Source organism: Lissotriton vulgaris, chromosome 4_1 (genome assembly GCF_964263255.1).
Source record: "Lissotriton vulgaris chromosome 4_1, aLisVul1.2, whole genome shotgun sequence".
Taxonomy (NCBI): Eukaryota; Metazoa; Chordata; class Amphibia; order Caudata; family Salamandridae; genus Lissotriton; species Lissotriton vulgaris.
Window position 1 is genome coordinate 90,250,763 of NC_141691.1, and position 1,153,433 is coordinate 91,404,195.

At 47.2% G+C, this 1,153,433-nt stretch overlaps 2 protein-coding genes and 2 pseudogenes across 3 annotated transcripts; all 4 read left to right on the plus strand.

Moving 5' to 3' along the window:
* The first annotated feature begins 168,923 nt into the window (after positions 1-168,923).
* OPHN1 (oligophrenin 1) lies at positions 168,924-871,893 on the plus strand. The gene is made up of 24 exons (XM_086918347.1): positions 168,924-169,987; positions 396,223-396,318; positions 428,282-428,343; positions 447,727-447,798; positions 483,669-483,770; positions 509,128-509,238; positions 536,986-537,090; positions 537,698-537,827; positions 559,956-560,056; positions 575,979-576,070; positions 576,318-576,396; positions 615,693-615,726; positions 618,418-618,480; positions 619,069-619,143; positions 641,926-642,010; positions 709,165-709,223; positions 711,208-711,313; positions 720,138-720,297; positions 771,376-771,523; positions 816,331-816,648; positions 824,092-824,257; positions 842,530-842,580; positions 864,256-864,300; positions 871,145-871,893. Exons 1-23 carry the CDS (start codon positions 169,834-169,836, stop codon positions 864,290-864,292), a joined length of 2,406 nt encoding a protein of 801 aa, XP_086774473.1. The 5' UTR covers positions 168,924-169,833; the 3' UTR covers positions 864,293-864,300; positions 871,145-871,893.
* On the plus strand, positions 851,209-854,880 carry LOC147718415 (coiled-coil domain-containing protein 127 pseudogene; annotated as a pseudogene). Its single transcript, XR_015309975.1, has one exon. The product of XR_015309975.1 is annotated as a coiled-coil domain-containing protein 127 pseudogene (transcript).
* A 48,844-nt stretch (positions 871,894-920,737) lies between the features above and the next one.
* LOC147718416 (uncharacterized) lies at positions 920,738-934,538 on the plus strand (annotated as a pseudogene).
* Positions 934,539-981,850: 47,312 nt separating this feature from the next.
* On the plus strand, positions 981,851-982,469 carry LOC147718417 (peptidyl-prolyl cis-trans isomerase A-like). The gene is given in 2 exon segments (XM_086918349.1): positions 981,851-982,129; positions 982,132-982,469. Coding segments are annotated over 2 exon segments (369 nt in total). The 5' UTR covers positions 981,851-981,879; the 3' UTR covers positions 982,251-982,469.
* The last annotated feature ends 170,964 nt before the right edge of the window (positions 982,470-1,153,433 follow it).

The window sequence follows — 1,153,433 nt, forward strand, 5'->3', positions numbered from 1 at the left end:
CTAGGATACAAATCTTATGGTGTCAGTGCGATTCCCTCTAGGAGTGGAAGACCCTCGGGAGGGTTGTTGACCTGGGTAAAGGTAGATCTAAAAGTGAACATAGAAGTGATGGATACCAACTCCCCTGATATTTTGATCCTGAAAATTAATGCTTGCAAAGGGAAAAAACTGTATCTAGTTAACGTTTACAACAGACCAACTCCCATCACTAGGGAATCTTCCACACTAACACTACTTGACCTTTTATTGGGTAACCTAGATACCAGAGCGAATTTTGTCATTATATCAGGTGATTTTAATTGCAACTATGAGCCTATTGTGGGGCTTAGTGACATCTTCCTAGAAGAAGATGAGGCTAATGGGATCCCTGCTTTAGAAATTACAAAACCAGCTAAATGTTCTCCCCTGGCCCTTCAATTGACGAGATTATGCGCAGAATACTGCACTAGAGCGTGCAATGGACGGCTACCATCAGATACCATGAGGAAGCCCACGTTCTATAGAGGGAACTATAAAAGCAATATAGATTTCATTATCGCCTCAGTATCATCATGGGAATTCCTTCTTGACATGGAGGTAATAGAAAGATTAGAGAGTGACCATTTCCCTCTAGCCCTTCAGATCGAGGACTCCCTATTTGGAGATACAGTGTCCCAATTGACTGGAGACGTAAATAATGGTGACCAAACTGAGATACACATCAGTAACAACAGACGTTCTCTCAAATGGCCACTAATATTGGGCAATGGTGAAATTATAATAGAAATCTATAAGCTCTTTGCTAGTATCTTTGGAGCATACCCAAATGATACCCCAAAGGAAGGGTATGGCAGTCACTTTATGGAATTACACCACAAATTTTTCGATGCTTTAAATCCCCTAGTCACTAAGATGCCGAAGAAAAGGCAGCAGAAGACACACAATTTGTCCCACAGCAAACCCTGGTACAACAAGGACTGCAGGGAGTCCAAGAGGGCACTCTTAACAGCAATTAAATCGAAGATCCAAACGAATATTATGTTAGCCAGGAACAATTATAAAATGGTCCAAAAGGCATGCAAAGTCGCATGGAAAGAAGCAAAATGGGCTGATCTGTTACAAGCAGCAAAAACACGAGACAATGTAGCCTTCTGGAGGTTGATAGCAAATGGGAATCACCAAGGTAGAGTGGCCAAGGACGTCTATTTAGATGAACGGACATGGGTAAATCATTTTTCTGAACTTTATAAGGAATACGAGGAACCCATCACTGATAGAACTCCAAGCCATGTCATTCCGGGGGAAACCCTGGATTTTACTCTAGGTGAGACAGAATTGGCAATAAACCAGATTAAATCTGGCAAAGCCCCTGGGTTAGACAAGATTCCGGGAGACTTGTACAAACACGAATTAAAAATTTGGGTTCCATATATCAATCACTTGTGTAACAAGTTATCCCGAAATCTAGACTTCCCAGAAAGTTGGAAGGGGGCTGAAATTGTTTTAATTTACAAGAAAGGTGACAGGATGGACCCCTCAAATTATCGTCCGATAAGCCTAATGGATATATTACAAAAAATCTACACAAGACATATTTTATTCCGTGTCAATGACTGGCTGGACGATAAGGAAATTTTGTCTAAATACCAAGCGGGATTCAGATCCAAAGTTAGTACAATTGATCAAAATTTCCGCTTCTGTTGCCTTTATTGGAAATATACTAAGATCAAAAAGGGACAACTACATGTTGCGTTCGTCGACCTAAGGGCGGCGTTTGATTTAGTTCCACGCAATCTATTGTGGGAAACACTAAGTTCAGTAGGGATGTCACCCACCTTGATAGCGCAAATAAAAGAGCTACATAGAGGGAACTTTGCCAGAGTACGGTGGGGCCCAAAAGGCGAGCTAACCCCCAAAATACCAATCGAACGAGGTGTGCGCCAGGGGTGCGTACTGGCCCCTACACTGTTTTCGCTATTCGTGAATGACATTCCGTCATACTTGGAAGGATGTAACAACGACTCTCCCAAGTTGAATGGTGAAAAAGTTACTTCCCTGTTGTTTGCGGATGACACCATTCTAATTTCCCAGACAAAAAAAGGTCTCCAGTCTCTCTTAAATTCCTTTTATGATTATTGTAACAAGAAAGGATTGGAGATAAATGGGAAAAAGACTAAGTGTATGGTCCTAAATCCAACTAAAAGTGACAAGGGCTGTCTAACTTTAAATGGAACAAAACTGGAATCAGTCCCGCATTTTGGATATTTGGGGGTAATATTAGACTCCAATTTTACATGGAAAGCCCAATTGGAAAAATGTAGGATGCTGTTTAGCCAGAACACTAAACCCATTCTCAGAGAGCAAGGTCTAAGCACTAGCAAGGCCGTGTCTCCAGCTGTTGAACTTTTTAAATACAAGGTTCAATCTGCTGTATTATACGGTTCGGAAATTTGGGGCCCAGGATCCAAAGATGCTTTTAGGGTCTTGGACAACAACTTCCTGAGAAGTCTGGTTAGAGTTCCTAGGAGTACTCCTCTGGTTCCACTCCAGCTTGATCTAAACTTTCGTAGAACGGACCATCACATTATTCTACGTCCTTTATTGCTATGGATTAGGCTGTGGCGTGTACCGGAGTTGCAAGCATACAAAAATGGGCTAACTGAAATCATGGAGCTTGACAGCTTCAATGTGATACCCTGGTTTAAACATGTTAAATTCTGGTTTACCTTAATAGGACTGTCACATTACTGGGAAAAACCAGATCTACTTCCACCACATTCAAAAACCATGGTAAAAAAGTGCTTTTGGTCGTATATTATGGGCATGATCAAAAACGCTCCATCTAATGGGTCGCTTGTAACAAGATTCCTTAACTTTAAAGATGATCCATTCTTCGAGTTATTTCTGGACGAAATAGAACCACCGTTAGCAAAGACCTTATTTCTGAAATTCAGATATGGTAACCTTCAAATCGGTTCTACACTGGTTCGTTGGTCTGGTGGTGTAAACTCGGTGAATCATGCAGAGGGTGAATTATGTACCATGTGTGGAGGTAACCAACAAGAAAACGAGTTACATATCCTCTTCTTCTGCCCAACATACGCCCAGGCTAGAAGAAGATGGATTAAGCCCATATGTTTAACATTAGGTGTAAGATCATGCTCCCAGGCCCTAAGGATTCTCTCGACCAATACTAGCCAACCTATCGTATTTAGTGTTAGTAGATTCTTGCACAGTATCTTTTTTCAAAGAAAAAAATTGGGTCTTAAACTGTAAAATGTAATATACCAAAAGTGTTGTAGACATGCAAAAATTACTTTTTGTAACAATTGAGGGACAACTGATGAAATTGTATTCCTGTCGCCTGTACCTTGTTGAAATTTATTTCTGTCACCCATAATTGTTCCTATTGAGTTAGAATAACTATTATGAATTTTAAGACATCCTAATTCTTGATTTTAGAATCGACATGAAAACTGAATGAATTTTATAGTATGCTATGCACTTTAAAAGAATGTTTTATTGTTGTAATGTACTGTTCTTTTATGGTATTCATGTCGAAATAAACAAATTGAATGAATGATTTGCATACGGCCATGTCTGAACTGAGGTGGCTTGGTGAGCAAAATAACGATGGATTAAACCCAGATCTGTGACTGGGGGTGAATGTTTTGCTATTGTGCAACATTCCGTCCATCATCTTGTGTGTTTTGCTGCTCACCCTATGTGGGAAGAGTATGCCCAGACGTGGGTCCCTTGCTCACTAAGCCACTGGAGTCAAGCTATCCTGGCTGAAGACGGCTGATAGCCAGAAACCGATAACAGGATGCTTGATTCCGGTCCAGGGAAGACATGGCTTGGCAGTTCGGGCTGGACTGTTCCCATGAGGCACAGGGTCAAGACTGATTTGCATACGGCCATGTCTGAACTGAGGTGGCTTGGTGAGCAAAATAACGATGGATTAAACCCAGTCTGTGACTGGGGGTGAATGTTTTGCGATTGTGCAACATTCTGTCCATCATCTTGTGTGTTTTGGAACCACAGAGAGGGCACTGAAATACTTCTGCAGCAAGATCTTCCTTTCTCCTCAGGGATGACTGACGGCAGGCGCAACCCATCTAGAGAAAGGCAGCTTTTCAACATGGATTAAATTCACCAGAATGACAGGCGTATCAGAAACAACATCACAAGCAACGTCACACACCATTTGACCTTTACTTTCACTCACACCTACACATATACACACATTTACACAAACACACACTGTCTCTCACATAAACACTTTCACCCACAAACACTCACACAACATACATTCAAAAGCATTTTTTATTTACCTCCATTGCCATGGATGGTCATATTCGAGCTAATTCTACTTCATTTATATTATTCACTATTAGTGCAATAAAAAATTGACACAAAACAAAGAAAGTGGAGCGCCAACCAACCAATGTCTATAAGGATTAGTTGCCCCTCTGTTCCAGGCACTGTGTAGCCACCTTTGGGGTCAGGGTTCGCAAAGGCAGTGCCAGGGGTCGCAAGGGGCTAGCCAGGCGTCGCAGTAGCTACCCCTGGCAAGCTGTAAGATATGTCCATGCTTTTCAGTCCAAGAGGAGTCAAAGCAACTCACATAACTCCCTGTTCCTTCCAAGAACATTACATTGAGGTCGACAGTTCACTTTACTTGAGAGGCCAGTCCGGAGCACTCAGCCAGTCCCTCTTCTCTGCTCATTCAGGGGAGGTCAGCTGTTTCTGGGGCTACAATGAAGACAGGACCTTACCTACAGTGGTAGATCACACAGTAGGCGATTTCGCAGAGGGATGCGAACTGTGTTTTTTAGTTGCTACACTAGTGACGTATTGAGGTGCATGGAGTCATTCTCCAGTAGACTGGACAGTCTCCTCTGGAGCTCTCAGCCCCGCCCCGGCCCAGGACCGGTCGGACATTGTGTCCTCATTTGCAGGTTCCGCCGTTGTTTTGTGATGCTGCTTCTGGATGAAGATATTTCCTGTGGTGTCAAGTGTGGGGTCCTTCTGTGAACTGTTCCTGGCCCCCCTCTATGGGCCTCATAAGGATTGTCTGGTGACGTCTTGTCCTTCATTGCTGATCTGGCATAAATTGACGATGTGATCATTTCTCGTCTCACGGCATTGGTACAGCTGGATTCTTTTTAGCAGTAATTCAACTGATGAATGAGGCACAGTGCTCCCCTTTATTACTAGGCTGTAAAATATATTATTTAAAGAATGGTTTAGGTTGAGGAACTTATGTCCCAAAGGAAGATCTGGAATGACATCTTTTACTGCTACTTAGAAGGCTGTAGTTATTGTTTCAGATGATTCAGTTCGCAGAACTTAGTCAGTCTTTAATTAATCTTCACAGTGAGTCGTCTTCAGTAGACAATGAAGGCTGTGGTGGTCCTATGTTGTGTGTGCTGTGAGGACTTGTGTAAAACACGTTGGCGATGTAAGAAAGCACTTGAAACACTGGTGAGAAATGTATGCTCATTATCCTCTCCCTTTAAGTAAACTTGAAGACTTTGCAACTGCCAGATCTTGGATTTTTATATTGACAACATATTGATGGAGTAAGAAGGGAGAATTGGTAGCATGGTTCCATGAATTAAAGATTTATTGACTACACCCATTCTCCAGAGAGGTGAAATGGGAATCATCTTTGTTGAGAGTGTGAAAGACGTGGTGGCCATCTTACTTGAGAAGGAAAAGGCTCTGCCTCTGGCCACCAAGGGAGACCCAATCAGAGCTGGGACTGTGGTAAAATGTGATGGGTCTCAGTGTTGCAGTGAAAAGAAAGGTCCCAATATATTCCCAGTATTCTGAGAGAGGGGCCTTCAAAAACTAACATAGCTCCTGTGACTGCCTCCTGGCAAAGAAAACTCAGTTTCCCATTTTGATTAAGTCCATATGTGTATGTCAGAGATTACTGACAGAGGATTCAACATACATCAACAACAGTCCAATCTGAAACCTTGGCAGCTATGCCCCCAGCAGCCCCCGTTTTCCAGTCTCCTGGGGCTCCATCAGCACTGCAGCGCACACAGGCAGCACTACTCTCTCTCGCCAGCGTTGGCTGCAGCAGTGAGCTGCCTCATAACAGTCCTACCTCATAAATTAAATCGTGCATGCCGTGTGCGGTGAGTGCAGGTGACCTGAGCTTCCAGGCCCAGCAGCAAGGGGGTTGAAGGCAGCTCCCTCGAGGCCAGAGACTATTTTCATATTTACATATCTTTGTGAACTGGTCACAGAGGCTTAGTTTTTTTCTGGTTCCAGTACCCCCTGGCCCCCCACTCTGCGTATTCCTTACATTTGAAATTTACTTTTACAGCTATAGTGTGACAGTGTTTCATGAAAAGGAATATAAAGTAGGGTTGCCAAAAGAAAAATGCCAGGCTATTTCTCTTGACTTTTTCACTATACTGAGTTATATCTTGTGTACTTCTCATGTATATTGTCAGTCGAGTTTTTATGGAATTGCAGGTTTGGGTTTGTCTTTCAAAGTTTCAAGTTATTGTCCATTATTGTCAATTCTATTTCAGACCCTTCATAGTTGTTCTTTGTTCTTCAGCCATAGTGTTCCTGAGGCAATAAGATCGCTCCCTGGCATTGTTCTGATTGCTGCCTCAGTTAAATAATCTGCTTTTGACAGTATTGTTATAAATGGCATAGCTTGTATGTTAAGAGTGTTTGCCACTTTCTCATTAGAATGTAGAGAGACAATATAGAGGCATTTCATTGTTGGAGGTTTCAAATCAAAATATACTAGATTTCTGGGTGGTAGGGCAAAGTGGTAGGTGGTGGGCCGGGCCGCCTGGAGGGGGCCCCCTCCATGTGCTTTGCAGGGGGGCCCCCTCAAGTTTCGTTATGCCACTGGCGTGCCTGCAGTAGCAGCACATTCACCGCTAAGCAGCCCACCTCAGCAGCACGAGCAGCTGCTTTAGATGGTGCAGCAAAGCGGGGAGCAACAGGGACCGCTCCCCGGCTGACAAACAGGCAGAGGCACTGCAGTAAGCACTGGCCAGACTCCGTGGAACACCAGGTGGGTTATGCAACGGGCAGGCTGCACAGGTGGGACAGCCAAACTCTCCCTCATCTTCTATTAGGGCTGAGAGTGCAGCCTGGAATGGAAACGTTGCATGGCATATAGGAATAACGGCACACCGCTCCCTTTCACTGTCATGCCACGAGGTCCGGGACGTTCTCCTGAACCACCGCCCCCCCCGCACTCCGGAGGCACATATGGGATGATCCATCCCCAAATATAACTATATTAAGTGATTTGCTCAGAATCACAGGATATTGAGCTAAGGCTCGAACCTGTTTCCCCAGCTCCATAACCGGCATCCATGTTTTATGTTTAACACATATTATGGAAAGAACAACACTTACAGTGGGCTTTGGTTCAGCCCATTGCTTATCGTCAGAGACCTGTTGTTGGACTACTTACTGGTAATCTTCATTATTCTTAGTCCTGTTTGTTCTGATCTCATTCATTACCTGTAAGTTGAGTCCCACCTCAGTGACAGGTAAAATCAGGAGTGTTGAAAATTCAGGCCCTGGCCACTATAAAATGACCATAACTGGGCTGGTATTCACAGTTTCCTCCTGCCACCTCCAAGCGTGGTCATTGGCTTAGAAGCAGGCGAGACTAAGTGGGTCATAAGGACTGTAATGAGGGCAAATAGGACTAAGAGTAATGCCCAGATTACTTACCAGTAATCATCATTACTCTTCGTCCTACTCATCCTCGTCACAGTCATTACTTCATGAGAGAAACTTTCCTCCCTGGACAGAAAAGAATCACACGAGTATTGAGAGTAAGCCCTACCCACATTCCTGGGTGCTATATTAACAGAAGCTTACCCAGAATCCTCCTGTCATATCCAAGCAATCATGAAAGTCTCACAGGGAGGGTAGGTGGTATTGCAACAGCTGTAACAAGGATAAGATGGACTAAGAATAATTAACCAGGGCATAACCGCTACGTCCCTCGTCCTTATCCCAGTCATGAGGCATACCAAATCATATGCCTTTGCCAAATACAATAAAGCAAGACCAAAGTATGCACACCCAAAACAGACTTTATTGCATACTCTGAAGTGATAACATAAGCAAAGAAGTGGAGCCCTAATTACAGCAGAGTTGACTTAAGCACCCCAACACAAGAATGTGCATTACAATCAATGACATTGATCAATCTGTAACGTCTGATGAAATAGAACACGCGGCCCAGTAGCTGCTATACAGATTTCATGGATGGAGATTCCCCAAAACAGCCAAAGAGGTGGCCATCCCCCTAGTCGCTCTCCCTTGAATCTGGGCCTACTTCAGACAAGCCTTGATTAGTCAGAAGTATAGTTGTCTTTAGCCAAATATTTGGAAAAAGGGGACCCCTATATAGTACTGTTGCACTTGCTATACATAGGAAAAAAGTAGGATTAGGAAAGGTCTATAGCCAAGTGACAAAATGGATGAAACAAATTATTTTACTATTTTCTAAAGTGGAACCGAAGGTATTATATACCACATATATATATATGATGTGTAAAGTCCAACTGTATACAAAACCAATAAGCATTAGATATTTCTGATATAACTTTATTATTCTTTTTATATATAAATATAGACTTTTATGTACTTTTTTTCTTTGTTATCTTGTTTTGTTTTTTTGGGTGATTATTTTTTGTTATATAATATTCAGTTAAAATTACATAAGAAAAGATACAAAATCAATACACATGAAACTGGTGTAGAATGTTGAAGGCAAAGCGGTAGACACCACTACGCGCGTTTCGGCTCTTGAGCCTTCTTCAGGTGACCGTCTATTGTTAGAATTTCAAAGAGTAAGTGACTCAAGTTTGAATGTGGCGGGTTTAATAAGTCAGTCGGAAAAATAGCTTCTTGAAATCTCAAAATTGACGAAATATAATCCTATAGGGTATCTTGTGATATTTTGGTCCCAGAAGGGTAATGGGAGTGATTCTAATTTGGATTGAAGTTTATAATGATATCTCCACAATTATGTTTCACTTCAAGCAGAGGACAAAATGGCGGTGGAAATGTTACTGGAAATGGTTAACTATCTCAATCTGTAGAATTTATATCCGGTAGTGGAAAATGATAACGGGTGGTAAATGCGAAAAACCGTTGATCATCTAAAAGTAAGATGAAAATAATTTCCCAGGAGCCAAAGTCTGTATAGTTGAGACTATGACCATATCTTTATCCGTGCCTTCAACATTCTACACCAGTTTCATGTCTATTGATTTTGTATCTTTTCTTATGTAATTTTAACTGAATATTATATAACAAAAAATAATCACCCAAAAAAGCAAAACAAGATAACAAAGAAAAAAAGTACATAAAAGTCTATATTTATATATAAAAAGAATAATAAAGTTATATCAGAAATATCTAATGCCTATTGGTTTTGTATACAGTTGGACTTTACACATCATATATATATGTGGTATATAATACCTTCGGTTCCACTTTAGAAAATAGTAAAATAATTTGTTTCATCCATTTTGTCACTTGGCTATAGACCTTTCCTAATCATAGTTGTCTTTTGCCACCTGCAGAGTGTGGCCGTGGTCACTCTGTTACCTCTTCCTGCTTACCCGAAAGTCACAAACAAATGATCGGTCTTCCAATATACTCAGAACTGTTGAGATGAATCAAAAGAGCCCTTTTCAAATCCAAAGAGTGCAGCAAGCATTCCTCTCCAGAGGAAGGAGAGGGAAAAAACGAAGGAAGCATCACCTCCTAAGAGCAATGAAAAGAAGAATTGACTATGAAAAGAAGAGGAATCTGGTCTTAATATGAGTGTCATAAAAAAGCCTGAGACAAGGAAGATGGCAAAGAAGAGCAGAAATCTTGACTATTCTCTGTGCCAAGGTGACAGCAACTATAAGGAAGATTTTAAAAGATAGAAGATTAAAAAACGACTTCTTCCAAAGTCTCAAAAAGAGGACAGTGCAAGGATTTGAGCACCACAGGAAGATCCCAGAAGAAGAAATAGACTTTGTTAGAAATAGAAAAACTAATGAAAATCCTGGAGATTAAAGAATCAATCTCTCTTCTAGGCTCTGTAAACCCTCTAAAGGCCTTGATAGCAAACCAGTGAGATTTGAGAGTAGAGAGAGAAATATCATGACAAAACCCCTCTACCAAAAACTATAAGATTTCTGAAAAAGGAGCTATGTATAGTTTATGATTAGTGGCATGCACCAATGTTCTAGAATTGTTTGGGTATGATCTTTAGAATTTCAGGTGGACAAGTGCTTTGAGAAGGTTGCAGGGAGAAGGTTACGTTCTGCACTCCCAAGGGTGTTTCAGACTTGGAATAAAATGTCAAGAATTATTAGTGTGGACATCAATAGTTTATAGGAAAGTCAGAAGAAGAAAGCTTGTGCACAGAGCACCACTGAATCCCAGTGTCTAGAATTTGCCATTAGAGTAGATGGTCTTCTAGAACTCTGACTCATCTCCACCAGAATAGGAGGAAGACCCTTACTGAGCAGATTCAACCTCTCAACCTTCAAACCGAGAGAGTCAAATTTAATGGAGGGCACAAAGTCTTGATGGGAAATCGAATCAATGGCAGGACCCATGGAAGACAAAGGGACAGCTTCTTGAGGATCAGAAAGCAAGAATGCCTTGGCCAGAATGTGACTACCAGAATCACCTCCTGCCTCTCCCACTGAATCTTTGCCAACATTCTTGGAATCAGTGGAAACAGAGGAAATGCATAGCAAAGTCTTGGAGACTTAAGCGGAAGAGCACCCATCCCCCAAGCTCCCTTCACCTTGAACCTAGAGTGGAACCTTCCCACCATGCAGTTCATCCTTGATGATAACAAGTCTAAAAACGGGGTCCCAAATTTCCAGCATATCTTTACGAGAAAAGAAAGATGCATTAAAGTTGTAATAGGTCTGCTGAGACGATCCACTTGTGACATGTCCACACCCCTTATGTGATTCGCCTCAAAGCTCAGAAGATTGTTCTCTGCCAAGATACCAATTGCTGCCTGATTCAAGGATCTTGACCTGATGCTCTCCTGATGGTTGATGTAAACAATGGAAACCGCATTGTCCGTCCATATCAAGACATCCGTCTGAAGGATGAGAGATCTGAAACTCACTAAAGTTCTGTGATAAGCATCCATAAAGTGGCTCGTAATCAAAGTTGTGATTTTCAGAAGAGTCTAACACTAAACAATAACCCGGAGAAGCCTTCCTGACCAGGAAAACTATTGCGTAGATCCCTACACCTCATTCCATGGCTTGGACCGGACAAATTGCGGTCTTCCTTATCAATGCGGCAATGCCCTCCAACAAGGCGTGTCACTTTTTTTGCGTTCCTGGAGACAGGCATCCGGATCGTTTTTGAAGGAACTGGAGGAGACAAGAACTCTATCCGATATCCTGCCCTGACAAGGTTGAGCACCCTCTTGTCCTTTGTGATCTTTTCCCACTCTGAGATAAATCCCTTTATCCAACCTCCGACCATCAATGATTGAGAAGTCTTGGGAAGTTCGGCTTCTGCTTCTGAAACGAGGAAAAAGAAGAAGACTTGCAGCTTGATGAAAAGATTTCCTTCTGGATGATTTAGAAGATCTTAATTATTCTCTCCTGAAATAAGATGAATACTGTATTACTTTAGACAACCAATGCAGTTTCTCTTCCAACTCTGTACTAAATATCATCTTACCTTCAAACGGCATCTTGAGCATCAGCCTGTTGAGCCGAATCGTTATTCCAGCCCTACAGGTACTGTTTACATCTGACTGCAATCGATGCTCCGGCTACCAAGACTGCTGACCTGACATCATCAAAGGAAATATTAGAACTAGCTGAGTTGGCATTCAATAGATTCCAGCAATATAAGACTCTCTTATACCTGAGGAACCATCTGAAAAAGAGACTTCAAATCAGTAATCAGGGAGTGTGTCGTGTAGACACTGTAGACTCCTACTCTAAGAGCCACATGAAAAACTGAAAAAACCTTCTCTAAGGAGGTGATTACTTTATTATCCGTCAAACCCTTCAGATTTTTCTCCTCTACCATGGATGACCTGTCTGCTAGACTCCCGACCACTGAGTCTACATGTACTGCGTCCTGCAATTTCATCTCCATCTCCTCTAGAGGATACAGCTTTGAAATAAACCGAGGAAGAGAAATCTTCTCAGGATCCCTTCATTAATTTTAACCATATTAAGTACAAAGTGGTGAATGGGAAGACCCAGGCAAGACAGTTCCAGAAATTCAGGCGGTAGCAGATCCTTGAATGAGGAAGGCTGCTCCACCAGAGGAAACCCCATGTACTCCCTAACATAGGAAAGAATATCCTGCATTTTCTTTCTATCGACGGAGGGAAGTTTCCCTCATGACGAAATGAGTGGTACGAAGACGAGTGATTTAGAGGTAATGAAGATTACCACTAGGTAATCTATCCATTAACTCTGTCCCTCATCATTACTTGTCAGACATGCCAAAGGGCTTTGGCAAGAAAAGAACAGACTCACCTGAATTGAACATATATGGAAATTGTAATACAAAATGGTGACTCTAACCCTTAATCAATGACACTCACGTAGCTCTATCATGATTCAATTGCGGTCTTCCAGAGTTAAGGACACCTAAAACTATATTCTCATAAAATTAGAAAATTCTCTTCAAACGACTTTTTTACAAAAGTGTGCTCCAGCTCTACACATCTGAAAGTCCTTAAAACTCAACCCAAGAAAGAGAAAAACTTCTTTTGAATGTCCTTGAATGTCTGTCTGGAAAAGAACCACCCTGTCCTGTATAGATCAATGTAATGGTTCATTTACTCTATCTGTTTACTATCATTATAGATAACGTCCTCAATGCACTAGATTACGAAGATAATTTGATAAACCTCTCTTAATATCAAGTAAATGCATTAGCTGTTCCTCATCAAAAGAAAGTAAGTTGGAAGTACAATTTTCCGAGAAATATGAAAAGAGTTGTTGAGCTTAGGAAAAACAGAAAAATCAAAGTTCAGAATACGTTAAGCTTCAAAGTATTTTATAAAAGGAGTGATCTGATAGATCTGCAAGACCACTGACTCATTGTCAGTGAAATTGCTCTCCCTCCCTCGCAGCTCCACCATTAAGTGAAGCTTTCCCCCGAGCCCCTGCACTCTTGAGTGTTGGTCTTCACGGCCTTCCTCCACCCGCAGGTTTCACCTGTGCCTCATCCTCAGTGGTCCAGTGGACTTCTGTCTCCATTCTCTCGCTCCCCTTTTCTCTCCTTTTTCACTTTCTTTCCCCTCACTTCTATCTCCCCCCATCACTCTCCTGCCAGGTCTTTCCTCCATTTTCTGTTGTTTTCCCCTCATTTCAAGCTCTCCCTTCACTCTCTTTCTGTGTCTTTCCTCGGTTTTTCACTCGTTTTTTACCCTCATCTCACTCTCCCCCTTTCACTCTCCTTCTGTGTCCTCTGTTTCTTTCCTCCACTCTTTCTTGCACTTTTGCTGCCTTATTTGCACTTCTCTCTTTCTTTTTGCCTTTTTCAGCCCGTTTTCCCTGCCACTGATGACCCCGCGGCCCCTCCCCCCTAGCACGACCAGTACGACCTGCCCAATCCAGCTCCCCTCCCCGCTCCGGCTTCCCAGCTGTCCAGCCCTCTCCGACCCCTACTTAATAGCGGCTGCTGCGGGGACAGGGGAGCAAGACCACCGACTCATTGTCAGTGAAATTGCTCTCAGTGAAATTGCTCTCCCTCCCTCGCAGCTCCACCATTAAGTGAGACCTTCCCCTGAGCCCCTGCACTCTCAAGTGTTGGTGTTCCAGGCCCTCCTCCGCCCACAGGTTTCACCTGCGCCTCATACCTGGTGGTTCAGTGGACCTCTGTCTCCATTCTCTCGCTACGCTTTTTCTCTCCTTTTTCACTCATTTTTTCCCTCACTTCTTTCTCGCCCCTTCTCTCTTCTTCTGGGTCTTTCCTCCATTTTCTATAGTATTCCCCTCATTTCAAGCTCCCCCCTTCACTCTCCTTCTATGTCTTTCCTCTGTTTTTCACTCGTTTTTTACCCTCATCTCATTCTCCCCTTTTACTCTTCTTCTGTGTCCTCTGTGTCTTTCCTCCACTCTTTCTTGCACTTTTACTGCCTTATTTGCACTTTTATCTCTCTTTTTGCCTTTTTCCTTTTGCCTTTTTCACCTGTTTTTCGCAGCCGCTGCTGCCCCCCGCAAACACCCCCCCCCCCCAGCACGACCAGTGCGACCGGCCCAATCCAGCTCCCCTCCCCGCTCCCAGCTGTCCAGCCCCCTCGGACCCCTACTTAATGGCTGCCGCGTCTCCAGCGCTCCAAAGGCAAGCCCAGCTGCGCCCGTCCACGACCCGACTGCGACCAGCACCAGGAACCCTGGATCTCTACACCGCCAACGCTACGACACTACAAGCTCTTAACCCTGGCTGCAACAACAACTGCAAGCTAGCATCACCAGCCGACACCCACGGACCCTCAGTTATCACCGCTGCCGGCACACCTGCAGGACCGCCAAGACCACGGACCCAGCGCAACCCGCCTGCAAGAACACAACCGAAACAAAGACCCTGCAATGCATCCGCCTCAATGCCCGATCCCTCTACAAACACGCCACCGAAATCTGGGACCTTCTCGACAGCACCACCCTGGACATAGCATTCTTTACCGAAACCTGGACCAACACCACCTCGGACCAGACATCAACATCGCCATTCCCCAAGGATACACGTTTTCCAGGAAGGACCGCCCCACCCACCCGGGAGGAGGAATCGCCATCGTCCACAAATCCACCCTCCGCCTGAGCACACTCCCCGATGAGCCCACAGACCTGATGGAACACCTTCACTTCAAGATACTGGCCAGGCCTACCTCCACCCTCTAAGGAACCCTCATCTACGACCCCCTGGACCCGCAGACTTTTCGCCAACTCAATCACGAAACTCAGCAGGACACACCCTCGACCCCCTCTTCACAACAGGAAACTCCATCACCTTCAGCCACACCACCGAACTCCCATGGATAGACTATCGATGCGTCCACTTCACCTTCAGAACACCCACAATCCACAGACACCAGCACCTGCTCCCACGAAGAAACTTGACCAGAATCAACAACGACCAGCTAACCTCATCACTCAGCAACTCCACCCCAACCATAGCGGAACACGACGACCCCAGCACTGCAGCCCGAACCCTGCACAGATGGATCTCCGACAGCGCCAACACAATAACCCCCCTCAAGAAAAACAACAACACCATTGCCAAGAAACCTAGATGGTTCACCACTGAACTTTGAGAGTCCACACGCACTTGCCACTGCCTCGAAAAAGCCTGGAGGAACACCAAATCCACAGAATCCCACAACAACTTCAGAGCCGCCACCAACGCCCACCACCAACTCATCAGAAAAACTAGGAAAAAAGCGATTGAAGACAGAATCTCCACTCATGCACACAACAGCAAAGAACATTTCAACATCATCAAGGAGTTCGCCCAACCCACCAGTGAGTCCACCGACATCCCTCCCACACAAGACCTCTGCAACAAACTCAGCACCTTTTTCCACCACAAAATCAAGAGCATCTACGACAACTTTGACGAAGACAACCAACATACTGAACCCTCACCAACAACCCCCGACACCCTGAAGCCAGCGATCAACAACTGGACAGCCCTCACCACCGAAGACACACTGACGAGGAACCCAATCCACTCCGGGGCACCCTGGGACCCCTGCCCCCCCAACATATTTTCAACAGAGCCACCGACACCATCGCACCCATGCTGTACCACACCATAAACCGGTCCCTGGCAACCGCTTTGTTCCCTGACGACTGGAAACACACTGAGATCAACCCCTTCCTGAAGAAACCCTCGGCGGACCCCACCAACCTAAAAAAACTACAGACCCATCTCCCTGCTCCCGTTCCCAGGGAAAGTCATCGAGAAAGCCATCAACAGCCAACTTGCCACATTCATCGAAGAGCACAACATCCTCAACTCCTCCCAATCCGGCTTCAGAAAAAAACATAGTACAGAAACCACCCTCCTAGCCGCAACAGACGACATCCGTACCTTACTGGACAAAGGAGAAACAGCAGCCCTCATCCTCCTTGACCTCTCAGCGGCCTTCAACACAGTCTCTCACCGCACCCTAATATGCAGACTCAACAACGCAGGGATCCAAGACAAGGCCCTCGACTGGATCCGCTCCTTCCTCTCCAGCAGAACGCAGCAGGTCAGACTCCCCCCTTTCCTCTCAGACCCTACACCTACCACCTGCGGGGTCTCCCAGGGGTCCTCCCTCAGCCCTACGCTCTTCAACGTCTACATGGCTCCGCTCGCCCCCATTGTCAGAACCTATGGACTCAACATTGTGTCGTATGCAGGCAACACCCAACTTTTCCTCTCCCTATCCAACGAACCCAACACCGTCAGACACAACTTTCGAGAAGGCATGGAAGAAAAACAGGGGCCTACAACTAAACACCAACAAAACTGAAATACTCATCATGGGCCCAAACCTCGATGCCTGGAACAACACCTGGTGGCCCCCCGCCCTTGGAAGATCACCTATATTTCTGGATAACTTCCAATAAATGAGGCGGAAGACCTCAACCTTGTAAGCGTAACCTCTCAAGTTCCAATTTGACACAGGCAGTCTGAGACAAAAAGGAAGAGTTGAAGCATTGAGAGAAGGAGATAAAAGAAGAATTATAGAAGTAAGGAAAGCCAGAGCGCAAAGCAGGGGAGCCAAGATCTAGGTGGCCAAAAGTGTGCCATTACTGTCACATTTGCTCCCTTCTCCTGGCACGATCTTATGAGCTTTGGGAATCAGAGGAAGCGGTAGGAACTCATGTAATAACTTCCTGATCCACTTCATCAGTTACTTATTAGTGGACTGCTCTCTTTCCTGCACAGCTCTGCCTGGTAGATGCTGCTCCCGAGCTTCCTGCTCTGACCATCTGACCCTTTGGTCAGTGGTTTGAGGGCCTCCTCCATCTGCAGGCGCCCACATGTGCCTCATCCCTGGTGGTCTTGTGGTACAGCATATCTGCTCTGCCCTCTGTCTCTCTCTTCTGCCTTTCTCTCAATCTTTTTCTGTTCTTTTTTCACCTCTTTCACCTTTAAAAAAAAAAAAAAATCCTTATGCACCTTTTTGCCACTTTGCACCTTCTGGGGTTTTCCCTCCTTTTTGTCCCTACCATTTCAATCCCTGCGCCCACCCCTCTCCAATGCCACTACCTGCTCTCTGTGTTACCACACCCCGCTCACTACTTAATGGCGGCCGCTGGCGGGCCAAAAGCAAGCCCTTCTTCACCGATCCTCAACTGGACCCTGCCCAGCACCACGGACCCTGGTCCTCTGACCAGCCACCACTACGACGTCTGCACCCTCCACGCCCTCAATCCCAGACGCAACACCTCCTGCCCCCTCGTCATGCCCAGCGACACCCATGACACCTTCTCTTGCCACCACTGCCACCGCAACCTCACCCACCTCCGCACTCTAGCTCCTCCCACCGCTCGGTCAACCCACAGCATACCCGACTGTCTCAACTGCATTCTCCTCAACACTTGCTCCCTCCACAAATACACCACAGAAATCTGGGACCTCCTCGACTCTACCTCTCCCGACATCGCCTTCCTCACAGACACCTGGATGAACCCCACCTCCGGCTGGACATCTTCACAGGCATCCCCAATGGATACAAGATCACCCGCAAGGACTGCACCATCCAATCAGGAGGAGGCATTGCCATCCACAAAAACACCCTTCAGCTGACCACCAACTCAGACTACCCAAAGACAAGCATGAAACACCTCCACTTCCAATTCCAGACCAACCCCAACACCAACCTCTACATCTCCCACATCTACAGACCTCCTGGCACCAGCCTGCCCTACACCAATGCCATCATCTACTACATTGCACCCCAGGCTCTGGTGACCTCAATTTTCACCTCGACAACCCCAATGACCAGAATACCACATACCTTCTGGAGAACCTCGCCAGCGTAGGCCTCAAGCAGCTAGTCACCTGTCCAACCCACTCCGCAGGACACACGCTCAACCCCATTTTCTCCGCCAGCGAAAACATCACCTTCAGCCACACCTCTGGACCGACCACCACTGCTCCATTTCGCTTTCACCAAACTCTCCATACACCACCGTGCACACCACCTCCCCCACAGAAGTTAGAACATGGTCACTGAAGAATATGTCAATGCCTCCCTCAGCACAACCCCATCGCCCACATCCACAGATGCCAACACCTCAGCGTGCAACCTCCACCAATAGATCTCCAACTGTTCCAACACTCTGGTGCCCCTCAAGAATGCCCACGGCAAGCAACACTCCATGAAAGCCAGCTCTTTCACTCCCGCCCTTCATGAATCCAGACGCACCTGTAGAGGCTCGAGAAAAGATGGAGGGACAACAAAAGCCCAGAAGCCAATGCAGCCTTCAAAGCAGACCTCACCACACACCACCTCGTTCCTCAAAACTACAAAGAAAATAGCCCTCCAAGACAGAATCAACACTGACGCACGCAACAGCAATAAACTCTTCACTAACCCTTGGCGTAGGACTATGCTACACTCACGTAGTTTGCATATAATGCGCAACTATGAGTTACACGAATTGCACATAGCACAGTGCAAAAACACATGGCGTAGTGAGAATTTTTTGCTTGCTCGCAGTCCTCAACGTCAGTTGGCGACCGTGAGCTAGCAAAATTACATCACAGCGAGACTTTTTCCTCGTTCGCGATCAGCAACATTAAGTTGCCGATCGCGAGCCTGGAAAATAAACCTCCCGGTGAGATTTTCCACACGGGGAGGTCAGGTTTCTCATTGCGACTGGTCGTGTATGCTCGCGATGAGAAACTACCAATCCGCATTGAGAAAACTGCTGCTCGAGTACAAATCTTCTCGAGCGGCAGAAAACAACCGCTTACACTGCGCAAGATGCCGTTTGCAATGATTGCACAGTGCGGACAAGCATCCGGCACTGTGCAATCAGTGCGAACAGCATTTTTCCTACCACACTACGCAGCTCACGTAGCTACGCGTAGCTTGCGTAGTGTGGAGTGCACTTCACGTATCTACGTATAGCGCGACTACGCGAACTACGCCCAGGTTTACTCTTCACCATTATCGAGGAGTTTGCCAAACCCAACAGTGATACCGTAGACGTTCCACCCTCCCAAGACCTCTGCAACAAACTCAGCACCTTTTTCTACCACAATATCTAGCAGATCTACGACAGCTTCGACACCTAAGACCCGCCCACCGTGCCTGCCACCTTTGCACCCGACGCTGCCACCCCCCAACAGATCCTGTGCAACCGGACTCTGCTCACCACGGACAACACATTCAAGACCATGAAGAGCATCCACTCCAGAGTCCCCTTGGACCCCTGCCCACACCTCATCTTCCATAGAGCTGCCAACTCCATCGCCCCGAGCTATGCCACACCATCAACTGCTCCATCGAGACCGCCACCTTCCCCGACAACTGGAAACACAACAAGATCAGCCCTCTGCTGAAGAAGCCCTCTGCCGACCTGACATACCTCAAGAACATTAGACCCATCTCCCTGCTCCCCTTCCCTGCCAAGTTCAGCGAGAAGGCCATCAACACCCAACTCTCCAAGTTCACCAAAGCCAACCACGTCCTGGACATCTCCCAATCCGGCTTCCGAAGCAACCACAGCACCAAGTCCACTCCCCTTGCCGCCACCAATGGCATCCGCTCCATCCTTAACTGGAGCGAAACAGCAGCCCTCATCCTCCTGGAGCCCCTGGCCACCTTTGACACTATCTACCACCGCACCCTAAGCACAAGACTTCACGATCCCCACATTTGCGACAAAGCTCTGGACTGTTTCCACTCCTTCCTCACTGGTCGAACACAGCGAGTCAGACTACCACTGTTCCTCTCAGAACCCACAGAGATCAGCTGCGGAGTGCCCCAGTGCTCATCCCTGAGCCTCACCCTCTTCAACCTCTAAATGGCCCCATTTGCAGCCATTGTCTGAAACCACGGACTCAACATCGTCTTCTACGCCTCTGTATCAAAAGCAGTGCATATGTCCATGACTTGATGGCAGTGAACCTGGTATCTGTCCAGTTCCAGCTCGTGTGCTATATCGGCAGCTATCGATACATGGGAGGATGATTGAGAAAGAGGTCTTTGAGCTGCATTTTATATTTTGGGTAGTTCTGAAGTGTACTGGGGTGGAATACAGATTTGGGGCGCGCTTCCAGAAAAAGAGCGGGCTGCGATTTTATGTTTACGGGTTTTCGGCGGGATGAGGAGAAGCGTATTGAAGCTCCTGAGGGTCCTAGTCTGGCCTGCCTTCTTAAGTTTGGAGGCCAGGTAGGCTGGTTTCCCGGTATGCAGGGCTTTGTGCGTGAGGCAAGAAGTTCTGAAATTGGCACTCATTTCGACTGGGAGCCATTTTAGCTCTTTGAGTGCAGGTGATATGTGATCGTATTTTTTTGCTCCTGTGATCATTCTGGCTGCTGCATCATTCTGAGGGGAGCTAAGGGGCATATAGCTGTACCTGTGAGGGCTGCATTACCGAAGTCTAGTCTGGATAGCACTAGTGCTTGAGTAGCTTGCTTGAGGTCCTTAGGCGGGATATAGGGTTTTATTTTGTTGAGTAGTTTCAAGTTCAAGTTCAAGTTCAGTAATTTGTATAGCGCACTACTCACCCAGCGGGTCTCAAGGCGCTTGCGTGAGGGTGGGTGTATTATTTATCGAATAGCCATGTTTTTAGTTGCTTTCTGAAGGAGAGGTGGTTCTGTGTGAGGCGGAGGTGAGTGGGGAGAGAATTCCAGGCCCTGGCCGCCAAATAGGAGAAAGATCTTCCTCCCATGGTGGATCTATTGATGCGCGGGATTGTGGCGAGGGCTTGATTGGATGAACGTAGTTGACAGGTGGGTGTGTAGAAGGATAGACGTTTGTTGAGGCATTCGGGTCCAAAGTCGTAGAGGGCCTTGTGCGCGTGGGTGAGGAGACGGAACGTTATTCTCTTGTTGACGGGAAGCCAGTGGAGATCTTTCAGATGACCGGAAATGTGATCTTGATGGGGGATGTCCAATATGAGTCTGGCTGAGGCGTTTTGGAGGCGTTGGAGTTTTTTCTGTAGTTTGGCTGTGGTTCCGGCGTAGAGGGTGTTTCCATAATCCAGTCGGCTGGTAACTAGTGCATGGGTGACTGTCTTTCTTGTTTCGGTGGGGATCCAGCGGAAGATTTTTTTGAGCATGCGTAGGATGTTGAAGCATGATGATGAGACGGCGTTGACTTGTCTGGTCATCGATAGGGAGGAGTCTAGGATGACGCCCAGGTTACGTGCGTGATCTGTAGGTATGGGTGCTGTGCCCAGAGCCGGTGGCCACCATGAGTCGCCCCAAGCCAAGGGGGATGATCCTAAGATGAGGACTTCCGTTTTGTCCGAGTTTAGTTTTAAGCGGCTGTTCTTCATCCATTCGGCTACTTCTTTCATTGCTTCGTGTAGATTGGTTTTAGCGGTGTTAGGGTCTTTAGTGAGGGAGAGGATCAGCTGGGTGTCATCAGCGTAGGAGATGATGTTGAGGTTGTGTTGTCGCGCGATGGATGCGAGGGGACTCATATACATGTTAAAGAGGGTGGGACTGAGTGATGACCCTTGTGGTACGCCGCAGGTGACTTCGGTTGCCTCTGATTTGAATGGGGGGAGGCGGTCTCTCTGGGTTCTTCCGGCGAGGAACGAGATGATCCAGTTCAACGCTTTTCCTTGTATTCCGATGTTGCTGAGGCGTTGTATGAGGGTGTTATGACAGACTGTGTCGAAGGCGGAGGAGAGGTCAAGTAGGATGAGGGCAACTGTTTCTCCGTTGTCCAGTAGCTTTCGGATGTCGTCTGTAGCAGCGATGAGGGTGGTTTCGGTGCTGTATTTGGCTCGGAAGCCAGACTGTGAGGGGTCAAGTGAGTTGTTGGATTCTAGGAAGGCGGCAAGTTGACTATTGACGGCTTTCTCGATGACTTTGGCCGGGAAGGGGAGGAGTGAGATGGGGCGGTAGTTCTTAAGTTCAGAGGGGTCCGCTGTGGGTTTCTTCAGAAGGGCGCTGAGTTCGGCATGTTTCCAGCTTTCCGGGAAGGTTGCGGAGTTGAAGGAGCAGTTGATGACATTGCGGAGATGGGGTGCGATGATGGAGTCTGCTTTGTTGAAGATCTGGTGGGGACATTGGTCGGTTGGCGATCCTGAGTGGATGGAGTTCATCAGGCGGATGGTGTCTTCAGTCGTGATTGGGTTCCAGGCGCAGAGGTTGTGAGAGTGCTGTTTTGGTTCGGGGGTGGGTGGAGTGGATTGTTCTTTGGATAGATTTCAAAAGCTGTTATGAATGTCGGCGATTTTGTTGTGGAAGAAAGATGATAAGGAGTCGCAGAGGTCTTGGGAGGGAGTGATGTCGTTGGAGCCGGCGGTGGGGTTGGTAAATTCTCTGATGATGTTGAATAATTCTTTGCTGTTATGGGTGTTGTTGTCGAGTCGATCTTTGAATGCTGATTTCTTGGTGGATCGGATCAGTTGGTGGTGTTTGCGGGTGGCGTCCTTGAAGGTGGTCAGGTTGTCAGAGGTTGGGTTTTTTCTCCAGGTTTTCTCGAGGGTACGACATAACTTCTTGGATTTCTTAAGGTCATCGTTGAACCAAGGGGCCTTTTTGCTACTTTGTTTGATCTGGTGGTTTTTCAAGGGTGCTAATTTGTCAGCGCTGTGGGTGATCCATTGTGTGAGTTTGATGGCAGCTTGGTTTGGGTCCGATGAAATGGCGGGGGGGTTTTGGTTAAGCGATGTGAGGAGTTGGTCGGTGGTGATTTTGTTCCAGTTTCTTCGAGGAATAGGTTGTGGTGGGATGTGGGTCGTGGTCTTTTTGTAGCTGAAGTGAACGCAGCTGTGGTCCTTCCAATGGAGAGCCGTGGTGTGGTCGAAGGAGATGTGTTTGCTGGAGGTGAAGATAGGGTCAAGCGTGTGTCCGGCAAGGTGGGTGGGAGTGTCAACAAGTTGTTTGAGTGCGAGATTGGCCAGGTTCTCCAGAAGGGTGGTGGTGTTGTTGTCATTATTCTTTTCTAGGTGGAAGTTGAGGTCTCCCAGTAAAATGTAGTTCTCGGAGGTGAGGGCATGTGGGCTGACGAAGTCAGTGATGTCTTCGTTGAATTGTGTGCAGGTTCCTGGTGGTCTGCTTTTTGCAGAGATTTTGATGTGCTTGGCCATGTTAATTTTTGAATCGACGGTGATTCCCAGCTACTTTACAGAGTGAGTCAGGGTTATATTGCCGTTGAGGGCGTCAATGGCTTTCAGCCATTTTGTGATTTGGGGGTTCTCTTTTTTGTAAGAGATGAGGAGGAATTCCGTTTTGTCTTGGTTGAGTTTAGTGATAAGGGATAGCCAATTTTGGACTTCTCTAAGAGTGTTGTTAAGTCTTTGGATGTCCTCGATGGAGGAGGTTTCGAGATAGATCTGGGTGTCATCTGCATATAGGTGGAAGGGGATTTTGGTGTTTTTGAGTATAGTGGTGAGGGGTTCCATGTAGATGTTGAAAAGGTGAGGGGAAAGAACTGATCCTTGGGGGACCCCTCTGCTGACGGGGTGTAGTTCAGACGAAAAGTTTTTGATTTGTATTCTTTGTGTTCGGTCTTGAGAAAGGAGGAGAACCACTGTAGGACCGTCTCTTCTGCACTTAGCCTATTTTGGAGTACTTTGATGAGTAGCATGTGGTCAACCGTGTCAAAGGCTACCGATAGGTCTAGGAGTATGAGTTGATAGCATCAGTCTGTGTCTAGTGACATGTGGATGTCTTCTATGAAGTTAATAATTGCTGTCTCAGTACTGCAGCCTTGTAGGAAGCCCGATTGGTGGGGGTCCAGGAGGTTGATGTTGTCTAGGTGTTGGGTCAAATGGATTTTAGATAGGAGAGGAAGATTGGAAACGGGTCTGAAGTTATTCAAGTCATTAGTGTCCAAGCCCATTTTTTTTAGAAGGTGATGTTACTTGGACGACTTTGAGATAGTCTGGAATGGTTCCGGTTCTGAGTAAGCTGCTTATGATTTTGCTCCAGAGCGGGGCTAAGGAGAGTTTAAGTTTTTTAGCTAGTTAGGGGGGTATAGTATCGAGGACGTGGGAAGAGGGTTTGGAGGTGGAGATTAGTTTAACTATCATCGATTTAGAGATGTGGTTAAAGGTTTTCCAGAGTATTGGAGAGTGATTAGGTACAATATCATATGTCCTTGGGGACAGGCTCATGTGAGTGGTACTGCAGTTGACATCCAAGGAGAGTTCGATATTGGTGATTTTGTCATTGAAGAAGTTGGCGAAGTTATCGTACCGGTCTTTGGATGCGAACATCAAGGGGGAGGGAGGGCTTGGAAGTCTGTTGTCTGAGGAGGGTGAGGAGTTCCTTGGGCCTGTTTTTTGCGTTGTCGAGAGCAGAGCAGAAGAAGGAGTTTTTTTCGTTAATTATGTGTTTTTTGTACTTCCTGCGAGTTGATTTGAGTTGTTCGCGGAGGATTGAGTTTGGGTTATTCTGCCAGCGTCTTTCTGTGGCCCTGAGGTGTCTCCTTTCAGAGCTTATGTCCATGTTGAACCAGGAGCTAGACAGAATGTTTCTGGCTCTTTTTAGTTTCATGGGGGCTAGTTGGTCCAGAAATGAAGTCATAGTTCTGTTATAGTGAGAGGTGAGTTCTGTTGTGGAGAGCTCATCCATACATCTGTTATTTCAGTGCCAAGATGCCCCGTTGCTGGGGTGAACGTGCGCTTTACAAATACACGTTATGTTATGTTATGTTATGTTATGTTATGTTATGTAGCCAGTGTTCTTCTCAAGAGGAGAAATCTCAGATTAGTAAGGGATTGTAGGTATCCACAGTGGAAATGGCGTAGGAATTTCTCTCGTTCTTTAATGGGGCTTTTCCTGCAGGCTTGTAAAGGCATCGAGATTTGAAGGATCCAAGATGGCGGCCGCCATATTGGGGATATCTAGGGCAGCCCTCTACTAGTTTTAGTGCGTGAAATGGACGAACTGCATGACGCGTTTGTGCTGGAATGAAACGGTGCACCTCAACTGAAAACTCAAGAGTCATTTGCTGCGTTTCAAACCAGCTCTGATTTTAGAGGAAAGTCTTGTTCAAGATTGTATCACTCTACAGAGAGAAACGGAATCTGGAAGAAGCCGAGAGTGAGCAGCATCGTGATCTCACACATGCTCACAATTCATGAGAAGAAGTCCCTGGAGAAACTAGTACAGCCGCTTGGAGTCATTTAGTCAAAAAGACCCTGCCGAAGGAACTCGTAAGTAGCGAGGGCTGACATCAGTGAGTTGGACTTTTCCAGCTCGCAGATGGTAACATGCTAATCTAAAAAGACATCTTAATTACTGAAATAAGGGCAAGAACTCTTGCGAGTTAGAAAGTTGAAGGTTGTTAGAAGAAAGGACCCTTTTGAAACAGAGCTCTGCAACGTTCAGTCAAGAAACCTATCAAACAGCAAGATGAAAGATACAGTTATCCAAAAAATAGACAGTTATTGTTTTGAACTGGTTTAAAGACAAATAAATCTAAGACAACAGAAAAAGAAACAATTCATTGTGAAGCTATTTCAAATGATATATATATAAGGTGTCAACAAGAGAGGAGCTCATGGCTAGGCAATTTGGGTGAAAAAGTTTATTTACAAGATGTATAGTAAGTAAGTGAGAGTTTAATAGTAGAATTGTAAGACAGATATTGTGATAATCTTGTCCCCACTACAGGTGCTGACTGGTTCTGAGATTCAGTAACAAGACTCAAAACAAAAGAAGAATAGAAAGCTGAACTGAAGAGGCAGAAGGACCCAAAAGGCAGTCTCTCTTTTCTTCTCCATTTTCCTTTTCCCCCCGGACTGATAATTGAGCTGAGAATTATCAATTTGCGGCTCTGACACTGGTGAGTGGGCGTTAGGACTATCTTCTGCTCCTGTGGAATTGCTGACTCTGACACTGAGCCTCCCTGTTCCAGAAGTAGCCTGAGTTCTTCTGTTATGGGTAGTAGTGCAGTGTCAGTGCTGTGGTCTAAAACCTGTTTTAGTGTGGTAGAGGATATTGTTAGATTCCAGAAAGAGGGAGCGGTGTTAGCTGACATGTTTCTCCAGGAGTTTGGATATACTTGGCAGTAGGGAGATGGGTCTGTAATTTCCCTGGCAGGAAGGGTCTAGATTTGGCTTCTTCATATTGGCCACTGCATATTTCCATTGTTGGGGCACTGCACCGGAGGATAGTGATAGATTCACCAGTTCTAACAGGACGGAGAAGATGCTGTCAGAGCCTTGTTATAGGTTGTGGAAGGAAGCTGGATCAAGGGGAGTGGGGAGCCGGACTTAACCTGGCTAAGTAGTGTCATAAGTTGATTGTGAGTGACTGGGGGAAGGCTCAGAGGTCTTGATCTTGGCAGATCAGGGGTTGTATACCTGAGAGGGGCTTAGGGCCAGATGTAGGTAAAATAGATTTACCGATTCTTAATTACCGAAAATTACTGAATTTTACCGATTCGGTAATTAAGAATCGGTAAATCTGAGGGGTGGATATGTAGGTATTTCAGATGTGCTGGAATAACGAATTGGAAAAATTCGGTATTTACCGATTCAGTAAATACCGAATCGGTAATGCCCATTCATTTCTATGGGCTTTGAAGCCCATAGGAATGAATGGGCATTACCGATTCGGTATTTACTGAATCTTTACAAGGGTGCAGGGGGTGTCACTTTGACACCCTCTGGCACCCCCAAAACAGGCTCGGGTGCCATGTGGCAGGCATACATGTCACATGGCATAGGTGTGCATGCACACATGTGCATGCACACCGGAATCGGTATTTTACCATCAAATTGGATTTGATGGTAAAATACCGATTCGGTAAGGCCTCTGTGACTCAGAAGAGTCCCACCTACATCTGGGTGCCTCAGATTCGGTAAATTTACCGAATTTTTATTTTACCGATTCGGTAAAATTACCGAATCGGTAATTTTACCGAATCGGTAAAAAAAGGCCCCCTACATACCTGTCACCCATTTACCGATCGGTAACGGCCAAAATCGGCCGTTACCGGTCGGTAAATGGCCTGAAACGGCCACCTACATCTGGCCCTTGGTCTCTTTTGTTTGTCAGGGAAAGACAAGTAGATGTCTAAGACTTTTTTAGAGAAGAAGGAAGCCAGTTCATTGCAGCGGATGATTGATGGTTCTAGGGGTAGACAATCAGTCTTCATCTCTAAAAGTGATTTCAGAATTTGAAAGATTTACCTGGGTGAGTTTGAAGCATTTTAGTGGTGTAAAAGGTAGAGCCTGATTGTTTTCCAGTATTCTCGCATACTCAATTCATCGTAATGATCCCTCCAATTCCTTTTTGTCTTTTTACACAGATTCTTGAGTGCTAACAGATAAGGGGAGAACTGAAGAGATTTTTTTAGTTTGCTGTGAACCCTTGTGGGTCTTTGCCGGGAGAACATGTTCCGGGAGTTCCTGATCCAATTACAGAACTTTGAATTTGCCCGAGAGAAAAGCTCTTCTAAGTCGACAATTGGTCTTACTGAGATTGTCGAACCAGAGTTCAGTATTAATTTGGACCAACAGCAGCCCTTCTTTAGCTGAGGAGGGACACTGAGTGATGAGGGGAAGTTACAAGGTGATGGGGATCAGGTAGTGATCAGACTAAATGACTGCAATGGGTTGCATCCCCTGTAGGTTTGGGGTGTTGCTGAAAACAAAGTCAACGATATGCCATTTCTCGTGACCTTTTCTTCAAATTGTAAGCAGGTACGATCCCGTAGAAGGCTGTTGGAGGTGCCCAACGTGCTGTCCTTAGTGTGAATATTGAAGTCTTCCAGCAGGGAGAAATTGGTTTCATTAAGGGCCATATAGCGACTTCCTCTGGGAGAGTGTTGAGGAAACGTTGTTTATTTGTTCAGCTGCCATCTAACTGACGGCCACAATCTTCTGCCCCAGATTATTTAAAAGCCTCTGTTTCCTGCTGACCTCAGGGTTACCTGATATACTTGCTACTTGTATATTTATTCAACTGCCCTGTCATCTAAGTAAAGGACTCCATTTCTTGTCCCAGTCTCCTGTCAGAGACAGCCTTCTAATTGACAGGAAATACTAAGTAATCGTCAGGAAGGCTCCGGTGCCTAATGTGTTAGTTTATTCAACCTTCTTTTCCTGCCTGACTCTCCTGTCGGAAACAGCTTTCTAATTGACAAGAAATGCTTAGTATTTTTCAAGAAGGCTCCAGATTAACACTTACATGACAGACTATAAATACTACACTCAAACTCAGTCCCTTGCTTGACTCCATCGATTCGTCTTAAGAGAGAGCTGCATCTCCAGTCAGCCCCATCCTTGGGTTCCGAGCCCCCTGCCTGCGACAAGAATAATCTTAACATCTTCACCTTGAAGCTTGGTGCCTGCGGCCCCTCTTGAAACTATGTTACTTCGAGACAGCTTCCTGCAATCTTGAACCCTAGAACCAGGTCAATCAGCGGGTGCCACCATGCCCCCATCAACTTGACTACGAACATCTTTTCACCGCTTAATGCTCCAGCTATTCTGACTCATTACACTGACCTCAGGTTAGTGCACTAATTGGGCGCTTCTAGTTTTACTATTTTCTTTTTCTTCAAGGACACCCTAGCAATTTGAGTTTGAATAAGAACGCTTTGGCTAAACGAGAATGACTAGGTGTGTGAAGTAATACAGTGTTAAGGACAGATACATATTTCTGAATCATCTGAGCAGAGGCTAAAGTATACGTACTCAGTATTCAGGGCTCAAGGACCCTTCACGTGGACTCAAATGTCTTTACGTAATTCTTATTTGGTATGTTTTATTAAGGACTCGCACTACAGGCTGATTGTAAAGGATTCATGTATGGTTGTCTCAAAATGTGTTCTTGTTGCAGAGTACCTCTCCCGACCATGGAATGAGCCTTGCCACTAGAAACTGAGGGATTCAGTTTAGAAGGATTAACACCCCCCTGCCATCCTTTTCATGGGAGCTCCAGGTACACCAGAACCATCGCTCTCTCTGTCTCTCTCTATACCTCGCTTCCTCTTGCTCTCTTTCTCCATGTACCCTTGCCTCAAGGTTAGTTACTGCTATCAGTCATTTTTTCTGATACTAGGTATTAAGCACAAGGGGAAGTGAATGAAGATCTCCACTTCTGCAGAATTCCTGGGATTTCCGGTGTGTGGCACTTGGTGTGACAATTGATAGAAACCCCTTGAAAATGAAGATGAGCTACATTCGGAGCCACTATTTTCGTAGAGCCTCTTGGTGCTGAATGGAGTATGAACTCGAGAACTTTGAATTGCCTCTGTTGATTCTGGATGCAAAACCTCAGGAATTTCTTGTGGCAGTTTGCAAAGGGTATGTGGAAAAAATGTCCATCAAGTCTATCGTAACCATGAAATGATTTATGGGAACCAGTGGAATAACTCTCTGCAGAGCTCCATATTGTATAGCATGTTCTTCTCTGACTTGTTCACCTTCTTCAGTGTGTCACCATTTAATAACTTCCGGTCATTTGGGAAACTAGGAAGATTATCAGGTAGACATATATTGATATCTCTGATTCTGTAGCTGGAACAATCATGTTTTTCCTCACTAAGGCAGAAATTCCTTCACTCATTGCTTTCTTGTTGATGGAGCATTTCAGCCATGACCCAGAAATGGCCCTTGTTTCCTGAGGAATAGAGAGGAACTCTATCTAGTAGCCCCTTTGGACGAACAATATCCAAGACCCGCACACCTGAAGTTGATCTGCCTGGAACCTGGTATAGCCGGGAGCAACATTCTCTCAGAGAAGATTCATATGTCTGAATCTTAGGGAAGCATGCTTAAATAACGTATTTTAGGTAGGAAATCCTTCTTTTCTGTGTGATCACCTGGGAGTTTCTGCCTTTTGCTTGACCTATATTTCTTATGGCTATAGTACCTTGTGTACTTAACCCTTGCTAACCAGTAGTAAAGTGCCTGTGCTCCCCTTTTAACAAGGTCTGATTGGCATACTCCTATTTGGTGTATTTACCTTGCCTGTAAGATCCTGTTATGTTGTACAAAATAGATGAAAGGCCTGGAAAGCAAATGGCACTAGTAGGATGCAACACCTATTGTGCATCCACCACAGTGGTAGTGCAAACATGTCTTCAGGCTTAGCATTATAGCCTGACTATAGTGGTGTAAAACTCTTAATTCGACCTGTTAAAATATAACCAGTTTGACATTGAAAATATCTCTCTTTTAAGTATTAATAAGTCAACCTTATGTAGGACTTATAACCCACAAGTCAGGGTGTATGGTATATAAAAAGTAAGATTTAGAAATTTGAAGTTATCCTTGTCAGGATTCGAGTATTTGCGCCTACAGGACTACAACTCCCATAATTAAGGGTGTGAACAGAGTCTATATAAGAATGATGACCACTAGATGGCGCTGTAAATGATTACTCCTTGGAATCTGGAAAACGAGTGTGGTCGCGTTCCCTGTGTTGAGAGCTTTTTGTTTCCAGAATCAAAGTCTTGGATTTGATACCTTGTTGCAGTTTCTGCATGGCAAGATTCTCAAGCGTTGCCAAACGAGAAACGCGAGGGAAGGCTTTCCCTTATCTTTCTTTCTGTTCGCGAGCGGCTGCCGCGTAGAAAGATAAACTTGTCAGTTACAGGAAGACGCCGGGTTGGTGTAACGCGGTGGAGAAAAAGGCTTCCTGAGTTTAAAGGAGAAATTCCCGATTGCGAGCGGCTGCCGCGAGGGAAGATTCCCGGTTTCAGGATGCTCGTGGCTATGGGCACTTTCGCTTGGAACTTGTGATTTCTACAGAGCGTGTCAGCACTGGGAAGTTTTTACTGTGCATTGGTCTTTACCGCGAGCGGCTCCCGCGAGGTGAAGGCAGCTGACGCTGTGTCTGTTCGGGTTGCTGAGGACACTAAAAATCGTGCAACCACATTTCAGAACTATTATAATGATGGGAAAACTGGTAAGCCTCGGATGAGGAAGCAGTATTTTTTGTTCTCTTTTTTGTTAGTGTTCCAAATATAGTTGGGCCCAGCTAGGAACATTAAATTGAACTCTATCTTTGTCCTTGGATGAATTGAAAGTGTATAATCAGAGGATATCATGGATTACTGATCTTCATTGTTTTGGAACTGCTGCGGCATCATAAACTAAAACAACTGGGTTACTGGAGAAAACTATTCTCTACTCAAAGGAAGCAGTATATGGTATGTGTGGTGAAGGTGTGGTCTTTTTGAATGCTTTGTTGAAAGTATTGGAATACATAATAACAAGTGGTTTTCTTATAGGGAGCCCTCTGGTCTAGAGAAGTATCTAAGGTTAGAGAAAAGAGGTCCTCCTCCTGATTTAACTGGTATGTATTGTTCCACTAGCGAGACTTGAATGAGAGTAGTCAGAATTGGTGTGATAATCTTCTCTTTCTTGTCATTTCAGCTATCCCATCCGTTCCAGACCCCTTCCTTACCTTCCCTGATTTATCCCTCGCTTGATTACCTCTACGCTCTGTGTTATTTGTACAGTCAGAGTGTGGGGAAATCAGGAGGTGGACCCCTTTCGGCATCACCCTGATCCTGAGGTTTCCGGAATCGTGACAGAATCATTTACCCAAGAAAATAGTGAACCTCCCGGTCAGGGTGTGCTGAAAGATGACCACACTCGAAGAAGTCATGCAGGCATTAGTTATTGTTCAGCAGGAGTTGGTGAATTCTCGTGCAGAAACTACTGCTCTGAAGGAAAGGCTTGATAGGCAGGCAAGAAACCCTTTTGATGCTTCTGCAGGAGTACCCCAAATACAGGTCACGGTGCCCCCGCCGATACCATTGGCTAGTCCAGAGAGATATGCAGGGGACCCTCTTAAGATTCAGACATTCCTGACGCAGATTACTTTGCATTTTTCATGTAGGCCGGCTTCCTTCCCTACCAACCATTCCAGGGTGGCTTTCGCGATATCGTACATGACAGGGGAGGCCGCAAATTGGGCAGTTCCTTTGGTGCGCAAAGACGACCCTTTGTTAACAGACTGGAATGCATTCCGAAGGGAGTTTGAGAGGGTGTTTGACAGAAGGGCTACCACCCTTAGTGCAGATCGTGATTTGTTGGGGTTACGTCAAAGGAGAAAGGATTTAATAACCTATATGACAACCTTTAATAGATTGGTGGGGGAAACAGCATGGCCCGAAGAGAAAAGAATGGCACTGTACTACCAGGGGTTGAATGAAGATATGAAAGACGTCCTGGCCCAGATCGATCCCCAGCCCACGAGTTGTTTAGCGTTGATCAATCTGACCCTGCGTTTGGATCACCGCCTTTCTGAGAGGGGAGGTGAGCGAAAAAGAGGTGGGCACACTTGGAGCGGGTATGAGGTGGAGAGTGTTAACCATAAGAAGGATTCAGGTCCTGAGGCTATGGAAATAGGGGCTGTTCGTCCCCCATTAACCAAGGCAGAAAGAGAGAACAGACGTGCCCTGGGTTTGTGTATGTATTGTGGCAAAAAGGGGCACTATGTGAGAGAATGTCCGGCTAAACCCCAAAAACGGGGTTTGTTTTTTCCTGCCAAAAAGATGGTTGCTGTAGTAGCAGAAAATACCTATGCGTTACAGGAGGCAGACAAAGGGGCTGAGAGTGGTCCTCCTCCTCCTAAGGAATGGAGAATACCGTCCTTGGGAGTGGTGGATAGAATGGAAGCTGTGTCTCATGTTATCTTGCCCATGTATCTGGGGTCAGGACAGCAAAGGGTATCTGTGAACACAATGGTGGACTCTGGGGCTACGGGAAACTTCATAGACTATGGCTTGGTGCAGAAGCTTGGGTTAAAGAAAGTTCCCATTCAATTACCTGAGTTGGTGTTGGCGGTGGATGGCACCCCTCTTAAGTCAGGTCCTATTGTAGAACATACTGAAGCCTTAGAACTGACTCTTTGTGGACATCCCTGGGATCATGTGGAATCCATTGTACTAAATATGATTGAGGCTCCGCAATATGAAATCATCCTAGGGATGCCCTGGTTGTGGAAACACAATCCTTTGATGGATTGGAAGTTGAAAACTATCCAGTTCACTTCGGAGTTTTGTGTATCCGAATGTTTGCAGGACAAGGAGGGATCACCTACTCTATCCTTGGCCCAGAGTTATAGGGTAGCCACTGCAGCCGAGAAAGAGGTGACTCTGCCAGTTGAATACCATCAGTACCGAGCAGTGTTCAGCAAGGTGGAGGCGGAAAAACTTCCACCTCATCGCGACTACGATTGTCGAATTGATTTGGTGGAAGGTTCCAAGATTCCTACTTGTAGGGTCTATGCGTTGTCTGATTCTGAGACGAGGTATTTGAAAGAGTACTTAGAACATCTGTGCTCGTTGGGGTTCATAAGATCATCACGTTCCCCAGCGGCCTCGCCTCTTTTCTTCATTTCTAAGGCAAACGGTGAGCTGCGCGCTTGTATAGACTTTAGACAGCTGAACAAGATCACGATAAAAAATCGTTACCCTCTCCCACTCATCCCCGTCCTGTTAGACCAGGTGAAGGAGGCCAACATATACACCCGGTTGGATCTTCGAGGGGCGTATCATCTGGTGCGGATTCAGGCCGGTGATGAGTGGAAGACGGCGTTCAAAACACGCTTTGGGCTATTTGAATATCTGGTGATGCCGTTCGGGCTCTGCAATGCTCCTGCGGCGTTTCAGTTTTTTTTAAATGACATAATGAAGGAATACATTGACCGTTTTGTGGTCATCTATATCGATGACATATTGATTTATTCTGACGATCCCTCCCAGCATGTCAGTCAGGTTATTTTGATCCTCCAGAAATTGCAGGAACACTGCTTATACTGTAAATTAAGTAAGTGCGAGTTTGGAGTGACTGAAGTGGAGTTTTTGGGGGTGATCTTGAATCCTCAAGGGTTTAGGATGGCGGATAGAAAAGTGAAGGCAGTACAAGACTGGCCTGTTCCTAGGAGTGTGAAGGATGTACAATGCTTCCTAGGTTTCTCCAACTATTATCGGAGATTTATTGCTCATTTCTCACAACTAGCATCTCCAGTAACCCGGTTGCTAAGAAAGGGTGTCACATTCTGCTGGACCTCGGAGGCAGGGGAGGCCTTTGAGCAGATGAAAAAGGCTTTCTGTTCTGCCCCTATTTTGAGACATCCACAATCTGATGTTCCATTCGTTGTAGAAGCTGACGCTTCGGACATTGCCATTGGAGCAGTCTTGTCGCAAAGAGATAAATCCACAGGGCAGCTGCACCCTGTTGCCTTTTTGTCCAAAAAACTGAATCCTGCAGAGGTGAACTATACAGTGGCAGAAAAAGAACTGTTGGCAGTAAAAAGGGCTTTTGAGGAGTGGAGGCCTTATTTGTGGGGGGGTCAACATCCTGTTACGGTGTTCTCTGATCACCGAAATCTGCAATTTATGAAGACGGCTAGGCACCTGTCACAACGTCAAATGCGTTGGATGTTATTCTTCGCAGAATATGACTTTACTATTACCTTTCGTCCTGGGGCTGACAATCGAAAGGCAGACTCTTTGTCCCGCCAATTGGATCCCGGAGCATCATCAAAGGGAGAACAGTTGTCGATTCTGCCTCCGGAGAGAGTGGTGTGTGCCACTACTGTTGAGATGTTCCTGGAAGCAGTCCGTAAACAACGTCCCGCATCACAGTGGCAGGTTTGGGCGGGTAAAGAAAAACACCGAACACTGAAACATGGCCTACCAATGCGGAATAATGCCCTGTTTCTTCCCACGCATGAATTACGTCTGATGGCCTTCAACTGGTGTCATAACGCCATGGTGGCAGGTCATCCGGGACACACAAAAACACTACAGGCGCTACAAAGACAATTCTGGTGGGAAGGAATGATGACCGATGTAAAGTCTTGGATTGAGCAGTGTGAAATCTGTGCAAGAGCTAAAGGTGAACAAACCAGGAGTAAGGGGTTGTTGATGCCTCTTCCTACCCCCTCTAGACCTTGGCAAGTGATAAGCATGGATTTCGTGCTGGGACTACCGATGGATAAGGGTTGCGATGCCATTCTGGTAGTGGTGGATAGCCTGACCAAGATGGGACACTTTATTCCCTGTCGCAATCTCCCTACGGCTGCCCAAACCGCGCAGTTGTTGTTGACTGAAGTGGTGCGGTTGCATGGAATACCTAAGGTCATCATTTCTGATCGTGGACCGCAGTTTGTCGCCAGGTTCTGGCATACTTGGTGTAAGGCGCTACAAGTAACGGATGCATTGTCTACGAGCTTTCATCCCCAGTCGGATGGTCAAACCGAGAGGCTTAACCAAACGCTTAAAAAATATTTGAGATGCTACGCTGAAGAGGCTAAGGATTCCTGGGTCTCTTTGTTATGGTTAGCCGAACTGTCCTACAACAACGCTTGGCATAGTTCTACGGGGGAATCTCCTTTTCGGGCCAACACGGGTTATCATGCTGACATTTTGCCAGTAACTATCCCTAGTGATGTGCACAACCATCCCACCGTTGCTGCCAGGATGAAAGCTTTGCTGAAGATCCATAGACGGGTACAACTGCACTTGGAAAGGGCAAAAATTTCGTATAAGAAGTGGGAAGATCGTCGTCGTCAGAAGGGTCCAGAATACAAAGTGGGGGATAAGGTGTGGCTGTCGACCAAAAACATTCGTTTCCGCTACCGCAGTATCTTCCATCCTAGGTTCATCGGACCTTATGAAGTGCTGCGGGTAGTGAATCCTGTGGCCTACAAACTGAAGTTGCCAGCATCCTTACGAATCCATCCGGTTTTTCATTGCAGTCTTTTGAAACCCGCCAGAACTGGGAGGCGTCAAGCGGTCCCTCCAGTGCTGAGAGATGGTCAGTTGGAATATGAGGTGCGTCGTATCTTGGACTCTAAATACCAACGAGGGAAGCTGTGGTATTTAATATCATGGAAAGGATACGACTCGGAGGATGACTCCTGGGAACCCTGTACTGAAGTACATGCCCCTCTTGCGGTTCGACGATTTCATGCCCGGAATCCTGGGAAACCTGGTGCTAGAAGGCGCCGTTGAGGAGGGCATACTGTCAGGATTCGAGTATTTGCGCCTACAGGACTACAACTCCCATAATTAAGGGTGTGAACAGAGTCTATATAAGAATGATGACCACTAGATGGCGCTGTAAATGATTACTCCTTGGAATCTGGAAAACGAGTGTGGTCGCGTTCCCTGTGTTGAGAGCTTTTTGTTTCCAGAATCAAAGTCTTGGATTTGATACCTTGTTGCAGTTTCTGCATGGCAAGATTCTCAAGCGTTGCCAAACGAGAAACGCGAGGGAAGGCTTTCCCTTATCTTTCTTTCTGTTCGCGAGCGGCTGCCGCGTAGAAAGATAAACTTGTCAGTTACAGGAAGACGCCGGGTTGGTGTAACGCGGTGGAGAAAAAGGCTTCCTGAGTTTAAAGGAGAAATTCCCGATTGCGAGCGGCTGCCGCGAGGGAAGATTCCCGGTTTCAGGATGCTCGTGGCTATGGGCACTTTCGCTTGGAACTTGTGATTTCTACAGAGCGTGTCAGCACTGGGAAGTTTTTACTGTGCATTGGTCTTTACCGCGAGCGGCTGCCGCGAGGTGAAGGCAGCTGACGCTGTGTCTGTTCGGGTTGCTGAGGACACTAAAAATCGTGCAACCACATTTCAGAACTATTATAATGATGGGAAAACTGGTAAGCCTCGGATGAGGAAGCAGTATTTTTTGTTCTCTTTTTTGTTAGTGTTCCAAATATAGTTGGGCCCAGCTAGGAACATTAAATTGAACTCTATCTTTGTCCTTGGATGAATTGAAAGTGTATAATCAGAGGATATCATGGATTACTGATCTTCATTGTTTTGGAACTGCTGCGGCATCATAAACTAAAACAACTGGGTTACTGGAGAAAACTATTCTCTACTCAAAGGAAGCAGTATATGGTATGTGTGGTGAAGGTGTGGTCTTTTTGAATGCTTTGTTGAAAGTATTGGAATACATAATAACAAGTGGTTTTCTTATAGGGAGCCCTCTGGTCTAGAGAAGTATCTAAGGTTAGAGAAAAGAGGTCCTCCTCCTGATTTAACTGGTATGTATCGTTCTACTAGCGAGACTTGAATGAGAGTAGTCAGAATTGGTGTGATAATCTTCTCTTTCTTGTCATTTCAGCTATCCCATCCGTTCCAGACCCCTTCCTTACCTTCCCTGATTTATCCCTCGCTTGATTACCTCTACGCTCTGTGTTATTTGTACAGTCAGAGTGTGGGGAAATCAGGAGGTGGACCCCTTTCGGCATCACCCTGATCCTGAGGTTTCCGGAATCGTGACAATCCTGTCCTTACAGTGGCTAACACTCAAGCTATTTTCATTTGTGGCAGATCAGCTGTCTATGTAGAAAACCATCATACAGATTAAAATACTTGTGTTGTGTCTCAGGAATGGGACCAGCTAGAAAAATAATGAAACAACTATTTTAATAGCTATTTAAAAAATCCAATTCAATGAAGAAGTTGTAGTTTTAGTAAATATTAAGGGAAATTAACTTTTAGAAAGTTACCCTTTTCCTGCCTCAAGTTCCTAAACGCTAAGTTGCATTGACTGTCTAGCTTCTTCTATCCAGGATTTGGCCTTTAATAGGTGTGAAATCCCTCATAGGAGCAAATATTAAGCTGACCTGAATGGGCAGAGATGACTTCTCTGAATTCCACCGAACATGCAGGGTGGGGGTTGTGGGCATCCTTTTTGACACTGCAATGTCTGATACTGCCTGATTGTCCAATTCTGCTTTACAGGCCTACTGAGTTCACATATAACACTTGGGGCGCGATTGAAAAGAGAAGCTGCCAAGACAATTCTTGTGAACCCACCGTCTGGTTGCTGTAGAACTCTGCTTTTGTCCTACCAGACTTCTGCCTTTGGGTTACATATAATCTTTGGGGTACACTTCAAAGGGGAAGGAACATGATGCCAAGACAATTCTTCTGGCTGCAATGCATGGTTACTTATAAACTCTGTTTTTGTCTTACCAGACTTCTGTCTCCGGGTTTTTTGTAGATACAGTGGCTGCTTCAAACTGAATTTTAGTGTTCGATGTGGGAGGACACTAGAATTACCATTGTACACTGCACCACCTGCCCCCCCCCCCCCCCAGCCCTTTTGAAAATGGCCACATTTGGTAGGTTTGGCCCTGTAAACTTTTAGCCCATTGGTTAGGGCATGCCCAGGAGGCATTCTTCCCACTAGCTAGAACCAGGCATAAATGGGGCACCAAGCGCACAAACGGTGATGAGAGGAAGGCTTCCAAAAAGTCAAACCACCGGCGATAGTTCGGGTAGCATTCCAACCCGTTGTTCTTTCGTCCACCATTTCACTTCAGTTTGAACCCTTCTCCTGTAGAAAAAGACCAGCCTGAAGTGCCAGATCAGCGTTTCATGTAACACCCTATGTGGCTCAGCATATGCCCATACATTTGTCCTGATCTCACTGTGCCACTTGTTCCAAGCTACATCAGACTGAAGAGCCTCATTCAGGGTGAAACTGGTTTTGGGTAGGTTGCGTTCGGGTTTAGGGAGGATCCTGCCTGGCAGGTCTGCCTTGACCGTTCCTATTGAAGTAGGGTCAAGAGTGATTTTCATATGGCTAGGTCCAAACTAAGGTGGCACTATGGGCAAAAGAACGATAGCTTGGATTGCTACCTTGAGTGATTGCCAGTAGTTAGACTTATGGCAAGCAGTCCTTCCATCACCTTTTGTGTGTTTGATAACCGTGGCACCTCCAGGCACTCACTTCAGAATACATCATGGACCTGGCAAAGGTCATAAGAGGTCTGAACCTTCTGTTGTGACCTTAGAGGAGCCCTGAAGGACTGGCCCTGCTCCCTCGTGTACTCAGTACAAAGAAGTGGACTGCAGTGGTCAAAAGGCTGACCTCTTGTTCAAGCTTCAGGAATACAAGTTCCAAGATACCTTTTCCTGGAAGTAGCCAGATGACTAGTAGTAATTGGACCTGAGTTTAACCCTTATGTTGTCCTTTGCCTAACACGCTGTCAGTCCTCAAGTGCCTCCCCTGAGGTCCTGGTTGGGCTTTTGAAGTGTACACCTGTGGTGGATTGGGAACAATAGGACTAAGTAGGAAAGGTAAAATCTTTGATCATGACAAACATGGTTGGTGTATCTGACACATGTTCCATCATGGTAAGCCTCATAGTGCGACTAGGTCCTGGTCTACTGCGACCAGTAACTATCATTGGAACTTTGTGCTTTTTGACTTTATTTCTACTTAAAACTTTAAAAATTCTTATCTTTGGTTCCCCTTATTGGATGTTTGACATTTTGGTGTAACATTCCCTAAATTTTACTCTGTATTTCGAATTTCATTGGGTTTTTACTTGTGTAGTGTTTTGACTTTATTACTGTTTTGATACTGCATAAATCCTTTACACATGACCTAAATTAAGCCCAACTGTTTTGTGCCATAGCTATCAGGGGGCTGAGCTCAGGTCAATATTGGCTTTTAGGGTTCACCCTGACAAGGGTAGTGATAATTTCTTGAGGTGGTTAGTAATCCACTCTAAATAATGATCCAATTTCTTACATTGGATTTCAGAGGTGGGATTCAGGATTTGTGTTTTGCAGTACTATGCAGAGATTTAAGTTCAAATTAAAAATCCCTCTCAAAATTGACAGCAAAAATTTACTTTTGGATTTTTTATTGGCTTTTGGTCTTAACTGGGTCATTTTGGATTGTTTCCTAAATTCATTCTTGCCCTCTGTTTTTATAACTTAAGTGTTTTGGAACATTGAGGTGGATCTGGCTAACACGGAGAGCTTTAGCAAGGCAGAGCTAAGGAGCAAGTGCAAGGAAAGGGGGCTCAGGTTGTACCAGCAGTTCAAGAAGGAGGATTATCACATTGGCCTCGGACCATAGGAGGAATTCTGTCAGCAGCAGTGCGCCCCAGATGTGAACGAGGAGGAAGCTGTATGGAATATCTGCCTTTTTCTGCATTGTCACCCTGGATTTTTCACCTTTTGCCATTCCCTATATTTTAAAAAGCAAGTGGAACTCGCACAGCTTGTTCAATCGGTAAAGTTGCACAGTTGTAATGTTCTGTAGTGTGCTCAAAGGAGATCGCTGTCTGGCCAAACAGTGAGAAATCCACAAGAACTAATGCATTGCTCCCCCTCTTGGGAGAGAGCACCTTCAAGCACAACTTAAGGGGGACCACGCGGTCTTATTCCATAAATGTAAAGTTCAACAAAAGTTTGTTCCAAACACACGATGGTGTTCTTCCAACATTCACAGTTTATTAAACTCATTGTAAGTTCATGGCTTAAAGTGAATCACTGGGTAGTTGGTATTCAAAATATCTTGATCAGTAATGCATTGTTACACATGATAGCAAATCCCGATGCATTTCGGGCCATGCCCTTCCTCAGGGGATTACTCTACAAGCAAAAACAGAAAGTCAAAGCATCAGCTATGCATCCTCATCCTGACAGTCAATAAGTAAATCAATCAATGCAACACATCTCCTATTTGCGAAGTGAAAAATGAAAGAAAAATTAAGCAATATACAACCAGTGAGCAAAGGACTCTAAGGGGTGTAAAGGAAATAACATGTAAAAATACATGAACCCATTGCATTCACGGAAAAAACTCAGTCCCAAGGTACCCCATATTCACCCCGAGGGAGTGAAAGCAAGGCGTCTAAAGTAATGGTGAGCACTCGCGGTGCGTGTGGTAAGGCCAAACTACATGTGCCAAACATGCATCAACGCTCAACATACTGGTAAACGTATAAAACAATGAGGTCCCAACAGGGTACTTACAATAGCGTAACTACGCAAGAACTCCGCGGAGTTCCGAGCCGCAGACAGTGAACCAGGCTAACAGCTGTGCAGCTATGTTAAAGTGCACGGAGGAGTCAACATAGTAAACGGACTACGGTGGAAAGAGCACTATTGTGGGCGCCATGATGTAACGGGCAAGATTCACCGAGTAAATATATGAAACATAGGTAAAAGGTAAACAAATAAATAAATGTCGGACAATGCTAAGGATACAGAAATGAACAGGAACATAGTCAGTGTGAGGATTACAAATAACATTGAAATTCCATACGGTCATTTAACCTATGGGGCACCATGGTGGACATAAATCGGATCCAGAAATTCTCTCTTTTAAGTAGAGTGTTCTTATTGTTCGGGGTAACCTTGACTTGCTCCAACACTTGGAATTTAAGCTGAGCAACACTGTGTTGATTCTCATGGAAGTGTGTCGCCACTGTGGATTTCAAGTTCTGCGTTCTAATGTTACTCTTATGTTCGAGGATACTGACACGGATCTTTCTTTCTGTGTGACCTATGTAACATTTGCCACAGGGGCATTTTAATAAATAGATGACATTACTACTGTTGCAGGTGGCATTGACTCGTAGTTTGATCGGATGGCCTTTCATGGGATGGTTGGTCATATTACCTGGAATACAGTTATTACAATTTCTACAATTGTAACAGGGTTTTAAGCCTTTATAGGTAGTCTGAGTGTCTGATTCACTGGGTTTGGTTAGGGTTTCTTTCACATTTCTGCCTCTGGTGAAGGCAAACATCGGAGGGTGGCTGAAAAGGCCATGGGAATCTGGTTCCATGGTGAGAATTGGCCAGTGTTTGCGAATAATGCGTTGAAAATGGTTGGAGATCACAGAGTATTTCGAGACCACCACCATGCGGTCTGAATGTTTTTTAGGTTTAGGGTGAAGGTTTAAGGTGCTTTTGACAATGGCACTATCAACGATAAAACCAGAAGATACCTGGTACCCACTAACCCGAAACCACCTGTGTTGTACATGTTACCCAAGATGCACAAGCATCCTACCAAACCGCCATTTCGACCCATTGTGTCCACCAAAGGCAGCATCCACGAGAACACCGGAAAATTCTTAGATAAGTACTTTCAACCTTTTGTCCTCAAAACAGGGTCACATGTACGAGATACTACGGATTTTCTTTTGAAGCTGGAATCCACCATGGAAGAGTTAAAAAATACAGAACTCATCATGTGTACAGTGAACGTCTGTTCACTCTACACCTCCATCCCCCATGACTGGGGCATGGAAGCCATCGAACAGGTTTTAGCTTCATCCGACCTGGATCCAGATCTGAAAGTTTTTCTGATGCAATTGACCATGTTTACTCTCTACCATAGCTACTTCACGGTACAGGACAAGTGGATACATCAACTCAATGGTACGGCCATGGGAAATTGCGCAGCTCCTTGCTACGCGAATATCTTCATGAAACAATTCGAGGAGACACACATTCTGAGTCAAACCAGTTGGTTGGAACATGGAAAATTATATCTTAGATACATTGACGATATCTTTTTGCTATGGGGCGGCTCAGCCGATACACTGGCTGATTTTTTGAGGACTTGGAACAACATCAATGATAGAATACAATTTACATGGGAATACAATGAGAAATGTGTCCATTATCTGGATGTGGAGATACACAGAGAGATGGGAGATTGGTCCACCACCATCTTCCGCAAACCCACTGATAGGAACTCCACTTTACACTACAAAAGCTTTCATCGCTTGGGTCTAAAGAACAATCTGCCCTACGCACAACTACTTCGAGTTAAACGTATTGTTTCTAAAGAACAGGAGAGCAAAAAAGAGATTAAGAACACGTTGGAGAGATTAAGGGCACGGGGTTACCCCCCACCGATCCTGGATTTGGCTGTCGACAGAAGCGAGAAAATGATGAGGAGAGAACTCCTTCACCCTAAACCTAAAAAACATTCAGACCGCATGGTGGTGGACTCGAAATACTCTGTGATCTCCAACCATTTTCAACGCATTATTCGCAAACACTGGCCAATCCTCACCATGGAACCAGATTTCCATGGCCTTTTCAGCCACCCTCCGATGTTTGCCTTCACCAGAGGCAGAAATGTGAAAGAAATCCTAACCAAACCCAGTGAATCAGACACTCAGACTACCTATAAAGGCTTAAAACCCTGTTACAATTGTAGTAATTGTAATAACTGTATTCCAGGTAATATGACCAACCATCCCATGAAAGGCCATCCGATCAAACTACGAGTCAATGCCACCTGCAACAGTAGTAATGTCATCTATTTATTAAAATGCCCCTGTGGGAAATGTTACATAGGTCACACAGAAAGAAAGATCCGTGTCAGGATCCTCGAACATAAGAGTAACATTAGAACCCAGAACTTGAAATCCACAGTGGCGACACACTTCCATGAGAATTGACACAGTGTTGCTCAGCTTAAATTCCAAGTGTTGGAGCAAGTCAAGGTTACCCCGAACAATAAGAACACTACTTAAAAGAGAGAATTTCTGGATCCGATTTATGTCCACCATGGTGCCCCATAGGTTAAATGACCGTATGGAATTTCAATGTTATTTGTAATCCTCACACTGACTATGTTCCTGTTCATTTCTGTATCCTTAGCATTGTCCGACATTGATTTATTTGTTTACCTTTTACCTATGTTTCATATATTTACTCGGTGAATCTTGCCCGTTACATCATGGCGCCCACAATAGTGCTCTTTCCACCGTAGTCTGTTTACTATGTTGACTCCTCCGTGCACTTTAACATAGCTGCACAGCTGTTAGCCTGGTTCACTGTCTGCGGCTCGGAACTCCGCGGAGTTCTTGCGTAGTTACGCTATTGTAAGTACCCTGTTGGGACCTCATTGTTTTATACGTTTACCAGTATGTTGAGCGTTGATGCATGTTTGGCACATGTAGTTTGGCCTTACCACACGCACCGCGAGTGCTCACCATTACTTTAGACGCCTTGCTTTCACTCCCTCGGGGTGAATATGGGGTACCTTGGGACTGAGTTTTTTCCGTGAATACAATGGGTTCATGTATTTTTACATGTTATTTCCTTTAGACCCCTTAGAGTCCTTTGCTCACTGGTTGTATATTGCTTAATTTTTCTTTCATTTTTCACTTCGCAAATAGGAGATGTGTTGCATTGATTGATTTACTTATTGACTGTCAGGATGAGGATGCATAGCTGATGCTTTGACTTTCTGTTTTTGCTTGTAGAGTAACCCCCTGAGGAAGGGTGTGGCCCGAAATGCATCGGGATTTTCTATCATGTGTAACAATGCATTACTGATCAAGATATTTTGAATACCAACTACCCAGTGATTCGCTTTAAGCCATGAACTTACAATGAGTTTAATAAACTGTGAATGTTGGAAGAACACCATCGTGTGTTTGGAATAAACTTTTGTTGAACTTTACATTTATGGAATAAGACCGCGTGGTCCCCCTTAAGTTGTGCTTGAAGGTGCTCTCTCCCAAATGGGGGAGCAATGCATTAATTCCCTATATTTTTGCAGGCTTTAGAACTATATGCCTGCTAGTAGTAAAGTGCCTGTTCCCCCATTTTACATAATCTAGTGAGCATATTTCTAATTGGTGTATTTAACCCCTTAAGTGCTGCCTCGGTGCATTGGCCGACGGCAGCACTACCTCCCCAGTGCTGCACACGACCATTGGACGTCCATTCAGCACTAGTTCCAATGGACAGCGCAGCACTGGGGAGGAATGTTTAATAGCATCTATGAGGTTAACTCACCTATACATCCCTAGTTTATACACAAATGTACACAGGGCCTGTAAGTTAAATGCCACTGGTGGGCAGCAGCCCCTATTTTGTCATCCAGTATAGCAGGGTGACCAGACGTCCCAGATTTGCCTGTACAGTCCCGTTTTTTTAGTGACTATGTCAATATCCTGTCGCTTTTAGTCTAAATTAAAACATTTCCTGGTTTCTGAGACAGGTCAGATGAGAACGCACATTAATTACTGGTTAATACATGATCATGTTTTCACCAGCACTTTTTTTTAACACCAACAACACAATTTGAATTCCTTAATATTTCGCCTGCTGTACTGCCTCGCCTCATTCACTCAGCACAGCAGGTTTTAAAGAGGGCTGAGTTACTGTCACATGAGCCCATCAGCCAAGGCCAAGCATATCTTGGAACTCATAATAGCGTGGGGAAGGGAGTGTTTTCATCTAAGTTTCAGAGGTTTGCACAAACCCTGGAAAAGAGGTCCTGAATGTTTTTTTATGACCACCTAAAACACAGATCAAAGGGTATTCATTCCTTTTTAGGTTTCGCCTCGCCGAAAGCTGCGCAGCAGACTTTTGCGCAGGCGAAATCTTATGAGTTACAGTATAAATGGAGGCTAGCCATTGGAACAGAGATCTGTCTGTCATGGCCGGACCAGATTCGTGGGCGTTCTCGACAGTTTTTCGCATTTTGCCCACGTCATGCGGCGGTGGGCGGTGCTTTTTTTTTTCGTATCGGCATGTTGGTTTCATTACCAACGTGTGCCTTGCAGGGGTGGGCTGCGCGATTTCGAGTTGCTAGCAGGTAAGCGGCATATTTTACTCCCGTTCCAGCCCCCCTCCCTGTCCGTGTACCCATCCCCCCTCCCGCTGTCCGTGAGCCCGTCCCCCTCCCGCTGTCCGTGAGCCCGTTCCCCCTCCCGCTGTCCGTGTGCCCGTCCCCAACCCGCTGTCCGTGTGCCCGTCCCCCCTCCCGCTGTCCGTGAGCCCGTCCCCCTCCCGCTGTCCGTGAGCCCGTCCCCCTCCCGCTGTCCGTGTGCCCGTCCCCCCTCCCGCTGTCCGTGTGCCCGTCCCCCTCCCGCTAGTAGTGTAAAGCAGAGGGCCCCTCTCCGTCAGTTCATCGATAATCGCTCCCCTTTGCTGCTTCAGAAACAATATCAACCCGTTATTAGATACTGCCTGAAAATGGCGCCAGCTGTAATATGGCCGCGTTCCTTACTTCGTTGTGTTCACCGAGCGGCGTGTGATGTGATCTTCATGTGAGCTGGTAACGGGGCCTAACCAGCCCATCCAGCGCGTTCCTCCGAAGATTTACAAGTTCAAACACGGAAATTAGCCCGTTCTGCACTTTTAGTTTTGATTTGGACTGGTGGCGGGAGACGCTGCCCCCGAGGAGGTGTTTTCAGTGTTTACCCAGACATTTCACGGCCACGAAGTTAGTGGCTGTGAGCGCTGCATCCCTCCCAGGCCAGGGGGAGTTTCAAGTTAATGCCAAAAGGTTGAGTCACTTTTATTTCTGTATAAATGTGGATGTTTAAAAGACTCAACAGAACAATACAAGATGCAGTTTTCCTTTGTTAATCGGCCATAAAAGTTAGGCTCATTTGAGAAGAGCCAGTGTCCTGTAGGGGTAGAACCCACTTCCACTCGCCGGTGAAGGCTCTGACACAGGAAGTTGGCTACGCAAACAGTTGGACATGCGAGATAAATGGACCCGTGTGTGTACTTCTCTGCTTTTATTTTTTAATCGCGGGCTGCCTAAGTTTGAAGTCAGTGTTATATTTGTGTGTCTCGTTTTGTGCGTTTTCTCTTCACCTACGTATATTTCTACGCACGTGTTTCTCTTTCCGTTTGTATTTCTGTATGCTTGGGTGTATATGCATCTGTGTGGTAAGGTGTCCATGCCAGTATTTATTTTTTGTGTTTTGTGTTTGCAGTGTTTCTCTGTGTTTGTGTGGGTTGGCGTGTACATATTGCTGCTTTTTTCATTTACGCACTGAGGGTCGAAGGGTATATATGTAATAATATATTTCAGCGCCCTCAAAGTGGATTGGAAAAAATACATACAAAGTGTAATATTTGTGTGTGTGTGCGCGAGGGTGGGATGGGTAATCACACAAATAATAATATGTATGTGGGCGGGGGTGGAATGGGTAGTCACATAAGTGTACTATGTGTTTGTATGGTAGTCACACAGATGTACTATGTGTGTGTGGGTGGGGTGGAATGGGTAGTTACACAAAGTGTAAATGTGTGTGTGTGGGGCTCTGTTGGTGTGTGTGGGTCTGTGTGTGTGTGGGCCTGTGTGTTTTTGTGTGGCATTTGGCAGAGATTAAACTATTGGCATTGTAAATGGCAATGCCATTTATTTATCTGTTTTCAAAACCAACACATAAATACAAATGTTGTCATTTACAATGCCAATAGCTCAAACTTTTCAAAAGGCAAAACCATTGCATTGTAAATGCTTGTTCCATTTGTTTGCCTTATTGCAGTCTTTTTCTACCATTATAAATACAGGATCACAAGTTCCAGAATGCAAAGCATAGTGAACTATGCCTTTCAAGTGTTATATTAGACAACTTGTAATCTTTGCTCTTCTTGTACTGTCCATTCCTTGTGTCCACTGCATCTGAAATGCTGGTCTTTTGGACATGCAGTCTTTTTTATAGGTTTGTCGGATGTGGCAGTGGGATCTTCTGTGTTGGTGAGTGCTGTATTGTAGGCCTTCAGTGCCGATGGTGGGTGTCAACAGTTAGTCCTACATCTATTTCTGTGGCCGTACTGGTGTTTAGTTCTGCAAATATGGTCACCATACATTATAGTGGCAGTGTAAACATGACTTCAGGTTCACCATTGTAGCCTGTGACTGTAGTAGCGTAAAAACTGTAATTCGATCTTTCAAAATTAACCTCTTTTGAAAGGTTAAAATCTCTCTTTTGTATTGTAATGCATTACCCATATGTAGGCCTTGTAGCCCACAAGACTTGGTGGATGGTATTTAAAAGTTGGACATATAGAAATTTGATCTTAACATGTCCTTACAGTGCCTAGCACTCATATGCTATTGTCACAGGCAGGCCTAGCTGTCCTATGTAGAAAACCACAGTACAGATTAAAATGCTAATACAGTATCACAGGAATAAGACCATCTAGAAAAATAATCAAACAAATATTTTTAATAGTTAATAAAAATCTAATGCAACTGTGAAGTCAGATGTTTAATAAACATTAAGGAAAAATACGTTTTACAAAGTTAACTTTTCCCTGCCTGAAGTTCCTGGAGGCTAACTTGAATTGGCTCACTAGCTTCTCTCAGGCAGTAATTAACCTTGAATAGGTGTGAACAAGTGTAAAATGCCTCCCGGGGGAAATAGATTGACTTCAATGGACAGAGATGACTCCAAATATGCGAGGGGTGGCTGTGAGCATCATTTTGACACCAGAGTGTCCAATCCTGCTTGAGTGTCAAAACCAGCCTAACAGGTATGCTGGGTTGACATATAACACGTGGACCACACTTGAAAGGGAAGAGAAAAAGATGCTAAGGCAATGCTTGTGGATGTACTGTCTGTTTAATAAAAAACACTGCGTTTGTCCTACCAGACCTCTGTCTCTTGTTTTACATATAACCCTTGGAGCACACTTGAAAGGGGAGGGAGCAGGATGCCAAGAAATGTCTTGGAGATCTACTGGTTGCTGAAGGTCTCTGTGTTTGTCCTACCAGGCTTCTGTCTTTTGTTTTATTGTGGGTTCAATGGCTGCTTTGAACTAGACTTTAGTGTTAAATGTGGGAGGACACTAGGATTACCATAGTTCACTCAGTGTGTAGAGAACAAGTTGGAGACCTGAGCCTGGCAGAGACCCACTTTCTAGAGACGAATGACATTCTACATAGATCCCAGTCTGGCTTTTGCTCTAACCTGAGCACCGAAACTGCTCTTCTCGAGGTCACCGAAGTGATCAAGGCAACCTTGGACGAGGGAGGAAAATTCATGCTGGTGATGGTCGACCTCTTTGCGGCTTTCGACACCATCCCCCATGACTGCCTCCTAGCAAGACTCTGGGAGGTGGGTCTAAAGGGGACGGTGTTCAGCTGGTTCCGGTCCTTCCTCTCTAATCGACAGCAAACTATCTGGGCTCCACCTTTTTCCGCCGCGATGCCACCTCTGGAGGTTGGAGTTCCGCAGGGCTCTATTCTTAGCCCTTCGCTTTTTAACATTTACATGACCCCTTTGGCGGCACTCGCGGAGGGCTTTGGGGCCCAGATCGTGTTGTACGCTGACGACACACAACTCCTGTTCACCTCTGACAAGGGCCACGACTTTGACGGGACTTCTATTCGGGCTGCCTTGGGGCGGTGTTTGACTGATTCAGCCGACACTGCCTCAAGTGCAACTCCGAAAAGTCGGAAGTACTCTTCTTTGGCTGCTCCGTTGATCCCAGGTGGAAGAAGTGGTGGCCCGCCGTCATGTTCCCTCCTGACAGTGACTCTGGGTCTGCGAAGAACCTAGGTATTCAGGTCGACAACTGCCTCTCTTTCAGTGGTCAGGTGTTGGGCCTGTCCGGCAGATGTTTTGCGATTCTGAGGATGCTGAGGAAGTTCCTGCCCTTACTATCCATCGAGCACAGAAAGATCACGGTGCAGGCCTTGATTGGCTCTCGCCTGGACTATGCTAACGTTCTGTACCTTGGTCTGCCGGAATACCTTATATCGCGCCTCCAAGTAGTACAGAACTCGGCTGCCCGAGCCATCTTTGGCCTTACCAGAAGAGCCAGGGCTACGGAGCTCCTCAGAACTCTTCATTGGCTGCCCATAAAGAAGCGGATCGCCTTTAAGGCCCTGACCATCGCCTTTAAAGCCCTGCATGGTTTAGGTGCCCAAAATCTTCACAAGTGGATCACTTTCTATCTTCCTTCGAGATCCCTTCGTTCTTCGTCACAAGCCAGGGATACATCGGGCTCGCCGCGGCGGACGTTCCTTTAAACATCTTGCGCCTTTGCTGTGGAACGATCTTCCTCTCGCGCTCAGATCCTGTTCCAATCTTTTGGCATTCAGGAAGGATTTGAAAAACTGGATGTTTCAGCAATAAGTCCTTTCACCATGTCCTCTCCTCATGTCGCCTGCTCCGCCTGTTTTGTTTTCCCTTTTAGACCTGTGAGGCTCTGACAGCGCCGGGACACTCCTCGGAGTAGCCGTGCGCTATAGAAGCACCCCAATTAACATTAACATTAACATAACCTCTACTCCTGACATCTCTGTCTCAGTCAAGGCAGAAACAAACATGAGGCTGCGGGGAAGGCCAGCCGTATATGGTACCCAGCTACGGGTGAATGAGGCGTGCATTTTCAGCACTCCTGATCTTTCCAGTCTCGGAGGGGGGATTCAACCCACAAGTACTGTCTGGGGCACAGATGCGGCAACATAGAGGTAATACCAATACTTCCAGCTTTTGGTCAGCGCGTGGCATAACATTAGTTGACTAGTCATTCAATTACTTTTCTTACTCTTTTTATTTTTGACCTTTGCCTGAAGCATAGCTTCTTTACATTATATTTAACTGGATAACTTGAAGCTTACCCCTGCTTACAATCAAGGATCAATTTCTTTGCTTCTATTTCGTCATTCCATTGTGTTGCTACTCCCTGCTGTCATCCAGCACTTCCTTTGCTTCTGCCACTTATTCTATTTTTTAACCCTTCCACCCCAACTCGTCCATTGCGCCCGCTTTTCACAGTCATTCTTTAAAAACAAATCTTTTTAGGTGGGCCAGCAGCTTCAATTTGCGACTTTTTTTGCTCAGTGTGCATTTGTGCCTTGATTTTAATTTATCACTCCAAAATTGACATCCGCTATCCTGAAACAATAAATAAATTAAGGACATCGCTTTATGATGTGAACTTGCTGATGCTTGGTGGCAGGTGCATATATATGTTATCACAATGTGGTAACTTGTTTTTGTTTTCGTTGATGCTGTTCTGCATCAGCAAAAGAAACTATGCCTGATTCCATAAAGGCCACAACCCCTGTATTTCCCTGGTTTTCTGGTTTCAAAAATATGAAGAGCTTGTAGGGTTCCCTGGATGCTGGCTGATCCATATCCATGGCAAACAAGAGTATTTTGGGTAGTCTTTAGTCGTAGTTTTGATGTTTGGAGGACATTCTGCATAAGAAAAGGTGCTGGTATCCTTGCATGCTACACGACCTTGAAGTCCCCTTAATCTCTTATTTTCAGTAGTGCCCTGATTGCTGGCCATCCATAGCCCAAATAATGCAGTGATCCCTCAAAGCAAACAAGCGGAAACTGCAATTTCTTTGGGCATACTTTTGACATAAGGGCCGGCAGACACTGGGAAGACCCAACATGAATATCATGTTCTCTGCACTACAAGGATATATGCTGACAAAGGTTAGAGACTTCTATGTACGGGTAACAGCCATTCAATCTATCAATCAGGGTTCTAATCGAGCGTGGCTAGTGGCGCTGGGGAGGGGACACAGGAGGTTCGGTAGTTCAGTCGAAGAGTCTGTTCAGTCGAAGAGCTGATGCAGCGCTTCTCTGGAAATAATTTCCTAATCCATGTCACCTTTCCCTGAAGTACAAGCTACCATCATATTCTCATAAGTGGGGCCCATAACACTGCAAATCACTCATAAAACACTTATACTCTACTTCATGGATCAGTGAAATTCAAAAGAAAAGCTGCTGTATCATAGTGGAGTATCTAAAACTAAAATTGAATATTTATACTATTTACACCTGCAGTTTAGATGCGTTTACCATGGTTTTCAATAACTACAACATTTTATTTAGACACACCACCATTAGAGATCAATGGATCTGCTAGTAAAAAATTAGGCGTAGGAAAACTCAAGACCAACTTAATTCTCCATTTATCTAATTTTTATTAAGAGTAAATTCAGCATGTCTAAGATTAAATTCATTTTATTTATTTCGTTATTTTCAAAATACGACATTTAAGAATAAAGATTAAATTCAGGACAGCTAGTTTCATTTATTTAAGAAAACTCAGAGATAGACATGTTTCATTATGTTTTATATATCCAGTATTAGCAAAAGACAGATAGTTCCCATATAACCGTTTATTCTCCTAACATCCCTAACTAGACTCTCAGCTAAAGTGCGTCTCCCTAAGAAAAGAAATAGGAAAAAATTATTCAGTCTTACAATTCAGGAAAATCAGCATTCCAGCAGCATCTCTGGGAGAAATCGAAGAGAAGTTTTTTTCTTCAATAAAATCCACACTTTTTATACCTTTTTCACTAGCTCTATCTATCTAAAAGTGTAACTTTCAGCCTAAATTCGAGTTCTGATTGGACAATTTTGGGGTGGATGAGCATCATTTCGTCATCTCAATATTACATTTTCCTTCCGTCCGCAATTTTCTAATGGGTCTTTGTTTGGCCCAAGTCCGGCCTACTCCTGTTCTCTACTCACAACTTTAGCATGTATTCCCACGTCCTGAACCATTGTGCTCATCATTTTGGCAGCCGTCTATACTTCCAGGCCATTGTACTTGGCTCACGCATGCGTGCTTCTCTTTGTGACCACAATAATCGAGTGACTCCATTTTCTTTTAGGCCTCACGAGTCAAATATGGAACTTTCACAGAAACAAACACAAAGAAACATTAATTTTAAGTAATTTAACCATTCTGTTTACCGCACCCCTTTCTAAGTTTTTTCCCTATTAGTAATTACCTAGCAAATAGCCACATTTAAGCGTGATATACTTACTTATCCTCGTGTTTTGCCACAACAATACGTAAACAAAAGCACATTCATGCTGCATTCCGTTACCTTAAAGCTGCTCATTAGTTTAGGACATGACAAAATCACATAATTAGTTAATTATGATTGCAACACAAGGAAAGTTAGTTTCCCACGTGTATTTGTGTAGGTGCATTTCTTTTTCTAAGTTGATTAGTCACGCATATCATTCCAATAGTTCAAATTATGGTTATGGAAGTGTGACTTTGCAAGGGGTACGCAAAATTTTGCTTCTCCACCTCGCTCCATCAGAGCCAGGTCTTGAGTTCCTTCCAGAAATAAATCACACATTACAATGTGCATGTAATTTGCCTTGAAATTAATGAATCTGCTACTGTTTTTTTGAGTGAACCTTCATGAATCATATTTATGATGCACAGTATAACACATTATAAGTTTAGACTCCCACTACAAAATTCATGTTCTCTAAAGGAGAATCCCAGTGTGGTGCAGCTATACACAGCATGGAACTCTCACAAATGTAAGGACAACTCCACTGATTCTTCTGCTGAGAAAACTAAGACTCTTATTCTCATCATCTGCAGGTCCAGAATAATATTATGAAAAGGGCAGGACAGGATGTCATTTTGAAGATTTCCTGAATCTATCCATAATGGCCCCTAATACACCCCCTTCCCCTTTACTTCAAAGTTATGCACTCCAAAGCATGTGGAACTTGACCTATTACCATGGAAATCTTGCAGGCTTCATCCTGTCCAAACTGGGATGCAAGATGTCTCTCATCCAGAGAAATAACTTTCTCAGGGCATGATCCCACCCCTCAATCTCTGCATAGAAAGTCCACTCCTCTCAGGAAACAATGTCCCACAGTCAACAGAACAGAAAAGTCCAGTAAGGCCTACGGTGCTCTTGAAAAAGCAGTGAGTGGCTACTAAGCGTGGTTTTGTCATATCCCGACAGGACCGGGAAACATGTCCAAATGTAAACTTGGCTAATGACACTTGCCGTATCTAGAAGACAGTACGATTTCACAAAAATAAATGGCGGACGTACAAGTTGTCAGGCCAGTACCATATTACCAGCTGCTGCAGTGGAAGTGAATGGATAGGCTAGGAGGGTGTGCTTTCTGCATGTTCCAAGATAATAGTCAGGATTTGCCACAAATAGTTTCCGTCAGCTTTTAACTGCCCACTTGTAGCTGGTGGTAACCTCCCACTTGTAGTTCATATTAACTACCCACTTTTAGCTGGTGGTAACTGCCCTCTTTTAGCTGGTGGTAACTGCCCACTTAAAATTGGTGGTAATTGCCCACTTGTAGTTGGTGGTAACTGCCCTCTTGTAGCTGGCGATAACCTCCCACTTGTAGTTCGTAGTATCTGCCCACTTTTAGCTGGTGGTAACTACCCACTTTCAGCTGATGGTGACTGCCCGCTAGGAGCTAGCGGTAACTGTCCACTTGTAGCTGCTGGTCACTGCCCACTTATAACTGGTGGTAACTGTCCACTTTTTGTTGGTGGTAACTGCCCACTAGTAGCTGTTGGTAACTCCCCTCTTGTAGCTGGTGGTAACTGCCCTCTTGTAGCTGTTGGTAACTGTCTGCTTCTAGATGATGGTAACTGCCCTCTTGTAGCTGGCGATAACCTCCCACTTGTAGTTCCTAGTAACTACCCACTTTTAGCTGGTGGTAACTACCCACTTTTAGCTGGTGGTAACTGCCCACTTATAGCAGGGGGTAACTGCCCACTTTTAGTTGGTGATAACTGCCCACTTTTAGCTGGTGGTAACTGCCCACTTGTAGGTGGTGGTAACTGCCCTCTTTTAGCTGGTGGTAACTGCCCACTTGTAGTTGGTGATAACCTCCCACTTGTAGTTCCTAGTAACTACCCACTTTTAGCTGGTGGTAACTACCCACTTTTAGCTGGTGGACTCTGCCCACTCTAACTGCCCACTTATAGCAGAGGGTAACTTCCCACGGTTAGCTGGTGATAACTGCCCACTTTTAGCTAGTGGTAACTGCCCACTTGTAGGTGGTGGTAACTGTCCACTTGTAGCTGGTGGTAACTGCCCCTTGTAGCTGGTGGTAACTGCTTACTTGTAGCTGGTGGTTACTGTCCACCTGTAGCTTGTGGTAACTTCCCACTTGAAGCAGGTGGTAACTGCTCACTTGTAGCTGGTGGTAATTGCCCACTTTTATCTTGTGGTAACTGCTCACTTGTAGCTTGTGGTAACTGTCCACTTGTAGCAGGTGGTAACTGCTCTCTTTTAGCAGGTGGTAACTGCCCACTTGTACCTGGTGATAACCTCCCACTTGTACCTGGTGGTAACTGCCCATGCAAAAACCAGAACAGGTGCAATTTGCTCTCAACCGCTAATTGGAGCAAGTGTTAATGCAGTGAAAATGCTATTTGCACCCTGTTACCACTTTCTTCCAGGTCTAAGCACCGATTTTAAATGTACCTCTAGCTGACTTTATGAGATCCTTGTACTTGAGCCGATGGCTCCACCTTTTCAATATTAAGAGACAAAATGACTGCCAGTCTGTTGAGATGTGCTAAAAATCTGCAAAACACCTTGACACTGAGGCAAGAATGGCACCTAAAGGTTTTGGCTTGAGCTTTGAAAGAGGTTTTAGAGTTAGAGTAATGTCACCCACAATGTTTAACAACTTCTTTAAACGAACTAGGAACTCCAGCAGTATGCCTGCTGGTTAGATTCGTGCTGTTTGCTTTTCTGTCCCCTGAACGTAAAGTGATCTATCAATTAGGAGAATTGTACACATATTTTTTTTTAAAGAAATAACATATGTACTGTTGTTTGTAACATATAGAATGTCATACTATCTTGTTGTATACTATGTTGCTCCAAACACAGTGATTTACTCTTACAGGAAGTACAATTTTGTTGACAATTCTCTAAAAGCAAAGGCTCATTTGTTATGTTGAAGTGTTGACACATGGGCAACCTTCCCATTTTTTTTTTTTTTATTTGTTTTTATTGCAGAATTATCAACAAAAATATCAATACAGTACGGCCATCCTCTCCAGATCAGTATAAGGCACTATACATTCTCAGGGTTGTACACGGCCCCTCAGCCCACATCCCGGAGGCCGGGCGGCGCAGCATCGAGTACTAACAAAAGATCGTCATGAGTATTACAGAGTGGTTTACGGTCATCAGCCCAATGTAGTATCTGCTTTTTTGCCCCCCAACAACTCCCCCCCCCCCCTTCCCCAGTCACCCTTAGACAGGAACGTACCTCCCCTGCCGGCCACGCTCGGGCCTACTGGTACTGTGTAGCCGGACTCCGCTAACGACACCCAATTTGACCATTCGGCAATGCCTACCAATAGGATATTCCTGACAGTCCCTTCTGAGGCCCACAACCCCCTACTCCGGATACTAACTGCCGTACCAGTCATTGGCATAGCGCATTCCTATCTGGGTGCTTGTAACAACTCCCTCCTCCCCCTCCCTCCCCCCTGCTGCAAATGATGCGGGTTATAACTGTGGGTTCCGGACAGAATGGCACGCTATTTATAGGGAAATGGGCAACCTTCCCATGTTCTCTTTGCTTTGATGTACGTCTATGTATAGAACACATAAACACAGGCCATGCAATACTACAACACAAAGGGACTGCTGGAAGATCTCTGTGACTCTAACTGTGTGGCATATTCTTGCAGCTCCTGTTTATCACCTCTTCTTTCCCTTTTCTTGGCAGAGTTTTGTTACATCTACCACTACTCCGCCCCTCTAAATTCTGTCTGCTCCCATGTATCAGTCAGGGTTAGGTGGCACTCTTCAGGGGGTTGATGAGTCTGTCTTCACTGCTCCCAAGAGCAACTCATCATCTGCTGGTGGGTTAGGTGGCACTCTTCCTGGAGGGGATGAGTCTGTCTTCACTGCTCCCAAGAGCAACTCATCATCTGCTGGTGGGTTAGGTGGCACTCTTCCTGGGGGGGATGAGTCTGTCTTCACTGCTCCCAAGAGCATCTTATCATCTGCTAGTGGGTTAGGTGGCACTCTTCCAGGAGTGGATGAGTCTGTCTTTTCTGCTCCCAAGAGCATCTCGTCATCTGCTAGTGGGTTAGGTGGCACTCTTCCAGGAGTGGATGAGTCTGTCTTTTCTGCTCCCAAGAGCATCTCGTCATCTGCTAGTGGGTTAGGTGGCACTCTTCCGGGAGTGGATGAGTCTGTTTTCACTGCTCCCTAGAGCATCTCATCATCTGCTAGTGGGTTAGGTGGCACTCTTCAGGGGGTGGATGAGTCTGTCTTCACTGGTCCCAAGAGCATCTCATCATCTGCTAGTGGGTTAGGTGGCACTCTTCAGGGGGTGGATGAGTCTGTCTTCTTTACTGCCCCCAAGAGCATCTCATCATCTGCTAGTGGGTTAGGTGGCACTCTTCAGCGGGTGGATGAGTCTGTCTTCGCTGCTCCCAAGAGCATCTCATCATCTGCTAGTGGGTTAGGTGGCACTTTTCCGGGAGGGGATGAGTCTGTCTTCACTGCTCCCTAGAGCATCTCATCATCTGCTAGTGGGTTAGGTGGCACTCTTCAGGGGGTGGATGAGTCTGTCTTTGCTGCTCCCAAGAGCATCTCATTATCTGCTAGTGGGTTAGGTGGCACTCTTCAGAGGGTGGATGTGTCTGTCTTCACTGCTCCCAAGAGCATCTCATCATCTGCTAGTGGGTTAGGTGGCACTCTTCAGGGATGGATGAGTCTGTCTTCGCTGCTCCCAAGAGCATCTCACTATCTGCTAGTGTTCTAGGTGGCACTCTTCCGGGAGGGGATGAGTCTATCTTCACTGTTCCCTAGAGCATCTTATCATCTTCTAGTGGGTTAGGTGGCACTCTTTAGGGGGTGGATTAGTCTGTCTTTGCTGTTACCAAGAGCATCTCATTATCTGCTAGTGGGTTAGGTGGCACTCTTCAGGGGGTGGATGAGTCTTTCTTCACTGCTCCCAAGAGCATCTCATCATCTGCTAGTGGATTAGGTGGCACTCTTCCATGAGTGGATGAGTCTGTCTTTACTGCTCCCAAGAGCATTTCATCTTCTGCTAGTGGGTTAGGTGGCACTCTTCAGGGGGTGGATGAGTCTGTCTTCACTGCTCCCAAGAGCATCTCATCATCTGCTAGTGGGTTAGGTAGCCCTCTTCAGGGGGTGGATGAGTCTGTCTTCACTGCTCCCAAGAGCATCTCATCATCTGCTAGTGGGTTAAGTGGCACTCTTCCATGAGTGGATGAGTCTGTTTTTACTGCTCTCAAGAGCATCTCATCATCTGCTAGTGGGTTAGGTAGCCCTCTTCAGGGGGTGGATGAGTCTGTCTTCACTGCTTCAAAGAGCATCTCATCATCTGCTAGTGGGTTAGGTGGCACTCTTCCAGGAGTGGATGAGTCTGTCTTTACTGCTCCCAAGAGCATCTCATCATCTGCTAGTGGGTTAGGTGGCACTCTTCGTGGGGTGGATGAGTCAGTCTTCGCTTTTCCCAAGTGCATCTCATCATCTGCTAGTGGGTTAGTTGGCACTCTTCAGGGGGTGGATGAGTCTGTTTTCACTGCTCCCAAGAGCATCTCATCATCTGCTGATGGATTAGGTGGCAGTCTTCTCCCAAGAGCATCTCATCATCTGCTAGTGGGTTATTTGGCACTCTTCCGGGTGCGGATGAATCTGTTTTCACTGCTCCCTAGAGCATCTTATCATCTACTGATGGGTTAGGTGGCAGTCTTCAGGGGGTGGGTGAGTCTGTCTTCACTACTCCCAAGATGATCTAATCATCTGCTAGTGGGTTCCTCCGTCCAGACATATTAAGCATTCGCTGACCTGAAAACTCAATATGCCATAGTAGGGCAGGCCCAACCCAAAGATGACAGGGTGCATCCTAAGACGCAGAATTGGTTCTGCATCTAAGAATATCTGTACATTCCATTCTACACAACACAAGTAGTCGCTTTCCAATGACTAACCTTCTTGTAATATGCTTTTAGAACTTCCACATTAGCAGTGTTAGCCTCACAGGCAGTCGCCTACAGAGAGTCATCATTGGGGTCCCTACCTTTCAGGCATAGGTTGAATGCCTTCAGAGCTTCTACTGCAGCTTCTTCAGCAGCCTTTTTGCGGATTACTTCCTTTCATTCAGATTTTATTTCCAGCCTTTGGGAATTGGGTGCCGTGCAAGGGCCTATCATATTCATTTGGTAATGGTTCTTATGTTTATGGCGAAGCAAAACAAAATCTTTATCTATCTATCTATCTATCTATCTATCTATCTATCATCTATCTATCTATCTATCAATCTATCTATCTAGATAGATTGGTAGATCTATACACACACACAAATTATATATATATATATGTGTCTGTGTGTGTGTGTGTATATATATATATATATATATATATATATATATATATATATATATATATATATATATATATATATATATATATATATATATATATATAAATCATCCCTCAGTACTACAAGATCTTTCACCTAAATTTCTAATTTAAAGATATTTGGCAGGTTGTTAACATGGGTTTCTTGGCTCTTCCATGACTAAAAATCAGATAGCATTAGGTATGTTCCTCACATTGGTTTGCACTCTTGATTTTAAGTATGATTTGAGTGTCTTTGGCATATGATTGAAACTGTAACCAGTGTAAGTTTAAGAGAACAAAGAAAGAGTTTTCAGGTATTGGGGAGGCATTACTTCCTCCCTTTTAACAAGACAGAGACTGGTTTAATCCAGCTGTTGTAGGATTGCAAGGCATGTGCCAAGGGAGTGAATTATTAACTGGTCATCTGAACCAAAAAAGCACATTGAATGGCTCCAGTAAGTAAACACCGGCACACCCTTGCAAAACACTCTCGTAAAAAAGCAAACACATTAAGTCAACTTGTTCAGACAGACATATGTTCCCTTTCGCTGTCGTTTGTAAAACGCAGTTTATGTTAAAATGTATAACAATCAAGGTTAGTTCACTAAGTTACTAGCACCATGAGGCCAACTTGTCTAGATTTCGGATCTAATACTGGGGAATTTGAAACTTTGTGAGCCATCTTTAATAAATTCTGGAGTTCTAAAGATAGGAAAGATTTAACATTATTTGTATTAAAATAATGTTATTTATGTACAGTAAAAATATGAAATAATAATGGGAATCATGCGATTACGACGCCAGTATACAGACATAACCACTGCTATTATTATAATAAGTTCTTGTCTAGTATATCATATATAAATATCCACCAAATCTGCACTACTAGGAAACAAGATAACAACCATAGTAAGAAGTCTATATCAACAATAAACAGGGGGCAATGAATACACAAAGTAACCACACCCTAACACACTTCACACTAAGAACTAAACCAGAGTTTGGCGGATAGAAAATATGTTGGCCGTTGCAGTAAATGCACTCTGGAAATGTAGACCGTACCTGTGATCTACTGCTTTTTTGGTGAAATTATCTCTACACATCAGTAGAGGAGACTGTGGAGCGGGAGAAGTTTCCACCACTGACAAATCCTCCTTTATCCCTTGAATTCTAAATCGGGCAGATGATGGATTCTCCATCACTGTCTTCCTATCAAATCTCCAAAAGTCTGGCAACCTCATCAAATAGGCAAGCTCCCTCTTATTTGTGAGCATCTTTAGCATGATCTTAAATAACCCAGTTCTCTGTGCTTAGTTTCTGTCTTTCATAATTAGTTTTATTTGGGCATTATTTGTTAAGAATTCACACTGATTTGTAATTGTAGGGAGAGCATGGGCTTCTACCGCACACAGATTTAAACAAATGCAGCAGTTTGGAGGAACGAAGGCGGGATAGGGGATGGACAATGCTGTCTGAGTTCCAGGTCCAGTAGTGGCCCTGCCTCCTTTGACACATCATGCTGTAGGTCTTGCCCTGTGAACCCTGCATGTTTCACAAAAGGCTGGATGTATTCATGATAATTCACTCAAAGATGTTATCAATCACTCTACATCTTCTTCTGGGTCCCCGTCTTCATCATACCAACGAAGTCTTGCATGAAATACTGCCAATTGAACATCACAAGCAGAAGATACCCCCTGCCTTTGATTATCAGTGGTGCTGTATCAGGAGCTCAAGGCCACAATCACTACCCATGCTGGATCTCGGGGTGGGGGCTTATAACCTGATTCACATAAATACTGATGATGAACGCAAACCAAGATCATCTATCTGAAGCACAAGTGGGTCATGGATATGCCGGGACATCGAAGGACTGTCTTGTATGAAGACATTCTGGTTTGCTCGTCTTGGCCTCACCGCCTTGGATCTGGTTCCTGTTTTGTTTGCTGTCTTCGGTTCTTCCTCGCTCCAGAAACGGACATCGCGGAGCAGCCTTGGGGTTCAGTGGCGGCTTCTTCCGCGTTTTGCTGGCTGAGTTGCATTCAGCGCTAGGACTCTCGTTTCAGAGCCGCGCTGTCTGTGTTTCCCTCGGATCCCTCCTGACACCCCACACGCCGACTGAAGAGTTCGTGGTTGTAACGGCTCTTTGTTATTTTGGGAACGGAGAGAGAAACAAACAGTTGTTTCTGTGTTCATCTCTCGCGAACTGGTTCGTGGACTTGAAGACTTCTGAACTATCGTGCGCAGGTAGGCGCTATCCTTCCTTTTCCTTTGTCCCCGCTTTTCTGTTACGAGACTTTGGTCGTACCTTTTGGATTCACTAGAGGGATTTGTACAACTGGATTGTACTCGCGCTATTGTCGGGCGCTGGGAGTAATTGCTTATGTTCATTTCCTTATGGACACTGAGTTTCTTATTTTATTTGATCTTCGCTGAGTGGATCCTAGAACATTTCATTTCCTCCTGCTCCTGTGGTTCATGCAGTCCTAGTCTGGAGGATATTCTTTTGTTGTTTTCATGGATTGAAATCTTTGATTGCAGTGAACGGTTGTTCATGGTATGTATGTTATGCACTGAGAGTGGTATGGTTGAATATTATGCTCAGAAGATTAATGGTGTGTTCTTTTGTATTATAGAGTTGTCGTTTATTGGTCTTGGAGAGAAGTATCTCTAAGGAAGAGTAGAATTGGTTCTTGGCTTCTGCAGTTAATCCACAGGTATCAGTATAGTCTTAGCGAGACATTTTGAGTGTAGACTGTGTTACCTGTGTATTTACCCTGTGTTCTTCTTTTTAGGTATCCCTCCTTCCAGCGGTTCCGGCTCTTTCTTCTATTTTTCCCCTCACCTGATTGCCTCATTACTCTGTATACTTTCAGAGTTGGGGACGTCGGGAGGTGGACCCCTTTGTGCATCACATCGATCCAAGAAGCACATGTGGATCTGACAGAATTACGCGCCCATGATATATCGCTTCTTGGGTTTTGTATGTGTAGAGCAAATGGCGTCCTTAGATGACGTTCTGCAGGCTTTAGTGTTGGTTCAACAGGAACTGGCTACATCTAAGGCTGAAACAGCAGCTCTTCGAGAAAGAGTAGATAGACAATCACGTAACCCATTTGATGCCTCACCCTCAACGTCTCAAATACAAGTGAATGTACCACCTCCAATTCCTCTGGCTAGTCCGGAGAGGTTTTCGGGCGATCCATTGAAGGTGCAGGCCTTCCTAACTCAAATCATGCTTCACTTTTCGTGTAAGCCAGCCTCTTTCCCCACTAATCATTCCAGGGTCACTTTTGCGATATCGTATATGATTGGCGACGCTGCCAACTGGGCGGTCCCACTGGTCAAATATGATGATTCTCTCCTTACGGATTGGGACTCGTTTCGTTGTGAGTTTGAAAGGGTTTTTGATAGGAGAGCCACAACGATGTCTGCAGATCGGGAATTGTTACAACTTAAACAGGGGAAGCAGGATTTAGTTACTTATCTGACTAAATTCAATCGTTTGATCGCAGAGACAGCGTGGCCTGAAGACAAGAGGATGTCTTTATACTATCAAGGGTTGAGTGAGGAGATGAAAGACGTCCTTGCCCAGATTGATCCACAACCTACGACGTGTACAGACTTAATGAATCTCACGCTCCGCCTGGATCACAGGTTAGCAGAAAGGCGGGGAGAAAGGTCGTATGCTCCTACGGAAAGAACAGAGAAGGGAAACAAAGGTAACACTTCTTCATCAGACTCACATTCTGAGCCCATGGAGGTGGGAGCTATAAGGGGTCCTTTGTCTAGAACAGAAAGAGAGAACCGTAGACTCATGGGTCTATGTATGTACTGTGGGAAGAAAGGCCATTATGTGAAGGACTGCCCCACGAAACCCAAAAGAACCAGTAGGTCCGGTTTTTCCAAGAAGGTGGCTGTGGCTACCATTCCTATTTCACTTCAAGGCCCTAAAGAGACATTGGAACAAAAGTTAGGACCACCTTCTGTAGGAACCCCTTCTCCAGGGTTACAATTACCATCGTTGGCTGGGGGTTTGGAAGCGTCTGTAGTAACACACATAGTTCTTCCCATGCTTCTCACGGATCGGTGTCAGACACATCAAGTTGGGGTTATGGTGGACTCTGGGGCCACGGGGAACTTCATCGACAGTGGGTTGGTTCAGAGATTGGACTTAAAGCGCATTCCCAGAGGTACACCAGAGATGGTGTTGGCTGTGGATGGAAAGCCTTTGAAATCTGGCCCTATCACGGAGGTGACAGAGGAATTGGAGTTGGTCAGACAGGGGGAACAGTCGAATCATGTTGAAAGAATCACATTGAATATCATAGAGGCACCGCAGTATGAAATAATCTTGGGTATGCCTTGGTTGTGTTTTCATAATCCCACAGTGGATTGGAAGGAGAAGAGTGTGTGTTTTGAATCTGAGACTTGTATAAACACCTGCATTCAGTCGTCTGTTACACGTGCTTTGGCGATGTCCCATAGTTATCAGGTAGCGACGGCTGCTGAGAAGGATATGGAGATCCCTTTTGAGTATGCCCAGTTCAGAGAGGTGTTTAGTGAGAGTAAGGCAGAGTCTCTTCCACCACACCGCAGTTATGATTGCCAAATAGACCTCATACCTGGGGCGGTGTTGCCCTCTTGTCGAGTATATGCTCTCTCCGAACCTGAAACACAATATTTACAGGAATATCTAGAACATTATGTCAGAATAGGGTTCATTCGACCATCCCGGTCTCCGGCGGCTTCCCCTTTATTTTTCATAAAGAAAGCCAATGGGGACTTGAGGACCTGTATTGACTTCAGGGTATTGAACAAGAATACTGTCAGGAATAGATACCCTCTTCCACTCATCCCCGTTTTGCTAGATCAAGTGCGGGAGGCGGTCATTTACACCCGACTCGACTTGAGCGGGGCCTACCACCTTGCAAGGATGAGAGAGGGGGATGAGTGGAAGACGGCTTTTAAAACATGCTACGGACTGTTTGAGTATCTTGTAATGCCGTTTGGGTTATGTAACGCCCCTGCAGCGTTTCAGTTTTTGTGAATGACGTCCTGAAGGACTTTGTGGATAAATTTGTGGTTGTGTACATAGACGACATTCTGATTTACTCGAACAGTCCGGAAGTGCATTCTCGACATGTGTCTCTCATATTACAGAGATTGCTGGAACATGGTTTGTTTTGCAAGTTATCAAAGTGTGAGTTCAGTGTGCAAGAGGTTGAATTTCTGGGTGTGATTCTAAGTCCATCTGGGTTGAGCATGTCTGACAGGAAGGTGTTGGTAGTGCAGGAATGGCCTATTCCAAAAACTGTGAGAGATGTGCAGTGTTTTCTGGGGTTCTCCAATTACTATAGAAGATTCATTGCTCATTTCTCCCAGCTTGTTTCTCCCTTAACACGGTTGTTGAGGAAAGGAAACCCTTTTTGTTTGACTATGGAGGCCATGAACGCCTTTCTGTATCTCAAACGAGCCTTTACCACAGCGCCTATACTGCAACATCCTCAAAGTGAAGTGCCTTACATCGTGGAGGCGGATGCCTCTGACATAGCTGTGGGGGCTGTTCTCTCTCAACGTGATCGACACACAGGACAATTGCATCCTATATCTTTTTTATCGAAAAAATTGAGCTTTGCTGAGCTTAATTACACGGTGGCTGAGAAAGAACTATTGGCCATCAAGAAGGCGTTTCAGGAGTGGAGACATTATCTCTGGGGAGCAAGACACCCGATTACTGTGTATACCGATCATCGGAACTTGCAATATATGAAAACAGCCCAGCACCTCACTCAACGGCAAATGAGATGGATGCTGTTTTTTGCTGAGTTTGACTTTGTAGTCACGTTTAGACCAGGGTCTGATAATCGGAAAGCTGATTCTTTGTCAAGACAAGAAGACATCCATGAAAACAAACGAAATAGTCCTGAATCCATCATTTCTCCTGAGAAAGTGTTGTGTGGCATCACAATTGAAAATTTCCTGGACAAAGTACAGAAGCATCAGGATGAGGAGAGTTGGAAGAAGTGGACAAGTCAGGCTCCTCACCGCACCCTGAAGCATGGTATCCCTTTCTATCAAAACCGGCTGTATTTGCCATCCTTGGAACTACGTCTCCAGGCGTTCAACTGGTGTCATGACATTCGGGATGTATCGGGATGTATCAAGGCGCTTAGCTTGATACAAAAGCAGTTCTGGTGGGAACAAATGGACAAGGACATCGGTTTATGGATCAAACAGTGTGATGTATGTGCCAGAGCGAAGAACGAGCATACCAAAGCTAAAGGCAAATTGGTAACCATGCCAACACCATCACAGCCGTGGCACACCATAAGCATGGACTTTGTTGTGGGTCTCCCCCTGGATCAGGGTTGTGATGCCATCATGGTTGTGATTGACAGTCTCACTAAGATGGGCCATTTCGTTCCATGCAAGAACCTCCCCACCGCTGGTCAAACTGCGCAACTGTTGTTAACCCATGTGATCAGACTACATGGACTTCCAAGGATTATCATCTCGGACAGGGGACCGCAGTTCATCGCCCGGTTCTGGAAGACATGGTGCAAAGCGCTCAAGATAGAAGCAGCAACGTCGACCAGTTTTCATCCGCAGACGGATGGTCAGACGGAAAGGTTGAACCAAACCCTAAAGACCTATCTGAGGTGTTATGCAAAAGAGGCCAGTGAATCCTGGGTTTCGCTGTTGTGGTTGGCTGAACTGTTGTATAACAACGCATGGCACACTTCCATCAAGGAATCACCTTTCCGAGCCAATCATGGATTCCATGCTCAAGTCCTGCCCTTGTCTATACCTTGTGATGTAACGGAACAACCTGCTGTAGCATCCCGTATAAAAACTCTGTTGGAAATGCGTTGTAAGATTCAAAAAGGAATCTTGATCGAGCTAAGATTCAGTATAAGTCCTGGGCTGATCGTCGGCGTCAGGTGGGTCCCATTTACGCTGTGGGAGAGCGAGTGTGGTTGTCCACCAAGAACATTCGTTTTCGGTTTCGCAGAATTTTTCATCCCCGGTTCATTGGCCCTTATTAGGTGGTTCGTCCTGTGGGGTCTGTTGCATACAGGCTGAAGCTGCCGGCTTCTCTGCGTATCCATCCTGTTTTCCACTGTAGCCTGTTGAAGCCTGCTGGGCGTTCCAGGAGGGCGGCTGTGCCTCCGGTGGTCCGTGATGGTCAATTGGAGTTCGAGGTGCGGAGAGTGTTGGACTCCAAATATCGGCGGGGAAAGCTGTGGTATCTCATCGCCTGGAAGGGCTATTCCTCGAAGGACGATTCTTGGGAACCTTCCGCGAATGTCCATGCACCTCGGGCTGTGCGAGAGTTCTACGCTGCCCACCCGGATAAGCCTGGATCTAGGAGGCACCTGGGAGGGGGACATACTGTCAGGAGGTGAATCTGGCGCCTATCTAGGATTGAACTACGTCTCCCAGCATGCTCCTATTCGGGGGAGGAGCTTAACTCATAAAGGTCATCCAGTGCGCACCTCCTGTGCGCGTAATACTGTCTTGTATGAAGACATTCTGGTTTGTTCGTCTTGGCTCACCGCCTTGGATCTGGTTCCTGTTTTGTTTGCTGTCTTCTGTTCTTCCTTGCTCCAGAAACGGACATCGCGGAGCAGCCTTAGGGTTCAGTGGCGACTTCTTTCGCGTTTTGCTGGCTCAGTTGCATTCAGCGCTTGGACTCTCGTTTCAGAGCTGCGCTGTCTGTGTTTCCCTCGGATCCCTCCTGACACCCCACACGCCGATTGAAGAGTTTGTGGGTGTAACGGCTCTTTGTTATTTTGGGAACGGAGAGAGAAACAAACAGTTGTTTCCGTGTCCTTCTCTCGCGAACTTGTTCGTGGACTTGAAGACTTCTGAACTATCGTACGCAGGTAGGCGCTATCCTTCCTTTTCCTTTGTCTCCGCTTTTCTGTTACGAGACTTTGGTCGTACCTTTTGGATTCACTAGAGGGATTTATACAACTGGATTGTACTCGCGCTATTGTCGGGCGCTGGGAGTAATTGCTTATCTTCATTTCCTAATGGACACTGAGTTTCTTATTTTATTTGATCTTCGCTGGGTGGATCCTAGAACATTTCATTTCCTCCTGCTCCTGTGGTTCATGCAGTCCTAGTCTGGAGGATATTCTTTTGTTGTTTTCATGGATTGAAATCTTTGATTGCAGTGAACGGTTGTTCATGGTATGTATGTTATGCACTGAGAATGGTATGGTTGAATATTACGCTCAGGAGATTAATGGTGTGTTCTTTTGTATTATAGAGTTGTCGTTTATTGGTCTTGGAGAGAAGTATCTCTAAGGAAGAGTAGAATTGGTTCTTGGCTTCAGCAGTTAATCCACAGGTATCAGTATAGTCTTAGCAAGACATTTTGAGTGTAGACTGTGTTACCTGTGTATTTACCCTGTGTTCTTCTTTTTAGGTATCCCTCCTTCCAGCGGTTCCGGCTCTTTCTTCTATTTTTTCCCTCACCTTATTGCCTCAATTCTCTGTATACTTTCAGAGTTGGGGACGTCAGGAGGTGGACCCCTTTGTGCATCACATCGAATCCAAGAAGCACATGTGGATCTGACACTGTGCGGTGGGTGCCATGGACATACTAACCCTTTACTGCAACCAACCAGTTCTTAGATAGGAAGCCTTATACTTTGTGAACATTTGTGGGTTCCAACCACTAGGGGCTCCCCATTTCCCCATACCCAGAGATGACATCTTGAGACCCTCACAGGTGAGAAGATCGTCAACAGACAACTGACCCAATTCCTTGAAGTTACCAACACTCTGGACTCGTCCCAATCTGGATTCCAAAGCAACCACAGCACCAAAACCGCCCTCATCGCCTCCACAGACGACATCAGAACCATGCTGGACAACGGCAAAACCGCGGCCCTCTTCCTCCTGGACCTCTCGGCCCCCTTCGACACCGTCAGCCACCACACCCTGCGTACATGCCTCTACAACACGGGGATCCGCGACAAAGCCCTGGACTGGATCACCTCCTTTCTCACCGACAGAACCCAGAGAGTCCACCTCCCTCCATTCCGATCCGAAGCCGCCAAGATCACCCCAAGGATCATCCCTCAGCCCGACCCTCTTCAACGTCTACATGACACCGCTTGCCAACATCATCTGATCACACGACCTCAACATGCACAGCTGATCCTCTCCCTCACCAAAGACCCCGCCACCGCCAAACCAACTTCCACGCAGGGACGAAGAGCAACCACCTCAAACTGAACTCGGACAATACGGAGGTCCTCATCTTCGGCTCCACCCCTTCTGCCTGGGACGACTCCTGGTGGCCAAACTCAGTGGGAACTGTGCCGACACCCACCGGCAACGCACGCAACCTGGGGATCATCCTGGACTCTTCTCTGTCAATTACCCAACAAGTCAATGCTGTCTCCTCCTCCTGCTTCAACACTCGCTGCATGCTTCGCAAGATCAACAGATGGATCCCCACCAAAACCAGAAAGTCGATCACCCAGGCCCTCGTCACCAGCAGGCTGGACTATGGCAACGCCCTTTACGCAGGAACCACGGCCAAACTCCAGAAAAGATTCCAACGCATACAAAACACTTCGGCACGCCTCATTCTCGACATCCCCCGCCACAGCCACATCACCGCCCAACTGAAGGACCTGCACTGGTTTCCCGTCAACAAGAGGATCACCTTCAAGCTCCTCACTCACACTCACACAGCACTCCATGGCGCCAGACCAGCATACCTCAACATGCGACTCACCTTCTATACCCCAAACCGCCAGCTCCGCTCCGCCGACCTCGCACTCGCCACCGTTCCACAAATCTCCCGAACAACAATCGGCGGCAGATCCTTCTTCTACTTCGCTGCCAAGACATGAAACACCCTCCTCATCCACCTGCGACAGACCCAGGACCTGCTGACCTTCAGGAGACTCCTCAAGACCTGGCTGTTTGTCAGTAGCTGCCCCTCCTCCCCCGTGCTCCTTGAGACCCTCACGGGTGAGTAGCGCGCTTTACAAATGTTTGATTGATTGATTGTCCACATGCACAGTCTTCTTAACATACTGATGGTGTTTCCCACCAACTCAGGGATACCAAACCTCATTTATGTTGAATTCCCCCACGTTTTCTATGTTTGTATGTTACAGAGAAGTCTACGAGACACGGTAGTGACTCAGGAACTGTATGTCATGCCCCGAGATTCCCGACGTACTGTCCCTTTAAGGGAAACCACTATAAATGCTAACATGACCCTTGGAGCGACGCTTTACGTTCTTGCGTCTAGCTCCGTTGGTTAGCAGTTCCGTCCTGTTCCTGTGTGCCTGATTTCCTGTTGATACTTCCGGTTTTGTACGAAAGTCGGAAGTCCACCGTTCCTTCGTGCCTTCTGCGCGTTGCACGGTTCCCCTTCTGTCCCGCTATTTGGTGCTTTGCTCCTTGTTCTGATTTTCATTGGTGCCCCGCCCGCCTGCCGGGCTTGGTCTCCGCAGTCCGGCCGGGCAACGTTTCCCGGTCCACTTCTCTGTTACGTCCTTGCTCCGCCCGACTGCCGGGCTTGGTCTCCGCAGTCCGGCCGGGCTACATTTCCCTGCAACCTTCACCTTCACATTCTTGCTCCGCCCGACGGCTGGGCTTGGTCTCCGCCGTCCGGCCGTCGGGCAGTGTGTTCTCCCTTTTAGGTATTTAGGTTTCTTTTTCCTTTTTTCCACCCGGCGGCCGGGCTTGGTCTCCGTCATCCGGTGGTGTCCCATTTTCTTTGCCCTTATTCTGTTGCTTGATTGTATATTGGCGAGCCCCATCATCATTCATTCCTGGGCCAGCCTCTCTACGTGTTTGGGAATACTTGCGTGGACCCGAGTGGGGTGCAGACATCTGCCTTCACAACAAAGAACACGGTAACAGCGCTGAGCGCTGCACTCTTGCTTTATTTACAATAGTAAATTAATTGAGTTTTAAACATGTGTTTTTGTATCAGAGACTTCCAGGCAAGGCTGTGATGTTGACGTTGGATTGGTATCAAGTTCAATTGATTTACACATGCATCTAGAAGACTTCTACAACGCACTGAGTGAGAGCTTTGCACTTTAGTCTATCATTTTTCTAGGTTCATGGTAATAGAAGAGCATTCACTCTTAATTGTTTGTTATTCCAGTAAGAGCTTAAGTTGAACTTGTACAACTCCTACACATCTGATTTGGCGGTTCAGACAAAACATTTGTGGTATGTAATGGTCATTTGCGGAATATATGATACCTTTACATGTGTGTAGGAACTGTTGTTAAGATAGCCTGTATTTCTCTTTCAGCCTCACGTCTACCCGAAGTCCTTACAGTGTTGTGACACCTCCACGCAGAAGAATACAGTCAAGCCTTTTGTTTTCCCCGCCTTTCCTTGTTTTGTCTCCCTGTTTTCCCCTGGCGAGCCTCTCGATACTCTAGTGTTTGATAGAGTCGGAAGGCCGTAGGGGAAGGCTGTGGACTAATCTTCGGATTCCTGACGCTCCTGCAGAACCTGCCTAAAAACACTTACACTGTAGACCGCACCGGTGATCTACCGCTCTTTTGATGAAGTTATCTCCATGCGATAGTAGAGCAGACGGTAGAGCGGGAGGAGTTTCCACCACTGACATATCCTCCTTTATCCTCTGAACTCTAAATCGGGCAGATGATGGATTCTCCATCACCGTCTTCCCATCAAATCTCCAAAAGTCTAGCAGGCCTCATCAAATAGGCAAGCTCCCTCTTATTTTTGAGCATCTTTAACATGATCTTTTCATATAAACTGCATTGGATTTAGCTGAGGTTGGCCACTGAACTGTGCTTGTTATCACACCCTCCCGCATTACAGAACCCAGCACAGGGGTCCGGGTATTCCAGCCATCCATTTACTTATGCTGCTGTCCTATTTTCCCTCTACCAACCAGTCAAACCTCTTTCAGATGTTTGTGTCTCTCATTCCGGTGTTGTGCTTGATGGGTTTGGCCGGGCATCGCCCTGTTGGCCAAGACCCACTCAGCAACTTTCTGTGAATTTCTGATTGGTGAGAAACAAGGAGAAATGTATCATCACCACGTGAAACACATTCTATCCAAGGTGACCAAGTGTCCCATATTTGTCCGGACAGTTGCAATATTTTGTCATCTGTTCCTCAGATTCTGAAATTAGCAAGTCCCGGCTTTCAAAAAGGATCAACTAAAGAATAAGGGAAGCAAATTTTCATGGGCTCCAGTACGGGATTAGATCACAGCCTTTTTCAGAAAAAATATTAGTTTAGATAGATGATACTGTGTCTAACTGTTATATTTAATACCCCTCACTGCCTCATTATCTGTGTTTTCTATGTTGGTTATGGCATTCAAGTAAGTCACTTTATGTCCCTCATTGATGCAAAATTCCATGTTTGTGAAATGTCCTGGTTTTGGGATTTCAACATCTGGTCACCCTAAATGTACTGTATTATAGCATTTATAAATGTTCTGTTTTTTAAATCCTGGCCATCTTAATTGTATGTATTGTAGCATTTATAAAGTGTTTATTACCACTGGGTAGGATGCTGAACCCCATGCCTATTGGGTAGCGTGCTACATCCTGTAGAGTGTGTGATTGGGAGAGTTTTGTGTTAGCATTCAATCTATGTGGGAGATGTTTCCACATATGTGTGATAGCCACCATGGTTCAGTTATCAAGTTTTGGAATGTAACACTTAGCAGTGTACTGAGTGAAATGAGTATCAGGATAAGCTAACTTCTTATGTTTTGAGATATGGTGGTAGCATTTATTAGCTCTGCATGTCCATTTTTTCTATCTGCTTATATTAAGGGATATTCCTGCCCTGTGTCTGTATTGGTGCTGTATTAAGTTTGAGAAAGCTACTATTTTATGAGTGTGGAGAGGCATGAGGAGGAGGGAAGAGAGTGTCAAAGGTCTTTGACACAGTGAAACACTAATGGTTGGAAGATAACTAAAGGTCATAAGCATCTAGGTAGTGATACCTGCAGGATGGTACTAAGTGAGAGTTCTACGATGGCAAGCGGTGTTTGGGAGGTCTCTCTAGTATACCTATGTTGTAGGCTGCCTGTCGGTGTCAAGTTGCTGTTGGGTGGTGAGTTGCAACACTCTGGAATAGACCTTGGCTCGTACAGCCATTCGGAAATTGTTCCATCTCATGTCTATCTGTACTAACAAAGGATTGGTGTTTTATCATGTAGCCAGTCTTGGTTACATCCACTATAAGACCCCTCAGTGTTCAACAAAGCAGTAGGCCTGAAGGTGGGTAGGTGTTCCGGAGTGACAATCCCATTTTGAGAGAGGGTTGGCTGGAGACTGCATCCAGCAGTGGTTATTATCTACAGAATTATGATGCCCCAGAGTTAAAGGTTGACAATTGGGAGTGGCTGTCCTGAGAACAGCTAGGTTTTAAACTTTCTCCCTAGCGTTATGTCTTCTGGAATGTAAGGGGGGTCTTAGCTGGTAGATAGTTTCAAAGTTTTGCTGCTTCAACTGAGAGAGATTGTCCTATACATTCTTTATTGTAAGACGGTGTGACTACCATGGTAGCTGCCCTGAAAGAGAGAGGTCCGTTTGGTTTCTACAGTTTAAATGTTATTTTGGTCCTTTGCCGTGGGAGGCTCTGTGTACTATGCATATTGCTTAGAACATTGGTTTTCTTTGCTTCCGGTCCCCAGTAGACTCCTTGTAAGATTGGTGACAGGGGTACCTAGGATGTAGGTGGCGGATTAATCTTACTGTAGCATTCTGAATCCGACAAATGATGAAGCCGGGGGGTACCAAAGTATATGACATTAATATAGTCAAGCTAGGGTGTAAAAAGTGTGAGAATGGCATGTAGCTTTATTTGGTATCCAGGATAAAAGTACATCTCACATAAAACGTGCTTCTTGCGACTTTGTTAACGTGGATCACAGATAGGTCTGAGTTCATGATGGCTTCTAAGTTCCTCACTATTGCCGTTATCTGGTTGGAGGGGCGTCAAGTTACTATGGCCATATATCCGTAGGTATATGTTTTTCAGGTACCCCACAAGGCTTACCTTGTCTTGTGAAGTATTCTCGCAGAGACGACAAGAGCTACCACCCCTGTACCCACCTGACCCTGTGGAATTCGAAATACCCAGCAGGGAGGAGATGGAATCAGGGAAGGGAGCCAAAGATGTTGGGATGGTTTCTTTGTGGTTGTAGGGTACTTCTCTGGGCTGGGGTAGGATCAATGTTGTCAGCTAGCAGGGAGACAAAGGGACACCCAGTTAGGAGAAACCCCCACCCCTCAATCCAACTACGCCTCTACACACATACCAAAGGATAACTACCTGATGTACCACGCATCAAGACTCTGGATGTCATCATGTATATAGGGTAGAATAGGAGGTTCCATGCAGTCTGCAACGCCAGCGCCTTGCCAAACGGGAACAGAACTACAGTACAAGGCGCGCTGCCAGAAAGCCCACGGAATGTGTTTCAGCGCGATGCTAAGAAAACCCCAAAATTATGCGCTCCAGCGCGGCGTTTATCACCCCAAACAATGCGCTCCAGCGCAGCGTTCAGCACCCAAAGAATGCGCTCCAGTGTGGTGTCTAGTACCCCCAGAATGGTAGGCCACCAGAAGTGTCTCTGTACCAAGTCTAAGGTTTTGTGATAACCTGGATGACTAGAGAGGATGTGATCATGGCATATTTGCAATGCTTGTTATTGACGAGCCACCATCGGTAGATAGAACCTGTCTTCTCGGAACAGGAATCCCTTCTCATGGGTCACACCCTCGTGTTCTCTCGCCAGGTCTTCTGGGTTGGTAAGGCTTACGTCTTTTTGTAGCTGAGCCAGGAACTCTGTGGACAACACCACCCCTTGAAAGTGGCAATCGGGAATGATAGGAACCGGCTCCGGTATGGGCACCACGCTGTGGGGTTCTTGTAGTCTGAAAAGTGAGTCTGCCTTAGCGTTCTCCCTCCCGAGTCTATATGTGATTGTGAAGTTATATTCGTTGAAGAACAGGGTCCATCGCAGTTGTCTGGACGTAAGGGCGCGTGCTGAGCATAGGAACTGGAGGTTCCTGTGATCAGTGTAAATGTTTACAGGGTGTTTGGAGTATTTCAAGTAGTGGCGCCACTCCTCGAATACCATCTTTATGGCCAACAGTTCTCGATCAGATACCGTGTAATGACGTTCCGTGGGTTGAAGCTTTTTGGAATAAAAGTCCACGGTATGTAGGAGCCCTGTACTTGGGTTTCTTTACGACAATACACCCCCCAATGCGTCCTGCGAGGCATCCGCCTCCACCACAAATGGCAGTTCTGTGTCCGGGTGTATCAATACTGGAGCGGTGGTGAACCGTCTTTTTAATTCCTGGAATGCGTGTTCTGCTTTTGTATCCCAACAAAAGGAAACACCTTTGCGTAGTAGCCGGGTGATAGGAGCTACCATTCCAGAGAAGCCTGTGATAAAGCGGCATTGCTACAGGAGTAGCCGTTCATCTGCCAAGCTCACCGTGACCCAGAGGGAGGAGACAAACACCGCGAGGCCGCAGAGGAGGTGAGAGGCGCGGCCCCGGGACTGCGAGGTACAGCGTCAATAACACCAGCTGTTTCCTCTTCCCGCGTGAGCCGCGCCCCCTCCCAGTGCCCCGCCCCCAACAAGGCGTATTTAACCTCTCGCGGCCCCCGCTTCGCGGGTGCCGCTCGCCTTAGAGGTTCCAGCGTTTGCAAAGTTCTGACCTGCCATTGCTTTAGTAGCCGTTCATCTGCCAAGCTCACCGTGACCCAGAGGGAGGAGACAAACACCGCGAGGCCGCAGAGGAGGTGAGAGGCGCGGCCCCGGGACTGCGAGGTACAGCGTCAATAACACCAGCTGTTTCCTCTTCCCGCGTGAGCCGCGCCCCCTCCCAGTGCCCCGCCCCCCCTCACCTCACAGACACTTAAGCAGGGCCTTAAACGCGCATCGCGGGACGCGTGCGGGTCGCAGCCCGGGGCGAAGCCCGGGCAAAGGGCGGGCCCGTTTAAGCCCGTTCAAGCCCGATTAAGTCTGGTCTGGGCCAATCCCTTTTCTTCTGGCCCTCTGAACTCCGACCTGTATCCTGGTAACCCTTGTCATCACCACTACGCCCCCCTATCAACGTGTATTACAGCGCCACCATGTCCACAAGGGGCAGCAGGAGTAAGACTGCTCAAGGTCTGGGCCAGGTTACTGGTCCAATTGACCAATTTATCACGAAAGCAAACGATGCAATTAACCAAGGGATTGTCCTCTTGGAAAGACGTGTTTCCCAAGACCTTGCTGCAGCACGAAGATCCTCAATGGGCCTTCTGGCTTTAGCCAAAACACCTATTCAACAAGAAACTAATGCCCCACTTTTGCTAGACATTCGTGCAGAACTACACACTATCCCAATGAGTGTTGACCTATCTGTCACTCACCTATCTCTAGGGGAAGTCACCCTGGAAGATCTGGAGAAAACACCGACTCTGGAGATTAGTCCCACTCAAACGGCTCCGTTAACCTTGATAGAGTCGCAACCCCTGATAGAGTCGCCATCTTTAGTACTAGTTTCTCCTACTAAAACTGATAAGGAGTCAAGGGAGGGTGCCATTCCCAAACAAGACAGCACAAGGCCAGTAGTTAAGAACAAGCAGAACTGCCCACCTAAGCACATAAGGTCCAAAAAATCCCCCCGTACCAAACATCAAAATAACGCTACTAACTCCCTATCTGTTAATGTGGATGACCCCTCTGTAACAGCTGCATCGCTGGATGATGCTCAGAGGGGTTATGCTGTTGGCAATATAAACCACCTTGAGCTTAATGCACAAGTGCTAGCTACAATTAAGGATCTCATAAAATCTCAACTGTTACCAATCGAATGATCCTTAAATAACATCGAGAAGCAAATTGCCAGACTAATTAACCATACTAGCCACTTAAAACCTTCTACCACCACTTTAGCCCCTCCAGCCCCCACGATCGCTAATCACACTAAGGCAGTCACTGTACAGAAACCTGCACCCCCATCCTTAACACACAAAACTCCCTTACCCACAGGTAAAACTTTCAAAACTCCTACCATCACACAAGTGATCCAAACAGACACCAAGGGCACCACCAAGCAAGTACAGGGAAAGCCAGTAACAACCGCCGACCCTCCTAAAACTAAATCAAAGCCCCCTTCCCCCAAACCTTTGGTTGTCCAACAGGCTGATGATACTACTAACAAACCAGTTAGACCAAAGAGGCCAATTCATCTTCCTCCAGAGGCAAGCCCCTACACTGTGATCCTCACGGGGGTCCCAGAACTGGAGGAAAATACGAGTGAATCCACCTGGTCCCTAAAAAATAAAGTCATGCAATGGCTTAATATTAACAGACCCCTTCCTCCACATCTTAAGAGTAGACTCTCCATGGTACGTAGGGTTCCCTGGATTGGGGAAACAAGGAAAAGAATACAGGGGGACTGTATTATCATTAATTTTGATGACCCAGAGACAGTCAGATATATATGTTCCTGGTCGACCTTGGAGAGAAAGGGAGGTATAGACACTAATCGTCTGTCCTTTTTCTATCCTCCAAGGTTTCCTCATGAACAAGAGTATCCTCTTAGTTGGAACCAATCTCCAGGTTGGAGCTGGTTGCAAGTAGATACGCGTAATAGGAGGAGGGACTGGGATCATTATCCTTGGAACCCAAGAAGAGAGCAACCCTATGCAGAGGGGTGGAGGGGGGCACCAACTAGTAATTATTTCTCACCCCTAGAAATGGTTGACTGACCATCAAGCAACCAAATATCCCTTAAGAACAAGACTAAAACCCCCCCCTCTCCTGATAGCCTAGGGTCATCTCCAAGACAATCTGGGGAAACTGGTTTGGAACGACTCATTCTGGGTCTCCCTAACATGTCCCTTCCTGGGCCTGCGATCGCACAAACTGATGAATCTCTGGCCCCCCTTTTACCCTCAATTCTTGATTTAAGCCATCCTCACTGCCCATCAAATCACTTTGACCCTAACCTATATATGTCCATTCTAACTTGGAACATAGCCGGTCTTTCAAACAAAGCAAAGGACCCAACCTTCTTGAACTATATAAACACCTTTGACATCATAGCGCTTCAGGAATGTTGGGACCTGACACCTACTAATTTGGATGGCTACAGTACACACTTTACCCCAGCTATCCAGTCAAACAGAGGTAGACCTTCGGGAGGTCTTTGCTTCCATGTTTCAAATAGACTCAATGTATCTTTAGAATGCGTTGAGCTCGCCCCATCTGATCCTAGTTCAAAGTCCTTTGGTCCCTCTCTACAGGCCTTCAAAATGTCTGGGAAGGAGGCTGTCAGTTCTCTCATCATAAATCTATATAATAGCGCACAGAGAGACGACCAACCAAAATTTATAGAGTTTCTCTCCAAACTTATAAAGAAGGGTATGGGAGGGTCCTGTTCAGATAGACGCTTAGTCATATTAGGAGATTTTAATTGTCATTTATGCCCACACAGTGGAACTAGGGTTTGTGACCTAAGAGCCCCAAATGGTGAACATACTACCCATTTTGAACATTCAACTATGGGATCCCAACTGAACAATTTACTACATGAATGGGATCTGGGCTTCTTCAATGACTTAACAGTGCCCCCGACTGACTTCCAACCCACATTTCATGGAAGGGGATCGCTCACGACAATAGACTTCATCCTCTTGTCTAACAGTCATCAAGGCGACGCCCGAGAAATCAGGAGAGAGGAGCTGGTTCTGAGCGATCACTATCCTATTAGGGCCAAAATATACTCCCCTTCTAGTGGAAACAAGCTTGGGAGCGATATAGAACATCTTTACTCACATTCTATATCTCTTTCATCGAGAAATGGGTACATTATAAAATGGGCAAAAATTGACACATTGAAATTCCTTGAAAATCTGATCAAATCTGACCCTGATCTTTTTCGGTCTTGCTTAGAATACCCTCCCAATCCAGATGAAATCATCCTTGCATTTGATCAAATCGCCTTACAAATTAGGAAAAATTTGACCAGAAATTATAATAAAAACAACGTGTCCAAGAGTTTTGGCTGGTTTGACCATGAGTGCTCAAACACTCATAATATTCTGAAGGCTACCCTTAATAAATCCCCAAAAAAACGGGTGGAAATAAGATCCGCCCGTGCTGCTTATAAACAGGCAATTAAAAACAGGAAAAAGGAATTGAAAACGGCTACCTGGGAAGCTTTGTTAAAAGCAAGCACTTTAAGAGACAATACGGCCTTTTGGAGGGAGGTCAATGCCCCCTTTTTCAGTGATAGGTCAACAGACCTCATAGAAATTGCCATCACGGAAGAAGTTTGGATAAATCACTTCACCGAACTGTATAAATTAGATGACCAGATTGAACCACTTAACCTTGAAACTCCACCAATGGAGAGTAATGAGTTGCAAAGCAACCACACAGAGTCGTTCCCGCTTTCCATCTACTTTAACCATTCAGAAGTGGAACTGGCCATTCTTGAAAGCTCTAATGCCAAAGCCCCCGGCCCGGACGGAATTCCAATAGACCTATTTAAAGATAACATTCAACTGTGGGCACCAATTGTTACAAATGTCCTCAACTCTTACGCCCACAAAGGATTCCCCGTAACCTGGCAAGAAGCAATCATAATACCCATTTTTAAAAAAGGCGAAAGAATGGACCCAAAATGTTATAGACCAATTTCCTTATTGGACTCCATGATGAAGGTGGCTGGGAGAGTCCTGTTAAACCAATTGCAATCTTGGGCTCAGGAAAATAACATTTTGTCTAAATTCCAATATGGGTTCGTTTCTGGTCTCGGGACAGTGGAACAATGCCTAAACCTAGCACTGATCATCGACAAATATGTGATGGCAAAAAGGTGCAATATATATATGACTTTTGTGGACTTAAGCTCTGCTTTTGATTGCCTGAACCACAGTATACTTTGGTCTACCCTCACTGATATGGGAGTCGATTCTAACATACTTGCCTTCATAAAAGAACTATACCGAGGAGCCAGGGCCAAGGTTCGCTATGGAAAGGATGGAACCTGTACGAGCAAGTTTCCTATCAAAAAGGGGGTCAGGTAGGGTTGCATCCTTGCCCCCTTTCTTTTTAACCTGTATATTAACAGTGTTGCCGATTGCCTGGCCAAACTAGATGTTGATTATCCTAAAATAAATGGCCTCGCAGTTCCAATTCTTTTATATGCGGACGACGCTGTCATCATGTCCAGGACCCAATTAGGGCTTCAAAAAGCATTGTCAGCCTTTTCAACATTCATGGGTGTGAGAGGTCTTAAGATCAATGTAAGCAAAACTTTTACTATGTGTTGCAGTAAAAAAAAGAACATTTCTTGCAATACATTTATTGATGCATCCAAGATCAGCCTCACGAAAACTTTCACTTACCTGGGCATACTTTTTAGTAGTACAGGCTCATGGAAAAATGCTGTCCACACTCGAAACTTGGCTTTTATCAGGCAAATTGGTGCCTTAAAGAAATTCGCCACAAAACTAGGTGGGAAACCGGTTAGGATTCTGTTGGACATATTTGCAGCTAAATGCGTCTCCACTGCAACATATGGAGCTGGTATCTGGGGTCTGGCGGACTGTGGAGAGATACAAACCAGCGAGAACGCATTCCTAAGATATTGGTTGGCTGTTCCTCGATCTATTTCTACCACAGTCTGTCACAATGAGCTCGCCCGGGTACATATTTCGGATACAATCAAAGTTGCACCAATACTGCTATGGCACAAAGTATGGTCCTCGGAAAAAACGGTGCTTAACCAAGACGTAATTAAGGACTGTATGGCCTTAAATGATTCAAGAAAAATACCTTGGCTTGCCTATGTACAGAAATTTTTAACATCGTTGGACTTGGCTAATTTATACATCAACCCGACTATGTGCCAAACCATTTCTAAAAAGGACCTTAAGGCTCGCTGTTTAGGTCTACTTGTTGACAGGCGCTCCTATCTCGAAGGTAATAAATCATCGATTGCTTACCACAATCTCTTACTTTACGATGTTGGCACTCCCTTTTATCTTTCCCCGACTGTTGCTAACAAGGATGAGGACGGATTGTCTTTACCGTCTACTAACATTCCCCACCACAAATGACTGGTCTACTACTCTGGTGGTCTGTCCTTGTGACAATGTTTCCAAGCAATCCAACATTCACGTCCTTTTATTTTGCAAATTTTATGACTGGGGCAGAAAGAAATATCTTCTCCCACTCTTGAAACTGTGGGGCTTAAGACAGTGTAGGCCAGCCTTACTCAAGCTATACATGCTCGAAGATGAACTTACAATTACTGCAGCTGCTAGCTTTTTGAAATTTGTAGTAAAGTGCAGAGCGTCTATGAATTGACTGACTTCTGATCCCCGACAGCCATAATTTGTATAATCTTATACTCTTTCTTCGATTCTCAAATTTTATGTTTCACGCTTGAGTTTTGAACTCATTTTATTATGCTGTATTAAATGTGCTTTTATGATTTTCCTTTGCTAAAATCGAATAAAGCTATATTTGAATTGAATTGATAAAGCGGCAGTAATAGTTGGAAAACCCCAGGAATTTCTGGATATCCTTCACGGATGTTGGTGTAGGCCAAAGCAATATGGCCTCCACTTTCTTGTTATCCATCTGTATACCAGCCAGCGCGATGATGTGGCCCAGAAACTCAACAGAGGTAGTGTGGAAAATGCTCTGCTCCAATTTCACATAAAGACTTTGTCTTATCAGCTGCTGTAGGACGGCACGGACGTGTTGTACATGGTCCGTGGAGTTCTGTGAATAGATCAGTATATCGTCGATATAGACGATACAGAAGATATCTATGTATTTCCTTAACACCTCATATATGAAGTACTGGAACGCTGCGGGGCGTTTCACTGACCGAAAGGCATGACCTGGTACTCGAAAAGGCCGAATGTGGTCCGGAAGGCAGTCTTCCATTCGTCACCCTTCCGAACTCTGACCAAATGATAAGCCCCCCGCAGGTCCAGTTTTGTGTAGATGGAGGCGTTTTTTACTTGAACCAGGAGGCAAGATATCAATGGTAAAGGGTACCGGTTCTTCACGGTGATGGTGTTCATGGCCTAAAGTCGATGCAGGTCCTTAGATCCCCTTCCTTCTTAGCCACGAAGAAAAGAGGGGAAGACACTGGAGACCTGGAATTGCATATGAACCCGTTGTTCAAGTATTCATCCAGATGGGAGCGTAGATGTTCATTCTCCTTCTGCGTGAGGGAATAGATCCGACTGCAAGGGAGTGTGGAACCAGGTATCAGGTCGATCCTGCAGTCAAATGAACGATGAGGAGGCAGGGTATTGGCCCCGTTTCTTGGTGAATACAATAGCAAGTCTAGGTAAGCCTGTGGTACTTCAGCTTGGTGAACAACCCCCATACCCTGCAAAGGTAACGAGTGTGCTTGTATGGTTCGTACATCTGAAGGAACATCCTCTGTATAACAGGAAACGCTGCAGTGATCTGAATCCAGTGTTATGACTCTGGACACCCAATCGATTTGGGGATTGTGGTTTACTAACCATGGAAGTCCCAATATAACTTTGAACTGGGGGGGCATCGATCATATCGAAGCAGATGGATTCTGTATGGTGGTTTACTAAGGACATGACCATTTCTTCTGTCTTATACCTGATGAGACCGGAAGTGAGGTCCGTTCCGTCCATGGCCTTGACTGTTTCTGGTTTAGCCTTCGGTATCGTGGTCATACCCAGGACCTGTGAGTAACATGTATCGATGAAGTTTCCAGTGGCTCCGGAATCCAATAGGGCAGTCACCATCCATACCCTGCCTGACTGGCTACGTAACGTCACCTCCATACCGATATGTTGACTGCCATCGAATACCACGGGAATCGCTATCTTGCAGGATGACGAACCCAGTAGATTGGCCACCTGTGCTACTGGGTTGCTTCTTTTCCCATCTTGTCTCCCTTGGAAACAAGTAACGCAAAAGGTATTTTACCTCGTGTGCATGTAGGTTTCACCGGACATTCCCTAACTAAATGTCCGCTCTTGCCACAGTACAAGCACTGGTTTTGCTTCCTCCTCTTCTCTCTTTCCATGCTGGTGAGGGGACCCTCATGCCTCCAATCTGCATGGATTCTGGGGCATCACTAGAGGAAGCGGCTTCCTCTCGGCTTTTCTCTGTGCTTTTATCCCCAAAGGACAGTAGGCGATTGTCGCCTCCCTTTCCTTTTTCGGTTTTCCTTTCCTGTATCCTGTAGTTTACCTTCACTACTAAATCAATGAAAGGCCCTATCTCCTGAGGTGGGTCACGCATCTGTGATATCATATCTTTCAGTTCATCGCGTAGTCCTCTATAGAAAACGTTCTTGGATTCGAGCCACCGTGACTCAATGACGAGTCTACTGATGTCGTTATGCAATGGAGTAAGTCATTATTGCCATGTTTTAGGTTCAGTCGCTCATTGTCTGCGGTCTGAACATAGGTGTGGCGAGCGAACATCCGCCCCATTGTTTACTAGGAGATTGTATAGCATGGGGTCATCGTTTTCCACCAGAGATATGGACCACTGGGCGGCATCCCCCCCATGTAGGAAAGTATGAAAGCGATTTTAGATGCGTCGTCTGGGAAAGCGGTTGCTATGGCCATGAAGTGCAGATGGCACTGGTGAATGAAGATGCTGTACTTGGCGCTGTCGCCATAGAAGCGTTCCGGTGGTGCCAAGTGCACCTGGTGGGGTGTAATGACTTGTATAGCTGTGTCCGGATTGGTCGTAGTGGAGGACCCCCCAAAAGAGAACACGGTGGCCGGAACAACCCTTCTTGTCTGACTCGGGAGCTCGGGGAGGAACCCCAAGGACCGGTTACTCCAGCCGCCAGCTGGGTTTGTATTGCTGTCAAGTCATGACGTAGGCTGAGGTTCTCTGCCTGCATATCGGTCAGTATAGCTGCTATGTCCTGCAGAGATACCTCCGGATCGCCCATGTCGTCTGGGTGAGAAGAAGTACGTGGGCTTTGAATTCTTTCAGGTACCCCACAAGGCTTACCTTGTCTTGTGAAGTATTCTCGCAAAGACGACAAGAGCTACCGCCCCTGTACCCACCTGACCCCGTGGAATTCGAAATACCCAGCAGGGAGGAGATGGAATCAGGGAAGGGAGCCAAAGATGTTGGGATGGTTTCTTTGTGGTTGTAGGGTACTTCTCTGGGCTGAGATGATCAATGTTGTCAGCTAGCAGGGAGACAAAGGGACACCCGGTTAGGAGAAACCCCACACCCCTCAATCCAACTACGCCTCTACACACATACCAAAGGATAACTACCTGATGTACCACGCATCAAGACTCTTGATGTCATCATGTATATAGGGTAGAATAGGAGGTTCCATGCAGTCTGCAACACCAATGCCAGCGCCTTGCAAAACGGGAACAGAACTACAGAACAAGGCGCGCTGCCAGAAAACCCAAGGAATGTGTTTCAGCGCGATGCTAAGAAACCCCAAAAGTATGCTCTACAGCGCGGCGTTCTGCACCCCAAAGAATGCGCTCCAGCGCGGTGTCTAGTACCCCCAAGAATGCCCTCCAGCGCGGTACATCACAACAACATATAAAGCGCTCCTGTGCTGGTAAGCCCAAATGAAAGAAAAGACGCTCCTGCGCGAATGCGTGCAAACAAAGAACACAATGCAAAGGAAAGCACTTCTGCGCGAATGCGTGAAAACAAAGAACACAATGCAAAGGAAAGGGCTCCTGTGCGAATGTGTGAAAACAAAGTAATGTTTGAAGACTGCAAAGGAGAGCGCTCCTGCGCTGTGAGAACCGGAACGTTCTTGGACTTGTTTCGTGATGAAGAATTTTAGGACGCTGCAGGAAGCAGAGTCCTCCAGAATACCTAGACGGACGGCTTGGCAGGCAGCTCCGACGGGAATCCAAAAGTATTCGAAGCAATGATCCGGCGGGAACCGCTGGGTTTATGCGGATTCCCCCGGAAGCGCTACAGTGCAGGAGGCGGTCTCAAGCGAGACTAGACCTCGTCTCGACTTCCGCCCGGACGTGAGTATCGTGGTTCCTGTAGGTGTGTAGAGGCGATCGCCGGGGCGGCCAACACCGCAACATGATAGTGTTTGTGCCATTGTCTGCAGCTCATGACCTTTGCTCTTGCGGTGTAAGCTTCAGCTGATTATTCATCATCCATCTATCTATGGGGCAGATACACTCATCCATTCCAGACTTCTGTAGGTCTTGTGGGCTATTCATTTTTAGATGATTAGTATCATCCATGTAGTTATAGCATGAGAAACAAAGAATTTGATCAGTTCCAGTCAAGAAGTGGGTAGATGTTGAGTAAAAGAGGGGAGATGATGGAACCTTTGGAATTTACAGGAGATGATGTGAAAAGAGCTAGGAATGCCAGGCTATTCCTGTCCTTGGCAAAAGCCTGGCAAACTGAATCTATTAGCACTTAATACCCACCTTTTATAAACTCCAATCAACAAGCGTCTAGAAGATGCAACTATGCCTCACCTCCTAGTGGTCTTATGGGGGGCTGTAACCAAGTTACTATCCCCCACCTTCTACAGATCTTATGTGCTACGCTCCAGACTGACTACCCTCCACCTCCTAAAGATCTAACCGGCTGTACCTTACAGTGAATATCCCTAAACTCCTAGACATCTTAGTGGCTAACCCTTAGTGATTATCCCCCACCTCCTGGCGATCTTATGGACTGTACCCAATAGAGACTATTTCCCACCTTCTGGAGATTTTATGGGTTGTACCCTAGAGTGACTATCCATAGCCTCCTACGGATCATATGGGCTATACCTAAGTGGCTATCACCCACCTCCCAAAGATCTTATGGGTTGTTCCCTAGAGAGACTTCTCTAAATGCCTAATCTTAAGCTCATCCCAGGCCCAAACAGACCAAAAGAGGGAAGATAAACGTGTCCTCTCCGCCCTTTGACTCGCAGCCCAGTAAATACGCACTGAGAGGGTTTTAAGTAGAGAGGTTGGTGTTGCATTGTTTCTGGTCATCTGACATACTTGACGTCACCATCAGTTCCTGAAAAGTCTTTCTCCGCCTCTGATTGATCAGCTCGCCCCAGCAGAATTGAGGCACTGCAAACCAAAAACAAGCAAGAGCAGAGGAGCAGCAATGTTATGGATGACTTGTCTGTTCCAAGTCCACTCTTTTTTTAAAACTAATTAACACAGTGAAGATTATAGTCACATGCATTTGCCCCACATGACCAACAAAAAACACTGCTTTCACTGAACACGTTCTCTTCTTTGATGAAATCCCTTCCCCTTTGGCATATTTTTAATGGCTAAACATTACACTGTGACAGTCACTTTCGGTCCCATGAGCTCAACCCAAAAGGCTACCCAATAAAGGCTCTCTCTTTACTAGACAGGCTGCCTTCTTCCATGATATTCGTTCCCCTTTGGGCAGTTTTCTATGCCCATACGAGGCACCGGAGGGTTTATCCCATGGGACTCAGTTGCAGCAATATTTACCCTGTGGTTCTAGCCAGGAATGGTAGTCCCTTAGAGACCTGTAGTAGCTATTCCTGTAGTGGTGAGTGGCTGGTTTAGAGTGAAGTGTGAGAGTATGTGGCCCATGGCCCCAACAGGTGATTACCTTTTTCCTGTTGCTATGTAATGGATGAACTAATTTTTCAGTTTATATAGGAAGGGAAGAGCTTGCAATCAGTTGACCGAAGTCCAATGGGATCACTAGCCCTAACAAAGAGGTAACTTGGGCACATGAGAACCCTTGCCCTGGAAGTCGGGTGACCACAGTCAGTGGAGGTCTCGCAGGTGTTGGGTGATGTGCTCATATCGTGGGATGCCGTGGACGAGTCTGGCCGTGGGTGTTCTGGATGGTCTGGAGTTTGTGTAGCAGGGATTTGTTGATTCCAGCCGAGAGGGCGTTTCCGTAGTCCAGTTTGCTTTTTATGAGTGCGTGGGTGCCAGTCTTTCTGGCTTCGGGGGATCCACTTGTAGGTCTTGCGAAGGATGCTGAGGGTGTTGAAGTAGATGGAGGTTACAGCATTGATCTGGCGGGTCATGATGAGGGAGGAGCCGAGTATGATGCCGAGGTTCCGTGCGCTGTCCGTGGGGGTGAGGGGGTTTGCCGAGGGCTGTGGGATACCAGGTGTTGTCCCACGTTGAGGGGGTAGGTCCAAGGAGGAGGACTTCTGTCTTCTCCGAGTTGAGCTTCAGACAGCTGCTACTCAACCAAGCTGCTACGTCTTTCATTCCTTCCTGGTGTCTGGTGGCTTTGGGGTCCTTTGTGAGGGAGAGGATGAGCTGAGTGTCATCGACGAAGGATACTATGCTGAATCCATGCTGTCTGGCGATGGCGGCGAGAGGGGCCATGTAGATGTTGAAGAGAGTTAGATGGAGCGATAGACCTTGGGGTACTCAGCAGTTGATCTCTGTGGGTTTGGAGAGGAAAGTCAGGAGTCTGATCCTTTGGCTTCTGCTGGCGAGGAAGAAGTGGAGCCAGTCGAGGCCAGTTCCCTGTAGACTGGCGTTGTGGAGTCTGACTGCGAGAGTGTGGTGGGAGACGGTGTCAAAGGCTGCAGAGAGGTCTAGTAGGATGAGGGCCATTGTGTGTCCTTGGTCTAGGAGCGTGCAGATGTCGTCTGTGGCAGTGAGGAGGGCGGTCTTGTGCTGTGGTTACTGCGGAATCAGGATTGGGAAGAGTTGAGGATGGCATTCTCTTTGATGAAGTTTGTCAGCTGGGCGTTGACTATCTTCTTGGTGACTTAGCTGCGAAAGGAAGGAGAGAGATGGGTTGGTAGTTTTCCAAGTCAGTTGGGTCTGAAGAGAGTTTCTTGAGGAGGGGCTTGACTTCTGCGCATTTCCAGTCATCGGGGAAAGTGCCAGAACCAAAGGTGGTGTTGATGGTGCATCGTAGCTTGGGTACTACGGTCGTGGCAGCTTTGTGGAAAATGTGCAGCTGGCAGGGGTCCGTGGGGGCTCCTGAGTGAGTGCTCTTCATGGTCGTGGTGGTATCGTCGGTGGTGACCGGGGACCAGGCGGTGATGGTGGACTGGCTGTTGTTGCTGGAGGAAAGGGTGGTTTCTGGAGTCTGTTTGCTGAAGTTGTCATGGAGGGTCTTGATTTTCTTTTGTAATATGAAACACCCTTACCTTCATCAGCTTTATCTCAATTATTTTCTGGGAGAAAAAGGCAAGTACTCCAGAGGCCGGGCTTACATCCCTGCACCATCCAAAAAAAGTAACAGTGGGGAGCCACAGGCAATGGCCAATGAGTCAAGGGACCTGTAAGTCGAAAAACTTTGGGAACCACTGATATAGGGGAATCCTGGTGAGGTTACTGGTAAGTCGTCGTTTGAATTGCTTAGGGGCCTCAATCCGTCAACAGAGTTCATATCTTGGTGGTTCATTTGTCGATTGAAAATTAAATCAAACATTACAGAAAAAGTGGAAATGAAAGAGAGTGAAAAATATCAAGAGAAGATGAAGCGACAGATGGAGGAAAAGCATGGAGACAGGATTGGAGGTTCCCCAACAATCTGGGTAGTATAGTGGGTGAGGGCTATCCAGGTGTAATCACATAGGGATGTGCATGGTGGTTTGAGCCCTTCACAAGGTGATGGATGTCTTGACGACAGCTGTCAAAGTACAAGATGGTTGGTTGCGGAATTTGGGGAGAGTATCAGTGTGTAGGGGCGTTAAGGAAAGAGCGGCATCTGAAGGAGTAGTCAGGAGTATACCTGAGAAAAATGTGTTCCTGGATGTACGGTAAAAAAATGGATTTCTGTGTACATGATGCAAGCGAACAAGCCACAATTTCAGCGAACAGTGTGGATTCTGTGTAAACTATGTGCAGGAATGGGAGAAGAGGGTGTGGAATGCCTGTTAAATGTAATAATTATGTTTTTTGGTAGCTGTATATTATGTGTTGGTGTAGTATTAAGGAGCCCGTCAGTGAATCTGTCGGTGTTGTCAGTGAATATGTTTGTCTTGTTACGTGCGTAATCCTTGGTTGTTGCGCGCTGTTAAGGAAGGAAGTGTGGTACAGCTGCGGCCCGTGCAGATAAGATCCGTGGGGCTGGGTAGGAGGGGGGAAAGAAATTCGACAGATGGTGACGAGGGATGAGTGTATAGTATGTGGGTAGAGTGTGGAATGTAGAGGGTGGAATGCAGAGGGCATCGGTTGTGTGGAGATTTGAATAAATTGCAGTTTCTTGTTAGGGTTGAATAGCAGCAGTTGCGCCTTGTTACTCTTGGATCCACATGGACTCTCATAGGAAGTCAAGAAAGACAACGGACCACTGGTCCAAGACCATGAATTTTCCCAGTATCTGAGATCCCTTAGAATTTAAGATAAGAGACTACACCTAGAGGGCCTCAGGCCAACTGCAAAGCAAAAGGGATCATGCTGAAGATATCAGAAGGCGAACAGAGTGGGCCATCTATAGTTTCACAGACAGTATAGAAACATGCTACATGCACTCACCAAAACCTCACCAGCCATAATGCTACTAGGTAGGTGTCCATTTCCTGCATCTGACATGGACTACTAAGAACATTGATCATTGTCCCTGCACACAGTCAGTAGGCCAAAGCTGAAGCGAACAGGTGCCGGACGGCCAAAGATAACGACTTGTGAGTAGGAGGCTTTGTGTTGCTGTGTAACAAAACAACTGACAGTAACTTCAAACCATTGTCTCAACCGAGATCTTCAGTGGTTGGGTACTGCACAATGGGTCGATCGTTACCCAACATATCTTTTTGGTCCAAATGTTTCGATGGGAAGAGTTTGAACTAGTTGCATCAGAACTCGGTTACAGGAGTGATTCTCATGATGACCTGAACACAGCCCTGCCAAATACCACGCATCAGGGGTTATTCTAACACATTTGAATGTGTGTCCTTGCATTCCCGCACTACAATCATTTGTCCGGCATATGTAGCTCCACTGAGCATCACTTTACTTTGAGCATGGCTTTATTAGAGCCATCGCTCGTTTCCCTAGCCCAGAGAAGAGGTGAATGTGGTTGTCATGGCGACCGGCTCTGGGACCAGCTTGTTACAATTGATATGTTCCGGGACAGCCCAGAAACACTGATCACTGTGACATTATTTTGCTCAAATCTCCATTCTGGGCTTCTGAGTTTGACAGAGCACTCACACAGCCGCAGCCTGGCTGGTGGACCCAGACTGCAGCAGCCACTGTTAGCCAGCAGTATCATGGACCTAGATCGATTCATCAATGGCTAAACTAGGCAGTGGCGGCTGGTAGGGGATGAGGCGAGGGAAGAGGGAAGAGGGGGTTAGGAAATAGATACAAATTAAAACTTACCTGCTGGTCTCCGTCACCAGCAGCTGCCTCTCTTTGCAGGAACCAGGAACAGGAAGCACCCAGGCTTCCAAACTCCCCTGACACAACACTGTTGATAGCAGCGTCATGATTGGTCTGAGCACCGTGGATTGGCACTCGGAGAGGGAGTAGAAGCCTGGGCATGTTCTCCACGCAGGATGTAATGCAGCCTGGGTGGAGAACATGCAAAGTGCACATGACTGTTTGGTTAATTTTTGAGAGGCAAGAGGGGATTTTGCGCTTATCGTGTTTGTATTAACAGCAATTTTATTAGACTTAGTATATGCTCCAAGGTTGAGATACAGTCCCTGCCCACAACTGTAAGTATAGACAAACAAAGTCTGTCTATCAAACAAACATTACACAATTCTCCTCCTGAGCAAGTACTAGAATATTATCTCAGAATCAATCCATAGATCAACAACAAGAAATTATAAAAAGAGATAAAAAGTAAGTCCAATGTATTTCCAAACTTCTTCTTTATTTTCTTCTTATCAGTCACTCAGTACTTTTCATTCTTTTAGCTTTGCCAACACGTGTTTCGTCCTAACTTTTACAGCTTATGGATTTCGTCAGGGCGATCATATATCTTTTATCAAAAATATTGGCGAAACCAAAGGGTAATCGAAACTTGAATTTGTCCTAGTTTAGACACATATACATATGTATAGTGTGGCTTTATCTGTCTATGTTTTCCTATACGAGTAGGAGGTGAATCTCCGTTTTATGTATTTTCCTCGAAGTTGCGAGGCTCTCGTATCCCAAATTCGTACAGACGAGTCACCACCTATCCTTATGTTTTCGGTAAAGACATGAAATATCTCGGTATAAGGGAGTCCTTGCGCGAACGGCGTCTAGCACATGACTGTTTGTCAGGCCCGAGACAGTCGGCCAAACATTCATGTGTACTTTAGGTGCCGCATCAGCCACTCCTCCTCCCTGGCGACAACTGGAATACTAAAAATAAACTGTTAGTAACTGATGTTATAATTTTAATTTTCCATTGCACTGCTGTAAAGCAGTGGGGCAACGCTCCTCCGCCTTAGCGGATGAGGTGCCACTGGAACCTGGTAGTCTGAGTGAGCAATGCAGTCCTTCTTACAGTTTTTCTTCATCTTGCAGTCCAAATGTGCATATTTTTTCTGATGTGTTTCTGTTTCTTTTCATGCAACATGTCATTCTTGTTTAGTGCATAAGAGTGCAAAGAGTCAACGCAAGGTTATCTGGGTAAATTGATATAATGGGTGGTTCTGCACAATGAAGCACAATTGAGAGCTCTGGGGTTGAGGATTAAGGCAGTGAGAGCTTCTCACTGTGCCTTATAAAGCTCCTCAGACCAATTGCTCATCCAATCATTGCCCTCTTTACAGAATGCTCAGAACAATCGTGAACCCTCATTTGCCAATTGTAATTACTACTTTATGTAAAAGTTGTACACAGCCAGGGGCGTGTTTGGGGTGTTACAACTCTCTAAAAGTGTGTTCTGTAGTAATTAGTTGGGTACAAGTGCTTTCAGTCGGGTAATGTAAAGTGTATGTCGACAAAAAACACACACACTCTCTCGTCCATGTTTTAAAGGCCTTTAAAAATGTTGATTCGTTTGAAAAAGATTGCGTTTCAGGGACCCCTAACAATCCGCACTCCTCTCTTTCCACTGCCCCTCAAGCCCCCTCATGCCCTGCTTCTTATTTAATGTATTTTAACAAGGTGTCCCACTCCCATCTTCCCTGATTGTTGGGAAATCTGAGGCGCTCACCCCACCTACCCCCAAAATCTGAAGCGCTCACCCCACCAACCCCCAAAATCTGAAGCGCTCACCCCACCTACCCCCAAAATCTGAAGCGCTCACCCCACCCACCCCCACCCCCAATCATACTGAGGAAGCTACACCCCTGTACACATCTGTTGAAATACAGCTGTTTTTACAGTTGAGTACCGAGAGAGTGTATGTGCCAGGCAGCGTGTTCAATGGGGCTACTCAAGGATGTACATCCAGAAAGACAGAGTGAAAAGACAGTGTTGAGGAGGAAGGAGATGACTTGAGAAATGAAGACCGAAGATTTCAGAAGGATGGAAGGGGAAAAAAAGTTAATAGTGGGTAAAAGAGTGACAGATTGCAGAAGAATGTGTTGTGAAAGGTGTGATTGTGACACTCCGAAGACCAATACTCCTTCCATAGACACTAGTAATGTTGAATTCAAGGTCTATCATTCTCAGCTTTGAAACATTTTCAGTTCTAAATATTGGCAACAAAACCATTGTTGTTAATACCTCCTGGAGTTGATACTGCTACCAAGCAGCGCCAAACAACGCCAATATGTCTGACTAGTTTTAGACGTCTGTTCATTGTTGTGTGATGTGTCTGGATACAGGGACAGAAAATCCTGAGTCACTCAAATACGGGTTATTTATTTGATTTACTGGCTCGAAAGTGTCACTTGAAGTGTCACACATTTGACAGTAGAATGTCACTCATATGCCAATTGAAACCATAGAAATGTCACACATAAGCAATCTGAAACCTTGACAGCTATCTGTGGATAGCCAAGTCTCCTGTCCGGGTCGATGTAGCACTAAACCTGTGACCCGCCCCTCTGGAACCAGAAACTTTGCCTTGGCTGCTCCATAATTCTGAACCAGGCAAGACGAATACAGATATGCTCCGTGGCCAAATCCCACGTCATTGCCAAAGTATCAGGATTTTGTGATCTGATGGTGGACATGTTGACTGAATACTAGTGAATTACTTTTGTCAGAGCTTTTGAGTGTTTAAACTAAAACGTGCATTAATATTAGTCTTTCTGCATCTCATTACGCGCATGTATACTGGCATGGAGCTAATCCAATTGAAGCGGAATCATTGCAAAGTGTTAAAGTGGTTTTTTCTGGCTCAGGCTAACTAGGCCACAGGTAGGCCTCAACACAATCTTTTTTTAAATGGACGCTCCGTCATAATTTTCATACCATGTTTATATTTCTTGACATTACGTGCATCAAAATGTGGATTGTTTATTTCTGAATGACACTGTTCTCAAAGAGCCTGCTAGAAATCCTTTTGCAATATTTCTCAAGGACCTTTCAGTTGCACGCAGTATTGCATTCATTCATTATGGATCAATGCTGTTTATGTAAATAGTTTGTTATAGCATGTCTGTATGACACTCACACCCTTCTGGCGAATCAATATTCATGAAGTGGGTTAGTGCTAAGGTGATAGAATTAAATTAAGTTTAGATTTGTGAAAATGTGATTTGTAGGAGCAGTGATCATACCATGCTGGCTCTGCAGTTCTTAGCAATTTCTATGCAAGAAAACTGTGTTTAAAATCTTCAATTTTTTGTGTGAACCAGACACTTTTTGCCTTCTACTAGGGATGCTGTCCAATTTCTTACGGATTTTTTTGCAAATGAGAGACTTAGCATATCCCTAATTTTTGTTGACTATCACATTATTCTGCATTTGATAGCCTTCGTGGCAAATGTTTTGTATGCATACCAATGAGATTATTGTGCTATTGAATTTACTATTCGTCTATTCTACCTTTGACTTTTTTTGAAATAAACTTTCATGGTTTTTCTAAATTTCTTATCACAAACTCCCATGTGTGATACGCTGCTCCAGTCCCGTTTTTTTTATTGATTTCTGGGACTAGTATTCCTGTTTTATGCAATTCCCAGATTTGAAAGAAAAAAACTTGAACTAGAGAAGCACATCATCCATAGACCTGAGAAACTTGACAGGGCTGGTGGTTATGATAGCAGATAAGACAAGGATGATATTTGAACTACGCTAACTTGGCCCAAACTCAGAACTCCGCTAAGTCCACTTAGAGGTATCTTTATCTCAAACTGAGACTGAAATTACAAATTCATGAACATTTCATTGACAGTGAATCAGATTTGTCCTAAATAATAATAGAGAGACGTAAACTGCAAAACCATAAAGGTTTATTAACAAATTAGTAAAGTTACAATCTTTTTTTTCAGAACAAATTTTATTGTGTTGTTGACGAATTACATATGGGACACTGTCCCTCAATACATCGAAGGACCAGTGAGCAAATAATGAGGCATCGCATATATTCAGTGCAATCAACATTTGGAAATGAAATAGCCCTCCCAACTACCACCCCCTACCCTCCTTCCCGGATCCCACCCCCATCCTCGCACAGTGTCTACATAGTCCAAAAGCAAAGGTTAATGAATCACTAATAGTGTGTACTCCTTTTCACCCAGGTTCAACTAGTAATTGTTCTGCACCAACGTCCTGTTGCGCAGGTGATTCCAGCCACAGCCCTCTATAGTCCGCCCATCGCTTCCATATCTTGAAATGCTTCCGGGGGCAGCCCCTGGCCTCGAACACTCGACGCTCCAGCCCCATGCAAAAGTCCAACCCCCTCCTCCACACTTCCAGAAAGAGGGCCCTGGGGTCCTTCCAGGCCCGAGCTATATCTCTTTTGGCCACTGTAAGGCCCAGGACTAGTAGATGGCGTTTATATATGTTTCCTCCAACCTGTTCCATAATATACAGAAGGCCCAGCTGTGGCGAGCGGGGAAGGTCCCAGCCCAGCACCTCAGACAAGCAATTCCATACACCCATCCAGAACCTCAACAGCTTCTCGCATGACCATACCGTGTGGATAAATGTGCCCACCGCCCGCTCGCACCGCAAGCACTCAGGGGAGGCAATCAAACCAGCCCTCCACAGTCGGTCTCTGGAATAATAGGCCCTATGTAGGTATTTGAATTGAATGAAACGTAAGCGCACTGCTATTGCCGCTCCTCTCGGGGCTTCCAGGGCCTCCCTCCAGTCTTCCTCCTCGAAAGCCCAAATGTCTCCCTCCCACACAGAATGCAATCTATCTAGTGGAGAGGAGCAATGTGTGACCAGGGTCTGATATATGTTAGAAATTTTCTTTTCCTCCAGTTCCCCCATAAACACCTTAGCCTCAAGGGGACTAAATTCGGGCAACGAATCTAAGCCTACCAGGGAGGGGGACAGGGCGTGTCGCAGCTGCAGGTACTTAAAAAATTGGGTTCTAGGCATAGCATATTCTTCTCTCAATGCTTGGAACGATTTGAGGGTTGTGCCTTTCATGACGTGCCCCAACGTCGATATGCCGATGGCATCCCAGCCCCGAAACCCCTGCAAGGACACCAGGGCCGGCAGTTGTCCGTCCTGCCACAGTGGAGTCTCTCTCGTTAATTTATTCCACCACACCATGCGGCGTAGAGCTCCACGCCACACTCGGAAGATCACCTGGGTAACCATGGGAAGCCTCTTCCTGACGGTCGCAGAATACAGGATGGTGTGTAGCGTGTCTGGATCCATCATGTACCGCTCGAGGGCATAGGCCGGGTCACCCCGGTCCCCATACCACCATTCATTTAGCACCAACAAGTGATACGCTTGGTAGTAGGACAAAATATCTGAGGTGGCTAGGCCCCCACAGTACGCGGAGAGGAAGCAAGTACGAAGAGCCACTCTCGCCACTCCTCCGGCCCAGAGAAACTGGCTTAACGCCGAGTTCACTTGTCGAAACCACTGCGGCGCTATGGGATATGGGTGGTTTTGCAGCTGATATAAGAGGCGCGAGAGGGCCACCAGCTTAAATATTGCCGAACGACCATATATGTTCAGGGGCATTCTGGACCATGTTTTCATATCAGATCGCACGCGATCCCAGACAGGCACCACGTTGCGTGCCCAAGCTACTCCTGGTACATCAGTCAAGAAGACACCCAGGTATTTAATACCGCTAGCCGCCTCCTGCAGCGCTGATGCCCAGGGTCCCCTCCTCTCACGTCCCCCCTGCACCCACAGCGTGGATTTCTGCACATTTAAGTGCAAGCCTGATATTTCCCCGAATACACGCATTATCTCAAGGACTCTAGGCCCAGACCTATTTATGTCCGTAAGAGAGAAGAGGACGTTGTCGGCGTAGAGTGCAATTCGATCAGACAGGCTCATCTCCCATTCGAGTCCCCGCAACTGTGCGTCCACCCACACCCACGCCGCTAGCGGCTCCATGGATAAAGCAAATAGATAGGGTGAGAGAGGGCAGCCCTGCCTGGTACCCCGGCCGATAGAGAAGGGGTCCGACACCACTCCCACCACTCTCACAGACGCCGTCAGGTCTGTGTACAGCAATTGTAGGTATGAGAGGAAGCGAGGCCCAAGATTCAGGCGGGACAGAAGCGCTCGGAGATAGACCCAGCTTAGGGAGTCAAATGCTCTATCTATGTCGGCCAGAAGGAGCGCCGCCGGGATCCCGGCAGCCCGGGGCGCCTCCACTACCACCTGTGCGCAACGAATATTGTGTCTTGTCGCCCTATCGGGCATAAATCCAGCCTGATCGGGAATAACTAAATCTGTAATATAGGGGAGGAGAGGATTGGCCAGGGCTTTTGCCAAGATTTTTGCTTCAAAATTTAGGAGCGATATCGGCCTATATGAAGAATGGTGTTCGGGGGGCCTCCCGGGCTTACAGAAGACCACAATTTCGGCATGTCGCCAGTCCGCCGGAAGGCGACCACGCTCCCTGGCTGCCTCCAATGCCTTTCTATAACGCACCCCCAGTTGGAGATGAAAGGTCTTCATTAATTCACATGGGAACCCGTTAGGTCCAGGGGCCTTCCCAGTGTTCAGCTCCCCAAGCGCCGTACCCAGCTCCTCCAATGATGGAGGGAGCTCCAGCCGGTCGCGACCCTCGTCCGAAAGCGCGCGCGGCGGAAGGTCTGCCAAGAATTTGTCTACGTCCTCCACTGGGAGAACTTCTTGGGGGGCATACAGGGCCGCATAATACTGTGCGAAGCTGGCTGCAAGGTCCTCCGGGGCCGTCACAGGGTCTCCCAGCTCGTCGCGAAGTCCCGGCAGGGACTGCGCTCGGAAGGTATTCTGGCAGAGTCTGTAGAGCATGGTACTGGATTTATCTCCCCGCTGATAGATTCTACTCTGCGTGGCCAACCACAGCTGACGCACCTCGTTCAGTAACAGGGATGTATAGGATTGCTGCGCTAACAGCAGCTGCCCGACAGCCTCACCGTGTCCCCAGTACTACACTGCCCCTCCAAATCTCGGACCCGCCCCGCTGCCTCCTCTATGTCCTTCCTACGGGTCCTGCGGGCTCCCGCACACCAGGCACTGTCGACTCCCCGGATCACGGGTTTTAGAGCTTCCCACAGGGTGACGGCATCTGTTTCGGGCCCATCATTGTCATCCCAGTAGTGAGATATGGCCTCTCGAATATGTGACTGGTAGTTGTCTTGTTGTAGGTGCCACGTAGACAGGCGCCATCTAAAGGGCTGTCGCTTCTTATCTAAGTATAGGTTTAGCGTCACAGGGGAGTGATCGGATATACCACGTGGGAATACAGACGTAGAGGCTACTCTCCCTATCCAGGGAGAAGGAATGAACAAGTAGTCCAGTCTGGAGAAGGACTGGTGCACAGCAGAGACATAGGAGTATTCACGACCATGAGTATGCTGGTATCGCCATGAATCATTCCATCCCATTCCCTGCACCATGCCGCTCAGTTTCGTGGGGGCGTCTACTGAGAGCCCCCCTCCGGGCCTATATTGGTCCATTCGTCCATCCATTACATCATTCCAGTCACCACCCACGATCGCCAGTACATTAAAGTTACAATCTTAATCAAATAAGTTTATCAATTACTCAAGATTCACGTGAATACAGCGTGCATGAATATGACCCAAATAATTCAACTTAGTAAAGGTGACCATTGCATTATTAAAGGCAACATATACAAATCAAAACAGCATTTCTTTACATAAAAGAAATTCCCTAATTCTAATCTATGGACAGGCTGGGGAAATTCAGAAGCAGCTGATAAAGGTTTTGGTTAGAATGAGAAAGGTTGTAGTCGCTCTCTAAATCTCTGTCAGCAGGAAAATAGGAGTATTTGTCTCAAGAGAAAGGAAAGGGTGACCACCTGCAAAAGTAGACAAGACAAGTGATTTAACTAACAGACTTCCAAAAAGTTAACATTACTTTTGTCCGACCAATAAATTCTTCAGATTCTCACTGCGGGAGACCAATCAAAACCCAGAGTTCCTTATGTGCTTGGTTTCGGCCTCCTTCTCATGGATAACACAATGACAACTACAACCATTGTTGTGACCTTCACAACATCTCACAATGGAGTATTCATCTCCTCTAATCCCAACCTGCAGGTGCTGGGAATCCTCATCGAAACGAGTTAATGGAGACTCTTGTGCCTGAAATAGAATAAGTGTTATGCACACAAAAAAAATACAGGACATTTATTTCAAAGTAGAGTGAGGCACCTACAACCACTCATGTCAACTTTAACTGCACATAATTTAATTTAAGACTAATTCAAACATCTGATTTATTTAATTCACTAAATCTAAAGAATGAACAACATGTAAAATGAGATGTAGAATAACATATGGAAAGGATGAATAATTGAAGAATAAATCACGTGTAATTCATGTAAGTCACTCACTATCCTAAACCTAAGGGTAAAATAATGTTCACTCACATAAGAACTTGACTAAATGTAGAAAATTAGCATATTATTAGTTGCAAATAAATGATTGTGACTTTTCACCATCAATCCCCCCACCCGATGGCTTGGGAAGACAGCACACAAAACATATACCATGTCTCTTCATGACACATTTCAGAAACCATCTGATGTCTGTTAGACCTAGGAAATCCTAGACTACATAGGGTAGCCTGGCACAGTATGGGACAGCTAAACTCCAAGGCGTTGGTTAAGTGCTTACAGGACCCACTCACAGTAACTCAATGATTGACCACTAAAAATAAAAGACGCTACACCAGTTTTAGAAAAATACCAGTACCTTTTATAAAAATAATGTTTGTTCTGTTTCTTATGCAAAATCTGATTTCATTTAGCTCAGCATAAATTCACATATGTTACACAGACTTCAATACATGTTTCACTCTAGCAAAGCTGAATCATAGGTACATTTCACTTGAGATAACTTATTATCCGTTCCACAGTATGCTTCTTCAATTAATTGTTACAGAAAGGAAATTTCACATTACAGGTTCAATGTGCAACTTGGCATGTACATTACCCCTTTGCTCTTAGCCACCAGATCAGCTCACCAGGCTTCTACCCCCAGTAGCGCTCTTCACAGAATATGCCACCAGCTAGTTAGCTAGAAGAAGACAAGATAATTTAATAAGGCTCCCCTTGGTCAATTCTCTGGCTACACCTTATTTGTGGAAGGTCTGCCACCCCAATGAATAACTGACTGGAAGGGTTTTTAAAAGTGAGCCCTGTCCGCTTCTGTCACCCTAGGGCTCAACCTGCAGCACTCCTACGTTAGGCACACGTACTTAATGCTTCGTTCTTCCCTTCACACCGCTTTCCCCCTATTATCTAGCTTGGGGTTAGCAATTCAAACAGTCTGGGCGGAACAATAGCCCACTTCCTCGTGTTCTTGGTACCGGCGGCTCCCCAGTTAATCACCTAGTTCTTTAACACGGCCGCTTTCGTGTTCTTTATTAACCGGCGCTGCCGCCTCCCGCTTCCCTCGCTTTACCCTGCTTACTTCAGTTATGGTGAGCCACCCGGCTGGGGTTGTTCAGACTGATACCAGCCTTCAGTGTTGTGGGTGAGTGCTCGGTAGGCGGGGACGGAAGAGCGTGGGGCCGCCCGGTTCGCCGCGGTCTCACCGGCGAGTCTGCTGGATCTCTCGCTGCTCCGCTGATGAGGCGAACGGCGCTCTCGCTGCTCCGCTGATGAGGCGAACGGCGCTCTCGCTTCTTGGGCTCCGCCTCTTCCGACCGGCTGGGTGGCCTTCAGGCGCGCCTCCTGTGACGCCGCTGGCTTCCTCACAGCTTCCCGACTCCGCCTCTCCTCCAGCGCCGCCTTCCTCCGCCGACACACGGAACAGCTGGGCACTTCCCTCGCGCCTGGGACAGGCTTGGTGCTGGCGCCTCAAACAGGTAGGAATCCCTGCCGAATTCACCGCCTTTTACCACAGTGAGCGAGGCGGTCGAGTAGGCTCTGACAGGGGCGGTTTTTGCTCCCAGGCAGTCAGCAGAGCCCTGATCCGACGTCCACCTGGTCAGCCCACAACCTTCAGGGCAGTTGTGCAGGTCGCTCACAAGGGTCGCTTGGCTGTAGTTAATGAGGGTCTTCTCACAACACGTCCCAGTTCCTTACAATCTGTTCATATAGTCTATGGTCACGCTTTATGGGTGATGTGACAGTGGGGTTTGGTCAGCCTGAAAGGGGGCACTTCCCAATAACACGACAGCCGGCCCACAGGTCGATCTGGTCACCACTGGTGCGCAATCCTCCTTCGCAAGTCGCCTCTCTCCTCACTGGTCACTCCTGAGACTACTACAAAATGGCTGCTGGTCACTGGCCTTTTATAGAGTGGCCTGAGACCTGCAGAAGTCACTGGATGTTTCTGGAACCTTCCTCATACTAGCCTATGGGCCTGTTCTCCAGGAGTGTCCGTTATGGCAGTTGGTGGACACCATTTTAGGTGCATGGATGTCCCTAGATTTACCAGGGCTAAACTAGGCCTCACAGGATATGAGGGGAAAATGGCGTCATAATCAAGGAACACCTAGCCCCCTGACAGCACTGAAAAATCCTGGTGGACATATAAAAAATAAAAATAGAAACTCTGGGAGGCTAAGGGGGACAAAAATAAATAATGTTGGTTAGAGTATCCCCAGATGCAGACAGGTCTAACACGCGTCCCCCCCAGCTGAAAGTGGGGAGAGCTACCCAATCCCTTGGGAGTTCTCATCACTAAGGCGGAAATACCTGGATAGACCGTCTGCATTGGCATGGTCCGATCCAGGCCGGTGTTCCACCCTAAAGTCCATTCCCTGTAGGGAGATGGACCACCTTAACAACTTGGTATTCTCCCCCTTCATTTGCATTAGCCAACGAAGAGGGCGGTGGTCAGTCTGAACTAGGAAGTGCGAGCCAAACAAGTATGGCCGCAGCTTCTTCAGAGCCCAAACCACCGCAAAGGCTTCTCGCTCAATGGTACTCCACCTCCGTTCCCTGGGGAGTAGTCTCCTAGACAGGAAGACCACGGGTTGATCCAAGCCCTCATCATTTAGCTGTGATAACACTGCCCCAATGCCATGTTCTGACGCATCTGTTTGGACAATGAATTCTCTAGCAAAATCAGGGGCCTTGAGTATTGGAGCGGAACACAATGCTTGCTTCAAGGTCATGAAGGCTCGCTGGCAAGCCTCCGTCCAGACTACCCGTCGGGGTTGTTTCTTGGAAGTGAGTTCAGTGAGGGGTGCCACGATGGTGCCATACCCCTTCACGAAGCGACGGTAGTATCCAGTGAGGCCCAGGAAGGCTCGGACCTCAGTTTGAGTCTTGGGGGGCTCCCAGGCTATGATAGCCTCAATCTTTGCCTGGAGGGGCTGCACCGACCCTCTGCCCACCAAGTGGCCTAGGTACACCACCGACCCCTGTCCGATCTGACACTTGCTGGCCTTGATTGTCAAGCCAGCCTGTTGCAGGGCATGAAGAACAGCTTGCAAGTGCTGCAAATGGTCCTCCCAGCTGCTACTGAAGACAGCAATGTCGTCCAGGTAAGCAGCAGAAAAAGCTTCCATACCAGAAAGGACCTTGTTCACCAGCCGCTGAAAAGTGGCAGGGGCGTTCTTGAGCCCAAATGGCATCACACGGAACTGGTAGTGTCCCTGAGGTGTAGAGAAGGCTGACCTTTCCTTCGCCCCCTCAGTAAGGGAAATCTGCCAGTACCCTGAAGTTAGGTCAAAGGTACTTAAGTATTGGGCAGCTCCCAGCCGGTCGATGAGTTCATCCGCCCGTGGGATGGGATGTGCATCAGTCTTGGTTACTGAATTTAAGCCTCGGTAGTCCACACAGAATCTCAATTCAGGTGTGGTGCCTGGTGGGGCAGCTTTTGGTACCAAAACCACCGGGCTGGACCAAGGGCTACTAGAAGGTTCAATCACTCCTAGCTCCAGCATCTTGGCGACTTCACTTTTGATGCTGGCCTTCACCTTGTCCGACAGCCGGTAGATCTTAGACTTCACAGGTGGGCTGTCTCCTGTGTCCACATCATGGGTACACAGGTGGGTCCTACCCGGGACAAGGGAGAACAGAGAAGAAAATTGCTCCAGGATCTGGCGGCAATCTCTCTGCTGTTCAGGAGTCAGGGATGGTGAGAGAATCACTCCCTCCACCGACCCATCCTTTTCTTGGGACGAGAGAAGATCAGGGAGAGGTTCGCTTTCCTCTTCCTCTGCTCCATCGGTCACCATCATTAAGACAACCTCGGGCCTCTCATGATGTGGCTTGAGGCGATTGGCATGCAGCACCCTGTGGGGCTGCCTCGGGGTCTTAAGATCCACCAAGTAGGTGGATTTACCCTTTTTCTCCAAAACCTCAAAGGGGCCTGTCCAACGGTCCTGGAGGGCATTTAGCTCTCCAGGTTCCATTACCCACACTTTTTGTCCAGGCTCCAGTTCCACTGGGTGAGCGTTGTGGTCATACCACTCCTTCATCACTGCTTGGCTGGCCTCCAAGTTGTCAGAAGCTTGCTTCCACAACTTAGCCATTTGGCTCCGGAAGGCCAGCATGTAGCTCACCACGTCCTGGGGAAGCTTCCTGGGAGTCTTTTCCCATCCGTCTTTCACCAGGCTGAGAGGACCCCTTACAGGGTGCCCGTACAAAAGTTCGAAGGGGCTGAAGCCCACTCCCTTCTGTGGCACTTCCCTGTAGGAAAACAAGAGACAGGGTAGGAGGACGTCCCATTTCCTCCGCAGGCTCTCAGGCAGACTCCTCATCATACATTTCAAGGTTTTATTAAACCTTTCCACAAGACCATTGGTTTGTGGGTGGTAAGGGGTGGTAAACTGATAGGTAACACCGCACTCCTTCCACATAGCCCGCATGTATGCTGAAAGGAAGTTTGTCCCCCTGTCGGACACAACCTCCTTGGGGAAACCCACTCGGGTGAAGATCCCCATCAGGGCCCTTGCCACTGCGGGTGCAGTGATGGTCCTCAGAGGAATTGCCTCTGGGTACCGTGTGGCATGATCCACTAAAACCAGGATGAACCGGTGACCAGCTGAAGTTGGTGGATCCAATGGCCCTACAATGTCGATGCCCACCCTCTCAAAGGGGGTGCTAACAACAGGTAGTGGTTCCAGGGGAGCTTTTAGCTTCACCCCTGTTTTCCCACTGGCTTGGCAAGACACACACGTCCGACAATATGTATCAGACGCCACTTTCATTCGAGGCCAGTAGAAGTGGGGGACAAGCCGAGCAAAGGTCTTGTCCTGTCCTAGGTGTCCTGCCAATGGTATCTCATGAGCCAGTTCCAAAAGAAAGGCTCTAAAGCATTGAGGGACCACCAAGGCTCTGGATGAACCATGTCCAGGTGCCTTGGGCTCCCTGTAGAGGAGTCCATCCTCCCAGTAAATCTGGTAGCTCCCTACAATGTTTCCTGCTGCCTGGGCTTTGGCCTGTTGCCGCAGCCCCTCGAGAGTAGGACACTCCTTCTGAGCTTTGCAGAACTCTTCCCGGGAAGGACCTCCCTCCACATGCCATTCAGTAGGGATGGGTAGGTTCTCCAGGGAAGCAACATTCTCCCCTGTGGACTCCAGATCCACCTCCGCAGGTGGCCCGTCTGTCTCACGAGGTGGAGATGCCGAGGCAGGGTCCTCCGGCCTCCTGTCCTTCTCCTCTCTGCCATTGTTCCAGGCTCTAGCGTAAGTGAACTCCCCCTTCGGGCAGTCGTGGACCTTGTGCTGACACAGGCCCAGTCTGGGGGTCCCAGCATCTCAGAGTGAGTCTGGTACTCCACCCTCCTCCAAGCATTGTGCTCCATATCATTCCCTAACAGGCAGTCAACAGGCACGGCAGGGCTTACGGCAACTCGAAGTGGACCTGCAACCCCTCCCCACTCAAAGGGAACCTCGGCCACAGGGTAGTGGCCCAATCTGCCGTCAGCCATCACGGCGGGGTGGAGTACATCTGGGATGACCTGCTCTGGAGACACCAGTTGACTCCTTACCATAGTCATACTGGCTCCTGTGTCTCTCAGAGCCTCCCCTCTACGGCCGTTGATGGTGACCCACTGCTCATACTTGATAGTATTAGAGGGCAGTTGGGTCTTTGGCACCATCTCCTTATCACCCAGGGACACTAAAGTGACACCCGCCCGCTCCCCTCCGTTACCCAAAGGCATCTCCTCCCCGAGCACTACACTAGTTATTCCCGGGGCTTTTCCTCCAGTGGGAGGGGGTGGTCTTTTTGGGCATCTCACGTCTCCTTTATAGTGTCCCACACCACCACACTCAAAACAATGAACAACCCTGGGCTGCTGGCTTTGGCCAGGATTAGGGTTGCGAGGGGGGTTACTCTTAGGGATGAATCCTCTGCCCCTTCCTTGCGAAGTATTTTGTGGACCTTTTGAGAACTCCCTCTTATTATCCCTGCCCTCTTTCTTCTGGGGGGCGCCCTGTCCAGACTTCTGGGAATCCCCTCCAGTCCCCTTAGTTGACACCCGGGTACTAACCCAGATGTCCGCCTCCTCAGCAAGCTTCCTGGGGCTGGTCAGCTTGCTGTCCACCAGATGCTGTCGTAGCTCGGGAAGACATTTCTCGAGTAGGTGTTCCTTGAGTATGAGGTCATATAAACCTTCATAGTCCCCTACCTCGCTGCCTTTCACCCAACCCTCCAGGGCCTTCCTGGCGTAATCCAAAAAGTCCACCCAGTTCTGCGTGCCCAGTTTGTGGCTACCCCGGAACTTTTGCCTATACTTCTCAGGGGTCAACCCAAACTTCCTTATCAGCGCCACCTTCATAGCAGGGTAGTAGGTCTGCTCACTTTGCTCCAGGGCCAACAAGGTATCCCTGCCCGCAGGTGGCATGTACTTATATAACCCACCCCCCCAGTGGGCTTCCAAGATCCCATGGGCCCTCAATGAGACCTCATAGGCGGCTAGCCATTTTGCAATATCATCACTGGGTACATAGCTAGCCATGACATCTTTGGGCAAGTAAGGTCTGGGTTCTCTGATGTTTGCCTTAGTATCGCTGCCACCATTCTCAGATTTGGGGGACCTTAGGTTTAGGGCTTGGAGGTCCATCTCTTTGATGGTTCGTTCATGCGCCAACCTCTTGTCCTCCCTCTCCATATCCATCCTGGCTAGTTCTAACTTCATCCTCCTCTCCTCCCTCCTATCTTCTAGCTCGGCGTCGGTCAAACCCCTCTCCGAGACGCTGCTGCCCACTCTGGAAGGTGTCTTAGGACCTGTTGAAAGGTTCCCCCCTCCCGCCTGGTACAGTGTTGCGGTCTCCAGGACAGTGTCCCTGTCACTCCCCTCTGGATCTATTTCCTCCCCGGAATGAGCCTCCACCCATGCCCGGATACTGGTCAGCAGCTCACCCTTCCGGGCGCCTTTCTTAAAAAACACCCCTTGCTGCTGACACCATTCCTTTAGTTGGGTCACGGTATAGTTTTCCAGCTCTTCCACATTTACCTCCATTTCCACTTAGAGGATAAACTTTTACACAGGAGAATCCAAAAAGTAACCTCCACCCACCACCAGAAGTTAATTTAGAAAAAGCTAAATTCAGATTAAGAGGGCCGCAGGGAGAAAACTCCAGGTGTGGTCCCGTGGTAGGCACTGCGTTACTACTAAGTGAGTGTAAGCACAAATCCGTAATCCCACCGCTGAAACACCAATTATGTTAGACCTAGGAAATCCTAGACTACATAGGGTAGCCTGGCACAGTATGGGACAGCTAAACTCCAAGGCGTTGGTTAAGTGCTTACAGGACCCACTCACAGTAACTCAATGATTGACCACTAAAAATAAAAGACGCTACACCAGTTTTAGAAAAATACCAGTACCTTTTATAAAAATAATGTTTGTTCTGTTTCTTATGCAAAATCTGATTTCATTTAGCTCAGCATAAATTCACATATGTTACACAGACTTCAATACATGTTTCACTCTAGCAAAGCTGAATCATAGGTACATTTCACTTGAGATAACTTATTATCCGTTCTACAGTATGCTTCTTCAATTAATTGTTACAGAAAGGAAATTTCACATTACAGGTTCAATGTGCAACTTGGCATGTACATTACCCCTTTGCTCTTAGCCACCAGATCAGCTCACCAGGCTTCTACCCCCAGTAGCGCTCTTCACAGAATATGCCACCAGCTAGTTAGCTAGAAGAAGACAAGATAATGTAATAAGGCTCCCCTTGGTCAATTCTCTGGCTACACCTTATTTGTGGAAGGTCTGCCACCCCAATGAATAACTGACTGGAAGGGTTTTTAAAAGTGAGCCCTGTCCGCTTCTGTCACCCTAGGGCTCAACCTGCAGCACTCCTACGTTAGGCACACGTACTTAATGCTTCGTTCTTCCCTTCACACCGCTTTCCCCCTATTATCTAGCTTGGGGTTAGCAATTCAAACAGTCTGGGCGGAACAATAGCCCACTTCCTCGTGTTCTTGGTACCGGCGGCTCCCCAGTTAATCACCTAGTTCTTTAACACGGCCGCTTTCGTGTTCTTTATTAACCGGCGCTGCCGCCTCCCGCTTCCCTCGCTTTACCCTGCTTACTTCAGTTATGGTGAGCCACCCGGCTGGGGTTGTTCAGACTGATACCAGCCTTCGGTGTTGTGGGTGAGTGCTCGGTAGGCGGGGACGGAAGAGCGTGGGGCCGCCCGGTTCGCCGCGGTCTCACCGGCGAGTCTGCTGGATCTCTCGCTGTTCCGCTGATGAGGCGAACGGCGCTCTCGCTGCTCCGCTGATGAGGCGAACGGCGCTCTCGCTTCTTGGGCTCCGCCTCTTCCGACCGGCTGGGTGGCCTTCAGGCGCGCCTCCTGTGACGCCGCTGGCTTCCTCACAGCTTCCGGACTCCGCCTCTCCTCCAGCGCCGCCTTCCTCCGCCGACACACGGAACAGCTGGGCACTTCCCTCGCGCCTGGGACAGGCTTGGTGCTGGCGCCTCAAACAGGTAGGAATCCCTGCCGAATTCACCGCCTTTTACCACAGTGAGCGAGGCGGTCGAGTAGGCTCTGACAGGGGCGGTTTTTGCTCCCAGGCAGTCAGCAGAGCCCTGATCCGACGTCCACCTGGTCTGCCCACAACCTTCAGGGCAGTTGTGCAGGTCGCTCACAAGGGTCGCTTGGCTGTAGTTAATGAGGGTCTTCTCACAACACGTCCCAGTTCCTTACAATCTGTTCATATAGTCTATGGTCACGCTTTATGGGTGATGTGACAGTGGGGTTTGGTCAGCCTGAAAGGGGGCACTTCCCAATAACACGACAGCCGGCCCACAGGTCGATCTGGTCACCACTGGTGCGCAATCCTCCTTCGCAAGTCGCCTCTCTCCTCACTGGTCACTCCTGAGACTACTACAAAATGGCTGCTGGTCACTGGCCTTTTATAGAGTGGCCTGAGACCTGCAGAAGTCACTGGATGTTTCTGGAACCTTCCTCATACTAGCCTATGGGCCTGTTCTCCAGGAGTGTCCGTTATGGCAGTTGGTGGACACCATTTTAGGTGCATGGATGTCCCTAGATTTACCAGGGCTAAACTAGGCCTCACAGGATATGAGGGGAAAATGGCGTCATAATCAAGGAACACCTAGCCCCCTGACAGCACTGAAAAATCCTGGTGGACATATAAAAAATAAAAATAGAAACTCTGGGAGGCTAAGGGGGACAAAAATAAATAATGTTGGTTAGAGTATCCCCAGATGCAGACAGGTCTAACAATGTCCACTGCTGCTTACGTCTATTTCTTCCCAATTCCTTCAACTCATAATAAATAAAACACTGTATCTTGTCCATCTCTATTTCTTCTCTATTTTCATTCCCTTACCATCAGCTGATTTCTTTCCATCTTCCTTGTCTAAATCTTTCCCCTTCTTCATCAACCTAAATCTTTTTATCATCAGAAACAAACAAGTCACACAAACGCCAATAATTATTATAGGCCTTAATATAGCAGCAAAAAGCCCACTACCAAGCTCACTAAACCAGTTACCTATAGCAGAAAAGCTTTTCTCAATTCCTTCCCAAGCACCGGTCTCTTCCAACACCTAAAAATCTTTTGATAGGTCAGTGATATGTTCAACATATCTTTTGATCTCCTTGCTCTTATCTAGCACATAAATGCAGCATTGTTGGAAGGGCAACATACTCCACCTTCTTGTGCGAGTAAGATATCTAATGCAAGTCAATTCTGAAGAACCATTACCCTCATTGCTTCTAACTCTGAATTTATAGCGCTCATTGCTCATGAGGTGTCAGCTGTTAGCCTGTCAACTTAAAGTGGACAACTTTCTGATTTTTATATCTTTCAAAATCACCCCTACAGAAAGAATCCTGTCACAGAATTTATTACATACTATTTGTGATGCACTACGATCAGATTTCCCATTATTGACTTGTGTTTTGCCTTTTAACTTATCTATATGATATACCTTTGGAAACACTAAACCCATAATATAACTATCTACCCAATTTGAAGGCAAACAGAAATAAGCATTTGTCCCACATATGTAATACACTCCAGGAATTGCAGTTTCCCTTGCAGCAATAATGTACTAATTTTTAACTACTACAGCCTCTGCATACATGCTCCACCCTGTCTCATTGATTTTAGCACATCATTTGGATCATATGAAACATAACTTTCATTCCTTTAACATATGCAGACCTCCTCTAGGATGTATTGGGGGAGTGGCCGAGCAAGATGGCCAACAAGACATGTATTTGAATCACTCTACCGATACCCTGTTGTTGAAATCCTACCTAATCCTGCAGCAATCCTGTTACACTCTGCCCAAATTGCCATCCTACTCCTGCCGACACACCAGGGAAGGCCTTTGCTCCATCCTCGGTGATCAGAGTCAGCTCTGTGGTGCCCAACATACTTGTGGCCTAGACTTGGTGCTGTGGCGTGATCATGTGTGCTGGGAGTGGTGTCTCCTCTCCTGCGACGCCCATCGAAGGACTGTGACTGGAGCCGATTTCAGGCAGCAGGATGGCTGTGGTACGTGCAGGGTATGTGCAGGGTACGTGCAGGCACCCAAGGAGGCTGCACAACCCTGGTGGGTTGTGCAGCCTCCTTGGGTGCCTGAGACACGATGGAGGGCTATGCCTAGAGTATACCAACCCTGGCGGCAGTCGTTGTGGGCACGTTGGGCTGCTGCTGTGCGGGGATTGTTGCCTCTGTGTAGTTTATGCATGCACTGGGGATTGTGCTCCTGACTCGTGCTGAAGGGAGGTGGTACCTAGAGGCACTCCAACAACCTGGACCCAACTCCTGAAGGGTGTACGGCAGCTAAGGAACAGCATGTGCACGAGCCGGGGTAGACCACGCATAGCCCATTCCCATGTGAGGATTAGGCGCTCATGGCGACTTGGGGAGCAGCACCACATCCGAGCAACCTAATAAGAGACCCATACGACAGCAGCCTGCAACAGCAGCATGGGAAAGGACAGGCCTACAAAAACCCAACAGATTAACACTATTGGTAGCTGGGGTGTCATGAACTACACCATGCCCCAGCCACTGTCGCAGAGATCCACCAGGCAGTCGGGAGCTCAGTCATCGCAGGTTGGGAGTGGGTAGGCACTTGTTTACGCTGATGGTCTTAGGTACAAGTGCTGCACTATGGGTTTTACAGAATTCGGGCTGGTTGTGGTCTCACTGCTCCTAACCTCGAATAGAAAAGTACATTTTAAATCTCGCTTCCCCATGTTTTTAAATACCTGCTGCTAAATCTTTTTATCGTGTTATCATTTTTACATAGAATGTAATGAATTTGAATTGGATTAGTTGCACCTTGCACCGCGACATGTTTTAAAACGCCTGCTACCAAACGTTTTATTGTTTCATGCATAGAATGTTTTAAACTTGAATCGGACTAGTTTATCTGGTTCCGCCCTTTGCACTTTTGTCTGTTTCCTGTCATCAGACCTGTTCTTTCAGTCTCTGCCCCTGAACCTATCAGGTTGGGCGGGGGGAGGAGATTATCTCCACTTATTGCCTCAAATGACACCCGCAGTGAGGTAGTGCAGCCGACGCGCGCAGCTGGTACGCCATTGGCGCGCCAAAGGCAAGCCCGTCTGCACCCGTCCGTGCCGACCGGGGCAAGGGGTACACTCTATTCCCGATTTCTCCGTTATTCTGCACTAGAATTGAAATTGCTGCATGGTGATCGGTTAATTGATGCTGTTACCCGGGCTAAACTGGACCAAGTGGGGATTTTTACCTTTAGAGATAACTACCCAGAAATCTACTTTAATTCTTCCCACTTGGAGGGTCAATCCAAGGATCTAGGCTCACCACACTTAGCCACCCCCGAGCAACAGGAGCTGAAGGGTCTCCGAATTAGCTACTTGAACACTCGCTCTATGGTGAAACACCAGCCTAAAGTATTTCACCTCATAGAGGCTGATAAACTGGATATACCCCTCGTCACTGAAACATGGCTTACTGAAGAGTCTGTCTGATATTCTAGTAGCAGTACCCAATAGCTATTATATTTTTCAGGTAAACGACCTCAGGTAAAGCTGGGAGGGGGGTTGCAGCCATCATTCATCAAAAGCTTCAGTTTACCTCACTAGTGATCACTGGCCTACCCTCAGTTGACAGCCTAGTTTTGAAATTTGAATCTCCCCACTCCTCTTTTATTTGTGCCTTGTTTTATAGACCCCCTTATCACATGCCTACATTCCCCCAGCAACTTGGTGAAATGATCTCCCATCTGGTTATTAACCACGCTAGAGTTCTTATAATCTTTTAATTATTGGCCCAACAATACTCAGGAGAGTGCCAGCTCCATTGAGATGACAGATCTTCTCTCTGGAATGAATTGTACTCAGCATGTGAATGTAGCCACCCATATAAACGGGCACATTTTAGACCAAGTTTGGACATCTAACTTGGAAATCTCTAAGCTATTGATCTCCCCTTGTACTTCGTCGGACCATCATTTTATTACATTCACTATCTCCATTATTTTGCCAACCAAACACCCAAGAATAGAAAATCATTCTGCGAGAAACTGGAGGCGCGCAAATATAGTCGAAGTTTGCTCATTGCTAACCGCCATGGCCCCGAAAGGTCAGGAGTCATTTCACAATCAGGCAGCAAGTATTAAGACATGGCTTGAATCAGCCATTAAAAGTATTGCTCCCATCAGATAAACCAAAATCATGAGACCCCCATGACGCTCAACGTTGGTTCTCCGATGACTTAAAATCAAAGAAACTCGCCTTAAGGCAAGCACAATGTAATTGGAGACGCTACTACTCCTCAGATAAAAAGGTTATATTCTTAACTCAGCTTAAAGAATATAAAAAAGCCATTCTTCAAACTAAGGCGGATTACTTCTCTATGAAAATGTTCTAAACTCGGCAAACAAGCCCAAAGATATTTTCTCTCTAGTAGACAAGCTTGCTAAACCAGATAGAGTCATGGTGAAACCTGTCCCGTCTAACCCTTATGTGACTCTCTCAACTCCTACTTTATCGAGAAAATTGCTACTATTAAGGCTAGTATCCCTACTTATATTTCTTCTACGCTCTTGCAGTTCAGATGTAAAAACACATGTGTACTTGATCAAATTCCTCCAATTTCAAGGCAGGTATTCTTTGATCTGCTTAAAGTTCATACCGGTTCCCTTACTGACAACTGTCCCCCTCACATTCTGCAGGAAGCCTTTCTCACTTGCCCAGACTCCCCTCTCTCACTCCTGAACAACACCCTTAAATTGGGTATAGTCCCTAATACATTTAAAAGTGCGGAAATCGTCCCGATCCTAAAAAATCCTAGCAAATCCTCTGGTTCTCAACAACTATCATCCCACCTCCTTGCTGCCTTACTTGTGAAAATCTTAGCTCATGTAGCAAACTGCCTCAGTTCTTTCATTGAACATTCTCACATTCTTGACTCCCATCAGGCAGGTTTCAGACCTGCCCACTCGACGGAGTTTGTTATCCTTACAGTTATGGACGAGCTCAGAAGGGGGGGCGACAAAGGTATTGACCTGTCAGCTGCATTTGACACGGTCGATCACGATCTCCTGATCGACCGTGTCAGCAATGCCGGAATCCAGGGTCTGGTGTTTAAGTGGCTCTTTTCTTTTCACAGTAATCGATCTCAAGCGGTCCGTCTTGCCAACTTCTCCAATAAAATTAAATTGACCTGTGGGGTACCTCAGGGCTCCTCCCTTTCACCCCTCTTATTTAACCTGTACCTACTACCCTTGATTTGCTCATTGAGAGAAAGAAAGGTCGAAACCTTCAACTACGCTGGCGACCTTCAGTAAGTCTTTGATATCAACTCATCTGCAGCTGCTGTGTCTAATTTTCAATCCACCCTGAATTTCATCAGCGATTGGATGAATAGTAACCAACTAAAATGTAACCCCGATAAAACTGAGCTAATCCTTACGGGTAGGTCAGCTAACCCATGGAAACACCAACTTTTGGCCTCCACTGCTGGGAAATCCCCCATCCCCAACAGGCTCTACTAAGAGCCTGGGCATTGTAATCAGTAATGATCTGACTATGAAAATACAGATTGGCACAGTGGTCTCCGCTTGTTTTTTTCAACTGTGAAGAATACGGAAGACCAGTAGATTCTTGACCACTGAAGCCCTAACCCTGGTCATCCTAGCACTGGTAATCTCCTGTGTTGATAATGCCCATTCATTGTATGTTGGTATTCCAGCATATCAGTTACATCGCCTACAGCTGGTTCAAAACCAAGCAGCCAGACTGATTTTTAGTCAGCCCAAATGGTCCCACGTTAGACCGCTTATGAAGAGTCTACATTGGCTTCTGGTGGCTAAACGGTGTGCTTTCAAGCTGGGATGCACCGTCTTCAAAGCCCTCTTTAGTAATAGTCCAGCATTCATCTCTTCTAGGATCCAGCGCTATACTCCTTCTCGGGACCTGCGCTCCTCCCACCTGAACTTGCTGGTTATTCCACCATTCAGACGCAAGAAGTACGGGGGACTAAGATTTGCGGTTTTGGCCCGCAATTTTGGAACTCGCTTCCTATAGAGCTGAGGTCTGTGACTTCCTTTGCACAGTTTAGGACACAGCTCAATACCTGGCTGTTCTCCCAGGCATATGACTAGTTAATTCCCTTGCTGCTGCAGCCTCCCCTTTTGACTCCAGCGCCATGAAACCGTTTGGTGTATTTGCGCTTAACAAGTGATTTTAACAAAACATAACATAACATGTACAAAGCCCCATAATTAAATAAAAAAACGACTATTATTGAAGGCGAGGATGGCATGGGAGGAAGATTTGGGAGTATAACTCTCAGACAATGACTGGTCCTTATTGTGCTGATTGGAGAAAGAAGTCTAGAGTAATTGGAGATTCAAATTAATCCATTTTACCTTCCTTCATCATACATACCTCACACCAATCACTCTCAGTAAAATCTACCCAATAATATTAACCGACTGCCCCAGGTGTCATATTGTGGGGAATGCAAAAACAACAATTGACGGACGGAATGTTGCACAATGGCAAAACATTCACCCCCAGTCACAGATCTGGGTTTAATCCATCGTTATTTTGCTCACCACACCACCCTAGTTCAGACATGGCCATATGCAAATCAGTCTTGACCCTGTGCCTCATGGGAACAGTCCAGCCCGAACTGCCAAGCCATGTCTTCCCTGGACTGGAATCAAGCATCCTAGGACTGGTTCCTAGCTATCAGCCGTCATCAGCCAGGATAGCTTGATTCCAGTGGCATGGAGAGCACGGGACTCACATCTGAGCATACCCGTCCCATTCGGGGTGACAAATGCAAAAACAACAATTGATGGACGGAATGTTGCACAATGGCAAAACATTCACCCCCAGTCACAGATCTGGGTTTAATCCATCGTTATTTTGCTCACCACACCACCCCAGTTCAGACATGGCCATATGCAAATCAGTCTTGACCCTGTGCCTCATGGGAACAGTCCAGCCCGAACTGCCAAGCCATGTCTTCCCTGGACGGGAATCAAGCATCCTTTTGCCATTGCGCAACATTTCGTCCATCATCTTGTGTGTTTTTCTGTCATATTGTGGGGGCCTCCTTCCTACATTTAGCCTGTCTTTGTCAGGAAGTGGCAAGCTTCTGTGAGACATTTGTGAGCCGACTGAGGAAGGCTACTGGGATAATGCAGGAAAATTCGCCAAAACTCTACCTACTCGGCGTAATAGCCAAGCCCAAGGATAAAAAGATAGAATATAAGTTCCTATAGCTGGCACTGGTGCTAGCAAAACGTTGTGTTGCATATGCTGGATGGGGAGAGAGGCCCAAGTGGGTAGCTATGGTTGCAATATGTCATGGAATGGGCCCTACCGAAGGAGATACATTTTAGACTTTGCAGAAGAGATGATAAGCTCATGGATGACCTGGAGGTGTGGGTTGTAATGATGAACAATTTCCTTGTATATGGAGGGGGATAACAGTGTAGGATCGAATGGTGGTTATCCGCTGAAAAAAAACCTGGGGGACGACTGAATATCTAAAGTGGACAACGGGTGGGACGCTGGAAGGGTGGGAAAGCAACAGAATCAATCTTGCTTGAGAATAACTCTGTTAATGTTGATGTGTTGCATAATTTGAAAAATCGTAATAAAGATTTTTTTTAAACAGGATGTACTCCTGCATCCTTCAAATCCTATTCCTCCTTTTCCCTATCTGTAGCCTCACTTTTTCGCCAAAGCCTTTTGCATCTGTTCCCTTCTTGCCTTCTGTTCCCTTCTGTTCCCTTCTCGCACAGCGCCTGGTATCGTAGCCTGCAAAGCGCTATTAGTGCCCTCCTGCGCCGCATTGCCAAATTAATAGTAACATAGCCTGCTTATTGAAAAATCGAAATTGTACCAGCTGATTAGTTTTTGTGCACGTTAGCGCTGCATTGTTGGAATCTAAATTGCCGTAGCCTGCTATCGTATTAATTGCCGGTCCTCGGCTGTGCCCCGATTCGCTTTCTGTTTTAGAAGCCATTTTGTTGTTGTTGTGCCCACTCCTGGCCCGTGTCTCCTCCCCGCTCCAGCCTCCCAGCTGACCCTCCCTCCCACAGACAGAGTAAGCTCGTCCCTCCTTCCCTCCTAGCGCTGTGACCACCTGGGCTTGCCCCAAAGCGGTCGCTCACCCACGCTCCCGCACTTGCTGCCTGATTGTGTGCCTCATTGCTGCCTGCTACCCTGCTGGACCCGTGACCGCGCGCATTCGCACAGCGCCTGGTATCGTAGCCTGCAAAACGCTATTAGTGCCCTCCTGCGCCGCATTGCCAAATTAATAGTAACATAGCCTGCTTATTGAAAAATCGAAATTGTACCAGCTGATTAGTTTTTGTGCACGTTAGCGCTGCATTGTTGGAATCTAAATTGCCGTAGCCTGCTATCATATTAAATGCCGGTCCTCGGCTGTGCCCCGTTTCGCTTTCTGTTTTAGAAGCCATTTTGTTGTTGTTGTGCCCACTCCTGGCCCGTGTCTCCTCCCCGCTCCCGCCTCCCAGCTGACCCTCCCTCGCCCCCGCCCCTCCATCATCCATATATGACAGATGCTTTTGCGCGCAGCGTTAACGCGCAGTTGTCGCGCCTCATTCGCGCCGAAGGTGCGCCAAAGGTAAGCCCGTCTGTGCCCGTCTGCGCCTGGACCGCGCCCAGCGCCAGACCCCCTGGCCCCCGCAAACCGCACTCCTCCCGCATAACGTATGACGCCGCCACCCTCCTAGCCCTTAACCCCGGACGCACACCACAATGCTACGAAGCTGCCCCAGGACGTACCCACGGTCCTTTTGCCTGCCACTCCTGCAAATTTACCAGCATCAAGATCCATACCATTTCCATTACCCCCAAACCCAGCTCCGACTCTAACCATCTGAAGTGCATCCTGCTGAACACCCGCTCGGTCCAAAGACACGCAACTGAACTCTGGGACCTACTCGACACTGCTTCACCGGACATCGCCTTCCTTACAGAAACCTGGATGAACGCATCATCAACACCGACATCGCCATAGCCATCCCGGACACTTACAAGATCACCCGAAAAGACCGCACCAATCAAACTGGAGGAGGCATTGCCATCGTCAACAAGAACAACATCAAAATCACGACCAGCTTCGACGATAACCTTTCAACCGCCGAACACCTCCACTTCCAGATCCACACCGACCCTAGGACCACACTTAAAGGTACCCTCGTCTACAGGCCCACAGGAACCCGTAAACAATTCAGCGAAGACATCACTGACTTCATCAGCCCACATGCCCTCGCCTCCGAGAACTACATTCTACTAGGAGATCTCAACTTTCACCTGGAAAAGAAAAACGACAGCAACACCACCACCCTTCTTGACAACCTGGCCAATCAAAGGACTCAAACAGCTTGTTGACACCCCCACCCATGTAGCCGGACACACACTCGACCCAATCTTCACCTCCAGCTAATACATTTCCTTCGATCGCACCACAGCTCTCCATTGGACGGACCACAGTTGTGTTCACTTCAGCTACAAAACCACCTCGACCCACAACCTATTCCTCGAAGAAACTGGAACAAAATCACCACCGACCAACTCACATCGCTCAACCAAAACCCACCCGCCCTCTCATCGGACCCAAACCAAGCTGCCACCAAACTCAAACAATGGATCACTCACAGCGCTGATGAATTAGCACCCTTGAAAAACCATCACAACAAACAGGACAGCAAAAAGGCCCCCTGGTTCAACGATGACCTTAAGAAATCCAAGAAGCTATGCCGTACTCTCGAGAAAAAATGGAGAAAAAACCCAACCACCGACAATATGACTACCTTCAAGGCAGCCTCCCGCAAACACCACCAACTGATTCGAATCACCAAAAAATCAGCATTCAAGGATCGTCTCGACAACAACGCCCATAAAGCAAGGAACTATTCAACATCTTCAAAGAATTCACCAACCCCACGGCAGCCTCAAACGACATCACCCCCTCCCAAGACCTCTGCGATTCGTTATCTTCCTTCTTCTACAACAAAATTGCCGACATACATAACAGCTTTGAGAACATTTCCAACAAACAACCCTCTCCACCCCCCTCTGAACCTAAACCGCCCTCTAACAACCTCAGCGCCTGGAACCCAATCACCACCGAATACACCATCCGCCTAATGAACTCCATCCACTCTGGCTCGCCAACTGACCCCTGTCCCCACCACATCTTCAACAAAGCAGACTCCATCATCGCACCCCATCTCCGTGATGTCATCAACTGCTCCTTCAACTCTGCTACCTTCCCTGAAAGCTGGAAACATGCCAAAGTCAGCGCCCTCCTGAAAAAACCCACAGCAGACCCTTCTGAACTTAAAAACTACCGCCCCATATCCCTCCTCCCATTCCCTGCCAAAGTCATTGAGAAGGCCGTCAATTGCCAGCTCGCCGCCTTCCTTGAATCCAACAACTACCTCGATCCCTCACAGTCCGGCTTTCGAGCCAAACACAGCACCGAGACAGCCCTCATCGCAGCTACAGACGATATCCGAACACTACTGGACAACGGAGAAACAGTGGCCCTCATCCTACTCGACCTCTCCGCCGCCTTCGACACAGTCTGTCATAGCACTCTCATACAACGCCTCAGCAACATCGGCATACAAGGGAAAGCCTTGGACTGGATCATCTCGTTCCTAACTGGGAGAACTCAGATAGTCCGACTTGCCCCATTCAAATCAGAGGCCACCGAAGTCATCTGTGGTGTACCACAAGGATCATACACAACAGCTTCAGCACTCAACCAACGCACGCCACAACCGAACCCCCACCCCCCACCACCACCCTCCGCACGATGAACTCCATCCACTCCGGATCTCCGACCGACCCCTGCCCTCACCACGTCTTCAACCAGGCCGACGCTGTCATCGCGCCCCACCTGCAGGACATCATCAACACCTCCTTCGACACCGCTACCTTCCCGGAGAGCTGGAAGCACGCCGAACTCAGCGCCCTACTCAAGAAGCCATCAGCCGACCCCACCGACCTCAAGAACTACCGCCCCAGCTCGCTGCTCCCGTTTCCTGCAAAAGTCATCGAGAAGACCGTCAACAAGCAGCTGGCCGCCTTCCTCGAGACAAACGGATCCCTCGACCCCTCGCAGTCTGGCTTCCGGGCAAACCACAGCACCGAGACCGCCCTGATCGCAGCCACCGATGACATCCGAGCCCTGCTCGACAACGGAGAAACAGCGGCCCTCATCCTCCTAGACCTCTCCGCGGCCTTCGACACTGTCTGCCACCGTACCCTAGTACAGCGCCTCAGCAACGTCGGAGTCCAGGAGAAGGCACTGGAGTGGATCATCTCCTTCCTCGCCGGAAGGACACAGAGAGTCCGCCTCCTTCCGTTCAGATCGGAAGCCACCGAAGTCATCTGCGGTGTTCCTCAAGGCTCCTCGCTCAGTCTAACCCTCTTCAACGTCTACATGGGCCCTCTCGCAGACATCGCACGCCAGCACAACCTCAACATCATTTCCTACGCCAACGACACGCAGCTGATCCTCTCCCTCACCAACGACCCCGCCACCGCCAGAAACAACCTACACGAAGGGATGAAAGAGGTAGCCGAATGGATGAAGAACAGCCGCCTGAAACTGAACTCAGACAAGACGGAAGTCCTCACCCTAGGATCCTCACCCTCCGCCTGGGACGATTCCTGGTGGCCCCCCGCCCTGGGCAGCGCACCCCAACCAACAGACCACGCACGCAACCTGGGCTTCATCCTGGACTCCTCCCTCTCCATGACCAGACAAGTCAATGCCGTCTCCTCGTCGTGCTTCAACATCCTGCGCATGCTACGTAAGATCTTCCGGTGGATCCCCACCGAGACCAGGAAGACGGTCACCCAGGCCCTCGTCACCAGCCGTCTGGACTACGGCAACTCCCTCTACGCCGGAACCACCGCCAAGCTCCAGAAGAGACTCCAGCGGATCCAGAACGCCTCAGCACGTCTCATCCTAGACATCCCCCGTCGCAGCCACATCTCCGGACACCTGAGAGACCTGCACTGGCTCCCGGTCAACAAGAGAATCACCTTCCGACTTCTCACCCACGCACACAAAGCCCTACACAACCAAGGCCCGGGATACCTCAACAGCCGCCTCAACTTCTACGCTCCCAAACGCCAGCTTCGATCGACCGGCCACGCCCTCGCCGCCGTCCCCCGCATCCGAAGAGCCACCACAGGAGGACGGTCCTTCTCCTACCTCGCCGCCAAGACATGGAACTCCCCCCCGACCCACCTCCGCCTGACCCAGGACCACCTCGCCTTCAGGAAGCAACTCAAGACCTGGCTGTTCGAGCAGTAGCGGACCCCCCTTCCCTAGCGCCTTGGGACCCTTTGGGTGAGTAGTGCGCTATACAAATGCTGTGATTGATTGATTGATTGATTGATCAGTCCCACTCTCTTCAACGTTTACATGAGTCCACTCGCATCCTACGCTGACGACACCCAGCTGATCCTTTCCCTCACCAAAGACCCTAACACCGCCAAGGCCAATCTTCACGAAGACATGAAAGAAGTAGCCGAATGGATGAAAAACAGCCGCCTAAAACTTAACTCAGACAAAACGGAGGTGCTCATCCTAGGATCATCCCCCTCTGCCTGGGACGACTCATGGTGGCCTTCGGCTCTGTGCACAGCACCCATACCCACGGACCACGCACGTAACCTTGGCTTCATCCTTGACTCCTCACTCTCGATGACCAGACAAGTCAACGCCGTCTCATCCTCCTGCTTCAACGTACTTCGTATGTTCAAAAAAATATTCCGCTGGATCCCCTCCAAGACAAGAAAGACTGTCACCCAGGCACTGGTCACGAGTCGACTAGACTACGGAAACACCCTCTAAGCCGGAATCACAGCCAAATTACAGAACAAACTCCAACGCATCCAAAACGCATCAGCGAGACTCATCTTGGACATCCCTCGCCAAGACCACATTACCGGCCACCTGAAAGACCTCCACTGGCTCCCCGTCAACAAGAGAATAACGTTCCGTCTCCTCACCCACGCACATAAGGCCCTCTACAAATTAGGATCCGAATACCTCAACACTCGACTGTCCTTCTACACACCCTCCCGCCAACTAAGATTCTCCAATCAAGCCCTAGCCGCAGTGCCGCGTATCCAAAGATCCACCATGGGAGGTAGATCCTTCTCCTACTTGGCGGCCAAGACCTGGAACTCACTCCCCACTCACCTCCGCCTTACACAGAACCATATCTCCTTCAGAAAAGAACTTAAAACCTGGCTATTCGATAATGTACCCCCTCCCCAAGCGCCTTGAGACCCTCTGGGTGAGTAGTGGCTATACAAATTCTTGAACTTGAACTTAATTCTTCCATAAAATCCTTGTCCTCCCTGCTCATCTAATATGGAAGATTTACCTTGGTATAGGTTAGCGATGCATCACCAGCTAAGAAGTATCCCTATTCATTTACCTGTGCAACTGCAGCATACAGGGTCAATGCTCTAAATATCTGTAGGGCTTTGTAGGCATGCATCAGTATCTTGAACCGGCTTCTCTTCTGTATCGGAAGCCAGTGAAGTTTCCTGAGGTGGGGTGTGATGTGGGTCCTTTTGGGCAGATCGAGGATGATTCTTGATGCTGTGTTCTGTATTGTCTGGAGTCTCTTCAGGAGGCATGCAGTGATTCCTACATAGTGTGTGTTTTCCGTAATCCAGTCTGCTGGTGACAAGGTTTTGCTTGACAGTTCTTCTGGTGTTGACTGGGAGCCACTTGAAGATCTTGCGATGCATGCAGAGGGTGTGGAAGCAGGCAGATGTGATGCGATTACCTGTTTTATCATCTACAACTTGCTGTCCAGGATGATGTCGAGGTTGCAGGCGTGGTCTGTCATGGATGGGGGTGGGCCAAGTTCCGCACGTCATTCCAGGGTGAGGTGTTGTTCCCGAAGATGAGGATTTCTGACTTATTCATGTTGAGTTTTAGATGCTGTCTTTCATCCATTTGGCGACATTCAGCATGTAGGTGTCGAAGTTGGCTCTGGTGGTGGTGGACTCTGTGGTCAGCAATATGATGAACTGGGTGTTGTCGGTGTAGGAGTTGATATTGAGGTCGTATGATTTGACAGTGTGTGTAAGGGGATCATGTTGGTGTTGAAGAGGGTGGAGCTGAGGGACAATCCTTGGAGAACTCCACAGATAATGTTCTTGGGCTTCGATGTGAAAAGTGGAAGGCGGACCCTCTGAGTTCTTCCAGAGAGGAAGAATGTAATCCATTTGAAGGCTTGTCCCTGGATTCCGATGTGGTGGTGTCTGTTTATGAGGGTGTGGTGAGAGATGGTGTCAAACGCTGCTGACAGGTCCAGGTCGATGAGGGCTGCCGTTTTGCCGCACTCCAGGAGGGCTCTGATGTCGTTGGTGGCTGTGATCAGTGCTACCTCAGTGCTATGGTTGGCTCAGAATCCAAATTGGGAGGGGTCCAGGAGGTTGTGGTGCTCCACAGCGTGGGTGAGTTGCTGGTTGATTGCTTTCTCAAGGACTTTTGCAGGAAAAGGGAACTGAGGAATGGGCCGGAAGTTTTTGATGCCGCTGATGTTTTTTTCAGGAGAGGCCTGAACGCCGCATGTTTCCAGTCCTCGGGGAAGGAAGCTGATGAGATGGAGGTGTTCAGGACTTTCCTGAGTGTGTTGCCGATTGTCTTGCTTCCAAGGTTGTAGACATGGTGTGGCAGGGGTCCGTGGGTGCTACTGAATGCATGTAGTTCATGATGGAGGTGGTTTCTTGTGTAGTGAGGTTCCCATTGGGTACGGATGTGTGCGTGGGTGTGAGCTGGTTAATACTGTTGGCGGCGGACGGTTGGAGTTCGAAGTTTTCATAAAAGGCTGAGATCTTGTGGAAGAAATACGCAAGAGTATGCATGGTTGTTGGGAGGGTGAGATGTTGTTCTCCTTGGTGGTGGGATTGCAGAATTCCTTTACAATGGCAAAAAGTTCCTTGCTGCGGTTTTCGTTTTCTTCAATGCAGTCTGCTAGGGCATTCTTCTTGGTTCGTTTCAGGGGGTGGTGGTACTGTTTGAGTGCTGTCTTGAAGGCGGTGTGGTCTTCTGTATTTTTGCTAATGTGCCACTTCCTTTCTAGTTGATGTCTGATGCCTTTGATGGCTTTCAGTTCCTCTGTGAACCAGCTGGATCTTTTGGTTGGTCTGTTGGTGTTGGCTGTCTTTGTGGAAAAAACAACAGGTGATGGACAGAATGCAGAACAATGTCATACATTCACCCCAGTACAGAGATATGGGCCTAAATCCATTGTTTTTTTTCTCACCATGCCATTCCAGTTTGAACCCAGCCATATGCAAATCAGTCTTGACCCTGTGCCCCATGGGAACAGTCCAGCCCGAACTGCCAAGCCAGGTCCTCCCTGGACCGGAAACAAGCATCCAAGGACCGGTTTCGGGCTTTCAGCCCTCTTCAGCCTGGATAGCTTGATTCCAGTGGCATGGAGAGCACGGGGCTCACGTCTGAGCATACCCGTCTCACTTGCGGTGACAAATTCAAAAAACAACAAGTGATGGACAGAATGCAGAACAATGTCATACATTCACCCCAGTACAGAGATCTGGGCCTACATCCATCCTTTTTTTTGCTCACCATGCCATTCCAGTTTGAACCCAGTGGAGGCAACTTTGTTACCACATTCTTTGATTGACCTAGAGAAGTTTTTCGCTGATTGTTTTGGGTCGTGTGTTGTCTGGGAGGTGGGAATGGAATGCAGTGTCCGACTGGTCTTCTGATACTTTTTCCAGTTGGTTGGTCTTGAGATTGTGAAATGGATGCTGTATTAGCTGGTCCAGGTGAGCTGTGTGGTGTAATGCGGTACTCAACTCTATCGTTGGAAGAGAAGATGGGGTCGAGTGTATGTCCTGTGATGTTGTTGGGGTCGGAGACCCGTTTTTTGAGACCCATTATTATTCATGCTCTCCGGGAGTTCCGTTTTGTTGGCGTCGCCGCAGTCATCGATGTGGAAGTTGAAATCCCCTAGGAAGATGTACTGAGTGCATTGTAGAAGCTCGGCATGGTGCTGGTAGTCTGTAGGCGAGGATGCCTCTGATTGTGCTTTTTCTGGTTGTGTGGAGTTGAAAGTTAATGATGCTCCATGATCGGGGAGATCATGCATTGGATGGTGTCCTTCTTTTCAAACAGCAACACATGAGAAGCACCTCGTATTAAACAATTGTCTATGTTCACTTTAAGCCTTATCATACACTGCGATTGTAGGACCATGTGTATCGCACTGCCTGAGATTGAATACTAGTATGCTCACTCTACTCAGGGAGACATACACGCTCCCTGTGTGCTTGTGGGTCTCCCTGAGTGGCCTACTGCATGAAGGCCAATGCTTTGGGGTGACAAGTAAGTCACTACTAATGTGTAGTCACGAAATATATGTTCCAGCATGATTGGAACAGAGTGCATGGCATTTGTGCGCTGTGCTGGCTATGCCCACAACTAGCATCACTATTGGCTACCATTTAACACAAATGATGTCTCTCTCATTTTTTTCACCACAGATAATCATGCAGAGCGGTAAAATAAATCGTAAGTTATGTATTGATACACCAGTACTGCATGTCTTAGCGCGAATATGGGCAGCAATTTGGTAGGACAGACTAACTAAATACACTTTTGGCAGGGGACAGGTCTGTCCTAAAGAAAACCATATCGACCATGTGGTCATTAGAATAAATGGCTGAAACATGTCGATCCAGGATATGGGAGATTATCACTATCTCACATCACATCCACCAAGGTCCCTATTATTAAAATTGCCTTGTGTGGTGGGCAACCTTGAGGTAATTTTAATTCATTGATCCCTGCAAAAACCAAAACCAGCTCTGCTGTAATTTAGGCGTCGTACAACACCCAGATGCACTAGACGTCTCAGGTGGGAACACCAATGATAAAGGACATCACCAACTGGAGTTAGTGGGTGAGGATTCTATTAAAAACCTAAGGGGTTTCCCTACTCATGTAAGTAAGAGGCATCTAAAGATGTTTTGAACTTTGGTAGTTAGCTCACTTTCATTGATTGTTGTATTAATAAGCCTTTCATCAAAATTATGAAAAGGATTGATACTATGACCTCTATTGCTCTACACTGATTGAGTGGTTTATCGCGGATCAGAAAGAGAAAAGGGAAAAAGGAAAAAAGCAAACTCAAAAATAGCAGACAAGCAGTCTACAAAAGTCTTCTTTTTCATGTGAAAAATTCTGCAAAACTGTTGACGTGTCGATGATGAATGTCAAAACTCAGCTGTTTCAAAGTCAACCCTAACCCTCCCCCAACCTTCTCCTAAAATGACAACCATACTCTTCAATTGCACCATGGACCCTAAAGGTTCAGTTTAGTCTTTCAATTAAATTTACTCCATCTAAAATCAGGATTCAATCAAAATCGAAATGTGTGGCAGCTTTTATCATGGAGAGTTAGTGTTAGTCATCAATTGCATGTGTTCTGAACTTGGCTGGACTTTCAGCAGAGTATGTCCATTCAGGAGCTGAATATCTTTGACTATGCACTTGTGTTCTCTTTGATCTCTTGAATAACGGCTGTTCACAGCCACTGCCATTTTGCTCACTTGTCTCTGTCACCTTGTTTATGATGTTGGGATTGCATTCTTCAGACACAGAAGCTCTCTACCTTTCTTGTATCTTTAGCTACCTTTTGTTTCTTGTCGCCCCTCTGGTCACACTGCCTGCTTCTTCTCTGAGCTCAGAATCTGTGCTCACAGCTTCTTCCGTTTGGGTCACTGTAGGTACTGATGGCTCATTCATCAGAGGACCTGCACTTGTTTCTGGTGGACTTGGAAACACCTGAGCACACTCTTCGTTTTCTCCCTCTGAGCTCTCTTGTTGGCTCAAGTTGGGCCTCTGCACATCATTAGTGGTTGTTATCACCTCTTCTCCAGTCTGACCCACTCTCCGAGTATGTGAAGCATAAATACACTTTAGAAGGCCTCTGCATTTAGTAACAGTGTTTCTGACCAAAATAGCTTTGTAGTTCCTACCCCATCTGGGATCCAGGCACAAAACCCAGTCACCAGGACTAAGGTCACAGCAATGCTCCTGTCTTGGATGGGGTGTTGCCAATCCAGTCTGGTGAGAGACAGAATGCCCCGCATCAGCTAGTCACTTACAGTAGTCAAGAACCATGTAATCTGTAATATTCACAAGTTTGGCCACAGGCACAGCAGGTAGTTTTATGTCTCTGCCCATAAGAATTTCATGCAGGGCAAGCCTTTCCTCCAATCTGGAATATTCCCAGACTCACCAGCACCACTGAAAGTGCATTGGCCACTTCAGACACTTGGACACACACACCTAGGCCAGGCGGGATATCAATGTCCTGTTCATCTTTTTCACAATGCCTGAAGGCTCAGGTCGGTAGCTACAGTGAAACCTGTGGTCCACTTGTAGAGCTGCACACAAATATGTCATCACCTCAAAGTGAAGGATTAACTCTTTGAGAAACGTTTGGGCCACAGTAAGTCTGTTACTCCTCCTAGTCAGGTATGCCTCCACCCAGCGAGAAAAGAGACAAACCATTGTTTAAGTATACCAGAGCCTATTATCACATGCCTCTCAAGGAAGTTGAGCAGCATACAGTAAAAAAGACAACCTGACAGTTCTATATGGCTGGCAAGGCCTGGGGTCCTCCCGCTTGCATTAATCTGTTGACGTGTTGCTCATCTATGACATAATTCACCTGCAACTACACAGAGCCAAGTGTTAAACCAATTAACACAGAAGTGATGAACCAGAAGAGTGACAGAGATGCAGCTAAAGGTAATGGCACAGAACTAGATAAAAGGAAAGAAAAAATCAAAGAGAGATATAAGGAGAAGGAGAAGGAGAAAGACTCTGAAGACACCGAAGAGATGGAACTAATGGTTAAAAAAGCTAAACGGCTGCAAACCATCAAAGATTTGAAAGCAAACGCAAAAGCAACCTCGACGGGGCAATCAACTACATCACAGCCTAGCATATTAAACATCTTTAGCCCGCTATCCAAAGTGGGGGTAAATAAAGGGTCAATTCACGAGGTAGCAGTCCAGGTCTCAACGAAACAGAGCGGGGCAAGTGAAACACCTACTCCGGGGATTAACGGACATGTAATTCCGAAACCCCCTCTCGACAAATTGCCTTTGTTGGAAACGGATTAACATTCAGATGAATCTGACGTAGATATATATGAAACTGGAATCTCGACTTCTAGCGAGGCAAGTGATGTCAACAAAGGCCAAGACCAAGATGTATCAACCCAGGAAATATCAGGTTGCTCTGGTATAAGGAAAGCGAGTGATCCTGGGCAACGAAGCACACCAAGGAAAAAACTGGAGAAAAGAAAAATAAGGAATAAAAGACTAAACAAATCTACCTATGAAGAAACCACCGATCAAGGAAGTAACCAAGGGCCCGATGTAGGTAAAACGCATTTACCGATTTCAAAATACCGAATCGTACCGAATCGGTATTTTGAAATCGGAAAATGATATGTAGATAAAAAAAATCGCAAAATTACCGAATCGGTAGTAATCGGTATTGTGATTCGATACGTACCGAATCGGCAAGTACCGAATCGGTATTTACCGAATCGGCTACTACCGAATCGGAAAATACCGAATCGGTAATAGCAATACACCCCCATGGGCCAAAAGGCCCATAGGAACGCATTGTAAATACCGATTCGGTAGTAGCCGAATCGGTATTAGCCGAATCGGTAAATACCGAATCGGTAAATGCCGATTCGGCGAGCAAGTAAAAATGAAACTAAAGACATCAGCCAATGAGGTGGAACCATCCTCCCCCACCCTAGCAGGGAGTGGCTACCCAGGCAGGTGCAACTCATTAGAACTTTCTGGAGAGGCAGCCTGAGCAGAGCATCCACAGTGAGCAGCAGTGGTAGCAGTATCCAGATCTCTGTGAAACATGGCAAGCAGCTCTGAGAGCCAGAAGGCAGAGCGCAAGCGGAAGGCCAAATTCAGCACCATGGAGCTGCAAGTGTTGGTGGAGGAGGTGGTGAGGGTACACAGGCAGCTGTTTGGGAGGCTGTCCCTCACTGTCCCAGAGAGCACTAAGAGGAAGCTGTGGAGTGAGATAGGGGAAAGAGTAAACGCTGTTGGTGTCACCCCCAGGAGCCTGGACAACCTCAAGAAGAGGTTTTACGACATCCGCAGCCTCACAAAGAGGAAACTGGCCGAGCTGCACAAGCAGGCAGGACTAACTGGTGGAGGCAGGAACCCGGCGCCACCCCTCACTGACCTGGAGGAACTTGTGGCGACTACCATTGAGAGCGAGAGTGTGGTGGGAGTTGGGGACCTGGATAGCTCAGCGAGAGCTACAGCTAAAGGTAAGAAGCATGCGCATCTTGACACATCCTACCAGACACCTCCCCTTTAGACCCAATGCACAGCCAAACCCCAGCCCAATACTGCTAGCAACAGACATGAGCAATGCATCATGGTAAATGTAGTCAGCAAAAGTAGCCAAAAATGCCACTGCAGAAGCATAATTAAATGAACTGTAAAACTGAATCAGAGTATTTGAAATGAGATGTGCAATGCTTTAATAGTAGTGACTGGTATACATTAGCACTCAGTTAAAAAATGCTTCTTTATACCTAGGGGCACCATCAGGCGGGGGAGCAGCACCTACTCAAGCACCAGCTCCAGCACCATCAGCCAGTGCGGTGGCAGGGCCAAGCACCAGTGTACCAGCACAGGAGGAGGAGGAGGAGAACAGCAGTGCCCTGGGCAATGAGGAAGACACTGGACATACCCTCACATTTCCACACTCCCCCCGACTGTCTCTAACGCCCCCATTGCAGTTCTCCCCGGAGAACTCACCACCACAGAGCCACCCTGCACCTGCCACATCTCCTGCCAGGAGGACAATTGTTGCTCCATTAAACCTCATGGAGGGAGCAGCGGGTCAGGCTCCAGCAAACAACCCTGTAACACCTGTGGCACCCCAGCCCACACAGCAGGGCAGCAGCAATCCCCGGAGGCCACGTACATCCAGCAGTGCTCTTCCAGCACGGGAGGGCAGCGTGTTCCAAGGGCTGTAGGGCAGTATGGTCAGGATCCAGAGGATGCAGGCAAAATCAATCTTGGCCTGCCAGCGCCAGTTGCGGGTGCACAACCTGCAGATGGGGGAGATGGCACAGGGATTCAAGACATTTGTTGATAGCAACAAGGACATTGCAACAGGTCTTGGGCGAATGACCACTGCCATCACCCAGCTCTGCAATAAAATGGATGAACACGAGCACTGTCGCCGCAGGGATGCCCGCGTGCAGAATAGGGCTATCAACCGCCTTGCTGCTGCAACCGCCCAGCTATGCCAACGTGGGGCAAACATGGAGGCCAGCCTCACCCAGAACACGGCAGAGGTGACTAGGGGCATGGCCCGCATTACCACTGCCATGGAGGCACTTATCTTATCGAACACAGTTGTTAATCCAGCCCTGGACCTGGGCGAGGCTGGGGACAGCAGCAGCCGCAGCAGCCCGGCCAGCGCAGTGTCTGAGCCGTGCCGGAGCAGCAGGCGCTCAGCTGAGGCTGCTGGACATACAGAAGGGGGTGAGCCACATCCTAGTGGGGCTGCTAAGCGCAGCAAGAAATAAGACTGCCAGGGCGGGTGAGGCAACCCGGACAATTGACATTTACCCACATATTGTTTACCTTTTCTTTTGTTGCACATCAGTGCAGTAACGTTGTTGCAACATTATTAAATAATTTTTTTTCTAACATCCATTGACCTGTCTGTGCATCTGTGCTCACTCAGAAATAGTTTTCTGTAATCTCCTCACGTCTGTATCTGCCATCACTTGGCGTAGACACCCCAGCAGGTTGTGTTTGTGGCACAGCAACGTCGTCGTCATGGTCCTCGTAGTCTGACAACTCCACCTCAGTGCCCTTCTTCACCGCAAGGTTGTGCAACATTGCACAGACAGCTATGATCTTGCAGCAGGTGATGGGGTATACTGCCTTGCACCTCCACTCTTGTGCAAACATCTGAATCTGCTTTTCCAGATGCCAAAGGTCCGTTCAACTACATTCCTTGTGCTTTTGTGGGCCCGGTTATACCTCCTTTGGCTGGGTGTAGAGGGGTTGAGGTAGGGGGTGAGTATGAATGAGCGGAGGGCATATGCACTGTCGCCTAGAAGGAAAAGGGGTAACATTACTCACATGCATACATGTATTTTACTTAGCTACTTTGTGTTATGGGGGTCTGATGATGTGTCTCACCTAGGAGGTATCCTTCACCAAATTCGCCAGCCGTCAGCCGTGCATAGATGCCGCTCTGTTGAAAAATGTAGGAGTCGTGGGTACTCCCTGGGAATTTTGTTACCAGGTCTGTGATGGTGCACTTCGCATTGCAGATCACCTGCACATTGATGGTGTGCGTAGACTTCCTATTGCAGTATATGTATTCTGTGTCAGCAGGGGGCAAATCGGAATGTGCGTGCCATCTATACAGCCGATGATTTGGGGAAATTGTGCCATCTGGTAAAAGTCTGCTTTTGTTTGTACCAGTTCCGCATGGGTTGCAGGGAAAGATATGTATTGGTCCATCCTCTGTATCATGGCGTCAAGGAATTTGTGGAAAAACCTTGACAGGCTGCTCTGGGTCACCCCTCCTACCGCAGCTACTCCACTTTGATAGCTGCCAGACGCAAGCAGGTGTAGGCTGCATAGCACCTGCACGTGCACTGGGATGGCGTATGCCCTTGGGGTGGGGTGGTCCAACAGTGGTTTGCGGTCCCTGATGAGCTCCAGAATGGTGTCTGAGTCCAGCCTGTACCTCTGTAGGATCTCTGCCTCTGTGAGCATGAACAGGGTGATCCTCTGTCTGTAGACCTGTTCCTCTCTTTGCCATTCCCTCTCTCCTTCCTGCTGTAGCCGTAGCCGCCTTGCAATGACATAAAATGCCACCATCCTGCAAGTTGCAATGCATTTTGGGTCTATTTTTATAGGTTGCAGTTGGTTACCACCTGATTGTAATCCATGGTAAATACCGATTTTGAAATACCGAATTTTAGGCAAAATCGGTATTACTGTGCTTCCCTACATCTCAATCAGAGTTTTGCCCTGTCCGAATTGGTAATTTACCGATTCAGTAACTCTACCGATTCGGTAGATTATCCGATTCGGAATAATTTCCGATTCGGTGTCTCTACCGATTCGATGCATGTACCGAATCGGTAGTGACACCGATTCGGTACATGTACCGATTCGGTATTTTTATCGATTCGGTATGTTACCGATTCGGGGTATTTCCGATTCGGATTATTTCCGATTCGGTAACTATTCCGAATCGGTATATATACCGATTTGGTCGATTTTCATCGCCCTACATCTCGATGGCTGGATACCGATCGGTAAGGGCCGAAAATCGGTATTTTCGGCCGTTACCGATCGGCAACGGCCTACCTACATCGGGCCCCTAGAATCTACCAATCCTCGAAAAAACTTGAAACCTAAAAAATCAAAGGAAACAATAGTGTTTCAAGAAAGTGGAGAGGATTCAACAGGGGATATCTCTCAATATGATGAGGCAGGAGAAGCGGATGAGCCGTCTTTGAAAGAAATATTAAGCTCAATAAGGAAACTTCATAAAGATGTTAAAACGGACACCCAAAAGCAACATCTAGCTATCCAAAAGCTGCAACGGGCTGTAAATAAGGTGGGCAGCACCTGTCTAGCAATATCTGAAAGGATGGTGTCAGTTGAAACACGAACTGACCATCTAGAGAATGATGTTACTTATCTGCAAAGACAAGAAAAAAAGCAAGAAGGAATCATACAGGACCTATTGATAAAGGCCGAGGAACAGGAGAATAGATCGAGGCAAAATAACCTGCGATTCCTGGGGCTCCCAGAAGGCATTGAAGACAATGACCCAAGGGGGTATGTAATTAGACTTCTTAAATCATCCATCCCTGAACTGCAAACCTGGGAACTAGAGAGAGAAGTTCAACGTGCCCATCGCTTCCCCCTCACTCAGTCTAAGAAAACACAGAACCAATCTAAATTTCCAAGGGCAATGTTGGTGTTTTTTGGAAATTTTTTACTTCGGGACTCTATATATGATGTAGCCCGTCCTACATGTAAGAGAGAATATAATGGCACCACATTTTTTGTTAGACCAGATTTTGCCCACGCAACTGTTGAAAGGAGGTGGAGGCTGAGGCAGCTATTCACTCCTTTTGAGCAGATTGGTGCTAAAGTATATCTACAAAACCCTGCTCGACTGAAAATAATATTTAGGGGGTCAACCCGCAGCTTCACGAGTGAAGTACAGGCTGAAAATTATCTCAAAGAAATTACAGAGATTGCAAAAAGTAACACCGGGAAATGATTAAGAACTAACTCTTTCCTTATGTTGTGGATCGGACAATAAGTATTATATTAAGAATTTTTCTTTTGTGAAAAATATGGGGAGATTAATACCAATTGCTACTCAAATACGAAGTAACACATGATTACATTAACAATAGGAGTACAAACCCTTGTTCTCAAAAACTTTCTCCCAGTCTAAGTATAATATTCACGCTGGGTTGGGGGGGGGGGGGCACTGAGGCGTACTGGTCAACGGGCGCCCACACCTGGATCCGGCCGGACCCAGGATGCCTCAAGTGGAGGTAAGGGGGAGGGAGGGTGAGGGGGTTTTCGTGGGAGAAAATGGGGGAAAAATTGATCATCAGAAAAGGAAAGGAATCAGAAATGGGGGAAAAAAAGAAAAATTATGCGCATAGTCACAATTAATGTATGTGGTTTAAACGATGGAAGAAAAAGAAGGGATGTGAAAGAATATTTTAAAACATTGCAAGCTGACTTAATCTGTGTTCCGGAAACGCATATTGAGATTTCTCAGAACTTTATGTTGGAACAATTGGGGTATAAAGTATTGACTTGTACAACTCAGGGTACTAGAACACGTGGGGTAGCAATATTATCACGGGGAAATAAGATCACACTAAAAAAAACAGCAGGCAGATAGATACGGCAGATGGGTCTTAGCTGAGTGTCAAATGCAAAACTTTAATTTTACTTTATGCTCTATTTATGCATCAACGGCTGATGACCCGGAGACCTTTAATCATATAAATTCTCAATTACCTAACTGGCCTCTCCCCATCATACTGTGTGGTGATTTAAATATAAATGGCCTTAATTGGTTGTGGACAAATGATCCCAGCAAGTTTATTGGCAAAAAGAAGAAAAGCCATAGAGCACTGATACAGCTTATGCAGGAAATGGGCTGATCGATATTTGGGAACAAATAAAGGGAGGGGGAGTCAGTACATACTATTCTGCCCCCCATAAAACTTTAGCTTGTCTAGACTATTTTTTTATTTCTCCCTCGCTGATACCGATGGTGAAAGTTAAAAAAATACCTAGATTGATGTCAGACCACAACCCGCTCTCCATGGAGATCTCTTTATCAAATTTACAGAAAAGGGTAACCAGCTGGACATTTGAGAGAGCTTTGTTACAGGATATAAACTATGTTACTCATATGGAAAGCTGGCTAAGGGAATTTCTGGAAAATAACAGGGGTACAGCGTCACCAGCAATAGTGTGGGACGCTCTTTATTCTCTTAGACGGAGCAAGTTGGAAAAAGAAGCTATTGAGAAGAAGAATACATCTAGTAGCAATGCTAGAGGAAGAGCTGGTAAGAATTATAAGAGGAAAAGAGGATGTGACAATAGTTACGCAAAAACTAGCTCTGGCAAAATCGGCAGTGGGGGAAGTATATGCCTCAAAGGCAGCTGGAAAATACCTAGCCAGGAGGCAAGAGCAACATGAGTATAATGAACAAGTAGGACGAATATTAGCAATTAGAACCCGACAGGCAGCTACTCAGGGGCAGATAACAGAAATGATCACGGAGGCAGGGGGAATAGTAAAAACACCAAAGGAAATTTGTTCAGTATTTCAGAACTTTTATAAGAAACTATATAGCCAGGAAAGTGGGGATCCAGATGCAGAGGAGATTGAGGAATATTTAGAGGCTGCCTCCATAGATAAGCTCTCAGAGGAGGATAAGAACACTTTGGAGATAAATTTTACCCCAGAAGAAGTACAAAGAGCTTTTAAGGATCTCCCTTCAGGGAAAGCAGTGGGACCTGATCTAATACCGCTAGAATTTTATAAGAAATTCTTTTCAATTCTAGAAATAGACATTAATATACTTATGGTTTCAATACAAAATGGAGCTACTCCACCGGGGTCATGGGGAGAAGCGTCAATGGCGGTTTTTCTTAAAAAGAATAAAAGCTCTACTGATCCTGGGTCATACAGACCAATTAGCTTGATGAACAGCGATACCAAGGCCTACTCTAAAATCTTGGCAACTAGGCTGAGTTTGGTAATTGGGAAGGTAGTTTCTCCTTGGCAGCATGGGTTTATACCAGGGAGGGGTACTGCCGACCACATTAGATGGGTATTTGCGCTGTTGGATGGTACGACTGCCTCACGAGACCCTATGTCCTTAATACTGTTAGACGCTGAAAAAGCTTTCAATAGGGTCTTGTGGGGTTTTCTGTGGGCAATAATAAATAAATACAATTTTGGGAAAATATGTATAGGAGCACTAAAAGCCCTATATAGAAGTCCGAGCATCAGACTAAGAGTGGGGGGGGGGAGCAAAGCGAGGTAATAAAAATGTATCGAGGAACCAGGCAAGGATGCCCTTGCTCCCCACTACTCTTCGCCTGTTATATAGACTCATTTATAAGACATATTGAAAAAAATAAAGACTTCTGCCCAATTGTGTTCAATGGATATGAGACCAAAATGTTGGGATATGCAGATGATTTAGCAATTACATCATCAGCACCAACTACAGCGCTAGGGGAAATTGAGAAGGAGGCTAAAAGGTATGGACTTCTGTCAGGGTACAAATTGAACCAAGGGAAAACACAAATAGTCGTAAATCAATTTGCTGTGATTAATGACGAGAGAGTCACAAAGTCTGCGGTCTATTTGGATGTCATTATAACGTCTGATTTATCTAAGGTTATGGAGAAATATTTGACCCCAGTAATTAAAAAGGCTAAACTAGATAGGATGGACAATTTACATTTAACAATTATAGGTCGCTGTAATGTTATAAAGATGTTGTTTTTGCCCAAGATTTTATATTTTTTCCGCACAATTCCTTTAATATTCACTAACAATTGGTTTAAGGAAATTGAGGGGATTTGTAATCGATTCATATGGGCTAAGGGCAGAATTCGAAGGGCCATAAAGCTGTTGGCACTCTCTAAAGATCGGGGGGTCTTGCAGTACCCGACTTCAAGGTTTACTATTTTGCTTCAGTTCTTCAGTATTGTAGAGGACTCCTAGGTGGGAATACGAAAGATATCTGGAGGGGCAGCACTGGTATTCTGGATATATATGATCTGATGGTCCTGGACTCTAACAAGTGACTTCTCACATTTAAGGAGCTAAACTACTATAAAAGAACGAAGTTTAAGGTGTTGGGCGTGGCCATTTCAGTTTGGTCAACCATCCGGAAGAAAATTAAACTAGGGAGAATGAATTTTTGTACCCCTTTGTATATGAATGAGCTGCTCCCAGAGGTGTTCCATGATCAAGTGATGAGGCGATGGGATAATCTCGGGGTTGGGACAATTGGAGATATTATGGACCAGTCAGGTTTAATATCATTTGAAAGGGCGCAACAGCTATATAAATTGGATCGTAGAGATTTTTTCAAATATTTACAGATCAGATCAGTTTTGCAGAAAAAACAAGCAGGTAATTGTAAGTTTATTAGGGTGGATTTGATGGAACTTGTTCGAGATGAAGAGGGATGTTCAATTTCTCAACTTTATGGTGCATTATGTCAGGAGAATGAGGATGATAGAATAAAGGTATTCGATAAATGGAGAACTAAATTAAGTCTTGTTGGGAATGAGAGCGAAAAATCACTTATGTTTGGAAATACTATCTTAAAGGTTGCAAACCTGCAGGCACAACGTTATAAGACCATGTACGAATTATACTATACACCGCATAGAATAGCCTGTTGGGGGAGGGGGGGGGTACGAATGGGATTTCTTGTCCAAGATGTTAAAGTTTACAGGCATGCAAAGTTGTGGACCTAGAGGATCTCTAGGGACATCCCTTGATGGGCACACTCATTTATTTATCTTTCTGCCAGAGAAAAAGATTTCCATTCATCCGGTTTATTATTCATTGAATCAATTTATTGGTTGTAACCATAGTTTCATTATATTTCCATATTTTTTGAAGTTCTTGATATTTTTAAAACACAGGCAATGTCATTATGTCTGATCAAATCCAATGCATTTCGGGCATTATGAAGTCATGCCCTTCATCAGGGAAATCGACAATGCCTTTCTCCATGTAAGTTTCGAGATCTGGTTCGCTGTGGTTTGTATCAAAAACGCCGTAGCGGTTCCACGTAGCAGCGGCTGCTACGTGGAACCGCTACGGCGTTTTTGATACAAACCATGTAAATTCGACGCCATCGGACCCCTGGCGCCACCTTGTGGAGCACCTTCAAAAATTCATTAAAACTTTTCAAACCATAAAGGAACTATACATAATACACAACTAGCTGTGCATCTATCCACCGCCAAAGTTTACAGGCAGACACGATACACATGTTTGCATCTTGTCCTAATCTAGATCCCTTTAAACAAGCTATGGAAAAATTCTTTAAGGATGGATTGGGGATCTTTATTAAGTTATCTAATGAGATCATGGTTCTTGGGGTGTCAAAGGAGGGGCAGAATGTACCCCATCAAGAATTCATGTTTATTGCAATGACGTTGAGCCGGCTTTGTATTGCAATGGTATGGAAAGACCCTAATCCTCCATCATTTCAACAATGGCTCTCAAAATTATTAGCTATTTATACTCTGGAGAAAGCTCTGTACGAAAAAAAAGGTGCAGGGGCAAGGCAGCTTGGTCAACGGGTTTGGGCCCCAATTGATAAATGGAAATTAAAGCTAGATGATTAACTCAACAGGGGGGGAGGGACATGCTCATTTAGATGGGATTATAGTTGGGTGTGCTGATATTGTTTGATCCCCACTTTTATGCTTTTCTTCTTCAGATCTCTTAACTTTTCTTTTTTGAATATTATTTTCATATTATTATTTTTTTTTAGCATCTCGCTGTTTGTTTTAAGATACTAAGTCTTAAATGAAGAATATTTGCTGTATTAGATATATATATATCAAATTGATTAATTGTTTAAACAGTTTTTTTCTCTGATGATGAACAATAAAAATAAAAAATAAATAAAAAAAGAAGAAGTGATAAACCATAACATCTCAGCCAACGTGGGTAGCAGCATGGAAGTAACGTGCCATGGGGGCGGTGGGGCAAAATGCTGTCAGGCAAGACTAGATAACCAGCAACTGAAACCCATATGTCATCTTCATGCTTAGTATACCCTGCTTGGGCCCTTCACTCCTGTTCACACTCAGGTGCCTCTTCCTGCAACCTATGGACATGTCATGGTCATACATATCTGGATAATCTGTATTCAAGACACAAGAGTGCAACATCTGGTGATCCCATACACATACCTATTGCCCTCGTTTACACCATCAATTCCTCTCTTGCGTGATGCACATTTCACAACGGCCACCTCAGCTTCTGAGTCACCTTTACTACTAACCTCTTTCTTTGCTCCTCCTGTATCCTCAATTTTCTTCTTTTCCTTTTCTTCTGGGCCTACCCTTCACTAAACTTCTGGGTGTTAATCCATTGAATTTTACTAACCAATTCTCTCAACTAGAGCCTTATATTCTTAAGTGAGTTGAACTTTTGGAAAGGTTGATCCACATTCTGAGGCTACCTCTTCAGGAGCCTCACAAGTCAAACAAGCTTGTCTGGCAGTGTTTTTCACAGGAATAAGAGCTTATCCTCGTTGTGCCAATCCATGAATCACATGTCTAGGGTTCCCCTGATGATTTCCTATAATTCTGCCCTCACCCTTACCCAATCTAATATTCTGGAAGGGTATCAATCTTTGATGGCCAGGACTCGGGGCTATCAATCTCTAAGGAAGTTGCTCCTGTGCGAGGTCATGCTCCGAGCTAGGTACGGGCATCAATATCAGACATAAATGTCTGATGGACGGAAGACCGTCAAGGCCCTGAGGTGACTCCCCCCTACTGCTGGGGACCAGGGCGATACCTGTGTACCACGGCAATCAGGCCATGACCACTGGAGCAGGTAATCAAACACCCCCCCCCGCATTCTAGGAACAGGTCACGCCTCTTTCTCCCGACCTAGGACCAGCGCTACATGGCATCCCACTGAAGACTTTCAGCCTGCACTGGGTGCTGCTGACCCCTTGTGGGCTTAAATATTCAGCATCATAGATTACCAGTGTGCCTCGGGAAGACAACCCTCCATGGCCAAAGGCCAGATCGGCGTCGAACATGATAGCGGCCCAGCCCAAATCAAGATGACGGGCATGGCTCGCTAGATCTGCAAAAGTAAGCTGCCAGGGCCTGCTTAATGGAGGCCGCAGTGCAGCCGCGCAGCGGGAATGCCACTGGTGTGCCGAAGCCTGTCTGAGCCAGTCCACGCCTGGACTGCACCTACTGCCAGGGCCTATGGGCCTATGGACCTTCAACTCAACTGCAATATGCCACCGCTGACCTCCAAGCCCTGGACCCAGGATGCACCAACAACCATTGCTGCCGCACATACCTGTGCTCCACTAGAGGACGTTCTTCTGCTGATACTGCCGCCTCACCTTCAGCACCGAAGCAGTCAATGACACCAGCGACACCGCAAACACGGCCGCACCTGCTACATCAACTGAGACTACCAGGTAAAAACTCCAGTGCATCCTACTCAACGTATGCTCACTCAGGTAACATGCCGCGGAGGTCTGGGACACAATCTCCTCCCTCACCCAGGACGTCACAGTAACTTGGCCAAACTCGTCTTCCACACCACACAATGCCACCGCCATCCCCAAAGGACTGAACCAAAAAGCACGGAGGTGGTATAGCCATCATCTACAGGGACACCATCAGCTGTATGACATCCCCTGACGACCATACACCAGTAATGGAACATCTCAACTTCACACAGACGGAAATAGCACCAACAGAGGTACCCTGGCATATAGACCATGCCCCAGTTCTGCAACGCCATCCCAGAACTCATGGCCCCTCACAATCGACTCACAGCACTACATCTTCCATGGGGACCTCAACTTCCACCTCAATAACCCCAGCGACACCAACTCCACGACCTCCTGGAAAAGCATGAGCAACATCGGCTTCAAGGTCACCGGCCCTACCCACATCACAGGACACATGCTCGATGCCCTCTTCATCTCCAGCGACAGAGTCAGGTACATTTACACCACACCAATTACCTGGTCCGACCACCACAGCATACACTTCACCATCTCAAGACCCACCCATCCTGGCACCGTGCTGCTCAGATTCACACGTAGAGACTGAAAAACCAGAGGACCAGTGGAACGACACTCTCAGCTCCCAACTCCCAGACTCTACACATGAACCTGAACAAGCAGCTAAGAGCTTCTCCCAATGGATCACAGACTGTGCCGACGCCATCGTCCATGCCAAGAGAGCCAGGACCAAAGGACAAAGCAAACGACTAAGCTGGTTCATCAAGAAACTGCAATCCACCGAATACAACTGACGACAATTTGAGAGGAATTGGCCATCAGCAAAAAGACAGAGGACCACAAAGCCTTCAGGTCCGCTCTGAACAGTACCATTGCCTCCCAAAAGAAACCAAGAAGAATGTCCTAGCAGACCACAGCAAAACCGCGCAAACCTCAGCAAAGAACTATTAGCCATCATGAACGAGTTCATCAGTCCTGCAGCCACCAAGAACATCACTCCCCCCTAGGAACTGTCCGACAACCTTGCAGACTTCTTCCACAACAAGACCTTGGCCATCTATGAAAACTACGAACACCAACCCGCCGACGCAGACAGCATCAACAAGATCAGATCCACGAACACAAACCCTGAACACCTTCTCATCCACTGGAAATCCCTCATTGCGCAAGACAACATCTCTATCATAACCATGTCCCCACCACATAAGCAACCTCAGAAGCAACACAAACGGTGAGGAGCTCAGGTCCTCAACATCTCATTCCCCAATTCCCCTAAGAAGATTTCTCGGAATACCGACCTCAAATAGACACTGTTTAACTTCATACACATGACTTATATGACACCACATCGTCTTAATGCCACGTATGGAGGGGAACTGCGGAAGTGTCCGAGATGTGCTCACACTGATGCAGACTTTGGGCACATAACCTGGGGCAAACCCTACCGTCAGACATACTGGGGAGAGATACTAGCAAAGATCAAGGATGCATTGGGAAGAGACTTGGCTCCTACAGTTGAAGTTTGCCTGTTGGGGCTCTTTCCACGACTGTATGCCCAGTAAATTGGGAATAGACTAATAGACTTAGCCTTGGGCTTAGCCTAGAGGATAATAGCAATAACATGGAAGTCCTCTATCGCTCAGGTGTTTATAGACTTGTATTTCTGAAAATACCACATCATAATTTGAGAAGTAGTATTCATAATGGCCTGTTCAATAAAACATACTAAGGAGTTAAGTGCAACAGATACCATACATCAAGGCAAAGTGGTGATAGTTTATTCCCTCCTTAACCAAAGCAGGTAATTGCAAACATACATAACAATCTCTCACTTCCACAGTGTCAGCATACTCATAAAACAACTTAGCATAAGCATTCAGCGTGTAATCACCCTTGGACAAATCTACATGAAGAAAGCGACTAGTTTGTTCTATTAAGCCTTTTTCAGATCCTAATGTGCCCTCTTTTGAGGCAGCAGTGGTAGGTGTGGATGTCCCATGTATCTCCACTCCATGTCCCTCATCCATGTGTGCACTTAATATTTACTCAGTGATGACTGCAGCTATTACTGTGGAATGTCTGACATAATATCGACAGACAGAATATCGAAATACAAAAATATCGGCACAAAAATATCGACATCAAAAATATCGGAGTCATATCTTCATAAAGGTAAGTACAAAAATATCGAAAAAATAATATCGTAGTACAAAAATATCGAAATTAAAAATATCGTTTTTTAAATGTAATAATAATAATGTAAAAATAATTTTAAAATACATATAATTTTACAAATATTAAATAAAAATATTAAAACAAAATTAAAACTAATACATATACATTTAAAATAAATAAAACACTTAAAAATTTAATGTAATTTTTTTTTAATTTCATTTAATTGATTTAATGTAAAAAAAAAATATTTTTACCCTGTACGCCTGTACCCCAAAAACCCAAAACTGACCCTGAACCCTAAAAATATCCCTGTACCCCAAAAACCCAAAACTGACCCTGAACCCTAAAAATATCCCTGTACCCCAAAAACCCAAAACTGACCCTGAACCCTAAAAATACCCCTTTACCCAAAAACTGAAAACTGACCCTGAACCCTAAAAATACCCCTTTACCCAAAAACTGAAAACTGACCCTGACCCTAAAAATACCCCTTTACCCAAGAACTGAAAACTGACCCTGAACCCTAAAAATACCCCTTTACCCAAAAACTGAAAACTGACCCTGAACCCTAAAAATACCCCTTTACCCAAAAACTGAAAACTGACCCTGAACCCTAAAAATACCCCTTTACCCAAGAACTGAAAACTGACCCTGAACTCTAAAAATACCCCTTTACCCAAAAACTGAAAACTGACCCTGAACCCTAAAAATACTCCTTTACCCAAAATTAATTAATATTATTTAATTACCAATTAATTATTAATTAACAATAACAATAAAGTAAAAATATTAGCACATTAGCTGTAATTAATTTAATTTAATAATTAATATTATTTTTCCCAATTAATTAAGAATAACAAAAAATTATATATAAAAAATGACTCTAATTAATGTAATTAACTAATTAATATTAATTAATTACCAACTAATTAATAATTAAAAATATGTACAAAATTATATTAATTAATTAACTAATTAATATAAATTAATTACCAATTAATTATTAATTAAAATATGTACAAACATATATTAATTAATTAATTATTATTAAATTACTTCCCACCCTATTCCCCTATAAACCCATAACCCGCTACAGAACATATTTATCAATTAATCAATTAATTAAAATTAATTAAAAATTAATTCTCAATTAATTAATTAATAATTCCTACTAATTAATAATTAATTTAACATAATTAAATTACTTCCCACCCTATTCCCCTATAAACCCACAACCCGCTACAGTAGTAAAAGACAATATTTAATTAAATTACATTAAAAATAAATAATAAAACATAATAAATACAATATAATATACACTAAATTTATTTAAAAATTGATATTAGTAACATCGAAGTTATTTATTTCGATATTATTGACATCGATATTTAAAACTTCGATATTACTGATATCATACTAATATTGATATTAAGACTGTCGATATTACTTACCTTCGATATTTTGTCCCATCGATATTTAAACGTCGATATAATTGTATATCGAAATTTAAAACTCGATATTTTGTCTGTGTACCATTACTATGATTACTCCTAAAATGAGTGTACCTATGATACATTTGTGCCTTCGATTCGAATTTCCAGACTCCATTTTCAAAGTAGCTTGGATTACAGTTTGTTAGAGGATCAACACACAGTGTCTCTTTTCTCTACCTCTTATTCACATGTAGCAATGTCTTTGAGCAACTTTTCCTTTGAAACCTTGGAACGTTCTTTTCAACAGTCTCTTGTACCGTATTTTCACAGCTTGGAAGACTTCCCCTAGTCCTCTTCCTTCTTCTAAATGAAAGTTCCTATTTTTATTCTTCCTCCACTCTGGCCTAGGTTATCTTCTTTCAAGCAAATTATTTACGGTTCAGGTGCAATTTACAACCCAAATCAGATCAGAGCCAACTATTTCAATTACACGTTGTAACAGTTCAGCTCTCAGTGCTGCAATCTCTTGAGTAGACTGTGGTGCTCCAAAGTTTGGCAATTTGATGTCCTTCAGAATCAAAGTACGTAAGCCACTCAACCTTGGTGAGAATTGTACAGTCAATGACATAAGTGCATTAGCTTCAATTCCAGGAACTCTCAACAACAAGATCTCTACAACCAATATCGAAATGTCGACCTCGCTCTCTCCGGCATTTGTAACCAGATAAGTCCACTTAGGAGAGGAACATCTATGGCACGCCGGATCTCCTGGATCATCTCACACCTTCTGTGTTCTGTTCAACCTCAATGAGATCAGACTCTGGAGATTCATCTATTTGTGCAAGTTTTCTTTTGGATGCAAGCCTCAGAATCCTTCTCCTCTGTCTCAAAGGTCACTTTTCATTTGCAGCATCTTTCTTCCTCGACCACTTGTCACACCAGTTCTTCCGCTGAGTCAGACTCTTTACCACCCGCAATGTTACTGTTTCCCTGAGAGTCTTTAAAAGGGTCTTGTGTAGCTTGACCACCCCCCCCCCCCCCCTCAGATCGACCTGGTGTGTATCCCGCCTCTTCAGGAACCTCTACAGCTTGGCTTGTCCCCAACAGTGACTCCCGGTCATGGTTGGAAAGACTTTTGGAAGAGGAGTGGTTTCATCAGAGGGACCTGTGACTCGTCAGGTATGTGAGGCATGGACCCAGGTCTGTACTGCGTCACACTTCACAGCAGTGTAAGTCACCAGTATCACTTGGTACAGTCTATGACATCGGGAGTCAAGACCATTTTTATTCACATGTTTTCTGATGAGAACCCAATCTCCTGGGTTCAGGTCGTGGCAAAGATCTTTTGAGGACTGTGCAGTCGCTGCTTCAACGTGATGAAACACAGATCGAACTACGTCAGCCAATCTAGGACCAAATCATCTGGGATATTTATAAAAGCAGTAACAGGCACAGCAGGCAAACGCATCGCTCGTCCCATTATTTTATCTCATTAGGCACCAACCGCGTCCTGTCAGGAATGCTGCGCACACTCATAAGCACCAAAGGCCATTTTAACGATCACAGCACGCAGTCCTTATCCAACCTCGCTTTTAAGGTCCCATTGACCTGCTCCATCTTTCCAGACACCTCTGGCCTGTAACTACAATGCAGTCTTTGATCCATACGCAAGGCGGTGCACAGCAACTTCATGACTTCATTGTGGAAGTGTGTACCTTTAGCCGATTCCAATGTAGTTGGAAATCCGATTCTAGGAATGAGTTCCCTTAAGAACAAATTAGCTATTGTGAGACTATCACATCTTCTAGTCTGGTACACTTCAACCCATCAAGAAAAGATGCACACAACAACCAGAATGCATCTCTTTCAATTACACACAGGCATCTCAACAAAATCCATTTGTATTCGATAAAAGGGACCCCTCAATCTGCCAATGTGACTCAAAACAATCACAGTTTTCTTCCCAGAGTTTCTTTGTTTGAAAGTGACACATCAATGACACAGCTTCTGCAATCACTTGAAACCTTGAATTGAACCAAGTCTGCCTGAACAATCTCACCATTGCATCCTTTTCGATGTGAGCTGCTCCATGAATTTACCTTGCCATTTAGTGAAACAAACAATCTGATAATACCGCCCTGCAATCAACTGACACCCAAATATAATTTTTCCCTTTCTCGCAACCTGCTCTGATCCAAGCCGCTTGTTCCTGGTGTGTGGCTTTCATTTGCAAAAGACTCACTACATCCCACGTGTCATAACCAGCTAGCATCATGCTGAGTTCGATCTGCTCTGTACTCTCGCCAGTATATTCACCATTGAAAACAAATGTATGAATAGCACAGAAATGTGCAACTTTGTCTATGTACCTATTTCTGATGGTAACAAAATCATCTCCCCTTACATGGGCTGCGCAATTAACGACAGCCACTCTCTTGGCAATTGCAAAGCTTCCAGCAGTTGTCTCATATACCCCCATTCCTGATCATAGGAACCCTCTCTGCAACCACACTGAAACCGCACTGGCTATCGGTATAGATGGTGACTCGGATCTGTTGAGAAACCTGACATGCATGTCTCAAGGCAATGATTTCAGCCACCTGTGCAGAGTGTACTCCCTGTAAACAAACGCTTCCACAGCTTCCAAAATGGTACAGACAACAAACGCTGCTCTCAAATTTCCTTCATTGTCTCTTAGGCATGAACCATCAACAAAAAGGACTTGATCTGAATCAGATAATGGCTCATCGGCAATGTCAGGTCTCGGCTTCGTGCAAAGCTCAGTGGCATCCAAACAGTCATGGGCTTCATATTCTTCCCCATAAGCATTTGGAACAGGCAACAAGGTATTAGGATTTAACACAGAACATTGCCTCAGGGTAACATTTTCAGCAGCTAGTAACACCTGCTCATATCTTGTCAACCTGTTATTTGTCAAACGCTGCGTTTTGGTTCTCGTCATCAGGAGCTCAACTGAATGTGGTACATATACTGTAAGAGGATGACCCATCACAATGCTTTCACATCGCTCAATAGTGACACCTGTTGCAGCAACAGATTTGAAACATCCGGGCAACACTGAAGCTACAGGCTCTAAAGTGGCTTAGAAATAGGCCACTGGTCTACGGGCACCTCCATGTGTCTGGGTGAGTACAGATAGAGCACAACTCTCTCGCACATGACAGAATAATGAGAATGCTTTGTTGTAATCAGGCATTCCTAAAGCTGGGACATGACACAGGCACTCTTTCAACTCCAGGAAGGCAAGCCGACAGTTGTTATCCCAAGGTACCGGATCACACACATCCTTTAGGGTCAGCATTGCCATCAAGGAGAAATTAGGAATACACTGGCGACAGCAACCAAACATTCCCAAGAACATTCAGACCTCTTTTTAGATATTGGGCAGATTCATTGTCATGATCACCTCCCTTGCCTTTTTCGATTCGATGACCCAAATATTGTTCTTCTTTTAGACAGTAGTGAAGCTTACTCAGAGACACTTTATGCCCATTGTCAGCCAGATGATTCAGTAAGGCAATAGTATCATCCTTGCAAGCCTCCAGCATTTCAGACACAATGAGGAGGCTGTCGATGTACTGAACTAACACTGAGTTCCAGGGCAGAATTAAGCTGTCAAGATTCTTCTTCAAGACCTGGTTGAATATGGATGGACTTTCAGTATACCCTTGAGGAATACAACACCACTTTAAGACACGATTATCCAGACGGAAAGCAAATACAAATTGGCTCTCCTCATGCAACAGGATGGAGAAAAATGCCTGGCAAAGGTCAATCACCGTGAACTACTCAGCTTCACAAGGAATCTGGAATAAGATCACAGATGGATTCGGTACCACAGGACAACATGGAATCACTATGTTATTGCCCTTCCGCAGCTCCTGGACAATGAAATATTTCCCACTCTGCTTCTGCAACCTCATGATTGGATAATTGCATGGACTTCCTATGATCTCCTTTAAGATACCCTGCCAATAATGGACTCAATTACTGGTGTAATCCCTGCCACTGTTTCTAGGCTCAGGTTGTAATGAGGTGTTCTCGGAAACTCTGCATTCGGCTTGACTTGTATGCGGGTCTAGCACGACTTCTCTAATCAGTCTGATTTCCTCCCCTGAGAAGACCCATACCACTGGAGAGACCGCGTCTCTCAGATCTAGCAGCATGTCTTCGACTGTCTTAAGTTGGGCCGGACTGGGTACCGAAACCAGCCCTGGCAAACTGCTCGGCTGGATCCCCCTGGGGGGTCTAGGGGGTGCTTCTGAGCTGTTTGTTAGGGCTGGTTTCAACTGGTTTTGTTACAGGGGGCCGATATTTCTGACCCCTGGTAACAAAAAACGGTTTCCACCCTAGTGGCCCACCGGGGAAACGTTCGGTGCCTGCTAAGGCCAGTCCGACCCTGGTCAGATGGGAACAAGGCAGCAAAAAAGTTCTGGTTTGCCATGTTAAGGGCAACATCTTCATCATTAGTCTGCAACTCTGTAGGAGGCTGACTTTGTATATGGTGCACAGTTATTTAACTGAAGCACCTTGCACTAATCCAGACAACCCTTATGGTGATTTTAGTAGTCTTAGACAACCATAAAAAGCTCTCTAATTGGTAGGTGTGGAGAGCAGCCTCCAGGCTTAGTCCAGAAGGAGTGTTAAGCGGCTTGTTTAATCAGAACTAATCATATTGTGTAGGTAAAACAAAAAAGAATCACATAGTGTAGTTACAAAAATAGTTACGTTTATTATACACACTCACTAACACAATGGTATATCTCCTACCCAGAGATATTAACATAATACACAATATTTCAAAGGTAAATAGGCAAGTAAGCACAAATACTCAGTGGTCTCCAGGGGGAGACCAAAACAAAGAAGTGGAATACGAACTGCGACCAAAATCAGGACTTGGACCAAAAGACCCAGAAGAGCTGGGGACCCAAGGAACTACCCAAGGTAAATACCCAGAAACCCCACGGAGGCTGTGTGCAGAGTGGAAACTTTCTGTCACGCCTTCAAAATTCTCGAATTCCTTAAATGGCTGCCTCGCATTGCGCATGTGCGAGGAAGTCAGGCAACAGTAAAAGCCTGGCTTCCCCCCAGGTGCGGCGCTTCGCGTTCTAGTGCACGACCCCTTGTCGCATCACAAGACCGCGTCTTAAGACCCACCTGTTTCGCACTGCGTACAATTAAAATATTCTCCTCTTCCCCGGTCCCTTTTACTTTTCTTTTCTGTTTTTCTCCCTCGTTACTGCTTTCAACTCCCTCGCACTGTCCAGGAAGCTGCCTACTGTCCTTTTGCTCTAGCCTCAAGAAACTGTATAGTGTATGTTGCGCTTTATAAATGCCTTTCACATCACATCACATCACATCACCTCCGCTTCGCCGCACCACCCTTTTCTGTTCTCGGCGTTTGCTCCTGCGTTGCGGGTCTCCTCAGCACTTCGTTTGATTTGGTTTTCCCGTGTATCCAGCACGGCTCCTACCTGTTAAGGCGTCGTGTTCCCTCGGACTGTGTCCGTCCTTTGGCCAAGAGCTTGGGTCCTTCCTCCCTCCCCCCCCTTTCTCCATTTGCACTTTGTGCCGGCTGCCATCTCCGGAGTCCCAGGAGGCTGGCCGGACTGTTGCTGCTGGGTCCCGCTCACCGGCCGGTCCTGTTGTCCCGTCGGTTAGCCGGGCTCGAGTGGTGCGGTTCCGTTAGTCCTTCCAGGGGATTTTTGGGAGTTGGAGTCTGCCTATCCCCAATACCCTCCTTGAAGTTACGCAGCTTCCTGGCAACAGACACCCTTCATAAGCACATCAATATGAAGACCTGGTAAAGGCGCTCTGCGCACTTTTTTTGTCCTTTTTGTAACTGAGTGTAATTGTACAGTTTGAAACATAGTGTGCTATTTATTACAGAGTCTACCAGTGCACCCTGACATCCAGGAAGATTACTAAAGTCTAAATGCAGACCCTAGATGGGGTGAGAGATATTTAAAAGCTTTGGGTAACTTATGGTTTTGGGTAGTACACACAGACTTACCTTTCTTTTCTTTGCCAGCTTAATAACTCTCCAGGATCCAGTTCTGTTTCTGGGAGATTCATGTATTTGGGAACTGTCAAGAAAAGACCTTAGGTAACCTTATAAATAAACAGCCAGTTTTGTATGGTATTTTTCCTAGCGTGTACTGATATTGTTCTTTCTTTCAGTACCGGTGCTTTACCAGCCAGTGTTGCGATTCCAAGGACTCACCTCCCTCTACCTTTCCATGTTGTGTTCCCTCCCTGTCACCAGTGTGGTCTAGAGTTTGATAGACGCATTAGGTGTAGGAGGGAGGGGTTGGGCCTGTCTTTGGATCCGGAGCACTCCTGCAGAGACTACACTTGGAACCTTACACTTTCTGTATCCGGTTGGAGTTGGGAGTGAACTGCCAACTTTCGACTAACACATTTAAAAAAAAACACAGATTGTAACAACTTACTGCGCTACGACAGCCATCATCCTAAGGCACTCCGGGATAATTTACCCGTCTGCCAGTTTCTACGTCTAGAAATTACAGTTTTACTTCCAACTTTGACAAAGAAGCTGGATTACTCAGCAGGAACCTAGAAGCCCTGAACTATCCAACACCTGTGATTAGAAAATCACACAAGAAGGCTAAAAATAACAACAGAGAAGCTCTCTTTGAACCAAGAATCAAAGATAAGGAAGATATGATTACCTGTGTGACGACGTTCACTCCCAACTCCAACCGGATACAGAAAGTGATACGGAAACACTGGCAGATTGTACAGTCAGGCAATCTCAATTTCCCGATCCTCTGATTCGCCTTAAACAATACCAGTAAACTCTGCAACATGTTGGTCCATACCCACCCAGCAATCAAAGACAGACCATCGCAAAGAACACTATAGAATATGGCACCTGTCACTGGACACTTTCCTTGCGGCCAGCGCTGCGTGTGCCATCTGACAAAACCTTCTAAAGAAGTTATCTTGAACAACAACCAGATCTGGTCTCAACAAATACACACACATTGCAATACTAAAAATTGCATATATCTCATTGAATGTCCATGCTCTCTCAGATATATTGGCATGACGACACGAGTGGTCAAAACATGGATAATTGAAAATTGCAGCAATATCCGATGCCAGAAAAACACGACTAAAATGAACACCCATTTCAACGACCACTATCACACTCCTGATGATAATTGGTGGATGGTGTTGGAAACTAACCCCTCATGGCAGAAAAGAAGAAAACTCTTTGAGATGGAGCAATGCTACATCTTCCGCCTTTCCACACAGACATATGGTTTGAACGATGAAATACCATGGCACGAATTGAACCAGTAACTACTCATTCCCGCCATCCATGTCTGCCTTTACCTCTTATTGTTATCGTTTTTACTTTATCACCTTTGCAACTGGGCTAATTCCCCCGCTGTGCTGGGGGCGCGTGCAGCGCCACTGTGCTTGTGACGAGCTTGGGTCGTCGCGCTGCACGGTGGTGCTGTGCTCATGACAAGCTGAGCTCGTCATGACCACGCACGTTTTGATAGAGCCCTCAGCACAGCGGGGGAATTAGCCCCGCGTGTGAGCGCTGCGCGTGTCATGACGAGATCAGCACGTCATGAGCACAGCGCCACCGTGCCTCATCGTCATAAGCACAAAAGGAGTTATTTACCACACTAGAATTCTGTAGTTTTTGACCCTTTTCACACATGTTTTTGGCCTGTTTTCACCCTTTGCAAATGATTTAAACTATTCCAAAAACGATTATCACTTAAGATCTAAAACTTTGATTGTGGCTAACTCACCCAATATGGCCGCCAAGTTGGCTGAGCACGTACACACTATCGCGTGCATAGCTTTGTTAGTGATGAGGACCCGTCTACCACTAGCCTTCTGTAATTTTCTACCCTGTTCACACATGTTTTTGGCCTGTTTCCATCCTTTGTGAATGATTTAACTATTCCAAGCACGATTAGCGCCAAAAATCCAAAACTTTGATTGGGGCTGACTCACGCAATATGGCCGCCAAGTTGGCCTAGCACGTACACACAACTGCGTGCACAACTTTGTTCGTGACGAGGACCCGTGCCCACATGACCGGCACTACTTCACAGACGCAGCATCTCTGTTTTGGCATTCCAGGAGCCTTGGAGGAGGGTCAGGTCTTGCTGCACTGTCCCAGACCTGACTACGTAAGTGCACAGGAGCGTGGGCTTCCATGAGTTTCCCTTAACATCGAGCACCAATGAGTCGCAGATATTTGTATGTGAGAGCACGTTGGCGCTAGAGGTTCAGATTGCCACAAGTATACATAAGCTTAAGCTCCACTGCAATCAAGATTTACGATGGAGACCATGAGTCCATACGCTTACGCCCTCCTGCTACTAAGAATTATTGTGGGGGTCACCAGCCCTTTTAGTGGTGAGAACCATTAAGCCCGGTTAAGGCTCCCCACTGCCACTGATATTCACTATGGGGTCATCGAGTTCTTTTAGCGGCAAGCATCATTAAGCCTAGTTTAAACTTGTGTAGAACTGTGTTGACGACATAGGTATTCGAACTTTATTGTGCTTGGTGACTTTAATTTACACGTGGATGATCCACTATGTTCCCCGGCCACCCAGTTTTTGGATACTTTGAAGGGTCTAAATTTATCTCAACTAGTTCAGGGCCCAACGCATAAAGCAGGCCATACTCTGGATTTAATTTTTTCAAGGCACCTGGACATCTTGCTTCACCCACCTCTTCCGCTTATTTGGTCGGACCACTATCTCTTGCCTTTTGATCTTACCCTTACCGTGGCGCCCTTACCTATCGCACTTAATAAGGAGTACGGGAGAAAATGGCACAAAGTCACCTGTGCCACTCTGAGTCCTCTTTTGCTCTATGGCGATGAACCCATGTCCTGTAACACTGTTGATGAAAGGGTGTCTAAGCTTAATGCAACCTTGCTGAGCGCCATAGATACTATCGCGCCCCTTCAACCCATCACGTCCTCTTGATCCCGTCCTTCATCTCCCTGGTTCTCTTCGACTCTTAGGGAGGAGAAGAGCCGTTGTAAAAAACTTGAACGTCTATGGCGTAAAAACTATGATTCAGAGGCCAAATCCATTTACAAAGCCGCTCTGAGAAAATTTCTTTCCTTAAAACGGTCGACTATGAGAGATTTTTTCTCTCTCCAAATTGAGAAATCTAAGAATTCCTCCAAATCCCTTTTTAAAATTGTAAAGGATTTTTCGCATCCTGCTGCCTTATCTTCCCAGATCCTGGCTAGCCAGGCACTATGTAATGGTCTCTCGGAATACTTTCAGGAGAAGATCGTGACCATCAGGTCTTCCTTCCCCGCGGAGGGAATTTCACCAGCTCCTAGTGAGATTTACGGGGGACAATCCTCTCCTTGAATCTTTCAAGGAGATGACTATTGAATCTTCTCACAGATTAATTACCCAATGCAAATCTGGTTCCCCTCTTGACCTGATTCCGGCTACAATGATGGGTATTCTAGCCCCTTTATTGACTGAGCCCCTCCTTGATATCTGGAATTGCTCTCTTGGTTCGGGCCAGTTCCCCTCTATATGGAAGGAGGCCATGCTGGTCCCGATCCTCAAAAAGGCGAATTCAGATCCCGGCCTTTTCTCAAACTATCGGCCCATTTCCCTCCTCCCTCAGTCAGCTAAGATCCTGGAGAAAGCAGTTCAACTGCAACTGGCTGAATTTCTGGAGACTAATATGCTCCTCCATGATTCTCAGTCGGGTTTTAGAGCAGGCTTCAGCACGGAGACGGCTCTGCTCAAAGTCTCCGAAACTGTCAGAGAGTGTGTGGATAGGGGCGAGGAGGCCATGTTGGTCCTCCTCGACCTATCCGCCGCCTTTGATACGGTTTCCCATACGATCTTATTGGATCGCCTGAGCCAGGTGGGCATAGGAGGTACTGTGTTGACATGGATTAGTTCTTTCTTGAAGGATCGTTCTCAGAGGGTCTTTTTGAGGCCTTTTACATCGGCTGGGAAACCCCTTCTTTGTGGTGTCCCCCAGGGCTCGGCCTTGAGCCCTTTGTTATTTAATGTGTATCTTGCCCCTCTGGCCAAGGTGGTGGAATCCTGGGGAGTCAGAGTGATCTCCTACGCTGATGATACCCAGCTGGTGTTTTCTTTTAGGGATCACTCTGACACCTCTTTTGCCAACTTCCGTCAGTGTCTTAATAACATCTGCAACTGGATGACCACTAACCACCTCAGGCTTTAATACTGATAAAACGGAGGTAATGTTTTTTAATCAGAAAACGACCATCCCCTCCAGCCTGTGGTGGCCAATGGTCCTTGACCCCCCCCCCGATTCCAGCTATTACAGTTCGCAATCTGGGCTTCCAGTTTGACAATACCCTTTCCTGTGCTCCCCACATTAACAAAACTACATCTGCTTGTTTTGCGAAACTGGGTATGATTAAAAAGATTCTGCCATACCTCCCTGTGAATGCTCGTAGAACGGTGGTTCAGTCATTAATTACGTCTCACTTAGACTATGCCAACAGTCTCTACGCAGGTGCCCCTTTATACCAGATTGAACGGCTACAAATCGTGCAGAACGCCGCGGCTAGATTGATTGGTAATATTCCTTATCGTCAATCCGTAGCATCCTATCGTAAACAACTGCACTGGCTCCATATCACAAAACGTATCCACTTTAAGATACTGATACTTGCTTTTCGAGCCTTGAACAACCTCGGCCCAGGCTATCTGAAAAAAAGGCTTGTTCTCTCACATTCTGTGAGATCCTTACGTTCTAATAGTCTACGTCTTCTGGTTGTCCCACGCTTCCGCCTATCTAGAGTAGGCGGTAGAGCATTTGGAGTAGCAGCAGCCAGACTGTGGAACAATCTCCCCTTGGAGCTAAGATTTGCCTCTACTGAACCCATCTTTCGCCGCAAATTAAAGACTTGGTTGTTCTCCTCTTGATTTTCTGTTCTTTTTCTTGTCTCTGGGCTCTTTAGTTGTTAGCGCCGGGACACCCCCTCGGGGGTAGCCGTGCGCTCTATAAAATCCTAAAATAAATAAATAATAAATAAAAATATACACTTGTGGGGATGGCTACATCCCACTAACAAGGTCTTTAACTCTTTGGCAAGCATGTGGATTTATCAGTCCCTGTTTCACTTCCGACCTCGTCGGAGATCACGCTCATTAAGGGCTTTTCGTTGCCATACACAAACTTCTTTGTGGCTGTGATTCGTAGTAACTGGGGGTATTGCTATCCTTACTCGTACTGCATAAATTTGAGAATGGCGAAGGACCATGTGTTACTGGATCCCTCTCTGGCTCAGCAGCAGGCCACTCAATAGCTATCTTACAAACTGACCATAGATCACTAGGAACCACCATTTCGAACAAGGTATTTAAGTCAATCCAGCATACTTTTGATATTTTAACAAACCGATCGACTTGCTTATACGACTCTGCAGGTTTCTCCCTCAGCCTGAGGAAATCATTTGTAAACGTAGCAAGGACACCCCGACTCCAGGGAACATGTACATAGCCTCTGCTAGGCACTTCTTGTAATGGATATGCCTCTACTCTCTGCGTTCCCCCTCCTAGAGGTGGTGTCTCTCCTGTTGCCTATCTTACAATCTTCTTCTTTGACAATTTCTCCTCCCACTTATCCAATATACTCCAAGCCCTTATTCCAATTACCAGTTCCCTGATTGAGGACTGTAAGGTGTAGGACACTTTGCTAACAACACACCCAACAAGCTGTCTTCATTGTCACTACTATCACTTCCATTTGTCCTTTTGCTCCTGTCCAGTAACTCCCCATCTCCTACCAGTGCTGGGTACAACCTTTCTCCCTCAATGATATCCACTCTCCATCTATTAAGCTACACATCCCACTCTGTGTCCTGATATGCCCCCACAGTTTTCCTCATTCTCCCTTGATATTTATCCCTCTGCTGAGCATGAGCTGCATGCTCCTGTGCATCTAACGCTTCCAACCATTGGCCTAGGCAATGGTAGTAGCACAAACATTGCTTCTCTGAGCTGATTCAATACATCCTGCCAAAATAAACCAAAAAGCGTGGAAATGACAATTCAGCCTCCTTTTCATTGATCTTATGCCAATTTTCCAGCCAAATTATAGTGCGAAGCCCACCTTTTGTCGCCATATAGTGTGCTGGAGTATCTTCAGGTGGCGCCTCTTCGCCCACTCAAGTAACAACTCCTTCATCACCTCTGAAGAGATCCCATAACACCCTAAGCATCACGATTCAAAAATGCTAATTTTGTTCAATTGATTACGATGGACCAATCTTTTTTAACCACAACTTCCCGATGACTACAAACCAATCTCAGCCCGGCGTTGCGTCAACCGACTTATCGCAGCGCTGCACACTCTAACGTCACACTTAATCCTCGCAGCAGCTTACCCTCCTTCACAAACTCTCCATAAGCATTCACTCACACAGTCATCTTAAATCCGTAATTGTCTGAGATCTAAAAGGATCGATAGACTTCAACTACTCAAGAACATTCTTGCAAAGTAACCCTCGGCCAGATTGCATTACCCAAATCAGTATAGTTAACCCCTGTACACAAGGTCCACCAGATGATTCCCATATGTCCCATTCACACTAAGCTCCCTATCTTGGGTGGAACTGCAGATGATGCCTCAATCAGGGATGTATGTCGTTACAACGCATACTTTTACAACGCATACCTTAACAACACATTTTTTACACCGCAACATCCATTACAACGCATTCTATTACAACGCATGCCATTACAACGAATTCTTTGAAACTACCTTTACAACGCATTCCACTACAACGCATACTACATTTACAACGCATACCATTACAACGCATACCATTACATTGCATGTATGGTAAGTATTGGATAGTGTAGCAGTAAAAATTACTATTCTAACTCCAGGGGGGTGCAACAGTAGGGTAAGTGTTGGATAGTGTAGGGGTAAAAATTACTATTCTAACTCCAGGGGGTGCAACAGTAGGGTAAGTGTTGGATAGTGTAGGTATGCATTGTAATGGTATGCGTTGTAATGACTGCGTTGTAATGACATGCGTTGTAGTGGTATGCATTGTAGTGACATGCGTTGTAATGGTTGCGTTGTAATGGCATGCGTTGTAATGGATGTTGCGTTGTAAAGGTTTTGTTGTAAAGGTAGTGCGTTGTAAAAGTTGCGTTGTAAGTGTTGTTTCCCCTCAATCAGGTGTTTGTTAAGCACGACTACTCACCCGTAAGGTTCTTAAGGCACTGGAGGGTTAGGGGAGTCGCAGGCTCCAGTCCATCAAGGGGAGGTCTGTCGAAGAGCCAGGTTTTGAGGTTTCTTGCGAAGATGGGGAGCGATGTTATCTGTCTGAGGTGGAGCGGAAGGTCGTTCCAGGCTCTGGCCGCGTGAAAGGAGAAGGAGCGGCCTCCCAATCTGGTCTTTTTAGTGCGGGGGACCACGGCGTTGGAGAGCTGGGCTGATCGTAGGGTCCTTTGGGGTGCGTGGAGGGCCTTGTGAGCGTGGGTTACTATCTTGAAGGTGACTCTAGCTTCGATGGGGAGCCAGTGGAGTGTGCGCTGGTGCTGGGAGATGTGGCAATGTCTTGACAGGTTGAGGACCAGTCTTGACCAGGGCGTAAGTGATGGTCTTTCGGTGTTCAAGGGGGATCCTTTTGAAGGTCTTACATACGAGGTGGTTGAAGCAAGAAGACGAGACGTAGTTGATCTGGCGGTCCATTTTGAGCTCTGAGTCCAGGATGATTCCCAGGTTGCGTGCGTGGTCCTTGGGGGTGGGTGGGCTTCCAAAGGCGGGGGGCCACCAGGTGTCGTTTCAGGCGTTGGGATTTGGGCCCATGATGAGTACTTCCGTTTTGTTGGTGTTTAGTTGTAGGCAGCTGTTTTTCATCCATTTAGCAACGGCTTCCATGCTTTCTCGAAAGTTGTGTCTGGCAGTGTTGGGTTCATTGGATAGGGAGAGGATCAGTTGGGTGTCGTCTGCATATGACACAATGTTGAGTCCGTAGGTTCTGGCGATGGGGGTAAGCGGAGCCATGTAGACATTGAAGAGCGAAGGGCTGAGGGAGGACCCCTGGGGGACTCCGCAGGTGGTAGGTGTAGGGTCCGAGAGGAAAGGGAGGAGTCTGACCTGCTGCATTCTGCTGGAGAGGAAGGAGCGGATCCGGTTGAGGGCCTTGTCTTGGATCCCTGCGTCGTGTAGTCGGTGTATTAGGGTGTGGAAAGAGACTGTGTCGAACGCCGCTGAGAGGTCGAGGAGGATGAGGGCTGCTGTTTCTCCTTTGTCCAGTAAGGTACGAATGTTGTCTGTTGCGGCAAGGAGGGCGGTTTTTGTACTGTGGTTTTTTCTGAAGCCGGATTGGGAGGAGTCAAGGATGTTGTGTTCTTCGATGAATGTGGCGGGTTGGCTGTTGATGGCTTTCTCAATGACTTTCGCAGGGAACGGGAGCAGGGAGTCTGTCGTTTTTTATATCAGTGGAGTCCGCCGAGGGTTTCTTCAGGAGACGGTTGATCTCAGCATGTTTCCAGTCGTCAAGGAACGAGGTGGTTGCCAGGGAGCGGTTAATGGTGTGGCAGAGCATGGGTGCGATGGTGTCGGTGGCTCTGTTGAAAATGTGGTGGGGGCAGGGGTCCGTGGGGGCCCCGAGTGGATTGACTTCATTGTCTTCAGTGTGTCTTCGGTGGTGAGGGCTGTCCAGTTGTCGATTGCTGGCTTTAGGGTATCGGGGTAGTTGGTGAGGGTTCAGTGTGTTGGTTGTCTCCGTCGAAGTTATCGTAGATGCTCTTGATTTTGTGGTATAAAAAGGTGCTGAGTTTGTCGCAGAGGTCTTGTGAGGGAGGGATGTCGGTGGACTCGCTGGTGGGTTGGGTCAACTCTTTGATGCTGTTGAAGAGTTCTTTGCTCTTGTGTGCATGAGTGGAGATTCGGTCTTCCATCGCTTTTTGCCTTGTTTTTTTGATGAGTTCTTGGTGAGCGTTGGTGTCGGTTCTGAAGTTCTTGTGGGCTTCTGTGTATTTGGTGTTCCTCCAGGCCTTTTTGAGGCGGCGGCAAGTGCGTCTGGACTCTCAAAGTTTGGTGGTGAACCATCTAGCTTTCTTGGCGTGGGTGGTGTTGTTTTTCTTGAGGGGGCTATGGTGTTGGCGCTGTTGAAGATCCATCTTTGCAGGGTTTGGGCTGCGGTGTTGGGGTCGTCGTTTTCCTTGATGGTTGGGGTGGCGTTGCTGAGAGATGAGGATAGCTGGTTGTCTGTGATTCTGATCCAGTTTCTTCGTTGGAGCAGTTGCTGGTGTCTGTGGATGCTGGGTGTTCTGAAGGTGAAGTGGACGCATCGATGGTCAGTCCATGGGAGTTCGGTGGTGTGGCTGCAGGTGATCGAGTTTCCTGTTGTGAAGAGGGGGGCTAGAGTGTGTCCTGCTGAGTGTGTGGGTTCGGTCACGATTTGGCGGAGTCCAATGTTGTGGAGGTTGTACAGGAGGGATGTGGTGCTGGGGTCCAGTTGGTTGTCAAGGTGGAAGTTGAGGTCTCCCAGTAGGGTGTAGTTGGTGGACGTGATGGCATGCGGGGAGATGATGTCCGTGATGGAGATAGCGAAAAGTCAGCCGTGTCCAGGGGGTTGGTAGATGAGGGTTCCTCCCAGGGTGAAGGTAGTCCTGGCCAGTATCTTGAAGTGAAGGTGTTACATCAGGTCTGTGGGCTCGTTGGTGAGTGTGCTCAGGCGGAGGGTGGATTTGTGGACAATGGCGAATCCTCCTCCTGGACGGGTGGGGCGGTCCTTCCTGGAGAGCTTGTATCCTTGGGGAATGGTGATGGCGATGTCCGGTCCCGGGGTGGTGTCGGTCCAGGTTTCGGTAAAGAATGCTACGTCCGGAGTGGGGCTGTGGAGGAGGTCCCAGATTTCAGTGGCGTGTTTGTGGAGGGATCGGACATTGAGGAGGATGCATTGCAGGGTCTTTGGTTGTGTTCTTGCGGGCGGGTTGCGTTGGGTCCATGGGCTTGGCGGTGCTGCAAGTGTGCCGGCAGCGATGACAGCTGAAGGGTCCGTGGGTGTCGGCTGGTGATGTTAGCTTGCAGTTGTTGTTGCAGCCTGAGTTGAGAGCGTGGAGTGCTGCTGGGTCGTAGCGCTGGCGGTGCAGAGATCATGGGTTCATGGCACTCGTCGCAGTCGGGTCATAGACCGGCGCAGATGTGCTTGCCTTTGGCGTGCTAATGGTGCGGCCGCCATTAAGTAGGGGTCGGGAGGGCTGGACAGTTGGGAGACGGGAGGGGGAGGGGAGCTGGATTGGGCCGGTCACACTGGTCGTGCAGGGAGAGAGGGGCCTCGGGGTAAGCAGCGACGGGGAAAAACAGTCTGATAATGGCAAAAGGAAAAAGGCAAAAAGAGTGAGAAAAGTGCAAGTAAGGCAGCAAAGGTGCAGTAAAGAGTGGAGGAAAGACACAGAAGACACAGAAGGAGAGTGAATGGGGGAGATTGAGATGAGGGTAAAAAACGAGTGAAAACGGAGGAAAGACACAGAAGGAGAGTGATGGGGGAGATAAAAGTTAGTGAAAAAAGAAGTGAAAAAGGAGAAAAAAAAAGCGGAGCGAGAGATTGGAGACAGAGGTCGACTGGACCACCAGGGATGAGACGCAGGTGAAACCTGCGGGTGGAGGAGGGCCTCGAACACCAACACTCGAGAGTGTAGGGGCTCGGGGGAAGGCCTCATTTAATGGTGGAGCTGCGAGGGAGGGAGAGCAATTTCACTGACAATGAGATAGTGCCCAGGTCTCATGACAATTCCTCAATTCTTTGGTCAGACAATCACAATCTCTGTGTCTTCTACACCTTTTATTATCCCGGGACCTTATGCCACTTCTGGACCTGCAACTCAAATCTCAATCCTTGGACCACATCCGGCCCAAAACCACATTCACTCGACTCTCACTCCCAACTCTGCAAGACATCACACAATCAATTCATTCCTGCAATCTAACACCCCACATACACCCTATTAATACCCCCTCCTCCTTCTGCCGCCGTTTTTGCCGCACCATTAAACTCCATCGATCTCTGCCAGATTCTGTTGCCTTCCATTCTCGATCGCTGCGCTTAGTGTAGGGTTTTGGGGGTTCTAAGTTCCACCAATTCTAGACTGCTTCCAGATACTCCCTTTACTTCATGTGCGAACCCTCCTACACAGCTACCAACTGAAAGGGCCAGGCCCATAAGTTCTAGACCATTCTAGAGTCACACGCTGATTGTTCTTTTTCGCAGGGGAGAAAAGTCACTAGGAAAACAATCGATTAGCCAGAAATTCTTTTGTGTACATAATAACTCATGGGCAACTACTTCGCAACCAAAAATAACTGAACATAGAGAAACCTCAAAACCAGGCTATAGAAATACAAAGGAATAACATGAAGCCGAATCTGCGGATCCAGTTTAGACGGTGCAGCATAAGCAACACAATTCATTCAAGAAGTAGAATACAGAAAATCAGAAAGCACGAGTCTAAATTTCCCTGCATTTAGGGTTGTTGAGTGAAAAGCATTAAATCTATCCCTACTCTAACACTAAGATGACATCCTTAAATGAGCATTTTCAGATTGTCAGCACGTGGAGTCTTCCTAAGAATTCTCTCCACAAACAATGGATCAAGTTGCATGAAGCTAACTAAGACAGAGCTTGTTCTAGGATGCTCTCTCTCTGAAGGCAAGAAAGAAGTGGAGCAATATCCCTAATTGCAACACACAGTTATCCACAGGTAGCACTCCCATGGTGCATTTTGGATCACGCCATCCACCCTGGGTACAGTCCTGAAGGTATTTTCCCATGATGTTGACGATGTGCCTTCCTTGCTACAATTTGTCCTTGGTTCCCAGCCCTTCTCCTGTGTGAAGCACAACGACTTTCCTTAATCGACTCAAGCCACACAATTTTAACTTCTTCTCTCCTTGCCTAAATAGTCAAACAAAGACATTATTCTGTCTAAGAGAGCGCTTCTTTACCTGCAACACAAAGTGTGAGAAAGAACAGATTCCACAGCACACATAAAATTCAAACAGTTAATTCTAAAGCAAGAGTTTTCAGGGACTTGCGTTTCAGGCTTAGGAATTTCAGCTAACATAAGAGAAACATCATATACGCTTTATGAATTCACATAACATTAATGCAAGTTTCAACTAATACATTACCGTCATGTGAAATTACATAATAAGCACATTTAATGTATGAATAAGTGTCAGTTACACAACAGGAGTTCTTCATGCCAATGTTTCCTGCTAGTTACATTCACTTTTTTCGTCGATTCTCTGTACTACTTGTCAATGGCCTAAAATACACCACGTATTCATGTTAATACATTTCAAAATGATAACACTTCAGGTAAATACAAGTGATTACATGCGTGTACGCTGTACATGTGATTACGATGCACACCTACAAATAAAATTACATTTAATCTTCATCAGTTTGTTGAGGGATGTTAGTCTTATGCCCATTAAGTGTGCCGATTACCAGGAGAGCTGAACTAAGCAGAGTCATCTTTCTCATCACACTGCAATTAGTACAGTCTGTCACTAACTGTTGAAAGTAATAAATGAATATGCTGGCCGAAAATAAAAGTTAGTTTAGCGCTGGCTCCAGGACCACTTCGACTTCAGGACTCGACACATAGCTGCTGTTCACAATCAATCAATCAATCATTTCATTTGTAAAGCGTGCTACCTACCCGTGAGGGTCTCAAGCCGCTGGGGGGGGGGGAGGCTGCTACTGATTGAAAAGCCAGGTCTTGAGAAGTCTTCTGAAGGCCAGCAGGTCCTGGGTCTGTTGCAGGCTTGTAGGGAGAGTGTTCCAGGTCTTGGAGGCGAGGTAGGAGAAGGATCTGCTGCCGGCTGTGGTTTTCCAGATGCGAGGGACTGTGATGGTAGAAGCTGAGTCGGTCGTTGAGGTATGCTTGACCGGCGTTGTGTAGAGCTTTGTGTGCGTGGATAAGGACTTTGAAGGTGATCCTGTTGTTGACGGGGAGCCAATGCAGGCCTCTCAGGTGTTTTGTGATGGGGCCGCGTCGGAGGATATTGAGGATCAGTCGTGTCGAGGCGTTCTGGATTCATTGCAGCCGTCTCAGGAGCTTGGTTGTTGTTCCTGCGTAGAGGGCGTTCCCGTAATCCAGTCTGCTGGCGACGAGGGCCTGGGTGACTGTTTTTCTCGTGTTGGAGGGTATCCATTTGAAGATCCTGCGGAGCATTCGGAGGGTGTTGAAGCAGGAAGCGGAGACGGCTCTGACGTGCTTGGTCATGGAGAGGGCGGAGTCGAGGATGACCCCCAGATTGCATGTGTGGTCGGTGGGTTCTGGGGCTGTTCCTAGCGATGTAGGCCACCAAGAGTCGTCCCAGGCTGAGGGGGTGGGGAAGAGGATGAGGACCTCCGTCTTGTCAGAAATCAGCTTCAGTCTGCTGTCCTTCATCCTATTGGCGAGGGCCTTCATTCCTCTGTGGAGGTTGGTTTTGGCGGTGTGAGGGTCTTTGGTGAGGGATATGATCAGCTGGGTGTCGTCGGCGTAGGAAATGATGTTGAGGCTATGTTGTTGTGCGACGTGGGTGAGTGGTGCCATGTAGATATTGAACAGCGTCGGACTGAGGGATGATCCCTGTGGAACGCCGCAGATGATCTCAGTGGTCTTGGAGCGGAAGGGTGGAAGGCGGACGCTCTGGGTTCTGCCAGAGAGGAAGGATGTGGTCCAGGCCAGGGCCTTCACTTGGATTCCGGCGTCATGGAGGCATACTGTTAGGTTGCAGTGGCAGACCGTGTCGAAGGCTGCTGATAGGTCCAGGAGGATGAGGGCGGCTGTTTCTCCTTTGTCCATAAGGATCCTGATGTCGTCGGTGGTGGCGATGAGGGCGGTCTCGGTGCTGTGGTTGCTGCGGAAGCCGGACTAGGATGGGTCCAGGATGTTGTTGTCTTCGATGTAGCGGGTCAGCTGTCTGTTGACGATCTTTTCCGTGACTTTCGCCGGGAAGGGGATCAGGGCGATGGGCCGGAAGTTCTTGAGGTCGTTGGGGTCCGCCTTGGGTTTTTTCAGTAGGGCGTTGATCTCGGCGTGCTTCCAGCTCTCTGGGAAGGTTGCTGTCTCGAAGGAGATGTTTATTGTTTTCCGGAAATGAGGTGCGATGACTGTGCTGGCTTTGTTGAAAATGTGGTGAGGGCATGGGTCAGATGGGGATCCGGAGTGGATGGAGTTCATGGTCCTGATGGTGTCTTCGTTGCTGACGTTGGACCAAGCGGTCAGGCGACTGGTGCGGGTGTTGTTCGCAGGGGGGGTAGTCTCGGTGGTGGATGTGGGGGTGGCGGAGTCGAAGCTGTTGTGGATGTCGGTGATCTTGCGGTGAAAGAAGGTGGCCAGTGAGTCGCACCGGTCTTGTGATGGTGAAATGTCGTTGGTGTTGGAGCTGGGGTTGGAGAGTTCTTTCACGATGTTGAAGAGCTCTTTGCTGTTGTGTGCGTTGCTGTCTAGGCGGTCCTTTTGGCGGTCCTGATGAGTTGGTGGTGTCTGCGGGTGGCGTTCTTGTGGGCGGTGTAGCTGTCTGGTGTTCGGTCGCGGAGCCAGCTCTTCTCCAGCTTCCGACAGGTGCGCTTGGAGGTCCGGAGGTCTTCGGTGAACCATGCGGTTTTCTTGTTGGTGTTATTGGTGGCGGAAGTCTTGAGTGGGGTGAGGTGTTGGCACAGTCGTAGATCCACTGTTTGAGGTTGATGGCGGCGGTGTCGGAGTCGGTGGGGTCGGCGGGTGGTCCCAGGGCGAGGGTGGTGGTCAGTTGGTCCTCGTTGACCTTGCCCCAGCAGCGGCATGGCATCTGTTGAGTGCGGTGGTGTGTGGTGGGTTTCCTGAAGGTGAAGTGGACGCATCTGTGGTCTGTCCAGTGGTGTTCGGTGGTGTGGTTGAAGGAGACGTGGGGACTTGCGGAGAAGATGGGGTCCAGTGTGTGTCCAGCGGCGTGGGTGGGTGTCGTCACCAGTTGTTTGAGTCCAAGGTTGGCGAGGTTGTCGATCAGGGCGGTGGAGTTGGCGTTGTTGTTGTTCTCGAGGTGGAAGTTCATGTCCCCGAGGATGATGTAATCCATGGAGGCGAGGGCGTGCGTGCTGATGAGGTCAGAGATGGAGTCGCTGAATTGTGGTCGGGGTCCGGGTGGTCTGTAGACGAGTGTTCCTCTGAGGGTGGTGTTGGGGTCGGTGTGGATCTGGAAGTGCATGTGCTCGGCGGTGGTGAGGGTGTCGTTGGTGTTGGTTGTGACTCTGAGAGTGTTCTTGTGGATGATGGCGATTCCCCCTCCTACTCCGTTGGTGCGATATCTGCGGGATATCTTATAGCCTTCTGGGATGGCTATGGCGATGTCTGGTGCCGAGGTGGTGTTCAGCCAGGTCTCCGTCAGGAAGGCGACGTCGGGGGTGTTTGAGTCTAGGAGGTCCCAGAGTTCGATGGCGTGCTTTCGGGCGGAGCTGGTGTTGAGGAGGATCCATCGGAGGTGGTTGGGTTTTCTTGCTGATAGTTTGGCGGGCCGGATGCTGGTGAAGCTGCAGTTCCGGCAGGTGAAGGGCCCTTGGGTGCGCTTCGGGGTGGCCCGATAGCAGGAGTGATCTCGTCCGAGGGTAGAGTGCGTGGAGGGTGCTGGGGTGCTCCTGCCCACCTCCCACTCTTCAAGCGCCACTGTGGTATCGTAGCGCTGAATATCGATCTGGCATTATCTTTTATTTTGGCATTCTCAGTCATTCCTGATAAGCGCCCAGTTCCCTGCGTAGCGCTCCGCATTTGCGTAGTCAATTGCAGTAATTGTGCCCTATGTGCATTGCGCTGTTACTGCAGCTGTCCCTTTCAGGCTTGATAATAATTATTGCTGACCTGTGTGTATAGCGCTGCTGCTTTGAAACCTTGCATTTGCTTATCGTATTTAGTTTACCCTCGCATAGCGTCCTGCTGATTGTTTGTAAGCCCACCATTTTGTTGTGCCTGCAGACCGTCCCTCCCCCTTCGCTAACGCCTCCCAGCTCACCCTCCCACCCACGAAGGACTAGAAACTACTCTGCTCAGGAGCCCCTGTGACCAGCTGAACTCCTCGTGAAGCGGTTGCTCCTGCCCACCTCCCACTCTTCAAGCGCCACTGTGGTATCGTAGCGCTGAATATCGACTTGCATTATCTTTTATTTTGGCATTCTCAGTCATTCCTGATAAGCGCCCAGTTCCCTGCGTAGCGCTCCGCATTTGCGTAGTCAATTGCAGTAATTGTGTCCTACGTGCATTGCGCTGTTACTGCAGCTGTCCCTTTCAGGCTTGATAATAATTATTGCTGACCTGTGTGTATAGCGCTGCTGCTTTGAAACCTTGCATTTGCTTATCGTATTTAGTTTACCCTCGCATAGCGTCCTGCTGATTGTTTGTAAGCCCACCATTTTGTTGTGCCTGCAGACCGTCCCTCCCCCTTCGCTAACGCCTCCCAGCTCACCCTCCCACCCACGAAGGACTAGAAACTACTCTGCTCAGGAGCCCCTGTGACCAGCTGAACTCCTCGTGAAGCGGTTGCTCCTGCCCACCTCCCACTCTTCAAGCGCCACTGTGGTATCGTAGTGCTGAATATCGACTTGCATTATCTTTTATTTTGGCATTCTCAGTCATTCCTGAAAAGCCCCCAGTTCCCTGCGTAGCGCTCCGCATTTGCGTAGTCAATTGCAGTAATTGTGTCCTACGTGCATTGCGCTGTTACTGCAGCTGTCCCTTTCAGGCTTGATAATAATTATTGCTGACCTGTGTGTATAGCGCTGCTGCTTTGAAACCTTGCATTTGCTTATCGTATTTAGTTTACCCTCGCATAGCGTCCTGCTGATTGTTTGTAAGCCCACCATTTTGTTGTGCCTGCAGACCGTCCCTTCCCCTTCGCTAACGCCTCCCAGCTCACCCTCCCACGCTCCGCCCCCCTCCACTTCCCTACTTATGTCAGTAGGACCTACGCGCAGCGTTACCGCGCAGCGATCGCACCCAATCCGCGCCGAAGGTGCGCCAAAGGTAAGCCCGTCTACGCCCGTCCGCGCCTGGACCGCGCCCAGCGCCAGAGCCCCTGGTCCTCGTAAAGTCCACCCCTCCTGCATTACTTACGATGCCACCACCCTCCTAGCCCTCAACTCCGGCCGTTCCCTCAACTGCGTCCAAGCTGCTCCTGGACACACCCATGGACCCTTTTCCTGCAACTCCTGCAAGTTCGACGGCACCAAGAACAACTCCTCATCTACGAACACACAACAGATATCCGACCCCAACCACCTACAATGCATCCTGCTCAACACCCGATCGGTCCACAGACACGCCATTGAACTCTGGAATCTACTAGACACCATCTCTCCGGACGTCGCCTTCCTAACAGAAACATGGATGAACGCCACATCAGCCCAAGACATCACCATTGCCAACCCGGAAGGCTATAAGATCATACGCAAGGACCGTACCGGCCACACAGGAGGAGGTATCGCTATCGTCCATAAGAAATCCATCCGCATCTCAACCAGCTCAGACGTCAATCTCGCCAACTCTGAACACCTTCACTTCCAGATCCACATCGACCCCAAGACCACACTCAGAGGCACCCTCCTTTACAGGCCACCAGGACCCCGCGCACAGTTTAGTGAAGACATCACGGACTTCATCACTCCACACGCGCTCCCCTCCGAGGATTACATCCTTTTGGGAGACCTCAACTTTCACCTTGAAAAGAACAACGACCGCAACACCACCACCCTTTTGGACAACCTCGCCAACCTCGGACTTAAACAACTCGTCACCACCCCCACCCACATCGCAGGTCACACACTCGACCCTATCTTCACCTCCAGCAAACATGTCTCCTTCAGCCACACCACAGCTCTCCTTTGGACTGACCACAGCTGCGTTCACTTTACCTACAACAAGCCCACTTCCAACAACCACCCCCAACCCACTCTGCAGAGAAACTGGAACAAAATCACCATCGACCAGATCTCCTCATCGCTTCTTCAAAACCCCCCAGCCCACTCCTCAAACCCAGACCAAGCAGCCACCAACCTCACCCAATGGTTATCCAACAGCGCCGACATCTTAGCACCACTGAAAAAACGACAAATCAAACTAGGCAGCAAGAAGGCCTCCTGGTTCAACGATGATCTTAAGAAATCCAAGAAACTCTGCCGTTCCCTCGAGAAGGCCTGGAAAAAAGACCCAACCACCAGCACCAAGGACGCCTTCAAAAACGCCACCCGCATACACCACCAACTGATCCGGAATGCCAAGAAAGCCGCTTTCAAGGACCGACTAGATAACAACGCCCACAACAGCAAGGAATTATTCAACATCGTCAAGGAATTTACCAACCCCTCGGCCAACTCCAACGACATCACCCCTCTCAAGCCCTCTGCGACTCCCTAGCCTCATTCTTCCACAACAAAATTGCAGACATCCACAACAGCTTCGACAACCAACCCGAAGACCAACCCACCCAACCCCTTGCAGGACCCCCACCCCCCCTGAACATCCTCAATGACTGGAAGCCAATCTCCACTGAGGACACCATCCGTCTGATGAACTCTATCCACTCAGGATCCCCCACAGTCCCATGCCCTCACCACATCTTTAACAAAGCAGACTCCATTATAGCACCGCACCTCCGAGACGTCATCAACTGCTCCCTCAACTCCGCAACCTTCCCGGAAAGCTGGAAACATGCCGAACTCAGCGCCCTCCTGAAGAAACCCACAGCTGACCCCACCGAACTCAAAAACTACCGCCCTATCTCACTCCTTCCATTCCCGGCCAAAGTCATCGAGAAAGCGGTCAACAACCAGCTCGCCGCATTCCTCGAAACCAACAAATCCCTCGACTCCTCACAATCCGGCTTCCGAGCCAAGCACAGCACTGAAACCGCCCTCATCGCAGCAACAGACAACATTCGAACTCTACTGGACAATGGAGACACAGTCGCCCTCATCCTCCTCGACCTCTCCGCAGCCTTCGACACGGTCTGTCATAGCACCCTTTTACAACGCCTCAGAAACGTCGGAATCCATGGAAAAGCACTGGAATGGATCACCTCGTTCCTCACCGGAAGAACCCAGAGAGTCCGCCTCCCACCATTCAAGTCAGAGGCCACTGAAGTCATCTGCGGCGTACCACAAGGATCTTCACTCAGCCCCACCCTCTTCAACGTATACATGAGCCCCCTCGCGGTCATCGCACGCCAACACAACCTCAACATCATCTCCTACGCCGACGACACTCAACTGATCCTATCACTCACCAGAGACCCTAACACTGCCAAAACCAACCTGCATGAAGGAATGAAAGAAGTAGCCGAATGGATGAAGCACAGCCGTCTGAAACTGAACTCAGACAAAACAGAAGTCCTCATCCTAGGCACCTCCCCCTCCGCCTGGGATGACTCTTGGTGGCCAGAGGCCCTTGGAAAAGCACCCATCCCGACGGACCACGCAAGGAACCTGGGCGTCATCCTGGATTCCTCACTCTCGATGAACAGACAAGTCAACGCCGTTTCTTCATCTTGCTTCAACATTCTTCGCATGCTCAAAAAAACATTTCGCTGGATCCCCACCGAAACTAGAAAAACAGTCACTCACGCTCTGGTCACGAGCCGACTGGACTACGGAAACACCCTCTACGCCGGTACCACTGCTAAAATCCAGAAAAAACTCCAACGCATCCAGAACGCTTCAGCCAGGCTCATATTAGACATCCCGCGTAAAGAACACATCTCTGGCCACCTGAAAAACCTCCACTGGCTCCCCGTCAATAAGAGGATCACTTTCCGGCTCCTAACCCACGCACACAAAGCACTCTACGAAATCGGACCCGAATGCCTCAACACATGACTGTCCTTCTACACACCCTCCCGCCAGCTACGATCCTCCAACCAAGCCCTTGCCACTGTACCTCGCATCAACAAATCCACCATGGGAAGTAGATCCTTCTCCTACCTGGCAGCTAAAACCTGGAACTCACTTCCCACTCACCTTCGCCTTACTCAGAACCACCTAGCATTCAGAAAGCAACTTAAAACATGGATATTTGACAAGTAATTCCCCACCCTTCTTCAAGCGCCTTGAGACCCTCTGGGTATGTAGCGCGCTATACAAATTTTTTGACTTGACTTGACTTGACTTGACTTGACTCTAGTGTTGTGGTGGCTTCGGGGTCCAGGGGTTCTGGCGCTGGGCGCGGTCCGGGCGCGGTCCAGGCACGGACGGGCGCAGACGGGCTTGCTTTGGCGCGCCAGCAGCGCACCCGCTGCGCGCGCCCACGCAGAAGCCGCCATATAAGAGGATGTGGGAGGGAGGGGCAGCTGGGAGGTGGGAGCGGGGCGGCGAATGGGAGCGTGGGGGGCGGCGCCGCAGGGGCAGGGCAGCGGCGGGAAGAGTGGGACGGGGGAAGCGACGCAGGGCAACAATTCAATGAAACAAACAGATAGCACGGTAAACAGAGTAAAATGAAAATAAATGAGAATGAAAATGAACAAAAAAAGTCAAGTACAAACTGGAGAGCAGAACGAGAAGCAGGCACAAAGCAAAGATACCAGGGTCAAGGGTCGCTCAAGTAAAGAAATGGTTAAGTATATCACATGCTTTCTTTGCAGATAGTTTGCCATTGTTGCAAAATTGTTCCTTTTGCCCTTGCACTTCACTAGTAATCGAAATACTAAGATGGCCGCCACATTTACACAATGCATAGTAGACCTCCTGCTACCAATACGGAAATTACATTAAGCACATTACCTGCCGAGAAGCCCCTCTCGTACCAAACAAATTTCCAATTAAAAATTCAAAGCCCTCTTAGTTTTACGTATCTTGTTTACTTTTAAAATATATGTTGAATAGGTAATTTCGTATCAATATATTTTATTTTGTTTGCTGTCTATCTTTGAATTGACTTTGTAACTACGTGGTTTGCTTTACTTTTAGAAATGTCAATAAACGTTTGTTGCTTTAGAAAAAATTGTTACCGACATACAGTAAAATCTAAGACCAAGATGGCCGCCACATTTTCAAACTTCCATCTGCAGAAATAATATTGACGTTCCAAGATGGCTGCACATCCTGGACTTTCCTCGGTTTCTATTCCCAACGACATCTCAGTTTCCGGGTAGTGTCTGTGCCGTTGTTCATCTCTAACTGTCAGTACTTGAGTCTTTAAGCGCTGCACTGGCAACAAGTGTGTCAAAATGTGACAAGCCTTCTGTATCCGCCGGTGCCAGACTGAGAAGGACACTGAAACAAAAGTGAAGACCATTTAAATTTAGAGATGGGAGGAGCGCCTCAAAACCAAGTGTTTCCCTTCTGCGCGCATCCTTTCGCTGCGACTCTTTGCTCGTGTCATGCTGTGCCTTTTAAAAGGCAATAATTACATGGGAGGGCTCAGCTACTTACTGCGCCAGTTGCAGGTTGTTTTGTATCATTTGCTAGACACAGATCTTAATGTATGCATGGCAGACTCCCCCTTTCGATGCTAATGAAATGATTACCACCCAGCATATCGTATTTTTGTTAACTCTTAGACAGTTTCAATGCGGATTTGACCATGCCGGGTTTATTAGTATTTATCAAGTGAACAAGATGAAAAAAGTTTGAAAAGGAAAAGAGCGTTCAGTGGGGGCACCGGCGTGATAAGAAAACAGTCCTGGGTAATAAAAATAGAAGTAAATAGTTAAATAGGGGGCTAAGAAATAATAGGGATGTTCTAGTACATAAAAAAATGAACGAAGCCAACGAATGAAAGATCGATTAAAGGCAGAACACGCGAAGAAAATGAAGCAGGAGTGAAAGAGTAAATTCAGAAAGAATGAAACGAGGCGGGCTGATGGGTGTAAAACAAACGTGATGCAAATCGGGGTAGGGTGAATTAGAATAACCAGGGGAGGTTGTGACTGCATTGCGTCCATCCACTCCCATGCCCTTTTATCAGGACAAGGGGGAGCTTTTGTTGTGGCTAGTTTGCCTCCTCGATAGCCCTCCCAAGCAGCAGTCCTGGAAGGAGGGACCAGGGAGGCCTGCAGCACTGCCTCTTTAAGGCTGGGAGAGAGGGGGAGGAGTAGGAGGTGTCTGTTTTGGCTCTGTTCCCTGCAGCCCGCAGCAGCACTGCACTCTGGATGTATGACTAGGACGAGCAGCCAGCAACACCCTTCGCAGCCTCAGAAGAGAGGACTGCAGGGGGCAGTCTCTAGATCCGGGACGTCCCGAAGAGCCAGCTGCTGTCAGATGTGCTGGTGACTGATGTGGCCGGAGGAAGCTGCAGCTGGGCTCTGATGGGGTTCTGGATGGAGGATGCCCACCGATTCTTCCATTGATGCTCTGGACTCGGAGAGGAGGGGGCGCGGAAGCAGGCAGAAGGCTCCATGATCTATGTCCTTTGTGCTCACTCTGCGGTGACACTTGGAGGAGGATGTCCACGTGAAGCAAGGAAGTGTTATCAGGAAGCAGCACCCTTACGCATGCCTGGGAGTGCTCAAGAGGGTGATTTTGAAGCTCGAAAACGTGGAATTTCCTTTGCCTATTGACTAACATTGGAGGGGGGAATATTTTAGGAGACTGTCCTTGAAAGCTTCCAGCAATATCCGCATTTTTTCCCAGCAAAAAGAGTTACTATCTTCCAATAAAGGGACCGTTGGCACATATGTCTCCTCGTGCAACGACTGCACGCGCAGCACACCACTGCCCTGATAATTGTGTGATTTGTACTTGCATTCCCAAGCGTTGATTCAATTTGCACCGATGTATGGATGTACCTATTTGTCCACCCAGCACTGCGTCTGTTCCAGATGGATTTACTAAGCCTGAGGCTGTTGTGATGGAAACATAGCGGCCTCGTCGTGGATACGCTGGAATTCTAGAGCTCAATAAAGAAAACATCCTACAGATGCCAATAAGGAGCTGTTTTCAACATTACAAGATAAAGCCATTGAACAGATCTTAGGGGTGTCAAAAGCACTTTTTTGTACTCACGAGAAACCTTTGGATTACCTGATTCTAGCTTTGGGCCTTCTTCGAGCGCCATGGGGCACCCACCTCTGGAGTTCAGCGACTGCTACCCCGACAGCCCTGACTTCAGGGAGAGGCTGAAATGCTATGAGCAGGAGTTGGATAGGACCAACAAATTCATTAAAGATGTCATCAAAGATGGCAATACGCTGATCAGTGCCATCAAGGGTAAGTGGTACCACGTTTGTTCGTTACTGGCACCTCTGCCCTGGTGGTGCGCCCTTCACTTTGACCATACATATTTGAATCTGTCAGTTCAAGTTGCTCGATGTCTGATCTAAGTCACCCATCAAGCCTGATACATGTTTGCATTGTGGAGCTTGTAATTTTTTCTTGCCCATTTAGAAATTCGAAAGTGAGTCCTTTAAGTTACTGTGCCATGTTATTTAAAGGCCTGTTCAGCAGTTGCAGAGAGCAATATTGCTGAATATGTGTAGTCTTGAGCAATATGTACTACCTCAATTTGTAAATTCCCAGTTCCACATGTTTGGAAACGCAGAATTAGGGTTGTTCCATTTCGTTTCTGGCTGCCACCATCTGGAACCTTATTGCCTCTCCTCTTCAATTGATGGACAGCAGTGTTTCCTTTCTCAAGAGATTGATCTCTTGTTCTCTGTAAAAAAGAGGATCATTTTCGCTTAGTGCTAAGAAGCCTTGTTGATGCATCTACACTCATGTAGTATCTGGTCATCGCCATCAAGTGCAGGACTACAAGTACCACAATGCTTAGTAGTTAGTGATGGGGTATTATGCCCATTAACTGTTAATCGTTAGTTTGAGCTGTCTCTGAGGATAGTGTTTTTAAGCTATGCTGATGCTGGTTATACATAGTTTATTGTTAGCCGGGACTGGCACTTTATGGCAATGTTTTTAAGAGTGTGGCTACTAATTATATTAGAATGATTGTGCACTTGCACTTTATAAACGTATTAGTATTGCTGAAGTGATAGATATGCGGCTTCTATAGAAATGTACCAATGCTGTCATTTCATTGCACCTTATTTCTTAGGGGTGTAGATTAAGAAATGCTCTTGGTTTTAGAATACGCACCTGCACTTTAAGATTTGGAATGAGAATCTGTGTCTAGTCCTAGGGGTATTATGATTATCAACTGTCAGTCATCTGTGCAAGTTGGGACCCTGGGGATGTGGCCCCTCAATAAGTCTAGCAGAGCCCACTCAGCTACTGCCTGTTTGTAGTGTGTAAACTTAACTATGTATTATGTATTGCCTTTTGGAACGTCTGCTGTATAATATGATGAAACACTTGGGTAAAATCAATTCAAATACTTTTAAAAAGCTTAGTAGCATGACACGAGTCAGCTCGAAAACTGCAACGATTTGCTGGCGCTGTCTTAAAAATGAATATGCGCCAGTGTAAGTGTTCTTTCTGCACTACCGCAGCACACTGCAACTGCGACACCAGCCTTGGGGTAACGATCTATGTAAAGACAAACACTCTCGCGTACACCCCACTGGAAGAATTCGGAACCCTGGAATGCATGCCACAGGACTCTGTTCTAGAGACAAACGTGCAGAGTGCGTCCTGCCCCCTCATCCTCCTTTCATGGTAAACAGAATCTGGCATAGTATGCCCGCCCACTGTTAGCCGATCTAAGGGCACAGTGGGTGGAAATGAAACATAGTACGTTTTGATAAAACGAGACCGTTGGCCTAGGAGTGACCATGCAGCCATTCTCTTTCTAATGCCATCACAATAGGACCATTAGGTGCGGCGGTTTGGGGGGAGTTGGGAGGGGTAGTGGAGGGTGGGCAGGCACATAAAAGGAAGGGCATTGGCGATGTTGAAATTCGAGCCCTGCTCTGACATCATTAACACTAATGTGATGCCACCGAACCCCGGGGACACCAATTAGCGAGCCCTGCTTTGATATCAGGGATACTTACCCTGGCACTGAGCTCTCATACACATCAGTCAACAGCCATGTTATATCAAAGAGCTCTCAGTAAACCTAGAATGATGTCAGTGAGCCCTCAGATCACGTCAGCCGTGTTGGGACATTGAGGCACATTTCCTCATGGGCTGAGTTATTCCATTTTTGCGGGCGCAGACCCTATTATGAAACCACTCACCCTAATAGCACGTGCGGCTTTAGTTAATGACCTTTTTGTGACAACAGCGATGGCTCTGAGATTTGTAATCCGAGTGTGACGTCACTAAGCGACGTCAGGATTTGTTTTTCTTTGACTCATTGTGTGGTCGGGCATCACATTAGTGGTAGTAACGAGCCCTTTGGTGGTGACTTTAAGCCTGCTTGGAATATGTTTGGACCTTGTTCGAAGTCAAAGAGCGCGTAGATGAAATCGTCAAAGGCTGCTTTGCTTGTCTCATACCTGTCTAGGTTTGTCTGAGCCCTTTTGTGCTGCCTCTAAGACGTATCGAGGTGTCTATGAGTCCTACTCGAATGTCTGTGCTCCTTATCGTCGTGTCACCGAGCCCTGTTGCAGCATATGTGGGCCCTGTTCTGTCTGGGAGCCCTACTGAGAGGTCTCTTGGCCCTATCTAGGTGTCTGTGAGCCCTATTGTAATGTATGTGAGCCCTATCTAGGTATCTGTAAGCCCTATCGTAATGTATGTGAACCCTATCTAGGTGTCTGTGAGCCCTATTGTAATGTATGTGAGCCCTATCTAGGTATCTGTGAGCCCTATTGTAATGTATGTGAGCCCTATCTAGGTATCTGTAAGCCCTATCGTAATGTATGTGAACCCTATCTAGGTGTCTGTGAGCCCTATTGTAATGTATGTGAGCCCTATCTAGGTATCTGTGAGCCCTATTGTAATGTATGTGAGCCCTATCTCGGTATCTGTAAGCCCTATCGTAATGTATGTGAACCCTATCTAGGTGTCTGTGAGCCATATTGTAATGTATGTGAGCCCTATCTAGGTATCTGTGAGCCCTATTGTAATGTATGTGAACCCTATCTAGGTGTCTGTGAGCCCTATTGTAATGTATGTGAGCCCTATCTAGGTATCTGTAAGCCCTATCGTAATGTATGTGAACCCTATCTAGGTGTCTGTGAGCCCTATTGTAACGTATGTGAGCCCTATTGTAATGTATGTGAGCCCTATCTAGGTATCTGTGAGCCCTATTTTAATATATGTGAGCCCTATCTAGGTATCTGTAAGCCCTATCGTAATGTATGTGAACCCTATCTAGGTGTCTGTGAGCCATATTGTAATGTATGTGAACCCTATCTAGGTATCCATGAGCCCTACTGTAATGTATGTGAGCCCTATCTAGGTGTCTCTGAGCCCTATTGTAATGTATGTGAACCCTATCTAGGTGTCTGTGAGACCTATTGTAATGTATTTATTTATTTATTTAAAGAGTTTTATATAGCGCGGACGTGACCCTTGGGTATCAGAGCGCTTCACAATGACATATACATGAGTTATATAATTCGCACTAAATACATACAAATTGTTATATGGCGAGTGAGGTAGGTAAATATGTGGCTATATGGTAGCATATCCCACTGCTATGAGGTAGATAGGTGAAGGTCATATAAAAGTTCTATAAAAGATTCCATCAAAGTTCAATAAGGTACACATTTACATTTCTGTGAGGTAGGGTCTGTATAGGTCTATCAGGGACATATCATAGCATATTCTAGTATAGTCTAGTATTTGACATCTGTTTACACATTATCAGTATTTTCAGTCAGCGTCTACGGCTCTTCGAATATATTTGATCATTGTATTCCTTTAAATATAGATCAGGCAAATTATCTTTGTTTGTGTATAATGTATGTAAGCCCTATCTAGGTGTCTGTGAGCCACTATTGTATTGTATGTGAGCCCTATCTAGGTGTCTGTGAGCCCTATTGTAATGTATGTGAGCCCTATCTAGGTATCTGTGAGCCCTATTGTAATGTATGTGAGCCCTATCTAGATGTCTGTGAGCCCTATTGTAATGTATGTGAGCCCTATCTAGGTATCTGTGAGCCCTATTGTAATGTATGTGAGCCCTATCTAGGTATCTGTAAGCCCTATCGTAATGTATGTGAACCCTATCTAGGTGTCTGTGAGCCATATTGTAATGTATGTGAACCCTATCTAGGTATCCATGAGCCCTACTGTAATGTATGTGAGCCCTATCTAGGTGTCTGTGAGCCCTATTGTAATGTATGTGAGCCCTATCTAGGTGTTTGTGAGCCCTATTGTAATGTATGTGAGCCCTATCTAGGTGTCTGTGAGCCCCGTTGTAATGTATGTGAGCCCTATCTAGGTGTCTGTGAGCCCTATTGTAATGTATGTGAGCCCTATCTAGGTGTCTGTGAGCCCTATTGTAATGTATGTGAACCCTATCTAGGTGTCTGTGAGCCCTATTATAATGTATGTGAACCCTATATAGGTATCTGTAAGCCCTATCGTAATGTATGTGAACCCTATCTAGGTGTCTGTGAGCCATATTGTAATGTATGTGAACCCTATCTAGGTATCCATGAGCCCTACTGTAATGTATGTGAGCCCTATCTAGGTATCTGTGAGCCCTATCGTAATGTATGTGAGCCCTATCTAGGTATCTGTGAGCCCTATTGTAATGTATGTGAACCCTATCTAGGTATCTGTGAGCCCTATCGTAATGTATGTGAACCCTATCTAGGTATCTGTGAGCCCTATTGTAATGTATGTGAGCCCTATCTAGGTGTCTGTGAGCCCTATTGTAATGTATGTGAACCCTATCTAGGTATCCGTGAGCCCTACTGTAATGTATGGGAGCCCTATTGTAATGTCTGTAAGCCATATCTAGGTATCTGTGAGCCCTACTGTAATGTCTGTGAGTCCTTGAGAGGTATCTGTGAACTTTGTCAGTGCATATGTGAGCCCATTTGTAGTGTCTGTGAGTACAAGTGAGCGATCTGTGAGTCCTGTCAGTGTAACAGAGTCCTAGCGAGGTATCTGTTGTTATTCTTTTTCAGTTTCAACACTGTGAACTCTGTCAGTGTATCTGTGAGTCCTGGTGAGTAATCTGTGAGCCCTGTATTAGTGTCTGTGAGTCCTAGTGAGCTGTCTGTAAAAATGTAAATGTAAATTGATACTTGTATACCGCACAACTCACCCGCAAGGGTCTCAAGGCGCTTGTACGAATACCGCTGTGGAACCCGTCCTGGCTTTCCCTGTGAGGCGTCCACTCCTTGGCACCCCCAAGGTGGAGGCCAGGCATCCTTAGCGTCGTGGGGGGCGTTGTGGAGATTAAGCAAGCTATTGCCCAGAGTTGCAGAGTGGGACTCTATGATTAGAATAGGCACCGAGGCGAGAATTATCAGGTCCGTGGAATTTTGAGTGAGCTCTGTCAGTTTATATGAGAGCCCTGTATTAGTGTCAGTGAGTCCTAGTGAGTTTTCTGTGAGCTCTGTCAGGGTATCTGTGAGCCCTGTTGTAGTGTCTGTGAGTCCCAGGGAGCTATCTGTGAGCTCTGTCAGTTTATCTGTGAGCCTGTATTAGTGTATGTGAGTCCTAGTGAGCTATCTGTGAGCTCTGTCAGTTTATCTGTGAGCCTGTATTAGTGTCTGTAAGTCCTAGTGAGTTTTCTGTGAGCTCTGTCAGGGTATCTGTGAGCCCTGTTGTAGTGTCTGTGAGTCCTAGTGAACTGTCTGTGAGCCGTATCCTGTTTTCTCTCAGATTTCAGTGACCCTTCTGATTCGTGCACCGAGCGGTGATTAACAGGAGTCCTGTTTCACCTGTGTGCCCTTCTGTGGTGTTTGCAAGCCCGCGTGTGCTCTTTGGAAACACTGGGCCAGTGGAGCCGGCGGAAGGGAGGGGGCTGGGGATACCAATGTTGTGGAGCCTGGAGGGGGAGGGGGGCCACCTTGTGCACAGGCCTGATTGCTGAAATCGATTATTCAGTCGATATTCACTCCTCCTCCCCCCCCCCCTCACAGGGCAATACAATGAGTAATAGTTATCAGTAATAGTAATAGTTATCATGCTTACCCACACAGTGAGGTATGACGCGCAGTGTAGGTAAAAGATGATTCGATGCCCAGCTACTGCCAGTGTGCATGGATTGGGCATTGTCAAGAAGCGTGCACTGGCAGCTTCTTACACCAGAAGGAAGGGAGGCAGTGCAGAGCAGTGGGGGCTGGGGCACAGGGGGCGAGGGTAGAGGCTGTTCCATTACCTGGGTTAAGGGCCAGTACCTTGTCGCCTCCCTGCTTGAAGATGCTGCACGCAGGATGCACTGATCTGTAAGATAAACGTGGTCTTTCTGGTTCTTGACTCCGCCCACTCTCGCCATCTGTCACCACACACAGATCAATAATCTCCTGAAACCCCTGCCCTCAGTATCCTTTAGTTTTACGAACAGAACATTCCCGCCGCTGCTGCCCCGACGTAGTTTATCTGCTCAACTTCAAACCGTTCAAATTTGTAAAAAAACAAAGTGCAACCCAGACAGCCCTTGTGCTGCTTGCAGCACGCACACCAGGCATGCATCCTGGGCCCTGTTCTGTAGTGCGGTGCAGTACTCTGCCCCTCTCGGCGGTGCTGTTCGTTTGACCCCCGTACTCTGCCCCGCTCGGCGGTGCTGCTCTTTTGACCCCCGTACTCTGCCCCTCTCGGCGGTGCTGCTCGTTCGGACCCCGATCAGAGGAGGCTGGGCGCAGGTGCAGCTGCCCTGCCCGTTGAAATGCCCCCAGTTGTGCACTGAGAGGGGCTCTTATGGGGTGGAGGGAGGATCCAGCCAGTCCCACTGTCAGTAAACCTAGCGAGATAGCCCAGTGGGTTGCGCGCATGCTGCGAAGATCTGCTACCAGTTCAGTTCCTGGCAAGGCAGAGCTAGCTCGCTGTTTGATCCATGTGAGACAGATTACCCAGTCCCATCGACGTTGGTGAGGGAGCAGACCAAACATTTCGGGTTACCCTTTGTCTTTGTGCAGGATCAGTCAGGGGTGATTAGTATGTATGCCTTATGTACGGCAGGCAATGTGCAGCGACGGCCCCTGTGGATCCCTTCGCTCCCGATTAATGCCACTCCACTTGATACGTATTTTTTACAGCCGCATTTATATAGCGCTTCATACCCCCGTCGATGCGCTATAGCGCTTTCAGCAGACGGATAGCTCGCGAATCCATATATTTTGGACCATTTTTTTTATTTTTTTTTATTTTTTTGATTTTTATAAAGCGCGTAGTCACCCTCGAGTATCCCAGCGCTAGACCTTGTGCTCTTACAGGGGTGGGGGCGAAGGAGACTTCAAGTAATTCAAGGAAAAAGGAGGGTTTTGAGGGACTTCCTAAATTTTAGGAGGTTAGGTTCCGCTCTAAGGTTCGGGGGAAGAGCGTTCCATTTTTTGGCCGTGTTTACAGAGAATCTGCGACCGCCAAAGCGGGCTTTCTTCACCCTAGGAACAACGATGAGGTTGCCCTGTTCAGACCGGAGTGCTCTCGATGGTCTATAAGGGGTGATCCACGTGCTTAGAATGGGGGGACCAGCGTTGTGCAGGGTTTTGTGGGCTAGGCAGAGGGCCTTGAATACAACTCTTTCCCTCACAGGGAGCCAATGAAGTTTTCTCAACGCTGGTTTAGCCGATGTTCTTGAAGGGGTGTTTGTGAGCAAGCGGGCTGCGGCATTTTGGGTTTTTTGTAAGATCTGGTAGGTGGCTTCTGGCGCGCCGAGGTAGATGGCGTTGCTATAGTCTAGTCTTGCTAGCACTAGACCTTGAATTAGCAAGAGACGAGACTGGAATGGAAGTAGGGAGAGTACCTTTCTACATGATCTCAGCAGCCCATAGCAGATGCCTGCAGTTTTCCTCGCCTGAGTCCGGAAGGTGAGGTCTGTCTCCAGCCACACTCCTAGACTCTTGACCTCTGTTTTGGGGGACGGGGGGTCGCCCATGCAGGCGGGCCAGATGTCAGGAGGGAGACTCGAGGTTTTGTGGCCGAGGAGCAGGATCTCTGTTTTTGACCCGTTGAGCTTTAAGTCCGAGTCGCTCATCCATTGGTGGACGGTGGAGAGACAGTCACGCAGGTTGGAGGGTTTTAGCTTGGGGTGTGAGAGAGTCACCACCAGCTGGGTGTCGTCAGCGTAGCTGACGATTGTGACTCCGAATGGGGCGACCAGCTCCTCCAGTGGGGCCATATACACGTTGAAAAGCGTGGGGCTCAGTGAGGAGCCCTGAGGCACTCCACACTGGAGGGGGATTGAGGGGGAGCGGCATTCTCCTTCCCAGACTTGGAAGGAGCGTTGGGAGAGGAAGGATGTAAGCCATCTCAGCGCACTGTCTTGTATGCCTATGTTGTCTAGGCGCTGGGCTAGGACCTGATGGTTGACAGTGTCGAATGCCGCGCTGAGGTCCAGGAGGACCACTGCCACTGATCCTCCTGTGTCAATGATTTCCCTCACTTTTTCTACAGCAACCAGGAGGGCGGTGTCTGTCCCCTGCCCTGGTCTGAAGCCGGTTTGGGAGTTTTTTAAGAGAAGGTTTGCCTCCAAGAAGTGGGACAGCTGTTTATTTGCAAGTTTCTCTGCGACCTTCCCTATCCAGGGGAGGAGCGAGATGGGTCTATAGTTGGACCAGTCCATGGGATCTAAAGATGGCTTCTTCAATAAGCCTTTGACCACGGCCTCCTTCCAGCTTTGAGGGACTTCGCCTTGTGTAAACGAGGTGTTAATAAGGGCCGTGAGTCTAGTTACAATAGTCCGGGCGATGTTTTTTGTGAACCGGACGGGCACTAAATCGCTGGGGGCGCCACTTTTCGTGGCTGCTAGGGTGGATGCCACTTCTTCTTCCGTAAATGGTCCGAATGAGGCTAGGTTGGGAAGTTCGGAGGAGTCAGTGGGATTGTTTGACATGAGGGTACAATTCTTTGCTGATCCGGGGGTGGCTTGATTAGTAGCGGGTAGGGAGGAAAGGATTTTCTTTATTTTATTATCAAAGAAATTAGCCAGGTTGGTGCATTTCTCCTCGGCTGCTTTGGGGTCCAGGGATATCTGCGGGGGAGCTGGGACATGGAGAAGCTCTTTAAGGATGGAAAAGGTCTCCTTCGCAGAGCACGCGGAGTTCTTTATTTTTTCCTCAAAGAAGGAGCTTTTTGCACTGTGGAGGGCTTGTTTGTATGCCTTCATGGCTGTTTGGTAGGCGTTTTTGTTCGTCGCCGTTTTATTTTTCCTCCAAGTCCGCTCCGTCTTTTTGCACTCTTTCTTGAGGATGTTCAGGGCCGGAGTGTACCAAGGGGCATGGTTAATCCTTTTTACATGCTTGAGGGCGCATGTTAGTGGGACCATGACTAGAAGGTGGAATGATATTTATTGCAGTGTAAACGTTTCTCAGTATGTATCTGGAAGAACATTGAGATTTGAGTAGAAATTCTGGATTGACACTGCCGGCTGAATTCGACAGCGTGCTCTGCAGAAGGGGTTATTAAGCTCTGCAGAAGGGGTTATTAAACGACGTGCAGCGCGTTGAAGGCTGCGTCCGTCGGAGAGTCGTGTGAGGGCTGCGGTAGAGTGCGCGGTTTTGCCGCAGGAGTGGGAGGCAGCGTCAGTGTGGGAGGCCGCGTCAGTGTGGGAGGCCAGGCAGCAGCGTCAGTGTGGGAGGCCAGGCAGCAGTACCACTGCATCGGCGTGTGATGAAAGGCTGCGCCAGTGTGGGAGACCAGGCAGCAGCGCCACTGCATCAGCGTCTGATGAAAGGCTGCGCCAGTGTGGGAGGCCAGGCAGCAGCGTCAGTGTGGGATGCCAGGCAGCAGTGCCAGAGCATCAGCGTGTGATGAAAGGCTGCGCCAGTGTGGGAGGCCAGGCAGCAGCGTCAGTGTGGGATGCCAGGCAGCAGTGCCAGAGCATCAGCGTGTGATGAAAGGCTGCGCCAGTGTGGGAGGCCAGGCAGCAGCGTCAGTGTGAGAGGCCAGGCAGCAGTGCCTCTGCATCAGCGTCTGATGAAAGGCTGCGCCAGTGTGGGAGACCAGGCAGCAGCCCCACTGCATCAGCGTCGGATGAAAGGCTGCGCCAGTGTGGGAGGCCAGGCAGCAGCCCCACTGCATCAGCGTCGGATGAAAGGCTGCGCCAGTGTGGGAGGCCAGGCAGCAGCTTCAGTGTGGGAGGCCAGGCAGCAGTGCCAGCGTATCAGCGTGTGATAAAAGGCTGCGCCAGTGTGGGAGGCCAGGCTGCAGTGCCAGTGTGGGAGGCCAGGCTGCAGTGCCACTGCATCAGCGTGTGATAAAAGGCTGCGCCAGTGTGGGAGGCCAGGCAGCAGCGCCACTGCATCAGCGTCTGATGAAAGGCTGGCCAGTGTGGGAGGCCAGGCAGCAGCGCCACTGCATCAGCGTCGGATGAAAGGCCGCGTCAGTGTGAGAGGCCAGGCAGCAGTGCCTCTGCATCAGCGTCTGATGAAAGGCTGCGCCAGTGTGGGAGACCAGGCAGCAGCCCCACTGCATCAGCGTCGGATGAAAGGCTGCGCCAGTGTGGGAGGCCAGGCAGCAGCCCCACTGCATCAGCGTCGGATGAAAGGCTGCGCCAGTGTGGGAGGCCAGGCAGCAGCGTCAGTGTGGGATGCCAGGCAGCAGTGTCAGAGCATCAGCGTGTGATGAAAGGCTGCGCCAGTGTGGGAGGCCAGGCAGCAGCGTCAGTGTGAGAGGCCAGGCAGCAGTGCCTCTGCATCAGCGTCTGATGAAAGGCTGCGCCAGTGTGGGAGACCAGGCAGCAGCCCCACTGCATCAGCGTCGGATGAAAGGCTGCGCCAGTGTGGGAGGCCAGGCAGCAGCGTCAGTGTGAGAGGCCAGTCAGCAGTGCCTCTGCATCAGCGTCTGATGAAAGGCTGCGCCAGTGTGGGAGACCAGGCAGCAGCCCCACTGCATCAGCGTCGGATGAAAGGCTGCGCCAGTGTGGGAGGCCAGGCAGCAGCGTCAGTGTGGGATGCCAGGCAGCAGTGCCAGAGCATCAGCGTGTGATGAAAGGCTGCGCCAGTGTGGGAGGCCAGGCAGCAGCGTCAGTGTGAGAGGCCAGGCAGCAGTGCCTCTGCATCAGCGTCTGATGAAAGGCTGCGCCAGTGTGGGAGGCCAGGCAGCAGCCCCACTGCATCAGCGTCGGATGAAAGGCCGCGTCAGTGTGGGAGGCCAGGCAGCAGCGTCAGTGTGAGAGGCCAGGCAGCAGTGCCTCTGCATCGGCGTCTGATGAAAGGCTGCGCCAGTGTGGGAGGCCAGGCAGCAGCCCCACTGCATCAGCGTCGGATGAAAGGCCGCGTCAGTGTGGGAGGCCAGGCAGCAGCGTCAGTGTGAGAGGCCAGGCAGCAGTGCCTCTGCATCGGCGTCTGATGAAAGGCTGCGCCAGTGTGGGAGACCAGGCAGCAGCCCCACTGCATCAGCGTCGGATGAAAGGCTGCGCCAGTGTGGGAGGCCAGGCAGCAGTGCCAGAGCATCAGCGTGTGATGAAAGGCTGCGCCAGTGTGGGAGGACAGGCTGCAGTGCCAGAGCATCAGCGTGTGATGAAAGGCTGCGCCAGTGTGGGAGAACAGGCAGCAGCGTCAGTGTGGGAGGCCAGGCAGCAGTACCACTGCATCGGCGTCTGATGAAAGTCTGCGTCAGTGTCGGAGGCCAGGCAGCAGTGCCAGTGTGGGAGGCCAGGCAGCAGTGCCTCTGCATCGGCGTCTGATGAAAGGCTGCGCCAGTGTGGGAGGCCAGGCAGCAGTGCCACTGCATCGGCGTCTGATGATGGGCTGCGCCACACGTGTGGCCCACGGTGCTGTGGTGACGGGCACCCTCCTGTTAATGCTATGTTATTTTAAAGAACATCTGTAAAGCGCTGCGCTAGCCGTAGGCGCTAGCTCAGATTCACAGCAAAACGATCCACGAACAGGCCGTAGATGTTAAATAACCATGCATTCAGATGAACCGGTCACCGCCGAGAAGAGACCGCTGCCTCCGTGCTTAGACTTTGCAAAGGGCGACAGTTCACAGCGAAAATCTCTTGCTATTTTGACAGCCTGTTTACTTGTGCAAGTGTGACGCCTGTCTCTGAGTTAAGGGTTTTTATAACGCAGGGGCTCTGCGTCATCACGGTTGTGAGCTCAGAGGTGATTGTAAACTTGGATTCAGGCTCTGCATTCGGTTTTAGAGTCGCAGGTTTGAAGCAACTCGCGCTCTGTCTGGGTTTTGCACTCACAATTCTATCCAAGTCTAGCCTGACAGCCTCGCTGTCTGTCCTGCTGAACTCTACCTTTTCCTGGGCTTGACTTTAAGAAATGTTCTAATTCCGAAGGTGTGATTGGCCCCACCCACCCCTTGTATCTGACCCGTTCTCCATCGTGGTCGGCCTTAACTTTTGATTTTGCCCTGGTCTTGTCTGACCAAATTGGTTGCCGCCCTGATCTTAATCTAGACCCAAGATTTTACTAAAAACGTTAAAAAATCATATCTCTGGATCTACTGCTCGGATTTAATTCATTCTCTGCTCGTTTTGTTTAATACAATGGATTTTTATTTTGTTGGGTGTTCACTTTATTGCTGTTTGTACTTCCACATCGCTTCTAAGTTAAGCCTGTTGCTTTGTGCCAAGCTACCAGAGGGTTAAGCACAGCTTCGTGGTTCACCCTGACAAGGATTGTGGTTGTCCCCCGAGTGGGACTTCCATGTGTGTCCAGCTTTGAACAATGGTGACTTAAGTGCCGTACAATTCTCAAATCCATCCGGACAGCTACGGTAAGGTGTGCTGTGACACCTGCTTTTGAAAGACCGTTTCTTTGGAGGAGTTCAACATTGTGGAATGTTTCTTGGGTCTCTACCCGAACGATGAGAGGATTTTCAGGGCTTCAGACATAGGGCTTTTTTGAGTCCATTTGGACCCTACATGTTTTTGTTTATTGAACAATGTATATAACTCGTGAAAAAATACAAAAGAAGTTCTACTGACCAATTAAAAATACCAACTGAAAGTAATATAAACAATGTGTTGCCGATAACCAGTTCGTGATCGAATGCTTCTGTCTCGCATTTTCTCCCTAGCAGGCGAGTTAATGTCTAGAACACATATGCTAATCGCTTGGGTTCAGTAGAAACTTTGTGCCTTGTAAGTGAGAATTTCCACCGGGTCAGCTTGAGTACAATTTACTGGAATCATGTCAATTCAGAACCAATACAGTGTTCTCTGTGCATTCATCTACATGACCCCAGCAATAGATTTCTGGGTTGAAAAGGGACCGTCCCAATTCAAAATAGTCCCTGGGCTCCTTCCGCTCACATCAATACCCTTCCTGCGAGAGCAGAAAGAGTGATAAATCCCTGAGTTCATAAAAGGCCTGATCAATTACAACTTGGTGAATTAGTATCGATCAGCTAGCAGCTCGCCTTCTGCAGACCCTGCTTCATGTGCACCTGGAGTGACAGCTGTGCACTCTACCTCTCTGCAGCTCTAACTCTTGACCTTCTGAATGGTCAGTACTTGTAGAGCACCATAGTGCATTCATTGATACACTTGATTTTTTAACCTTGTTATATCTGTACAATTATGTAATCATTTTGCTTTTGTGCTTTTATGGTCATTGTTCTTTTAATGCACCGAATAAAGCTTCATGAAATGAAAATGATACACTTGTTGTCGGACGGTATACCTGTTTGATTGAGCTCTACCTGTGTCAAGCTGCACCCCCCCCCTCTACGAACTACGCTCCTCGCTTCATTTTCACAACTAGCCACCCCCACCCTATCACCCGACAGGCATGCAACATAGCATGGCCTTTCTCTCCCTAACCTCCAGTTAAACATTTGTGACGGTCTTCCACCCTTCTCATTCTAGGCGACTTTCTACTTTTTACGTTTCTCTTCTCCAAGGCTCAAATAATGTATTTGATAACATTCTCTGTGCCTGCCGTCTCCTTTCCCCTGATATATTTACACCTTTTTCCATTGCTAGGAACCTCGGGGTGCAATTTGATGCCACCATGACATTAACATAACTCCACTGCCCTAGGTTCCAGCTACTTAGCATCAGGAGGATTCCTCCGCATCTTCCCTTTCACCAGTACCACGCATCTTTCTAACCAGGCTCTCTCAGTCCCCCCTCTCAAGCCTGGACGAAGAACCACCGCCGCAACCTGTGCACTCATTTCCATAACTATACAGCTACTTCTCTGTGCTCCTATCATGTCAGCTGAACACGCGGCACACCTCAAGCTCCTCACCGGGTCCTAAGTAGAGTAAAAGGCGTCTCTTCTCCCTGCCCGAACGTCTATTCACACGTCCCAGTGTGAATAGTGTAATCACAGACTACGCCACCTCTCCTGGCCAAGTTCAGCTCATTTGAGCTGATTCCATCCTCACTGCCCCCCCCCCCCCCCCCCCCCCCGAACGTTGTCCGGCACCCTTCATCTCTACACTGAAGCCGGCCTTCACGCGTAGCTTCAAGGGGACGTTACCTAACTCTCCTACACTCGCAGCACATCCAACTTCAGTTCCATCCAATGCTTTAAATGGGCCGGTACTCACCGGTACTGAGTACCGGCACTTCAAAATGTTCGAGCCGTCAGTACCGGCACTTTTCTTTAGTTCAGGGAGAGTACCAGTACCCTGATTGATGGCACAGCAGGAACATGGTAGCCATCCTTCCACTGGAAGAACCCCATCACCCACCGCACCGAATAAAGCCCACCTTCAAGCCTAACCTCGTCGCTGGCCCTCTCCGCTGACGTCACATCGCCTCCTGTACTCCCAGCAAGATCTCTAAATATAAAATCAGGAATATGTAACATGTTGTGCCATGTGACTGCCCTCAGTTACAGCGCTAGGTTGTTCCACCAAAGCACCACGGATGCCCCACAGCACCACCACACCACACCATGAGAAGCGTTTGAGGGAGAAGTGCTCGATTCCTGAAGAGCAGAGCTACAGATGCAGGCCCTGTGCGCGTTATTAGGCAGCCGGAGCCTTTCCGCTTGTAAGCACACGGGGAAGTGCATTCATAAGACCGAATAGGTGTTGAATAAGAACCGAGTGCACAGCTTGGAAAGGCTCCTTACTGTGAGAAGTGCCGAGGGCAGTGGGGTGATGCTGGGGAGGGGGGCGGGCTGTGTTGTGCATGGGGGCCCCGCCCTCCTACTTAAATACTAAAGTGTGTTATTTGTACAACAAACAGCGGTAGTACTGATGATCCGACGCCCTCACTCTCTGCCAGACACCCGACAGTCACATTCTGTGCAAAAGGAAAAATAGAAATCATTTGAGTCCATTTGTAGTTATTTAAAATGACACGAACTAGATGCACCATATGTGGCTTGTTTTACTCCAAACTATGAATAGAGTTGATAAAATAATCAGAAAAACGAATAATACAATTTTCAGTGTCATTCTTTGGCTTATAAAATTACTCGTTGGGGCCGAATCACAAAGGCATTTAAGAGTACTTGAAGAAGTACAGCAGGCAGGGTAGTACCGCAGGGGTAGTACCGCAGGGTTACTACTGCAGGAGTAGTACTGGAGGAGGAGTACCCCAGGGGTAGCACTGCAGGGTTAGTATCGTAGGATTGGTAGTGGAGTAGTGCTACTGCAGTGGTGGTACCGCAGCAGTAGCACTGTAGAAATAGTACCGCAGGAGTAGTGCTGCAGTGGTAGTACTGCAGGAGCATTGCGGCAGGGGCAGTACTGCAGTAGTAGTACTACAGGGGTAGTACTGCCGGGAATAGTACCACCAGGAGTAGTACCGCAGGGGTAGTACTGGAGGAGTAATACTGGAGGAGTACCACAGGAGTATTCCTTCATGTACCCGGGAGTGCCTCCTATCTTCAGCCCATTAGTGGTCGCCAGGGGTCGCACCTGCTGGGTCCCCCGCGGCGGCGCCAGCCCTTGGGTAGGGGTTGGTGCTGTGTATCCCGGACGGAGCAGCCCCTCGAGCTCCCCTCCTTCCCTCTTACCCTCATCCCGGTCTCCTGGTAGAATGATGACATGCACAAGAGGAAAGTATTGATGCTTTGTGCTGATTTTCAGATCAAGGGAGAGCACGATGCTTGAACACAATTGGTCAAATGTCCCTAATATTCGAGTTAAACATGCTCGTTCGAGCTGGACTAGCTTTAGAGTTTACTTTGGAGTCATTTAAACCGCTCTGAAGTACTCGCCCTACTAATGTTTGTCATCACGTATGCTTTCCCTGCTAACCACTCTTATTTTTGTACCGTGTGTATCAATCTATCTATTTGATGTAACATTTGTAAAGCGCTCCGATACCCTTCCAGGGTCTAGTTCGCGCTATATAAACCTTGTTAAATTCATAAGTACTCTTTAAATGGCACCTTCTAGTAGTTCTTCCTTTTATTATCGTCATTCAAATGGTAAAAATAATACAGTTATTAGTAATTTCGGTAAACTCCCGCCCTGCTGGAACGTGATGACGTCACAATTTATGCCCTGATTATGATTAGGATGCTAAAGATTATACTTTATCTTATTCTCTCCGCGAACTCTAGGGTACTGGTGCTTTTAGTTTTATTTTCTCATTTCACAAGTTTGGACTTTTGTCCATCACTGGCAAGTTCCCCTGGGTAATTCCGACTGGGGGGCTTCCAGCTCCCGGCCGATGGACAGGACGTTGTGGGGTTTCCGGTTATCCTTGCGTTTATCTCAGACGCTCTGTCGCCGCGGGTCCCTCACCGGATACTCTCACCCCGCCAGTACTCCCAGTCTGCCAACGGTGCTAACATGTCCCTTCTGGTGCCCGGGCTCTCGGTCTGACTTTGGTTCGCAGGGGGCAGGCCTTGGCATCCTGTTGGCGGGAGTGATCTGTGCTTCTCCCCTGATGCGCAGGGAGTTCACTGCTTCGCTTGGTCCGCCGGGCCCCTATGAACCCTGCAGTCTCATCTGTTCCCCTTCACAGGTGGAAGTTTGCTTTGTGATGTGCAGTCCTGGTAAATGTTCGATTCTAACAGCTTGTCTTTTATGGCTAAAACACGGGGTTCTTTCTGTTGTCAGAGATATCTCCGCGAGGATACGGACATGTATCGAGCAACCATCCATATCCACGAGTGCTTTCTTGATGGAGTACCGTCCATACCACCTTAGACGTGCTTCGTGTCTCTCTCACACGAAGACTGCCCGCCCTCATGTGTCTGCTCTATGTTCCTTCTCCAAACATGACTTTTTTACGTTTTCGCTGATGCAAAAGATGTTCATTCATGCATACCCACGATACTCCCTTGAAAGCGAGTTTTTCTCCCCGACTGCCCTGGCTCATTAGCAGTTCAGAAACTAAATCTGATTACCGGTACAACAGGCAGAATTGTTAATTATTCTGTGCGTTGTTCCCAGGACCACACCTTCCCTGTGTGATCTTGGGCACAATGTCCGATGTTGGAGGTACGAGTTTATCTGCTGGCGTTGACGTTAGCTAAAACCTTGGTTGCCCACATTTCAGAAAATAGTGTTAGAACGTGTATTAGTTGCCAGCTTTAGGGCGGTGCTGCTGCACTGGGCGCTGACCTGGAGGTGGGGGCAGTGACCCCCGAAGGGTGGGGAGCGCTGTGTTTAGCAGCAACTTACAATTTAAAAGCACCTGCTGCATAGTTCCATGTGCTTTCAGGCAGCAATAAAAATGTTATGATAACTCTTGTGATTAATGTTCCTGCTAGAGTGGGAGATCAGAGATTTGTCTAGTGGCAGTTTTGAGTCGCCATAAAGTAGTGCAGAGAGTTAACACGCCTGCTGCAAATAACAGATCTGTATTTTATGTACATAGAAATTAAATGTAAATCCTTATTTGTAAAGTGCAAACTATTCACCCTTACGGGTCTCAAGGCGCTGGGGGCCGTCATGGAAATTAAGTGAGCTATTGCCCTGAGTCACATGGTGCTGAGCTGAGCTGCCACCGGAATCGGGATCGAACCATGAACCCTGTGCTCTGAAGTCAGCTGCCCTGGCCGCTGCACCACACCTCTCCACCAGCTGAGTGGATTAGTAAAGCCAGCCTTTACCAGCGCTTTAAAACAAATTAAATGTATGTGAGAGAGGAGCTATGGAGAGACCAGGGGCACATTTGCCGGGTGGAAGTGAGGCAATCCGAGGAGGAGGTCATGGGGGTGAGAGGGGCTGTGGGATGAGTGCTGTGCCCCAAAAAATGGTTGCACCGGGCGCCACCAGTGCTAAAGCCGTCCCTGACAACACTCGTGGCACTACAGTGGTGTGTTTCAAGCCCTGCAAAACAAAGGACCCTATGGAAAGAGATGACAGCCACAAACCCATTACACGAATGGCGGGATGGGATTGAAGTGCCTGTCCACCCCCTTGCTAGTACGCCCCTTTTGGAAGGAAGTGCAAGTCCATTATAAATAAGTCAGTGAGAGAAGTGTGGGCACAATGCCTTTAACCATGGCAGCATTGTAGAGAACGGCCAGTCCATTCCCAGTACAAACATGGCAGTGTTACAGGTGCCAGTCCAGTCCCATTGCAAGAACTGCATTATTATAGAGGTGTCCCTGCCCAGCCCGACTACAGATCCGGGCTTAAGGGGATGTGCGCCTGTCCTGCTTCAGTACTAGCATGCCAGGGTTGCACTTTACAGCCTTTTTATTTTTGATCTATTCTTTATAAGTGTCATTATTGCAGAGAAGTGCCGATCCACTCTGGTGTCAAATATGACATTATTACAGAGAAGTGCCGATCCACTCTGGTTTCAAATATGACATTATTGCAGAGAAGTGCCGCTCCACTCTGGGTTCATATCTGACATTTTTGCAGAGAAGTGCCGATCCACTCTGGTTCCAAATATGACATTATTGCAGAGAAGTGCCGCTCTACTCTGGGTTCATTTATACAATTATTGCAGAGAAGTGCCGCTCCACTCTGGGTTCATTTATACAATTATTGCAGAGAAGTGCCGATCCACTCTGGGTTCATTTATACAATTATTGCAGAGAAGTGCCGCTCCACACTGGGTTCATTTATACAATTATTGCAGAGAAGTGACGCTCCACACTGGGTTCATTTATACAATTATTGCAGAGAAGTGCCGCTCCACTCTGGGTTCATTTATACAATTATTGCAGAGAAGTGCCGCTCCACACTGGGTTCATTTATACAATTATTGCAGAGAAGTGACGCTCCACACTGGGTTCATTTATACAATTATTGCAGAGAAGTGCCGCTCCACACTGGGTTCATTTATACAATTATTGCAGAGAAGTGACGCTCCACACTGGGTTCATTTATACAATTATTGCAGAGAAGTGCCGCTCCACTCTGGGTTCATTTATACAATTATTGCAGAGAAGTGCCGATCCACTCTGGTTTCAGATATTACAGTTTCGCAGAGAAATGCCAGTCCAGTTGTGTTACAGCTGTGGTTGTATTCGGTAAGTGCTTGACGAGTCTTGCTTCAGGCAGGGCAGTATTGCATAATTGTAGTGACGTGTCGGTCTGGTAGTGTTACAGGTATGGCGTTATTGTAGAGACGAGCTGGTCCATTCTTGCTACAGGATTGTCAGTATTGTAGAGAAGTGCCGATTGTCAGTATTGTAGAGAAGTGCCGATTGTCAGTATTGTAGAGAAGTGCCGATTGTCAGTATTGTAGAGAAGTGCTGATCCACTCTAGTTTCAGATATCACATTATTGCAGAGAAGTGCCAATCCAATCTGGCTGTATTGCGGAGAGATGCTGGTGCAGTCCTGCTACAGGTAGGGTAGTGCTGCCAATACGTACTAGTCCATGTCTGCTACAGGTAGGGCAGTATTGTACGATAGCGCCAGTCCACTCCTGTTACAAACTGGGCAGTATTGTAGATAAGCTGTGTTCAGGTATGGTAATATTGTAGAGAAGTGCCGGTCCAGTCCTCAGAAATGGCAGTTCTATAGATATGTGTATTTACAGGTATGACTGCATTGTAGAGACGTGCCGGTCGAGCCCTGTTACAGATATGGGAGTATTGTACAGAAGTGCCGGTCCAGCAATGTTACAGGTATGGGCGGATTGTACAGAAGCCCTGGTCCAGCCCTGTTAGATATTGGAGTATTGTACAGTGTGCATGTCCACTCCTGTTACAAACTGGGCAGTATTGTAGATACGCTGTATTCAGGTATGGTAATATTGTAGAGAAGTGCCGGTCCAGTCCTCAGAAATGACAGTACTATAGATATGTGTTGTTACAAGTATGACTGCATTGTAGAGACATGCCGGTTATGCCCTTTTACTAATATAGGAATATTGTACGGTAGTGCTGGTACAGCCCTGTTACATATATTGGAGTATTGTACGGTAGTGCCGGTCCAGCCCTGTTACAGATATAGGAGTATTGTACGGTAGTGCCGGTCCAGCCCTGTGACAGATATTGGAGTATTGTACGGTAGTGCCGGTCCAGCCCTGTTACAGATATTGGAGTATTGTACAGAAGTGCCGGTCCAGCCCTGTTAGATATTTAAGTATTGTACAGAAGTGCCGGTCCAGCCCTGATACAGATATGGGAGTATTGTACAGAAGTGCATGTCCACTCCTGTTACAAACAGGGCAGTATTGTAGATAAGCTGTATTCAGGTATGGTAATATTGTAGAGAAGTGCCGGTCCAGTCCTCAGAAGTGGCAGTACTATAGATCTGTGTTGTTACAGGTATCTATTTTATTTATTTATAAAGTTTTGTATAGCACAAACATGATCCCGAGGGATATCAGAGCGCTTTACAATTGTGGGGATAGGAAGGTAACAGTTGCAGTACATGTGTCTAATAGGAGTACAGACAGAATCACATATCAAAATAGAATTCACAGGACAAGAACAGTTAAAAGTGCAGGGGTCAGCAGAATAATAAGAACATAACTGGTACGTATCGAAATGGAATTGCATCCAGCGCAAGGGCTTAGAGGTGTAAGTCCAATGTATTAGATCCAACAACCTATTAAGGTAAGAACTTGTTCATAAGGGATCTTTTTACTTCCAATTTGAAGGCATCCTTGGAGGAGATTCTACGTATTTCCGGTGGGAGAGAGTTCCAGATCTTCGGAGTTGAGCCGGAGAAAGCTCTGTTTTTGCGAAAGATCTGAGGTTTCAGGAGGAGAGAGTTGGCACTTTTAGAGGGTCTAGCGCCTGTGGATAGTTCCAGTTTGTGCCCTAGATAACTGGGGGGTTTGAAATGGAGGGCTTTGTGAGATAGGCAATCAATCTTTAGCTGTATTCTTGCTTCATAGGGCAGCCTATTTAGGGACTTTAAGGCTGGGTGGATGTGCGCATTTGTTTTGGTACCTGTAACCAGTCTGGCTGCCGCATTCAATAAGGCCCTTAGCGGAGCCAAGGTATATTTAGGGAGAACACAGAGCGTAGCACTACCATAGTCAAGTCTTGGCAACACAAGCGCTTGGACCACTTGTTTGAAGTCAGCTTGTGGGAGGAAAGGTCTGAGTTTCCTGAGTATCCTCAACAGGTGGTTATCTCCCTTGCTTACTTTGCTAATATGAGTCTTCATGTTCAAGTACTTGTCCAGAGTGATTCTGAGGGATTTAGCTGAGTCGGTAATGAGGGCTTAGTAGTTGTAGGCGGTGAGGTGATTCATCCAGAGGTCTAGCTTAGGGGTGTGAGATGGAGGCGAGATGAGAAGGAATTCTGTTTTGGAGGTGTTGAGCAGAAGGTGGTTCACAGTTAACCAGTTTTGAGTAATCAGTAGTATAGTGTTGAGTGAGGTGATGTTATCCAGGGAGGAGATTTTCAGATAGAGTTGGGTGTCATCCGCATACATATGGAAGAGAATGTCCATGACATTTAGTGCATTAGCTAATGGTTCCAAGAACAAGTTGAAGAGTATGGGAGCTAGGGTGGACCCTTGGGGGACACCCATGGATACTGGAGGTGGCTGCAAGAGAGAGTGATTTGCCTTCACCCTTTGGGATCTGTGATGGAGGAAAGATGAGAACCAGTGCAACACCGGATCAGACAAGCCCATCCTGTGCTGTAGGATGGATATGAGGATGTTGTGATTAACAGTGTCAAACGCAGAGGAAAGGTCAAGGAGGATAAGGATGCACAATTTATTTTGATCAAGCATTTTTAAAATGTCTTCCATAACATGAGTGAGATCCGATTTGGTGCTATGCCCACTACTAAAGCCAAATTGATGTTGGTCCAGGAGATGAAAATTCTCGATGTGAGCACAGAGTTGCGATTAGAGGCATTTTTCTAGGAGTTTGGTGAGGGTAGGGATGTTACAGATAGGGCGGAAGTTGTTGAGGTCAGCGCTGTCTGTGGTAAGTTTTTTTAATATGGGTGTTACTTGAGCTGATTTTAGGCACTCCGGGATCGTGCCTTGTGAGAGAGACGCTTTGACAATCTTTGTCCAGATGGGAGAGACGACATCCTTGATTTCTTTGAGATGGAAGGGGGTAATGGGTCGCTGAAGTGATTAGAAGGGTTGATACTCTGAAGAACCTTTTTAATGTCTCTTTCACTGAGAGGGGTAAAGGTGTTCCAGGAGGTTATTCTTGATGCCCAGGCTCATCGGTTTGATCTTGTCCGTTAGGGGCAGGAGGGGAGTATGCCCATTGGATAGCAATAGAGCCCGCTTGGTATCCAGTTCAATATTGATTATTCTTGATTTCCCAGTAAAGAAATCCGCCAGATCATCACATGAGGGTGGGCTGACTTCAGCGTCAGGGCGGTTTGGTACTTCCACCGATTGTTGTTTAACCAATTCAAAAAGTTTCTTGGGGCAGTTTGCGGCTTGATGAAGTTGGGATCTGAAATAGTCCGCCTTAGCTCTCGTGATTTGCTTGTTATAGGAGCTCCTAACCGATCTAAGGATTTTTATCTGGTCCGCTGATGGTTTGGATCTCCAGGATTGTTCGATAGCCCTAAGGTTGCGACGTTCCGCGTTTAAGTTGCAGTTGAACCATGGTTTGGATGTTTTTGTTGAGGAATTTTTTTGTTGGAGTGGAGCAACGGAATCCATTATGCTAGAGATAGTAGAGTTGTAGAAGTCGGTGAGTACATGAACCTCAGACATATCGACTTGGGAAGAGAAGGCAAATTTACAGTGCGTTGCCAGATCAGCTGTGTTGATATCTCTGAGGCCCCTTTTCCAGATCTTCAACTTCGTTAGTTGACCCTTCCTTAGAAACACATCCATTTTAATATGGAAGAAGATGCTGTGGTCGGACCAATTACATGGGGTGATGGTATGCATTGTGATGGTGTGTTCTTTGGCGATGATGAGGTGAAGAGTTTCACCTTTATTAGGGGTTGGCTGATCACAGTGTTGAATCATCTTGTTAAACTCAAGAAAGATTTGAGGCATGTTACAGCTTGGTCATTAGGGTTAGACCAATGGAGGTTGAAGTCACCGAGGTAGATGTGGGACAGAATGGAGTCGACATTGCCAGAGATGATTTTCATTATTTTGTTCGATGAAAGGGAGATTGTCCTCGGGGGTGGGGCGGCGTGGGGGTGATAGAATGTGTATAATTTGCACAACGGATGATTGTTACTGGAGATGTTGATACAAAGGTATTCGCATGATGATGGCGTAGAAGACTCCGAGAGGGAGACCGCACGAGTGCTCCGATGTATGCAGGCTAAGCTGCCTCCCAGCTTCAAAGCTCTTTCTATACGGATTATGTAGTGGGTAGGGGGCACTAGGAGGTCTAGGATAGGAGTGGAAGAGAGATTGAACCAGGTTTCAGTGAGGATGATGATGTCTATCTCATTGTGTTGTTGAGGTCGAAGGTATCAGAGTCGTGTTTGTTGGCTGATCTGCAGTTGAGAAGCACGCATTTAAGTTGTACCGGTGTTGGGGGGGAGGAGTCTGTATGATGTTCGCTCTCATGAGGTTGTTGTTGTTTATGACTCTTAAGGTTGTGGGGGGGTTCTCTGTTCGGGTTTGTGTGAATGGCTAGTATTTTCCCCGTAGGGATCTTGTTGGTGTCTAGGATAAGCGAGTAAGAGTTGAGTTAGTCATCAATATCTTTGAGCAGGAGATAGGCCAACGATCTTCTGGGGCGGGAGGGTGCGTTAAGTAGGAGTAGGGTTTTAGAGATATCGAGGGGAGAGATTTGGTCAAGGCGAGCTCTAACGCTAGCGGGGGCTCTGGGCTAATTCGTACCAGATAGGAGGGAGCTTATCCGGGGGAGATGTTCCAATGAGAGGGCTGTCAAATCATGAAGTTCGAGGGTGAGAAGGTGCAGCTGAAGGGATAAATCATACAGGCGAGCCACCAAGTCTGGGTGCCGGGGAAGGGGTAGAAGTTGTGTGGGGAGAACAGGCGGGGGGGGGGGGGGGCAGGGTCTCTTTGAGTGCCAGATGGGTCAGGGCGTCGTTGAGAGGTACCGGAGGGGGGAGTTTGTCCAGTCGTGCCACCAAGTATGGGTGCTGTGGAAGGGGTAGAATTTGTGTGGGGAAAAACTGGCGGGAGGAACAATTGACTCACCACCGTGAGAAGGACCTCGAAGGTCGAAAGGCGTTGGTGCAGTCATTTGTGTATGACTATAAACATTGTTAAAAGCAGTTCCTGGAATGCAGCAGTGACATATGTGTTCGGATTTAAAGTATTGTAAAGAAGAGCCGGTCCAGTCCTGTTACAGGTATGATCAATCCAAGCACGCAAATGCACACCCCAGACCGGTTTGGTGTAAACCTCTTAACACATCCGCTTTGCCATATGCGATGTTATTAAAACATTTGTTTCAAAAGTTTGACGGGTACCCATTAAATATTGCATAAGTTGCTTTATTCACAAATACGCAAGCACATGCCAACACGTATTGTAGAGAAGTGCTTGTCAGTACTATAGATAATTGCTGTTACACATTTGAATGTTTTGTAGATAAGTGCCGGCCAAGTACTATAGATAAGTGTTGTTACATGTATGACAGTATTGTAGAGAAGTGCTGATCCAGTACTATAGATAAGTGCTGTTATAGGTATGACAGAAGTGCTTGTCAGTACTATAGATAATTGCTGTTACACATTTGAATGTTTTGTAGAGAAGTGTCAGCCCAGTACTATAGATAAGCGTTGTTACATGTATGACAGTATTGTAGAGAAGTGCTGATCCAGTACTATAGATAAGTGCTGTTATAGGTATGACAGTATTGTAGAGAAGTGCTTGTCAGTACTATAGATAATTGCTTTTACAAATTTGAATGTTTTGTAGAGAAGTGTCAGCCCAGTACTATAGGTAAGTGCTGTTACATGTATGACAGTATTGTAGAGAAGTGTCGGTCCAATATGATAGGTAAGCGCTGCTGCATATGTGACAGTATTGTAGAGAAGAGCTGATCCAGTACTATAGATAAGTCTGTTCCAGGTATGACAGTATTGTAGAGAATTGCTGGTCCAGTAACGAAGGTAAGTGTTGTTACAGGTATGACGGTATTGTAGAGAAGTGCTGGTCCAGTACTGTTACAGGTATGACGGTATCGTAGAGAAGTGCTGGTCCAGTGTTGTTACAGGTCTGACAGTATTGTAGAGAAGTGCTGGTTCAGTAACATAGGCAAGTGTTGTTACAGGTATGACGGTATCGTAGAGAAGTGCTGGTCCAGTGTTGTTACAGGTCTGACAGTATTGTAGAGAAGTGCTGGTTCAGTAACATAGGCAAGTGTTGTTACAGGTATGACGGTATCGTAGAGAAGTGCTGGTCCAGTGTTGTTACAGGTCTGACAGTATTGTAGAGAAGTGCTGGTTCAGTAACATAGGCAAGTGTTGTTACAGGTATGACGGTATCGTAGAGAAGTGCTGGTCCAGTGTTGTTACAGGTCTGACAGTATTGTAGAGAAGTGCTGGTTCAGTAACATAGGCAAGTGTTGTTACAGGTATGACGGTATCGTAGAGAAGTGCTGGTCCAGTGTTGTTACAGGTATGACAGTATTATAGAGAAGTGCTGGTCCAGTAACGAAGGTAAGTGTTGTTACAGGTATGACGGTATTGTAGAGAAGTGCTGGTCCAGTGTTGTTACAGGTATGACAGTATTATAGAGAAGTGCTGGTCCAGTAACGAAGGTAAGTGTTGTTACAGGTATGACGGTATTGTAGAGAAGTGCTGGTCCAGTGTTGTAACAGGTCTGACAGTATTGCAGGGAAGGGTCTGTCCCAGTACTATAGATAAGTTCTGTTACAGGTATGACTGTATTGTAGAGAAGTGCCGGACGGACCAGTACTATAGATAAGTGTTTTTACAGATTTGACTGTATTGTAGACAAGTGCTGGTCCATTCCTGGTGCAGGTACTGTTGAAAAGCTCCAGGACCAGTACAAATATGGCGGGTTGTAGAAGTCTTGCACCCCTGCCGTTATGTAGCCAAACAGACCCCAGCATCAGTCCTGTGCACGTCACTATCCAGGCCCGGACCGGTGTTCGAGTATCTGGGAGTCCAGCCTCCCTTCACCCTAGTAGCCAATGGGATTTCTTTTCCTCTGAGAAGTTGAAATGAAGGTGGGGAGCTCAGCCGTGTGTTGCCATTTAATAAATGCCAGCCAATTCGTGTCACGAGGAAGGAGTATTTTTATTGCTATCAATTGTTAGATTGCTCTGAGCCTGTTTGCTACCGGAAGGGGACCTGTTATTAACCCTTGTGCATCTGAAGGTGGAGCTCCTGAGCCCAGCCCTCCTCGCCAGGCCTGGCTTGTGTGAATGATGCTCTATTCCTGGACATCTGGGGCACAGATGCACAGGGCAGAATCAACAAAGACCAGTCGATAACTCCAGGGTGAGCCCCCTGTGGTCTCGGACGCAGAGTCTTCGGGTTTATTCTGTCCAGGAGGCGAATGGAAAATTCTATAAACGTTGGCTAAATTACTCGGAAAAGAGAACGCGCTGAACCTAGCAGAAATACGAGAAAATAAGATGTTGTCCTCGTGTGACCTCGGCCTTGTACATCTTCTAATACAAATGTAAGCTCAGTCCTAGTACTTAAGGTACAGTACTGTCAGAGCCAAGAGACCAGTCTCCTCGGTCTGACTGTGATAAACAGCACCGCGAGCCCTGTACCAAACCAGTGCATCAACATCGTGACGCTGCAGACGAGGAACACCTCCAGGCCTGCAACCGACCAGAGCATAAACGCAGTGAGGCCTTCACAGACATACAGCACCGCCAGGCCTGCACCAACCAATGCATAAAGAGAGTGAGGCCTGCACAGACAAACAGCACCGCCAGGCCTGCACCAACCAGAGCATAAACCCAGTGAGGCCTGCACAGACCATCAGTACCGCCAGGCCTGCACCAACCAATGCATAGAGTGAGGCCTGCACAGACAAACAGCACCGCCATACCTGCACCAACCAATGCATAGAGTGAGGCCTGCACAGACAAACAGCACCGCCAGACCTACCCCAACCAGAGCATAAACACAGTGAGGTCTGCACAGACAAACAGCAGCGCCAGGCCTGCACCAACCAATGCATAGATTGAGGCCTGCACAGACAAACAGCAACGCCAGGCCTTCACCAACCAATGCATAAAGAGAGTGAGGCCTGCACAGACAAACAGCACCGCCAGGCATGCACCAACCAGAGCATAAACACAGTGAGGCCTGCACAGACATACAGCACGGCCAGGCTTGCAACAACCAATGCATAAAGAGAGTGAGGCCTGTACAGACAGCACTGTGAGGCCTGCACCAACCAGTGCATAAAGAGAGTGAGGCCTGCACAGACAAACAGAAGCGTGAGGCCTGCACCGACCAGTGCATAAAGAGAGTGAGGCCTGCAAAGACAAACCGCACCATGTGGCCTGCACCAATCAATGCATAAAGAGAATGATGCCTGTACAGACAAACAGAAGCATGAGGCCTGCACCGACCAGTGCATAAAGAAGTGAGGCATGGATAGACAAACCGCACCATGAGGCCTGCACCAATCAGTGCATAAAGAGGGTGAGGCCTGCAAAGACAAACAAGCTTGAGGCCTGCACCAATCAGTGCATAAAGAGAGTGAGGCCTGCACAAACAAACAGAAGCGTGAGGCCTGCACCAATCAGTGCATAAAGAGAGTGAGGCCTGCAAAGACAAACAGAAGCGTGAGGCCTGCACCGACCAATGCATAAAGAGAGTGAGGCCTGCAAAGACAAACAGAAGCGTGAGGCCTGCACCAATCAGTGCATAAAGAGAGTGAGGCCTGAATAGACAAACCGCACCATGAGGCCTGCACCGACCAATGCATAAAGAGAGTGAGGCCTGCAAAGACAAACAGAAGCGTGAGGCCTGCACCGACCAGTGCATAAAGAGAGTGAGGCATGGATAGACAAACCGCACCATGAGGCCTGCGAGAGTGAGGCCTGCAAAGACAAACAGAAGCGTGAGGCCTGCACCGACCAATGCAGAAAGAGAGCGAGGCATGGATAGACAAACCTCACCATGAGGCCTGCACCAATCAGTGCATAAAGAGAGTGAGGCCTGCAAAGACAAACAGAAGCGTGAGGCCTGCACCGACCAGTGCATAAAGAGAGTGAGGCCTGAATAGACAAACCTCACCATGAGGCCTGCACCGACCAATGCATAAAGAGAGTGAGGCCTGCAAAGACAAACAGAAGCGTGAGGCCTGCACCGACCAGTGCATAAAGAGAGTGAGGCCTGCAAAGACAAACAGAAGCGTGAGGCCTGCACCGACCAGTGCATAAAGAGAGTGAGGCCTGAATAGACAAACCGCACCATGAGGCCTGCACCAATCAGTGCGTAAAGAGAGTGAGGCCTGCAAAGACAAACAGAAGCGTGAGGCCTGCACCGACCAGTGCATAAAGAGAGTGAGGCCTGAATAGACAAACCGCACCATGAGGCCTGCACCAATCAGTGCGTAAAGAGAGTGAGGCCTGCACAGACAAACAGAAGTGTGAGGCCTGCACCGACCAGTGCATAAAGAGAGTGAGGCCTGAATAGACAAACCGCACCATGTGGCCTGCACCAATCAGTGCATAAAGAGAATGATGCCTGTACAGACAAACAGAAGCGTGAGGCCTGCACCGACCAGTGCATAAAGAGAGCGAGGCATGGATAGACAAACCGCACCATGAGGCCTGCACCAATCAGTACATAAAGAGAATGATGCCTGTACAGACAAACAGAAGTGTGAGGCCTGCACCGACCAGTGCACAAAGAGAGTGAGGCATAGATAGACATACCGCACCCTGAGGCCTGCAAAGACAAACAGAAGTGTGAGGCCTGCACCGACCAGTGCATAAAGAGAGTGAGGCCTGCAAAGACAAACAGAAGCGTGAGGCCTGCACCGACCAGTGCATAAAGAGAGTGAGGCCTGCACAGACAAACCGCACCATGTGGCCTGCACCAATCAGTGCATAAAGAGAGCGAGGCCTGCAAAGACAAACAGAAGCGTGAGGCCTGCACCGACCAGTGCATAAAGAGAGTGAGGCCTGCAAAGACCAATGCATAAAGAGAGTGAGGCCTGCAAAGACAAACAGAAGCGTGAGGCCTGCATCGACCAGTGCATAAAGAGAGTGAGGCCTGCAAAGACAAACAGAAGCGTGAGGCCTGCAGCAATCGGTGCATAAAGAGAGTGAGGCCTGCAAAGACAAACAGAAGCGTGAGGCCTGCACCGACCAATGCATAAAGAGAGTGAGGCATGAATAGACAAACCGCACCATGAGGCCTGCACCGACCAGTGCATAAAGAGAGTGAGACCTGCAAAGACAAACAGAAGCATGAGGCCTGCACCGACCAATGCATAAAGAGAGTGAGGCCTGAATAGACAAACCGCACCATGAGGCCTGCGCCAATCAGTGCATAAAGAGAATGATGCCTGTACAGACAAACAGAAGCCTGAGGCCTGCACCGACCAGTGCATAAAGAGAGTGAGGCCTGCAAAGACAAACAGAAGCGTGAGGCCTGCACCGACCCGTGCATAAAGAGAGTGAGGCCTGAATAGACAAACCGCACCATGAGGCCTGCACCGACCAGTGCATAAAGAGAGTGAGGCCTGAATAGACAAACCGCACCATGAGGCCTGCACCGACCAGTGCATAAAGAAGTGAGGCATGGATAGACAAACCGCACCATGAGGCCTGCACCAATCAGTGCATAAAGAGAGTGAGGCCTGCAAAGACAAACAAGCTTGAGGCCTGCACCAATCAGTGCATAAAGAGAGTGAGGCCTGCACAAACAAACAGAAGCGTGAGGCCTGCACCAATCAGTGCATAAAGAGAGTGAGGCCTGCAAAGACAAACAGAAACGTGAGGCCTGCACCGACCAATGCATAAAGAGAGTGAGGCCTGCAAAGACAAACAGAAGCGTGAGGCCTGCACCAATCGGTGCATAAAGAGAGTGAGGCCTGAATAGACAAACCGCACCATGAGGCCTGCACCAATCAGTGCATAAAGAGAATGATGCCTGTACAGACAAACCGAAGCGTGAGGCCTGCACCAATCAGTGCATAAAGAGAGTGAGGCCTGAATAGACAAACCGCACCATGAGGCCTGCACCAACCAGTGCATAAAGAGAGTGAGGCCTGAATAGACAAACCGCACCATGTGGCCTGCACCAATCAGTGCATAAAGAGAATGATGCCTGTACAGACAAACAGAAGCGTGAGGCCTGCACCGACCAGTGCATAAAGAGAGCGAGGCATGGATAGACAAACCGTACCATGAGGCCTGCACCAATCAGTGCATAAAGAGAATGATGCCTGTACAGACAAACAGAAGCGTGAGGCCTGCACCGATGAGTGCATAAAGAGAGTGAGGCCTGCAAAGACAAACAGAAGTGTGAGGCCTGCACCAATCCGTGCATAAAGAGAGTGAGGCCTGCAAAAACAAACAGAAGCGTGAGGCCTGCACCGACCAGTGCATAAAGAGAGTGAGGCCTGCAAAGACAAACAGAAGTGTGAGGCCTGCACCGACCAATGCATAAAGAGAGTGAGGCATGTATAGACAAACCGCACCATGAGGCCTGCACCGACCAGTGCATAAAGAGAGTGAGGCATGGATAGACAAACCGCACCATGAGCCCTGCACCAATCGGTGCATAAAGAGAGTGAGCCCCACACAGATAGGACTGCGAGGCCTGCACTAACCAGTGCATAAACACAGTGAGGCCTGCATTGACAAACAGCACCGCAAGGCGTGCCCAAAACTAGTGTATTAATATCATGGCGTTACAGACAAACAGTAACGCAAGGCGTGCACCAACCAGCGTATAATACGAGTGAGGCCTGCACAGACATACAGTAACGCTAGGCATGCACCAACCAGTGTATAATACGAGTGAGGCCTGTATAGACAAACAGTAACGCGAGGCGTGCACCAACCAGCGTATAATACGAGTGAGGCCTGCACAGACAAACAGTAACGCGAGGCCTGCACCAACCAGCGTATAATACAAGTGAGGCCTGCACAGACATACAGTAACGCGAGGCATGCACCAACCAGCGTATAATACGAGTGAGGCCTGCACAGACATACAGTAACACGAGGCGTGCACCAACCAGCGTATAATACGAGTGAGGCCTACACAGACATACAGTAACGCGAGGCATGCACCAACCAGCGTATAATACGAGTGAGGCATGTATAGACAAACAGTAACGCGAGGCGTGCACCAACCAGCGTATAATACGAGTGAGGCCTGCACAGACATACAGTAACGCGAGGCATGCACCAACCAGCGTATAATACGAGTGAGGCCTATATAGACAAACAGTAACGCGAGGCGTGCACCAACCAGCGTATAATACGAGTGAGGCCTGCACAGACAAACAGTAACGTGAGGCCAGCACCAACCAGCGTATAATACGAGTGAGGTATAGACAAACAGTAACGTGACTGAGGCATGCACCAACCAGTGCATTGACAGAGTGAGGCCTGAACTGACAAAAAGCATGCAGGGCCAGCACCAACCAGCGTATAAACATAATGAGGCCGTAACATACACAGCACCGCAAGGCCTGCACCAATCGGTGCATAAACACAATGAGGCCTTTAAAGACACAGCACCGTGAGGCGTGTGCCAACCAGTGCATAAACACAGTGATACCTGTATAGTAAACGGCACCACTAGGCCTGCACCAATCAGTGCATACACATAATGTTTGGTTACTTTTTCTGTCGTTTTTTTGTCCTCGTTTTCTTATGTTGATCAGTGTACACACATATAACACAAAACATATATCCAGGCAGGCCTACGTGCCTGGCTTAAGGTTTTTCTCGCGTGTATTAATGTCTGTTGTCATTCTAAGCGATGTAGGTCAATCAATAGGGAGAAACCGACAAGAAATGATGGTTCTATTAGTGTAAACTTGTTGAAGTCCAGTACATAAAAGACAAAAACAGACACAGATATGCTATATACGCAAAGTATATACATACCGCTCCTTCCATGCTGTATAATGAAAGAGACCATGACGGCTATCTGTGAAATTGTGAGATACACTGCAAAACTAGATGCTCTGAGGCCTATCACTGCACACATGTAGGAGAGTGCTACCATACTCAATACATACTTGCGTGGTAGCAGTAAATAGAATCTTAACCTAAATGGTGTATACTAGCATCATATACAGGTTGGTGAAGACACCTGGATATCTGTTTTGTGCTATATGTGTGTCCACTGACTGACAAAAGAAGGCTGGGACAAAAAAGGGCAGAAAATGTAATAGTGTTCGTATGGGGCATCGATCTAGGGTTGGAACTTACAAAACCCTGGGACCTTGTGACAGGTCATTCAGGGGGCTGAAACATGTGGACTAGTAGTTAGGGTGGAAGTGTAGTAACCTCCCCTAAGAAGAAAAAAAATATATAAATATCTCAATCCAAATCGCCGAGCCCCTAGTGCATGGGGTGTTTCGAGGAGAAGAACCGAGAGTCGACCCAGGAATGCAGGTGAGCAAATTAAATGTTTATTTCAGCGACAGCGCAACCTGCCAGCATGACGTTTCGGCCTGCCCAGAGGCCTTGATCACATGACGCCACAGAAGAAGGAAACATCTTTTTAAAGATATATATATTCTGCATGGGTGGTCTTGTCACGACCACAAGCAATGAAGTGCACACCAGGAATATCCAATTATTGATTTTTTATTGCCAACAAACTAAAAACACCGGGCTGACGCGTTCGGCACGTTTGCCGTTCGCAATGTCGGTGTGACATCCTTTCATTCCGCCATTTAAAACAAACAAAACAGAAAGGAGGCAGATCATTATGCATTAATCATTGAAATCAACATAGGGCATTGCTTTTATATATGTGTATGTGAGTATATATATATGTGTGTGTATATATATATATATATATATATATATATATATATACATATATATATATATACATATATATATATATATATTTATATTATCTCTCCCCTCCCCACATGAGAGTGTGGGACAAAGTTATAGGTAGAGACATACAGCACCCCGAGGACTGAACATAAACTAGTGTTCAAATACCTCAAAAATCTACAAACATCACAGAGAAGCCTGCACCAACAACTGCTTAAATGCAGTGAAGGGCTGTATCGATAAACAGCACTCGGTGCGCTTTACCTGAACGTCACTTCCAGACCTTCACATACACACCACCACATAACAGCACTGTGAAACCAGGCTGCACGTAAACAGCACCGTAAGGCCTGCCGCCAACCACAGCCTGAGCCCTAGCCTCCCTCATTAGCAGCCCTTAGGGATGTGGCAGTAAAGCACCCTGTGAGGTTGTGCATGAGTTGCATCATGAAGCCTGCATACAGACATCACTGGGATGCACAAACATAGTACTGTAACATTTGGATAGTGCTTCGTACCACGGATGTTGCCCCGCAGCACTTTTTTGGGTAGGGTGAGAGGCCGCTGAATTTGTTATGCATGTTTGATCAAGAGTGTGCTTGTGGTGGGAGTAAGTGTTTGTTGTTATGCGTGAGCGCAGAAGGCGCGCTCTATTTGTGTTACTGCATGTATCACCTCACGTGTTGGTGCTGCAGAAGGGAGGAAGGTGGATAGTGCCACACTTAAGAAAGAGCTCCTGCGTGCATCACCTCATGTGTTGGTGCTGCAGAAGGGAGTGAGATGGATAGTGCCACACTTAAGAAAGAGCTTCTGATGAGCAGGAGTCCTGGTTGGTGATTGGCCAGGCCATGGATGCTGTTCAGGAGCACCATGAGGAGTCGCCCAGACATCAGTGTGCAAGCATCACTCTTGTTTTAAGAAATGTGTGAGCCCTGTCCATGTAATGCGGCACTGTGCCCTCTTGAGAGGGCGGCTCCTTAGTGCCAACCTGTGATTGGACAGGCCGAAGTGTATGGGTGCCATAAGCAGCTCAATATGTACCAGCAATGTACCCACAGCAGGAGAACCATCATGTTCAGGATGTCAATTGTCATACACAGTGGCAGCCACCGGAAACGATGAGGAAAGTCATGGAATCCGCCCAATGGTCACTCTTTCTCTTTCATTACTTACCCATACGGGCCAGGAGTCCAAGGATACACGTGCTGGACTAATGAATTGACGGATGTTAACACTGGCAACATGCACATATGTTGCATCACAACATCACCATTGTCTCTGATACTCAGGGCCACTGGCATCATGTGATGCGGCAGCAGATGTCACAGAACTATGGGCCTGCATCACTAGCCATCAAAAACCGCTTCCATTCTGGCCTACACGAAGATGACTCTGCTCTGACTCCAACTCTTGGTCTGACTGATGGAGGAAAGCCTTGGACAGCTCTATTCTCACTGTGGATACATGTGGTCACTGGTCACGTTACTGGGCATGTGGTGCTTGTTTCTTCGCAATAGGGCTTGCCATTGTTTTGGCTGGTTCCTACTTTAAGGGTCCCGATGTGAACAGTGCTGTCTTCTTTAATGTGCTTGAACCCTCTGAATGATGAACAGGGTTGAGATTCTATTTTCTATTAGGAGAGCCACTGCAAGAGCGTACACGAGCTACCAGTAGCGCAGGCAGGACCCACTTGAGAACTGTGACCTAGAATAACGTGCACTCCACACATTTACCCTTATATCTGCACTATGCGGCTGCCCAGGTAGTGGGAAGGGCACGCACTGACAGATTAAATAGAAGCTTGATTTTGGGCGTCAATCAGCCCTGGGAACTTTCCTTGTATCCAGTGCAATATACTGGATGGCTGACTTTGGGTCTTTTACAACGTAGAGTTACTCCCGTGATATTAAGCCCTGATGAAGTTCTCTTTGTGGGAACGAAACGCGTTGGCTGAACTGTTTGCTTTATGAACCTATGGACAGGATTAAAACTGAAATAAAGGCGTTTTGATATATTTTCATTGTCTTGGACTTAATTGACTGGTGCACCCCTGCTTATAGTGAACTTGTTAAGTGTTTATTTGTGTTGCCAGTGAAGTTACAGAGCGAGCTGGAGGCAGGTTGGTACATAGGGGTACCGTCTCAGGGAGCACAGCAAGGATGCTGTATGCCAAGCCCTAGGAGTCTTTGCAGCAGGACCCTGTGATGTAAGTGATTGCCCCCCATTAGTCCCTCTGGGAGTTGCATGCCTGAGCAACTGGGGGCCTGCCTGGTGACGCTGCCCCTTAAAAGGCTTGAGTAATAATCATGGACTGGTGGTTCACAGTATTTAATGGGGAAAAAAACTCCTCAAATAAAATTGTAGCACTGAATAGGTTGGTCCACGATGCCGTCTGGCTCATCAAGTGGGTGGGTGGACAACCCAGGTTACTCATCACTGCCGCTCTTGGATCGCCTGTAAGTTAACCCAGCACGAAGGCATAGTTCATTTATGAAATAAACCTGTAGCAAACTGTTTTTCCACCAAACTATGTGTTTGTGTGATTTCAATCCGTGTGTGCTAGGTAGCCATTTACCATTGTTTGCTGGGGAGTGTTGCCGATATTGGCGCTATGCACCGTGAGGCTGGTCCGTCATGCCCAGTGTGATGCCTGCAAAGAAGCAGAGGAGTCAACTGGCCCCGGTCATGAAAGTGTAAACCAGCCAACAATACTGAAGAAAGCCGGGACTTGCGCTTTCAACTTTCTCTTTGACAGCACTGGTTGCCAAGTACCAGCATTATTAGGCTTGAGCGAACTGTTAATTACACCAGTAGGATATTCTTAAATTTCACATGATGCAAGTTTGCGCCATTTTCAGCTGCGCCAGACTGGATAATGTAGAAAATATCTTCCTCGAGAGACATTTTCTAATGCAACTAGTGTCCTGTCTGTATCATCACCACATTTTTTCACAAGGTCTTCTTACCTTGCATGGATTTTTTTATTCGAGATACCGACACACTAAATTGTGCATAATTGCATGTACTTTTTGTGGCTTGTCCCTGAAAATAACACTTTATTTCGTAAACCCCTAACCAGCGTGCCTACAGCTGTCAACTGAAAAAAACTGACAGGCTGCAAGTCCCCTCAGTGGAGTGGTGTGGCTCACTGGTTAGAGATGGCAGACCCGGAAGCAGAGGACGGCCCAGGACCAGGGTTCAATTCCCGACGCGGCAGGGTCGTGGACCAGGGTCAGCGGACTCGATAATTCTCGCCTCGGTGCCTACTCTAACCAGGGATCACACTCGGCAACTCTGGGCATTAGCTTGCCTCATCTCTACAACGGCCCCCCACATTCGCCGGGGATGCCTGGTTTCACCTTGGAGATACCCAGCAGGGACCATCTCACAGGGAAAGCCAGGACGGGTTCCCCAGCGGTCTACAGCGCTGAGATACCCCATGGCGGGGTGATACATGCGCTTTACATGACACCATTACAATACATTACATTACGTTGGACCAGTGGATAGGCTTCCATGGGCAGCACTGTAAGACTGCTTTAAGCGTCACTCTCAGTACCGCAGGGCCTGGGCATAAAAGGCACAGTGAGGGGCACCCATATGTAATCGTGTTTGAACAGGAGTGCAGATAACGTAGGAACGCAGAAACAGCAGTGTTTACTGCACACAGGTCACACTGAATAAACCGCACTGTGGGTGACACCCGTCATCTTGTGCATACAAGTCACTGTTGGGGGCACTCTTGCTGGACTGTGCACCGTTGGAAGTTGAGAGAACACTTGTGATCCGTGAGTATAAACACTGCACTGTGGTACCCATACGTTAGATGGTGCACAAGCACAGTGCAGTGGTGCATACACGCTAGCGTGTGTATAAACAGCACACGTCAGACTGTGCACTGTTGTTGAGAGCTGCACACCCTGAAGATCAGCTCTGTGGTGCACCCTAGTCATTGTGCATGACCAGCATTCTGAGTTGCTTCAGAACACGTGTGGGTATTGTGCCCTAAACAGCACTGTGGTGCACGCACGTCAGGCTGGCTGTAGTGCTTCAAGAGCACCGTAACCCACCCACGTCGGATGGTCCATAAACGGCACTGTGCTGTCTGCACACGTGCATAAACAAACACACACGCGTGTCCAGCGGGACTCAGCCCCCGGCGCAGGCCTTCTATGTGGACCCCGTGTCCCCAGCTGCTCCGCACTGGTGGCCCCAGGGTCACCGTAAGACCAACCCGTGCCCCCTCACGCGGGTCAAGAGGTCACGCACACTAATGAGAATGTATGGACAGCGACAGACCGGTGGACAGTAATAAATGTGAGCTGCCGCCCCTCGACATTGTGGACAGGTGCAGCACCGCGGTCGGCTGCGCATGCGCAACAGAACTGCCTGAAGAGGCTGGCATCTGTGCTGGAGTATCTCACCCACACACCATTTAAATACAGGGTTGACAGTCTCAGGTCGAACATAATTGTCATTATAAGGGATATAACCGCACCCAACTAGGGAGCCTCTAACTGGAACAGTGAAGAACAGTGCACCTGGATGCGTCCCAGTGCTAGAGGTGCCCCCCACACACGGTGGGTGAGGGTCCTCGTCCTGTAAGAGCAGACACACGTATGGTAACTCCAGGAACGCACGGGCTATGACTTCTGTTCTTCTGTTACGCTTACTTGTGGGTACAAAGGGCATCCGACAGTCATGACACCTCTCCTTCCTTCTTGATGTGTTAGTTACCTGTGTCTGTGAGAGGGTTGTGGCATGTTCCTTCTACTCCTCAACCTGTCTGTTACTGTCTGTGACATGGAAAGGTGTGCCGCTGCTGTCCATGGCTTTACCTTTATTCGTTTGTGACGCTCGCTGTAAAAACATTTAATTGCACAAAAGGCAAAATGATTTGGGTTGTCCGTGCTTGTTTTACAGCTTGATGTGAATGAACTCTCAGAATATGTCATCAGAGGCTTCTTTTGTCGTTTTGCGTGAAGCAAGCCATTTTTGACATTTTAAAACATTGCTGACAAGTGGTTCCATGTAATTCTGTATTTTAGCTAACAGCACTTTTCATACTACATTTTTGGGCCCTTAATGAAAGTGTGAAAATCAAAACTACAAGCCCCACAATGCACCATACTGTTGGCTGAAAAGCCAGATTTGGCTGATGGTATAATCTATCATAGTGCCACTGGGCAGGCTTGTGACATGCAAAATACATTTAATTTCCTGCCTTTTTTCATGTAAGCAATCATGAGTTAAACTGTCAACTCTCTTACAAAAGATATTACCATGAGAGCAGTAGCTCGACGTACATGAACAGACACTGAGAAAGGAAACACAATGGGCTGGTGCCCCACCTCCCAAGCCACTCTTGGCCTAGAGGCTGATGTGATGTAGATGATGTGCCCTGCCACGAACAGGTGCCAGTGTACCTTACACCCAACCGTAGGGACATCCTTCAGGTTGAAAGGCCAGCAAATGTCCACACCTCCTTTCAACCAGTTGGCTGGCTCTGGATAAGGGTGAGACTAGCTGTTCTAGAAGGTGACGCATTAAAGTGGTAGTCAGTGGTGCCGTGACAAGTTGCCCTTATGGAGTATGTATATTATGTAAAAGAGGTTTGACACCCGCTAAATGAGTTGGAATTGACTAATATGAATTTGATAAGTGCTGTGTTGAACTGGGTTTGGAGAGTCATGGAGGACAGGGAAGCTGATGAATGGGATTATTCCAAGGGAGGTGGGTTTGAACATGTTTCCACTCGGAGAAATATCGACTACTTGTACATGGCGTAAGAGCTGATACTCTAAAACCTTGGAGTAAAATGATGGAAATGTTTATAAAACATGGACGATAGTATTGGAAGAGGGGGCTGATCAAGAGGGCGGTTGATGCTTTGAATGCCACCAGAGGAGGGAGGCTGTAAGAAGGGGGTGACTGTGTGGCGGTGCCCTCAGAGGACATGGTCAGTGCAAGTATATGAGGAGGATGAAAACTAATGTTGGAACAGGATTTACATCAGAATACATTGATAACAATGACAGAAATATTGTGTGCTAAACATTGTTTACAAAAATGTTGTCCAAAAGGGTAGAATTTCTGTTATTAACTCCAGTTTAGGGATATCTTTACAAATGATGCTTTGAGTGCAATATTTTTGTCATACGATATTATTTAAGTCCTTGATATTCTGGCAGCCTGTGGGTGGCATACTCACTGAGACATGTTACCAGGAGCCAAACCATGGTGGTACCAAGACTTTACTTGAAGAGCTCCACGCTCTTCGGGAGCCCATGTTTGCAGAAGATCAAAAAAAACACCGGGCACCCTCCATGAATAGAATTCATAATGGATCATAGTTTGGCCCTCTCTGTGGAAATGGGATCAATGGACATGCTTACAAAGGCCCTACTATCAAAATTCCTCCACTGTACACCACCTCTACCCTCCTGTATAACCATTGTAGACTTTATGTACATAAGTATTGTGTTAAAAACATAGCTGTTTTGAAATCATTTGTTGACCCTAATCTGCCCTGTGTCCCCGTGTAATGAGAGATAACTGCCAGTCCTTGTTTTCTAACTAACAACTAGGTCATTTGTGTGTCCAACTATGGCACTAAATGGCTACAAAGGCTAGCATCCTTTTCAGGTCTCCCCTACCAGAAAGTACAACCTGTCTGGTGGCAAACGACCTATTGTGATTGTACAGTGGGCTTCCAGCCTGCCCATGGCTCAGCTTCAGTTAGCTTTGTCACTCTCATGTGCTTGTTTCTTATTCTAGGGCTTCCCTTCCTCTTCTTTTGTTTGTCCCTTTGCTAATGCATAGCCTCTTTACCATCTATTTAGCTGACTCTTTCCATAACTCACACTTAGTGAACTGCTTTTCCATAAGAGTGTATGTGTTTTCTAACTCTTTACCTCATGTGCTGCTTCTCCCTCCTCAAATCTTTTCCGCCATGCAGTGTATGTAAAATCCCAACAGTAAAGATATTTTTGTTGGGTTTGGCTGAAGGGTAGACTCTAAGGGTTGTTTATGTTTTTTCTCCCGTTTATCACATATTGCATGAAAGCACAAGCTTTGGCACAAATTCCTTTTAAGGTTTCATTCACTCATCTGGCCTCTGAGGCAGTAGTTGTACTTAGCATGACACTTTTACTGGAGGCCTATAAATCTGCTGTTCATGCTATTACAGACTACCTAAAGGCTGAAATCTGTGGAAAGAAAATTAGGCCTTGGCAAGCTTTTCCCTTTACATTTTGACGCTTCCTCATTCTTTTTAAATCATGTTGAGTTTCTTGAGTGAAAAGTATTTGGAAAATAATACCGGCATTTGTGAAGATTGGAAACATTAAATTCAATGTATCGTTTTGAGATACTAAAAGATAAGGTCTTGCTCTTCCTCCAGCATAATTGTTTTTCTTGACTATTTTTTGTAAACAATACTTTAGAGTCAAAACGTGATAGAGACAACAGCTTGGCAGTCACTTTTTAAAGGCAATGCTAATTTAAGTCTGGGTGAAGAGAGATTTTTTCCACCCCTACTTGCAATATTAAAACGTTAAATTACATGCCTCAGAATACAATGTATTTTTTACTACAAAGACCGGGCTGTATAAAAAAGTTACACATGAGATGTGGCCCTTTGGCACATTTAACGTAAAGTTCTTGTGCAACAAGTGAGGTGACACTGTGATGCTGTAGTTAAGCAGCAGTTCTGTGGCAAGATAAAAAAAACATCAGAATTACACCAAATAATATATGTAATTTTTTTTTAAAGAACTACAGCCTGCGCGGCACTAATTTCCCGCCTGTGCGGGCGAATTAGTGAGTGGGCGGGGTCATGACGGCTCCACGCCGTCATGGGCTCAAGCCGCCCATGACTCATGACGGTGTGGAGCCGGCATGAGTAGGTGAGCGCCACGTCCGCCTAACCCCGCCCACGCAACGGCTGAATTCGCTCCGCGGCGAAGGGGTTAAAGAAAAAGAAAAAAGTAGTTTCTTAGAAGCAAGCAGAGTAAGAACAGAAGGAAGCCACTCAAAGAGATGGTGAAGAGGCCATGCTCCATGGGAGGAACTACCCAAAGACGGACATGCTGGAACAAGGAAAATAATCCAACAGAAAGCAGGCAAATAAGAATACAGCAAAGTTAAGCAATAGATGGGCTGCAAGCCACTGTTTGTTCTTGGTAAGCCGGAAAATTGTCTTTCGCAACAAGACAGCTTTTGCTATCTGTTTCTCTGAGGCTACCTGGCCTTTTATTACTCTGCCGACGGAATGGCCTGGACTCCTTGTTGACATGGTGCCTCAGTCTCCAAATGAACAGCAATAGATGTGCAGCTGTTCTAGCCCTTTCACATTAGGTCAATACGTCTTTGAGTCGGTCTTTGAACCAGGGGGTGATCTGGAGGCCCTGGGTCTGTGTTGGTCCCTAGCCCATCAGCAGGTGAACATACTAGACAGATCTGAGTTAGGAATAGTGGCAGCCTCGCCAGGTAGTATTTCCTAGAGAGGGAAGGGCTGTTTACATCAGTCATACCCACACATGCAGCAACACCAAGTTCAGGCTGCTGCCTCTTTTCACCCTAGGACTGAGGGAAAGCTCATCCGGAAGGGTCCAGCGTAATGAATAACATAGGGTCCGCGCGTCCCGACTGTTGTAACCCCAATACATGTGTAGAGCCCATTATGACCCGATGAAACTTGATTCCCTAGGTAGGTGTTTAAGTATACTCTGTGATCTGAAACAGATTCTCAAAGACCGAGGTGGCCTGATTGCCTTTGAAATTGACCCCCTCGTGTTCCCCTTGGAAGTCCAACATGTCCCTAATGGTATTTTCATAGTAAATGTGTTCGGCACATAGTACTGGTGAAGCGCTAACGTATGAGGATGAGTGGTTTGTTGCTGTGCACTAGTACAAGTCTGGGTGACAGACAGGACCTATAGACTTTCAATCTTAAATGAGTGTAAGAGGGCCAAGCAGTATGCGTAGATTACACTCTACTTGATGACCACAGAGTGGTAAACTATTTGCGATGGCCAAACAGGTTATATATGAATTCACTATACAATACCTAAATGAGGCACAGGTCAGCCCCTCGTGACTCGTCTGGACATACAGGGTTGATAGAGTGTTTAGAACATGCGGCCAGCGTGCTGGTTGAGCTGTGGCATATCTGTGGAATGTAGGTTGTACTTGAAGGAATGAGTTAGCTTTTTTGTACAACTCTTGAAAGTTTGAGTTTCTAAAGATTTATCCATGCATGTCCCCATTGGCCTTTGTATAATACAATTGTATATCTCTTTATTATTTTCCATATATACACCTTTTTATGTAGTTATGCCTCTATATATTTATTACTTTTCTCCCACTGTAGAAAAAAAACCTTATAAATTCTCCCCAATTCACTACTCTATTTCTCATCCTATTCCTCTTCCAATATATCTTCTGCCTCCGATCTCCGACTCAACCCAAGCCTTATGTTCTTTCACTTCCCTCCTCCATCTGTCCTTTATGCTATCAATCCAACTAACAGATGCACTCCAATTAACTACTTTTATTTCCCTATGCTGATCCACAAATAATCCACTTTGGGTTCCGGACTAGCGTGCTACTCACCGAAAAGCGCTTCAATGCCTCAAATGGGGTAGTAAGCACTATACTATATAAATATAATTCCAATTACTGGTGTGGGTACTTTACTAGTAGAATACTGCTAGCTGAGAACACCACCGTCGGGGCATTGGACACTACTAAGAAGTGCGCCCCTGGTGGATAGCACAGGTTATTTCACCATTTTGTGTCAGACAGCTAAGCCCAGCCCCTGGCTGGCTTGCATGCATGTGATACATGACATGACGTCACACTGCATTAAGCATGCTTTGATACGGAGGCCCATTTACAAACTTCTCATCATCCTTGGGCAACCTTCGGGCATGGAAGTGTTTGTTTATTATTCTCGTTTGCATCCTTCGAACATGCCCTCGTCTGCTGACAAAGCCTTGTGGTGCCGAGACGTTGGCTGCGCAGCCCTGTCTGCTCTGCTCCCCACCAGCCCCCTCGTATCTCAGTCGAGGTAAAAACGGTGCAGGAGGGAAGGACGTGGAGATCTGCCTGCCGCCGTCTTTAATGATGCCCCATCAGTGTTCAAGGATGAGGGCAGTGTCCTGCTGTACCTTTCTCATTCTAAAACCAGCCACACAGCGGATGCCACAAGTGGCATAGAGCGCTGGGACTCCAGGCTTTATGATCTTAATATATAGGAGTAGAAACGACAAGCTGATCCAGCCTGCAAGATGCGCAAAAGACACTCACTTTTGACTTTATTGTGGCTTTATAGGGACAGCTCATTTCGAATGCCTTTTAATAGTTTTTTGTTACCCACACACAACGATGCACCACTGTGGGCGCGCCACACTTTTAAAGATGGCCGCTCTTGTATAGATCACTAAGCATTGGTGGCTAATGGGCTTTGCTAAGCACCCAGTATCTCCCCATCTTACTGCTTGCTGGAATAATTTAGACTTCAATCAATCAATTGGGTTTCTTACTCACCTGTAAGGGTCTTAAGGCCACGAGGGGGGAGGGATCTGCGTTTCAGACTTTGCTCTTCAGTCAGTCTTCATAAGACGTTGTGGCAGTAGTTGCATTAACGTCGAAGCTAGCTTTGCTGTTTTCCATCAAACGACTCTGTTCCAACCAATTCCTTCATGTTCGCTGGAGGCAAAGGCTGTCCACACTGGGGTAGGTAGATGTCTACACTGGTGAGTGGGTGCCAGTCAGATTGGAGGGCATGGGTAAACCTAAGTTAAACCTGCTACATAGAACTTGTCTGATATGGTTTCCATTCTTGTGGCAGATTGGATCCAGTGGTAGAACCTGCTGCCTTCCAGCCCTCCTTGAAATCCGCTGAGTGAAAAGCTGGCTGCAGCCACTGTAGCCTTTTGTAATCTCCATTTGAGAGCTCAGCTTTTCTCCTGTTCATCTAAAGATTCCTAAACACAAACTGATCCACACTAATCCTACTTTGCTTACTCTGGAGTCCTCTGTGCAGAGAGCATCAAATGTGTTGCTAGTGTCCCTTGCCCTCCATTGTTCTGGTGGGCGTCTTAGCCTACAACGTATATTCTCAACATGTATAGTAGTCGCAAAATCTACATCACTCTCCTTTCTTCAGGAGGAAATACTTTAGTAGCAGCAATGGCACTATCTTTGGGTGAACCTCATGATACCTCATAATCTCCTAGGGAGCTCAAAAAAGGTTCAAACTGACCCACCTCTACAAAACCCGGCACAATCAAGGACTGACACCCCGCATCCGCCAAGGCAACAGTGGAGAACCCTCCTTCTCCTACCTCGCTGCCAAGTCCTGGCCTCTCCCTCCTTCTCTGGACCTCACCCTCCCTTCAGGAATTCGGAAAGGGACTCCAGACCTGGCTGCTCAACTGATTTCTCCCGAGCATATTGGCTCTCCGCGCCTAGAGACCCTCGTGGGAGATCCTTATTGATTGACTGAAACTGAGTTATCCCTCCTTGGACGGACAGGTATTCATTCCTCAGATCATGGATTTCTTTCAGAGGTGCACCTTCGATGGTAGCAAAGTTCACATTTTTCCAGTCCCTTAGCCCTAGTAGCCCTTTTGGACCCGGCGTACCACTGCACTTTAAATTAAATCTGATTGGACCCCGAAGAGCCGAAGCTTGACATTCTTAAACACATTCCATCTAAATTTATCACCAAGAAATAACCCAAATAAGAATATTGTTCATCCGTTTCCAGCTTTTTTTATCACTGATTCAGAATATTATTTTAAATTACTTTAACCAAAGATCATTATCTTCGTCTTTCCCTGGTTGATCTTCAACTTATTATGTTCATTCAGTACAAGGTAGGCAACACTGTGGTCAATGTGTAACATGGTCTGCTTAAAAGAGGGAAGGCGGCCACCCCCTGCTCGTGCCGAGTGGTTAATTATCCACAGCCCTCAAGATGGCATCTAGTTTAGCAAATAATCATCAAATGGAAAAGCTTGCTTCCAGCCCTGCTTCAGTTCGAAGTTGCCGGGACTCATAAAATCTACTTTTTGTCCGGCCTCGTTTCAACAGTTACCCTTTTAATCCAACAAAGAACCAGAATCCCTTCATGCAGCTCCAGAGGACACCCCTCTCATCTCAACATGTCCTAGAGCAGCTCCCGCTCAATACAACAGAAAGTTGTTTCGACATGTGCAAAGCAACAGTGTAGAGTTGGGGGCCTCATTATTGAAAGATCTCTGAGGAATCCTTACAAAAAAATGTATTATGTTCAATTTTGCCCCCTCCCACATCTGAATTTATTGATACTCTTCTGCCAGGTTCACAGAAATGACTGAGTGAAGAGGTGAGCACTAGATCCCAGGGCCCTCGGTCCAGAGTTGGCATCTTAGCGGTTCGATCACCTCTGGCTGCTCGGGAAGTCTGTGTGAGACCCTTCATCACTTGACGCAAAGCCTTGGACCTGCCAATGCAGAGGTGGACATTGGTTCTGAGTGTGTCGCTCCTCCTGCTGTGTCCTCTGATAGTGCCTTGTAGTTAAGTGAGAGCGCCCTGCTTCTATAGCATGGCCCCTGTGGAAACGCCCTGCCTCTGCTCTATGCAGATTGCTCGCTGTGCAGTCCTGCTTGGTCTCTTGATCTGCTGAATTGGCCTTTAGGAGGAGGTGCTGTGCACTGACATCACATCTCCATTGTCTACATTGGCGTCACTGCCAGAAGCCACTTCATTTCTAATGATAATTCAACATGCGGGCGATATTTAACATGTTCGTGTAGTACAAACTGCAAGTTAGACGCAAAACCGGTGGCACTACTACCCTACTCACTCTATTGTCTCCTGCTGCCTCTTTACTCCCCTCCTCCACTCTCTGTACTGCTATATACTGTCTGCAGCAGTGCTCGCTATTAGTACTGCTGCTTGTTCTGCTGTATATTTTCTTTTCACTGATCAGTCTGTGCTTATTGTCTCCTCAGTAGAGTTGAACACCGTTCACCGTTCCCTGCTGCTCAAGTTCTGCTTCTCTGCTCCACTGCTTGTTCTCTGATTCGCTACTACTTGTCTGGATTGCTGTTCATTATAATGACCTGCCGTTCTCTGCTCTGCTGGTCTTTCTAAGCTCCGCTGTTCGTTCTCTGCTCCTTCTCTGCTCCGCTGCTGCTCCTTCTCTGCTCGCTGCTCCTTCTCTGCTCTGCTACTCTCTCTCTGCTCTGCTACTCTCTCTCTGCTGCTCCTTCTCTGCTCCACTGCTCGTTCTCTGCTCCGCTGATCGTTCTCTGCTCCACTGCACTTTCGCTGCTCCGCTGCTCCTTCTCTGCTCCGCTGCACTTACGCTGCTTTGCTGCTCCTTCTCGGACCTGCTGCTCCTTCTCTGCTTCGCTGCCCCTTCTCTGCTTCGCTGCTCCTTCTCTGCTTCGCTGCTCCTTCCCTGCTTCGCTGCTCCTTCTCTGCTTCGCTGCTCCTTCTCTGCTTCGCTGCTCCTTCTCTGCTTTGCTGCTCCTTCTCTACTCTGCTGCTCGTTCTCTGCTCCGCTGCTCCTTCTCTGCTCCTTCTCTGCTCCCCTGCTTGTTCCCTGCTGCGCTGCTCATTCCCTGCTGCGCTGCTCGTTCTCTGCTCCGCTGCTCGTTCTCTGCTCCGCTGCTCTTTCTCTTCTCCGCTGCTCTTTCTCTGCTCTGCTGCTCTTTTTCTGCTCCGCTTTCTCTGCTTCTTCTTCTCTGCTCCGCTACTCCGCTCCTCTTTCTCTGCTGCTCTTTCTCTGCTTCTCCTTCTCTGCTTCGCTGCTCCTTCTCTGCTTCTTCTCTGCTCGGCTGCTCCTTCTCTGCTCGGCTTCTCGTTCTCTGCTCCGCTGCTCCTTCTCTACTCTGCTGCTCGTTCTCTACTCTGCTGCTCGTTCTCTACTCTGCTGCTCGTTCTCTACTCTGCTGCTCGTTCTCTACTCTGCTGCTCGTTCTCTGCTCTGCTGCTCGTTCTCTGCTCCGCTGCTCCTTCTCTGCTCCACTGCACTTTCGCTGCTCCTTCTCTGCTCCGCTGCTCCTTCTCTGCTTCGCTGCTCCTTCTATGCTCTGCTGCTCCTTCTCTGCTCTGCTGCTCCTTCTCTGCCCCGCCGTCCATTCTAATACCCCGCTGTTCTCTGCTCTGCTGCTCCTTCTCTGCTCTGCTGCTCCTTCTCTGCTCCACTGCTCCTTCTCTGGTCCGCTGCTCCTTCCCTGCTCCACTGCTCCTTCTCTGCTCCACTGCTCCTTCTCGCTCACCTGCTCGTTCGCTGCTGCGCTGCTCGTTCCCTGCTGCGCTGCTCGTTCCCTGCTGCGCTGCTCGTTCCCTGCTGCGCTGCTCATTCCCTGCTGCGCTGCTCGTTCCCTGCTGCGCTGCTCATTCCCTGCTGCGCTGCTCGTTCCCTGCTGCGCTGCTCGTTCTCTGCTCTGCTGCTCTTTCTCTGCTCCTCTGCTCTTTCTCTGCTCCGCTCCTCTTTCTCCGCTGCTTTTTCTCCTCCGCTGCTCTTTCCCTGCTGCTCCTTCTCTGCTGCTCCTTCTCTGCTCCACTGCTCCTTCTCTGCTCCGCTGCTCGTTCTCTGCTCCGCTGCTCGTTCTCTGCTCTGCTGCTCGCTCACTGCCCTGCTGCTTATTCTCTACTTTGCCTCTGTATATGTTTTTTTCTCTGCTGTAAGGAGGTAGCCTTTGCACATCTTTCAGATGATTCAGCTTTCTTAACTTGCAGTCATACAGCCTTAAGCCTACACCAATTATGAAAAAGTTTTGAGAAAATTCTTTTGATGTTGTTTTTTTATTAATCAATAGTCATCTTTATTGGTCCTCTGCCAACACGTGTTTTGTCGTTTTTGGGCATCTTGCCCAACGACTTCATTTGTCCTACGACTTCATCAGGGTTGTCTTTTTATCCAGTTAATTCTCATACTCTGGAAACTTTAACCAATCCAATGCAGTGCCCGAGAAGATTTATACGGCTTGCCACCATATCACAAGAATAAACCACATTTAAGTTTTGCAGTAAGGAGACAGAGTGTCCGCTATCTCAAAATGATCAGAAGAGCCTTATCGTGCTTGTAGTGGGGAACTTGGGGGGATAATATGACAGGGCGACTAACGTTAATTACAGGCCTAAGATTGGGGAAATAAATGCACACGCACACTTTAGTTATGGGTGACGACGACAAACACATGCGGTTGTTACTCCCTTTATTTATAGCCTCGGGTCTACACCCGGCCCGGGAGGCTGAAGTGGATGTTATTATAGTGGCCGGATGGGTCACTACATCCTTCCTAACCTTTAATAAAGAATATCTGAAATATTAACAAACAACACAAACAACCCAGTCCATTTGGCAGTCTTCAAATTCTAGCATACATAGTCTCTCAGCCTCTGGCTTGGTTGAGGGTTTTCTCTTAGCTGCTAAGGGTGTCCGCACTTCGATGCCCCCCTCGCTCCCTGTTCCAGTAACTCCCGCTTCTCCTTCTTGCTCCCTCTCATCTTCAGCTTCAGGAGATGACTTTTCTCTCTTCTCTGGCGTAGATTTTCTTCCCACGTATCCGGTCTCTATCCCAGGTTCCTCACGCAAGACTCTGGGGCCTTCACATTCCATCTCCCCTTCCATGGATTGTACCTTCTTAAACCACGACCCATTTCTTGCCAGTTGTCGACTCCCTCTCCTGGTTGTGTTCATGGTTCCTTTCACACCAACGACTTTCTAAATGTCACGTTGAACGGGTGTTTTGAACTTTGAACCAGGATAAAGGTTCTTCACCACCACCCGATCTCCCAGTTCCAGACTTATACTTTGTGTTGTCCGTCGACGATTGACTCTCTCATTGTTAAATTTTCTTTTGACTTGGGGCACGTCAACACTCACAGTTCCTAGTGTCCACTGGTTGCTCACCGGCACCACATCTCTCACCGCCCGTCGCAGCATGATCTCACTTGGCGAGCACCCGGTGGTGCTATGAGGCGTCTGACGGTAGGCCCTCAGGAATTGGTGTAGACAACCCTCAATCTCCACTTGCTGATCCACCCCAATTCTCAGTGTCTTATTGAGGGTCCGCATAAAACGTTCGACCTTCCTATTAGCTTGAGACCATTGAGGAGTCCTTTTTCTGTGCCTAACGGTGCGATGGTGCTGGAACTCTCTAAACTCCTCTCCTTGAAATGGCAGCCCATTATCTATTCAAATTTCTTCTGGCAGCTCTAACATAGCAAATATTTTTTTCAGGATTGGCTTTAAGTGTTCAAATGCTATTGACGGAACCACTTCCACCACCGGGAAATTTGAGTATTGGTCCATCAACAACAGTGTGGTGCGCCCTTCCCGGAACATGTCAAAGTCCATGCTGATTGCTGTCCACGGCCGGGTGCTTGCTTCTTCCATTATAATCGTGTGCATGGGCGGTTCACCTCCTGTTATCAGACATGAGTGGCACCCTCTCACTATTTCCTCGGTCATTCTGTCAACACCTGGTCTTGCCTTGGTCTTGGCTATTCCCTGGTGTCCTTGGTGCGCCAACTCAGCTGTCCTTCTCCACAGTTTCTGGGGCACAACTATCTGTGTTCCTCCTAATACAAGACCTTCCTCGTACTCGCTGACGACGTCTCGGCGTCGCCACACACAGATTTTTGTCTCCCGTTCTTCATCTGTCAGTCTTCTGACTCCATCGAGCGAGTTCTTCCAATGGTGTCCTCTCATGGCCTCTTTGACCTCCATCAAACAGCCATCTTCCTTGGTTACGTCCTCCAGGTCTTCCAGCGCTCAGGGGACATGCCAGTTCTGTTATAAACTTCACAAAGTTTTCAGCTCCTCCATCAAATGCCTTCTGCCCTTGAGGATCAGCTACCACCGGGTGCCGTGACAGATAGTCCACCGGATTGTTAACCCCTGGCCGATACGTCACCTCAAAATCATATTGCTGGAGTTGTACAGCCCACTCCTCGCCGGTCCTCCAAACAGTGGCAATAATGGTTTGTGGTCTGTGACCACTCTGAACTTGTTTCCACATAGATATATGTAAAAGTGTTGGCAAGCCCACCTGATCGCCAGTGCCTCTCTGTACACTTGAGCATACCTGGTCTTGACAGCTGTTAATGCTTTGCTGGGGTATGCGATGGGCACCCACTCCTGCTGGCCCGTTTGTTGCAGCAATACCGCTCCTAGCCCAACTGGGCGGGCATCGACATTGACGTCTGTTGGACTTCCTGATTTTAAGTATGCCACTGTGACCCCTTTTAGGAGTGCCCCTTTTACTTCATGAAACGCCAGGCCGCTTCACTTGTCCAAACCCATTTGGCGTCCTTTTATGTGAGGGCCCTCAGAGGCTCCACGATGGTCGTCAGATGCATGATGAATCGAACGCAATAGATTGCCATACCGAAAAAGCTTCTCATCTCCATTTGGGGTCCTTCTTTGTGAGGGCCCTCAGAGGCTCCACGATGGTCGTCAGATGTATGATGAATCGAACGCAATAGATCGCCATCCCGAAAAAGCTTCTCATGTCTGTCGGGTTTTTGACGAATGGCCGCTGCCCTGATTGCCTCTATTTTCGTGGGGTCCAGCTGGAGGCCATCTTTCGAAAACTTGTATCCACAGAACTCCACCTCCATCGAGTATAAATTACACTTGTCTTTTTGCAGGGTTAGACCTTGTTCCATCATCCTTTTCAATGTTGCCCGGAACCTCTCATGATGTTCTTTCATTGTCTTCAAGTATATCAGCACGTCGTCACTAACGTTGATAACCCCGATCAGTCCCGATAGGGCATCGCAAATTTCATCCTGGAAGACCTCCGCTGCTGAAGGCACCCCGAAGCTCAGCCGTTTGAACCTACGTAGCCCCGCGTGGGTGGAAAACATTGTAATATAATGGCTGGCTTCATCTAACACCAGCTGGTGGTAGCCGGAGTCAAGGTCCACCTTCAAGAACCATCTCGCTCCGTTGATGTCTGCTACGATCTCATCAATGGTTTGCGTGATGTATCTCTCCCTCTTGATGGCCTCGTTGGGGAGACGCATGTCTACACACAACCTTATCGCTCCAGGCTGTTTTGGCTTGGGGGCGAAGACCAACAGGGAGACCCATGGCATCGGTCCCGACACCTTTTCGACGATGCCTGCCTTCTTAAGTTTGTCCAATTCCGCTTTTACCAGCAGCCGCAGGTGAAATAGCACCCTTCTGTGGTGCAGGGCCACTGGTCTGACCGCCATGTCGATGTGCAGCTTTACCTTGACTCCTTTTATGCAACCCAATCGCTCAAACAGTGTCGGGAATTCCATCATGATATCTGCTGCGTGAGACAAGTGGATTTGGCGAACAAACATGACCAGCCCCAAGTCCTCCAATGAATGGCAGCCCAGTAGTGTTCCTGTACTGTCTTTGGTCACATGAAATTTGGTCTGTGCAGTTATTTCTCCATGCCTCAATCACCCCTTGCAGTGGAATGGGGACCTCCGTATGTGAAGATTCTCGCCTTTGTGGGCATCAGCTGTGGTTGGGGGTTGAGTTGACTGTAATGGGTTGCATCCAGTACATTCACTGACGCCACTGTGTCAGTGAGGGCCATTACTTGGCTATCGCCAATTTGTGATCTGGCACATCGGTGGTGGCCATTTTTAGGTCTTGCGCCTAGCATTGCACTGCGCAGCAGTGCTTCGCGCAGCGCGAGGCATTTAGTAATCAAAAAAGGGGGATTGAGCAGTCACCTAGGAATCACACACGCTTGTGCTAGTGCTTTTCCTTTTCTGCTACCCCATTGGCCTTTGCATGCGTCTTTTTCTAAAAGACTTCATGCAATTGGCCAAAGACGGGCGCATTGCTCCGCCCATGGCCTATTGGTGTCTATTACGCGCTTGGTACGCCTAATAGACACCAATAGGCTGTCACGTGGTTTCAATTATCGCACCCGCAATAATTGAAAGCATATGGGTTGCAGTTGCGCGCGTGTGCGCAACGCTCGTTTAGCACATCAAGAATAGTTTTGTTTCTCATTTTTAACTGAAGAGCCTCATTACCAGCCCCTTGAACTCACCCCTGACCAGTTTACAGCACGTGGCCATTAACGCGACCTTTTCTTGTTTTAAAGAGCACCCGTGCCTCGCTTTTAATGGCAGCCGCACACCATTATTAGCGGCTCACCGTATTTACATTAGTTATTTGTTTTTAATTTGCATCCATTCAGCGCTTGCTCTTTTTCTTTAATATCAGACATTATTGGCGGCTGCACCCCATAGAACGCCTTGCTGAAATGAGAGAAAATTGAAAGAAAGTGGCATACTGACACGCATGCGCGCAATGGGGCACATCAACAGTATTGACAATGGACAGATACCTCATAAGCACCTCTCCCACTGCTTTTAACTGCATCAGCACTGCAGGTGTACGACAAGCTGCCAGCCACTCAAAGTCCACTAAGGTGCCACTCGGTAATCCAGTTGCAGGGTCCAGCGAGAAGAAGCCTGGACATCGAGGCAGGACACAAAGTAGTGTCAGGGAGCAAAGGTGCTTTATCTCAAACAGCAGCTCTTAGCATGTTGGGACTTGCAGTTTCACTTCTGTCACAAGTGTGGACTTACTCCTCCCAGCATGCTTCACGCAACTGACTGCTCATCACTGACCTACACCCCACTTTATGGAACAAGACGGAAACGATGTGCACGAGCCTACTGGTTGCCCTCGTCCTCAGGATGAATAATACATTTTAACTCTGCAGCAGTGCCACCCTTCACTGGCTTTGATGTAACTTCGTTCTTTCAGTTTCTCATCATTTCAGAACGGAAGCATTTTCAATGTTATACACAATAAAGCCATAGTTCTTGCTTATTTATCTTTGTTAGAAGGGGCGATCCCAGGGGCCAGGATATACTCTCCCGACCACCCCGTGACCCACCTCTCCCAGAAATACTGCTGAGTCCTAACGTGAGGTCCTCGCCGGGGAGGACTCCGGGTCTAAGACCGTACACACTGAGCTCACCCCACACTTACGAACGGACACCAAGCCGTGGATTTCAGTAAGCAAGTTCTTTATCACACAGTAGAGTTTTAGGCAAAATGAACACGTATTTACAAGCGATCGAGGGATCGTAAAGTCTCGGTTGTAAGGAGTTGGGAAGCGGGACAGTCTCAGTATTAGGCCAGTACTAAGCGTACCCTGCGCACAGCTATCAATCCTCAAGCCGAGGGATACGGAAGATGGAGGTCGTACTGGCTGCTCCACTCACTTCTTCTCGAGCCAGGTCGTATTGGTAGCATCGAAGGTCCAGCCGGACCAGAGTACTCCTCGAGCCGCGACGAGGTCAGCAGGGCTCGATCCGGAGTGAACAGAGTGTCTGTCAGTTCCTGAGGAGCAGCGACGACGTCAGCAGGGCTCAGGGTGTGCAACGAATGTCCTTAGAGTTTCAAGGATGAGCCGCGATGATGTCAGCAGGGCTCGGAGGTTCCAATTCCTTCTTCACGAGGATGAGCCGCGTCAGCGTCAGTAGGGCTCGATAAGTTCCAAAGTTCAGTCTTCTCCCCAAGGGTTGAGCCGCGATCAGATCAGCAGGGCTCTCTTGTCCAGGATAAAACTGCCCGCTAGTTCTTGGGCGGGCCTTGATATAGTGCAGTGGCCCTTTGATGTCCGGACCCTCGCAGGCGGAGATCTCATGGCTCGGGGCTGGTCGTCTGAGTGTTTTTTCGTCTGGCCCTTTGATCCTTTTGAAGATGCGTCCGGGGATTCCCAGACGCCCAGCAGGTTCTGGAGACAGCTCTCAGGGAGGCCAGAGGTGCGATCGAAACCAGCCCACAGGGGAAGGCCAGAGGTGTGAGAGAAACCAGTCTCCCAGGGGAGGCCGGAGGTGCAATTGAAACTCTTTGGTCCTATCTCACTCAGGAAGCCCTCTACCCCCCAGCCGGGCATGGCGCGCCTGCAGCCTAAGTTTCGCTGGGACCGGAGTCGGGCAAAGGCTATGGAGTCAGGGACATCGGGAAGGGTATTGGCGGCCGGTGGCCCTGTGGGGTGATGCAGGCTTGTGGCGCCCTGTACCGGGAGGAGCATGCGGGGATGGTCGTCCGTTGGTAGGGTCGTGTAGGGAGCGGGGCGGACAGGGAACTGGACGACCAGGGGTTTTGGGGTGCAGGGCTGGGCTAACGGGGCGCTGAGGAATGGGGGGAACCACGACACGAGGCCAGGTCCAACAATCTTATGCAACTAACAACCATTGGCAAAGCCAAGTCCTGACTTGCTGAAGGTGTAATGTTACTTGTATTATATATCTGGATGCAGTGACAGAAGCATCAAAATACCTGTTGGGCGGCACACTATGCAAAGCACAGAATTTATTTTGTGTGTTTTTAAGGCACGTCCATAATCACATCGGCTACACCCCTTTGAGAGACCCTCCAGTTGTTTTCATCCCACTTAAAGCCCTGCTTATTCTACTCAGCACCTCTGCGTCCCTTCTGCCTCTCTACAGGGTGTCAATACACAATTAAGTGTCTGTAAAACAGCATGTTGGTGCTATACAGCGCACCGAAGTAGGCATATAAGTATGTGTTACGATTCCGGTTCCACCAGTGCTTGAACTGGAAAAATGTACTTCGGGAACCCATAAACTGAGGATCAAGGTATGTCAGAGGAAAGTGGGTGGAGTCACCAGGGGCGGAGCTTGAAAAACAGAGTCTGACGGTGAACTCGGGCATTCATTTTTTTTATAACTCTGCCACAAAGAAATTAGCAATAAGAACACACCTTACAGTAAATCTCTTCTGCTTTACTCAATATTTTCCAAAGATGCTGCTTTTAAGATATCTTGTGGAGTTAAATCACCTGCTGCACAGATCTGTGTATGCCCAGCAAACTTCAGTTGATAATAACGATAATAGTTATGACTATTTTGAAAGATGACTCTGGTGGTATTGCCCTTGCTCAAGAGAGCTGTGCTTTGACTCATAAGCTAGCACAGAGGGTTAAAATACATGCTGCACTGCACACTGTGTAAGATGCAGGTCACAGATCTATATTTTATTTAGATAGGTAAGAGGGTTCCAGTTTTGATACACAGGTACTTTTGTTATTTACTGGTAATGTAGCGCAGTGAGCTATGCACCACCCTCAAACTACATCAAACTGCAAGGCATTGGTTTAGAACTTATTTTGGTTTCTGTATTTGTGCTACTTCTTATACAAACCAATACATCTGACATTCTTACAGAGTACAGCAGAGTCAAATCCTACCTCCATATATTAGCTTCTCTTAAGTACTTCTCTTAGTTTCTGTGCTTAGCATAGTGTGCCGCCCAACTGGTATTTTGCTGCTTCTGTCACTGCATCCAGATATATAAGACAAGTAACATTACACCTTCAGCAAGCCAGGACTTGGCTTTGCCAATGCTTGTTTCTTGTTGCTCCTGCCCGTGAATGAAACTACGAACGCCTCGTCATCTTCCTTGACCTAAAACATTTGACACAGGGCATCTACCTCATCTGTCCCTCCTGCTGCCCCTGTTACTTGTTTGACTTTCTCTGGCTGCTTTCCACGGTTTCCTGCGCCTGCCGCGGACTTTGTGCTCATGCACACTTTGGCCAAATGGCCCATTTTGCCACACTTTAGGCACGCCTTCCCATAAGCCGGGCAGCCTCTTGGCAGGTTAGGTGCAATGAGTGCGCGGATGTGTCCAGTCTGTGCAGTACACGGGGTGACTGTGCGGATGTGTCCAGTCTGCGCAGTATGTGTGCAGTACACACGGCGAATGTACGTATGTGCCCAGTCTGTGCAGTATACGGGGTGAGTGTGCGGATGTGTCCAGTCTGCGCAGTACACGGGGTGAGTGTCCAGATGTGTCCAGTCTGCGCAGTATGTTTGCAGTACACATGGTGAGTGCGCAGATGTGTCCAGTCTGTGCAGTATGTGTGCAGTGCACAGGGGCTGAGTTCGCAGATGTGTCCAGTCTGTGTAGTATGCAGGGGCTGAGTGCGCAGATGTGTCCAGTCTGTGCAGTATGTGTGCAGTACACAGGGGTTGAGTGCGTGGATGTGTCCAGTCTGTGCAGTATGTTTGCAGTACACATGGTGAGTGCGCAGATGTGTCCAGTCTGTGCAGTATGTGTGCAGTGCACAGGGGCTGAGTTCGCAGATGTGTCCAGTCTGTGTAGTATGCAGGGGCTGAGTGCGCAGATGTGTCCAGTCTGTGCAGTATGTGTGCAGTACACAGGGGTTGACTGCGTGGATGTGTCCAGTCTGTGCAGTATGTTTGCAGTACACATGGTGAGTGCGCAGATGTGTCCAGTCTGTGTAGTATGCAGGGCCTGAGTGCGCAGATGTGTCCAGTCTGTGCAGTATGTTTGCAGCACACAGGGGTTGAGTGTGCAGATGTGTCCAGTCTGTGCAGTACACAGGGGTTGAGTGCGCAGATGTGTCCAGTCTGTGCAGTACACGGAGTGAATGCATGGATGTGTCCAGTCTGTGCAGTACGCGGGGTGAGTGTGTGGATGTGTCCAGTCTGTGCAGGTCACGGGGTGAATGCATGGATGTGTCCAGTCTGTGCAGTACACGGGGTGAATGCATGGATGTGTCCAGTCTGTGCAGTACACGGGGTGAGTGTGCGGATGTGTCCCGTCTGTGCAGTATGTTTGCAGCACACAGGGGTTGAGTGTGCGGATGTGTCTCAGTGGAAAGACTGAAGCCCGTTTTTTGAGTCCGCCCCAGGGCCTTCTCTCTGGGTCAAGCAGCCGGAGCCCCCGTGGTCGTGAAGGGCCTTTCTGTTCCGTTATGGAGAGCGGTAACTGGAGGCCATTATTCCATGAACCTTCTGGTCGAGCCCAGGCAGGGCCAGTGTTTCCGAACCCAAGTTCCACAGGTCGGAAAAGCAATGTGATCAGCAACTTCCTTTGATGTCTTTCCGACCGTGTCACCCTTTCAGCCGCGCCGCATGTATCAGCGCACAAAGGACGCCCGGCGTCCGGGGCCAATTAGCAGCTTGACAGCATCAGCGCGCGCGCAGATCCCTCCGCCGCTCCGCGAGGCCTATTGTGAAGGGACCACGGGCTCCAAAACACCGTTCCTTGTGTGCAGAATATTCCACTGCAAAAAGGCTCATTGTCCAGAAGATGGACCTCGAAAAATCAAAAAACGAGCCCCGGAAGCATTCTCGGGGAGCTCTCCAATGAAGGACTAACAAGACGGACTTTGTTTTCAAACTTGAGCAAAAGTATAAACGGAAATAGCTGGGACGCTCAGGGGCAGCCATGCGCTCTAGAAATCTGTTAAATAAATAAATAAAATAAATAAATACGTCATCATATGTTCACAGGACTGGTGGTGAGTTCGTTTTATGTATCAACTTGCGAGGGTACACGCGTATCCCATTGTACTAGGCCTGGGGTTTCCAACCGTTTCACTAAGAAGAGCTACTTATTTTCAATGAATATCCTCCCGAGCTACTGAAATAATTAGTGTTGTACACATCAGACAAGATCGCATAAGTGTCCGCCCTATGCATTACCAGCCGCGATCACCTCAGTGCAAGATTGCCAGCTGCAATGTGAACAAGCATTTGCAATGCAATAGGTCTCGCAGCATTAAAGTTTGAGTTATTTGCATTGTATATGACAATGGGTTGCATTACATTTTTAGCAAAGTCTGTATTGGTGTTACTAAAGTTTCTCGCCCACAAGGCCTAGTACCTCCAAACGACAAGCAGCCATCTTTTTTTCCAAGCCACACTTGCAGCTTAATGCACTGCCTTCAGTTTCCCAAAACATAATCGGTGCGTTATTTTGTGTGAATGCTGTATGTCTAAATGATAGGAGTGTATGCGTGTGTGTGTGTGGACTGTGAGTTTTTGTGTAAGTGATCGGAGTGTGTGTGTGCTGTATTTATAAGTGAAAGGAGTGTGTTATATGTGTGATATGAGAGTAAGTGTGTGTGTGTGTGTGAGTGTGGGGGTGTGTGAGGAGAACAAATTAAGAATTGGTAGTAAAGTAAAATGTATTCTAAACAAGCAATGCTAAAGAGCAAGTGAGATTAGGTTCAAGAGAACTCCCACCACACAATGCAGGTCTCTTTGCACAAAAATACACAAATCACTGCCATGATGTAGAGGAAACAGGTGATTATGCAGGCAGTGAAGTATGCGGGCTGGGGACTGCTGACATAGTGTGGAAGATCAGCTACCTAGGTAGGAGCGGTACAAAAGGGGGTGGTGACAAAAGGGGGTGGTAGGAGCAGCAGTCCTGGACCCAAACCCTCCCAGGGCCTCTCACAGAAGGTGCGCCTCTTTTGGAAGGGCAGATCGGACGACACAGCTTCGGTTCTGAGCTCACTGGACTAGGCTCTACACACTCGTGCTGACGTCACTCCAAGTTCCCTTAAAATGAAGGAGAGTCAAACATCTTTCTTAAAGGGGAGTGCATGCATGCATACATCCTCAAAACAAGTCAGATTTACACTCTGTCGTAATTAATCATTCTTGCTCAACACGGTTCGAGTGGCCTCTTCTCACCATTGAAAAATAAACAGTTTAAGGTCCAGAATTCACTGGCAATAGGTTACATTGGCCTCAAGGTGCATTCTATACCGGAAGAATTGTAAAGAAAGCAATGCAAACTGGGCGAACAGTCCATCTGAAAACCCAATCTATCCAAGGCGGACTGACATCTTGTGTACTAGGCTGCCCTGCCCACAACACAGATGCCGGCCCGAGTTTCCTGCGGCTATGGTAAGCCCCCCTCATCCCCTCAACAACTTTATGTAAACTTACTGTTCCAAGAGACCGCCCATGCCCTCTGACAGCTGCCGCGGGGAGCTGATAAGAGCCCTGACACCACCCCACCTCCCCCCACTCCGCAAGTCGCACGAAACAGGCCCAAAAACACAGCTGTTCGTAAGTCCGAGAACTACATACAGGAGAGGAGTATCACATGCTCAGAGATTCATGCTAGGCAGCACCTGGGAGGCCACAAACAATAAACATTCCCGGATGAACTCCTTCGGCTCCTAAGGGCTTTGGGCCTCAGTGCCTGTCGAACCGAGACACACACTGCATTTGTAGGGAATGAAGGCGGCAGCAAGAGAACAGGCAGTGCGGACGGGAAAGGGGGCGAATAGCCCACTGTTTCCCCCCCCTCCTGCTCGGCCACCATCTTGCTCAGGCACCGCTGATACCATGCACAGCATGTGGCCAATAAGCGTGCGCAAATAAGTTGTGCAAATACGTAGCTTTATCTTCCGATTTAAAAGTTGATTCTGCACAGAAAACACGTTGCTTGAGTGTGAAAGCTTACCGAAAAGCACATTCAGTAATGTCGGCTTGCCGGAGTCACAGACGGAAGCACTTCACGGTAAAGCAGCAGGAGTGCACGCCGTATGGTTGCCTCCGTTCTCAAGTTGCCCAGATGTTAGAAGGTAGCGAAAGCAACCAGCCGCCCGGCTGGCCAGCCAATTGCATCGCGGCCCGGCCGGAAGTCCCGCCTCCTCGAGCACCCGAGAAAGGAGAGGAAAAGTCTTCCCGCGGCCCGGGGCTCCCGTGAGCTGCGGAGAGCCCCGGAGCCGCCTGCGCAGAGGAGTAGCTTTTGTCCCGCGGCCCCGGAGAAGAGCTGCAGAGCCGAGGAGTCACACCGGGAGCAAAGAGAAGTGCTGCGGAAAGAGCCCCGAGGAGCGGGAGCTCTCGTGTAGCCCCCGCCAGCAGAGCCCGGTGAGTGTTGTCAGGTGGGGGTGAGAGCTGCGGCGGGGGAGGGGGGGGGAGGTGTCTCTGTATGTATGCGGCGGCCGGGGGCGCTTCTGTGTATGCGGCGGGGGGGGTAAGTGTCTCTGTATGTGTGCGTGCGTGTGTGTAGGTGCGCTCCTGCGTGTGTGCGGCGGGGGGGGGGTGCGCGCGTGTGTATGTGTGTGTCCCTTCCTGCCTGCGTGTGCATATGTGTGTCTGTGGCAGGGGACATGCACGGCGCCGGGCTGGGCGTGCACGCTCACGAGCTAGAATCTCAGGCAGGAGACGCTCGTGACAGTCTGCTGTCCACATTCCCCTGAAAGTGATTACATAAGTTGTCGACCTAGACAGCAAAGCTTCGCTTTGCTTTCGTCTAGGCTCGACCTAAAAAGGCTTTGCCATTTTGGAATGTCTCTGCAAGGGTTATCACAGGTAGCCTTAGAGCGACCAGCAGCTCAAGAGGTACTGGTGGGAGAAGCCTGTACTTGGTTATGTTTTGTTAATTTATGTTACATCCCTGTTTCATCAAGGATCAGAGCGTGAGGAAGACATACAGGGTGGAGCGCATGCAGTTGGCTTGAAAAGCTGACATTAAGTATTTAGAACGTCCTAAGACCAGAGGTGAACTTCTGTCTCACATTTCCCAATGCTCATGTGTTCCACAAAATGGCGTCTTGGTTGGCTAGTGAATATCCTCCTGCTCTCAGTTTCTTGAACAGCTGAAGCTTGTTGTGTTTCGGGGCCCCAATGCTCCTGCTAACACATATACTCAAAAGGTACCCTCTTAGTATGGTGGTCTTTTTCTCTACTCTGTGCTCTGTACAATACACCGTTTCATAAACTCCACTCTCTCGCTCCCCAGAGGCCATTGTGGGTCGAGCAGTGTTGTTAGCATGTGGCTCTTTTTTATTGAAAAGTAGTCCTGACCGCTCTGGTTCTGTTTGTCTGAGAATCTGCTGTATTTGGCATTCTCTGTGGTTCAAACTACTGTTCTTAATCAACTCTGGGGTTGTGCTTATTCAGAGTCCTTTCTTGCTAAAAAGGGATCAGATCTTCTGTTGGGAGGGCGAAATGTGTAGTCCCAATGCTGCCTGTTGTGTAGGCAGTGATCGCTCGGTTCTGCCTTGTTGAGGGATCTTGGTATGGGATCTGGTGAACATTTGAGGACCTGCTCAGCTCCTTATCCACCCTACCACACTACACCAGTACCTTGGTGGTGTCCACATTCATTTGTCGAGCCTGTGCATTTTGAGTCATTTAGCCAGGCACTATCAGTGGGCGCAGTGCTGAGCTTGAGCGACTCTACAATGCAAGGAGGGCACTTTTAAGCTGATTATTCTCAGCTAAAGTTGCTGGGAGGGATCTGTAAAAAAGGAGTATAGCCAGTTCTCTCTTCAGCCGATTGAATAGGATTTGAGGATGCAGTGTCGAAGACAGCCTAGATGTTCAATACGGTCAGGACTGCTGGCCTCCCCGGATCACTGGTGAATGGTAGTCTTTCTCTGCCCTCCACCAGGGACTTAATTGACTGCCCCATTTAAGGATTCTGCCTCTAAACATTTTTGGCGATGTTCCCACGCCATTGGGCATCTTTGAGATCAAACAGTAATTCTGGGAATTACTTGGCAAAGGCTGGACTTCTTTAAAAGCTATGCTTCCCTTGGATGTCTAGAATTGTTGGCCATCTTTCGTTACAAGGAAGCCGGGCCGACGACGGCTGAAATGCCAGAAACCGGTCCCCGGAAGCTTGTTTCCTTCCCAGTGTAAGAATTGGCTTGGTAGTTTGGTTTGCCCTATTCCCATCATGCACTGGGACAGGAACAGACTAATTTGCATATAGCCAGGTTCTGAGCTGGGATGGTGCAGTGAGCTAAAAAACGGTGTTGGATCTAGCCCTGATCTCTTGACTGGGTGAGAGTATTCTGCTTAATTCAGAAACTCTGTCCATCACCACCCCTTGTTGTTAAACATCTTTCGTTACAGACACAGATTCAGGGCACTCTGTTATTCTCCTTCCAGTTTCTTTGACGATCACTAACGTGTAGAGATCTTCCTTCTTTAAGGAGCCAGGCTCCAATGGACCTTAATCTCAGTTATTGAACTGCTGTGGAATCCTTCGGTTCATTTTTAGAGGAGCTTTGGACCGTCTCCTCTTGCCTTTTGTTAATCTCATTCCAAAACTTCAAATGCTCTTTGCTGCGAGTCTTTCTAGCCAGGCTGCTTCCTTCCGTTTGCTCTCCAGCTGCCTGTGTGCCTTTATAATCGCCTAGCTTTTAGAATTAAATCATGCATTAAACTTGTGTTCCAAGGACTATTATAGTTCACCATGCCAGCCTTTAGCAAATCCTTCTCCCCGCCCTCAATCTCCCAATGCACCAATCTTAGTTTAGCCGCCATGGAATTTGAATCAGCCATCACCACTGCGCTAGATGATATAGCACCTATGCGCACCTCCAAGCCTCCAAAAAATAACTCTCCATGGTTTACGCCAGAACTCAAGCAAATAAAATACTCCACTAGGCTGGCAGAGCGAAAATGGCGACAGACAAAAAGCGCCCAAGACAGGTACTCATATAAAGTGGCTCACAGACAGTATATGCAGGATATTGCTGAGGCCAAAAAAGCTTACCTAGAAATAGGATCGCCCTAGCAGCTAATTCTCAACGAGAACTGTTTAATATCGTGAAGGAGTTCACTACACCCCCAGGTACACAACAGGCACCACTGACTCTAAAAACTGGGTGGAATCCGTAGCCTCCTACTTTCATGAAAAAATAACTGATATTCATAAACGGTTTCCTCAACAAACGACAGAGGATGAGGCCAGCACCCTTCCTATTATAAGGCAAAACTCCCTCAGCATCCACGCCAACACGCTGAAACTGTTCTCACTCTTGACCGAGCAAGATGTGGACCAAGCGCAGTTGAAAATGAAATCTGGAGCACCGGGTGACCCTGCCTCGCCACAAGTTATACACAAAATCTCCCCAGCTCTGATCCCCACCCTGACCAATATATTCAACCAATTAATAACACATTGTGTTGTCCCTGACCATTGGAAGGAAGCAATAATTAGGCCCATCTTGAAGAAACCTAATTCTGACCCAGATCAATTTGTAAACTATAGGCCCATCTCCCTTTTACCACTCTTTGGGAAAGTCATGGAGACCCTAATCAACAAACAGCTTGTTGCCCACCTGGAGTCAAATAAACTCCTCGACCCATCCCAATCCGGTTTCAGGGCATTCCATAGCACTGAAACGGCCCTGTTGGAGATTGTGGACAACATAAGGCTATCCCTGGACTCAAAAAAATCAGCCATTCTGATACTATTGGACCTATCTGCGGCCTTCGACACCATCTCGCATCGCATTCTGCTAGAGCGTCTTGCTGAGATTGCTGTCGAAGGAAACACTCTTAAATGGATATCAAGATACCTTGGAAACAGACGATCAAGGGTCCAACTGGGCCATCACACCTCTATCTCCTATAATAATGATAAAGGTGTCCCACAGGGATCTATTTTAAGCCCGACCCTTTTTAGTATTTGTTTCCCCCCTGGCGAAGATCATCAGAGAAAGCGGTTTTGGGACAATATCCTATGCTGACGACACTCAAATCCTCGTCACCATCAGCCAAAACCATGACGACGTTAAAAATAGGTTCAAAAACTGTATGAACAATATACAAGAGTGGATGACCAGAAACTACTTGATGATGAACGCAGGGAAGACCGAAGTCATGCTCTTTGGCAAAGCTGACCAGATCTGGTCATCGGACTGGTGGCCTGACACTCTTGGTGCCTGCCCCGCCCCTAAACCATACGTCAGGAACCTGGGAGTAATCCTAGACAACAAGCTTACCATGTCTGAACATATAAAAAAAAACAGTGGGAAGTAGCTATGGCCAGATACATAGCCTGAGGAAGGTCTTTAAATGGATCCCACTCTCAGCACGCATGCCCCTAGTCCAGGGACTGGTTGTAAACAGGCTGGACTATGGGAACGCCCTGTTCTCGGCCATCAACCAATCACTACTTAACCGATTACAGGTCCTTCAAAATACAGCCACGAGGCTGGTATTAGATCTACCTCCCCGCACCCCGTCAGCAGCATGTCTCAGATCACTGCACTGGCTCCCCGTAAAAAAACGTATAAAGTTCAAGCTCTGCTGCCTAGTCCATAAGGCAGTAAATGGACATGGACCTGCTTATCTGGAACGGAAACTCAAGGCTCATATCCCAAACAGGACCCTACGCTCCTCCAGTAAAGCCTTTCTCTCCGTTCCCAGAGTTCGAAATGTCAGAAACGGGGACAGAGCTTTCAGCAGAACCGCCCCAGAAGCATGGAATTCTCTCCCCATCTCACTGAGAGAAGAGCCAGATCATGCCAAATTCCGAAAATTACTAAAAACCTGCCTGTTTAATCCCTAGCTAATTGAACCCTCGACCCCCTGAATCTGTTGAATTTTAAGGATCCTTGTCTGCTCCCAGCGCTCTGAGACCTTCGGGTGATTTACGCGCTTTACAAGTGAAATAAAATGGAAAATGGAAATAGTTGGGGCTCTGGTCAAGGAGGCAGAATTGCATGCATCTTACCTTGCCACCATGTGTTTGTCTCTAATGCCACCCATCTCCATGATGACTTGTGCACCCTCAAAGAGTCCATAAAATAATAAACCTCAGTTCTAACCCACTTCCCTATTTGGCTCCCGTGTGGCTCCTTCTGGGAATGTCGCGCTAAGGCTGGTATGGCAAAACACAGCTATGCTATGGGGGATAACAAGTCCCTTACTCGGAATCCAATCTACTTGATGGTTCTTTTCATTAAATCGGTCCGCTCTAAGACGTTTTGAGAACAAAGTGGTTACTTCCTTAAATAATAAATGTACAGTGTTGCGGACTATGTACAGGGTGATAGGAAATCTCCCAGTTTCCATAATCTCTGTCCATCTAGTCGAACCAAAGCGCACCAAACTTGAAGGCACTCAAGTAGATCCTCAACACATCCTCTCACTCGGCCTGCCGAAACATCCCACCCAAGTGTCTAAGGCCTGCTGCTTTTATGGCCGTATTGTCTGATTCTTAATTTGGTAAATATTAAGTGAGGCATAGATAGGGACATTCTGATGCGAGTGGTGAAGAGTGGAAAAGTGCATCATATACCCATAGTAGGAATGGGAATTTATGGGATCTGATTCCTCCGAGGAGGAGTAGAGAAGAACAGGAGTTGATTCTATTGGTGAGGAGCAGAAGCTGATTTTTGAGGAGAGGCCAGAATGGGGAGAGGTAAGGTATACACTATGTGGATGTTCACATTTGTACTTTCTTAAATGGCTCCAGGAAGAGGGGTTAAGGATGTGCAAAGGGGACGGCAAAATGCAATACAAACAATCTCAGCACTCACACCATCATAACTGTTTCTAAATGTATTCATCAGACTTGTGTATTGTTCAGAAAATTGTGGTATCAGGCGCCACTTGGCAGATACACACATCCAGTTTATAAAATTATTTTCTACTTTTATAGGCGGTGCTAAAGGGTGTGGAGAACCACCTAACTCCACAGAACAGAGCCTCAGCCCTCTATAACAATTTAATCAACTCCCTAGCACACTTCAAAATCAAACAAAAGGTCTCCCTGTTTTCACAACTGCAAACAAATAATGATACGTCAAAACAGTGAAATACAAGTTAAGTTCTTGTTATTTTTGTTTTTTTCAAGATTTATTAATTTAGGCTCCAGAATCAGCTCACAACAGCCAACACGTGTTTCGTTGCGTATTGGGTGTTATCCCGCAACTTCATCAAGGCTGTAAAGTAAAATACAGAATATCTCTGTGTCCTTTTTCAAAATTAAAAGGTATCACATGCATGAAATATGTCAAAACACAGCATAATAGATTACACAAAGTGGTTTAACACTGAAAAGTTCAACAATGAAATTGCACCCATGTTGGGTGAAGAAAGCACATGACAAAAAAATCCTTTAATGGAAAGAGGCGGTTATAACCCAAAACATGATGGAGAGAGCAAAGATCCAAATTATCAAAAAGGAAAAATAAAGCAACTCACTACGCCGAGTGCAGAGTGCGCAAAGTGAGACTAACTCAAAAACTTGGAGTCACACAGAAATTAGATATCTTTTCGTGTCCATTGTAGATAATGCATCATATATGAAAACACACCATCTCTTGTGGTTAAAGTGTTAAGTAAGAGGCGATAAAACCCGTAAACCACAAATACACTTTTGGTAATTCTTTCAAATACCTATAAACTCCAAGTCGTTATTTTTCTGAAATCGCAAACAAAGGTAAAGCATTGTAAGTCAAAACGTAACCCCTTAGGTTGTAATCAATTCTACAAGTCAAACTACCAATGCAATTATCACTACCTACTTGATTTGTGTGATACTTCCAGACCACAAAGGGTTTCTGTATCCGAAAAGGTTTATCCCATGTAAAGTTGTTCTATTTTTTCTGTATCCGTTTCTGAGTTCAGCTATTATTTCCTTAAAAGGTCATACAATCCCTTTAATTATATGTTGTCTGCGATTTATTGACAGTAAACTGGTGTCTTAGAGTGTTAACCTTATAGCCCAAATCTCTTCCTCAATTGACTCGTTGGCAAGTATAAACCTTAACTAGAATAAACGCATCAAAGTGTATTGCTCCAAATCACTAAGCCCTCTATCAAAATTATGCTCAACCCCTTATGTTTCAAATGCCTCCAACTGGCCCCGCTTCTGCCATGTGATGTGTAATACACCTCAGGGAACATTATGTCGACTACCCGTTGAAACATAATCACTTACTTGGAGATAGCTAAAGTTCACCTGAAAGTTCTCCGCTACCCTTTGTTAACAGATTTGTCAATTGCAATATAAACGGCGCTTTCCTCTTATGACAGCATATATCACCCTATATAGACTTGCCTACATGCTAAACTTACTGATGAATGAGCCAGGCGTAACGGCTGCAATCACTCTGGGAACGTGTCTGAAATGCCCCAGCCATTTTTCCATGGTGTGTGGGAAAGGGAAGGCTGTATGGAAAAAGTTCTCCATGTTAAAAAGACATTTAAACAAGGGGTTTGTTAATTTTCACATATTTGCTAACCATATGCTGGTGGGTGTTCGCTATGCTGATACTCTGCACACCCAGCCATTGAAAAAGAATCTTTCAGCAGAAGTGTCTGTGAATAGCAAACATTTCCATGCATGAACCCGGCCAGAGTGGTCAACTACTGTAATCCTGGTTCCTTGATGCAAGCATCTGGTGGATTGTAAGCAGTGCAGTGGATGTGCCACGTATACATGTTCTCTCTGCCAAGACTGCAGCTGTCCAAGGAGTGACAGAAGGAAAAATAATATTTCTCCTCTGTTGCCAAAATGTGTAGCCAAGTCTTGGCTTTTTGTGGCTGATTGCGCTAGCCTCTAGGAGAGCTTGTGTGGATGTATTGATTTTCGGAAGATTTGGGCAATTTGTGTGCGTTTTAAGGGAATGTGAGATCTGTCTGGGCCCAATGTGCCCCACACCACTCCTGCCTAGCCCATTGAGTTCTCTGGCTTCTTGTCCAGAGGGGGAGTCCAAGGCCACCCCGGAAGCACAGCAAGTGAAGCCAGATCTGTCCGAGTACTAGCTGCTCCCCTTGGGCCGGCTCTTGCTTCGCCTGGAGACTGCCTGAGGAAGAGAACGCAAACATGGCTCTTACAGTGATTGCCTCTCCATGTGTGCCTCTCAGCAGGCGGAAGGAGGCTCTTGGAGGGCTAAGGATGGGACAGTGAGTGGGCCAACCCTGTGCTCCCATTACATTGGGCTGATGCTCCCGGCATGGTATTGAACCCGCTCCCATTTAGGAGTGTGCGGTGCACTGTTCTCAATGCTCACCCTTTTTGGACTTTGAGAAGTTTCCTGGGTTACATTCGCCCCTGGATAGTTTTTCTCCACATTTGGCGATAGGTATCACCACATAAGATGGATTTCACTGTAATCAAACCTAGCCATGCTGGACGATGTAGCAGAATTGTTTCCCCCGCCACTTTACTTTTTTGCAAAGCTCTCCTTACAGTGGCACTCTGCAGAAGAACACGATGTTTATCTTGTGAAGAACCGTTTTGTTGGCGTTGAATAAGTTGTAAACTTTTCAGAAGATCGACTTTTAACTTGGAGGTGGCAATGTGAATAAGTTCTTTTCCATAGATATTAGCACAGGATGAAAGAAACTGTGGACATCACTATTTGCCTATACCTACCACTTGCCTGCACCCACTACCTGCCTGCTCCCACTACATCCATGCACCCACTGCGTCCATGCACCCACTGCGTCCATGCACCCACTGCGTCCATGCACCCACTACCTCCATGCACCCACTACCTCCATGCACCCACTACTTCCATGCACCCACTACGTCCATGCACCCACTACTTCCATGCACCCACTACGTCCATGCACCCACTACATCCATGCACCCACTGCGTCCATGCACCCACTGCGTCCATGCACCCACTGCGTCCATGCACCCACTGCGTCCATGCACCCACTGCGTCCATGCACCCACTGCGTCCATGCACCCACTGCGTCCATGCACTCACTACTTGCATGCACTCACTACTTGCATGCACCCACTACTTTCATGCACCCACTGCGTCCGTGCACCCACTGCGTCCGTGCACCCACTGCGTCCATGCACCCGCTGCGTTCCTGCACCCACTGCGTCCATGCACCCGCTGCGTCCCTGCACCCACTGCGTCCATACACCCACTGCGTCCATGCACCCACTGCGTCCATGCACCCACTGCGTCCATGCACCCACTGCGTCCATGCACCCACTGCGTCCATGCACCCAATGCATCCATGCACCCACTACTTCCATGCACCCACTGCGTTCATGCACCCACTACTTGCATGCACCCACTACGTCTGGGCACCCACTGCATCCATGCACCCACTGCATCCATGCACCCACTACTTCCATGCACCCACTGCGTTCATGCACCCACTACTTGCATGCACCCACTACGTCCGTGCACCCACTGCGTCTGTGCACCCACTGCGTCTGTGCACCCACTGCGTCTGTGCACCCACTGCGTCTGTGCACCCACTGCGTCTGTGCACCCACTGCGTCTGTGCACCCACTGCGTCTGTGCACCCACTGCGTCCATGCACCCACTGCTTCCATGCACCCACTACTTCCATGCACCCACTACTTCCAGGTACACACTACGTCCATGCACCCGCTACATCCATGCACCCGCTACATCCCTGCACCTGCTACATCCCTGCACCTGCTAGTTCCATGCACCCGCTAGTTCCATGCACCCGCTAGTTCCATCCACCCACTACGTCCATGCACCCGCTACGTCCATGCACCCGCTACGTCCATGCACCTGCTACGTCCATGCACCTGCTACGTCCATGCACCTGCTACGTCCATCCATCCACTACGTCCATACATCCACTCCGTCCTTGCACCCACTTCGTCCATGCATCCACTGCGTCCGTGCACACCACTACTTCCGTGCACCCCCTGCATCTGTTTTCCAGGCTGCCCTTTACAGCAGCCAGACCTGGAATCCCCCAGGCTCCTCTGTACCTCAGTGTGACTTGTTTTCATGGACACATGTTGCACTGGTAGCTTTTACATCGCTCTTGTTGGTACTTAGTACACTTTACCATGGAATCAAATTGACCATAAACCATCCCAGTTTGGGTGACCCTCTTTCGCTGCGGTTTCGATAAAGGACTTACCCTGGAGCTGGACGTGAAAGAGCCACCCCCCACCCCCGTCCCTTCCGAGCTGTCTGGAAATTACCATTTCGCAGGGAATGTGCCAGAAAGCGCTGCTACAAAGGGGATTCTGTGTGGCAGGGACACGGTCTGATGCTCACACTTGTAGCAGTGCACAGAGCACCATGTTTACTCCAGCCAGAACCAGAGTGTGGGCCTCTCCCTGGCTTGTTCGCCCTCTAGATGTGGCTTGGCACAGGACGGCAGGATTATAGCTCAGTTCTCCACCCTTGCTGCCAGGAGAGGATGGTATTTGGATTGGGTTTTAAAGGGGGTGCTGTATAGTGTGCTGCCCTTCCGAAGACAGATGTTTCGGTATTATATCTTTCTGTTGGATACTTCTAACTACAGATTGTTCATATTCCTAGACACAGACTGGGTCTATGGAATTCTTCAGCTGTGCTCCTGTGCGCCGCCTAATGGCTCCGCGATGATTCTGCTCCACCCAGGAAGTGACCGGGCAGAGCTGGCCCGCCCCTATATTTCTGTGAGCTTTGATGCAGATGCGGCGTTCCTCTCCAAAGTTGTAGATCTTCCGAAGACTTCAAAACTCTTTTCAGTAGTTTGCTAGGGAAGATGTTTCCCTCGCGGTGCTGAAGCTGCAGGAAGCAATTATCACTAACATTCACAACCTGTTTGTGGTGCTTGGATGCATGCGATAAGAGTGCCCTCATGCACCTGGAGGCGATCCAGGAATGGGAGCCGTAGTTATATGTCATTGGACATTGGAAGAGGTTGTGGTCAAAGCACAAGTTCCATTCTAAGTCCTGGCGCTGTCCACAATCTTGGTAGACAGAACGGTCCTGCTCGAATTGTCCGCTGAAGCGAAACTGCACCATAAGCGCAAGAAAGGCAAGCTAGACTAGATCCCATCCTACCACTCTAAATCTGGCAAGATGTCACAAGGGTGGCAGGCGAAAAATGCTTCCCCATCATTTTCTGACTCTGATCAGGTCCTGGCGTGACCCAAATTCCCCTAACTGACGTCGACTTCGCAGGAAACGGTGGCTTTTAAAGGTACCATGCTGTAAATCTCTCAGAAATTCCAGTTGCATTTTTGGGATCTGTAGAGCTCCAGGGGCCTCCTCTGATGCCGATTCAACCCTTGGGACTGGTTCACTGGCCCATACAAGTTCTAGTCCAGATTTCTATTATGGCTTTCAGGTCCACGCCAGTTACTTCTGTGTCTGCGCTTGTCCTGGGTCCCATCAAGACGCCAATTCCAAACTTATGTCAACCTTTGCTACGTTATGAATCGCTGTGAGATTACAAAAGTACAGCTAGTAATTTAGCAACTAGACTGTTCCTCAGCCTCTTCCTTGAAGCTGTACTACCAAAGGCTGGAGGCCTTGTTCAGATCCAATTATGATGCGGTGTCAGGCGATCTAATGTTCCCTATGACACTGATCATGATGATGAGGCAGATAACCCGCTCCCCCATCACAGTACAGATGAGGGGCTGTATCTAGACTAACAAAATGCCAGTGAACTGAATACGTCTCCAGAGACAGACTAATACTAAACCACCTGGACCGCTAACAAGAAAGTGCCTATCTCACTATGGTTGTCTGGGGTGGCAGCTGAAATTACCTTCAGTTGAAACTGAGGCTAACTTTTTACCTGAAATCCTTCAACAAGGACTAACCATAAGCGAGACACTGTTGTCTTTGAGTGAGGCTCTTACGGACACTTTTCTGTTATCCTGGTCTAAACCATGCTTGAGGGGACACAGCCAGTCAGCCTGTGGCCAGGCAACACAGATTATCCTGTGGTAACCTATTTTTTGGACAAAGCATCCTTTGCTTGATGGCCTGGTGGTAAAGACATCCACAAATAATGTAAACCCAAATGAATTTCCAACTAATCGCCACTCTAGAGAGTCGAAACTTATTGATGCTTTTTGCAAGAAGTTGTTCTCTTCATGTAACTTAGCCCTGCAACACGTGAAAGTGGTGTCCTTCTGTGCAGGTGCACCCATGATTCATTGGACATGGCCAGCAAGATCTTGCTGTCTGTCCTGGAAGACAGATTAACAGATTATTTAAGTGTATACAAATTAAAAAGCAAAATGTACAGCTGAAAATGTTAAAATGTTCTGTAAATGTGAAGGAATTTCAAATTGAAGGATGAAAATTAAGTTAGTATACTCTAATTGATGCGGCAGAGCAGTGCAAGTGATTCAAACAGGACATTGTGTGGAAGATCAACGGCCTCAAATTTATTTAAAAAATCTTAAACCTTCTTATTAAAATGTTGATTTTTTTATTGATTTGTTTGTAAATTTAATAAAAAGATCATTTGTATTTGTTGGATGAAAGCTTGTTTCTGTATTTTTGTGTATTGTTTGTGGCTCAAATCACACAACATGCTGAGGCCAGGGTCCTTGTCTTTCAGTAATCCCACATCACATGCAGCATGATCCCATGATTTCTTCCATGGTGAGCGTGGCTTCCTGCGGATTAAATTCTGAGATTAAGTTGAGGCATACATTTCTAAAGCAGATCATCTCTCCTCCCAAAAATCCAATTGTTATCGGAGGCATCTTGACTGCCCAATAGTACATTTGCATATCTACCGTCCCAATTCCCTCATCAAATGCTACTTAACCCAGAGAACTACCCAAGTGAGATCTAAAAGGGGGAATTTAGCAGGACATACAACACCTGTGGCAGTGCCACCATTCTGGACAGATGCCATCACTGATGACATACTGGATGACATTACTAAAGATAATATTAATCTCATCTCCAGCCACTTGTAGATCTCAATTTACAAACTCTTTCATATTCCCTGATCTGTATTGTTGGTGTGCTATCTTGTCCAAGATCCACCATTGACATAGTAAGCCTAGTTCTGTGATCGTTTCTTCCAACCTCTGACTAGACAAATACCGTCCTATATCCAGGACACCGCAGACGTATTACGTCTGATGGCAAACATAGAGGAGCATACAGGCCCGGACTGGCCGTTGAGGGCACCGGGCAATTCCCCGGTGGGCCGCATGGTTGGGGGCCGGTTTTGGGCCCCTGGGGCCGTTTTTGTTACAGGGCCGTTATGCTGCAAAAACGGCCCTGTAACAAAAACGGCCGAAAACCGGCCCCGTCACAAAGCGCGGTCGCACCTCTCCCCCCTCCCCTCTCCTCCCAGAGGGGGGAGGGGGGCCGGCCGAGCACTTTGCCAGGGCCGGTTCTGGTTCCCAGTCCGGCCCTGGGAGCATACCAACATGGACTTCCTCATCACTCTGGACGTGGAAGCCCTCTACACTAACATCCCACAGAGGGCTACACTACAGGTGATTGAGGAGGTACTTAATGCTGAACTATGGACATCACCAACTCCACCAGCCTTCATCATGGAATGCGCGACTGTGGCACTAACTGAAAACTTTTTTGAGTTCAAGGGACAATACTATCACCAGACCCAGGGCACTTCCATGGGGAGCACATTTGCCCCTAGTGTGGCCTGCCTCTATATGGCCAATTTTGAGAGACAGCACATTGACTCACAGACCAACCCATACCATAAGAACATCAAATTATGGAAAGGGTTTATAGACAACATCCTGGTCTTCTGGGAAGGCGACCAGGAGTCACACAAGGAATTCTTCAATTGGATCAATACCCTCAATCCATACCTACACTTCACTATGTCAGCATCCACCACTCACATCGCATTCCTGGATCTGACCATTAGGATGGAAGAGGGGCACCTTACAACCACCATGTACAGAAAAGCTACAGACCGAAACAGCCTCCTCCACTTCAAAAGCCACCACCCGAAAGCCCTCCGGGAGAACTTGCCTGTAGGCCAGTTTCTGAAGATCAGACGTAATTGTAGCAAGCTGGCTGATTACAGGACTGAGTCTAATATCCTCTCTAGGAATTTTTGGGACAGAGGTTATCCAACTAGTAATGTAACAAGAGCCAGAAAGAGAGCTCAAAATAACAACAGGGATGCCCTTTTGGAAAGGAAAATACCAGACCCCGAGAAACAAGAACCCATGACTTGTGTCACCACGTATACACCAGCATCCAACGCGGTGAAAAAGGCACTGAAACGTCACTGGCTGATTCTCAATACCGGCAATATTGTGTTTGAGCCGCCCAGATTCGCCTTTAAAAGGTCACAGAACATGAGGGATATCTTGATACACACGAGACCCAAATCACATAGGACACAGTCCACCCTGTGGCAACTCCCTCCAGTTCAGGGTCACTACCCCTGTGGGTCCTGTAGTGTATGTCCTTTGACCAGCACATACAAGACCATCCAACGTACTCCCTCCTTCTCATGGGAATTACGCAGCCACACTAACTGCAACACAGCTAAATGCATCTACCTGATCTTGTGCCCATGCGGACTCTACTACGTTGGCATGACCACTCGCCCAGTTAAGGTCCGCATGGCAGAACATCGTAGCAACTTCCGTTGCAAAAAGACTAACACCAAAATAAGTAAACACTTTGCAGAAGCTAATCATAGTGCAGACTCTATGAAATGGCTTATACTGGAATCCAATTCGAGCTCAACTAAACAGAGCCTTTTCTATAAGGAGCAACGGTGGATACATTGATTATGCTCTGATAGTGAAGGCCTCAATGAGGATATTCCTTGGAGCGCCCTGTAAGTCATCGCTCCTTATCATTTATAACCTGAGGATAAGTTGTCATTAATTAGGTGTGATACAGGTTCCTATCACCAACATCTGTAACTAAAGTTTTTTCACACCATTCCAATATGGCCACCATACTGATACTGATCCCCCATTGTGGCACACTGCCACTACCTACCTTGAGTTTGTTCCTGACCCAATTGTTGTGAACACCTTAATCTCTTACAGGGTCTCATCCACCCACCCTTTTAACAAATACCTCGTCGTAGATGAAAGTCTTGTTACAGCTTATACCGCTAAGATATACATATTCAGACACTAGGAAATGGCCGCCATAGTTGCGAGTCCCTCCACTTCCTTTTTTCCGGAAATGACACACCCCACGTGACAACGAGGGCGGTTAACAACCCGCTGCTGCTCTCGTCCGGTTACCTTCCCGGACCCGGCAGAGAGGGGTAGGTCTACCTGAGGAGACACAGGACTTTCAAAGTAAGTGCACGAATTGTAAATAGAACGATGAGACTTATACGTACACGCGCCCTATGGGTATTCCTTTAATTCTGAATGTTTTCTGGCGTGTTCTACGAGCCATTAGGGGGGCTTGTACTCGCATATGCCGAGTACTACTTTATGCACAAGGTGCCTCTTATCTACCCGCACCGAGGGAGTTCCCTCAACACGCGTGTATGCTGGTAAATGTGAGTTCGTGCAAGTTGTTTGGCTAATCTCCGGGGACACTTTAGGCGCAACTACTTGTTTTCGCCATCAAAACGTCCCTTCGCTGAGACGCGACTAAGATACTAGACCACCAGTTCACACATAATATCTCTCCCTCCATATAAAGAGAGTTGAGCCTGATGAATATGCTTTGTCACCTCCCGTGGCGGTTTACTAACTCCACAAAAATTAGAAGGCACACTCCATTGACACTCAGTACTTTGTAAACACCTATATCGCATACAGTGTGTCCTGTGGCTAACTCAATAAATAACCTATGTTTACTACCATTAGCCTGAAAATTAAGAGGTTGAACCCGGAACTCGACCTGCCGGGTGCTGTTGTTGTAGTTCACATCTACTCTGATAGGTGAGTGCCTGACCCTTGTACTTTTGCTAGAGAAATTACTGCTGAACACCGTTTTTAATTATCTGAGGGACTCCTCCCTTTGAGCATGCTATCCACTTTGCTCACCATGGATGAGACCATCTGCATCTTAGTGCATGTTAACTATACACTTACAAAGGCATGATACACTTTGTTTTGTTTGGTGTCACATTATTATGCTAGTGATAACGCGACCTGTTGTGAATTGCGTTTTTTGTCTCCCACCACAGGCAATTACAGCACAACACAGGTACTTTTGACCCTTTACACACATTGGAATACTGTTCTGTAGCAAAGTAGAGGCTCTCTGTAGACAGTTTGATATAACACATACAATTTATTTATACACGGTCCTAAAGAATCACTTGTCAGTAGGCATCCAGCGAGAAACATGTTGACCTATTAATGTATTCACTAGTCTAGACTCGTACCAGGGAGCATTATTTCCCTCCGAGTCTATTCTACACTCTATTTTAACTTGGAGTAAGGGACCGCTAAAATAAACCTGATCCTGGTACCCTTTACCCCAATTTTAACCCCCAGTAATGTCTACATAGCACTGGCCCCACACCCACACTTCACCCATATGGCAGTTGGAAAAAGATCTCCGCCAAAGAGCCCCTCTTTGAGGTGTTGCCCGTTGGGTATTGGACCGCCGACCCAACGAGGAGCATTGCCGATGATGAAGCATGACACCTGCAAGGGTGTGTGAGGCCATTATATCCAACAAATTGGATACCCACACGTTCTACCACTACGCACGGGTGTCACCAACACCAAACCCCCACTCCTAATAGGAACAGCCTGGTACTTCTTGTGTTTCATACCATTTTGGGCGAACACCTAGCTGGACCTACCACTCTCTCTGTGAATGGAAAACTCGCCCTCTCACTGTCTCCCTTCTTTGAAAACGTAGTAAGCCTAGTACCAGTTCAGAACTATTCCGATGCTTGGCAAAATAATTTGGGATTGATTGATATTACTACTGCGTAATGGCTAAGCTCGGACAGTTGCTTCCCTCAAACCCAATATCAGCAGCAAGGTCATATTTGCAAGACAAAAGCTTTATTTTATTGTGTAAGTTGAGTTCTATCACTAACAGACCCACTTTGGATAAAAAGTTCCAATCATTCCCAAACACTTATCAACACCGCTAAAAACCAAGTTTGCCTCCCTTTTCGGCAAGGTTTGTTTGTCCCTATCCATGATGTCCTTTTTTTCAGAAATGCCTTTGTGTAGTGTCCTGCTGATGTTGTCAGCAGCTGCTTGGGGCCACGTGGTTGCTCAGAATGCAACAAAGTAGAATAATAGGATCAACCCATTTTGTACACCTCAAGACCCTCTCTCCTCTCTTGTGTGTTTCCAATGCCAGTTAGATTGGGGGGTGCTGCTCCATTGAGCCCTCCCACAAGCATGGCCTTGAGGGTTGTAGAAAAGGCAGTGGCTAACAGGGCCTAACTTGTCCGCTTCCTGAAGGCAACGCTCTTGCTTGATCACAACACATTCTCTATGACTCACTCCTAACCTTACTGTATATAACTACTTCTCCAGTATTGAATCTTTCATAGAGTTGCATGCTTGAATCTTCCCTGTCGTTGAGGTGGGAGTCCCACAGCAATCACAACAAGCGGTTAAGAAAAAGCATTGGATATAACCATTTTAAGAAGTGACGTTGCTAGCCTGTTCACATCATTTTAATAATAACAAACTTTAGCCAATCAGAAAGTAGCCACTGCTTCACTCTTCCCCTCAAGGGCCACCATACCTCAAATTTCATACCTCACTTCATGTGATAAGAGTCACCCTGAGCTGTGCTCAGCTCTCTCTACTTTTGGTACACTTTTCTACAATCTTCAGATTGGATTCGAGTCTAACATTTATATTCTCAAGAGACCACCTTTGAGAATCGTTTTCCTGACTGAGAAGATGTCAGAACATTTTAAGGAAAGCCTATTCAGGCCATGTAAGTATTGTTGTAAACCCAGACTAAAGTCTGAGGACCTCCATAAGAAATGTCTTCATTGCCTTCATACTGACCATGTCCTTAGTGTAAAATATGTAGGACATTTCCAACTAAGACCTTGAAAGACAGGGGGGCTAGACTCCTGCTCCAGCTCCAAAAAAAGAAATCCAAAGAACACCAGTCTTCATTAGATGAAGGTGAGGGAACATCTCACCACAGGACCCCTCAAAAAAGGGAACATATTAAAGTGAAGGATTCCTGTCAGGAACACTCAAGTAAAGTCCACAAAGGCCATGACAAGAAGCTTAGCGACAAAAGTCCTGTAATGGAAAAGAGGAAAAAGAAAGGTAAAATAATTTGTTAACAAGATCAAAACCTTCAGTACCTTCATTAAATTGACAATTTTGCACCCTTCGACAAGTGACATGTTGAAACCATAGATAAAGACACCGACATTGTCGAAGGTCCCATCGACTATGACCAGGGTATACTATTTGACGAGGACGACCATTCCGTCGATGGCAGCATCATCGACTAAGAAAAAATCTTTTATAACACATCCGTCGACGAGAGCTATGGAGGCCATGATTATACTGAGCATGAAAGGTGGCATTTCAAATTCTGCCAATGAACAAACTCGTCAAAGCCCCAACTATTGAGGATTAAAGTGAATTTCATGTGTAAAGTGAAATCAGTATCCCTCCATTGATTATATGTTATTTGTTTGGTTATGACACGAATACCAGAAAAGTTGTCTCTATATTCAATAGTATGCAGATTCATGTTAGTTGAACTTCAAGGCCATCCATTCTTAAGTTTCAAGCTTCTCATTGCTATAATTACTGTTTGTCCTACACAGACTGCGTACGTCGTGCCAGCACTGGCGTGAGGTTCAACTGATGTGCAGCTAGAAGCAGGGGGAAGCTCTGAGACAATGTTTTACTTCTTTCCTGTAATTATTGTTTTGCTAGGAGCACCGGCTCCCGTTTATACCTTGGCTGGTCACCTTTTCTCAGCCCAGTGGTACAAGCACTGCCCCAATATATAGCATTTATGAGTAGAATTGTAGTTCTATATTTCTCAGTGCTTGAAGCTTCGAAGGTTGGGAGACAGTGTGAGGTCTCCTGTTGTAGTCACAAGAACTTATGAAAAATATGTATAGTCTTGTTGAAGTTGTTTAATAGCTGTCCTCATGTTCAGTTCCACTCATTTGAGCACTCAACATCTCTTTCAGGTACCCACCTTGTGCCCCCATTACGTACATTTGTTTTGGCACCTTCAAAGGAGTGTCCCCCTTTTGGTTTTAGTCAGTGAAGCATTAAAACATTGAGAGACGCTTTAAACGCTTAGGGTCGGATCTTTGCTCTTGGGCAAGTAGTGCTTCTTGGAATCATTCTCCTTCTTAGTTGTAAAACTATTTTTAAGAGTACGCTTCCACCTCGTGGTGCTACTTGGACATGAGTGACTTCCTGTTTGTTTCCACCTGGAAGTGTGGTCACTAGGAATAGAAGATCATCTTGTCTTCTCCTGGGGAATACGGGCATAGCTCCCACTTTAAGATGGCAAGCATCCTGGGACCGGTTTCGGGGCATCCCCCTCCCATAAGCCCAGGCGAGCTTGAATCCAGTGCCACAGTGAGTCCGGAACCCGTGTCTGGGATTACCGGCGCCGGTTTCGGGGCATCACCCCTCATCGACCGGTCCTAGGATGCTTGTTTCTGGTCCAGGGAGGACCTGACTTGGCAGTTTGGGCTGGACTGTTGCCATCAGTAGCAGGGTCAAGACTGATTTGCATATGGCTGGGTCTAAACTGTGGTTGCATGGTGAGCTAAAGAACTATGATGATGGATTTAACCCGGATCTCTTGACTGAGGGTGAATGTTATGATTTGTTTTGTATTCTGTCCCTCATTTGTGTGTCTTTTGCTTTCTCGCTCTAAGTGCGCCGGGTATGCCCAGACGTGGGTTCCTTGCTCACTGTGCCACTGGATTCAAGCAAGCCTGGCTGATGACTGGTGATGCCCCGACACCGGTTCCAGGATGCTTTTTTCTGGTCCAGGGAGGACCTGGCTTGGCAGTTCAAGCTGGACTGTTCCCATGAGGAGCAGAGTCAAGACTGATTTGCATATGGCTGGGTCTAAACTGTGGTTGCATGGTGAGCAAAAGAACTATGATGATGGATTTAACCCGGATCTCTTGACTGAGGGTGAATGTTCTGATTTGTTTTGTATTGTGTCCCTCATTTGTGTGTCTTTTGCTTTCTCGCTCTAAGTGCGCCGGGTATGCCCAGACGTGGGTTCCTTGCTCACTGTGCCACTGGATTCAAGCAAGCCTGGCTGATGACTGGTGATGCCCCGACACCGGTTCCAGGATGCTTTTTTCTGGTCCAGGGAGGACCTGGCTTGGCAGTTCAAGCTTGACTGTTCCCATGAAGAGCAGAGTCAAGACTGATTTGCATATGGCATGATCTAAACTGGTGTGGCATGGTGAGCAAAAGAACTATGAATTTAACGCAGATCTCTTGAGTGGGGGGAATGTTTTGATTTGTTCTACATTCTTTCTATCATTTGTGAGTCGTTGACAGGATGAGGAGGGGCTTCACTTTCTTTCCCCTTGTTGTACCGTCTGACACCTCTCTATCATTACAGACCTGCGTTCATTGTGTCATCCTTCAGTGTGACCTGCCTTCACGGTGTGAAGGAGGTGTCATTCACTCAGGTGCGTACACGGGCTGCTGTTGAGATCCACACTACATACCAAAGTGGATCCCCTTAGGAGGGTCCTAGAAAGGATTGAGACCAGCCTGGTGGCTCCTTCTAAACAGTGCCTGGGTAGAGTGCAAACTTGGAGACCATGAATAGAAAAAGACGGTGCTGGTGTAGGGAGGTCTGATGCAGCTGGCACTCCTGGCTTTCAGTGCATGGAGCAAAGTTCATACGCTGCAGCTTCTGCGCCGCTGTGGGTAAGAGGTACTGTTGAGGTGGCGAGTCCCGCAGGACTCCTCTCCAGTGAGCACCAAGTAACCTTTGGGAGGAATTGGTAAACTCTTCCACATTGATAGTCGGCGCAAGCTTTAGCTTGGTGTGGAGGTAGGACCTCCATTAACATGTTATCTTCATTCTTGTGGTGGGGTCTCGAGGTTCAAAACGGTGTGTCTGCTGCCTTGAGGGTGAGAGAGTATATGGGGTAAAGTATAAGGTTTGTTGCACTGTGTTGCCCATCATTAAAGTGTATTTTGGGGGAGATGTGGAGTGTCTATGTCTGTCTGAGACCCCTCTGCCCCTCGAGTGCCAGTGATTCCCCAAAGAGGTCGTTTTATTAGCGTGTGGTGCAAATTTTAGTTTCGAACATTTTTGTTGCATAATCAATTGCGTATGTTTGAGAGTTGTTTCAGGCGAGATTAAACGTGTTACTCTCCTACTGAGCAAGGAAGTGGAAAGGGTGATTGCCCGACGCACACTAGCTGTCTGCTGGATTTTCTGCATTTCTTTATTAAATCAAGATAGATGTGAAAACTAAGATAAGAAGTGCTTTAGACGTGACGCTGAGACATTAATTTAGAAGCATTAGATTGGAATAGCGTTGTCTGTTCGTCTAAACGCAGCTATGTGCATGGTCTTCTACGTGTGTGTGATCAACATAAATTATTGCTTCCGTGTTTTTTGGGCTTCGTGACAGTTTTTTGGGATTGTGTAGCACTCCGGACTGCTCCCTGCAACTAACTCTGCAAGGGACAGATCAGGACAGAATGCCTAGTCTGTGTCGGCCTCCACACGTCCTGCGCACAGTGAACTTCGTGTCTCTTTTCAAATTCAGAGGGGCCCCAGCGCGCCTGGTATAATTCGTATCAGCAGCAGTAAAAAATACATTTTTGGACATTACAAAACGATGCAGTAAAAAGGAAGTACAGAATGTTTGGGTGGCTTCAGGACTATTGTTGGAAGGAGCAATTCAGGAGAAAACTTTTTACTTCTCTTTCGAATGTGGCGACCGAGGGGTTAGTTCTGATATCGGTATGAAGAGAGTTCCATATTCTTGGAGCAAGACTAGAGATGGATCGGTTGTTAGTTCTCTTTTTGTTGAATTTTTGAGACTTCAAAAGTAGATTATTCAAACTTCTTAGGGCTCCGTCCAAACCACATAGTTCACGTTTTTTTTGCCAGGTAGACTGGAGTATTGTAGTTTAGTGTTTTGTGTGTGAGGCAGGCTATCTTGAAACGAATCCTTGCTTTGAGAGGGAGCCACTTGAGTTCAATTAGGTCCGGTGTGATGAAATCACGTTTTCTAGAACCTGTGATGAGTCTGGCAGCAGAGTTCAGTGTAGCCCTTGTAGGGGCCAGACTAGCTTTGAGAGGCCCAGCCAGGGTCACAAGTCCATGATCCAAGCTGGAATTTACAAGGGACTGGACTGCTAGCTGCATATCGATAGGAGGTAGAAACAGTTTGATTTTCCTTAAAGTTTTGAGTTGGTGATTGGCTCTTTTAGTTGTTGCACTGATGTGGTCTTTCATGCTCAGGTGTTTGTCCAGCGTTATGCCTAAAGATCTGGTGGAATCCAAAACATGTGAAGTACAATTGAAGGTCGTTAGCTGTTTGAGCCAGCCTAGAATAGGGGTAGGATGATTCTGAGGGGTAATCAGTAGGAATTCCGTCTTGAGGGTATTTAGCATAAGGTGATTGTGAGTTAGCCAATCTTGAGTTTTCACAAAAGCAGAGTTAAGAGTTTTGATATCCTCAGGTGAGGAATTTTTTAGGTATATTTGAATGTGGTCTGCATACATGTTATAATATATATTTGAATTGTTCAGAATTTCAGTAAGTTGTTCCATGTACAGGTTGAAGAGTGTGGGTGATAGTGCAGATTCTTGAGGCACGCCAGTAGAGGCCGGTGTGTTGTTAGAAAGGGAATGGCTGACTTTGATTCTCTAATCTATTGTATAGGAATGAGGCAAACCAATTTAAAACTGTGCCTGATAACCCCTTCCTTTTTTCGAGAAGATCAATCAGGTTATCATGTTTGACCGTGTCGAACGCTGAGTAGAGATCCAGGAGAATAAGTAGGCAGCTTTCATTTCAATCAAGAAATCTCAGAGCGTCATCAGTAATGTGTGTCAGGGCAGATTCGCTACTGTGACCCACTCTGAAACCTGATTGGAATTGATCAAGGAGGTGAAACTGTTTGATGTGATTACACAGTTGCGTGTGAGCACATTTCTAAAGTGTTTAAACTAGAGTCATGATATTGGAAATGGGCCGGAAGTTGTTAGGATAATTTAAGTCTGGGATTGGCTTTTTAGGTATATGGCTGACTTGACCAGTCTTGAGGCAATCAGGAATCATGCCTTGAAGGAGAGATTCATGGACAATCTTGGACCAGAGTGGGAGTATGGAGGGTATAAGTTCCTTTGAATAGTTTGGAAGCCAGAGGATCCTTGTTACCTCGCCAAAAGCCGACAAAAATCCGCTTTAAAATGTGCGTGTACCCTTTCTTCACACCGGCTTTATAAAATGTTTGCGGTGTCAACTGCAACTTCCCAGAAACTAATGAAAAATATAAAACCTGCAGATATGTATTTTTAAAAATCCTGTGTGGTTTCCCATTGAACTTAGTTTACTGCTCGTGCTGCGAGGCCAGTCTTCACAGTGGACAATTTTTGTACCTCGTCTGCACCCAAACTTGTTTCTGAACCCCGTCAGTCTGTGCCACTAACACCTGCATGTTTATTTCACATTACAAAGCAGTTTCAAGTGAACCAGAGGCAACAGGTTGGCGCTATTTACAAAAACAAAGCCATAATAAATTATATGTTTTCGAAAGGACCCGCATGCTTTGTTTTTAACTGCCTTGTTATTGTGTGCAAAGGGACGAAGTAACACTTTCCAAAGTGAAGGGACACTTATTGTGACACCCATCCAGCTTTTCTGCATTTTTGCCTGACTCAACAAGCGTTGGCAAAGACAGTATTTCTCGCATTTGAGGCTGTTGGCTCTACCATTACTATTTGTTTGTGTTGTACAGCATGGGCATTGCCAACTGTAGCAATATTTTGTAGCCATGCTATATAGCAGTATGGCTGTTGTGGATCCTTGTAAAGATAATAATAATAAAAGCACTATGATGCATGCAGCGCTAGTGTACTTTAACCCCTTGCATGCGTCGGACGACCCCGCCATCCGAACCCCGCCCACTCATTATTTCCCAAGCACTGTGGCGGAATTTGCGGCGCGGACACAGGGTTAAAGAAAATAAAAAGCATATTAGCCCTGGCCATGTCATTGTGTTCTTTAAAATTAGTTTTAGCCACAACAAAGAAGATGTGTCCTGTAGTGACCGGTGTGTTTACAGCGTGGCAGGTGTGGGCGGGGAGGGACGGATGGACGTAATAGACAAAAAAAACACTTACCTTCCGCATCGCGCCCTTTCTATTCTTCAGGCAAAGAGCCTCAGAGTGCACTGCAGCCAATCCTCACGTTGCTTTCATGCTGCTGAAAGCATGTGGACAATCCTGATGCTGCTTTCATGCGGCTGAAAGCATGCAGGCAATCCTGATGCTACTTTCATGCGGCTGAAAGCAGTGTCAGGATTGGCCTGAGTGCCGATGATTTGTGTGCCTGCTCTCTCCAACCTGGCAATACAGCTGGGATTGGAGAGAGCTTCAGTGCACATGACGGTTGGACCAGCCTGAGACAGCCGACCAGACAGTCATGCGCACTGATAGCAGTGCCCAACACTCCCCCTCCGCCTGTCATCATCCTGGCCCCTCCCCAAGCCTCGGCTCCAAGAGAAAAAATAAAACAATAATAAACAAGGGTTTATTATCGTTTTATTTTTCATTTTTTAGGCTGCTGGCAGGTGTGGCGACGCTCCTCCGCCGTAGTGGAGGAGCCGCCGCTGTCCGCTCTGCTGTACAGCATGGCCACAAAATATTATAGGCAAGACCTATTGGCTTTTTGAGCAAGTTTGTTTATGTTTTTGAGGCTCTCTGGAAGTGGGCTGGACTTGGAACCAAAAGTAGCTGTGTTCTCTTTTGGGTTCTTTCTTTCAATTATCTCTTTCTCAATCTTTTTGCCAACCGCTCCTGCTTCTGTAAATTATAAGAGAGCTGTAGCCAGAGACAGCGGTGGTCCAAAAACAGTCTCCATTGGTTCCAGCCCCCTGGGTAAATGCATGATGGAATAAGTGGCCAATTCGGTCTTGTCTGGAAGCCTAAATAAGCATATTGATAGATTTCCTCCAGACTAGAATAATGTTTTCATGTCTGTGTGTCACCTACATCTTCAGTGAGGCGGTCCTTTGAGTGCTCCCTTTGAGTACTCACTGGGGAACCAGCAGACTAATGTTCTTTTCGCAGCGTCCATATTTGCGCAATGCACGTTGCACATATTTCTAACTCCTTTTTTCTTGTTGCATTATCTAACAAACTTGGGAGCACTTAGAAATATGCCGTAAGCAACTGGATATTTACAATAGGAACCCTAGTGCATGTATGTCCTGAGAGGTGAGTGCACTGTTTTTGAATGTTCATTGCATTGGTGGAGCCATTTTAGAGTACCTGTGCGCACCTGGATCATTAATAGATCTTAAGTAGAAATGTTGTCTGGTTGAGGTGAGATCTCGAGGAAGAGTGGTGGCACCGTCGAAGAGGTATGTTTTAGTGGATAGGCGGCTTAGGGGATCGATCATGTACTTTCCGGTGGGAGAGGTGTAGTTTAGTTGAAGAGGTGTAGTCTGGTTGTAGTCTAGATCAAAGAGTGGAGGTACACATGAGGAGGCCTGATCTAGTGAGGGTTTTGCAAGGTGGAGCCATGTTTCAGTGGTCCTATGGAGGTCATGTAGCGGGAGAGTGGTTGTTTACTGGAAGTGGTGTGGTTTAGTTGTAGTCTAGAGATGAAAGAGTAGAGGCATACTTGAGGAGGCCTGGTGTAGAGGAAGTTTTTCATGGTGAAGCTGTGGTCCTGTAGAAATGGTATTGTATACTGGTAGAGTTGTGGTTTAGTAGAAGAGATGAAGAGATGTGGTCTGGCTCAGTTGTGGTCTGGCTGGAATAGTAGAGATACAATTGAGGAGACCTGGTATAGTGGATGTTTCGCATGGTGGAGGCACTGTTGTGTGTGAGTGGTGTGGTATTGTGGGGGAGTAGTGGTTTAATTGTTGAGATGTGGTCTTGTTGAGTCGTGGTCTTGATGGAAGAGTAGAAGGAAAACTTGAGGAAGCTTGGTGTTGTTGAGGTTTTGCATGGTGAAGCGGTGGTCCTGTGGAAATTGTGTGGTATGCTGGGAGAGTGGTGGTCTTGTTCAGTTGAGGTCTAAATGGAATAGTTGAGACACAATTGAGACGACATGGTGTAGGGGAGGTTTTGCATGGTGGAGCTACGGCCTTGTACTGGTAGTCGGGTGTAGTGGGAGAGTGGTGGTTTAGTTGAAGAGATGTGGCCTAGGTGGAAGAGTGAAGGTACACTTGAGAAGGCTGTGTTGTATGCCCCCTTCTATCTCTACACCACTGTTCTATGCAGCAGTATTTGTTCTTTAGGCTTTACTAGCCACATGCTTGCAGATGCCCCACTTTTTTTTCACCTTCCCCTTTTTCATGTATCTCCAGCAACAAGCGACCAGTTGCCTGTACTTGGGTATCTTCAACACACCCAAACCAGTAAAAATGTCAGTTTTTCTTTCACTGTGCACCCAGAGATCCTTACCCTCTTATTCACGTCCTTCTCTCCTCTTGACCTAGAGTTGATCTGACCATCACATGCGTTTTACACCTTCATTAGCTCGTTCGTCTTAGCCTTCATTTTCCCATCTCTTAACACTACCACACGCTGAACTCCTGCACCCTATCTAGCATTCCTCTTGGTAAGGACCCGCAAGACCATATAAGTCTACAGCGCTTTTTATTCCGGAATCCCCCACATTTCACTATTGTGGTTCACTCATTCCCACAAGTCCAGTGGCCTGGGGATCATATCACCTTGGTGCATCACTTCTCATCCAGATACTGGCACCTAACTACATCCCATTACACATAAATATAAATGAATATTTCAACTCGAGGGGAGCAGCAGTTCTGCCTTAAACATTTTACAATAAAACAACCCTGTATCTAGTGTTTCTAGAGTTAACCATGATTTCAGTTCAAAAGATGCACGTACAGCATCTGTTGCAAAGTGTACAAAGTAAACTCCTGAGAAAGAATTTCAGAAAAGTCTTCTTTAAACTGCGGATTTCCATTCTTTTCATCTTCCTTCAAAATTCTGCAAACCAGGATCCAGGGAGCATCTGTTTATACTCAAGGAGATTGACGGCATAAATATATATGTTAAAGAGCAGAATCAGACCTTATATTGCAGGGAAACACACAGGTTGGACCATGAAGGGAATTCAAGGCGCAAGTTATGCAAGACGGTCAGGTGATGAGACGGGCAAGGGGTAGAGTTGGGCGATTCTGATAGTTTGAATTCATTCATTCAAGTCCGTGTAGATTGGACTGTGTGGTGCAGGTAGTTGCTGTAGTGTCAAGGTGTATTAAAATACAGAGATTGTAATGGTTCTGCATCTGTGTATGTTTGTGCTTCTGTCTGTTGGGGACGGATGCGAGGGATAGACGTTTGCCTATGATGCTTGGTTCTTTATGCTCTGTCTCAAGTCGCTGGGACAAAGGGTAGGTATTGGCGGGATGTTCTAGGTGTGTCTATGCGTCGCATTGGCTCTGCAGCCAGGCAGGGGGACTCTGTATAGCACAACCTTTTTAAAAGATGGAGATGTTATCCTCAGATGGAAACCTTGAATAAATAGCCATTTTTTCCCTCATCTGGGCATGCATACTTCACAGCACCCGTCATGTGACAATTTACATTTGTGCAGTGGTTAATTACATGCATTCCCAAAGGCCAGTATCTACAAAAAAATGACCTCCCCTTTTTAGAAAGCAATTATTGTGAGCACAGGACGGTCTGAAGCCCTGAAAAGAAACAGATGATGGAACCAGGAAGTGGTGGGCGGCCATCTTGCTGGCGGAGGATAAAAACACCTTGCGCCGCCTCCAGCTCGCTTCTGTCCTCAGTGTTGCGGCCTGCTACTTTTTAGAAGATGTATTTTTAGATGGATCTTGTGGTGCGCATTTTCTATGAGTAATTGATTACCCACGCTTACCTCCCACGGTTCAGTTATGTAACATAAAGTGAGAAGCAAATCAATATTCTTTTTTTATAGTGTGAACAGTTATCTCAAACGGAGAACAGGTACCACCGAGCCAAAGAGCTTGTCCGGCACGCAGAGCATTAACAGCATGGTAAGCAGCAGTCAAACTATTGACGTTCCGTAGCACCCCCAACTCCCTGACCACCGCCCCACCTCCTTCGCGGGCACCTTCAGTCCACGCTTCCCTCACAAAGAACTTGTGCACATGTCCTGTAGTGCAAGCTCATCTCACATACTCAAAACGGTGGCTGCAAGAGCAGCAGTACGTCTGGCCACCCTCACACATACAGAAAGAGTGGGTACAGCCAAGCAGACGTGCAAGCTTCCCTCACATAGACGGAACGGGAACAGGGGGAGCAGCACAAGCGGTGTCATTCTGCACTACTCTACCCCACTGCACTCTACTCTACCCCACTGCACTCTACTCAACCCCACTGCACTCTACTCTACCCCACTGCACTCTACTCTACCCCACTGCACTCTACTCAACCCCACTGCACTCTACTCTACCCCACTGCACTCTACTCTACCCCACTGCACTCTACTCAACCCCACTGCACTCTACTCTACCCCACTGCACTCTACTCAACCCCACTGCACTCTACTCTACCCCACTGCACTCTACTCAACCCCACTGCACTCTACTCTACCCCACTGCACTCTACTCTACCCCACTGCACTCTACCCCACTGCACTCTGCTCTACCCCACTGCACTCTCTGCCACTCTAGTCTGCACCACTGCCCTCTACTCTCCATGACTGCACTGTATGCCACTCTACTGTGCTCTGCATTGCTGCGTGCCACCCTGCTGCCCTGTAAGCCACTCTGGTCTACTCTGCATTACTGCAGTCTACGCTGCTGCTCTCTAGGCCACTCTGGTCTACTCTGCACCACTCTAAGCTGTGCCACTGCATTCATTGACACCGCAGCACTCCACTCTACTGCACTCTGTCACCTCACGCCATCCATGCTACTCCACGCTACTCTCCTCTCTGCCACTAACGAGTAGCCATGCTGATCAGCCACGCTGGTGTACAAAGCTGAAACACATTGGCAAAGCCAGTAGCTCTTGCACAGACGAGACATATTGGCTTCGCCAGTGCTTGTTATGCTGGTCAGAAAGTGAAACTTCATCCCAGGCTAGTTTCGACGGACTCTGCCTCTTCACCTTACATAACGAGCATTCCGGCGCCTCGTGGCGCTAATGACTGGACTAGTCTTCTTTTACATAGTGAAGACAGGGTAGGGTCGTAGGGATCGAAGAGTGAATCTGTATCCCGATCCCCGGGCCTCTCTCCTTCTCAGCCCTGTCTCGCCCCCCAGGGCAGCGCCGGGTCCCCACCCTTCACCCCCGTGGCATTAACAGAGCACTGCGGCTGGCACGGATTCTAACCAGGCTGGCCCCCGATCTGTGCTTGGCAGAGTCCGGTTACTAGGGTTCGAGATGCTGCCAGTGACCCGACTTCAAGCCCACACTGATCTCCTCGCCACCACCACCTCCACCCCCCCCCCCCCCCCCCCCCCTTCGCCCATCCTCCCAGCCGCGGGCAGAATCTCACTTCCCCTTCCGTGTCAGACATAAATCCATCATGTGATATCGCGCCTTCCGCCCCCCTCTTCCCCCCTGTCTTCCTTGCAGTGGTTTTCCTTCCTCTGGTCTTGGTGCCCAGAAGTCGATCTGTGGGCGCTGTGCAGGATGTGAGGTTAACTCCGTTTGAAGTTCCGCCGTCTCTTTCACACAGAAAGAAACAGCCCACCCTGACATGTGTGGAGTCTGCTGGCTCGAGGCGGGGGGCGTGGGGAGATCCCCTTCAGACTTTGATTTTTCTTCGGTGTATGGGTTGACCCCTGCCACTGTCAAAGTTGCTCAAAGTAAATAAATCCGGCCGCTTTTTCACGATCTCCCGGTGTGGAGCCGATATCACATTGTTCGGGAGTTGATGGCTTTGTCCACCAGTTCGGGGGGCAAAAAGAGCCGGGATATGAGCCGAAAGTTATTAGGGTCGCTGGCTGGTGTCAAGAAGTGACGAGGCCTCTGGGGTGTAAAGTCCAAGGTTACCCTGGCTGATCTCAAGAAGTGACAAGAGGCCTCTGGGGTGTAAAGTCCAAGGTTACCCTGGCTGATGTCAAGAAGTGACGAGGCCTCTGGGGTGTAAAGTCCAAGGTTACCCTGGTTCATGTCAAGAAGTGACAAGAGACCTCTGGGGTGTAAAGTCCAAGGTTACCCTGGCTGATGTCATGAAGTGACAAGAGGCCTCTGGGGTGTAAAGTCTAAGGTTATCCTGGCTGATGTCAAGAAGTGACGAGGCCTCTGGGGTGTAAAGTCCAAGGTTACCCTGGCTGATGTCATGAAGTGACGAGGCCTCTGGGGTGTAAAGTCTAAGGTTATCCTGGCTGATGTCAAGAAGTGACGAGGCCTCTGGGGTGTAAACTCCAAGGTTACCCTGTCTGATGTCATGAAGTGACGAGGCCTCTGGGGTGTAAAGTCTAAGGTTATCCTGGCTGATGTCAAGAAGTGACGAGGCCTCTGGGGTGTAAAGCCCCAGGTTAGCCTAGTTCATGTCAAGAAGTGACCAGGCCTCTAGGGTGTAAAGTCCAAGGTTATCCTGGCTGATGTCAAGAAGTGACGACGCCTCTGGGGTGTAAAGTCCAAGGTTACCCTGGCTGATGTCAAGAAGTGACGAGGCCTCTGGGGTGTAAAGTCTAAGGTTATCCTGGCTGATGTCAAGAAGTGACGAGGCCTCTGGGGTGTAAAGTCTAAGGTTATCCTGGCTGATGTCAAGAAGTGACGAGGCCTCTGGGGTGTAAAGTCCAAGGTTACCCTGGCTGATGTCAAGAAGTGACGAGGCCTCTGGGGTGTAAAGTCTAAGGTTATCCTGGCTGATGTCGAGAAGTGACGAGGCCTCTGGGGTGTAAAGCCCCAGGTTAGCCTAGTTCATGTCAAGAAGTGACCAGGCCTCTGGGGTGTAAAGTCCAAGGTTATCCTGGCTGATGTCAAGAAGTGACGACGCCTCTGGGGTGTAAAGTCCAAGGTTACCCTGGCTGATGTCAAGAAGTGACGAGGCCTCTGGGGTGTAAAGTCCAAGGTTATCCTGGCTGATGTCAAGAAGTGACAAGAGGCCTCTGGGGTGTAAAGTCCAAGGTTACCCTGACTGATGTCAAGAAGTGACGAGGCCTCTGGGGTGTAAAGTCTAAGGCTAGCTTGTCTGATGTCAAGAAGTGACGAGGCCTCTGGGGTGTAAAGTCCAAGGTTACCCTGGCTGATGTCAAGAAGTGACGAGGCCTCTGGCGTGTAAAGTCCAAGGTTACCCTGGCTGATGTCAAGAAGTGACAAGGCCTCTGGGGTGTAAAGTCCAAGGTTACCCTGGTTCATGTCAGGAAGTGACGAGGCCTCTGGGGTGTAAAGTCCAAGGTTACCCTGGCTGATGTCATGAAGTGACGAGGCCTCTGGGGTGTAAAGTCTAAGGTTACCCTGGCTGGTGTCAAGAAGTGACAAGAGGCCTGTGGGGTGTAAAGTCCAAGGTTACCCTGGTTGATGTCAAGAAGTGACAAGAGACCTCTGGGGTGTAAAGTCCAAGGTTACCCTGGCTGATGTCAAGAAGTGACGAGGCCTCTGGGGTGTAAAGTCCAAGGGTACCCAGGCTGATGTCAAGAAGTGACGAGGCCTCTGGGGTGTAAAGTCCAAGGTTACCCTGGCTGATGTCAAGAAGTGACGAGGCCTCTGGGGTGTAAAGTCCAAGGTTACCCTGGTTCATGTCAAGAAGTGATAAGGCTTCTGGGGTGTAAAGTCCAAGGTTACCCTGGTTCATGTCAAGAAGTGATAAGGCTTCTGGGGTGTAAAATCCAAGGTTATCCTGGCTGATGTCAAGAAGTGACAAGAGACCTCTGGGGTGTAAAGTCTAATGTTACCCTGGCTGATTTCAAGAAGTTACAAGAGACCTCTGGGGTGTAAAGTCCAAGGTTAGCCTCGTTCATGTCAAGAAGTGACGAGGCCTCTGGGGTGTAAAGTCTAAGGTTATCCTGGCTGATGTCAAGAAGTGACAAGAGACCTCTGGGGTGTAAAGTCCAAGGTTAGCCTAGTTCATGTCAAGAAGTGATGAGGCCTCTGGGGTGTAAAGTCTAAGGTTAGCCTAGTTCATGTCAAGAAGTGACAAGAGACCTCTGGGGTGTAAAGTCCAAGGTTACCCTGGTTGATGTCAAGAAGTGAAGAGGCCTCTGGGGTGTAAAGTCCAAGGTTACCCTGGCTGATGTCAAGAAGTGTCCAGGCCTCTGGGGTGTAAAGTCTAAGGGTACCCTGGCTGATTTTAAGAAGTTACAAGAGACCTCTGGGGTGTAAAGTCTAATGTTACCCTGGCTGATGTCAAGAAGTGACGAGGCCTCTGGGTGTAAAGTCTAAGGTTAGCCTAGTTCATGTCAAGAAGTGACGAGGCCTCTGAGGTGTAAAGTCCAAGGTTACCCTGGCCGATGTCAAGAAGTGACAAGAGACCTCTGGGGTGTAAAGTCCAAGGTTACCCTGGTTCATGTCAAGAAGTGATAAGGCTTCTGGGGTGTAAAGTCCAAGGTTATCCTGGCTGATGTCAAGAAGTGACAAGAGACCTCTGGGGTGTAAAGTCCAAGGTTATCCTGGCTGATGTCAAGAAGTGACAAGAGACCTCTGGGGTGTAAAGTCCAAGGTTATCCTGGCTGATGTCAAGAAGTGACAAGAGACCTCTGGGGTGTAAAGTCCAAGGTTACCCTGGCTGATGTCAAGAAGTGACGAGGCCTCTGGGGTGTAAAGTCCAAGGTTACCCTGGCTGATGTCAAGAAGTGACGAGGCCTCTGGGGTGTAAAGTCCAAGGGAACCCAGGCTGATGTCAAGAAGTGACGAGGCCTCTGGGGTGTAAAGTCCAAGGTTACCCTGGCTGATGTCAAGAAGTGACGAGGCCTCTGGGGTGTAAAGTCCAAGGGTACCCAGGCTGATGTCAAGAAGTGACGAGGCCTCTGGGGTGTAAAGTCCAAGGGTACCCAGGCTGATGTCAAGAAGTGACGAGGCCTCTGGGGTGTAAAGTCCAAGGTTACCCTGGCTGATGTCAAGAAGTGACGAGGCCTCTGGGGTGTAAAGTCCAAGGTTATCCTGGCTGATGTCAAGAAGTGACGAGGCCTCTGGGGTGAAAAGTCCAAGGTTATCCTGGCTAATGTCAAGAAGTGACAAGAGACCTCTGGGGTGTAAAGTCCAAGGTTATCCTGGCTGATGTCAAGAAGTGACGAGGCCTCTTGGGTGTAAAGTCCAAGGTTACCCTGGCTGATGTCAAGAAGTGACAAGAGACCTCTGGGGTGTAAAGTCCAAGGTTAGCCTAGTTCATGTCAAGAAGTGATGAGGCCTCTGGGGTGTAAAGTCTAAGGTTAGCCTAGTTCATGTCAAGAAGTGACAAGAGACCTCTGGGGTGTAAAGTCCAAGGTTACCCTGGCTGATGTCAAGAAGTGACGAGGCCTCTGGGGTGTAAAGTCTAAGGTTATCCTGGCTGATGTCAAGAAGTGACAAGAGACCTCTGGGGTGTAAAGTCCAAGGTTAGCCTAGTTCATGTCAAGAAGTGATGAGGCCTCTGGGGTGTAAAGTCTAAGGTTAGCCTAGTTCATGTCAAGAAGTGACAAGAGACCTCTGGGGTGTAAAGTCCAAGGTTACCCTGGCTGATGTCAAGAAGTGACGAGGCCTCTGGGGTGTAAAGTCCAAGGTTACCCTGGCTGATGTCAAGAAGTGACGAGGCCTCTTGGGTGTAAAGTCCAAGGTTACCCTGGCTGATGTCAAGAAGTGACGAGGCCTCTGGGGTGTAAAGTCCAAGGTTACCCTGGTTCATGTCAAGAAGTGACGCAGCCTCTGGGGTGTAAAGTCCAAGGTTACCCTGGCTGATGTCATGAAGTGACGAGGCCTCTGGGGTGTAAAGTCTAAGGTTACCCTGGCTGTTGTCAAGAAGTGACAAGAGGCCTGTGGGGTGTAAAGTCCAAGGTTACCCTGGTTGATGTCAAGAAGTGACAAGAGACCTCTGGGGTGTAAAGTCCAAGGTTACCCTGGTTCATGTCAAGAAGTGACGAGGCCTCTGGGGTGTAAAGTCTAAGGTTATCCTGGCTGATGTCAAGAAGTGACAAGAGACCTCTGGGGTGTAAAGTCCAAGGTTAGCCTAGTTCATGTCAAGAAGTGATGAGGCCTCTGGGGTGTAAAGTCTAAGGTTAGCCTAGTTCATGTCAAGAAGTGACAAGAGACCTCTGGGGTGTAAAGTCCAAGGTTACCCTGGCTGATGTCAAGAAGTGACGAGGCCTCTGGGGTGTAAAGTCCAAGGTTACCCTGGCTGATGTCAAGAAGTGACGAGGCCTCTTGGGTGTAAAGTCCAAGGTTACCCTGGCTGATGTCAAGAAGTGACGAGGCCTCTGGGGTGTAAAGTCCAAGGTTACCCTGGTTCATGTCAAGAAGTGACGCAGCCTCTGGGGTGTAAAGTCCAAGGTTACCCTGGCTGATGTCATGAAGTGACGAGGCCTCTGGGGTGTAAAGTCTAAGGTTACCCTGGCTGTTGTCAAGAAGTGACAAGAGGCCTGTGGGGTGTAAAGTCCAAGGTTACCCTGGTTGATGTCAAGAAGTGACAAGAGACCTCTGGGGTGTAAAGTCCAAGGTTACCCTGGTTCATGTCAAGAAGTGACGAGGCCTCTGGGGTGTAAAGTCTAAGGTTACCCTGACTGATGTCAAGAAGTGACGAGGCCTCTGGGGTGTAAAGTCCAAGGTTATCCTGTCTGATGTCAAGAAGCAATGAGGCCTCTGGGGTGTAAAGTCCAAGGTTATCCTGTCTGATGTCAAGAAGCAATGAGGCCTCTGGGGTGTAAAGTCCAAGGTTATCCTGTCTGATGTCATGCTTGAATCCCAACGGCGATTTTACAGACTCACAAGAAATACTCCGGGAAAATCTGCCGGTTAACTAAATAAGCCACAAACATTTACTACCCGGGTGTACCAAGACTACCACAAGATAAGGGTCTCCTTTTTTTAAAAACAGAACAAGAGGGTGAAACGAAAATTGTGGAAAGAACACAAGGGACAACCAAGGTCAAATAGAAAAATATGAGCCTTGAGGACTATAATATTGAAATCGGAAAAACGGGTGCAAATAAATTAAAAGACACCGCGTTTGAGGCTTATCATCGCATTTTAATAGCAGTTTGGGAGATCGAGAACTCTTGACAACGACCCCGACTAAGATAAATTAATGGCTAATTCAGTTCACCAAGATACATTTGCATAGGTGATACATTGATTGTGGAGAAAATCATAGACACTGTCCTGAAGAAGGAGGCTATAATCATTCAAGGCTTCCGAAACGCGTTGACGCATTACAGAAGGGTTAAATTCGGAGTTGTCAGCAAATAATTGGGTATAATGAAGGGAAATCCTTCCCAGTGTTGTCAAACAAAGGGTCCGAATTAACAAGATTAAGACAACAATCACTGTCTTTTCCCATATTTCTCCATTTCCACACTAGGTGGTTTTATTGTATATTGTTTTGGTTTTTAATTGAAACTGGACATGGATTCATGTGTTTTTTATTGAAATAAAATGTATATTTTTACATAAATAATGTTTTTTCTTTGTTAATGTTCCCCGAGCAATATGTGGATATTTGAGTGAGTGATTTAGACTGAGTGAGATAATTTTTTGAATATTAGATCATTTGATCTCCCATTGGGGAAAAACTTTGCTTTACTTGATGTCAAGAAGTAACAAGAGGCCTCTGAGGGGTGGGTAGTTGGGGGGTGGGGGGGGGGGGGGGGGTCCAAGGTTAGCCTGTCTGATGTAAAAAGTGTGACAAGAGACCTCCGGGGTGTAAAGTCCAAGGTTAGCCTAGTTCATGTCAAGAAGTGATGAGGCCTCTTGGGTGTAAAGTCCAAGGTTAGCCTAGTTCATGTCAAGAAGTGATGAGGCCTCTAGGGTGTAAAGTCCAAGGTTAGCCTAGTTCATGTCAAGAAGTGACGAGGCCTCTAAGGTGTAAAGTCCAAGGTTACCCTGGCTGATGTCAAGAAGTGACAAGAGACCTCTGGGGTGTAAAGTCCAAGGTTACCCTGGTTCATGTCAAGAAGTGATAAGGCTTCTGGGGTGTAAAGTCCAAGGTTCTCCTGGCTGATGTCAAGAAGTGACAAGAGACCTCTGGGGTGTAAAGTCCAAGGTTATCCTGGCTGATGTCAAGAAGTGACGAGGCCTCTGGGGTGTAAAGTCCAAGGTTACCCTGGCTGATGTCAAGAAGTGACGAGGCCTCTGGGGTGTAAAGTCCAAGGGTACCCAGGCTGATGTCAAGAAGTGACGAGGCCTCTGGGGTGTAAAGTCCAAGGTTACCCTGGCTGATGTCAAGAAGTGACGAGGCCTCTGGGGTGTAAAGTCCAAGGGTACCCAGGCTGATGTCAAGAAGTGACGAGGCCTCTGGGGTGTAAAGTCCAAGGGTACCCAGGCTGATGTCAAGAAGTGACGAGGCCTCTGGGGTGTAAAGTCCAAGGTTACCCTGGCTGATGTCAAGAAGTGACGAGGCCTCTGGGGTGTAAAGTCCAAGGTTATCCTGGCTGATGTCAAGAAGTGACGAGGCCTCTGGGGTGAAAAGTCCAAGGTTATCCTGGCTAATGTCAAGAAGTGACAAGAGACCTCTGGGGTGTAAAGTCCAAGGTTATCCTGGCTGATGTCAAGAAGTGACAAGAGACCTCTGTGGTGTAAAGTCCAAGGTTATCCTGGCTGATGTCAAGAAGTGACCAGGCCTCTGGGGTGTAAAGTCCAAGGTTACCCTGGCTGATGTCAAGAAGTGACGAGGCCTCTGGGGTGTAAAGTCCAAGGGTACCCAGGCTGATGTCAAGAAGTGACGAGGCCTCTGGGGTGTAAAGTCCAAGGTTACCCTGGCTGATGTCAAGAAGTGACGAGGCCTCTGGGGTGTAAAGTCCAAGGTTATCCTGGCTGATGTCAAGAAGTGACGAGGCCTCTGGGGTGAAAAGCCCAAGGTTATCCTGGCTAATGTCAAGAAGTTACAAGAGGTCTCTGGGGTGTAAAGTCCTTGGTTAGCCTGGTTCATGTCAAGAAGTGATAAGGCTTCTGGGGTGTAAAGTCCAAGGTTACCCTGGTTCATGTCAAGAAGTGATAAGGCTTCTGGGGTGTAAAGTCCAAGGTTACCCTGGCTGATGTCAAGAAGTGACAAGAGACCTCTGGGGTGTAAAGTCTAATGTTACCCTGGCTGATTTCAAGAAGTTACAAGAGACCTCTGGGGTGTAAAGTCCAAGGTTAGCCTCGTTCATGTCAAGCAGTGACGAGGCCTCTGGGGTGTAAAGTCTAAGGTTATCCTGGCTGATGTCAAGAAGTGACAAGAGACCTCTGGGGTGTAAAGTCCAAGGTTAGCCTAGTTCATGTCAAGAAGTGATGAGGCCTCTGGGGTGTAAAGTCTAAGGTTAGCCTAGTTCATATCAAGAAGTGACAAGAGACCTCTGGGGTGTAAAGTCCAAGGTTACCCTGGCTGATGTCAAGAAGTGACGAGGCCTCTGGGGTGTAAAGTCCAAGGTTACCCTGGCTGATGTCAAGAAGTGACGAGGCCTCTGGGGTGTAAAGTCCAAGGTTACCCTGGCTGATGTCAAGAAGTGACGAGGCCTCTGGGGTGTAAAGTCCAAGGTTACCCTGGTTCATGTCAAGAAGTGACGCAGCCTCTGGGGTGTAAAGTCCAAGGTTACCCTGGCTGATGTCATGAAGTGACGAGGCCTCTGGGGTGTAAAGTCTAAGGTTACCCTGGCTGGTGTCAAGAAGTGACAAGAGGCCTGTGGGGTGTAAAGTCCAAGGTTACCCTGGTTGATGTCAAGAAGTGACAAGAGACCTCTGGGGTGTAAAGTCCAAGGTTACCCTGGTTCATGTCAAGAAGTGACGAGGCCTCTGGGGTGTAAAGTCTAAGGTTACCCTGACTGATGTCAAGAAGTGACGAGGCCTCTGGGGTGTAAAGTCCAAGGTTATCCTGTCTGATGTCAAGAAGCAATGAGGCCTCTGGGGTGTAAAGTCCAAGGTTATCCTGTCTGATGTCAAGAAGCAATGAGGCCTCTGGGGTGTAAAGTCCAAGGTTATCCTGTCTGATGTCATGCTTGAATCCCAACGGCGATTTTACAGACTCACAAGAAATACTCCGGGAAAATCTGCCGGTTAACTAAATAAGCCACAAACATTTACTACCCGGGTGTACCAAGACTACCACAAGATAAGGGTCTCCTTTTTTTAAAAACAGAACAAGAGGGTGAAACGAAAATTGTGGAAAGAACACAAGGGACAACCAAGGTCAAATAGAAAAATATGAGCCTTGAGGACTATAATATTGAAATCGGAAAAACGGGTGCAAATAAATTAAAAGACACCGCGTTTGAGGCTTATCATCGCATTTTAATAGCAGTTTGGGAGATCGAGAACTCTTGACAACGACCCCGACTAAGATAAATTAATGGCTAATTCAATTCACCAAGATACATTTGCATAGGTGATACATTGATTGTGGAGAAAATCATAGACACTGTCCTGAAGAAGGAGGCTATAATCATTCAAGGCTTCCGAAACGCGTTGACGCATTACAGAAGGGTTAAATTCGGAGTTGTCAGCAAATAATTGGGTATAAGGAAGGGAAATCCTTCCCAGTGTTGTCAAACAAAGGGTCCGAATTAACAAGATTAAGACAACAATCACTGTCTTTTCCCATATTTCTCCATTTCCACACTAGGTGGTTTTATTGTATATTGTTTTGGTTTTTAATTGAAACTGGACATGGATTCATGTGTTTTTTATTGAAATAAAATGTATATTTTTACATAAATAATGTTTTTTCTTTGTTAATGTTCCCCGAGCAATATGTGGATATTTGAGTGAGTGATTTAGACTGAGTGAGATAATTTTTTGAATATTAGATCATTTGATCTCCCATTGGGGAAAAACTTTGCTTTACTTGATGTCAAGAAGTAACAAGAGGCCTCTGAGTGGTGGGTAGTTGGGGGGAAGGGGGGGGGGGGGGGGGGTCCAAGGTTAGCCTGTCTGATGTAAAAAGTGTGACAAGAGACCTCCGGGGTGTAAAGTCCAAGGTTAGCCTAGTTCATGTCAAGAAGTGATGAGGCCTCTAGGGTGTAAAGTCCAAGGTTAGCCTAGTTCATGTCAAGAAGTGACAAGAGGCCTCTGGGGTGTAAAGTCCCAGGTTAGCCTCGTTCATGCCAAGAAGTGACAAGAGGCCTCTGGGGTGTAAAGTCCAAGGTTAGCCTAGTTCATGTCAAGAAGTGATGAGGCCTCTAGGGTGTAAAGTCCAAGGTTAGCCTAGTTCATGTCACGAAGTGATGAGGCCTCTATGGTGTAAAGTCCAAGGTTAGCCTAGTTCATGTCAAGAAGTGACAAGAGGCCTCTGGGGTGTAAAGTCCCAGGTTAGCCTAGTTCACGTCAAGAAGTGACAAGAGGCCTCTGGGGTGTAAAGTCCCAGGTTAGCCTAGTTCATGTCAAGAAGTGATGAGGCCTCTAGGGTGTAAAGTCCAAGGTTAGCCTAGTTCATGTCAAGAAGTGATGAGGCCTCTAGGGTGTAAAGTCCAAGGTTAGCCTAGTTCATGTCAAGAAGTGATGAGGCCTCTATGGTGTAAAGTCCAAGGTTAGCCTAGTTCATGTCAAGAAGTGACAAGAGACCTCTGGGGTGTAAAGTCCAAGGTTACCCTGGTTGATGTCAAGAAGTGACAAGAGACCTCTGGGGTGTAAAGTCCAAGGTTAGCCTAGTTCATGTCAAGAAGTGACAAGAGACCTCTGGGGTGTAAAGTCCAAGGTTACCCTGGTTGATGTCAAGAAGTGACAAGAGACCTCTTGGGTGTAAAGTCCAAGGTTAGCCTAGTTCATGTCAAGAAGTGATGAGGCCTCTAGGGTGTAAAGTCCAAGGTTAGCCTAGTTCATGTCAAGAAGTGACAAGAGGCCTCTGGGGTGTAAAGTCCCAGGTTAGCCTCGTTCATGCCAAGAAGTGACAAGAGGCCTCTGGGGTGTAAAGTCCAAGGTTAGCCTAGTTCATGTCAAGAAGTGATGAGGCCTCTAGGGTGTAAAGTCCAAGGTTAGCCTAGTTCATGTCACGAAGTGATGAGGCCTCTATGGTGTAAAGTCCAAGGTTAGCCTAGTTCATGTCAAGAAGTGACAAGAGGCCTCTGGGGTGTAAAGTCCCAGGTTAGCCTAGTTCACGTCAAGAAGTGACAAGAGGCCTCTGGGGTGTAAAGTCCCAGGTTAGCCTAGTTCATGTCAAGAAGTGATGAGGCCTCTAGGGTGTAAAGTCCAAGGTTAGCCTAGTTCATGTCAAGAAGTGATGAGGCCTCTAGGGTGTAAAGTCCAAGGTTAGCCTAGTTCATGTCAAGAAGTGATGAGGCCTCTATGGTGTAAAGTCCAAGGTTAGCCTAGTTCATGTCAAGAAGTGACAAGAGACCTCTGGGGTGTAAAGTCCAAGGTTACCCTGGTTGATGTCAAGAAGTGACAAGAGACCTCTGGGGTGTAAAGTCCAAGGTTAGCCTAGTTCATGTCAAGAAGTGACAAGAGACCTCTGGGGTGTAAAGTCCAAGGTTACCCTGGTTGATGTCAAGAAGTGACAAGAGACCTCTTGGGTGTAAAGTCCCAGGTTAGCCTAGTTCACGTCAAGAAGTGACAAGAGGCCTCTGGGGTGTAAAGTCCCAGGTTAGCCTAGTTCATGTCAAGAAGTGATGAGGCCTCTAGGGTGTAAAGTCCAAGGTTAGCCTAGTTCATGTCAAGAAGTGATGAGGCCTCTAGGGTGTAAAGTCCAAGGTTAGCCTAGTTCATGTCAAGAAGTGATGAGGCCTCTATGGTGTAAAGTCCAAGGTTAGCCTAGTTCATGTCAAGAAGTGACAAGAGACCTCTGGGGTGTAAAGTCCAAGGTTACCCTGGTTGATGTCAAGAAGTGACAAGAGACCTCTGGGGTGTAAAGTCCAAGGTTAGCCTAGTTCATGTCAAGAAGTGACAAGAGACCTCTGGGGTGTAAAGTCCAAGGTTACCCTGGTTGATGTCAAGAAGTGACAAGAGACCTCTTGGGTGTAAAGTCCAAGGTTAGCCTAGTTCATGTCAAGAAGTGATGAGGCCTCTAGGGTGTAAAGTCCAAGGTTAGCCTAGTTCATGTCAAGAAGTGACAAGAGGCCTCTGGGGTGTAAAGTCCCAGGTTAGCCTCGTTCATGCCAAGAAGTGACAAGAGGCCTCTGGGGTGTAAAGTCCAAGGTTAGCCTAGTTCATGTCAAGAAGTGATGAGGCCTCTAGGGTGTAAAGTCCAAGGTTAGCCTAGTTCATGTCACGAAGTGATGAGGCCTCTATGGTGTAAAGTCCAAGGTTAGCCTAGTTCATGTCAAGAAGTGACAAGAGGCCTCTGGGGTGTAAAGTCCCAGGTTAGCCTAGTTCACGTCAAGAAGTGACAAGAGGCCTCTGGGGTGTAAAGTCCCAGGTTAGCCTAGTTCATGTCAAGAAGTGATGAGGCCTCTAGGGTGTAAAGTCCAAGGTTAGCCTAGTTCATGTCAAGAAGTGATGAGGCCTCTAGGGTGTAAAGTCCAAGGTTAGCCTAGTTCATGTCAAGAAGTGATGAGGCCTCTATGGTGTAAAGTCCAAGGTTAGCCTAGTTCATGTCAAGAAGTGACAAGAGACCTCTGGGGTGTAAAGTCCAAGGTTACCCTGGTTGATGTCAAGAAGTGACAAGAGACCTCTGGGGTGTAAAGTCCAAGGTTAGCCTAGTTCATGTCAAGAAGTGACAAGAGGCCTCTGGGGTGTAAAGTCCCAGGTTAGCCTAGTTCATGTCAAGAAGTGATGAGGCCTCTATGGTGTAAAGTCCAAGGTTAGCCTAGTTCATGTCAAGAAGTGACAAGAGGCCTCTGGTGTGTAAAGTCCCAGGTTAGCCTAGTTCATGTCAAGAAGTGACAAGAGGCCTCTGGGATGTAAAGTCCCAGGTTAGCCTAGTTCATGTCAAGAAGTCATGAGGTCTCTAGGGTGTAAAGTCCAAGGTTAGCCTAGTTCATGTCAAGAAGTGATGAGGCCTCTATGGTGTAAAGTCCAAGGTTAGCCTAGTTCATGTCAAGAAGTGACAATAGGCCTCTAGGGTGTAAAGTCCCAGGTTAGCCTAGTTCATGTCAAGAAGTGATGAGGCCTCTAGGGTGTAAAGTCCCAGGTTAGCCTAGTTCATGTCAAGAAGTGATGAGGCCTCTATGGTGTAAAGTCCCAGGTTAGCCTAGTTCATGTCAAGAAGTGATGAGGCCTCTATGGTGTAACGTCCAAGGTTAGCCTAGTTCATGTCAAGAAGTGATGAGGCCTCTAGGGTGTAAAGTCCCAGGTTAGCCTAGTTCATGTCAAGAAGTGATGAGGCCTCTATGGTGTAAAGTCCAAGGTTAGCCTAGTTCATGTCAAGAAGTGACAAGAGGCCTCTAGGGTGTAAAGTCCCAGGTTAGCCTAGTTCATGTCAAGAAGTGATGAGGCCTCTAGGGTGTAAAGTCCCAGGTTAGCCTAGTTCATGTCAAGAAGTGATGAGTGATGAGGCCTCTATGGTGTAAAGTCCCAGGTTAGCCTAGTTCATGTCAAGAAGTGATGAGGCCTCTATGGTGTAAAGTCCCAGGTTAGCCTAGTTCATGTCAAGAAGTGATGAGGCCTCTAGGGTGTAAAGTCCCAGGTTAGCCTAGTTCGTGTCAAGAAGTGATGAGGCCTCTATGGTGTAAAGTCCCAGGTTAGCCTATTTCATGTCAAGAAGTGATGAGGCCTCTAGGGTGTAAAGTCCCAGGTTAGCCTAGTTCATGTCAAGAAGTGATGATGCCTCTAGGGTGTAAAGACCCAGGTTAGCCTAGTTCATGTCAAGAAGTGATGAGGCCTCTATGGTGTAAAGTCCCAGGTTAGCCTAGTTCATGTCAAGAAGTGATGAGGCCTCTATGGTGTAAAGTCCAAGGTTAGCCTAGTTCATGTCAAGAAGTGACAAGAGGCCTCTGGGGTGTAAAGTCCCAGGTTAGCCTCGTTCATGCCAAGAAGTGACAAGTCCGAGACTTCACCAATAGAAGATCGACTTGTGACAGACTACATGGAAGGGAAGGCGACCTTTCTGACCTACCAAAAGTTGATTAACAACTCCCCCCCCCTCTCTGGGATCTTCCAATGCAGAGATCATATCTTTCCTGTGCAGCCACGACTAAGATGGGAAGAGGATTGGACTCTGTCGTAGAAAGGGTGGCGAAGAGGGCACATTGTACCACATAAGATGGGATTGCCCAGTAATAAAGCCCTTCCCGGAAGTCATTCTGCAGTGCCTGAGCGAGGTATTGGGAGTAGAGATGTGTATTAAACGTGTGGAAGCCACCGACCCCACTAACAAGTGGGACCGGGGGTCGCTGGGGATGATAGCAGCCAAACGTAACATTGCGTGACTGTGGGGAGTGGCACCAACACCGACACTCTATGACGGGATGAAAGATATGGACTGGTGGATGGTGGCGGAGAAGGTGGTATATGAAAGTAGGGCTGCCCCAAAAAGTGGGAGCAAATGTGGGGTAAAGGGAATGTAAGTAGGGGAGCCCATGTATACCCCCCTTGGGGGGATCTAGAGATTATTCAAATTCACGGGAGAGGGCGTTCATGGAGGGGGCTGGGGGCAATGAGCCAAGAAAGGGAGATGCATTATATCTGAGTGAACAAGCATATTCCAAAGCTCTAATGGTCTCGGAATGTTCTGATGGAACTGCTGCCACATGCATTGTTATATTATTAATAAAAAGAAGTTTAAAAAAAAAGTGACAAGTCTCAGATTGACATGTCTGTTTCCTGGAAGAAGCGATAGGATGCGGACAGTGGTATGCAGCACGGACAGTGGTATGCAGCGCGGACAGTGGTATGCAGCGCGGACAGTAGTAAGCAGCGCGGACAGTGGTAAGCAGCACGGACAGTGGTAAGCAGCGCGGACAGTAGTAAGCAGCGCGGACAGTGGTATGCAGCGCGGACAGTAGTAAGCAGCGCGGACAGTGGTAAGCAGCACGGACAGTGGTAAGCAGCGCGGACAGTAGTAAGCAGCGCGGACAGTGGTATGCAGCGCGGACAGTGGTATGCAGCACGGACAGTGGTATGCAGCGCGGACAGTGGTAAGCAGCAACCCCTTGTCTGTGCAGGAGGCGGAAGTAACTCCAGTTAAAGACGTGCTGTCTTCTGGACCCTGCCCACCGAGCAGGTTCTGTCAGTGCTTCTGACCCAACCGGCTCTCAGGACCTTTGCCTCGGCTCCTTGTTTGATTCATATCTCTCTGTTGCCCTTTAAAATACAGGTTCTTGTTAGCAACAGCGATTCCACGGGGCAACTCCCAGGCTGTCACCTGTAAAGAGCAAACTCTGCTGGATTTCGACAAAAGCTGTTCTTCCTTCTGAAGCCACCGATCACACCAGAGAGGAAGCAGCAACTCTTGTTCTAATCCCGACTACTCCACTTGACTAAGCTGTGTGCTCCTGGGTAGATTACATTACCCTCCTCTGGCCTCTGGCTCCATTTCCTTATGTGTAAAATTAGTAGCGCCAATAGTAGGCTTACATCATTGTTAAACAATGTGTACCAAGGCCCAATGCACTATGCATTCACCCTGGACAGTTCTATAAGTACCCCCACTCTCCTCACAGGCAGGCAGTATGAGCACTCATGTATCCCAAACCCCTTAACACTACTATGATCGCCAAAATAACCCTTTCTAGACTCTCTCCTGCTCTACCCCTCCTTGCATCATCTGACACCTCTTTTTACTATACCGATCCCCTAAAACAAACCTTTCTAAACTCTTACCTCTGACTTCTCCCCTCCAAAACTACTTTTTACTCATCCAAAAGCCTCTTCCTACTGCTAAGACCTTAAAAAAAAATCCTTCACTCTTTTATCCCTCCGCTATCCTTTTCAATCAAAATTAACAGACTAACATGTTCACTTCTCTAATTCCCTATTCCACATTCAACTATACTAATATACTGACCAAATAACTGAATAACATATCCACTACTCAAATTACTTCATATTTATACTATACTCATTTTCAACACTAATCCTTTATGGGTTCCGGAATGGCGTGCTACTCGCCAGAAAAGCGCTTCAACACCCATCAGGGCTAACAAGTGCTATATGCATGCAAATCTTTCTTCCCCTTTTATCCATCCATTATCCTTCTCGCTCCAAGTAACAGACTAATATCCACCACTGAAATTACCTCATATTTCACCATATTAATTCACCACTAATCCTTTATAGGCTCCCTGAATATCGTGCGTCAACAAGCGAGCGATAAATAAATACAAACCTTTGTCCTCCTCTATCCTTCTGCTATCATTCCAAATAACTGACTAACCTATCCACCACTTCAAATGTACCTGCATGTTTCACTATACTAATTCAACACTAATCCTCTATGGGTCCCGGAGTAGCGTGCTACCCGCCGAAAAAGCGCTTCAACGCCTCGTCGGGGTCAGTAAGCTCTATATAAATGCAAATACAATACAATACATAGGAAGATGTGGCACAGAGGCCAGAGCTGCCGTCACTGCAGCTGCAGGGACCCAGGGTCCAGTCTCGGCGTCGGCTCAACATCCTGTGATTCTGGGCAGATCGCTTGATTTCCCCGTGCCCATGGACAGTGCCTAGATACCCTCGTGGGTGATAAGCTGCGCTATATAAATCTACGAATTACAATGCATCTGCACAGAATCAGTCCTTTGGGGCGGCCTGCCTGGGTTGGGTGTAGCAGGGAATCAACCTCGCCATATGATGCTGCCGAAGCTTAGTCCCAGCGCAGCAGGCATAGGGTAGCTCAGATCGCTTCACAGCACATACCTGCCTGCCCAGGGCTTGTCTTCAGAGGGCGAGCACCCGTGTTTGTAAACTCCACCGGCCTTGTCCCAGCTGGTAGTGTCTGGTCTTAAGATCTACACATTTTGGGGAAACACTAAATCAATGTAATAAATAGATAAATCCATGTCACTCTTTATCATTCCATTTATTTGAGCTCTATGTCCGTGATGTGAAGTTCCCACTCCATAGGGATTCCCATGCACCATCTATGGAAGCTGTGCAGACTTCTCCGCGAGGCTGCAGCCCCTCCCCCTGCTCCCGCCCTGACCCCCTCCCCCCTCTCGGACACCGAGGGCTAAATGCCTCTTCCTTCGAGATGCTTGTTTGGCCTCCTTCCATGGGACAGGAGGACTATCCACTGCAAATACTAAAATAATCAATACTCTCTCCTGATGGCTTTATGTGGTTAACTTGGATCAGCGCCTCTGGCTTCTTTTTAGGTCTCGCCTGTCGATGCGCATGCGCATCGAGCAAGGCGAGAGTATTGGCACTTATCCGCTCTTTATCCACACTGCAAGGAATCGTGGCGATTCCTTGCAGTGCACGATAAATTTAAGCTCAATGCGCATGCGCATTGAGCTTAAATGCGCGTGCACATGCACCCAGCCGCCTACTCTCTCTCTCAGCCTTCCCACAACTCCGCCCCCTCACTACTTGATTGCACGGCCGCTAGGCCGTGCCTCCCCTACTCTCCTCCCCCCTCCTCCTCTCCTCCCATGCCTGCCTGCCTGCCTCAACTCTCCGCCTCCCGATCTTTTCCTAGCTCCTGATCTTCTCCTGCCGGGGTTCCGATTTCCCTTGCACCCCCGATCGTCCCCTGATTTCCTCTTGTCTCTGCCCTCGCCGGATCCTCGGTTTCCTACTTCCTGGCTCCCTTTTCCCGGCTTCCTGGTTGCGCCTCACCGAACCCGGGGCATCTCCCGGGTGTTGCACCCTCCGGTCGGCGGAGCCTGAAAGTGAAACCACGCGGGCTCTTCCTCCTGACGCTGCTTTCGGTTCTGAAGGAACACGTGTGCAGACTACAGATGAAAGCCATCTGCCCCGCGCCCCCTCCCCCTAGCACCCCCAGCCCGAGGCAGCTTCCCCTGCACAGACCTGCTCTCGGAGGTTCAATTATCGATCCTGTTTCCGGTGCCTTTGTGTAATGCCCTCCTAACACACACACCCTCTCCCCCGCTCCGCCCCCTCCCCGCCATGTCGCATTTCTCCTCCCCCCTCCCCCCTCCCCCCTCCTGGGTCAGGTTTAAACAACAGCACAGAAAATTATATCTTCGACGTGACTCAATAAACCAAGAGCTCGTGGTGCAGCAGGGGCAGTCGTGCAAGTCTGACGTGACATTCATGGACGCGGCCACGTGCGTCACTCAGATTGGAAGGGCAGCGGTGTCCACAAAGTCATGGTTGCGTGTAACCCAAAACACATCACTCTTCTGGCAGCAATTTCCCAGCCTGCATTCCCTGACGGTGAAGGTGAGCAGGCAGTGTAATGAGAATGGCGCGGATTTATGCCCACCTGCCCTAAATAAATCGCTGTGCCTGGTGGCCCTTATTTGTTGTTTATCCTATTTTAATCAGGGTTTGTTTTCTAACAATGAGCGTTCTCTTTTTTTTCTCGAATTACCTCCTTTTACAGCGCTTCACCCATCGCCATAGTTACTCAACGGTCGGGTGTAGCCCGATTCGCCGCAGGGCCGTAACAGACGGAGCAGGGCAGTATGCGATACAAAAGCCCCCGTACGGAGGAAATGTGCCGTACATGGCGCGATATACGCTACTAAATAAAAAACAAATAGTTGCCACATTGCGATTATTACCCCAGCTTTCCTAAGTAAAATGTGTAAAAGCGTGTTACCTATTACAAGCTTTAGGCCACAGGCGTTACCATGCAGCCAGCCACGCGGGTGAACGGATGGGGCGGCGAACCCCTTACAAAACCTTAAGATATTTAATGGGTCGGTCAGGAAGGGATTCACAAGAAATGCCATACTAAATTCCCTTAAAGGAAAAACAACTAACTCAATGCAGCTCACATGTAAGGTCTAGATGGAGTTAATGCTTTAATGGATTGCATGACTCCTTGTAAAGGGTCAGCGAGACATAGACCGCGTGCAACTGGCGGGCGCTGTAAACTCCTTTCATCCACCTCCCACTCTCCGTGGCTAAACATTGCCTCACCAGGCTCCCCGCCGACCTCTACGTCGAAAAATAGCCGAGGGTTGTCTGGACATGAAGGCTTGCTGACCGGTGCTGGGAAGGACATGCTGCTGCCGTTCCTGCAGGCAGTCGATCACTCTATTGTGCGGCAAATACTATCCCTCTCTGCACCGGCTCTGCAAGAAACACACTTCCGCCTGCAGCCACCGGATATCCGCCTCCATGGTCCAATCACAGCACCGAGTAAGACGAACCGAACACCAGGAACACTAGAACAAAATGTCATGGGTGCAATTTTGAAGACATGCGTCTCGTAACTGGAGCCCCGTTTCTGTCTTATCTGTCTATACAGCGCTAAGAGGGGTGTTATGATAATAAAATGGCTTCCAGCTCCGGCCCCCAGGTTGAGTTTGCTTTCTTTCCTCTGTTGACATTTCGCCCCCGGCCTTCTCCAGATTCCGTTACAAGTGGACAAAGCACTACAGCAAGTGGTTGTGTGTATGGAACACCCTCTGTGGAGGCCACAGCGTTGTGTCGTTCTCATGCGGCCAGGGGGCATTTGCTAGCTTTTCCGAGAGGAACCCCTCACCCTCACCCACCCTCACCCTCAACCCCTCAAACTCACCCTCACTCACCCTCACTCACCCTCACTCACCCTCACTCACCCTGACCATCACTCACCCTCAACCCCTCACTCACCCTCACTCTCACTCATCCTCACTCACCCTCAACCCCTCACCCTCACTCACCCTCAACCCCTCACCCTCACCCACCCTCAACCCCTCACCCTCACTCACTCACCCTCAACCCCTCACCCTCAACCCCTCACTCACCCTCACTCACCCTCACTCAGCCTCAACTACTCCCCCTCACCCTCACTCACCCAAAACCCCTCACCCTCACTCACCCTCACCCTCACTCACCCTCACTCACCCTCAACACCTCACTCACCCTCACTCACCCTCAACCCCTCACCCTCACTCACCCTCAACCCCTCACCCTCACTCACCCTCACTCACCCTCACTCACCCTCACTCACCCTCACTCACCCTCACTCACCCTCACTCACCCTCACTCACCCCCACTCACCCCCACTCACCCTCACTCCATCACCCTCACTCACCCTCACTCCATCACCCTCACTCCATCACCCTCACTCCATCACCCTCACTCCATCACCCTCACTCCATCACCCTCACTCCATCACCCTCACTCCATCACCCTCACTCACCCTCACTCACCCTCACTCACCCTCACTCACCCTCACTCACCCTCCCTCACTCACCCTCACCCTCCCTCACACAGTGCAATAGTTCTCAGACCATTTCAGTTAGAGCTTTTAGAAATGTTTATGGCTTTTTTTATTTGTAATACTTTACCATTGGCTACAGGAAACAAAAATGCTAAACATTTACAAAAAAAACCCATAAACAATTCTAAAAGCACTAACTCTAATGGTGCGAGACCTATTGCATTTCCAATGCTTGTTTGGCCAGGTGGCCCAGCGAGTTTAACACTCGCAGCCGACGTCTGTTGTGTTTACACAGTCCTGATTTTGAATAAGAGTAGGGCCGTCTCTGCCATCCATCCGTCTGAGTTCGATCATGGAATTCACTTGGTAGTAGCAGTAACAAGCTGCTAGCCGGTGCCTACCTTGCACATACTTTGATACCAACGCTGTTAATAGAGAACCAAAGCGAGGGCCGATTTAACACCAAATACAAACAAGCACTGGCGTTGCCAATAGGTCTCGCAGTAGGAAAGTTTGAGCTATTGGTTGTGTAAATGACAAAGCCCTTTATGTATTCTAAATGATAACAACAGTGAAAGGCATTGTTATTTGCCATTGTAATAGTTCCACCTGTCGTACTGCGCGATCTATTGGCAACGTGAGTGTTGTTCGTGTGTGAGTGGCGTTGTGTGTGTGAGTGGCGTTGCGTGTGTGAGTGGCGTTGCGTGTGTGGCATTGCGTGTGTGAGTGGCGTTGCGTGTGTGAGTGGCGTTGCGTGTGTGAGTGGCATTGCGTGTGTGAGTGGCGTTGCGTGTGTGAGAGGTGTTGCCTGTGTGTGAGGCGTTGGCTGTGTGATTTGTGTTGCCTGTGTGAGTGGCGTTGCCTGTGTGAGTGGCGTTGGCAGTGTGAGTGGCGTTGGCAGTGTGAGTGGCGTTGCATGTGTGAGTGGCGTTGCATGTGGCAGTGGCGTTGCATGTGTGCGTAGTTGAGTGGCGTTGCGTAGTTGAGTGGTGTTGCGTTGTTTAGTGGCGTTGCATGTGTGAGTGGTGTTGCATGTGTGAGTGGCGTTGCATGTGTGAGTGTCGTTGCGTAGTTGAGTGTCGTTGCGTAGTTGAGTGGTGTTGCGTTGTTTAGTGGCGTTGCATGTGTGAGTGGTGTTGCATGTGTGAGTGGCGTTGCATGTGTGAGTGTCGTTGCGTAGTTGAGTGTCGTTGCGTAGTTGAGTGGCGTTGCATAGTTGAGTGGCATTGCGTAGTTGAGTGGCGTTGCGTAGTTGAGTGTCTTTTAGTAGATGAGTGGCGTTGCGTAGATGAGGGTGAGGTGTTGAGGGTGAGTAAGGATGAGTGAGAGTGAGGGTGAGTGAGGTGTTGAGGGTGAGTGAGGAGTTGAGGGTGATTGAGGTGTTGAGGGTGAGTGCGGGTGAGGAGTTGAGGTGGAGGCGTTGAGGGTGAGTGAGGGTGAGTGTGAGGTATTGTCATTGAGTGTGAGTGAGTGTAAGTGAGGGGGTGTGAGGGTGATGGGGGGTGATGGTGAGGGTGTGTGAGCGTGAGGGTGTGTGAGTCTGAGTGTGAGTTATTGTCATTGAGTGTGTGTGAGTGTGAGTGAGGGGGTGTGAGTGTGTGAGTGTGAGGGTGAGGAGTTGAGGGTGAGTGCGTGTGAGGGTGACTGTGGAGTTGAGGGTGAGTGAGGTGTTGAGGGTGAGTGAGGTGTTGAGGGTGAGTGAGGTGTTGAGGGTGAGTGAGGTGTTGAGGGTGAGTGCGGGTGAGGAGTTGAGGTGGAGGCGTTGAGGGTGAGTGAGGGTGAGTGTGAGGTATTGTCATTGAGTGTGAGTGAGTGTGAGTGAGGGGGTGTGAGGGTGATGGGGGTGATGGTGAGGGTGTGTGAGCGTGAGGGTGTGTGAGTCTGAGTGTGAGTTATTGTCATTGAGTGTGTGTGAGTGTGAGTGAGGGGGTGTGAGTGTGTGAGTGAGGGTGAGTGTGAGTTTGGGTGAGGTGTTGAGGGTGGGTGAGGGTGAGGCGTTGAGGGTGAGTGAGGATGAGTGAGGGTGAGTGAGGAGTGAGTGAGTTAGGGTGAGGGGTTGAGGGTGGGTGAGGGTGAGGGGTTGAGGGTGAGTGAGGATGAGTGAGGATGAGTGAGGGTGAGTGAGGGTGAGTGAGGGTGAGTGAGGGTGAGTGAGGGGTTGAGGGTGAGTGAGGGTGAGTGAGTGAGGGTGAGTGAGGGGGAGGGGTTGAGGGTGAGTGAGGGTGAGGGGTTGAGGGTGAGTGAGGGTGAGTGGGGGGTTGAGGGTGAGCCACAAAACACAATGAACTGAGGCACTCATAAATAGATTACTGCTCTGACAAAACCGAAAATAAAAAAGAAACCACTGCTGCTTCAGGGCAGCAACTGCTGCATATATTTAGTAAGGGTCCTTCCAAAACGAAAAGCAAAATTGCAAGTGCCGATCCTACTGCCAATGGAATGCATTTTCAAAATAAACGGGAAACAGCGGCAATGGCGCCGACCCACTAAAATTAACAGGCAGCGATGGGTGGGTGGTAGTGGTGGTGGGGATGGCACAAGGAATTTAAGTGACAGAAACGGGCACAAAAGTTCACTTTGTTAAAACAAGTTGCCGTGCACGTTGGCGTTGTGTTCTACAACCCACAAATGATTCAAATCTTTAACTCTCAATCTTGTATGTGGACGTCACCAGACAACCGAAGACATTACAAATATTGTTGTAAAAAACTGGGTTGCATGCAGTAAATTATTGAAGTTGTACTTTATGTCACGTCAGTAATCCTTTATATTGCTTGTGAACCTCAAACTTGTGCCGCACTTTAAATTGCAAAACCGCACGTCAATCGCAGTGTGTGGTCCATTGTGTGTATCTGCATGGTGCTGTGAAGGAGCCCAGTCACCCAGAAGCTCATTTACATAGCACTCTGCACACGTAGCTTTCCCTCCAGGTATCGTCACCCTAGGGTATCGCCTAGTTTAAAGCAAGGTAAGAGACTTACTGGCACTAACCTTCACTGAGGCCCTAGAACCTTCTGGAGCGGTTTACACGCGGAGCTGCACGTTTCGACAGACATCACGCACTGTAGAATGACCGACGTGGGAAAGGATGGGCGTGGGTTAGGTCACGGGTAGCCTGCCGTGACCTAATTACCACAAACTGGGTCATGCAGTGTTGATTCAGGAATGCATGCCTGCTTGATGCACCAAATATCCAGGAACGAACCGACGACGGGAACGCATAGCGCGATTGGAAGAGATCAGCGGCCTGCATCGCGACAGTGAGCAGCGGCTTCCAGTACACAGCGGGCTGGGCGGAAGTGCAGGTGAAGAGGGCTTAACAGACCGGAAGGAGGCCCTGGCAAAATCACCCCTGGAAGCTCACATTACAGACTCGGCCAGAGGAGTCCCGGACGGCACATACCACGCAGCGGGGATCAGACAAACAAGCTCCCAGGACGCTGCACTGCACAATAACTGATAAGGGGGCAGGATAAACGGAAAAACAGGCGATCAATAAACTGGGACCTGGGAAGCCAAAACGAGCACTCGGACAGGAGAAACGCGACGTGCACCAGAAACAAAAAAATGAAACGCCGGATGGGGGCGGGAAAGCCTGGTGGGAGGCGTGAATGCGCGAGGGGAGGCAGGCGGATTGGGAGAGAAGCCTGATGGGGGCGGGAGAGCCTGGTGGGTGGGCGTGAATGAGGGGAGGACTGGGCTGGGCTTGCATGCGGATTGGGAGAGAAGCCTGATGGGGGCGGGAGAGCCTGGTGGGTGGGCGTGAATGAGGGGAGGACTGGGCTGGGCTTGCATGCGGATTGGGAGAGAAGCCTGATGGGGGCGGGAGAGCCTGGTGGGTGGGCGTGAATGAGGGGAGGACTGGGCTGGGCTTGCATGCGATGCGCGTGCATGTTGACGGGCACTGCATGAAAACCGCGGGCTGAAAGCCCTTTGGTTTGAAGAGAAAATAGCCGACTTGAATTCTCCCCATTTCCCATTCCTGCGGAATGGTAAAGGCTCGACCTAAAAAGAAAGGACGTGTTTGAGCTTTCAAAACTTCTCTTCCATGTGTATTTCACCAAATAGATGTCTCTTCCAGCGGAAAAAGACAGAATTGTTATGTTAATCACCAACAGTCATAGCTTTTCGCGTTTTTGTGTTCATGAACCATTTCCCTTCCAGAATATAAAATCCTGAACGAACGAACGAACGAACGGCTGGCATTTTACTTAACATAAATTCACCTGAAACAGAAGGCATATTTTGCATTGAGCTAGTGAAGCTGTTGGCGCCTGTTGAGTTGTTTCGGCGCCTGCTGCGTTGTTTGGGCGCCTGCTGCGGAGATGTGTGTCCTCTGTGCCTGTTACATGTGCCGCTCCTCTTCCCCGACACCCCCTCCCCCACCTCTTCTGTGTTTGTATCCAAGGTCCGGCCCCTGCGTGTTGGAATGATTACAAAAAAACTCCGCCTCAAGGAATAAACGGCGATAAAAAGGTTGTAAAGTTGGAAGCGTGAATGTTTAGTTCGTGAGGAAACAGGTGTTTCAGCTTTTTGTGTGCCCTCGGGGCTGGGCTTGTGCCTTCCGTGAACCCTGAGCAGCTTTCACCCCCGAGGAAGACCTCTTCCTACACAGGCAGCGAGACCTCTCGTGAGACCACCCAGTTTTAATTTGTTTTATTTTATTTAATGCATTTTTATAGAGCGCAGACTTTACCCGAAGTGCTGCAAAGCTGTAGAGCGCTGTACAAAGAACCAGTTACGTTACATGAGAGAACTGGTACAAAATAGAACGTCACAAAAATCAACAGGAGAAGGTATAGTAAAACCATATAGGCAATCACAAAATATAAGACACAGCAATCAAGGGTGGACAATAAATAAGAAGATGTTACAAATTTACAATGGTGAACTAGAAACTTTTAGTTCCGCATTCCGAGAGGGTCTCGAACCTCCTGACATTTTCAGTTTACTCGCCAGGTAACAAGGGGAGGAAGTGTGCAAGGCTTTGTGGGTGATGCAGGCGGTTTTATAAATGGATCTTGTCTCTACGGAAAGCCATCGAAGAGAAGACAGGATAGGAGTAATGTGGTCACTTTGTTTGGATCATGAAATAAAGCGAGCTGCTGAGTGGAGGACAGATTTGTCGGGGGAGAGGTGAGATTTGGATAAGCCCGTCAGAAGAGAATTGCAGTAATCAAGTCTAGAGAGAACTAGCGATTGGACCAATGTTTTTAGGTCTTTCTCCTGGAAGAACATACGGATCCCCCACAGAAGGCGCAGCTGGTATTGTGCGTTCTTAGCAATGGAGTTGATTTGGGAGATTAGGTTGAGTTTTTTGTCGAGTATGACACCTAGGAATTTAGTGCTTTTGACAATGATGGGTTTATTGTTCAGTAAATTCAGCTGATCCATCCAGGCTTGAACCTGAGGAGGGGAGAGAGAGGTAGATAGGAGGAGGAATTCAGTTTTGGTGTGATTGAGAATGAGTTGGTGAACTAACAACCAGTTGTGAATAGAGTTGAGAGTAGAGTATTGAAAAATCGTGGGCAGAAGACACCTCTGAGGTAGATTTGGGTGTCATCCGCATAGAGATGGTAGTGGATCCCGGATTTACCTAGGAGGTTCCCCATCGGTTCCAGATAGAGATTAAACAAAGTGGGAGCAAGGATAGAACCTTGAGGGACCCCTTGACCTACAAAAGACTGTTTGCAATCTTGATCATTTGGGATCTGTCCGAGAGGAATGAGGCAAACCATTTAAGCACTGTGCCTTCCACGCCCATTCTCTGTTGAAGCGTGTTAAGGAGGGTGTTGTGATTAACAGTGTCAAAGGCTGCAGAGAGGTCAAGAAGAATCAGAAAGCACGATTCCCCAGAATCGAGTATCTGCAGCGCATCATCAATCGCTTGCAGCAGGGCTGTTTTTGTGCTGCAATTTTGGATGAAGCCAGACTGGAACAACACATTTTTCTGTGATTTTAGAAAGGAAAAGGAGGTTGGTGATGGGGCGGAAGTTGTTGAGGTCATTTGCATCTGCGGATGTTTTTTTTTTAGAAGAGGGGTAACCTGTCCTGTTTTGAGGGCAGCAGGGAGGGAGCCTTGACTAAGGAAGAGGTTAACTAGCTTGGTCCAGTAAGATAGAGTATTGGTGTAGAAATCAATGGCAATGCCACTAGGGATGGGTTCAGCGGAATGGTTGGAGGGATTGGTTTCAAGATGCATTTGAGGAGGTCATCTTCAGAGATGATGGCAAAGTTCTGCCAAGTGACTAAGGATTTTCGTTACTCAATGGGGGTGGGGTGTGTGACCTGATCCACTAGTGATTTTACCTTTTCATCAAAGAATAGGGCACATTCTGCTGCTTTCTTTGAAGCATCCTCAAGCTCGATAGTTTGGGGAGAGCAGTTTGGGGTTTTGATGAGGTTAAATCGTTTTTTGGGTCTGTTTTTGGCTGAGTCGAGGAGGGATCTGAAATGGGATGCTTTTTCATGGAATATGTGCGTGTGGTATTTGGATCTTGCCGAACGTGAAAGAGAGAGATTGGTGGTGGATGTAGATTGTCTCCACTGTTTCTCCAAGATTCTAAGGTTTTTCCTTTCATCATAGAGAGCTTTATTGTACCTAGGTGCTGAGGGGGTGGGTCTTTTCTTTTTGCTTTGGAGTGCGGCAACTAAATCGATATCGACTGTTAGGACTGAGAGGCAATGGGAGGTGAGATCATTGACATCCTGCTAGGGTCTAGTCTAGGAAGTGATTGCAACGCTGAGCCACACAGAGTATTAATATCAATGTTTTTAGTGTTGCGGAACCAGGTGGTTGCCCTTTTGGGTTGGCTGAGTGTAATAGCGTGCGATAGATGAAAACGGAAGGGAATGAGGAAGTGGTCTGACCAGTCTACATGGACAGGGGGAGCAATAGTGAGCAGGTCTGCTTTGGATATGACAAGGTCCAGAATTGAACCCTTAGAGTGTGTAGTTTCTGAGCAGTGTTGGAACAGATCATTGGCTGATAGAAAAGTGGCAAGTTTGTTGGCAGCCGAGTCTTCCGAAGAGCCACAGTCTAGATTGAAGTCACCCAGGAAGACCTGTCTGCCACTTTGAGACAATTGGTCACTAAAGTCTGTGAGTTCCTCCAAAAAGGGAGAGCAGTTACCGGGTGAATGGCAGATGACATGGAACCTGAAATGTGATCCCTGATGTACTTGAAGTTCTAGGGATAGGCATTCGAATGTACGGAAGAGGATGGTAGGAAGGACTTTAATTTGAAGAAGTTTCTGAAAATGATAGCGACACCTCCCCCAATGTTGTCAGTTCTGTCATTTCTGAGGATAGAGTAGTTGGTAGGTAACAGATAATCAAACGAAGTATCAGAGAAGTCATAAACCAGGTCTCAGTGAGGAAGAGCATGTCAAGATTGTGATGGGTGATATTGTTGGAAATTTGCAGTTTGTGCTTAGTTGCAGATCTGAAGTTGTGGAGAAAACAATGCAGCTCTGACGTAACTGTTTTGGTGATGGGGGATTTTGGCCTATTAAGGGAGATAGGGATAAGATTCTTGTAAGAGGGTGCCAGGGGAGAAGAGGGAGGCTGGATAGATCTGACAGAAGAGATGGTCTGAATAGAGAATTGAGTAGGATTTTAGGAGGGGAAAGTGGAGGAGGATTGACGTTGGTAGTCTTGTAGCTAGCCAGTAAGTTGGTGATGTCTGTGGAGGACAGGCTATGGGTGGCTTTATTGGGGCCCGGGAGCAGGGAACTCCTCAGGAGTTTGTTAGGGCAGTGGGATAGCTTAGTACTTAGAAGTGAGATGGACGCTATAAGCTGGGAAATGGAAGAAATGAGAGAATCAAGTTCATTTTCCTGGGAGAGGAGGGCTGAGCACGAAGTGATGGGAGGCTCGCTGATTAAGGGAGGGAGTGCAGAAGGCGAGGGAGGGCAGGGAGAGGGGTTGGTATTGTGGTGCACGGGTCGAAGGTAAGGAAAGATGGTGGTAGAGAGGAGTGGATGGTGTTACAGTGATCTTTTTACTGGTGTTGAGCATAGGGGTAGAGTAGAGATTAAAAGAGGGAGGAGGCAATTGAGGAGTTGAGAGGGAGGGCAGGGGGTGGAGTGGGGATGGAGGGAGTTCAAAGGAAGGCCAGAAATATGGGAGGATGAGAGGAGAGGGGGCTGTACAAGGAGGGGAAGGGGGGGCAAAGGAAGGCCAGAGGTAAGAGGAGAAGAGAGGAGACTGGGCTGTACTGGGAGGAGAGGGAGGGGGGTCAAAGGAGGGCCAGAGGAATGGGGAGAAGAGAGGAGAAGGTGCTGGCTAAGTACCATTTGCAAGGAAGGGTGTATGTAAGGGAACATGCATCAGGTAGAGTTGAGAGCAGCCTGACAGAAGATAGGGGGGCTATGGGGAGAGGAAGGGAGAAAGATAGGAGCTAGTAGAAGGAGAATCGAGGGCGATCATATTTGGATGGGTGGGACGAATGGAGTGGAAGAGGTGGTCAAAGAGAGAGAGACAGTGCACCAAGGCAGGGCACACTAGTGCCTAGTGGCTTCGTGACGCAGCCAGCGCCGTTCACTCGGAGGCAGCGGTTTCATTCAGTACACCTGGCGCCACCTTTTCCGGAGTCGGAGGAGCTGCACCTACCGCCAAGCGGCTGAGAAGGTGGGATCAGGATAGGGTGACCAGAATTTTAAAGCCAAAAACCGGGACATTTCATGAAAATAGAAGAAGGACTACAGTTTTATTTCAAGCGAGCGCACAGAATGACAGCGCTCCTCAGCAGAGAATTACAGAACAGACAGTTAGAACATACATAAAATGCAATTCTTAAACCCAGAAGCTTGCCTGTTAATTAAATTGCTTTTCTAAACGGAGGGACGAAGTGGTACAGTTGCCTGACTGCTGCCTTTTTATCCTACTGCCTTTTAACCAACTGCTCGCGGCCCCCGCTTCGCGGGAGCCGCTCGAGGCTATCATCATAAAGGACTATTTGTGGAGCTGAGTAGAGACTTCTCACCCCAGCGGGACTGCGAGGACCAGCGGGCGCTGCGCTTGAAGACTCGCCGCAGCTGGTCCTCTTCCCGCCCCTCTCCCGCTATATATTGACATCCATCGACGCGCACGCGGGACACGCGCGGGTCAAAGCGCGGGGCTAAGCCCGGGCAAAGGGCGGGCCCTCAGAGGCCCTCAGAGGCCGAAGTAGGCTGTGCTGTGCCCACCCCTCTTAGAAAGTTTTTATTTCAACGTTTACTTGTTGTCCTGTGACTGTTTTATTGCGCTTTACTGTTTCTAGTGACACCCTTGTGACCTTCTTAGTCTCATTTGAAATGACGGCCAAAAAGCTTAGGTCTGAAAGACTATTGGTTGGGAGGTCGTGTTCCAAAACAAAATCGAACCCCCTTCGAAACAAGGACAATCATGTTGTACAACTTAAGGGTACCTGTCAGCTATTCAATCTCTGGGAGCGGAGAAAAAATAGAGTATTAACTGTTGAATCTACCCATGATGACTCGGTAAAAACTCCCTTTTCTCGGAAGGGATTGAATACTGAGGTTTCGGTGTATGAGAATAATATAGAAATCGGGTTCACTTCTCCAGCCACAGTAACAGAAGGCTTGGTTTCATTGATTAATCATTTGTCTCCTATCACACATAATTTAAAGGAACAAAATAATCGTTTTCCTCCTCCACCTCAATCCCCCCCCGGAAGCTATTTTACAAACGGAGGGGGTGCTAGATCATGTCCCACTCCCTAAAACTAGTGAGCCCCCATCTGAAATACATGAAGCAAACCTCTCACCACCTAGAGAAGGGTATAATAATGACCCAGCCTTTTCTGATTTGGATTTGGATCTTTGTAGAAGATATATCGAGGTTGAAACTGATAAGATAAGGGATCTACAAAAAACTCCTACAACACCAGGTCCACCTGTTCTCCATCTCTATAGCAGTACTCCCTCGAATATCTCCCAATTAAATACCTCAACAAACTCTAATTTTAATATAACAGGTAGTGATGCTAAGGTTCCTCCCAGATCGGATAAACCAGTCTCCGACTGCCTATCCTCTCTTGAACACTTGCTCTCTTCAATACTAGTATTATTAGAGAAATTTGTTGGGGGGTCTGATTGTGTTTTGGAAACAGTAACCCAAATACTGAAGGTTTTGTTACACAATAAATTTGAGAAGAAATTCAGTTCAATTCTGAATGTTGTGGGCGAAGACCCTGTAGAGCAGAAAATCTTTGAGCAAGATAATGGGTCTCCCACCACTTTCCATCTATCTAATGATAGGGAACAACTAGTCCCCCCTTGAAAATCCCTACCTCAAATTGTGTAGTTGATATAGTTCCAGTAGTAGAGGTTTTACACGAAATGGGGTCAAAAAATGATCTAGAACTACCTCTGATAGTAGAGGATCAGTATGAAATGGATCCTAAGGTGGATAAAGAACTATTTCCAATTTTTAATAAACAGCTTAGTGTGGGTGACAAGGAGTTTCAGGAACAAGAAGGCGATAGAAAAAAGGAGAATTCAGGGAAAGTTAAAAAGAATGGGACAAAAAAGAGAAGACTAATTAGAAGAATTGAAAAGTATAGACATAGAAAAATCCTTTGGAGAGCAAATTTGGAAATGATCTCTAATCAAGAATCACATCAGGCCTCCCTGTTGGTATTAAAGAAGGCAAGTGAGGAAGGAAAATTAGCTGCGGATACTTCAACTCCCGCAGCACAGAGCTTACAGACCTAACTCTCTACCCCTTATTCCCAGCTCTTCAGGTGGGCCCCCTATGACAAATGGGGATTTGTTCATTCTAATTCCCCCCAAAAATTAGATAATTTCTATTGGCCCTGTATCCACCGCTCTCAATCCTTTGGCAAGTCCCTACTCCGCTAAAAGGGAAGGAGTGGTGGTTTGTCAAAAGCCCCCTGAAATCCCCATGGAGGAGAACGTTGATACCCTTATTCTCGATTTCCTCCCCCTTTTTGATGCTGATTGTACTCTAAATAGATCATTACTTCTTAAATATTTCCAGGAATCGGTAAAATTGAAATTGCTACAATCGGCAGATATAGACCTAGTACGGATTCTGAAGACAGAGGGTAGAAACTTAACGAGGGTAAAATTCTACTCCAAGTTAGTGGTCAATCTAATTTTACAACGGTCTGAAGAATTTCAGAGTAGAGGGATTGATGTTATGCCTGTTTGGGGGAATCTCCACTCTGTCAAACCTCCTAAGACTTCAAGGCCTTTAGGGTCTACTCTATCCATCCTGCAGGTAGCACCTGGAAATGCACAACATTCCGGCGGTTTCGATGATCTGAAAATTTGCTTATCAAAAGATCATCGTCTTGTATCTTACCCTAATCCTCCTATACCCCCCCCTCAGGATATAGTCATAGATGAAACCCTCCGCTGGAATTGGTTACCAGGTGTTCTTTCGAAGAAATTGACTATTGAGTACCCCCCTAATCCTCATCTTTAGCGATGATATATTGCTACTATCCTGGAATTGTGCTGGGTTAAAGAATTGTCCAGAAAAAATCCAATTCCTTATGTCTTTAGAAGCCAGTGTGATCTGTCTCCAGGAGACTTGGTGCTCAGAGAAACTTCAAATAGGAAGGGACTATTTTGTACTAGAAAGTTACGCTGTTCCCACCAGGAGAGGCCACGCTAAGGGGGGAATTGCATGTCTGTTATCCAATCGGATAAAATGGAATTTTTCCCACTACTTGGATTCTTGTAACCTTTTCCAAGCTATAACGCTATTTGGCCCGGACAATATCGAGGTGTCTAAACCCCTAGTGCTGATTAACGCCTATATTCCCCCTGAAGCTAGTTTTAATGAAACTTTAAAAAAGGTTTTCGTCTATATTCAGAGTCTTAGGGAGAAATCTCCTTCCCCTAATATAATTTTAGTAGGGGATTTGAATTGCAAAATCTCTAACTTAAGCATGAGCCTGTTTCGCGACAAATATAAAGAAGAATCATTTCAGATCCCCCAAGCTCTCCTTCCCGAGAATATTAAAACAAACAAGCGAGGGAAGATACTTCTTAAAGAACTGTCCGTTATGGATGGGATCATAGCGAACGGAAGGCTCCCTTCTGATTCCCCTGCAAATTTTACTAACAAATCTTATCAGGGAGATTCTATATTAAATTAAGTGATAGTTGAGAATTCCACCTCTGCACTATTAAAGGATCTTAGGGTTATCGAAACGGTTTTTAGCGACCATAAACTACTTTCTTCCTCTATGAATATAAATCCTCCCAAATCTGACCAATGGTCTCTTAATGGCGACCTGGTAAGTTTTGGAGCGCTCACTATTCCCTAACTTTCTCGTTTGCCACAGAGGTTTCCAGCTCCCCTGGAGGGGTCCAATTGCTCTTGTCTGGCTAGAGAGGTCGTACTGCTGGTGGGAGCTTATCCGCAATCGGCGGATTACCAGCACGCTCCCAGCAGGTGAAAGGACCTAGAACTACAAGGCGTCTTACCGGGGGACTGCGAGGCCCAGCATTCAACTCTGCCCACAGCTGGTGCCTCTTCCCCCGGCGGATACGCCTCCACGCCTGTTTGCCGGTATTTACTTTTTGCGACACCCGCTCCGCGGGTGCCGCTCACTATTCCCTAACTTTCTCGTTTGCCACAGAGGTTTCCAGCTCCCCTGGAGGGGTCCAATTGCTCTTGTCTGGCTAGAGAGGTCGTACTGCTGGTGGGAGCTTATCCGCAATCGGCGGATTACCAGCACGCTCCCAGCAGGTGAAAGGACCTAGAACTACAAGGCATCTTACCGGGGGACTGCGAGGCCCAGCATTCAACTCTGCCCACAGCTGGTGACACTTCCCCCGGCGGACAAGCCTCCATGCCTGTGAGTATTTAACTGACTTGGTTAATCCGCAACGCGGGACAAAGCAAGGGGCGAAGCCCGGGCCATGGGCGGGCCCGTTTAAGCCCGTTCAAGACCGGGCAAGACTGGACTGGGCCACCCCATTTGTATTTTCATCTGTAATTGTTTAGTGTGCTTACAAGTCTCCTATACCCTGTATATTTTGTATACAAGCTGTCACACTGTTTTCTTTTACATTCTACCATGTCACCCAGAGGCACTAGAAGTACAGTTAAGAAACAGGCTCAATCTGCTGCGCAAGTCATTGGCCCCATTGACCAATTTATAACTAAAGCCAATGAGGCTATTGAGCAGGGCATTACCCTGTTGGAACGCAGAGTTTCACAGGATCTGGCCGTCGCCAGACGCTCCTCTATGGGCTTGCTAGCTGCAGCAAAAACCGCACTGCGTCCCTCAGAACCAGCCCCACCACTGATCGAGCATGCGGATATCCACACTGTTCCTTGCACTGTGGATTTGTCCGCGTCTCTAAATCTTTCTGAATCGCATCTACTACAATCATTGGAGAAATCACCGTCAATCTTCGCTAGTCTTGTCAGCGCGGTTGTCACTCCATCTGTAGATAGGGGCATACTAGAGGGAGCAATCCCTAAGAAAAAGAGAAAAGTAATAAAACCCCGTAACCCTGCCGGCCCCCCGACTCACCCTAATTCCCTACTTCTGCCCACTTCTCCCCTCCTTACACAGCCCACAGATTCAGCCTTATTGTTACAGCAGGGAGCTACCTGCTCACTTGCACAAGCAACACATCCTTTTCCTACCGATAACACAAATTTGAGCATCAGCAGTTGCGAAAGCAGCGTGGATCGTGACTGCGATTCATGTAGTAATAATAACCTACTTCTGAGAAAAATAGGGGACATAATTAGAACTCACTTAAAACCAATAGAGCAGTCTCTCCAGCAGGTTGAAAAGCAGTTAGCACAACTGACTCTAGATTTGAAAACAAATAAAGATACTAATACAGGCCAAGCTACGGCCCCCTAACCTAATCCCAAATCATCTAAGGCAGGCTCGGCACCATTAAACCCACCTACTGTGACCTTAACGGTGCCGCAAAAACAGCAAAAACAGCCACTAATAACAGTGACCAAGGATCCAGTACCACCTAAAGTACCCATGTCCCTACCTACCCCGGTCCCCACTCAAACAAAGCCATCTGAAGGTTTTAACTCCATCCCGAGAAATAGAAAAAGGAGGGGCTATCCGATCCATCTTCCCCCCGAAGCTACCCCATACGTGGTGATCATGACCGGCGTCCCCGAACTTTCCGCTAACTCGGACGAACCGGCCTGGTCACTGAAAAACAAAGTGATCCACTGGCTATCCACTAATCGACCTTTACCACCTTTTCTGGATAATAGAGTCACCACAGTTCGTAGGGTTCCCTGGTTGGGCACCGAACCCAAAAAAATCCAGGGCGACTGTGTAATTGTGAATCTTGTAGATCCAAACACAGTTGAGCACATCTGCTCCTGGGGTGACCACTCATCTATTGAAGGAATAGCCACCCACAGACTGTCATACTTCTATCCTCCAGCCCCCCGGTACAACGCCGGCTCTGCTTGGAACTGGACCAGAGTGGGGAACTGGGACGGAAATAGAGAACGGGGTCATTGGTCAGGCTACGGTACCAGGAATTTAGCTCCCGTTCCACCTCTAAGTTGGAGAGGTCCACCTCTAACAAACAGGTACGAATGTCTTGATATGGTAGACTGACCACCAACCTCCAGTACCTCCATTAACGGAGGAATCTCTACTCAAACTTTACCTACACCTCATCTACCCTACCTTTCCATAGGATTATCCCCACCGGATATAGTATCCCCACCAATCCTTAGCCCTACCGTAGCCCTATCAGCTCCTTCGGTGGAACTACTCCCTAATACGTTAGTTCCTTTGGTCCAAGGACATACAATAGATCACTCAACCATCATTGGAGAACTATCCATGACACAATCACCAACCACGAATCCATGTCATCATCTGTTCTCCAGGTCAGACACCCAACCAACGCACCTTCCCATTGTCGCCCTTCAGCCAACCACCTTGTCTCAAGGTCCTTTACCCCTTGATGTCCCGCCAAGATCAACCACAACACTGTCTCCAAGTTGGGAGCTTTCAGTAGTTTACTGGAATGTAGCGGGTCTCCGATCCAAGATAGACCTTCAGCCATGGCTTGATGTGATCAATGTTCACCATATAGTTTGCCTGCAGGAAACTTGGGCCATCGACCCTATTCACATTCAGGGCTACAAAACATTCCATGTCCCTGCCAGCGCGACTACGCATGGGAGGTCAAAGGGAGGCTTAGCTGTTTATCTTTCTACTGAAATATCGCCACTGACTGTAAATTTATCTCTTATGTCTGCCAGCTTCCAAATTCTAAGGATAGTCTTCGAAAAAAGCTCTATCTACTATGTTATTAATATGTACAACAACCTTTCACCTGCTGATTGTGTAACGACACTGACTGAAATTTCCCTATTTATTCATGACCAGCGGGCAAAGTATTCCCAGTTGCTATGTTATGTTGTGTGGGGGGGGGGGGTGATTTCAATGTTCCTTTGTGCAATAAGTATAAGAAAGATATATGCGGGCTTCAAGATGAATGCGATTCTCCTATGACGCATTTTACTCACACCAGTACTGGTAATATTCTGAACGAATGTCTTTTTTCCTTGGAACTTGAGTATGCCAACGAAGTAGTGAATCCTCCCGTTGAGTTCAAGCCGACCTTTCACGGCAGAGGCTACTCCAGCACCATCGATTATATTTTGTGCTCACAAATTTTTAAAGGTCATCTGAAGTCCTTCATAACAGGCACAGATATTTCTAGCGACCACTATCCGAATAGCATTTGCCTTATACTTAATTCTGCACCACATGCTCACAACAGGACTAGTTTGTTAAATCCGCAATCACTGGCCCTAGACAAACAAAATGGCTTCACTGTAAAATGGTCTAAGATAAACCCCGTAGACGTTACCAGGAAGGTTATACAAAAAACTCACCCTTTTATAAATATCTGTCTAGCGGAGACCTCGTCACCCCAGCTGATCCTTTCCAGCTTTTTGGAAATATTAAAAGCTATCCGGCATGAGTTAACCCGAAATCATAAATCTCGCAATAAGGATTCGCTGGGGTGGTTCGACGCCCCCTGCCGGAAAGCTCTTTCTGCGTTAAAAAGAGCATTGCACAAACAAGTCAGAGATGTAGCAGAAATAGCCATGCTTAGAAAGAAGTATAAATCGGCCCAACAGAGCCAGAAACGGGAAATAAAGAAAAACCTATGGGCCCAATTACATGAGAGTACAAGGAGTAAAGACTGCTCGCTGTTTTGGCGGACAGTCAAGTCACCCTTCCTATTAGATCCCTCAGCCATCCGTCACTTAGACGTGGCGGTGCCTGCTGAAAAATGGGGGGCTCATTACTCGCTAATATTTGGTGACTCCTCCGCTGAAGCCTTAAACGCACAGTCCCACGAAGAAACCCTCACTCTGGATAATTCTTATCCAATCGACCTCTCCTTTGACCTTAAAGAGGTCATAGCTGCACTAACTTCTTCGAAGACTGGTAAAGCCCCTGGCCCCGACGGAGTACCACTCGATATTTTTGTGAGTAATCTTGATCTCTGGCCCCCAATAGTCACACAGGTCATGTTTGCAGTCTCACAGGCTGGCCTAATAGAATCCTGGTCCTCGTCAGTATTGCTACCTATTTTTAAAAAGGGTGAACGAGATAACCCAGCCTGCTACAGGCCCATTTCCCTCTTGGACTCACTGGGGAAGGTTGCCGGGCGATTAATTCTGGAGCGCCTCCAGTATTGGGCTTCGGAGAAGAACATCCTAACCGATCTCCAGTATGGATTCCAAGAGGGCTTGGGCACTGTAGAACAAGCCCTTAACCTGACTCTCCTAATGGGCAAATATGCAAGGGCAAAAGGAGGCAATCTGTATTTAGTTTACGTTGACCTCAGTGCCGCATTTGATTGCATGATTCACTCCAAACTGTGGGTAATCCTGAGGGATCTGGGGGTTGATCCCCCCCTTCTAAAATTCCTCCGAGAGCTTTATACCAACGCCAATGCGTGCGTGAGGTATGGCATAAACGGCGAACTATCTCAGTCATTTAGAGTTGCAAAAGGTGTTAGACAGGGGTGCGTCCTTGCCCCGTTTCTATTTAATATCTACACCAACGGGTTAGAACAGGCGATGTTGGAAGGCAGCCAGGACCTTCCATGCATAAACACTCAGCCTATCCCAGCCCTATTGTACGCCGATGACTCTGTCATCCTGGCGAGAACATTAAAACAGCTCCAATTACAACTGGACAAGTACTGCCAGTTTATGCTCTCCTTGGGATTAAAAGTCAATAAGAGCAAGACTTTCGTGATGCATATCGGCCCGAAAGTGAAGAAACCGAAACCTCTATTTGTAGAAAAGGTTAGATTGGACTATGCTAGGGAATATCCATACCTGGGTATTCTCATTGATGACCAAATAACCTGGAAACCCGCCATTGCGAGTAAAAAGTTGTTATTTCAGCGAACAACTGCGGCGCTGATTTCATTCTCTAGGAAACTGGGCAAACCCGCTCCTGCCGAGTTGCTCAAAATCTACCACGCTAAATGCCAAAGCGTAGCAACTTATGGTGTGGGAGTTTGGGGCTACGCTCCTTCTGACGAGCTCCAAAAAATTCAAAATGGGTTTTTAAAATACATTCTTGCCCTTCCTCAAAGCGCCCCAATCTACGGTTGCCATATCGAGCTCGGCTTGGATTATCTATCGGACACCATTAGATACCAGCCGATCCTCTTATGGCACCGTATTTGGACTAAAGAGCAATGCTACCTTACACGCTCTTTAATAACTGACTGCTTATCCTTGGCTCACTGGAAAAAGATTCCATGGTTATTGTATGTTTTCAACTTTCTGAAAGATCTAAATTGTTTACTATTTTTTACAGACCCCTCTTCACTTTGTGACATATCTAGGAAGGCCTTGAAGAATCTGTGTGTAAATCACCTTAGAGATCTACGTTTATGCACAGAGATAGGCAAACGTACAAATACTCATCTATTAATGATACAAACCTCACCCGGCATTCATTTGTATTTGTCCTTCTTCCTGTCAAATCACGAAAAGTTTGTCTTAACTAGGTTTCGTTTTGACACCTTTTTCCGTCTTGTTTCTTTTCCTGGGGTTTCAAACTGGTCTCATGAACTGATTAGATGTCCCTGCGATGGAATTGCACATCAGTCAACCCTACATGTAACATTGTTTTGTAGCTATTATGAGACCCCACGCAAACGTTGGATTATTCCTCTCCTTCGACAAATGGGCCTGAGAAGATGTAGGCCTGCGCTCCTGGCTTTACAGTTTTTAGAAACTCAATTTGTCGCTAAATGTATAGCTTGTTTTTTAAAAGCTTGCTTGAAAATCCGCTTACAACCACCTGAGTTATCTTTTTAATTCTTATCCAATTGATATCAACTGTCTTTTTTAAATTGAAACGTTTTTAACCTATCTGTCAGAAATGTGTATGTGATAATCTCTTTTAGAAGTTTTGATGTAATTTTTTGCTATGCACTTTTTATGATTGTAAAAACTCAATCGAAATAAAGACTTTTGAATTGAATTGAAGTTTTGGAGCGAAATCAGGAAGATGTTATTGGAACACAAAAGCAGAACAAGATCTGGAGAGAGTTCTTGACGCTGCAATTGACGATCTTGCTATGTGGCATGGTTTTGAAATTGCGTGTTTCCAAGATTTTATGAAACTAGTGATATCGGTAGCTAAAAAACCAATTAATAAAAGGTGCTTTGTAATACCCCATTGTCCCCTACGTTTACTTAATATAGAAATAAATAAGTTAGTAAGGGAACAATATCTGTGTAAATCGGCAGAAGGATCACATAGAGTAACTTTATTAAAAAGAAGGAGGAAAAGGCAACAAGCGAAATTACGGAAAGAAGGGGAGGATATCATTTGGATAAAACTAAGAGAGGCAGCCTTCAAGGGAGAAATGAGACAGTTTTGGTCCCTCATAGGTGAGGGGTGTGGATCAAGAATTAGACCGCTTCCTATCCCCATTGAAGAACAATCATGGGTGAATTATGTCACAACCCTCTATGCAAATAATGGAGTAGGGGTTTCCCCAATAGGTTTTAAAGAGAGTGATCAGCTTTTGGCCCCGTTATCTGAAAAGGACATTGAAATAGCTATAAAGGAAATGCGTTCATCTGGGGCAATGGGGCCGGATGAACTTCCCTTCTCCTTTCAAAGCAAAGCGGCATGAAATGGAGCAAATTGTTATGCCCTGTGTTTAACACTTGTTTCTCTAGCGGAAAGATCCTCCCCTCGTGGAAAGGGAGTATCTTAGTGCCCCTTTTTAAAAAGGGAGACCGACTATCTCCCACAAACTATCGCCAAATTGCCCTCTTGGATGCAATTGGCAAAGTGTTTGCAAGATGTCTTTTAAAACAAATCAATGATTGGGTGGACCAAGCAAATGTACTTCCCCTAGAACAGACGGGATTCCGAAAGAATCCTGGTACCTCGGATAACTTAACCGCTCTCCAAGTAATAACTGATAAATATATCAGGGTCCGAGGAGGGGGGGTCTATGCAGCCTTTATTGATTTCTCCACGGCCTTCGACAAAGTTGACCGTCCCTTGCTGTGGAAGAAACTACTTACTTTGGGTATGCCAGCTAGGATGTTAAATCTAATTCAGGAACTCCACTCTGATACCTGGTGTAGAGTATTGCTGGGTGGAGAGAGAGGCCTATCCCAAGCAATTCCCACAGCTAATGGTCTTAAACAGGGTTGTTTATTGGCTCCTTTGTTGTTTTCTCTTTATGTTTGTGACCTACCCCAGATTTTATCCCTAAGCGAAGGAATTGCTCCCTCTTTAGGGGACAAACCGGTCGTATGCTTAATGTATGCAGATGATATCCTTCTCTTGGACCTTACTCCGAAAGGACTAAATAATCGTCTACATGCATTGCATTTATTCGCTGAGTCCCACCATTTGAAAATCAACATGTCCAAAAGCAAGGTAATGTGCATTTCAGGGAAAAGAAAAACGAAATCCGGAAACTTTAGTTGGTTTTTGGGTAACGAGAAACTTGAAACTGTAAAATCTTATGTTTTCCTGGGGAAAATAGTATGTAGCAACTTAAGTACCAAGCCACACATAGACAATAACATTAGAAAAGCCAAGACCCAGGGAAATGAACTGAGTGCTCTTTATAAGGCTACTGGCAGAAGACATTTTGCCCATCTGTTGGAGGCCTTTCGAGCAAAAATTCCAGCTTCTCTGCTCTCAGGCATCGAGCTAATAGATTTGAGTCAATGGGGTTTCCTAGATACTATCGAGGGAAGTCTCTTGCGACATTTATTGTCGGTCAATAATGCTTGTAGAGTGGAATCCCTCAGGCTTGAATTGGCCATACGAGGTAGCTGGGTTCAGGCCCTGGCAGGAGTTATACGTTGGGTCTTCCACCTAGCCAAGGGTAAATCGGCTATTTTAAGATCTCTGATTAAAAAGGAATTACTGGGTCCCATGAAGGAATATTCTTTACTTTTAAAGAACTTTAGAAGGGCTGTCACTTTTTTAGAATTGGAGGAATCAACTCTCTTCTATTAATGCCATATCAGCTAAAACTGTCATTAAAACGGGCAACTTGGGAGTTAGGTTTTAGGAGGGATAGAGATGTCCTTATCACAAAGAAAGGTGTCACTGAGGTTGTCAACTCTTACTCATTTAAACATATACAACCTTATGCATCCTGGACCCTTCCTCACGGCATACGCCGTTTTTGGTTCCTCCTGAGACATGATGTTCTCCCTCTAAACAAATTACTAGCCAGATGGCATGGCGGTTCCGACAAATGTAATTTATGTAGCTATGACAACTCAATTCAGGATATTGCCTATATCCTTTTCATATGCCCTGCCCTAACGGTCCATCGTCGAAAGTGGGTGAGACCTATATGTTTACAGTTAAGCATTTCCTCTGCTAAATCTTTACGTGATGCCACTTTCAACCCTCCCAATGAAATGTTCTGTTTCAGAATTTTTAACTTTTTTAAATGTTTTCTAGAATTATATTAACAGATATGATTCTCATATTCTGTTTTTTTGTATAAATGGAAGGTACCTTGTGGATTCTATGTTTTTGTAATTCCTGTTGTTAATATGTTTTGCTTATATGTGGCTCTCAATCGAGTTCCAAATCATATTCAAATAAAATTGAAATTGAATTGAAATTGTTAATTAGATAGCGTTCTTCAAACAACTGCTAACTGCTTCGTAAAGCATAAAAAAGCCCCTCCCACATTTTTCAGTCACCCCTTTCTAAAAACCGGGACAGGAGCTAAATTTCCTGAAATTTGCCCGGACAGCAGGTTAAAAACAGGGACCATCCGGGCAAATCCAGGACGCTTGGTCACCCTCGATCAGGAGGCAGAGAGCTGAGGGCTGCTGCCGATCTGACCTGAGAACCTGGAGTGGAAGCAGTGGGGCAGAACCCCAGCTGTATCCCAAGGCAGCCTGGGAGCCTGGAAGCAGCAGGGCAGGAGCCCAGCTCTACCTGAAGGCGGCCTGGGAGCATGGAAGCAGCAGGGCAGGAGCCCAGCTCTACCTGAAGGCGGCCTGGGAGCATGGAAGCAGCAGGGCAGGAGCCCAGCTCTACCTGAAGGTGGCCTGGGAGCCTGGAAGCAGCGGGGCAGGAGCCCAGCTCTACCTGAAGGTGGCCTGGGAGCCTGGAAGCAGCGGGGCAGGAGCCCAGCTCTACCTGAAGGCGGCCTGAGAGCTCAGAAGCAGCGGGGCAGGAGCCCAGCTCTACCTGAAGGCGGCCTGGGAGCATGGAAGCAGCAGGGCAGGAGCCCAGCTCTACCTGAAGGTGGCCTGGGAGCCTGGAAGCAGCGGGGCAGGAGCCCAGCTCTACCTGAAGGCGGCCTGGGAGCCTGGAAGCAGCGGGGCAGGAGCCCAGCTCTACCTGAAGGTGGCCTGGGAGCCTGGAAGCAGCGGGGCAGGAGCCCAGCTCTACCTGAAGGCGGCCTGGGAGCCTGGAAGCAGCGGGGCAGGAGCCCAGCTCTACCTGAAGGCGGCCTGGGAGCATGGAAGCAGCAGGGCAGGAGCCCAGCTCTACCTGAAGGTGGCCTGGGAGCCTGGAAGCAGCGGGGCAGGAGCCCAGCTCTACCTGAAGGCGGCCTGGGAGCCTGGAAGCAGCAGGGCAGGAGCCCAGCTCTACCTGAAGGCGGCCTGGGAGCCTGGAAGCAGCGGGGCAGGAGCCCAGCTCTACCTGAAGGCGGCCTGGGAGCATGGAAGCAGCAGGGCAGGAGCCCAGCTCTACTTGGAGGTGACCTGGGAGCCTGGAAGCAGCGGGCAGGAGCCCAGCTCTACCTGAAGGTGGTCTGGAAGCAGCGGGGCAGGAGCCCAGCTCTACCTGAAGGCGGCCTGGGAGCATGGAAGCAGCAGGGCAGGAGCCCAGCTCTACCTGAAGGTGGCCTGGGAGCCTGGAAGCAGCGGGGCAGGAGCCCAGCTCTACCTGAAGGTGGCCTGGGAGCCTGGAAGCAGCGGGGCAGGAGCCCAGCTCTACCTGAAGGCGGCCTGGGAGCCTGGAAGCAGCGGGGCAGGAGCCCAGCTCTACCTGAAGGCGGCCTGGGAGCATGGAAGCAGCAGGGCAGGAGCCCAGCTCTACCTGAAGGTGGCCTGGGAGCCTGGAAGCAGCGGGGCAGGAGCCCAGCTCTACCTGAAGGCGGCCTGGGAGCATGGAAGCAGCAGGGCAGGAGCCCAGCTCTACTTGGAGGTGACCTGGGAGCCTGGAAGCAGCGGGCAGGAGCCCAGCTCTACCTGAAGGTGGTCTGGAAGCAGCGGGGCAGGAGCCCAGCTCTACCTGAAGGCGGCCTGGGAGCCTGGAAGCAGCGGGCAGGAGCCCAGCTCTACCTGAAGGCAGCCTGAGAGCTCAGAAGCAGCAGTGCAGGAGCCCACCTCTACCTGAAGGTGGCCTGGGATCCTGGAAGCAGCGGGGCAGAAGCCCAGCTGTATCCCAAGGCAGCCTGGAAGCAGCGGGCAGGAGCCCAGCTCTAACTGAAGGCGGCCTGAGAGCCCAGAAGCAGCAGTGCAGGAGCCCACCTCTACCTGAAGGTGGCCTGGGATCCTGGAAGCAGCGGGGCAGGAGCCCAGCTCTACTTGAAGGTGACCTGGAACCTGGAAGCAGCAGTGCAGGAGCCCAGCTCTACTTAAAGGTGGCCTGGAGCCTGGAAGCAGCAGGGCAGAGAGTCCAGCTCTACTTGAAGGTGACCTGGAACCTGGAAGCAGCGGGACAGGAGCCCAGCTCTACTTAAAGGTGGCCTGGAGCCTGGAAGCAGCAGGGCAGAGAGTCCAGCTCTACCTGAAGGTGGTCTGGAAGCAGCGGGGCAGGAGCCCAGCTCTACCTGAAGGCGGCCTGGGAGCCTGGAAGCAGCAGGCCAGAGAGCACAGCTCTACCTGAAGGCGGCCTGGGAGCCTGGAAGCAGCAGGGCAGAGAACCCAGCTCTACCTGAAGGCGGCCTGGGAGCCTGGAAGCAGCGGGCAGGAGCCCAGCTCTAACTGAAGGCGGCCTGAGAGCCCAGAAGCAGCAGTGCAGGAGCCCACCTCTACCTGAAGGTGGCCTGGGATCCTGGAAGCAGCGGGGCAGGAGCCCAGCTCTACTTGAAGGTGACCTGGAACCTGGAAGCAGCGGGACAGGAGCCCAGCTCTACTTAAAGGTGGCCTGGAGCCTGGAAGCAGCAGGGCAGAGAGTCCAGCTCTACCTGAAGGTGGTCTGGAAGCAGCGGGGCAGGAGCCCAGCTCTACCTGAAGGCGGCCTGGGAGCCTGGAAGCAGCAGGCCAGAGAGCCCAGCTCTACCTGAAGGCGGCCTGGGGGCCTGGAAACAGCGGGCAGAGAACCCTTGTCTGCCTCGGGTTGACCTGAGAAGAGTGGATCACTAGACATAGAGCTCAGGACTGCTCCTGATCTGACCTCACAGGAGCCCAGATCTATCTGAAGGCGGCCTGAGAGCCTGAAAGCAGCGGGGCACAAGCCCAGCTCTACCTGAAGATGGCCTGGGAGTCTAGAAACAGCGGTAATGAGCCCAGCTCTACCTGAAGGCGGCCTGGGAGCCTCGAAACAGCGGGCAGAGAACCCTTGTCTGCCTCAGGATGACCTGAGAAGGGTGGATCAGGAGGAGGCATAGAGCTCAGGACTGCTTCCGATCTGACCTCACAGGAGCCCAGCTCTACCTGAAGGCGGCCTGAGCCTGAAAGCAACGGGGCACAAGCCCAGCTCTACCTGAAGGTGGCCTGGGAGTCTAGAAACAGCGGTAAGGAGCCCAGCTCTACCTGAAGGCGACCTGGGAGCCTGGAAGCAGCGGGGCTGGAGCCCAGGTCCAGTTAGTTAGCCTTGCGATATAAAATGGCTTAAACAAACATACATTTAGGCTGGCCTGAGGGTGAGCAGCGTTTTTGAAGTAATCTTAGGGTCTTCACATTCTAAGTGGGTCTGGTGGCTCAGTGGAATAATGCATCCACTGTAGGGGACTGGGTTCGAACTCATGGTCACAGTTAAAAATCCTGGCGGGTCCATTCAGTCTTTCATCCTTCTGATGTCGATAAAATGAGTACCATTGAGTGGGTGACAATAACCATCTTTTATTCAGTGCCCAGATGTCCTTGGGCGAAGGCTCGCTTTACAAACAGAGGTTACGTTATGTTATGTCCGACAGAATGTAGGAGTTAACACGTGACAAGAATCTTTGGGGAAAGGGGTACTGTTAGATTTGAGGGTCTCTGGTTGGCACAGGTAGGTACTTGTGACAAATAGGGATCCTCTCCTCTAGTCAGGGTAAGGGGGATTACACTCCTAAAATAACCCCTGCTCACCCTCTAGGCTGCGTGGCGCGAGCAGTCAAGGCTTATTTCAGAGGCGTTGTAAGTTAAGCAGTTGTGACCCCATACAGTAACCCAGTGACAACACTACAAATGGACACCACACAGGTTTTATATCAAAAATAATTAGACTTTATATAGAGTTACCACAAGACCATAAACAACAAAAATACACACTATGATTACTTTAAGATGGTAGTTTTAAGCTTAGTTCAGTTCAGTTCTTAGATGCGACACTCTGCGTCAATGTACCTTAGGTTGCGTTGCGCTTCCACCACAAGCAATGTCGCAGCGATGGGAAATGCGTCAAAGTTCAGATACTAAGAAATAAAGATATGAAGATCTTCCAGATGCGGCACGCTCCTCGGGGATGCAAGAAGTTCTCGGTTCAATGCGTGGACTACAGCGGCGACATCCAAGATGCGACGGCAGCAGCTCCAGCGGCGATGCTCTTCTCCCACAATGCGTGAAGCTTCCGCTCGATGCAACAACTACAACGGCGACATCCAAGATGCCACAGCAGCAGCTCCGACGGTGGCGCACTTCTCGGGGATGCGAGATGCTCTTGGTCGATGCGGTGCAATGCGACAGTTCCAGCGGTGACACCCTCCTTCGGAGTTGTGTCGGCAGGCACAGCGACGGCGACACGGTCCGACTTCATTGCGAGATTCTTCTCCTGATGCGGTGCAGTGCGAAGGCTCCAGCGGCGACACCCTCCTTCTTCGGAGTTGCGACGGCGACACGCTTCCTCTCTGTTGCGGCATGCTTCTCTCCGATGCGGTACAGTGTGACAGTTCCTGCGGCGACACCCTCCTTCGGAGTTGCGACGGCAGGCACAGCGACGGCGACACACTTCTTCTCGTTGAGTCATGCTTCCAGCTCCTTGCGACACGCAGTTCCTCAGAAGACCCAAAACAGAAGCAGGCACTTCCACAAGAACTCTGGGGAGCTGGGGGTGAAGTCTGTTGTCCCTGAGACTTCTGCAGGAGGCAAGATCTTTTCCAAGCCCTTGGAGATCCTTCACAAGTTGAAAGCAAAGTATACAAAGTTCCTTTCTCCTTCCTTTGGCAGTAAGGCAACGACTGCAGGCCAATCCCCCAAGCAGCACTTCAGCTTGGGAATAGTCTCTCCTCAGTTTCTTCAGGTTCCTCTCCTCAGTAAAGGTTTCTTCTTGTAGTCCAAAGTGATCTAATTTCATGAGATTAGGGTCCCAATATTTATACCCCCAAAATCCTTTGTTCTCTGAGGGGAGAGGGGCCTTTGCCCAGTCCAAACCAGTTCTGAAGCACTCTGTTTACCAGACTTCTCCTTTCCTTTCACAGTGCAGGGCAGGAACACCAGACACCCCACAGGAGGTGGAGCCAGCATTGTGGAAGGCAAGTGCTGTCCTGAAGCACTTTGTTGACAGAACTCCTTCTGTTCTTTCAGTGTGCAGGGCAGAGACATCAGCCGCTCCCCAGGGGGTGGAGCCGGCATTTTGGAAGGCACAGCCCTATTCAATGTTCAGGTGCAACTCTTCCCTCCCATCTAGATGCAGATCTCTCTATTCACCACTCGGTGACTCAGCCTGTCTCCTGGAATTCCCCAGCCCTGTCACTCACAAAACCAGACATAGGAATACACAAAGTAGCAGAAGCAGGTTTGAATGGTTAGACAAGTAAATGCCTACTTTCTAAAAGTGGTATTTGCAACACAGAATATTAAAATAAAGTTTACTAAAAGATGTATTTTATTATTCTGAGTTCAGGCATACTAAACTCGAATTTCTACCATGTTCTCTGAGACAGTTGGGATTATAAAATGGAATAACTTTAACAGCCTATTCTGGCCTATGGAGAACAGGTAGCCTAGTAATAGTGAAATGCTAAAATGGCTGTAATTCACTATTAGGACATGCCACACACACAGGGCTTGTCCTACCTTATACTTATAATGCACACTGCCCTTGGGCCTACCATAGGGGTGACTGATATGAAGAAAAGGGAAGGTTTAGGGACTGGGAAGTGGGTGCACTTGCCCAGTCAGCATGACAGTACCAGACAGCACGCAGGCTCTGCAATGGCAGACTTTAGACACATTTTACAAGGCTGCTTCTCTGGGTGGCACAACCAGTGCTGCAAGCCCACCAGCAGCATTTGGATTTACATGCCCTGGGCACACTCAGTGCACTAGACTAGTGTCTGACAAGTAAACCAGATATCCAATCATGGAATCACTAATCAATACATCAATTTACAATAGGGAGCACTTGCACTGTGGCACTGGACAGCAGTGGCACAGTGCCCAAAGTATCTAACACCAGCAAAAATACATGAGGCAACAGCAAAAAATGGAAGGGAGACCCATGCCAATGGCGCCAGGTCTAACAGGTACAAGATGTAGGCCGGGAGCACGCATGTTTCCTTCAATGACCGACGCTGAGCCCATTGTAGGGGCGGGTCTGGCACAGTATCACTCTGCCGTGATTGACAATATGTGAAGGTATCTTTCGAGGCTGTAATCCATACTATGCGGAGAGTCTTGTAATGAGCACCTTTCAGAAATACCCAACACCGGGAGAAAATCACCGCCTCCTCCTCCAGTCTATTGAGACCAAAGTGAGCGAAGAGCAGAGAAGTAAATATGGAACTCTACAAACAGCACAACATGCATCTGTGGCTCATGCAATGGCGCAATGTAAAGGCAAGAACACGATTCCCCCTCCCACACAGTTCTCATTACAGCAAATGCAGAGCACATACTGTGGTATCTACATACAACACGGGCAATAAAAGGGATGGAACGAATGTCCCTTGCGAACTAAAATGAGGTATATGCTCTAGTTCGTACCATTGCACACAAGAGGCGTCATCACCCAACTCGGTGGTACTGCAGTCATCACCCATGGAAAGATGAAAGTCTGACTCAGCCCATCGAGGACTTTAACCTATCAAAGGGCGAGACGGACGGTCGGTGCTCAGCAGTTTTGTCATCAGATCGAAAATAAAATACCTAATATCCGAAAGATCTAGGGCTAGATGTAGGTAAATAGGTTTTACCGATTCTTAAATACCGAATTTTACCGATTCTGTATTTAAGAATCGGTAAAACCTATGTAGGTAAAAAATCAGTAAAAAATACAGATTCTGTAAGATTCAGTATTTACCGATTCGGTAAATACCGAATCTGTGGGGGGCGTGGCTAGCAGCCAACCATGGCGGCTGTGTAGCGAGGGAGCTCCCCAAGGCATAACGGCTTTACAGTAAATCCGGCATATTACTCTGTCCCATTGCCCGCCTGAAGTAGCGGAGCCAGCTCGGGAACCCGTACTGTACCATCTGATCCAGCTCCAGTGAAGATTGTGGGCCTGGAACTGCTCACTCCGCCGCTGCCGTTCGAGGCCCTGCAGCTTCCGGACAGCACCGGACTTGCGTGACTGCCTGTCCCGGCGGAAGTGCTGCCTGCCCGGCCGAGGTCTGGTGGCAGCGGCCGCCCCCTGGAAGGGGCGGGAAAAATATCGCACCGGAGGAAGCGGCAACACTGAGTGCCCCCCCCCTGCAGCCCAAACGGGGTGTGAGGCACTGAATGCAGACATCGGAGGCGGTAGGAGTCCGCAGTGAAGCTACAGCGGGGACCGACTGCGGGAGGTCTCCGAGCACGAGAGGCGCCTCCGGTAATTGCGGACCGCCGTGTTTCAGACTGCACCTGAACGGAACGGGAGGCGCGAAAGGAGCCCTGGCAGTTACCCGCTCCCTGTACCGTCGACCCTTGGGACATAGTGTGGACCGACCAGCAGTGCAGGTGAGGGCCCCCCCGGGGCACCGAGGAGACTCACGAGCACGCAGGAGAGGGATAATGAACTGAGACACTGGTAGTGCGGCACATATCCGAGTGCGGACTGGCAGAGAAGGCGCCAGTAATACCCGCCGACTATAGAAACAATGTTAAAATAGCACAAAATTTATAAAAAATGATTTAAGCAATGGACTGAAATGATATCAAAAAGATACACTTTAATATACACATAAGATAGACGTATACATAAAAAGTAAATAAATTACACAATAGACATATTATTTCATGAAGCTCATTTGTTTGTTATCAAAAACGTCTTCATAAAGTTTTTAAAAAAAATCTTTTTCTTTCATAACATATGGCTGTATATCGTGTGTCAACGCGTTTCGACAAACTTGGTTGTCTTCGTCAGGACAGAAACGGATGTTCAGCCAGTTTTTCTAGACAAAAAAGATATACAATGGTAATATTTGAATAGATTTAAAATCACAGTGCATTGCTTTTTTATGAATAATAAAATTATTATAAGACATTTTCACATATCTCAGCCAGACTAATGTAATAATACATAGCATTTTTTGAGAAGTAGTTGGAAAAGAGCATACATTGTTCATTGTGTCACAATTATCAAAGAAAGACTTTATCTTTAGCAGTTAAACTGCAGACGTGCTGTGACTTCATAGAAGTCGGTGTGTCATTCATAAAGTCTAATATTCTAAGATGGTCACCCTAAACCTTATTAAAAAACTATTTAGTTCAAGACCCAGTTTGTTTTTCCTTTTTTAGTATATCTGCCAAATTATTTAAGGTCATCTATGTGAAAAGGCGGTCTTTATAGGATTGTGTCTAATTTTTGTAAATTAACTAAGTTTATCTATAGACATGTATTAGTTATAGGTAGTATCAGACAGTTGTTTATTGAGGGAGATGCATCTGTTGTTCCTAATTATCGAAGACCCTGAGGATAATGTCTCTAAATTATTTGATGACTCCCTGAATTTATAGAGAGTTAGGCTAATGTTTAGTCAAAGATGAGGCTAAGGCATACTAATAGCATATTGTTTGGCTAGATCATCCACATAAAACTTTTCTTACCAAAGTTGATTAAATGTCAGAAGGATATACAGTAGTTCTAGGGAGTAAGGCACCTTTCCTTCATAACAATTGGATTCGGTATGTGATAACTAAATAGAAAAAACATATTTAGATTACTATTAAAGTTTATCTTGGATCCACATGATTCATCCTTTAAAAATTAAATAATTGTGTTAGGTGCTGATCTCACCTGTTTAGTCAGTGTTCACTGCCTCCATCTTACTACTACCTATCACTATTCATCGTCATTCCTTTAATAATGTAAAGACAAGGGAGAGAGGTCTCAAGCATTCAGGTCCACTTAGGTCGTCTTATAGCGAATGGTGCACAGCGATGTTTATGGCTGAAAATAAAATCATAATTATAAAAGTAACATACTTCGCGAATGATATATTACCAGTTGGATATTATGGTTTTTAGACTTTCGTTTCTTACATTTGTTTATTCTCACAGTGAGACGCGATCCTCAAACGCTGCTGTCGGTGGTCAGAAGCGTGACACAGCAATGGAGACCGTTGTGTGCTTTTACAAACGCTCACGTTCCTCGGACGGCACCCTTCTGTTATTTATTATAGTTAGGATACGACTTCTGAGGATAGAAAGATATATCCATAAGTAATTGGAGACCCGGGTAGGTAATTTTCAGACGGATTCTTAAGATTAAATAAAAACACAGCTTCGACTGTGCATTCCGTCAAGCCGGTATTGGCCTAACAATGAATTGGGGCTTTAAATAAACAACCTCCAAAATCACGAGTGCGGGTTGTAAGTTTCAAGCTGGATTTTAAACATTAAAGAAGCTCAGCTGTAACAGAGCATTCCGTAAACCAGGGCTTGGCCGAGAAAACGGAGTGGGGCTTTAAAAAAACAACAAAGTCCAAGCTAGCGAGTGCGGGTTACAAAATAACGATACCGCTAGTCAAGGGTTCCCGAGTAAATATCCGAGTCATTACCTTAGTCGTTGTCCTGTAGCGCATCGATCTCTCCCACCTTCTCGTCACAGCGGAAATGGTTGGCTATAGTGCACAGAAAGCACTCTTTTATTTCCTGGATAGGCTCCGCCTCTCTGACAGCGTCCTGGGAATGTTCCGCCCATTTTTAAAGCAATACTCTATTTATGTGTGTTTTGACTAAAAGCGCCAGTATTGGGCAGCTTATAACCTATAAATAAAAACGGCAGAGGGATTACTAATTTTAAACTATGGACCATGGAAAACCACAAGGGTGTTTTCTAATTAGAGAGACCAGTCATAGGTAGCAATTCAGCGTGTGGATATAGAACCATCTATCTAGACTGAATCCTACTTATATTAAAATTATAATGGTATTAAATTACCAACCCCACGAGCAAGTAAGATGGTTCTAATTGGGGAAACAGAGCACTCTGCCAAGTTGGGGAAGCGGACGGGGAACGGTCCGTGGAGCAGGGGAGCAGGAAGGGGGGATGGGGAGGGGGTTGTAATGTTAAAGTTCTTGTTGATTGTCATCATTTATGTACCAAATTACACTAGCACGCCACTTGCCATTTGCCACGGGGTTCCAGAGCACCAACACACGAAGCGGCATGTGCTCTGCACTAGGCTATCGAACACCCACATCACCGTTAACACGACCCAATGGCCCAGCAACTACAAGCGACACCCGCCGAGGGGCCCTGTAATACAACGGAAGTGCCCCCCCTGCGCCTGCTCACTTGGAACGTTAGAGGCTTAGGGGATAAAATTAAGAGAGGGCTGGTTCTGCAGGCCATCAAACGCCAGGGTCCTGACCTAGTACTGATTCAAGAATCACACCTCACTGGGAAGACATGTAAAGCACTGGATAGACGTGGGTATACAATGGCAGTACATGCGGAATTCACAACTGGCTCCAGGGGGACTGGGATACTCATGAAAAAAACATCACCTTTCTTAGTGGAACATCGTACGGCGGACGACCAGGGTCGATTCGCAGCGCTCCATGGCCAATGGGAGGGAAGGCCTCTCAATGTGGTCTCAGTATACATCCCACCAGCGCTCCACTCCACGGCACTGCCGGCCCTAGGCAAGTTCCTCCTGGAACTTCCGGAGGGGGACACGATTATAGGGGGGGATTTTAATGCAATAGCGGACCCCACGTTAGACACCTTTCCTATACGAACTCACCTGCGGAGTGCTACTGCACTCCCTGGCTTCTTAGAGGCCATGGGACTCACAGACGTGTGGCGTCAGCTAAACCCGGCGGCGGCCCAGTACACGTACTACTCCGCCACACACAACAGCCTTTCACGAATAGATTACTTTTTGTTCCTGGGAGTCGGTTTGGGAGCGGTAGATAAGTTAGAAATCCTGCCCAGAGGCGTGTCGGATCACTCACCAATTTCCCTGTTGCTCACCACTAGAGAAAGGAAGTGCGCTAGAATATACCCATTGTACCCAAATTATTTAAAAATCCCCAAGGTCAGGAAGAAACTAAAATTGGCTACCACACAGTACTTTAAGGAAAATAGTGGGACAGTGTCCTCACCGTCGGTCCTCTGGAAGACTTACAAAGCGGTCCTCCGGAGGGAGGCGATCGCGGCGATAACGGGGCACAAAAGGGACTCAAGACGCGAACTCACAGAACTAGAGCTGGCACTCCACCGCGCACATACCGCTCACATGTCGGACCCCACCCGTGAAACGACACACCTGCTACACCTCCGCCAACAGCAATACCAGGCTCACCTCAAAACGACCGTTAAGGGCTATATCGCAAATACAGCACATAGAATATATGGCGTGGGTGACAAGGCCGGGAAAATGCTGGCATGGTTGGATAGGAGAGGGGGAACCGCCAGAGGTATACAGAGACTCTACACTCACGACGATCAGCTACAGACACACCCTGAATACATAGTACGCACTCTGGCACGTCACTTCCAGGAAACCTACACCCCGGACAGAGTAGTCACTGCACAGACAGCGGCAGCCTCACTCGAACACATTGCCATCCCCGTACTCTCGCAGGAAGCACAGCAGGAACTAGACACTGATCTGTCAGAGGATGAGATTCAACTGGCGATACAGGCGCTACAATCTGGCAAGGCCTTGGGTCCCAACGGGCTACCCGTGGATTGGTACAAGGCAATGGCCTCGACACTAAGTAGACCACTGCTAGATATGTATACTGACAGCCTCGAGAAGGCAGAATTGCCGCTTGATCAACGTACAGCCACGATCGTGGCCATTCCTAAGCCAAACAATCCACCGACTGCCTGCACCTCGTATCGCCCTATCTCCCTGCTGAACGTAGAAGCCAAGATACTGGCAAAGCTCCTGGCTAGCCGCCTAACGCAACATTTACACACACTGATACACCCTGATCAGTCGGGCTTTATGCCTCACAGGAGTACAGCCCTGAATCTAAGAAGGGTCCATGGGGTAATGGCACGTGCACACCTCCTCTCTGAACAAGCGGTGATCCTCTCACTTGATGCCAAAATGGCATTTGATCTTGTAGAATGGGAATATTAATTTGCAGTGCTTGCGCGCATGGGCTTTGGTCCAAAGTATATTGCATGGGTGAGACTTTTGTATACCTCACCAGTAGCACAAGTTGTAGCGAACGGCCACATTTCGCCGTCATTCCCACTGGGACGGGGGACCAGGCAGGGATGCCCATTATCGCCCCTGCTCTTTGCCCTAGTGCTGGAGCCCCTAGCGATCCTGCTTCGAACAACACCACTGTTTCGGGGTATTAAATGGGAGGAGGGATGGGAAGATAAGGTCTCCCTGTACGCCGACGATATGCTCATCTATATGGTTGACCCTGACACCGGGATTCCTGCCTTACTGCATCTCTGTAACACCCACGGGCAGTCATCAGGTTACACCCTGAACTGGTCCAAGTCCGTAGTGTACGTCCTCAATGGCCCAGAACCGCTGTTGCAAGAGGATTGCCCTCTGGCACTGACGACCACCTCCTTTAAATACTTGGGTATTATAATCACGGGCAACGCAGCAGATTTTTTTGAAAAAAATTTGAAGCCACCTCTGTATCGCCTGCGTGCGGCCGTCAAGCACTGGGCGACCTTACCCTTGACTCTCCTTGGGCGAGCAGCCCTGTATAAAATGATGGCGCTCCCGAGGTTCCTTTATGTGCTGGAAAATACCCCGTATTTGGTACCGCCACAATACTTCAAACAAGTAACAGCCCTAGTCAACAATCTGCTCTGGAGCAATGGCCAGGTGCCTATCGCACATGACAAACTGGTGAAAAGTTGGTATGAGGGGGGGATTGCGCTACCGAATGTGCAATTATACTATTGGGCAGCCCAACTCAAAATTATCAACCAATGGATCCATATCCCTCGTACGGACCCAGCTTACAGGGCAGACTGGTCGCAATTGGGGACGGACTGCATGCTCTCTGTCTTGTATAACAAATCGCAAGTTAAAACTCTGTTGGGCCCAACACAACATACAGCAGCCCTGTGGCATATGGCACAGACACGGATGGGATGGAAGGGGAAGATCACCAAGATGACGCCACTGTGGGATGCGAAATCACTAGGTAACCTTAGGTCATGCAAAGGGTTTGCGCAGTGGGACTGCATAGGGATCTCCACGGTGGGAGACCTGTGGGATAAAGGCACGGTGGTTGCGCTTTCCCACCTTCAACAACACTATGGTCTGGGCCCCACCGAGACGTTCAGATATATACAAATACGTCATGCACTGCTCCAAGCGATCCCGGCAAACACCGTACTGCCGGAATCATCGCCGCTGGAGGACAGACTGTTAACAGACTTTATACAACAAAGTGCGACCTCCCTCACATATAAAAAGCTAGTAAATAACCTGGATGACCCTACGTTTCGACTTAAGGAGAAGTGGGTGGAGGAGATAGGCGACTTAGATGAGTCAGAATGGAATGCAGCGCTTGCCTCCCCAAAAGAAATAGGTATTTCGGCAAAATTCAGATTGGTGCAACTCAAAATTCTGCGCCGCACTTACTACACTAGAACACTACTACATAGGATACAGAGGGCAACACACCCCTTCTGTTTGATGGGTTGCGGGGAGGAGGGAACGCTGTTCCACACACTTTGGGATTGCCCCAAGATTCAAGAATTCTGGAAGCAGGTTATGCGCACTGTCTCCCAAACCCTCAAAATTTCCATCCTACCTGAACCCCGAAAATGTCGGCTGAACGTCTGGGACCCCAATGACTTGGATAGGTCACTGACATGGGCCACCCTAGCGATCACAGTGGCTAAGCGAGACATTGCGCAAAAATGGGGGGCCCCGGATCTGCCTACAGCAGCCAGATGGACTAGAAATATGGACCTGTTGATGGTGATGGAAAGGGCGGTATATGTGCTCAGGACTTGCCCCCGCAAATGAAACAAGGTCGGGACACCATGGAATACATACAGGGGGGAAATCTGCTAACCCTTGCCAGAAGAAGGAGACCTAGATTCCAAAGACGAGGATGAGTAGGGGGATGGACGGGAGGGAAGCTGGGTGCCTGTCAAAGACACACTAATGCACAGTTGTAGCTCTATCTGGGACCAGGTGGAGTGGCCAGGAGGGGTGCTGTTGATTAGCTGAGAATGGTTGTAACACACCGGACAATGATGACAATGGTTAAGTTTACTTTTCTTTGTTCTGCATAATATATTTCATATGTTTCTAATTGTACTATGGGGGTACAGGGGATACACCTTACATAATGTAAGACGTTATGCTGAACTTCATCACTTGTATTAAGTTAACGGATAGCTACCAATCACGTCGAGATTAGAATAACATTCGCATGTGTTGGACTATACACTGTATGCATTGCCCTGACGTAACACACTTACGTGATGAATGTTATTGTTTTTGGACTACAATATAGTGTATGCACCTTATGCCTTCATATTAATAAAGATTTTTTTTTTTTAAATACCGAATCTGTATTTGCTATTGAATCCTATGGGCCTTGAAGCCCATAGGATTCAATAGCAAATACTGATTCGGTATTTACCGAATCGGTAAAAATACCGAATTGCCAAGGGGGACAGGGTGTCACTTTGACACCCTGTTGCACCCCTGTTTCTCGCTTGTGTGCCATGTGGCACACATACATGCCCTAAGGTCATGTCTGTGTGCCACATGGCACATGTGTACATGCACAGATGTGCATGTACACAATAATTCGTTATTTACCATGCAATTGTATTGCATGGTAAATACCGAATCCTGAAAGCCCTGTAGCAGTGTTAAAAATGCTTCCTACATTGGAAACATACAGAATTGGTAATTTTACCGATTCGGTATATTTACCGAATCGGTAAAATTACCGATTCTGTATGTTTTCAAGGGCCCTACATCTCCATAGCCCAATACCGGTCGGAAACGGCCGAAAATCGGTATTTTAGGCCGTTTCCGACCGGTATTGGGCTACCTACATCTGGCCCCTAGTTCCTAATTGCTATCGTTTAGGCTGTGTTTGTCTCAATAACCTGTCTTTAATTCTTTCTACTAAGGGTTCCCGCCTTCTTTATCCCCATCTTTAATCTTAAAATGTCCTCCTTGCTCGTTGCCTGCCCAGTCGAATCAGCAATGATACTTCTTTCTTCTGTTTATTGGTGTAGCGCTTGTAGCACCCATGTGCTTGAGTTTCTTGACTTCTTAGCACTCTGTTATAAATAACATCTTTTGTTCAATTGCAGTTCTTATTCTTAAAAAACATACATGATTTATGTTGGTGTTGTCTTAGAGCTTTTGAATTGTGTTCCCTTTTTTGTCTATTGATTAGGTGGTATTAAATGTACAATGTAACAGTGGCCGATGGAACAGAACAACTGTGAGTGGACTTTGGAAAGGGGGTGTTGAAGAAAAGTTTGTAATAGCTTTGCCGGTTAGGCACATGGTATATGGAATAGAGTACCCGTTGCCATTGCAAGTCACTGAGGCAACATGGCCATATTGTAAAGTAATGAGGTCAGAGGCTGAGTTCCTTTATAAGGCCCATGGAACTCTGATGTGACTTGCAATTACCTTACATTGTAAGACCGAGAGTATTTGTTTCCTTCCATAGCATGGTCCTACCATCAGCTTTCCTACACCCTGCCTAATTCCTTAGTATCTGGCGGTTTCGTCTTTATTGTAGACCAGGAGAAGGAAAGAAGGCGTAGTGAGAAATTAAACACCTCAAAAAGCAGTTATTAGTTTTTTCCACAACGATATTACACTGATTTTAATGTTGCCAGGTTAAAAGATGACGTGGCTCAGATTGTGTAGGAGCAAGGCGAGATTATATCTTTCTTGCAAAGAACTACATCACGGAAAAATAAACATCTTGGCATAAAGGTCTCTTTTCTGCTGGTCACTTTCTCTGTTTAGAAACAGATATGAGACGAAGGAAAGGCCAGTTCCCATTTTCTGTGTTTAAATAGCTGCTGCAGCAGCCATGCTCTGAGACCTTCCTTCACCTTGGCTGCCATTACAGACAGGCTTTTCTACAGGGATTGCAGGCCCCATGTTGGAGAAGGAGACTGGAGTCCACGGCCAGTGTTGATGCACAGTGCCCTGCAGTGGCCTTTTTATAGTGTACGGAGAGGGCTCACTGACACTTCTTACTTTGCCCGGGGCACTGGCAGTCTTGGCACAGTTCATGTCTGTGGATGAGGTAGACGGGCAAACCACAGACCTGCTGTCTTTATAGGAAGTCCAGGGGAGGAAGCTCTCCCTGGCATGTAAGGCTCATCCGCATGGCTTCTTGGACCCTGGTGGCGGAGGTAGAAAGCTCAAGGGGGCTGCGAGAAGTTCTCTTACCTACACCTGCACAGACAGAAGCAGACACAGACAATATAGGGGACGCCAGAGGAGGAAAGGGCTGCGAAAGGAGGGTTTCTAAAGCAACACTTCCATTACAGATACAAGCGGAAGCTCATACCAGTGTTGCTTAAATGATCGCTGCCCCTGGTGCTATGTTTCATCCAGTCCTGGCCTCTTACATAAAAGCACTTGGGATTCTGGGGCTTGTAGTTTTGAATTCAGCGTTAGAAGCGCACACCCACAAGCCCCCGCGTGCTTACTGCTGCCGGTTGGAAAACAGGCCTATCCCAAAATCACGCCTTGCACATGAGGCCAGTTGAGAGCTGTGGATGGGAATGGGATGTGGAAGAAGAGTTTATGAACTCCAAGGTTTACCCGTGACCAGCGTCACTGGCGTGGAATAGACAATGTGTTGTATACAGTGTTTAGTACCTGCATTAGGAGTGCTTCTAAGCGCTTCTACATTTGATGGATACGTACACTGGGTCACATGGTATTGCTAACAAGCAGATCATTGCGGCTGTGTGGATACACGTAAAGAAGCTGCAGTCTGTATTAAAATTTGTATCGATTAGTGATCTAGATACTGCAGGGACGTAAGCCGATGGGGAGCGTATTTCTTCGCGTGGAACCAAAGTGTTTAAGAAAAGTCGAGTGATAGCAACGGCAGGAGCTGGTTTAAAGGCCACAGGCACAAACAAAAGAGACCGTGCTATTTCTGAGAAGCCTGGTTCTTGTACCTGTGCTGTGCCTGGAGACAGAATGAGTCATGTCTTGGAAGGGCACATGGATGACTAACAGCCGTCACAGAGGATGGACAGCAGAGAGCTCCAGGTCTTAGGAGATTGTAAACAGTCTGTCATGAAGTACTCCCACAGGGATCTGCAACTTTACTCACCTAATGCATAACTTTCCCTGATGGATCCAAAGAGGAGTGTGGAGGAGGCCTCACCCAGGTGGGACAGGAATCCTATGGCTTGAAAGCAACCCCAACGGATGCTCGTTTCCGCCTGCCACCGTCCCCAGCAGTGACCACACACACAGGGATGTGAGAGGAATGGGACCAGAAGGAAACAGAGCCACAGGACTCTTTGACTCGTCACTTCTGCTGGTCAGGGATGTGTGCACGCTCCGGATGTGTTTGATAACCAAAGGCCGGAGATATCTTAAGTACCTTGTCGTTGAGCTGCTTAACTGGAAGGGGGAATATATACCTAACCATATCTCTGTGTAATGGTGATTCCCAACACTAAACATACAATGAATGTGTGTCTCCAATATGTGTGTGTGTGTGTGTGTGTGTGTGTATATATATATATATATATATATATATTTGGAAGCAATGTTCCTATTTCGCCACTCCTCGGCGAAAACCACGCCAGGTGTAGACCTCCAAACCAGCTCTGTTTTTTGTAGCGAATGAAGTCAAGAACAAGTATGGGTTGCAGAGTAAGTATAGTTTATTAAATCTAAATCAAAGGACCGGTGTCATCCAAGACGTGTTTCGCTCCTCTAGGGAGCTTGGTCATATTTATATATATATATATATATATATATATTATATATGTATATATGTATGTATATATATATATATATAAGTAAGAAGATGAAAGTTGAATAACATAAGTTGAGTACTTTACTAGATATATAAATCTTAATAAAGTAGCAGAGCTGTGTATAAATTCTTTAACATACTGGAACTGTGCTTCTTTAAAGCAGAACCCTCGAAAAAATTATAGACATATAAATAGAGATAATAATATAAAAAGTACACACAAGAAATGTTACTATTCTGTGGTTTGTACGCCAAAGTGAGATGTGTGTAAAATAGGCGGTGTAACCAGGGATTTGCTATTTAAAAGAACACTCTATACACTGAACTCTATGTCCCTGTGGAAAGCTTCAGTCGAAACGCGCATGCTATGGCTTTATATACCCTGCATTGTGCACTTTGATTGTTAAAAGATAGATCAAGAAAAGGATTTGGAGAAACTTTGAGTTGTGACGTCTGTTACCTGTACTAGGAAGCACTTAATTTGGTGAGGCACCTGGTTTGGAGAAACCACATTTTGTGTGTGTGTGTGTGTGTGTGCGTGCGTGTGTGTGTTTGTGTTGTGTTGTGTTAATGTTTGGTGAAAATTTCAGTGACAACGTAACGTTTTAACTTAAAAAAAAACGCACAAATTACAGTTAGCTTTAATAACTATAACTCGTGCCCTAAGGTAACAATAATTGGTTCTTCTGCCATGCACTGCTTTGTCATCAATTATGTCATTTCCAATTTTGCAGTGATGTTATTAGTGATTTTATAGAACATGTCATTCGTGATGTAATATGTTGGATAATTAGCTGTGCATGATAAGGACGCAAGTTATTTAAAAAAAAACATTTTTTTAATGGCCCCAAAGCCCCCCCACCCCGCCAGGCCGAAAGAGGCAGGGTATCCCTACTCTGTCCCCCTTCTCTCTTTTTATAAATAAAACTCAGGGCAGGAGACAAAATCCCTGAATCCTGTAGTGGCTGCCTGCAACATTTTGCACGTTGCAGGCAGCCATTCAGTGCACTCGCTACAGCGGAAGCGTGTCTCCAATTGGAGCGAATTGGCCCACAGGAAAAAAAGCCCCTTGGGTCAATCAGAACACTCTATGTTTTTTAAATGTTTTCTGTTGTGCTTTCTTGTTGTAGATGAGTTATAGTTTCGACTTGACTTATACAGACCTGCTTGATAACCAACAATGTTAACATCATTTTGTTCCCTAGTCTTAGCAATTTGTATCTGCAGACTAGAACTCGGATACCTTGTGCATGACATTCATATATAGATATGAAGTTTAATCCGTACAAAGAAACCCTCCTGTTCCATCACTGGATAATGCTTAGTGATGATTATGTACGACCCCAGTCTTTGAAAACTTCAGATAAATATTCAAGACAATGGTTCAAAATGTACTTTCGTCAACAACTTGACTTTTCAGAACACTTCTTTGTATTCCCAGCATCCGTCAGTACTAATGGTTGGGTAGCAATTGGTCTTGGTAAGGGACATCTCCGATCCATGCAGCGAGGTCCTGATTGCAGCAACATTGTTACTCGGTTGCCTAGCAAAGGGCGTTGTCAACCACAATGCAGGTTATACCGGATTACTCATGATGGCGGCTGTCTCTCCTGCGCATGCAAGAGTTCAGGGCCTGCTGGGAATCATAGTTCATGCTCAGCATGCTGCCGCACAGCAGCTTCTCTGCGCTTGCAAGAGTTCGTGGCCTGCTGGGAGTCATAGTTCATGCTCAGCATGCTGCCGCACAGCAGCTTCTCTGCGCATGCAAGAGTTCAGGGCCTGCTGGGAGTCATAGTTCATGCTCAGCATGCTGCCGCACAGCAGCTTCTCTGCGCATGCAAGAGTTCAGGGCCTGCTGGGAGTCATAGTTCATGCTCAGCATGCTGCCGCACAGCAGCTTCTCTGCGCATGCAAGAGTTCAGGGCCTGCTGGGAGTCATAGTTCATGCTCAGCATGCTGCCGCACAGCAGCTTCTCTGCGCATGCAAGAGTTCAGGGCCTGCTGGGAGTCATAGTTCATGCTCAGCATGCTGCCGCACAGCAGCTTCTCTGCGCATGCAAGAGTTCAGGGCCTGCTGGGAGTCATAGTTCATGCTCAGCATGCTGCCGCACAGCAGCTTCTCTGCGCATGCAAGAGTTCAGGGCCTGCTGGGAGTCATAGTTCATGCTCAGCATGCTGCCGCACAGCAGCTTCTCTGCGCATGCAAGAGTTCGTGGCCTGCTGGGAGTCATAGTTCATGCTCAGCATGCTGCCGCACAGCAGCTTCTCTGCGCATGCAAGAGTTCAGGGCCTGCTGGGAGTCATAGTTCATGCTCAGCATGCTGCCGCACAGCAGCTTCTCTGCACATGCGCAGCCCCAGTCCAGACAATGCCTACCCTCTGCCATGAGCTGTACCCGTTCCTTCTCTGAGATGGACTCAGCACAAGCGTGTTTGGAATACTGACCCCCCCCCTCTAACCAAACTAAAAAGTGTCTCCACTTGCTGGGTAGATCTCTGTTATGATGATTAGATGATGCTTGTATAGAGCATGTCCTGTGATCTCCAGATGGCTGGATCACATACCAGCAGGGTGGGCTCAGCCTTCTAGTCTTCTGGTGCCACTTAATTGCGCTCCTTTAAAGATGGGTAATAGTTTTTTACTTACATAATTTAGAAACATCATTATTGCACTATAATGCGCTGAATAACAAAAGCTGTTACTCTGTGCAGAGATTTTCACATCACCTTCTTAGTGGTATCAAACACAGTGTGATTACTCCTGTGCTGGCTTTCTTTAGTTGAATGTAGTTCATGTATGTGTTTGGGTTCTGGTGAAGTGCTATATTCAGCCATTCTGCTGTTTTAGAGCACTGTGTGGAAGGGATTCAAGGAGAATGACAAGAAATAAGCGGCAGCTGGCATTGAGGAAGGTGTTGCAGAGTGTTGAGGCCCAATGTTATCCAATGGGGGATAGGGGGCCTCCGGTTGGTGGCTGCTGGAAAGCAGGCCACTGGGTTGTGGGAGCAAAGCTCCTGGACTTTAGCTCAGGCCAAATGGGGAAACAAATTAGCACCAAAGGTGCACCCTCAGCGGCACTAGGGCGGCCGTTTCAGGATCGCCGAGGTGACCTCCTCGTGGTGTTTGCTCACTCGAGCTCGGGCCGTGGACGGCGGGTGCAGAGTGGGGCAAATTCGCAGTTTCCGGCTGCTGCCAGAGATTTCAGTTGAACAAATCTGGTGTGCACGGAAGAAGCAGTCTTTGGAAGTGAAGCCAGGCAGGTCCTCCGGGGTTGTTGAGGTTGCTGGCTGCAGGACACACCGGGATTTCGCAGGCGCAGGTTCGAGGGGGAGACAGGCCGGTAGGGCTGGGGTCAAGTCAGTGGGCGTCATCCTCTTGTTAGCTGCTGCACGGCTGTTCGGTCCTTCTTCTTCTTTTCTTCTTGTTTCTTGTCTGGATCTGAGGAAGCAAGGTTCAGGGTTGCCCCTAAATACTACATTTAGGGGTGTTACAGGTAGGTAAAAGGCAGGGATGGCACATGCCACTGGAGGGTGGCATGTGCCTGTCCCTGGTTGGCTGAGTCCTCCCATATTCAAGATGGCGTAGACTTAGAGTTGTGCTTCACCTCGCCTCCACCACCTGAGGGGTGGAGTTGGCAGAGGTGGCCACACCTTTTTCTCACTTGTTTTTCCCGCCGGTTCTCCCGCCCAAAGTGGGGGTCAGAACCAGTGGGGACCAGTTGCTGAAAGCAGCAATTGGCCTGGGGAAGCTCACAAAGACGGCAAACCTTTGAAGCTACCCCTTTGTGAACCCAGCCCATCCTGGGGGAGGTGGCTTGGCACCTCATCCCAGGATATGCATTGTTTCAGGCTCCAGAGAGCAGCAGGCTCTCGACCCAGGGGTCCTGAAACATGTCTGGTGGTTGCAGCTGAAAGCAGCCTCTCAGCCTGGACACTAGTGGTAGGTTAGGTTTCAGGGGGCATCTCTAAGATGCCATCTGTATGCATTTTTCATTATAGCCCACACTGGCATCAGTGTGGGTTTAATGTGCTGAGACGTTTGATACCAAACTTCTCAGTTTTCAGTGTAGCCCTTATGGTGCTATGGAGTTTGTAATGACAAACTTCCAGCACTTTATACTCTTAGTGGCAGCACTGCACTTACAATGTCTAAGAATGGACTTAAACACTGTAGGGGTACAGCGCTCATGCACATGTACCCTCACCACTGGTATATTGCCCCCAGCTAGAGGAGTGACTGATCTGTGCCAGGGCTGTGGGTTGTAGGGTGCCAGGCCAACTCTTCACTTTGCTCTGCACTAAAACACACAGCCTGCAAAGGCAGTGTGTGAGTGTGATGGTACAGGACCTCTAAGGGTGGCACAAGAAGTGCTGCAGCCCTTAAAGGCCTTCTCTGGTCACAGTGACCTGGGTACCTGTGGTACCATTTACCAGCGGCTGACCTGTGGCCAGAGATGCCAATTCGGTTAGTTTTAGGGAAAGAACACAGGCCCTGGGAACCTGATTAGCAGGGACCCAGGACACATCAAGTCAAAATGCATCAGTAGTCTGGCAAAAAGTGTGGGGAGTTACTGCAACAGAACCCCACTTTCCTACAATTGGCAGTTCCCAAAAGAGCCTTGAGCTTAGGGAATGATGCATTGGCACTAGTAATGAGAGTCAGAAACATTTGACATGGTCGTGCATTTTCTGTGCTAGCCGCAAAGCTTGGAATGATCTTCCCCGGTTTCTAAGGATGGTGGATAAAAGTACCTCATTCCGTAGACAATTGAAAGCTCACGTTTTTCACTTAGAAGATTAGACTGCCTTGATTAGAAGTTATGCTGTATTTTTGTATTAAGTTTATTTGAAGCCCCATTAGGGCATTGGTTGAGCTATACAAATTTATTAACATAACAGTTGTCCATCTTGTTAGATGGGATCAAAATGCCCAGAAGTACGCGTAGGATTCTGGGTGAGAGATTCTTCTTTAGGACATGCCTGGCCTGCACTGATCGCGTGGACTTTGCCGAATCCAGATTGTCAATCTATTGCTACATTTTCATAAGGGAAGCTGAATTGGTAGTAATGGAAGCCAACCCTTGGGAGCAAGTCAAGCTTCTATGCACACCTCCCAGTGGGCATCAGCCCGGCTTGAGTTAAGTTAGAAGGTAGTTGAGCATGTTTGTCAGGAAAGTTTTATTTGTGCCACCTGTGTCCTTGGCTTTAAGTACAAATTGGAGACTTGCCTGTCATTCATTCCACACGGATGTTGAAACAACAGCTGTTTCTAGTCCCTCTAAGAATGCATAGGCAATTCCCACTTAGTTCTCATTGACCCTCACTGCCTCTCCTCTGTGTGAGGTTCCTTTAATGACTCACATATCAGTTATGGAACAATTGACAAGTTTACATAACAATACATTTTTAAAACCTCAAGCACTGGGAGAGATGAGTACATTTGATGTACAGGTCACAAACACAACAAGCCGTCCCGCTAGGTCTTTGAGTAAGGTAAAATCACTATATCAAAATATCTTTGAATTAACAGGCCACATCCGTGCCTTCGCTGGAGGGAGGGGGGGCCAGCGCTATTGACCAACAGGTGAAGGTGCAGAAATCTTCTAAAGTTGTTCTGTTGTACAGCGGAGCCTACACTGCAGGTGTCGGCGGATTTTTGATGGACACGGTGACGTCCCGGGCGGCTTCTCGCTTGTGATCTATCCCACATCTAGCACACCATCAAGGAGGACTACACTCTCGTACACTGATTAACAACGCCAATAGTAGTACAAACATTCATGATCGACGGAGGCCTACTTATTAATGATCTTCATTGACTCGGTGACTGCACCTTCCTACTGATCCGGTTCCAGCGCCGTGTATTTATATACTACTCAATAAGGAACCATTGACAGAGGCCAATCCAAACCAGAGGACCAGAACAAAGAGGAATACAACATTTCATTTCAAAAGGTCCTTCCATCTGTGTCTGCAGGCACCTGATGGGGTCAAGGAGAAACCCGAGAAGATCAGGACTTCGGTATCTGAGACTTGCAGCGCCTAAATATGCTGCAGATTGATTCCTGCGGTCTCTGGGTCGGATTACGATATTGGCGGACGGGTTACCTCATCACAATGGTGATGGATAGATCCATCCGCCGAAATAGAAGTTCTATTGTATCTTATGGGATTTATATTCCAGCGGACAGGATATCCATCACTGTTCTGACGGAGTGACCCCCGCGATCGTACTCAGACCCTCTGTTACTCGACCCAGGAAGGTTTAGCTCCACCATAAAAGGTGGCTCGGTGATGAGCACTAAACTTCCCTGGATGGTTCTAGAATTAGACCAGGTGCTTTAGCTAATGATGGGCAGGGCTCTGGCCCTGAGGCGTTGTCGACAGACGTTTACAGAGACGGTGTGAAACCAAGGAAATCATTGATGCTTGGATGTCATTGGAACTTGCCCTCCGGTGAGCGGGTGGCATGTGACATTCTCTCAGTCTTGTGTGAGCCTTGCCCACTATTGTGAAGAGCGAGGGAAGGGCTCTTCAGCATGCCGCTGACGTGACAGTGGCCTCTTATTAGAAGGAATTGTCCGCGGATCTCACACCCTTCTTTAATCCCCACACCTGTTCTCTGCACTAAGTGACATTAGCAGAAAAGGCTGCACCCTGTCTGCATCATCACTCTCTTCGCTACACCTCACTCAAAACCCTCCGAAGCGAACTGAGATCTTCGAGCCTAAATCTGGCATCTTCCAACTCCGCCTTCATTTTTATAAGAGAATTCCTCCCCTTTTGTCCTACCTTCAGTCTTTCTTGTCCTTGCTTTGGAACGCCGTCCATTGCACACATCTTAACCACAGCTACCCTTCACCACAACTACCCTTCACCACAACTACCCTTCACCACAGCTACCCTTCACCGCAGCTACCCTTCACCACAGCTACCCTTCACCACAGCTACCCTTCACCACAGCTACCCTTCACCGCAGCTACCCTTCACCGCAGCTACCCTTCACCACAGCTACCCTTCACCACAGCTACTCTTCACCACAGCTACCCTTCACCACAGCTACCCTTCACCACAGCTACCCTTCACCACAGCTACCCTTCACCACAGCTACCCTTCACCACAGCTACCCTTCACCGCAGCTACCCTTCACCACAGCTACCCTTCACCACAGCTACCCTTCACCACAGCTACTCTTCACCACAGCTACCCTTCACCACAGCTACCCTTCACCACAGCTACCCTTCACCACAGCTACCCTTCACCACAGCTACCCTTCACCACAGCTACCCTTCACCACAGCTACCCTTCACCACAGCTACTCTTCACCACAGCTACTCTTCACCACAGCTACCCTTCACCGCAGCTACCCTTCACCGCAGCTACCCTTCACCGCAGCTACCCTTCACCACAGCTACCCTTCACCGCAGCTACCCTTCACCGCAGCTACCCTTCACCACAGCTACTCTTAACCACAGCTAGTCTTCACCACAGCTACCCTTCACCACAGCTACCCTTCACCGCAGCTACCCTTCACCGCAGCTACCCTTCACCACAGCTACCCTTCACCACAGCTACCCTTCACCGCAGCTACCCTTCACCACAGCTACCCTTCACCACAGCTACTCTTAACCAGAGCTACCCTTCACCACAGCTACCCTTCACCACAGCTACTCTTAACCACAGCTACCCTTCACCACAGCTACCCTTCACCACAGCTACTCTTAACCACAGCTACTCTTCACCACAGCTACCCTTCACCACAGCTACCCTTCACCACAGCTACTCTTAACCACAGCTACCCTTCACCACAACTACCCTTCACCACAGCTACCCTTCACCACGACTACCCTGCACCACGACTAACCTTCACCACAAATACCCTTCACCACAGCTACCCTTCACCACAACTACCCTTCACCACACCTACCCTTCACCACAGCTACCCTTCACCACACCTACCCTTCACCACACCTACCCTTCACCACAACTACCCTTCACCACAGCTACCCTTCACCACAACTACCCTTCACCACAGTTACCCTTCACCACAGCTACCCTTCTCCACAGCTACCCTTCACCACAACTACCCTTCACCACAGCTACCCTTCACCACAACTACCCTACACCACAGCTACCCTTCACCACAACTACCCTTAACCACAACTACCCTTCACCACAACTACACTTCACCACAGCTACCCTTCACCACGACTACCCTGCACCACAACTAACCTTCACCACAAATACCCTTCACCGCAGCTACTCTTCACCGCAGCTACCCTTCACCGCACCTACCCTTCACCACACCTACCCTTCACCACACCTACCCTTCACCACACCTACCCTTCACCACACCTACCCTTCACCACAACTACCCTTCACCATACCTACCCTTCACCACAGCTACCCTTCACCACAGCTACCCTTCACCACAGCTACCCTTCACCACAGCTACCCTTCACCACAGCTACCCTTCACCACAGCTACCCTTCACCACAACTACCCTTCACCACAACTACCCTTAACCACAACTACCCTTCACCACAACTACACTTCACCACAGCTACCCTTCACCACGACTACCCTGCACCACGACTAACCTTCACCACAAATACCCTTCACCACAGCTACCCTTCACCGCAGCTACCCTTCACCACACCTACCCTTCACCACACCTACCCTTCACCACACCTACCCTTCACCACACCTACCCTTCACCACAGCTACCCTTCACCACAACTACCCTTCACCACAGCTACCCTTCACCACAGCTACCCTTCACCACAGCTACCCTTCACCACAGCTACCCTTCACCACAGCTACCCTTCACCACAACTACCCTTAACCACAACTACCTTTCACCACAACTACACTTCACCACAACTACCCTTCACCACAGCTACCCTTCACCACGACTACCCTTCACCACAACTAACCTTCACCACAAATACCCTTAACCACAACTACCCTTCACCACAACTACACTTCACCACAGCTACCCTTCACCACGACTACCCTGCACCACGACTAACCTTCACCACAAATACCCTTCACCCCAGCTACCCTTCACCGCAGCTACCCTTCACCACACCTACCCTTCACCACACCTACCCTTCACCACACCTACCCTTCACCACACCTACCCTTCACCACAGCTATCCTTCACCACAACTACCCTTCACCACAGCTACCCTTCACCACAGCTACCCTTCACCACAGCTACCCTTCACCACAACTACCTTTCACCACAACTACACTTCACCACAACTACCCTTCACCACAGCTACCCTTCACCACGACTACCCTGCATCACGACAGCTACCCTTCACCGCAGCTACCCTTCACCACACCTACCCTTCACCACACCTACCCTTCACCACACCTACCCTTCACCACAGCTACCCTTCACCACACCTACCCTTCACCACAACTACCCTTCACCACACCTACTCTTCACCACAACTACTCTTAACCACAACCTCAAGATGTATCTGAAAATGTTGGGATTTTCAGTGGACTTATCTCGTCTGAGCTTCTGCGCCACCGAGTCCCGTTAACCCTTAAAGTCCAGGCCTCAGTCCATCTAGTCAGTAACAACCCCTTGATTGTATATTTTCTTGTCACAACCCGGAAGTGAAGACGAACAAGCATGGAGCCCGTGAGAAACTCGGCTGCTCTGGGAAAAGGCTGGCAGAGTTGACGGTTGTTGGTTGTCCGTGGCAGAAGCTTACTGTGAAGTGATCCTTTGAGGTAATCAGTCCATTGGCTGTCGGTGGCACGGCCTGGAAAAAGGGATAGGCTTGGGATTGGTGGTCACGAGCACCACATGGAAAGAGTTGGGTCTTACTGCCTGGGTGCGCTTCTGGACTTCGCTTTATCCTGGGTCCTCCGTGTTGCCCAATAAAACATTTAAATGTATGGCAGAGTCTGACTGAGACCGCTTTGTTTATTTCACACAGTCCGGATTCTATGATTTCTGAAGGCCTGACACGCCTTTCCCTGTTTTTTATGCTGCTTTGATTTCGTGTTCTGCTTAGTCCTAACTAAAGCTGTGTTTGTCTCGCGATACCCCAAAGCACGCTCCATCGATGCACCCACCCAGGATCTGGGGACAACATCCTCACTCTGCTCCAGTTTAGGATAGTGCAGAACACAAGTCACCTTCAAGAACTCTACATCAGAACGCAGTGACAATACACTTATGTTCCCTGAACCCAGGTACCCATCTGAGCACTCAAGGACTTTCCTTTACCTGTGACCCTGTATGGGCTCCGCTGCCTCTAGGGCAGGTTTGCGCTCTACAGATACCACACGCGTACGTAAATATTGTAGTAAAGCCACGATGGAGGTTCAGTTCTAGGTGTGTATGTGTGTGTGGTGCTTGCAACTCAGTAAAAGTGACTCACCCAGCCACTAGATGTGTGTAGAGTTCTTTTACTCCCTATGGTAGGAGTACAATGTTAGGAGATGCTCAAACCTCAGTAATAACGTGCTTTAAAAAGCACCCTCTCCTGCAACTATTCACAAAACAATCCAGGGCAGTGGGGGAATCCCCCCTCTGTAACGTGGTCTTTAACCTAGGTCCTGCCTGAATTTTGGTCATGAAAGTTGACAGGCATGCACAGCACAGGAAGTACATTCCTGTCAACAGCTGGCATATAATTTCCCATTATTAATAATAAAGTAACAGTTGCATCTATGTTATGCAGTCCTTCATACTGCATTTTTATCTCCTCAAATCCTAACACTTTAGAGAACAAATTGCCATCTAAGGCTATCATTTCTTTGCATTCTGGTACATGTAGTCCTTGTTTATAATGGTAAAAATAGAACGGCAAGTACCAGAATGCAAAATAAAAAACTTGGATTGGATATAGCATTCCTAGAGAGCAGCTTGTAAAGCGCTGGCAATAAAGAGAGAATTTCCTGATAGTATCACATCAAGCGCTTTGGGCCTTGTAAGAGAATGAGAAGCACTATATAATACCAATACCGTTTTTAGAGTACAACATATAGTAGTGTTACCGCAGAGCAGATGTGTTATTTACAGCCGTATCATGAATCAAAAAAAAACATTCAAATTAGATTCTTGTGAAAAAGTCTTTGCAATTCCTCCAAGTTGACCTGCTGCCAGTTCTTTTTAGGGGAGATAGTGCCTTCAATTTTGTTTGAATGTCAGACCCTGACGCCCACCTTTCTCTCCTACCTTCGTCTAGCCCAAGCCCACTACTGTAAACGCACCCAACCCCAGGCGAAGCACCGTCACCATACCATAGGCTGCGGCACTTCCCTCAGTTCAGCTAAACTCTCTGTCTGCGTCACTCTTGGCATCCAGACAAGAGCTCATCCGCATTCATACGGGGGATTGTAGGGTGCAAATGGCAGAGGGTTGGCATCTTTCATAAGTAAGGTCCTGCCCAGGGCCGGCTTAAGCGATGGTGGCACCTGGTGCGACAATCTGTCCCCCTCCCCCACCCAACGACCTCCTCCTCGGATTCCCTCACTGCCACACTGCAATAGAGCCCCTTGTCTCTCCATTATCCCTCTTGCACATACATTTCATTTCTTTTACAGTGCTGGTAAAGGTTGGCTTTACTAATCCACTCACATAAAATACAGATTTGTTCTTTGCAGCAGGCATATTAACCTTCTGTGCTACTTTATGGCGAGTCAAATCTGCCTCGAGACAGAACTCCAATCTCTCTCTAGTAGGAACGTTAATCACAAGAGTTATCTTGACATTTTTATTCCTGTCTGAAAGCTGTAGCACAAGGAACTCTTCAGCTTTTACATTGTAAGTAATTACAAACACAGTGCCACCTGAGATCAGCCCCCCAGGTCAGCGCCCACTGCGGCGGCACCAGTTGCACCGCCCTAAAGCCGCTCCTGGTCCTGCCAAGTCACATCACTGACTTCAACTTTCTGCCCTTCCAGCTAAAGCACATGCTGTGTGTATACACCCAGTCTGAATAAAGATGTGAGGAGAACATGCTCTTAGCTAGCTGCCCACTTGATTTGCAAGATAACCGTCAGAGCCTGTGGGGATGCAATAGTTGTTGAAAATGCATAAGTCTAAGCCAATATGCGTTTTGCTTGCAGGGATGCGTCACTGCCTCCCTCTATAAGCTGGACGTTGTTTCAAGATCAGGCTTCTATTACTTACCGGCAATTGCATACACCTAATCCTACTCCTTCGCTTTCATTCAGAACATAGATTGCTTCCTTGCCTCCTATTGGATACCAATGAACATGCTCCACCCTCCATAAAAACACCTCCCTCCACTACCTCCTCCTGCACATAAACAAGATCAGCCCAAAGGAAGCTCAGTCCGTAACAGAAGGGGGGGGGGATTTCGAATTAGGGTGGGGAATTAGGACTAGAGGTAATGCATTTACTGGTAAATTATAGAAGCATAACCTAGTGTCCCTCCCTCGCCTTCCTTCAGAACATATGAGACAAAGCAAGCAAAATAAGAGGACAGCCAAGTTGCAATACCACAGAAATCCATTTTATTTGGAAAAATAATAAACCCCCAACACTGCTCTATTACTTCATAGAGGACAGTACTTTATGGCAAGGACACTATCAAGCACATCCAATTCTGGAATCCTATAATGTCTGACAAAGGTCGAAGGAGTAGCCCACGTAGCCGCCCTACGAATCTCCGTAATCGATGCACCCTGAAACTCTGATATCGTAGTAGACATGCGTGTGGACATTCTGTGAACCCCAGAAGGGGGAACATCTTCCGTCTCCTCATACGCTATATAAACTTAAAGATTGTATCCAAAAATTGAAACCTATGCTCCTCGTCCGAGGCTGTAGAGGGACAGACTGCTGGGAGAACCATCATCTGCTGAGAATGAAATTTAGAATTAATCTTGAGAGTGAAAGATGACACATGAACCAAATTCATCCTTTGCTGATAAATTTTACAAACACAATGCCCCCAGTTAGCCCAGCCACATAGCAGACGTATCTGTTACCAAAAAACGTCTTGAAAGTAAGAGTTTTCAAATCCACAAGCTTCAAGGACTAAAATGGAGACACAGATAAGGCATCCAAAACCAAAGCTAAATTTCAAGCTGGAAACTGCTGGGAAGGCTTAGGTAAGAGATTGAAAACCCCCTGAAAGAATCTAGGCATTAACCTCTCCTCATCTTTCAGATTCCGCCATTAAACACAGAGGCTTTAATAACTGCCTATTGAACCTTCAAAGTTGCAACCATCAAACCTAAACAAGATCTGTCCTCAAAAACACCATGATCGAGAAAAGATTGGCTTGATAGGATCACCCTCATTCCTCTCACACAACATCTTGAAAATGACTCCAATATCTAGAGCAAGAGAAAAGAGTAGAGGAACGTTGAGATGCCTGAAGTGTACCAGCAAAGCCCTCAGGAACCCCTAACACAGCTGAACCTCTCCATTCAACCTCCAGGCTGTCAACTGCAATTTCGCCAGTGTTCCTTGAGGCATTACCAGGAAGTTGAGAGGAGAAGGAACAATGGGTAATCTCCACCCTAAATCCCGCGTCATGAGCTCCATAAGGGGGAACCAGTGTGCCTGTGACCAATGGGGGGCAATCATCACCACCTGTTCCTCGGTTCTCCTGACCCTCACCAGAAATTACCTGATCAAAGGGAAGGGAGGCAAAACATAGATTAGAGTCTGTGGCCAAGGACAGATAACCCCGTATATAACCCATGCCTGAGGACACCTCCCCTTGTACAGAAAATCTGACGCTTGGCATGGCCTGGGGAAGCAAAGAGATCTAACACTGGTCGACCCCACTGGTACACAGTGATGACGGAGCAGGATGAAGAGAGAAATCCAACGAGGAGGGGATTTCTCTGCCAGAAGGACCTCCCTTACATTGTCCTCCCTCCCCCCTTGAATGTAGATTGCAGTCAGGAACGCTAAACACTTCTGAACCCAATCGAAAATGTCCTGAGTGATCATGTTTGAAGACCTGGATCTGGTCACCCTTGCTTGTTGATGTAGGCCATATTGTCTGAGCGGACTATAAACTCTTTCCCCGAGAGAAGAGGTCTTAAGTTCAAAAGGGCTAAGTGTACTGCTTTTATTTATTTCCAATTCAAGGAGTTTTAAGCCTTCTTGAGTGACCAAAAGCTCTGAAATTGACTGTCCAACCAGTCCCTCCACCTAGAGAGACTGGAGCTTTGTCTGAATCTCTGAAGACGGTGGAGCCAGAGTAAGACTACGCAACAGATGCTCCCAAACCAACCACCATGAGAGATCTTCCCGAACCTGGTCCGTCATCCTGATTCGAAAAGACGGACTGTGGAAAATTGGAGACCAATTGTGAAGAATCCATTTTAGAAGGTTGTGCAGGTGATATCTGGCCCAAGGTGCCAGAAAGACTGTTGATGCCAAATGACAGTGACTCTGCAACCACTCCGAGACCCTTGGTCGCACGTGACGCGAAACTGGTGCCTGAACATTGCATAGTCTCTTTTACAGCAATTCTACCAAGCCGGAGTGAGTCTGGAATTGAGCTCTTATGAACACCAGATCCTGTGATGGATCCAGGAATCATTTTTTTCAATTGATTTGGAATCCGTGTTTCTGGATAACTTATAACACACGCTCTACAAACTTTACTTACTTAAGATTGTATAAGCAATTGGTTGAGGTATGCCTGAATGAAAATTGCCTTGTAGTGAAGGTTGGCAACCAAAAAAGCCAAAACGTTTGTAAAAACCCTTGGCGAAGATTTTAGACCAAAGAAAAGAAAGCAGAACTGGAAATGCTCTTCTCTTAGCACAAACCAGAGACATCTCTGATGGATATGTGAAGATAGGCATCCTGAAGATCCACAGATGCCAAAATATCTCCTGGACCGATCATAGGAAGGATGTACTGCAGTGTAACGATTCAGATAACTGGTCTGATCCAAGAATTCATCCACTTCAACTCTAGCACTGGGCGAAATGTATCAGATGCCTTATGTATCAAAAGGAGTATGGAATATGCGCCCTTTCCATTCTCTGATTCTACCACTTTACAAACTGCTCCCTTCAAGAGCAGGTCTCTGATTCTATTCAACAAATTCGGACTGGCGACAGGCCCATGCATGCGTATAACTAATGTGTCCGAAGGTCATTCTACAAAATCTATCGCATAACCTCTGCTCACAATCTTCAAGCCTCATTGAACCTTGATATCCTCCATCCAGGACTGTTGGAAATGCTGAATCCTGGCCCATACAGCAAGAGAATTGACTAAGCAATAATTGTCAGAATCACTTCTTTGTTGATCCCCTTTAGGAAAATCCCTCTTCAGTAAGCATTATCTGGGTTGGAATCTTCTTTTCATGAAAGAAGCAGAACGGGAATTGCGCTTCGGAAATAGCCTAGAACATCTGCCCTAAAACTTTCTAGCAGCCTATCCTCCCTTAAAGGATACAGCGTGCTGGCACTCCTTTGAACAGCTTCGCTATCAGTACGTTCAACTGGTCCCCAGAAAGAGACTGGCCTTCAAACAAAATCTTAAGAAGGGAGGACTTCTCACAGGGATCCGCCTTCCATTGCCTCATCCAGAGGTTTCTCTTGGCCGCAATCAAAGCAAAATCCCAGCAGGAGATCGAATAATGTCAGGAGGGATGTCCGCCAAAAGCCTGGGTTGCTCCTCCATCACAGCTAATAAGTCTGAGCATTCAAGTCCCTTGTGAACAGCTACTGCAAGTATATCAAAGTCTTGAACCAAAGACTGGGCAGAATAAGCTGCATAAATACTTTATTTAACAGCAAGATTCTCTGCTAAAAAAGCTCTTCTGAGGCTTGAGTACACTCTTCTATCAGTAGTATCCATGGGATTGCAGTCCCCTGGATTGATCACAGTTTTTCCAATAGACATGCCCAAAATCATATCCAGCTTCACTGAATGCGGGAGTACATCCTCTCCTTCCAACAAATGCAACTTCTGCAAGTAGCGGGGAACCTTGACCATATCAAACTCCATCCATTCTCTCATCCCCATGTCCTTGATTGGGCCACAAAAGTAGCTTCACCAACTTGGATGGTTTAACATACCATCTCTAGCTGGAATGGAGGAAAACCCATATTTCACCGAACGTGAGAGAGAATTTTCGACATCTCTCGTCTCACATATTTGCCTGGCGATGTGGGAGGAGCATCCTACTCTGAGGCTGAAGACTCATTATCAGTTACTCCAGTTGCAAGCATGGCAGCTTTTACAACTCGAGAAGAGTGAGATTCCATAGCATTAGACACAGCTGCCTCAATCATGTCCAGAATCTCATCCCTAGGCATAAGAGGCAGAACCCCAGAAGCAGAGCTCCAGTCCTTAGTAGGTTTCTTTGCAGGTATGGAAGCCTCTTCTTCTTCAACTTCAGAAAAAGTAGTACACAACAAATTCTTGCTCTTAACAGATCTCTGGCCCTCCATTCTGTCAACCTAAACTGCTCCGCACCCAGTTATCCTCAGAAACAGATCCAGTGTTTTTAGTCCTCCAGCCACTCCGTTTCGGCCAAGAAAACCTTCTAATGGTTCACAGAACCTCTTTGAACAGCAGAGGAGACAAGGCACTTTTCTTTAATCGGAACCCGCTTCTGAAACTGCTTGGTGCTGGGCACTGCTTATGCCATCAATCTAACTCTCATTAGAGCAAAGCTAGAAACCTCCTGTTTTCACTGGTGAAGTAGTGTGGCTCACTGGTTAGAGGCGGCAGACCCGAGAGCAGAGGATGGCCCAGGACCAGGGTTCGATTCCCGGCGCGGCAGGTTTCTGGACCAGGGTCAGCGGACTCGATAATTCTCTCGCCTCGGTGCCCACTCTGATCAGCGTTCACACTCGGCAACTCTGGGCATTAGCTTGCCTCATCTTCACTAACGGCCCCACCAGACCGCCGGGGATGCCTGGTCTCACCCTGGAGATACCCATTAAGGGCCAATGTGAGTTCAAAATCCTAGGTCATCCACAAAATAAGTGACCATACAAGCTGGGACCAATGGAGAAAAAGAATTGTCGGGAGATAATGTGTATATTAAAAAATATATATATTTAATTAAACATAGATAAAAATCATATAGAGACTCAAATGATAAGTCAAACTATATGATACAATAAAACAGTGTCATATTCAATTCTAGAACACAATACATCAAATACATTCATTAAAAAGCAAATACATCATAGTGTAGATCCTGGCTAGTTTTAACAATTATACACAAAAAGAGGTGTTTACTGAAACAACGATTGCACTTGTTAGAGAATTATTAAATGGACTCGACGCACGTTTCGGCAGTAGAAGAACTGCCTTCTTCAGGAGTCGTTGATGGAACTCTGTAAAGAATATTATAGGAAACAATGTTATACATAACAGTGCATATGTCCTTTTACATATTTATTACATCTATCTACACACATACCTATTAACTTATTACAAAATGTAGAATTCGTAACAATTCTTTATCTAACCAAGAGGTCCAGACATATTAATTGGTCACTTAGCGTCATATAATAGACTGATATATGTACAAAATTAGTGCAGTACTCAGCTCAACATAAAGAACCATCAAGAGAATAAGGTTCATTATTGATATAGGTACAGTTGATTATCATAAACAACATTCATAGATAATTTCCCAATTAGAGACTCATACTTTAGACTGATCATACATGATGTATTGAGATCTCAATTCTGGATACATATATATCAAATCACTTACATGGCAAAAGAATCGATGATAACTTCTTTGTTATTCTAGAGGGGAATGCCAAAACAATACACAGGGCCACTTGATAGAGCTGATACCTGATTTTAAACAGAAATTGTAATGAGATAAACTACATGATGGAAAGGGGCAGAGAACACTTTGAACACAATGGGTCAGCTACAAAAACGGTTGCCTAGTGCAACAATGTAGTCTCTGATGGGAGGAGGCGACAGATTCATAAACTTAATACACCTGTAGTTATCTGTAAAAGTATAGATCTGTTGATCTGGTCATTGCATGTTCCATTCTTTATTTAACCTAAATATGGCTAATCCTGTATCTAAAAATATTGATACGGATGGAGCAATACACTGTAGGCAGGTGATATTGTTGGGATTGAAGTTCAAAAATGGCTGATAGCTGTGTTCATGGTGACATATATATAACAGGAAACATAAAATTCTTGGAAAGGATATTCAGCCACTACAGACATCGATATAGAACCCGTTGTTAGTTGGGTTATATCTTTGGTGAATAAATAAATGGATTTCTATAAGAAGAAGAGAAGAGAAGGTTACCTATTATTGTCACTGCGAGGATATGGAGGCTCACTGTGGCGAGGTAATTCCCTTCATGATAGTGTTCAGTTGTTGGTAAGTGGCAATCACTATAAGCAAGTATATAGAAAAAATATAAACCAAGGATAGATCATTCCCATGTTTATCAGTTGTTCAGGGGATAACCATTATAATGAAACTATAAACGCTTAAAGTGCTCAAATAGTTGCAAACTAGAGGGTCAAGAAAATTACCTCTAAGTTTGTAGTTGCTGATATTCCAATCGTGGTTGTCGTAACGAATTAAAAATGCCCAGGGCATTGGAAAGGCTGAAAAATATAAATAAAGGGGCAGCGAGCGTTAGTTGCTGCCTTAAAAAACGCTGGGTCAGTGGATAACAAGCACGGAATTGTAATGCAAACCATCGTGTGATTCGAAACGCTAAGCGTTTAAGAGATGGAGCTATGGCTAATGAATAATTACCTTTAAAGAGGTATCTAGTTGCCGGCAGCAAGATGGTGCTGTTCCGCTTTGTAAAACGAGTCGGAATATTCGCTGGTTGTAACGCGGCTGAGTGCCGCAAGTTGTTAAGTTTCTGCAGATAAACATCAGATAAGCTGAGATAAAGTAGAGAGCCACATATAGAAAAATGCGTGGTTCTAGATATTTAAGGCGGACATTATTCTCACCTTGATGAAAGAGAAATATCACGGGCTGCAGGATGGTGCAGTTCCAGGCGGCCAGATAGCGGGACAGCTTCGCCGGGGTAAATGGATATGCGCTTTGATAATGACTGCTCTTTTAAGGTGTAAATTCGGCGCGAAAAGCTCAATCAGACCGGGGTGTGGTAGAGAGAGTGAGTGAAAGGACAGCCTTTCTATTGAAAGGCTGTCCTTTCACTCTTTCCATCAAACCCCGGTGTGAATGAGCTCGAGAATCCAATGAAAGGTTGTCCTTTCACTCTCTCTATCACACCCCGGTCTGATTGAGCTTTTCGCGCCTAATTTACACCTTAAAAGAGCAGTCATTATCAAAGCGCATATCCATTTACCCCGGCGAAGCTGTCCCGCTATCTGGCCGCCTGGAACTGCACCATCCTGCAGCCCGTGATATTTCTCTTTCATCAAGGTGAGAATAATGTCCGCCTTAAATATCTAGAACCACGCATTTTTCTATATGTGGCTCTCTACTTTATCTCAGCTTATCTGATGTTTATCTGCAGAAACTTAACAACTTGCGGCACTCAGCCGCGTTACAACCAGCGAATATTCCGACTCGTTTTACAAAGCGGAACAGCACCATCTTGCTGCCGGCAACTAGATACCTCTTTAAAGGTAATTATTCATTAACCATAGCTCCATCTCTTAAACGCTTAGCGTTTCGAATCACACGATGGTTTCCATTACAATTCCGTGCTTGTTATCCACTGACCCAGCGTTTTTTAAGGCAGCAACTAACGCTCGCTGCCCCTTTATTTATATTTTTCAGCCTTTCCAATGCCCTGGGCATTTTTAATTCGTTACGACAACCACGATTGAAATATCAGCAACTACAAACTTAGAGGTAATTTTCTTGACCCTCTAGTTTGCAACTATTTGAGCACTTTAAGCGTTTATAGTTTCATTATAATGGTTATCCCCTGAACAACTGATAAACATGGGAATGATCTATCCTTGGTTTATATTTTTTCTATATACTTGCTTATAGTGATTGCCACTTACCAACAACTGAACACTATCATGAAGGGAATTACCTCGCCACAGTGAGCCTCCATATCCTCGCAGTGATAATAATAGGTAACCTTCTCTTCTCTTCTTCTTATAGAAATCCATCTATTTATTCACCAAAGATATAACCCAACTAACAACGGGTTCTATATCGATGTCTGTAGTGGCTGAATATCCTTTCCAAGAATTTTATGTTTCCTGTTATATATATGTCACCATGAACACAGCTATCAGCCATTTTTGAACTTCAATCCCAACAATATCACCTGCCTACAGTGTATTGCTCCATCCGTATCAATATTTTTAGATACAGGATTAGCCATATTTAGGTTAAATAAAGAATGGAACATGCAATGACCAGATCAACAGATCTATACTTTTACAGATAACTACAGGTGTATTAAGTTTATGAATCTGTCGCCTCCTCCCATCAGAGACTACATTGTTGCACTAGGCAACCGTTTTTGTAGCTGACCCATTGTGTTCAAAGTGTTCTCTGCCCCTTTCCATCATGTAGTTTATCTCATTAGAATTTCTGTTTAAAATCAGGTATCAGCTCTATCAAGTGGCCCTGTGTATTGTTTTGGCATTCCCCTCTAGAATAACAAAGAAGTTATCATTGATTCTTTTGCCATGTAAGTGATTTGATATATATGTATCCAGAATTGAGATCTCAATACATCATGTATGATCAGTCTAAAGTATGAGTCTCTAATTGGGAAATTATCTATGAATGTTGTTTATGATAATCAACTGTACCTATATCAATAATGAACCTTATTCTCTTGATGGTTCTTTATGTTGAGCTGAGTACTGCACTAATTTTGTACATATATCAGTCTATTTATTATATGACGCTAAGTGACCAATTAATATGTCTGGACCTCTTGGTTAGATAAAGAATTCCTACGAATTCTACATTTTGTAATAAGTTAATAGGTATGTGTGTAGATAGATGTAATAAATATGTAAAAGGACATATGCACTGTTATGTATAACATTGTTTCCTATAATATTCTTTACAGAGTTCCATCAACGACTCCTGAAGAAGGCAGTTCTTCTACTGCCGAAACGCGCGTCGAGTCCATTTAATAATTCTCTAACAAGTGCAATCGTTGTTTCAGTAAACACCTCTTTTTGTATATAATTGTTAAAACTAGCCAGGATCTACACTATGATGTATTTGCTTTTTAATGAATGTATTTGATGTATTGTGTTCTAGAATTCGATATGTCACTGTTTTATTGTATCATATAGTTTGACTTATCATTTGAGTCTCTATATGATTTTTATCTATGTTTAATTAAATATATATATTTTTTAATATACACATTATCTCCCGACAATTCTTTTTCTCCATTGGTCCCAGCTTGTATGGTCACTTATTTTGTGGATGACCTAGGATTTTGAACTCACATTGGTTTTTACCCTGCCCTAGGAATCTGTGTATTTTTGATACCCAGGGGGTCCTTGTTTATCTCTCAATTGGATACCCATTAAGGGACCATCTCTCAGGGAAGCCAGGAAGGGTTTCGCAGCGGTCGAAGCGCCTTGGGACCCTCCGGGTAAGTAGTGCCCTATATAAATGCCTATACATTTACATACATTTACTCAGCCAAGGTTTGATTGAACTCTATGTATCTCCTCCCAGTGACGTGATTGGAGATGCCTCTGAAATTTTGTTACAAAAAGAATAATTGGGAACAGTCCAGCCCGAACTGCCAGGCCAGATCCTCCTTTGACCAGAAACAAGAATCTTGGGATAGGTTTTGGGTATTGTACTGGATGTAAATGTTTGACATTGTTCAGCATTCCGTCCATCAAGTGTTCCTTTTGCATTTTTAGCCCTAAGTTGGAAGCTCGCCCAGACGTGGCTCCCGTGCTTGACATGCCATTAGAGTCAATCTATCCTGACTGATTATTATTATTATTATATTATTATACTGACATTTATTAAGCGCGCGGCTACCCCCAACGGGGGTGTCCCGGCACTGAGGACCCCGAGTGAGCAAAACTTGGAGGATTAGCAGCTGGAGAATAGGAGTGTCTTCAGTTTGCTCCTGAATTGTGATTCTGAATCAGCCAGGCGCAGATTGACCGGCAGGGCATTCCAGAGTCTGGAGGCAATCACTGCGAAAGCTCTGCCGCCCTTCCTGGCTTGATGGAATCTGGGGGGAAGCAGAAGACGGAGGTGGTTAGATCTGAGTGCCCGTGACGAATGGACTATCTTCAACCTTCATCTAAGATATCCAGGCCACTTACCCTTCAGGGCCCTGAAGATAAGTACTAGGGCTTTAAACTGGATACGTGCGGCAATAGGCAACCAATGCAGGTTCTTCAGGTGAGGAGAGATCGAGTGACGGTAGTGGACCTTACAGATCAGCCTAGTGGCGGCATTCTGTACGATCTGTAACCGGTGTAGGAGGTAGGCCGGCACTCCCACATAAAGACTGTTGGTATAGTCAAGGTGGGAAGTGATGAGGGCATGGATTACCGTCTTCTTTGACTCCAAGGGCAGGTAAGGGGAGATTTTTTTTATCATGTGTAGTTTGCCGAAGCAAGCCGAAGTAACCTTGTGAATTTGAGTTTTAAAAGACAGTTCGTTGTCAATTTGAACACCAAGGTTGTGTGCAACTTTGACAGGGAAAGGGGGAGGGTTCAACTCTGAAGGCCACCACTTGCCAGGTAGTAGGGGGGTTGGTTGATTAAAAAATAGCACCTCTGTTTTGTCGGTATTAAGTTTTAAAGTGTTATTAGTCATCCATGTGACAATGTTGGAGAGACATGTTTTAAAATTCTCCAGTCCCTGATCCGATTGGTCTCTAAAGGAGAAGACAAGCTGAGTGTCATCAGCATAAGAGAACACTCTGACCCCAAATGCCTCTATCACCTTAGCCAGGGGTGCAAGATAGACGTTAAAAAAGAGAGGACTGAGAGCGGACCCCTGTGGGACACCGCAGCTAAGAGGATTTTTATCTTTAGACCAGAAGGGTCGACACCATACCTGTTGAGTACGGTCCGTCAGAAACTATGTGATCCAGGCCAGAGGGGTGTCACAGATCCCAATATCATGGAGTCTTTCCAGTAGTATGGAGTGGGAGACCGTATCGAAAGCTGCGGACAGGTCGAGGAGCACTAACATGGCGACCTCTCCTCTGTCCACACTTTCCCTTACGGTCTCTGTGACCTCCAATAGTGCCGTCTCCGTGCTATATCCGGATCTAAATCCGGACTGAGAGTCATGGAGGAGATCATTTGACTCTAAGTAGTCGGAGAGTTGTTCTTGGACAAGTTTTTCTAAGATTTTTGCAGGCTTGGGGAGAAGAGATATTGGGCGGTAGTTGCTATATACTGCCGGGTCTGCCTCTGCCTTTTTCAGAAGAGGAATCAGGAAGGCCTGTTTCCATGCCTTCGGGAAAAGACCAGACTGAAGGGAGGCATTCCATAGTGTTTCCAAGGGTCGCACTACCATGTGGGCCACGACTGTGAATGCCTGGGCAGGCATGGGGTCCAGCGGGGAACCCGACTTACATTGCTGTATTTTTTGGACGGCCGTGTCCAATGAGATGGGTTTGGACGCGCGTAACCTCTTGTCACTGGAGGGGGCGAGACTCAGGGGAGAGATCCCTTCGCTAAGCCCACCAGTAGTGTAAAACGAGGAATAAATATCAATGACTTTCTCGTGAAAGAAGTCAGAGAGACCGTCACATAGCTCTTGGCTAGGCTCAATCGCGTGGGTGAGGGCAGCTGGTTTGGTAAAATCTTTCACGATTTGAAATAGCATTTTTGCTGAGTTATCCGCGGTGTTTATTTTGCTGGAAAAGTATTGTTTCATAGTGATTCGTTTGATTTTATGGAACTTTTTCAGCGCATCTTTGTAGGATGTTTTAGCAGCCGGGTCGTAGGTGCGACGCCATAGGCGTTCTAGCCTTTTACATTTACTTTTTTCTTCCCGCAAAGTCTGGGAGAACCACGGCGCACACTGTTTAGTTCGGGCTGAGGAGAGAATAGTTAGGGGGGCAATGGTCTCTAAGGCTGTGGTAAGGTCCCGGTTGAATAACTCGACATCAGCGTTTAGATCATCAGAGGGTTGCCAGTGTAGAGTAGACAGTGCGGGTTCAAGCGTCTCGCACGTGACCTTGAACCACTTTCTTCCCACATTCTTTATCCCGCAGTGAGAGGTGGGGGGTAAACCAGTCTTAAGGTTAAAAGGGATCATAAAATGATCTGACCATGTTAGAGAAAGAGGTGTTAGGGTAGTGAGGCCTGGAAGGTTAGAAAAGATGAGATCTAGAGTTTGACCCGCTGTGTAGGTGGGTCCATGTACTTTCTGGTCGAGATTTATACCCGCCATAGTTTCCACTAGGGACTTGGATTTTGCACAGGTGTTATCATCAATGTGCAAGTTAAAATCACCCAGAATAGTAAAATGGGGGTGTTTAAGGGAAAGGTCCGCTAAGGTCGCTAGTAGGTCAGCGACGTGAGCGGGCTGGGTGTTGGACGGGTTGTAAACCAGCACCCCGGCACAAATTAACTGCGAAGCCTTGGAGATGCTGAAATACATTGATTCAATCGACCCAGTTGAAACTAGTTGATGAGGGGTGATACCCTGAAACCGGTCCGAGGATGCTTGCTTCCTTTCCAGAGAGGACCTGGCCCGCTAGTTCGGGCTGGACTGTTCCCATGCGGAGCAGGATCAAGGCGGATTTGCATATTGCTAGGTACAACCTAGAATGACATGGGGAGCAAAAAATGATGGATTTAGGCCCAGGTCTCTGTACTGGGGATGAATGTTTGACATTGTTCAGCATTCCGTCCATCAATTGTTCCTTTGCATCTGAAATTCTGTTATGCAGTACATGTGATGAATATGTACCAACTTTCTTCTCTGCATGGATATATACCGTCAATGTAACCAGGAATGCATATGATGAAAATTGTAAGGTTTCCAACTTTTGTATCTGAACAACTTACTGTCTAGTTACATGTTTCTGTGTTGCCTCTCTCAGGAATGCCTAGAAGCAGTTTGGTTATACAGTGTGCATTGTACCAAGCAAATAATTCATCCTGTGGGCCTGGGCCTTTAATATTTTAGGATCTCCGTCAGTGCAGTGGAATTGCTGATGACAATATGATTACTTGAGTTAGTAATTATGGTAATTTTAAAACTATTACTTAAGGGATTTCATTCATGTACTATCTTTTAATGATTTATTATTATATGTATCTGCACTTTCACTACACTTCTCCTACTTCTGCCCCACCCCAGAGACCTCCCATAGATTTTACAGTACTGCTGACTTTAAAAAAACAAATATCACTGTCTGTGGGGTGGCAGAGGGGCCTTGGAGGGGGTCTGGATAGGAGCTGGGTCTTGAGCTCCTTAGTGCCTTACCATCCATAGTCGGTTTTACGAGGGTGGCATGGCCATAAAAGTGAGGTGTGGCTTCATGGTAAGCACTGTCTCACAGAGCCACTGGATTCAAGCTAGCCTGGCTGATGAGGGTTGTACCTCAACACCAGTCCCAGGAAGCTTGTTTCTGGTCCATGGAGGACCCGGCTTGGCAGTTCTGACTGGACTGTTCCCATGAGGAGCAGGGTCAAGACTGATTTTCATATGGCTGGGGCTAAACTGGGGTGGAGTAGTGAGCAAAAGAACAATGGATTTAACCTAGATCTCTTCATTGGGGGTGACTGATTAATTCAGCATTCCGTATTCCGTCCTTCATTTGTTGTTGCAACACAGAGCCTTCTGATCATCCCCAAGGGAAAAACAAGCATTGGCAAATGCAATAGTTCTGGCTTGTTTTGGAAGTGTTTCTTGTTGTGTGATATGCCTGGATAAAATAGCAGAAAACTCACTAAGAAGTACCTAAATGCTGGTCAGGCAGAAGGCCGTGTAAAGTACAGGATTATAGTTCACATGGTAAACCCTTAAGAGGCTACACCTCTTTTAGAGGTCTCCCCTCCAACACCTTTTTTAATCTCACTTAAAGCTCTGTGGTCCACAAAAGGCTTTGCCTTTGACAGCTAAATGATGTTTTAAAGGTACGACCTAAAAATTGTGATGATGTAAAACTGTGGGGACTGGGGAGTTCAATCTAAAACGTGTAGAGCAGAAAGAAGGAGCGATCGCTATGCTTCTGTCCTGCACTCACTGTGCAGAGTGTCTGCTAGGGCAGGATCACAGCTTGTGTAACGTGTCAGATGAGGGAGTTGTGCACTTCAGTGAAGGTAAGCCGAGGGCCTGGCCTCCACTGTGACACCCCAGGCTGGGTATTGTAGGTCCCAGTGCAATTGGGACCTTTTAGAAGAGGAGCTGCAGTATTGGTTTTCCCATGAATTGATTAAAACGTTGTGCAAATCCTTTACTCCTTGGCATAGCAGGTCTAAAGATCCACTGCTTCTCTGGGAGTCTCACAGCGATAGGGGAAAGGCAGAACATGGTTGAAAGACAGCAACGTGGGGATAGAATCAAGAAGGACAAGGGGTGAGGCAAGCAACAGGATGGTGGAAGAAGCAATACAGCGGGTTTTGTTGAAGCAACACCGAGCTGGACAGAAGCAACGTGGGGAAGCAATACAACATGGGGAGGGAAGCAAATTAACTGGGAGAGGTAGCAACATGGAGTGCAGGCGGAAAGAAAAGTTAAAAGGCGAAAGAGCAATAGGGACAAGCAGATGGGCACGAGAGAGAGCGCAACACAAAGCATAGGGTGAAGAGAAGTTCTTTCGGGAGACAGCTCGAAAACACATGCAGCCTCGTGGAGTGCTTAAACAAAAAGAAAAATAGCTCTTTTAAACAGAGCAGTGGAAGGGCACCAGTAAAGTGTCCATATATACTTCAGGGGAGGGACAAACACGAGAAGCGGAAGAAAAGCACACACGAGATAATCAGGAAGAAGGAATCAAATGAGAGTGATAGTGTAGCCAACCAATGGTAAACAATGGCTGACTCTAAGCCCACTGTAAGCGACCAATGTGTCTCGAAAGAGCCCGTGCAGGCACTTTGTAATAGGCGAGACCTAAAAGCTTCTTGGGTGCATCCAATGCCCTGGGGAGTTTGTTAAATCCCCACCAAGGACATCAGCTGTGCAGAGGGTTCACAAAGGACAAACACGTCATTGAGGATGGGCCTCAGATGAACCAGTAGTCTGTAAACACAGGACCTTTTTTCCTACCTCTGGGTAGTGGAATTATATGGACAGGAAGTGGGCGTGCGGGGTAGCTTGGACTTTCTCCCTGGGCCCGCCGTGGCTCTCTCCCTCCACTTCTCGACTAAGGAATGGTCGTGTTTTATTTGAATGTTGTGTTTACAAGATGAAGTTTATCCCAGACAATCCCTTCCTGCAGGCTATGTAAACCAGATGTGCTCAGGGATTTGTGTTCTCAGAAAGCGCTCTGGTTTTCGAACCGAGCACTGAAATGCCAAAAGCTATGTGAACTTTTAAAGCTGGCTGGGGCCTGCCGCGGTGATTGGCCACAGCAGGGTGCCCGCGCGGAGTTACGTGTTCCCCGGCGCGGAGTCACGTGTTCCCCTGCGCTGGGTCACGTTGACGTTCTTCGGTGAAAGGAAAGCAGATGGGCCCATATGTGGAGGAGCACAAGGACGTGTGGATGAATAGTTGGCAGCCTGCCTGCTTTCTTTCATTAGGAAGCAATTCTCAGGCCATTGATGTGTTTTTGTATATCGCAGGCACACGTCTACACTTAGAGCATGGGCGCAGGGCAGGGCTGTAAGTGGGATGACCAAACTGGAGGTCTCTCAAAGTGACGTGGCCATTGTAATTAAGGGTGTTTCTTAACATGCTGATGACAGCCTCCATCCATCATGCACCGCGGTGCTCTTGTGATGATGATGGCTGGGGGCCGTCGAGAACCCGCCCACTCGCGATTTTGCCGCACAGGCGCAGAATCGCGGTCGCATGCGCACATAAGCTAAAGATCTGTGCTTAGCATAGTGTGCCACCCGACTTGTATTTTGCTGTTTCTGTCATTGCATCTTGATATATGATACAAGAAGTATCATCATACCTACAACAAGTTGCGAGTATTGGCTTTGTCAATGGTTGTTAGTAGCATAAGACAAATAAGCAGCTACTATGGCTTGTATATAATATTGAAAAAGCTTCCACCTAAATCCCCGGGGACACCACGACAACTTGCTGCTCCTGAGTTTCAAAAAGAGTAGGGAAATCCTGAGAGAATATCACTCTTTAAGGATTTCCCTTCCCCTACAATGCTCAACTCGCATGGTGTCATGCCGTAACTTCTCTACTAGTGAGAAGTGAGCAGTAAATTATGAGAAGATGCACACAATGCTTAATTTGTAAAAGAAAAACAAGCTCCAGGGTGCTTGTCTGCAGCATGCACCACTCATTGCCCCTGCCAGCTCTGCCAGTGATATTAGTAACACAGATAATAATCATCACACTCCTACAAGTGTGACAATTCAGACTATTCCAGCCACTCAAGGCTATAGGAATGGCTTGACCGGCAGGTATTGGTAATTTTTTAATGTCTATTCCATGAATAAACTTTGGTTGTGCTCATCTCTAAATTAGACAAACAGCACCACAATGTGGCAGACTGTCATACATAGAGGTGTTGACTATTAGGTGCCGGTGCTGTGCACCAAAAACTACCGGCTAAAATTAAGCACTGGATGCACCTCTGGGGAATGTTGGGTATTGTAGTACCTCAAGAGAGCACAGGGCGGTGTCAAGCAAGGATCACTGTAGGTGTGCAGTTCAGGTGCACATCTGAGTATGTTACGGAGACACAGGATGATGTGTGGCCTGTGGAAGCATAGTGATGTACTACAGGAGGCACGTGACCCCCCATAATGTTGTCATGTCTCACTTTGTTACAACCTTGGTGTGCCAATCTAATGCCTCATCAATCAGGAGGTGGAAATGTTCCCCATACTATCAGATCATTGCCCTATTAAAGAAATGTAGGGAAATAGTTTCCAGTCTATCCAGTGTGGCGGCGGAATACACTGCCATGTGTGTCCCTGCTTCTCCATCCCACACACCTGCAAATGTGTTGTAGCATCCTTGTTCATTTTCCAGGTTTTCCATGGTGTAAGCGATGTAGAATTACAGATTGATATGCCCATACCTCTGTTACTGCTGGTGAAGGCAGCTCGTGCCGACCATTCAGACTCCTTCAGCAATCATTAAATTCTCAGGTGTAAGGCGGCTCACTTGTCGATCTGAGCTTGGTCCACCAGGCTGGTGGTAAATCCAAATGCATTCTCTGCATGGGCCAACCACGCACAGGCCTTTCCCCCACAGGTTGCATGCCACAATAAAACCGCAAGGCCCATGGTCGTCCCCAGAGCCCAGGGGATTGCCCCCAGGCTATGGAGAAGTGCCTCCCCATGCATCACTGTCCCCGAAGGTGGTGCTTCATCTCTGCTAATTATTGGCCCAGGATTGCTGTCCGCAGGCCAGTAGATGAATAGGGCCGGCCAGGAGTTCTGTTGCCTTGCAGTCAGCTTCCTCTGCTCCCAGCCCTTGTTTACAATTGATCATCATCTACTTTGGATAACAGGCAGATTCTCTCAAGGAGAAACAGATACCAACACACGCACATGCACACACACACACACCCAACCCCCCACCCCTCCCCCCTTACCTCACCGGGCTCTTGTCGGTGCGCTGGTGTCATCTCTGCATCATCTGGCACACGCGGGGCTTCTCATGGGAGCCCCGCAGAGCACTCAAGCTCCTCTGCCAGCACGACGCGGGCTCTCCCCTTAGGCATGGGAGCCCCGCAGTGCTTTCCGATGTTCTTCACCCGGACCCCCTCCTGGGACCCGGGATTTCAGCTGCCGGACCTGGGAGGGCGGTGGCTGCCCGCGCATGCACGGCATTTCTAACCGGGGCTCTTCAGAATGAAAGTGCATAGAAATGGCATGCATGCGCGGGCAGCCCCCGCCCTCCCAGGTCTCCACACAGCCTGGATACTGAGCTTGTTGTTAATCTCACTAATTATTTTGCATGCCTTGTTTCTTGAAGACTCCAAATAATTATTTAATATTTTGAGTTGCTCTACGGACAACTGTTTCCATAATTATTTACTGCAAATACCTGGTTATACTTTTGCCAACAATTTCTTCACTAGACCCTCGATGCCTATTAAAGTAAAGCACTTATTTCCCTTTCCAAGATGGCAGATACGGTTGCATATCGCCAGCGGGTGTTATTCCAGGCACGTCCTTCCTCTAGGTCAGGGGCTCCTTCTCAGCCTCTTGGAGCTCTGTTGTGCTTCTTTCGTGCTCAGGGGTCTCCAAAACGGAGGGGCTAGGCACCGGCTTCGCGGGTGGGAAAGAGGGGTCATGGCCCTCCCCATGGTGCCAATGGAGTCGCAGTTGCAGAGCATCTTCGAGGAGGTGGTGGTGAGTCATTCAACTTTAAGGGCTGTATCGCGGCTGTGGTGGATCTCAGTGACAGCAGACGACACCGCATCTCTTGTGCTGTCCCATTCTCGTCGGTAGTAGTTAATGTTGTCGAGGCATATACATGTAATGAGAGGAGGCTCGACTGCTTGGAATAAGACACTAGTGCCCCGTCTCTCATGCAGAGTGAGGTGATTTGGTTGGCTGATAAAAGCAAAACGTATATTCCTCCCAGGGGTGTAGGATACACAAAATTTCTGTTGTGGGGGCAAGGGGTGAGGGGCAGGGAGAGACTTTGGGACCTTCTATTGACCATAAACAAAGGGCCTGTAATCTACAGGCCGCAGGTTTTGATAAACGTGTACAATCATAGTTTTATAGTCCAATAGTTAAAAAGACGAGCAGGTAGTCGCAGTTTAGAAGTATGCTTTATTACTATTTACACTCTGCAATGTAATTAGGAAATAGATAGAACGGAACCTTGCATCTTCATGCACTAAGCAGACAAGGGTGGGTGGGGTGCAAAAGGAAGAATAATATCTTCCTCGTCTTATTCCTCAATCTCAAATGCAATTGCACTAATCAGAAACCAGCCGTCACTGCACGCTTTCACCAGGCATACACACACCACCAGCAGTCAGTGCACAATTTCACCATTCACACACACACACACCACCAGCCGTCAGTGCACGCTTTCACCAACCACAAACACACCGGCAAACGTCAGTGCACGCTTTCACCAGGCAAATACCACCAGCCGTCAGTGCACGCTTTCAAAAGGTACACACACCACGAGCCGTCAATACACGCTTGCACCAGACACACACCACCAGTTGTCAGTGCACGCCCTCTATCTATCTATCTATCTATCTATCTATCTATCTATCTATCTATCTATCTATCTATCTATCTATCTATCTCCCTCACTCTATCTATCGCCCTCAATCTATCTATTGCCCTCACTCTATCTATCTATCACCCTCACTCTATCACCCTCACTCTATCTATCTATCTATATCTATCTATCTATCTATCTATCTATCTATCTATCTATCTATCTATCTATCTATCTATCTATCTATCTATCGCTCTCAGTCTATCACGCTCACTCTATCGCCCTCACTCTATCGCCCTCACTCTATCTATCTATCTATCTATCTATCTATCTATCTATCTATCTATCTATCTATCTATCTATCTATCGATCACCCTCACTCTATCGCCCTCACTCTCGCCCTCACTCTATCTATCGCCCTCACTCTATCGCCCTCACTCTATCTATCTATCGCCCTCACTCTATCTATCTGTCGCCCTCACTCTATCTATCTGTCGCCCTTACTCTATCGCCCTCACTCTATCTATCGCCCTCACTCTAGCACCCTCACATCGCCCTCACTCTATCTATCGCCCTCAATCTATCTATTGCCCTCACTCTATCTATCTATCACCCTCACTCTATCACCCTCACTCTATCTATCTATCTATATCTATCTATCTATCTATCTATCTATCTATCTATCTATCTATCTATCTATCTATCTATCTATCTATCTATCGCTCTCAGTCTATCACGCTCACTCTATCGCCCTCACTCTATCGCCCTCACTCTATCGCCCTCACTCTATCTATCTATCTATCTATCTATCTATCTATCTATCTATCTATCTATCTATCTATCTATCTATCTATCTATCTATCTATCGATCACCCTCACTCTATCGCCCTCACTCTCGCCCTCACTCTATCTATCGCCCTCACTCTATCGCCCTCACTCTATCTATCTATCGCCCTCACTCTATCTATCTGTCGCCCTCACTCTATCTATCTGTCGCCCTTACTCTATCGCCCTCACTCTATCTATCGCCCTCACTCTAGCACCCTCACTCTATCTATCTATCACCCTCACTCTATCACCCTCACTCTATCGCCCTCACTCTATCTATCTATCTATCTATCTATCTATCTATCTATCTATCTATCTATCTATCTATCTATCACGCTCACTCTATCGCCCTCACTCTATCGCCCTCACTCTATCTATCTCCCTCACTCTATCTATCTATCGCCCTCACTCTATCTATCTATCGCCCTCACTCTATCTATCTGTCGCCCTCACTCTATCGCCCTCACTCTATCGCCCTCACTCTATCTATCGCATCACCACAGCATCACTCAGGGGCACCACAACATCACTATGCGCTACCACAGCATCACTCGTCGCCACCACAGCATCACTCGTCGCCACCACAGCATCACTCGTCGCCACTACAGCATCACTCGTCGCCACCTCAGCATCAATCTGTACAACCATTCAACAACAACTGGTTCAAATATGTTCTCTCAATGTTTCAAGCTTTATTACAAATGTCACAAAAAGATGTTAATATTTCACTTCTGTTCTTGTATTTTCGTCGCAATAAAATAGACTGAACATAATCTTCACAAAAGTTATTTGGAAAAGTTTAAGCTATTGCCATTATAAATTACAATAACTTTTATTTAACCCGTTAGCCGCGGCCGTTTTTTTCGCGGCAGTGCGGCGGTTTTAAAGATTGGGCGGGGCTACGTCGGCCGTTGAACGTTCGCAGCACCAGCCAGGTAGTGCTCGGAACGTCCGACGGCAACACTGAAGTGGTTAAGTATTAATTATTTAAAATAATAAAAGCCATTGTTATTTGTAATATCAATACATCTAAGTCGCGTAAATATAACACATATTTCATTACAAATGCTATAAGTGCCACATTTGCGAAAGTTAAAACTATTGGCATTGTAAATGACAAAGCTATTAATTTTGCTATTTTCAAAACCAGCACAGAAATAAAAAATGTGTCATTTACAATACCAATAGCTCAAACTTTCCTAATGCGAGACCTATTGCATTGCAAATGCTTGTTGTTTTTGCTTCTGTGCAACCAGTTGGCAGGGCAGTAGTTGCACAAACTGAATCGCGGTCAGTACCTATTTATATATCTTCAGAAGGAATTGTGATAGGAATGTGGCAAGTGGTCATAAATGTCAAGCCTTAAAGTGAAACTTGGCAAGAGAGGCCGAATCCATTCTCATTGCTGCGACCCCTGCATGCCAACAAGCCTTGGGGACCAGGCGCAGTCGGTGTTGGTGTATCATTCTCAATCTTGTCTTTGCTGAAAGTGTACTTTGAAATTATTATTATTATTATTTATTTTTATAAAGCGCGTAGTCACCCGGAGGTATCCCAGCGCTAAAAAACCCTAATTCAACAGGCCTGTGGCCCAGGAGCTGAGAGCAGAAAAGAGGAGGGGTGAGGGTTCAAACAGGGGGGGACATAAAAAGCTAGGGAAAGAGATGCGTCTTTAGCAGCTTCCTGAAGCGCAGATATTGTGGTTCAAGGCGCAGGAGGCGGGGGAGTGAATTCCAAAGACGAGCAGCTTGTACCGAAAAGCGTCTTCCTCCTGATCGAGCTTTCCTGAATCTAGGGGTATTGATGAGGTTTTCTGCGTTAGAACGGAGGGATCTAGTGGTGATGTAAGGGGTGACAAAGTTGCTGAGGACTGGGGGGCCTTGATTATGCAAAGTTTTGTAGACGAGGCACAAGGCCTTGAATTTGACTCGCTCCCTTATGGGGAGCCAATGAAGGAGTTTGAGAGCAGGTTTAGCAGATGATCTGGCCGGGGTGTTTGTGATAATCCGGGCAGCGGTGTTCTGAATTCTCTGAAGTTTATTGAGGGTCGCTTCAGGAGCGCCCAGATAAATCACATTGCTGTAATCTAGTCTCGATATAATGAGACCTTGGATTAGTAGTTTTTGGGACTTGGGGGGAAGAAGGGGCAGGACTTTCCTCAGAGATTTTAGGAGACCAAAGCAGGTCCCTGCTACCTTCTTTGCTTGCGAAGTGAAAGAGAGATCAGAATCAATCCATACACCCAGGCTTTTTACCTGGAACATTTACTTCAAAAAGATGGACTCCACGACCTTTGGGATATCTGTTTTTTTCAGAAGTTATTTATAAATATTATTCATTTTACCCTGGTATTAGAGTTAAAGGTATGATGTCACATTAGACATTTTTTTTAATTTCCTGGGCTCAGCTACATGTTTTCTGTTTCCTCAAAAAAGGCTGCAGTCTGAGATCATCTTTCCAGGCCTTTGAGAAGAGACATTTTAGTGATTTGTTCCATTGCCTGTTCTTGTCTTCATTAATGATTTCAAACTGATTTAACTAAAGGTGGAAACAGAGATAATCTCACTTCAGAAGAGCTTAACCATTCAAAACATTTGACGCTTGCCTAGGACAATGGTTGGGAGATACCAGAGTTGGGAGATTGAAAAGTTGTTACAAATATTCACTGGTTTATAAATCGCCAAATAGTGGCTTATTGAGCTGCGGCACCATCTCAGCCCTCTATAGATCCCTGACGGCCAATGCACCGGATCACTTTGCACCACTCTAGGAGCAGTGGGAGGGTGGGGCATATTCCCTGGATGAAAGAGACTGGGGGTGATGCGAAGATGACCCGAGAGAATCGGTCATCTCTTCCCGCCTCTGCCTCATTGCACTAAAGCACCAAGGAGCCAAGCTATACCTCACTGATGAGGCCTAACAAGGCCCAAAACATTCTGGAGGGGGGCGCTGCCTTGCAGCTCGGCATGGTTTACTCCTATGAGAAGAAAGTTCAGTATGCAACTTCGTTGGAATGCTGCCCGGAGCGATTGCTACTGTTTTAAGCTATGTGCATGCATTCCTCTCCTCACCTTTTGTTTGTCTGATTAAAGGCCTAAAGTGGCAAGGGGCATACAGAGACATTGGTCCCTGCTCGCTGTGCCACAAGACGAACTATACTCCACAGACGAGACCTTACAAGGCTGAAACCGGTCTGTAGTTTCATTTGTTCCTTTCTGGACGGGGACTTGCGTAGCAGTTCGTGGTGGATCGCTTCAACGGGGAGCAGGTCAGGTTTGATCTGCATACGGCTTACCTCTTCCGACAGTAGCACAGTGACCAAACACGATGGATGGATTGGAATGCTACTCAGACCGATTGACAGTAATTTAAACGATTTGCAAACATTCCTTCTGTCACCTCTTGTGTTTTTATGATAAAGAAAGACATGATATGACAAGATAGGGTCAAAAGCTTCCACTGCCCCCTATTCACTTCATCAAACGGAAAGCCATAGTAAGTAGTGTTTCCTAAGGAGGGATCAGAAGCAATGATCCTGCTTCTGTTGGTAAACCACTTACTTGCCTTTGGTTCTTCCAGAGAGACCACCACGTCCTCACGTCTCAGCACATCGTGAACACACTCAGTCCTTTTTTTTTTTAATACAATATTTTTCAATTTTTTTTTAATAAGTCCTTGATGTGACCAAAATGAATTAAACAAACAATCCACTATCTCATCATGTTATAAACATGGCACATAAGTAGCGACAACTTGTGCATCCTTTTTTAGGTCGAGGACTATCGGTTCTGCCGTAAGGCAGAAACCGGAAGTCGGAGATTTAATGATTCTTAGAGTGCTGCATTTATCCCTCCCTCTTTTTGCTCTTTCTCCATTGGCTGGCTTCCTAAATGGAGGCCAGCCATTGGAGGAGAGAGCCATCCCTCCAAAGAAGCCCCGTCTTTTTCGGATTTGGGGGCGTCATTTTTGCTGTTCTTTAGACAGTGACGTCGCCCGTCACTCAGAACAGCAAAATACGCCCCCAATTCCGAAAAAAAATCTGAAGCTTGTGGCCGCCATTTTAAGTCTTCTTGTGATGAGGTAGGCTGCTGTCCTCGTTTCCCGCTGTCTTTTTCCCGCCCCCCCTCCCGCTGTCCGTCTCTGTTTCCGCCCTCCTCCCGCTGAATCGGTCGGCCGTTGTTTTCTTTCCCTGCCTGGTCTTTTTCCCGCCCCCCTCCCACTGTCCGTGTTTGTTCCCGCCCTCCTCCCGCTGATTAGGTCGGCCGCTGTGCTGTTGTATTCTTTTTCCCACCCCCCTCCCGCTGTCTGTCTTTCTTCCCGCCCCCCTCCCGCTAAATAAATCATTCAGTGGTAGCCGTCTTTTTTGCCGCCCCCTCCCGCTGTCTGGTTCCCGCCGTCTTTTTTCCCGCCCCCTCCCGCTGGTCCTGTCCCGCCCGCACAGGATCTCATCGCAACTGGTATCTTGAACGCCCACCATAATTGCAGGACGCTGAGGTGTGCGTGCTCAGGACTCGGGAGACGGAGGGAACAGACCGGAGCACTCCTGAGGAACGAGGACGAGCCAAATGAGGAACAAGGACGTGAAGCAGATGAGCTCATCGAGGAGCGAGGACGAGAAGCAGACGAGGCACCCCAATGACGTGCGGAGAGAGCCGGTGTTGAGCAGGAGGAGTGGACGGAAGAGTGGTGGTCACTCCCGGAGGACGTTGTAACGCCGCCGAAGCTCAGGAGAATTGCGGCCCCCGTGGTATGTCGTCCTGCTCTGCCCCCCCCCTTCCCTCCCCCCGCAGCTCCGTCGTCCTGCTCTGCCCCCCCCCTTCCCTCCCCCCGCAGCTCCGTCGTCCTGCTCTGCCCCCCTTCCCTCCGCCCGCAGCTCCGTCGTCCTGCTCTGCCCCCCCCCTTCCCTCCCCCCGCAGCTCCATCGTCCTGCTCTGCCCCCCGTCGTCCTGCTCTGCATCGAGGGTAGTGGTGGCCCATCTGTAATTGGACCCATCATGTCAATCAAGCCATGTGAATTTTACCTTGTGCTGATGCGCACCGCCTCATTTACCTCTTATTCCATTTGTGCTGATGCTCACAGTCTTGCTTCATAATTCCCTTGGTGCACAGAGTTTTGCTCTCAGTGATTTACCCTGCGCTGATGTGCACAGCCTTGCCCACGAAGCTCACATTGTGCACTGATGCCCACAGCCTCGTTGGGCATTTGTGTTTTACAGCCTCTTTGGGCATTTGTTTGTTCAGCGCTGACGCATACAACTTTACCTGCTAATTGTCTCTGTACAACTTTGCCTGCGAATTAATTACGTGCGCCGAGGCGTACAGCCTTGCCTGCCTTCTCTGTATTTTGTGCTCAGCTAGGTATCAGTCATTTGCCGGTGTAGTTTCGGGGCTGTTGCACACAGCTTCATCTGTCAATTGTTTCTATTGCGTTGATGCGCACTGCCTTTTCTGTGTGTTTTACGTTGAGCGCTGATGTACCCAGCATCACCGGTCATCTGGGTATTTTACTGTTTTTTTTTTTACTGTTGCCCCACTTCTCCGGCGTCCTGCTCTGCCCCACCCCCCTTCCCTCCCCCCGCAGCTCCGTCGTCCTGCTCTGCCCCCCCCTTCCCTCCCCCCGCAGCTCCGTCGTCCTGCTCTGCCCCCCTTCCCTCCCCCCGCAGCTCCGTCGTCCTGCTCTGCCCCCCGTCGTCCTGCTCTGCATCGAGGGTAGTGGTGGCCCATCTGTAATTGGACCCAGCATGTCAATCAAGCCATGTGAATTTCACCTTGTGCTGATGCGCACCGCCTCATTTACCTCTTATTCCATTTGTGCTGATGCTCACAGTCTTGCTTCATAATTCCCTTGGTGCACAGAGTTTTGCTCTCAGTGATTTACCCTGCGCTGATGTGCACAGCCTTGCCCACGAAGCTCACATTGTGCACTGATGCCCACAGCCTCGTTGGGCATTTGTTTGTTCAGCGCTGACGCATACAACTTTACCTGCTAATTGTCTCTGTACAACTTTGCCTGCGAATTAATTACGTGCGCCGAGGCGTACAGCCTTGCCTGCCTTCTCTGTATTTTGTGCTCAGCTAGGTATCAGTCATTTGCCGGTGTAGTTTCGGGGCTGTTGCACACAGCTTCATCTGTCAATTGTTTCTATTGCGTTGATGCGCACTGCCTTTTCTGTGTGTTTCACGTTGAGCGCTGATGTACCCAGCATCACCGGTCATCTGGGTATTTTACTGTTTTTTTTACTGTTGCCCCACTTCTGTGCTCAGAATTTTGTTCTGTTGATTTTACTGTTAAATTATTTCTGTGCTTAGCATATTGTGGTTACGTCTGTTTTACATAAGTAAGCTCGTGGGTCCCCTATAGTCCTAACAATGCAAAATGTACTTGCTCCCCTTTTCGTCCTAGGGCATATTTTAAAACTGCTCCTCTTGCACTCTAGCTAGCACCCACCCCAGCATATGATGGTGATGCAGTCCTTTTGGGACGCGTCCCAACCACTGGGCATGGACGTGTGGAGTGTCTCCTCGAATGTGATGCTGGCACAAATAGCAGGCTCACCTCTACTATGAGCGTTGCATCATAATTCAGGGGTTGAGAATCTTTTTTTCAATCTAGCAATAATCTGAATGCTATGTAATAACACATTTATTGCGCTATCAAGTACAACTTTCGGGATGGACTGGTTGCCATGCTACTCTTTTCTACAGTATGGTACAATGTGCCATTGTTATTTTTTTATTTTAAAATGCTACGCTTTGCGTATCGATACATCGTTATAGTTTTTACTTGTGTTGGCTTGGATGCTCTTTATATTTTTTTACTTCGTCCCACCTCAACAAGTATGTCCTTTTATTTTTTTTTTTAAACACTGGCTTTATTAAATTGATTCAAATACACCTTCTAGTACAAGTTGTACCGACTGAGTTAAGTAATGTGTATGTAAGCTTAGAAGTAGTGTTCTGCTGTGTGACATATTTAGTTTGCTTGACGTCATACAGGTGACGTGCCGCTGTCTGCAGTGAGCGTTTCACCCACTGAGCTACTTCACCACACCTGGCACGTGTCACCTGCAGGTCACAAGACGACCCCTGCAGCAGGCACATCAACACTCTGAGCTGCTTCACGTTGTTTCAATCGTGGTACCAGAGCAAGTCCATTAACGCTGGACATACCTCCCCAGTACAGTGCCCGGAAGCTTACTGCAGCTAGACTAGATCTGTGCAACAGGCGTCTTAACCCTGTCATCTATCTACAAAGCAGTCTGTTGGTGACGAACACGAATGCGTTACTATAAGTTCCCCTTTGTTTTCAGATTATTTCTGCAGAGTATATATAAAGTCAGACAATCAGGCGGCAATACTGTGGCTCATATAGGAATGCATTACAACCACTGCATTACAACCAGGGCTGCTTTATCCCTCCCTCTTTTTGGCTCACAACTACCTCACAACTTTACTCTCTATCTCACTCTCTCTCTATCTCACTAGCTCACTCTATTTCTATCTCAATCTCACTCTCACTACCTCAGTATATCACAACTCACTCCCTCAAAAATTCACTACATCACTCCCTCACTAACTCACTCTATCTCACTACCTCACAACTTCACTCTCTCTCTATCTCACTACCTCACTCTCTCTTTCTATCTCACTAAGTCACTTTCACTCTCTTTCACTACCTCACTCTCTCTCTATCTCACTACCTCACAAACTCACTCCCTGTTTCTATCTCACTACCTCAGAACATCCCTCTACCTCACTCTTTCACTACCTCAGTCTCTGTCTCTCACTACCTCACTCTATCTACCTCTCTCTCATTACATAACTCTCTCTACCTCACTACACCACTCTATCTCACTACCTCACTATCTCACAACTTCTCTCTCTCAAAACATCACTACCTCACTCTCTTACTACCTCACTCTCTTACTACTTCACCCTCTAGCTCACAACTTCACTCTCTCTCTCTAACTCACTACCTCAATCACTCTCTATCTCACTACCTCACTCTTTTTATCTCACTAACTCGCCATGAAACCCCTGGGTGTTGTGCGCTTAAAAAGTTTAGAATAACATAACTCACTTTCACTCTCTTTCACTACCTCTCTCTCTCTCACTACATCACTCTATGCTTATATCATTACCTCACAACATCCCTCTCCCTCCCTCACTCTTTCACTACCTCACTCTCTATCTACCTCACTCTCTCTCACTACCTCACTCTCTCTCTATTTCAATACCTCACTCTCTCTCTTTCACTACCTCACTCTCTCTCTGCTAATGCAATAGGTATCACATATGCAAAAAAAGCTAATGCCGATAGAAATGACAATGCCATTTATTTAGGGATACAAAAAAGATAAAAAAAATAATGAGCAATACCAATAGCTCTACCTATAATATTGCCGAGACCATTGCATTGTAAATGCTTGTTCAACTACCAATTGCACTGTGCAGTGGGCACTGTAGAAGAGCGCAAATCACTCAGAGCAGATGTTTATACTTCAGGAATATCCAACCACCGCCGGCCTGGCCTCATGTCGGGTTCAACGTAATATTCAAGACAGGCTTACTGTGGCCAAGCTATTCAGCATGACCCCTCGGCTGAGTCTATCCACTGATGCTTTTGGGTCTCTCCTGATCGCTTTCATATGCATTTGGTCTGCTGCTGCCCATCCAATCATATCCTGCACCCATCTCCCCTCCCGGGGAGCCTCCGGCTGTGCTCCGTGTATGGGGGTGCTGCGTTTGGCTAATACTAACTCCAACCATTCAAATGTATGTTCAATCCCCTTGTTTTACCCTTTGGGGTTGCACTTAGGTAAGCTTAGTTTAGTTGTACATCCCAGAGGCATGGATACATTTTACATAAGTTCTGCACAATACGTTCTCAGTAAATTGAGAGTTACTGTCAAGACCTTGCCATGGGTAAAAAAGATGCATCCGTGTCCTAACAGCGCAGACATAAGGAAGAGTTCTCAGGGTATATTCCACGGAGCTTTGCTGGATCAAGATAGGCCTGGTGAATAATATTAAAATGTATCAATTTAAATTGTGCATTACTGGAAATCTCCCTTACTTTAATCCATGCTCTTTTACCCTCTCCCCGTCTGTAACAGTTGCTTGCATATCTTATTTATTTATTTATTTATTTTAAAAGTTTTATATAGCGCTGGCTAGACCCGGAGGTATCAGAGCGCTTTAAATGAGAATCAGATCAAAGTTACAGGTTACATCGTTACAAAGGTTAAACAATTCTAAGAGCATGGCAACATAGTTACTTGTAAGGTCGAGAAAAACAATAAGCACAAAATACGTAAGGGGAAAAGAAGGCACGGTGAGAGATTCAGGGGGGGGTTGGAGTAGGGGAAGTAGACAGATAAAAAAGGTGGGAAAGAGTAGGGGGGTGAGAGACATAGCCTAGGGAGAAGAGGGGAAGGGTGACGGGGACACAAACCGGTAGACGAGTCAAGGCAACGTCCAAAGTCCAGTAAGCTGTGATCCCAGGGGAAGTGGTAACCCTTCCCTATCTCTATTGCGAGAGGCTCCCTTTACACAGTGGACTCTCTCAGAGAGGTCTCTGAAACTCCAATGCCTACAAACTGGATCCTTCCCCAACAAGGGGAGAGGGAGTGCTTTGGAAGGGGTGCCACACCATACCTCAAGTGTGAGTGGCTCCCTTGGCACAGTGGACTCACTCAGCGGGTTCGCTGAGACTCCAGAGTATAAATATTGGATCTTTCCCAAACAAGAGGAGAAGGAGTGCTTAGTCAAAAGGGCACAACGGACAGGGAATAGGCAGAGTAGCAGGCAAGGGGAGAGATTCAGGGGAGAGAGGATAGGGGCTAGTGAAGAGACAAATAAGGAGAGACGAAAATAAGTCTGCCTAAAGACCGACTGGGTAGGTGACGACCAAGGAGGGAATCAAAGGCCCATCTCCCCTATAGCTAAACCAAGTAGCTCCATCGGGCATTAGACAAAATAGTTCAGTCTCAAAACATTGAGAGAGGAGGGAGGGAGAGACCTAAATAGAGTTAGGATGCGGTAGAAGACGAAAGCAGAGACGACAGGAAGTGCAACAATGTGGTTCAACAATATACTAGAAGAAGATCAACAAGAAACATTAAATCAAACAGTCAGCAATAAAATTAGGGGAGGAGTGAAAGGCGAGGGAAAGTAGTGGGGGGTAGGGGAGGAGAGGGAGTGTGGATAAGGGAAGAGTCAACCATAGAGACGAAAGGGAGTCTGTCTAAGGTTCACAGAAAAACAGGGTGGGGACAAAAGGCAAGGGCATGGGAGGGCAGAGGACAGAAGCTGGAAAGAGTCAGAGCAGAGAGGGGGGAAGGTTGCATAAGGTTTGATCAGACAGAGGCACGTAACTCCTGCCTGGGGGCTATATTGTCTTGTTGGAGAATGCGGGCAGTGAGACTCTGTTCATCTTCGATGGGTGAAAAAGCTGGCGTAAGCGAGTCCTTTGTTTCTAAGCTTGTGGCAATATCCTCCAAGGGATTTCCTACCTATCCATTTTAACCTGTTTTGCAGTAAGTAGACCTACTTAGGGCCCTGACCAGCTAATAATATCTCAAGCCTTGAGAGGGCCTAGGAGACGCACGGATCACGCTCACCACGTTGCCTTTTGCCCTCTTTCGGGCACCACAGATCTTCAGCTACATAGGACTGTCCTCCATGTTGGCATGTTCCTCCCTCGGCACATCCTGAAGGAGCGGGTGTCGTAAAATGTTGTATATATAAAACTTTTAAAATAAATAAATAAGTACTGCCAGCAGTCAGGATGGTATCTGCCTCCCCTGAAAGAAAGGCTGAACTGCCCAACTTTGGAGCAGTTCTGTTTGGGGATAGTTCTGATGGATCTGAGGCAGCGCTGCTTGGCAGATGGATGGTTCCCCCCAGTAGATTGGCTATATCTGTTGCAGAAGTAAAACACCTTCTTTTGTGGTTCTGTAGATTGCTGGTCTCCTCTGGGCTTTAGCCAGGGCTCGGCTTTTGGTGTTTATGAGTGTTTCCGTTAGGAGGGAATATCCTGCAATGACTCTGGGCCACACCTCTTTGACATCTCCGTGCTCCTGTGTCTGTTTACTCACAGAGACTTAAAGTTAACCATCTCCAAATGTGCGGGTTTAGAGCAGAGATTATCTGGCTAGGCCTGAGGCCTCCAATCCACTGCAGTATCACATTACACAGTTATATGACAGCAATTGACTTTTTTAAGAAAACAAGACAACCAGTACATTGGATAATGAGTGTCATTTAGGATAACAGCCCCATGTGCCCCAACTGTGACTGCCTCAACAGAGGGAGTGACAGGGAGCTCCTACGGAGTGTCATGGCCTCTAGCACATTTTAGGATTTTCTCAGAATATCTCAAGCCATCTTACAGAGGGTGTGCCCGGCTGCGAGACCATTCTTTGAACATCCCAGTTCATCTCACAGAGGACTCCGCAGGCCTCTCCCGCATCCTCTGTACATCCCAACACGTCTTACAGAGGGTGTCACAGTCTGCTAGACCGTTCTCTGAACATCCCAGTTCATCTCACAGAGGACTCCGCAGGCCTCTCCGGTATCCTTTGACTAATCCAACACGTCTTACAGAGGGTGTCACAGTCTGCTATACCGTTCTCTGAACATCCCAGTTCACCTTACAGAGGACTCCGCAGGCCTCTCCGGCATCCTTTGACCATCCCAACACGTCTTACAGAGGGTGTCCCAGTCTGCTAGACCCTTCTCTGAACATCCCAGTTCATCTCACAGAGGACTCCGCAGGCCTCTCCGGCATCCTCTGAGTATTTCAACACGTCTTACAGAGGGTGTCACAGTCTGCTAGACCGTTCTCTGAACATCCCAGCTCATCTTACAGAGGACTCTACAGGCCTCTCCGGCATCCTCTGACCATCCCAAGACGTCTTACAGAGGGTGTCACAGTCCGCTAAACCAATCTCTGAACATCCCAGCTCATCTTACAGAGGACTCTGCAGGCCTCTCCGGCTTTCTCTGACCATCCCAAGACGTCTTACAGAGGGTGTCACAGTCTGCTAGACCGTTCTCTGAACATCCCAGTTCACCTTACAGAGGACTCCGCAGGCCTCTCCGGCATCCTTTGACTATTCCAACACGTCTTACAGAGGGTGTCCCAGTCTGCTAGACCGATCTCTGAACATCCCAGTTCATCTTACGGAGGACTCCGCAGGCCGCTCCGGCATCCTCTGAGTATCTCAACACGTCTTACAGAGGGTGTCACAGTCTGCTAGACCGTTCTCTGAACATCCCAGTTCACCTTACAGAGGACTCCGCAGGCCTCTCCGGCATCCTTTGACTATTCCAACACGTCTTACAGAGGGTGTCTCAGTCTGCTAGACCGTTCTCTGAACATCCCAGTTCATCTCACAGAGGACTCCGCAGGCCTCTCCGGCATCCTCTGAGTATCCCAACACGTCTTACAGAGGGCAGCGCTTGACCATTCTCTGAGTTTCCCAATATGCCCTGTGCTAGACGGCCATAGAGTTCTAAGTGTGAACACTCCGGACTCCAACAATGCTTCCCTGTGTGAGTTGCAGTGGGCGGCCTACAAAGGACCCAGTCTTTCCGCACGGGCTGCTGAGTGAAAGCCTGCTCTTTTTGCTGTTGGACTGGCCCAACTCAATTCCCTGAGCAAACTGAGTAAATCAAACAAGCCTTGGTCCCTCTCCTTGTGGACAGGCCAGGCTGAACAAACATCACATGAGGAACCGAGGCTCAGGCTTGCGGCAGTGAAAACAACCGTCAGAACTATTTAGTGGTCTGCCCTTTGAAGAGTCCTCCCTTCTGGGATATATTCCCAGGGACGCCATTTTGCAGGAAGGGATGCGGAAAGTTCCAGCGCACAATATGCTCACTGTTGGGTCAGAAGAGAGCTGACAGAACCCTGCCTCGGGCGCCCTCGGCCCCTCTTCGTGGAGAATGGGGTTATTGTCGGTGCTACGGATACTTTATCATTTTCTCAGCTGCTGCAGGAGGTAGAACAGGATTGAGAAATCGGGGGTTCAACCAGCCCGTTGTTTTGTCTCTGAAACGTCACCAATGTTCATATGTGGTATTTCTACTTTTAGCTGCCCTTTCTGCAGCCCCTGGGAGTCCACATTCGGCCCAAATGGGTGGGCGCCATCTTATAGAGCTCAGCAGCTTTAATCCTTGTTTTTGCCGCCCTTTCCCCAGTTTGAAACGCGTCAACCTACATCTTCCAGGATCAACGCCTAACAAGAAGAACAAACACAGAATCTAAAATGTTTAGGTAAACCAATGACAGTCACAGTTTTACGCAATTTAGTTGTTTGGTGTATTAGCAGGTCTATTGTAATTTGGCGCTCCTACCTGGAGACGGTTATTATTTAGTCACTATTAACAAGGCTTTATTTTCTGCCATGCGTATAGTCTGTCTACCTTAACACTATTGTTTTTTCATAACATTAGTGTTCTTCTAAAAAAAAAAAACAGTAACCTTTATTAGAAGAGTAGATATGCTTTATAATATATTTATCAGGTGTCTCTTTGTCCCCCCTTCTTTTGTAAAGTATGCAAATGAATATTTTGGAATAAGTACATTTTGTTGTGAGAATAATCTATTGTTGCTAGTCATAGTCTTTACTGCCTCGCAGCAATGCCCCCACTCTAAAGTCTATTTATGAGTAATACAATAGTATTGATTTCCTCGCTCTGTGTCGATTTGCATCATTGAGACAATAAATAATGCGTTAATAAAGAAGAAAGGCTCCACATACAGGTCAAACAGAGAACATGGAGGAATGCCATTGAAATAGCCATCCACTCAAGGTGTTGACCATTCGCTCTTCTACATTAGACAGGTAAAGCTGTCTGTATGCCAGACCTAAACTGGATGTTTACCTAACGTTCTAAAATACTTTTAGAGTGATTCCTTCTTATATTTGCAGTTTCAATTCATATTTCAAGTGATAAAAAAAAATCTGATTTCCTTGAATTTCTCTATTTTGTCTCACCTGTCTTGAAAAAGAAACGACGGCCAGGCCGGTAAAATACTGGCCAGGTGGCTATCATATCTACGTGGGGCGGCGGGCAACCGATGACAGATGCCTGGCAGAGCAGCCGCCATGATGTCTCGACTGTCACCTGTCCTTTGAAGGTCCCGCCCCGTGCCTACAGCGTGGGCTCTGATTACAGGTCTGCTCCCCTCACCTGCCGCCTGCCTGCCCGAGACACGAACCCTCGCCTGGTGCGGTCGGATCTTCCAGGGCCCTACCCTCACCCAATGCCATGCTTCAGGGCACCGAGCACCTCTGGTGCGCTCGAAGGAGACGCGTTCGGCTCCAAGGTTCAGATCTGGGCCCTCCAGCTCAGCTCAGCTCAGATATTCTTAATGGTCAATGAAATAAAGTTCGCCTAATGACCTCTGGCGATCGAACAATGTTCTTCATAGTGCTGCGGAACAGCGAAACGGCAGTAGGTAGCGCTGTATGAAAAAAAAAAACACAAGTGAAAGACGCCGCTTTCAGTTTCTTTTAAACCCTATTTTCCCCAAAACAAGTTTAAGGTAGTTGCCTAGTCTGGTCATGTGCTGAGACTTTCCCGCCGAGGCGTCAGTGAAACCCCAGACATGAATTCTCCAAGTGGGTTGCGAAAGAGCACTTCCTCCTTTTAGTCCAGGGTCTTACGAGCAGGATCTTAGCTAAGGAAAGTGTTATTTCTAACGTGTAAACATATAATGACTGCAGCTGAGCTCTGCCATCATCATGGGGGGGGGGGGGGGGGGGGGGGGGGGGCTCTGTGCGGTCTCACTCGGTTCAACACAGCAAGTGCTCTTCTAAGGGGGGGCATGGCCGAGCCAGTGTGCGTCCTGGGCCCTAGTCAAGGAAGGAAATGAGCCCTGGCTGCTATTTGAATTATAAAATACAGCAATAATCTGGGCCCTGGTGCCACTGCCCCTCCTGCACCAATGAAAGCTACGCCCCTGGAGGCGAGGTGTGGAGGTTCCTGTATAAGTTAAAGTTGTGGAGCCTTTCTGCCGCCTTTTGTTTCCAACCCAGAGTCATGGCTCCAGAGAAGGGTAACACTGGCCGCCTAAGTTGCTGGGTCTGTGGAACGGCTCAAACCAAAAAGTCCTGCAGGACCAAATGGGCAAAGTGCCCCTCCTGCCTGCTCTATCTATCAAGGCAGCAGGGCTTCGTGCACATATGAATTGATGTCCACGTTGTGGCCTGACAGATGTCCATAACAGATGCTACACAACTAAAGGCAGAGGTAGCAGCCTTGGCATTGGTCAAACGAGCCCTCAGAACTTCTGGAGGCTGCTTCTTGGCCAGTGTGCAGCAGAGCTTAATACGGAGGACTAGCCACCTCAATGTGGTCTTTTTCTGCACTGCCTTACCATTCTTTGCCTCAGCGAACCCCATAAAGAGCTGGTCATCCACCCGATGGTCCTTGGCATGATCGATCTAAAAGTCCATGTTTTTTTTGCAGTCGAAGAGATGAAGCCTCCCCTCTTTCGTGATAGGGTGATGGATTATCCGACCTGAAAAGGCATCACAACCTCAGGTGCGACTGCTGCCCTAGTCCACATCACCAGTTTTTCAAGGAAAAGGTTTGTATAGAGTGGGAGAATGAACAGAGTTTGTAGCTCATTTGTGATGGGGCAAAGTTATTGCTGCGAGAAATACTGTTTTGAGAGTCAGCAGATGCAAAGGGAATCTGTGCCTCTGCTCAGCTGAAGTAGACATAAGGACAGTGAGAACCAAATGTAGGTCCCACTTCAGCATCACAAAAGGCTTTGGTGGAAACATGTGAAGCAGGAGAGTGAGCACAGCATGATGGGGCTGGGAGCAGCACATGGGGCTACAGAGAGTAACACGAAGTTCAGTGGGAGAAAGGTGCATAAGGGAGTCAGCTGAAAAAGACATGCACTCCCAAAGGAAAAACATGTAGTCTTGAAAAGCAAGTAGTGGAAGCTTAGAAGTCAGCCGATCAAAAGAGATGGCAAAGAAGCGATGCTCCATGGGAGGGACAAACACAAGAAATGCAAGCCGGGACACAAATAAGCAGGCAAATGAGTGACAAGAAAGCCAACCAATGATGAGTAATGAGCAAGCTCCTAACTACCCAGTAGCGGCTGCTACCATAGAGTAGAGTAGGGGGGGGGGGGTAGGGATGGTCTTGAAGAACCAAAAGGGGGGGGGGGGGGACGAAGAAAAATGCACCTACCTTCCCGGCGGCCGGCCTGCTCCGTCCTCTTCATCCACATCGCAGGAACAGGAAGAACCCAGACTCCCCTAGCCGATCACAATACTGCCTTACAGCAGCGTTGTGATTGGTCTGAGCGCTGTGGTTTGGCTCTCAGATGGGGACTGGGAGCCTGGGCACGTTCTCCACCCAGGCAGTGATGCAGCCTGGATGGAGAACATGCAAAGTGCGCATGACTGTTTGGCCGGCCCGAGACGTACAGCCAATCCGTCAAGCGCACTTTACAGAGTGTCACCACTCCTCCCTCTGCTCTGCGGTGAGCATGGCCCCATCCTGAACCTTTACAGCGCCAGCCAGTAGTGAAAATAAAATGATCATTTTGTTATTATCATGTTTTTTTCCTGTAGGGCGATGCTCCTGCGCCTTAGCAGAGGAGCCGCCACTTGACTACTGTTTGTTCTTCGTGAGCCCACAACAGACCACACAGGCCCCGTCTAATTAATAGGCTCAGCCTAACAAAGGCTGTCTGTCGCAAAAGCAGCGCATGTCCCGTCATGGAGGCTTGACCCAAAAGCCAGTTTTAAGCCCGTTTCTTATAATTCGACACTAATTCTTCCTTCAATTTTAATGTAGCAGTTCGCCTTATGGAGTCTCTGGCCCCGAGAATGACTGAATGGCTGAATGAATCAATGCGCTTTTGTGGCGCCCTCCTGTCATTGAAAGCGTGGGTGCATATTTCATTCCGAAGTCGCATATTTTGCGTTTCTTTCTGAAGGACACGTGGTTTTGTGCGTGGGATGTTCACAGGTAGGTGTCGGTGCGGGAATGGTCTCGCAGTGCACGGCTGCTTTATTCGTTCACACGTTGGGGGCTTTTGATAGGATTTTGTGACTCTGCGTCTCTGCGTGAAGGGAAGAGTGCGGGGTCCGCACCGAGACCGTTCAAAGGCACCGAGAGCTAAGCATGCCCGGCCCCGCCCTGGAATAGGAAAGAATGTCCCCGAGAGGGCAGCTGATGAGGGGAGACGGCCTCACCCCGATCCCAGCCCCTATCGTAGTGACGAGACAGGAGGGGGCGAGGAATGTGAGTGCGGGTGCGGTCCAGGCCGAGGGTGACTCCAGGGCCGGACCGAGGGGTGGCCCCTGGGCCCGAGGGGTAGCTCTGGGGCCCAGGCCAAGCGGTTGCCCAGGGGCCCAGACCGAGGTGTAGCTCCGGGGCTCAGGCCGAGGGGTGGCACCGGGGCCCAGGCCGAGGGGTGGCACCGGGGCCCAGGCTGAGGGGTGGCACCAGTGCACAGGCTGAGGGGTGGCCCCGGGGCCCATGCCTAGGGTTGGCTCCGGGGCCCAAGCTGAGGGGTGGCACCAGGGCACAGGCTGAGGGGTGGCCCCGGGGCCCAGGCCGAGGGGTGGCACCGGGGCCCAGGCTGAGGGGTGGCACCGGGGCCCAGGCTGAGGGGTGGCACCGGGGCCCAGGCTGAGGGGTGGCCCCGGGGCCCAGGCCGAGGGGTGGCACCGGGGCCCAGGCCGAGGGGTGGCACCGGGGCCCAGGCTGAGGGGTGGCACCAGTGCATAGGCTGAGGGGTGGCCCCGGGGCCCAGGCTGAGGGGTGGCCCCGGGGCCCATGCCTAGGGTTGGCTCTGGGGCCCAAGCTGAGGGGTGGCACCAGGGCACAGGCTGAGGGGTGGCCCCGGGGCCCAGGCTGAGGGGCGGCGTGCGATAGGTTAGGTTCGTGTGGACGTGTGCATGCGGCCGTTGTCACTATGAGGATACGTTGGGTGAGACTGGTCCCATGGGCGTCCGCAGGGGGGCGAGGGCAAGTAGGGGCGCATGATCCCCCCCTTGAGCGCCTCTCCTTGCCCCCCCTGCCCACGCCCATGTGCACATATGCATCCCAGAGGGAGGCCTGATGCAGGGGCTCATCCTCAGACAGACATCATCCAACCATCTGCCTTACTTTTAGGCATTGCAGGGAACAGAGCTGTTCCCTGCAAAAGGCCTCAGCTCCCTGATGGGGCCCACTCACACTCCCCTGTACACAAGAGCATCCCAACCCCGCCCATTATCATTCTGTGTGGGGCTGATTTCCACATACAGAATGACAATGGGTCAGTCTGGGCTGGCACAGCATGTGGCGGCCTCCTACAGCCTCAGTTCAGGGCAGGGCAGGGCATTCTGTCACATGAAAGTGCAAAAATGCCCATGCTGCTGCTAGGTGAGAATCCAGTTAGCCAAAGGAAGGCAGTGAAAGAAGTTGAAAGGAAAGGATTATAGTTATAGTATAGCAGCCATGGTTGCTGCTTTTTAGGTCTCGGACTAGCGTCGCACTGCGCAGCAGTGGGGGGAGTCCGCGATTTTTTGTTTTGGCAGTATGGGGGCTTGAACCCGCCCCTCTTCTCCATTGGCTGGCTTCCTAAACAGAGGCCAGTCATTGGAGGAGAGGGGCGTTACTCAGTTCAAGCCCCGTCTTTTTGCGATTCGGGGTGTGTTTTTTGCAGTTTTTTAGCCATGACGTCATCTGTCACTCAACTGCTAAAAACACGCCCCCGAATCGCGAAAATGGCGGCGCTTTTGTTATGCCATTTTGCCTCGACGCCGCTGCAAGAAGTCGCTGAGTCCTCCGCTCCAGCCGGTGAGTGCTTGTTTCCTGATGAGCTTGGTTGCTCTGCGCCTGAGAAAATGGGCATTAAGCTTGCCTTGCATCCTGTCAACCCCAGGCTCAGATTTTTATCAGAGCACGACAGAACTGAACCGTACACTCAGCACAAAGCTCTGCAGACGAGCCGCTTCCAATGCGCTGCAACAAGAACAGCCCGAAAACACTCATGTTTCTTTATTTTTAAAGACTGCGTTTAAATGTTCCTTTACTGGCAGAGCACGCGTCGGCGCTGATTTAATTAACGGATGTCTTTACGGTTTTGTGATTCATTTAATGTGGGTGAAGGATGAGGGACGGAACAAGCTGGATTCTGAATTTCAAACATGCCACCAGAGGTCAGGCAAAAATAGGCGAGCGCAGTGTTCCAGTATAATTTGCAGCCAAGAAACCTCAGCATACAGGAGACTTGGCCGCGAAAAGAAGAACGCCGAAGCGCTGCGCAGGCAGGAAACCAAATGATCGGGCTCCTGTGCGGAATGTGGTGATGGCCCGAGTCTCCCATGTCTCACCGACATTCATAGACAACGGGCTGAATGGGGGCACTCTGGGTGACGGGGTGAGGGGTGCTGCACTGAAGTGGGCCTATGTTTCGCCCCCTCCTGTTACCGGCTCGCATATGCTTAGCATACATTACCATATCCATTACAAATCCCATCAAAATTCTTGTTGTTTTAGTGACAGTCTTCGCGTGCGAGGTACTGTCGCACTTATAAAGACGACAAGAAAAGAGTAGCCCCTGGTAATTAAAGTAATTAACTATTCATTTACTCTACCTTCCCAGTAGCTTTATTGACTCGTGACATGCTTGCTACATGTGTACCTTCCAATCAGCGTGCGCGCTGTTCTTTCCTTTTACCAGACACGAGTGACAGAAGCTGAGATACGTGTCAATCTTTCCTCTCCGCCCCAGCCACTGCTCCCGCTCCACACACACACACACATACTCAAAGTGGGCAGCCTTAACAGCCATCCGTGCTCTCTACCGAAGGAGCGCGCGCCACACAAGTCAGTGGAGGCACACAACCCCAGTATTGCACACACACCTCGGCAGGACATTTCAGAAACAGTACTGGAGGCGCAGAGCTCTAAGAGTATCACTGAAGGCACACAGCCTCACAATCCCACACACACACCACATTGAAGGCATATAAACCCACAGACACACCACACTGAGGGCACACGGTCCCATACCGCCACAAACACACCACACTGAGGGCGTATGAAAAACATAAATAAAAATAATGTCATCAGCAATGCCAATAGCTCAAACTTTAAGAATGCCGAGACCGTTGCATTGTAAATGCTTGTTATTTTATGCAACTAACAACCATTGACAAAGCCAATAGTTCTAGCATGTTGTAGGTGTAACATTACTTGTTCCAAGTGTAACGTTACCATTTGTATTATTTATCTGGATGCAATGACAGAAGCAACAAAAATACCAGTCAGGCGGCACATTATATTAAGCACAGATTTTTAGCTTATGTGTTTTAAACCACACATTTTATTACATCAAACACCCTTTTGGAGAGACCCCCCTAGTTTTTTCATCCCACTTAACGCTCTGGAAACCACACCATGTCAGTCGGCCCACGTCCAGGCACTGTGCATCAGGCATGACTCATGCCTTTCACTTTTCCAGATTGCCTATGTGCAGGGGCACAGTGAGCCCTCCCCCGCCCCACCCCTTGCTTTAGGAACTACAGCAAGGGTGAAGTTCTTGGAAGGTTTCATAATGAATGTGAAAAGATGAGTGAGTATGTAAGTGAAGGGATGGGTGGATGGATGGCTGGATAGATGAGTGAATTGATGGATGGATGGATGAATTGATAAGTGAAAGGGTGGATTGATGAATTGATAAGTGAAAGGGTGAATGGATGGACGGATGAGTAAAAGGGTGGATGTAAGGCTGAATGAGTGAGTGAAAGGGCGGGTAGATGGACAAAAATATGGATTAATGAGTGAAGGAGTGAAAGGGTGGATGGATGAGTAAAAGGATGGATGAATGATAGGTTCAATGGATGGATTCATGAGTGGATGAGTAGATGGATGGGTAGATGGATGGAAGCATGGATGGCTAAGTGAAAGGGGAATTGAAAGAGGAAGGGGGATGGGTAAATGGATGACTGAACGGGTGAATGGCTGGATGGATGAGTTAATGGATGGATAGGTGGATGAGTGGATGGTTGGATAGGGTGAAAGGTTAGATGGATGGATGAGTAAAAGGGTGGATTGAGTGATAAGTGAAATGATGGATGGAAGGAAACGTGATGGATAGGTTTGTGAATGGATGAATATGGACATTGTTGGGCACACAGATGGAAGGACAGAATGAATAGTGAAAGACTGAATGATGGATGAAAGTATGATTACACATTGTAAGCCCCATTATCTTAAGAAACATTTCCTATACATTGACTTTCCCGTTTATATGAGTGATTGTCTCTTTATAAGATGTGTGTGTTGTAACACACTCCAAAACTCTGCCCCACATACTTGGGGTGAGTAGCAATATAGAAGAAATTAAATACACATGAGAGAGGGTCTATGTGAAGATGAGCGGCGCCAATTGGGGGTGGTATGAAGGCCTGACTGGCCAGACTGGCCAGACCGGGCATCAGGTGTTTTCTCTGGGAGCTGGAAAGGTGGGGGCGGTTTTGTTACCTTAAAAAGACCTGCACATTTGCTTAAAGCTGCGTGTATACCAACAAACTATGAGGTGCACAATTGTCTCAACCTAATATAAACTTATTTTCACTTGTACTTTAGTGGTTGTCTATTTACTTACTTACATCAGAGAAGGTTGCGCAATAGTGTATGTCTGTAAACCTTACCCTTTGTCCTGAATTTTGACCCACTGTCCTGAATTTTTGTCCTGAATTATGACCCTTAGTCCTGAATTTTGACCCGCTGTCCTGAATTTTTGTCCTGAATTATGACCCTTTGTCCTGAAATTTTACACTCACTGTCCTGAATTTGCACCCATGCCAATTGGCTTGTAAATCTGCCCCGTAGCCTTCAGCTTTTGGGATGCCAGTGGGGTAATTTTATGGTTCAGGGTGGGTATGGGTTTTGGGGTGCCAGGGGTAATTTTAGGGTTCAGGGTGGGTATGGGTTTTGGGGTGCCAGGGAAAATGTTAGGGTTCAGGATGGATATTGGTTTTGGGGTGCCTGGGGTAATTTTAGGGTGAGGGTGGGAATGGGTTTTGAGTTGCAAGGGGGGACATTTTAGTGTTCAGGGCGGGTATGGGTGTTGGGGTGACAGGGGGACAATTTTAGGGGTCAGTGCGGGTGTGGGTTATGGGTTTTGGGGTGCCAGGGGGCTAATTTTAGGGATCAGGGAATGTATGAGTTTTAAGGGGCCGGGGGTGTCAAGCGCTATATAAGAACACACATACATACACACACACATACATAAGTGTGCTCTAATTGTTGTCCAGTTTCAAATGCAGAATTCACCACTTTTTTTTTCAGCTTGGCCTGAGCACTGATTGTCTGCCAAAATTTCTGCGGATGCCCATGACTGGTCCGTTGCGGTTGTGTGACCTCAGGCGGGCCTGGGTAGAGTGTGCCCCATAAGTGCCTCCTGGGAGTTCGTGCACGTCCTTCCTTCCTTCCTTAGTGTGCACCCGGATGTGACGTGTGTGCCTTAACGTATGGATCGAGACGCTGGAGCGAGCGAACTAGCAGAGGGCATGAAAATGACACAATGATTTAATGCTGGCTGCTGACATCTGCTGTAAACTGAGTCACGAGCTCGAATCGTGGCAGGGCCAAATCAGCCTCGCATCTTTCTGACCTTGCAGAGGTGCACTAGGAAGTGATTTATAAAAAGCCAAAACATTTCTGTAATTTAAACAGATGTCGTGGGGGGCGGGCAGCATGGAGATAAAACAGCCTAGACTTGAAGTAACCACTCATCCCAGATACTGAACAAGGCAGGCCTGTATTTGTGTCTAGAAAGGCCTGCCGGCGGAAGAGGCGGTGTGCCGAGGTGGTTTGTGGTTCCTCTGAGAACCTGATGAGGATGCAGCCAGTGGTCCAGGGCTTCCCACCTGCGGTCCGCAAACAGGAAGCAGTTCGGGGAGAATCGCCCTGTTGCTGCAGTCTGGGCGTATCAAGGTGCACTGGTTTCAAGGCGCCTGAAGCCCCAAGGAGGTGGTACAGGCTGAAAGGCAGACATTCAGCGTCTCTGCTGAGGTCCTGGTGGTGGCTAACAACCACAGTACAGGCAGCAACCACAGCACACACAGGAACAACACGTACAATGACGGCAATCCCCAAACCCAAGACTTGGACAAATAGACCGGTCCATCAAAGTGTCCAGGCTCGGAGGTGTCTGCCCGGCTGGGTCGCCTGCCCACGGGTGGGCAGAGGTGATGGAACCCCCTGTCACAGACGAGGGAAAGGAACACTCTTCTGGAGAGGTTGAGGCTGCAGATGCAGTGCATCGTCCCCGCCGGCACACGTGGGTGGTCTTCGCCCCCAGAGCATAAGGGGCGCAGTACCACGAACCCCGTCACAGGCCGGCAGGACCCCGTTTCCCAGACACTCTTCAGGGGTCGAACAGCAGAGGGTCGTTCCTCTGCCTTCACAGGCAGAACGTGACAGCAAAACTCCCCCTGCGCCCCCTGACGAGAAACAGCCCAAGGTAACAGAGCGGTTCATCCTCCCCTGACCCCAGGTGCCTCGGGTTGTCAAGCGGACCCCTTGACTCCTGGTTAATCGGGGTCCGAGTAACCAAACTTTGAACCCCTCGAGCTTGCATGGCCTCTCTAGACTCTGGGTGCTGAAGAGAGTTTGCGCCGAGGGTGCCTGGAGAAGTAGACCCCAGCTGCGCTGAAAAAGAAACAGTCTGAGCAGAGGATAACAGTATATCCGCTCTTAGAAAGTTTTCCTACTTGTGTTTTTGTCCCCCCCCCACCCAAAGTTAATCGCATAGCCTCATGTCACATCTGAACTCTTCCTCTGTTCAACGTCAGAATCTAGTGTGTTGGGTCCCTCTGCCCTGCAGGCATTCTTTTGATTGCTGGCTGTCGCTGCTTTGCCACACTATTGGGTGTGAAGTTCAGTGATATCCTTCTGTGACACACGCTGGACACGGAGGCGACAAAGAGCCACCTCTGTACTCGAGGCAGCTCCAGCTAAAGTCTGTAATCCCCATCTCTGTTACCAGAAGCAGCATTATCTGGGCTCAGGGGCCCCGGGTCCAGCAGTGGAGGGAGTGTAAAGTGAGATTCGAATAAATAGCATGTAGGGCTTTAAGCTTCTAAGCTGGGGCTGGAAAGGCCTAAATCTTGTAATGGAAGCTTAAAGTGGCATTTAAATGATCCCCATCGCTGGAGGAGGCGGCGCCGCGAACTGGGGGCAGAAAAATACCGAAGGGTAGCATTGAGTGAGATTCAACTGAGATTAGAATAATAAGCATCTCTGGAGCCAGGAGCTTTTCATGGATCTACTCTCTGATTTATCACGCGTCCTCTCGCCTACTACCTGAGGCAGGTGAAGAACAGGTGCCCCAACCTCCCTCGCCTCCCCTGAACCCCCAGTGTAAACTTATCCCAAAGACTCATCCTGGAGCACTGGGCCTGATTCTAGGTAGGCCGCCCCTATCCATCCTTCCTCACATGCCTGCTTCTCCTTTGCTCCTGTTTCCTGGTTGTTTTTCCAGCGGGATAGTGAGCAATACCCTGACATAACAGACCATGTCCATTCCTTAAATTCGAAGGACAGATAACGCGGGAAGGGGGCACCCGATGTGTTTCCTTCTTCCAGCTCCATCCAGAGTGCCACGGTCTGTGCATCTTTTCCCTTAGAGCTGATGGTCGCCTTTTGCCCCATCAGGCCACAATGGCCTCCCTAGCAGCACATAGCGCTCGTGTCCTCTGCTCACTCCTGGAAAACAGAGAAAATGTTCCCCTTTTTGTCAGACCCAGTCCTGTCTACACTGGGAGCCTGTCGATAGTGGTGTCACACATGTAATCTGTTACGTCCAATCAGAGCGCAGTCTCGGGCACTACCCCAGCTCGTGGATCAGTGTGCCTGATTCATGCCCCTTTGCCAACATGGGTCCCGTCTTGGAGACCCCAAGTGTACTTTGGCATCTGTTTAGCTTCTGCATTTTAAGGTTTGATCGGAAAATGTATAGCTCAATAATCGGAAGCATAATATGAGATCAGAAAACGACTGTCTCATAACCAGGCCCATAAAGTAAGATCACAAAACAACCCCGTCTATAACTATATGCATAATAGGAGACCAGAAAATACCCATCTCTGTAACTAGATTTATATGAGCTCATAAAACACCCAAGTCTATAACTGAATGCATTATATGAGATCAGAAAACAACCTTTCCCACAGCCAGAGGCATAATGTGAGATGAGAACACAACCATTTCGTAAACAGGCGAATAAGGTAAGCACAGACAACAACCACATCTATAAATAGATGCATAACATGAGATCAGAAAATAGCAATCTCTGTAACTAGATTTATATGAGCTCATAAAACACTCAAGTCTATAACTAAATGCATTACAAGGAGCGTACCGCTGCTGGAGCGCTGCACGCGCATTTATGTGCTTTATAGCGATCTTTTAAAACGAAGCCTGTTCTCTATTTGCTTTATCTTACTTTATTATTCCCTGTTTTTATCCCCTTACTTACACCATAATCGGTTCCTCACCGCCGCTTGAGCGGGTCCGGTTCCTGGGGTGGGCTGCCGGTTTTGGGCGCCATCTTAGAGTGGGGTGAGTGTTGCTGCAGTTACTATCAGCTGCCTGCGCTTTAGTGCGCAGTAGCCAGTGAGGAACGCCTACTTAAAGCTCCTCCCCTAGCGTAGCGGGATCGCGTAGCGGGCGCGCCTTCGCGTGGCCGGAGTCGTGCCAGAGACCTGCCCGTCTGCGCCCGTCCACGCTAAGGCCGTGCGGGACGCTGCGGTGCTGGGCTGCGACAAGTATTTCACCTTTTTGTGTCGCAATGCTGACATACTCCAGAGAGAGCTTATATTCCATCGGTCAGGTGAGCCATTGCTGTAATCTTTCGCCCGTCCATCCGCTCTGCGGTCCGTACCGCTGCCCATGCAATGGCTGGGTACTTGACCCTCCGGGGTCCATCCTCCGGAAAAACTTTTCAGATGTTCACCGCATTAGAGGTCCTCCGTCCTCTTTGCAGATCCTAAACCTGAATGTTAGATCGGCATTAAAACATCACCAGAATATCTACGATCTTTTTGAGGATGAAGCCCCCGATATTTTTGCCATCACTGAAACCTGGCTCCAGGAAGCGGACGCAGCTATTTTCAATCTAGCATGCCCCCCGGGCTATTCTATGTTCACCTTGAATAGATCTTCTAGAGGTGGGGATATAGCTCTTATAGTTAGGTCCAGTTTTCCTTGTGTGTGGAGTGGCCTTAATATCGCCGGGTGTGAAAGTGCCTCTTTTAAGGTCTCCGTCAGCCCTGAGTTTACGCTCTCTGGGATGATTGTGTATCGTCCGCCGGGTAGTGATGTGGTGTTCAGAAATGCTTTCCCCGACACTGTTGGCATTTTGGTCACCGATTGTGCCAACTTTTCCATCATGGGTGATCTGAACCTTCATTTCGACACCCCTTCCAATCTGACGGTACGCAGCATTTCCTCAGACTTAGAGGCCTTTCAACTCTCCCAGCTGGTTTCCCAGTCTACCCATATTGGGGGACATATTCTTGACCCCTTCTTCACCAACTTGCCGGAGACTAAAATTAGATTTATCTCTCCGGTAGAGTGGACTGACCATTTTTTGGTGTCCATTCTTTGTCCTATATCGGCTATTCCCTCTACCTCTTCAGCTAGACGGGTACTTAGGAGGCTTTGGAACAAACTCAGGCTAGAAGACTTCCATCGTCTTCTGTCAGAGGAGCCGCTGGGTCCATTTAATGGCGTAGAAGAGGGATATGACCTCTTCTGCTCTTGGCTTACTAGGGCTCTAGACACTCTGATACCTATCGTATCGACTAAAATCAACACTAGAGAGTCGAGTCCCTGGTACGATGGCGCCTTACGTGCCCTGAAGGGAGCCTGTAGACGGGCGGAGAGGGCATGGCGGAAGACGTATGGGGCTGATTTAAAAGCTGCATATGCCACGTCCGTCAAGCTCTATCATCGGGCTATTTGTCGAGCTCGAGCGGCATTTTATGCTGCAGAATTTCGAAACAGCACTAACCCGTCGAAGGCCATCTTCAAGGCCGTGAAAGATCTCATGGCGAAGCGGACTACCTCTATGGCCGTGAGCTCCATCTCGCACTGCGAATCCCTCGCTTCTTACTTCTTGGGAAAAGTCCAAGCGATCTATCGGACATTCCCCAGCATAGAGATCGGTTTGGGAAGTTCCAACGGGACACCTCATCAGATCACCCTGCTCTCATTCCCCCTTCTCACCTCGGATGGGTTTGACAAACTTGCGCTGCAAGTTAAATCTGGATCTCCATCTGATCCAGTAAGACCTGCTCTCTTCCGAGATCAGACCTTTATGGGACGCTCTGCTGTGCGTGCCCTTGTCAACCTCTCCTTGGAGTCGGGTGTAGTTCCAACTAAGTGGAAGCAGGCGGTGGTGTCCCCAATTATCAAAAAACCCTCCTTGGACCCGTCTAAGCCTGAAAGTTACCGTCCCATCTCGCTGCTACCCTGGCCGGCAAAGATTACAGAGGCCCATGTCAATCTGGCCCTGTCAGAATATCTAGCCCGGACCAACGCCCTCGACCCCACACAAAATGGCTTCCGTGCTGGACACAGCACGGAGACCGCTCATCTTGTGATGGTGGAACATCTCCGTGCAAGGTTGGATGCTGGTCAAACGGCTGCGCTGATACTGTTAGATCTCAGCGCCGCCTTCGACACGGTATCCCACAGCATCCTTCTACATCGGCTCGAGGAGATTGGTATTGGTGGCCAGGTGTTGCAATGGTTCCGCTCCTTCCTCGACAATCGTTCCTTCTGTGTTGCCATCCCTCCCTTCAAATCCAACTTCCAGCCTCTGGCCATGGGGGTCCCGCAGGGGTCCTCGCTGAGTCCCACGTTGTTTAATCTTTACGTGAGACCGCTGGCTGATGTCGCTAGGCAGTGGGGCCTAACTCTGGTCTCATACGCCGACGACACACAGCTGGCGGTCACTCTCAGCGGGGACGCGGACCAAGACGCCCCTAGGTTTCAGGCTGGACTGAAGGCGGTGGCAAGCTGGTTGACAGGAAACTGTCTCCAGCTCAATGCCACTAAAACGGAGGTAATGATTGTCGGAAGGGGAGTGGAGCTGTGCGGTGACCAATGGTGGCCTCCAGAGCTGGGACCTACCCCGACCCCGGTATCGGAGGTGAAAAATCTGGGCGTCTGGCTGGATGCAGGCCTTACCTTCGTAGGACATACCAAAAAAACAGCAGCCTGTTGTTTTGGTCTGCTGAGAGGTTTAAGACCAGTACTCAAATTCTTTGATGCGCCAACCAGACAGCTGGTAATCCAGACAACTATCATCTCTCGCCTGGATTACGCTAGCTCTCTTCTGGTCGGGGCCAACCAGGCTGAGTTAACTCGCCTGCAACGGGTCCAAAATGCTGCGGCTAGAGCGATTGTCGGCCTGCCCAGATTTTGCCCGGTGGCGAGTGTCCTTCGCTCCCTACACTGGCTTCCAGTGAGGAAGCGCATTCTCTTCAAGGTCCTTTGTTTGACCTTTAAGATTTTGAGAGGTATAGGCCCTGAAATTTTGTCCAGCTGTCTTTCTTTTTATGTCCCCACTCACACCCTCCGCTCTCAAGGCCAGGCCTTTGCTGTAGTCCCTAGATTCAGACTCTGCCGCATGGGGGGTCGCTCCTTCAGCGTAAAAGCTGCACTAACCTGGAATTCTCTCCCGGTTGAAATCCGTTTGTTAGAGGACCTTATGACCTTCCGGAGAGCAATAAAAACTTTTCTGTTTTAGCTGCCTCTATTATGTCTTATCTTTTCCTGTTGTGTTATGTTTCTCCTTGTCTATGCGCCGGGACGCTCCTTGGCTGGAGTAGCTGTGCGCACAATAAATTATAATAACATAACATAACATATGAGATCAGAAAAAAACCTTTCCCATAGCCAGAGGCATAATGTGAGATGAGAAAACAACCATCTCATAACCAGGCGTATAAAATAAGCTCAGAAAAAAACAACCACATCTATAAATAGATCCATAACATGAGATCAGAAAAAAACCCGTCTCTGTAACCAGTAAACAATCAGTGCGACAGCCAGTGACATAATGTGAGATCAGTAAACAACCTTCCCCGCAGCCAGAAGCATAACGTGGGATTAGAGAATAACCATGTCTGTAACCAGAAGCATAATGTGGGATTAGAAAATAACCATGTCTGTAACCAGAAGCATAATGTGGGATTAGAGAAATAACCATCTCCATTCAGAAGCATAATTCGGAATCAGAAAATAACCTTTTCTGTAACCAGATCAGACAACAACCATCTCTATAACCAGAAGCATGCTGTGAGATCAGGAAACAACCATCTCTATAACCAAAAGCATAATGTGAGATCAGGAAACAACCATCTCTGTAACCAGAAGCATGCTGTGAGATCAGGAAACAACCATCTCTGTAACTAGAAACATGCTGTATGATCAGCAAACAACCATCTCTGTAACCAAAAGCATGCTGTAAGACCAGAAAACAACCATCTCTATAACCAGAGGCATAATGTGAGATCAGGAAACAACCATCTCTGCACCCAGAAGCATGCTGTAAGACCAGAAAAGAACCATCTCCATAACAAGAAGCATGCTGTAAGACCAGAAAACAACCATCTCTGTAACCAGAAGCATGCTCTGAGATCAGGAAACAACCATCTCTATAACCAGAGGCATAATGTGAGATTAGGAAACAACCATCTCTGTAACCAGAGGCATGATGTGAGATCAGGAAACAACCATCTCCGTAACAGAAGCATGCTGTGAGATCAGGAAACAACCATCTCTATACCCAGAGGCATAATGTGAGATCAGGAAACAACCATCTCCGTAACAGAAGCATGCTCTGAGATCAGGAAACAACCATCTCTATGACCAGAGGCATAATATGAGATCAGGAAACAACCATCTCTATACCCAGAGGCATAATGTGAGATCAGGAAACAACCATCTCTATAACCAAAGGCATAATGTGAGATCTGGAAACAACCATCCCTATAACCAGAAGCATAATGTGAGATCAGGAAACAACCATCTATATAAACAGAGGCATAATGTGAGATCAGGAAACAACCATCTATATAACCAGAGGCATAATGTGAGGTCAGGAAACAACCATATCTGTAACCAGAAGCATGCTCTGAGATCAGGAAACAACCATCTCTATAACCAGAGGCATAATGTGAGGTCAGGAAACAACCATCTCTATAACCAGAAGCATGCTGTAAGACCAGGAAACGACCATCTCTATAACCAGAGGCATAATGTGAGATCAGGAAACAACCATCTCTATAACCAGAAGCATGCTGTATGACCAGAAAACAACCTTCTCTATAACCAGAGGCATAATGTGAGATCAGGAAACAACCATCTCTATAACCAGAAGCATGCTGTAAGACCAGGAAACAACCATCTCTATAACCAGAAGCATAATGTGAGATCAGGAAAGAACCATCTCTATAACCAGAAGCATGCTGTGAGATCAGGAAACAACCATCTCTATAACCAGAAGCATGCTGTAAGACCAGGAAACAACCATCTCTATACCCAGAGGCATAATGTGAGATCAGGAAACAACCATCTCTGTAACCAGAAGCATGCTCTGAGATCAGGAAACAACCATCTCTATAACCAGAGGCATAATGTGAGATCAGGAAACAACCATCTCTATAACCAGAAGCATGCTGTAAGACCAGGAAACAAAAATCTCTATAACCAGATGCATAATGTGAGATCAGGAAACAACCATCTCTATAACCAGATGCATAATGTGAGATCAGGAAACAACCATCTCTATAACCAGAAGCATGCTGTGAGATCAGGAAACAACCATCTCTGTAACCAGAAGCATTCTGTGAGATCAGGAAACAACCATCTCTATAACCAGATGCATAATGTGAGATCAGGAAACAACCATCTCCATAACCAGAGGCATGCTGTAAGACCAGGATACAACAATCTCTATAACCAGAAGCATAATGTGAGATCAGGAAACAACCATCTCTGTAACCAGAAGCATAATGTGAGATCAGGAAACAACCATCTCTATAACCAGAAGCATAATGTGAGATCAGGAAACAACCATCTCTATAACCAGAAGCATACTGTAAGACCAGAAAAAAAACATCTCTATAACCAGATGCATAATGTGAGATCAGGAAACAACCATCTCTATAACCAGATGCATAATGTGGGATCAGGAAACAACCATCTCTGTAACCAGAAGCATGCTCTGAGATCAGGAAACAACCATCTCCGTAACAGAAGCATGCTGTGAGATCAGGAAACAACCATCTCTATAACCAGAATCATGCTCTGAGATCAGGAAACAACGATCTCCGTAACAGAAGCATGCTGTGAGATCAGGAAACAACCATCTCTATAACCAAAAGCATGCTCTGAGATCAGGAAACAACCATCTCCGTAACAGAAGCATGCTGTGAGATCAGGAAACAACCATCTCTGTAACCAGAAGCATGCTGTAAGACCAGGAAACAACAATCTCTATAACCAGATGCATAATGTGAGATCAGAAAACAACCATCTCTATAACCAGATGCATAATGTGAGATCAGGAAACAACCATCTCTATAACCAAAGCATGCTGTGAGATCAGGAAACAACCATCTCTGTAACCAGAAACATGCTTTGAGATCAGGAAACAACCATCTCTATAACCAGAAGCATGCTGTAAGACCAGGAAACAACAATCTCTATAACCAGGTGCATAATGTGAGATCAGGAAACAACCATCTCTATAACCAGAAGCATAATGTGAGATCAGGAAACAACCATCTCTACAACCAGAAGCATGCTGTAAGACCAGGAAACAACAATCTCTATAACTAGATGCATAATGTGAGATCAGGAAACAACCATCTCTATAACCAGAAGCATAATGTGAGATCAGGAAACAACCATCTCTGTAACCAGAAGCATGCTGTAAGACCAGGAAACAACAATCTCTATAACCAGAGGCATAATATGAGATCAGGAAACAACCATCTCTGTAACCAGAAGCATGCTGTGAGATCAGGAAACAACCATCTCTATGACCAGAAGCATGCTGTGAGATCAGGAAACAACCATCTCTGTAACCAGAAGCATGCTGTAAGACCAGGAAACAACAATCTCTATAACCAGAGGCATAATATGAGATCAGGAAACAACCATCTCTGTAACCAGAAGCATGCTGTGAGATCAGGAAACAACCATCTCTGTAACCAGAAGCATGCTGTGAGATCAGGAAACAACCATCTCTATAACCAGAAGCATGATGGAAGACCAGGAAACAACCATCTCTATAACCAGAAGCATAATGTGAGATCAGGAAACAACCATCTCTGTAACCAGAAGCATAATGTGAGATCAGGAAACAACCATCTCTGTAACCAGAAGCATGCTCTGAGATCAGGAAACAACCATCTCTGTAACCAGAAGCATAATGTGAGATCAGGAAACAACCATCTCTGTAACCAGAAGCATAATGTGAGATCAGGAAACAACCATCTCTGTAACCAGAAGCATAATGTGAGATCAGGAAACAACCATCTCTGTAACCAGAAGCATAATGTGAGATCAGGAAACAACCATCTCTGTAACCAGAAGCATAATGTGAGATCAGGAAACAACCATCTCTGTAACCAGAAGCATGCTCTGAGATCAGGAAACAACCATCTCTGTAACCAGAAGCATGCTCTGAGATCAGGAAACAACCATCTCTGTAACCAGAAGCATGCTGTAAGACCAGGAAACAACAATCTCTATAACCAGAGGCATAATATGAGATCAGGAAACAACCATCTCTGTAACCAGAGGCATAATGTGAGATCAGGAAACAACCATCTCTGTAACCAGAAGCATAACATGAGATAAGGAAACCACCAGCTCTATAACGGGAGATGTAATGTGATATCAGACAGTCGCCATGTTTTCTACTCGAATACATTTGCGGTGAAGTTAGAAGACTTTCGCATCCAGCTTCAGAAGCGGGTTCATCTGAGAGAAGCAAGGCTAAGGCCGCATCCAGGATAGAAGCCGCTCTGATTTCAAGTGAATGAGCACGGACCGGAAGTGCCCCTCTCTGGTCCTGCAGTAGCATCATTGGCGATGACGAAACAAGGACCGGAGGCGTCTGTGGTCCCAGGGGTGGGCACCAGAGCTGACACTTTAAGGTTTCAGTGGCCAGCCCGGCATTACTGTCCGCAGGGGGCGGAACCAAAGGGGCTATGGTAAGTATTGTAAGATGCCAGTCGAATGCAGGCTCGCGTGACCTTTGACCTGCGGCAGGATGCTCACGCTTGGTCTATTTCGGAGGTCTCAGCTGCTCAGGCTCTGGAGCCGATACGGGGGTCGGTCCTGGAGGGGTCCCGAGCGCCTTGGATTCCAGAGATACCGACGTGCACGTGCCACGGGTTTGTGGGTGGGGGGCACGTCTCACACCCTCGTGCTGGTGTCACACCTCCTTGACTCGGCAGTTTCAGGGCCCTGAGGGCGAGCCTGCTTCTCTGCGGCTGCTGAGTGACCACACTGCTGAGGGGGGCCCAGCTAACACCGAGAGAGCCCGCATCACTAGAGCCCCTGGGAGAAGGGGGAACTCTGGAGGTGTGGCGCAGCGGCCATGGTGCCTGACTACGCACCACGAGGTTCACGGTTCGATCCCAATGACTCTTGGCAAAAGTTCGCTAAAACCTCCCATGACCCCCGAATGCTGGTATTTCATTTCATTTCGCTAGGGTCATTTCCGTGTTTGCACAATATGTAAACGTGTGTGCATTTTTAGGGTGGAACTTGGGAAACGACTCCAAGCTCCCAGCATGTGGGCGTTCCCTAACTTTTGATGCCCCTCTCAGGAACGCCACAAACACTCCAGCGCCTGTAACTATCTCCCAGCGGAATTATTTACATTCGAGGAAATCCTATTTTTATGCTAAAATCGCAACCTTGCTTATTTTGTTTGCTGAGTGAAGTAGGAATGGGATTTTGGCCTCATTTGCATGCATAAGGTGAACGCAGATGGAAGCATCTTTATAAATGAGGTGTGTCTATGCAGTGCTGCATTACAGGAGGTGTTGACATTTGTGCCACGCTAGGGTGGCGCGTGCTATGTACACGTGGAATGTTAACTCCGCTCACGTGGCACCAAAAAGTGCAAACTTCCTACAGCCAAACGTGGAATGAGAGAATGCCAAAGTGTCTTTGGGTGGGCATGGGTGAGTGTCTGTGTCTCCGAACTCTCCAGGCAGTTACTGCTGAGAGACTCTGGCGGGGTCTTCTTCAACAGTGATGTTGGGAGCTGGTAGCCAACACAGCATGGGTAAATGTAAGGTGTCCTTACTACAACATCTACTTACAACACACAAGTATAAGATAAGAAGCTGGATTTAATCTACGGTTAAATGGAAGTGTGTTATTGTGAGACATTGTTTTCCATCACTGTGCGCCCAAAGTGAGCCTCGCCAGAAGTTGATGCTTAGGAAGGGATGACCAGCATCGGTCCAGCAGGACTGCATCCATGCCAGATTTTGAGGGTAATCACTGACTTTGTCAATGGCTTCCATTCACAATAATGACGTATGTATCCATTTTAAATGGACATCCTGAACATCTGGCTTGAACCCGTCATAAGCCAGCTTTTCCAGGAGTATCAATTGTGAGGTGTTCCAGCGAGAAGAAGACAGTGTGGAGGAGATGGTTGTAGACTCTTCAGATGTTGGAAGAAAGCGAGGGTTGAGTTCCGCCAGACACCCAGAGTCGCTGCTCTGTTTTCCAAGCCAGTGTATAATTCCTTTGCCGAGCCTCTCCTGAGTATAACGTCGACAGCAAGTAAACAACCTTCATGTATGTAAGTAACTTGGTCAGCGCGCAAATGATTCCCTTAGCATGGGTCTTTACAGGTAGGGGTTTCCACGAAAATGCATGCCTTTAGAGCACATTCACTCAAGGGAACATTCACGCAAAATCAAAATCACAATCGCTTCAAACCACCACAACTTGCTGTAGAAAACTGGGAAACTCCGAGATACTCTGTCAAAACGAACTCTTGGTCGCCTTTTCTGGTTCAGAGCAATACATGTCCAGTTCATTACAGACTAGAACATTCCCCAACACCCCAAACAATTTTGTCTTGCAAAATACTCGTATATCCACCAATGCTGCGTTCAGAGCTGTCTGGTTAAAAATGACAGGCCCAGAATAAGCAAAAGTACACAAAGCATACAAGTCGATAAGCAAGTATCACGATAAAACACCAAGAGACTAACATCACATTACAGAACAGGCCTGTAATGTTAAATTAGCCGCTGTGCATGAAAACCCCGAATTATTGTCCGGAATAAAATATATACAGTATGCTGAAGCCACGGTGTGGCTGTGGATCTACAGTTTCTGGCCCTGGTTGCTTCATGACATTCGCAGGAATGGACATCTTCAAGGAGCTGGACAAAGGAGTATCAAGTTTAAACTAGATCAGTTGGCACGGACATTAGGGCCTAAAAACACAGGTCACAATTTTTCATGCGTTTGTTTTCCTCACAAACTTTTTACAAAGACATCTTACCACCTTAACCAAAAAATAATCATGCAGGTTTCGCAGAGTTGGTGGCAAGTTCCCGACCGTCCTCTGTCTGGGGAAAGCTCCTCTGTAATCACCAACTCAGCATGATATGCTAAAGGCAGAGGGTGGCGCATTGTCATTCGAAAGGATTAATCAGCCTCAATCGTAATGACAATGGGCCGCCCTCGGTCTGTGTGAGCTCAGGGAGGGGCTGCTGCAGCCTCTGGAGTTCAACAGAGAAGTGCGAGCAGCCCCTGGAAGATGAAAGAATAATCGTTTTGTAAGTTGGACAATTCTTGCCGTCCCGGGACGATTTTTTGAATGACAGAAGTAGGGGAACGGACTGAAAGAATTTTTTTAAGTAGGGGCACGCCGTGCCCTTCCGATCCCGCCCACTTCTACCACTGCTTACGCCCTTCAATACTACCTCAGAGGGACTGACTGTTATGACAACTTGGCACCCAGGCACCTGTGCGGGGATTGGGTCAAAGGCCTGCCGGAAGCGGAACTTCCTACCCCTGCACACTCCAGCCTACTGGCTGTAAACAACCCCAGGATGTTCGATGAGAAACCACTCCCCCCTCTCTCCCCCCCAAGGCATCCCCATTAATAATGGAGATGCCTACTAAAAGATGGACAAATTCCTCAAGCAATCATGACCTTACCGCCACGGGCCAGGATAGTTGACCGACTATCAGGTCACCCTTGCGCATGGCTAGGGGGCAAAGTAAGGGCCCTGCCCAGGTGTCAACTAACATTTGCCTGTGACAGTGGAGGCCTGGCCATCTTGTAAAGGGAACAACACCTTCCTACACTCAGGCCTTTGTTTTCTTTTCTGGGAGCAATTTTCACACCTCTTTACATGCTCATTTTTCAATGGCCGAAGTGGGAGAGGAAATGCTAATTTAGTTTCCAAAAATTTCAGGCATGGAAAAGTTAACTTTCTAAAAGTTATGTTTCCCTAGTATTTATTAAAAATCGGACTACACCATTGAATGGGAATTTTAATAACTATCAAGAAAAGTTGTTCATAGTTTTTTTATTTTTTAGCTAGTCCATTCCAGAGATAAAGTATTAGGATTTTTCTTTTGTACTCTGGTTTTCTACATGGGACAGACATGCCTGCACATTGAAAAATAGCTTTAGGGTGCTAGTCATTGTAAGCGCATTTAAACATTACATTCTACATGTCCTACTTTTAAATACAGTGTACTCTGCCTTGTGGGCGGCAAGGCCTACTTAGGGGTGACTTATTATTATTTAAAATGGAGGTTCAGTCCTGTCAAGAGGGTTTATTATAACAGGTTGAACTGCAGTTTTTCACTGCTACTGTCAGGCTACACTGTAGGCTTTAAGCTGCGTTTTACACTGGCACAATAGGTTCTGCAGTCCTGTAGTGACATTTAATTTACAGACCCTAAGTACACTTTGTACCATATACTAAGCACTAATAGGTAAGTTAAATATACCATGGGGTATATACAAATTAAACCATGTTTAAAGATGGAGGACAGGCAATTTACCACTGGTTAGCAGGGCTAAAGTGCAGAGAGTTCTAATGCCAGCTAAAATATAGGTTCTAGCAAAAGGCGGAAAATATGCGTGGACCACACAGAAAAGGCAGGTGTCCTACAAATACATTTCTTTGAAGAAAATAAAAAAGCAAAACCGATACTAATTACGCTAATTAAGACTTGACAACTTTAAATCTCTATCATGGTACGTTCAGGGCACTGTGTGTTTGGAGGATGCATGGGCACACTATGTTTATTGCATACATGTAGGTCAAGCATGAAGCGTGGCCTTTTGAGGAGAAGGAGTGAAAATTTCTACTTGTGAATTAAGCATTTTTTTGCGCCATATTTCTTTAGACATGTATTATGAGTCAGTTTCCAGGGTTTCTAAGGATAATATTTTGTGTATGCATCACGAAATGCAAATCCAGCACATGGGTTCGCGGATCTCCAGCTAGACTTTTTGGGCGTAGTGTTGGATCAGATGCCCAATGCACTTAGACAGCGCAAACGTCTTCAAAAACATCATTCTATTCGCTTCATTCACACACCCTCGCCAGCCTTGGTCCCAACACATGTAAACTTTCTGCCAAACTGAGCGTTTTCAGTTATTTTTAGAGGGAACTGGAGAGTCTCTGCTACAGTTCAGATTATCTCTGCTGTTTGTTACCAGTCAGGGTTGCAGACTTGTGAAGGAGCGGAAAGTATCTACTTTACCGTCAGTAAAAATGTGATTGTGAGAATAATGGCGATTATTAAACTACTGCAGAGCCGCAGGCCAGTCGAGCTTCCCTGCAAGTTTTCAAAATGTCTGTGCTACCAAAATAAAGAGGTTGCTCGGGGTTGTTTGAGCCAGCCAGTGTCCTGCTGCAGTACTTGTACTAAGAGTGGCTGTCAAAAATTGAAAACAATTGGAAATTCAGAATGCCATCTTTACCCACTGTCCAATCCAATCTTTCAGACTAAAAATTGCCTCAGTTGTTATGTTTGTCTTTTTCCATCATCTTCCTTTGCTGATTTCCATATTTGTGGCCCTTATTCTTAAGATTTCACCAACATTCTCCGTCTCCTTCCAAATGTTTTCCTATCCGCGAGGACGTCTGTTTTGGCAGAACTCATAAACTCCTCTTTTTTCCTCGTTTGAATGACAGCTTAAGGCTCCCCAACAGTCCCTTGCTTGTGGGTCTTGGCTGCAGACAGCGATTGCAGATTATTTGCAGACATGTTGTGTTTAGAGCGCGCTTTGGGTCAGCCCATTGCTCATGATTGGCTGCCTTTGTTGTCATGCTGATGACTTTCCTCCTTATTCCTGTATTTGTTCCTTCCTGGATCATTTTGGTTTCACGGTTCTCTCGGTGGATGAATTGCATTCTTTCACTGCCTACTTCATTCATTCATTCAGGCTACAGTTTCCGCTTGAGCGCTCAAGCGATTTGATGTTTGCTGGATTTCTTAAATGCCAGAAACGCATTCGTCCCCATGTCCAGTGGTGTTCAAACTTTGTATTGCTGCACCACCCCTCCTGCATGAAAAATAATCCCCTCCCCCCTACATATTTGTCTGAAATGCAGGATTACCAACATGCTGTGGTCTGGTCTTCCCAAAGTTGTAAAAGTATCCAGAGTGTGATTCTTGAGCTGGAATGAGGTTGGGGGACACTAATGATTATTTGGAGCCCCACCCCCTTGTGACACCGACACCCAGCTAGGACATGAGTGACAGAATATGCTACTGATGCCCCATCACAGAGTGACCCGCTGCCTTTCCTTCGCCCCCTCACAGTTTCAACTCCTCTCCTCTAGTCTTTCTTGATGGTTTCTTTTTTGGGAATGTTATATCTGTACTAGTCACTCCTGCAGGTGTTTGTCAGTTCTTTCCAAAGTGACACACAGGCCAATTCTGTTGGATGGTCAATACAGAAGTTGTACCACAAATAATTGTGTCCATCAGTACCCAAGAAGAAACCAGCATTGACAAAGCCAATATGTCAGGCGTCTGCATTCATTATGATGCAAAGGTTAGCATTTGTTGTGACACACTGGGGGTCGTTTTGGCATGTTAGTGCCAATATATGTTTTGCTTTTCTCTTGGTGTTGGTTTCTGCTCTTCTTCTGATGTGTGCTGTCGTCATCGTACAGGGGATATATTTTTTGTAAATATTCGCTTCCTAACATTCGTAGCAACTGCTGACTTTTGATAGAGCTTTGAAAACGTACTTTTTGAATTGGCCTAGGGATGTTTTTTCAGATTTTTTTTCTTTAGTGTTTCGGTTTGAAATTATTTTTTGAGTGTATATTTTCTTTATTTTTCCTGCCCATTTATGGTTATGGATGTACTCATGCTGGCTTGGATCTTTTATTAGGGGCCTAAATAATCATTAGTGTCTGTGCTGTGCCAGGTGCAGGCACGCAAACAGACACTGCACCTTGCCACGCACATTTATTTGTCCAAACACCTTTCACTGCAAAGCAGTGTTGCTTGCTTAAAATAGGTAAATCTGATATATATATATATATATATATATATATATATATATATATATATATATATATATATATATATATATATATATATATATATATAATCAGCCGTTCCATAGGAATAGTGTTTTTGGGCTTGCTAATAACTTTGTCCCTGTTGGATGAATCTCCACAAAACTTTCCAAAAAGGTGCTTCTTTTTGACTAGTTGTGCCCATACATTTTCGGGGTGATCTGCCAAGCGGGCGCTGAGAAAATAGAGGGGTCCCAATATGCGAGAGGCTCGCAAGAGTTTCGGGGAGCACTAATTTAAAAATAGAGCATTCTGGTTTGCATAGGGAGCTTTTTTCACTTCAACTATCTTGCTCCCGCAGGAGTCAGACTCGTGCGGGGGCGAGCGCTCTGATTCCTGCGGGAGTGAGCGCACTGATTGGCTGTCAACAACATGAGAAAAATGTTGGCATTCAATAAACTCTGGAACTTCGTCACCTGTCCTTAACTTGTAGGAAATAATAAAATAACGGGCAGGGTAGGGATAGCCCCCCCCTGGGTCCCTGGGGGTAATTCAGAGGGACCTCCCGAGGGCAAAAAAAAACCATCAGTGATTTTTGATCCAACACCGCTGGACTCTTGTGGGATTGTGTGAAAAAAATCATGGGGAGGGTAGCTCACGACTACCGAACCCCAACCCACCACCACCCCTGAACTGTTTTCGGCCAGGGGACCCTATTCCCTAGGGCAGCTACTTAAATTAAAAGGGAGGGAGCCACGCGGACCCCCCTCCCTGAGCCTTTAATGGCCCTGGGGACCCCACCCACTAGTGCTGGCTCACATATTGTCATACTGTGAGAGCTCACCCCGGCACACACTTGTCTTCATGGGCAGGGAGATTTGTGTATGCTGCCTCATGGTGGGAACATTTGCAAATCTCCCGCCAAACCGGAGCAAACGCAACGTCTGCTTCCAGCAGGTGAAAGCTTTGAAAATACTCCTGCCAAACGGGAGCAAACATGTGTTCTGTTTTCCAGCCTGCACTGATTTGGGCAGGGAAACAGAACACATATTGCTCCTGCCCGTAGGGAGCAATGCTGGCTCCCTTACCATGCATGAAGCCGGCTGGGCCCATTGGGGGCCATGGGACTCCCCCGTGACCCTGTGTTGGTTATATTAGGATCAGGCCCTGGGGATAAGGTCCATGGGCCATAATAGGTTTGGGGAGGGAAGCCACGCCCCCCTTATAAAATATGGCCTTGGGGGATGGGGTTCTCAGGGCTTAATGAGGCTCGGGGAAGGAAGCAACACAGCCCTATTCCCTATTAAAAAAAAATACAGCTTTGGTGGATTGAATCCCCAGGACCTATTAAGGCGTGGGGGAGCTTATTTAAATTTAAATTTCAGTCTTTGGGGTAGGGGTCCCTGTGCGAAGAAAATGTCACGCCGCCGCCTCCCTTCTCCTTTAAACAAGCACTGGCGTTGCCAATAGGTGTCGCATTAGGAAAGTGTGAGCTATTGGTATTGTAAATGACAATTATTTTTTTAATATGTGTTGGCATTGAAAATATATAAATTAATAGCATTGTTATTTACAAAGCCAATAGCTTACACTTTCCTAATGCGAGTCCTCTTGGCTATGGGAATGCTTGTTGTTAGCCAGCAAGGACAGTGCTGTTGTGGTGCTGAGTGATGCTATTATGGTGCTGAGTGATGTGGTGGTGTATTAGAGTGATGTGGTGGAGTCCCAGAGTGATGTGGTGGTGTCCCAGAGTGATGTGGTGGTGTCCCAGAGTGATGTGGTGGTGTCCCAGAGTGATGTGGTGGTGTCCCAGAGTGATGTGGTGGTGTCCCAGAGTGATGTGGTGGTGTCCGTGAGTGATGTTGTGGTGTCCTAGAGTGATGTGGTGGTGTCCCTGAGTGGTGTGGTGGTGTCCCTGAGTGGTGTGGTGGTGTCCCTGAGTGATGTGGTGGTGTCCCGGATTGATTTTGTAGTGTACATCAGTGATGTGGTGGTGTCCCTGAGTGCTGTGTTGGTGTCCCTAAGGGCTGTGGTGGTGTCCCTGAGTGCCGTGTTGGTGTGCATGAGGGCTGTGGTGGTGTCCCTGAGGGCTGTGGTGGTGTCCCTGAGGGCTGTGGTGGTGTCGCTCAGTGCTGTGGTGGTGTCCCTGAGTGGTGTGGTGGTGTCCCTGAGTGGTGTGGTGGTGTCCCTGAGTAGTGTGGTGGTGTCCCTGAGTGATGATGTGGTGGTGTTGTTGAGTGGTGTGATGGTGTCCCTGAGTGATGTGGTGGTGTCCCTTAATATTTAACACAGAAACTGTAGTAATGGCCCGGACTAGTGCTTTAATTACGATTTAATACTTGCTGTTTGACAGCTGAGTTTACTGGACTTAATATGTATTGTTAGTGTTGCTGGGGCTGTTATTAAATTGTTCCTTGTAATATTAGCAGAGATCCTATTAACAGCATGGGCATAGTTCACACTGACGATTTACATGTATGCATTAGTGGTGCAGCAGGCGCAGTGACACTAAGACGCATAGGGGCAAGGGGCCTGGCCAACAGTATTTTAAGTAAAGCTAATGTTTTAATTTACATCTTTTCTTGGTGATGTATTTTACGGCTTTTGACAGAGTTTCCTGGGTCCGTTCTCTTTGTAAAATATAGGCAAAGATGACATTTTTATTTATCTTGACGACTACAAAGTAATAGCATTTTCCGTGCATTTAAACGTATGCGAAGGGGGAGTTGTGTTTTTACCCCTTACTTCAGCAGTGACTTCTATTTTTTTTCCGGAGCTTAGCTTCCTGCTGTTAGTTGATTTGCATCTCACAGATGCTGCCAGGCAACAGATTACAATCTTTATGACGCAGCTTAAAGCACTAAAGTATCCTGCTCTTGTTTCGTTTCCAACTGGTGAAAACATGTGATGTTTCACACTCTTGCAAGCCATGGAATTCCTTCTTTTGTTCTGCACACTTTCAGGCGGCCAGAATACCCCGCCATAAACCTCACAATGACAACAGCCCCAATAAAAAACAAGCCTAACAAAAGTGCTTCATAATCCAAGATTACAGTAAAACGGTGGCTCTGCATAAGCACCCCTTGGGAAACTCGAGACCACCACAGAAAAGCACAAAGACCTCAGTAATGTTGAGCACTGGTATCAAGAATCATTAAAGAAGTCAATCTGAAATGGCTATTTTCCTGGGCCGTTCTCAAACTGCGAGTGAGTGCTAAACAGTTGATGACGAGATGTTAAAATACTAATACCTTAGCAAAGAAACAAGCACACAAACACACCTCTGAATAAACACTTCTAAATTGCATCCTGCTGGTGCACGGACCAACAGCATTACGAAAAGAAGTTACAGTACAAAAATGTCCGCCAAGTCACTGTGGTTTAAGAGGACAGGTACTGAATGCGTGTGGGTGTCCCTGCGGTGAGCACGGCAAGGGCACAGCGTTAGAAGCTGTGATTAACTAGTGCTGCGGTCAGTATGGACAGAACACTGACACTGAGTGGTGGATTGTAACTCCTACGGTTTCACACCGCGAAATACGTTCAAACATGCAGGGTAGTTATTAGAAACGGCTGCTGCCAGTGCATTCCATAAAGGAGGCGTAATCAGACAAACTACACAAGTTACCTGGAGTAACGGGAACTATTGTCTAAGGGCTAAAGACAAGAAGAACTAAGGACTGAAATGAGTGTGAATGGTAGGGGTGCGATTTTTAGTAGCAGTGGGTGTTTACATTAGAAGCTAGTGTGTCCACAGTGAGGACAGAGCAGGGTTACCGGGAGGATTCAGACTAGAGATTACTAACTGCCAGATCATGCAGGGTAGTTGAGGATTATAAGGGGCTGCAACCAGTGTGTGACAAAGTTAAGGCTCTGGGGTTTAAAATTACTAGTCACACATAGGGTAATAGGCATGACAGTTGAGAGATTAATATCAGAGGAGCGGGTGAGGTGATGCAAGGCCCTACATTTAGCACGGCATGGGCATCGCGACTAGTGCGGTTTCTAACCCCTAGATGTTCATCCAGGTACTGGGTAACTTATTATAAATAGCTGCACCGAATGTACGGACAAACCTATATGGATGCGGCAAGGCTGGAAAATCTGACATGCAAAAAGGAGTGAAGCTGAAAGACATTAGTTTGCCGGGGAAGAAAGTTCAAGTGAGGTTGGGCTGAAAGTACGCCAGAAGTTCCTGAATTCTCCCACTGACTGACATGTACCCAATGTTCTGACTGCTGAAACAAACAAGACGGCAGATTAGGGGAGGGGGGAGGAGAAATGCGACACGGTGTGAAGCAGCAGGGGCCTTTGAAGTGAAGCTACGCTTCACTTCAAAAGTGTGGGAGGAGTGCTGCTACGGCCTGGGGGAAGCTGGCTGGGGAGGGGGAGGAGAAATGCAAGTAAGGCTGTGTTTGCAGGGAGAGAGAGGGGAGATGCTGGAGCTAGGGAACAGAGTTTATGGCCCAAAAGCGCGTGCCTGTGGCCACGTGAACTCGAAGAAAACCGCACGAACGAAACCCTTGGTTTCACGAGGATTTTGAGCACTTGAATTCTCGCTCCGCTCAATGCGCTTGCGCACATTGATAGGTCGCGAGACCTAAAAACAGATGGCTCTGGTGGATGGGGCCCTGGATCCTGGGAAGTCTTTGGAAGGGGGGCCTGGTAAGGCTTTGGGAGTGGGGTGGGGCCCCCCACTCTTTTAAAATAAAAATGTCTCGGGACTAGAGTTCTCTGGACCTAATAAGGCCTGGGAACGGTGCCTGCTTGTCCCCCTTCCCTTTTTTATTGCATTTGGCCCTGGTGTAGACCTTTGTGAAACTACATCTTCAGCTTGGTGGTGTTTGGTTGACCGGACATTCTTGGTCTGTATGACGTTGGTCGGGCTATTTCTTGGAACCAGAGTTTTCTGTTCTTTTCAGTTTGCAGCCTCATGCCATATGTTTTCCAAAGCGGGAATGTGAATTTAACACCATGCAATATTGTTCAGGATGGATTCATTCCAGCGCCAGAAGGGAAAACAGCTTTCTCGGCGCTAGCTTCAAAGTTCTTCTCCGCTGCCACACAACAGCTTTTCATGCAACCCTATTATTGTCGTTTGTGGCTGATAAAGAAATGAAGCCCATTTTCCCGGGGTGGGTTTATGTGGCTTGGAGAAGGACCTGTGGAGCAGAGTACTAAATCCATTACAAAAAATATATTTTAGAGCTGTTGCCAAACACCTTAGTGCTTTAATATTATCAAGAAACGGTAAAAACATTTACAAATAGAGAAAAAGAAAATCATTTGTAGCTATTTTCTCAGCCCTCACAAGAAACATGTAGTCGTTTATGCGTGTGCAATACTCCCTCTGTCTACAGCCGCAGAGGAGGTGACGTCATCTTCAGGCAGCACTGCTGCTGAGAGCCTCTGGCATGCAGCACAGCACCTGAAGATAGCAGCACAACACCCCCCCCCACCTCAGTACCAAACATGCATACATCTGCGCATTGACGACTATCACAAATAATTTTACATGTTTGCTACAACTCACAAAGCCTTACAGGAGCAGGCAGTGAAATGTACAATGTATTGATATTTAGATATATTGATATTTAAATTCATATGTGGTTTCCTCCACGCTTGCTCCACTGGATTTTCCACATATATTTGCAGCTCAGTCCAAAAAGGGGAACATGTCCTATCCTTTCCCCGCTGTTAAGACTGATGTAGGAAATGGTATTCAAACCTATGTCAATACCCAGTAGCATACGAGTTTGCAAAAGTGATCCAACTTTTTCCATGTCACTCTTCCAGAAATCCCTAGTCGCGGAATTCCTAAAGCCTACGAGCCGCCAGGCCGCCAGATTACCTCCTAGTGGTCTGATCTGCAGGCAGAAGTGTCTGTGATCCCGTGAGCCAGGATCAGGGACTTCCACTCACAGCTCAGTGTTTTGAGAACGTCAGTTCTACTTAAAGTTTGCAAAAACCTTTTGGGAATTAGGTCCTTGGGCCCGATATCCCTATCACTGCCAGTACGCTTCCCTGGGTGATCTTCACACCTGTTGAGGGTGGCGAGCCATTCCCATGTCTGGATTGAGGAGACACAGCCTGGATTCATTCAAGCAGAGCGAGTGTGAGTGACCGCTTTCGCTGCCAGGACTCTTGCCACAGTATGTAGAAACTGGATCGAAACTGTGCTATACAGTAAGTGACATCATCACGTCAACACCGTAGCAAGGAGACTGGGGTTTCAACTGGTGGCTTTCTAGCATTGTTTCATGCCCTGTGCCTGTACTAAAACAACTCCTTCTCGAGAAACGCGCCCAGAATCTGGACCTCTCCGCCTCGGGATCTACTGGCAATCAATCTAGACCTTACTTCAAGAAGAAACGTAAACTTCTACTTCTCAATAAATACCTAAACAATCGGACTGACCTGCTGCACCTACTCCACACCCTTCAAATGGATCTGAGAATCTCCACCGTGGGGACAAATTGTGCCTCTCCCCACCCTCGCAACACCCTACCATAACCACCTCAGAACTGTATCATTAACATTTCCTACTCTCTATTGTATACTTGTTTGATATACTGTTACTATGTATTTCTATTCACTTTGTACTATGTGCTTCTTACTATGCATTTTTATGCTGTGCCTTTTTTTTTCTCTCCATATGTAACTCGTGTAATTGCCGCTGTGCTAACTCTATAACGTGCTCTGATACCTGAGGGTCAAGTTCTCCCTTTACAAAACTTGATAAATAAATACATTCTACATAACAGTATGTTGAATTGTATGGTACGCACAAAAGTGCAGAGAATCACAGAATGGCCACATACATAACTTCAGTCTTGATGATGCAATGTATATATTGTGACCTGTTAGAGTTCGAATTTACTTTTGCATTTACTGTAATGTACGGTTGCAAGTCTTTGTCTTTGCTACTTGGTGTTCGGTTTCTACGTCCTCATGGCACTAACTTGGATTGTCCTCTTTCCAGGTTACTCTAATGCGGTGCAGAAGTTTTCTCAGACCCTGCAGAGCTTCCAGTTTGACTTCATTGGAGACACACTCACCGACGACGAGCTCAACATCGGTAAGTTATTCAAGTGGGGCCTTTGTGGGCAGGGTGGGTGTCAGTTTGTGGTCAGTTACCTGGGAGTACGTAGAATGTTTCTGGTTATCAGATGTAGGTGGAATGCTGAACGTCTCACGGCACCACATTGTCTAAGCGCCGGGATTAGTTTAGTTGAAAAAGGTAGGTCCACTGCCAAGTGGCCAACAGCAGCCGAGCTCCACGCGGACATTGTTGTACTTTACAGTGGATACGGCCCGGCGTGTACAGTTCACCCATCCACCGAAAAACATGAACTGCAGAACTCTTTTTGTCTTCATACCCATGACCAAGCTCTGCAGAGCATGTTCTTGGGCAACAACATTTGTTTTGGGGATAATGGGACACACTGCCATGGTGTATATGGCCGCATCATCATTTTCTGCACTCGATGTAGCCAAATAGCAGTTGCTCGCATACATTGTGCAATGCATTCCTTTAGCACAAATGGGCTCATGTTTTTCTAGCCTTTGCAGTTCATAGGTATGCCTGATCTACCAGCTTTGCCATTATTTTCTGCACTTATCCGAAGCAATAAAAAAAAATTGTTGACAGCCAGTTGAGGTATATCATCAATGTCTGGATGAAGTTCCTGTGTTTGCCACTAGGGATCATCCAGACAGTCTGATCCCAAGCCTTTTCCAGCACAGCAGGTGCACTCCTTGGTAGCCCCAAGCAAGGCCCGTTCAAAGAGGTCACTGAAATGCTTATGAAGAGCAACACGTATGCCTGAAGGCTTCATGGCCGTGAACCTGGACTGTACAGTCAACGGGACTCAACAGAACAACTGGGACGTTACTGTGCTCTGAAAAGAATGATAGGATTTAATAAGCAGATGAAGAGGTGGAGAATTCCTGAGGGAAAGTGCCTCAACAGAGTAAGATTAACCTCCCTGTCGAGAAGTTTTGAAACGTGAAGCTGTCACAAGGAAGTGGGTCCCTGCCCTCAGAGGCTGACTGCCAGAGATCCTGGGAAGGAGTTCTTGTGGGACCTTGGGCCCAATTCCATGGAAGCTTTATACGCCATGTGCTGGTCCTTGAATTGGATCTGGGTTGTGACCGGCAACCATTGCAGACTAAGATGGCCTGCAGGATTCTGTTGAGTTCTGTGAAGCTAGAATCAGCCTCATCATCATTTTCTGCACTCGATGTGGCCTGTTCAGCGCAGCCGCTGGGAGGCTCAAATAGCAGATGCTCGCATAGTCAAGTCAAGCGATGGCAGACGCATTCACCTTGGGGGCTCTGAGCTGGGGTGGAATGAAGGGGAGGAATGTTCTTGAGATTATCATTTGGTGGTACCATGTCGAAATGGCATGTGAGCATTGAAAGTGAGATCCTTATCCTCCTAAAACCCCAAGCTTTTAGCTTTTTCTGCTGCCAGTTTAAGGAGCATGCCATGGTGCAACGCAGGGGGACTGGATTGTGCCTCTGGGCATCAAAAGTTACACGTTTGTCAAGCGAGTATGGTGACAGAATATAGCATGGCGTAGTACAGTACAATACATGGAGCAGCCATTGCCTCGCGTAAGCTGCATTGCGGCACTTGAGATGGGGTCCTTCAAGCAAGGAATGGCAGGCCTGTGCAAAGTCAGTGATCTGGCAATCCTTAGGTTCTGGTGTATTCTTCTGACTTACTTATTTATATGCAGAATGAACATGACTTTTCGATAGTAAATCACTTGTCAAGTCAAGTCAAGTCAGAGAATTTATATAGCGCACTACATACCCAGAGGGTCTCAAGGCGCTTAGAAAGGGGAGGAGGATTACTTGTCAAATATCCACGTTTTAAGTTGCTTTCTGAATGCTAGGTGGTTCTGGGTAAGGCGGAGGTAAGCGGGGAGTGAATTCCATGTTTTAGCAGCCAGGTATGAGAAGGATCTGCCTCCCATGGTGGTCTTGTTGATGCGAGGTACCGTGGCGAGGGCTTGGCTGGAAGAACGTAGTTGGCGGGAGGGGGTGTAGAAGGACAGTCGTGAGTTGAGGCATTCTGGTCCGATGTCGTAGAGAGATTTGTGTGCGTGGGTTAGTAGTCGGAAAGTGATCCTCTTCTTCTATGTTTATGACCTCTTTCGGAGATTCAGGTACTGGGCCAGGCAAGAGTAGCCGTCCCAAATCAGGGTCCTTGGCTTGTGTTTTCCCAAAGTAAAATTTGCTGCCCTTTATCCATCGCGACAAGGCCAGCTTGAAGACATCTCTGGTCAAGGGGCAGCATACAAAAGGTGCACAAACAGCACTGCATCATATCAATGGAACGGCAGTCTGGACAGGTTGGAACACAAGAGGTTCAAACGTAACTCAGGGCTTCATGCGCTGAATAAGCGCCTAGTCAGGAATGAGTTGAAAGAGAGAGAGGCTGCAAATAAGCACTGGAGCAAAGGTCGAGCTTCAGACGTGGCCAAAAAAAGGTAGGATGCATGGACACACCCTGGGCCCAGCCAGATGCCACATGCTGGTTAGGTCCAAGAGCCCAATCCCTGCATGGATGGAGAGAGGGGCCGGTAGGAGAGATCGAACAGAACCATAGAAGATAACAAGTGCCACCATTGGATGATCATGCTGCTTTTAACTTTATCCGCCCAGCGCTTAGAAGCTAAAAGTGCCTTTCAGTGTAGTTGGTGGACACCTGCTCCTTCAGTGGAACTGGTCTTCTATGGCTGGGCATGAAGTTAGAAGATTCAGAGTAAAGGCCTCTAGCTTGTGCAGACTGTTAGGAGCCGAACCTCACACACAATGCAATGTTTTTGTGGTGGCTCCTTCATCTGTGGAGAAGTGTGGCTCACTGGTTAGAGCGGCAGAGTCTGAAGCAGAGAGCAGGCCCGGGACCAGGGTTCAAGTCCCGATGCGGCAGGGTCTTGGGCTCAATGTCCGTGGACTCGATAATTCTCGCCTCAGCGCCTACTCTAATCATGGGTCCTACGCTGCAACTCTGGGCAATAGCTTGCTTAATCTCCACAACGGCCCCAACAACACTAGGATGCCTGGCTTCACTTTGGGGGTGCCCAGGAGGGACATCTCACAGGGAGAGCCAGGAAGGGTTCCACAGCATTATACAGCGCCGGGACGCACCGTTGCTGGGGCAGCTGTGCGCTTTACAAGTATACTACATTTACACACATTTACATCTCCTACAGTGAGATGTTTGATCTGCCACTCTGAAGGCCTCTATGAACATAGTATGACAACTTATAGCCGCTTGGCCAAGACAGCAACTTTCTTGGCAGCTTAAACATTGGCCACACCCAAGTATTTACCCAGACTTAGACAGGATTCATAGATTAGTTTATATATTGACATCTACAAACGTAGTAAGCTGGCATTCACGAAGGCTCTCTTCTTGCCCTTTATCTAATGCACATTTTCTCACATTTACCCATAAAGTACCTGTGTGCGGCAACAGGGCATGTTTTTAAATAGGGTCCCTTGTGCTTCCATAAGGCAGTAACTGGTGAACAGAGAAGTGAGATCGCTTCATGTTGACCGGATTAATCCTGATCTTCCTTTGAAATCGAAGTCTATCTTGTTCATTGTAGTCTTGATTTGCTTGATAGCAAAGGCTGGTAAAAGAAAGCCCCTGCTGCACTCATGGTACCTTGGCAACATGGAGAAACTTGACAACCCTGAAGTCCCTGACCCAGGCTGCACAGCCTGAAGCGTGTTCCTTTCTCCTGGCCCACACAGGTGCAGCTCGTGGGTGGGTATTCCAGGGTAGATACCTGGACTCTGGCACATGTGCTGTCTTTGTTCTGCAACAGCTGTATTGTTGAGAGCTGCCAAGCAGTCACTTGTAGTCACTTTGCTACTTGGTGTTAGGTTTCTACCTAGGTGATTACAGCTACATTACATGAGAGTAAACAGGTGAGCATTCTGAGACCTCTAGCTTCATAGATTTAACATAAAAAAATTATTTAGGGCCATATGTATCAACATCCAGATTTGCGAATCTCAAGTAGCGATTTTTTAGAAATCGCTATTTGAGATTTGCAAATTGGTATGTATGTAGAGAATCACATTTTTTTTGCGATTTCTTAAAATTCCTTAATTGCGATTCGCAAATTGCGAATCGCAATTAAGGAATAATTTCCCATTCATTACTATCGGCCAGGAGGCCCATAGGAATGAATGGGAAGGTATTCTCAATTTGCGATTCGCAATTTGAGAATCGCAAATTGAAAATAATTTCAAGGGTGCAGGGGTGTCCAAAGAACACCCTGTTGCACCCCTGAAATTAGCATGGGTGCACATGTGGCGCACATACATGCCCTATGTATGTGCTTCACATTGCACTTTGAAAAATGCAAAAAAGTGCATTTTTCAAGGAATTCGCAAATTACCACCAACTTGAAGTTGGTGGTGATTTGCGATTCCTTAAGGCCAATTAGCATTTTTTTAATGCTTCTTACATTGCATTTAAGAAATCGCAAAATTTGCGATTCCTTAAATGCAAGAGCAAAATAAGGAATTGCAAATTTTGCGATTCCTTATTTTGCACTCAATTTTGCTTCATAAATACCATTTAGCGAAAATGAGTTCGCAAACGCTGAAATTCTTGGAATTGCGGCATTTGCGAACCCATTTGAGCTTCATACATATGGCCCTTAGTCCCATGATGCTTTGTGCTCTATGTCACAAACCCAAGCACTGGTGGAAAGGTCACAGCAGCTGTTTACGTAACATGGTGAATTAGAAAACCCTAATCACATGACGTGATGGAAGCAAACCATGTTTGAGCCATCATCTTATGGGACCGGTGAGGCCTAGAAGAAATTTGAGTGCCGCCTTCTAACTAGTGAAATATTGTGACCTGTATTGTAGCCACCATAATGTATCACACTGCTCCGATATAGTTGGCTACCTATTCTGTCTAGATGCTAGCTCTGCAGTGTAAGGAAAAACAAATATTTATACGGTGGCTTTATCAAAATATACTGTATCTAATAAAATCCCAGCTTGTCCAACCCACAAGTAGTTTGAATGTGTGTGACTCTGGGCAGCTTTTTACATTTCCTGAACACTTTGGAGAGACTTTTGGTGTCACAGGGACCATACCCGCTCGTTGGTGGTCCCGCTATCTGGCTTGGCTGTTCTGGTGTCCCTGCTCACCCCCTGCCGTCGCAACTCCGTGTCATCTCGGCGGCCGCTGTGCGGGGGTGAGCGCGTGGGGCTAAACTACACTCCCCAGAGGGCCTTGCGGCCAGAAGCCGCACAACAGAAACAGGCGCCAGGAGGCGCACAAATAGCCGCATCACTTCCGGTGGAGCGGGGCAGCTTTTTACATTTCCTGAACACTTTGGAGAGACTTTTGGTGTCACAGGGACCTTACCCGCCTGTTGGTGGTCCCGCTATCTGGCTTGGCTGTTCTGGTGTCCCTGCTCACCCCCTGCCGCCGCATCTCCGTGTCATCTCGGCGGCCGCTGTGCGGGGGTGAGCGTGTGGGGCTAAACTAGAGGGTCTTGCGGCCGGAAGCCGCACAACGGAAACAGGCGCCAGGAGGCGCACAAATAGCTGCATCACTTCCGGTGGAGCGGGGCAGCTTTTTACATTTCCTAAACACTTTGGAGAGACTTTTGCTGTCACAGGGACCTTACCCGCCCGTTGGTGGTCCCGCTATCTGGCTTGGCTGTCCTGGTGTCCCTGCTCACCCCCTGCCGCCTCATCTCCGTGTCATCTCGGCGGCCGCTGTGCGGGGGTGAGAGCGTGGGGCTAATCTACACTCCCCAGAGGGCCTTGCGGCCGGAAGCCGCACAACGGAAACAGGCGACGTCGTGTGGGTGTTTCGGCGGGACGAGGGCTGTAGATGGGCGCCAGCCGTTTTACCAGGAACGGCCTGCTGGAACACAGTGCCTACACCCTCCTCCCTTGGACAAATAGGACCATCAGTCCACCACTAGCTCTATAAATTACTCAGACGGCTTAAGACAGACACAAAACTAAGGTGGCAAGACCGTTTACACCACCCAGGAACCCTGATAAGCACTGCCTTCATCGCCCATTAGCATGCTTACAGTCCATCTCTGTTAATTCAACATTGGAATGAACTAATATACAACAGGATTACAGTATCCGGGAAGGCGCCCCTTGGACCCCGGTTCCTCTCACATTCTTTCCAAAAGCGACGTATCATAAACTTAAAGCCCTGAAGAAGTCCCAGCTTGGGACGAAACGCGTCGGCTGTATATGTTTCACTGCTAACTGAAAATAAAGATTAAAAGAAGACTATCAACATCTCTTTGAGAAATATTTCTTCATCGTGCTTAAACACCATTTGCACTTATTGTCTTGCTTTTTGTGGTGCACCTTTGCGGTTGTTTTACTGTGCAGTAATAACCGTAGCCAGTAAGAAACATAGCATAACAATACTGCAGGCAAGGAGAGCTGGTGACAAACATAATGCAGCATCATCAAAGCAGTACTTGAAGCAAAATAGAAGAATGGATGCAGTTCGATGCGTTTGGTACAGTCTCCCTCGAAGAAGCATTGAATCAAGTTAAGCAGTAGGTTACATCCAACAGAAAAGTTGTCAATAGTATTCGGGATCATCAGCTTTCAGTCGTCAAGGTGATGTTGTAATGGATGTGGTTGGCAAATTGACACTTAAAGCCGAGCAAGGCATGGTGCATAGATGGTGTAAGCTGCAAGATGGTGACACGTTCAGCACGGCGTGCAGTATTGCTCACGGCACGTCCGTGCACCAAGTGTCTCACAGGAGCCATCGGTGACGAAGGGATCACCACGTTGAAGATTATCCAACGAGCACAATGAAGAATCCAAGACGTCACAGGGGATGCACAGCAGCTTCGCTGGACACTGCAAGGCGGTAAGGCTGCATGCGCAGTGGTAAGCATGCACGCTCAAGGTGGGCACGCAGTGCGGTAAATTCAAATAGGCAATTGAACTGCCAAATGTATAGGGGAGGCTGGGGCCCATAAGTAAATCAAAGTGGACTTACCAAAAAATGTCCGAGCACCACAACTTAGTGCACAGGAAAAGTCACAAGGGCCACAGAGACACTCACAGATGCGAGGGTCTCAAGGAATAACAAACATCTTGTCTGATGTCGTCTCACGGTTCCCCACAGCACCACACTAACAACACGAAGTGTTCTCCGCAAAGAATGTGACAAAACGTTTGTCCGCTCTTGTCTCCTGTAGACACAGTTTGTATATGTATATGCTGCGAGTCTCTGTGGTTGATGGTTGATGAAACATTGTAAGACTTCATGGTCTGTCAATCCCAAATAAAGTTGGCTCTGAATTTCAAATAAACTGCCAAACTCTGCTGATGACGGTGGTTTAAGGATTTGCAATTATCTGTGGTCTTTGATAATGCCAAGATCACACCATGCTAAACAGGTGTTCGAAGGTAAGCCAGTATTCAACGTACACTGGTTAATGCTGTATTTTTTTCCTATGATGAATAGATCCATGAATACTAGGAATGTGAAGCGCCCTGGGTAGGCTGTGCAGATGGTGGAGGACACTGGTGGCGCTATTGGCGGAGTTCTGTTCCTTAGTTTTAAGTTGCTTAGTTTTAAGTAGTGTCTTGTTCAAATAAAGTTCTTTTAAGTTTCAGGTATCCTCACCTCATGTAGTCTTGTGGCCCAAAACACGCAGGGTTTTTACCAGAACGTCGCCAAATGTAATAAGGGAATAGAACGAGGCCAGTTGGTTTTCCATGTAGATTTATTGTAGATTTTGCAGATCAGGAATCACAACATGGAGTAGTACAGAATTAGATGTAGAGTAGGTCTTCTCTACAGAGCCCCACCAGGAGCAGCTTTCTTGCTTCTCAGCTCATCCTCTCAACCTACACTCCACAGACAGGCATACCAGCATTCTATGACCTCACCACACATACCAACATTCCAAGAACATCCACACTAACCGAGCAGCAAGGCAGAGGCCAGCAAGGCAGAGAGGCATGAAAGGTGTATTACATTAAAGATCAGTATACTACACACTTCTTCGTACAGTTCCATCCGAGGCACTTGGACACTTAAGATCTTCAGTAATGTGCCAGTAACAGATGGAACTTTGAGGAATGCGAGCCAAGAACTGTCCTTGTTTCAGAATTTGTGCTTGCCAAGAAGTGGCGCCTATTAATGGCTCCTTTTGGTTGCATAAGAACATCAAAACGTGCCCGGATGAGTCACAGCAGGAAGTCAAAAGAAACATACTGTTCATCTTTTGCTTGTCCGCTGAAACTGTCATCCGAACAGTGCTCACATGGGCGTTGCTAAGGTCGTCTCAGCAATCTAAAAACATTTACATGGGATTTAAATCTCCTTTTTTGTCCCATTTGCTCTGATATGGAATAAGCTAACGTTGGGTGTGTGAGAAAAGGGGGCGCTTCTCCTGCTGTTGTCAAAGTAAAGATAGAGATGTTGCTAAAGTAGTAGCAGGGCTAGTGGAGAATGCGTTGACGAAGAGTGTGAGTAACGTTTTGCTGTTTGTGGAGAAGACGCTACACTATACGGCGCGGTGATGGTGTGTGGGCATATTTAATGATTCTGGTGTTTTTTAAATACCCATATTAACTCAGCTGTAAACTGGGTTTTGGGGGAAGTAGTTTAGTTTGTGACCAGGGGTAAAGCATATTTGATAGAAGAAAGGGAGCTAACCAACTGTTTTAATCAACTTTGAGCCGTTTATTAAATCCAGACATTTATTAACAAGGTCATCAAGTGAGTGTAAAGAGTATTCCGGAAGTTGTTCTGTTTTCACAAAAGTACAAAGATCAATTGGGGGTTTAGAAGGCCTTCAGATAGAAGATGTTGTTAATATGAGGAGGCGTACTATTGTCAGCCTAATGGAAATTATGTGGTGGCCACGAAAAGGCAGGTATTAAAGAGCTCTTGCCAACTTGTAGTAACGGGACCATTAATACCACAGTAGAGTGGCTGTGGTTTTGCCGCATTCGGTTTTGGAATATGCCTAACAACATTGTAAGGTAGGTTGGAATGTAAGGCTTGAGGGTTCTGGGGGTGGCAGTTGAGGATGAAGCCGGGTCGTGGAAGGTGCTGTCTAGCCTTTAAGCAGACTTGAGAATAAAGGTAGATACACACTTGTGGAGGTGTATTTCTTTACACTACAAAGTTGGCAGCGGGCTCAACTCTGCGAGGAACCTGCATGTTAGAGAATTCTTCGGTGAAGGAGATAGCGTATTCATTTAAAGAAATAAACTTGGGTATTAAGGGAATGAGAGAAAGGAGATAAAGGAGGGGCAGAAATCAGCATACTCAAGCAGTGAAGTAAACATTACCTGAACGAAGTTACATGTGTTGACTTTGAAGGATCTAGACAAGGAGGTACGAGAGTGTGCACAACGGCGCATGCGGTGCTGTGGCTGAACCGGTTCGTGTACTCTGCATGAGCGAAGAGCGTCACAAGGCATCAGGAATGGTGGAGGAGTCTTGTGATTGAAGGTTGCTGCACTGCTGAGCTGGAGGAGGGCACACGAGCAAGTCATGTGTAGGGTGGTGAAGATGTGAGGAGGTGATGACGCACGCTGAGCATCTGGTGCGGCCATTTTGAATTCGGCTGCTCGAGAAGGAAATTCCTAGTCATGAGCTAATTTTGAAATGTTCATCACGTCAAGAGTGATTGTGTGAGGTGATTCGACTGTGCTTGGATCTGAGATATTGTACGGTGATACACACACCCGTTGGTATTAAAGTGCGTTCACTTTCGGTGATGCGCACACCAGATCAGCTTTTTGTGACATTGTGAGAATGCCTGAAAGGCAAACGTAAGGGCCTTAAATTCGATGCGCTTGGCCACAGGTAGCCAATGCAGGCGTCTCAGGGAAGGGGAAATACGTTTGTGAAGAGTGACCTTGCAGACCAGCCTGGCTGCTGAATTCTGCACTATCTGGAGCCTACGGATCAGTCCAATTGGCTTACCCATGTAGAGACTGTTTGCATAATCAAGATGCGAGGAGATTAGGGCATGAACAATGGTTTTGCGTGCTGGCTCAGGCAAGAAGTCAATACATTTTCTAACGATTTTTTTCTTGCCAAAGAAGGCCGCGGAGACCTGTTGGACATGGGTAGCGAGGGACCAGCTTAACTGACTCCTTAGGTTTAGCGGGGTATCCAAAATCAGCTTGCCACCATAACGCTGAGTAGGGAGCTACAGCTTGATTAAAGAAAAGGACATCCGTCATACCAGCATTACGTTTTAGGAAATGAGTGCTCATCTAGGCAGAAATGCTTTTTAGGCAAACTTTCAGACAGTCAAAGGAAGATGCCGACACTCCACATCAGTTAAGTGTCCTCGGCGTAAGATATCACCTTGATCCCAGTGTCTGGGATGAGCTCCGCAAGCGAAGTCAGATAGATGTTGAAAAGTAGCGGGCTCAAGGCCGATCCCTGCGGTACCCCACATTGTAATAAGTTTGCGGGGAGGTGAAAGGATGGATTGAGACCTATTGTTCTTGGCCATGTAGGTAAGACACGATCCAGTCTAGTGCTGCCCCCTGGATGCCAATCCGCTTAAGGCGATCCAGTAAGATGGAATGGGACACTGTTTCAAATACTGCTGACAGGTCGAGAAGCACCAGCATGACCGAAGAGCCACAATCCACCGCTCATCGAATGGCATCTGCCATCTCAATAAGAGCTGTTTCTGTGCGGAAGCCGGACTGTGGTTCATGCAAATTGTTTTCTCCCTTTCCAGCAGTGAGTGCAACAGTGTATCGATCCTGAAGGCCGGATTGTCACATGTAGCTGAGTGGATGCAGAGGCATCCCTCAAGTGAAACGGTGACAAGACCGAGATCGTCATTCTGGGGAAACATAAAGATCTTTGGGGCCCGCAACACTGGCCCAGTGACATGGGACCCCTCCTCCAGCCGGTCTCTGTGGTTCGTAACCTCGGATTTCTCATAGATGACAAACTCTCTATGAGGCAGCAGGCCACTAAGGTGGCCGCCATCTGTTTTACCACCTTGAGATGGCTCCAGAAAATTTTATGGATGCTGCCCCATGCCACCAGGAGAACCGTTGTCCAGGCATTAGTAACGTCTCGCCTGGACTATGGAAATGTCCTCTACCTCGGTGCCGACGCTGCTACCATTAACAAACTCCAGGTTGTATAAAACTCGTCGACCCGACTTCTCTGTAACATCCTGAGGAGATCATCGGCCGCACAGGCTCTTCGCAATCTACACTGGCTTTGGGTCCCCAGCCGCATTAAATTTAAAGCCCTGTGTTATCTTTTTAAAATTAAGCAGGACTCGGCTCCAAAATACCTACAGAGTCTTGTCCAACCTTACAAGCCTAGTCGCACACTAAGATCTTCTGCCAATTGCGATTTTGTTGTTCCAAGATTCAAACTTGTAAAGATGGGGGGGGGTCGGTCCTTCTCCCATCTAGGCCCCAAATCCTGGAACGCGCTACCTATCGCCTTGAAATCAGAGACCGACTTATTCTGCTTTCGGAAAAAATTGAAAACTCTACTCTTTCAATAGATCTATCTGCCTCTTTAGCTGGTCCATGGTACTGTTGTTGTGTCCTTATTTTCTGCTTTAGTCTATCCCTTGCGCCGGGAAACCCACTGCGGGTAGCTGTTGCACATTATAAGTTCAAATAAATAAATAAATGCAGTTCGCCATTGAACTCAATGAAAGCTGCCAGCTGCTGATGAGATAGCTTCTCTAGTACTTTAGTGGGGGCAGGCAACTGGGAAATGGGCCTATGATTAAAGGTGACTGCAGGGTCAGCATTGGCTTTCTTTAGAATGGGAAGGAGAAATGCATGTTTCCAGGCTGATGGAAAGATCCCCTGTCTAAGCGAGGAGTTCCAGATAGCGTTCAGGGGGGCTGAGCAATTCAGCCAAGGCAAAATATTGTTTCACTGGCTAAGGATCGCCAGGTGACCCGGATTTACATTTCTGGAGTTCCCCCAAGGAAGCCTCTAAAGAAATAGTTGCAAATTCCGAAAACACTGACTGGGTGTCACAAGGGCTGCCATAGTGCCCTTTCCAGGGTGAGGGTGTGCTACTGGGAAAGAAGCGTAAATCTGGAATATTTTTTCCTCAAAAAAATCCAAAATCTTATTACAAAACTCCTGTGATGGGGTAATAGAGCGTGTGAGTGCTGTCTGGTTAGTGAAGGACTAAATAACCTTAAAAATCTCTCTGGAAGAGTTCTTAGCGCTGGAAATGCGTTCAGTAAACAAATCTCTTTTTGCTCAGATGAGAAGTTTACGATAATCTTTAAGTGCTGCTCGATAACCAATTTTGTCCTCCTGAGAATACAAAAATCTCCATTTGCTCTCCAGTTTTTTACATTCACTTTTTTTGGGCTCTGATATTCGCTGAGAACCACGGAGCGGAAGCGGAGGTTCTTGCGGAAATAACAGGCTTCCAGGGCGCAATTATATTGACGTTGTACACTGACCCAAGCATTAAGATTCATGATGCTATTATCGAGATTATTTGATAAGGAAGGCTTGGAATCTTTCAGGAATGGATTAAGGGACTCTAAGGAGACCCTACACCAATTCCTTCGTAAGTCATTCGGTCGGACGTGACCCTTAGCTCACTCATCAGGTGTACCTGAAAAGGGTTCAGGAAATGTTCCGACCAAATGACTGGCTCAGGGATGTGAACAGAGATGTCTGGTATGTTCGAGCAATTAACCCCTTCCACACTCATGACGAGCTGGGCTTGTCATGGTGTAGCCTCCTCGTACACTGATGACGAGCCCAGCTCGTCATGAAACAATAGAAAATAGCAATTCCCAGCACAGGAGGGGAATTGCCTTAGCAGCCATGGGGTTAAGGTCTAATATAGGACCAGCTTTATGAGTAGGGGAGGAAACTAGCTGGATCAAATTGCAACCTGCGAGTGCTGAGATACAATTTGCGCTATGAGAGCAGAATGGATCGTCCACATGGAAGTTGAGATCACCCAGGATGTTGAAATTAGAATAGCGCTTGCTAGCTTGGGTAATATGATCCACTTGGGTGAGGGAAAAACTATGACTGCAATCCGAGGGTCTATAAAGGAGGAGCCCCGAGTAGGAGATCGAGGCGGACAATTAATACAGAAGGGGAGACCTTCAATACTGCCTATCCGGTCAACTTTGGAAGTCGCGATCTCCCAAGCTACTTTATGGAAAATCGCTAGCCCTCTGTTAGAAATAGGGGTCTCTAGTTGGCAGTGGCTGGCCACTGTCCTATTAGGGACCCTTCCTACTAAGTCACAGTAAGGGGGGCTACACCCTTTGATAACCCCTGCTCAACCCTGTGGTAACATAGCACGAACAGCTAGGCTTATCTCAGAGACAGTGTGTAAAGCATTCATGATCATGCACAGTAACACAGTGAAGGACACTACAAAGAGACACCACATAAGTAGTTATAAAAAATAAGTATATTAATATATAGACTTAACACAAGACCAATAACGGTAAAAAGCCACAATACTGGAAAATAGGGGTACCCTTGAAATGCTCTAAAAATAGTTCAAAGTGTTCAAATAGGGGTTTAGTTCTGCGACCCTTTTACCTACAAAGTACCTGGATTTCGTAGCAAAACAAGCAAAATGTCGCAAACGAGCTGTAGCAATGATTTTCCACACGCGAGGCCGGCGATCTTATCTTATCTTATCTTATCTTAAGGGGCACTTATATAGCGCACTGACACCAAAAGGTTTCCTGGCGCTGGCTGAGTGCTGTGAGATGGGGAGACGGGGTCTAGCCAGTCTGTGTGAAGAGGTAAGTTTTCAGAAGTTTTCTAAATGCCAGGAGGGAGTTGGCAGATTTGAGAGGGAGGGGCAGCTGATTCCAGAAGGCGGGGGCAAGGTAAGCGAATATACGACTGCCAGTTTTTTAAAGTTTGGTAGAAGGGACAGCTCGCAATAGGCGATGGGAGGAACGGAGATTACGTACCGGGCGGTAAGGGACGACCAGTGATTTGAGAAAGGCAGGGGAGGTCCCGGACACAGCCCTGAAAGTCGGGCAGCCGATCTTAAATGCAGTCCTCTGCTCCACCGGCAACCAGTAGAGTCTGTGAAGCAGTGGTCTCGCAGATTGCCACTTCGGGGTTTTATAGGCCAGTTCTGTACATTCTGGAGCCTATTAAGGAGGAATTTGGGTAGGCCGTAGTACAGGGAGTTTGAAAAATCCAGGCGGGAGAGCACCAAGGCAATCAGGACTTGTATCAGGGCCTCCGGAGTCAGGAGGTGAGAAACTTTCCTGATTTTTCTGAGCTGGAACATGCATGATGACACAACCGCACCCACCTGAGGCTTAAGAGAGAGCTCCGAGTCAATTATGACCCGAGGCTCTTTGCTGACTTAGCTGGGAAGGGCGGGGAGCCAAGCTCAGTCAGCCAAAACTGTGGGCCCCAGTGAGTAAGACTGTTTCCTGGAAGAATTAACTCGGTCTTCTCCGGGTTCAATTTAAGCTGGTGGGAGTTCACCCAGTGTTGGATGTGTAGCATCACTGCTTGGCAATCGAGGGCTGCATTGGGGGTGTTGAGCGGAAAGATGATTTGCAGATCGTCTGCATAGTTGAATACGGTGACATTCCACCTCTTCAAGGAAAAAATGAGCGTCTGAAGGTAGAGATTAAAAAGCAGAGGGGACAGGGAGGATCCCTGAGGCACTCCTCAGATGGATGGGACCTGCACGGCTGTGAAGGGACCAAGCCGGACCGCCTGCATTCTGCCCGACAGGAAGGATTTGAGCCAGGCAGAAGCCAGGCCTCGGATGCCGGCTTGCTCGGCACGGTGGATAAGGATGTTGTGGTCCACCGTGTCGAACGCAGCCGACAGATCCAGTAAGACGAGCGCCTGTGATGTCCCTTTATCGGCATTAGCCCTAAGCGTATCCATAACTGCCAGGATCACAGCTTCGGTGGAATGGGCTGGTCTGAACCCAGCCTGATTAGGTTCGAGAAAGTTGGAACACTCGATGAATTCAGATAGGCCGCTAGTAACGTGTGCCTCCAGGAGTTTGGATAGGTAGGGCAAGAGAGAGATAGGCCGATAGTTGGTGAGATCGTCCGGTCAGCTCCAGGCTTCTTCAGTAAGGGCACAAGGACAGCCTCCTTGAAGGAATTAGGCACTGCTCCTGCCTCCAGTGAAGCATTTAATAAAGGCAAGATGCAGTCCGGTAAGGACAGGCAGATGTCACGAAAGACAGAGGGAGGGCAGCAATCATTGGGCGAGCCGGATTTGACCCGAGCAGCAAGTTTAGCCAAGGTACTGGGGTCGAGGGCAGGGAAAGAGAGCAAAGAGAGCGGGTTTTCAAGGGGGGAGGCTGACATATCATCAGGAGGGACTGAAGGGATAGTATTCTTGATCTTGGCGATTTTTTCGATGAAGAAGCTATTTAAGGCATTGCAAGATTCTTGCGTCGGGGTCTGAGAGGGGAGAGTCCTTGTATCAGACGTGAGCTCCCTCATGATTGAGAAGATCTCCTTAGATTTATTATGAGCAGTGAGGATCCTCTCCGAAATGTGAAGAGCTTTTGCTGCCATGATTGCATCTTTATATTTTTTTCTCGCAGCAACATATAGCTCTCTGTCGATGGGCAGGTAATTGCGTCTCCACCTACGTTCCGTTTGGCGCAGTTCGAGTTGCTGAGCTTTCAAGGTGGAGTTAAACCACTTGTGGGACTTACTGTGCCGGGAGCGAGGAAAACTGGAGGGAGGGACAAAACAATCACTGGCTTTGATGATCCAGCCAGTAAGATCTTCCTCCAGAGTATGGACAGTCGCAGTATTAGACAGAGAAGGACGAGTCTCAGCCAAGAACGAGAGGAATGCCTGAGAGCCAAGAGTACTCCATTTACGGGCAGTCCCACCGGCCATGGGAGAGACCTTAATGCAGCCCTGACTGTGATCACTGTATCGATCAAGTGATGGTCGGACCAGATACAAGGGGTGATCACAGGGTAGGAGGGAGTGAGATTATGAGTCCAGATATGATCTAAGATGTGGCCCCCAGTATGGGTGGGAGAAGTAACGTGTTGGTTCATGTTGAAGCTGGTGAGGACTTCAAATAACTCAGCCGCATGAGGACCAGCTTCATTATCATTATACCAATAGTTAAAGTCGCCGAAAATGGCGACTCGAGCAGATGAAGTAAGTAGATTATCTAGCTGTTCACTGAAGGCAGAAGGGAACGAAGGCATAGGGTAGGGAGGACGATAGAGGATGACAGTGGTGAGAGCTCCCTCTCCAGTCTCTAGCTTAATGATGAGATTGTACACGTCAGTAAGGGTGAAAGAAGACGTGGAGATAAATTTAAGCTCCTTACGAATGACAGCTGCCACCCCGCCGCCGGCACGACCAGAAGGTCGGTTCGTGTTGAGCAGGTAATAATCGGGGGGGGCAAAGCCGCTAAGATGTCAGGGAGAGAATCATCAGTCAGCCAGGTCTCGGTAAGTAAAAGGATATCAGGCCTTTCGTCGGTGAGAAGGAGAAAGAGATCAACCTGATGCTTGACCAGTGAGCGTGTATTTAGGTATAGGACCCGGATACGCGTTTCAGTCGTGCTGGGATCAGATGACTGTTTAGTGCAAGGGGAGGGAAGAGGTACGTTCTGCGCAATACCAAGTGCTGAGATAGAATCTAGGGTCCTCGGGGGTAGTGAAACAGATACACAGTCCAGAACCCTAAGAGCCTGAGAGGAATAAACAAAGGGGGATGGTGCCTCCTTGGCGCGGACGGGCGCAGACGGGTAGGACTCTGGCACGACTCCGGCGCAGGTCCGGTGCATCAGCAGCCCGCGTCCGCTGCGCGGATGCATGAACATCCCCTTTTATGCGCGACTAGAGCGCGGGGGATTGAAGACACACCCAATATGGCCGCCGCTTGTCTGAACCTGGGACCAACTCCACAGCGTCGGTACTCGGCTGGGAGTGGCCCAGGGCAACAAGGAAGAGGGGGAAGGAGTCAGAAGTAAGAGCTTCTTGAATCAAGCTGATGGGGTAGTGTTGCAGCAAAGTTTAAAAAACGCCGATTTTTCAGTAATTTTAAATTTCTAATCAAGTTAAAAACACTGCAGCACAACTTCCCGGCTTCCGCCTCAGGAGGGACACAAGAGACACTCAATCAAACGAGCAAACGGGCTCGGGGAACCCCTTTTATGCGCGACTAGAGCGCAGGGGATTGAAGACACACCCAATATGGCCGCCGCTTGTCTGAACCGGGGACCAACTCCACAGCGTCGGTACTCGCCTGGGAGTGGCCCAGGGCAACAAGGAAGAGGGGGAAGGAGTCAGCAGTAAGAGCTTCTTGAATCAAGCTGATGGGGTTGTGTTGCAGCAAAGTTTAAAAAACGCCGATTTTTCAGTAATTTAAAATTTCTAATCAAGTTAAAAACACAGCAGCACAACCTCCCGGCTTCCGCCTCATGAGGGACACAAGAGACACTCAAACGATGTATTGAATCCTTGCCGCAAGGGAGGATGATGTGCCGATCTGCGGATGCGTTCGGGACAAAGTGACAGACTTCTCCACACTAGGCCAGCGATGCGTTGAATCCTTGCCGCAAGGGAGGATGATGCGCTGGTCCAGTTGAGTGTGAGACTTGGTTGCGATGAAAGAAAATGGCGCTCCGCGAGGGAGCGACGATCCGGGTGCGATGGGATGAAAATGGCGGATGCACGGCGCCTGCACTGCGATGTCGTGATGCGATGATCTCGATGCGATGATTCGGGGTTAGCGAGCACTCGACAGCCCGCAAACGTGCGATGCGACGATATCTGGGATTAGCGAGCACTTTGTGGCCCGCAAGCGTGCGATACGATGATCTTTGGTTTGCGAGCGCTCAGGGCAGTAGCGCAATGATTTTCTTATGCTCTTCAGCTGCGGCGGCTCGCAAATGGGTGTTAGCGATGATTTCAGCACTCTCTTCTCTGTAGTAGCACTAGAGGCCCTGGAACTCACAGGGGCCTCACCTGCAGATAGAAATCCTCGCTGGGAGGAATCAGGAGGCTGGTGGGGGAGTCAGATATGCCTGTGACTCCAGCAGGAGGTTTGCTCTCTTCTAGCCCTTGGGTGATTGCTTTAGCACACAAGCACATGGACAGTCCTCTCCTGCAGATTCCTTCATTTACACGTACAGAGGTTCTTTTTGACATCCAGCAGCAATACAAAAATCAGGGGTTTGGGCACAGATATTTATACCCCAAAAGTCTTTGTTCTAAAACGTCACTAGTCACTGAACCCAGCCAAAACTAGTTCTGCTCAGGCCTGGAGCACTTTGTTTACCAGGCTGCATTCTTCCTTTCAGAAAGAGGGGGTCTGCCATAAGTAGGAGGTGGAGCCAGCATTCACCTTGCCAGGCACAGCCCTATTCAGGTCAAGGAGCTACCCTTCCCCAGTACTCAATTCAGATCTCTCAATTCAACCCAGGTCTGACTCAGCCTGCCTTGCCCCTCTAAACCCAGACAGCCAGTACACATAACAGCAGAGCACACTGGAAGACTTAGGCCAGAAAATACCCACTTTCTAAAAGTGGTATTTTCAAACCTAGAATGTTAAAACCAACTGCACTAAAAGATGTATTTTATCATTCTGAGTTCAGGCATACTAAACTCGAATTTCTACCATGTTCACCGAGTCAGTTAGGACTATACGATGTAATAGTCAATCTGCCCATTCTAGCCTATGGGGAACAGGTAGTCTTGCAGTAGTGAAAAACGAAATGGGGTGTAATTCACTACCAGGACATGCTACACAAATCAAGCCATGTCCTACCTTACACACACAATGCACCCTACCATAGAGTTGACTGATATGATGCCAAGGGAAGGTGCAGGGGCTGGGAAGTGTGGGCACTTCACAGCCAAGATGGCAGTTCTGGACTGCACACAGACACTGCAGTGGCAGGTCTGAGGTACACTTTACAGGCTGCTTCTGTTGGTGGCGCAAACCAGCGCTGCAGACCCACCAGCAGCATTTGGATTACCAGCCCTGGGCACACACAGGCCACACTACTAGATGCTAACAGGTAAACTAAATAAGCCAATCAGGGATATACCTATTCACAGTCATATTTACACAGGGAGAGCATATGTACTTTAGCACTGATCAGCAGTGGTAAAGTGCCCAGGGTCAAAAAACCAACAGCAACAGGCCAGAAAAAATACACGAGGCAGGCAAAAAGTTTAGGGATGACCCTGCAAGAAGGGCCATTTCCAACACCCTCCACCTGGTCTATTGTCTTTTCTATTAGTGCAGACTTTGCCACAGCCCTGGGGGATATCTAATGCTATAGCTGGGTTTGATTCTTCCCGAAGCCATGTCTCAGTCAGGAACATGAGGTCCCAGTCGTTATCTACTAGAGACTGATGAATGTCTAAGGCGTGTTTTGGAAGAGATCTGCAATTAATAAGGCAAGCTTTTAGGTTGACGGATCTGGGAGGCTTTGGGAGGGTCGCACATAGGACCTTGTCCTGCCTGCAGTCAGGTCTGGATTTGAGGCAGAACTCGCAAGAGTAGCTCCCATCAGGGTCCCCTAGTACAGGGGGTATTTGGTTCTGGCAAGCGGGTGGCCTGAGGGACAGAAGCTCATCACAAGTCCAACTGAGTATATAACCCCCAGAATTTTGGGCAGCATGGCTGGCCCTGGCCGCTGTCCAGGTGCAGATGAGATTGCCTTTGGTGCCCCCGCTGTGCGTTGGCAACATCAGTTCCTAAAGTAGGCAGGCTCTAATGCCTAAATCGGGAGACTAGAACATCACCCTACCAAGATGGTGGCCTGAGATGGCACGCAGGAAGTGAGGGGAATAGGGGGGATCTCAGCACGGGCAGCTGCAATGGACCGAGGAGCAGACGGCGAGTGCACGATTAAAAGAAGAGCTTAGAGATCCAAAGTAAGTCAATTACAATTTTAAAAACAATTGTTAAAAACAATTTGGACCGAATATCAACCACATACTCAGTAATTGCAAGGTGCAAATAATGATTAAAAAAACACAGTGCAGAGCGTAAGTAGGAAATAGCGAGATATGGCAGCACCTCTCACGATGTGTGCTTGCCACTAACTCAATGTCCGCTGTGCGTCAGCACCATCAGCTCCTAAAGTAGGCAGGCTCCAATGCCAAACTCGGGAGACTAGAATTTCACCCAACCAAGATGATGGCCTGAGGCGGCCCGCAGGAAGTGAGGGAAATCGGGTGGATCTCCCCCTAGCCGGACTGACACCCTCCACACAATCAGCATGGGCAGCTGCGGTGTACCAAGGGGCAGGCGGCGAGTGCGCGATTAAAAGAATAGCTTAGAGATCCAAAGTAAAAATAGTTCAAAGTGTTCAAATAGGGGTTTCGTTCAAAGAAGGGGTCTCTGCGACCCTTTTACCTACAAAGTACCTGGATTTCGTAGCAAAACAAGCAAAATGTCGCAAACGAGCTGTAGCAATGATTTTCCCCACACGAGGCCGGCGCTGTATTGAATCCTTGCCGCAAGGGAGGATGATGTGCCGATCTGCGGATGCGTGCGGGACAAAGCGACAGACTTCTCCACTCTAGGCCAGCGATGCGTTGAATCCTTGCCGCAAGGGAGGATGATGCACTGGTCCGGTTGCGTGTGCGACTTGGTTGCGATGAAAGAAAATGGCGCTCCGCGAGGGAGCGACGATCCGGGTGCGATGTCGGACTACGGAAACCTGCTGTACCTGGGGGCTCCAGAAAAAAGCATGGCACGCCTGCAAGTGCTGCAGAATGCGGCAGCGCGTCTGATTCTCAGACTGCCCAAAAGGGCGCCTTCTAAGGCGGCCCTCCAGCAGTTACACTGGCTCCCTGTGAGGAGAAGAGTGGAATACAAAGCCCTCTGCACCTGTCATCGTATCCTGAATGGCAGGGCACCCGACCCTCTGAAAAAATTGATCGAAGTGTACCAACCAACACGTGCGCTTAGATCCACAGGGGGCGGCCTACTGAGGATCCCGAGAATCAAGAAAGCCCGCATGGGAGGTAGGTCCTTTAGATGCCTAGCGGCAACTAATTGGAATAAACTGCCAGCGGACTTGCGCCTGGAACCGGAGGAGGCTAGGTTCCGAGCGAAACTTAAAACATTCCTCTACACTAAATAATTGTCCACTCAGTTTTTGTGTCCCCTGCTTGCTGCCTCTCCCACTTTCAGCGCGTGGACACGCCGGTGTGCGTAACGCAGCGCTCTACAAATGTCCCAATAATAATAATAATATTAATAATGGGATGAAAATAGCGGACGCACAGCGCCCGCACTGTGATGTTGTGATGCGATGATCTCGATGTGATGATCCGGGGTTAGCGAGCACTCGACAGCCCGCAAACGTGCGATGCGACGATCTCTGGGATTAGCAAGCACTTTGTGGCCTGCAAGCGTGCAATACGATGATCTTTGGTTTGCGAGCGCTCTGGGGCAGCAGCGCAATGATTTTTCTTATGATCTTCAGCTGCGGCGGCTCGCAAATGGGCATTAGCGATGATTTCAGCACTCTCTTCTCTGTAGTAGCACTAGAGGCCCTGGAACTCACAGGGGACTCACCTCCAGATAGAAATCCTCGCTGGGAGGAATCAGGAGGCTGGTGGGGGAGTCAGATGTGCCTGTGACTCCAGCAGGAGGCTAGCTCTCTTCTAGCCCTTGGGTGATTGCTTTAGGACACAAGCACAATCCTCTCCTGCAGATTCCTTCAGTGACACATACAGAGGTTCTTTTTGACATCCAGCAGCAATACAAAAATCAGGGGTTTGGGCACAGATATTTATACCCCAAAAGTCTTTGTTCTAAAACTTCACTAGTCACTGAACCCAGCCAAAACCAGTTCTGCTCAGGCCTGGAGCACTTTGTTTACCAGGCTGCATCCTTCCTTTCAGAAAGAGGGGGTCTGCCATCAGACGCACAGTAGGAGGTGGAGCCAGCATTCACCTTGCCAGGCACAGCCCTATTCAGGTCAAGGAGCTATACTTCCCCAGTACTCAATTCAGATCTCTCAATTCAACCCAGGTCTGACTCAGCATGCCTTGCCCTTCTAAACCCAGCCAGCCAGTACACATAACAGCAGAGCACACTGGAAGACTTGGGCAAGAAAATACCCACTTTCTAAAAGTGGTATTTTCAAACCTAGAATGTTAAAACTAACTGCACTAAAATATGTATTTTATCATTCTGAGTTCAGGCATACTAAACTCGAATTTCTACCATGTTCCCTGAGTCAGTTTGGACTATACGATGTAATAGTCATCTGCCTATTCTAGCCTATGGAGAACAGGTAGTCTTGCAGTAGTGAAAAACGAAATGGGGTGTAATTCACTACCAGGACATGCTATACATATCAAGCCATGCCCTACCTTACACACACAATGCACCCTACCATAGAGGTGACCGGTATGATGCCAAGGGAAGGTGCAGGGGCTGGGAAGTGTGGGCACTTCACAGCCAAGGTGGCAATTCTGGAATGCACACAGACACTGCAGTGGCAGGTCTGAGGTACACTTTACAGGCTGCTTCTGTCAGTGGCGCACACCAGCGCTGCAGGCCTATCAGGTACCTCACAAGGCTTACCTTGCTTGTGAAGCGATTCCGCAGAGACGACAAGAGCCACCACCCCTGTCCCCACCTGACCCCGTGCAGAAAGGAAATACCCGGCTGGGAGTAGATGGACCCAGGGAAGGGTCCAAAAATAAAGGGAATGATGACAGGAGACTTGTGGCTGTAGACTCTTGGTCAGGCAGAGGTCCACAGCTGGAGAAACAAGAGGAGACCAGGTTAGAAGGTTCCCGCACCTCCCACTTCCTATTCCCACAAACCACTCCTACACAGAAGACCATGCCACAGGACCGCTCACCAAGACTTATGAAGACAGAAGAACTCCCAACCAGGAATGGGAAAATAACGTGAGCGCTCCTGCGCTGAACAGAACCAAATGTTACAGGTGGTTGTTAGGAATGCACAACTAGTCCTGTGTTTCTGTGAGCATTCGTCTTGGTGTAACTCTGCCCCCATGAGTAGCGCACCTGCGCTATGGGAGTAGCCAGCTCTGGTGCCTTGCACTGGTTGGCAAAGTAAAAGTGAAAAAGCGCCCCAGCGCTAGATGCAGGCAAGTACAAACGCTCCTGCTCTTTGGAAACAGCGCGTGCCACGAGACAGGGTGTTCCCACTGACGGAACCTCTCAAGGAAGACCAATGTAGAAGCGTCCTTGGTTCTTCTACGGGGTGCTCGGGTGCTCGCAAGACGCAAGCTGGAAGCGAAAAGATCCAACGCGCCGACCCGGCGGGAATCGATGGTCTTTAAGTGATTCCCCCGGAAGCGCTGCGGAACACCAGAGAGCCCACGAACGACTAGACCGGGACTCTGCTTCCGCCCGGAAGTGAGGGTCTCGGTCTCCTGTATAGGGGCGGCGGAGCCCTCCCGGGATTGGCAAACACCGAGACACGACAGCACACCAGCAGCATTTGGGTTACCAGCCCTGGGCACACACAGGCCACACTACTAGGGACTAACAGGTAAACCAAATAAGCCAATCTGGGATATACCAATTCACAGTCATATTTACACAGGGAGAGCATATGCACTTTAGCACTGATCAGCAGTGGTAAAGTGCCCGGGGTCATAAAACCAACAACAACAGGTCAGAAAAAATACACGAGGCAGGCAAAAAGTTTAGGGATGACCCTGCAGGAAGGGCCATTTCCAACACCCTCCACCTGGTCTATTGTCTTGTCTATTAGTGCAGACTATGGCACAGTCCTGGGGGATATCTAATGCTATAGCTGGGTTTGATTCTTCCCGAAGCCATGTCTCAGTCAGGAACATGAGGTCCCAGTCGTTATCTACTAGAGACTGATGAATGTCTACGACGTGTTTTGGAAGAGATCTGCAATTAATAAGGCAAGCTTTTAGGTTGACGGATCTGGGAGGCTTTGGGAGGATTGCACATAGAACTTGTCCTGCCTACAGTCAGGTCTGGATTTAAGGCAGAACTTCCAAGAGGGGCAAGAGTAGCTCTCATCAGGGTCCCCTAGTACAGGGGGTATCTGGTTCTGGCAAGCGGGTGGCCTGAGGGACAGGAGCTCATCACAAGTCCAACTGAGTTTATAACCCCCAGAATTTTGGGCAGCATGGCTGGCCCTAGCCGCTGTCCGGGAGCGGACGGGCGCAGATGGGATTGCCTTTGGCGCGCCCGCTGTGCGTTGGCACCATCAGCTCCTAAAGTAGGCAGGCTGTAATGCCTAAATCGGGAGACTAGAACGTTACCCTACCAAGATGGTGGCCTGAGATGGCACGCAGGAAGTGAGGGGAATTGGGTGGATCTCCCCCTAGCCGGACTGACACCCTCCACACAATCAGCACGGGCAGCTGCAATGGTCCGAGGAGCAGACGGCGAGTGCGCGATTAAAAGAAGAGCTTAGAGATCCAAAGTAAGTCAATTACAATTTTAAAAACAATTGTTAAAAACAATTCTGACCGAATATCAACCACATACTTCGTAACTGAAAGATGCAAATTATGATTACAAAAATGCAGAGCGTAACTAGGAAATAGCGAGATATGGTAGCACCTCTCATCATGTGTGCTTGCCACTAACTCAATGTCCGCTGTGCGTCAGCACCATTAGCTCCTAAAGTAGGCAGGCTCCAATGCCAAACTCGGGAGACTAGAATTTCACCCAACCAAGATGGCGGCCTGAGATGGCCCGCAGGAAGTGAGGGGAATCGGGTGGATCTCCCCCTAGCCGGACTGACACCCTCCACATATGCAGCACGGGCAGCTGCGGTGTACCAAGGGGCAGTCAGCGAGTGCGCGATTAAAAGAAGAGCTTAGAGATCCAAAGTAGGTCAACTACAATTTTAAAAACATTTGTTAAAAACAATTCGGACCGAATATCAGCCACATACTCCGTAATTGTCAAGGTGCAAATAACTCAGTGCCCGCTGAGCAATGCAGGAGGAGTTAATAAGGGATCAAATTATTATGCTGACGAATAATAAGAGGGTACAAGAAAGACTGTGGACCATGAACAATGGTACTTTAAAGCTAAGGAAAACAGTAAACCATTCAACAAAAATGGCAAAGAGTGTTTAAGGCACTAGAACAAAAAGAACAAAGGGAGTTTTCTTCTCCTGCTAAATTTTATTATGAGAAGGAGGAGCAAGGGAGTTTGTGTCGTTACAGATCTGGTAGTCTAAACATTTAGAGAACAGTAAAAAAATGCAGGGCTAGAGCTCAGAAGTGTTCTACTTGTGGATTGATTGGAAATTATGCCCATACATGTAGGAGAAGGGATAGAAGAGAAAAAGTCTACATCGTATGAGGAACAGTCAGGAGAGGAGGAGTATGTTTTAATGGTGAAGGATGTGGTTTTGGATATTGAAAATCAAGGGAGAAATAAACCCAGATGTGAAGTGGTTGTTTCAGGCATACTGATAGTCTTGGTAGCAGACTCAGGATCGGCGTTCACAATCATTAATTGATGTGGAAGAAGAAATGTGATGGGGTGATTGGTGAGGAGTTGAGGAAGGGTGACATAAAGCCATAAAGTTTTACAGAGGAAGCTATACCAATGGTAGGATGCAGAGATGTATCATTCATGTTTAAAGGTTGGAGAGCAGAAGGTAGGATGTATGTTGCTGAGTAATTGGACTGTGTGTATTTGGTTGGAGAGACCAGAGACGTTTGGATACCTTTCTCAATCCAAACTGAGAGGATCAAGTGTTGGTGTTGAATGAAGGGGACAGTGCGGGGGAAAAGTTATGCAAAGAATATAATTAGGTGTTTTCAGGAAATATTGGATTACTTAGAGGCTTTAAACATAAGATTATACTAAAAGAAAATGCTATACCGGTACATTTCAAAGTAAGGGATATACCTTTTGTTGTAAGAAATGTAATGTAGAAGGAATTGATCAGATTGGAGGAAGCAGGAGTGTACGAACGTATAGATTCATTAGATTGGCTGTCTCCAGTTGTGGTGGCCAGGAAGTCGAACACCCAGATTAGGCTATGTGTGGACTTAAGAGGTGTGAATTAGCAGATTAAGGTGGACAAGTTTCCTTTGCCAAAAATTAGGGAATTGTTGGCAAAGACTCAAAATATGAAGTGGTTCTCTACTTAGGACTTATCATCGGTATACCAACAAGTCCAACTGCATGAAAAAGCAGGAAAATAACTGCGTTTGTTACACCATATGGTTGTTTTCAATATATGAGGATGCCGTTTGGGCTGGTATCAGCAGCCTCTGTATTCCAGAGGTTGATGGGAGAAGTCTTAAAGGATATCAGAGGTGTTCTGTACTTTCAGGACGATGTTCTGATCATGGGTAAGAACAAAGGGAGCATGTTCAAAGATTGAAGGAAGTCATGGAAGTGTTGAATATGAAGCGTTTAACAGCTGAGTTCTCAAAGTGTCTTTTTGCACAAAACCAAGTAACATATTTGGGACATGTGATTGGTAAGGAAGGCATTTCACCTAAGAGAGAATTGCTTGAAGCATTAAGGGAGGCTTCAGTACCAGGGAATAAAGAGGAACTGCGCTCATTCCTGGGATTTGCGGAATTCTATCTGAAATTTGTAAAGAACTTTGCAGAAAAATCTTATGAACTGAGACAGTTGTTGAAATTGCGAAGCTAATTTGAGTGGGGGGGGGGAGTGTGTGGAAGCTTTCAAGATGGTAAAAAATGATATATGCAATGCAGCGCCAATTCAAGTTTTTTATTCAGATTTGCGTAGCATACTTAAAGTGGATGCAAGCAGTAAAGGTTGGTTGTGGTGGTTACAGAAAAAGAGGAAGGTTAAAGAGAAGTGGTAATTGAATTTACATCTCGGAGCCTCATATCCACAAGCCTGTTATTGTAGGAGAGAGACTCTTGCATGTGTTTGGGGTATGGAGCCTTTCCGGGCATTTGTTTGGGGTACCGAGTTTGATGTGAGAACGGATCACAAGCCATTATAAAATCTGCTTATAACAGGGGGGTTGGTGAAGGCATCTGCGAGAATTGCTAGGCTCTCTATGCAGTTGCAAGACCATAATTACAGAATCAAGTATGTGCTAGGTGTACAGAATAAGGTTACAGACTGTATGAGCCTTATGCCTAAGCCTATTAAAGAAGTGACAATAAATTCAATTGAGAAAGAGGAGTGGATTGTGGCATATGAGAAGGATGATTTGGTTAAGAAGGTGAAACAATGCATTTTGGAAGATTGGAGGACCAAGAAAGTTAATCAAGCAGATTTGAAAAGTACATAATGAACTTGGAGTGGAGTCCGGTTTTGTGTAGAGGAGGAGCCGCCGCCACTGTGGGTATGAGCGCATTACTGAGAACTTTTTATATTGGTGTGGAATGGCGTTCACAAGTTTTTTTGTGGACCATTCAATCACAGGTTACCCCTAGTAGTTTTCCTATAGCATATAAACAAACAGAAGCTTATTTCCCCGCAAACACCCACATTCAGAACATCTGTCTTTCACCTTTTCTGCAATATAGATAATTTAATCACCAAAAGCAGAAGCACAGTTTTCCCTGTCAGTGAGGACACGTGGGTACAAACCCTCTTCATCTATGTCTCCAAGCTGAACTATAATCGGAGTCAACGCACCTGAATTTTAGTGATTTCTGTCATTAGAGACGGGAGCTCTCTCCAGCAGCCTTTGATACACTTGTGCATCCTCCACATATAAAATACAAACCATTCTTTCTTCAGGAGATGTCAGAGCCACCAAGCATTGCTTTGAATCGAGCTGGTGATATCACCTCAACATTGTTTTGTGCACCCACATTTTTTTTTAACTGTGTACAGATATAAGATTTGCAAACACAATCAAGGTAGGGGGCACATCCTTAGACATTCATATTGATACAAAAATAGAGAAGTGCTGTTTATTATTAATATTCTGGATAGAAATATCACTTTTTCTTTATACATTATTATTTTAAAAAAAATACATGATCATTATATTTTCTCTCCAATTGCATTAATAGAATTCATTCACATGACATACTCATATTCGCACATACCCACCATGCATGCATCCACTTCACACATCCCTCCTAAAAAATATTGTTGGAAAATACATGTGATCATGTAATGTATAAATACAACACAAAAAATAATAAAGTTGCTTTTCTGATATAACAACGGCCAGTTCACATTTGTGGCCAAGCAAATATATTTATATTTTTCTACGTGCGGTTCAGCAGTTACCTTCTTCAGGAAGCCGCAAACATGGATGAATCAGAGCTATATCTGAGAAGGTTTTGTACTGTCTGTCTTAATGGTTGAAATGGCACTTTGACTGTTCCAAATATATAACCTGGGGAAGCTTAATGACTATGGTTCTTCAATGTATAGATTGGAACCTGTCTTTTATGCTTGCATGTATGTGGGAATCCAGATGAAGTATAGTAAGTGAGTGTCCGTCTCCGATTTGTTGTTAGATGTAGCAGAAATGGGTCCAAAGTCGGAATCTCGATGTAGCCAGGGTATTGCATCTTCCTTAGCGGACTTCTCTCAGGATTTTGCCGTGAAATGGAGATGCAGATTTAAAGCAGGGCCGGCGCAGATACTCGTGAGCGGGCACTCCTTTATTTTTGTATTTATCGCTCAGTCTGAGTAGGCGATGCCCATGTCAGTGTCGGCACTGGTTGGCTTGACTGAATACATCTACTAACCTCTGGGACACCTAGCACCCCTCTGGGATGTTTTGAACAGTACTGATGCAGCCGCACGAGAAGTCCTTTTAGTACAGATGCCTGCCCAAAGGTTCTTCAGGTTATTCTTTAAAATTTCAGTTGGAAACACCATCCAAGGAGCCCTAGCTATATATAGCAGTCCGGGCATAAAGTTAATCTTAATACAGCAAATACTTCCTATCAGGAGATCTACAATCTACCCGGTCTTTAAAGAACCTTCAAGAAGGTATCTCCCAAAAAATATTGCATATCGCGCCTTTTTAACCTCATAGCTGCTATTACACATTCCTCCCCAGTGCTGCGCTGTCCATTAGAACTAGTGCTGAATGGACGTTCAATGGTCGTGCGCAGCACTGGGGAGGTAGCGCTGCTGACGACCATTGGCCGTCAGCAGCACTTAAGGGGTTAAGGGAGTCTGCCTTGTTGGTATTCTGCAAATGCAAGGTTGGAGATCTGTTGTCCCTCACTGGCTTCCATCATTGCATTTGCAGATATTCTGTAAAATTTGGAGATGGAATTCCTGGGCCAGAGATTCTGTAACATCTATTGAGTGCCATTTTGAGCTGTAACATGTGACAGAGTAGTACATCCTCTGGAGCACAAAAATGCTTTCTTGTTGCAACCCAGATGCTGTGCCAAAGTCTAATATGGGATGTGACCCAAGAATGACCCTTACTTTAAACTGACAGTTATGAAGACGAGGATGAATAATCTATTTAGCCAGCATACGCATTTTCTACCACTGAACAGGGCGTTTTTTATCCTTCATTTAATTTGGATATTAGTGCTTTGTATCCTGTAGATTATTGACCACACCTCAGTGGCGGCTGACACTATACTGAATGGGGGGAGTAGGAAGGGAAAATAGTAATTAAATTAAAAAACGTACCCGAGTACACGGCAGCCGCCTCGGTTCTTTTCTCCGGCTATCCTTGAGTCCCAGCATGCACTGGGGCACAAGGTCCCCACCCAATCCTGTTGTAAATGTAAATTGATACTTGTATAGCGCACTACTCACCCGCAAGGGTCTCAAGGCGCTTGTACGAATACCGCTGTGGAACCCATCCTGGCTTTCCCTGTGAGGCGTCCACTCCTGGGCACCCCCAGAGTGGAGGCCAGGCATCCTTAGCGTGTGGGGGCCGTTGTGGAGATTAAGCAAGCTATTGCCCAGAGTTGCAGAGTGGGACTCTATGATTGGAATAGGCCCGAGGCGAGAATGATCAGGTCCGTGGAATTTTGAGCCCAAGACCCGCCGAGGCGGGGAATTGAACCCTGGTCCCGGGCTAGACCTCTGCATCAGGGTCTGCCGCTCTAACCATTGAGCCACACTTCTCCACATGCTATGAGAGCAGCGCTTGGATTGGTCTAAGCGTTGTGGTTTGCCACTTAGACAGAGCCTAGGCGCCTGTGATGCTTCTCCAATCTGACTGTGTAACACAGCTGGGTTGGAGAAACCTAACTGCGCATGTCAGTTTGGCCGCCCTAAGAGGGCGGGCCACACTGACATGCGCACTTACAGTGCCCATACCACTCCTCCCTCTCTATACTGCTAGCATGGCTCAATCAGTCAGTGGTCACTTTATATTTTGCTAGGCCACTGACTGACTGACCAGTGGGGTGATGCTCCTCTCCCATTATGGAGGAGCCACCTCTGCCTTTCGCTTTCACACCTACCTAATTCAGCGTTGTTACCATTCAGAATCATAACCACTGTAGACTGTGTCCCATACGACAGCTCCTACTTAAGAATGCTGCATCATTCTTTCAAGCACGGTATAGCTGTGGTTAATTCTGGGAGTGCTCTACGATTGGACCTACCACCGCATGGTACAACGTCCTGCATCTTCTTCCGCTTCACCGTCATGGGGGGCTCCCCACAAATCCAACATTTTCTTTAAAGAGGTATGCAGGTTTGGCTCCTCCTATATGGCGGAGGAGTGTTGCCCCACTAGGGGGCAGCCGATTTAAAGACATGAAAAATAAAATGAAAATAATCATATTTTTTGATCATTTTATTTTTCTTCTTACCTGCAGGCTGCCAGCGCGCCTCATCATAGGGCGAGGTGGGGCCATGCAGGCTATGATGACAGTGGGGAGGAGGGGTGATGGGTACTACGAAGTGTGTATGCCGGTTTGACCGTCCGTCTTAGGCCGGTCAAACCTTCATGCGCACTTAGCATTTCTCCACCCGGCTGTGTTGTACTGCCGGGTAGAGAAAATCCATAGGCTCCCGGGCACTGTCTGAGTGGCAAATGAGGGCCTCAGACCAATCTCAGCGCTTCTCTCATGCTGGGAATAGTATTGCCATCATGAGAGCAGCATCAGCATTGGCATCTGGGAGCCTCCGCATTGTGCACCAGCCCTGGAGTCGAGGATTGGGAGAGGAGCAATGTAGCGACTGGTAAGTAAAGTTTTATATATATATATATTTTTGTCTGTGTCTCTGTGTTTATTTTTGTATTCTCCCACACTACCTACCACTTCGGATCCCAAGCAGCCGCCACTGGAGGCAAGTGCAAAACAATTACCTTTAAACACCTCAATTGAGAAGAGCTGCACACACACTCGGAAGCAAAGCAGTGCTGGTACTAGAGACTATTTACTTTAATTGATTCCCTATGTCACTGTAACTTCTGAATCCTCATACCGGCTCCTTCCTGCCATCCTTGATATCTCACTTCTTTGCACTTTAAGGAGCATCTGCACGCTGGTAGAACACACCACCACAAATGCCTGCACTTACGAAGCCCACTGGTTTCCTTGACTCACTTAACTGATCTCTGTTCCTACCAAAAATATAACTGCTCCTTTTTGTAAGAAAATGTTCAGCATGCCTGCCACTGGGGTCAGGTAGGTACTGTATAATTATATTGCAATCCTGGTTTTTCGAATTGTTACCATTTTGATGTTCTTGATTACTAAAAATGGTCCCCCTTTAATTTGTATCACACAAATGAAGAAAACAAGGCAGAAAGGTAAAGCAGAAAAATGAGTACTAAACTGCAAGGTTTCAAAAATGAACAACACTACAACATTGGAATTATAGTTACATGTTTGAATAAATCCTAAATAGACTACATTTCTGACTTTTGGGGTGTCTGTGTTGTTAACTACTATGACATGTATTTTTAATAAGAGCTTTTTTATTAGATTTTCGAAATACAAAGAAAGGACATTCAGTTTAGGCCACCAGGGGGAACCTTTGACAATGGCCAAGGAAATTCTTATGTATTTTTAAGGATTTGTTTAATATAGTAGACTAGCGATATCTGTTCGGAACTTTTTCTAACTGGGTCTTTGGTATTTTTTGTGTTCCTTTTTAGCGGAATCATTCAAAGAATTTTCGGAACTTCTGTCTGAAGTGGAGCTCGAGAGGATGATGATGGTAAGGAACAGCCAGCATTATGTGGACTTAAGTTTTGGACACACACAGGCCCAGGTCTTGAGGTAGTTATAGCTTCAAAGAAACAACAGCGCTAATAACATTCAGCCGGGTATTGGGTGTGTTTTTGCCTCTCATTTTGACCATGTTGGTAAATAATGAGGAATAACAAAACCGCCTTTTGCGCCCATTTTGCACCTAGTACTTTTTCCCAGGCTCACTGTGCTGCACAGGCATTTACTTACAACCTACTATTAACCGCGTGTGCAAAAAGCGGAAGAGTGGAAAAGTATAAAATTAGTGCAAACACTATTTGCACCTATATTAACACATACTCATGGGTCTAAATGACTCTGACGGTGGGCAGCTGCAACATTATGCAATAGTTTGAATACAGATATTTTTTTTCTATCTGTATTTTGAATGCTCCGTCCATCTTTAATATGTCCTGGTTTTTAGACTCGCCTGCGATAGCGCATGTGCTGCATGCGCTCTTGTTTGCAAGAGCTATTGTATACAAAAAGGGCCCAAACATTGCTTAGCATTAGTTGGCTACATTTTCAATTGCTGTCTTGTAATTGTCCAGCGCCTGCGGGCTTCACTTCCTCTTCCTTCTCCTGGAGCATGGACTAAGTACTGATTGCTCCAGTTTGATTGCCGGCCTTCTTCATATTGTGCTGTGATTGAGGTACTACTTTGTTTTTTTATTTCTTCCGTCTTCCTTGTTGAACCTCTTGACATTTGTAGCTATGCTTCACTGTGCTCCACACACACTTTAAAGAAGCCCTTTTCTCCTTTAAAATGGATGTTTATTTTTGACAATGTTATCTGATTTTATTGTGACAGCAAAGGCTATCCGCTTACAAATGTATTTTCACGGATATGGGCGTAATTGCTTTCTTTATGTGATAGTCAGTCATAGTCATGGAGTTTTATTAAGCACATATATCACCCGGAGGGGTCTCAAAGCGCTGCAGCGATAGCTGGTGAAGGCAAAGATAAAACATCTGAAATGAGGGGAAGGGTGAGCGATCAGAACAGCCAGGTTTTCAGCTTTTTTCTGAACTATTTTTGATCCAAAATAGTGCGAAGCTGCAATGGGAGTTCGGTCCACAGGCGGGGGGCTAGATGGGAAAATGAGTGTCCACCATGCCTATCAGTTCGCACCTTGAGCTGGGTTAGAGAGGTACCAGTTTAGTTTTTTGGCCAGGTAGCTTGGCCCATTCTTAAACAGGGTCTTGTGCACCAGATAGATGATCTTAAAATTGATCAGTTTCCTAATAGGGAGCCAGCGAAGGGTTTTCAGACTGAGTGCTGACAGGGATCGAGGTGGAAGGTTTAATACTAGCCTGGCAGCAGTGTTCTGTAAAACCTGGAGTCTGGTGACCAGCTCTTCGTTAATTGAGGTGAGGCCATCAAAGCATTTCCATAATCCAGACGACTGTTGATTAAACCTTGGACAAGCAGTTTTCTAGACTCTAATGGGATCCATTGGAAGATCTTAGGTAGTGTCCTCACTAGGCCATAACAGGTGCTCACTATTGGTTAACATGGTCTTTTATGGATAGTTTATCATCAATTTTTACTCCAAGGTTGCGTACCATGGGTTTAGGAGAAGGACAAGGGCCAAGACTATGGGGCCACCAGTCATTGGACCAGTGTTCATGAGCCTTGCCAAATAAGATGATCTCGGTCTTATTGGCATTGAGCTGCAGATAGTTAGCTTAACGGTTGATATGAGTCATACAGTTTTTGAATCTGATTCTGGTATCAGTTGGGTTAGGACCGAGGGTGGTTTACTAACTGGGTGTCATCAGAGTACGACAATACGTCAAACCCATATGATCTAATCAACTTGGACTGGAGTGCCACATACAGGTTAAAAAGCATGGGACTGAGTATAGATCCCTGATAGGATGTTTAGCCAAATTTTATGATTTCTTTTTCACGCAGGGGAAGATTAACTGCTTTGCCAAGAATCACAGGGGTGTTGTTCTGAGGCCTAGAAAGCATTAACAAAGCCGATAGCTTTGCCCTTGGAAATGATTGCCTCTGAGTATGCCTGTTATTCATGCTGTACAGCGTGAGCATTGCCGTCTATAGGTATGGTTTGTTGCTGCCTTCATAGTAGAGTGGCTGCTGTACAGCATTGCTAATAATAATATTAATAATAATAATAATAATAATAATAATAATAAAAAGACTATTATGCTTCCAGCTCTAATGCTTTAAAAAAAAAAAAGCTCATTGGTATTGATGTATCATAACACTTACTTAAAATTTGTTCAACCACACTGCAAAGACCTGCTGTACAGCACGGCTGAAAACATTGCTAAAGCCAATAGCTTTGGTAGGCGAAACCTATTGGCTTTCCATTGCTCGTTCTAAGACTTGCATTTTCTTATTCCATGTATCAGCCTCCTAGTCAGAAATGAAAAGTTCTGGTTAAAGTAGTAATCCAGTAATCCGGTGCTGATTCATGCAAATTAAAAGAAAACAGTGAAAAAGCTGAAAGAAGATTGTCGTTCTCTAAAATGAACAGTGAGTGTGGAGTGTCCATGTCACAAGGCCAACTAGCCATGTTCTTGAGACTCAGGGGGACTGGGCAGAGCTTCTGACAAGTACCCACTGACACTCGACACTAACGTTCCAAGAGGCATATTATCCTTTTAGGACCTTTGCTCGTGTGTAGAAGGGGTGGTGGGGGAGGAGTTATGATGACGCAGCCAGACTTACCTGTGGAGGTTGACGTTTGGTTGGGATGAATCTCAGCTACAGGTTTAGCACATGCCTATAACAACTCTGAATCAGACCTATTGTCTCTAAACATATCTTCATTTAAAACATGGTTGAAAAGAGCATTTAAAGTGAAGGCGAATTAATGTATTTGGCATAAATACGACACCCAAACATTTGGAGACCTGTGGCCATTGTAATCTGTGAGTCGGGTTGTGGGATGTCCTGCAATACTCGACTTCTGTAGTAGGGGATCTCTGTGTATAGTCATAATCTAGTGAATAGTCCCGCCCATGTGTGTGGACCCCGGCAATCTAAAATAATCTCTTAAATTGTCAAAATAATGCAGAAACTGCAAAGACACTTAAGAGAGAATTTAAAGACAAATAATGCAGCCTATTTCCACAGGCTACACTGTCCAGTACTTCAACTAGAAAATTCCACCAAAAAACACCACACATAATACAGCCCGCCCAGTTTCTACCATAGAGAAACTTGCCTCCCCCAGTAAAAGACTCTGGAATGATAGAGAGGAAGGTAGGGACAGACAAGCCCCATAGGCTGCCATTATGTGGCTTAAATAGGATACTGTGCCTTTAAGAGAACTTTCCAGAACTTCTCCCAGTATCCCAGAATGCATAGCAGGCCCCTCTACTTTCAGTTCTTTTTTCCGGCTCCTGCTTACAGGACCCTGGCATTGAGCTCTCCCTTGTTTCAAGGGTTTATTGAATATTTTGGCACTTTTGTGTTTTAAAAGTGTTTCAGGTTACTTTCTTGGTGTTCTCTTTCTCTTTTGTGTGCTGGTTCAGGCGTTTTAGGGCTCTAAAATGCCTGGCCTTTTTGATAAGTGTCCAGCATGTGGGAGGAAGAAGGCCAAGAGTGATCCCCACGATGTCTGCATCGTCTGCCTCCCTGAAGATCATGTCCCTGAGGACTGTGTCATCTGCAAGCAGTTTACTGCTCGGACTCTGAGGGACAGGATGAAGATCAGGCTTTCTGGCCTTGAAGAGAGGCGTCTGCAGGCTGCAGGTGGGTCTGGGCAGGCTGGGAAGGTTCCCTCTGCCTCTGCTGAGGCCTCTGGGGGGCTCCCCAGAGGCAGGAAGCCCAGCAAACAGTCCCGGTCTCCGTCGACGTCGATTGCATCGACGACGACGTCGAGAGGGAAGACGGCGGTGTGCTCCCCTTCTGTCCGGGGCTCCGGGTCGAGACGGCGTGACGGTTCCACGTCGAAGGGCCTGGAGAGGTCGCCGTCAAAGCCACCGTCGACGTCATCGTCATCGTCAAGGTCCTCCTATCGACGTCAGAGACGATGTGACAAGCATCGGCGCTCGCCGTCGAGGCGACACCGCCGATCGCCGTCGAAGCACCGGTCGACGTCGAGGGGCTCCTCGACGGCGAAATCGACGCTCGCCGTCGAGGAAGGAACGTTCGACGTCGCGGAGGCGGCGTACGACGTCAGGGAGAAAGAGGTCAACGTCAAGGAGTCGACGGTCGACGTCGAGGAAGAGGAGGTCGACGTCGAGGAGTCGACGGTCGACGTCAAGGAAGAGGAGGTCGACGTCGCGGAGGCGGCGTTCGACGCCGGAGTCACGGAGGCGACGTTCAACGCCAGAAAAGCGACGCTCAGCGTCGAGAAAAAAGAGGTCGGCGTCTGGGAGTCGTTCTGCCTCTCCAAAACGGCGCAAGAGGGATTCTGGTTCCAGAAGTCAGACTGCTTCTAGTGGAAGACGCAAGAGGAAGCGATCACCTGCTGAAGGGGCTGGATCTCAGCCCCCTTCGCCTAAGGGGTCACCGGGCTCGGTGTACTCCGAGGTGTACACGCCATCTCGGCCTCGGTCGCCAACTCCTCCTCCTGTTCCTAAAGAGGATCCTCCACCCAAACCTCCACTTCCGTCAGGCGACCCACCACCACCGCCAGTCCCTCCGCATGGGCCCGCCCCGCAGCCGAGGGTTCCTCCTCCGAGGTCCACTTCGCTGCCGTCTTTGCCTGTACCTCCTAAGGGGACCCCAAAACCGAAACCCCGAGAGGAACCAAGGAAGACCCCACCACGGAAACCGGTGGAGCGGCCACGGACTGGCAGGTTTCGCTCTCGCTCCGGTAGAAGGGAGAGATCGCGACACAGATCGTCCACGAGGTCGAGACACCGCCATAGGAGGCGCGACTCTCGCTCCCACACAAGGTCCTCTGGTACCAGAGACTATTCTCCTACCTTGTCGGAGTCCCCGGACACGAGGGTGTCCCCGATTGATGACCTGGTGGCGTTCCATGATGTCCTTTTAAGGGGCGCTGCGAAGTTGGGCATATCCTTGACGGTGCCTACTCCTAAATCTTCAGTCATTTTTGAGACATTACATCAAAAACACCTGTCTCGTCCTCTCCTGCCTCTGGTGCCGGGCCTGGAGGAACCGGCTATGGCCCTTTTTCTCACCCCTGCGGTGACGAAGGCGGCTCCGTCGAGGCTGCTGAAGAAGTACCGGGCTCCCGACTCGGACCCGGCCTTTCTGAGGGCGGAACCCCCTCCAGACTCTGTCATTGTGACGGCGGCCCCCAAGCAACATGCCACCTCCCCGTCATCCACGGTTCCCCCGGATAAGGAGTCCAGATGGATGGATTCGGCAGGGAGGAAGGTGTGCGGAACATCGGCTACCTCCATGAAGGCTGCGAGTGCCAAGGCGCTGTTGGGTCGCTACGACCGCGTCCTCTGGGACTCCCTCCAGCAGTTTGCAGAGTTGTTGCCCCGCGAGAAGCGCGAGGACTTCCAGGAAGTGCTGAATGAAGGGATGCTGGTGGCTAACCAGATTATCAGCGCTGCAGCGGACTCTTCCTTGTTGGCAGCTCATGGGTTCTGCCATGGGGTTAATCAACGACGTCACGCCTGGCTCCGTCTTACGTCCCTGAAACCGGACGCCCAGCAGAGGGTGTCCAACCTACCATTCTCCGGCGAGACCCTCTTCGGGAAGCATGCGGACGATGAGATGGCCCGCATGAAGGCGGAGGCCGAGACGCTCACGGCTGTGGGCCTGGAGAAGCCTAAAGACACGAAGAAGTCGTACCGCCCGTTCCAACGGCGGTTCGGTGGGCAAGGCAGAGGACCTGGCCAGGCTTCGGGGCAGTCGCAACAGCAACAACAGTTCCGTAAGCCATTCCAGAAGCGCCAGAAGGGCAGAGGAGGCCAGCAGTCGGCTCTGACCTCCCCTCTGACCTCCCAAACCTACGACCGACCAGGATACTAACTATTGAAAACTCAACTAACAAAATTCATTGCTGATTCTCTTTCCATTACAGTGATTAGTTCAACGTGAAAAGATAGCAGAACATTTATTTAAAAATATATAGTGCGAGTATATCTTTATCTGTTAAATATATTGCTTCAAAAATGTTGACTTGTTTTAAAATGTGTTAATTTACTATCCTCCGTCCGTCATCAGGCTGGAAATCCCCGGTACCTTTAAAATAGCAATACATACTGTTAAAATGGCCAGAGGCCCAGGAACAGTAGCACAACAGCCTCATTTGAAACAACCCGAGTGTCAGCCAAAGAGGTTGAAGTGCTCAGCTCTCTACTGCCCCTGGAGGTCGTAGCTGACATTTCTATCACACATCATGTGTGAACAGAGTTAGTTGCTGTACATGGACGTATTGGCTACCTTCCACAGGATTTCTTTACTTTTTCTTCAACTCCTCCGAACGTCTGCCAACTCCTCCTTCAGCTACACAGTAGGGCGATGTGTTACCGGAATTATTTAATTTTTACTAAGAGGACAAATTCAGCTATCATCCTGGAAGATAAGAAATCTCGCTTCAAAATTTGCTCTACTTGTGGCCCCATGTAAAATCTATGCTGACGTCCCTCACCTTATTTACCTATAGTGCCTACATCCAAGCTTAGGGCCTCTTGCTTGATATCTGCCAGACCTTTCCTTCTAGGCCTTAGAGAGGAGGCTGGTCTTGTGCCTCATGAAGAGGAAAGATTCAGATGGCTGAAATCGAATCCCAGCTGTCTTGGAGAAGATTGCTTCTATGCCTGCATTCCTGTTCACTTCTGTATTAAGTGCACACTGATCCATACCTCTTTGTATTCACCTGGGACACTGATGAATGGGTGTAAACTTTGGAAACAAAATAAGCAATCTTTAAGTGGCCTCTTCATTACAATATGGCCTCTCGTACATCACTCCTAAACCCATTCGATCTTCACCTCACTACTGTTATGATCTCTTCACATGTACCTATCATCAGCTCAATCGATCTGTCCCATTCTCCTTCTCTTTTAGCCCCAAACAGCTGAATCTTTTTCCAAAAACATTCGAAACTTCTCATCCATATTCCACCCAAGAGAAGAAAAATCTGTCTCTTTTTTTTTTTGTTGCAAGGCTCTGAAAAAAATTCTTGCACTGTCATTTCTGGACATACTTCATGCTATCTCCTGAGGCTTCCAGAGGAGCCTGGGAACATGCCTCCCTTTGGTACATTTTTAAAATGGATGTCCAAACCTTCATTTCTTTTTGACATCACTATACTCCATTAGGAGCAACCCCTCGTCCCCTTACTTCCAAGTTTCTTACTCTAAATGACTCCAAATATAGTATTTTGTACTCCATCATCCTTTCCTCAAAATTCGAAGAACACACTTTGGAAAATAGCTCCAACAATTTGAATAAACCCTGAGCTGTATTGGCCCTCTTGCAGACTCTTCACTTTCTCTTTTTTATGCATCTATTCTGCCAACTGTTAGGGCCTCAACACTGTTTCTAAAAACAGCTGTTGCAATCCTTTTACTTGAAAAGGTAGCCAAGCTAGCTCTAGGTTGACGAAGTGGAGCAAGTACTTGCCTTTCCTGTGTTCGCCATGCACTACTAATTACCCCACATTTTATATTAGTCGTAACATCTTATATGACATCATTGATAATATTATCTGCAACATTTGCAATACAATTATTGATGAGAAAACTGTGCATGGCGGGGGCGCGACTTATAATTACTTTAGGGCATGGGTTATTGTTACATGAGATAACTATAAGTGCTGAATTTCTATGGTTTTATGTCTGTAAAATCTGAACCTAACTGTAAACGTCCCTGTAACTTTTGTTTTTTGTGTGAATTTTTATGTTTTTTAAATTGTTTTTCTTAAATATAATATCACTGTAACCTCTGTTATCTATCAATCTATCTATCTATCCGTCTATAGGAAAATCGTTTTTTGTGTTGCTAATAACTTTGGCTTTGTTTGCCGATTCTCCTTGACAAGTTTGTGCATGATAAGTTTCAGGGTGATCTACCAAGCGGGGGGCGAGAAAACTGGTTGGTGAAAAGGTAAAAATTCAATAAAAGCTGTTAAAGGTGTGGATAACACTCTATCCACTGAACCTCATATGATACTCAAGCAATTTAAAGTATTTTATGAAACTCTTTATGTGCTATCCGACCCAATAAACATAGAGGATTTTGATAAATATCTAGAGAAAGCAGTGCTTTCATGCTTACAAGAAGACGCTATTAGTCAGTTGTCTATAGAAGCCTCATCAGAGGAAATGTGTGCTGCCCTGACTTTGCTACCATCAGGCAAGGCATTAGGGGACAATTCAATTCCTAGCGAGTTTTATAAAGTATTTAGAAGTATTATAGTGCCACCATTAACCAAAGTTATACAGGAGATTGGCGATACTGGGATACTATAAATGTTGTATTCTTTGCAAAAAAAGGTAAACCTCCAGAAGAATGTGGCTCTTGTCGTGAGATTTCTCTTATTAACGCTGATGCGAAAATATATGGAAAGGTACTGGCTAACCGTTTGGCCCCTCTGATGCCAGGCTTGGTATCAGACCAACAACATGGTTTTATAATTGGCCAAGATATTATGGCACACACTAATATGGCAATAATGGTGTTTGATATGCTAAACAATCGGGCAGTAATTTAGTCATGATACTTCTAGACGCCGTAAATGCCTTTGACCGGGTGGCAATGAGCTCATTATGGCCTACTCTGATTTCATTTGGCATTTTGGGCCGATTTCTTATATGGACACGAGCCTTATATCCCATGTCGCAGGCCAAGCTGAGCTATGCAGGTATTCAATCTACATTCTTCCGCATACGTAGAGGCACCTGTCAGGGTTGCCCTCTTTCTCCTCTTTTATTTGCGCTTTATATTGAACCTTTTATATGGATATTACTTTTCAACCAAGACATTCCACCTTTACGATCAGAAATTCACAATTTGAAAGTAAGAGCTTATGCAGATAATATCCCATTTTTACAACGGACCCGGTTGCTTCTTTAGAAATATTTCAAGCGAAGTAGAAGCTTTTTGTTCTTTTTCTGGATATAAGTTGAACCCTATTAAAATCCAGGTGCTTTTGAACTTTGAACCAGGTAGCCATATAGCTGGGAGATGTTTTGAGGCGACTTACTTCAGAATATGTGTTACGCCCCACTTTAAACACATATTAAGGCTACTCTGTTACAAGATATTGTTAGCAAGAAATTAAGAAGCTGGTATAAACTACCTATAAGTATAATTGGGAGGTGCAATATTCTAAATATGATGATACTCCCTAAATTTTTATATTTATTTCTCTCTATACCCTTAAGAGTTACTAACTCATTTTTATAAAAACTAGAAGGGGTGAAAGGTAGTTTTATTTGGGAGTATAAACGAGCATTCCGTGCTATTAAGCTTATAAAATATCCGTATAGCCAGGGGGGCCTCAAACTTCCCGATTTTAAATGATACTATTGGGCTACCTTTATGGGCCGCATTCATAGTTTACTATTTAGTGAGGGTCAAGAGTTTAGCCACCAGTTACTTTTAGGGTATGATAGCAGTAGGTTTCTCTACCGGATACACGACCCAAACTACTTAAAGCGAGTCCGTTTTAACACACTTAGGGACTTGGCTAGTATCTGGCGAGAAATCTGTGCTGGGTATTCTCATCCAGTATATCACAATGGGTTCAGTCTATGGGATAATCCATTATTACCTAGGATTTTTGATGATAGCGTTTCAAAGGGGTGGGGCTAAGAAGGGGATTGAAAAACTCAGACATCTTTATGACTGTAATGGCTTTAAAACTTTTCAAAACTTACAAAATATGTTTGGACTCCTACACCAGTACTACTGTAAGTATTTACAAATTAGAGACTTCTTTTGGAGATCAAAGGGGGTTAAATCCATAGCAACATATGACATACTAACTTGCTAAGTGAAGATACCTCAGAAGCATACAATCCAAAAAGCATATAAATATCTATCTCAGGATAGAACTGATCCATGTATACACTTAGCCTCAAAATAGAGTAGGATGCTGGAAATTGAGATTCTCCCTACAGCGGTAACCTATGCATTCACAATACTAAAGGAGGCTGTATGCTCAATTAATTTAAAGCTTCAGCAGTTCCGGACTATCTAGATGCTGTACTGTATCCTGTGAAAAATAGCTAGTTGACAAGCGCAAGGTGGACAATATTTTAGTAAAAAGATGAATTGTCCAAAATTCGGACTGCGCGCTGCTAATATTATACATATATTTGCTACATGCCCTTCGCTGTAGGTATTTTGGCAGGGAATTAAACACATTTTCAAAACCCCCCCTTGATTTATATATAGTATTTACTACAAGAGACATCGTGCTGGGATATAAGGCTGAGTTTAATCAGGCACAAAGAGATTTTATTGCTATTATTCTAGTTACTGCTAGGCTTGCTATCTCAAGGGCTTGGATTTCTCCAAACTCTAGTAGTATAGCTGATTGGTGGGCTATTATGGTGGAGATCTTCGAGAGAGAAAAGGCTTTAGCAAAAACCAGAGGGTAACGGTCATTTATGAAGTTTACGGCTGTTTGACATTTAATGATTAAAGACTGATATTACGCTTATAGTGGCTTTTTGTAAATTTCCATATGTATATAATCCTTAATCAAGGCGGTAGGTATATCTTTACGTTTTTCAATTTTTTAACATCAATGATCTAAACTCCTATCTGTGGATTTGTAAAGGTATAATGGCTGTTATTTATTAATGAATTATGTTGATCTCCCTTGCATCAATAAAAATGTATTAAAAAATAAAACTGTTCGGGGAAAGCCAAGTTCCTCCAGCTATTGAAGCCCTGTTTCACAGCTAATGCCCTACTATAGACATTCTTTTCCTGTATCAAACACATGCCAGTCACTGAACCCACATTGAAACAAGCATTTACAATGCAATAGGTCTCGCAGCATTAAAGTTTGAGTTACTGGCATTGTAAATGACAATGCTTTGCATAATTTATTTTTTTAAATTTGTAATTGGTATATAAACATTGTTTGTGAATGGTTACCTGTTGCTTATGCTAAGCAAAGTTGGCAGTAATATAGAGTGCTAGTCTTGCTTGTTATAAGCATGCTGATTTAAAGTGCTCTGATACCTGCGGCTAAAGTTAGCGCTATATAAAAGTGAAAAGTAATAAATAAATTTTAAAAAGCCTACCTGTACCACGTCCGTTCTTATTCTGCGATGCCACATATCTTTGGGTCCCTGTACTTATTAACTGCACCCGGCTGTGGGAAACCTCCATGGCAGGAACAACGTGTTGCGGGGCAGACATGGGCAATGTAGCCGGTGTCCTGTGGCCGCACCGCGGGGTAACAGTGTAGGGGCAGGAAGGCAGGCAGTTGGTAGTGCTGTGCCATAGCAGTGTAGTTCTCTGTGTATGCTGGGCATGGGGGTTGCTATTAGCTGACAAGTAGTGGTGAGGAGCTGCCGGTTCGGTGTGCCTGCTTCCTGATCTTGGCCAGGAGACACGTAAAAAAAGACCATGCTGCAACAGCGCACTCCTACTGCCCAATGTCTAGTAAACGTGTCTTATTACAAACTGCAGCACTGTTGCCCAGAGATGAGATGCTGCAGGGCAGCTCAACTGTGCAAACTCACTATACACTGCAGCACTGCTGCCGATAGATGACACATTGTACCCCTTCAGCCAACAAACTGCAAGCAGTAGCTCAAGTGCCCTAAACCTACATGCTCCAACCTTGTACACTGAAATGGGCGTGTGCGAAGTGCTTGTTTACGTTATGCATGTCCGTGTAACAGAGTCGGTTTGTGCGTGTGTGTTTGTACGTGTGCGCTTGGATGAGTGTTCTTGTGGGACAGAATGTGATTTGTAACTGTGTGGGAGATTTATATACGGCTACTGTCTGTGTGAGAGCGTGTGTGTGTAGGAGCACTAGGAAGTGTGTATGAGCGATGTGTGAGTCATCGTGTGCTTGTGTATGTTTTCTTTCGCCTTTTCTCCTAATGTGGATAGTTCTGAGTAACCAATCCCCCTGTAGACCTGAACAATGTGGAATTGTTTATGTAAAAAAAAAACGGGTTAATCCCGAAGTGTCCAGCATTGTAAAATGCACGCGCGCGCCTGTGAGACGCTGCAAGCCACTACCACCTCTGCACGGGGTTCGAAGGAGTCCATCTTTAATCCCCTAACATGTATTGCGCATGTGAGGAGGAAAGGGTTGCAGTTATGTGGCGTACAAGAGACATTCTTTGGTACCTTTAGAATCTGGGGTACCCCACCACGGCAGTACAGAAGCCCTCTTTGGGAGGGTCGCCTGTTTACACAATTTGTAAAGACACACATTGGGCTACAGAGGACACATTCCGCGCACCGCTGAGAAGGGTGGCCGTGTTTGCCAAAGCACTGTGGACTTTTTTAAGTGTTAATAGATTTATGGTGTCTTTTCAACGCCCATCCAGGGTAAATAGCGCAAATGTTCGAACTGGGTGATAGGTTTGTGAGCAATAAAGCAATTACCCATGGCCAGTGGCTGACACGTCTAACTAAACTCCAACCAGCAGCTAATGGCAAAGGCTATCTCGTCCCTATTGACTGCAATTCGCCCTGCTAAACTCTTACAGCAGCGCCTATAAATGGTTTAATCTCACTAAGCCTATTGCATTTCGCAGACGAACACACACTATCAGTGCAAGTGGGAATACCGTTCAGTAAAAGCCACAAAATCAAGTATTTGCTGCTTTTGAATTTATCATCCCTAACAAATACCATGAGTAAAATGTTGCTTTCTGCCTCCTGGTTTCCAGATGAATGAAATTCGTAATAGACTATTGTACCTACACGCCCATAGTATCCTTAAAACTGGAAGAACTTCCATCTTGGCACGTTTGTACAATAGCAACGTGTTTGTATAGCGCGCCATGGCTCTAGTGTAGCTTCTAGGCGCTGGAAGTAACGGCAGTTACGATGACTCAATTTATGGCACTCTATACTTGTGCGTCCACTCTTCAATATTTCTGTGCATCTGCACGAGTTCCTTTCTTTACACAATACTGTCTTAATATATGGTGAGTACTTCTAAGTACCGACGCGCTAATGCTTAAATGCCCACACGTAGCACTCGGCTGGCTTCTAGGCGCTACGGTGAGCTGTGCGGTTATTTTGTCAGTGGCAAATAAGTGATGTTAACGAGAGTGCGCACCGAGTAGTTATTATTCCCAATTATACAATTAAGCCGATCTGCATTTTTCCGTACACACACCCCTCTGCCCTATCAGCAGAATCTCTCCCCACCTATCTATGCAGCTCCAGCACACACCACACTGCAAGTGCCCCGGTCCACACAAGATATCGGATGCCATTTCCTCTGCAGCTAAAGCGCAAACCGGTAACCTCCTCATTCCTCCGCCCCCATCATCCCTCTCACCATATGGCCATGTGCCCCTTGGGGTAGTCCAGGCGCTCCAGCGCCCCTAGCTGGTAGGGCAGGGTGTGCGCAGCGTTCCGAGCCAGAAGCGCGACCAGCACTGTGGGGCTCTGCGGGGCAGACTCCGGGAACAGCCCTGCCTCGGGCGGGTACCAGGAGCAGCAGGGCGGGCTTCCCCCCAGGCACAGGGCGAGGAGCAGCCAGGGGGGCTCCAGGGGCCATGGCGCTAGGACGGAGGTAAGCCGGCATATGTGAGGCCGAGTAGAGCTCAGAGGCCAGACCTCGGTGCGGGTACGAGCAGTCCGTGCGCAGTAACCTGAGACCCCCCTCCATCCCAGACTCAGCACCGTTGAGAGGGGAGGCAGGCCTTACTACAAGCAGCAAGCGTTTCCCAGCCATGCGCCATCATTAAATAATCGCAGAGAAATCTAGTAGCTTGAAAAAAAAAAAGCAGGCGCTGCCCGGGTGAGGAGCGAAAAAGCCCCTCCTGCCCGGCGTCGACGAGTCTTCCGTTTCCAGGCAACGGCCCCACCGGCACCAATCCCAGCGCGGCTCCTCGTCTGACGTCAGAGGAGCTGCGCTCGGGATTTCTGAGGCTCCCGAAGTTCCCGGGCTGCGGCGGTTTTTTCGGGGAGGCTACTTACAATTTCCCTACAATGCCACTGTGGGAGACGGCGGTGATTTCAACAAACAGCGCTCCTTCTTGCACAGAGCTCCACAGTGCCTTCCCATGCGTAAGGGGAGAGGAGCCCGGTGAGTGGGGTTGAGGGTAGGGGTGTACGCGCGTGTGTCTGTTTGAGTGTGTCTGTGCGTGCGTGTGTCTGTTTAAGGGGGGTGTGTATGCAGCGTGTGTCTGTTTAAGGGGTGGTGCGTGTGTGTATGCAGTGTGTGTATGTGCGCATGCGTGAGTGTGGCTTTGTTTGCGAATGGGAATATGAGGCACGGCGACGTGCGCGCTCCCGAGGTCAAATCTCCGGCAGGAGAAGCTCGTGACAGACTGCTGTCCACATTCCTCCAAAAGTGATTACATAAGTTGTCTCGCCCTAGACAGCAAAAGCTTTCGCTTTTGCTTTCGTCTAGGCGAGACCTAAAAAGACGTGGATAAAAGTAGAAAAGTGACTACCGTATTTTCCGGCGTATAAGACTACTTTTTAACCCCTTAAAATTTTCTGGAAAGTCGGGGGTCGTCTTATACGCCGGATACAAAATTAGACCGTTTGTTTTCATGGTTTTTTTCAACAGCGCGGACTACTCCTGAAGGTTCCTGCGCTTCCGGCCCAGCCGGAGGTGGGGGAGGGTGGCTCTAATCCAGCCGGAGGTGGGGGAGGGTGGCTCTAATCCGCCCGCCAGCCACAGAGGTGAAGAGTCGAAGAGCATTGCATCCTGGGGGCTCCCGCGCACAACTGGCTTTCAAGCCGCAACTTCGCTCCAACTTCGCCCCTACTGCCTGGTGGGTACCCCCGAGGCCTCCCGCAGAAATTGGCAGCCATAATGCCAGAGGATTCCCGCCGGAGCATTGCATCGGTGGACAACGCTGAGGATCCGCGATAGCATCCACGGAGTCGGAGGACGCCGCCGGGCACTGGAGCTGCTTCACTGCGGTAAGCTGAGCGTACTCGGAGGACTAGCGGGTGGAGAGATTACGGTAGGCTTGCAATATTCCCAGCATACAAGCAAGGTGGAAGAAACATTTCCCGCCTAAGTTACATGGTTCAAAAGTGACAATAGCGAGCAACCAAAATACATGAGGTAGCAATCGGTACATTACAAGAGAAAAAAGTGATAAGTGTGCAGGTTACCGGTATAACAAAATACATGAGGTAGCAATCGGTACATTACAAGAGAAAAAAGTGATAAGTGTGCAGGTTATAAAAGCGTACAAGGTACAAGTAGAGCGTTGGACTGTGCTGGAAGTGGGGGTAGTCTTGGGGTAGTCTTATACGGCGAGTATAGCACAAAACCTAAATTTGATCAAGCAAAGTGGGGGGTCGTCTTATACGCCGGGTCGTCTTATACGCCGGAAAATACGGTACTTTTAACACTGTTTACTGTATGTAAAGAGTTTACTCTGTACCACTGCAGGCAGTGAACCTCTCATGAGAAATACACCACAGTGTATTTAAATAATGTACTAAGAACAGTGTACACTCTATGCAACACTTATCAAAACAGAGACTATTCACTTAAAAAACCAAGGTCTGAAGGTGCTAAAGGCTACCTGCAGCCTTCATACTGTGGTGAAAACTTTATAGGTAGCCCTTCTTCCGAAGCAAAGCAAGCACAAGTATATAGGTTATAACTGGTGCACACAGTCTTCTATGTTATGTAGAAATGTTCATGCTGAGACAATTCTGTCTAATAACTCAAGGCTGCTTACAATACTTAGTATGTAGTACGTAGAATCGTTGCCCTGCTGGAAACTTTTTCTGCAGTACCAGAAAACCTGTGTGGAACATAATCAACACAAGTCGTCAACTGTCACCTGCACACAGAGTTATTCTTCAGTACAAAGATGTATAACTTGTTTACTACATCTACACACCTATGATGCATTAGGAGCATATGCATTTTATAAACACTTAGACCGATTAGCTGGATACAGACTGTACAAAATTAGGTAGAAAAGTAATTTGCTAGTTACCCACCACTATGTCCACTATAAAACAAATTAACACACTCATTGGATAATGTTATCAGTGATGTCATCATAAATAATGCCATAGAACGTCACAAGTTATGTAATATGTGAGTTCATCATCAGTGGATGGCGGGGCTCAAGGTATAGTTAGCTCAGCTAATTATGACTGGTGAATTTCAGTTAGTTTTTTTTGTTCAAAAGGTTAATGTTCTCACTGATGAATTTACCTACCTATAACGTTACTTTAACCTTTGTTTTTTCAGTATGTATGTATATATATATATATATATATATATATATATATATATATATATATATCCAAACAACAACGACCAGTTACTGAAGCCCTGGGACCCGTTGGCAGATGGCGAGTACACAACCGAGCGGATCACTCGGTAAAATTATAGCACACGATAGTCCTTCACAGGAAAACACTCGGACTCGAAACGCGTTACTTTGCTGGAATAAACTGCGGTGTTTCTTATCCTGAGTGCGAGTGTTTTCCTGTGAAGGACTATCGTGTGATATATATATATATATATTTTAAGAAGTTAAAGAAATTACTTCTATATATATATATATGCGATCAAGCCTTCTCGAAGGCGAAACGCGTCATGGCGGCAGCGCTGGCTCTATTTAAATAAACACCGCTTGCACCAGCACTTTTTGGGTCGACTCCTCGTCATTTTTGGGAACTAACAGAGGCATTCTGTCTGATAAGTGACGATCTACGTGAATATATATATATATATATATATATATATATATATATAATTTAAGAAGTTAAAGAAATTACTGCTATATATATATATATATATATATATGTATATATGTATATGTATGTATATATATATATATATATCAGTACTTTCTTAAACTTCCTCTCTGTACCAATAGTGTGCTTGACCGAATCCCCCCTTTTCCAGTTCTCTCTCTTTCTGCTGGCCATTATACATATACAACGACAACGAGCCACCATAGCCTCCTTTTTTTTATAAAGCATTAGCAGGAGATATGAAGCTGCAGGAAGCAGCTACACATGGATGTTGCTACATTCAGCAGCTTTTCCCCAGTTGCCGCTTGCCTCGCCCCTGTGGTTGCAGTGTGGTGGTGTCTTCACTTCTCTGCCATGGGCTGCTCTTTGCCTCAAGACCTCCTCCATCATTAGGAGAGTTCTTCCAGTTCCAGAAAGCAGTGGAGGGCTCTGCTAAATCTAGGGGAACACTGGAGCTTTCAGCCTGTGCCAGGTATTTGCTGCTTCACTTGAGGCCATTCTCTATGTCCTCACATGCCCTGGATCATGACACATGATTTTACTGCTAGAAACACAAAATTATACTTCCCGCCTTAGCTATCTTTTTACAGTTTTCTATTTTTCTTTATTTTCACGGAGACATCCCTTCTTAATTTTGTTTTTGTTTCATTATTATGCTCTTGGTTATGATTTTCATTACTTTGCATTAATGTTGTTCTCTCATTTTGTTTCTTTCTCACTTATTTCTTCTTTCGTTTTCTTGCTTCCCTTTTTTCGAAATCTCAAAATGTTCCTTTCTTGGGACCCACTTCCTTTCTTTAATTTTCAGTTTCACTGGGTTAGTATATTTTTCATTTCGTATTTATTAATCCCTGTTCTGATCTTTCTAATTTATGTTCTTTTTTAATGTTTCTTCTTCTCTGTTACATTACATCCTCTGTCATATTCTCGTTGTTTAAACATGTAGTTTTTTATCATATTAATTCTCATTTTCTACACTTTTGGTGTTTCTCTTTTAGCATAGCCTTCTATTTTCTCCCTTTGAGACCAATTTTTATTCCCTTGTTTCCTCTTGTTTATTTTATTTCTAAGTTGTATTCTTTGTCATGTTTTTCCTATTGTTTCTGCAGTACTTTCCTCAATTCTGTGTACATCTTGTCCCGTTCTCTCGTGTCCCGTTTGTTTTGTCTGTTTTCCATGTGTTCTCTCTCATTTTTTGCCTTAGTCATTCTCTTTTGCTGTACTTTTCAAGCTCACTCGTGTTCTCATTACATTTTCTTTTACTGTCTTGCTCTACTTTACCCCTGTTATGTTCTATCTTACTCTTCTCTTTTATTCTTTTCTTGTATTCTTTTTGTAGTTTATTGTTCATTCTCACTCTTGCACCCCTTTCTTCCATTTCTCTGTCTCCTCTTCCCATTAACCTCATTCACCTTACTATCCTCTTTCTAGTACTTTGATTTCTTTTATCTTTCATTCTTTCTTTGATTGTGCCTTTATTTATTTTTCCTTTTTTTTTAAAATGTTTTAATTGCATTAGACTCTTTGTTTGCAATTCAGAAACACGGTTTTATAAATTATAATATTTTCCAGTATTATGTGGTTTATGATTTACTGGGTAGTGACTAGGCTTCTCCATGTTGAAGGTCATTTGCCTGACATTCATTTGACTTTGGGGTGTCACCTAATAGTTCTGTAGCATCATCTTGTCTTTTCTCGATGCAGTAACTTGTGTTTATCTATCAAGCAAAACTTTTAATAAACTCAAACTCTCTCACTAACAAAATGACCATGTCTGGTCGCCACTGAAGATCAGATATGCTTCCAAGCTAGCCGAGACATCTAGAAATCTGTCAGATAAGGAGTCAGAAGGCAGACTCTCTATTTTTTCACATACACTCTCTGGAACACACTGCCATGTCTCTTAAGACTCCCCACTCCCTCCAGTAGTTGAGGAAGAAACCTAGAGCGCTCGTTAGAGTTTGGCAGATGCTGGACATCCGCGGATACGTGGCAGATGTTCGGTCTGCCCCTTTAGAGTGTACAAAGCCTTCATCTGCTCTTAACAGTGTGGAAGGGACAGCTGCCACTTTTTGGCAGGGATCTGCATCAGCCAAACGCTAAATAAAGCCCTTAGAACTCACCCCTCTCTACACCCCTTCCCTGCCTGCCTGGAAGGTTATGCTATAAAATAGTTCACAGAAATAAAGATTATCAAGAAGTCGTTTTAATTTGCTTTTCATTGCATTTTATTTGTATTTGAATTTAATGTCTGTGTCTCACTGTCATTATTCTTGCATTTTATTTTTGCACTGTTGTGTTATAGAGTAGGCTCACCTGCTGCCATCACCAAAACTGTATATACTGCCGGTTCAAATATTTGCCTACTTTGCCTTGGAATTTAAACTAAAATTAGGTATTACTGTTATGTATGCTCAAAAAAGAGGTTGCACCCATGTGTGATTATGTTGCTTTATAAGTTTGTTTGCTTCCAGTGGACTGTGGGGCCGCGCGCCTTCAGCACAACTGTAACTTACTGTCCTTCTCCTGTTGCAGCTACAAAACGCTGACAATTTGTTGATCAAGCCGTTAGAAAATTTCCGTAAAGAGCAGATTGGACTCACAAAGGTAAGATTTTGAGCAACTGTTGTCAAGTTTGTGTTTCTTTTCTGTTGATCAATGAAATTTTCTTCCTGCGTTAATTGTTGAAAAAGCATAGGTGCTGGAAGTAGGAGTGCGGGGTGCTGTAGCACCTCTAAAATAACCTAGCTAGTGTTCAGAAGGTGAATGAGCAATAAAAATGCCTTTACATTGGTTGTTTTTAACCTTATCACATTCGTTGAAAGACAGACGTCAAATATAAGGCTATATCATCTGATAAATTGCTGGTAGTCTTTTACCATGAGGATTGATGTTTTCTTTTCTTTCTTTTACTGTGAACTTCGAGGATTTTGTAAACTGAAGACTCTGCCAATCTTTCTCGGGTACGGGAAGTGTCATAAGAAAGGCCGTAGTTTCCATTTTTATTTAACACACAGCATTATTTAAACACGTGTATTTGAACCATACAAGTATTTCAGAAAATATCCGCAGTTAGGGAAACACAAATGGAGCACATTTTTGTAATTTTAAAGTGTGATGTAAACAAATACTTCATAGGTTCAAAACAAATCAAGACAGTTTACTTGGTGATGTGCAAATGATAAATATATGCTGGAATCTATTTACACGCATTATTATTTGTCCGCTGTACAGATTTATCAGAAAAACTGAAGCCGGCACAAATTGTGTTGCCATTTCAATGGAAAGTGTACTGTCTGCAAATAACACTGTACTACCACATCCTGCTTTAATAATGTGTTTGCAAGAGCTTGCTCCAAAGTTCACCACTGGCTACATACCACCTCTTGGCAGACCCCACAGACCTTGACTTGTCAGTGTTTGCGACCAGCTCCCCATGCCATGTAGCACTTTAACTAGCTGGTTCTTCTGGCAGGTGAAGACTGGAGTTTGACGTGATGAAAATAACCCAAACTGCAACCAACCATTTCTTCCTCTGTTTCCTGTGTCTGCTAAGTGACAGCTGGGTAGGGCGATACGGATGCTTCATATGGCACCATCAAGGCTTTCAGACACAAGTTTATAGAATATTACAGCCTAAGCCAATTAATATCTAACACCACCAGAACCCGGAGAAGGTATTATTACATCATAATGCAAATTATTCCACCCTATCTATATATTTTTTAATTGCTTATACAAAATAAAATATTTTTTTCTAGGCTTGCTATTTGTTTAATATTCTAATATTCAGTTTTTTTTATTTATTACTTGCAACAGTATAAACCAAACCACAGCTAGAAGCTGGTGATTCTTTAATGCGTATGAGTACTGACAGCAGACTTTTTTTGAGCAGGCTAGCGGCAACCTGTTTTAAAGATTTTGAGGCTATGAAATACTTATTAAGCGCAAACATATGCCACAGAGGCATCGAGTTGGTAGGAGAGTGAGAGAAGAAAAGAAGAAAGAAATAATAGCAGCGTTCAGACAATAGCAGACAAGTAATAGTGCGGAAATATGTCAACGCAGTGTGGATGTAAATTACATTTCGTAAGAAGGGAAGGCTTGTATCATCGTGCGTGCCAGTGGTATCCCCTTTTTCATGTCCCTTGGTAGCTAGAAAAGAGAGGGAAAGAGAGAATCTAGATTCTGTCAATTGTGGAAAATAAACCACAAATATGACTTCTACATTTTGAGACCTCTGCTCATTTAATGATAACAATAGGCAAACAAAGTTGGTATCCATTTGTCTACGAGATTTATGTTATTCATGTACATTGTAATTCTAAATTGCAAACCTCACTATTTTATTAATACATTTATATGGTTATGGTCATCATCTCAAATGTAAATGCACCCAAACTTCATGTTTCATTGCACCCTTCATTGGGCACTCTATGGTTACCTTGGTTTTGCACAGTGAATCTTACTGGATTCACTATGCTGTGCATATTTCGCGGTCTTGTGGTTGGGTCCGGATTCGTAGTCTTTTCTTTGTTTTTTTGTTTTTTTTTGTAGCCCAGGTGGGCGTCGGCGTAGCACCTCCTCGGGTGCATTTCCGGTGACGTCGGCATGCTTTCTGCGGAAGCTCCCACTCTTGGGCGCCATCTTCAGATTCTTTTTTCCGCGGTCGGGTCTGGATCGTTCCCGTTGGGCTCCAGACATTTTTGGAGAAAGTACAAGGAAAAGACTGAAATTGGAGAAGGAATTCACCAGAAGACTATGGAAGACTTCGCCGATCACTGACCAGCGAAGAAGAAGGAGAAATCATCGAGAACTTCGACGATCGTCGACGTCCATGCGGCCAGGGAGGCCCTGATCACTCGATGATGGACAACACGCCGTTCAAGTTCTGCCGTAACTGCCACCACAAGTACGCGCAGAAGGACCAACACCCGGTTTGCAACCTTTGCCTACCGGTAGACCACGGAAGCGAGGACTGCAACGCCTGCTCCGCCTTCGCCCCGAAGACCCTTCGTGTGAGAGCGAGCCAGAGGGTAGCGCACGCCACCCTGCAGGGAAAAGCCCCGACGCCATCGCTGTACGAGCTGGGGATGTCTTCAGAGGAAGAGGACAACGCTGCCGCCGAAGACGACAGCTACACGGTCGTAGAGACCGATTACACGAAGACTTCTGATAAGGTAGGAGACTCTTCGTTCCCCAAGAACCCGAGAGACTCTGAGTCTCAAAAAAGAGGGCAAGGCCCCGAAAGCACCGACGCAGAAACACCTGGCGTCCGCGACTACTCACAGGCCCAGCGGACCCTCTGAGAAGGAGTCCCCGGCGCCGAGAGCTGTTGAACAGCAGAAGTCGTCGAAAATCGCCCCCGAAAGGGACCGATCGACGCCGAGGGAGAAAGACCCTAAGGCCCCGACGCCGTCCAAGGACCCGAAACCCAGTTCGACGTCCAAGTCTCCGGCACCGAAAATCTCGGCGCCGAGACAAACGCCGAAGAGAGCGGCCGAACCACCCGGCGCGGATCACGTGGCCGAGATGGAGAAGAAAAAAAGGCGCCTCGAAGCCGAAATGGAAAACATCTTGCAGCGGAAGAAAGATTTCGACGCCAAGATGAAAACCTTCACGATTCCCCACAAAACCAAACCATCCGTGGTGGAGTTGGTCGAGGAGGAAGACGAAAACGTCGAGGAACAGGACCCGGGTGTCGAAATGGTCGACGACCAGGAAGATGACGAGAACCCCTACGAGAGTTACAACTATGGGGAAGAAGAGGACAGCAGGATGGACGCCGAGTCGGCCACCTCTGACCCGCAGGAGGAGGATTACCTGGATGTCGACACTGGAAGCCCAGAGGAGGCGGTCGACACATATCCCTCGAGGCCATCGCCGCCGGACGACATCGGGGCCTACAACTCGGTGATAAGGTCTGCGGCAGCAGCTTTTAGACTCAAATACGACGAAGAGAAGAAGAAAGCAGACTTTCTTCTCGAGACATTACTCCCCACGCAAACAAGGAGCCAGTATCTGCCAATGCTCGAAAGCGTCTTGGCTCAGGGGATGGAAGTGTTCAGGGAGCCCGCAACATGCAAGGCAGTCACTCCCAGAACGGAGAAGAAGTACAAGCATTCCTCAAAGGACCCAGCCTACATTCAGGGCACGGTCTCAGCGGACTCCATCATCACGGCCACAGCAAGGAAGAGGGCTAACGTGCCCACTACTTCTGGACCACCACCTGATAAGGAGAGCAAAAGGATGGACCTAGTGGGCAGAAGGATCGAACGGAATGCCGCGACCCAATGGCGCATGGCTAATTCCAATGCCCTCATAAACAGGCACGGATCATGGAGGAGCTGGGACAGCTGGTGAAAGACCTGCCCCAGGAGGCCAGGCAGAAAACCGAGAAACTGGTGGAAGATGGGAAGAATGCGGCAAATCCTTGCCTTAAGACGGCCCTGGATGGAGCAGACACGTCCAGCAGGCTCATGATGATGGGTGTCACTGAAAGAAGACACGCCTGGCTCAGGGTTTCAGGCTTCAAACCAGAGGTGCAACACAGCATCTTGAACACACCATTCAACGGCGAGACGCTGTTCGGAACAACAGTTGATGAAAAACTCAGTCAACTAAAGAAGGACAATGAAACTGCAAGATCCATGGGAGCATTGCAGTTCAGATGCAACAAAAGGGGCACCCAGTCACGGAGGCCCGCCGGGAGGGGTGGAAACCAGCCAGGTGCATCACACCAGGCTTTCCAACAGACGCATCAGGCAGACTCGCAGGCACAACCGAGTCAACAGAAGCAGTCCTGGCAGTACCAGTCAAGAGGCCAGTCCTTTCGAGGGAGAGGAAATGGACGAGGACAGCATAAAAGAGGGGGCCAGCAGCCCACCTCTAAATGACTTCAAAAAGATCCGTGTGCCCGCCCACAGAAAAGATCCCAGGGGGCAGCACGTACAAAGGGGTCAAGACAAACTGGACACCTACCACCACATAACACCAGTGGGTGGAAGATTAAGATTCTACCTCCAGGAATGGAGAGAAATCACATCAGACAAGTGGATCCTCAACATCATCCAATTCGGATACTGCATAGAGTTGGAAGAGAGGCCAACAAGCAGGAAACCAAAGAGAAAGCCACTAGCAAGCAAACAAACAGCTAGAGCAGCTTCAGGAAGAAGCAAAAGAACTCCTACAAAAGCAGGCCATAGAACGGGTTCCCTTCAAGGAAAGAAACAAGGGAATATACTCAACGTACTTCCTGGTACCAAAGGTAGACGAGACAATGAGACCCATTCTGGACCTGAGGTTCCTGAACAAATTCATAAGAACACAAAAATTCAAAATGACCTCCCTGCAAGAGGTGCTACCGGAATTGCAGATCGGAGACTTCATGGTCACGATAGACCTCAAGGACGCCTACCTGCACATCCCAATGAACGAAAAGCACAAGCATATGCTCAGGTTCACGATCGGAGAAAGCCACTACCAGTTCACAACACTAGCCTTCGGCCTAAAATCAGCACCAAGGGTCTTCACAAAGTGCCTCGCGGCAGTCGCAGCACACCTGCGAAGGCAGGGAATACACGTATACCCTTACCTGGACGACTGGCTGGTGAAAGAAAACTCGTATCAGAAATGCAAGCAACACGCACATACAGTGACGAGCACGCTCATAAACCTGGGGTTCTCCATCCATTGGAAGAAATCGTCAATGGAGCCGGAACAAGTGAAGATCTTCCTGGGGGCACAGATCAACACCTTACAGGGCAAGGTGTTCCCCAGCGAGAAGAGAGCAAGGGCACTGGTGAGGGAAACTCGCCTCTACCGGAGGGGACAAGCTCGGACAGTGAGGACAGCGAGCAAGATCTTGGGGATGATGGCATCATGCATCCACCTGGTACCGAATGTACGACTTCACATGAGACCCATGCAAGAATGGCTCCAGGAACAATGGTCACAGGCTTCAGGCAGTTGGGAGGATCTAGTGGTTGTGACGCACGCAGTGCAGAAGGAGATGACATGGTGGACCATGGAGAACATAACAAGGGGAAAGCCTCTAACGCCCCCAACGCCAACAGTGACCATCACCACAGACGCATCCCTGAAGGGATGGGGCGCTCACATGGAGGAACTCAAAGTGAGGGGACTGTGGACACCAACAGATGCGACAAAGCACATCAATTACCTAGAATTGAAGACAATCTTCCTTGCACTGAAAGCCTTCCAAACAAGACTATACAAGCACAAGGTGTTACTACAGACAGACAACACCACACCGATGTTCTACATCAACAAGCAGGGTGGAACACAGTCAGCCACGCTTTCAGCGCTGGCGCAGGAGATATGGAGATGGGCCATCCCCCTCAGGATAGACCTGCTAGCCATACACCTACCAGGGAAGGAGAACATTCAAGCAGACTGGCTCAGCAGACAGACATCGGCATCCCACGAGTGGGAGCTCAATGCTCAGGAGACAAGGTGGTTGTTCAACAGGTGGGGAACGCCATCAGTGGACCTGTTTGCAACACGCCAGAATGCAAAATGCCAAAACTTCGCATCCAGACAACCCGAAGAGGGGTCCCTTGGGAATGCCCTATGGATAGATTGGTCCGGGACATTTGCTTACGCGTTCCCCCCGATACCACTGATGCACAGAGTACTGAGCAAGTGCAGAGCGAGCAACATGACCCTGATACTGGTCGCGCCACAGTGGGCCAGGCAGACATGGTACTCGCAGATCAAGGAGATGACACAGAGTGCGCCCCACAGATTCGGCAGGAGAAAAGACCTGCTCTCCATGCACAACGGAGAGGTACTGCACCCAGAGCCAGAGAACCTGAGCCTAGTGGCATGGCTCCTGAGGACATAGAGTTCGCACATTTGAGACTGCCAGAAAGCACCCTCAGGGTCCTTCGGGAGGCACGAAGGCCCAGCACACGGAAGTGCTATGTTGCAAAATGGAAAAGATTCACGATGTGGTGCAGGAAAGAAAGGCTTCACAATAAAATGAAGAAGGACTCCACAGTGCTAAAATACCTGAAGCACTTACTGGAAAAGAACCTCAGCTCGTCCTCCTTGAGAGTTCACTTGGCAGCGATAGTCGCCTACACAAGGGGTGAGATGGCAGGAGTTTCTTCACATCACAGGTTGTGAAGAGGTTCCTGGAAGGAGCGAAGAGGATCGCACCACCCAAGCGTGTGCCGCCACCGGCATGGAACTTGAACATAGTCCTAACGGAACTCATGAAGGAGCCCTGTGAACCACTTCACAAGGCCTCCCTAAAAATGCTAACTATGAAAACAGCTTTCCTGGTTGCAATAACGTCCTTACGCAGAGTAAGCGAGCTTCAAGCAATAACGCTACAGGAACCCTACATACAAATACACAATGATAGGGTTGTGATGAGGACCGACCCACATTTCATGCCAAAGGTGGTGTCCAAATTCCACATGAACCAGTCCATACAGATACCAAGTTTTTTCCAAAAACCAACCACTAGCGCAGAGCGAGCTCTGCACACCCTAGACGCCAGAAGGGCGGTCATGCACTACATTGAGAGGACAAAGGGACACAGGAAAACAAAACAGTTCTTTGTGTCATTCGCCAACAGTTTCATGGGCAAGGCAGTAACCAAAAACACTATTGCACGATGGATCGCACAAACAATTCAACTCTGCCACAAAAGGGCAGGGCAAGAACTAGCAGAGGGGGCACATGCCCACTCCACTAGGAAAAAGGGTGCTACAATAGCCTTCCTGGCTAACACACCCATACAAGACATATGCCTGGCGACAACATGGGCTTCGGTGCACACGTTCACGAAGCACTACTGCGTGGATATTCAGATGAACGTGGATATTCAGATGAACAAGTCGGACAAAAGGTGGTCCAGCACATATTCAATAACCAATGCTCATCTTCCACCCAGCCGCCACAGAAATGAGAAACCGCTACAAAATCTATGCACAGCATAGTGAATCCAGAAAGATTCACGCTGCAAAACGAATAGTTTCTTACCTGTCGGTGTAGTTTTGCAGCTTGAAGATCTTTCTGGATTCACTAGCGAACCCACCCACCTCGGCCGGAAAGATGTGGCTGGAGAGGGAAGAGGTGGTCAAAAAAAAAAAAAAAAGAGAAGTAGAAAGGACTTTAAGTACAAAGCGGTTAAAAATTTCACCTAAATAGAACATTCCCATCACTTCGGAAACGAAAGAAACACGGAAAAAAGAATCCGAAGATGGCGCCCAAGAGTGGGAGCTTCCGCAGGAAGCATGCCGACGTCACCGGAAATGCACCCGAGGAGGTGCGAAGCCGACGCCCACCTGGGCTACAAAAAAAAACAAAAAAAAAGAAAAGACTACGAATCCGGACCCAACCAACAGACCGCGGAATATGCACAGCATAGTGAATCCTGAAAGATCTTCAAGCTGCAAAACTACACCGACAGGTAAGAAACTATTTGTTATAGGCAATGTGGGAGGTTTTTAATTCTCAGGTCTAACCATAATGTTCTTTAGTTTAAGCTTTGTCTCAACATTTCAGGGGTTTTACAATGAAATACCTTCACTTGATTATAAATTGTGTTATTTTAAGAATGTATTTTTCTTCTCTCAGTGGCACTACCGCCATCAATTGTGTGATGCAACTTTCATATAAAGCTCTGTACCCTTTTCAGTATTACAGGACTTGCTGAAAATCCTCGACGTTGGACATCAGAGTTCGCCGTTTTCAGCACAAAGTAGAACTTTTTTTCATGGCTCTGGGGTGTGTTGGCTTTGCTCTTTTAGCACCTAGCATGTATCTCTATTTCTTTAGACTTTTAGTCAGACAGATGATGCAGACTTTTATGAAATGTTCAGGAAGTACAAAAATTGTGAAATATAAATGTATTTAGCTTCCTGAATTTCCCAGAGTCCACCAACATCCACTGATTATTAACAGTTCCTAACCAGATATCTAAATGTGTATTTTAATTTATCAAGAAGATTCATAAAAAGCTGTTCAGATTTGTTTGGTATAGTGATAGCTGCCACCCCATCACATACTAAAAATGGACCTGGAAGACACTCCAGAAAAGAAGATTCTCTGTATACGTAAAAAATTGGCAAACCGTCATTCAAGTGATGACCGATCATGCAATAAAAGAAAAAGATCCTTAGAAGGCGTTGCGTCGATGATGACCACAAAAAAGACCTTGTTGTCGGCAATGAAGGCCAGCAGACCATCAACGACACCACCGGTTTAAAAAATCCATATCAATCCTGGATTTTGTCTTGTCTGAAGGGTTAAAGTGGATGCAGACACCTGCTGCAGTTCAAGCTGTGATACCTTGTTTGGAGAAAAAGGACAAAACCCCAGATTCAGCCTCAGCTCGTCTGACTGGTCATCAGAATCTGGACTATTATTACTTCAGCTGCTCAGTGGAGATCTAAAACCCCATCGCACCACCCTTTTAACCTCAAAAAGAGATACGAAATGATAGGTGTATAAGCAATCTGGCCTGGATAATTTGTGCATTGGCAGCAATTTCTATTAAGAGGGCCAACTCTCTGGCAGTTACAGGACGGGATGATCGCCAAATTTGGCATGACATGCACCTTGCTTGACCTTATTCCGGAGGATAAGGAGAGGACTGCTAAAGCCGTCCTCAAATAGGGGGAAAAGATTTCAGCAGCCATATTCTCCCCTCCTGAGGCGGAAGCCGGGAGGTCTCCTACCTTTCCTTTTAATTAGCTGCATTTTAACCTGTGTAAAATCGTTTTTGCATATTGTTGGCGTTTTTGCACACTTGATTTTAGAAGTGTGTAGAGACTCCCCTGCGCTTCCTGGCGCTTTGTGTTCCTTCTCCCCCCTCCCTTCACCTCCGGACCGGCTCTCGGCTGAGTGTAGACGCCGAGGGCAGGGTCTCCGGTTTCGGTGGCCATTTTGGGTTGGGCTGGGCTGGTGACGCGCTCTGGCAGCGCTACAAAAACAGACGGTGATGACTCCGCGCAGCGGACGCGTACAGCGGACGCGCCGGACCTGCGCCGGAGTCGTGCCAGAGTCCTGCCCGTCTGCGCTCGTCCGCGTCTCGGAGGCGGATGGCGTAGTGGGGGCTGCTGGCTCTAGGCTCATGTATACCACAGCTGAACTGTTGTCACTTAGAAAGGGTTCGGCCATGTGTCAGCCAGTCTTTCCTGGGCGTTATAGAGGTAAACACCGTTGTCCTAGCTGTGGGTGGCACCCTGGCTTTTCTCCGGGGCTCGCAGCCTCCATCCCTAATCCCACTGTCAATTATAAATGCTTGTTACTTAATACTCGCTCCCTGAGCAAACATGCTCTGGACATCTATGAGCTGTTAACGGTGGAAAAACCATTATGCCTAATGCTTACTGAAACCTGGCTAGGGGAGTCCTCAAACCCGGATATTGCTACCGCTATCCCCCCCGATTATGTTATTCACAGACATGATAGATCTATCGGGAGGGGTGGAGAGGTCGCAATTGTGGTCCAAAGATCTGCCACATGTGTGGTTGCACCTACGGCGCCCATCTCTGGATGTGAGTCCCTTGTCTTTTCCATTGCTCTATCTCCCCATCAATCCTTCTCGGGGCTCCAGGTCTACAGACCACCTGGTCTGCGAGGGTCTTTCTATGAGGAGTTACAGACAGTTATCACGGCACTTTGCCTGAAGACAGAACATTGCATAGTGCTAGGAGATTTTAACATACACATGGATGTTGAGACGGACGGCGATGCAATTAAAATCAATGACATCACCGTCCCTCTGGGTCTTATTCCCTATCTGTCTGTTCCAACTCATGATAAGGGCCATACTCTCGATCAAGTGTTTTCCACGATTCCGCTTGTTATGGCCTGCTCCGTCCCTGTCCTTTGGTCTGACCATTTTATGATCTGTTTTCAAATTCAGGGAATTAGAAAATCACTTTGTGTAAATTCCAACCATTTCAGGCACCCCAGTCGGGCATACCACCGGGTCACTACTGAAAGTTTGGCTCAGGCCTGTTTGGAGCATCCTTGTTATCTATCTGGTGACTTAGACAGTGATCTTGACACGCTACAGAAGTGGCTGGTCGAGCGGTTAAATGAGCTTGCACCACCTTCTGCATCCCGCTCATCCACCAAGCGGACATCAGCGCCTTGGTTCACTGAATCTCTGGCACTATCCCGGCGTAACTGTAAGGCAGCTGAGAGGCTCTGGCGCAAGCAGTATGATCCGGAAGCCAAGGCCATCTATAGGGCTTCTATTAGGATCTATCACGCAGACATTCTGGCTGAAAAAAAGAGCTATTTTGCCGCAAGAGTTGAGGCGGCGTCTAACTCGTGCAGGGAAATCTTTACTATTGTTAAGGAGTTTGTCACCCCCAAGGCCAGCGCAGTGCTCCATGAGTTTTCTGAGCCATGGGTGATTTTGCTGGCAAACTTTTTTACAACAAAAATTAAGCTGATTCAAGACTCTTTTCTTTCCTCGGGTCCCAGTTTTGCTACCAACCCGAGCATTTTACCGATCTTGTCAGTTGGGTCCAGTCCTGTTCTCTCGGACTTTCCAGCTATTTCTGATTCCACCTCCCTGGACCTCCTCTTGAAACTTAAGTCAGGTTCCCCTTTGGACCCTTGCCCTGCTACCTTTTTGGCTAGAGCCGCGAAGATTTTTAACCCTTTGATTAATCCAGTTCTTAATCTGTCGCTGACAAAGGGTGCTGTTCCTTTGGTGTGGAAACAGGCAATGGTTGTTCCACTCCTCAAAAAGCCGGGCCTTGATCCTGAGAATCATGCAAACTATAGGCCAATATCTATTTTGCCGGGTCTTGCAAAGATTGTGGAAAAGCATGTTCATTCTGTGCACTCCACTTTTCTTGAAACTCACGGCTTGCTTCACTCCACCCAGTCGGGCTTTCGCTCCAACCTAAGCACTGAGACAGCTCTCCTGGAGGTTAATGAAGCCATCAAGGAGGTATTGGACTCAGGTGGTAGAGCTATGCTGGTAATGTTGGATCTGTCGGCGGCTTTCGACACCGTCCCTCATGAGGGTCTCCTTAGCAGACTATATGAGATCGGTCTGAGAGGGACGGTGTTGAGCTGGTTTAGATCCTACCTGGCCAGTCGCCGACAGGTGGTCCGGGCCCCCCCGTACTCTGACGAAGTGCCGCCTTTGGAGGTCGGAGTCCCACAGGGGTCGGTACTTAGCCCGACCCTTTTTAACATCTTCATGACGGCTTTGGTGGTGCTGGCGGAGTCTTTTGGGGCTCAGATCATATCATACGCCGATGACACCCAGCTCCTTTTCACCTGTAGTAGGGGCGCTGAGTTCAATGGAGAGAGCATCCGCGGGTGCCTTGGAGCTGTTTTTAACTGGTTTCAGCGAAACAGCCTCAAGTGCAACCCTGACAAATCTGAGGTGCTTTTCTTCGGGTGTCAGACTGACCCGTTGTGGCAGGAATGGTGGCCTGTGAATATGTTCCCTCCTTCGTCTTCCTCCTTGGTGGCTAAAAACCTTGGGGTCAAAATTGACAATGGTCTATCTTTGAAGTCCCAGATTTTGGGCCTGACTGGGACCTGCTACGGTCTCCTTAAAATGCTGCGCAAGTTTCTTCCTTTGCTCCCTCTAACGCATAGGAAGACGACGGTCCAGGCCTTAATCTGTTCCAGGCTGGATTACTCAAATGTATTATATTTGGGTCTTCCGGACTACCTATTACAATAACTTCAGGTGGTCCAAAAGTCGGCGGCAAGGGCATTTTTTGACCTGCCCCGCCAAGCTAGAGCCTCGGAGTTGTTACTCTCCCTTCATTGGGTCCCTGTTAGGAAGCGGATCATCTTTAAGGCACTCACGCTGTCGCACAAGGCACTCCATGCAGTAGGAGCCGAGTACATCCAGAAACGCCTTACCTTCTACAAACCTACAAGATCCCTTAGATCGGAATCTCTTGGTTTGGCAATTGTCCCTGCTATTAGGAAAGCTAGGGTAGGGGGACGTTCTTTCAAACATCTGGCTCCCAAGCTATGGAACACCCTCCCCCTGTCGCTCCGCTGTACCTCGAACCTTCTGGCCTTTAGAAAAGGTTTGAAAACATGGCTCTATGGTCAGTGATTGGTCTGTTTTCCCTTCTGTATCTTTTCTTTTCCGTGTTAGCTGTGGGTCAGAAAGCGCCGGGACACTCCTCGGAGTAGCCGAGCGCTATATAAGACACCCATAACATTAACATTAACATAATTGATGCAGCAATGAACACCTTAAACGCAGGCTTTCGACAGCTTGCAGAAGCAGCTGTTTTAAGAAGACAAGGCTTGCTCAGATTTACAGCCTTCCGCCCTCAGGTTCAAATGAAAATTCTGGACATGTCTTTTGGTGGCCTCACCTCATTGGGAAAACCTGTGGATGAGTCCCGCCAAGGTCTTAAAATGGACACCGATATCGCAACGGCACTAGGCCTTGTACAGTATTATAGATTTAGTTGATCTAATTTTCGTCGCTTACGAAGATTCCACGAGTACAGTGGAGGATTCAACCAGCGTGAAGGTAAAGATCGACCATACAATCCTCAAAGAAAATACGGCAACAACCAGGAATATGCCTCCAACCGCTATCAAAAGCAAGAACATGAAAGGTCATCAGGAAGAAAGAGGAGCACTTCTCAATCACGCTGTAACGAAAACCAAAAAAGAGCTTAAATTACCCCCTTTGCCCACCTTCCATTTCGAACTCAGAATATTGGGAGGGGGAATAGAGGGGAATAACCTTTCTGTCCCCGCTTGGCCATCTAATATCAGACAAATAGGTGAACAATTGTTTGCATGGGGCATTCAAAGACGACCAGTCTGCCCACTCAAGAAGAAACCTCATCTCCATCAGATGGAGCTACAATAGGAAATTCTCCTTCTACTCAAGGAAGTGTTAGGAAGGGTTTCTGAATCCCAAGGAAATCATGGATTTAACTCCAGATTATTTTTAATAAGAAAGTGGTTGGGACAGTGGAGACCAATTCTTGACCTCAAACAGTTGAACACTTACCTGTGGAACAATCCTTTTGGATGGTTGCACTTTAGGAGGTCCTCCTGATCCAGGAAGGCAATTATCTGGTGTCCTTGAATCTTCAGGACATATATCCGTCCACTTAGATATACCACAGGACTATAGAAACATCCTAGCCCTGGCATGTGCACCGGCAACTACAAAAACGTACAGTTTGCAAGCGTTTCTGTGCCTGATGCAAGAACAAGTCAAGTCAAGTCAAAATTTATATAGCGCGCTACATACCCAGAGGGTCTCAAGGCGCTTGGAGAGGGGTGGGGAATTACTTGTCGAATATCCACGTTTTAAGTTGCTTTCTGAATGCTAGGTGGTTCTGAGTAAGGCGAAGGTGAGTGGTAAGTGAGTTCCAGGTTTTAGCTGCCAGGTAGGAGAAGGATCTACCTCCCATGGTGGTTTTGTTGATGCGAGGTACAGTGGCAAGGGCTTGGTTGGCAGATCGTAGCTGGCGGGCGGGGGTGTAGAAGGACAGTCTTGTGTTGAGGCATTCGGGTCCGATTTCGTAGAGTGCTTTGTGTGCATGGGTTAGGAGCCGGAAAGTAATCCTCTTATTGACGGGGAGCCAGTGGAGGTTTTTCAGGTGACCAGAGATGTGATCTTTACGCGGGATGTCTAATATGAGCCTGGCTGAAGCGTTCTGGATGCGTTGGAGTTTTTTCTGGAGTTTTGCGGTGGTACCGGCGTAGAGGGTGAAAGTTGAGGTCTCCCAGAAGGATGTAATCCTCGGAGGGGAGCGCGTGTGGGGTGATGAAGTCCGTGATATCTTCACTGAATTGTGCACGGGGTCCTGGTGGCCTGTAAAGGAGGGTGCCTCTGAGTGTGGTCTTGGGGTCGGTGTGGATCTGGAAGTGAAGGTGTTCAGAGTTGGTGAGATTGACGTCTGAGCTGGTTGAGATGCGGATGGATTTCTTGTGGACGATAGCGATGCCTCCTCCTGTTTGCTTGATGTGGTCCTTACGGATGATCTTATAGCCTTCCGGGATGGCAATGGTGATGTCTGGGGCTGATGAGGCGTTCATCCATGTTTCTGTTAGGAAGGCGACGTCCGGAGAGATGGTGTCTAGTAGATTCCAGAGGTCAATGGCATGCCTGTTGACCGAGCGGGTGTTGAGCAGGATGCATTGTAAGTGGTTGGGGTCGGATAACTGTTGTGTGTGCGTAGATAAGGAGTTGTTCTTGGTGCCGTCAAACTTGCAGGAGTTGCAGGAAAAGGGGCCATGGGTGTGTCCAGGGGCGGCTAGGACGCAGTTGGGGGAACGGCCGGTGTTAAGGGCTAGGAGGGTGGTGGCATCGTACGTAATGCGGGAGGGTTGGACATTACGAGGACCAGGGGCTCTGGCGCTGGGCGCGGTCCAGGCGCGGACGGGCGTAGACGGGCTTACCTTTGGTGCACCTTCGGCGTGGCCGTAGCGCGTGGACGCTGCGCGTGTGGACATCTGGCATAAATGGAGGGTGGAGGGGGCGGAGCGTGGGAGGGGCTGCTGGGAGGCGGGAGCTAGGTGGAGGAAGGGCCAGGGACCATACACAAAATGGCAGCAACAACAACAAACGCTGCTTGGGGCACAGGCAGTGGGAGTAATGGGGCGCTAATAGGGCTATGTCTAGTCAGGGTAGTGCAGCAATTGAGGAGGAATACAAGCGCAGGGTCAGAGCGCTGTGACAATATGCAGGTATGACACAACACGCACGTAGTCAAAGAAATGCCCAGTAATGCGCGCTAGCGCTACAAGTTGATAATCAGAGGTCAAGCGCTTGCAACAATAGTAATAATTAATGTTAATAAAGCGCTACTATGTATCAATCCGGTGCCGAGACGAGCGCTGCAACACCACGGGTATAAGGGGAGGAGCTAAACAAATGTCCGCAAGTTCGCGCTAGTGAAAGGAAATGCAAATCCGAGTTGGGCGCTATGAAGTTAGAAGGCAGTGTGCAGGCAGGCGCTACGATTTAATAGTAAAGCAGAGTAAAGTGAGCGCTACAATACAATCCGTTTCAAGAGAGGAGGAAGCGAGGGGAGCGACCGTCCGTGTCCAGGACAGGAGGGTCAAAGGCTTTCATACACTTTAAATGCAGTCTCATCAAACACTGCTATACTTGTTGGATCTGTCCAAGAGAGGACTCAAAGTTCCTTCTGTTAGTCCATCTGGCCTCAGTATCAAAATCTAGAAGAACAGGCCTATCATGATCTACTTTGCTCTCCCAGTAGATTATTAAAAAAAGGCATTTCTCAGGGCATTTCCACTTGTATGACGTTTTCCAGTTCCTTAGGAGCTCAATAATTTCCTCTGCCAGTTAATGCAACCTCCCCCTACGCCAATACAAAAAGCGCATTTAAAGTTCATCTCATGGAAGACAGCACTTCCAGCCCTAACATCAGAAAGGAGAGATGGGGAAATGCAAGCATTCACCATCAGGGAGCTTTCCTCTGGTTCACAAAGTACAAAGTCATCAAGAGACCCAGTCCCGTGTTCATACCCAAGGTTCTTACTGACTTTCACTTGAATGAACCAGTCATTCTACAATCTTTCTTCCAACACCCATCTACGTCATCAAAAGGATTATTGCATTCATTGGACTTGTGTAGATGCCTCAGGCTCTGCGTAAATAATTAATAACTAGGTTGGGCAATTCTAGGTGGATGTTGAACATTTTGTTCATCCGGTGGATTGCATTGTGTATTGAGTCTGGCCAAGAAAGCTATTTTTTTACTGTGTTGTTAGATTTGTGGTAGCTTCTTCTGTGGCTCTCGGAGCATGGGTTGTCCTTATTTACGTGACTTGCTCCTTTTCACTTTCAGGTTTCTGGTGCCACATTTCTGATCAGCACATTCCTCCAAAAACTGCTTGTTAATGGATTTGAAGCTTATCTTGTGTTTTCCTCATTTGTTTGGTGAGGATGTTATGTTGAGTTAGAGGCTACCAAGTAGAGTTTCAGGCACAGTTAATGCAGGTTGATGGGTTTAGCCACACAATTGCTTGCCTCAAACATCTTTTTGCTCATAGTTCTGAAATACTTGATGAGAATGGAGAGGATGAATACCTGATGTTGGTCATGTTTTCGTAGGCTGGATTGTGGCTGAATACCTGATGTCGGTCATGGATTCATAGGCTGGATGTTGGATGAATACCTGATGTCGGTCATGGATTCGTAGGCTGGATTGTGGATGAATACCTGATGTCGATCATTGATTCGTAGGCTGGATTGTGGATGAATACCTGATGTCGATCATTGATTCGTAGGCTGGATTGTGAATGAATACCTGATGTCGGTCATGGAGTCGTAGGCTGCATTGTGGATGAATACCTGATGTCGGTCATGGATTCATAGGCTGGGTTGTGGCTGAATACCTGATGTCGGTCATGGATTCGTAGGCTGGATTGTGGATGAATACCTGATGTCGGTCTTGGATTCAATAATAATAATAAAGAGCTTATAAAGCGCACAGTAACGCCGTCACGGCGTGTCCCCGCGCTGGTGGAGCTAATAGCACACCCAGACCTCATTCATAATCCCCGTCCCTACAAAGTGTACAGAAGGGTTTTGAGCCTAAACCGAAACGCCGTCTCACTTCTTTCCAGTCTCATAGCAGGAGGAAGTTTGTTCCATTGCTGAGCGGCTTGAAGCGAGAAAGAACGCCCGCCCATTCTGGCCTTCCTTACCCTCGGAACTGTCAGCAGCCCAATGCCCTCTGAACGGAGGGCCCTTGGCGGCTCATAACGGCTGACTAAGTCCCGGAGATAAGCGGGAGACCTGCCCCAGACAATACGGTGACAGAACAGAAGGCATTTGAACAACACGCGTTTCTTCACTGGCAACCAGTGAAGGGCATCCAACGCCTTCTGCGAGTTTGCTCTCCTCGGGCTCCTAAGCACCAGTCTGGCGGCGGCATTCTGGATGACTTGCAGGCGACCTAAGCATCCCTCGGTGGACCCAAGGAACAGAATGTTCCCATAGTCCAACCGAGAGGTCACCAGCGCCTGCGTCATCGTCCTTCTGGCCTCTAGGGGTAACAGATCTAGTGTTTTATTGAGGGTCTTCAGTACCCCAAAACACTTACCCACAAGGCGCCTTAAGTGGCCCTCAAAGGAGAGAATGGGGTTAACCCATACTCCCAGATTCTTAGCTTCCTCACATGGTGTGGGGGTGGGACCCAGACATGGAGGCCACCACTCTGCCGACCAGCTGTCGCTCTTCCCCCCCACTACCAGAACCTCTGTTTTAGAACCGTTGAGCTTTAGGCAGTGGGAGTCCATCCAGCCAGCTAAGGCCTGCATACAGGCCTTAAAGTTGGAGGAAGCAGTGGCGGGATTCTGCGATAAAGAGATCAGCAACTGGGTGTCGTCGGCGTAGGATACCAATTCCACCCCAAATGCCTGAACCACTTTAGCCAGGGAGGCCATATACAGATTAAAAAGAGTGGGGCTCAAGGCCGAGCCCTGAGGCACTCCCTGGTCTAGTGGCATCTCTATAGATCGACAGGCCCCTTGTTGTACTTGGAAGCATCGTCCTGTCTGGAAGGACTGCAGCCAGTACAAAGCGGCACCTCCGACCACAGCCTCGCTAAGACACTGTAGCAAGATGGAATGAGCTACAGTGTCAAACGCTGCGCTGAGGTCGATCATGATCAAGGCCATCGTGTGCCCTGCATCCGCTCCAGCTCTTAGGGTCTCCGTGGCCCGTAATAGAGCTGTCTCTGTCGAGAAGCCTGCTCTGAATCCGGATTGGGAGGGATGAAATATATTCCCTCTCTCCAGGTGCTCGGTAAGTTGAACATTGACCACCTTCTCTGCCACCTTCGCCAGGTAAGGCAATAGTGAGATGGGCCTTAGGTTCTCCAGCACTTCTATGCTTACATTTGGCTTTTTCTTAATAGGTAATACTATTGCCTTCTTCTACTCCTCTGGAACCCGCTGGGAGGAGAAGGAAGTCTGTAGGACATGTCTTATGTGCGTTTCCAGTCCTACCAGACCCTCTGAAATAACCCTTGGAGGGGCCGGGTCATTAGGGGAACCAGACTTCACACTTTGACAGATCTTAATTAGACTTTCAGCTGAGGGGACCTCAAAGATTTGCAAGGAAGTGCTAGGATCCAAAGGCAATACAGTGGCTCTAAAATCTATGCCCCTCCCTGGCTGTTTCGAAAAGGAGGCATAAATGGACTTGACTTTGTTGGAAAAAAAGTCAGCTACTCTATTGCACTCTGCCATGGAGTTGCATGCAGGGGCGTTAGAGCTGGAGATCAAGGATATCTCCTTGTAGATTTTAAACAGTTCCCGTGAGGAGCTCTCGGCTTCCTCAATACGAGACTGGTAGTATTTAGCTTTCGCTCTGCGTACTGCATACTGATAGCTTCTATGTGCTATGCTATAGCTGCTTTTGCCCTGTTCACTGGGATTCCGTCTCCAGCTCCTTTCACGTTTTTTACAATTTGATTTAATGTGCTGGAGTTCCTGTATGAACCAAGGGGCAGTGCGTTGTCTACCCTCCTTGGCCTTGCCTTTACTCAAGGGAGCAAGCTCATCCAAGGTGGTAGCCACAAGCTGATTAAATTCCTTATTGGCCAAGTCACTGTTAGTGGCCAGCGGTGAATGGCCAGAACAAAAGCCTCTTGAGAATAAAGTCTCCATTTACGACGCGGGAAATTGCTAGGCCCCGACCTAGTAGACTTATGTAACTGATACGAGAGAAGGAATGGGACCAAAAAATGGTCAGACCAAGGGAGCTGTACGGGAGTAAGTGGCTTTATCATATCTCAGCTGGCGACCAGAGTGTCCAGACAATGACCCCGCTCATGGGTAGCGGCCACACTTAAAAAGTCAAGCTGCAGCTCTTTTAGGACTAATCGAACGTCTGCTGCCTCCTTCTGTAGAGGATCCTCCAAGTGTAGATTCAGATCCCCCAGCACCAGTACTTTACTGTGTTTAATAGCAGTCTGAGTAATCCCTTCCAATAAGCTACTTCGAAAATTTCCCAGGGACCCCGGAGGCCTATAGATTAAAATGCCCGAGATAGATTCCTGCTGACTCAGTTTAATGTTGAATTCGCCAGCTTCGCTATTGTCAATTTTTACCGGTCTCAGGGCGCACTCAATTGGGTGCTTGACAATAATGGCAATACCCCCACCCCTCCCATTTTCTCTGTCAAGTTTATGGAGGGTAAATCCTGGAGGGACTGCATTCAGTATATCAGGATCAGAGTGCTCACCCAACCAAGTTTCCGTTAGGAATAGTAAGTTCAGGTCCTCATCAAGTAGGAGATCCCACAGCTGGAGACAGTGTTTGCTTAAAGATCTGCAATTTAATAGCCCACCTTTTACTGTAACCCTGTCAGTGTCACTCACCAGCATAGTCCTACCTTTAAATGGGCAGTGTGGACACGGGCGTATGTCCAACACATTCATCGAGTGCCTACAGGCAGTGTGTAGGGAAGGACAGAGTTCCAGCAACCTGTTCCTAGTATAGGAATACGTATGGCCCTCGGGAGAGGCAAGGGTCGTAGCCCCTGGCCCCGGTCGGCCGCGGACGGGCTTGGCTTAGGCGCGGCTTCGGCGCGCATCCGGCGCGCCCGCTGCGCCAGCCCGCTGCGCCGTCTGGTCCCTACACACATTATATAGGTGGGAGGAGGGTGGGAGGAAGGCGCGACTAGAGCGCTCCCCCTGCCTCACCCAAGATGGCGCCCACCGCCGCCGATAGTGGTTCCAAGGCGGCTGGGCAGAAGAGAAGAATCAGGTGGGTAGGGTGTCAGTGTGCCTGACTAAAAAAACAATACCCCTTAAGCTACACTAAAAGCCCCCCAAGTGAAATCGCGCTCCAAGTGCTCCGCAAGAATCCGTTTTAAAAGCAGTTAATGAATTCTAAAAACGAGGTCAGGGTAAGCGATCAGCTCGCAGCCCTAGAATCCCCCTCTAGGGAGAGCTCAGATAGGCACCGGGCGCAGTTCTCCTTGTGCCTAAATACCCTGGGAGGGCGGGAGGAAGGCGCGACTAGAGCGCTCCCCCTGCCTCACCCAAGATGGCGCCCACCGCCGCCGATAGCGGTTCCAAGGCGGCTGGGCAGAAGAGAAGAATCAGGTGGGTAGGGTGTCAGTGTACCTGACTAAAAAAACAATACCCCTTAAGCTACACTAAAAGCCCCCCAAGTGAAATCGCGCTCCAAGTGCTCCGCAAGAATCCGTTTTAAAAGCAGTTAATGAATTCTAAAAACGAGGTCAGGGTAAGCGATCAGCTCGCAGCCCTAGAATCCCCCTCTAGGGAGAGCTCAGATAGGCACCGGGCGCAGTTCTCCTTGTGCCTAAATACCCTGGGAGGGCGGGAGGAAGGCGCGACTAGAGCGCTCCCCCTGCCTCACCCAAGATGGCGCCCACCGCCGCCGATAGCGGTTCCAAGGCGGCTGGGCAGAAGAGAAGAATCAGGTGGGTAGGGTATCAGTGTGCCTGACTAAAAAAACAATACCCCTTAAACTACACTAAAAGCCCCCCAAGTGAAATCGCGCTCCAAGTGCTCCGCAAGAATCAGTTTTAAAAGCAGTTAATGAATTCTAAAAACAAGGTCAGGGTAAGCGATCAGCTCGCAGCCCTAGAATCCCCCTCTAGGGAGAGCTCAGATAGGCTGGATTGTGGCTGAATACCTGATGTTGGTCATGGATTCGTAGGCTGGATTGTGGATGAATACCTGATGTCGATCATGGAGTCATAGGCTGGATTGTGGATGAATACTTGATGTCAGCCTTGGATTCGTAGGCTGGATTGTGGATGAATACCTGATGTTGGTCATGGATTCGTAGGCTGGATTGTGGATGAATACCTGATGTTGTTCTTGGATTTGTAGGCTGGATTGTGGATAAATACCTGATGTCGGTCTTGGACTCATAGGCTGGATTGTGGCTGAATACCTGATGTCGGTCTTGGATTCATAGGCTGGATTGTGGCTGAATACCTGATGTCGGTCATGGATTCGTAGGCTGGATTGTGGCTGAATACCTGATGTCGGTCATGGATTCGTATGCTGGATTGTGGCTGAATACCTGATGTCGGTCATGGATTCGTAGGCTGGATTGTGGATGAATAGCTGATGTTGTTCTTGGATTTGCAGGCTGGATTGTGGATCAATACCTGATGTCGGTCATGGATTCGTAGGCTGGATTGTGGATGAATACCTGATGTTGGTCTTGGATTCGTAGGCTGGATTGTGGCTGAATACCTGATGTCGGTCATGGATTCGTAGGCTGGATTGTGGATGAATACCTGATGTCGGTCTTGGATTCATAGGCTGGATTGTGGCTGAATACCTGATGTCGGTCATGGATTCGTAGGCTGGATTGTGGCTGAATACCTGATGTCGGTCATGGATTCGTAGGCTGGATTGTGGATGAATAGCTGATGTTGTTCTTGGATTTGCAGGCTGGATTGTGGATCAATACCTGATGTCGGTCATGGATTCGTAGGCTGGATTGTGGATGAATACCTGATGTTGGTCTTGGATTCGTAGGCTGGATTGTGGATGAATAGCTGATGTTGTTCTTGAATTCGTAGGCTGGATTGTGGATGAATACCTCATGTCGGTCTTGGATTCATAGGCTGGATTGTGGATGAATACCTGATGTTGGTCTTGGATTCGTAGGCTGGATTGTGGATGAATACCTGATGTTGTTCTTGGATTTGTAGGCTGGATGGTGGATGAATACCTGATGTCGGTCATGGGTTCATAGGCTGGGTTGTGGATGAATACCTGATGTCGATCATGGAGTCATAGGCTGGATTGTGGATGAATACCTGATGTCGATCATGGAGTCATAGGCTGGATTGTGGATGAATACCTGATGTTGGTCATTGATTCGTAGGCTGGATTGTGGATGAATACCTGATGTTGGTCTTGGATTCGTAGGCTGGATTGTGGATGAATACCTGATGTCAGTCATAGATATTCTAGGCTGGATTGTAAACCCTGATGGAGACGGAAGAATGATTTGACTATCCCTGGGGGTGCAGAGGTGTCAGGTTTGAATATGAACATGAGGTCTCGCATTGACTGCTTTTATATTTCCAGCCAGACCACTGAATGTCAATCCCCCAGAAGAGAATGCTTGGTCTCCCTGTGCGAGTGGATGATGGCCGCATCTGTTCTATGTTTATGCCATGCTTTCCCAAGCACGTGCATTGGGATTTCATATACAGTCCGTATAACTCTTGAACCCTTTGAAAACCTTCCAGGAAGGAATACAAATGGATTTTGGGGAAAGTTGTTTGAAATGACATGAAACTCGTCTCCCGTAAGGGCACATTTTGTGTGCCACCAAACATTCTTGCTGCTGTGTTGTCCAGGACCAAGGATTGCGACGGCTGTGGCTGGGTGCTGAGGGAAGTCAGTGGGTGAGGGCATCTGGAAGGGGAGAGCCCATGCTATGGAGTGGCAGGATGGCAACAGAGCACACCAGGGACACGCCAGGTGCCTTATCGGGTCATACGGACACAGGGTCATGAAGGAGTCCACCGTCACACCCCCTGCACACTCCCACTCGCTTCTTTGCCCGCAGGGCCAGCTCCAGTGTGCACGTTTATGAGCGGGGCACGTACAGTTCTGCTACTGCTTCCGTATCTATGGGCGTGCCGTGTGTGATGGAGTGCAAAGGTTTCACAAAGCCCAGCTGGAATATCTTGAAAGACCTGGAATAAATACACTCACAAACGTACCTCGTGACTTAGCTGCCGCTATCAATCTTGGCCCAACAGTAAGAAACGGTCTCATTACCTTGAGTCTGACTCTGAGCCCTTCCAGCACGGCTGCTGTTGCACAACACGCCGTGAACACCTGCTTTACTGGTTCCGCGGAGGAAGCAATTCAAATACCTTTTCCCCATAAATGTTATTATTTTCTTTTTTGATCTGTTATGCTCCCATTTTTCTGTTATTACAAATGACGTCTCCCTTTTCTAGTTGTACATGTCACGCTGTTGCTGTGTATTCTTCGGTGGCCACAGCGGGCGGACGCGCTCCCTCGGCCCCTGGAGGGACCAGGCCGCGGTGTGTGTGTCTGACGCGCCCCCGCCGCCACGGGAGGAGCCCCGCCCTCCGCCTCCCCATGTGCAGCGGCCCCGACACGAGCCCTGGCCCCGGCTTCACTCCTGGACGGGGCCCAGTGCATCTGGACGTCATTTGGGGGAAGGGAAGGGAAGGGAAGCCCGCGCGGGCCTTGGAGCCTCCAACATCGGGGAGGGGGAAAGGAACTCTCATAGTGTGCTCACATGTGTAACTCCAGCTGAGAGCCGCGGGAGGGACTGGCTTTCATCATCGTGTCTTGCAGGGATTGAATCTCGAAAGCGTCATATCACTGTGGATGTCAGCAGCGAGCGTCGAACCATTCAGCCGTCTTCCCGACGGGCTAGTGACATCCTGCCGTGGCACTGTTTTGTTTCCCTGGGCTCCCTTTGGAGGTGCATAAAGCTGTCGTGTACAGAGTGAGATGGGGTAGTCAACTAGGCCAGCACACAGTGTTTTAGGTCCTCAGCACTGGAGAGCGAACATCCTTCAGCCAGACCTAGGAGTGGACCATGAACTAAACATTGCATGAGCCGGCGGGGGCCGTCGGTAGTGTTGAAGATGCCTGGCGTGGGCCTGCGCTGCGCAGCCAATCAAATGACAGTGTAGTCAAACATGAAAAAATCCTGGCCGAGGTGCGCGTTGCCTAATTTGGACTATGCATCTCTCGGTTCCTTGAAGGGGTGACGCGGCCTCGCTGCTCTCCGAGGCCTGGCTCCCTCGTGGGGCTGGCGGTGGATCAGATGCGGGAGCCCGCCAGATGTGCTGACCAAGCCCATTGGCGCACCACAGCTGTAGTGCTCCCCGGGCGCCATCATGCACAGGTCATGGGTAGGAATGCACACACGGGCGGGCGCACACCCAGGCGAGGGGCGGGGGCGCAGTGTGGGGATGACTCAGTCACTCATTGGCTGAGCTCATCGTTTCCGAACCTTGCGCCCCTCCGCCTGAGCCAAGATTCATTCACCAGGGGTGTATGGGACAGGCGGCCTCATCTCCAGACTCTGACAGCGCCTCTGGGCTGCAGAGGGCTTCGGGACCCTTGGAAGGGACATTAAGTATTCGAACTCCAGACCTTGAATATTCAGGGGAGTACAACAGTGTAGGAGGCGTATTTACTATTCTAACTTACTGTCCTAGAATATCTCGAGGGAAGTTAAAAGTACTCAGAGTATTTTAGAGAAAAGTTTGAAAAAATAATAAATTACATCAGTACAGTTGGGCCCTACGTTCTGGTAGCATGTGTGCCGGAACCTCTTGTTTTATTTATGCGTTTTTATATAGCGCGGACTTTACCCGAAGGTGTCAGAGCGCTTCACGATAGGAACATAACTGATACATGAGAACATTACAAGTGAGCAAAATACAAAAGCAAACGTTACATTAAATGAAGCAAAAATGACAATCGTGTGCCAACAAAATACAAGAGGTAGCAAACGGTGCATTGCAGGAGGAAAAAGTGACGTGTGCCGGTTACAAAAGCGTGCAAAAAAAACATAGAGGTATAATACTGCAATATATGGGGGACACTCAAGCACAAGAACAAACGTTACGTAGGCACTGGTGGCACTTGTGCAGGTATCGAAAACAAACTAATGTAAGAGGTAGAAAACAGTGTGTTACAAGAGAAAGTGACGGGTGCATGTTACACACGAGTACAGAACATAGGTAGAAGGATAATACTGCAAAAAATGGCAGACTCTCAAACCACAAGAACACACTGGGAAGGCACTTCCATAGTCATGTAAAGTAGATTTTTCAATAATGGAAGGGGTTCCTTCAGATAATAGAGAGGGCATGGATTACATTTGGAAGTGTCTTTGAAGGAGGAGAACTTTGAGGTCAGTTTTGAAGGCCTGGGAGGAGTTGGTGGTCCGGAGCTGAGGCGGAAGTGAGTTCCAGATTCTCACTGCGTTGCCTGAAAATGATTGGGCCATCGATCTTTCCTTCTTGAAAGTGGGAGGTTCAAGCAGTAGATTTTCCGCATTTCGTGATGGTCTAGAGCCTCCAGAGAGTTTCAGTTTATTCGTCAGGTAGCGCGAAGAGGAGGAGTGCAAGGCTTTGTGGGTGATGCAGGCAGTCTTGTAGATAGCTCTAGCCTCGATGGGAAGCCAGCGGAGGGTGGATAACATGGGAGTGATGTGGTCGCTTCTTTTGGTTCCAAAAATGAAACGAGCTGCTGAATGGAGAAGAGACTTAAGGGGGGACAGGTGGGATTTGGGGAGGCCAGTCAGAAGAGAATTGCAGTAGTCCAGTCTGGAGAGGACCTGCGATTGGACCAGGGTTTTAAGGTCATGCTCCGGGAAGAAGCGACAAATCCCCCAAAGAAGGCGCAGTTGGTATGGGGCAGACTTTGCAATTGAATTAATGTGGGAGAGTAGATTGAGTTTTGTGTCGAGTATGACACCAAGGGATTTTGCGCTGTCGACAATGATGGGTTTATTGTTCAGCAGATTCATCTGGTCCATCCATGATTGAACCGGGGGAGGAGAAAGTGAGGAGGAGAGGAGGAGGAATTCAGTTTTGGAGGGATTCAGAATCAGTTGATGTATTGACATCCAGTTATGAATGGAGTCGAGGGTAGAGCTTAGGACGGAGAGATCGTGAGTGGAGGCAACCTTGAGGTAGATTTGATTGTCGTCTGCGTAGAGATGATAGTTGACCCCAGATTCACTTAGGAGATTTCCCAGAGGTTCCAAATAGAGATTGAACAATGTGGGTGTAAGAATAGAGCCTTGAGGAACACCTTGACCCACCGCCAAAGGAGATGAAAGACTGTCCGCTATTTTGATAATTTGGGATCTATCAGAAAGGAAAGAAGCAAACCAATTAAGCACAGTGCCCTCCATGCCCATTCTCTGTTGAAGAGTGTTGAGGAGGGTGTTGTGATTGACAGTGTCAAAGGCTGTCGAAAGGTCAAGGAGAATTAGAAGACAAGACCCCACGAGTCTAGTATTCGCAGCGCGTCATCGATCACTTGCAGCAAGGCAGTTTCAGTGCTGCAGTTTTGGATGAAGCCGGACTGAAAATTGTCAAGAAGATCATTGTCCTTGATATGACGAGAGAATTGTTTCGCAACACATCTTTCTGTGATCTTCGCAAGAAAGGGTAGGTTAGTGATAGGGCGGAAGTTGTTGAGGTCATTCGCATCCGCAGTGGTTTTTTTAAGCAGAGGGGTGACCTGCCCAGTTTTGAAGGGAACAGGAAGGGAGCCTTGACAGAGGGAGAGGTTGACCAGAGTAGTCCAATAAGAAAGGGAATGGGTATAGAAGTCAATGGCAATGGCACTAGGGATGGGGTCGAGCGAGTGGTTGGAGGGCTTTGTTTCGAGGATGCACTTGAGGAGGACATCTTTAGAGATGGGGTCGAAGTTCTGCTAAATGGGTAGTGATTTGCGCTCCTCTGGAGGGGTAGGATGAGCGACCTGAACCACAAATGATTTCACTTTTTTGTCAAAGAATACAGCAAAATCAGCAGCTTTCTTTGTAGAATCCTCCAATTTGGAGGTTGGGGGAGAGTAGTTAGTATTCTTAATGAGATCAAATAGTTTTTTGGGTCTATTTTTGGCTGAGTCAAGGAGGGTTCTGAAGTGTGAAGCTTTCCCAAGGAAGATGTGCTTGTGGTACTTGGATCTTGCTGAACGGAGCGTAGCTAAATTATCGGTGGAGGGTGCTTGCCTCCATTGTTTCTCCAGGAGTCTTAGGTGCTTCCTTTCTTCATATCGGGATTTGTTGAACCAGGGTGCTGAGGGAATGGGCCTTTTCTTTTTGCTTTGGAGGGAAGCGACGCTATTGATTTCGACTGCAAGGACTGAGAGGCATTGTGAGGTGAGATCATCAACATCTAGGTTCGGGTCTAGCCTTGAAATTGACAGCAAAGCTGATTCACAGAGGGGAAACAGTGTCAATATTTTTAGCGTCACGGAACCAGGAGGGTAGCACTCTTAGGTTGGCCAAGAGTTATAGAGTGTGCTAGGTGAAGAGAGAATGGAATGAGGAGGTGGTCAAACCAGTCTACGTGAATAGGGGTAGCGATAGAAAGCATGCCTGCTTTAGAAATAGCAAGGTCCAGGATTGAGCCCTTAGAGTGTGTTAATTCAGTGCAGTGTTAGATAAGATCGTTTGTAGAGAGGAAGGTGGCCAGCAAGTTCGCGGAAGAGTCTTGCAGGGAGCTCCAGTGGAGATTGAAGTCACCCACGAAGGTTTGATTGTCACTTTGTGCGTCTTGGTCGCTGATGAAGTCAGTGAGTTCCTCCATAAACGAAGGGCCGCTGCCAGGTGGGTGGTATATGACATGGAATCTGAGGGGTTAACAGTGGTGTAGTTGAAGCTCAAGAGATAGACATTCAAAAGTGCGGAAGGCGCTGATGGGAAAAGCCTTGAGTTGAAGGGAGTTTCTAAAGATGACTACAACACCTCCCCCAACTTTGATAGGTCTGTCTTTCCTGAAAATAGAATAGCCTGTGGGTAGAAGGAGATCAAACATAGAGTGAGAACCAGGTCTCTGTTAGGAAGAACAGGTCAATATTGTGAAGGGTGACGGTATCAGATATTTCGAGTTTGTGTTTTATTGCAGATCTGCAGTTGTGGAGTAGGCAGCGCAGTTCTGTCGAGACTATTTTGGTGACGGGGGCACTTGGGCTAAGAAGGGTGATAGGGATATTATACCTATATGGGGGTGCACGGGAGGGTTTAGGTGGATGCTTGGTTCTGACAGAGGAGATGGTTGGAATAGAGTAGGTAGTTGGGTTACTCGGAGATGTTGGTTGAAGAAGGGTGGTGTTCAAGGGCTTGTGTGAGTGAGCGATGTTTGCAGACGACAGGTTATGCTTGGCTATGATGGGGTGAGGGGGCGGGGTGCATCTCGTGGGAAAGTGAGCGTTTTCCAAAGGAGTTGAGGTGAAAGGGAAAGTTGAAATCTTAGAGCTTAAAAGTGAAATGGAAGCTACAAGCTGGAGCCTGAGGTGATAAGAGAGCATAGCTTATTTTCAAGAGAGAGTAGAGCAGAGCACGGAAGGTTGGGTGTCTCGATGGCAAAAGGAGGGGGTGATATAGGTGGTGGGAGGCAGGGAAGGTGAAGAGTTGAGGTATAGGGTTCATAGGTGGGGAAAGGTGGAGGTTGAGAGCGGGGGTTGGTGTATCAGAGGTGAAGGGAGAGTTGTCTTTGATGGTGTTGCACGAAGGAAAGGAATTTAGGACATGTTAAGGGGGAGATGGGTGCGGATCAAGACGGCGGGGAAGAAGGAGAGGGGAGGACAGTGAGGTGTCATAGGAGTGTAGGTGGTTTGTGGGGAAAAGAGGGGAGGTGGTTGGAGAGGTCCTGTTGGCTAGGAGAGGTGGCTGTGCGGGAACCGGCATCTGGTAGAGTGTGGGGGGGTTGGGAGAAGGGGAAGTTGACAAAAGGAAATGGTTCTGCTGGGCCTGATGGGGGGAGATGGAAAGGGTTACCAGGGAGGTAAAGGGGGCAGCACAGCATTGCTGGTGGAGTGGGGGGAAGGAGAGAGATGCAATGGGATTGTGAAGAAATCGAGAAAAGAAGAGAGGGGAGGAGGGGGTAGAGAAGAGGGGGAGAGGGAGGAATGAGGGGAGCATATGGAAAGTTAGCTGGGGAGGAGGTTGGCGGAGAAGTGGACTAAAAAAGGGAGTAGCAGATAGGAATAGGGGGGACGAGTTGAGATTGGGGTACCGTGACGGTGCAGATTGGACGAGGAGCGTATTACTTAGTGGTAAGGCTGACTTGATGAAGGGAGGGGCATACTGTGAAGTGGGAGGAAAGGGAGAGGAGGGCACAAGGGAGGGGGAAGGAAGAGGGCTGACCTGAGCCCCCCGAGGGTGCAGCCTATTGGAGTGTAGGGGGTCAGGGGCGGAGAGAGGGAGTAAAGGGTGGAGCTAGATGGAGAGTCAGGGGAAAACCTGGTCGCAGAGGAGGGGAGAAGATAGGGGAAGAGGTGGTCAAAGAGAGAGTGACAAGTGTCTTTGCCTTGGATCAAGACAGTAACGTTGTTATAGATTGAGATGGTGAGGGAGCCGTTGAAATACGCAGAGGGGGAAATCTTTAGTTGTTTCCCATGAGGGATAGAGGAGGAGGAGGTGACGTTAAGGGAATTAAATAAGCTGGAGGACCAAGAAGGGGTGTCGTGAGTGAAGAAAATGAAATCATTTTTGCGCCTCCCAGAACGACAATTGTAAAATTGGTCAACAAAAAGGAAATCAGGGAAACGTTCAATAGTCTTATTCTTCAATGGTTTTACTGAAGCTTTAGTTTGGCCAGGAGGATAGATGATTTTGTAGCAGTTAATTCCATCCTTAACTCGAGAGGTGGCCATGTTGGGAACGTGAGAAGGAGTGCGGGGGGGTATGCGGCAGGTGTTACTAGGAGAGTGGTGGTGATGAGAAGTAAAAGGACTAAAAGGGGGCACATATTCCAGGCGTCGGGAGTGGGCAACTGAACTAATGTGTTGTCCGGGAAGAGAGGTGGGTATTTGTTGGGTTCTTCATCAAGGTGTATATGAAACCAACTGGCACAAGATAATATTTACAACTGAAATGATTAAATATGATAGGACCAACTGGATCACTGTCAAAACCATCAGAATGCACAATTAGTCAAAGTAAAGCAGATCACAAACGAACACCCAGTGACTATTGGTGATCACTGTACTTACCATCAGCCTGTAACATAAGCACATTCGGCACCAACCGCATTGTACGCCCATAATCTCAGCAGACCACTATTGGACCCTAATCAGAAACCATAATGTCAAGGTTGCTGCCCATGCAGCGAGAGTCCTGACTCAATCAGAAATGTCCCCACGGAGAAAAGTGTCCATGCAGCGAGAGTCCTGACTCAATCAGAAATATCCCCACGGAGAAAGGTGTCATAAACGGTGCAGCTGGCACTACTTGCAGCACAGCTGTAAAAGGCCAAAACGGTGCAGTTGTAAAAGGCCTAAACGGTGCAGCAGGCACTACTTGCTGCGCAGCTGTAAAAAGGCCTAAATGATGTATCAGCAGAGGACTTGCAGTGCTGAAGAGAGTGTGAGTTTTCCCGCCCTCCTCTGGCGCTCAGCAAATTTACGGGCTCAATCACTGCTTAGTAGGGCAGAAGATGTCGGGCCCCCACAGGGTTGAGGAGAGGGATCGGGGGAAGGCATTCAGTTAGTGATGTTGCTCGAATGAAATGTAACTTTAGCAGCTCTGGTGGCACACATGCATCATTGCCGCATCATTGGCAGCGCTGGCATCACTGTTGGTAGTAGCTAGGCTGTCCGGGTGAAGGTGAGCCTGTTTGAATCCCCACGTTGTGTTCAGCATTTTTCACGCTGAATTTGTGTCTTAATCGCCGCCATTTTGGGGTCAGGCAAGTCCCCGGGGTGGTCTGATCAATGTGCTTTGACGTGGCTCATGGAATCTACCGCTGTCCCAGGGTCGCTGGAAGGTAGGCGCATTTCACGACTGTAACAGAAGCGGTGAGGCTGGGGTGACAATTCCGCGTTGCTAACGGCCCCCAGGACGTGCCTACCGCGCGCAGACCTGGAGGAGGGTCGCCATTTTAGTCCCCGACCGTGAAGCCAATTCCACAACTGTCCGGCTGTGTCCTGAATTTCCTGAACCATCGATGACACTGTGGCAGGCTAAGGCGTTTAAGGAGACTATGCTGGGCATTTCTGCCAATCCTATGGCTCCCTCTAGTGCCCAAAGGAACCGCAGGGGCCTCCAGTCAGATTACAGTTGTTGGACCCATCCTCCAAGGCATCTGAACCCTTGAGCTTCTGGAACCCACCTTGCATTCCGCACTGACGCCGATGCAGACTTCTTTTCTGGCTCTAAGCCTGCATCGGTCCCTTCATTGATGCTTCTGGCCACTTCGCAGGTGTTGGAGGTTGAGCTTCTTCCGACTCCCTTGTCTGACCCAAAACCAAATCCTTTTTGACCATGACCACGGTTGCGCTTTGGCCCCACAACAGCGCACCCGGTTCTCAGACGATTGGACTCCTACATAAGCACTCCAGCTGATATGGACTTCCAGGAGGACAGTGGGCGACTGATACTTTTATGGGCACTTGCTCTTGCCCATTGGTGAACAGACAAGTGGCCAGATTACGTAGGCCGCCATCTGACCCGGATTCTCTTATGTTGCACCCTATTCCTGAGACCACCAGCAGAGTGAACCCTAATTAATTCCCCATGAAACCTCCAGACAGTGAGTTGAAAGGGATTGAGGCGTTGAGCAAGCAAATGTTTTATATGTCCAGCTTAACACTGTGGCCAGTCAGTGCAGTCTGCCTATTAGGTCATTACACACATGCCCTCTGGGACATGACACATGTGATCTTAGAGTCTGTCCCAGGAGATTTTTGGGCCTCTCGAGCTCAAACTATTCAGGACAGCTAGGATGGAGCCAAATATCTAATTGGGGCTGGTCTGAATACTAGTGACTGCTTGGGGCGAGCAGTGGATATTACTTTGGTCAATGTGCTTCTTTGGCCTTTCTGGAGACATGCCTTATGGATGTGCCTTTTGATGGGTCCCACCTATTTGGGAAAATTCTGATTCTGCTCTTGAACACATTAAGGAAGGAAGAGCCATGACACATTCTTTGGACTTTTCACCCATGCTTTACAGTTTCCTCATCACTTTTTACCTTTCCGCAGCTGATTCAGAGGGTTGGCATATAGATAATGCAAGTCCTGCCGCCACCACAAAAGTCACCCCAGTCCTTTTGAGGGTGGGGACAGGGACCAGGCAGACGTAGCCGGGATCACAAGGGACATGGTACTTCCCAGTTTCCTGCAGCGTCCGCCTCAATACCACTTTAGCTTACCCTTAGCAGCACACAACCACCCTGTGGGAGGCAGGATCAGACATTTTCTCCCAGGGTGGCAGCCCATCGGATCCCACAGATGGGTCCTCCAGATCATCCAACAGGGTTTTGCCCTCCAGTTTCTTTCCGACCCACCACACCTTCCTCCCCACCACACCTTCCTCTCCACCACACCTTCCTCCCCACCACACCTTCCTCCCCACCACACCTTTCTCCCCACCACACCTTCTTCCCCACCACACCTTCCTCCCCACCACACCTTCCTCCCCACCACACCTTCCTCCCCACCACACCTTCCTCCCCACCACACCTTCCTCTCACATCAGAAAGGCTTTCAGAGGAGCACCTTTTCATCTTGCTGCATGAGGTGCAGGCTCTACAGTCCAGAATGGAGGGTGCCAGAATCAGAAATAAGGATGGATTATTACTTCATCCTATTTTAGATCTTCAGCCTCTGAATGTGTTTCTAAGAAGGACAAATTTGAAATGCTCACACTGGTCCAAGTTCTGTCTGCCCTGGATCCGGGCGACTTGATGGTTGATTTGTACCTGCCGGAGGTGTACTTTCATATGCCGATCCTGCAGTCTCACAGATGCTACCAGCAATTCAAGGTTGGCTAGGAGCATTTTCAGTTTTCCATATTCCCTTTAGCCTTACCAGTGCTTCTCTGGTGATCAGGAAAGTGATGGTGGTGGACGCAGCCCTGCTTCAGAAGTTGGGATGCCAGTTTTACTTGACCTCGACTTCTAGCTGCTGAAGGTGGGCTCACCACAGTCAGTGGTAGACCTCCTCCAGTTGATGGCGAGTCTTGACATTGTTCGGGTTTTCGAACAACAAGCGGAAGTCACAGTTGACATCCTCACAGAGGCTTCTTTTTATAGGAGCCATTCTGGACATGGTGCAGTTCAGGGCTTTTCCTCCATCATGATGAGTCCAGGTAATTCGGGAAATGATCCTGATGTTTCAGCCTCAGGCCAAGGCAGCTCGGAGACATCTTGGCCTGTTGGCCTCCTACATTCTGCTTGTTCACTTCGCTAGGTGCATAAGCGGTCTCTGCGGTGAGATTTAGTGTCTCAGTGAGCCCAGCACCAAGGAAACCTGTCAGATGACATTCAGGTGTCTGAAGATGCTGCACAAGATCTGTAGTGGTGGCTTCTCAATAGCATTCTGATTTGTGGCACACACCTCTTCCTCTCCCACCAGAGCTGATGGTTGTTACGGATGTATCCCTGCTGGGTTAGGGAGGTCATCTGTGGGAGGTGGAGTTTAGAGGACCCTGGTCTCCAGTGAAAACTCAGCTCCACATGAATTTGTTGGAGCTCCAGGCCTGTTGTTGGAGGCCTTCCTGCCATCTATGGGGGGAAGGCTGGTGCAGGTTCTCATAGCCAACCCCCTCCACGTCTCACTGCAACAAGCAGGGTGGAGGTGGGTCCGGGGTCCTGTGCCAAGAAGCGGTGTGCTTCTGGAGTTGGATGGAGCACCAAGGTACCTCCCTGATCATGCACCTCCTGGCTGAGTCTCTAAACGCCAGGATGGATGAGTACTGTTGGTTATACCTAGCATATAATGAATTGCGATTGAATCCCAGCATTTTATGACAGTAGAGATAGCCATCACTGGATCTTTTTGCAACTGTCAAAAATGTGCAGTGTCAAAACTACTGAACCCTGGATTTCCCAAGAAGGCTCTGACTAGGGGATGCATTCAGACGAGAGTGTGGCACGATACTCCTGTACACCTTTCTGCTTGGGGTCTTGGGTCCTGTGACAGTAGGCTCTCCTCCTCTGGAACTGACTGGGCTGTCAAAGTATTTCTCTGGTCATGAACAAAGGGTGACAAACTCAGCCACTGATGTCTAGCAGATCACAAATGGCAGTTACACCTATAGGTGGCGCAAGGTGTCTTCCAGCAGTGGGAAGAATCCTGGCTCAATCTCCTCAGCACTGCTGAGAATGCACAAAGTCAGCAGTTTTGCCTGTAAGAGTTTCCAAGATGGCTCTCTTTCAGAGACTCATTCCACCTAGATTGGAGTTTGAGACTCCTGTATGCCTTCCCAACTTCACAAACAAGGACTAGAGCACATGCAAGGACTTCTTTGAGAAGTAATCATAGGTGTTATGAGAAATAAGATCGTCCACAAGAATTGTTTTTTTCTTTTTTTGCTTTATAAGGGAAGGTGGTTCTCCTTGCAGAGGAGATCCAGAGAACAAGAAACCAGCCGACACTTTGCATCCATCCACGCAGGCAGCAGCTTATGCCCCGTGGAGACTTATACATTGACAGCAATACCCGCCTGTCTTTGGTAGCCTTCCTTAGGACATTTTAACTCAGAACAGCCGTAGTTGGCATCCACGTACTCACCCGGCCAGGACCGGGTTGGAAGTATCTCCAGTTCCTAGATACCGCCCCATACAGCACCTTTTCAGCCCTGAAGAGTCACGGGCTACTACCTGATTTGACGAAACATGCATGCGTGCATGGTTTGTTGGTGTGGGTGTTGGTCCGAATTCTGCTGGCCACCAGCTGTGGTCCCATGCGGAGGTGTTCTTCCCGAAGATCAGTATTTCTATCTTGTCTGAGTTGAGTTTGAGTCAGTTGTCTCTCAACCAGTTGGTTACGCTGGTCATGGTATTGGAAGTTGGTTTTGGAGTCGGAGGGGTCCTCAGTGAGTGAGAGGATTAGTTGAGTGCTACTCATTGACCAAGGACTGAATCTTCATTCCACCAGGGCCAAGGCCGCTTCATCTCCTCTGGCACACACAGGGCCTATTCTTGACATCTGTCAAGCCACAATCTGACGTCAATGCCTTTGTTTGCAAAGCACTACTGCCTTGTCAGCGTGGTCCGCTGAGAAGGGTATTTTGCCCATTGGGTCCTGGCATCCGTGCCTGCGTTCACAAAACACTGCTGCCTTGACACCAAGGGGCGACAGGAAGGGCATTTTCACCGAGTGGTTCTGGAAGATTTCTTAGTCCACTCCATTGACCCTCCACCCTTGGGAGGGACTGCTTTTAGTATCTGTTCTCTATAGGTGAAGAATTTGCAAGTAGAAGTATCCACCAGAAGAACAAGCTACTTATCTTCAGTAACGCTTTTTTGGGAGGATAATGTATCCTCCAGATTCCTTATGGCCCTCCCTCCCTCTCTATTTTGTGGAGTCATCTCTTTTTACTATCAAAAAGGTCCTAAATTAGAGATCTTCACACTGGTACCTTTCTTGTTTTGTGCTATGCATCAGGAGGCACGAAAAGAGTCTAGCAAGAAACTGATATTAGCACGCAGGGGTGGCACTTACACGTGGCTCCTCCTCATGGAGCGAAGCGAACACCAAGCTTTACGGTGCCACCTAGCGGTGTGCAGGAGCACTGCCATGACAACTCCTGGATCAAGTCTGGTGCCTAGAATATTCCAAAAGTGAGGAATCTGCAGTTAAATAAAATATCAATCAGAAATATTGTTACCAAATAAAAGTAATTTGTTCAATTGTCAATCATAAACTGACATATGATATTAGTTTAATAAAAAGGTGCCTCATGTTCTCTATAATGGAAATGGTTGCCTTTCAATCACACATCCTTTTATCTTTCACCCTTAGGAAAGAAAGAAGAGGTTTGACAAGGACAGCGAGAAGTTTTATTCAATGCTGGATCGGCACCTGCATCTGTCAGCGAAGAAGAAAGAGGCCCAGTTACAGGAGGTACGTTTATGGCATTGACCATACCCATCTCTTTTTACCCATCAACAAATGGGGCATGTTTGTGGCAGTGGCACACTCTACTCTATTTACCCATCAATGAAGGATATATGATTGTGGCATGTCCTTCTCTATTAACTACTCAATATAAGAGGTACGTTTGTGGCAGTGGCACATACTTCTCTTTTTAATTCTTCATACAAGAGGTATGTTTGTGGCAGTGGCACATACTTCTCTTTTTACGCATCCAAATAGGAGATACGTTTGTGCCAGTGGCATATCCATTTATCTTTTTAGTTCTTCATATAAGAGGTATGTTTGTGGCAGTGGCACATCCATTTCTCTTTTTACACATCCGTATAAGAGGTACGTTTGTGGCAGTGGATCATCCTTCTCTGTTTAGCTCTTCATATAAGAGGTACTTATGTGGCAGTGGCAAATACTGTCATGTGCTTATCTAGGTTCCTGATCGATACTGTGACCTTATGCCCCTATTCGGCTATAAATCCATTTATTCCCTATATTGGCATAACCGTTCAAGTGCGATTTTCTGTAAAGTCATCTCTGGCCTCACACGAGCAGAGCCACAGAGCCACATTCCAGCATGACTCTCTGCTACTTCCTTTGCGACCAATTAGTGCAATGACAGAGCAGCAGTCACTATCTGATATTCCTAGATAACACTCCGAGTTCTTCAACAAGATAAAAACTTAGCAAACCTGGAAATCCCCGCTTGCTATGTTTTGATTAGTAATGGAACTCTAATGAGCAACTGATAACTATCACTTCCTAGTGACATCTTTAATTGACGTCTTATGTCCAGCAAACTTGCGTCAAACCCGGCACCTGTCAGGTATAAATATTACCAACGTTGCCTTAAGCAATGAGCGAACATGTTGCTGATGCCAGCTGCCTGCATGACCCCGTGTTGGTAAAAACTAGCACTCTGTCGCTGCAGCCTGCTATCCTGTGGTGGTGAAGCTGCTGATTACCATTATCGCCGCTACAGCGCGACCTATGGTGCAGTACGCTTGAGGAGCCGTGCAGCCGTCCTCTGCGAAGACATCCAGCCCAGCTGCCCGCAGACGCTGTCACCCCTCCTTCCTCGACGCGCTGAGAGAAGCCGCTGCCTTTCTCGTGCAGAGAAATCCAGTCCCGGCGCTTCCAGTTTACCCTCGCAGGTGACTGGGATATCGAGAGAGACCCCTGAAGGAGATACCAATCCTCCATCATTCTATTCAGAGGTATGGTGTTGACTAAACCCTTAGACGAGAATTCTTGAAACAAACCTTGGCAAAACCAACTCAACTTAAGCTACTTACTTACTCCCCCTTCTCACGTGTTAGGCTTAGGTCAGGCACACTGGGGTAGGCTTAGTTAGAAGCACCAGTTGAGTATGTTAGCCTAATGTATATATGACTGTATATATGTTTTATTACTTTTAAACCATTGTATGGCTAAGAAACCATATCAATGCTTTTACAGTTCTATTTCGCAATACTTATCTTACTGTACGTACTTTTTATAATAACAGTTATTGCAATTGTGGCAATACATTTCTCTTGTATGAGAAGAAAGACTGTTCAATAAATGTTAACCTTTATTGATACACGCCCGTCTCTCTATTCTCTACATACTGTGAAAGTAAACTGCACTAGACTGACTGAGTGAAATCTGTGTCTATTGTTTCACACGACCCTAGAGATCGACTCTTGATCTGAGGAGCAAAGTTGTCATGTTGCACGGTTGTTGGAAAGCTGAATCCCTTCTTGTCTGTGCCAAGGAAGCTGATCACTTCCTATGCAGAGAAGAAAGTTTCCAGTGACCTCTGAGCTAGTTGGTAACACAACCCAATTAAGTTTAGCATAGTCAGTGGAGGCCTGGAATATCCGCAGTTCCACGTCGATACTACTGTTTATGTTATTCCAATGCGCAGGGCCTAGTGGGAAACTAGGAACTACACTACATGGCGCCCCAACGTTTGGTAAGGCGATAAACTAACGCAAGACTTGTAGAGTAACTCAGTCGTGCATATTTCACACCCCTTTCTCCCTTAAATACTCCAATAGACGTCTGGAGTGGGTGAAAGGTTAAAATCCGCCCGACCTTAGTAGGAAGAGATTCCTATGTAAAGCTCTGGTTTATTCAACGTTGAAGGATACAGTGTTCCAAAATATTGTGCATCTAATCTTTGTCTCCTTGGAGACCTACTCTGCAAAAACTGCATTTTCAAAATGTCAGACAATGAAGAAGCAGCTAGGCTGGCTTCCATACTAATAGAGGAGGACTCGAGTCTCCTACAGGCAGACCCGGATGCTATTATCATCCCGGTCCAGTTAAGAAGATCTATAACTTTAAAACTTATAGAACACGGACTGACACCTCAAGGTGGTACAGTAATTTTCGTGATAGAGGCTCACGAGTATCGGCAGACAGAGGTATTCTATTCATGGATAAACTTTCCAGCGGTAAACGCTATAACACAAGAGTTTCACTATTACAAAATAGAGGAACCTCCGGGAGAGTACGCTCCTTTTGAGGAGATTGAAATCCCACTTAAATTTCAAGAGCACCTGCTCTGGTTTAATGACGCCCTAAAACACAATGATCACATAACCAGGCTCGGTCCACTAGGTAGACCAGGAGCCACGTGGCCGGTTCTAGCCAGCTACACACCACATCCTGACATTGCAAAAATGTCTAGAGAAGAGCTGTTAGCACAGCTAAACACATTAATAAAAATACATAGGCAATTAGTCCAATATGTAATACGGACTGCAACAGTCCAGCCAGCTGTTAATACACCACAGCTGACCCCTCATCAGGGGAACACAAATAAAATTACACCACAGAACATACAGTCATGTCTTGGTAAAACACCCGTAAAACGGGAACAAATTCCTTTCTGGTTAGCCCAGAAAATCACTCAAATAGAGGCAGTATTTCCTGATACTACCCCTATTGAGAAACACAGAATCTTGACCATCTGCCTTCCTATGGGAATCGCACCACACGTGGAGGACTGCGACACTTGGGGTACAGTCTTTGCTTCCATTTACACAAAAACACACGGTGTTCCGTCTATGGCGGTAATACCAGACGTGCTAAAACAGATTCAAAATGAATTCGGTCCAGAACCAGCTTTAAATCTAGGTATGAAATTACTGAAAGACTTCAAGCAGGTCACGGCTATATTATTAGCCAATGTAAAGGGAGAAGCAGCATCTGTGGCGATTCGCCAGAAGTTGAGGGAAACAGATATAAAAGATCCTGTTGAGCTTGCCAAAATCATAGAAAAATGCTATGAAGAATTAGGTAGAGACAGCTTGGGTGGGAAACCAGTTAAGCCCCAACTGCTCGAAAATCCAGAAAAATTATTTATTAAAAATAATTTAAACACTCCTAAAAAGAGCTGGGATGGAAATAAACAATCCACTCCCAAGGAAAAAGTTTTCCAGTCCAGAGGAAGGTCTCCTCGACGGAGGGAGAGAACTCCGACTCGAGAACGCCAGTCTCCCCAACGGGAGCCCTCTGAGAAAAGATATAACCTTAGAAATAGGGATAATATAAAAAAACCTGATAGATATCAAAGTATTGATACACGTCCCTCTCGATCTTTTCCACAGAATTCGGAAAGAAGAGGACGGTCAGACCCAGGAGAGCACACCAAGTCCAAAGACAAGGAACCTGCTCAAAATAAGAAATCTCAATTTCAGAAAAAGAAGGTAGCCAGTATTAGAGTAATCAACCATGCCGAGAATACTGAGGACACAGTTGAAAAACGGGGAGTGGGCATTGACAATGTTGGACAGTGCAGCAGAAATCAGTATAGCGCGCAAGATCTTGATGAGTCATCTGGAGACAGTGGACACGAATGAATACATTCAGGTTGAAACTGCCGACGCCAGACTTAGCGAGCCCCATAAAATATACGAAATAACATTGCGTATGGAGGGTGATAAGACTAGGAAAATTAAGGGTCTGTTTTGGGATAAGCTCTCAAAAGGCTATGATATTCTGTTAGCTGAAAAAGATTGGCCCCCGGAGTTTGTCAGGGAGTGCCCTCGTGGCGAAGAAGTGATTATGCCTGCCTTCTCGAATCACATACTCTGCTACTTCCTTTGCGACCAATTAGTGCAATGACAGAGCAGCAGTCACTATCTGATATTCCTAGATAACACTCCGAGTTCTTCAACAAGATAAAAACTTAGCAAACCTGGAAATCCCCGCTTGCTATGTTTTGATTAGTAATGGAACTCTAATGAGCAACTGATAACTATCACTTCCTAGTGACATCTTTAATTGACGTCTTATGTCCAGCAAACTTGCGTCAAACCCGGCACCTGTCAGGTATAAATATTACCAACGTTGCCTTAAGCAATGAGCGAACATGTTGCTGATGCCAGCTGCCTGCATGACCCCGTGTTGGTAAAAACTAGCACTCTGTCGCTGCAGCCTGCTATCCTGTGGTGGTGAAGCTGCTGATTACCATTATCGCCGCTACAGCGCGACCTATGGTGCAGTACGCTTGAGGAGCCGTGCAGCCGTCCTCTGCGAAGACATCCAGCCCAGCTGCCCGCAGACGCTGTCACCCCTCCTTCCTCGACGCGCTGAGAGAAGCCGCTGCCTTTCTCGTGCAGAGAAATCCAGTCCCGGCGCTTCCAGTTTACCCTCGCAGGTGACTGGGATATCGAGAGAGACCCCTGAAGGAGATACCAATCCTCCATCATTCTATTCAGAGGTATGGTGTTGACTAAACCCTTAGACGAGAATTCTTGAAACAAACCTTGGCAAAACCAACTCAACTTAAGCTACTTACTTACTCCCCCTTCTCACGTGTTAGGCTTAGGTCAGGCACACTGGGGTAGGCTTAGTTAGAAGCACCAGTTGAGTATGTTAGCCTAATGTATATATGACTGTATATATGTTTTATTACTTTTAAACCATTGTATGGCTAAGAAACCATATCAATGCTTTTACAGTTCTATTTCGCAATACTTATCTTACTGTACGTACTTTTTATAATAACAGTTATTGCAATTGTGGCAATACATTTCTCTTGTATGAGAAGAAAGACTGTTCAATAAATGTTAACCTTTATTGATACACGCCCGTCTCTCTATTCTCTACATACTGTGAAAGTAAACTGCACTAGACTGACTGAGTGAAATCTGTGTCTATTGTTTCACACGACCCTAGAGATCGACTCTTGATCTGAGGAGCAAAGTTGTCATGTTGCACGGTTGTTGGAAAGCTGAATCCCTTCTTGTCTGTGCCAAGGAAGCTGATCACTTCCTATGCAGAGAAGAAAGTTTCCAGTGACCTCTGAGCTAGTTGGTAACACAACCCAATTAAGTTTAGCATAGTCAGTGGAGGCCTGGAATATCCGCAGTTCCACGTCGATACTACTGTTTATGTTATTCCAATGCGCAGGGCCTAGTGGGAAACTAGGAACTACACTACAATACTTCCTTTTTTTCCACATCCATATAGGAGATATGTTTGCGGCAGGGACACATATTTCTCTTTTTGCACAAGTATGTAGGAGGTAAGTTTGTGGCAGTGTCCCATATTCTCTTTTTGCACATCCATATTGGAGATACGTTTGTGGTAGGGGCACATACTTCTCTTTTTACACGTCCATATATTTATTAATTTATTTATTTATTTATTGCATTTGTATGGCGCAACAGCTACCCTGAGGGTTTCCCGGCGCCCTGGATCTGTATTACTGGCAAGGAAGCAGGGGACAATTATTGATCAAACAGCCATGATTTCACTCCCTTGCGAAAACGTAGATAACAGGGTTCTAGCCGTAGTTGAAGGGGGAGTGAATTCCACAGTACAGGTGCCACATAGGCAAAGAAACGGCCTCCCAGTCGAGCTCTTTTTACCCTGGGAACGATGAATTTCGCCTGGTTCATTGAGAGTAAGTTACGCGAGGGTAGGTATTTCTGTACCATTTTACATAGGTACTCCGGGGCTGCCCCTGAGCTGATCTTATACATATAGCACAGTGCCTTGAACTTTACTCTACTAGCCACTCTCAGCCAGTGCAGTTTTTTAAGATCTTCTGTCATACTCGTGCATCCTGGGAGATTAAGGAGCATTCTGGCCGCAGAGTTCTGAACTACTTGAAGTCAGTTCAGAGTGCTATTCCTAACTCCTAGGAATAGAACGTTACCATAGTCTAATCTTGACGTAATTAAGGCCTGTAGGACCGTCCTCTGTGCTCCACCTGGCAATTGCCACAGTATTTTTCTCAACCATTTGAGGATCAGAAAACATGTGGAGGCAGTTTTGGCTGTGTGCGTACGCATAGACAGCTTATCGTCAATTATTACCCCTAAATTGCATGCGGATTGTACCGCAGTCGGGGTAGCTCCCATTTCAACGGGCCAGTGAGTCGGGCCCCATTCAGCTTTAATTTTTTAGAATGGAGCTAGTTGGCCATTCTAAGTAATCCCGATCGAAGGGGAGAGATGTCAGATTTTTCTATAGATGTGAGGGAGAACACAAGTTGTGTGTCGTCCGCATAAGAATAAATGGTGAGGCCCATCTCTTCAGCAATTTTAGCTAGGGGAGTGACATACACATTGAAAAGGAGGGGGCTCAATATAGAGCCCTGGGGCACTCCATAAGGGGACTCATATACTTCTGAGAGATTACTTTTAGAGAAGACTGATATGTTTGATGCAGGAGAAATTGCTCCAACCATTTCAATTCTTTACCTCTGATTCCAATATCCTTCAGGGACTTGATGAGGGTTGTATGACAGATGGTGTCGAATGCGGCACTCAAATCTAAGAGAATGAGTGCCGCCGTGCCTCAAGTGTCAAGTTCTTGGCGTATAACCTCAGTGACCCCAAGTAGGGTGGACTCAGTGGAATGGCCTTTCCTGAAACCGGATTGTGAATAGTGCAGAAGATTGTTGTCATTGACAAAGTCTGCCAGCTGCTTATTGACATGTTTTTCTAAAATCTTAGACAGGATCGGCCGCAGAGATACAGGGCGAAAATTGGAGAACACTTCGGGGTCGCTGTTAGCCTTTTTTAAGCAGAGGAACTACCATGACATGCTTCCAGTCATTGGGTAGTACAGCTTCCTTCAGGGAGGCATTTAACAGTGCTCTGAGTACCTCCAGAATAGGAAGATCTAATTGTTTGAGAACATGCGCAGGTAAAGGGTCTAGGGGTGAACCTGATTTTATGCTACTTAATGCAGTCCTGAAGGCAAGAGTATCTATTGGTTGCCATGTCCTAATTTCCTGCTTCATGGGGGACTCCTGTTGATCACCGATAATGGACACAGTGGGGCTGATATCGATACCATCATCGTTAGATGTAAAATTAGCGTATATAGTGGCTATTTTCTCGTGAAAGAAATTCGCAATACAATTGCATTGGGTGGGTGATAAGATAGGAGGTTCAGGTAGGGCTGTTGCCCCAGCTAGATTCTTACGGACCTTAAAGAGAGTCCCTGAGTGATTATGAGCTCCTAAGATAGTATTTTTAGTAAAGTTTCCCCAGGCGAGTTTACAGGATAAGTGATATGCATTAAGTGCTAGCTTGTATTTTTCTTTATTAGCAGAGTTGTAATCTCTTCCCCATTGTCTTTCTAGCTTCTTGCACAAGCCTTTTTCTTCTTTTAGTTTATCCGTAAACCGGGGAACAGGGGGATTGCATGATTTTTGTTTACTTAAGGTCGGGGTGACGACAGTCAGAGCAGCGTCCGATAGCCAGCTATTAATTCTATTATGGTCCTCAGTTGTGATTTTATCTATATCAAAGCCTGGGTTGGATCTGATTAATTGTTCATCAAGATCCTGTATGTGGAGTTTTTGCCATTTTCTGAGCCACATCTCCGATTTTTTAAGGTATCTATGAGCTGTAGCCCAGATGATAAATTTGCTAAGAAAATGGTCCGACCATACAATAGGCAGTGTAGACTCCCATTTAATACGATCAAAGTTAGCAAATATAGGGTCAAGTAAATGGCCGGCTTGATGGGAGGGGCCAGAGTTCCACAGATGGATATTTAGTGCCTCAAGATCTGAGAGAAAGTTAGCAATCATAGGGCAGTTAAGGTCTTCTAAATGTAGGTTTAAATCTCCTAAGATGGTAAACATGGAGGCCTCCAACAGAAGAGGCGCTATAAATTCAGGTAGGGCAGTCGCCCATTCCCCTGCTGCCCCCGGGGGGCGATATATCAGGAGTCCTGAGAGTGTTATTTGGGGAGTTAATGTAAGTTTAAAAAGTCCAGCTTCGCAATCGCCCAACTTAGTATCTATCCATTTGCATTGAAACAAGTTTTTAAAAATGATACAGGTGCCACCTCCTCCTTGGTTAGCATGATCTTTCCTAACGATAAAGTAATTGGGAGGGAGGGCTAGGGCTATGTCTGGCCCGGGACTATCGGTTAACCAAGTCTCCGTGAGAAATAGCGCATCTGGCTTCTGGTCAGTTAAAAGATTAAAAATATTGTTTTTGTGTTTGGGGAGTGATCTACAATTGGTACTAAGAAAGGTGAATTGAGTGTCTTGCTTACTGGGCTTATTTAGATAAGAAAGTGTGACAGCTCCAGATTCACCAGTGATTCCCAATAGGGAGTGTGAAAAGGAGAATTTGCATTTCTCACAGCAGCTAGTGGGAGTCTCCGGGAGCAGTGTCATACAGTTATCGTCGCGTCTTACCCTAAGGGCTAGCAGGGTGTCCCTCGAATAGCTGGGAGCTGTAGGATTTTGAGCAGGGGGGGTGGGCCCTGGTCCCGTCTGGTCGCGGACGGGCGCAGACGGGCCCACCTTTGGCTCGCCTTCGGCGTGCCCGCTGCGCTCCCCCGCTGCGCGACGAGCACATGACCATCTAAAGTAGTGCTTCACCAGGGTAGTTCCCGCCCTCCGACCTCTGACCCGTCACTGCCCCGCCTTCACTCCCTCCACGTCAAGCGGGACGAACCCGTGGTGGAACGGGGAGTCGGCGAGCAGAGCAACGGGCGTCAGTGAGGCGGCTATGAGGTAACACATGTATTTAAGAAAGGCTAAAAATATCACACAATTACACACACAATTATTAAAATCCTTCGGTCAATTTAAAATATCTGCAGGTTCCGTGCAAAGAACAATGTGCAAATGTGCAAGTCGGCAATATCTTTAATCATACCACCGCGAGCCTTACAGTGCGACTTATCCAGCGAGTCCCTTGAGAAGCTCAGCACTAAGTAGTGCTTCACCAGGGTAGTTCTCGCCCTCCGACCTCTGACCCGTCACTGCCACACCTTCACTCCCTCCACGTCAAGCTGGACGAACCCGTGGTGGAACGGGGAGCCGGCGAGCAGAGCAACGGGCTTCAGTGAGGCCGCTATGAGGTAACACGTGTATTTAAGAAAGGCTAAAAATATCACACAATTACACACACAATTATTATTAGTGCAAAAAGCAATGTGCAAATGTGCAAGTCGGCAATGTCTTTAATCATACCACCGCGAGCCTTACAGTGCGACTGATATAGAAAGTACGTTTGTGGCAGTGGCACATACTTCTCTTTTCACACATCCATATAGGAGATACGTTTGTGGCAGTGGCACATACTTCTCTTTTTACACATCCACATAGGAGAGACATTTGTGGCAGGGGCACATACTTCTCTTTTCACACATCCATATAGGAGATACGTTTGTGGCAGGGGCACATACTACTCTTTTTACACATCCACATAGGAGAGAAGTTTGTGGCAGGGGCACATACTTCACTTTTTACCCATCCATATAGGAGGTACGTTTGTGGCAGTGGCATATCCATTTCTCTGTTTAGTTCTTCATGTGAGAGGTATGTTTGTGGCAGTGGCACATCCATAACTCTTTTTACCCATCCATATAGGAGGTACGTTTGTGGCAGTGGCATATCCATTTCTCCTTTTAGTTCTTCATATAAGAGGTACGTTTGTGGCAGTGGCACATCCATTCCTCTTTTTACTCATCCGTATAGGGGGTACTTTTGTGACAGTGGCACATCCATTTCTCCTTTTAGTTCTTCATATAAGAGCTGTGTTTTTGGCAGTGGCACATACTTCTCTTTTTACACATCCTTATAGGAGGTACTTTTGTGGCAGTGGCACATCCTTCTCTTTTCAGTTCTTCATATAAGATGTATGTTTGCGGCAGTGGCACATACTTCTCTTTTTACGCATCCATATAGGAGGCATGTTTTTGGCAGTGGCACATACTTCTCTTTTTAATTCTTCATACAAGAGGTATGTTTTTGTCAGTGGCACATACTTCTTTTTTTACACATCTACATAGGACAGAAGTTTGTGGCAGGGGCACATACTTCACTTTTTACCCATCCATATAGGAGGTATGTTTTTGTCAGTGGCATATCCATTTCTCTTTTTAGTTCTTCATGTGAGAGGTATGTTTGTGGCAGTGGCACATACTTCTCTTTTTACGCATCCATATAGGAGGTATGTTTTTGTCAGTGGCACATACTTCTTTTTTTACACATCCACATAGGAGTGACGTCTGTGGCAGGGGCACATACTTTTCTTTTTACTCATCCGTATAGGAGGTACGTTTGTGGCAGTGGCACATACTTTTCTTTTTACTCATCCATATAGGAGGTACGTTTGTGGCAGTGGCACATACTTCTTTTTGTACACATCCATATAGGAGGTACTTTTGTGACAGTGGCACATCCATTTCTCCTTTTAGTTCTTCATATAAGAGCTATGTTTGTGGCAGTGACACATACTTCTCTTTTCACACATCCATATAGGAGATACGTTTGTGGCCGGGGCACATACTTCTCTTTTTACACATCCACATAGGAGAGACATTTGTGGCAGGGGCACATACTTCTCTTTTCACACATCCATATAGGAGATACGTTTGTGGCCGGGGCACATACTTCTCTTTTTACACATCCACATAGGAGAGACATTTGTGGCAGGGGCACATACTTCTCTTTTTACACATTCACATAGGAGAGAAGTTTGTGGCAGTGGCATATCCATTTCTCTTTTTAGTTCTTCATGTGAGAGGTATGTTTGTGGCAGTGGCACATCCATTCCTCTTTTTACTCATCCGTATAGGGGGTACGTTTGTGGCAGTGGCACATCCATTTCTCCTTTTAGTTCTTCATATAAGAGCTGTGTTTTTGGCAGTGGCACATACTTCTCTTTTTACACATCCTTATAGGAGGTACTTTTGTGACAGTGGCACATCCTTCTCTTTTCAGTTCTTCATATAAGATGTATGTTTGTGGCAGTGGCACATACTTCTCTTTTTACGCATCCATATAGGAGGCATGTTTTTGGCAGTGGCACATACTTCTCTTTTTAATTCTTCATACAAGAGGTATGTTTTTGTCAGTGGCACATACTTCTTTTTTTACACATCCACATAGGAGGTACGCTTGTGGCAGTGGCACATATTTCTCTTTTTAATTCTTCATACAAGAGGTATGTTTTTGTCAGTGGCACATACTTCTTTTTTTACGCATCTACATAGGAGAGAAGTTTGTGGCAGGGGCACATACTTCACTTTTTACCCATCCATATAGGAGGTACGTTTGTGGCAGTGGCATATCCATTTCTCTTTTTAGTTCTTCATACAAGATGTATGTTTGTGGCAGTGCCACATACTTCTCTTTTTACGCATCCATATAGGAGGCATGTTTTTGGCAGTGGCACATACTTCTCTTTTTAATTCTTCATACAAGAGGTATGTTTTTGTCAGTGGCACATACTTCTTTTTTTACGCATCTACATAGGAGAGAAGTTTGTGGCAGGGGCACATACTTCACTTTTTACCCATCCATATAGGAGGTACGTTTGTGGCAGTGGCATATCCATTTCTCTTTTTAGTTCTTCATGTGAGAGGTATGTTTGTGGCAGTGGCACATACTTCTTTTTTTACACATCCACATAGGAGTGACGTTTGTGGCAGGGGCACATACTTTTCTTTTTACACATCCATATAGGAGGTACTTTTGTGACAGTGGCACATCCATTTCTCCTTTTAGTTCTTCATATAAGAGGTATGTTTGTGGCAGAGACACATCCTTCTTTTTTTACACATCCGTATAGGAGGTAGGTTTGTGGCAGTGGCACATACTTCTCTTTTCAGTTCTTCATACAAGACGTATGTTTGTGACAGTGGCACATCCTTCTCTTTTCAGTTCTTCATACAAGACGTATGTTTGTGGCAGTGGCACATACTTTTCTTTTTGTCGGTACTGTTTTTGGCAAAACCAACATCTTTCTCTTGTCATTCCTCTATACAGGATATACATTTATGGCAGTGTCTTGTCCTTCTGTTTCCCTCTTTTGTGTTTACCCCTAAATGTAGGAGGTACGTTTGTGGTACGTGTTTCGTCCTCTAGAGAAGGCACATTTGTGCAGGGGGTTACAATCTTTGTATCCACCCCCTGCCCCCAGGAGACACGTTTGTCTCAGCATCCATCGTCCTAGCTTTCTATCCTCTGTCCTTCTCATTCTATTCCATACAAGTCCAAGCATGTTGATAGCATCCTCCACTCCTTTCTTTATCCCTCCTATAGCAGGTACATTTGTAGCATCTTTCATGTCCTTGCATTCCATTTCCTGTGCAAGAGATAGATTTGTGTCAGAACCCATGTCTGTGTCGTTTTCTTCCCCAATAAAGGAGTTTAGTTCATAGCCTTTTTTATGTCCTTCCTTCCCTGCCCCCACCAGAAGGACTATTCATAGCATACTCCTCAACCTTCTCCCTCTGGCCCCCCCTTTACAGGTGGTATATTTGTGGTACTCTTCACATCCTTCTGTCTGATCATACTTACAGGTAGTAAACCCAAGGAAGTGTCCACAGACTTACCTATCTCATATTTGAGGACACATGTTCATGGCATTATTCACATTCATAGTATCCACTACATCTTTCTTTCTCCCCCTAAAGAAGGTATGCGATACTCTGAATTCCCAGCGTCTTAAAGCTACGCCACTTCGTGTCTGAACCCTTGGAGTTGAGTGTGAGAATGAGAAGTTGACACCCAATCTTTAGGGTCCTCTTGCGTCCTGTGTTATTACTCCTAAAATCATACTGTGTGCTGGTCCCAGGATGCGTCCCCACCTTCCTCATCCCCTCATGACTGCACTCCACCCTGAAGTACATGTATGTAAGCTAGTCTTTTCAGTGACCCTCAGCGTCTTGCAACAATATGGCTCCATGGCCATGGTCCTAGTTCTGGGCTTTTCTTGTGTCTGCTAATGCATTCTGTTGGATAATTCTTCCCACAGATTTCTCACCGTATAAATATTACCCAGTTGCTTAACTGGATCTGGAATCCCCACCAAAAGCTCTCCAGGACCACCAGGTAGCGCCATGAGGTTTCAGCCTCAGTTTCGCCCTCACAGGATATAACAACATTTATTTATTTATTTATTTATTTATTTATTTAAAGAGTTTTATATAGCACTCTGGAGCTCTCTCTCTCTGACAGAATTCCTTCGCTGACGGAATTCCTCAGATTTTGAAGCAACTCTTAATATTGAATTTAAATCCTATCGCAGGTGCTCTAAGAAGATATTTGTGTTACATCTGCATGACACTTGCATGTGGGCCTGGTTTCAGCCTCGATCCATTGCCAACACCTGCTCTTCGATGCATCCAAAGACCATTCGAGAAGAGAGGCAAAGTTAGTTTTGGCCAAGGCCTGTAGAGACCCCCCCAATGCAGGTCCTATACACTTCAGGTAAGTCTTTGAAAAGAGAACAATCTGCAGAGAGATCTTCCCACCAAAAAACACAAAACGCTACATAAGTAAGAGTGGTTCTTCTTCAGGGTGTGGTCCTGCTCCCTTGGTGAGACTTAACGCTGCCTCCTACAACATGATTTACGAAGACTCAAAGTGGCGCTGCCCTTAGCAGAAAAGAGAACATAATTTTACTCACTTTACCTTTTGGCCTCCAAGAAGAAGAGGTTCTGAGGCCTATCCTGGACCTTCATCTCCTGAACCTGTTAATTAGGCATGACGAATTTCAAAATGCTCTCCCTGATCCAGATGCTGTTAACCTTCAACACAGAGGATTGTTTGGTGTCCATGGACTTTTAGGACATCTACTTCCATCTGACATTCTGACCTCACCCAAGTGCTAGACAAAGTTCACTCTAGGTTTGCAGCAATATAAGGTGACAGTTCTAACCTTTGGTCTGACCACCACACTGCCAGTGTTTATCAATACGCGGACTGTGGTGGAAGCTTCGCTAAGGAGGTCAGGAGTCCTGTACGTAGGTCGGGTCGCTGCTGCCTGCTAGTTATGGAACACCTTCAGTGTACCATCATGACCTCCCTGCACAGAGTGGGTAATGCCCTCAACCCCAGCAGTCTTACCGTGTCCCCACACAGAGTTTGACCTTCATGTTGTGATAGACATGACCTGTAGGAAGGCTTTTCCTCCTCAGAAGAAGATTGCAGACATTCAAAACATGATTCTGATGTTTCTGGCTGTAACACCCTTTCCAGTGCTGAAAGTGTTACTCCTGTTAGGCCTCATGACCTCATGCAAACTGTTGTTGCCGGACGTCGGATGAAGATTCAATGGAATTTGAGGAAACAGTAGTATCAGCATCCAGGGAGTCTCCCCGCTCAGCTGTGGAGCTACGAATCTCTGCTTTCTGGTTTGCTTTGGTGAATGTGCCCAGCCAGTCTGTTAGTGAGCATTCCTTCAGCCCTCCACAATCTCAGGTTATAGTTGATACAGATACCTCTTATTCAGACTGGGGTGACATCACAGTGAGGTGATGTGTTCACATACTGCAACTGCAGGCATTCCCTGGAGGCCTTCCTCAGTTCAATCTCAGGATGCACCATTCAACTTCTGTTGGGCAACTCAAAAATCATCTATTATGTCAGCAGGCAGGGCAGTCTGAGATCTTGTGCCCTGTACCAGGCTGGCTCTGTAAATCTTTCTGCAAAAGCTCCTGCACATGGTAGTTGGCACAGTCAGACTGTGGTGATTCTGTCCCACCTCTGGAAGTGACCACAGGGAGCCACTTATAGAAGCTGAAATGCCTTCAAACCACTGTGCCCAAGATAACCCCTGTAAAGGTGATCTTCTGCATAGGGCTAGTGATGTGATTTCAGATTATTGATGGAGATTCCAATGATGGACAGCAACAAAACTATTGTTTTCAAGTAGTTTGATACTAATGGAGGTGTGTGAGCCCTCTTTAGCAGCCAGTTATTGAGGTAAGGGAATACATATATTCCCGTCCTGTAAAGATGAGCCAGGACCACTGAGGCATAAGACGTGCTCTGACCCCACGACAAACTGGGAGAAACACCAGGGGACAGCAGGATCAGCACATGAAAGTACACGTCCTGTCAGCATCTTGAACTTGTTCTTCTTGAGGGAGCTGTCAGAAGCCTGACTGTCAATATCTGCCTCTGTTCCCCATCGCCCTTCTTGGGGACTAAGACTTACCGGGGGTACCATTCTGAGCCCTTCTCCACCTTGGTCGCAAACTGTTAGAGCATAGGGAGATGTGGACAAAAAGCATACACCTTAACCCATTTGAACAACCCAGAGAATCCACTGTTAGAAGTAACTTCATGGCATCAGACCAGGCCAAATCAAATTCGGTCCCTTTAAACCCCATATGGCCATTAGAGGGGAATATAAGTGTCTTGGCACTTGGTGCAGCTTATGAGGAAGAGGGTGAGAAACTGCATCTTCTGGGGTCCACGGCCTCAGCCACTACCCCTCGTATTGGAGTCACAAAAAGGCTGAATAAGCTGCCTATGTCAGACCTCTTGAATACCCCTCAAATTTTGGGCACTGCTGGTGGAACTCGTGAGCAGGGTAAAAGCTACCCCAGGGATCAGGCTTTAGCCTGGCTGCTCCGAAAGTGCCCCAACGCGAAATCTGTCTTTACTCCAGTATTGGAACTTTCATAGATTCCCATTGCTTGTATCATTCCCCGTCGGAATGGGAGCCTCGGTAATTATATATATAAATATATATATATACCTAGGTAAATACACCCTGATAGGTGCAAAAAAGTAAAAAATTAGGCCTAGGCCTCATTATATTTTGTAGCCTATAGGTGTCCTTATGTAAAAAGACCCAAACTCACATTAGCAACCAATCAGATCAGCCTCACCCTGTGGAACCTTCCTGAGAAAGCTCAGAGCCTCAGATTTTCTACTGCATCGTTGGTGACAGGGAGTCTCCTTAGAGCTCTGCTCTAACTTCTACTTTGAGGTACTATTTAAGCTGTTTTTTGACAGGATTTCTTTGAACTTTACTATGGCTGAAAAGGCAAAGAAGAGCCTTTTCAGGCCTTGTGCCACTTGTGGCAAAAAACGACTTTATACTGAGGATAAACACAAGGACTGTATATACTGTTTATACCCTGACCACAAGGCAGAGGGTTGTAAGATATGCAGGATGATGTCTGTGAAGACCCTTCGTGATCGTGAAGGAAGGTTACTTATTTGGCTCAGGAAATTGGAAAAGAAGGAGGTAGTGGTATCTAGTGACGAGGAAGATGCCAGATCATCATCTTCTAAGACATCTTTGAAGAGGGGTGGATCATCTGTGGAGGTTTCATCTGAACCCCCCTCAAAGGCTATGCGTGGGACCTCTGATAGGTCTGGCAAGCCCGGGCCTAGCGAATCTCCTCACGCGAGTGTAAAGGAGAGGGAAAGGCAAGCACCTCAGGTGCAGAAGGCAAAACTTGATGAGGGCTCGGCTGGGCCTTCACATCAGGAGAAAGTTTCTAAGTCCTTCAGAAAACCTACTGTAGAGGCCTCAACAGTGGTCAAAAAAGGCTCTAAAGCCTCTGTTGTGACTTTGTCTCCTCAGTCGTCGACGAGCCATCCAGCGACGACGAGGACGACGACGACGAAAGCGTCGACGAGGACTTCGACGACGATGCCGTCGACGAAGACTGGGTCGACGACCGCGTCGAGGACGATGACTACGTCGACGGTTACCACCTCGTCGACGAAGACAATTCCGTCGACGAAGACAATTCCGTCGACGATGACTATCCCGTCGACGGTGGCAATCTCGTCGACGACGACGAGCCCGTCGACGATGACAGTTCCGTCGACGATGATGAACCCGTCGACGATGACGAGCCCGTCGACGATGACGATCCCGTCGACGGTGAAGTTAATCTCGTTGACGGTCCCGTCGACGACGGTTCAGACTATGGAGATGGTGGATTCTTTTATGACGCCGTCGACGGCAGGTGCTAGAGAGGGTGCCAGGAAGAGGAGGATAACTCCGGATATGACATCACCTAGAAAGGTGCCATCATTACCCCCAGCCCTGTTGTTGGACGAAGAGGAGTACTCGGAGGAGGAGAATGAGATGTATGGGGATGCATACAGTCCATCTCAGTTGAATCTAAAATATCACGATTCTGACCAAGATGATGAGTATTATTATCGGCAGGAGCAGCGACAACAAAAACAGGTCGCATACCAGGAAACCCAGGCACAGCAGGGCACGGTTACAATGCCTATGAGTCTTTTGACAGACTTAAGAGCAATGCTGGAGGAGTATAGAAGCAGACAAGGGTCGCGACCAGTGGAAGGTCAGGCGCAGGTTCAGCCACAGTTGATGACAGGTCAGTCTGTACCTCCTTCACAGGGGGAAGAGGAGAGGGAATATCCTCGGCAGACACAAGTCCAAGATGATACCTCGGATGAGGATGAAGCAGGTGACAACCAGGATCAGGATCCTGATAACGAATGGAACCAGTATATAGCTCCGGATCCGGCTTCTCCGGTGCCGGCCCCGTTAGATTCACCTCCAGCTGATGTGGGAGGTTTCTTCAGTTTGATGGAAAGAGCCATGGCACGCTTTAAACTAACCATGCCTGCAACATCTACGGATTGTTTTTTGTATGATTTTAAAGAGGCATACCGTAAGACAGTGCGTTCGATTCCCATTGTAGAGCACATATGGGAGGAAGGAAAGAAGGTGATGCAGTCCCCAGCGACGGTCATTCCAACTCTTCCACGCTTGGAGAAAAAGTATAAAGCTCCTGATAACAGTCCCGCCTGCTTGATTGGACAACCTAGACCAGACTCGGTCATATCGCAGGCGGCGCAGAAGAAATCACGGAATCCTTCGGCCACCCTCACAACTCCACCAGACAAGGAAGGTAGAAGGTTAGACAACGCTGGGAAGCGGTTTTCGTCTATGGCTAGCTTGTTGGTCAGAGCGGCCAATGCCTTGGCGATTCTAGCAAGATACGACCGCCAGATGTGGAGTGATGTGGCACACTATGTGGACCTTCTAGCGGATGACCCTAAAGCCGAAGCACAGAAACTTCTAGAAGAGGGACAACGTTCTTCTTTGGAAATGATTGACTGCGCGATGGACATCGCCACCATTTCTTTCCGTGCTCTGGGCAGCGCTGCTGTTCTTCGACGGCAGGGGTGGCTACGAGCGACTTACTTCCGACCAGAGGTCCAAAATAGGATTCTGGACTTGCCCTTTGATGGTGACATGTTATTTGGAAAACATGTCGATGAGACCCTACAGGGAATAAAGAAGGACACAGAGACAGCAAGGGCTCTTGGGAACCTACAATATAGAAAGACACCGTTCCGTGGAGCAAGAGGAAGAGGCTTCACTTCGCCAAGAGGTGGTTATCAGCAGCAACGGTACTCGCAGCAGTCGCAGTCGTACAGACCTCAGTACGGCAATCAATATTATCAGCGACAGTCACAATCTCAATCGTTCTCTCGTCAGAACGCTCGTGGACGTCAAGGGCGTCAGGGCAAAGACGCTGGCAAGCGTCAATAGGGGCCTCCTGACTCTGCCAACTGTTCCTCCGCTTCTGGGATCTCCAGTGGGCGGCAGGATATCTCAACATCTGAGCAGCTGGGAAGAAATGACATCGGATCAGTGGGTATTGAACATCATCCGACATGGGAATACGCTAGAATTCCAGGAATTTCCACCTACAAGAGCTCCCCACGCCACCAGTTCAAAACATCTAAACCTTCTGCAATTGGAAGTTCAACAAATGCTTCAGAAGGGGACGATCCAACGTGTTCCCCTATCACAAAGAGGAGAAGGTTTCTATTCAAGATTTTTTCTGATCCGCAAAACGAAACAAAAGTGGCGTCCGATCCTGGACTTAAGGGAGCTCAACACCTATCTCGTAAAGCTGTCGTTTCGGATGATTTCACTCCAGGACATTTTGCGCCTCTTGAATCCAGGCGACTTCATGGCTACATTAGACCTGGAAGATGCCTATTTTCATATCCCGATCCATCCAGCTCACAGACGTTTCCTTCGCTTCACAGTAGACAAGAGTCACTTCCAGTTCATGGTGCTCCCATTTGGATTAAAATCCGCTCCTCGGATATTCACAAAGGTGCTGGCCCCGGTAGCTGCTTTTCTGAGAAGACAGTCGCTGGAAGTATTCCCGTACTTAGACGACTGGCTGCTGAAGGCTCCAAGCTTCCAAGAGGCAACAGAAGCAGTGAACACATGCTTTAACCTCTTCATTCATCTGGGTTTGCAACTCAACAGAGAAAAATCGGTTCTTCAACCGGCAGGTACGGTGAAGTTCTTGGGAGCGATACTCGATACTCAGGTGTGCAAAGCCTTCCCATCGGAAGAGAGACAGATGAAACTCATGTCTTCAGCCGCTCGATTACAGAAGAAAAGTTGGATGACAGTCAGGATGTACAAATCTCTTCTAGGGTCGATTTCATCCTGTATTCAATTGATTCCGCACTGCAGGCTGCGAATGCGCCCCTTGCAGGAGGAACTGGAACTTCAGTGGAGACAGGTGGAAGGGTCGTTCGACGACAGAGTAACGGTCACCCAGCAGATGAAACGGACGGTTTCATGGTGGATGAAAAGATCTCACCTCGCAGTGGGTCTCAGTTTCAGAGCGGCACCGGCTCCTCGCGTCATTACCACAGACGCTTCCCTTCAGGGTTGGGGAGCGGTCATGCAAGATCTCCAAGTCAGTGGTCACTGGACACCAGGAGAACGTCGCTTACATATCAACGTTCTGGAGCTAAGGGCTATTCGGTTGGCAATGTTGGCTTTCCTTCCAAGGATTTCAAATTCGGCCATCCTAGTGCGGACGGACAACACCACCGCAGTGCATTACGTCAAAAAGCAGGGAGGCACAAGATCGCCACTGCTTTCTCAGGAAGCCCAGCTGCTGTGGGAATGGGCGATCTCACAGAACATCACGCTCGTGGCAGAACACCTCCCAGGAGTATGCAACACGAAGGCGGATACGCTAAGCCGCCTGAGGGCAGTCTCAAACGAGTGGGAATTGGACAACACAGTGGTCAAGAACATCTTCTCCCGTTGGGGAACCCCAGCGGTCGACCTGTTTGCAACACCGAGGAACAAGAAATGCCGGTGTTAAGCAAGCAGGGAACACCATCGAGGGTCACTGGGGAATGCCCTTTCGATGTCTTGGTCCGGCGCATTTGTTTACGCCTTTCCGCCATTTCCCCTGATTCCTCGAGTCCTCAAGAAGCTCAAGATGGACAAGTGCAGGATGATACTGATAGCGCCCGCCTGGGCTCGCCAGTTCTGGTACACGGAGTTGCTTCTTCTATCGGAGAAGCAGCCCATTCATCTGCACCCCAACCAGACTCTTCTATCAATGTACAACGGCCAGGTTCTCCACCCGAACCCGAGCTCGCTTCAATTGACAGCTTGGCTCCTGAACATAGAGAGTTTAAAGATTTAGACATTCCAGAGGAATGCAGGAACATCTTGGCACAGGCACGAGCTCCTAGCACTAATAGAACATATAGAGCGAAATGGAAGAGGTTCTATTTATGGTGCCAGAGAGGAGTGCATCCATTCTCATCAGCTCCGCATCAACTCTTGCCATACATTCTATCTTTGGCACAGGCAGGTCTGGCTCATGCTTCCATCAAGGTCCACTTGGCAACTATTTCCAGGTATAGAAGAACAAGATCGGGCCCTTCTCTATTATCAGCAAGAGTAATAAAGCAATTCCTGAAAGGACTGTTTAGAGTTTTTCTGCCAGTTCGGCCCCCACCTCCGGTTTGGCACTTGAATGTGGTCCTGGCTCAACTGATGAGATCGCCATTTGAGCCAATACATAGGGCGGGCCTGAAGTTCCTATCATGGAAAGTGGCGCTTCTTCTGGCACTCACCTCTGCAAGGAGAGTAGGAGAACTTCAGGCTTTAACTATCAAAGAACCTTTCTTGCAGTTCAAGAATGATACATTGATCCTACGAATGAACCCCAAGTTCATTCCGAAGGTACCGACAGACTTTCATCTAAATGAACCGGTGGTTCTGAATTCCTTTTTTCCTCGGCCTTCAACTCAGGCTGAGAGGACACTTCATTCTCTGGACGTTCAGAGATGTTTGAAATTCTATCTACAACGCACAGCTGGCTTTCGGAGCCCCAAGGAAAGGATTTCCTTTGTCAAAGCAGGGGATTTCTAGATGGATATCGAGTGCGATCCGTTTCTGCCACCAGGCGGCAGGCAAGCCTTTGCAAGGACAGGTGAAGGCGCATTCCACAAGATCAATCTCAGCGTCAACAGCGCTGTTTGCTGGAGTATCGATAAAGGATATTTGCAGAGCGGCCACCTGGAGCAGTACTCACTCATTCACGAGGCACTACTGCCTGGAGGCGGCTGCAAAGGAGGATTCGGCTGTTGGACAAGCAGTCCTGAGAAATCTCTTCCAATAAGAGGTGAGCTTTCCTCTCTTCCCTCCTCCTGTTTTTTCAAACATTTTGTTTATTATGCTATGGTTACTGATTTATAGTTGTTATGATGTGTGATATCATTGGTTTATAATGGTTCTGTAACTATGCACGAAATGTTTGATGTATGCTAACTGCTATCTACTCTGATACAAGCAATGGGAATCTATGAAAGTTCCAATACTGGAGTAAGAAACAAGTTACTTACCTGTAACTTTAGTTCTCCAGTATTGGTAACTTTCATAGATTCCCATGCGCCCACCCGCCTCCCCTGGGAAAGCTCACTTTTGGGCTAGGTGATTATGGGCCATATGTAGGTAAATGGCATTTACCGAATCGTAAATACCGAATTTTACTGATTCAGTATTTACAATTCGGTAAATGCCATGTAGGCAATTATTCTTTAAATATTACCGAATCGGTAATATTAGGTAATTACCGAATCAGTATTTACCGATTCGGTAATTGCCATTGATTCCTATGGGCCTTGAGGCCCATAGGAATCAAAGGCAATTACCGAATCGGTAAATGCCGATTCGGTAATTTTACTGATTTGGCAAGGGGGACAGGGTGTCACTTTGACACCCTGTTACACCCCTGATTCTGGCTTGTGTGCCATGTGACACACATACATGCCCTTAGGGCATGTATGTGTGCCACATGGCACATGCACAGATGTGCATGTACACAGAAATTCGTTATTTACCATGCCATTGTATTTCATGGTAAATAACGAATTTCTCAGGGCCTGTGGCACTGTTTCCAGTGCTACCTACATCCCAAAGTATCGATTCTGCACATTTACCGAATCGGTAATTTACCGATTCGGTAAATTTTCCGATTCGGTAAATATACAGAATCGCTAAATATCAGGTTCCCTACATCTGGAAATACAAATACCGGTCGGTAACGTCCGAAATCGGCCGTTACCGACCGGTTTTTGTCCACCTACATATGGCCCTATGTGGCATAGCAACGGCTACGAAAATCTGAGGCTCTGAGCTTTCTCAGGAAGGTTCCACATGGTGAGGCTGATCTGATTGGTTGCTAATGTGAGTTTGGGTCTTTTTACATAAGGACACCTATAGGCTACAAAATATAATGAGGCCTAGGCCTAATTTTTTACTTTTTTGCACCTATTAGGGTGTATTTCCCTAGGTATATATATATATATATATATATATATATAATTACCGAGGCTCCCATTCCGACGACGGGGAATGATACAAGCAATGGGAATCTATACTGGAGAACTAAAGTTACAGGTAAGTAACTTGTTTCTTCTTTCGGAAAAGCCTGACTGTCAAATGACATATTGAACAGTGACACTTGTTTGTCTGAGAAGAACCTGTAATACGTATTCCAGCATGTTCTCATTGACCTGCTGCTGACCGCTGCTGTCCCTGACGCGGCTGACACAGTCTGCAGTGCCCACTCCTTCTCATAGGATGTATTTGGCCTGCCCCTGAACTATGAAACTCTCCAGAATAAATTGTGGCATCAGAAAGTTTCCAGGAACCTCCTTGTGGTGCCCAGTAGTCGGTCGGTTAACAGGTTGTGCAGGACAAGGTTTGGACCAGGTTGTCATAAGTCCAGCGCATACAGAGATCGGTAGTGGTGTTTCCAAAGAATTGAAAAAAACGCACATACACTATTACTAGGGAAATGATAGACAATGCTGGACAGTCAATAGGATCTTTCTCAATATCAAAGACGGAGTGCTACATGGACCAGTCTCCCCCACTACCAGGAAGGAACAAACTCGTCAAGCCGAAAGGATTGACAAAGGTACATTTAGACAAAAAATGGCCAGGAGAGCACAATTCTACAATGTAAATATATATAAGACTAATATGGTTTATAGTCAAAACAACAATGAATCCAAATACAGTCAGCAACTTCTCGTATAGGACAGGACAAATAGATGAATAAAGTTCATATTTTGTGTCATCTTTTTCTTTATTGATCCTTAAAAGTGATTTTCCAATTGATAAAACGACAGCCGACACGTGTTTCGTCCGTACTTTGAATTAGTGCAAGAACTTTTTCAAGGCTAGTGAGGTTGACAAATGCGGCGCATGTATCATCAAATCATGTAGATGATATTGTACACTTGAGGCTCCTGAATCAAATGGAGGAAGAAAGTATCAGAGAATCAACAACAGTCCAAATTGCCCGAGTGGGTAGATTGCAAAAATATAACTGGATGAGTATCTGATGGGGTTCCACACCATGGGTTCTAATATATAACCACAATGAAGTCATCCATATGGGTCCTACATAAATGAAAAGCCACAATAAATGGCAAGATGAAAGAAATCAAGTGGAACTCAGTACTTAGTTAAATATTTTCCACATTCGAGTAAGGAGATAATAGATAGAGCATAGTAAAATACCGCACGCGTCTTGGTCAAACCATTTCAATAAAGTTATGTTGGCCCAATCCTGGGTCGCAATATATCTTTAAGGTGTGTTGTACCACCAACGTACTACAAAATCGCCTCAATAATATATGAGGCGCACTTGAGAAAATCAGACGCCACCTTTTGGAATTCCCTTCCCCTTCCATTGAAACTGAGCGGTAACCTTCTTAGCTTCCGACACTCCCTTAAAACCTGGCTATTCTCACAGGCTTATTGCTGAGTTTTATTATTACCATCTTTTAACTGCTGTGTTGTGTTCTCTTCTATAGCGCCATGAAGCCCCCGGGCGTACGAGCGCTTAATAAATACATACTAACATAACATAACATAACATAACATACTGGCACCCTGTAAGCGGCTGTCATAAGTCCAGTCTGGCACCTGGCAGGATTGAAAAGGTGAGGAATCTGCAGTTAGACGTATCCATCAGAACCTGTATGGTGGGGCAGATGGTGAGAATAGTAGGAAAGCAAGTGGTACCCAGCTCTAATGCATATTTAGGCCAGAAACAGGACGTTTTAGAGTAGATGGCTTTCACTTAGCTGTGTATGTTTAGATTATGGGACAGTATAGAAGCCTCAGGTACTAAACAGGGCAGGTAAAGGGGACAAACAATCCACCTGATGTTGGAGGAGTATGCGAATAAGCTTCAGGAAATTCGGCATGGGTTGGAGCATCGTTTTGCTGGATGCGGCTAAGGACCACTGTTTTGATTCCTTCAAGGTCTACATGCTTTTAAGACGTGCTGGAAGATGCATTAGTCAACTGTGTTAAATGTGGTGGAGAGGCCTAGTAATTGGGTGTCTTTTCCACTGCCCCAGTTGTGGATGGAGAGTGAATGTCAAGTACTTAAGTGTATGATAACGTCTGAGTTCTTTAGAGTAAAGTTTTACTGATAAATATATCACTTTTTCTTGTTGTTATGTATTGCATTTTATTTACAGATATGTGTTAGGATACATTTTTCGCTCTTCAAAATATGAAATGTCAGTGTTTGGAAAATATGTCAGTAGAAGGGTGCCCACATCCGTTCTGTTGTGCTGAAAATCAGTGACTTTGAGCCCATCGGTACCTGAGATCCGATTTTTAAAACTGAGTTTGAAAAATGTGTCCCCATCACTCGCGTACATGCATGGCCTCTTCAGCTTCATATGGTGCACGTGCTCCGCTGTTCATTGTTTGTAGATGAATGAGTACTGCTGCTCTTTTCCACACAGGCCGACATTCTGCTGGATAAAGAGAGGCAAATCTTCTACGAGTCTTCAATTGAATATGTCTGCCAGATTCAAGAGGTGCAGGAGAGCAAGAAATTCAATATTGTGGAACCAGTAAGTGTCATACTCTATTTATAGTGTATTTGGTAGTTGTGGTGTGGACAACAGGATTTTGAGCTCTGGTAACAAAGTAATCTTGCAGCATCATTTAGAGAGTGGCAGTAACCGGATAAGCCCCCAAAACTAGGTCTGGCCTTTCCAACTACCTCATGCATACCTGCTACATTTAGAGGTTGTAGAATGGTTAATTTCATGACAGTGAAGCCTCTTCTGGCTCTGCCGTCAGGAAAAAAACTCTTCTGCAAACAGCGCTTGACAGAGGCGGTGTTTGAAGATCCACACTGTTTAGGGTACCGATGCCGTGCCCCTTGTTATGTTATGTTATGTTATACTATTTTGTAAAGCGCACAGCTGCGCTGGCAAAGGGGCATCCCAGCACTAATAGCAAAAATTAGGAGAGTACTAACAAAAGCAGGGCCTATAGAGGTGAGTTTTAATAGCCTTACGAAATGCCAGGTAGGTATTAATGCTGCGGATATGTATTGGAAGAGAATTCCAGAGTTTGGCTACCAGTATCCGGAAGGAGCGCCCACCAGCACGCACACTCCTTACCCTTGACCCATCGAGCGGAGTTGGTGGGTTGGTATATACAATAAAAGCAGGTTGGCCAGGAGAGGAGAAAGTAAACATTTTAAAAGCAATGCAGAGGGACAGTGAAGTAGTGTGGCTCACTGGTTAGAGGCGGCAGACCCGAGAGCAGAGGACGGCCCGGGACCAGGGTTCGATTCCCGGCGCGGCAGGTTTCTGGACCAGGGTCAGCGGACTCGATAATTCTCTCGCCTCGGTGCCCACTCTGATCAGCGATCACACTCGGCAACTCTGGGCATTAGCTTGCCTCATCTTCACTAACGGCCCCACCAGACCGCCGGGGATGCCTGGTCTCACCCTGGAGATACCCATTAAGGGACCATCTCTCAGGGAAGCCAGGAAGGGTTTCGCAGCGGTCGAAGCGCCTTGGGACCCTACGGGTAAGTAGTGCGCTATATAAATGCCAATACATTTACATTTACACTTAAACTCTACACGTCTGGTCTCTGGCAACCAGTGTAGCTGACGATAGCACTGGTAGTAGAACAGGTTCTAGGGCGGCTAAGGAGAGTTCTAGCAGCTGTGATTTGGACCCTCTGCAAATGTCAGGATTTCAGTCTTTTTCGTCCCCAGGTAGAGCGAGTTAGCATAATCCAGTCTCGAAAGAACGGAGGCCTTAATAATAACCTGCCTGATGGACGGATCGAAAGAACCCAACAGCGGGTTGAGTCGCCACAATATACCAGAACAAGTCCTTGCCACTTTCTTAGTTTAGACCTGGAAGCTTAGGGCCGAGTCCACCCAAACACCTAGATTTTTCACCCCCATGTTTGGGGGTGGGTGCACAGCCTAGGGTAGCAGGCCATCAGCGTTCACTCCACAGCTCAGAGTCTCTCCCAACCAGCAAAACCTCAGACTTGCCGGTGTTGAGCTGGAGGCAGCTGGCAGTCATCCACTCAGCGATATTAGGGAGATAGCTCTGAAACTTATGAGCGTCCCGCACGGAATCGTCAGAGAGTGCTACTACCAACTGTATATCATCTGCATATGATACCGCTGTAAGCCCTCTACTCTTGGCCAAAGCTGCTAACGGTTGGACATACAAGTTGAAAAGCGTTGGGCTCAGAGCTGAACCCTGTGGCACACTTTCTTGAATAGTATGGATCATGGAGGTGAAAGGGCGAACTGTTATCTGGAAGGTCGTCTCAGAGAGAAAAGAGACAAACCAGTTCAGGGCAGAGCCACAATGGCCGCCTCCTCCAACCTTTGCAGCAGGATGTGGCACTGAGATCTAATAAAATCAGTACCGAAGTACGTCCCGCGTCTAGTGCTACCCTCAGATGTTCGGTCGCAGCTAGGAGAGCAGACCCGTGCTGTGGCCCGGGCGAAAGCCATTCTGAGAGGGGTCTAGTATGTTATTACCTTCCAGAAATCCTGTCAAGCTGGAATTTATGTAGGCCTAGCATGTTGTGTTTTTCCTGGACCACCATGGTGGCCTCAAAAAGGAAAACTGTAAAAATGTCCCGCATATGATGTAAGAAAATGCTTTTGGTATTTGTCCTTAAGAATATAAACATCCCCATGAGCCGCCATGACATAGTGGACTTCTGAAAACAAATGGGGCTTTGTCAGGTCCCATAACCCAGGGTGCACAGCACAATAATCATGCATTTAGATCAAATGATATTCTAAGGTTTTCTCCAATTATTATTCCATGTTTGTTCCAACAGTAATCCAAGTACCACGAGTGCCAACGTCAGCTTTGCTCATAGACACAAAAGGTTCACAATCCATATAATTCAACAAAAATGACAATCCATGTAATTCAGCATGAAGATGGTATTCCCGGTGCATTTTGGGAGCATAAGACCTTCCTCAGGGGTAACTACAGTGAAAAACATGTGCATGAGAACCATATGTCATCCTGCACTTTTAGTAACAAACTAAATCTTAGCCTAATATTGAACTCAGTGAATCAAATATATAAATAACAAGCAAACCAATACTAAATAAAATAATGTGCTCAATGTTCTGTGACCATACTCCTCGAATGAAAACGAACAATACTTCTGTGGGTGACCCCACTTATGTGCCCTATCGTGATCTCCCCTAATAAGCCAGCTTAATCAAAGACCGCCGTCCCATGTGCCACGTCACGAGTTCTGACCTAACGAGCTAACACCTGCGCTCGTTCTCTGTGCAACATGCAGTGATTTTGCTCTCTCCCTCAAACACTGAAGTGCATCGACTCGTGAAGTAATAATACCCAACCACAGTGCCAAAGAAAACAACAATATCCACAAAATTACCTCCTCCATTGAAAATCCACAGCCTCTCAAACCAAACGTGCCTACACGGCATCTGGGGCATCTGTTTACTGGAAAAGAACATTCGGTGGGCCGAGTTTTACATGAATTGTGTCACGTGATCCAATCACGTGCAACCTTACGCCCGTGAAAACAAACGAAATACTGTGACAACCTATTGCAAGACATACCTAAAAACCATATAAATGATAAAATTAACATCTAGTCTAATGATGTCTAAATGCAAGCAAGGCATATTCAACCATTAAAACTATCAATACATAATGAGTTAAAAACGAAATATGTGCTGAAAAAAACATTTACTGTAAAATCATTTAATCTTGTACTCTATTTTTTTAACTGTACCCTGAGAGTGAACCTGCGGGGTCGTGTATCAAAAAGACTGCTGATGTTTCTTGACAAAGCTTCTAGGAAATGTTGATCTTTCAAACGGGTGCAAACTGCATTATGGACGTAAAAATATATGCATCACTGAAAAATAGTAGAATGCACACCTATATGTCTTACATTACACCATTTGTACTTCTGCCATGTCTTAAATGACTCCTGCCGTGGACATGGGGCTGCTGTGGTGAAAACCCCAAAATATAGTGGGGCGACCGCGGCTGTGCCAATGGAGGGAGCGCTCCCAGCACCCATTCGTTTGTCACCTGGCCCACCAAACGCTGAATTAAGCCAGTAGCCTGACTGAAACAGAAATTAGCATATTGGATGTGCAGTAAATAATGTGATGCTTATGGGAGTTCACCTATGGATGTTCTGAATAGTGAACAAGTGCTGAGCCCACTGCAGCGGACCACATCAGCCTACTCACACCGAACACAAACCCCGAACACCATCACCTGTTGGGACCCTCTCACAACTTAAGCCACAATTTCCATCATGAACTCTACACTCGGGAGCGCCCATGGACACATGTCCCACCGCATCTTTAACCTCAGGAGTAAGAAGAATGCGCCTATCACCTAGCCTCCTTCAGTGAGGACTGGAAACACGCAGAAGTGAGGCCCCTCATGAAAAAACAATCCGCGGACCCAGCAGATCCAAAGGACTACTGGCCCATCACCCTCCTCCGCTCTCCAGCAAAGATTCTTGAAAAGGCAATCAACTAGCCACTCACCAAACCCCTGGAACTCTACAACCTCCGGGACCTCTCAATCCGGATTCCAAGCCAACCACCTCATCGCAGCTACTGACAACATCATGCCCCTCCTGCACCCCAGCAAAACAGCACCCCTCATCCTCCTGGAACTATCAGCCACCTTCGACACCGTCTCCCACCGCTTCTTGTCAACAGACTCCACCATATCAGAATCCAGGGAGATGCCTTCAAGTGAATCGCCTCATACCTCACCCGAAGAACCCAGAGAATCTGTCTCCCATCATTCAACGCAGAACCCAAGAAGATAATTTGCGGCGTCCCACAAGGATCGCCCCTCAGCCTCACCCTCTTCAACACGTACATAACCCTTCCTGGCCCACACCATTGGATCCCACAGACTCAACATCATATCATCTCCTATACTGACGAGACCGAGCTCATCCTCTCGCTGTCAGAAGACCCATCCACCACCAGAGCCAAATTCCATAGATGTATGATGAACTTCGCTGACTGGATGAAGGATAACTATCTCAAGCTCAAGGAGGAAATCCTCATCTTTAGGTACAACACCTTGCCATGGAACGATTCTTGGTGACCTGCTGAACTTGGCCCTTCCCCCCGCCCCGACAGATCATGCCTGCAAACTCGGCATCATCCTGAACAGCAACTTATCTATACAGAAACTGGTGTACACAGCCTTGTCCGCCTTCTTCCAAACCCTACGCGTGCTATGTCAGATTTTCAGTTGGCTCCCATTCAACACCAGAAGGGCTGCCACTCATGCCCTTTTTAGCAGCAGGCTGGACTACGGCAATGCATTCTACGTAGGAATCACTGCACGCCTCTGAAGAGACTGCAGACAATACAAAAGTCAGCAGCAAGACTCATCCTTGACCTCCCCAGACGGACTCACATCTCCCCGCACCTTAAGAAGCTTCGCTGGCTCCCGATCCAGAAGAGATGCCAGTTCAAGATGCTGACACGCACACGAAGCCCTGCAGAACGAACAACCAGAATACATCAACAAATGAATGACCTTCCACCAACCAAGCAGACCCCTGCGATTCGCCTCCCTCTTCCTCGCAGACACCCACAGGATCTGCCGAGCCAATAGCGGAGGACGCTTTTTCTCACACCTGGTGCCAAAGCCGGGGACGACCTTCCCCTGCACTGTAGGAAGCCGGACCGCTCCGGGAATTCAGGAAAGAACTCGAGACCTGGCTGTTCGAATGAACAGAGCACCGCGAAGCAGCTAGCAACTCCAGCGCCTTGAGACCCTCACGGGTGATATGCCGCGCTTTATGAATCCGTATTGATTGATTATTGGTTGATAGTAGGGGCGTCCACAAGACCTAACTCCATGATTCATTTTCAAATTATCTACTTGGATATTCCACCCAATTAATGGCAACAGAAATTGTTTACATGTAAATGTAAATGTATTGTACTTGTAAAGCGCACAGCTGCCCCAGCGACGGGGCGTCCCGGCGCTGCACTCATACCGCTGTGGAACCCTTCCTGGCTTTTCCCTGTGAAATGTCCACTCCTGGGCACCCCCAAGCGCTGCTGGGGCCGTTGTGGAGATTAAGCAAGCTATTGCCCAGAGTCACAGAGTGGGACCCATGATTGGAATAGGCACCGAGGCGAGAATTATCAGGTCCGTGGAATTTTGAGCCCAAGACCCGCTGAGGCGGGGAATTGAACCCTGGTCCCGGGCCAGACCTTTGCATCAGGGTCTACCGCTCTAACCATTGAGCCACACTTCTACATGGTCACTGGGCTTTGTGAAAATCTGGATCGGCCCTCGTGGTTCGACGGTGGGTGCCCCATCCCTTATCAAATGCTTGAAAAATGTCTCCGTGGGAGCGATAAAGCCTGGGGGAGCATGTCTGTGTTTAAGAAAGCGTTTCACCGCTAGGGCATCAATCCTGTCCAGTCCCTTCCAGCTCTTGTGCCCATCACGAACAACTTCTAAAACACTCCTATATCTGTGATGTCAACCCTTTAGCAGAGATCCTGCTTCTTCTACACAGTACTAGGACACTGACAGCCTCTCTATCTATAGATAGAATAAACAGTTCTGCAATTATCGATGTGTCAGTGCTCGAGCGCCGGCCGCGCGACTCTCCTTTTAAAACCTGTGCTGCACTGCCCTCTAGTGTCAGGAAGATCGTATCTCCTATTCAGAATACATGTGCCAGCCCTTGTGAATGTACTCGCGCTCTCGAAAACTATGGATTACTGAACAATGAGTACAGCTGGCAAAAAACCGAACACATCAGTGTTGCCAAAGATAACACCAGAAAGCGCGGCCCTTGGAAAACAGATGTGGCCCTTTAAGAAGGAACACGAATCATCACACTGAAGCCATTGGAAAGCGAGACAGCCCCGTGGTCAGCACCTCATAGCTAATGCTGTGTACAGCGAGACAGTCCCGTGGTCAGCACCCCATACCTAATGCTGTGTACAGCGAGACAGTCCCGTGGTCAGCACCCCGTACCTAATGCTGTGTACGGCGAGACAGTCCCGTGGTCAGCACCCCATACCTAATGCTGTGTACAGCGAGACAGTCCCGTGGTCAGCACCTCATACCTAATGCTGTGTACAGCGAGACAGTCCAGTGGTCAGCACCCCATACCTAATGCTGTGTACAGAGAGACAGTCCAGTGGTCAGCACCCCATACCTAATGCTGTGTACAGAGAGACAGTCCTGTGGTCAGCACACCATACCTAATGCTGTGTCCAGAGAAACAGTACTGTGGTCAGCACCCCATACCTAATGCTGTGTACAGCGAGACAGACCCGTGGTCAGCACCCCATACCTAATGCTGTGTACAGCGAGACAGTCCAGTGGTCAGCACCCCATACCTAATGCTGTGTACAGCGAGACAGACCCGTGGTCAGCACCCCATACCTAATGCTGAGTACAGCGAGACAGTCCCGTGGTCAGCACCCCATACCTAATGCTGTGTACAACGAGACAGCCCCGTGGTTAGCACCCCATACCTAATGCTGTGTACAGAGAGACAGTCCTGTGGCTAGCAGCCCATACCTAACGCTGTGTCCAGAGAGACAGCCCCGTGGTCAGCAGCCCATACCTAATGCTGTGTACAGCGAGACAGTCCCGTGGTCAGCACCCCATACCTAATGCTGTGTACAGCGAGACAGTCCCGTGGTCAGCACCCCATACCTAATGCTGTGTACAGCGAGACAGCTCCGTGGTCAGCACCCCATACCTAATGCTCTGTACAGCGAGACAGTCCCGTGGTCAGCAGCCCATACCTAATGCTGTGTACAACGAGACAGTCCCGTGGTCAGCACCCCATACCTAATGCTGTGTACAGCGAGACAGCCCCTTGGTCAGCACCCCATACTTAATGCTGTGTACAGCGAGACAGTCCAGTGGTCAGCATCCCATACCTAATGCTGTGTACAGCGAGACAGACCCGTGGTCAGCACCCCATACCTAATGCTGTGTACAGCGAGACAGCCGCGTGGTCAGCACCCCATACCTAATGCTGTGTACAGCGAGACAGCCCCGTGGTCAGCACCCCATACCTAATGCTGTGTACAGCGAGACAGCCCCGTGGTCAGCACCCCATACCTAATGCTGTGTACAGCGAGACAGTCCCGTGGTCAGCACCCCATACCTAATGCTGTGTACAGCGAGACAGCCCTGTGGTCAGCACCCCATACCTAATGCTGTGTACAGCGAGACAGCCCCGTGGTCAGCACCCCATACCTAATGCTGTGTACAGCGAGATAGTCCTGTGGCCAGCAGCCCATACCTAATGCTGTGTACAGCGAGACAGCCCCGTGGTCAGCAGCCCATACCTAATGCTGTGTACAGCGAGACAGCCCCGTGGTCAGCACCCCATACCTAATGCTGTGTACAGCGAGACAGCCCCGTGGTCAGCACCCCATACCTAATGCTGTGTACAGCGAGACAGTCCCATGGTCAGCACCGCATACCTAATGCTGTGTACAGCGAGACAGACCCGTGGTCAGCACCCCATACCTAATGCTGTGTACAGAGAGACAGTCCCGTGGTCAGCAGCCCATACCTAATGCTGTGTACAGCGAGACAGCCCTGTTGTCAGCACCCCGTACCTAATGCTGTGTACAGCGAGACAGTCCCATGGTCAGCACCCCATACCTAATGCTGTGTACAGCGAGACAGCCGCGTGGTCAGCACCCCATACCTAATGCTGTGTACAGCGAGACAGCCCCGTGGTCAGCACCCCATACCTAATGCTGAGTACAGCGAGACAGCCCCGTGGTCAGCACCCCATACCTAATGCTGTGTACAGCGAGACAGCCCCGTGGTCAGCACCCCATACCTAATGCTGTGTACAGCGAGACAGCCCCGTTGTCATCACCCCATACCTAATGCTGTGTACAACGAGACATCCCTGTGGTCAGCACCCCATACCTAATGCTGTGTACAGCGAGACAGCCCCGTGGACAGCACCGCATACCTAATGCTGTGTACAGCGAGACAGTCCCGTGGTCAGCACCCCATACTTATGCTGTGTACAGGGAGACAGCCCCGTGGTCAGCACCCCATACCTAATGCTGTGTACAGCGAGACAGCCCCGTGGACAGCACCGCATACCTAATGCTGTGTACAGCGAGACAGTCCCGTGGTCAGCACCCCATACTTATGCTGTGTACAGCGAGACAGCCCCGTGGTCAGCACCCCATACCTAATGCTGTGCACAGCGAGACAGTCCTGTGGCCAGCAGCCCATACCTAATGCTGTGTACAGCGAGACAGCCCCGTGGTCAGCAGCCCATACCTAATGCTGTGTACAGCGAGACAGCCCCGTGGTCAGCACCCCATACATAATGCTGTGTACAGCGAGACAGCCCCGTGGTCATCACCCCATACCTAATGCTGTGTACAACGAGACAGCCCCGTGGTCAGCACCCCATACCTAATGCTGTGTACAGCGAGACATCCCCGCGGACACACCCCATACCTAATGCTGTGTCCAACGAGACAGTCCCGTGGTCAGCACCCCATACCTAATGCTGTGTACAGCGAGACAGCCACGTGGTCAGCACCCCATACCTAATGCTGTGTCCAGAGAGACAGTCCCGTGGCCGGCACCCCATACCTAATGCTGTGTACAGCGAGACAGCCCGGTGGTCAGCACCCCATACCTAATGCTGTGTACAGCGAGAAAGCCCCGTGGTCAGCACCCCATACCTAATGCTGTGTACAGCAAGACTGTCCCGTGGTCAGCACCGCATACCTAATGCTGTGTACAGCGAGACAGCCCTGTTGTCAGCACCCCGTACCTAATGCTGTGTACAGCGAGACAGTCCCTTGGTCAGCACCGCATGCCTAATGCTGTGTACAGCGAGACAGACCCGTGGTCAGCACCCCATACCTAATGCTGTGTACAGCGAGACAGACCTGTGGTCAGCACCCCATACCTAACGCTATGTACAGAGAGACAGTCCCGTGGTCAGCAGCCCATACCTAATGCTGTGTACAGCGAGACAGTCCTGTTGTCAGCACCCCGTACCTAATGCTGTGTACAGCAAGAAAGTCCCATGGTCAGCACCCCATACCTAATGCTGTGTACAGCGAGACAGCCGCGTGGTCAGCACCCCATACCTAATGCTGTGTACAGCGAGACAGCCCTGTGGTCAGCACCCCATACCTAATGCTGTGTACAGCGAGACAGCCCCGTGGTCAGCACCCCATACCTAATGCTGTGTACAGCGAGACAGCCCCGTGGTCAGCACCCCATACCTAATGCTGTGTACAGCGAGACAGCCACGTTGTCATCGACCCATACCTAATGCTGTGTACAACGAGACAGCCCCGTGGTTAGCACCCCATACCTAATGCTGTGTACAGCGAGACAGCCCCGTGGACAGCACCGCATACCTAATGCTGTGTACAGCGAGACAGTCCCGTGGTCAGCACCCCATACTTATGCTGTGTACAGCGAGACAGCCCCGTGGTCAGCACCCCATACCTAATGCTGTGTACAGCGAGACAGCCCCGTGGACAGCACCGCATACCTAATGCTGTGTACAGCGAGACAGCCGCGTGGTCAGCACCCCATACCCAATGCTGTGTACAGCGAGACAGCCCTGTGGTCAGCACCCCATACCTAATGCTGTGTACAGCGAGACAGCCCCGTGGTCAGCACCCCATACCTAATGCTGTGTACAGCGAGACAGCCCCGTGGTCAGCACCCCATACCTAATGCTGTGTACAGCGAGACAGTCCCATGGTCAGCACCGCATACCTAATGCTGTGTACAGCGAGACAGACCCGTGGTCAGCACCCCATACCTAATGCTGTGTACAGAGAGACAGTCCCGTGGTCAGCAGCCCATACCTAATGCTGTGTACAGCGAGACAGCCCTGTTGTCAGCACCCCGTACCTAATGCTGTGTACAGCGAGACAGTCCCATGGTCAGCACCCCATACCTAATGCTGTGTACAGCGAGACAGCCGCGTGGTCAGCACCCCATACCTAATGCTGTGTACAGTGAGACAGCCCCGTGGTCAGCACCCCATACCTAATGCTGTGTACAGCAAGACAGCCCCATGGTCAGCACCCCATACCTAATGCTGTGTACAGCGAGACAGCCGCCCCGTGGTCAGCACCCCATACCTAATGCTGTGTACAGCGAGACAGCCCTGTGGTCAGCACCCCATACCTAATGCTGTGTACAGCGAGACAGCCCCGTGGTCAGCACCCCATACCTAATGCTGTGTACAGCGAGACAGCCCCGTGGTCAGCACCCCATACCTAATGCTGTGTACAGCGAGACAGTCCCATGGTCAGCACCGCATACTTAATGCTGTGTACAGCGAGACAGACCCGTGGTCAGCACCCCATACCTAATGCTGTGTACAGAGAGACAGTCCCGTGGTCAGCAGCCCATACCTAATGCTGTGTACAGCGAGACAGCCCTGTTGTCAGCACCCCGTACCTAATGCTGTGTACAGCGAGACAGTCCCATGGTCAGCACCCCATACCTAATGCTGTGTACAGCGAGACAGCCGCGTGGTCAGCACCCCATACCTAATGCTGTGTACAGTGAGACAGCCCCGTGGTCAGCACCCCATACCTAATGCTGTGTACAGCAAGACAGCCCCGTGGTCAGCACCCCATACCTAATGCTGTGTACAGCAAGACAGCCCCGTGGTCAGCACCCCATACCTAATGCTGTGTACAGCGAGACAGCCCCGTTGTCATCACCCCATACCTAATGCTGTGTACAACGAGACAGCCCTGTGGTCAGCACCCCATACCTAATGCTGTGTACAGCGAGACAGCCCCGTGGACAGCACCGCATACCTAATGCTGTGTACAGCGAGACAGTCCCGTGGTCAGCACCCCATACTTATGCTGTGTACAGCGAGACAGACCCGTGGTCAGCACCCCATACCTAACGCTATGTACAGAGAGACAGTCCCGTGGTCAGCAGCCCATACCTATTGCTGTGTACAGCGAGACAGCCCTGTTGTCAGCACCCCGTACCTAATGCTGTGTACAGCGAGACAGTCCCATGGTCAGCACCCCATACCTAATGCTGTGTACAGCGAGACAGCCGCGTGGTCAGCACCCCATACTTAATGCTGTGTACAGCGAGACAGCCCTGTGGTCAGCACCCCATACCTAATGCTGTGTACAGCGAGACAGCCCCGTGGTCAGCACCCCATGCCTAATGCTGTGTACAGCGAGACAGCCCCGTGGTCAGCACCCCATACCTAATGCTGTGTACAGCGAGACAGCCACGTTGTCATCGACCCATACCTAATGCTGTGTACAACGAGACAGCCCTGTGGTTAGCACCCCATACCTAATGCTGTGTACAGCGAGACAGCCCCGTGGACAGCACCGCATACCTAATGCTGTGTACAGCGAGATAGTCCCGTGGTCAGCACCCCATACTTATGCTGTGTACAGCGAGACAGCCCCGTGGTCAGCACCCCATACCTAATGCTGTGTACAGCGAGACAGCCCCGTGGACAGCACCGCATACCTAATGCTGTGTACAGCGAGACAGTCCCGTGGTCAGCACCCCATACTTATGCTGTGTACAGCGAGACAGCCCCGTGGTCAGCACCCCATACCTAATGCTGTGTACAGCGAGATAGTCCTGTGGCCAGCAGCCCATACCTAATGCTGTGTACAGCAAGACAGCCCCGTGGTCAGCAGCCCATACCTAATGCTGTGTACAGCGAGACAGCCCCGTGGTCAGCACCCCATACCTAATGCTGTGTACAGCGAGACAGCCCCGTGGTCATCACCCCATACCTAATGCTGTGTACAACGAGACAGCCCTGTGGTCAGCACCCCATACCTAATGCTGTGTACAGCGAGACAGCCCCGTGGACAGCACCGCATACCTAATGCTGTGTACAGCGAGACAGTCCCGTGGTCAGCACCCCATACTTATGCTGTGTACAGCGAGACAGACCCGTGGTCAGCACCCCATACCTAACGCTATGTACAGAGAGACAGTCCCGTGGTCAGCAGCCCATACCTATTGCTGTGTACAGCGAGACAGCCCTGTTGTCAGCACCCCGTACCTAATGCTGTGTACAGCGAGACAGTCCCATGGTCAGCACCCCATACCTAATGCTGTGTACAGCGAGACAGCCGCGTGGTCAGCACCCCATACTTAATGCTGTGTACAGCGAGACAGCCCTGTGGTCAGCAACCCATACCTAATGCTGTGTACAGCGAGACAGTCCCGTGGTCAGCACCCCATACTTATTGCTGTGTACAGCGAGACAGTCCCGTGGTCAGCACCCCATACTTATTGCTGTGTACAGCGAGACAGTCCCGTGGTCAGCACCCCATACTTATTGCTGTGTACAGCGAGACAGCCCCGTGGTCAGCACACCATACCTAATGCTGTGTACAGCGAGACAGCCCCGTGGTCAGCACCCCATACCTAATGCTGTGTACAGCGAGACAGCCCCGTGGTCCGCACCCCATACCTAATGCTGTGTACAACGAGACAGTCACGTGGTCAGCAGCCCATACCTAATGCTGTGTACAGCGAGACAGCCCCGTGGTCAGCACCCCATACCTAATGTTGTGTACAGCGAGACAGTCCCGTGGTCAGCACCCCATACCTAATGCTGTGTACAGCGAGACAGCCCTGTGGTCAGCACCCCATACCTAATGCTGTGTACAGCGAGACAGCCCCGTGGTCAGCACCCCATACCTAATGCTGTGTACAGCGAGACAGTCCCGTGGTCAGCACCCCATACCTAATGCTTTGTAAAGAGAGACAGCCCTATAGTCAGCACCCCGTACCTAATGCTGTGTACAGCGAGACAGTCCCATGGTCAGCACCCCATACCTAATGCTGTGTACAACGAGACAGCCCTGTGGTCAGCACCCCATACCTAATGCTGTGTACAGCGAGACAGCCCCGTGGTCAGCCCCCCATACCTAATGCTGTGTACAGCGAGACAGCCCCGTGGTCAGCACCCCATACCTAATGCTGTGTACAGCGAGACAGTCCCATGGTCAGCACCGCATACCTAATGCTGTGTACAGCGAGACAGACCCGTGGTCAGCACCCCATACCTAATGCTGTGTACAGAGAGACAGTCCCATGGTCAGCAGCCCATACCTAATGCTGTGTACAGCGAGACAGCCCTGTTGTCAGCACCCCGTACCTAATGCTGTGTACAGCGAGACAGTCCCATGGTCTGCACCCCATACCTAATGCTGTGTACAGCGAGACAGCCGCGTGGTCAGCACCCCATACCTAATGCTGTGTACAGCGAGACAGCCCCGTGGTCAGCACCCCATACCTAATGCTGTGTACAGCGAGACAGCCCAGTGGTCAGCACCCCATACCTAATGCTGTGTACAGCGAGACAGCCCCGTGGTCAGCACCCCATACCTAATGCTGTGTACAGCGAGACAGCCCCGTTGTCATCGACCCATACCTAATGCTGTGTACAACGAGACAGCCCCGTGGTTAGCACCCCATACCTAATGCTGTGTACAGCGAGACAGCCCCGTGGACAACACCGCATACCTAATGCTGTGTACAGCGAGACAGTCCCGTGGTCAGCACCCCATACTTATGCTGTGTACAGCGAGACAGCCCCGTGGTCAGCACCCCATACCTAATGCTGTGTACAGCGAGATAGTCCTGTGGCCAGCAGCCCATACCTAATGCTGTGTACAGCGAGACAGCCCCGTGGTCAGCAGCCCATACCTAATGCTGTGTACAGCGAGACAGCCCCGTGGTCAGCACCCCATACCTAATGCTGTGTACAGCGAGACAGCCCCGTGGTCATCACCCCATACCTAATGCTTTGTACAACGAGACAGCCCCGTGGTCAGCACCCCATACCTAATGCTGTGTACAGCGAGACATCCCCGCGGACAGCACCCAATACCTAATGCTGTGTACAGCGAGACAGCCCCGCGGACAGCACCCCATACCTAATGCTGTGTACAGCGAGACAGCCCCGTGGTCAGCACCCCATACCTAATGCTGTGTACAGCGAGACAGCCCCGTGGTCATCACCCCATACCTAATGCTGTGTACAACGAGACAGCCCAGTGGTCAGCACCCCGTACCTAATGCTGTGTACAGCGAGACAGTCCCGTGGTCAGCACCCCATACTTATTGCTGTGTACAGCGAGACAGCCCCGTGGTTAGCACCCCATACCTAATGCTGTGTACAGCGAGACAGCCCCGTGGTCAGCACCCCATACCTAATGCTGTGTACAGCGAGACAGTCCCGTGGTCAGCACCCCATACTTATTGCTGTGTACAGCGAGACAGTCCCGTGGTCAGCACCCCATACTTATTGCTGTGTACAGCGAGACAGTCCCGTGGTCAGCACCCCATACCCACTTGTGGGACACCCCCGCGCCGCACGGCCACCAGCTGCTGCGTGTGCCCCATTGCCTGCCTTCTGCCTCAGCGCCGGCCTCGCTGCCGCCTTGGTCGCTCCCCTTTGGTTTTCGCCGGTTTTGCCCTAAATTTGTGCTTGTTTTCTTTTTGTGCCGTATGATCGTGTCTTTAGCTGTTTTTCCACTGTTTTGCCCGCCATTTGTGCCTGTATTTTTTGTGCCGTTTTCCTTCCTGTTTTGCCCTCCATTTGTGCCTGCTTAATTGATTGTTACCTCTGTGCCGTGTTTGTCTCCTTCCTGCTTGCCCGCTTACCTCGCCGCCCTCCGCTCTCCCTCCCCGCTTCCCGCTTACCGCCACCGCCATTTGCCCCGCCCCTTTTCTCTTCTGTTCCCTCCCGCTCCCGCCTCCCAGCTGCTCCGCCCACCCGCGCACTTCGCCTTAAATGGTGACCGTGCGAACGCGCAGCGGTCACGTGCAGCGGTCACGCGCAGCGGGCGCGCCGATTGTGCGCCGAATTGTATAAAAAACAGGAGAAGACCCATAGACCTCGTTGGGATGGGTATAACGTGTAAGAAAAAACAATTCCCAACAGGATTTATGTCAAGACAGTTTCAATAATGTATGCAATGTGCATTACAAGAAAGGAAAACCAAGGAGTCAGTTGATTAAAGGCAGTATTATTCACCAAGGAACAAAAGAAAAGAATGGTCTTTCACATATCAATACAGTTAGAGACAGCACTGTACAGAGTGGATCATGTGACAACCACGTGACACTTGGTGCAAGGTGCTATATACAATTGACGAACGTGAAGGTGCAAGTGTTTAAAATAAACAGCGTAATCGACGCATTAGCCAAATTAATACATCAAATCATGGCTGTATAGACTATACAGCTTGAATTATACGACGCATATCACGTTCTGTGCTCCTATATGAATAATTTTGTTTTAAGTGACTATAACTTGCTGCTTTGGAGCCATGATTTGATGTATTAATTTGGCTAATGCGTCGATTACGCTGTTTATTTTAAACACTTGCACCTTCACGTTCGTCAATTGTATATAGCACCTTGCACCAAGTGTCACGTGGTTGTCACATGATCCACTCTGTACAGTGCTGTCTCTAACTGTATTGATATGTGAAAGACCATTCTTTTCTTTTGTTCCTTGGTGAATAATACTGCCTTTAATCAACTGACTCCTTGGTTTTCCTTGATTGTGCGCCGAAGGCGCGCCAAAGGTAAGCCCGTCTGCGCCCGTCCGCGACCGGATCACGACCAGCGACAGGACCCCTGGGCCCCAAAGCCCCCGACCGACCCGCCTGACGTACTCCGCCGCCACCCTCATCGCACTCAACACCGGCCGACTCCCAGAATGCCATCAAGCCACACCACGACGCACCCACGGACCTTTCAGCTGCCACGCCTGCAAATTCACCTGCATCCGGACCTGCCTCGCACCAGCACCCGCCAAGTCGAACACCAGCAGCACCCACCTCAAGTGCATCCTGCTCAACACCCGCTCCGTCCACAGACACGCCATCGAACTCTGGAACCTCCTAGACGCCACAGCCCCTGACGTTGCCTTCCTCACGGAGACCTGGATGAACGCCTCTTCAGCTCCCGACATCGCCATCGCTATCCCAGAGGGCTACAAGATCGTCCGGAGGGACCGCAACGCCAACCAGATGGGAGGAGGCATCGCCATCATCCACAAGAACACCATCCGTCTCACGACCAGCACCGACAACACCCTGACCACCGCCGAACACCTGCATTTCCAGATCCACACCAACCCGAACACCACCCTCAGAGGCACCCTGATCTACCGACCCCCTGGACCACGCACACAATTCAGCTAGGACATCGCCGACTTCGTCAGCCCGCTTGCCCTCCCCTCCTATGACTACATCCTCCTGGGGGACCTCAACTTCCACCTGGAGAACAACAACGACCGCAACACCACCACCCTGCTGGACAACCTCGCCAACCTGGGACTCAAGCAACTGGTGTTCACCCCCACCCACCTCGCCGGACACACACTCGACGCAGTCTTCTCTTCCAGCACAGACATCGACTTCAGCCACGCCACAGAGCTTCAATGGACGGACCACAGCTGCGTCCACTTCACCTTCAAGAGACCGACGACCCACCACCACCAGCAACAGGCCGCCCGCAGAAGCTGGAACAAGATCACAGCAGACCAGCTCGCCACCTCCCTGAGCCAGCACCCTCCTGCCAGCTCAGCGGACCCCAGCCAGGCCGCCGACAACCTCACGAAGTGGATCAGCATCTGCGCGGACGAGCTCGCCCCGCTGAGGACCCCGCCCAGCAGACCCGGCAGCAAGAAAGCCCCGTGGTTCACCGACGAACTCAAGAGCTCCAAGAAGAACTGCCGAGCCCTCGAGAAAGTCTGGAGAAGGGAACCTACACCGGACAACAGGACCTCCTTCAAGCTTGCCACCCGGAAGCACCACCAGCTGATCCGCGCCGCCAAGAAAACAGCATTCAAGGAACGGTTGGACAACAACGCACACAACTGCAAGGAACTCTTCAACATCGTGAAAGAGCTTTCCAACCCCAGCGCAGGAAACAACGACATCACCCCATCGCAAGACCTCTGCAACTCCCTCGCTTCATACTTCCACAACAAGATCGCGGACATACACAACAGCTTCAACAACCAACCAACGCACACCATGACCGAACAATCACCCCCCACCACCACCCTCCACGCCTGGACCCCAATCAGCACCGAAGACACCATCCGCACGATGAACTCCATCCACTCCGGATCACCGACCGACCCCTGCCCTCACCACGTCTTCAACAAGGCCGACGCTGTCATCGCACCCCACCTGCGAGACATCAGCAACACATCCTTCGACACCGCCACCTTCCCTGAGAGCTGGAAACACGCCGAACTCAGCGCTCTACTCAAGAAACCAACAGCGGACCCCACCGAACTCAAGAACTACCGCCCCATCTCGCTCCTCCCGTTTCCAGCCAAAGTAATCGAGAAGACCGTCAACAAGCAGATGGCCGCCTTCCTCGAGACGAACGGATCCCTCGACCCCTCACAGTCCGGCTTCCGAGCCAATCACAGCACCGAGACCGCCCTCATCGCCGCCACCGATGACATCCGAGCCCTGATGGACAATGGAGAAACAGCGGCCCTCATCCTCCTAGACCTCTCCGCGGCATTCGACACGGTCTGCCACCGCACCCTAGTACAGCGCCTCAGCAACATCGGAATCCAGGACAAGGCGCTGGAATGGATCATCTCCTTCCTCGACGGAAGAACACAGAGAGTCCGCCTACCACCGTACAAGTCAGAGGCCTCCGAAGTCATCTGCGGCGTCCCTCAAGGATCATCTCTGAGCCCCACCCTCTTCAACGTCTACATGAGCCCCCTCGCGGCCATCGTACGCAAACACAACCTCAGCATAATCTCCTACGCCGACGACACCCAGCTGATCCTCTCCCTGACCAACGACCCCGCCTCCACCAGAGCCAACCTGCACGAAGGGATGAAAGAGGTAGCCGAGTGGATGACGACCAGCCGCCTGAAACTGAACTCTGACAAGACGGAGGTCCTCATCCTGGGCTCTTCCCCCTCCGCCTGGGACGACTCCTGGTGGCCTCCCGCCCTGGGCACCGCACCCAAACCGACAGACCATGCACGCAACCTGGGCTTCATCCTGGACTCCTCCCTCTCCATGACCAGGCAAGTCAACAACGTCTCCTCGGCGTGCTTCAACATCCTACGCATGCTACGGAAGATCTTCCGGTGGATCCCCACCGAGACCAGGAAGACCGTCACCCAGGCCCTCGTCACCAGCCGACTGGACTACGGCAACGCCCTCTACGCCGGTACCACCGCCAAGCTCCAGAAGAGACTCCAGCGGATCCAGAACGCCTCAGCCAGACTCATCCTCTACATCCCACGAACCAGCCACATCACCGGACATCTGAGAGACCTTCACTGGCTCCCCGTCAACAAAAGAATCACCTTCCGCCTCCTCACCCACGCACACAAAGCCCTACACGACCAAGGCCCGAGCTACCTCAACAGCCGGATCAACTTCTACGCTCCCAAACGCCACCTCCGATCAGCCAACCACGCCCTCGCCGCCGTCCCCCGCATCCGAAGAGCGACTACAGGAGGAAGGTCCTTCTCCTACCTGGCCGCCAAGACCTGGAACTCCCTCCCGACCGACCTGCGCCTGACCCAAGACCACCTCTCCTTCAGGAAGAAGCTGAAGACCTGGCTGTTCGAGCAGTAGCGGCACCCCAACCCCCCCCCCCCCCAGCGCCTTGAGACCCTACGGGTATGTAGCGCGCTCTATAAGTGTCACTGATTGATACTTATTGCTGTGTACAGCGAGACAGCCCCGTGGTCAGCACCCCATACCTAATGCTGTGTACAGCGAGACAGCCCCGTGGTCAGCACCCCATACCTAATGCTGTGTACAGCGAGACAGCCCCGTGGTCAGCACCCCACTCGATAATTCTCTCGCCTCGGTGCCCACTCTGATCAGCGATCACACTCGGCAACTCTGGGCATTAGCTTGCCTCATCTTCACTAACGGCCCCACCAGACCGCCGGGGATGCCTGGTCTCACCCTGGAGATACCCATTAAGGGACCATCTCTCAGGGAAGCCAGGAAGGGTTTCGCAGCGGTCGAAGCGCCTTGGGACCCTACGGGTAAGTAGTGCGCTATATAAATGCCAATACATTTACATTTACATACATTACATACCTAATGCTGTGTACAACGAGACAGTCACGTGGTCAGCAGCCCATACCTAATGCTGTGTACAGCGAGACAGCCCCGTGGTCAGCACCCCATACCTAATGTTGTGTACAGCGAGACAGTCCCGTGGTCAGCACCCCATACCTAATGCTGTGTACAGCGAGACAGCCCTGTGGTCAGCACCCCATACCTAATGCTGTGTACAGCGAGACAGCCCCGTGGTCAGCACCCCATACCTAATGCTTTGTAAAGAGAGACAGCCCTATAGTCAGCACCCCATACCTGATGCTCTGTACAGCGAGACAGCCCAATAGTCAGCACCCCAAACCTAATGCTTTGTATAGCGAGACAGTCCTGTGGTCAGCACTCCATACCTAATGCTGTGTCCAGAGAGACAGCCCTGTGGTCAGCACCCTATACCTAATGCTGTGTACAGCGAGACAGTCCTGTGGTTAGCAGCCCATACCTAATGCTGTGTCCAGAGAGACAGCCCCGTGGTCAGCAGCCCATACCAAATGCTGTGTCCAGAGAGACAGCCCCGTGGTCAGCAGCCCATACCTAATGCTGTGTAGAGCGAGACAGTCCCGTGGCCAGCACCCCATACCTAATGCTGTGTACAGCGAGACAGTCCCGTGGTCAGCACCGCATACCTAATGCTGTGTACAGCGAGACAGACCCGTGGTCAGCAGCCCATACCTAATGCTGTGTCCAGCGAGACAGTCCCGTGGTCAGCACCCCATACCTAATGCTGTGTACAGCGAAACAGCTCCGTGGTCAGCACCCCATACCTAATGCTGTGTACAGAGAGACAGCCCCGTGGTCAGCACCCCATACCTAATGCTGTGTACAGCGAGACAGCCCTGTTGTCAGCGCCCCGTACCTAATGCTGTGTACAGCGAGACAGCCCCGTGGTCAGCACCCCATACCTAATGCTGTGTACAGCGAGACAGCCCCGTGGTCAGCACCCCATACCTAATGCTGTGTACAGCGAGACAGCCCTGTGGTCAGCACCCCATACCTAATGCTGTGTACAGCGAGACAGCCCCGTGGTCAGCACCCCATACCTAATGCTGTGTCCAGCGAGACCGTCTCTTGGTCAGCACCCCATACCTAATGCTGTGTCCAGCGAGACAGTCTCTTGGTCAGCACCCCATACCTAATGCTGTGTACAGCGAGACAGCCCCGTGGTCAGCACCCCATACCTAATGCTGTGTCCAGAGAGATAGTCCCGTGGCCCGCACCCCATACCTAATGCTGTGTACAGCGAGACAGTCCTGTGGTTAGCACCCCATACCTAATGCTGTGTCCAGAGAGATAGTCCCGTGGCCAGCACCCCATACCTAATGCTGTGTACAGCGAGACAGTCCTGTGGTTAGCACCCCATACCTAATGCTGTGTACAGAGAGACAGTCCCGTGGTCAGCACCCCATACCCAATGCTGTGTACAGAGAGACAGTCCCGTGGTCAGCACCCCATACCTAATGCTGTGTACAGCGAGACAGCCCTATGGTACCTAATGGTGTGTACAGCGAGACAGTCCAGTGGTCAGCACCCCATACCTAATGCTGTGTACAGCGAGACAGCCCCGTGGTCAGCACCCCATACCTAATGCTGTGTCCAACGAGACAGTCCCGTGGTCAGCACCCCATACCTTATGCTGTGTACAGCGAGACAGCCCTGTGATCAGCACCCCATACCTAATGCTGTGTACAGCGAGACAGCCCCGTGGTCAGCACCCCATACCTAATGCTGTGTACAGCGAGACAGCCCTATGGTACCTAATGCTGTGTACAGCGAGACAGCCCTATGGTACCTAATGCTGTGTACAGCGAGACAGTCCAGTGGTCAGCACCCCATACCTAATGCTGTGTACAGCGAGACAGTCCCATCATCAAAAGAGGTGCCCTTGTTAAATAAATATGGAACACACGTGGGCTCCTATCTCTTGCAGAACATGTTCTTGGTCCATGCCTGTAGTTCCATCGGAGACCCCAACTCAGGTACATCCTACCTTTGGTGACCAACCCAGTCTTAAAAGAGGGCTAATAAATGCTCGATCAATGTGCTGCCATAGGGATGATATTAGCGAACTGATTTGTGTACATAACTTAGATTTCCTTTTTATTACTGAGACTTGGCTCAATGAGGCGAGTAACCCTGACCTGGCCATTGCCATACCTCCCGACTACAACATTTTCAGGGTAGACAGACCAAGTGGTAGAGGAGGAGGTGCTGCAATAATTATCAGAAACCCCTTGAAGTGCCACACTTTTAGCCTTACTCATCTTAAAGGCGCGGAAAGCATGGGATTCTCAATCAAGGTTGATGCCTCTCTGTCTTTTACAGGAGGCTTAATATATCGCCCACCAGGCAGTCCTTCTGGCTTTCTCGATTCTCTGGGTGAAGCCTTAGGACAACTGCTTGTGAGTTATCCTCACATTACATTTCTTGGAGATGTCAATTTACAATTAGAAGTGAAGGAGAATTCACAGGTTGCTAACTTTCTCCAGACGCTTGAAATATTTGGTTTGCCTCAAGAAATAATTAATAATACCCATCAGGCTGGTCACACGCACGACGGGATATGTTCTAATTTTTTGCATTTAGTTTCCCATCTACCAATCCCTCAAATTTGGAGCGATCACTGTTTTATCCCATTTGAGGTGAATACAGGGCATATGCAGAAAAAAGTAAAAATGACTCCCTCTTTTGCTTCTAGCCAAAATTGGACCTTGATTGCAAAAAATAGCCAGCTCAAGGCCTCTGCTCAGTCATGGGCCCCTAGTCTTTCCGGTGACGTATCACAGGATTCCAAAATGTTCCACACTTGGATGCAACTTGCAACGAATAATCTTGCCCCACCAGAAATCCCTGGAAAAAATAAGGAGAATTCCAAAAAGACAAGTGCACCATGGTATACGAAGTCTCTAGCAGAAGCGCATCTTCAGTGCAGGAAAGGGGAAAGAAACTGGAGGAAAAATTATGACCCATTAGCTAAAAGTCTGTATATAAAATATAGGAATCTTTATTTTGCTAATATTAAAACTGCTAAAAGGGCTTATTATACAAAACGTATTCGGGAAGCACAGCAAAAACAGAAAACCGTTTTTGATATAGTAAAATCCTTTACCCACCCGGCAGTCGTGAAACAAGAAATTCCTCCTTCACAAAATCTTTGTGACCAGATTGCCGACTATTTGACGACAAAATAAAACGACTACAGGAGGGCTTTGTACCCACTGTGTGCCCCAGTAGAGTGAGTACTAGTGACCTCGTGCCTTCACGGCCGCATAATTTTGCGATGCGTAAGCCTGTAACCTTTGCACAAACGCACAAGCCCATTATGTCCTGTAAATCGGGATCACTGTCTGATGCCTGCCCTCTTTTCATCCTTCATCAAATAGTTGAGGTGGTTAATCCTATAATTAACCAAATAGTAAATGAATCACTCAGCTCCGGGGTTGTTCCTCGGGAGTGGAAAAAGGCCATAGTTAGACCCCTAATGAAAAAGCAAAATAAAAATCCTTCAGACCTCTCTAATCTCCGCCCCATTTCCTTGCTTCCAGTCCTTGGTAAAATTACCGAACATATGGTTCATAAAGAGCTTTCAAATTTTGTGGAGTCACATAATATTCTGCACCCTCATCAATCTGGCTTCCGTCCAAAACACTCCACGGAGACAGCTCTCATGGATTTAACGGATACCATCAGAAATGTACAGGATGAAGGGAAGAACGCCGTCTTGATTCTCCTTGATTTATCGGCGGCGTTCGATACCATCTCCCATAAAATCCTCCTTGATAGGCTGAAACTAAATGGTATACCAGACGGGGCTCTAAATTGGATAAAATCTTTCCTATCAGAAAGAACTCAGACCATTGCCGTAGGACCCTTCCACTCAATTCAGTTCATATGCTTTATTCGATTATTCAATAAACAATCATAAAAGCACACAGATTATTAAAAATGTCACATTAAAATTGTTACAAGGTAAAAGAATTACAATATATTACAAGAATTGGAACAACACGAATGGAAGCAGTACCATGGACCTAGCAGCAACTAATTATACAAAAGGGTATATTTAAAATTCCAGGCTTTTTCTAATGGGCACTGATTTTAAAATAAAGGTTGCAGTAAAAAAACAGATATCGGAGGTATCAAGTGCAAATAATAATCTCAAGGCATTAGCAGTTGTAAACACGGAGTATTTCTTAAAAAGAGATTTGAGATAACATATACGAAGGTGCAAATACAGTGGGCAAATTAGCATAAAGTGCAACGTGCTCTGTTTGGTGGTACCATCACACGGGCATGGAGTTGAAGTATAGGTTTTCATCCGTGGGAATGCCACCAGGTTATGAACAATGCCTAATCTCAGCCTTGTAAGAACAAACTGATGTGACTGTTTGGTAATTACTCATAAATACTTAGGCATGCCATAAACTTCCTCCTTATTGGATTGATAAAAAACATGGGTAGTAAAATGGCTACATTGATCTTTACGCATTTTAGATTTGTTCCCCAAAAAAACACTTTTGACCTCCTGTTTAGGTATATTGATAGCACATAAGGGGTCACTGTGAACATCCAAGTCAAAAATGTCCTTATAAGATGTTAAAACATATTTTAACCAGGGGATCTGGCGGACTTTGTCCAAGCGAAGACAGTCTTGAATTATTCGCCTGGTAAATCCAATTTCGACCTTAGCCCAGATTGACCTCCATACCATAAGGGGTCTCAATCCTGTAAGGTCAGTCAGGTATTCCAACCCCACCTCTTTATGGATCAGTTTGGTGGATGCCGAGGGAGCTTCCACTCAAAGGAGAAGAGTGTCACTGCAGGAGTCCCCCAGGGCTCCATTTTGAGCCCATTAATCAACAACATTTATATGGTGGCCCTCATTTATTTGATTGAATCCCATGGGATAATGGTAACATCATACGCTGATGATACACAATTGATTGTATCCCTGGATAAAGACTCCGGCTTGGCTGAACAACATTTTCAGAATTGTCTTGTGGACGTTTTTCAATGGATGAATGATAACTGTTTAAAATGTAACTCTGAGAAAACAGAAATACTGCCCATTGGGAAAAATGTTCACTTTAGTCCCAATGACTGGTGGCCAGAGGGAGCCACTGCACCTCCGAGTTCAGTAGAAACGGCCAGGAATTTGGGCATTCTTTTTGATGCGTCATTATCTTTCGACCACCATGTAAGGAGTTTGGCCGGTAGTTGTTTTAATGTCATCAAATCATTGAAGAAATTCTTTGAATTTCTCCATAATGATGTGAAAAAATCCCGCCTCGACTATTGTAATGGTCTTATGGCGGGAGTAAAGAAAACGACCTTAAAAAAACTACAAAGCGTCCAACATGCAGCAGCTCGTCTGGTACTGAAACTCCCCAGGAAATCACCTGCCTCTGCGGCGCTTCAGAAACTTCATTGGCTCCCCCTACATAAAAGGATTCTCTTCAAAATGTTGTTGACCTCCTTTAGAGCTTTAAACAACATCGGCCCCAAATATCTCATTAAAAGATACTCCCACTACTGTCCCACAGGACTTCTGAGATCAACAGGCTGTAATTTAGCCAATATCCCCTCTTTCCACCTTAAAACCAAACGGGGAAAAACCCTCAGTGTCCTAGCCTCTAGGGCATGGAATGGGATGCCAAAGGAGCTAAGGCTACTTGATCAGGAAACGCCTTTTCGCAACCAACTTAAAACCTGGCTCTTTAACCTGTCAGATGCTTATGTACTCGCTGCCATATAGATCTCACCTCTTGTTGACCTCCCCGTTCCGAAAGCGCCAGGATGCTCCTTTCGGAGCGATAGTTTGCACTTTATAAATTCCAAAATAACTAACATTAACATTAACATTTGTTTTATAGCGCTGCTCATTCCAGTATTAGGTGTCAGAGCACTTTATATCACACACACATTATACAGAGCCAATGAAAGTAAATCAGTCTATAGGAAATGTTACATACAACAATGAGGGTTACAAGGTGTAGGAGTCGCACATGACCAATACTAGTAGGCAGTATAAGTCTGGAGAAGCACAACTCCGGATTTAAAACGTACCACAGGGGTTGGCTTTACTAAGAAGAATGTATTTCTATCCAAATGAAGCAATTTTAGCAACATTAGGATAATGAAAGACTGGGGAAGAAAACATAACGCTCTAACCTGTACTATGCAGTTTGCGTGCAGCTTTGATGACAGTTCATAGCTCGCTGTGCTATATTAGGGTTGTAACTTATAAATTTCAAGTAACAGAAGGATCTCTGTGGAAAAAGCAGTAACCCACTGCGCTATCACAGAAAAAATACAGTTTGTTGATTTGCGTGGTACACGATCTGTGCAGCAGGCATAATAACCCTCTGCGCTACTTTATCATGAGTCGATACTGCCACTGGACAAAACCTGGTCTCTCTCCAGCACTAGCATTAATTACCAGAGTTATCTTGACATTTTTATTGTTGCCTGGAAACTGCTGGACACAAACGGAACTGTGCAGCAGGTGCTTTTTAAACCTGTGCTATTTCTAAATCTGCACCCCATACCCACCCCAAGTCAGCCCCGGCTGCACCGCTCGCCCCACCCTAGAGCCAGCCCCGACCCCACACTCTCAGCCGCCCAGCTCAGCTCCCAACCTCCAACTGCCACCCACTGGAGCTTCCCCAGCCATGAGCTGCCAACATTCTGTGCATGCGCTGCTTACTCACAATCAGAAGGAGCAGTAACATGACTAAGACTACAACACCCCCCACCCCGCCCCCACTAAACGGCAGAAGAATGTATGCACCCACAAAAACTACGCAACAAAATAAAAGGATAAGGCGGAAAAAAAACCATAACACAACCAACCCCCATTCATGGTCAAATGACCTCATCTTTAGACCAGTATGGTGCCCACCACCATCTGGTGGTTGCAATATTGCATGACATAATCTTTAAACTGAGGTGGGACCCGCCTGGCTCTGGTGAACACTCTTGACTGGAAGCAAGTCCTGGTAGAACCACCCTTCACGGTGGAGATTCCTGCCTGCAACTCGCCATTCTGCCCTGTCCCAACACACAGCCATCATCACCATGATCTTGAGCATCTGACAAAGCACCGTTTTTTCATCCCATTGTATGCAGAGTACCGTGTAAACGTTGAGTAATACTCATCTCTATATAACACTCGGCCCCTGGGACACCCAAGCTGGCCCGTACCTATTCTTATACCAGTCTCTGGCTTAAACCCAGTTTGAACCAGTGTTCCAGCGTCCTGTGCGTCTCGTCGTGCCTTCTCTTTATGGTTTTCCATCTCAGCTTCTGTTGTATAATATGAAGGAGTTCATGCCCGGCCCCTTGGCTGACTGCTGTGCCCTTTCTTATCTTATGATGTTTCTGTTTCCACCTTCCGCTTTGTGACGTGTCAATAACACCTTGGATCAGGCCAGGCAGTGTCTCTGTGTTAGATGATGCTGTTGGCTGTTGAGTGTATACCTCTGCTCCATCTGGAGTGGTTCCATTGCAGAAGGTGTTTCCACCCACTTATTTAATAAAAAGTTTTATAAATGTGATTTTAATTTGCCTGTTGGACAATTGTCTTCTCAGTTTACTACTGACATATGTTGAGTTGAGTTAGTTTGTTGTGTTGCATACATAATGCAACCTCCCCTCCCTTGCCATACATGGAAGAGATGGAGAATGTTTTCAATGAAACTCTGTATTTTTGAATGTTGTGAAATGTTAACATTTGACCTAGCTTCAAAAGAGTTTGAAGCAACTAACCATTTCTGTATCTTTATTTATAAATAAAACACACACACTGTCTCTCTCTCTCGGTCTCTCTGTCTCTCGCTCTCTCTCTCTATAATTAACAATCCACTCTTGTTGTCTCTTAGTGAGTGCCTTCTGTCAAACTGCTAACAGTCCCCCTTTAATGCACTCCGTTGTGTTTGTGCATTACTGTGTTCGCATATTAAAGCAGACATATTGGTTTTGCCAGTGCTTGCTCGAATCGTGGTGAGTTAATGTCCTTTTTTGTAGCTGTGTCATATCTTCTATTACTATTATTCCTTGTCACCTTCAGTTTATCCACATGGTGAGGCAATGAATGGTGCTTGACTGCTGTGACATCCCTTCTCTTTGTTCTTTCAGGTTTTGGCCTTTCTCCACTGCCTCTTCACTTCCAACAACCTGACCTTTGAACTCACACAGGACTTCCTGCCATATAAACAGCAGCTTCAGCTGAGCCTCCAAAATGTACGTTTCCATGGGTTTGCAACAATGTAAATGATTCCTGCTGGCTTTTTGCAATCTCATACCATCGAAGTTGTGAGATAGCTGAAATCCCCAAAGTCACCTTAACTTTCAGCTGCTAGAATCCGTATTCAAGCTAGCAGCATGAATGCTGGCAGATTAACTCCGCATTTCACCCTTAACCTGCTGATAAAATAAGGTCCATTTGCTTGCGTGATAATATACCCCTCCTTAGCACTCCATTGCGACTCAATTGAAAGACGTGCTATGCAAGCCGGTGTTTCTTCTTGTTGAATTTAATAGTAATACTACTTCGACTAAGAATAATACCTAGAAAAGTAGTAATGATAATGCAGTTGTAATGTTTTATTATATTACAATTATTGCCACTATTATTATTATTATATGACTTTTATCATCTTTGTTATTGTATTTTCTGGTAAACGAAGGTAATTGTTGGCTCTGAACATCAAGTAGCCTCCAGGAGCCAGGGACACATGGTGAAATTCTGTCACCTCCCTCTCACCATGCTGAAATGCCCTTCTCCATCCCACCCTGATGAAATGCTGCTCTCATTTTGCACCTTTGCTGACCTGCTGTTTTCTTGCAGACGAGGAACCACTTCAACAGCACGCGAGACGAGATGGAAGACCTGAAGAAGAGGATGAAGGAAGCCCCCCAGACCTGCAAGCTGCCCGGGCAGACCACCATCGAGGGATACCTGTACTCGCAGGAGAAATGTAATGCACCTGTTTGCATTGACCTCATAGGCGGGCAGCGTCCTTCAGTGGCCCCAGCAGTGGGGCTGGTGGCTCCGTGGACTAATACAATCACTGTAGGGTTTTGTGTTTGTCCTCATAGTCAAAGATTTAATCGCTGAGGCCCCACTCTGCCTTTGATTCTCCAGAGGTCAATAACAATGAGTACCATTTAGTTGAGTAAAAGAAAACACTTGTTTTGTTAGAGTCGTCTCATTATGAAAAAAACATCTGTCCCTTCTCTACTCGTTCTCTCTTTTCTGCCTTTCTCTCTCTTGATCTTGGTCAAAGTCTGGTGATGAAAATAAGTCCTGGTGCCCATATACGAGTCCCGGCTGGGGCCATCATAAATTGAGCACTGCATCTAGTGCAGAACTCTGCAGCGCTGATGCTGAGATGATTAACCAAGAGCACTTAATCCCCACCCAGTGAATTTTAAGAGTGAAAGCTCTGCAAGGTTTGGGATGCCGTTTATGTACAGAAATACTCTGTGTGTCAGAAGGAGGCAACTCTCAGCTCCTCTACTCTGTGTGTTAGAAGGAAGCGAGCCTCAGCTCCCCTACACAGTGTGTTGGAAGGAAACTAGCCTCGGATCCTCTACTCTGTGTGTCAGAAGGAAGCAAGCCTCAGCTCCTCTACTCTGTGTGTCAGAAGGAAGCAAGCCTCAGCTCCTCGACTCTGTGTCAGAAGGAAGCGAGCCTCAGCTCCCCTACACAGTGTGTTGGAAGGAAACTAGCCTCGGATCCTCTACTCTGTGTGTCAGAAGGAAGCAAGCCTCAGCTCCCCTACACAGTGTGTTGGAAGGAAACTAGCCTCGGATCCTCTACTCTGTGTGTCAGAAGGAAGCAACTCTCCGCTCCTCTACTCTGTGTGTCAGAAGGAAGCAAGCCTCAGATCTCTTACTCTGTGTGTCAGAAGGAAGCTAGCCTCAGCTCCTCTACTCTGTGTGTCAGAAGGAAGCGAGCCTCAGATCTCTTACTCTGTGTGTCAGAAGGAAGCGAGCCTCAGCTCCTCAACTCTGTGTGTCAGAATGAAGCGAGCCTCAGCTCCTCAACTCTGTGTGTCAGAAGGAAGCTAGCCTCAGCTCCCCTACACAGTGTGTTGGAAGGAAACTAGCCTCGGATCCTCTACTCTGTGTGTCAGAAGGAAGCAACTCTCCGCTCCTCTACTCTGTGTGTCAGAAGGAAGCTAGCCTCGGATCTCTTACTCTGTGTGTCAGAAGGAAGCAGCCCTCAGCTCCTCTACTCTGTGTGTCAGAAGGAGGCAACTCTCCGCTCCTCTACTCTGTGTGTCAGAAGAAAGCTAGCCTCAGCTCCCCTACACAGGGTGTTGGAAGGAAACTAGCCTCAGATCTCCTACTCTGTGTGTCAGAAGGAAGCAACTCTCCGCTCCTCTACTCTGTGTGTCAGAAGGAAGCTAGCCTCAGATCTCTTACTCTGTGTGTCAGAAGGAAGCGAGCCTCAGCTCCTCGACTCTGTGTGTCAGAAGGAAGCAACTCTCCGCTCCTCTACTCTGTGTGTCAGAAGGAAGCGAGCCTCAGATCTCTTACTCTGTGTGTCAGAAGGAAGCTAGCCTCAGATCTCTTACTCTGTGTGTCAGAAGGAAGCAGCCCTCAGCTCCTCGACTCTGTGTCAGAAGGAAGCGAGCCTCAGCTCCTCTACTCTGTGTGTCAGAAGGAAGCGAGCCTCAGCTCCTCTACTCTGTGTGTCAGAAGGAAGCGAGCCTCAGATCTCTTACTCTGTGTGTCAGAAGGAAGCGAGCCTCAGATCTCTTACTCTGTGTGTCAGAAGGAAGCGAGCCTCAGCTCCTCGACTCTGTGTGTCAGAAGGAAGCTAGCCTCAGCTCCCCTACACAGGGTGTTGGAAGGAAACTAGCCTCAGATCTCCTACTCTGTGTGTCAGAAGGAAGCAAGCCTCAGATCTCTTACTCTATGTGTCAGAAGGAAGCGAGCCTCAGCTCCTCGACTCTGTGTGTCAGAAGGAAGCAACTCTCCGCTCCTCTACTCTGTGTGTCAGAAGGAAGCTAGCCTCAGATCTCTTACTCTGTGTGTCAGAAGGAAGCGAGCCTCAGATCTCTTACTCTGTGTGTCAGAAGGAAGCAGCCCTCAGCTCCTCGACTCTGTGTCAGAAGGAAGCGAGCCTCAGCTCCTCTACTCTGTGTGTCAGAAGGAAGCTAGCCTCAGCTCCTCTACTCTGTGTGTCAGAAGGAAGCGAGCCTCAGATCTCTTACTCTGTGTGTCAGAAGGAAGCGAGCCTCAGATCTCTTACTCTGTGTGTCAGAAGGAAGCAAGCCTCAGCTCCTCAACTCTGTGTGTCAGAAGGAAGCGAGCCTCAGCTCCTCGACTCTGTGTGTCAGAAGGAAGCTAGCCTCAGCTCCCCTACACAGGGTGTTGGAAGGAAACTAGCCTCAGATCTCCTACTCTGTGTGTCAGAAGGAAGCAAGCCTCAGATCTCTTACTCTATGTGTCAGAAGGAAGCGAGCCTCAGCTCCTCGACTCTGTGTGTCAGAAGGAAGCAACTCTCCGCTCCTCTACTCTGTGTGTCAGAAGGAAGCTAGCCTCAGATCTCTTACTCTGTGTGTCAGAAGGAAGCGAGCCTCAGATCTCTTACTCTGTGTGTCAGAAGGAAGCAGCCCTCAGCTCCTCAACTCTGTGTGTCAGAAGGAAGCAACTCTCAGCTCCTCTACTCTGTGTGTCAGAAGGAAGCGAGCCTCAGCTCCCCTACACAGGGTGTTGGAAGGAAACTAGCCTCGGATCCTCTACTCAGTGTGTCAGAAGGAAGCAAGCCTCAGATCTCCTACTCTGTGTGTCAGAAGGAAGCAAGCCTCAGATCTCTTACTCTGTGTGTCAGAAGGAAGCTAGCCTCAGCTCCCCTACACAGGGTGTTGGAAGGAAACTAGCCTCGGATCCTCGACTCTGTGTGTCAGAAGGAAGCTAGCCTCAGCTCCTCTACTCTGTGTGTCAGAAGGAAGCAAGCCTCAGCTCCCCTACACAGTGTGTTGGAAGGAAACTAGCCTCGGATCCTCTACTCTGTGTGTCAGAAGGAAGCAAGCCTCAGATCTCCTACTCTGTGTGTCAGAAGGAAGCTCGCCGCCAGAGAGAAGCGAGCCTCGGATCCTCTACTCTGTGTGTCAGAAGGAAGCTAGCCTCAGCTCCCCTACACAGGGTGTTGGAAGGAAACTAGCCTCGGATCCTCTACTCTGTGTGTCAGAAGGAAGCGAGCCTCAGCTCCTCTACTCTGTGTGTCAGAAGGAAGCTCGCCGCCAGAGAGAAGCGAGCCTCGGATCCTCTACTCTGTGTGTCAGAAGGAAGCTAGCCTCAGCTCCCCTACACAGGGTGTTGGAAGGAAACTAGCCTCGGATCCTCTACTCTGTGTGTCAGAAGGAAGCGAGCCTCAGCTCCTCTACTCTGTGTTGATCTACGAGGGGGGTTCAACCCGGGGAATCCACATGGGACCTGGGTACTATACGGTGTAGGAAAGAAGGGTCCCAGTAGAGCTGCTATATATTTTGCTTGCATTTATTATAGAAAATTCAGACAAAAATAGCATACAGTGTCAATTTATCACAATGCATGATCCATATCATTTGGTCAAATAAAAGTGCCCCAAGAAAGGAAAGGGAGGGGGGGATAGCGTGATGCTGTGCAGGAAACAGGACAGTGAGGGAATAAAGTTTGTGACAAACTTATATATTGCAAAATTAATTTTGAATGCAATACAATTTACAGGCTTCAGATCCCTGAGCCAGAGAAGTTGGGGGATTAAAATATATCCCAAAAGGTATGGACTATTTCTGTTGACACCGAAAGGTTCAAAATTATGGGGGAGTGTCAACCGAACAGAACATAAAAGTAGCCGTCGACGTTTCGACCCCACGCTACATCTGTAGGCGTTTGTCTAGCCTTACATCGGGGTCTTCATCAGGACAAGGTAGTCAAAGGAGCACTACAGTATCTAGAAATATAAAATACAATAAGGTGTAAAAAGCTGACTATCATTGTCAAGGTTGCCGGAGTGAGCGGCAATCACATTAATTACACAGTTACCATGGGTTTTGGGCAAATGATTACAGATAATTGTGGACATTAATTTAAAAAAAAATTTTACATGCGAAAAAATCATAACCTTAGGTATACGTTTCTATGTAATTCAGGAAAAACCAGTGAAGGGTAACTTGTTAAATCAGATATTGTCTGGCGTGTACAGGATAACACACAGAAACACAACATCCTGACTCGACCAGGGGGGGGGGGAAACAATCAATTCCATACTACATAATGTTATTTTAACAAAATGACTTCTAAGGATCATATCGCCCATACTCTTTTGGGTACTCTGTCAGGGGTACCATATGGACAATATGGAATAAGAGCCCGGATGTAAAGGGGTGCTAACATGATTTATGTAAGTCTCAGAAGGGACATACCTGCTCAGTCCGAGCAAAACATGGTTATATTCTCATCAATCATCAGGTTACTGGTCTGAATTTAGGGACAAGATGACGAAAGGGTCATATTCACATCAAGTGCTTGGGCTGGATCTATGAACAAGTTGCCAAATATTAGTGCACTGGGCCACATTACTAGGGAGGAAACAGCATATGTTAAGATCGGGGCTTACCTCTATTATTACCCACAATTAGAATGACGACGAGGCGTCACTGTGGGTCGCCTTCGGTATGCTGCATCTCTAAGCAGGAAAAATGAGGGGAAAAGAACTAGTGAGGCCAGATTAAGAGCATATTGTGAATACTAGTCCTGGAGGAGTGAGTCTCACCTTGTCTCTTGATACACAAGGTTGAGGTCAGCAACCTTTTGCAAATTGGGAAGGCACGTGGCTCACAAAGAGGAAACGGACCCGCATTAATCTATGGGCAAATAAGTGAATATTTTTCAGGATTTGGTCGTCACGAAATACATGAAGCATTATCCTATTACGGGGTCAATGCTCACCTAGAGAGCCCAAGAGGGTAGAGGTGTCCTTAGTACAGTACTCGGCGGGGCGTTGTAGCGATCTGGGCAAGTGCGCCGCGTCTGTGGAGAGGAAGAGCGGAAATAAGTTAAAAAACCGCCCGTTGGAGTGTAGGGTTAAATAACTTGAGAGGGAGGGTATTCCTACCTTAATTCTCACGATCACGGAGCCCCCAGTCGCCGCTTTCCGCGTTTGCTGAAGACAAGCAAGTGGGCGTGGTCTGCATCAAGGGTTTTTAAAGACACGGGAGGACATTGGCTCGTGGAGCGTTGTTAGTGGCAACCCAACAGCGTCGTTGGTAGGGATAGAAAACGGACACTACGTCAAGCAGAGTTATACTAGCTTTAGTGAGGGCAGCCAGGACATAGGCTTGTGGAGTGTTGTTAGTGGCGACCCAACAGCGTGGTTGGTATGGATAAAAAGCGGACACTACGTCAGGCAGATTATACTAGCTTTGATAAAAATAGGTACATTTTAAACGCCCATATTTAGAAACGTCCGCAGACACAATGTTACAAAAATACTAAATGATTTTGGAGGGTCACATTATCACAAGGTAATCGTGGTACCATAGAGTTATGCTCTGCTAATTAGCATCATTAAAAATGTGCGTTTGTTATTGCTAGTAGAATGGGTGGAATCTCTCTACTCCGTAGGTAATAGTCGGTTGCCACATAGAATGTAGCCCATTCTTCATACTTTAGACTGGGTCATTGAGTACCTCCACAACTACCATTAACCCAATAAAAAGTCAACTGGGTTACAGTTACCGCGTTTGCGTCGAGATGCACCTCTCAGGCACGAGGGTGAAGATCTCTTATTGTATATCCAACAAGAATTACCATGTTGGTCTGCACTATTTATAACGGCTGGTAATCTCTACTATGTTTGAGAATGAAGTAGGTAAAAAACCTACTCATTCCTTTATACTAAAAGTGTGTAAAGTGTTAAATGGAAATACAAAATACATTCACTCAGAGATGCACCTCTCACACAGGAGGGCGAAGATCTCTTGTCATATATCTCGCCAAAAATTTTTTGGTTATGTGCAGCATTGTCTGTAATATGCAGAAGGACTTGTGCCTAACAGCATTATACAGAGGTTACATAGTTCAATTAATACCTCCTCAAGACCTCTCACACAGACGGGTCAATTACGGGGGATTCCTGTGATAGTACATAAGCACATGTAAAATAAGTGGAATAACAGATCTGGTCAGGTGACATACCCATTTCTGCATTATCGGCCAAAACTGGCTAATTGGGCATGGCTGCTTTCTGACTCATTTAGACCATTTCTGATAGTGTCCAAAGTAGTCATCCATTTTGATTCTCGTAGAGTTAGGATTCGTGAGATGCTCCCACCCCTTGGACCCAAATTGATTTTCTCTAGAACTAGCCATTGTAATGTCTCTGGCGTATGGCCCTTCAGGGAGCAATGGTCAACCAGGGGGGCACCATGTACTTGGCATCTGATCCTACTGCCGTGCTGTAGGATGCGCGCTTTGACCTTTTGCTGGGTCTGGCCTACATAAGCTAAATCGCAAGGGCATCTGATCCAATAGATGACATTTGAGGAGTTGCAGTTGGTGTGTGACTTTAAGAGGTATGTCTTGCCTTTGTAGGTCAATTCTTTAGTTTGAATAGTCGTGGCACAGGCAGTGCATGATCCACATCTGGTATGCCCCACAACCGGTGGAAGATGCCAAAGTGAGTGAATGGTAGGATTCGGAGGTATGGGGAGGAATGATTGTACCACCTGGTCTCTGATGTTCCGAGCCCTCTTGAAGGAGTGTAAAGGTGGTGCTCGTTGTTCAACATCATCTGCAATCAGGCCCCAATGCCTATTGATGATTTTCTTAATGTCATTACTTCGTGTTGAGAACGTGGTTACACAAACGATTCGTTCAGCAGCTGAGTTCTCTTTGGTTTCACCCTTCAATAAATGTTCACGGGGGCTATACCAGGCTCTTTTGCGCGCACGTTTGACCAGGCGTGTGGGGTAGCCCCGTGTTGTCAATCGTTCAGCAAGATCTTGGGACTCCAACATATAATTATCTTTGGAGGAACAGTTCCTTCGGATTCTGAAAAACTGCCCTACGGGGAGATTGTCTCTTAATCCTCTGGGGTGGTGGCTGTTATATTCAAGCAATGAGTTCCGCTCGGTGGGTTTGCGAAACAAAGTAGTTTCAAGTGATTTGGTGTCAGGATTGAAAAAAATGGTTATGTCAAGGAAGGCAATCCTATCCTGACTGGCTTCCAAGGTGAATTTTATGTCTGTGCTCTGTGAATTCAGCCAAGTGTGGAATGACATCAGGTCCACTCGTGTGCCAGTCTATATACAGAGAACTTCGTCTATATAACGGACCCATGTATCGATGTGATGTCTGAATGGGTTCGTGTCCCTGAGAATGATCCGGTTCTCGTAGTCATCCATATACAATATGGCCAGGTTAGGGGCAAATGTAGCCCCCATCGCTACTCCCTTAGTTTGTAGAAAGAACTCTCCTTGGAACATGAAAAAGTTCTCCATCATGGCTATTCTCAAAAGTTCTATGATGAAATACGTGGGTACTGGAACCGGAGCTGTCCTGGTGTCTAGGGCCTTCTCCATGACAGCGATGGCATCAAGCTGAGGGATACTGGTGTACAAGGACACTATGTCACACGTTACTAATAGTTGGGTGTCAGGGTTGAAAGGTCTTTGATCGACCAAATTAATAACTTGGGTGGTGTCCCTGAGATATGTCTTGGTTTTTATTGCTAAAGGCTTCAGGAAAAAATCGATGTATTGATTGAGTGGTTCCAGCATTGATCCGCATCCGGACACTATTGGGCGTCCTGGGGGATTGTTAAGGCCTTTATGCACCTTAGGCAGGGTATATATGGTGGCTAGCCGTGGATGACTTTGGTTTAGAAATTTAAACTCTTGTATGGACAAGAAACCTTCGTCCTGGCCTTTTTGTGTGATTTCGAGTATCCGTGAGGCTAGATCCTTTGAGGGGTCGCTTTGGATAAGCTTGTAGCTAACTCCGTCATTAAGTTGCCTATAAATTTCTTTTTTATAAGCAACGGTATCCTGAATCACAATCGCCCCGCCTTTGTCGGCGGGCTTGATGACAATGTCAGCATTGTCTTTCAAGGTCTTGAGTGCCTGTTTTTCATTTACACTTAGATTGAATCTAGTATATTTCGGCTTGCTGACAGAGTCCTCCACTTCTTGGGTCACCAAATCTTCGAATGCCAAAATTTTGTTACTCATTGCATGTGCAGGAGGAAAAAAGGTAGATGGTTCCCTCAATCCAGTTGCTGATGAGCTTCGTGGACCAATCGTATGTCGAAAGTAATATCTCAGACGGATTTTTCTGAAGAAATTGTAAAGTTCCGTTTTCAGTTGAAATCTATTCGGAGGTGTGGTAGGGACATAAGAGAGACCCTTGCTTAGTACTTTTTCTTCTTCATTGGATAGATTGTATTTGGAAATGTTCACTATGGGGTTAGAAGAGGCATGCACAGCTTTGTTGGTCACCACCGATAGGTGTTTCTCCTGGTGGATATTTTGCCATGGTTCTCGGGGCGGAAGGTGACTTGCTTCTGGGCGTTCCCTCGACCCGCATTCTGATTGCCCTTGTTGGGTTGTTGTCCACGTTGCAGTCCTCCGGACCAATTGCCCCGACCTCGGGGGGATCTCCATTGCATCTGACCTCTGCCTAAAAAATGATGAGGCGGTGGAGGAGGGTATGGTGGATAATTGTAATCTGAATAGGAATAATTGTATGAAGGTCCAGGTGTGGCAGGTTCGGACTCACTTCCGGAGCTATAGGAGGAGTCGGAAAACGTGGTGTATGCTCTCCTGCCTCTGTATCCACCCCTCCCTCGGTTGGCAAACCGACCTTGGGTGTCTTGTTTGTAGTAGTCCGGTTGGAGGTATGGGTAGACACTCTTTTTATCAAAAGCTCTTATGTCCTTGGCTAATTTTTCTAGTTTTTTGGTTTGGGTGGTAACATCAAATTCTTTTAGAGTAGCATCCAAAGACTCCAGGGCAGACTTGGCATTTGTTAGCGTGCTGTCCCCTAATATCTCGGCTCTTAGAGCCGCTATCTCTTTGGTAAGTGTCTGTACCTGTTCAGCGGCGGTCTCCACTCCCAACACAATCCAGTGTCGGGAGCAATTATTGGCGACGTAGCTAAATCCCTCTTTAAATTGGGACGTATACGGAAGACTACATCAACACACTCCTGCAAGACCAGAACAACCAATTCCTGTCTAATCCTACTTTACAAGTAGACGTTACTTTGAATGACAAAATCTCCAGATTGGAGAGACTTGAAAAGAAACTCATTAGGACTAAACTTCATGGCTATTTGTTTACAAAATATTTGCAAGAGAATATCATCCCGGTCGGCCTCCAAATTAAAATAGAGCCGGCTATTTTCGTTGACGTACCTAAATTTAAAGAGGGATTTAGCTACGTCGCCAATAATTGCTCCCGACACTGGATGGTGTTGGGAGTGGAGACCGCCGCTGAACAGGTACAGACACTTACCAAAGAGATAGCGGCTCTAAGAGCCGAGATATTAGGGGACAGCACGTTAACAAATGCCAAGTCTGCCCTGGAGTCTTTGGATGCTACTCTAAAAGAATTTGATGTTACCACCCAAACCAAAAAACTAGAAAAATTAGCCAAGGACATAAGAGCTTTTGATAAAAAGAGTGTCTACCCATACCTCCAACCGGACTACTACAAACAAGACACCCAAGGTCGGTTTGCCAACCGAGGGAGGGGTGGATACAGAGGCAGGAGAGCATACACCACGTTTTCCGACTCCTCCTATAGCTCCGGAAGTGAGTCCGAACCTGCCACACCTGGACCTTCATACAATTATTCCTATTCAGATTACAATTATCCACCATACCCTCCTCCACCGCCTCATCATTTTTTAGGCAGAGGTCAGATGCAATGGAGACCCCCCTGAGGTCGGGGCAATTGGTCCGGAGGACTGCAACGTGGACAACAACCCAACAAGGGCAATCAGAATGCGGGTCGAGGGAACGCCCAGAAGCAAGTCACCTTCCGCCCCGAGAACCATGGCGAAATATCCACCAGGAGAAACACCTATCGGTGGTGACCAACAAAGCTGTGCATGCCTCTTCTAACCCCATAGTGAACATTTCCAAATACAATCTATCCAATGAAGAAGAAAAAGTACTAAGCAAGGGTCTCTCTTATGTCCCTACCACACCTCCGAATAGATTTCAACTGAAAACGGAACTTTACAATTTCTTCAGAAAAATCCGTCTGAGATATTACTTTCGACATACGATTGGTCCACGAAGCTCATCAGCAACTGGATTGAGGGAACCATCTACCTTTTTTCCTCCTGCACATGCAATGAGTAACAAAATTTTGGCATTCGGAGATTTGGTGACCCAAGAAGTGGAGGACTCTGTCAGCAAGCCGAAATATACTAGATTCAATCTAAGTGTAAATGAAAAACAGGCACTCAAGACCTTGAAAGACAATGCTGACATTGTCATCAAGCCCGCCGACAAAGGCGGGGCGATTGTGATTCAGGATACCGTTGCTTATAAAAAAGAAATTTATAGGCAACTTAATGACGGAGTTAGCTACAAGCTTATCCAAAGCGACCCCTCAAAGGATCTAGCCTCACAGATACTCGAAATCACACAAAAAGGCCAGGACGAAGGTTTCTTGTCCATACAAGAGTTTAAATTTCTAAACCAAAGTCATCCACGGCTAGCCACCATATATACCCTGCCTAAGGTGCATAAAGGCCTTAACAATCCCCCAGGACGCCCAATAGTGTCCGGATGCGGATCAATGCTGGAACCACTCAATCAATACATCGATTTTTTCCTGAAGCCTTTAGCAATAAAAACCAAGACATATCTCAGGGACACCACCCAAGTTATTAATTTGGTCGATCAAAGACCTTTCAACCCTGACACCCAACTATTAGTAACGTGTGACATAGTGTCCTTGTACACCAGTATCCCTCAGCTTGATGCCATCGCTGTCATGGAGAAGGCCCTAGACACCAGGACAGCTCCGGTTCCAGTACCCACGTATTTCATCATAGAACTTTTGAGAATAGCCATGATGGAGAACTTTTTCATGTTCCAAGGAGAGTTCTTTCTACAAACTAAGGGAGTAGCGATGGGGGCTACATTTGCCCATAACCTGGCCATATTGTATATGGATGACTACTAGAACCGGATCATTCTCAGGGACACGAACCCATTCAGACATCACATCGATACATGGGTCCGTTATATAGACGATGTTCTCTGTATATGGACTGGCACACGAGTGGACCTGATGTCATTCCACACTTGGCTGAATTCACAGAGCACAGACATAAAATTCAACTTGGAAGCCAGTCAGGATAGGATTGCCTTCCTTGACATAACCATTTTTTTCAATCCTGACACCAAATCACTTGAAACTACTTTGTTTCGCAAACCCACCGAGCGGAACTCATTGCTTGAATATAACAGCCACCACCCCAGAGGATTAAGAGACAATCTCCCCGTAGGACAGTTTTTCAGAATCCGAAGGAACTGTTCCTCCAAAGATAATTATATGTTGGAGTCCCAAGATCTTGCTGAACGATTGACAACACGGGGCTACCCCACACGCCTGGTCAAACGTGCGCGCAAAAGAGCCTGGTATAGCCCCCGTGAACATTTATTGAAGGGTGAAACCAAAGAGAACTCAGCTGCTGAACGAATCGTTTGTGTAACCACGTTCTCAACACGAAGTAATGACATTAAGAAAATCATCAATAGGCATTGGGGCCTGGTTGCAGATGATGTTGAACAACGAGCACCACCTTTACACTCCTTCAAGAGGGCTCGGAACATCAGAGACCAGGTGGTACAATCATTCCTCCCCATACCTCCGAATCCTACCATTCACTCACTTTGGCATCTTCCACCGGTTGTGGGGCATACCAGATGTGGATCATGCACTGCCTGTGCCACGACTATTCAAACTAAAGAATTGACCTACAAAGGCAAGACATGCCTCTTAAAGTCACACACCAACTGCAACTCCTCAAATGTCATCTATTGGATCAGATGCCCTTGCGATTTAGCTTATGTAGGCCAGACCCAGCAAAAGGTCAAAGCGCGCATCCTACAGCACGGCAGTAGGATCAGATGCCAAGTACATGGTGCCCCCCTGGTTGACCATTGCTCCCTGAAGGGCCATACGCCAGAGACATTACAATGGCTAGTTCTAGAGAAAATCAATTTGGGTCCAAGGGGTGGGAGCATCTCACGAATCCTAACTCTACGAGAATCAAAATGGATGACTACTTTGGACACTATCAGAAATGGTCTAAATGAGTCAGAAAGCAGCCATGCCCAATTAGCCAGTTTTGGCCGATAATGCAGAAATGGGTATGTCACCTGACCAGATCTGTTATTCCACTTATTTTACATGTGCTTATGTACTATCACAGGAATCCCCCGTAATTGACCCGTCTGTGTGAGAGGTCTTGAGGAGGTATTAATTGAACTATGTAACCTCTGTATAATGCTGTTAGGCACAAGTCCTTCTGAATATTACAGACAATGCTGCACATAACCAAAACATTTTTGGCGAGATATATGACAAGAGATCTTCACCCTCCTGTGTGAGAGGTGCATCTCTGAGTGAATGTATTTTGTATTTCCATTTAACACTTTACACACTTTTAGTATAAAGGAATGAGTAGGTTTTTTACCTACTTCATTCTCAAACATAGTAGAGATTACCAGCCGTTATAAATAGTGCAGACCAACATGGTAATTCTTGTTGGATATACAATAAGAGATCTTCACCCTTGTGCCTGAGAGGTGCATCTCGACGCAAACGCGGTAACTGTAACCCAGTTGACTTTTTATTGGGTTAATGGTAGTTGTGGAGGTACTCAATGACCCAGTCTAAAGTATGAAGAATGGGCTACATTCTATGTGGCAACCGACTATTACCTACGGAGTAGAGAGATTCCACCCATTCTACTAGCAATAACAAACGCACATTTTTAATGATGCTAATTAGCAGAGCATAACTCTATGGTACCACGATTACCTTGTGATAATGTGACCCTCCAAAATCATTTAGTATTTTTGTAACATTGTGTCTGCGGACGTTTCTAAATATGGGCGTTTAAAATGTACCTATTTTTATCAAAGCTAGTATAATCTGCCTGACGTAGTGTCCGCTTTTTATCCATACCAACCACGCTGTTGGGTCGCCACTAACAACACTCCACGAGCCTATGTCCTGGCTGCCCTCACTAAAGCTAGTATAACTCTGCTTGACGTAGTGTCCGTTTTCTATCCCTACCAACGACGCTGTTGGGTTGCCACTAACAACGCTCCACGAGCCAATGTCCTCCCGTGTCTTTAAAAACCCTTGATGCAGACCACGCCCACTTGCTTGTCTTCAGCAAACGCGGAAAGCGGCGACTGGGGGCTCCGTGATCGTGAGAATTAAGGTAGGAATACCCTCCCTCTCAAGTTATTTAACCCTACACTCCAACGGGCGGTTTTTTAACTTATTTCCGCTCTTCCTCTCCACAGACGCGGCGCACTTGCCCAGATCGCTACAACGCCCCGCCGAGTACTGTACTAAGGACACCTCTACCCTCTTGGGCTCTCTAGGTGAGCATTGACCCCGTAATAGGATAATGCTTCATGTATTTCGTGACGACCAAATCCTGAAAAATATTCACTTATTTGCCCATAGATTAATGCGGGTCCGTTTCCTCTTTGTGAGCCACGTGCCTTCCCAATTTGCAAAAGGTTGCTGACCTCAACCCTGTGTATCAAGAGACAAGGTGAGACTCACTCCTCCAGGACTAGTATTCACAATATGCTCTTAATCTGGCCTCACTAGTTCTTTTCCCCTCATTTTTCCTGCTTAGAGATGCAGCATACCGAAGGCGACCCACAGTGACGCCTCGTCGTCATTCTAATTGTGGGTAATAATAGAGGTAAGCCCCGATCTTAACATATGCTGTTTCCTCCCTAGTAATGTGGCCCAGTGCACTAATATTTGGCAACTTGTTCATAGATCCAGCCCAAGCACTTGATGTGAATATGACCCTTTCGTCATCTTGTCCCTAAATTCAGACCAGTAACCTGATGATTGATGAGAATATAACCATGTTTTGCTCGGACTGAGCAGGTATGTCCCTTCTGAGACTTACATAAATCATGTTAGCACCCCTTTACATCCGGGCTCTTATTCCATATTGTCCATATGGTACCCCTGACAGAGTACCCAAAAGAGTATGGGCGATATGATCCTTAGAAGTCATTTTGTTAAAATAACATTATGTAGTATGGAATTGATTGTTTCCCCCCCCCCCTGGTCGAGTCAGGATGTTGTGTTTCTGTGTGTTATCCTGTACACGCCAGACAATATCTGATTTAACAAGTTACCCTTCACTTGTTTTTCCTGAATTACATAGAAACGTATACCTAAGGTTATGATTTTTTCGCATGTAAAATTTTTTTTTAAAACAATGTCCACAATTATCTGTAATCATTTGCCCAAAACCCATGGTAACTGTGTAATTAATGTGATTGCCGCTCACTCCGGCAACCTTGACAATGATAGTCAGCTTTTTACACCTTATTGTATTTTATATTTCTAGATACTGTAGTGCTCCTTTGACTACCTTGTCCTGATGAAGACCCCGATGTAAGGCTAGACAAACGCCTACAGATGTAGCGTGGGGTCGAAACGTCGACGGCTACTTTTATGTTCTGTTCAGTTGACACTCCCCCATAATTTTGAACCTTTCGGTGTCAACAGAAATAGTCCTTACCTTTTGGGATATATTATAATCCCCCAACTTCTCTGGCTCAGGGATCTGAAGCCTGTAAATTGTATTGCATTCAAAATTAATTTTGCAATATATAAGTTTGTCACGAACTTTATTCCCTCACTGTCCTGTTTCCTGCACAGCATCACGCTATCCCCCCTCCCTTTCCTTTCTTGGGGCACTTTTATTTGACCAAATGATATGGATCATGCATTGTGATAAATTGACACTGTATGCTATTTTTGTCTGAATTTTCTATAATAAATGCAAGCAAAATATATAGCAGCTCTACTGGGACCCTTCTTTCCTACACCTCTACTCTGTGTGTCAGAAGGAAGCGAGCCTCAGCTCCTCTACTCTGTGTGTCAGAAGGAAGCTAGCCTCAGTTCCCCTACACAGGGTGTTGGAAGGAAACTAGCCTCGGATCCTCTACTCTGTGTGTCAGAAGGAAGCAAGCCTCAGATCTCTTACTCTATGTGTCAGAAGGAAGCGAGCCTCAGCTCCTCGACTCTGTGTGTCAGAAGGAAGCAACTCTCCGCTCCTCTACTCTGTGTGTCAGAAGGAAGCTAGCCTCAGATCTCTTACTCTGTGTGTCAGAAGGAAGCTAGCCTCAGCTCCTCTACTCTGTGTGTCAGAAGGAAGCTAGCCTCGGATCCTCTACTCTGTGTGTCAGAAGGAGGCAACTCTCAGCTCCTCTACTCTGTGTGTTAGAAGGAAGCGAGCCTCAGCTCCCCTACACAGTGTGTTGGAAGGAAACTAGCCTCGGATCCTCTACTCTGTGTGTCAGAAGGAAGCAACTCTCAGCTCCTCGACTCTGTGTGTCAGAAGGAAGCTAGCCTCAGATCTCTTACTCTGTGTGTTAGAAGGAAGCAAGCCTCAGATCTCCTACTCTGTGTGTCAGAAGGAAGCGAGCCTCAGCTCCTCGACTCTGTGTGTCAGAAGGAAGCTAGCCTCAGCTCCTCGACTCTGTGTCAGAAGGAAGCGAGCCTCAGATCTCTTACTCTGTGTGTTAGAAGGAAGCTAGCCTCAGCTCCTCGACTCTGTGTGTCAGAAGGAAGCTAGCCTCAGCTCCCCTACACAGGGTGTTGGAAGGAAACTAGCCTCAGATCTCCTACTCTGTGTGTCAGAAGGAGGCAACTCTCAGCTCCTCTACTCTGTGTGTCAGAAGGAAGCGAGCCTCAGATCTCTTACTCTGTGTGTTAGAAGGAAGCGAGCCTCAGATCTCCTACTCTGTGTGTCAGAAGGAGGCAACTCTCCGCTCCTCTACTCTGTGTGTCAGAAGGAAGCTAGCCTCAGATCTCCTACTCTGTGTGTCAGAAGGAAGCTAGCCTCAGCTCCTCTACTCTGTGTGTCAGAAGGAAGCTCGCCGCCAGAGAGAAGCAAGCCTCAGATCCTCTACTCTGTGTGTCAGAAGGAGGCAACTCTCCGCTCCTCTACTCTGTGTGTCAGAAGGAAGCTAGCCTCAGATCTCCTACTCTGTGTGTCAGAAGGAAGCTAGCCTCAGCTCCTCTACTCTGTGTGTCAGAAGGAAGCTCGCCGCCAGAGAGAAGCTAGCCTCAGCTCCTCTACTCTGTGTGTCAGAAGGAAGCAATCCTTAGATCTCTTACTCTGTGTGTCAGAAGGAAGCTAGCCTCAGATCTCCTACACAAGGTGTTGGAAGGAAACTAGCCTCAGCTCCTCTACTCTGTGTGTCAGAAGGAAACTAGCCTCCGATCTCTTACTCTGTGTGTCAGAAGGAAGCGAGCCTCAGCTCCTCTACTCAGTGTGTCAGAAGGAAGCAAGCCTCAGCTCCTCTACTCTGTGTGTCAGAAGGAAGCAAGCCTCAGCTCCTCTACTCTGTGTGTCAGAAGGAAGCGAGCCTCAGATCTCCTACTCTGTGTGTCAGAAGGAAACTAGCCTCAGCTCCTCTACTCTGTGTGTCAGAAGGAAGCTAGCCTCAGCTCCTCTACTCTGTGTGTCAGAAGGAAGCTAGCCTCAGATCTCCTACTCTGTGTGTCAGAAGGAGGCAACTCTCAGCTCCTCTACTCTGTATGTCAGAAGGAAGCTAGCCTCAGATCTCCTACTCTGTGTGTCAGAAGGAGGCAACTCTCCGCTCCTCGACTCTGTATGTCAGAAGGAAGCTAGCCTCAGATCTCCTACTCTGTGTGTCAGAAGGAGGCAACTCTCAGCTCCTCTACTCTGTGTGTCAGAAGGAAGCAAGCCTCAGATCTCCTACTCTGTGTGTCAGAAGGAAGCAGCCCTCAGCTCCTCGACTCTGTGTCAGAAGGAAGCGAGCCTCAGCTCCTCGACTCTGTGTGTCAGAAGGAAGCTAGCCTCAGCTCCTCGACTCTGTGTCAGAAGGAAGCGAGCCTCAGCTCCTCGACTCTGTGTGTCAGAAGGAAGCTAGCCTCAGCTCCCCTAGACAGGGTGTTGGAAGGAAACTAGCCTCAGATCTCCTACTCTGTGTGTCAGAAGGAAGCAAGCCTCAGATCTCCTACTCTGTGTGTCAGAAGGAAGCGAGCCTCAGATCCTCTACTCTGTGTGTCAGAAGGAAGCAAGCCTCAGATCTCTTACTCTGTGTGTCAGAAGGAAGCAAGCCTCAGCTCCTCTACTCTGTGTGTCAGAAGGAAGCGAGCCTCAGCTCCTCGACTCTGTGTGTCAGAAGGAAGCGAGCCTCAGCTCCCTCAGCTCCTCGACTCTGTGTCAGAAGGAAGCGAGCCTCAGCTCCTCGACTCTGTGTGTCAGAAGGAAGCGAGCCTCAGCTCCTCGACTCTGTGTGTCAGAAGGAAGCTAGCCTCGGATCCTCTACTCTGTGTGTCAGAAGGAAGCTAGCCTCAGATCTCTTACTCTGTGTGTCAGAAGGAAGCTAGCCTCAGATCTCTTACTCTGTGTGTCAGAAGGAAGCGAGCCTCAGCTCCTCGACTCTGTGTCAGAAGGAAGCGAGCCTCAGCTCCTCGACTCTGTGTGTCAGAAGGAAGCTAGCCTCAGCTCCTCGACTCTGTGTCAGAAGGAAGCGAGCCTCAGCTCCTCGACTCTGTGTGTCAGAAGGAAGCAAGCCTCAGCTCCTCTACTCTGTGTGTCAGAAGGAAGCGAGCCTCAGATCTCCTACTCTGTGTGTCAGAAGGAAGCTAGCCTCAGATCTCCTACTCTGTGTGTCAGAAGAAAGCTAGCCTCAGCTCCCCTAGACAGGGTGTTGGAAGGAAACTAGCCTCAGATCTCCTACTCTGTGTGTCAGAAGGGAGCAAACCTCAGATCTCCTACTCTGTGTGTCAGAAGGAAGCAAGCCTCAGATCTCCTACTCTGTGTGTCAGAAGGAAGCGAGCCTCAGATCCTCTACTCTGTGTGTCAGAAGGAAGCTAGCCTCGGATCCTCTACTCTGTGTGTCAGAAGGAAGCTAGCCTCAGCTCCTCTACTCTGTGTGTCAGAAGGAAGCGAGCCTCAGCTCCTCGACTCTGTGTCAGAAGGAAGCGAGCCTCAGCTCCTCGACTCTGTGTGTCAGAAGGAAGCGAGCCTCAGCTCCTCTACTCTGTGTGTCAGAAGGAAGCGAGCCTCAGCTCCTCGACTCTGTGTCAGAAGGAAGCGAGCCTCAGCTCCTCGACTCTGTGTGTCAGAAGGAAGCGAGCCTCAGCTCCTCGACTCTGTGTGTCAGAAGGAAGCTAGCCTCGGATCCTCTACTCTGTGTGTCAGAAGGAAGCTAGCCTCAGATCTCTTACTCTGTGTGTCAGAAGGAAGCTAGCCTCAGATCTCTTACTCTGTGTGTCAGAAGGAAGCAAGCCTCAGCTCCTCGACTCTGTGTCAGAAGGAAGCGAGCCTCAGCTCCTCGACTCTGTGTGTCAGAAGGAAGCTCACCGCCAGAGAGAAGCGAGCCTCAGATCCTCTACTCTGTGTGTCAGAAGGAAGCAAGCCTCAGCTCCTCTACTCTGTGTGTCAGAAGGAAGCAACTCTCCGCTCCTCTACTCTGTGTCTCAGAAGGAAGCAACTCTCCGCTCCTCGACTCTGTATGTCAGAAGGAAGCTAGCCTCAGATCTCCTACTCTGTGTGTCAGAAGGAAGCAACTCTCCGCTCCTCTACTCTGTGTGTCAGAAGGAAGCAGCCCTCAGCTCCTCGACTCTGTGTGTCAGAAGGAAGCAAACCTCAGATCTCTTACTGTGTGTGTCAGAAGGAAGCAGCCCTCAGCTCCTCGACTCTGTGTCAGAAGGAAGCGAGCCTCAGCTCCTCGACTCTGTGTGTCAGAAGGAAGCGAGCCTCAGCTCCTCGACTCTGTGTGTCAGAAGGAAGCTAGCCTCGGATCCTCTACTCTGTGTGTCAGAAGGAAGCTAGCCTCAGATCTCTTACTCTGTGTGTCAGAAGGAAGCAGCCCTCAGCTCCTCGACTCTGTGTCAGAAGGAAGCGAGCCTCAGCTCCTCGACTCTGTGTGTCAGAAGGAAGCTAGCCTCAGATCTCCTACTCTGTGTGTCAGAAGGAAGCAAGCCTCAGATCTCCTACTCTGTGTGTCAGAAGGAAGCTCACCGCCAGAGAGAAGCGAGCCTCAGATCCTCTACTCTGTGTGTCAGAAGGAAGCAACTCTCCGCTCCTCTACTCTGTGTCTCAGAAGGAAGCAACTCTCAGCTCCTCTACTCTGTGTGTTAGAAGGAAGCAAGCCTCAGATCTCCTACTCTGTGTTTCAGAGGAAAGCGAGCCTGGTATCCTCTGCTCTCTGTCAGAGAGAAGGTAGCCTAGAATCCTCTGCGTAGTGTGTCAGAGGACACTAGCCTCATAGCCCCTACTCTGTGTGCTGAAGGGAACCCATCCTCAAATCCACTATTCTGTGTGTCAGATTGAGTCTAGCCTCGAGCCACAAAAGATGTGCACAACTAGTCCTAGAGCACTGCAGCTAACTCTGAGAGACTGGGCATTGTCTACCTTTGATAGGCTGGGCATTGTCTACTTTTGAGAGGCTGGGCATTGTCTACTTTTGAAAGGCTGGGCATTGTCTACCTTTGATAGGCTGGGCATTGTCTACATTTGAGAGGCTGGGCATTGTCTAACTTTGAGAAGCTGGGCATTGTCTATCTTTGAGAGGCTGGGCATTGTCTACCTTTGATAGGCTGGCATTGTCTACTTTTGAAAGGCTAGGCATTGTCTAACTTTGAGAGCCTGGCATTGTCTACCTTTGATAGGCTGGGCATTTTCTACCTTTGAGAGGCTGGGCATTGTCTACCTTTGATAGGCTGGGCATTGTCTAACTTTGAAAAGCTGGGCATTGTCTAACTTTGAGAAGCTGGGCATTGTCTAACTTTGAGAGGCCGGGCATTGTCTAACTTTGAGAACCTGGGCATTGTCTAATTTTGAAAGGCTTGGGCATTTTCTACCTTTGAGAGGCTGGGCAATGTCTAACTTTAAGGGGCTGGGCATTGTCTAACTTTGAGAAGCTGGGCATTGTCTAACTTTGAGAGGCCGAGCAATGTCTAACTTTTAGAACCTGGGCATTGTCCATCTTTGAGATGCTGGGTATTGTCTAACTTTGACTACCTGGGCATTGTCTAACTTTGAGAACCTGGGCATTGTCTAATTTTGAGAGGCTTGGGCATTTTCTACCTTTGAGAGGCTGGGCATTGTCTAATTTTGAAAGGTTGGGCATTTTCTACCTTTGAGAGGCTGGGCAATGTCTAACTTTAAGGGGCTGGGCATTGTCTAACTTTGAGAGCCTGGCATTGTCTATCTTTGAGAGGCTGGGCATTGTCTAATTTTGAAAGGCTTGGGCATTTTCTACCTTTGAGAGGCTGGGCAATGTCTAACTTTAAGGGGCTGGGCATTGTCTAACTTTGAGAGCCTGGCATTGTCTAACTTTGAGAGGCTGGGCATTGTCTAACTTTGAGAACCTGGGCATTGTCTAACTTTGAGAGGCTGGGCATTGTCTACCTTTGAGAGGCTGAGTATTGTCCAATTTTGAGAGGCTGGGCATTGTCTACCTTTGATAGGCTGGGCATTGTCTAACTTTGAAAAGCTGGGCATTGTCTAACTTTGAGAAGCTGGGCATTGTCTAACTTTGAGAGGCCGGGCATTGTCTAACTTTGAGAACCTGGGCATTGTCTAATTTTGAAAGGCTTGGGCATTTTCTACCTTTGAGAGGCTGGGCAATGTCTAACTTTAAGGGGCTGGGCATTGTCTAACATTGAGAAGCTGGGCATTGTCCAACTTTGAGAGCTGGGCATTGTCTAACTTTGAGAGGCTGGGCATTATGTAACTTTGAGAGGCTGGGCATTGTCTACCTTTGAGAGGCTGGGCATTGTCTAACTCTGAGAGGCTGGGCATTGTGTAACTCAGAGAGACACAGCGTTGCCATGCTTGGCACTAAGACTCTGAAAATCACCAGCACCCGAGCAGTGATGCATGCTCAGAGTCTCACACTCTTATGCCTACTGAGGACACACTTCTGGTCCATAAGATTTTCCATTCATGTGTGATTTTTCTCTTTTATTACATTTGCAGAAGATGTGGGTACCTAAATTAATGTAAACCCACTCATTCATCAATCCATTTGATATGTTATAGGGGTATGATCAATCTAAGGCAGAAATAATGTTTGTGTGCAAAATGAAGAGTATGCAGACAAACACATTGAGCATTATGGTGTAGTGCATACCAGTATTGTACCACTCCGTGGAGTAAGTGAGCGAGGCGGCTGCGAATAAGCCCTACATTAGTCAGTGTTTAGTAGGGCTTTTCATCATATGAACACGTTTTGTACTTTGAAATACAGGAAAAGAAAAAGGTAAAATGTGCCTCTGTACTGAGGGCAGTCGACTCCACTAGAATATATGGAGGAGAAGGCATGTGTCTGGAAATCTAAGACTTGCATAGATCGCCGAGGCGTGCTCCTTGGAATCTTGTGAATAATGAAAAAGGGGGTGTACACAGACCATGAGTGTAAGTCCACAATATGTCTGTCCTCTTATTTTGAGGATTAGGTTCAAGGTGTCAAAGTAATGTTGGTCCTCTCATAAGCTCAGATGTTTGAATTGATGAGGATTGAAATAATTAATGTTATCCAAAGGTCTTCAGAGATACTGCATTGCACAGAGTGCCCCATTCTGAATGATACTGTGGTCACTTGACACCTAACAAATAGTTGTAAATGCAGCGTTATCTTTAGAAATTAAAAAAGGAGATATGGTTTCAACACAAGAATGCAGTAACTGCTTCTGGTGTAGCAGCAGACAGTTCAGCGGGTGCTGCCATCCACGCACATTATATGCACTCCCCTCTGGAAGTGTGTCATGAAGAACCTCTATCTGAGAGTAGAGTCTCACTGCTGGCTGCTCCTTCTCTCTCTGCAGGGGCCTTGGGTATGTCCTGGGTGAAACACTACTGCAAATATGAGAAGGAATCTCGCGGCTTGAAGATGATTCCACTGGAGCAGAAGCCCGGCGCCAAGCAAGTGAGTATCCTGTGACTATTTGTGCTTGGTGTCGTGACATGGAACATTCCTGAAACTAGAATGCATGTAGAAAGGACTAGAAAGCTAGAAAGGACAATTCGGTAGACAGTGGTAACATCATAATGAAAAGCATTGGTAGAGGCAATAGGTTTGGTGTTGACCACTGACCTTTTGGCTTTGCCAATGCCTATTTTGTTTGTGAATGTTTTTGGATGAAGACATTCATTTACATGCACTATGTAAATATGTTATGTTGTGTGTTGGTGGTTGCTGACAGGCATCCAAATCTTTGGCTGTGCCTTGTAGTGGCATCTCCACTCCATCTCTGATAAATCCGCAAGACTCCGTAATGGTATCAAGGGAGAATGGCATGATGGGCAAAAATATTTATTGTTCAAGAAACAGCAGTATCAACACACATGTTAAGGCTGAGAACCAGTTTTGATCATCGTGATCAAAGCTAATTATCAGCCAAAACATGTTGATGTTCATACTGCTGTTTCTCGAGCAATAAATAAATTTTCCACCGTGCTCGAGTGATATTCTCTCTTCATACCATTATGGCTTCCAAAAATAAATAAATAAATATATATATATATATATATATATATATATATATATATATATATATATATATATATTTTACTGAAAAAAGCAATGGTTGCCAGGATGTTATAGTTAGGAAATAGCATTAAAAACGTAGAAGTTCACTGAAAAAAACAACTGTTACTGGGACATTATAGTTAGGTTCAGATTTTACACACATAAAGCCATAGAAATTCAGCAGTTATAGGTATCTCAAGAAACTATAACACATGCACTAAGTGTAAAGATGTCTCCAACACAAGAAATAAGTTGGTAATCTTTATTGGTAGTAGAAAAGTAACAAGACCTCCAGCTTCTCCTCCAGCTCCACTGTCTCTTAGCCTACTTCAAAGAACAACATTCCATTCACCTAGCAACAGCTTAACATTCCATTATGAATAAATCCCCACATATCTCCTCCCTACATAGAATAATAAAAGAAGAATAAAATAAACATAATCATAAAATTAACATGCAGATTCAAATAATTTGAAAGAACTTAAGGAGCATGACATTTCGAAACATTGCCACAGCTCCAAGCAGACCCATCCGCCATGATAACAACATTTTTCTTTCCATCTTTACTTGCATAGGTTGGGTAAACTTACTTTCTCCCTTAGTAACAATTCCTCCTCTTTTAACCACAACCCAATCACCCTCCTTTATATCTGATTCCTTAACTCTCTTCCTTAAGTTGTAGTGACTCGTGGATGCACACTGTTGTTTCTCCACTCCATCTTTCACTGCAGCATTATCCACCCATACACATTCCTTATTCTTCAACCAACCTGGAACTTCTTTTACACCTGGCTCACGCCCCGTAAGAGAAACAAACGGAGAAACCCCAGTTATAGAATGTGGTGTGACCCTATATGACCATACTAATTTTTGGAGTTCCTCAGACCATGCCAATCCATTCACCAATGAGAGTTGAATATTGTCCAATAACAAACGGTTGATTCTTTCAACCAGACCATTAGCTTGCCGCCTGAACAACGCAACTCTCTCATGATTAATTCCATTTTACATTAAAACGCCATCCTTCGTCTAGAAACCAACTGAACTCCATTGTCCGACACCAATGTTTTCGGTATCCCTTCATTCATGAAAACTCTTTCCATGAAACCAATCACTTTTCCTGTTTCAATGCAATCAGTAGACTCCACTACAAACCATTTTGCCTCAGCGGTGTTTCAAAGGATCATGCAGTAGATTTTTGGTGGTATGAGCAATTTTTTGTGTTTTCAGGATGATGTACTAATTGTCGGGAAGAATTGTGATCATCATGACAAGGTTTTAACTGAGGTCTTGAAACGTATGGGAAGCCATGGGTTGACGATTAAAAAAGAAAAGTGTCAACTGAAAAGGGACTGTGTGACCTATGTAGGACACAAAATATCTGGGTTATGGATAAACCGAAGAAGAGTATTGTCTCGGCAATTAATGATGCTCCAACTCCACTTAACAAGGATCAGTTGAAGTCCTTCCTGGGACTTGCCGACTATTGTTCTAAGTTCCTAAATGGGTTTTCAGAAGTAGTGGAACCTGTGAGATTATTCTTTTTTTAAATGTTTTTTATTAAAATCCATGAGTACACATACAAACACATGTTTTACAAAAAGAATAACATAGTATCACTCCACGAATGAATCCAAGCAAAAAAAAAGGAAAAACAGCACTACATATCAAAAAATAGCACATCAGTCCAGAATATCCTTAACCTATAGTGTACAGGACTGATCACATCTGGTCTTTTATAACTGCTACTGTCTGACACACAAAAATAAAGAAATTCAAGCAATAAAGAAAACATAGTAGAACCACAAGGCCACACTTTTATACCTCCATATAGTTCATAACTGCCCACCAAACCTTACGACCTAGTTTCATTTTCCGTCTGCCTTTCACGGCATAAAGGCTATATTCCAAATTAAAGATTTGAGATTATTAATTAAAAATGGTGTTGCATTCTAATGGAATGATGCGTGTGAGAAAGCGTTTAAATGTGTGAAAAAAGAGATTTTACATGTACCTACCCTTGGGCATTTTGATGTCAAGGCTAGAACTTTTGTCACTACCGATGCCAGCGCGCTAGGAATTGGGGCTGTATTGTCTCAAGTTCATGATGGAGTGGAGAGAATTATTGGTTTCGCGTCAAGAAGGCTTCAGGGAGCAGAAACCTCATATACTGTGATCGAGTGAGAAGCTCTAGCGTGCTCTTGGGGTATCAAGCATTTCAGATATTTTCTTTGGGGCTTGCCATTCAGGGTTTGTTTGCACTGATCACAAACCCCTAGTGCATCTCTTTAGAGGCTCAAGAGGATTGGAAGGCAATGTGACCCCCAGAATTTCCAGGTGGATTTTGTCTGTACTTGAATACAATTTTGAGATGGAATACATGAAAGGTCGAAAAATGTTGTAGCAGATTATATGTCTAGAATGCCAGTGGATGTTGCTAGAGAAGAATTGGAGGATGTAGGAGATGTGGTTAGATGCAATGAGGAACAGGCATTTGATAAAGTAGAATGGGACAGTGCTATGTCAGATGATGAGTTGATGAGTCAAGTCATGAATTGTGTATCAGATGGATGGACTAAGGAATATTGTGACGATGTTCGTTTTAGAAGGTTTTATCACGTTGAGAGTGAGTTAAGTGTAAGTGAAGGAAAGTTATGGAGAAGGAACAAATTAGTACCACCGACTAAACTAAAAAGTAAGATAATGAATATAGCACACGAGGGGCATTTGGAGAGGAATATGACCAAGAGGAGAATTTGTCAGCCATTCTGGTGGCCTGGGATGGACAATGATGTTGAAGAACTTGTTAAAGAATGTTACGCATGTGCCAGGAGTGACAAAACTAAGGTTGCTAGACAACCTCTCCTTGCTTGTATGGAATTTCCCGAACGTCCTTCGGAAAAAGTAGCAAATGACTTTCTTGGCCCAATTTCTAAATTAGGATCTCGTAGCAAATTTTTGATTGTTCTTGTAGATTATCATTTAAAATGGTTTGTAGTGGAGTCTACTGATTGCATTGAATCAGAAGATGCAAGTTCCGTCCGTTGTAGTTTTCAGAAGATGCAGCGTAAAGGTAAAAACTCGATTTTATTTCAAAACGCTCCCAATTTCTGTACAAATTAGAGATATGGTGCGTTTCCTCAAAATCCACAAAGTTTGTTAAGTTTCCTTTTTGTATTCTATACTTTTAGTGCACAAGCCTCAAATGATGCATCAGATTTTCACATTAAAGCGCAGAATAATTTTCACATTATGGCGAAGAATGAAGAAGTAATAGTATTATTCCACAAAGAGCAATGAAAGTCAATGTATGCTAAATCCAAAATAAGAATGAAGTCGATGTTCAGAACAAATGTAGAAGTCACAATTAAGTTGAAGTTGTAGAAGATTAAAAGAAGTGAATATCCATTAGATACAAGGTACATACCAGTAACAAGGCACCATGTAATATCCTTAAAAATCTTGAAAATCTTGAAATGTATACCAATTTCAGGTATCATCCAGGGGTGGAGGCTCTTGATGTCGGTCTCCTGCACAGATGTGTTCCTCGTCAACAATGTAAAGATGTCTCCAACACAAGAAATAGTTGGTAATCTTTATTGGTAGTAGAAAAATAACAAGACCTCCAGTTTCTTCTCCAGCTCCACTGTCTCTTAGCCTACTTCAAAGAGCAACATTCCATTCACCTAGCAACAGCTTAACATTCCATTATGAATAAATCCCCACACTAAGGTAACTATCTCGCACCTCGCCATGCACAATTTTCTCATCATTAATTTTATTGCAAATGTTGCAGTGATATTATCAATGATGCCATAGAAGATATCATGACTGATATGTAATATGTGGGGTAATTAGTAATGCATGACTAAGTTCAAGTTCAAGTTCAGGGATTTATATAGCACACTACTCACCCAGAGGGTCTCAAGGCGCTTGGGGAAGGGGGTTCAATTTTTGTCGAATAGCCAGGTTTTAAGTTCTTTTCTGAAGGAGATGTGGTTTTGAGTAAGGCGGAGGTGAGTGGGGAGTGAGTTCCAGGTCTTGGCAGCCAGGAAGGAGAAGGATCTGCCACCCATGGTGGATTTTCGGATGCCCGGGACTGTGGCGAGGGCTTGATTGGACGATCTAAGTTGGCGGGTGGGTGTGTAGAAGGACAGTCGAGTGTTGAGGCATTCGGGTCCTAGTTTGTAGAGGGCCTTGTGTGCGTGGGTGAGAAGACGGAATGTAATTCTCTTGTTGACGGGAATCCAGTGGAGGTCTTTTAGGTGTCCGGTGATGTGATCTTGGCGAGGGATGTCCAATATGAGTCTCGCTGATGCGTTTTGGATGCGTTGGAGTTTTTTCTGTAATTTTGCTGTGATTCCGGCGTATAGTGTGTTACCGTAATCCAGTCGACTCGTGACCAGTGCCTGGGTGACAGTCTTTCTTGTTTCGAGGGGGATCCAGACGAAAACCTTTTTGAGAATACGAAGTACGTTGAAGCAGGAGGATGAGACTGCGTTGACTTGTCTGGACATCGAGAGAGAGGAGTCTAGGATGAAGCCCAGGTTGCGTGCGTGGTCTGTGGGTGTGGGTGCTGTGCCCAGAGCGGAAGGCCACCAAGAGTCGTCCCAGGCAGAGGGGGAGGATCCTAGGATGAGCACCTCTGTTTTGTCTGAGTTGAGTTTTAGGCGGCTGTGCTTCATCCATTCGGCTACTTCTTTCATGCCTTCGTGAAGATTGGTTTTGGCGGTGTTAGGGTCTTTGGTGAGGGAAAGGATTAACTGGGTGTCGTCGGCGTAAGAGATGATGATAAGGTTGTGTTGACGCGCGATGGAGGCGAGTGGACTCATGTAAACTTTGAAGAGGGTGGGACTGAGTGATGATCCTTGTGGTACTCCACAGATGACTTCAGTGGCCTCTGAGTTGAATGGGGGAAGTCGGACTCTTTGAGTTCTCCCGGTGAGGAATGAGATGATCCAGTCCAAGGCTTTTCCTTGTATGCCGATGTTGCTGAGGCGTTGTATAAGGGTGTTGTGGCAGACTGTGTCGAAGGCGGCGGAGAGGTCGAGTAGGATGAGGGCCACTGTTTCTCCGTTGTCCAGTAGCGTTCGGATGTCGTCTGTAGCTGCGATGAGGGCGGTTTCGGTACTGTGTTTGGCTCGGAAGCCGGACTGTGAGGGGTCGAGGGAGTTGTTGGATTCAAGGAAGGCGGCGAGCTGGCTGTTGACGGCTTTCTCAATGACTTTGGCGGGGAAGGGGAGGAGGGATATGGGTCGTTAGTTTTTAAGTTCAGAGGGGTCTGCTGTGGGTTTCTTCAAGAGGGCGCTGAGTTTGGCGTGTTTCCAGCTTTCTGGGAAGGTGGCGGAGTTGAACGAGCAGTTGATGACATCACGGAGATGGGGTGCGATTATGGAGTCAGCTTTGTTGAAGATGTGGTGGGGGCAGGGGGCAGGGGTCGGTTGGCGAGCCAGAGTGGATTGAGTTCATTAGGCGGATTGTGTCTTCGGTGGTGATTGGGTTCCAGGCGCTAAGGTTGTTAGTTGGCGGTGTAGGATCTGAGGGGGTGGGGAGGGTTGTTCGCAGGGAGTGTTCTCGAAGCTGTTGTGAATGTCGGCAATTTTGTTGTAGAAGAAGGAGGATAACGCATCGCAGAGGTCTTGGGAGGGAGTGATGTCGTTAGATGCTGCGGCGGGGTTGGTGAATTCTTTGACAATGTTGAAAAGTTCCTTGCTGTTGTGGGCGTTGTTGTCGAGACAATCCTTGAAAGCTGATTTCTTGGTGGATCGAATCAGTTGGTGGTGTTTGCGGGTGGCCGCCTTGAGGGTGGCCATGTTGTAGGTGGTTGGGTTTTTTCTCCATGTTTTCTCTAGGGTGCGGCATAGCTTCTTGGATTTTTTAAGGTCATCATTGAACCAGGGGGCCTTTTTGCTGCCTGAATTGATCTGGTGCTTTTTCAGGGGTGCTAATTCGTCAGCGCTGATCCATTGCTTGAGGTTGGTGGCCGCTTGGTTTGGGTCCAATGAGAGGGTGGGAGGGTTTTGGTTGAGTGATGTGAGGAGTTGATCGGAGGTGATTTTGTTCCAGTTTCTCCGAGGAATAGGTTGTGGGCAGTTGTGGTTTTGTAGCTGAAGTGAATACAGCAGTGGTCCGTCCAATGGAGAGCTGTGGTGCGGTCGAAGGAAATGTGCTTGCTGGAGGTGAAGATAGGGTCGAGCGTGTGCCCGGCTACATGGGTGGTGGTGTCCACAAGTTGTTTGAGTCCGAGATTGGCCAGGTTGTCCAGAAGGGAGTTGGTGTTGCTGTTGTGTTTGTTTTCAAGGTGGAAGTTGAGGTCTCCTAATAGAATGTAGTTCTGGGAGGCGAGGGCATGTGGGCTGACGAAGTCAGTGATGTCATCGCTAAATTGAGTGCAGGTTCCTGGAGGCCTGTAGATGAGGGTGCCTCTAAGTGTGGTCCTAGGGTCGGTGTGGATCTGGAAGTGGAGATGTTCGGCGGTTGCAAGATTATCGTCGATGCTGGTCGTGATTTTGATGGTGTTCCTGTGGATGATGGCGATGCCTCCTCCTGTTTGGTTGGTGCGGTCTTTTCGGATGATCTTGTAAGCGTCCGGTATGGCTATAGCGATGTCGGGTGCTGATGATCTGTTCATCCAAGTTTCTGTAAGGAAGGCGATGTCCGGTGACGCAGTGTCGAGTAGGTCCCAGAGTTCAGTGGCGTGTCTGTGGATCGAGCGGGTGTTTAGCAGGATGCACTTCAGGTGGTTAGAGTCGGAGCTATGTTTGGAGGAAGTGGATTTGGTGAGGGTCCTGGAGCAGGTGAACTTGCAGGTGTGACAGCCGAATGGGCCGTGGGTCCGTCCTGGGGTGGCTTCGCAGCATTGTGGTGTGCGTCCGGGGTTGAGGGCGAGGAGAGTTGCGGCATCATATTTGAATCTAGTGGGCTCGGTACGGCGGGGCCAGGGGGTCTGGCGCTGGGCGCGGTCCAGGCGTGGACGGGCGTAGACGGGCTTACCTTTGGCGCACCTTCAGCGTGGCCGCAGCGCGTGGACGCTGCGCGTAGGTCCATATGTCTTAAATGGAGAGTGGAGGGGGGCGGAGCATTGGAGGGGCAGCTGGGAGGCGGGAGCCAGGTGGAGGGGCCGTGTGGGACGGCCCAGTAAACAAAATGGCAGCAACAATAACAAAAGCTGCAGGGCAGGGCGAGATAGGGCAAAAGTAGTATCAACAATGGAGCGCTATTGGGGAGAATAATGCAGCAGTGGCAGGCGGTTCAAAGCGCAATAGTAAGCTAAGAAGCACTACGAAATTTGGCAGCAGATAGAATAAAATGCACTCAACAGTCAATATTTTATGAAGCAATTCGAAGCCCAGCAGTGCGCAAATGAGCTACAGAGGCTAGCGGTACGAAGGGTGCTTGGTAGAGTCAGAGCGCTATCAGTCAGTCAGCAGTCAATGATCACTCAGCAAATGTAAATGCACTCAGCTGCACTAAGCAATCAATAATACACAGAGCAATACAATGCGCAAATGAGCAACAGAGGCTAGCAATACAATGTGCAAATGAGCAACAGAGGCTAGAGGTAGAAGGAGCACTTTGTAGAGTAAAAGCGCTACGCTACGATACCGGGTGAGGAGGCGGTGAGGGGAGCGACCGCTTCTGCAAAGGAAAGGGCGATCACAGCTCTCCTCGTGGTCGCGGACGGCGTGTAGCTTCAGTAAGTGGGAGGGGCAGCTGGGAGGCGGGAGCGAGGTGGAGGGGCGGTGTGGGACGGCCCAGTAAACAAAATGGCAGCAACAATAACAAAAGCTGCAGGGCAGGGCGAGATAGGGCAAAAGTAGTATCAACAATGGAGCGCTATGGGGGAGAATAATGCAGCAGTGGCAGGCGGTTCAAAGCGCAATAGTAAGCTAAGAAGCGCTACGAAATTTGGCAGCAGATAGAATAAAATGCACTCAACAGTCAATATTTTACGAAGCAATGCGAAGCCCAGCAGTGCGCAAATGAGCTACAGAGGCTAGCGGTACGAAGGGTGCTTGGTAGAGTCAGAGCGCTATCAGTCAGTCAGCAGCCAATGATCACTCAGCAAATGTAAATGCACTCAGCTGCACTAAGCAATCAATAATACACAGAGCAATACAATGCGCAAATGAGCAACAGAGGCTAGCAATACAATGCGCAAATGAGCAACAGAGGCTAGAGGTAGAAGGAGCACTTTGTAGAGTAAAAGCGCTACGCTATGATACCGGGTGAGGAGGCGGTGAGGGGAGCGACCGCTTCTGCAAAGGACAGGGCGATCACCTGGAAGGTGCAAGATATACTTACCTTAAGGCACTAGTGGTGAACCCCCAGCCGAATGCAACCTGCACCACGCTGCGCACAGCCTTTGGCCATGTGCAGTGGGGGGATGGCCACAGGGCATGGCCATAGGCCGTGCCCTGTGGCCAACCCCCACATGCATCTTAAGTGCAGTCGGGGCATTGGCCACACGGCCTGGCCAGTGGCCAGGCCCTGTGGCCAACCCCCCTAATGCAGCCAGCCCATGGGCCCCTGGGTGTGTAAGTGGCTCTGCGGGTCTGTGAGTGAGTGTGTCACTAGCTGTATGAGTATATACATAGGTGTGTGAGTATCTCCGTGTTCGTGTGAGTGATTGTGGGGTTCTGTGATTGAATGCATGAGTGGTTCTCTGGGTCTGTAAGTGGGTGTGTGAGTGGTTGTATGAGTGTGTAAATTGGTGTATAATTGGCTGTGTGGGTCTCTGATAGGTGTGTAAGTGGCTGTATGGGTGTATGAGTGTGTCACTGGTTTTGGTATGGGTGCGTGAGTGGGTGTATGAGTGCCTGTGTGGCTCTGTGAGTGGATGTGTGAGTGGTTCCCCGGGTCTCTAAAGTGGATGTATCAGTGACTGTATGGGTGTGTGAGGGAATGAATGGGTGTGTGAGTGGATGTATGGATGTGTGAGCAGGTTTGTTAGTGAGTGTGTGAGTGGGTCTGTGAGTGGGTGTACGTGGTTTTTTAATTGGTGTCTGGATCAGCAGAACTATGTTGATTCACAGAGGGGCCTTGCTGAGCGCCACCGTGGATCCTTGCGCATGCACCCAAAAATTGTTTTCCAACAGTTGGCTGCCCATGAGTGGACCCTCACAGTGGTCAGAATACCTATATCCTGACCGCTTGTGTCCTGTTCATGCTTCATCTCCCCCCCAACCCCCGCCCCCCCCGGGAACTCTATCCCAATTCACAAAATTGTGGAAGCAGCTTTTCTCTCCAGTTGCAGCCAGCCAATCATGGCATTGCTGTTGATGCATGGATCCACGGATGCACTGCGGTGGATCCGCATCTCTAGATATACAGAAATGTTTTTCCTTTAATAACTCCAAAACTACTGAACAGATTTACACCAAATTGCAAAAAGCACTGCATCTGGACCAAGATGTAGCTTTCTGTCAAATTTGGTGTAATTCTGTTCAGCATAGTTCTGGGTTGCACTTTGTGTCTAAAATCCCCATGGAAAATTGTATGGGGAAAAATAGTTTTGTGACCCTCCCAAATCCCCCCCTCCCGCCCCCCCCCCTTTTTCTAGGCCACTGCTTGACAAATCACCCCCAAACTTTCCAGATTGCAGTTGAAGTGACTGGCACACTAGTTTTGAGAATTCTATACAAATTTGACAAATGGCGCCAAAGTTATTAGCAAAACAAAAATGCTTTTCCAATGGAAACTAGGTTCTAACTGTAACTACCTACTAGCAACCGTCAGTAGGTAATATATATAAATATATATATTGTCAATGCCTTATTTGTTTTGCTGATAACTTCGGCACCATTTGATGAAGCTTTACAAAACATTCCAAAAAGTTCTCTTTGTTGCCTAGTTTGTGAATTTAAAGTTTTGGGGTGATATGTCAAGTGGCAGCTGAGAAAAAGGGAGTGTGTCCCAAAATGCAGAATCCCCATTTATTTTCCATAGACTTTTTTTTAGACTGAGTTACTGCAAAAACTGCAGAACAGAATTACACCAAATTTGGCACGAAGCTAGATCTTGGTCCTGAAAGCCTGCTTTTTGTGCTTCGGTGTAAATCCATTCAGTAGTTTCATAGAAATTTAGGATACAAAATATTTGTATATCTGGACAGTTGGGTTTGAGTGACTCTCGCGAGAATCCATCAAACCCAATTAAACAAAATAGAGCTGATTGGCTCAGGGGGCTTTGTTCCCTTGGGTTAATTTCCTCTGACAGTGCATGGCCCCCCTCATTAGGCTGTTTGCTTCCCTGGGGACCCTATCCTCTGGGGCCACTACCTTAAAAAGAGAGGAGGGCAAACAGCCCCCCTACCGAGCCTGGAGTGCCACTCTGCCCCCTCCCCTAATAAGAAAAAAAAAGAGACTGGCAAATTGCCGGAGCCCCCCCATTTCACTACCACTTTGCAAACATGCCTCCTGGTGCACAGCTGGTTGTGGGATGAAGTCCTCTTGGCTGCAGAGGGTCCTTGGGGGCCAACAAGCCCTCCTGTTACCTCCAGTAAGATTCACGCAGAGGGATTGCTGAGAGGTCTTTGGAGGCCACACCACCTTTCTCCGCCACTCCGCAAACGCACCTCCTGACCCAGTACTGGTTGGGGACTAAAGTCCATTTTACTCCTGAGTGTCCTAGGGTGCCACCTACTCCCCCTGGAACAACAATGCCCAACTTCACCAGAGGATAGGGAAAGAACAGTGCCATTCCAACAACAACGGGTAACAACTTCAACTTCAACTTCTGCACAAAATGATACACGGAGACTAGAGGAGGGGCACAGCAGCCAAGTAGCTCAACAGATAAAGAAACAAATAGCAAAGGGCAGACTGGCTTGAGCCCCTGGCCCTAATGGCATCCCGCCAATGCTGTTACAAAATGACCTGGATTACTTTAGTAACGTACTTGAACCTGTCTTTAAGTATGCAGTTAGAAACTTTACAATTCCAGAGTCATGGAGAGGCTCAATCATAAGCCCAATTTACAAACAAATTGCGAGGTCTGCGCCGAAAAACTACCGCCTGTAGCCCTGATTGACATTGAGGCAAAATACTTTGCGGGGCTCAACTTAAACAACCTAGCCACTTGGGCCAAAGAGAATCATATAATCCCGCCAACGCAAACAGGGTTTCGGAAAGGGCAAGTTATAATAACCAATATAATGGCACTGACCTTGCTCATGGACGCTCATGGACGCAGCTAAACAGGGAAAATATCCCCTTTTTCTTTGCTTCATAGACTTTGTAGCTGCATTTGACCACGTTGACCGAACAGAACTTTAGCAAGGACTGGACGGTTGGGGGATACCCGTCAACTACTCTTATTAATGAACCTGCATACTAACACATGGTTCAGGATAAAGCTCGACAAAGGTCTACATATATAAAAAAAAAAACTCCTACTACAAAAGGGCTAAAACAAGGGTGCTTTCTAGCCCCCTTGCTTTTCAATCTTTTCTTAGCGGACTTGCCGGGGGAGCTGAACAGTTGCGTAGCCCACGCACCAAAACTAGGGAACACAACTTTGTCAAACCTGTTATAGGCGGACGACCTAGTTTTGATAAGTCGGACCCCAATTGGACTTTAGCACCTACTGAATGCAACTCATAGATTCTTTCAACAAAATGCTCTAAAACTAAACTTCAATAAAACAAAAATCATGGCAGTCAACTATCACAAGAAGAAACATCTTAATTGGTTTCTCGACGGCCATTGTTTGGATCAAGCAGCAAGTTACAAATACCTAGAGGTAACACTGGATCAAAACAATTCATCGAAACCGCAAATAGAATCTTTGCGGAGAAAGGGGTAATGAACTATCTAGCCATAAAGCCTTTAAAGAAGCTTTTACCGAATCTGACGCTTGACCCTTTGCTAAGGGTCCTGCAAGCTAAACTCCAGCCAACAATAACTTACAGGAGCGAAACGATGAAGGGAAGAGACGCAACAATCCTTGACCACATAATAACCAACTCTTACCAAGCGATCTTTCAACTTCCCAGAAACGTCTCCCCAGCCCAAATACTGTTAGAATTTGGGCTTCAAAAACAGTCACTGGAACGAAGGGGAGCATATGTGAAATGTTGGCATAAGATCAAAGGCGATAAAGAAGGATCCCTGAATGACGAACTTTGGATGGAACTCTCTCGCTCAGGAAAAGCACCAGCAAGTGTTTACCTCCAGGAATCTATTAAACTTCTAGGTCTAACAGTCTTGTGGAACGCCTCGACGAATCATTTCACTTTAAAAAAAACTGTAACAAAGGTAACCCGCTTATTATCCGCAATAGAGGATAAAAAAACATTAGCCAAACAATCTCACAGGTGGGTAGCCCTAAACACATACAAAACGCTTAAACCCCTACTCTACTTGAAAATGGGAATAAAAATTAATATCAAGGAAAAATTCTTATACTTATTGTTGATAAAAATCGGGAATTCTTTTATAATGGTTTTATCAAAAATTGTAAGATATTCTATTTTTAGTGTATGCAATGGTTTTAATTAAGCATAATAAAATAAAAGAAACTTCAAGAAAATAAACTACTCCCCCCGTTACCTCCTATAATTACCACACAGCGGGATTGCTGAGAGGTTGTTGGAGGCTACAACCCCTTTCTCCACCACTCTGCAAAAGCGCCTCCTGGCGCACTACTAGTTGTGGGTTGAAGTCCCCTTGGCTCTAGAGGGTCTGTGTGGCCAACTACCCCTCCAGTTACCTCCAGTAAGTCCCATATAGCAGGATTCCTGAGAGCTGGTCCGAGGCCTCGCCCTCTTTCTCCACCACTCAGCAAACACAACTACTAATTAAAGGCAATAGAAATTAGAAAGGTTACAGGGACGTTATAGTTAGGAATAGAATTTAAAAAAAATTAGAAATACAATGAAAAAAGCAAAGGTCACAGGGATGTTATAGTTAGGCTCAGATTTACAAAACCAGTGACATTCAGCAGTTAAAGTTACCTGACCTAACTATAACTTACACCCCCGCAAAGCACTGCTTATGACCTCACGTATTACATCTCTCATGACATGGTTGACATCACTGATGACATCACAGATGACATCACTGATTACATTATCCACAGACCCACTCACACACACACACTCACCCCCATATATTCTCTTGTATGCCCACTCCCACATAACCACTCACATACCCATTCACAGACCAATACCAGTACCCACACACCCACTCACTCCTCCATAGAGCCACTCACTTGTACAGCCACTCACACAACCATTCACTCACCTATACAGCCACTCTTACAACCCGTCACCCACTCGTACGGCCACTGACATAGCCAAACACTCACCCATGCAGCTACTTACACACCCCCTAATTTATCTACACACTCACATATCCACTCACCCATACAGCCTCTCAAAACAGACACTCACTCACCCATACAAGCACTCACACACACACCTACACAATCACTTACGTACCCATTCACACATCCATACAAGCACTCAAACATCCGCTCATTCACCCATACAGACATTCACACAGAAACTTACTCTCCAATACAGCCATGCACACACCAGCTCACTTAACCGAACAACTTGATGTCATCAATGATGTAATTTGAGATGTCATTAGTGATGTCATTGACCATGTCATGATTGATGTAATATGTGAGGTCATAACCAGTGCATTGCTGGGACGTAAGTTATATTTAGCTCTATAACTGCTGAATGTCACTGATTTTGTACGAGTGAAATCTAAGCCTAACTATAATGCACTCCTTACACACCTATCGTGCTGATGTGCACCTTGTCAAAGAGCAGAATGCCATCAATCACAGTCAGGTAAGCCGGTGGCTTAAGTGGGCTCGCCCTGTGCCCTATGCTGTGGTGGGCAGAAGCAAAATGTGAATGACTCTGCAGCAAACCAGTGGATGGAAAGAGCTTAATGAAAGCCCCTGAAAGTATGTAAGATATATTTTTATTACAAACAAAAGGTCTAGGCTAACTCCAGACCTAAAAGGTAGCCATATTTAATTATTGAAAGAGAAAAATAAAGAAGTGGTGAAATACTTAAATTAATTTCAGCCACAGTAATGGCTGCTTTCCTGTCCATTATTTTTTTTTACTGCACCACTACAGACAGGAACTACCCATGTGCTAATCAGGCTTGTCCTTGCCCCAAAATAGACACTGAAATGTCTAGCCTGAACTGCTGTGGGACACCCCATTTGTGGGAACATAGGCAAGCCCAGGCATGGTTCTGCTTTTTTTTGCGCCTCTTCAGCGAAGTGCAGCTTTCTCGATAACTGTGTGACAGCGTGTTACTTAATGAAAAAGCCAGTCAAGATATCTGTGGACTGCTTGAGTTCACTTAATATAACTGTTTCATGTAGCGCACATGTCTACATATACGTTAACTGTCTTAAAAAGGATCTTCTGCTAGGACCTTCCAAGACATAACGCTCCTCATGCGGGTAAGTAAAGGAGAAGTGGCATAAGAATAACTTTTCAAACGTTTTTAATGTTGTGACTGTGCCCCTGTTTTAGGCGTTTGATATTTAAAATAATGCTCCTAGTATAGCCATGCCACAATCAAGACCCTATCAATAATGTCACATGAGTGTTTAGTCTGTGTCATGTCAGGCAAAGACAACACAACTTTTCAAAGTTTAGGCTGTAGGCCGGGTGATTGCTTAAGTATTGTGCAATGAATTTAGAACCACTAGAACTGAGTTTGTGTCTTAGATTCCCCTGTGGTTGACATGAACACAGGAAATTTACTAGCAATTGCACAATTAAGTGACCATAATAAATTGGAATGAAAATAATTATGTTTTTTCAGCCGAGGCAGCTAAGAAAACATGCTGCCCTCATCACCAGCCTTGACCTGTAGGAGGAATTTGAGTGTCAGGTGAAAAAAAGAAACAGGTTATGAATAGGATTATTCATGTGGTGTTGGGAGGAACAATACTAGGAGAGAGGATATTGATTCATTACTCTATAATGGTGGACCTTCCTTTCTGCACAGGAATGATATCCCATTTGAGTTTTACACATGTGTTTGCCACTTTCCATTAAAAATAAATTGGCAGATCTGGATACCTTTGCATTGGTACAAAACATGATTAATGTCATCGTTGAAGTTTTGAGTGTAAAACTTCCATTTAGCTGAACGGGAAACCTCCAACTACAACATAGACTGGATAATGTATTTTTCATTTGTACTGTTATACTGTCCGAATAACCAGAATTTTCAGCCTGCATTTAGTGGAATGAGTAGGGATCTAGTCTCCCTTAGTACAGATTGAGGGAAATCACTTCTTTCTGGAAATGTGATCTTTCTGTTTATCTTCTCAGGGGACCTCCGATTTCACGCTGAAGTCGTGCATTAGGAGGAAATCAGACTCCATCGACAAGCGGTTCTGCTTTGATATTGAAGTCAATGAAAGGTAGATTTTATTGGATTTGTTTTGACAGCTTAGATGCTTATATTTACCTACCATGGTGCTTCTATGAAGGAGGTATGTTCAGACCCATGGACTTAAGATGTTTGTAGGTTTCTTACTATTTAACATAGGGTCAACGCCTCTTTGCTGTTCTCTGGTTGAATTGATCCAGCCTTTGCAGCTGTGTAAGTTTGATGTTCTTGTGTACAGTCCATGATAGATATTGAGTTATTTTTACTTTCTCCCCAAGGCATGGAGCACTCACGCTTCAGGCTCTGTCTGAGCTCAACCGAAGGTTGTGGATGGAGGCTATGGATGGTAAAGAGCCGGTATGTATTGACTTAATCTTAATCTTTTTCTCACATTTATGATTTATTTCACATTTAATCACTGCAAATTATCTTTCAGCACCACTTGATTCAAATTCATGGCTTTTCATCACTGGCGGATCTAGATAAGGACATCTCACGATAATAACTAGTGCGACACCTACTAGATACCAGTTTCCGCCATTGGGTGGGCTGATGGGTTTTCTTTCCACTTTTTGTATGGCAACACATTCAACTGTTACAACACACGGCGTGCCACTACCTGTTCATTCTTAGCTTCATTCTTAGCTTTATGTTACTAGACCAGTAGTACCCATTTGTGTTATTGATTGAAGTTGGCACAGCCTTGACTTACATTGATTTCAGTTTCGGCTCTGGGTCCTTTATTTTCAAAGATTACATGATTTCAGCTGTGTTGGGAGTTCCACAAAGAATCACATCAAGCTGTAGAAGCTACTTTTTGACAGAGATTTCTAACCACAGATTCCTCACCTTGTGAATTTTCCTGTGCACCAGACTTGATTCGGACACTTTTGCTACCAATTTCTTTGTGTGTCAGTAGGTGTATAGTGAAGATCTGCACCGGATTTGTAAGCCCCGGATGTGACATCAGGGCCTCCATATATGCACCATCTTCATGAGTTGGCATCAGTTCCTTTATTTATGCATCTTCCGACATGGATCTGGACCTTTCGAGTCCTGTCATTCTGTCAGACTTATTTCTCTCCCATCTGTCTCCCTCTAAAACAACGGCTACGACGCTGATGTTGAGATGCTCGATGCGGAAGACGTCATCGACGAGGTACGAGACGACGATGGGGCCTTTGGGGCCATGGAAGATAGCTCGAGCGAGGAGCTATGCCCACAAACTGACACTGGGGCCGAAACGCTTCATAAGGCTCAGGTCGAGGGATCGCCACAAGGCCTTACCCAAGATCTTCCAATAAGTTCTACCGCCTTCGAGCTCGGCTTCGGACAAGTCTAAGGAGCCGCAAACAGCGAAATCAAAACTGAAAGTGAAAGCTCCGGTATCGACGCAACCAAAAGCACTTGTGACTACATCGAAACCGAAAGTGCGTATTGCTTTGGTTGGCTCGAAGTCCTTGGACCTGTCGGCACCGACGAAGCAGAAGAGCGTTATCAACCCGAAAAGACCGCTGAAGGGCGTCGAGACAAAGTCTAGCACGCCGAAGACAAAAGTCAAGGCAGTCGACCCGAACAAGTTGGCGCCGAAGACAGTCGACACCGACAAAGGACTCGATGATCAGAAGGTTCTCGAACCTCCGCGTCGGTCGGACAAGGCCAAGAGCGGTACAACCCCCGAGTCCACGCCTGGTGGTGCCTCGAAGGATTCCGTCGAGTCGACGCAGCCGTCCGCCTCCTTCTCGAAGCAGGTGGCAGACTCCCTAAAGCGCATCAAGGACAAGGCTTCGGCGGTCGGGCCTAAGGAACCTCCACCTCCGAAGCCTGCCGATAAACCTCAAAAGACGTCGGCGCCCATCCACTTCACGCTGCCACCGAAAGTGGCGCCGAAGGCTTTCGTCCCTAAAATGGCCGTCGACGTGCCCAGGAAGGTGTCCACGGTGCCGAAGCCGACAACTGTGGTCCCGGCCACAAAGCATCGACAATCCTCGTTGGAAGAGCAACAGGAACAGTTTATCGATGCCGAGACAGGCAGACTTTCTCTTTATAAATGAAAGATCTCCCCAGAACAGCCAATGGAGTCCTATAAAATACCACTAAAAAAGAAGGATTCTATTTCAACACCTGTTCTTGTAGAACCTGTATCTCCACGTGGCCATGATGTCTCACCCACTTATTCAGATGTGGACACTGGGGAAGGTGATAATGACGAATACAGCTATCCTGTGGACACTGATCCAGATGATGCAAATGAACCCTGGGCAGATGCTGCTGACCCAGGTGATCCACACACTGCCCCAGACACTCATGTGTATGCTGTGAAAACGTCACCTACTGAGGATTCGGCAGCGTTTAATGCCCTCATTGAAAGGGCAGCCAAGAATCATGACGTCCAGCTCCATGCTGATCCCATTGAAGTAGACTTTCTTTTCGACACCTTTTCCACCTCAGAGAGGACTGTCAAGACTCTGCCTATGTTGAAGTGTGTCTTGAGGCATGCTGGGGAAATATTTAAGGAGCCTACAAGAGCCAGGGTGATAAACCCCAGGATTGAAAAAAAGTACAAACCGGCGCCTGGAGACCCTAGTTACATTAAGGGACAGTTGTCGTTGGACTCTCTTGTTGTTTCTAATGCCCGGAAGAGGGCTAATTCACAAACAACGGGTGATGCTCCTCCCCCAGATAAGGAATTTAAGGTGTTCGAGGCATCAGGGAAAAGGGTAGCAGCTCAAGCGGCCAATATCTGGCGCATTTCAAATACTCAGGCACTCTTAGCCAGGTATGACAGGGCCCATTATGACACACTTGAGACCCTGTTATAGCATCTACCAGATGAATATAAGGAGGCAGCTGAGATGCTCATCCAGGAAGGGAAGCTCATATGCTTCTATCAAAAGTGCACTGGACGCAGCAGACACTGCGGCCAGAGCTGTTAACACTAGTGTCATGTTGAGACGACATGCCTGGCTCAGAATCTCTGGGTTCAAGCCAGAGATACAGACCACCATTCTAAATCAGACAGTAAACCCTGATCATCTATTTTGCCCAGAGGTGGACACCACCTTGGAGAAAATCAAGAAAGACACTGAGACTGCAAAGTCTATGGGGGCTCTACAGTTGCAGCAGTTCAGGGGTGGTTCTTTTCGTCGCTCAAGCAATGTTTCCAGAGGCCAGCTGTCCCAGAACACACAGTACTATAAAGGTGGCGCGCAAACCACATACACCAAACAAAGTAGAGGTGGTTATCGTGGAAACAGCGCCAAAGACAGAGGTCGTGGAAACAACTCCAGGTCCTCCGCCACTAACAAAGAGTGACGCCTTGTCACTGCCCCCGACCATGCAACACCTGTCGGGGGGAGACTTCAACATTTCTTGCCAGTCTGGAAGTCCATCACCACATACAGGTGGGTCACACAGCTTATCCAGTATGGTTATTGTCTGGAGTTAACATCCACTCCACCCAACATGCCCCCAAGACACCGTCCTATGTCCACAGAGCATTTGCACTTATTGCAGCAGGAGGTACTCGTCATGCTGCAAAAAGGAGCAATCGAGCTCGTGCCTGTGGAAGAAAGAGGCACAGGAGTTTACTCACTGTACTTCTTGATACCAAAAAAGGACGGGTCCCTCAGACCCATACTGGACCACAGACCCCTCAATCAGTACATTCTGTCGGAGAACTTTCACATGCTAACACTGCAGCAAGTCCTACCGTTGCTCAGTCAGGGAGATTTTCTCGCAACATTAGATCTGAAGGATGCGTATTTTCATATTCTGCAGCACCCGTCACACAGAAAATACCTCGGGTTCACCATCCAAAATCAACATTACCATTTCAAGGTCCTACCTTTCGGAGTCACCACGGCACCCAGGGTGTTTACAAAGTGCCTGGCGACAGTGGCTCAGAAAAGGGGGTGGTGATGAACAGAGTGTCTGAATTAAGCAGACCACTCTTACCCAGTCCAAAGATCAGGGCTTGATCCATCACCGTTTTTTAGCTCACTGCACCATCCCAGCTCAGAACTTGGCTATATGCAAATTAGTCTGATCCTGGCCCAGTGCATCATGGGAACAGGGCAGACCAAACTACCAAGCCAATTCTTATACTGGGAAGGACACAAGCTTCCGGGGACCGGTTTCTGGCATTTCAGCCGTCTTCGGCCCGGCTTGCTTGAATCCTGATGGTGCAATGAGCAAGGGACTCACATCTGAGTATACCCTTCCACGCTTATGGTGGACAAAAATGATTCAGAAAAGGGGGTGGTGATGAACAGAGTGTCTGAATTAAGCAGACCACTCTTACCCAGTCCAAAGATCAGGGCTTGATCCATCACCGTTTTTTAGCTCACTGCACCATCCCAGCTCAGAACTTGGCTATATGCAAATTAGTCTGACCCTGGCCCAGTGCATCATGGGAACAGGGCAGACCAAACTACCAAGCCAATTCTTATACTGGGAAGGAAACAAGCTTCCGGGGACCGGTTTCTGGCATTTCAGCCGTCTTCGGCCCGGCTTGCTTGAATCCTGATGGTGCAATGAGCAAGGGACTCACATCTGAGTGTACCCTTCCACGCTTATGGTGGACAAAAATGATTCAGAAAAGGGGGTGGTGATGAACAGAGTGTCTGAATTAAGCAGACCACTCTTACCCATTCCAAAGATCAGGGCTTGATCCATCACCGTTTTTAGCTCACTGCACCATCCCAGCTCAGAACTTGGCTATATGCAAATTAGTCTGACCCTGGCCCAGTGCATCATGGGAACAGGGCAGACCAAACTACCAAGCCAATTCTTATACTGGGAAGGAAACAAGCTTCCGGGGACCGGTTTCTGGCATTTCAGCCGTCTTTGGCCCGGCTTGCTTGAATCCTGATGGTGCAATGAGCAAGGGACTCACATCTGAGTATACCCTTCCACGCTTATGGTGGACAAAAATGAGACAGAACATTCACGTCTACCCTTATCTTGACGACTGGCTAATCCAGGCAAAGTCGGCCCAGCAGTGCGCCGCCCACATGTCCCACACCATTCACCTTCTTCACGAGCTGGGATTCTCACTGAATTACCCAAAGTCTTACCTGCAACCCGCCCACATAAGGCAGTATCTGGGTGCGACGATAAACACTCTGGCAGCCAAAGCACAGCCAAATTCAGTGAGGGTCAGCAGCATTCAATCGCTGATGCAGAAATTCAGACCTCAACACTCGCTTCAGGCGCGAGTGTTCATGCAGTTGATAGGCATGATGGCCTCCTGCATCTTCATAGTCCCGCATGCGAGACTACATATGCGTCCGCTTCAGGAGTGCTTAGCACGTCAGTTGAATCAGGCTCACGGACAGTTGAAAGACCTAGTGCTGGTAACCGGTCGTGTATACAACTCTCTGCATTGGTGGAATCCACAAAACCTTTGCAAGGGACGACCGTTCCAGGAGCCTGTGCCACAGATCATTCTGACGACGGACGCATCTCTCCAGGGTTGGGGAGCTCATGTACTCCACTACACTGTGCAGGGACTATGGACTACGCAGCAGAAAAAGATGCACATCAACGTTCTAGAACTGATGGCTATCTTCATGGCGTTGAAAGCATTCAAAGTACATCTGTGCAACAGGGTCGTGTTGATCCGGACGGACAACATGACGGCCATGTACTACATCCAGAAGCAGGGAGGTACACACTCTCCACAGTTGTCTCATCTGGCTCAGAGCATGTGGAAGTGGGCCATTCAAAGGAATATCTTCCTCATGGCGGAACACCTCCCGGGCAAGGACAATCAGATGGCGGACCTGCTCAGCAGGTCCAGCCACCAAATGCACGAGTGGGAGATACATCCATCAGTACTCCACCCGTACTTCCAAAGGTGGGGTCATCCAGAGATAGACCTGTTCGCCACAAAGGAAAACGCCAAATGCCGAAGCTTTGCCGCCAGGTTTCCACACCCACAGTAGCAGGGCAATGCGATATGGATGAACTGGTCAGGCAAATTTGCGTACGCTTTTCCCCCAGCACCTCTAATACCGCTGGTGGCACGCAAGCTGAAGCAACACTCGATGACTCTCATCCTGGTTGCTCCGACGTGGGCACGCCAACCATGGTACACCACGTTTCTGGAACTAGCTGTGGTACCGCATCAAAGGCTGCGCCTCACACCCAGGCTTTTGACGCAGAGCCATGGCGACATTCAGCATCCAGATCCGTAACAGCTCAACCTGGCGATCTGGCTCCTGAGGTCTTAGAGTTTGGCTACCTCAACTTACCTCCTGACTGTATGGACATAATCAGAGAGGCAAGGAAGCCCACCACCAGAGCATGCTATGCAGCGAAATGGAAGCGGTTTGTCATTTATTGTGCAGACCACAACATCAACCCGCTAGACGCATCTATTCAAAACATCATTTGTTATCTCTGACATCTATACAAATGTAATCTGGCCTATGCTTCCATTCGTATACATTTATCCGCAATGGCGGCTTATTTCCAAAACGGGCAGCATCTCTCCCTTTTCAGAGTGCCTGCCATCAAAGCCTTTTTGGAAGGACTCAAACGAGTCATTCCTCCACGGACCCCACCAGCTCCAGAATGGAACCTAAATGTGGCCCTCACAAGACTGATGGGTCCACCTTTCGAGCCACTGCATTCATACGAGATTCACACTGATATTGACGAGCGACTCCTGAGGCGGAAGCCGGGAGCGCAAAAGCTTTTTAAAAAATTGTTGTGATACTCTGCATTTTAAAAGCTCACCAAGCTTCTTGCTCTTCCTCGCACTTCGTGAACAGCGATCTTATGCTGTAAACGATTCCCTACTTCCTGGTCGCCATTCTCGAGGGCGAGGTGCACCGCGAGACACACCCACCTCTGTTGGCCACGCCCCCTCACTAATGGTATAAATAGTGCGCGCAGCTCTAAGGCGCGACACTGATATTGACGAGCGACTCCTGAGGCGGAAGCCGGGAGCGCAAAAGCTTTTTTAAAAATTGTTGTGATACTCTGCATTTTAAAAGCTCACCAAGCTTCTTGCTCTTCCTCGCACTTCGTGAACAGCGATCTTATGCTGTAAACGATTCCCTACTTCCTGGTCGCCATTCTCGAGGGCGAGGTGCGCCGCGAGACACGCCCACCTCTGTTGGCCACGCCCCCTCCAACGCCCCTTCCACCCATCATAAATCATGTGCCTTGGCAGGAAGCGCAGCGGACGAGCGCTGCGGGCGCGACGATTGCGCGCCGAAGGCGCGCTTAAGGCAAGCTCGTCTGCGCTCGTCCGCGACCGGCCGGGGCTAGGGGCATGCCACTCTGCCCGCCTTACCAGCTATTCCTCTTCCCAACTACGTTGCCTCCAGGGCCCTTGGCCTTTACCTGCCTCCACTCGCTCACGCATTATGTCTCTTGGTCTATCTCCACCCGCTCCTTCCGCCACTCCTCTCCCTCAACCTGCCCCCTCCCCTCCTCCCAGAGGTAGTGTCATTCCTACTACCCCTAGAGCCCTTACGGCTCTCTATTTAAACACTAGGTCTGCAGTAGCCCACGCCCACGAGCCTTCGGTACTACTGGATCTCCATGCCCCTGACTTGCTTTTCTTAACGGAAACATGGTTCTGCGATGACTCCCTCCCTGTTCTACTGGCTACTCTTCCAACACCTTATTACGCCATCCGCGCAGATCGTTTAAATGGCAGAGCCGGGGGCGGGGTAGCGGTCATTGCTCGTAACGACCTTCCCTTTCAAACCCTTTCCTTACCAGATATTGCCACTACGGAGTATCTAGCCATCCGTACTACCTCCATCACGCCCCCTCTTACCTGTATACTCATCTATCGTCCCCCTCAATCCGCTTTATCGTTTCTCCCAGACTTTCTGGAAGTTTTAGCCACTGCCACAGTCAACAATTCTTCCATTTTGCTCTTGGGTGATTTTAATTTTTGGCCCTCTGACCCAGCCGAGTGTCCATCTTCTAAAGAATTTTCAGACACCCTTCACTCTCTTAATTTCATTTCTCATATTCACTCTCCCACTCACCTCAAGGGTCATACTCTCGACCAGATTTGGTCGCTAAACTGCCCAGTAGAGTCCCCCTCTGTCTCGCCCTGCACCTGGTCTGACCATCACCTGATTTCCTTCTCTCTCCCCATCCACCCCCAAGTCAAGCCCTCACTCCCGAAAAACATCTGGGTGCGTGCATGGGGCCGAGTGGACCCGGATAGTCTAGCTTCCCTAATTACCACTTCCCTTCCCTCCCTGAAAAACCGGCCTACTCACTCCCAGGTCACGGCCATTGGTCAATGGCTCTCTGCAGGCTGTGACTCTATTGCCCCCCTGAAGCGAGTCTCAACCAAACGAGAGAAGGATGCCAATCAGTGGTTTAATCAAGATCTAAAAGCCACTAAACTGGAGGTTCGTCGAGCGGAGCGAGCCTGGAGGAAAAACTATTGCCCCTCTTTGCGACTAGAGTTCATTAACATCTTGACTCTATACAAAAAAAACATCTTGGAGGCAAAAACCATCTATTTCTCCTCCAAAATTCTCGCAGCCGAAAACAAATCGAAAGAAATCTTTTCGATCGTCCATAAATTGGCGTTTTCGGATAGAACCTCCTTCAAACCCACTCCTTCCCAGGAACTTTGTCACTCCCTCAATAACTTTTTTATTCAAAAAATCGCCACTATAAAAGCTAACATCCCCCTTCCTTCCCCCTCTTTTGTGGACCCTCAGTGCCCTCCCCCCAAGGAACACCTCACTGCCCTTCCACCTCTTACTAAAGAATCTCTGACTGCTATAATCCCACTCGTCAAATCTGGTTCCCCACTAGATCCCTGCCCGGCCCATATTCTCCGTCACATTTTCCTCAGCTGTCCTGACCCTCCCCTCCACGCTCTTAACAGCTCTCTTTCTCAGGGCGTGGTACCTAACTCACTCAAATCCGCAGTCATTGTCCCTATATTGAAAAAAACGGGCGCCGATCCCACAGTCCCAGCCAATTTTCGCCCCATCTCCCTCCTGCCGTTTCTGGCGAAAGTTCTCGAGCGCCATGTTACCTCCGCCTTGAGTTCTTTCGTGGAGAAGAATGGGGTCCTTACCCACCGCCAGGCCGGGTTTCGCCCGCACACTCTACGGAGTCCGTAGTGCTTTCGGTCCTGGACAACCTCAGGGAGGGTATGGATACCAGCCAACCTCAGGCCTTGGTCCTCCTCGATCTCTCAGCCGCTTTTGACACGGTGGACCACTCCATCTTGCTTTCCCGTGTCAGGGCGGCGGGGATCGAGGGCACGGCGTTGGTCTGGTTATCCTCCTTCCTGAGGGACCGCACCCAGGCTGTCCGCCTGGGTGACTTCACTGCGGACTTCCGCAACGTTCAGTGCGGGGTTCCCCAAGGCTCCTCTCTTTCCCCCCTTTTATTTAACCTATACATTTCCCCTCTTATTTTTTCACTGCAACAAATGGAGGTCGCCGTATTTAATTACGCGGACGACCTCCAGCTTGTCTTTAAACTTTCTTCCTCCCCTGACTCTGCTCTTAACTTTCAAACCATCATGATTCACATCCGTGACTGGATGAACCACAATCATCTTAAACTCAACCCAGACAAAACTGAGCTGGTGTTGACGGGTGGTTCATCCAGCCCCTGGTCCCCTATCTTCTGGCCCCCCTCCCTTGGTCCCCCACCTGCCCCCTCTACCTCAGTCGAAACTCTCGGCATTAAGCTCAACTCCCAACTCACCCTTCACTCCCAGGTCAGCTCTGTGGTTTCCTCTTCTTTTCTGGCACTGCGTACAATACGCAAGGTGTCCCGTTTTTTCTCATTTGATGCACTAAAACTGATTACCCTTGCCATGGTCGTGTCCCGCCTGGATTACGGCAACGCCCTATATGCAGGCATTCCTGCATATAGTCTTCGGCGGTTGCAGCAGATCCAAAACCAGGCGGCGCGCCTGGTGTTCAAACTTCCTAAATCTCACCATACCACTCCCCTCCTAAAGTCCCTACACTGCCTTCCTGTCTGTGCCCTTATCCAGTTCAAGCTTGCCTCTATCACCTTTCAAGCGCGACTGGGCACGGCTCCGGCTTTCATCTCATCTGAGATTATTCCCTATGTTCCCACCAGGGAACTGCGGTCTTCTACCCAATCCCTTCTTACGGTCCCACGGTTCCGGAGAAAGAAATGGGGAGGCTCTAAATTTGCGACCCTTGCTCCGATCTTCTGGAACTCACTACCTTTGGAGCTCAGAGCCTCAACCTCCTACCTACTATTCCGGAAACAGCTCAAGGCACATCTTTTCGCTAAATTTTTTAACTAATATTCCACTTTTCCCTCCTGTTCCTACTTAGCTTCCGTCCCTATGTCCAGTTCTTTGTCAGTTTAGCGCCATGAAACCGCTGGTGTACGTGCGCTGTATAAATAATTTTAAATAGAAATAGAAATAGTTCTTGACATGGAAAGTGGCTTTCCTGATAGCGATTACGTCGCTACGACGAGTTAGTGAACTCCAGGCACTAACTATCCAAGAGCCATTCATACAGATTCATTCCAACAGGGTGTTGCTTCGCACTAACCCTAAGTTCCTTCCTAAGGTGGTTTCACAGTTCCATATAAACCAGGCTATAGAACTACCTGTGTTCTTCCAAAATCCTGAGTCAGTTGCGGAGAGAATGCTCCACACGCTTGACGTCAATAGAGCCTTGATGTACTACATTGATAGGACCAAAGATTTTCGGAAGACGAAACAACTATTTGTTGCCTTTTCGCCACAACACAAAGGGAACCCCATTTCTAAGGCTGGTATAGCCAGATGGATCGTTAAGTGTATTCAGATCTGCTATCAGAAAGCCAAGCGCACTCTAACGATTCCCCCGCAGGCCCACTCAACCCGGAATTTGGGGGCCTCCATGGCTTTCCTTGGAAATATTCCTTTAGAAGACTTATGTAGAGCAGCTACATGGTCTACCACACACACGTTTACAAAACACTACTGTGTAGATGTGCAGTCCAAACAGCAGGCAGCTGTAGGGCAGGCTGTTCTAAAAACACTTTTCCAAACTGCTGCAGCTGGCACAGTAGGCCGCCGTTAATGGAGTGACTGCTATGTATTCTATGCACAGATATGAATTCAGCAGCCCACATGCCTCGAACCGAATATGCTACTTACCAGTATGCATCTGTTCTTGGCATGTAGGGCTGCTGACATTCATATCGCCTGCCCTCCTCCCCGGCGCCTGTAGTGGCTGCAGCACTCACAAATACTTCTAGCATGGTCATCATTCACAGAGTTTCACTCCATCTTTGCCACAATGGCTAAAAACAATCTGAGGATGGAGTTGATGCCCAGGCGCACTGCAGTCCAGGGGAGGAGCCACCTATCTCGTGATACTTCGAAGACTCTTCCAGGACAACAATGTGCGATCATCCGGACCCAACACTAGGCGGCGATCTATGCACAGATATGAATGTCAGCAGCCCTACATGCAGATGCATACTGGTAAGTAGCATATTCGTTACAGTTACTTCGACGTCCTGGAGTCTGCGTGAACACAGTAGCCACCCGAAACTTGCTGGAGGTCAGGATTGTTTCCACAGTGCACGAGACCATTTACTTTTGGATGACCCCTCTGCAGGCCAGATTGCCAGTGATTCTTTGGATACAGGAGCATTCTTTAGCTGTGGGCTGCTATGGACCTCTAGTCCAAGGGAGTTCTGGTGTTTCCTTTGGCTTGCAGAGTGGTTCTCCTTTCTTTTGAAACCTGTCACTGGTCCAGGATGAGTTGCAGTTGTGCAATTGTAGGGTGGTTGCCACAGGTGTAGGTTATTGCAACTTTGCTTTCTGCGGGTTCTGAAGTCACAAACTCAGGTCTCTTCTTTGTCCTCAACTACAATTCAGGCAGATCTGAGGTTCTGGTGCCAGGGGTGCTCCTTACATCTTAGATTTCGGGGTGTTAGGGGTGTGGGTGCAAGTAGTCAATGAGCTATTAGCCCCAACAGCTAATCCGCCCCAGAGGTGACCACATCCGGGAGTGTGTACCACCTTTTGTACCCAGATCCCTCTATTCTGCCACATGTAAAAATGGCAGAACCCCTTCTTCATCAGTACAGACCAGGTAGCCCACCCTAGCGGTGTGGCTTGCCTTCAGGGGGTGTACGCCTACTAGCTACCTAATGTTCCCACTTGCCCGGGTACAAATGTACCTGGGACAGAGGGCTGCTTCCTCCTTTGGGAGGCAGCCTGGTTGCATATCAGAGGCAGGGTAATCTTTGAAGCTCACCACATTGACATGCCACTTCACTAGCCATCCTGGCAGGGAGGAAGGTGACACCTCCTTCCCAGGCAGGCCTTTGTTTCTGACTCCTGGTAGTGCTCATACATCCTTGCAGGGTATCAAATTCCTGTCTTGGTGGCAGCAGCTGCCGGCTGTCGGCCAGGGCCCAGGAAAGGTTGGGGCAACCAGGTGGGCAACCTCTAAGGTAGCAACCTGGGTGCTTGTTGCATTGAATCTGACCTTGGTAAAAAGTCAGATTTGATGAGACATCTTGTTTGATACCAAGCATGACACTTTTCAGTGTGAATGTAATGGATCTGGCAACCTTGGGGTGCCGGGTGCCAGCTCATGTTATTCTATGAGCACCTGAACCCTTATAATAGCGCTTAGTAGAATGGGACTACTGTAGGGACATATAAGCTTGCACCTATATGTCCACACCTTTAAAAAAATGCCTGTACGTCTTGGGCTCAGAAGGCCTCCCTTTGGGATGACTGAATATCATAAAAACAGTGCTTTGACCTTGCCACTCATATGAGGGCAAAACCTAGTTAGAGCAGTTTTCACTGCTCCTGCAGTCTGCAGTGGCAGGTTTGCTGTCATCTGTTTACTTGTGTCACTCACTCAGGGTAATCGGTAATCAAAAGGGTGACACAATCAGGGCTGCAGGCCCTGGTAAGCCCTTTAACCTTCATGCTCTTGTTACCACTTGTACCACTTGTACCACTTACCAGGGACTTATAAGGGGTTAAAGTCCTTTCCACCAATTCACATACATCAGTTATAGAGAGAGAGCACTCGCACTGGGGCCTGGGCAGCATTGGGGGAAACAGTGTGGGGGTGACCATGGAAAAAGGGCCCTTTGCTAAGCGTTGGAAGCGGAGCCGACAGTTTTTTCAGACTCGGAAACCCATCCCCCACCACACAGACCTCAACAATATACCCAGAACAGTGATGAAAACTGAAGACTGCAGAACAATGGTGGACAAAGATGACTGAGGAGTCCACATCCTCTGCAGCTTTCAACACCATTGACCAAGTCATTGTACTCCCCCCGCTCATCCCTAGCACTTATTGATACAATTCTAGCTTGGATTTCATCTTCCCTTGCAAATAGATCCCAGTCCATTGAACTTGACAATTTCCACTCGAAGGATGAGCTTCTACTTTAGGGAGTACCCCAGGAAGACATATTATTGCCACAAATATCTTTGGCTTTTAGCTTGCCAACTTCGACATTACTATATATTTTTATGCAGTCAGTGGTCAGTTCGCCTGGCAACTGAGGGACAATCTTCTTGAATTCCCATCTGACCCTTATAAGTGGTAGAAATCACGCAAAATGGATTTAGGAATAAAAAAAACGTAATCCCAGTCAAACCGAGATTCTTTTGGTCAAAAACAAGGTTGGCAGATGGGACCCCATTTCTCTGGCCTGCCATCCTAGCCCCTGCCCCAATCCAGTAAACTCTATGCACATTCTGGGTTTTACCCTTGTACTGAACTGTCCGTGGAACCCCAGTTACCTCCTGTTGACAAATCTTGTATATTCCACCTGAAAAACGTAAAAGAAGTTTCCTTTATGTATCCTTCCATCACAAAGTTACTGTGGCCAACTCTTTTATTCAACTTTGCCTAGGTTACGGCAAAGCTGGTTACCTTGGCTTGCCCAAGAGAAACCTTGACCTTCTTCAGAAACTCCAGAAAGCTACTGTCATGCTTGTGTGTGTCGAAGCTCAAAAGGTTTGAAGATGTTCTGTACAAATAGTGCAAACATATGTTCCATGAGGGCCATCTATCCCATTGGTTTCAATCTTCCTAACAAGCAGGTGGAGGGTAGCTCTGAGCAGCAAGTGCTATCCCTTTCTTGTTACACCACTCCTGTGACTTATTTTTAAGTAAGTGTGGCCTTTGAAGGTGGGGTTGACCTCTGACTGGTCATTCCAATCTTTCTATAAAGTTTGTTAAAAATACAATGTTCTCTAATCAAGTTAAAGGTTGTGTGATATCACTTCCTGTGAGATGATCAAGGGTTTCAAGGTTACTTCCATTAATCTTTTGATTTAAGCAATATGATGCTAGTGTTCAGCCTCACAATGAACTTTGCCTTGCATATTCATTTCCAACCTCAAACAAGCCTCGACAGTGGTTGAAGAGCTCCCATTTCCCACTGTCACTTTTTCACTCCCATCGCCTCCATTTTCAAAGCATCTGTTCAGTGAATACTTAGAAGCGTTTGAGAAGGAGTTTCCCCACCTCCACTGGGTTCCGATAAGATTTGTGTGTTTCCTGTTCTGGTGACCCACATTCTTGCTGAGATTTCCTTTCTGGAAAGTACCAAATCAAGTGTCCTTTTCATTCATTGGTGGAGTGCTGCCCAGGATGGGGTTTGGGTCTTATGTTTTTACTGAAATGTTTATAACCTTGGCTGCAGAGTCCTGGAACTTGGCACCTGGTCACCGCTCCTGTCTTGTTAGCTTAGTTACTGCCCATTGCTGGACGGCAGCGTGAGACTTGCAGATTTTCTTGGCACAGGAACCTGGCCATTAACTGTAAGCGGGTTGTTGCTTTGCCCAACGGATTCCCGAAATAACAGACTAATTGCTTGTTCCAAGCACCTCTGGGCTTACCCTACTTTAGCCCTTTTGTTTGCCTTCCTGTATCTGTTGTGCTGGCATGCACAGCCTTCCCTTGGACTTTCATCATCATAATCTCAGGCTTCCAGACCCACTTGGATGGACACGCTCCTATCCCACTAACTGTCCCTGTGTTCTTCAACTTAGAACAAAGACGAGTAAAGGATTGAAACAACGAAAGTGGCTATATTAACATGCCAGACGAAATCTGGAAATATTTAATTGTTCACTTTTTTAATATTTCAAGCAATCACTATAAGATGTTATTCTTTCATAGACCTAGTTAAAATACATAAATGCCTTGCTTTAGCTTCCAAAAATGTGACCAGTATGTGAATAGAGTGCTTAGTGAATAATGCCATGTCTGAATAAAGTAGTAATGTGGACCGTTCCTCCATGCTGCCCACCACTGCCGCTGGGGGACGCTGGGGTTGACTTTTTCCTTCACAGTTTCTTGGGGCCTCCCAGCCACCACCTGGGCTGCCTTCGGGAGGTTCAGATTCTGCTTGGAGGATTCATTTCCGGTTTGGATAGAAGAGGCTCCACTGCCTCTTACCTAAGGAACCTTCCCTGACTAGTTCTTACCTATGAATACCACTTGAACCCTAAAGTATTTTTGTCTAATGCAGTCCTTAGTAAGAAAGGGCCCAGGCTATGCAGCTGAATATCCTGCTGATGTAGAGGTCCCACAGCCAATAGAAGGAAGGGGTACACAAGCCCCCTCTGGGAGCCCAGGAGTCATTGCTAGCACCAGGACGGCGCATGTTCACCTCTCCTTTGATGGGACCTGTCTTCTGTTCTGTGTTTGTGTAGCTGTGCACTATATTGACACTTCTTTTCTCCATCTAACTCATGGCACCAGAACAGCTCAAAACATAAATCGCCCCTTCTGCGAAGTACATATGGATGAATGGGTCATCAAATGTAGAGTCCGTCTTCTGCTGCTCCTATAATGGGATTCTGAAGATTGCATGACTGCTCTGTCACTGCTAAAACTATGGGCTTTTCTGTGCTAACTGGTGCATAATTCTGTTTGTAAGTACAGCACTCCACTGCCCTTTGAGGAAGAGTTGGTACTGTATAAACATCCCCAGTGAAATTAAAAATATCTTCCTGGGGTCAGGCCATCGTTCGTCTCTACTGACTGAAACTATAAATACCATATTTTACTAAGCAAAAGGAACACTCTAAGAGTCAAACCAGAGGGAGGATTTGGGAAGCTTTCCACCACTCAGTGATTCAGACCAAGATGGTATTTTATGACCCCCGGGCGGACATTTTTGGGCATGTTGTTGAAATGTAACTTCCCTGTATCCCTGATCCCCTCTGAAGAAAGCTTCCTACCATTAATGCCTCGCCCTCCAAACCAAATCAATCCCCTTACAACTGCCCTGTTTCCTCTCCCGCGCCCCTCTTTTTGTACTGTTCCTTCTCGCATACAGCGCTCTGTTAGGTTGGAGCAAGGTTTGAGATTCATGCATGAGATTCATGCATTCTAGTCCTCTAGGAACTGTGGGGGCCTCCTGAGAAGACCTGTGTGGACTCCATCGAGCCCCAATGCTGCAGTGTTGGAATGAACAGGACACCCGTTCCCAAGTAGCAAATAGACCATTTATTGGGGGCAGGGGCTTCTTTAAAAGAATGGGCCAGGGGTTCTGCAGATGCAGCAAACAATAGGAAATAGTTAAAAGTATCTGCTGTCTACTTGCATTCACCTGAGGTGTTTGAGGCCCAGGGGATTACTGTGCGATTATCACAATAAAAAAAATGAGAAACATTAAAATTTAGTTATTTTAGTTCAATCAGGTAATGGGGTTCAAGACGCAACAGTTCTACTCCTTTATTGATTCAACACGCCCCCTTCTGCTGCACACTTTCAACTGCAGATTCCTCTCCTTTAGAATATCCCCAGGCGCTAGACTTGACCCGGAAGCTTTCATAGCAGTGCTCCTTCACGCTGCTAGGTGGCACTGTCTGGCTCAACATTGACTTTGCTCCGCCCCGGAAGTGACGAGCAGGGCCACATGTAAGCGCCACTCCTTCGTGCCAGTGTCAGTTCCTTTCTTTCTCCTGCTTCGAGCGTGAATCTGGACCTCCCCCGGCCCCTTTCTCGTGGCTTGACAAGTTTTTTCTTGAAAGATATTTTTGAAAAACAGTCTGTAAGGGAATAATATACCATCCTAAAACTATAACGTTCAAACGATACTGTGACTGTTGTAAGCAGTTGTCAGTAACAGACCTGCAAGAGCCATGACCTTGGAGTTTGTGCTTGGGGCACGACTCCAACCCATGGTCCCACATGGCCATTCCTGTGAAAGGTCCTTGTCGTGGTCATAGCCTTCTGGTAAGACCGATTTGAAGAGGAAACGCAAGAAGGACTCTCTCTATCCTGCCACTCTATCTCCAGAAAAGTTGTGAGGGCGTCAATATACCACACACTCTCTCTCTCATGATCTTCTAATGAGCCAGTTCCACTGTTGGTCTCGATGCATTCTGAATACCCCGGGTCATTGCAACACCGCAGCAGATTGAGGCCTTTAGCCAGGCCATGTTGCACATCTTTGGCACTCTTCCGGTTCACTCTGGCGCGCACCTTCGGGCCCTAAGAATCCACATGAGCCTCCAGTTGGGTTACCGCCAGTAGATCTGTTTGTGCCTCTTGAACCTGCTTCAGGTTCTGCACCTGCTTTGGTGCCAACTTTCACTCTGGCTTCAAAATCTGTTCTGGTCCCTTCAACGCATGTCCCGATGCCGCAAGAGGAGGACCCTTTACCAGTAAACATCAAAAATTCAGCCTGATGCACCAGGTCGCCTGGCATCAGATTTGCACAAAACAGTGCCCCTACCACAGAGCCTCCCCCAGGTGCTCCACCCGCTTTTTTGCTCAGACTCTGGTCATAGTCTACCACCACTTGGAGGTGACGATGGAGGCAATTGGATGACTTACCTTAGACCAATAGCTTGATTCTTCCCCTGGTACTGGGTTAATTTCCCCGCCACCACCACCCTGGACCACCAATGGTTGAAAGTGCTTTCTATGTTGTGTTCATTAGATGTGCAGCTGAGGTTTTGGACTTACAGCTCCCTTCTGTGTAAGTTAAATCTAATGTACTCGGCTTCCGGCAAACCCTTACTACCATTCAATGAAGTCTTTCCTGACACATTAAGAGGCACATTGATGTGTCCCCGGGCTAAAGCTTGTTCTTGTCCACTTGTGAACTGCCATGTAGCCAGAAGCCACAGACGGACGGCAGGCAACCACCATTATTTTCACTCAACGTCCCCCTTCACAGAGTCTAGTGGTCCAGGCTTCCACCAGCAAGGTGTACCCCAATTTATTTCCTACTCACGTTTGACTCCCCCCTCTGACTGTGCTCTGGACAGTGAGAGTCAAAGAGGATTGAGGCATTTGGGTAACTGTTTTTATTGGCTTACCTTGCCTTAAGGTTGGGCAACACCAGGTACCTGCTTAGATGATATACCATGTTCTGTGGGGCCTGGCCAGGAAGATCTTGCTGGTGGTGCCTTAGGAATGTCAGGTCTCCTTGCCTTAAAATTAATCTGGATACTTAGGACATGGTCAAATATGCAATTCGGTCTGGCCTGGATACCGACGCTTGGACCAGGCCGGGCAGCTAGCACGGGTGCAGTGCTGCACTCTCACAATTGGATGTGGTGTATGGGTATTTCTGGGGATGTCCAAGCATCTCTTATGGAAATGCCTTTTGATGGATCTTGCCTCTTTGGCGACAAAGCAGATTCTGCCCTGGAACGCTTCAAGATAAGCCAGACCCCTGCATCCTCTTTGGGCCATCCCATCCCTGCTCAACTGTTTCCTTATCAATTTTGACTCTTCCGAGGCTACTCCAGAGAGAGCTGGAACATAGACAACTCCAGGACCCACCCCGAGCTCAGTCCTTTCTTTGTGGGGACGGGGATCAGGCAGACAACGTACAGGTCACCAGGGGCCATACAAGCAGCGTTAGATTGCCCTTAGGGGGACACAACCAACCTGTGAGAAGCAGGATCAAGCATTTTCTCCTTGGTGGCCAGCTGTAATATTGGGGCTATTCCCTCCCATTTCTTTCTGACATACTGTACCTTCTTCTCACATCAGAGTTGCTACCTGAGGAGCACGTGTCTATCCTATTCCAAGAGGTGCCAGCCTTAGAGAGTACCAGCCTCTGGAGTAAGGACAAGTTGTTACTCTCGCTATTTCTTTGTACTAAAGAAGCACGGCGGCCTTTGGGCTTTTTAAGATCTTCGCACTGCGGAAGGACAAGATGCTCACACTTCAGAGGTTGTGTACACCAGTTTACCCCTACCTCGACAAGGGGCTGTTGAAGATGGGCTAACGACAGTCAGTGGCAGACCAGCTCCAAATGACTGCAAACCTCCTTGTATCATTCGGGTTTATGATCAACGTGCTGGAGTCACACCTCACTCCTTTGCAGTCTCTCTCTTGCGTTAGAGCTGTCTTCGATCCAGTTCCTGGTCTTTGCCTTGTGCCTCGAAAGTGTAGGAGAGACTCCATCTTCTGAACCCAAAAAGAACCTTCAGCTTTTACATCGATCACACCAAGGACCCTTGGTTGATGAGCAGCTTTCTGTGGGGTTCTCCATGGCAAGGAAAGGTAAGGTGGTGCAGAAAAGGACTTTGTCCAGGTGGATAGTCCTCTGCATTAAGATCTACGATGCACTGACCAAGAAGCAGCCTCCAGAAGGACTGAGGACCAATTCCACCATGGCTAAGGGTGCCACCGCGGCGTTTGGGCTCCATGTCGGAAGGCGTGGACACAGGGAACAAGGGGGTATCTCTTACTTGCGGCTCCGCTCTTCACGCGGGCACTTAAGAATTCAGTGCTTCTTGGCGGGGTCCAGCGGCAAGGGGAAGGAAATCTGTGCTTAGAGCACCCACCACAACCAGCATTACCGAAGGTAAGTAACTCCTTGTCGCCTTTCATTTCTTTTCTATAAGTGTGTTCATTGTCATTGATTCACTGAAAGAGAAACAAGCTCATACGACTCACTTCGCCCCATCTGTTTCTCTCATCTCGCTGCATGTTTCTTCTCCTTTCGCACTTTCTCTCTTTCTGTCACTCTGACTGTCTCTTTAAATGTACTTCTCTCATCACTTTTCTGTCTGTGTCTCTCTTTCCCTCTACTGCTTTCTACCTATTTCTCACCTGTCTGTTTACCTGCCTGTCTCTTCCTTCATCTGGCCCCACCCCTCTCTCTCTCTACTGGCCTCTGCTTACCTCTCGCCCCTTTCTCTCTTTAACTCACTCTCTCTTCGTCTCCCTCTACTCACCTCTCTTTTACCACTCTCGTTGTAGCTCCTGTTCTGTACTCTCTCTGTACTCTTAGCTTGCTACTCGCTCTTCATTTCTTGATTCTCTCTCTCTCTCTGTCCCTCTCTCCCTGTCGCTCTCTTCTCTCTTCTGATTCTCTCTCTCTGTCCCTCTCTCCCTGTCGCTCTCCTCTCTCCTCCTGACCCAACACATACCGAACACCCTGAGATGTCTTCATATCCTTGAAATCTTAAATTGATGGTAAAACGAAAGGGAGTTTTTGCAGACAACGGGGTAGTTTCCTCGCAGATATGTTGTTGTTTCTTGGCCTCTGTTGCTTCCTGTGAACTCCACAGTTAGAAAGCATCTTTCTATCGTGGGGATTTCCTTCTTTCTGACCCAGCAGGAGCGTGCTGCTTCCTGTCCTCCCTCTCGTGAATCTGAGCTGTCGGCTGATGTTTGCCCCGCAGTTATGGGCTTGGCATATACCAGAGGTGGGCTGTGTGCTCCTGAGTGCCCTCTCTTGTGACATCATCAGGGGACTCGTGACCAATGATCACCGTCCTCGCTCCTGTGAATAACGATAGAGCTTGTTGTGGCATTCCTGGTGAGCCGGTTTATAAACATCGGTTGGCAACGGCAGAGCCTGATGTTACATCTTCGGTGGGCAGGTGTATCTGGTGGCAAAAGTAGAGTCAGGTGTCGGAGCTGTGGTGGTGTGGGATGGCGCCACCTGCTGGTGGCGGCAATAGAGAGGTTCTCGTAGCTATGGTTGTAGAGCAGTGGTTCCCAAACTTTTTTGTCCCGTGGCTCCCTTGTCCAAATTGGCAGTTGGGCGTGGCTCCCCACCATTTTTTTACCCGCGCACCGGGATGCCGCAGCGCACACTTTGGGAACCACTGGTCTACATGAAGAATCAAGCCTAGACGTGATGAAGGATTCAGAGAGTAGCCATCACCATAAAACTTTATTTGCAGTCACAAAGATCTTATAAAGTACATGTCAATGCATACAACACCATCATAGAGTAGTATAAAGCACACCAACTAAAAGTAACCAGGCTAGAGAAAGGCTCAAGGAGCTCTGTGGCGTTACAAGAAGTGTACGTGGGGTGGGCTCTGATCATGGGCGTCCGCAGAAATGTTTCCAGGGGGCGCAAATTTTTTACTTCATCACCACCCCCCTTGCCCCCTTCTGCCTTACACCCTTCTCGCCGTACCCCTTGCACCCTTCTCCCCCTGCCTTGCACCCTTCTCCCCTCTGCCTTGAACCCTTCTCCCCTCTGCCTTGAACCCTTCTCCCCTCCCCCTTGCACCCTTCCCCCCTCTGCCTTGCACCCTTCTCCACTCTGCCTTGCACCCTTCTCCCCTCTGCCTTGCACCCTTCTCCCCTCTGCCTTGCACCCTTCTACCCCCTCTGCCTTGCACCCTTCTCCCCTCTGCCTTGCACCCTTCTCCCCTCTGCCTTGCACCCTTCTCCGCTCTGCCTTGCACCCTTCTCTGCTCTGCCTTGCACCCTTCTCCGCTCTGCCTTGCACCCTTCTCCTCTGTGCCTTGCACCCTTCTCCTCTGTGCCTTGCACCCTTCTCCCCTCCGCCTTGCAACCTTCTCCCCCTCTGCCTTGCACCCTTCTCCCCTTCTCCCTTGCACCCTTCTCTGCCTTGAACCCTTCTCCCCCTCCGCCTTGCACCATTCTCCCCCACACAGGACGAACTGGCGATCCAGGGGGGGGGCAAGTAATCCCCTTGCCCCCCTCTGCGGACGCCCATGGCTCTGATGAACCCAAGATGGCTCACCAGATCCCATCTACCCAGTGTTTTAAGTGGGCTGGGTCCCTATCAAGCTCTCCATTTTTGCCTTCAGCCTCAAGATGAAAAAAACAATTTTAACTCTGTAGCAGTCACTTCACTGCATTTGAGGTAACACCAAAGAGACTCGTTATAGTTCTTTTAGTCTCATCATAAGGTTTTTAATGAAAAATAATAATAATAGATTTTAAGTAAATCGTCATGGAAGAATAAACGATACGCCCATCTCTGAAAGAGTTGTTTGTCTTCAAGGGAAAATGTCACTTGCTGATTCCCGTTTCACCACGAATGAAGGACGTGTCTCTCAGTAAATGTATTTCTGTCAGAGACCTGCAGGTGTCTCATGGCGCTCAAGAAACAATCCTCCACTTGCGAGGGGGGGTGGGGCGGGGGGGATGAGCTATCCCCAAGGAAGGGCTACAATAAAATAAACTAACACACCAGAGACCCCCAGGACCCTGCCCTGCTCAACTCCCATCCTAATACTTTACACTGCCCCTGGGGGTGCTTTCTCCCACCGGAGTCTAAACATCCAGTCATAGGCTCAAGGTGGCATGACATAGCATTGAGGGCCCCGAACAGTGGTGAGGGACACACGTTTCACCATCAGACATTCATTTCACGGGTCACCAGGAGAGGATGTGGCTAAACGACTAGAGCGGCCAAATTTAAAGCTGGGGAACTGGATTCGAGTCTCGGCAGGGATGCGCAACACCGTGTGATTCTGGGCAAATCACTTAATCTCCCCGTGCCTAAAAATGAATGTGTCCGTCTGTAACGCAATTGGTGCTAATGTAAAGTGCTCTGATGCCTTTGGATGGAGTTTGCGGTATATAAAACTGCAAAAAAATACTTGGTAGGGTGCCTTGTGCTGCTTTTGGGGAGCATTAAATCAGATGACGTAGTAAAATTACAAAGAGCACGGCGCAAGAGGCTTTTCACATCACCATAAATTCATAAACAGCCTCTGAAGACATTTAACCAGTAGGCGCTTTATACAGCGCTATATATGAAGCTGTTTGTGTTCCGCGGTGTGCATTGTGCCTACATGAAACAGTGGAGCTGGCAGAGTGCGGTTGCATCAGGGCATAGGCCTCGACCTGGGCCGAGCTCTAGAGGACATAAAAAGAAGCACTTCAAGAATCTGTTTGAGGTCACCTACCAAGGGTCAAAGGTCAGCTGCACCTGCGTTAGTTCAGAATCACCTCGTGTAAGGAAGGCTAAGGGACCCCTAAGCCTTAGGAGTGACCACTCATCTGGGCCCATTAGCAGTAATTACAGAGTCCCCCACCCCCAGACATTGCCATTACGATGGACCTCCCTTCCTACCGATTTACGACCCCCCCATCAGCGCCCCCCTTTCAGGACAGAGCTAGGCGCTCTTCTAATAAACAGGCTCATGTCCTTCACAGCGCCTGGGTGTCCACAATTCTATTTTTATTTTACCTTTTTATATTTTAAATCAGGATCCAAACTGAGGTTCACGTTCTCATGACCTGCATTGTATGCAAAACTACATATCTGTACAATTTAATGTATTGTTTATCATTTATTGTTTAAAAGTTATTTAGATTTTACTTGATTTTCTCTGTCCCAGGAAACGAGTCAGCACAATGTTTAAACATATCTTCAAGTCTTGTCTCACAGCATAACAAACATATTGATACTTTCTCTCTCACACTCCCTATTTTTGTCCTAATCTCTCTGTTTTCTGTCGTTGCCTCTCTCTCTCTGTCAAACTTACCTATCTCTTGGTGCCTTTGTCTTTTTATTTTCCATCTCTCTCTCTCCTTCTTATGTGCGCTCACTCTCACAGTTACACGTTAAGTGTGTGTCTCACTCCTGTCCAAGCCGAGCCCGCCGAATGACGGACGACTGAGGGCTGTTGGTAGCAATTTCCCACAATGTGCCCGCGGCGCCCCTGGCACCTCATTACGGCGCACCGGGGAGCCGCGGCGCACAGTTTGGGAACCACAGTTGTAGAGGATAGTGTCGGCAACTGTACAGTGTACTTTTGGAGCCGTGGTGGTACGGGGTAGTGTAAGGTGAGCAGGCGTCCCCGTTTTGCCAGGACTGTCCCAGTTTTTAACCAGCTGTCCCAGCACATATCAAGAAATGTAGCTCATGTCTCCGTTTTTAGAGAGGGTCGACTGAAAACGGTGGAAGGTGTTTTTTATGTTTTACAAAGCAGGGATAGTTAGCAGTTGTTTCAAGAAAACAATTTAATTAACAGGCAAGCTTCTAGGTTTAAAAATGGCATTTTATGTATGTTCTTACTGCCTGTTCTGTCATTCTCTGCTGAGGAGCGCTGTCATAGCGTGAAGTAAAATTGTAGTCCTCCTTCTGTTTTTGTGAAATGTCCTGGTTTTTGGCTTTAAAATTCTGGTCACCCTAGGGTAGTGTCAACGTCTGATAGCAATGATGCAGGCTGGTGTCAATCTGTGGTGGTGTGGCATTTGCCAACCCTTTATGGAATGACTTCACTTGTTAAAGCCGTGGGATTACAGGATAGCGTTTGACTGCTGGTCTGTAATTTGTGATGAGGTGTACACTGGAGCAGAAATGTGGTGCGGGAGGGAATGTAATTCTATGGTAAAGCTGGCACATGACGGAAATGGGTGGGCGGGCGAGTGAAGTGGGGCATCTCCAGGGCGGAAATTGTAAGGATTACAGCGGTGAGAAAAAATGACACTGTAACTCAGTGCCATGTTTTGGGGGGATGAAACAAGTGACACAGCAGAATAAAGTTTGGGGGTGGCAGAGGCGGTGTAGGATCATTTTTACTGAATGGAAGTGGGGACACAGACTGCGGGATCGGTTAAACTGTGCACCACGGGATTGTGTCTTGGTGAATGGAAGTGGAGTTGTGTGGCAGATTTACAATCAATCAATCAATCAATCATAGACATTTATAGAGCGCTCTACTTACCCGGAGGGTCTCAAGGCGCTAGGGGGGGGGGGGCTGCTGCTACTACCCGAACAGCCAGGTCTTGAGCTTCTTCCTGAAGGCGAGGTGGTCTTGGGTCAGGCGCAGGTCGGTCGGGAGGGAGTTCCAGGTCTTGGCGGCCAGGTAGGAGAAGGACCTTCCTCCTGTTGTCGTTCTTCGGATGCGGGGGACGGCGGCGAGGGCGTGACTGGCTGATCGGAGGTGTCGTTTGGGAGCGTAGAAGTTGATGCGGTTGTTGAGGTAGCTCGGGCCTTGATCGTGAAGAGCTTTGTGTGCGTGGGTAAGGAGACGGAAGGTGATTCTCTTGTTGACCGGGAGCCAGTGCAGGTCTCTTAGGTGTCCGGAGATGTGGCTGTGTCGTGGGATGTCGAGGATGAGTCTGGCTGAGGCGTTCTGGATCCGTTGGAGTCTCTTCTGGAGCTTGGCGGTGGTTCCGGCGTAGAGGGCGTTGCCGTAGTCCAGTCGGCTGGTGACGAGTGCCTGGGTGACAGTCTTCCTGGTCTCGGTGGGGATCCACCGGAAGATCTTCCGTAGCATGCGCAGGATGTTGAAGCACGACGAGGAGGCGGCGTTGACTTGCTTGGTCATGGAGAGGGAGGAGTCCAGGATGAAGCCCAGGTTGCGTGCGTGGTCTGTCGGTTTGGGTGCGGTTCCCAGGGCGGGGGGCCACCAGGAGTCGTCCCAGGCAGAGGGCGAGGATCCCAGGATGAGGACTTCCGTCTTGTCCGAGTTCAGCTTCAGGCGGCTGGTCGACATCCACTCGGCTACCTCTTTCATTCCTTCGTGAAGGTTGGCTCTGGCGGCGGCGGGGTCGTTGGTAAGGGAGAGGATCAGCTGGGTATCGTCGGCGTAGGAGATGATGTTCAGGTTGTGTTGGCGTGCGATGGCCGCGAGGGGGCTCATGTAGACGTTGAAGAGGGTTGGGCTCAGCGAGGATCCTTGGGGTACGCTGCAGATGACTTCGGTGGCCTTTGATTTGTACGGTGGTAGGCGGACTCTCTGGGTCCTTCCGTCGAGGAAGGAGATGATCTATTCCAGTGCCTTCTCCTGGATTCCGACGTTGTAGAGGCGCTGCACTAGGGTGCGGTGGCAGACGGTGTCGAAGGCCGCGGAGAGGTCTAGGAGGATGAGGGCCGCTGTTTCTCCGTTGTCCATCAGGGTTCGGATGTCATCGGTGGCAGCGATGAGGGCGGTCCCGGTGCTGTGGTTGGCTCGGAAGCCAGACTGTGAGGGGTCGAGGGATCCGTTCGTCTCGAGGAAGGCGGCCAGTTGCTTGTTGACGGTCTTCTCGATGACTTTGGCCGGAAACGGGAGCAGCGAGATGGGGCGGTAATTCTTGAGTTCGGTGGGGTCCGCTGTTGGTTTCTTGAGTAGAGCGCTGAGTTCGGCGTGCTTCCAGCTCTCAGGGAAGGTGGCGGTGGTGAAGGAGGTGTTGATGATGTCCCGCAGGTGGGGTGCGATGACAGCGTCGGCCTTGTTGAAGACGTGGTGAGGGCAGGGGTCGGTCGGAGATCCGGAGTGGATGGAGTTCATCATGCGGACGGTGTCTTCGGTGCTGATCGGAGTCCAGGCGCGGAGGGTGGTGGTGGGGGGCGGTGGTTCGGTCGTGTCGGACGTGGCGTTCGTCGGTTGGGTGTTGAAGCTGTTGTGTATGTCCGCGATCTTGTTGTGGAAGTAGGAGGCGAGGGAGTTGCAGAGTTCTTGCGATGGGGTGATGTCGTTGTTTCCGGCGTTGGGGTTGGAGAGCTCTTTCACGATGTTGAAGAGTTCCTTGCTGTTGTGTGCGTTGTTGTCTAGCCGGTCCTTGAATGCAGTTTTCTTGGTGTCGCGGATCAGCTGGTGGTGCTTCCGGGTGGCAAGCTTGAGGGTGGTCATGTTGTCCGGTGTTGGCTCCCTTCTCCAGGCTTTCTCGAGGGCTCAGCAGTTCTTCTTGGAGCTCTTGAGTTCGTCGGTGAACCATGAGGCCTTCTTGCTGCCGGGTCTGCTGGGCGGGGTCCTCAGTGTGGCGAGTTCGTCCGCGCAGTTGCTGATCCACTTCATGAGGTTGTCGGCGGCCTGGCTGGGGTTCGCTGAGCTGGCGGGAGGGTGCTGGCTCAGGGAAGCGGCGAGCTGGTCGGCTGTGATCTTGCTCCAGTTTCTGCGGGCGACCTGTTGCTGGTGGTGGTGGATCGTCGTTCTTCTGAAGGTGAAGTGGACGCAGCTGTGGTCCGTCCAGTGGAGTCCTGTGGCGTGGCTGAAGGCGATGTCTTTGCTGGATGAGAAGACGGCGTCAAGTGTGTGTCCGGCGAGGTGGGTGGGGTGGTCACCAGCTGCTTGAGTCCGAGGTTGGCGAGGTTGTCGAGCAGGGTGGTGGTGTTGCGGTCGTTGTTGTTCTCCAGGTGGAAGTTGAGGTCCCCCAGGAGGATGTAGTCAGCGGAGGGGAGAGCATGCGGGCTGACGAAGTCGGCGATGTCCTCGCTGAATTGTGTGCGTGGTCCCGGGGGTCGGTAGATCAGGGTGCCTCTGAGGGTGGTCTTCGGGTCGGTGTGGATCTGGAAGTGTAGGTGTTCGGCGGTAGTCAGGATGTCGTCGGTGTAGGTCGTGATGCGGATGGTGTCCCTGTGGATGATGGCGATGCCTCCTCCCATCTGGTTGGCGGTGCGGTCCCTCCGGGTGATCTTGTAGCCCTCTGGGATGGCGATGGCGATGTCGGGCGCTGAAGAGGCGTTCATCCAGGTCTCCGTGAGGAAGGCAACGTCAGGAGCTGTGGTGTCTATGAGGTTCCAGAGTTCGATGGCGTGTCTGTGGACTGAGCGGGTGTTGAGCAGGATGCACTTGAGGTGGTTGCTGCTGGTGTTCGTCTTGGCGGGTGCTGGTGTGAGGCAGGTCCGGATGCAGGTGAACTTGCAGGCGGTGCAGCAGAAGGGTCCGTGGGAGCATCTCGGGGTGGCACGGTAGCATCCCGGGACTCGTCCGTCGTTGAGTGCGATGAGGGTGGCGGCGTCGTACGTCCGGCAGGTGGGCTGGGATCTGCGGGGGCCAGGGGTCCTGGCACTGGGCGCGGTCCAGGCACGGACGGGCGCAGACGGGCTTACCTTTGGCGCACCTTCGGCGCTCAGTCGGCGCTCCCGCTGCGCGCGTCCGCTGCGCGGTCGCTGAGGGGGCGTCATAAGAAGGGAGCCGGGAGGGCGGGTCAGGCGGGAGGCGGGGAGCGCGTGGTCCTATCGGCAGGCGGGGGGCGGGGTCGCGGCAAAAACCGGCGCGAAAATCGAGGCGGGCGGCGGCTGGGGCGCCGGGCTGGATCGGCGATCGAGGCGGGCGGCCCTGCGGTGGCTGGGGCGCCGGGCTGGATCGGCGTCAGCAGGCAGGCAGCAGGTACGAGGCAGGCAGCAGGCGGGGAGCGTGGGGGCAACCAGGCCGAGTGGTATTTACATAGGATAAAAGTGGCAGAGCAGAATAAGAGTGTTCCTTATGGAACTAAAGTTGTGACGCTTGGGTAGGATGGGTATCATGAACAGGGTACAGCAGCCTTAGATTGTGTGTTAGTGAATGGAAGTGGTGACGCTTGGGTGGGATTGGTATCATGAACAGGGTACATCACCCTCAGATTCTGTGTTAGCGTATGGAAGTGGTGACGCTTGGGTTGGATGGGTATCGTGAACAGAGTACAGCAGCCTCCGGTTGTGGGTTAGCGCATGGAAGTGGTAACGCTTGGGTGGCATGGGTATCATGAACGGGGTACATCGACATCAGATTGTGTGTTAGTGAATGGAAGTGGTGATGCTTGGGTGGGATGGGTATCATGAACTGGGTGCAACAAATCTGATTGTGTGTTAGTGCATAGAAGTGGTGACGTTTGGGTGGGATGTGTATCATGAAAGGGGTACAGCGGCCTCCGATTGTGTGTTAGCGTATGGAAGTGGTGATGCCTGGGTGGGATGGGCATCAGGAAGGGGGTACAGCAGCCTCAGATTGTGTGTTAGTGCATATAATTAGTGTCACTTAGGTGGGATGGGTATCATGAACTGGGTACAGCAGCATCAGATTGTGTGTTAGCGTATGGAAGTGGTGACGGTTGGGTGGGATGGGTATCATGAACTGGGTACAGCGGCCTCAGATTGTGTGTTAGTGAATGGAAGTGGTGACGCTTGGGTGGGATGGGTATCATGAACTGGGTACAGTGGCCTCAGATTGTGTGTTAGTGAATGGAAGTGGTGACGCTTGGGTGGGATGGGTATCATGAACTGGGTACAGCGGCCTCAGATTGTGTGTTAGTGAATGGAAGTGGTGACGCTTGGGTGGGATGGGTATCATGAACTGGGTACAGCGGCCTCAGATTGTGTGTTAGTGAATGGAAGTGGTGACGCTTGGGTGGGATGGGTATCATGAACTGGGTACAGCGGCCTCAGATTGTGTGTGAGCGTATGGAAGTGGTGACGCTTAGGTGGGATGGGTATCATGAACTGGGTACAGCGGCCTCAGATTGTGTGTTAGTGCATGGAAGTGGTGGTGCTTGGGTGGGATGGGTATCGTGAACGGGGTACAACAGCCTCAGATTGTGTGTTAGTGAATGGAAATGGTGATGCTTGGGTGGGATGGGTATCATGAACTGGGTGCAGCGGCCTCAGATTGTGTTAGTGAATGGAAGTGGTGATGCTTGGATGGGATGGGTATTGTGAACGGGGTACAGCAGCATCAGATTGTGTGTTGGAGCATGGAAGTGGTGATGCTTTGGTGGGATGGGTATCATGAACGGGGTACAGCAGCATCAGATTGTGTGTTAGCGTATGGAAGTGGTGATGCTTCGGTGGGATGGGTGTCGTGAATGGGGTACAGCAGCATCAGATTGTGTGTTAGCGTATGGAAGTGGTGATGCTTGGGTGGGATGGGCATCAGGAACTGGGTACAGCGGCCTCAGATTGTGTGTTAGTGCATGGAAGTGGTGACGCTTGGGTGGGATGGGTATCGTGAATGGGGTACAGCAGCATCAGATTGTGTGTTGGAGCATGGAAGTGGTGATGCTTCTGTGGGATGGGTATCATGAACGGGGTACAGCAGCATCAGATTGTGTGTTAGCGTATGGAAGTGGTGACGCTTGGGTGGGATGGGTGTCGTGAACGGGGTACAGCAGCATCAGATTGTGTGTTAGTGAATGGAAGTGGTGATGCTTGGGTGGGATGGGTATCATGAACTGGGTGCAGCGGCCTCAGATTGTGTGTTAGTGAATGGAAGTGGTGATGCTTGGGTGGGAAGAGTATCGTGAACGGGGTACAGCAGCATCAGATTGTGTGTTAGCGTATGGAAGTGGTGATGCCTGGGTGGGATGGGCATCAGGAACTGGGTACAGCGGCCTCAGATTGTGTGTTAGTGCATGGAAGTGGTGGTGCTTGGGTGGGATGGGTGTTGTGTATGGGGTACAGCAGCATCAGATTGTGTGTTAGCGTATGGAAGTGGTGACACTTGGGTGGGATGGGTGTCGTGAACGGGGTACAGCAGCATCAGATTGTGTGTTAGTGAATTGAAGTGGTGATGCTTGGGTGGGATGGGTATCATGAACAGGGTACAGCAGCCTTAGATTGTGTGTTAGTGAATGGAAGTGGTGACGCTTGGGTGGGATGGGTATCATGAACTGGGTGCAGCGGCCTCAGATTGTGTTAGTGAATGGAAGTGGTGATGCTTGGGTGGGATGGGTATCATGAACTGGGTACAGCGGCCTCAGATTGTGTGTGAGCGTATGGAAGTGGTGACGCTTAGGTGGGATGGGTATCATGAACTGGGTACAGCGGCCTCAGATTGTGTGTTAGTGCATGGAAGTGGTGGTGCTTGGGTGGGATGGGTATCGTGAACGGGGTACAGCAGCCTCAGATTGTGTGTTAGCGTATGGAAGTGGTGACGCTTGGGTGGGATGGGTGTCGTGAATGGGGTACAGCAGCATCAGATTGTGTGTTGGAGCATGGAAGTGGTGATGCTTGGGTGGGATGGGTATCATGAACTGGGTGCAGCGGCCTCAGATTGTGTGTTAGTGAATGGAAGTGGTGATGCTTGGGTGGGATGGGTATCATGAACAGGGTACAGCAGCCTTAGATTGTGTGTTAGTGAATGGAAGTGGTGATGCTTGGGTGGGATGGGTATCGTGAACGGGGTACAGCAGCATCAGATTGTGTGTTAGTGAATGGAAATGGTGATGCTTGGGTGGGATGGGTATCAGGAACTGGGTACAGCGGCCTCAGATTGTGTGTTAGTGAATGGAAGTGGTGACGCTTGGGTGGGATGGGTATCAGGAACTGGGTACAGCGGCCTCAGATTGTGTGTTAGTGCATGGAAATGGTGATGCTTGGGTAAATGTAAATGTAAATGTGGGATACTTGTAAAGCGCACTGTTACTCTAACCGAGTGTCCTGGCGCTGCAGACCGCTGGGGAACCCGTCCTGGTTTTCCCTGTGAGATGGTCCCTTTCTGGGTATCTCCAGGGTGAAAGCAGGCATCCCCGGCGTCTGTGGGGGCCGTTGTAGAGATGAGGCAAGCTTAATGCCCAGAGTTGCCGAGTGTGTCCCCTGGTTAGAGTAGGCACTGAGGCGAGAATTATCAAGTCCGTTGACCCTGGTCCAAGACCCTGCCGCGTCGGGAATTGAACTCTGGTCCCGGGCCGTTCTCTGCTTACAGGTCTGCCGCCTCTAACCAGTGAGCCACACCACTGGGATGGGTATCGTGAACGGGGTACAACAGCATCAGATTGCGTGTTAGTGAATGGAAGTGGTGATGCTTGGATGGGATGGGTATCATGAACGGGGTACAGCAGCATCAGATTGTGTGTTAGTGAATGGAAATGGTGATGCTTGGGTGGGATGGGTATCATGAACGGGGTACAGCAGCATCAGATTGTGTGTTAGTGAATGGAAGTGGTGATGCTTGGATGGGATGGGTATCGTGAACGGGGTACAACAGCATCAGATTGTGTGTTAGCGTATGGAAGTGGTGACGCTTGGGTGGGATGGGTATCGTGAACGGGGTACAACAGCATCAGATTGTTTGTTAGCGTATGGAAGTGGTGACGCTTTGGTGGGATGGGTGTCGTGAACGGGGTACAGCAGCATCAGATTGTGTGTTAGCGCATGGAAGGGGTGATGCGTGGGTAGGAATAGGATTAGTGTCGTGAACGGGGTACAGCAACATCCGATCGTGCGTTAGCGTATAGACGTGGTGTTGCATGACGGACTTGGATATGACAACTGAACCACAGCAAAATAGGGTCGTCTGTCAGAGAATGGAGCTGGTGATACTGTAGAACGTAGGATATGGTAAAGGGGGCTGAGCAGCCAAATGTTGTGTCTTGTGAATGCAGTTTGTGATGCATTACTGACATGGGTAGGTTAAGGGGTGGTAAAGGTAAACAAAAACCTAGGCAGACCAACTACTTGTCAAAATAGGTTTTATAAGCTCAAGGGACCAAATTCAAAATGAGGTTAAAAGTATAGAGTTTATTCATAAATATATCAATAATTCATAAAATATCACAAAAGACATATAATTAAAAATAATTCAAAGAACCATAAGGTAGTACATAACATAATAGATAATCACAATATAAAACACAATTAAAAAGCACAATTCTAAATACATGAAAAAATATTTGTGGCAAAAAAGTGATGACTCTCGACGCGCGTTTCGGCGACCAGCGCCTTCTTCAGGACAAGCCACACATTAACCTAAATAATAATGAACATACATATTAAAATCAAACATACACATCACATACTACAATTGGTAAACAGAATAAATAACAGATGTTACATTCTGGATAACAAACACCATTGTGTACTGACCACTATTTGTTAGAAAACCTCAACAAACTAACTTGGCCCAAGGCATATCTATAGACAAGTTCATTGCGTTAACAAATACATTTAGAGACATCATAAATTTCTGTGCTCACTTCTCTAAGGACTAAAAGTGACTATCGATGTAGGCACTTAGTAAGAGGAATAAATAGAACTGATAGGTATTAATCAAAAGGGGACTCATTATGTCAAAGAATATGTAAGAGGCACATGACTGAATTGGACCGAGACATAAAAAATAAAATGGCTCATTTTAAAGTATAGTGATATAGTCCAGACATTAGAGGGGCGACTTACTTACTTATGTCTGTAAACGTTAAAGGTTGCCAAAGCGTATAGTTCTCAGGATTAGAGAAATGGATGTAGATACATTCACATTAGTGATGAAGATAATACTGCAGTCTGTATAGTACTATAATAGGGAGAGTAATACGTTTTAGATGTTCAACTTATAAATAAGCAACACATTTATAAATATAGGTAGCTCATGATTTAATGATTTAATAATGGAGGAAGTCCTAAGTATATACTGGGAATGTTAGTTCTAGATAAACAATCTACTATGGCATGGACGCCTTCAATATTCATAATTATTGCATGGGCATAGAAACTATCAAACTTAATTATTCTACCTATTATTGAGGGCTTACTAATCAAAAATGGTTATCAAAATATCCATCAAATTTATACTATCATGAGAAAGACTAGTCTTGCAGTTAGAAGAATGCAGAGCTGTCACCATCGATCTGCTAAAAAACAGGAATTATTTACCAGTATTCTAGATAGCGATGGAGACGTCTAAAGCAGAAAGCTGGTAGAGTTCACATCTAAAGGTATAACCTATAAATAATAATTGTCCCATGGTTACAATGTTGGAATCTCACTATAGAGATTGAATAATCAGTGTAGCTAATGTAATATTACCTGCTGAAGGAGAGTGATGCTCCTTTTTGTACGGTTCTAAACGATGGCTTTAATGGATAGGTTGGCAGCAAGTAATACTCTAAAAACTACGCAAATATACGGGTAATCTGCAAGGAGTTAGATAAGCAAGAGCTAGTCAGCTTGTTTGGAAGAGTGATACAAAATAAATAGTCTGCTTATTCCTAAAGCTTTTTAATCTAAATTGTTATACATGGATAAAATTACCTGATTCAAATAATGGGTGGATAATTTCCACGCGTTTTTTCTTTTAATGCAGTTTCTCTGTGCTGTTTTAAAAAATAGAGATTGAGCACACAGTTAGCTATAATCTTTCGAAATGTAGGAGGCAGTGAAAACGACACGACTCCTCGATAATTAAAGTTGTCTCGTAAACAAATTTGCGTTTAAATATAATTGAACGCCCAGTTAACTATAGTCTTTTTCGCATGTAAAGAGGCGATGAGAACGAGATGGCTCCTCGAGAGTCAAGGTTATCTCGTAAACAAGGTTCCGGTTAAATATTTACAATGTTTTAATCCAAAATCGGTGACACTTAACTAATGTGTCCATGTTTATATCTCAACTAGAAAGTTCTTTTTAAAGATAAAACAAAAATATTCAAAAACAAACGTTCTTCACAGTAGGGGCCATTCGAAGACAAAGTTTAGCAAGATATAATACTAACAGATGTGTTTACGGGCAGGCTCGCGGTTATGACAATTCAACGATACTGGGTTTAACATGTCGAAGTCAAGATAAACCACTTCGTAAACATACTTCGGGCGACTAACCAAAGAATAAATAAAACCCTTTATATAATTATAACTGCGTTTCTCCGGTCCACGTCTCGAAATAGCAGTGTTTCGTACCGCAGCGTGGTAGCCTCACGTTTCGTAGAACAAAATGATGGTTTCGATGTTAGTTTGATTGCGGATACGTAAAGGTTTAAATGCGCAACAATCACAAATCACATCTAAGGGATCTAGTCATGTGTGGTTGCGTCTGTAGCAACGCCGTGTCAACGCAGAAATAGAAATGGGACCCGCAAGGAGACAAAATTCAACAGTCGCTCTAGGGCAGATTGAGCATAGAGCTAAAAAATACACTGATGCAATCTTTTAGCGCAATCTTACATATGCACGATTCTATAGTCTTTCTTTCCAAATCTTTTGTGTTATTATACAAATTAAATGCCAATTGAGAAAAAAACGCTAACAATTTAGAACACAATTATTTTTTTTTTATATAGATCAGGAAAGGACGCAGATATTGGAGTACTCATATTAAGCAAAGTCGTATGGGATCATTATACGATAGCATTCTCCCACGGAATTTCGCTATTTAGACCATTTCTAAACGTGTCCAAGGTAAATATCCAGAAAACTCCAGGTTTTCTTCTAATTCGTTCACCACCTTTGGTGTCGCAAATGTTGATTTTTTCCAAAATGCGCCACTTAAAATCTTCAGAGTTGTGTTTATGTTCAAGAAAGTGCTTCACCAAAGGGGCTTGCAATTTTTTTTGTTTTTATTGCTGAGCGATGTTCCGTGAGGCGTGTTTGAATAGGCCTCGACGTTTCGCCAGCATATCCTAGAGCGCAAGGACACTGGATAAAATACACAACATTTGCAGTTTTGCAGTTCCACATATTGGTGGCAGAGACAGTGTACCCATTATGTACAAATGTCTCGCCTTCCTGGATGTTAGTACAGGATTTGCACGTTGAACATTTAAATGTGCCTTTTTATAGTTTGGCCAGTATGTATGGACTGCTGTATTAAAGTTCCCTGTTCAACATGGTTCTTGAATCTTGAATGGACAATTTGATCTTTGATGTTCTTATTTCGCCTATGGGCGAAAAGCGTTTTCTCTAATTTTTGTTCCTTCGTGCAATTGCTATTTAAAATATGCCATGAAGAATTGATGACTTGTTTGACTTTAGCATCTAAAGTCGAATGTCTAGTGACGCAGACCAATTGTGAAGTTTGTTTTTTCTGTTTCGTTCTTAAAAGATGTTCTCTGTCGCAGAATCTTGCTCTCTTATAGGAATCCCTCACCAACCGGTGAGGGTATCCCCTCTCTAGAAACTTCTTTCTCATTTCGATAGCTTGTCTATCGTAGTCTCTTATATCTGTACAATTACGCCTTACTCTCAAAAATTGAGAGAAGGGAATGCTTTGCTTCTGATTCCGGGGGTGGAAGGTTTGGAAATGTAATAGTGTATTTCTTGCCGTTGTTTTGACAAAAAGATCCACTTTGAGTTTCCCGCTGTGATGTATAATCATGATATCTAAAAACTCAACTCTATCCGGGCTCACATGAGCTGTGAACTTAAGGTTGGTATTGACGGTGTTTAACCAATCCAAAAATTCTAAAAGGGTCTCCCTCCCATCAGTCCAGATAAAAAATATATGGTTAAGGGGTGCTACAGCAGCACAGGATGTGTGTTAGTTATTGAAAGTGGTGATGCATGGCTGACTTGCGTAGTTATAGGTGCAGAACAGCATAGGCTTGTGTGTTAGTAGAAATGTTAACACATGGCCGACTTGGATAGGATAATTGTGGCATTGCAGACGAGTATTGTATCTTAGTGAATAGAAGTCGAGGCTCATTGCAGAATGCAGCTTCGTTAAAGGAGAAGGAGCAGCATAGGATTGTGTTTCAGGGAACGGAAGTGGCGACACAGAAAGTCAACCCTCCTTCTAACCAGCCCCATTCCCACTGGAACTATGAAATCATGGGCAATCCCGATGTAGAACTAGAGGGCCTGGGGCTGCCAGTAGGTCAGCCCTCCCATTAGCCTTGCACCCACCTGAAGCATGAAACGATGGTAATCCCGATATAGACTTGGAGGGCCTGGGCTGCCAGTATGTCTGCCCTCCCTTCAGCCTTGTGTCCAACTGAAGCATGAAACTGTGGTAATCCCGAGGTAGACTTGGAGGGCCTGGGCTGCCAGTAGGTCAGCCCTCCCTTCAGCCTCGTACCCACCTGAAGCATGAAACCGTGGTAATCCCGAGGTAGACCTAGAGGGCCTGGGTTGCCAGTACGTCAGCCCTCCATTCAGCCTCGTACCCACCTGAAGCATGAAACCGTGGTTATCCCGAGGTAGACCTAGAGACCCTGGGCCGCCAGTAGGTCAGCCCTCCCATCAGCCTTGCACCCACCTGAAGCATGAAACCGTGGTAATCCCGGGGTAGACCTAGAGGGCCTGGGCTGCCAGTACGTCAGCCCTCCATTCAGCCTCCTACCCACCTGAAGCATGAAACCGTGGTAATCCCGAGGTAGACCTAGAGGGCCTGGGCTGCCAGTACGTCAGCCCTCCATTCAGCCTCGTACCCACCTGAAGCATGAAACCGTGTTAATCCCGAGGTAGACCTAGAGAGCCTGGGCCGCCAGTAGGTCAGCCCTCCCATCAGCCTTGCACCCACCTGAAGCATGAAACCGTGGTAATCCCGAGGTAGACCTAGAGGGCCTGGGCTGCCAGTACGTCAGCCCTCCCTTCAGCCGCGTACCCACCTGAAGTATGAAACCATGGTAATCCGGAGGTAGACCTAGAGGGCCTGGGCTGCCAGTACGTCAGCCCTCCATTCAGCCTCGTACCCACCTGAAGGATGAAACCGTGGTAATCCCGAGGTAGACCTAGAGGGCCTGGGCTGCCAGTACGTCAGCCCTCCCTTCAGCCTCGTACCCACCTGAAGTATGAAACCATGGTAATCCGGAGGTAGACCTAGAGGGCCTGGGCTGCCAGTACGTCAGCCCTCCATTCAGTCTCGTACGCACCTGAAGCATGAAACCGTGGTAATCCCGAGGTAGACCTAGAGGGCCTGGGCTGCCAGTACGTCAGCCCTCCCTTCAGCCTCGTACCCACCTGAAGCATGAAACCGTGGTAATCCCGAGGTAGACCTAGAGGGCCTGGGGCCGCCAATAGATCAGACCTCAGATCTGTCTCGTACACATTGAAACTCTCCTGAAGAGGCTTGAGATACGATTAAACAAAGTGGAATCCACTCGTGGAGTGGTGGTGGTCCCTAAAGTGATGGGGAACACACAGTGTTGTTTAAATGCCCCTCACACACCAACAGGCCCCTTGGTGTCATGCTTCATCATCGGGGCCTTCGCACCCCTCTACGGGATGCGGCGTGCTATGACTCACGACTACGTAGGAGCACTAAGTAGTGAACTATGTGAGGGAGTGTGTTTCTAAAGGAGAGTGTGAGTGAAGTGAGGTGAAAAAAGTGAGTAACTTAAAAAATACCTGGCACGTAGGAAAAAATATTTTATTATGTCCTCGGCTGGTATTATTAAAAAGGTGCAGAGTGGGGTTGTAGGTATACGTATTAGTGTATTACAACCACTTTAGAGTGTCAACATGTTTCGGAGCGCAGGGGCTCCTTCTTCAGGACAAGGATAAGCAAAAGCACGTATCCTCACCTTACTCACATGAAATTTTAAAGTGTTAAAAGAAATTACAAAAATTTGTAATGTACCTAACAATGTTATTGTATAGGTGGGTTCAGTTGCGCCCAATAGGCGTTGAAGAGAACTTATTGTTCTCAGTCTGATAACCTCATGAGCCTATGCGTGGTATTGGGGGGATCCTTCCATACTGCTCAGTTAAGCAACGGTTACTGCATAGCTAGTCGCCTGCCTTCCCCTCACCGCCGCTCCGATGAAGTGACACTCTAAAGTGGTTTTAATACCCTAATACGTATACCTACAACCCCACTCTGCACCTTTTTAATAATACCAGCCGAGGACATAATAAAATATTATTTCCTACGTGCCAGGTGTTTTTTAAGTTACTCACTTTTTTCACCTCACTTCACTCACACTCTCCTTTAGAAACACACTCCCTCACATAGTTCACTACTTAGTGCTCCTACGTAGTCGTGAGTCGTAGCACGCCGCATCCCGTAGAGGGGTGCGAAGGCCCCGATGATGAAGCATGACACCAAGGGGCCTGTTGGTGTGTGAGGGGCATTTAAACAACACTGTGTGTTCCCCATCACTTTAGGGACCACCACCACTCCACGAGTGGATTCCACTTTGTTTAATCGCATTGCCAAGGGAGACTGAATCCACTGACTCTCTCTCTCCCCCCTCTGGTTATACCTTAGAGGCTTGAGATACTTCACTCTAGGTTGGGTGCTGCCATCTATGAGGGATCGTGAGGCAAAGACGAAGTATCCCAGGCAACCCCGCTTTGTATAACCATTGCCTTTCCCTGCTGAATACCACAGCCGGGGCAACAACCATAAAGCAGAAATTTGGTGGCAGTGCGGTTGTAGAGGAAGCAGCTGAGACACCGAGATGGTCAACTTCCTTCACGATGAGTGATTCATTCCACACCTCTGCTATTGGTGGGGTGCTTTTATCAAGATGCACGCCATGTGTCGGTGATAGAAGATTAGATTGAATGGTTGATTGATGGTGTAGATTCACCTAGGCCTGCAGCCTCAGAAGATGACCATCAGCCCCAAGGGACAATGACTGGGAGGGGGAGAAGACCACCGGCAGATGGAGAAACAGATCAGCAAGGGAAGGGTGCTGTCAGGGGCACGAAAGAGGTTTGATAAAGGGGAGGTGACATCAGGGGCAGAAAGAGGGGGTGGCCTGGAGCTGAGGGGGTGGAAGATATCAGGGGCACAAAAGAGAAATGAGGGACAGAGGGGTATGGTGGTATCATGGGCACAAAGGATGAATGATGGACAGAGGGGTACAATGGTATCAGGGACACAAAGAAGGGCTGATAAAGAGCAGATGTAAGGCGAATCAGGGCAGAAGGGGAAGGTAATATCCAAGGTATCAGGTAAGGGGATACCAAGGGCAGAAGGAGGTGATCATAATAGAGGCAGAGGGTGCAGGTGTTCAAGGGCAGGAGGGGAACGTGATTGGAAGACGAGAAGGAAAGTAATCAGGGTCAAAGAGTGAGTGAAAGACTGAACTTTTAAGACTCACAATCTGATACAGGTGTCTTCTTCTCTCCTAGATCTACCACAGCCCCATCACGAAGAGCGAAGAGAGTAAGTATCCTGTATGTGTCTGTTGCTGATTGCGCCTTCTTAAAAATATACACCCTGTAGTACAAAGAAGCCTCCCCCGAGACATCTGCACCCTTTGAGCACCGAAGAGCCCTTCACCACACACATGATGGAGCTGCAGGTCTTCACCTTCTCATGAAGGACCCGCGGACTTTTAACGGAACCAATTCTAAGCAAAAGGCTGTTCTAGTCTGTGAAGGGGAACCATTGTGTGAAAATGCACAACAATCCACTCAAAATCGTCACACATTGCCTGGGACATTTGTCAAGGCTTCGAGGTCCTCTGGAGGATGTAAATTAGCGAGACTTGTCTGGGATCTCTTCCTGGAATCTGATGTCAGACCTGGCGGGGCATCCAGCTTCTCTAGGCCATACGGATAATGTACTGGAGGGCCCTGCACGCTCAACATCTGTGAGAATTGGACATCCCTGAATCCTATTTTGTTTGTTTTGTGGTTACACTCTGCTGCTTTCAAGTTTACATCAGGGGTAGGCGAAGTCTAAACCTCATCTGCAAAGTTGTGCGATATTCATAGACTTCCCACTCTACCATTGATGCACTTGCTGAGTGTTTTTCAGTGAAAAGCCTGGTTTTGTATACTTCTTTTTCCTTGCAGTTTAACCTTCTCTGATCATTTTTACCAGGTCACGCTGACGTGGGGTCACGCCCTTGTAGCAGCGTCTATAAAGTCCCTTCACTCCCTCAGTCAGCATTGAGGGTTGGGGCTTGACTTGCGAATAGCTCAGGGGACTCCTAGATGAGAGGAAAACCTCTTAGAAGATTGTTCTGCAAGGAGCATCCGCTTCCCCTCTCCAAGTCGTGAACCTCTAGTACTTCAGGTTGTTAAGTTAGTGTAAATGGAGCGCGAGTGTGACCCAAGGTAAGGCTGGAACTGCAGCCATAGATGTGCCCAAAATGCTGAAGATTGGGTAAAGGATTTGCTGTTGCTCAACTGTCGAGAACATGCATCCAATTATAGTTGGCAACACCATGCTGGGGAGTGGGTCTTTTTGGCACATGAAGGGATGCCTACCCATAATGCACATGGAGGGGCAGTACTATTTTCTGTTGAACACCAGCTTAAACCTAGTACTAACCAAGACTGCCATCAGTGCCTTTGAAGACGCCCATAAGGCTCGCTGCCACACCGAGAGTCCAACACAAAGGTCCCTTTAATTCAGATGGCGCAAACGACCTGAGTCATCGGCCCTTTCAGAATCATGAGATTTGTTTAAATGTGGCGTTTACATCTATGGGGACTCTCCAGGTGGTATATTGAGGATGTGGGTGATATACTGGGGGCAATTTGGGACCAGAAGTATTGATTCTGCTGGTAATTCCTCCTTTAGCGGGGGACCCCACAATCTCACTTCTAATCCTTATCACTCTCCCCTAAATAACTGGTACTCCAGGAGGGGATTGGAGGGAAGGTTGGGGACCTCCTAACGAAGCCTAATGTGTTATTAGTCTGGACAGAAGAGAGCACGCTGTTTGCGACATCCCAAAAATCCATTCTTACCCTGAAGTAATGGGCAGTTGGGTCGTGGACGCAATATGATTAGTAATTCCTTTACTTCCATTGGTATCTGAAATAAATGACTTTTGCAGATACTGACATATGCAGGCGGAAGCTTGCAACTTTCATTCTCACAGGGGACAGGCCTCTGTACCCATAGGCTGTGCAGGATTTGTAAGACACCATTAAGGTTTTCAGATGTCTTCTGGGGTCAGTGCTGCAGGGGACGATGCCGCAGCCCTCTGTGCCGTGGTGGGCTAGCCCAAGGCATGTTAGACTAGAGGGGGATCTACTGCTTCCAGAGAGAGAGAGGAAGTATTGCATGTGGTGACAGTTTGCAAGAAGGTAGTTACTCAGGCTCTGGTTGGGTGATCCAAATAACCATGACCTACTGGGTAACCGGTACTCCTCAATATGTGGTAAATCAAGGACTCAACACAAACAGCAGGTCTCTGAGTGACACTTACTTGAAGTAGCACCTACATGAGAATGGTGCTAGAGCTTCATATTCACTCACTCATCCACTGATACATCCTCTCAGTGAGTTAAGCACCCACTCCAGGTATCTCTCTGTAATCTGTATGACACTCATGTCGTCACTGCAGAAGTTTGTGAGTGATGACAGCTTGTACTGGGCTTTCCTACTGGATGTGTTCTGTGAGGAATGGAAGATTACACTTGCTGCCATCTATGAGCGGGAAGCTTGCATTGCTGTTGTCGTGTTCCTGATATGTGAGGAAGCAAAGCTTGCATTGCTGCTGATTGATGTATCTGGCAAGTGAGGGGGAGAGTGCGTGCCTCTGCTTGATGCTTGCGTTGCTGCCCTATATATACAGATCCTCTGAAGGGTCTCCCTTGGGTTTCTGGAGTTGTTCTCCCAACAGTTGTAATAAATTGAGTGCAGAATGCTGAACACCTTTGTGGATCCTAGAGTTGACTCGAACAGAGTGGGCACTCGTCACACGTGCAGGTCTTTAAAAGGGTGGGCAGGGGCATGCTCTAACATTGGAGATTGTTGGCTTAGCGGTGCTAGTCTGATCACTAGGGCTAATGGTGCCTCCTTCTCCGGTAGATTTTCCAATCCTTAACAGCTGCAGCATTGTCCCTTGATCTGATTAATGTGGCTTTTCATTTGGCCTCATTTTTCCTTTTGCAGTGGAGCTGAACGAACTGGGATTCAAGTTTGTGCGGAAGTGCATCAACGCTGTTGAGACGAAAGGTAAGATGGCGCCCGTCAACTCTTGTTGGGCCGCTCACAGAAGGCTAGTATAGAACGGACACCCATCACAGCTACGCTGCGTCCCTCACAGAAGGGTAGTATAGAACGGACACCCATCACAGCTATGCTGTGTCCCTCAGAAGCAGCAGTGGAAGTGCATTAAGGTAATGCATGGGAAATATGATCCTAAGGATCAGTGGGGGTTGAGTCAGAGAATGTTGAGGGGGGTCAAAGACATTCATCAAAAGAACTAAATATTCTATAACTGTTTTGTTCGTTTTCGGTCTAGTGCACATTCTTTAAATGAAAGTTAAACTAATCAGGGAAAAAAGTACTCTTTGACTTAACCTCGGTTAGTTAAGGTGATCACTGTGGAGGGGGTGTGTTTGTGTGTGTGTGTGTGTGTGTGTTTACATATCTTTTACTGAATCACTTCAGTGTGCTCCCAAACTAGATGGTAAAGGAAAATGAGGCATAGAGAAGTCAAGCAAGGGTCTGCGAATTACACAATTTAATCATTTGGGAAATCCGGGATTCATGTGTGCCATTTCAAAGCACCTCCACAATTTGATTTCTGTTTCTGCGCAGGTATCACTTCAGAAGGGGTCTACAGGACAGTGGGCAGCAACATCCAAGTGCAGAAGCTCCTCAACACCTTCTTCGGTAAGAGCCAAAGTTGACAAGGGCAGGGGTGGAGGGTGATTGCGAGGCGATGTGAGGGGGAGCGACATTGAAAATACAGTTATTCTCTTGTCTTGACTTGGATCTAAAAGTTTCTCTAACAAACATACTCTGTGCAGCCTACGGCCGGCAGTTGGTCACAGGTGATGCACAGTATGGAAACAAAACATGTGGCGTTAGAGGATTAGTTACATAGGATTTTGAACAGTAAACAGCAAAGAGAACATACATAAAAGTCACGGCTACTTCATGTAATGAATGATGTTCAAGCTCACCAATACTGTACGGTGCTGAGTGTGGCGTGTATATCTGCCCTTCCTAATAGTGAGTCGCAGGGGGATCTATGAATGTTTTGTGACCGGAATGCAGTCGCAAAACATTTGTAGTTTACTGCCTACTTCAAGTAGGTTGTAAACGAGTCGCAAACGGGGAGGGGTCCAGGTGCCCATTGTGAATGGTAGCAAGAAAGTTTTATGAAAGCAGGCAGTGGTCCCACGGACCACTACCTACTCTTAAAAAATAAAAGTAAAACGCTTCATTTTCTTTTTGAACGCATCCCATTTTCCTTTAAAGAAAATGGGCTGCATTTAAAAAAAAAATGCTTTATTTAAAATCAAACACAGACATTGTGGTCTGCTCTACCCAGTAGGCTACCATCCCTGTGTCTTTAGTGATTCCCAATGGGTTGCAAATTGGATATACCTCATGATTATTGATGAGGTAGGTCAATTGCAACCACATTGGGAAGCACAATATGTGTCTGAGACACAGTAGTACATCACATTTTGCGAGTTCCTAATTGCGAGTCTCAAACAATCGCAGTTAGAAACTTGCAAAAAGACTCGGTCGTACATGTGGCCTATAGTTCTTGAGGATGATGATAAATGAGGTCAAGAGTGATGGACACACCCGTTCCATTGAAGGGACCATGGGTGTTAGGGACAGCTCACTGTAGCTACCCCAGGCTTGCAGTTCCTTACCCCCGAACTGTATGAATATTTGTGCAGGGAGGCTGTTCTGTACTAATCTTTGGGTAGGAAGGATGTACTGTACGAAACATTGAGTAGGGAGGCTGGACGTGCAAATCTTTGGATAGTGAGCCTGTACTTGCAAATCTTTGGGTAGGTAGGCTGTACTTTGTCTTTTTGGGTAGGGAGGCTGGCTGTACTGTATGAAACTTTAGGTAGGGAGGCTGTACTTACGAATCTTTGGGTTGGGAGGCTGAACTGGAGGAATCTTTATGTTGGGAGGCTGAACTGTAGGAATCTTTGGGTAGGGAGGCTGAGCTGTACGATTTTTTAAGTAGGTACGCTGTACTGTATTAAACGCTGGATAGGGTGGCTGAACTGTATGAATATTTGGGTAGGTAGACTGAAGTGTATGAATCTTTGGGTAGGGAGGCTGAACTGTTTAAAACTTTGGGTAGGAAGGATGTACTTTAACTACCTTTGGGTAGGGAAGGTGTACTGTAAGAAACTTTGGGTAGAGAGTCTGAATTGTATGAATCTTTCGGTAGGGAGGCTGGACTGTACTTATCTTTGGGTATTGAGGCTGTTCTGTCTGTGTCTTTGGGTAGGGAGGCTGAACTGTACTAATGTTTGGGTAGAGATACTTAACTGTACAAAGGTTTGGGTAAGGAGGCTGAAGTGTATGAATCTTTGGGTAGGGAGGCTGTACTGTTCAAAACTTTGGGTAGGAAGGATGTACTGTAACTACCTTTGGGTAGGGAAGGTGTACTGTAAGAAACTTTGGGTAGAGAGTCTGAATTGTATGAATCTTTTGGTAGGGAGGCTGGACTGTACTTGTCTTTGGGTTTTGAGGCTGTTCTGTTCGTATCTTTGGGTAGAGAGCCTGAAATGTACGAATCTTTGGGTAGAGAGCCTGAAATGTACAAATCTTTGGGTAGAGAGACTGAACTGTACAAAGGTTTGGGTAAGGAGGCTGAACTGTACGAATCATTGGGTAGGGAGGCTGTACAATACTAATCTTTGGGTAGGGAGGCTGTATTGAACTAATCTTTGGGTAAAGAGGCTGAACTGTATGTATCTTTGGGTAGTGGGTCTGTACTGTATGAAACGTTGGGCAGGTAGGCTGTGCTGTATAAGCATTTGTGTGGAGAGGCTTAATTCCTGGAGACTTTGGGTGGGAAGGCTGAGCTCTAGGAGCCTTTTGATGGGATGGCTGAGCTCTAGGAGCCCTAGGGTGAGTAGGCTGTGCTCTAGGAGCCCTTTGATGGGTAGGCTGTGCTCTAGGAGCCTTTGTGTGGGTAGGCTAAGCTCTAGGAGTCCTAGGGTGGGGAGGCTGTGCTCTAGGAGCCCTTGGGTGGGTAGGCCGAGCTCTAGGAGCCCTTGGGTAGGAATGCTGAGCTCTAGGAGCCCTTGGTTAGGGAGGCTGAGCCCTGGGAGCCTTTGGGTGGGAAAGCTGAGCTCTAGGAGCTCTTGGGTAGGTATGCTGAGCTCTAGGAGCCTTTTTGTTGGTAGGCTGAGCTCTAGGAGCCCTTGGGTAGGGAGGCTGAGCTCTAGGAGCCCTTGGGTAGGGAGGCTGAGCTCTAAGAGCCCTTTGGTGGGGAGGCTGTGCTTCAAGAGCCCTTGGATGGGGAGGCTGAGCTCTAGGAGCCTTTTTGTGGGTACGCTGAGCTCTAGGAGCCCTTGGGTAGGGAGGCTGAGCTCTAGGAGCCTTTATGTGGGTAGGCTGAGCTCTAGGAGCCCTTGGGTGGGGAGGCTGAGCTCTAGTAGCCTTTGGGTGGGAGACTGTGCTCTAGGAGCCCTTTGGTGGGGAGTCTGAGCCATTGGGGGGAGGCTGAGCTCCAGGAGCCCTTGGGTGGGGAGGCTGTGCTCTAGGAGCTCTTGGGTGGGGAGGCTGTGCTCTAGGAGCCCCTGGGTGGGGAGGCTGAGCTCTAGGAGCCTACGTGTGGGAAGGGTGTGCTCTTGGAGTCCGTGGGTGGGGAGGCTGAGCTCCAGGAGCCCTTGGGTGGGTAGGCTGGGCTCTAGGAGCCTTTGGGTGGGGAGGCTGTGCTCTTGGAGTCCTTGTGTGGGGAGCCTGAGCTCCAGGAGTCCTTGGGTGTCTAGGCTGAGCTCTAGGAGCCTTTGGGTGGGGAGGCTGTGCTCTAGGAGCCCTCGAGTGGGTAGGCTGAGCTCTAGGAGCTCTTGGGTGGGGAGGCTGTGCTCTAGGAGCCCCTGGGTGGGGAGGCTGAGCTCAAGGAGCCTTTGGGTGGGGAGGCTGTGCTCTAGGAGCCCTTGGGTGGGAAGGCTGAGCTCCAGGAGCCCTTGGGCGGGTAGGCTGAGCTCTAGGAGCTCTTGGGTGGGGAGGCTGTGCTCTAGGAGCCCCTGGGTGGGGAGGCTGAGCTCTAGGAGCCTAAGTGTGGGAAGGGTGTGCTCTTGGAGGCCTTGGGTGGGGAGGCTGAGCTCTGGGAGCCTTTGTGTGGGGAGGCTGTGCTCTTGGAGTCCTTGTGTGGACAGGCAGAGTTCGTAGAGCCTTTGGGTGGGGAGGCTGAGCTCTAGGAGCCTTTGGGTGGGGAGGCTGTGCTCTAGGAGCCCTTGGGTGGGGAGGCTGAGCTCCAGGAGCCCTTGGGTGGGTAGGCTGAGCTCTAGGAGCTCTTGGGTGGGGAGGCTGTGCTCTAGGAGCCTATGTGTGGGAAGGGTGTGCTCTTGGAGGCCTTGGGTGGGGAGGCAGAGTTCGTAGAGCCTTTGGGTGGGGAGGCTAAGCTCTAGGAGCCTTTGGGTGGGGAGGCTGTGCTCTATGAGCCCTTGGGTGGGGAGGCTGAGCTCCAGGAGCCCTTGGGTGGGTAGGCTGAGCTCTAGGAGCTCTTGGGTGGGGAGGCTGTGCTCTAGGAGCCCCTGGGTGGGGAGGCTGAGCTCTAGGAGCCTATGTGTGGGAAGGGTGTGCTCTTGGATGCCTTGGGTGGGGAGGCAGAGTTCGTAGAGCCTTTGGGTGGGGAGGCTGAGCTCTAGGAGCCTTTGGGTGGGGAGCCTGTGCTCTAGGAGCCCCTGGGTGGGGAGGCTGAGCTCTAGGAGCCCCTGGGTGGGGAGGCTGAGCTCTAGGAGCCTATGTGTGGGAAGGGTTTGCTCTTTGAGCCCTCGGGTGGGGAGGCTGTGCTCTAGGAGCCCTTGGGTGGGTAGGCTGAGCTCCAGGAGCCCTTGGGCGGGTAGGCTGAGCTCTAGGAGCTCTTGGGTGGGGAGGCTGTGCTCTAGGAGCCCCTGGGTGGGGAGGCTGAGCTCTAGGAGCCTATGTGTGGGAAGGGTGTGCTCTTGGAGCCCTTGGGTGGGGAGGCAGAGTTTGTAGAGCCTTTGGGTGGGGAGGCTGTGCTCTAGGAGCCCTTGGGCGGGGAGGCTGAGCTCCAGGAGCTTTTGGGTGGGTAGGCTGCGCTCTAGGCGCTCTTGGGTGGGGAGGCTGAGCTCCAGGAGCTTTTGGGTGGGTAGGCTGAGCTCTAGGCGCTCTTGGGTGGGGAGGCTGAGCTCCAGGAGCTTTTGGGTGGGTAGGCTGCCCTCTAGGCGCTCTTGGGTGGGGAGGCTCTATTGTACGAGCCTTCTGGTGGCATAGCTCATTTCTCTTCCCAGAGTTGAATTGTGTTTTCAGAAGGAGCCCGGGGAGTGAAAACTTCGAAGATTCTTTAAGGTCTAATTCCTGTCTTGGTAACAAACATGCAATGTTTTCTTCATTTAATTTAGTTTGGGATATATATGTGTGTATGTATATATATATATCACCTGGTTAGTTAGGGGTGGGTAAGATAGTTAGGGGTGGGTAAGACTCCTCACTGAAATACGTTTTTTTGTGATTTGCTATGGTGCGTTTCACTGAGGAAGTTCACCCACCCTGGATTACTCATGGCAACTTTCGTGCAGATCCGTCAGGCAAGGGCCATGGAAATGTGGGCCTTCCAAAACGTGGCATTTCCATTGTTCCCCCGTAGTATTCTTTTCACCTCAGTACAAAACAGGTTTAACAGAATGACACCAAACTTGGCACGAAAGTAGAATTTGATCGAAGAAGGGCCTTTCCTTGGTTCTCTGTAAACCCGTTCAGTAGTTTTCGAGCAATAAGCTTTTAAAGGTGTTCCGGTCGTTTAATTTTTATAGCTGTGTGGACTTGATCCGGGATTCCTCTGCGGATTCGTGATTCCGCGCAAACTCCCCAAATCGATTTAAAAACACAAAGGCGCGCCACTGGACTATCGAGCTTTTTCTCCCTCCGTTGTCAGTTGCGATTCACTGATTGTCTGGCAATCGCAGAAAAATTTCTGTTGCTGCCTTCTTTACCCAAAACTCTGTACTGAGCTCCATGTTTCGAAAAAATAAACAGAATAGGAATATATAAAAGATGTGCAAGTGTAGGGATTTGCCCAGACAGTCACAGTTTTTCGCTAGCTTTCCTGGCAGATTACACCAAATTAAGCCAATGTCCCAGTTTTTACAGAAAATGGTAAGAGGTATCTTTTTATTTTTTGCAAAGAAGGGATAGTTAGGAGCTGTCCTAAGAAAGCAATTTATCAACAGGTATGCTTCTGGATTTAAAAACGACATTTTATTTATGTTCTTACTGCCTTTCTGTCGTTCTCTGCTAAGGAGCTTCTTTGCGCTGGGTTGAAATAAAATTGTAGTCCTATTTTTGGGAAATGTCCCAGCTTTGGCTTTAAAAGGCTGGCCACCTTATGCAAGTGTAAGTTATTACATGTGTCCATGGAAGTGATGTAGTACGTAGTTATTTAGTTTCCTTTAGTGAACAGATCCTGACACCTTGTGGTCACTTTGCAGAATGCATCTATATTGAAGTTGGGTACAACAAGCCTGGGCTGTAATAGATTTTGGGAATCCGCACGTATTGTTTTGGGGGAAGCGAACACTCGTCTGCTTGACTATACCTATTTCGAAAGAATACATGCATTTAATGTAATAAATACCTAGAAACATTCTCTCTTATGGATCTCAAAGATCACAATAGCAGTTTAGGATATGGCTGATTATTGTTATGTAAGGTTCCACGGTCGGGGCGGAGAATGAGCACAGACAAGAGGTGGAAATAGGAACAAGCTACATAATCATACATTTTAAACTCAAGTCAAGTGGTCTTTATTCGATCTTCCGAGGACAGACCATAAAAGATACACACAATAATAAGTAAAAAAAAAAGACAAACTACTTTATAGTCAACACATGTTAAAAGATAGCAGCCACATTAAAAAAAAGATATATATATAAACACACGTCTTCATATACGATGAATAAAATAACAAGGCAAATAAGCTAATTTAGCAGCAAATAAAGTGATAGTGCAACAGTACTGGATGAGGATCCAGAGGTAGAAGCAAAGAGGCAGGTGAATAAAAATGTATAAACATTAGCATTAGTGATGAGCATATAAAAATCATTACCAGATGAGCTATTACTAAAGTACACTAGAATACGTTATGTGACCATAGTGTAGTGGAAATTATTATCAGCAATAGACATTTAAAAATAAATTTCAAATACAATGACTACTGAAGTCACTAAAATGCATTTATATCAGCAGAGCATGCTCTTTCTCTTAGCTAAAGTGCACTTCAGAAAGCTTGCAACTGCAAAGCAGACGTTACAATCATTAAGTTGCTGTAGATAATAAAAGGCTGCTTTAAATGTGGAAAATGTATGTCTGCACAGTAACAATAGTAAACACTTCCCAGTAAAAGGGAGATAAAATTGGCAGAAAAAGACAAAATGTAAAATAGTTTGGCTCGATTGCTCATCACATAGACAGATGGCAGCAGTTTCAGGAGAATACTGACCTGGAGGGAAACAAATCATCCAACAAAACGACCCCAACCTGAATCTTGTCGGCAGGTTTCTTTCATAGACATTGGTCACATTTAAAAGATACGGAGCAATTGTTGGGGTCGCTTGAATGAGGCAATAATCTCTAACTGAGGGTTTGATCACTTCCGATAGTTCTCTGGAGGTTTGTTTGTGCTTACAACCAGTATCCATAACCCACTTTCTGACCCTTTTTCCAGTTTACTCTGGGTCCTCAAACAATGAGGTACAACCAAGTGCCAAAAAGCAAGTTTTAATATATTGAAGCCAAGGGATGGTCAGGCCATAGGTCCATTTTAAGCAATCTCTAATTACAGCCCAATGAAAATCAGCTTCGTTGTTAGACAAGATTGAACACCAGAGGGCTAAAGGGGCAACATTAATTGTATCTTGGACATAGTCCATGCCTAGCTCCAAATGGAGGGAAAAATATGGAGATGAGCAGGGAGCCCCTAAAACACAGCAGCAGAATCTATTCTCCTCTATCTGGAATACATGAACATCCCTACAGCCCCAGATACCCATTCCAATTGTTAGAATCGGCAGGCATTTGCAATTGTAAATCTCTAGTATTGGAGCGATGGGCTTTTTACCAATAGACATTGCAAGCAAGAAAGTAGTGGCTACCCAAAGGCTATCATCAAGAAAACCCAGAAGAGGGCCAGAAACCAGAATCGTGAAGCTCTACTTGAAAACATCACCAAAGAGAGTGAGGCACAACCCACAACATGTGTGACCACTTACAACACCGCCTCCAACGAAGTTGCAAAAATCATCAAAAAACACTGGAGAATCATCAATTCAGGATAAAGGAATTGGGAACGACCCAGGTTTGCTTACAAAAGGTGCCACAACCTGCGAGACCAACTCGTCAGCACCAGACCAAAACTACCACTAAAACCTGAGAACACCATCCTCAACGCATGGGGAATGCCCAAGGTAACAGGACACTACCCCTGCAATGACTGCAGTGTCTGCCACCTGACATCCCACACCAAAACCTTGAACCTGGAACCCAACAAAATCTGGTCCCAAAGGAGCCACACTAATTGCAATTCATAGAACGTGATTTACTTACTAACATGCACATGTGGCCTCAGATATGTAGGCATGACCACACGCAAAGTCAGGACCAGGATAACGGAACATCGCAGTACGATGCGTTGTAAGAAAAACATAAGCAAATTGACAAATCACTTTATCACCCACTGTCACACTCCCAATGACTTTACCTGGACAGTCATTGAGCAAATCCCTGCAAGCCCGATCAATAATGATAAAAAACTACTAAACAAAGAACAAAGATGGATATACCGTCTGTCTACAGCCACAGATGGTCTGAATGATGCCATTCCCTGGAACTCCCTGACCCCTTGATGACCCCAATATTGCTTGGTCCTATGAGTCCATTTAATCTGAACCAAGGACAGATGGGCGCCACCCTGTCTCACCACCCACTATAGTGGCTAATAGTGTACCCCTCAGCCTTGACATGGTATATCATTGGGTAATTGGGCCTTTCTCAACCCAAGACTAGGTACTAGTGAGCAACCATGTGCCACATACGCCCCAAACCAGCCTCGATATGTATCTATAACTGTAATACTGCTTATATCATTACCGGCATTAGAGAGGCTTTCCTAACGCTAGTACGCATGTGCCAGCCACAGGCGCTAGCACTACTGCACATGCGCGACCAAACTGATCGGCCGCGCATGCGTCTCACTCCCCCTAACAACCGCGCATGCGCTAAGATATGCACACTATATCGCGCACCAGCGCGAAACGAAGGGCACACACCTGAGCGCGATAACGACTCGCAATTGCAAGTCTTTCCACCATTACTTCTCTCTCCAGGTGCCCTCACTTACGCAATTACCACCAGTATAAAAACCGGCAACAGCAGCCATTCACTACCGGTTCTGCGAAGGAGGCACAACAGGTCCCACGCCGGTGCTGGCCAGAAATCCTGTGAGTATGCTGACCATCTCTACAATAGGTAAGCGCTACCTAGCTTTCTCCCACAGGTCTCCTAACCCAAGTGGTCCTACCTTTGTTTCCCATATAGGGCCACCCCTTGCCACTTCAATAACCTTGGAGCTAAAGCAAGCCAAAAATAGCGTAAGACATGGTCCTTGCGCCTCAAACTTTTCACCATTTTCACCATTGCTGTATATCATACCGCTTTTTTAACCACTTCACTCTCGAAGTTCTAGTGCGACCTTTCACCATAATGGTACCACCAGTACCATTACACTTGAGCCGCTCATAGCCTGCACACAATCGCTATTTAGCCGGCTGTCATAATAGATGATAAATACTTCCTAGTGACTCTTTTTCTCCCATGTATGTTTTGTCTCTGTCTTTTCATGTTATATGTACAGGTGATCTTGAGAAGGGAATCCCCCCTCTCACAGTTATATACACTTTAGGGCGTGTAGACACATAGACTACACTACACAACCCCTAATTTTAACTACACATATTTTTATTGTCCTGAAGAAAGCCAGATTAGTTATAAGGCACTGGCTGAAACATGTTGACACTCCAAGGACGTAGGAGGTCGTAACCCGCCTCTAACGTCCCACAGCCTTATTTTTTACCGCTGACGGAGGCCCATTTAATAAAGTATCCTCACCCCCTGGGACCCCCGCCAAGCCGTTTTAACCTCACGAACTTAACACCCTTCACCGCACACACAGTGACATACCTGCTCCGCTGTAATCAGGCGTCGAAGCACACCCGGGACACGCTAGGTGTCACTGGGTGGGCCCGATGATGAAGCATGCCACCAACTAGGTTGGTGGGTGAGGGCTTTCAAAAGACACCCAACAGGTGCCACCACTAATTGACAAAACAATACTGAGTCACCATGACGGTTATAATATTAATGTCATACTAACCCCATTCCTAGCTAGTCTCTTTTTGATTTACTGACAGGTTTCTTTCATAGACATTGGTCACATTTAAAAGATACGGAGCAATTGTTGGGGTTGCTTGAATGAGGCAATAATCTCTAACTGAGGGTTTGATCACTTCCGATAGTTCTCTGGAGGTTTGTTTGTGCTTACAACCAGTATCCATAACCCACTTTCTGTCCCTTTTTCCAGTTTACTCTGGGTCCTCAAACAATGAGGTACAACCTAGTGCCAAAAAGCAAGTTTTAATATATTGAAGCCAAGGGATGGTCAGGCCATAGGTCCATTTTAAGCAATCTCTAATTACAGCCCAATGAAAATCAGCTTCGTTGTTAGACAAGATTGAACACCAGAGGGCTAAAGGGGCAACATTAATTGTATCTTGGACATAGTCCATGCCTAGCTCCAAATGGAGGGAAAAATATGGAGATGAGCCGGGAGCCCCTAAAACACAGCAGCAGAATCTATTCTCCTCTATCTGGAATACATGAACATCCCTACAGCCCCAGATACCCATTCCAATTGTTAGAATCGGCAGGCATTTGCAATTGTAAATCTCTAGTATTGGAGCGATGGGCTTTTTACCAATAGACATTGCAAGCAAGAAAGTAGTGCCTACAGCTGGTGTTTATCGGGTTATTCTATTTTTTACACCAGTAAGCTACAAACAACCTTTGTCGAACTCTAGGCCTAAGTAAGGGAAGGAACTGACCCTCTCAAGGGGTTTACCTCTATGTTTATACTACAGGTTTTAGTATTTTTTGGGCCCCATATCGTTGTAAAAGTTTTCTTGTAGTTTGGCTACAAACCCAGGTCCTGCATAAAACTGACATAAATGCCAATGAGTTTTTTAATACCAATAGCAGTCCTCGCCAGGAGGACAGCATCGTCCGCATATAGCAGAGCGGGCACAGCCTTATTCTCCACATGTGGAACATCAGTTTCAACAGAGACTAATGTATTCTCCAGATTGTTTGTGTAGAGAAGGAAAAGGATTGGGGCAAGGACGCAGCCTTGGCGCACTCCGTGCTTGATGCTGAACGACTCTGTGCATTCGCCAGTACCTCCAAACCTAACTGAAGCAGAAAGGTCATGATGGAGATGCCTCAGGAATGTTACCAGACCCACATCAACTCCCATGCTCTCTAGAATACCACACAACTTTGAGCAGGAGACATAATCTAATGCACTTGACGGGTCCATAAATGCCATATGGGTGGAAGCACCCTTAGCATATTTGTATGTTGCCACAATGAGGTGGAAATTGAGGCACTGTTCAATTGTTCTTACCCCCTTTCTGAACCCATACTGGCTAGGAGCAAGTATGCTGTTGGAATTTATACAGTCCAGTAAGCGGTCCAAAATGACTCTCCCAACAATTTTAACTGAGGATTCCAAAAGGGATATTGGGCAATAATTCTTAACATCATGCAAATTTCCTTTTTTTTAAACATGAAGACAAAGACTTAATCTTATGTTGCAAATGTGGTAGCTCTATCTTAGCAGAAAAGGGATTGTGGTACCTATAGGTCTGAATAAAGACCTCACACTTCTTAATTGGGGATATACTATGGGAGGCAAAGATGTAATCAATGGTGCTCCCTGCACCCCTTCCCTATAAAGTTTGGAATATATTGGTCAGTAGAATTAGGAACCTTATTAACCAAGCCCCGCTCTGCCAGATGGGAGAATTAGGCCCGCTCCCTAATATCCATCACGTTACAGTCAGACGCTCGGGAGAATAAATCAAAAGTGGATGGAGATAGAGGCGGAGGGTGCCCCAATTTAGCATTAAAATCCACTGGGGCATTCCACCCGGCCTCTCTCTCTCCACAAGCATATCGATCACTACAAAAAGACCTTGAAAATGACAATCACCCTTGGACGAGAAGTTGTTGTTGTAGAGGTTTACCAAATAGATCTCATAAGTTTTTTTCCAGTTAAGTCAGAAGGCCTGCTGCCCACTGCTCCTGGAATAACAGAACAGTTGAACAGCCAATATCAACTTTAAACCAGGCACCCTTAGCTCTGCCAGATGGAGATGGAGTTGCAGGCAAGCTAAAGCAAATAAAGCCATCAAATACAATTTCATTTACTTCCCAGGTTACTTGCATGAATGCTATGTCATAATTCGCAATAAAAGCTCGCCATCCATCAATCAGGATTTTGGAGGCTAAACCCGCAATGTTCCAGCTTAAGAAATTTGAACAGGCATTATCTATTGGACCTTCGCCACGTAGGTGCTACCTTTATTCAGAGCAGCGAGCCCTGTACGAGAGTAGTTCTGAGAGGGGATAGTATACGTTTAGGCAGCAGGGATGGAACTATCAGGAGCCCCACTCGAAGCCATAGGTAGAGCATTCTGTGGGATAATGGAGGGCAACTGGGCAACAGAAATTAGGCTATCAAGTACCCCACCCTTCTCCTGTAAACCGAAGCAAACAAGCTCCTCTCTGAAACATCAATCGATATCCCGGCCAAGGCTGAGAATCTATTATTCAGGGGAATTATCGCTTGGGGTGGGTCTGGGCAACATGCTTGTTTGTGAATTATAACGGCTAGGAATACAGGATCGAATAACGAGGTGCTGATAAAAAAAGCCAACTGGCACTATCTTGGCAGGGCTACTGTTAATTATTCCTAAACTAGCATTATGCAGTATTTCATGGACAACCATAGGGTTGCGAAAATTAACCACAATGACATCCCCACTGTGCCCACATGCACCGCCACCGATCCCTCCCACACGTCTTAATCGCAAAATCTCTTTTGATATGTCCCAATTGCCAGCAATGCTGTTCAACCGAGAAATGGATTTGTTCATTATGCCCCTGGTGGATTCCGGATTATCTACTGCTAGCCTGGGGACATTAGTCAGAGCAACAACGTAACGAGCAGATGCAGGGGGTAGATCAATCACAGGTAAGGGGGCCTGGCTTTGAGCATGAGTTACCAGTAGATTTACCGGTTCATGTACAGGTTGATTTATTAGTAATTTGGCATGTGGTTGGTGTACATCCATGTTCTGAGCAGATATAATAGGGGATAAATCAGAGCTCGAATACTGAGTACAAACGGAAGTCCTGGATTCCAAAGGCTTCACCAAATTAGCTTCAATTTTTGCTAGTCATTCAATAATGGGGCCAAATTTGGAATCCAAAAGATCACCTATGCACTTACTCAGTTTGCTCCAAGTATTTTCATTTGCCACTGCTAAACCCACAATCAAATCATCATTTGCAGCCCTGTTACGCGAGGCCATTTTGCTATTTGCAGCAGGGTTTCTAGACTTTGTTGGTTTGGCAGTATTGCTCCTGCATTTTGCTTTTGGGCCACACTCCCCATCAGATTCACAGAGCTGATCACCACCTTCCCTGCCAATAGATCAGGGCTCAGTACCCCCTCTTAATGCCGAGACCCCAACCCCCATCCAATCTATGCTGACACCCAAATTTTGACCTAGCTCCACGGGACAGGCATAGCCCGATGAAACTGCTAATGGGCTTGGTACAATAGATGCACTCTGCAGCAGTAACAGCTCAGAGGAATGCAACGTTATCTTCAGTGGTGAGAGAAAGATGGCGTTCCACCAGTCGAATTTCTTTAGTAACCATGTCCATAGCCGGGCTTAAATAATTGTCGATGGTGGAACGGGTGCGAGGGGAGGTAGCATGCTGGAGACACTTGAGGCACATTCCTCTTGCCCATATTTAAAGACTTACTAGGCTAAGGTGGAACCGGTTGGAAAAAGGCCAAGTAGACATGGAATACTGTACAAAGTAAGAGCAGAAAGCCACGATTCTCAGGGCATGAACATGAGTAATTAAAAAGGACCTTTTTTTGTGATGGACGCTTGAAAGGCTCAAACAAGCCCAAATCTCGATGAATCCTGGAACAGGACTTAGGGGGGCGCCCAGCCCAGCCTCTTTGGGGCTTTGACGGGGGCCTCCTGGCGCAATGCGATGGCGGCGTGGGCTTACATTCTGAGGAAGCAGCTTCACAAATTGAGGAATGGGATGTCATAGGAGAAGGTTGTTGTAGCTCAGCTCGGCAAAATGACTTTGTTATGATCAATTTCTGACTGAGAATGTTTTGGCTTGAGGATGGGAAGCCATTTCATTGTTTAAAGCCAGGTCATTTACTTTAGGGTGGAAGTCAACAGGGAGTGTTCTGTAGTTTACATTTGTGAACTGCGAGACATCTTCCAGCTCTGGAGCTTTGGAGTCACATCATGTTCTAGGCTTCAGGTTTTAATTTTCTGAGTTTGGAAGGACCCCGGCCACACATACCAGCCGCCTGGATCATTCAGCGCAGATATTTCTGTGTATCCATGATTGAAAATCAAATGTATCAAGGCACCGTATGTTGCTTCACTGTTTACTTTCATCATGCTTCTCTATATCGTTCTCTCACCTCTCTTTTCTAATATGGGTAAGTGTAGGATGTGTGATGCGGTTTATGTATTAATTCTAGTTTTTACAACTTAGAGGAACATTTTTGCGCATTAGTTTCATGTTGAAAGTGCTTCAATAACCAAAGAGGGTTAATAAAAATAATAATGGAAAGCTTTGTTTAGGAGCAGATAAAGCAAAATCCCCATCGTGCTTTGAGCCAAGGTTTTTAGGTAAGCTGCTTGTTGTCATGCTCAATGCGTGTGTGGCTTGTCACCCTGTTAATGTGGGCTCCAACTATTTCATTTTCAGTAAAATGCATTTGTTTACTTAAGAATGGAAAATTCATATCTATTTTACTTCAAGATGTGTTAAAGTTGCTGGAAATGGAGCCCGCTTCGAAGGGTTGTTTTCACCCCCTTTCCTCATCTTTTCACAAAGGGCAGGTCTTCAGTCCCTGTTCCTGGCCTGAGGTAGAGCTGTGTACAGGATGTCCCATCCCATTCGATTCCTAAGTGCCGGACAGAACATTGGAGCTGCAGGCGTGCCTGTTAATCCATCTCTTCTAACTCCTTCTTACAGTTCCAGCACTGCGATGCTCTCGGGTAGCCATGCGCTATATAAATGCTATTTCATACATTCATTTATTCATTCAACTCACCTCCTCTTACAAACACAGCCTTCTTCTCCAGCAGAGAGACGAGATTTCCCCTCTTCATCAAGGCCAATCCTCCATTAATGGCGCAAAACGTCACTGCCACATTCTTGAATTAATCAATAAAGGACCCTAATATTAAAGAAGCTGTTAGCATGCAAAAATATAGACTGAAAGAATACAGACTGCAGAAACAGGCTCAGAATAACCAAATGTCTTATTATTTATTGTATATGTTGTAATTTTCTAGCTACAAAAAAACTGACTAGCTCCAAAATCTAGTTTGTATGTGTGCTTATTTATGAGGTGTTTGTAAAGTGGGAACATAGCCAAAAGGGCTCAGATCTCCAATCGTGGCCACGGACAAAGATACAGTAGTTAGAGCGATTGTGGATTGTTACTGCATCGTGATGTGGTGTCATTTAAAGAGGTATGTCTGCAGCTCTTTCCTAAATTGGAGTGGAGTTGGGTTACCCCTGATGGATACTGGGAAGTCTCTCTAGTTCTTGGCTGCATAGATAGAGAAATCCTGTTTCCTAGTTTTTCTATTTTTGTACTTCTTCATTTTATTTATGTATTTAATTTTTGGAGTTTTATACAGCGCTAGCTGGACCCGAGGGTATCTGACGCCTTACAGGTGATGGGAATATGTTAATATATTTACAAAAGGTACATGAAGGTATTCATAATGCCAAATTCATAAGACAGTACGGCACTAAGTGGTTATAAAGTCACAAAGTTTAAACACAGGTCACATGGAGGAGAACATCATCAGGGACAAAAAGGCGACTCAGCAATCATGAGACCATCTAGAAGGCATTAGTCATTGAGGGAAATGCAGAACAGTTACTGCCCTTGTTGAGGAGCAGAGATTTCTTGTCCCGTTTGAAGGACGGAAAGGAGGAATTGCAGCGTAGCTCTTTGGGTAGCGAGTTCCAGATCTTCGGAGCATTATCTCCTTGGAGTTGGGAGGAATGAGAAGAAGAGTGTTGGAGCTTCTCATTGTTCGGGCTCTACCAGCTCTTGAAATTCTGGTTTCTAGGTATTCGGGGGTCTGAAGCACTTTGTGGGTGATGCAGGCTGTCTTGAAGATGTATCTTCCTTCAACGGGAAGCCATTTAAGACTATTGAGGGCAGGAGACATTTTCTAGTAGCTGTGAGGAGTGTGGCAACCGCATGATAGCAGCTTTAAGGGGCCCCAAGTGACATTTAGGAGTTCCTTTGAGGAGGGTATTTCTGTAATCAAGTTTTGAGAGGACAGGAGATTGAACTACCGTCTTAAGGTCGTCTGGGGAAATAAACGGAATTACTTTCTTGAGATTTTGGAGTGTGTAGAGCCCTGCTTTGGCAGAGTTGTTGATTTGCTCCTCCATGGACATATTTTTGTCCAGGGTGATGCCCAGAGACATAACGGAGTTAGAAAGAGAGAATGAGCAGTTAAGAGCGTCCAGATTCTTGATCCATTTGTGGATAGGTAAAGTATTTTTTCTGGGGGAGAAGAGAAGTAGTTCTGTCTTTTTGGGCTTTAGTTTAAGATGGTTGGTTTTGAGTCATGATTGTATCTTCGTAAGAGTGGTGTTCAGTTGTCGGTGGTAACAGGATGATTTGATTTAGCAATAGAGTTGTATGTTGTTGGCATATAGGTGCTATTTAATAACTCCTGCTTGGTTCAAAATGGCGATGAGGGGGTTCCATAAAGAGATTAGATAGGGCTGGGGAGAGGATATCACAGAAGCTGGGTTGGAGAGACAGCTGTGGATTTTTATTTGTTGAAAGCGATGTTGCAGATGGGATGTAAACCATTTCAGGACAGTGCCATTGATACCTGGGCGGTATCTGAGAGTTTCAAGTAGAGCTGGATGATTCACTGTATCGAATGTCGTTGAAAAGAGAGGATTAGAAGGCAGACATCGCCTTTATATAGATTTCTGTGAATGTTATTAACCCCTTCACTGCGGCGGCAATTCCGCCGCAGTGCTAGGGGGTGGTCGCATGGCTCACCTGCGCTTGTGACGGAACGGCTCCGTCACGCGCCTCGGGTGAGCTGTGCTAGTGACGGAACGGTTCTGTCACGAACGCGCCCGCTCAATAGAACGCGCCGCGCAGGCGCGAAATCAGCGCCGCGCAGGCGCGTCAGGCGGGCCGTGATGGAACCGTTCCGTCACTAGCACAGCTCACCCGAGGCGCGTGACGGAACGGTTACGTCAAAAGCGCCGAAGGGGTTAAAAATAATGACCTTTGCCTTTTCGATGCTACAACGTTTTGTGAAAGCTCATTGGAAAGTGTCATGGAGGTTGAATTCTTCTATGTGTCGGTATAGTTGAAGGAGGACGCATCTCTCCATTGTTTTGGATAGGAAGGGAAGATTTCTGATAGGTCTGAGGTTGTTGAAGTCATTGGGTTCCATTCCTGTTTTTTGAGAATGGGAATGACTTGCCTTATTTGGAGGGAATCAGGGAGAGAGAGAGAGAGGCCTTGATGATGTTGGTCCAGAATGGGGAGATGATATAATTGAGGTTCTGTACGAGGGTGGAGGGCAGTGGGTCAGAAGTGTGGGTTGTGGACTTCAAGTTTGCTATTATTTTGAAGACTTAATTTTCAATCTTAGGTTTGAAGTCTGACCAATTAGCATCAGCTTTCAGCTGAGGGCGATTCTCATTAAATACGAGGTATGTTGAGGCGTGCTGGTTGTTGATTTAATCATGAGAGGGGGTTTCAGTGATGACTGAGCGGTCAATGACGCGAGTGGGCAGGTATGACACACTAGTATCATGGATAGGTGTTTGTTGGATTTTTGCAACTTTGTCAGTGAGGTAGTTATTAATTTCTTCACAGCATTCAACAGTGACTGGTGTATCTGGTTAGGAGGTAGTGGTCTTTTGATGTTTGATTATTTTGAGAAGCTCCCTGTCAAAGAGTTACCCAGATCCTCAGTAGATCATGATCTTGGCTGCCAAGTAGGCAGGAGAGATGGCTTTGTGGCTGATTCAACGATTAAGAAAAATGGTTCTGTCGGGTAGAACTAGCATTAATTATGGGTACAGTAAATGTAATATGAGGTATGCTCTCTTAACACACATAAGAACAACAACAGTACTCAATTAATTAGTTCTGTCCTCAAGTGTTTATCTGAATTACTTCATGTCATTATGAGCAATATCGTTATTACAAAAAGACAGTGAAATTCAATTATATACAAGGAGTTTTGAGTGACAATTGTGCATAGTGAAAAAGTGACAAAGTGAGCGATATGTACAGTGTCAACAGGGTCCTATATACAATTATTTCTTTCTGAAAGGCCAGAGATTGATTTGAATCCAGAAGTTTCTTCCCTAGTGTAGAAACCCGGCCATTCTGGACCCAAGGAATGCGAATGGCTGATTCAGCTTGTTTTGAAGATGGTGCAGGGCAACAAGGGGAGGCAGCGGAGTTCATTCAAGCTGGGAGGGATGTCATATGTCTTCAGGCTCTGGATGAGGCGTTTAGAAAATTCTTAGAGGGTGATGGTGGGGGTCAGTGTAGAGGTTGTCAAAAAGGGCACAAGCCGTCAAATACACTGAAACAGAGTTAGAATATTGAGTATATACAGGTCTATAATAGGTTGAGAATTTCCTTTCTCTGGATTTAGGCACATGTGAAATGCATTGTAGGAAGATGTTTATGTATTATCAGTATTTACATTTTGGCAGTCTGTATACTTGAGTCTGTGTTTTACATGGAGCGAATAGTTGTTCCGAAGATCTAAAGCATGTAATTCAGCAGCTCCCCAGATTGATCTGTTCCACTTTTTAAGCAGCCTTTTCATGCCACTAGGTCACCTGAAGCCCCGTCTATTGAAACTTATCTCTGAATTTTGGAGACATCATGTTGAACCCCACTTTGTGTCACAGATAATAAATATAACATAATTTCCTCCAGTCATATTCACCTTCCTGATAATTACATTCAAACTTGTGTGATTTAGATATTTATTAGAACTTTGCTGCCTTATAATAGACTTACTTCAACTTTGGCCCATAAATGTGGAGGTACTGTAACCATAACTCCTTTTAAACATGACCACGTGGGTTACTAAGATCCTGGCAGATGTTCTGCCGTTTCATCAGGGGGCTGAAGCCAGGACTTCTGCCGCCCTTACTTTAGACCGCCTGCCCTCTTTAGGCATCCCTGCCTATCTGGCGGGGTTCACTGTCCCGTCAAGAGTGCCAGCGCTGTGACGGCTGCCCTCACAGTACTGCACGCTTGCTGTCTGGACGCCATCTTTAAAGCATTCACCCAAAGCAGGAAAAACAAATTAGCCCTGATGCGTAGGGAATTTATTCCCTGTGTTTAGGGCAATTAAAAAAAAATTCTTGACAGTGTGGGAAATCGAGGGACTGTCACCCTACCCTCAAGAAGGCTGGGCAACCGCCACTATGACACAGCGATCCTGTAGTGGACGTACTGTTTGGTCACGGGTTACTCTGGGCAACGCTAGCAGAGCCCCCATCATTACTAGCCCAGTGGCTCCGTCACCTTAAATTGGGCTGGGGTACTGCAGGTTTCCCGTGATGGGAGGGTTCCCACTTTATGGCGTTCCTCCCCCTCCACGAAACTCTAAATAATCTTTTAATCTATTCACTCCATAACTTGTACTGACTCCGACTTTGATTTGTTCATAAAGCGAAGGCTGTGAAAATTATCTTGATTTCATGTGAAAAAACATCTAGACAAACAAAATCCTCCATATCACATTAATGAAAACCTTCACAGCCGGCTTCTCATTTATTTCACCATCTCAAAATAGATTAGTATTTGAAACATAACATCACACGAACTTTGTCATTACTTATATTCAAAACGTATTTTTAATCTTTTCGGAGTCAAAAACAGAAACTAAAAGACTCAAGGGCTAGTTTAAATCTCTAAGAAAGTGATACTTTAAGAAAATTGCAACATAATTGCCAAAAATGAATGTATGTAAAGAAGAAAAACTTCCATTTTAAAAACAGGAACATTTTAGTTAAAAAGGTATAACGTTTGTAGTGCTAAGACTCCCACTTCAAAAACAGTAAGGTACAAACATAATTTCACATTTAATTTTTATACTTTAAAATCTGATTCCGTGTTACTCTTTAACACGGAATTACAGATAATAATGTAGTTAGACCTGCTTGAGTAACTTGGAGGAGACAATCCTACTGCAAGAGCATATTTTGCGAGCGTGTGCGGATGCCTACGCAGCTGGGTGCTATTTATTAGCGCAAAATGCATCCTCATACCCATTTTGGATGCAGGGGGGGATTTTGTGCTGATAAACTAACGCTAAATGCCGGGAATAGGTTGGGTGAAAATCCCACCCATGTGCACATTTAGTAAGCGTGGGCTGCTGCCCGCACTGCTGTTCATGTTCTGTTGCATTTAGCTCTGTTTCTTAGTGCAAAATGCACACTCACGTCCAATTTGGATGCAAGGGGACATTTATGCACGAAGAACATTGCCCTAAATGTAGAATTACTCTTCTCGTGTACTTCTGTGTAATTTGGCAGAATTTGTGGATTGTTCCACTTTATTATACTACATGGAATTACGCAAGTTACACCCACCCCAAGCTGTGATGAGAAGCTAAAAGTTGTAGCACTGTCGGTCGAAATTCATGCAGTCAAAGTTCTGCCAAGCGAAGGTTGCAGGAACTAAAGTTCTGGAGGTACGAGCTGTGGTCAGTCCATCGATAACCACAAAAGTCAGAAATTACTGAGCCTAAGACACATACAAGCCTCCGGTTTGAGAGCTCCCAAACGCGTGAAAAGTTGGCTCCTTTGACAAAAATATGCATTTTAATAAACAGTAATTTTCCATCTACTTTTCTCTTATTCTTCAAGTAAGTGACTGGTACAAGAACCACATTTCACACTCCTAAAGTGCCTCCTCCTGGCCCACCACAGATTGGCACTGTTTGAGGAATGCAGCAAATGATGGGACCCCATAGAATCGTTCATTGTCACTGATGTGTTTTATTCTCTTAACATAAATCCAGACGAACTACACATTTTGGAATAAGAAAGTACTTTGGAAGCATACATGGCTGGGATTAAGTGTGGTTGTGTGCTTGTGGTTGCTTGCATAAAGCTCGGGTTGGCCAGCCCTACTCCTTGCATGCCTCCTACATGAATGTGTTTGCATAGACTAAATATCTGAGCATGTGGAATGTTTTTTCGTGTTCTGCCCTTAGGGACGTTTGATGTTTTGTTGTATTTCAGTGACCTCCGTGAACTAATTCGTTTTTCGGGTGATTTTGGCATGGCAGTGTTTTTGTGCAAGAATGGAAAAAAAACTAACAGTGTTGAATTTAGAGGACAAAGATTTTTTTTATTAACTATCAGGATGTCATTTTAAATCAAATACATAACACTTTATATTTTGGAGCAGTTATTGTACTATGCAGGAGGTAAGTGTAACTGCTGGAGCAATATGACAGTAGATGAGATTTGTCTAAGGAGGAAATTGGAACAGGCATTGTTAAATGCACCGCAAATATCTCACATTTTGAATCCCGTCTAATACATCTGAAAAGCCTGCTGCAGAGAAAAGACAACACCATTGTTTTCAATATAAACTGCATCTAGCAGATAAAGACTTTAACGTGTGATAATTTGGTGTTCTTTTGAGTTGTAAAATAATGTTATGTCTCTTATGCATTGCAATGCAAGCACTTCATTGTTAGAATGATAAACCCAATAGACAATAGCATGCGAAGAGAGAGGTATATCCGTGGTGAAGCCAATACCTGCTCTATCTATATGTTAAAGAGCTTGTAAAATAGATCTTGTAGACAGTATAAAAGTGTAAATTGACATACCTTCAGGTTCCGGAGGGCTGGATTGAGGTTAGCTCTTGAGGATAACTACTTATTTTTGGAAAATAATTTTGTTTATATTCTAGGGTTAAGATGGATATCTCAAAAAAATACCCTTTTAGGCACAGGGTGACGAATAAATTATGCAAAAAAAGAAGCAGAGAACTCTGGGTAGTCTCAAGTTTAGGTGGAAAGCAGCTCCTGTATAGAGCACTCTCAACACCAGCGAAATCTAGATCTGCTCAACTCAAATGTCTGCTTTTCTGTCAAGGTCTTTAAGAGTAGGATTAGCACAGTGCCATCCACGCCAAAATAGAAAGGGACACAGTCTTTTGCCATTTCTACAGCAAAGTCTTTCAGCATAGGACTTGCACAGTGCTGTCCACGCCGAGCTGTAAAATGACAAAAGCCATTCAGCACTCCAGGCACAATACCACAGCCTCGAGTCTATAAAATACTTTATGTGGCAAGATGGATATCTGTCATTTATCAGGCCACAGTGGAGTTGTGATTTAAAGTTCTTATGTAGGATCCGTGTGTCATAAGTAGCCAGGGATTTAATAGGTGTGTCCAAGTAGACGGCATTGGCTGCTAGTTTGTATTGTCTTTTGGGGAAGTCAAATGTCCCCTAGGAGGGTTCTCCAGTAGCACAAATGGTACTTTTTGTGTAAGGGCTTTGTCCCGTTTTTCTGTACACATTGCCTACACACTTAGATATTGTCATCTAGTCAGAGATATTTATGACATGGGAAGCAAGTACACGTTTCTGACCAGGCCCACAAGAGCGGAACTCAACAAAATATGACCACGTGTTTTTTTAAAAGACCGTAGTGTCCTAATTCCCAAATTATATTGGCTATAGGCAAGGCAAACAAAGCAAATGTGGCATCTTATTGGGTTTTTCTTGGCAAATTGAGGTGGCCTCCCAGGTGGCATGTTACTGACCATCCAGAGTTTAATCAAAGGAAGTTACCAAATAAAAACCCACAGACCAAAGATTGTTCGGCCCAATGCAGGATTTAAAAAAAATATCTTGACTATGATGGGACATGCATTCAGAGAGTTGACCATATGAGTCTTGCACCCTCCAAAACATAGTCACCAAAATAAAAATTATTCCCTTATGTTTACATCAACTTCCTGTCCTCTAACTGTGATCATTTGCTTTTGTTGATAGATCCCAAATGCCCGGGTGACGTTGATTTACAAGACAATGACTGGGACATGAAGACGATCACAAGTGCTTTGAAGTTCTACCTCAGGTATGTGGACTGTTCACTTGTCAGTCATAACCTCTGATAGAGAGACTCTGGAAATCAAATTTTTTATGTTGCAAATTGTAGAATCGAATCTTTGATTACCATGAGCACTAAAATCATTATATGCAAAAGAGTCAACAGAACCATTTCCTAGGTCACTGCAGTTTCCAGGGATTCCTGAACCTAGTCTGGAAAGTGATGCAAAATCTAGCTAGGAGAGAACTGCTGTAACTGTTACCCATTGGTTCTAACATTCTTGAAAATTATTTTTTTCTCTAATGGACAATTAAGTTATTGTAATATGATCTCTCTAGAAAGCTATTGTAGAAGTTTATGTCTCACATTTTCATCCCTTTTGATCTCTTATTTTATTTTACCTCCTTGTTTTTTATACGTATTCTTTTTAAACGTGAACATTCAGAACTATTTCAGAACATAATATAGTTGTGCCTTGCCCAAGTCACATTCCCTATAAATGTGTGCCTGTGTATCAGGCACCGGATTTTTATTCATCGTCTTTTATCCTTTCACCTTGTTACTCTGCAGTATAAGCTCTTGGCTTCAGTCCTGCTCCATCCACCCTCCCATCTATTTTTTATGGTATTTTCCAGGTTTCTGCTAATTGTGAAAGGGGTTTATACAGGTATGATTCTAGGGGCCAGATTGTTGGTGTGACAGACTACTCTGTTCGTTGATGGTATCGTAGGAAATTACCACCACCTTCCTGATGGACTACGCTCATCAAATTCAGAAACGAGCGCCGACTCAGCGGTCGTCTGCGTGCAGTGAAAGGAATCTCTGTCACAGCAGTTGTTCTCAAGGTACACAACATTTGGTGAACAACTGCTGTCAGTTTTAATGGCCGTTCACTAAACTTTTTGTTTTTCCGAAACAGACTGCCAAAGCAGCAGTTGGTTTCTGAAAAATAAAACACTATTGACCCCACTCTGTGGGAGTTTTCTCCCAGGGTGTAGTGGTAATTTTTATGTTGTGCTAGCAGTGCGCAGGCGCTGTCTGCAAGACATATTGTATTTACTAAAAGGACTGTGATCCCGCCTGCTGCTTAGCATTGGTTGACTCTAGTGCGCTCTCCTTTGCTGCCTCCTAATTGGTTCGCGCACCCGATACATAATTTACGTTTCTTGCTAAGGAGCCCCACTCGAGTACAGATTAATTCGACTTGATTAGTGCCCCTCTGTTGATGCAGTTACTATTTTTTCGACTGCCTGTTGCATATTGCCGGTCTGTCCCTTCCGCCCCATCTCTCGTTTCTCCGTCGCTTTCAGTAATTGCTTTTTCCTTTAATTTTTTATGCACACTCTAATGCATTTTGCCCGTCTGACCCTTGCGCCCCATCGCTTATTTTGTTCGTCGCTTTCAGTAATTGCATTTTCCTTTTCTCTTTTATGCTCACTCGGTTGCATGTTTTATCTTTTGATTTTTTGTTAGGTTTTTTATCTGCACTCCAAAGGTATTGGAATACTGGCTTGAGCCCAGTTACCCAGCATCAAAGTCGGCCGCTCCAGCCATTATGCCATTTTCTCTTTATTTCCCCGTTCTGCCTGCTCTCCCTTCCCCTGCACTAATCACAGGATGGCCCCTCCCGTAACTACCTTCCCATTTCAAGACACTTCCTGTTTTTAGGTCTCGCCTGGCGTTAGCAGCGAGCATGCGCTGCTCTCGCTATGCGAGGGCTTCTTGGAATCAATACGATTCCAGAAGCTCGCTTTCTGCACCGCCAGTGTTTTGCATTGGTGCTCGTTATTTTGCGTCACCAATTATGCAAAACTGGGTGTTATGATTGTCCAGGAGGCTTTTGAGTCCCTCCTGGTTACCACCCTGTCCGCTTTTTGCCCCGCCCACCTGGATTGCATCTTTTACTGGCTGCGGGTGACAGTGTCTCCTAATTAGCCGCTAAGCACTTTTTTCAATTCTTACTGAGCTACTCTCACTGCAGGCACAACGTGCTCTTGCAGCTGTTTTCTTGTAATTTATTTAACCTCTGTTTTTTAAAAATGTATTTAACCAGCTGAACCATTCTTTATTGGTCTCTCGATATATTCAGGCTTACAGACAAATGTTTTTTTTTTTTAAGCACCGCACACGCTGCAGTTTTAACATGGTGAACACACCTTTCATTTGTGCTGGGACTTGCCAAAATCAACTTAGAAAGTCTATTATCATCTGTTGTAATCCTCCTTCAAAAACACGGGTCTGCGGATTAGTGGCTCACTGGTAAACTTCTTTCACCCTGGAGGATTACATAGCAGAAAATTACACAGAGTTGCTGCTCGGCCGCAGATTACTGGTAAACTTCTTTCACCATGGAGGAGTTACAAAGCAGAAAATTACACGGAGTTGCTGCTCGGTGGGGATGGTGCTATGGAAGGAAGGGAGTCCAGACAGAGGTGGCGAGGGGGAAATGCCCTGACAAACGGGTGCATTGTGTAGCCCGATTAGGATACTGGACGGCTGGGTAAGCATCCCCTACCCTGTTCCTTCAAAATTCCACTTTGCCAGTCATGTGCTTTTCTATTGGATATCGTTTTTATCGGGTGTATTATTCCAGCTGATTGAATGAAAGCAAAGTAAGATTGCAGTTCCTAGAGCCCATAGGTTGTCCGATGTAAGACGAGGACTGGAATTAAGGTGTTATGGCAGGGGTCTTCAAACTGTGGGGCGCGACCCCCAGGGGGGCCGTGGAGCGATGCAAAGGGGGTCGCGCATTCCCACTAACACTTCTGCTCAGGCCCACGGGCTTCAGCCCCCTTCTTCCCCCGTCCTGTGTCTCAGCCCGGGGCTGCTGCAGTGTAACTTGAGCTGCTGGGGCCTCAGCTGGGCAGTGTCTGGAGTCTTACCTCCATCACACCTGTCAGAGCTTTCACAGGTCTTTAAAGGCTATTTACATTTTTACATGCCTTTGTAAACTGGTTACAGTGGTGTAGTAATCTAGTTTCCTTCTTCTATGTTTATGTTATATCAGAACATTACCATGTCATGCTCATTCCTATGGATACAGAATGTTGAGCTTTGAATACTGCTCTCTGTATTCCTGTTTTGTCAGTTCCTGGGAGCTCTTGTGACTAATGGCAATTAAATGAGTTCTGACCCATCATTTGTGGTTGTGTGGGCTTACTTCAAATTGGCGACGAGGTCTGGCCATTAGTCACCTAACCCACGTGTGTAACAGCTTTTCATCTGTGATTGAAGGTGAATTGGAAGGAAAGTCGCATTGTAATCTATTTTTACGCTGATGGGATCAAGGATCTCAGCGTGAATTATTAGAAGCAAAAATTTAATTTTTACGCTGATGGGATCAAGGATCTCAGCGTGAATTGGAAGTTGTCGTCAACTCTTACACTGATGGGATCAAGTATCTCAGTGTAAAGACTCTTATTTCGGTAGTTGTCTTTTGCTTCATTGATATTCAAAAGATTTACATCATCATCAGTTGGGAAGACTATTTACAAATGTAAATAACCGTGAGTAGCCTCATTTATCTTCATTTTAAAAGAAGAGAATCAACAGTTCTCCTTAACAGCTGGCAGTACAAGGCACGTTTTTCTACTGGTTGGGGAAAATATTTGCGGGACATAATGTGCATGAGATAATATTTTCCATGTTTCCCTTGATTTAAAATATATCTGGCTGACTCACATTGAAAGCGCAAGATTAACTTTGTACCTTTACCGTGTCTTCCTTGAATAGTCAGTTGTACCTCCTTTGCCTGCCCAACGGTTTTTAGTCAGGCGGAGAACTGTTCGTCCCTGTCCTCTTCTGCAAATGATGACGTTGTAGAATCATCAGCGAGTATTGGCGATTGTTTCTTCCTTACTCAGCGACGTCACTGGAACAGTGCTAATAGAATGTGATTGGTCAGCGTCACACGTCTTCGTCTGTTGTTTAACTGATTTAATCATCTTTCTTTCAGTCAATCTAGACGCTACTCATACCGCTCCTCACGGGCCGATTTCCAATCTACATTGCAAATGAGTCTGTTTGGAAGAGTCATACTCCATCACCAATCCGACCAAACTCATTTTCAAGGTGCTTAAGGATCTTACGACTAGTAGAGCATCAGCTGCTGAGATTTGCTCCTCCTCCCATTGTGAGGATTTGGCTGCTTTTTTTATTGGTAAGGTGGAGGGTATCTATCGTGCCTTTCCCAGCTCCACAGGGTCTTCGCAGAAACTGATACCTGCTTCGAAAATTACCTCATCTCTATCTCACCTCCCAGAGCTTTCTATGGAGGATTTTAACAAACTTGTAGCGAAAGTTAAATCAGGTTCTCCTAAGGATCCGCTACGGCCTGCTCAATTTAGAGAATCTGCCTCCCTCTGCCTCTGCCTCCCTCCTTTATGTGAGCTCATCAATTTGTCCCTATCATCAGGTTCTGTCCCTGGCATTTGGAAACAGGCCCAGGTGATTCCCATCCTAAAAAAACCTGCCCTGGACCCACTAAAATTGGAGAATTAAATGTAAATGTAATGTAAATGTATTTGAGCTTATATAGCGCACAGCTACCCACAAAGGGTTTCCCGGCGCTTGCTTAGGGAACCCGTCCTGGTATTCCCCTGTGAGATAACCCCGGCAGGGTATCCACAAGGTGAAAGCCAGGCATCCCGCCGCGAGGGGCCGTTGTGGAGATTAAGCAAGCTATTGCCCAGAGTCGCAGAGTGTGAACCCGTGAGTCGAGAAGGCACCGGAGCGAGAATTATCGAGTCCGTGGAATTTTTGAGCCCAAGACCCGCCGAGGCGGGGAATTGAACCCTGGTCCAGGGCCGATCTCAGCTTCCGGGTCTGCCGCCTCTAACCCCTGAGCCACACTTCTCCACCTCCCGTGGGCAGCTAAACTGACCGAGGCCCATGTTAACACCATCTTATCTAACCATCTCCATTCTGCCAATATTCTAGATCCATCGCAGAATGGGTTTCGGCCCGGTCATAGTACTGAGACTGCGCTTCTCTATATGGCTGAACACCTTCGCATGTTGGTTGATTCTGATTACACTGCGGCACTGGTTCTTCTTGATCTCAGTGCCGCGTTCGACACGGTCTCCCACAATATTTTACTTCAGCGTTTGGTTGAGGCGGGTGTCGACAACATGGCACTTGAATGGTTTCGATATTTTTTATCTGGTCGTACCTTCAAGGTTGCCACTCCACCTTTTGAATCTAAACCTTATGCGATTGCCCAGGGAGTCCCGCAGGGATCGGCTCTTAGCCCCCCTTTGTTCAACCTCTATATGCAGCCGCTGGCTGCTGTCGCCAAGCGTGGGAACCTGACTATGGTGTCCTACGCTGACGACACGCAGCTGGCGGTTGCAATAAGTGGGGCTTCCGATCTTGAGGCTGCTAAGTTCCGCGAGGGGCTTATTTCTGTGGCTCGTTGGATGACTGATAATTGCCTTCAATTGAACGCCAAGAAAACCGAGGTGCTCATTGTTGGGAAACAGAGTCACCTATGGGGGGACAATTGGTGGCCATCTGAGCTCGGTCCTACTCCTATCTCTGTTACTGAGGTTAAAAATCTAGGGGTCTGGTTCGACTCTAAACTTAGCTTTACTACTGAAGGACTGGGTTATTTAAGACCCAGCGGTGCCAGGGGACAACACCTGAAACCTTCGTGGGTAACCTGCTCCGGCGTACGAATGACAGAGACACGGGACACTTCCTTCGGCGTCAAAGATTCGAGGTTTATTTACTGCAGGGAACACAGAAGTCACAGGAAGTACAACGAGTGTAAGTTCGAGGAGACTGCTTCAAATTGCTACTGTGGATCGCTCCTTTTATACAGGTTTCTCCCATAGTGTTGCATGGTACACAAAGGTTTACAACTCGGTTCCCATAATTATCCCCGAGAGGGGTCACTTTGGTCACTTTGATACATTCAGGGTCCGGAACATAAGTGCGGAAACGTTTGGCGGTTCCCAACTGTAAAAACCCAGCTTCCCACCATTAGTACATTCCAATCAGCAATAAACAGATCGAAGAAGGAACAAAGACAGGTGCAGAGGAAGATGGAAACAGTGGGGAGATCGAAAAGGGTGTAAAAGGGAGGTATCAGGAAACACGAGCTACAGGCATCAAAGGGACGTGCCTAATGAGATGCACGGCTGGGACAATAGACCGGCACGGCAAGATGTGCCTCAAGCGGAGCCAGCTGCCTTACAGTATCATCCCCCTCGTCATAAAGACACTTTCAAAGGAAACGTGTCTTCCGCTAGAGTCTTGGGAATCCCAGGGTCGCGAAGCGGACAGCGTCTGTTCGCTGGCTACTTGAGGGCAAGAGACAAATGGATGCCGTATCTAAGATGGAACCCGTGGGTACAGATGAATAAACCCACGAAACAGACGAACGGTGTAGGTTAGCACAGCGAAACTGTACACACTCACTAGACTCGTCATTTGCGGTTCATAGATACCAGACTCGACCATATTCGTACGAGTCGAAAACACCACTTACAATTGTCACGGAACCTCAGACGCTCCTTTTGCCCTCATGTAGGCAAGCACTAGTCGGAATCATACTCGATATTCATCAGACCATCTAGATGTTGCTGTAACATAGCTCTGTCCAACCGAGTCCCCTTGGTAACAGGTGGCTGTCTTATACACGTTGTAGCACAGAGGCCACATAAGGCAGGACCACACTGCACACAAAGGCAACACGTGAACAGGAATGCCACGACAACTCCGATAATCATCAGAATCTTCCAACCCCAAGTCGACATTAGGCCCCAAAACCACCCAAGTAGCGTCCAATCCCCTACATCCACGTGTATGGATTCAGAGATTTTATGCAACTTTGAGATGGCTTGATAGACGGTCGGAGCGTTATCTGGAATGAAAATACAGCAGCTCGAATGGATCACCTTACATACCCCACCTCGATCTGCTAAGATCACGTCTAAAACCATACGGTTTTGTAACGTCATAAGTCTATCCGCCTGAAGTTCTGTGGTGATATTACCAAGGGCACTGGCAGTAATATTAGCTGTCGATTCCACCACTCGAGTCAACTGTCTCAGGTTCCTACTATTAACCATAGGCCCCCAAAACGGGAGGAAACCCTTGAAAAAGTCTCCTGCCTCTTGACCGGCAGTGTCCTCTTCGCTAATTACGCCTCTCACAACTCTAGTTTTATGATAGTCTGCGTCTACAGTGAACGTCGGAGGCAACAGATTTGCGATAAAACATGAGCCCACAAAGTCGGAGGGCAACCATGCATACGCACGATCATGGCAAACAAAGTATGTACCCTTGGCAGCCAGAAACACAGGGGACGAGACCATCGGCAGAATGTAATTCTCGGTGCAAGCACTCTCTCCAAGTCGGGCTTTCGATCTTCGGCCACGACCCATTAGACAAAAATTACCAATGTGGGGTATGACCCATATCGGAGGCGAGCTTTTAAGCTGTTTTTCACTCGTGAGCGCACTATACTCGACCTTACTCAGGACCCTATAGGCTTGTACCTCTTCCTCTGGGATGAGCGACGGCTCATAGATATCTCTATCTAAATCTTCTATCGCTATAGACAAAGGCTTATGATACGAGCCAGGGCCAAAGTAGGGAGAACGTGGCTCTCGACTGGGATAAGAATCTAGTGCGCTTCGAAACATTGTTTGGAATGCTCGAGCTGAACCCTGGGAACTATACGGTAAGACCAGATATGGAATTCCCTTATCTGTGGTATGTGGCATTAGTCCACACACCCAACAATTAGTAGTATTAACCACTAGCTGGTGCTGATGAAGGAGCTGAATAAAGGAATTATTTCGGAATTCTGCACGTCTAGCCTGCTCGTGTTCAGGTAGGATATGGAAAGAATGAGGGGATGCAGTGGAGGTAAGTTTAGGGTCAGAAGTAGGAGTAGGTATGGCAGAAGGTAAGAAGTACGGCATCATGTAATACACCCCACCCGCCAATAGTGCAGAAACAGTCAAAAGCAATACGAACATTTGAAACACAAAACATTTAGTACGGATAAGTTGTTGCAGCTTGAACCTTTGCGCCTGAGCTTCTTCCAAGTCCATCAGCTTTGAAAACGCCATCCCCTATGACCGTCCGCAACGTTTCTTGACGCACTTCGTTCTGTGTAGCAGTAGTCAATCCCTAGGAGTTCCCAGGAACCGACGGTCTTTAACCTAGCGTCAAGACCTACTAACCAGAAGGAAGTACACGCGCGGCCCTACGGCCTTTATTTACAATGTATATGCAAAATGTCTCTCAGCTGTGGAAGCAAAAATACATGTGGAACGAAACTCAATATGTAAAAATAATTACAATGATACGGGTGTTCAGACTGATCGTGGAAAACGGGATAATGCAATTTGTCAAGGGACAGAACAAAATCTTTTTATTTGTCCTTAGTGCTAGAACGCAAAAAGAAAAAGTATCGAGTTTTCCCAGGACGTGTATGTTCATCAAACAAAGGATCCGATGAGGGAACAGAGTCCTGTTGATCAGTCGAATGTTCTGGTCTTGAATCTTTTGGTGACAAATGTTCGACAGTATCTTTCTGCTGCAATGAGGATTCTCCGACAGGTTGTGCGTCGCTAAAAGGTACAAACGCCGGCAATCCTTCGGATTCAGCTGAAGCAATGCCCCTCCTCACCCACGAGTCTGCCGGTAAAGGGATAGGAACTTTCTTTGTATGGGTGGCATGCACCCAATTTTTTCGGCCCTCTAAACGGACGGCAGTTCTCGTGGCAAGGAGGACCTGGTAGGGTCCAGTGAAACGGGGTTCCAAATTCTTCTTACGGGCAAAGTTTCTGGTTACCACCCAGTCTCCGGGCTGGAGCTGGTGGCCTGGACCCTCCGTCTGCGTCGGCAATGCTTCGTAAACCTGTTGGTGAATTAACCTCAGTTTAGCAGTCAGATCATGAAGATAGTCAATCAACATTGGATATTCAAGACTGGAGAACACACCCGGTCTAGGGACCCCCCAGACATTTGCAGGACGACCGAACACTATTTCATAGGGACTAAGCCCTACTCGGGAGTGTACGGTTGCCCTAGTTGACAATAAAGCTAAGGGTAAAGCATCAGGCCACGAAAGACCAGTCGTAGCCTGAATCTTCGCTAGCTTCAGCTTAAGGGTGCCGTTATACCCTTCAACCAAACCAGCTGACTGGGGATGATTGGCGCTATGGAATTTTTGATTAATTCCAAGGCCCTTACACACACTCTTCATCACACTCCCCACAAACTCACTTCCGTTATCCGACCATACAATCCGAGGCATTCCATACCGAGGAAAGTATTCCTTCAGTAGGATTTTCGCAGTAGACAGGGCAGTATTGTCTTTAAGAGGGTAGGCTTCAATCCATCGGGAGAACGCGCAAACCACAACTAAAACGTATTTCAGGTTGTTGCATCTCTCCATATGGATGAAGTCTAATTGAATCACCTCAAAGGGACATGAAGGGGGAGCAAAGTGGCCAGGAGGAGTTGGGGTTCCCTTACCAGGATTGTACAACATACATACCATACAATTCTTAACCAACCGTTCAGCACATTTCGTGATACCATCATTCTTCCACACATGGGACAGCAACTTACAAATACCTTTCACACTAATATGTGCTAACCCATGCGCCATTGTCACAACAGCTAGCACATACGCATCTGGCAACATCCATCTCTTATGTTCCGACAAATCAACCCAACAACCATTCGCGTCCAACTTTCCCGTACTTTCTTTCCACTTCGTCTTTTCAGTCTCGGTGGCCTCATTTTGAATCGCTTTCACACTCTCGATAGTGTCCTCACACATACTAGTCTCTGTAGGCCACCTAACCGAACTCGTCACATACATTCTAGTGCTAAGGTTCCGGGCAGTCTCCTTAGCAATCTCATCCGCAAATGCATTACCACGACCAACATCATCCGTCACTTTACGATGTGCACTACATTTAACAATCGCTACCTGTTTAGGCAACGTAAGTGCATCCAAAAGATCATTCACAAGTTGTCCATGCTGAATCTTCGTACCATGCGACGTCATAAAACCTCTCTCTCTCCACAACCGTCCAAAGCTATGCGCGACGCCAAATGCATATTGGCTGTCGGTAAACACATTCACACGTTTCCCTTTCGCTAACACACACGCTCTAGTTAGAGCGATCAGCTCTACAGCCTGGGCAGAATTCTGATTCAATCTTGCAGTTTCCACAACAGTATTCAAAGTCACAACAGCATACGCAGTAGTCACATCACCATTCGGCAATTTAAAACATGAACCATCCACATACAAAGTTCCATCTGGATTTTCCAAAGGAGTGTTTTTAAGGTCCACCCGACCTTTTGTTTCCTCTTCAGTCCTCAGATAGCAGTCATGGGCTGCTATTCCATCTGACTCTGTACTAATTGGTAACAAAGTCGCCGGGTTCAGAACATTGCAACGTTTTATCTGAATATGCCAACAACGTCAACTCGTACCCAGACAACCTCGCACTCGTCAAATGCTGAGTTTTCGTACGATTCAAAAGAGTGTCGACCGCATGCGGAACCATCACCGTAAGCATATTATCCATGACCAATCCTGCTGATTGTCGGATGGACACCGCAGCTGCCGCTGTTGCTCCCAAGCAACTCGGCAATGCTCTAGCTACCGGGTCCAAGGTCGAGGAAAAATATGCACATGGACGTTGCTTATCACCGAAAGGTTGCGTTAAGACACTCAACGCACAACCTTCCCTCTCGTGAACGTATAGTGTAAACGGCTTGCTATAGTCAGGAGTACCTAACACAGGAGCCGAACACAATGCGTCACGCAATTCAGAAAAACTCTTCTGACATTCTTCCGTCCATGGTAAAGGAGTTGAAACATCCTTGCACGTAAGAGCCACCAATGGTTTCGCTAGCAATGAAAAATTTGGAATCCATTGCCTGCAATACGACGTGATACCTAGAAAGGCACGCACATCTCTTTGGGTTGTTGGCACAGTCATTCGTGCAATTGCTGCAATTCTCTCTGGGGTCAACCGTCTTCCCTCCTTTGACAATAAGTGACCTAGGTAGGTTACTTCTTGACAACAATATTGGAGTTTAGAAGGTGACACCTTGTGATGTAAGTTCCAGAGATGTTGCAGCAACGACACCGTAGCAATTTTGCAAATGTCCTGAGTATCTGCAGCCACCAATAAGTCATCGACATATTGGATTAAGGCTGCACCAGCCGGTAACAAAAACGCATCCAGTTGACCCTTCAAGGCTTGACTGTAAATCGATGGACTCTCACAGTAGCCCTGAGGAGCGCGTTTAAACCGGAAGCTGCGACCACCAAGAGAGAAACCGAAAAGGTCTCTGCTTTCTTCGGCAATCGGAATGCTAAAGAAAGCATTCTTCAAATCGATCACCGAAAACCAAGATGCAGAAGCTGGAATCAGAGTCAGTAGCGCTGTGATGTCAGGCACAACAGGAAACTGAGGAATCACAATTTTATTCACTTCCCGTAAATCGATAACAAAACGATAAACAGGCGGTTTCGAAGGGTCAGTACGTTTTAGAATGGGTAATACAGGGCTGTTGCACACGTTTCCCCGCGTTTCTTCAATAACATCTTTCTCGATCAGATCATAAATGATCGCTAATAGTGCTCGTTCACCATCGAGAGAGATTCGATACTGGGGAATACGTGGCAACCGTACATTAGATTTCAGCTGAATAACATAAGGGGAGATGTCAAGCAGGCCCACATCATTGGGACCTGTTGCCCACAAAGATGCAGGAAGAGAACTCAATTCCGGTGGAAGCTTATCGAGAGACAAGTACATAGGAGAGACAACCCTCTCTCCTAACGTAAGCTTTACACCTGCAGGAGAACAATACAAAGTTGCATACAAACGTTTTAGCAAATCCAGGCCCAAAAGATTTTCACCACAACCAGTAGTTAAAATCAACGGAGCTTGAAGCTCACGAGGCCCAATTGTAAGGGGCAAAGGGCGTGAAACTGGATTGCTAACGGGGGCGCCAGAGAATCCAACGGAAACATTGGTTAAGCCAGACAAAGGTGCGCCAGGGAGTTTCGAATGCATTATGGAACTTTTCGCTGCACCAGTGTCCAACAGAAAAGGCTCAACGACGCCCGATGTAGCAACTGCGACGTAAGGCCCTCTCTGATCAACCGGAACTGATACCACTCCCTCTCCTTGTCTATGGCTATCCTAGTAATTACTGTCGTCAGTTCCCTGATCGACGTAATAATCATCTACATTGTACTGCGCAGATCGTCCTTGCGATGATCCACGTTGGTCAAAACAGTTATTGGAATTCGATGAGTTATCTGAACGATCATTTGGAACACCACGACCCCTACCACGTGATGCCTGCTGAGAACCACCACGACCTCCTCTAGATGAGTTACCACTATTACGATCGTTTAGAACAGGACAATTGAATTTTAAATGACCCTCCTGTCTACAATAGGCACACTGATTGTACCCTAACGAAGACCTTTGGGAAGAGGAGTCATTTCGAAGTTGCGACCTATTCGATTGCGACTGCGATCTATTTCGCTGAGGAGCATTCTGATTCGAACGCGGAGGATAGGCCTGCTGCAACAACACTTTTGTTTTAAGTTCTTTCGTCTTTTTATCAGCGCGGTCGTTCTCTTCTTTTTCTCTGTTCTCATAATACTGTGCCGTGGCCAATATTTGAGCAGATGTAGAGACGGCCCACGCACTCTCAGAATTTCTTAATTTATTACTCAAATCGGGCAATAAGTTAGAGACAAATTTATCCACAAACAACCGTTGGCCACCCTCTGTGCCCATATCCTGACCACTATGGTCGATAAATGCCTCCTCAAATCTCGTAAAGAAATCAGAGACACTCTCGTCCTTCTTCTGTTTACAGGCTGACAACTTGTCCCAGTTCACCCTCATCGCTGGCATAAGTGTTTTCATTAGTGTAATTATTCTTTGAGGGAGAGCAGTAATGAGCTGTTCAGGCTTAGCCCCGCCAACTTGTCGTGTATCGGCCGCAGTAAGAGTAGCCCAATCGCCACCTAATTCGTTTGCATGATCTTCATGCCGAATCTTAGCCCATACCGGTTGCGGTACAACATTGCCAAACAACATATCGATATCGGCGAGATTCATTATCGTAGCATCTACGAGCTGCGACAACTCCTTGTAATACCCTGCAGGATTTTTGCGAGGGTCAGGCAAAGATTGCTTCACCTGTAAAACTTCTGATCGTTTCCATGGGAGATGTATCCATACTCTCTGGAAATGCGGCAAGACAATAGGAACAGCAGCAGCATCACCTGGCATCCACACTGGTGGAACTTCACGCATAGGGAACTGACCAGACGGATCTAACTGTCTCTCAACATCCTCAACAAACAATGCTTGAGGTATCGGAGAGGGTCGGAAAGATAACAACCGCTCAACAGCGCGTCGAACGTTGGTATCCACTATCATTCCGCTCGAGAACTGAAGCTGTAGATCAGACAAAGCGGTCAACACATCGTCAGGTGCATCGGCCGATATCTGGTCGCGAAGAACCTTACACATTTCTCCAAACATGTATCTCTGTGTCGGTACATTAAATTGACAGAACGTATCAAGTACAGCACGTGGAGGGTTTCTAAGAGGATGCATCATCCAACCCATCGCCATGTTATATAACGCAGCACGTTCCCTGTTACCGGGAAGCTGACTACGTCTTTGAGGACCGTCCGAACCAGCGGACCCAAAAACAGGTCCAAGAGAATTAAAGAAACTAGCCGCAACCGGAGGGGTACGACTTCGAGTAGAGGGAGAAGTATAGCACAAAGGACTAACAAGAGAAGGGGTAGAAACAGAAGAAGCAACAGGAGTAAGTAGAGCAGGAGCAGTAGCGGGAGCAGGAGTATGTGGAAGCGGAGGAGCAGTAGGAATAGCAGTAGGCAAAGGAACGGGAACAGTCGGAGGAACGGGTGCAGGTTGAGGAACAGGTACAGGGGGGACCACAGGAGCTGCGGTACCCTGTACGTACGGAGGTGGTGACTTCATAAGATAAGACATTAAAGGATCCTCAACTGATTCTTCCTTCTTATCCGACTCCGTTGGCAAAGCAGGATAGCATTTATCTATGGACATACGCTGTAGCCTATCAAACACTTCCTTTTCCTTATCCTCCTTATCACGCTGAAACTGCTCTGCTTTCTTTACAATGGTAGCAACACCATCTCTCTGATTACGTTTAGTCTGTCTGATCTCTTTCTGTCGGGCTTCTTTACGCCACAACCGAAAAGCATCAAACATGGCCGGCCTTGACTTTTTCTCAAACAATTTAACTTCAAGATTATCTAAGATCGTGGTCTCAAAACTACCATGAGGTGGCCAACTAAGGGCACCATCTTTTTTGGTATAACGAATCCAGTATTCATTAAAAGTAATCGGGCCTATCCCGTGCTTACTGTAGAGCTCATAAGTGGGAGTTCCAACCGGAGGTATCGGACACGAGTCCTCCAGTCGGGAATCCGTACCACAACGTCTAAAACAACTAAACAAAGTACTGCGACCAGGCATCGTGCACACTAGCCGAGTTTCACAAACGTCAAGGGTTACGGGATTTACCAAGTCCCAGCAAAAAAGCAAAAACCCTCGGTTTTTGGCGACTGCAGGCGTCAAACAACACAACAAAGAACCAAGTACTAAGAACCACAAATGCAATGGAACCATGCAACAACTAAGCAACCACAACCAAGGACTCTGGGAGCGACCCACAAATACTTAACTCAAAGATCGATGGCGTCACCAGGAAGGCCCGTCAATCGTCTCGCTATACCAAGGTCTACGCCAGGCGCCAAAACAGGTCTACAGTCAGGGCAGCAGTCCGTCGCAGCCGTCAGGAGGCGGGAATCTTCCCGGGAAAAGTCTTCGGGCCACTTGTTTCGACAACAGGATCGATGAAGCGGAGTGCACCTTCCCTCGGAGATTTCACACGAAGTTCCTCACGATCGTCGGGCTTGGACCGGTACCACTGATGCAGCCCCACGTTGGGCGCCAACTGAAAGACTGGGTTATTTAAGACCCAGCGGTGCCAGGGGACAACACCTGAAACCTTCGTGGGTAACCTGCTCCGGCGTACGAATGACAGAGACACAGGACACTTCCTTCGGCGTCAAAGATTCGAGGTTTATTTACTGCAGGGAACACAGAAGTCACAGGAAGTACAACGAGTGTAAGTTCGAGGAGACTGCTTCAAATTGCTACTGTGGATCGCTCCTTTTATACAGGTTTCTCCCATAGTGTTGCATGGTACACAAAGGTTTACAACTCGGTTCCCATAATTATCCCCGAGAGGGGTCACTTTGGTCACTTTGATACATTCAGGAACATAAGTGCGGAAACGTTTGGCGGTTCCCAACTGTAAAAACCCAGCTTCCCACCATTAGTACATTCCAATCAGCAATAAACAGATCGAAGAAGGAACAAAGACAGGTGCAGAGGAAGATGGAAACAGTGGGGAGATCGAAAAGGGTGTAAAAGGGAGGTATCAGGAAACACGAGCTACAGGCATCAAAGGGACGTGCCTAATGAGATGCACGGCTGGGACAATAGACCGGCACGGCAAGATGTGCCTCAAGCGGAGCCAGCTGCCTTACAGTATCATCCCCCTCGTCATAAAGACACTTTCAAAGGAAACGTGTCTTCCGCTAGAGTCTTGGGAATCCCAGGGTCGCGAAGCGGACAGCGTCCGTTCGCTGGCTACTTGAGGGCAAGAGACAAATGGATGCCGTATCTAAGATGGAACCCGTGGGTACAGATGAATAAACCCACGAAACAGACGAACGGTGTAGGTTAGCACAGCGAAACTGTACACACTCACTAGACTCGTCATTTGCGGTTCATAGATACCAGACTCGACCATATTCGTACGAGTCGAAAACACCACTTACAATTGTCACGGAACCTCACTACCCACACAAAAAAGGTTGCTGCCATGTGTTTCGGGACCTTGCGTAAGCTTAGATCCATTTTTAAATTCTTTAATGCGTCTACTAGACAGCTTATTGTTCAAGCTATGATTCTGTCGAAGTTAGATTACGCCAGTTCTCTTCTATTGGGAGCTAATCAGGCTGAACTCTCTAGACTTCAACGCGTTCAGAACGCTGCCGCCAGGGCTCTGGTTGGCTTACCAAGATTTTGCTCAGCCAAAAAAATCATCCACAAGCTCCACTGGCTCCCTGTTGCTCAGAGAATTAAGTTTAAGTCTCTTTGTCTTTCGTTCAAAATCCTGAAACACTCTTCCCCTCAGATTTTGAAGCACCTCATCTCTTCATATGTTCCATCACGGTCTCTGAGGTCCTCTGGTCTCCACTTGGCTATAGTATCGCGTTTCAAGAGGTCTAGGATTGGCGGCCGCTCTTTTAGAGTGCTTGCTGCCAAGCTATAGAACTCCCTTCCTGTCCATATCCGTGTGATTGACGGACTCTTGTCGTTCAGGAAGGCTGTTAAAACTTTCCTTTTTCCTTTAGACCCCTATTGCTGTTGTGTTTTGGGCTCCTGTTACTGCTTTTGCCCGGTTTTCTGTTCTGACAGCGCCAGGACGCCCCTTTGCTGGGGCATCTGTGCGCTCTACAAATCCGGCTAACATAACATAACATAACATAACATAACATAACATAACATCTCTGTGGTAAATATTTTATGTTAAGTTTCGTTTTAAGCAAAAGCTTCCGGCCTCAATACTGTGATGTCGGTTCAACGGTGGAGTCAGCACGTCAGCACGTAATATGTTTTCTTCTGTTGTTTTCTGGCCATAACTACATCTTGCTCCTCACGGTTTCAATTTAGAAGAACTCCGTTTCTATAATAAATATTTATTATTGACTTTCGCCTAACGTAACATCTACATGAACTTGAAAGTAAACAACAAAGCTGTGATTTGACAACGAAGCAGCAATTTGACAACATAAAGCTTCTTTATTTCTGGGTTAACAGCGCCATCTATTGGATTTATGGCACAGTGTCATTTTGGTGGAAAAATGTAATTTCGTTTGCATTTCTAATTTTACTTTAATCTGTTCTAGTATGTTATTACTATACATTTTGAAAAACTGCATTTACAGTTAAATATTGCATTTTATTACTGTACTGAATTACAACACTTATTTTTAAATTATTAGATATTTAGTATTTAATATCTAGCTGTTATAATGCAGAATGTTCAAGCCCCTCCTCCATTTTTACAGCTCCCAGGTGACCCTCCTGTCAAATGGAAAGTCTGGTTTAGAGCTTTTGAAAAGTATTTAGGGGCAATTGGTGGCAGCAGATTTAGTGCTCAAAGAAAGTGTTTTATTCTGGAACATAACCTCGGATTTGAAGGGCAAGCAGTCTTAGAACACTTACCTGCAACACAATTAGGTGAAAATGGGGAGGAGTTAGATGAATTTGAGAAAGTAGTTAGGAGTTTACAGAAACAATTTGATGTTGAAAGCCGTTTAGTTGTCGCACGACATACGTTTTTTACTAGAAAACAATAAGAAACTGAAAGCATAATTAGCTATGTTGCAGCCTTAAGAATTCTAGCCTCAGAGTGCGAATTTGAACAATGGCTTACTTCAAGTGGTTTAGTTTTCTTTTCCTGATTCCAGTACTCCCTGGGTCCCACTCTGCCTATTCCTTACATTTGTATTTTACATTTACTGCTGTAGTGTGAGAATGCATTTCATGAAAAAGTATATAAAGTAGGGTTGCCAGAAGAAAAATGCCTGTGTGTGTTGTTTAAAGAGCCTGCAGAGACCTCCTCTTGACACTAAATAGATTTATAAATAAAAAAGTATGCGTTCATGCATTATGTGACTTTTCTGTCTTTGTTCTCTTTAATTATCAGTCATCATGGACCATTCAGGCCGCCCTAGAACACAATTAGAAGTGTGGAGTGGAGAAGTGTGGCTCACTGGTTAGAGGAGGCAGACCTGGAAGCAGAGGTCAGCCCGGGACCAGGGTTCAATCCCCGGCTCGGCGGGGTCTTGAGTCCTAAAAATGTCCATGGACTCGACAATTCTCGCTCCGGTGCCTACTCGATTCACGGGTTCACGCTCTGCGACTCTGGGCAATAGCTTGCTTAATCTCCAAAACGGCCCCTCGCGGCGGGATGCCTGGCTTTCACCTTGCGGATACCCTGCCGGGGTTATCTCACAGGGGAATACCAGGACGGGTTCCCTAAGCAAGCGCTTAGAGACCGGTTGGTGATTTGCGCTATATAAATTCCTGTACATTTACATTTACATTTGTATTTGCTGTTTGAAGTATGCACATACAAGTGCTTAAAATACAGCTTTAGGTGTCTGCTGGCAATCCTAACCATAGGACTGGAAGTTTGTTGCAGCATCAGCACATTATTTATTTTCTCTACACTCGATCCACAATTAATGCCATAATAGCAATAGTTTAACTTAGATCTTAAACCCTACGCCACAGTCAATAACATGCTGAGTTACTTCAAGTGTCTGGGAATGCACCCTGCATTCAGACAACTCACTCCTCATTCTCGCCCTTCACTTTCACGCTCACCCTGCACTCATAGCTATCTCAATGTACTTACTCTGATCACCATGCACTCACACCATTCACCTGCTCACCCTGCACTCAGTGATCACTCTGCACTCACAATGCACTTGCGCAGTTCATCCTATACCTACCTCACCCTGCAGTCACACAAGCACACTACTCATTCTACACTCAAGTGACACTTCACTCACCTGTCCCCCTCACTGCTGAATATATACCTCACTCAAACAAGCCCAGCAGTAATCATACATTCATTCGTCCTATTCTGAACTTGCACTTGAGTGAGAGTAAACTATGAGTTGCTCTATAAAAAATTGAATATTTGTCAGAAAGGTGCTATAGAGAGATGAGGTGCATTGTTGGTGAGTGGTAGTGAGGGAATTCATGGAGAAGAAGGAAACGGGGGTGGGGCACCAAAAAAGACTTTTGCTCCGTGTGCAACCAGTGTTAGGGCCAGCCCTGCCTGGGAGTGTTAGCCCTCACCCAGAAGTTCTGGCTTAGTGGCTTGCCTGCCTCTGCCGATTATTATTATTTACATTTGCAGTGCGCTACTATTACCAAAAGATGTCCTGGGGCTAATAACCATTTGCTGCCTGAAGGCAAATGAGAAACACACAGAAGGAGAAGGAGAACCAGCCAAATGGGGTAACCTACAGAGCATAGAGAAAGGTTTTATATCTTCCTAAAGGACAATAGATTCTTGGTGGATTGAAGCAAAGAAGGGTGTAAGTCCCATAACTGCGCGGCCTGCACCAAAACAGCGAAACAGACAACTCATGCCTTCTTTAATTAGAAAGCAATAACCACAGTGGCACAGGCTGAGAGGAGCATACAGGCCCGACCCGTATGCTTGGTGAGGAGAGATGAGATGATGAGAGAGGACAGCAAGGGAGTGAGAGAATTTGATTGAAGAGGTCAGGGATGAGGAGAAATGTAAATTGCAGAAGAGAAGTGTGGACACGCAAGAAGTGAGTGTGAGCCAAAGGTAGGGTTTCTGTTAGAACAAAGGGGAGATGTGAAAGATGAATGGGGGGACTGGAGTGGTGTAAGATACAAATAGACAAAAAGTTGAATGGAGAGATAAGGTGAATGAGAGGTGCTGAAGGGCGCGGGCCATGAGATAAATGCGAGAGACTGTTAGAGATGAGAGAAGTGAAATGACAGAATGGCAAGAGGTGATTAAAGGTGAAGTGAGAGGTTGAATGGGGAAAGTTCACAAGTTGTAAAAAGGGGTGAAAGAAAATGGCCTGCAAATTGAGAGAGGGATCCGGGGTTGGGAGAGGAGAGAAGGATGGAAGGGAGGGGGTGAGAGGAAAGAGGCATGGGTAAATTGCTTAACTCTCCACAAGGCCGCCAGGCTTTTAAGGGACCCCTGCTGCTCCCGACCAGGGCCAGGTGAGCTTCTAATGTGGCAGCACAAATTCCTTGTGAGTGGAAGGCCCTTCACCAAGGTTGACTAGAAATCTTTCTGATGTTAATTGTTGTTTTTTGGATATCAACAAGTACTGATGAGGTGAAATCTTTCCTCAGTGTCACTGTGTGTAATAAATTAATTTCGAAATAATGAAGCAATGCTAATCCAAAATACGCTGCATCACATAACATCATTTACATTATCTTCCCACACAATTTAGACAAGCCTGTCGCTTAATTGTGTCCTCAACTGCCTCATAATTCCAGTAGCCCTGCCTACAGGTTTGGAAATTTTTGCCAGGAGGGGGTCCTTACACCTCAAAATGTTGACAGAGGGGCCTTGGCATCCAAAAGTTTGAAGACCTCTGTGTTATGGCCACCTGGAAGGGGAAAACATTTTATATGAAACTTCACAGTGGTAGCGTCTTTGTGGCAATTTTGGCCTGTTGTTTTATCTTACTTTCACGCTACTTTAGTGTCTTGCTTAAGGTCAAATGGGCTCCACCACATGTGGGAATATTGACATCCATTGAACCTAGTTATCTGTGTGGCGAGACTTGTTAATTTAACGTTTCCGAGCTTCCAAGACCTGTCTTGGGATAGTTCTGGAATTCTAACAAAGTTCTGAAACTTGCAGTCTTGATAGTTAAATTAAATGCGCACGAAGTGCTGTTGGTGTAAAATAATAGTGTAAGATGTCACACTTGCCATTAGTCCACTTGGCAGCTGTGAAATTGTACCTTGAGAGTGCTCAGTTTGTATCCACCATAACCCCCATATTAAGTCAAGTCAAAGATATTTGTATCGCGCACATATCACATCCAAAGAGTCTCATGGCGCTTTCAGTCCATTTTTTATTTACGACACAGGATGAATGAGTGATGTCAACGGGCCTTACATATTATGTTTATTTTTTATATATCAAATGCTTTTTGTTGATATTTACTTAAAAAAAAGTAGGGGTGAGCGCAAAATCCGTTCCGCTCGCGGATTTTGTGAATTTTCGGTAAATTCGCGATCCGCGAACTCCCGCGAATTTACTGCGAATTCGCAAATCCGCGAGCGGCGGATTCCGGGGGCAAAAGTTGAAGCCTGGCTGGCCTGTTGTAACTATTTTACGATGGCGCCGGCAAGCTGCCAGCGCCATCCTAAAATAGTTACTAAGTTAGCTTCAACAGGAAGCTCTAATAGATAAAATAAAGCAGGTGCGAGCACCTGCTTTATTTTATCTATTAGAGCTTCCTGTTGAAGCTAATTTAGTAAGTATTTTAGGATGGCGCTGGCAGCTTGCCGGCGCCATCGTAAAATATTTACAACATGCCCTTCCTGTGAGTGACTCATTCATCAGCCCAAAAACAATCGTGAGCGTCGTCGAGGCAGGTGTGCCTTCTTCCCAAATCTACCGTGGAAAATCAGCTGTGATGCTGGATAGAGGCCTTTGCATCCTTGACTTTCACGAGTGCAATACCCGTGCTGTTCCTGTGACCAGGAGCTTCTTTCTCTTCATCTGCTGAACTGATCTTTCTCTGACCTTTTATACACACAAGAAGCATGTGAACTCGCATGGAAGCCCTGCCCGTTTGGCCCCGCCCACACACTCGCGGTTTGCACCGTCTTCCCGCCATTCACCCACTATGATGGACAGCTCACTCAAGGGACCCCTGCGTCCTTCGGGGCTCCTGACTTTGGGCTTGGAAGCCCCCCCCGCCCCCCCCCCACACACACTCGCAGTGTGCACCGTCTTCCCACCATTGACCCACTATGATGGACAGCTCACCCAAGGGAACCCTGCGCCCCTCGGGGCGATTGCATAGTAACACACACATGGCCGCTGAAACTAGTTGAAGCTGAAATGAAGTGACTCATTCAGCAGGGCAAATCCGCGGATCCGCGAATCCGCAAATCCGCCGATTTTGCGGATCTACGATCCGCAAATCCGCAAAATCCGCGGATCCGCAAAATCCGCCCATACCTAAAAAAAAGTTCCCTTCAAAGTGCAGCTAACGGTGGCACAGTTAACTGGAAAATGTCACTTTTACACCTTCCTTTGTTGACTCTCGGTTTCTATGTTTCTATATATTTTTTGTTATTGCAAGTGTGTCAGAATCCTGTGAGACATGTTCCATTTTAGAACGAAACCGTAGTTTTTGGTGTCAGCTAGCCCTGAATTCCGTGTTCACAGCATGGATGGTGAAGGGGCGGGCAGAGGTACAGGGGCTCTGGATCTGCCGCTCTAGATGTTATGGTGGAATTCTGTTCCTAATGAGTTTTTCATGCTCCCCTGGGCGGGGTTACTTTAACGTCTCCTTGTAATCCTAGATTACAGGGATACATAAACAAGCATTTGCAATGCTATAGGTCTCACATTTGCAACAGTTTGAGCTCTTGGCATTGTAAATGACAATGCCCTTTATGTGTTGGTTTTTAAAACCTAAATATAAGGCATTCTCATTTTCAATGCCAATAACTTAAACTCTTGCAAATGCGATACCTAGTGCATTGAAAATGCAATAGGTCTCGCCTTTGATTAGATTAAAGCCATTTGCTTTGCTATTGGTATTGTATAGCAAAGCAAATGGCTTTAACTTCATAAAAGGCGAGACCTATTGCATTTTCAATGCTTGTTCTGTTGTGCAAATGTTTTTACTCTTAGGCTTCATGGTGTCTCCTCAATTAGACGTCACAGTTCAGGGGTTATTCTCTTCATGAAGATGGGTAGATTATTGTTTTAGTGTAGCGCTTACTGCATTCCCTGCAAAGTGGAAGAGGCGAAACCCTGGCCTTAGCGGCGCAGAGACATCTTAAGCGGCACCGCTATTGCTAGCTCAGCTTGAAAAGTACCCGATTTGCAACATGGCGGGACTCCATTTTCGTAGACTGCGCTTGAACATTTAAAGCATTTTATTCTTTTAATTATCGTATTTGTTTTTGTTCATCACGTGCATTAGTAAGACGTTAGAACTGTTATAAACTCTTATTAAACAGATCTCTTTGCTGCTCCTTACTCTTCACTCACAGGGATGGTGATAATATTTAGTTTTACTAGAGGGCATGCCCACTGTCCTAAACGCCCTCTCAGTTGTCAGGTGTGAATTTCTTGGTGAGGAGTTAATCCACATGGCGCTTGCTATTTTGGGGAAATGTTGTGTGACCCTCGGCCCACATGCCTGTCTGCCCTTAATGATGTTTGGCTTCTGACTCACAAGAACTTGTGTTTTGTGTGGTGTTTGTTCTGCATCTGTTGTTGAAGTGATATTGACTGCCGTGTTTCCTTACTTCCCTTCTTGGTGAGCCTTCGTCTTCCCTAAATACAAACCTTGTCTAATCTACTAACCACGCGGATGAGGGCGAATGTGGGAAAACATACTAACGATAAGCAAACATAATAACGTGCATTGTTCATGCTTATTGATATTTGTTTAATGTGTGTGTGCATTGTGCTTGTTTCCATGGTCTTGTAGCTTCCCAGCACTATAAATACCAGGTGGCACTACCTCTCATCCCGGTGCCTCAGTAAATTAGCCCCCTATCAAACCTATAACTTATTTTTTTCAGTTCAAAGTTTTCAAGGTTTGTTAATGTCAATCCAATTGCTTTAAAAACATGTCAACCAGTAATTCAACTGGAGAATTTGTTGCTAAGGAAGGCCTTAGATTTATTAATCTGGTAACCATAGTTTGTGTTGATTTGTTCTAAACACAATTATTGTAACATAGCAACATCGAGTTCAAATTTTCAACATTTTAAAGGGAGTAATTTTTCTTTGGAACCAGGGTGATGATAGCCTTTTTACCTTCCAATATATTTTAGTTAGAAATCAGTAATGCTTTAGGATGGTAGCATAACTCCACACCATGCCACATAATTCCAATCAGCTTAATTTCACTCAATGCCACACACTTCCACGCTACACAGTTCAACTTTACACATTTCCATTCCACGCCACATAATTCAACAACAAACCACATATTTAAATTTAAGAACGCAATCACACAACACATACATCCGATTCACACCATCAGAATTCCACATCATGCCACAAAATTCAGCAGCACACCACATAATTAAACTCCATATCATACCACTCCCCAACACAAAATGCCACTCCACATAATTACACTCTGATACACAATCCCTCTCCACATAATTCCAGTACTCTCAATACCACATAATTACTATCCACATATTTCCACTGCACACCATGCCACATGATTCCACTACACAAATCCACACAACATAATTCCACTACACAAATTTCAATAACTAACAATTCGAAATCAAACCCACATAATTCCACTCCAAGCCGCATACATCTACTCCACAGCACATGGAACCCCCAGCGCTTTGAGACCCTCACGAGTGAGTAGCGCGCTATATAAATCCTTGATTGATTGATTGATGGGTAAAAGACATTGTCATTTACTACGCCAATACCTCTAACTCTCACAAAGGCGAGTCCTATTGCATTGCAAATGCTTGTTTTGCTTTCTGTCCCTCACCACCAGACTTTTATTTGTGGTGATGAACAGGAAAAAAAGACAGTACTCCTTCCCTCCTAAATATGGCGGGTGGTATAATGTCTTTGCTCTAATGGCCCTTACTCCGTCAGGCCTCAGGAGGAAGTTTTCCATCGACTTAGTCAATGGGGGTTGGGAGGCTCCGTCAAGAGAAAACCTAAAGGTCCTCCGTCTCTACATGCAGCGGGTGCACCTAGGGATTGGTGGGCAGGGTTGTCCGTCACATTTGCCGCAGAGAGCCCTCTCTGCTAAACTCTAAACCAGGCCCTAAGTATTTCTATCCTCCCTTCATTATTAACTATTTACAAAGCATATAAGGGTCTGCTCCCCAGGGGTGCAACAGAGTTGTGAAGCACCCAGTGTCTGATCTGACAGTAATGGGAGTGTTCCGCCGCTGGGATTTTGTACTTTTACTTGATAAGGTCAAAGGGCTTGATTCCTTCGTCATCAAATAGGTCTCCACTCACAGGCAGCCTTTTGCTCTCCATTCTTGGAACTCCCTCCTTTCCGTGGCCAGGGTGAAGTTATAATTCCCTATAAAGAAGGTGAGCGAGAAGAGTAACAAGGAGCCACCTTCCTGAGTGACTAGATTGTCTCCGAGTGTTGATGTCAGTTGTGTAACTGGGGATAACAGAGTCTCCAGGCTTTTTGACTCTTGCTTAACCAAGGGGCCTTAAACATTTGTACCCATGCCGCTGGTCTGCAAAGCACCAGCTCTTCTTTGATTTGCTTCTCTGCCAATCGACCAACTATCTTAGTTGAGACAGTTGTTGCTATCCCATTAGATTCAGGAACTCCAGCCCACCCTTCTGAGAGGCCCATTGTGGGATCTGTTTAGCCACCCTTGGTCCTCCTCCGGCCAATGCAAAGTGTTGACAATCTCCTGTAATTTATTTATCATTTCTTTTGAGGACTGTAGAGGAAGGGTTGCAAATATGTAGAGAATCTTGGGCGTGGCAGACATTTTAACTGCTGCTACCTTACCTAGCCGAGAGCTCCCCACATGCCAAGATTGAACATCATGTAGTTTTATGGGTTGGAACATTTGTGCATAATTCATTTGGGCTGTCCTGCCCATTGTGCCGGTGATGGGCAAGACCAATGAAAGGGAAATCACTCTTTCAGTTGAATTGCTTGTGAATTTGGGATTGACCTGTTAAGAATCTGTGATTTTGACACATTCATTTTGTAACCAAAATTTCAAAATTGATCTGTGCAGTCCCAAGGGCGTGCTGTATGTGCCTTCCACCCATCTCCTGAATTTGGGTCTGAACCCGGAAGCCTCCAGCATGTTGCTCTTACACTGCCAATCCATGCGTCCTAATGCCTCTGTGTCGAGTGACGGCAGGAGAGCGTTGTTGCGGTTCCTCTGAACTTTATCTGTGAGGAAACGCAGCCGCTTAGTATTGCCACTAAAGTTCACTCCAGAGATGCATCCTAACTGGCCAGAATCTATCAAGCATGGCAACTAATGGAGCCCCTGAGGCCACCCTAACGAAACTCCAGCGGACACAAAATGCGGCGGCACGCCTGCTCACTAACATCCCCTCTAGAATGTCTGCCAAGCCGGCCCTCAAAGCTCTGCACTGGCTCCCTGTGCGCCAAAGGGTGCAATTCAAAGCGATGTGTACGACACATAAGCTGATCAACGGATCTGGCCCGGCGATCCTCAGCAAAATGATCACCCCCTACACAGCAACCAGATCCCTACGATCCCAGAATGAGAACCTAGCTAGCATTCCTAGATTCGAAAGAACCCGCACAGGAGGACGACAATTCTCCGTTCAAGCAGCTACGGGATGGAACGCTCTTCCCCGCTCCCTCAGACTTGAACCTAACTACCTAGCATTCCGCAAGAAATTAAAGACTCATCTGTTTCCTAAATGAAGTCCCCTTGACTGTCTCCCCTCCCTCTCCTCCCCCTCAACAGGATCACAAATCTTATAGCGCGGGGATGCCCTTGGGTCACCAGGCGCTTTAGAAATCGTTATTAAATTAAATTAAAACTAGAGTTGTAGCTTAGCTGCTAGTATCCCAATGAGTAGTTTTCCCCATTCACGTTTAGTCGTGAGACCGGTCCATTGGAGATGCAGCGGGATCAATCTTTTCCCAGTTTTCGTATTCCAGTGGTCATGGCTTTAGCAACGTTCCTGCCAATGCGCCTGCACCTGTGAATTAATTAAATAAAGTGTTGGGGGTCAACTTGGAAGAATGCCTGGTAGAATGATTGCAAGAAGCCGTCCGGTCCTGAGGACTTGAGGCCCGAAGCTTTGCATCAGCTGCTATCACCTACTGGTGGTTCCTACTTGTCGTCCTGATCGGGGGAGATACCGTAGCCCTGTGGACTCCAGATAAGTGTCGTCTCAGGAATTCACGGGCTTGGCAGCTCTGTATAGAACCCTGTAAAGTTCCTTAGAAGCATTTATGGCGTGCCCATCCCGGACTAAGCCTCCCAAAGGCTCTCTGACTCCTGTAACTTTTTCTTTCTTGAGCCCTGAGTCTACAGACCAGCAGTTCACCTGCTTTGTGTCCGCCACCACAGTTGCGTTCTGTTAGGTGGAGTAAAGCATATTCTGCCTTGTTGATGTGGTGCAACAGGAGAACAGGTAGGGTGCTCTCCCAGCGCCTCGAGACCCCCGCGGATGACGCAGCCACGCTCTACAAATCCTGATTGATTGCGCATGCACCTTGAACTCTATTAGCTTGTGCCAGATCTTGTTATCAGTTGAAGGGTGGATTCCAGCTCTTTCAATTGCGCTTCTCCATTCTGTTTTTATTAAGCATAGCACTCGCTGCAGTTATATGTGCATTCACTACCTTCTTTAGCCAATCCCAGAGAGAGTTCACATTGATGCCTTTTTTTATCGTTGTCTGCCATGTATTGATTAATGGTAGTGTGCATCCCCGCCTTGACTTTTCCGACTGATTTAAGACCCTTTTTATCTCCAGGTGTTTTCCATGTCAGGTTCTCTAGATGTGTTCGCGGAGTCATCATTGTTGGAGCTGTGTTTCTACTTCTGTTGCCATATAGTACTGGCCATATGGACTTTCTTGTGCAGAAATAATCAGGTCAGAGGCATATATGCTGCACTGCCAGGAAAAACTTGAATCCAGCAGATAGAGATGGGATTCCTGTCTTATATCCTTTAGCCCCAGCAGCCTGGCCTCCCCTTCCCTACATATCCCATATACTGTTCCAAACTGTTTAGGGTCCCACCATTCGCAATGTTGATGCAGCCCCCTATATTGACGTCTTGGTCCCCTGACTGCAAAATGTTTGTTTTTGTGTGTGCCAAAGGCAGTTTTCCTGATCCTCTTTCGGCACGTTTAGGAGGTGGGAGCTAAAGTGGCTGTACAGGTACCTGCTCTCATCAGCCACCACCTCATGGATCTTCCCTTTATATGTATGTGCAAACAGGACTACCCCAACCCCCAGTTATTGGGGTGCCCGGAGGATAAGTATTCTTCGGAACCATTGAGACTTCAAACTGTGCCAGTCTTTTTTAATCAGGTGCTTTTCTTGGACCAGACATATGTCCCCCTATTTAGTTCTGTTAACCTTTTGTTCTTGAATTTAGACTTTTTGCATCGAAACTTACTATTTTGACCATTTGGAACCCTTTCACAGCTCTGCCTAACCCTTTAATTGCAGTGTGACTTTGATCTCTTCTTAGTGTCGCCTTTAATGGTCATGTGCCTCTTCTTGTTCTCTTGCCTTCAGTGGAACACTTTCCCCGCATAGCTTCTGCATGGAACCAAACATGTTTCCCCTCCCGTGGTGCTGGTGCTGGTGCTTGAACGATTAACATACGAGTAAGCCGGAGGCCGCGTCCCACTAACGGAAACTGCAGCCATCTGTCCGGACGCGTCGTCAGGTGGGCGTGGTGAGGTGGGCGGGGTCGGACCGAGAGCGAAGTGCAAGGGTGCGAGCTGCTGTGGCCAGGGAGCCGGGAAGCCGGGATTGCCGTCGGCACCGGGATTGAGACCAGGACCCGGGTCGGGCCCCGGGGAGTGGTGGTGTACCGGTAAGTTGACAACAAAACGTGTGAGAGGGAGTGAGTGAGGGCTGGGGAGGCAGAGGCCATCTGCCGCATTCTTGGTTGTTTGTGGGCAGGGCATTCGGCTGGGTGAGAACGATCTTCGCCCCCCGCTCTCCCCCCTAACCGGTCGGCCCGGCTGCTCGGTGGATTGGGCAGGGGGGTAATAAAAGAGCGGCGGGTGCCAACATTAACGGTACCGACGAGCACCAAGGGAGCATTGATAAAGCTACGGTGTTAGCCAACAGAAGCGCCAAAAGTACTCCTAAAAAAAAAGTTAGCTATCAATCAACCTGGTAGATCCCCGCAGCTTTCTGAAGACAGGACAAACCAAAACCCTGGGACAGTGCGGAACCATCAGAGTTTTCTGGAGAGTTTTCAGGAGCCACTGGAATTACAAGGACAACAAATCTTTTCTGGCCTCCCAGTTTTCAAGCTGTTTGGGGAGCCACCGCAGAGCCATCAGAGCCTAAAGGCCACTGTAACTCTTCCTGGACCTCTAACCGCTCCGGCAGAGCACAGCACTGGAAGAGTGTGTTTGCACCAGCTCAAATCAATTAATCGAAGCTATGAGATCTGGGAAAGTAAGAAGGACCACAGTGGCACCAAAATGGAGGAAGCTAAAACAACCTGCTTCTGACGAGGAGTCCCACCCGGGTAGTCATAATCCCCCTTGCCTGTAAAGAAATAGCAACTGTGGCAAAATCCTCGCCTATCTGTTATGGTTAGTCCACTCACAAAGGCAAGTGTATTGACATGCCAAATGCCTTAAAACCCTCAAGCATGCTGGATTACTTTAAAAAAATCCCAACGATGACTGACTCTCTTCCACAGTCCCAGCCCCAGGAGGCAACTAGGCTTGGAGCCTTGGAACAATCGGCTGAAATAAGCACGCTCCCCCCCCCATTCGCTATCTCCGCAACAATGATCAATGAAAACTAAAAAGACGGCTCAACCCCCGGGAGTTTATATCTTCGGATCAAAACTCAACGATCAGACCCCGGAGGATGCAAGCTTTAAGCAAAATACTCTAATTAACTATCAACCACAGCCGCAACCAGGTCAGCAACTCTCACCTATAGTAGTGGACAAAGAAGTAGTATGCCCACTGCAAACCCTGTTGGCGGGTCAGTCACTCAATCCAAGCTCTCTCACAGACTCAACTCAGAGACCAGAAACCCCAGCAACACCCCGCCAACAAGATTTGGTTGCGCCAAAGGAACCTACTATGGTCCCTCGTTGTCAACTAACCCTTGCGCAAATCCATGTGCAAAACACTCACGTTTGCAAAAACATCTGCCAGTCGTCTAACCCACCTCAAATTATATGTACACCCAAGGAGCACCTAGTTGCGCAAAGTCCTCAGCACATTTTATTCTCACCACCCGTAGCAACAACGACATCACCTCAAAAACTGTCTAAAATGTCCGATCCATAATGACCAGCTCTTAGCGGACCTGTCGTTCTTCTTTAAAAATACTCAAAACTCCCCCAAGCTTACGCCAAACACAAAGCCCATTAAAGAAGAGCCCACAGAAACCGGAGTTTGGCCACAACTTCTTCAAACCTTCCAACAAACAGTCAATGCATTAAACTATCACTCGGACAAACTGGAGGTGCAGGTGGACCTTTTAAATACCCTAGCGCTGTTCACAGCAGGGATCGATAGCAAACTTGACAAACTGAACAACTTAATAATAGGAGCGCAAGCCTCCACAAAGCTCATACAGTCGGTTTGTTGTTGCTCTCCAATTATTGACTCTCTCTCTCTTTGCTTCCAGATTTTCTATCCAGTGTTATAAAGGAAGTCAAATTGTTGAAGGGAGGTAATTAACTCACAACTCCCTGTCCGCAACTGCAAAACTCGTCAGCCCTGAATCAAGATCCTGCCAAACTATGGACCACCACAAAAGAAGGGACCAAGCTAAGTGGAGGAACAGCTCCCCACCCAAACCAGCCAAAAGAGCAGTCGAATCCAGGCCAACCTCAAACTACGCCGACGGGTCCTGATTTGACCAAAGCGATGATTGCAAGCGCCGGGGCTCCAAGTGGGTGCACAATTAGTACAGATCACCCAGGGATAGGGCCAATGGCTAGCTCACTGACTTTGACACCCCCAAAATTGGAAGTGTTGCCAGCCCTCCCTCCACCTCGCAGTAAGAGAGAGCGCAAACGCCAGCGCAGACATAAAAACAAAACAAAGGCAAATGTAAATGCTGCTCACCAGGAATTTTACCCCCTTTTTGTGAAGTCAGTCAACAAAAAATCTCTAAGTGAGACTGATGCACCATCACCTTTAACAAATCTTAGCGCCCCTAAACCAAAAGGGGAATCACCTGCAACCGCCACTCAACCACCTCCGATGAGTGCCCTAGATCCAAGCGAGATAATCGTAGGAACAGCAATGGATGAGCCCAGCATAGTTACAGAAAACCCAAGGAGGGAAACTAATGAGGCAAGCTTAACTGGGTCCACAGTGACACTAGGAAATTCCAACCCAGTGTTGGCCCCAACCTCACCTCGACTGGACATCGTAAGAACAAGAACGAACCTTACAAAAACAATTTACAACCAAAAAACAACTTCGCCCAGACATAGCAAGCCGACGTCATAGGCCCCTACTGCCCGACGCAACGGAAGCAGGAACCAGCCGTAGGCCCTTATTGTGGAAATAACAAGGACCCCCTGAACCACTCATAGGTTGATTCCTAGGACAGGGAAAATTTCATCAATGTTTTATCTCTCCTAGGCAATCTTCAATATATAATGGTGCATAAACAACTAAACTAATAGTCAGACAGCATATATGTACATTATCTAAATCTAATGACACCAATAAAAAATGAAAAGTGAAAAATCAGAATGAATTGTTTTATTTTTATAAAAAGTTAATTAAAAAATCCTCACCTAAGGATTAAAAACACAAACATACATTGACTAAATATATATATCAAAAAGACATGACAATAATAAACATAATACTGTGAATCATAAAATCAAATTGTGGCAGAAATTTATTCTTTTCGACGCGCGTTTCGACGTAGGGGAGACGCCTTCTTCAGGAAGCCACGTGTTTAAAATCTATACAAACAAAATTATACAAAAAAGACCAATATTAACAGATTTATATTAAATTAATAAACACAGCAGATTAAATTTACATTCTATTGTATAAAACAGTAATTATTTTTTCATTAGTATTTTACTTAAAAAAGTATATCTATGTACAAAGCTATAATGATAGTCTGACCTATCTAAGTTGAACCACACTCAAGAAACATATCTCTGTCCATAATAGTGGCAGATAATTACCAAGGTACTCAGAAATGCTCCAATACAGTTGCTATATGATAAATTAAACTGGGTAGAGAAAGATTATTTACCTATTTATTGACTTTTGTCTTGATGACTTTGTGTTAAGACAGGTACTTTTTTATAAAAATATTAAGTTTGAGTCAGGTAGACTTTGTATTTTCAAACTGTTTGTATTTAAATGATATCATAAAAAAATTTAGAAACTACATACAAAACTAATTCAAAATTAGCCAATTCAGAAATTGTTGGAACGGATGACTTGTTATGTCATATTCTTTTTTCTCTTAGCCTTTTAAATAAAACTTTCAAGAGTATTTAAAGATGCCATATTATCTTTACCTTTTATACGGAATAATGGTGTTCAATTCTTTGATAAGAACACTCTGTTCCTGATATAATTTTCAAAGCAGTTTTGATAGAAGAATATTTAATACCTTTCGCAATTGACCTGTGGATTGATATAGATTATAAGTAACACTGTTTATTTTTTACCTATATTCTAATAGATTACATCTAAGTTTATAGTCATTACCTTTCGTTAGAGTTTTTAGATCTTCATCCTCGTCTGACTTTATTCAAATGTGATGTGAAACTTGGGGCTAGAGTCGTTCTTGAATTGCAAAGATGGCGCAAAGATAAGAGCGTCTTCTAAATAACAAAACACATAAGACTAGGTAATGTAGGGAAAGGATGCACCACCAGACATCTATATTGATTATAATTTAATTGAAACAAAAAGGCTACCCTTGAACAGGTAGCAGGAGAGTGAAAATACCTGCAAAAATGCCGTGGGTAACCCTCTTAATTCTATCTAAATTCGGGATGTTCTCTTCATCGGTCAAAGAGGCCCTCTGTTTTACGTGAAGCATTAAACGAAAACGATGGCGGACGTTAGAACCTGCATCTGCAGAAAGAGAAATAATACTGACTGTTGGCAAAAACAGGACTGCCTGATATTTACCGTTTCTACGGGGGGCAGCTGTTGTGTAGATATTTATACTTGATTCTAAAAGACGCCAAGGATAATTACCTGATATATGCCGATTGTGTTCTAATCCGCCCTGAATCTTTGCCGTCCGGCGTGTTCGGAGGAAATATGCGTTTCCCGATAAAAATGTGCAGACGGGAGTAATTAGTTTTTTGTCTGCAAAATGGAAATAAACAGGACTTCCTTAACTTTAATACAACGTTACATAATGTCTAGGTTCTAATTTCTTGTTTTGCAATAGCTTACCTATTTTAAAGGATGTTACTCCTCGCGTCCGGTATCTCGTTATTCGTCTGTGTTGGTAAACACCGGGGTCAAAACGGCTGTATAAATGCCACCCTATTTTTAGCACGTGTGCTGAGATATCCAATTGCGTTTGTTTTCAAATGTCACCTGATTATTGCGGCCAATAAAATGGCTATGTAGGCTTTAGTCACTACAAGTGGACACTCTTTTTTTTATAAAATTTGAAAAGTGATGAAAAAAAGTATACGGGAATATCTAGGGATTATCTATAAAGTGGGTCTTTTTAGATACGATACTTTTCAAAGGTATAAGGACCGTGTAAAAAGACGTAATTTACGTAGACAGAAACTGATCGTAGACTTTCAAGAAGACATAGATTATATGGGAAACTAAAATTTGTTGTAATTCTCAACCAATGTTAACAGGGTCAATGTGGTGACCCCTATTCTAAAATGGAACAATGCCAATGTCAACAGGGTCAATATGGTGACCCCTATTCTAAACTGGAACAATGCCATTCTTCAAGTGTGCTGATTGTGTACACAGAAGGATAGACCGCTCATATACATTGGTCCCCACTCTTTCTATTTAAACATCTATCAACACCTAAGCCAAAATAAAGACTTCGATGTCAACAATAATGGCAATATATAATGAAAATCATGTATGATTACGCTATTAAACAGCTCTATTATTTATAGGGAGACTATTGTTCTATTTTTTATATAGCGAGACCATAGTTCCCCACTCTTTCCATTTAAACATCTATCAACACCTAAGCCAAAATAAAGACTTCGATGTCAACAAAAAATGGCAATATATAATGAAAATCATGTATGATTACGCTACTAAACAGCACTATCATTTATACTAAGACTATTGTTCTATTATTTATAGTGAAACTATTATTAACTCTCCATTTTTCCTTATTAATAATATGCTGATTAAGTAGATTAATGACATAGGGCAAGGAATCTCAGAAGCAGTAATTATATAATTGCATTTTCCCAAGGTATATCTGAATTAAGACCCCTTTTAAAAGTGTCCAAATAAAAGATACAAAATACCTCTCTTTTCTTTCTGATTTTTTGATCTCCATTACTGTCTGCAGTGTGTATTTTCTCTAAAACTCTCCACCTCAAATCGTCTGGAGAGTGATCTTTCTCTATAAAGTGTTTGACCAGAGGTGCCATCACTTTTTTTGTCCTAATTGCGATCTATGCTCACCTAATCTGGTTTGGATAGCTCTGCCGGTTTCACCCACGTATCCTAGATTGCATGGGCATAATATAAAGTACACTAGATTCTGAGTCTTACAATTCCACATACCTGACGCTTGGATCTCCTCACCATTATAATTCCAGAATTCACCTTCAAGTATGGAATTGCATGATTTACAAAAGGGACATCTGTATGTGCCTCTAATAGGTTTGTTGTTATCTATAGATTTCTGTGTCATTTCGATATTTGTATTAGAAAACCTAGATCGAACAATCCAATCTTTCAAATTTTTTTTTCGCCGATGGGCGAACATTGGTTTTTGTAATTTTTTGTCATCACTTGGATTGCTATTCAAAATGTGCCAATTCGCATTTACTATATGTCTGATTTTATTATCCACGGTTGAATGTCTGGTAACACAAACAATTTGTTTCACTTTTTTTGCATTCATGGAACAGGCAGTTCTCCTAAGTAAGGAGTCTCTGTCATAAAAACGGGCTCGCTTATAAGAGTCCCGTATCAATCGATGAGGATACCCTCTATCTAGATATTTCTTCCTCATGATTGTGGCTTGAGCATCATAATCTTTTAAGTTGGTACAGTTCCTACGTACCCTTAAAAATTGGGAAAAAGGGATACATTCTTTTTGGTTGCGCGGATGAAAACTCCTAAAATGCAATAAGGTATTTCTTGCTGTACTTTTTGTAAATAGATCAACCTCTAGTTTGCACACATTATTTCTGATGATAATATCTAAGAATTATATCTGGACATTACTAGTGTGTTCTGTAAACCTGAGGTTATCATCGGCTGCATTCATCCATTTTAGAAATTCACTAAGATCATCATTCCCACCGGTCCAGATAAAGAAGATGTCATCTATATATCTGGACCAGTGGGAAATGGACTCATAAAATGGAGCCATCTCATTGTAAATGCATTTCTGCTCAAATGCTGCCATATATATATTGGCCACTGAAGGGGCAACAGATGCCCCCATACTGACGCCTTTGATCTGACGATATAATATATCGTCAAATTCAAAGATGTTTTCTGATAATACAATTTGTAGGCTCTTTAAAAGAAATTCTTTAGGGCAAGGAATCTCCAACGCAGCAATAAACCATTCAACTGCTTGCATTGCTTCGTTCTGAGGGATATTGCTGTAAAGAGATTCCACATCTAAAGTGACCATAGTATCTGTATATGGGTTAAAAGGTAGATCTTCAACTAAGTTTATCATTGCACTTGTATCTTTAATGTAAGAATGTATCTTGTGAATATGTGGACGTAAATAAGAGTCCACATATTTTGATAGAGGCTCCGTTACACTTCCTATTGTGGATACAATGGGTCTATATGGCGGATCAATAGTGTTTTTATGGGCCTTAGGCAGGCCATAAATGCATGCCGTCTTTCCTAAATTAGAATTTAAAAAATCATGTTCTTTAGTTGTAATCTCACCATCAATATATGCTTTATGTGTAATCTTTTCAATGTTCTTGGCTATTTTCTTTGTTGGATTGGTTTTTATTTTTTCATAGAAATCTGTTATTTAACATAGCATGCATTTTATTTACATAATCGGTGGTGTTTATTAAGGCTATACCTCCTCCTTTATCGCAGCTTTTTATAGTTAAATTCTTTTCATTAGACAAGATGTTTAGAGCTGTGAATTCATTTTTAGTCAAGTTGTATAGGGGCTTTGGGATAAAGTTTAGTGCTTGTTCCAAGCGTTGGAGCACTACTAATTCAAATGCCGCCACTTCTGGACCTAATTGGTCCAAAGATGGTGTAAAAGTCGACGCGACGGCAATGCAATTTGACTCCTAATATTAGTCAAGTCATGGTCATTATCTTCCTTGAAGAACTTTTGTAGTCTGATCTTTCTGAAAAAAGATATTATATCTGTATATAATTCAAATTTATTCAAATAAGCATGTGGCACAAAGGATAATCCTTTCGAGAGGAGAGATATATTTTCAGAACTCATCGTATGAGAAGATAAATTAAATATTGGTATTACATTCCCCTTTTCCAATATTTGTTCTTGCAGGTTTCTAGGGCATATTGAGGGTCCATTATTTGATGTGGTTGCTGTTGATGATGATGTGGTTGATATTGATATTGGGGATCGATTATTTGATGTTGTGGCTGTTGGTGGTGGGGTTGGTACTGATATTAGTAATTCCCTCGATTTTGTGATTGGAATCTGACTCTTTGTCTCCCCCTGCGTGACCCGCGCTGACCTAAAAAAGGCTGACGCATGTTTGTTTTTGATTGATAAATACCAGAGTTACCCTCTGAATCGTAATGAGAGGAATTCTCACCTTCTGAGTCTGATGAATCTGTGAAATTATTTACTCGATATTGTTTATTTCTATTTCCTTCAGAATAATGGTTTTGTTTATAGAAAGTTTTGCCTAAGTATGGATATGTATTCTTTAATGAGTAGAATCTAATATCTTTAGCCAGCTTGTCGATTTTTCGCTTATCTAAATAAGTGCTGAAAGACTCAAGTTCTATTATTAGTATTCTCTAATATTTTTATCGCATCATCTAGCGCTGTAGAATTTCTAATTTTTGTTTCTAAGTCATCCACTTCTTTTTTTAAAGTAGCAGCTAACTCTTTGGCAGTCTCAATAATGAGGATCATGAGATCTCTGGAGCACCTGCTGGCAATCATACTCCATTTTTCCAGGAATTGTTTGTAATGTATAAACAATCCTGGAATATTTCTCACTCGGAGCCCATTTGGTATGATGCCTGCTTTTAGGTAGGCCCGTCATCCAACAAAATTAACAAGACGACCGTAAGTTAATCGAACTATGAGAACAAAAATGACTCGCCATATTATTATATTCTATTGGCACCTGAATATAAATCAAAGGGCCGGCAAGACATCCTCAACAGATCGAATATAATAAAATTAGTGGATGGCATTCCGGGGTTCAGAGGGTTGGTATCGGACGACATAGAATCCATTGAATTCCTCCCACCCAGAGGCAACCAACCATCCGAGGTAACCCTGGTGTCACTCAAGTCGGCCAGCTGGGCAGGATCACAAGGCCACCCTGCGGAACTGGGGCATTAGAGTGTATCCATATTTCACCCCAGGCTACCCAACCTCCCTGCTAACCCAGTCAACACCACCTCGAAAAGCTGGAACCATTAGACCGGCGGCCCACTCTAGACCATTCTCGATCTTTAAAAACGCGTCAGGACCCGAAGAACAGCATAAAACCTCCCCAATAGATGCCTTCAACGTCGAAACAAGTCAAGGCTGGGGGTGGCTCCCAGCGATTAAGCATAGAATGACCGCTAGAGGTAAAGCTTTCGAACTTTAATCACAAACTCCCGGCAAAGTCAATCCCCCGAGTAGCCTCACTTACAACTGTACCTTATCAACAAGCAGATCCCACCTTCTTAATGTGCTCCTGGAACATCAGCGGCCTTCATCAAAAAATTGCCAACCATGATACTTTCTCCTTCTTATGTGAGCATGCAGTAATAGCTCTGCAGGAAACCTGGGTCACAGAAGGATGTCCCGTCATTGGTTGCATCGAATTTTGGAATCCAGCGCTCAGGGATAGCCGCTACGGTCATCCCAAAGGTGGCCTGTTAATTTATATATCCAACAACTTAAAAGGCTCAATCACACGACTACTCATTGGAGAAGACTGGCTACTTGGGGTTAAAATCAACTCGTGGCGGAAACAGCACTCACTTTTTCCCTTAAACGCGTTGTAACCAGGGCCCTCCGCTGCGCCCCGATGCCGGGCGCGAACTGACCATTTGTGACCCCCCCCACTTATCTCCACAGCCCCCGCAATCCACGATATGGACCGGACTGGAGAAATACAGCTGCGATGAAGAGGAGGAGTGTGGGCCCTTTAAATGGACCGAAGGTCCGATGGAGGAGGAGGAGCCCAAGACTCGGATAAAGGGCGGTGACGATAACCACCAGGTGCGTTACTACACCGGAGGAGTGGTCAGTGAGGAGCAGAGCGGAGTGGCGGGAAGCAGCGAGGAGGAGTGGAGCAGCAGAGGACGGCAGGTCAGCGAGGAGGAGTGGAGCAGCGGAGTACGTTGGATCAGCGAAGACTGCGTAGCGGAGGCGGAGGGACCGGTGAACCAGGAACCGAGAGAAGACCCGATCGCTGGAGAATCAGCTGGTACCGAAGAGCAGTCGGGAGGAAGAGACGGGAGTGGAGCAGACGGAAAGGAAAAGCCCGGAGGCCAACACCACGAGCCGCCCAGCCGTACACCAGGAGGGGTACGGCTAGTAGAGGTGCGTAATCGCTTCCTGGGGTGGTGGAGAAAGAGAGGCAGACGCCTTACCTAGATAGCGATAGTCTCCATTAAGAACCTGGGATACCTACACGACACACCCCCCCTCCTTTTTACTCCCGTCCAACGGGTAATTGCACTGGGTGATTTCCTCACGTCCCCTACCCTGTGTGTTACTAAATACTCAGCTTGTGTCCTGATACCCACCTCTCTTCTGTTTCCCTTTCGGTGTCGGCGAGCGCGGACAGAACGGAGCCTTCGGAGCCCAGCAGAAGGTGGAGCCCCGTCCGGAGAAGGGAGGAGGGAGTACTCCGGAAAGCCCGACAGGAACGCAGTCGATCTCCACGCAGAGGAGCGGCGAGAAAGACATGTACTGATACCTTGCTGGAGAAAATAAAACCTGGCATAACCAAGACACGTCTCCTGCCAATTCTTAGTCCCGCGGTAACAGTGGTGGAGAATGCGGGCATAGACTCTGTCTGTACAACAAAGATGGAGGAAGTGGTGCAGGCGCTGGTTCAAGGGCAAGAAAGACTTGAAAGGTTGGCCGAGCAACAACTACGTGCAGCCGAAGCAGACAGGGAACTGATAAAGGCGGCCGTAGTAGCCTGTGCTCTCGATCCCCCCCTACCGGCTGGACCGGTCGCTGTAAGCAGTATACCCCATAACATAGGGGGAGTATCCTTGCAGAAGTACCAACCCGGTGAGGATCCGGATGCCTTTTTGCTTAATTGCGAGAGGGCTGCCAGAGCCTGTGGCTGGCCCGGCGCGAAATGGCCATTCTTTCTGTCCCTGTTGTTAGTGGGGGAAGCTCAAGCAGCCTACCAGGTCGCTAACCCCAGAGGGGATACCCCGTACACAGACATTAAACAAATCATATTGGATCATCTTGGCCTAGACAGAGAGGCATACCGGCTCCGCTTTAGGAGAGAGAGAGGTGTACCTGGGGAGACGCCAAAAACGCTGTTTGTCCGCTTGAAGATGGCCGCGGATAAATGGCTCAGCCCCAACGACAGTACTAAAGATGAGATAATGGACCGCATTTATCTTGAACAGTTCCTGGAGGCCTTGCCGTTCGCTACCCAAAGGTGGCTAAAACAGCACCATGATCTGACCACTAGCCAGGCAGTAGAGATGGCAAATACCTTCTCTAGAGTACAACAGAGACCACCATTGATGGGTGAATCCGAAAAACAGAAAACCACCTTTAAAAACGAGAAGAGACCCATGAAGATCCCGGAACCACTGAGACCCCGGTCTTGGAGAACTGAGCCACTGCCGCATAGCGGGCCTCAGTGTTTTGAGTGCGGGACCTGGGGCCACATTGCACGACTGTGCCCCCGTAGGAAACCGGCAGAGGAGCCCATGGAGGTGGGCTCCTCTGTACGGTACGGTGCTATATTCGGCAGAAATGGGACACGCATATCGCGTAAGTATGGAGATTAACGGTAACCCCGTACAAGCCCTACTTGATTCAGGCTGCCGCCAATCGGTAGTACAGGCCCACCACGTGTGTCCCCAACAGGTCATACCCAAAGAAAGAGTGTACATTAGGTGTGTCCACGGGGATGTGAGACCATACCCCGTGGCAATGATACCCTTGATTCCCCGGGGGGCACCCCCTCCCGAGTAAGAGTGGGAGTGTTGTCCTCTCTTCCTGAAGACCTGATTATCGGGACAGACAATTCTGCTTTTCTGGCTATGTTCAAACAGAGCATAAGAACCGACAAAGGGATGGGGAAGACTTCCGGGACCAAGACGTCTGTGCCGGCAATGGTCTCACCAGAACCTTGGGTATTAGACCGGAGTTTTCAGTTCGCTCAGGCCAATGATGCAACGCTGTTCAACACCTGGGAGACCGCTCACCAAAATCAAGGACTAGTACCCGTAAGGTATCCCCGCCTGTTTATCAAAAATGAATTGTTATATAGACAGGGGAAGGAAGACGACCCAGAACAGTTACTTGTCCCGGTACCGTTTAGAGGGCAAGTACTGTTTTATTCCCACTCGCACTTGGTGGCTGGCCATATCGGGGCAGAAAAAACGACCCAGAATCTACTGAAAGGCTTCTATTGGCCAGGGATCTATAAAGATGCGATGACCTATTGTCAGGAATGTGACGTTTGCCAAAAGAGGAACATGACCAGACCCCCAGCTGTACCCTTACAACCCCTCCCCATCATAGGGGTACCATTCGAAAGGGTGGGGATGGACCTTATTGGCCCTCTACCAAAAACCAGAAAAGGTCACCAATACGTGCTAGTGGTGGTTGACTACGCCACTAGATTTCCAGAAGCCTTTCCCCTTACCTCTACAACCACTAAGAACGTAGCTGACAAAATGCTGGAATTGTTTTCCCGAGTGGGGTTCCCAAAGGAAATATTAACGGACCAAGGGACCCCCTTCGTATCTCGTCTCATGGGAGAGGTCTGTAAATTGCTACACATACATCAAATCCGCACCGCGGTGTACCACCCACAAACAGATGGACTAGTTGAGCGGTACAATCGCACCCTGAAGACCACCTTGAGAAAAATGTTAGAGGTAAACAGCACGGAGTGGGATCAGGTCCTCCCCCTTGCATTATACGTCATCAGAGGACAGAAACAAAGCAGCATGGGATTCTCATCTTTCGAGCTGCTGTACGGTCGTCAACCCCGTACGTTGTTGGACATGACCAAAGAGGCCTGGGAGAAGGAGACCCCGGAAGAGACGGCGAAAACCTTGGAATACGCCCGCAACCTCCGTTCCAAACTAGGCAAGTTAAGAGACTTGGCTTTTGCCAACCTAGAGAAAAGCCAGATAAAACAGAAGAGTATATACGACAAAGGAAAAAAATGGCGAAGGCTAGAGAAGGGTGACTGGGCTCTGGTATTGTTGCCCTCCTCGACCCAGAAATTTAAAGCTGAATGGAGCGGACCATACAAGGTGGTGGAAAAGATTGGAAATACCAGCTACAGGTTACAGATGAACGCACGAAAAGCCCAGGTGTACCATATAAACATGTTAAAAAAGAGGCTTGGTAAACCCCCGGCTGAGATACACTTAGCGGAGCATAATAAAACAAACCCGTCCACCACCCTAGCCCAACTCGTGATCAACGAAGACCTGAGGAAAACAGAGAAACAGGAGTTGATGGAAACCCTACAAACACATGCTCATGTGTTTTCCGACATACCCGGTAAAACCAGCATGGCAGAACATCACATATCAACCACACCAGGAAGAATTGTTAAAATCCGCCCATATAGGATACCGGAAGCCAGAAGGAAGGGTATACGACAAGAAGTGGAGGACATGCTTAAACTCGGAGTGATTCGCCCTTCACACAGCGACTGGTCAAGTCCGATAGTTCTGATCCCTAAACCGGATGGGACGAGACGATTTTGTATGGATTTTCGCGCGCTAAATGAAATATCCACGTTCGATGCCTACCCCATCCCGAGAATTGATGAACTGATAGAGAAACTGGGAGAAGCCAAATATATCAGCACAATAGACCTCACCAAGGGATATTGGCAGGTCACGCTGAAAGAGGAGGACAGCCACAAAACAGCGTTCTCAACGGAAGATGGACACTACGAGTTCACTGTGCTCCCGTTTGGATTGCACGGAGCGCCAGCCACTTTTCAGAGGCTGATGAACAATGTGTTAAAGGACTTTTCATCCTTTACATCCGCCTACCTGGACGACATAGTCGTGTTTAGTCCGGACTGGGAAACTCATCTGATACACCTACAACGGGTGTTAGAGACCCTTGACAAGGCAGGATTGAGAATAAACGCGAAGAAGTTCAGGATAGCGTTTCAAAAAGTGAAATATCTGGACTACGTATTGGTCATGGCCTTATCGAGCCCCAAATGGAAAAAGTGAGGGCCATATCTGAGACTCCATTTCCCAAAACAAAAAAAGAACTGCGTGCATTCTTGGGCCTCATTGGCTATTATAGACGTTTTATACCCCAATTTGCTCAGTTGGCCGCCCCCCTCACTGATGCACTACAGACGAAGATAAAACAAACGGTCCTGTCCTCACCCACCCCGGTCATGTTGGATGCTTTTTCCTCTCTGAAACGGATGATTACATCTACCCCAATCCTCACCTCGCCGGACTTCTCACGTCCCTTTTCACTGCATACTGATGCCTCTGATTATGGCATAGGTGCGGTACTGTCGCAGGAGGGCAGTGATGGGATGGACCATCCGATATTGTTCATTAGCAGGAAATTGTTTCCTAGGGAACTCAAATATCCAACAGTGGAGAAAGAGTGTCTTGCTATCAGGTGGGCTGTGGATAAACTGACGTATTACTTGGAGGGCCGCCCATTTACGCTCTTTACAGACCATGCGCCCCTACTCTGGATGGCTCGCAACAAGTCCAGCAATGCAAGAGTCATGCGATGGTTTCTGGCGCTGCAGCCTTATTCTTTTCGGGTGTGCCACAAAAGAGGGGTTCACAGCAAGGGAGCCGATTACCTGTCCAGGAATCCACTTCCCGAACGGAAGTGTTCAGGGGGGATGGTGTGTAACCAGGGCCCTCCGCTGCGCCCCGATGCCGGGCGCGAACTGACCATTTGTGACCCCCCCCTCTTATCTCCACAGCCCCCGCAATCCACGATATGGACCGGACTGGAGAAATACAGCTGCGATGAAGAGGAGGAGTGTGGGCCCTTTAACTGGACCGAAGGTGCGATGGAGGAGGAGGAGCCCAAGACTCGGAAAAAGGGCGGTGACGATAACCACCAGGTGTGTTACTACACCGGAGGAGCGGTCAGTGAGGAGCAGAGCGGAGTGGCAGGAAGCAGCGAGGAGGAGTGGAGCAGCGGAGGACGACAGGTCAGCGAGGAGGAGTGGAGCAGCGGAGTACGTTGGATCAGCGAAGACTGCGTAGCGGAGGCGGAGGGACCGGTGAACCAGGAACCGAGAAAAGACCCGATCGCCGGAGAATCAGCTGGTACCGAAGAGCAGTCGGGAGGAAGAGACGGGAGTGGAGCAGACGGAAAGGAAAAGCCCGGAGGCCAACACCACGAGCCGCCCAGCCGTACACCAGGAGGGGTACGGCTAGTAGAGGTGCATAATCGCTTCCTGGGGTGGTGGAGAAAGAGAGGCAGACGCCTTACCTAGATAGCGATAGTCTCCATTAAGAACCTGGGATACCTACACGACACACCCCCCCCCTCCTTTTTACTCCCGTCCAACGGGTAATTGCACTGGGTGATTTCCTCACGTCCCCTACTCTGTGTGTTACTAAATACTCAGCTTGTGTACTGATACCCACCTCTCTTCTGTTTCCCTTTCGGTGTCGGCGAGCGCGGACAGAACGGAGCCTTCGGAGCCCAGCAGAACGAGGAGCCCCGTCCGGAGAAGGGAGGAGGGAGTACTCCGGAAAGCCCGACAGGAACGCAGTTGATCTCCACGCAGAGGAGCGGCGAGAAAGACATGTACTGATACCTTGCTGGAGAAAATAAAACCTGGCATAACCAAGACACGTCTCCTGCCAATTCTTAGTCCCGCGGTAACACGCGTACATTAATCCTAGCGCACGCACCAAAAAAGATCATCTGGCACGCCTAACGGAAATTATGAGCGACATAGCCGCGGAGCATCCTAACTCAGATTGTATTGTCACGGGGGATTTTAACATCAACCTATTCCAGGGAAAACCTGCAGACACTGAAGAGCCCTTCTTATTTAACATCACTGAGGTTGTGACACAAATTAAACCGCCCAACCAAGCTCATAGCCGATTGAGCGAGCTCTGTGTGATGAGATTCTACAGTGCAGGCTACCTGGTAATGAACGGTAGGTCCGTAGGCGACACCCCGCCAAATTGGTCGTGGACAAACGGTAGCAAACACTCCTACATGGATTACACCATCTGTAACTCAGATCTGCTTTATCATCTGGACAGCTTCTGTATCCATCCACGGTCCGAAAGCGACCATAGGTCATATCCTTCAATACAAAGCCAGTGACTCACAAATTAGCAGCCCTAACCTGTCAGGGAACATACACGGAAAATCGAAAGCGTCTCAAGTGAAATGATGACATCAGCCCGAACATTCTACACGTATGCATGGACTTTATAAAAGGCGGAATCGATCAAGACGCCTCTCCGATTGCAACATGGACGACGCTTTGTTCCCACTTGACCAATCGTTTTCCAGTAAAACAGCAGGCCCAAAGGCCAAATCAGTCTTGCAGGTTCGCACTCTCTCTACAGACAAAGTCACTCAAGAAAGCTAGAAACAATGCTCTGCGGTTGCACTCAAAATTTCCGGGGAACAGCGAACACTTAAATACTTACCAAGCCGTCCAAAAGTCATTCAGGTTGGCGATCAATAAAGATAAACAAACACATGAAAACCAATTTTGGTGCAAACTGGTGTGGGAGAGTAAGAGCAAAAACTCAAGGAAATTTTGGGCCCTTATTAATCACTCGAACTGGAGTCCCTCAAGCTTCGGATCAGCAAATATCCAAGAATCAGAATGGGCAACATACCTCGCTGATCACTTTAGGGCTTTAGAACACCCAGGACCGTCAGGATGTGGTCCACTAAGAGAGACCGAGACCGGCCCCTGTACTAAGCGGAGCACACCCACTGAGGTGCCACACTCGGTCAATAAGGACCTCCAGGTGCCCCTAGGCAGGGTTACTACAGCAGTGACAAAAGCAAGATCAGACAGAGCACCGGGTCCAAACGGCCTCCCACAGAGCCTGTTTAAGTCTGATATAGCTTTTTGGTCAGGAATGTTAACAAATCTCTTCAACTACGCCCTGAGAACCGCAACAATCCCAGACTCATGGCGGGATCACACGCGGCCCCCAACAACTACAGACTCATTGCCCTTTTGGACATCGAGGCTAAACACTATGCAGGCCTCCTCTTGGAGGACCTGAGGCAATGGGCAAAGGATCACAATCAGATACCGATGAATCAAACAGGGTTTGTTGCTAACTCAGGGACTATGACTAACCTATTAGCAGTGTCAACTATTGTCGACAAAGCACTTTTAACATCTAGGTCAGTGTTTTGCTGCTTTGTCGACTTTAAAGCAGCATTTGACAGGGTCCCCAGGGCGGATTTATGGGAAAAGTTAAGGAAGTGGGGGATCCCAGACAAACTACTGGAGGCAATCATTCAACTCCACTCATGCACCTGGGTTCGGGTGAAGTTGGGGTCCGGCACGCATCTCTCGCGGAAAATTATGACAACTAGAGGCGTTAAGCAGGGATGCATGCTGGCCCCATTTCTTTTCAATCTGTTCATAGCAGACCCGCCAAAGGTGGGAGGCACGGCATTAAGTAACCTTTTATATGTAGACGACCTGGTTCTGTTTAGCCTCACCAGGGTCGGGTTGCAAAGGCGCCTTGACACACTGTCCCGTTACACGATCATGAACCAACTAGATGTCAACTTGAAGAAAACCCAAGTTGTCCCCTTTGAGAAGAAACGATATGCCGGTGGCGGATGGACATTTAACACAAGCCTCGCCATAGGTCAGTCGTATAAATATCTAGGTGTCCATCTGGACACCAGGGGTAACCTTATAAAACAGCGTAACAAGATTGTAGTTAAAGCCTCGACACTTGCGGTGTCACTAACCAAGCTCTCGAAAAATCTCTCAGGCCCAACTCTTTCGCCCCTTTTGGAAGTCCTGAGAGCGAAAATCGGCCCTACTCTATCGTATGGTATAGAGATATTCAAGGGTAAAATGAACACTGTTTTAAATCAACATACAACCAAAATTTATAAAAAGGTTCTCCAGCTGCCAAGTTCTGCATCTCCAGCACAGATAAGATTAGAGATGGGGTTACCAAACTATGAAGTTTCCTGTATCGGTGCATATCTAAATCTTTGTCACAAGTTAAGACAGGCCGACCAAAGCACATTAGAATCTCTAGTCTGCCAAGAAATAATTGAGAAAAACCCAGGAGGAACGTTTGGTTGCCTTTTTAAGGACTACATCCAACAAATGTCAGCAACCGACCTATGGGCCCTCAATCCTAGCCAGACAGCATTTAAAATCAGTTTAAAAAAATGTGTGAGAATGAGATGACTTATCATAGACCAAGCACTCTTCTCAAAACGCAGTCACTCCTGGGCAGTTGTTAATTCTTACAGTCGGCTAACCCCTGCCACTTATTTCTCCTGCACATTTTCACTGTATCTAAAACGCAGTCTTATAGCCATTATAATGGGTGACTGGCGTTTTCTGCAAAACTTACCCCCCTGGCGATGCATGGTGGAGGATTTATCCTGTAGAGGGTATGGCAAAACAGCTGAAACTCTGCTGCATGTGGTTTGCCTCTGCCCGGCCTTCAACCTCCAACGTAGGCGCAAACTTGGGGCTGAATGGAATAGGCTGGGTGCTCGGACTTGCAGGCAAGCCATTATTGTGGCTCTGAGCCCTGAAAATACAGACTTAAATATAAGACTAACAAACTTCATTCAGCAAGTGTATCGTAATTTTAAGCAAAAGAGGTCTGTTAACGCTTCCCCCCTATCTTTTTAATTACACAATGCACTTTACAACATATTCCGAATCTTTAGGGAGGTCAAAATGAATAGAACACGCGTAGTACCCCTAAGCACATTGGTTTGTTTTTATATGTATGAAATTATAGATAGTGGAATTAACATAAAAGGGGTGAAGAGGTTTGCACATTATGTTTTAAATTTCCCTCTGTTTGTCTCTCTTCTTTTGTGTTTTATCTCTTTTTAAAATGCTATGGAATAAGGAGGATTTGGATGTGGTAGATTACTATTTTTATTATGGCTGTCTAATTGATTGTTTCTGTTGTCCTCATTTTAATAGCCTGTATACAACGTGAACTTGTAATCTTCGTTTAAAGATATTTGTTTTATATCTAAATAAAGACTTACCACCCATGTTTCCCCTTCTAATTTCTTCTTGAGTCCCTGTCCATCCTCCCCTCACTGACGTGTACGCACATCAGGCTGGATACCCAAAGGCTGTTTCCTGACCATGTCCCCCCATCCACAGCTCCACGCTCCCACTCGGTTCCCCGCATCTTTCAAGTCTCTTTAACCTCCTGCATATCCCATGCAAGATTGTGCTCTAATTCAGATAACGTCCTCTCTAAGGTTCTGAAAAAAGTCATCCATGAATGATCTCGTGATGGCAGGATCTCCCTACGAGGGCCTGGTGGGGGGGGTGGAGGACTCCGACAGTGCTCAGGGGACCTTAGCTTTGGGCTGGGATTTCTTTTTTTCCCCATACAGCTTTGTCAGTATTCCTCTTAGGATCTCCTTCCATTTTTTTTTGGATGACATGCTTTAAATCTCCTTGCGTGTAAAAGCAACAAGGGCGCCCATACGAGTCAGCATAGGACCTCGGGGAACATATGTGTGAAAACAACAGTGGTCCCATGCATAAGTAATATACGAACAAAAATAAATATAGACACAATGGAAACCATATTTAGTTATGACTTGTCCAGCCGGACAGAGGTCTCAATATTTACTTTAAAAAGAGTTACACAGGATACCTTCAACAATTCTTCGGAGTAGGGCACAAGCCTGTACCCTAACACATACAGATGGACATTGTGAAGATTTAAACAAACAAACAAGACAAGGCTTTTTAGGCAAAAACTACAGATTTCTGTAAATAAAACAGTGACAGAAATCCAGTTCACACCATTACAAACATATCACAAAGGTTTACATCCACAGTATATGGTGTTTATAAAGGTCGACAGCGTTTCGATCCCATTATAAAATCAAAGGGACCATCATCAGGACAAAGTAATGCCTAAACAGTATAAGCCACAATAGCCTAAAGGAGAAGGGAGAAATAGGGAGAGAGATATACAAGGAGACAATTAGTTAATCTAATAATAAATGTGAAAGATTCTAGTGCCACTGATGGTGACATATACGCGAGTGATTAAATGTTGTCCCATTAGTGGTGACATATATGTGGGTGATTTATTGTTATCCCAACGGTGGTGACAACCCAAGGTAATCGACGCAGTAGAAAAAACAGTAAAACCGTGAACGGCAGTGGCTAATTCCTTCGAGGAACTGCTGAAGGGTCAAGATGCCAGAATTGAAATTAATAGTATCCATCATCTGACTGCCTCAAAATGGTGATAAAAAAGTGTAATAGGGTAGAGCGGATATCAGGAGGTGAACGAAATGATCCATAACTACCGGAAGTAAAGTGGGCTAGCAATAAGTGAAATATCGGTTAACTAGATCGGCCTGTGAATAGTCAGAACACCAACAGGCGCCAAGGCTTACCAATAAGGCCCGCACAATGAATTCTGACTGGGCCGAATTACGAAGAAGATCAATTAGCAGGGCAGCCTGAAATAAGTAAAGCGGAAATGTGCTATTTGGATGTTAAAACATGCAAGATTCAGTGAAGTTAAAGCGTGGGGGGCTTCTTACCCGTAATAAGGGAGGCACGGAACACAAACCGGCGAGGGCTCAGTTATGTGTTAAGGAGAGAAGAAGGGAGAATGGCCCATCATCCTGTAATTAGAAAGTGAGGGGGGGGGGGGGGGGGGGGGGGTTTGGTGATCTCTGTACCCTAGAGTACAGTGCCTGTAAAATACACAAATGCAAGGAGTTCTTACCCGTATTGCGGGAGAATCTGGATCACGCGCCAGCAATTTGCTCGGTCGCGTTCGGTGGGGAAGGTTCGCCTTAGATGGAACAGTTAAAAGGCAAATGAGTAGGTCATTCATGCAAGTGGACGGTATAGAGCCGAAAAAGACGGAGCAGAGCCGTCAACCTGGCTTACCGTTTCAATGGGCAGAGGTTTCTTCCCTGGCAATTGTGGTGGCGTACCGCTAAGGATGATGGTAAAAATGGTGTAAAAGGAGGCTTGTGATTGGCTGGCACTGGGCCCCGTGGGGGAATAAAAATGAAAGAGGAACTACATAGCGGCTATATTAAGTGTAGAAAACCATACACCGAGAGTGAACTAACCAAATGGCTAATGCAAGGTGGAGAGAAGAAGGTATAAATGATTTAATCGGAGAGAAACATATATTAGTGAAACACGAATTACTGAATTATAACAATGATCATAATTCTAGCCCAGATTACATTACATTTTTCCAGTCCTCTTGCAAATTAAGCCCTGAGTTCAGGCAGTCAGTTCTCAGGATCCATTTGAGTTCTTCTTTATTCAACATTTTTGAATAAAAACGCGAACGCGACCGAGCAAATTGCTGGCGCGTGATCCCGATTCTCCCGCAATACGGGTAAGAACTCCTTGCATTTGTGTATTTTACAGGCACTGTACTCTAGGGTACAGAGATCACCAAACCCCCCCCCCCCCCACCCCCCCTCACTTTCTAATTACAGGATGATGGGCCATTCTCCCTTCTTCTCTCCTTAACACATAACTGAGCCCTCGCCGGTTTGTGTTCCGTGCCTCCCTTATTACGGGTAAGAAGCCCCCCCACGCTTTAACTTCACTGAATTGTGCATGTTTTAACATCCAAATAGCACATTTCCGCTTTACTTATTTCAGGCTGCCCTGCTAATTGATCTTCTTCGTAATTCGGCCCAGTCACAATTCATTGTGCGGGCCTTATTGGTAAGCCTTGGCGCCTGTTGGTGTTCTGACTATTCACAGGCCGATCTAGTTAACCAATATTTCACTTATTGCTAGCCCACTTTACTTCCGGTAGTTATGGATCATTTCGTTCACCTCCTGATATCCGCTCTACCCTATTACACCTTTTTATCACCATTTTGAGGCAGTCAGATGATGGATACGATTAATTTCAATTCTGGCATCTTGACCCTTCAGCAGTTCCTCGAAGGAATTAGCCACTGCCGTTCACGGTTTTACAGTTTTTTCTACTGCGTCGATTACCTTGGGTTGTCACCACTGTTGGGATAACAATTAATCACCCACGTATATCTCACCACTACTGGGACAACATTTCATCACTCGCGTATATGTCACCATCACTGGCACTAGAATCTTTCACATTTATTATTAAATTAACTAATTGTCTCCTTGTATATCTCTTTCCTTATTTCTCCCTTCTCCTTTAGGCTATTGTGGCTTATACTGTTTAGGCATTACTTTGTCCTGATGATGGTCCCTTTGATTTTATAATAGGATCGAAACGCCGTCGACCTTTATAAACACCATATACTGTGGATGTAAACCTTTGTGATATGTTTGTAATGGTGTGAACTGATTTTTTGCACTGTTTTATTTACAGAAATCTGCAGTTTTTGCCTAAAAAGCCTTGTCTTGTTTGTTTGTTTAAATCTTCACAATGTCCATCTGTATGTGTTAGGGTGTGAAGTGAATTTCTGTCACTGTTTTATTTACAGAAATCTGCAGTTTTTGCCTAAAAAGCCTTGTCTTGTTTGTTTGTTTAAATCTTCACAATGTCCATCTGTATGTGTTAGGGTACAGGCTTGTGCCCTACACCGAAGAATTGTTGAAGGTATCCTGTGTAATTCTTTTTAAAGTAAATATTGAGACCTCTGTCCGGCTGGACAAGTCATAACTAAATATAGTTTCCATTGTGTCTATATTTATTTTTGTTCGTATATTACTAATGCATGGGACCACTGTTGTTTTCACAATTAAATCCCCTTCCTTCACTATGTTGAATAGTGGTCTTCATCCATCTACTGATACTATCAGGTGTGTCTCCGACTGGTCCTGGCGCTACAGGTCAAGATGTCCTGTAGCGTCCTGTAGCATCTGGGAATCTCAAAGGAGCGCTAATGCCTACCTACTCCTGTGGCCTACACGCGTTGCATGGGTGCTTCAAGCCGTTCGCTCTCTTCAAGGCGCTTCAAGCCGTTACCTCCCTTGCACCTTTTCTCTTGGTTGTCAGCACCTGTAGAGGAGGGGGTATGCCTTTTGTATTGTTCTACTTGTCGACTACTTGCATCACGGGGCTCCCTGGGACCCTAACTGCAGCTGCCAGCCTGCGAGCAAGGCCCCAGCTCCCTCTGCAGGCTTCAGCACTCTTTCACATCTAGGCTGGAGTGTCCTACATCATGGTCTGTCTCTACCTAATGTTTTTAAAGGCCAATTGAATTGTAACAAAATGAATCAAAGTAAATCCATTTTCATATACAAGTATAGTGTATAAAAAATACTCACGGAAAGCATATTGCAATATCTGTATTTTAGTATTCTAAAAAATAATATAGAAAGCAAGTGCTACAGAAAAGTGATGGCGCAATGCTCAAGTGCACACAACGTGAAAGTGTGGAATAATGACAAGCGAGGAGCATCTGAATAACAAATGGTTGTCAACACTTTATAATCGAGAGATTTGAACACAGAGTGGTAGACATTCTCAGTGAACCCCCTATGAAGGCAGGCAGTCCAAATAATGAATATGGTTGACTTTTTGACCCTGGAAATGACTTGGATAGGGTCATCGGCAGGATAGGGTCGAGGACATTTAAATGTGTTAACACTTGCACCTTTTAACCATCAGTAAAACCACGAGTGCAAGGCTAGGAAGGTATTCACCCTTCCAAGGGCACCAACTGTTCCAGATGGTTTGGTATGTTTGCTGAAAGTAGGCAAACATACCAGCGTTGCTTTCCCGAGAGGTATTTCAATGTCCCACGGTTCATACCTCCAAATTGAGGCATTACTGGAGGCGACCAGCTCTATTAGAAGAAGATATGGGGTTAGCGGTGCTCAGATAATGTAGAATAGCTTTCTGCTCCACAGAAACAACCTTGAATTTCAGTACTGGTGCAGTGAAGGTCTTTTATATAAATTGAAACTTTGTGGATGAGGGTCTCAATTATGTGGATTCTACTTCAGTATTTTGCAATAATAAGGAGGGTCTTTGAGATTGCAGAGCAGCTGTTGTCAGAAAAGACCCCTTATCCTTCCTTTTAACTTACACAATGCAACCAATCAAGTATTTCCTCTTTCACCTTGGAGCCTTTTCAATTCTATTGGAAAGTAATGCGGACATGTAAGCAGGGAAGGTTACAAGTCTCTGCTTCAGGCTGCTGATTTTCTGCTTTTTGTGATGAAACCTCCAAATTGTACTACAGAATATTGCACCTAATTGAAAAATTCTCCTCTACACACACTTGCAAAATCTGCTTGGAGAAATTATATGTCATGCCAGTACTTAAGGATGTTTTGAAAAGGGTAGCACAGAGTGCAGATTTGAAAAAGCACAATAATCTATAGATTATGTGGAAATTAAGTTAAAAAATGTTTTCAACCCTACTAAATGCGAACTCGGACTTGTTTATTAGAATGTCACAGGCTAGTAAAGGAGGATCGACACAAAATATGAGGTCTGGGATAGAGCTAACACAATGAAAGTGGATGCTGCGCCAAGATTATTGTGCATCTGTAATAACAGACTGATATGCTTATCCTAGAAAGTTTATTTTGAAGGTAATTTATATTTGTTAAAGTTATAGATTATGTTCCAAAAGGCAACATTAGTTAAATGATGTAGTACCATAGATTTCAAGAAAAAAATGCTTTAATCAGCATAAAAACTCAGGACAGTGTTCAATCCACAGGGCACCAGGTAGTAACTTCCTCTCCTAAAAGCATCTAGCAAGGCCTTGATCTAACAGAATTAAATTCGGTCACACCTGAATCTGAACCAAGTTCCAACTAAGTCCTACTCAGTTCTATCTAATTGTAGTTTTGACTACTCAGAAACAAGCGCAGAGGGTTAATACGACTGCTGCAAAGAACATGTACCAAGCAAATGACATACTTGTACTGTATGTGGATAGCTCAGTGGGTACCTGCTTTTGCCATAGAGATAGTTTTGTTACTTGCAGTTCATAAATTACAATTCTACTATGGCACAGCAATCTAGGAACTGTCACCAAAGATCTGCATGCCTTCTGAATGACATAGGTTAGCACGTTATGTCCCCCCTCAAGCCATTCATTATCCTAATGTTGCTACAAGGGGTTTGGTTGAGTAGAAATACATTCTTCTTAGTGAAGCCAGCCCCAACCACTGTGGTCCATTTTAAATCCTGGTGGCATCTACACAATTGGCCCTACATGAGGTACATTCCTGGTTGATGTTTGTCTTATTATTGAGGTGGCGCATTCAGGAACTCATACACTGATTGGCTGCTGAGCTCCTCCACCAGGAGCCAAATAGAACTATGGCTGCACCACATGGCCTGTACTGGAGGCACCTTACACTGGAGAGTATTCCGTACCACTCCTAACTGTAAGACCAGTGATGGCAGACATGGGTTTCGCTGGCTTGACCTGCCTGGGCCCAGGACGCAAACATGTTCCTCTTAGTGCCTCCTATCCCACACCTTTCTCCACTCCCTCCTTTCCTTATTCCATCAAACAGGGCCCTCCTGCCTTTCTGTTGGGTTCTGCATGGTCCGGATTCCTTCGTGGGGCACCAGCGTGCCTTGATTACAAGGACAGTAAGCAGAGCTGCATGTTGGTTGTCCGGCATTTAGGGCTGGCAGAAGAGTCGAAGCCCACAGGCACTTTTAGCACGCTGAATAAGACTCCTGGGGAACCTTGGGCTCCAGCTGTATTCTGGCTGCTGCTCTATGTGATACCATCCCTAGGCTGGAATACAGATGGTCGCCCCAGAGCATGCACTAAGGCAGCAGAGACTGATACAGGGCGGTGGGAGTAAATGCCACAGACTGTAGCGTATTCAACCCTCCTGGCTTCTACATGACCTAGTGCGAGGCCCTGGCCAGCCGCATCAGGTCAGCCCACCAGGAGAGCTAAGAGGAGGTGGGAACTTGCTTCTTCACTTGGGCAGGTGGCCCACTATCACTTTAAAGACATTGCATTTTGGCCCATGATGTGGGCGCAGTGTGTGCATACCCGGTGCTACACAGGACAGGAGGTTGCAGCAAGACTCATGCAGGTGCAGGTGACGACCAGGTTCATGCAGGAGCAGGCTGTTGCTCTGGCACATGGGTTTGCGTAGGAGCTTGATGTGCATTCTGCCTGAGGCAAGGCCCATTCATTCAGGCCCATTCATTTAGATAAAGTTCCATCCGTGGCAAATATCATTTGGAGGTTTATACATTAATTAATTCATGTATGTTAAGTATTGCAGTTTCCAATCAGTGCAAGTTGTTATTAAACATTTAAAATAATATATTTATATTCTGTATACCCATTCATATCTTTTATGTTTATATGCTTATATAGTGCTTGAATGCCGTGGCATCTTGGCGCTGGGTGTGTGGACAGGAATGGTGCACTATGGTTGATGGAGGCCTATGCAGATGTAAACAGCAAGGTTTCCAAGCTCTTCCTGAAAAGCTGCAGGTTGTGTTGGAGCTTCATAGATAGAGGCAGTTTGTTCCAGAGCTTTGCCGCACATTGTGATATTGCCCTGCCCCCCCATCTTGCCCGTCGGGTCTTTGTGATCGTAATGAGATCCAGGCGGCAGATCTAAGAGCGCGTGGAGGGATGTATAGTGGGAACAGTTTTTGAATGTCCTCAGCACCACCACCATATATTGCCTTGTGCACAAGGCTGAGGGACTTGAATTATGCCCGCTGTTTGATCGGAAGCCAGTGAAGTGATTAAATTCCAGCAGAGGTTGACTGTCCTCTGAGTATGCCCAAGAGTAGTCTTGCTGCTGCACTTTCTAGAGACCGCGGTTTTCTCCGTTGGAATTTGTTGATGCCCAAAAATAGGGCATAACAATAGTCCAGCTTGGATAGCAAAAGTGCTGCCATCACCGTCTTTTGCATGTATGGGAACATTTTTCTCAGAGTTTTTAATAGAAAAAAGCAGGATGATGTGAGGCTATTTACCTGGGTGCCAAAGTTCAGTTTATCATCAAAGATGATCCCTAAGTTCCTGGCCTTGTTCACTTGGCTGGGGCATTCTCCGGCTTCAGTTGGCCACCATGTCCTGTTCCACAGGGGCTGGCTCGGGCCAAATTTCATCACCTCTGTCTTGTCTGTATTTATGGCTCATCCATGTCATGATCTCAGTGAGACAGGCATGGAACCTAGGCTGATTGGTGACCGAGATGACAAGTTGTGAGTCATCAGCATAAGAGACCAGGACAAAGCCATCCTCCTGATAAGGTTAGCCAGTGGGGTGACGTAGAGGTTGAACATTGTCGGGGAAAGGGCGGCCCCTGTGGGACACCGCATGGAAGATGGAAACTGTCCGATTTCAGGCCATCCCAGAGCAGCCTCTGCTCTCTTGGCTCCAAGAAGGAGGACAGAAGGGCCAAGGCAGTCCCCACTACCCCTACGTCCCTCAGCCGCTGTTCCAGAACTGTGTGGTCCACGGTGTCAAACACGGCCAATAGCTCCAGAAGCACGAGGACTGCCCTTGTCCATCACCCTTCGAATCTCATCGGTAGCAAGGATTAAGGCAGATTCGGTGGAATGGCGTGAATGGATGCCATGCTGGGAGGTGTCTAGCAAGTTATTAACATCCAAATAGTCGGTCTGCACTGTGTTGCATTGTTTTTCCAGGACTTTAGCCGCAATTGGTAGACCAGCAATGGGACGGTAGTTTTTTGGTTCATTGGGGTCCAGGTTAGATTTCTTCAAAAGGGGTGTGATCTATACTTTTTTTTCCAGGTTTATGGGTAATAGCCAGAATCCAGGACTTGGTTTAGGAGGGAGGTGTGAGATTGTCGCAAATCTTGTGAGCCTGATAAAAGGAATAAAACGTACTGCTTTTCCGATATAAACTTCTAACTGCAGACTCTTCACCTTTTGAAATTCCCCAGATGTCAGCAGTCCTTCTTTGTGCCGGTATGTGGTGCCATGCAACTTTGTACGCTGCCTTCCACTCCGGAAATTACGTGCAAGGCCTATATAGATACCACTTCTGTGCACTTATGCCAGTTTTTTTCTTTCCACGGCACAAGATGTGTATCAGGAGCTACCTCCCATCTCTTTGAGACTCTTTTACTTCTGAAAACTATGGGTTTTAAATCTTGGGAGGACCATCGCAAGTAAATGTCTGGGACAGATACCCATATGGTTTATCTGTGAAGCCTGGTGTCAAGTCACACCTCCAAGGTCCGCTGTGATTTCTCATCGATGAACCCAAAGGCTATACGGGACTGTGAAGCAAAACTGCGTTGTCAAGTACCACAAAACACCAGGTCTTGACTGGGCCATGTCTAAGGGTCGTACTGGACATTCACCGTCATGCTAACATTTCTGGTCACCTGAAGGATCTCCACTGGCTCCCCGTCAACAAGAGAATAACGTTCTGTCTCCTCACCCACGCACACAAGGCCCTCTACGACCTAGGACCCAAATGTCTCAACACACGACTGTCCTTCTACACACCCACCCGCCAACTACGATCATCCAATCAAGCCCTCGCCGCAATTACGCGCATCCAAAGATCCACCATGGGAGGAAGATCCTTCTCCTACTTAGCGGCCAAAACCTGGAATTCTCTCCCCACTCACCTCCGACTTACACAGAACCACCTCTCCTTCAGAAAGCAACTAAAAACCTGGCTATTCGATAAGTAATGCACCCACCCTCCCTCAAGCGCCTTGAGACCCTCTGGGTGAGTAGTGCGCTATACAAATTCCTGAACTTGAACTTGATCTTAATCGCCTTGTCTGTCCAGAAATCTTAGGAGGCGATCGCAGGGCCAATTGTTGTAGTTCTACAAATCTTCAAGTAGGTCGAAGAAACAAAAACGTACAAACATCCAAGCTGGACTCTGCCTTTCCTACCACTCTTGGACTCCTCAGAAAATGCAAGGGCATCACCACACCTCACATTCTCGCATTTAGGGACTTTGTAGGCCATCCCACAACTTGTTCTGGCACAACCTGGGTTTATGGGGGCTGTCTGTGTTACCAAGGCAGATCAGAGTTCCTCGAGGCCATGCTCCGACTCTTTGGATTTCTTCTCTCTTTGGCGTGCCTGTGGGCCCCAAAGAGCCGAGACGCCCTCCATGTGGGATACCACCAGCGGCCTCATGCTGAGCACTAGTTGGACCCTCTGAACCCATAATTCGGCCTCCCTCTGCTCCCACACCCACCCGGCTTCCTGCTCCACAATCCCCGTTGGTTCTTGGATTTCACTGATGCTGAAGATGTAGTGCTCATTGTGATTTCTGACTCGTCTCAATCGAGGGGGCAGCTGGTTTCTGCTGTACTTCCGCCTACCCCATTTGACTTACTTATCCTTCCACCTCCGCAAGGCAAATGCGATATGCTCCATTATTTTGTTTGAAAAGGATTCCGATAATAACTATGATGCATGTGATGAAATTGGCCTAGTAGCCAACCCTACCACAAAGAAAGCTGGTATATGATCTCTGAAATGCCACTGATGTAGGCACCTCTCCTTATTCTGGCCCTGTCTCTTTCCCCGCTCCTGCCACTGAAGAAAGTGCTTCTTTTGCTGTGGTCAATCAGAGTACAGCTAAAGTTCTCGACCTCCAGCTACCCACCACAGAGGCCAAAACAATTGCAATCAGGGCAAACTACTACTGAGGCCATATTTCTTTTTAATAAGGCACTCACTGATACCATCTTAGGAGCCTGGACAAATCCTCCCCCCCCCCCCACAATCAATTACAAAATTAAGAGGCGCCACTGACCTGGCTCTGGAGACCACACCTTTTGTTCTTAGCACTCCTCTCCTGGGTGCTTGTTGGTTCAGGCTTCCACCAGTTAGATGAACCCATATACCTTTACGACTACTCCCCAGATAGTGAGTCCAAGAGAGTGGAGACTTTTGGGAAGAGGACATTTTCTTCCACCAGTTTGGCTGCAAGGTCAATGCTAATTGTATGCTGGCCATCTATTACAGCGCTTTCTGTGGCTCAAGTCCTCGCAGGTGTCCCAGAAGACCTTATCCCAAGTCATACAGGATGACCGAGGTGCTTCTAAATTCCAAATCATTGTGGTCTGGATACCACGGATTCCATTGTGCAAACCATTGGCACTAGTAAACCTATTCGTTGCAATGCTTGACTGCGATTGGCTGGTTATTCGAGTGATATCCAGTCGTCCATTATGGACATGTCCTTTGATGGACTTGCCTTTGTGAGGACAAGGCAGATTCAACCCTGGAGCACTTTGAGAGCAGAGCCATGGCACATTCCTTTGGCTTATCTGTCCTGCCTCGCCTGCAACATCCACCCCACCATTCCTTTTGCGGTTTTAGTAGAGGTATCACATACTGACAGACACCTCACACACAGAAACGTACCCAGCAGGTTTGCGGCCATGGCCGTGACAGCCACCAGCCCCGCAGTCAGAGACATTGTGTCAGCTAGTCTACTACCCCTCTAGCCGTACCTACTGCCAATCTCCTTTAGCATGCCCAAAGTGGAGCACAGCCGCTCGATTTCAGGCAGGATCCACTCATAGCTGCTCCGCCTCCCGCAGAATAACTGCCAGAGGACCGCCTGTCTGCCTTGTGGCAGCCATTTCGGCCAAAGGGGCTGTCAAGGGGGTGCCTGTGACAGGAGAAACTGGATGATGATGTTGGAACTGCAGGACGCCTGGTCTAATATGGCCGTCCTGCATGCCCATTGGCACCAGCTGCAGTTTGTTGTGGGACAAGAGCATTTTTGGGTTGTGCGGTCCCCTTTGGTCTCACCAGTACCCCTCGGCTCTTCATTAAAGTGATGGTGGCACCACACCTTCAGAGGTCAGTGTTCTTAGTCTTCCTCCCTCTGAGTTCTGCAATGGGATCTGAAATCTCATTAGGCACAGATCTAGGGGACCTTTCAGACCACGTCCAGATTTCGGAGGAGACTGTAAAGGATGTAAGGTTATTGGACACGATTGGGTTAGGGAAGACCCATCTAGCTACATAGTTTATGTACACTGCATTTGAGCCACTTCAAAGCTGTCCTTTGCAGCTTCTCATCCTCAAGACAGTGTTCCTCATCGCCATAACATTTTGTGGCGAATGAGTGAACTTCAAACACTCTGTGTCAAACTGTTGTACACCACCTTCTTCCCAGATAAACTGGTTCTTCCGATGAAAGCCCCTCTTTTTGCCAAAAGTAGTGACGCTGTTCTCACACCAGTCACAATTTTCACCTTATCGGTGTTCTTTGCTCCGCCTCACCTGTCAAAGGAGTAGAAAAAACGCCATCACTAGGACCCCAAAAGAGTACTGAATGTTTACATCGATCATACCCGAGAACACTGTGTGGATGTCCAGCTCTTTGAGGGACTCACTGGAATGGAAAAAAGGCAAGGCCATGTGTAAAAGGGCAATCTCTTACTAAATTGAACCCTGCATAAATCAGTTCACATTGGCCAAAAAGCAGCCTAGGGAAAGACTTCAAGCTCATTGCACAAGGGCCAAAGCTTCTACCACTGCGTGGGCATGCCTAGTTCCTGTCTTGGACATTTGACAGGCAGCTACATGGGAGTCGCTCCTACGTTTACAAATCCCCTTCTGATCATCAAGAGGGTTAATTTGCCCGCTCGGCCCTAATGGCCTTTTTGGCTTAAGCCCTTTCACAGATCCCCCCTTAAAATAGGTGCTGCTTTGGTATCTATTCAAAAGGTGAGGAATTTGCATCTAGAAGTCTCTATCAGAAGAACAAGTTACTTGCCTTTGATATAGCTCTTTCTGGTTGTGACTCTATCTAAGATTCCTCACTGACCCTGCCGTCCTTTTCGTTCTATGCATAGAACTCTATCCATTAATAAGATCCCAAGTCGAGGAATCCTCACACCGCTCAACAGCAGTTTGCTGTCGGGGATCTACGTTTGGGGGCACAGAGAGCCTTGAATGCCACTGACGTCTGCGTGCCGGAGTGGTGCTTATATATGCTCCGCACGTCATTTCTTGATTGGAATGGTGTTAGTGGGGAGCCGACAGGCTCCACCTATTGGCGCTCAGAGGTACTGCTGAAAAGATTACGTATCCAGTCTGACACCTGGTGAATATTCAAAAGATGAGAGTTCTGCAGTAAGACAGTCTCTACCAGAAATGGCATTACTGAAGGTAAGCAATTTAATCATTGCAAACCTTTCAAGCATGTTACCCCTTTCCTTTAGTTTAATGCTTCTTTCCTCACTATGAGCCCAAATCTTTCTTGTTACAGTCCTTACTCTATAATGCAGGTCTTCCCTTGGAGCTGGTAATCGCACCTGTACTTTATAAATAAAAACATTATCCTTTCTAGCATTTATTTTTAAGCATGGTCCCTTCCTGTGCCCATATAAAACCTCAGAGGACTTCGGAAATCTGCTTATAATGACAGCCACTCCTTCTCCGCTTTTAAAGCTCTGATCCTGAACCTTCGGGAAGGAAATGTAAGCAGTATTATACAAAACAGTTTGGGCTGATTTATATTGAATGTCCGTTGTGACGGAGTACCCCATCCACCAAGATTTAAATCCGGCCCTATGTCTTAAAATAATTAAGATGGTTGTAAATAATTGAAGCATTTTGACCTCATCTGTATTCCTCACCAAGAAAGCATTTCCACCTCTTTCGGTGACCTCATCTTTAATCATCACCAACATTCTTTACCACCTCAATCGCATTCCTTACCAAGGTCCCTAATATTAGCTCATTCACAAAGAAGTAGGTACTTTACTCTCATACTTATATTGTTAGCAAACCCGTGACTTTTTTAAAATTCTCAATAATTTAAGGTTGCTGCCGGTGAATTGCAACCATCACAGTTTCCCGGGGTAATTACACGCATAATAACTTTCAACAATATTTATATGTTACTTCCGTGCACTAACGTCAGTTCTTTTTATTCCACGCCTCCAGACGTGGATCCGGAGCTCACCATCTTGTCTCTCACAGATATTTACCTTACATTTTTCTAAATTTTTTCTTCAGTGTCATGCCCTCAAACAACTGTCATAAATAAATGTCTGTGACAGATCTCTATCAGGTGTACCTATCATGTCTAGGGTCGAATCACTACTCCAACGCCGGTATTCAACACGTTTATAATTCTACAGTCAGTCCAAAAACAAACACAAGAAATAAAAGCCGGACTCAGCTCCTCACTCTCTCCACTCTCTCCACTCACATTTCCCTGGCATGGGAGCAGCACCATCTCTATCGATCTCTCTCCTAGTGTCTCCTGACTTTAGACACGATCCCGCAACTGGTTCTACCACAACCTGATATTCCGGGGCTGTCGGCCCCATCTCAACAGATTGAAGAGTTCTGCTCAGCTATTCTCCGATCTTTGGTTCCTTGCTGACTCCCTCTGGTGTGCCTTCAAGCCCGAAGTAGCTGAGCGGCCTTCCATGCAGCCTACCAGTGGGTTTGCCCTCGTCTCGAGATGCTCCCTCTGAGCTAGTCACAATACCTTCAACTCCGAGTCTGTCCTCACCTTTGATGCTGCGGTCCCAGGGAATATTCTTTGAATTTAAATTCTGGCACCAAATCTGTTGATGCCGGATGAGGAGGTACCTATAGTCCTGCCTGTCTGACTTCAATTGGTCACTGGTCCGACCTCGACTGAAGTTGCACCAGATGACAATTGCGGGGCTGCTCCCTCCATTTGGTCTGCCATCTCCACAAAGGAGACGGCACACCTTACACTCATTTGTCAGCACTGACTCGGACAACGATTACAATACAGGTGATGAGTTTGCCTCGCCCTACTAAGATGATAATTGGTATGATGATTTGCACGAGGCTAGGGGTCTCAATACTGCTACAGAAAAATACCTTCTCACCTCCCTGGGCCAGCCATAAAAGAATCTTCTTCCTACATCATGGTACTAGCGACCGAATCCTTGACCTCTAGCTTGGACCTTGAGGTTCTCCAGCTGGGGCAGACTACTTCTGACCTACTTTTAGCATTCAAGGAGGCACTAACGGATTCCTTATTGGGGCCTGGGCCAAACCTTGCTCTGGCCCTCCAGTCAACAGACAAATTGCAAGACAATCGGCCAGCCCCAGGCGATCCTACATCTTCTCTCAGCACCCTTCCCTGAAAGTTTAGTGGTGCTTGCGTCTATAACCCGGTCTAAACCTAACACCTTTCCCTAAACACATGGAAACATTTGGGAAGTGAGCTTTTTCTTCTACCAGACTGGCTCCCCGATCAGCAAACTCCAGCTGCCTTCTGGGATACTACTTCCACGCCCTTTGGGACTCTGTGGTGGAGGTCCTCACTAGTGTCCCCAAAGATTTCAGACATGCCCCTGTCCAGGCTATCCTAGACAATGGTGATACAGCCAAGTTCACAATTCATTGAAGCTTGGGCACCACTGATTCCATCATGCAAGCCATTGGCATCAGTGTTGCAATTCACCGCCATTCTTGGCTGCAATCCACAAAGTTCTCAGGCGATGTCCAGTCCTCCCTTATGGACATTCTCTTCGATGGGACTAACCTATTTGGGGTGAAGGCTGATTCTGCTTTGGAGTCTTTTAAGGAGAACCTATCCACCCTGTGAAGCACACCACCCTTACCACTCCTTTCTGAGGTCTTTTAGAAGTACCCCATACTGCCAGCCTGTCCAGCCTCTGGAAGGTACCCAGCAGTTTCATGGTTGAGGCTGTGGTGTCTACCGTTCCCGCAGCCAAAATCAACGGGCTGCCCAGTCCACTACTTCCTCTGGAGCCTCACCTGTAATGCTCCTTTAGCATGCCCTAAGGAGAGCACAGCCACCCGGTGAAAGGCAGTATCCAACAATTCATTCCGTTTTGCCAAGCAATAACTTCAGACATGTGAGTTCTGCGGATCATCTGCAAAGTCTGTGCCTTACCTATCATTTTATCTCCGCCACACCTTCCGCGAACCCCCTCCCCCTCAACTGATGGAGGACCTTCTTTTTAATTTGCAGAAGGAAGTGCATGGAGCTGGATGGTGGCGTAGGACATACAGGATGCCTATTTCCATATTCGTGTCGTGCCGACCCATCCACGCTACCTACGGTTCATGGTGGTACAGGAGCATATTCAGTTGACTGTGCTCCCTTTGATCTCACTAGCACCCCTCGGGTGTTCATGAAAGTGATTGTAGTGGTGGTGGTGGCAGCACAGCTTTGGAGGTCAGGGGTTCCAGTCCTTCCCTACCTCGATGACTGGCCGGTGAGGGCAGGTTTACCCCATTCAGTTGTCACACACCTCCAGACTACCACACCTTCTTATATGCTCCCCTTCATTTGATCCATTCTGGACATGCTTCAGTTTTGTGCCTTTCCCCCGGGAAAGAGAGTCCAGGACATTCAGGGTATGATCCTGCTATTTCAGCCCTGGTCCTTGATTTCAGTATGGTCGACTCTGAGGCTGCTGGAACTGATAGCCTCCTACACAGTACACCAGGGGGTATATGCAGGCTCTGCAGTGGGACTTGAAGTTGCAGTGGGCCCAGCATCAAGGGGACTTCTCTGACCACATCCAGATTTTGTAAGCGACTGTAAACAACCTGCAGTGGTGTTTACTGGACCGCGGATGGCTCAACAGCAGACCCCCTCTCCCTCCCTCACCCAGAGCTGACAGTAGTGACTAATGCGTCACTTCTGGGTTGGGGCGACCACCTGGGAAAGTTGAAGGTCAGAGGCCTCTGCCCTCCAGCAGAGTCTTGGTTCTGAGGGCTATCTGCTTGATGTTGAAAGCATTCCTTCCATCCATCAGAGAGAGGATGGTACCAGTGCTCATGGACAACACCACTGCCATGTAATACTGTAACAAACAGGGCAGGCTGGGGTTACAAACTATGTACAGAAGGCCCTGCACCTCTGAAAATGGCTGAGCAATCAAAGGAATTTCCTGGTGGTCAACCATCTGGCAAGATCGTTGAATGCCTGGGCTGGCAAGCTCAGCTGCCATGGCCTAGTGGATCACGAGTGGCAGTTACACCCAGAGGTGGCGTAAGGGCACTTTGGTGAATGGGGAGAACTATGGTTCGATCTGTTCTCCACTGCAGAGAACGCGCAATGTCAGCACTTATGCCCGCTAGAGTTTCCAATGTGTCCCTTTCTCTCGAAGATGGGTGTGCCCTCGAGAACACAGGGGTCTTGTATGCCTTTCCACCAACATCACTCCTGCGTTGAGTTCTCCAGAACATCAGGAAGTTATCCTAGAGGCTCCGGATTGGGAATCAAGAGTTTGGTATCCAGAACTCCTGGGCTTGAGCATATGTCCTGTTAGGCTACCCCTCTGGGAGGATGTGCTGTGGAAACAGCAGGTCCGGGTTTTGCACCAGAGCTTTAGTAATCTCCGCCTTCATCCTGGAGTTTGAGCAGCGACAACTGCACATCTTCGACCTTCCTCTGGAGGTGGTGGACATCATCTTGGCAGCCAGGCGTCAATCGACTAAAACTATAAATGCCTTTCGTTGGGACAAATTTGTAGCTTGGTGCAGCACTCTCCGGATAGACCCCCCTCCAGGCAAAGTTATCTGATAATCTGTTTTGGCATTTGCCCGGAAAGGTTTTCCCTGGGCACTGATAAAGTATGTATTTACGCTCTTTTGGCTTTTCTGTCGTTGCTGGATCAGCCATCATTGTTTAGCTTCCAGCTGTTAAGCATTTTTTAAAAGAGTTGCAACATCTGATTTCTCCCTACCCCTTTGTCATGCCACAGTGGGACCTTAATTTGGTACTTCCTCCCTGATATGTATCCCTTCAGCCACTTCACAGCTGTCCCTTGCGGCTTGTCAGCCTCAAGACAGTGTTTCTTGTCTCCGTAACGTCAGCGATGTGAATGATTGCGCTTAAAGCTCTTTGTGTCAAACTGCCGTACACTGTAAACGTGATGAAGACTGGTGCTCAGCTTCTATTTAGTCGTTGTGGATTGGTTTGGTTTTTAAAGTTCCAGGTGCCACCTGGGTGACGTCTCTTGTCCTGGACGCCTGTGTAAATGAATAACAAGAAAGTGCTTCTAATATGTCATTAGTTGCATCCCCTGGCGCACACTTTTATCTCCAACATGGTTAGTCTAGGATTCCTTTAAAAAAGTATAACTCAATTTCGTTGTTTGATTCAACACATTCTTTATTCCATTGTTCATATATCCGAAATAGTTTCCATTTCAAATATTTTCTTAGTATTCCATTTATATATCATTAAATTCCTTTGACATCATAGCTTTGTCCAATGCATTTCGGGCATTGTGTGCCCTTCATCAGGGAACATGTGATGTCGGCGGTAGAACGTGTCACGGAACAAATTATGGGGCGCGTAGCTTCAAGCGTAAAACGCACATCATACCGAACGAACGAGAAAGAAGGGAAACACGCTACGCGCCCCCATAATTTGTTCCGTGACACTTTCTACCACCGACATCACATTTAATGATATGTAAATGGAATACTAAGAAAAGATTTGAAATGGAAACAATTTTGGATATATGAACAATGGAATAAAGAATGTGTTGAATCAAACAACGAAATTGAGTTATACTTTTTTGAAAGGAATCCTAGACTAACCATCTTGGAGACAAAAGTGTGTGCCAGGGGATGCAACTAATGACATATTAGAAGCACTTTCTTGTGAAACTGCCGTACACCACATTCTTCCCAGACAAACTGGTTTTGCAGACACAGTCCTCTTTCTTGCCTAAAGTTGTGTTGTCTTTCCACGTTGGTCAAACCATCACCTGGCTGGCGTTTTATGCTTTTAGACTCCATCGCTTGAACCCCAAAAGAACACTAAGCTTTTATATAGATGGACCAAAGAACAATGGGTTGAAAACCACTCTTTGGAGTGTTCTCTTGAGCGAAAGAAAGCAAGGCTGCGCAGAAGAGAACCATCTCCACCTGGATCATGCTCCGCATTAGTATCTGTTACACTTTGGCTGAAAAGCAGCCTCTGGAAGGACTACATGGAATTCTACCAGGGCCTAAGCTGTTACCACTGCAATGGCCCACGGAGACCCTCTCCTGGACAGTTGCCAGGTGGCAATGGGGGCATTTTTCCATAGGTCCGCAAAGCACTATTGTCTGGACAATCTGGTTTGCTGATAATGGTATTTTGTCTGCTTGGTCCTGCAGGACTTTCTGGTTTTAGTCCAACTTAAGGCCCATCTCTATTTTGGTTTCAATTCTGAAAGTGAGGTGAGGTTAGAATCTCCATCCCATCAGAAGAACAAGCTACTTACCTTCGGTAATGCTTTTTCTGGTAGAGACTGTCTAGCTGCAGATTCCTCACCAACCTCCCCATCCTCCCCATTCTGTGGTTGGCCTGTACCCTTTAATAAGATCCCAAGTCTAGGAATCTGCACACTGGTCACACCAATCTGGGTTTGGGGCTCAGTGGCAGGGGGTGAGGAGAGTGTCAAAAGCAACTGACGTCAGCGTACTGGAGTGGCGCCTATTCAAGGCTCTGCATGTTATTCTTGTGCAGAAGAGTGTCAGTGTGGAGTCGCATGGTGCTACCTACCGGTGTGCAGAGATACTGCTGAAAAGTTTCCAGATTCACTCTGACGCCTGAGGAATATGCAAGAGGTGAAGAATGTTTCTACCGGAAAGATTGTTACTATAGGTAAGTAACTTTGACATCTAGTAAGTGTACTTAATGTAGAAATGCTTTTTATGACCATGGGAACTTGAGGCAACATACTTGTCTCATCTGTTGTCAGGAGTATGTATAACATCTAGATATTAATGAGATATGACCAGAACATACTAATGCCTGATTTTCACTTGAGTTGATATGATACGTTCCTGTCTATAATCCATTTTCTTTCTTTTTTAGGAACCTTTCTGAACCCATCATGACATATAAGCATCATCGGGAACTTGTCTCAGCTGCTAGTAAGTCCACATGTTCAATTATTTTTCAAAACATAAGAACGTTTTAAAAGACAAAATCTAGTGTTGAATAATTTAGGGATGGGGAGTGAATGAAATCTCAGGCACCGTGCTGCCACACATGACAAGCCGGTCGTTTGGTACCACAGGTAAACTGAGTTGGTGGCAAGAAGCTCCAGGCTAGTGTTGAATTTTAATGTCAGTACCACGTCACAGACACTCAAAAATTGTTTGTGGAAGTACGGTTCTCCCATTGTCAATACGGTAACTCTTCCTTGACAGTGCTTCGAACCATGTCTGGTGTTATGTCCATGCTGGGATTAGGTAGTTATGGAAATGAATCTATCAAGAAAACCTGAATCATGCATTTTTAATGGCAAAAAGTGGTAATAGCATTTGTGGTTTTGGTTCCAATATTTTAAAATAAAAATAAACAGCATAGCAACTAAATATTTTAGGTTATTACCCTTTAGAAAAAGAGTTTATTTTTTATTTTTTTATAGTTATGGTCTGGATTGGTACTATAGGTTGGGCAAGGGGTAGTTAAGCATGTTACCTAGTAGGATTATTGATGGAATCAGGGTCATAGTAGGATATGGAAGAGGGATAGTTAAGGTTAGAGATAATGTTAGTGTTACCGCTAGGTTTATGTTATTTGCAAGAGATAGGGCTTTGCATAGTGTTAGGGTTAGGATCAGTGTTAGATTTCGGGCAACTTCTAGGTTTAGAGATGCAGTATTAATCCCGCCCGTGCAAATGAGAAAGTAAAAAATATACTAATGGATGACTATGGTAAATGTACCTGTGGGCAAGATTTAAAATGTACTAGCGTTCACTTTGTAATGGATTGCCCAAATTTGATATCAGTACTGCGGATGGTATTAAGGCCACTCTTTTTAAAATATGGAATAAGTAGAAGGTTGCAAGCAATTAAGCTACTTACGGATATGCAGAGCTTAGAGAGTGCAATCGCCTTGGCGAAATTTATACAAGTAGCCAAAAGATTTCTTATGGAACAATGATATGAAATAGGGTGGTCTAAGATGTGATAAATTGATTGAAATAGAATGTCTGTAATCATTTTATGTATTGTAATCTTTAGGTATCTTATCGTGACTTATAGTGTGTTATTCTAAAAATATGTTTTTATGAGAATATAATGTAATTGGTTTTTAGGATTTAAGAATTTTTAACAATTGTATTTTTATCTTGTGATAGGATGAATATGTAGTTTAAAAGCCAAACGGTCATAATAACTTATCTTTTGATTGATTGAGATGAGGTTAGGCGTAGCAATAGGGTCATGGTTAGAATTAGTGCTACTTTTAAGCAAGTGTTACATTCAGAGATGCGTTTAGTGATAACATTAGGGTTAAAATTAGTGTTAAGGTAAGTGTTAGGTTTAGTCATGCGATTTGGGAAAGCATTAGGGTTCGATTTAGCTTTAGGCTCGGGGGTTATGATTAATGTTAGTGTTAGCTTTAAGGTAAGTGTTATGTTCAGGAATGCAGTTAGTGATCGCGTTAGAGTTAGATTTAGAGTTTAGATCATGTTTAGGGTTAGTATTAACGTTTGGTTTAATGTAACTACTAGGTTTCGGGATAGAATTAGGGTTCGAGATAGGGTACGGGATAAGATTAGTGTTACTTTGGGTGAAGACAAACAAAAATCCCTTTTTACAAAGTGAGTTCATTATGACCGGTTTGTATTGGCAGATCATGTAATGTCAAGCAAAAGTGTGCTACTCTTCAAGGAGGTTTCTCAGTGACTATTTCTTAACCTCTGAATTTGCCATAATGACATAGATCTATTGATGCCTTGTTGGCACAGTCACTGATGCTGTGATGGTGTCTCCTTTGGCATCAGCACCAGTCCTCATTCACCGCGTAGTGCTATGAAGTATTGATTGTCTAATGCTGCCCGACTCAAGCTTTACTTTCTGTAATAGCCACAGTTCTGAGAGTTCTCCTTTGCTTTTAATTTTTAGAATCTGAGAACCTGGATTACCGTCTTGGAGCCATCCATTCCCTGGTTTACAAAATACCTGAAAAGAATCGAGAGATGCTCGAGCTACTTATACGACACCTAGTCAGGTAATCTTTCCCTTCACGTCTGATATTTAATATTTGTGATGCCAGTGAAAATTGGATAGGGCAAGACTGCAGGTAACAGAATATTGTCTTATCACTCTAATGTGTTCATATTTATCATGAGGAATTCAGGCATTCTGTCAAGTGAAATTCATACAATATTCCACCCATCACCTTTTTGTATTCCTCATTGCAATGTCCCAGGTGTGTCAGGTATGCTCAAACTTTGCCCCCCCCCCACCTCCCCCCTCTGCTATCTGTGCCATAGAACAGAAGCAGCCCCAACTGGTTGAAACCGGTCTGTAGTAGTTTGCATTCCAGTTCACGGGGAGCTGACCTGGCATTTTGGGTTGGGCTGGTCTTATTGGAGCAGACTGATTTTAATATGGCTGGTTGCTGTCTAGAGTGGTATGGTGGGCAAAAACAATGGCCTGGAATGCGGCCAGAGTAATTACCAGTGGCTGGCTGACATTAACGTAAGCCTTCCAACCATCACGTGTTTGTTGACTACAGTGTATATAGGGACCACAGTACAACTTTCATTAAATCTCATTTCTAAGACACACCGTCGGTTCAGGCATATGGAATATATGGACAGTATAGTCAGGAATGTTGTTTACAGCTATAGGTATCAGTTGCAACCTCTTTATTGTTACCTGCAGCCCTTCGGCTTAACATTCTTTATCCCTTCTCTTTAACCCTTTGTAAATGCATCACATTTCACACTTTCTGATGAATATTTCTAACTGGAGAGGCCTCACCTTGTGAATACCTCTAGGCACTAGACTGAATGCAAAGACTTTTCTCAGCATTGCTCCCACGCAGTTAACATCCTGCAGCTCTGTAATGACTTCATGTCGTCGTCTGAATTGATGTTGAGCCACATTTAGACACCACCCCTTCGTTATGACTTCAGTTCCTTTCTTTTCATACCTTCGAATGCTGATCTGTTACTCGTTTCCAATCTTTTTCTAGGTTTCTGATGAAACTGTTTTGCTTCAAATGATTATACAGTGTGCAAGGGAACATGTGTTCACCAAAAACTACAGGGTTTATTTAAGCCGTGTAGGAACAGTTACCAACAGTTGTCTGACACAGATCGCAAAAAGTTATGCCTCTGGTGTCTAGAATCATCGCACGACTCCGAGGCTTTCAATGACTGTGCCCGAGGAACCCCAAGGAGATTTGGAACATTAAAGCCAAACTGAATGTCACGCCGGATGCTCACTGCAAAAGAAACTGATCCCTCTGTTGATGGATCAGGGCAGGGGAGAGAACTCAACAGAGTATCAGGGGAAATGTCCATTCTATTGGACCCCTGCAAATCTAAGTACAGGTTAACATTATCATAATATTCTCATCACCAAGGTTATGCTGGCTTTGGTAAGAGTCTGAACAAAACAAGTTGCGGAAGGATTGTGGGGGCAGTGTCTGTCGTACCTGAGTTGGAATGAGGTTGGACTTCAGTCGAGGTCAAGCTGGATTTGTTTTGGCATCAGACAAAATAATCCGGTTCTTCTACGGCATTGGTGGGTTTGGGGCAGGCGTTGACATGGCAAGAACCGGCATGGCATGGCATGAAACGGAAGGCATGTAAGTCCCAGCTGAAGTCCAGGGTCCAGACTCGCTCCCGCTCTTGAGGCCATAAACATGGCAGAACCTCTTCCCATTTGAAGTCCTCAGGTAAGTTGAATACAAAGAAAAGACAGAAGTGGAAGCAGGATTCCTCCCTGTCCCACCTCTCTCGTCCAAAGAAGTCGCAGACATCAAGATGCCTCTTGATCTCGGTCTTCTACTGAGGAACCAATTCCCCAACCGATGCACTCCAAGTTTCTGGATCGTCTGCAACGGGACACCAGATAGAGGCTTTCAAAGAAGCCATGCTGCATGTATTTGGAACCCTTCTGGCTTCCTGTGGCTCACATTTGGGCCCCGCGGATGCGAGGAGGTCTCTAGTCGTATTGCCATTGGCTGATCTGTCCTCCACACCATCTGTGTCTCTTGACCTCGCTATGGGGTCAGCCTTGACTCCGGGGCGGACACACAACCTGACTTCAGATCAGCACCAAGACTCAGGCCGACTCCTGCCTTGTCAATGCTTGCCCCAAACCTACCAATGCCGTAGATGAACCTGATTATTTTGATTTTTTCTTCTGCCAGTCTTGCCCTTCATTCTGTTAATGGCAGCTTCCATTTAGGAACATGCTCGCATGCTTGGTAGGATATGGTCGGCAAGGTCTTGGTAACTGTCTCGCTGTTGAAGTTTGCTCCAATGTAGCTCAGATCATCGAGGATGGCCAAGATGCTACAAAGCACATTTTTAATTTGAGGCTGAATGCTACTGACTGCTTAGGCAGGGCTGGCATGACTAGCATGGTGCTACAACATTACCCTTGGATGAGAGCTAGGGGTTTTTGGTGACCTTCAAGGATCATTAAGGATATGCCATTTGATAGCACCAGTCTCTTCGTAGAGAAGACAGATTTGGCACTGGAACACTTCAAAGAAAGCAGGGCCATAACATGCTCCCTAGGCACCAGTGCAGCACTATCCCCAACAAACATGCCTCTTCTGAGGCTTCCGATGGGGTTTTTGAGCAAAGACAATAGCAAGGCTCCCCACCCAGTCCTTCTTTAGTGTCCAGTCAGCAGAGGCAGTTTACTGCCCACTCCCCTGCCTTTCCTGCTTCAGCTCCCAAAGCTACTTTAATTTGATCTCAGTGGTACATGGCCACCCTTTAGGAAGCAGGATATGTTATTAACTTTAAGGGTGGCAGAGCATCACATCTGATAGGTGTGTCTTATAAATCATTCAACAGAGTTGCGACCTGTCCATCCCTCTCTGACCCGCCGTAAGTTCCGCCTACACTAGAGTGACTTTGGGGGACCATTTGTCCATTCTGCAGCAGGAAATCCAGACGCTTTTGGACAAAGCGTCCATAGAGAGAGTTCAGGTCCGGAAATGAGGACTGAATGTTATTCCCGTGATTTCCTGGTGCCAAAGAAGGACAGAGGCCTTTGTCTTATTCTAGACCTTTGCCCTTTGAATCTTATCCTAAAATGGACAATGTAAGGATGCTCATGCTAGCCCAGGTTCTGTCTGCCCTGGATACAGGAGACTTAATGGTAGCACTGGATCTGCAGTACATATATTCTCATATTCCCGTCCTGAAGTATCAAAGTTGCTAACCATGGTTCAAAGTGGGTCAAAAGCCTTCTCAGTTTCCCGAGCTCCTCCTGGGCTCACCAGTAATCCTCGGCAACTGTTTTTTTAAGGCAGGCTCACCACAGTCAGTCGTAGACCATCTGCAAATAACAGGGAACCCCCTAAAATTTTTGGGTCACACCTGATACCTCCGCAGAGGCTCATGTTCACCAGAGCCATTCTGGAAAGGACACTGTAAAAGACGTGCTTGACCACAAATGTATCGGCTTCAGACCCATCTCCCTACTCTACTAACATTGTTGGTGGCTGCATCACTGCTAAGTTGGGGAGGTCATCTGGGAGAGGTGAAAATCAAAGGACCTGACTCCACATCAATGTACTGGGGTTGCGGGCCATCTGATTGCCATTGAAGTTCTTCCTTGCGACCATCAAAGGGTGACTGGTTCAAGTCCTCACAGACAACAACACCACCACAATGTGATATTACAACAAGCAGGGCTGGTTGGAGTTCTGTGTCTCTGGAACTAGCAGACTCTTAGGGCTTGCCCCTGTTTGTAAACCACCTGTCTGGATCTTTAAATGTCAAGTCATCCTAATGGCTCTGGATCGGGCGAGGAGAGTGGTATCGGAACCTCTGGGTAAGAGCATCTGTCTTCGGATAAGACTGCAGCTTCAGGAGGATGGAAGGATCCCCTGTAGCAGCAGCAGGCTAGGGTCCTCCACCCATGTATGTGCAATCTACAGCTCCATGCATGGGAATTGAGTGGTGATATTTGACTGCTTTTGACCTCCCTCCCGAAGTCATGGATGTCATTCTAGCAGCCAGACATTAAACTCCAAAATCTATTTACGCCAGACTATGGGATACGTTTGTTGCCTGGTGTGTTTCCCACCATACAGACCTATTTTAAGCAAAGTTGTTGGATGTTCTGCTCGCAGTGCTGCCTTTAGCCCAGTAAGGACATGCCTTGGCTCTGTTAAAGGTAATTTGTCGCTGCTTTCGGCCTTTTGCATTACCAGACCAACAATCTATCTATAACCTATTCCATTAGTTGTGCTGCAGTGTCATTTTCCCAAAAGAATATTGTATTGTCTGAGCATGTGTTATGGTATTCTAAAGGCAAACTACTATGGTCAGTTTTTACTGATATCTCTAACAGCACCCAACAAGATCAGTTAATCTGGTTTAAACGTGAGACCAAAATTCTTGTAATGCTGGACAATTTAGATACAAACACGTGTTCCCTATGACCCAACTTGGGTCACTTATTAGGGACAACACAGTGTTACTCTGGGGAACCAAGATTTAAACTTTTGAGCTTTTGTATATTGTAATCTAAAAATTAAAATTAAGAATTAGAGTGAATGTCTTACAGTGCCACTTTTCAGAATAGTGTGGATCATCTTTGTAGATCTGCAGCAGCGACCCATTCTTGTAGTTGTAATTCAGCCTCTAGCCACTTACCCTGTTGTTCTTTTTATGGTCCTCTAGTTCTGCCAAGAGAACGGAATGTAATCTAGCCTTTTCTACATACCTTTATTAGGTTGGTCTGGCTTCTAAATATTCCTTAAAAAAAAAAAGGTTCCATTGGCCAATTGAAGTTGGTTAATCTTTCCAGATAGCCCAAGTAGGCTGCTAAGTTCTTTTTCTCGGTATCATGGAGTGGTATCAAGGGAATAAGGGACAGGAAGGCTTTCACTTACTCTACTTTTTCTTTCTTCCATATGACTCTGGATATTTCTGGATTTAAATTATTGTAACATTTCTTAGACAGCGAGCACGAAACTGTCTGAAAGAAGATATAGGCCCTGTAGAAGGATTGTTATTTTTTAAGCTTGATTCTCTCAATTTGGATTAAGGGAATGTGATGTCATGTTTTAAATTGATTTCTTAGCTGGGCAAGTACATGGGCATTTGTCAGTACTATATGGCTTACTTGCATAGCAAGATATCTTAATGAATTTGAATGTATTATTGTTTTTTCCTGGTGGAAGGATTTCAGAGCTAACTTCAAAAATCATAATTTCTGATTTTGTGTGATTGATTTTATAACTTTATATAAATATATCTGAGAGAGGCTCAGCTTATAGTTTGATTTTTGTGCACCAGGACAGACAGCTTTGTAGTGGCCTTTTATCCTTAACTTAGTGGCTCTGTAAATCGAGCATAAAAGGAAAGGGGCACCCTTGTATAGCACCTGTACTGATCGGTATATTTTCACTGATCACTCTAGGTACCTCTATTCTTTTTAGGATGTTCCATGGATACTTGAAGTTTAACAAGTTGACAGCCTTCTCAGTGTCTAAGAGAACAATGATGTCTTCTTTTTTTTTCTTTCACATATGAAATTTTTTCAACAACAAATTAAGTTTGTGCGATTAATTGATGCCCCGGTATGAAACCAGTTTGATCAGAGCCACCATGCTTGCAGTCACCAACACCAAGCAGTTTGCCATTATTTTCATAAAAATCTTATAAATGCGTTTTGGGTGCTATAAGCCGCGTTTCATAAAATCAGATTTAGTGTCTTCAAACATTCCCTGATTCCAAATGAAACTGAACAGTGTCGAAAGATGGGGTTTGAGTGCCTTACTAGGTTTTATTATAAATGTCACTACTGCACCCATCTAGTCCGAAGGTTTTCCCCCATGGAACTCCTTCATAGCCTGTACAATTGCCTACCTTTCTATTAGAGCTTTAAATAGAGATGCGTGTTCAATATTAAGGGGCGGTATTGGGAGGTGCTAATTCTGACATTATGTCTCGGAGATGTATCTTTTCCCTTCTTCTAGATGTTTTGGTCCAAGTACAGGAACCATATGCATCTTGGCCTATTATGGTGAGGTCAAAAACTCCACCCTTAACTGTGAGGGGGGTAGGGGTAAGCTGTCTGTGTTGTTTTTAGCTTTGCTAAAGTTTATGTATCAGTTACTGTGCCAAAATGTCACTCACATGATGATCCCTCCTAGAAGCAAATTGTAATTGTAAATGTAAATGTGGGTGTACTTGTAAAGCGCACTGCGACTCCATGGAGTATCCTGGTGCTGAAGACCGCTGGGGAACCCGTCCCGGTTTTTCCTGCGAGATGGTCCCTTTCTGGGTACCTCCAAGGTGAAACCAGGCATCCCTGGCGTCTGTGGGGGACCGTTGTAGAGATGAGGCAAGTTTAATGCCCAAAGTTGCCGAGTGTGTTCCCTGGTTTGAGTAGGCACCGAGGCGAGAATTATCGAGTCCGTTTTGACCCTGCCCACGACCCTGCCGCGTCGGGAATTGAACCCAGGCCGTTCTCTGCTTACGGGTCTGCCGCCTCTAACCAGTTGCCACACCACTCCACTCAAATTGTGCAACTGGGCAGCTGCCCTTACCTTCTATTTCATATTACACTGTTTGTAGATTATGAAATCTAATAGCAGTACCTGTGTGTGCAGCCGAGGCACACTAATATAAGATATCCTGTATGCATCTGTAGTGCACGTTCCATTTAAGTCCTTTTTGAACTTTTTTTTGTCATATGTGTTTCTTGCAAACTAATGACATTTGTTTTTTTATATATTTTAAATATTGAAACAGAGAATTATATTTCTTATTTTTCATTAGGGCATTAGCACCATTCTCGAAAGTAGGAGCACATAGCATCTTCCAGTTTCTTCATCAGGGACTTCGCATAGGGACCAAAAATAAATTGAATTATTTGAGCGTTACTGTTTTTCGACAGTACTGAAAGAGTATAACCATCAAACAGAAGTGCTGGACGTAGCATCAGACGTTATCTATGAATATTTATGGTTGGGATATATTAAACAACACCATGGCATACAACAATGTGTAATGAACCAGAAGAAAGTGGAGCGACTTGTAAAATGAAGTAAGTACAGAGAACTGTAAAGTCCTGCGGTGGACTGGGAAAGCTCCAAGGAGCGGTGAAAGAGAAGTGCCAGTGATCCCAGGTATAAGATGCAGCGGTAGCACTGGGACATGGTGTAACACATGTGCGAGTTCATGCTTGTTCCAGGTACCAGTCAGGAAGGAGGTTGGACTTTTTCGCAACATTCAATAGATGCCCAGCCTTCAGTGGACCGTATTTCAAACACACTTATGTATTCAGTTTTCATTGGCTGTGAAGCAGTGTCCATGTTGTAGTTCTTACTGTCCCAGCACACCACAAGATACAACTGTGGATAATCTGCAGAATACCCATGCCTGGTGATGCAGGGTAGTCACAGACCTACAAACAGGTGAAAGAGAAGGTATAACGTGAAGCTTTGACTCACCTCAGATACAGTATGGAGAGCACAGATCTGTGCTTATGCTTTGAAGCAAGTCACATGAGGCCTTTTCGCCTCAGCCGGTGGTCTGGGATAACCATGGCGAAACGTGTTAAAAACCTCAGGGAAAGCAACAACAGTAGTGAGCAAGTACCACCACTACCCGGTTACGTGTGCATATTATCAAAAACCACACTGCAATTGGTGCTGTAATATGTCTCACTAACAACCATAAATAGTACTACAGGAAAGCTGGAGGCGGAATGCAGAAGCCCAACATTTGAGCCACATTACCTTCCTGATGAAGTGGAGACAGAGTTTTGGCAACGCAGTGGGCTCAGTGTGGGCATCTTTAGAAGAGGTGATGCTTTTTAGCTGTTAGGTTGTCTGCAATTATTCTTGATGTAGGGAAGCAGTGCAAATGCAAAATAGAGAGACAATAGGAAAATAGAACCAATGTGATTGAAATTCACAGTAGTCGATTGTATTTTTTTTTATAAACAGATTTTTATTGAGTTGCACAAAACCACCAGAGGTACCAAGGGGCCCTCCCCACTAGGAGACACAATTACAATCCATTCAATTGAAACCACATTTGTCAAGACTAGTTGATTGTATTGCATCACCCTAAAAATGTGCTGAATGTCAGAAGAAATTCAAAAATCTTTTTGCCTCCCAATCTGGCTGAGAGGAGGTGGGTGTGTCAGGCTAAATAATGGAATGAGCAGTGAACCATTTAAAGATGGAAAGGAGAAGGCAGAATGTATGTATGCAGCACAGAAAAAATGAAAAGAGAAGAAGCAGGAATAGTAAGGAGTGAAATGTGGACCCGGGTATCGGAAAACCCTGCCCACAGAGAAAAATAAAATGAAATGACCAACCACCTACAAGTTCTAAATCTAAGTTATAAGTGTCACCTCTTCATCTTGCCTGCCTGGAACATAAACCTAATTGTTGTATATGTTTAATTTAGGACAATGTCAAACACTTCCAAAGCAATGCTACTGATTTCAGTGATGCCAAGTGGAATATAATATAAACTATAGGCTTTGTGGTGTTCATACCTCGTGCTAAGTATCCCAGGACCAACTAGGCAGGCACATACCATATGGTCTCTGATTTTGGGAACATTGGAAAAATATTTCAAATTGTGCAATTTCAAGGTCAACAGAGACTGCTTTTTAGCTAGAATTGTTTTGATGATAGGCAAGTTTCATGGTTATTTAACCTTTTTTGGTACTCTGTCTTCATTATCTTTCTTCATTTCCATTGATCCATCCTTTGACGTGTTGGGTTTTCACCATTCTCTGCTGTCTCTCTTTTGCTGTTGTCCTCACATGCCTCCCTTCCATTCCTTACTACTGTGTCACTCCCTTTCTTCCTTCTCCTCCCTCAGGGTATGCGAGCAAAGTCAGGAGAACTTGATGTCACCTTCCAACATGGCGGTTATCTTTGGACCAACACTCTTGAGGGCGCAGGAAGATACAGTGGCGGCCATGATGAACATCAAGTTCCAAAACATTGTGGTGGAGATTCTCATTGAGCAATGTGCTAAGGTAAGAGATGTGAGGCCAGGTCATTGTGACTATTTTATCCCAGATTCTTCCATCCTGTCTGACTCAATATAGATAGTCTTTTGACATATTGTTCCCCATCAGGAATACCTCAGAAAGTGTGTTTGCTAAGAATGTGCCAACAAGGAGGTTCTTTCCCCAAGTTTTGCCGTTGTCAAACCAGTGCACTGTGTGCTGTAGTTGTGTTGCAGCGTATTACAAGAATAGGTTTGGGAGGCCCAGTCTCCCATCCCCAACTAAAAGAATATCAGTGTAGCTAAACTTATCCAGCTACTTTTCCCCGCTCGGACTGAGAAGCAGATCAGTCCATATAATTCTGGGAACAAGCTGAGAGGTATAGGCACATGGATGTTTGCAAAATAAAAAGACACTGTAGAAGGAAGACCATGTTAGTTAGCAATATTCTTGCATGACAGACAAAGATAATGTCTCCCAAAGATCTACAGAGTGTTTAAGCTCTATCAGTACCCTCCCCATACTGAGTGTGTACTGGGCTATTTCTTTGTTTGTGACTTGTATCCAGAGGTATTTAAAATGTTGTTTTCCCAAGTTAAACCCAGATCTGGGAGAGACTAGCCCTCTACCCCTTTAAACTTACCCAGTGGAAATGTTTTGGATCTGTGACAGTCCTTTTTTTTTCTTTAACCTGGAGACCTTCCCAAATTGCTATAGTTCTGTGAGGAAGTGAGGGACACAATGTACTGGAAACTTAAAGTAGACCAACATGCCACTTATGTATAGCTACACCATGCTTTGTAATGCCTACTTGTATACTCCACCGTGCCAATGTTGTTCGCATGTTTCATGCCCTGGGTCCCAAGGCCACTGTGAGCAACATGGGGGACACCAGCCCTCCCTGCCGTTTGCCTCGCCGCTGTCCAGCTGTCCGAGATCCAGCTCTCAGTTTGTAGTTTCCTGGTTGGATCAGCAGATAAAAGCTTAACCCAGATGGGAAAATAGGACCAAACCCCATTTTTTCCATTACAAGCCAGATGTAGTCTCAGCACATAGTATCAAATGTGCGTTCTATGTCTAATGTTGCCAGAGCCTATTCATTGCCCGAGGTCGCTAATGTGTACATGTGTACATAAAATGCGTTTGTCTTCTGATACTGTGCATGGTACTCCTACCTGGAAGGAAGCCTGGCTGGCCCTCATGGACAAGAATGAGAGTAATACTTGGTAGATTATGTTTGCTGGAGCTTTACTAGTTAACTTCACATCTGCATTCAACATTTTTAGCAGACGATACGACAACAGTTGAGTTGGTCTTTGTCCGCTTTCGAGATCAGTACAATCACACACTTCTGTGAAGACCCTTAATATTTTATTTAATATCAGCTCTGGTATTAATTGGTACAAGTCAGCAGGTGTATTGCCTGTCCTCAGTGTTTTCTTCTTTTGTATCTCTGAAAGCATTTGCCTAAGTTTCTCTCCAGATAGCTTTGGGAGTCGTACCCCATTTAAATAACCTATCCTTTCCGTACTTAATATTACCATTTTATGTGTGTTTTCTTTCTAGGGACAACGCTGCTAAGTTCCAAGGTGATCTTGCGGCAGTTGCCGGCTGGATGACAGCCAATTGCCTCCAGCTGAACGCTAGTAAGTCGGAGGTGTTGCTGGTGGGAAAGGACCATAGGCTATGGAATGAGCGCTGGTAGCCCAGGAATCTAGGTACCCCTCCCCCTCCTAAACAGGTGGTAAAGAACTTGGGGGTCTGGATGGACTCTTCGCATAGTCTCCAGACTCAAACAAAGAAGGTAGCGGGTACCTGTTTCGGTCTCCTCCGTGGGCTGAGACCTATCCTGGGCTTCTTCGGTGCTCCGACCAGACATCTCATTATTCAGGCACTGATTATCTCTAGGCTCGATTATGTGAACTCTCTGTACCTAGGGGTAAACAAGGAAGAGGTACTAAGGTTACAGAGAGTTCAGAATGCCGGAGTTAGAGATCTTTTGGGCTTGCGTAGAGTCTGCTCAGTGTCTGGCAGTCTTCGCCGCCTTCATTGGCTGCCCGTGGCTCAAAGGATTGAGTTTAAAGCACTCTGTACAGCTTTTAAAATTCTGAAGCTTGAATTCCCAGCTCCCTGACAGATTTGCTTTCTTTCTATGTTCCCCCCCGCCAGCTTCGCTCTATGGGCCAACATTTGCTGCGGGTCCCTCACGTCAGGAAAGTCCGAGCTGGAGGTCGTTTTTTCCGCTATAGAGCGGCTGTTCTCTGGAATTCTCTGCCCCCTCATATTCGTGACCTTGAAAATCTCACTCATTTTAGGAGAGCTATTAAAACCTTTCTCTTTCCTATTGTGTAGACCGTCATCCGTATCTTTGCTGCTGTTTTGCTTCTAGCGCCGGGACTCCCCTTGGCTGGGGCAGCTGTCGCGCTCTATAAATGTTTTACATAGAAATAGAAATAGGTATTCTCCACATTCTTGGTGAGCCCCACCCTGCTGATAACATCAGAGCCCCCTTCCTGTTGCCGTCTTAGTATGCGTGTCTAAGGTTTTTCGCGTTTTAGTAACCAGGCTTTGTTCAACCTGTCTTATTTCCCCCTCTATGGCTATAACTATGTCATTTAGAGCTTGTTTTATCAGGTTGTCTTTTGGTATCCATCAGTTGTTGCATTTGCCATGGGTCTTTCTCTGGGCTCAACAGTTGTCTCCTTTTCTTAGTGTGTGTGTTCTAGCTGCATTCTCTGCACAGTGACTTGCCATATGCACTTTATTACTTTGTAAGCTTCCCACTCCAATACCCTACTCTTCGCTGTTGTCTGTTACTGTGGAAAGGACTGCATTGAGAATTCTTTTGACTCAGTCACAATGGCATCATCTGTTAGGCTTCAGGTCGGAGATACCATATTTTTTATTTTTGGTCTGGTGTTGGTCTGCATTCAATCAATCAGTTACCTCATTAAGCATGACTACTCACCTGTGAGGGTCTCAGGACGCTGGGGGAGGGAGGTACTGCGGTTCAGTCGCAGAGCCAGGTCTTGAGGTTCTTTCTGAACTGCGGCAGCGATGGCGATTGCCTGAGGTGCAGAGACAGGGAGTTCCAGGTCTTCCCAGCGTGTTAGAAGGATCTTCCTCCAGCCGTGGTATTGCGGATCTATGGGATGGTGACCTGGGCGGATGAGAAATGTTTGGCCGGAGTGTAGAATGCGAGGAAGTGGTTGAGGTATGCAGGTCTGGCATTTTGGAGGGATTTGTAGACGTGCGTGAGGAGCTTGAAGGTGATTCTTTTGTTGATAGGTAGCCAGTGTAGGTCCCTCAGGTAGCCGGTGATTTGGTTGCGGCGTGGAATGTTCAGGATGAGTCTGGCAGAGGCGTTCTGGGCATTCTGCAGTTTTTTTGCAGTTTCTGGGTAGTTCCAGCATAGAGTGCATTGCCATAGTTGAGTCTGCTTCTGGCAAGCGCATGGGAGACCGTTTTCCTGGACTCAGTGAGGATCTACTTGAAGATCTTATGAAGCAGGCAGAGCGTTTGGAAGCAGGTGGACGAAACAGCATTGTTTTGGCGGTTCATAGAGAGCGAGGAGTCCAGGACGATGCTGAGGTTTTGTGCGTGTCCCATAGTTGTGTGTGTGGGGGTGGGGGGCAGGGTTCTGAGCACTGCGGGCCACCAAGAGTCATTCCAGGTGGAGGGGGAGGAGCACAGGATTAGTACTAAGGTCTTGTCTGAGTTAAGCTTGAGGCAGCTGTCCTTTATCTAGATGGCATAAGGCCCAACAGTGAGTGGTCCAAAAGGAACATATTTAAGTGTGATATGTCTCCAAATCCCGTAAGTTGCTCCCTGTTGCCAAGATGTAGTCAATTCTGCTGTGTGTACGATGACTGTGGGAGTAAAATAAGTGCATGTGTGGTTGGATGTTGATTTTATACATCTGCCTATTAAGTCAGTTTCCCTTATAACATTCAGCACTGTAGCTTCCATTCCTGGTTTTGTCTCAGTTTTGGGGGTGTCTGTCCCCTTGTCCACTTATGACACTGTTAAGGGCACTCAGCCTTATGAATTGAATGTTTAGGTAGGAGAATGCAACCCACAAATTATTTTCCCGAATAACATCATATTGCCATTATTTGGTATATCAGTATTACTAAGCAGGTTTAAGTTCTAATTAGGAGGCCAAAAACTTTGACAATCTCCACTGAGGGTCAGTCTTTACCTTCTGCTATTGAAAAGGAATGCCCTCGGCAGTCCACACTAAGACCTCCCTGAATAAGTGGAGCAGCGGGCTGCAAAAACGGCCCTCTCCATTTCTTTCTCAGTTTAACAACTCAGACTTCAGCTAGTGTGTTTCCTGCAGCATGAAAATCTGGACACCTTGTCGCTTAAAGTAAGCATGTACTCTACCTTTTGGGGTGTACATTCATCCCCTGTATCTTCCATAAAATGAACTTGCTGTGCATTCCTGCTACCCTTTAGTCTTAATTAGTTCGTCTAGCTTATTGAAGAACTCCCTACTCCCCATAGATGCATAGCACTAGTTTTTAGGTCTCGCTGCATAGGAAAAAGAACTTTAGAAATCGATTAAGTTTTGCTGTCAAAAATGTGTATGCATTGCATTGCTTTGAATGGCAACGCACTCACGTTTGGCGATTCCCTTGCGGGAGCGAGATTTCAAACCATCTGTTTGTAATTAACAGATGGCTCCTGCTCGCTCCCGCAAGGGAAAGAGGTGCAGGCCCCCTCCTCTCTCCCCGGCCCCTGCTGCCTCTCGTCAAACTTTTTTAAAAACTTTGAGCGCAAGGGGCGCGCGCTTGTGTTTGATTGTTTTCTCCAGTGACGTCTCCGCCGTTTGGCAGCAGTTTGTCGCTAGTTGCTGGGGCCAGATGGAGTGTGTTCAGGGGAAGCTCAGCGGGTTTTGCAGAAGAGGCCATGAAATTTTCATCAAGCGACGCCTTTTGTTTTTCTTCAGTCCAGTACAAAAGGGTAAGAGTATAATTTCCCCGCCCCCTCACTCTTGCCCTTTAATTTCTGACTGATCTGTACCTTTGAGTTTTCAAATTATGTGTGACAAATGAGTGCGGAGTTTCATGGAGAAGTTGTGGGAGGGCGGCAGTCCCCAAGGCAACAGATTGCTTTAGTAAATGGTGCCTGGCCAGCTGCAGCAGGCCAGAGACCTTGAAGCTGCAGGCCCAGCGGCCAGGCCTTGTTCACAAAACTTTCGGATCTGGTGAGGGCAAGGCAATGGCATGAGTTATCTTTTAATTTTGCATCTAAATTGTCTGTCGTGCCCTGGGTCTCCTGTGGAAAGGGGGGGAGGGGAGGTGTCTTGGGATGTGCTGGCACAGGGCACTGCACTACTGCTCCTAGTTGTAATACTTTCTAGTAATCTCACCGTCCCCTAAAATGTAGCACTTATTTAGTTTTATTTTGACACATAGCGCTGATAACAGCTACCCTTCCCAGCAACATTGGTAAATACTACGGAGCACACGATTAAAGAAATATCTTAGACAACACATAGTTGAGTGGAAAAACGATTTTGCTGTAGGTTTATTTCAGGAAATGAAATATGCCAAGTGATTTGAACTACCGCCTGCGGATCTTGGAAACTAGGTGTTCGAGGCATGTGGGCCGCTAAATTCATATCTTGTGCATAGATCGCCGCCTAGTGTTGGGTCCGGATGATTGCACCTTGTTGTCCTGGAAGAGTCTTCGAAGTATCACGAGATAGGTGGCTCCTCCCCTGGACTACAGTGCGCATGGGCATCATCTCCATCCTCAGATTGTTTTTTTCCGCCATTGGGTTCGGATGTGTTCCGTGACTCTCGTTCGGAACCTATTGGAAAAACTTGTTTTCTTCAGGCCAAAAGGCCTCTTTAAGCGTCGGTATTGTACTTCGTTCGGTTCTGAGTTAACTTATCCGGTTTCCCGGATACTTGAGCACGTGTGCTCCTAGCTTTTTAGGCCCGATCGAAGTTTGACATCGACGATGGAATTCCAGGCCCCGTTTAAACGTTGCCCAGTCTGTAACGCGAAGTACCCTCTCTCAGATGTGCACCCTGTGTGCAACAGATGTCTGTCTCCAGACCACGACGAGGAGAGTTGCTTGGCCTGTTCGAAATTCAGGTCGGAAGAGGCGCTCGCTCTTCGACGTGAGGCGACACTACCGGCGCGGAGAGCGTCGGATGTGGAGGATATCTTCGAGGCTGGGGACGACGAGGGCGTCCAAGCGGAGGAACCGAAGCACTTCTCCGACCCGGCCTCCTGTCAAGAATCTTACTACGGAGAAGAGGTAGACGATGAAAACATCGAAGTCGATGAAGCCGTCGAGGTAAGAGACGACGGTATTGCCATTGGAGCCGCAGAGGGCGGCTCCAGCGATGAGCAAGACCCAACCGAAGCTTCGGGGGTCGAAAGTGACACTGTCTTGTCAAAGGCTCAGGTCGAAGCATCGCCGGAAGGCCTTAGCCAAGATCTTTATACTCATTCTACAGCCCCGCAACCTGGCCCGGCTAAGAATATTTCAGAGCCTTCGGTGGGTACGCCTTCGAAAACGAAAACGAAACTGACTAAAGACAAATCGAAACCGAAACCGAAACTGGTCAAACCAGTATTCGTTTCGCAAAGCCTTGTTCCATCGGATCCCAAGAAGGCTCGGAGTGTCATTGCCCCTTCGGGGTCACAAACGGGTGCCAACCCGAAGATCGGTACATCCAAGAAGCTGCCAAATGCCAAAGAAGACCGAGCGACGTCATCTAAGGCTGCCCCCGGGGGCGTGGACACTGAAGACGGACTTAAGTCGCAGCCGCCCCTCAGTCCGAATGCATACAAGTCAATGCTGGTGAAGGTTCTCGAAGACAAGCACAAAATGGCCACGTTGGAACGTGACGCATCAAGGCGCGGCCATTTTGGAAATCCCAGCGCAATGACTGGCTCGACGTTGGCGATGGCCGTGAAAAAAGTCAAACAGCCATCGGGGCCTCCACCTATAGTTTTTGGACTGCCTCCGACAGCAAGACCTAAAACGTCTAAGCCGGCACAGGGCACCGACCCTGGGAAAATGATGTTAAAACTTAAGGGGTCGACCGCCACTCCTGAAGGCGTCGGTTCCAGTCAACCTTCTTCTGAAGGCTCAAAGAAGTTGTACATTGACTCTGCAACCGGAAGACTCACCCTTTTCAAATGGAAGATCTTGCTGGAGGAGCCAATGGAATCCTATCAAATTCCACTTAAAAGGAAAAGAGACTCTGCTTCCTCGCCAGTTCTTTTCGAGTCCGTAAAGGCCTTATGGACAAGCCTTTACACATTCCCCCACACGCACTGAAGATGGTGGGGGGGGATGACCAAAATGACGAGCAGTTCAACTATCCTGATGACTCTAATCAGGATGACTCGCAGGATGTGCTCGACCATCAAGGCACGGCGGACACCCAGTGTTACCAAGGAAAAACGGCCCCGCAGAGGATACTGCGGCGTTCAACGCTCTAATTGAAAGGGCAGCGTTGAACCATGATGTGGTCATGCAGGCAGACCCAGTTGAGGAGGACTTTCTGTTTGATACCTTCTCTACGTCGGACAGATCAGTGAAGACGCTGCCGATGCTGAAGGGTGTCCTTAAGCACGCCAATGACATTTTCAAGGACACAACCAGAGCAAGGGTGGTGAGCCCACGTATTGAAAAGAAATACAGGCCTGCTCCTGTGGACCCTACGTATATAAGGGGTCAATTGCCATTGGACTCTTTGGTGGTCTCCAATGCCCGGAAGAGGGCGAACTCACAAACAAGTGGTGATGCTCCTCCCCCAGACAAAGAATCTAAAGTATTAGAAGCCTCTGGGAAAAGGGTTGCTGCGCACGCAGCGAATATTTGGAGAATAGCCAATACACAAGCTCTACTGGCTAGATACGATAGGGCTCACTATGATACACTAGAGCAATTGTTGCAACACTTGCCTGATGCATATAGAGAGGGGGCGGAAATGTTGATTCAGGAAGGGAAACTGAAATCCAACGCTTCTATCAAGTGTGCCCTAGATTCAGCAGACACTGCAGCCAGGGCCATTAACACTAGTGTGATGCTCAGGAGGCAGGCATGGTTACGAATTTCAGGGTTTAAGCCAGAAATACAAACAAGTTTGCTCAATCACCCCGTTAACCCAGATTTCCTGTTTGGGCCTGACTTTGACACGATTCTTGAAAAGATCAAGAAGGACACCGAGACGGCTAAGTCTATGGGGGCCTTGCAGTCTCAAGAGTTCAGAGGGGGTTCTTTCATCGCTCAGGTGGCAGAGGGCCGTCAAGGGGGCAAACATCTCAGCAAACACAATACAATAAAGGTGGTGCACAGACCACCTTTAACAAAACCAATAGAGGTGGATACCGTGGTAACAGCACCAAAGGCAGAGGACGTGGAAATAATAACACCAGGTCCTCGGCAAATACCAAACAGTGACGTCTTGTCACTGCCCCCGGACCATATAACACCGGTCGGGGGACGACTTCAGCAGTTCCTGCCAGTCTGGGAAGGCATTACCACAGACAGGTGGGTGAGGCAACTTATCCAGTACCGGTATTGTTTAGAACTGACATCCACTCCACCCGACATACCACCAAGACACCATCCTATGTCCGCAGAGCACTTAACCTTATTACAGCAAGAAGTGGCCAGCATGCTGCAAAAAGGGGCCATAGAACTGGTGCCTCTAGAGGAGCACAGAACAGGGGTGTACTCTCTCTATTTCCTGGTCCCAAAGAAGGACGGGTCTCTCAGACCCATTCTGGATCTGAGACCCTTGAATCTATACATCCTTTCAGAACATTTCCACATGCTGACTCTGCAGCAGGTTCTGCCATTGCTCAGTCAGGGGGATTTCCTGGCAACTCTGCATCTGAAGGATGCGTATTTCCATATACCTATACATCAGGCACACAGGAAATACCTCAGGTTCACTATACAGAACAAGCGTTACCAGTTCAAGGTGCTACCCTTTGGAGTGACCACTGCTCCCAGAGTGTTCACCAAGTGCTTGGCGACAGTGGCGGCACACCTTCGGAGACAACACATTCATGTCTACCCTTACCTGGACGACTGGCTTGTGCAAGCGAAGTCGGCCCAGCAGTGCGCCAGCCACGTGTCCCGCACAATACATCTTCTGCACAGTTTGGGATTTTCTCTGAACTATCCCAAGTCGCATCTTCAACCCGCTCAAGTACAGCAGTACCTAGGAGCGACGTTGGACACTGTGACAGCTACAGCCCAGCCAAACTCAGTGCGAATCGACAGCATGCAACTGCTGATTCGCAAATTCAGACCACAACACTCACTACAGGCGCGAGTGTTTCTGCAGTTGATAGGCATGATGGCCTCCTGCATATTCATAGTCCCGCACGCGAGACTTCACATGCGTCTTCCCCAAGTGTGTTTAGCACAGCAGTGGAATCAGGCTCAAGGACAATTGAAAGACCTAGTGTTGGTGACCGGTCGTGCGTACAACTCTCTGCATTGGTGGAATCCACGCAACCTTTACAAGGGACGACCGTTCCAAGAGCCTGTACCACAAATAGTGCTCAGGACGGACGCATCCCTCCTGGGGTGGGGGGGGGGCGCATCTCCTTCATTATACAGTGCAGGGACTATGGTCGGATCAACAGAAGAAGATGCACATCAATCTGCTGGAATTGATGGCAATCTTCATGGCAATGAAGGCTTTCAAGATACATCTGTGCAACAAGGTTGTGTTGATCCGGACGGACAAAATGACGGCCATGTATTACATTCAGAAGCAGGGAGGTACTCACTCTCCGCAGTTGTCTCACTTGGCACAGAGCATGTGAAAGTGGGCCATTCAGAGGAACATTTTCCTTATGGCACAGCACCTCCCAGGCCAGGACAACCAGATGGCGGATCTGCTCAGCAGGCACAGCCATCAGGTGTAGGAGATTCATCCTTCAGGTGTGGGAGATTCATCCTTCGGTGCTGCAACCGTACTTCCAGCAGTGGGGACATCCAGAAATCGACCTGTTCGCCACAAACGAGAACGCAAAATGCCCAAGCTTCGCCGCCAGGTTCCCACACCCGCGGTCTCAGGGCAATGCGATATGGATGAACTGGTCAGGCAGATTTGCGTACGCTTTTCCGCCGGCCCCGCTCATACCTCTGGTGGCACGGAAACTCAGACAGCACTCGATGACTCTCATCCTGGTTGCTCCAACGTGGGCGAGGCAAGCATGGTACACCACGTTCCTAGAACTTTCCGTGGTGCCTCATCAAAGACTGCGTCTTACACCCAGTCTTCTCACTCAGAGCCATGGCGAGGTTCAGCACCCACATCCACAACAGTTAAACCTTGCGATATGGCTCCTGAATTCATAGAATTTGGGTATCTGAATCTGCCTCCTGATTGTATGGACATCATTAAGGAGGCGAGACGGCCTACCACTAGGGCCTTCTATGCTGCCAAATGGAAACGCTTTGTCATTTACTGTTCCAACCATGACATAAACCCGCTAGATGCAACAACACAAATCATTATTTGTTACCTGTTACATTTATACAGATGCAATCTGGCATACAGTTCTATACGTATTCATTTGGCGGCAATAGCGGCTTACTTGCAGAACAGGCAACACCTTTCACTGTTCAGAGTGCCAGCCATAAAGGCTTTTATGGAAGGACTCAAACGAGTCATTCCACCCAGAAGACCACCTTCACCGGTCTGGAATCTTAATATAGTCTTGACCAGACTGATAGGACCTCCTTTCGAACCTCTCCACTCTTGTGAGATACAGTTCCTAACTTGGAAGGTTGCCTTCTTAGTAGCGATCACGTCGCTGAGACGGGTTAGCGAGCTGCAAGCCCTGACCATTCAAGAACCTTTTATACAGGTTCACGCAAATAGGGTGGTACTACGCACTGACTCTAAATTCATGCCCAAGGTAGTTTCTCAGTTCCACATTAATCAAACTATTGAACTGCCAGTTTTCTTCCCTAATCCAGACCCAGTGGCAGAAAGATCACTGCACACATTAGACATCAAACGAGATCTCCTGTACTATATAGACAGGACGAAGGATTTCAGGAAGACTACACAACTCTTTGTTGCTTTTTCACCACAGCACAAGGGAAAACCCATTTCCAAATCAGGTATAGCCAGATGGATTGTTAAGTGTATTCAGATTTGTTATCAGAGGGCTAAACGCACACTAACAGTCCCCCAAGAGCGCATTCAACACGCAAGCATGGGGTATCCATGGCTTTCCTGGGTAACATTCCATTCGAGGACATATGTAGAGCAGCCACATGGAATAACATACATACATTCACCAAACACTACTGTGTTGATGTACATTCCAAGCAGCAAGCTGTTGTAGGACAGGCTGTTCTAAGGTCCCTCTTTCAGGCTGCTGCAGCTGGCTCAGGCAACCACCGCTAAGGGAGAAACTGCTATTTATTCTATGCACAAGATATGAATTTAGCGGCCCACATGCCTCGAACGGAATATGCTACTTACCAGTATGCATCTGTTCTTGGCATGTAGGGCCGCTAACATTCATATCGCCCGCCCATCCTCCCCGGTGCCTGTCGCTGCTGTGGCAGTCAGAATTATTTGTAAGCATGGTCATCAAGTATTGTATTGGACTCCATCCCTGCCACAATGGCGAAAAACAATCTGAGGATGGAGATGATGCCCATGCGCACTGTAGTCCAGGGGAGGAGCCGCCTATCTCGTGATACTTCGAAGACTCTTCCAGGACAACAAGGTGCAATCATCCGGACCCAACACTAGGCGGCGATCTATGCACAAGATATAAATGTTAGCGGCCCTACATGCCAAGAACAGATGCATACTGGTAAGTAGCATATTCCTTGAGCCTTGGGTCAACATCCTGAGATTCTGGGCAAATCACTGAAACTCCTCGCACCAAACAATGAAAAATTAATGTGTCCTTGTGTAAAGTAAATGGGGCTCATGTAAACTGCTCCAATACCTTTGTGTCGGGATTGTGCTATAAAATGGGATTTCTTTTTTCAAAGCTACAAGAGGGAGGAAGGTGGGAAACAAAGGTGTCGAGTTGAGTGAGTTAAAGAGAACTGCTGTAGTGCCGACAAGTAAATAAAACAAGCATTGGCATAGCCAATAGGTCTTGCTTTTGGGACCTAATACGTGTTTAGCTACCCAGTACAATATTCTTGATGCAAACTGTTGCATGGCTAAACACAATTATAAGGTCCCAAAGGCGAAACCTATTGACTATGCCAATGCTTGTTCCAATGTTACATTCCTTAATACTGTCTAAATTCAGACCCATTCTTGCATGTACTGTCTATCTGTTTCCTACTATTACTATAACACTCCTCTCTTACCCCATCCAAAGGCAGGCGCTTTCACAAGCAAAACTAAAATGTAAACTAACTGTCCCCTTTGCAGTTCCCCCTTACAGAGCCACTACTTTAATGTGAGAAATAATATCGAACAACAACTAAGTCAAATATGTTTGTTACTTGCAACTCTTTACCCTGTGGGCGGTCAATGGCCAACCTGGGGTCCCACTTCCTGCATATAGTATCTCTCTGAGCTCCTTGGCCAGCTCTCCCAGAGCTGTATCGATTATGGTGCTTCACTTAGGTGGTACCTTGTCCCACTCCTTGAGCCAGGTCTAAAAAATGTGTGTGTTGTGGAAGATGTGTCGCTTCACACCAGCTATTTACTTATAATTGTGTGGGATAGAGCAATTTGTATTTGAGATTCACAGCTTTTAGTTTTTGTTTTACTTAGATTCATTTTTACTCTGTGATTGCACTTTCTTTGTGTAGTCCAAGGATGTCGCAATATTGTGGTTTTCATACAACAGTTTCTAGTTTCCTGCCGTGTGGTGTACAGACCCTAGGCCTGTGGTTGAGAAATATTGCTATCAGTGCTCTAGGCATGGCCCCCAGAAACAGCCGGTTGACCAGGGCTCTATGTGCTCTCTCTGCTACATAAATGGCTAAGAACCCCTGCGGTTTGACCACTTGAATGTTCTATACCTCAAGAAATAGTTCTATTGAATTCCCATCAGATCAGTCTGAAAAGCCTAAACATCTCAGATTATTTCTTCTTGAGCATCCTTCTGTTTCTTCTGTTTTATCTTTTAAGGTTTTGGTCAGCGTTCTCATTTTAGCTATTGTTTCTTTTAGATTGTTCATTTCTGAATTTAGCATTTAACGTCAACCTTGGTCATTTGAACACTTTATGCCATTTTCTTCAGGTCTGTACACAATAGATTCACTTACATCATAACTGTATCTGTTTTATTTTCTACTGCTACCCTTAAACTCTGGATTGGCAGTAATGTATAAGCCATTATGGTTCCTCTTTCTGTCCACTTTGATTTGAGGGCAGGAACACACGTGTTTGTTGAGCATTCATCTGCAACCTATTCTGCGAGGTATGGTGTATTGGGTGATCGAGTTCCCCTGCATAAGCTTGGCTACTTTATTCTTGCCAATCTCTCCCTGACCCTGTTTCTCCATGTTTCTGTTTGCCTTTCTCTCAATTTCGGCACTTGCACATGCCCGCTCACTTGATCTTTTGACGTGGACCACCTTGTGTTTGAGGTTCTTCTTGTTGCAATAAAATGTTCTTTGTAAAGCAATGTAGTCCCCCTTAGAGAAAGGTTCTCGCAGAATCAAAATACTTAGAGTACAGCAGCTGGTTCCCCTGAACCTTGTCTAGTACTTTCCTCGGATGAGACAAAGTGATGTTTAAAATTAGACGAGGAGGAAGGTGTGGCAAGGACATCTGAAGGCAGACAATGGTTCGCTTTGAGGTTATTAAATGACAGACTCCTGGGCATGGTTAATCATGTAGGAAGTGCCAGGAAAAACAGACGGGAGCCACCTGTAGGTTTCGGTACATAGAGTCCATCAATGGTCGAGGTGAGCTGTAAGTATCTGTTATAGTGAAGCAGGAGCTCTCCAACCATTGGACGTGGCTTGGCCGTAGTCCACAAAATGCTCTGCTCCTGTTTCACATGTGGCACTCAGATTGTGAGGCACTTGGTGTGATGCGGTTTATACTTGATTAACTATTAAAATATTGCATCTGCCGTTGTTTTACAAAATAGCCAGTTTCTTTTATCTCACAATTTGTGACCATGGATCACAACCTGGCCAAGCCAAAACACACTATGCAGATTAGCCTGGTGTCTGCAAAAGAGGTTAAAGGGTACCCCTGCACTGCATATTTTCTCATCTTATAAGAGGGTAGATAACACTATCCAGATTTTTTTTAACTTCACAAAAGTCTTACCCAGTTATTGTTCTCTGTGCACCTCAGAACATATTCCAAGTGAAAGCACCTCATTACCCCTCTGAGGATGTAAATGTAGTCGCCTGAGCGAGGTCTCGGATTCATTGTTTAAAATGTCTACTTTTGGAAGCGGCATGAGTGTTTCAGTCTGTGATTTTAATGCACGCCGAAATCCTATATCCAAAGTTTCATAGGAAAAAAATTATCAAAAAAATTATACAAAGTAAGGTAGACTGAGGTCTCCAGCACCAGGCAAATGTATCCCTCTTACATCCCATTGCCTAAACATGCCAGTAATAATATTCCCGGCCATCACTCTTTGAATTTTGCATGAATTTCTGGGAACTAACCAGCAGAAACTTTTGCAAATCTCCTCTGGCAGAAAATGTTGATGCCGAAGTTGTGCACAGAATAAATGAGGAATTGCAGCACACCTCCTGTTAATTCCCAGATATGTATGTACTAGTGTGTAACCCCCATCTCCTCTCAAATCATCATTTGACCTCTATTATGGATGGAGAGTAGGACTGTGCAGTGGAAGCCCCAACCGTGTGTGGGGAGCTAGATATGGTCCAGGCCATGTGTGTGTTGAGTGGGAGCCCCACAGCCATTTATGGGAGCCTAGAGCTGCTCTGGGATGTGTGTGCGCAGTGAAAGCCTCAGCCATATGTGCGGTACTAGAGATGGTCTGTGCCCTATGTGTGCAGTGAAAGTCTCCAGCCATATTTGGGGGCCTAGAGATGCTTCTGGCAGTGTGTGTGCAGTGAAAGCCCCTAGCCATGTGTGGGGGCCTAGATATGGCCCGGGCCCTGTGAGTTCAGTGGGAGCCCCTCAGCCATGTGTGGGGGCCTAGATATGGTCCAGGCCCCGTGTGTGCAGTGGAAGTCTCACTCATGTGTGGGGGCCTAGATATGGTCCAGGCCCTGTGTGTGCAGTGGAAGTCTCACTCGTGTGTGGGGGCCTAGATATGGTCCAGGCCCCGTGTGTGCAGTGGAAGTCTCACTCATGTGTGGGGGCCTAGCTATGGTCCAGGCCCTGTGTGTGCAGTGGAAGCCCCGGCTACGTGTGGGGCCTAAATATGGCACCGGCCCTGTGTGTGCAGTGGAAGCCCCCACCCCCCGGCCGTGTGTGGGGCATAGCTATGGTCCAGGCCCTGTGTGTGCAGTGGATGCCCCCGGCTGTGTGGGGGCCTTCGATATGGTCCAGGCCCCGTATGTGCAGTGGAAGTCCCCAGCCGTGTGTGAGGGCCTAGATATGGCCCGGGCCCTGTGTGTGCAGTGGGAGCCCCCGGCCATCTGTGGGGGCCTAGCTTTGGCATAGGCCCTGTGTGTGCAGGGGAAGCCCCCGGCCGTGTGTGGGCCCTAGATATGGCCCGGGCCCTGTGTGTGCAGTGGAAGCCCCCAGCCGTGTATGGGGGCCTCGATAAGGTCCAGGCCCCGTGTGTGCAGTGGAAGTCCTCAGCTGTGTGTGAGGGCCTAGATATGGCCCTGGCCCTGTGTGTGCAGTGGAAGCCCCCGGCCGTGTGTGGGGCCTAGATATGGCCTGGGCCCTGTGTGTGCAGTGGAAGCCCCCGGCCTTGTGTGGGGGCCTAGCTATGGTCCAGGCCCTTTGTGTGCATGGAAGCCCCCGGCCGTGTGTGGGGGCCTCAATATGGTCCAGGCCCTGTGTGTGCAGTGGAAGTTCCAGCCCTGTGTGAGAGCCTAGATAGGGTCCAGGCCCCGTGTGTGCAGTGGAAGTCCCCAGCCGTGTGTGGGGCCTAGATATGGCCCGGGCCCTGTGTGTGCAGTGGAAGTCCCCAGCCGTGTGTGGGGCCTAGATATGGCCTGGGCCCTGTGTGTGCAGTGGAAGCCCCCGGCCATGTGAGGGGGGCTAGATATGGCCCGGGCCCTGTGTGTCCAGTGGAAGCCTCAGCCGTGTGTGGGGCCTAGATATGGCCCGGGCCCTGTGTGTGCAGTGGAAGCCCCCAGCCGTGTGAGGGGGGCTAGATATGGCCCGGGCCCTGTGTGTCCAGTGGAAGCCTCAGCCGTGTGTAGGGCCTAGATATGGCCTGGGCCCTGTGTGTGCAGTGGAAGCCCCCGGCCGTGTGAGGGGGGCTAGATATGGCCCGGGCCCTGTGTGTCCAGTGGAAGCCTCAGCCGTGTGTGGGGGCCTAGATATGGCCCGGGCCCTGTGTGTGCAGTGGAAGCCTCAGCTGTGTGTGGGGGCCTAGATATGGTCTGAGCGCTGTGTGTGCAGTGGAAGCCTCATCCGTGTGTGGGGCCTAGATATGGCCCGGGCCCTGTATGTGTGCAGTGGAAGCCCCCGGCTGTGTGTGGGGCCTAGATATGGCCAGGGCCCTGTGTGTGCAGTGGAAGCCCCCGGCTGTGTGTGGGGGCCTAGCTATGGCTCGGGCCCCGTGTGTGCAGTGGAAGCCCCCGGCCGTGTGTGGGGGCCTAGCTATTGCCTAGGCCCTGTGTGTACAGTGGAAGCCCCCAGCCGTGTGTGGGGGCCTAGCTTAGGCCCTGTGTGTGCAGTGTAAGCCGCCAGCCGTGAAGTGGGGCCTAGAGATGGCCCGGGCCCTGTGTGTGCAGTGGAAGCCTCCAGCCGTGTGTGGGGGCCTAGCTTAGGCCCTGTGTGTGCAGTGTAAGCCCCCAGCCATGAAGTGGGGCCTAGAGATGGCCCGGGCCCTGTGTGCAGTGGAAGCCTCAGCCGTGTGTGGGGCCTAGATATGGCCCGGGTCCTGTGTGTGCAGAGGAAGCCTCAGCCGTGTGTGGGGCCTAGATATGGCCCGGGCCCTGTGTGTGCAGTGGAAGTCCCCAGCAGTGTGTGGGGCCTAGATATGGCCTGGGCCCTGTGTGTGCAGTGGAAGCCCCCGGCCGTGTGAGGGGGGCTAGATATGGCCCGGGCCCTGTGTGTCCAGTGGAAGCCTCAGCCGTGTGTGGGGCCTAGATATGGCCCGGGCCCTGTGTGTGCAGTGGAAGCCCCCGGCCGTGTGAGGGGGGCTAGATATGGCCCGGGCCCTGTGTGTCCAGTGGAAGCCTCAGCCGTGTGTGGGGCCTAGATATGGCCTGGGCCCTGTGTGTGCAGTGGAAGCCCCCGGCCGTGTGAGGGGGGCTAGATATGGCCCGGGCCCTGTGTGTCCAGTGGAAGCCTCAGCCGTGTGTGGGGGCCTAGATATGGCCCGGGCCCTGTGTGTGCAGTGGAAGCCTCAGCTGTGTGTGGGGGCATAGATATGGTCTGAGCGCTGTGTGTGCAGTGGAAGCCTCATCCGTGTGTGGGGCCTAGATATGGCCCGGGCCCTGTATGTGTGCAGTGGAAGCCCCCGGCTGTGTGTGGGGCCTAGATATGGCCAGGGCCCTGTGTGTGCAGTGGAAGCCCCCGGCTGTGTGTGGGGGCCTAGCTATGGCTCGGGCCCCGTGTGTGCAGTGGAAGCCCCCGGCCGTGTGTGGGGGCCTAGCTATGGCCTAGGCCCTGTGTGTACAGTGGAAGACCCCAGCCGTGTGTGGGGGCCTAGCTTAGGCCCTGTGTGTGCAGTGTAAGCCCCCAGCCGTGAAGTGGGGCTAGAGATGGCCCGGGCCCTGTGTGTGCAGTGGAAGCCTCCAGCCGTGTGTGGGGGCCTAGCTTAGGCCCTGTGTGTGCAGTGTAAGCCCCCAGCCGTGAAGTGGGGCCTAGAGATGGCCCGGGCCCTGTGTGTGCAATGGAAGCCTCAGCCGTGTGTGGGGCCTAGATATGGCCCGGGCCCTGTGTGTGCAGTGGAAGCCTCCAGCCGTGTGTGGGGGCCTAGCTTAGGCCCTGTGTGTGCAGTGTAAGTCCCCAGCCGTGAAGTGGGGCCTAGAGATGGCCCGGGCCCTGTGTGTGCAGTGGAAGCCTCAGCCGTGTGTGGGGCCTAGATATGGCCCGGGCCCTGTGTGTGCAGTGGAAGCCTCCAGCCGTGTGTGGGGGCCTAGCTTAGGCCCTGTGTGTGCAGTGTAAGTCCCCAGCCGTGAAGTGGGGCCTAGAGATGGCCCGGGCCCTGTGTGTGCAGTGGAAGCCTCATCCGTGTGTGGGGCCTAGATATGGCCCGGGCCCTGTGTGTGCATTGGAAGCCTCCAGCCGTGTGTGGGGGCCTAGCTTAGGCCCTGTGTGTGCAGTGTAAGTCCCCAGCCGTGAAGTGGGGCATAGAGATGGCCCGGGCCCTGTGTGTGCAGTGGAAGCCTCCAGCCGTGTGTGGGGGCCTAGCTTAGGCCCTGTGTGTGCAGTGTAATTCCCCAGCCGTGAAGTGGGGCCTAGAGATGGCCCGGGCCCTGTGTGTGCAGTGGAAGCCTCAGCCGTGTGTGGGGCCTAGATATGGCCCGGGCCCTGTGTGTGCAGTGGAAGCCTCCAGCCGTGTGTGGGGGCCTAGTTTAGGCCCTGTGTGTGCAGTGTAAGTCCCCAGCCGTGAAGTGGGGCCTAGAGATGGCCCGGGCCCTGTGTGTGCAGTGGAAGCCTCATCCGTGTGTGGGGCCTAGATATGGCCCGGGCCCTGTGTGTGCAGTGGAAGCCTCCAGCCGTGTGTGGGGGCCTAGCTTAGGCCCTGTGTGTGCAGTGTAAGTCCCCAGCCGTGAAGTGGGGCATAGAGATGGCCCGGGCCCTGTGTGTGCAGTGGAATCCTCCAGCCGTGTGTGGGGGCCTAGCTTAGGCCCTGTGTGTGCAGTGTAAGTCCCCAGCCGTGAAGTGGGGCCTAGAGATGGCCCGGGCCCTGTGTGTGCAGTGGAAGCCTCAGCCGTGTGTGGGGCCTAGATATGGCCCGGGCCCTGTGTGTGCAGTGGAAGCCTCCAGCCGTGTGTGGGGGCCTAGCTTAGGCCCTGTGTGTGCAGTGTAAGTCCCCAGCCGTGAAGTGGGGCCTAGAGATGGCCCGGGCCCTGTGTGTGCAGTGGAAGCCTCAGCCGTGTGTGGGGCCTAGATATGGCCCGGGCCCTGTGTGTGCAGTGGAAGCCTCCAGCCGTGTGTGGGGGCCTAGCTTAGGCCCTGTGTGTGCAGTGTAAGTCCCCAGCCGTGAAGTGGGGCCTAGAGATGGCCCGGGCCCTGTGTGTGCAGTGGAAGCCTCAGCCGTGTGTGGGGCCTAGATATGGCCAGGGCCCTGTGTGTGCAGTGGAAACCTCAGCCACGTGTTGTCGTCCTAGAGATGCTCTGGGCCTTGTGGTTTGCATTTTAATCTGTTTTCTGTAAGAAACAGGAATATACTGAAAACATCTCCTCCAGGCCCATCCTGGAGAGAAGCAGCTTCACACGAGCGTGGAGGGCTGAGGCAGAGCACGGGGAGCGTAGGTAGGGGGCCCCCGAAGAGGGGATCTGGGTGGGGCGGAGCCCCCCAGAGCTCAGGAACCAGGGGAACACAGGCGCGGAGGCCAGTGAAGAGGGGGGGCGGGCGGGTTCAGGGTGTTTGGAAGTGAAACAGAGCCGAAGGACGCCAAATCCCTGCTAGGGACCGCCACGCAAATATGTATCCAGCCTCAGAGGATTATTATATTAAGGATATATATTGGCGTAGTGGCCCTGTGCAGGTGCACAGCTTGCACATGCTTAAGGCCGCCCCAGCAGCACAAGCCCTTTTCATGATCACACAGTGATTTTTCAAAAGTTTTCTCTTTGAGAATGTAAATGCAGATATGGCGATGTGTTGGGGCGCGATGTCTTCCATATAATCTTGATTTCTCCACTTAACCACAGTGTGTGATCCTGGGCAGATAACTAGGGGTCTGTATTTCTGTTCCCTTGTTTGTAAAAATAAGGAGCACCCAGAAACCTACTAAAAGCAGTACTGAGTTCTGAATCACTGGCCATTTCCATTTCATCTGGCTTACTGTGACATGCGTAGTTATTATAGTGACTGGAAGCGTGCCTATAGCGCTATTTACGCAGCAGAGATGTGCCGACGTGGATTGACTGTCGTGCAGTTTCATCCTTTGTCTCCCCAGCTTATCTGCTCACGGCCTCTAGGGGGCAGGACACGCTAAGGCTGCTGTGCCTGGCATCTTGAAATACCGTGTTCTTGTTTTTTAATTAAATCCAGCCCTCTCCTCTTGGCGCCGAATATTCCGAAAGATAAGGTTAACTCGTGGGTATTAAAAGAAGCGTCTTGTGAGCGCCAGAAATGAACGAGCCTGCCCTTCCCTCCCTACAAGCCGAGGCGGAAATAGCATCGCGGACTCTCCTTGCTTGGGAAATGCGGCTCCTACAGAGAGGCCATGAGAGGGCAGACTGGCGGCTGGGGGGTAACAGGAGGGTGGGAGAAGGGTGCTGCCCTACGGGGAACGAGGAGGGGAGAGGGCTACTGAGGGGCAGAGAGGGCTACTGAGGGGCAGAGAGGGCTACTGGAAGACTTGAAGGGGCAGAGAGGGCAGACTGGCGGCTGGGGGGGTAACAGGAAGGTGGGAGAAGGCTAGGGTGACCAACTGGCATGGGTGCAAATTCAGGACGGTAAGTGTAAAAATTGAGGACAGAGAGTCAAAGTTCAGTAAAGAATTCAGGACAGAAGGTCAAAATTTAGTTAAAAAAATTGGTACAAAAGGAAGTTTTACAGACACATCCGTGAAGTTGCGTGATAGTATAAAAGTAAGTAAATAGACAACCACTTCAGTACAAGTCAAAATAAGTTTTATATTAGGGTGAGACAATCGTGCACTTAACGTTTTTTCAGTATGCGTGCAGCTTTAAGTAACTGTGCAGGCCTCTTTGTGATATTTCCTATGATAATTGTCCATTTATATGATTACCGCACTGGGCTGTCCGGTCTGATATTTTATTTACAACTCATGGTCCTGAGCAGGCATGTTTGGAGAGAGAAGAGGTCAGGAAGATCTGCTCAGAGAGACTTTGTTACTAGCATCTCATATCTGAATGGCATTGTGAGACATAAAGCGGCGCGCAAAGGTGGATTAAAGGGAGCATTGCTGTGATGAACCCACTATAGGCATTATGGGTGTTTCAGCAGGTGGAACTTAAAATATGGAATCTGACTTATGGGGGTTTCGCAGAGAGTTGCACAAGCTGACGGAAGTCACAAAGGTGCTTTTCCCTGCAGCTTTCTTAAAGAAGGCACTGTCAATACACTATTACATAGTTTATTTTTGACGCCTTGCCTATTGCTACAAACACAATATACATCTCAAGCACAGCTCATGGCACTATGAGTCTCTCCCTAAAAACCTTACACCTAAAACAAAACATGCAAACATTTACAATTACTAATGTAACATTCAGTAGCAGTTGGGTGCCACCTAAAATGTAATATAATAATTCTTTCATCCATCATTCAGTCTTTCACCATTCATTATGTCCTTCCATCTATATGCCCACCCATATCCAAACCCTTTCAACCATTTGCAAACCTATCCATCATTAATTCTTCCATCCATCATTTCACTCATCCATCCCTTCTTCCACTCTTTCACGCATTTAACCATCCATCCACCCACCCTTTCACTCAGTTAACCATCCACCCACCCTTTCACATAATCCACCCTTTCACTCAATCCATCCTTTCACTCATCCATCCTTTCACTCAATCCATCCTTTCACTCATCCATCCATTCTTCCATCCATTCACTCATCCATGCAACCATTTACCCTTTCAACCAAGCAATCCAACAGGTGGGTGGGAGAAGGCTGCTGCGCTATGGGAAATAACTAGGGGAGAGGGCTACCGAGTGACAAAGAGGGCTACCGGGAGGCATGAGGGGCAGAGACGGTTACTTGGAGACATGAGGGGCAGAGAGGGCTACAGAGTGACAGAGAGGGCTACAGGCGGCTAGTGGGAGACTGCTGCTGCCTTAGGGGAAACAAGGAGGGGAGAGGGCTACTGAGTGACAGAAAGGGCTACTGGGAGACATCGAGGGGCAGAGAGGGCTACTGAGAGCAATGAGGGACAGATATGGCGTGAGAGGGCACACTGGCGGCTGCTGGGTAACAGGAGGGTGGAAGAAGGCTGATGCCGTAGGAGAAACGAGGAGGGCAGAAGGCAACTGAATGGCCGAGAGATAGAGAGGGCTTCTGAGGGGCAGAGAGGGCTACTGGGAGACATGAGGTCTAGAGACGTCTTCCAAGTGACAGAGAGGGCTACTTGGGAGACATGCGGGGCAGAGACAGCTACTAGGAGACCTGAGTGGCAGAGAGGGCACACTGGCAGCAGGTGGGAGATGGCTACTGCCTTAAGGAAAACGAGGAGGGGAGAGGGCTACCGAGTGACAGAGAGGGCTACTGGGAGACACGAGGGGCAGAGAGGGCTACAGAGTAACAGAGAGGGCTACTGGGAGACATGAGGGGCAGAGACAGCTACTGGGAGACATGAGCGGCAAAGAGTGCTACCGAGTGACAGAGAGGGCTATGGTGACTAGTGGCAGACGGCTGTTGCCTTAGGGGAGACGAGGAGGGAAGAGGGCTACTGAGTGACCGAGAAATAGAGAAGGCTACTGAGGGGCAGAGAGGGCTACTGGGAGACATGAGGGGCAGAGAGGGCTACTGGGAGACACGAGGGGCAGAGAGGGGCAGAGAGGGCTACTGAAAGACATGAGGGGCAGAGAGGGCTACTGGGAGACACGAGGGGCAGAGAGGGCTACTGAAAGACGTGAGTGGCAGAGAGGGCACACTGGCAGCAGGTGGGAGATGGCTACTGCCTTAGGGAAAACGAGGAGGGGAGAGGGCCACTGAGTAACAGATAGGGCTACTGGGAGACATGAGGGCAGAGAGGGCTACTGGGAGACACGAGGGGCCGAGAGGGCTACTGAAAGACATGAGTGGCAGAGAGGGCTACTGGGAGGCATGAGGGGCAGAGCAGGCTACTGAAATACATTAGTGGCAGAGAGGGCACACTGGCAGCAGGTGGGAGATGGCTACTTCCTTAGGGAAAACGAGGAGGTGAGAGGGCTATCCAGTTACAGATAGGACTACTGGGAGACATGAGGGGCAGAGAGGGCTGCAGAGTGACAGAGAGGACTACTGGGAGACATGAGGGGCAGAGACAGCTACTTGGAGACATAAGGGGTAGAGAGGGCTACCGAGGGCTACTGGCGGCTGGTCGGAGACGGCTGCTGCATTAGGGGAAACGAGGCGGGGAGAGGGCTACTAAGTGACATAGAGATAGAGCGGGCTTCTGAGGGGCAGAGAGGGCTACTGGGAGACATGAGGGGCAGAGAGGGCTACTTGGAGACATGAGGGGCAGAGACAGCTACTGGGAGACATGATGGGCAAAGAGGGCTACCGAGTGACAGAGAGGGCTACCGGTGACTAGTGAGAGACGGCTGCTGCCTTAGGGGAAACGAGGAGGGAAGAGGGCTACTGAGTGACCGAGAAATAGAGAGGGCTACTGAGGGGCAGAGAGGGCTACTGAAAGACATGAGGGGCAGAGAGGGCTTCTGGGAGACATGAGGGGCAGAGCAGGCTACTGAAAGACATGAGGGGCAGAGAGAGCTACTGGGAGACATGAGGGGCAGAGCAGGCTACTGAAAGACATGAGGGGCACAGAGGGCTACTACTGGGAGACATGAGGGGCAGAGAGGGCTACTAGGAGACATAAGGGGCAGAGACAGCTACTGGGAGACCTGAGGGGCAGAGAGGGCACACTGGCAGCTGGTGGGAGATGGCTGCTGCCTTAGGTGAAACAAGGAGGGGAAGGGGCTACCGAGTGACAGATAGGGCTACTGGGAGACATGAGGGGCAGAGAGGGCTGCAGAGTGACAGAGAGGACTACTGGGAGACATGAGGGGCAGAGACAGCTACTGGGAGACATAAGGGGTAGAGAGGGCTACCGAGTAACAGACAGGGCTACTGGCGTCTGGTCAGAGACGGCTGCTGCCTTAGGGGAAACGAGGAGGGGAGAGGGCTACTAAGTGACATAGAGATAGAAAGGGCTACTGAGGGACAGAGAGGGCTACTGGGAGACATGAGGGGCAGAGAGGGCTACTGGGAGACATGAGGGGCAGTGAGGGCTACCGAGTAACAGAGAGGGCTACTGGGAGACATGAGGGGCAGAGAGGGCTACTGGGAGACATGAGGGGCAGAGAGGACAGACTGGCGGCTAGTGGATAATGTGAGGGTGGGAGAGGGCTACTGTCTTAGAAGAAACGAGGAGGGGAGAGGGCTACTAACTGACAGAGAGATAAAGAGGGCTACTAAGTGAAATAGAAGGGTACTAGGAGACCTGAGTGGCAGAGAGGGCAGTCTGGCAGCTGGTGGGAGACAGTTGCTGCCTCAGGGGAAATAAGGAGGGGAGAGGGCAAGACAGAGAGATAGAGAGGGTTACTGAGGGGCAGAGAGGGCTACTGGGAGATATGAGGGACAGACAGGTGGCTGGTGGGAAGCATGAGGGTGGGAGAAGGCTACTGCCTTCACTGAAATAAGGAGAGAGGGCAGTGTGACAGAGAGGGCTACTGAGAGACATGAGGGGCAATAAGGGCTACTATCGGTAGGTGATTTGATGGCTACTGAGTGACAAGGGTTGAGAGGGCTACTGGGAAACACGAGGGGCTGAGAGGGCACACTGGTGTCTGGTGGGTAACATGAGGGTGTGTGAGGGCTAATGCTGGAGGTGGCGCGAGGAGGAGCGAGGGCTACTGAGTGACTAAGGCTAGAAAGGGCTACTGTGGGTGGCATGAGAGGGAAAGGGGGGCTCCTAAGTGACAGGGCTCGAGAGTGCTACTGGGAGACATGAGGGGCAGAGACAGCTACTGGGAGACATGAGGGGCAGAGACCGCTCATGTGTGGCATGAGGGGCAGAGACAGCTACTGGGATACATGAGGGGCAGAGGGCTACTGGGAGACATGAGGGACAGAGACAGCTACTGGGTGATATGAGGGGCAGAGACAGCTACTGGGAGGCATGAGGGGCAGAGAGGGCAGACTGGCGGCTGGTGGGAGACAGCTGCTTTCTCAGGGGAAATGAGGAGGGGAGAGGGCAACTAAGTGACAGAGGGATAGAGATGGCTACTAAGGGGCAGAGATGGCTACTGGGAGCCAAGAGGGGCAGAGACAGCCACTGGGAGGCATGAGGGGCACAGATGCTACTATCAGTAGGTAATAAGAGGGCTACTGAGTGACTAGGCTAGAAAGGGCTACTGTGGGTGGCATGAGAGGGAAAGGGGGGCTCCTAAGTGACAGGGCTCGAGAGTGCTACTGGGAGACATGAGGGGCAGAGACCGCTCATGAGGGGCAGAGACAGCTACTGGGATACATGAGGGGCAGAGGGCTACTGGGAGACATGAGGGACAGAGACAGCTACTGGGAGACATGAGGGGCAGAGACCGCTCATGTGTGGCATGAGGGGCAGAGACAGCTACTGGGAGACATGAGGGGCAGAGACCGCTCATGTGTGGCATGAGGGGCAGAGACAGCTACTGGGAGACATGAGGGGCAGAGGGCTACTGGGAGACATGAGGGACAGAGACAGCTACTGGGTGATATGAGGGCCAGAGACAGCTACTAGGTGATATGAGGGCCAGAGAGGGCTACTGGGAGACCTGAGGGGTAGAGAGGGCAGACTGGCGGCTGGTGGGAGACAGCTGCTTTCTCAGGGGAAATGAGGAGGGGAGAGGGCAACTAAGTGACAGAGGGATAGAGATGGCTACTAAGGGGCAGAGATGGCTACTGGGAGACAAGAGGGGCAGAGACAGCCACTGGGAGGCATGAGGGGCACAGAGGGCTACTATCAGTAGGTAATAAGAGGGGTACTGAGTGACAAGGCTCGAGTGGGGAGGGGGGAGACATGAGGGGCAGAGAGGGCTACTGGGAGGCATGAGGGGCAGAGAGGACTACTGTTGGTAGGTGATATGAGGGCTTCTGAGTGAGGGTGTCGAGAGGGCTACTGTGTGACAGGGATCAAGATGGCTACTAGAAGACATGCTGAGGGGCAGAGAGGGCTACTGTCAGTTGCCATGAGCGGTGAAGAGGGTTATATTATGGGTAACAGAGGGAACGAGAGGGCTGCTTGGTAACCATGAGGGACAAGGCTTCTGTTGTGGCATGAGGGTGATAGAGGGCTGCTGAGTGACACAGAGACAAATATGGCTACTTGGGTAATAATGAGCAGAAGAAATAGCTGCTGTGTATTGAAATGGCATTTATATAGCTCTCACTACCACTGATGAGGCTTTGAGGCACTCTACGGCGAACAGCACGCTATCCCGGAGCCCATAGTTAGTGGTCAGTTCCTTGGTTATTGGAGTTAGTCTTGCGTGCTAAAGGAAACCATTCCATGCATTCGTTTATTTGTGGTAGATTAGTGACTTGGGTGTGATCATTAGAAGGGGGTATGTGAGAAGCCAATGAATTCAAAGAAAGCTTGAAGACCGACAGGCTCGAGATTTAAGAGTGGTTCATACATAGAAGAGCCATATAAGGTAAGCAGAGATGAACTGAAAATAAAGGAGGGAAATAGTAATTCAAGACCAGGCAGTATTATAAGGAATATACCTGGGAGGGGTTTTTGCAACAGCATGCAATCTGTGGATGTAAACCTGTGTAAAGAAACAGTTTTTGATATCTGTTCTAAATGACAGTGAAATACTCACATCAGTGCAAAAAGCAAACCCAATGCTTGACACTGGAAGATGCAATGAGCTGCAGAGAGGGCTACTGTGGTGACGTGAGAGTTAGAAAGGGCGATTCTGAGTGACGTGAGGGATTTTATGGGTGCTGTGAGAGATAGAGAGGGCTACTGTTGGTGACGTGAGGGATAGGGCTACTGTGGTAGGCGTGTGGGATAGAGAGGGCTGCTGTGGGTGACGTGAGGGATAGAGAGAATGCTGCTGAGGGTGACGTGAGGGATAGAGAGGGCTGCTGTGGGTGACGTGAGGGATAGGGATGGCTACTGTGGGTGACGTGAGGGATAGAGAGGGTTACTGTGGGTGACTTGAGGGATAGAGAGGGCTACTGTGGGTGACGTGAGGGATAGAGAGGGCTGCTGTGGGTGACGTGAGGGATCGAGAGGGCTGCTGTGGGTGACGTGAGGGATAGAGAGGGCTGCTGTGGGTGACGTGAGGGATCGAGAGGGCTGCTGTGGGTGACGTGAGGGATCGAGAGGGCTGCTGTGGGTGACGTGAGGGATCGAGAGGGCTGCTGTGGGTGACGTGAGGGATCGAGAGGGCTGCTGTGGGTGACGTGAGGGATCGAGAGGGCTGCTGTGGGTGACGTGAGGGATCGAGAGGGCTGCTGTGGGTGACGTGAGGGATAGGGATGGCTACTGTGGGTGACGTGAGGGATATAGAGGGCTGCTGTGGGTGACATTATGGATAGAGAGGGCTACTGTGGGTGACGTGAGGCTAGAGAGGGATATTATGGGTGATGTGAGGGATAGAGAGAGCTACTGTGGGTGACGTGAGGGATAGAGAGGGTTACTGTGGGTGATGTGAGGGATAGAGAGGGCTACTGTGGGTGACATTATGGATAGAGAGGGCTACTGTGGGTGACGTGAGGGATAGAGAGGGCTACTGTGGGTGATGTGAGGGATAGAGTGCTACTGTGGGTGACGTGAGGGATAGAGAGGGCTACTGTGGGTGATGTGAGGGATAGAGTGCTACTGTGGGTGACGTGAGGGATAGAGAGGGCTACTGTGGTTGATGTGAGGGATAGAGAGGGTTACTGTGGGTGACTTGAGGGATAGAGGGCAACTGTGGGTGATGTGAGGGATAGAGAGGGCTACTGTGGGCTACTTGAGGGATAGAGGGCTACTGTGGGTGATGTGAGGGATAGAGAGGGCTACTGTGGGTGACATGAGGGATAGAGAGGGCTACGGTGGGTGACTTGAGGGATAGAGGGCAACTGTGGGTGACGTGAGGGATAGAGAGGGCTACTGTGGGTGACATGAGGGATAGAGAGGGCTACGGTGGGTGACTTGAGGGATAGAGAGGGCTACTGTGGGTGACATGAGGGATAGAGAGGGCTACGATGGGTGACTTGAGGGATAGAGAGGGCTACTGTGGGTGACATGAGGGATAGAGAGGGCTACGGTGGGTGACTTGAGGGATAGAGAGGGCTACTGTGGATGACGTGAGGGATAAACAGGTCTACTGTGGTAGGCGTGTGGGCTAGGGAGGGCAACTGTTGGTGACCCGAGGGATTGACAGGGCTACTGTGGGTGACGTGAGGGATAGAGAGGGCTGCTGTGGGTGACGTGAGGGATAGGGATGGCTACTGTGGGTGACGTGAGGGATAGAGAGGGCTACTGTGGGTGACGTGAGGGATAGAGAGGGCTGCTGTGGGTGACGTGAGGGATAGAGAGTGTTACTGTGGGTGACGTGAGGGCTAGAGAGGGATATTATGGGTGATGTGAGGGATAGAGAGAGCTACTGTTGGTGACGTGAGGGATAGAGAGGGTTACTGTGGGTGACGTGAGGGATAGAGAGGGCTGCTGTGGGTGACGTGAGGGATAGAGAGTGTTACTGTGGGTGACGTGAGGGCTAGAGAGGGATAGAGAGAGCTACTGTGGGTGACGTGAGGGATAGAGAGGGTTACTGTGGGTGATGTGAGGGATAGAGAGGGCTACTGTGGGTGACATTATGGATAGCGAGGGCTACTGTGAGTGACGTGAGGGATAGAGAGAGCTACTGTGGGTGGTGCAAGGGCTAGAGAGGGCTACTGTGGGTGATGTGAGGGATAGAGAGGGCTACTGTGGTTGATGTGAGGGATAGAGAGGGCTACTGTGGGTGACGTGAGGGATAGAGAGGGTTACTGTGGGTGACTTGAGGGATAGAGGGCAACTGTGGGTGATGTGAGGGATAGAGAGGGCTACTGTGGGCTACTTGAGGGATAGAGGGCTACTGTGGGTGACGTGTGGGTTAGAGAGGGCTACTGTGAGTGATGTGAGGGATAGAGAGGGCTACTGTGGGTGACATTATGGATAGCGAGGGCTACTGTGGGTGGTGCAAGGGATAGAGAGGGCTACTGTGGGTGACATGAGGGATAGAGAGGGCTACGGTGGGTGACTTGAGGGATAGTGAGGGCTACTGTGGATGACGTGAGGGATAAACAGGTCTACTGTGGGTGACGTGAGGGATAGAGAGGGCTACTGTTGGTGACATAAGGGCTGGAGAGGGATATTATGGGTGATGTGAGGGATAGAGAGGGCTACTGTTGGTGACGTGAGGGATAGGGAGGGCAACTGTGGGTGACCCGAGGGATAGACAGAGCTACTGTGGGTGACGTGAGGGATAGAGAGGGCTGCTGTGGGTGACGTGAGGGATAGGAATGGTTGCTGTGGGTGACGTGAGGGGTAGAGAGGGCTGCTGGGGGTGACGTGAGGGATAGAGAGGGTTACTGTGGGTGACGTGAGGCTAGAGAGGGATATTATGGGTGATGTGAGGGATAGAGAGAGCTACTGTGGGTGACGTGAGGGATAGGGCTACTGTGGGTGACGTGTGGGTTAGAGAGGGCTACTGTGTGTGATGTGAGGGATAGAGAGGGCTACTGTGGGTGACATCATGGATAGCGAGGGCTACTGTGGGGGGTGCAAGGGATAGAGAGGGCTACTGTGGTGACATGAGGGATCGAGAAGGCTACTGTGGGTGACGTGAGTGATAGAGAGGGCTACTGTGGGTGACGTGTGGGATAGAGAGGGCTACTATGTGTGGCACGAGGGATAGAGAGGGTTACTGTGGGTGACTTGAGGGATAGAGAGCAACTGTGGGTGACGTGAAGGATAGAGAGGGTTACTGTGGGTGACTTGAGGGATAGAGGGCAACTGTGGGTGACGTGAGGGATAGAGAGGGCTACTGTGGGTGACATGAGGGATAGAGAGGGCTACGATGGGTGACTTGAGGGATAGAGAGGGCTACTGTGGATGACGTGAGGGATAAACAGGTCTACTGTGGTAGGCGTGTGGGATAGAGAGGGCAACTGTTGGTGACCCGAGGGATTGACAGGGCTACTGTGGGTGACGTGAGGGATAGAGAGGGCTGCTGTGGGTGACGTGAGGGATAGGGATGGCTACTGTGGGTGACTTGAGGGATAGAGAGGGCTGCTGTGGGTGACGTGAGGGATAGAGAGTGTTACTGTGGGTGACGTGAGGGATAGAGAGGGCTGCTGTGGGTGACGTGAGGGATAGAGAGGGCTACTGTGGGTGACATTATGGATAGCGAGGGCTACTGTGGGTGACGTGAGGGATAGAGAGAGCTACTGTGGGTGGTGCAAGGGCTAGAGAGGGCTACTGTGGGTGATGTGAGGGATAGAGAGGGCTACTGTGGTTGATGTGAGGGATAGAGAGGGCTACTGTGGGTGACGTGAGGGATAGAGAGGGTTACTGTGGGTGACTTGAGGGATAGAGGGCAACTGTGGGTGATGTGAGGGATAGAGAGGGCTACTGTGGGCTACTTGAGGGATAGAGGGCTACTGTGGGTGACGTGAGGGATAGAGAGGGCTACTGTGGGTGACATGAGGGATAGAGAGGGCTACGGTGGGTGACTTGAGGGATAGAGGGCAACTGTGGGTGACGTGAGGGATAGAGAGGGCTACTGTGGATGACATGAGGGATAGAGAGGGCTACGGTGGGTGACTTGAGGGATAGAGAGGGCTACTGTGGATGACGTGAGGGATAAACAGGTCTACTGTGGGTGACGTGAGGGATAGAGAGGGCTACTGTTGGTGACATAAGGGCTGGAGAGGGATATTATGGGTGATGTGAGGGATAGAGAGGGCTACTGTTGGTGACGTGAGGGATAGGGAGGGCAACTGTGGGTGACCCGAGGGATAGACAGAGCTACTGTGGGTGACGTGAGGGATAGAGAGGGCTGCTGTGGGTGACGTGAGGGATAGGAATGGTTGCTGTGGGTGACGTGAGGGATAGAGAGGGCTGCTGTGGGTGACGTGAGGGATAGAGAGGGTTACTCTGGGTGACGTGAGGCTAGAGAGGGATATTATGGGTGATGTGAGGGATAGAGAGAGCTACTGTGGGTGACGTGAGGGATAGGGCTACTGTGGGTGATGTGTGGGTTAGAGAGGGCTACTGTGTGTGATGTGAGGGATAGAGAGGGCTACTCTGGGTGACATTATGGATAGCGAGGGCTACTGTGGGGGGTGCAAGGGATAGAGAGGGCTACTGTGGTGACATGAGGGATCGAGAAGGCTACTGTGGGTGACGTGAGTGATAGAGAGGGCTACTGTGGGTGACGTGTGGGATAGAGAGGGCTACTATGTGTGGCACGAGGGATAGAGAGGGTTACTGTGGGTGACTTGAGGGATAGAGAGCAACTGTGGGTGACGTGAAGGATAGAGAGGGTTACTGTGGGTGACTTGAGGTATAGAGGGCAACTGTGGGTGACGTGAGGGATAGAGAGGGCTACTGTTGGTGACATAAGGGCTGGAGAGGGATATTATGGGTGAAGTGAGGGATAGAGAGGGCTACTGTTGGTGACGTGAGGGATAGGGAGGGCAACTGTGGGTGACCCGAGGGATAGACAGGGCTACTGTGGGTGACGTGAGGGATAGAGAGGGCTGCTGTGGGTGACGTGAGGGATAGGAATGGCTACTGTGGGTGACGTGAGGGATAGAGAGGGCTACTGTGGGTGACGTGAGGGATAGAGAGGGCAGCTGTGGGTGATGTGAAGGATAGAGAGGGTTACTGTGGGTGACGTGAGGGCTAGAGAGGGATATTATGGGTGATGTGAGGGATAGAGAGAGCTACTGTGGGTGACGTGAGGGATAGGGCTACTGTGGGTGATGTGTGGGTTAGAGAGGGCTACTGTGTGTGATGTGAGGGATAGAGAGGGCTACTCTGGGTGACATTATGGATAGCGAGGGCTACTGTGGGGGGTGCAAGGGATAGAGAGGGCTACTGTGGTGACATGAGGGATCGAGAAGGCTACTGTGGGTGACGTGAGTGATAGAGAGGGCTACTGTGGGTGACGTGTGGGATAGAGAGGGCTACTATGTGTGGCACGAGGGATAGAGAGGGTTACTGTGGGTGACTTGAGGGATAGAGAGCAACTGTGGGTGACGTGAAGGATAGAGAGGGTTACTGTGGGTGACTTGAGGTATAGAGGGCAACTGTGGGTGACGTGAGGGATAGAGAGGGCTACTGTTGGTGACATAAGGGCTGGAGAGGGATATTATGGGTGAAGTGAGGGATAGAGAGGGCTACTGTTGGTGACGTGAGGGATAGGGAGGGCAACTGTGGGTGACCCGAGGGATAGACAGGGCTACTGTGGGTGACGTGAGGGATAGAGAGGGCTGCTGTGGGTGACGTGAGGGATAGGAATGGCTACTGTGGGTGACGTGAGGGATAGAGAGGGCTACTGTGGGTGACGTGAGGGATAGAGAGGGCAGCTGTGGGTGATGTGAAGGATAGAGAGGGTTACTGTGGGTGACGTGAGGGCTAGAGAGGGATATTATGGGTGATGTGAGGGATAGAGAGAGCTACTGTGGGTGACGTGAGGGATAGGGCTACTGTGGGTGACGTGTGGGTTAGAGAGGGCTACTGTGAGTGATGTGAGGGATAGAGAGGGCTACTGTGGGTGACATTATGGATAGCGAGGGCTACTGTGGGTGGTGCAAGGGATAGAGAGGGCTACTGTGGGTGACGTGAGGGATCGAGAAGGCTACTGTGGGTGACGTGAGTGATAGAGAGGGCTACTGTGGGTGACGTGAGGGATAGAGAGGGCTACTATGTGTGGCGCGAGGGATAGAGAGGGCTACTGTGGGTGACGTGAGGGATAGAGAGGGTTACTGTGGGTGACTTGAGGGATAGAGAGCAACTGTGGGTGACGTGAGGGATAGAGAGGGTTACTGTGGGTGACTTGAGGAATAGAGGGCAACTGTGGGTGACGTGAGGGATAGAGAGGGCTACTGTGGGTGACGTGAGGGATAGGAATGGCTACAGTGGATGACTTGAGGGATAGAGGGCAACTGTGGGTGGCATGAGGGATAGAGAGGGCTACTCTGTGTGATGTGAGGGATAGACAGGGCAACTGTGGGTGACGTGAGGGATAGAGAGGGATAATATGGGCGACGGGAGGGATAGAGAGGGCTGCTGTGGGTGACATGAGGGCTAGAGAGGGCTACACTGGGTGAAGTGAGGGATAGAGAGGGCTTCTGTGGGTGACAAGAGGGATCTAGAGGGCTACTGTAGGTGACGAGAGGAATCGAGAGGGCTACTGTGGGTGACGTGAGGGATAGAGAGTGCTACTGTGGGTGACGTGAGGGATAGAGAGGGCGACTGTGGGTGACTTGAGGGATAGAGAGTGCTACTGTGGGTGACGTGAGGGATAGAGAGGGCTACTGTGGGTGACGTGAGGGCTAGAGAGGGATATTATGTGTGATGTGAGGGATAGAGAGGGCTGCTGTGGTTGACGTGAGGGATAGAGAGGGCGACTGTGGGTGACAAGAGGGATCTAGAGGGCTACTGTAGGTGACGAGAGGAATCGAGAGGGCTACTGTGGGTGACGTGAGGGATAGAGAGTGCTACTGTGGGTGACGTGAGGGATAGAGAGGGCGACTGTGGGTGACTTGAGGGATAGAGAGTGCTACTGTGGGTGACGTGAGGGATAGAGAGGGCTACTGTGGGTGACGTGAGGGCTAGAGAGGGATATTATGTGTGATGTGAGGGATAGAGAGGGCTGCTGTGGTTGACGTGAGGGATAGAGAGGGCTACTGTGGGTGACGTGAGGGATAGAGAGGGCTCCTGTGGGTGACGTGAGGGATAGAGGGGGCTGCTGTGGTTGACGTGAGGGATTGAGCGGGCTGCTGTGGTTGACATGAGGGATTGAGAAGGCTACTGTGGGTGACGTGAGGGAAAGAGAGGGCTACCAGGAGACATGATGTGCGGCAGATAGGGCTACTGTGGGCGAAAGCAGGGTTTGGAGGGAGTCTGTGGATGACATCAGCAGCATAAAAAAAGTATGAGAACTGTCATCCTGAATACAATGGAGGGGTCAGTGGTGTAAAATATGATGAATACACCTGAAATGAGAAATAAATGCAAGATAAACTAATATGCGGGAAGCAATATTGCTCTGGTAAGAAAGCACAGTTAGGTCATATGATTGTGCAATATGATGTGTAGAACAATATGGACACTGATAGGAATTCTACCCTGATTGGTGCACTGGCGAATGGTGACTTGTGTTTTTTATACAGGCATCATGCGCCCCTCCCGACCCCCCCCCCCCCCCCCCCCCCCTGCCGACCCCCCTACCCCTCCAACCCGGGCCGAAAGCTCTGAAAGCTAAATATATAGGTCAGTTAAAAACGTATTATGAACTCACTATAAGGCTAACACATAATGTGCAAATCTGACACTCTAGTGTTTACAGCGCTTTCAAAGGTATGCTTTTAACACCTTGCGTGCTGGTGACGGAACCACTACATCACCAGCCACGGACGTGCTGTGCTGGTGACGGAGTGGTTCCTTCACGGCCCGGCCGCCGCGCCTGCGCGGTATCAATTTTGCGCCTGCGCGGCGCGTTCTATTGAGCTGGCGGGCCGTGACAGAACCACTCCGTCAGAAGCACAGCGCGCCCGTGGTTCGTGACGGAGTGGTTCCTTCACGAGCATGGCGGCGCCGCGCGGCCCCTCCTACCCCCAGCGCCGCAACGGAATTACTTCCGCAGTCAAGGGGTTAATAATACTCACTCACACAGTGCCTAGTGCGACCCTGTGCTGGACTGTTAACATTACAGTACCTCTCAAATAAAGACGAGCATTTGCAATGCAAACGGTGTCGCATTTGTGAAAGTTAGAGCTATTGGCATTATAAATAAAAATGTTTTTTACTTATCATTTTTGTTTGCAGTGAAGTAACGTAACAGGTAAAGCAGCAGACTCTGGAACTGGTGAACTAAGCCCAAGTTTCGTGATTGATTAACCAACTGTGCTTCATGTAATTGTTTTGTTTTGGTTTTAATCAACAGGTATTGCGCAAAAGGTTCCTAAAACCCCAAAAATGATTAAAGAAGCAAAACAGTGACAGTGAAGTCACTCACTCGCCGGTTAGGAAGAACGGGGCCTGCAGAGGGACATTTATAGGGGGTAATGTGGTATGTGCTTTGTAACATGTCACAATGGGTGCACTTTGCGACAGGACACCAACTACACGAGGGGCGCGTGCACTATATATCTGTTGGATGAGAGGGCTGCCATTCATTGACGTGCTGAGAGTGCACTGTGTGTCATACGTGAGGGCGACACTCACTGCAGGGCAGGGAACAGTGAAATGAGGGAGGAGGAGGGCACATAATGCACTTCAATGACCTCCTGTTTGAAATTAAACAAGGGGCACCACTCCTGTTAGATAGAGCATGCGCTGTCTATTAGGCTCCAACTAAAAAGGTATCATTAATTTTGGTACTGGCATTTGTACCCAAAGGTAAGAAGAGTTGAAAAATCACCATGGTGCTAATAACATTAGCACCAGGTAAACAGGGTGTTTTTTACGCAATGAGGAACTGTGATAGTAATAGAGGTAACAACATAAAGCAGTTCTTGCACCCCATTTGTGGGTGTTATTGCTCCTTGAACAGTATGGTACAAGGACAGTTAACACCTGCTCCAAACTAGTTGTAACTGACTGTGCAAACACAGAAGCAAATGCAATTTGCACTGAGCTTCTGACGGGAGCATGTGTTAGAATGGGTGCAAACCCATTTGCACACGTTTTACACAAAATTATGTAAACTGGGTTAGAAAAATACTCAAATATCTTGATATTGACAAAGGTGCCCTTCTGTAACACTATTGAGATTAATTTTAGCTTTGTAGTCAAGTATTGTACTAGATTTATTCACAATTCTATTAGATTTTACCGAGGGTACCTGCAGATGACATATGGGGCAGAGTGGGGGCTGCTGTGGGAGTGAGGGGGAGAGGGTCCCTGACGATGACATATGGGGCAGAGTGGGTGCAGCTGTGGGGGGATGAGGGGTAGAGGGTACCTGCTGATGAAATATCGGGCAGAGTGGGGGCTGCTGTGGGGGTGAGGGGGAGAGTGTACCTGCAGATGACATATGGGGCAGATTGGGGGTGTAGTGTAGTTCCTATATCCCTGATAGGCTCTGCGCATTGGAATAATATACACTATAGTTTTGACATAGGACTTAGGTCAGTATGACTCTATCGAGTACATCAAATGTAATTACTTGTGTGTGCCAGCTAACTTAGAGGTCACTAGAAACTTCTCGAATAAACAAGAAGGGATTCGTTTCTGACAACCGCATAAACATGACAACTTTGTTTCCTTTAGAATCGGAACAGTCTCAGAATCGTCGAAACAATAGATAACAGTTTCACTCAGTCAATCGTGCATGATTCGTTTCTACAGAGTTCACACATAAATAGATAGACGAGTGTTTCAATAAAAAGGGTTTATTGAACAGTCTTATTTCTCGTAAGACAGAATCCGAAGTATAATACGTACACCATTAGCAGAAAGGTAAAATAATACTGCAATAGCATGGTTTGTAGCTATGACATATATTCATAAAAATACATACATAAATAACACAGGCTAAAATGTGAATACTCACCTGGTGCTTCTAGCTAGTTCTACCCCAGTGTACCTAACCAATGTGTAGGACAAGGTAAGAAGTAGGTGCTGTTTGTCTATAGTCTAGTTGGGCTATAGTTTAGATTGGTGTTGCCAAGATTTGGCAAAAGTCCCTCTAGGTTCTAGTCCGCTCCATACCTTAGAATGAGTGAGGTTGGAATCTCTTTCCGGGTCTCGATCTCTAACACCCTGCAAGGGGAGTCAGAAACATTGGCGCTGGATTCTCTGCGAGGAGGATGACAGCGTCTGGTCAGTGCGTCAGGCGGGGACTCGACTTCCTTCCGAACTTGCCGCGGCGAGCCGTGTCGTGCAAGTATGCAGACGAACCGTTGGTTTGCCATGGCAAGTGAAGGTATATTTACACCTTGAAGGTGTTTAGGAATGCCAGTATTAACGAAAAAGTCGGGCAGAGGAACGTCATGAATGAACCCCTAAGAAATAGATGTTCATGCATAATAAATGAGTTCTTGAAGAAATCAATAATCCAAGCAAGGGGAAGTCCTAAAGGCTTAAGAGTCTGGTTTCCCAAGAACTCGTTGTGACGTGGATGGACGGATGTTGGTGGCCATTCCTGTATTTGGTTAGCATGGATAATGCCTAAATAAGGGTAGGATTTCTGTGCCTAAATATGGGCAACGCGAATTGTGCCTATATAAGGGCATAAATCGGGAAACCTATATACGGTATCTAAATTGAAACACAACAGGGGCTGCTGTGGGGGTGAATGAGAGAGGGTACCTGCAGATGACATATGGTGCAGAGTGGGGGCTGCTGTGGGGGTGAAGGAGGGAGGGTACCTGCAGATGACATATGGTGCAGAGTGGGGGCAGCTGTGAGGGTTTGAGGGGAAGTGGGTACCTGCAGATGACATATGGGGCAGAGTGGGGGCTGCTGTTGGGGTTGAAGGGGAGAGGGTACCTGCAGATGACATATGGTGCAGAGTGGGGGCAGCTGTGGGGGATTGAGGGGAAGAGGATACCTGCAGATGACATATGGGGCAGAGTGGGGGCAGCTGTGGGGGATTGAGGGGAAGAGGATACCTGCAGATGACATATGTGGCAGAGTGGGGGCTGCTGTTTGGGATGAAGGGGAGAGGGTACCTGCAGATGACATATGGTGCAGAGTGGGGGCAGCTGTGGGGGGGGGTGTGGGGGAGAGGGTACCTGCAGATGACATATGGGGCAGAGTGGGGGCAGCTGTGGGTGACAAAATATGAGGTGTGAGTGGCCGGAATTAGGAGGGTGGGTGACAGAGAGAGGACTTATGCTGACAACAGGAGATACATAGGGGTGGGGCTGCTTTGGGTGACATGGGGGGGGTCAAGGGATACCAGCAGTTGTTACAAGGGCAGAGAAGACAACGAACTGAGTGGGTGACATAATGGATAGAGGGTTGTCGCTGTGTGTGAGATGGGGGTACAGAGAGGATCACCCATAGGTGAGTGCGGGAGAGGGGTAGGGTAGGGTTATTTTGTGGGCCGCATAAGCTGCAGATCGCTCACCGGAACAAAGTGCACGAACTTGAGTAACCCGCTGTGTTCTAGGGGTCTGCCAGACATTGAGAATATGTAAATATCCACGAGGACCGCTCTACCATTGGATGCTGGTGGGCACCGCCCTCTGAGGGGTTTTACAGGTCACTCCATTTCAAACAGGAACAATTCGGTTTAAAGCAGTGCAAGCAAGTCTTCAGTCGTGCATGAGAAGTTGTCTTCTGAGTTACAGCGCAGACGTGGTCTGGTGGCTAAACTGGTGACCTTTGAACCTTGTAGCCTGGTTGACACTTGACCAAGAAATGTGAGGTTTTGAGTACATAATTAGTGCACTGCAGCCTCAGATTTTAAATAATATTGCACATATGTAAACATAGAACAAAATGTACACACATGTAATGTAAGAGCCAACTCTATTACCCACTGTCCACCATGACATGTTTGCGTGCGTTCTGTACTTCAGTGTATCCTGGACCCAACACACATCAAGTTATATTCAATATTTCCTGTTTGAGATGCTTCTGCTACAGTAACTATATATTCTTTTAGCCTGGTCCCGCTACATCAGAGACCTAAAATGAAATTAATAATACATGTAAAAAAACATAGAGGGCCCTTTAAGCGCTCTTAGCAGTCATAAGATGTCTGAAAATGGGGTTGCGAGGACGTCTTGCTAGCCACGTAGTCATCTGCAACTGTGGATTTGATAGGATTCTGTAAACTGGGCAGTAAATGCTCAAATCCTGGCCTTTTAGACGCAACATGGAGTCCTGTGCTTCCCTGCACACTTCCAGGACACCTTTATTGCGTGACTTGAGCGGGACTGTTGGGGCAGCCTCCATGTCAGTCCCGCCAGAACAGTATGGCTGCAGCAGGACTGGATGAATGCCGAGCTTTGGTTACAGGTTGGCATGCCCATGAACCTCTTCGTGAGATTAGTCTTGCCACAAGTTGTGCTGCCGAGTGGGCATTCCACAAGGCACCTGACACTGTTGGAGTTGTATTAGGCTGCCATGGCTCTCAAGCCTGGATTCAGATGTGATGGAGACAGAACTTTCCCGGGCTCAAGGTTTGGTATAACAGCCTGTACTGCAGCTATTGAACAATTCATTGAATTATTGTGTATGTGTCAGTTGTGTCTAGGGGTGTAGATGTGTGTAGTATGCTGTGTCTTTCTTTACCCTGTCCTCCTTGCGCTATGTACACGGTGTGAATGTTGATGTGTGTGTGCAGGTGTCTAGAGCAGACTGTTACAGTTCTACATACATCTGTGTAGGCGGAGCTGTGTGTGGTAGAGAGAGCATCATGGAAGAGGCAGCGCATAGCTCTGATCCTTGTTGCACAATGTTGTATTAAAGCGTTTTCCCCTTTGTTTGCTTCCATCTTCAGTATCGCCTCCACCTCCCTCTTTAGTCATCAGATAGTGGGCGGTGACTCGTAAGCCTGCCCATCACACAGACCCTTTTTATCTTACCATGGTAAGCATCCCTTGATGGCCCCTCCCAAGGTCTCCTGCCAGGAGAGTAGCCTTCAGACTCCTTCCTGTCAATGCGGCTTGTCACTGGACTTTTAGACCTGGCAGACCCGGTTCTGCTTTGGAAGAAGTCAGCCATGTTTTGTTGTTAAGTCATGCTATGTCAGATTGTTCCGCGCTGCCTTATATGCTCATGTGTGTTACTTATATCACGCACGTTATGAACCGAAGTGTCCTTAACCTGAAACAGGCTGGCTGTGGGGATGCCGTCAAACATTACTCAGTCTTACTTCTAATAGGATGCTGTGCGCCTGTGTTGTTATGCGGCTCCCTTGCCCAAGCACTCTGTAACCCAACAAGTCACTCCTCTTTCAGTGAGTACAGATACATCGTCATCTTCTTGAAACACCACATCACAAATGAAACACTTTTCTACGTCCATTTTCATTGTATCTCATAGCAACTCGCAAGAATCTGTAACACATAAATGAAACATTTTTGATTAACAAAAAAACAAACAATAACAGCAAAGTTACAAAACAAAACACAAACAATAGCAAACTTTTTATTTCAAAAGTTAATTGTAATATTTACGTTCCTTCACACTTTGTCATATAAGTCAACGAAAAAATTATACAAACTTTGTCTATCTGACATATTCCACGATCATTCGATATTATGGTCATCAGAAACAATTTTTGATGTTATTTTTTACTTTCCCGTCCCTAAAAACATATAAAATGATACCACACATATAAACAGGTATACACTATATCTGCAATAATGGGCAGCCATTTTGAAAAATCTGCCATAATGGATTAACGCGTCATGATAGAGTGGTAGACTTTTCACCATCGTTTTCTACGGAAAATGTTCAATAACAATCCACTCACAGAAATTGTATTGCAATTAGTTCTCGGTTAGCCCATTTTTTAAACTAATTTGACTAGACTATATGGCTTGTGAGGCCTTGTTTCCTGTGTTTTCCATCACGTTTTCTGCCCCCGTACATTATGAGACCTCTCTCAGGGACATTTTTGGAGGACAGTACTAGAATACTGTGCGCTGCTCGGCAATAATGGGAGGTAGATTCTTTTAGGATTTTTTTTCCTAAAGCACAAAAACGTCATCAACTCGATACATGGGTGCATAGTCTACAACAGATCTGTATCAGAAAAAAACCCACTGCTGTTACCTAAATGTGGATAGGAAGTTATGTCATAAGTTTCAGTATCCACATCAAAGCACAGGGCACTGGGCAGCAGCACCACTCCCCCAGCCCACTGGCATCACAGCTGTTCATCATAGAACGATGGATTTAGCCCAGATCTCTTGACTAGGGGTGAGAGTAAAAAAAGTTTCAGCGCTCCGTCCATCATCTTATTGTGTTTAGTATCCACATCAAAACACAGGGCACTGGGCAGCAGCACCACTCCCATAGCCCACTGGCATCACAGCCTTTATTCATATGAAACAAAACCCTATATTTAGTTATATAATATTTCAGGCAACTTTGATAGGTAACTTTGGAAAATTAGAGTATGTTTTCATTATTACAGAGTATCTGGTTATTCTTTTTAGTTATTATTATAAATGGATTTAAGAAGTTGTTTTGTTGGAGAAAGTGGTTTAAGGTATCAGTGTGCCTTTGTCTGCCAGTCATCCTTTCCTCCAAGTACAACAGTAGTGAATCCCTTTAGTAGACCTATGCAATATGGTGCCCTTGTCGCTCTTCTCTGCCAAGAAAGCAGGATGGCTGGGGGGCTTTGAGTGGCACCTACAGCATCAAATGCACATGTTTTACCTTTGGGACCTAGGGAGTTCTGAGACGTATTTCAACACTGAAGGAAAGGGACGGTGGGTGGATATAAGGCGCCCATCTCGGAGGGGTTCTGTGGAGCATGAACTGCGTTACAAGGTGCTGATCAAAATTACTTGGGATCCCAACTGTTGGTACAGTTTTAGAGGCGTTCATATAAATATTAATTTTGTAAATGTTAAAATGTCAGCGATTTAAATTTTTTTTTATTTCAGTGTAATTATTTGAAATATGTATACTTTAGTATTTGAAAATTGTGTATTTACACTCTGCCTTTATATTAGAGTCATCCATTGGAACGCTACTCCTGGTGTGAGATAGTCGCACTGTCACTCTTTTGTATCTACCACCCAACAAACTTTCATGTGTTATCTGAAGCAAAAAGTGGTTTAAAATAGAAGCTTGCTTCATTCACAAAACAAAATGACACAGCTGAGTAGGGTATTCCCAGGTAGTTTATCTATTGATGGATCATGTACAGTTCTTACCTGTCACCTAAGGCTCCTTCTCAGTGCTAGGTGGTGTTAACCTTAGATTCAATACTTTCCAAGAAACGTACTCCGCTGTGATGGTTGAGGAGAAAATTGATCCCCGAGAGGGTCCAGAAGACCCATAAACAGATGAGAGCTGAGCCTGTCTGGACTTTAAAGATCTTTATGAAGAATGTTGCCTAGTCCTTAAGATGGACGAGGAAGTGGCAATGGAGAGGTCTTCAGGTCTTTAGGACATTTCAGAAAATTCAGTTTAGCTCAGGGGATGGAGTGATTGACCAAAGGCATGCTAAGGCCCTCATCTTCACCTTGAGTCTCATGAACTTTGTCCTTGTCAATAACTAGTTTGAGTCCTCTCTGGATAGTCAATCAGCCATTGCAAGAAGGCCCTGGACTGGAAGAGTCTCTTAGGCAGGCAGCAGTGCTAAAGGTTATTTGACGGGCGACAATAGGGATTGTGATGAGAAAAATATGGAGCTCCTGCGGTGGATGGTTGTGGAGTACCAACAGAGCCAGGGGTGATGCTTTCAATGGTGCAGCAGGTGCAGTGCAACTCTGATTATTGCTGTATTTGTTTTTTCAAACAGTAGCTTGGAGGCCCATTCTCTTCATTGTACCAGGGACCATGACACACTGGCTATGTTGCTGGACCGAGCCTTGTGAATGAGACGAGCATGCGTTTCAATGGCAGAGGACTGAGTAAGGAAAGAGGACTATCAATAAAAACAATAATTAGCATAGCATAGCGGTCAGAAAGTAGGACATATGGCCTAATTTAGAGTTTGGATGAGGGGATGTCCAGTCCGCCATATTACTAGTGTCATAGGCTATAAAGAACGTGTACTATGGGGTAGGAGACATCCGCTACGTTTATGACAAGCATCCTGTCCGTCAGACCCTAGGTAAGGCCTATAGTGGGTATGATGACTTTCGTAGCTTGAATGAGAGATCTGAGTCTGGGTTGGCCTCGACAGTAACAGTCGGCGAGCAATGCTCGAGTTCAACAAACAGCTGAGTACTGTTCCAGTACAGGGATAAATGTGTTGGATCATACAGCATACGCGCTGCATGCGTTGTATACACAGTAACAGAGCAGACAGCACAACACTCCATGTAAATGTTTCACAAATGGCAAGTCCAGAAATCATGCCTGAAATGCCCTTGAAAAACAAGCAGTGTTGTTGCCAGACTCACTCTTGTCAGATTGCCACTGGTGATATTTGCTGGCCTCCACTAAACTCTTCTCCTTTGAAGTGCCGCTCTGAGGATAACAGGAGTCCTGCCAGAAACCCGCTAGAGAGCAGGCAACAATGTGCTCCTGGACATTTGCAGTCTGAGGTCACACAGTGTCCCGTGCACCACTGGGTTTAGCAGCCTAGCATCGGTCTAGGGTGACAGAGCCGCGTGTGGGACACAGGCCCCAAAAGCCCAGATTGGGGATTTAGGCGACACAGCAGATAGTGGGATTGCAGACACCACTGTGGACCGTTGGAGGCATAGGGCTACTCACATTGTAGAGTGAGAGAATCTAAAGTAGGGTGCAAGGTGCCACGGTGTGGGAGTAGGGTGCTGCTACTAAAGGGGGCAGGGACATGGTCAAGTGTGAGACTGGGGTGACACATCAGAAAGTGCTGCAGGGGGTGCCACAGCTTATGGCAAGACTGTTTTACTGTGGACTGGAGTGAGAGACAGGGTTACACATCCTAGAACAGTACTGTGGGGAAAGGCACTAGGGTGCGGCTGGGAGATACAACCTAGAGTGATGCTGGGAGCAGTACAGGGTAAGATGGGGCTGGTGCGCACTAACCCCGGATTTGGAGTTGGGGTGATGGGTTCTGGAGCTGTGTGTCATAAGAGGGGCTCGGATTACTAAACCCAGTGTAGAAAGGGGATGGTATAATGTCTAGAGTGGGGTTATGGGTGACTCGGTTTAGGTTGACACTGGGGTAGTATGGCCTTTAGAGAAGCACAGGGTACACAGTCTAGAAATGTACTTTGGTGACATGTTCTAGGGTGTTGCTAGTCGATGCAGCCTAGAGTGAACGGAGCTCAGGGTGACAGTGTGGCTACGGTGGCAGAGTTTGAGGCTGCTATGCTCAGTTTAGGTTTGGGAGTATATAACTAGAGCAGGATTGCAGTGACTCAACATAGTCATGATGGGGATGACGCTACCTATAGAGGCTTGGGATTTGCTCAGCGTAGAGTTGGGCTTTTGGTAACTAAGCCTAGAGTTGAAGTAGAGTGAATAGGCAGCCTAGAGTGGGGCTAGGGAGGACAGAGTCTAGAGTGCTGATAGTGTAGTGTGATACTGAGCAGATCTAGGGTTGAGTTGGTGCAGACAAAATTGGGACACAGAGTACTATATTCAGAAGTGGCAGTAAGAGAACACTGTGTTGTGGGATTGGTGTTTGCATAATGTGAATTATGACTGGCGTACGTAGTATGAAGTGAAGCGTGGGGTTCTGCAGACAAGTTTCAGAGCTACACACTCCTTTATTGTATAGACCTGAAATTATGTCACACAACTTATATTGGTCTTGTTGGTAATGTTGCCTTGGAAGACTCTGGAAAGCAGACCCTGTACATTCAGCCTGGGAGTGGCACAGCACAGGCTTGCGATGAAGGTTACACAGCATAGAGTGACATTGGTTGCAACGCTGCTTTGGATTGGACTGGGGACTGGTTGCACATAGCATAACATTGTAGTGTACGTCCCCTGCTAGCAGCGTCATGTACATACAACATAGCCTACTTACAATGGAACTGGGCGCACGCACACTGGAGCATGCCACAATGGCATGTGGTGTGTTGGCCCTGGATGTGGACTGCCAGCGTTCATCCTACAGCAGGGCTAAGAATACAAAGCCTTAGAAACAATAACCCATATGAGTGGGGCTGCACCGTCTAAAGCGGGAGTGGAGTATACACAGCCTTGTTGAACCTGGGAGTTGCACTTGTACATCCTAGAGACGCCCAAAGGAGAGTGAGTTTTCCGGTTCTGCAGCCTGGGCTGGGACTGGGAGCAACTAGGATTTAGACCTGGATTCGGATTTAGGATTACTCAACCAGGATTGTCTTTGGGAGTTACATAGGCAGTAGTGGGACTGGGAGATACACAGCCAGTATGGGACTGGGAATTACACCTGACTTGGGACTGGGAGTTAGACAGTGACCAGAAGTTACACCTGGATTTGGGATTACTCAACCAGGATTGGGATTTGGGATTACTCAATCAGGATTGCAATTTGGGATTACTCAGCCGGGATTGGAGCTGGGAGTTACACAGCCGGGATTGGGACTAGGAGTTACACATTGGAACTGCCAAATGAAAAACCTGCAGTGGCACCCATAGTGACTCATGGTAAAGTCAGTCATGGATTTGCACAGTTTACTTAGGAACTGCGGAGTAGATACTGGGGATAGTACTGACCGGCCTCTATAGCCCTGACCAGACATTTACAAATGCAGCTACAGTGCCATCGAACCTGGGGGCTGTACAGCCTAGAGTGAGAGGTGGTTTCACCATTAAAGCGGATAAAGGGCTACTATATCCTACAGTGCGCCCTGGTATTTGCATAGCGGAGAACTGGACTAAACATTACAGATGTCAGAGGTGTACAGTGGACTATGCAGCCTAGAATACAAGGGAGGTTACACAAATTTGTAAAGAAATTGTAGGATCTAACAGCCTACAGCGGGCATGGAGAAATTGAATGGGATTATATTGCATTCTGTTGTACAGTCCTGAGAGGTACTTAGAATAACACATACTGGGGCTTGACCTCCTGCACATATTCTACTGTGGAATGGCAAAAATGGTGGGTTTATGTAGTACGGAGCAGATTAAGAGGTTATGCGTATTTGTAAAGCGTTCTAAAACCCACGAGGATATACTGGTGCTGATCACCTGTGTGTGCCTAGATCTGCCCATGGTGGGTTGGTTAAATGAAAAGCCAGGTCTTCAGCTTCGTGTGGAATTTGAGAAGAGAGGAGGAGGCTCTGATGTGGACTGAGAGGTCGTTCCACACTTCAGGAGCGATGTAAGAGAACGCCCGTCCTCCTGATCTTGTTCTGTGTATGTGTGTGATGTGTGCGAGGAGGAGTCCTGCAGAGCGGAGGTGTCTGGGAGGTTGGAGGAAGATGATGCGACTGTTCAGGTAGGTGCGGCCTGAGTTGTGTAGTGCCTTGAATGTATGTGATGAGTTTGAATTGAGTACGTTTGTGGATCTGGAGCCAGTGGAGCGCCCTGAGGCGTGGTGTGATGTGAGTTCTGCATGGGAGGTTGAGGATGACTCTGGCTGCTGAGTTCTGGATAGTGTGTAGTCTTCTAGTGAGTTGTTTAGTGATCCCGGCATGGATGGTGATAGCGAGATGACAGGACCGGGCTGTCCTCTGCTTTAACCCCTTCGCTGCTGGCCCGTTTCCGCCGCTGTGCGGTAAACAAAAGAACAGGGGCGGGCCATGACGAACCCCAGCTGTCATCAGCACACGAGCACCGTAGTGCATGACGGCTGGGGTTCGTCATCAGCATACAAGGGGTTAATAAGGTCAGCGGATGACGGTGCAACCGCTACGCCCATCTCTGGACAATAATCTAATTTAACATAAAACAACAGGACAGACTAGATCAGCCATTCTTCTGATGCATCTAATGACACAGCAAATCAAGTTAGAAAAAAAGTGCTCCTTAAGCTTTTTTGTGTATTTGCACTACAAAATGTGTGTTTTAGGCATTTGAAACTGGTTTATTACTAACATTCTTTTTCTTCTAATAAGAACCAAACACCATCTGCTTTTTCACGACCTGTAAAATAATATAAACAAGCATATGCTTTCATCTGTAGTATTAACACCTTAGCAGCTATGGAACGTCCAGCTCCAGTGCTGAACGTTCCATTGCGCAGGTGCAGTTGGAACGTCCAACGGCCGACGGCAGCACTCCCGAGGTAGTGGTGCTGTCGGCCGCTGGACTAGGCGCAGCACTTATGAGGTTAACACCAATAGACACTGCTCAAAGCTTATCCTTGTAAATAGTAATTAACAGAGGTATTTCCTGACTGTAAAGTTGCTGTACTGAATTAAGTTAGGCTCAGACCCTCTGCTCTGCGAAGAGCGAACTACCACCAGCTAAGGACTCCAGGGCTTTGAGCGGTGGAGATTCTCACTGGTGGGGAATCTCCAGCATTGGGATTTCACATGCATAAACGGTGGTGGGTACATGGTCCCTTATTGCACTGGGGATACCCGTCTCACTACCGATCAGCCCCACGCCTTCATTATACCAGCTCTGTTTGCCAGCTTGGTTGCAGGGCCGTATACAGAGTGGTGGACCGCATACATCCTTGAGGAGAGGGCACAAAAGCCCCCCACCAATCAGATACATCTTTTGACCAGCAGTTCTATGGAGTGCTAGACAGATATGGTTGGGTGGGTGACCACACAGTCTACACAGACCTTTTGTTCACCTGATTGTGCAGATACTGATTACTTTTTAGAACCACTTAATCCCTTCCCCCAGGCATCTCCATCCAGCAGAGTACAAATAATCTCTGCCCAAGTGGGCAGAATTTTTTGGGTGTGCCCTATTATATCTAGTTGTACACGTCTGAAAACTGAGAGAATCTTCTCTATAGTAAAATGGCGCCAATTTCAAATTGTTTTGGCAACCTGGTATTTTTGTATAGCCTTACTCATTAATTAAAGTTAGCCGTTCCCATCTTCATGACAAACCACACTTTGTGATTTTGCTGAAGAGGTGCAGTCATTACGGGTTAAGAGTATTATGGAAGACATAACAGTGGAGTAGTAGATTCCACCTGGGATGAAAGGTACCATCTTGTACGCAAAGAACTGGGGATCCCCGCCTCTTATTTGCAAGTTTGAGATGTTCAATATTTAATACATTCTGAAATCCTTTTCAGAAGGGAATTGTTTTACGTCAGTGCTTTCAGGATAACCCTTTAATTATCCATATTTGCAATTGTCTCAAATTTGTAGCAGGAGGAGAAACATTTTAATTCATTTTTCTGCCATTTTGTCTTTGCCAAGACTCTAGTGGTTGTAGTGATGCATATTTTTTTTATTATTTATTTATTTATTAACAGTTTTCAATAGCGCGGACATGACCCATGGGTATCAGAGCGCTTAACATCATATGGTATAGGTTACAGAACAGTGTACATAAAGCCTTGAGAGATGCAGATTAAATAGTGTCGTTTTCGACCTAGTAACTAAAGGCTAATATCGGGATATCAGCAACGTGTAGGTGTTGATTAAGACCTGAGTTAACAATGTTCTGAGGTATTATTCAAGTGGTTCACTCGCATCCTCTATTTGGTTTAAGGTTATAAAGTCCATGATAAGTATTCGGTTACGTTTAACTTGTTTATGGGAGGAACTTGCTCATAAAAAAGTTCTTGATTTCTTTCTTGAATATTTTTGTGTTTCTAACTCTTTTAATGTTAGCAGGGAGGGAGTTCCAAATCCTGGGAGCTACGCCTGAGAATGTCCTATCATAAGTTTTTTTCTTCTTGAAGATAGGTGGTTTCAGGAGCAGATAATTGGCACTCCTGACAGGTCTGTTTCTTCCTGTGATTTCTATTTTGTGGGCGAGATATTTAGGTGTGTTGTGATGAATCGCTTTATGGGTGATACATGCCATTTTCATCTGTACTCTGGCCTCGTACGGTTGCCAGTTTAAGGCCTTCAGGTGAGGTTTGATGTGGTCAAATTTCCTTGATCCTGTAATAAGTCTTGCCGCAGCATTGAGGCAGGCTTTTAAGGGTGCAGGTGAAATTTTTGGAAGGCCGGCAAGTGTAGTACAACCACATTCGATCCTAGATATAACCAGCGATTGCACTGCTAGTTTTAGGTCTGTCTCCGTTAAAAAAGATTTCATCTTTCTCAAATAGTTCAGGTGGAAACGGGCATTTTTTGCCATAGAGTTAATGTGGGTTTTCATATCCAGGTTCTCGTCCAGTGTTATTCCAAGGGATTTCGCCAAATCCACTAACGTTGGGATGCAGTTTAATGCTGTAATCCTTTTGGACCATTCTTTGACTAAGGATTGATTTTTTTGAGGTGAGATGAGTAAGAATTCGGTTTTGTTAGCGTTAAGCTTGAGATGATTGTTAGTTAACCAATTCAGCAATGTTTTGAGGGCATCATTCATTGTAGTTATGTCTTCCAGGCTAGTGATCTTGATGTAGAGTTGCGTATCATCTGCATACATGTGATAGGATATTTTTGATTTTCGTAATATTTCTGTAAGAGATTCGATGTATAAGTTAAACAGAGAAGGAGATAAGGTGGATCCTTGTGGTACTCCGATTGTGTTTGGGCAAGGTGGCGATAGTGTTTGGTTTACTAGGAATCTCTGTGTTCTGTTCTTTAAAAATGATTGGAACCATTTTAGAACCGTGCCGGACATTCCCATCCTGTCGTGGAGTCTGTTCAGTAATTTTTCGTGGTTGACTGTGTCAAATGCAGCTGACAAGTCTAGTAGGATGAGTAGACAAGATTGATTTCGATCAAGAGCTTGTAGTGCATCATCGACAATGTGAAGGATTGCTGTTTCCGTGCTATGATTCGCTCTGAATCCTGATTGGCAGTCATCAAGTAATGAGTAGTTGTCGATATGTTTACTCAACTGATTCTGTACACACTTCTCTATGAGTTTGGGGAGAAAAGGGATGTTGGTTACTGGTCGATAGTTGTTTGGATCTGATGGGTCCACTGGGGTTTTTTGATGATCGGGACTACTTGTCCCGTCTTCAGGCTTTCTGGCAGGCACCCCTGTGTGAGTGATGCGTTTATGATGTCTGTCCAAATTGGAATCATATTGTGGCTAATTTCTTTCAGGCATTTCGCTGGAATAGAGTTGTTAAAATGGTTATTTGGTTTTGTGGATGTCATTGTTTTAGTAATGTCATTCTGGTCTAATAATTTGAAAGCGTTCCAGGGTGCATTGTTTTTGGTCATCCTATTCATATCGTTTGGGTTGGATGGTGATGTAGGCTTGTTGTCTTTGATGTTATCTGCGGCGGTCTCAAGCTCTTCTTCCAACTTATTGGCTTTGTTAATGAAGAAGGTAGCCTGATCTGTCATATTCTGTTGGACCACTGCTATTTTTGTTGTTATATGTATTTTGTGTTCTCTCTGATTTATTCTCACTTAATGATGATTTTTCTATTTCGTCTATGGCTCCAGGTTGAGGGTTATTCGATGGGTTATTTGTTTGTACCGGTTCCTGTAGTTCTCTGGTTGGAGTAATATTTATAGTGTTGTTTTCGTCTTTGCTTAGGTTGTCTGTTGGCGTTGTCTGGGGTTGTGTTTGAGTGGCTTGTCGGTCTCTAGTTAATGAGCTACTTGTAGAGGGATTGTCGGGAATGACGGGGTTGTCTTCTGAGCTGCCTTGGTGAAGGAGTGGGTTTGAGTTCTCTACATTTCTTTTTAGGGTAGAGAAGATGTAGTCGAATTTTTCATAATATTCAAACCCACATATCTTGAACTTTCTGAGATATTCTGCACCAAATCTGCCTGAGGACAACCCTCTGAAATTGAGAGCTTGAAGGCTGTTGACTCAGCGCAACATTAGATTTAACCCCTTCGATGCTCATGACGAGCTCAGTTCGTCATGAACAATGGGATTTACAGATAGCTCAGCACAGGAGGGGAATACCATCAGCAGCGATGGTGTTAAGTATGGCAAGAATCATGTTTGTGGGAAAGCGAGCAGCAGCAAAGGGTAAAGTTTTGGAGAAGTTGATATCCTGATGAATTGAGTAGCCAAAAAAAACCTGCAGTGTGTGGTTCGAAGGGGTGGATAGCAAAGATCTGCAGAACTCCTGGTTTATTATTATTTATCAGGCATGACTTCCACTTGGAGGCATGGACACTTGCAAGGAACACCAGACTCTGCATTTGCACAGTATCGTCCTTTAAAGGGTCTGGCACTGCAATAACATATATTGTGGCACTGAGTGAAATGGACATTGGGGCAGCATGTGATGGAAGGTTGCCCTTATGAAATGTTTGCAGGGTCACTGACTTACCCAAGAAGGACTGTTCAGTTCTCAATGTTCTTGTCTTACAGATCTTCTCTGGCCCACCTGAAGAAACTGGTGTCCCCCGAGTGCCCCCTCCCAGAGTGGCACATCGTACGCACGTTCCCATCAGCATCTCCAAGCGTCCGGCCAGGCAACGACCCCCTGTTGTCAGGTACTCCGTGAACGAGAATGAAGGTAGGTCCCGACTTTAGGGGTTGCGTTTGGGCGTGGCAGAGGGTGGGTGAGATTTGAGTAAGAAGCCAACTGGTTCAGTTGCTTGTCTTATGTCAAAGAGATCTGGCCTCCAATTTTGCTTTGCAGTTATGGGCCACAAATTCAAAATATATGTAATGTATATATTTATGTTTATAATGTGTGAATGAATGTGCTATCTAGAAGTATCCAATGAGGTGTCTGCCTTTTGACCTTATCACAGCCTGGTTTCAGTAGTTTTGTTTCTCCCAGACTGGACCCACTGAATTACACAGAACCTCAGCTCCCATTATGAGTGGCCTCATAATTCCGATGGGGCCAGTAAGAGCATTAGGCCTGGGTGGTAAATTCCATTCCGTTTGCGGAATTTGGGTAATTTCACGTTCTGCAGAGAACGCAAAATTGCCCAAAATTCTGCGTTCCGCGACTTCGCAAAATTTTATGCTTGTTCGCGTTCTAAAAACGCGTGTTCGCAAGATATTTCCCCCCGAGCACGCAAACAGCGATTGTGAACAGGAAAAAAGCATTGTGAACAAGCAATTCCGCGTGTTCGCAGAATTTCTGGGTGTTCACTGAGATTTCTTCCCGTTTCGCAGAGATTTGCGTAATGCGATTACGCAAATTCCGCCCACCCCTAAAGAGCATCGGGATTACAGGATCCCTATGAGCGCGTTGGATCTGTTTAGTTTCACTGGGTGAATTTGGCTGCTAAAAGCAGCTGGAATGTCTGGGTAAAAATGAGGAATTACCCAGGGAATCAGATCGGAATTATTGATAATTCCTCATTTCTCAGTGGAGCCACAGAGTTTCACCTTAATCCTGGATAATTGTGCCTTCTGGTGTTCCCAGTAGGGCTAGTATTTCTAACTCTGAGTTGTAAGGTCACATTTAGTGGGACTTAATATGGACCACTCATAATGAGGGGCTTTGTGTTTGAGATGTCAGTGGTGCAATTAAATCTTCTCTCTAAGCGCTGTACTGATAGGTGCATGCTTAGACTCCACAACGCGGGAGATAGTGGTTCTCAAAACCCCAAAATAAAATAAACCTAAAAAAACTTTTAAAATGGAATGGTTTAGCGACCTTGCTCCCTTTTCTAACAACAACAAAAATTGTGCTTCATGCTTAAATCAATAGCATCACCCATCCGTGTAATGCAGGTGACCCTACGTTATGCCTTGAACAATATTATGCATTTGAAAAAATTACCTTTTCAAATAGGGTAAGTCTTATGTTTGTAAATCAGTTAATATTCCATTGTTCCGACAGATCTTGAAATTTCACTTTCATTTTTATTTTGTATCACCTGCCCAAAATACTGCAAACATTACTAATGTTACTTCTCTCTCACACCTTTTCACAACCAAGCTGATCTCCAGGTGTTGCTGAATTGACAACCATTCGATAATGTATGATTTCTGGATGCTCACGTTGGAGGACCCCGTTCCATGGGTGCTCCTACACAGCCTTATCTACGCTTCGTATCCGGAGGACGGTGGCGGCTCCACATTGAGTTCACAATGCTTTGCAGCGATTCTCTTATGCTTTTTCTTGACATCTTCTCATTCTCCAACAGAGCAGCTCCTCTTTCTGACAGCGCTAGTTCCATGTCTACACCTGTGCTTAGGGTGACGACAGCCTCCTCTCTGATTGCCTCCGCCTTAGTCATACGCTACTGGGGAAGGCCTTGTTTCACAGGAAGATTTTGTAGTTTGGATAATCTGACACCATTGTGCTCCTCCACCCTGATGATGTTGATACATGGATCTCTGCCCAAAAATAATGGACCTAAAAATCAAGGATCTCGACCATGTGCTTCAATAAAGGAAACACCGTGACTAGTGTTACAGACTCAAGGGGGGTATTATGTTTCTTCAAGAAACAAACATTGGTTCTTCCAAAGCACTGCTGTTAAGGGGAAGGGGAGGGTGTGATGATGACTTCACTTGTTCAGGGGAAACTTAGAAACGAAACAGCATCATCATATTAATTTATAAGCGATCAGACCCTTTGGGAATTATGTCACAGGTGGACATTGGAGGCAGGTGGTAGTTTAGTAGACTTCAGAGTGATGACCTAGACATCTACAACACTGATATTTATGCACAAAACAACTAGCAGCCCCCCGCATAATGCCAATATCATCTTCAGAGGAGGTCTTAATCTCCTGATTGATGCCGTAATTGACAGGAAATCAAAATGTAAATATCCCTACTAGAAAGCCCTCAAATGAATGTACAGCCTGTGCAATACACACACGTTGGAAGATGCTTGGAGTGGTCATTACCCTCCCGGAAGAGAATTTACATTCCTTTCTTTTACTTCCTCCACCAAAGTTATTCACGTATCGATTATCTCCTCATTGATGGTTCCTATTTATATAAAATCTCATCTTCATCATTCCAGCCAATCATTTTCTCTGGCCGCACATATATGTTGGTGGTCATGAAGGTTGGTCTTAGAAAATGGTGGTGTATGAAGCTGGAACTATTAGAAACATGAACAGATTTAAGGAGGCTAAGAGAGACAGTCCACCTGTTCCTTAAGGACAACGTGAACATTTGGAGATTTCCTGTCAATATGTGGGTCGCATGCAAGGCCATGTTACGTGACATTAAGGCCAACCATTATCAGTTAATGAAAATCTTGATTTTCTGGCCAAACAAATTAAATTATTTGAATCTTAACATTGGTAAACTAAAAACATAATTTACCTTAAAAACGTTAGATATCTGAAATAAAAATACAATAAAATATTAAGTAAAGGAAGCATGCATGGTGCCAAGAATTAAAAGTAATAAAAAACTTTGCAATTTTAATACAGCAGGGAAAATGGTAGCAGCCTACTTAAACTGTAAAAAAAAGGCCTCTAGTCTCTGCCATCAAAGACATATTAGGCACCCTACACTTGATTAGCAAACTAATTGCAAACTCTTTCAAAGAATACTATTCCTCAACCATATGCAACAAACAACTAAACCACATCAGAAAAGGACTTGGTTTTCCTTAAGAAAATCGAGGTTAACACTCTCTTAGCTGGAGATTTGCTTATCCAACCTATTTAAAGAACCAAAATGTTAACTGCAATGGCAGCAATACCCAGTGGCAAAGCCTCCGGCCCAGATACATCTACAATGGCTTTTTCCAAATCATCGATCACGGATGCAATCATTTCAGTACTAGATATGCTAATGCAGCACTTACGAGTCGGTAACGCTTGTCTGGTCCTGTGGTAGAAACTACTATACAGGTAATTCCTAAAAAGGGCAAAGATCATACTCTACCGAAAAATGTAGATCATTAATAAACGTGGAGGCCAAAATCTCTGCAGAAATCCTTGCATGGACGTAGGAGAAAGTCATCACCCAATTTATTCATCCATCACACTTAATGTTTGTCAAAAGGAGAATGGTGAGTGATAACAACCAAATATTTTGTCACATGATTGAAAGGCTCATGCAATCTCCTCTCCGGTAATGGCCACAGCCTTAGTTGTAGAAAAGGACTTTGACAAAATCTCTTGGTCTTAATCTGAATGTCGCCCTCCAGCACTTCGCTCATGAGGACCTGGTCATAAGAATGGCGATGCTACTCTGTGCTTGCTGAATAACAAGGATAAGAACTAAAGGAATTCTGTCTGATACTTTTCACCTATGTCAAGCCTCCCTCCTTGGGTGTCCCCTTTCAAATCAATTATTTCTTTTAGCCATGGACCTATTCCTACAATGCATCAATATCCATCCAGATATTGGCAACATTTACTTCAAATCATACACTCTCAAAACATCTACATATACGCAGATGACCTTAGTTTTTACAGCTAGTGCAGATAAATCGATCCAATCTCCCTAGATATTGTCCAAGATTATTTGGAGGCCTCAGGTTACTGTTTCAACAGAGATAAAATAGAGGTTCTTCCTCTCAACATGTTATACCTCCCAGACTTCCTGAGAGAGGCAGGTTTGCAGTGGAACTTCAAATGAATTAAATATCCTGGCCATTGTTTCCAAAACGGTGGGTTGCGTCGATGTTTGGTGGGCCGGTAAAGTCCGATCAATAAATGAAGATGCCTTTAAATGCTGTGTTTATCTTGCCACATTTGCAGTGTTTCAATGGCAGAGGTCAAATGTCACGCTATGTCTTATGACAAGCTGCTACTTATTCTTTTAACATGGGATTCATTTTTAGTTGTCTTTCTCGAACTGCAGAGTGAGAGGAGTTTTTAAAGTGAATTATGTTCAGTCTTAGGGTGGTGTTTTTTTTTACAACACACAGAATGGAAACACCAGTAAATTAACTGTATGCATTCAACAGATAGAAAAGCAAAAATGAAGTACATCTTTTTTGTAATTCTGAAGTGTGCTGAAAACAGATATTTTGAATGGATCAAAACAAATAAAGACACTTTACTTGTGATGCACAAATCATAAATATTCACTGAAACCTGATTTCCACACATTTTCAATTATGTGCATTACAGTTAAGAGTAATTTAATTTAATTTAATTTGCGTGTTTATAGCGCTAGAATCACTCCCGGGGGAGTATCTCCGCGCTGCAATGAATCTTAATCAGGAAAACTATCTATGTGCAAAGTTAGTGACTATTTCAATGAAAAATGTGCTTTCTGTTAATGAGCTACCACATAATGCTTTAGCTAGATAAAAAAATTACTACTCTTCATCTCCATTAAATGTAGATGGATTGCGAAAGTTTGATATAAAAAGTGGGCAGTGGTTCTAAAAAGTTTAGGAACCTTTGATCTAAGCAATTGATTCTCCAAAGATCTAACTGAGTCGGCGAGACTTAATGAAAAAATCCTAGCTAGAATCAAAAACCTGTTGGAGTCCTGGCCTCCCAATTTTATATCTTGGTGCGGGAGATTTGAAACATGAAAAATGATCACACCAATTGTGAATTTTCTTTCTAAGATGCAGCAGATCAGAATCTTTTCTAGTTTTCTTCCCACTGTGGAAAATGTGTTCCACCTTTCTCTGGAATGTGAATTGAGCAAGATGCTTATTGAAAAGCTCAATTTAGAATGTATATGGTCAGAGACTGTAAGTACCCAACATGTATAACTACCAGTCAGCTTTCCTAGGAAAATACGGATCTCTATGGATGGCCGAAATCCCAACTATCCCCCCCCCCACCTGACTGGTTATCGAGAAGAATTGAATATCCCCACTTCACTTCATCACCACTCTTACAATGAAACCGATCAGGGTAGCTCGCTGCAGCCACTTCCTGCTTGACACGACTGCTGCTTGACTCCACTAGACAAAATATTAAGTTATCCCATCAAAAAAATCAAACTTGCAAGCGATTTAGCACAATTATAGAATTAAAATGTATAATGAAACCGTCCTGTTGTCAGTCTGAGAGTTGAAGAGAGATCTCTCTCCGTTGCGTAACTCCAAGCCAAACACTCACTCCCCAACATAAAACCGTACAACTTTCTGCAACTAAAAGCCAGACTAATCAAACAAGACTGGTTAACAATACCTGACTTCCCATACTTCCCAATAAACTAAACCAAACCGGACACTTCGCCTCAAAAATCCTTTAGGTCATTAATTCAACTAATATTCCCAAATCTATTCCCATGCAGTTCAAGTGGAACAAGTACTCCTTTTGTTAAATAGAGCTCCCTTACTGTATGAAGCCTGTTCAGCCCTCTGTGATAATACCTGCAAAAAAGATAATAATTCCAACTCGTGCCCAATGCAAACTCTTTTCTCTTCACAAGCGTGTGGGACATCCGCTAAACTCATGAAACTGGGACTCACATCATCAAGACACATGTTGAAATTGTGGTGATAAATGAGGTAACTTTGAACGCGTGTTCTTTTCCTGTAAACTTGTTTGTCCATTCTGGCATTCTATCAACGATCTCTCCAGAACATACTCAACAAACAAATAGACTTCGTCACAACATTGCTTGGTGTTCACACGGTTCTCCAGAAACCAAAATTACAAGTGCCAGTCCTATCGCTAACAAATCTCATGCTGGCGATTGCTAATAAACTCTATGTCCATGAATGGAAATCCAATGAATTTGATATTCATCCACAGTTGGTGGGTGTTAGACCTGTCTGCTTCTGGGAAGACTCTAACCATCATGATTTATTTTTGTCCCCCTTAGCCTCCCAGACTTTCTATTTTTATTTTTACATGTGTCCATCAGGAGGTTTTTTTATGCTGTCAGGGGGCTAGGTGTTCCTTGGCGATGACGCCATTTTTCCCTCATCACTTGTGAGGCCTAGTCACCCCCCTTGAAACCTTAGGGATCTCCAGGGACCTAAAATGGTGTCCACCAACTGTCATAACGGACACTACTGGAGGATAGGTCCATAGGATAGCATTAAGGAACTTTCTAGAACCTACTGGAGACTTCTGCAGGTCTCAGGCCAACCTATATAAGGCCAGTGACCAGCAGCCATTTTGTGTTGACCCCAGAGTAGAGGAGTGAGGCAGTGGTGAGAGGAGGTGGACACACTGAGAGCAGCTAGTTTGTCATTGAGGCTGACAGTTACTTCAGAGGATTGTTCCCCCTTTAGCCCTTGACCGATCCCTCTCTCAAGACATCAATTATTGGCCAAGAAAACAAGCTACGTGAGAAGAAAGACCCTTCTGGATCAGCATTCCTGTAAAAACTGACAGGACCGGTGTTCTGAAGCTCAGCCTTATATGCCCTGCCCAGCGCTGCACCTACCAGGGTGTCGAGCCAGTCGTGGACCCCCTTGAAGCGCCTTGAGGTGGTTGGGGAACTGCGGAGCCTGAAACGCCTGGAGGAGCGAGTGCCCGATCAGTAAGATCCTTCCTGTGAAGCCGGCGAGGGAAGTAACTGGAGAGGAGCAGCGGCGCTGCTTCAATCGGCTGTGGGACCCCGGGGGCACCGGCCGCGGAAATTGACGAAGTAAGCGCTTCCGCGCATGTCCCCCGCGAGAACACCGCTGCGGAAGCAGGCCCAGAAGTGCAGCGTCTGTGGAGGTGCAGTTTCCGGCTGTGGTTGCGCAGGCTCCAGGGAGTAGCGCGACTTGTGAGGAGGCGGAGACGACGGTGAGCTACGCGCATGCCCGGGAGACCAGCGCGCACCTCGAGGATCGTGTGAGGAGGCGTCGGAAGCTTCCCCTGGCCGCTGCAGCAACGCCGAATCCCCGGTGCGCCTCAAGCGCTCAACGGAAAGGCGAGTGTGAGGAGCCAAGACGCCAGACAGCTGTTCTAAACTCTCTCCCCGCTTGAGCGCTAGCAGTAAAAATAGCGCGAGCGGGAGAAGAGAGGAAAGTCTACCAAGTGGCTGCCGGGTGTCTGCAGTACTGAGTCTCCCCTGATTTGAAAAGCAGGTTCTTCCCCTGGACCACGCAGTTAAATCTGCTGCAAGTAAGGAGTGTCATCCGAAGGGAAGGGGAACAGCTAACTAGGAAGGGGAAAGTGGAGAGTTCTTGCCAGAGTGGGTGCAACCTCCCTGTGAGAGGAGGGACAGTTATAAGCCTGAGGAATTCATCTGCCAGAGTTAACCCTGAGGGTGGTTGGTGCTGTGAGTGTCCAGTAATGGGCATCGTGTAATACCCTATTGAAGCTGAGTCTAGAATCTGTTGAGGTGGTTAATTAATGCTCAACCTTGAGTTTGACTAACTAATTGGAAGTGTAATTTTCATATTTTTGTAAAGTGAACTGTATTACTGGTCAACTTTGAAGAGTGGGTTTACCTGATCTCTAGAAAACTGTATGAACTGTTATTGGGAATTGATTTGATAAATTGTTAGAGTTGAAGAGATTTAATTGCTGAAATGTCGATAATTTGAAATGTCATAAACTGAAAATTTTGACCACAAAGAAGATATTATTTTTATAAAATAGTACGTATTTTCCCACAATTTTTGGTGTAGTGTTTTCTTTTTGTGTGCTATTGCGTAGCTTTACTTTTGGGTGGACTGCAACCTTCACACAGAGCCTCTGTATGTTAGTCTTGCCCTAGGCCAGGCTACCCCAGGTCCAACATATTGGTGCCTAGCGGTGGGATACTGACTTGGTTGCAGCTACTCACTAGTAATTCGACGCAATACACTAAACCTACACCAGGAGTTTTCTCCTTGCGGCCCTCCTGATTTACATTTTGATTTTTCTAAATTTACTTCTGGCGGTGGGTGGAGGTTGACCTCAGGTCACTCTGTGGATTTCTCCTGTATAGCATTTTATACTCCAAATAGAAATGGAGATAAATGTGGAAGAGCTAGAAAATTATACTGTGACCCAATTGAAGGAATGGTGTCAGCAGCAGGGGGTGTTTTTCAAGAAAGGCGCCAGGAAAGTTGAGCTGCTGACCAGTATTCGGGCATGGGTAGAGGCTCATTCCGGGGAGGAGGTAGATCCTGAAGAGAGTGACAAGGACACTGTCCTGGAGACCACAACACTGTACCAGGCGGGAGGGGAGAACCTTGTAACGGGTCCTAGAACACCTTCTAGAGTGGGCAGTAGTGTGTCAGAGAGGGGCCTGACCGACGCCGAGTTGGAAGACAGGAGGGAGGAGAGGAGGATGAGAATAGAACTAGCCAGGATGGACATGGTGAGGGAGGAAAAGAGGTTGGAGCATGAGCGGACCATCAAGGAGATGGATTTGCAAGCCCTAAACTTACGTACCCCCAAAGCAGAGAATGGTGGCAGCGATAACCAAACCAACCCCCGAGAACCTAGACCGTACCTACCAAAAGACATTATGGCTTGTTATGTACCCAGCGACGACATTGCTAAATGGTTAGCCGCCTACGAGGTCTCGCTGAGGGCCCATGGGATTCTGGAAGTCCACTGGGGAGGTGGGTTATACAAATACATGCCCCCCACTGGCAGGGATACCTTATTGGCCCTTGACACAAGTGAACAGACCTATTATCCGGCTATGAAATCAGCACTGCTTAAGAAGTTTGGGTTGACCCCTGAGAAATATAGACAAAAGTTCCGGGGCAGCTACAAGCTGGGCACACAAAACTGGGTAGATTTCTTGGACTACGCCAGGAAGGCCCTGGAGGGTTGGGTAAGAGGCAGCGATGTAGGGGACTATGAGGGACTATATGACCTCATACTCAAGGAACACCTACTCGAGAAGTGTCTTCCTGAGCTTAGACAGCATCTGGTGGACAGCAAGCTGACCAGCCCCAGGAAGCTTGCTGAGGAGGCGGACATCTGGGTTAGTACCCGGGTGTCGACTAAGGGGACTGGAGGGAATTCCCAGAAGCAAGGACAGGGCGCCCCCCAGAAGAAAGAGGGAGGGGAAACTAAGAGGGAGTTCTCTAAAGGGCCACAAAATACTTCGCAAGGAAGGGGCAGAGGATTCATCCCCAAGAGTAACCCCCCTCGCAACCCTACCCCTGGCCAAAGCCAGCAGCCAAGGGTTGTTCATTGTTTTGAGTGTGGTGGTGTGGGACACTATAAAGGAGATGTGAGATGCCCAAAGAGACCACCCCCTCCCACTGGAGGAAAAGCCCCGGGAATCACTAGTGTAGTGCTCGGGGAGGAGATGCCTTTGGTTAATGGAGGGGAGCGGGCGGGTGTCACTTTAGTGTCCCTGGGAGATAAGGAGATGGTTCCCAAGACCCAGCTGCCCTCTAATACTATTAAGTATGAGCAGTGGGTCACCATCAATGGCCGTAGAGGGGAGGCTCTGAGAGACACAGGAGCCAGCATGACTATGGTAAGGAGTCAGCTGGTGTCTCCAGAGCAGGTCATCCCAGATGTACTCCATCCCGCCGTAATGGCTGACGGCAGATTGGGCCACTACCCTGTGGCTGAGGTTCCCTTTGAGTGGGGAGGGGTTGCAGGTCCACTTCGAGTTGCCGTAAGCCCTGCCGTGCCTGTTGACTGCCTGTTAGGGAATGATATGGAGCACAATGCTTGGAGGAGGGTGGAGTACCAGACTCACTCTGCGATGCTGGGACCCCCTGACTGGACTTGTGTCAGCACAAGGTCAGCAACTGCCCGAAGGGAAAAGTTGCTTACGCTGGAGCCTGGAACAATGGCCCAGCCAGCTGCCAGAGAGGAGAAGGACAAGAGGCCGGAGGACCCTGCCTCGACATCTCCGCCTCGTGAGACAGCTGGACCACCTGCGGAGGTGGATCTGGAGTCCACAGGGGAGAATGTTGCTTCCCTGGAGAACCTACCCATCCCTACTGAATGGCATGTGGAGGGAGGTCCTTCCAGGGAAGAATTCTGTGAAGCTCAGAAGGAGTGTCCTACTCTCGAGGGGCTGCGGCAACAGGCCAACGCCCAGGCAGCAGGAAACATTGAAGGGAGCTACCGGATTTACTGGGAGGATGGACTCCTCTACAGTGAGCCCAAGGCACCTGGCCACGGTTCAGCCAGAGCCTTGGTGGTCCCTCAGTGCTTTAGAGCCTTTCTACTGGAATTGGCTCATGAGATACCATTGGCAGGACATCTAGGGCAGGACAAGACCTTTGCCCGGCTTGTCCCCCACTTCTATTGGCCTCGAATGAAAGTGGCGTCTGACACATACTGTCGGACGTGTGTGTCCTGCCAAGCTAGTGGGAAAACAGGAGTGAAGCTTAAAGCTCCCCTGGAACCACTACCTGTCGTTAGCACCCCCTTTGAGAGGGTGGGCATCGACATTGTTGGGCCATTGGATCCACCAACTTCAGCTGGTCACCGGTTCATACTGGTTTTGGTGGACCATGCCACACGGTACCCAGAGGCCATACCTCTGAGGACCATCACTGCACCTGTGGTGGCAAGGGCCCTGATGGGGATCTTTACCCGAGTGGGTTTCCCCAAGGAGGTTGTGTCCGACAGGGGGACTAACTTCCTTTCAGCGTACATGCGGGCTATGTGGAAGGAGTGTGGAGTTACCTATCGGTTTACCACTCCTTATCACCCACAAACCAATGGTCTTGTGGAAAGGTTTAACAAAACCTTGAAAGGTATGATCAGGAGTCTACCTGAGAGCCTGCGGAGGAAATGGGACATCCTCCTACCCTGTCTCTTGTTTTCTTACAGGGAAGTGCCACAAAAGGGAGTGGGCTTCAGCCCCTTCGAACTTTTGTATGGGCACCCTGTACGGGGACCTCTCAGCCTGGTGAAGGATGGATGGGAACGGACTCCCAGAAAACTTCCCCAGGACGTGGTGAGCTACATGCTGGCCTTCCGGAGCCAAATGGCTAAGTTGTGGAAGCAAGCTTCAGACAACTTGGAGGCCAGCCAAGCGGTGATGAAAGAGTGGTATGACCACAACGCTCACCCAGTGGAACTGGAGCCTGGACAGAAGGTGTGGGTGATGGAACCTGGGGAGCTAAATGCCCTCCAGGATCGTTGGACAGGCCCCTTTGAGGTGTTGGAGAAGAAGGGGAAGTCCACCTACTTGGTGGACCTTAAAGCCCCAAGGCAGCCCCACAGGGTGCTGCATGCCAATCGCCTCAAGCCACATCATGAGAGGCCCGCGGTTGTCTTGATGATGGTAACCGATGGAGCAGAGGAAGAAGAAAGCGAACCTCTCCCTGATCTTCTCTCGTCCCAAGAAAAGGATGGGTCGGTGGAGGGAGTTATTCTCTCGCCATCCCTAACTCCTGAACAGCAGGGTGATTGCCGCCAGGTCCTGGGGCAATTTTCTTCTCTGTTCTCCCTTGTCCCGGGTAGGACCCACCTGTGTACCCATGACGTGGACACAGGAGACAGCCCACCTGTGAAGTCTAAAATCTACCGGCTGTCGGACAAGGTGAAGGCCAGCATCAAGAGTGAAGTCGCCAAGATGCTGGAACTGGGAGTGATTGAACCTTCTGGAAGCCCTTGGTCTAGCCCGGTGGTTTTGGTACCAAAGGCTGCCCCACCAGGCACCACACCTGAATTGAGATTCTGTGTGGACTACCGAGGCTTGAACTCAGTGACCAAAACTGATGCCCATCCTATCCCCCGGGCGGATGAGCTGATTGACCGGCTGGGAGCTGCTCAATACTTAAGTACCTTCGACCTAACTTCAGGGTACTGGCAGATTTCCCTTACAGAGGAGGCGAAGGAAAGGTCAGCCTTCTCTACACCTGAGGGACACTACCAATTTCGCGTGATGCCCTTTGGGCTCAAGAATGCCCCTGCCACTTTTCAGCGGCTGGTAAACAGGGTCCTTTCTGGAATGGAAGCTTTTTCTGCTGCATACCTGGACGACATTGCTGTCTTCAGTAGCAGCTGGGAGGACCATTTGCAGCATCTGCAAGCTGTTTTACATGCCCTGCAACAGGCTGGATTGACAATCAAGGCCAGCAAGTGTCAGATCGGACAGGGGTCGGTGGTGTACCTAGGTCACTTGGTGGGCAGAGGGACGGTGCAGCCCCTCCAGGCAAAGATTGAGGCTATCATCGCCTGGGAGCCCCCCAAGACTCAAACAGAGGTCCGAGCCTTCCTGGGCCTCACTGGATATTACCGTCGCTTCGTGAAGGGGTATGGCACTATTGTGGCCCCTCTCACTGAGCTTACTTCCAAGAAGCAACCCCGACGGGTAGTCTGGACGGAGGCTTGCCAGCGAGCCTTCATGACCTTGAAACAAGCATTGTGTTCCGCTCCCATTCTCAAGGCCCCTGATTTTGCTAGAGAATTCATTGTCCAAACAGATGCGTCAGAACATGGCATTGGGGCAGTGTTATCGCAGCTAAATGATGAGGGCTTGGATCAACCCGTGGTCTTCCTGTCCAGGAGACTACTCCCCAGGGAAAGGAGGTGGAGTACAATTGAGAGAGAAGCCTTTGCGGTGGTTTGGGCTCTGAAGAAGCTGCGACCATACCTGTTTGGTTCGCACTTCCTAGTTCAGACTGACCATCGCCCCCTTCGTTGGCTGATGCAAATGAAGGGGGAGAATCCCAAGTTGCTAAGGTGGTCTATCTCCCTACAGGGAATGGACTTTAGGGTGGAACACCGACCTGGGGCAGACCATGCCAACGCAGACGGTCTATCCAGGTATTTCCGCCTTAGTGATGAGGACTCCCAAGGGGTTGGGTAGTTCTCCCCACTTTCAGCTGGGGGGGACGCGTGTTAGACCTGTCTGCTTCTGGGAAGACTCTAACCATCATGATTTATTTTTGTCCCCCTTAGCCTCCCAGACTTTCTATTTTTATTTTTACATGTGTCCATCAGGAGGTTTTTTTATGCTGTCAGGGGGCTAGGTGTTCCTTGGCGATGACGCCATTTTTCCCTCATCACTTGTGAGGCCTAGTCACCCCCCTTGAAACCTTAGGGATCTCCAGGGACCTAAAATGGTGTCCACCAACTGTCATAACGGACACTACTGGAGGATAGGTCCATAGGATAGCATTAAGGAACTTTCTAGAACCTACTGGAGACTTCTGCAGGTCTCAGGCCAACCTATATAAGGCCAGTGACCAGCAGCCATTTTGTGTTGACCCCAGAGTAGAGGAGTGAGGCAGTGGTGAGAGGAGGTGGACACACTGAGAGCAGCTAGTTTGTCATTGAGGCTGACAGTTACTTCAGAGGATTGTTCCCCCTTTAGCCCTTGACCGATCCCTCTCTCAAGACATCAATTATTGGCCAAGAAAACAAGCTACGTGAGAAGAAAGACCCTTCTGGATCAGCATTCCTGTAAAAACTGACAGGACCGGTGTTCTGAAGCTCAGCCTTATATGCCCTGCCCAGCGCTGCACCTACCAGGGTGTCGAGCCAGTCGTGGACCCCCTTGAAGCGCCTTGAGGTGGTTGGGGAACTGCGGAGCCTGAAACGCCTGGAGGAGCGAGTGCCCGATCAGTAAGATCCTTCCTGTGAAGCCGGCGAGGGAAGTAACTGGAGAGGAGCAGCGGCGCTGCTTCAATCGGCTGTGGGACCCCGGGGGCACCGGCCGCGGAAATTGACGAAGTAAGCGCTTCCGCGCATGTCCCCCGCGAGAACACCGCTGCGGAAGCAGGCCCAGAAGTGCAGCGTCTGTGGAGGTGCAGTTTCCGGCTGTGGTTGCGCAGGCTCCAGGGAGTAGCGCGACTTGTGAGGAGGCGGAGACGACGGTGAGCTACGCGCATGCCCGGGAGACCAGCGCGCACCTCGAGGATCGTGTGAGGAGGCGTCGGAAGCTTCCCCTGGCCGCTGCAGCAACGCCGAATCCCCGGTGCGCCTCAAGCGCTCAACGGAAAGGCGAGTGTGAGGAGCCAAGACGCCAGACAGCTGTTCTAAACTCTCTCCCCGCTTGAGCGCTAGCAGTAAAAATAGCGCGAGCGGGAGAAGAGAGGAAAGTCTACCAAGTGGCTGCCGGGTGTCTGCAGTACTGAGTCTCCCCTGATTTGAAAAGCAGGTTCTTCCCCTGGACCACGCAGTTAAATCTGCTGCAAGTAAGGAGTGTCATCCGAAGGGAAGGGGAACAGCTAACTAGGAAGGGGAAAGTGGAGAGTTCTTGCCAGAGTGGGTGCAACCTCCCTGTGAGAGGAGGGACAGTTATAAGCCTGAGGAATTCATCTGCCAGAGTTAACCCTGAGGGTGGTTGGTGCTGTGAGTGTCCAGTAATGGGCATCGTGTAATACCCTATTGAAGCTGAGTCTAGAATCTGTTGAGGTGGTTAATTAATGCTCAACCTTGAGTTTGACTAACTAATTGGAAGTGTAATTTTCATATTTTTGTAAAGTGAACTGTATTACTGGTCAACTTTGAAGAGTGGGTTTACCTGATCTCTAGAAAACTGTATGAACTGTTATTGGGAATTGATTTGATAAATTGTTAGAGTTGAAGAGATTTAATTGCTGAAATGTCGATAATTTGAAATGTCATAAACTGAAAATTTTGACCACAAAGAAGATATTATTTTTATAAAATAGTACGTATTTTCCCACAATTTTTGGTGTAGTGTTTTCTTTTTGTGTGCTATTGCGTAGCTTTACTTTTGGGTGGACTGCAACCTTCACACAGAGCCTCTGTATGTTAGTCTTGCCCTAGGCCAGGCTACCCCAGGTCCAACAGTGGGTTTGGCTCACATGCCTAAAAGGTACACAAAGACCCCCGCTCTCAATTCAAGGCTTCTCGAGCATGGAGCACACATATCCTGGACAAGTATCTTCTAAAGTGCAATCACCTTTGATCACTGGACAGTGTCACTCACAAAGCTACCCTCATACAATTGCCAACATGCAACATACGAAGCCTTTTTCCAGATAGCATTCAGTTTCCATCACACACCCCCTGTTACCCTGCTCTGTCTATTTCTCTTCCTGCGTCATGCTCTGTCTCTTGCCCCACTCCTCTATAATTTTCCTACAAATTCCTTTTCTTGTGCTGTTCGCACACTTTTAACTCCATCATCAATGAGTTAAAAAAAAAGGCCAGACCTTGTTTCTTCCACCTAGCACCGGATCTTATTCTTACTCCTCTAAAGTTGATCAATTGAATTATTTCTTGCATCCAAACAGTTGTGATTAGTGATGACAGACGTTCCGTTCTTATACCCACTCCAACTTCTGTATTTTGTTTTCCCCTTTAGTTCTTTTTTGTGTTTTCTTTATATTCTAATTAAAACATGATAAATTCGTTTTGAAATAAAAAATACAAAAAATTAACAGTTCAGAAAATCAAAACCATATTGTTGTCCCGGAACAGGGCATCACCAGTACATCAAAGGTACCAGCACTTGCAATATTAGGACAAAGTGGAAGTACGTTGTTGGAGTTCTGATCGAGTGGTAGCCGGATTCCCTTGGTACCTGTCCCACTCCTGCCTCTCATGGGAAAAATCTTGGAGTCATTATTGATGATTCCCTCTCTATGACCCTGCAGGTCTCAAGGACGGTGTCCACCTGTTTCGGGCTTATACGTATTATTAGAAAAATATACAGTTTTTTGTCTCTTGAAGCCCGAAAAAAGGTGGTTGTGGCCAGATTAGACCACTGTAACGCCCTCTATTTGGGCATACACAAAGGCCAGCTTCATCGCTTGCAGCTGGTTCAAAACGCAGCTGCAAGGTTGGTTCTGAATCTCCCGAAGTATCACTCGGCTTCATCATCCCTCAGGTGGAGCGTAGAGTTCTATTGAAGACCCTCTGCCTCATTCACAACGCTTTTTATGGCCCGGGCCCTTCTGGCCTAAATAGCATCATCAAAAGGTATATGCCCTCAAGGAACCTTAGGTCAGCAAATCGTAATCTTCTCGTGGTCCAGAGGTTCAAAAGATCGAGGTGGGGGGGGGCTTTCTCGCTGACTGCTGCCAAGGCGTGGAACGCTCTCCCGGTCTCCCTCTCGGGGAAACAAGAACACTCTGTTTTTCGTAAGTCCCTGAAGACGTGGTAGTTTTCCTAAGAGCAGGGTTTAAGCATGATCTCCGAAGTGGTCTGTGGGTGATCTGTACACAAGTGCCTTGACGCCCTTGGGCGTAGTTTGCGCTATACAAATTGCTCATTCATTCATTCATTCTTCCTAGTTTTTGGAAAACATTTGCTACTTTTGAAAGTTAGTGGCTGTGTTTCTGATGGATTTTCTCTCCTTGATTGTGGGAGCTTCATGATTATGGTTAACGTTGAGGTCTCCCTAGAAAATGCAGCTGTCTACATAATGTATTGTTACCAGTTCTGTCAAATATACATATAGATAACCTTGGCTCCAGGTACGGGATTGTTACTTTTTCTAGTACAGGCTGTTTGGTGAATCATTCCGCCTTCCAGAAAGCGCTTCCCATAGAATACACGAAGAACTGTTTTACAACTGAAAAGTACACCGGATCATCACGTCGTCTGTCGCTTTCAGTTCTTTATCTCCTGTATGCATTGTATACAGACAGAAAGCTTTTTTTGCTATTTTTCCCCAGCACTGGCACAGCTCAATGGAACACGCGTTAAAATGATGAACAACATCAGTACATGTGAATGCCTGCGTTTACCTGCTTTGGCACAGTAACACCAGGGTCCGTATGATGGTAGATGCTCATTTTCATTGTTGTCTTTGTTTTTAAAAGGTGCGCTTGGCGCAAACAGTAAAAATGTGCCCTATTACCATGAATGCGCTGTCTCCAGGGCAACCGTGAACTCATGCTGCTCCGTGAAAAACGGATCGGCTGCTTTACTGCGATCGATGTTTTCACAGTGCAGGTGGGTGCTGTCAGAGACTGCACCGCCTGCAAGGGGATGCCTGGGGGGTCCATAGGATCCCTTTTCCCCCCTCCAGAGGGCTCTTAGTGTGCCTCCTGGGGGCTTCTTTACTCTGCGCCCGCATCTGTAATACAGCACGAGTGCAGAGGCAAAGGGCTTCCCTCATTTGCATGGGCCCCCATGCAAATGAATGAAAGCCCCCTGCAGGTAGCGCCTGTACTTTAAGTGTGCCAGCCCTATCGGTATTACAGAAGGGGCCACACAAGCATCTGCCCCTTCTGTAATACCAAAGTGGCCCGGGGGGAGCGCAAAGCAGATTCCAACGCCCATTGCGCCCCGTGGCACGTCATGTAATACAGTCTATTGGTTTTGCCAATGTTTGTTTGCTAATAAATTAATGACTGGTCTATAACAATAATGGATCTCTTAAGGGTGACAGCACACAGTAAAAATTTAAAGCCATAATGAATGTAAAATATAAAATCGGAAGAAAAACAAGAACAAAAGGCAACGGTTCAAAAGTATAGATAAAAACAAAACAGGTTACCAACAAGAAAGGAAAAACGTATGGTAAAAATAGAATGAATAAACACGGATACAACAAAGAAAATATAATAACTTGGACAGAATGTGTTGGTGCCAAAAAGCTTCTTAAGTAAATTGTTAAGGCGGGGTTCTGACAGTTGAGAAGCTAAACTGCAGAAATGTGATTTTGTTTGTGTTCAAAATCTTAGTTGGAGGTATTTAATATATAATAACAGGAGAGACAAAGAACAGCAAAGCAATCTGGATACATGGTGACATTTTATGACCTATTATATTACTTTGAAAAGAGAGGGATACAGCATTATCTGATAAGTGTAGATTTATAGACGGAAATTAGATTCTTCACCGTTTGTAGAAGACACTCGGTGAGGAGCGCCAGGAGTTTCACAAACACGGTGCAGATGAATGCTGGGCTGGCTCGCATTAAGTTGTGAAACACAGAACACCCAGAGTGAACAAAGCTTGAACGTGGCTGGTGCGCACATGTCGAGGGTACATGCACGTAGGCGGCGTCTACCCACTCTTTTCACAGGGTGGACGCCGTCCACTCTGCCAAGAAGTTGGACCCCACAGAAATATAGTCAACTTGTCCTGGTGTCATTTTCAAACACCCGGACACATTCAGCAGCGCCTGCGCGTTGCCTACTTTCGGTCGTTAGGGAGAGGATGTGGCGTAACGGCTAGAGCTGCCGACTCTGGAACTGGGGAACCATATCCGAGTCTCGGTGCCGGCTCAGCATCCTGTGATTCTAGGCAAATCACTTAATCTCCCTGTGCCTAGGAGAAATGAATGTGCCCTTATTTAATGGAACTGGTGCTCATGTAAAGCTCTTCACTACTTTTGGGTCGAGTTCACGCTATATAAAAACTGCTAAATAAACCATGCAGGCGAGAAAGGGGCATATCAGATTCCAGCAGGGCCCACAGCAAAGGCCGAACTTCAGGGTGGAAGTTATCTAGAGCCTCACACTTAAATGCAATGGAGGCGAAACCAAGGCACACAGCTGATCACTTCACAGGTGCTTAAGAGAGGCTTGCTTTCATGTATATAATCAATCAATCAATTAGGAAAGAGTCTCAAGGCACTGAGGGGTGGGGGTGGGGATGCTGCTACTGCTCAAATAGCCAGGTCTTGAGTAGCCTCCTGAAGGTTAGAAGGTCTTGGGTCTGCTGTAGGAGGATGGGGAGGGTGTTCCAGGTCTTGGCGGAGCGGAGCTGGCGGTTCAAGGTGTAGAGTGGGAGTCGTCTATTGAGGTATGATAGTCCGTTGTCTTGGAGTGCCTTGTGTGCATGGGTGAGGTGCTTGAAATTGATCCTCTTGTTGATGGGCAGCCATTGCAGGTCTCTCTGGTGGGGTGTGATGTGGCTGTGTCCAGGGTTGTCGAGGATCATGCGGCCAGAGGCGTTCTGTGTGCATTGCAGTCGTTTCAGCAGTTTGTCCGGGGCTCCCACGTAGAGGGCGTTTCCATCATCCAGTCTGCTGCTGACGAGGGCCTGGGTGACCGTTCTTCTTGTGTCAGTGGGGATCCATCTGTAGATCTTGCGGAGCATGCGGAGGGTGTTGAAGCAGGAGATTGAGATGGCGTTGAGTTGCTTGGTCGGCGAGAGTGTTGAGTAGAGGATGAACCCCAGGTTGCGTGCATGGCCGGTTGGTGTTGGCGCTGCTCCCAGGGCGGTCGGCCAACAGGAGTCATCCCAGGCTGAGGGGGTGGGGCCGAGGATGAGGACCTCCGTCTTGTCCGAGTTCAGCTTCAGATGGCTGTTCTTCATCCATTCGGCGACAGCTTTCATTCCTTCTTGGAGGTTGGTTTTTGCGATGAGTGGGTCCTTGGTGAGGGAGAGGATCAGCTGCGTGTCGTCGGCGTAGGAGATGATGTTGAAGCCATGTAGTCTGGCGACATGGGCGAGCGGCGCCATGTAGATGTTTAACAATGTCGGGCTGAAGAATGATCCTTGGGGTACGCCCCAGATGATCTTGGAGGGTTCGGATCGGAAAGGGGGGAGGCAGACGCTCTGCAAGAATGTCAGATGTGTTGGTCTGTCCCACAAATAACAATTTAAATACCACTATTTTGCTTTGTTTCTTTTATAGAGCAATAGTGCTATTTATCCCAATGCAGCATATCAGAGCTCTTCACATCACACATACACATTATACATTGTCAATAAATCATACGTGTTTATATAATTGTACAGGATGTCTTACATAACAGGGTTACAAGGCGTAGGAGCTACATGTCCTTCATAGTTCTCTGTGCTATATAAGAAGGATTACAATTTATGAACTGCAAGTCAAAAAAGGATCTCTGTGTTAAAAGTAGTAACCCATTTACATAACATGCGTGTTACATAATGCAATTTGCAGGAGACATGTTTATCCTCTTTGCTACCATGATTCAAAACAGGGACTAGACAAAACACAGATCTCTCCAGCAAATAACTTAACCTCCAGAGTTATCTTGCCATTCAAGCAATAAATCAATCAATCAATCATTTGTAGAGCGCGCTACTCACCCGTGAGGGTCTCAAGGTGCTAGGTGGGGCGAGCAGCTACTGGTCGAACAGCCAGGTTTTGAGAAGTCTCCTTAAGGTCAGTAGGGCCTGGGTCTGACGCAGTTGGGTGGGGAGGGTGTTCCATGTCTTGGTGGCGAGGTGGGAGAAAGATCGGCCGCCGGTGGTTGTTCGGCAGATGCATGGGACGATGGCGAGGGCGAGGTCGGCGGAGCCAAGCTGGCGATTCGGGGTGTGAAACAACAGTCGTTCGTTGAGGTATGCTGGTCCGGTGTTGTAGAGTGCTTTGTGAGCGTGGGTGAAGAGCTTGAAGGTGATATCCTCTTGTTGACCGGGAGCCAATGCATGTCTCTCAGGTGGGTGGTGATGTGGCTGTAGCGAGGGAGTCCGAGGATGAGGCGTGCGGAGGCGTTTTGTATGCGTTGGAGTCTCTTCTGGAGTGTAGATGTGGTTCCTGCGTAGAATGTGTTTCCGTAGTCCAGCCTGCTGCTGAAGAGGGCTTGGATGACCATCCTTCTGGTTTTGGCTGGGATCCATCTGTAGATCTTGCAGAGCATTCGGAGGGTGTTGAAGCAGGAGGAGGAGACAGCGTTAACTTTCTAAGCATTCGGAGGGTGTTGAAGCAGGAGGAGGAGACAGCGTTAACTTTCTAGGTCATACCGATGAGTTCAGAATGAACCTCAGGTTGTGTGCATGGTTGGTGGGTGTCGGGCAGCTCCCAGCGAGGCAGGCCACCAGGAGTCGTTCCATGATGAGGGGGTGGATCCCCGGATGAGGACCTCCGTCTTGTCAGAGTTCAGTTTCAGCCAGCTGGTCTTCATCCAGTCTGCAACGGCCTTCATTCCCTCATGGAGGTTGAACTTTGCGGTGGCCGGTCCTTGGTGAGTGAGAGGATCAGCTGGGTGTCGTCGGCATAGGATGCGTTCTTGAGGTGGTGTGCTCGGACGATGTTGGCGTGCGGTGCCATGTAGATGTTGAAAAGGGTCTGGCTGAGGGATGATCCTTGGGGTACGGCGCAGGTGATCGTGGTGGCTTCGGATCTGAAGGGGGGGGAGGTGGACTCTCTGGGTTCTGCCAGTGAGGAAGGAGGCATTCCAGTCCAGGGTTTTGTCTCTGACCCCTGCGTTGTGGAGGCGTGTGCGCAGGGTGTGATGGCAGACGGTGTTGAAGGCGGGTGAGAGGTCCAGGAGGATGAGGGCTGTGGTTTCGCCGTTATCCAATAGGATCCTGATGTCTTCAGTGGCGGTGATGTGGGCGGTTTCGGTGCTTTGAGTGCTGCGGAAGCCGGATTGGGAGGAGTCCAGGACGTTGTTCTCCTCCTGGAATTGGGTTAGTTGTCTGTTGGAGGACTTCTCAATTACTTTTGCCGGGAACGGGAGCAGGAAGATGGGTCGAACGTTCTTGAGGTCCTTTGGGTCCGTCTTGGGTTTCTTGAGTAGGACTTTGATCTCGGCCATTATTATTAGTCCCTGAGATTTACTGGGCGCAAAAAGTTCTCTGCAGCAGGTGCGTTTACCCCATGAGATATTTTAAAATTCAGACTTTGCAACCAATTAAGCAGAACAGTTTACTGCCAAGTTTCTCCTTGTTGTCAATTTCTTTGTGGCAGGGTTCTAAAAAATACATGTATAAGTTGAGGCTCAGATTTTGCGTCGGATTTTAGTCACTTTTTTGGCTCAACCCCAACGCAATATCTAATTTGTTAAATGTTGTAATGTGCTCAAATGTACTCATGATAGACCTACTAAACATGTGTGAGGTCTTAAGATCTGATGTCACTTCTTGTGTTGTCACTTCCTGTGAGGTCATGGGCTATGATGCCACTTGCTGTGATGCCATGTCCGATGTCAGGCTCTGTGATGTCGCGCACTGTGATGCCATGATGTCACTTGGATAGTGCCTAACTTGGTCAGTCCGCCCACTTCTCTTTTTAGAATGTATGGCCTGGCCGAACCACTTTCTGTTGCTGGCTTCTGAACTGGCATTGCTCCTGTCTCTAATGGTACAACGAACCAGCCTCCAGCCAGACTGCGTTTGTCTTCTCCTTTTTTGCTGTTTGTGGATTATGAGTGACATACTTATATATGATACATGCAGCTCTAGGTTTTGTGGCACAAAAAAGGAGTCTAGCATGTATACGTGCTGACCTAGTATTTTCCCCTGAGGTTTTGGCATCATAGTTGCAGGTTTACTTTTTGCACTTACTAGGCTTGTTTTGTGTTTTTCTCTTTTTATTTTTGATGAATTTTCTTTGTACAGTCATTGGATTAGTAAACAGCTTTTTGTGCAGCTCCGTGTCCGAGGCTGTACAGTCACTGGGCGAGCAGCCGGCTTGTTGTGCTTCTCAAAACCAGAGCCAGTACAGTCATAAGGCAAGTGGCCTGCTTGGTGCAGAACGGCGATAGAGGTAGTACGGTCATTGAGCAGTCAGCCATCTTTGTGATCCTCCGAGCCCAAGGCCTTGCAGTCATTGGGCAAGGAGCTGTACAACTCAGGGCTAGAGGCGTATGTCATTTGGTAAGTAGCTAGATTTGTTTGTGCTTTGCAGCCCAGAGCCCAAGCCTATACAATCATTGGGCAAGCATTTAGCTTGTTGTGCAGCTCAGTGCCCAAGGCCATACAATCATTCGGTGAGTTGGGGGCGTGGCTTATGCGGCAATGATGGCGGCCTTGTTTTTAGCAAGACTCAGTGCTGACAACACTGACATCAATTTATCCTGTTCCTTAGGCGCATCTGCTCAGAATATGGCGCTAGCATGACGGTCCACACTGCTGTGATCCCTGCAATCCGTTTATTGGGAGCAACTGACGGACCAGTGAACGGGTGGGGAAGCTGCAGATCCCGGGAATTGTCACACACCGCGCTGCAGCCCAAAGAATCTGGACAGGAGGTGACGTGGAGCCTGCCTCCCCGGACATGATGTGAGCTGCCTGGGGTGCCGCTCCCAGATGGAGAGGGGCTTTTCTCCCCCCCCCTCCCGCATACTATGAGCAAGACCCTCCGAAGCTGAGAGCAGCATGTCAATGGGGCTCCCTAGAGGAAGCCTGTGCCCACCGTAGTCGACTAGACTGCCTGGGCAGGCGACTGCGATCCCCCACAGACCTCCTGACCGGCTGAATGAGGCTACCTACACTGCCTAATAGATCAACATGCCTACCAGCGCTCTGCTGGGTGAGCCTCATTGGGTGGCATCCTCCCACTCCTCTTCCCGACCGCACATCATCATCCATTGCGGGCTGCGGGAACCTCATGTGTGAATGCCACACCCAGCGTGGTGGCCCACAAAGCCTGCCTCCCCAATAATCTGAGGACCCTGGGCTGTTGATTCACCAAACTGTCACACAAGATCTTAAAACTGCCACACTGTTGTATTAGTGGATTTACTGCTTCACCCCCTAGAGCCCTTTGAGTAGGCTGTGTAGCTGCTTGTGCTGCATATCCCCAGGACCCGGATGTGCAAGCGGGCCCTACTGGCCTTCGTTCCCTCTCGCTCCTAAAGCTGGAGTCCCCTTCACTGGATTCTACACCAGATAGATCTCTTTCCACCACTTCTACTGCTGCTGATCACCAGTGACTCAGATTGGGCTGCTCGTTGTCCCACCTCACTTACCTGGCACACGAACCCAGTAAGCGTCTGGATCTCCACCACTGCTGTGTGCTATGGGTCGCTTACACTCTGGCACCCAAAGCATTCCTGCACATACTAAAGCTGTATCCTCGCCGGCTGCTGTGAGTGCCAAAATTGTGTCATTCTGTCGGACTATGGCAGTGAAGTCTATACGGAGGTAAGCTTTATACATTCTTGCGTACTGGCCGTAGCTAGAGTTCCAGGCGAGTTCCAATCCGTCCAAACTGGTATTTAAAGTCTTGAAGGAGCTCACATCGAGCAGGCTTCCTGTCACGGAGATTTGCTCCCTTGCTCACTGTGAGTCGTTAGCTGGCTTCTTTGTGGAGAAAGTAAACAACATTTATCGTTCTTTTCCCAAAGTCGACCCTGACAGTACGACTTTTACATTGCGTACCTCACAGTGCTTGGCTTCGCTCCCCATTCCATCGGAACAGGAGTTTAATCTCCTAGCGGCCAAGGTTCAGTCTGGCTCGCCAGATGACCCTTTGAGACCGGCCCAGTTTTTGGACTCCGCGTCCATTTGCCTCCCACCGATTCGACAACTGGTGGATCAATCCCTTACCACCGGGCTAGTTCCACCTAGTTGGAAGGCGGCCTGTGTCATGCCCATCATAAAGAAGCCGGGGCTGGATCCAGTGAAGCCGGAGAGCTATCGACCCATCTCCCTTCTTCCATGGGTGTCTAAGATCACAGAGGCTCATGTGAATAACATCTTATCGAAACATCTGACCTCTGCACACCTACTGGATCCCACACAGAATGGTTTTAGATCTGGGCACAGTACAGAGACGGCACTCCTATATATGGTTGAACATCTCCGCTCTGTACTGGATGCAGGTCAAACGGCTGCACTGGTCTTATTAGACCTGAGTGCCGCCTTTGACACTGTATCCCACACCATTCTTATCCGCAGACTTGGTGAGGCTGGCATATCGGGCAAGGCGTTGGATTGGTTCCAATCGTTCCTTTCGGAAAGATCATTTCAGGTAGTAGTGCCACCGTTTAGATCTAAACCTCATGCCATCACTCAAGGAGTTCCGCAGGGTTCGGCGTTGAGCCCCACTCTCTTCAACTTATATGTTCAACCTTTGGCAGTGGTTGCGAAGAGCTGGGGTCTCACTATGGTATCATACGCCGATGATACCCAGTTGGCGGTGGTTCTTAATGGGGACTCTGACCAACTGGCATCAAACTTTGCGGATGGTTTGAGGGCTGTTGCTGGCTGGCTCACCTCCAACTTTTAGATCGCGGACGTCGGAAGCATCACCTTAACAGAACTCCCGTTAGAACGCCCGAGCATCAGTATTCAAAGTGGCAAATATCCCAAGCATGCGCAGCTGACAGCGCTACTAGATCAAGATTGATTACAAAGAAAGTGATTCAAAAGCTTGTACCTCTTCGGTGGTTTGCCTTGCGAAAAAAATACTTCAGAAATACCAGATATTTAAGAACCAGTTTTCTGAATTAAGGATCCCAAAGATTCGCTTTACTCTTCAACATGTGATTTGATTTGATGGATAGAAAACCACGTGGCAGGAGCAAATAAGAATATCTAACACTGGACTAACGATATCAAATGTGTCACCATAAGAGGCAAAAGCGTTGATACGTCATCCTGTCCTTTGTTGTGTTATATCACTATTTTTTATTTATGTTTAATATACGAATGACGGTCACCTGACGAAGGCCTCTGGCCGAAACGCGCGTAGTTCTACTCAACCGCATTGCCTTCATCAATTTACCAACAACTGAATATTTCGTATATCACGGGGTTAATGTGTACATGTATTTGTGTTTATGTAAATTTTTCTGTTCTCACTTATTAATTCTATACACCTTTAAGTGTAAATAATTAACTGTTTGCCTATGTTTTTTGATATCATGCAATACACATCAAGTTTCTTTTTAAATGTAAACAATGAATTAAAAAAGTAAATGAATTTTGCATAAAGGATATGAACAACAAACAAAATATACTAAAAACAAAATATAAATAAACTAAAGGATTTTTGTATAAATTTTCGTTTCAGCACACATTTATTTTGATTGCTCTAGAGGGTCTATTATTCTGTTTTGGATTTTGATTCAGGGAATATTTACGCCCTTAGAGTTTAGCTACACTGCCTTTCTCTACAGAGTTCACCTCCAAGTGCTTACAGCTCAACGCCCTCAAAACTGAGGTGATGGTACTGGGAAAACATCCTGATCTGTGGGGTGCGAGCTGGTGGCCTAATGAGCTGGGACCCCCCCCCCCCCTAGACCGGTCTCTGAACTTAAAAATCTTGGCGTCTGGTTGGACTCTAAACTTACCTTCTCGTGTCATACTAAGAAGGTGGCATCTACATGCTTCAGCATTCTTCGTGGTTTGAGGCCTATCCTCAAATATTTTGATGCCTCCACTCGCCAGATGGTGATTCAAGCTGGATTACGCTGGATTACGCGAGTTCACTGTTCCTGGGCGCTAATCAGGCGGAGGTCCTGCGACTCCAACGGGTTCAGAACGCAGCCGCCAGGGCTCTGGTAGGCCTACCACGTTTCTGTTCTGCCCGTAGTACAATCTCCAAACTACACTGGCTGCCTGTAATCAGACGCATAGAGTTTAAGACTCTATGCTTCGCGTTCAAAATCCTTAAAACAGGCACCCCTACCATCCTCCAGCACCTCCTGACTCTGTACACTCCCTTACGTAGCCTTCGCTCGGCAGGTCAAAATCTAGCACTTGTTCCACGCTTCCAAAAATGCAGATTAGGTGGCCGTTCTTTCACTGTGCTGGCCTCTAAGCTTTGGAATGCGCTTCCTGTGCATATTCGATCTTTAGAAGATCTTCTTGTTTTTAGAAAAGCTGTTAAAACATATCTTTTCCCTCTGCCTTATTAAAATTTCCCTACTTTCTCTTTTTCTGTTAGTTATGTTACCTTCTCAGTTATAGCGCCGGGACGCCCCTTTGCTGGGGCAGCTGTGCGCTCAAAAAATCAATTAACATAACATAACATATTGACTACTGAACTCCTGTGAATTGCGAGTCAATAGGAGTGTATGATGACACATTCTTGTTTACGTATATTTTTATGTCTATATATGAATCTTTATAGCAAGATGTTATACAATTGGTGGATAGAATGAATTTGATTTTTTATTTTGTCCATAATTAACAATTTATAAAAAGATGTTTTGTAGTTAATTTTTTTCCCTTAGTGGGGAAATGAGCTCTGAAAGTCCTGTTTTTGGATTCCATCAGGACAGTACTTTTTCTGATTCCTCATTGTCATGAACACTGCAGACTTTATGACTATTATCATGCATTGACTCTTTTTGGTCATCGAGTTTTCTTACCACTTTAGGTAACAGGGATTAATGTTTGTCATCCGATGGATGGTTCTTCAGGGGTTTTCGACCCTTTTTCCTTATAGGGCCGATTCTTCCAGACATGTAAGGTTGTTTTTTATTTATATGTTCTGTGACTGTGATCATGGATTCTGTTAAGAGTCTTGCTCTGGTTCTGCTATTCCTACAAACATTCGGCCGGTTATTAGTTTTGACCGGCTAGTTCTGAATGAGAACCTTTGTAGGATTAGTTAGCAGACCCTCCTCCTGTGGGGTATAGCTATATTATTTAATTCAAAGATAAGGAATCTGTGGCTCGATGTCTCTATCAGATGTAAAAGTTACTTACCTTTGTTAGCGCTACAGCTGGTAATAATAAAAGGGATCTTATCATGCGCAAACATAGCCCAATGGGCGTCAAGGCGCAGAGGGCAAGGGCGTAGAGGCACAGTCTAGCTGCAGATTCTTAATGCCCTGCCCATCCTCCTCACCTTGCGAATTACCTTAAGAGCAAGGGTTATACCATTTCAGAGCTGGGTTTATATACCAGTGATCACTATCTTATTCTATGTTGGGACTAAAAAAATTGCTTGGCTTGGCCACTTCGTTTTTGTTTATATGTTGCAATAACACCCATTTCCAAATGTGTGTAGTTGGTAGAGTGGGGGGGGGGGGGGTGTTTTTTCTTTTCCTCTGGATGACACACCAGAAAGTAGTATTCATTTCTTTTTACTTCCTATGGATTTTTTCTGGTATCTTCATACCTTTGCATTGGTACTGTCAATGTATCAAGTGATGGTGTGATTTAACGCACAACTTGGAGTTGTTGTTGCTGTAGGTTCTGTTTTGCTATTGTCATTGGCACTTATTTCCATTGCAGAATGGTTTTTAGAGTGCATAGTCTTTTCCCTCATATAGGGGTTCTTCTCCAGGGGGAGAGTTTCATGTAGCCCTGTGTTCGTTGATTTTATTGGGGGTTTTCTTTAAAATCCATGTCTGGTATTAATATAGCATTTGATGTTTCTTCTTTATTAATGTTTCAAAGATTTTTGATCTTTTTTGGCACACTGTTTCCACAAGCAGTTTCTGTAGTGGCTTTGCGTTCTGGCACGGAAGGTTTCACCGAAGAAACTGACTTCCGTGCACCGGAGTGGACTTATATGGCTCCACTGACGTCATGTCATGAACACGACATCACTGCGGAGCTGTAAGGTGCTGTCCCCCCGCACACAGAGGTACTGCTGAAAAATGTCCAGATTCAGTCTGGTTCCTGGGGAGAATTCAAAGTTAAGTAATCTGCAGCTAGACTGTGTCTCTACCAGATATAGCGTTTTCCGAAGGTAAGTAACTTTTATGTCACGGTCCCAAGAATCTGTACCTGCGTGGTTGTTGGAGTAAAGACTTTTCACTGGTGACAAGTGGTCTGACCATTCAACTGTGCTGTTTTCGAGTGTGTCTGCTGGACCGAGGCTGAGGTCTCACTCTGAGTCCTTCGTAGCGTGCCCGGTACCCATACAACCTGACCCTGATTCTATGCTTCTTTTATTGCTCAGAAGTATACAACAAGTAATGGTTGGAATGCTTGACTTAATCTCAGCCACTGGCAATTATTCGGGGCAGCATCCCAGTCCATCGTTATTTTGCACACCATGCCATGTTAGTTTGGACCCAGCCATTTGCAAATCAGTCTTCACCCTGATCCATTAGGAACAGTCTAGCCCTAACTGCCAGGCCAGTACACCCCTAAATAATAACACAAGGTCCTCAGATTGATTTTTCCCTTATTAGGGCTCCTCAGTCAGTTTTAGCTTTGTCTGGTGGCACATTGGCACAGAACTCACGTCTTCGCATACCCATCTAACTTATGGCATTGCACACAAGTACACAAAAAAAGCAATGGATGGAATGCTTGAATTAATCGCAGCCACTGGAAATTACTCTGGCTGCATCCCTGTTCATCAGTATTTTGCACACCATGCCACATCAGTTTACAAATGATACATGACCTTGCACTGATAGGAGCAGCAAATGATACATGACCTTGCACCGATAGGAGCAGTCCATCCAGAACTGACAGACCAGGTAATCCTTGAACCGGAATACAGGCAATCCAAGGCCAGTTTCACCCTTAGGGCGCACCAACCCTTGTGCGGACTTCTACCTGGCTCCAATACTTTCATAGGTCCCTTCTTCAATGATTCAGATGCCAGATAAGAATCTGGTAAAGAATCAATGTCTGAGGTCAAACCAGCATCAGCTTGACTCACACTGAGGTCGTACTCCGAATCCTCTCTGGCACACCTGATCTCTATACAGCCTGACCCTATGCTTTTACTACCACAGACACCCTCAGAGGCTCCATTGTCTTTTTGGCTTCAACTATGTCCAGAGCTTGCCACCACCCAGAGATGAAGATGGTGGGGATGAGGATGACTTACCCCCATTATGATGATGGCAGTCGTTCAATAGACTTACAGGAGGCAAAGGGGCTTGATACTTTTCCTGATACAAGTTTGGTTTTGTCTCCTGGGCCTTCAACGGAAGAGAGCGCTTCCTTTGCTGTGGGAATTCAATAGGCGGCCGAGGTCCTGGACTGACAGCCTGCTTCAGTTGAAGTCAAGACAAATGTACTTACAGAAGTTATACTGCCAGAGCCCGCCTCATGGAAGCCTTTTTTTCAATGAAGCCCATACTGACATTTATTTCCATTGCAGAATGTTTTTTTAGAGTGCATAGTCTTTTCCCTCATATGGGGGGTCCTCTCCAGGGGGTAGAGTTTCATGTAGCCCTGTGTTCGTTGATTTTATTGGGGGTGTTCTTTAAAATCTGTGTCTGGTATTAATATAGACTTTGATGTTTCTTCTTTAGCAATGTTTCCACTAGCAGTTTCTGTAGTGGCTCTGTGTTCTGGTGCGGAAGGTTTCACTGAAGAAACTAACTGGGGCACTTGGTCCAAACCATGTGTTTGCCCGCTGTTAAATAGGGAGATAGCCAGATGCCATAAACTTGCTCCTGGTGCCCTGTTTTACTTACGCAGCATCCTACCCCAGAGACTCTGAAGATCAAGGCGTCCACCAAAAAGATGATCCCCAGTTAGTTTCCTAGGACCCTCCCAGGACAGGGAGTCGAAGTAGATTGATGTGTTTGGAAAATGTATTTTCTCTTTGGCTATCCTAGCATTGAAGTCAGTCAGTGCTGATTGTTTATTGTGCCGGTACATGCATGCCCTCCGGTGCTTGGCCAACGAGATTTTACCAGCGATGCCTGAAGAACATAAGGCCTTTTTGGCCCAGGTAGACCATGAAGATGGCCAAGATAGAGCCAAATACATGATTCACACTGGCCTTGGTACTACTGATTGTTAGGGGCAAAGTTTGGCTTCAGTCGATCTGGCATAATGCGTGGATGCGATCCATAGGTTTCTCAGGACACATCCAGGCCTACCTTTTGGATGTGCTTTTCGATGTCACACTCCCGACGAAAAAGCTGATTCTGCATTAGACCGCTTTAAGGAGTGTGGAGCCAGGGCACACACTTTGGATTTTTCGACCCCTGCCACACAGTTTCCTCACCAGATCAGTAAGTTCTGAGGCTACTGCAGGGGGTTGTTGTATATGCAATGTTATATTCCCCATCCCATTGCAGTCACCCAAGTCCTTCCATGTGAATATGGCAGACCGCTTGCAGGTCACCAAGGGCATCAGTCCTCCCAGACCCTTCCCCTGTGGCAACAGCCTCCAAGATACTTTTTTCATATACCCGTCCTGCAGTCCCACAGACGATACCTGCAATTCAGGGTAATTCTAAAGCATTTTTCAGTTTTCCGTGCTCCCTTTCGGCCTTACCAATGCCCCTCAGGTGTTCATGTAAGAGATGACAGTGGTCGCTGCTCTTCTTTGGAAGTTTGAGATACGAGTTTTCCCATACCTTGACGATTGGCTGTTGATGGTCAGTTTGCAGCAGTCCGTTGGGGACCACCTCCAGACAACAGCAAACCTACTGACATCTTTGGTGCTCTTAAACAATGAGCCCAAGTTGCACCTGTCTCCTTCACAGGCTGCCTTTCATAGGAGGTGTCTTGGACACAGTGCTGTTAAAGGCTTTATCCTGTTAAAAAGTGTTTAAGCTATTGAAGATAGGTTCCTGATGTGTCACCTCTGTCCTAGATCTCAGTTAGAGGAGCTCTGAGGCTTCTTGGCCTATTAGCCTCCTGCATGTCAACTATGCCATGTTGGCATATGCACCCCTTGAAGTGGAATCTGAAGTCTCAGTGGGCCCAGCACAGAACTGACGGTGGTGATTACTGCAAAACTGCTAGGTTGGGCAGGTAATCTGGGAAAGGGAGAGATCAGAGGTCTCTGCTCTCCTGCGGAAACCAGGCTCCATATCAGTTGTTTGAGTTGCAGGACATCCGCGTTGTGCTGAAAGCTCTCCTGCCATACATCAAAGGGAGACTGGTGCAGGTTCTAACAAACAGCATCATCACCATGTGGTACTGCAGCAAGCAGGGTGGAGTGGGCTTCTGTGCCAGGAAGCTCTGCACCTCTGGAGTTGGCTGGAGGCGTCAGGCCTGTCAGGATCCTTCAACACCATGGTGGGCAAGATCAGCTGGTGGTGCCTGGCCTAGTACAAATGGTGGCTGCATTCCGAGGTGGCACAGGGCATCTTCCAACATTGGGGACAACCCTTGCTAGATCTTTTTACCACCGTCCAAACAGTTGGATGTTGGAGTTACAGGAAAGATACACGCTAGGAGATGCATTCTGACTGGAATGGAACATGGACACCTGTATCCCCAAAGTTCAAAAAACAATCAGGAGCGACATGGCCCAAGTCATCGTAGTGGCTCTGGTTTTGGCATGGAGAATTTGGTACCTAGAACTTCTAGGCATGAGCGTCTGTACTCCGATCAGCTTACCACTCTGGGATGACCTTCTGTCGCACTCTAGCAGGGAAGGACTCTGTACCAGAATCTGCAGTCTACAACTCCATGCATGGGGATTGAGCAGCGGCAGTTGATTATGTTTGATCTACCACTTGAGGATGGCATCCCTCTTTAAACTCCATTTGTGCTGGCCACATGGACGAATGTGTAGCTTGTTGTAGAGTCCTCAAGACAAGCCCTTAACAACTGAAACTGTTGGATTGTTTGTTGTTTGTTTTATCTTTGGCTAAGCAAGGACTTGCAGTGGGCACTATTTAAGGTTATTTGTCAGCTTTTGTTAGTCTTTTTTACATTTGCCGAAACAACCATCCTTGTTTAAATCACTTGTTCCCTCCCAAACTATTTGTGAAGCTACAGCAGGATGTTAGCTTGGGCATTCCAGCTGATAGTCAGGTGCTCGATGCGTCTTTAGACCTTAAAGAATATATTTCTCATTGTGATCACTTCAGCTTGATGTCTGAGTGAACTCCTGGCTGTATCTGCCCGACACGGTTTTTCTTTTTCTAGCCAACTGTTGCTGAGGACTTAGGCAGCCTTCTTACTGAAAATTGTGACTCGTATCCATGTTGGACAATCTAATACTCTCCCAGCATTCTTTTCCCTACCTCACCTGTAGAAACAGGAGAGTCTCCATTGGTTGGAATCCAATAGGGCTAACCTTCTACATTGATTGTACCAAAGCGATCGGGTGGATAGTAGCTTTTTTGTGGGCCACTATTGGGCAAAGAAAGGAGAGGCTGTGTTGAAAAGGGTTCTGTCAAAGTGGATAGTTTTCTGTGGTAAGATCTGCTACTTAAGGCAAAGAAGCAACATGTAGAAAGGTCTGAGAGCCCATTCCACCAGGGCTAAGGATTTACCATTGCGTTGGCACGCCGAATACCTGTCTTCGAAATCTGCTGGGCTGCAACATTGGCATCAGATCCCATGTTCACAAAGCACTACTGGCTTGTAAGCCAGGTCTAACTGGAAGGGCATTTTGCAGGATTTTCTGGTCTGACCCACCACATAGACCCTCCACCTTCAGGGGGTACTGCTTTGGTATCCATTCCAAAGGTGAGGAGTCTGTTATTAGAGCTATCCATCAGAAAAACAAGTTGCTTACCTTTGCTAATTATCTTTCTGGTGGATACTCCATCTAACTGCTAATTCCTCACTGACCTCTTCCACCCAACTCCAGTGTGTCCTCTTTTTACCATCTAAAAAGGTCTCAAATTAGCGCTTGGTACAGTGGTAATGTTTTGCTCTGTTAGAAGACCTGGAAAAAATCAAGCAGAAATTGACATTGGCACGCAGAGGTTGCACATATATGCGGCTCCACTCTGTCACTTTCAGGGTAGAATGAAGCCTTTGCGGAGCGGCACAACAGCACCAAGTGGGGAGCAGAAGTACTGCTATGAAAAGTTTCAGGATCCAGTCTGGCACCTGGGGAATATTCTAAAGGTGAGGCATCTGCGGTCAGGTGGGGTATCCCCCAGAGAGCAAAACACACAAGATGATGTAAGGTTGTTGCACAATGGCAAAACATTCATCCCCAGTCACTGATCTGGGTTTAATCCATCGTTATTTTGCTCAACAAGCCACCCCAGTTCAGATGTGGCCATATGCAAATCAGTCTTGACCCTGTGCCTCATGGGAACAGTCCAGCCCGAACTGCCAAGCCATGTCTTCCCTGGACCGGAATCAAGCGTCCTAGGACCGGTTTCTGGCTATCAGCCATCTTCAGCTGTTAAGAAAGGGTTCCAAAGACAACCAGTAACTAAAGACCCTTTTTGTTGCCCGGCGGTATCGCCTCTATGACCCACCAAGGTTAATCAAATGAAGAAGCAGGCGCTGGAGACTGGAAGGCAGGAAACGAGGATTTTATTCTCTCCGGAGGAGAACACATCAATTCAGACAGCAAGTATCGTCACGAGGTGCTCTAATCACATCTCTGAGGCCTGGCCTCTTATACTAGGGTTTATGACCTTTATTGCACATAACACATTCTCGTAACACTTTGGTACTTGAAAGAACATCCTCGGAATCTCCCCTTCAGGCCCGTTCCCACATACATTTACAGTTGGATTCCCCACCCCGGACACAACAGGTGATGGTTGCCGCACAGCAGGGCATTCCGCCGATTCACGGAATGCATGGGGTTGATCGGATCTCATAGGGTGGGGGCTTTGATCGGCTCGAGGGTCTTTTGATGGGGAGGGGAAGCTTCCTACTGTACGGGGTAATAAACAGTATCCGCAGGGCCAGGTGGCGGCCTGGGAACAAGGAAGACAAACGGGGACACAGGAAAAGGGGGTTTGCATCTAAAGGATCTGTGGCCATGGAAGGAATGAGGGGAGGTGTTGCGCTGGGAACAGGATGGGGTTCCGTGGTGAAGCTGCGCTGAAGAGGGGTTTATGACCCAGGGCATGAGAGAGCGGGGGTAGTCAGTGTGCGGGGGGGGGGGGGTGCTTGCGAGGTTAAGAGAGAGAGACGCGCTGGCTATCAGCGAGGGGCAGGGAGGCCATGGTGCTCAAAATGGCTGCCGCTTACGCGCACGAATGGGCTCGAAAAGGGGCAAGATGGCGCCGATAATGTTCACCAAGTTTGTATTTATTTTCCACAGTCCTCCCTTTAACATTTCCAAGACATCTTGCTGGCCTATTTCCTATCTACACCTATATGCAGTGATCATAAGTAAGGGAGAGGGGACTTAGGCAAAAGAACTGTACATAAACATTACATTATAAACATCATATTAAAAAAAATCTCGTCATCTAGTAGGCGGGTTCATCGTTAAGTTGGTTGCAGAAAAAGTCATCGTAATGCAATTATCAGACTAGAAGTACGTAGCGAGGGTGTTGGGTACAGATCATAGATACTTATAGTCATTTGGAATAAGAACTGGTAAGTTATCATATAAGTAAGTCCTTTTTGTATACGGCGGGAGCATAGTTAGTCCAATGGTGATTGGGAGAGAAAGGAGATACAGTAAAAATATCAGAGTTCTCGTTGTCTTTTGTCGTCTTCTGTCGGCACTGTTGAGCACCTGGATTACCTATCAACAGAAATGTTCATGTGGATTGAGTCGTTGGGGGTCTGCGGGTAGGGGTGCATTTTGTTTGGTTTTCGTCAGACCTCGTAGGAGAAATGCGTTACGGTTTTGGAACAGGTGCATCTTCTTCCGCAATGCAGAGCATAGATTTGCAATGGAAAATGCAATTGTTCCAGAATTGTGAGATCTGTTCGTTTCTTGACTCTCTGTGGTGGGCATTTCCTGTTGCTTCCATCATCTTCGAGGTGCTTGGTAGCGGGCAGAACCACAGACTTTGTTTATCTTTTCTTCGGGGGCGACCCTTGGTGGAGTTCTAGGTCACCGTTCTGGGATTTAACATAGTTCGTGGTCTACTTAGTCGGAGCTCCCTCCCTTCTGACGCAGGGAGTACTCTTCTCTGGGTAGCTCAGTGGGATTTGGAGGAACTTGGGAGTTCGGGTGGAAAGGTGCGGGTGTGAACAGTCCTTATGGTAGGTCGGAGGAGGAGGGGATGGAGCAAGGCCAAGTCGGGAACAGATCAGGGGGACGGAGAGTTTGCGACAGGCGGGTCCGTAACCATGTTCAGAGAGCGGGGACTTTTTGGCACACGTTGATCATAGAACAGGGGCTTCAGGTCAGCCCTCTCCTTAGCTTTGTTTGAAACAGTGCCCCGTCCTGCGACTCCTTACTGCTGTGGTCTCGCCTCGGCCTCCGTCGCTGATGTTCCACAATCCGCAGTCAGGCCGCGTGCTCCCACATCCGGTCTCTTTCTCCTCCGACAGTGATACCCTTAAATGAGTGTTGAAAAGACAGTCTTTAGAGATTTTGCAGAAAAAGGTAATTACATAAATCTACTTCTCTCCCAACACCAAGCAACTGGGGTAAGCACTCGCTACATTTGAGATTTTTGCGGCTAACGTATAAACAATTGATGATGGGTTTGCTGGAATCCTTACAACCTCCTTTTGTTGGCTAATTCTTTGGCGCTTTGATGATTATTACGTTCATTTGTAATAGGTACGAGGTCTGGTACTCATTCATTGCATACGTCTATTATAGTAGATGTCAGTTCTTCTGGCAGAGACCCATTTCCCTAGTACGAGTCTTGCAAGGCTAGGCTGGTCCTCAGGGCCTTGTATTTTACGAAAAAGTGCAACGTGCTATTCACCATAGTCTGATAGGCATCCTTCTGAGGGATGAACATAGGCTAAACAAGTCTTCATTACATCAAAACATCTTATTTTCAACAAGGCTTACTGCAACAAGTTCTTTCGATTTTCGATCTAATTTTTTTTTTTACTTTGCATACATCTTTCTAACTTTCTATATAAATCCTCGCAACCTGGTTACTACAAGAACTCGGGGAAGGTGGGATCTTATGGAAAACAATTAGGAACACAGCGAATTGGAGCAAGGGGCGTTTTTCAAGTTCTCGTTCGGGGCAGCTGATACCAAACTGGGGGCATTTTGGGAAGACGGGGGCGTCTCGATCATTTCTTACTGCTTGGGGTATGGAGACAATTTGGAGTGGGGATGGTCGCATTACCACGGACATATTTTACCATAGAAGCCACTGACAAATGGTTCCCTGAGTGAGGGTCAAATTTAGGGAACCTTAGTCGTCTTACCTGTCCCTTTCCTTTTGGCCAATTTAAATTTAATCCATATTTAGCAGAAAAGGAGAGGTAGTAACGTGGTACCGATACAATTTTATTTAGGACGAATTTGTGCAAATACTTGTGGTATTTGGGGCCAATCAGGAGGTGCACCAGGTTCGCCAATTAGGTGGCAGTCGCTAGGAAGAGGGAAAGTGTGGAGGGGTGAAAGAGTGAGAGAGAGAGAGAGAGAGAAAGAGAGAGAGAGAGAGAGAGAGAGAGAGAGAGAGACAATAGGCCAAACAGTACACGGCTGACATGGAGAATGACCATGTATGGTTTGGGCTATTCAGTGCGTTACCCAACGTTAGACGTTTCGGGTCTGTGTTAGGATGTAGAAAGCATGCAGTTTTGGGACAGAAGAGCATTAAATCAGGTACAAAAAAGGTCGTGCATTGGGTGGGGCGTCTTTTTGTGTCGTCCTGCAGCGTTAATCCGTTTTCATGAATCGGGCGTGACGTGGCTCCAGATCCCTCACGATACTCTAATCGGGATTCTAATGTAACCTGCAGAGGGAAAAAGGGGGGGAAAGGGGGAGGTGGGGGACAACATTCGAACACATCAAATGTAAGGGCACGAAAGTCCTTTACTTACCGCATACTCGTACTTATCTCTTCGGGATATAATCCTTAGGGTCTTGGTCTCTGAAGTTTAAGGGGGCGGGCAATGTGATAGGTGGTTCATGGGGAGGTTCGAGGATGGCATTAAGGATCGTGTGTAGGGAAACGCTAAAAAAGATCAGAGGTGCCTAGCGTGAGGTACCCGGTTTCGTAGATGTATCCGGCCATCGGGGTCCTTAAATCGTTCCCTAAAGCTGTGATGTTCCGAGGCATATCAGTTCTTCGTTCAACCCTGCACCTGTGTACCTTCAACCACCATAACTTTATAGCATTTCATCAATCACACCGCTTTACTTTACCCATTCTCAGAAGTCGAGGTCCTTCTTCATACATTAGTTCCTGAGCTTAGTCGCATATTTTGGAGGCAATGTATCATACCTTTGATTCGATCATCGATCCAGGGCCGAACAACCATTTCTCAGATAACCTTAAAAAAAGAGCAGAACGGTTGCGCACAGAAAAACCCTCCCACTGATTTCCACGTTTACAAAAGTATGTGATGCCTATTCATAGTTTTGAAGACCTTTATTTGCATAATTATTCATTACGTAAAATGTGAAGAGTGCAATCATATTTTGGCCGGACATGTCGACGATGGAAGCACATGCAGTAGGGGGTTATTTTGTGGCACAAGAACATGTTAAAAAGGGCCTAATTAATTATTTGCAAGTAACTAAAAACATTTCATTGCGTGACGAGGGAATCAGGGGCATTTCAGTTCATAAATGGAAACACAGTCAAGCTCATCAGAATCACATTTCCTAGATGTAAACCGTGGGTGTGCATCACAAGCGACGTTATGTACCAGTTACAATAAATGTCAAAAATAAATCGTTCATTGAAATCAACATTTTTACGGAACCCCTTTCAAATGTTCGCCAAGTGAACCCTCCTCCCTTTTTCATCGAGTGCGCAATGGTTCGTATATATATATCTTAGTACATCAAGTTTCATTAGCTAAGGAACACCACGAGGCATCCGTTAGTTCCTATTGATACCGGCGCCATTTTGGGCGAGGCCGGTTTAGTCCGGAAGTAGCATCAGAGGGAAAAAAATGTCCCCGACGATTGGCGGTTGGACCAGAGTCCCTTTCGGCAGTTCAAAAGAAAACTGTGCTAACAGAAGGGCTGGTGGTGTGGACCGTCAATCAAGAGAGGGAGGGGGTAGAGTCTTTCTTACCGGGTCGTGTTGATGTTCGGCCGGAACTTGTTCGAGTTCGTTAGCCCATAATGTTCCTGGGTGGTTCAGACGGAAGCTGATGCAGACACGAGAGCACCGCCATCTTGTTGCTGTGCCGTGGTTATTTCACATGAGATCGATGCAGCTGTTCCTCACCGGAAGCCTGAAGGGGCTGAGGGCCCTTGGGACTTTGGTAGAATCTTCAAAGTCGAGGGGACGTTTGTCGATGGTGGGGGCTTGCGCCCAGGTGGGCAAGCGCCCGAGTTGTAATTTCGGACAAAGTTTCTCCAGCGGCCTAGACCCGCCTCTCGAGGGCCCAGACGCCATTTCGCGACCCTGCGGCAGCCACCCTTTGTCGTATCCATCAGGAGTGGAAGAAACTTCTTGTGATGGCAAAGGACAGAGCATCATGCTGCTGGAGCAGGACATTTTGGTTCGGGGCGCCAGGGTGCAGCAGTGGAGCCTTCATCTGGGGAGGTGAGGGAGGCTTGTCTGTGCCGCCTCCCTCTCCCGGCGCATCCCACGCCGTCCCTTTGAATCAGGGGTGCACATGATGACCACCCTACACCCCTGATTCCGACTCTTGGGGGACCATTGTACATCCGGTGCTCCGCAAATATACCAGTCGGGCGTGATATGTCCTGTGCAGCGTAGGTATATGGCCGTCGCCCGGCTGGAGGACATCGGCGCCGGGCCAGGGCAGGGAAGCCTCCTACCTGTGGAGGTGGGAGAGGCTCGTCCGCGTCGCCTCTCCCTCCCTGCCCACCCTGCATCCGTTCGATGGAGGAATTCGTGATGGCCGGACCAGGAGATACGAGGGAGGGGGTCATTTGCAGCCGCCCCCTCCCTACTCGCGGCCCGGGGGACGCCATCCCTGGAAGGGCAGTATGGAAAGACCATTTCATTGCCTGCTTTGTGGAGTCTCCAGTACCTTCTCGCCAGCGATCTCTTTTTGGCCCATGGTTGCTGGCAGGCCCCGCCCCACACGTGCTATGTGTTTCGGATGGGCGGGACCATCGAACTGTTACATTTCGAGGACTTCCGGAGTGAGCATAATATGTTCTGTATTTTTCCTATTAGTAAAGTTTTGTTTTAGAGAGAGTTCTACTAGTTATTCTATTTACTGTTGGGTGTGTGTTTTCTTTACCGTAATTAAATCCTAAGTTATATAATAGACGCTTGGTTTCCTTGAGTCTTTTCTCTAACGGGGGGTTGTTTACACTGGCCTGCAGTTGTGTTTGTTTTTCAGAGTGGGGGAGCAACAGAGAGCAATCAGTCCCAGAACTCTAACATGTCGTTAAAATTGGTCTGACGAAATCTGTGCCATCGAGCATAATCAAACGGGGTGGTTCTGTCTGTCCTGTCTGCACTAATCTGATTGGTTTTTATCTCGCGCCTTTTCCCTTTCTGTCGGCCTGTTCTTTCTGTCGACCCTCCGTTCTTACCTATGCTCTGCAGAGTCGGGCATTGGGCTTTCCAGTGCCCAAGACATTTACAGAAAGCACATTGGTTTTGTTTTACATCTGTTCGTCCTGTGCATAGTGTCGGGGGATTACCTTCGGGTCGTTGTGTTCCGGGGTTGACTTGTCGGCACACCCCTTTACACCGTTCTCTTTTCATGTCTACTCCTCGGGACTGTGCCATCGCTGGCCCTTCCCTTTGCCTACTAGACGTTTGGAGGGTTGTCCGTCGTGTCCCTTCATCTTTTCTAAATTCGTCGCCTTCCCTTCGTCGTGTGGCTTCTTTGCGCCACATGCCGAGACTATCGAGCATAATAGGTGTTGTTTCATTCCTACGAAGGGCTATTTCTACCGTTTCTATTTTGTCAAGATCAAAGGATCCTCTCAGTGGCCACTGACTTTCTCGATCCTTTTTCGTATATTTATGCCATAGCTCACTATAGGCTATAGCGATTAATCCATGCTTCATGAACATGTCCTTATTAGGGGTGCCTTCCAGCGGAGCCGGATGGTTCATCTCTAATACGTGGTCCGGGTAAAACAGGCTACTAACCAGTGGGGAGAAGACAGGCATGACGGATCACAATGGGATAATAGTCAGCACTACCTATCTTATCACTGCGCGCAAAGACTAGACAGAATATTTCTATTCTACGTTGTTTGCGCGTAGTGAATACCTCATGAACCAATCTTGAGCAATCAATGTTTAGGTCAAAAATAAAAAATCAATATGGTCAATGGGAAGAATAAGTAGGCTCGCAAAGGTTCGCGTCACCTACCCTTTCACTATCTGCAAAGAGGGGACCTATTCTTTCCCTGTTTGCAGACAGAGAATCTCCAGAAAACAATCTATAACAGTTAATCAATGGGGGGAAGGGGCAATTGTTCAATGGGGGAGAAAGATAGGTCCGACGGGTGCGTACCTATCCTTCGCTGTTTATAAAGGGAGAGCCTGTTGTTTCTCCGTTTGCAAACAGTGAATCTCCAAATAAATTAACAAAAAGTAATACTAGTATTTTCTCAACAATTATCAATCACTTTCAATTATCTATCACTTTCGCAATTCGTCGTGTTTACACGACCTTACCCGGACCGCATGGACAGTTTCTTGTCTTCCGAATCCAGCGCCCGATCGTCCTCTTCTCTTCGTACTTCTCGTGGCACTCCTGATGGTTCCCAGTCAGGACCGCAGATCACTCGGGAGAGGTCTGTTCGGAACCAGTGAAGTTCGGATGATCGGCTGTCAGACGAGGGTCTATCGGACAGGGTACCTTCCGATCGTTGCAGTCGTTCACTCTGTCGTCAGGACCTCTCCCACTGGATCCACGAGTCGCTGATGGGCCCCACGCTTGGGACGCCAATTGTTAAGAAAGGGTTCCAAAGACAACCAGTAACTAAAGACCCTTTTTGTTGCCCGGCGGTATCGCCTCTATGACCCACCAAGGTTAATCAAATGAAGAAGCAGGCGCTGGAGACTGGAAGGCAGGAAACGAGGATTTTATTCTCTCCGGAGGAGAACACATCAATTCAGACAGCAAGTATCGTCACGAGGTGCTCTAATCACATCTCTGAGGCCTGGCCTCTTATACTAGGGTTTATGACCTTTATTGCACATAACACATTCTCGTAACACTTTGGTACTTGAAAGAACATCCTCGGAATCTCCCCTTCAGGCCCGTTCCCACATACATTTACAGTTGGATTCCCCACCCCGGACACAACAGGTGATGGTTGCCGCACAGCAGGGCATTCCGCCGATTCACGGAATGCATGGGGTTGATCGGATCTCATAGGGTGGGGGCTTTGATCGGCTCGAGGGTCTTTTGATGGGGAGGGGAAGCTTCCTACTGTACGGGGTAATAAACAGTATCCGCAGGGCCAGGTGGCGGCCTGGGAACAAGGAAGACAAACGGGGACACAGGAAAAGGGGGTTTGCATCTAAAGGATCTGTGGCCATGAAAGGAATGAGGGGAGGTGTTGCGCTGGGAACAGGATGGGGTTCCGTGGTGAAGCTGCGCTGAAGAGGGGTTTATGACCCAGGGCATGAGAGAGCGGGGGTAGTCAGTGTGCGGGGGGGGGGTGCTTGCGAGGTTAAGAAAGAGAGACGCGCTGGCTATCAGCGAGGGGCAGGGAGGCCATGGTGCTCAAAATGGCTGCCGCTTACGCGCACGAATGGGCTCGAAAAGGGGCAAGATGGCGCCGATAATGTTCACCAAGTTTGTATTTATTTTCCACACAGCCAGGATAGCTTGACTCCAGTGGCTTAGTGAGCACGCGACCCACGTCTGGGCATACCCTTCTCACATAGGGTGAACAGCAAAACACACAAGATGATGGACGGAATGTTGCACAATGGCCAAACATTCACCCCCAGTCACAGATCTGGGTTTAATCCATCGTTATTTTGCTCCCCAAGCCACTCCAGTTCAGACATGGCCATATGCAAATCAGTCTTGACCCTGTGGCTCATGGGAACAGTCCAGCCCGAACTGCCAAGCCATATCTTCCCTGTATTCCCCAGAGAGAGCATTACTGAAGTTAAGTAACTTCTTTTGGTTCTGGAATCCAAATATGAGGCCTGTTTGCACATATCTGGATTACTTCACATATTTCATATTGACATATTTCTCTGAGACAGCTTTAACAGCGTCTGGAGAGCTAATTGCTCTGTTTTCGAACTGGCAGATTAAAGATATCTGAACACAATACACCCATCCAGTGGGTTAGACTTCCTTTACTGGAGGAAGCGAGTGGGGTAGGAATCTCCATGGCTATTTGCAAACCCTCACTGTAAATCTGCTTAGCTGATTTTCCCAAATGGGTAAAGAAAATTCATCAAGAGATTTACCTAGCAGAACAACCTAGAGCTGGAGACCACCCAGTTGAACAATAGGGCGGCTCTAGGCCATTACAGGCAACCTGCTGCTAAGGAGTAGGAAGGGTTAGTACTAGAGGGTTGTAAATCCCCAGACGACTGTTCCTGGTGGCTGGAGAACTCCAACATGAGCGAATCAGTGAAAACGTTGTACAAAAAAAGTAGGTCCCATGATATTGCAAATTCACGCTGCTGTGAGCAGCAATTTTGGAGCCTCCTGGAGGTAGAAGCTCCTGTGGCCTCCAAATAATCTCTAATTTAAATGGACTATCCCCCATGGGAACCCATGCATTTTTGGTCACAGGTACAAACCTGTGCCATTTTAAAATCATTCCCTTGGAGGTAGGGACCACTTGAGGGAATTCCATCTACCATGGGGAGTCCTCATGCCTGTGGTGTGATATTATGAGAACCTCCTTTACTCTGACGTCTTAGCCACAGTGCCCAGATACCCCTAGGGGTGATAGCTCTGCGCTATACAAAAGCTGATTGATTGATTGACTGGGCCGCTAGAGCACTGACCACGCTGTCCTCCATTATTGAGAGCAGGTGTGGCATGCAGAAGATTACTGTACTCTGACTGGATCCAGGAGTAGAGTGCAGCTTTGCGATTGTTGATTAACCCCAACTACCGGGGCATTCCTCAATAAGAAGCTGATCTTCCAGTCGACCAAAGGCAGTCAAGAGGTGATAGGACACCAGTTAACTTTTGTAAAGCTTCGGGTTGTGTTGTATTCTGTTGCATTGTGTGCATCATTCTAGTACGAATCCATAACTACACAGAAAACTTTGAGGCTACAAAATAACATAATGCAAGTGTCCCTGATGACTTACTTTTGTATCCAGATACTAGTATTTCCACTGCCACAAAGACCCTTAAGTTGCTAAAGATTACTTTTAATACTATAGTATTGAAACTAATGTCCATGCTCCTCATTCACCAGCAGGTGAGCAGCATTCTTGTTGTTTGAGTGCAGCCTTCAGTGTTGGCCACTATTACGATGAGTAAGGCTCCCTGTTTTACGTTTTTACAGATTTTACCTAATAAATACAAACAGAAAACATTTATTTTCTTGTCTGTATTTATTGTTAAATGTGTATAAAATTGGAAATTGAGTTGCTTTTTGAGTGATGCTAACTTCTGTCTGCGTTGATTGCCAGGCCAATATGTTATGTTGTGTTATTTTGTGTCTTTTATAGCGCTCGGCTACTCAGAAGAGTGTCCCGGCTCTTTATTGACAACCTAGGAAGACAAACACAACACAACAGATTAAAAGAAAGCAGGGTCAACAGAACACGGAAATCTAGGAAGCAAAAAGCCAAGTTTTCAGGCCCTTCCTAAAAGCCAACAGATTTGAGGTGCTGCGTAACGTCAGGGGCAGAGAGTTCCAAAGCTGAGGGGCCCGGATAGCTGTGTGGAGTGAAAGCTAAGGGGGTTAAAAAAGAATATCGTTTTAGTAAAGAGGCTTAAACAGCAGTAGATATGCACCCGGCTGATACTGAAATTTGCATATCTTCATTTAAGTGCATTTATTAATCTTTGGCATATGTTCATAGCATTTAAACATTCAGGCATTCACAAATGTGTGCATATTTATCAGTTAAATGAATGTAGAAATATACTTATTTCATAGTCATTTCTTCACAAAATCCCAAATAAATCCCAAATAAGGTTAAATACAGATAAAAGTAGCAAAAAATAATTGTGGGTAAATACAGACGGAAATGTCAAAAAAATAAATACCATTAAACCGGAAGCCCTAATTATGAGCTTCTGTTCTCTGTTAGGGGAAACTTTATTGGTGAAATTAAATAAATTGTCAGAGCTAGGCTCCTAAAGGAGACTGAGCTGTGGCCCGTAGTCATCAATATGCCAGTTTGTAAACAGTTCAGTAGGATGATAATAAGAAGTTAAATGGCTTCAAATTTACAGTACATATTAAAAATGTCCACAGTAATGTTTGCTTTCTCGCCTACAGCGCCGAATGGTGTGGCCTTCAGCCCAACCACTAATGGCAGCGCTTTCAGCATCACAGAGGCCCCGCTGCCGCTCCAGCGCACAAAGCTCTTGTCCAACGCATACAGAGGGGACGCCCCCAGCCCTCCTGGCTCTGAACCCCGACCAGCACCGTATTCTGAGACCGAGGGAAAGAAGCCAGGCTCGAAGCCACAGGATGGAGGCTCCAGACTTCCAGGCAAGGCTGCAAACGGGGAGCTGGTGTCTCCTGGCGGTCAGCGGACCCCTGCAATGCTCCCAAAGAGGCTGAACACCCGGCCCTCAGGACCCAACAAAGAAAGTAAGTAGATCATGTCATGCAATGGGAGCAATGTAGGTGTAGCATCTGTGCCTAGATGTGAATGTGTGCCTCCCAGTGCATGTGATATCTTATTCTTCCCAGGAGTCCAGGCTGAGCGCCAATCAAGAGTGCTTTCAATGTTTATAAATCACCAGTTGTTCGGTTTTATTCACCCCCACAAAAAAAGTAAAAGGCCTTGCTGGAATTTTGAACAGTTACTCTTTACCTTAAACACAGTTTATACTTAATTTGTTGCATCATTTAATAGTCCTTCTTGTATCACAGTTTGGTGAAAAGCAGAATATCTCCTCTGTTTCCCTGGAGATGCTCAGCATCCTTCCTTCCTCTTCCTTTCCTTGTAAAGTCTTCGCTCCAAAAAAGGCTCTTTGTGAACCCCTGCATAGACGAAGAGATGCTGAAAAGGCAGTGGCACTTGGCCAGTATGGGTGGCTAACCTCTTTGTGGCCTGCTGTTCTCTGGCAGTGAATGGGCCCTTCATCACATTTTCTAGTAATTCCTATTATTTTTGGCCTGCCTCTCAGCTCAGGAAATGAATATATAGCCGACACTATGCCACAGGGGTACAACACTTGACTGATACAGATGACTGCGGAAAGCCAAAACCTAGCCATGAACCTAACGACAATAACACCCCTGCAAGCCTACTTTGTGTGTACTGCTGAGGTCTTTTTTAGGTTGCACGCCAGTATTGTTTCTGACTTTAATATACTTTGTGCAGTAGTAGGGCCCTCACTCTGGGTGACTGTAGTCCATGCAGTACAGACACTACTGGTAGAATTCCAGTGCAACCAGTGTCTCTGGACCTGGTAATCTTGGATTCGCAATCTCTGTATCCTGTAAACGCGTGGCTGCAAGCTCCAGACCTGGGAACATGATTGACTTATTTAAAGTGGCCGGTCCTCTCGCCCTCTTCTGATGGAGACCTTCCACCTTTTGTCTAGCTCCCCTCTGAACTTATACATATTTAATCGGCCAAAGTATTAACTTACAGTGTTTTTGCAAGCAAAGATGGTACATATAATTTGCGATTTCTCTTTGAGGTATAGTCACCGATGCACATGCTACACCACTGTCTGTCTTGCTCTGATCTTGCTGTTGGCTCGGTCTCACTCCCTAACTCTTCTTACTATTTTTTGTTTTTGGTACTTCCCCTGATTTTACCTGTTTTTCAGGTAAAGTGGTTCATAGTTATATGGGGTCAATGGGCAGGGGTCTGACATGGATGTGCTTCCTTATTGACACCCACCATCACGTTTTTTCAAATGAGGGTCCACAACTCTGTTTTTATGGGGGACGCCTCTTGTAGCTCTGCGCCTTTCTGTACCTCCTCCCCTAGGGTCGTTTCACCAACTATACCTGACAGGCAATGTCGAACCATGGCACAGTGAGGCGGGAAAATGATCTGGTGCTGTAATGTCTGTGGCATTACATTACTTATCTACAGTGTGAATTTGTGCCGGTGTGGCAAATTCAGTTACAGAACAATGTTATAAAAATCGATTTGTGGAAATGGTATTCCAGTTTATTTGAAGAATTAGCGGACAGTCCTGATACTACTGGAGTCTTTAGGCCGGAGGAGGACTATCTAGTTTGGAGCAGTAGAGGGATCATCAGAACTGTGGAGGAAGGGGGCTAATAAGCTCTTTCTAAGACTCTTCCCTCTTTTATCCCCATTATCCTTTTCAATCTAACAGACTCACATGTCCATCGCTCTATACTAATCCACCACTAATCCGGTTTGGTTTCTGGAGTAGTGTACTACTCGCCGAGAAGCGTTCGATACCTCGTCGGGGTAGTAAGCGCTATATAATTTCAATACAATACAATATAATCTGGACTACTGCATAAAAGCCAGCATTAGGGGTGTGAACATTGGATATAGCTGAAGTCATGCTTATGTGATTTCACCAGGTGCATAGAAGTGGTGGAACATTTCCACTGCTGCAGGTAGTGCAGAACCAGGGTTGGGACATATAGTGGATACTTTGACTTTGGGGTCTCTAGACTCCCAATTAAAAAATACATATTTTGGTGAAGTCGGTTTTTAAATTGCTTGTCTGAAAATTCCACTTTTGGGAAGTGAGCATTCTCTTACTTAACCATTCTGTGCCTCTGCCTGTCTGTTGAATACACGTCTGGGTTAGGATGACAGTTGGGCTGTTTATGCAGTCACTCTAGACAGTCACACAATGGGAGCTGAGGTGTGCCCTGCATATCCTGATGGCCCATCACCAGGCTAATGGGCCTTCCTGAGCTAGAGTGGTGGGAGGAATTGTCTCTGACACCTGAATAGGGCTGTGCCTGTCCTCACACAAAGCAGGAGTGTGTCTGGAGCCCAGGAAGGGAAAGGCAGGGTCGTTTACACTACAAAGTGTTTGTAGTTTGTCAACTTCAAAGGCTGAAATTGGTATAAGTACTTGACCTCTGACACCATATACCCAGAACACTTCTGGACTGAGGACATTCTATCAGGAGGAAGAGCTAGATGCTGTAGAAGGAACTGCCACTCTGCATGTTGCTTTGTTGTTCCGGCCTGCTGCTTGCTGCTTCTGTTCTAGGAGTGAAAGGTCTGGACTTTGCTTTCTGTATCCTGATTCCAGGGTACTCCAAGGGCTTTCACTTGCTTAACTCCTGGTAAGAAGTCTCAGGGCCATCAAAGACTTCCCCTACATCATGCTAACAGCACCTGGACTGCTCTGCTGTGGGGGTCCTGATTTCCCAGAGGTGCCAAGTGTAGTTCCTAGGCTGTTGGAATTGTGTGGTTGGTGCTGCAACCCTACAGAAGTAATGTTGAGGATGTCAGTGAAACCGCTGCCTGCACTGGAGCCAAGGGCACCACTCATGAATTGCACGACACACCGATCCGACTTACACCGCAGCCCTGACACCTGTTAATGTCAGCCCAGAGCCGATAGATGACTTAGGTGACCTTCCAAACTCATCGACCCCACAAAATGTCTCCACCCCCCTGCGTAGCAGTAAGGAACCAACACACCGGCTCCAGCTACACCTCACCTCCCCGACGCCATGCAACATCTTTGTTTTCATTGTGTGCCAAAGTACTGTAACCGGGGTACGTGTGACTCCTTAGCCAGTCTATGCTTTCTCACTGTCGGCACCAAACAGTTGGATTACTACCTGTCCCGACATCGAGATAGCCCCAGTTGGAGCTCTTGTCTTCTAGCAGCTATATTTTTAAGTGATCTTTTTAAAGTGATATCTTGACTTGTTGGATTTTTGTTATTCTTGTCTTGTTTTATTCAGATAAATATAGGCAAAGTTTCGAAACTGGTGTGGTGTCCTTTTGTAGCATTTTCATTGTGTTATTGTGTGTGGATGTGCAAATGCTTTAAACATTGCCTCTGAGATAAGCCTGACTGCTCATGCCATGCTACCAAGGACGTGATCTGGAGTTATCTTAGCTGTGTAATCCCCCTACCCTGACTAGGGTGAGGGTCTGTACTTGTACAGGGTGAAAGCCACTGCCAACTAGAGACCCCATTTCTAACAGTAGGCATCCCTAGTGCTCAGGAGGATACCCAGGCATGCAGAGGGTGTGAACACCAGTGGTGCAGGAGAGGCGATGTTAGGGTTCTGTGCCATGGAGTATTGATTTGCTGATACAGAAGATGGATCAGGAGAGGTGGTAGGCATGGGGATACCAGGAGTAGTGCAGGATTGGGGTCACTAGTGTGGAGAATGTAGAATATCTCCACTGATGCAGGAGAAGTAGCACCATGGTTCTTGGTGATACCTTAGTTGGTGCAGATGAGGAATCACCAGGAGCTTGGAGAATATACAATAGCTCCACTGTTGCAGAACAGGCTGCTCCATAATACCTCAGCTGGTGCAAGCGATTCATCACCTGGAGTGTGATGGGTGTGGAACATCTCCACTGATGCAAGAAAGGCAGTACCAGTGTTGGTGCAGGACATGCAGCATTCGGCGTCTAAGGTATGGAATGTCTTGTTTTATTCAGATAAATATAGGCTAAGTTTCGAAACTGGTGTGGTGTCCTTTTGTAGCATTTTCATTGTGTTATTGTGTGTGGATGTGCAAATGCTTTAAACATTGCCTCTGAGATAAGCCTGACTGCTCATGCCATGCTACCAGGACGTGATCTGGAGTTATCTTAGCTGTGTTATCCCCCTACCCTGACTAGGGTGAGGGTCTGTACTTGTACAGGGTGAAAGCCAGTGGAGAAGTGTGGCTCAATGGTTAGAGCGGCAGACCTTGATGCAGAACGCTGGCCAGGGACCAGGGTTCGATTCCCGCCTCTGCGGGATCGGGCTTAAATTCCTCTGACCGGATATTCTCGCCTCAGTGCCGAATCTAAGCATGGGCCCCACGCTGCAACTCTGGGCAATAGCTTGCTTAGTCTCCACAACGGCCCCCGATGCACAAGGGATGCCTGGTTTCACCATGGGATGCCCAGGAGTGGACACCTCACAAGGAAAAGCCAGGAGGGGTTCCCTTGTGGTAGGAGTACAAGTGCCGGGATGCCTCTGGGTTACTGTTCGCGCTATACAAATACAACACATTTACATTTACAATGTATCTTGACTAGTGAATGGGCAGGCATGAACAAAAGTTTGGAAAGTGTGAAACACCTTAAATGGTGCATGTCAAGAGGCAGCATGTTTGTGGAATGTTGGGATACTTGGACGAGTGCAGGAGAGGCAGCATAGGGTTTGTGAGTGTTGGGGGATAACTGGACTCTTGCATGGGAAGTAGCAGCTGAAGTATGGAGGATGTAAAACACCTTTACTGGTGCAGAAGCGCAGTATCAGTGGGTGTTGGTGGTGATACCTGCACTGATGCAGGCGAGGCATCCAGTGCAGATTTGAGGGATAGGGAATACCTGGACTGGTTATGGGAAGCTTAACCTTGAGGGTGTAGGATGTGGAACACCTCCACTGGTGCAGGAGAGACAGCACAAGGATTGTTTGGTGTGTGGGATTCATTGATTGGTTCAGAAGCGGCAGCACCTTGAGTGTGAAAGATGGGAGGCATCAATAAGACTGTGCAAGATCTGGATCACCCCTACATGCTATAGAAAATCATCGGTTTCTCTGACTTGGATCGCCTAATGGCCCTTGTTAGATTTGGGGGTCTCTAGTTGGCACAGGTAGGTACTTGTGACAAATACGGACCCCTGCCACTAGTCAGGGTAAGGGGGTACACGCCTAAAACAACCCCTGCCCACCCCCTCAGAGGCAGTGTGTAAAGCATTTGTGACCACGTACAGTAACCCAGTGACAACACTACAGATGGACACCACACAAGGTTTTATATAAAAAATAAGTATACTTTATATAGATTTACCACAAGTCCATAAACGACAAAAATACACAATACTGTTACTTTAAGATGGTAGTTTTAGCTTAGTTCAGTTCTTAAGATGGAACACTTTGCGTCAATGTACCTTACGATGCGTTGCGCTTCCACCACAAGCAATGTCGCAGCGAGGGAAATGCGGCAAAGTTCCGGTGCAAAGAAATAAAGACGTGAAGATCTTCCAGATGAAGCACGCTTCTCCGTGGATGTGAGAAGTTCTCGGTCCGATGCGTGGACTGCAGCGGCGACACCCTTGTTCAGCGATGCGACTGCAACAGCTTCAGCTGCGGCCCTCTTCTCCCACAATGCTGCGACAACTACAGCGGTGACATCCTTGTTCAGAAATGCAACGGCAGCAGCTCCGACGGCGGCACGCGTCTCGTGGGATGCGAGGCGCTTTCCTCAATGCGGTGCAATGCGACAGCTCCTGCGGCGACACCCTTGTTTAGAAGTGCGACAGCAGCAACAGCAATGGCCACCCGCTTCTTCCTCGTTGCGAGACTCTTCTCACGATGCGGTGCAGTGCCACAACTCCAGCTGCGACACCCTTGTTCAGAAGTGCGACGGCAGCAGCAGTGACAGTGACACACTTCCTCTTCGTTGCGTCGCGCTTCCCTCAGAAGGCCCAAAACAGCAGCAGGCACTTCCAAAAGAACTCTGGGGAGCTGGGGGTTGAAGTCTGTTGCCCCTGAGACTTCAGCAGGAGGCAAGCTCTTTTCCAAGCCCTTGGAGATCCTTCACAAGTTGAAAGCAAAGTACACAAAGTTCCTTTCTTCTCTCTTTGGCAGTAAGGCAACCACTGCAGGCCAATCCCCTAAGCAGCACTTCAGCTTAGGAATAGTCTCTCCTCAATGTCTTCAGGTTCCTCTCCTCAGCAGAGGTTTCTTCTTGTTTGTCCAAAAGTGATCTAGTTTCTTGGGATCAGGGTCCCAATATTTATACCCCAAAATCCGTTGTCCTCTGAGGGCAGAGAGGCCTTTGCCCAGTCCAAACCAGTTCTGGAGCAGTCTGTTTACATGACTCCTTCTTTCCTTTCACAGTGCAGGGGAGAAACATCATACGCCGCACAGGAGGTGGAGCCAGCATTGTGGAGGAAAGGCACAGCCCTGGAGCACTCTGTTGACATGATTCCTTCTCTCCTTTCACAGTACAGTGCAGAGACATCAGACGCACCACAGGGGGTGGAGCCAGCACTGTAGGGGCAGGCACAGTCCTATTCAGGTCCCATGTGCAACGCCTCCCTCCCATCTTGATGCAGATCTCTCTATTCACCACTGGGCGGACTCATCCTGTCTCCTGGAATCCCCCAGCCCTGTCACTCAAACTCCAGACAAGGAATACACAACCTAGCAGAGGCAGGCTTGGAAGGTTAGACAAGAAAATACCTACTTTCTAAAAGTGGTATTTTCAAACACAGAATGTTAAAACCAACTTCACTAAAAGATGTATTTTATCATTCTGAGTTCAGGCATACTAAATTCAAATCTCTACCATGTTCCCTGAGTCAGTTAGTTTTATAAAATGTAATAATCTAACTGCCCAGTCTAGCCTATGCAATAGTGAAAAACGAAAATGGCTGTAATTCACTATTAGGACATGCCACACACACCAGGGCATGTCCTACCTTATAAAGTGCACCCCGCCCTAGGGCCTACCATAGGGGTGTCTGATATGAAGAAAGGGGAAGGTTTATGGACTGGCAAGTGGGTGCGCTTGCCCAGTCTGCATGACAGTACCAGACTGCACACAGGCTCTGCAATACTACCACGTGTGTCCAAAGTGATTGGTAAATGCCAGTGCTTCTGTGTTATATTTCTTGATTGCATTTACAGAGCCTTTTTATTTAATTATAGAATTGCTGTACATCCAGCTGTATATTGGGACTAAGTGTATGTTATCATGGTGTGGATTTGTACTGTCTGTTCAAGGGTAATTGATATGCAATGCACCCTAGTGCCAGATTGGACCCACAGGTAGTGCTAGCCTTGTTTTCATTCTCTTGTACTCTTCACTGATATTTGGCCCCTGTTCTTTGGCTTATGAGCTCTTCGAAGCCTCGTGGTAATACATGGTTTTCCTTGTCAGGTGACTGTGACAGTGTTCCTAAAGCACGATCCCCAGGAGAGAGGCCGGTGATAGTGCGCCCCCCAGTGAGACCTCCAGATCCTCCTTGCAGAGCTCCTGCTAACCCGAAGCCCGAGCAGAAAGTCAGCTTGCCACCAGGAGGGCCAGAGGATATCCCATCGTCAGTGTGAGTAGAACTCCTTTTCCTTTGTTTCATGCAAAACCTTTGTGTACATTTACTTTGTCCTTTGAAACTTTCAGTTAACTTTTGTAACAGATATTTAGGCGATATGGGTAGTCTAATCATACTGAATACAATGCTTTCTGTTTTCCAAATAGCCTCCCACATAAGGTGAACTAAGCTCTACAAGAGCTTGCAGCTCGTGTTCATACCTCAATCCATGGCCTTCTAAGAGTTTCAATGTAGGTTTATAATGCCACCACTAGCTTTTTGCAGACCTTTCAATGTAATATGACAAAAACTCCCCATGCTCTTTAAGAATATTCACTGTACGTTGACAACATCGTACCTTCTCCGGCTCTTCAGGAACTGTCAGTGTAAGATCTTTACACCCTCCTGTGTGGTACATAACCTCCTATTTCAACTTTCTTGAACATCCTTCCATCCATGCCTTTCTCTCTTCCTCCCTCCCCATTTGTAAGTCAAGCACACTGAAAATGACATGAATGTCTTGTACTATTATTTTACATTAAATATGATGATATACCAACATTTGTCATTTTGCTGCATGTATATGTACCTGGTATTGGACTGTTGCCAAACATTTTGTGGTGTCTAGTCTAACTACATCATTGTCTCATCCGGGGTCTATTCCCAAGTTACACCTGGCCAGCATGTACAGTGTTATGGTGCCTACTAATTCCTGGCTTGGATTGTATACAATTGTAAAGATTGATGGATTCCCACAAATGCTCAGTTTCTCAGCTGGAGCTATTGTAAAGTTAATCTATTCTTCGAATGTACAGAAATTCACATAAACTTTGGAATACGAAAAAAAGGAACAGCATAACAACACGTTGAATACCAAACAGCTAACAGAAAATATTTGCATGCTGCTAACAGGCTTCTTAACAATTCTGTATGCATACAAATAAGGAATCCTTCTTTATAGATTAAGGTCCCTCTCCTGCCATGGTGGTCCCAAGGTATAGTGAACAAAGCACACCCACGAGGAAGGTAAATGTGATGTGGGGAAGTGTGAGGGAAGTGGTCTATTATGTGGTGTGGTTGTGTGACCTTATTGTGTAGTACACTCACAATATCATCTTATGTTCAGTAAGGCTAGTTTGGCTATGGCTTTGAACAGACAGGCTTAAACAAAAGAGCGAGTGTAAATTCAACACCGATTTATTAAAGCAGATATATCTTCATGGATTTTTAGACATCAAAATGAACAAAATCCACTGGAGGGTTCCGGAGATATCGATTTTTAAGTAAAATGCGAATCACTGCTTTTCACTAAAAAAGTCAACAAGCATTGGTAACTTTTCCCGTTAGGGAAATCTTTGGAAACTATGTGGAATGTTTCTGAAGTTGTGTTTGACTACTGCGGTCCGCTTTGGATGACCAACTATGTCTGGTAGGAGGTCAAGGGGGCCAGTAAGGAGTTACCTTGTCACCAATGCAGTCTCAAGTCTAGTTTCAGGCTTTATGGGTGAACCTCTATACACTGCACTGGTGTTTTCCTCAATGAAGTGGTCATAATGCTAGAGTAAGATGTTGAGGATGCTGTGTGGTCGATGGGGGGTGGGCTTCCTAGGGCTTCCATTGTCTAGGTGGGGTGACTTTGAACACAGGGAGCGCTATCCCTCGAAGTCCTCTTGGGTCCAGCAAAGTCCAGTTGCCACTGTCTGTCTTGGGTGACCAAACCACACTCCGACGACTCTCCCAGGTCCAGCAGACTCTGGTGCAACTTTTGAGCATCAGGACTTGATCACCCCGGCTGAACATCTGTGGTCAGTGGCATTAAGCGATTGTGGCTACTGACTAGCCAGGAAGGGCTTCCTCAGCTTTTGTGGTACTGGTACTGTCAGAGGGAGTCAGCCAACTGACTCTTGAAGTTCAGCTCTTCTGGTCGGGGCTCAGAAGTGACTTTTCCAAAAGCCTGGCACCATAGACACATCCTCTCTTTGCTAGCTCGAGGATCTGCAGGTGCAGTCCAGCTTGCAGCTTCTCTTGCCAGGTCCAGGGAACAGCAGAACAGTCCTCCTTTGGGCTGCTCTCCAGTCCAGATGTGATCTGAGATCTGGGTGCCATGTTTATGCCCATAAAGTCACCTCAGGAGTTGCCGCGGGGACTAGCCAATTGTGTGCCATCTAGCTATCACAGAGTGCACTATTCTTCCCACTCCGAGGATGGCTGAACCACTCTCTAGTCTTGGTTGTCCACCCTAGGAGTATGGCTACATGAGGGCTACATGCCCATGGGAACACTGTTTTTGCAAGTGGTCTTGCCTCTCTGTCACTAATGCCAACCCGTCTACCTGAACGATAGAGCACCCCCTCTAATGTGTGCCCACTGTTTGGCCTTCAAAGGCAGCTTCTCATTTGAAGCTAGCCTTTTGGGCTTATCCTGTATGGATTCTTGCCAGGAAGAGGTAACATCTCTTCAAACAGCAGGCCTCTATTGTTCACACTCCTCAGAGTCGTTCACACCTCTTCCTGGAACGCAGAAGTCTGTCTTGTAGCCAGTGCCTGCAAATGGCCATTGGAAAAACTTGGGCAACAGACTGGCAACTTTCTTAAAGTTGCATTTACTTAGAATTTACATTTATTAGAACTGGGGATCTAGCCTATTTTAAAGTGACAATTATTTTGATACTTTAGTAGCCCATTTCAGATGCTGGTTCAAGTGAGTTCCCGGCATGCGACCCTGCTAGGACATAAAAAAATATATGTTATGTAATGTTAAAATGGTGGAGGAGTCTCGCCCCACTGGTCAAAGTGAGTCACAGATAATGATAATGATATAAAAAACAAATAATATAATATAATATATTCAATATATAATTTTCTTTTTCTGTGACTGACTGAGCTGATGCCAGTGTAGGGTGGGGCAGGGCCAGGAGTGATGGGCACTGTAAAGTGCGCATGTCAGTTTGGCTGGCCAAACTGGCATGCACACGTCTATTTCTCCAACCCAGCTTGTAGTGTAGTTCCTATATTCCCAATAGGCTCTGCGCATTGAAATAATATATACTATAGTTTAGGCGTAGGACTGAGGTTGACTAAGTAAGTAAGTAAGTAAATCTTTATTGCTCAGTTAATTAAAACCATTGCAATTAGTAGCATATAATACATTAATTAAATACAATTGTTATAAAAGATATAAAATGATAGTAACTTCGTGTGGTAAATAGAGGTTACTACAGAGATTTATACTTCTTTCACACTGAGCAGATTAAAATAAGTAAGTCCCCTGTATTGCCTGAGATGGCTGTGTTAAAAGCCTTGCGCCTGGGTTTAATCCGCACTGAAATGTAAACTTGGTACATAAAAGAAACTTGTTATTCACTGGAGTCTATTAGTTCGTAGCGATCAGCTTCTACTATTTTATTGTGTGCTGACTTGCATTCAGGAACCTGTTCCTTGTCCGTATTAGATGGTTAGTTCGCTGTTCATTGCCCTCTTGGGTTAGCATCATCCAGTCTCTGCCATCTGTCCTTCTTGTTTCTTTTCTGCTTTCTCCAAGAATTTGACATGGTGGCTTGCTAATTGAATGTTTTTTCCATCGAAGCAAGCCTTGACCGCTTGCCGGCATGTTCTTATGCCCAGCTTATTAAGGGGCAACTTTAAGTGAGATCTGCGCTCTTTGTCCAAACCTTTACAGGTGCATATTAGGTGCAGGATATCCTCTTTTGCATTCCCACATATTCGGCAGTTCATTGTTGCTTGGGGCCTTTTCCATTGGGGGGCGATGATTTTGTGATGGAAGTAGGCCCAGCCGTAAGCGTAAGAACTTCTCCTTTATACGCCGGGTGAACCCGACTCCTAAATAGCTTTGGCAGAGGCTGCTTGTGTAGCTTTGAATAACTATCAAGCCGTGGGCCCGGTTAGCTAGGCTTGCTTTGTCCTCTATTCACGAGATAGTTCTTACTGATTTGTTGACTAGCTGTTTGAAGATGTTGTGGGACCCGCTGCTCTTCCAGGCTTCTTGTAGGCACAAGGAGTTTATTGAATGCTTTAGATATTTTGCGACCGTGCCATTGCTCTTACTTTCTATCTCTTTCTATAGATAGTGGTTTAGACTTGCTGCTTCTCCTCCCTGGATTTTGTGCCATCTTTTGACATAGGCACCCATTCGCTCCTGCGTTTGGTTTCTGAGGCCGAATTCCAGCCTAATTTGTGCCTGCGACGTGTAGTTGGGCATTCGCTATTGTGCTGTTCAATAGCTGAGCATCCCTCCCTCGGAGGCATTCGCTTCCATAAGTTATGGCCTGTGTTCATTTTGCCTGAATCACTTGAAGCAGGGGGATGAAACTTCGGCCGACTGCTTTCATTTTGAGGCTCCTTAGTGCAATGGCTATGCTGGTTCCCCTCCGTTCTATTGCTTCCTTTTGCTGTTGGAATGAGCCCTTTCTGTCCACAATTACGCCCAGGTACTTATATTCCTCCACTGTTTCCAGTGTGAACCCTCCCATGTGCCAGCGGAACCTTGCTGATGATGATTTAGCATTTATCCTCATTATTTTAGTGTTAAAGAGATTAATGCTTAGGCTATTCTCTGTTGAATAATTAAAAGTTGTGCTGATTAGGTGTTGTAGCCCTATTGGTGTTCTGCTGATTAGCACAATATCATCAGCGTACATTAGATTAGAGAGAGTAAAGCCACCTATGCATGGAACATGAGTTACTTTCATCCAGCTGCTGTGCAAGGTCAGACAAAAAGATGTTAAATAATGTTGGCGCTAGCACACACCCTTGTTTTAGGCCTTTTGTCGTCTGTATTTTCCTTGACAGGAGGTCTCCTGATCCTAGCTTGACTTAGACCCATGTATCGGTGTGTAGTGAAATCAGCTGTGTTAGTAACCCGGATGGAATATTCCTTTCTTCCAGCTTCGACCATAGTAAGTTTCTGTTGATATTGTCGAACGCTGAGGTAAAATCGATAAAACATACATACAGGGGCAGATTGGCTGTCTTAGTGGCGTCAATGAGGAGCGAAAGCACCAAAATGTTTGATGTTGTTCCCATTTGTTTACGGAATCCTGTCTGGGAGATGGGAATTACTGTATTTTCTTCCGACCATTCTGAAAGCTCCTCTAGGAGAAGACCAGCGTAATATTTGGCCTCATTATCAATTAAGGCTACAAGTCTGTAGTTTTTAGAGTCCTTTACGTTGCCTTTCTTCTTATGAATTGGCGCTATTAGAGAGCCTTTCCATAATGCTGGAATTGTTGCGGTATCAGTAATCTGTTTAAAAAGTGGCATTAAGGCCGCTGCCCAGTATTCCGGATTTTGTTTGAACAATATTGGAGGGATCCCATTGGGACCTGGAGCCCCCTCCACATTCCCTCTTGCGATCCTACTTATGATTTGTTTTTCAGTGGGCTCAAATGAAGTAATGGCCAGTTGTGGGGTCCAAGCTTGAAGATTTTTTACCTTTTCCGGTCCGCTAGTTGTAACAAACTTTGACACTGTATTGAAGTGGGCCTGGAGATAATTGGTCCAGGCTTCCTCAGTTAAGTAAGAATCAATGCTAGAACTTCTAGAATTCTGGAGTGTATTGACTGTCTTCCAGAATCTTCCGCTTGTGTTGGTTCCTTTTGTGTCATGTAGAAGCCTGGCCCATAGCTTTTCCTCTTCTTCCCTTTTTTCAATGCAAATTATTCTCTTTTTGCTCTGTTTTAATTTTTGCAGTTCCTTTTGAATCGCAATGTCCGGTCCGTCTCGGTGTAATTTCTGCAGTAGTTTGTTAATATTTCTTTTGAGGAGATTTATTTTGATATTTTGGTTTATGGCCCTATCATAGCTGCCAGTTGATTCAGGCCGCTTTATTTGTCTTTTGCAGCTTCGATGATCCAGCTTTATGGAGATCTTAGTTTTCCTTGTATGTGCCCGTCCAAGACTGCTCGTAAATTGCTCCCAGGAGCTTAAATAATCTGGCTGGTTTGTGATGCTCTTTTCCCACCAGCTTTTTGCGTCAATTATGAAGCCTTCCAAGTTTCTTGTGTTACATTTTATTCATTTCTGTGCCACCGAAAGGGAGCATCCCAAGTTTGTTGCTGGCATGGATACCATGGTCCCCTGGAAATTAAGGCTAAATTCTTGCGGCTGATGGTCGCTGGCTGACATTGTGCCTATTCGGAAGTCTGTGACTTTCCCAAAGAGTTGAAGAGATGAAAATGTGAAGTCTAAGGTAGAGCTAACTGTCAAGTTGTGAAAAGTGGCTAACGGGGGGCTGTCATTTATGAAGCGGCGATCGTTTAAAGCTGCCAGGTTAAGGTGTTCTTGGTCCTTTGCACTGTCCCTTGCCAGCCGATTTTGTTTGTCCCATTTACTTGTCGCTTGTTGTGGTATGTCCCATGCCCGGAACTGGTCTTCCAAAAATGTGTCCCTTATTTGAGGCCCTCCCAGGAACATATTGAAATCCCCTGTTACTATAAGGTTGGGTGTTTCCACTTCTGACAATGTTTTTGAAACTTCTTCCATCAAGAGGTTCATTACAGCTTTTTTCTCCCGGGGATGTAAGTATACATTCATCAGTCTTAACTTTTGTTTTTGATCTTTCCCCTCACTTCTAGTTCTATTGTGAGTATGCAGTTGTTGCCTGTCTGTTTCGCATTTGTGTACTTAGGTTCATTAAAGCTCTTTATGGCAGTGTATATTGTTAGGCCGCCTTTTAGGTGGCCATATTTGGCGTTTCTTGTCGCTGGGAGATGATATGAGTTAAAGCCCTGGATTTGATGTGGTTGGTCTAGCCAAGTCTACTGGAGGGCTATTATATCGAATTTGTGGAGATAGAAGAAGAGCTGAGTATCGTCTTCTTTTATTCCCTAGTCCATTTATGTTCCAAGAACATATTCTTAGTTGTTGTTGTATTGCAATGTTTTGTTGAGTATTTTGTCAGAACTTTGGGGCCCTTGTGTTGATTGTCCTTGTTATCCAATTCCAGTCATCTTGTCCAGGTGGCCCGTGCGCTTGCCTGTTGGCCTGGGAGGTCATCCTAGAGACTGAAAGGCTTCTGGCCCCCTTTAAGATACTTTCAGTTTTTGCTGGAAGTTGTTTATCTGTTGAGTTTTGGCCTTGTTGCTCATTGTATGCCTGGCATAGTGGTTCCGGGTACCCTGTTTTTTCCAGTCGTATCCCCAGGATAGAAAGTGTGATTCTAATTCCATTATTCTCGTCACTGTTTCATTCCTCGCCCAAGTTGTTTTTGTAACCTCAAGATCTGACAGATGGTTACAATGGGTAAATTCCACTGCCTCTAAGTCTTTAGTGCTAATATCAGTCAGATTGCTGAAAGTTGATAGTAGATGTAAGATATTACCTCGATTGAGGGTGTCCCCTCTGCCTCTTGACTTATATTTGGGAATGACCAGTATTATGCCACTATCTGTTTCCGCCGGCCTGACCTCCCATTTTTGCGATCTTCTGTGCCTATTTCAGTCTGTGAGCTGTCGTGTCTCTTGTCAAGTATTGGCTCCTCCCCCTGCCCTTCCCGGTTTATCATGTTGGGACCTGCTGTGAGTACCTGTTTTGGGAGGGAAACCTTGCTTCTGACTATCGACAGTCACCCCCTTGAAATTGAATGGATGGATTCTCCCTTTGTGTCGTCTTTGCCATTTCCTTTACCGGAGATGTTTTTATAGTCATAGGCGGGCTTTCTTTTTCATCTACAGCTTCTTCGTCTTTGGTCGTAATTATCCTTTTGAAGAATGTTTTTATGTTGGCTGTCTTTCTTCTTCCTTTCCATTTTTGTTTTCGAGGTCTTTTGTTTTCTGCCCTGAGTTCTTCCTTGCTTACTTTCCGAATGGTTTCATTAAGGGGACTTGTAGAGATGTCTGATTCTAGCCCTTGCTTATGACCTGGGTGTGTGTTTGTATGCACCGGGGCTTCTCTCCTTTGATTGTCGGGAAGCTGCCTTAAGGATTTCCCTGTGACCCCTGCATAGGTTTCATAAATAGGTTTACTGACTTCCGGGCCGATTGGGCTTTTTGGCTCGAACTCTCCTCTTTGGCTGTTGGGCGCAGTTGGTGAGTTCTGTGAGTTTGCGATGTCTGACTGTTCTCTAGGATGTCTGAGGTGTTGTTTAGAGACCTCTTTCCCAAGATCTGGGTTGATTATTGTACTGGGGTGGGGTTTACCGGGTCAGTAACGGAATCAGAAGGCCTAAATAGTGCTTTTAGAGAGGGCTTTATTTTCAAGTAAGCTTTCTTTCTACGAGTGGTCAGTCTTATTCGTGCAAACTCGTCGGGCTCCGTTCTGACGCCTCGAGGAAAAGCAGGTAGTTCCAGGGTGTTCCGGCGTTGTCCGGGTGGTGTTGCAGCCAGAGTGAAGGCGTCAGTTTCGGCCTCCAGGCGAAGTCCGGGAGAGTGCCACCGAAAAGGAAAGGAAATAAAGGTGGGCGGAGTCTCGTCATCTAGGTACTCGGACTTAAAGGTACGCTGTCCAGTTTCTAGCTCGCAGTCCCAAGGGTTCACAGAGTCATGGCGGTCCAATCCTCCCCAAGAAGAGGTGCATGTTGCTGGAGGGAAAAAGGCGAGAGAGGTACAGCTGACCACCAGCCACGTACAACAGAGTCCTCACTACTCGTACCCTGCTGACCCGCCACCCCGTCACAATTATGGTTGTATTTTCCGTTGTCTGTTTTAGATCCTCCAGGATGCCTCCCAGGAGTTGAGGGATTGTTGTGAGTTTATCCACAATTGAATAGCAGGCGCAACTCGGCTGCTCTATTTTAGTTTCCGCTTGCACCCTCTTTATCATGCCATTCATATCTGCCAGCTTGTTGTCAATTTTGGCTACATGTATGGCCAAGAAATTTAAGAGGGATAGTTGGATGTCCATTTTTTCCGAGTGATACTGCATGGCCTTAATTGATAATTGAAGCGTGTTTAGCAAAGATGACCATAGGACTTCAGCACTTTTTGGATGTTCTTCAGTTGGTGGGATCATGTCAGAGACTCGTTCACTATCTGCTGTAGTGCCGTTGGCCTGACTGATAGCTGGTGAATATAAGGCTACCCACCTCTCCCACTCTTCTGTTGTTAGCTGGGAATTATCTTCTATGTTAAAGGCATCTGGATGATCATGTGCCTGGATTGGGCCAGGTATTCCGTTTTTTTCTGTGGGTTCGATTGCTCCTATTTGCTCTCTTTCCGACATTTTTTCTGACTCTCTACCCCACCCCATGTGAACGTGATTTTGGTCTAGCTGAATACCCAGGCCACCTTCACGGTGCTAGTGTTGCCTCCTGAGTTGGGTTTTATTTTGTTTATTTGTTCCAGCTCCTTTGAAGGCTCCATAGCTGACAGAGTTGGAGTTTTTGGCTCCCCGGTTCTTGGTGGGTCTGTTTTACTATCACTGTTGGTCTCATTGCTGCTATTCTCGGCCCCTGTTTCTATGGCAAGTGGCTGCACATTTGTCTGTATTACAATTTCTGATAGATACATCTGCCAGTGGATTCCTCACCTTGTGAATATCCCCCTGCGTCAGCATACGTTCGGAAAACTCTTTTGTAGCACGCCGGCGTGGACGACGTCACAGGAGCACGGCATCGCGCGCAAATCCGGCTGACGTCACCGACTCCTTATTAGACCTACGTCATCGTGATGACATCAGTTCCCTTTTTTCCGCGTCGTCGACGCTAACAGTTTCTTGGGATCTCTCGTGTTGCTTATAGTAACTTTGTTACTATTTGTGTGTTTCTCTATCTTTTTCGAGCTGTTGTTCTTCGCCGAAGATGTCGTCGAAGAAGACCGGCTTTAAGCAGTGCGGATCGTGTGCCAGGATGATGTCTATAACCGATCCCCATAGTGATTGCTTGTGGTGTCTGGGCTCGGACCACGATGTCGGAGGCTGTCGATCCTGCTCCAAAATTAACCCGAAGGCTCTGCGTGAACGAGAGGCTAAACTTCTTCTGGCCAAGGTAAAGGGAAAGGATGCCAAGAGGTCTTCGAGGTCGAAGTCGAGGTCGAGATCGAGGTAGAGGTCTCGATCGGAGTCGGCGTCGAAGTCGGCTTCAGGTCATGCTTCGGGTTCCCCGAAAAAAAAACATAAGAGGAAGAAGCATAGCTCGAGGCATCATTCCGGCAAGGAGTCGGATTCGAAGAAGAGATCTTCATCTCGTAAGCATCATAAAGACTTTTTGTCTCCATCACCATCTCGTGAGCCTGAAGGTGAAGCCTCACCCTTTCAGTCTCGAGGGCCTTCTCCGGATCTGGAACCGAATCCGTCTCTGGATCCGTGTCAGTCTTCCGAGCATGAGGATGAAGACGTTGAGAATCCTCAGGCTTCGGCGACTCCAGTGCATCATCCAGAGGAACAGGAGGGTCATGAAGATACGATTCCAGTGCAGCCTCCTCTGGAGCAACCAGTGGGTTTGTACCCTCCGTTTCCTAGTCCTGGACAGGACCCCTCGCATTTCCTTAATGCCATGTATGGCGTATATGCGAGAGCAATGTACCCCACTGGTGCACTGGGTGGTTCCATGGGTCCATTGTCATACAACTTGGGTGTCCCTCAAGCTTATGCTCCCGCGCCTTTCCTGCCGTTTATGCCGACGCCATATCCACCTTGGCTTGGTTCGGCGCCGCCGAGGTCATCGACTCCGTGCACGGCTTCGCCGGCTCCGGAGCGTCCTCGATATCGAGATTTGACGCCGGTGCCAGCTTCCCATCCTCAGGCTGTTCCAGCTCCTCACTCGACGCCATCCCCGGCTCCATCAGAGTCGTTACCGGATCTAACGACTTCGGTTTGCTTGGAGTGGTCGAGGCGTAAAGCTCAGCGTCTCATGGAAGAGAAGGAATATGAGGATCCAGAAGTAGAGGAAGGCGAACTTCAGGATCAGGAAGATTATTTTGAGAATCTGCATAGTGCAAGTGGTTTGGAATTTTCGCCTGAATGGGGGTTGCCTGCAGTTTCTGATGCACCCTCTAAAGATGTGGCTCCATACCACGTTGTTATTAAAAAGGCTGCAGATCTGTTGAACTTAACTTTGCCTTCGGTAGAGTTTAAATCTAACATCCTTACTGAGGTTCTACATTCACCTTCATCTGTTCCGTTCACTGAGGCTCTTACTGAGCCAATATTGGAAGTTTGTAAAAAGCCTCTGACTGCTCCTGCGGTGTCTAGAACAGTGGCAAGACGTTATAGGGTGGCACCTGGTGACCCAGAGTTCTTGACATCCCATCCTTCGCCAGAAAGTCTGGTTGTTCAGGCGGCTTGTTCAAAGAGGTCGGCAGGTGCATTTCCCTAGGTTCCAGGGGATAAGGACTCAAAGAGGTTGGATCAAAATGCAAAGAAGGTGTTCTCATCAAGAAGCATGGCTCTGAAATCGCCAAATGCTACTTGTCTGCTGGGCAGATATGTACATGCTTTGATGGACACGGTTAAGCAGTTGTCATCTAAGCTTCCAGAGGAAGATAGAAAGAACTTCAATGAGGTGGTTTCTGACACTCAGGCTGCGGCTCGCCAGGTGATTCAGAGTGGCATGGATACAGCGGACTCTGTGGCTAGGATAATGGGTTCTTCAGTCGCTACTAGAAGGGCTGCTTGGTTAAAATCGTCTGAATTCTCAGCTGATGTCCAGGCTGCTCTTATGGATTTGCCTTTTGATGGCACTGGCCTTTTTGGAAGGAAGGCCGACGCTGCCTTAGAAAGGTTAAAGATAACAGGGCAACTGCAAGGTCTTTGGGCTTACAGGTTAGAGGCTCTTCCACCAAGAAATTCAGGGGTTTTGGAAGGTCCACTTTTCGTGCCTATAAGCAGAGCCAACAGCAGCAACAGCAGCAGAATCTTTTGTACAAGTCCTATAGAGGTAGACAAAGGGGTCGTGCCCGTGGTCGTCAAGCCTCCTCTTCCTCAACTTCCTCCTCTAATATCCACCCCCACCTACAACAGCAAAGCAGCCCTAGCTCCACCATTCTGGATCATGCGGGTCCTGTAGGGGGTCGGCTTACCTTACTTATTTTCTACGAGATTGGTAATCGGTTACACCAGATCTTTGGGTTCTCAATCTCATAGAGAATGGGTATGCGCTTCCCTTTCGGGAATTTCCCCCCAATTACCCTCCTTGCCAAGGTTATTGTTCGGAGGACCATCTACTTCTTTTGCAGGAAGAAGTTCTGGCACTTTTCAGAAAGGGTGCGATAGAGGTGGTTCCGGAGCAGGAAAGGGGTCAGGGATGCTACTCCCGGTATTTCCAGATTCCCAAGAAGAATGGCAGACTCCGTCCAATCCTGGACCTCAGGGTTTTGAACCTCTATCTCAAACAGGAGAGGTTCAAGATGCTCACTCTTGCGCAGGTTCTTCAGGCGCTGATGGAAGTAGACTGGATGGTGTCGATCGACTTGCAGGATGCGTATTTTCACATTCCGATCCTGAAGTCGCACAGGAAGTATCTCCGTTTTACAGTGGGATCACAGCATTACCAGTTTGCGGTCCTTCCATTTGGACTTACTACTGCGCCTCGAGTCTTCACCAAGGTGATGGCTGTGGTGGCAGCTCATCTCAGAATTCGGGGATTCCAGTGTTCCCCTATCTGGACGACTGGCTGATCAAAGCAGAGTCGCCGGAGAAGGTGCTCCATCATTTGCAAGAGACAACTCAGTTGTTGCACAGGTTGGGTTTTTCGATAAATGTACCCAAATCTCACCTGGTGCCCTCCCAGCACAACCTGTTCATAGGTGCGGTACTGACACTACTGTGTGTCGTGCATTCCCTCCTCCTCAAAGGATTCGCGACATACAGGAAATGATTACTTTATTTCACTATGGAGCGGTTGTTCCGATCCTGAAGGTCCTTCGTGTGCTCGGTCTGATGGCTTCTTGCATTCTGTTGGTCAACCATGCACGCTGGCTCATGAGGGCACTCCAGTGGTGCCTCCGCAGGCAGTGGTATCAGCACAACGGAGATCTCAGGGAGTCAGTGAGGATCTCCAGAGAGACTGCGGCAGATCTGTCTTGGTGAGGCGTGGAAGGCAATCTGTCTCAGGGAAAGCCTTTTCATCTGCCTCCATCCGTGGCCACAGTGATAACAGATGCATCCACTCTAGGGTGGGGTGCTCATCTGGAGGTCAAAGGTCTTTGGTCTCCAGAGGAAAGGTTGCTTCACATCAACCTTCTAGAGTTGCGGGCCATACGTTTAGCGCTCAAGGCCTTCCTCCCTTCCCTTCGCGGTCGGTCAGTTCAAGTCCTGACGGACAACACCACCGCAATGTGGTATGTCAACAAGCATGGAGGAGTATTGTTGCAGTGTCTCTGCAGAGAGGCTTTGCGTCTCTGGTCCTGGGTTCAGGACCATCAGATTTTTCTGATGGCAATTCATCTGGCCGGGGTTCTGAACGTACGTGCAGACAGTCTCAGTCGGCAGTTCTCGGCCGACCACGATTGGAGGCTTCACCCGGAGGTGGTTTGTCACGTCTTCCGGACGTGGGGAACTCCTCAGGTGGACCTGTTTGCCACTCACGAGAATGCTCACTGCCCGTCATTCTGCAGTCTCCACTTTCCGATGCAAGGAATACTGGGGGATGCGTTTCAGTTGAGTTGGGACTCGCAACTCCTTTACGCGTTTCCTCCCATACCCTTGATTCCCAGGGTTCTGAGGAAGATTCGCCAAGAACGGGCCCAAGTTATATTGATCGCCCCGGATTGGCCAAGACCAGTGTGGTACACAGATCTTCTCCACCTCTCCTCGTGCTCGCCGCTCCGGCTACCTCACAGGGCAGACCTCCTCGCCCAGATGAAGGGGCAGGTTCTACACCCCCACCTCCAGACCTTACACTTCATGCCTGGAGAGTGAACGGGGCAACCTGAGTTCATTTTCTCTCCCTCATGATGTGGTGGATGTCATCTTATCAGCCTGGCGTGATTCCACCAAGTCCATCTTTTCTTATAGGTGGTCTAAATTTGTTGCTTGGTGTGGGGAGAAGTCCGTTGACCCTTTAAGGGCTTGTTTGTCCAATATTCTCCAATTTGCACTTTCCTTGGCCCAGCAGGGTTTTGCAGTGGCAACTATTAAAGGTTATTTGTCAGCCTTATCGGCTTTCCTTTGTTTGCCAGACCAGCCCTCTTTGTTTAAATCTCCAATTGTATTACGTTTCATTAAGGGCCTTACCAATACATTTCCTCCTACACCTTTTATTCTACCTCAATGGGACTTGAATCTTGTTCTTACATTCTTGATGGGTTCTCCTTTTGAACCTTTACACTCATATCCCTTGAGACTTTTATCTTATAAAACGGTCTTCCTTGTCGCAATTACCTCGGCAAGGAGGGTAAGTGAGCTTCAAGCTCTTAGCTCAAAGCCCCCGTTCTTGATCATTCATGCTGATAGAATGGTTCTTAGGACCAGGGCTGCTTTTCTGCCTAAGGTGGTTACTCCATTCCATTTAGGACAGTCCATTACACTCCCTACCTTTTATCCTCCCCCTCACCCTTCCACCCTTCCACCGCTTGGACCCTAAGAAGGCGGTGAGCTTCTACCTGGACAGGACAAGAGAGTTCAGGTTGGATGACCAGCTGTTCGTTGGATTTGCTGGCTGAAGGAAAAGAGGATCTGTGCACAAGCGCACTCTTTCAAGATGGATAATATTATGCATCAAGATCTGCTATTCCCTGGCAAGTAAGGACCCTCCTGAGGGTATACTAGAGCAAAGTCTGCTACTTCTGCTTTATCTAGGGGTGTACCTGTTGAGGATATTTGCAGAGCCACGACTTGGGCCTCCCTCCACACTTTCTCAAGGCGGGACGGCCACTTTGCGCGCTCTGTCCTTCAAGATTTCTTCGTATAAGAGAGTGGACACCCTCCTCCGGGAGTGGGGACTGCTGTGGGACTCTATTCACAAGGTGAGGAATCCACTGGCAGATGTATCTATCAAAAGACGAAGTTACTTACCTTCGGTAACGCTTTTTCTGGTAGATACAGTATTTGCCTGTGGATTCCTCACTGACCCACCCGCCTCCCTGTTGTCCACTCTGTTATACCTGAGTTTATGTATTTTATTATTATTATTATTATTATTATTAATGAGTTTTATATCGCGCCTGGTTACCCTTGGGCATCCCCGCGCTCATCCAGAGAGATACTTTATTTTGATGTATATATTGGGTTTTTAATACCTTTGCTACGCACTATGTGTGCAGTTTTGAATTGTATGTACTATGTACACAATATGTATGTATATCTGCTGTCATTGGGCCTCGAAGGCACGGAAAAAAGGGCGAAACTGATGTCATCACGCCGACGTAGGTCTAATAAGGAGTCGGTGACGTCAGCCGGAGTCGGGCGCGATGCCGTGCTCCTGTGACGTCGTCCACGCCGGCGTGCTACAAAATAGTTTTTCCGAACGTATGCTGACGCAGGGGGATATTCACAAGGTGAGGAATCCACAGGCAGATACTGTATCTACCAGAAAAAGCGTTACCGAAGGTAAGTAACTTGTTCGTTTGGCTCAAGGGGGTAACCCCTTTTGTTGCTAGTGTATGTGGTCGTCTCGTTGTCAACCCTGCTGTCGCCATTGAGAGACTTTTCGTTTGTGCTCTACTTTCCTTGGGGGTGTACGAATTCCACATTTTTTGTCTTCCGCGCTTTCTGTGCTGGTGCTTTGACAGCACCCTTCAGGCTCCCTGTGCGAGGGCAGGCCCTTGAGATTGCTATTTGAGGTGCTTAGGAAAGAGCCAGGTTCTTTCAGTAATGAAAAAATAGAGTAAATTTTCAGTTGAAGGCCCTTCATTTCTGTTTTACTGGTGTCTAAGCCAGTCCTTTCAGTCCTTTCAGTCGTCGGGTCTAGTAGTAGGGGTTCCGTCAGCAAGTTGTCTGTATTGTTTATAAGTTTGCGCTTGTTGGCACTACGCCGTTTAGCCGGTACACTGGCTATTACTTTCCTGATTTTTCCTGACCTCATAACATGCTTTGGCACTGTTCTTATGGGTCTTTTGGGTCTTCTGATTCGCCACCAGGAGAGTTGTGATTGCTTGATTGTACTGGATATGTGTTTTGTGATTTTGCGATGACTTGTTGCAGGACCTCTATCTGCTTGTGAATTTTTTGTATGGCTGAATTGCACACCTCCTGATGATAAGTTGCTTTAAATAGCTTGCGTGGTTTTTGTTCTAGTGTGCTTTGATGCAAGTTTTCCTTGGTTGTACCTTGGTTATTTGATTTGTTTTATTTATTGGTTTTCCTGTTTTTAGTGGTAATTATTGAATTATTAAAGTTAATGACAACTAGTGTTGACTCTTTGTTCCTTTGTAGATATAGGTGTTTATCCGGGTTATCCAGTTAGCTGCTTTTCTATTTGTTCAGTTTGTTCCAGATTTATCTGAGCCTCGTTGATTTTATCTGATTTGATCTGAAAATGGCTGGTTTCCTTGGCTGAGGATTTTCCCTCCTGAGAGATAGGGCGGGGTTGACTGGTGGATGTCCCCGGGGGACTGTACTCCCCAGGCCCTTGGCCTGGCCCCTGTGGTATCTCCCCTGTTGGTATCTCTGGGTTCCGCCCCTTCTCACAGCCTTTATGTGGGTCTTTTGTGTTTTTTTGTGGGTCTCTTTCGTGGGTCTCCCACCAGTCTCCCCCAATTTCCCCAGTTTCCCAATTTCCTAAAGGCGGAAGGACAGAAGAGGCAGATCTTCCCCCAGCGCCTCACAGCCTGTGTCTCTTACCTTTCTGCCTGCTGCCTTCTGCCTTCTTGCCTTCTTTGCACGACACTCCGGCTCTCCTCCTCCCCCACAGCCGTGGGTTAGTGATGGATTTTTAACGGTGATGTCGACAGTCTATGTCGACGGAGGAGCAGAGGGGCGGAGGAGCAGAGGGGTGGTTTTTCCCGCTTTCCCTCTCCGCTTTACTTCGCTCGGCTCCGCGCTCAACCCCATGCTCAACTCCGCTGCTGCCGAGCCGAGGACTCAGCGATCCGTGATCCACACTTGACTCCGCCGCACAACACCACTGGCAGAACGGAGGAGCAGGCCGCTTTGTCTCGACCGCAGAACGAAGGAGTAGAGGTATGGAGGTACTGTGGATGTACTGTGGAGCCACTGCTGCCCCTGCCGCTTCCTGGCCCAACTCTGCTCACCACACCTCTGATCACCGGCTGACTGCAAAACACGAACTGGAGTCGACTAGGTCTCTATCGCATATACTAGACTTAATTGTGAGTGCCAGCTAGCTCAGAGGTCACTAGAAACTTTCTAGAATTCACAATAAGGGATTAGTTTCTGACAACCGCATAAACATGACAACTTTGTTTCCCAAGAATAAGAAATAAATCTCTAGAGTCGCGGAAACAATAGATAGCTATTTTACTCAGTCAATCGTGCATGCTTCGTTTCACCAGAGGTGCTGAGAAAATAGAGAGACGGGCATTTTCAATAAAAAGTATTTTAGTGTTGCACAGCCGGGTTGGAGAAACTCCACTAACTGCTATGCTCTGTCTGAGTGGCAGAGCAGGCCATTATGGCTAATCCTGGTGCTGCTCTCATGATGGTGATAGCATGAGAGCAGCGCCTTGATGTAGCTGGAGCCTGTGCTTTTGCAGTGACCGCCAGGAGCAGAAAACCATAGAGGCATCCGTTGGCGACAGGTAAGTTTTTGTATTATTATTATTCCCCAACAGTCATGTTTTACTTTGTCACACTCATGGTGGCACTCTGAGTGCTGCAGCCCTGGGGAAGACACTTTAACCCGGGGTACCATATTCTAGGGACTAACAAGTAAGTTAACTTAGCCAAATGCGTATAAGCCAAACAAACATATACTTTTATGGGTCATAGCTCTGGCACTGAAATCTGGATACCAGGCCTTAGTGCACTTTCAGAGTTGCGAGTCAAAAACATAGGATGGGCACCAGGAGGGGATCCCAATATGTAGCTGCCCAGTAGATGCAAGCTGTGCTCGAGAAGAAATGGGTGCCTGAAATTGTAAATCCTTTTACACTAATACATTTTACAGTCATCGACTCTAATATCCTAATAATATTATTAAGATGCAATGTTCACTGTCAAAGGGATCACAAATGAAGTTGAAGATGGCTCATTCAGGCTTAAAATAAACTTTGTACCACAAAGGAAGATGTAACTAACCCACCATTCTACGATGCAGTGACTACGGAACCATTTTCTTTTCCTGATGAAGCTTTCAGTCACCAGCCAGTGCTCGTTACTTTGTGTTCCACTCAGTTGCACGTTGAGGAGTGTTGATTGTGTGAAAGTCTTCAGAAGTGAGTGATTAATTTTGCTTCTTGCTTTGGAAGTCTAATTGTCTTCCATTTCTCTTTGCAGAGTTGCTTCCCGGACCAAGTTCTTTGAAAAAGCTTCACGACCGCAGGGAAGGTAAGAGATTAGTTGTTCATGGAGCTACCAATGGTCAGTGATGCAGACAACCAGGCTGGTGTCATCCTGCATAGCACCCTCACATAGGCTGTTTCTTCCACTGTGGTTCAAGAAACCCTTAGCGCCAAAAGACAGCAAACATAGACATGTGAAATATAAATGATCAATAACATACCATCAAAATAGGAGACTGGTATGGGTGATCTTCAAAAGGCTCAGAGCTTAAAACCAGTTGGTTGCTGCCAATTATGTGTCTAACATCTCATATTGTGGGCCATGTTGCTACCAGTGGTCTGAATTTAAGCAGTTGGCGATACATTTGAAAGGATTCAAGTGGATTTTCATGCTTGGAAAATTTGTTGTCTCATGCATGCGTCTGTGTATAAATGAAGCAATTAAAAAAATATCTATAAAGCTGTATCCCATCCACATAGTTATTTCGCTTTTCACCTTGTCTAATCAGTAGTTTGGGATTAAGATGTAGATACAATTAGTTTCTTAGTTCTTTCACCACATGACTAGTTTGGGAGGCCCGGGTTAAGTTTGTGCTCATATGTAATTTTTCAAAGCCTAAATGTAGTACTGTTTGTTCAAAAATCTCTTAAAAATATATAAATGCTTAACAGCTTCATCTAGCAGACATGTTTTATTCAGTAGAACCTTACTAGCTGAGGCCTGCAGGTTCCGCCTTACTAGAGCCGTAGCTCCTTTCCGAAGCCTACACATCACACCACTGAAAAAAACACTTTTAACGAAATGGGTGTAGTTTGGGCATAGCAATGTCTCTACAGATAATCTTTGTGAGGACTACTTCTATGGCTTGTACGTAGATCATGATGTGAAAATTTGCCTAGTTCACTGAGCCCATATGTGGAGGGTTCACTTTGGTGCATGTTCCACCAGTGAAGTCCAACAATGCATTCTTTGCGTCTTATTCCTCGCACCAAACCAGTTGGCGGCCGAGAGAGACAGGGACAAAGATGCCAAGTGAACTTCCGCATGGCATAGCCTAGATATTAATCTCAGCAAGAACCATGTAAGAAGGCTGCAGCCTAAACACAATCTAAACTCGATGTGGGAAGAAGACAGTGAATAATTCTGGTCTGCCCCAAGCATTAATCAACGTCTTCTCTATTGCTCCAACACAGACTTCCCACTGTCCAAGAAAGGATTTAAACTGCAAACCCTTTAATCCAAAGTGAACCGATCCTGCAGCTTTTATGGGGTATATGTTGACCTGGAGTGCAACTAAGTACAACATTGAGGCGTCTGTCATTAAATATGAAGCAGCTTTCACCTTCATTGTCATCTGTGAACCTTGGATGTTGGATATGTTGTCATACCTCTAACGACAGGAGGATAGTGGAGTTAATAGCTGGGACATTAACAACACATTTTTAATGTTAGGAAATAAACAAATAATAAATGGTACTCAGGAAATAAACAAATAATAAATGGTACACTATTCAGTTTTTAATTCTTTGTTTGAAATTATTTCAGAAGACTAAAAATGTCCTCAATTCATAAGAAGAGGCAGGCCAGTCTCAAACAATGTCTTGCAATTAATATATCCTTTGTGCTATAAGTTAGCATTATTTTTTACCTTGGAGAAAAAAAAAACTCGTCAAGCCTTAGAACACCAAGAGCGCAATATCTCCCAGATAAAGTACCCCTGTGCCTTTGCTTGCCTCTTTTTGGGCATAATGGGCATGTTGAATTTGTCCATCTTCAGAAAGGCGTTCAGTGGGTGGAGGTCCAGTAAAGGCCTGAAACCTCCATCCTTCTGATCTAGTTGCATGAATAGCAAACTTTGCCCGCTCCGAGTCTGGCACCCACTCAGCTGTGCCTTTGGCTGGCAAGTGATTGACAATTCGGAAGACCCATCAATCTGATATGATAGATCTCCTGCCGAAGAGGAAATATCATATCCTGCCCCTTACCAGCTGGTTGTGGGCTTAGAGTGGTCAAATCAAAGCAGTATATGAGCCGCTGAAGCAGGGGAGGAAGAGTTGAGGATAGCTGTTGCTGCTGGTGTGAACGGCCATGGCTGCCGCCACACGCTCTGCTTGGAAGGGCTGGATTTACTGCTACACTGGCTGAGAAGGGAGACGCTGCCTGTCTGGAATAGCCCATAAATGTGTTGTACTGCTGGTGGAATGTCTGGCAACAATCACAAGGACGATCTGGCTTGATCATCAAGCCGGACTTCTCTCTGAACTGTCTAGAGCCATCGAAAGGGAAAGTCTCGAAGAGCTTTAGTTTGTCCCAAGCACATCTGAAAGCGTGAGCTGTCAGTAGTAAGTTTCACGTTGCTTTATCCAGTTCTAGGGACTTTAAATCTGTGACAAATGACACAAAAATTCTACCTCTAATAAAGTGTGAAAAGTCGTAGAAAATCTCTTCTGCTTTGGATTTGTGGGCATTAGTTTGTCACAAGCATAGTTAGTTAGACTACATTGCTGCTGTCCATATGGTCAAAGAGATTAGTTGATAGCCACTGTACTTTAAATAATAAATAGAATATCTATTGGTGCCAGTAGGACACGGTTTTGACCTTTTGATAGAGTGAGATGACTGGTGCGCTTGAAAACCCCTTCTCTGGATTAGAAAGCTAGTAAACTTTGCTGTGTCTATAACTGGTATGATGATTTCACAGCTGTCAATGTTCTTTCTAAGAAGATTATAGTCCTTAAAAGGCATGTCGAGAATGTAATCCTGGGTATCACGTCTATGATATGCAACTGACCTTTCTGAAAGATGGGTTTAACTTCTGATTTGCTTTTACAAAGGTAACCAACGAACAAGTTACTTACTTTGGTAACACTATTTCTTATGGATACTCTAAACAGAGAGTCTTCACCTTTAGAATAATCAGGTGGCAGACTGGATCCGGAGAATTTTTTTAACAATGCTCCAAATGCACCACTATCTGGCACCGTAGGGCTACGAGTTAACTTCACACATCTTTAGAAGTGATGGAGCAGAGAAGCATGTAGGCGCCACCTCACCGTTGTGATATCAGTTTCTTAATCTTCTCCTTCAACATCCTTAGCCACGGAGCACTTTTGAACTAATTGGAAGTCACTCTTTGGACCTTATTATAATGTACAGGAGTCCATTTCACTGAATGGGAAGGTGGAAGGGCAGTAAGGTGAGGAATCTGTGAGAATCCACCAGAAAGGGTGTACAGAAGTAATTTGTTCTTCTGATGAATACTACTAACTGCAGAAGCCTTATCTTTAGAGTAGATACCATAGCACCACCTCCCAAAGTTTTCCTAGAGCTCCGAAGAGTGGACTCAGATTAAGAAGTGTTGCAGGGTCAAGTGAACAAAATGCCCCTCTCGTTGGACCTGGGTGTCAAGGCATTAGTGTTTCGTGAACGTGGGCACCAACACCTATGTTGCAGCCTGTCCGATATCCCCAACAAGCACCACCTTGCCAGCGCCATTGTGGTGGCCTTGGCACTGGTGGGAAGATCCTGCAGGCCTTCTATGGGTTCCTTGTCAGCCAGCGCATAGCATATTTTAATGCAGAGGAATATCCTCCTGGATAGAGACCTATTTAGTGTAATGGTATCCAGGCAGGTTCCGCAGGAGCGTCAGGAATCCGATGATAATTCCACAGCCTTCCCCTACGGCCTTCCGACTCTATCAAACACTAGAGTATTGAGAGGTTCGCCAGGGGAAAACAGGGAGACAAAACAAGGAAAGGCGGGGAAGAAACAAAAGAAGACTTGACTGTAATCTTCTGTGATGATTGGACACCCTGCTGTGCGGAATTCAGGAGGACATCGGCTGAAATAAAAGTATATATATCTAACAACAGTATCTACTATACATAAGCCTCTATGTTCTCTATATCAATATAACATACCACCAATGTTTTGTCTGATGTTCAGGATTGATGTACAAGAAGGGGAGGATTTCGTCTTGAGCTACAACTAGAGTAATGGAACAGGATTGAGTAATAACACTCTTTCCACCATGAACATACACTGTTAATTCCTAAAGAACAAACTCTCTCACTGGTTTTGATGCACAAGGCTGTCCAACGTAAGTGGTATTCAATAGTACACTTGACAAGCATTCAATGCCAACACCAGCACAGGGCAATGGATATCTAAAGAACAAAACACATGAATGAAAACCAATGAACATCAAATGCCTTGAATAAACAATTAGGCAGCGCACAGCGCTGTTACCGTGATTCTTAGACGAGTCTGTTATGTCTTGCACTTCCAATTGAATCCACGCAAGTGTCCCCAAGTACAGAAAATAGCTGACCCAGATAATGGATGATGAGGGGCCAGCAGTAATGCAGTCAAGTAAGGAATGAAAGGGACAAATAAAGTGGACTCGCCGAATGGCCGAGGAAAACCCCAGCCAGCAGGCATACGAAGTGTACAAACAACCTAAATAAGGAGACCCTTAGGCCACCCGGCCGGACGACGGAGACCCAGCCCGGCCGTCAGGCGGAGTAGCCAACAAATAGGTCTTTGAGGGTAGGGAAGTGTAGCCTGGCCGGACGGCGGAGACCAAGCCCGGCCGTGGGGCGGAGCAGCAAACGGGAAGGGAGCAGAGCAGAAAAATGCCCGGCCGGACGACGGAGACCAAGCCCGGCCTTCGGGCGGAGCAAAGGGAAAGGGGAGGTAGAGTAAGCGAGCTCCAGCAGAGAACGAAAGCGGGAGCCTCGAAAACTCTCTGAAAACACGAAGGACAGAAACTTCCTTCGGGTAGCACTCGAAACGAAAGAGGCCATAAACCGGAAGTCAGGCACAGGAAACAGGACGGAACAGGAACACGGAGCTAGACGCAAGAACGTAAAGCGTCGCTCCCAGGGCTCATGTCTGATTTATAGGGGCTTGTTCTTAAAGGGACAGTACGTGTACTCTTCGGGGCGCGATTCTCGGGGCATGACATTTAGCACCACCTTGCCTTTCTTGATCCCGGTGCACCAGCAACAAGAGCTAACCTGCTTAATGATGTTCTCTTGTACGGTCAATGTAGAAGCTTAAAGGTCTACTAGCGTCAATCTAATGAAGCCTTTTCTCTTCTTTCGAGGGATGTGATGAAGCAAAAATGTCAGCAAGGTTATTGATTAAAGTAGAAAGGTGAAACCACCTTTGGCAGGAAGACAGTCTGAGACCACAGGACTAATTTATTTGGGAAAACGTTGGTGCTGGGAGGTTGCATAGACAACACCTGTAGTTCAGTCACTCGGCATGCAGAAGTGATAGCAATAACAAAGATTATCTTGATTCTCAAAAGCAGTGGCGAGCAACTGTGCATAGACTCAAATAGCCTGCACATAAGGAACATCAGGACAAGATGTAGGTCCTACTGAAGCATGAGATTTGAAAGGATCATATGTGTTAGGACCTTTAGAAAATGCATCACAAATGCGACTTAAAGAATGACCGTTGGATAGGCAAACATAAAAAGGCCAAAAGTGCTGACAAGCAGTCCTTCAATATGCCACTGCAAGAACAAGCTGTGACACAATGACAAAGCAATCAGTACATCGGAGAGTTTGGCCTTCAGAGGGTTTAAATAACTTACCCCACACCAGGCCACAAACGTTTCTCAGGGCCTGACATAGATGACTCCGTGGTGGGGGCTATGGCTGCAAGAACGACATCTACCACTTCAGGCAGAAAGTCAAAATAATTTAGCTGGCGCTCAATCTCCTCTCATGGTGATGTAGGTTATGTAGGTCCTTTTTAGATTTCTCCTCATGTGCTGCAACAGGATTTCTTCCCTAAGGAGTAACCGTACCTGAGGGTAAATTGATCAGACTCCGAAGCTCTGCATACCTCACTCTCCTGGCCCACTCCGGGCTATTCAAATGACTTGGTCTTAGTCCGCCCTGACTTACTTCAGAACTCAAAGCAGAAAAAAAGCACTGGCGGGAACATGTACAGGAGACACATGCTCTGTTGGAGATGGAATGCATCTCCCAATGACCATTATGGATGATGTTCCACTGTGCAGAAGCTTTGACACTGTGTGTTTTTAATGATGGGAAACCGATCTAGCCAGGGCACACCTCATTGAACGAATAGGCCCTGTGCCACGTCAGGATGGAGATGCCATTTGGGGTCTGCAATCTTCCGTCTGCTCAGCTATGTGCCCTTGCATTCACCGGCCTCCCTGGTGATTGGCTACCAGAAAGACCTACTTGTCCAGCCACCTCCAAAGAAAGAGTCTCCTGGCACAGGATCCAGAGCTCCATCTGACCTGCTTATTGCAGTACAACTTGGTGGTTGTGTTGTCCATCAGGACCTGTACCAGCCTCCCGCTGATGGTTGTAAGGAAGGGTTTTAGGACCAAATGGATCACCCAAAGTTCTAGAAGGTTGATGTTGAGCTGGCTATCAACTGGAGACCAGAGGCCTCTGATCTCCACCTGCACCAGATGGCTCTCCCTACTCCAGCAGTTGCATGTTTGTCACAACTGTGAAGTCTGGGTAACCAGGAGAGACTTGCCTTCTGCAGGCTAAGTTGTCATTCATCAGCTATCACATAAGGTACTGAGATGTCTTGAGGAACCGTTAATGTTGCTTTCTCATAATGGTTTGGGAGACACATTTGGAATTTGCAAAAAATAATCAATGTCTTTATAGTAGATTGTAACTAGTTGGGCCGAACCTCCATACCTTTCAGAAAGCCTTTTGTTTGTGTGCTCACCCAGATGTTGGTTAGTCTCTAGATCCTCCATGGGGTTCTTCTGATTGGGTCATTGGGTGTCGCTGTTCATCAGGAAGCCGATGATACCTAAGTGTATCTTAAAGTCACAGCAGCAAATGCATTAGATCACTCAAACATGGATATTTTCTATGAACCAAATCCCTCAAAAATAAACCTATTGTATTGATAGTTGGGAAATTGGATGTTTTCCATGGTGTCCAGCCTTCTTTTTGGTCATCTGCCAGACTGCCAGGGTTGGTCCTTGACTTATGCCTGACCCTACCCAAACATATTAAAGTCAATAAAGCATCAGCTCCAACTGCTGCGGATACTGAGCCCTCTACAAGCATCTCCAGTGTTGACTTGGAGAGTGCTGTGATTGCCGGTCTGCTCAGATCCTATCTAGTGATACTAGGAGAGCTCCATTGGCATCCTCTCCAGGTCAGACTGCTGTTCAAAGAATTGTGTCTGATCTGTTTGTGGCCCTAATTACAACTGTGCAGAGTGTAAACAGATATACTCACATTATTAACACCATGGTTCAGTACCTCGGCCTGGAGCTTATAACAGAAGTTGTTGCCTCTTTTCTGTAGAGTGTATCATTACAGTACATCATATTGTTTTAAACATTTGCATTATCAGCAATAGCCACTCTAATCTGTGATCCTGCCCGGACAGACACCTGACGTGGGCTCAGCCTTTCTACCCAGGCATCAAGGACTCTGAACTCTTGTCAAGGTCAATCGATCATATCTGGCAGCAGGTGCCCTCCAGGTATTGTGCATTACCACTGCTTGCTGACTGGTCTCCAACCTGTAGCTCTAGCTACCTAGAGCATATTGCTACTTAGAACTATGGGCTAGATGAACAAACAGTAGTAATACCGATTTCCTAATGTATGAAACTCTTTTGAGTTTCATTAGCGATTCGTGGTAGGTCACAAATAGACCTACCTACTTCATGAATATTAATGAGCTAGGTCGCAATTTGTGACCTATTAGGAATTGCAGCCATCACAGGGATGGTGGCCTGCTGAGGTCATCAGAAGAGCACCATGTATGTGATTGCTTTTTAATAAAGCAATCTTTTTTTTCCCTTAAAAAAACTGGATGCGTTTAAAAAGAAAAAATTAACCTTTGCAGTTTAATTTTTTAAGAGTAGGGAAAGGGGTACTAAAAGTACTCCTTCCCTTTTTCGAATGGGTTACCATCAGACCGTGTTTTCGTGCTCACGTTCAGGAGCAAGCAAGCAAGCAGGAGCAAGCAAGCAGGAGCAGCTGGGCAGCGAGTGTGGTATCTTCGCTCTCCCGGTCCACGGTCGCTGCTTGCGGCTGGTAACAACATCCCGGAGTTGCCCTGGAATTGCCCTGCGCCCGCCCGGCCGAGGACAAGGAGGAATGAGTGCTGTCCTAGCCGCAGCTCATGCCCCCGCTGCAGCCTTAGCGCGAGGAGGTGGTGAGTCACAGCTGAGAACTCCTGCTTCCACGCGGTCCCCAGTACAGGTTCTGCAGGCATCCCCGAGGAGACGCGCGTGTGTGCGACGAAAGGCTGGTGCAAGTGCCGTCTCGCTTCCGGAGTCAACCCACGGCAGAGGCGAAATAAGTCCACAGTCAGACCGTTTAGCCAGTTTTGGCCCCTGTCATCGTCGACGCCAGCGCGGAAACGGCTGTGTGCTGCGGCGAGAATACAGACCGGCTGCCAGAACTGACCTACGGCATGGATCGCAGAAGCAGCAGTGGAAGCAGCTGAAACGGTAGATAGCGAATCAAGCCCTACACTCTATTGGAGGTGAGCGACCGGACTTTGGTGTTGTGGGGGGTAGTATTCAGCAGGGAGCGTGGGCGCCCACCACAGCGCTGAAGCCGCGCCTCCACTCTTCTGGTGAGCGGTGACCAAGTGGGGGACTCTACTATACTGCGGGTCCTCACGAGTAATTGTATAAATAAGGGACACCTTGCCCTAAGTGGGCAGAAAATGAGCGAGCAAACAAAGTTTGGTCAAGCAGCCGGTCTTAGGCCAATGGTCCTTAGGCACTAGACACAAAGCAAGCAACAGTGAAGGAGAACCAAACGACCAGGGCAATACAAATCAAAGTAGTAAACTAACGCACAAGGGGATCCCAACCCCTAGATACCAAATCAAAGGCAACCATTATATTCTAAACAGGGGCAATATATTCAGACTCTTCAAGCATATTCCGTCTCTCACGGAATTACATTCAAATGACCTAGTCTGGGTCAAATTCTTAAGTTTAACCAGCGATTCCCATGGAGAATCAACCTCGATTGGACCAAGCCGACACGCCCAAGTGGGGCTCACAACTGAGGAAACAGCAAAAATGGGGATTGATATAGCATTCCCCATACCGGAGAAATACCCACATGTATTAGCGGTAAATTCGCCAAAAAAGAAGGTTTTTTTGGTGTTAAAGGGGACGGCAGTCAAACAAACAGGGATAAGTGCTGCAAGGGATCCGAGTCTCCTCAATGCCTACAAGATAATAAGCTCAGCAGAGCAAAGGGCTGTGTTCCACATTGTTCCAAATTACACTGCAAGTCAAAACAAGCTGAGGGGTCCGGAAGACGTGAGCCCACGACGGCATACCCAACAGTATTAAGGCTTTTTGAATAACAACCGAAAAGGGGATAATAACATGCGCCTGCCAATTGTATCATGGAACGTCGCAGGGCTAAAAAGAATGCTCAACTGCAAAGCAGCATGCTCGTATCTACGAGAAAATGACATTCTTTGTCAACAAGAGACATGGGCCACTGAGCCTCTAACTCTCTCAGGTTACTAAGAAATTCACACTGCTGCAATAAAAAACAATATTTTCGGGAGACCAGCAGGTGGGCTCTCAATCCACATCAATCACAACCGCAAAATAGAGGCAAACTCAATAGAAACTAATTCTGCTAATCTCTGAGCAGTTTTGATTTCCGGTTTTAAAAGTAATAATAATGCAATCCGTCTGTTGATAATCAACTGTTACATAAACCCCACCACAAAGCAAAAAAAGCAAGTTATAAAACTATTATCCGAAAAAATGGACAGTCTGTTAAACAAACATGCCTCCCATCTCCCAATCATCGCAGGGGACATGAACATCAGGGGTCTAGGAGATGATATAAGGCACAGTCCAAGTGCAACAGAAGTAGTGCCTCTACATCGGCTGTTGAATGAGCATAACATGGTTTCCACTCAGGTTCCCAAGAAGGCAGTGGACTCTCAATGGCTGCCCTTGCCCACCTTCAAGAACAAGTCAACAATCGATTACATCTTTATCGCTGAGAAATTGGTAACATACTTCAAAGACTTCGAGGTGGGAGATAAGGAGGAAAGGGATCATAAGCCACTGAGGGTCACACTTGACATTAAGGGGAAAACTGCAAAACACCCCGGAACATTGGGAACCTCAACTGAGGAAGAGCATCATACATTATTGAACAGAATAAAATGGACCATAAAACTAAGTCCAGTTCTTATGGAATGGGTCACCCATAAAGAGCAGTGCCAAACTTTGGCTATTCCCCTGGAGCACTGGAAGGATCTACTGGAGGAGCTGAAATTTGGTTCTAGGACAGGACAGGGGTAACCGGAAAGCTCAAGGCCTACACCCACAAAACCACCCATTACAATTAAACCCCAGCGACTTAGATCAGACAAAACGGAGACTAACAAAGGCATTGAAGGCGAGAAGAAAAGGAGAGACAAATCATCTCAGTGTGGAAATAAAAGTGCTACGAAGTGAACATAGGAAAAAAATATGGGAACTTCAGAGAAAGAAAATTTAGGCGGAGTGGCTGAAAATATTTTAATATGCTCAAAGAAAAGGGTCAGTCTCGACTATGGAGATACATCAGTCAACTAAGCCATAACGGCCAAAGTAAAGAAAATGGGGTGGCAGCCGTGGAGTGGGTCAAGTATGCACTGCAATTGTACGCAACATATCTGGAAAGGAAGGTTATGCAAGAACAACAAATTCCACTAGACAAAGAAGAAGAAGACACATGCTTGTTTATTAATACAAAAGAAATATTTAACTTGATCAAGAAAATGAGGTCCGATAGTGCACCGGGCCCCAATGGAGTGCCAGCGGCAGTATTTAAAGTGGCAAACAGATTCTGGGCAGACCAGCTAACCCCACTCTTCAAGCATGACTTTGAAACGGCCTCCATTCCATCATCGTGGAAAGGTTCAATTCTATTTCCCATATATAAAAAAGGAGACCGCACAAAACCTGAAAATTATCGGCTAGTTGCCTTGTTAGACATCGAGGCAAAGGCATATGCTAGAGTGTTGTTGAAGGAACTGGAAAGCTGGGCAGAGGGGAACAACATCCTTCCATTTTTCCAAACAGGATTCAGACCATAATGTTCCACAGTAGATAACATCATAGCACTGGGATACCTGTCCAGACGTGTGATCCAGCCCGCTCAACCTCCTTTGTTTTGCTGTTTTGTAGATTATAGTGCAGCATTCGACCGGGTAGACCGTGGCATACTATGAAGAAAACTTACCAACTGGGGTATTCCCCAAAAGCTGCTAAAGGCGATAAGATCTCTATATAATGGGACCTGGGTACGGATCAAGACCAGTCAAGAGTCACTGACCAACAAGGTCCACACAAATAGCGGCCTTAAACAAGGGTGCGTTCTTGCACCTCTCCTTTTTAACATGTATACATCCGACCTGGGTCAAGCACTGGAGGGGTCAAACTTAGTCATTCCGGAGATGGGGAACGTGAGGCTGCAAATCCTTCAATATGCCGACGATCTTGTAATTTTGGGTGCACGGGAGCGGGAACCTTTAACACACCCTTTGCCTGGGCGCGCTGCCGGCAGGGATGGACTGACCCCTGGCACTGCTACTGAACGCACACGCCTGGCGCAGGAAGGGTTACAGAAAGTTGTGTTTTTTTTCTTCTCCAGGGCTCTGGTGAGACCCGCCCCTTCCTGGTTCCGCCAGAGGAGGGTAGCACGGGCGGCAGGAGTGCCTGGTACTGACCCGCAGCGGTGCCAGCGACCCCCAGGTGGATCACCATGAATAATTTAAATGACCCTCCCCAGTGGAATATCGACCCCCACGGCGGGGGTAACCAAGGCGACGGCAGCAGATGGAACTATGCGCTCCTGGTGCCCATGCTGAGCCTGGCTGTGTTTCGTTATATCTGGGACCGGGATACACAGAAAGAAATGGAGAAGGCAAAAGCGGAATCGGGTCGGGAAACCTACCGGGCATGCCTTGCGAAGGAACAGAGCTGGCAGAGAAGGGCTACACATTTACTCTCAGATGTGGAGGACGCGCTGATGGAACGGCAGAACATCTTCTGTAGTGCAATACTTCCCAAAGGAAGGAGATTAAAAATTGAGGAAAACCTGGTGCACCAAGCAGACACTGATCCGATCGCACGAGAATTACAGCTAAAAGATGGTCTGAGGGACATCTTTCGATATGACGGACATTGTGCTGACCTGATGAACAAAGACCTGCGAAAGAATGGCAAGCTGATGTGGCTGTACTTGAAATATTGGGAAACGTCTGTGCAGAATCAGAAATTTAAAAAGATTGAGAATATGATATTAGGGAAAAATAAATTTTAGGTGCAAGAATGTTCAGTTTAATATTGTTCAGTATTTTATGTGCATTCTCACTCACGAGTATAAAGAAACTATGTATTCATTAGCCATATTCTTATAAGCCTGTACAAGAAAGTAATTTTGGATCATACCAGGACTGGCTTACAGAAAGCCTTAGACGCGCTACATAGCATTAATCAAAAAAACAACCTACTGGTAAACCAGGACAAGACCAAGATCCTCATGTTTGGAAAGTACAATCAAAAACAGACAGCTCAATGGTGCCTGGAGGATCAGCAATTTAAATCTTGCAAAAATGACAACTACTTGGGGCAAAATCAAAAGCTCATTTGAAACATCTAAGAAATAATGGTGCTGGGATTATTTGCAGCTTGAGAAATCTCAATCGTAAATTACATAGTCCATCCACGGAACCCATCCTGAAAGTTCTGAAAGCAAAAACAGTGCCCTCAATTAACTACGGCCACCTAACCTTTCCCGGCGCCTTTGACAATTTTTACATGAGCTTTCAAACTTCCATATATAAGAAAGTGCTGGCAATCCCACGACAGGCCAGGAGAGCCAGAGTAAGGCTGGAGCTGGGGCTTTCTCGCTCAGACATCTCTTGCCTGGGGGATACAATAAAATACTACATCAGCACTTTGAGAGCCACAGCAACAGCCTTGAAAACACAAATTAAAACAATCTTTGAAGAAAACGGATCACCATGGCAAGCACAATTGACAGGAGCTATTCAATCGCTAGAAATAGAGGAACAAAACCTGGTCAATGTTAATATTTCAATTGCTGCATGGAAAAGAGCAGTGAACAGACAGCTGAAGCACATTTCATTTGCGAGAGATCTTGAAAGTCTGCATCACCATCCAAATCTTTCCACACTGGATGCCTCTTACAAAGTGGGAAAAGCACAGCCTTATTTTGAGCAGGCACTATCAGTTCAAACTCGAAAAAAGATCACTTATATGAGGCTCCTTGCATTACCCATTGTGGAGTTTAATCAAAGTTTGGCTCGTGCGGACAAATTAGTAGCATGCAGACTTTGTGACTACCATCAGGAATCCTGGTATCATTTGCTGTGTTGCTGCCCAAAGCTAGCCAGTGAGAGGCATTGCTTGGTCATCCCAATCTGCAGAGTTCAGGGCCTCAAGCGATGCAGCGAAATCTCGGTCTTGTGTTTTTTGTCTACAGAAAGTCAAATAGTAGCACGGCTGGGGAAATTTACAGACCTAATCCATGTAAGACTGTCCACAAACGCTGAGCCGCAGAAACAAATCTGTAGGACTGGAAGCAGGGGAGAGGTGGACACACCTTCGTCTTAAAAACGAATGCACTTTGTTCTAAAACTGTATTGCTAGAATATGATACTATAATGAATGTTTTAGGTCGAATTAGACTGTGGCAATAATCAGGGGTTTTAACCTATTTGGTTTTTAGATAATTATTTTAGAATGTTAGCATATTGTAATGATTTAAAACTGGTGGTGAAGCATTACTGGTTTGCAGCCAGAATTTGGTCGCAAAACAATAATACATATCATTCTGATTAGGTATTTGGATGGGACATCCGTTCCAAATACTGAATTAGTATTTGGTAGCAAACACAAATTGAAAATACAAGTTACTGAATCGCAATTTGCCTTTTGTACATTGGACAAAGCTTTTTTGCGGTCACTAACAATTGCAACCGCAAAAAAGTTTTGTGCAACTGGCCCTAAATTCCTGCTATCTAGCAAGCACTGCGAGGCCATCGCTAGGTGGTAACCGCACTTTACTAAAAATTTTAGTAAAAAATAGTAAAATAGCCCTCAACACTGAACTGAACACAAATATAAAAAATAAATGCTCATAAAATCATGTAGTCCCATCCTTTTAACAGGTTTAATTCTATAGTCCTTATTGCAGATGTTTCATGCTTATTTCCAAATGTAAGGTTCAATTTGGATGGATTTTAAGAGATTTCTGAAAATGTTGTAACTTTTATATTCTGATTACTTTCAAAAGTAAATGAGGGTAGAGTAATATTCTGATTACTTTCAGTAGCAAATGGTGGTAAAGTAATATTCATATTACGCTCACTAGTAAATTGTGCTAGCGTAATATTCTGATTACTTTCAAAAGTAAATTATGGTAAAGTAATATTCTGAGTACTTTCTAAAGTAAGTGATGGTAAAGTAATATTCTGATTACTTTCAGTAGTAAGTGGTGGTAAAGTAATATTATTTATTACGTTCACTAGTAAATGGTACTAGCGTAATATTCTGATTGCCCCAGCATTGGAACTTTCATAGATTCCCATGCTTTGTATCATTCCCCCGTCGTCGGAATGGGAGCCTCGGTAAATAAAAAATACCATAGCAGTAAGTACAAAAGAGAAAACTAGACCTAGGCCTCATCTCATTTTGTAGCCTATCCACCTCTTTTTGTAAAAGAGACCAAGAATTCTGTAAGAACCAATCAGAACTGCCTCACCCCTTAGAACCCTCCTGAGAGAGCCTCAGAGCTTCAGATGTTTCTACCGCACGTTGTGCTGGGGAGTCTCCACTGAGCTCTGCTCAGATTTTTTCTTCAACTTGAATTCTTTGACTTTTTCTTCAAATTTACAATGTCTGACAAGGAGAAGAAGGCACTATTTAGAGCTGTTGCCTCTTGTTCTAAAAAGAGGCTGTTTGTGGAGGACAAGCATGAGGACTGTATCTACTGCTTGTACCCGGACCACAAGGCCACAGATTGTAAGATCTGTAGGACTTTCTCGACGAAGACCTTGAGAGACAGGGAGGGCCGCCTGTTAACTTGGCTGCCAAAGATGAAATCTCGTAAAGAAGTGATTTCATCTGACGATGAGGACTCTTCATCAGCTGCGTCCTCCAGAAGATCCAGAAAGAGGTGTAGGTCGTCCCCTTCTACTTCTACTGAGCTACCTGTCAAAACCTTACAAAAGACCTCTGATAGGTCTGAAAAGGTTAGTCCCATTAAATCTCCTCAATGAGGTGAAAAGGAGAGGCTGGGACAGGCTGAGGAGTCAGATACAGCAAAGAAGGTGAAAAAATACATTTCTGTTACTTCTCCGCCATCTCAGAAGGAGAAGGAAGGCAAGAAACCTTCTGCTGTCCCTCAGGAAGGAAAGCCTGACAAGAAACCACATCCGTCGACGATGAAATCATCAGGTACATGGACAACAGTTTCAAAGAAAGACCAAAGTTCTCGTATAGGTCCGTTGACGGTTCCGTCGACGGTGGCGTCGTCGACATTTAAAGTGCCTGTTTCCTGCTCGTCGACGATGGTGTCTACATTCTCGACGTCGACGGTTATGTCAGCGAAGGTAGTGACGGCGGCGACGAGGATGACGTCGGCAGCTTTAATGGTGATGACAACGAGCTTGTTGACGACTCCGTTGACGATCAATCCTCCGTCTACGACGAAAACTCCGTTGACGAGATCCACTCCTCCGTCAACTGTCCCGTCGATAATTCTATCGACGACGATTACGCCGACGAGTCCGGCGACGACGAGTCCGGCGACGAGGTCGTCGATGATCCAAAAAGTTTGCATTTCCTTAAAAAGGCAACAAATAACTCCTGAGATTACCTCTCCTAGACGAGTAACACCTTTGCCTCCCACTCTGTTGTTCGATGAGGAGTCTGATGACGAGGGTGATGATGGTCCTTATGGGGATGCCTACAGCCCATCGGACTTAAGAGTAAAGTGCCAAGATACAGATTCGGAGGAATATTACGATGCAGGACGCCAATATGTCCAACAAGACAGGCCTCCACAGAACTTACGCCAGGAGATGGTGGCAATGCCATCTTCTTTAATTACGGATTTGCAGTTAATGTTACAGGATTATAGGAAGAGGTTTCCATCGCAACCTACAGTACAACAGGGGCATTCTCCTCCTATTCCGTCTGCTCCTGTGGTGGCAGTGACACCTGTGGTTTCACGAGTTACGGAACCAGAAACCAGAGAAAGTTACCAAGAGGTGGTGACTGTTCAAGATGACGATGTCTCCTCTGATGATAATCTTCAGGAAGATCCTTCTCATGATCCAGATAGAGGTTATGATGATGATGACCTTCAGGATCCGGATGCACCTGTGCCGGATACGACTACCTACCCTCCATCTGATATTGGAGGTTTCCATAACCTTATGGAAAGGGCGTCTAAGAGATTTGGCCTGCCGATTACTTCTGTTCAGACAGACTGTTTCCTTTATGACTTTAAGGAGCCCTACAGAAAGTCTGTTCGGTCAATCCCTATTATAGAGAATGTATGGTCAGAAGGCATTAGGGTCCTGCAAAATCGGGAACAGTCATTCCTGTTCTTCCCCGGCTGGAGAAGAAGTATAAAGCGCCAGAGGGCAGTCCAGCTTGCTTGATTGGACAACCAAAACCGGATTCCGTAATTTCCCAAGCGGCACAAAGCAAGTCTAAAAGTCTAAAAACCCATCGACGCCACTTACAACACCGCCAGACAAAGAAGGGAGACGTCTGGACAATGTGGGCAAAAGATTCTCTACCATGACCAGCCTACTAGTTCGAGCTTCTAATGCTCTTGCCATCTTGGGCAGATATGATCGCCAGATGTGGTGCGATTTATCCCCGATTGTGGATCAACTTACAGATGCAGCGAAAGATGAGGCCAGGAAAGTTCTGATGGAAGAAGAGCGTTCCTCTTCGGAGGTGATAGATTGTGCTATGGATATAGCAACTACTGCTTTTCGTGCCCTGGCGGGTTCAGCTGTGTTAACACGCCAGGGCTGGCTGCGGGCAACCTGGTTTCGCCAGGAGGTCCAGAACAAAATTTTAGACTTGCCATACGATGGGGACATGCTTTTCGGAAAGCATGTCGATGAAGCCCTTCAAGGCATCAAAAAGGACACGGACACGGCGAAGCCCTTGGGGTCATTGAACTATCGCAAAGTTCCATTCACAGGTGCGAGAGGGAGAGGTTTTTCCTCATACAGAGGTGGCAACCAACAGCGGTACTCATCATATTCGCAATCCTCCCAATCTTACAAACCCCAATACTCCAATCAACGCCAAGGCCAGCCGGTGTCTTTCTCTCGCCAATCACAGAGAGGGCGTCAAAATCGTCAAGGACGGGATAACTCCAAACATCAATAGCGGCATCACGGCTCTTTCTGCTGTTCCTACCCCTCCGATGACATCAGTGGGGGGCAGGATTTCTCATTGTCTAAGCAGTTGGAAAGTTATTACATCGATCAGTGGGTCCTGAATATCGTTCAGAGTGGCCACACATTGGAATTTCAACATCTTCATCCAAACAGAGCTCCAGGCGCCAACGAGTCGAAACATCTCGAAGCCCACCAGCTTTTCATCAAGGGGGCAATAGAACCTGTACCTCTCTCACAAAAGGGGAAAGGGTTTTATTCCAGGTTCTTCCTGGTTCGCAAAACAACAGAAAAATGGCGCCCCATATTAGATCTATGGGAGCTCAACACCTATCTCATCAAGCTATCCTTCAGGATGGTCACTCTTCCGGATATTCTTCGTCTGCTAAATCCAGGAGACTACATGGCAACTCTGGATTTAGAGGATGCTTATTTCCATGTGCCGATCCATCCAGCTCACAGGCAATACTTGCACTTCACAGTAGAGAAGAGCCATTTTCAGTTCAAAGTACTTCCTTTTGGTCTCCGGTCTGCACCAAGGATATTTACAAAGGTGTTTTGTGAGCATTCCTCAGGAAACAATCTCTGGAAGTTTTTTCCTACCTGGACGACTGGCTGGTCAAGGCTTCATCTTTCCAGGGAACTTTCAAAGCCATTTCGACCTGCATTTAACTGTTCAACCACCTGGGCCTTCGGCTCAACAAGGACAAATCGGTCCTTCAACCATCCAGGTCAGCAAAGTTTCTGTGATCCATTCTGGACACAAAACGCTGCAAGGCTTACCCAACGGAGGAACGTCAAAGCAAATTGATGCTATCGGCTCGCCTCTTGCTAAAGAGGAAATCCCTATCAGTACGGCTCTACAAGTCCCTGCTCTGATCGATCTCATCCTGCATACCATTGATTCCACATTGCAGGCTGCGAATGCGTCCACTGCAAGAGCAGCTCGACAAACAATGGTGCCAGATGGAGGGCTCTTTCGACGACAGGATTACGGTAACCCCAGCAATGAAAAAAGCATGCAGCTGGTGGTTGGTGAAAGACAATATCGCAAAAGGATTAACATTCACGCTTCCTCCGTCTCCCATGGTTCTCACCACGGACGCCTCGTTAGAAGGCTGGGGAGCGGTTCTCGAAGAGCTGCACGTGAGCGGCCACTGGGATCCAGTTGAACGCAAGTGCCACATCAACCTGTTAGAACTCAAAGCCATTCGGTTAGCCTTGCAGGCTTTTTTGCCACAAATTCAGAATTGTTCAGTGCTGGTCCGGACGGACAACACAACGGCCATGCACTATATCAACAAGCAGGGCGGGAAACGATCCCAGATCCTCTCCAGAGAAGCTCAGTTGATTTGGGATTGGGCGATTCTTCACAATATTGCTCTGACAGCGGAACACCTCGCAGGTTCGCTCAATATAACAGCGGATGCGCTGAGTCGTCAGAAATCGATCAGTCACGAATGGGAGTTAGACCAAACCATTCTGGAGGAGGTGTTCTCGGTCTGGGGGACCCCGACCATAGACCTGTTTGCAACCCCGGAGAACACCAAATGCCGATTCTATGCAAGCAGGGATCACCATCCGGGGTCCTTGGGGAACGCACTTTCGATTGCCTGGTGCTGCGCATTCTTTTACGCTTTTCTTCCGATACCCCTAATCCCGAAGTTGATCAGGAAAGCGAAGGTGGAGCCATGCAGAATAATCTTGATTGCACCGGCGTGGCCCCCGATAGTTCTGGTACAGAGAACTCCTCCTGCTTTCTCAGGACCATTCAATTCGCCTGCAACCGGTTCCTTCTCTGTTGACCAGGTCTCAGGGTCAAGTATTCCATCCGGACTCGAGCTCGCTTCACTTGACAGCGTGGCTCATGAGTACAGGGAATTTCAGAATTTGAACCTCACCAGGGAGTGTAGGGACATCTTGTCTCAAGCTCGAGCTCCAAGTACGAACAGAACTTATAGGGCAAAATGGAAAAGGTTCTGCCTCTGGTGTCAGAAACAACATCTTCACCCTTACACTTCGGCTCTGCATCAGATTTTGCCATATATCCTATCGCTGGCTAAATCTGGATTGGCTAATTCTTCTGTTAAAGTTCATCGGGCAGCCATCTCGAGGTTCAGACGGACGTCTTCAGGTCCTTCGCTTTGGTCCGCTAGGATTGTCAAGCAGTTCTTGAAAGGCCTGTTCAGAGTTTTTCCTCCAGTCCGTTCTCCACATGTCTGGCAACTTAATTTGGTCTTGGCTCAGCTAATGAGAGCACCATTTGAACCCATTCACAAAACGGACCTTAAATTCCTGTCTTGGAAGGTAGCTCTTCTGTTGGCATTGACATCGGTCAGACAGATTAGCGAGCTCCAGGCGCTGACAATCGTGGAGCCCTTCCTACAATTCAAGCAGGATGTCTTGATCCTACGGACAAATCAAAAGTTCATCCCGAAGGTTCCGTCTGAATTCCATCTGAATGAACCATTGATTTTGAAGTCTTTTTTCCAGCGACCTACTACTCCAGCAGAGAGGTCCTTATATTCTTTGGACGTTCAGAGGTGTCTAAAGTACTATTTGGAGCACACAAAACCTTTTAGGAAATCCTCACAACTGTTCGTCTCCTACAGTGCCCCGCGGAAGGGATTTCCGCTGTCCAAACACCGCACTTCTCGCTGGATCTCCAGTGCTATTCAGTTCTGCCATCAAGAAGCGGACAAACCGCTCGAGAGAAGAGTCCGTACACATTCCACAAGATCAGTGGCATCGTCAGTGGCTCTATTTTCAGGAGTCCCTATCAAGGACATCTGCAGGGCAGCGACGTGGAGCAGTACACATACCTTCACGAAGCACTACTGCCTGGATTTTTATACGAAGAATGATACAGCTGTTGAACAGGCAGTCTTGAGGAATCTTTTTCAATGAGAGGTGAGCTTTCCCTACAATCCCTCCTTCCTGTGTTGCACATTTTGTATCACTTGTGATAGTCCTTGCTAATGTAACAAGTATATATTTATATATTTGATTTTCCAATGTGAGTATCTGTGTGGCAAGGTGTTGATATTCTTGTAACAAAATGTGCGTTTAGGGCAAACTGCTAGCTTCTCTGATACAAAGCATGGGAATCTATGAAAGTTCCAATACTGGGGCAAGAAAACAAGTTACTTACCTGTAACTTTGGTTCCCCAGTATTGGTAACTTTCATAGATTCCCATGCGCCCACTCTCCTCCCCTGGTAAAGCTCTGCCTTTTTCCTGAGCTAGTGGCTGTTGCACAGCGGCTACGAAAATCTTAGACTCTGAGGCTCTCTCAGGAGGGTTCTAAGGGGTGAGGCAGTTCTGATTGGTTGTTACAGAATTATTGGTCTCTTTTACAAAAAGAGGCGGATAATCTAGAAAATGAGATGAGGCCTAGGCCTAGTTTTCTCTTTTGTACTTACTGCTATGGTATTGTTTATTTACCGAGGCTCCCATTCCGACGACGGGGGAATGATACAAAGCATGGGAATCTATGAAAGTTACCATTACTGTGGAACCAAAGTTATAGGTAAGTAACTTGTTTTCTTACTTTCAAAAATAAATTATGGTAAAGTAATATTCTGAGTACTTTCAATAGTAAATGATATTAAGTAATATTGTGATAACTTTCAAAAGTAAATGATGTTAAGGTTATATTCTGATTAGTTTCAGTATTTAATTATGCTAAAGTAATCTGCTTTTTTTTAATAGTAAATGATGCTAAAGTAATGTTATGATTACTTTTAATAGTAAATGATGCCTAAGTGATATTTGGAGTAGGACAGCAGCACAACCACTGCGTAAAATCACTGTGATAACCAATGCTGCAACTGTGGGAAAAAAACGTATTACATTATTAAATTATTACGTTTGCTCATTGGGAGGAACATGCTTTAGTCGTAACAGGTTTCCTGAGTGGCACCTGTGCAGTGCTTAGTCAAGTGCCAGATATGAATCCCCAGGTGAAAAGAGGGACTTTGTGGTGACCAGCGATGTGTGGCATTGGTTAAGATGGAAGGCACGTTTCTCTTCCCTCTGGGCTCTGCCTTGCTGTGTACCACTGAGGTATGTGCATCATGATGGCCTGTTTGTTTAGGGCAGGTGTTCTCTAATCTATTCCTGTCACTACTAGCGCTAATGATGGTTCTTAACAGTGTTAAAACTATTCATTGGGTAGGTACTGCCTGGAAACTGCAGCCATTGCACAGTATAATGATGTAGAAGTTATTCTTATACTGTTACCTGTCTTTTATTCACAGCTCCCCTCAAGTCCGGCTCTTGTCCGAAGAAAGCTGAGCCTTCAGGTATTGTATATCTCTCGCTGTCTTCTTATATACTTTTACCTCTCTTGTTTTCAAGCTTTAGTCATTAGAACTCATTGCCCCCTGTTAAATCTCCATATCATAGAGTTCTCTGTTGCTTTGTGGCTATGATTGCATGGTATAAGGTGCATGTAAGGCCCCCTGGATTCCTATAGCAGAGGGCCAGTTAAAAATACCCTTTCTTAGCAAGTCCTAAACTGTACACGTGCCAGTTACGAAGGCCCTTTCTGAGTGAGGCAAGTGGGCCTGAGCTCCTTTGGTATAAAAGTGCCAGTTACCAATACCCTTTCTTAGCTTGGCCAGTCGACCTGAGCTCCTATGGTATACAAGTACAGTTAACAATACCCTTTCTTAGCGAGATGTCCTTTCTCAGCAAGGCCAGTGAGCCTGAGCTCCTATGGTTTACAAGTGCAGTTAACAAAACCCTTTCTTAGCGAGATACACTTTCTCGGCGAGGCCAGTGGACATGAGCTCCTCTGGTATACAAGTGCAGTAAACAATAGCCTTTCTTAGCGAGGCCAGTGGGCCTAAACTCCTATAGTATACAAGTGCAGTTAACAATACTCTTTCTCAGCGAGACCAGTGGACCTGGGCTCCTATGGTATACAAGTGCAGTTAACAATACTCTTTCTCAGCGAGACCAGTGGACCTGAGCTCCTATGGTATACAAGTGCAGTTAACAATACCATTCCATAGCAAGGCCATTGGGCCTGGGCTCCTATGGTATACAAGTGCAGTTAACAATACCCTTTCTTAGCGAGGCCAGTGGGCCTGAGCGCTATGGTATACAAGTGCCAGTAAACAGGACCCTTTCTCAGCGAGGCCAGTGGGCCTGAGCTCCTATGGTATACAAGTGCCAGTTAACAATACCCTTTCTTAGCGAGGCCAGTGGGCCTGAACGCTATGGTATACAAGTGCCAGTAAACAGGACCCTTTCTCAGCGAGGCCAGTGGGCCTGAGCTCCTATGGTATACAAGTGCCAGTTAACAGGACCCTTTCTTAGCAAGGCCATTGGGCCTGGGCTCCTATGGTATACAAGTGCAGTTAACAATACCCTTTCTCAGCGAGGCCAGTGGACCTGGGCTCCTATGGTATACAAGTGCAGTTAACAATACCCTTTCTCAGCGAGGCCAGTGGACCTGAGCTCCTATGGTATACAAGTGCAGTTAACAATACCCTTTCTCAGCGAGGCCAGTGGACCTGAGCTCCTATGGTATACAAGTGCAGTTAACAATACCCTTTCTCAGCGAGGCCAGTGGACCTGGGCTCCTATGGTATACAAGTGCAGTTAACAATACCCTTTCTCAGCGAGGCCAGTGGACCTGAGCTCCTATGGTATACAAGTGCAGTTAACAATACCCTTTCTCAGCGAGGCCAGTGGACCTGAGCTCCTATGGTATACAAGTGCAGTTAACAATACCCTTTCTCAGCGAGGCCAGTGGACCTGAGCTCCTATGGTAAACAAGTGCCAGTTAACAATGCCCTTTCTCAGCGAGGCCTGTGGGCCTGAGCGCTATGGTATACAAGTGCCAGTTAACAATACCCTTTCTCAGCGAGGCCAGTGGACCTGAGCTCCTATGGTATACAAGTGCAGTTAACAATACCCTTTCTCAGCGAGGCCAGTGGACCTGGGCTCCTATGGTATACAAGTGCAGTTAACAATACCCTTTCTCAGCGAGGCCAGTGGACCTGAGCTCCTATGGTATACAAGTGCAGTTAACAATACCCTTTCTCAGCGAGGCCAGTGGACCTGAGCTCCTATGGTATACAAGTGCAGTTAACAATACCCTTTCTCAGCGAGGCCAGTGGACCTGGGCTCCTATGGTATACAAGTGCAGTTAACAATACCCTTTCTCAGCGAGGCCAGTGGACCTGAGCTCCTATGGTATACAAGTGCAGTTAACAATACCCTTTCTCAGCGAGGCCAGTGGACCTGAGCTCCTATGGTATACAAGTGCAGTTAACAATACCCTTTCTCAGCGAGGCCAGTGGACCTGAGCTCCTATGGTAAACAAGTGCCAGTTAACAATGCCCTTTCTCAGCGAGGCCTGTGGGCCTGAGCGCTATGGTATACAAGTGCCAGTTAACAATACCCTTTCTCAGCGAGGCCAGTGGGCCTGAGCGCTATGGTATACAAGTGCCAGTAAACAGGACCCTTTCTCAGCGAGGCCAGTGGACCTGAGCTCCTATGGTAAACAAGTGCCAGTTAACAATACCCTTTCTTAGCGAGGCCAGTGGGCCTGAGCGCTATGGTATACAAGTGCCAGTTAACAATACCCTTTCTCAGCGAGGCCAGTGGACCTGAGCTCCTATGGTATACAAGTGCCGGTTAACAATACCCTTTCTTAGCGAGGCCAGTGGACATGAGCTCCTATGGTATACAAGTGCCAGTTAACAATACCCTTTCTTAGCGAGGCCAGTGGATCTGGGCTCCTATGGTATACAAGTGCCAGTAAACAGGACCCTTTCTCAGCGAGGCCAGTGGGCCTGAGCTCCTATGGTATACAAGTGCCAGTTAACAATACCCTTTCTTAGCAAGGCCATTGGGCCTGGGCTCCTATGGTATACAAGTGCAGTTAACAATACCCTTTCTCGGCGAGGCCAGTGGACCTGAGCTCCTATAGTATACAAGTGCCAGTTAACAATACCCTTCCATAGCAATGCCAGTGGGCCTGGGCTCCTATGGTTTACAAGTGCAGTTAACAATACCCTTTCTCAGTGAGCCTGAGCTCCTATGGTAAACAAGTGCCAGTTAACAATGCCCTTTCTCAGCGAGGCCTGTGGGCCTGAGCGCTATGGTATACAAGTGCCAGTTAACAATACCCTTTCTCAGCGAGGCCAGTGGGCCTGAGCTCCTATGGTATACAAGTGCCAGTTAACAATACCCTTTCTCAGCGAGGCCAGTGGGCCTGAGCGCTATGGTATACAAGTGCCAGTAAACAGGACCCTTTCTCAGCGAGGCTGGTGGATCTGGGCTCCTATGGTATACAAGTGCCGGTTAACAATACCCTTTCTTAGCGAGGCCAGTGGGCCTGAGCGCTATGGTATACAAGTGCCAGTAAACAGGACCCTTTCTCAGCGAGGCCAGTGGACCTGAGCTCCTATGGTATACAAGTGCCGGTTAACAATACCCTTTCTTAGCGAGGCCAGTGGGCCTGAGCTCCTATGGTATACAAGTGCCAGTTAACAATACCCTTTCTTAGCGAGGCCAGTGGGCCTGAGCGCTATGGTATACAAGTGCCAGTAAACAGGACCCTTTCTCAGCGAGGCCAGTGGACCTGAGCTCCTATGGTATACAAGTGCCGGTTAACAATACCCTTTCTCAGCGAGGCCAGTGGACATGAGCTCCTATGGTATACAAGTGCCAGTTAACAATACCCTTTCTTAGCGAGGCCAGTGGGCCTGAGCGCTATGGTATACAAGTGCCAGTTAACAATACTCTTTCTCAGCGAGGCCAGTGGACCTGAGCTCCTATAGTATACAAGTGCCAGTTAACAATACTCTTTCTCAGCGAGGCCAGTGGACATGAGCTCCTATGGTATACAAGTGCCAGTTAACAATGCCCTTTCTTAGCGAGGCCAGTGGGCCTGAGCGCTATGGTATACAAGTGCCAGTAAACAGGACCCTTTCTCAGCGAGGCCAGTGGGCCTGAGCTCCTATGGTATACAAGTGCCAGTTAACAATACCCTTTCTCAGCGAGGCCAGTGGGCCTGAGCTCCTATGGTATACAAGTGCCAGTTAACAATACCCTTTCTTAGCGAGGCCAGTGGACATGAGCTCCTATGGTATACAAGTGCCAGTAAACAGGACCCTTTCTCAGCGAGGCCAGTGGACCTGAGCTCCTATGGTATACAAGTGCCGGTTAACAATACAAGACAAGTGTCATCAAAGAAAAACAGGCTTGCTTTTCTAAGCTCACAACGTCCCTTACCTCCTCTAGGGATTTATTTAAAGTCGTTGACTCTCTGTGCTCCCTACAAACTCCTGATCCCATCACAGGTTCCCAAGAGCGGTGCGACAGGATCGCGCAGTTCTTCCATACTAAAATTGCGGACATTTATAACTCAGAGAGCCCAAATGAGCCTTTTTCCTCTCCCGACCCAACCTTCCTTAGAATGTTGGGGAAAAGTTCCCTCGAAGATCCTGTCCGACTTCCCACCCCTTACCCTTGAGCAATTAGATTCTCTCCTAAACAGAACCAATTCAGGCTCGCCACTGGATCCCTGCCCTTTGAAGATCCTGAAAGAAAGTAGGGAAACCCTGTAGCCCCCTATTTTGGAGATAATGAATTGTGCCATGACTCAGGGCATTTTCCCAGCTGATTTGAAAAGGGCCATAGTCCAGCCGCTGCTTAAAAAGCCGACTCTGGATCCTGAAATCCTCAAAAACGTTCGACCAATATCGCTGCTGCCTGCCCCAGCTAAAATGCTTGAATTCCATCTTAATCAGCATTTGACTTCCTTTCTTGAGGTCTCTGGGTTTTTGGACCAATCTCAGCACGGCTTCAGAAAGTTCCATAGCACCGAGTCGGCTCTCACGGTAGTGGTCGACAATATTCGATCTAAGGTTGACCGAGGCCAGACTATTCTGCTGGTCCTACTCGACCTGACTGCAGCTTTTGACACCCTATCTCCTTTGACTTTAACAGCTCGGCTAAAGGAGATAGGGGTGGAGAGCCCAGCACTGAGCCTCCTGTCCTCTTTCCTCAGCCAAAGAGAACAGAGGGTCAAGCTAGGAGAGCTCCTCTCCCCTGCTAAGCCCGTGCAATGTGGGGTTCCACAGGGGTCTGCCTTGAGTCCGACCCTTTTTAATATCTTAGTGGCCCCACTTGCTAGGTTAGTAAGTTCGCACGGGATGGAGGTGGTGTCATACGCCGATGACACGCAGATCATGGTGTTCCTCTCCCACTTGGTGAGTACCTCCGCACTCAGCTTCAGGAACTGCATGCAGGCAGTCTCCGAATGGATGATTCTAAATTCACTGAAGCTGAACGGAGAGAAAACCGAGGTCTTGATCTTCGGCAAAGATCAAGACATATGGTCCAGTGACTGGTGGCCCCCCTCCTTGGGAGTATGTCCTGTGCCTGTAAAATCAGCCCGTAATCTGGGCGTGATTATTGATACGTCACTGGCCATGACGCAGCAGGTTAACCGAACTGTGTCCACCTGTTGGGGAGTCATTAAGATTCTTAGGAAAATAGCCCATTATCTCTCCCCCCAAGCCCGTAAACAGACCGTGGTTGCCCTTGTGGCATTACGGCTGGATTACTGTAACGCACTGTATGCGGAAATAAATAAGAGCCTTATTCAACGCCTTCAGACCGTTCAGAACGCGGCTGCCAAATTTGTCCTGGGCGTCCCTAACACCTCCTCTGCTACTCTCGCCAAGAAGAGTCTGCACTGGCTCCTGATTCACCTTAGGATCACTTTCAAAATTCTATGCCTGGTCTTCAGTGCTCTATCAGGTGGAGGTTCAGAAGCCATTGGCTCCCTTCTTGTCCCTTACACCCCTAGCAGAAGCCTTGGTTCTGCCTCCAAGAATCTCCCATCTGTCCCTCGAACAAACAGAGTCAGAAAGGGTGGCCCCAAAACTGTGGAATGACCTCCCTTCCGAGTTAAAAGCACAATCCTCTATGGCCCTTTTTAAGAAAGCATTAAATACGCGGCTCTTCATCGAGGCCTATCAGTAGCATGCTCTCTAACTCTGGACTATGTTTGGTTAGGCGCCTTGATGCCCGTTGGGCAAAGTTGCGCGTTATATGGTGTGTTTCATTCATTCATTCATTCTCAGCGAGGCCAGCTCGCCTAAGCTCCTATGGTATACAAGTGCAGTTAACAATACCCTTTCTTAGCGAGGCCAGTGGACATGAGCTCCTATGGTATACAAGTGCCGGTTAACAATACCCTTTCTTAGTGAGGCCAGTGGGCCTGAGCTCCTATGGTATACAAGTGCCAGTTAACAAAACCCTTAGGCGCTCCTGTGAATAATTTAAAAAATGCATGATTTTGACTATAACATCTGTATATTTGAATCCATTATATTCTGAATATTGTGCTCTGCAATGTATTGTATTTGGAGATCTTGAAATAAAATGGGAGTGGGAGGATGGTGGGTTAACCCCCCTCCTTCAAGTGCTTTTAGCCCTAGTTTGAAACCTAAGATCCCATGCATGCCTGTACTAGAGGGATAGAGAGGTGCAGGGTCCTACGGTCATTTCAGGGTTTAATTGATGGAGTATGAGAAAGAGAGAGATCTTCCGTAAACCGATGTGCATCACCCGAGCACCCCCTCCAAGCAAGCCACTGAAAGCCTGCTCAACGAGGGCCCTCCTGCCTCTTAATATAAAAGGCTTTCCTCCCGCTCTCCTCCTTCAAGCCATTGTTGTTGCTCTAAGTAAGTACGCCTTCCAAATTGCTTGTGTTTACGCCTAGAGCAGGAGGAGGCCGGTCTAATCAGAAGTATAATTAAGAAAACAAACCTGTTTATTCCAGTCTAATGACCTGTTACTCACATAGAGCTTTTTATTCCTTGGAAAGATGTCAAAAAGCCTTGCAGATTCGTTTTGATGTGTTTGATTTTGTTAAGTGCACCTTTCCTATTATTGTAGTTTCAAAATTTTAAAATCAAAAGCTGTAGACAGAAAAAAGGGCCTCTAAGCTCGATTGGGTTCCCAGCAACTTGTCCAAAAATGAAACCGTGCACCAAGAGATTTGATCACGCAGAGATTTTGGGGTATGAGGTTCTAAGGGACCTGCACATTTTAAAATATTTGTACCTCAGCAATTTGGTGAGTAAAAATATTCAATGTAGACTTTTTTCGTTTCAGGCACTGAAATGGCTGCCTCCTGGCAGGCTCCAGGGGAGACTACCAACTTCTTAAACAGATTGTTCCAGGAAGGATTTATTTCGACTTAATGGCCATTTACAGACTCAGTCATTAATTCTGAATGAAGGAATCATAAAGAAGAAACACAATTTGTAACTTCAATGGTTATGGGATCCTGAGTGATTCCCTCTGTTAAGGAGTTTTGTTGACTACCATGTTGTGTGGTGAAGCAGAAAGTGAAGATGGACTGGAAAGTGCTGGACAAGCTTTCCAGAGCACTGTCCCACCAGTGACATTATTTGCTTCTAAAATAATGATCAAGTTGTTTTCGAAGGACATACTGACTGAGAGCTTGGGGGCAAGGGCTGCACAAACCGCGACTCTGTAGTGCTTTATTTGAATGGATGCCTACGGCGGTATTTGCAGTCCTTCTTGAACTTCCAACAGAACAACAATCCCTTGTCATGGGCAAGTCAATGGAGAAGTCTTTGGTTGAAAAGTAATTGATTAATGGTGATGCTCCCCACTCCAGGTCCTACAAGGGCGTGTCGACTCAGTCAAGTTGGTGATCGGCGTTCCAGATACTGACTGCTGCCGTTACTTGGACCGCAAGCCTTTCTTGTATTGACAGTGATATTTATTCCGTTTATAAGCATTTATTCCGTTTGTAGCACAGGTGCTATATGTTCGTAATATATACTTTGTAAGAAATGTGTCAAAATGAAGGCTTTGGGTGTGGAATGATAGAATGTGGATTTTCATTTGACAACAACTACCTTACACACACACTCTTCATCTACATTTGTCTTGAGTGGATACACAACACCCTCGTTTGTCTTCTACAGATGCACTCACAACCCGGCTATATTCTCCAGATTTGCTACTGACTAACAATACTTATATTCTTATTTGACAGACTCACTTCCCCCAGTACTTTCTACAGAGAGTGTGTTCCAGGGCGTTCACAATATACATTCACTCACTCTTCTCTGTGGAGAAGTGTGGCTCAATGGTTAGAGCGGCAGACCCTGATGCAGAGGTCTGGCCCGGGACCAGGGTTCAATTCCTGCCTCGACGGGTCTTGGGCTCAATTTCCTCGGACCTGACAATTCTCGCCTCGGTGCCTATTCTAATCATGGGTCACACGCTGCAACTCTGGGCAATAGCTTGCTTAATCTCCACAACGGCCCCAACAGCGCTGGGATGCCTGGCTTCACCTTGGGGGTGCCCAGGAGTGGACATTTCACAGGGAAAAGCCAGGAAGGGTTCCACAGCGGTATGAGGACAGCGCCAGGAAACTCCAGTTGGGGTATAAGTGCGCTTTACAAGTACAAATTCTTTTCATTTCATTTCATTTTCAGATTTCTGTTCTATACTCCGACTACTTGCATCAGTAATATGCAGATTCATATCCCATGCCTACTTTATTTGCTATGCACACACAGCTCATGTAAGTTCCACAGCACATCTCACTCACTCACAATCTCGAAATTGATATTGTACAGATTCTTAAATCATTCACACTACTTCAATTTATGTATGGTTGATTCGCCTTACTCACTTCTCAGAAATACTCTTATTTATTCTATTCCTCTTCTAAATATCTTTTGCAAACTCATTCATACCTCATATTTTTTTTTGTTACAAACATAACTTTTTCTACCTATGGAAACACACATCACTAATACCATTTACAGTTCTGTTCCGTGGATAAACTCCATTTGTCTGCTCCTTTCATTTTTATTTCATGGGCACACCTGTACTCATGCTGCATTCACTGTTCATGTACCTCTGCATAATTCACTGGCATTGCTTACAAAATGTTTATCGATACACACCACAATTGCACTACAAGTATAGACACCTCACTCGCACGGCTTAGATTGTATTTATATAGATACAGACCTCACTGGCATGGCTTATATTGTTTTGTATGGGAACACCCTTCACTCTCACTTCTTACTGTGATCTTCAGGTGAGCACCTCCTGGGTTCTGCATACCATATTCTTCTATGGATACACAATTCACTGTAGGGGATTACAACTTTCTTCTGTGGTTACACAACACATTTACACTCCAATAATACACACCTCCCTGGCACTGCTTGCAGGGTCCCGCAGCTGCACAGTGTTTTACAATGGATACGCACCTCACTGGTGCTGCTCATAATGTTCTTCGAATTCACATCTCAAGTGGCAGTGTTCTTCTATAACTGCATACCTCACTGGCACTTCTTATATTGTTATTCTTCGGGTACACCCTTCACTTACACTCCGTACAATGTTCCTATGTACAATAAATACCCCCTGGTGTTACTTTTGATGTAGACACACCTCACTGACACTGCTAGCATTGTTCTTCTTTTGATCACATTGTTCACTTTTCTGGAGCTACATATACTGTGTTTCTGTAATTCCCATTTCACTGGTGCTGCTTGCAATGTAGGCGCACCTCAGTGACACTGCGTACAATGTTCTTCAATGGATGTCACTGGAGCTGAATGCAGTGGTATTCTGTAGCTACCACCTCGTTTTCACTGCATGCGGTGTTTACGCACTCCAGTGGCACTGCTTACATTGTTCTTCTCTGAGTACACACCGACTTGCACAGCTTGCATGCTTGCCATCTTCTCTTTAATGGATGCACACCTCACTGGAGCTTCCATTCTTATGTCATGGATATGCATATTATTCTGTCACGGATGCACACCTCGCTTGCGCTTCCGTTCTAGTGTCATAGATATTCATCTTATTTTTTCACAAATACGCCTCTCACTGGTGCTTCAGTTCTTCTGTCATGGATATACATCTTATTCTTTCACGGATGTGCCCTTTAAAGGGGCTTCCATTCCCCTGTCATGGGTTTACATCTTATTCTTTAACAGAGGCGCACCTCAGTGGTGCATTCCTTCTTCTGTCATGAATATACATCTTATACTTTCATGGATGCGCACCCTCACTAGTGCTTCCATCCTTTTGTCATGGATATACATCTTATTCTTTCCAAATGCGCTCCTCACTGTTGCTTCAGTTCTTCCATCATGGATATACATCTTATTCTTTCACGGATGCACACCTCGCTGGTGCTTCCATTCTTCCGTCATGGATATACACCTTATTCTTTCAAGGATGCACACCTCACTGGTGCTTCCATTCTTTTGTCATGGATTTACATCTTATTCTTTCACAGAGGCGCACCTCACTGGTGCTTCCTTTCTTCCGTCATAGATATACATCTTATTCATTCACAAATGCGCTCCTCACTGTTGCTTCCTTTCTTCTGTCATGGATTTACATCTTATTCTTTCACGGCTGGGCACCTCACTCGTGCTTCTACTCTACCGTCATGGATAAACATCTTATTCTTTCACGGATGCTCCCCTCACTGCTCCTTCCGTTCTTCTGTCATGGATATACATCTTATTCTTTCACGGATGTGTGCCTTAAAGGTGCTTCCGTTCTTCTGTCATGGATATACATCGTAATCTCTCACGGATGCAGAACTTACTGATGCTTCTTACAGTGATCTTCTACATCTACACTCCTTCAAAGCCACGGTTACAATGCTCTATGTATAAAAACATCTCTAGTGCAGCTTAAATGTAGACACTTATCACTCATTCTACTTGCATAAAGACACTCCCTACACATTCTGCCTTAATTAACTTCTGATGCACCTTTTAACCCACCTTATGTTTAACTTACACAGATCTCACCTATGTGGGTTTTATAAAACTCTTAACCTTGCTGCTTAGAAACGCTTATGTCTAACTCATATGCTAGTTGCTGTTTTTATGCTACCTTAGCGCCAAGAGGCCTTATGTTGCACGTGCACTGTATATGTGTCCTATAACATAACCTCAATTCACACCACCTCACCGTTAGAATTATCCCCACATTTTCTGAATCTTACTTTGCAACTACTCCCTCAAGACTGAAGCATCACAATTGATTTCCATTCAACAACATGTGATATATGTCTATTGGTGGATTCATTCACACTTCTGCAGAGGTGTACTTTGAAGTGATTATTTTTTGTTTATGAATATGTGCCCCACTCGCAATGGCTGCATCTAACTTTTGAATGCATTACTTGCGCGCCGTCATCTCCTATCTTATGCCCTCTCTGCAGAAAAGACCTCTCACTCTCCTCTCTTAAGTTTACATTCCATGAGAGTCTCTCTGTTTACACTTCCAACACTCGGTTCACTAACCCCCCATATCGACTTTATGTCCATCACCCAGGGATTTGCAGCACTCACACCTTTTATGTTTATTTTCCGGAGAGTCCTCACTCAGGTTTCATATATTTAGTTTACAAAAGCACCCGTCTCTCACACTCTTGTGCACTTTTTGCTTACATACCAGAAATACTCCTCACAGTTTTATGATGGCTAACTCTTACACTCCTCTAGCGCTTTCCTTAGAGTTGTGTTTGGAGACACTCCTCAATAGCTCCTCTTTTATTTATCCTTTAGACATACTTCTCATAACCTCCCTACAAACTTTCCAGGGGTTCTTCTCACTCATTCCTCTAAATGGTCTGTTTCAGTGACACTCCACTCCTTATCTCACCTATTTCTTCTAGATACACTCCTCAGAGACGGTTCCTTGGTCTGTCTTCCTCAAACGCTTCTTATACACCCTTCTTACAGTTACAGCATACACATATTTCTTAATCACCTTATTAAAACTTCTCAAACTTCAGCAAATATGTTCTTTGAAATCCATTTCAGCATGCATTTGTGACACCCATTAATGTCTCACATCAGCAACGCCACATACACATTAATTACTTTCATTGGGCACCCTCCACGTGTACTCTTAATCACTTACTTCATACGCTTCTACAAACATATTACTCTAGTTCCTCTCTCTTTGTACATCTCTAATGTCTACATACTGTGCCAATGCCATGTGCCTCAACTTGATGTCTTACATCAACCCACTCACAAGGGCGGAATTGTCACGCACACTTCTGACTAGCACGCTCTTACTTTCTAACAGACTAACACTATTTACATTTACACATTTCATTAATATGATACAGACAATCCTTGCTCACATTTGCAGTCACTCTGTATCAAGTAGTGGAAGTAACATAATGTTTGATGGAAAATGTTCCACCAGGGCATCTGGAATGCCATGTGGACACCTTTGCAAACCTTTCTTCTGCACCTACAGATCTCACCAGTTCTCTAGTCCTAGAGAGGACTTCCACAAGTTGCCTAGATGGAATAGCGGAGTCTCAAGAGTTATAACCAACTGCATATGAACTTTGCAAAGTTTAAAACACTGTCACAGTGTTGTCTCTGTTGGGTTACAAATATTGCATGGTGAACAGGAGTGAAAATCAGTGCTTTATTTCTCAAATGGTATGAGCCAAAGGTCTTCGGCAGCCTTTCATGTTTTTCAGAAATACAGTGCAGACTTACAAGATCAGTATGGCGACATCTGCTGGAATGTGGTCACTTCCAACTTCACAGGCAAAAGAATCCTGAAAATAGAATGGCTTCTCCCAAGAATTTACATCGGCCCGGCTATGGACTCTACTTCAACCCTGGCTGCCGAAGGGTTACATTTTTGTGTCCGTGTGGCCTCTTCATGAAAATACCGAAGGCTTCTCCCCATCTGAGATAACGCACGCTGTTGACTCCACATATGCGGACAATTCATTTTTTAAGTGTGACAAACACCGAACCCCTGATTTTCGTTAAACTCTCAAACCAATGTTGTTATATGAAAAACATTTTTCTAAGTTGTTGTTGCATATTTTGTGGTCAAGTGCCACCTCTGAACATACTTTTACAGAGGTGATGGAGGTGGGTGGTTTCTTTGAGTGTGTATTTTTTGGGCTGCTGCCCTGGTGAGAAAACAGGAACAAACATAAAAGAAATAATGCTGCAACTGCATACAGTTCACTAACCGAGACTGTTCCTTGGTCGATTCTAGACAAAGCTTATACACTCCCGTTCCAGTTGCATGCCCTGATTGCACTTTTATTTTGCGGTCTCATGGTCGCTTACAGTTTTGCCTTTCAAAAACCTGCTTGCATCTTTTGAAACTGTCTGTGAGGTGGTCCTCTCTAGGCCCTGCTTGCATCGTTTGGGACTGTCCGTGAGGTGTTCTGTAAAAATGAAACATCTCAAAGACATAAGAAGTGACCTCCTCTACATTCTGTGAGTTGTGACGTATAGGTGAGTGTGCCATATTTTAGAACTTTTAAGACAAGGGAGAATCATTTTAAAGCCACTCCAGAATCATGCAGTAAGCGTTGTCTCCCAGTATTTGAAGCATCTTCTGGCTGTTCAAAGAGCTTTTAACAGTTCCCACTTTTACAGTACATTCCTGTTTTGTATTTAAGGACTGCCGGACATGGTTGCACAACATGGGGCTTCTTCGTACTCGTGCCAGTTTACGTGATTTATCAGCTCGCTATTTCCAATATACAGTTTAAATTACATTATCTAAACAATACTGCAGTGTGAGAAGTGGTCCTCTGCGTACAGTTGTTGCAATGGTTTCTGCTCATGTTATTTCTCTGAGCTCAGTTTGTGTCGTCTTGAATTTCAGCCTGATGCTCCACACCAGACTCCATATGAAGAATGAGAGGAGCTCTGAAGGCTTACCTGTGCACCTTCTCCTCAGTAGCACACGGTTGTGTGACTCACAACCTCGCTCCTGCACATGTCGCTAGCCTCCTGCGCATGTCGCTACCTTCCTGCACACATCGCTGCCCTCCGGCGCATGCCACTGCCCTGCGGCGCTTGTCGCTAGCCGCCTGCCCATGGCGCTGGCCTCCTGTGCATGTCGCTGGCCTCCTGGGCATGTCACTGGCCTCCTGCGTGTGCTACTGGCCTCCTGCGCATGTTGCTGGCCTCCTGCTCGGAAACAAAGTGGGTTTCGAAGCTTTTATACCCTTGTAGCACCACACAGCTTCCAATCCCAATACGAATTGATCCTTGACACTTAGCTGCCGATGGTGGTCTTCCACCAGGATCTTAAAAAAGTTAACTGTTTACAAGGGGGGCTGTGTAATTGTGGCCTACAATGAAGATATTTTGGCGGCATCAGGTTTTTAAAATATATTTATGCCAATGGTTTTTATTAACTACACCTGTAGGGAATATTAAAAGTGAAATCCACCTGCCGTGGATGAGACCGTTTTAGTGAAGGCGGTGTCCTCTCTGTGGCGCCTGTGCATTATGGTGTTAGATTACCCAACGATACAGAATTAAAGGCACCTTTTTAATGTACATAGTCTGTGAATTTACATTGTTTCGTTTTATTGTCATGTAAAAAACTTGTTTTGTTAGGTGTACCTTTCTGAAGTTTCGCAGATTCTATACATTGAAAGAAAATGAAAATTATAATGTGAACTTCTTTTAAAGTGTCTGTTTCTTTTTTTATTTCATGAAGCTAAATATTAACAGGTGTTTTTGTTGAGCGCAATTCATTCATAAGGAGGTCACTTGGTGCTTTCAACAGAGAACAGATGTGCATAGATACCAAACTCAGTGGTACTGCACATAGTACCCTCATGGCGACACTCCCCACCCCCCAGCACATAGCATGTATGCAAATAAATACACAACACACAAATTTATGGGAAAAACTGCTGCAGGTTTATTACATACAACGTTATGTAATATGGTGGGTTATCTTACGGGCGATCCAAGGGCAGGCAGCATTCTTGCCACCTGCCCGCCTGATGAGCCAAGCAGCACTGGGGCGAACCCAGTCTGTACTGCCCCTTCTGGTGATCCTCCTCCCAGATCACGTGACACTTCTTACTCACGCCCCTTTCAGGGCGGAGCGTAGCAAGGCAAGCCCCCGGTTGTTCAGGCCCACAACCGCCCGAAGGACAAACGGGGCACCAACACGGTTTCCAGGAACCTCCCATGAGGCTCCTGGGCTCTGGCACCCCTATGTGCCGTGCAGAGGTACTCTTCTGTACCCATTTGCTTCCAGATCGACCTGTAACTCCGCCTGCAATGAAAAAGTACAAGATTACAACATTCTCACCACGGTAGGGTTGAGGGGACTCCTCGAGAGTCCCTGCCCCTTTAGGAGGAAAGGGGTGTGTGGAATAACCAATGGCACTAGAGGGCTGCCCTCTTGAGTGGCCTCCTGCGGTGGCCTCGGGCAGCCGCATATTGTTGATCCCAGATATGATAACAAACTCAAGTCCTGGAATTGGACACAGTGGGCCTTGTCACTTGCCGTACAGTTTTCTTTTTTGTTTACATTTTTTATTGGGATTTTACATTTCATTTCATCGTACAATACATTAACATACGTCTATAATCGATTAAGAGATCACTTTGAAAAGAACGGGATTCATCACTTATGACATGTTCCGACATTGCAGATATGATATAGTAAACATTCTAGGTGTTATTCGATGCCCGACATCTGATTTGGTGTTAGTATATTTACTAGCCTTCGGCTGAGTGCGTCAACTGTAGTCTGGGATCACTGCATGATTCTTTCGTGTTACATTTTTGTGTGCTCTCACTTGAGGTTTGGCGTATGAGTTCCCGTTGAAATGCCCTCGGATTCGGAACCACCGATGTAGGGGAAAAACTATTAACCTCGGGAATGAACTGGGGAAGCTGAAGCTGTTGCGGAGCTACCAGTTCAATATGGTTATGTGTTTGGTTGTGGTTGCAGGATATGTTACAGTATCGGATGTATGGGGGGAGACTAGAAGGGTTGGTTCAATGTGGTATGTGGGGGGTGTCTGAGGTCGTCTTATAGCATTTCCCGTCCTATGTGTCTGGGTCTGGTCTTATGTTATCTTCCATCGGTCTCCGGGGGATAAAGGTAGAGTCTGTGATTGGGAGGCTGTCGGTGACGCCGATTGTGTTGTTTCATGAGTAAATCGATGCATTAGTTGTGCCTCCTCACTTCCTCATGCCGTAGTACCTCTTCCTCACCCCATTTCTTCATGGGCCCTATCCAGGCTGCCGCGGGCAGGCCCCCGGGGCTTGCCAGTGCATGGCTATACCCCTTTTTGCTAAGAGAATGGCTAAGGAGGCGAAAAAGTACTGTACCTACTCGATTTTCCGCCTGTGGAAAATGCCGAGGGCACTGGCTTCCCATGGTGACATGGTCAAAATGTTGGTTGTCTCACAGATTGTTTGGTGTATTCTGTCCCAGTATTGCTGAACAATGGGGCAGTCCCAGAACATATGTTTAAAGTCCGCCTCAAGAGTCTGGCATCGGGAGCAGGCAAAGTGTGTGTCAGGATAAAATCGGTGGAGGTGTTGTGGGTTGAGGTATTCCGTATGTAGAATATTTAATTTTCGGGGTACTCTAGGGCTTTTTCCCCACTCTTTAAAAAAGGCTTTGTATAGCCAGGTAACTAAATGTCTTCCTGCCCCCATGTGTAATATAGTGTGTATTACCGGGTGTCGGGGGCCCGCGTTCAGGTCCCAGTAGGGTTGGCCGCTGTCTAGTAGCTGCCAATGTAGTAGGAACTGACCCCGGTAAGGTCATAGTGAGCGGTCATTTGGACATTTGACCTTAGCTGTCCGTCTTCGAACAGGGACTCTATCTCCGTAACTGAATGATCGGTCCAAGCCTTGACGGCGCGGGCTGTATAATACTTGTTGGAAGGGAATCCTACCAGTGGGAGTAAGGGTGTGTAAGGGGGCTTTCCCCGGACATACAATGTATTTTCAGCATACACGGACGGGCTATGGCAGGGGTCTCCAAACCGGTCCAGGAGGGCCGGATCCATGCCAGATTTTTGGGATATCCCCATTGAGATACATGTAGTAATTTTAAAAATCCGGCATGGATCCGGCCCTCCAGGACCGGTTTGGAGACCCCTGGGCTATGGTCACATGCAAAGGGTAAGTGCAAAGGGGTTTGGTACCTGGCATCAGCAATCTCCATATTGCTGGGAGGGGTATCCGCCCCTCTTCTGGTATTGTTTGTCCTAAGTGAAGTTCCGCTGTCCTGTGCGATAACCACTGGAGTTGCGCCGCCAGAAAGTATGCTCCGGTCCTCTCTGAATTGTGGACAAGTATAGTGTGGTTAAGGCCAGCCCATGCCTACCTCCTTCCTAGATCAATGCGGTCAGGAGCATGTCTAACTCGAAAGAATGGACGCAGCGGTATGACAAGAAGGTTGGTGAAATGGTAAAGGACCATTATCATTTTTGCAAGGGCTGCTCGTCCGATGGGGGCGAAAGGGAATGTCTTCCAGAAGCCCACAGCTGTGCGTATTCCGACTAGTACCTTGCAGTGATTCCCTTCGTACAAGTCTGCAGGGGAATGAAACAGTCTCACCCCCAGGTATCTAGGTGCAGCAGTGCTCCAGGCGAGTGTGTGGGCTCCTACCGATATGTCGAGTGGGGCCAGGTGTGGGCTCAGTGGGCATATCATGGATTTGGCCCAATCAACTTTGAGGCCTGAGACCGCCGCAAAATTGCTCAGCGCCATCCAGATGGGAGTGAGATCACTTATGACATCCCTGACATAGATCAGGAGATCATCCGCATATAATGACACACAGTGCATCGTATCTGCTAACGGTATACCCCAAGCGTCAAGCTCCCGCTTATTGTAGGGGTACTACTGCTAGGGCGAATAAGAGGGGGGACAACAGGCATCCCTGAGTGAGCCTGGGAGTTCGCCTCTGTCTAGCGCATCCTCATACATGGCTACCGCCCTGGGAATCAGGTGAGCAGAGAAGGTACTGTAATATTCGAGTGGGAATGCATCCATTCCTGGAGCTTTGTTTTGTGCCAACGTTCTAATGGCGTGAGTGACATCTGGGGCTTTGATCTTTGTCTCTAGTGCCTTTTTGTCTGCGGTTGGTATACGGGAATAGGTAACGGGCGAAGGAACTGAGTGATCACGTGTTGATTTGTTTGTGCATGGGCCCGGCAGATACTTGAGTAATAATCGGAGACAATATGCAAAATCTCTACTTGCGAATGTCGAGGGGTCCCTGTTTTGTCGAGTAGTTCCGTAATCGGTTTAACATCTGCATCTTGCTTAGCTAGCCAAGCTAACAGTGTTCCCGCTCTGTTACCTTCTCTGTGTACTCTAGCGGCGTAAGCTTGGAAATTGTATTTGCGTAGGTTCTTTTATTGCTTCCGCATGGGATGTTTTGGCTGCTGCTATTTGGTTGGGGGTGGCACCAGCAGTATCCGTTTGTTTTATGAGAGCCGCTAGCACCATCTCCGTGTTTTGTAGTGTTATTTCGAGTGTCTTAATTACTCCCACTATTTGTTGTATGCAGTGCCCCATGGCCGTGACTTTAAATTGCTCCCATTCTATTAGTCTAGATGCCGCCGTAACCGAGTTGAGGGTGAAGTGTTCTTGAATGTTATCCCCGTGTACGTGGTGAAACACCTGGTCTGTGAGACAGTCACATGGCAGTTTCCAGGTGGGTAATGGGGGTGTGGAGGCCTCCACCTCAGGGTCATTATGTGTGTGTCATGGTCTGAGAGCACCCTACCCAGATAATCGGTATGTTGTACTTACAGGAGCAATGTTGCGGAGCATAGGAATCTTTCAAGGCGCACTCGTAGGCTGTGTGGGATGGAGTGGAAGGAGTACATTTTAGTGTCTGGGTTCCACTCCCGCCATGTGTCCGCCAATGCCCAGTGTTTGGAAAATGGTCCTTCTGCTTGTGTGCTGGTGAGTATACCGGAGGGGGATGGGACCTATCAAGACGAATGTCCAGAACACAGTTGTGATCACCCCCTAGTAGCCACTGGACCGATGTATATTGAATGAGTGCTCCTATGAGGTGCCTCCAAAACTGATCCTGGTCTATATTGGGAGCGTATATGCTTCCCAATAGAATGGACTGGCCCTCCAACATCCCTTCTATTAGAGAATATCGGCCTTCTTTATCTACGGTACGTGACTGTTCCTTAAAGGGGATCCCGGGCCGAATCCAGACTAGGGCGCCCCTGGCAAATGCTGAGTATATGCTGGCACAGACATTACCCCGCCACTTCCTACGCAGGCGATCCACCTCGATCGCAGATAGGTGTGTCTCCTGTAGGAGAGCTGTCTGTGCTTGTTGCCTTTTCATATATGCATCGACGGCGAAGCGCTTCTTAGCTGTGTGCATGGCCCTAACTTTTATCGTTATGATTTTTATATCCGTGTTAAGGACTTTAGTGGTCATGATGTTTGGAAGCAAATCGCGTTTTTGTGTTGCCCATTCGCCACCTCCCGATTTCCCCCCACCAAATGTCAACTGCCCACTTCCGCGGAGGACATTTGAGGAACCTGAAACAAAGGAGAACTAAACTTAAACAACAGGGAGCATTCCCAACTGAGAGGACATGTCGCATGGGACGATATATCCAAACTGTACTTCATGTACTGTCTTTAAATCGCTCTTTGTGGCAGGGTGGCTGTGTGGTATCTCCCGTCACTGGCGTCTCGGCTGCCCACCTTGTGATTCTGAGTCCGAGTTGCCAAATGATTCCCCTGCTCTATTGTCCGTTCACCACATCCAAGTCTGGTACAATGTGTTTTGCCGCTCCGGGGTTTTTGGTGTAGTGCTCTCGCAGCATCGTACATGATTCAGGAGCTGATATCATTCCGTGTAGTATGCCATTGTGATAACTTCGCAGTCAATTGGTTGCTATATTAACGTGTCTGCCATTTGAGGAGTGACTATTGGAGGTGTGACTGATCCATCGCGGGAGGTGTGTGCATCATAACTTCTTCTTCTGATGTGAACAGGTGGGGGGCTTTCTCTCCCTCTGAACTGTCCCCTGTCGATCGCATCACTGCTGCTGCTTGCAGTGCTTGTAGGAAGGTGGATATCTGACTACATGGTTACCTCAACGTTTTGCCTAGTGTTTAGCTGGATTTCGACTTAGTTGGCATGGGATCCTGCTAATCAGGGCCCCAGGCTATCTGCTCTCACTGTAAAATGGACTGCATGTACTTTAGGTACATCTCCAATTGGATATTGGGTCACCTTGTGAGCCACTGTATAGTGTACCATAGGTACCCAGGGCATAGGTGCATCCAAGGCCTACCAGGGGCTGCAGCATGTATTATGCCACCCCTGGCTGGCCATCCAAACTGACACAACTGGCTGATCACTCAGCTGGGGCAAGATCGTGTAATCACCCCTTGCTTAGATATAGTATTGCTATATCTAACCTTATATATAGACACATATGCACCTATAAGTCACTCCTATGGCAGGCCTTGACAATCCTGAAGGCAGAGTGCTTGGTTTTATGTGAGATGGTGCTCTAGCATGAGCTGAGCCTGTCTGCAGCTTTTGGAACCATGTCCTTATAGCTGTTCTAGGATATAGCCATACCATATACTCTTAAGTGCATTATAATCCTCGTGGTTAATGCTAACTTTGGTTTGGCTTTATCAAAACATGTCGTGTAAGGTGTCATACGCTTTGGAATACTACCCCCTCACCAGTTCTGGTGACGGGGGTAGCATTCCACCCTTCGAGAGGGAGAAGACATGTAGTTGTAGCTTTACCCGGTTAAAGTTAAACAGAGCCTCAGCATCACAAAATGGATACTGCTGCCACAGACACAAGTCTGACCTCCTGCAGCTGGGAGCCCTTCCAGCGAGGTAGGCCTGGACATTAGATTTCCTGCCTTGCGAGGTGCTAGCACCTCCCCAGACAGGCTATAGTGTATTGGGGCAGGGTGGGTTGAATGAAATGAGACACTGCTTGGGGCACACAAGGTGCTCCTTGCATAGCCCGGTTCAAATCAGTTGATGGGACACTCCAGCCCCAACTCTGGCGTGAAACTGGACAAAGGAAAAGGGGTGTAACCACCCCTTCCCTGGTCCCACCAATAGGAGGGACATAGCAGGTCATCCAGCCCCTTTAATCAGTATAAAGCTAGGAGCTGAGTCTAGAGACTTTAGATTATCCTGAACTGAAACTCTGAAACGAAACTCTGGACCTTTGACATTCTACTGCAACTAGAAGACTGAAGAATCTCCCTAGTGGTCAAGGAGTGACCACCCTGTGCAAACAGGCACCAGCTAGCGAATTGCCAGTTTGCTTTGTCGACGCTCCAGAAGGATCCCGACGACTCTGCTTCACAGGACTGGACTTCCAGACTTCTCGGACCCCGACCCACACCTCCAGCAAAGCTGAGACCTGTGGCGGACACGAGAGACCTGGGACCGGACACCTGTCCATTTTGCTCTTTGCTAAACTGTGCAGCTTCTGAGGCATCCTCGAAGTTGTGCATTGGGACTTCAGAAGCCCCAACCCCGAGCCGTAAGTGCACCGAAGCTCAGCCCTCCACACTCCACGAGTGCCGCGTGGGGCCTGCTCTTGCATTTCTCCTCAACACCTCTTTGCGGTTGCTAGCCCGTTGGCTAGTGGCCATCTTAAAGACACCATTTTGAATCAACGCTGCTTGCCTGGTTGCTCTGGGCTTGCTCTTGCTTTTCTGTAACGGGGAAGCAACACAGACCTTGCTGGTCTGTACAAGAAGCCGATCTTCATTTCTGCGTGGGTTGCCTTTGCCAAGGCTTGTTGACTCCAATCCGGAAGCCAACACCGCCAACAGCGAGAGCTTTCACGTGGCTGCAGAGACAAGCTTCACTTCTTCACCTGTTTGCAGCTCGACATCGCCTGGTTCCTTCCTGGTCACTGGCTAGTACCCCAGACTCTGTCCCCTCTGCTTTCAGGTTCTTCACTTCTTCGATCCACCCTTGGATCCGTCCGGACATCTTCCTCCTGGTCGTCTGCAGCATCTTCTTGCAGCTCTCCATAGGATTCGGCGACGAAACCAGACACGACTTCACACCTATGCACCCGGCTTCCCTGGGTGAGGTAACTCGAGTACTCCGGTGCTCCCGTGGGTAATAACTATCCAAGGGTCCTACTTTAACTGAGTTTTCCCGTAGTCCACCCGGAAGTGTCCGAAATCAACTACTTTGTTAACTTTACGTTCCCTTTGAAAGCCTATGAGAACTCGCAGTGTGTGTTTAGACACTGCACACGCATCCTGTGAGACTCCTACTTCCTAACCTGTGGTTGTTCGGTGTAGTCCCAGCGATTCCCTAGGCCCAAGGCCTTTTCACCTGTTCTGAAGTGGTTCTTATACCACTTAATTAGTATATGGTTCGTGAGGCCCCTAGGGCAGAATTATATTTGTGCAACTTATAGTATGCTTATTGAGTCACGTGTGCTGTATCTCGAATTCTGACCTCATAAAGAGTGCAGTGGGGTTGTGTTAGTAATAAATACATATATATTTTATATATACCTTGTGTGGTGTCCTTTCATTTGGTATTCAAGGGGTTATTATTGGTAAAACAATTGGCTTCACATGCTCTCTGAAGTATTAGCCTAAGACTGCTTTGTCCATGCTACCACTAGGATAGCTGGTCTATAAGGTTGACTTTACAACCATCACCATAATGGTTGTTTGGACTGATGCAGAGTGCCCACCAGAATAGTGGACATCACATATCAGGCCAACTTCTCACAGTGCTCTCCTGCGCTCCGCTATAATTTGCTTCAGATCAGGGGAGCACTGCATGAGGGAATCGGAGCACGGGCTCAACTGCGTGAGAGTGATTTGCTTGTGTTGACATCTTTGGCGGGCAGTGGGCCGATGGCTTTGTGTGTTTCTGTGGTCATCCAGTCCTGATTATCGTTGCTCCACCCAGTCACTTGCCTCTGCTGGGTCAGTGAAGAAGTGTGCAGTTCCATCATACAAGATTTTTAAGCGGGCTGGAAAAAGGAGAGCATGTTGTACGTTCTTTTGCCGTAGAGTTCGTTTGACTGCTAGAAAGTGGCCCTTTGTTGCTGGACAGCGCAGGAGTAATCTGGGAACAGCATTACTTGTTTATCTTCCACTCGGAGCGGCCCTTTCTGTCTGGCGGCTCTAAGAATATTGTCTCTGTCCTGGTAATGAAGCCGTTTCAGGAGGAATGGTCGAGGCGGTGATCCCGGCGGTGGTCTACGGGCCGGTACTCGATGTGCCCTCTTTATGGAGAAATATGGGGTCAGGTCCGTTGTTTGAGTGAATGTCTTGATCCATGTTTCAACATATTGGAGAGGGTTGGATCCTTCTGACCCCTCCAGCAGATTTAGAATGCGGATATTACTCCTTCAAGAGCGGCTTTCCAAATAGTCTGTCTTGCTTTCCAGGAACTTTACTCTTAGTTGGAGATCTTTTATGGCGACTCGGTGTGTCTATATTTTCGGCTCTGTAGCTTGGGATGTCTTCTCGCCTTGGTTAACTTTGTCCGCTAGTTTCCGATGATCATCCCGAAGGAGGTTTAGGTCCATGGCTAATTCCCCGTATTTGTTTTCCATGGTCACCCTGGAATGTTCAATTGCAGCGAGGACCTTGTCCAATTTATCGGACATGGTGATCGTGGGATCTGGGGAGGTCTGCCTCCCCAGTTATGCGTTGGCCCCCCTTAGTGCTAGGAGATGTGTAGTTGCTGTGTGCGGGGAGTTCTATGCATTGCATTTGATTAGCGTACTGCTATGTGGGTTCCAAGTGATTTCCTCTGATTCTCGCTTGAGCGGTGGGGTAGTCAGTTCGGAGAGCGCTCACCTCGGTTCATCTGCCGCGTACTCATGGTCTGTGTGCTGTGCAGATAGGGTCGGTTCGGGGGGCCTCAGGGCACCCGGGAGGACCCGCCTCTCTCTCTATGCTGGCATACCCTGTAGCTATATGGCCACCTAGTCTTCTATAGTTTCCTGTATAGCGGTACAGGATCGAGACGACCCGTCCCAGCGCCCCAGGCCCGTCCCCCTTACTTAATCTTCTCGATCGCCACGTGCCTCTGGAGCGGACTCCATGTAGTCGAGGCCCAGGGGCCCTTGGAGGAAGGGAAAGGCGATGGTGTCCAGTTCAACCACAGGGGGGGAGGCCCGCAAGCACACGGCATGCAGTCAGCTTCTGACGTTGGAGTTGGACGTGACCTTGGGTTGTGGTGAGCAGGTAACGGGTCTTAGTGCATCTGCTGAAACAGGCCCGGGGGTCCCAGACCGAGGAGCGTTCTGTCGGGGTGCTTTCTGCTGCCCTCGACCCCCAGCGCCGGGATGAACTTCTGCCTTCCGGGGCGCTCTGGTGTTGTTGTCCCTTTGGAATCCGGCCTGGCGGAGTCTCAGGGCCCTGAGGGAGAACCAGTGCTTGTCAACTCCTTCTAGGGTGGCAGACCACCGTCGGGAAGCACCTTCTTGCGAGCGCGGAGCTCCGATGCTGGGTGCTGCTCCACAGATGCCCCTGGCACCCACCTTCTTGCGAGCGCGGAGCTCCGATGCTGGGTGCTGCTCCACAGATGCCCCTGGCACGTTTGAGCCTCCTGCTGCGTGCCTCAAAATCTACCGCCGAGCATGGGGAGGTTACTGCACCGGGATGCAGGCGGATGGTGAATTTAGCACTTTACAGTGGGGAGTTGGTAATCGCTGCCAGCCGACTCCACGCTGCGGGCATTATGGCCTCGCAGTCGCTGGGGGCCTTCTTGTGAGCGCGAAGCTCCGATGCAGGAGGCCCCTCCACTGATGCCCTTGGCGTGTGCGAGCCTCCTGCCGCGCGCCTCGAGACCTAGCGCCTTGCAGGGGTAGGTAGCTGTTCTGGGATGTGGGCGGTTGGCGAATTCCGCAGTGGAGGGTTGGTAATCGCTGCCAGCCGGACTTCTCGTTTCGGGCTGCCGCCGGTGTTGGGCTTTATGGCCTCACTGTCGCTGGGCGCCTTCCTGTGAGCGCGAAGCTCCGTTGCAGGCGGCCACTCCGCAGACGCCCCCGATGTGTTTGAGCCTCCTACCGCACGGGGGAGGTCGCTGTGCTATGGTGCGGGCGGATGACGAATTCAGCATCTTGCTGTGGTGGGTTGGTAATCACTGATGGCATAATTACACGTGTCGGGCTGTCTCCAACTTTGGGCGTTATGGCCACCCGGGGCTGCGCTACCTCGGAGTAGCGCTCTCACCTTTGGTCCCCGTAGCTGTAGAGGTACCTGGATGGGTACCTGAGATCGTCCTCCTCGCTATCGGGCCAGGAAACACTGCGGGCCCGCAGCGAGTCTCGTTTTTCCCCTCGTCCCCGCCGCGGGCGTCGCCATCTTGGCCTCGTTGCTGGATCGTGGGAGAGGCTGCCTACATGGCGGGGAGAGCCGCTCAGTCTTCAATTTCGAGGTCGGCGTGAGCCCTGGAAGGTATTGTCGACATGGGCATTGACTCCAGTGGGTTTGGAGAGGGTTATGGCAGAGATGAGCACGGATTGCGCGTGCAGCCGGACGGAGCTCTAGAGAGCCACGTCCGCCATCTTAGTCGGTCAGGCCATGCTCCCACTTGCCGTGCAGTTAATGCATGCTGAGGACTTCTCAATAGGCAAGTGACAAGTCCTACTTATAAGGTTTTTGTGACGGAGCACAGAAATGATTGAAGAATATATTGAGACCTGCCTTCAAAATAAGTTTCTTTGACATATTTGGCTGTGAGATGTTTCTGTGGCTATGTCACCCATATCTTTGTAATGTCACCGATTTTAATAAGCACAATTCTGCCTATACTTACAAATGTTTTTCGATCTTTGCTTTGACACCTTCTTGAAGATGTAATAGATACTCACTGGCGTCACCCTGAGTGTCGTCAGCAGGCATGCTAGGCACCAGTGCCAGAGGGTTGACTAAGGAGCTCAAATCTTGTATTGCGGTATCTGTGATTCCAATTTAATACAGATTTTAGCAATCTTGTCATATTAATTGGAAAGGTTGCCAACTCCTGGGAGTGCTAAAACAGAAGCACAGTTCGGAGAAGATGAAGAGCGTACTATAGAAAACATTTCCCTAGATGAATTGTCAACTGTCTGATCCTGGATGCATATTATTCGGCTTTGGTTGTTACTCCCAAATGTTTGTACTAGATTTAGGCCTTTTTAACCCTTAGGCTGCTAGGTCTCTTTACCCCTGGAATGCTAAGCACTACTTTGGCTGTTTGGGGTAGTTCTTACTTAGACCTCCATAACTTTTTTCTCATCAAGATATCCTTGCCAAATTTACGTCCTTTTTCACAACACCTGATGATTCTAAAGGAACCCAGGGTTTGTGGATTTCCCTGGAGGGGACTGAGAAAATAGGCAAAATATAGCTAAAGTTAGATTTTTGGTGAAAAACAGAGAACAAGTGCTGCACCAAAAAGTTTCCCTAAAATGGCATCAACAAAATGTTTGCTGATATTAGAAACCGAGGTGAAACCCATAGGTGATCCCCGGAACCTATAGATTTATGAAAAGTAGATACAATTCCAAGTTTAGCAAGGGGTCATTTGTGTAGATCCCTCAAGGTTTTCCCAAAGAAACTCACTGATGAAATAAAAAAATATTGAAAACGATTGGGAAAAAACGGACATTCTTCATTTGTAACTTCTTGTCACGATGGGTGATATACAAAAGCAATATACCATTATGTCCTCTAGATCAGTGGTTCTTCACCTTTCTGTGGAGCCCCTCTTAATCATTACTTGAATCTGGGGATTTGCTCTGAATCATTCTTTGAGTCCGGGACCCCTACTGAGTCATTATTGGAATCTGACCTAAGCAATTTCAATGATTTGAACCGAAACACAGTACCCAAAAATACGGAAACATGCACTGATCAAAACAAATACATAAATGAGAAGGTTGGACCTTTTCTAAATTCAATTGAAGCCACTATCATCCAATCTATATTCTGGTTGATGCGCTTGACAAATCAATTTGTGGATATTAAGTAAATTTTTAGTCTCCAATTTCAAATTCCTTTACATTTACCGAAAGTTTTACAATTTCAAATTTTATATTTTGCTTCCTTATTTATACACTCTTCTTTAGTCTGTTAATGTCATTTAATTTTCTGATCAGTCGCGGATCCCTTGACTAGCTGTTGCAGAACCCCATGGTTCCCCGGACCAAAGGTTAAGAACCACTGCGCTACACTCTTCTGGTTGTGGGGAAATAAAGGGTTCATAGGTTTTCCAAGAACCTAAGGTACCCAGAGCCAACAACAGAACTCCACCTGACAATGTCTTTTCATTGTGCACTGGGTATAGAGCAATTCAAATAATAAAATAGAAAGGGTGAAAAATGGGTATCAAGGAAACCTATGTATTTTCGAAATAGAAACCAGATACAGAGTTTAGAAGCAGTGGCTATTTGTACATATTTGAATTTGTGGGTACCCATACTAGCATGTGATTCAGAGGGCATTTTTCAAAATGTCTTCTTTCTTACACACAGACCTACATTTCAAAGGCCCAAATGCAGAGAAATAGAATTGATAATAAATGTATTTCCACATATCTTCTGATGAAAATGATACCTCACTTGTGTGGCTAGGCCTAGTGCCTGCGACTGGAAATGACCAAAACACAACATGGAACATTACATTTTTAATACTGAAAACTGACCCTTTTTTCGCAGTGTGGGTAGCTGCGGATTTTGGGCGCTAGATCGGCGGGCACCTAGGGACACCTGTACATTTTTTTAAAGTAGACACCTCTGAGAATCCAGGGTGGGATTTCTTATGTGGCTCCCACCATGTTCTCCTACCCATAAGCCTTTGCAAACCTCAACGTTTGACTAAAAACATACATTGTCCTTACTTTTCACTGAAGAAAACTTCTGAAAGCTGCAGAGAGCCACAAAATTCCTACCTCCTGTCATTCCCCCAAAGCTCTCAATACCAATGGTACCTCACTTGTCTGGATAGGCCTAATGCCCACGACAGAAGGCCCCAAAATACAATGTGGAAACATCAACATTTCCTGACACAAAATTGATCTGATTTGACAACAGGATAGCAGTGTTTTTTTTGGACGGTGATTAACTGCCTCATCTAGATCCCACAAGGTTTCCTTACCCACAATGCCCTGCAAACTTTGCCTAAAATTGCCCATTTTTCTTGCATTTCTATGACGTAAACTTCCAGAATCAGCAGGAATCTAAAAAATTCCTATCACCCCAGCATTTCTCCACTTGTCTCGATAAAAATGCTACCCCATGTGTGTGGCTGGGCGTAGTGCCAGGCACACATCAAAACCAAGATTAATGAGAGTCTCACGGTGTAACTCTCCTTGACCCTAGTTTGATTTGTGCCTATCGGGACACTAGGCCCAGCTACACAAATGTAGCATTTTTATAAGGACAAGAGGAGGAACGCTAGGAGCAAGACCACTGACTCATTGTCAGTGAAATTGCTCTCCCACCCTCGCAGCTCCACCATGTCCCGGGCAGAGGACAGCCCGGGACCAGGGTTCGAATCCCGGCGCGGCAGGTTTCTGGACCAGGGTCAGCGGACTCGATAATTCTCTCGCCTCGGTGCCCACTCTGATCAGCGATCACACTCGGCAACTCTGGGCATTAGCTTGCCTCATCTTCACTAACGGCCCCACCAGACCGCCGGGGATGCCTGGTCTCACCCTGGAGATACCCATTAAGGGACCATCTCTCAGGGAAGCCAGGAAGGGTTTCGCAGCGGTCGAAGCGCCTTGGGACCCTCCGGGTAAGTAGTGCGCTATATAAATGCCTATACATACATACATACATACATTAAGTGAGGTGCCCCTTCCCCTGCACTCTTGAGTGTTAGTGATCGAGGCCCTCCTCCACCCGCAGGTTTCCCTGCGCCTCATCCCTGGTGGTCCAGTGGACCACTGTCTCCTTTCTCTCACTCTGCTTCTTCACTTATTTTTCTACCCTTTCTATCTTTCACCTTTCTGCATCTCTGCTCTTTTGTGCCTTATTTCTGCCCTTTTTCCCTTTCTCTCCCTCTGCTCCTTCACTCGTTTTCACTCGTTTTTCTACCCTTTCTATCTTTCACCTTTCTGCACCTCTGCTCTTTTGTGCCTTATTTCTGCCCATTTTCCCTTTCTCTCCCTCTGCTCCTTCACTCATTTTCACTCGTTTTTCTACCCTTTCCATCTTTCACCTTTCTGCCCTTTTCTGCATCTCTGCTCTTTTGTGCCTTATTTCTGCTTATTTTCCCTTTTTTCTTTATCCCTTCTTTCCTCCCTTTACCTTTCCCCGCTGCTGCTGCCCCCGCGGCCCCCCCCCCCCCCCCCCCAGCGCGACCGGCCCAGTCCAGCTCCTCTCCCTGCTCCCGCCTCCCAGCTGTCTAGCCCTCCCCGACCCCTACTTAATGGCGGCCACTGCGGGGACAGGCGAGCAAGACCACTGACTCATTGTCAGTGAAATTGCTCTCCCACCCTCGCAGCTCCACCATAAAGTGAGGTGCCCCTGCCCCTGCACTCTTGAGTGTTAGTGATCGAGGCCCTCCTCCACCCTCAGGTTTCCCTGCGCCTCATCCCTGGTGGTCCAGTGGACCTCTGTCTCCTTTCTCTCACTCTGTTCCTTCACTCGTTTTTTTCTACCCTTTCTGTCTTTCACCCTTCTGCACCTTTCTGCATCTCTGCTCTTTTGTGCCTTATTTCTGCCCATTTTCCCTTTCTCTCCCTCTGCTCCTTCACTCGTTTTCACTCGTTTTTCTACCCTTTCTATCTTTCACCTTTCTGCACCTCTGCTCTTTTTTGCCTTATTTCTGCCCATTTTCCCTTTCTCTCCCTCTGCTCCTTCACTCATTTTCACTCGTTTTTCTACCCTTTCCATCTTTCACCTTTCTGCCCTTTTCTGCATCTCTGCTCTTTTGTACCTTATTTCTGCTTATTTTCCCTTTTTTCTTTATCCCTTCTTTCCTCCCATTACCTTTCCCCGCCGCTGCTGCCCCCGCGGCCCCTCCCCCCCAGCGCGACCGGCCCAATCCAGCTCCTCTCCCCGCTACCGCCCCCCAGCTGTCTAGCCCTCCCCGACCCCTACTTAATGGCGGCCACTGCGCGGCCGCAGGCTGCGGGCACGCCGCTGGTGCACCGAAGGCGCGTCAAAGGCAAGCACGTCTACGCCCGTACGCGACCTGTCCGCGACCAGCACCAGGAACCCTGGACCTCCGCCCCGCCAACGCTACGACCCAGCAGCACTCCACGCACTCAAACCAGGCTGCAACAACAACTGCAAGCTAGCATCACCAGCCGACACCCATGGACCCTTCAGCTGTCACCGCTGCCGGCACACCTGCAGCACCGCCAAGAACATGGCTCCAGCACAACCCGTCAAACAAGTCAAAATGGGTTTGGGTCTCAGGGATTAATTTTAATGACCACTCAGCACTACACTCCCCGAAAGTAACTAAACACAATACAAAAAGTAATGGAGGGTCAAAGGTATGAAATTCACAAGATACGACTATGTAATGGAACTAGTGATGTTGGTTCGCTAGACAGGGTACATCATTCATAGTTTTTGAAAAATACCCATCAGTAGCTCTTCCTGGGCGCCCTTTTCATCATGTGGGTTCCTTCTAACCATGAAGGATAGGAAAAGAGTTTAGTCATGAATGACAACATAGGAACCAGTGATGGTATAACTGGGTCGCAGGGGGCTACTGAAAAGCAGTGCGAGAAAAAGTGAAATAGTGCAAAAGTGCAAAGTACGGATATTAAAATTAGATGGCTCTGAGGAAAGTACTTATTTATTTGAGACCTCGAAGTCTCTAAAGCTTAAAAAGAGCGAAATTGGTAGTTTTAACTAATAGCTACCAACAGGTTGGTCGACATGTTTCAGCAGGAATTACGGATCACACTGGTATCCACTGCATTCTTCAGGACCTGTGTCGCTACTGCTAGTGTTGTGTAAAGAAAATATGAAAAAGGAAAAGGTATCACCTGGGTATTAGTGAAGGATCATTCTCCCAGCTGTGAAGTCCGAAGGAGAACAAACATAGTCGAAAACAAGGGAAAGACATATAATTAGTATATCTACGGTATCCAAAACATTTACATGGTATACCATATCTATAAAGAGAATTTATGAAGCAATCCTCTTGGTAGTGCTTTAATTACTACATGGAACTACAATACCTACATATGATATGTAGTAGGGCTCCCACTTACCATATTGTGCAGGAGAGTACTGCCTCACCTCACCTGGCAAACAGCTCAGGCAATTGAAGCACCGCTCTAGTGGAAAGAGAGAGACATACAGAGACACGTCAGCGAGCAGCTGACTTCACACATAATCACAGATTGTACTGGTGTTAATAGTAGGTCAAAAAAGCCAAAAAACCCTGGCTAAGGCAATGGCCGCAGTTGAACAAATGGCAAAGATCAGACCCTCGATGGCCTGAAAATGTGTTTAATGACAATTAAGCCAGTGCAAAGAACAAGCATATCTTTTCCTAAACATTGCGGTATGGGGTCCGCCTGCGCCTCATTTTATAATTACTTATGCATGTATCACTTAGTCATTAGAGAACTGCCACTAGTACACATCGTGACAGGATCCCTGCTTGTGAGGTTATATTTTAGCAGGTTATATTTTAACATCAACACTCCAGCTATTATATTAGAGCGCATTTCGTTAGTAATACCATCATCTGGGCGGTATCTGGTTAAACTATAAACACATAGGTAGAGCGCCGGTACACAACACCCGCAATGACGCTTTTTGAACATTTTCTGAAAACTGCTCGCGTGTGGGTTATAACCAGCAGCCCAACGCGAGAGAACAAACAGAGCTCTAGTGCGCCGTGAGTCAAATGTCAATTACCGCGCTGAGGGTTTAAACTCCACAAAGGCAGCAGAGCTCGATAGTTAATGCGGAGCTCTGGTCCTCCGTAAAACAATTAGCTCTTACCGCGCTATGGGATTGAACTCTACACAGGCAGCAGCGCTCAATGGACTCTGGATAAACAGTGCGCACACTGGTGGCGAGCGCGCACAATGGCATCCTGCTACTAGGATTGCTGACAGACAGGCAAGAGGAGCGTGTCTCTCACCTGTCCGTCGGTACTTCCAGCGTCCCTCTGGCTGTAAGGGGAGGTAACGCGCGGAGTCAAACACTACAATTTTACTTCCTCAACTGGGCGTGTCAATTGTCATCACATGACCACTAAGGATTCTGGGATATGTAGTCCTATTGAGAGAATGGACGCTCACAGGTAGATTAGAGCTTATGAAAGCTCACAAATGTATTAATTTATTTATTAATACTCAGTCTCCAGAAACATTGATATTTGCATGTATGTTTAAAGCAGGGGCATCCAAAAGAAATGGTTTTTTTGGAGGTACTGTTGTTTGTAAAAGCTCAGGTACAGCGCACTAGCAGCTCTACATGTTACTATGGCTACCAATGTTGTAAGGCTCTATTTTAAGCCAAGCAATACCGCACTGACAAGTGGAACGGTAAAAAATAAATAACAAATAAAGATCCACTGAAATTTTCCTTATTTTTTATTTTTACTTTAGACAAGTGAGCACTTGTTGATCAGGCAGAGGGGCTCCAATATGTGTTAGATATAAGTTGACGATGGCAACGGGGTGTTTATGCCCGACATTGGCATAGAAAACACGTGTGAGGCTACACCATCACAAGGAATGGAAGATTATAGTGAATCCTACATTGAACCTCACAAGAAATGGCGAAGTATGGAGAAAAGCAACCGTAGCCTGTAAACTGGTCAGAATCAGTGCCAGACCCCATATAAATGTTGAGATGACTAATACGCTAGAGGAGTGCATCTCACAGAGACATCCACGGGATGTCATCATTCAACCCGTCCTTGTCTGAGTTCAGAGTGTACACCCATTTTTGTTCTTTCCTGAACAGAAAATTACTAATGTCTGTCACATGGTTGGGTATCAGGGGCTGTTCTAGAATGGTCCATCGAAATTCATCAGGGCCATGTCCCACCTCCAAAAAGTGATTGATCATTTTGGTGGACTGTTTACGACAGCGGATGGTGCTCCTATGCTCGGAAATACGCGTCTTGACCTTCCTGGTCGTCATACCCACGTATTTGTATTCACAGGGGCAGACTATCAAATAGATGACATTGAGGCTGTTACAATTTGTGAAGCGCCTTTGTTCCCATAGACGCCCGCCTCCAATGTCAATAGTGGTAGATTTGACGGTCTGGGGGCAGGCGGCGCAATTCCCACAGGGATGGTGACCTGTCACAGCTGGCATACCCCAAAGTGTTCCTACTGCTCTCGGAGTCGCTACTCTGGGTCTTGTGTGGACAAGTTGGTCTTTGAGGTTCCTACCCCTTTTGAAGGCAAATAGAGGCGGGGGCAGATTATCATTACCCGTGTTCAAGATACCCCAATGTTTCTTGATGATCTTCTGGATCTGATTGGAACGAGTGCCAAACGTGTTGACACAGGTGATCCGAGATTCTTTGGCTTTTGGGAATGTAGGCTCCAGAAGGCTTTCACGGTTATTATTGAACGCCCTCTTTTTTGACCGGCGTATTAATTGCTTCGGGTACTTTTTTTCAAGCAAGTTGTTCTCTAGCAATTTGGCATGATGAAAGAAGCCCTCCCTGGTGGAGCAGTTCCTCTGAATTCTCAGGAATTGCCCATAGGGCAGGTTGTCCCTTAGAGCTTTCGGATGGCAACTCTCGTAGCTCAACAGGGAGTTCCTTGCCATGGGTTTCCGAAAGAGCTCAGATTGAAGACCAGTTGGAGTTACATTGATTTTGAGGTCTAAGAAGGCCAGATGTGTATTACTGTGCTCGACAGTGAAACGGAGGAATGCATTCCTGCTATTCAGCCAATTGTGGAAAGTTTGGAGCTCCTCCACAGTCCCACGCCACACCACAAGGACGTCATCGATGTAACGTTTCCAAAGGCGGAGCGAGGCGAGAAAGGGGTTGGTATCGGTGAGGATGGTTTCTTCTTCGAACCGATGGACGTAAAGGTTCGCCAGGCTAGGGGCAAAAACGCTGCCCATGCTGGTCCCAGAGACCTGTAGGTACATGGACTCCTCGAATTGGAAATAATTCTCCGTCATAGCCAAATTCGCCAAAGTCATAATGAAAGAGACCGGGGTGATGGAATCTAAATCATGTGCTCTTAGTAGGGTCTCGATCACATCAAGAGTCTCTCTTTGTGGAATTGACGTATAGAGAGATTCTACGTCGAAGGATACCAGTAGATCTATGTTGGCATCAAACTCGACGTCAGGTAAAATCTTCAGAACATCCTTAGTATCTTGTAAATATGTGGGCATCTTGTGCACCATCGGTCTCAAAAAGTGGTCTACAAAAGTTGAGAGGGGTTCAAGAAGAGACCCAATGCCTGATATTATTGGGCGTCCAGGGGGTGGCCGCTGTGGTTTGTGCACTTTAGGAAGCACATAAAAGTAAGGGACAATGGGGTGTGCCAGTTGTAAATACGATGCCTCCTTTGATGTTATCCATCCCTCAGATAAAGCCTCTTCAACGTGTTGTTTGATGGCCAATGATAATCTCTCTGTAGGGTCCTCAGTGAGTTTCCAATATGACTTCACATCACTGAGTTGTCGAATGCATTCCTCGCGGTATGTAGTTGTATCTAGGACCACTATAGCACCGCCTTTGTCGGCAGGTTTGATCACTACCGAAGGGTCCTCTGCTAGTTTTTTCAAAGCTAGCCGTTCTCTCTTAGGGAAATTGATGAATGGCTTGCTGGTTTGTTGTAAAAGATTCGTGATATCGCAGTCCACCGCCTCCTCAAAGGCCAAAACCTTCGCTGGCAATCCGGTGGTAGGTGGATTGAAGGAAGAAGGTCGTTTCAGACCTGTATTCTGGTCACTCAGAGTCAGATCACTTCCACCTTCATTCTCTTTTGCAAAAAGGAAGTGCAAGCGTATTTTCCTGAAAAATTTCCCCATCTCAATGTTAGTCTGGAACGGATCACCCATGTTAGTAGCCACAAAACCCAAGCCTCTGTTGAGCATTTTCAGTTCCATCTCTGAGAGTGTTCTAGAACTCAGGTTAATCACGAGGTCGTCCCTGATGTTGACGCTGTTGTTTGGTCCTGAGGTATCTGTTTGCCACTCCATAGGCCCATCGACTGCGGCGCCAAGTTCCACTGTACTTGGTTCTGCTGTTGGCCTCTCCTCCGCCCCCTCTGTCTCCCCCTGCCCTGTCCTAAAAAAGCCGGGGAGTTAAAGTCAGGGTAGAATTGATGAGGACCGAAGGGCATCATCTGTTGAGGAAAAGGGGCCCCCTGGGACCATGGGTTAGGTTGCCACCATGGTGGGAACTGAGGTTGGACATAATTCTGACCAGGACCTCTCCAGTTTCTACGGTTGCCTCTACCTCTGCCTTTGTTATTGGTATTGCTACCTAGGCTAGATGAGTCTGAGTCGCTAGACCCTTCGCCAGAGCTGGAAGTACCGTACGTCGACCCACCTTTATGACCCTTGTTATTATAGGTTGGAGGGACAAAAGTGTCACTTGTGTATGGGTAAATCTTTTCAGTTGCAAATTTTTCAATATCTTTTTTGCATTTCTCTAATTTCTTGAACAGGATCGAATCTCTGAATTCTTTATTGGCTTTATTATTTTCATCTAGATTTTTCGTGAAAATTTTGCTCGAGAGTGTGGTTCTGATCTGGCCCTCAAGTAGCTGGATTTCGACCAAGATCTTATCAGCCGCCTTTTTAGCTGTTTTTATTATGAGCACCAACCCATGGATAACATCAAAGGAGGCATCGTATTTACAACTGGCACACCCCATTGTCCCTTACTTTTACGTGCTTCCTAAAGTGCACAAACCACAGCGGCCACCCCCTGGACGCCCAATAATATCAGGCATTGGGTCTCTTCTTGAACCCCTCTCAACTTTTGTAGACCACTTTTTGAGACCGATGGTGCACAAGATGCCCACATATTTACAAGATACTAAGGATGTTCTGAAGATTTTACCTGACGTCGAGTTTTATGCCAACATAGATCTACTGGTATCCTTCGACGTAGAATCTCTCTATACGTCAATTCCACAAAGAGAGACTCTTGATGTGATCGAGACCCTACTAAGAGCACATGATTTAGATTCCATCACCCCGGTCTCTTTCATTATGACTTTGGCGAATTTGGCTATGACGGAGAATTATTTCCAATTCGAGGAGTCCATGTACCTACAGGTCTCTGGGACCAGCATGGGCAGCGTTTTTGCCCCTAGCCTGGCGAACCTTTACGTCCATCGGTTCGAAGAAGAAACCATCCTCACCGATACCAACCCCTTTCTCGCCTCGCTCCGCCTTTGGAAACGTTACATCGATGACGTCCTTGTGGTGTGGCGTGGGACTGCGGAGGAGCTCCAAACTTTCCACAATTGGCTGAATAGCAGGAATGCATTCCTCCGTTTCACTGTCGAGCACAGTAATACACATCTGGCCTTCTTAGACCTCAAAATCAATGTAACTCCAACTGGTCTTCAATCTGAGCTCTTTCGGAAACCCATGGCAAGGAACTCCCTGTTGAGCTACGAGAGTTGCCATCCGAAAGCTCTAAGGGACAACCTGCCCTATGGGCAATTCCTGAGAATTCAGAGGAACTGCTCCACCAGGGAGGGCTTCTTTCATCATGCCAAATTGCTAGAGAACAACTTGCTTGAAAAAAAGTACCCGAAGCAATTAATACGCCGGTCAAAAAAGAGGGCGTTCAATAATAACCGTGAAAGCCTTCTGGAGCCTACATTCCCAAAAGCCAAAGAATCTCGGATCACCTGTGTCAACACGTTTGGCACTCGTTCCAATCAGATCCAGAAGATCATCAAGAAACATTGGGGTATCTTGAACACGGGTAATGATAATCTGCCCCCGCCTCTATTTGCCTTCAAAAGGGGTAGGAACCTCAAAGACCAACTTGTCCACACAAGACCCAGAGTAGCGACTCCGAGAGCAGTAGGAACACTTTGGGGTATGCCAGCTGTGACAGGTCACCATCCCTGTGGGAATTGCGCCGCCTGCCCCCAGACCGTCAAATCTACCACTATTGACATTGGAGGCGGGCGTCTATGGGAACAAAGGCGCTTCACAAATTGTAACAGCCTCAATGTCATCTATTTGATAGTCTGCCCCTGTGAATACAAATACGTGGGTATGACGACCAGGAAGGTCAAGACGCGTATTTCCGAGCATAGGAGCACCATCCGCTGTCGTAAACAGTCCACCAAAATGATCAATCACTTTTTGGAGGTGGGACATGGCCCTGATGAATTTCGATGGACCATTCTAGAACAGCCCCTGATACCCAACCATGTGACAGACATTAGTAATTTTCTGTTCAGGAAAGAACAAAAATGGGTGTACACTCTGAACTCAGACAAGGACGGGTTGAATGATGACATCCCGTGGATGTCTCTGTGAGATGCACTCCTCTAGCGTATTAGTCATCTCAACATTTATATGGGGTCTGGCACTGATTCTGACCAGTTTACAGGCTACGGTTGCTTTTCTCCATACTTCGCCATTTCTTGTGAGGTTCAATGTAGGATTCACTATAATCTTCCATTCCTTGTGATGGTGTAGCCTCACACGTGTTTTCTATGCCAATGTCGGGCATAAACACCCCGTTGCCATCGTCAACTTATATCTAACACATATTGGAGCCCCTCTGCCTGATCAACAAGTGCTCACTTGTCTAAAGTAAAAATAAAAAATAAGGAAAATTTCAGTGGATCATTATTTGTTATTTATTTTTTACCGTTCCACTTGTCAGTGCGGTATTGCTTGGCTTAAAATAGAGCCTTACAACATTGGTAGCCATAGTAACATGTAGAGCTGCTAGTGCGCTGTACCTGAGCTTTTACAAACAACAGTACCTCCAAAAAAACCATTTCTTTTGGATGCCCCTGCTTTAAACATACATGCAAATATCAATGTTTCTGGAGACTGAGTATTAATAAATAAATTAATAAATTTGTGAGCTTTCATAAGCTCTAATCTACCTGTGAGCGTCCATTCTCTCAATAGGACTACATATCCCAGAATCCTTAGTGGTCATGTGATGACAATTGACACGCCCAGTTGAGGAAGTAAAACTGTAGTGTTTGACTCCGCGCGTTACCTCCCCTTACAGCCAGAGGGACGCTGGAAGTACCGACGGACAGGTGAGAGACACGCTCCTCTTGCCTGTCTGTCAGCAATCCTAGTAGCAGGATGCCATTGTGCGCGCTCGCCACCAGTGTGCGCACTGTTTATCCAGAGTCCATTGAGCGCTGCTGCCTGTGTAGAGTTCAATCCCATAGCGCGGTAAGAGCTAATTGTTTTACGGAGGACCAGAGCTCCGCATTAACTATCGAGCTCTGCTGCCTTTGTGGAGTTTAAACCCTCAGCGCGGTAATTGACATTTGACTCACGGCGCACTAGAGCTCTGTTTGTTCTCTCGCGTTGGGCTGCTGGTTATAACCCACACGCGAGCAGTTTTCAGAAAATGTTCAAAAAGCGTCATTGCGGGTGTTGTGTACCGGCGCTCTGCCTATGTGTTTATAGTTTAACCAGATACCGCCCAGATGATGGTATTACTAACGAAATGCGCTCTAATATAATAGCTGGAGTGTTGATGTTAAAATATAACCTGCTAAAATATAACCTCACAAGCAGGGATCCTGTCACGATGTGTACTAGTGGCAGTTCTCTAATGACTAAGTGATACATGCATAAGTAATTATAAAATGAGGCGCAGGCGGACCCCATACCTCAATGTTTAGGAACAGATATGCTTGTTCTTTGCACTGGCTTAATTGTCATTAAACACATTTTCAGGCCATCGAGGGTCTGATCTTTGCCATTTGTTCAACTGCGGCCATTGCCTTAGCCAGGGTTTTTTGGCTTTTTTGACCTACTATTAACACCAGTACAATCTGTGATTATGTGTGAAGTCAGCTGCTCGCTGACGTGTCTCTGTATGTCTCTCTCTTTCCACTAGAGCGGTGCTTCAATTGCCTGAGCTGTTTGCCAGGTGAGGTGAGGCAGTACTCTCCTGCACAATATGGTAAGTGGGAGCCCTACTACATATCATATGTAGGTATTGTAGTTCCATGTAGTAATTAAAGCACTACCAAGAGGATTGCTTCATAAATTCTCTTTATAGATATGGTATACCATGTAAATGTTTTGGATACCGTAGATATACTAATTATATGTCTTTCCCTTGTTTTCGACTATGTTTGTTCTCCTTCGGACTTCACAGCTGGGAGAATGATCCTTCACTAATACCCAGGTGATACCTTTTCCTTTTTCATATTTTCTTTACACAACACTAGCAGTAGCGACACAGGTCCTGAAGAATGCAGTGGATACCAGTGTGATCCGTAATTCCTGCTGAAACATGTCGACCAACCTGTTGGTAGCTATTAGTTAAAACTACCAATTTCGCTCTTTTTAAGCTTTAGAGACTTCGAGGTCTCAAATAAATAAGTACTTTCCTCAGAGCCATCTAATTTTAATATCACTACTTTGCACTTTTGCACTATTTCACTTTTTCTCGCACTGCTTTTCAGTAGCCCCCTGCGACCCAGTTATACCATCACTGGTTCCTATGTTGTCATTCATGACTAAACTCTTTTCCTATCCTTCATGGTTAGAAGGAACCCACATGATGAAAAGGGCGCCCAGGAAGAGCTACTGATGGGTATTTTTCAAAAACTATGAATGATGTACCCTGTCTAGCGAACCAACATCACTAGTTCCATTACAGAGTCGTATTTTGTGAATTTCATACCTTTGACCCTCCATTACTTTTTGTATTGTGTCCAGCACAACCCGCCCACAAGAACACAACCAAACCGAAGACCCTGCAATGCATCCTCCTCAACGTCCGATCCCTCCACAAACACGCCACAGAAATCTGGGACCTCCTCGACAGCACCACTCCGGACGTAGCATTCTTCACCGAAACCTGGACCAACGCCACCTCAGGACTGGACATCGCCATCGCCATCCCCCAAGGATACAAGATCTACAGGAAGGACCGCCCCACCCACCCAGGAGGAGGAATCGCCATCGTCCACAAATCCAGCCTCCGCCTGAGCACACTCCCTGACGAGTCCACAGAACTGATGGAACACCTTCACTTCAAGATACTGGCCAGCCCTCCGAGGAACCCTCATCTACCGACCCCCTGGACCCCGCGGACCCTTCGCCAACTCCATCACGGACATTATCACCCCGCAGGCCATCGCATCCACCAACTACACCCTGCTGGGAGACCTCAACTTCCACCTCGACAATCAACTGGACCCAACACCACATGCCTCCTGGACAACCTCCACAACATTGGACTCAGCCAGATCGTGACCGAGCCCACGCACTCAGCAGGACACACCCTTGACCCCCTCTTCACTACAGGAAACTCCATCACCTTCAGCCACACCACCGAACTCCCATGGACCGACCATCATTGCGTCCACTTCACCTTCAGAACACCCACCATCCACAGACACCAGCACCTGCTTCCACAAAGAAACTGGACCAAAATCACCGACAACCAGCTCATCTCCTCACTCAACAACTCCACCCCAACCATTGCGGAAAACGACGACCCCAATAACGCAGCCCAAACCCTGCATAGATGGATCTCGGACAGCACCAACACCATAGCCCCCCTCAAGAAAAACAACAATACCCATGCCAAGAAAGCCAGATGGTTTACCACCGAACTTCGAGAGTCCAGACGCACATGCCGCCGCCTCGAAAAGGCCAGGAGAAACACCAAATCCACAGAAGCCCACAACAACTTCAGAGCCGCCACCAACGCTCACCATCAACTCATCAGAGAATCGAAGAAAAAAGCGATTGAAGACAGAATCTCCACCCACGCACACAACAAGGAACTCTTCAGCATCATCAAGGAGTTAGCCCAACCCACCAGCGAGTCTACCGACATCCCTCCCTCACAAGACCTCTGCGACAAACTCAGCACCTTTTTCCACCACAAAATCAAGAGCATCTACGACAACTTCGACGAAGACAACCAACACACTGAACCCTCACCAACCACCCCCGACACCCGGAAAACCAGCGATTGATGACTGCACAGCCCTCACCACCAAAGACACACTCAAGACAATGAAGTCAATCCACTCAGGGGCCCCCACGGACCCCTGCCCCCACCACATCTTCAACAGAGCTGCTGACACCATCGCACCCATGCTCTGCCACACCATCAACCGCTCCCTGGCGACCGCCTCGTTCCCCGACGACTGGAAACACGCCAAGGTCAACCCCCTCCTGAAGAAACCCTCAGCGGACCCCACCGACCTCAAAAACTACAGACCCATCTCCCTGCTCCCTTTCCCAGCGAAAGTCATCGAGAAAGCCATCAACAGCCAACTCGCCACATTCATTGAAGAACACAACATCCTCGACTCCTCCCAATCCGGCTTCAGAAAAAACCACAGTACGGAAACCGCCCTCCTCGCCGCAACAGACGACATCTGCACCCTACTGGACAAAGGAGAAACAGTAGCCCTCATCCTCCTAGACCTATCAGCGGCGTTCGACACAGTCTCCCACCGCACCCTAATATGCAGACTCTACAACGCAGGATTCCAGGACAAGGCCCTCGACTGGATCTGCTCCTTCCTCTCCGGCAGGACGCAACTGTGTCAGACTTCCCCCTTTCCTCTCAGACCCCACACCTTCCACCTGCGGAGTCTCCCAGGGCTCCTCCCTCAGCCCGACACTCTTAAACGTCTACATGGCTCCACTTGCCCACATCGTCAGAACCTACGGACTCAACATCGTGTCATACGCAGACGACACCCAGCTCATCCTCTCCCTATCCAACGAGCCCAACACCGCCAGACGCAACTTTCGAGAAGGCATGGAACTTTCGAGAAGGCATGGAAGCCGTCGCCAAATGGGTGAAAAACAGCTGCCTACAACTAAACACCAACAAAACAGAAGTACTCATCAAGGGCCCAAACCCCGACGCCTGGAGCGACACCTGGTGGCCCACCGCCCTCGGAAACCCGCCAACCCCCACAGACCACGCACGCAACCTGGGAATCATCCTGGACTCCGAGCTCAAAATGGACCACCAGATCAACTCTGTCTCATCTTCCTGCTTCCACACCCTCCGCCTCCTTCGTAAGACCTTCAAATGGATCCCCCTCGAACACCGAAAGACAGTCACTCACGCCCTGGTCACCAGCAGACTCGACTACGGCAACGCACTCTACGCCCGAATAAACAAAAACCTCATCCGCAAGCTACAGAACATCCAGAACGCCGCCGCAAGACTGGTCCTCAACCTGCCAAAACACTGCCACATCTCCCAGCACCTGCGCACACTCCACTGGCTCCCCGTCGAGGCGAGAATCACCTTTAAGATGCTCACCCACGCACAGAAGGCCCTCCACGGCACCGGACCAGCATACCTGAACAGCCGGCTCAAATTCCACGCACCCCAAAGGACCCTACGATCAGCCCAGTTCTCCTACACCGAGGTCCCCCGCACCAGAAAGACCAGATCGGGAGGCCGCTCCTTCTCCTTCCTCGCGGCCAAAGCATGGAACGCCCTTCCGCTCCACCTCAGACAGACAACATCGCTCCCCATCTTCGCAGGAAACCTCAAAACCTGGCTCTTCGACAGACCCCGTCCTTGATGGAATGGAACCTGCACCCCCCACCCCTAGCGCCTTGAGACCCTTACGGGTGAGTAGTTGCGCTTTAACAAACTCCTGATTGATTGATAGGTGGTAGAAATTATGTGGATCCCTGAGGTTTCCAGAAGTTTACGTCACAGAAATGTGATTTTAGTAAAAGGTTGATTTTTGCACTGCATTGTGGGTCAGGAAATGGTGTGGGATCCATTCAAGGCACACCATCCTGGACCCCCCCCACCCCTGGATGCCTAGTTTTCAGAAATGTCTTGTGTTGAAGTACTGGGTTTTTAAGAACCCAGCGGTGCCAGGGAACACACCCAAAGACTTCGAGTCCCTCCTGTTTCAGACTACAGAAACACAGAGTCTTCTAGGTGAAGTCAAAGATCGTATTTATTGGCTGCAGCCAGTAACAGGTATCCTAGAAGTACAACACGGTGTATATTCTCAGGAGACTGCTCAACTTACAAAGCCAGCCTTCTCTTTTTATACAAAATATCATGCTTTAGGCAAACATTCCTTATTTTACAGTTGACCATTCACATATTTTCACTACAAAGAAAAAGAAGAGTCATGATGACAAGCCCATCTTTTAGTTTGTCCAGCCCACAATCAATTACCCGGTAAGGCCTAGTATTTTCATCAGATATCGACGGCCCCCCAATAAAAACGGGCACCTCCTCCTCATAAAGCAAGTCATAAAGAAAGAAACAGGGACAGGTGTGTGTAAGATTAGGCATGGTTTGTGTGCGATGAAAGGTTTATGATATGTTGTGCCTTGATACTAATCTCATTCGGCCACTGGGAAAGGAGCTGGCCGAACAGGTTTGACTTCAGGCAGTGGAGTCAGCTTGCACAGGTCACAGAGGAGTCAGCAGAGGTGTACATGTCCTTCAGATTAGTTTTTGGCCTTAATCATTGGGCCTATGTGAGGGCAATCACAAAATGGCTGCAGTTCACAAAATGGAAACCGAGGGTTCAAACTAAATCCTTGAATACAGAGTGTTCTCTTAGATCGATTCATGCGAAAACACTCAGACACACTACACTCGTCATTTGCGGTCTGCTGACACCAAAATCGTCATGATACGACGATGTTTATAACACGGGTCCAGAATTTTCAGTACCACAGACCCTCCTTTTGCCCTTACATAGGCAATAACCTATACTCACGCTAATCTGAGTCCAGGTCTATATTCATAAAGTCATTGAGATGTTGCTGTAGCATCATCCTATTACTTAGCTCGTTTCTTGATACAGGTTTCCTTACACACGATGTAGCACATAGGCCACATATTGCAGGAGCACACTGTACACACAGACAGAACAGGAAGGGAATGGCTAAGATCATCCCAATGACTATCCGAATTTTCCATCCCCAGGCAGATATCAGTTCCCAAAACCATCCCATCAATGACCAGTCTCCTTTATCCACGTGAATAGATTCAGAGATCTTATGCAGTTTGGAAATGGCCTGGTAGACTGTCGGAGCGTTATCTGGGATGAAAACACAGCAACTTGATTGGATCACTTTACATACCCCACCTCGGTCTGCTAGTATGACGTCTAATGAGACCCTGTTCTGAAGGGTCATAAGGCGATCCGACTGGAGCTCAGCTGTCAAATTACTAAGGGCACCGGCAGTTTCAACTACAGTGGATTCAACCACCCTTGTCAATTGCCTTATGTTCCTGCTGTTAACCATAGGTCCCCAAAACGGCAGAAAACCTTTTATGAAATCTTCAAATTCTTGTCCTGCAGTGTCTTCTTCACTGATGACACCTCTAACTATCCTTGTTTTATGGTAATCTGCCGCGGCCGTGTAGGTGGGAGGCAACAGGAACGAAACAAAACATGTGCCCGAGAAGTCAGGGGGCAACCATGTATAGGCTCTATCATGGCAGATGAAATAGGTACCCTTAGCTGCTAGAAACGAAGGGGAAAGCTGAGATGCAAAAACATGTTTCAGTGCAGATACTTTTCCCCAACTGAGCTCTGGGATTCTTGCCATTACCTTGCAGACATAGGTGACCCTGATGGGGTACAATCCAAATCGGGGAGGATCTCTTTGCTCGCTGGTTCTCACTCAGAGTAACTCCATATCCTGTTACATTCCATCTAACGTAAGCTTGTAACTCATCTCTGGGAATCGTTCCATACGAGTCAATTGTTCTGCTCATATTTGTGATTCCTACTACCAATGCTTTGTTGCTCGAATTACTTCTCGTGGAACGCGGGGGATATGGTTCGATGGCATATATGAACATCGTCTGAAACGCCCACAAAGAACCATTGTAACTAAATGGTAAGACCAAGTATGGGATACCCTTATCTGTTGTATGTGGCATAAGACCACACACCCAACAATTAGTTGTGTTCACTACTAATTGATGCTGGTGTAGGAGCTGAACAAAGGAGTCATTGATAAACTCTAATCTTCTAGTGGACTCATGCTCAGGCAGAGGGTGAAAAGAATGCGAGGAAACAGTAGAAGGAGGTATGGGCTGTGTAGTGGGTGCAAAGGTCACTTGAAAAGAGAATAAAACATATCCTATTAAAACGTCATTACACTAAGCAATATGAAAACACATAATATCAAAAATCGTTTCTTTGTCATCAATATACACATTCTGGCTTTAAAATCCATCTGTTTGGCAGGTCTCTCCATCTCAAAAAACTCCATCCTCTCTAATTGCTGCCCGTGGCGGTAGGGTGTTCTATGCTAAGGAATGCTTCTGTCAGTCCAGGGCAACTCCCTTAGACCGACCAGAACTGTCGACCTAACGTCTTCAGCTGCACTCCAAAGACTTCGGCAACCACGACCCTAGCAGCTGAACCGGATGGCGGTTCGAAAAACAAAAATAAGAAAGTTTCTCAGATGAGAGAGCTGCACTTTCAAAAATAGAAAAAAAGAATTTTTATTTGTCCATAATTCATGGCCTCAAATTATAACTGCTTTTTCCAGGTACTGTCTGGTTTTGGAACAAGAGTTCAGGCTCTGTAGTGTTCAATCGAATTGACGGTGGAACAGCTTCTTGCTAAATATTGTCACTTTCTCGTTCAGAAATTGTTCCTTTTACACGTGCATCGCTAAAAGGCAGAAAACGAGGCACAGTCTCAGTCTCAGAGTCAGCTATTCCCTCCTGGACCCACCGGTTGTACGGTAGAGGCAAAGGGACCCTCTTGCAGTGTACGCCGTGGATCCAGTGCTTTTCCCTTCCACTCGAACGACTGATCTTGTTGAGAGAAGGACAAGGTGAGGGCCGGTCCAACGGGGCTGGTCATTCTTTGTCCGCTGGAAGTTCTTGACCAGCACCCATGATCCAGGATCAATAGGATGTCCTGGAGCTTCAGAGACCTGAGGCAGAGTATTGTGAACCTGTTGGTGTAAAACACGCAATTTAGCCGTCAATTCATACAAATAATCAAGCAGTACAGGGTGTTCGATCTCACTGAATTTTGTCGGCCTGGGCACTCCCCATATGTTGGCCGGGCGGCCGAATACAATTTCATAGGGACTAAGTCCCACTCGTGAATGCACAGTCATTCATGTTGATAGGAGTGCCAAAGGCAGAGCGTCAGGCCATTTAAGACCAGAACTCGCTTGGATCTTGGCCAATTTCAGTTTTAGCGTGCCATTATAGCACTCTACTAGTCCAGCTGATTGGGGGTGATTTGCAGCATGGAATTTTTGTTGGATACCTAGCCCTTCACATACTTTCCTCATCATTCGACCCACAAATTCACTCCCATTATCACTCCAGACCATTCTCGGCATTCCAAACCTAGGGAAGAATTCTTTGACGAGGGCTTTAGCTGTGGATATGGCGGTGTTGTCTTTTAAAGGATATGCTTCTATCCATCTCGAAAAGGCACAAACAACAACGAGTAGGTATTTCATATTGTTGCACCTTTCCATATGGATGAAATCTAGCTGCAAAACCTCGAACGGATACGTAGGAGGAGCAAAATGACCAGCTGGAGTTGGGGTTCCCCTACCAGGATTATATTTCAGACACACCATGCAATTCTTGACCACATTCTCTGCACACTTAGGAATTCCAGCATTTTGCCACGCTGGAGCTAACAACTTGCAAATCCCTTTCACGCTGATATGAGCCATTCCATGGGCCATTGTCACCACTGCAAGCACATACGCATCGGGTAACAACCATCGCTGATGTTCCGACAATTCAACCCAACAACTATTTGCATCCAATTTACCCGTGCTCTCTCTCCACACACTCAACTCTTTCTCTGAAGCTTCAGCTTGAATAGACTTCACACTCTCTATCGTATCTTCACACATTCCAATGTCACCAACCCATCTTTCAGGACCCGCAACGTACATTCGACTCATCATATTTCTCGCAGTTTCTTTCGCAACTTCATCCGCAAACGCATTACCACGGCCAACATCATCAGTAACCTTTTTGTGTGCACTGCATTTCACAATTGCAACTTGTAACGGCAAGGTCAGTGACTCGAGAAGCTCATTCACCAACTGACCATGCTGGATCTTAGCTCCATGTGAAGTTAAAAATCCACGTTCACGCCACAAACGTCCAAAGCTATGAGCCACGCCAAAGGCATATTGGCTGTCAGTATATACATTCACTCGTTTTCCTTTCGACAACACACACGCTCTCGTAAGTGCAATCAATTCTGCTGCTTGTGCTGAATTATGTGGGATATGTGCAGCTTCAACAATCGTATGTAAAGTCGTAACAGCATATGCCGCAGTCGTATCACCATTCGGCAACTTAAAACACGAACCATCAACCCACAAAGTACCATCACACTCAGGAAGAGGAGTATCCCTAAGGTCTAATCTCCCTTTCGTCTTTTCTTCAGTTCTCAGAAAACAGTCATGCTGTTCTTCACTATCTGTCTCAACTGTAATTGGCAACAACGTGGCTGGATTCAACGTATTGCATCGTTTGATGTGCACATGACTCGCTAACAACGTCAACTCGTAACCCGACAACCGAGCTCTAGTTAAATGCTGTGTCTTCGTACGGTTCAACAAGGTATCCACTGCATGTGGAACCATAACCACTAACGTATTGTCCATAACTAAACCAGCAGACTGTCGAATTGAAACAGCCGCTGCGGCTCTCAAGCAACTCAGCAACGCTCTAGCTACCGGATCCAAAGTCGACGAAAAATACGCACATGGACGCTGTTTGTCTCAGAAAGACTGCGTCAGCACTGACAATGCACAACCTTCTTTCTCATGGACATACAGTGTAAAGGGCTTACTGTAGTCGGGGGTACCCAACATAGGAGCCGAGCACAATGCATCACGCAATTCGGAAAAACTTTTCTGACAATCTTCAGACCACGGAATGGGATTCGTTGTATCTTTACAAGTTAATGCCACCAAAGGTTTGGCCAACAAAGAAAAATTCGGTATCCATTGTCTGCAATATGATTAGGGCTCCCGGTTTGCCGTTTTTACGGATTTTTACATATAAATACAGAGGGAAAAGTATTTTTCCTTTGTATTTATATGTAAAAACGGCAAAATACGAGTAAATTTTGCCGCGCTGCCTTGGTTCTGAGTTGCTGTGCCACGCCCCTGTTCCGGTGCTGGGAATTCCTTCCAGTGACGTACTGTGGTTCAGGGTCTTGAAGTGACCCTGAGCCAATCCTGGTTGTTTTGAAGCGTCATGTGTGGGCGTGCTAATACCTCCAGCCCTGCCTTTTGAAAGCCGCTCCTGCCTCTCTCTGTCCCTCTGCAGCCTCTGGCTCGTGCCCTCCCTCCCCCTCCCCACGTATGAAGTGGCGCGAGCAGCTGTTCTCATCCTCGTAATAATTTTCGTTTTTTTCTTGTGCTCTGCTTGGCTTCCGCACTGTAACCCCTGCTGGAAAAAAAGCACTCTTCGCTGTAGAAGAGTGCTACCCGAGGTTGGGCAAAAGTATGCGAGTAAGTGTGTGGTGGGCGGCGGGGCAAAGGGTCTGAGTCTCCCAGCACACACGAGTACAGCCCCCCCCCCTAATTCTGGGGCTTAACCACTGGCCTCTCTAAACTGCCTCTCTCTGTTCGCATCCTCGTGTTTATTTTCTTTTTTTTTCTTGTGCTCTGTTTGGCTGCCGCACCGTAACCCCTGCTGGAGCATCTATCTACCGCTAACTTCTTTGCTCTAAGCATCTGTTCGCTTTCTTGCTCTTCCTCATTATCCCTAAACGCAACAGCAGCTTGTACCATTGACATACCTCGTTCACGTTTATTCCTCTTCGCTAATTTAATTTCTTTCTGTTTGGCTTCTTTGCGCCATATGCGGAAAGAGTCAAACATTGCCGGCCGGGCTTTCTTCTTAAAAAGTTTAACCTCCAGATTATCCAAAATCTCTGCGTCAAAACTACCATATTGGGGCCATTTTAAAACACCATCTTTCCTGGTGTATCGGATCCATACTTCATTATATGCGATGGGGCCTACGCCATGTTTCACATAAAGTTCATAGGTTGGAGTTCCAATCGGAGGAACCGGACACGAGTCCTCCAATCGGGAATCCCTATTACAACCAAGACAAAACAGATTTCCAAGTCTGCTAAGACCAGGCATCTTCGCTCTCTAGTCTAGCTTCAAACTTCAAAGGATTATCGAATACGATAGTCTCGTGAATACACGAGTCCCTCGGCTTTGGTACTTGCAAGTTCCAAATTAAAGCGATCCCAAGGGGATACCCAAAAACTAAGAACCAAACTAAGGACTGGGAGACGCTCCACTCATACTTAACTGAGGTATCGGTGACGTCACCAGAAGACTCATCTAACGTTTCGCTCTACCAATCATCAAGGGTCCAAAACAGGGCGATAGTCAGGGTAGCAGTCCTTCGTAGCCGTCGGGAAGCGGGGAACCTCGCAGCAAAGACTTTCAGACCACGTCGACATACAGGGGTCGATGAAGTGGCGGCCTTCCTCCAGAATTTTCACACGGAGCTCCTCACGAACCTCTGGCTTTGACCGGTACCGCTGATACCGCCCCACGTTGGGCGCAAACTGAAGTACTGGGTTTTTAAGAAACCCAGCGGTGCCAGGGAACACACCCAAAGACTTCGAGTCCTTCCTGTTTCAGACTACAGAAACACAGAGTCTTCTAGGTGAAGTCAAAGATCGTATTTATTGGCTGCAGCCAGTAATAGGTATCCTAGAAGTACAACACAGTGTATATTCTCAGGAGACTGCTCAACTTACAAAGCCAGCCTTCTCTTTTTATACAAAATATTATGCTTTAGGCAAACATTCCTTATTTTACAGTTGACCATTCACATATTTTCACTACAAAGAAAAAGAAGAGTCATGATGACAAGCCCATATTTTACTTTGTCCAGCCCACAATCAATTACCCGGTAAGGCCTAGTATTTTCATCAGATATCGACGGGACCCCCAATAAAAACGGGCACCTCCTCCTCGTAAAGCAAGTCATAAAGAAAGAAACAGGGACAGGTGTGTGTAAGATTAGGCATGGTTTGTGTGCGATGAAAGGTTTATGATATGTTGTGCCTTGATACTAATCTCATTCGGCCACTGGGAAAGGAACTGGCCGAACAGGTTTGGCTTCAGGCAGTGGAGTCAGCTTGCCCAGGTCACAGAGGAGTCAGCAGAGGTGTACGTGCCCTTCAGATTCGTTTTTGGCCTTAATCATTGGGCCTATGTGGGGGCAATCACAAAATGGCTGCCGTTCATAAAATGGAACCCGCGGGTTCAAACTAAATCCTTGAATACAGAGTGTTCTCTTAGATCGATTCATGCGAAAACACTCAGACACACTACACTCGTCATTTGCGGTCTGCTGACACCAAAATCGTCATGATACGACGATGTTTATAACACGGGTCCAGAATTTTCAGTACCACAGTGTGGCCACCGAGCCAGGGTGTATTTTGGGGCATTTTGCATTACAGACGCTAGAGCCAGCCACACAAGTGGATTAACATTTTTATCGGGACAAGTGAGGGAATGATTGATGCACCTATTCTGGGTTAGGAGCAAGGCTTGATGCTGGATTCAGCAACCCCATGCCCTTTTTTTGCCCTGTACCACGTCTTGCTTTCACCCCGGTAATTGGTGTATCAGTCTTTCTGCCCCTTGGGGTAGATTGAGGGTATTTACCCAAAATATTCCTCTGGAGGGCAGAAAGGCCACTAGACACCAGGGGTCAAATATTTCCAAAAATAAAGTAGCTAGGGGGTGGGTCATAGAGGCATCACGCCTTGCTCCCACCCAAGTATAGGCGCATACATCTATCTGATAGAGACTTCTAGGTGCAGATTCCTTACCATTGAATTTCCCAGCCGTCAGGCTGGATCTGGAAACTTTTGCTGAGCAATACCCCGTGTGCGTGCCATTGGGTGGCTTCATTCGGCTCCGCGTGACATTGTCTGCATCGTTAGCAATGGTTATGACATCGCAGTACCTATATAGGCGCCACCCAGATGCGTGGACATCAGTTCTTTTCTTTCCATGCCAGTTAAGCGCCAATCCGGGAAGAGCTACCCCTCTGTCACTTTTTGACCAGCCTTTTCTTGACTTTTTGTCGACTTCAGAATTGTTTCTAACTTTGTGTGTGACAATGTTTTCGAGGAAGACAGGATTCAAGCTGTGTGGCCTGCCTCTGCATGATGTCGGTTACCGATCCCCACCTCGCCTGTCTCTGGTGTCTTGAGCGCGACCACGATTCAAATTCGTGCCCGAACTGTCGAGCTATGGCTCTGAAGGCCTCACGGGAGCGGGATATGAAGCTCCTTGCGGCCCGACAGTTGACACTGTCCAGCGAGACTCCATGGAGTTCCCAGACCCGGTCGAAGAAGAGGTGGTCGTCGGCCCGCTTCCGGAACCCAAAGTCCTCTTTGTCCCACTCGAGGTCCTCTGGACACACTGGGAAGAAGCACAAAATGAAGTCCAAGCGGACTTCATCTCCACCTCGACTGTTGTCCGTCGAGCACCAACACACTAGGCACAGTTCTGCGGAGCCGGAGCCTGGGTCGACTTCGCGCCTCCCTCTCTTTCTGGGTGGCTGAGTGATCTAGTTCGAATTGACGTGGTTTTACGAGGCCATGCGCCACTTATTTAACCAGGCTGACCACTCTGGTGAGCCTTCGGGCCCCCTGGGGTCGGAAGGGGCCTCATCAGATTCTACACCTTCAGTACCGGTGGCGCTTCAGGGATCCAGATCCCGGTCGATGCAATAGTGCCATCGCGACCTCCTCCGGCGTTGGGCCCTAAGTCAGCACCAGCCCCATCCTTATCCCTGATGACACGGAGTTGAGACAATGTCGCTCAACACCAATTCTGGCGCCGATTGAACCCACGGGTTCTATGTTGTCGACTGAACACTTTGAGGATGTGTTAGGCTCAGGAGAGGAATGAGAGAGGTCTATGGACCCTTTGGAACACCAGGATGATTCTGCAGAGCAGTTGGACTGGTATGGAGAACTTGGGGATGCCAGTGGACTGGAGACTTCTCCAGATACTGGCATGCTCTCCCCACCAACTGTGGCTTCGGAGGAAGGGCATCCTATGCCATGGTGGTTAAGAGGGCAGCTGAAGTCCTCAGATTAGATCTGCCTTCCGTGCAGGTTGGGACTAATCTCCTGACTGAAGTGTGTCCACCTGGGGCTTCTACCTCTGAACCCCTTTTGCCCTTTAATGAAGCACTAACCGATGTCCTTCTGGGCACGTGATCCAAACCTAGCACAGAGGCTGCTGTGAATAGGACAATTGCACGCTGCATCGCTCAGCTCCGGGCAACCCAAACGTCCTCTGCCAATATCCCACCCCTGAAAGCTTGGTGGTGCAGGCTTCTACATCCCTGGTCGTGTTCCCTTCCACCCCTCCAGATAGGGAATCCAAGAGGCTGGATTCATTTGGTAAGAAAATGTTTTCTTCCTCCTGCCTGGCATGGCAGTCAATGAATACTGCATGCTTATTGGGCCGTTTCTCCCACTTCCTTTGGGAGGTGGTTGTGCAATTGCTGCCACAGGTCCCGGAGGAGGCCAGGGCTGTGCTCTCTCAAGCTGTAAGGACGGGAGAGATGCAGCAAAATTCACCATATGGTGTGGCCTTGATATGACTGATTCGCTGGGCAGATCGATATCCACGACAGTGGCCTTGAGGTGCCATGTCTGGCTAAGAACAACTGGCTTTTCAGGCGATGTCCAGGCAAATTTGATGGACATGCCATTTGATGGAACCTGTCTTTTTGGCGAAAAAGGCAGATTCTGCTCCAGTGAGGTTCAAGGACTCTTGAGCTACGGCCAGGAGCTTTGTGAGTGTGGGTGAGGAGCTTGAAGGTAATCCTCTTGTTGACGGGGAGCCAGTGCCGGTTCCTCAGGTGAGCAGTGATGTGGCTGTGGCAGGGGATGTCGAGGATGAGGCATGCAGAGGCGTTTTGTATGTGTTGGAGTCTCTTCTGGAGTTTGTCCGTGGTTCCCGTGTAGAGGGCGTTGCCGTAGTCCAGTCTGCTGGTGACCAGGGCCTGGGTGACCGTTCTTCTGGTTCCATTGGGGATCCATCTGTAGATCTTGTGAAGCATGCGGAAGGTGTTAAAGCAGGAGGAAGAGATGGCGTTGACTTGTTGGGTCATTGCCAGAGAGGAGTCCAGGATAAACCCCAGGTTGCTGCGTGGCCTGTGGGTGTCGATGCCGTTCTCAGCAAGGCCGGCCACCAGGAGTCGTCCCAGGCGGAGGGGGTGGAGCCGAAAAACTGGACCTCAGTCTTGTCCGAGTTCAGTTTCAAGCGACTGCTCTTCATCCATTCGGCAACGGCCTTCTTTCCTTCATGGAAGTTGGTTTTGGCGGTGGTGGGGTCTTAGTCTTTTGTGAGGGAGAGGATCAGCTGGGTGTCGTCGGCGTATGAGGCAATGTTGAGGTCGTGCGATTGGACAATGTTGGCGAGTGGTGTCATGTAGACATTAAAGAGGGTCGGGCTGAGGGATGATCCTTGGGGTACGCTGCAGGTGATTTTGGTGGCTTCGGATCGGAATGGGGGAGGCATACTATCTGGGTTCTGTCGGTGAGGAAGGAGGTGGTCTAATCCAGGGCTTTGTCGCAGATCCCTGCATTGTAGAGGCGTTTGCAAAGGGTGTGGTGGCAGACGGTGTCGAAGGCAGCCGAGAGGTCCAGGAGGATAAGGGCCGCGGTTTTGCTGCTTCCCAGCATGGCCCTGATTTCGTCGGTGGTGGCTATGAGGGCAGTTTCGGTCCTGTGGTTGCTGCGGAATCCGGATTTGGACAAGTCCAGGGTGTTGTTCTCTTCAAGGAATTGGGTCAGTTGTCTGTTGACAATCTTCTCGATGACTTTCGCCGAGAAAGGGAGCAGAGAGATGGGCCAGAATTTCTTGAGGTCCTTTGGATCTGCTTGGGTTTCTTGATTAGGGCAGGGGTCTGATGGTGATCCGGAGTGGATGGTGTTCATGGTCTTGATGGTGTCTTCATCGTTGGCATGTTTCCAGGAGGTCAGGTGGCCGGTGTGGATGGGGGGTGGTGGGACTGGGGTGTCAGCGGCTGTGGGAGAGGCCAGGGAGTTGAACCTGTCGTGGATGTCTGCGATCTTGCGGTGAAAGAAGGTTGCTAGAGAGTCGCAGAGGTCTTGTGATGGCAGGATGTCGTTGGAGCTGGAGCTGGGGTTGGTGAGTTCCTTCATGATGTTGAAGAGCTCTTTGCTGTTGTGGGCGTTGTTGTTGTTGCGTTCCTTGAAGGAGGTCCTATTGGCCATTCAAATGAGTTGGTGGTGTCTGCGGCTGGCATTCTTGAGGGATACATGGTTGTCCGATGTTTGCTAGTGGCGCCATTTCTTCTCTAGTTTTCAGCAGGTCTGCTTGGATGTCTGGAGGTCGGCGGTGAACCAGATGGCTCTTCTTTTGGATCGTCTGTTTGAGGGTTTCTTGACCGGGGCGAGAGTGTTGGTGCAGGCGTCGATCCATTGCCTGAGGTTGCGGGCGGCTGTGTCGTGTCGGTATGGTCGGTTGCTGGTTTTCGGTGACCTTGTACCAGTTGCAGTGGGAGGTTCTTTGCTGGTGGTTGTGTGAGGTGGTTTTCATGTAGGAGAAGTGGATGCAGTGGTGGTCAGTCCAGTGGAGTTTGGTGGCGTGGCTGAAGGTGACGTGGTTGCTGGCGGAGAAAATGGGGTCGAGCGTGTGTCCGGCGGAGTGAGTGAGTGGGTGTCGTGACGAGCTGTTTGAGGTCGAGGTTGTCCAGTAGTGTGATGGAGTTGCTATTGTTGGTGTTCTCGAGGTGGAAGTTCAGGTCTCTGAGGAGGATGTAGTCTGTGGAGGCCAGGTCGTGCAAGCTGACAACATCTGTGATGATTCCTGAACTGTGGCCGGCGCCCGGGGGGTCTGTACACGAGAGTTCCTCTGAGGGTGGTGTTGGGATTGATCTGGAACTGGAAGTGCAGGTGTTCTGTGGTGCTGAGGGTGTCTTCTGTGTTGGTTGAAATTCTGATGGTGTTTCTGTGAACGATGGTGATTCCTCTTCCCGGTCTCTTGGTGCGGTCCCTGCGGGTGATCTTGTAACCATCCGGGATGGCTATGGCAACGTTGGGTGCCGATGAGGTGTTCATCCAGGTCTCTGTCAGGAAAGTGACGTCAGGAGAGGATGAATCGAGCAGGTCCCAGAGTTTGACGGCGTGCCTGTGGACGGAGCGAGTGTTGAGCAGTATGCATCTGAGGTGGTTATTGCCTGCTTTGGTGGGGGGGGGGCAGGACGTGCTGGTGTACTCTGGCTGGTGAAGTTGCAGTATTGGCAGGTGAATGGTCCGTGGGTGTGCCTTGTGGTGGCCTGGAAGCAGGCAGTAGATCGGCCAGTGTTGAGTGCGTGGAGGATGTTGGTGTTGTAGCGGCATCTGGCGTTGTGGTGCTCCTGGGGACACGGGGTCCTGGCGCTGGTCGCGGTCTGGTCGCGAACGGGTGAAGACGGGCTTGCCTTAGGAGTGCCTTTGGCGCGCCAGCGGTGCGACCGTGCAGCGGCCGCCATAAGTAGGGGAGGGGGGGGTAGGACAGTAGGTAGGGAGGCGGGAAACTGGGCTGAGGTGTGGGCGGGGTCGCAGGGAACAGTAAGGGGAGAGATTAGCACGAAGCCCAAGTTTGAGGGCACCAACAAACAAGAAAGAATATGCAGAACAATGGAGGCAGGCAAGATTAAATTAAAGGGGCACTAGAGGCAGAGATAAATTAAATTAAAAGGGGGGCACTAGAGGCAAAAACACATGGGCACTGAGGGAAAAGGTACCACTGGGTGCGAGCTGCAGGTGCGAACACCAGGCTGCAGGAGGCCTCAGTATGCTGCCCTACCACACGGAGGTGCCGGGAAGAGTGCTGATCTGGACCAGAGTTCTAGGGAAAGATCCAGGTCTTTAATTTCTTCCTAAACTGCAAGAGATCTCCTGTCTGTCGAAGGCTATAAGGTAGTGTATTCCATATTCAGGCGGCTGCCACGCTATAGGCTCTACCTCCAAGTTTAGTCCTTTTAAACTTAGGTACTGTTGTTAGTTTAGCTGAGGACACACGGAGATTTCTGTTAGGGGCATACCAGTTAAACTTTTGCTGCAATGGCTTTGGGCCCATCCCATTAATGGCCTTAAAGACTACACACAGTGATTTAAACTGAATTCTCTGCGTAATGGGGAGCCAGTGAAGTTCCCTAAGAGCTAGGGATGCTGATGATCTACGTGGTTTCTTAAGGGCTAACTTGGCCGCCATTGTCTGACATCCCTGCAGTTTCTCAATGAGATACTTAGGGGCCTACAGCAACAAGGCATTGCAGTAGTCCAGCCGACTCAAGATCATGCTTCTAACTACTTTTCTCCAGTATTACATCTTTCATAGATTCACATGCTTGTATCTTCCCCGTCGTCATGGTGGGAGTCTCACGGTAACAGAATGACCAAAGCAGTAATCATAGAGAAGAAAACTGCATAGAAAAGCCCATTGGGACTGTAGTATTTGGTAACCAGACCTCCTCATTGTTTGGTCCAAAAGCCAGCTAATCAGCATTGCTGCCTACCCTCACACTCCCCAGCAGAACCTTCCTGCCTCAGATTTCCAACCGCCTTTGTGTAAGAAAGGAGTCTCCCTGAGCTCTGCTCAGTTTGCTGTTCCTGAGTGAACTATTGACCTTTTATTTCAACTATCTTTTCATCTGGATTAAGGTATTGTGTGTACCTAATTTCTTTCATAATGGCTGAAAGCTCTAAAAAGAGGCTTTTCAGGCCTTGCAGATCCTGTGGAAAGGCTAGGCTTTTCTCTGAAGATCCTCACAAGGACTGCTTATATTGACTTCATCCTAAGCATGTGGCCAAGGATTGTAAATATTGTAGAACCTTCTCTGCTAAAACTCTGAGGGACAGAGAGGCTCGTTTGCTGTTGTGGCTTCAAAAGAAGAAGGCCGCATCAGACTCAGATTCTGGGGAGGAATCTTCTAACCTAGCACCTAAAAAGAGAAAGGCATCACATTCTGAGGAAAGGGTGGAGCCTAAAAAGGTTAAATCAAAGGAGAAAGTGGTGTCATCTCTCCCTCTTACTCCCCTCAAGAAGCCGTCAGGTCAGAAAGGGGCAGGGTCTGCTCCGTTGACCAGTTCCATGGTTTCTGCTGCAAAATCTGTGGTAAAGTCTTCAGCCCCGTCGACGACCTCACCGTCGACGACGACTGTTTTGACGACGGCGGCTCCGTCGACGACAGGAACTAAGGCAGCGTCGACGACGACTACGTCGACGAGTTTGACCATCCCGTCGACGAAGAAGACGACAACGTCGTCGACGACGAAGGGATCAGCGACGAAGACGTCGACGACTCCGTCGACGGAGACTGTAATTTCACAGTCGACGATGGCTTTGGTGACGAAGGCTCCGTTGACGCTGGCTATGTTGTCGACGACACCGTCGACGAAGACTGTAATGTCAACGGCAAAGGCATTTAAATCGCCACAGTCAAAGACTTTGATCTCTATTCGCTCTTTTCAGTCGTCAAGGGGTTCGGCGACCATAAGCAAATCTGCAGAATTCACGTCGTGGACGCAGATTTCGCCTCTACCACCATCTTCTTTGCTGGAACACGATTCAGAAGGAGAGGAGTCATCAGGAGCGGCCTATAGCCCTTCACAACTTAGAATAAAGAGCCAGGACACAGATGAAGAAGAGGTGTTTTCCTTCAAAGAGAGAGCTCAATCTACAAGATATGAATCCTTCCAGGAAACATTTAATTGTAATGAGGATGACGAGCAACAAGAAGAGTCGCGAGAGGAGTCGCGAGAGGAGTCAGTCTCCATACCTGTTTCTCTTGTCTCTGACCTGAGGTTCATGATTAACGACTATTATCGTCGTTTTCCAGAGGCAAATGCGCCTCCAACATCTACGCCGGTGGCTACAACGCAACCTCCAAAGACCCAATCTACTCCTCATGAGCAGGCTGTGAGATCACCACCAGTGATAACAATCAGAGACGATCTAACGGATTCTGATGATGATGATGATCAACCTGAGGAAGGTGAACTTGTACAAGATTCTACGGGACAGGAGTGGAATGAGTACATTTTGCCGTCGGCCCCTTCACCTACCCCGCCGCCAACCACTTCTCCTCCTCAGGACATTGGAGGATTCCATGACATTATGGAAAAAGCAGCTAAGAGGTTTGATTTGGAAATGGAGGTTAAAGAAAAGGAATGGTTCTTGCATGATTTCAAAGATGACGCCAGGAAATCTGCTCGCACAATACCGATTATCTCTCACATTTGGGAAGAGGGCCTAAAAATTTTGAAGACACCGGCTTCCATCGCGGTTTCGGTTCCTAGAATCAAAAAGAAATATAGAGCACCAGAGTCTGCTGCGGCCTGTCTAATTGGACACCCGAGACCGGAGTCGGCGGTGATGCAGGCGGCGCAGAGGAATTCAAAGAATCCAGTTGCTACTTCATTGGTGCCGCCAGACAAAGAAGGACGGAGGATGGATGGAGCCGGTAAGAGGTTTGCGGTCATGGCAGCCTCTACGATTAAAGCAGCCAATGCTATGGCCCTTATTAGCCGTTTTAACAGGCAAATGTGGTCGGATTTGGCACCCATTCTGTCTGCACTACCGGAGGATAAGAAAGAAGAGGCAGCGGCTATCCTCCGGGACGGGGCAAAGTCGGCATCGGAATCTATTGACATTGCCATGGATATTTCCTCTATGGCGTTCAGGCAGATGGCAGGAGCAGTTTCGCTTCGGAGACAAGGTTGGCTAAAGGCAACATCCTTTCGTCCGGAGGTGCAAGCGAAGATTGTGGACATGCCATTCAATGTCGAAAACTTATTTGGAAAGCACGTAGACGAAGCGCTACAGGGTATCAAATAAGACACGGATACAGCTAGAGCGCTGGGATCCCTTCAGCAAGGACGGTTCCAGTCCTTTCGTAAAAGAGGTGCAAGGGGTCAATCTAATCAGAGGTCTTCATATCAGACCAACAGATATCAGCCTTATAACCAACAAAGATATAGGCAATACAATACAGGCAATCAGTACAGGCCCTCCAACTCCTCTTTCCAGCAGCAGTCTAGGGGCAAGTCTTCCAATAGAGGAAAGAATCAACAGTCGACAATGATCTCAGGCCGGCGCTCCCCACACAGCAGATCCCGTAAAACGACCACTATCTGTCTCAATACTTCAACAATTGGATGTCCATAACATCGGACAAATGGGTTTCGGACGTAATAAGCAGAGGCCATACCCTAGAGTTTGTGGAAATGCCATCAGATCATCCCCCGGTGCTCAGACATCACCAACATCGTCAGGAGCTGCAAAAGGAAGTCCAATCACTATTGCAGAAGCGGGCTATAGAAGAAGTACCGCAACAACACAGAGGGAAAGGCTTCTATTTGCTTTTCTTCCTCATCAAAAAGAAACAAACTCGGAAGTGGAGACAGGTATTGGATTTGAGGTATCTCAATCAATACATAAAGAAAATTCCCTTCCGAATGCTCTCATTGCAAGAGATCCTTCTAATGTTAAAAGAGAAAGACTAAATGGTGTCATTGGAACTCATGGATGCGTACTTCCATATCCCAATTCATCGGAAGCACAGAAAGTATTTAAGATTCGCTGTGGAGAGTCGCCATTTCCAATTCAAGGTGTTGTCATTTGGCCTCAAATCGGCCCCGAGGGTGTTAAAAAATGCATGGCCCCGGTGGCGGCCCACTTAAGGTTAAGAGGGCATTGCATTTACCCATATCTGGACGATTGGCTGGTGACAGGTCCATCATTCACAGGAGCCAGAAGGTCCCTTCAGTGCTGCATCCGGCTGTTCCATCGCTTAGGCCTAAGGACCAACTTGGAAAAGTCTTCACTGACTCCAGCTCAGGGCATCCACTTCTTAGGGGCATGGATATGCACCAAGGCAACGAAAGCATACCCGTCCGAGGAACGGATGAAGAAGATAATAGACCTAGCAACATCCCTTCAGACAAAAAGGTTCACATCTGTGAGGATGTACAAATCCTTGTTGGGGATGATGTCCTCTTGCATCCCACTGGTTCCAAACTGCCGTCTTCGAATGAGACCCTTGCAGGAACATCTGGACGAGCAGTGGGTTCAATCTAAAGGAACCTTCGAAGATCGGATTACCATCACTCACCTTATGAAGGTGGCCATGTCATGGTGGAAGGTTCAGAAGAACTTAAATCAGGGTCTGAATTTTGTACCTCAGTATCACGAATATGTGATGAGGACGGACGCTTCGTTGCAAGGATGGGGCGCGCACCTTCAAGAGCTGGAGATCCAGGGCCTCTGGTCAGAGTGGGAAGCACAGCTTCACATAAATATGTTAGAGCTCAAAGCGGTGTTTCTGGGACTCCAAGCTTTCCTGCCCAGAATCCGCAGCTCGTCGGTGCTCATTCAAACGGACAGCACCACAACTATGTTTTATCTTCTATAGCAGGGCGGAACAAGATCCAAACAACGTTCTGCACTGGCGCAAAGAATCTGGAAATGGCTGATAAGCCACGACATTTCAATTCAGGTACAACATATACAGGGCATCCTCAACACACGGGCAGATGTCCTGAGTCGCACGACGAGTGTGACGCACGAGTGGGAACTGCACAACACTCAGCTGCACAAAGTGTTTCGAAAATGGGGCACAACAACATTCGACTTGTTCGCAACCAGAGACAATTCAAAATGCGTCCAGGTACTCTCAGCGAGATTCCAAGGGAAATGCGTTTCACATGGACTGGACGGGAATGTTCGCTTACGCGTTCCCACCAATTCCCTTAATACCGCGAGTGCTTCGCAAATTGAGGGCAGAACCGTGTCATGTCATTCTGATAGCACCAGCTTGGCCGAGACAGGCATGGTTTTCAGATCTGCTGCAGATGTCAAAAGGCAACAAAGTGCAATTCCCGACATTCCAGAACCTCATTTCAATGAGCAACGGCCAGATTCTGCATCCAGACTTAGCATCGCTAAAATTATCGTCATGGCATCCTCATGAGCGGGAATTCCAAGCCTTGAGCATTCCGCAAGACTGCAGACAAATTCTATCGCAATCTAGAGCTATGTCCACCAACAAGGCATACACAGCAAAATCGACTTGTTTCTGCCACTGGTGTGCCAGTCAAAATCTACACCCGTTGACAGTACCCCCTGAAGGTATTCTGCCTTACCTGTTGTCGTTATCTAAGGCAGGTCTGTCACATGCCTCATTGAAGGTGCATTTGGCAGCAATATCAAGATTCAGGAGAGTGGCATTCGACGGAATATGGGACTATGAAAGGCTGCTTGCACTCACCGTTTGTCCCGGGAGCTCCTGGGTGCCGCAGATCTTGAGCTGTGCCCCTGTTTGCTCCGGAGCCTCCGTGGCGTGCAGGCCGGGGACTCGCCTGCGACGGTCGGCCGGAGCGGGGTATCGACGTCGACCCCTGGTGGAGGAGAGGAGTCGGCTGACGTGGCCAATGTGCGGTTGGACCGGTGACGACTGACCGGGCCCGGTCTGGTGGCCCGGGGGCCCAGCTGCGGGGCGCTGCCTCTCTCGGACGGGGGTTGACCATACAGAAGGCTTGTCCCCCCTTTATTCTCCTGTCCGGCCATCTTGGAGGCCTTCGCCCCGGAATCGGCGGGCGGCGCCCATGAGACGGTGGCGCCAGCTACCCCCTTTGTCTCGGCGACCCATCTTTCTGCACCAAGATTGCCATTAGCGGGATCCGGCGAGACTCCGCTGAGCCTGGTTTGGCGGCCCGGATCGGGGTCGAGGACCGTAGCGGCCTTATTGAGCTGACAAAATGGCGGTCGGCGCCCTGGGTCTCGGACATGTTGGGGGCGGCGAAACTGGCCTGTCGAACCGCATGTTGGCTGAAGAGTGTGGGAGTGAGCCCACGATTGGCGATGTCTTCGCCGCCCTGTGTTCCTGGCGCGCGACCATGGCCTTTGCCGCAGCTGTGCAAGATAGCGGTTCTGCCGCCGGGCTTGTTGGGCCGCCTCCCATGTATGCGGCCCATCCGAGGGAATGTGCTGATTTGTCTCTCCCGGCTGTTGAAGGGAATGCGACCGCCGTTCATCTGGGAGTTCACATGTCCGTTGCCTCGAGTCTCCAGGAGGTTTTGCTTGAGGTGGACGTGGGAGAGGGCCCCGCGCCGGGGTCCGTCCAGGTCAGTCTCGCTGGGATACCCGGCGGTTCTTTGACTCGAAATGCTTGGAGGGGGTCCCATAGTTGCTCCGTGGGGGAAATCTCCCCCCTTTGGTCGGCGGGACTGTACCCATGCTGCCTGCTGCTCCTGACGTTGTTCTTCGCCAGTTTGCTCCGCGGCCGCCATTGTCTGTATTGCTGCTCGAGACTTGGATCCCCTGTTTTGCACCCTTGGCCTGCTTTGTTCCGAATTTATGCACACTCCGTGCCTAAAGTACTGGTTAGGAGAGGACAGGGGTGAGATGGACTCGCCTCGGCGGACTGCTAATTAATGTGTGGAGATGAGGACTGCTCGCAGCTGTTACAGTATGACCGATTCCTCTTCATGTTCCTGATGTTTGAGTTTATGTCGATTTCGTCTCGAAGTGGGTTCTAATTGTGTTAAGGTGGGGGGTGGGAGCTGACGGTTCGATTGCATATCTCCTCTCCCACTGGTTTTTTTTTCTTCGCCCTTTCCTTCCCTTTCTTTTAGTCTGTAGTGTTCTTTCTTTACTTTCTGATTCTTCTGTATTTCGGGTTCTACTTAGGGCGACAGGCACGCTGCTGGGGGGGTAGGCCGTAGCCTTCTGCAGGGGTGCAGGGTGGTGTGGGTGGGATGGGGTCTGTATATTGTTCGTTTTTTTCTTAGTTCTATGGCTCTTTTGTATCCCTTTATCGGGACGCTATGTCCGCACGCATGCCCCATGGGGTGTTCGCTGACAGTGTAGGACGTGACTTCTGCTCGTTGATGATAATGATAGCACACTTACACATCCTGCTTGCCTCGATCCCGATTGTGGGTCTCGAGTATTGTGTGCCTTATCTGCCATGGGGCGTATACCGCGGCGCTGCGTTCTTTCTTCTTTGTTTTTCACATTCTTTCTTTTGCCCTTCCTTCCTTTTCCCCTTCTTGGATTAGTATAGCGGATGGCTATCTTTGTGTTGCAGTTCTGACTTCTTTGATTGGTACCAGCACATATTCAAGTGGTGGCGGGGGGACTGTGGGCAGCGGTGGTAACTGACTTGCACAGTGGGAACTATGCGTTGCCTTCGCCAATTGTTGCTGCTATTTCTGATTCTCACCGCTTCTTTGTATTGCTGCCTTGCCAACTGCCCGCCATAGGAATTCGGAAACTAACAGCTCCAATTGTTCCTGCTATACTTCCCATTATATTATAAAATTAACCTTCTCTTATCCTGCTCCTGGCGGTTATATTGTGACTTTTAATGTTTATTGATTGTTTATAGAATGCTGAGGAACTGCTGGAGAATTTCTCTCCTGATTTCGTGCGCCCGTAATATGTCGTGGCCGGCCTGATTGGTTGTAGGCCCGTATTTGTACGTTTCTGCTTGCACAATAAAGGTTTTCAAAAATTAAAAAAAAAAAAAAGATTCAGGAGAGTGCCAGATGAGCAGTCTCTCTGGTCTCATAGACTAATAAAAGAGTTTGTTAGAGGGCTCTTTAGAGTTTTTCCACCCATTCAGCGCCCGCCAGTGCCCTGGCACCTCAATACAGTTTTGGTGCAACTTATGAGGCCACCTTTCGAGCCTATACACAAGACAGACTTACAGTTCCTCTCGTGGAAGACAGCCCTACTGCTCGCCCTTACATCGGCGAGGAGGGTTAGCGAAATTCAAGCCTTTTCAGTGGAAGAGCCTTTTCTTCAATTTCGCCAGGACAGGGTTGTATTACGGACAAATCCTACATTCATACCCAAGGTCCCTACTTCTTTTCATCTCAACGAGCCAATTATTTTGCCTACTTTCTTCAGCAATCCCTCATCTGAAGCAGAAAGAGTGTTGCATTCTTTGGACATAGCTAGATGTTTAAAGTTCTACATATAACGAACAAAGACATTCCGCAAATCCAAACAGTTATTTATTGCATTTGAAGGACAAAGGAAAGGACTTCCTCTGTCAAGACTGAGTATTGCCAGATGGATATCATCGGCTATCATGAAATGTCATGAAAAAGCGGGAAAGCCGCTTCTTTGCAGAGTGAATGCTCATTCCACAAGATGGCGACATCAATGGCCTTGTTCGCAGGAGTGTCGCTGCTCGACATCTGCAGAGCGGCGACGTGGAAGAGTGTGCATTCATTTACCAAGCACTACTGTCTGGACACTGCGTGGAAAGAGGACACGGCAGTGGGACAAGCTGTTCTGAAACGTCTATTTCAATAAGGTATACTTTGATTATCTGTTAATATTCTATACAGTGCATTTATATATATATATATAAAATATGCTATCGTTATAGATGGTTTTATTATGTTTTCTTTCGAGAACTTGCACAATATGTTATAAAGGGGAATTTGGTTTTTATTCCTGTCTGACCTGTGTATTTTAAGATCATGTTCTAACAATGTTTCAGCTGCAGAACTTCCTTCTGGGTTCTATCCTGGAAACGCTGCAGGTTTTGTGAGCACTACTTTCTACTCTGATACAAGCATGTGAATCTATGAAAGATGTAATACTGGAGAAGGAATTAGTTACTTACCTGTACACTATAGTTCTCCAGTATTATCTTTCATAGATTCACATGCGCCCGCCCACCTCCCCGTTTCTCAGGCAGAACCTGTTTTTCTCGGTATTTATCCATGTCTCTCACTCCGGGACGGAAATCTGAGGCAGGAAGTTTCTGCTGGGGAGTGTGAGGGTAGGGCAGCAATGCTGATGGCTGGCTTTTGGACCAAACAATGAGGAGGTCTGGTTACCAAATACTACAGTCCCAATGGGCTTTTCTATGCAGTTTTCTTCTCTATGATTACTGCTTTGGTCATTCTGTTACCGTGAGACTCCCACCTTGACGACGGGGAAGATACAAGCATGTGAATCTATGAAAGATAATACTGGAGAACTATAGTGTACAGGTAAGTAACTAATTCCATGCCCTGGTTGCGTCTGGCAGCATTGGGAGGATCTTCCGTAACACCCTTATGAGGGAGAGATCAGTTCCAGCCGTTTGTTTAATTTGAGATTCTAGGCTCAGTCTGTCATCAAGTACTACTCACAAATTACATACTGCTTTGGAGGGTGTTAGTGGCTTGTCTGCTGACATTGGCCAAAAGTTCATCTGAAGTGGACATGGGACTTTCTTAGGTGTACAACAGAAAATCTTGTTTTTCTCTCTATTAAATTGGAGTGTTCTCTTTGAGCCAGCGTGCAGTATCCTGCATACATGTGTGGACGTTATCCTGAGATGTTGCTTGGTCCCCCTCCAGTGACAAGATGAGCTGAGTGTCATCCGCATAGTTCACCAAGCTGACATTATGTGATTTAATAATAGCTATCAGGGGACTCATGTAGATGGTAAACAAAATGGGGCTAACTGCTGAGCCCTGCGGAACACCATGCTGGATACTGACGAAATCTGGACCTTCAGGATGCGTATTTTCACATCCCCATCTTGTCGAGCCGCAGGCGTTACCTTCGATTCAAGGTAGGCCTCGAGCACTTTCAGTTTACTGTGTTCCCCTTTGACCTTACCAGTGCCCCTCGGATGTTCACCAAGGTGATGGCTGTAGTTGCAGCTCATCTGTGCTGGTTAGGGGTGTCGGTCTTCCCCAACCTCGATGACTGGCTGTTGAAGGCGTCCTCACCCTAGGCTGTCGTCTCCCACCTACAGACTACGACGGACCTCCTGCATTTGTGGGGGTTTGCTATAAACGTGTCGAAGTCACACCTGACTCCACAGTACAGTTTCGGGCCTATCCTCCCGAGCAGCGAGTCCAGGATATTCAGGTTATGATATGAGGAGGAAATGACCAAAGTCCAGGCAAGTAGCGTAAAGTAAGCTGAGCGGAAACAAGAGGGAATTGTGATATAGGAAACAAAATCAAGAAGTCTCTGACTGCGAAGAGTTTTGTGAGCAGTTACCCAAGATCTCCCAAATAACCAGAAATGAGCAGGGAGTCAAAACAATGGAATCCCACTGAGCACAAGATTTAAATGTAGCCCAAAAAGGATTTAGAATTATCTGCGAGTAGAAACATCAGCATGCATGGAACAGGACTCGTCTGACCAGCACCTGCAGAGAAGAGCCATCGCGCCTCAGGATCTTCAACAGGAAACTCAATACGAAGCACTGAAGACAATCCTGGGTGAGAGTTAAATACCTTTTGCTAGGCTGATGAGTCATGTCAGCTGCTGAGCCATGGAGGTTGCTGAGTCATGAAGGTTGCTGAGTCATGCAGGTTGCTGAGTCATGCAGGTTGCTGAGTCATGGAGGTTGCTGAGTCATGGAGGCTTGTTGAGTCACGGAGGCTGCTGTGTCATGGAGGTTGCTGAGTCGAGCTCTGGTGTGGCTTGGGAAACAAAGATGAGGAAAACACCACCACATACCAGAGCAGAGAATTAAATAAATATAAGTCAGCTTTTCTTCCTCCGGGAACACGGGGAGTAAAAGAAGGGATGAACCGAGGGCGAGAGGCATGTGTTGAGAACCTGCTGGGAGCCCCCACCCGGCAGGCAGTCTCCCTAGGATGTGAGTAAAATGCACCTAGCACCCTGGGGTTCACCCTGAATAGTTCCCCCAATACTGCTGGAGTGCAGAAAGTGGTGGGCAGTCCGATGGATCCTGACACCTACCAGATTTCTTAGTCGTGGGTCACTTCTGGGTTGGGGCGGCCATCTGGGAGAGGTGGAGATCAGGGGACACTGGTCTCTGGCTTAGTCGGGGTTCCACAATAATTTGTTGCTGCTTCAAGTGATGAGATTGGCATTGAAAGCATTTCTTCCCTCTGTCAAGGGGACGTTAGTACAGGTGTTCATGGACAACACCACCGCCATGTGGTACTGCAACAAGCACGGCAGGCTGGGGTCGTGGACCCTCTGTCATGGCTAGAGCAACAGGGTATAACCCTGGTGGTTCAACACCTGGCAGGTTCTCTGAACACCAGGCCAAACAAAGTCAGCCTTTGATGCCTAGTGGATCACAAATGGTGTCTCTTGTTGGAGGTGGCGCAAGGTCTCTTTCAGCAGTAGGGAGAACCTTGGTTAGATTTTTTTGCCTCCAAAGTGAATGCACATTGTCAGCATATTGTGTGCTGGAGTTTTCAAGGTGGCTATCGTTCGGCAGTGCTTTTCATCGCAAGTGGAGCTTAGGCCTGCTATATGCCTTTCCGCCCATACCGCTCCTGCCCAGGGTTCTGAAGAAGATCAGGAGTGACCGGGCCCATGTCATGCTTGTGGCTCTGGACTGGGCAAGGAGAGTCAGGTATCCAGAGCTTCTGAAGATGAACATCAAGCCTCCGATAAGGCTGCCCCTTTGGGAGGATCTTCTGTCGCAGCAACAGGGGAGGGCTCTCCACCCGAACCTGTCAACTCTGCACTTCCATGTGTGGAGATTGAGTGGCGGCAGTTGATGGCTTTTGACCTTCCTCCCGAAGTATGTAACACCACTAAGACGGTATATGCCTGCCAATGGCAGAAAGTTGTATTATACTGTACAGAAAGGTCTATTAACCCTCTTTCTGCTTCTCTTGCCACTGTTCCTTTTTACATTTTAACACTTGCCCAACAGGGTTCTGCTTTTAGAACTCTCAAGGGTCATCTTTCTGCCCTGACTCTGGAACACACTGCGCCCCTGATGCTGTGGCACAGGGAAGGAGGTGAGGGGATTCCAGAAGCATCGATTCTTAAATTGTCAATTTGGGACTGAGAGGAAAGACTTCACAAACACAAGAGAAGGTTGCCCTTGAAGCAGACATATTATTCCAAATCCCTTTCTAAGTCAAAATTTAAGTCCAAACAGAAACATAAAAAAAGGAAAGTGGGACTCAACCACTTCAAACCACTCTAATTCTAATGAGAAGGGGTGAGGGTACCAAGATGAACATTGTACCTGTTTGACATCCTCAGCTTGGGGGCCAGTACCTCAGTTAATTCTGGTGTGCCCAGAGTGTCTCAGGTCGTTCTTTAAAACAGACCCTGCAGCAGATGGCAGCCTGCAGGGAGGCCATGCTGCTAATTTTGTGTATGTTCCTGGCCCCATTTGGAGCGTCTCAGGGCCCCATTGAGCTGCAGATGCCTCCAGTTAAATTATGGCTCATAGGTTATTCACTGACACCTTCTGATGGATACATATGCCTGTGGATTCCTTACCTTTTGAATTAACTCTTGCACCAGCATTCCACTGAACCTTTTTACAAGCTCTCCCACGAGGACGTCGCAATGGCACGGCTCGGCTCGCAACTCCATATGATGTCACTGGAGCCATAAGAAGACCTTGTCGGCTTGCTAATGTCAGTTCCCCTTTTTCCGCGCCGTCGACATGCAACAGATTTTTCTGGGACTCTCCATTTTCTTCCTGTATGCTTTGTTTCTGCTGTTTCCCTTGGTCTAGCAGTGCTATGGCTACATCACAGAAGATTCAAGCCTTGCAGAGAGTGTGGGGGCCATATGTCCATCATGGACCCCAACGACGATTGTCTCTGGTGTTTCTCGTCTGATCACAACGTAGAATAGTGTTTATCTTGTTGGAAGATGAATCCGAAGGCGCTGAGGAAGCGTGAGGCGAATCTCTTCATGGCATGGGCATAGGAAGAGCAGAGAGGTCGTAAGAGATCTAAGTCGAAGTCAAAGAAGCATAAGAAGAAGTGCCAACATGGGTTTCGTCATCGGTCATTGAAGGTCAACGCTTCGAGGTTGGCTTCTCCAGTTCAGCCCCTCGCACTAAAGATGTCATCTCGCCGTCGCCCTCTCCTCCGCAAGCATTTCAAACTCGCTCTCTGTCGCTGAGAGGTTATCCGGTGCCCAGGGATTCACCTGCTCTGAGAGTCTTCTCCAGCTCTTGTGGCATCGCCTGTACTGGAACCGTTGTCCCCAGCGTCGCAGCCTCAGCCTGCTGCTTGACCTCGGTCGGATCTAGGGGGTTCTAAATCCGTATCCATCCTCTCTTGGTCCAGGAGCAGATCCCTCGCATTTCCTGAATGTGATGTTTGGCATTTTTGCCAAAGCAGCTTACCCTACCGGCATTCCTTCAGGCCCCGTGGGACAGCTTGCATTTATTTTGGCGTTCCTCAGCAATATGCCCAGGCACCCTTCGTGCCCTTCATGCTGGTGGCTCCTTCATGGCACTTCCAGGCACCAAGGTTTTCGACACCGATTCCTCAGTCACTGGTGCCATCTGGAGTTGGACCGGCACCTTCGTTCGGCGCCGTTGCCTGTTTCTGAACGGCCTCCTCCAACACCGGCACCGATGTCACCGACGCCACGCATACCATGAATGCGCTCCAGAAGGGAGGCCCAGAGGCTGTTGGAAGAAGAGTACCAGCAGAATCAGGCTGAAGAAGGGGAAATCATCAACACAGTGGATGATTTTTAGGGCCTTCAGGAGTCCAGTGGTTTGGACACTTCCCCGGAGTGGGAAATTTCTTCCACGTAAGCTTTTCCTTCACAGGAAGTTGCTCCTTATCATTCAGTTATCAGTAAGGCAACTGATCTGTTGGATTTGCAATTGCCCAGAGCTGTAGTCAAGTCAAATTTATTGACGGAATTTATGTTATGTTAAATGAATTTATTTCGCACACGTATACTCAACAGAGTGTCCCGGCGCGAAATTGGGAAAAGGAGACATAAACCAGGGCGGGGCCTGAAAGAGAAGAGTTTTTAACTTTTTTATAAAAATGGCAGATCTTGAATGCAGCACAGCACCAAGGGTATAGCATTCCAAGCAGAGCAGCCTTTCGCACAAAGGAACTCCCACTGAGCCATTGGAGTTTGAACCTGGGGGTCTGCATCAGAGGTTGGGAAGAGGACCGCAGCTGTCTCGCTGGATTGTAATAAGCAAACCTCTTCTGTAAATAGACAGGACCCAAACCATGAAGAGCCCTATGGGCAATAGCCAAAGTCTTAAATTGAATTTGTGACTCGACTGGTAACCAGTGTAAGGAGCATAAATGAGCTCGCACACTACACCTGCTTGACAATCCCCGAATTTTGGACAACCTGTAATTTATTCAAGAGGTAGCCGGTCAGGCCTGCATAAAGAGCGTTGGCATAATCCAGGCGGGACAAGATCAGGGCGCGAACAACCGTTTCTTTAGCAGGTTTTTTGAAGGAGAGGAAGAAACTTCCTCAGAGCTTTCAGAGTTCCAAACCAGGCCCCAACCAGCTTCTTGACCTGGGTTGAAAAGGAAAGGTTTGCTTTAACCAGACCCCCAGATTTTTTGCAGCATTACCCAATGCACTAGGCAAGGTGAAGCCAGGGGGGCCATAACCTCTCTCAGAAGTTGGCAGGAAAAACGCTGTACAAGAGGACCTCAGATTTCTCTTCATTACACTTTAGCTGCACCTGGGCGAGCCAGAGGAAGACAGAGGACAAGCAATGTTGAGCCGAGAGAACTGATTCATCATCATTCTTTCCCCAGGAGAACAGAAGCTGGGTGTCATCGGCGTAGGCCATCACCTTAGCCCCTAATGACTCCGCTAAGTAAATCAGTGGCGTAACATAGATGTGAAAGAGAAGGGGACTAAGGGCTGACTCCTGCAGAACCCCAGTTTCCACCTGCTGGGGCACATAGGCACAAGGAGGCAGCCAAATCTGCTGCAAGCAGCCTTCCAGGAAGGACCTGATCCAGCCCCAGGCAGACCCGGATAAGCCAATCTCCGAGAGGCAATCCAGGAGCAAGGAATGGGGCACAGTGTTGAATGCCGCCAAGAGATCTAGCATAACCAAAGCAGCACTCCCGCCGGCATCCAAACACTCGCGAGTTGCCTCTGCGGAGCTGATTCTGTACTAAATGAGGTCCAGAACCCGGATTGAGCCAGATGGAGCAGACCTGAGGCCTCAATGAAGTTGGTCGGTTGATTAGTGACAACCTTCTCGCAGACTTTAGCCAGACTTGGCAAAAGTGAGATAGGACGATGGTTTCCCAGAATCAGCGGGTCAAGGGACCGCTTCTTGAGGAGGGAGAGAATTTGTGCCAGCTTCCAGGAAGTCAGGACAAAGGCTTCCTGCAATGACATATTAACAATTTGATTGACTTCTGAGTTGATGCCATCCGCCACAGCGGCCAGCAGACTGGCAGCACAGGGATCCGTAGGAAATCCCAACTTCAAGGCTTTAAGAATGTTGAGAGTACCGGCCAGATCTATTGGCTCAAAGGCTGACAGCGTATTGACAGGACCAGCTAAAGACTGGCCAGTGGGAGGGGTCGGGGGTTTGGACGCCATAGTGCAAGTGGAGAAAGATGCTTGTTTAATGCAAATTTTGCCCAAAAAGAACTTAGCAAGAGTATTGCACCAGGACTCCGAAACTGGTGCAGCACGGGCCTGGGCACTGGGAGACATAAAACTTTGCACAATGCAGAAAATTTCTTTAGAATTGTTGTTTGCCTGATCAACACATAAAGTGTAATAACAGCTTTTAGCAGCCACTATAGCAGTGTAGCAGCTTTTTTGTTTGGATCTAAGTGTATGTTTCACCATAGTGCAGTAACCTCTAGAGTGCTATGCCCTCTCCAGAATTTTTCATTCATGTTTCAAGACACTTAGCTCAGGAGAGAACCATAGTTTAGAGAGGGGACTCTATTGGCAGATTAGGCCGGCCAGGTGCCGAAAGAGCAAACACCGAGTCAGAGATTCAGTCCGAAAACCTGGACACATTCCCCTCCAGGTCTTGCTGAAGATGGGGTCGGGAAGCAGCCAGAGAGCTGACATACTGGAGAGGGTCAATTTTACTAAAGGTAGGCGGGCGGTGGCAGCCAACGAGCCTGGTAGGCTGTGTAACTTCCCAGGAAAAGCATATAAGGAAGTGGTCCAACCAGGAGACAGGCAAAGGCTTGTTCACCTGGATAGGGAAGTTAGAGCAAATGGGGTCAAGGATGTGGCCCCCTTGATGGGTGGAAAGGATGACCCATTTTGAAAGATGAGCCAATTGAAGGGAGCCAAGGAAGTGTTGCATTCTCCATCTTCTGCGGTTGAGCCCTTGTTGCCTTTTAATGAGGCTTTGTCTGAGCCAATTATGGAGGTGTGGCAGAAGCCCGCCTCTGCCCCTGTGGTATTGAGGATAGAGGCGAAGCAGTATAAGGCTGCTTCTGGTGATCCAGCCATTTTAACCTCCCACCCTTCGCCGTAGAGCTTGGTGGTTCAAGCTTCTTGTTCAACAAAGTAGTCAGCTGGTTCATTCCCCACCACTCCAGGGCATCGGGGCTCGAAAAAGTTGAAGCAATCAGCCAAGAAGGTTTTCTCCTCTGCGAGCATGGCCTTGAAGTCTACAAATGCACATGCCGGTTGGGGAGATATATTTGTGCCTTAATGGATTCTGATTAACAAGTAGCTCCTAAACTGCCGGAGGATGATCATGGTCACTTCTTGGAGGTGTTGGCAGATACACAAGCGGCAGCCCTTCAAGTGATCCAGTCTGATCTAGATACTGCGGACTCTGTACCCAGAGTGATGGGTTCCTCTGTGTCCACTAGGTGGCATGATTGGGTCAGGTTTTTGGTGTTCTCTCTGGATGTGCAGGCCACTCTTCTTGATTTACCTTTCGATGGGTCCAGGCATTTCGGAATCAAGCTGGACTCAGCTCTATAATGCTTCACGTACAGTAGGGCTACTGTGAGATCCTTGGGCTTACAGTCTCATTCTAGAGGTTATGGTTAAAGGAGGTTTCGAGGTTTTGGAAAGGGAGCTTCCCTTCAGGGTCGTCAACAGCCTCAGCAGCAACAGCAGCAAAACCCTTTGTACAAGTCGTACAGAGGGATGGGTAGAGGCTGTCTGCGGGAGCCTCCCGGCAACAGTCTTCATCTTCCTCCTCTTCTCCTGCCCCCACCACTGGTAATACAGGAAAGTACCCCATCTTAGAGCATGTTGCTCCCGTAAGAGGCCAGGTGTTGTATTTTCTACAAAATTGGAAATCTGTTACATCAGATCTTTGGATTTTGAATCTTGTAGAAAATGGATACGCCCTACACTTCTTGAGTTTCCTCCTCTTTGCCCTCCTCATCAGGGGTAGTGTTCAGAAGACCATCTGCTGCTCTTGCAGCTGGAGGTTCTGGCTTTGTTACAGAAAGGTGCGTTGGAGGTGGTTCCAGAGCAGGAGCGTGGTCAAGGTTGCTACTCCCAGTATTTCATGATCCCCAAGAAGGACAGTCGTTTGAGGCCAATCCTAGACCTCATTATTTTGAACTTTTATCTCAGGCAGGAAAGGTTCAAGATGTTGACCCTACCTCAGGTTCTTCTGGCGCTGCAACAGGAACACTGGATAGTGTTGTTCGATTTGCAGGATGTGTATTTTCATCTTCCCATCCTGGAGTCGCATCAGAAGTATCTCAGTTTTACAGTAGGATCACAACACTACCGGATTGCGGTCCTCCCGTTCGGGCTTACGTCCGCACCAAGGGTCTTCACAAAGGTGATGGCAGTGGTTGCAGCCCATCTCAGAAGGTCGGTGATTCCGGTTTTACCTTATCTGGATGACTGGCTGCTAAAGGCAAGGTCACAGAGATGGTGCTGCATCATCTGCAAATAACATCGCTGCTGTTGTTCGACTTGGGTTTCTCAATAAATGTACCCAAATCTCACCTGGTGCCTTCTCAGCGTAACTTGTTCATAGGGGCAGTACTGGACACTACTCTGTGTCAAGCTTTCTCGCCTCCACAGAGGATTCTTGACATTCAGGAAATGATTCCTCTGTTTCATGAAGGAGAGGTTGTTCCAGTCCTGAAAGTCCTACGCCTTCTTGGTCTGTTTGCTTGCTGCATACTGTTGGTCAACCATGCATGCTGGCACATGAGGGCACTCCAGTGGTGCCTCCGCAGGCAGTGGTTTCACAGCAAAGGTTTCTGGGGAAAGGTCAGAATCTCCAGAGACACTACAGGGAAGCTGTGTTGGTGGAGTGTTTCAGACAACCTGTCTCAAGGGAAGTCTTTTCAGCTTCCTCTACCAGGGACCACCGTGATCATGGATGCCTCCACTCTAGGGTAGGGGGCTCTTAAGGGGGATCTGGAGGTCAAGGGCATTTGGTCTTCAGAGGAAAAGTTGCTCCACATCAACCTTCTGGAATTGCCGGTAATACGTTTGGCTCTCAAGGCCTTCCTTCCCTCCCTTTGCGGTCAGTCGGTTCAGGTCCTGACGGACAACACTACCGCGATGTGGTATATCAACAAGTATGACGAGTAGGGTTGTATCGTCTCTGCAGAGAGGCTCGGCGGCTCTGGTCCTAGGTTCAGGATCACCCGATTGCGCAGTTGTAAATCATCTGGCCGGAGTGTTGAATGTGAGTGCAATCATTCTAAGTCTCAGTCGCCAGTACTCAGCCGACCATGAGTGGAGGTTTCACTCGGAGGTGATTTGCCGCGTCTTTAGGCTGTGTGGGTCTCCTCAGGTGGACCTATTTGCCACTCGCAAGAACGTGCACTGCCCGTTATTCTGCAGTCTTCAGTATCCAATGCAGGGAGCATTGGGGGACGCGTTCCAACTGAATTGGGGCTTTCACCTTCTTTGAGTCCTTGGGTTTTGAGGAAGATTCGCCGAGACCGGGCCAAAGTCATCTTGATCGCCCCGCACTGGCCAAGAATGGTGTAGTACACAGATCTTCTTCACCTCTCATCTCACCCTCTGCTCCGTCTCCCTCTAAGAGCAGATCTCCTCTTGCAGTCGCAGGGGCAGGTTCTACACCCTCACCTTCTGAGCCTTCACCTTCATGCCTGGAGATTGAACGGGGCAACCTGAGTTCTTTCTCTCTCCTATCAGATGTGGTGGATGTTATTTTATCATCCAGGAGACACTCCACCAAATCTGTCTATTTTTCTAGATGGGCCAGGTTTGTGAAATGGTTTGATCCTTTGAAGGCCCCTTTATCGGATGTACTTAGTTTTTCACTTTCTTTTGCTCAGCAGGGTTGTGCTGTGGTGATGGTTAAGAGCTACTTGTTGGCCTTGTCGGCTTTCCTTTCTTTGCCAGACCAGCCGTCTTTGTTTAACTCCCCCAGTGTTACGAGGTTCATTAAGGGCCTCACCAATAGGTTTCCTCCAACTACCTTCATAGTGCCTCTGTGGGATTTGAATTTAGTTCTTACATTTCTGATGGGGTCTACTTTTGAGCCTCTTCATAGTTGCCCTTAAGGCTGCTTTCTTTCAAGACAATTTTTCTGGTGTCTATTATCTCGGCCAGGAGGGTAAGTGAGCTGCAGGTTCTTAGTTCTAATCCTCCTTTCACTACTATCCATGCAGACAAGATGGTTCTTAGGACCAGGGCTGCTTTCCTGCTTAAGGTGGTTTCTCCTTTCCACCTGGGATAGTCTATTATATTGCCTACCTTCTATCCTCTCCCTCATCCTTCCAAGGAAGAGGAGAGACTTCACCACCTGGACCCCTGAAGGACAGTCAGCTTTTATCTGGACAGAACCTAAAACTCAAGGTTGGATGACCAGCTCTTTGTTGGTGTTGTGGGGAAGATGAAGGGCTAAGCTGTCCACAAGAGAACGCTATCCAGATGGATCTTCTTGTATATTAAGATATTCTACGCCCTGGCCAAGAAGGAGCCTCCTGAAGGTATCAGCGCTCATTCTACTGGAGCAAAGTCTTCCACAACTGCTTTGGCTAGAGGTGTCCCTGTAGTGGATATTTGTAAGTCTGCAACATGGGCCTTCCTCCACACTTTTGTGAAGCATTATTGCTTGGATCCTTAGGTGAGGAGGGAGAGCCATTTTGCACATTCTGTGCTGTAGGACTTTTTGGTATGAGTCCTCCGGGAGTGGGACTGCTGTCTGATTCAATTTAAAAGGTGAGGAATCCACAAGCAGATGTATCCATCAGAAGAACAAATTACTTACCTTTGGTAACACCTTTTTTGGTGGATGCAGTATCTGCCTGTGGATTCCTCACTGACCCACCCTCCTCCCCGTTGTTCACCTTCGTATACCAAAAAAGTTTTCATTGTTTGACATGGTTGTTTTACTATGTCATTTGCAGGCCATACTGTTGGTTGTTAGGAAATGCTTTGTGACACCCTCGTCGATGTGGGAGAGTTGGAAAAAAGTTTCAGTGGAATGCTGGTGCAAGGGGTAATTCAAAAGGTTAGCAATCCACAGGCAGATACTGTATCCACCAGAAAAAGCGTTACCGAAGGTAAGTAACTTGTTCATCTGGTCCTTTGGGGCACATTCTGAGGCTGGTATTGGTTTGGGAATAGTCTTCCACACTAGTTCCAAGAGGCATGCTGGTTCCTGCCGCACCAACTCCAATGACAACCGAGAGGATGTGAATGGACATTCTTGTGCCATCACCCATTTCCGATCCCAAACCGACCTTGACCCGAAATCGACCGATGTCACCCTACGAGATTACCTGACACTGCTACTGTGATGCAACTACCATCAAAGGCTCCATTCACTTTTTGACTCTGACTGACAGGATCCAGGTAGGGTCCCTCAGGATAGTGATGATGATGAGGAAGAGGGAGATACTATGTTCTCTCTAGTGCTTTGTTTGCATAGATGGTCAGGAGGACAGCTGAGATGATAGAATTGCATGTGCCCTCCATCAAAACAAAGTCAAATGTCCTCATAGAGATTCTTCAGCCAGTGACAGTGACTTCTGGGCCATTGTTACCTTTTAATAATGCCCTTATTATACTTTAATTGCTAGATTGTCAAAACCTTCTCTTGGAACCCTTTGACATAGAACTGTGCCTCGTCACCAAGATTGTCTGACAAGCTAATGTACACCTGAGAGCCTCATTTTGCAAAGTTAACCCTAAATCTTTTATCACTAGTCCCCTGGGCAGGGAATCCAAATGGATTTACACTCTTGGCAAGAGAATGTTTTCATTTGCGAATTTGGCCCAGAGCTGTTTGCTTGTTGCTTGTTTGCTTGTTGACCAGATGCACACATGCTCTCTGGGATTTGTCTACCTAAATTGTTCTGGTGGTTCAAGAAGATCTCTGAGCCTTTTTGGCACATACAATACATGACAGATTGGACGTAGCAAAATTTGGGAGTCGTGCTGTTTGAATACTAAAGATTGCAGTGACAGGGCTGTAGGTACCATTGTGGCTTGAGGAAACTAAACTCACATGGGTAAGGACTACTCTATTTTCGGGAAAAATGTAGGTGTCCTTAATGTACATGCATGTTGAGGGGTCCAGACTTTTTGGGAAGATCTACTGTTATATTGCCTCTTATATGTTTTATTAGATTACTTTATTCCTATATTGTGTCCCTTTCCCTTTAAGTACATTGTGTTTTTATGACTTTGGCACATGCTCTTCAGTTGTCTTCATTCTTTTTAGAATATGTATCTATTCATTCTGCAACTAGACATTGAAGATAGCAGTACTGTGCCTTCAAGATTAAACCACATCTTGAACTTAATCTGGATTTTTTAAACTTTTATTTCTGGATTTAACACTGGCGACGAGGGAAAACTGTACCTGCTACTTTCTAAGGCACAGGAGGGGTACTACAAGGAATTTTACTCAATATTTCAGGAAAATATTGTTTTCTACTTGGATATTTGCTGTTGGAGAATTTAATTTGCCTATACCGATGCTGGGATTTGCCACCTTGATTTTTTACAATCTTCTGTCTATTTGTGAAGTTCATTTATACATTTTTAAAGTTTTTGTCAAATTTTTACCAATTGCATCTTTTGAAGACATCGCCGTTTGAACTCTGTGGTTGCTGACGTTCCTCGTGCTGCCATAGCGTCATTGGAACTAGCGTCATTGGAGCCAGCATCGTTCATAAGAAGCACCTTTTGTTTCCTGGATACGGACGCCCTCCTTCTTCTAATCGTCACAGAATGACGTGTGATGTAATCGAGTAACATTCAACGCCTTTGCGTCATCGCGTTACGCAGCGTGACGCCATTTTGGATTGGATACTTTACGAACGCTGTCAGCATCGGGAGCAATATCCATTTGCCTCAACTTCTTGCGCATTATTCCTCCCTCCCTAATGTGAACATCGATGCGCACAACTGGTTTTACTTGTATTGCGCACAGTATTCCTTTTCTTTAAACGTCGATGCGCACGATCTTTCATCATTAAAAGTTAAACTTCAACATTATTTAAGCGCCGATGCACACAACGAGGAAGAGGTACTTTTGGGCAGTAAGAGATTACTTCACTATCATTTTGTGAATTCATTTATTTAAATATCACTCACATTATAATGGTTGGTTAATTTTTTACTATTAGTTTCAAACCTTTAGTTTCATGAATGCGTCATCTTTTTGTGGTTCTCTTTTCTTATTAGTATTAAAGTGAAGTACTTTTGCTTTAGTTTACGTTTACTATGCAATTTAAACCCCCATCAAAATGTTCACAATGTAAAAGTGAACCTCCTATCCCTTGGAAGAGATGGAAAGAAGAATGTATAACTTACATTAAAGCAATAGATGGTGAACGTATAGGGAATGAAAGGAAGAAATTTTTTTTTACATTGTTTGGGGTCAGAGGGACAAGCAGTTTTTAGGGCTTTGCCTGTGGTTCAAGGTGACTTAAGTGTTTATGATGAAGCACTTTCACGCATGGAAACTAGATTTAAACCTACGACCAGTTTGGCTCTCAATAGATATACGTTTTATACTCGTACACAAAGGGAGTCAGAGTCATTTGATGATTTCTTGACAGCTCTCAGGTCTCTTGTTATCTCATGTGAATTTGGGGGTATGGCTGATGAAATGATCAGGGACCAGATTATTGTAAATTTTAGGAATAAAAAGACGCAAGAACAGTTATGCTACGGCAAAAGCTATTGAACAGTCTGAAAAGTGGATGAAAACCAAAGAGGATGTAAATTCAAAGAGTGATAAGGGTAATAAAAGCGTTGATGAAGTTTGTGCCATGACTAATTGTAATAAAACTTACAGTGCGAACAGAAGTTTTGTCAAGAGTATAGTATGTTTTAGATGTGGTAGTCCCAACAATGTTGCTTCATTTAAATTGTGTCCAGCAATAGGTAAGGAATGTACCAAGTGTGGAAGAATAGGACATTTCGCCAAAGCATGTAGAGAGAACAGGAAAAAGAATTTCAATAAAGGTAAACTCTTTATTAAAAATAATGAGGTACCTTGTGTACGTTGTACTCATATGGCTGATGCATAAGGTTCTGAGGAAAAGGGAATGGTAGTTTCCCTGATAGATCTTTGTGCTCTGGAAGGTGAAACACTTAATTCTCCAAAATGTTTGGTGACATTTTTGGAGAAAGATTTAGAACTCATGGCCGATTCTGGTTCCCCTTGGACACATATCACAGAAACTTACTTCAATGAAAAGTTTTCTGATAAGATTTCTATCAAAGATTTGTGTTCCCCTGATATTACTTCTCAAGGTTTCAATGGGTCATCTATTGATTTTATAGGTTTTGTTGCCTCTGCGATAAAGTTCATAGAGAGATCTGCTTATATAAAACTTTATGTTGCAAAGAAAGGTGTGAATGTGTTGGGTTGGAGAGACCAATGGAAACTGGGTATAATTTTAAACCCTCGGAAAAAGGAACCTGTCATGGTGGTTGAAGAAAATGAAATTGTTAACCTGTTTGAGGAGGAGTTTCCGGATGTATTTTCTGAGAGTTTACGAAAACTTAAAGGGTTCACACACTTGATAAAACTTAAACAAGGTGCCTCGCCTGTTAAACAAAAACGTAGAAATGTCCCCATTAATGTAAGACAAGTTTTGAGTAAAGCTTTGCAAGATATGTTAGATAATGGAGTAATAGAAGAAGTGGAGTCATCAGAATGAGTTTCTCCGATCATTTTGGCATGCAAGGCTGATACATCTTTGTGATTATGTGTTGACCTTAGCGCTCTTAATGCTAACATATTAATAAATTGTCATCCGTTACCCAATATAAATGAAGTGGTTAGCATGCTAGGTGGGGCCACGATTTTTTCCACTCTATATCTTCGATCTGCATATCATCAGGTTGAGTTGGCCAAAAAGTCACGCCACATGACATCATTTATAACACCACAAGGTCTGTATCAATTCAAAAGGATGCCACTGCTGCTTCTGTTTTCCAAGGGTCCATGTGTCATCTTTTTTTGAGATATGCAGTTATATGTGAAATGTTTTCAAGATGATATTTTGATATTTTTATCAGATAGAGAGACACACACGAAGCATCTTAAAAATGTTTTAATGTATTGAAGGAGTATGGATTGACTTTGAAGAAAAACAAATGCAAGTTGTTCCAAGATTCAGTGGAATATTTGGGACATACGTTGTCTAAAAATGGTGTTGAACCAAAAAAAAATCTTGTTGAAGGTATTTTAAAAGCCCCAGCAGGGGACTCCAAAGACAAACTTCTTGCTTTCTTGGGGTCGTGCAAATACTACAGCAAGATCATCAAAGACTTTACTTCAAAAATGGACCCTACAGAGAATTAACAAGGAAGAATAAAGAGTTTGTTTGGGATGAGAGACAACAAAGAGCTTTTGACACCATTAAAAAAGAGATGATTTCTGCCCCCACTTTGAAACCTTTCTGTATCAACAAAACGTGTATTCTTACTGTTGATGCAAGTCTTTACTGTCTTGGTTGTGTTTTGTCCCAACAAGCTGGAAATCAAGAGTTGAATGTAGCATTTGCGTCCAGAACACTTAATATGATGGAAATACGTTATGCTGTCATTGAGAGAGAGTTACTAGGATGTGTATGGGGAGTTGAGCATTTTCGTAATTATATAAGGGTGCACGTTTTGTTTTGAGAACAAACCACAAACCTTTGGTTTCGATTTTATCTCCTGGAGGTGGACAAAATGCCACTGCCCGGATTGAAAGTTGCTGTCTCGTTTGCAAGAATATATTTTTTCAGGGGAATATGTTCCGGGGAAGATTAATGTAACAGCCGATTGTCTGTCTAGGCTTTCTTGTAGAGTGAGTGAAGAATGTGAGGTTGAAGAAATTGTTGCTAGTGTTGATGAAATTCTATCTGGTAGTTTTAGATTAATTTCAAAAGAGATGTGGAACCAAGCAATGCAAGAGGATACTGTCTTATCAGAAGTTATAAATTATACTAAGGTTGGATGGCCTGTAATGACCGGAGTGTCTGCTGAACTTTCTCCTTACTGGAATGTTTTGGATGAGCTTGTAGTGAAAGGGAATTTAATTTTCCGTAAAGGTAACTGTATTCCTCCAGTGTCCCTGCGTGATCATATCTCAAATGTGAGTCATGAGACTCATTTAGGAATGTCTTCCATGAAAAGATTGATTAGAAATGTTTTTTGGTGGCCTGGTGTAGATAGGTTTGTTGATAGAACTGTGAGAGAGTGTTCCGAGTATGTGAGTAGTGAAAAGATGCTTAAATGTAATCCTGTTCCCCTCATACCAATTAGTTGGCCAGATTTTCCGTGGCAAAAAGTGGGTTTTGACTTTGCTGGTCCTTTCAATATTTTACCTCAAGATTGTAGATTTGCCCTTGTCATGGTTGATTACCCTTCTAAATGGCCTGAGGTGAAGTTGGTACCACATGCTAATTCTGTGACAATTATTTCATTTTTTAAAGACATTTTTGCTCGTGAAGGATATCCTGAGGTGCTTATTACCACTAATGGTGTGCAGATGAGATCATGTGAAATGTCTGATTTTCTTAAATTTCTGAACATTCGTCATGCCACCACTGCATTATATGAACCGCAAGATAATGGGCAAGTGGAGAGGTATAACAGAGTTCTTAAACAAGACATTTTGTGGGCGAGGAATTTTGGATCTTTGTGGAAAGATACATTGAGAGAGAAATTGTGGTTGTACAGAATAACACCCCAAACCACTACTGAAGTTTCTCCTTTCCGTCTACCTAAAGGAAGAGAATCTGATTCGAAACTATGTCCTTGGTGATTTAAAAAATTTGTGGAAAACCAAAGGGTAGTGATTGATAAGGAAATTGTAGCACAGAGGGTTGAAAGGAAACAACAACAAAGTAAACTTGAGTATGATGTTCGTATTAAAGTAAAGGAGCCCAGTTTTGTAGTGGGAGAATGGGTTAGGATGCGTAAACCTGGAATCTTACCTAAGAGAGAAACAAAGTTTGGTAGACAAATGGAAATTATAAGAATTTATCGTAACAGTGTGGCCACACAAGATGGAAAAGTGTGGAATGCCAAAGGCGTAGCAAAATGTTTAAATGTGTAAATGGATACATTTTATTTCTTTTGAGTTATGTTCCTTATTGTATATTTTCCTTAAGGGAAGAGATGTGTTATATTGCCTCTAATATGTTTTATTAGATATTCTTTATTCCTATATTTTGCCCCTTTCCCTTTAAGTTCACTGTGTTTTTATGACTGTGGCACATGCTCTTCAGTTGTCTTCATTCTTTTTAGAATATGCATCTATTCATTTTGCAACTGGACATTGAAGATAGCAGTACTGTGCCTTCAAGATTAACCCACATCTTGAACTTAATCTGGATTTTTCAATCTTTTATTTCTGGATTTAACATCTACGCCTCTGGGAGTGGCTCGACAGCCATGAGATTTCTTTGGTAGTGAACAGCGTAGCAGGATCTCCACACCTCAGGGTGACTGACTTCAGCCGCTGGCACTTAGCAGACCACGAATGGCAGTTACATCTGAAAGTGGTGCAGAGTGTCTTCCATTAATGTGGGCAACCCCGGCTCGACCTTCACACCACTGCATTTCAGCACTTTTGTGCACTGGAGTTCCAAGGTGGCTCTGTCTTGGAGACGCATTCTGCCTCCTATATGACTTCACATTCACGCCATTGCCTCTCTTGCCCTGAGTCCTGAAGATCAATCAAAACAAGTATAAGTTGCCTCTTCTAGTAGAATGCCTGTTGCAGCAGTAGGGCAGAGTGCTGCACCCTGGTCTGTGCAATCTGCATATCTGTGCTTGGAGATTGAATGGCAACAGTTGGCCTCATTTGCTGTTCATCCTGATGTCGTTGATTTAATCTTGACTGTAAGGCATACTTCTCCAAAATCGGTGCACACTATTTGTTGCGACATATTTGTGGGTCGGTGCAGCACTCTCCAGAAGGGCCTGCTTTAGTCCAAGCTGTTTGATGTTTTCTTGTTTGTTTTATCCCTGGCCGAGCAAGTACTTGCATTGGAGACTGTTAAGGTTATTTGTTGGCTCTATCAGCTTTTTGCCGGTTTCTAGATCAGCCTTCACTAAGTCACCTGTTGTTATGAGATTTTTAAAGGTTTGCAACATTTATTTCGACCATGGCCTTTTGTGATGATACAGTGGGATTTAAATGTGGCTCATTTTTAATGTGCAAACTTTTTAAGCCACTGCACAGTTGTTCATTTAAACTTTTTATGTTGAACTGTTGTGTTCTATCTAGGACCCCGATCAATATTGTGACCACATGCCCCTATACGGCTATAATCAATAGGTATCCCTATAATGGCATAAATGATCAGAGCCATATTTCAGTAACTCGTCTCTGCAGCTCATTACAGTACATGACACAGCAGAAGCCACTTCCTTAGATTCCTAGATAACACACCGAGTTCTTTCAACAGATAAAACCCCCAGCAACCTGGGAAAGCCCCGCTTGCTTTGTTTTGATTAGTAATAGAACTCTAACAAGCACTGTAAGAACGACCAGTTCTTAGTGACATCTTTATTGACGTCTTATGTCCAAAAACTTACGTCAAACAAGGCACCTTTCAGGTATAAATAATACCAACGTTGCCTTAAGCACACACGATGGTGGTGGTGAATACAGGAGCAGAACAGCTGTCCCTTGCAGAGCCCAGCAGATGCGAGAAGCCCACGGACGCTGCCCCTCCTCCTCCTTGACGTGCTGAGAAAGACGCTGTCTTTTCTCCTGCCGAGAAAATCCAGCTCCGGCGTTTCCAGCCTACCCTTGCGGGTAACTGTAATATCGAGTCCTGAGAGGAGATACCAGACCTCCAACATTCTATTCCAGAGGTACGGTGATGACTAGACCCTTAGAGAGAATTCTTGAAGCAAACCCTTGGCAAAACTAACTTAACTTAAACTGCTACTTACTTACTCCCTCCCAAGTATTAGGCTTAGGTCAGGTATACTGGGGTAGGCGTAGTTAGAAGCACTAGTTGAGGACGTTAGCCAAATGTATATATGAATGTATATATTTTATTCATTTTAACCATCGTATGGCTAAGAAACCATATCAATGCTTTTACAGTATTATTTCGCAATACTCCTTTTACTGTACGCACTTTTTATAATAACAAGTCTTGCAATTGTGGCAATTCATTTCTCTTGCATGAGAAGGAAGACTGTTCAATAAATAATACCTTTTTATTGAAAACGCCCGTCTCTCTATTCTCTGCATCCAGGTGAAAGTAATTCTGCACAAACTGACTGAGTGAAATAGCTGTCTATTGTTTCACACGACTCTAGAGATTGACTCTTATTCTGAGGAGCAAAGTTGTCATGTTAATGCGGTTGTTGGAAAACTGAATCCCTTCTTGTCTGAGCCAGGGAAGCTGATCACTTCCTATTCAGTCAAGAAAGTTTCCAGTGACCTCTGAGGTAGCTGGTACAAACCCAATTAAGTCTAGCATAGTCAGTAGAGACCCAGAAGACCGCACTTCTACGTCTACACTGTTGTTTATGTTATTCCAATGCGCAGGGCCTATAGGGAAAATAGGAACTACACTACAGAACGCAGTCTTTCTTATCAACATAACATTGGCTAGCTGTGGGCTAACATTGGCTAGCTGCAGGGTCCAAAACACCTTATATTTAGTGTTGAGGACCAGAGCTTCTTTTCTGCCAAAAGTAATGACGCCATTTCATGTTGGGCCAGCTATCCCTTTTCTCGGAGTCTGTGCCCCCCCCTCATTACTCTAAGAAGAAAGAGACTCCATCGTTTGGACACTCAGCTTTCATATAAATCACACCAAAGAACATTAAGTTGATGATCAGCTCTTTGTAAAGTTTTCCAGGACAAAAAGGGGAAAGGCATTGCAAAAACAGCCCATTGTTCTATGCATAAAGACCTGCTACTGCACTGGCTAAGAAGCAGCCTCCAGAAGGCTTGCAGTTTCAGTCCACCTAGGCTAAGGCTGCTATATTTCACAGGTACATGCCTATCCTGGATATTTGCGAGGCAGCTACGTGGGCTTCAGTACATATGTTCATATGTTCACAAAGCATCACTGTTGGAGCTCAGTGCTGCAGGACTTTGTTCTGAGCCAGTTCACAGACCTGCCACCTGGGGAGTTACAGTATATTATCTGTGCACAAGATGAGGAATCTGCGATTAGAAGTACCCATCAGAAGAATAAGTTACTTACCCTTGGTAATGATTTTTCTAGTGGATACTCTTATCTAACCCCAGATTTCTCACCGACCCTCCAGCCTTGATGGACTGTTTTCCATCCAAAAGTGTCCCAGTATAGAGATCTGCACACTGGTGTCTTGCTAATGGGCTCTTAGTCTGAGGACACAGACAGCCTATGACCATAACTGACACCACAGAGCATGAGTGGTGCTTTATGCGTCTCTGCTCTTCACTTTTGGAGTGTAACAACGTTGACGCGGAGCAGCACGACACCACCAACCGGCGTACCCGAGTACTGCTCTAAAAGTTTCCAGATTCAGTCTGATGCCTGGGGATAGTCACAATATGATGAATTTGCGATTGTTATCATATATGAGTAACTAGTTTTTCTGGTAGATACTCCATCTTAGCACAGATTTCCCACTGCCCTCTCTCCTCCCTGTCTGTGGATTGGCCTCATCTGAAACGGTCCCAAGTTAGAGATCAAACCCCTATCACTAACAAGGGATTTACACTCTCCTACTAATGGCACAGAAAGGGAAAGAGATGAGAAAATTAAATCAGAGTACAGGGGCGGTGCTTATGTGTAGCTCTGTTCCATCTCTACTGGTGCAGCACAAACCAGTGCTGAGTTGCACCCTGCATATTTTGTAGATTTCAGAGGAGTAATCTCTGCTCATACAGGTCAGCCTATTCTTTGCTTCTGGGAGTCATTTCAAGCTTATTCATACCTATTCAAAGCTAATGACTGCCTGGGAGAAGTTAGAGCGTTAATACAAATTAGCCTCAGTCAGGTAAAGGGTAAAAAGGTTTTTCAAAATATATATTAGAAAGCCGACATAACCATTAAATTGGATTTTACGAACTGTTAAAATGAGTGGTTACATTATTTTTCTAGCTGGTCCCTTTCCTGAGATACATTAAAAGTATTTTAAATTTGTGTGTTTCTCAATGGGCCAGCCAGCCTTCCTACAGTGTGCAGGAAAGTACCCTTTTTGTATGGTCACCCCTGCGTTTTGCTCCAAATGCTGATGGTTATGACTCTGACAGTGCACTGGAGTCTGCTGCCCAGACCCTGTGCTTGTGCTCTCTTCTAAAACTGTTATGCTCAACTTCGTAATCCCAAATGGGCAAATATTTTACACACTTATAAGTCTCTAGTAAATGGCACCAACGGTATCCAGGACATAGGTGGTAAAAGGGTCCCTAGGGCTGCAGCACAGTTTTGTGCCAGCGTGGGTGACCCAAGCAAACTACTGACAGCAGGCCTGCCATTGCACACTGCAAGAGCAGTGCAAACTGCTTGAACTTGACTGTTCTCTCATCATGTGTGGCAGTCAATGCACTGTTTCTAATATATGTCAGCCAGCCCTAAGGAAGGCCTCCTCAGCTCAGGAGGCAGGGCGCATTATATTAAAGGTGTGGACATATAAGTGCAAGCCATGTGTCCCTACAGTTGTTTCCTCCTGTGGAAACTACTAGAACTGTTGGGCTGCCAACTGGGAATTCTTGAGATTGGCAGCTCATTATGGTACCACTAAAATACATCATGTTTGGTATCCAACAACATGCCTTCCCACCCGACACAATTCTCGTACCCTAGGTGACATGGTTCCTTAGAGGTTGCCCCACCTTCGCTGTGCTCTGGCCGACGAGCCCCCTTTTTCCTGCACCTGCTGCTGCCAAGACAGGATTCTAACCTCCGGCCAAGCAGTGTGAACTCTCCATGAGTCATGAATAAAGGCTTGGGTACGAAGGAGGTCATGCCTCCCTCCTCCCAAGCAGGCTAGTGAATTGGCACATCAAGGTGGTGAGTTTTAAAGGCTGCACTGCCTCTGATATGCATCTGGGTTGTCCCCCTCATGAGGACACAGCCCTCCGCTTGCCCCAGGTGTGCTTGCATGGGGGCAAGGGGGCAAGGGGGTAAATTAGATATGCTGGAGGTGTACACTCTCAGGAAAGCTGACCACACATCTAGGGTGTGCAGCCTGATCTGTACACCTAAAATAGAATTCTGCACCCTTTAAGAGGGCAGAAATAGTGGGTTCTGGGTAGAAAAAGTGACCTACACCACCGGATGTGGTCACCTCACGGGCATAATAGCTGCAGGGACTAGCGCCACACACCCCTAACTCTCTTAGATCTAGGATTTAAGGGACCCCCCTCTGACACCAGAACCTCAGATCTGAACAACTTACTTCAAAGAAGGACTAAGAGGAGACCTTTGTCGCTGACAACAGGACTTTGCCCACACAATCAAAGCAAAAGAGGGATACTTTGTCCCATATGCAAGAGACATGGAACTGAATGTACGGCCCTCGTCTTTGACTAAAACACAACACTCCCAAAGAGAGGGACCCTTGTGGAAGCCAGAAGCACCCTCAGTCTCCCCTAGACGAGTGGCATTGTTCCCTTGCAAACTGCAGGTAAAAATACATTCTCCAAAGATTCGCAGGCCATCGGACCCTCTGAGGGATCGCCTAAATCCAGATGGTCCAGTGGATTGTGAGAGTTGTAGTCTACCCTCCCGTTAGAAATGGCCCTTTTTGCAGGGTTATCCCCAAACTTTTTGCTTATTCCTCCTATTTTTTCCTGACTTGTTTGAGTTGGTTTTAGGACTCTAGGCACTTTACCACTGCTAATCAGTGCTAAAAGTGCATATGCTCTCTGTGTAAATTGTGCTATGGATTGGTGTTTCCATGATTGAATGTTTGATTTACTTGTTAGTCCCTAGTAAAGTGCACTGAGCGTGCCAGGGCCTGTGAATCAAATGCTACTCGTGAGCCTGCAGCACAGATTGTGACACCCATGTGAATAGCCCGGAAAAGGTACCACAGACCTGCCATTGCAGAGTCTGCACTCAGGTTGTAACTGTCATGTCGACATGGCCCGTGCACTCACTGGCCAGTCCCTAACCTTCCCTTTTCTTACATGCCAGGCTTAAAATACCCCTGTGGGCAGGGTGCAGTGTATTTGAAAGTTAGGACATGTGTGGCATGTCCTGATAGTGAATTACAGCCCATTTCGTTTTTCACTATTGCAAGGCTACCTGTTCCCCATAGGACAGAATGGGAAGTTTGTTTATAACATCTTATAAACATAACTGGCCTGGGAACTAGGTGGGAAAATACAATTTAGTAGGCCTGAATTCAGAATCTAACGATACGTCTTTTAGTAAAGGTGATTTTTACATTCTGTGTTTGAGAATACCACTTTTAGGAAGTAGGTATTTTCTTGCTCAGTTGTCCCGTGTGCCTCTGCTGGAATGTGGATTGCCTGTCTGGGTTTTGGATGACAGATGACTAGGAAGCAAGGGTGGCTCCCGATAGTCTAGGTAAGTCAGGAAAGGCTAAATAGACCTGGGCTGCAATGGGGGAAGAGGGAGGAGATTTAATTGCACCTCAAAGGGCCTGGTCTGCCTCTGACAATGCCGCCTCCACCCCCTGCCGCGAAATCACAACCAGAGAAGGCAGAACTGGTTCTGGCTGGACACAGACACCCTCTGCCTAGAAGATCAAAGGATTTTTGGATACAAACACTGGGGCCCAGACCCCTGAACTTTAGAACTCTTTTGGATCAAGAAGACTGCCAAGAAGGAGAGCTGGAGAAGCTGTGAGGATGAACTACCACTTTGCTGGGTGCTTTGCTGTGTTGGCCTCCAGTGGCTGCTTCTGTCTTGGGCAGTGAAAGGACTGGACTTAACTTTCGGCAATCTACTTTTGTGAGTTTCTCCAAGGACTTGAGGTAGAGCTTGCTCACTGTTCAAGAAGTCTCGGGAACAGCAAAGACTTCAAGCTCTTCTGCCCTCAGCACTGAGGACTGTTTGTTTTGTGGTGCAACAGAAGAAAAGCAATCCAATGACGTCAACGATGCAGCTGCCGATTCCGTGTCCTGAAGGCACCGCAGAGGGCACCACCGCAACTCTTTACCGGGACCCAGGTCTCGCCGCCGACGCTTGCTGACTCCGCCACTAAGTCGCTGCTCGCACCGCGACCTGTGGGCACTGCACTCCGCACCGTCTCACTTCGCGATGACGCCTTGGCACTGCAGAGGGCACCGCTGCACCGCGACCCTGGTCTCACTGACAACGCCTGCTGATGCCGCCACCGAGCTGCTGCTCGCACCGCGACCTGTGGGCACTGCACTCCGCACCACCTCGGATGCCTTGGCCTCCCCAACGATAACGCTCCACGCCGAAATCAACGCCGCTGCTTGCACCATGGTTCGAGGGCACAGCTCGTAAAGTTACACAACGCACCACCCTCATCCTGCACCGCAGCCTTGACCTACTGATGCCGGCGCCATCGACTCCAGTTCATCAGCCGACAACAGCGCTTCAGCAACGACGACGCCTCTGCTTACACCATGACCTGCCAGCACCGGGAGGAGCACCGCCTTCATCTTGCATCGCGATCCTGGTCTCACCGATGGCGCCATTTGACGCCGCCGCCACCAAGCCACTGCTCGCACCATTACCTGAGGGCACCGCACGCTACACCACTTCACTTCGCACAGCAGCACAAGACACCTGCCAACGCCAGCGCTCCTGACTCCAACACAGAGGAGATCGACCTGCAAAGCACGTGACTTTGAGGGCCCGACAACTCCTGCACGACCTCTGGAACCGACGCCTGCAGACGCCGTGTTTTCGGAAGCTCAACGAGAGGTCTTCGACACCCTGCATTTCTAAAAGGTACTGTTTGCTGGTCTTCCTGACACCGTAGCTGGCCCGCGACACTGTGGTCAACCAGAACTGTTTGGATTTGTTTGCTCACAACATCGTGATAGCCCCAGACGGAGCTATCGACATCAAAGAACTATTTATAAAGCGTATTTTGATAAAGGTAAATTTTTAAGTACTGTATTGTAGATTTTTATCGTTTTTGGTCTTGTCTTAAGTATATAAAAAATATTAGATATTTTTCTAAACTGGCGTGGTGTCCTTTTGTAGTGCTACACTGTATTACTGTTGGTTATGTGCAAATGCTTTACACACTGCCTCTAAGATAAGCCTGACTACTCGTGCCAAGCTACCAAGGGGGTGAGCAGGGGTTATTTTAGGAGTGCAACTCCCTTATCCTGACTAGAGTGGTGGTTTCTGCCTGGCTTTGGCACATGCCCTAGCCTGCCAAAAATCCAATTTCTAACACCTACCCCGAAGTTTCCAGCCTCTACATTTCTCGCCCGGACTCACTGAAGTTCCAGAAGCTTTTCGGTGTGCTTAATGCTGTCAAGGCTATGTGGAGAAGTGTGGCTCACTGGTTAGAGGAGGCAGACCTGGAAGCAGAGGTCAGCCCGGGACCAGGGTTCAATTCCCGGCTCGGCAGGGTCTTGAGTCCTAAAATGTCCATGGACTCGACAATTCTCGCTCCGGTGCCTACTCGATTCACGGGTTCACACTCTGCGACTCTGGGCAATACCTTGCTTAATCTCCACAACGGCCCCTTGCGGTGGGATGCCTGGCTTTCACCTTGCGGATACCCTGCCGGGGTTATCTCACAGGGGAATACCAGGATGGGTTCCCTAAGCAAGCGCTTAGAAACCGCTCGGTGATTTGCGCTATATAAATTCCTGTACATTTACAAGGCTTGTGTGTCACCAATCCAGTAACCGACCTTCACACTCCATGCTGCATCTACTTTTTGTGTTTCTTCCATTTTTGTTTCTTGCAGCACTATGTAAGAAAGTAAGAAGTAAATACAGAACCACTGCGGCTCCTGCTCAGCACCAAAGACTGCCAGAACAACTCTGCACCCGGACTCTACAGGCTAGGAAAAATGTATCTGACTTTTGTGGCCTGGTCCTGGGGTCCTCAGGACCTTAACCCTATAAGGATTCCATGTAACTCAACGTAGAAGTGACCAATTGTCACTAGTTGTTTTGCCTATGTAATTTTCTGCACTGATTAAATATTGCTTTAAAAAATCTATAACGCTAGTTATATGTATGCTATTCCATCGTTTTGGTGCCTAAATTAAGATAAAGACACTCTATTTTTATAAATTATTGACTGATTTTTATTGAGTCTTGTCAATCACTTATTGTCTATGTTGGTACTCTGAAATGCTTAACGCATATTCCGCTAGTAAAGTATGACTGCTCTTTGCCACTCCACCAGGACTGAGCTAAGGATTTATTAGTGTAAAACCAAGGACCATCTTTAGGGTATTGTGATATTACATGGTAAGGTTACCCGGCCATACCACATATTAGTCTGCTTTCCTACACTGTGAAAATGGCTTTTGGGTGCTGGTGCCTGTAAGGGCATGCTAACCTTCAGTTTCTATACTTTTAAATACCATGCACCTTTTTTGCGAGCTACACCTCCTACATGGGGTGACTTGTTCATATATAAAAAGGACGGTGTGGCCTGGCAAAGGGATTTATTTTGGCAGGTCGAATTGCAGTTTTTCCACTGCTACAGCCAGGCTTCAGTGGTAGGCCTGAAGCCCTATTTGCACGGTCACTGTGATGTTTGGCAATGTAGGTGCTTCAGTCCTCTAGTGACATTTAACTTACAGGCCCTTATAGGCAAATTAACTATACCAATTAGCAGTATGCCTATTCAGTTTTGCTAAAAAGGATAGGCACAGGCACTTTACTATCAGGGGAAAAGTGCATAGAGTTCTAAAGCCAGCACAACAGATAGGACAAAAATCAGGGGAACATCACACCAAAGATGGTCATTTCCTACACTGATCTAAAATGTCATGTGGCTCAATATGTGGTACAGTTATAGAGTACAACCATTAAAGAATCAATGCAGGATTGGGATTCACGTGGGTTAGAAACAACTTTAAACCCCTTAGTGTCCGAACATGTATAAGCTATAGATCAAGTACTTTCAGTACATGCATTAAATTGTACAAAATATCAGGACTTTTTAGCTTTTGGAAGTAAAATTGAGACACCATCAAAAAGTTTATCAACATTTTCTTTACGATCATCACCAGAAATTACCAGATTATCTAGGTCAGGCAATAAAGATGTAATCTCTTTTCAAAAAATTGCAACATCCATAGGAGGACTATTTATGATGAGACAGAATATTACAATTCATCATTTTTTAACAATGACCTTTATCACTTTGACCCCAAAATCTAACTTTTAATCTAATTTTGATAAATTGCAAAAAATGAAATAAAGCAGCAATGGAATTTTTCCATCCAAAATTGGGGATGCCATAACATTAGAAAAAACTGTATTTAAGCAGAGATATATTATTAGTGATTTGACAATATCACCTTTTAATATTTTTAAATAATCATCTATATTAACAGGTAGATTCATCAAGCATTTTTGAGAGCGCAAACGGTGCAAATCGCAAAAATCGGCAGTTTGCGCCCGCAAAAATTGCATTTGGGATTCATCAATGGTTCATGCTCTCGCAATATAAGAATTTGCAAATAATTGCGAATTCTCAAATTGCGATAGCATATAAGGAATCTCAATTTGCGATTCCTTATATGCAATGCATGAACCATTTTAAAATTGCGATTTCGCAATCCTGGGTCGCTATTTACCGCGAAGTCAAACCTCGTGGTAAATAGCGAAAACTTAGAAAAATGCACTTAAGTGCATTTTTCTAAGTTGTATGTTACACACACACATGTCCTTGGGACATGTGTGTGCGTAACACCAGCATCCCATATCATTTCAGAGGTGCAACAGGGTGTCCTTTGGACACCCCTGCACCCTTGAAATCGCAGAATCAAAATGCGAATCGCTAATAGCGATTCGCACATTGATATGTCTTCCCATTCATTCCTATGGGCCTTTAGGCCCATAGGAATGAATGGGGAGTTATTCCTTATTTGCGATTAGCAATTAGCTAATCGCAAATAAGGAAGCTGTAGGAATTGCAATAAATATTGTGATTTCTACATGAATCCTGTTTTGCGCGTCTGTAATAGCGATTCCTTAATAATCGCTATTACAGACTCGCAAAACATGCCGATGATGAATCTACCTGTATGTCTTTTAGCCAGAAGTCATAAACCCTTTATATTAAGGGGAGTAACATTCAGTGAACTAATGTTATCCATTTATATGTACACAAGTTAAACTAAGAATTAATGTGAGAAATTAATAATATAATCTAAACTGTCACTAGAAGATAAATAAATTGAGCATTGCGATATGTGCACAAAACGTTGAAGATAATACAAAACAAGACATTAACAGACAACAGGCTGGCTAAATAGCCAAGACAAAATACCTGACTAATCTGTTAACCACAAATCAAAATCAAGTTCTCCACTTGATATTGTGGATCAAGTGAAGAAAAATATTTACTACTACAATTTAAAGAGATGTTCATGATTTCTGGATAACCTCGACACCGTTTATAGTTCCGATTTTTTATCATGGCTTTAATCTCATGTTTACTCTTTTTTATGTTTTGACTGCTAGGAATCTTGATGAATAACTATTTTATACCGGACCACTATCAAACACTGTACAAGATGCCATTTTTCTTTCGGCTTAAACAATCTTAGTTGCATGTTCAAAACAAAGAACTTTAAAAATCTGTTGTCCCATTTACTTCTATTTGTTTTATGCCTAAATAAACTCCATTAGCCTTGTCACGGTTTGGTAAATTTAAGATTTATTAGCTCTGGAACACATGCTCTGCAGTCAGAACCTTCTACATCCTCATTCAGATCAATAGTTCTCAGATCATGTTGCCTATTTCTTGTCTTTACATTTATTTAAGATGTTTGTGGTAGAGATACTACAAATACTATTGGCCTTATAGTTGAGATTATATCTAAATCATCTTTAACTTCAAGATCACACACCTAAACAGTAATCTCTCCTGAAACTCCTATGTCTTTTTGTATTTATTCAGTATGTATTTACCTCAGCTAAAATGGTTTCAGTACAGCCATTTCCCCTCCTTGGTTAGAATTTTCTGGAGCAAATGGCAGTTTTGTCTTCTTGCTCCACAGACACAAGATCCAGAGCCACCAAGGTTTCCTCAGTTTATCTAAGACATTTTCATCACATATATGTTTTGGAGAAATATCCTTCAACGCCAGCTAGCGTTAAGCCCCACGCATTCCCATAGCAGATCAGCTTACCGACTATGAATGGTGCTTGTTGAGTCAGGCCAGTAACCTGGCAGTGACTCATGTAGTCTTATTTGCAAATGCCAACTAAACTAATTTTCAAGACAGTCAAAATTGATAATGGCTGCTTTAGCGGGCAAAGTCTTGTTCTCTCTAAAACCAAAGAGAAATTCATGAACCATCCTGAAGCTGAACACCTGGACATAAGTACAAGGAGCACAAAATAGACCCCACGTGTTCTTCTCACCACAGCAAGAAGAAAAAGAGGTTAACTTAGAGGTCCTTTTTGTGGTCTCAGAAGTTCATATTACTTTTTCTCAGGTAGGTTCTTCTGCTGACCCAGTACATTCTTTTAAAAAGTTCATGTAGGCCATTTTTGCAAAAGCACTCTCTGACACATCTCAACAAGCTTTCAAGGCCCCTTCTACATGTTTTCCTACCAGCAACTCTGTTTCAGCAGAATTGGCTGCAAGCTTGATACCAGAGCTTTTAACATCAGCAGCGCCTTTGCTTTTACACCACTTCAAAAACCAGAATCCCTTCATCCGAAGACTGTGGTTGTGGCTGATGCCATCAGTACAAAAGGTTTTTGTATCACAGTCGATTCTGGGCACTTTCTATTGTTTCTAGAACTATCTAGGCACAATCACATTTGTTTAGCTATGATGCTGACGCTTTACAGGTTCCATGTGTGTTCTGTACTATGAAGATGAGGACAGCGAGGGAGATCATTTGATGAGTATCTTGGACTTAAGAATACCAATGACCTCCAAACACGTCTAATTTTTGGTAGCAGTTAAAAAGGCTCCAGAGACCTTTACGGTTCTGATGCATTCAGTTTTCATTCACTGAAATCCTTCCAGGCAAGCAAACATGAGAAATACCATCTTGCCCTTTAATGAGCAGAGCATGTAACTTAGGCCTAGGACATACACCAGATGAGCCTAGGAGTTGCTTGGTCAGCTTTGCAAAAGTAGATTCATGTGTCTTTGGACCTACCTTACCTTTCCGCGCAGTGTTCATCTGATAGACTGATCATCCGTGCTTCATCGTCCAAGATGAAACATGGAGCATCCCAATTATTTCTACAGATAATCATTCAAAAAGCTGTACTCTTTGATTCGGAATGTATTTGTTAGAAATGGGAATTTCTGGTTGGCTAAGGCTTGCCCAAAAGCCAGGCAGAAACCACCACTCTAGTCATGGCAATGAAGTCACCCGCCAAAGATAACCCCTGCTCACCCCCTTGGTAGCTTGGCACGAGCAGTCAGGCTTATCCCGGAAGCAATGTGTAAAGCATTTGCGCACGCACCCCCCAGCAAAAACATCCAAGGCCCCCCACAAAAGGAACTCCACACAAGGTTATATAAAAAAATAGCCTTTGTATTATACCAAAAACATTAGAATAGTAATCACATTATGTACACTGTGGTAAAGTTGAACTAAAACATATAAGTAACAATAGGTCATAGGACGTACAGTCAGTAAACACTGATAATCACTGCACTTGCAACAGTCTGCGCCATGAAATCCATCATACACAGTATCCCATCAGTCTAACTACAGTAGTCCCTCACCACCTAAGTAAAACCTTACACTAGGGGCGGAAATTACACAGGGAAGTATAATCTCCCTAACATACCTAAACAGGTAAAACAACCTCCTATGCATAAGCCATGTCTAGAGGTATCAGGACACAGGGTGCGCAAAACATACTACACACAGTACATTTCCTAACACCCAAAAAGCAATAGCACATGAATCATAACAGCACATAAATCACATTAGGGTCCAGGTGGCGCCACTGCGCCAAAACCTAAATGTAGCAGCTGCCCACTACTTGCTGGGCAGCTGAGGACAAGAACAGGGCCTAAACGCTGCAGCTGGTACTAAGTGCTGCGCAGCTGTGGAAGGCCAAAGTAGGGGCGAAGGAGTGCGAGTCACTCCTGAGTCCAGAGACATGTCCCTAGAAAGAAAAGAACCTAAACGGTGCAGCTGCCCACTACTTGCTGGGCAGCTGTGAAGGTAGAACTGCGGCATGGGCCCTCACTGGCCCTCAGGAATAACAATGTGCCCAAACGTTGGAGCCCTCTAGGCTCTAGAGATCACCATGGTGCACTTCAAGCACTGCAGAGCGCGGGAGCCACACAGGGCTCTGGAAAATAACCACTGTACCCACGGTGAGCCATCTAGCTCTCCAGATTACTGGGGCCTCGGAGCCACGGAGCTCTTTAAAGAAATACATGCCCCCAAGTATTGGTGCTTTCAGATAGCTGTGCCCCCCCCCGGGAGCCTCTCAGGCTCGGGAGGAAATGGGGCTGAAAAATGGGGGTGAGCCACTCGGGCTCTAGGGGTCGGCAAGTGCGTGGGCCCCTCAGGGCCCCCTAACAACAAAGGGCCCCCGTTACCAGTGGAGCGGCCTGCTTCCAAGTGGGGCCGCTCCGGAGTCAACCCAGGACAACCCTCTCCTTACCGGGCTGTCCTGCTTGCTGGTGCCGTCTCCTCTCTGGGGCCGGCGGGCTGGGTTCGGCCTCCGGGGCTCCCCTCACTCATGGGAGCCCTGCTGCGCTCACTACCTCGAGCGCGTTTTCACCCGGTCCCCAATCTCGGGACCGGGACTTTTCAACTGGAGCCCACAAGGCTCCGGGACTTCTTGCGGCCACTCGGGGAGGCGGGGTAGGCTTCCCCACGTAGCACCAGCTTCCTCTCGGCGGCGGGCAGTATCTCCGGTCTTCCTCTCCACATGGGAGACCGGTAATGCAGGCAATGGCTTCCCCCAGGCAGGGGGAAGCAGAAGGGACGCACTCCAGGCCCCGCCCTCAGTCAGGCGGGCACGGGCCTGGATTCCTCACTGCTCCATCAGGATTCAAGCAAGCCGGGCCGAAGAAGGCTGAAATGCCAGAAACTGGTCCCCGGTAGCTTGTCTCCTTTCTGGTGAAGAATTGGCTTGGTAGTTTAGTCTGCCCTGTTCCCATGATGCACTGGGCCAGGGACAGACTGATTTGCATATAGCCAGGTTCTGAGCTGGGATGGGGCAGTGAGATAAATAACGGTGATGGATCAAGCCCTGATCTTTGGACTGGGTAAGAGTGGTCTGTTTAACTCAGACACTCTGTTCATCACCACCCCCTTTTCTAAATCGTTGGATTCCGGTTTCGGCGGCATTCTCCTCAGTGCCGTGGCGGTGAAAACTCGGGGCACGAAATGAGGGGTAGGCTCCCTCGAGAATAAAAATAAGTAGCGAGGTGGGCACCCGCTCTAGGACTACAATAACGAAGCGGCCCTAATCGGGGTAGGCACCCGAATTTAAAAATACCAATGCGGGCATAATGCAGGGTAGGCTCCTGCCTGCAAAATATATCCATCAGCGAAGTGGGCACCAGCCGGGCAGGAGTCACGGGGGAATCCCTCCCCAGGGGATTCCCACTTTAACGGGCCACAAGGGAAAGGAGCACAGCGCTCCCAGGAGCATTCAGTTAGCATAAAGCCCCCAAGGATAAATAAATAAAGCCAAAGTCTTTACAAGGTCCTAAAGTAGAAGCCAGGCAGAAGTGTCCCAGCAACAAAGTCCAACAGCAATCCAGGGGCTGGCCAGGGCCCAGGGAGGCAAGCCTTCCCCTGGGCCCCAGCAGCAGCATGCCCCTGGTAGATTCAAGTAGGAACAAGAACATTTAACATGAGGTCACAGCCTCTTTTTATACACAGAATCCCTTTGTCTCTAGGGTGCAGGGTGGGGGAAAACCAGACGCAGCTGGTTCTGGACCACTCTGTTGTGCTCAGCCCCTCTCCCCATTCACAGGACAGGCTAGGGACATCAGACACACCACAGGGGGCAGAGCCAGCATTGTGGAGGGAAAGCCCAGCCCAATTCAGGTCCCAGGTGCACTCCTCCCTGCCATCAATATGCAGATCTCCCCACTCACCACCAGGGCAGACCCATCCTGACTCCTGGAGCCAGGCATACCAGCCAGCTCCAGCCAATCACAAGCCAGACAGTCAATTCACATTTACTGCACAGTCAGGCCAAATTCTAGAAGTGGCACTTCCACACTAGGTACATTAAAGCCGCACACATCATCAGGCAGCATTAATTCTCACGAGTTTGCACATACCAAACTCAACCTTGCACTCCCCACGCACCAGGAATTACCATGGACACACATATCCCCCATGCATTCCTATGGGAGGGCAGGCCAATCTCACACACGCACTCAGAGAGTGCACGCACTTTACACTGCGCTACAGTACTAAAGTGCGCAAAGACCAGAAATCACTATAATGATGTAACATTAAAAGGCAAAAAGTTCAGGGGTGAACCTGCCAGAAGGGCCAAGTCCAACTGTATTTAACTCAGACCCCTTAATCCAAGATCAACTAACACCATGTGATTGTTAGTGCTGTATTCCATACTGTCTGTGAAATGGCCACCTTAGCTACACCAAGTTTAACAGATCACACGTGGAATTATTTGTCCGATCAGGTGCAGGTTGAAATGGCCTAAGCAATCCATGCACACAGGGCTTGATATGTTGGATGTGAATTTACACTCAGTGAGAAATCCTCCATTATGCTTGCGCTGCCATTCTTAGTTGCACAAGCGTGGCTTCTTGCATTATTTCTAGGCCTACCTTCTCGACACGCCTTTTCATGTACATTGTCTTTTTGGCACAAATCACATGTTTTGCCTCCCTCTCTAAACATTTCCATCACCAGTACTGAAGATTTGTTGGTAACTGTCACCAGTTCAGTAGTCAACTGATGTAGCTACAGATTCAAGCGTAACATCAATAACCTTTTTCCTTCTAACGGGAGAGATGACCTTCTCCTTCATTTCCACCCCTACACAAACTCTCTGAGTGCACTTCCCTCTGGGACCACAAGACACCAGTTGGAGGTAACCATCTTCGGTAGGTGCTATTTCTCAGATTGGCACAAGGCAGGTATCACGAAACTGGGGCACCCTATCACCAGTAAAGGAGTTAAATCATTCACATACTTGCAATTTAAATACGGTCTGAAAAGTCAAGATGCCTTCAAGTACCTTTCCATACGTGATTTTCTTTCCAGAAAGGTTGGGGGCACCGCAGGGTTCACTGAAATAGAACTCATCAATACACTGCGTGACTCCGCGACTACTCGGATAGGTCATATTTACAACACTCTAAATAGACAAACCCCAGACGATTTATCGAAAATCGCTGACAAGTGGCACACTAAACTTGAGGCCCCACACAGCACATTTTTTAACGCCTTAGAACTTTCTCAAAATATTTTGCTGTGAGCCAAACTGCAGGCACAACATTTCAAAACCATCTTTTTTCTGTACATTACCCCCAGCAAAATTGCCAAATTGGGAGTCGGCAAAGAGACACTGTGCCCCCGGTGTTCTGAATTTGGTGCCGACTCAGTACACATGTTTGCAACCTGTTCCAAACTCGCTCCAATCCTCTTCAAGGTACAGGAATTCCTAGGGAAAGTCACCATTCAGACCATTGTGCTAACCCCCACAGTCATTTTGCTGGGGACCCAGCTCGAAACCAATAGGAACAGAGGTGTGGCACAAATTTTTATTGCAATGGCAGTTTGGAGGATTTTTGTCGCTTCCGCGTGGTTGGATGCCGATCCCTCACCATTCTCTCAGTGGCTGGCTAGACTAGTTGCAACCTATCATCTAGAGAAAGCTGTCTATGCCAAGAAAGGCAGTAAAGGGCGGCAGAAGGGTCTAGATGTCTGGGAAATGTTTACGTCTTGGCTGGATCAGGCGGACTAGTCCGGCCCGTGAATTCTCTCTTGATTTTATTCTGCTTTGTTCACCTCGCTCCTAATACTTCTACTCTTCTTCTTTTCTTTTCTCTACTCCATTTAGGGTAACACCTCTGATCTAGTGTTTTCACACCCAACACATTGTCCTTTTTCTCGCCCTTTTGTTTTTTTCACAGTACTATCTACTTGTGGCCTGTTTTCCTTCTTTCTGTGTCACCAAATTGCTAGTCTAAGGGTGGGTGGGGTGGGGGGGGCAGGTGGTTCAAATGTCATACCTCTGTACTGCTTTTGGTCACTGCAAATAAAAAGAAATTTAAAAACAAAAACAAAAAAAAGAAGCCCCTGCTTCGATTTGCACACAGCACGAATAGCAGCCATGTTGGAATGGTCTTAAGCAATTTAAGACCCACGCTAGCGGGTGAAAAAAACAAAAATTCGTATGGCCCCAAACGAAAATTCTGCCGCACACATAGAAAGAGGAAATAAAGGTATCTCGCCTTGTTATCTGTCACCTGGGAATGCATATTTTTTGCACATTCCCAGGTCTTCCACTTTTGGTAAATCTGGGAATATGCCAAAAACCATGGAAGGTACGTGGGAACACCCACGCAATGCTCATGGAATGCCTTTCCAGGGCAGAGTAACGGAACGCAGCAATTTGCTCTGCGTTTCATTATTACAGATTTATGAATCCCCTCAGAGCCATGCACGGTGGCCTTGCGTCAGGGGCGTAACAAACACCCCCACAGCCCCCGCACTGCGGGGGCCCCAGTCTTCAGTAGGTGAAGGGGACCCCCCTCAGCTCTTCAGTGAGAGAGAGGCTTGCTCTAAGGCAAGGCTCTTTCTCTCTAAAGCAACCTGCACTGAGCTCCTGTGCTGACCCAGGACTGAAGAGAAACAAAGTATCAACTTACATTGTTTCTCTTCAGTCAGAGCCACAAGCCAGGCCCGGACAAAGGATGGGGGTGGGGGCCCCAGAGACAGCATTCTCCACAGGGCACAGCCTCTGAGAAGTACGAGGCAGCACCGAGCTGACAGGGGCAGGAGAAGGTTTGCAACCTCAGCAACAGGATCTGCTGGGACGCACTGAACAGGCATTTGCAATATATGGTTTTGCAATATATGCATTTGCATATATGCAAGTTATGTATGGTTTGGATTGGAATTGTTAGTTGTGGATTTGTGTTGTGTGGATTAGATCTGTGCAGTGAAATAATGTGGCATGGTGTGCAGTGTAATTATGTGGATAGTAATTGTGTGGTATATAGTGTACAGGAATTATGTGGAGGGGGATTGTGTGTCAAGGAGTGGGATTGTGTGTCTTGGAGTGAGATTATCTGGAATGGTATGTTGTATTGTGGAGTGGTATGTAGTGGAGTTTATTTATGTGGTGTGCTGTTAAATATTGTAGCATGGTGTGGAATTTTGTGGTGTAGATTGGATGTATGTGGTGTGTTGTGTAATTGTGTTGTTGGTTTGAATTATGTAGTTTGTTGTTGAACTATGTGGTATGGAATGGAAATGTGTAGAGTTGAATTTGTGAGACGTGGAAGTGTGCGCTGTTGAGTGAAAATTATGTTGAGTGGTATTATGAGGCATGGTGTGAAGTGTAGTTATTTGGAATATTGCTACGTAAAAATCAAAAAAGAATTCTGGTCGTGCACTGCTAGGTTTCAGTATAGTTCACTGGTTTGCTGTGCTCCAAAGAATCACCTCCCGCTCAGAATATTGCTACGTGGCATAGACTGGATTTATTTAGGTTTAAATCTTTTTATTTGAAATCTGCACCTGGAAAACAAGTTAGTCAATGCAAATGTTACATAGCCATCAGCAATCATAAACCTGGGAAGGGCTATGAGGATTCTTAATAGAGTGAGCATAGTAGTCCAATATCTTCCTAACCCACGGCAGCATTGACAAACAAGAGGTGTTACATAATGCCAACCAGGCGTAAGACCCGCCCACCCACTCCCCAAACTCCCCCTGCCCTTCCCTCCTCTCACCCCCCGTCCAGTGCTCGAATCTGTCCCTCCCAGCTTTCTCTCGCCAAATCCTGACGTATACTTCCTCTGTCCCCCCTTCATGAGGCCTCCCCTTCTGGTCCAGTGAGTCTCCACAAGCGGAGATACCTTGGGCAGGTAAGTTCTCTGAATTGAGTAACCAATAATGAGCGGAACGGCTGCCAAAGCTCTTCATATTGATCTATATCCCCGGCAAGAGTAAGCGACATCTTCTCCATCCCCAATTCACACCACAGCCGATGAAGCCAACCTGTAGTGGAGGGGACCGTTGTGGTGCGCCAGTGTATTAGGATATTTTGTATTGCAGAGCCCAGTGAGATAGCCATCTGTCGTCCCCTGCGTGAGCGCAGAGGGTATGTCACGGGGTTAGGAAGCCCTAGTATAATGTAGGCAGGAAAGCGAGGTAATTCAGTGTGAAAGTGTGTGTCAATGTCGTCTATCACCTGTGTCCAATACGGCTGTACCAGGGGACAGTCCCACAAGATGTACAGTAGCGTGCCTATGTGTCCACAGCACCTTCAGCAGTTTTTATCCTTACTACGTCCATCTCACTTATCCGTTCCGGGGTGTAGTACCAGTATTTGGTGACCTTAGTTAGTGTCTCTGTAAGTCCGGTGTGGTATGCTGAGTGGCGTGCCCTGTAGGAGATCTGGTCCCATTCTTTGTGGCTCAGGGTCCTGCCTAGCTCTCGCTTCCAACGGTCCTTGCCCGGGTTATAAAGGTGAGCTGATTGCAGTTGAAGGAATTTGTAAAGATCAGATATTAATTTGGTGTCTGTGGTGCGGGACAGGAGCCATCTCTCATATGGCTGAAGGCGCCTGTCTGCCATCTCCCTCACCTGCGGCTGGAGTGCCCAGTGGCGGACCTGGAGGTAGCGCATCCGCTCCGTTTTGGGGAGGTTGTATTCCTGTCTAAAGAGTGGAAAGGGGAGCACACCCTCCGGGCTATAGATGTGACAGAGGCAACGACATCCCGCCGATCGCCAATGGGCGTAAGCTCCCTTGGCAATACCCGGAGTGTAGTCCGGGTTATCGACCAGGGGCGTAAGCGGCGAGGGAAAGGTGGTGAGTTAATGTGTGGTGTTAGTGGCATCCCACACTTTTAGTGGAACCCGTGTGATGTATGAAGCGTAAAGGTTAGCCGGTCGGGCGGCTTTGCTGAGGAAGGGGATTTCCTGAAGTGGGCGCCCTGCCACGGCTTGATCCTGGAATAGCCAGTGTTTTTCCGACTCCCACTTGCTCCATTCAACCAGATAGCGTAGCTACGCTGCCTGGAAGTACTTGTGCAGGTCTGGTATTCCCAACCCCCCTGCTTCAGGAGCAAAAGTGGTCTGTGCCCTCTTCATTCTCGGCTTCCGACCTTGCCAGATGAAGCAGGCGAGGTCAGTCTGTGTTTGCCGAATCCATCCTGCGGGTGGCTGGAGCGGTAGTGCTCAGAAGAGGTACAGGATTTGGGGTAAAATGGTAATTTTGACCGCTGCTATCCTGCCCAGCCAAGAGAGGGGGAGGTTTTTCCATCGGCCCAGTTCATCACGTATTTTCCTTTGAAGCGTGTTATAGTTGACTGCTGTCATTGTGGGGAGTGTGGGGGTCAACTGGATCCCCAGATAAGGCACCGCGTCCGTTGCCCATTGGAGGGAAAAGAGAGTCTGCAGGTATGTCTTGGTAGGGGGTCTCAGGGTTAAGTCGAGGGCCATCGATTTGTCAGTATTCATTTTGAATCCAGCTACCGCCGCAAAAGCATCTATTTCTGCCATGCATGCAGGCAGGGCTGTCTGTGGGTTGTTAAGCGTAAGAAAGACGTCGTCTGCATAGAGGCTAATGGTGTGTGTATAGCCACCAAACTTTATCCCTGTCGCTGTTTCGTTTTGGCGCATCTTCTGAGCAAATGGCTCCATATATAAAGCAAAGAGCAGAGGCGACAGTGGGCATCCCTTCCTCGTGCCTCTCTCGATGTCAAAGCTCTGTGAGCTATAGCCGTTTACTCGGACCACTGCTGTAGGGGATTTATAACAATTAAAAATGAGGGTGCGGAATTTCTCTCCGATGCCAATTTTCTTCAGGACCATCTCTAGGTACGGCCAGTGGACTCGATCGAACGCCTTCTCGGCGTCAACCGCCAGCATCATATACTCCGCGGGGATTTGGGAAGTCTTTTCTACTAGGTGTGTAACCCTCTTGGTGTGATCTACTGTTTGGCGGTCCGGTATGAATCCCGCCTGATCCGGGTCTAAAAGTCCTGGTAGGTGGGCGCCCAGTCGCGCCGCCAGGATGCTCGTGTATAATTTGAGGTCTACGTTAAGTAGCGAGATGGGCCTATATGATCCACACTTGGTTCTGTCTTTCCCAGGTTTTGGGATGACTGAGAGGGATGCACGCAGAAGGTCATGGGGAATGGCACCGTGTTCCGAGAAGGTATTAAAAAGATGGGTAAGAATCGGAGCTAGTGTTGTGCAGAATGACTTGTAAAAAAGGGCCGTGAAGTCATCCGGCCCTGGAGCCTTCCCCGGCTTAAGTTTGGCTATGGCGGAGATCACCTCCTCAATGCGGATATCCCTGTCAAGGTGTTCCGCCTGGGATGGCGCTAGAGAGGGAAGTGTGATCGAGTCCAGATATTCAGCCGCTGCCTGGTTGTCTAGAGGGTCACTGGTATAAAGAGTCGCATAGAATTTTTGAAACGTTTCCGCGATCTCTGCGTCCTCTGTGACCGTAGACCCATCTGGGCAGGAGAGTTCTTTCACTATCTGTTGTTGGTGCATGATTCGGAGCCTGCTTGCCAATAACCGGCCACATCTGTCCCCTCCCGTGTAGTAGGCATGTTGCAGCCGTAAGGCTGCGTATTCCGCCCAATCCATATCTAGTGCTGACAGGAGGTGTCTGGTCACTTTAAGTTGTTTCCATATTCTAGGAGCCCCTGTTCGTTGATGCATTAGCTCCAACTCCCGTACCCTCTCTGTAAGCTCGTCCCGTTTGCATTGTATGTCTTTATTTTGTGCCGAGGAGAGGGCTATAAATTCTCCTCGGATCACCGCCTTCAAGGCCGCCCACTGCGTCTCCCGCGTCGTGTCATCGTTAGCGTTGTGTAATTGATAGTCGTGAATAACGTCCTGAATGCGTTTTACCACATCTTTTCTATGCAAAAGAGTGTCCCGTAGTCGCCAGACCCTGGGGGGATCTGAGGCAGGTGGTAAGGCGAGGGTGGTGGTGACTGGCGCATGGTCTGAGAGTGAGAGCACCCCTATCTCTGTTGAGGTGGATAAAGCGCAGACTGGGCTAGTGGCCAAGAGATGATCCAGTCTAGCGTAGGTTTTGTGTGCATTGGAGTAGTAAGTATATTCTCTGTCGTGTGGGTGTGTGCGGCGCCAGAGGTCGTGGAGGTCAAGCTCTGCTAATCGGTCTGTGCAGTTGGCGGAGAACGCACCAACTTGGGGAGTACGTTGTGCTGGCCTATCTAGTACCGTGTCAAACACCATGTTGAGATTCCCCCCAGTATGATGTGTCTATCCGGCGTGTCAGTGACGTCAGTGAGGGCTGAGTGCAGAAAGCGTTCCTGGCCGTCGTTAGGACTGTAGATGGACCCGATTGTAAACAATAGGCCACCCAAGGCAAAGCGGTACACTAACAGTCTCCCCCTTTGTTCTGCACACTTATGTAGAACCTCCCCTTTGAATGTCCGTGCCACTAGGATCCGGCCACCCAAGGCAAAGCGGTACACTAACAGTCTCCCCCTTTGTTCTGCACACTTATGTAGAACCTCCCCTCTGAATGTCCGTGCCACTAAGATCGCTACCCCTGCTGTCTTGTTAGGGCCCGAAGAAAAGAGCTGAGTTGGGAACTTTCGGGAGCGGAGTCTATGAAAATCGCGGGCCACCAGATGGGTTTCTTGTAGCAAACAGATGTCTGCTTGGGAGTTCTCTAGTAGGGACAAAATGGCACGTCGCTTAACAGGGTTGTTTAGACCTCGCACATTCAAGGTTAAGATCTTAAGGGTTGTAGGCGGCATGATGACCATTGGAAACAGACCTGCTAGTCCTCACACCCGGAGGGATGCGGGACGCTGGTATGGGGCCCAGACTATTGTGAATAGGACGGAGCACTGGACAACCCACCCTCTCTCCCACCCTTCCCCATCCCCACCCCGGCCAACCCCCCCAACCCAACTTCCCCTAATCTCTTACCCCAACATCAACCACTTCCCCCCCAACCCCCACTCCCTCCCACCAGTCCCTCCCATAACAACCCCGCAACAAACTGCTACTCATAGTCTCGGGCCTACCGGTACAGAGTTCAGGTCCGTAGAGTGTCAATGTAGAGGGTAACGTGGCAGTGGCTGACTCAGCGGCTCCCCCGCCCTTCCACCCATACAGAACTATAGCATGAAGGCACATCCCCTGTTAATAACACCTTACAGTTTGGTCGCTGTGTTTTCAACAACCTCCTGTATCGCCGCCTCTCGCTCTTGAGCGGCCGTGGTGGGATCAGGCCTCGGGAGAGACCTGGGGGATTGTCGTCGTCGCACAGTCTGCCACCAATCTCCGGAGCGTCGTGCGGGCCCGTCCTGTGACCTACTTGGGGAGGCCTCTCTAGATCCAGCCTCCTCCGGCATTTCAATGCCCAGCAACGCACAAGTGTCTCGGAGAGATCTAAGTTGGTGCAGTGACCCCTTCCACTTGAAAATGAGGTGAAATGGGTGGACCCAGGAATATGGCACTCCGTTGTCCCTTAGAAAGTTCGTGGCAACTCTGAAGGCCTTTCATTTCTGCAGGGTAATGGCGGAGAGATCCTGTAAGAGGGCCACAGGGTCCCCCCGGAAATGGATTGGGTTTTTCGATCGGGCCTCTCTCAAAATGCGTTCCTTCAGTGAAAAATCGGGGAGGAGAGCCAGTATGTCCGGAGGGGGGGTGGTGCTCGTCGCGCTAGTCCGACTCTATGTGCGCGGTCAATACGAATGTCAAACTCACCGGGCTCCCCAAGGATCTCTCGGAACAGCTCCTGTAGGTAGTTGACCACGCTGTTCCCCTCGGACTTCAACGGGACTCCCCGGACCCGTATGTTGTTCCTCCGAGAGCGGTTCTCAAGGTCTTAAGAGTGCGCTTGTAGGTCCACCTGTTGTTCCTGAAGACGGAGGATCTCCTGCTGCAGCCGTTCTACCTCCATGCTGCGGGTCTGGTCCGCTTCCTCCACCGCTGCCACGCGCTCCCCCAGGCGGTCCACATCCCGGCGGAGCTCCCGCTGCTCCCCTGCCAGTTCCTGCTTCAGGGCTTGAAAGTCGTCCCTCAGGGTATTAAAAAGGGAGGCTAGGAAAGCTTTTGTGATGGGAGCAGCCTCATCATCCTGGCCTTGGGGGCTGACAGGTGCCTCCGGGGGCGGCGTCACCTGGGCCATCTCTCCTTTTGGAGCGTTTTTGTGGAACATGTCCACAATGTTGCGGGAACCTTTGTACCCCGCGTTAGCCATGTCACAGGCGTCTGTAACCGCCTAACGTCCGGGCGGGGTATTCCGGGAGGCCGCAGGTGTCACCACGGCGATGTCGAGGACAGAGCACGCTAGGCCTGTGAGTCCGTGTCGGGGTCCGAGGACTTGTTATGCTCGAGCCACTGGGGGCCCTCGAGTATTCCTGCCCGTTCGGGAGGGCTGAGAGCCAGTCAGAGCCAATCCGGGCCTGCTGCACCCCAAGATCAATGGGCGTCCAAGCCGAAGTTCAGGGTGCAGAGTTGTGGCGGCTCCCTGCTCGGGTCCGTGGCCCCCGCGGTCGGCCCGCCGGGGCGTGTGCTGAGCCCGGGGGGGCCCCGCCGTTGCGTTGTGACAGGCGCAGTTGTTAAGCAGAGGTCCGGTAAGTCCAATGGGGGGTGAGTCGCCCCAGATGAGACCCCCAACGTGCACAGTGACAGCTCTCAGGCTCCGCGTCGCGAGGCAAGCTGTTGGACCCACATCCCTGTCTTGTCCGCACATCTGGCTCACTGGGCCGTCGACCCCGGTATGAGTGTCCCGGTGCAGCTGCTCCTCGGGCAGAATTTATGGAATTCGATGACGGGGAACGCCTGTGGCAGGCAAAAGGCGATGGCGATGTCCCTACCCAGGCCAGGTCTTGCAGAAAGAAAGAGCGGTGCTCCCCGTGATGGCTGTCCCTCCTCCTCACCTCAGGTGCGCAGGTATCTGGCCGGTCAAAGGGCACCGCGGGGCTCAGCCGGGCCCCTAAAACCGACAAACGCGCTGCAGAGCTCCGGCCCCCTCTTCCGCGTAGCAGGCCCTGAGGCCAGTCCCGGTTCCAGCCTGCGTGCCTCCCACTGGCAGCTCACCTCGGGGGGTCGGCGCCTCCTCGCTCTGCGCCGGCTGCCACTGTTGGAGGCTTCCAGGTGGGTCAACCGCTATTTCCAGGCACCTGCGTGGGCGCCCCGCCAGCTCAGGACAGGCCCAAGACCAGGGCCTCAATTTTCGCGGCAGGCACTCTGGTGTAGCGGCGGCTCCAGCGACCTCAGGATAGCCGGTGCAGGACAAAGCCGGGGTGGTAGCCCCACCAGGCAATAGCAGGTCGATGCTCGCGGGTGAGGGGGAGTGTCTAGTTCCAGGCACTTGCGTGGGTGCCCCGTCAGCTCCGGACAGGCCCAAGACCAGGGCCTCAATTTTCGCGGCCTGACGCTTGCCGCTCGTGGATTCTTCCGCCTCTGTCCCGGCAGGTCCTGAGGTCCACAGGCTCCGGAGCAGGTCGGCCCTCAGAGCCCCTCCATTCGCCGGCCGTGTCAGTGCTTGGGCTTCGTCCGCCGCAGGCTCCTCCCAGGGCACAACCGCCAGACGAGCGCACCCGGTCTTCTATCCCCCGGGCAGCAGGGCCTCGGGCAAGCTGCAGGCACTCGGGCGTAGTGGCGGTTCCAGCAGCCCCAGGATGGCCGGTGCAGGTCAAAGCCGGAGCGGGAGCCCCACCAGGCAGCAGCAGGGCGATGCTCGTAGGTAGGGGGGATGTTTATGCTGATATTTAGGGGCTAACGGGGTTCAGGGCCGGGGAGCCTCCGATAGGACGTCTGGTCAGTCCGCCATCTTGGCCACGCCCCGACTGGATTTATTTAGAGTGTATTTATGCAATATGGAGTAGAGCATATTTATGTGTAGGTAAAATATGGGGTGCTGAGTGGTATTTTGTGGAGTGTAATTATGTTGTGTGATTAATTGTGTGGGGGTGAATTGTGGAATTGTGTGATGTGTGGAATTATGTGGCTTGGTGTGGTGTATAATTGTGCAGAGTGGAATTATGCAACATGTTGCAGAGTTGTATTTTATGGAGGGTAATTATGTGTTTTGGAGTGGAGTGTAAATATGTTGTGTGAAATATAATAATATAGGTTGAAGTGGAATTAAGTGTAGGTGAATTGTGTTGTGTGGAGTGTGATTATGTGGTTTGGAGTGGTATTAAGTTGCGTGGAATGTTATTATGTGATGTGGAATTATGTGGTATGAAGTGAAGTAGAAATATGTGTTTTTTAATTATTAGGATTGTAATTATGTGGTATGGAATGTTGTAGGGTTAAATTATTTATAGTTGAATTGTGTTGCATGGAATTATGAGATGTTCAAATGTGATGTGTGTGGTAGACTTAGCATAGCTGCCAAGGTTTCAGATTGCGATGTGTGACATTTTCATAATTTCAGTGTAATTATGAGTGACATTTCAACGACTATGAGTAACACATTCTCGTGAGCAAAATCAAGCAATGAAGAGGCGGTAAACATATAGGACCTCATTTATGAAAGCCTTGCGCCACCGGTGCGTCACTTTTTCCCATGTTAAAAGTGACGCACCGGCGGCGCAAGGCCTTCATAAATAAGGCCCATAAATTTTAGAAATTACGCCCATTTGAGCTACTAGAAACTCTAAGAAAGTCACTGAACTAAAGTGCAGTAACAGCAGGCTACTGAAAACTTAGCAGAGTGAGACTGTGTGAATGTCACCCATTATTACATTTAAAGTATGAAAACGTCACATTTACAATCTGAAACCTTGCCATCTATGAGTGAATCAGTGTGAAAATGTGCTCTAAATGAGGTGTATTCCTCCATGGGACCAGCCTGCCAGGTGTCTTTGCAAACTTGCAAGCACCAAGCTGTTTTCCATCAGCTACATGTTAATGTAACTCTACAAAATAAATACATAGAATGTTCTCTGCAGAAATCTGAGGTTTGCCTGTGCCAGGTTACACTTACTCCAACACTTTAAAAGTGGCAATTCATTCAAGGTCTAACAAGGCCTCCCATAATGTCTGGTTACTCTGCGTAGAAATGCTGTAAAGTTTTTTTTTAATGCTAATCTGTGGTCAGATTAAACCTTCTAAAAAGAGCTGCTTTCATCTATGAGTAATCATTCAGTTTCTGGGATGCTAAAATCACAGTAAGACCCAGTGACCTACCCTCTAGCACCTCCTCAGTGATCTGTCTGAGGTAGGGTACAACTGGGATCTAGTATGTTTTAGGACTATGTGGTCTATACTGCCCTGGGCTGAAGTGTTTTGTCCATTTAGCTAGGAATGTGAGGAGGGGAGATCCGAGCCTGAAGCAGTATGTGCAGTGGTGCCTCTGATGTTCTCACTCTAGAGTTAGGCCACAGCTCCCTCCACCACGGTAGGCACCTAGACCCTCGGCGCAATCAGCTCGTCTGTGGAGCAAGGTCTGTAGGTTCATTAATACAACACCTGCTGGATGGAGGGGGACGTGAGGCCTCTTCTGTGTGTGTATAAATTGGGGCTCACAGACCTGCGACCAGCAAGCAAAGGCCCGAACTTGAGAGGCTGGATGAGGCAATATAGTAGACGGTTACAGCATGCCTCTCGGTGGACTCTAGTCAAAAGAGGAGCATTGAGGACCGCGGGAGAGTCAGCAGGCATTGGATGGCTGCGAGGTGACTGAGCACACTAACAGGTGGAACTACCAGAGATGACTGGAGGCGCTAACTCTCTGAGGAGCAATAATTCTTGGCAGTAAGGGGAGGGGAGGGTATGTCTATGCACTCTGAGAGTGTATTGTGTGGTATCATGCAATGTCAGCTGCGTACAGTAACGCTTTGGAAAACCGTTGTCACTCATTTAGCAATTACTCAATGTAACACCCCTAATCAGTGCAGCTATATATCTTTCTTGCATCTGAAGAAATCACCGCTCTGACACAGGTAAGAGTTACCAATACACCTAGGTCACAGGAGTTACTGGACCTTCACAAGTAACATTTTTGTTTATCATTTCGGTATATCTGCTGCTGAAAGTAGCTATTACCGCCATGTGAAAGTTTCGAAGAAAACAAGTAGGAATCAGCCTGGAAACAGACTCCCGCATGTTATTCCTTTATTACTTAATCATCATTATTTCCGTTCCCCCAACAACAAAACAGCAATGAAATTGGGCGCTGTGGTGTCATCATGTTGGAATCTTAGATCCCGGCTCCTTTATGCAGAGCGGCCGTTTTTGCACATCACTCCCTACAGGGAGGCGAAGATTATCCCGGGTCACATCACCCGCTCTAGAGCTTCGGTGCCCTTCTCAAGCCTCTAGCTCCCATCCAAAACCAGTCCTTGCATATGTCGCACTCTAAAGGGTTGACATCATAGGGCTGCCAGTGCATGGAGCGTGCCTGCAACAAATCCTCGCGAGACCTAACTTATGAACACACTACGGAAATACGGCAAAATGTGGTGGGCATAGAAAAGGGACATTCATTACAGGACTACCACACAGGCAGCTGTACTGCGTAACAAAATTTACTGCATCGCATTAGGAGACAGGGGAAGTGTAGGAAAGTGGGTTTCTGTTGCAGTAACCCCCCCATTTTTTTCAGACTACTGATGCACTTTTACTTGGTGTGCCCTGGGTCCCTGCCAATCAGGTTCCCAGGGCCTGTGTTCTTTCCCCAAAACTAACCCAATTGACATCTCTGGCCACAGGTCAGCCCCGGGTAAATGGTACAACAGGTACCCAGGGCACTGTTACCAGAGAAGACCTATAAGGGCTGCAGAACTTATTGTGCCACCCTTAGAGGTCCTGTAACACTACACTCACACACTGCCTTTGCAGGCTGCGTGTTTTGGTACAGAACAAAATGAAGAGTCAACATGGCACACATCCCCGTGTGCCATACCTACAACCCACTGCCCTGGCATAGATCAGTCACCACTCTAGCTGGGTGCACTATACCAGTGGTGATGGTACAGGTGCATTAACCATGTACCCTACAGTGTCTAAGTCCATTCTTACAAAAAACAAGAGATGGAGGTAAAGCAAATGGGGAATGGATTCTTGCTCCACAGAGAAACTTTAATAAACAAAGAGAATCCAACCCGCAGGTAGGGTGAAGTGTTCAACATGTGTTGGAGCACTTAGTGTTTTGTAAAATACCCCTAACACACCAAAAGGCCCCTTGGTGTCATGCTTCATCATCGGGGTCTTCGCACCCCTCTAACGGGATGCGGCGTGCTGCGACCTACGACTACGCGGGAGCACATAGTTAATGACTATATGTGGTGCATGTGTGTTGGGTGTATTTACAAGTGAGTGGTGGGACGTGGTGAAGATTTAAAAAGTACCTGGCACATGAGTATATTGGAAAAAAATGTATTCTAAACTCTGGTTGGTACTATTAAAAAAGGTGCAGTGTGAGGTCAGATCTGTTGTATTAATGAACAGGACCTCTGGTGTGCGTCAACATGTTTCAGAGGCAAGCTCCTTCTTCAGGACGGGGGCACAACTTCCCCACCTTACTCACGTATTTCTAGATAATATCAAGATGTATTTACAAAAAAGTGAAATATAAGGCTAAATGTGCCTACAGCGGTCTGCTACAAGCTCAATGACTTATGAAGCTTGCTTGCTTGCTTCATGAGCAATAGGAACGTCTGGGGTGTTGCTATTTTTGCAATAGGATCGGGACATAGTAATCTCCGCCTTACCCCCACACGCTGCTCCGCTGAAGTGAGATTAGAAGAAGAGATTACTATGTCCCGATCCTATTGCAAAAATAGCAACACCCCAGACGTTCCTATTGCTCATGAAGCAAGCAAGCAAGCTTCATAAGTCATTGAGCTTGTAGCAGACCGCTGTAGGCACATTTAGCCTTATATTTCACTTTTTTGTAAATACATCTTGATATTATCTAGAAATACGTGAGTAAGGTGGGGAAGTTGTGCCCCCGTCCTGAAGAAGGAGCTTGCCTCTGAAACATGTTGACGCACACCAGAGGTCCTGTTCATTAATACAACAGATCTGACCTCACACTGCACCTTTTTTAATAGTACCAGCCAGAGTTTAGAATAATTTTTTTTCCAATATACTCATGTGCCAGGTACTTTTTAAATCTTCACCACGTCCCACCACTCACTTGTAAATACACCCTACACACATGCACCACATATAGGGCCAGATGTAGGAGCCCTAATACCGGTCGGTAACGGCCGAATTCGGCCGTTACCGACCGGTATTAGGGTTTCCAGATGTAGGGGGCCTATATTTTACCGAATCTGTAAAGTTACCGAATCGGTAAATTTACAGAATCGGTAAAATACCGAATCGGTATATTTACCGATTCGGAAAAACCACATGTAGGTGGCACTCCTAAGAGTGCCACAGGCCCTTAAAAATCATTATTTTACCACCCAATTCTATTGGGTGGTAAAATACCGAATTCAGGTGTACATGCACATCTGTGCATGCACACCTGTGCAATGTGACACACAGACATGCCCTTAGGGCATGTCTGTGTGCCACATTGCACACAAGTCCAGAATTGGGGTGCTAGAGGGTGTCAAAGTGACACCCCCTGCACCCTTGCATGATTCGGTATTTACCGATTCTGTAAATACCGAATCTGTATTTCCCATTGATTCCTATGGGCTTCAAGGCCCATAGGAATCAATGGGAAATACAGAATCGGTATTTACAGATTCGGTAAATACCGACTCTTACAGATTCGGTAATTTTTTACCTACATCTGCCTCCTTCCAATTTACCGACTTTTAAATACCGAATCGGTATGACTCGGTATTTAAAAGTCGGTAAATCGGATTTACCTATATCTGGCCCTTAGTCATTAACTATAAGTGCTCCCGCGTAGTCGTAGGTTGCAGCACGCCGCATCCCGTTAGAGGGGTGCGAAGACCCCGATGATGAAGCATGACACCAAGGGGCCTGTTGGTGTGTGAGGGGTATTTTACAAAACACTAAGTGCTCCAACACATGTTGAACACTTCACCCTACCTGCGGGTTGGATTCTCTTTGTTTATTTAAGTCCATTCTTAGACATTGTGGGGCAGATTTATGTTGGGAATGCGCCACGTTTGCGTCACGCAACTGCGGCGTAAACGTGGCGCATCCCTACGACCCATTTACAACGTGACGCATCTAGGCAGATGCGTCACGTTGTAAAGCCCTGCGCCACTTTTGGGCGTTCCGGCGCAGGGTGGGCGATCCGGGGCAGGTGCGCCTCGCAAAAGTGGCTGAGTGAAATCTATAAGATTTCACTCAGTCACTTTCAGGCCAATGCTGCGTCAAAACCATGCGCCTGCTTGAAGCAGGCGTAGGTCTTGACGCGGCATTGTAAAGATGGGGCACCCCGGAGCCTTGCTGGAGCTGCATCGCGCTTGCGACGCAACTCCAGCAATGCGCCACCTTTACGGCACAAATGCGTCACGAATCTGTGCCGTTTTTGCCCCATGGTGCGCCGCATTGTAAATGCTTAAAGAAGTGGGTAACCCAATATACCCTTGCGGGCTCGGGCAGACAATATATAGTTGAGGAAAAGTTCCAGCAAGGGATTTATTTTTTAAAAAAATGTTTTAAAAGTATGATAGAGTCTTTCTTGCTTGAGACTTATCGACTAAGACAATCAGTCACTGTTGTAATTATTGATATTTTTGCTTAGGACCTCATCGAAGCTACCACACTAGCCCTGAGGAAAAACACCAAACGAAATGGTAATTCTGTTCAACAAATGAAGTTCAAAGAATAATGAGAAGCAACACAGGAAATTATTTTTTAAAGAAACTTATTATTTGTATCTTCAAATCAAATTCAAATTTTGCAAGGGTTCATGATCAAAATAGTTGCAAAAAATCTTAAGTATAAGGAAACGACAAAATCAAACCATCAATACATAAGAAAATCAGTCCAGTCTGTAAATCAAATAGAAATTGACTCCTTGTAAAATAAACAGAAAGTCAGATGCAGGGTGTAGACATAGACTGGTGTGTCGACGTTTCGGTCTCAAAAGTTTTATCCAAAGACCATCATCAGGACGATAAGTTTAAATGCAGTACGAATGACCCATTGTAAATGCGACGCACCATGGGTGGAGGAGCAGCGGTGCAAAATAACTGGCGCATCCCTGGGGATGCGCCAGTTATCATAAATCTGCCCCTGTAAGTGCAGTACTGCCATTAAGAGTGTATGGTGCTGGGAGTTTGTCATTACGAACTCCACAGCACCATAATGGCTACACTGAAAACTGAGAAGTTTGGTATCTAACTTCTCAGCACATTAAACCCACAATGATGCCAGTGTGGAATTTAATGAAAAATGCACAAAGAGGGCATCTCAGAGATGCCCCCTGAAAATGAACCCACCTCTAGTGTCCGATTGAGTGGCTGCTTGGGTTGCCACCAACAGACATGTTTCAGGACCCCCTAGTCGAGAGCCTGCTGCTCTCGGGGACCTGAAACAATGCACATCCCGGGGCGAGGTGCCAAACCTCCTCCCCCAGGATGGGAAGGGTCCACGAAGGGGAAGCTTCAAAGGCATGCCACCTTTGTGAGCTTCCCCAGACCACTTGCTGCTCTCAGCAACTGGTCCCCACTGGTTCTACCCCCCCACTTTGGGTGGGAAAACCGGCGGGAGAAACAAGTGAGGAAGAGAGGTGTGTCCACCTCTGCCAACTCCACCCCTCAGGTGGGGGAGGTGAGGTGAAACACAACCTCGAGTCGCCGCCATCTTCAGGATAGGGGGACCCAGCCAACCAGGGACAGGCTCCTGCCCTCCACCCACTGGAGAGTGGCAGAATAGGGGGTGTACCCACCCCAGGGAAGGGACCCATTGGTCCCTGCCCTCTACCTTACCTGTAACACCCCTAAATCTAGTATTTAGGGAGCACCCGGAGCCTTGCTTCCACAGATCCAGAACCGACAAGAAGAAAAGAAGAAGGACCGAGCAGCTGTGCAGCCAGCAAACAAGAGAAAGACGCCCACTGACTTGGCCCCAGCCTTACAGGCCTGTCTCCCCTCGCACTTGCTCCTGCGAAATCCCAGTAAGTCCTGCAGCAAGCAACCTCAAAGACCCCAAAGGACCTGCCTGCTTTCACTTCCAAAGACTGCTTCTCCCGTGAACAATGGATTTGTTCAACTGCAACCTCTGGTAGCAGCAAGAGACCGCAAATCCAGCCCACTCTGCACCCGCCAAACCCGGCCCGAGCTCGAGTGGAAAAAAACCTTGAGGAGGTCACCCTGGCAATCCTGAACTGAGATCCGGTGACCCCTGACCTGCCCCAAGCCTCCAGCCCGCGCCTGCAGTCTAATTCCAGAAGGCCCCCCTAACCGCCATTAGGAGCTAGTAAGAAGATCCGACCCCAAAAGGCACCCCTATACCCGATGCCCCACGGCTTTGTGTGACCAAACCGACGGTGCCTAACCAACTCCTAACTTCCCAACTTACATCTCAAAGTGGTGGTCGCACCCAGAAGTCCTTTGTCTCCCTGCCTGCAGGGCTTTTGCAAACCCGAGGTTCTCCACCGAAACAACAGGGCGCCCGACGTCGAAACAGCACTATGCATCCGGCCGCCTCAGTGCAGCTGAGGGTGCACCTTTTGTACCACTTTGTTTCCCCATTTGCCCAGACCTAAACCCTAGGAGATTTGCTCCCACAACCCAGTGGCCTGCTTGCCAGCAGCCACCAACCGGAGGCTTCCTATCCCCATTGGATAACATTGGGTCTTAACACTCTGCACCCACCCGCCCTAGTGCCTCTGAAGGTGTAACAAGAGTGCATCAATGACCCTGGGGGACTCCTGAGTCTAACCCCAGAACCTTAACTCCCTCAGTTGATAACTTACCTGTGAACGGATGCAAGCGCAAAGTCCTGAACACACGTCAAGTTAATTATTTCAAAACACATGTATTGAGCAATTATTCAGTTTAAAAAATAAATAGCAGGAATAAGAAAACAAGATCGACAAGAAAGAAGTTGATGAAAAATTTTTGTTCGATGTGATTGTGGTCCTCCTTCAAGAGGAGATCCCAAGAAGAAACCAGCCGACACATGTTTCGTCAATCGGGTAGTAACCCTTGACTCTTCAGGGCTGGGGGCGGTACGAACAAAAGACATGGTACAGTATATGGTACAAATAGTGAAAGTAATCTTAGCCCAAAAAACTACATGAAATGTGGTGAGAAAAACCCCTCCAGGTGAGTGGAAACCCTATAAGTATTTTCAAAAGAACAACATATGTATGACAACACATTAGCAGCAGGACAGTACTCGTAGTGCGTGTGAGAAAATCGTTTAGAAACTATCTCTGTAAAAAATGGACAAGTGCAAAGACAAGGGGGATCAAGGGGATAAAAAAGGGGGAAGGGAAGTAGGAAAAGTAAGAAGAGACAGCCGAGAACTTCAGAGCCCTGTGCACAATGGAAAAAGGGTTTGGTTTCAAGGGATCGTGCTTCCACAGAATCATTCCCGAGTTCATGTGTCAGGGTGGTGACTTCACGAACTACAATGGAACCGGTGGAAAATCAATCTATGGTGCCAAGTTTGCCGACGAGAACTTCACACTCAAACATACTGGCTCTGGAATTCTGTCCATGGCTAATGCTGGGCCCAACATGAACGGTTCTCAGTTCTTCATATGCACTGCCAAGACCACGTGATTGGATGGCAAGCAGTCGTATTTGGCTCCGTCATAAAAGGCATGGATGTTGTATGCGCAATGGAGAAGTTTGGCTCAAGCTCCGGGAAGACGTCGAAAAAGATAGTGATTGCTGACTGCGGGATGCTGTAGTTTATTTCCTGGCTTACCTCCGATCATTCCTTGTGTAGCTGGTGAGAAGACCACCCATGCCCCTTGGTTTGGTTTTCAGTCTTACTTGTGCGCTCTAATGAACTGCATCTGTTGGATTTCTCTGGCTTTCCCCCCTCATACCCTTTCCGAACGTCAATGTAGCCTGCAGAATTACATGAAAATAAAGAGATTAAACAGTTGAAAAAAAAAAAAGAGAAATTCTCAAGAAAATCAAAATTAGGTAGCAATAGTATAGAGTACTGGAGACATTAGAAATGATGATTCTATTTAATGGGAGGCAGCGACACGTGGGTGATATGTGAGTGGGTGCTGACATGAGGAGAAACAATGAAAATTCGAGTTACAGTTACAAAGAGCATTCATACCATGATACTGAGAAGTTTAAACATCTAGCAGACCTCTAAAATCCTAAAATAATATTGTAAATGAAGGGACATTCGATTTAAGTGACCTGTAAAAAAAAAGGGTGGGGGGACACATTGGTGTTGCACTTTCTGGACCTCTGTGAGCTTTTCAAGAAGTTTAAACAACCAACGTAATGGAATGGGTACCAATCTGTAAAAAATTGTAAACATGTCTAATAATCCTGCACCTAGAATAAAAAATAATCAGAGTGTGTACATAAGCACCACAATCAGGCTGCACTGGATAAAGATAGAACAAACAATCATGTCTTGATCAACATTTAGGGTCCGACCGTCAAACAATAAACACCCTTCTAAAATCAGACTGAACATGTAATGGTGAAAGTGCACCTGAAAGGAAAAAAGGAAAGATAGAACGGAAAGGGGGTACTCAGGGGAGCCAAGTAAGAAAGTATATAATAATTGTTAGCATGCAGGATTAAAGAATTCAAAATACACGGGATCTGTGGACGAATAAATAAGGGGAGAACAAAGTCAAGGCTAAAAAGCACTGTGGAAGCCTACCCTGAGGTTAATTTAAGTATAAATGGTGTCAACACTCACTGGGGGGGGGGCGTGGCTTACGCGCCAGCTGGTGAGGATGGCTTCTTTATGAGCTCCGCTACGGACTCGACCCGCGGATGCCGTGAGAGCAGATTTTCCCATTTTTCAGACGGTTGAAACGGCTGCAGGGTCGGCGGAAGGTTCAGTGACCCTGAAGATGCTGTTGAGAGATGATTTCCTTCAACGGGGAGACTTTGGTGAACGGTGGTAACTTTTGCCATTCCTGAGACGCGGGCGGCCGCCATTTTGGCCGCTGAGCCCGCGTTTGTGTTTATTCACCGCTTTGAATCTGCTGCTTTACCGGAATTGTCTAAACTCGGCAATGAATCATCGTGCTGCCTTTCTTGTTGCTATTATGACATTTTAGTGCATGTACTTAGCTAAATTCTGTCCTTCATTCAGTTTTCAACGTCCTAAATGACTGCTGTGACAGGAAAGGTTGCCGCCATTTTAGAAGTACCGGAATCAAAGTGACAGTTTGCTTCTCCCTGTGTCTATGCAAATTATGTTTGGCCTTACTGGATAACACCATACATGTGCTGAACCTTATAGGTGCATCTTATGGAGGCAGATAATTTATATTAGTGCACTAATGCAACATTTGTTTGAGATTATTGGCACGTGCTGTTCTGTGCAGTGTCCACCTTATTTGTCTAGCCTTTGCAGCGCTTTTTGGCTCCCCTTCACGTTATCAACATGGCTAATGACTCCTCTATCCCCAAATTGTCTCAAACTGGTACCAAACCTAAACGGCCTAAAAATGACCCACCTTCTCCCATTAAGTCTTCCTCAAGCCCTGTACTGGACTCCATCCTTGAGGAGGGTCGAGGTCTCCAACTGTTCATGACCGCCACTAATGAAAGGCTTAAACAGATTGAAGACCGCTGAGTTCTTATGGAGGACAAAGTCTTAAATTTGGAGCAAAGGGTTAGCGATATTCAAGATGCCTCAGCTAAAATCCCATTATTAGAGCAAGAGATCCACAAACTCAAGTTGCACACGGAGGATTTGGAAAATCGTAACCGTAGGAACAATCTACGTGTCTATGGTATTCCGGAAAATGTGGAAGGTCCAGACATGGTGTCTTTCTTACGTAAATTTTTACAGGCTCTTTTGGATCTTCAACCTGCGTCACACCCTCTTAATATTCAGAGGGCTCACCGCCTGGGCCGTATAAACTCTAACTCCAACAAGCCTCGTGGCATTATTATGCTTTTTCTAGAATTCACGGAGTTAATGTCTGTCCACAAGGCCGCCAGGCTTAAACAACGTCTCCAATGGTCTAGAAATAACATCTTTATCTCACAAGATCTCTCGACTGCGACGAATGCCCGACAAAAGGAATTCTTGAATCTCCGGCCTCTTATGAGACAGCTAAACATTCAATATGGGATCCTGCATCCTTGTTTTTGCAAGATCACGCACAATGGTCGCACCCGCTCATTTGATGATCCTCAAAAGCTTCATGCTTACCTACAGAGTATCACTCCTTCAAATATGGACACTGCTAATTAGTGTTACTTTTCGTTGGATTCTTCACTGTAGCTCTTCTCCTCTTCACTGTAGTTCTTCTCCTCTTCATTTTCACTTCCTTTGATTCTGTCTTTTAGTCTTTGTTCTTGTTCTTGAGGTTTCGCTCTTACATTCTTTCCTCTTTTTCTGTGTATGTCCTTTTTTGTCGGTAGCTTGTGGAGATATGTCCCCTATCTGGTGTATCCTTGCCTCAGATGTTTTGGTTGTACCCTTCTTCTCCGATCAGGCTCCTGTGCCTTGATCTGTTTACTCCTTTCTCTCTTCTCTTTGTTCTTTTTCCTTCCTCTTTCCTTATTTCTTTTTTATTTTCTTTTTCCTGTTTTCTTTTCTTCTTCTCCATTGCTATATGTTACTCTCTTCCTAAGCAGTCTCTCCCTCGATTGTTCTTCTTCATGGTGTGTTTCGTGATTCTGAGTAGATTTTGTTTTTGTGCTATGAGTGTTTTGGAAGCTCCCACCTCATGTATTTTATGTCTTTGTTGTTTCCCTTTCTGTAGTCATTCCTATGCCATGTGTTCACTCCACGTGTTGCCCATCACTCCTTTCCTCAATGGTGTGTAATTTTGTTTCATGGAACGTGTGAGGTCTTGGTCACCCTGTCAAGAGTCAAAAGGTATTGTCTCATTTATCTAAACTTAATTCACAGGTTGTTTTTATTCAAGAAACGCATTGTTCTGATGTTGAGTCTCTTAAGTTGAAAAGGCAGTGGGTGGGTCAAGTTGTATTTTCTCCTGCTGTTCTTAAAAAAGAGGGGGTTGCTATTTTATTTCACAAAGCTTTAAATGTACAGATTATTTCTTCTCAAAATGACGATGAATGATGCTGGGCATTGGCTAAGGTGATTATCCAAAATAAGACACTGGTGTTGCTAAATATTTATGGTCCGGTTCGGCTTGACCCTAAATTTTGGAATGATATTAAAGCCCTGATTTCGTCCCGATTTTGTTATTGCCGGTGATTTTAACCAATGGTTAGACCCTTTCTCAGATAGATTATCCTCCAGTAAATTTCAACCTGACAAATCACATTAGAGCTTTCAATCTGCCATTGCCTCACGTCCTTTGTATGATTCCTGGAAACTGTGTAACCCTGATGTGCTGGAATATACTTTTTTCTCTAATGTTCATCACACCCGCTCCAGGATTGATTACATTATGGTTAGTAAATCGTTACTCCCTTCCATTCAAAAATCTGTAATAGGTTCCATATTTATCTCTGACCATGCTCCTGTTTATACTACACTTGACCTTTCCCTTATCTCTTCTAAATTTAGTCGTTGGAAATTTAATTCCTTTCTTTTATCTGACTCAGTTTTTATGAAAGAAAGTGCAGAGTTTTTAAACAAATTATTTTCCTTTAATAATTCCTCTGACACTTCCATTCCTAATAATTGGGATACCTTTAAGGCTGCTTTCAGAGCGTTTACTATATCCTATGTTGCTAAGAAAAAGAAACTTAATAGGAAAAAATATGAGGACCAACTTCAGAAAATCAAAAACCTTGAACATTTGTATTTTTCCTCTAAATCCTCCACTACCCTTCAAGATTTAATCTTAGCCAAAACGGAGCTAAATAAAATTATTACTAATGAAGCTTGTAACACTCTCCTTAAAATCAAGTCCAACTTCCATGGTGGCCAAAATAAAGCGGGAAAAATGTTGGCAAACTATTTGAAAATTAAATCAGAACGTAAAAATGTGTGCCCAATTTTTAACGATTCTCTTAATAAATTAGTTTCGGCGGATGAAGACATTGCTGAAGTATTTCATAACTATTATCAGTCCTTATACACTGATGACACGCATCCCTCTAATGTAAACTTAACGTCCTTTTTTGAAGGCCTTCCTTCTCCCCCATCCTTCCCGGATGAATTTGCTCTCTTGGAAGGGGAAATTACTCTCCAAGAAGTAACTCGAGCCATTAACTCACTCAAAAAATCAAAGGCACCTGGTTCGGATTGCCTACCTGTGGAGTTTTATTCCTCTTTCCATGCCTTTTTTGCTCCAAAACTCCTACAACTCGTTAATTCCTTAATTTCGGATGCGAAGGCTTCTGGGTCCTTTTTGGATGCGCTAATTATCATAATTCCCAAACCTGACAAAGATCATTCACATTGTAAAAATGATCACCCTATATCTTTAATTAATTACGATTGCAAAATGTTAGCTAAAATCCTTGCTTCACTCCTTGACTCCATTATCCCCCGTCTAATCAAAATGGACCAGGTGGGCTTTGTGAAAGGTAGACTTGCTGCGGACAATGCTCGTATGTTTTCCAATGTCATTGCTCACAGTAAAAATCTTAAAGTCCCTCTGGCAGCGCTTTCCCTAGATGCTGAAAAAGCTTTTGATCGTATCAACTGGCAGTTCCTGTTTCGTACCCTACATTGGTTTGGCTTTGGTCCCTCTTTTATCTCAATGGTCAAACTCCTTTATTCATCTCCCCGTGCCAGTATTTTTGTTAACAATCAGTTTTCCAAGTTTTTTCCTTATCTAGAGGCACTCGACAAGGATGTCCCCTTTCTCCCCTATTATTTATTTTGTGTCTTGAGCCTTTTTTTAGAAAGAATTCATTCTAATCCTAAGATTACTGGTTTTAAACTCTCCTCTACTGAAACTAAATTGTCTGCTTATGCGGATGATGTGCTGGTATATATGTCTAACTCTGAATCCTCCCTTCCACATTTTATGGATGAGGTCCAGTTGTATTCCTCTATATCGGGATATAAATTGAATCTATCCAAAACGGAAGTCCTCCCACTTAATTCGCTTTGTTATCAATTCATGTTTAATAATACTGACTTTGCATGGTGTCCCTCTAAAATTAAATACCGGGGGCCTCATTTATGAGAAATGACGCATCGCTGCGTGAAAGCAGCGATGCGTCACTTCTCAGTGCGCACTCCTTGCGACATTCCTGATGCATCATATTTAGTGTATGACGCATCATGTCACAAGGAGTTACAGATACGTCAGTATTTCTGACGTATCTGTAAGCGCAAAAGTGACGCATTGCTGGAGTGTGTCACAAAAGTGATGCAACTCCAGCAATGCGTCCTTTCACATGGGGCAAGCCCCATGTGAAAAGGCCTGCGTCAGTCTTACGCCTGCTGTGAGGCAGGCGCAAGATTTTGACGCAACGGTGTCCTAAAAGTGACGCAGTGAAATCTCATAGATTTCACTGCGTCACTTTTACTAGCCTTCCTTGCGTCAATACGCCCCCCTTGCATACATTATACCTGGTGCAGGTATAATGTGGCGCAGGGGTTTACAAAGTGACGCATCTACCTAGATGCGTCACTTTGTAAATATGGCGCAACAAGGCGCATTTTTTACGCCACTGGTGCGTAAAAGTGACGCACGGCCTCATAAATGAGGCCTCTTGGTATTTGGTTCGCATCCTCCTTGAGTGACACCCTTAAACTTACTTTTGATTCTCTCATAAAGAAAATCTAATCCCTTCTTCAAATTTGGTCCCCCTTATTTCTTTCCTGGTGGGGCAGATTGGACACGATTAAAATGATGATTACCCCCCATGTTCTATATACTGTCTCTATGCTCCCTTTTAAAATTCCCATTTCATACTTTTCCCGCATAAACGCTATTTGTTCTAAATTCTTATGGAATGATAAACACCCTCGAATAGCACTGCATAAGCTGATTCGCCCTAAAACTGAAGGTGGCGTTCGATTTCCCAATTTTAAAACGTATCACTCCGCCTTCTTGATTAAACAATCCTTTTCCTTGGCCTATGACTTTAATGATACTCCTGTACCTACCTGGGTTCTCCTAGAACACTCTCTTCTGAAAGATTTTTCCTTTCAACATATTGTTTTTTATGTCAAACTGTTCTTTTTTAACCAAATTCCCTATTTTAAAATACTCCCAAACAGTGTTACACAATGGTTTTTCTTCTAACCTATCCCTATATACAATGTTTTTTATTATCTGTTGTGTGGTATAACAAATTCCTTCGATATAAAGGCAAATCATTTTATTTTAAACACTGGAAAGAAAATAATATTTTATTTGTTCATCAGTTTTTTGATGATGATTCTATCATTACATTTCCGAAATTGCAAAATGTATTTAACTTGCCTCCACCATATGTAAATGAATATACCTTAAATAAGTCTGCCATTCAGTCACACTTAGCTTCCCTCTCAATACCTGATGTTTTTCCCTCTTTTGTTCCTACCACTCCACTATATACTTTATTCTCTAATCAACAACCTAAGGCTGCCCTTGTTTATACGTTTTTAATTTCCACTGTTAAAGATCCTCCTAAATCAATTGTTGAGACTGCGTGGGAGAGTGACCTTGATATTTCCTTCTCTGTCTTGTTGTGGGATCGTATATGGTCCAAACTGTTCAAAGTATCTCTTGCTGCTTATATTACTCAATCTTTGTTTTTCATATATCATAGAGTCATTATTACCCCTGTTAGTATTCATAAGTTTCCCCAAACTTCATCTTCACTATGTTGGTCATGTTCTAAAGAAACTGGGTCACTTAAACACCTATTATACGAATGCCCCCCTGTTTTATCATTTTGGAAGGAAGTTTGGAAGATTTGTATGCGAATATTTTGTTGTTCCGCCCCGTTATCTTTACAGACTGGTTTTTTAGGATCTTTGTCGACTGATGTTGATATTATCTCTTCTTCTGCAAGATTGTTGGACCTGTTTATTTCTCTTGCATTTAAAGTCATTTTATTGTGTTGGAAAGATAACTCTAAGATCTCTGTTCACACTTGGTGGAATTTTGTCTGTGATGAACATAGGATTGCTATCGCTTCATCCTCTTCTGTTCCCCTAAAAATTAAATCCGATCTCCTTTGGCTCCCTCTTACCTCCTATCTTTCTTCCAACTCTCTTTCTTGAGTGATTTCTATTATTCCCAGATGCTTTTACCTTCTCCTTTCTTCCTTCTCCCTTCCCCCTTTCTTTCTTTTCTCTCTTTTCTTTCTTTCTTCTCTTCTCTTTTCTATTCCACATGCATCTCCCTTTCTCCTTTCTCCATATCCTTCTCATTATTTGTTTATTGCTCATTGCATATGTTTTGTAATCCTTCTTAATATGTTTATTTTCCCAATATTTATAACATATGTATTGTTATTTAATTCAAAATGCTAATAAAAACTTTCTTAAACAAAAAAAAACACTCACTAGGGAACCGGTGATAATTCCAACCCGGTTCTGAACGGGTTAAGCGGTACAAAATGGCCAATGTATGCCTGTAAGGTTACGTGACAACAAATCCCAAGTGAAGGGAGCCTTGGAATTGACGGGCGGGTACAGCCGTCAATTTCGGAAATGCTGTTGGCGCTAAAAGAAAGGGAGGAGGGAGGAATAATGGAAGCAAAATACTCGGAGTAGACTGGTGAAATTAACGTGAAGGTCATAGTCACGAAACGCGAGCGCTTACCTATAGGTGCAGTGCGGGTTGCCCAAAGCTGTGCTCGAACCGGATACGGAAGGAGCAAACGAGAAACGTGAAACGATAACCTGTTTTTCCTCCATAGGATAACATTGCCAATTTTCTTCCAAAAAGTTTGTGTGGAGTTTTGAAATGTAAAAATATTCTTTAAACATCGAACGAATAACCAAAACGTATTTACTTACCTATTTGCAGGAAATGTACCAGTTCTGAATCTAGGTATCCAGCAATGAGTTAGAAAAGTAACGTAACAAGTAACTTACATGTAATATACAGACAAAAGCCTATTCATTTCAAAGTACTGTATGTGCTAAGTATTGCAGCCTACTGCATCCCCTGTTAGTCAAACAAAGTGCAATTGCTATTGCATTTTCAAACTGTTTTACAATCAGCAACTTATTACTGTAAAGTATTTAATGTTTACCTGTGCCAGGCTGGCTTGGTTTTCTAAAAATAAAACAACTGTATATATTTTATTCATAAACAACTGGCCTAGAGTTCAGTTCTTGAGTGTGTGAATTCATTTTCTGACTGTGTACATCAAATGCTTAACACTGTCCTCTGATACTGCCTTACTGCTCGATCACTCTACCACAAATAGAGAGTAAAGTTCTATTTAACTTTAACCTCACCTTCCTCTGGGGTCACTTGGACTCTATACACACCATACCTCATTTTGGTGTAGTATATATAGAGCCAGTTTCCTACAAGAAGCACCAGAAAACAGACGTCAACACATGGAAATAATACTACACCAGCATTGATTAGCAGCACTGGTACCTGAGGATGCGGGATGCCTGTTATGCATGATTTTGCATTTCAGTGCGGTGATGCGGATCACCACACTTGCGTTGGTCTAACGCCAGGTGCGTGGTACTTGGCAGGGCTGAATTAGGTGGCGTGGATTTGGACAAGCTGCGCACGCTAAGGCTTTGATGTCATGGGGTATAAAGTCGACGTTTGTCTATTTTTCTTTGTAAAAAATAATATGGGCTGATCCTTTACCTTCCGGTACATTTCTGAACAATTTGTTAAGCTAAATTGTATTGTTGGATTGTGTGCGCATGCAGGGAAGCACAAGTCTCTGGCAGACATGCAAAACATCATCCTACGTCTCAGTATTAACTTCCACACTTCTAAGCAGTAATTCCAATCCTATAATGAGTTACCTGTTTGCTTTACAACTACAGTTAGTAAAACAAGTAAGTGTTTTGCGAGCCAGTATAAGTAGCAAAGGTTTTAAAGGGACTTGTTTTTCCCAGTTCACGGATGGGATAAAAAACATCTCCAGATAATAATAGGGTTGACAGGAAGGTGCGATAGCAGAATATTGATACATGGGGATCTGGTGTGGACTGCAGGCAGCAAGTGCTTGATGCGCTATTTGCTTAAGAAAATACTATATATTTTCTTAATTATCTTCCATTAGTTATTAGTAAGGAAGGGGGTAGAGGGGGCTGTGGATCCCCCCTCGGCCATCACCTACCCAAACGGACATTGGGCACACGTTCCTTCGTCTCTCTGTCGTACCCCCCCTCCTACCCCTTCACCCTGCCCTCCTCCCCCTCTACTCTCCCTTCTTCTTGCCTTCTATCCCTTTAATGCGTTTCTGTTGAGACCTAGCTATTTGACCAGTGCCCGGTGGAGCAAACTGATAGCTGAAGAGGAGATGGGCTGCGGATTCCCCATCAGCCGTCACCTACACAGCCGGACTTTGGGCACGCTTTCCCTTCGTCTCTCTGTCGTATCTATTCCCTACCCCTTTCTCCCTTACCCCGCTCTCTTCTCCACCCCATTTTCCTTTTCTTCTATGCTCCTTAAATGTTTTTACCAGTATCTTTGGTAACTTGTAACTGATGTAAGTTTGCAACTATGTGGAACCTTATGTAAAGCGCTCTGATACCTTTGGGTCTAGCCAGCGCTATATAAAACTCTTTAAATAAATAAAATAAGAAGCGTTCACCGACAGCATTCAGTTAGTCTTACGGAGACAAAGAATGCTGTGGTCTGGGGTAGATGCCGCCCAGAAGCCATAGCTATATGTATCAGGAGCTGCCAAGGAAGTGAAAATGAGCTTTAGATGTTGCCGGTATTGATGGCTACTGTGCGGTAGCAGACTTCGCTGGACTGACAGTGGGTGGGGAAATACTACGTTGTCACTATAGGTTTAATTATATGAATCGCGTATTCTCTCTGGTGTTTGTACTTGGGGTGCTGCTGACTGGTGCTACACACGGGATCAGGTTTGCCTTTGACAGGAGGCATGGTTTAGTGGGGTACATAGTGTAAATTAATGTTAGTGTGAGGAAAAAAAACTTGGACCCTTTGTACAGTTAATAGTATTGTGTGCATCATGCAGAGGATGAAAAGTAGCAGGAATGGCTTTGATGCCGTCGAGGCTAGCAGGAAGAACTGTTTTGGGGTGGTCAGTTAAAGAGATTGTTTAACATGTTTTAAACTACTGCAGTGGCATTGGGGAGGTCAGCAGCTGAAAGGCTCTGTCTTTACTGGTAGGCAGTGGTTAGATGGGGACGGGCCATTAGTCTTTCTGTTGGTGGTGGATAGAGGAGCAGTGGGCGTCGGTCATGAGTTTACAGTGACATCCGAGAGGTGGTTTTAAAGGCGGGCAGAAAAGCATAACTGCGGGTTTCGTGGGGGGAGAGTAGAGTTAATGGATGCATTAGTAGCAGGCACGAAGGCAGTGGTCTGTGTTTGGAGGTGGTAAACTGAGCAGGCTTCGCTTAAAGGTGGGCCATCAAGTAGGAGGATGTGTTTGGTGGGCCGGCTGGAGGCAGTGTTATGTAACTTTGCTGGAGGGCGCAGCAGTAGTATTTACTAATATATGTAAATCACCCGATGAAAGGGCGGATGTGACCAGTGGAGGAATCGGAATCCTCTTTTTTATGGCTGGGGTGAGCCCCTGCAGTATGGCGGGTCGCTGGCCTGAGAGCTCTTGACTGACGTTGAAAATGGGGGCCCCCTCCATGTACTTTGCAGGGGGGCCCCCTCAAGTTTTGTTACGCCACTGCATTGCGTGGCTTCATAAATTGCATTTCTGGTTTGCGTCACAGTTGGACCATGTTGCGTGGTGCAAGCACGACGCAAACGCGTGGTTCAAGAACGACGTAAACACCTTCATAAATATGCATCACAATGTCTAGTTTCAACCTTCCTGTGCTCTCAGATGTTTCTCCAGATATTTGAGTGCGAGTGCCTTCATTCATTTTATTTCTTTTAGTTGTTTAACGTGCTGACTCCCATAACAGCGATAGCAGATGCGTTTCTTTCTTTACAGCTTTTTTAGCTGACTGTTTGCTAAATTTCTACTGTAACCATTTCTTGTTTACATTGCAGAGCATTGATTGGCTCGCGGAAATATGTCAATAAAATCAATAACATTTGGTCATTAAAAAAAAAGTAAGTCGGAAAGACAGATTTAGATTTTACTTGTTTCGTCCACATGGAAAATAATTTTCCAAATGTAGAAATGCATTCCCTCAACCCCTGACAATATGAGGACGTTTGGAGCTTTTCATAAAAACTTCAGAAAACGTTTCACGCTTGCCGCAGCAACAACCACAAAGTGATTACAAAGTCCATTTTTACCAATCACCGCCCTACCCGAGAACAAACATGATGCTTTGTATTGAAATAAAAACAGCACAGCTGTGCCATGCGCACTGATCGATATTCTGTGATCATCAAGAAGATTTAGGGTCTGAAAAATTGTATTCACTACACATGGCCATGCACCTGCTATGTGTGGGACAAACAGTTGTCCTTCCTTTGTATCAGTGACATACTTGCAAACATTCTCTTTGTTTTGACTCTCTTGGACCACGTGGCTCAGTTGAAACAGATGTTTCTCCTCTTTCTCAAAGTTATGTAGTGCTTCCAGCGGTGCGAGGTGTGCCGACATATCTCAGAAGCCACATCACTGCCCCGTGGTACCCGAGGGCGAGCATCAGTATCCACCACAGGCAGAGATGCATGCATACAGACACGTGGAAGAGGCCGGAACGCAAGCTGTATTGTCTGTTCCTGCTAGATTAAATCTCACACTATAAAATGCTGCTGCTTGTCAGCCTCGGAGGCAGGCGGGGTCCATCTCGTACTCGGCGGACTTAGCTGCTAATGTGTTTGTCCCTAATAAGGGCTATTTTGAGAGGAGAAACCTCGTACAAAGTTAACTCCAAAGTAACTGAAACGTGTTCAGCATTGAGAGCGGTGTTTGGTGGTGACGTAGTCCTACAGGGCCCAAGCTATAAGCAGACCCATTTGGTGTTGGCGGATTGGCCGGTGGTAGTTTTGGCATGTGGTGTTGGGCCTCAGGCCCACATGGCGCCGATAAACTGTGACAGACCCCAGACGATTGGGTACAGTAACTGGCCTCGAGCACGTGCACCCGGGCCCTTTTATTGACGGGGCCACGTCACTCGTGGCACCCGTGATGGATGGATGTGGGGGTGCAGTGTGCCCAGCCCTCGAGGGAGTGGCTGGGATGACAACTTCCTGCGGGACACTAGAACGTGTCTCGCAGGACACTACATTCCTCCCCAACTTTATTGAGGAACAAACAAAGTCGCAGAGTCCAGCCCCCAACGGGGGCATAAGAGGCCGGCACCATCACAGACGCCGAGCCACCCACCCCCCAGCCAGAACCGGTTTGTGTCGCGAAAGAGCGCGCCAAAAGCGTAAGGAGCCCCCACCCCCCTCACTTGGTAGCCATGGCGGCGCCTACCCCTCCGGCCATTGGGCCCAATGTAATATTGGAACGGCCCAATGGGGGTGTAGGGCGCGAACCGCGACAACCTTCGTGAGGGGGGTATAAGCCTGCTTCCCCCAGGGTGGCTCCTATCTTTGGAGCGGGGGGAGCAGCACGGACTGAGGAATTGTTGACGCGGCTTGGACGACGGAGAAATTACCGTGCTGCAGGGGGGTCGACCGGTGAGGAGGGAAACGTCATCTGCACCGCCACCCGCGATCTCCCAGGAATAGGCGTCGGGACCACGAGGCCAGCGGCAGACCATATCGCCAGGACCGGAGAAGAGAGGAGCAGCAAGGGCGCCGGTAACGCTCTGCAACATCGGCACAAGGGGTGTGGTACCGCGAGGCAGGCCCGGGCGGGAGCGGTTGCCAGGCGACACGAGCGAGGCACGGCGAAAACAACAACCGCGCCTCGTGCCGGGCAGCCGGATCCTGTCTGTTTGTTTGCGGGGCATTTTAAGGTCGGGCAAGGAGCGTGGGCAGCTCCACTAGACTGCTCCATGAGACAGCGGGACAGCATCATGGGTGAGGCGCGCCGGCAAGTCAACAGCGCCTCACTCAAACCCCCCCTCCATACAGCCTAAGCTTGGTGCAGGACATAATGGTGGCAGAACCCCACCAGGCATGCCGGAAAGCAGGAGGAGAGCGGGCAGAGAGGCGGCTCGTTAGCCCTCCCCCGCTTGGGAAAAAGCAAGCAAACAAGCACAGGCTGCTCCAAAAAAGACTGGGAAAAACTTGGCGCAAACTTTTAGCTGCAGCACCAAACACAAGGCAGCAGATGTGAAGCCATCTGGCAGTTGTAGAGCACAGGTTGGTGCATATTGGAGGCTGCAGCACCCCGCAGTTCCGGGTACAAGGTACACAGCAAGCAGGTGACTGCGAGGGGTCGCAAGGGCACTAAGAATGTCGAGGAGAGGCAACAAGTGGCAACAGGAGGACCTAGGGGAGCTGATAAAGAGGATGCGTGCGGCATCACAAGAGCATGGGAGTGACTGGATGGACCGCTTTGTGTTGGGTGACGACAGCGACGAGGGGTCAAGCGGGCGGTGCCAGGCGGACACCACCCCACGAGCCACCAAGAGGACAAGGAAGGCACCAGCCAAGTTTGCGGAGGCGGCACCAGCAAAAAAGGCCCCCCAGAAGAAGGCCCGACCATCTGGAGCCAAAACGGCGGCAGTGGGACTAAGCACAGAGACCAGAGCCGCTGCAATGAATGGTGAGCATATTAGTGAGATAGTGAAGGAATGCATAAAAACTATGACACCTCTGTTGTTTAAAAGTTTCAGCGCAGGCGGTGCAGGTGTGGCCCCACAGGGGGAGGGGACAGGACTGCCTTGGCATCTCTTAGACCCAGGGCAGGCATGAGCACAGGCGCTAGGGGGTCAGGGCGCAGCAGGGCCCGGGGGGGATGGCAGGGCACCACTGGCAGCCTGGGGGACTCAAGCTCACTAGGCAGCAATGCAGCGGCTCCCCCAGCGGCCGACCCTTACACAAGGCCTTCCCCAGGGCCGGCATCCATGACCACAAGAGCGACAGGGCTGGCTTGCCTCATACCATTAGCGGTAAAGGAGATAATATGGAAGAAAGAGTTTATAGACATATTTTCGCTCCTGGAAATACAGCTGGAGGGGCTTGACCTAACAACATGCAATAAGAAGGATGAGGATAGAAGGGAGAGGCGAAGGGAGCGCAAGGAAAGGAATTTCGACAACTGGCTAGACGCGTTCAGAATCATGGTGTGCATAATAGTGGAGAAATTCCCGCGTTGCGCGGCGTACCTATGGCTTTATGAGGCCAACATTCATAGGGCCCAGAGGCAATTCCCGGGCAACGCCTGGCTTGAGTACGACAAGGGCTTTGGGCTCAAGATGCAGACATACCCTGAAATGTAGTGGAATGAGGAGGACGTATCGGGCTTCACCCATAAGATGATGGTGGCCAAGGTGGGCAGGGAGGAGCGAGCAGCCCTTTCGGACAGTCTTACACAAGGGGAGAGGGAGGCCTTTTCCGAGGTCCAGGCAGGCCAGCACGTGGAAGACAGCGCATGCTAGCGGGGCACCAGCAATATGCTGGAAGTTTGAAGCAAATGAATGTACTTATGGGGCGGCATGCAAGTTTCAGCACACATGCTCATCTTGCGGAGGAGGGCACCCAGCAGCAGCATGCAAGCATAGAAGGGACCAGAAAGGAGACAAGAAGGATGCGAAGAAGCAGTAAGGAGCCCGCAGGTGTGACGGGGGGAGAAGGATGGGGTAGCCTACAAGCTAGCATGGTCCCCAATCAACACCCACCAGTTACGCAGGCTAGAAAACAGGTATCACAACAAAGCAGAAGCAAGGACACTAGTTCAGGGTTTTGAAGCAGGGTTCCCCATCCCTTTTTCGGGCACCCTCCCCCCTGAGCAGCACCAGGAACCTGAAATCCGAATTACTACACCGAGGGGCAGTGACTAAGAAATTGGAGAAAGAAAGATCCTTAGGCAGAATAGAAGGCCCTCTCCCCCCGAGCGGTGCAAGGGGTGGTTGTCTCCCCGTTGGGGGTCGTACCCAAGAAAGAGCAGGGGCAATACCGGCTAATACACCATTTATCCTTTCCCGACGGCGCGTCAGTAAATGACGGGATTGACGCTGAAGTATGCTCCGTGAGCTACTCATCAATAGACGGCGCCATTGACCTGGTTAGGGCAACGGGGTGGGGGACACACATGGCGAAGGCAGACATAGAGTTCGCCTTTTGCTTACTCCCCGTCCACCCCAGCAGCTTTCACTTGCTAGGTTTCCAGTGGGAAGGGCAAGTGTATTTCGTCAAGGCCATGCCAATGAGGTGCTCAGTCCCCTGTGCTTACTTTGAAATATTCAGCACCTTCATAGAGTGGGCACTGCATGTCAAATGCCCGGCGGGTGGGAAACTGCATTACCTGGATGACTTCCTCTTCACAGGCCCGGCAGGGTCAACAGAATGTGAGAGCACACTTGTAGCATTTAAAGGATTGCAGGCGAGCTAGGCATCCCCCTGTCAGCGGAGAGGACGGCAGGTCCAGCGACGACTATGAAATTCCTGGGAATAGAGTTAGACATGCTCGCCGGGACAGCCAGGCTTCCCCAAGAGAAAGTGGCAGACGTCAGGGCAGAAATGAAGGGCCTTTGTGGGTGCGAGAAAGCCACCCTTAGGGAGCTACAAAGTCTCATAGGTAAGCTGAATTTTGCAGCTAGGGTGATCCCGGCAGGCAGGGCATTCGCCAGGCGCTTGACACAGCTAACATTTGGAGTGACCCATAAACACCATCATGTCAGGTTAGGGGGGCGGTCAAGAAGGACCTACTCATGTGGGACACCTTCCTAAAAGACTTCAACAGTACTCTGATTTGGATGGAAGGCTGGGTAACTAGCAAACAGATCGCGCTGTTCACTGACGCTTCGGGCAGCACAGGCTTTGGCGTGATATTGGGCTACAAGTGGTGTGCAGAACAGTGGCCCAGTAGATGCCACAGGGAGGGGGTGACCAACAATATCACCTACCTAGAGCTATTCCCCATCATAGTCGTACTCACGATATGGAGGCGCTCCCGGAGAAATATGAAGCTGACTCTATGGTCAGATTGATGGAGCAAGGATTCGCATGTAAAGCGCCTTGCTCACATACAAGAACCTTGCCTAAATGTATAATCATACTAAACCAGTTGTTCGTCATTTATTAAGCGGTTCTCCAAACACGCGGGTGTCCCCAGGATGCTTGCTTGTATGTCTTTCCCGTACTAACGAAGCTTGCACTAAAGAAACGGCTGCTTCGCCGAAGTTCAGTCTGCGCATGCGTCGGTCATACCCATGTGATGTGACGCACTCGCATTCTGGAGGGATTGTATTGCTCATGCGCACTGATGCAAAAATGGCCGCTTGTCTCTCACCACGCTCTCTGCTTGCTACCGCTGCTTCAGCCTATCTGTCTTTTTGCACTAAACAGTAATGCTATAGTCATTATAAAATAAGGGATGTTAGAATTTCATTACGGTATACAGTGTGATCATTTTTATGTATGATATTAATTTGTTCTCGCTTACTTTTCATGTACTGCGTCTTTGTGGGCTGGGGGCATACATGAGCGACGCCATGCTGAGGCTCCTCTGAACCCTATCATGTGACCTGGGAGAATCCTCACTGCGCAGAAGCTAAAACAAGCCAGCTGGCTCCTGAAGCTCGATGCGCCTGAGAACCCATCCCGAAGATGTAGTATTGCACCTTGAACCAAGAAACACTGTTGCTATATGCTGTACACTTGTATTGTATTCTGTATTCCTATGCCTGGGAACGTGAACCCAAGGGGCGGGTGTGCAAAATTGAATAATAATGATGGGAACACTGAATTTTAGGAGGTGGTAATGACCGCACCACCTCTCCTGACCAATCATAATGTGGGAAACTGTCACTTGCAACATTAGTGGGTGGTCTGAGGGACCCCAAAACAGTATAACTGCCCTAGTTTAGCTTAGGAAAATTGTCCGACTTGTCCGAGTAGCAGACCTGTCACTGACCCTACGAACTCTATAGGTGCTCAATCTAAAGTGCTGCGGAGCACTCTGTCCATACTTTCCACAAACTCCTAAGGGGTGGAAATAATCCTAAGTGCCGGCGAAGCACTTTGCTGGGAAATTCGAAAAACCCAATCGGGGTTACTGGCGGATTACTTGCAGAGAGGGGTAACGCAGGCGTTGCTTCCGAAGCTGTGGGTGTTGGTCGTACCTTGGTGAGCCCAGTCCTGATCCCAAATCCTGAGGGGTATCCTGTCCTGACTGTCCGTGAGCTGTACCTGCTCACATTCTGGCATTCCTTTTCTGAGGGTCCTTGTCCCCGTCCTTCCAACTGACTCGTGGCCAGGGTTGGTCTTCATTCTGAATTAGGTAATTATTAGTCTGTGGGTTTGCGTCTCTCTCTCTCTCTCCCCATTCTCTTAATAAAATACTCTCGCCTGTGATATTGCTCTATCACCTTGAAAAGCAAGTTATATGCAAATTGTTTATTAGAATTGTTCCACTTCTCTCCCCACCTTTAGAGAATTGCCAAACTGTTATATTTTATTAGTATGTTCCAATGTTTCCCTTTCCTTTAGTATGATTGCAGTGAACTTAGCAAGAATAGTCTAAAGCACTTAGGTTAAGTACATGTTCTAGGTCCCATTCATGTCCTGTGTCCTAGTATAAAGTTGCAGTGATTAGTTCTGTTTTAAATTCCCATCTTTAGTCTTCCCATATACTCAATGGTCCTAGTTTTAATTCATAGTTACCTAGTGGTTTTGATTTTGATGTTTGACGTATTGCTCTGCATATCGCTTATTGCCTTGTCATACTTTCTTTGAACTTCTATATAAAGCTTTGAACATCCTCAGGTGTCTGTGGTCATTTTACAGAAATTGTGGATAAGTATGTACTGAGGTATAAAGAGTATTGTTCCTAGGCCCTGTCTACTATTTCCCTGATAGCTCCAGATCTGTCATAAGAATTGTGCCTGTGGTAAGTCAGGTGCATGGTAAGCAGAGGTGTGAAACCAAACTTTAATTGCTCATAGCAGCGTGCAGGAGGAGAAATAAAAGTAATCATCACCCGGTTTCACCCAAGTGTCATTGTTGTATCTAAATTTGCACGCCAGGGCCCAGTGCGTGTAAGAAATTGGTAATCTCAGTGACCCGGGTGGACTGCGCGCTCTATCAGTAATTTTCTGGTAACCAGAGGATGGTTTGGACTAGTTAGATTAGGTAGACAGGATAACTTATAAATAAACCGTGAAAATAAAATGTGTTGCTGAGATTTCTATGCTGCTGATATTTTTTTTATTATTACATTGATTTAAAGATTTTGAAACGTTTTTAGGATATATATGTCTATGTTTATGAATATTGCTTTGCTGCTATTAGTGTGTATGTAATATTAACAGAAAAAAAAATTGTTTGTAAATGTTCAGTGTAGTCCGAATCCCCGGGGAAGTATTTGGCTAACGGTGAGCAGAATCCGGTTAGCTGTTGAAGTCACTGGTTTTGAGTCATTAGTGCAGGGTTAAGAATAACTGGAAGCACTAATTAGGACCTTTGTTTGCATCTGAAGTAAATGATAGCCACGAGTCCTTTATAAAACTTTCATTGCGATATCACCTAGTAAGGGTCGCATACGGAAGAAGTAGTAGGGTCTCCGAGGCTTGAATGGTAAGTAAATTAGTCCGCTGGTGAAAGCCTGACTTAGTATATATCCCAGGAAGAAGTGGATAAGTCAGGGGAATAACAGGTTCTATTTTACGTATGTAAAAGGTTAGGCAAAGAAGTCTATCCGGAGTGAATGAAAAGTAGACAGAAGTGGTTTACTAGCAGTGAAAGAAAATTCTTTTATCTCTTTAGAACACTCAGACATAGTGGCAAACGTTGCGTGTTGTTGACTAAGATTTGCATTCGCACTTTAGGAAAAGTTAAAAGTTTCCGTTACCTTGTGAAGGAGGGAGTCGGGCGGAAAGCTGCTCTGACGTCACTCCGTGCCGCGCTGGTATTGGTCAAAACAGCGGGTGTGTAGTGGAGCTGAATTTGTGAAGGAGGGGTGAGTGCCGAGGCGTGAGACTCTGTCTTGCGGAAAGGCCGCGCACCCATTGGTTAAAAAGATCTTTTGTGTTCTCTGAGTTGATTGGGTAGTACGAAATAAAAGTCGCGCTAGCATTGGAGGCACAAAGGTAAACAAAATTAATCAAGCCGAGTTAGAAGCGAGTCTGGAAAGTTGCATGTGGTATCCAGATTTCATACCAAATCCAAAGTACCTAGGATTTCATAAGGATCAGCTTATACGAGGTAGACCGCACATGATGTATGGAGTAAAAAGAAAATTGTCATTTTCTGATAAAATAAAGAATTTTTTTAAAACTGACAAGCCCATTAGAACGAGGGAAGGCGTGCTCATTCCCCCGCCGAATACTCCAGCCTCTTTCATGATGTTTGATAAAGGGTACCATACCTGTGTATGGTTAGAAAACTGGGCAAAGTATACCGCCGATGACGGAGTCCTAGCCTTCCCTGTTGAAGGTACATTTAATGGTCGGATTCTGTTTAATTTAAGGACCCGCATGAATGAATTACATCCTAGACCTAGGTTGACCCAGTACGAAGCCCTGGAAGAATGGGAGATTGAGGCTCTAGAGCGAGATAGACCCCGGATGGACAAGGGAGTAAGTAAATGGTATCCGAGGGTTCAAGCACAGACTAAAGAGCAGAAAATGAAACAGTGGAGACAAAGCATGATGACAGAGGGATTGTTTCCAATGATGGGGGTATTAGAACAAGGAAAAGGAAAAAGCACAGAAAAAACCCATCACTTAATGCCCGTAGGGGACTCAGAAGATGAGCACCTAGAAGATTTATTGATGAAAAACCCCCCTCCCTATGCAGCCGAGTCTGAGCCTTTGAGTTCACCAAACCCGTTTGCGAAATATCCCAGGTGTCGGAGGGATAGCGAGACAGATGGAACAGGTACAGACAGTAAAACCAGTGAAGGAGATGGGTTTTGCAGACCAAAATCCGCAGTCCCGAATTATCAGCCGTTTGGAGAGGGACCACCACGACTGGTCACTCCTACTGCCCCAAGTATTTACCCACCCTTGGTACCTCAAGTATTGCATGATAATTCTGCAGAAAAGGCTTTATGAGAGCAAGAGAAGGAAGCCCTGGCTAGGCAGCGAGATGATTTAGTCCGGACCATAGCCCAGATACATCCCCACCCAGATTCTCTGACTATCCCAGTAACCATTGGACCCGCTATTCCTCTTTATAGGGATAGCCTGGCTAGTCCTCGTCCTCCTGTTATCTCCCCAATAATGCCTACTCCTAGCATTCCACCCCTGAGAAAGGAAGTATTCATGGATGATGATCAAGAGAGTGAATGTGAATCTGTGGTTCTGATGGATTTGCCCATTAGGGAACCTAGGACTAGCATGTCGGGGGCAAGAAGTCAGAATAGGCCAAAAGAAGTTTTGATTGAAGGTGCATCGGGGGTTAGGAGTGCCACCGTAGTATCCCCAGAAGAATTAGACAGATGGACCAAGGAATTGGAGAAGGAGGCCACTCCTCAACCGAAAGTATTAGAGATATATAAATTGAGAATAGAAATAGAAGAAATGATGGCTGGAAATGTAGGAGTTGAGCGCCTAAGCTCGTACAGTGAAGAAGAGTTACTGTTTATCAGCAAAAATCTTACCCGGAATGCTAGGTTGCTCCATGAAAGGATAATGGATACAGCCACAGAAATGGGAATTGATGTTAGTCGCTCCAAAATCCTTCAGAAACCCTACAGAGTAGACTTTTCAGACAAAGATTTAGAAAGCTTGAATGTGGTGGGAAAACAGATCCAGATAAAAGAATTGCTGAAACTCTTGCAGAAATGGGGAGAGGTGGGGAAATGGAGAACCCGGTGGGCAAAGAAAAAGGAAGACAGCAGGGCTAAGTCTCAGGCTTCAGAATTCATGTTAAAAGAAGTAACCCCGACAGAAAAATTGTGCCCCATGAGAGAGGTCCCGGGAGGAAAATATGTCCATGTCCCTTGGTCCCGACAGGATATTGTGTCATTTACAAATGACTTCCCGAAATTACGGGAGAAGCCTGTTGATTGGTACAGGCAAGTTGAACGATTTATAAAAGTTCAGAAATGTCTTCTGAAAGACCTAGATGGGTTTTTCGACATTGTGGTCCCTGTAGATCTGTGGACCGAATGTAAAATAGAAATTGATTGGCCCAATGAAGAATATGCCAGAGATGAGAAAACAGGAGCTCCCTCACCTGATGTAATGAGGAAGTATGATCAGGTCATACAGTACCTTAAGAAAAAGGTGCCCGCAAAGGAGACAGACTGGACCAGAATAGATAGAACCACCCAAGAGCGTGATGAGACTGTCCATTCCTTTTATGAAAGGTTACTGCAAGTATTCAAAACTTACAGTGGTATCGATAATGTGGACATGAAAGACATGACCCATTTCAGTTACAGATTCGTGCTAGGATTAAGGCCTGAAATATCTCAATGGATTCGAGACAATAAAATAAGTTGGCAGGGAAAGCCCATAGACGATGTCCTGAAGTATGCAAAATACTGCGAAGATGAAATCGAAAATAAAAAGAAGGCTCTCAAAGAAAAGGTAATGTGGGCACAGGTGAAATTAGCTGAACAGCAGGAAAAACAGTTAAGTAAATTGACTTCTAGTAATAATACTCAGAATGCCACTGCTGGGGGAGGAGGAAAGCCCCGAGCTAAAATGAGTCGGGAAGAGGCCATGAAGAAATTTCCGTGCCATGGGTGCGGCCAGATAGGGCATTGGAGAGACGAGTGTCCATACCTGCAGGCCGGTAATGCCCCTGTAAATGGTTTGAATCCACAGGTACCGAAAGAGGGGACAAGAAGGAACCAGCAACAGGTAAAATTACCTCCAGTACCTCGCGCTCCTAGAAAAATTTTTAAGAATCAGGGTCAGCAGAATGAGAGGGCGGAAGTATGGGAAATCGAGAATGAAAGAGATGCCATCATTCCACAGTATTTGTTAAATGATACCTTCCTCCGTGAAGATCAAGATTGACGGGGCCTGAGAGGGGAGGACAAGGAGTGCGTGCTTGGCGCCTCCTTACCGGTAGACCAGACTGGACCATACATTGAAGGAAAGGTTGAAGGAAAAGACGTCACCTTTCTGTTGGACACTGGTGCTACTAGATCTACTGTAAGAACAGTGGATGTTCCTAACCTACCCCTCTCGGGAGAAGAAATCCAAGTAGTGGGTGTTTCCAATCAAATAATAAGTACTCCTGTAACTGAACCAATGGAAGTTTCTATAGGAAATTTCAAAGAAATGCACAGATTTGTGGTCTGTGATTCCAGTCCTGTGAACCTGCTAGGACGTGATTTGTTGTGCAAGATGCATTGTACCATCTATTGCACACCAAAGGGCGTCGAAATTCAGACCCCCGATGAAGACGGGTTGTACAAGCTGATGTTGGTCAGACAAGATTCTGATATCAAACTTTTAACAGTTGAGGATTTACCTGAAGAGCTCCAGTTAAGAGTAGTTCCAGAAGTGTGGGATTTCACCGGAAAGGATGTAGGCTTAATGGCAAATGTGGACCCAGTTAAAATAGCAATAAAAACCAATGCTGTATACCCCAAAATGAGACAGTACAAAATGAGTGCAGATGTAAAAGCAGGAGTAGCGACTGAAATTACCAGGCTGCTCGAAGCAGAAATAATAGAGGAAGTGATGAGCAGTCCCTGTAATTCACCTATCATTGGGATCAAAAAGCCTAGTGGGAAGTACCGGGTGGTGCAAGATTTGCGCAAGGTAAACCAGATTGTTGTGCCTTGCTGTCCTGTGGTGCCTAACCCTGCAGTGATACTATATCAGATTCCCTGGAATGCAGAATGGTTCACTGTCATCGACCTATGCCATACATTCTTTTCCATCCCATTGCATCCAGAAAGCAAGTTCCTTTTTAGTTTTGAATTTGACAGCCATATCTATGTCTGGAATCGTGTCCCCCAGGGGTACACTGAAAGTCCATCGATCTTCAACCAGATACTAAAAAAGTGCCTTGAAACCCTAGTGCTGCCAAGAGAGTCTGTTTTGGTACAATACATAGATGACCTGTTAGTGGCATCTAAAACCCAGACGGACTGTGTCACTGACACAATTGCCTTGCTGAATCACCTAGGAAAAGGAGGACATAAAGTGTCACCTGACAAGTTACAATTTTGTAAGAACTCAGTGAAGTATCTGGGGCACCAGATAGAAAAAGGAATCAGGAAAGTTACTACAGAAAGAATCAAAATAATTAAAGCAATGGAACTGCCCAGAACACAGAAAGAGGTGAGAATGTTCTTAGGAGTGGTGGGTTACTGCAGACAATGGATTGTAGGATTTGCGGCTCTAGCAAAACCCCTGATAAAAATGACCAAGAAAGGAGTAGAAGACCCCGTCAGTTGGGACAGTGAAAGCATGAACGCTTGGGTAACTCTGAGAAACTGTCTATGTACCGCTCCTGCATTGGGTATGCCTGATTACTGTAAGCCCTTTGAGCTATTCTGTGACACAAGAGAGAATTGTGCTCTTTCAGTCCTGACCCAGGAGCACGGATTAATTAGACGACCGGTGGCTTATTTTTCGGCCACCCTAGATCCGGTGGCTGCTGGATTACCTGGATGCCTGAAGGCAGTTGCTGCTACTTGCGTCAGTCTGGAACAGAGTGAGAACATTGTCATGGGACATCACGTCACTGTATATGTTCCTCATTCTGTTGTAATCCTACTGACTAGAACTAAGACCCAGTACCTCACACCTAGTCGGCTGACTAAGTATGAGAGAATTTTGATTGGTGCTGAAAATGTAACCATTTCACGGTGCAATGTCCTAAATCCTGCGACACTGTTACCTGTTCCTCTGGATGTAGACATTGAAGAGGAAGGGGAACATAATTGCATCGATTTAACTGAATTCAGTACTAAGCCCCGTCCGGACATCCGTGAAATAGCATTACTTGATGGGGATAAGACAATGTTCGTGGACGGCTCATGTTTAAGACATGAGAGTGGGGGTCTGTGTGCTGCCTATGCTGTGGTCACATTGACGGAAACCATAGAAGCATCTTACCTACGCGAGGTGAAATCTGCACAAGTGGCAGAGCTCATCGCGTTAACCAGAGCATGTAAGAGGGGTAAGAACAAGAGAATAACTGTTTACACCGACAGCCAGTACTGTTACGGGGTTGTTCATGACTTCGGCCAATTGTGGTTGCAAAGAGAATTCATGACTTCCTCAGGCACCCCTATCAGAAATGGAAAGGTGGTGCATAACTTACTGGAAGCTATCCAATTGCCCAAAGAATTGGCTGTGGTCAAGTGCGCGGCTCACAAATCTGGGAACGATGATGTGACCGCTGGTAATAGGTACGCTGACCAAATTGCACAATTTTGTGCCCGATACCAAATGTCCCTCCAAATTGCGTTGTGGGGAGGAACCAGCTGCCAACTTATGTTGTTTGAGAATGTGTCAACGTGGGAAGAAGTAAAGGATTTGCAACAGGCAACAGACAGGCAAGAAAAAGGCAGGTGGGCAGCAAATGGATGCAAATTGAGAGATGATGGTGTGGTGGTAAACTCGACTGGGGTGCCTGTACTGCCTGACAGCCTGATAGACCCCATGGTCAGAATGATACATGAACCAACACATATGGGAAGGGACGCAATGTGTCGGGTGTTCGACAAGGTGTTCTGTAATTCAAAATTCAGGAACCAGGCGGAACGGCTTTGCCAGAGGTGCCTAGTGTGTCAGCAATTCAATGCAGGAAAGAGGACTGTAGTAGAACAGAGTACCATCGGCAAGGCAGTAGGTCCCTTTGTCAGAATGCAGGCAGACTTTATAACAATGCCCAAATGCAAGGGATATAGATATATCCTGGTCATAGTTTGTCTATTCTCCCGGTGGGTGGAGGCTTACCCAGCTAAGAAAAATGATGCCCTAACTACAGCCAAGTTATTGCTCAGGGAGTTGATACCTAGGTACGGAATTCCCGAGACAATCGAAACGGACCAAGGTGGGCATTTTGCCAACGATGTCCTAGAAGAACTCTGTAAAGCATTCAAAATGAAGCAAAGACTGCATTGTGCCTACCATCCAGAGGCTTCTGGGGTAGTAGAGCAAATAAATGGCACCCTGAAATCCAGATTGGCCAAAATGTGTGATTCCACAAAGATGAACTGGATAGAGGCTTTACCCCTTGTGCTGATGAGTTTGAGAAGTATCCCAAACAGAAAAACTGGCCTGAATCCCCATGAAGTGTTGATGGGAAGAGTGATGCGACAGGCATGGGTACCCGGACACAAACTGCTAAGAATTTCTGATGATATGGTATTAGAATACTGCAAGCAGCTGGGTGACCAAGTGCGTTCTCTCTCTCAGCAGATTGGAGAGACAGAAGACGAGTGGCCAAAGACTCCAGCACATAAACTGCAACCAGGAGATTGGGTGGCGTTAAAGAAACACACCCGGAGCAGTTGCCTGAAACCAAGGTGGGGAAAGCCACGACAAGTGATCCTCGTCACTACAACTGCTGTAAAGTGTGCTGGTGTACCGAAGTGGATCCAGGCCAGCCACACAAAGCGGGTAACTGGAGAAAACGCGACTGGAGCTGAAGGCAGCGCAGCTGAAGAGGCTTCCGAGGAGGAGAGTCCGGAGCTAGCTGACATCGAACTGCCGAGCACAAGTCGAGACGTTGAATGGTTCCCCGCCGACGACCAGGTTCATGATCCAATACGAACCAGGAAATATTCCTACTTAGACAGTGAGTGGGATAGTCCAGGTGAGCTAGAAATAGAGGAAGAAGATCAGGTCAACAAGAACCACATCACACCTGATCAGGAAGTAGGCCAAGTAGGGTCAGATCAAGACATCAAAACTCCTCCTGAAACTCCGGAGACTGGAGAGGGACAGATAGTAATTAGAGCTGACGTTCATGCAGAAGAAAACGAAGAGATCGAAGAGCATGAACAGGAACAGATAGAAATAGATCAACGTGCTCAGACAACAGAAATAAAAGCAACCAGAAATAAAAAGCAAGTGCGATTTGAATCTGAGCAGGGTCAGGTTAGGGACCAGGCAGAAGAAATAGATGAAAGACCTGGAACTAGTCAGACAGGCAGGGAAACAGGAGTGCCACAACAAAAAGTAAAGAGAGTGCACGAAGAAGGCCAAGTTTCCTCAACTACTGGGAGGCACGGAGGCAGAAGTGCACCCCGATACGTCAAAAGACTGAGGCTCAGACTAAAGACAGTCGAAGAAAAACTGAAAGACCGAAAAAGGGCTGAAAGTGAAAGAAAGGCAGCCCAAGGCAAATCGCTAAGAAAGAGCGACAGAGTAAAGAAACAGAACCAACTGTATCGGAGCCCTGAATGGACTTACTTTGTGTTGGAGGAAATTGACGAGCCCCACCACAGTGGCAACAGTGACGAAGAGTCCATCGCTGATCGGAGTTCTGACGAAGACCCTCCTTGAAACAACCCCGAAGTGAGCCTCTGGTACAAAGAAACGAAGAGGGGTAGCAAAAGCCACCTGTAAGCTAAAAATGTCTGATCCGAATGTCTCTGGAAGATCCAGATGTGGGTGTCTTAAAACTTGCTGTAAGATATGCTTGTGTAGTATAGCAATGCTAATAGTAATGTGGATAGGATTAACAGTTTTTCTCCCTTTTATGATAAGTAAAAATCCTAACTTGTCCCCTACTGAACCAGAAGCAGTAGACGTAGGGGCTGTACAGACTGCAGAGACACCACGAAGCTTAGAAAGACGCGACAAACAAGTAAGGCTGACACACACACGACCTAATTTAGAAGCATCAGATGAGGATGGACTACATTTTCACAAAATGAGAAACAAGACACATTTAAATGTTTTTGCTAACTTGTTAGTGCATTACGTAGAAGCCATGGAAATAGAGGACTGCTATGTCTGCATGAAGCTACCTACCTCTGTGGCTGAAGGCGTGACATATCACCAGCTACCTTTAACCTATGGAATTTCCTGTAGTATATTAGCTAGCTTGTTTTATAGGAGCACTTTGCAGTACTATTATTCGAATGCTGACGTAGTATTTTCTGAGCTTCCTATTAGAGGACACCTGAACCTTGTACATATTAAAAGTGACGTGACCCGTTATATGGGAGAATATTTCCTGACTATAGGCAACATAGACTTAGACGAAGCAAGACAAGCTAATCTGACCTGTTCTCTGCAAGAGCAGGAAAAGATGTTCATAAAGATGGCAGACAGAAGGAGGGAAAAGTTTCAGAAGAAAGCAAATGACGAAAAGGATAGGGTCCCTAGGTGGGCTGAGCACATGGATAACACCTCACAAGGCGAAGCTAATCCTGCCTTGTTGTTGGATTTTGAACGGAAGGGGAAACTTTGTATCCATAGGGAAAAGACAGAGTACTATAACAATGTATTCATCGGTTCCAGCGAGTGTGAACATAATTACAAGGTAATTGGAGGTTGGGGTTTCAAAAATGGGTCAGAACCTGTGTTTCCCGGAATATATTATATATGTGGGAACAAGGCCTATTTCAAATTGCCGGATCACTGGTATGGAAGCTGCTACTTTGGCATTGTTTTCCCGAAAATATACCATGTGAATAACGCAGCTGGAAGCGATGAAGAGACTAATGGCTTAGTGCGTAGTAAACGTGAAAGTGTAGGTGAAATTATAGGTGATATTTTTAGTGCACTGATACCTGGAATGGGGGTAGTTCTGAACACCCATAGAATCTGCAAATTGTCTACAGTAGTGGACCGGCTATCAACGGACACTGCTGCTGGATTCCTGATGGTCAATACTGAAATGGTTGCGATCAGATCAATGGTTTTGCAAAACCGTCTTGCCCTTGACACCCTATTAGCAAAAGAGGGCGGAGTCTGTAGAATGCTGAAAGCGCAACATTGTTGCACTTACATTCCTGATAAAAGTATCGAATTAAAACAATATGTGAAGAACATAACTAATTTGGAAAAAGAACTCAAACCATTGGAGGTTGACAGTGCCTGGACGAGACTGACTGGAGGTCTCTCCTCTATAGGTAGTTGGTTTACTAACCTAGGTAGAAATCTTTTGTGGAAAATACTGATGCCAATAGTTGTAATAGGCGTAGTCGTATTGATCATTTTCATTTGCTGCAAATGCCAGAAATGCAAAAAGAAATATACAGTAAATAAGAGGGGGGGTGAAGAGAAATATTGATGAACTAGAATTAGAAGAATTAAGGAATGAAGTCTACAAAAAGGTGAAAAATCACCACTCTCATAGAGAAGCTGAAAGAAAACTCAACAATAAGTTTGTTGAAATCCAAATGAGTGATGTGGATGAATGAGAAAAAGTTGGCATCTGTTTCCTTTATGTGGTGATGATAGTAAATATCATCAAAGAGGGGATTGATGGAGCAAGGATTCGCATGTAAAGCGCCTTGCTCACATACAAGAACCTTGCCTAAATGTATAATCATACTAAACCAGTTGTTCGTCATTTATTAAGCGGTTCTCCAAACACGCGGGTGTCCCCAGGATGCTTGCTTGTATGTCTTTCCCGTACTAACGAAGCTTGCACTAAAGAAACGGCTGCTTCGCCGAAGTTCAGTCTGCGCATGCGTCGGTCATACCCATGTGATGTGACGCACTCGCATTCTGGAGGGATTGTATTGCTCATGCGCACTGATGCAAAAATGGCCGCTTGTCTCTCACCACGCTCTCTGCTTGCTACCGCTGCTTCAGCCTATCTGTCTTTTTGCACTAAACAGTAATGCTATAGTCATTATAAAATAAGGGATGTTAGAATTTCATTATGGTATACAGTGTGATCATTTTTATGTATGATATTAATTTGTTCTCGCTTACTTTTCATGTACCGCGTCTTTGTGGGCTGGGGGCATACATGAGCGACGCCATGCTGAGGCTCCTCTGAACCCTATCATGTGACCTGGGAGAATCCTCACTGCGCAGAAGCTAAAACAAGCCAGCTGGCTCCTGAAGCTCGATGCGCCTGAGAACCCATCCCGAAGATGTAGTATTGCACCTTGAACCAAGAAACACTGTTGCTATATGCTGTACACTTGTATTGTATTCTGTATTCCTATGCCTGGGAACGTGAACCCAAGGGGCGGGTGTGCAAAATTGAATAATAATGATGGGAACACTGAATTTTAGGAGGTGGTAATGACTGCACCACCTCTCCTGACCAATCATAATGTGGGAAACTGTCACTTGCAAAATTAGTGGGTGGTCTGAGGGACCCCAAAACAGTATAACTGCCCTAGTTTAGCTTAGGAAAATTGTCCGACTTGTCCGAGTAGCAGACCTGTCACTGACCCTACGAACTCTATAGGTGCTCAATCTAAAGTGCTGCGGAGCACTCTGTCCATACTTTCCACAAACTCCTAAGGGGTGGAAATAATCCTAAGTGCCGGCGAAGCACTTTGCTGGGAAATTCGAAAAACCCAATCGGGGTTACTGGCGGATTACTTGCAGAGAGGGGTAACACAGGCGTTGCTTCCGAAGCTGTGGGTGTTGGTCGTACCTTGGTGAGCCCAGTCCTGATCCCAAATCCTGAGGGGTATCCTGTCCTGACTGTCCGTGAGCTGTACCTGCTCACATTCTGGCATTCCTTTTCTGAGGGTCCTTGTCCCCGTCCTTCCAACTGACTCGTGGCCAGGGTTGGTCTTCATTCTGAATTAGGTAATTATTAGTCTGTGGGTTTGCGTCTCTCTCTCTCTCTCCCCATTCTCTTAATAAAATACTCTCGCCTGTGATATTGCTCTATCACCTTGAAAAGCAAGTTATATGCAAATTGTTTATTAGAATTGTTCCACTTCTCTCCCCACCTTTAGAGAATTGCCAAACTGTTATATTTTATTAGTATGTTCCAATTTTTCCCTTTCCTTTAGTATGATTGCAGTGAACTTAGCAAGAATAGTCTAAAGCACTTAGGTTAAGTACATGTTCTAGGTCCCATTCATGTCCTGTGTCCTAGTATAAAGTTGCAGTGATTAGTTCTGTTTTAAATTCCCATCTTTAGTCTTCCCATATACTCAATGGTCCTAGTTTTAATTCATAGTTACCTAGTGGTTTTGATTTTGATGTTTGACGTATTGCTCTGCATATCGCTTATTGCCTTGTCATACTTTCTTTGAACTTCTATATAAAGCTTTGAACATCCTCAGGTGTCTGTGGTCATTTTACAGAAATTGTGGATAAGTATGTACTGAGGTATAAAGAGTATTGTTCCTAGGCCCTGTCTACTATTTCCCTGATAGCTCCAGATCTGTCATAAGAATTGTGCCTGTGGTAAGTCAGGTGCATGGTAAGCAGAGGTGTGAAACCAAACTTTAATTGCTCATAGCAGCGTGCAGGAGGAGAAATAAAAGTAATCATCACCCGGTTTCACCCAAGTGTCATTGTTGTATCTAAATTTGCACGCCAGGGCCCAGTGCGTGTAAGAAATTGGTAATCTCAGTGACCCGGGTGGACTGCGCGCTCTATCAAGATAACAAGGGGGTGGTTCAGGCAATCAACAGGGGGACATCCAGGTGCCCTGACACTGTGAGACTAATGCGCCGACTGATTAAATTGCAGTTGGAGGGCAACATAGACGTGAGGGCCCGACATGTCCCGGGAGTAGACAACGAAGTGGCGGATGCCCTATCCAGAGCAAGAATGGCGAAGTTCAGGGAGCTAGCCCCCAGAGCGGACCAGAACATGACCCCCTTTCAGGACCAACTCTGGGACCTGGCGGGGTCGACTTGTCAGAACTGATCAGCCAAGCCCCCACCCCTGAGGTAGCCAGGAGGTATAAGAAGTACGCCGCCACCGTGATGCAAATAGGCGGCATCCGGTCACTGAGCGACGTGGGGGCAACGAGCGGGGCAGCCGAGGCATTCATGAGGTGGGCCTTCAACGCCAACAAATCCAGGTCATGGGCTAGTGCCTACCTATCCGCAATAGCGCATCACAGTAAGCTAGTGACAGGGCAGGACCCGATAGCATTACACTACAGCTATGAAGGGATGGTGACGCGCTGAGGGCACAAAGAAGGACAGCAGGCGCCCAATAGACTACACCAGACTGGGCACTGGAGGGCATTGCGAAAGACACCTTTGAGCTTCGCCCATTAAGGGCAGCATTTTCAACAAACTTTTTTGGGGCATTCCGACTCAGCGAGCTGGTGGCACCAGCCAAGACAGGGGCGGCGAGGCACTGCCTACAGGCAGGCGATGTGGTGCAGAAGGCAGGGGAAGTCGAGATCCTGCTCAGACAATCAAAAATAGATCAGGCCGGCAAGGGGGCGTTAGTGTAGCTGCGTTGCATCAGGGACCAGGCGCGTTGTGCAGTTTGTTGCCTAAAGGCCTATATGAATAATACAGTGGGGAGCGCTGATCTGCACTCCACTCCCAGTCGCACTGCTAATTGAATACTAGATCCTAAATTATTTGACCTTTCACTTGATTTCAAAGTTAATCCTCTTTTTTATAGTCCACAGTTTCATTCTCAAGTTATCTCCGCTTCAACCGTTTGTTATGAATCCACATATATCGTAAAGTGCATTCTGTTCTGCTTCACATTATCACGTGTGCCCATCCGGGCCTCTTCGGGAAAATGATCACTCAATGCACAAAATAATTCAGAGCAGCCATTCTTTATTAAAACCCAATGCATTTCGGGCAAATTTCCTGCCCTTCGTCAGGGGTAGTTGTTGAAATGACAATTGCAAAAAAACATCATTACCATTACATCCTCTGATTCGCAAAGTTACCAGTGTGCTCATCAATATATATTGAGTAATTTTATCTTTTAAAATTCTGCCAAAACAAATGTGAAACGTCCCGTTATTAACTCCCTCCCCTATCTCAGGCCAAAATGTATAATACCACCCGTGTGAATTCCCACTTTTGCTCAAAAGTCAAACTAAATAATACGTGAACTTTCCCAACCTTCCCCGTCCTTCTTCTGCAACATTACGCAATTATTAAATCACTCCGCCGTAGCACAAGTCCAAACACTATCCTGATGATACCCTCCCGCTACTCATCACATAAATCTTATTTTCAAACTTGTACATTTACTTGTTCCCTGATGATTGCGAGATTCCATACCTGCTCAGTTCACGTAATCTCACTCCGCACGATGTGCGCCAAACATTGCTTTCTTTTCCTCATTAACGGACCCTCTAATTTAAAAATGTTTACTCCTCCCCCTTCGTACATTCGTTCATCACATGACTAATTCATTTTTCAGTGAACTACCATACCCAAAATACACTTTATCCGATCCTAGAGTCACAAAGTCAAACAAAACGGATTCCTATATATTTGCTGTTTCATATTCATGCTGTATTAAACATTGCGAAAAGATTAAATAAAACATTATCCATCAGTGTAACAGTCCACAACATTTCCACGTTACTAAAGAGTTTGCTGCTCGACCAAATGTGTATTTTTAGGTTTAAAGCATTTTATTGATACACTTACAAAAGAAAATAGAGACAGCTGTCGCCAAGAGGTAGTGCAAAAAATAACCATACAGGTGCGCCTTCATCTCGTGAAAGTTCTGCAATCATAATGTCCATCCGGGCTTTGTGCTTGGCGCTCATGCAGCAGCGACAACGTCAAAAATAAACAACCCCTTCCCAAACTCCCCCCTCCCTCTCTATCCCCTCAACCCCCTGTCCGCACCCCCCCTGTACAGTGCGAAATTCGTTCTCCTATAACTTTTCCCTCAGGCCACCTTCCCTACCCCACCGACTGCAGCTCCAAGCTCGTTAGTTAGTCTGGGCTATTGGTGGTGTTAATCTCAATAATCGAAGGTATCGGGGGCATGTGAGTTCTTTGAATTCCGTCATTAGTAGCGAGTGAAATGGCTGCCACAGGTCACAGAATTGCTCCACCTCTCCCGCCACCATGAGCGACAATTTTTACATCCCCAGGACATGCCACAATCTATGCAACCAACCCGTAGAGGAGGGGAGTGTGGTGGTACGCCAGTAGATGAGTATGTTTTGAACAGCTGAACTCAATGCTATCGCTATCTGTCTACCCCTACGAGATTTCAAAGGGTACATCAACCCGTTGGGCAAGCCCAAAAGGACATACGCGGGGAAGCGGGGCAGCTCAATGTCGAAACAGCGGTCAATCTCATCCAAGACCTCCTTCCAATAGGGGCTCAGCAGGGGGCAGTCCCATAAAACACGTGTAAGTGTGCCCTTCTGCCCACAAGCTCGCCAACAAGTATCCTCGATATTATGGTTCATTTCGTGCAGCCTCTCCGGTGTATAATACTAATACGTGGATATTTTAGTGAACGTCTCTGTGAGTCCCGTGTGGTACGCGGAATGTCGTGCTCGGTAAGAAATGTGGTCCCTCTCTGTATGACTCAGGGTTCTCCCCAACTCCCTTTCCCAACGTTCCCTACCTGGATTATAAATATGAGAGGAGGTCGCCTGCAAAAATGTATATAAATCTGAAATAAGTTTCGTGTCTGAGGTGCGCGTCACAAGCCACCTCTCGTAAGGCCGGAGCTTCCTGTCCGCCAAATCGCGCACTTGTGGCTGGAATGCCCAGTGGCGCACCTGCATATACCGCATCCTTTCTGTCTCTGGCATGTGATATTCTCGCTTGAAGTCTTGGAACGGGATGACGCCGTCCGGGTCATACATATGAACAGCGCTCTGCATCCTGCAGTTCGCCAGCGTGCATAGGCCCCAGGTTCCATCCCAGGCTGAAAATCTGGGTTCCCGACCAACGGCGTGAACGGTGAGGGGAAAGTAGTAAGATCATATGCCGCGTGGTGGCGTCCCACACTCTCATCGGGACTCGTGTGACAAAAGACGCATACAGGTTGGGGGGGGGGGGCGGTGAGCCCTACGTAAGAAGGGCACCTCCTGCAGAGTCCGGCCTGCCACTGCCTGATCCTTGAAAGAGCCAGTGTTAGTCTGACTCCCACTTGCTCCACTCCACTAAATTTTGCAGTTGCGCCGCCTGGAAATACTTGCGTAAATCCGGTATGCCCAATCCCCCAGCCTCCGGGGCCAGTGTGGATAAGGCTCTCTTGAGTCTGGGTCTGCGGCCCTGCCAGATGAAACGGGCGAGGTCCGCATGAGTTTGCTGGATCCATCCTCTCGGGGGCTGAAGCGGCAAAGCTCGAAACAGGTATAGCACCTGTGGCAGGAGAGTTATTTTCACCGCAGCAATGCGGCCGAGCCAGGACAAGGTGCCTTTGCTCCAGCCACCTAGTTCCTCCTTAATTTTCTTACCCAGAGCTGCGTAATTTGCGGTCACCATAGCGGGTAGGGTGGGCGCCAGTAGGATGCCCAGATATGGTACCAAGTCCTTAGACCAGTGCATAGGGAAGAGGCCTTGCAACTCGGTTCTTGTGGCTGCAGTCAGTGAAACATCAAGAGCGGCCGATTTTCCTGAATTCATTTTGAAGCCTGCGACGGCAGCGAAGTCCTCTATCTCAGTAATACATGCTGGGAGTGCCCTCCTCGGGTCTGACAGCATTAGGATAATATCGTCTGCATAAAGGCTAATGGTATGCGTGTAACCTCCCATCTGTATGCCGGTCACGTTCGGGTTTTGGCGTATCCTTTGGGCAAAGGGCTCCATATAGAGGGCGAAGAGCAGCGGGGACAGTGGGCACCCTTGTCTGGTGCCCCGCTTTATCGCAAAGCTCTGAGAGTTACAGCCATTCACCCGTACCACTGCAGATGGAAATCGATAGCAGTTGAATACTAGGGTGCGGAATTTCTCACCTATGCCTACCTTTGACAAAACCTTCTCTAAATATGGCCAATGTACCCGGTCGAAGGCCTTCTCAGCATCGACCGCCAGCAGCATTCTCTCCCCGGGGATCCGGGAGGCCTTCTCCAAAATATGAACCACTCTCTTGGTGTTGTCCACCGTTTGCGTCACTGGGACGAACCCTGCCAGATCCGGGTCCACCAACCCCGGCAGATGAAGTGCCAGGCGCGCCGCCAGAATCCCCGTATACAGTTTGAGGTCGGTGTTCAAAAGAGAAATTGGCCTGTATGAGCTGCATTGTGCCCGATCCTTCCCCGGCTTGGGGATGACCGACACCGTCGCTTGGAGTAACTCCGGAGGGATAGCCCCAGGAGCAGAGAAGGAATTGTAAAGGCGTGTAAGGATAGGTGCCAGCGCGGGACAAAACGTTTTGTAAAAAAGGGACGAGTAACCGTCCGGGCCCGGGGCCTTCCCGTGTTTAAGCTTGGAGATGGCTGAAATAACCTCCTCAACGCGAATGTCCCTTTCCAGATGTTCCGCTTGTGCTGTGGTAAGGGAGGGAAGGTCAACCGAGTCGAGATAGTCTGCCTCCGCTCGCCCCGATGGGGGCTCACCTGCGTACAGGTCGGCATAGAATCGTCGGAAACCCTCCGCAATCTGGCCATCCTCCGTGGCGGTCACCCCAGCGGAGACCGTTAGTTCTTTCACTAGGTGTCGTTGGTGCGCTACGCGGAGCTTGTTTGCTAGGAGCCGGCCGCATTTATCACCGCCCGTGTTGTACGCATGTTTCAAGCGTAACGCAGCGTATTCCGCTCTATCCATGTCTAACGCTGACAGAAGTTTCCTCACTGCCTTCAGCTGCTTTCAAACCCTGGGGGCTCCCGTCCGTTGATGTACCTGCTCGAGTTCACGCACCTTACTGGTAAGTTTGTCCCGCTTCCGCTGACGCTCCTTATTCTCCGCTGAAGAGATTGCAATGAATTCTCCTCGGATCACGGCTTTCAGCGCCGCCCACTGTGTCACCTGGGTGGTATCGGTATTGTCATTGTGAGTCTGATATTCTCAAATCGAGTCCTGTATGTGCTGCACCACCGCCTTCCTATGCAGCAGAGTGTCCCTAAGGTGCCACACCCCCCGTGAGGGGGACACCAGCGGTAGACGGAATGTGCCTGTGACGGGAGCGTGGTCCGACAACGAGAGGACTCCTATCTCTGAAGCTACGGCCAGATCCCGGACCGGGCCCGTGACCAGAATGTGGTCCAGCCTCGCATAGGTTTTATGTGCGTGTGAGTAATAGGAGTAAGCGCGTGTGGTGGGATTAAGGCAGCGCCAGAGATCCTGGAGATCTAGGTCTATCATTTGAGTCTTGCCTGTTTGTGAGATCTCCCCCGCCTGTGGGTGTCTCTGCGCCGACCTGTCCACGGACGAGTCGAAAACCACATTCAGGTCCCCTCCTATGATTATGTGCCTGTCCGGGCCGGCCGTGATATCCGTCAGGGCCGAACGTAAGAACCGTTCCTGGTGTTCATTGGGGCTGTATATTGAACCGATAGTAAAGACCTGACCTCCCACCTTTACTCTGTATGCTAGGAGTCTCCCTGTCTGTTCTGCCAGCTTGTGTAAGACCTCACCCTTAAATGTTCTGGCCACTAGGATGGCAACTCCTGTTGTTTTGGTGGTGTTGGATGAGAAGAACTGCGTTGGGAACTTTCGGGATTGCATTCTATGACAATATCGAGCCAGGAGGTGGGTCTCCTGCAAAAGACAAATATCTGCATGCGTGTTTTCAAGTAAGGACAGCACTGCCCTCCTTTTCACCGGGTTATTCAGCCCCTTCACATTAAGCGTTACAACCGTAAGGGCTGTCATCGGTGTGGGTAAAGGATTAGCTCTGTCGGTGGGTCATGTCTAAGCATGGGCGAATTTTGCGAATCTGGCGTTCGCGAATTTGCGTATTTGCGAACTCGCAATCCGCAAAATCCGCAAATTCTCGCGAATTTGCAGATTTTTTTGTTTTTATAGTGTTCGCAAGGGTTTCTGCCAGTTCGCGAGGATTTTGTACCAGTTCGCAATTGCAAACTTACTTGTCGACACGCAACGGTCGCGACTATGTTGTTTCTACGTCTGGTTCATCATCACAGGTTCACAGCACCCTCTGTTTCCCCCATGCCACCCTCTGGTACATCAATGCCACCCTCTGGTTCATCATCATCACTGTAGATTATGGGGGGAAAAAGCAAGCACACCTGCCCTGCTTCAACTGACATGAATTAATTTGGGGTTGATTTATGAATGTGTCACTGTTTTAAAATTCCAGTCTGGCACCTGCTTCCTTATCTGTAATTTGCTTTCTGTTGCAGTGCAATTTTTTTTCCAGGACCTTTGTGGCCTACTTGTAGCTATTCTATGATCCGGCTGTGAGGGTCAGAGCAGGGTCATACAATTGTTGCAACTAGCAACTGAACTCTGGAGGGGCCCCAGTCAGGGAGCACTACAGGGAATGGTTACTAATGATGAATTTGAACTTTTGCACCTGCTGAGTGCTTTCAGTTTAGCAAAACTCGTTTTTCTGCAGAACAGCAAATGTAATGCCCCAAACATACTAACTTGTGAAAGTTGATTTCTAATCCAAAAGTGCTCCAAAGAAAGTCAAAAGGCCTCAAATCCAAAAAAGGGCAGGCAAATGTCAACCTGAGGAGTTATTCTGATAAAAATCATCATTTTCAGAAGGTCTATGCTGCTTGCTAGTGGATTTCTTGTGCAGAATTGCAAATTTTGTAATTTCGCGAGTGCGAGATTGTTGCTGCCCGCCGCACCTACATGTTCGCAATTGCGAACTTACGCCGCAAAATTGTATCACCAAGAAAAAAAAATCCGCTGCGTGCGAATTTGTGGATTTTTGGTAAATTCGCGAACGTTCGCGGATTGCGAATTTACCGAAAATCCGCAAAATCAGCGAGCGGAACGGATTTTCCGCCCATGCTTAGTCATGTCCCAAGGGGGGCGGCCCCAGTGCCTTCAGTGTGTAGGAGTGGTGTGCGAGCAGAACGAGTGCTTCAAGAGTACAGTCCCTCCCCCTGCCCCCCAAGTCCCCACGAACACCCCTCAAACAGTCCCCTCTCCCTCTCCCCACTAACTCCCCAACCTCTGCTAAAAACTCCCCAATGTCCTCCCACCCTCCCCACTCCCTCAAACCACACTCCAACTGACCCCAACAACTCCCTTCTTCCTCCCCCCCCCCCCAAGTTGGTCCCAGGGTCCCATTGTCCCAGTCCGGTCCTCAACGGACAAGTCTGTGGAAAGTTACTCAAGTGGATGTCCAGCCACTACCCACTCACCCCCCGCCACCCCCCCCAGACCCTCAAACCTGCATCTTCAGTAAAGCTGTGTCGATCTCCCCCCGGAGGCCATTCAAGCTGTCAAAGCTACATCACCAGTCGCAGTGGACCTGTCCACCTCCTGAACCGCCTCAGCCATGTCCGCTCTGATGGTGGGTGAGTCCGGTCGTGCCGAGGACACAGAGGATCGCCTCGCTGGGACCGTTTGCCAACCGTCCCTGGTGGTACGGCGTCGGCGAGGGGTGGGCACAGCGTCGTCAGTTGCAGTGATCCCCAGCACGTCACAGGTGTCTTGAAGAGAGCGAAGTTGGTGCAGAGTTCCATTCCACCTAAAGATGAGGCGGAAAGGGTGGCCCCAGGAGTATTGCGTGTTGTGGTCCCTCAAAAAATCCGTTGCTATTTTGAAAGTCTTGCGCTTTTGAAGCGTGATCACCGACAGGTCTTGAAAGAGGGCTACCTGATGCCCCCGGAATCTCAGGGACTGCTGCCGTCGTGCTTCACGGAGGATCCGCTCCTTCAAGGGGTAGTCTGGCAGGAAGGCTAGAATATCAGGGGGAGGGGCCGAGGCTCGGCGCGATGGGCCCACCCTGTGTGCTCTGTCTATCCTAATAGAGAAATCAGCCGGCTCCCCCAGAATCTCTCGAAAGAGGTCCTGCAGATACCCAGCCACGTCCTCACCTTCTTCCCCGGATGGAACGCCCCGGACCCTGATATTGTTGCGGCGAGATCGGTTTTCAAGATCTTCATTGTGAGCCTGGAGGTCAAGGTGTTGCTCCCTCAAGCGCAGCACCTCCTGTTGCAGCTGCGCAATCTCCTCGTCTCGGGTATGACCCGCTCCCTCCACCGTGGCCACCTTCTCGCCCAAGCCGTCGACCTCTCTGCGCACCTCCCGTACCTCTCCTGCCACCTCCTGTTTCAGTGCGTGGAAATCCTCCCTGAGCGAGCTGAAGAGAGTCTCTAGGAAGGATCTGGTCAACGGGGGCTCCACTCCCACGGCCCCTTGGGAACTGCTCGCGGGGCTCGATGATTGCTGTCCTCTATCTTGCCTCGCCGGACCTCTAGTAAGCATGTCCTGCAAAGTCCGGTCCCCCTTCTTGTTTCCTCTGTTGCCAGCCATATCGCCAACGGGGTTGCACACCGAATAGTGCGTTGCTGAGGTAAACAATAACTCCGGGCCGACCTAGCCCTGACCATGCAAGGCGCTCAGATTCGCAGCAACTCTCTCACTCGTCCCAGCGGTTTGCTCACCCCAACTCGGATCTCCGTCTCTTCCTGTGCACTCGCCCAGCGGTCTGGAATGAGGATGTTGGGTCCGGGTAGGTCGGTTCTGTTCTGTGCAGATCGCTCGTGCCCTGCAGAATGAGTCAACGGCTCGCCGGGATGGCTCCCGGGGCAAACAGTGCCTCGTAGGTTCCCTCCCAGGTTGGTCCAGTTCTGTGGCCAAGGCTGCTCCGGACCTCGTCTCCTAGGGCCCGCCTGTGCTGTGATCCGCGCTGGGGCAGCGGCCCGTTCGTCACCGACGGTTGTTCACCCGCGTCTCCTATCAGTGCGATAGCGTCCCACTCTTCTAATGGGCCCAACCAGCAGCTGGAGGTCCGGTCCAAGGCCTAGCTCCTCTGCTATGACACCCCCTCGCTTCGCTGCCCTCCTGAGGCTCCGCTATCGCCGATCTCAAGTTCCCATCTGGGGCGGATGCGTGGTCTCGGGCTTCGGCCCGTTGGAGAGACGCAGAGGGCTTCCCGCCACTAGGCTGCGACCCAGGCCTCGTGCACAGGCCCGGGCCGGCGTTCGTGTTCGGGCCCCCTCTTCTGGGCGCCGAGTGTCTGCTCCTCACTCCCCGGCGCTGGGGTCCGCACTGGGGGGAGTGGGGGGGCGCCCCTTCACCACCCCCTACCTGTGCCTGCGCTTCTTTGGTGGCTACTCCACTGCTGTCCGGTCGTGTCAAGAGTCGCGGGCCGCGACCGAAGCGTTGCTGGTCCTGCTCTGCAGCCAAGTGCGACTGCCTGTGCCGCCGGCTTTGTCCGGGCCTCTTTGGTGCAGGTATCCCTCTGTTGCCAAGTGCGACTGCCGGTGCCCCGGAGTTTGTCCGGGCCTCTTTGGTGCCAGGTGTTCCTCGGTAGTCTGTTTGTGGCAGGGGCTATGCACGCCCGTCCCGCAGGCCGCGACCCCGGGCTTGCGTGGCGGCTCCCCGGCCGCCCGTGTGCCGGAACCACCGTCGGTCACTTTCGGGTTGCTTTCAGCCCCTGACTCGGGTTCCAAAACTCACCGGCGCCCGTCCCCCGACAGCCCCAGCCGCCGCTTGGCAATCCGGCCCTCAGCTGTAGTCAGGAAAGTCTCTGTAGTAGGCCGCGTCCCCGGCCTCGCGTATTCAGAGCTGGGCGCCGGAGCTCCTCCCCACTCCCTCACCGCGTTGGCACTTCGTACCTCTCCGGGCGTTGTCTAGCACTCTGGTCCAGCTCGGGGCTACGCCGGTAACCGCCTCTTGTTGTTGGGTGGGGCAGGGTCCTCTCCGCTACCCCGCGGTGCTCCGGCCGGCCTCCAGCAAAGCTGCAAAGATGGCCGTCCCCCATCTCCGCTGCTCCTAAAGACCCCAAAAGTCGATTTCTGTGCTGAATAGAGGGCTAATGCAAGGGCGTCCGCCGTTCTCTCAGTTTCCGCCTCTGCTCCGGTGCCGATCGGGGGGAGATCGGCAGTTTCTTACGGTCTAGGGCTCCGTGGTCGGAGGAGCTTGCAGAGAGTGCGTCCGCTCACCTCGCCATTTTGGCCACGCCCCAAATGTGTATTTTTAGGTGTAAAATAGTTCTTCCTTGTCTCTTCAACTTTACGTTCGGGTCCAAAACCAACGTGGGCAAACCATTTTTTGACATCACAAGAGGTGGTATGCACTCCATGTTCATCCATGTAGTCCGTTATTTTAACAACTTTACGCGTTGCACTCAGGGCAAAATGCACAGCCCGGTTCCGCACGCAACGCGTAAAGTTGTTGAAATAACGGACTACATGGATGAACATGGAGTGCATACCACCTCTTGTGATGTCTAAAAATGAAGGCCTACATGGCAATACGCCCGGCCGGCGAGGGCCCCCTGTTCAGGCACAGAGACGGGTCACACCTGAGCAAATTTCTGTTTAAGGCGATCCTGCGACTCACGCTCAGCAAAGCAGGCCTGCCACCCGCGGGCTTCGGGTCCCATTCATTCAGGATAGGGGCAGCCACAACAGCCGAACAGCTAGGCATGAGCGAGGCAGGGATCCAAGCGGTAGGGAGATGGCGGTCAAGGGCGTACCATACTTATGTAAGGCCTCAACTATTATAGGACAACGGGACCTGCTAGGGGGAGGGGGAGGAGGTGCGCCACCAAGTGACAGATTTGTGTGTCCTCTCCCCAGCAGGGCGAAGACCACGGCTGGCATGGATGATGGGCCACTCATACATAAGCAGGATGCACACCTGGTGGCGACAAGGGGGCCACAAGTGGGAGGGACAGCCAGCGGATACATGCGTGCGTTGGTACGGCTGACCCGGGATGAGATGGGACCAGCTCCCGGCGACCCTGACAGAATTGCAGGCGAGGTGGCCCGGCACCTGGATATCCTGATCATCCATCTGGGGAGAAACGATCTGGCCAAGCTGGGGAGGTGAGCCCTCCTCCACAACATTCAGAGGGACCTCACTGAGGCCGCCGGAGCCTTTAAGTGCACCACCGTGATCTGTCTGGAACTGATCAGCCGACGGGAATGGCGAGGGGCTGAATCCACAAAAGCAGTCGAGAATTCACGGAAGAAACTGAACCTCACCGTGAGCAAATTCTGCAGGATCAATGGGCTGGAGGCAATCAGGCATGGGCTCATTCACACAGGCCCCCCGGAGTTCTACGCACAGGTTGGAGTGCACCAGTCCGAGAACGGCATGCGCATGTTCTGAAGCAATCTGTGGGGTGCCATGACTATGGCAGGGTGCAGATAAGGCTTTCCCCGGGGTGAGGGGAGCCCCCAGGAAGACAGAAGCCTCCCTGGCTGCATGACAAAAAACAACGGGGACAATGGTTGGCACAGAAGCACACCGGAGGGCGGTGTCCCGGGACAGGACCACTTGCCTTAGGATGGGCAAGGGGACCGAAGGACAGCGGGTAGGACCGTTCACCTTACGATGCCTCATGGCTGGGTGAATCAGCCTACCAAGAGGAGTAGCAAACAGAGACAGTGCTCGCAGCCCAGCCCCCCCAGGTTGGCAGGTCACAACAGGATTCCGACAAGGTAGCGAGTTGAGCCTAACTCCGGGACAGCGGCAACACCCCTCCTTCATGCAGATGTCAAAGCAAACCCAGCTGAATCACCTGTCAGAAAAAGTAACGTTTGCAAATATGTCATGCCACACTTCCATTGACAGCTGAATAAAGGTGGTACTGAGTACCCAGAAAATGATATGTATCCCTAATAAAAACTGCGGCCAACAAATGACCACCACAAGAAATGTGTATGTTGGCTTATTTACAAAGAGAGGGGGAGAGAGTGGGGCTGGTGCGGGAGTTATGTTAGTCCAACCTGTGGGGATAAACAAACAGTTATCTAAATACCACAGGGTCCATCAGTCTTTCGAGTCAGGTGGCAGGACAACATCAGACACGGAATGGTGACATTGCTTGCAGCAGAACCTTCTCGGCGGGCACTCGTAGTTTAACCTGAGGGGCTCAGGACACGACTGCTGGCTCAGAGACGTCCGCTGCAGACCGTCGGTTCGCTGACGATGACATGTCTTGCTGTCTTGCATGGCTTCCAATTTGCTGACGTCGGTGATGGTCTGTGGTGAATTCTAAACAGTTCTTTTTAGTGGGTTGCGTCGTGAACATGGATGGAGTCCCAAGTGAGAATTCACAGAGGTGTTGCTGGGCCGACTTTCCCTTTGAACGGCTTGGCTGTGACCGGTAACCTGTCGGTGGGGCAATGTCTCTTCTCGCTATCCCGCCTGTGGAGGCCCACTGTAGGGGTTGCTGCAGGACAGTAGGAGAGCTGCGCTGGGGGGCGCTTGTGTGCCGTCTGGGGGCAGCTGCAGGACCGCTGAGGAACCATTACTTGGTCGCACGCAAAACTCTCAAGGGTGAATGAGTCTTGGCCAAGACTTGCACTCGCTGCCGCGGTTCCAGGGTAGGCCAGGTTTACAGGTGGCTTCTGATTTCCTCTAGTTGGCTGGTGTGGCAACGGAGTCGGACTCCAGTCCGCCGATATTCGGGGAGTGGTTTTGTTTGACGCAGGTGCTGATGGCTGGCGTGATGGCGGTTGCCAGCCATGTGGTGACTCGGGATGACAGGTGGTGGTGACTTGCTGGGAGTGTTGGATGTCAGGAGGGACTCGGCAGCCATATGCTTCCACCTTGCTGAAGTGGAGTGTCTGAGGCGGCTTGACACGCAGAATGTGGGGATCCTCTCTTGCCTGGCTTGGGGCCACTGCCGACTCCATCTTGAGGCGGCGTGAGGACGGACATTCTGTGCTGATCTGCACCCGTGGCATCTGCGGTCAGGAGCAGGGATGCTGCTTGACTTAGACTGCTGATGTTCGGGACGGATGGTCGCCTGGGGAAGCGTTAGGATGAGGCTGTGTCCAGGGACGTCGGTCCGCCTTGGTGGCTGTCTGGTGTATCAGGGTGTGCTCTTGGCTTGCTGTGAGTCCTCGGTCTTCTCCCTTTGTTGGTCTATTCAGTCTACCTGTGTTCCTCCAATTTTCGGGGTGACAGGGCTGTCACTCTCTTCTTTGAGGGCGTTGCACTTGGACCTCGAGGCGGCGCTGTCCTGGCGCCAGCTTCTGCCTTCGTTCCGGCGTGCTTGTCTGGACTGGTTACGTTGTGATGTGCTCCTTTATTGCTGGGTAACAGGACTTCCGGTCACGTGTCTCTGGTTGTTGGAGCACATGTAGATGTGGCGGCCTGCCACATGGGGTGTGTGACTCCTCTCTTGCCTGTTTTGGGTCGCGGCTGACTCAGTCTTGAGGCAGTGTGAGGGAGGACATTGTGTCTGGTCTTCTGCCCACTGCGGGGCTTCGCTGGGGCGGTGGAGACGTGGGTGCTCTCCTACCTGTGTTCAGCAGTGCTTTTGTGTGGAGAGGTCTCCTGGGTGCAGCCTGTGCAGTCAGGCTCACTGGCGCGGCTTTCTGCACGCTTCCTGCTTTGCGGGGTCTTTGCGTGCTCGGTCTCATTCTTGGACACTTTCTTCTGGCACTTGGGGTGCCCGAGGTGTGGTTGGTGGTTGTGCCTGTACACCAGTAGGAGCGGGTGAGGCGACCTATTCACCGGCGGTGGCGTTGGACAGTCACGTGTGGTGCGTGCTCTGCACCTGTCTTTCTTGCGCTGTTGCTGGGGGCAGCTCCTGTGAGACATCGCTGTCTTGGCTGGCCGTCCACTCTTGCTAGTGGGGGTTGTCTTTGTGTTTCTGTATGGGCTTGCTGTTTTACTGGGCTTTGCTGTCCTTTGCTACTTGTCACGTTCCTGTGCTGGGGTGGTCCTGGGCCCCTGGTATCTCTCCGCTTGTCTTGCCGGGAAGTGGGCTCAGGATGGCTTCACGTGCCGGCAGACTTCAGTGGATGTCTTGTTACTTCCTCCTTGACGTGCAGAGGGCAGCTGACGTGTCTTGAGGTTTGTTGTGCTCTGCGGGGGCTGCATGGTAGCAGGAACTTTTTGCGGCACTTCTTCTCCTATTTGTGAGTCTGTGCTGGGAGCGTGGCTGCTGTTGCCTGTAGCAGGGCGTCCTGGGGCACTCTCCGGGATTTGCTGACTGCTGTTGCAGGCTGGTCAGCAGGACACTGCGCAGTATTCTAGTACCGCTGTTCTGTACGGTGCAGTGCTGCCACACTTGCCATTGATCTGTCGCTCTCGCCTACTGACGTCGGTCGTGGTGGGCAGTCAGTGCGCTTGACTGCTCTTGGGATGCGCCGGTGTGGACCCTCCTCCCCGGATCACTCTGCAACTTTCTCTTGTTGCTCCTTCCATTTCCGGTAGGGAGGTGGGCATCAGTGCCTCTTCTCCAGCCTACCTCGCTGCTGGGGACACCGTTCCTGGGGGAACAGCTGGCAGTCGGTTCTGGCTGGGCAGCCTACCCACTCTTCAGCGCGCTGCTTCTGGGGAGCCACCCAGTAGCGCTGCGGTCGTTTTGGTGGCTTGGCTTGATTTGTGCAGGTTTTGGGTGTTGGAGGAGCTGGTACAGGGTTCTGTGCAGGGCTGACACGTGACGCTGCCTATGTGGATTCGGTGTGCAAAGTTGGGCACCAGGTGGCGCTGACATCGATCCTGGTGTGAGGGCTCTTGTTAAAAGCAGGGTCCCTTCCTGGGGTCATAGGGTGCCGTCAGTGTGCTGCTGGCGTATGAGCTGGCGTGCAGCTTACGTGAAACACTAGGTGGCGCTGCTGTCCTTTGCTAGGCTGCGGCAATGGGCCTTGGGGAGTGCCCGCACTGAGACAGTGGTGTCTCCTTGCCACCTCTTGTAGCTGGTGCAGTGCTGCTCGTGTCAGTTAGGGGCGCTTTCAGCCCACGTGTGGCGCTGGCCCATGGCCGTGAAGAAGCGCTGTGGCCCTTCCCCCTCAGGCAAACTACTGGCTCATTTGCAGGTCAGCTCCACGTTTTTCGGGGCTGTGGCACCTCTCTTCCTTCGCTATATTCTCTGTGGGCGGGGCATCCGCTCACTCCATTTTATTATGGCACCAGCGAGACGGCCGGCAGCAGTCCCGCACTGCTCGGGCCCCGGTGTGCAGAGGCCTTCGACATGCTGGGGCGATGACGCAGAGCGGCAAGCATGCGGGGTCAGCTACCCGCCTCGTCGCCAATGTGGTGTTAGGCCTCAGGCCCACATGGCGCGAATAACTGTGACAGACACCAGAAGACTGGGTACAGTAACTGGCCTCGAGCACGTGCACCCGGGCCCTTTTATTGACGGGGCCACGTCACTCGTGGCACTCGTGATGGATGGGTCTGGGGGTGCAGTGTGCCCAGCCCTCGAGGGAGTGGCTGGGATGACAACTTCCTGCAGGACACTAGAACGTGTCTCACAAGACACTACATGGCAGAGCAAACTCTGATCGATTGGGCACAATTGGTCCGTTTAGGGATAGAGTGTGTAAGAAATTGGGTTATTGATTGAGGGGGTGGAAGCCCCACTCAGGCAACAAGCACAATCCTTGCCAGGGTGAACCACAAAAATGACTAAATTAACCTGTGCTCAACCTTCTGGGAGCTTGGCACAAAGCAGTCAGACTTAACTTAGAGGCAAAGTGTAAAGTATGTACGCATCCCTTCAAACAGTAATAAAGGGAAAACACAACACAAGAAAAATACCAAAGCAATTCAGAAAATAGAGTACATTTTAATAAATAAAATGACACCAAAACGACAAAAACCCAAGCAGTAGAAACAGAGGTATTGATTTTTAAACTTTTAGGTCGATTTAGCGCATAAAAGCACAAAGCGCCACTTTTGGTCATCTGGTTGTGCTATACCGTGGGTCAGTTACAAGTTTAGACTAATTGGATGGAGCGCGGCCGATACAGGGACCAGGCTAGACCTGCTGAAAATGTTACCTTCTCGAAGTCTGTCGGTATAGTGCCTAAAAGCACAAAGCACCACTTGCGGTCACCTGGTTGTGATGGACCGAGGGACAGTCACAAGTTTAGACTGATTGGATGGAGCGTGGCTGATACAGGGGCCAGGCTGGTCCTGCTGAAAATGTTACATTCTCGAAGTCCGGCGCTAAGAGTTCCATTTACGTTGAGGAGATCGCGAGGAGCAGGGAGAGAATAGTGGATGGTCGTTGCTGTAGCTCAAAGAGCAGGACTGACATTTTAAATGGGCGTCGCACTATTGCGAAGATCTGGTGGGGTCTCGCAAGCAGTCATTGCTAGAACTTCGTGGGCAGTCGTTGCTGTAGAGTGAAGTGCAGATTTCATCTTATCAGTCGTTGCTGTGTTGCAAAGAATTGGCTTCATTAGAGGTTCACGTTGGCGGTTGTCACAGGTGACAGAGTCTTGTGCGAACAGCCCACAACTTCAGGAGTTCACCTTTATTCCCAAAACAAGTTCAACTGATGCCAGCCAAAGGTCTAGGACCTGCGGAGGCACCTCTTAGGGATCAGGTACTCACCCCAGCAGAGGACAGTAGGGCTTAGGCAGGTCCAGGTGCAGGGCCAGGCAGGTCCAGTGGAGCAGGTCAGCTGGGCAGTTGCAGGAAGGCCTCTGGGGTTTGCTCTTACCCTGAAGCCCAAACAGCCAACTGAAACTTTGTGTTACTCAGGTTAGACTGAGATGAAGAGAGCAGGTCCAGCCTTCCTTCTCAGAAAGCAAGGCAGTCCTCAAGCAGAAGGGTGATCCTGTGGTGGCAGGGCAGTCCTTCTTCTGTAATGTCCACGAGTCCAAGAGTGTACTGATGAGTGGCTATGGGGGTCGGATATTTATACCTGTTGCCAGCCTTTGTAGTAGGGGTTTTTTCTATACTACCCCCACATCTGGTTCTGGAAAGTTCTTCTCTTCCACTGACAATGCACCTAGAACTCTGGGGTGACAAAAGACAAGAAGCCTGGTGTTGGATATGTGTGTGTTTGTGTGTGAGAGAAGCATAGTCCTTTTAAGTGTCAGTGGGGCAGGGAACAATTCCACCCCAGACATTCTGGCAAGAGGGTCCATCCTGTCCACACCTAATCCTCTTTGTGTCTCTATCTGGTAGGAGCAGAGCCATTCACAGTAATGTGACCCAGAACACTAGCAAAAGGCACAACTGGTTAGGAAAATGCCAACTTTCTAAAAGTGGCATTTTCAGAACTGTGACTCAAAATCTCCCAAAAAAGGATTTTAAATTACAAATCATTTGAATGCAAACAGTATATTTATATCTGCTCCCAATCAAAAGCTTTCACTTATTAAAAGTAATATGGTAACCCATTGTTAGTCAATGGGACAGATATGTCTTACAGTAGTCAAAAACGACTTCAGGTGTTTTTCACAGCCATGGCATGTAAAACATAAGCACACATGCCCTACCTTTTTAAGTACAATACACCCTGCCCTCTGAGCTTATAGGGCCTAACTTAGAGGTGACTTATACATGTTTAAAAGGAAGGTTTAGGCTTGGCAAAAGGTTTATTTTGCCAGATCGAACTCTCAGTTTAAAACTGCACTGCAGGCTGCAGTGGCAGGCCTGAGACATGTTTTAAAAGGCTACTTTAGTGGGTGCTTATTGGTTGGAAGGTCAGGCGCACTGCGTAAGTTTTGAAGATAATAGTGAAGGTTAGACTTAGTGAAGTTGAACTTTCATTGAGTATGAGGGTGCTCCAACAAGTGACGTATCCGTCCTTTACGTCAAGAAATTGATAGCTGATTTAGTGCGTTACCATGTGCATAAACGCATCCTTGTAAATAGGGCACACCTTTGGGTTCGTCGATCAACGACAGACTCCGTGAATTTTTGAATAGGATCTTTTTAATTTTCCTTATTTCAGTTTTTAATCATTGCTTATATTCTTTTATAATCCATCTTTATCCATATGAATTCATTAAATTAAACATCCCATTGTGTTATACGACACAAATGCTCCAATGCATTTCGGGCTCATGTAGCCCTTTCTCAAGGAGCCCTGAAAATGAAATAATATACGCTTTTTTAAACAAAGTAACACTGACGTTGAAATCACGTACATCAAAATTCATATATGACAGTGTATCACAATTGTATTCAGTTCGTGAAATGAGCATTTGATCACCTATGGGAGGTGAAGAACAACCTTATAAACCAAGGGGGTGAGAGGGTTAAGAGAGTGAAACGCTGGGGATGCCGAGTGGGTGAAAACGGGAGGTTCGATAGAAGCTTACGTGAATTGAAGCTGGCAGGTTGAGATGAATACCTGTGGGAGAAGGGAAGGTGTGAGTGCGCGTTTCAGCCAACAAGGTGAAGAACGACGCTTAAATACCCGTCGGGGCCCCGACTTACTTTTGGGAGTTGTAACGCTAACGTAGCGTCTCTAAATGGTTCCGTGGCTCGAAGCAATAGCGAGAGTTGGATGCGGGTGGTTCCGCGTAGTGGGCTGTGAGTTTAGCGTAGTGGCGCGTAGTCATGTGATTCGGTCACATGATGCGAAGTAGGGAACATGGTGAAAGGACTGGGGGTAGCGTGTGACAGGGGTTGCCATGTTGGAATGGGAGCAATGGTATGGACCGGTAAAGAGATTGATGGGGACATGGGTTCTAGGAGGGTAATGTTTGATACATGTCTCACACTTCCAATGTATTAAAAAGCCATACATTAGACAATCATATATGCGCACAAGAAATAGGTGAATTCTCAAGCTGCAACTAACAGGGAATCAATGTGTAAAAAAACAGGTACCGCAAGGGTACTACAAAAAGGCACTTAATTCAAAACGATCGTTAAGGCCCTGTGGTTTCATGGCTTTGAGTCTATAAATCCAGGCTAATTCTCTTTGAAGAAGCAGTTTATTATTGTCTTTTCCTTCTTTTTTTTTTGAATGGTTTCAAGGACCATGTACTTCACTTGTGCCACGTTGTGATTAAAGTCATTGAAATGAGTGGCAACGCTGGACTTCTGATTTTTAGTTCGAATGTTTGATTTGTGTTCGTTAAGACGAACTTTAATTTTTCTAGTGGTCTTGCCCACATAAATCATGCCGCAAGGGCATTTGAGGAGGTAAATCAGGTTTGAAGAGTCGCAGGTTGCATCAACGTTAAGTTTAATTTTGAACCCTTTCATTGGGTGGTTTATGAAATTTCCAGGGATGACATTATTACAACTGTTGCAGTTGTGGCACGGTCGTGTGCCAGTATGTGATCTTTGTTCACCAGGAGGTTTAGACAGGAGTTCTTTGAGGTTTTCTGATCTGGTGTATGCAAATATGGGCGCTTCTTTAAACAGGTTGCCAAAGTCAGGTTCAGATGAGAGTATGCGCCAATGTTTCAGAATTATATTTTTGAAAGCTTTACTGACTGTTGAAAATTTTGACACTAAAACAGTTCTTTTAGTGTCTTTAGTTGATTTGGATCCTTTGAGGGCTTCCTCACGTGTGGTTTGTAATGCTTTAGTCATTGCTAGATCAATGGTTTCATTTGGGTATCCTCTGTTTTGAAAGCGTTTGGCCATTTGTGTCATTTGGCTAGAGCATACTTCTAGGTTTGATACTATTCGTCTGATTCTTAACATTTGACTGTACGGTAGGTGTCTTTTTAGGGAGTCCTGGTGAAAGCTGGTGTAATGAAGGGTGTTGTTGCGGTCAGTTGCTTTTCGGTATAAATCAGTTTCTATGCCTGTCTCAGTGAGTTTGATCTTGACGTCTAGGAATGTGATTTCTTCTTCGTTGATGTTCCATGTTAGTATTATGCGATTGTCCTTGGTGTTCAGAACATTCAAAGCCTGTTTAAGAGATTTTCTAGTGTTTTTCCAAATGACAAACAGATCATCAATGTAACGAACGTATACCAGAAGGTTGTCTGTCCAGTTGGTATCGGTGTAGATATGTCTAGATTCAAATTCGCCCATGTACACATTCGCATATGTCGGTGCTGCGCAATTGCCCATTGACATCCCTGACATCTGTAGGTACCATTGTTGGTCATGCACGAAATAGCTATGATAGAGGGTAAAGATCATTAGTTCCATGAGGAAGGTCTGAAGTGGTCCAGGGATTTCGCTATTCAGTAGTGTGTTTTCAATGGCTTCAATACCCCCGCCATGGGGGATGGAGGTATATAGGCTTTTCACATCTGCGGTGCAGAGGATTAGTTGACTGCTGTTGGTGATATTGGTTTCAGAGAGCTTTTTTAGGAATTCTGTTGTGTCCTTGATGTAACTTTTGAGTTTCATTACGGATGGTTGCAAGTATCGATCCAGGAATTTTCCGATAAGTTCGTGGAGAGACCCTCTTGTGGACACGATGGGACGAAAAGGCGGATCCATGAGGTTTTTGTGAATTTTCGGTAGAATTGTTATGGTTGGGCTTTTGGGGTGTTCTACTATGAGGTATTTCCTGGTGCGATCATCAATGATGCCATGTTCATGTGCTTTGCTGACCAATTCCGTTAATTCTGTTTTGTATTGGATGGTGGGATTGCCTCCAAGTGGCATGTATGTCTCGAGATCAGAGATGTGTTCTTTAATTTTATCCTCATACATACTGGTATTGAGGATTACCAGGGCACCCCCTTTATCAGCTTTGAGGCATTTGATGGATTTGTTGCCTGCGATGTTCTTGAGTGTGTTTTTGTCTTTCATAGTGATGTTTTGTCTAGATTTCTTGTGGAAATTTATTTTGGAAATATCCTGTCTGACGAGTGTTTCGAAGATATCGATGCTTTTGTGGGTACAAGGAGGTATAAAGGTGCTAGGTGGACGTAAGCCTTGTAGCAAATCCGTTTTAGTGTCAGTAGCTGGTGGTATAATGTTTTCGAAGAAATGTCTTAAACGAAGTTTTCTAGTTAGCTTGAAAGTGCTAACTTCTAACTCGAGCAAGTTTGTATTGCTGGTTGAAATAAAAGATGTTCCTCTCTGGAGTAATTTGGTTTCATGAGCGGTTAAATGTGTATCTGATATGTTTATCACTAGCGATTCTTCCTCGTTTTGGTTTTCTTTTTGTTTGCTGTTAAGGCATCTTCTTGATCCTTTTCCTGCTCTTTTTCCCCGCCTGGGTCTTCTGTTTCGTCTGGTCCTACCTCTAAAAAAGGCCCAGATGTTGTAGGGGTTGCCTCTGTGGTTGTGGTTGTAGTCTGTTGCCTTGATTCACGTGGTTCTCCTGATTTTGCGTGTTCCGTGTTTGTTCTTCTAGGTGGGCGGTTGCTGCTGTCACTGCCAGATGATGATGTATCAGTGTTCTGGGTAAACGGTTTATTGCGACGACGCTGGGCGTACACATCCGCCCAGGTATAGACCTCCCCTAGTTTGTAGTCCAGGATGTCCCGGCGAAATTTTCGTATCTTTCGTTCATTTACTTCCTTCGTGTGTTTATCCAATTGTAGATTAATTTCTTCTAGGGTTTTAGCAAGATCTTCCGGGGAAATGGCTTCCTTAAGTTCTTGTTCAATGTTTTCAATTTCTTTTGTGAGTTCTAGCAGTATGGTGGATAGTTCTTCAACAATAAGGAGAATTAAGTCAAGGCTGCACTTATTTAGGATCGCGTTCCATTTCTCTTGAAATACTTTTGAGTTTTTGCACAATCATGGTTTTAATGAGATGCGTAGTCCTCTGGGTATGCGCTGTGCCTTATGGTATTTAATCAGCGTGTTCGCGTGAAGCTTTTGGTTGATTTTGCGTTTTGTGAGGTAAATTAATTGTTTCACACATTGTTCCTTCGTGCGGCTTGAGGTGGATTGAGTCAGGTCATCATTTATGAGAGCGTATATTCTTTCGGTTTCTTCAGATCCGAAAGCTAGTGTGCTTGCTCTAGCTTCGGTTGACTTTGAGATTTCATCATATTGCATATTTAAAGTTGCGTAAGGCGGGCTGCCTGTCACTGAGGCGGAAAAGGTTAGTGCTTACTGGTTGGAAGGTCAGGCGCACTGCGTAAGTTTTGAAGATAATAGTGAAGGTTAGACTTAGTGAAGTTGAACTTTCATTGAGTATGAGGGTGCTCCAACAAGTGACGTATCCGTCCTTTATGTCAAGAAATTGATAGCTGATTTAGTGCGTTACCATGTGCGTAAACGCATCCTTGTAAATAGGGCACACCTTTGGGTTCGTCGATCAATGACAGACTCCGTGAATTTTTTAATAGGATCTTTTTAATTTTCCTTATTTCAGTTTTTAATCATTGCTTATATTCTTTTATAATCCATCTTTATCCATATGAATTAATTAAATTAAACATCCCATTGTGTTATACGACACAAATGCTCCAATGCATTTCGGGCTCATGTAGCCCTTTCTCAAGGAGCGCTGAAAATGAAATAATATACGCTTTTTTAAACAAAGTAACACTGACGTTGAAATCACGTACATCAAAATTCATATATGACAGTGTATCACAATTGTATTCAGTTCGTGAAATGAGCATTTGATCACCTATGGGAGGTGAAGAACAACCTTATAAACCAAGCTCTCTGAAACCAATATCACCAACAGCAGTCAACTAATCCTCTGCACCGCAGATGTGAAAAGCCTATATACCTCCATCCCCCATGGCGGGGGTATTGAAGCCATTGAAAACACACTACTGAATAGCGAAATCCCTGGACCACTTCAGACCTTCCTCATGGAACTAATGATCTTTACCCTCTATCATAGCTATTTCGTGCATGACCAACAATGGTACCTACAGATGTCAGGGATGTCAATGGGCAATTGCGCAGCACCGACATATGCGAATGTGTACATGGGCGAATTTGAATCTAGACATATCTACACCGATACCAACTGGACAGACAACCTTCTGGTATACGTTCGTTACATTGATGATCTGTTTTTCATTTGGAAAAACACTAGAAAATCTCTTGAACAGGCTTTGAATGTTCTGAACACCAAGGACAATCGCATAATACTAACATGGAACATCAACGAAGAAGAAATCACATTCCTAGACGTCAAGATCAAACTCACTGAGACAGGCATAGAAACTGATTTATACCGAAAAGCAACTGACCGCAACAACACCCTTCATTACACCAGCTTTCACCAGGACTCCCTAAAAAGACACCTACCGTACAGTCAAATGTTAAGAATCAGACGAATAGTATCAAACCTAGAAGTATGCTCTAGCCAAATGACACAAATGGCCAAACGCTTTCAAAACAGAGGATACCCAAATGAAACCATTGATCTAGCAATGACTAAAGCATTACAAACCACACGTGAGGAAGCCCTCAAAGGATCCAAATCAACTAAAGACACTAAAAGAACTGTTTTAGTGTCAAAATTTTCAACAGTCAGTAAAGCTTTCAAAAATATAATTCTGAAACATTGGCGCATACTCTCATCTGAACCTGACTTTGGCAACCTGTTTAAAGAAGCGCCCATATTTGCATACACCAGATCAGAAAACCTCAAAGAACTCCTGTCTAAACCTCCTGGTGAACAAAGATCACATACTGGCAGACGACCGTGCCACAACTGCAACAGTTGTAATAATGTCATCCCTGGAAATTTCATAAACCACCCAATGAAAGGGTTCAAAATTAAACTTAACGTTGATGCAACCTGCGACTCTTCAAACCTGATTTACCTCCTCAAATGCCCTTGCGGCATGATTTATGTGGGCAAAACCACTAGAAAAATTAAAGTTCGTCTTAACGAACACAAATCAAACATTCGAACTAAAAATCAGAAGTCCAGCGTTGCCACTCATTTCAATGACTTTAATCACAACGTGGCACAAGTGAAGTACATGGTCCTTGAAACCATTCAAAAAAAAGAAGGAAAAGACAATAGTAAACTGCTTCTTCAAAGAGAATTAGCCTGGATTTATAGACTCAAAGCCATGAAACCACAGGGCCTTAACGATCGTTTTGAATTAAGTGCCTTTTTGTAGTACCCTTGCGGTACCTGTTTTTTTACACATTGATTCCCTGTTAGTTGCAGCTTGAGAATTCACCTATTTCTTGTGCGCATATATGATTGTCTAATGTATGGCTTTTTAATACATTGAAAGTGTGAGACCTGTATCAAACATTACCCTCCTAGAACCCATGTCCCCATCAATCTCTTTACCGGTCCATACCATTGCTCCCATTCCAACATGGCAACCCCTGTCACACGCTACCCCCAGTCCTTTCACCATGTTCCCTACTTCGCATCATGTGACCGAATCACATGACTACGCGCCACTACGCTAAACTCACAGCCCACTACGCGGAACCACCCGCATCCAACTCTCGCTATTGCTTCGAGCCACGGAACCATTTAGAGACGCTACGTTAGCGTTACAACTCCCAAAAGTAAGTCGGGGCCCCGAGGGGTATTTAAGCGTCGTTCTTCACCTTGTTGGCTGAAACGCGCACTCACACCTTCCCTTCTCCCACAGGTATTCATCTCAACCTGCCAGCTTCAATTCACGTAAGCTTCTATCGAACCTCCCGTTTTCACCCACTCGGCATCCCCAGCGTTTCACTCTCTTAACCCTCTCACCCCCTTGGTTTATAAGGTTGTTCTTCACCTCCCATAGGTGATCATATGCTCATTTCACGAACTGAATACAATTGTGATACACTGTCATATATGAATTTTGATGTACGTGATTTCAACGTCAGTGTTACTTTGTTTAAAAAAGCGTATATTATTTCATTTTCAGCGCTCCTTGAGAAAGGGCTACATGAGCCCGAAATGCATTGGAGCATTTGTGTCGTATAACACAATGGGATGTTTAATTTAATGAATTCATATGGATAAAGATGGATTATAAAAGAATAAAAGCAATGATTAAAAACTGAAATAAGGAAAATTAAAAAGATCCTATTCAAAAATTCACGGAGTCTGTCGTTGATCGACGAACCCAAAGGTGTGCCCTATTTACAAGGATGCGTTTACGCACATGGTAACGCACTAAATCAGCTACTTTAGTGGGTGGCACAATGAGTGTTGCTGGCCCACTAATAGCATTTACTTTACAGGCCCTGGGGAATGTAGTACCATATACTAGGGACTTAAAAGTGAACTTCATGTGGTAATCAGGTGTAGGCAAATTTTACCATGTGTTAGTGAGTGAGCACTAGCACTTTAGCACAGGTTAGCAGTAGAAATGTGCACAGAGTCCTAATGCCAATAGAAACAAATTTAGCAAACCAGGAGGAGTGGAGGCAAAAGGTTTGGAGGAATACCACGCCAAGGATGTCAGATCTAGCAGACTGCTTGGTCAGCCTGTTGTTTCAGACAATGAGCTTTCACCCTCCTTGCCTGGGACCTTTTTACTTGAGGGTCTGCTTTTTTACCCAGCAGAGTCAAGGTCAACTGGCCTGGTTACTTGCACCCCCAGTGATCTGACCAGATTGTGTGGGGTCAGGTTGTGCTAGGTGCAGATGTTGTTTGGTGGTCCAGACCCTGCGTGCTGTGCTGTCATGCTTCCCCACCCAACGTATTTCTGCAGCAGCTCAAAACGACCATTTTGTGGAGAGTCACCGCCACCCATGTGCCTCTCTCAGGCGCCACCTCAGTTTGCCTCTCCCTTCCATTGTTGAAGAGTAGTCTGGGCTCGCTGGTGCCTGTGTATTCCTCCTGTCCACCCAGCCCCCTGCAGGAAAAGAAGGAGCTTCCCCCAGTGACCTCCCAAGGGGTGTGAAGTTCAGTCTGCAACACGCATGCAGCTCCTCCTCCTGTGTAGCAGGTGTGGCTGCCTGGCTGATCCTGCTAGGAGCACAAGCTTGTCTCAAAGATTAAGCCATGCACGTGTAAGTACACATGGCAAGTAGAGTGAAAAATGCAAATGGCCCTTTAAATTAGTTATGGCAGAGCAAGTAGGATGGATCCTAATGCCCTCCGATGTTTTGTGACCTACACAACAGATTTTTAATTTGGGAATATACCTATTACATGCCCCTATTGAACCAGTTTCCTCTTCTCTGCCCCACAATCTAGGCTTCCCAATCTCCATTCTCTTTCCAGCTTCGTCAACCATCCCTGGCGTCCACCTTAAAAGCCAACCTAACACTTGAGCACATATGGAGTACCAACTGCAATGGTAACATGTAATAATATTATCATCGTAGAGGAGTAACAGTAACATTACATAACATCATCATCTTCCTTTCATCTTTCTTTCTAGCTCCACTCTGGTCCACTACATAGGCAACTAGAATAGCTGCTTTTATCTGGTGCCACTGGCACTATACGAGCCTTCACGCATGTGATTGCGCCGGATTCTTATCTCGTTTTATCCGATCTTACCATTTATAAGAATCCTTGGCCGACTGGACCTTTTTAGCTGCTAAGAAGTGTTAAAGGGAGAAAACCAATGGATTCACCACCATCAGTAAAGACTAATCAATTCAGACTCAGAAAGGATCACTGACTCCGACTTACAATTTAGGGGTTTTATTACAAAGCCAAAAATAACTGAACATACAAGCACCTCATAACAAGGATGAAAAATACACGGGCACCAATACCAAATTAATTTTACGGACCAACCTAATTCGGTGCAATGTGAAAAGAATAAGCAATTCTAGGAAATTAAACACGCAATAATTGCTCCGATATCCAAATTAGTCCTCATCAGTTTTACAGAAAGGAAAAAATAATCGGTTAATTCTATCCGTACTCTAGCACTAAGGTGACATCCCTACATAGCATCTCCCAGGTAAGATCAAGGAAAGGTGTCAGCTCGTGAAGACTTCTTAAGAAGTACTCTCATGTTGGAAAGGGTCAGAAGCCAAAGCTAAGTCTTCATGCTAAGAATCGATCCCTTCTCTTACCCTCCTAACAACTCTCTGCTCTCGTCTGCTCTCATCTGCCCTTCCCGCCCTGGGGCACTGTCCCTAATACAAAATGATCAACTCAAAGAACACGCCCGAAACACCTCCTTTGGGTGAACATGTTCTGCAGGTAACTTTCAGCAAGCTTGCACTTCATCCAAGAACGGTTGAGTTGCCCTTTAGTCTCAGGCTTCTCCAGCGAGCTGCCAATTATCAGCATTCCAATGAAACACTGTAACAGGTCTCCTCCATACCTAACTCCTAAAAAAAGAGCATCAGTCTAGCCAACGAGGGAAGTGTCCTTGCACCTGCAACAGAAAGCATGTGAACAAATTAACTTTACACATACAATTCTGCTGACTGCATTCAACTGAGAGCCTTCCCTAGGAAATACATTTCAGGCCTACTCGATTCAGCTAACATTAGAAATGACGAACAGGCCTTTGATAACAAAATGTGAACATTCATTTAGGCCTTTACACACATAAACTATACGGATTAATAACATTACTCTTATAAGCATTACATTTATTCACCTAAAGGCACATTTAGTCATCTCGACATGTGCGGACTTTTATAGTGCACGTTTAAATCTAATGCATTACATTACACATGAACTGATTCGTTAAGCACTTGCATTAAGCGGTTACATTTAAACGTTGTTTTATTCTTTCAATTAACACGAGATAAATTCCTAACACTACACATACATTGTCCATTATTACGTCCACAACTTCTAATGATTAATACTTAATTCAACACAGGATTATATGTGGGTGCGGAATACCAGTGATTATGATGCACCCCTACAATTTTCAGAATATCATGATGCTCTATCAGATGCTGTGGATCTTACCAGCCCACCTGCTTAATGGTTGGTGCAAGGCACACCTGCCTGTTCCTGTGCCTTTTGCACCACTGTGCTGCGGTGTCCCCATACTCTAGCAGCCCGCCTACTGGTCTCAGCCAGCTCTTGCAAAGACTGCCTCCAACTGTTGAAACAAGCACAGCATCCATCACCAAGCTATGTGGTGCCTAGTTAAAGCACCTCTGACTTTGATGCTGCAAGAACTCGGTGTGTGGTGTGCAAAGGCCCACTCATCACAGGAGAAAATACGTTATACATGGCGGTGAGCTTTGAAATAAAGATTCCTGCAATTTCAAGGAATAAGGATCAGAGACACTGATACATGCACCACCCTTTCAGAGCCCTAGTGGATACACAGCACAGCAAGCCATCATGTGTTTCGAGTGGCCAAGCATGCCGTCCACAGTGCGGGCCTAGGCCCATTAAACTGCACATTCTTGCTTATGTGAGTGTAGTCCTACTACTATCCCAGAGTTAAACATAACACTGTTGTTGGACCATACCAAGCCTTTGGGCAGAGGCCACAAAACGATCTAATACATCATGTTGGTAGCACCACAATCCCACTATCACCATTAAGCGAATTGGCGGTGCCTGCCACAGCAGTACCCAGGTAGATAGTGTGGAATACCTGCTTAAATAACTTCTGTGGCACCAAATATACAGATGGGGAAGTTAGGATATGTCTACAGCTGCACCACACCAGTGTTGAGATCTCCAAGCGCTTCAAAAAGCAGACCAACAGAGGGGGAGAACATGATTATGAACAGCGGTAGAAGCCTTAGATGATCGTTTTAACCCACAACTAAACGTTGACTATGAATGGTTCAAAATAAGGCAATTCTACCAGAATGAGGGGGAAACCATTGATTGGTTGTTTACATGGTAAGATAACTTGTGAGTACCTGTAGAGAAGAGAACCTCAACAAAGAGGTGAGAGCAGCAATCATAACAGGGTGTCAATCTGCTGCCGAAAAAATACTTGGAATAATGCTGGATGCCATACTCGTGCAGGAATATCAGATGACCTCTTGAATATATGAGCAGAACAATTTGAGTCAGCACTCGCAAAGATGGAAGTGAAAGAACCGTAATGGTCAAAAGTGTGAACCAAGCTCCATGCAATCATTCAGCTCTGACAAAGACACCTAGCACAGAAAGGAAAATCTGAGGGCACTGCTGGATGGACACGACAACCAGTGACCTGCTCAGTGCATGGCCTGTTCCTACTGTGTCAAAGTCATCACTTTTTGAGGGTCTGCAAAGGATGTGAGCAACAAAACAAAAGGACTTCCATCCTCATTAAAGTGCTAATTGCAACCTGTAAATTGTGGAAGACTAGAGCTGTGAAGAAGTGCTCCTCTCTGACAAATTCCATAGAGATGTCGGACTTGAGGGTGAAGATACTGGTGATGAGGGGGTTCTTCCTTAATAGATTTGTTGATAACGTCACTTACAAGAGATTGACACCATTGCATCTGTGAACGTTATGCACAAAATCCAGTATCACACGGTGAAACTGTGAAAATGAAGGGACTGACTTCTTACTCCTTAGAATAATTCTAGTTTTATTTAAAAAGCTTGGACATGCCACTTCACAGAAGAACAGGACATCTATACATCTACAGCTGCTTCATCTGACTGAAAATCAGCTCAGGCCAACAATCTAAACCTTGGTCAGGAGTGGTGAAGACCAAGACACTGAAATACAGAGGAAGAAAACCAAAGGAGGGAATTCACAATATGCCAAAGGAAAAATAAGAAAAAATAGAGAGAGGTATAGGATTATAACACATCTCCCTTCTGGGGGAAAGAATAAAAGAAATTAAATATAGTATGAACAAATCATAACTTGTAGGAAAACATAACATCGTAAAGCAAGAGTATATGGTATCAAAAATCACATTTTTGAACAGCAATTACAAATGTACTAGCGGTAGTTTAGCTGGTGCAGCTAAACTACTGCCTTAGAGGAAGAACAGGGTACTAGTAGTCACACTGTGCAACAAATAGAAAGAAACAAGGAAGGTAGGATCCATTGCGGTACATCCTACAACTATTTGTTGACCAACATTACAATATATCTCAACCTCTGTGGAGATGCCACCTTCCTGCCTGACCATCTTTGGTACACTCCTTCCAGCCTGCCTGCCTGATCCTCATCAGTTCCCTCCAGGGTCTCCCTGGTGTAAACTGGATCGAGGCAATACATGCTTCATGTCTGTCCATTCTCTAGTCTCACCACAGCCTTTCCTTATCCCGTAATCTTATAGGGAGGTGAGTAATCCGTAGGCTTGATCCTTAAATCTCGTTCCTTTTTACCTGAACCAAGTTACCAACTATCCAACTACGGTCTGTCACACTCTTCTGTAATTTGTAATGTGTTCTGTGTTTGTCCTAGTGTTTGTGATTTTTTTTCCATGATTTCTTACATGTCTACTACAATATGACCATTAGGGAGATAATTTAGTACCATGACATCCTTCTTTTAATGATGTGAAAGGTGACATCTTGGTCACCAAAGGAGGTGTGGTGCAATACGCCCATAGCCTGTTTTGCAAGGCTTCTTTTCCAGGAATCCAACTCATTATAGCTAGTTGCAAACATTCCTTTATCATACAATTTATCCCTTCCACCAATCCCTTGGCTCTGACAGTACAAGGTAGTCTCATGGTGAGAGATGGCAAGCTCAGGATTTTTTTTATTTTGGGTGGAGGTACAGGATTATAACAGAAACCCTTTCCTAAACTAATACTGATATCGACTACACTTGTGATGCACTGAAGCTCCTCACCCTAGTGGGGATGTTCATCAAAAATATTACCAATGGTAAGATCACCAAAATAGCAAAAATATTTGTATCCATAGTAACAACTGTCATGTTACTTAGTGTACCACAGTGGAAGAGCTAATATTGAAGCACATTGCTTGAAGCGTATAGTCAAATGGATGTTGCAAAACTTTGAGCATCTCTTTCAAGACCTCGTGTGTCTCAAGTGGCACCCTGTCAAGCCTCACATCGACTAGCCAATCAATCTTAGACATTGGTGTATACAATTTGTAGTCCAACTTTTGGTAAAATGTGATCTACAAAGTTAGATTTAAGTGTAATAAAGTCCCAGACTCTACGCAATGGTTCTCACATATGGTAGTTAGCATGAAACCAGAACAGCATGGGGTGATATGGATTTGCATAGACACGAGGCTTCCAAATAAAAGCTATCCAGAGGGAAAGACATATCATGTCATTATTCTGATCAGTGACCTAATTGGAGCCTGATGGTTCTTAAATTTGAACCTGAATGCAGCGTATCATCAGCACATTTTGGTTGAATAATGTTGGTGTATAACCACCTTATTAATACACATGGGGCTGAAGTGTTACAGAAGACTAAAATGTGGGATCTCCTGTGCAGCAATGGTATTTCAAAGTACAATCAATGATGTCCTCCACTAAGTGACCATATGCTAATCCTTGCCAACAATATACCAGATCTCCACTAGTGCCTCAAAGTGGTCCTACAAAAACTAACAGACTGTGGCAAGACTACCCATCAAACAAAATGTGAATTTTCATAAAAGGAAGTTCTGTTCTATGGGTACATCTTCTCAGGAGCTGGGGTCAGCCGCAAAAGGCAGCAGACTTTAAGAACATGCCACACACTGGAAACACATCAGAGGTGAGGAGTGTTCTTGAGGTTGCAAATTAATGGGGCTAGTTTGTCCCCTGACTACAATCTCTGAGCCATTTTCAGGTTGTTACTAATCACAAACAGCTGCTACCCCTCTTTACAGGCATTGCTCTGCTTCCACCTCGCCAAAGAGAGAAGTGGAATATTCAGTTACAAAGTTACAGATTCAATACAAGATTATAATTCAAGTCTAGTTGCAATAGCCCAGCAGACTCCCTCTCAAGGCATCCACTTAGGAACACACAAACAAGTAACACACCTACCAATGATATCAAGGAACACATCAACTATTTTGTCCAAGCACCCTGCCCTAAAACCCTGTCACTTTCAACTGCAAACTTTCGAGGATGAGTGTCTCCAGAAAGCCATGGAGGCATGCAAGAGAAACTTCCAGAAGTCCTATCTTTCCAATGCCTGTGAAACAGATGATGTGAGATTGTCAAACCTCTAAATACTGTGGAGAGTACTCATTGACAAGTTGCCTTAGCACACAGGAGGCACAGATTCAGGGAGAACGTCTGGTTTCCCAGCATGGACACCTTGGTGTGTAATATTATAGTTGAATGCTGCTGGTGTCAAGCAATTCAAAATGTAGAGAGACCTATCTCATTATCATGGAGGAAGGATGCACTATGCAATGGGCCAACATTAGCACTGACTTCGGCATATGAACAGATGGAACACACATGTTGGTCTTGACACACTCATGTACCAAATTCCGGCTTGTTGAAATAGTACAATTGTGGTATTCGAAATGGTATTCTGCAAACTGAAGAATATTTTCAGCACCTTTAGCATGCTGACTGTCCTCAAAACTGAAAATGGGTCTAGGCATCTGACATTGGAAATTAATACCTGATTGCCCACAGAGAATATGAAAGACTAATGATAGCACTAAAAAATATATATATGTATGAAGCAGAACAATACCATCAAATGAAACATAACTTCTTGAGAATGTACTGCAGCACCCCAAGCTACCAGTAATAATGATGTTTGGCCGATCCCTTTCTGGCACCATCCTGGTGTCTTCACATTGGAGAATTCATAAGCCCTGACCCATGAATTGAGCCAACAAAATGGACAACAGGGCTAGAAGAACTCAGGACATGAATCTGCAAGTAGGCAAAGTGATGCTTTTTTTTATTTTATTTTTTATTAATCCATGATAGATCCAATACATAACAGTTCATTAACCCATATTATTCAATGGAATCAATACCACACATAATACACAGAAAAGAAGAAAAGAAAAGCATAGCACTTTACAATACATAGATTGGTTACATAATTGATCTTAGTTCATAAATAAATTCCCTGAGGTGCAGGGTGCATAGGGTCCTAATGATAATGCCCCATTAACAGCCACATGCATCAAAGGAAATTGCATTCGCAAACGGTGCGAATCGCAAAATTCAGCCGTTTGCGAATGCAATTCCCATTTTTGGGATGCATTAACATTTTTGTAATTTTCGCAATTTAAGAAATCGCAAAATTGCGATTTCTTAAATTGCGATTGCATTTAAGGAATCTCAAATTGAGATTCCTTAAATGCAATGCATCAAACTTTAAAAATTTGCAAATTCGCAAATAAGGGGAACAAATTACTATGAAGTTGACCTTCATGGTAATTTGCGAAAACTTTGAAAAATGCACTAAAGTGCATTTTTCAAAGTTCCATTTTACACACACACATGCCCTTGGGGCATGTGAGTGTGCAAAATGTACTCCTAAGCAGATTTCAGGGGTGCAACAGGGTGTCCTTTGGACACCCCTGCACCCTTGAAATTGCATTCTTAATTTGCGAATTTTGAATGGTGAATTGCAAATTAAGAATGTCTTTCCATTCATTCCTACGGGCCTCTAGGCCCATAGGAATGGATGGGGAAGTATTCCTTAATTGCGATTCTCAATTAGAGAATCGCAATTAAGGAATTTTAAGAAATCGCTATTTTTATAGCGATTTCTTGATGCATTGCAGTTTGCAATTCCTTAATTGCGATTCCTTATTTTTCGCAATTAAGGAATCGCAAAATGCAATATTAATGCATGTGCCTGCTAGTCCGCTCATTCATCCATATAGGAGATCACCGGTCCCCAAATCTCCCAGCCTAATTTCTTCTTACGGTTACCTTTCAAGGCATATAAACTATATTCTATATTAAACATATATAGAAATCTAGCCCTCCATAATTCAAAAGATGATGCATCCTTCTGAAGCCACATTGAGGCAATACATAACCTAGCAACAACTGTAATTAAAAAGATCAGGTACCGAAATTTGTAAAGCAATTGGTCCGATTCCTCTGCCTCAGCTACCCCCAACAATACATGAGTAGTGGATTGTCTAACTGGCCGCCCAATATTTCCGCTAGAAACTTCTCTATATGGCCAAAAAAGATGGTTAAGTGCCTACAAGTGTAAAAGATATGTACAATATCGGCATCATCTGTCCTGCAGCGAAAACATTTTCCATCATTAGACCCCCCATTTAGACAATTTAGCTGGGGTGTAGTAAAGGTTAAAAACCATCTTATATTGTTGTGCACGAATCTTCCTGCCAATTTAATAGAGGTTTCTACCCGAGTGTCAAGACACCCCAGCCTGTTGTTCCATTTGATATTTTGCATCTCTAAGTCACTACCCTTAGTATCTAACAGTAAGTTGTACAGTGTACCAATACGTAAATTTTTCCTCACGGCTTCAATGACAGGATTTACTTCAATGTTCCATTGATGTTTACATAGATAATCGCGGACCTGCAGATATTTGAAAAATTCAGACCGGAGAAGATGATATTTGTCAGTTAACATTTCTAAAACATCAGCTCCCCATTGATATAGAAATCACCAATATATTGAACCCCTTTAGCCCGCCACCTATCTATAATCCTGTCCAAAATATTGGTGGGAGGAGAGTTGTGACAGTTATCAGGGTATATAGAGATACCTTCTCTAGTCTATAGTACTTTTTCACGGCCTTCCATACTTTATAAGCAGTATTTAGGACCATAAACCTAGTTTTCTTATGGTAGCTCATCTCGAGATTAACGAACAGCCGATTTTTGGCTTCGCTGCCCAGCAACATTTGATATATCGAAGGGGCTTCGTCCGTGCTAATCGGGTCTACCCCAGTTAATAAGATATTCATCTGCTGCAAAATACATACGAAATAATACAGGGTGAAATCAGGCACAGACCAACCACCTTTCTCCCGAGGAAGAGTCATATATCGCATGGCTCTCCAGGATTTACCCTAAGCCCACAAAAATCTGGCACCAATAGACTGTAATGTTGCCAACTTGGCACAAGGGATCTCCAGTGGCACAGATCTAAAAAAAATATAACTTTTTAGGAAGAATGAACATCTTAAGAACATTGCATCTTCCTACGATATAAAGATGCAAGCACTCGCACCGGTCTAATTGTTTGCGCACATCATTTAGAATATTACGACAGTTAACCTCCACCAATGATTTTAAACAAGTCCTCAGCGTGATCCCCAGATATATTACCTCGCTCAGGACCCTCTGATCGTAAAATGCAGCAATATTAGAACATAAGATTTGCGTCTTAGCAATATTGTATTTGTAGCCTGAGGCGGCACCAAACTGTAGCGCCAATTGCTCTATTTCTGGGATAGCTATTAAAGGGTTTGGAGTTACCACTGCTACATCATCTGCGTGTGCAAACACACATTAATTCTCTTGCCTCCAAATTTCCGACTCAATCCTTGAGCTATGTTCTAACATTTTAAAAAATTGATCAATATACAAGGAGAACAGCAGGGGAGAGCAAGGGCATCCCTGCCTTGTTCCCCGTTGGATGTGCACAGGGGTAGATTCTAAGCTCATAATGCAAATTCTAGCTGTTGGTTGATGATATAGGGCTTGCACAGCAGAAATAAAGTTTTGTTTAAAACCAAGAAACCGTAATACAGCCCATAAAATTCCCCATGCGACCCGTTTGATTACCACTCTATTGATGTGATTGGTTGTCCCCCTCTCTGGGATAAAGCCATGTTGTCGAATTGACACCAACGGGGTTCTTACTTCAGCCAACCGGGTCGCAAGGATTTTGGCATAGATTTTGCCATCTGAGTTTAAAAGTGATATAGGACGATATGAGCCGGGTTGCTCAGCAGGCTTATCCTTTTTTTTAAAGACTATAATGCTGGCCTCGTCCCATGTTAAAGGGGGAGCTCCTGCCTGGGCCTGTAAGAAAGTAGCAAGCATATCGGTCTTTAATATTCCAAACAGAGGGGCATATTACCAACAACTAGCGATAATCATCGCTGTGTTGGCTTAGCGGCAATATTTTTATTGCGAGCTGCGGCGATTTTTCTCGCTTAGGAACCTTGGGGCATATTACCAAGCAATAGAGATAATTATCGCTATTGCTTGGTTAGAGACACAAATTTACAGCTGAGCTGCGGCAATTTTTATCGCAGATAAACCTTGGTATTACCAAGGTTTATCGCAAATGCGATTAAAATCGGCCGCAATGCATGAATATCGCTGAAAAGTCAACGATATTCATGCATTACCGAGCTAATGCTCTTAGCCATGTTATCCAACTACCATTGGATAACATGGCTAAGAACTGCTCAGGGGCAGGTGTTAGCTTTTGGAGATATTCGCGCTTAGCGCGAATATCTCCAAAAGTTGGTAATAGGAGATAGATATGTTAGCGACTGTTTCCAGTCGCTAACATCTTGGCACGCCCACTTTGCATGTCATTAGTGATAATTTTCACTGACATGCAAAGCGGGGCCCAAGATGGTCGCTATATCCTACTAGCTGTCGCTAACTGGTGTTAGCGACAGCTAGGTAATAGGGAGATAATTTTATCTCCGCTTTCTTGGCTTTTAATGCCAAAAAAGCGGAGATAAACCCCCTTGATAATATGCCCAAAAGTTTTATATATTTCCAATGGAAGTTTATCAGGTCCTGCGGCTTTACCCAGTACTAAACTATTAATGGCTCTTTCCAACTCCTCCATAGTAATAGGCGCCTCTAATAACTCTGCGTCTTGCCTATCCACAAAAGTGCTGTAGCAAAGATTCCCCAACTTGTGAGTCATAGCGTTTCCCCATATATAATGCTTCATAAAAGTCATGATACACATTTAAAATCCCAGCGTCAGTTGCTATGAGGTTGCCCCTAGAGTCCACCACAAAGCTGATCCTCTGGGCCGCCTCCTTAGATCTAAGCTTCTGTGCCAGGCAGTGTCCACTTGCCTCCCCATATTTATAGTTTAGCTGTTTGTTGATTGAGTATTTCTTGGCTATCTCTTTACTCTAATGGAGATTTGTTTTGGCCTTGCCCCGGGCCACTTCGGTTTGAAGAGCAGTAATCTCCTGGCCCCCATGTATACCCTGCACAAGTTTTTCTTCTGCTACAGCTAGACTAGTATATAGATTTTACGGAAGTGCAGCAAGATAAGGTGACGGCAGCACCAGCGAGGTAGCGTTGCCGTCGGCCAATGGCCGACGGCAGCACTTAAGGGGTCAACATTATGGGCCCATGGTCTGAGGTAACCTGTGGATATACCTGTATTTTAGCTCCAGCCAGCGAGAGACCTGATATGAAAAAGTAATCCAGCCTTACCAATTTCTGGTGTGGACAAGATCAAAAGGTATACCCAGGCTCGTCCCCTCTTAAGGTAGACCAAGCATCCACCAACCCATGATCAACCAGAAGAGACTGTAGCGCCTTGAATACCCTCGGTTTCCTCCCTTTATAAATGTAATTATCATCTTGTAGAGCATTAGGCCCAAGGTGTATATTTAAATCACCGCACATAATCAGTGGAGTGGGCCATAGGGCCAATTCTACAACCAGCCTGTCACTTCTGCCTTCCAATCTTGCCTTCAACAATAGCCCACCTCCCTCGTTTGTCTTCCAGTGCTCTGCCTGTCCTTTGTATATGATTTTTAGCCAAGATTGCAACTCCCCGTGTAGTGGTGGACTGCTCTGTTCAAATCAATACTGTAAAACCTAATTCCGCTAATAATTTTCTTTTGGCCCATGCGATATGAATTTCCTGTAGGCATATCAGGTCACTCCTAAGCATCCGCAGCTCATTCGCAACCCATTGCATTTTATTGTGATTATTTAAGCCACTAACATTCAGGGAGCAACACCGGATACCTCCACATATACCACTATCCCCCATCTGTTTTCCCTGTACCTTTAAGCTAACAGACTGTGTACCTAAGGCCATCGAATTTCCTGTCTCTCTTCACCGTACCATCATGGATTATTTTTTTTCCTACCCCACCCCCTCACCACCCCCAACCATCCCTCTTCCTCCCAAGCCCCCTCTTTCCCCATACAAGGCTCCGGACGAAGCCGTGACCCACCCCCTCCCAACCCCAACCCCAAACAAGAGCTTGGAGACACAGAATGGATCAAGCTTTTCCAACCCCCGACCCCCCTGCCCCACCCAGTGTTAAGATTCACTGCCCACCATATTACAGCCCAACCCAAAAAAACCAAAAAGGGAAAACCATATTACAATGTGCTTCATACATAATAAGGAGAGGGATTCCACATACTACCCACGTGATTTATATATTTCTTTCCTTTTCTTTTCTTTTTTTCCCTTTTCTTTTTTATCCTCCCCTCCCCTAATTTTCTCCCCTTCCATTCTTTCCTTTTCCTTTTCCCTTCACTTCCTCATTCCTTTCCTTGCCCCATGTCCACTATAAGGTTAGCAGATGCTCTTTAGCGGCTGACTCAGCTGTAAAAAACCACACATGTTCATTATGAATTACTTCAAGCTAAGCCGGATTTAGGAGAACGAAATGGTGTGATGAGCTGGCGTGATTGCCATCTTTTTTCAACAGTTAGAGGGCAGTAATTGGGGTGTACAAAAAACTCTACCCCCTTTCCCGTTCTTCTTTCTATACGGGCGTGCAAGGTCGTATACTGCCTCTCTTGCCAGAAAATTATTAAGTGATATTAAAATCGCCCTTGGTCTTACAGAGTTCTGTCCCGGTCTGTTGCGGAAATCTATGTGCCCGCTGAATCTCCCGGCTCCAGTCCCATTGAGTTAGCCTGGGAAAGGCTTCGGTAAAGAATTCAATGACAAATTGTCATGCATCTTGCCCCTCAGCCCCCTCGGAAATGTCCAGCACCCGGAGATTGTTCCCGCTGAGGCGATTTTCAAGATCCGTGATTTTCCAGAGGGTGTCATCCTTAGCATTGCGCAAGGTCTCTGTCGTCACTTTCTGCGCTGCAAGCTCATCCTCTAAGTTTGATATAAGAGTTTAAACCTCGTTGAACCTGTCGGCAAACTCGGAGCAGGATTTCGCAACCCTCCGTACCGAATTCTGGAGTTTGCGAAAGGCCCCTTGCATACGCAGACTCTCTGTGCAGGTGTCCTCCCTATGGGCCATGATGGTCTGGTAGATAAATGCTAGGTAAATGTCCTCGAGTTTCTCAATAGTTTCAGATGTGGGTTGGATAGCACTAGGCATTTCGGTCCCAGCCATAAATGAATAGTCCCATTGAAAGGAGTCTGCGCTCTCAGCAAATTGGTATCCTGTGCCCATACCTATGCCCCCTTGCTTGCAGACAGTTTTTGGACTATCTATTTCCTTGCGCTTGTCAGGCTCAGACTCAACCCCGGAGGTATCTGAAGGATCAGACATTGAATAAAAGGGAGGGTCACCAGAGTCATTCTCTTTCCTTGCGTTCGATTCAGGCTTTTCGCCTGCCATCCCTCCTTTTTCAAAAGCAGGCCCTGCGACCCTTACTCCCCTTGGTGCCTTATTGTCCGGCCCTCGCAAAATGCCATCTACTAGTTTTTTACCACCGCTTTGCTCACTTTTTAATGAACTCAGAGGGGTGCCAGCCATACCCCCATCCTTATGGGCAAAAGGGGTCAAAGAATCATCTTCCTTCTCTAAAACATTGTTTAAGCATGTTCAATATTGCCAGGTATGGTAGGCGTTGTAGATGCGGCAGACATATTTTTCTTTACTTTAGTGGTCAAAAATAAAGCGGGGACTGATTTCTTAAAGTGGACCGAGTTAATAGCGTCCTTTTTCCCCACAGATGCAGTCAGCTTTTTAACCTCCGTAGCGTCTGCCATCTCTGTATTATTTCACACTCTACCACGGACAGTCTTTGGGGACATTGCAGCGTGGCTCCGTTCAGGATCTGCTCCACGTCCTCCATCTGCCGGCACCATCCACTTTCCACCCTGGGAGGCGCGTGCATACCCGGAAGCTCGTCTCGCCAACACCAGGAGCCGACCAGCAACCAGCTGAGAAGGACAACAGGGTTATAAGAACTAAGGACATGGATCTGCAAGTTGGCAAAGGGATGTTAGTCAGAAATTATAATCTTCCCAGTGGAGACTATGGTCCTGAACGATGACTTGAGCTTATGAAGTGGAGAAAAGGGCTAGAGGAGCTGAAGACACAGCTCTGCAAGTGGGCAAAGTAATGAAAGTCAGAAACCATTATCCGGGAGGGAAGTTCATACTATTTAAAATTATACCATGGACTGTTGTGGAGAAATGCAACACCATGATAAGAACCCAGTGAGAAGAAGACAAAGTGGCACATAAGGTTACGCTCACATGCTGTCGACAGAGTGGCACACAAGGCTATGCTCACGTGCTATCACCAGCAAATAAGAGACACCTAGAAAAAATCACCAGTGGACCACAAAGAAGGAAGCTCCAACAGCTGCAAGATGTTCCTGATTGTTAAGGATTTCACCTTGCACTCAGCCACTGTCACCAACATCGCTACCTCTTAGCAACTCTGCAACAACCCATTGAACTTCTCCCACAGCAAAATCACACACAAACATCTACAGCAGCTTTGCACACCAACCCAACCCCAGAGAGATCTTTGCCAATATACCTACCATCTACCAAAACAGCCACCTGACCAAATGGACAACCCTCACCAAAACCGACACAGTGGCAACCATGGAGACCATCCACTCTGGGGCCCCAATGAGCCCATGCCCCCACTACATTTATAGCCCAGGAATATCACCATCAGCACCACCCTGACCCACATCATCAACACCTCCATCATGTCCGCCACTTTCCTGGATGAATGAAAACTTGTAGAAATAGAAGCCCTCCTCAGGAGGCCCACAGCCGACCCAAAACAACGGAGCAACTGCTGACCCATCACCCTGCTTCCTAATCTAGCCATAGTGTTTGAGAAGGCCATCAACAAGCAACTCTAACTTTACCAACTTCTAGACAACACTCAATCAGGATTCAGAAAGAACCACAGCACCGAAACAGCACTCATCGTGGGCAGCAATGACATTCGGATCATCCTGAACCGAGGAGAAACAGTGACCCTCATCCTGCTTCACCTTCATCAGAAGACTTCACTAAATGGCATACTAGGATCACTCTCAAATAGATCTGTATTTTCCCCACTGAAAGAACCAAAAGGGCCAAGCTGTAACCGTTCACATTGGTCAGAGACCAAGAAATTGACATACCGAGTGCCACAGGGATTGTCCCTCAGCCTCACTCATTTCAACATAAACATGACACTGCTCGCCAACATCATCCAATCACAAGACATCTCTGTCATCTCAACGCCAATGACACCCAACTCATCCTCTCCCTGACAGACAAAACAACCACCTCCAGAACTAACTTCACCAACTGCATGACCATAGTAGCAGACTGGATGCCAACCAACTGCCTGCAGCTCAGCTCCAACAAGACGAAAGTACTGGTCTTCGGCTACAAGATCTTCCCATGAGACTCCATCTGGTGGCAGTTGGAGCTAGGACTAACAACCACACCCACAGACCGCACAAGAAATGTAGGGATCATCCTATATGACAAGCTCAACATTATGTCCTAAGTCAACGCAGTGTGCACCTCCTGCTTCCACATCCTATGCATGCTGCGAAAAAGCTTCAAATGGTTGCCTCAGAACACCAGATGGACCGTCATGCTAGCACTCTCACCAGAAGGCTGAAATACTGCAACACTTCCTGTCACCCAGAACACCACTGTAAGACTCATAGCGGGGATATTCTCAAGAACGTATGATAACCAGTGCAAAATTAGCTTAACGCAACTTTCACCATCGCAGTCTATAGTGGGAAAATTACGCTGTGTTAACTAAGTATTCACAACACGGAAGCACCATGCAATAGGCCCCCAACAACGTGTCGAATGTTCGCAAAAAAGCCAAAGTGAAGCCGCAAAAATGCGAAACACGAACGCCCAAAAAGTTGCGTTGAGGCCAATCGCGATACAAAAAGCAGCAAAAAGCAGTGGCAGGCCTGCAAATCCCACGCGTCTGACCAGAAAATGCTCTATAAAACCAACCAAAAAAACACACCAAAAACATTTCAAAGTGCGTAGCAACATGGATGCACCCTGACCGAGTGCTGAGGTGAACGCGAACCCCACAAGCCCCATAGACCACCAGCAAGGAACCTCGGGTCGGGGAAGACCAAGGAGAAGAGGAAGATGGGGTGCAGTCCGCAGCAAAACCAGATCAGCGTCAAGGAGGTGACAGTACACTACCATCAACTGACCCACAATGAGACTAACGTGAATGCAGTCGGAGGGTCGAGGAGGTCAAGTGGTGCTGACATGACATGAAAAGCCACACCAAGCACAAACCCGCTGCCAACAGGAAGGCAGCAACAGCGACAGGAGGTGAGAGTCCTGTGCCACAGGAGGAGCTGGAGGGAATGGAGGCCACAGTCATCATTGTGGAGAAGGTGCAAGGAGGTGGGAGTGCGGACACAGCTCGTTAGGACGTGTCACAACATCAACAGGGTGAGTAACTACCAGGGACTGGGAGGACGGGGGGAGATGGGCACAATGAAACACATGCACAATGACGTGTAGCACACTGCACACCCACATTGACCCTGGATCATGTCCCCGATCCCCGTGGTACACTGCAGCACACACACATAGCAATCACAGCACATCCCACGACAATGCGGTAAAAGTGCAACACTGACACTGCAGAACAGGGGACACAACTGGGTCTGCTCATGCGCAGAAACAGGCCAATCACATGGAACAGAGCAGAAAACTGTGAGATTCATATGTGCGTGTACAACCTCACATCTGTCACGTAGTCCAAATGTCTACTGTCCCGCATCAAATTGCCAGCGCCACCCAAACAGTCACAATGTACATTGTCATACAGTCTGCATGTCAACAAGAACAATGTGCCAACATACATGTCAACACAATGTCAACATACATCTCCCCTTCACATTGAAGAGGGACAAACAACACCTCCAGCAGAGCAGATCAGACAACCCATCAGTGATGCTGGAGACAACCACCACACCTTCGACGTCGACGCACCACAACAGCTCAGAATCACAATTTAAAATCCAAACTGATGGTGAATTCAGATTTTAAATTACAATTCTGAAAATGACACTTTTAGAAAGTTGGCATTTTCTTGCTTTAGCCATTTGGTGTCTATAGCCGGTCTCTGATTACATGACTGGGTGTAGTTGGCAGCTGGGCTTTGTGTATTTCTCCTAGACAGCCACACACAATGGGAGCTTAGGTGTGTCTCAATGTTCAATTTCTGGCAGGATGGGAGGGAGGAGCAAAGCACAGCCTCAACTACACCTGAATAGGCAGTGTCGTTTCCACATGCAAAAGGCTGCATAACCCCCTGGAGTGCGTCTGGAACCAGGACAGGAAGGGAGGACCTCTGTGCACTTCAAAGGCATGTCTTTGGAGTATCCCACACTACAAAGGCTCCACTGGGTATAAGTACGGTAGGCAGACAAAATATCGATTTTTAAATATCGACATACAATATAGTCGATGTTTAAATAACGAAGGGACAGAATATAGAAGGTAAGTAATATCGATATTTTTAATATCGGTGGGACATAATTTTGAAGGTAAGTAATATCGATTTTGTTAATATCGATGTTAGTAATATTGATGTTACTAATATCGATGTTAGAATATCGATGTTACTAATATCGATTTTTATATGATTTTTATATATATCATTATGTATTTAATATGTATTTCTTTTAATGTAATTTAATTACATTTTGTATTTTAGTACCTTAGCGTGTGGTGGGTTTATAGGGTAATAGGGTGGGAAGTAATTTAATTATACTAAATTAATTATTCATTTTTAGGAATTATATTTTTTTTTATTAATTGGTAATTACTTTGTATTCATTGGTAATTAATTTAAATTAATTGATTAATTGGTAATTATGTTCTGTAGAGGGTTGTGGGTTTATAGGGGAATAGGGTGGGAAGTAATTTAATTATACTAAATTAATTATTATGAATTATAAATTAATTTAAATTAATTGGTAATTCATTTTTATTAATTGGTAATTAATTAAAACGAATTGATTAATTGATAATTATGTTCTGTAGCAGGTTATGGGTTTATAGGGGAATAGGGTGGGAAGTAATTTAAATGTAATTAAGTAATAATTTATTTTAATTCATTGTTTTTGTTAATTATATTATTGTTAAATAATTATTAATTGGTAATTAATTTGTATTAATTGATTAATTGATAATTATGTTCTGTAGCGGGTTATGAGTTCATAGGGGAGTAGGGTGGGAAGTAATTTAAATGTAATTAAGTAATAATGTATTTCAATTAATTGTTTTAGTTAATTATATTATTGGTGATTAATTATTATTTGGAAATTAATTGTTATTAATTGGTATTTATTATTAATTTATTTTTACTTAATTATTAATTGGTAATTATGTTTTTAATAATTATGTTTTGGTATTTGTAAATAGTTTAGATTTATTTAATAATTACTTTTTTTAATATGATAAAATATTAACTTATTTATAACTGTTATTTTTAACTTCTACGCTATCCAACACTTTACCTACTGTTGCACAATCTGGAGTTGGAATAGTAATTTTTACCCCTACGCTATCCAACACTTTCCCTACTGTTGCACTCTCTGGAGTGGGAATAGTAATTTTTACCCCTACGCTATCCAACACTTTCCCTACTGTTGCACTCTTTGGAGTGGTAATAGTAATTTTTACCCCTACGCTATCCAACACTTTCCCTACTGTTGCACTCTTTGGAGTGGTAATAGTAAGTTTTACCCCTAAGCGATCCAACACGTTCCCTACTGTTGCACTTTCTGGAGTTGGAATAGTAATTTTTACCCCTACGCTATCCAACACTTTCCCTACTGTTGCACTCTCTGGAGTGGGAATAGTAATTTTTACCCCTACGCTATCCAACAATTTCCCTACTGTTGCACTCTTTGGAGTGGTAATAGTAATTTTTACCCCTACGCTATCCAACACTTTCCCTACCGTTGCCCTCTCTGGAGTGGAAATAGTAATTTTTATCTCTACGGTATCCAACACTTCCCCTACTGTTGCACTCTCTGGATTTGGAATAGTAATTTTTACCCCTACGCTATCCAACACTTTCCCTACTGTTGCACTCTTTGGAGTGAGAATAGTGATTTTTGCCCCTACGCTATCCAACACTTTCCCTACTGTTGCACTCTTTGGAGTGGTAATAGTAAGTTTTACCCCTACACGATCCAACACGTTCCCTACTGTTGCACTTTCTGGAGTTGGTATAGTAATTTTTACCCCTACGCTATCCAACACTTTCCCTACTGTTGCACTCTCTGGAGTGGGAATAGTAATTTTTACCCCTACGCTATCCAACACTTTCCCTACTGTTGCTCTCTTTGGAGTGGTAATAGTAATTTTTACCCCTACGCTATCCAACACTTTCCCTACTGTTGCCCTCTCTGGAGTGGAAATAGTAATTTTTATCTCTACGGTATCCAACACTTCCCCTACTGTTGCACTCTCTGGATTTGGAATAGTAATTTTTACCCATACGCTATCCAACACTTTCCCTACTGTTGCACTCTTTGGAGTGAGAATAGTAATTTTTGCCCCTACGCTATCCAACACTTTCTCTACTGTTGCACTCTTTGGAGTGGGAATAGTAATTTTGACTTCTACGATATCTAACATTTTACTTAGGGGCCGATTCCGATTTGGTAAAATCCCCTACGATTCGCCGCACGTACACCTACAACGTCCCTGTACGTTCAATCAAGTACGATCCTGGGGGGCGCTAGGTGGCGCACTAGCGACATGGCCGCACTAGAATGAGGCTCCCGCAGCCCGGAGCTTTGATCCTTTTAACTTATCCTGCTTCTTGCCCCATCTAAAGTTTGAAACCTGGCCGGATTGTAGAGCAGCACTTCCGGCCAACCTGTTAGAAATTAGGAGTCATTTGGACTTATCGTGTGCCTGTGCGGTGGCGTGGAAGATTTGCCCGAGGAACGGCGTGGACACAGAAGTTGATGCGGACAGGGGCGCTACTAGAGTCTGTGGCGTTGTAGTGTTCAGTTAGGCTCGGAGGGGCCGCACAGCGCGGATCAGCGGAGTAACTGTCTCTGTCGGACGGTGCCTCCCGTGACTGTAGGAGGCCGGGAGACAGCGTCTCTGTGTCAGGAGGGGGCTGCGACGACTGCAGGCAAGTGAGGGCCAGCCGCGGAGCCCTGTGAAGCACAGAGGAGTTGTTGGCGGAGGGAGTTAGAGAGCCACGCTGTTGGGTGTGAGTGACGCTGGCGCTGGGAGACGCGCTGAATCCCCAACGGTAATAGAGGACAGCCAGGAGTGTGAGGGCTCAGAACTGTGTTTGACCGGGACGATTGGTGGCACGGCACCTGTAGCAGCGTTCCACCCCGCGCCTGAAATGAATTGCTCGTGGGAATGGAGGCCACTGTGGAGAGTACTAGCTGCCTGAGATAGTGATTATATAAACTGTGGACTGAGGCCATTGCTGCGGTGCCCTCTCCCTCCTACACATACTTCTGATTGATTATTGAGGCCACTGTGAGCGGAAAATCACGTCGGACGGCAGGTGCCAACGGCTGGGGACCCCTGCACTGAGTGGTTAAGCCAGATAAACTCCCCAGGATTGATGCCATTTCAGGAGGGAGGAGGCGCAGTCACCATCTTGGACCCGACTAGCAAGTAACGGCACAAATTGACCCGAGGAGCGTACACTCCTGGAAGGATCACCAGACCACCGCTCCATGAACAGCGTAGCGCCACACCAGGTGAGGGCACCCAAGAGCTAAAGCCCCCCCATTGGATGCGTGCTTGGGAGCGAAGGTGCAGCCTGGAAGAGAGGTCTGGTGAAAGCTGCTGCAATCACCGACGAGCGTTCTAGCCCAGGGATCGTGGTGTGCAGGCTGGCTGGGAGAGACACGAAGAGACTGGCAAGTCGTACATTATTTGACTGGGGAGTGGCTCTCAACTAGGAAGGAGTCCATGTGACGGCGAAGGCGAGTCCAGATATCAACAGGGGCCGGTGCAAGCCCCTCTGTCAGGGTCACGGACTATAAGTGGAGGAGTACAACAAGTCCGCTGAGGGTTGAGGTGGTGGAGTACAAGAATCGACCTGAAAGTGCCCCCCCGGCCATTGCATCAATATGGGGCAGACAGATGCAAGGCAGCCGAAACTGAGCTTCGAGGTGAAGAAAAGTACACGTAACGCGCAGGAAGAGAATGGCCTGGAGGCAAGGGGTAGCGCTCAAGATGATAACTCCAGTTGTCCTAATGACGTGCAAAGCATACTGCATGAAGTCCGGTAGAGCTTTGCCACCATTGTTGACAAGGTGGACCGCATGTCCTCGCGAATTGACGCAATTGCGCACAAGCTAGAGGGCCATGAAGATAGAATTAAGGAAACAAAAAGGCGCATCTCGGACTCCGAAGACACGACGGCTAATCACACCGCGCAGATTGCACGCATGGATAAATTGTTAAAAGTCATAGCTTTCAAGAATGAGGTTTTGGAAGCGCGCAGCAGGCGCAATAATATTCGCGTAATTGGGATTCCGGAATCCACAAATACTGGCAAAATAGAAGAATATGTGGAGCAAATGCTGCTATCGGCAATAAGCGCAGAATCTTTTTTAAGCCAATTCATCGTGGAACGCGCCCACAGATCACTTGGACTGCGACCGCCTCCAGGAACCAATCCAAGGCCCATCATAGCAAGACTGGCAAATTACAGGGACCGTGATGTGGCCTTGCGCGCAGCTAGAAACAAGCAAACGCTGTCATATGACGGAAATACATTTTCCATCTATCCGGACTTTACACCCATAGTGCAGGAGGAGAGGCGCGAGTTTCTGGATGTAAAGAATAAGTTGAGGAAGGCGTAAATTGATTACGCGTTGCTCTACCCAGCGCGACTCAGAGTGACGCACTAAGGCAAACAACGTTTTTTTACTAATCCGCAACAATTAGAAGAGTTTCTTAAGCACTTGAAGCGCACGCAGAGACCTGAGGAGAACATATCGGCCTCACAACAATCTGCCTCGACGGGCGCTGAAGAGGACTCGCAATGAACATAGACACTTGAGTATTGATGGGCTTTGTACAGGGTGTTGGGAGTAGGGGCGGGATTATGCAACAAGTTCAGAATTGCAAGACGTTTGGTTGGGAGCATTGAGCTACACTTATCATGTACCGGGTACCCCCTCCCTCTTTAGGGTCCGATGGCTCCATCTCAGGTGGGCTCAACTGAGGAGGGGTTTATGTGTTGTCACCTAGTTATGGCCCCTATTGGGTGTCCCCCCTGTGAAGTGCACTGCAAAAGGTTAGAGGGAATCGCAGTGTTGTATTTTTTTTTCTCTCTCTTTTTTTTGTCTATGACTTTGTTTGAGATGTGGAGAGGGAGGGGATGGTGGGACACTGATACTGGCAAGTTGGGGCTGCTTCAGCGGGAGGAGTGTAGGGGGAAAGACACAGGGTTGGGAGGAGTGGGGATGAAACTGGAAAGTTGTAAGTTTGCAATGTTTAGTGTTTACAGTACACATTGGAGAACATGACAGGGTCCGAAGGAATTGGTCTGGCCGATCTGTACATCATACTGGGTTCATGAAACGTAACAAATTGCTAGAGCGGGAATATCCTCTGGGAGTGCCAGGTGCTGTGAGAGGTGCAAGGGGAGAGTATGGCTGATGCGATGGTACAAAAATTGAATATTATCACATGGAATGTGCGGGGGCTGGGGATCCCAGGAAAAAGAGGCAGGTACTGTCGTATTTGGACAGACACAATGTGCACATTGCGATGCTGCAGGGGACCCATTGTCCACGTAATGTCCCAATCACATTTGCCAATAGGTGGGCGGAAACTAGAATATTCTCCTCATATTCCACTTATGCGAGAGGCACTGCAATATTGGTAAAGAAAAATGCACCGTTCCAACTGGCGGGTGCCTCAAGTGATTCGGAAGGCAGGTACTGTATAGCTTGGGGGCGGTTGGGATCCCAATCGGTCACACTGGCCTGTTGTTATGGGCCAAGTGTGGATGCACCAGGGTTCTTTGAAACTCTTTGGGCAAAAGTATTTGAAACAGAGTCTACACATGTCATATGGGGGGGGGGGATTTCAATGTATGTCACATATAATCCCGCGATGGATAGATCCCACGCAGCATCGCACCATTACACCAAGGCTCAGGAAGCGGTGAAGAACATCAAGCTAAACTTTCAACTGATAGATGCATGGCGTCATATGCACTCACAACTGAGGGAGGGTACACACTTCACTGCACAGGCCCGATCATGGGCTAGATTGGATTTTTTTCTGGTTACTAGGGGATTGGCTCCGGCACTCGCTGACACAAGACACCTTGCGAGAACGTACTCTGATCATGCACCGGTGTTGATGGCACTATCCACTAGGGATTTTAATGTACCACGCAGCTCATGGAGACTTTATGCACCTATCTTACTTGACACGGTCTTTCAGGAGGAACTACGTGAGGAGATTAGCGATTTCTTTAGATGAAATAAGGACTCTGTTGACAGTGTGGAAATAGTCTGGGAGGCATTTAAGGTGACAGTGCGTGTGTACTGCATAGCAAAAGGTGCTGGAGTTCTTAAGGATATACAGGGTACGCTGAGATCATTAGATCGGGATCTAATGATCACTGTTAAAACCTGGAAAGAGGCCAGACCTTTGTGAGTCGTACAGACCGCTGTCGTTGCTTAAATGCATACCCACCCATGGAGGTTGCATGAAACCTACACACCCTACCATCATGACTCAATAGTGTATAGTCATGTAACAGGCCATCAAAGAAATAGAGCAAAAGGGAACACACACACTGTCATGTACATCCCTGGCCTGATATGAATGTCCAGGTGGTGGTCAGACCACCAAGATGTGGTCTCTCATGGAAGGAATAGGGTTGAAACCCCTTAGATACAAAGCACAAAATTGTGTGTCATCTGCACAAATACCCTGCATAACAAATACAAACATAAGGGTAAGGCTGTGAATATACATCTGCATAGTGGGAAAAAGGGTGCATGTGTCCAAGAAGGCATTTCTACATACTAAAAACACAAGTACAGTGAGTAGCATGGATGGCACAGACTAATGAGCAGGCGTCCTCTGTGAGCAGGCATGGCCATTGCTGAAGGGAACGTTCAACAAAATAGGAAATCTGCACACATGTCAGCACAACAATTGTGCAACTGTCTGTAGTGAAGATCTCATGTGTCAGTGAGAAAGGGACACTCTTCGGGAAAATGTCTGTATGCATAGTGAACACACACAAACAAAGAGTAATTGCTGCAACATTGTGATGGCACATAGATACCGTGGGCAAACTCATCACCATCATAAAATAGACATCTTCCACAATCCCAAAACATTACCATGACCCCAACTCCTAGGCACACAGCACCTAAAGCAAGTACCTGAAATGCAGTAGTTCTGAATGATAAATAAAATGCTTTATTCAGCTCCAAAGGAAAATGATTTGAAAAATGAGTCCCGGCTCAAACAAGGCCAATGGCCATTCCACATAAAAGTCTGTTTGGGGGACATTGGGGAGGTTCTCAACCCCAAACTTGCCTGCACAAGATGGAGTTAAAGGGTTGGTGACCCGTGGGGGGCATCATCTGGATCAGGGACCAGCACCACAGGGACAGTAGAAGGAAGGGTAGGCGTTGTGGGTGCATGGGGGGGGGGAATCCTCCTCAGTGGCTAGTGCAGCGCCAAAGCTGGAAATATATTCAGCGCTGCACACTGCTGCCAGTTCAGCCAGACCACCACCTGCACCCAGGAACACAATGGGAGTGGAGGTAGAGGGCTCTGAGTCTTGTGGACTTTGTCTGTGTCTTAGTGCCTGCCGTCTGTCCCCAGTCCCTGTGGGTGTGCCGGCATCCCCCCGAGATTGCGTGCCAGGAGATCTGCGTTTACACTTCCGTGGTGGTGTGCCGGTTGTGTCTGATGGTGTGTGTGATCTTGTGTGTCTTGGTGTGCTCTGTAAAGGTATGGGAGAGGGGGGTGTGGATGGGTCCGAAGGAGGGGGGGCACGGACCGCTGCAGGAGGGCAACTGCTGCCGTCAGTGAGGAGTCCATGGGCGATAGAATCCGACGTTGGGCAGACATCGTAGCTGACATGCCCTCCATGAATGACAACAACTGTGTCAGTATTGTAGTGTGGCCATGGAGGACAGTCAGCATTGATGTCTGAACAACATGAATCTGCCGAAGTAGGTCCACAGACTCTGCACTGAGGGCAGCAGGGGAGACAGGAGCTGCTGTGCCGGGGACGAAGGAGGCATGGGGGCAGCACGGACAGAAGGGACTCTAGCAACTGGGAGGGTGGAGATGGGTCTGGAGGAGGCGGGGACAGACACAGTGATGGAAGATGCTGTCGCCGCATATTCCCCATCCTCCTGGGAGTCAGAAGCCGAGCCGTCCGTATGGTAAGAAGTGTCGCCTTCCAAAGGTCCGGCCGCCTGACTCCCCTCACCCTCCGTGTCACTGGCTCCCTCCGACTCCTCAGGGCTGGTGGCACTGCGGCTGGGTCCCTCCTCCTGGTCCATGCTCATGTCTCCCCCTGTGTTGGTTGATGATGCTGTGGGCAAGGAGAAGAAACAAAAATGCATCAGTAACCTGTACACATCTGACACATGAGCACAAAATCAGTTGGTCACACTGTAAATCATGGCATGCATCATGAGTAACAGCCAGATAGCTCAGCACATATCTGAGACCTATACTGCCCAGTTGGTATAGACACAATGCTACTTGGACACAAGGATCTAAAGAACAGACCAGGCCACAACTTGAATGAGAGTCGCACTGAGGAGCTACTGTTTGTTTATAGCGGAGCCAATCTATACAATAAAGTGATGCCAACTCCAGTTCACATAGAAATAAACAGTTGTGGTGCCCCTCAGGGCAAAGTAACACACCTCACTCCCCAAGGTTACACCACACTCAGAGCCCTGTAAGTACATTTTGGTGAAAACTAATGTCACAAATTGTTTTCATCTTGGGACTCACCATACTTCACACCTTCAACATGTATTGAATGTGTAAACTAGCCATCTTGTGAAGATAACACGTATGTGCCTGCATTGAACATCTCTCACAAGGAAATGCACACAAAAACATGGACACATTCATTGAAACAGCTGGCACACTTTAAGATGGAACACTGTTAGAAACAAATGGCGTGGACCATATACCATATACATGGTCCAACGGAGGTCTTGATGGCTTGAGACACATTAGTTTGTACAATTGACAACAAAGGAGTCTCAAGCACTCAAGACTACTGTGTGGACTTGTATATGGATATCAAGGCACTACATTGATCACTAACACTGCCCTCCTTCAAAAGCTGCCTGCTTCTTCCAGAAAATTCCAAATGTTGTTTTGTGTGCACTACCTTGTGAGAAAACTATAATGCAGGCACATAAGTGGAACCTACACATTTTGTCATATGAACACATTCAAAACATAAACAACTCTTAACAAGTGTTGGGAGTGCCAAGGTACATTCATCAATGTGAGACAACTTCAAATGTGTCAGTCCTCACAGGGGCATCTATTACCTGACCATACAGTTGCTAGCACATAAGACCCACTGGCTGTCATGTGAAGTGGCCCACATGTCCCAAATAAGGACAATGCTCAAGCTAATGTGCCTGCAATAGTGAATACCTAAATATTTGCAGCATCGTGGACACTCCATGATCCCCTTGCAAAATGTCAACACAGAAGTGTGCACAATAACACAAAACAGTGTTGCACCAGAACTACATACATGTGGCAAAAATGAAATAGGCACAATCATGTCTGGGAAGAAATGACATAGGCTGTCAAGCCCCAAATGAAAGCACTGTCCACCATCACAGGGGGAAGTGCATGGTGAAACATGGTCCAGCCAATTCCCTACACACAGGTCACAACTGCCAAGGCCAAATACGGCAGGCCCATTGGACCTCTCCTGCACAACACCCACATCCCTCAGTCAATGTGATAGATACAGCTCAAGAAGTGAGAACTCTGAATCGGGGTAACAAAAACTGTGCAGCAACATTGTAAAAGGTAACCCAAGCTCACCTTGTGGGGCTGACAATACATATTATTCACAAACAACCAACAACAGACTGTTGTGAATAGGGGCACAGGCACTGCCCAGTGTGAATATGCACAAGCCAAATGTTATATCCATGTCCAGTAGGAACATGTAGCAGACACAGGAAAAATACAAACTATGCCAGGGACCAATGCCACTGAGGCAGACCCATGCTGAAACCACATAGAATGGGCACAGTGTTGGATGACACACATGATTAGGATGCCAGGGTGTGTCAGGGGACTCTGGTGGGCACACTGATCCGTGGGTCTGGAATGAGCTGACTGTAACATTAAGAACCGTCATGGCACTATGCATATCTTCAAAATAATGTACATCATGTCCGACAACACAACATGGGTCATGCATGCTGCAAGGGTGTGCAGTTGAAACCTCACACTCCTATGTTGAGACTCATCATCAGTGCAAACAAATGTGAAGCCTTAACACAGTGCACAGGTCATGGCACAGGCAAGGTCAAAACACATGTCACAGACCACCCTCCCACATGATGCGTTAATCAATGTGAAGTATGAATAACTTGCACCCTAGATGAGCATGTGCATATTTGAATACACACAGACCAGGGGACACATGTGAAGGATGAAAAAGAGCACCTGCTGATTATGGTGAATTTAAAATACACTGCACATATAACCTGTCTGACCAGACACCCCAACTGCTGGAGTGTCTCCAGGCTTCTGAGCACCTCAAGAAGCAGGTGACACACAACACAACAAACAGGCATGTACCTACCCCCTCCTTGCTGCTGTCTCTCCTGCATCTGCCTATCGAGGTCGGGAAAGACCACAGCCAGGACCCGGAGCATGTGGGGGGTGAGGTAACGGCTGCCGCCATGCTGGCGTGGAGCTTACAGCTGCAGCTGGACCCTGGCGATACGCCGGGTCCAGCACCGGATGTCCTGCCACCTCTTCTGAATGTTGTGCAGCTTCCGGTGAGGGCCCCCGCAGTCCTGACAGCCCTGATGATCTCCAGCCATATCTCTCCCTTCTTGTAGGCAGATACCTGTCAGGAAGACAAAGTGAAGCAACATCACTACACCTGCCCCATCTCATCTCCCAGAGACACACACTTGCACACCATTGATAAAGTGAACAGGGCATAGGATGCTGACAGGACTTGCATCATTGTCCATGTGAATTAGGCCTGTGGTCAAACCCCAATGCACTACATGGCATTGAAAGGCAACAGATGGTGTAACAGATGCAACACACACACTCATCATAGCACACACTGGAGAACACATGCAACCGCAGGGTGTGGGACAGCACGTGGCAAGCAGTCACATGTCTAACTCCACTTAACAACCATCAGCAGACTCGACAGACACACCCTGGCACAGATCACACGCCCGTCACTGACAACAGTGGAAACAACCCTCACTTTGCACGTGTACCACTTCACAAAGAGATGTAACAGGTGTTGTGCTAACTTTGCAAGTGTGGCACACACCACTGCTTACTAGTCACATCAGATGGCTATAGCTGCTGCAAATGTCATGCATCTGTGGGGCAACACTTCACATACACACTCACCCAGATGACAAGGAACATTCACACACTGCAATGTGCATGAGATTAAACACATCATTTGTACAATATCACCACAGGTCCCCACAAGTCATACACAGCTGTGAGTACAGTCAGCTGTCACTCTGGGGGGAACACTGTTACACCTCTGGACAATTTGGAATAAAGCCACCAAGGTCTTGCACGCCTGACTGTGTCACGCACTATGCAGTGAATGTCACAGTAAGCACAATGCAAGTGAGGAGTGAACACACATGAACTACATCATGGTCTGCCTGAGAGACACCACCATGTACACCCCCTGGGACACTCTGAAAATCACATTGCATCTCAGTCCCACCAATTCACGATGCCTATTGTGACACTCACACAACAGGTGCACAGTCAAAGGTACTGCAGTCAGAACTCACCTGCTCCCCTGGTCTCCCATACAGCTTGCTGTACTGTGGTAGGAGGTCATCTAGCAGGGGCTGGTTTTCCTCCTCAGTGAATGCTGGTGCCCTCTCCATGGTAAGCAGAATCAGAGTCCAGGGATTGCAGAGACAGCAGCACTGTGGTCCACTCCAATGTTGTGTAGGCAAGTGCACTCTCACAGCCACATGCAGCCTTAAATCAGTGCTGCTGAGGGGCTTTCAGTCTCAGGAGTACAGTGTGATAGGCCAGATTACTTTGCATCCTTCGTTTCATCCAATCACTTCAAACATAAGGCCCTGACACACATTTGCATGGTTCAAAATTTGTGTTTCAGCTCCAAAACAATTTTGCAACATTGTATAGTTTTGCCCAACTGACTTTTGCAGGACACCTGTAGCACACACTTAAATCTCAGAATCCATGACAACCAGCCTGCATTCTGAGCCTACTACTCATCCCCTGGGTGTCCCCCATTTATTTTTTGGGATCCACACACGTATACGGTGCATTTCACGTCGTGTATGGTACATTTTTAATGGTGAGACGCTGCGCACACACGCATGCAATGTTGGGGTACGGTTCGCTCACGTATGGCACGATTACAATTGTGAAACGCTGCGTACACACGCACGCAATGTCGGGGTATGGTTCGCTCGCGTATGGCACAATTACAATTGTGAAACGAGGCGCACACACGCACGCAATGTCGGGGTATGGTGCGTTAACACGCTGTAGTGAATGCAGGGGTACAGTGCGTTTTACACGGTGCCTATCACACGCTGTAGTAAATGCAGGGGTATGGTGCGTTTTACACGGTGTGTTTCACACGCTGTAGTGAATACAGGGGTACGGTGCATTTTACACGGTGCCTTTCAAACGCTCACGTATGGCACCATTACAGTAGTGATACGAGGCGCACACATGGCAGGGATGCAGGGGTACGGTTAAAACAATCATGTCTATCAGGGTTCTGTCATTGCATACTTACAGGAGCAGGCCCTAGGTGTGTCAGGCAGTGATATAGCACAGGGCATCTGATCTTGTTGCGCAATCGATGTGTGATGACCTGTTGACCCATGTCATGTGTGATGGTGCACTATGTGGTACACATCACCTTTACACTTGTCCCATATGCATCATCATGCACTTGTTGTCATGCACATCAAACCTGGGATGTCACAGTCATCACTACGGGCACCTGTATCATTATGCCAGTGACTGGAGCACTTTCTCACTTCACAATTTTACGCTCAGCATGACCCTATGGGACAATGTCATGTGTGGGTCATGTTAAAGATTGAGCTTGCTGTTTGTGTTCTGTTAACTGCATCTGCTGTTGGTGCATGCATAATGGGCCAGTGTTGTGATTGAAATGGTTTAACATGTACGCACACTGTGCCACATGTGCATTTCCACGGTTTTTGTGTCTGATGGCATCATACATTATTTATCCCCAGGCATACATGTCTGCATCATGACAACGGCTGTGGTGTTGTGTTGTCAGATGCACAGCTTATTAGCAATTTGTCTGATATGTACAATACATATACCATGTGACCTGGGCATGTGCCTTGCAGTCAGCTGTCTGGATGGGATGACAACCTTCTAATGCAGGTCTGGTGACATGTGTCACTTCAGTGATATCTTGGTCTGTTCATTCAGATCAGCCCAGCAGCTCTTTTGTGTGCATGTAATGTTAATTTCACAAAAGACAGGTGTATCTGGGTTTTTGTTGGCGTGCCAGCAAGCTGGCATATGTGTCCTGGATGGATTACACACGCCAGACCCCATAGTGACTTGATGTGTAGTTGCAGTGTTGCATGTGCTATGTACACTGGCTGACAGTTGTTCTCCATTCTTCTCAATTATGTCCTGCAGGGCACCGCCTCTACCAAGGCCTTTTCCAGATTTGGAGACCATGAGGGAATGTGATTGCATCCGACGTTACATATTCACTCGAGAGTTGATTCAGGACTTGACGGACAGGCTGGAACCACATCTCCAACCGCGACACAGGTATCCGACTGCGCTGACACCAAAGCTGAAGGTGATGGCAGCCCTACATTTTTTTGCAACAGGTATGTTTCAATTTACCATTGCTGATGTGGGGGGGTATGTCACAAACCATGTTCAGCCTTGTACTACTTGATGTTTTAGCTGCAGTGTTGGAGCACACTGATGAATTCATCAAATTCCCTACTCCTGAAGAGTTGACAGATGTCAAGGGTGAATTCTATGCCCTGGGAGGGATGCCACATGCCATTGGGTCCATTGATTGAACACATGTGGCTTTGGTGCCACCACAGGCTCAGGAGCAGGCCTACCGCAACAGGAAACATTACCACTCAATAAATGCCCTGGTGGTGTGTCTTGCTAACATGCTGATTTCACATATTTGTGCACGTTTTCCAGGATCGTGCCATGATGCATTCATCATGAGGCGTAGCAGGGTACCACAGATGATGTTGCAGCTGTGCATGTCTTGTTGGTGGGTAAACTCTGTTTGTCTTGTATGTCTTGTTTTTTTTTTGCTCTGACGGCATCTCATTACACACTTATTTACATGATGTATATTTGTAGGAGACGCAGGATATCCCATCATGACACCGCTCCGCAACCCAAGAACAGCTGCAGACCAGCGGTACAATAATGCACACGTACAGACCAGGCGAGTGATAGAGCAGACGTTTGGACTCCTGACTCCCGGTCAAGGTGTGTCACATCTTCATCGTGTGCTGCATGCTGCACAACATGGCAGTTGAGAAGGCATTCCCACGCATCCTGGATCCTGAGGAGCTGGAACATCCACCCGTTGAGGAAGAAGGGCTTGGCACGATGAAAGTGATGAGGAGGAGGAGGATGATATCCAGAGTCAGCTTATACGCAACTACTTCTCTTAATGGTGAATCACTGGGAATTAGTGTGCAAGCTTGTGGCATAGAGTGGCATGTGGTGCATACTGTGTGTCAAGCTGACTGTATGCAAAGTCACTTTGATCTTTGTTGTGATGTGTCACACAAGTGATGATGTCATGCCACACACATAGGCGCAATGAGTGATCTTGGAATGTACATGTGTACTACATTGTTAGTGTTTTTTACATGACCATGTCTGTATGGAAATATTTTGAACTTGACCCCTTGTGTGCCTGTCATTCCCAGGTTGCTCTGCCTGTTGTCTCTTTGTGTCATCTTCGTCCTCCAGCTATTCCTCATGATGATTGCAACGTGTGCCGATTAAGCGTTCCATGCATGGACATGTGGAAATGTCAGTGCCGGTGTAGAACACTGCTTTGCAATCCTTCTCTGTAAGTTGAGCTTAACTTTCTATTCCCATGATGCTAGGAATGTTGCGCTGATGATGTCCCAACGTTGTGCTGTGGCAAATGTAAACACCGTGACACCAGTCGGGTGACGTTAATACCAGGATTCTCATGTGCGGTGCTGCATATCCTGGTCACGGTAAGGGTGGTTTAGTGGATTTGATCCTCATTACTCTCTGTTTAGTTTGGTCCCACCTGCTTGTCATGTTCAGCATTGTAAGGCACAGTTTGAATAGCCAATGACTGGCTCTTGCGGGGCTTCCTTGTGTTTAGATATTTCCATTCCTCCTTGGATGAGCTTGTTACGGCTCTTGCGGGTGATGTGTAATTCCCTCACGGATTTCCAGGGCTAACTATGGTTTGTTGGCTTTGTATGAGTAGCACTGCTACACATTCAATGTAATGTAATTTGTAGCCTCTTTCATACACTTTGACTTAGTTTATGACTGCATGGGTCTAATTGCATTGAAGCAGCCTGGTGTGCGTTACACACCCTTCAGTTAGGTGACAAACTCTGCTACCTTTTATGTGTCCGTGTTCAATCCTGAGATCTAGTATCATTTCAAAATGTGTGATCCCAAATAGAATACAGTGGCTGTGGTTAAACTTCACAGGTGTAACTGTTACAGTGTAGGTAATGAGGTATTTGGTGATTCATTGGCAAGAAGTGTTGAATCCTTATGCTTGTTTACCTTTGTTTCAGATCTCCCTCCCTGCTGTTCCCATCCTCTCCTTCCCTCGCCTGATCACCCTTTGGAGTCTGTCATTTATGCTCAGATCAATGGGCTATCTGGAGATGGACCCCTTTCATCATCGTACTACTCTGAGGATCAAAGGTACCGACAGTCTGTGGCAGTCGTGTGGAGATTGTTTCACCAACATTACAGGTAACATCATTGCATGACTGTTATTTTCTTCAGAGCAATGCCAATGGCCATGTACATTGGCTAAAGCAGGATGGCCTCAAAATAAACTTGATCCATTTGTGTAGTAAATGTGTTCCCAACAGTACATTATGCCTCATTACTGTCACCGCAGATCTCTTGCCAGTCTGCATGCGTCATCTATGGCATATTTTAGAATGATTGTGCATATGTGGTTATGTGTACTGTGGCAACATGCATGCTGTTTGTAATGGCTAATGGTCCATATTGTGCATGACGTACATGGTTGTGTATATATTGTTTTAGCTTGATAACCACAACGGGCAGGGAACACTTTCTGACGCTGTATGTCCTGTGCCCCGCTTGGCCTTTTGGTGCCAGATCCTGTGCCCAGCATATTTGGTGATTGTCTACCCATTTTCGTGCAGTGACCCATGAGTAAGCAGACACACCTTCCTTTCCATACACATGTCACATGATGCCTTGCATAATTCCATGTTTCTGTGTGCTTGTTGTGCATGGTGTCTCACCCCTTCTGCCTTCATGTGTTCACTCATTTGTGCTGCTGCCTTCCCAGCGACACCGCAACACCGAGTGCCCTGATTCTGCAACACACACACCTCCAAGATGCTCCTCCATCCATTCATCCATCCATTCTTAAGGCAGGCCGCAGCTTGTCAGTGCCACTGTTGCACCACCTCCATGCCAAAGTCAGGACCCTCACCACCTGCAACGTGCACAGTGCAAGACCCTCTGGTCATTCCATGACGCAGGTAACACAACACAGTCATGCTCCTGCCAACCTCCACACAGTGAGCACCAGACAATCATCCACCTGGTATCAGGCAACCCTTAAGCTCAAACATGATAGCTTCGCAGGCTGTGTGTGCAACTCATACTGCCAACACCGCGCTGCCCTCATAACAGTGCATGTCCGTACAACCAGGTCATGTGCCTCGTACTGCACACACGCTACTTCCACCAGTACCCCATTGGACTCTGTTACTTCATCAACACAACAGCAACACACATCGCCTTCATTACAGTAACCTGGTTGTACGCAACATCAGCACACTACTTCTACATTGCCATCACAGACGGACACTAGATCCCCCGCAGGGACCAACACCAACAATCCAGAATTATGATTAGCAATACTTCATGAGGTACACCCTCAGAGTCACATACAACACCAAGGACACACTCAGCATTGACAAACATATGCACTTCAGGTTTCACACCAACACCCTGACCAGCCTCAGTGTAACTATCATCTACAGATCTCCAAGCCTAAAAACACAATTCTGCTAAGCCATCTACAATTATATTAATATGCAATTATTGGGCACACATTTAACACATCGGGATGTTCCAGCGCTGTAGTGCGCAGAAATGGAGGGAGCATACGGAGAAGCAAGTAATGAAGCAGGCGAAATGACCAGGTTTCAAGGGCTTGGGAAGACTCACATTCAGACATAATTATAAGCAGTGGAAGAGGTGGCTTGGTCTAACATTGGCTGGTTCCTACCTGTAAGGTTTCACCTCCTGATCTTTGTTTGTCAAACCAAGGACCAATGAGCAAGTGCTTGTCATTGGAACGTAGAGATCATGATTGACAATAGGGACAGAGGCTCCTCCTTAGGTAGATCGGCCCACGGCCTTGTCCTGCCCTGAAGGCGCGTGTCAGCGCATAGACATCTTGTTGTGTAGCCATGGTCAGCCAATGGACTAGTCGAAGAAATGGGTAGATATGTTTTCAAACTGAGACTCCACATGTCAGGCGGTGAACTGCATTTTTGAGCGTCTGCAGTATACGTAGCAAGCCTAATGTGAGACAAACGGATGGGCATTTTGCGTAGTCAAAATGGGAGGTTATCAGTGCGTGAACCTCCGTTTTCTGGGGTACATTGTGCAGATAGCTAATAGATCTGTAGATGATTTAAAGTTTGTCTACAGAAGTGGCACCCGCCTCTTGTACCTGTGTGGGAAGCGATAGCTGATTGTCCCATCTGACTCACAGATCCCTGACCAAGTCCTTGTGTGCCAGAGCAATGGCCAGTTACTCTGGCCACCAAAGTTGAGAAGAGAGGGCAGAAGGTTGGTTTAGGAGTATAGGACCTAGGTGTTATCTGGAATAAGTTTGAAGAAATGTGGTCCACCCAGGCCGCTATTTTTAGACAATTTTGGAGAGGGTCAAAATTTGCTGCTCAGACATTGGACTACTACATCAGCCCGCAGGCACGCACCTACACAGAATACATGGGTCTGGGGTAGAGCAACTCCTGGCTGGAGGACAAACACCACCATCCTGCATTGGCACATAAACATTTGCATCCAGTTCTCTAAGTCAACACCATCACTACCTCATGCTGCTAGTCTCTCCACATGCTGTAAATTATCATCAGATGGATCCACTCCTAGTCAAGACAGACAGCCACCCACGTCCACAACCCCAGCCGGCTTAACTACGACAACAACCTCTACACAGGAACAAGAGCCAGACTCCAGGAGTACTTGTGCAAATCCAGGGTGCATGCGCACACCTCATCCTCAAAATCCCCTGCCACAGCCACATGTCCGTCCACCTGAGATAACTAAAATAGTCCCACTGTCAACTGCAGGATCATCTTCATACTCCTCAGCCACACTCAGTAGGCACTCCACAACCACAGGCCGAAAAAACAAATATGGACGTCTCCCATCCAACACCCCGTTGCCCAAAGTCCATCCGGCCACTCTTGCCCTGGGCAACATTCATCACATCCACAGTACAACTGCATGCGGGTGATAGTTCTCCCACCTCAACAGTGTACTCCCTCCCTTGATACCTACACATTACCCATGACCTCTACACCTTCATGAGACTGTTCCGTAACTGTCTGTCAGAGCAGTATGGCAAGCCACCCCCCCCCCCGCCCCCAACCCTGAGCAGATAGTAACCATCATGGTTGAGTATTGCTCTCCATGTATGTAGTTGATGATACATTGGACCTTTGTGTGTCCTCACCCGGACTCAGATCCCAGTGTATGGATGGCTTGAGTTTGTTCCAGACTCTGGCATACTTTGACATATCTCCATACGTATGTTGATGACTCTGGGAAAAAGACTTCAACATCAATAGGTATTGTGTTTGTTATATTTATTTATCCATCTTGTGCGTGAAATGTGAGTAGGTGGTAGGTGCTGTACAAAAATGCTGGGAATCCAAAGTTCACAGAGGGAGATGTGATGCCTTGCAGTTTGAGTCAACAGAGTCCAGACCACAGTGCTTGACATCATTGGTCACAATGCGACCAGCAAGGCAATGTGGGAGAGTAAGACAGTCAATAAGGTGAAGCTGTTGCACACGAAGGCAAGATGCCAGACCAGGTTATGTTATGTTATGTTAAAAGTGTTTAATACCGCACACATACACCAATTGGTTTCTTGGCGCTCGAAGACCAGTGGAAAGGACACAGGGAGAATGTACAGCTAGCCGTGAGCAAGACGAAACAAATATGTTTTCAGGGATTTACGGAAAGTGGGATAATCGGAAGTGAGCCGAATTGAGAAAGGAAAGGAGTTCCAAATGGACGGGGCAAGAAAAGAAAAACAAGCACCGCCGTGCTTCTTACGTCTGAACCTGGGAATGATCAGAAGGTTGTGGGCAGAGGATCTAAGGTGTCGAGAAGGAGCATATGGGTGCAGACAGAGAGAAATGAAGACAGGGGCAGAAACAAAAAGGGATTTGAAAATGGTGCATCCCAGTTTAAAAATGCAGCGTTGCGCAACTGGGAGCCAGTGTAGGGTTTTTAACATCGGGGTGACGTGTTGGTGTTTGGGCTGCTGGAAAATTAATCTGGCTGCCTGGTTTTGCACCAGTTGGAGTCGTTGAAGATGGTATGCAGGAATCCCCACGTATAGACAGTTGGCATAGTCTAAACGTGAGGTAACCAGGGCCAGGATGACAAGAGTGAGAGCCTCTGGAGATAGGAACCTTCGGATCTTCCCGATTCTGCGAAGATGGTAAAAGCAAGGTGACCTGGGAGATGCGCATGGCCCACTGCCTCTCAGTGTCTTCTCCGTGGACGACCCACCTTCCTTGGGGGACCCTCATATGCAGGCCTTAATGATGCCTGGGACGCTCCGTTGGACAATTCCACCTCCTACTCCCTCCCTGTGCCTGTTGGCAGTCTTTGCCTCGATGTTTCTGGCCTGGAGACACAGGCAGGGTACTGCATGTTGTCAGCAATCCGCCTTGATGCCCATTGGGCTTAGTTTGCGCGTTACAAATTTGCTTTCATTTCATTCATTTCAATCCGACGGAGTGAATTGCTTATGTCCCTCTGCACGCCAAGAGCTCTTCCAGTCTTGCCTCCATCCGTCCTTGGTGTCGTCGTTGACTGGTGTGTTGCTCGGCCTGCTGGTTTTTAATTAGATGAGGGCCCCCACTCCCTGGCTGAACTCCCTGGTGTCCCTCTGGTATACCTCCATGATGTTTCTGAGTTCAGATATACCAGACCCTGCAGCTTGCTGGTCAGGTTCTCACCTCCGCCTTGTGCCACTCCCACCACCCCTGCCCTCACGAGCCTGGCCTGCTGTTGTGGGCACATCGGGTCGACAGGACCCCTGAGGGTTGACAGTGGTCTTGTTGTCTGCCACCTCCTGGGTGCCTTGCAAACATGGTTCCTCATTGTCAGACTGGCTCAGTTGTGGATTGTGGGCAGGGCTCCGAGCTGTCTGCTAGGATGTGGCAGAAATGTGTGTGGTGGTTGGCGCAGATGTCCCTGATCCAACTGCTGCACAGGTTTGGGATCCAGAGGTGTCAGGTTGGTCGGGGTCATCCATGAAGTGGTGAGAGGCGTCGCTGTTGGTGGGATCAGGATTCTGCGGAGCCTGGGACTGTGATCCATCTCCCCCCTGGTTGGGGGTAGGTTCTGCACGTTGCCCTGTGGGTGTGAGAGACAAATGATGTTAATGCCATTTAAAGCAACATCCAATTTTCATATACATTGTCGTTGTCACTGTTCCACCTGCTTAGGATTTGTCTCAATGTTCACTTGTTGATGGGTATTTTGTGGGGTCAGATGGATCTGTGCTCAGGAGTCATTGACATGTGAAGGTCTATTTACAATGACTGGCACAGCCAGGCATATCAGCAGGGATTTGGAAGTCATTGAGCACCACAGCTATGCCGGAATGGATGCAACAAATTTACACTGTGGATCGCCATAGTGGGAAAACATGAGAGCTGCGTACCGCATCTGTGCCATGGAAGTGGCACATTGCTGGAGTTGTGTCGCTGGCGCAACGCAGATACAACAATGCTCTCTGTGGCCCTATTTTCACAATGCTGTGTCAATCTGTATGTCTGCTTCAAGCATGCACAGGGTTTTGAGGCAGCATGTGCATAAAAGTGACTAAGTGAACTGTTTAAGATTTTACTCAGCCCCTTTTGTGAGGTGTTGCTGTGCCGTGACGGGCAGTCTTCCACCACCACAACACAACCAGTACACCGACTTCTGGAGCAGGGCTTTAGAACGTGGCACATCTCCCAGATGCATCACCTTGTCAATACCTAGCACCATGGTGCAAATTTTGTGCGTCTGTTGCCTCACAAAGGTGCAGCTACGGCGTCGTGATATAAGTGCAAGGGACTTGTGAATCCGCACCGTGCATTTTTTGATTGGATGTTTCATCAGATCTGTATTTGTTGTGTTACATGACAATTGTGACAGTGGGGCACTCCATTGCCTGTCCCAGGTGGCTATGTGTAGGTAAGGGGTGTGTGTGACAGGCCGTGCTGGTAGTTTGAGTCTGATTTGCAACTGGGCGTCACTCGTGGTGTGGCTGTCCCCCCATAGAGCATGGTGCCATGACAGTGGTTGTGAGTTCCTGTGCAAGATATCTGACCTTGTTGTCCTGGTGTTAGTGTTTGCACTGGTCACAGGAGGGCCTTGTGCTGCCTACAACAGGGCCCAGTGTCAGCTATCTTTTCAGTACATTCACACACCATGAACATTGAGCATGGTGCATGGGTGTGTACCTGGGCCATATGGGATGACTGCAATTGGGCATGTGCGTACACAGCATTGCTGATAGGGGTGGCCAAATTTTTAGGTTCTTCACCATCCCCCATGCACCCACCTACCCTCCCCTTTGCACCCTTCTGGTCCTCCCCCTTGCAACCTTCTGGCCCTACCCCTTGCACAAATTCCCTGGAACTCCTACTACGCTACACCACCCCCCTCCAACCATTATATTAACAATTAATTCTCCATTACATAAAATTAAATTAAAACCACTTACCTGGCATACGGTGTCCCCGGGCTGTCCTCCTCTTCCTCGCCATCTGGTTAATTCTTTAAGAAAGCTGCGCATGCACGCACACCCGTGCATGTGCATTTCTTGTGAGAAATGCGCAGGCGCGCGCACATGAGCAGTTTTCTCAAAGAATTACCCAGATGGTGAGGAAGAGGAGGAGGGCAGCCCGAGGATGCCGAATGCCAGATAAGTGGTTTTAATTTAATTTTGCATAATGTAGAATTCATTGTTAATATAGGGGGGTGGAGGCGGGACTGGAGCAACTCTGCACCGCTGCGGAGTGTGCAAAGATTTGCCTTCTCCGTATTCTCTGTGGAACGCAGAGGAGGCAAATCTCTGCACACTCCACAGGCGGAGCGGAGTTCTCTGCCCAGGGTTAATTTTAAATTGTGATTCCAGAGACACCAAACTTGAAAAGTCTATCTATTCACAATTGGGAATTACACTTATAAAATGTAATAAGGAAATCCCAATGGTATCCTATGGGAGAGATATGCCTTGTAATAGTAAAATTAGGCTGAGATTTTTTTAATACCAGGGCACGTAAAACTTGAAAATAAATGCCCTGCCTTTTATATGCATTGCACCCTGCCCTCTCGATTTTCTAGAGCCTAACTTAGGTGTGACTTATATGTATAAAAAGGGAAGATTTGGGCCTGGTAAAAGGTTTATTTTGCCAGGTCGACATGGCAGTGTACACTGCACACATAAGCTCTGCAATGGCAGGCCAGAGACATGGTTAGAGGGATTCTTAAGTGGGTGACACAATCAGTGCTGCTGGCCCACTAGTGGCATTTAATTTAAAGGTCCTGGGCTCATGTGCTGCACTTTACTAGTCACGTTTAAGTAAATTAAAGATGCTAATTAGGTAATATTACCATTTTTAGAGGGGGGAGCACAAGCACCATAGCACTGGTTAGCAGTGGCAAAGTGCTCAGAACCCTAACACCATCAAATACGAATTCAGCGAAAAGTGGAGGGTGAAGGCAAAACGTTTGGGGGTGACCCAGCATAGAGGGCTATTTTCCAACAATGATGGTGATGATGATGATCATGAGCCAGAAAATGACTGCAACAATGTGTCAGAGTTATGCACCGCAGCAAGACTAAACATTCTGGAAATTCCCCTTAAAATGGTTGATCTGATTTTGTTTATGGATGGTTCGTATTTAAGAGACTGTCAAGCCTGGTTCCTCAGAAGCAATGCTCTCAAGAGGCCCTTCTTCTGGCAATATCAACTCAGATTTTTATATTTTTACTATTGTATTGATGTGGCCAAATCTATAAGGGAGGGGGTGTTAGGGTGGGTACTGTAGGGAAGGAGTCCTGAAAAGGAAAAGGTTAGTCAACAATTCTTATTTCTACTTTCACAAAGAATTGTTTTTCCAATTTACATAAGAAAATGCTGTTTGTTTCCAGTAAGAGAGCAAAGCCCAGAGTTACACGTCCTTATGTTAAATACCACTGAGTTCTTGATATTTCTGAATTAAAATCTGTAACAGTTCTTTTTAAGGTTCATAGCAAGTACCCAAAAAAGTCTGTCTACCCCAAAACAAATCTCTTCTGAGGGTAACTAGGAGTTAGTTTCTCTTGTACTATGGTTGGATGATCTCCCTTCACCAACCCCTAGTGCAGGTCCTAACATGCTACCCAACTCGCCACCTTACTGGAGTGTAGTTTGCGTAGTTTTTTCCTGATTGCCCTGCTCGAGTGCCAGAAGGCGGTGCCTCATTTGAGTGTGTGATAAAGGTGGTGAGCAGCTACTCATATTGCGCAGAGTCAGAGATCTCAGTGTAAGGAAACACATGCAGACTTGATCTACACAAAGACTGGAATCGAGAAAGCCTCTCAGGTTTAATGTGACCATCAATGCAGACAGTGAATATGATTTCGGAGTGGTCCATGACTTTGGACAAGGGTTTTATGACATCCTCTGGGACTCCCTTCAGGAACAGTTCCAACATACTTTAGGGCAGATTTACAAGCCCCTTGCACCACTTTTGCGTCACTTTTAACATGGGATAAGTGACGCAAAAGTGGCGCAAGGGGCTTGTAAATATGCCCCTTTATTTTTTGGAAGCCATAAACAATGAAAATAAGTTGCAGTTTCTAAGTGCGCTGCTCATTAGGCTGGAAAAATATGGCCACGCTTGGAAATAATTATGCAGACTAGGTGGCCAGATATTGAGCACTTGAGATTGAAACTGTGAGGAGAAATAATACATTGTGATTCAAGAGACAGAACAACATGAATTGAGTGAGAATTCTGTTGGAAATACAGGAAATACAAATTGTATCTTGTTAAATCAAATACAGGCTTCCTTAAGTGGAGTGAGGGGTCTCTAGGAGGAAGCACCAAAGGACGAGAAAAGCAAATAGGAAATGATGGGTTACAAAAAGATCTATCAAGATATTTGCATCACTCCTGAGTATAAGTGTATATTGTCGGACTCATTATTGAGTTACATGGCTAGATATTTTATAATCAGTCACATGCAGGGCGAGATTGCATGACACAAGCATTCAATAGGTACTGGTCAAATTCCAAATTCAGAAATGTTGCAGAGGATTTGGTTCAACATTTGTCAAAAAAATAATCAGGGAGGAAATGCTACTGTCCTTATGAACCATACTGGCAAATCAGAAAGCCCATTTACAAGACTTCAAGCAGACGTGATTGAAATGCCAATTTAGAAAGGCCTTAAATACATTCTCTTGATTGTCCGCTTATTCTCTAAATGGATTGAGGCATTCCTCACCTGGAGATCAGACAGCCTGGCAGTTGGTAAGCTTTTGTTCCGGGAATTAATACCACGTTTTGGCCTACTGACTTCTAGTTTGACAGATTGTTACTGCTTTTTTTTAAATTTGATTTTGAAATTGATTGTACAGCACTCGAGACTGATCGAAAGTTCCATTGTGGCGACTGTCCTTAGTCATCTAGCATAGTTGAGATGATGAATGGAACAATCAAAAACAATTTGGCCTAAGTGTGTGCATCTACTAGTCTGAATTGGTCTGACATCCTTCCTCTTGTCCTGATGAGCATTAAAATTACCCCAGATAAAAAGACTGATCTCTCATCCCAGGAAGTGCTGATGGGCACAACAAGGAGATTGGCCTATATTCCTTCAGTTACAAGTGTCTCAATGGCATTATTGTGGATTACTGAAAAGTTATGGCTGACATTGTAAAATGTGTTTCTCATCAGTGGAATTGGTCAACGGTATCAACAAAAGAAATTCAATGTCACTCATTAAACCCAGGAGATTAGATTTACATCAAGAAACATATCCATAAGAATTGTTTGGAAGAAAGCTGGAAAGGATGGCTCCTACACCTACAAAAGGTCTCGAACATTCTGTAGTACGGGTGTACGCCATGGAGTAAATGTGACAAAGGTGGCCCCTGCCCATAAATTTCCCACAGGGTAAATTTTACCCTGTTTCATAAACCCTGCGAGTTAATTAGAACCTCCAGAGTACTTGATACCGAAAACTGATGTGGTGGTAATGAATGTTCATGTATGATTGAAGTGAAAGAGAGGTACACCCTAAATACAGACTACTACAATTTACGAAAGCCTACGAGGTTCTGCAAGGTCCTGATGAAAGCCAGATAACTCTTTGAATATAAATCAAGCGGCTGAATTAGGTTGACACAGGGAGGCCGGAGTAAATATAAAAAACTCTTTGTGGTATCCACCCAGCTTTTTAATCTAGGCAAGGGTGCCCTATTAATAAAACCAGTTTCTGGTTACTCCTGCAGGCTATTTTATCTGTGTACCATTTCCAGACCCCTGCAAAATCTTTAGGACTATCATCAAAGTCCTCCCCGCAAAAGTGGGGTTGATCCCGTTGGGCAACAATAGCTGTAGCAAATATATGACTCAATGATGAAGAATACCACACAGTGTATGGGTAAGAGTCTTTTTTTTAGAAGTAAGAACTATTCTGCATGGTGAATATAGGTAATATTCCCCTATTGGTAGGACCTCTCTTTAGTAATATTGTTGAACCTCTTGGATTCTAAGGGGCATATTTATGAGAGCCCTGCTCGCTTTCACACCATTTAAAGTGGTGCATGCATGATGCAGGGCTCGCAATCCGATTTATGAAGCCACACAAAGCCACCCTGCGTGGCTTTGTAGTGGCCTCATAAATCGTGAGTAAGACAACGCAGCACAAATCGCTGTGTTGCCGCACTCTGCGCCATGGGCGTAGTGGTGGGTTTTTTCCATTCAACCCCCATGGATTTTGACACTACCCCAGATTTACGAAATCATGCAAACCTGCTGAAGTGCCAAATCTGTACGCCTCCAGAGATGAGGAGTAACGAGGAGAAATATGTTTATTTTACCTCGTTTTTTTACTCTTCCTATGTGTGCTGCATAGAAAAAGGAAAACGCCTCTTAGGATTGCTTTTGTGCAGGAAGGTGTCCCATCTGGCACAAAAACTATTCTGCATGCAATGGAGGCACACTTTTACCTTGAGCAAGGGTGCCTACGTTGGCGCTAGGGTGTCGTACAGTGCTAGCGCTGGGAGAAAGGACAGGCATGCACTGTAGTGTAGAAATACGGTGCATTTCCGCCCTTTTACTTTGGCATAAGGCAACGTAGGAAGCTGCTTTTCTATGCTGCCCTTTGCCAAAATCCCATAAATGAGGGCCGGAGTTCGCTATCCAAATGAAATCTTTTCCTCTCCCTTGTATGGTTTATTAGAATTTAAAGTAGCCAATCAGGATGTGGTACAAGGTGTTCAGAGGGCGAGCAAGGCGGAAGACTGTGATACAGGCAAATAATCACAGTCCTACCCTACATGCGAGGGGTGAGTAGAGAGACATAAACAAGAGTGAATCAAATGCCATTGCAAAGTAGACCAAATGTGTTGTCAGCATTTCGATTTTGACAATAAATACTCTCCACCAGTGCTTAATTTGTAAAGAAAGAATTGCTGGAACCCACGTCAGGAGGCCACCGCTATTTGCACCACACATTGCCACTGTACTAACACAACTACTAACCACCACACTGCTACACGTGAGACAATTCAGACTGTTTGAAGCCGCTAAAGCTTTAAGAATGGCTTGGGTGTCTGGTATTAGTTGTCTTTAATGTATATTTAATTAGCAACTTTTTTTCTGCACATCTTTAAATTGCACAAACAATGCCACCATGTGGCAGCTGTTATAAGTGCAGGTTCGGCAACTAAGTGCTGGAGCTCAGCACTGGAAACCACTGCCTCAAATTAAGCACTGCTCTGCGCACTCACAATCTTATCGAATATGCTCCTGGAAATCAGGGGAAGGAGAGTGCATGTTAGGAGGTAGGGAAGAAGTAGGGGTGGAAGCAGGTGAACGGCCCCACCCCCCCACATGTTTTTTTTAAGGGGGCATTGATCCCCTTAGCCCTAGCCAGAGAGGTCCTATCTGAAGCCCGGCACTACAGCTGCTTGAATTCGTAAACACAGTAAACCTGTAACATAACTCAGCATCCCCTTTATTTCAGGTGATGATCCAGTGAGGGGTTATTTTTTATTTCCTTATCTGAAGAACAAAGAACTTTACACCATAGACCCTTCTCTTGTTTATTGGACTGCAAATGTGAAGCACGTTTATGCTTTGAAGGTAGATAAGGAACACCGGCGGGAAACAAACGCCCATTCACAGCAAGTTTCATGTTTAAAAAATTTACCAACCACTTTCTTCCTTAGGACGTGTGCCCTGGTTGGCTGGGAGCCTGAGAGGAGCAGGACACCCGTGGGCCAGCCTGTCACTTAATCTTATGGAGGGGGCAGAAGTTGGGGTTCATTCACACTAAGTTTCAGACATGAAATAATCAAAAAGAGCACAGGGGGGCAGATTCACAAGCCCCTTGCGCCTCTTTTGCGTCACTTTTCCCATGTTAAAATTAATGCAAAAGTGCCGCAAGGGGCTTGTAAATCTGCCCCAGAGTTGGTATCTGCACACAAATGTGCTGTGGCGCCTTGTCAGAGGCACTGAATCCATTCACCTGCTACCTAACCACTACGGTCAAATAGTGAAAATCAGGAACTCTGTTTAGGAGCCATTTAGCTGCAGCCAGAGGTCCCCCTAGGATCGACCCTCTCGCCAGCCCCTTGCAATCCCTGCCTTGAATCCCTCTGATGGATCCTTAGGAACTCTGGGATTCTCTTCCCCCTGTATCCCGAGGACACCAGAGCGTCCTGAAGGTCGGATCCCTGGATGACATCACACTCCTATCCAACACCTCGACAAGAATGTAATCATGGATGTTGATGTTAAACCACCACCTCAAACTAAACCCTGGGAATACAGAATGTCTTGCTATATCCCCAAAATCCACGAGTTCTGACTGGATGAAACTCCTCCCCGCTCTGGAGGGCCATCCCACCAACGCTCAGAATGCCCAGCCACTTGGATTCACTCTCGACAAACATGTCCAGAGTCACATAGTGGCGGCTCCACCGCTAAGGTGGAGGAGCATCGCCCCACTGCTCAAAAGGAAAAATAAAAGGATAATAACGTATCATTATTGATAATTTTATTTTTCCTATTGCAGTCAGTGGCGGGCATGGATGGTCAGAGCAGGGGAGGAGGGGTCTGCACTCCCTGGCACTTTGCATGTTCTCCACCAGGCTACATTACACAGCCTGGTAAGGAACATGCACAGGCTCCCTGCCCCCTACTGAGCATAGAGCCACGGTGCTCAGACCAGCAGCTTTGTGATTGGTTCAGGGGAGCCTGTATGCCAGTGTGTTTGCTGATGTCGACCGGGACTGGAGACAGGAAGAAGGAAGATGGAAGAGGACGGAGGAGAGGCGGCAGCTGGCCGTTCGAGGTAAGTCCTTTTTTTCATTTCCTTCCCACCCCCATCCCACCACCCTGTCCGGTAGCACCTGCTACTAGAGTCACAGCACAGTCACGGCCAAGAGTGCCCATAGCAGCTGTGGCCACTCAGCATGGATCCTGTAAAGCAGAGTGGGGGAGAGATCAGGTAAAGCAGAACATGGTACACATAGGACCCCCACCAGCTACCAATTACTTAAATACAATTAAGTACACAAGACAGCATCTTAATCCTGTGTGCAATAATGTATTGTTTACATTTCATTACTCAATTTACATCATTATCCTGTTTACACAAATTGAGCATTGTATTCATATACTACTTAATAAATCCTTGACACAAAGATACACAAGCAGCAAATAGTCACACTGATTCCCATTACCCCGACATAAAACAAAACAATGTATGACACCGACACTGAAGCAAATGAAGAATAATCATTTACATTTAAAAAACAATGTTCAGAGTCCTGGAAAGCTAACCGTGGGAGCAAATCACAGGTTTTGCTAAAAGTCACTCTCCCATCCAGAAAACTTCCAAAGTCGAGGCTGACTCGCGACCACGGTGCAGGGGCAGGTTTTTCCGTTGTGACAGGTGCTGGTGGTTCTTGACTACTTGTGAGTTAGTAGGAGCTACAGTTTTGTACTAGAAAAGGGGTCTCCAACATTTTCTGTAATAAGAGTTACTTATGTTTAGTTAAAGTCATACAGTGCAACTAATATTGTTACTGTGGTAATAGTGACCATGAAAGACATGATTACATTTGTGGCCACCAGATGCAAGATCACCAGCAGTGAGAACCTCAGTGCATCAGGTAGGGTTGCCAGCAGTAATATAAAGGGCTTTATCAGTTTGGAATGCCTCACATGGTTAATACATGACAACCATAGCTGTAATGCCCCTGGCACCAAGGAAATCGTATTAGTAATCAGACTCACCTGTGCCGGTAAACAGCCTTTATGACGCGGCTGTTACACCGCCGTGCCGTTACAACGTGGTCTTTTCAACGCAAGTCGTTACCACGACTTGCGCTGGAGGGCGCTGCAGGACAAGGAATTTTTTAATTTACTATCCAACACCTTCCCTACTGTACGTAGGCTGGTGTTGGAATAGTAAATTAAAAAATTCCTAAGTCCGCACTCCCTCCAACGCAAGTCGTGGTAACGACTTGCGTTGAAAAAACCGTGTTGTAACGGCACGCGTTGTAAAAGTACGCGTCGTAAAGCCGTACATCCCCTGTGCCTCATAAGTTGAATATCAACTTCAAATATATTTTGAAAAGCCAACTATAGTTCCCCAAACATCAGCTTATGAGTTTCAAAAATACACATAGTATCATATCGAATACACACCTTTCACTTCTGGGATACATATTTTAATTCAACCAAGCAAAAGCTTCTAATTTAGTAGGAGGGGCTGCACACAGGAGAGCTACTGTAAGTAGCTGGAGGCTACCGGGAGCTCACAAGCTACTCGTTGGAGAAGCCTGTACTAGAGTGTCTACTGCTGCCTCTAATGCAGGGAGCTGCACCTTTTTGCCTCATCTGTGACTTCATTTGCACTGTCCCTTTGTGACCCTCATGGGCGAGGGTTGTTACCCTCTCTTACAGACTCAGCCGGATTACAATTTGGGATCCCCTTAACACTAGATCTTCCACTGCTGAGCTTAGTTCGTCCTTCACCCTCCATAGTTTCCCTAGACGTTCCTTGTCCGATCCGTAACAATTGTTGGCATCTCGCAGGAAGTTTTCCCTCGATCCTTTTTGCAGGGGGTCCATCACTTTGGCTAAGACACTTCTTTTTTTGCCAGCTTGATCTCCTCAGTGGTGAGGGCACGGGGGCACGACCATTGGGAGATCATGTCCACATATTCTTTGGTCTTCGCTTCGTTGCTGGCATCACCTCCTTTGGGGTCTGGCGGGTGCTGGAAGAGGAAGTCGGACAGATTGTTCCACCCAGGTCGGTACACAAGCTCCATTTGGTAGTGTTGCGAATGTATCGCCCACTGTTCAATCCTCTGAGGCGGGTTTGCGGGTTTGCGGGTTTGCGGCTGTGCCTCGGAACAGTGGAAATAGCGGTTGGTGATCTGTTAGGACTTAGAATGGGTGTTCGCTGATATACGGGTGAATATGGTTGCAAGCCCACTTATTCGCCAGTGCTTCCCACTCGATCTGGGAGTAACCTGCTTCCGTGGCTGTGAGAGCTTTGCTCGCAAATTCGAGGGGCACCCATTTGCCGGGTTCTGTGGTTTGGGCGTCATCAGAATACCCCAGGGTGGTCTTCCCAAGTAATGTTCTCTTGATTTTCTGAAACGTGTCACTCTCTTCTTGGTCCCATTTCGATGCTGCATCTTTTTGGGTGAGGGCACTGCTATTGTAGCAAGGTTGGGTATGAATCGCAAGCAATATGTGGCCATACCGAGGAAGCTTCGTACCTCCGACAGTGTGGTTGAAACTGGTGCTTAGTGTATTGCGTGGGACTTTCGTGGATCTACCTGGACCCCATCCTGACTGAAGACGTACCGAAAGAATTCTATTGAGTTTGGAAAGAATGAACATTTGTCTTTATGCTAGGTAACGCTGTGGTCTGACAGCCGCCGTAGGGTTGCTCGAAGGTGTTGGAGGTGTTCCTCGATGGTCGATGAGTGTATTAAAATGTTGTCGCTGACATTTAACACTCTTTGGAGGCCGGAGAGGACTTCTTGGATGAAGTTCTGGAATATTTCAGCGGCCGATGAAATCCCAAAATTTTGCCATTTGTATCTGCGCAGTCCTATGTGAGTCTAGAAAGTTATTATGTACTGGCTCTACACTGCTAGCCTCAACTGATGATTTCCCGCTTGGAGGTCTACCTTAGAAAACCACTGCGATCCGTTTAGGTCGGCTATGATGTCTACGGTTGGTGTTATGTGCCATTCTCTCTTGATCGCCTGGTTGGGCAGATGCATGTCTATGCACAGCCTTATTTTTCCGGGCTGTTTGGGCTTCTCCACTATCACCAAAGGCGAGACCCAGGGCATCGGGCTGGTGACCGTTTCAATGACTCCTTGTTCCAGGTTGTGGAGCTCTTGCTCAACCAGTGGTAGCAAGTGAAACAGGATGCGTTGATGTCATAGTGCTACTGGTTTTACCGCTTTGTCGATGTGTAACTTGACTGGTGGTATTTTCACACATCCTAGCCCTGTGAAGAGGTGTGGGAACAGTTTGAGTACCTTGTTCGTTTGTAGGGTTTTGATGGTGTGGGCGAAGGTGACTAGTCCAAGGTCTTCCGCTGTGTGGCTTCATACAAGGATGTCAGCCTCTCGATCTACTACATGAAATGAGGTAATGATTTCTTGTTCTCCTGACTTTACTTTCACGGTTATCTTGCCTTTTAGAAGGCGCAGTGTCTGGCTTCTATATGTGAATATTTTGACGTAAGATAGAACTACTTGGAGTCGTGGCTGTAGCTGCTTGTACTGTTGGCTCCCATTACATTTACAGAGGCACCAGTGTCAATTAGCACTGTGACGCAGGATCCTGCAATTTCTATGGCGCATGTGGGTTGCAGCTGTCTCCTACGTGTCTATTCACTGACAAATGAGATGAGGTAACATTAATTTTCGCTTTCCCTGGACGAATCTTCTAGGTGATGTTGCAGATGCGTTTCGGCTGTCTTCGAGCTTTCCGGGGCTTCGAGGGATAGTTGCCTTACTGACTTCGATGGTGGTCTCCTTCCTCAGGCTCCTCTGTTTCTTGGCCCACCCCTGCATACAATGGCAAAGTGGTTAGGGTGCTGCACTTTGAGCATGTCCAACCTTGTGCAAGGCATTCTTCTGGGGGGTGTTCTACTCGCCCACAGTATCCACACCGTGACCCAGGTGTGGTCTTCGAGGGTATTCTTCCTCTGCCGTGTTTTTTGATGGTGGGTTTTTCTGGTTGTTGGGTGATGGCGATGTCCATCGCTGTTGCTCTAGCGTCCGACAGGTGATGTGATTGTGCCATGACAAGGATGTCTTCCAGCGGAATCTCGGGCTGGCGAAGGATGAGAGTACTAAGGCTCTTTTTACGGCATCCTTGTATGACTTGTGCCCTTGATCGCCTGGTTGGGCAGATGCATGTCTATGCACAGCCTTATTTTTCCGGGCTGTTTGGGCTTCTCCACTATCACCATAGGCGAGACCCAGGGCATCGGGCTGGTGACCGTTTCAATGACTCCTTGTTCCAGGTTGTGGAGCTCTTGCTCAACCAGTGGTAGCAAGTGAAACAGGATGCGTTGATGTCATAGTGCTACTGGTTTTACCGCTTTGTCGATGTGTAACTTGACTGGTGGTATTTTCACACATCCTAGCCCTGTGAAGAGGTGTGGGAACAGTTTGAGTACCTCGTCCGTTTGTAGGGTTTTGATGGCGTGGGAGAAGGTGACTAGTCCAAGGTCTTCCGCTGTGTGGCTTCATACAAGGATGTCAGCCTCTCGATCTACTACGTGAAATTACGTCATGATTTCTTGGTCTCTTGACTTTACTTTCACGGTTATCTTGCCTTTTAGAAGGAGCAGTGTCTTGCTTCCATATGTGAATATTTTGAAGTAAGATAGAATTACTTGGGGTCGTGGCTGTAGCTGCTTGTACTGTTGGCTCCCCATTACATTTACAGAGGCACCAGTGTCAATTAGCACTGTGACGCAGGATCCTGCAATTTCTATGGCGCATGTGGGTTGCAGCTGTCTCCTACGTGTCTAGTCACTGGCAAATGAGATGAGGTAACATTCATTTTCGCTTTCCGTGGACGAATCTTCTAGGTGATGTTGCAGATGCGTTTTGGCTGTCTACGAGCTTTCCGGGGATGGATGGGGGTCTCCTTCCTCAGGCTCATCTGTTTCTTGGCCCACCCCTGCATACAATGGCAAAGTGGTTAGGGTGCCGCACTTTGAGCATGTCCACCCTTGTGCAAGGCATTCTTTTGGGGGGTGTTCTACTCGCCCACAGTATCCACACCAGCGACCCAGGTGTGGTCTTCGAGGGTATTCTTCCTCTGCCGTGTTTTTTGATGGTGGGTTTTTATGGTTGTTGGGTGATGGCGATGTCCATCGCTGTTGCTCTAGCGTCCGACAGGTGATGTGATTGTGCCATGACAAGGATGTCTTCCAGCGGGATCTCGGGCTGGCAAAGGATGAGGGTTCTAAGGCTCTTTTTACGGCATCCTTGTATGACTTGCGCCCTTACTTCTTTGTTCATTTCATCAGCCGTGCACGTGCTAGCTAGTTCTCTCAGGCATTCGTGGAATGCGTCCATTGATTCTCCTTCCCTCTGACGTACATGTCGGAGTTTGAATCTCTCGTAGTCCGGATTAAACTGTTGGTCGAAATGCGCATTCAGGGCCTTGACCGTGGCATCATAGTCGTTTGCAGCTCCGGTGTTTAGTAGGTGTGCAAAGAGTTTGTAATCTCTTCTCCTGCAAAGTGTAGCAATAGAGACCTTTTGATGGTGTTGTCCATCTCTTGTGTCGCAGTGAAATAGTAGTCTAGGCGGCCAATCCATGTCTTCCACCTAGAGGAGGTGGTGGCTGGGTCTATAAGTTCACTGAATGGCGGTAGAACGTTGATTTGAGTGTGCTGCGTCGATGGTTGTATGTGTTGGTGATCAGCTTGCTGCGCCGGCTGTGGGGGTTGTTGCTGTGGGCCTACTTGCACAGCTGCATCTGTCATGGTTGTAGCTGCCTTCATTTCCTTCTTATTTGTGTGCTCTCTCCTGTGCTTATGTCTGCTCTGTCCTTTTTTTTCTTATCCCCCTACTAATGCTGGCTCTGTGAGTCTTTCGCAGCAGTGCCCTGACGTATGGGGCTCAAATGGAGGCTTCCTGCGGTGTTGGGAAGCCTGTAGCGCTCACGACGGGCCTCGTGGTCATATGGGCGGGTCACTGTACCTTGCGATGTCTTCAGCTGCTGCCCAAGTTGTCCTGGAGCTTCCCCCTGGCTGAGGTCAAGAAGGGTGTGGCGCAAGGTTCTTCCAGCAGGATCGGGCGCGGCTGCCGAGCTCCGAGGTGCAGGCGAGTGCTTGCGGGCTTCTCCGGTCCAGAGGGCAGGAGTCGCTGGTTGACCGCCGAGTTCCTGGCCGATCGCAGATGGACTGGCTGGCGGACGTTGCGCTGATGTCCACACCGTGCTTGCTTCTTGAGAGGTGAGAGGAGGTGTTGAGAAACAACCACCCTCGTTGCCAGTGTGGTGACGCTATTTATAGCGAGCGTGGGGCCTGCACTGCAGCAAGTGAAATGACTGAGGCACACACCTAGTTGCATGGTATGGGCAGAAGACCCGAGTGGTCTTCACCCCTTTATTTATATCCTCTGGTCATGCCTAGCCAGAGGGTGATACATAGTCTGCAAGCCTTTCCGGGCCAGGCCTTGTGCTCCGCTCTCGCTGGACTCGAGTCATTGCAGGCGGTCCTGTAGGGACTGTGGGGCAGAAATCTGATATTTCCGTCAACAATTAAGGTCTCAATTGAAGTGCAGGCTATACCTATGAGGTCCATTATGATGTTGGGTGGATCGCCACCACCCGACCGGCGGTGGCGATCCGCCCAACATTTTTCCCCAGCCGCACGCCAAATACCCCCCGCCCTTATATGGTGGTGGCTCAGCGGGGACGGAAAGACCGTCCGCCACTTTACCACAGCCAGAAACCGGTCTGTCCTGGGATGGTGTGGAGTGCAAAAAAACGATGGATTTAGGCCCAGATCTCTAATGTAAATTGTAATGTAATGTAAATTGATACATGTATAGCGCACTACTCACCCGCAAGGGTCTCAAGGCGTTTGTACGAATACCGCTGTGGAACCCATCCTGGCTTTCCCTGTGAGGCGTCCACTCCTGGGCACCCCCAAGGTGGAGGCCAGGCATCCTTAGCGTTGTGGGGGCCGTTGTGGGGATTAAGCAAGCTATTGCCCAGAGTTGCAGAGTGGGACTCCATGATTGGAATAGGCACCGAGGCGAGAATTATCAGGTCTGTGGAATTTTGAGCCCAAGACCCGCCGAGGCGGGGAATTGAACCCTGGTCCCGGGCCAGACCTCTGCATCAGGGTCTACTGCTCTAACCATTGAGCCACACTTCTCCACTCTATACTTGGGTGAATGTATGACATTGTTGAAGTAGTGTGGCTCACTGGTTAGAGGCGGCAGATCCGAGAGCAGAGGACGGCCCGGGACCAGGGTTCGATTCCCGGCGCGGCAGGTTTCTGGACCAGGGTCAGCGGACACGATAATTCTCTCGCCTCGGTGCCCACTCTGATCAGCGATCACACTCGGCAACTCTGGGCATTAGCTTGCCTCATCTTCACTAACGGCCCCACCAGACCGCCGGGGATGCCTGGTCTCACCCTGGAGATACCCACTAAGGGACCATCTCTCAGGGAAGCCAGGAAGGGTTTCGCAGCGGTCGAAGCGCCTTGGGACCCTCCGGGTAAGTAGTGCGCTATACAAATGCCTATACATTTACATTTACATTTACATTTACATTTCTGCATTCTGTCCGTCAACTGTTGTTTTTGCATTTGTCACCCCGAGTGGGACGGGTATGCTCAGACGTGAGTCCCGTGCCCTCCACACCACTGGAGTCCTGGCTGATGACGGCTGATAGCCAGAAATCTGTCCTAGGATGCTTGATTCCGGTCCAGGGAAGGCATGGCTTGGCAGTTCGGGCTGGACTGTTCCCATGAGCCCATGAGGAACAGGGTCAAGGCTTATTTGCATATGGCCATGTCTGTACTAGGGTGATGTGGAGTGCAAAAAAAAGATGGATTTAGGCCCAGATCTCTGTACTGGGGTGAATGTATGACATTGTTCTGCATTCTGTCCATCAACTGTTGTTTTTGCACTTTACCACAGGCAGGCAATCGTTAGGATTGCCTGCTGTGCGGTCCTGGGCAATAATATGGTGGCGGTGCCTAGCAGGCGCCGCCCGCCATATTAGGGTGTCAGCAGTGTTTGGCCTTTCCATGGCGGCGCTACCTCCATGGAAAGGCATCCGGTGTTTGCCTTTGGGGAACCGTTGCGGGCCCCTGTGGTGTTGGGGGGGGTGGGAGGTGCACTTGGGGGGTACCTATGGTACCCCCCTATATTGGCATATACAAGGTGGCTGGCACCACGCGGTACCTGTCTCATTGTGCATGCCAATACACAGCAGGCATATTTGGCATTCTGCTGCACAGAGCATCGCCCGTCACATTGTTAAATATGCGGGATGCAAAAACCATGGTGGCGGTCACATCCTAATGGCCACAGCGGAACTTCCGCACCTCTGGGGGTGGGTCCCGTTCACCATTACGGTGGCGGGCGGACTTTGTCCAACTGCCATCGTAAAAGCCCCCTTAATATTCAATAATAAGTAATTTTATTTGCTTTTGGGTCACCTCTGAAAGCAGCTATTAAAAATTAATTGCCAGTCATTTCTTGACCATATCGCCCCCTCTGCACTGCGCCCACAGCTGAAGTCTTGTAATCATTGATGCGAAGGTGGTGTTGTTTATAATGCGTAGCGCACCTTGCTTGCGGTGAGGGTAGGGTGAGAGCACAAAAGACACTGCACAATACAAAATGTGTTGCCGTTATTTTTAGCCAGAGTTAGACGTGGACGAGCAGGCAAACTGTATGTCTTTTCACGCGTGTTTTGGTTTTATAGATACAGTGGCAGGTCTTTAAAAGAAAATGTTTGTTTCTTAAAGGCCTGCTTCTGTTGACAACCTTTATAGTCCGCAGAAAAAAACGGTGCTGTTTTCACGCGGGAGTGGGAGCTTTTAAGAAAAGTGGTTGTATTTCATCCAAGCTGCCGGAGGGGCTAAGATTGCCCAAATTGCTTCTTTGTAAAAATGAGGGAAGGGTGGACATTGCTTATTTGAAGTGACTAGTAATTAGTCTGCTGACTTCAATGAGTAAAATAACCCACCCATGGGGCTGGGTTTCCCCAAAAGCCCCGAAGGCACAACTGCTGCCGAACACAATCGAGGGCGTTGGAGGGGGTAAGAGGTTGGGGGCATAGAGAAGAAACACACAGGGGCAGAGAAGTGAGAGGGAAAAGAAGCAACACAGATAGGGGAGAAGCTTGAAAAAACTGGTACTCATATGGAGTGCTTGAATAACAAACATTTGCAAGCTATTAGTTCTCGCCTTTGGGATTTATTGGCTTTGTCAATAGATTTTAGAATGTTGTACTGCACCCCTGCTGGTGTTCATTATGTCTTAAGAGGAATTATTATTTTTTTCAAGTACTCATTAAGAATTCTTTTTAAGGAAAAGCCTATGACACGCTTTAAGCACACTATAAGGAAACAATAGGGGGCAGATTTACAATTACTGGCGCATCCCTGCATATGGGCAGGGATGCACTAGTAATTGTGCGCCGCATCTCCGCCACCCTTGATGCGCCGCATTTACAATGCGGCGCACCATGGGGCAAAAACGGCACAGATGCGTTCACGCATCTGTGCCGTAAAAGCGGCGCATTGCTGGAGTTTCTTCGCAAGCGCGACGCAGCTCCAGCAATGATCAGGGGGGCCCTATGTGCACAATGCTGCGTCAATCCTTACGCCAGCTTCAAGCAGGTGCAGGGTTTTGACGCAGCATGGACCCAAAAGTGACTGGGTGAAATCTTGTGGATTTCACTCAGCCACTTTTGGGAGGCGTTCCTGCGCCGGAACGCCTCCCCCTGCGATGGTACGCCTCTTCTGGCGCATGGCTTTACAACGTGACGCATCTGGGGGATGAGTCACGTTGTAAATATCCCACACCATGGCGCATCTTTTGCGCCGCCTCTGCGTGACGCAATGGTGGCGTAAAAGCGGCGCAAGGGGCTTGTAAATCTGCCCCTAGGTCTTTTCGCAAACCAGGCGGATTGCAATGTCTCCCAGTTGAGGCATGAAAAGACCAAGTAAGTGGAGAACAACAAAAAAAAAATCACAATAGAATGTTGTTGTCTGCTGAGTCCGGTCCCCAGCCCTCTGCCCTCTTCTCCTGCTAACAGACATGACACAACTAGGGGAAAAATCACTCCCTGTCAGGATATGATGAATTTCTGGCTAGGAGGCTGTAGGAGGACAAGAGAGCACCCCATCCACCTTCAAAATTACTGATCTGCACAGGAAGCGCTTTATGAATGTAGTTGGGCGTCCCCACATGTATCTGAATACTGGCATTCAGCTCCAGGACGCAGCCAGTGTAGGGTGGCAGGTAAACAAATTTACACTCAACATTTATCTACCACATAATTAACAAAGGCATTGTTTTTAGCACTCAATAATAATGGTTTACTACTGCACAATAGAACCGATTTTATCAGACTTAGAATAATGACGGTCGGAATTAAAACCTGTATGGACTGTAACCTTTTGTTCAGTTTTATATAGCGCAAACTCGACCCAAAGGTATTGGAACACTACACATGGGCACCAGTTACGTTACACATTCATCTTTTTTGTAGGCACGGAGAAATCAAGGGGCAGATTTCAAGCCCCCTGCTCCACCAGTACGACACTTTTTGTGACGTACTGGTGGCGCATGTTACTGCTCCATATTTACACGGACAGGAGGGTGGCTTTTCCTGTCCTTGTAAATATGGCCCCTCTACATGCGACACTTTACGTGAAAGGGGCGTTCCATGGATGTTGCTGTGGGTGTTCCCACGCAACACCCATGGAAGAAGACACATTTCCAGATTTATGAGGAATCGTAAACCTGGAAATGCGTCTGAATGCAGCGTCACCCTAGGGGTGGCGTACTTAGGCTCAATGAGGAGAAATGCTTTCATTTCTCCTCGTTTTTTCCTCCTTCAATGCGTGCTGAATTCTACAGCACACATTGAAAGAGGAGAATGCCTGTAGTGATTATTTTTGTGCAGGGAGGTGCCCCTTCCTGCACAAAAACGATCTCTTCATGACGCAGGCATCCATGCACCATGGTGCAAGGCAGTGTCGGCTGGTGACATTGAAAGTGGTGAGGCGTAACACAATTGTCATATTTCACTGCGGCGAGTGAGCCTAAATTACCTATGGGGGATTCGGGGGGGTTCCCCCCCTGAAATTTTTTGAAAAAAAGAGTGGGCAAATGGTGCATTTTCAAGCAAACCAGAAGATGTGATAATAAACAAACGTTACCCACTTTTCTTTGGAATACTTGAAATGCGAGGTGTTTGTCACACTCTTCTACAAAAAGGCTAAAGATATTGCCAGGTGCAATACATAGCCCACCCCATCAGCCCTCAAAGTCTCATGCTTATAAAGGATGAGCTATACTGCAAGCACAGGAATACAAAAAATTACCAAGGATTGGATCAACTGCTCATGTTTGGCACAGCACTGGGCATTCAATATTACACATATTCCAGCACCTGAACCCCCCAACTCTCTTACTCAATAGAGCTATCCAATGCCTATGAAAAACACCCATAATGGACACAGACATAACAATGAAATAGACAACCCCACCCTGCATTAAAAAAACGAATCAATACAGGTATGAATTGCACATTTGATTTTTGTATATTAGTGGTTCTCATTATGAATACATAACTGGTTTTAATTTAAAATCTATATAAATAAAAATGTAACTGTTTGTTTGTTCAAAATCTCAAATCTCCAAAAGTTCTTCAACGATTGCTTTGAAATTTGGACACAACGTTGCATTCGAATACGCACGTGTTTTAAATACACAACGTTGGATTCGAATACGCGCGTGTCGAATACGCGCATGTTTTTAATCGAAAGAACAAACAGACACATAAAAATGTCAATGTGCGTTTGATAAAAATCTTAAATCTACGAAAGTTCTTCATCGATTGATTTGAAATTTTGACACAACGTTGAATTCGAATAAGCGCGTGTTTATATATACACAATGTTAGATTCGAATACGCGTGTGTCAAATACTCGCGTGTTTTTAATCTAAAGGACGAACAGACCCTATCGATTGGGTTGCCGCTCCCTCAGTTTCCTTCCAGAGCATCCCATCAGGGAGCATTACAGCACCTCATCCCCTCAGCATTGATAGCTCACCTCTCGCCCCCTAGGACTACCGCAACCGCCATGTTAGAAGCTGCTTCTTATTTTTTGCCTCACTCCCCTGCCCACACACACATACATACATACAAGCAACGGTGACCTCACACTTATAATCTACAGTCTGGTACTAGTGACACACCATGCATACTTGCATTTTTTACATAGGACTGCCCCATAAGTTAACACAGTGAGGTCCCAGTACGTAGTAGCAAAATCACACAAGAACATTTACTACACATAATAAAAAATAAAGAGTAAGAAGAAAACAAATTAACACACTGTTATTTAATCACAACGTGTTATTAGGCTGCATATATCATTTTTTGGCAACACAATTGCATAAGTGCCCCAGGAATAGGAGGGTGGGGTGGGGTGTTGAGTGAGAATGGAGGGATGTGCAAAGTTGGTCATAGTGCAACAAGTAACATCAAAGCATGAAAACGCTTCAACACAACATCATTCTCGCTTCAGGACACGGAGCCATTGTACAAAATAACGCAATTAATGCTCTGCAAATTTTCAGGCCACCATGCTGTCAGCACTTATGTTATTAGTTTAAATGTTAGTTGCGCCAGCTGGTGTGGGGTTGTATCTGTCGACGTTTCGACCCCAAGACGGAAGGTTAGGTATACGTGAGACCTTAAAAAGGGGTCTTCATCAGGACAAAAGGGATCAGGTGGGGCGGGTGATTCTGTAAAAATGAAGTGAAATGAGTCTAAGGTAGTGAAACTAGAAAAATTAATTAAAACCACCCTAAAAGCACCACATGACACCTTACAACACCCTAATTAATTACTATTGAAGTTGGGCCGTCCGGCTCCAACTTGGGACTGGAGAACGAGGAACAACCTGTGAGCAACAGGGTGAGATTATGATTAAGACCTAGTAAGTGCAGTTAATGGCAAGCTCAGCTTGGTGCAGCATGAACAATGACTCACTTGTAAATAGCCTCAATGGGGCGTCAAAGACCTTGGTATCAGTTTGAATCAGATGCCATCGTGATCACCTCAATACTACAAGGGATATACAAAAAGGGATTTCAATGTAACCAAAACGATTGATACAAGAAAGAAAGATGGTGGGACAAGCAACGCCTGATGACGTGCGTCTCAGTTAACTCACATGCACAGGTGGTTCACTCGAAAGCCGTGCTTCAGATAAACGAGCCGCTGCCGCGGTCTTCGTATTCTACAGGAAAAAGTATGGATTAGAAACTAGCATGTGAGAGACTATTGAGCACATTCATGTGTGAATTGCCAGAGTGCTCACCTTAAAAAAGATAAGCGGTTCCACCCAAGTCCTATCGCAGCGCCTTCTTTAACAGCATTGACCCAAGCAACCTCATACACGCGTAGATAAGCTGGTGCGTACTTGCATGGTAGGATGCTGAATGCGTAAGGGGCCACAGAGAAAAGACTGCTCTGGGAGAGAATGAAACGTATCTCTCTCTCAATATCATGATGTTAACACAATTATAATGCACACCTCTCTGGAATGACGGTAAAGGCATTGTCAGTATATATACTCGTGTATGTTTGCAAAAATAAGGGAGCCATCTAAAAGCACGTTAATAACCACTATACAAGAAATGTATCTCTCTCTCAATATCATGATGTTAACACATTTATAACGTACACCTCTCTGGAATGACAGTAAAGGCGTTGTCAGTATATATACTTGTGTATGTTTGCAAAAATAGGGGAGCCATAAAAAAGCACGTTGGTAACCACTGTACAGAAAGATGAACACATCAAAGATACACATCGCGCACCTCACAAACAGCAAGGTGTAGGCGAATCGACAGTTTTTAGATATCAGTTAAAACCATTACGGAACACATATTTTTAAAAGAATTTTGTACACATATTTATGAATTACAGGCACATATGTCTAGTGTAGTGGACGTTGCCACCTCAGATCTTAACGCTACTATTTGTTGAAGAGGATAGAGTTACAAAGGTCTGGTAACATATAAGATCCTGATTCAATCTCTATGGGGCCACGTCTGATGCTTATCGCGCACCTCTCAAACAGGAGGGTGAATGCCACAGCTCATTATTGCAGCATAGATGGAAAAAGGACAGTAAATCATTGGGACCTGTTTGACTAATAATGGAGACGGAGGGCCCAGGAAGCTGGGAGTCTATGTGGTAGAGACCTAATTAGATTGGTGTGGTTGTGACTCAACTGAACTGGCCGGATGGTATATTCATGTGTGTATGTAAGAGTTAACGTCACAATATTGCCAGTTGTGCAAGACTGCTGTCTGCCTCATTAAGGCCATTATCGATTGAGTCCAGAATTGCCATCCACTTGGACTCTCGGGTATTCAGAATCGAGGATAAGTCACCTCTCCTTGGGCCTAGTGTGACCTTTTCCAGGACTATCTATTTCAGAACATGTGGAGTATGGCCCTGTCTTTTGCAGTGCTCTACCAGGGGTGCACCAGGTACCTCACAGCGGATCCTGCTTCCATGTTGTAAAATTCTGGCTTTAACTTTCTGTTGCGTCTGTCCCACATACACCTGGCCACATGGGCAACAGATCACATAGATTACATTAGTTTTATTGCAATTCGTATGCGATTACAATGTGAAGATTCGTTCTTGATGGGTACATTCCTTGGTTTGTATTGTTGTTGCTCATGCTGCGCAGCCCCCGCATCTGTGGTGCCCCAAGATCGGAGGGGAGGTTCCACATGGATAGAATAGTTGGTGGTTTTGCTGAATCCAGGAACGAGTGAACTACCATGTCTCTTATGTTCTTTGCTCTCCTAAAGGAATGTAAAGTAGAGGCATTCTGCTTGATGTCGTCTGATACCAGTGCCCAGTGCCTGTTAATGATCTTTTTAATAGCATTACTTCTGGTACAGAAGTGGTCACACAGATCATACGCTCAATGCTTTGGTTGTTCCTATCTTCCGGTTCGAGGAGTATTTCACGTGGATTATACCAGGCTCTCTTGCATGCTCGCTTAACGAGTCTTCCTGAGTATCCTCGTTCCAGGAGGCGATTGGTAAGGTCCTGCGATTCTGTCATGTAATCTTCTTTCTTCAAGCAGTTCCTACGGATATGTAGAAACTGCCCTACCTGTAAATTGTCTTTCAGACCCCTCGGTGGTGACTGTCATACTGTAGAAGGGAGGTCCGTTCCGCTGGCTTCCTATAAAGTGTAGTTTGCAGCATGTTGTTGTCTTCCAAAATCGTGATGTCAAGCAAAGCAATCCCTTCCCTACTTGATTGAAGTGTAAATTGAATGTCTGGGCTTCTTTGGTTGAGACATCCGTGGAAGCATGTCAGGTCAGTGGTATTACCATTCCAAATACAGAGCACATCATCGATCTACCGGACCCATACATCCAGGTTATCACTGTATGGATTGAGGTCACTGAAGATGAATCTCTTCTCAAAGTCATCCAAAAAAATTATTGCCAGATCTGGGGCAAAAGTCGCGGCCATCGCAACTCCCTTTGTTTGAAGGAAAAATTCATCTTGGAACATGAAGAAGTTCTTCATCATGGCAATTTTTAACAAGTCTATGATAAAGTCGGTTGGCACCGGTACCGGTGCAGTCCTTTGATTAAGGGTTCTCTCAATGACCTCAAGCGCCTCCAGTTGTGGGATACTTGTGTAGAGCGACACAATGTCGCACGTAATCAATAATTGTCGTGTAGGGTCAAAGGATCGCTGATCGACCAGATTTATTGTTTGTGTCGTGTCCCGTAGATAGGCCCTGGTGTTTTTGGCTATAGGTTTTAGAAAAAAGTCTATATATTTACAAAGGGGTTCAAGCATTGAACCACAGCCCAATACAACTGGTCGCCCTGGAGGGTTGTCCATATACCATTTAGCACCCAGGTCCCAGTGACTCTATTGGGTAAAACTCCCCTTTTGTGTAACGTATTCTAAGCAGGTGCTCACCTGCAAGGTTTTTTCTAGCTTGATTCTATCAAGCATTAACCATGGTGGAGAACGAACTACTCTCATATACAGAGGATTATATAAATCAATTGATACAGAACCTATCCAGCAATTTTCTCTCTGCTACAGCCCCGAATATAGACTTCACACTAAATGATAAAATCTCTCTTTTGGAACGGCTGTAGAAGAAATTAATATGTACCCGCCTTCACGAGCATTTATTAACCAGGTATCTTCAGGAAAACATTATTCCAGTGGGTCTACAAATTAAGATCGAACCGGCCATTTTCGTGGATGTCCCAAAATTTAAAGAGGGATTTAGCTTTGTGGCCAACAACTGCTCCCGGCACTGGATGGTGCTGGGAGTAGAGACAGCTGCAGAGCAGATATAGGTTCTTACTAGGGAGATTGCCGCACTCAGAGCTGAAATCAGCGACGACAGCACCCTCACAAATGCTAAAGATGCACTAAACAATCTGGATGCCACTTTGAAGGATTTCGACGTAACAACTCAAACTAAGAAACTAGAGAAATTGGCACGGGGCTTACGCCTATTTGACAAGAAGAACGTGTACCCATACCTACAAACTGACTACTATAAGCAAGACAATCAAGGCCGCTTCACGAATCGTGGACGCGGAGGTTACAGAGGGAGGCGGAATTTCACCACCTTTTCCAATTCATCTTACAGTTCCGGAAGTGAATCAGAACCACAAGTATCCCACAACTGGAGGTGCTTGAGGTCATTGAGAGAACCCTTAAACAAAGGACTGCACCGTACCCGTGCCAACCGACTTTATCATAGACTTGTTAAAAATTGCCATGATGAAGAACTTCTTCATGTTCCAAGACAGGGGCGTAACAAACACCCCCGCAGGCCCCGCAGTGCGGAGGGGCCACACTCTCTTCAGTAAATGAAGGGGGCCCCCCTGGCCTCAGCTCTTCAGTAAGAGCTGTGAGTAAGAGCTGTGAGAGAGGCTTGCGCTGAAGCCTCTCTCCCTCTGACCCAGGTGCAGGCTGCAGCCTGCTCCGAGCCCCGAGCCCCCTCCCTCTGCCTGAAGAGAAACAATGTTTCAACTGACATTGTTTCTCTTCAGTCAGAGCCAGAGCCAGGCCGGAAAAGGGAGGGGGTGGGGGCCCTGGTGCCAATGTGCAGCCCAAGTTTCGTCTGTTGATTTCAGAGAAAATAAGCGCAAGACAGAAATGGGTCTTTCTATGTTGAGAAGTAACACCTGTGACACGCTGAATGCACACATCTCTGATCTCTGTGTCTGCTCCACCCCCCTCTGTATGCCATGGATCGAAGGGGGGCCCGTGCTGGCGAGGAACGTCCCCGGAAATGCTGCAGCCCTCGAGGACACAGGGCTGCTGCTGTTCTCAGACCCCCAGGTAAGCGAAAAGCCACCTTGATCTTCTGACATGATACAGAAGCGTTATTGTAATGCAATTGGGGATAAGATAATATCATTTTAGCGCTTTCAAGATCACGTGGTAGACTCTCGTACAGGTTGCTGTTGTATGTGATATTCCTTTAAATACTGCCAAGCCCTCAGCCACATGCGGATTATTGCAGCTTCACCGGCACGTCTTGGAGATAAGGTTTGGGGTTCTGCAGTCCTGAGAACGAAAGACAGAGAAAGAATGCGGTAGGTCTTTCTTCTCTGCTACTTCACCAGGGAGTTCCTGTGTGCTTCTCCTGAGTTTGCCGTAGGCATTTAGGCAAATGCTTTGTTGTGACGTGCCCCTCGTGTGAAGTGTTGACTTTGTGTTTTCTGCCAGGAGACACGCTAATGCTCACTTGGAAGTTTTGCAAGACTTGGTTTCCCTTGGTCATTGTGTGTATAGCTGTGCACTCAAGTAAAGAAGATGCAACCTTATGTCTAGAGCAGTCGACCTCAAAGTTTGGGACCTAAGTTCGAGTCTCGGCAACAACGCTCAAAATCCTGTGATTCTGGGCAAATCACCTAATCTTCTGTGCTTAACAAAAATGAATATGTTAATCTGTAACGAAACTGGTGCTCATGTAAAGCGCTCTGATCTATTTATGAGGCCGTGCGTCACTTTTACGCCGCTGGTGCGTCACTTTTTGTGACGCATCGGCGGCGTAAAACATGCCTCCTGTTGCGCACCATTTACAAAGTGACGCATCTACGCTGATGTGTCACTTTGTAAACCCATGCGCTACATTATACCTGCGTCAGGTATAATGTATGCAGGGGGGTGGGGGGCATTCCCAAGCTAATAAGCCTCGTAATAGTGACGCAGTGAAATCTATGAGATTTTACTGCGTCACTTTTAGGACGCTGTTGCGTCAAAATCTTGCGCCTGCCTCACAGCAGGCATAAGACTGAGGCAAGCCCTTTCACATGGGGCTTTCCCCCATGTGAAAGGAGCCATTGCTGGAGTTGCGTCACTTTTGTGACACACTCCAGCAATGCGTCACTTTTGCGCTTACAGATACGTCAGAAATATTGACGTATCTGTAATTACTTGCGCAATGATGCGTCATATTGTAAATATGATGCATCATTGGGGTCGCAAGGAGGTCGCAATGAAAAGTGACACATCGCTGTTTTCTCGCAGCGATGCGTCACTTTTCATAAATGAGGCCCCAGATATCTTCGGGTCTAGTTCACGCTATATAAAACTCTAAACAAATACCATCTGCCAGACAGCAAGCTGCCAAGAAACCTGCAAGTTCGAAGTCCGATTCTTCAACAAGATATGACAACTATTGCAGTTATCCAGGAGTAGGTCAGGTCTGCAGAAAGTGTTAGAAAACCGGACACGTTAGCAAGGTTTAGAGGTTTAGTCCAGCAGGTGCCTGAGCCCAGCGAGGTATCTGCAAAGTTCGGCTGCGGAGTGTTCTGAGTGTCTGTCCTTGAGGGGTGCTGCTTTAGAGGAGGGTGCGGGCAGGATGACGCATACGAGGTCTGGGGGCGCACAGAAATGCAGACTCTCTCAATAGGGCTGTAATTTTGTTCTTCACGAAGGTGTTTGGCGAGAAGCAGATACGAGAACCTTTCCCTACTGACTTACTATCATGAGCCCTACCCACCGTTGTTCGGATGCTCCCGGGGTGTGATGAAGATGGGCTAACAAGAGGGTGGGTCGTTACATGGGGTTTAATGTCAAGAACAGTACAGGGGCATCATGGGCGCGAGGCGGGGGCAGGCTGAGCCCGAAGGCCTAGGGATGTGTAAACCAGTAGGACGTCACTCAGTGGTGACGCTCAAATCCAGCGCTGCCCGGGTGAGCCTCATCCTTGACGAATAGTCCCAGCCCTACAACCTAGCGACATAGGGACCCACACTTGCTGCTCTCAGGGCTACTCACTTAGGTTACTAAGACTTCGCGCCAGTCATAAAGCGGTGAGCCCAAATACAGTGGCTACTGAGTGGCATGCGCTGGCACCAGGGCCAACTTTAAGGCAGAGTGACTGGTGCAGCTGCACCTGGCACTGAGCTGTGGATGGGGGTCTGTGTTAATAAATAACATGGGTTAAAAAGCAACTGCTGCAAGATTCATGGGTGTGGGGCAGTTTTCAGGCAAATGTCAAAATAACTGGTGATTAGAGAGATCCGCATTTTTACTCTAGTGGCAGTTTTGACTCATCATAAAGTAGTGAAGAGGGTTAATGTGCCTGCTGGAAAGAACAAGTACTATGCAGATCACAGAGCAGTATTTTATGTGGCTAGCTCAGTGGGTTACTGCTTTTATCACAGAGATCCTTTTGTTATTTGCAGTTCATAAGTTGCAGTCCTAATATAGCACAGTGACCTATTAACACCTTAGCTGCTTCGCAAATATCCCTCCCCAGTGCTGCGCTGTCCATTGGAACTAGTGCTGAATGGACGTCCAATGGTCGTGCGCAGCACTGGGGAGGTAGCGCTCGTGACGACCGTTGGCCGTCAGCAGCACTTAAGGGGTTAACAGTCATAACAGAGCGGCCTGCAAACTGGATTGCATGGGTTAATGTGTTATGTTTTTCCCCAGTCTTCAATTATCCTAATGTAGCTAAAACGGTTTGTTTGGATAGAAATAAATTCGTATTAGTAAAGCCAACCCCAAGCAATTTGGTTGATTATAAATCCTGAGCTTGTGCTTCTCCAGACCAAACAATCTTCAAATATACTGCTTTCTAGTATAGATGACGCAGGTCCAACACTTTTTAATCCTCATTGTTTTATTTAACATTTCCTATAGACTGATTTACACACGTATGGTTCATTGTCTCTGTACATATATGTGATGTAAAGTGCTCCAACACCCTACACTGGTATGAGTATCAATATTAAACAATTGAAATGCATGTGAGAGAGGCAGGGGCGTAACAAACACCCCGCAGCCCCCGTGTTGAGGCGGGTCCCCAGTCTTCAGTACATGAAGGGGGCCTCCTCAGCTCATCTGCAGAGACCTGTGAGAGGTTTGCTCTGAGGGATCTCTGTAAATAGGCGTGTTAACCCAGTGATCTTTCTGCGTGGGGTGGGTGGTGTTTGGGGGGGACCAGGATTATGTTGCAGTGGAAGACTGATTATGCGGAAGGTTTCACTCCGTTCTCCGTCAAGACAGGGCAAGTTATTCTTCACGATGCCAGGCATTACTCTCTGCCCTCTCTTACCCTGTGGGAGAGCACCTGTGCTCTCAGCCCTTGACTCGAGGACAGAGGGACATGGGCCCTGGAGGACACACACTGCCCGTCTGTGAGTACCCACAACAACCCTACTTTAGCTCCGAGCTAAGGTAGGGTTGGTTAAGGTGTCCTGTGCGTCTCCTGCGGTTGCAGCCTCCACTAGGGGACAGGGAGGGAAGGGAAGGGGTGCTGTCTGCAGCCTGTGAGTACCCCAATGGCCATGGGACAGTGCTAGCGGAAACCTGTGAGTACAGCCACTGGGTCCTGATGATTGATTTTAGCAGCTGTGACAAACAGAGCACCGATTACAAGTTCTCCCCGAATAATAGGAAATAACTGTGGAATTTGAAGCTTTCTGCACCAACATCTGCACATTTGGTTATTCACTGTGTTGTTTTCACCCGCTGCATTTCCACTAGTCTTATTTGCTGAAAAATAACAAGGCAAATTTCCTGTATCTTCAATGTTTTCAAACAGGTGTTTGCGCAGGGATCGCAAAATAATGACGCATTCGTATTAAAGGCCTAAATGTTGAAAGCTCGGAAACGACACATACAAACCAAGAGTGAAAACACTTGTTTGTCATATTTCCGAGGAATTGTCCATGTTTTTTTAGCTTAATTTTTTTAATTAAAAGATCATACAGCCGATTACGGTATACGATTATTGAATATGTATTCCACATAGAAAAAGGAATATTCAAGATTTACAAGTATAAAAATAATTAAAAAGTATCCATTTTTATAACAAAGTTTTATTATATCTACTTTTAAAAGAACTTTCTCAATGGTACTTCAGTGACCTGCAGTTCATAGCCTGAATCCTTGCGAGACTCACTTGTCTCTACATCCTTCCGAGGCCGGCAAATTGAGAATTATGACATTGGATAATGCCATCACTCATTATTTACAGCATTTAGAAACACCCGAAGTGAGGCAGGAAGAGCTGTATTGTCATGCTGCCTGATAAGGCAATTCTGGTCAAATTGGAACTTTTCATTAAATGGCTTTTCTTGGGCTAGATGTAAACACAGGAATAAGCAGTTGATCCTGAAGCGAGGGTCACTAGAGAGGGGTGAGCGAGGGGTGTCTCAGTAAGGCCTCTCCTGCAGGGCTCATGGACCAAAGGGCACATCTCTGTGCCAGGGCCAGTGACTCCCTCTCACTAGTGGACCAAGAGGCTAGGAGGGCGAGGAACAGAAGATGCAAGAGACCTGATGGAAGGGAAGGGGTCAGGCAGAGGGGGGAAACTGAAGAGTGGGGACGGAAGGACTGTGTAGAGAAATAGAGGAAGGACAAGAAGTGGACATACCATCGAGCAGGCAGGGTTCTGTCTTCTACCAGTCAAAGTAGATGTTCGACCAGTTAGCTTTCTTTTAATTCAGTTTTCAATATATGATTGTTAATAGAACTAAAAGCTTATTTCACACCACGTTAAAAACCCACACCTATAAACGATTTACAAAACAAATAGTAAAAACAGGAACTCTTTTAGAAGTTATTGCCCTGTGGTCAGCAATGAAAGCATGTAAGCAAGTGTTGAAGAGCAGTTTCACTAACAAGACCTCGTGCCACTCGTGAGTCAATCCCCTGTAATGTCTATATCAGCACGCGCCCGAGGGACTCGTCCAACATGATTGGATGAGCTCACTGTCACCACATGCTCCTAAGATCCTTGCACACTTCCGCTTTGGCTAACCACCTACTGGTGACGTCATGGATGCGTGAGGCTGTTTCAGATTTGAGGAGTCCACGGGGTCCAAGTTTGGACAATATTATCAATAAGGTTTTATTGACCGCTTCTGCAGATACTTGGCAGATTTCAGCAACAGCATAGCTCCGACATACAATGTGCTCTATCGCCTTTTCCATTACTAATGTCTTGGTGCTGAAAGCTCTGATTCAGACTTGTCAGAGGGTCCAGTTATTTTGATTCAAATTGTTCAGCTTGCAAGCTGCACGTGGGCGCTTAATTTAAGTGTTATCAGATGCACAGCCGGAGACAGCTGAGGGTCTCAATGACCATAAAACAAGGAAGGGATTGCAGTCATGTACAAAACACGTAGGTCCTCATTGCCCAGAATGAAAACAAACCCACTTATGTGTATCAGTGTGCTTGTTCTTGTTGCTCATCTTAAGGTTATGCACTTATTTCACCTAGAAATGCCAGCGCTGTAACAAAAGAGTTAAAAAAACGGAATAAATAATACTGGCATTGAGTTGGAACCTTAATAACAGCGCTTAGAAACTGTATGCGTGTACCCCTCTCTCATGCTTTTGTTCTTTTTCTGTCTTTTCCACTTTCTTGTTCTTTAGCCCAGGCTCACTTTCGTGCTCTGCTTTGCCCTCTCTGTCTTTCCATATATATTCCTCTATCTCTCTCATACTCTCTCTTGCTCTCTGTTTAGTCGTCTGATTCTCTTTCTCCTCAATATCCCTCTATAAGTCTATTTTTTTCTCTTTGCCTGTCTATTCCATTCTTTGTTCTTCTGTCTCTGTCTCACTCAACTTCTCCATAATGCTCTTTATTTGCTGCATGTGTTTGCCCTCTGCCTTACCTCACTGACTCCTCATTGTCGTTTCCTACCTGTGAAGCATAGTGGCCTAGCCTCAAGCCCGAGTAGGCATCCCTTGACTCCACACAACCAGAATCACGAAGTTCCAAATAGCCAGGCTGTGTTTGTGCGTACTCTAGAGAGATGCAGGGAGTGAATATCTGCATCTATGTGAGATTGATGTGTAGCAAGTGTGATACCCTCGGCCATTTCCAGCTCTTCAGCTAAGCACACTGAATGGTGGGATTTCCAACCTCATACATGAGGGAAATGAATAACATCTCCAAAAACGCAACCTGCTATTGGCTCGAAGGTCAGGACTGTCTGGAGTTTGTCAAACCTGCCATAGCTGACTTGGCGGGGGTGTCGCATAATTTATTTTTAAAAAGTTAATTTATAATTGAAAAGTTTGGCTCTATTCTCAATATCTATCAGATATACACTCTCCTCTTCCTCAGGCCCTTAGGCTGGTATTAATGTATAGTAAGTTTACCAGATAGGCCAAGTCACCAGGGGCACACTCTTCAGGGCATTATATTCCTTTTACAAAGCATTGTCATTTGGAAGCTATCTGTCTGGCCAGAATAGAGAAATAAGGCTTTACATTTTAAGGATCATATATTGTATTAATCTTTGCAATCAAGACAACTAAGTTAAGTTTGTCAGAGCATACATTGCCAGGATGAATATATTTATTTCGCAAAACACAAAGCGGCTGACACAAGAAGTTTCTGAAAGTAAACAGTTCTTATTGGCATCCTGTTTCCCTTCTTTTCTTCATTTTCATCTACCTGCCATGGGTCGCAAGGGGAGTGCCATGGGTCGCAAGGGGAGTGCCATGGGTCGCAAGGGGAGTGCCATGGGTTGCAAGGGGAGTGCCATGGGTTGAAAGGGGAGTGCCATGGGTCACAAGGGGAGTGCCATTGGTAGCAAGGTGTCGCAGGTGCGATCCCTGGCGACTTCTAAATGATAGTCTATGGCTGCATCCTTCCTCTTGGTACTTTTCATTGGCTCCTGCCTCTGCTGCAGGGCCTCACTAGGAGCCCCTGCCTCGCAGCTAGTACTGACTTACTACAGAAGAGCACAAAACACAAACCTCTGGAGGGCCTAGGATGACTAGGTGTCCTGGATTCGCCAGAAAAGTCCAGGTTTTTCACCAGCTGTCCCATTAGATTTCAACAATTTAAAACACATGTCCTGGTTTTCAGAGAGGGTCGACTAAAGACATAGAGAGGCACGTTTTTATATGTTTCATGGGCAGTATGGCGGGTAGCTGGCCTGAGAGCTCTTAACTGGCACAGAAAATGGGGGGCCCCCTCCATGTACTTCGCAGGGGGGCCCCCTCAAGTTTCGTTACGCCACTGTTCCAAGATGAATTTTTCCTTCAAACAAAGGGAGTTGCGATGGGGGCGACTTTTGCCCCAGATCTGGCAATCATTTTTATGGATGACTTTGAGAAGAGATTCATCTTCAGTGACCTCAATCCATACAGTGATAACCTGGATGTGTGTGTCCGGTACATCGATGATGTGCTCTGTATTTGGAATGGGAAGACCACTGACCTGACATGCTTCCACGGATGGCTCAACCAAAGAAGCCCGGACATTCAATTTACACTTCAATCAAGTAGGGAAGGGATTGCTTTTCTTGACATCACAATTTTTGAAGACAACAACACATGGCAAACTACACTTTATAGGAAGCCAGCGGAACGGAACTCCCTTCTACAATATGACAGCCACCACCGAGGGGTCTGAAAGACAATTTACCAGTAGGGTAGTTTCTACATATCCGTAGGAACTGCTCGAAGAAAGAAGATTACATGACAGAATCGCAGGACCTTACCAATCGCCTCCTGGAACGAGGATACCCAGGAAGACTTGTTAAACGAGCACGCAAGAGAGCCTGGTATAATCCATGTGAAATACTCCTCGAACCGGAAGATAGGAACAACCAAAGCCTTGAGCCTATGATCTGTGTGACCACCTTCTCTACCAGAAGTAATGCTATTACAAAGATCATTAAGAAACCATGGGCGCTGGTATCAGACGATATCAAGCAGAATGCCTCTCCTTTACATTCCTTTAGGAGAGCAAAGAACATCAGAGACATGGCAGTTCACTTGTTCCTAGATTCAGCAAAACCACCGACTATTCTATCCATGTGGAACCTTCCCCCAATCTTGGGGCACCACAGATGCGGGGCTTACGCAGCATGCGCAACAACAATACAAACCAAGGAATTTACCCATCAAGAACTAACCTTCACATTGAAATTTCATACGAATTGCAATAAAACTAATGTAATCTATGTGATCCGATGCCCATGTGACCAGGTGTATGTGGGACAGACGCAACAGAAAGTTAAAGCCAGAATTTTACAACATGGGAGCAGGATCCACTGTGAGGTACCTGGTGCACCCCTGATAGAGCACTGCAAAAGACAGGGCCATACTCCACATGTTCTGAAATGGATTGTCCTGGAAAAGGTCACACTAGGCCCAAGGGGAGGTGACATACCCTCGATTCTGAATACCTGAGAGTCCAAGTGGATGGCAATTCTGGACTCAATCAATAATGGTTTTAATGAGGCAGAAGGCAGTCATGCACAACTGGCAATATTGGGACGTTAACTCTTACACACGCACATGATATATACCATCCGGCCAGTCCAAGGGGAGTGCCATGGGTCGCAAGGGGAGTGCCATGGGTCGCAAGGGGAGTGCCATGGGTTGCAAGGGGAGTGCCATGGGTTGAAAGGGGAGTGCCATGGGTCACAAGGGGAGTGCCATTGGTAGCAAGGTGTCGCAGGTGCGATCCCTGGCGACTTCTAAATGATAGTCCATGGCTGCATCCTTCCTCTTGGTACTTTTCATTGGCTCCTGCCTCTGCTGCAGGGCCTCACTAGGAGCCCCTGCCTCGCAGCTAGTACTGACTTACTACAGAAGAGCACAAAACACAAACTTCTGGAGGGCCTAGGATGACTAGGTGTCCTGGATTCGCCAGAAAAGTCCAGGTTTTTCACCAGCTGTCCCATTAGATTTCAACAATTTAAAACACATGTCCTGGTTTTCAGAGAGGGTCGACTAAAGACATAGGGAGTCACGTTTTTATATGTTTCATGGGCAGTATGGCGGGTAGCTGGCCTGAGAGCTCTTAACTGGCACAGAAAATGGGGGGCCCCCTCCATGTACTTCGCAGGGGGGCCCCCTCAAGTTTCGTTACGCCACTGTTCCAAGATGAATTTTTCCTTCAAACAAAGGGAGTTGCGATGGGGGCGACTTTTGCCCCAGATCTGGCAATCATTTTTATGGATGACTTTGAGAAGAGATTCATCTTCAGTGACCTCAATCCATACAGTGATAACCTGGATGTGTGTGTCTGGTACATCGATGATGTGCTCTGTATTTGGAATGGGAAGACCACTGACCTGACATGCTTCCACGGATGGCTCAACCAAAGAAGCCCGGACATTCAATTTACACTTCAATCAAGTAGGGAAGGGATTGCTTTTCTTGACATCACAATTTTTGAAGACAACAACACATGGCAAACTACACTTTATAGGAAGCCAGCGGAACGGAACTCCCTTCTACAATATGACAGCCACCACCGAGGGGTCTGAAAGACAATTTACCAGTAGGGTAGTTTCTACATATCCGTAGGAACTGCTCGAAGAAAGAAGATTACATGACAGAATCGCAGGACCTTACCAATCGCCTCCTGGAACGAGGATACCCAGGAAGACTTGTTAAACGAGCACGCAAGAGAGCCTGGTATAATCCATGTGAAATACTCCTCGAACCGGAAGATAGGAACAACCAAAGCCTTGAGCCTATGATCTGTGTGACCACCTTCTCTACCAGAAGTAATGCTATTACAAAGATCATTAAGAAACCATGGGCGCTGGTATCAGACGATATCAAGCAGAATGCCTCTCCTTTACATTCCTTTAGGAGAGCAAAGAACATCAGAGACATGGCAGTTCACTTGTTCCTAGATTCAGCAAAACCACCGACTATTCTATCCATGTGGAACCTTCCCCCAATCTTGGGGCACCACAGATGCGGGGCTTACGCAGCATGCGCAACAACAATACAAACCAAGGAATTTACCCATCAAGAACTAACCTTCACATTGAAATTTCATACGAATTGCAATAAAACTAATGTAATCTATGTGATCCGATGCCCATGTGACCAGGTGTATGTGGGACAGACGCAACAGAAAGTTAAAGCCAGAATTTTACAACATGGGAGCAGGATCCACTGTGAGGTACCTGGTGCACCCCTGATAGAGCACTGCAAAAGACAGGGCCATACTCCACATGTTCTGAAATGGATTGTCCTGGAAAAGGTCACACTAGGCCCAAGGGGAGGTGACATACCCTCGATTCTGAATACCTGAGAGTCCAAGTGGATGGCAATTCTGGACTCAATCAATAATGGTTTTAATGAGGCAGAAGGCAGTCATGCACAACTGGCAATATTGGGACGTTAACTCTTACACACGCACATGAATATACCATCCGGCCAGTCCAGTTGAGTCACGACCACGCCAATCTGATTAGGTCCTTACGACATAGACTCCCAGCTTCCTGGGCGCACTGTCTCCGTTATTAGTCAAACAGGTCCCAACGATTTACTGTCCCATTTCCATCTATGCTGCAATAATGAGCTGTCGCCTTCACCCTCCTGTTTGAGAGGTGCGCGATAAGCATCAGACGTGGCCCCGTAGAGATTGAATCAGGATCAATATGTTACCAATACTTTGTAACTCTATCCTCTTCTACAAATAGTAGCGTTAAGATCTGAGGTGGCAACGTCCACTACACTAGCCATATGTGACTGTATTTCATAAATATGTGTACAAAATTCTTTTAAAAATATGTGGTCGGTAATGGTTTTAACTATTATCGAAAAAACTGTCGATTCTCCTACACCATGCTGTTTGTGAGGTGCGCGATGTGTATCTTTAATGTGTTCATGTTTCTGTACAGTGGTTACCAACGTGCTTTTTTATGGCTCACCTATTTTTACAAACATACAGGTGCGTTATAATGGTGTTAACCTCATGATATTGAGAAAGAGATACATTTCTTGTATACTGGTAATTAACGTGCTTTTAGATGGCTCCCTTATTTTTGCAAACATACACGAGTATATATACTGACAACGCCTTTACCGTCATTCCAGAGAGGTGTGCCTTATAATTGTGTGAACATCATGATATTGAGAGAGAGATACGTTTATTACTCTCCCAGAGCAGTCTTTTCTCTGTGGCCCCTTACGCATTCGGCGTCCTACCACGCAAGTACGCGCCAGCTTATCTACGCTTGTGCGCGGTTGCTCGGGTCAATGCTGCTAAAGAAAGTGCTGCGATAGGACTTGGGTGGAACCGCTTATCTTTTCTGAGGTAAGCACTCTGGCAATTCACACATGAATGTGCTCAATAGTCTCACCGAACGAGATAGCACACACGTGCTAGTTTCTAATCCATACTTTTTCCTGTAGAATACGAAGACTGCAGTGGCGTCTCATTTATCTGAAGCACGGCTTTCGAGTGAACCGCCTGTGCATGTGAGTTTACTGAGACGCACGTCATCAGGAGTTGCTTGTCCTACGATCTTTCTTTCTTGTATCAATCGTTTTGGTTACATTGAAATCCCTTTTTGTATATCCCTTGTAGTATTGAGATGATCACGATGGCATCTGATTCAAACTGATACCAAGGTCTTTGACGACCCATTGAGCCTAATTACAAGTGAGTCATTGTTCACGCTGCACCAAGCTGAGGTTGCCATTAACTGCACTTACTTGGTCTTAATCATAATCTCACCCTGTTGCTCACAGGTTGTTCTCGTTCTCCAGTCCCACGTTGGAGCCGGACGGCCCAACTACTATGGTAATTAATTAGTGTGTTGTAAGGTGTCATGTGGCGCTTTTAGCACGGTTTTAATTCATTTTTCTAGTTTCACTACCTTAGACTCATTTCACTTCATTTTTACAGAATCACCCGCCCCACCTGATCCCTTTTGTCCTGATGAAGACCCCGTTTTAAGGTCTCACATATACCTAACCTTCCGTCTTTGGGTCGAAACGTCGACAGATACAACTCCACACCAGCTGGCGCAACCAACATTTAGACTAATATCATCAAATCAAATATACTTTATTCGGTTTTTGAGATACAAAACCATAAAAGTTCATAATAAATACAATTTACAATCTAAATAAAAACATTTTAAGTGACCAAAATACAGTAAGGAAGGGTCCCTGACATAAAAAAATATTTTCCGCTCCAAGGTTATGGCAGTATCAAAGGAGTTCGTGGTTTAAACACAGGAGTTCATGATTGGCCTTTGTTACTTGTCCAGGTATTCATGGGGGAAAACACGGGGTTATGGGGTAAAAGTCATGTAAGTCCCATATTGATATTGGGCCGTCTCTTACTCGAGGCGGGCAGGTTTTCAAATAGGGGACAATGTTTCGGTCCCTAAATCTCACGAGTACCAGGTCCCCCGCAACGTCTTTGGGAAGAGAGCCCAGCCAACCAACCCTTCTAACACTCCTTATTACTCCGTATAGATTGGGAGGCAGTGGTCTATTTTTTGACAGCCAGAATTTGGTTTTATTGACTAAATCATATTGTCTCTCAATTTTTCCCGGTGGAAGAGTAGGTACACCCGCAAGGATGCACACATATGGGGCCGCTTCCGGAGGTAAATGGATAGAATTAATTTTATTACGACTTACTCTCGGTGCGGTCAGCTGTGGAGGGGAAACTTTATTAGGGAGTTTAGGTGTTTGTTGCCCTGAAGCAGTAGGGCCAGCGGGTTTTGTTTGATGCCTTTTATCCTGTACACGTGGTTTTGAGCCTAGATGTATAGGAGATGTTTTAGAGCGATTGGGTGTAACACTGCGTTTGCCAACCAGCGAATTTAACGTAATGGCTTTCTCTATCTCAGAAGGCCTTTCCCCTAACAGGTTCATTTTTTCTAATAAGGGTGCTATCATGGAACTAAGCAGTTGTTCGATAATGGGTAGTATTTGCAGTTGGGAAGGAGGTGTTATAGCTTCTGGAAACTCCGCAAACGGAGGAATCAATGGGGAGTTAGCAGTGGATGGACACAGTTTTTGGGTTTTGGGGTTATTTCCACCTTGATTGACATCGATATTTTTCCTTTTTGTTGATGGGATCTGAGGGTACTCAATGCTTTGTGAGTTCGGACTACAGGATTTATTAACAAATATGGGGGGATCTAGAAGAGTAGCCTTGTGTGAAAATAAACTAATATTTTTGGGCGGAGGGGGAGTTTCCAATGAGGCATATGTGGTTTTGCAAAGGAGGTTCAACTCATCTAACAGGGAGCACGTTTGCCCAGTACCAGCTTCGTAGGTAGAATGGTCCCCCATGGAGGTCATGGTGGTATAGGAATGTACGGCCGTGATATATAAAAGAGACCAAAAAAAGGAAAACAGAATACTTAAGGGGGATCTTTACCTACTATATAGTACGCCTACAAAGTGGCAACCAAGGGGGGTGGCCCGTCCCGTCCTTAGAGGGCCGTGGAGGGCCCACCCTTTGCCCGGGCTTCGCCCCGGGCTATGTCCCGCGCGCGTCCCGCGTCGCGGGATTAGGAGCGGGATTTAAACACTGCAGGCGGGGGGGGGGGCGGGAACGCTGAGGAAAGAGGCAGCAGCTGGTGAGCACAGAGACTGCTGGTGCTCGCAGTCCCTCGGCGTGTGGTGCAGTCTTTCCCCTCAAGTGTCCCCACACGGATTCAGACGCGCTAGCAAAGCGCACGGGTCCCAAGTCGTCCTCTCAGGTCAGCAGCCCTCTGTGAGTGGCACCCGCGAAGCGGGGACCGCGATAGGTTAATAAGTGTCCAGGCAGGGGGGCGGGAACGCCGAGGGAAGAGGCAGCAGCTGGTGAGCACAGAGACTGCTGGTCCTCGCAGTCCCTCGGCGTGTGGTGCAGTCTTTCCCCTCAAGTGTCCCCACACGGATTCAGACGTGCTAGCAAAGCGCACGGGTCCCACGTCGTCCTCTCAGGTCAGCAGCCCTCTGTGAGTGGCACCCGCGAAGCGGGGACCGCGATAGGTTAATAAGTGTCCAGGCAGGGGGGCGGGAACACCGAGGGAAGAGGCAGCAGCTGGTGAGCACAGAGACTGCTGGTCCTCGCAGTCCCTCGGCGTGTGGTGCAGTCTTTCCCCTCAAGTGTCCCCACACAGATTCAGACGCGCTAGCAAAGCGCACGGGTCCCACGTCGTCCTCTCAGGTCAGCAGCCTCTGTCATTTAGACTAATAACATAAGCGCTGACAGCATGGTGGCCTGAAAATTTGCAGAGCATTAATTGTGTTATTTTGTACACATGCTCCGTGTCCTGAAGCCAGAATGATGTTGGGTTTATGCGTTTTCATGCTTTGATGTTACTTGTTGCACTATGACCAACTTTGCACATCCCTCCTTTCTCACTCATCAACCCACCCCACCCTCCTATTCCTGGGGCACTTATGCAATTGTGTTGCCAAAAAATTATATATGCAGCCTAATAACACGTTGTGATTAAATAACAGTGTGTTAATTTGTTTTCTTATTACTCTTTATTTTTTATTGTATGTAGTAAATTTTCCTGTGTGATTTTGTTACTACGTACTGGGACCCCTCTTCTTATATACCATTTAGCACCCAGGTCCCAGTGACTCTATTGGGTAAAACCCCCCTTTTGTGTAACCCATAAGTTAACACATGCTTGCAGACTGACCCCGTTGTCAAGCTTATATAGCATGCATTCCAGTATTCGTCACTCAGCCGTGCAGGCTAACAGCACTTACTCCCTTAACCTGCAGTCAAGATCTTACCTGTAATATTATAGCGCGCGCTGCCCCATCCCACATATCATGCCAGGTTGTTCTCTTTATTCACAAAAATATCAAATGCAGGCCGACTTATTTTACGCAGTCTGGCACTTCCGTCACAAGCACACGAACCCCGTACTGCATACTTTCTGGTACTGCAAATCACACACAACAGGTAACATGTTGGTTGTTGGCACTTCTCTAAAAAAGTATGGACTTCCCCCTCAGATGTACATGTCATCAATACTGGAACGAAGCTGCATTCACAAAATAACATGCAGGCGGTCACTTTTTCACACACCAACACCATGAATGCTGCCGCCTAGTACGCACACTTATGCTATACGTGGTACAACCCTCCGAAAGACACACCCACTACAGAAAACAAGCAAACTCGTCTTACGACCAGACGCGGCTCACAATACTCGCGGGGGGTTAAAAATAAAGTAATAAAAAAGAAACTTACCTGACCGTCCGGGTCCACGCTGCCTCTGCTGCTGGCGCCTTCCACAATGTCTTCTGCGTTACTGGAGTGGCTGGCAACCCCTCTCAGCCAATCCAGACACTGCTCCAGCAGCGCCAGTATTGGCTTGAGCAGGGATGCTCCCTGCCCATTAGGAGACTGGGGGCTGAGGAATGAAGCAACCCTCGCTCTCCTAAGGGAAAGGCAGTGTTCATGTTCGGGCTGGTCGTAGAAATGACCAGCCCAAAACTGAATATGCACACTATTGCTGTCTAGTGCATATGCTGTCACTCAAACCCTGAGTGCTGACGCAGCCCACCTGTGCCGGCGCCAGGGGCGGCCCTAGGCTCATGGCGGCCCTGGGCAGGGAGTGTAGGTAGGGGGCCTCGGAAGAGGGGGTCCAGGCGGGGCGGAGCGCGGAGGCCAGTAAAGGGAGGAGGGGGTCAGGGTGTTTGGAAGTGGATCAGAGCCGGCTGCCAAATCGATGCCAGGGCCCAACACGCAAATATGTATCCATCCTCAGAGGATTATTATATTAAGTATATATATTGGCGTGGTGGCCCCTGGGGTTTGGTGGCCCTGTGCAGGTGCACAGCTTGCACATGCCTAAGGCCGCCCCTGCCAGCGCATTGCAGCTGTTTGTGCTCCAGAGCAGGGGTGAGCACAGGAATGCAACATATTATTGTAAATATATTGCATTCCTGTGCTTTGGAAGTGCTGCAGCGTGGAGCACCCAAAAGGCTTGAGTTGCCGCACTGCAGCACTTTCTACCCTCAATTTATTTATCCAGAATCACGAGAAGTTGAGCCGATGCCAAGACTCGACCCCGGTTCCCCAGCTTCAAAGTCGGCAGCTCTGGACGTTACTCCACGTCCTTTCAACTCTTGAGCCTTCTAGGTTAGAAGCAGCTGTTTTCAGATGCAGAAAAACTCGCTGACTCACTTTACAACGATTGTGACCTGCATGTTACACAATGATGTGTTCCAGAAATCCAGTAGTTTAAAGGATTAGTGAGCGCCCCAGCTGTTCTAGCTCAACCCGTAAACTGTGTGCTTGTCCTCTATAAACTGTCTGTGAATGCTGTTTCTCATGTTGGGTTTCACAGACAGAGACAAAGTGCTGTCATATAAACCTGCACACATTTTCTCTCAAAGGCTTACTTTGTTTTCAAAACTTGAAAAGTAAACAAATAGTAGAGCAACATGACCCTCCATTCTTTTAATCTGTTTGACAACTATATTTATTTTGTACCAGTGATAGAGCGCACAGGTCACCCGACCAAACTCAATGCACACTCGGGCCCATAAAAAATAATTTTCATATATATATAATTTAATCAGGTAAACCTCCATGCTGTTATCAGCAATTCTGTTTCCTTCTTCTTTCTATTTCCATGTACCAGACTTACCAATCCTTGTAACAGGTACCTAAACTCACAATGGATCAGGAGCTAGTTTAGAAGTAGGTAAACCACGCAAAATACCATGCAACATATGAAATAACGGTTGTACTTTATAATAACCACAAACACAAGGAGTTTTCAAAACCTTTATCTAGTTCTCTTCGTTTTCAATTGCCATGAGCCACAAATTTACACAGATCAAACTGTCTATTACTAAGAGTAAGAAGATAGTATAACTATGAATTAAAGTAAGAAACATTTGGAAATCGATAAATAAAGGAAGGGGAAAAATAAGGAACACGCAAATTTTAGATCAGCAGACTTTCTCAACTTCACTAAAGGCGGGTAAGAAAAGGGAACATACTAATTAAACAGACTTTCGGTTATCTCTAACGGTCTATAAGAAACGAAACTTATATTTGATTCGTCCAGATGTTCTTATTCACTAAAGGGAGGGTAAGAATGGAACAAACTATATATGTGAACGATTCAGTATTCGACTAAAGGTAGGGAGAAAGTGGAACATGCTAATAGACAGGTTTTGCACTGAAACCTTATTTATAGAATACAGGGTAAAGGACGTAGGCAATTATGCTTCATTCAGGACAAGAGAGAGAAGTTTAGATAGACAAACACCCACACTTAATTATATTTACCTAGGATAGACTGAAGACTAACCCTGGCCACGGGTCAGTTGGGAAAGGCGGGAAAGGACCCTCAAGGACTTAGGCTGCCAGTAGGCGAGCAGGTACAGCTCATGGACAGTCAAGACAGGATAACCCCAGGATTTGAATCACGACTGGGCTCACCAAAGAAGTACGACCAACTCCTGCAGCTTCGGATGCAATGCCTGTGCTACTCCCTCTCAGCAAGGAATCTGCCAATAACCCCGATTGGGTTCTCGAATCTCCCAGCAAAGTGCTTCGCCAGCACTTAAGGTTTCTCAAACTCCGACTGAGTCTGTGGAAATTATGGACAGAGTGCTCCGCAGCTCTCTGTATCAATCACCTATAGAGTTCGTTGGGTCAGTGACAGGTCAGCTATTCGGACAAGTCGGACAATTTCTCTAGCTAAACCTAGGCTAATTATACTGTTTTCGGGTCAATGTACCACCCACAAATGTTGCAAGTGGAAGGTTCCCTAATTTCTGATTGGGCAAGGGAGGAGGTTAGGTCATGGTACCTCCTAAAATTTAGACTTTCTCAGACTTAATATTCATTTTCGAATCCACCCCTTACATTCCAGTTCCCATGGCAAGAGAGGTTTTAGCAGACAATGGGGTATACTGTAAAATTATACAATTGTAGCAAATGCAGGTACAAGTCAGCTTCTTTAGCTAGGTTGGAGTTCAGGTTCCCAGGAGCATCTTGGCTTCGGCTGCCAGCTGGCTGGGTTCCACTGCTGCATGACTTTCTTTCCCCCCATCACATGACTGGTTCTATACGGGCTTCAAGATGGAGTAGCAGCGCCTCCCGGGCCCCCCGAGGATGATACATGAAAAGTAAGCGAAAACAATTTAGAAACACAGGAAAAAATGAATACACTGTATACCGTAAATGGCTATACTACATCCCTTACTTTATAATAACTATAGCATTAGGAGTTAGGCAAAACAAACAGCTTTGCAAAAGCAGCAGTGCAAGCACGGAGCATGTGAGAAAACAAAGCGGCCATTTTAGCAATACTGCGCATGAGCAACAAGTTCCCTCCAGAACTGCGAGTGCGTCACATCACATGGGTATGACCGACGCATGCGCAGACTAGATTCCCGCAAAGCGGCGACCATATTAGGAGCAAGCGTTATTACCTTTTAGTAAACACATAGGCACGCTTCTCTGGGACACCCCGTGTAGTGTAAAAGTGCAATATTAGTAAGAAAAACATGTTGAATTAACTTATTAACGGTTCTTAAAACAAGCAAGTCGCGTTACATGCGAATACTTGCTCCATCACCAGCACCAGAATTCTTCTGTTTAAAGTGCACAACAATCAGAATTGTGGTGCTAGTACAACATGAATATTCATGTTTTGATAACGAAGAAAGCCTTTGGGGGGAAATGTGTGCAGGTTTATATGACAGCACTGTGTCTCTGTCCATGAAACACAACTTGAGAAATAACTTTCGAACATAATGACAGAGGGCACGCACGCAGTCTGTTTGGGCGCAAGTTCACGGGTTGAGGTGGAACAGATGAGGCGATTCGTTTTTTTCAGCACGACTAATCCCATAACCTAGACAGAGAAATAGGGGCATTGGTGGGCAGGTCACAAGTCCTATAAAAAGAAGTGGGGGGACTGGCCAAGTTGCAGGCAGTATTCAAGTAACATCATGACGCGTTCCAACACAGAACACGTCACGACACGTGACATCTCACATGGCATCACAAGAAGTGACCTCACTGGAAGACTCTACATTAGGATGAGTAACTCTATAAAAGAAATAAAATAGTGCTAAATATATTGTTATTTGCGTAAATACCGGGACAGACCATCCCATCTGACATTCTTACAGTACGTGCACTTCTATACAGAGGCTGAAAAAATGTAAAAAGCATGCATCTCTTAAGTATCTGTGAAGAGACAACAAGCTGTGTGCTTTTGTTTCATCTCCTGTGCATTTGCATTTAAGTGAGAGGTTTCACCCGCCTCCCGTCCGATAATCGATCAAAAGGAGGTCTGATGGCCCCCTAAACCTCTGCCTTTATTTTTGGCACTGGTGAAGGTGTAAAAAAAAAGGCCCCAAACTACCTGCACATTGATGCTGAGAATGAAAAGCAGACAACGTGCAGGAGCTGCTGAATGTGTACCGGTGTCTGAAAATGACACTGGGACAGGTTCAACATATTTCTGTAGGGCCCACCTTCTTGTCAGGGGGGACGGCGTCCACCCTGTGAATATAGTGGGTGGACGCCGTGTACCCCGACTCGTGCCCTGCTGGTGGGGGAAAATGTCTGCTGGGGTCAAAATTTCGAATACATGCCGATCGGAAAGAAAAGTAAAATACAGATACATGCCGGATTCTAAACATAAAACAAAATGACAAATGCTAAATGCCAAGAAAAAACCTGAAAAAAACTCGAGGCAGAAAAAAAATTGTTTTCTCGTAAGCATAGTGAAAGCCGATCATAAAAAAATAAAACAATGCCAAAACAAATAAACCTGCTGATCATAAAAGAAGTGCTACATGGAAAAATAAATGACACATGCCGAATGCCAACATGAGGCAAACATTTGTAGAAAAAAAGAAGTTCTCGTAAGCAAAGCGTATGTTGTTCGTAAACAAGTTAAAACAATCCTGAAACCAAACAAGATGGAGGAGAAACGTGAGGGTGGGGGCTGAATCGGACCTTAATGACAGCGCGAGCAGCGGACGGACATTAATCAACAGGAATCAATCTGTACTTTGTCCATGCGCCACATTCAAAACAGGTGACGCATGACATGCGTGGGTCAATTAGGAGGCAGTAAAGAAGAACAACAACGGAGACAACCAATGGGAAGCAAATCCGGGTCGCGTAGCGGCTAGAGAAGCGACTATGAAGCTGGAGAACCAGGTTTGAGTCTGACAGGAGTCTCGAAGATCCTGTCATTCTGGGCAATTCACTTGGGGGCATATTTACAAGCCCCTTGCGCCTCATTTACACCGCCGTTGTGTCACTTTTGTGACGCAGCAGCGGTGAAAATCCTGCTCCATGGTGCGGGGGTACTTACAACGTGACGCATCTGGGAGATGCGTCACGTTGTAATGCCCTGCTCCACATGTAGGCGTTCCTGTGCAGGGGGTGCGTTGCGGCACAGGAACGCCTCCTAAAAGTGGCTGAGTGAAATCTACAAGATTTCACTCAGTCACTTTTGCCCATGCTGCGTCAAAACCTGCGCCTGCTTGAAGCAGGCGTAAGGATTGACGCAGCATTAACTAGATAGGGCCCCCAGAGCATTGCTGGAGCTGCGTCGCGCTTGCGACGCAACTCCGGCAATGCGTCACTTTTACGGCACAGATGCGTCACGCATCTCTGCCGTTTTTGCCCCATGGTGCGCCGCATTGTAAATGCGGTGCATCCATAATGGCGGAGCTGTGGCGCACAATAACTGGCGCATCCCTGCTGATTTGCAGGTATGCGCCAGTTATTGTAAATATGCCCCACAATCTCCCGGTGCCTAAAAAGGAATGTGTCAATCTGTAATGCAACTGGTGGTCATGTAAAGCGCTCTGATACCTTCGGGTCATGTTGGCACTATATAAAACTGCAAAAAGAAATAGACCTATATTGTAAACAATACCTCTCCCATGCACAGTGCATGCCCTGTGTAAACAAGACCCAACAAGCAGTGGTAAATGCATTAGTTTTCGCCTCTGTTTTTTACGGTAAGTTGTAGCTTGCTGAGTAGTTGTAAGATATAAGTTAAGAAAGTCTGTTAAAGTGTTATCACTTGTTTTTGTAAAACAGGCCATATATTTTGCTGTTATTAGTGATATAGTGCGGGTAACAGCAACATTTTGAAAAATGAAAGAAGGAAATAATAGAATTAATTGATGCAATATTACGTATTTAGAGGAGTTCTGACAACTTTTCCACCTAGGGCCACTTCACCTGCTGTGCCATTCAAATCACGACCCTATTGCTTCTAAGGTAACTATACTTGTGACTACCTGTTTAGCTGTAAAATATTGCAATATTTGATGTTTAGAGGGGTTCCTAGTGCTATGGGCCCCAGTGTCGCTGCACCTGCTGCATCATTGAAGTCATGATCCTAGTGCCTGCACGGTAACTGTACTTGTGACTGCTTATTTAGTAACTAAATATAGCAATACCTGGTGTTTAGAGGAGGTCTGACAACTTTTGGCCCTGGTGCCACTGCACCTGCAGCACCATTGAAATCATGGCCTTAGTGCCTGCTAGATAACTGCACTCGTGACTGCCTGTAAAAATGTGGCAATATTCTGCATCTAGTGGTGTCCCTAGAGCTTTTGGCCCTGGTGCCACTGCACCTGCTGCACCATTCAAATCAAGCTCATTTTGACTGCAAGATAACTGCAATGGTGTTTTAGTGTATAGTGGTGAAATATAACAATATTAGATGTTTAGAGGAGTTCTGACAACTTTTGACCCTGGTGCAACTGCACCTGCTGTACCATTCAAATCAAGCTCCTTTTGACTGCAAGATAACTGCAATGGTGTCTTAGTGTATAGTGGTAAAATATAACAATATTAGATGTTTAGAGGAGTTATGACAACTTTTGGCTACTATGCTACCGCACCTGCTGCACCGTTCAAAACACGGCCCTATTGCCTGTAAGGTAACTGCACTTGTGACTGCCTGTTTAAGTAGTACAATATAGCAATATCAAGTGTTTAGTAGGGCTATATATTATTGTGTCACTGCACCTGCTGCAGATAACTGTACTTGGGACTGCCTGTTTAGTAGTGAAATATAGCAATATTTGTTGCCTCATTTATGAGGCCATACCAGCACTTTTGCGTCCTCTGGACGTCACTTTTTTGACGTCAGGTGGAGCACTGTGCCACTGCATATTTATAAGGCCACGTAAAGCCACTTTACGTGGCTTTTCATGGCCTTATAAATAGGTGACCCTTTCACACAGAAAACTGCGTGAAAGGGGCGTTCCATGGGTGTTGGTGTCGGTGTTCCCATGCAACACCCATGAAACCTGACACATTCCCAGATTTACAAGTAATTGTAAACCTGGGAATGCGTCAGAACCTAATGCCACCCCAAGGGTGGCAGTAGGGATGCCCAACGAAGAGATATTAAAAAACTTTCTCCTCGTGTTTTCCTTTTTCTATGTGTGCTGCATTCTGCAAATCGCCTGAATTGATTGATTTTGTGCAGGAACAATGTGCAGGAAGGTGTCTCTTCCTTCACAAAATCAACCAGCCCCACAACGCAGGCATCCTTGCACCACGGCACAGGGGAAAAGGACAGGATAGATACAGCGGATTCCTGCCCTTTTCTTTTACCGTACGGCTGGGCAGCAGGGAGGCATGCAACGCTACCCTATGGTAAAACCTCTTAAATGAGGCCCTTGGAGTTTAGTGGAGTTATGACAACTGTTGGCCCCGGTGCCACTGCACCTGCTGCACAATTTAACTCAAGCCCCTTTTAACTGCAAGGTAACTGCAATTGTGACTGCCTGTTTAGTAGTAAAATATAGCAATTTTAGGTGTTTAGTTGGGCTTTTGATTATTGTGTCACTGCACCTGCTGCACCATTGGAATCATGACCCTGTTGTCTGGAAGGCAAATGCACTTGTGACTGCCTGTTTAGATTTAAACGTATGCATAATCTGGGTTTAGTGGGGTCCCTAGAGCTTTTGACCCTGATGCCACTGCACCTGCTGCACCATTTAAATCAAGTCCCTTTCAACTGCAAGTTAACTGCATTGGTGACTGCCTGTTTAGTAATAAAAATATAGCAATATAGTGTCTATCTGTACCTAAACTAGTGCTCATGTAAAGTGCTCTGATACCTGATATCTTCGAGTCTAGTTTGCGCTACATAATACAAAAAAACCCAAAAAACTCTGGGGCATATTATCAAGAACCGCAATAAAATTATCGCCGCTTTAGCGACAGGAAACTGCATCTAAAGCGGCGATAATGGGATTGATAATATGCCCTTGTGAATTATGGTGTTAGCCTGGGCTTCTATGGGAATTCACAAGGGCATATTACCTCCTTTAAAGTGACCCTTCGGGCCTGTAGGAAATTGCAGCACCGGCCCAACGAGGAGCAACTGCCCCATGATGAAGCATGACACCCTTCGGGGTGTATAGGGGCAACAGAGGACATAGAGTGATCGTCCACATACCCAAGTGGGTTTTTGGACTAGGAATTCTTTCACTCTCTCTATTTTTCTTTTTTTAGAGGGCTTGGGTGACTTTTTGCACCTGCCCGTAGGAACTGTGTCCTCTTAGTGATACATATTATGAAGCCCATTATTGCCACTTTAGCGGCAATTTCCTGCCAATAAAAGCGGCGATAATGTATCGCCCTTTCTTGATAATATGGCCCTTGGTTTGCTCTTTAGGGGAGGGCCAAACACAAGAAGTGGACATGAAACCCGCATGCCTTGACGAATGAAAAGAAAGCAAAGAGGGACGCTGAAGCTTACCAATTGTAAACTTCGGGCGGGTTGTAAGCCCATGGATAGAAAACAACAGGTCCTGAAGAGACTGTGCATGCGCTGTCTAGCGAGACCTCAAAACAATTACTAAAGAAGTCAAATAAGATATGAAGCACTTTATAAATGGCCCTACTGTAGAATAAAGTAACTGATTGCGTCACACTGACATGCAAAGTCAGGACGCCCTCACTCCTCCGCCTTTAGCAGTATTTCCTTCTTTAATCTATTTTTATTGTCCCCCCCGAGCCAGTAAACATGTGATGGCTCTGGAAGGTTCCTGTCTCATCCCTGTCTGTGATGAGAGACAGAAGCGGCCAGCATGAGAGGATGGCGCTCTCGAGCCGCTGACTTGGCAGGGGCAAGAGACGGCCTGGCAAAGGAAGGAGACCTCCGAGCTAGCCATTGCCACGGTGGACTGAACGTTTTTCTTCCAATCACAATTGTCTGGCTGTTTTTTTTCATTTCCACTGTTTTTCATCATTTCTTCTTTACGCCAGCCAATGACACGGATAAAAAGCCGGCAGAGAGCTGTTATGTTTGACATTTCCTAAGGGAAGCTGGGGCACGACTCCTGAGAGGCGCGAGGCACCAGGCATGTGCAGTCTGGCCGTCTGGCCGCGTGACCGGTCCACTCCCAGCAGACTGACCAGTTCCTGGAACCTGACACGAGCTCGCATTCTTTCTACTTTCGTCACCGCTGCAATAGTGATGAGATGACGTAGAATGTGACGTTCATTATTCTTTATGGGTAATTGAAAGTCGAACTTTACATGATTGGTGATGGAAACTTAAGATTAACCATTCTGTCTGTCCATATGGGCGATTTTAAATGTCACTGCATGTTTGATGTTCTGAGAGTAGTCTGGGGTGTGGGGGTGGGGTAGTTACTCCCTGAGTAGCAGTGGTGGAAGTGGGGAATAAAAAGTAGGGAAACTGTGGGTGGAGAATCAGGGTGCGGGAATAACCTAAGATTGGATCAGTGGGCGGAGTCAGTGGTGTAGCTAGAAATCGCAAAGCATACCAATTTATAGTACATTTAGCTTTTCACTGACCAGTTACAGCTTATACTGTTATTTAATTTAAACAATGGATAAACATGTTTATTTGAGGTTTAATTCAGGAAAAAGCAAATACTCATAGGGAATACAGGTTTATGTAAAGCATGCGAAATATAAGCAGGAATAATGGCATGGGTGCAAATTCAGGATGGTGAGTGTAAAAATTCAGGACAAGGGGTCAAAATTCAGGACAAAAATTCGGGGCAACAGGTATGCTTTGCAGATACATCCGTGGATGTCATGCAATATTATATAAATAAATAGGCAAGGAACATAAGTACAAGTCACTTCTCCTACCCCGTCACTGCTCCTTCCCTGTCATTTCCCCTGTCCCGTCACCACTCCTGCCCGTTCACTGCTCCTGCCCATTCACCGCTCCTGCCCGTTAACCCTTCCTGCCCGTTCACTGCTCCTACCCATTCACCACTCCTGCTCCTGCCTAATCACTGCTCCTGCCCAATCTCTGCTCCCGCCCAGTCACTTCTCCTGCCTCGTCATTTCTCCTGCCCCGTCACTTCTCCTGCCCCGTCACTTTTCCTGCCCTGTCACTTCTCCTACCCCTTCACTTCTCCTGCCCCGTCACTTCTCCTGCACCATCACTTCTCCTGCCCCATCACTTCTCCTGCCCCATCACTTCTCCTGCCCCATCACTGCTCCTGCCCCGTCCACTGCCCCTGCCCCATCCACTGCTCCTGCCCCATTCACTGCTCTTGCCCCGTTTACCGCTCCTGCCCGTTGACCGTTCCTGCCCTGTTCACCGCTCCTGTCTTTTCACCGCTCCTGCTCATGCCTAATCAGCACTCCTGCCCTATCACTTCTCCTGCCCTGTCACTTCTCCTGCCCGTCACTTCTCCTGCCCGTCACTGCTCCTGCCCGTCACTTCTCCTGCCCGTCACTTCTCCTGCCCGTCACTGCTCTTGGGCCGTCACCGCTTCTGCCCCGTCGACTGCTCCTGCCCCGTCGACCGCTCCTGCCCCGTCTACTGCTTCTGCCCCATCTACTGCGCCTACCCATTAGCCACTCCTACCCATTCACTGCTCCTACACATTCACTTCACCACTCTTGCCTAGTCACTTCTCCTGCCCCGTCACTTCTCTTGCCCCGTCACTTCTCCTGCCCCGTCACTGCTCCTGTCCCGTCCACTGCTCCTGCCCCGTCCACTGCTCCTGCCCCGTCCACTGCTCCTGCCCCATTCACTGCTCCTGCCCCATTCACTGCTCCTGCCCCGTCCACTGCTCCTGTCCCATTCACCACTCCTTCCCTGTTTACCGCTCCTGTCATTTCACCGCTCCTGCTTATGCCTAATCACCACTCCTGCCCTGTCACTTCTCCTGCCCCATCACCTCTCCTGCCCCGTCACCTCTCCTGCCCGGTCACCACTCCTGCCGGAGCACCACTCCTGCCCGGTCACCACTCCTGCCCGATCACCACTCCTTCCCGATCATCTCTCCTACTCTGTTGCCTCTCTTGCCCCGTCACTGCTCCTGCCCCGTCACTGCTCCTGCCCCATCACTGCTCCTGTCCCGTCACCGCTCCTGGCCCGTCACCGCTCCTGGCCCGTCACCGCTCCTGCCCCGTCACCACTCCTGCCCGGTCACCACTCATGCCTGTTCACTGCTCATGCCTGGTCACTGCTCCTTTCCCGTCACCGCTCCTGCCCTGTTCAAAATACACTGGCCTGGCCAGCTTCTGTCTTGAACTTGACACAGACCAGTATGGTCAGCTCGGTTTTTCGTAATTGAAGAAAGGGGGCGTGGTTTCTAGACCCTTCTCCTCAGGTTGAGTAAAAGGTATTAAAGGTGGGAAATCTTGGCGCTCAGACTGGAGCTCGCTGTGGAACAGACATATTGCCACAGGGAACTTGTTTTTAGGGTCCCTATCGAATCTTATGCCTGTATGTCAAGGGCTCTTCCAGCCGAGTTGGCACGAATGCAGCGAAAGAGCGATCAGTGAGGTGTTTTCTTTTCATTATTGACATTATGATGTGTGAGTCTGTCTGTGTGCACATTCAGGTCTCCAGTGCTTTTAATCATCTGATGTATTTAGGGTATATATCTTTCTGATTTCTTGAAGTGGAAATCCAGCATTATTATCTGCTTGTATTTTATTCCATGTCTTTTATATATACACATTTATATGTTGTTTTCATTTGACATCTGGAAAAGCCTTTTTATTAGAGAGTTTTGCAAATATAAAACCCCATGCTTTATTATGAAAACTGTCTTTTGATGTGTCTCATTTTCTTAGAGTGGATTTCGCTGTGTTTATGCCTCCGTGTGGGAGTGCTGTATTTTCCATTATTTTGGAGGGCAAAACAATACAGCATGTAGATCTGCTTTTCAGAAGTAGAGTTATAAGGAAATCTGAGGGTAATCATTAGTAAATAACCTTCTTTAGTTACCGGCTGGAAAAAGCATTACATTAAAGACTTCTGATGGACAACATACATGAAGATACGATACTCTTTGAAACTCCCCGGGTGCTAGGCTGAACCCAGAAACCCTTGAAATAGCTCCTTCACAGGTAGGAGGTGCCAATTACCTCCATGATGGCGGTGTCCCACCCTGGGCTTAATGATGTGGTCCCACATACAGGTGCCACCCCTGCACACTACATCAGTTCTATTTTTTGGGCACCATTTGGCATGGTTTCAAGGCTCTGAATTCAGATCCCTGATCCTAACAATTTTGACAGTTTCTTTAATGAAAGTTTCTTCAAATCCTAATAAATTAACCAGTTAGTGCAGCAGGGATGTTGCCACTGTAGATTACACAACTCAAACCTTGCAGCTCTTGTTGGAATCAGATGTTCACAGACCTGCACAATGTTTTCTGCAGTTATGAGCAATTCTCTAACTGGGGTTGAAGGTTTGACATTGTTCAGCATTCTGTCCATCAATTATTCTTTTTGCATTTGACACCCCAAATGGGACGGGTCTTCCAAGACGTGGGTCCCATGCTCGCCAAGTCACTGAATTCAAGCTATTCTAGCTGATGAGGTGTGATACCCTGAAACCGGTCCCAGGATGTTTGTTTCCAGCCCAGAGAGGACATGGCTTTGCAGTTTGTGTTGGACTGTTCCCATAGGGAAAAAGGTCAATACTGATTTGCATATGACTGGGTCCAAAGTGTTTTGGTGTGGTGAGCAAAGAAACTATGGATTTAGGCCCAAATCTCTAAATGGGGGAGAGATTGCTTGAAATTGTTCAGTATTCCGTCCATCAGTTGTTCTTTTTGAGGTGTCTGGGGGCCAAAGTGTGACTTTAAATCTTGAGACAAATACTCCCTGATGCACCTGGAGGTGATCAGGGGGCAGGAGGCTCAAAACAAGAAATTAGGTCAGTCAGCATCTTGGTCTCTCTCTTGAGGTAAGTCGGAGGACAAGTTAAAGAAGATGAACAATAAACATAAGCCAAGCTCTGTAACTTCCAAATGCTGTAATTCTCTGAGACAGTCACATAATCAATGATTTGACTCCGGCTTCTTATCCCACTTTAGAGCCCATTCCCGTTTTGGAGCTGAAATCCAATGGGCTTTCTGGGCCATAGTCGATTTCTCTGCAGGTATCAGCCTTTAAGGAGACCATGGTACAGATTTTCAACTTTATTCCACCTACTTCTAGTCTGCTTTCAGGCTCCACAGAACTGTCTGGATCTCCAGTCACCCCTTTGAGGGAGTGACCTCCCCAGGCACCAATTGACCCCACGTGGAGACTGCCTGCTCCATCACCTGATGCAGGCTGTGCTTCTAGTCCTCTGATGATGGCCTTCTTGAATGCTGCTCTATTGGTGTCACTACTAGCTCCAGCATCATGGACACCATATCATATCAGAATGACTCCAAGGGATTGCTGGCTTGCCTCCTGTTTCCAAGTCTAGGGGATATCAAAGACTTGAACCACTACAAGCCGTGAGTCTGCCCTGCTAAGTGATGCTATCCCAGTCCTGGATCCTTGGAAGTGAGGCCCTAAGGTGCACAACAACCTACCCTCACATCTGCATCTGATTCAGTGCCTTTCTACTGCCGTGTGGGTTGGAACCAGCGCACTCTCATCATTACGTGTAGGAGACTCTGAGCATCGCTGCAGTTTTGTGGAAGACCTCCACGCATCTTGTTCACAGCCTGATCTACGCAGCCTCGTGCAACAACATCGTCTGGATCAAAGATACTTTCGTTCAGCGGATCCAAGGAGGCCCCTGTTGCCGGCCCTCTCTCCCTTGCAGTCTGCCTGAACTCTTGACCTTTTTCTGACCTAGTGTGCTCGATAACTCACTTAAGGACATATTATCCCTAAATGCTCTTCTGACTTTCTGATTCTGTAAAAATGTGTACTTCAAAGTCTACAGAAAGGATTCTTATAATTTTGGTCTTGTTTTATTTTTGAAATCACGCTTTATTTTTCCAAACTGTTGTGGAGTCTTTTTGTGGTGTTTTCACTGTTTTACTGTTCAAGTGTTGCACATATACTTTACGGATGGCCTCTTACGCTGTGCTGAGCTACTAGAGGGTTTGCAGAGGATAATTTAGGTTGTGTAGTGACCTACCCCGATTAGGATTGTGGCCCCCGCTTGGACAGGGTGCATACTCTGCGAACCAGAAACCCCATTTCTAACAGTCATTTTGCCAGTTAGGTCCTGCAAACCTCCTACATAAGTCTCCCCTTGGACCCATTTCCTTTGAGTAAAAGTGATTCTGGTACTGATAAAAAAAGTGAGGAGTCTGCTGGTAGAAATACCCCTGTGAAGAGTAAGCTACTTATCTTGAGTAACACTCTTTCTGGTGAATACTCACTCTACCCACATAATTTTCACCATCCACCCTTCTCCCTATGTTAGATCTACTCACTGCCACTACATGGACTGACATCCATAGTTTCACCAGGTACTAATGCATTCTCAGGACATCAGAGAGTGTCATTGTGTCCCTAGGGGCCTAAGGACTTCCTTCATAAATCTACTCCTAGACCCACCTCTTTTGAGTAGACATTATTATGGTAATGATTAAAAAAGTGAGGAGCAAGCAGGTAGAAATACCCATGTGAAGAGTCAGTTACTTTTCTTTAGTAACACTGTTCCTGGAGAATATTCGCTTTACCCACATATTTGTCACCACCCGCCCTCTTTCCTGGTCTGTGGAATGGACTTTGGGTTTAATAAGGGCCCAAGGTAATTTTTCCGACTGCCAGTCTTCATTTCAATCTTGTCAGCCACACTCTGAATCTGAGGGCATGGGAAAAAGTGTAAACCAATGTCAGTTCGCAGGGATGGCACATATATGCGGTGCCATGTCGTCATATTTAGGGCAGAATTGAGTCATTGGTGATTGAGACCGATGGTGCCATATACCGCCTCGCAGAAGCTATTGCGAGAATTTGAGAAAATCAGGTAGATAGAGTACCCACCAGAAAGAGCACTAAGGAAGGTAAGTAACATATTTTCTTATAACATGATAGTCTTGAGCAAAAGGTTACAATACTTAGTAAGTGAGTACATATGCTCAGAGCCACTGTATTTGTACAGCATTGGGGAAGTAAATGAATCTGACTGAATTATGTAGCAAGCAAAGACAAATTACTAAGCAAAGGAAAGCAAACTGAGTTGTATATTTTGAGATTAAAGGTAAACTATACCGAACATTTTGTGATGCAAAAGGATTGCAATATATGATAAATATGTCTTCTAAGAAAGAAATCTAAATATATTCAACATCCCCTGTTCGAAAAGTTGTTCACCAACAATTAATAATTTTATGTTACATGGATATATAGAACTGTCAGTTTATTCCCACTGCCCTCTCTACCTCCCAGAGTAAAACAGATTGTGTAAACAATTAATAGTGCTGTACTTAACTGGAAAGGTTTACATTTTCACCTTTCTTGTACTAAAAGATGTACCTCATTTAATCTGCCTATCCCAACTATCTTCTAAAACGTATCCTCAGTTTTAGTTTACCCTAAGCCGAACTATAGGACCCGTGAAGACCCCCATTCCATATAGACACATCCCTGCATGACAGTGTAATACACGTGTCTCAGTAGTATGTCACACCACACATGCATTGTGTGGTGTGGTGCATCCAAGTAGGGGTGACTGTTTTTAGCTAGGCTAGTGCACCCTGTGAATAAAAATGTAGACTATAGGGCTACTCTTGACCTATTTTAATCATCACCTCATACTCACTTCACTACCTAATTCTCACACCCGCATGCACATGACGGCTTCATCAACAAAAGATGTCCGCTAAAGAGCCCCTTTGCGGGTGCCTGTTGGGCATTGCAGCGCCAGCCCGACGAGGAGCAGGCCCGATGATGAAGCATGACATCCTTTGGGGTGTGAGAGGGCACTTTATGACAGACCCGAACACTCCCACCTACACTTAGGAGCCGCACACTAGTTCGCTATACCAGTACTATGCACTTCATGATCCAAGCCATTCAACCCTGAAAACAGATGCAACATATTTGTGATTCTTCTAAATTCTGAGTGCCCCCCTGATGTAACTGCTGATAAGACAACACTGTCTGTGGCTTGATCATGATTTTGTGGAAGTGACACTAAATATTGGCAAGACAAGAAGTAGCCATTCTTCCTAACATGTTTGAATTACATTTAAATATTCAACAAGGTATTGTTTCCTGCTCTATCCTAAGACCTCCCCCGTGTGCCTCTGCTGTCACAGCCTGTCTACCTAATTCCCTTTTGCCTTATTTTCCCCTCTGTCTGTGGCCTTTCCCAGCAAAGGACTAGGCCAGTTTAGGGCTGCACACCCTACTGTAGAAGTTAATTATAATATTGCATGCAGCATATGTTAGAACACTTGAGCCAATGTATGGATGTATAACGTTCTCAATTTAGTAAAGAGTAACTACATAGCTTTCCAGTTCAGCAGTCTGCAGTGCATTACCCTTGAGAAGCCAGAGAACAACCTTCACGCTTACCCTCTGACTGCTCTCTTACCGTGAATAAGAACACACGTTCACAGAGCGAAGAAAACAAGCATTGGCAAAACCAATAGGCCTGGCCTTTCTTTAAAGAAAGTGTTTTCGCACTGACTATGAGTTTTTTTGTGTAACGGTGGAGCTTGGTGAATAAATCAATGAAAGAATGAGTCAATGGGTGTGTGGCTAAATGCACGAGTGAATTGGTGAATAGCTAAGGGCATGGATAAATGAACAAATGGGTGAGGGAATGGACGCTGAACTGCTGCGCGGAAGAAAGCGTGCATAAATGGGTAGGCGAGTGCATCCATGGACTGATGGATGAATAGGTGAGTGAATACATGTACAAATGGTTAAATCTGTGAGTGAGTGCATGAATGTTGAAAAATGATAAATGTGTAAGTGCATAGATGGAAGAATAAGGAAGAAGGGGGCATATTACTGGGAAAGTGAGATTTTTGATCGATTGATCGATTACCTGATCACCCTAACTCCTATCTCACTTAAGTCTTTTGGATCGATTGTTGTCGATTGTTGACTGTCATTGAGTAAAAGGCAAACCCTACATAGGTCAAACCAGCCCAAAACTGACACAACTCTAAAGAACCACTTACTACGGATAAGTTTAAAGATTTATTATAAAGCCAAAATTAGTTGCAGGTACAAACATCTCAGTATAAGGTTCAAAAGATACACAGGTAATAAGATGAACATGAACTCTCTGAGAAATCTTAATCGACAGAAGAAAACTACCAAAACCAATTCAAAAATCAGTAAGTTAAATATCATCGACACAAGATGAATCTTAAGCGTCATTTACAGAAAGAAACAAATCAGGTTAGACTGACCCTACACTAGACTAGATGACATCCCTAACTAGCAAGTTCTTTACCTAAAAAGGTGTCAGCCGTGTTGACTTCCAAAGAAGTTCAATCACTCTTTATTAGTCTTAGATGGAAAACCTACGCATTATAGCAGTACTCTGTCTGCCTACCCATCCGCTCTCTAAGGGTCCTCAGGCCATCTGCTCTACCTCCTCCCCAGGGTGCTGTCCCTAATACAAAATCACAGTATAGGTGGAACGCCCCTCCGAGACGCCCACCACGTACACAATTCACGTGGTCTCGATTCTGGTTTTTTCCATAGTTTCGCTTCTTTGGGCCGTCTGTTTAAGTTGACCTTGCTTCCCAGGCTCCGTCTCCAGCGTGCTGGTACCCCCATGACATTCCAGTAGACTCCTCCGGACCCGAGCCTATCTCCTCGAACAGAGCTCTATTCATCAAGTTCTTGATTGGTACCCCCCTCGCACCTGCAAACAGACACTTCGAAGCGGGCCCCAAATTCCAGACTCCCCTTATCAGGCTAGGCCATAACACGTCGACCAGCATTGGCAATTTATTTTTAACGAGGCTTGACTTCAACTAGCACGTGCAGATCAAAGAAGACCCTTTATCTCTCCGGGCCTACTAAATTACGTGCAGTAGCCTGCACCCTGTGAACCCTTATTTCTTAACTTAAAATAATATGCTAACACACCACTCTCTGGTTATACAAAACACATTTATAAAACATAGCCTTTAACATATAAGCAAAATCATTGAATAATATTGAATCCATGTTACGTGAACGATGCAATGGTACATTCCGTTTTTATACAGTGCCATGTGGTCTGCACGTTTCTTCAGTTTGTATTTTACATCCTTCTTCATTTAGCAGCTACATAACATGGAACCTGATTAACACATCTAACATTTCTAAGCATTTCCACACATTTCTATATTAGCCCACACTCTATATGTGCTCTTTATCTCTAACAAAGCAATCGTGAGTAAATGCGGATACATATTCTCATCTCTCTAGTTACCTTAGCTATCTTTATGCAACTGGTTTGTAAATATGGCGTATTCATACATTTCATTCAAATTGCGCTCTCTCAGTTCCCCCCTTTGATGACCTCTAGGGGTCATCACCAGTACACCAATTTGAATGGATCAAACAGAACTTGTTGCAAGGCTCCCCCTTTTTATCGTTTCTAGAGCCCTCAGACTCCTATACTGATGATCTTGCATAGCAGCTAACCTCTGTTCCTGTTCTCTCATAGACCTTTGCAATCTGTTCGACCTATACCATTTGTACAGTCTCACTAAACCCCACAATATGATTACGCAAATCACAATTATGATGATAGGCTTCAGAATATACCAGACAAAGCTCTTCCCGAGATTGGCAAACCAACCTCCAACTTTACCCATCCCATGACCTACTTTTTCCCAGACATTTACCCTTGTTAGGTCCTCAATTTCTTGATGTATCTTTGTAATATTCTGTATGCCCTTCTCAAGAGTTTTTGAGTTGTCTGGAATGTAAGTGCAGCATTCCTGGACCTTCAAAGCCTTACAGACTCCGCCCTCCTTTGCTAGCAGAACGTCTAAAGCAAGACGGTTCTGAAGAACCATTGCTCTTATCGATTGCATCTCCCCTTCTACCAGCATTAGTGATCTTGCAGTACTTGCAGACAATCTGTCTACAACTGTAGCCAGTCTCCTGATCTTGACATCATTAAGTATCAATCCTAAAAGAGGGAACATAGCGCCAAATACATCTCCAACTACCTCAGCATCACCTACATCTCTTCTCCCCCTTGCTGAGGCTTTTCCCTCTATGATCTCTAAGTCTTTTGCATGATATATTTTGGGGAAAACAATTGCCAAATAACATGAACCGTACCAATTGTCAGGCAGTCTCACGTAGGCATTTCTTCCACATACAAAATATACATTAGGAATCACTTGCATTCGGGGCGTGGCTTGGACGGCAATGTGGACGGTCGTCTAGGTCCGTCAGCTCCGCATCCCTGAGGGGAAAACAACACGCCAAAACAGCCAATTCCGCCAACAAAGGAGAGGAACAAGCAGGGGAAAGCTCCGAGCAGCTGGGAAGACGACCAGAAGTAAGGGAAACAACCGCAGTGCCGAGAGAGCAGCTCGAGAACTTTGCCAAGAGTTTCAACTGCGTGAGCTCAAGATGGCGCCCGGAGCTCGCAGAGCGAACAGCAAAGCGGTGACTGTGCAGCAAACCGGCTTTTGAAGAGAGCAGAGAAACAAAGAACCAACACCGTACCCACGGAAAAGGAAAAAGGGAGAGTAAGACAGCATTTCGTGATTGGAACGCACTCAGCGCAGAAGCGCCGCGCAACCACCACCGCCTCCGTTCTAAGAAGGCGTACACGCAGCGAGGTAAGCCCGCCAGACAAGCAAACCCCCTCCAGTGAAAACAAAGCGGCGCGCTTACCGGGAGATTCGACACCGTCACAGACACAGGCACCGGAAGTGAGAGGAAGGAAGGCGCCATCACCGGAAGTCTTCCTCAACATCAACCCTAGGCGGAAGACCCGGACCAGAACGGAAGAGGAAGGGTGTCATCGACCAGCGCCGGAAGACTCTGCACGAGCAGGGAAAACAAAGGGGGAAAGCGCGCCGAACCTCCCGAGAGGCGAAACATCTGTGAAAGCAAGGTTGAAGCCGGATCAAACGGCGCGGAGGCGGCACAAAGCACGGCAGACGCCAGATCAAGTGGCGCTGGGCGCGGAGGCGAGACAGAGCACGGCAGACGCCGGATCAAGTGACGTGGGGGTAGCGCGGTGGAGGCGCAAGCACAGCGCAAACTGCACCAAGAGGCGTGGCACTCACAGCGGGGTCCGAAAACTCAACGAGGGGCACGCAGCCACACAGCAAAAACTGCAAAGCAGCAGTAAGCAGCAGCAGTCAGCAGGCCAGGACGCAGGCAGATGCAGCAAGCGAAGCAGTACTGCCGGTAGTGTGAGTGGCACAGAGGCGTGGCACTCACAGTAAGCAGCAGCAGTCAGCAGGCCAGGACGCAGGCAGCTGCAGCAAGCGAAGCCGGGCACCAAAAGAGTACGCCAAGGAGCACATGAAGTTAAGTAAGGGCGAGAACATAATAAAAAGGGTACAAGCAACGCAAGTTTGAGCCGAGAAGAGGTCAGATGGGTCAGCGAGAGGCCGAAGACAACGTCACAGCAAGGGCAGGACCAAGACCCTTAAAGGCACACAGAGCAGAGCAAGTGCGCAGCACACATTAAAGGCAACAGGCAGGGCCAGATAAAAACAAACACAACATCCAGCCTACCCTCCTGAGCGCCAGACGTAAGCACGCAGCCCCAGCGCCCGGTTGGCAAAGCAGCAAGACAGAACGCGAACGAGACAAGGCACACGCTGGCAGGTCTTAAGGCAAAGACCAGAACAAGGCACATCCGGGAACCGAGCAGATACAGACTGCAAGGCACTTCAGAGACAACGTCAAAGGCGACAGAACTACCCAAGACAACCCTAGCGGAAGGGAGGCTAGGCAGCATCCTATCAAGGAGGGGCATTATAACAATGGCAGGCAACGAAGGGAAAGCAGCTGGTGACCAAAAAAACCCGAAGATAGACAACCAAGGGTCGCCTCTGAAAAACAACAGGAGGGAGATGGCCACCCTAGAAACGATCCTGCGGAGAGTAAATGAAGGGATCGAAGTGGGAAAAGATACAAAACTCAAGGTGGAGAACATGCAGCTCGAGATGGCGGCTATAAGAGCGGACCTCCACAAAGCTACTACAAGAATTGAAGTGACAGAAGGTAGAATAAGTGCAGTGGAGGATGAAACAAGGGACAACACCAAAGCCATAGCCGAGCTGCAGAAAACCACGAAAGCCATGCAAAAACAGCTTGCAGAGAAGGACGATAGAGCAAGAAGAGGCAACGTAAGGATCCTAGGAGTGCCGGAGGGGACAGAAGACAAAGCGGGATCATGCGCAGTAATGCTAGAGGAGATGATCCCCAAACTCACCGGCATCACATTCGACAGAAGGTTCGAGGTGCAAAAGGCATACAGAATACCAGCAGGAAAGCCCACAACAGGAAAGGGGCCGAGAGCAATAATATGCAGCCCGCTTAGACTAAGCCAAACAGCCGCCATCTTCGCCTTTGCTAGAAAAAACCAGAACCTGAAGTGGGAAGGCAGCAAGATCGTTTTAACCCAAGACTACTCCAAACCCACGATAGAGTCAAGAAAAGGATTCCTGGCCCTCAGAGAAACACTACGCAGAAGAGGAGCCACCTTCAGCTTCGTTGGTCCTGCCAGATTCAAAGTAATGGACAAGTGGAAGACAATGATTTTTGAAAGCCCGGAGGAACTAAGGAGATACCTGCAAGGCCCACCCGTGGAAGAGATGGAGGATAACAGAAGCCCAGGAGCAGCGAAAAGAAGCGCCTCACCGGATGAGAATGGACAATCTGAATAAGGGAACGCGATAAACGCCGAAGGAAAAAGAAAAGGAATAAAATCACCAATGGCACAAGGAACATATCTACCTCATTAAACCCACAACGGGAAATACCTACCTCATTAAACCCACAGCGGGAAATAAAAAGTACTATAATTAGAATGAAGAGCGGCAGCTAGTACATCAAATCCAAGGTCAACCATGGCACTATCTAAACGAGACAATCAAGCCGCAGCAGAGCAGGGTGCCGGGCTCTGTCCTTGGTACCATTTCCACCTCAGTCAAGCTACATCAAGGAAGAAAACCGACACTACCTCAGGGAAAAGACGCGGAGCAAAGGAACTTTGTCGTCGCACACCCACTCAGCAAGTAAGGGAGGGGGGGAGGGACAATCGGGGGAGAGGGGGCGAAAGAACGGGGGGGAGCGGGGAGCACATACATGGGTCTACTCACTATGATCTGTCCTCTTTATACTCTATCTTTCTATCTTTCTATCTTTCTCTTTACACTCACACGGGGGAGAAGTACACGCAGGAGAAGGGGGATGGTCCCACACACAAGCCGAAGACCGAAAAGACGCAGAGAAAGGCCACTGCAAATGCGGAAACCAGAGCATTGTAAATGATAAACAGCAACAAGAGTAGCATTGCGTCTGACATTAAGATAGTGTCCCTAAACGTCAAGGGTCTGAATAGCCCGGTGAAAAGGATGAAAGTACTCGAACACCTTAGGAAACTTAAGAGCGACATATATATACTCCAAGAAACAAGATTGCAAGCAGAGGACATCAGCCGCATAGGGGCCAATTGGATAGGTGAGGTGCAGGGCTCACCAGCACAGAATAAGAAGAATGGGGTAGTAACAATTATAAGCAAACACTCCAAAATAGAAGTGGTAGACTCTCAAGCAGACACGCAAGGGAGAATGCTTACGACGACACTCAGAAGGGCGGGGGAGACATTCCATGTAGCTAACATATATGGACCCAACAGTGACGACAGAACATTTTGGGAGGGGGTGGGCGCACAACTGTACTCACTACCTCTAGGAGACCTGATGATCGTCGCGGGGGATATGAACCAAGTCCTAGACCCAGCAATTGATAAGCATCCATACAGACCAAGCCAATCAACAAACAATCCCCACATCCTTAAGAATCTCTGCTCCAAACTAAGTCTAAGAGACCCTTGGCGCATAAGTAACCCAGATGCCAGGGAGTATACTTTCTACTCCAACCCACACAACTCATATAGCCGAATCGATTACATTCTGATGTCAGAAACACATACTCACCTCATAGACCACACGGAAATAGGACCCAGAACTATATCAGACCACTCACACATAAGCCTAACACTATCGGGCAAACACAACGACGAGCCGACCCGCAGATGGCGATTCGATGACAGTCTGCTCCAAAACGCCCCAGCGAGAGCCAAAATAGAGGAGGCAATAAAAGAATACCTACTACTGAACGATAAACCAAACACAAACAGGGAAGTCCTATGGGACGCCCTGAAGGCCACCATCCGGGGAACAGTCATGACAGTCAAGGGAAGGATGAACAAAGACAGGAACAAGAAAATTGCAGACCTAGAGAAGGAAATTAAAAAACTTGAGAACAGCCACATAGCCAGAATAGAGGACAGGAACACACTCACAAACCTAACTAAATTAAAGTACGAACTGAACAGAATACTGAGCGAGAGGGCGGGCACTTGGATCAATAAATATAAATCAATTAATCTATGTACCGCAAACAAAGCGGGCAAAAACCTAGCGTCCTACCTGAGAGGAAAGCAGAGACACCACACGATAGGAGCCATCAAAGACAAACACGGCATATCCCAGACCTCAAACAAAGACATCCTAGAAGTCTTCAGGGACTTCTACGAGGGACTGTACACAAAAGATGATACACTGCAAGATGATGGGGGGAAAGAGCTACTAGCGAACATAGCCACACCCACACTGTCGGACCAAGAACGAGACATCCTGGAAATGTCCATAACGGGGGATGAGATAGAGAGAGCCACGCAAAGCCTCAAAGATAACAAGGCACCGGGGCCAGACGGTTTCACAGCTGGCTTCTATAAGCAATACCTGAACATACTCAAACCCACAATGAGGGAGGTATTCACAGCATGCGCCCAGAGCGGACACATGACACCCTCAATGGCGGAGGCAAATATAATAGTGATACTCAAGGAAGGGAAAGACACAACAGAGGCGAAGAACTTTAGACCGATCTCCCTCATCAATGTAGACTGCAAAATCTACGCAAAAATACTAGCCAATAGACTCAACGCATACCTTCCGAAACTCATACACAACTCGCAAGTAGGCTATCTTAAAAACCGCATGTCACATGACAACACGAGACTCCTATGCCACGTAATTAACCACTCCTCACGTAGCGACAACGCAGCAGTCATGATAGCCTTAGATGCTGAGAAAGCCTTTGATAGAGTCTCATGGCCCTTCTTGGATCAGTGTATGGGGAAATTCAGGCTAGGTCCAAACTATAGGAAGATGGTGATGGCCTTATATGAGAACCCCAAAGCAAGGGTGGTGATCAACGGAGGCACATCAAACATACTCAACTTGGGAAGGGGAACTAGACAAGGATGCCCCCTGTCACCAGCCCTATTCCTGCTAGCCATAGAACCGCTCCTCACGATGATCAGAACCAATGTGGACATTGTAGGGATACCAATAGGGGGAGAGACTTTCAAGCTAGCGGCGTACGCAGATGACGTACTAATAGTCACGGAAGACCCAGAGAGATCCATAAAAGCACTGACTGACACCATTGACAACTACGCCAAGGTCTCTGGGTACAAACTTAACAGAGACAAATCTGAATGCAAACCTTTAAACATCCACGCAACAAGAACAGTATTAGGAACATCAGGACTAACATGGCAACCAAAACCTATAAAATATCTGGGTATCCTCTTCGAGAGGGACCTAAGAATGACACTGGAACACAACGAGCACGCAACGATACAGAAAATCAAGGACAAAGTAGAAGGGTGGTCCCCCAAGTTCACAACATGGTGGGGAAGGATAGAAGCAATCAAAATGATGCTCTCACCGATGGTCAACTATATGCTAACAATGCTCCCACTGACTAACACAGAGAGCTTCCACAAGACACTTGACAAGATACTAAACAGCTTCCTTTGGAGGGGGAAGAAACCAAGAATAAGCCTACACAAGCTAAGGCTATCTAAAGAACAGGGCGGCCTGAACATAACGAATTTCAAGCGATTCCAGACGGCATGCATAGCTAGACAGGGACTACATTGGCTAGACCCAAGAAAGGAATACACCCCAGCATGGCTATCTTTTGAGCGCGGCCTACTAAAAGGCATGAACCCTATAACCCTCCTGACAGCCACACGACACCCAGCAGTGAGGGAGAACCCCGTCCTCAAGAACACAAAGACAGCTCTACTGAGCGTCGACAAAACACTGTCAACAAGCATCAGGGGAGGCCAATTTGAATCCCTCTGGCACAACCCCACCTTAAAATACAGAGATAAGGTTCTAGACATGCCTGTGTGGTACGGACAGGGCATATCCACGGCCCATGACCTTCTAAGACAAGGCGAGAACACAACGTTTGACACACTCAAGGAAGCGCACAACCTACAAAACATAGAACTATACAACTTCCTGAAAATAAAAGTAGCAATTAGGAAGGCAAACCTCACAAGCCAGACACCTTCGCTCTTACAGCTTGCAGCCAATCTCAACAAAACAGGACACCAAATAGCACACCTCTACAGAGCCCTACGCCCCAAATACACCAAACTCAATGACAAGGTCACAAACTTCTGGGGGACTGTAGCAGGGAAGGAACTAAGCGAAACAGAAAAGGCCGAATTGTGGAGATCGACCACTAGGAAAAAGATAACTGCTTCACGAAATCAGACCAAATACTGGTTAGTGCACAAGGCTTACTGGACACCGGCCCGCCTATCCACCTTGGGGATCCGAGAGAGCGACACATGCTGGAACTGTAACAAAGGTAGGGGGGATTTAGAGCATCTCTTACTCAGCTGCCCTCAGATCAAGGATTTCTGGAAAAGAATGGGGAAGCTTATCAATGACATCACTGGTGTAGCCATACACATAGATTTTCCAAGTCTAGTCCTGGGCTTTGCATCCCCGTCCATCACAACGACAGAAGACCGCGACCTCATTGACCTACTGTTGACGGCTGCAGTCAAAATAATCCTAAGCAACTGGAAAGACACCACAAAAGCGACACCACAGGCGTGGCTCAACTGGGTCACTTTCCTAAGAGGGGCAGATAACATTACAGCGAAATATACACCGAAAACACACAGGCAATCAAACATGTGGAGGCCCTTAGACCTCTACCTTTCATCACATAAAGCCCCCTAGGCGCAGACACCAGACACTAGACAGCCACCGAGGGACACACCACAGGGACCGACACTCCAACAAAAGAAACAGGCTAGGAAGAACACTCTCCTATCTCCTACCTCTATCACTCTCTATCCTCTCTATCGTCCGGGGTGCTATACCCACCAGGCAGATCAAAGGGGGGAAAGAAGACAACGCCAAGCAAGACTCGGATAACGGACTTCTTCTTCCTTTTTGGACCAGTAGAACTATCCGACCCCACGCACCATGGCAAGGAACGAACTATTGCAGGACAATATTACTATACCCCCCCCCCCCCGGCGCCTTCTTTTTTCTCTTTTCTTTTTCTCCTCTTTCTTTCCGCCACTCATGTATGCTCCATGTAAATATATATTTTTTTATATACAATAAAAAATTACAGAAATCAAAAAAAAAAAAAAAAAAAAAAAGGAATCACTTGCATTCCCTTTAAGAAATCCTTGGTATAGTATTCTAATCGGAAAGCATGTTCACAACTAACTTCACCTACAAACACACTCTCATAGTAAGTTTTGCTTCTGTGTAGGCATAACTTCCCTTTCTGTGTTCGATCTAAAGCTATTGGACCATTACTACCCTTCCTTTTGTGGGCCTTCTCCTCCTCGGTCCAATCTGTTTTCCACTGTCCTGACATTTTCAGAATCTTTTGCCTTCTGTAACGGTCATCAACTTGCCCAATAAACTTCTTCTCAATCTCTGACACTTTGCAAGTTAGATTGTTTCTGCGTGTATATGAAGTATCCAGTGTATCCCAAGGAAGGAAGAATTTTGCCAATCTATCTTCCTTCTTGTAATAGTCCCACTTGTTCATCTGTTTATAGTTCGGGACTCCTGGTAACACTGAATCATAATTCGAGAAATAATACTCGAAACCATCTCGTCCATAAAATACACTAAGCAATAAACTACATGTAATACCATAGGTCAATGGAAGATGATGATACCGAATGCCTTCATCTACAGAAGCCGGCAATTGCATGCAAACATAGCAATCCTTGGCCTCCATGACGTCAATGTACTCATATAACAATTTGGCATAAGCATTGGTTTTAAAATTTCCCTGTGACTCATCTACATGTAACCTACGGGCCTCTGCTGCCAGCAACACTTTCTCCTGAATTGCATTGTCCTCCTCCTTTTTACCAGCAACAGCAGGTTTCGATGTCGCTACAGGCTTTACATCTGTTGCCTTTGTTGTACTCGCATGTCCCACTATGTATGATACAGTAACTACTATGGCTATAAGGAAAATCACTACTGCTATAAGTGTGCCTACTATGCATTTCGCCTTGCGATTCGGACCCCCGGCCTCCATGTTATCAAACAGTGTAGTTTCTTTCTGAAAAGTCTCTTTTGATTTCTTCACTCTGCTTTCATTTCGCTTTCTCAGTCTGTTAACCACACTTGGAAGCTGATAAAGTCCTTTTGCAATTCAGTCTCTTTAATTTCAACAATAGACAACCCTAGCCCTTCTCCATCCACTAAATGAAATGTCCCTACATTTTTTCTTCTTCCACTAGGCGCTAGGTTATCTTCTCTCTCTGGATTATTTACAAAGTCTTTTAGGTATCTACGATGATTCGTGTTCCAGCGGCCCTAATAGCATATTCCAACAATTCCAAACGAAGGATGGTTTCCTCGTGCACTGGTACTGGGTGACCCAAAGTTGGAAATTCTAATCTGTTCAGTACCAGGTCTTTGATCCTGCTTAGATACAGAGGGACGGGGAGAGTGAACATTAACAACCCTTCGGTCTCAATTCCAGGTGTCAACAGTCTTACTTCCACCGTTACGATTGGATCAAGGTTGGTCACCTGCACTTCCCTCACCCTCCCGGATCTCTGTCCCCAAGACATCTGCCGCCAAGTAGGTCCACTCAGGAGTGGCGTATCTTCTGCAGGGCACACGTAATCTCCTTGATCTCCTTGGACCCTCAGAGTCTGAGTCCACTGCACCTTCGTCTAGGTCTGAGTCTTCAGAAATTGGAACAAGAGTTCTCTCTGGATTTGCTCTCAGGCTTGGCCTTCTCCTTCTTTCCGGCCAGCTAGCCTCCCCACTCCTTGTCCTCCTGCTCCTCGTTCTTGCACTTGACTCTTGACCACTTGCAGCTTGATCAGTGTCTGATTCGTACTCCCAACTACTTTCTCCTTCTGTGGCCACTTCAGTTTCGCTGGTGTATTGACCGTCATCGGCCTGGTCAGACACGCTCTCAGTCTCTTCTGGCACCTCTACAGCTTGACTGGTCCTCTCTGTGTATTCTCCATTCTCAGCTGGATTTTCATCCGAGGGAGGAGCTGTTTCTTCCGGAGGTGCTGGAACTCTTCGGGTGTGTGAGGCGTGGATCCAGTTGGGCAAGCCTCCACACTTCACTGCAGTGTTCGTTACCAGTATGACTTGGTAAGGTCCACGCCAGCGCACGTCTAAACAATTCTTCCTGACGTGCTTCTTCACCACGACCCAGTCCCCAGGGCACAGGTCGTGGCACAAGTCTTGAGACAATGGAACTTCAGCGGCCTGCACCTGAAGAGACACAGAATGAATGGCGTCAGAGAGTCCCTTACAATAGTCCAGGATCAAATCATCTGTGATGTTCAACAGTGCTGTAGTTGGAACTGATGGCAGTCTCATAGCCCTCCCCATTAACACCTCATGTGGAGAGAGACCTGTCCTTCTGTCTGGTGTGCTACGTATGCTCATAAGGACCAGTGGCAGTGCATCAGGCCAGCTCAAGGATGTCGATGAACAAACTTTGGCAATTCGGGACTTAATCGTGCTGTTGATCTGTTCCACAATTCCTGAAGCTTCTGGTCGATAACTACAGTGCAGCTTCTGGTCTATATTTAAGGCTGAGCAAAGCATCTTCACAATTTCGCTGTTGAAATGTGTTCCCCTATCTGATTCCAAAGAGGCCGGCACCCTGAAGCGCGGTATCAGTTCTCTAAGCAACAATTTTGCTACTGTGAGTGTGTCACACCTGCGTGTGGGGTAAGCCTCAACCCATCTGGAAAAAATGCAGACAACCACCAGAACGTATCTGAGGCGGTTACACCTTGGCATTTCAATAAAGTCTAATTGCATCCTATTGAATGGCCCCCCGGACCTCCCTATGTGACTCAATGTGACTGGTGTTCTTTTTCCTACATTCAGTTGTTGGCAGATCACGCAGCGTTGACATACTGCTTCTGCCGCTACTCTAAACTTGGGGTTGTACCAGGTTTGCCTGAATACCCTCACCATAGCATCTCTACCTAAGTGTGCTGGCCCATGTATTCTCCTTGCCATTGGACTAACTAGTTCGTTTGGTAATACTGCCCTCCCATCTGCGGAGACCCAAAGTCCATTTCACTCTTTGTACAACCTGCAGTTTCCCATGTCTTTTTCTCGAAATCAGGTGCATTCTCTTGTATACATTTCAACTCATCCCAAGTGTCTACAGTTTCCAACAACATGGTTAATTCGGTCCTTTCCTGGATCCCACTCACTTCCACCTCTGTAAAAGAATATCCTTGTTCTGCACAGTAGCGTGCAACCTCGTCGGCATACCTATTACCTTGTGACACAAAATCGGTGTTTCTAGTGTGAGCTGTGCATTTTACAACGGCAATAGCTGCCGGACCTTGTAGTGCTTCCAACAATGGTCGAACAAATTCCCCATTTCGAATAGGTGAACATGAAGAGGTCATGTAACCTCTTTGAGACCATAACTGCCCATAGTCATGAACTACCCCGAAACCATACTGGCTATCGGTGTAAATGGTGACTCGAATTTTGTTACCTGCTAAACAGGCGCGTGTCAATGCAATGATTTCAGCTACCTGTGCGGAGTGTACTCCTTCCAGGCAAGCGGCTTCCACAACTCCGGTAATGGTGCAAACAGCATAAGCTGCTCTCAGCTGACCAATATCGTCTCTTACGCATGAGCCATCAACAAAGAATATTTCATCAGGGTCAGTCAAGGGCTCATCTACGATATCTGGTCTTGGTTTGGTACATAGTTCAGTCACATCAAGGCAGTCATGATCCGTACATACATCATCATCAATGTCATTTGGAAGTGGCATCAAAGTGGCAGGATTCAAAACAGAGCATCTCTTGAGGGGCACGTTCTCGGCAGCCAGAATGACTTGCTCATAGCGCGTGAGCCTGCTATTTGTCAGATGCTGTGTCTTGGTCCTGGTCATTAACAGTTCTACAGAATGAGGCACATACACCACTAACTGGTGTCCCATTACAATGTTCTCGCAACGCTCAATGCTGACACCCGTTGCAGCAACGGATTTGAGACATCCGGGCAACGCTGCGGCTACTGGATCTAAGGTAGCTGAGAAGTATGCAACTGGTCTACGGGCATTTCCGTGTATCTGGGCCAAAACTGACAAAGCACAGCCTTCCCTTTCACAGCAGTAAAGTAGGAATGGCTTCTCGTAATCTGGCATTCCCAGAGCAGGGGCTCGACACAAATCCTCCCTCAGCTGTAAGAATGCCATCAAACAATCCTTGTCCCATGGTACCGGATCACTCACCCCCTTGTGCGTCAGTTTTTGTAAAGGTTTTGCCTTCAGTGAAAAGTTAGCTATCCACTGCCGACAATAACCGACCATTCCTAGAAACATCCTGACTTCTCTCTGTGTAGTGGGCAAATTCATTTTCATGATCGCCTCTATTCTGTCTGGTGACACCTTTCGTTTCCCTTTTTCAATTCTGTGACCCAAGTACTGCACTTCTGTCAAGCAGTACTGTAATTTGCTCGGAGACACCTTGTGTCCGTTCTCAGCCAAGTGATTCAGCAAGGTGATGGTGTCTATTTTGCAAGCTTCCTCAGTTTCTGACGCCACAAGCAGGTCGTCTATGTACTGGACCAGAACCGAGTTCTGTGGCAGTACTAGAGTTTCAAGATTTTTCTTCAACAGCTGGTTAAAAATCGATGGGCTCTCTGTATACCCCTGTGGGATACGACACCATGTTAAAACGCGATTTTCCAGCTTAAAAGCGAAAAGATATTGGCTCTCTTCATCTAAGGGAACTGAAAAGAAGGCCTGGCAAAGGTCTATCACTGTGAACCACTCAGCTTGGAATGGTATCTGAAACAATATCACTGATGGATTCGGTACCACTGGACAACACGAAACAACTATGTTATTAATCTTTCGAAGGTCCTGCACTATTCTGTATTTCCCACTAGGCTTCTGCAAACCCATAATCGGAGAGTTACATGGGCTTCCCACGATTTCCTTCAGTATTCCCTGCTTAATCATGGATTCGATCACAGGTTTTATTCCTGCAATCGTCTCCGGAGTCAACTTGTATTGGGGTGTTCTGGGATACTCAGCATTTGGTTTTACCATGATCTTTACTGGCTCTACCCCTTTGATCAGTCCTATTTCTTCCCCAGTGAAATCCCACACTTCAGATGACACCGCACCTCTTAAGTCCCATGGAAGCTCTTCCACCGTCAAGGTGGGATACAGCTCCACGCACACCCTTGAGTTTGCAACTTTGAAATCAGCGTCATCATCGTTAGTCAGTACCTCCACTCCCTTGGGGGTGCAGTATATTGTACAATTCAGTTTGCACAATAAATCCCTTCCCAACAAACACACAGGGCTGGAATCACAAACCACAAACTGGTGCTCATCACTGTATTTCCCTACTTTCACTGATACTGGCTCCGTCAAAGAACTAGTTAGTCTTCTGTTTGCGACTCCCACCACTTGAATAGTTTCCCCTGACATGGGCAGGTCCGGGACTACTGCTGATCTTATAGTGGATCGAGTGGCTCCTGTGTCTACTAAGAAGGTTGTAGGACACCCCGCTACTACAGCCTCTACATACGGACCCCTTTGGTCCACCTCTAGAACTGCCCCAAGGGTACAATCCTCCATGTTACTCACACGCTGTCCAGTCAATGGATCAACGTAATAGCATTCCTCTCCTCCTACGAAAAGTGGCATTTGTCTATAGGTCTTTCCCCCTGTCGCAATTCTAGGTGGTTGAGGGAACTGGGCTCGAGGAGTCGGAGTCCCCCCTTTGATGATCTTTCCCTTGTGTATCGTTGTCCCTTTCGCCAGACTGCTCTGGACTTCCTCCTCCTCTGGTTCTAGTTCTCCAGTCTCAATATTATAGGGGCACTCGCGTTTCCAATGCCCCACCTCGTTACACTGGTGACATCTAGTCGTCTTTTTCAATGTCGCAATGTCTAACCTGGGTCTCGAATTCGAATTTTCCTCGCTGCCTTTATTCTGGTTATTTTGTCTTCTACCCAGGGTCCCTGTTCCCTGTTGCTGCTGTCCGCCCTTTCCGGCTGTCTGCATCTGCACCATCATCAGTTTCTCCTTAAGTTTCTTTGCTTTGGAGTCTATCTCATCACTGCAGTACCTTGCGTATCTCAAAATTTCATCCAAGGGTTTGTTTTGCCAACAAATTAAATGTTGCTGGATCATCAAACTAATATCAGGTCTCAAACCCAGAACGAACTTTGATACAAACTGTCCTATGTCTCTGGGATCCATTACATCCAACCCACTGTACTGTTTGAATGCTTTCAGCAATCTCTCATAATACTCATGGACAGTTTCTTTAGGTTCTTGGGTGGTCCGATCTATCTTAACCCAATCTATGTCTTGCAACGGCACCTTATCCTTCAGCCATGCCATTACCCTTTCGTACTTTTCCATGACTTTCTCTGATGGTCCGTTTGTCTGGGCATCCCTATCCGGTTCGGATGTTGGCCATTCAACGCTAACCTTACATGCTGTCCACAAGTCTCCTGGCACTACAATGTCAAACAAGGTGTTCAGATCAACCCACAGTACTTTGGATATCTTTACAAACCTCTCTACCTGCTTATACCACTCCACAGGGTTCTCCCTCAGTTTAGGAAAAGAATTGGTAAATGCCGCTAAGTCCCCTCTACTCCAGGGCACATGCACATAGCTTCCATTCGCAATTTCTCGCAAAGGGTAAGCTTCCATTCTCTGTGGCCCTCCCTCTGGGGACATCCCAATTGTGCTCCTTCTGACGGTCCCCCTCTTGGACCATCTTTCCTCCCATTTATCCAAATCTCTCCACGTTCTTATACCCATGATCAGTTCTTTTATGTGTGTTTTCAACCCGATCGTCCTCCTTTCGTCCAAGTCCTGATCCGTGCAATGCAGCCTATGGTTACCCTGTAGTGCTTTAGTCCTTGATAGGTCTACTGTGTACTTGTCTACCAATTCAGATAGTCTTTCATGTACTGCCCTCGCTTTCCGAGTAACATCTTTTGCCATAAACAGTACCTCGTCTTGTTCGTACAGGTCGATCCTCTCCATTGGCAATGTGCCGTCTATTATTTCATCTAAGTCCGATTTTAAACTGGTTACATCGAGTCTCTTTGCCTTTACCTCAGCTCTTAGTACCTCATTCTTAGATGGGCCGTTTACATTCCTCCCGTCCCAACTCCGAGTCCTACGCTTAGGTTCGGGTGAGTTATGAGGAGTCCTCCCTTGTTCCCATCTTTCTAAATCCCATGCTCTTCCATCTTCCCTTGGTGTGTGGTGAAACAATGCTCTATTTCCCACCATCCCATTCTGTCTCTTCGGTTCCGCCTCTCTAGACACACAATAAGATCCTCCACTATTTTCAAAGCCTTCGCCATTCCTTTGCTGTCTAGTGTCACTCAATACTCGATAAGGTCCCTCACAGCTCTCCGCGTTCCCGAGATCCCGTCCATGATCACTGGATGCATGATGAAACCCCTCGCGACTCTCCATACTCCTGCGACTCCAATGTTGTACATCTTCGCCCGGTGTGTGGTGAGTGCACCTGTAACTGTCCCTGTACTCCTGCGTTCTTCGATCTCCCTCACTGAGAATGGGGCGAGGCACCCCTCCGCATCCTGCATTCCTATCCTCATGTTCCTGCCTACTTCCACTCCTGATATGGCGAGTATCTCCCTTACCGTCCTGACTCTTCCCGTCCCACTCAGGACCGCTTTCGCCAGCTCCGCAGTGAGACAGGGTACCGTTCTCTCGGTTTCCCCATTCTGCTTCCGCTTCTAACCTGTTGTTTTGAGTTTCTACGGCCGCATCCCATTCTTTCAAGTACTCCCTTAGCTCCTTAAAGGATTTCGGCCGTGGTCCTCTCAGATCCATCTGCCCTCTCTGACCCCTTTGATCTATTATGGGATCCACTACCGAATCTAATGGTGTGCTCCGACCTCTTGGTCCTAGCAACTGCCTTTGTGTATTAATCGTATTATTCCTGCTTTCCATCTCTGCTCTTTCCCTGTCCGATCGTACCTGTTCCCCTTTTTGCGCTCTTTCTGGGTCATAAATCGATACTACAGGACCTATGGTAACAGGTACTTGAAGAGCGTCCGGCAGTTGGTACGACCTTGCACACTCTGTTTCCGGCACCTTTTGTACCACAAACCTTCCAACCACTGTCTGTACTGGACTAGGTTGAGGTATTTCCTCGCCTTTGTTGGGTTCCCAATCTGTTATGGGGAGCGGTCTATATTCCCCTTTTCCGGCCCCGTCCCCCTTTTGGAGCTCAGGACGTTCAGCCTCTCTATTGTACGGAGGTGGTCTGTCCAACAATAACCTATTTATCAGGCTGTCATCTGTCTCGCTCTCATCATCCTCCACTGGAGGCTTCTTTTCTCCTGTGACTTCTATCACTGGATACAGTTTATCTACTTCAATTCTCTCAACTCTCCACTTTTTAGCTTCTTCATTCCATTTGGCATCCTGTGCTGCTCTTACCGATCGTCTTACTCTTTCTTGACGCCTATTCAAACTCCGATCGTATGCCGCTCTAAGCCATGCATTGAGGGCTTCGAACTGTGTTGGTCTGGGTAGAGGTCTCGTTGCAAGCATTACTGCTTTCAGCTGGTTTAATGCTTCCAGCCTAAACGTTCCGTATTTCGGGAACGTCAGTTCCTCATTTCCCTCCGTTATCTTGCTCCACTCAGAGATCCATAGTATAGTATGTAACCCTACGTTAGTAGCCATGTAATGAGCGGGTGTGCCCTCCGGCGGGGCCTCTTCCCCCTCATAAGAATCCCTCCCTTCTCTTTTAAAGATCGCTCTCAAACATTTAAAACACTTCATTTTCAAGAATCTACGATTTTCACTTCCTTGTTTACTTCCCGATGACGAACCACCAATCCCTGCGTGGCTCTACACCAACCAGCCTATCCCAGCGCGGCTCGCTCTGACGTCACTCGTCCCCTTTGCAGCAGTTCCCCTCCTTTCTCAACTCGTCTCCCGGTCATGCATGCGTCCCATTCATACACCGAAAAATGACTACTTCCGACCAAGCGATCACTTTTCTTGACTGTACGTCTACAGTCTAACTGTAATTGTCACCTCAACTGACGAAACGTCTTCCGTAAACGTTCAGACGATC

What these genes read in the sequence shown, in the direction of transcription:
- OPHN1 (XM_086918347.1), top strand. Translation starts at nt 169,834, where the DNA reads ATGGGGCACCCACCTCTGGAGTTCAGCGACTGCTACCCCGACAGCCCT. An exon ending in CGACGACGAGCTCAACATCG is followed by an intron (nt 396,319 to 428,281) that starts GTAAGTTATTCA and finishes GTTCCTTTTTAG; the next exon opens with CGGAATCATTCAAAGAATTT. An exon ending in GCTTTGAAGTTCTACCTCAG is followed by an intron (nt 642,011 to 709,164) that starts GTATGTGGACTG and finishes TTTCTTTTTTAG; the next exon opens with GAACCTTTCTGAACCCATCA.